The following is a 1,037,179-nucleotide window of genomic DNA, read 5'->3' as shown; positions in this document are numbered from 1 at the left end:
AGTAGCTGGGATTACAGGCCTCGTGCCACCACAGCTGGCTAATTTTTGTATTTTTAGTAGAGACAGGGTTTCACCATGTTGGCTAGGCTGGTCTTGAACTCCTGACCTCAGGTGATCCACCCGCCTCGGCATCCCAAACTGCTGGGATTACAAGTGTGAGCCACTGCGCCTGGCCAGATTCCAGACATATTTTAAAGATGGAGTTTTACTAATGGACTGAATGTGAAGTATGAGAGGAAAATAGAAGTTAAAGATGACTCCAGGATTTATGGCTAAAGCAACTGGAAAGGATGGTGCGGTCATGAGCTGAGATGGAGAAGATGATAAGCAGAGCAGACTGGGGGTAGGTGGAAATCTGGGTAGCAGTGTTGGACATGTTAACTTCGAGATGCCGTCAGACCTTTACGTGGGGATTCCGGTCTGGGGTTCCAGGCAAAGGAACGGGCTGAAGGATAAAGAGTCACCAACATAGGCACAGTCATTAAAGCCACGGGCCTGGAGGAAATCTCTTAGGGCCTGAGTGTAGACAGAGAAGAGAATCAAGCCCTGGGGCACTCCATCTCTTAGCGGCCAGGGAGAAAAGAAAGGATTGGCAATGTAGGCTGAGGACCACACTCCCATGACAAACAAGGTCAAGTTAGATGAGGACTGAGAAGTGGTTACTGGGTTAGCAATGTGCAGGGTGCTGGGGGCCTTGACAAAGGGCAGTCTCCTTGGTGTAAAGCAGGGAACAGTCTCCTTGGTGTAAAGCAGCTGAGAGTAAAGAGAGAGGCAAAGGTGTGAAATCGTCCTCTGGAGAATGGAGACGACTGGGCTAGGGACAAAAGTTTGTGTGCATGTGGTTACAAATTGAAAGATTTTTAGTAGAGTCGAGTTTCACTATCTTGGCCAGGGTGGTCTTGAACTCCTGACCTCGTGATCCACCCACCTCAGCCTCCCTCTCTTAATCTTTTATTTTATTATTATTATTTTTTAAATTTAATAGAGACAGGGTCTCACTATGTTGCCCCAGCTGGTCTCAAACTCCTGGACTCAAGCAATCCATTCTCCTTGGCCTCCTAAAGTGCTGGGATTACAGGTGTGAGACACCACACCTGGCCCCCTCCTAATCTTAAGGACTGCTATGAAGCTGGGGTGCCTATAGTCCCAGCTACTCAGGAGGCTGAAGCAGGAGGATTGCTTGAGCCCAGGAGTTCAGGGCCAGCCTGGGCAACATAGTGAGGCTCCAATTCTAAAAAAACCCCAAACACCAATAAACAAAAAGCGATATGACGAAGATAATCTTGCCGGGCACAGTGACTCACGCCTGTAATCCCAGTGCTTTGGGAGACCGAGGCCAGTGGATTGCTTGAAGCCAGGAGTTCAAGACCAGCCTGGGCAACATGGCAAAACCCCATCTCTACTAAAAATACAAAAAAAAAAAAAAAATGCAAAAAGAAAGAAAAGAAAAGAAAAGAGAAAGAAAGAAGGAAGCTGGGTGTGGTGGTGCATGCCTGTAGTCCCAGTTACTTCAGAGTCTGAGGCACAAGAATCACTGGAAAACAGGAGGCAGAGGTTGCAGTGAGCTGAGATCGCACCACTGCACTCCAGCCTGGGTAACAGAGTGAGATTCCATCTCAAAAATAAAGAAAAGAAAAAGATAATCTTTCCAGGCCAGGTGTGGTGGCTCATGCCTGTAATCTCAGCATTTTGGGAGGCCAAGGTGGGCAGATCACTTGAGGCCAGGAGATCAAGACCAACCTGGCCAACATGCGAAACCCCGTCTCTACCAAAAATGCCAAAAATTAGCTGGGTGTGGTGGCACATGCCTGTAATGGCAGCTACTCAGGAGGCTGAGGCAGGAGAAACACTTGAACGCAAGAGGTGGAGGCTACAGTGAGCTGAGATCAAGACACTGCACTCCCGCCTAGGTGACAGAGTGAGACTGTCTCAAAAAAAAAAAGAAAGAAAAAAATGGATTTAAAAAAAATTATTTGTTCTTACCTGTTTTAAAAAAAAAAATTATTAAAAATAAATAAATAAATAGCTGGGCGCGGTGGCTCATGCCTGTAATCCCAGCACTTTGGGAGGCTGAGGCGGGTGGATCACGAGGTTAGGAGATCGAGACCATCCTGGCTAACATGGTGAAACCCCATCTCTACTAAATATACAAAAAATTAGCAGGGCATGGTGGCAGGTGCCTGTAGTCCCAGCTACTCGGGAGGCTGAAGCAGGAGAATGGCGTGTACCCGGGAGGCGGAGCTTGCAGTGAGCCGAGATTGCGCCACTGCACTCCAGCCTGGGTGACAGAGCGAGACTCCATCTCATAAATAAATAAATAAATAAATAAATAAATAAATAAATACCCTGAGCAACATATTGACTTTTTTTTTTTTTTTTTTTTTGAGAGGGAGTCTCACTCTGTCGCCCAGGCTGTAAAGGCTGTAGTGCAGTTGCATGATCTTGGCTCACTGCAACATAAGCCACCCAGTTCAAGCGATCCTCCTGCCTCAGCTTCCCGAATAGCTGGGATTACAGGCATGCACGACCACACCCAGCTAATTTTTGTATAGTAGAGGCATTTTGCCACATTGGCCAGGCTGGTCTCAAACTCCTGACCTGAGATCCGCCTACCTCAGCCTCCCAAAGTGCTGGGATTACAGGCGTGAGCCACTGTGTCCATCCCTTACCTGTGTTTTGAATTTTACCATATGATATGTATTTTTGTTGTTGCTGTTGCCCAGGCTGGCCTAGAACTCCTGAGCTCAGACAATTTTCCCGCCTCAGGCCAGGAGTTGCTGGGACTACAGGCGTGCGTGCCACCACGCTAGGCCAAGCATGTATTACATTTTAACAACAACAACTTTTTTTTTTTTACATAATGAAATGTGGCTGCTGAGTGCTGACTTGTGCTGTGAGCATCATGTGAGGTGACCACGTGTGTGGACACCTTAACTGCTGAGTCCCCGGCTGCCGCCCCCGCCGTGCTGCCAGCTTGTGGGGCAGTGTTTGTGTGCGGCCCTATGCCCTCAGCCCTCCTCCTCAAGAGCTAGGAACGTTGCCTGCTGCCCCTGGTGTTCCCCAGCCCACAGTGCCCATGCAGCCAGCTCACCAGGGTTCAGCTGAGTAGCGAAGGACCCCTACCCAGGATGTGCAGGCACCACCGTGGTGGGGCTCTGGCGCCCCAAGGTGCCCGACCCAGGAACTGCAGGTGGGAGTCCTCATTTTGGGACACACGGACTCCCTCGCTGACATCTAAGACCCCATATCTGCGGGGCCTCAGGGTCTTTGCTGAGGCCTAGGAGAGGAAGGGTTTCCTTCTTGGAAACTGCCAACCCAAGCAGGGACCCCTTCCTCAAACCTCCTTCCGCTTAACTTCCCTTCCCTAAAGGCACTGTGGGGTCTCAGCCTATGGTGGAATCAGGAGCGTCCAGCATGACCTCAGGGGCCCTTCTCCTCTCAGTAATTTTGCTTTCTCACATGTTTTCCCACGATCCCAGCCAGACATGCCCGTTTCTCACTGACTCTTGACTGCAGGCTCAACTCTGCCCAAGGAACATAAATAAACTTCCAGAATCTTGGGATCTGTGCCACCTTCGAGCTGAGTGGCCTGAGTTCCAGAGGGCTGGGAGACAATACCTACCTCTCAAGACAGTACGAAGGCCAAATGAGATGCTGCAGAAATGCTTTGGAAACTAGGAAGGGCCAGAGAAAGGCTGGCTTCTATAGCTCATTTTCCCTGTTTGGGGCCCCTCCCCTCAGTCTGGGCACCTCATGCCCCCAGGTTGGAACCCCCTCGGAGGCTCCTACTTGGCCTAACATATCCCTTTGTCTGCAGTCTATTTTCTGACTCCCACTGGGGTGTAATTTCTCTGAGGACAGTGGGCATCTTGTCTTGTTCATTTCCCAATCCCCCAACCTGAGCACAACATGGCACAAAGGGACATTAACTGCTCCTTTCCTCTGCCCTCTCCTGCAGCTTCTGTTCCCTCCTCCCCGGGTGTCCTTGTCCTTACGTCCTGATATGTCACCACCCTCAGACTGGGTCTATATCATATGTCTTATATTCATGCTTCGCTCAGGGCCCAGCACAGAGAAAGCACTCAGTAAGTGCTGGTGGACGAGGGAAGTTAGTTAGCAAATGCCCTCCTTCAGGTGCTGCTTCTCTGAAGGACTTCCGTTGGGAGAGAGCCGTACAGTGGGTGGTGATGGTTATATCAAAGCCTTCCCCCTCAGCCACCACCGAGTGCCCAGATGTGCACCCAAAGTGCTCTGATCTCTAATTGTTTCCCCTGGAGCAGGGCAGGGCTGGGCAGCAATGAGCAGGAGGATGCAGTGACCGTGCGGCGCTGTGTGTGTGTGTGTGTGTGTGTGTGTGTGTGTGTGTGTGTGTGTACGCGCGCGCATGCCCACGAGTCTGCACCTCAGTACACACAGCGACGTCCACCAACAAAGACACCACAGCAGCCAGGGGTAGAAACAACTAGTGTATTGATTTGGGGAGGAGAGAAGGGGTGCAGATGGGAAATGGGGAGGCAAGGGCTCTTTAGCGTTTGCCAAAACCACTGCCACACCCCTCCACCCCCTCTTGCCTTCCTCCTCCACGGTGGGTGCCAGCAGGCTCTCCCCTTTCCAGTGACCTCCCTCTCCCTCCTCCCAGCACCCCACTTGGCTTCAACCTCCAGTGACTGCACAGAGCCCACCCAGGGTCTAAAGCTAGGGAAGGCAGCTCAAACTCACCTTTCTTCTCCCTTCTTCCACCTCCCACCTCATTCCCATCTCTTGTCTAAATAAAATACAGAAAAGCAAGCGCAGCTGGTACCTGGGAGAATGGACTCACCCCGGGGCTGGGGGCAGGGGTGGGGACTGGGGGCGGGGCAGGCAGAGGAACCTCAGCCAGGTGTAGTGGAATCACAGCAGGCCAAGCCCAGGGGCCCGGCTCAAGCTGTCCTCTCTCTCTCTCTCTCCCTCTCGGAGGCTGGCCTGGCAGTGAGCCTGCCGTCCAGAGGAGGCTGGCGGAGAAGCCTCTATGCCTGCCTCTCAGGCACCATGTCACAGGGTCCCCGGGGTGGGGGCAGCAGCCAGGGCAGAAAAGCAGAAGCTAGCCTCTATAAAAGCACCCCTTTCCCTTGGCTTCTAGAGGAAGCCCTCTTTGGTTTTAAGGCAGATGTGGAGTTTCCTGGAAGCAGGGAAAAGGAAGGGAGGAGAAATTAGGATTGAGATAGATGAGATAGATGCTTTTTTTTTTTTTTGCTTGTGTTTTTCCTTCAGTATAAAACCACTGTAGAAAATAACTTCTCTTAGAAAAAAAAATACAGAAGAAAAAAACCAAAGGGTTATTTTTCTTTGGCTTCAAGCCCCCTCCCATGACGTGCAGGGCAGGGGGTGGGCATGAGGTGAGGAGGACGCAGGAAGCCTCCACCCCCACCCCTGCCTGGCAGGTCCCAGATTACATGATGCTGCAGTTCTGGGGGCTCTAAGAGAGAAAACAGAGGAGAGAGGTGTGAGCAGCAGGGCCTGGACCCAGACCCTCCCTCCCCTGGCCCCTAGAAGGGAGGTAGCATCTCCCCCATCCCTCACACTCCAGCCCTGCCCCTGCCCTCCAGTCTGGGGCTCAGACAAGAGGGGCAGGATGCAGAGGTGGGCTGTCTAGGACTCAGGCTGTGGGGAGGAGGCTCCCACTCCCCCGGGCTGCGGAAGAGAAGGCAGGCTCTCCCCCCTGCAAGGCCACCTCGTCCTACCCCTCGATGACCAGGGACCCGCCTGCAGGATTTGGAGACAAAGCAGAGACAACTCACCTGGGTTCGGGGGCTGGAGTTGCCCAGGAGGTAGGAGCGGGTGACCAGATTGTCCCCGAAGCTGCCACCCCCACTGCCCCCCACACTGCGGTAGCTGCGAGTGACCGTGACACTGGAGGCAGAAGAGCCAGAGGAGATGGGTCCGCCCACCTGGGCTCCTGAGCCGCTGGCAGATGCCTTGTCGGCAGGCTGCCCGCAGGTCCCGCACAGCACGGTGCGCGAGCGCAGGTTGTACTCAGCGGGGTCCCCCGAGCTGCTGCAGTGGGAGCCCTGGGAAGGGAGACAAGGCTCAGGCGGGACGGCGAGTCTGGGACTGACCACTCAGGCCCAACCAGGCTCCAGGCTCCTGCAGGCTCCCAGCCGCCAGGCAGGAAGGTGTGGTTCTGTGCCCAAGGAGCCAGCGGGCAATGGGGGTTTGGGAGGCTAGGGGCCCGGAGGAGGAGAGGGAAGACATAAAAGGGGAGAAGGCTCAGGAAGACTTGGGGACAGAGAACCAGAGCAGTGACTCTGACTCTGTTCTAGCTACTCTGAGCTTAAGAGGAAAAGAAGAGAGAACGGGAGCAAGCTTGTAGGGCAGCAGGCATGCACTATTAATTGGAGTGGAGGGGCGGTCAGGAATGAGAGAGAACATTCTTGCAGGAAAAATGAGGGAAATGAGAGGATATGCATGCAACAAGAATGGGGGAGAGAGGCAGGGCGGGCATGCCCCACGTCTGTCCTCCCCTCCCTTTCCCAGAAGACAAATCCAGACCCTTGTCCACTGCTCCCACAGGAATATTCCATGGCATCAGAAAGTTCCCACTCCCTTCCTTACCAGAGTAGGGCACCCAGACACCTGGGTTCCCTGTTCAAGGTATAGGGAGGAGAGAGAAGAAAGGCCAGGCCAGCGAGTAAAGTTCCAAAACATTCTTTAATGAAAAGATTTTTGGCACGGGGAGGCTGGGGAGAGGCTGCCCCCAGGCCTGGCTGGGTGGCCCCAGTGCAGGCTCGGCCTCAGCGGCGGCTACCACTCACGTGGTGGTGATGGAGCAGGTCATCTCCATCCTCATCCTCGTCGTCCTCAACCACAGTCACTGAGCGCACCAGCTTGCGCATGGCCACTTCCTGGTGGGGACATGGAACCAGGTCCAAGGGTCAGGGCCAGGGAAGGGTTGTACAGCATGTCTACCCCAGTGACCACCTGCAACTTTTCTTGTGGCCTGCCCTTTGTCCGGCCTGCTGCTTACTCTGTCCTCTGTGGTGATGGAGCTAAGGAACTCATTTCCACCCCAGAGGGACACTGTCAAGCTCTCCGGGTAGGAGTATGGCTCTGCCTTTAACAATCCTCACTGTCTAACTTCCACCCCTTGTGCTGTTGAGGAAGCATCTTTTGGTTTGCCTACTGGGTGGAGAAGTCTGGAGCCTGCAACAGAGAGCTCTAGAAAGGGGCCCTGAATTGGCAAACTTGGGTTGGGGGCAGCTGGCTCCGATGTTGGCCATCAGGGGGAGCCTCGTCCAGCAAGCAGCCAGGCCCAGGCCTACTTACTTCCCCAGTGGAGTTGATGAGAGCCGTACGCAGGCTGTTCCCGCAGCCCCAGGTGTTCTGTGCCTTCCACACCAGGTCGGTAGGGGGGCTGTGGGTGGCCCCAGCTCCTGCAGCCCAGATCTGGAGAGGAGAAAAGGACACTTACCCCAGCGCTCCCATCGCCACCCAAGGCCTCCCCAGAGTCCCAAGCGCCCTGCCACTCACCGTCACCACCTGCCCAGCCTTCAGGGTGAACTTTGGTGGGAACCGGTAAGTCAGCAAGGGATCATCTCCATTCTGGCGCTTGATCTGCCAATTGCCCATGGACTGGTCCTGCCGGGAAGATAGGGAAGAGGAAGGTCGGGGAGGCTCACCCAGGCTCTTGGGTGTATCTTGCTCAAAGGCCCAGCCCTCTGCCTGCCTGCAATTGAGGCCTCTCCTTCCATCTACACACACCCCTGTCACTGCCCTTCCCCCGGGGATAATAGCCATGATCTGTGGACACATACGCAGCACCAGGCACACGGATACCTTATCTTTCATCTTCCTGACAACTCAAAGACTTAGGGATCAGTATTCATCCCCATTTTACAGATGAGGAAACTGATGCTCTGAGAGGTTAAATAACCTGCTCAAGGTCTCACAGCCAAAGAGTCCAGGAGCCAGGCCTGGAACCAGAGTGTGGAGGAGATATACAGGCTCACCCTGGTCCACCCTCTGAGGGCAAGGATGTTCCTCTCTCCACATGCCATCCTTCTGTCTTGCCACTCTCTCCCTGATGCAGCTGTATCCCCTTAGACCCTGAGCAGGAGCCTACCTCATTGGACTTGTTGCGCAGCCGGACAAACTTGCCCTCCTCATCCACCTCCTCCACGGCCACGCGCCCGCTAGTGCGTGCGTGCTGTGAGAAGCTGCTGCGGCTCTCAGTGGACTCCAGTTTGCGCTTTTTGGTGACGCTGCCCCCACCCTGTGTCTGGGATGAGTGAGAGGAAGCACGGCCACGGCTGCGCTGCGAGGTAGGGCTGGGGGACAGGCGTAGCCTGGGGAGAGGGAGACCAAGTGGGGGTCTAGTCAAGGCCAGTTGCCGGCCAGAGGACACTGCCAGCACCTCCCCGACGTCTCCCCAGCCCACCTCTCCTCCTCGCCCTCCAAGAGCTTGCGGTAGGCGTGGATCTCCATGTCCAGGGCCAGCTTGATGTCCAGAAGCTCCTGGTACTCGTCCAGCTGCTGCTGCATCCTTGCCCGCATCTCGGCCATCTCCCGCTCCTTTTCCGCCAGCAGCCGCCGGCTGGTGTCCCGCTCACGGGCCAGTGAGTCCTCCAGGTCTCGAAGCTTCGCCTCCTTGGCTGCCAGCTGAAGGGGGGTGGGAGGGTTTGGTGAGCTCCCAAGGGCCCTAAGTATGGGGAAGGAGGGACGTGGGTCGGTGTAGGAGACACCTGGCTACTCTCTCCAGGATCTGCAATCAGAGCTTCCCCAGAGCCCTCATCAGAGCCAGCTCTGAACATCACAAGCTCTAAACATAGTCTTGGCTGGCAACTGGGAAGTCCTTCCCCTTGTCTAACTGAAACCTCTCGTTCTGAGGCTAGACTTTTTCTCCTGTCACAAATAGCACAGCCAACTAGAAAAATACTGATGCTTTTAACACCTCACATTGCAGAGTCCTGTGGCAACTCTGAGTTAGGGAGATTAAGAACAGCCTCCATTTTCGAATGGGAAAACCAAAGCCCTGAGAAGTGAAGGTGAGGTAAGAGTGTACAGAAACAGCACACAGGCCATCTGACTCCACATCCTGCGACCCTTCTCTGTGGTTGTGGGGACACTTTTCATCCCTCTCCTCCTCAGGAACCTCCCACCCCCACCCCCACCCCCAACCCTGGGCTTCCAGCCTGCATCCGGCCCAGACTCTAGGCCCCTGGAGAGAGGGGTGAGGTGGGGTATCACCTGCTTCTGGAGCTGGCTGAGCTGGGCAGAGAGGCTGTCGATGCGGATGCGCGACTGCTGCAGCTCCTCGTGGGCAGCCCCCACCAGGTTGCTGTTCCTCTCAGCAGACTGCCTGGCATTGTCCAGCTGGAGGGGAGGACAAAGGGTTAGGACTGTGGTGACTGGGAGGGGTGGAGGCACAGGCCTGAGTTGGGCATCACTGCTACAGCCCCAGGTCCTGGGCCACCCTGAGCTCCCTGCCACCATCTGCCTGATCCCCAGAAGGCATAGCCCAGCGTGGGTAAGGGTAGGGCTGCCAAGGGCAGAGGCAGTGAGGGAACCAATCGAGAGCAAGCACCTTGGCAGAATAAGTCTTCTCCAGCTCCTTCTTATACTGCTCCACCTGGTCCTCATGCTGGGCCCGCAGTTCCTGCAGCGCATCCGCCAGCCGGCTCTCAAACTCACGCTGCTTCCCATTGTCAATCTCCACCAGTCGGGTCTCATGACGGCGCTTGGTCTCACGCAGCTCCTGGAAGGGTTGGAGGAAGGACACAGAAACCAAAATCAGAATTAGTTCCTGGGAGGCCAAGACCCAGGGGCGGGGCTCCCTGCCCAGCCCTACTCCATGAGCCACTACCAGCCCCACTTTAACCTGGGAGCTGAGTGCTGGCCACCCCCAACTCCCTGTCCACTAGGGCAAGGGACTCAGGAAGGCGAGCTCTGCACACAGCTGGTCCCCCCTAGCCCAGCCCAAGTCTGTCATCACCCAGCCCCAGCCCTCTGGCTTGCAAAGCACAGTCCCCACCTCACTGTAGATGTTCTTCTGGAAGTCCAGTTCCTCCTTCATGGTCTGCAGCCTGTTCTCAGCATCCACCCGCCGCAGCATCTCATCCTGAAGTTGCTTCTTGGCCTCACCTAGGGCTGCCTCAAGCTGTGAGGAAGCAGGCAGAGATGAGGAAAAGGGGTCACAGAACACAAGAACTGGAAGGAAGCTGAGAGGTGGGCTGCTGCCTGTGCACCCCTTCACACATGTGGAAACAGGTCCAGGGAAGGAGGGCCTTGGATGCCTGCAGGGGTCAGGACATCTACTCACTCACTCTTGGTAGGTACTGTGCTAAGAGAGAAAATATATATCTAATACAAAAAAGTAGCCAGGCATGATGGTGGCACACGCCTGTAGTCCCAGCTACTCAGGAGGCTGAGGCACAAGAATCGCTTGAATCCAGGAGGTGGAGGTTGCAGTGAGCCGAGATCGCACTACTGCACTCCAGCCTGGGTGACACAGCTAGACTCTGTCTCAAAAAGAAAAGATATATGCCCCCCAGCCACAGGACTCCCTTCTCTGGCACAACATAGCAACTGCTATAAAGGAGGTATGTGCAAAGTACTGAGGGGACATGAGAGAAGGAACCAAAGTATGCCTGGGGTACTTTTGGGGGGCTCTGGGAAGGCCTCCAAGAGGCTAAGACCCAAGGGACAGGCTAGCGGGGCCTACAGAGAGCTACTGTCATGATTTCAAGGGCAGAAACAAGCATGTACAGGCACAGAGGTATGAAGGCATGTGTGTTCTGGGGTCTTTGGAAAGATCAGTACTGCTGAAGCCTGAAGTACGGGGTGGGAAGGGATGGGAGAGGTGGCTGGGTCAGTAGGCAGGGGCTGGCTCATGAAGAGATGCCCTTATCTGCCATGAAAAGAACCTGAGGATGTTTGAGCAGGGGAGCACCACGCTTAGATTTTCTTTTTTTTATTTTTATTTTTTTTTTGAGATGGAGTCTCGCTCTGTCACCTAGGCTGGAGAGCAGTGGCGCGATCTCAGCTCACTGCAAGCTCTGCCTCCCAGGTTCATGCCATTCTCCTGCCTCAGTCTCCCGAGTAGCTGGGACTACAGACATGGGCCACCACACCCAGCTAATTTTTGTATCTTTAGTAGAGACAGGGTTTCACCATGTTGGCCAGGATAGTCTCGATCTCCTGACCTCGTGATCTGCCCACCTTGGCCTCCCAAAATGCTGGGATTACAGGCGTGAGCCACCACACCCAGCCGTATGCTTAGATTTTCATTTAAGAAAGCACAGGCTGGGCTAAGTGTGGTGGCTCATGCCTATAATCCCAGCACATTGGGAGGCTGAGGCAGGAAGATCTCTTGCAGCCAGGAGTTCAAGACCAGCCTCAACAACATAGAGAGAACACGTCTTGCCAGGCGTGGTGGCTCACGCCTGTAATCCCAGCACTTTGGGAGGCTGAGGCGGGCAGAACACCTAAGGTCAGGAGTTCAAGACCAGCCTGACCAACATGGTGAAACCCTGTCTCTACTAAAAATCCAAAAAGTAGCTGGGCATGGTGGTGGGCACCTGTAATCCCAGCTACTCGGGAGGCTGAGGCAGGAGAATTGCTTGAACCTGGGAGACAGAGGTTGCAGTGAGCTGAGATCGTGCCATTGCACTCCAGCCTGGGTGACAGAGTAAGACTCCATCTCAAAAAAAAAAAAAAAAAAAAGAGAGAGAGAGAGAGGAGAACATGGCTCTATTTATAAAGAAAAACAGGGCAAGGAAGCACAGGCTGATCAGTGCATCCAGGAAGGGCTGGGGGAAGGGTACAACTGGGAGGCTGGAGACCAGACCCAGGAGGAAGGTGGCCCAGCCTTGGTTCGGTGGTCAACCTGCTGGCTTCTCCAGGTCTTTCCCTGGTATACTATGATGGTAGGGCCTGGGAAGGGAAAGAACCCAGGATGGAAGCTTGGCCACTGACTCTAATCCTGGCCCCACTATGAACAGATGAGACTGTGAAATTAGGAATAAACTGCTTCTTTGATTCTTAGCTTTTATTTATTATTTATTTTTATTTTTATTTATTTATGTTTTTTTGAGATGGAGTCTCGCTCTGTTGCCTAGGCTGGAGTGCTGTGACCCGATCTTGGCTCACTGCAACCTCCACCTCCCGGGTTCAAGCGATTCTCCTGCCTCAGCCTCCCAAGTAGCTGGGATTACAGGTGGCTGCCACCATGCCTAGCTAATTTTTGTATTTGTAGTAGAGATGGGGTTTCACCATGTTGGCCAGGCTAGTCTCGAACTCCTAACCTCAGGTGATCTGCCCACCTCTGCCTCCCAAAGTGCTAGGATTACAGGCATGAGCCACCGTGCCTGGCTATTTTTTATTTTTTTTGAGATAGAGTTTTGCTCTTGTTGCCCAGGCTGGAGTGCAATGGTGCAATCTCAGTTCACCACAACCTCTGATCCTGGGTTCAAATGATTTTCCTGCCTCAGCCTCACAAGTAGTTGTTGGGACTACAGGTGTGTGCCACCACGCCTGGCTAATTTTGTATTTTTAGTAGAGACGGAGTTTAACCATGTTGGTCAGACTGGTCTCAAACTCCTGACCTCAAATGATCCACCCGCCTTGGCCTCCCAAAGTGCTGGGATTATAGGCGTGAGCCACTGCACCCAGCCCAATTCCTAGCTTTTAACATGATAAATTGGAGAAGAGTGTTTTGAAAGTAAAGGCCACTCTATATACACAAAGCATTATTAACACATGTCCCATATGTAATTAGCCATCCGCTTCTGATGGCCTCAATAAATGATCAACTCCAGTCCTCCTTTTCCCCAGAGAAATCACAAGGGCCTATAGGAGGCCCTTGTATACCGGAGGGCCAAACTGGGAGGGATCTAGGGTCAGGTACAGTTCATTGCAAAGTTAAGTAGAAATGGCTTGTGGATTATTTTATTTTATGTATTTATTTATGTAGAGACAGGGTTTCCCTCTGTCACCCAGGCTGAAGTGCAGTGGTGCAATCACAGCTCACTGTATCCTCGACCTCTCAGGTTCAAGCCATCCTCCTGCCTCAGCCTCCCAAGTAGCTGGGACTATAGGTGCACACCACCATGCCCAGCTAATTTCTTTAAATTTTTATTTTCTAGAGATGGGGTCTGTGTTGCCCAGGCTGGTCTCAAACTCCTGGACTCAAGCAATCCTGCCTCCTTGGCCTCCCAAAATGCTGGGATTACAGGCATGAGCCACCACACATGGCCTGGATTATTTTTATTATTATTATTATTATTTTTTTGAGACGGAGTCTCACTCTGTTGCCCAGGCTGGAGTGCAGTGGCATGATCTCAGCTCACTGCAAGCTCTGCCTCGCAGGCTCACGCCATTCTCCTGCCTCAGCCTCCCGAGTAGTTGGGACTACAGGCGCCCGCCACCATGCCAGGCTAATTTTTTGTATTTTTAGTAGAGACGGGGTTTCACCATGTTAGTCAGGATGATCTCGATCTCCTGACCTCGTGATCGGCCCACCTCGGCCTCCTAAAGTGCTGGGATTACAGGCGTGAACCACCATGCCCGGCCTCCTGGATTATTTTAAATTCACTGTGGTAGATCCCATTGGCAGCCAAATTAGGATAAGATGTGACCTCAGTGGGTAAAATGACTCTAGGACAGGTGAATGGCTCTGAAATCAGGTGACAGGTCAGACCAGGCACCACATGGGGGAGGGCCTAGGTAGAAGAGTGAGTGTACATGTGTTAGGTGGGGCCATGGGTGGGCCCTGCAGGGTGGCCTCACCTTGGCCACCTGGCCCCGCAGATCATGCAGCTCGCCCTCCAGCGTGCGCTTCTCACTGAGAGCAGTGCTCAGTGCGGCCTCCTTGGAGTTCAGCAGAGCCTCCAGGTCCTTCAGCCGAGCCTGAGCAGCTATCAGGTCACCCTCCTTCTTGGTATTGCTAAAGAAGAGAGGGGAGAGTAGATTTAAGAGAAGGAGTCTGTGTGCCTAGACAGTGCCAGGCTCCCAGGAGGTCAGCCATGGGGGCTGGCGCTGCTATGCCTGCAATTACCAGGAGAGGGCATCCTTGCATTAGGTTGGTTTGCATCTGCTTGCCTCTGGGGCTGGGCTCCCACCTCCCCAAGGTCCTTGAAAACCCCCTTCCTGCTTCTCCACCCTTCCCATGACTCAGGGCTCAGGAACGTGCCTGGGGCCAAGGGCAGAGCTCTACCCCGTGATATGAATGCTTTTCCCTCTCTCTCCTCCCATTCTTTCCCAAAGAGACAGGGGTACCTTTGTCTCCTGCCCCTTCCCACACAGGGCCTTACTTAGCCTTCTCCCTGGACTCTACTCACTTCCCTTTGGCCAAGCTTCCCTCCCTCTGAGGAGCCTGACAACTAAGCTCATGGCCCACATGTCCCTAGCACTTCTCGATCTGAGCCCCAAAGGTACTGGTCACCTCTCCTAGTCCCTTTTACACATGTGGGACTGTGGGGAAGGAAAGTCTGGTTAGAGCTCAGAGGGACCTCAGACAAGGATGACCAGGCACAATATTGACCCTTTCCTTTCTCAGGACCCAGTCTGGGTGCCCTGATCTGCACTGAACAGAGGGGTCCCTGCCTCCCTCCCTCCTGCCTCATCCGTGCCCTGGGAGAAGGCTGAGCCCTACCCATCTACCATAGCCTCAGCATCTGGTTCCAGATGTGGATCCCAGGCCTCCAGGTCCATCTGGGCCCCAGCTTTAAGCCTCCCTGCTCCTCAAAGTGGGTAAAGCTTTAGCTATAACCAGTCGAACAGCGCTGCCTCTGCCACCTCCCTCACCTTTTCTGGGCCCCTGATTATTTTTGCTAGTGGACTGGAGAAATAGAAAGGTCCTATTTTCTTAAAAACCTCCAGAGAACCCAAGAACTTTCTAGATGTTACAATTGCTTCACAAATATAGGGTGAGAGAAAGCAGCAGACCCAGGGAGCGGAGGGAAAGATCCAGAGGACCTGGTTCCAGCTGCCATCTGTAACTCATCAGTGCTTAAGCATGAGCCCACCACAGCAGATGGAAAAAAGGAAAACCAAGCGTGGGCAGAAGGAAAAATCTATCCTGGAAAGGAGAAAAGCAGCCCTGCCAACATTTTTCTTCTACCACAAAAGTCCTAAACTCCAAGAGGCCCAGCAATTCACTGTGAAGAGGGATAGGGAAGGCTAGATTTGCAGAAGCTCTGGAGGACGAGACCCAGGCAGTGTTCTGCTTAGGAGAGTCCAAAAAAGGAGTCACCCCCACCTCCCCCCACCAGGCAGGGAGGAGGATAGAGTGACACTCAGAGGGGCAGGGGAAGGACATGAGAAGCCAGAGGAAGCTCCCCCAGCCTGCACACTTGCTCAGTCCAGGCCTCTGGCCACACCTCAGAACAAGTTGTTTAATGTAAGTGTCTGTCTCCTGCAAAAAAGAGCCCCTTCCAGAACCGGAGAATGTATTCCCTCCTCTGTCTCAGTCAGAAAAGCTAAAAATAAAGTCAAAACCCAGCTCAGGTTTTGGCTGCCATCCGGCCTAGCCCCTGGCTGGGAGCACAGCCCCAACTTTCCATGACTTCAGAACTTTTCCGAAGCTGAAGCAGCTGCAGGGGGAGGAGGGAAAATGAAGAAAAACCGCTGGTAAAGTGAAGCAACTGGGGCAACTTAGATTCCGAGCTCCTTGGGCTGACCCCCAGGCTGGCTGGGGCTTCCCAGAAGAGGCCTCTCTACCCTGAAGGCTAATGGCTGCTGCTGGCTGTACTAGGAGGCTCTCAGAATTTAGAGAACTAGAAGGAGCTTAGAGTTGATTCAGCTCAACCCTCTCCCTTTTATAGATGAGGAAACTGAGGTGCAAAGGAGGAAGGTGAATGGCCCAGTGTCAATTACCGAAAGCCAGCAGCAGCATTCCAGTCAATTCTAGCTGCTGATCTAGGGTTCCTCCTCCTCCACCTCACTGCTTTCCTAAGCCACAAGTTCCAGAGAGAATGGAGAAGCCAGGAGGAGGAAGAGGGCAGACACTATGGCACAAAGCGTTTCCCTGACCAGCCAGCCTGAGCTGAAAGAAGCTGGAAGGCAATGGGATGATTTCAGAAGGTGTCTCAAGGGCACCTTTTCCCTAGTCCTGTCTCCCCAGCCTCCTTAGGTGCCAGGAGGAATTCCTGGAGTTCCCCCTGGTAACAGCCTTTCCTTGCCAGTGCCTGGCAGACACTGACTGAGGAAAACATAGATGCATGATCCCTGTGCTCTGCGAGCTTATGGGCTGATGAGCACAGAAGTTTTTTCTTCAGTCTAACCTCTTCACCTTCTGCTGCTTGCAAAAGCGGTGGTGGCAGTGATAATAATAATATAATAGCAAACACTTATATAGAGCTTATTAGGTACCAAGCACTGCTCTAAATATTATGTTAACTCACGTCATCTTCACAGCTACCCTATGCGATAGGTGCTATTCCTATGCAATTGAGGAAATAGGCACAGAAAGCTATATCTAGGGTCCCGCAGCAAGTAGATAGGGGAGCTGGAAATCCATGCTGTACCACTTTGGCACAAGCCACAGTATATGGTCTCCAAGGAAAGTAAGGGGGCTGGCTGAGTGTGGTGGCTCACACCTGTAATCCCAGCACTTTGGGAGGCCAAGGCAGGTGGATCACTTGAGGCCAGGAGTTCGAGACCAGCCTGCCAACATGGTGAAACTCTGACTCTATCAAAAATACAAAAATTAGTCGGGCAAGGTGGTGCACGTCCATAGTCCCAGCAACTTGGGAGGCTGAGACACGAGAATTGCTTGAGCCTGGGAGGCGGAGATTGTAGTGAGTTGAGATTGTACCACTGTACTCCAGCCTGGGTGACAGAGTGAGACTCTATCTCAAAAAAAAAAAAAAAAAATTTAGCTGGGTACGGTGGTGTGCACCTGTAGTCCCAGCTACTGAGGAGGCTGAGGTAGGAGGATCACTTGAACTTGGGAGGCGGAGGTTGCAGTGAGCCGAGATTGTGCCACTGCACTACAGCATGGGTGACAGAGCGAGACTCCATCTCAAAAAAAAAAAAAAAAAAAAAAAAAAACAGTAAGGGGGTTATTTGTCTTTCCCTGGTGGAGGTTTTGACTAGCACTGCAAAGAGAGGAGATTAAAGGACTAAGACACACCCTGCAGATGAGAAAAACCACGAGCAGAGAGGGAAGTGAGGAAGAACCTTTGTGGTTTTCTTAGGCACGGGGAGCTCCCATCTGCGGGGAAGAAGCCACTATCACCCATGGGCTCATGACTCAGACCTTGGGAGCTCTGTGGCCAGGGAGCCACACGCACACCCCAAGAGATGACTAGGGGTACAGTAGAGCCCAGTGTCTCTCCTCCCTCCTCCCTGCCCCCGCCCCCAAGTGCCATTTCCTTCCTAGGAGGGGTCCTCAGACCTAGCAGGGACCAAAGTAGACCCTAGCCAGGCATTCGGTCCCAGGGTGGTGGTGCAGCCCACTCCACTGGGGGTTGGCATCAGGAAAGCTGAGCACACGCTGAGTGCCGTCCCCGTGCTGGGTTGGCAGGGAGGACAGGGTGGGGCAGGCCAGAGGAGCTGGGAAGGGTGGGAACCTGGGCCCCTCAGGTGACTCATGCTCAGGCACACAATACCCGGGCAGGGGTCGGGAAATCCTCTAGTGCTCACAGGGGAGACCCTGGCTTCGCCCGTGTCCTGCCCCAGGCCGGGTGCTGTGCCAGCAGAGTGCCAGTCCTTTCCCTTGCATCCTCCAGGTTCCCCAAGCACAGGAGTGGCTGCATCCCAGTGGCCTCTTGAGGCGAGAAGGGCTGGGCATCCTGTTTCTAACTCTTCCCATCACTGGCAAATCTGATCTCAGAAAGAGGGAAGAGAGGGGGTGGGGAGGGGAACAGAGAGGAAAAGAATAAGGTAGAAATGAGAGTTGGCACTTGCAAATGTGACCCAAGGCAGGGGTCTGAAGAGCTGTGCCTGGTGGGACAAGGAAGTCCGGCTCCCCAGCTGCAGCAGGCCCGGGCCCTTGGGGCTGTTTGGGGAAGAAAGGCACCAGCACAGCAAAGGGGCTAGGTGGGCACCGGGCCAGGCGCTGACCCACCCTCTGAGTCACCCTGCTCAGCCCAACTCTGATGCCAGATATGGAAGCCAGGGCCGGCCACAGGCCTGTTTGGGCCCGGTTGCTGGGGGCAACAGGCTAGGCCCGGAGGGAGAGGCCTCCGTTTCCTCTCCCAATCTGGGGGAGAAGCAAGAGGGACAGACACTGTAGCTAAAAATAACAAGTGGGAGGGGAAGACAAAGGGGAGGTGGAGGAGCTGGCCCAGCCCTGCAGGGACTCCTTAGACCCACTCCTCAGCAGCCCTGCTCACCAGCCCTCAGAGTTCCCCATTGCCAGGCAGCACACAGGAAGGGAGCAGAAGAGCAGAGGGTCTCCCAGCCCCTGGGCATTTCCTGTCTCCCAGGAACATCGCCCCCTGTGGCCGGGTGGGTACAGGGAGTCCGCCTGGTGGCAAATGCTCTCCTGTATCCTCCTGGGCATCTAATTTGTTTAATTTTAATTTAAAATTTTTAATTGTTTAATTTTAAAATTTTTCATTTATTATTATTACTATTATTATTATTTTGAGGTGGAGTCTCATTCTGTCGCCCAGGTGATCTCACTGCAACCTTCACCTCCCAGGTTCAAGTGATTCTCCTGCTTCTCAGCCTCCCGAGTAGCTGGATTACAGGCCTGCACCACCATGCCTAGCTAATTTTTCTATTTTTAGTAGAGACGGAGTTTTGCCATGTTGGCCAGGCTGGTCTCGGACTCCTGACCTCAGGTGATCCACCCGCCTCCACCTCCCAAAATGCTGGGATTACAGTCATGAGCCACCGCGCCCAGCCCCTATTATTATTATTTTTGAGACAGAGTCTCACTGTGTTGCCCAGGCTAGAGTAGAGTGGCGCGATCTCGGCTCCCTGCAACCTCCACCTCCCAGGTTCAAGCAATTCTTGTGCCTCAGCCTCCAGAGTAGCTGGGATTACAGGCGCCTGCCACCACACCCAGCTAATTTTTGGCATTTTTAGTAGAGATAGGGTTTCGCCATGTTGGCCAGGCTGGTCTTGAACTCCTGACCTCACGTGATCCTCCTGCATCAGCCTCCCAAAGTCCTGGGATTACAGGCGTGAGCCACCACACCCAGCCCCTCCTGGACACCTAGACCTCTGCCCAGGCTGACTTCCCGCCATGTGACAGGGCGTCTTCTGCTGCCACCCCAAGCCACTCCTACCACCCCTCCTTTTGTTCCAGCAACTCCTCCTACTGCAATATATCCTCCTTCTCTCTGTCCCTCCCTCCCATTCACCCAAAACCTCCCTACCCCTCAGCCTACTTGAGCCTGTCTCAGCTCTGCCCTGCTGATTTCAGCCAGTGTTCTACCTGTTGGGTCGTGGGGCTTTTTCTGTGTGTCCCACAAATACCCGGAGACTAGACGGTTCACAGGCTCAAGGCTTCTAGAGGAACCTTCTCTTGAACCAACTCCTATACTTTTACAGGGGGAAACTAAAGCCTGGAGACGGGTAGGCTCAGGCACTAAAAACCTGCCCCCAGGTCACCTGAGGACACTCACAGCAGATTGGTGCAAAACATAGAAAATGGCACGATACACACAGACACTGCAGAGAATAACACAGAGAGACCCAGTAAGACAGTCTGGGAAGCGTGTCTGCCTCTGTCTCGCTTGCTGGGAGATACCCCAGTCAGAGAGTGATACGGAGGCCTAGTGAAAGTGCCACTCCCACCCACCCTCAAATATACACATACTCACACCTTTGTGTGCGGCCAATCATGAGGTTTGATAGCCCCTACCTCCCCCCCAACCCGGCAAAGTAACCACTGCTTGGTTTCTTGGCTAGTCTGTGGGTCTGCCACAACTCGGGTAAGGGCAGGATGTGGAGAATTCCCCTCCCTGGCATTTGAGGTGCTATCCCTCTCTGGAAAGGAGACCTTAAAGAGAGGAACTGAGGCTGGGCGCAGTGGCTCACGCCTGTAATCCCAGCACTTTGGGAGGCCAAGGTGGGTGGATCACGAGGTCAGGAGTTTGAGACCATCCTGGCCAGCATGGTGAAACCCCATTTCTACTAAAAATACAAAAATTAGCCAGGCATGGTGGCGGGCACCTATAGTCCCAGCTACTTGGGAGGCTGAGGCAGGAGAATCACTTGAACCCAGGAGGCGGAGTTTGCAGTGAGCCAAGATCGCGCCACTGCATTCTAGCCTGGGCAACAGAGCGAGACTCCATCTCAAAAAAAAAGAGAGAGAGAGAGAGGAACTGAGGGGGGCAGCTGTTCCAGGGACTTAGAAGCCCCTTGAGCCTTCCCCAAACCCCAACCTGTGAAGTTCTGAATATCATACACCTCAAAAGCCCACAGGTGCCCCAGGATGAAACACCCCGACTCCCTCACGCGGGCATGTGCACCCACAGCAGGCATGGCTCTGCTTCCACACGCTTCCCTTGGGCGTGACACCTGCCAAACAGCCAAATATGCCTAGGGTCTGAGGCCTCTCAGATCCCCTACCAGAGCCACTAGGCTCCCAGCTGTCCTTCCCTAAGACAAAGCCAGGTTTTAATTCCAGGCAGAGGGAGGGGCTGAAGTGGGGAGAACTGGTGCTGAGAGAGGGATAGGAAGCCTGTTGACATGTTCAGACGCAACTCCAGTAGAAGTGCTGGGCCTGGCAGGGGGCCAGGCCTGAGTCACAGCTGCTGGGCGTATCAACGTGGCATTGTACAGAGGCAGGAGAAGCCTGAGGCCGGAGGCCAGGGCACTGGGGTCCTGGACAATGGGCGGCTGGCTTCCTCACCAGCCGCCCCCTGCAAGGTCTCCTGCCAAGTGCCACTTTCCTTCTTCCTGGCCTCTCTCTCTAGAAATCATTCCGGTGTTGTCACAAAAATGCAGGGGTGGGGCTTGGGGATAGAGCAAAAGAAGTAGTGCCTGGAGGAGGGAGGGATGGCCTAAGAAGATAGTAGAATGTCCTGAAGGGGGCGGGAGGGAGGCCAGTGACCAAAACGAGGGACATTTAGGGGATTCCCTTCACAAGAAGCCAATTCAGCAGCCCCTTAACTCTCTATCTGGTGGCACATAGTTATTAACCCTGAGGACACTGGGAGAGAGTGGGAGCCACACCCCAAGGTCAGGAGAAGAAGTGAGGGAGGACCTAGGCAGTCTGGTCTCACTGCATTCCAGCTCTAGCCTCAGAAGACACAGCTCTCTCCTAGCCAGCAGAAGGTGGCAGTGTTAGAGCTTTGGGAAGAAAGGGGAGCCTTGGTGACCCCAAATAGCCTCCTTCTCAACTGCCCAGAACCTAGACCCCTTGAAATGAAGTCTAGCTCCCCTGAGCCAGACCTAAAGGAACTCATGTGTCCTATCTCCCTTCCATTTGTCCCCGTCAAATTCAGACCACTGTCCTTCTTGCTGCAACTTGAATGTAGTTCTCAAGAAAAGGCCACCCCTCAGCCTCTGCTTTTCTGACTGGACAAGCTTAGGGTCTCCTGTCCACTCTCCACTCTGCCCTCTACCATGACTCAGCGCCCCTGCCGGGCCTGGGATCTCAGCCAGAATTATTCCTGGCTTCAGCAGGCAGGATTCCGGCTTCCTCTCTCACAACTTGGGGGAGGCAGGGGTGAAGGGAGGACTCCCCTTCCCAAACTCTTTCCCCTTCCTTAAGGGATTGGTAGGGGCCAAGACCTCCTCCCAGCCCAGCCGCAGGTTGGGGGAGCCAGTATGGGTGCTGGAAGGGTAGAAGGTGGGCAGCCCAAGGTCACCGTGCCCCTCCCCCCGGTTCCAGGCACTGTTCTCTAATCCTGGCCAGCTCTAAGGTAACAGTTCTGCCTCTCCTAGGCCTTCGCCCTAGCCCCCAACCCGGGTCAATGGGAGCCATTCCTGTGCCGCATCTCCCGTTCCTACTCTATGACACAGCCCTTTCCACCGTCCAGAAGGGAGAGGCATCGAAAACGAGTTGCCCTTTCCTAGTAGCAATGAAAACAAAACATTTGCCAAGAGGGTAATGTCACAATTTAACCATTTCTAACAAACTTTCACGGGGAAATAGAGAAATGTGGTAGTATGTTTAATTCCACAGCTTGTGGGAAACATTTCTATTGAGAACAACATTAGCTATTAACTATATTCACATTATTTATATTTGATTTTACTATTAATAACTTGGTATTTTAGAAGACTGTTTTCTCACTTTGTGGGTCACTGTACTACTTTGGAACCTAAAAGGTCTCTGGAGACTTTCCGCTCCAATCCCTTTCTTTTACAGCTAAGGAAAGCCAGAAAGGGGAGGCGATTTGCTCAAGGTCACACAGCAATTTAGTGAAAGGGCCACACACAGAACTAAGGGCACCGAGGGCTAGGGTGTCCACTATATCACACTGCCTGTCATTTTGTTGGTGGACTACCTTGCCCCTTATTTATTTATTTATTATTAGTATTATTTTTTTGAGACGGAATCTTGCTCTGTCGCCCTGGCTGGAGTGCAGTGGCGTGATCTCGGCTCACTGCAACATCTGCCTCCTGGGTTCAAGCGATTTCTGGTTAATTTTTGTATTTTTAGTAGAGACAGGGTTTCACCATGTTGGCCAGGCTGGTCTCTTAACTCCTGACCTGAAGTGATCTGTTCCCCTCGGCTTCTCAAAGTGCTGGGATTACAGGCGTGAGCCACTGCGCCCGGCTTGCCTTGCCCCTTATTGAGGGATAAGAGACCCTGCAATCTTCCAGAGATCTCCTATAATATTAGAGTTCGGCCTATCAGTACACTGGGACCCCAAGGAGGTGAGAATGGAATGAACCCTGCCCTTGTGTCTGGGTCTCTGAAGACTTGGTCTTGGCTGCTGCAGCTGCTAGGGGTGGCGAGGGGCTGGGGAGGAGGGAAGCAAGGGGGAGGGGAGCAGAAAGCACAGTTGGTAGGTGAAGGGATCTACCAGTTGTCCATCCAGCTGTCCTGGGCTTCAGCGCAGACACTAAGCTACCGAATCACTGGGGGGTGGACCTGGAAGTGGGGGCAATGGGCACATCCATGGAAGAGTAAGTCTCAGACTCCTGGAGGCCAGGGGAAGTGCCAAGCAAGGGCACCAATAGTGGGAAGGCAATAGGGGGTCCTAGTGAGGAATTATTCTCTCTTTTGTTTCTCTTGGGCTTTTTAAGTACTTCTCACCCCCCAGGTTTAGCTGCACCCTTCTTCTTTCCCTTTGAATCAGAACGTGGATTTGGGCTAGGCTCAGTGGCTCTCAGCACTTTGGGAGGTCAAGGTGGGTGGACTGCTTAAGCCCCAGAGTTCAAGACCAGCCTGAGTAACATGGTGAAACCTGGTCTCTACTAAAAATAGAAAAATTAGCCGAGCATGTGGCACGTGCCTATAGTCCCAGCTTCTTGGGAGGCTGAGGTGGGAGGATCACTTGAGCCTGGGAGGTGGAGATTGCAGTAAGCCAAGATCATGCCACTGCACTCCAGCCTGGGCCAGGGAGCGAGACTGTCAAAAAAAAAAAAAAAAAAAAAAAAAGAATGGATTTGGTGGTGGAGGGTTGGAGAGGTAACACCAGGAGATACCCTCAGATAAAGCCCAGGGCCCATGCATCCTCAAAGGTCTCCAACCCCATTAACCTAATGGGTCTGCCAAAAGGCACAGCTTCCTTTCAATCCGGGTGGACAATTCCCATGACAAGTCTCAAGATAGTCTCAAGACAAGAATCACCAGCCTCCCAGAGCTCTGACCGTCTCACGATTGAGGGGCTGGCAGGGGTCCTGGGTCCAGGTATAGGCTGGAGCAAAGGCTATCGATCATATGCTAACAGGCCCTGCAGGACAGCAGAGTTTTGTTTTGTTTTTTTCTTTTTCAGAGACAGGGTCTTTCTCTCTCCCAGGCTAGAGTGCAGTAGTGCAGTCATAGCTCACAATAGCCTCAAACTCCTGGCTTCAGGTGATCCTCCCGCCTCAGCTTCCCAAGCAGCTGGACTACAGGTGTTGACCGGCTAATTTTTTTGTACAGAAGGGGGTCTTGCTATGTTGCCCAGACTGGTCTCAAACTCCTGGCCTCAAGTGATCCTCCTGCCTTAGCCTCCCAAAGCACTGGGATTACAGGCATGAGCCACGAAGTATGGCCATAGAGCACTAAGGTGTCACTGGCCCCAGAGCAGAGTTTCCAGGCTGCAGAAGTGAGCCTCAGCTACCTGACTTCACCTTACCTCACCCTCTAGATCCTCCCTCCAACCTGTCCCCCAAGCTAGAGAAGTGAGGCTTAATGGTAAGAGCACACCCAGCTGGAAGTCATAAGGCCTGTGATCAAGTGCTGACCCCTTTATTGTGTGACATGGGACAAGCATCTGTGCCTCTGTGGCCTTTGCTGTTCTTGTCTTGATCAGAGCCTACATGAACTGGAGCCTGCATCTCCCTGCCTGTCCACACTGGGGCTGCAACAGTGGGCAATCCAGGAAGTTGTCAAGCACCAGGGCCTTTTTGGAGTGGAAGTAGCGCTTCTGCTTTGTGGGCCTCGGATCTCCCCACTTCTGACTCAGCCTTCCTCCATCAGTTTCACATGGGAAGGCACAGACCCTGGCACTATCCTGCAGCCCAATCCATAACTCTGAACTCAACTCTGGATTCTAATTACTTGTGCATGTTACCTGTCCAGAGAGAGCTATGTGTCCAGACACCACCAGAGGGTCTCAGGAAGGAGCCAGGCAAGGGACTCCAGGATGCAATGGGGAGGGGGGCAGAAGAGGTAGACATTCAGACCACCACTCCTCCCTTTAAGACAACTGCTGTCTCCACCCTGTCTCCTGCTGTCTTCTGTAAAGCCACCAGGGTGGGAGGGAGGGGGGCAGCATCTGAGTCATCCACCCAGCTGCCTTGCCTGGGGTGGGGCCCAGCTGCAAGCCTGGACTCCAGACAGGCTTCCCTGGTGCTTACAACCTTCCCATTCTGCCTGCACTTGGGTATCCAAATCCCTTGGGCTACAGACTAGAAAGAGACAGAGAAGGGGCAGGGGGTACCAGGTGCGGTAGCTCATGCCTATACATCCCAGCACTTTGGGAGGCCAAGGCCAAGGCAGGTGGATTACTTGAGCCTAGGAGTTCGAGACCAGCTTGGGCAACACGGTGAAACCCCATCTCTACAAAATATATAAAAATTAGTGGCCGGGTACGGTGGCTCACACCTGTAATCCCAGCACTTTGGGAGGCCAAGGTGGACGGATCACGAGGTCAAGAGATCAAGACCATCCTGGCCAACATGGTGAAACCCCAACTCTACTAAAAATACAAAAATTAACTGGGCGTGATGGCATGTGCCTGTAGTCCCAGCTACTCGGGAGGCTGAGGCAGGAGAATCGCTTGAACCTGGGAGGTGGAGGTTGCAATGAGCCGAGATCGCACCACTGCACTCCAGCCTGGCAACAGAACAAGACTCCGTCTCAAAAAAAAAAAAAGAAAAAAAAAATTAGCTGGGCATGGTGGCACACACTTGTAATCCCAGCTACTCAGGAGGCTGAGGTGGGAGAATCACCAGAGCCTGTGAGGCTGACGTTGCAGTGAGCTGTGATCATGCCACTGCACCCCAGCCTGGGCAACAGAACAAGACCCTGTCTCAAAAAAAGAAGAGAGAGAGAGTATTGGCGAAAGGGGTTTCTTCTTGGAGCCTATAATCCAGCCCAACAGAAGGTCCCCCAAACTCCTGAGTGTGGTTGAGGTACCCAGGCTGGGTCAAAAATTGCTACAGGGTCTTAAAAACAACTTTCCATCCCAACTCCAAATCTGGCCCTGAACTCTGAGCTCTAATTAAACATTAAACCAGACAACACCTTCTCTCTAGGCTTTGGTGGGAGGGGTTGGGAAAATGCCTTTTTTCCTCTCCCAAATTCTTTACTCTACCCACTTCTCTACCTCACTCTGAGCACAGCAGACCCAGCAGGGAGTAACCAATCCTGGCTCCTCCTACTGTGGGCATAGAAGAGGACAGACACCCCAGTCTGAGTCCCCTTTGTCTTCACCCCACTTTCTATCAGCTTGGGATCCAGGTGTGCAAATCCACCTCTCTTTTCCGGAAGCCCAGCCTTTCCAGCCAGGATCAGTGGGGGAGAACAGAGGGAGGTGGCTAAATATAACAAGTACACACACCACCTCCGCCCTGCCCCACATGCGCACATACCCGCCTGGTGTCCCAGGCCTGGACAGCTGCACTAGGAGGCAGAGGAGACAAACTGGCGTGGCTGGGTGAGCAAGAGAATATCGAATCCACTCAATCTGTTTCTCGATCAAAGTTTTGACCAGAAAACTGCTAAAACTGCTAAAAATGTCCTTCACAGGGCTTTGGTAGATGAGTGGACTAGTTTAGAATGCAACGAATTCTCTGGGTCTCCCCTTCCTTGCTTCCTATCTGTCTTGCTAACTAAATTGTTCATATCACTAGTAGAAAAAAGACAGGCCTGGCGTCAGGCCTGGTGGCTTATGCCTGTAATCCCAGTGCTTCCGGAGGCCGAGGCAGGAGGATTGCTTGAGGCCAAAACTTCGGAACCAGCTGAGCAACATAGCAAGTTTCCATCTTTACAAACAAAAAGCAAAAAAAAAAAAAAAAAAAAAAAAATTAGCCAAGCGTGGTGGTGCCTGCCCTTAGTCTCAGCTATTCCGGAAGGTGAGACGGTAGGATCGCTTGAGCCCAGGAGGAGTTCCAGGCTGCAGCAAGTTATGATTGTACCATTGCACTCTAGCCTGAGCAACAGGGCAAGGCCCTGTCTCTGAAAAATATAATAAAAATAAAGAAAAGGACAGGTGTGGTCTCTTTCAGCAGAATGAACCCAGGAGTTCAAGACTGTGGGCAACATGGCAAAACCCCATCTCTACAAAATAATACAAAAACATTAGCTGTGGGTGGTGGTGCCTGCCTGTGGTCCCAGCTACTCAGGAGGCTGAGGCGGGAGGATGGCTTGAGCCAGAGAGGTAGAGGCTGCAGTGAGCCATGACCTTGCCACTGCACTCCAGCCTGGGTAACAGAGTGAAACCCTATCTCAAGAAAAAAAGAAGCCAGGCGCAGTGGCTCCCGTCTCTAATCCCAACACTTTGGGAGGCTGAGGCAGGCAGATCACTTGAGGTCAGGAGTTCGAGATCACCCTGGCCAACATGGTGAAACCCCGTCTCTACTAAAAATATAAAAAGTAGCCGGGCGTGGTGGCAGGCACCTATAGTCCCAGCTACTTGGGAGGCTGAGGCAGGAGCATGGCTTGAACCTGGGAGGCAGAGGTTGCAGTGACCTGAGGTCACACTACTGTACTCCAGCCTGGGCAACAAAGCAAGACTCCGTCTCAAAAAAACAAAATAAAGGTTGATGGCCGGGCATGGTAGCTCACACCTGTAATCCCAGCACTTTGGGAGGCCGAGGCAGGTGGATCATTTGAAGTCAGGAGTTTGAGACCAGCCTAGCCAACATGGTGAAACCCCATCTCTACTAAAAATTAAAAAAAAAAAAAAAAAAAAAAATAGCCATGTGTGGTGGCACACACTTATAATCCCAGCTACTCAGGAGGCTGAGGCAGGAGAATCTTTTGAGCCTGGGAGGCAGAGGTTGTGGTGAGCCAAGATCGCACCACTTCACTCCAGTCTGGGTGACAGAGTAAGACCCTGTCTCAAAAAAAAACCGTTAAGCCTGTCTTCCTACACACAACTTCCATTGACTCTTCAGAAAGAAGGGTGATGGGCCCAGCGTGGTGGCTCATGCCTGTAATCCTAGCACTTTGGGAGGCTGAGGCGGGTGGATCACCTGAGGTTGGGAGTTCAAGACTAGCCTGACGAACATGGAGAAACCCCATCTCTACTAGAAATACAAAATTAGCCCGGCATGGTGGCACATGCCTGTAATCTCAGCTATTCGGGAGGCTGAGGCAGGAGAATCACTTGAACCTGGGAGGCGGAGGTTGCAGTGAGCCGAGATTGTGCCATTGCACTCCAGCCTGGGCAACAAAACCACACCTAGCAAAGGGTTCTAGGAAGAGCAGAAGTTTGGAGTAGATGATAAAAGAGAGAGAAGAAGTCAAAGCCAACAGCCCTTTACGGATCTCCAAGCACCCTTAGTGCTCTTGGCCTGGGTCTGCATAGAGAAAGGGAAGGCAGGAAGAAGGGAAACAAATTTTGATGGGGCTGGAAGAGAGGGCCTATACTTCCAAGCTCCCAAAGGCTTTTTTAGAAAAGAAGAAGGTGCAGTTGAGTAGGGTGGGGTAGGGTGGGGCAGGGGTGGGTAAAGTGGGAGTGGCCTGAATCTTCCAACGGCTGGATTTCAAAAATGTCACTGTATTCCAGCACTTCAATAAGACAAAGATCAAAACGTCAGCAGCTAAGAGGATGGGCCCGAGCAAAGACTGCCTGGCCCCGCTGGGAAAATGAAAGTGGCTCACCCCAAGGAGGGAAGGACAGTGCCCCCAACCCTCGAAGACACTAGGCAGAGGGCCAAGGGAGGAGTGCGGCCAGACCTGGGCATAACACAACTTCCTGAGCTGGGAGCCTCTGCCCTCTGCCTCCCTCCCTCCCTTGCATTCCTGGGCCAAGCAGGCCAAGGGCTGTGGGAGCTGCGGGGGAGCCGATCTCTCATCTCCCGGAGCTCTTTTGGTGGGCCTGTCAGAGCCCAAGGAAGGTCCCAGACACGCAGAGTGGCAGAGTGAGGGAGAACTTCCCAACCCTTAGAACCCAGGACAAGGTCATGCTGAGGGGGGGCCACCGCCAAGCCCTTGGGAGGGAAAAGGGGGATTGCCCTGCCTTCCTGACCTCGCTCCAACACGCTGGACAGATGCCAACTTGAGAGTTATGTCTTAGTGGGCATCATGTGTTCAGAGCCAGCTTGGGCAAAGCTAGCACAGTGCCAAGCCCGCTAACAAAGTTCTAACAGGACCCTTTCTGCCACTCCGATGTGTCCTGGGTGCCCAGAGTTCTTCGAGCTGGCAGGGCTAGTTCTGTTTTGCTCAAGCCCCTCCCCCCGGCTCCAAATAGTTGGCAAATCCCAATCTGACCGAATTCAGGCCGGCCCCAGCCCCAACTTGTCCCTGATACCCCCACCATTCCTTATATCCTCCCCGACCCTCTCCCAGAGACCACCACTTCCCTCTCTGTCCTGTCTTGACAATTCCCCTTGACACTGCCAGTCACCCGCTGGGGGCAGTTCCGGGGAGGGAGGAGACTATGGCAAAGTTATCGGCCTCCAGGCCCTCTCACTCCCTTCCTGCGGCCGGCCAGGGGCGCCGGCCCGCCGCCCTCTCCACTCCCCGCCAGGCACGCAGCCACCTGGGCGAACTCACCGCGCTTTCAGCTCCTTAAACTCCTCACGCACTTTGCTCAGCTCCAGCTGCAGGCGGGCGCGCTCCTTGGCTACTGAGTCAAGGGTCTTGCGGGCATCCCCGAGCTCGGCCTCGTAGGCGGCCTTGATGCCGGACACCTCGCGGCTGACCACCTCTTCAGACTCGGTGATGCGAAGGCGCAGCCCTGCGTTCTCCGTTTCCAGCGAGCGCACACGGTCGATGTAGACCGCCAAGCGATCATTGAGCTCCTGCAGGTCCTCCTTCTCCTGCAGCCGGGTGATGCGGGTGGGCGACAGCGGAGTGGAGCTGGCCTGCGCCCCGCTGCGGGTGGCGCGCCGCTGGGACGGGGTCTCCATGGCCGGCAGGTTGGCAGCGCTGCCCGCGGGGCAGGGGTCCCGGAAAGGGCGCGGGGCTCGGGTCGAAGGACAGAGACTGCTCGGAGTCGGAGTGCGCCGGCCGGCTGGCTCTCGGCTTGCTCCTGGCAGGCGTGGGGATCTGGGCCGGGCGCTGTCGGACCTCGGGATCTGGGTTGGCTGGTGTAGGTGCGGCGCTCCCGCGAACACTGAGTCACCGACGCCGGGGCAAAGGCTCTAATAGGTCCTCCTCTGAAGGGAGGAGGGGCCACTACTCTTAAAGGGGCAGTCCCAGATCCATTGGGGGTGGGGGCGGGAGTGGTGAGGAGGGGGAAGGACCGTTGGGGTGTGGCGGAGTCGGGCCCCACCCTCTCCAGCGCACCCCTAACTGCGTGAGGCTCAAGCTTCCCCTCTCTTGGCTCCTGCCTGCTCAGCACTGTCGGCTCCAAGCTTGCCCCCATTGCCTCAGACCTTCTGGGCTAGAGGGCAGAGCCAAGGAGGGAGAGTGGGTGGGCAAAAGGGTCGGGGAGAAAGAGAGGGAAGTGGGCGCAAAGCAAGGGAGAGGGTCAGGTAGGCAGGGCTGGGAGCCAGGAAAGTGGGGGGAGGGCTGAGGCTGGTGCCCATCAGTGTGACTCACCCTTCTTCCACCACTGGCTCCCCCTGTCCTCCCAGTAGTAATAGTGAGTCACCCCAACCCCCCTCCACACGTGGGCAGCCCATTCAGAGCTGCATCTCAGTGTGCCAGGAGTGGGGTGGAGAAGGAATGCCTGGGTTCCCTGGGGGGAGCAAAGTTCTGGAACCTGAGTTCCTTTATGCCCCCAGTTTGGGGCCAGGGATCAAGGAGTTTGGGGGGTCCCTTTTTTTCTTTCTTTTGCCCCAATCTATCTCTCTTCAAAGCCAAGCATTCGTTTTTAGACCCAAGCAACAAGCCACAGTCCCCTAAAGAAGTCCCCTAAAGAAAGCCAAGAATAGGAGCCAGGCACTGCCCCTTCCATCTCCTGTCCCCTTCCTTTGGACCCAAGCACTGCCTGGGTTCCTTCCCCCTTCAGTCCCTTTCTACTGCTTACCGCACCCAGTCAACTTATTTTTTTCCCCCAGAACTGTACTTATTTTAATGGATAATTTAAAACAGATACCAGAGCTGTGCATGCATTCATTACGTTGCCAAGACACTAGGTCCCAGATTTCTGTGGTTCCCAGAGGGGCCTGAAAGGGGAAGCAGGGCTGGGGGCTGGACAGCCAATATTGGGTCTCTATCCTGGTTTCAGCCAGAAAGAAGGTAGTGGGGGGCAAGAAGGTAGTGGGGGACAGGAACAGCAAAGACCCCACAGCCTTGCTGGCTGCAAAGGCCAGCACCATACTCATCTCTACTTTCCTCTCTGGCCAGGTCCATTCTGCAGCTGGCTCTGGGGAGGGGCCAGGCTCTCTCACAAAACGAGATCACTCAGGTCCCCAGGGTTCGCTACCTCAGGCTCTGGAGCCTCCATCCTCAGGCCTCACCAAGGACCCTTTTGATAAGCCTTCCACTCCCCTCCCCTCATCCTGGCCCCTATCCTGGTCCCACCATCCACCTCATCCTCTGTTTGTTTGTTTTTTTTGTTTGTTTGTTTGTTTTTTTGAGATTAAGTCTTGCTCTCTCACCCAGGCTGGAGTGCAGTGGCATGATCTCAGCTCATTGCAATCTCCACCTCCCGGGTTCAAGAGATTCTCCTGCCTCAGCCTCCTGAGTAGCTGGGATTATAGGCACCTGCCACCAAGCCCAGCTAATTTTTTTTTTATTTTTATTTTTAGTAGAGATGGGGTTTCACCATGTTGGCCAAACTGGTCTCAAACTCCCGACCTCAGGTAATCTGCCTGCCTCAGCTTCCCAAAGTTCTGGGATTACAGATGTGAGCCACCATGCCCGTCCCACCTTATCCTCTCTAAGAGGTGACAGCATTGAGGCCTGGGTCCCATCTGCCTGCATGCCCTGCCCAACTGCCTCCCACAGCTTATCCTCCGATGAGCAACCAGGGAAATCAAATTATGTTGCTACCTTGTACAGCTCCAAGATATCAGGGCTTCCCTCAAACACAAGGAAAGCAGGGCTGGACAGGCCCTCAGTTCTGGGTTCTGAAGCCTGGCCTCGGGGTGGATGAGGGACTGGAGTGGGATTAAGGCAGGAACTTTGGTTATTAGGGGAGGGGAACAAGGAAAGTTCTCATCTCAGTGAGGGTGCCTGGGCAGCATGGTGAGCACTAGGGATGCACCCGGATGAGGGGGCCCAGAATATGGCTTCTCTCCCCCAGGGCGTGGCACCCACCCTCAGCTTCCCAGACAATAAAAAGTCTTGTTCTTCTCCACACCAGAAGCAGAGGCAGGAGGGGTAAGCCAGTGAAACGTGAGGGAAGGGTTCATGCTGTTCCCACTGCCTCAGCCCCTCCCTGGCACTCAGTGCCCCCTTTTCCCCTACCCAGCTGCTTGGCCTGGCTTCCTTTCCAGGCTGGGAAAGCTAAACCACACTTAACCCTTCCTGTCCTAGACCTCCCCGCTCTTTTTTTGAGAATCTTGGTCTGTCGCCCAGGCTGGAGTGCGGTGGCAGGATCATAGCTCACTGCAACCTTGAATTCCTGGGTTCAAGTGATTCTTTTATCTCAGCCTCCTGAGTAGCTGAGACTATAGGCTATCATGATAGAGACGGAGCCTTGCTATGTTGCCCAATTTGGTCTAAAACTCCTGGCCCCAAATGATCCTCACTTCAGCCTTCCAAAGCGCTGGGATTATAGGTGTGAGCCACTGTGTCTGGCCAGACCTCCCCATCTTGTGGAAAAGGTGCAGGAGAAAGAAGGAGGGCTTTCACCCCAAATTTCACTCCAAGCTCTTTCTAAAGGTTCCCTGCGACCACCATCAAAATGGCCTCAATCCTAAATCTGAACTTCAAAGTGAAACTTTATCCTGAATATTCAATCCTAACTCTGGACTCCAGATGTCATAAGTCTGCTCTCCCTTTGCCAGGGCAAAAATCACCAACCCAGAAGCAGCAGCCAGGTCCAGAGGAGCTGAGCCTGCTGGAGGTGAGAGGTGATGGGAGTGGTGGCTAGAGGGTGACCACATTCTAATCCTACCTCTTAACTGCTGAGTGATGCTAGATCTGCTACTGAATTCTCTGGACCTCAGTTTTCTTACCTGTAGTATGGGTAGAGTGGCTATCAAAGACGGGGACTGAGCTCCTGGGTGTGCAAGAGTTCTGCACACTATGCCACAGGGTGATAGCAATACTATGCTTGCTCCCAAGGGAGCCTCCCACCAGTGGGAAAGACAGAGGGAGAAGCAAAACCAACAAGCACAAATGATTAAAGAGCAGTAGAGGACTCTGAATTGGATGAATTCCAAAGGGATCCCAGAAGTCTGGGAGCTGGAGCATGCATGAGTGAAATCAGCATGCAGTGGTTGGGTCCAACGGACGGTTTGAGAATTTTTTTTTTTTTTTTTTGAGACAGAGTTTTGCTCTTGTCACCCAGGCTGAAGTGCAACAGTACAATCTCAGCTCACTGCAACCTCTGCCTCCCAGGTTCAAGCGCTTCTCCTGCCTTAGCCTCCTGAGTAGCTGGGATTACAGGCGTGTGCCACCACGCCCGGCTAATTTTTGTATTTTGAGTAGAGATGAGGTTTCACCATGTTGGCCAGGCTGGTCTCGAACTCCTGACCTCAAGTGCCCCCTCACCTTAGCCTCCCAAAGTGTGAGATTACAGGCATGAGCCACTGCACCAGGCCTAGGCACTTTATCTTGAAGACCAATGACCTTGATTGGGTGGGGGGGCTCCTCTGTGTTCTTATAGCATCCTAGTGTTTCCTCTGTGACCCCCATTCCTGAAAGTGCTGTGAGGGACAGAAAGGACCAAGTCTTGGTCATCTGTCTCCCTAACACCTGGCACACAGCAGGCACTCGGTGTTTCTAATTTTTTTTGAGTTGGAGTCTCGCTCTGTTGCCCAGGCTGGAGTGCAGTGGCACAATCTCGGCTCACTGCAACCTCTGCCTTCCATGTTCAAGCGATTTGCCTGCCTCAGCCTCAAGGGTTGCTGGGATTATAGGCACCCACCACCACACCCGGCTAATTTTTATATTTTTAGTAGACACAGGGTTTCCCCATGTTGGCCAGGCTGGTCTCGAACTCCTGACCTCAGATGATCTGCCTGCCTTGGCCTCTCAAAGTGCTGGGATTACAGGCATGAGCCACCGCACCCAGCCTCTTTATTTTTTTAAGAGATGGGGGTCTCACTATGTTGCCAAGTTGGTCTTGAACTCCTGGAGTCAAGTGATCCTCCCACCTCAGCCTCCCAAAGTGCTGGGATCACGGGTGCCAGCCACCATGCCCAGCCCTCTCAGGGTTTCTTGGATAAACAAATGCATCTGGCCCTGCCACTTTTCAGGTCAGTGACTCTGGACAAGTTTTTCCAGCGTTAGTTTCATCATCTGTAAAATGGGGATGTGCAATAACTAAATAAGGTTACATACATTTGAAGGAGGGCTTCTTGGAGAAGGAAGATTTAGGGGCTTTACAGAACTGCCTTATACACAGAGAATTCATTCATTCAACAAATATTTATTGAACATCTACTATATACCAGGAACTATTCTAGACACCAGGGATGCAGAAGTGAATAAAACAGACAAAAATCCCTACCCTTATGGAGCTGACATTCTAGTGGAGGGAGACAGTCAATAAACCAAAGACAAAGTTATAGTTTGTTAGAACACGGTAGGAGCTATGGAAATAAAAATATAAAGCAGAGGCTGAGCATGGTGGCTCACACCCATAATCCCAATACTTGGGGAGTCCGAGACAGGCAGATTGCAGATTGCTTGAGCCCAGGAGTTCAAGACCAACCTGGCCAACATAGTGAAACCCCATCTCTTAAAAAAAAAATTAGCTGGGGGTGGTGGCACATGCCTCTAGTCCCAGCTACCCAGGAGGCTAAGATGGGAGGATCACCTGAGCTTGGGAGGTCAAGGCTGCAGTGAGCTGTGATTGCACTACTGCACTCCAGCCTGAGCAAGAGAGAAACCCTGTCTCAAAAAAAAAATTACATATATATGTGTGTGTGTATATATATATATATATGCACACACACACACACACACATACATACATGCATACATTTAGCAGAATAATGCTCACACAGTGAATAACTTACATTTTAACAATCTTTATAGTTGTTGCATGTTTTCATACATTCTCAACTGGGTCCATACAACAACCTCATGGGTTGGAAATTATTTCCCTGCTTTGCAGATGAGGCTGACTTTCCTAAAACTAGGCCGTAAGTAACAGGCCCAGTGCAGAACTGGGACCAGGCAGTCTGGTCCAAATCCTGGACATGCTTCTCTGTCTTCTGCCACTCTGGCTGGAGGAAGTCTGTGCAGAGGTGCTGAAGTGGGAAAAAGCTGAGTGTGCTCTGACCTGCCAAGGGGCATGGGGAGCCACTAGAGGTAAGGCTGGAAAGAGGGGGAAGAGAGACGGGAAGGGAGAAGTGGGAGGTGGAGGCAGGGGCCTGGTGCTGGGATGGGGCCTGAGGGAGAGGCTTCCAGCTGCTTGATAGGCCTTGAGGTCAAGGAGAGAAGGAAAGCATCAAGACCAGTGAAGAAAGAGTCAGGAGCACTGGCCTTGGCAAGAAATAAGCCAAACTAGGGTCCGGTGGGTTCAGCCCAGTGATGAAGCCAGGAGGGATTCCAGAGGCATGCTAAGAACCATTCGTGTAGGGAATATTTATGGACTACCTTTATTATTAGGCACTAGGTACTTGCATTATTTTGTTGGACCAATACAATAGCTCTACAAGGTAGATACTATTAATAGCCCTATTTTACAGATGAGGAAACTGAAGCCCAGAAAGGTTAAATTATTCATTTAAGGTCAGGTTTCTCAACCTTGGCACTACTGAATTTTGGGCCAGATAATTCTCTGTTGTCAGAGAAGGTTCTTTGTACTCTGAGATGGTTTGTAACATCCCTAGCCTCTCCCGACTTTAGGCCAGTAGCACTTCCATTCCCAGTTATGACAATCAAAAATATCTTCAGGCATTGCCTAACATCCCCTGGGGGATAAAATTACCCCTTATTGAGAATCACTTGTCTAAGGTCATATGGTTAGTAACAGAACTGGATTTTTTTTTTTTTGAGATGGAGTTTCGCCCGTTGCCTGGGCTGGAGTGCAATGGCACGATCTCAGCTCACTGCAACCTGCACCTCCTGAATTCAAGCGATTCTCCTGCCTCAGCCTCCCGAGTAGCTGGGACTACAACCATGCGCCACTAAAAAATTAGCCCAGCTAATTTTTTTGTATTTTTAGTAGAGACGGGATTTCACCATGTAACTCCTGACCTCAGGTGATCTGGTCACCTCAGCCTCCGAAAGTGCTGGGATTACAGGCATGAGCCACCACGCCCAGCCAGAACTGAAATTTTAATACGAGTTTGCCTGAATTGGAAAGCCAAGATCTTACCATCAGGTGGCTAGAACCCTGGACAGGTAGGAGTCAGAGACAGGCGACTCTTTGGAGGAGGGTCTGAGGAGGTGGAGGTGATGTACAGATTCTGGGACATGGTTTGGGAATCTCTTTATAGTGAGTTCTTGAGGGAGGGTCTTATTCATCCTTTGACTACAGGGTATTAAACAATGATTGAAGTGCTGAGTCACTCATGTGCAGGTGATAGTTATAACCTTGACAGTGGAAGACCGTGCCTACTCTTTAAGGGGCTGCCATGTGCCAGCAACCAGGCTAGGGGCTATATGGAGGTGATCCCATTTAATCTTCACCTCAATCTTATGAGGTAGGTATTATTATCTGCATTTTATGTGTCAAGAACCCAAATTCCGGCTGGGAGCAGTGGCTCACACCTGTAATCTCAGCATTTTGGGAGGCTGAGGTGGGTGGATTACTTGAGGTCAGGAGTTCAAGACCAGCCTGGCCAACATGGTAAAACTCCATCTCTACCAAAAATACAAAAAATCAGCTGGGCGTGGTGGCATGCACCTGTAATCCCAGCTACTCAGGGAGCTGAGGCAGGAGATCATGTCACTGCACTCCAGCCTGGGTGACAGAGTGAGACTCCATCTCAAAAAAAAAGAAAAAAAAGAAAAAAAAAACAACAACCCAAACTCCACGAGGTTGTAATTGACCTGAGGTAGCACAGCTGAGTAGATTTCTTCTCAGGCTCAGCAAGGGGGAATGAGGCAGGCTCATAGGTGGTGCCGGGTGAGAAGCGGGCCCTTAGATGGAGCAAGTGAATGACAGCTATTTGTAAAGTCAGAGATCCCCCTCACTCAAATGAAATCTCACCCAAAAAGCACAATCTACTAAATGACAGAGGCAGAGCTTCTCTACTTAGGGAGCTTGAGGCCCCTGCCTGGTTGATCCCCCCAGCCCACTTCCAGGAGGCCCCTGGGCTCTGAGGAATAAGCCCCTTTCTTTATAAGTGGAATTCTGAGGCCAGAGGAGGAAAGATTTGCCCAAAGTCACACAGCCAGGCAGGGTCAAAACCTCCAAGACAGCACTGCAGCTCAGTGCCACGCTGCCATGGGAGACAGGGCAGCCACACTGGACAGATGTCAAAGAGCAGGTCCACTTAGGGACTGGCATGGGTTCCTACAAAGTCGGGAAGTGGCTGCTGGGCTCACTGAGCCAGCGGGGCTGGAGGGGCGACTGGATAAGTAGTAACCAAGCCCTCCCACCTGCCCCAGTCCCCCCGGTGACAAGCTTTTCACAATCAAGGTTACTACCTTAGCCTTCTCAAATTTCTTTGAGGTGCACAGGCAAGCACCATTATCTGCATATTACAGCTGAGGAGACAGAGGCTTAGGCAGGCTAACTGATTGTCTCCAGGCCACACAGCTGACAAGTGACAGAAGCAGGCCCAAACCCCAGGTTTCTGCCTCCAGGTTAAATATACTCTTTCCCTCTTCGACCCAGATCCCAAGGAACCCAATCCAACAGCAAAATCCTACAGTCTCCCCAGGAGCTCCATTCCCGGCATTCCAAACCACCTCCCCCACCCAACCAGGCCCAAATCGCCACCTCACTTGTGAGTCTCAGGCTCCCTGAACTGTCACAATACACACCAGACTATTGCCAGTCAAATAGAAATCGGGCAGCAGGCAGAAGGAAATTCAGCAGAAATTCAGCAGTGACATCTCCTTCCTTTCTCTTGTCCATCCCCGAGCTTTGGCCCCTCACCACCTGGGGGAAGGTGTTAAGGGGGGAACGCTGCCGGGGGCGGTGGGGGGGTGGGGACAGAGGCGTGGGGGGGTGGGGACAGAGGCGTGGGTGGGGCCATGTGGGCCGGCGGCGTCCCAGGCAAATCAGTAGGGGCGGGTAGTCGGACTGGATTCAGGCGGGGCTGTTCTCCCCACTCCACACCCCGCAGGCGGGCAGCGAGGGCCTGACGGCTGGTGCTGACGCAGGCGACTGCGTGTGGGCGGCCGCGTGTGAGTCTGTGTGTCTCTGTGTGTGTGTGGTTGCTGGGGCCTCCCCGGCCTCCTAAATGGGGGTTTCCTTTCCCTGTTGCCAAGGAAACAAACAGAAGCGCCACAACTCCAGGACTGGAGCTGGAGGAGAGGGCCCCCTCGCCCCATAGCTCACGCCCCTACACATTTCCAGGAAGTGAGGCAGAAAAGGATTCCCTTTCTCCCTCACCCTCAACCCAGTGTGGGCCAAATGTTTGTGGAGCCTGAAACTAGGGTGGGCAATTGCCCTGGGTTTGCCGGGGACTGAGGAGTCTCCTAGGATAAGGGAATTTTTTTTTTTTTTTGAGACGGAGTCTCGCTGTGTCTCCCAGGCTGGAGTGTAGTGGCGCGATCTCGGCTCACTGCAAGCCCCGCCTCCCGGGTTCACGCCATTCTCCGGCCTCAGCCTCCCTAGTACCTGGGACTACAGGAGCCAGCCACCACGCCCCGCTATTTTTTTGTTTTTTGTTTTCTGTTTTTTTTTAAGTAGAGACGGGGTTTCACCGTGTTAGCCAGGATGGTCTCGGTCTCCTGGCCTCGTGATCCGCCTGCCTCGGCCTCCCAAAGTGCTGGGATTACAGGCGTGAGCCACCGTGCCTGGCCAGATAAGGGACTTTTAATGCTAAAATAGGGACAGTTGTTCATCCTACCTAAAGTGCACACAATTTTGTGGGGAGGCCCTCTTTAAGAAATACAAAATGATCTTTTTGCAAATGTTATGGACATGGGATCATGTGGAAAGTTTGGCAGGGCTCCTCTTCGGGTCTTGAAAGGGCCCGTGCAACTGAGAGGCCCTGAAACTTCACTTTCCTTTGCTCCCTGGTGAATCCACTCCAGTCCACAGCCCCTGCAGCCCTCACACTCCTCAAGGTCCCCGTTGAAAGCTCTCCTCTGGCCCTCAGGCCAGGAGGTCAACTAGGAAAGTGAACTCCCAGCCAGGAGGGTGGTGGTGAATCTGCAGGAGATTTCCTGGCCGCTGGGGTGGAGCAAGGGGCACTCTCAGGAGGAGTGGGGAGGGGGGCTGCCAAGTAGAGTAGGGATGGCTGGGGTCTCCGCCCTGTGGGATGGGGAAGGGACTGCACTTGGGCCAGCGTTTCATCATTCATTGCCTAGAAGTAGAACTTCAGAGCTGGGAGGAGTCTTAAGGCATCGTGCAGCCCAACCACCTCCCTTCTAGATCCACATTAGTCCAACTCCCCAGATTCCCCTGTCTGCTATCCCTAAGCCAGCCCACAGGCCCGCCCCAGAGGAGCACCCCATTGGCCCTCTTTGCCGGGTGAGCTCCAAGCTTGCACAGCATGCCAAGAGCCCACCTCACTTTGGCCTTGACCTCTGAGGGGCTCTCCGTCAGTGACAGGTAATGAGAAAACCACTGGGGGAGGAGGATGAGAGGGGTCTGGCTGGGAAGGACAGGAAGACAGGCTAAAACTGGCATGCTCTCAGGCCCTGGCCCGCTCAGGCTACCCAGGGAGGAGCTAAGGGGGCATCTGTTTCCTCTTGGCCATGGTCCCCTCAGTCCTACCCCAGAGGAGGTGAAAATGGTGCTGGCTTCCTGATGCAGAGCTTCCTGGCCTGGGAGTGCAGTATGGGGTCCAGCAAAACATTCCCATATGCCCTCTCTTCTCTCCCCTTGGAGCTTGGTGGAGCTAAGGTTTAGAGGTGGAAGGTGTGTTTCCTGTTGGAGGAAAGGAAAGAGATGTTGGGGCTAACTGAGCACCGACGACGCACTAGCCGTTGCCAGGCTGGGGTCCCAGTGAGATGTAGCGGGGGAGAAGCAGAGGACCTGTGTGGCTTAGGGGGTGGGACCTCACTCAGGCCCCTTGGTGAATGGATCCAGGAGTGGAGGATGGACGAGAGAGACCTGGGCACAGAGGATGAGTGGGGATGAAGGAGAGTAAAAGGGAGACAGGGAAGAGGTTGGGGAGGAAATCAACCATGAGGGAGGGGGTGAGGACCACATTTAGAATCCAGTCCAGGGGGCTCTGGAATAGGGAACTGAACAGAGGGGAGACTCATAAATTGAGGAGGGGGCAACTACCTCGGCTGACGCCAGTGCTCCAGCCCCAGATCCTGTTGGGGCAAATATTTACCAGACGACAACAGTTGCTAAGCAAGGAGGAAGGAGGAGGGAGGCCAGTAGCTGCAGGCCCTTCCAGGCTCCTCCCCAACAAAAGCCAGCCTACACAGGCCTGAGCCACCGCTCCCCACCCGAGCTGGGAGGCTGAGCTATACCCCTCCATACACGCACCTCTTGGGATCACCCCGACCCCTGCCGCCCAACACGCCCAAGCTGGCAATATGCCAGAGAGCTGGGCTAAGGGAAAATCCCTGGGCTGCCAGGCCTTCCCTCTACTCTGGGACATCTCTTGGGGCTCAGACCTTGCAAAATGTCCCCTTCCCAATCCCTCCTTCAGTGGGGGCTGTGAAGGGGGGAGCCAAGGAGTGTGGATATGATGAGGGAGGGTGTGCTGAAGAATGGAGCCAGGATGTCCCAGGAACTGAGGCCGGGTTCGGGGAAGGAAAGGAGTGACTCCACTAGAGGCTTCGAAAGGGCAGGGGAGCAGGGCTGGTGGAGCCAGAGAAGGGGGTCCAGAGGGCCACTCCCTACTCTGGTCCTTGGGCAGGGGAGGGCGTTGAGGGATAAAGAGCAGGGAGGGTGGGGTATGTTCAAATGGAGCCAGATGTGGCCCTGTGATGTGGGCTGTTGTTGGCACAGGCACAGCAGGGGCAGGACATGCCACTGCCGATGGAAAGGATTAGTCAGAAACTGGGAGGGGGCAGCCCCCGGAGAGGGGACACAGGAGAGCTAGTCCAGGACCCCTTCCTTCTCCCCGCCCGAATGAGGGCTTGCAAGGAGGGGTTGGCTAGGGGTATGCGCTGCCCTCCCATCTCCTCCTCAAGGGGGCCACCATCTGCCCACCATCCTTAAGGTTCCCACCCATTTTCCTGGCTGAGCCTCAGCTACTGTATGCAAAATGGGGATCCTGGCACCCTCCCCACAGCTGTTAGAGGAGTCCCAGACAGAGGAAGTGCGAGGGCCCAGCACACAAGAGGGGCATACTGGGGGCCCTCTTCCTTGGCGGCCTCATTAGGATGAGGACCCTCCTCTGCAAGACTTCTCCCTGGGGGTCGATCGCTGGCTTCTCACCCTCAGCCACAGGCCCTCTGGAAACTGGGATGCAGAGATGGGCGGGAAGGACTGGTAGGCAGGACACAAAGAGGAAGCTGTGGGGGCAGGAAGGAGGTTCCTAGAGCCCAGGACTTCCTGGTGCCTATGGAGGTTCTCCAGGGTTGGAGGGTTGGCCAGAGCAGCTGCAGGGACAAAGTCCCCAGCTCAGCTGCAGCCCCCATGGGTCCACCTTGAGGCAAGGATAGATGAGGGCTTGGCTGTGAAATGAAACCAGGGGAGAGACGGAAGCTGCACCACGGGATGGACTTCTCAGTGCCTCTGCAACAGCACAAGTCCCCAGGGAGAAGTGGGAAGGGATCCCAGGAAATAAGGCAGACCCGAAGGGTGGGCCGGGACGCAGCAGTTACGGGAAGACCTATAGACACAGCATATGGGACCCTTGGAGAGCTGGGCCCAAGCTGGCAACCAAAAGACTGTTGTTTTCCAAACTCCCATCGGAAAGTTTGAAAAATACACATGGAAACGTGACTCACTGCCCCCTCCCCATGGCCCCCCTTTCCTGATTTCTGTGATTTTTCTCCCAAGAGTTAATTCAAGTCACATTCCCACAGAAACCAAAGCTTAATGAAGGAGCGCAAAGAGCCGGCTGCAGGAGGCCAGAGGCGCCCAGGAGGGGCTGGAAATGGAGATGAGCACTGGGTGGGCCAGGGCAGACTGGGCTGCGGCGTTCTGCCCACTGTGGAACGCCTCGGGTGGGGGAAAATTCAGCTCTCTCGAGGGTGGAGATGGAAGGGTTCATTCACACCACCTAAACCAAACCATCTTGAAGACCCAGTTTTAGGACAAGAATGAGCCCTTGGGTGCTCACAGCTCCTAACCAGAGGTGACAGAACCAGGACTGAAACCTGGGTGCCCTTGCCCTGCCTGGGTGTCTGCGGTATGTCAACTGTACCTTGCTGCCCTCTGTACCCCAGGCCCAGAGAACTTGCTTTCTGGCCTCTTACTCAGAATCCATTCCTGGGGCCACAACTGAGCCTAGAAGTCCAGGATGGGGGAAGTGAGGAACACCCCTGAATTCACTCACCTCCACTCCACTGTCCCGCCCCCGTGTATCACGGAGCAGGTGCACAGGCACATTCCTCCCTTTGGGCTGGGGAGCATCAAGGCCGGCCTGCCCCAACAGGGTATTTCTGAGCCAGGAATTCCCAGCCTGTCCCAGAGAGACTAGGGAAGGCGAGGGCCTGGCACTGGGCCAAGGGTGAGTGGCCTTCCACTCTTGAGAATTCTTAGAAGACGACCCCAAGTATTCCCAGACCAGGAGTGATTCCTAAGCATCCATAACTCATCATCACTCCTTGGATATCTCAGATGGAGTTCATGTCTCCCAACACACAGCTTCACTCTGCTCCTCCTTCCTCAGCCTCTCCTCCTTCATCTCCCTTGGCCAATGAGCCCCCAAGTCCTTGTGGTTCCTACCTCCAGAATTGTTATCTGTTCTATGTTCTACCTCCAGCTCTCTGGTCTGCTCACCACCAACCCCCACCTGGATAACTGCAGCGGCCTCACAACCAGTCTCTCTGCCTCCACCCTTGCCTCTGCTCCCATCCTTTCTCCTCTATAAACCATAGTGATTCCCTCGCTCCCTCCCTCCCTCCCTCCCTCCCTCCCTCCCTTCCTTCCTTCCGTCCTTCCTTCCTGGGTAACTGCAGCAGCCTCCCAACCAGTCTCTCTGCCTCCACCCTTGCCTCTGCTCCCATTGTTTCTCCTTCCCACAGTGATTCCCTCCCTCCCTTCCTTCCTTCCCTCTCTCCTTTTGAGACAGGATCTTGCTTTGTCATCCAGCAGGCTGGAGTGCATTGGTGCAATCATAGCTCACTGCAATCCAAAATTCATGGGCTCAAGTGATCCTCCTGCCTCAGCCTCCTGAGTAGCTGGGACCAGGTTCATGCAACCACAACCAACTAATTATTTTTATTTTTATTTGTAGAGCTGGGGTCTCACTTTGTTGCCCAGGCTATTCTCGAACTGCGGGGCTCAAAGAGATCCTTCCACCTTGACCTCCTAAAAGTGTTGGGATTATAGGCGTGAGGTGCCACGCCCAGCCCACAGCGATCTTTTCAAAATGAAAGCCTCATTTTGTTTCCAGAAGACTTTAAACTAACAGTGGCTCCACATTGTATTTAGGATAAGTCCAAATTCCTTGACCTGACTTGTAATGCCCTCCGAGACCTAGGCTCTGCTTGCATCTCTAGCCTTATCTAAATTCCAGCAATCTCAACCTCTCTCATTGCTTTCTGACTAATTTTTCCAGACATGGCATTTACTTTACCCTCTGATCAACTCCTACTCATCATCCAGGCTCAGCTAAAAGTGCCACTAAGTCTGGATTAAATGTCCCCACTCGCCACCAGTATCCCTTGTCACACTGTCTGTGACATTGTCTGTGTATGTGTGTCTTCCCCCATTAGAGGGACTCCTCAAGGGTAGAGACTGGGTGGATCTGGTGCTCTGCCAGCACCTGGCACAGTGCCTGGTGCACAAAAGGTTCTCAATACATGTTTGAGTAGAGTATCCTCATCATAGCCCCCTCACCAACCAGCAACCTCGATGTGCTCTACTCCTTCCTCTACTCTTCCCACACACCTTACTCCTCAGCACCTCATTCTAAACTCCCCTTCCTCCTGCAGGCCCCACCTTCACTGCCTCCCTTCATCTGAGCTCCCTGTGTGCACTGCAACCAGGCCTCCCTCCAACCTAGCCTGGGGCACGGTCACAATAACAATAGTAAGGAGAGCTACTGTTTAGAGAGCACTCACCATGTGTCAGGACCTGTTCTAGGCTCTTTCCATTCCTTGGCTCATTTCATAACCAGCAGGAGCTAAAAAAGGGGGTTGGCCCTATGACCTAACTTGTCTGATGGTTCAGGACAGGTCCCTCCAGGAGATTATTAACTCCATAGTCACCATGTGTAAAGGAGATGGGTGTGCACTAGACCTCGATAAAAGTTTTTCAAGGGAAGGAACAATATAATTGCCTACCTATAAAGCAGGTCCTATCACTAGTAAAACATTATGTCTGGGCAGCCCTGGGAGGTGAGCATGGCAAGGTCATTATTCTCATTTTATAGAGGAGAACTCCCTCTAAGTGAGTGGAGAGGAACCTGCTTCCAGCCACACTGGTGGTAATGAGCTCTCTTCCAAAGTGCAGCACCTCCAGGGCTATGCAGAGGGGTCCTGAGTGGTATGTGACAGGGAGGTGCTATGCCAGGCTGGATGGAGCCCTCCAGACCATTCATCTAGTGATCTCAACCCTCACTGGGCATCAACATTGCTTGGAGGAAGGGGGCTTTCAAAACTGCAAATGCCCAAAGTCTTGGATATTTTGATTAGTAATTGATCTGGGGTGACACATGGGCATTTTTCTTTTTTTTTTTTTTTTTTTTGTCACCCAGGCTGGAGTGCAGTGGCACCATCTCGGCTCACTGCAGCCTCTGCCTCCTGAGCTCAAGCAATTCTTTTGCCTCAGCCTCCTGAGTAGCTGAGATTACAGGTGCACACCAGCACGCCCAGCTAATTTTTGTATTTTTAGTAGACTCTGTAGGGTTTTCGCCATGTTGGCCAGGCTGGTCTTGAACTCCCAAGCTCAGATGATCCACCACCTCGGCCTCCTAAAGTGCTAGGATTACGGTGTGAGCCACTATGCCTGGCCTAAATTATTTTTTAGAGATGGTGTCTTACTCTATTGTCCCTCACTGCAGCCTTAAAACTCCTGGGCTCAAGCAATCCTCCTGCCCCAGCCTCATGTGTAGCTAGGACAGAACTTTTATTATCAGTTCCATTTTACAGGTGAGAAAACAAAGCACAAAGGGTCCAATGTTGCACAATTAATAAACGGTGGAGCTGGGATTCAAACCCTAGAGACCTAGCTTCAAAGGCCACATTCTCAACCTTGACTCCATAGCTGTCAACCCCAAAGTTGCAAAGCAGCCAGTGGTGGAGCTAGGCCCAGAATGCAAGTCTCCTCTGGGCAGAAAAGTCAGAGAGCCAGTGAAGGTGAATAAACCAAGGCCAGAAAAGCCACAATCCAGGCCTAGAAGGCTAGTAGCTCCTAGGAGCTAAGGAACTAAGGCCTAATTGCTAAGGAGAGGGCTCCAGGGCCCTCTCCTTCAAAGGGAAGGAAGGGGCTGACAGTGGGGCAGCCTTTGCCTGCCTGCCTCCCTCCCTGCCAACGGGGAGCCCTGACCAACCCCAGCTGAGTTGTCACCTCCCTGTGCTAATTGATGCAGCTTCCTAATTGCCCATCATGAGGAGGCAATTAAGCCCGATTAGAAAGCCAGAGCTAATTAGTGCTCAGCTTCCCACAGCCTCTGGGCACCCCAGGGGTCTACAGGAACCTGCTGCCCACCCCCAGGGAGAACTGTTGCTTGTATCAAGCATACTGGAAGTTTATGTTCCTCCCTTTCTCTCCCAAGGATGGGGGTGGGAGGGGTGAGCATCATGGCTTACCCCTTACCTTTGCACTGCAGGGTAGCTCTATCTCAGTCCCACTAGACATGACTTGCCTTCCCTGACAACTGACAACATTCATGTCACCCCACAGTTCACAAGTACTCTCCCACCACCCCCTCCATCCTCTCCACAAGCCTGCAGGTAGGGTATCCTGAGTTACCACTGGGGCTCAGAAAAGGTAAGTGATTTGTCTGGGATCACACAGCCCATTTTGACCACAGATCTTGTACCCCTAACATACATATGTGAGAAGTCTTTCCCATGATCTCACCTCAGTTATTCCTGATGTAACATGGTAGACAGTCGGGCCATGAGTTGCGTACCTTCTTTTCACATGGCATTTTATGCTAGGTTATCCAATTTCATCTGTCTCACTCCATCTGTTCATCTACCTGACTCCCATCCTAAGAACTCAATGCCAAATTCAAGAAGTCCTTTCTGGGATTACAGAACCTGAAGTCTGTGGACAGGGAATCTAGTTCACTCTTCCATTAACTTGCTCTGTGACCTCAGAAAAATTGCTCCCCTTCTATGAGCCTCAGCTTTCACACCTTCAAAACAAGAGAACCAGACTGGAAGATTTCTAAGGTCTTTCCAACCTCCATCCCTTCTACTACAAGGGAATAGATGATGAGGGCCTGAACTATGCTCTTGCATGCTATCAAGGCCCAGGGTGAGATGGGCATACCCCTTTTGTACTGAAATTGTGTGGGCCCCAAAGCTGAACAAGAATGAAACTATCCTGACAGGGACTAAAAGGCTGGGAACTCCCAGGCTATAGCAGAAGCTGGAGGATAGGGGTGATGGTGGTGGGTGGTGTAGACATGATGATCACACACACACACACACGCACGCACACACGCACACGCACCCCTGCCCCTAGGACCAGGGCAGAGAGAAAACGGTGGGGGAGCTACCATCCAGTTGGATGGACTGGAACTGGGGCCTACTCTCTTGGGCTTGGAGGAGAGTGAGAGGTAGGCTGGCTGCCCAGGTTCTGGCCCACATTAGGCCATGCAGTTGGCCAGCTTTCCTCCGTATCAGTGTTGGGCTCGCATAGGGCAGGGCAGGCAGGGAGGCTAGGGGCCTTGGGGTCCATCTCCTCTGGGGTCTGAACCATCCTCTAACTCTCATGCTCCTGCTCTTCCTTTTCTGCTTTCTGGGCCTTCCCAAGCATGGTAAAGAGTCAGGCTAGCCTGGGTTCCAATCCTGGCTCTGCCACTCATGTCCTGCCCATGGCACCGTGGGCCAGGCTGAGAGTTTCCTCTTTGATAAAACAGGGATAACGGTAATTCCATAGGACTGTTGTGAGCAATAAGTGATATAAGTGATATGTGCATGTACGGCGTGGAGCAAAGCGCCTGCCCCTTATTGGGGCTCAGTTCTGCCATCCCTCAGTTTCCCTGCCAGTAGCTGGCAGAGCAGAGATCCAAGGCCTGGGCTGGGGGAATGCATGCTCAGCAGTGAGAAGGAGCCACAAGGCATCCGGTCCCCAGCACCAGGTCACTCTGCAGCCTTCCCTTTCCTGTGGTGAATCACTGCTTGCGGGCCCTGGGGACCCAGGAGTCCCCAGCTTGCCACAAACACTACCGTTGTCATGGAAACCGGGCCTCCCCTTCCTCTCTCACTGATTGATTTCACCGCAGCTTCTCCCACATTGTGTCTGGTTCCTAGATCTCAGCTTTTGACTCACTGACTGACTTCACCGCCTCTCATTTCATGTCCTCAAGAGAATAGCAGCCTCATCAGGACCCCCAACCTCTCAGGTTGGCCCCTTTCCCAGGTGACCACCACTTCCTTCCCTGCCGTGTTAGGCTGGACATCCCCTAGGAAAACATCTTTCTGGGAGGGGTGAGCGAGAGTCTGCCCCCGAGCCCCAGGGCTTGGAACTTCACCCAGGCCTCAGGACCCCATCTCTCCTGCCCCAGCTGAGAACCCTCAGCGCCTGGGCATGAGATGAGCAAGCGCAAGGGAGGTGGCCAAGGGGAGAGACCGACAGGCCCTGGCGCCACCTGCTGGCCCAGCGGAGACCAGCCCCACCTTCTCCTTCCCTGTGGGTGCATCCAGGCTAGTCCTGAGTGGCAGGAGGCCCTGACTGTGTCCTTCCAGAGGAGACATTCCACATCATTCATTCATTCACAGATATTTACTCAGTACCATCTGGGTGCCAAAGACAGCTTTCATCTTCATGGATAAAGTAATTAATGTGTGATGAGTGCCTCCAAACGCTGGGGAGCAGAAAACCCGGCACCTAACCCGGTCTGCGGTTGTGTGGCAGGCCTGCCTGAGGAAGGGATGATTAAGCTGAGTCCTGGATAATAATCACCAACATTTATTAAGCACTTTCTGTGTACTAGACAGTATGTCAGTACTTTACATGCCTCTTCCCACTAATTGCACAACAATCCCATGAGGTAATTGCTACTATTAGCTTCACTTTATAGATGGGAAAACAGGTTCAGAGATGTGCGGTAATTTGCATAGGGCTCACAGGTAATACACAGTGCACTGCCACCCACCTACAGGATCCTGCTTGAATAGCCAGTCAGAAAGGGAGAAGCAAGTGTGTTCCAGGCAGAGGAAACGGAAGGGGGAGCCCCTGGCTGTGTAGACAGAGGAGGAGAGATGGGCAAAGAAGGCCAAAAAGGAACACCCAGAAGGTGGAGAAAAGCCAGGGAGAAAATCAAGACTTCAGAGGGAAAGGAGGCATGTGTTGGGTCAGAGGTCAAAAGCAAAGCAACATAAAAGCTGAGACTAGACTCAGCATCACTCTCAGGGAGCCCTGGGCAGTGTGGGAAGGTGGGGCACAGAAACACAGGAGGCCAGAGTAGATCACGCCTCTGCTCAGGTCTGAGTGTCAGAGCTGGAGCCAATCCATACCCCTGAGTAGTCTGTGAAGGCTGCCTGGGAGAGACATGTACAGTTACCCGCCTGGAAGGGCATGCAAGTGCCTCTAGGATATGGGCAATAAGCAGGACCAGGCAGCCTGAGTGTAACTCTCCAGGTTCTGGGACTGAACACAAGAATTAATTAGAAGTGTGGGGAGGTAATAGAGTGGGGAGCAGCCTGACCTCTAACCCCCAGACTCCTGGGGGAGCTGGAAGAGGGCCTAGTACAAGGATGTTGGCGTTAGAAGTGTCTTGGACACCGGGCGCAGTGGCTCACGCCTGTAATCCCAGCACTTTGAGAGGCCGAGGCGGGTGGATCACCTGAGGTCAGGAGTTCGAGACCAGCCTGCCCAACCTGGTGAAACCCCGTCTCTACTAAAAATACAAAAAAGAAAAAAAAAAAAAGCATTAGCTGGGTGTGGTGGCAGGTGCCTGTAATCCTAGCTACTCAGGAGGCTAAGGCAGGAGAATCACTTGAGAAGAGGAAACTGAGATGGGGAGTGACTCATTCAGTATCACATGGTCATTTTATTCCTTTCATTCATTCAATCAATCATTTACTCAATAAATTTTTATTGAATGCCTCCTATATGCTAGGTTTTGGAGAGACACATCCCTTATTCATGGAGAGCGATCAGTCCGAGTAACATGAACACACAAACTGGCTTTGAAAGCACTGGGAGTTGGCCGGGTGCAGTGGCTAACGCCTGTAATCCCATCACTTTGGGAGGCTGAGGAGGACAGATCACCTGAGGTCAGGAGTTCAAGACCAGCCTGGCCAACATGGTGCAACCACATCTCTAATAAAAATACAAAAATTAGCCGGTAGCCGGGCATGGTGGCGTGCGCCTGTAGTCCCAGCTACTTGGGAGGCTGAGGCAGGAGAATCACTTGAACCAGCAAGGCGGAAGTTGCAGTGAGTGCACGCCACTGTACTCCAGCCTGGGCGACAGAGCAAGACTCCGTTCTCAAAAAAAAAAAAAAAAATTAGCTGGTTGTGGTGACAAACGCCTGTAATCTCAGCTACTTGGGAGGCTGAGGCAGGAGAATCACTTGAACCCAGGAGGCGGAGGTTGCAGTGAGCCGAGATCATGCCACTGCACTCCAGCCTGGGTGACAGCACAAGACCCCATCAAAAAAAAAGAAAGCACTAGGAGCTAAGTGCTAACAAATGGGTAAATACTGAGTGCCACAGCAGACTTGGGGGTATATGTAAGACCATCAGCATGGTCAGGAAGGCCTCTCAGAAGACACAACTCCTCCTTGGCCAGGTGCGGTGGCTCACGCCTGTAATCCCAGCACTTTGGGAGGCCAAGGTGGGCAGATCACGAGGTCAGGAGTTTGAGATAGCACAGGCCAAAGCCCTGGCCAATATGGTAAAACCCTGTCTCTACTAAAAATACAAAAATTAGCCAGGCATGGTGGCACGCCTCTGTAGTCCCAGCTACTCGGGAGGCTGAGGCAGAAGAATCACTTGAACCCGGGAGGCAGAGGTTGCAGTGAGCCAAGACTGCACCACTGCACTCCAGCCTGGGTGACACAGCAAGACTGTCTCAAAAAAAGAGAAGACATGACTCCTCCACTTCAGCTCAGGTCTGAAGGATGAGTGGGAGATAGCCAAAATGAGAGAGAGGGTTCGAGGCAGAGGGAACAGTGTGTGCAAAGCCCTAGAGGATAGACAGGGCCTGGCCAGGAGCATGTGACCCATGTATACTTCTCGTGATAGACTCATTTTACTAGCGGTGACTGAGAGGAGGTGTATGCATGCTTAGGGATCCCTTCTGAGCCATCCACCAAGTCATGTCAGTGAGTTAGCAACACTATGGAGTTCCTGCTGTGTACGGCCCCAGACCAGGTGCTGGAGAGTGGAGGAACCCAGTGACAGGATATACTAAACCTCATGCAGACAGTAGCCCCTTGGAGATCAGATGAGGGCAGGCTGCGAGGGCCCAGGTGTAGGAGTGGGGATGGAAGGGGAGAGGAGAGATGGAGCTGGATGTGGGAGTGAAAGGTATGCCAGAAAAGCAGAGGGAGAAGTGGAATATTTGGCAATATATGGGTGAGAGGGTGTTCAAGAGGGAAGGATGGATGAGCATACACAATTTCCGAACAGCAAACATTTATTAAGCACCTACTTTGTGCTGGGTGCTGAGAATACAGGAGTAGACTAGATCCAATCCCTGTTCTCAAAGAGCTTCCCGTGTACTGGGGAAACAGAAGTGTAAACATACAGTTACAATAGAGCATGATGAATTGTAAGGGATATCCAGAAGTGACCAGGGGAGATTTCTAGGAAAAAGTGACATGTAGTTGGACGCAGTGGCTCACACCAGTAATCCCAGCACTTTGGGAGGCCAAGGCGGGCAGATCACTTGAGTTCAGGAGTTTGAGATCAGCCTGGGCAATATGGTGAAACCCTGTCTCTAAAAAAATTACAAAAATTAGCTGAGCATGGTGGCGCACGCCTGTAATCCCAGCTACTTGGGAGGCTGAGGTGAGAGGATGGCTTGAGCCAGGAGGCAGAGGGTGCAGTAAGCCAAGATCGTGCCACTGCACTCTAGCCTGGGTGACAGAGCCAGAACCTATCTAAAAAAAAAAAAAAAAAAAAAAAAAATTGACATATAAATTGAGTCCTGCAAGATGAACAAACATTAGCCAGGTGAAGGGTCAGGGAATAGCAGATGATGATAGCACAGGCCAAAGCCCTGAAAGAAAGTCCATGTGGGCTGGGAGTGGTGGCTCACACCTGTAATCCCAGCACTTTGGGGGGGCCAAGGTGGGCAGATCACCTGAAGTCAGGAGTTCGAACCAGCCTGGCCAACATGGTGAAACACTGTCTCTACAAAAAATACAAAAAATTAGCTGAGCGTGGTGGCAGGCATCTGTAATCCTAGCTACTTGGGAGGCTGAGGCAGGAGAATTGCTTGAACCCAGGAGGCGGAAGTTGCAGTGAGCCGAGATCGCACCACTGCACTCCAGCATAAACACAGCAAGACTCCTCTGTCTCAAAAAAAAAAAAAAAAGAAAAAAAGAAAAGAAAAGAAAGAAAGGAGAAAGTCCATGTGGCTGGAGTAAGGGAAGGAGGAGCAGGATGGGCTGGAGAGGTGGGCAGGAGCTGGCCAGGACAAGAGGGACATCATCACCACACTAAGGAGTGTGAATCTGATGGCAACGGGGAACTAAGATGGTGCTTTTATCAGGGGCATTTCATGATCACATTTTTTTTTTTTTTTTGAGATGGAGTCTCGCTCTGTTGTCTAGAGCCGGAGTGCAGTGGTGCAATCACAGCTTACTGCAACCTCCACCTCTCAACTTCAAGCAATTCTCCTGCCTCAGCCTCCCAAGTAGCTGGGATTACAGGTACCCACCACCACGCCCAGCTAATTTTTGTATTTTTTGTAGAGACGGGGTTTTGCCATATTGCCCAGGCTGGTCTCAAACTCCCGACCTCAAGTGATCCACCTGCCTCGGCCTCCCAAAGTGCTTGGATTACAGACAGGAGCCACTGTGCCCAGCCTTTTTGTAAATTTTTGAATAGTGATGGGATCTCGCTCTGTCACCCAATCTGGAGTGCAGTGGCACGATCACAGCTCACTGTAACCTTGAACTCAAGTGCTCCTCCTATCTCAGCCTCCTAAGTAGCTAAGACTACAAGAGCAACTCACCACACCTGGCTAATTAAAAAAAATTTTTTTTGGCTGGGCACTGTGGCTCACGCCTGTAATCCCAGCACTTTGGGAGGCCAAGGTGAGTGGATTACCTGAGGTCAGGAGTTTGAGACCAGTCTGACCAAGATGGCGAAACCCCATCTCTACTAAAAATACAAAAATTTGCCCGGTGTGGTGATGCATACCTGTAATCCCAGCTACTAGGGAGGCCGAGGCAGGAGAATGGCTTGAACCCAGGAGGCGGAGGTTGCAGTGAGCCAAAATCATGCCACTGCACTCCAGCCTGGGCAACAAGAGCAAAACTCCATCTCAAAAAAAAAAAATTTTTTTTTGTAGAGATGGGGTCTCACTATGTTGTCCTGGCCAGATAGCATGACCATCCTTTCTAAATTAGCCACCTCAAACCTTTCTGCCCCCATATCCTGGCTTATCTTTCTTTGCAGTGATGATCACTACCAGAAAGTACATTATCTACTTGACTACTGTCTGCCTTCCTCCCCAGTAGAGTATCAGCTCCGTGCAAGTAGGGACCTTGTCTATCTTGTTCTCTGATGTATTCAGGGCCTAGAATAGTTCCTGACACAGCATGTATTTGATAGATATTTATTGGATGAAAGGTTTGTTTGTTTGTTTGTTTGTTTTTGAGACGGAGTTTTGCTGTTATTGCCCAGGCTGGAGTGCAGTGGCGCGATCTTGGCTTACCGCAACCTCTGTCTCCCAGGTTCAAGAGATTCTCCTGCCTCAGCCTCCTGAGTAGCTGGGATTACAGGTATGCGCCACCATGCCCGGCTAATTTTGTATTTTTAGTAGAGACCGGGTTTCTCCATGTTGGTCAGGCTGGTCTCGAACTCCCCACCTCAGGTGATCTGCCCGCCTCGGCCTCCCAAAGTGCTGGGATTACAGGGGTGAGCCACCGCACCTGGCCATAGATGAAATGTTTTAAATCCTTACAAGGTAGATATTATTATTTCCCTTCAGACCCAGGTCAGTTGGACTCAAATGCCTGTTTCCTCAGCCTGTCCTCTGAACAGTGTCTCCCAGAAACTCAGAAGGGCGCTGGACATGAAGCCAGGTTTAGGCGACTGGAGGGGTCTCCGGGTGACCGGGGGAGCTGCTCAGACCCACGGGGATTCCCAGGTCTCAGCTACCTGGGTGTTCGTCCCGAGTCAGGAAACGACTGGTAGCATCATTATCCCCCATGTGTTGGATGCCAGAAGCCAGGGGCAAGCGGAAGCTGGAGATGACACCTGAGGAAGCAAGCCGAGCATGGAGCCCTGGCTGAGCAGCGAAGTCATACCTGGGCCCTAGTGAGGGCGCTGAGGCTGGAGCCGCTTCTAGGAATTGGCCTGCGGCGCCACCTGGTGGCCAATGTTTAAAGATGTGTTTCTTTGAACCTGTCCCCTGCTCCCCAAGATCCATGCAAGCCGGCCACCTGCTCAACCAGCAAGTCTCCCTGGGCACCTCCAGCACCAACTTCCAGACATGCCTCCAATTCTCGCCTTTCAAATGAACCTCACCCACCCTTCAGATCTACTTCATCCAGGAACCACTCCCTCCACCCTCTGTGGGCTCCAAGCACTCACTGAGTATCACTGTCTACCTCTGGGGTCCCAGGCTCTGGGGTCAGACTGCTCTGGTTTTGAACACTAAAGTCTCTACTTACCAGCTCTGTGACCTAGGAAAGTTACTTAGCCTCTCTGAACCTCAGGTCCCTTCATGTGAAGCAGAGACACCAAGTCCATCTTCACAGAATTGTGAAGACAATTACATCAAGTCTGAAAAGACCAGAACAGAGCCTGGCACCAAACATGCACTCAGGAAACGTCAAGTCCCTTCCCACCCCTCTCTCTGCCTTTTGCTTCCCTTTCCTGAAAAAGGAAGCATGACAGATCAGAAAGCAGAAGGGAGTCACAGGACTCGGGTTCTCTGGGCCTCAGTCTCCTCTGTAAAATGAGTGCATTAGGTAACTGATGAACTATTCATTCACTCATTCCCCTACTCATTCATTCATTCAACTTCTAGTCCAGCTCTGACATTCTAATTCTATACTGTATGCTGTCAATTCATCTGTGCCAGACTGCATCTTGCATTGCAGAATCTCGTTAGTACCTTGCACAGTGCCTGGCACAGAGAGGGCAATTAGAAAATCCTCAACAACCTAGGAAGGACATGTTTACTGCCTCCCCCTCCCTGCCCCAAGACAGCATCCAGCCCCTGGCTGGCACCAGGTGCCCCTCCCCCTCCCTCACCGCAGCTCGAAACCAGAGCTGGCGCCACTGGGTGTGGAATCTGGGGACCAACTGTCACAGCTCCAGTATCACCCGCCTCCTGGACGCCTGGGTCCAGCCCTAAGTCCCAGAGGGGCCTCATCAACCAGCTGTCCTAAGGGGCCCAGACTCCACCCCAGCCCCTCTGAGCTACTCTCCCTGGGGAAATCAGACAATGCAGGGGACCTGGCAGAGGAAGTGCCAGTGTAGTCCCAGGGGAGAAGCAGAGACGTTTGTCCATCTCCAAACCTAGGCTGAGCCTGCAAAGCCCTTGGAGATCAGATCCACAACAACAGAAGGACTCACAGTGACCTCTCTCCCCCAACCTCTGTAGCCCTCCGAGTCCCAAAGACCTTTCTTTCTTTCTTTCTTTCTTTTTTTTTTTTAGACGGAGTTTGGCTCTTGCTGCCCAGGCTGGAGTGCAATGGAGGCCAAGGCGGGCAGATCATGAAGTCAGGAGTTCGAGACCAGCCTGACCAACATGGTAAAACCCCGTCTCTACTAAAAATACAAAAATTAGCTGGGCGTGGGGGTGCGCGCCTGTAATCCCAGGTACTCAGGAGGCTGAGGCAGGAGAATCGCTTGAACCCAGGAGTCAGAGGTTGCAGTGAGCCAAGATCACACCACTGCATTCCAGCCTGAGCAACAGAGCAAGACTTCATCTCAAAAATAAATAAATAAATAAATAAATAAATAAACAAGGGTTGGGTATGGTGGTACATGCCTGCAATCCCAGCACTTTGAGAGGCTGAGGTAGGCGGATCACTTGAGCTCAGGAGTTTGACACCAGCCTGGCCAACATGGCAAAACCCCATCTCTACAAAAAATACAAAAATTAGCCAGGCAGGGTGCGCATGCCTGTAGACCAAACAACTCAGGAAGCTGAGGTGGGAGGCTCACTTGAGCCTGGGAGTTCGAAGTTTCAGTGAGTCAAGATCATGCCGCAGTATTATAGCCTGGACGACAGAGCAAGACCCTGGCTCAAAATAAACAAACAAACAAATAAATTAATCAATAAAATAAAATAGGCTGGGTGCGGTGGCTCACGCCTATAATATCAGCACTTTGGGAGACTGAGGCAGGTGGATCATGAGGTCAGGAGATTGAGACCATCCTGGCTAACACGGTGAAACCCCATCTCTACTAAAAATAACAAAAACAAGTAGCCAGTTGTGGTGGCACATGCCTGTAATCCCAGCTACTTGGGAGGCTGAGGCAGGAGAATTGCTTGAATCCAGGAGGCAGAGGCTCCAGTGAGCTGAGATTGTGCTACTGCACTCCAGCCTGGGCAACAGAGCGAGACTCCGTCTCAAAAAATATATAAAATAAAATAAAAATAAATTAGATGAGGTCTCACTTTGTTGCCCAAGCTGGTCTCAAACTCCTGGGCTCAAGCAATCCTTCCACCTTGGCCCCAAGGTGCTGGGATTATAGGCAGGAGCCACCGTGCTCTACCCCAAAGACCATTTTGTCCTTACATTTAATCCTGCTTACCCATGTTCTCTGGGTCATGCAGGCCAGTTTCTGTGTCTTACCGAGGGTGGGGATCAAGTCTCACATTTCTTTTGTGTGGCCTACAGAATTTTATTCCATATTCTCATTGATTAAAATTAATTAATGCTAGTGAGGTTTGGACTGCTGGTATAAGGTTAAAAAAAAGAAAACAAAAAAATTAAATTAAATTAATTAATGTGTTGAGTGCATTCTATCAAAGGAGAGAAAACTGTCTGGACTCTTAGCAGAAAGGACGGTGGTTAGATAGCAACACAGACTTCCCACAAGAAAGGGTTATTAAGGAAAAAAAGGCTGGGGCCGGGCTGGTGGCTCACACCTGTAATCCCAGCACTTTGGGAGGCCGAGGCGGGCGGATCACGAGGTCAAGAGATACAGACCATCCTGGCCAACATGTTGAAACCCTGTCTCTACTAAAAATACAAAAATTAGCTGGGTGTGGTGGTGCGCGCCTGTAGTCCCAGCTACTCAGGAGGCTGAGGCAGGAGAATCACTTGAACCCAGGAGGCGGAGGTTGCAGTGAGCTGAGATGGTGCCACTGCGCCCCAGCCTGGTGACCGAGCGAGACACCATCTCAAAAAAAAAAAAGAAAGAAAGAAAAAAAAGGAAAGAAAGGCTGGGCATGGTGGCTCATTCCTATAATCGCAGCACTTTGGGAGGCTGAAGTGGGAGGATCACCTGAGGCCAGGAGTTCAAGACCAGACTGGGCAACATAGCGAGATCTCATCTCTACAAAAAATTTAAAAATTGGCTGGGTATGGCAGCATGTGCCTGTGGTTCAGCTATTGGAGAGGCTGAGGTGGGAGGATCACTTTATCCTGGGAGATCAAGGCTTCAGTGAGCCATGATCAAGCCACTGCATTCCAGTCTGGGTGACAGAGCAAGACCTTGTCTCAAAAAAAGAAAAGAAAAGAAAAGAAAATGGGAGCCGGGCGCGATGGCTCACGACTGTAATTCCAGCACTTTGGGAGGCTGAGGTGGGTGGATCACAAGGTCAGGAGCTCAAGATCAGCCTGGGCAACATGATGAAACCCTGTCTCTACTAAAAATACAAAAATTAGCCGGGCGTGGTGGCAGGCATCTGTAATCCCAGCTACTCAGGAGGCTGAGGCAGAGAACTGCTTGAACCTGGGAGGCGGAGGTTGCAGTGAGCCGAGATGGCGCCACTGCACTCCAGCCTGGGTGACAGAGCAAGACTCTGTCCCCCCACAAAAAAAAAAAAAGGAAAGAAAAGAAAATGGGAAAATCTCATTATACATGGGAGAGAAGGCTCAGCTAACTAGGACAGATAGAGAAGGCATCCTGAGAGAAGTATGAAGATGGGGGAGATGACCTCTTTAAGGGCCAGTCTGCTTGGTAAGGCAGCCTTGGTGGCAGCCTCCTGTGTCTCCCTCCCTCAGGGTTCTGAGAATAGGGCTAAGGAGGGGCAAGTGTTAGGTGTGCACCCCCATCCCTTGGTACTGAGTGTTCAGACAGTGATAACAGGTGCCCAGAAGTGCTCAGAGGAAAGAAGGGATATAATTCCTGGCCGGGCGCGGTGGCTCACGCCTGTAATCCCAGTACTTTGGGAGGCCAAGGTGGGGGCGGATCACCTGAGGTCAGGAGTTTGAGACCAGCCTGGTCAAGATGGTGAAACCCCGTCTCTACTAAAAGTACAAGAATTAGCCAGGAGTGGTGGTGCATGCTGTAATGCCAGCTACTCAGGAGGCTGAGGCAGGAGAATAGCTTGAACCCAGGAGGCGGAGGTTGCAGTGGGCCAAGATCGTGCCACTGCACTCCAGCCTGGCAACAGAGCGAGACTCTGTCTCAAAAGGAAAAAAAAGGAAGAAGAAGGGATACAACTCCAGACACAGACAAGCACACAGTCTGGATCATCCACCCCACTCCTCCCCCAACCTCCACAAGAATCCTGGACTCTCCACTGTGTCACCTTTCCTGCCCTGCAGCCTGGCTTGTGTGTGTGTATGTACTAAACAACTCAACAGGGTCCTTTGTTCCCCAGGCATGAGGCCAGAAGCCTGGCTTGTGTAAGAAAGACAAAAGAGAGAGAGAGAGAGAGAGAGAGAGAGAGAGTCAGAGGTCACCTGCATTCCAGGGCTTAACAGGAATTATTTTTAGAATTATTTGCTGTTTGTTTAGAATGACCTTATTTCAGCGAGTCTAGACCTAGAAGTGACTTCAAGTGACCTATGATGGGTCAGAATAAATCTCCTCCAGTGCCTGGCACATCCCAGGAGCTCAATAGGAAGTGGCTGGCTGAATGAATGAACGAATGAATGAAAATTCATGAAGACCACAATCTGGCTAAAGTCAACCACAAGGGGAGAACAACCAGGGCCAGGAAACTAAAACTGATTGAACACCTAAGATAGCCAGGCACTGTGTTAGGACCTTGGCTTATTTTATTTTATTTTTTGAGACGGAGTCTCCCTCTGTTGCCCAGGCTGGAGTGCAATGGCACAATCTTGGCTGCAACCTCTGCTTCCTGGTTCAAGCAACTCTCATGCCTCAGCCTCCCAAGTAGCTGCGATTACAGGTGTGCACCACCATGCCCAGCTAATTTTTGTATTTTTAGTAGAGACAGGGTTTTGCCATGTTGCCCAGGCTGGTCTGGAACTCGTGGCCTCAAGTGATTCACCCACCTTGGCCTCCCAAAGTGCTGGGATTACAGGAACGAGCCACCATGCCCTGCCAGACCTTGGCTTATTATTTCCATTTGAGAGATAAGGAAACTGAGGCTTAGCAATAAATGACTCCCCAAAGTGGCAGAATAAGCAGCATGTTTATCTTTGGAGACCTGCTCTTTCCTCCTGACACCATGAAGTTTTAAAAATGCAGTTACACTCAACATACCCCTATTGAGCCTCTGCTCTGGGCAGGGCTGCATGCTAGGTTCTGGGCAGCTAGGGTTGGGGACCATGATGAAGATGAGAGACATAGTGCTGTCCTCCAAAGTCCTGAAAGGGAGAAGTATGCCACCTCTACACCTTTCTGGTCATAAGGCAGAGAGTGGGGAGTATTGTTTAAGTAAGACCTTCTGCTCTCATTGCCATAATTCTGGATCAGGCAAGCAGGGAAAAGGAGAGCCTGTATACAGAAATCTACCTTCTCAGTTGAGGGAGGGGGTCTCCTGAACAAAGGAGGCCACCAGCCTCCGGGAGAGAGCGAAGGATTCGTAAAAAACACTCTGAGAATCCAGCTCCTCAAGGTGCCCACCCTGGGCCTCCTCTGCACCTGGGCACTCTCCTACATGATCTGCAGCACACACTCTCACATGTACACCATGCCACACACCTAACTGCATTCGCACACATATCCTTTGCCCTCCAGGTGCCAGGCTCACATCTGCTGTGAAGGAAATTTGTCTGGAGTCCCAGTGGGACCCTGAGGGTGGACATTAACTTACCCAGAGGGCTGATTCATTCTTGTTGGTGGGTCAGGGACGAAGTGGGTCCAGTAGGGACCCTGCCTCGCCCACCCCACCTTTCAGCCAGCCCCTTCCCCATTCAGCAGCTGGACCCTCCCCACTGACACATACTTGTTTCTGCCCTTTGTTTTCCTCCCTGGCCAAATCCCCAAGGCTTCTTTGGTCATTAACCTCCTGCCTTAATTAGCTTAGTGAGGAGGAAAGCAGAGGCAGCGCAAGTTCAGGGTGGGAGTCTGGGGGGAATCTCATTTCAGTGGGGACAGGAAGGCTCAGCCAGCTGGTGGCCCCACAAAAATGCCTAGCACACAATAAGACCTATGCAACTGTTTGCTATTTCTATTTATGTGAAAGATAGTCACCTGGTCCACAAAGCAAAAACTTTCTCCCAAAGAGACCCCATGGTCCCCAGTACCACAGTCTCTGCAATCCAGGTTCCTGGGGCAGACGGAGGGGACAAGAGGCAGAAATAGCCCACTCTCCAGGGCCCTGTCTCTCTAATTCTTCCTCTTTCACTCTTGCTTGGTGGCAGTAGCATCAAATCCCACAATAAGGTTTACTGTTGATCTTATGTTAAATCCCCAGTCCAGGGGGCAAACTTCCCCAACTCCAGGACCCTCCCGGGTTCCTCAGTCAAGGTTCTCCTTCCCTGGATCTTCTGCCTAGCAAAGGAAAAAAATCCCTGCAGTGTGCCAACTGCCCCCACCACCCCCCGACCTTCTGAGATCCTCAGCTCAGGTTCCAGCACTCCCATTAGTGTGCAAATTCACTCTTTCCAAGAAACAGTTTAGGGAACTGGACTAAACAGCTCAGCCCTCAAGGCCCCACATTGCTAAGTCTGTGAAGTCAATTCATCTGTTTCCTTGCCTCTCAGCAGGACTTTATCTTACAAACTAGTTCAGATTTTTGTTTTTCAAGTCACTCCAGAAAAGGACACCTTACCACTGTGGCTCACCCACCCACTATTATAAAACTCTTTATGGAAGTTCTTCTTCAAGTCTGACCTCGAGCCCTCAAGCTGCAGTGCCATCCCTTCTTCCCTTGGGAAAGATCCAGACATAAAAAGGGTGATATAAAATAAATGCAGAAAATATGGGGTAAAGGGAGAAGAAAAAATTGCATTACACTCCACCTTCCTGAAACTCTAAAAGTGCCTAACTCTCCAAGCCTTAAAAACTTATTTTCATTCTCACCGAATTTCCGGAGTCAAACGGGACTGAATGGGTTTTTTTGTTTGTTTGTTTTGTTTTTGTTTTTTTGTGGGGGGGACGGAGTCTCACTCTGCGATCTAGACTCACTGCAACTTCCGCCTCCCGGGTTCAAGCAATTCTCCTGTCTCAGCCTCCTGAGTAGCTGGGACTACAGGCGTCTGCCACCATGCTCGGCTAATTTTTGTATTTTTAGTAGAGACGAGGTTTCACCTTGTTGGTCAGGCTGGTCTCGAACTCCTGACCTCAGGTGATCCACCCGCCTCTGCCTCCCGAAGTGCTGGGATTACAGGCGTGAGCCACCGCGCCCGGCCCTGAATAGGTTTTCAATGGGAGAGAGGTGGAGGAAACAGAGTGGAAATTACGATGAGTGCTAAAGGACAGATCACCCCAAGCTGTATTCACAGCCCAGGCCTGAAGGAAGCCTGGGTTCCCAGTCCATCCTGGTCTCTCCTCCCTCCTGTCATATCCAAAGCTCAAGGCCCTCACCCCAAACGGTTAAGTCACCCCAGGCCTTTAAGACTTTTCCTGCCTGCCCACTCTCCGTCCGACCCCCAGTTCTGTCCCTGCACTCCTTCAACCTCTGCACTTCATCACTCCACCGCCCTCCCGACCCCCTCCACCGAGCAGAAGGACGTGAACTAACTCACCTCCCAGTCGGTGCCTCTGAGATCTCCGAGACTGGGGGGGCGGGGGGCGGGCGAGGGGAGATGGCTTGCTGTTTAGGGATGAGGGGACCCCATCCTTTGCCAGGGGGTTCCAGCCCCAGCCTGGCACCCTTTCCTGGCCCCCACAACACGCAGAGCCCAGCTCTCCCCCCATCGCTGCTGCGGGCTTTGTCTTCTCTGCCGAGAACCTCTCCCCGCGGCCGGGCTCCGGGATCGACTCTGGGAGAGCGGGAGGGGGAAGCGGAGAGTGAGCGCGGCAGGGAGCGGGGAGAGGGGAGCGAGAGAGAAAGCCGCAGTGAGCGAGCGGGGACGGCTCCCGGCTCCCCGCCCCCGGCCCCGGCCCCCCCTCCTCATTTCCATAAAAAAGCGGGCCCCCAGGACCGGCCGGCGCGGGGCAGGAGCGGGTCCTGGGAGGGGGCGCGCGGCGTTAGCCAGCTTCATACCCGCTCTGTTTCCGCATACTACCCCTTCTCCCCGCACCCTCCCCTTAAAAAATTAGGGACCTCGACTTCCATCCCACTCCTAGCTTGCCCCGGAGCTGCGAGGAAAGACCGAAGGCCACATCCCTATCCTCCTCGGGTCAAGGAATTTGTCCCCGCGCCCCCAAGGGCGGGAAACTACAACTCCCGGCATGCCCCGGGCGCCCCCGGCGCGCCCCCCTCCCGTCAGTTTCATGCTGCTCCATCCAGTTCATTTAAAACAAAAGAGTTTGAGCGCTGGAAGGGGCTGGGCTCTATTGGGGGCCACTGAGCGCCGCTCCCGGACTGGGGCTCGGTGCGGGAGCCTAACGGGGGCGCCTGGACAGCGGGGGCTAGAGACTCCCAGGTCCGAGGCGGGAGGGGTGGGGGCAGAGATCCTGCAGCCCCCCGCCCCCCGTCACCCCCGGAGAGGAGAGGAGATCTGCTTTCTTGGTTTTGCTTCTCTTTCCCCCCACCCCCACCCCGGGGGCTGGGGCGAGGGGAGTCGGGTTACAGGGTGTTTGGGGAGGGGGGCTTAGGGGGAGGGTCTATCTTTCTATCTCGCTTTCTTCCCCCCTCCCCAGTTCTTTGTTCCCCCCTCCCCACACACCCCCTCCTCTCCTCTCCCCTCCCCTCCTCTCTCCTCTTTTCCCTTCCACCACCTCTCTCTCTCTCTCTCCCTCTCTCTCTCCCCCAGCTTTTGTTTCGCCATGCCTAGTCTAGTGGTATCTGGAATAATGGAAAGAAATGGGGGCTTTGGAGAACTAGGATGTTTCGGGGGAAGCGCTAAGGACCGAGGGCTGCTGGAAGACGAGCGCGCCCTTCAGCTGGCTCTCGATCAACTCTGCCTCCTGGGTTTGGGGGAGCCCCCCGCCCCCACGGCGGGCGAGGACGGGGGAGGTGGGGGGGGCGGCGCCCCCGCGCAGCCGGCCGCCCCCCCGCAGCCGGCCCCGCCGCCGCCGCCCGCGGCGCCCCCGGCCGCCCCGACGGCGGCCCCCGCAGCGCAGACGCCCCAGCCCCCCACCGCCCCCAAAGGGGCGAGCGACGCCAAGCTCTGCGCTCTCTACAAAGAGGCCGAGCTGCGCCTGAAGGGCAGCAGCAACACCACGGAGTGTGTTCCCGTGCCCACCTCCGAGCACGTGGCCGAGATCGTGGGCAGGCAAGGTAAGCGGGGCGCCGGGACCACTGAGAGGGACTGTAGTGGGGGCACCCTCGTCCCTAGCGCGGAAAGTTCATTTCTTCCCTTCTTGCCCGCCTCCGGCTCTGTCCCTTCCCCACAAAGGGGGACCCGCCCCCTACCCTGATTTCAAAGTGCCACAAAGTTCCCCGTTACCCCTAGTCGGGACGGTTCTCCAGATCCTTCCTCCCCCAGGACTCTGCCTTTAGACAAAGAAATATCCTCGCACTGGAAGAGGGAAAGGGGAGGGGATCGGTCTCCCAATCCAGGGAGGCTGTCCTGAGGGGGTGTCCACTCCTAACCAGAAAAACTGACGGAATGTGCAAAGAGTTACTCAGAAGCCTGTACTCTGGTATCTGCTCCTAGGCTGGGGAGGGGGCATCCCTGGGGCCCCCAGCCGCCTGGAGTTACAGACTTTGGGGGAGACCTGGCCCTCGAAGCCAGACTGAGTATCTGTCTCTTTGTTGGGCTGAGTGTAGGAATGGAAGGGGGTGTGGCCCAGGGGAGGGTCCCAGCCTGGGGAAGAGGCGGTGAGGGGGGCTGCTGAGAGGAGGGGGTCCTGTGGTCACCCACACCCCAAAGTTGGATTGTCTCTGGGGTTTTGGAAGGGGTGTCTCCAAGGAAGTGCTACGTCCTGGCTTGGACCTCTCCTCTTCCCTCTCTGGCTTTTGTTCTGGGCTGGCCACGGCCTTGGGCCAGAGGCCTAGAGAGGGGTCTCTGGTAGTGAAAGAGTAGGACAGGGTAGGAGGGGGAATGCTGGGGGGTAAGAAACCTTCACCTGGAAATTTGGTGGAGGGCGTGTGTCTGGGTGTGTTGGGAGGGGGTGCAGAATTAATCCAGCGTAGTATGTCTGGTACCACACCCTCTGCTGCTCCAGCATCCCTGGGTGGGTGAGTGGGGGTGTTGGTGAAGGTCCAAATTGAGCAGACGGGATCTTGGGGACCCTTCCCTCTCCTGGCTTCTCAAAGGAGAGTGTGGGGGGCAGGATTTGGAAATTGCAAAGAGGCTGGGCTGGGGAGGTGTGGGGTGGGGGAGGAGCTGTCCCACAGTGGGGAACAATAGAGGAGCTGCATTCCGGCTGGGAGTGCGGGAGGAGGCCAGCTTCTGGCAGAGGAAAAGGGGAGGCGGGCCAGGGGGGCCCCTACTCCACATCCCACCTTATCCACTGGGAGTGCTGGGGGTTAGGGGGATTTCACGGAGAGATCCAGAATGGAGGAGGGGAAGATGCCACTCCCCTGCACAGCCCTCATCCCCCTGGGGCACTCCATCTCTTGAGATTTCTGATTTAGAAAGTTGGATTTCCTCTTGTCAGAAACTGGGGATCCAAAGCCCTGGAATTGGGTGGGGACGGACATTGCTATCTTTTCTTGGGTGTGGGGGTGGTCTTGGGAGGCCCCGGAATTTAATGGAGTCATTCTTTCCTCTTCTGCCTCCGCATCAGATGGGCTTGTCCCTCATAAAAGTAAGGGGATTTTTATTCACAAAAGATAAGCCTGCCCCTCAGTCAAGTATATGGAAGTCCTCCCTCTTGTCTAACCTCCCTCCTCCTGCTGCAGTGTTAGTGCTCCTCTGTTTGACCTCTAGGAAGGTGAAGCCCAGTGGGTCTTCCCTTCAAGAGATGCTTCTTTGGGGTTGCAGAACCCAGGAAGAGACCCACCACCAGCTTTGCACCTCCAGGCCTCTAGCGTTTCTTCTTACTCGATGCCTTGGCCTGTCCTCCTCACCCCAACCCCAACCGCTAAAGATACCTAGCTCTCATTTAAGTTTTTGGACCCAAAACTTACGGCCAGAACCCAGGTGCCCATCAAACGATATGTGAGTAGAAATGGTAGGAGAGGGGAGTTCACTGTTTTGTGACCCTCCATACCTCGAAAATAGAACAATCATTTACTGACATTAAAGCAGCAAGGATGTGGGCTGGACAACAGGTAGGACTTCATAACTGCTAAGAGGTCTGAAGACAAGAGGAAACAAGCAAATTTTCCTTCTTAAGGTCTTTTAAAAGTGAGGGGAGGGTGTAGGGTGTGGTGGCTTACACCTGTAATCCCAGCATTTTGGGAGGCCGAGGCGGGTGGATCACCTGAGGTCAGGAGTTCAAGACCAGCCTGGCCAACGTGGTGAAACCCCATCTCTACTAAAAAATACAAAAAATTAGCTGGGCGTGGTGGCAGGTGCCTGTGATCCCAGCTACTCGGGAGGCTGAGGCAGGAGAATCGCTTGAACCCAGGAGGCAGAGGTTGCAGTGAGCCGAGATTATGCCACTGCACTCCAGCCTGGGTGACAGAGCAAGACTCCATCTCAAAAAAAAACAAACAAAAAAAGTGAGGGAGGGTCCCCCAACCTACTCTCTTCCCCTCACCCCCCAATCTGCCAGCGTTGAAGAAGCAGCCATCTGGAGTGGAGGAAGGAGGAAAAAATGAGCTCACCTCAGGTCTCAGGTTGGAGGGTTGGGGCAGAGGCAGAAAAGTAGGACCACTTGGTTTCGGTTGGAGAGAGAAGGGGAATAGTGAGTTGTGCTCAGAGAAGGGTGTGAGTGGGTCTATATGTGATTGGGGGTGAAAGTCATGGGTGCGGGTGTGTATAGGAATGTGCTGTTTGTGTGCTGGGGAGGATGGGGATGGACAGTGGGATGTATGAAAGGCCGAAACACAGGGACTTGATGTGTGTGTGAAAGAGGTGTATAAAAGTGTACATTAGATTGGCCCCATAAGTATTATTTAGATAAAGGCACACCTCTTAGGTACATGTGTGTGAACTCACACACGTGACGTGTGCTTCCCAAAAGGGTATGAGTCTTGGAAGCTCTGTGTGAAGCTAGGAGCAGGGAAGAGGAAGGTGGGTAAGGAGGAGAGGGACTTGTCCAGACCCCCAGGTCGGCAGCTTTTAGAAACAGAATAGCCCTTACTTTTCTCTCTAGCCTTCTCCCTCTTTGTCTCTCTTTGTCTCATTTTTCTTCTTTCTCTTCCTGCCTTTCCCTAACCTCCCAGCTTTAACTCACTTCTACTTCAAAGCAGGAGTGTGGGTCCAAAATACCTCTCCCTCACCGTACTCAGCCCCAGCCCAGCTCAGCTGTCTTGCCCCCAGGGGACAGGGGGACAAGAGTGACACGGGGTTGGGCACTGTTCCCTCACACAGAAGTTTAACTCCATACTCCTCCTTTCCTCCTTGAACTTATGATTGTCAGACCTTTCCCAGTCCCCTACACTCTACTCGTTGCTGCAAACTCGCTATGAATTTGAGGCCCACTGAGAGAAACTACTGAGTGGAAGGCATGTGGGGCGGTCATAGAGCAGATAGACTTCAGTGGTCCCTGGGTAGTTTGGAGGACACTTTTAATGATCAAGGGTCAGATGAGTAGATTATGAGGTTACTGAGCACATTGGGGTTCTGTGGAAAGATCAGGGTCAGTGACAGATGTGGGGGGTGATTAAGTGATTTGGAAGTTTGTGAGTAGCCAGGAATCAGTAGAGAAATTGAAGGAAGAGCAAATGTTGGGAGAAAGGAGTGTAGTTTGTGAATGGATTTGAGTTACCAGCTTGTATGGGAGGGTCAGTGATTATTTGGGGGTTTTGAGGAGTGAATGAATTTGGAGGGCCCTGAATGGAACTCAGGGAAAGTTAGTACATTTTGAAATCTGTGGCTGAGAGAGACATTAGGCACATCTGAGATCTGATAAATGGTTTCTTCAAGTCAGGGTGGACTGTGTGTGCAGCAGTGGGCATTTCAAAGGGTAGACTGAAGTGTTCCTGGGAGGCTAGGTATTTGGGTAAGGATCAGGAATTTATTGGTCCCAGCACAAACCTTGCTGTGTGCGTTTCTTTGTCTCTCTCCTTCCCCGCCCTATCCCAGGCTGCAAGATTAAGGCCTTGAGGGCCAAGACCAACACCTACATCAAGACACCGGTGAGGGGCGAGGAACCAGTGTTCATGGTGACAGGGCGACGGGAGGACGTGGCCACAGCCCGGCGGGAAATCATCTCAGCAGCGGAGCACTTCTCCATGATCCGTGCCTCCCGCAACAAGTCAGGCGCCGCCTTTGGTGTGGCTCCTGCTCTGCCCGGCCAGGTGACCATCCGTGTGCGGGTGCCCTACCGCGTGGTGGGGCTGGTGGTGGGCCCCAAAGGGGCAACCATCAAGCGCATCCAGCAGCAAACCAACACATACATTATCACACCAAGCCGTGACCGCGACCCCGTGTTCGAGATCACGGGTGCCCCAGGCAACGTGGAGCGTGCGCGCGAGGAGATCGAGACGCACATCGCGGTGCGCACTGGCAAGATCCTCGAGTACAACAATGAAAACGACTTCCTGGCGGGGAGCCCCGACGCAGCAATCGATAGCCGCTACTCCGACGCCTGGCGGGTGCACCAGCCCGGCTGCAAGCCCCTCTCCACCTTCCGGCAGAACAGCCTGGGCTGCATCGGCGAGTGCGGAGTGGACTCTGGCTTTGAGGCCCCACGCCTGGGTGAGCAGGGCGGGGACTTTGGCTACGGCGGGTACCTCTTTCCGGGCTATGGCGTGGGCAAGCAGGATGTGTACTACGGCGTGGCCGAGACTAGCCCCCCGCTGTGGGCGGGCCAGGAGAACGCCACGCCCACCTCCGTGCTCTTCTCCTCTGCCTCCTCCTCCTCCTCCTCTTCCGCCAAGGCCCGCGCTGGGCCCCCGGGCGCACACCGCTCCCCTGCCACTTCCGCGGGACCCGAGCTGGCCGGACTCCCGAGGCGCCCCCCGGGAGAGCCGCTCCAGGGCTTCTCTAAACTTGGTGGGGGCGGCCTGCGGAGCCCCGGCGGCGGGCGGGATTGCATGGTCTGCTTTGAGAGCGAAGTGACTGCCGCCCTTGTGCCCTGCGGACACAACCTGTTCTGCATGGAGTGTGCAGTACGCATCTGCGAGAGGACGGACCCAGAGTGTCCCGTCTGCCACATCACAGCCACGCAAGCCATCCGAATATTCTCCTAAGCCCCGTGCCCCATGCCTCCGGGGCCCACTCCACTGGGCCCACCCTGGACCTGTTTTCCACTAAAGCCTTTTGGAAAGCGGTGATTTGAGGGGCAAGGTGCTTAGAGATACTCGCTCGCTGGGGAAGGGGGGAGGGAGGCAGTGGTGGCTGGAGGGTGCGCCACTTTCAGAGCCTCTGGTCACCCTGTCCTGGAAAGATTGGGAGGGGGCCAGACTGAAAATTTTACTAGAGTTACAACTCTGATACCTCAACACACCCTTAAATCTGGAAGCAGCTAAGAGAAACTTTTGTTTTGCCAGAGGTGGCCACTAAGGCATTCTGACGCCCTCTGCCCACCTCCCCCGCTGTGTGTCACTCCACCCCTTCTTCCGAGGAGGGGGTGGGTAAAAGGGAGAGGGAGAATTACCACCTGTATCTAGAGGTGCTCTTTGCAATCCCTAAGCCCTCTGGTCCTGACCTCCGACCTCCTAACATGACCCTTTACCTCCCACCCCACCCCCATATCCTGTTTGGGAAACTGTCACCAGTTTCCAGCAGTGTAAGGGAGTTGGAGTCCTATCAGAAGTTGCATAGATCTTCTAGGGGTTGGGGAGAGAAGCATGTCAATCGTTTCTGTGGCTGAAAGGCTCAGAAGCCATCTGTCCCCACAAAGCTGGGCTAGAGGAATCTGGAGAGGAGTCCTCCTCTCTGCCCCTGTCCCCTGCAGTGTTTCCCTTCACTCTCTCCGCCTATCTTCCCTTCCTTTGGGATCTTCCCTTTCCTCAACTCTTTCCTTTCCCTCCAGCTCTTTGCTTTGCTTTCTTTTGGTGGCTGTCACTCCCAGCTCTGTCTTGTTCCTTGTCTTTGTCTTTCTTCCCTTCCCCCTGCCCCTGCCCCTACCAGCCCAGCTTTGGGGACACCATCCTTCTGGGGAGAAGTAGGGGGAGGAATATTTGGATGGTCCCTCCATTCCTCTTCAGGCATCTGGAGGCCCTCTCCCCCACTCCTCCAAAGAAACATCTCAAATTATTGATGGAATGTATCCCCATTCTCAGTGAAAATGTGAGGAGGGGACTAATACTGGGGTAAAGGGTCAAACCCCCACCTTCATCACTATGGGCATTATATTTAGGGAGTAGTTCTTGGGCTGGATTTTCTGGTTGTGGAAGTGGGGGCGCCAGAGTAGTGTGTCTGCTATTTAAAGGAGCAGGAAAGGGCGTGAGGCAGGAGGAGAGACTGGTGGAGGGAAGAGCTGCTCCTCCCATGCAGTGCCCGACTCCCTGCACCCCTCTCAACCTGACCTGAACCTTTATTGAATCCTTATTAGCTTGAATCCTTATTAGCTTGAATCCTCCATGCAAATCATGGAGTCTGTGTCCCACCTGATGTGGTTGAGGAGAAGCCAGGTCTTCAAAGAGGGGTCAGCCTGGGGCAAAGCAGGACTGGGGGGAGGTGGGCAGCAGGGCCTATTCTGAGAATCACATATTGTTACAGGCCTTGCACCCCCTTTGCTGCTTCCCTCCTGCTCATTTGGGGCTGCCACCAGCTCTCCACCCTCCTGGTTCCGCTGGCCGGGCCAAGAGAGGATGGAGGGATGGGAGTCCCAGGAGATCCTTGTAAATAGTGGGGTGGGACTGTTCTGAGTGATCACCCGAGCACTTAAAGCTCCAGAGTCCCATTCTTCCTGGATGGAGCAGGTGGAGGTGCAGAGGGGATTTCCTCCTCTCCTTCCTCCTGTCGAGAATTAACACCTCTCCACAGCCTTCCCCTCCAGAACACCAGCCAGGGAGGGGTGGGGAAGGAGGTCACAGCCAAGAAAACTGCCCTGTGACGACTTCCCTCCTTCCCGCCTATGTGAGCCATCCTGAGATGTCTGTACAATAGAAACCAAACCAAATGGGCACCCTCGGTTGCCGGGGGGCAGGTGGGGAGGGGGGTGGGAAGAAGGGATGTCTGTCTGTCGTCCCCCTCCCCCTCTCCACTCTTTACCCACAAAGGCAGAAGACTGTTACACTAGGGGGCTCAGCAAATTCAATCCCACCCTTACCAATTGAGCCAAACCTAGAAACAAACACAAAACACGAATAGTGAGAGACAAAATAGAGGAGAGAAAGAGAGCATGAGAGGGAGCGAGACAGGCGACCAACACAGAGGAGAGAAAACAAAAATAGCAAAAAAAAAAAAAAAAAGCAGTTCTTTATAATTTAATATTCTATTTTAATAAAGGCGTTTATTACCATATAAATGTAGCAAAGAACCTGGGCTAATATGAAAAAAAAAGACTTTTTATTAGGTAATTTATTATATGAAAAGGATATTTTATTTTATGATAAAGTGATCCTTAAAAAAATAAAAAAACTTTAGAAGGTTTAGAATATATGTAGGGAGAGAAGAAGAAAAAAATACATTTGTATTCAGAGTTAAATCTTAAAAAAAAAAAGTGTTTTTAATATATGTTTGGGTTTACGTTGCTTTTTTCCCCCACTTTTTTTTTGGGGAGGAATGTCATTTGCTTTTCTTGGGGGAGCATCCCGGGGGTGAATGGTGGAGAGAGGAGCTGGGGGAACCCGGTCCCTCCTGGGACCCTTCCAGTAGATTGGATTTCACTCCATGGACTCCTCCTCCCCTCTCCCCCTCCCCCTCAGGGGAGCCGGCAGAGCCAAACAAAGAAAGGGATTAACAAGAAAGGAAGAAGCTGTAGGACTAAGGACTGAGGATCCTGGGGTGTCCCCCACCACTTTCCCCTGCCCTGTCGCAGGGGCAAGTGAGGAGGGGGAATCCAGAATTAAGGCCTAGCAGGCCTATAGGAACCCTCAGAGATGTGTGAGATTTAAGAGATCTAGATTTTTTTTTAACCAAAAACAAGAGAGAAAGAGAAGAAAAAGAGAAACCGAGGGGTTTAAAAGAAAAGAATACTACAAAATAATAATTATTAATAATAATAATTCAAATTTATTTCATATAATCCTAGAGAGAGAAAGAAACAATTACTAGTTACTTAGTAGACAATATTAAGATAGCTTAAAGTTTAGTAGCATTGAGGGCCCCTGGGTCCAGTAGAATGTATAAAAGTTGTAAGGAAAAGATAAATAGAGGAGGGAAGTGGCTGAGTCCACCCTGAGTTGCCCAATCTTCAGATACCAGGGTTGGATCAGGTTGCTAGTTTAAGATTGGGAGCTTCCAGTCTGCTGGGGTTGATTCTGAGAATCCTTGGATTTTTAAATTGTAGGACAAAGAAATGAGGGGTTCATTTCCCAGGGTCTTGGAAAGGATGCACACTGATCATCTCAATAAGACAGGGGCTGGGTTGGGGGCAGCAGAGGAGGCCAAGCACATTCACCTGCACCCCTAGTACCTGGGCAGCCCATACTCCAATGTGGTATGTCCCCTCCTGGGGCTCCCAGCTCAAACCCTCCCATGCCTGCTTCCCCCAGGCCTAACTGAGGAAGTCCTTCTTGAAGTGTGACCTCGGTCCACTTCTCTACAGATTGATTTAAGAGCCTGGGAAGTCATTCCACAAACAGACACACATGCACACACGCTTCTCACCTTCAGAGCTTCAAGAGCACTGAGGCGATCAGTCCCCTACCCCTGTTCCCATCCAGCTTTCCACTTAGCTTTGACCTCCATGGCAGCAGTAGCAGTAACAATCTCAGTAATTGTTCTTTAAAGCTGACTCGTTCTTCACCTACTTGCAAAGTGCTTTCTTGTCTCATAAAAGTTAGATTCCAAGAAGGACTTCCCACGGAGTGGAGTGGAAACACTGTCCTTGAAGGCCTGGGAGAAAGGCATCCCCATGGGCACAGAGGCTGGGGAAAGGCACAGGGACTTTGGGTGACCCTAACCCTGACCCTCTGCTCCAGTTCACCTCCATCTATATGTGTTCAGGTAGGGGTCATCTACTGTACCCTGGCCTGGGAACACATTGCCCTCCCCACACAAAACTGGAGGGCTTGGCTTCTGCGTGTGAGAAATCAACATTTTTAAAGCACTTGCCTTCTACCAACCCCAGCTTGCAATCACTGGGCCTTCCCCTCCTATCCAAGGGGTTGGAGGGGCCCCTTGGCTCTCCTTTTGGCAGGAGGAGCCTGCTTCATTACACCAATGACTCTGCCATCCCCCTCCCTGGCCCTAGACCCCAAACACATCTCCCTCTACCCAATTTACTCTTCTCGCCCCACCTAGGGACAGATTCCCCCTGCTCTTTTTGTCCTAGAAACCCCGCTAGTTTGGGATGGTAGCGTCTGGGGTGGGGAGGGCTTCCCCTTCCCCACTCGAGGGTGCGGGTGGGGAAGGGGGGGTGGGTGGAGACAGCCCTGGGGCAGGGAGGATGGTCTCTCCACTGTAGAAAGTAGAGTAGGATTGTGGTCAGACTTAATTTGAGGCATCTAGTGAAGACACGTACAAATCCACCAAGGAAAAAGATTTCAAAAGCAAAATAAAAGCGGGAAATAAAACAGACCCAAGAATAATCAAGTCAAAGTGATGTTGCACAAAATGCAGAGAAACCAAGAAGGGGGAGGGTTAATGTATTAAATGTGCTATTAAGAACTTAATTTTATTAAAAGTACTATTACTTAAGGCTCTGTCTTCGTTCTCTGCATGTAAGTCTGTGCCATCTTGGGGTGAGTGGGAGGATCTGGGTGGGGATTGCAGCTTGGGGTTTCCTCTAGTGTAGCTTTGGGCTCCCTACACACCTGTGAGTAGTGGATGTCTCTGGAGTTCCTTGCCACCCTTAAGCTCCCCCTTTCAGCTCTCCATAGCTCTGCTTGAGTCTCCAAGCTCTAATCCCCTGCCTTTTCTCTCCATTTACTCCCTTCTCTTCTTTGGAGGTGCAGTCAGGCCTTGTTCCACCCTGACCTGAAGAACAGGGGAAGGTGACTGGGCGCAGTGGCTCATGCCTGTAATCCCAGAACTCTGGGAGGCCGAGGTGGATGGACCGCTTAAGGCCAGGAGTTCAGGACCAGCCTGGGCAACATAGCGAGACCCTGTCTCTACCAAAAATACAGAAAATTAGCCAGGCATGGTAACACATGCCTATAGTCCCAGCTACTCGGGAGGCTGAGGCAGGAAAATCACTTGAACCCAGGAGGCGGAAGTTGCAGTGAGCTGAGATCACGCCACTGCACTCCAGCCTGGGCAACAGAGTGAGACTCCATCTCAAAAAAAAAAAAGAACAGGGGAAGGTGAGGCAGGGTGACAGAGATGCTACCTGGACAGCCATCTCCTATGCTCCATGGAAAGGGGGCAGAGAGCTAAGAGACAGGGACCCTCCCCATTTACCCCACCAGATTCAATCCATCCTTCTTCTTTGGGATCAGGAAGAAGACTGGAAGGGCTCAAGTTTGTAATCCTAGCACTTTAGGAGGCTGAGGCAGGCGGATCACCTGAGATCAGGAGTTTGAGAGCAGCCTGGCCAACATGGCAAAACCCCGTCTCTACTAAAAATACAAAAATTAGCCAAGTGTGGTGGCGGGCACCTGTAATCCCAGCTGAGGCTGAGGCAGGGAGAATTGCTTGAACCCGAGAGGTGGAGGTTTCAGTGAGCCGAGATCACACCACTGTACCCCAGCCTGGGCAACAGAGTGAGACTCCATCTCAAAAAAAAAAAAGACTGGATGGAGGACTTGGACCTTGCACCTCTCAGGCTTAAAAACCCCTTCCCCAGTACACACCTACAGGACTGGCCCCCACTCCCTCTTCTCCCCTTGTATCTCCCGCTGCCTCCTCCCCTTGCCCCTGGCATTGGAGTGACCTCAGTTGTTGGCACCAGGGCCCTCAGCACCAGATGGTGCCCGCCGATGGTTTCCTTTGTCTCGCCTTCCAGATATACCCCCTCCCCTCCATGCTCTCCTCCCTCCCCCACCTGCCCTGGGGGTTGGCAGAGGGAAGGGCAGGCACCTCCTATCCCCTTGGCACTGTCCCCAGACCACAGAACTCCAGAGGCAGCTGGCCCTGAGGGGCAGTAGGTATGGTGGGGAGGACAGAGGAAGGGGATTAGGGACTCAGAGGAGGGGCCAAAGTTGAAGGGGAGGCACAGACAAGGAGAAGAGGGAGGAACAGACGGGAGGCAGTGGAATGACCAGGCATTGATATAAAACAGCTTTATTTGAGGGTCCTAGTCTGTGAGGGGTGGACAGATAAAAGAGGTATTTGTGATAGGGCATGAAGACCTTAAGACCCTGAGGGTGCTGTGAACAGGGAACAGTCTGATATCTGGAACCAAAGGGCAAGGAAAGGTCCTGGGGCTGAAGTGGGGACAAGGGGCACCAAAAAGCCAGTGGGGGCAGGTGGTGCTGGCCAAGGTCAGAGGCTGATGCAACAGGCCCTCTTCTCCCCAGGGCCAGGCTCCTGTCCAGCCTGGGCACTGCCCAGAGTGATGGCATTGGTCCGGATGCTGTTCTGTCTCTGCTTGGACACCTTCGCAAAGATTTCTGGGAGGGCAGAGGGCAGTGATCAGGCCAGAAGATTTAGAGCCCATGCTCCCTTCTCCCCAACCCCCCCATACATACTGCATGCCCCTTCTGAGCATGGGGGGTGGCCACACTTGCAGGAGGTTTTGCAGGAAGGAAATGAAGTGTGGACATAGGGGTCCCTTCTACTTACTTGGGTGGAGAAGGAACCAAGAGTCAGCCCCATGGGGAGTGTGGCCTGTTCCCTCCCTGAGCTCCAGACTGAGTGGGAGGCACTGGGGAGGGACTGAGGGGGACAGGCAGTGGTGCCAGGACCCACAGAGGAGCTGAGAAATTAGCTGGGGTGAGGGCTGAGTGTCTGCATTCCTACTGCTGCCTGTAGAAGCCACGGGGATGGAATAGGGGTGCAGAATAAAGGTAGGCTCTAACCTTTCAGGACAGTCTCAAAGGCTAGCTCAACATTGGTAGAGTCCAGGGCTGAGGTCTCCAGGAAGAGCAGTCCATTGTTTTCTGCCAGGAAGGGAAACACACCATTAATTGTGGGAGTCAAAGGCAATAATAATAATAATATTAATGTTTGCTATATACATTTGCCATGTGCTAAACTCTTGGCATGTAGCAGATCATTTAATCCTTAAAACAACTTACAAGGTAGGTTCATTTAGAAAACTGAATCCAGAAACACAAAGAAAACAAATAAGGGGCTGGGTGCGGTGGCTCACGCCTGTAATCCCAGCACTTTGGGAGGCTGAGGTGGGTGGATCACGAGGTCAGGAGTTCAAGACCGGCTTGGCCAACATGGTGAAACCCCGTCTCCACTAAAAATACAAAAATTAGCCAGGCATGGTGGCGGGCACCTGTAATCCCAGCTACTCGGGAGGCTGAGGCAGAGAATTGCTTGAACCCAGGAGGTGGAGGTTGCAGTGAGCCAAGATCGTGCCACTGCACCCCAGCCTGGGTGACGGAGCGAGACTCCTCTCAAAAAAAGAAAAAGAAAAAGAATAAGGAAATTGCTCCATGTCCCACATTTAGTAACTGGCCAAGAGCAGATGGGAGACTGGGCCATGGGACTCCAGAACACCCTTAACCACCATATTGTGCTGCCTCTAAACTCAGAAAACTCCTGGGAAGCCTATCCTCTCCATAGGATCTTTGAGCATTACAGGGTGGGGCTGCCTTAAAATTAACTACGGGCCGGGCACAGTGGCTCACACCTATAATCCCAGAACTTTGGGAGGCCGAGGCAGCTGGATCACCTGAGGTCAGGGGTTCGAGACCAGCCTGGTCAACACGATGAAACCCCATCTCTACTAAAAATACAAAAATTAGCCAGGCATGGTGGCGCACACCTGTAGTCTTAGCTACTCAGGAGGCTGAGGCATGAGAATTGCTTGAACCCAAGAGGTGGAAGTTGCAGCGAGCCGAGATCGCACCACTGCACTCTAGCCTAGGCAACAGATTGAGACCCGGTCTCAAAAAAAAAAAAAAAAAAAAAATCAATAAAGACAATCTCAGGGCAAGTGGTGGGACATCATGGGAGACACAGGGTCCCAAAGGGGAAGTGCTGGGAAATCCTGAGGAAGAGGGGATGGGGTAGAGGACTGTATGGAGGAAGGCCAGGCTAGGGGCTCTATGGGTGGGGGCAGGGGCTGGGAGACTGCAAGGGAAAGGTGGGCTAAGCTTGGAGGAGTCAGCCTGGGTAGTGGCAGGCTCTCACCAGCGAACATTCGGGCCTCCTCAGTGGGCACTTCCCGGGCCTGGCTGAGGTCACTTTTGTTACCCACGAGCATGACGACGATCGTGGCTTCAGCATGGTCATAGAGCTCCTTCAGCCATCGCTCCACCACAGCATAGGTCTGGTGCTTGGTTAGGTCAAACACCAGGAGGGCCCCCACTGCACCACGATAGTACCTGGGTGGGAATGAGAAGGATGGACAGAGATACGATCAGAGGCATTGGACCCAGCATCAGAGCAGAGCCGTCAAGCTGGAACACCCGGGATCAGAGTACTAGAGATCAGGAAATACAGAAACTTGCGGCCAGGGGCCCAGAACCCAACAGAGCAGCCCAAGGCTCCTCTGCCTTCCAGGGACACTAGTCTTGGAGCCTGTAAAGTTTCACCTCCCTCGGCCAGGCGCGGTGGCTCACGCCTGTAATCCCAGCACTTTGGGAGGCCAAGGCGGGTGGATCACCTGAGGTGAGGAGTTCAAGACTAGCCTAACCAATATGGAGAAACCCCATCTCTACTAAAAATACAAAAATTAGCCGGGCATGATGGCGCATGCTTGTAATCCCAGCTACTCGGAAGGCTGAGGCAGGAGAATTGCTTGAACTCGGGAAGCGGAAGTTGCAGTGATCTGAGATCGCTCCATTGCACTCCAGCCTCGGCAACAAGAGTGAAAATTTGTCTCAACTAACTAACTAAATAAATAAAGTTTCACCTCCCTGCTCTAAAATCTCTATTGGCTTCCTCACAGCCAGCCCCTCTACTTTCTCAGGTTCTCGTCCTGATTTTAGCCCCTACTCTCCACCAGTGCACATCTGGGCTTTAGCCAACTCTGCCACCTTCAAGATCTTCCTCACATGGCTCCTTAACAGTGGCCTGTTCTCTCCCGTGGCCTTCTTTCTAGGATTAGCTGAATGCCTACCTCTTGCAGCAGTCCCTGGCCTGACCATTCAAGGCATCACTGAAAGCATCCAGTCTCCCTCTTGGAGTTGGATGGGATGTCTTCAGACTAGTGATGTCTAACTCCCAATTCATTGATGAGTCAACTGAGGCTCATAAGAGATCAGGTAACGAGGAGCATGTGTAACCAAAGCCCCTGACTCTTGCTTCCTGCCCCCTGGCAAGTGCTATCCACCCCATATACACACAAACAGACCCCATTTCACATGCTTAGGCCTCACACTGACTGGAAGACACTTTCTTTTTCTTTTTTTTTTTTTTTTGAGACAGAGTCTTGCTCTGTCGCTAGGCTGGAGTGCAGTGGCATGATCTTGGCTCACTGCAACCTCCACCTCCCAGGTTCGAGTGATTCTCCTGTCTCAGCCTCCCGAGTAGTTGGGATTACAGGCACCCACCACCATGCCTGGCTAATTTTTGTATTTTTAGTAGAGACGGGGGTTTCACTGTTGGCCAGGCTGGTCTCGAACTCCTGACCTTGTGATCTGCCCGCCTCGGCCTCCCAAAGTGCTGGGATTACAGGTGTGAGCTACCGCGCCCAGCTGACACTTTTTTCTTGAGACACAGTATCGCTTTGTCACCCAGGCTGGAGTGCAGTGGGGCGATTTCGGCTCACTGCAACTTCCGCCTCCCGGGTTCAAGCCATCCTCCCACCTTAGCTTCTCAAGTATCTGGGACTACAGGTACGCACCACCAAGCCCGGCCAATTTTTTATATTTTTGGTAGAGACAGGATTTTGCCATGTTGCCCAGGCTGGTCTCGAATTCATGAGCTCAAGCGATCCACCCACCTTGGCCTCCCAAAGTGCTGGGATTACAGGTGTGAGCCAACACACCCGGCCTAAGAGACACTTCGGATGTGGTGTCAGGAGGCCTAACCTCCTGTGTGTCCTCTGAGTCTTCATAAAATGCAGATGCTGGGTTCAGCTTTTGGTCCTCTGTGGTTAGATGAAAGTTGCCAAGTGCAGAGCATTGTGCGGAAGTGAGGGGGCGCTCTCGATCCGTGCAGCTCGCCCCCATCCTAGCTCCACCCTGATTTCACCTTGTTTGTATTTATACAGAAATTAACTAATTATAGCACTTTACTCCTGTGGTACTTTAAGGGTTACATAAAATGCCAAATGTAAAGTAACTTGTCCCTTCCTGGGCACATAGCAAAGGCTTAGTAAGTGGCAATGATTCCTGCTTTTAGTAGTACTAGTCAGTGTTACTATATCCTGGCTTGTGCTGTTTCTGTTTACAGTACCTTTTATCTTCTGTGATCTCCATCCCCACCCCCCAGAGCCCACTGCTGAGCCCCCTTGCCTCCTCCTCCCCCACTTCTCCTCCAGAAGTGTTCCTCGACTTCCCCAGAACTCCCACCACCCAGCAGCCCCCCAGGCCCGGGCTCACGCCGAGGTGATGGCTCGGTACCGCTCCAGGCCAGCTGTGTCCCAGATCTGAGCCTTGACAGCAGCGGTGCCCAACATCACAGTGCGGGTGGAGAACTCAACCCCGATGGTGGTGCGGCTGTCGTGGCTGAACTCATTGCGCGTGAATCGGGAGAGTAGATTGGTCTTCCCCACACCTGATTCGCCGATCAGCACCACTGAAGGAGTGGAGAGATAAGGGCTGAGCATGGGGTAGAGCAGCTCCAACCCCACCTGAGCTTGGAGGGTCTGCCCAGCAGAAAAAGGGAACTGAGCTCAGAAAAAAGATTAGGGAACGGAGTCTCCTGTGAGACTGGAGTCTGCAACTCTGCATAATGCATCTGTCCTGGTGGGCAGGAAAGCCAAGAGTTTAAAACAAACAAAGGGGCTTGACGGGTTATAGCCTGGTCTGTTGATACATGGTTGCAGAGTCAGCCTGCATCTCTGGTGAGGGAGTGACATCTGTGGGCTCTTTATGAGTGTCATGCGGAGACATTACTGTTGTGTGTGAATATGGACAGGGATGGTGGGAGGTCAGGGGGTGCACAGTTCTGGACTAGGACTTGGAGTATGAGAACATTGCACTTGTCTCTATATATATGAGCTGGGAGGACAAGTGGGAGGTTTGGTGTGTGTGTGTTTGCATAAGGAACAGAGGTGTGAATCAAAGTGTGGGTAAGGAGAAAGTTTGGCAGTTGACACATCTGTGGGTGAGAGGAAGGCATGTGTGCTCATGTGTGTGTAAGAAGTTAGGTTCCAGTTGTCCCTAAGGAGGGACAGTCCCGCATGGTTAAGAGCATGGGCCTGGGTGTTAGACCAGCTATGTGTCCTTCGGCAAGTTATTTAACCAATCTGAGCTGTTCTTTTCATATGAAAAATGGGGAAGACATTAGTATCTACCTTAAGGGTTATTGTAGGAAGTAAGTGAGACATTGCCCAGGATATAGTAAGTGTAAAAATCATGACTGGTATGATTGTTGTTAGCAGGCCAGAGTTTTTGCCTTTGGGTTTTCAGAGACAAGGATCCACCTGAGGGGCCATGAAGACCCTTTAGACTGGTGGGCAGCATCCAGGGCCCAGTCTTACCCATGTGGATGAGCTGGGGGCTGGGGTAGAGTGTAGGGGGCTGATGTGAGTAGAGCCCACAAATTGCACTGGCACTGAACTAAGCACACAGAATTAGAGGAGGCCACCCAGAGTGGTTCTGGAAAGGCAGGCTGGCACCCAAGGACTGGGAGCCACATATTGTGGGCTCTGGTCCCTGCTCAGCTTCTAACTAACTGTGTGAACTTGAACAAGTGACTCACCTTTTCTCAGTCTCAGTTGCCTTGCTTATACAACTTATAAAGGCCTCCTCCAACTTTAAAAGTTCCTTGGCTGGGTGTGGAGGTTCACGCCTGTAATCCCAGAACTTTGGGAGGCCAAGGCGGGAGTATCTCTTGAGCCCACAAGTTTGAGACCACCCTGGGTAACACGGTGAAACCCCATCTCTACAAAAAATGCAAAAATTAGCCAGGCATGGTAGCATGTGTCTGTAGTCTCAGCTACTTGGGAGGCTGAGGTGGGAGGATTGCTTGAGCCCTGGGGGTGCTGCAGTGAGCCGAGTTTGTGTTACTGCACTCCAGCCTGGGTGACAGAGTGAAACTCCGACTCAAAAAAAAAAAAAGAAAAAGAAAAAAAAATTAGCCAAGTGTGGTGGCACATGCATGTAGTCCCAGCTACTCAAGAGGCTGAGGTGGAAGGATTGTTTGAGCCCCGTAGGTTGTGGCTGCAATGAACTGTGATGGCATCACTGCACTCCAGCCTGGGTGACAGTGAAATTGTGTCTCAAAAAATAAAAATAAAAAATATATATTTAAACATTCCTTATTTGCATAGGACAGTATGGAAAAGCTGGAAATAATATGGATATGTGTGGGTAAGAGGATGTGTGTGTATGCGTGTGTGTGTGTGTATATGTGTGTGTGTGTTCCTGCCTCTCCCCTACTGGGCACATCTCCCTCATCCCTCTCAGTGGGTGGGCTCTCAGCCCTAGCGTCATACCACAAAGGTGCTTAGGGCAAGGGAATTGAAGTCAGACTTTGTGGCCTTTTGTAAACTACTTTGCCTCTAAGCCTCAGTTGTAAAGTGGAGATACTAATGGTTCATGTTTACAGTGTACTGAATGCTTACTATGTGCCAGGCAGTGTCGTTAAAAGCTTTACACATATTACCTCATTTAATCCTCATAAGAATGCCATGAATCCCATTACTATTTTACCTGTTTTTACAGACAAGGCGCTTTGGAGGTCAAATGACTTGCCCAAGATAACAGGGCTAGTGTTGTAAACACAGAGATGTGCTGGCCAGATCAGCCTTCAAGGAAGGACTTGCCCCAAGCTGCAGGGAGTGCAGGCTGCAGACAGGCTCCAGCTGTCAGCTCCTTCAGCGTCTGCCTCTGGTGCAGACAGCGGCCTCACTGGAAGTCATGCCTTTTCTGGGCAGCCTACACCCAGTGCTCAAGCAAGGTGAGGCAATCACAGAGCTCCCCGCCCTTGACCCAGGTTTGTCCAGCCTGTGTTGCTGTTTGACTTCTCCCTCTGCCCAATTATGTTTCCTCTCCCTTCCTTTCACAGGTGCTGATTTGTAAAAAAACATTGAGCTGGGCGCGGTGGCTCACGCCTGTAATACCAGCACTTTGGGAGGCCTAGGAGGGCGGATCACAAGGTCAAGAGATCGAGACCATCCTAGCCAACATGATGAAACCCTGTCTCTACTAAAAATACAAAAATTAGCTGGGTGTGGTGGTGCACACCTGTAGTCCCAGCTACTCAGGAGGCTGAGGCAGGAGAATCGCTTGAACCCAGGAGGCGGAGGTTGTAGGAAGGCGGAGATTGCAGTGAGCCAAGATCGCTCCACTGCACTCCAGCCTGGGCAACAGAGCGAGACTCCGTCTCAAAAAACAAACAAACATTGAACACCCCAACTTCTTCTCAGCGTCTGCTTCTAGGGACCCCAACCCAACCCTCAATACTTTTTTTTTTTTTTTTTTTTTTTTAGACAGAGTCTTGCTCTGTTGCCCAGGCTGGAGTGCAGTGGCACAGTCTCGGCTTACTGCAACCTCTGCTTCCTGGGTTCAAGTGATTCTCCTGTCTCAGCCTCCCGAGTAGCTGGGATTACAGGCACGTGCCACCACACCCAGATAATTTTTGAATTTTTAGTAGAGACAGGGTTTCCCCATGTTGGCCAGGCTGGTCTGGAACTCCAGACCTTAAGTGATCCCGCCGCCTCGGCCTCCCAAAGTGCTAGGATTACAGGCGTGAGCCACTGCACCCGGCTGACCAACCCGCAATACTTGTAAGTGGCAGGGCTGAGATCTGAACCCAGTCTGGCTCCTGACCACAATGTTACACTGCCCCTCAAAATAAAATATGACTTTCGGGGATTGTTATGGTATTAATGAGGTAGTGGCAGGTACATAGTAAGTGCTCAATAAATGGTAGTTCCTCATATTATTGCCCCAGACTATTGCTAACCCTTTCCTTCCTGGAAAAGATGCCAGTAGTACAGGTTCCCCAGCTCAAGGGCGGGTTCTGGAGTGAGAGTCCCAGCTCAAGGGAGGGGCCGGGCTGAGGTTGGGAGAGGCATTGGGGTAGGGTGGCTGGAGAGTCCACCCTGCCCTAAAGGAAGTATGAAGGTGGGGTTGGAAAACAGCAAAGGCACCAAACACAGGGGCTAGAAAGATACATGCATGCTTCCAGGGACAGCAAAGTTGAGCCCAGTGCCTGGTATGCAGGTCCAGTGAGTCAGCCAAGGGCCAGGCAGACGAGGCTACAACCCTAGGAGTCCTCTGGATTCTATCAGACTCTGCAGCAAATTCATGATATTTTCTGTCTTCCCTATGTATTTATTGCCCCACCCTATAATGGGATGTGTCTCTCCTTTCTCTCGTTCCCTGTACACCTGCCCAGAAAAGATGACTTTCTTCCTCTTGTTTGCTGGTTTCCCTTTCTTCTCAAGAGAGAAGTCCTGGCCGGGTGTGGTGGCTCATGCCTGTAATCCCAGCACTTTGGGAGGCCGAGGTAGGCGGATCATGAGGTCAGTTCCAGACCATCCTGGCCAATATGGTGAAACCCCGTCTCTATTAAAAATACAAAAATAAGCCGGGCGTGGTGGCAGGTGCTTGTAGTCCCAGCTACTTGGGAGGCCGAGGCAGAAGAATCGCTTGAACCCAGGAGGTGGAGGTTGCAGTGAGCTGAGATTGTACCACTGCACTCCAGCCTGGGCGACAGAGCAAGACTCCGTCTCAGAAAAAAAAATAAAAGAGGGAAGTCCTTTCTGAAGTCTGACCTCCATCTCTTGTGCTGCACTGGCTGACACCAGGGATTTGGGTTTCTATTAGGAACGGGGCAGAGGAGCCTAACTCAGCACTCTTAAGGAGGAATCAACATCATTATTTACCACAGTAGAGCATACTCAGAAGCTCCCTGACTTTTGCCCCTGCAACCAGACCCTCCCCCACTCCCTGCAGCTTTCTTTCTGAAGGAATGAGGAGCCCCAGGAGGTCTTGGTAAGAGATAAAAAAACAGGAGGGGGCCCTCTCTGGCTCTATTCAATCTCTTTCTGGGTCTCTCAGGCTTCCTCTTGCTTCAGGGAACCCAACTCACCCTTGAAGACAAAGTTATAATCTTCCTCAGTTCCATTCCCCATCTTGGCTCCGCATGGAGGGTGCAGGTGTCTTCGGGGACAGAGGCGACAAATCTGTGTGTTGGCTCAATGCCCTCAACCCTCAGCTCTCAAAAGATCTGGTCCTGCCCCTCCTCTCATTGGGGGTAAGGGGACTTCTGCAGCCAGAGGGATTGGGGGCCAACTCAAGGTTAGGCAGGGCCTAGGGAGGATCAGCTCTGGCAGGTGGGGGTGCTGTAAGGAAGCAGAGAGGACGGAAGCTGAGAACAGGAAGAGCGGGGTGGCTGGAGACCTGGGGCCCAGGTGGGTGGAGAGATGATGACGTCAGACAGGTTCGACAGGTTGGGTGTCTGCTCTCAGCCTGGGCTCCCGCAAGCGGGAGAAGCAGCTCCAGCGGGGGGGAAGCGAAAAAGGGACAGGACCTTCAGAGACAGCCCACTGAGGGCTGAGTGTGCATTGCTGGGCTTCTGGAATCTGTGGTGAGGGCCGGTCCCCCAACTAATGAGCAAGAAATAGCCCCTCAGAAACCCACTTGAGGCCAGGCGCGGTGGCTCACGCCTGTAATCCCAGCACTTTGGGAGGCTGAGGTGGGCGGATCACCTGAGGTCGGGAGTTTGAGACCAGCCTGACCAACATGGAGAAACCCCGTTTCTACTAAAAAAATACAAAATTAGCTGGGCGTGGTGGCACATGGCTGTAAACCCAGCTACTTGGGAGGCTGAGACAGGAGAATCGCTTGAACCCAGGAGGCGGAGGTTGTGGTGAGTCGAGATCGCGCCCTTGCACTCCAGCCTGGGTAACAAGAGCGAAACTCCGTCTAAAAAAAAAAAAAAAAAAAATTAGCTGGGCATGGTGGTGGGCGCCTGCAATCCCAGCTACTTGGGCGGCCAAGGTAGGAGAATTGCTTGAAGCCGGGAGGCAGAGGTTCCAGTGGGCTGAGATCGTGCCACTGCACTCCAGTCTGGGCAACAGAGACTGCTTCTCAAAAAAAAAAAAAAAAGGCCGGGTGCGGTGGCTCATACCTGTAATTCCAGCACTTTGGGAGGCCGAGGCGGGCGGATCACAAGGTCAGGAGATCGAGACCATCCTGAAGGAATGAGGAGCCCCAGGAGGTCTTGGTAAGAGATAAAAAAACAGGAGGGGGCCCTCTCTGGCTCTATGGTAGAAACGGTGAAACTGTGTCTCTACTAAAAATACAAAAAATTAGCCAGGCGTAGTGGCAGGTGCCTGTAGTCCCAGCTACTCGGGAGACTGAGGCAGGAGAATGGCGTGAACCCAGGAGGCAGAGCTTGCAGTGAGCCGAGATCGCGCCACTGCACTCCAGCCTGGGCGACAGAGCAAGACTCCGTCTCAAAAAAAAAAAGAGGCCTGGTGCGGTGGCTCCCACCTGTAATCCCAGCACTTTAGGAGGCCGAGGCCAGCGGATCACGAGGTCAGGAGTTCAAGACCAGCCTTACCAACATGGTGAAACCCTGTCTCTACTAAAAATATACAAAAATTAGCTAGGCATGGTGTCACGCGCCTGTAATCCCAGCTACTCAGGAGGCTGAGGCAGGAGAATTGCTTGAACTCGGGAGGCGGAGATTGCAGTGAGCCAAGATTGTGCCATTGCACTCCAGCCCGGGTGACAGAGCAAGAGATTCTATCTCAAAAAAAAAAAAAAAGGAAGAAACCCACTTGGCCTGCTTTTCCTTCAGAGCTGGTAGGGGGGTACACTGGGGGAACCAGAGTAAGGGATATTAGACCAGGGGCTGATAGAACACCAGTCACCCTGCTGCAATGCAGAGCTGTGGGAGTATCATGGCCACAGTAACTTCTGCCCTTCCTTGACAGCCCAGGGCCTGGGATGGGCAGTGTTTCTCATCTTGGGTGGAGCTGGGACTCGAAACCTACCCACTTCTCTGGGATGGGTTCCTTTATATGGCACTGGGGAAGGGGGCTGGTAGCTCCCTATACAGACCTGCTTTAAGGATATTGGGTAGGCAGAGACCTGGGGCAGAAACAGACAGCTGGGGTGAGTGGTCTGAGTGTAGGAGCAGGGTCTGGAGATGAAGGCCTTTGGGAGGTCTGGGTTACTTCTACTCCCTGTACAGGACCTGAGGCCTCACAGCAAAGGCCTCTTGTCTACAAAGGGCTTCAAGATCTGGGGAGGGTCTGTGTAAGCACATAAACACCTGGAAGAAGAAGAAAGGGATAGCTTGTTCTAGGCTGTTAGGGGCACCCTCCCAACCCCAAGAATAGAAAAGGCACTCACTGGCCAGTCGAAGTGGTTCATATCTGTAATCCCAGCACTTTGGGAGGCAGGAGGATGGCTTGAGCCCAGAAGTTGGAGAACAGCCTGAGCAACATATTGAGACCTCATCTCTACCAAAAACAACAAAAACAACAAAAAAAACCCCTAAAAAACACAAAAAACAAAAACCCAAAAATTAGCCAGGCATGATGGTGTGTGCCTATAATCCAGGCAACTCGGGAGGCTGAGGTGGAATCACTTGAGCCTGCAGTGAGCTGAGATTGTGTCACTGCATTACAGCCTGGGCAACAGAGGGAGACCCTCTCAAAAAAATAAAAGGCACGCACGCCCCCAAACCTGAAATGATAGACACTAACCTCTCAGGGCCTTTATATTCTCTGTGCAACACAACCCCCACCAGACCCTTGCACCTCTGAGCTCACTCCCAGTTTTGCCTATGAGGTGGGTAAGACTCTGTTCTGAGCAGCAGGGTCTAGGTGAGGTCATGCCATTGGTGAGGACAAGGACTATTTGGCGTAACTGCCAAGAACCATTGTTCGCAGAAGGTCATGGTGAAGGGGTGGGTAGAAGTCCATCCTTGCAGAACATGAGGAATCCTAGAAGCGATGCCTGCTTCTTCCTATCTTCTCTGATTCCTCCCATCCAAGAAAGTAGCCAAGACACATGACAGGAGTTGAAGTTTATTCTTGGAAAAAACAAAGTCCCATCCTCCCCCCATTGTCTAAGAAGGTTCTTCTAGGAGGCCCCGCCCCTCCAAATGGTCATTTCTCTTTTCTGACCCCAGCTTCCACCAATGCCGTTAAGATGCCGCCACTTGGGTGAGGGGCTCCTCCAGGTACTGCACCAAAGCCTGGGCCTGCAGAGGGAGAACAGAGATCAGTCCCGCACACAGCCTGGCATTAGGGACCCCAAATCCAGGTCTGCTCCCAGTGCCATAGGAAGCAACCAGCCCCCAACCCCCACCTGCTCTTGGGAGCTGGCCCACACCAGAAATGGACTGAGTAGACATGAGAACTCTAGAAACAGGGTCCTGGTGGGAGTGAACACAGTGTAGAAGCACGAAGGCTGGGCCCAGGGCTATGGAGGGATGGGCACATACACACCTTGGCCTTGAGCATTCCAAAGCCCACGGTCTCCTTGGCATACATACACAGCAGAAGGTTGGCCACTCGGGTGATGGCTACACGGCCCTCCTGGTGGGGGTGATATGATGGGATGTGATGTTCTGCTTGGCACCCTTAGCACCCTCCTTCCCCAAAGGCTTCTCTGGCCCCAGAGAGACTATATCTTCCTCCCATGCCCTGGGCACAGCAGGAAGTTCAGCGGAAAAGCTTTTGGCCACAGCCCTGAACATGGGGTTCTGAGCCCAGGTTCCAGCCTCAGCACAGCCACCTACTAACCATGTTACTCTGGGAAACTTAGTCTCTCAGAAATTCAGTTTTTCTTTCTGTAATCCCTACCTCATCCCAGTTGGTGAGGGTGCTAATACCATGAAATTTCATATCTGCCAACAGTTGTCCAAATGAGTGATGTTATTACTGTGAGCTCACCCCACAGACACTGAGAGGGGCATGGGAGTGGTAACCCAACTGGTATTTCTCCTCTTTTCCCATGGTAATGTTTTTCAAATTGCAGATTTGACCCCACAGTTAGGAGATAAATTAAGAAGGTTGATCAGCATTAAAAACCAAAAAAGAAAAAATGAAGTATATTACATGTAGTAGGAAAAGTATTGTTTCATGACTTTTGTTTTAGTGGGTCTATGTGTGTGTTGAGCTCTGACTTAAAATGTCTTTCTTAAAAAATTTTTTCCTATTTATTTATTTATTAAAATTTTTTTTGTAGAGATGGGGTCTTATTAGGTCACCAAGGCTGGTCTTGAACTCCTGGCCTCAGATAATCCTCCAGCCTCAGCCTCCCAAAGTGTTGGGATTACAGGAGTGAGGCACTGTGCTCAGCCTTAAAATGTATTTCTTTTTTTTTTTTTTTTTTTGAGATGGAGTCTTGCTCTGTTGCCCAGGCTGGAGTGCAGTGGCGTGATCTCGGCTCACTGCAACCACTGCCTCCTGGGTTCAAGTGATTCTCCTGCCTCAGCCTCCTGAGTGGCTGGGATTACAGGCACGCACCACCATGCCCAGCTAATTTTTGTATTTTTAGTAGAGATGGGGTTTCACCATGTTGGCCAGGCTGGTCTTGAACACCTGACTTTGTGATCCGCCCGCCTCGGCCTCCCAAAGTGCTGGGATTACAGGCATGAGCCACCATGCCCAGCCCCTTAAAATGTATTTCTTATGGCTGGGTTGTGGTCAAAACGTTTGAAAGCTATTGCCCTATAGCACCAGCTCTAGGCATCCAGTAGGAGTCATATGTTGAACTAAAAATGGCATTGGTTGTGCAGGGGGTAGGGGAGAGTAGGCAGTTGAGTTACAATGAAGATCCTTCCTGGAGAGTTCACCTTCTGGCCAATTTGAAAAAAACAAAAGTAAGTTCAGCAAACTTTTACTAGGTATTTATTGTATGCCAGGAACCAAGCACTGCACTCCCTGCCTCTCTGACCTCATCTCCTACTACCCTCCTCCATCTCACGTAACTCCAGCCATACCAACCAACCCTGTTGATCCTTGAGCAGGCATAATTCTGCCTCAGGGCCTTGGTACTTGCTGTTCTGTCCAAAATATTCTTCCCTCAGATAACCACATGGCTTGTCCCCCACCTTTCTTCAGATCATTGATCAAATGTCACCTTTTCAGTGAGACTGTCCCTGACACATACACCCAACAAACTCATACTCTTTCACTTCCCTGCTTTCTCTCCATTGCATTTTCAATACCTAATATATACTATATATTTTACTTATTTTAAAAAATGTGGCCAGGCACAGTGACTCACGCCTGTAATCCCAGCACTTTGGGAGGCCAACGTGGGTAGATCGCTTGAGCCAGGAGTTTGAGACCAGCCTGGGCAACATGGCAAAACCCAGTCTCTGGAAAAATGCAAAAATTAGCGAGGTGTGGTGGTGCATGTCTGTAGTCCCGGCTACTCAGGAGGCTGGGGCAGGAGGATCACCTGAGCCCAGGGAGGTCGAGGCTGCAGTGAGCCGTGATTGTATCACTGTGTAAGATTTATTAGGGCTGGGGGTTTTGTCTTTCTGTTTGCTATTTTTTCCCTAGTCCTGAGAATACTGCAAGGACCTAAATACTTGTCGACCGAACAGATACTAAGAAGTTCACAATCTAATGGTGACTTCCCCTTTCTGGACTTCATTTTCCTTTCTTTGAAAGCTTAAGGGGTTGGACTAGGGTCTGGAGACTGCCATGGTTCTGTGAGTCGGTGAAACTGGGATGACAACACTTTGTGTTTGCACGTCATTCTACTGTTTATACCCATTATTTCATCTGACCTTCACAACAACCCATGAGGGGAGCGGGGAGAGGGAAATTATTGTCTTCTCCTTAAACATGAGGTAAGGAAGCTGAGAGAGGTTAAGCGACTTACCCAAGGTTCCACAACTGATAAGTGGATGGCTGAGACCAGAACCCAAGTCAGACCTCTCAGGTCCAGGGATCCTTCCTCACCACCACTTGATGAATAGGGTCCTGCCTATTACAAATGCTGCTGCAGACCAACTCTTAGTAATCTTCCGGAGATCCTGTCCCTGCCCCTCCAACCATCCAGGATGGGGTCCAGGTCGCCCCCTTGGGATCCCCTTTGGGGGACAGGGGAAGTCTGGCTCCCCTCTCCATACCATGCAGTCCATGAGGATGAATTTGAGATTGTCTTCATTAAACGCTTGGTTCCCGTTCCGGTCGTAGGCGGCCCAGATGTTACTGGCTATGGCAGCGGTGACCCGGGCGTCAGTGTCCCCGTAACCAGAGTAGGCCAGCAGTGATCCCTCGTTATTCAGCAGCCTGGTGAGGGGCGGGGAGGGATAGCGATGTGCTCAGAGCGGGGAGTAAAACGTCTGGGTTTCCATCCCAAGTCCCACCAAGGGCACATCCAGCAAGGCTCTGGCCTGAGCGTGTCCCGGAACATGCCCTAAGCACCCAGCACACCGGCTTCCCTTTTCGACAGGGGACCTCCCGGCCGGTATCCCCAGCCGCTGCCCCCTCTGCCGCTTCCTCCCTTCCTGGTGATCCTTCCCCACCCCTCCCTCAGGGAGCCGCGCGCCGCCCCACTGCAGCGCTCGCCGCTCGGGTCCGTGGTCTGCACTCACAGGGTGCTCTGGACGCCTCCAGTGTTGGCTTGGCTTAGCACCTGGGTCAAAGCCTTGGGGCGCAGCATGCCTACGGTTCCTAACCCTGGGCTTTTGCACCCAGATCTCCGAGGTGCCTCCCGCGGGCCGCTGCCCGCTGCTTCCCGTAGTCCCGTTGGCCTGCTCCGGGACGCCCTGGGAGTTGTAGTTTCTTCGCCTGGCTATTGTGGTTCCGACTCAACCCCGCCCCACCGCGGGGGGCTCTGGGAATCGTAGTTCTTTGTGGCCTCGCGAGGCACCCTGGGAATTATAGTTCGCCTTTCCAAGCCGACCACGCGGTTGTTGGGGGGCGGAAAAGAACGGGAGTGAAAGGACAGCAGCAGCGCTGGAAGGACATTTAACCCCTTCGGGGAGAAAGGAATCAACGTGTCCGCTTGGCAGTCCACGATTCAATAATTATACTACATCCTCATATTTGTCAGGCACGCCTTTGGTTACTTTCAAAACAGTTTTCTCCGTTATGCACAATTCTGTGCGATGAGGCGAGAGGTACTATTATTATTATCTTGAGGAAACCAAGGCTCTGAAAGGCCACGCAGCCAAAACCCAGCTCCCTGGAACCGTTCTTAATAGACCATTCAGGCCGCGACCCTCGGGGCTATAGGGTCAGTCCCAGAGCTGAGAACCTAGGTGGACGTGCTTGGTGGGAAAACCCAACCTCCAAGTCGGGAAAGTCCCCTGGCCTGGAAGGGACTTGGGCTTCCAAGAAAGACCAAGTTATCACAGGGAACGGAGATAAAGCGGCGACACAGAAAGTCCTTTGTCCCGGAGCCGAGTTAGCCGCGGAGGGGGCGGGGAGGCTTTGGGCTGGAGGGGACCGCGGCACGGCTCGGGCGGGCAGCGTTGGGTCGCGGTCTCCCGGGGCAGTCCGCCCTCGCCCCCGCAATGAAGGGCACGCCCCTTCCCCCTCCCAGAGGCCCCCCAGGGGCCCCCGCCTGGCGAGACCCTGGCCGGGCTCCGGACCTGGGGCTTGGCCCTGGGCGGACCCCGCTGCAGTGGCCCCCCCGGTCCGCCCGGGGCGCTGTGGCTGCGGCTGGTCCGGAGGGGGCGGTGAAGCCTCGGGGAGGGGAGGGGAGGAGAGAGGAGGGGAGGGGAGGGGAGGGGAGAGGTGGAGAGAGGGGAGTGTTGGAGGCGCAGAAGCCGAGCCGGGCCGGCCGGGCGGGCGGGGAGGAGGAGGAGCCGGGCGGGCTGGCGGGCGGCCGGGTGGCGGCGGCGGCATGGCGGAGCCGAGCGGGGCCGAGACGAGGCCCCCCATTCGGGTCACCGTCAAGACCCCCAAGGACAAGGAGGAAATTGTGATCTGCGATCGAGCCTCGGTCAAGGAGGTAGTACAGCAGGCGGGGGGCGGGGGGAGCGCGGAGGAGGGGTCTGCGAAGAGATGGGGGGCCTCTCTGACGGTCCGGCGTCCCGGAGGGCCCCGGAGAGGAGGGCGGGGGCCGGCTGGGACTCCGAGGAGCTGAAGGCAAGGAGAGGCGGGTAGGGGGCGCCCTGCGAGGGGAGATCTGGGGGAGCGTGGCGCGTGTTGAGGGGCGGGTTTTGCCTTGTGGCCTGGGGGCGTGGTGGAGAGTGAGGAGGGGACACCTTGCACCGGGAAGGGGGAAGGACCCTGGGTTTGAGGGGAGTGTGCCGGAGTGGGGGCCCGGGCTAGGTGCTAACTGAGAGAACGGGCCGGGGGCAGGCGGAGAGCGCCGGCGCCTACTCTGTGCCTCAGAGAACGCCCAGTGTTCTCTGAGCGACGGGGCTGTCGGGGGAGGATTTCCCTGTGCCCAGATCCTTCCCACTCTTTCAAATCGACGTGGTTACATTTGGTTCTCAGCTCTTCTGAGATTTACACGGTGTGCAGTAGGTGCTCAATAAAATCTTGTTGAATGACGGACTGTTGCCTGTGTTCGCCACCCCCTGTGGCCGCTCCATAATTTCACATAGGCGGGGCTTAAGATAGGCCATCTGGTTGGAAGAGAGGGATCTGGAAGCAGCCTCTGCTTAACAAGTGCACTGTTTTTACTTAAAGTGTGTGTTGTGTTTTGTTTTGTGTTGTGTTTTGGAGGGGCTGGTAGAATTTGGGAAGTCTAACTCCATCCTTGCTCCCTCCCTAACCACATAGAATTACTAAATTTCAGAATTTAAATACTGTATGTTCCCTACAAAGCTGAATTTGAAAACGGCTCTCATTGAGAGGCAGTGTGTTTAGTTAAGAGCCTGGACTTTGGTGTCAAGACCTGAGTTCTGGTCTGCCTGGGGCAAGTTACCTTACCTCGCTGATCCTCAGTTTTCTCATCTTTAAAATGGAGATACGGCTGGGCGTGGTGGCTCACACCTGTAATCCCAGCACTTTGGGAGTCTGAGTCTGGTGGATCACCTGAGGTCACGAGTTCAAGACCAGCCTGGCCAACATGGTGAAACCCCGTCTCTACTAAAAATACAATTAGCCAGGCATGGTGGTGTGTGCCTGTAGTCCCAGACACTCGGGAGGCTGAAGCAGGAGAATCACTTGAACCCGGAAGATGGAGGTTACAGTGAGCCAAGATCGCACCTCTGCACTCCAGCCTGGGCTACAGAGCGAGACTCCATCTCAAGATAAAAATAATAATAAAATGAAAATAACAATATACTATATCTTTAACTGGTGAATAGGTAGTGCTCAATAACTGGCATCTATTTGTTGTAGTTGTTAAGAGAATACTGGGAATAGAGAGGAGAGAAAATTGGGTCTCAGAAGGCTGAAGGTCCAAAGCTGTTGAAGGAGTTGGGATGGGAGGCTGCTCTGCCTTACAGAGAACTAGGTGGAGGGACTGAAGCTGGGAGGCAGATAGCAGCAGGGGCTTTCTAGGGTGGGAGACTCTGGGATGGAGCTGAGAGAAGAGCCTCTCACTGGTTCATCTCCTTTGTTAAGAAAGGAGATGCTTATTGCAGCTGGAGGAATGGCGTCGAGACTACAGAAAGGACTTCCCATGACTAGAGATGAGAGCAAGAGAGTGCAGAAGGTGTTGAAAAAGAGTCAGGGTCCCTGGTAGGGGGAGTCCAGGCAGCCTCCACAGTGACCTCTGCCTCTTGATCACAGTTCAAAGAGGAAATCTCCCGGAGGTTTAAGGCTCAGCAGGATCAGCTGGTCCTGATCTTCGCAGGCAAGATCCTCAAGGATGGGGACACACTGAACCAGCACGGAATCAAGGACGGGCTCACTGTCCATCTGGTCATCAAGACCCCTCAGAAGTAAGTTCAGGAGCAGAGCAGATCCAGCTTCTGATTGGGCCTCCCCATCTGATACTTTCTCACTCATTGCTTAACTGTACCCAGAGGGCCTAAGCTGAGGCCCAGGCAGGTAGCTCCTGGATGAATATGATCTCATCTCTAGGGGAAGGGAACCTGATTTACCATTCCCAGAATGCCCTGAAGACAGATAATACTAGCTCCTTTCTCCCTCTGCTGGTTTACTGACTGCCCTCCCGCCATCACCCCACTCCAGCCTCAGGACTGCTCAGGAGGGGTCTTGGGTTAAAATAGTTGTCCCATAGCAAGCACAGAGATTGTCACGGTACCTTCCCTCTTCTAGTGCTCACTCCAACAGGATTCTCCTTTCTCTGTCCTCAGGGCTCAAGATCCAGCTGCTGCCACTGCTTCTTCCCCCTCCACACCTGACCCTGCCTCAGCACCCTCCACCACGCCTGCTTCACCCGCCACCCCTGCCCAGCCCTCCACCTCTGGCAGTGCCTCTTCAGATGCTGGCAGTGGAAGCCGGAGGAGCAGTGGTGGGGGGCCCTCTCCGGGGGCTGGGGAGGGATCCCCCAGTGCTACTGCGTCCATACTCTGTAAGCCCTCAGAGAGGAGAGCACAATCTTGTTTGGGGTTGGGGAGTTGGGGAAAGCCAAGAGGAGGGAGAAACAGGAGTTCCTGCTCCTGGTCTGATGGGGATAGGGGACCCCATGACAGAGTTCCAGACATTGATACTTGAGTCAAGCTGGGGAAGAAACTAGTCTGAGGAGTTCTCAGAGGTGGGGACCATGGCTAAGGGTTAGGAGTGAGGGGAGAAATGGGGTTGGGGATGTGGGGAACCCTAGGTAAAGGGAATGGAAGACCCTGTGAGTCTGGGGAAAAGTTGGATCCAGCAGTAGCCACATGGGCCACTCATTCAACAGACCATTGCTGGTTGCCTTCTCTCTGCTCAGTTCTATGTTTGGCACAGCCTCAGTCTAGTAGGCTCACATTTTTTTGCCAGCAGTGGATCAGGGCCGGGCTGTGGGAATGACAGGAAGAGGGACATGTGAGAAGCATTTGGGGCGTGTCCTGGAGATCTGAATTCAGTGGCTCTGGCTAAGTGAGGACACTGTTCTTGTGGCAGACTGTGACCCTGCCCCCTTCCCACAGCTGGCTTTGGGGGCATCCTGGGGCTGGGCAGCCTAGGCCTGGGCTCTGCCAACTTCATGGAGCTGCAGCAGCAGATGCAGCGGCAGCTGATGTCCAATCCTGAGATGCTGTCACAGATCATGGAGAACCCCCTGGTCCAGGATATGATGTCTAACCCTGATCTGATGCGTCACATGATTATGGCCAACCCCCAGATGCAGCAGTTGATGGAGCGGAACCCTGAGATCAGCCACATGCTCAATAACCCTGAACTCATGAGGCAGGTGAGTATGAGAGGGCTGGAGAGCTGGAGGACACTGGTGCCCAGCCGTGCCCTGCCCAGCCTTTCCTACTTTGTCCTACATTGATTTGTTCATTCGTGTATTCAGCAGTTTTGAACACTGGAGGTACAGGGATGAAAAGACAGGCCTAGCTTTTCAGGAATTCCAGGTGTCAAAGGGAAGTAGGACAAGTAAACCGGCAATTAGAATACAATGTGGCCATTGCTATCAGAAGGATAATCATGGGATCCTCTAGGAGCATAGAGAAGAGCTCCTGACCCTACCCTAAGGCTTAGAGGAGGCCTTAAGAAATGTCACCGAGCTGAGACCCAAAGGAGGAAGACGAACCAGGGGGAAAGAAAGAAGAACATTCAGGGCTGAGGGACAGCAAATATAAAGGCCTGGGAGTGAAAGATAGTAGGTTGTTTGGGGAGCACTGTGGCTGGGCAGGGCCCAGTTGGGAATGGAGAACCAGGGGAGACTGTTGTGATGTTGCTCTTTGGGAGTTCCAGCTCATGGTCCGCTCCACCAGAGGACCAAGGTAGATGATCTTCCCAGCAGGGCTGTGGACACCAGTGCTGGACTCACCAGAAGATAATTTATGTAAGGTCAAGGACTTGTGAGTGTTTTGTTCACTGTCTAGAACAGTGCCTGGTGCGTGGTAGTCATGCAGTAAATATTTATTGAATGAATGAATTACGGAACAAGAGATCAGAGTTCTGGGAAGCTGGGCATATCAGTTATAAAGGAGTCTTAGAAAAGGCAAGTGTGGAGCACATTTGGGAAGGAGAGGGAAGGTATTCCAAGTTGAATGGGAACAAGTAGTTATACTTATTTTTCTGTGATGAACTCCCCCGGGGTTGACATAGCCACCCCTTATTGAGATTGTGCCATTGGCTCCATAGAAGAAAGCCCCCATCTTCAGTGTTTCTCAAGGTTCAGGCAGAGCAAAGACTTGGGGGTGGGAATTACAGGGTGTCAGTAGCTTTATTCCAGCTTGAACGCTTTCCTTCCCCAACTTGCAGTCATTTACCAGGAATCACAGTATGGTCTTGGACAGACCAACCAACCTGGCTTTGAACACTGTCTTCACCACTCAGTGACTGTGTGTCCCAGGGCAGCAAGTCAATTAACATCTCTGAGCCTATTTGCTCATCTGCAAAATAGGGACAGAAATAAACACCTGAGATGGTTATTGTGGAGATTACATGACTTGAATTCCGTAAGCTACTTGGCCCTGTGCCCATATACAGTAGGTTCTCAGTAGATGTTAATTTTCTCTTCTGCCTCCTCCCCTTTCTTTCTGTGTCTCTTCTGACTCAGTTTCCTTGTGCACCCTGACACTTCTTTGGACACTCTGAGCCTAAGGGAGGGAAGCTGCTGCCCTCACTTCAGCTGGGATCATTGTCCTCCACTAGAAAAAGCCAACCAAAATACCCACAGGGAGGCGGGCTTGGAGCCAAGATTACAGTAGAGGAAGGAAGTCCAGTTTACTCTACTCCCTGTCACTGTGGGGCAGTTCCTGGGCCCTGGTCCTGATCCTGATACAGACCCCCCTTCCTCAAGGCCCACCCTTTTCCTAGGTTGGTGCTCCCCTGGTTCCGGGGCCCATTTTGTCTCTCTCCCTTGATCAGACAATGGAGCTTGCTCGGAATCCAGCCATGATGCAAGAGATGATGCGGAACCAGGACCGGGCCCTGAGCAACCTTGAGAGCATCCCTGGAGGGTATAATGCCCTCCGCCGCATGTACACGGACATCCAGGAGCCCATGTTCAGTGCTGCCCGGGAACAGGTGGGATCAAGGGCCAGGGTAGTGGGTTGGGCTGTCTGGGCTCGAGATTCCCTACCCCCACCCCAGGCAAACCTGGGCCTGCTCTTCTTTCTTTCCCCAGTCCCCTGAGGGGTGGGCCTTGGCTTGAAGGCAGTTCTCAACAGTACATATCCGGGGATGGTCCATTTTGGCATGGACAAATATAAGCAGAGGTCCTTGTGGAAGTGGTTGAGGCATAGCATCCAAGGAACTTGACATCCTGACAAACTTCTTGTACCAGGGGCTCAAAGGTCACGTGGCAGGCCTGAGGTCAGACGCCAGCCCTGATACAGCATGTCTCAAGTATGGTCCATGGATCACCTGCATCAGAATCACCTGGGGACCTTGTTGATAATGAGAATCCTGGTCCCCACCTTTGAGCTACTTATTGAATCCATTTCTGGGGTTGGGCCCCAGGATTATACACTTTTAAAAATGCTTTATGAATCCTATTCAAGTACACACAAAAAAATAGATAAAAATGTAACATTCTTTTTTTTTGTTTTTAATCAATGTTGCCCTAACATGTTGCCATATATAATTTCAGTGCCCTTTTGGTTCTTTCTTTCTTTCTTTTTTTTTTTTTTTTTTGAGATGGAGTCTCGCTCTATCGCCCAGGCTGGAATGCAGTGGCGCAATCTCGGCTCACTGTAACCTCCGCCTCCCGGGTTCAAGCAATTCTCCTGCCTTCTCCCTGGTGGCTAAGACTACAGGTACATGCCACCACGCCCGGCTAACTTTTTATATTTTTAGTAGAGATGGGGTTTCACCATGTTAGCCAGGATGATCTTGATCTCCTGACCTCATGATCCGCCCACCTTGGCCTCCAAAAGTGCTGAGATTACAGGAGTGAGCCACCGCGCCTGGCCATGGTTCTTTTTAAAAATTTAATTTTACATTAAACACATTCTATGTTTGTATGTTTGAAAATGCAAAAGTTGGCCAGGCGCAGTGGCTGACACCTGTAATCCCAGCACTTTGGGAGGCTGAGGTGGGCGGATCACGAGGTCAGGAGATCGAGACCATCCTGGCTAAAATGGTGAAACCCCATCTCTACTAAAAATACAAAAAATTAGCCGGGCATGATGGCACATGCCTGTAGTCCCAGCTATTTGGGAGGCTGAGGCAGGAGAATCGCTTGAACCCGGGAGGCAGAGGTTGCAGTGAGCCAAGATCGTGCCACTGCACTCTAGCCTGGGCGACAGAGTGAGACTCCATCTCAAAAAAAAAAAAAAAAAAATTCACAAGTTACACAAAGTAAACAAAAGGGTATTCCAAAAAAGTATGGAAAAGTATACAGGCTAAAAAAAGGTTTACAGAAGGGATCCCTCTGTTTCCATCTCCCAGCCAGCTCTTTTCTACCTCAGTGGTAACTAATGTTGTTAGTATCTTGTTTATTTTCCTAGACATATTTAATATTTGCAAATAAGACATAGGTAGAGTTGTAGCCTTTACAAACCCCTCCCCTCTCCTATTCTTTTTCTTTCCAGAGGTAACTAGTATGCTGAAGTTGAAGTTGGGGTTTATCATTCTGATTCTTTTATTACCTATGTATATGTCTATAAACGTCTATATATTATCATATTTTTAAATATGAGGTGGTACCATGCTGGTCTTATTATTTTAACTTGCTTTTGTTTTGAGACAGAGTCTCACTGTTTCGCCCAGGCTGGAGTGCAATGGCGCGATCTCAGCTCACTGCAACCTCCACCTCCTGGGTTCAAGCGAGTCTCCTGCCTCAGCTTTCTGAGTAGCCGGGACTGCAGGCTTGCACCACCACGCCTGGCTAAGTTTTGTATTTTTTAGCAGACACAGGGTTTCACCATATTGGCCAGGCTGGTCTCGAACTCCTGACCTTGTCATCTGCCTGCCTCGGCCTCCCAAAGTGCTGGGATTACAGGTGTGAGCCACTGCACTTGGCTGCTTTTTTTTTTTTTAATACAACCTTTAAAAATGTTTTGTGTTTTTGGTTTGTTTTGTTTTTTTGAGACGAAGTTTCACTCGTTGCCCAGGCTGGAGTGCAATGGCGTGATCTCAGCTCACTGCAACCTCCGCCTCCCGGGTTCAAGTGATTCTCCTGCCTCAGCCTCCCGAGTAGCTGGGACCACAGGCGCCCGCCACCATGCCCAGCTATTTTTTTTTTTTTTTTGTATTATTAGTAGAGACGGGGTTTCACCATGTTGGCCAGGCTGGTCTCGAACTCCTGACCTCAGGTGATCCACCCACCTCGGCCTCCCAAAGTGCTGGGATTATAGGCGTGAGCCACCGTGCCCGGCCTAAAACTGACAAACTTTTAAAATATTTGTTTCATTTAAAAATGACAATTTATTACAAGTTGGTGGAGCGTAGTGGCGCATGCCTATAATCTCAGCATTTTGGGAGGCTGAGGCAGGTGGATCACCTGAGGTCAGGAGTTTGAGACCAGCCTGGCCAACATGGCGAAACCCCATCTCTACTAAAAATACAAAACTTAGCCAGGTGTGGTGGTGGGTGCCTGTCATCCCAGCTTCTCAGGAGGCTGAGGCAAGAGAATTGCTTGAACCCTGGAGGTGGAGGTTGCAGTGAGCCGAGATTGTGCCTTTGCACTCCAACCTGGGCAGCAAAACGAGACTCCATCTCAAAAAAAAAAAATTATTACAAGTTAACATAAATAACATTATTTTGAAAAATAACTTTATTTTCCAAAACAAACAAAACTGTAGAGGAAAGTATGGACTTGTTTTACATTTTTGTAGTTCTCTTTGATGTCTAGCTTACTACAAGACAGCTGGTTCTCAGATCTGCATTCAGTTTGCAATGTCACATGTCATGTAGACTTTGGAAAACTCCACTGTATCCTCATGAGAGAATAAGAGTGAAAAAGACAAATTCATGTCTTAGAATTATGAAAACAGTTTTAATGCTTGCAGGGGTCCCAGGACCACACTTTGAGAACTGTTGTATTAGAGGAGTATTATAAGCATTAGAATAAATGTGTCAGGCACATAGTAGGTGCTCAATAAATGATGGTTGTTATCACTGTGGGTAGTTCAGGAAAAGAGATTTCGTCCTTAGAGTGTACCAGGAAGAATAAAGCGAGCCCAGAACAAGGTGGGGTGAGGTGCTAGGCAAGTATCAGAACAAGAAATCTGAAACAGGCACAGAGGCTGAAACCATGGTGCATGAACCCTGGCCTGTGAGCTCTGTTATCTGAACAGGATCTGGTGAGGTGAAGGAAACAGCTCAGAGTAGGAGAATCCTTGGTTAGCCCCGGTCCCCATGACCCACTTTCAATGAACAGGAAAAGCAGCTCAATATGAAACCCTACGGTGGGGAGGGGCTGAGGTAGGACCACCTGGGAACTCAGGAAAGAGAGCTGCTGAGCTCTTAGACCACAAGAAAGGCTGAGTAGGGAAAACTGAGTCTGGGACTCCCTCAGCCAGAGCTCTGTGCTAGGTGCTGGAGGGGAGGAGGTTCCGGTGTTGCCTTTGGGAAGCACACCATCCCATGGGGTATGGACCTGAGATATCCTGGGGAGCACAGTGAGGAGCATGGTAGGGCAAGGGGGACCAGAAGTAAACTGAGGCCTGTCCATCTGAAGTAGCCAGTGTGTAGAGGTAGGGTTTGGAGCAGGAGGGGAAAACCTAGAGAGGGCATATTCTGCTGGAGGTGTGTTCTGCTAGGGGCCGCCACTGTGGTGTGCCTGGATGGACAGAGAATGCCAGGTAGGGGACCTGGGGAGTGAGGGAAAGGTTCTGGGGAGTTAGGATTAGTCCAAGGAGGCTGGGGAAAGGGAAGATCGGGGTTCAAGTAGAGAGCCAGGTTTGACAGCCCACTCCCATTAAGCCAGTAGTTAGTTATTGAGCACCTACTAGTGTCGGGGCTGGGGGTGCACAGGCAAATCTGACATTGCCTCTGCCCCTTGAGGTACAGGAACACAAATATTTGGCTACACAATGGGAAAACTGTGTGTAAAGTGCGGTGGGTTACATAGGAGATGATTAGAGACCAAATATTGAAAGCCACCGGGGGGATGGGAAGTTTCCAATTATCTGAGAGGTTCAGTTATCCAGTCACTAGCATCAGCTAGCTCCCACCCTATGGAGCAAGGAAGGAGCTATCCATTGTGGGGCAAAGAACTGAACTGAGGACCTCTAAGGTCTTAGATCTCTCTCCCTTTTCTGGGGAAGGGGAGGCTATTAAGTGAGAGGAGAGAATGGGCCTAGCCCTTGTCCCTGATTTGTTTCAGTCCTTAACCCAAAACCTTTCCCTCCTCCCAGTTTGGCAACAATCCCTTCTCTTCCCTGGCCGGGAACTCCGACAGCTCATCCTCCCAGCCTCTGCGGACTGAGAATCGAGAGCCCCTCCCTAACCCCTGGAGCCCCTCGCCCCCCACCTCCCAGGCCCCCGGGTCCGGTGGGGAGGGCACCGGAGGATCGGGGACCAGCCAGGTGCACCCGACAGTCTCGAACCCCTTTGGGATCAATGCGGCTAGCCTGGGGTCAGGTATGTCCTAGGATGGAAGGAGCTTAGTGGGGTCACCAGGGCAGCCCCTCTGTCCCAGGACTGAATGGGGTTCATACTGCTCCAGGATTTTGAAGACAGAGGTGAGACTATCGAGGCCACAGAGGGGGCTCTGCCGTCTGGGATAGTGGCCGGGTGAGGGCTGGTTCTGGCCATGTCCTGATATCCCTAGGAGTGACCTAAGTAATAGCTCATGAGTAAACCAGGCCCCACTTCCTAAGCTCCATGAGCACCTCTGGTATTATCCAGTGTAAAAGGTTCAGACTGCTGTGGGGAGAGGGGGCTGGAGAGGAATCAAGGCAGACCTGGGGAGAGGCAGATGTGAGGCTGGGGGAAAGGGATGTGCAGGGCTTGCCATGTACAGAAGAACAGGTTATGCACTGCACAACCCTAGAGGATGCTCCATTTATCTGGACTATGACTGTACACATGGCCTGGGGGATGTCTTCAGCAGATGCTCTAATTTCTCTGCACTCTGGGGGATATCTTGATTGGGAAAGTTCCTTCCCTCTGTGTGTTTTAGTTTCCTTATTTGTAAAGTAAGGACTGGAACTTGATCCATGATTTTAAAATTGTGCTCCTGCATCCTGGAAAGGTCTTCATCTCCAGGATGAGGAAGGACCCAATGGGAGAGGCTGCAGCCCTCCTGCCCCAGCTCCAGCCAGACCATTAACACACTTGGTTTCTGAGTGAGATTTAGCATGAGGAAAGGGTCTCTGCTGCTAAGACAAGTTTGATCTAGATGATATTTAATCATTTCTTTCCAAATTGGACATAATTTGAGCTTATGGCAGGAACAGTCCAGAGAGGCATAAATCAGACCCAGTTCCTAGCTGGCTTGTCCTTATCAAGTAAATGGAAAAGGGGCCAGGCCAAAGCAGGGCAAGATGACCTTGGACTTGGGAGAGACTTGGACTCATGCCACAATCCTAGGGTGCCCACTGGACCATTGCTTTTCTGAGTTTTGTAGTCATTCGGTGTCTGAAGTAAGGTAGATTGAAGTGAGGCCTTCGGTTTCCATCTGGACCCTTTCTCTCCTGTTTTCTTTTTTTCCGCCTTGTCCTAGGGATGTTCAATAGCCCAGAAATGCAAGCCCTCCTCCAGCAGATCTCTGAGAACCCCCAGCTGATGCAGAATGTGATCTCAGCACCCTACATGCGCAGCATGATGCAGACGCTTGCCCAGAACCCCGACTTTGCTGCTCAGGTATGAAACCAGCATGAGGAGAGTATTGTTGGGGAGAGAGTTCCTCTTGGTTGGGGGCAGTTTCTTGTGGTCAAAACACTGTGGAGCCAGACTGCCTGGGTTTGCATCCCAAGCTCTGCTGCTTCCCAGCTGTGTGAGTTAAGCAAGTTATTTAGCCTCCCAGTTTCTTTATCTGTAAGATGATAATAACAATAGTTCCTACCTCCTATAGTTGTGAGGATTAAATGAGTTAATACACGTTAAGTGCTTAGAACATGGCGTGTGACAGAGTAAGTTCTGTATACCTGGAAATGTTAGCTGTCCTCATCATCATCAGACCCAGGGCTGAGCAGGCTGACTCCTCATACTCTTCATTACCCAGAGCATAGTTCCATTTCCTCTCACTGTCCCACTTAGGCCTTCAGGATACTTTGAGATCCCCGGAGAAGCTGGCCAGATTTCCTGCAGTGGTAGGGGGTGCCCAGGGAGTCTGAGGCTGTGGGGGAATTCTTAGGGTGAAAAGGCCCAGGTCTCCCCCTGCTACCTTCACCCTGGCAGATGATGGTGAATGTGCCGCTCTTCGCGGGGAACCCCCAACTGCAGGAGCAGCTCCGCCTGCAGCTCCCAGTCTTCCTGCAGCAGGTGAGTGAGGAGCCTAGATGGGTGGAGGTTGAGGGCAAGGGGTAGTCCCTGAAGCCCAATGGGTGGAAATGAAGTTGGGGCAGAGCTTGACTCTGGACTCCTAGTTGAGGTTGTCTCCTCTTTCCTGCCACCTCTTGATGCCTTTCTCTGCTTATTTCCCACCAGATGCAGAACCCAGAGTCACTCTCCATCCTTACCAATCCCCGAGCCATGCAGGCATTGCTGCAGATCCAGCAGGGACTACAGACCTTGCAGACCGAGGCCCCTGGGCTGGTACCCAGGTGAGGGTAGGGGGGCAGGAGGGCAGCAAGGTTCTAGCAACTTCTCCCCTTCAACTCTTCTCTCTGCCACTCTCTCAGCATCCTTTGTGTCTCTGAGGGTCTGTTTTCCTGTTTCTTCCAACTGCTTTTCCTTCTGGATCTCACATTCTCATCCCTTTCTTGGATGCCATCTCCTACCTCTTGGTCTCTCTTGCCTACAGCCTTGGCTCCTTTGGGATATCCCGGACCCCAGCACCCTCAGCAGGCAGCAACGCAGGGTCTACGCCCGAGGCCCCCACTTCCTCACCAGCCACGCCAGCCACATCTTCTCCAACAGGGGCTTCCAGCGCCCAGCAGCAACTCATGCAGCAGATGATCCAGCTTTTGGCTGGAAGTGGAAACTCACAGGTACATGAGGCAGTGGGGGCAGGTGCTGGGAGCACCACTTTGATCCTGGGAGGTTTCAAGGGAAGCAATAGAATAGAGGCAGTAGGGCAAGCTTGGGAGTCAGGTCCTGTTCTGCCACTTGCTAGCCTTGGGCAGGTTACTGATGCTCCCTGAGTTCAGTTTGTGCAGATGTGAAATAGAGATGAGAAGAGTAATGGTACTTACCCGTGCACTACATACTGTTCTAAATGCTTTAGATTTTGGAGCTCATTTACGACTCATTTACCACATTCCTCACAATAGCCTCATGAGAAAGCTATTATTATTATTTCTGTGTTAAAGATGGGGAAAACTGAGGCCCGGAAAGGTTAAGTGGCTTACTCACTTACATAGCTAGTAGATAATGAAGCCAAGACTCAAACCCAGGCATTCCACCTCCAGAATTTACACTATACCATTTCTGCTTATATCAAAGGATCCTTTTGATAATTAAAGCAGCCCCCATCTCTGAGACTCTGGGGAGGGGGATTCTGCGAGGTAACCAAAGCCCTGGGAAAGTCAAGGCCAGGGGCTGGCAGGAGGGGCAGGGATGACCTACCTCGAGTGAGCCTCTTAACCTTTCTCTGACCTCTGTGACTCATCTGGAAAAGCCATTCAACCAAAATGTATGTTTACCCAGCTTTGTGCAAGGCACGAGAGAGCTAAACTAGGTGGTGTCCAGTCCAGGTGCAACCCAAGTTAAATTCTGTGGACTGGCTGGGCGCGGTGGCTCACGCCTGTAATCCCAGCACTTTGGGAGGCTGAGGCGGGCGGATCACGAGGTCAGAAGATCGAGACCATCCTGGCTAACACGGTGAAACCCCATCTCTACTAAAAAATACAAAAAAAAAAAATTAGCCAGGCGTGGTGGCAGGTGCCTGCAGTCCCAGCTACTCAGGAGGCTGACGCAGGAGAATGGGGTGAACTCGGGAGGTGGAGCTTGCAGTGAGCCAAGATGGCGCCACTGCACTCCAGCCTGGGTGACAGAGCGAGACTCCATCTCAAAAAAAAAAAAAAAAAAAAAATGTGTGGACTGTGATAAGAAGCAACAAGGAGCACTGGAAAGGGCTTTCTTTTTTTTTTTTTGAGACAGAGTTTTGCTCTTGTTGCCCAGGCTGGAGTGCAATGGCGCAACCTCTGCCTCCCAGGTTCAAGCCATTCTCCTGCCTCAACCTCCCGAGTAGCTGGGATTACAGGCACGCGCCACCACACCCGGCTAATTTTTTTGTATTGTTAGTAGAGATGGGGTTTCACCATGTTGTCCAGGCTGGTCTCGAACTCCTGACCTTAGGTGATCTGCCTGCCTCGGGCTCCCAAAGTGCTGGGATTATAGGCGTGAGCCACCACACCCGTCCAGAAAGGGCTTTTATACTGCAAGTCAGGGGGCCTTAGTGACTGACTTTCTCTGTGACCCCAGGCAAGTCCTGTCTTTTCTCTGGATCGAACATTGTTCCTTTCAACACCAGGTGGACGGTGCTTGCTGGACTCTTTCTAGCTATAAGAGTCTTTTTTTTTTTTTTTTTTTTTTTTGAGACGGAGTCTCGCTCTGTCGCCCAGGCTGGAGTGCAGTGGCCGGATCTCAGCTCACTGCAAGCTCCGCCTCCTGGGTTTAGGCCATTCTCCTGCCTCAGCCTCCCGAGTAGCTGGGACTAAAGGCGCCCACCACCACGCCCGGCTAATTTTTTGTATTTTTAGTAGAGACGGGGTTTCACCATGTTAGCCAGGATGGTCTCGATCGCCTGACCTCGTGATCCACCTGCCTCGGTCTCCCAAAGTGCTGGGATTACTGGCGTCAGCCACCGCACCCGGCCACTATAAGAGTCTTTTGTTCATAATCAAGGCTTGTGCTTTCCAAATACCCCTTGGGCAAACATTTACAGGAGATAATTAGAGGAATGACAAGAATGAAAAGCCAAGCTAGCCAGGCGGTGGCTCACTTCTGTAATCCCAGCAATTTGGGAGGCCGAGGCAGGCAGATCACCTGAGGTCAGGAGTTCAAGACCAGCCTGACCAACGTGGAGAAACCCCGTCTCTACTAAAAATACAAAATTAGCTGGGTGTCGTGGCGCATGCCTATCATCCCAGCTACTCGAGAGGTTGAGGCAGGAGAGTCACTTGAACCTGGGAGGCAGAGGTTGTAGTGAGCTGAGATCGTGCCATTTTACTCCAGCCTGGGCAACAAGAGTGAAACTCCATCTCAAAAAAAAAAAAAAAAAAAAAAGCCAGGCCAGGAGTGTGGCTCATGCCTGTAATCCCAGTGCTTTGGGAGGCCAAGGCAGGGGACTGCTTGAGGCCAGGAGTTCGAGACCAGCCTGGGCAACGCGGGGAGACCCAGTCTGTAAAAATTTTTTTCTTTTAAAAAAAGTCTTAGTGCAAGCTGGGCATGGTGGCTCATGCCTGTAATCCCAACATTTTGGGAGGCCAAGGCGGGTGTATCACTTGAGGCCAGGAGTTCAAAACCCACCTGGCCAACATGGTGAAACCACGTCTCTACTAAAAATACAAAAATTAGCCGGGCTTGGTGGCATGCACCTGTAATCCCAGCTATTCAGGAGGCTGAGGCAAGAGAATCGCTTCAACCCGGGAGGCAGATCATGCCACTGCATCCAGCCTGGGTGACAGAGCGAGACTCCGTCTCAAAAAAAAAAAAAAAAGAAGAAGACCTAGTGCAGTGGCTCATGCCTGTAATCCCAGCAGTTAGAGAGGCCAAGGCAGGAGGATCACTTGAGACCAGCCTGGGCAACATAGCAAGACCCTTTCTCTGCTAAAAAAATTTTTTTCTTTATTTTTTATTTTATTTTTATTTTTTTGAGATGGAGTCTCACTCTGTCCCCCATGCTGGAGTGTTATGGCACAGTCTCGGCTCACTGCAACCTCCGCCTCCCGGGTTCAAGCGATTCTCCTGCCTCAGCCTCCTGAGTAGCTGAGACTACAGGCTCCTGTCACCATGCCCAACTAAGTTTTGTATCTTTAGTCTCGGGGTATCGCCATGTTGGCCAGTCTGGTCTCGAACTCCTGACCTCAAGTGATCCACCTGCCTCAGCCTCCCAAAGTGCTGGGATTACAGGCATGAGCCACCACGCACTTTTGTTTTTTTAAGATGTACTCTGTCTTCCAGGCTGGAGTGCAGTGGCGCAATTTCAGCTCACTGCACCTCCGCCTCCCGGATTCAAGTGATTCTTCTGCCTCAGCCTCCCAAGTAGTTGGGACTACAGGCATGCGCCACCACACCTGGGTAATTTTTTGTGTTTTTAGTAGACATGGGGTTTCGCCATGTTGGCCAGCCTGGTCTTGAACTCCTGACCTCAGGCAAACTGCCCATCTTGGCCTCCCAAAGTGCTGGGATTATAGGCATGAGCCACTATGCCCAGCCAAAAAAAAATTTTTTTTTAATTGGCTGGGCAAGGTGGTACACACCTGTAGCCCCAGCTACTCAGGAGGCTCAGAGAGAAGGATCACCTGAGCCCAGGAGATAGAGGCTGCAGTGAGCTATGATTCTGCCACTATATTCCAGCCTGGGTGCAAGACCCTGTCTCAAAAAAAAAGGAAATACTTCTCTTTTATAAATAACTGTTGATCAGTGAAACAAAATTAAATAGCTTCTTAACTGGGACCCTTCTCTAGCCTTTCATATGGCTGTACGTGTGATGACTATTAGGAGGGGCCTTGGAGGTCATGCTTAGTATGCATCTTATTTGACCATAGAACATTTGGCTTTTGGAGTGCCTGTTAACATCTCCAGTGTTTATGGAAAGTAATGAGGAATATATGCTGATCTAGGCCTATCAGTTATCTTGAAAATCTAAAAAAGATATCCGCCTGCCATATTATTACACAGTTTTGTTTGTTTGTTTTTTTGTTTTTGTTTTTTGAGACAGAGTCTCGCTCTGTTGCCCAGGCTGGAGTGCAGTGGCGCGATCTCGCCTCACTGCAAGCTCCGCCTCCCGGATTCACGCCATTCTCCTGCCTCAGCCTCCTGAGTAGCTGGGACTACAGGGCGCCCACCACCACACCCAGCGAATTTTTTGTATTTTTAGTAGAGATGGGGTTTCGCCGTGTTAGCCAGGATGGTCTCGATCTTCTGACCTCGTGATCCGCCCGCCTCAGCCTCCTAAAGTGCTGGGATTACAGGCGTGAGCCACCGTACCCGGCCATTACACAGTTATTTAGGACTTGGGACCTAGGCTCCTGGGCCCCCATTTGCAGCTCATCTTCCCTGCCCTCCTGATTGACTCTGAGGATATTAGAGAAGACCTGCTGGTCTTAGAAACCCTTAATTCAAATAGGGCCCCCAAGATTGGTCCTGTGCCCACTTCACAAGGCCTGTCCCCTCCAGGTGCAGACGCCAGAAGTGAGATTTCAGCAGCAGCTGGAGCAGCTCAACTCCATGGGCTTCATCAATCGTGAGGCTAACCTGCAGGCCCTGATTGCCACAGGAGGGGACATCAACGCAGCTATCGAGAGACTGCTGGGCTCCCAGCTCTCCTAATCCCTCGGCCCATGCCTCCTGCCTCTCCCCTCCCTCGATGTCAGCATTCGGTTCTTCTGTCAATCCTTACCCTCTGCAGCTTGTCCTCCCTTCCGTCTTCTCCCTCATCCTTTCCAAACAGCAGGGTGACTTTAGAGGCATGGGCTCCAACCCCTTAGCTCTGTCTGAGAATTATGGTTTTACTGCTACGTCTCTAACAGACTCTTCTCTCCTGGTCTCCTTGAGCAGTGCTACTTAAACAGTTTTCACAGTTTCATTGATTGACTCTACCTCCTTGCCCCACACCACTTTTGCAATCTTTAAACTTTCAGTGGCTGTGCAGAGTCGAGGGAGGAACCAGCTCTCTGGTTTACTGGAACATAGTCTTCCATCTATACCACTAGGGTTTTGTCTTATGTTTACTTTTGGTAACTCTCTTCCTTCTTTTTCTCCCTACCCCCCAACCCCTAGCCCAACCAATGCTAGAATTTCTTGCTCTGAAGGAGGAGCAGGTGAAACAGGTGGTAATTTTCCTTCTCGGCCCCTATTCTGGTTCATTCAGCACTTTTTGGTGGGAACTGTTGGAAATTCCAGGGTAAGGAGGAAGATGCCTGTTCTCCCTGTCTGAAGAGGGAGATGAGACAGCTCTCTGGACAGGAATTAACAAACGCTGGAGCAGCCCAGAGGAAATTCGTGTGAAAGAGGAGGGAATGAGATTATTCGGAGGAAGGGAATGGGGGAGACAGCCTGAGTAAAAGGCTTGGAAGTTGGAATTAACAGTGGGGAGCAGAAGCACTCATAGCTCTTTTAGGCAGAAGAATCCAGGCCCGAGCTGGCAGAAGAGACTTAGAGATGCTAATGGAATTTAAACTGAAAAAAGGAGCCCAATGAAGCTAAGCGCCACGCCCCACAAGGGGTCATATTGGCTTTAGTTCCTCAAGCATATGTGCTTATATGCACACACACACACATTTCCATGGACCCAGGTCTTGCTTGTGTCCCCAGGCACCAGTAGTTTGAGCCCCCCTCAAAAGACATGAAGGGGGTTGGGGTCTGTGTGAGTAGTGGGGAGGTGCATGTGTATCCACATGTGTGCATACACTCTTAAGTTGGGTGGGAAGTGGATTCCTTGTTGGTTTCTGGTTCAGAGTGCTCTCCCACCACCAGAGACAAGTGGGTAAAAAGGTCAGTCCATTGCAGGAATATATATCCGGGAGAGCTAGGTCCCTTGGGGCTCTGGATGCTGGGTAACCCAGAGGTAATGTGGGTACCCTTTCTGAAGCTGTCAGGGCTGTGACTAGCACCCTTATCACCCCTCACTGCCTTGTGGGAATAGTAGAGGGTTTTTTTCCTCCAGAGCCCCTGGCCTTTCAGTTCTTAACTATTTCCCTCCAGGCCAGAAAGTTTTCTTTGAGGAAGGAGAGGAGAGGGTGGCAATGATGCCTTTGATCTGGAATTGGACATTTCTCTGTCAGAGCACAGAGGAGGCTCATATCACCTCTTCCCTCTCCTACTTGGCCCAGCTGCTTGGAGGACCGACCCCATGGCTGAGAATATGACGGCAAGAGGAACAGAGTTTGCTCCAAGTGGGAAAGGGTCCCAAGCAGTCCAGAGAAGATGTCTGTGTGGCTTTCCCTCCCTGCCTCCCCCAGCTCCCACACTGGCCTTTGTAAATAAATGGCGTGGTCTTTGTTGTGAGAGTGTGTTGGCGTTTGTTTTTTTGAGGAAGAAGCTGGCTGAAAACAACTTCTTGGTTTTCCAGGGCAAGAGTTGTGATCTAGAGGAATTTGAAGTTTGGTTCAGTTACTACAGATGTTAAGAAATATTAAAAGTGGCTGAGATCATGCCATTGCACTACAGCCTGGGCAACAAGAGCGAAACTGCATCTCAAAAAAACAAGAAATATTAAAAGGTTTTAGCCTGGCAACATAGGGAGACCTTGTCTCTACGAAAAATTTAAAAATTAGCCAGGCATGGTGGTGTGGGCCTGTAGTCCCAGCTACATGGGAGGCTGAGGCAGGAGGACCACTTGAGCCCAAGAAGTCAAGGCTCCAGTGAGCTGTGATTGCGCCGCTGCACTCCAGCCTGGGAGACAAAGTGAAACCCTGTCTCAAAAGAAAAAAAAATTATATATATATATATATATATATATATATATATATATATATATATAGAAGGTTAAGGGATAACTGATGATGGAAGTATCAGTAATATATGACTTGGGAATGGGGAGGACTGCATTCTTCCATTCCCCATCAGACCATTGGGTATCTGAGATCTCTTCCCCTACTTCCCCATAGGTCAGGTGTGGTAGAGGAAACTGAATTGTAAGATTATTGCCTCCATCCTCTGATCTTTTGGCAAGATTGCCCTCCCCTTACCTTAGGTTAAAAAGTAAAACAAGGCTGGGCACAGTGGCTCACGCCTATAATCCCAGCACTTTGGGAGGCTGAGGTGGGTGGATCACGAGGTCAGGAGTTCAAGACCAGCCTGGCCAAGATGGTGAAACCCTGTCTCTACTAAAAATACAAAAATTAGCCAGGCACGGTGGCAGGTGCCTGTAATCCCAGCTACTCAGGAGGCTGAGGCAGGAGAATCGCTGGTACCAGGGAGGCAGAGGTTGCAGTGAGCCTAGATTGTGCCACGCACTCTAGCCTGGGGGCGACAGAGCAAGACTCCGTCTCAAAAAAAAAAAAAAAAAAGTAAAACAAAAACTCTTGCAGTCAGGTTTTATGCCAGTGAAGTTTGGTAGTTATTAATCTTGAGCTCAGACTAAACCTGGCATTACCACTAATCATGTAAGTTTGAGGAAGTCTTTTCACACCTATGGGGTTTTATCTTTTGTACATTGAAGTTATGGACTACGGTTCTGTGGAACATGAATAAGCCAAGAGTGGGAGGTTCCACTTTGATAATGGTATACTAGATGCCTGAGACCGATACTCTCACTAGAAATTTTAAAATCTGGGAAAAATACATAAAAAATGGAAAAAGCATCAAAGAGTGAGTAAGACTGACTGGAACCCAGAGGGGAAAGAAACTCTAAAGACTGGCTGCCTTTGACCTGGAGGCCAGTTAGGAAAAGGTTGCTGAGAGGCTGAGCTGTGGTTTTTTTTGTTTTGTTTTTGTTTTTTTTTTTTTGGTTTTTTTTTTCAAGATGGAGTTTCACTCTTGTCACCCAGGCTAGAGTGCAGTGATGCAATCTCGGCTCACTGCAACCTCCCCATTCCAGGTTCAAGTGATTCTTCTGCCTCAGCCTCCTGAGTAGCTGGGATTGCAGGTGCCCGCCATGACACCCAGGTAATTTTTTGTGTTTTTAGTAGAGATGGGGTTTCACCATGTTGGCCAGGCTGGTCTCGAACTTCTGACCTCAGGTGATCTGACAGCCTCGGCCTCCCAAAGTGCTGGGATCACAGGCGTGAGCCGTCGCGCCCAGCCCATGCCCAGCTAATTTTTATATTTTTTTGTAGAGATGGGATTTCACCATGTTGCCCAGACTGGTCTCAAACTCCTGGGGTCAAGCAAGGAAGGAAGGAGCAAGCAAACGGGATGTTCAGAGAGATAAAGTGGGGCAGGGATTGAATACATCTAGCAAAAAAACAAAACAAAACAAAACAAAAAAAACCTGGAATCATCAGGCTCACACATGCCATTCACAAAAATAAAATGTGCTTTATTTCTAAGCGGAAGGATTACACTCTGCTCTTCTGGCTTCTGCCCAGAGCTTTCCTTGGAGCCCCGTGGAGATCTGGACCATCACCCATTAGTGAAGCTCACAGCTGAGTCAGTCTCACCCGGGCTCCTCCTTGCTCCAGAGTCGGATGCCTTGTTTTCCTCCACTGACTTCTGCTTCCTGTGGCAGCAGCTACATAAGTATTGGCAAAAACATGGACAGACAACTTGGTTTCATTGGTGGATAAGCTCAAGCCACTTTCCAAGATGCTCAGGTGCTCCTTGTGCCTCACTTGGCGGATTCTTGAGTACGGGCATTGCCTCTGTCCTGTCCTAGGTGATTGCAAAGAGGTAGGGGGCCCCTCTCTCTGGTCCTCCTCCTCTTCCTCATCCTCCTTGTCCTCCTTGTCTTCCTCTTTCACCTCATTTTTCCTCATCTGGAGAATGCAAACCTTGTTCTGCTTCCGCCTCTTCGTCTGAACAAGGCTGGGATCTTCTTCCTTGGGGGAATCCAAGAGCAAGGAATGAAGCATGCTCTCCACCGACCCATCCTGTTACATATGGGACTTCGCCTCTGTCGTTGGCGGAGAGGCGAAGTGCCGCAGAGAAGCATGGAGATCACAGAGCAAACCTAAACCAAGCGCCCATCTCTCTGTGAGAACTGAGCAGACAGCAGAGGTTAAAAAACACTGTCCTGGCCCGGAAGACACGTTCACTTAAAATACTAAAGACAAGCTACAAAGCAGTATCTGCAAAGGATACACAGGCATATCCTGAATGCATTAAACGTTCATTCTTTTTTTTTTTTTTTTTCTGAGACGGAGTTTCACTCTTGTTGCCCAGGCTGGAGTGCGGTGGTGTGATCTCTGCTTACTGCAACCTCCACCTCCTGGGTTCAAGTGATTCTCCTGCCTCGCCCTCCCAAGTAGCTGGGATTACAGGCGTGAGCCATCGCGCCCGGCCAAATGCTCATTCTTTTCAAAGGGTTGTAATGCAAATATTTAGGTTAAATAAAGACTCATTTTGGCCGGGCGCGGTGGCTCACGCCTGTAATCCCAGCACTTTGGGAGGCCAAGGCAAGGAGATCACGAGGTCAGGAGTTCAAGACCAGCCTGCCCAATATGGTGAAACCCCCATCTCTACTAAAAATACAAAAACTAGCCAGGCGTGGTGGCACGTGCCTGTAATCCCAGCTATTCAGTAGACTGAGGCAGGAGAGTCGCTGGGCGGCAGAGCAAGACTCCAGCTCAAAAAAAAAACTCATTTTGGAAGGCAAATAATCACCCATTAATTTATCTGCTCTAGAAATCCTGCTTGTTCATATTTGAACAATCCTGCTTGTTCATATTTGATGGATACGTTTATTATCTTCATTGTGGTGATGATTTCATGAGTATATATATATATGTCAAAACTTATCAAATTGTACACTTTAAATATGTACAGTTTATTGTGTGTCAGAGCTCAAAAGCAAAAAACAGCTAGCATTTAAACCCTCCCTCAAACAGACAATTAAGAAGTTCCTCCATCCTGGCTAACACTGCGAAACCCCGTCTCTACTAAAAATACAAAACAAAAAAATTAGCCAGGCCTGGTGGCATGCGCTGGTAGTCCCAGCTACTTGGGAGGCTGAGGCAGGAGAATTGCTTGAACCCGGGAGGCGGAGGTTGCAGTGAGCTGAGATCGTGCCACTGCACACCAACCTGGGTGACAGAGCGAGACTCCATCTCAAAAAAAAAAAAAAAAAAAGAAGAAGTTCCTATACCAAGTGCGTTTAAGAGCATATGAGTATTGAAAGGATATTAGGAAGGACTAATAAGAATCGAGTGGCTAACTGGGAGGTGGTTCTTTTGTGTGTGAACTCTTGAGCCAAACTGAGCTCAAACTCTAGCATCTTTGCTTTCTACTTATGCGGTCTTGGGAGAGTTATTCAACCTGCCTGTGCCTGAGTTTGTTCATCTGAAAAATGGGGAAAATAGTAGCACCTGCCTTATAGGATTGTTATGATAGTTAAATGAGATGTAAATTCTTACAAAATACCATGTGGTAAGTACTCAATAAATGTTAGCTATGATTACTATTATTGTTGATATTACTATTATTATTGGTGGTGGAATTTTTTTTTCTGAAAGTGGTAATTCTGTTTTGTTTTGAGGCAGGATCTCCCTCTGTCACCCAGGTTGGAGTGCAGTGGGGCATTCACAGCTCACTGAAGCCTCAACCTCCCAGGCCCAAGCAATCCATCCAACTCAGCCTCCAAAAGTGCTGGGATTACAGGCGTGAGCCACCGAGTCCAGCCTCAAAGCAAATTTGAGCCATGTTTTAGTAAAGATACGAATCAAAAGCATGTAGAGAATGCACGGGAGGTTGCCACAGTATTTCTTAGTGAGCTAAAGTGCTCAAATGATGGTAGAACAGGGGTGCAAGACCTGAGGGGTGGGAGGGATGCAGGGTGGGGCACTTACACTGGTCAGCTCCTGACTCCCTTGGTAGCCCAAGTCATCAATGAAGCTGTTGATGGATGTCAAGGATACAGCAAATTTGTTAAAGGAGGGATTTTCTTCCCCTGAAGCCCCCCAAGCTTCTTTGATCTCCTAAGGGAGAGGTGGAGAGTCCAATTAAGAGTGGAACAGCCCATAGCTGGGTGTGGTGGTGTGCGCCTGTAATCTTAGCTACTCAGGAGGAGTTAGAATCAATCAAACCCAGGAGGTGGAAGTTGCAGTGAACCAAGATCACGCCACTGCACTCCAGCCTGGGTGACAGCATGAGACTCTGTCTCAAAAAAAAAAAAAAAAAAAAAGAATGGAGCAGCCCATATCCTGAGAGTGACACTGTAAAATAAATAAACACCAAGCAGAACTTCAGGAATCACCCTGCCCTTGCTCCTGGCTGTGTCCCATACCCTGCCGGCTTTGAGAGTCGATAAAGGCCCATTCTCTTTCTTTTTTTTTTTTTCTTTTTTTGAGACGGAGTCTTGCTCTCGCCCAGGCTAGAGTGCAGTGGCACTATCTCGGCTCTCTGCAAGCTCCGCCTCCCAGGTTCATGCCATTCTCCTGCCTCAGCCTCCTGAGTTGCTGGGACTATAGGCACCCGCCACCACGCCCGGCTAATTTTTTGTATTTTTAGTAGAGACGGGGTTTCACCGTGTTAGCCAGGATGGTCTCAATCTCGTGACCTCGTGATCTGCCCGCCTCGGCCTCCCAAAGTGCTGGGATTACAGGCGTGAGCCACCGCGCCCGGCCTGGACCCATTCTCTTTCTTCTTCATTATCATAGAGCTCTATGATCACTAATGCCATGAGACTGGCATGTCCCCCTCCCTCCCTCACCACACATTCACAATTCTTTACTCCCGGAGTCCTCACGGAAGTGGTTGTCATAGCAACAGGAGGGTAGGGTCCTGGGCCCATGGGTTCAAGGAGGGCTCCTCTGAAGGATGTGAGAGGCCACATGTGCACATGCATGCACACACACATGCATGCACACACACAGATGCACACGCACACGCACTTGCACACACATACACACACACACACACACACTCCTTTGTCACTCTTCAGCAAGAGGAGGCTGGGCCTGCTCAACCCCTCCCCCAGCTCCCACCTGGGCTAATAGAAAGGGAGAAGAGGAGACGGTGGTCAAATTCTGAAAATGGGATGAAACCTCAAAAGACATCAAGACAGCAGGTATAGATTCCAGAATCCACCTTGGAATTTGCATGTGTTGGGGAGAAATTTGGCAAGAAGCAGAAAATAGTCCTCCATCCACTTTCAACTTGGGGTGGCCAGGTCTGTCCAAGATTTTCAAGTGATCCCAGGACTTAGAAAGGACCCTTCAGAGTCTGTTTCAGGAGCTTGAGCTCTTTCTGAGCCTTCTCCGCTCCTCTTTCTACTCATCCTCTCAGTAGCCAAAGTTCTTCTATCTACCATGCATTTCTCCTTTTTCTCCATGCTCTCTCTAGGGGAGAAGCTCATTTGGTTTAGTCTAAACTTTATTGGTCAAATACAATGCTGTAATATGCGATTCTTGGTTGGATTCTAGTTTTCTTTTGAAAGTCATAAAGAAGCTAGGCATGGTGGCTCATGCCTGTCATCTCAGCACTTTGGGAGGCTTAGGTGGGCAGATCACCTGAGGTCAGGAGTTCCAGACCAGCCTGGTCAACATGGTGAAACCCCTGTCTCTACAAAAAAATACAAACATTGGCCGGGGGTGGTGGTAGGCACCTGTAATCCCAGCTACTCAGGAGGCTGAGGCAGAAGAATCCCTTGAACCCGGGAGGTGGAGGTTGCAGTGAGCCGAGATGGCGCCATTGCACTGCAGCCTGGGCAACAAGAGCAAAACTCTGTCTAAAAAAAAAAAGGCCATGTGCGGTGGCTCATGCCTGTAATCCCCCCCACTTTGGGAGGCCGAGGCTGGCGGATCATGAGGTCAGGAGATCGAGACCATCCTGGCTAACACAGTGAAATCCCGTCTCTACTAAAAATACAAAAAAATTAGCCGGGTGTGGTGGCGGGCACCTGTAGTCCCAGCTGCTCGGGAGGCTGAGGTAGGAGAATGGCGTGAACCCGGGAGGCAGAGGTTGCAGTGAGGCGAGATCGTGCCACTGCACTCCAGCCTGGGGGACAGAGAGTGAGACTCTGTCTCAAAAAAAAAAAAGAAGTATATATGAATGTGTATACAACCAGCCCTCTGTATTTGTGAGTTCCACATCCATAGATTAAACTAACTGCAGATTGGAGGTTATTATTATTATTTTTGAGATGAAGTCCTGCTCCATTGTCCAGGCTGGAGTACAGTGGCAAGATCTTGGCTTGCTGCAACCTCTGCCTCCCAGGTTCAAGCCATTCTCTTGCCTCAGCCTCCCAAGTAGCTGGGATTATAGGTTCACACCACCATGCCCGGCTACTTTTTTTGTATTTTTAGTTGAGATGGGATTTTGCCATATTGGCCAGGCTGGTCATGAACTCCTGACCTCAGGTGATCTGCCCACCTTGGCCTCCCAAAGTGATGGGATTACAGGCATGAGCCACCTCACCTGGCCGGAAAATTGTTTTTTTAATTAAAAAAAAAAATAGAGAGAGTCTCACTATGTTGCCCAGGCTGGTCTTAAACTCCTTGTCTCAAACAATCCTCCTGCCTCTGCCTCCCAAACAGCTGGGATTATAGGCATGAGCCACTGCACCTGGCCCAGAGATTATGTAAAGTGTACGGTAGGCCCAGCACAGTGGCTCATGCCTGTAATCCCAGCACTTGGGGAGGCCAAGGTGGGCGAATCACTTGAGGTCAGGAGTTTGAGACCAGCCTGGCCAACATGATGAAACCCTGTCTCTACTAAAAATACAAAAATTAGCTGGGCATGGTGGCGCACGCCTGTAATCCCAGCTACTTGGGAGGCTGAGGCAGGAGAATCGCCTGAACTTGAGAGGCAGAGGTTGTGGTGAGCCCCAGATTACACCACTGCACACCAGCCTGGGCATCAGAGTGAGACTGCATCTCAAAAAAATAAATAAATAAGTTGGGCGTGGTGGCTCACGCCTGTAATCCCAGCACTTTGGGAGGCTGAGATTGGCAGATCACAAGGTCAGGAGATCAAGACCATCCTGGCTAACACGGTGAAACCCTGTCTTTACTAAAAAAAATACAAAAAAAATCAGCTGGGTGTGGTGGCGGGCGCCTTTAGTCCCAGCTACGCGGGAGGCTGAGGCAGGAGAATGGCGTGAACCCGGGAGGCGGAGCTTGCAGTGAGCCGAGATCGCGCCACTGCACTCCAGCCTGGGCGACAGAGTGAGACTCCGTCTCAGATAAATAAATAAATAAATAAATAAATAAATAAATAAATAAATAGTATATGGTAGGGGCCAGGTGCAATGCTTCATGCCTGTAATCCCAGCACTCTGGAAGGCCAAGGCAGGAGAATCGCTTGAAGAGTTTGAGACTGACCTGGGACAACATAGTGAGATTCTGCTCTACTTTATTTATTTATTTATTTATTTATTTATTTTTGAGACGGAGTTTTGCTTTTGTTGCCCAGGTTGGAGTACAATGGCGTGATCTCGGCTCACTGCAACCTCTGCCTCCTGGGTTCAAGCGATTCTCCTGCCTCAGCTTCAAGTAGCTGTAATCCCAGCTACTGTATCCCAGTAGCTGGGAATACAGGTGTGCCCGGCTAATTTCGTATTTTTAGTAGAGACAGGGATTCTCCATGTTGGTCAGGCTGGTCTCAAACTCCCAACCTCAGGTGATCCGCCTGCCTCGGCCTCCCAAAGTGCTGGGATTACAGGCATGAGCCACCATGCCCGGCTGCTCTACTTTATTAAACAAAATTATAAAAAAAATTAACAAAAAGAATAAAGTATATGGGAGGATATGCATAGGCTATATGCAAATATTCTGTCATTTTATATAAAGATAATGAGCATCTACAGATTTTGGTATTTGCAATGGTCCTGCAACGAATCCCCTAAGGTTGCCAAGGGACGACTGTACATATACAGTTATGCATCACTTAACCACGGGATACATTCTGAGAAATATGGTGTTAGGTGATGTCGTTGTGTGAACATCATAGAGTGTACTTACAAACCTAGATGGCATGGCCTATTATACACCTTGGCAGTAGTATGGTACAGCCTATTGTTCCTAGGGCACAAACCTATACAGCACATTACTGTACTGAATACTGTAGGCAATTGTAACATATGATATTTGTGTATCTAAACATAGAAAAGGTACAGTGAAAATACAGTATCATAATCTATGTGACCACCATTATATATACAGTCCATTGTTGACCAAAACATCATTATGTGGCACAAGACAGTGTATACATATATTAATTTACATATAGAGTGACAGCAAATGGGCAAAATGTTAGTGACTGATAAATCCAGATGAAAGGTATACAGGTGTTAATTCAACCATTTTTTCAAGTTTCTGTAGGTTTGAAGTGTTTCAAAATAAATAATTGTGCGTGGGGCACTGTTCTTGGCTCTGGAATCTGGTGTCCTTTTCCAGCCAAGCCTGACCATTGCAGGGTCAGCAGCAGTGATTTTCTTCTCCCTGCGTGGCTCAGTTATGCTCAGTGACTACTTATGGGGAAGCCATTCCACAAACACGAGGTGTGTCCCTGCCCTGTAGGTACTCACAGTCCAGGGAGGGGAAAGAGCTGGGACAAGTTGTCTGACTACAGCGTGGTGGATGCAGTGGCAGAGCAGGACCACAGCGCAGAGGCTCGCCGACACTGCCAGCGTCCCCTAGTGTCTGGCAGGAGACTGAGTGCACACAGCTCATTGTGGAAAAGAAAAGAGACTCCTTGGTAGCTGGTTGGTAACACACATAGACTCCTGGTCCGGGAGGTAGGATGTGCATGCATGCCTTTTCTCCCAAAGTTGTCTTCCAGAGCCAGCCTGGAGCAGATACCCGGAAGTCCCTTTTCACAAAGGACCCTTGCCTTGTTCTTATCTACTTTGCCGCTTTTTTTTTTTTTTTTTTTAAGATAGAGTCTCCCTCTGTCGCCCAGGCTGGAGTGCAGTGGTGCCATCTCGACTCACTGCAACCTCCACCTCCTGGGTTCAAGTGATTCTCCTGCCTCAGCCTCCCAAGTAGCTGTGATTACAGGTGCCCGCCACCATGCCCAGCTAATTTTTGTATTTTTATTAAAGACGGAGTTTCACCATGTTAGCCAGGCTGGTCTCGAACTCCTGACCTCAGGGGATCCACCCACCTCAGCCTCTCAATGTGCTGAGATTACAGGTGTGAGCCACCGTGCCCGGCTACTTTCCCGCTTTTAGTTGGAGCCCTACTTCTTCCTGCTGCTGCCTCTTGGGTGAGGTCGAGGAGACCCCTGTTTCTGGCCTCCTCACTGACGTCGCCATTCCATCTTCAGAGTATGATATCTACAACCAAACCAACAAGTCATGCTGTCGCTCTCATCCTGAGAGACTGCCTCTCAGGATGATATGCCCTTATGCTAAAATGGCTCCTCATTACTGGCTGTGAGGCTGAGAGGGAACAAGAGGGTGAAGGGGCTGAGAGGACACGGACATCCTTCATGTGTGTAGGAGGAAGGGGTATACCGTGTGCTTTGCATACCTAGAAGCATCTACCTCAGGAAGGTATCTTCCCTGGGTTCAGACATTCAATGGGGTCAGTCAAGATTTGGAGGTTTTTTGGGGACTCACTGGGAGCTGTCCCACATCCTGTGCCTCAGACCCGAGCTTTCCCAATGATGGAGGAAGAATTGTTTCAGAGAAAAAGCAGAGAAAATGCTTTCTGAGTAGCAAAATGCTGGGCTTTTGCATTTCAAAAGCCAAAGTCCAGACATGTGTCAGAGTACACTAGAGCTGTGCTGTTCCATATACTAGTCACATGTAGCTATTCAAACTTAAACTGAAATGAGTTAAAAAATGAGGCGGGGCATAGTGGCTCATGCCTGCAATCCCAACACTTTGGGAGGCCGAGGTAGGTGGATCGCTTGAGGTCAGGAGTTGGAGACCAGTCTGGCCAACATGGCCAAACCCCGTATCCACCAAAAATACAAAAATTAGCCAGCTGTGGTGACAGGTTTAGCCATGTTGGCAGGGCTGGTTTTGAACTCCTGACCTCAGGTAATCTGCCTGCCTCAGCCTCCCAAAGTGCTGGGATCACAGGCATGAGCCCACCGCACCCGGCCCATGTGTTTTGTTTCCAGACAGGTTGTTGCTTTGTCACCAGGCTGGAGAGTAGTGGTGCAATCATAGCTCCCTGCAGCCTCGAACTCCTGGGCTCAAGCGATGCTTCCACCTCAGCCTTCTGAGTAAGCTGGGGTTACAGGAACATGGCACCATACCTGGCTGCTTAAAAATTTTTTTTGTAGAGACAGGTATCGCTTTGTTGCCAAGGTTGGTCTCGAACTCCTGGCTTTAAGCAGTCCTTCCTTCCAAGGTGCTGGGATTGCAGGTGTGAACCACCTTGCCTGACTGTTTTTGTTTTTGTTTTTTTGAGGAGTGCTTGACACCTCATTTGTCTTTTCATTATGGTTAGGACTATAGGTCATCCTCCTTGAGGGCAGGCACCATATCCTATTTTGTATCTCTCTTTTTTTTGAGATGGAGTCTCACTCTGTCACCCAGGCTGGAGTGAAGTGGCACGATCTCGGCTCACTGCAACCTCCACCTCCCAGGTTCAAGCGATTCTCCTGCCTCAGCCTCCCTAGTAGCTGGGATTACAAGGGTGTGCCACCATGCCCGGCTAATTTTTGTATTTTTCGTAGAGACCGGGTTTCACCATGTTGGTCAGGCTGGTCTCTAACTCCTGACCTCATGATCCACCCACCTCGGCTTTCCAAAGTGCTGGGATTACAGGCATGAGCCACCGTGCCTGGCCCTATTTTGTATCTCTTATAGTCACTATCACAGTGCTTGACACATAACAGGTGCTCAAAAAATGAATGCTAAATGTACTAATGAAAGAACAAGTGACTCGGATGGGATAGAGGCAGGAAAAGGGTCAGTGTATAAGTGGGCAACCCAAAGATGAAGACATTTCTCTTCTGGACCTAGAAGTGGCTACATAGTAAGGTGTCCAAAGAGTGTGTGCTAAAGATACATTGCTTTCAGGTGCAGCAGAGTCTGAGAAACAAGAACACCCACACTGTCCATCTTTCCGGTCCTGAAGAAATGGCTCTAGAAAGCAATATTTGAGCAAACAAGGTGGGCCATGCCTATAATCCCAACACTTTGGGAGGCAGAGACGAGTGGATCACTTGAGCCCAGGAGTTAGAGACCAGCCTGAGCAACATGGCGAAACTCCGTCCCTAAAGTAAAAAAAAAAAAAATTACCCAGGCATGGTAGGGCACACCTGTGGTCCCAGCTAATCGGGAGGCTGAAGTAAGAGGATCAGCTGGCCCAGGAGGTTAAGGATGCAGTGAGCCATGTTTGTGCCACTGCACTCAGCCTGGGCAAAGGGTGAGACTCTGCCTAAAAAGAAAAAAAAAGGAAAGAAAGAAAAAGGAAGGAAGGAAGGAATAAAAATTTCTCCAATTGGCTGGGTGTGGTGGCTCACATCTGTAATCCCAGCACTTTGGGAGGCTGAGACGGGCGGACCACAAGGTCAGGAGATCAAGACCATCCTGCCAACATGGTGAAACCCCGTCTCTACTGAAAATACAAATAAATTAACTGGGCATGCTGGCATGTGCCTGTAGTCCCAGCTACTTGGGAGGCTGAGGCAGGAGAATTGCTTGAACCTGGGAGGCGGAGGTTGCAGTGAGCTGAGATAGCACCACTGCACTCCAGCCTGGGCAACACAGTGAGACTCTGTCTCAAAAAAAAAAATTTCTCCAATCAGCAGACGTTTCTTGAGCACTTTCTTTGCCCTTGAAAAAGTGTACACTACAGAAATAGGACCTAATCATTAAGGTACATTTTTCTTTTTCTTTTTTAAGACGGAGTCTTGCTCTGGCACCAGGCTGGAGTGCAGTGGTACGATCTCGGTTCACTGCAACCCCTGCCTCCTGGGTTCAAGCGATTCTCCAACCTCAGCCTCCTGAGTAGCTGGGATTACAGGCATGCGCCACCATACCCAGCTAATTTTTGTATTTTTAGTAGAGACGGGGTTTCACCATGTTGGCCAGGATGGTCTCGATCTCCTCACCTCGTGATCCACCCGCCTCGGCCTCCCAAAGTGCTGGGATTACAGGCATGAGCCACTGTGCCTGGCCTAAGGTACATTTTTCAAGCCAGAAACAATTAAAGGAAAACAAATAAACTGTTGTGTGTAAAAGAGCTCAAAGCCAAGGAGGGCTTCCCAGAGAGGACAAGACCAGAACAGGGTCCTGAAGGATTGGCTGGATTTGGATAAGAAAGAGAGGCAGTAGGACATTTCAGGGAAGCCACACACCAAGGCCTGAAGTCAGAGCAGATTGGAGGTTGTATGTAGAGAAGTCATTATTAATTCCTGGACTACTTCCTGTGTGCTCAGGCAAGACACTAAGCAACGGGAAATGGACAACCTTTTCTCAAGAAGCTGCAATCTTGGAGGTGGAGAATGGAAGGACAGATACTAAGGCAGATACAGGCAATGTGTATTATTCTACAAGAATGTAACCCCCAGAAAGTAGAAACCATATCTGTCCTATTTATCACTGTATCTCCAGAACCTACAGCAGCACCAGGAACAAAGTAGGTGCTCAGTAAACGCATATTGAATGCAGGAATGCTACAAGGGAGGTATAGAATAACAGCAATACTGATAATTACCATTTACTGAGCACATACATGTGCCAGGCACTGTACTAAGAGTTTTACATACATCATCTTATTTGATACTCTAACCTTTTGTGAGTGCTATAATTATCTTGTTTTACAGATGTGGGAACCAAGGTGTTATATAAGTAATGCTTGTTCAAGGTTACCTAACCAGTAAGTGACAGAACTGGGATTGAATTCATGACTGCCTAACTTCACAGTTCATCCTCTGAACCTAAGATCTACTGTTCAAAATGCTGTTTTGGGAAGTTTGGCAGCTGATTAAAAAGTGCAGGGAGGCCGGGCGTGGTGGCTCAAGCCTGTAATTCCAGCACTTTGGGAGGCCAAGGTGGGCAGATCACTTGAGGACAGGAGTTTGAGACCAGTCTGGCCAACATGGTGAAACACCGTCTCTACTAAAAGGACAAAAAATTAGCCGGGCAGGTGGCACACTCCTGTAATCCCAGCTACTGGGGAGGCTGAGGCAGGAGAATCGCTTGAACCTGGGAGGCGGAGGTTGCAGTGAGCTGAGATCGCGCCACTGCATTCCACCCTGGGGTACAGAGCAAGACCCTGTCTCAAAAATAAAATAAAATAAAATAAAATAAATAAAAATAAAAAGTGCAGGAAAGACCTAAGATAGAAAGACTACTAGAGTAAAACCCACATCCAGAAACCAGCAAGAACTGAAGCAGTTATAGTAGGAATGGAGAAAAAAAGATCTACTTTTTTGGCACTTCAAAGGGCTTCTAAATAAAGCTCAGGGCTCGGTGACCTGCTGGATGTAGGGAATGTCTATGTGTCTTGTCTGAGAATAGAAAAAATACTGGTTGGAATAGCTTTTCTCTAATTCTCTGTTCGACAGTACTAGTTGACATTTTAGATAGATGATCCAAATTTCTAGGTTTGCTAGTTTCCCAAAGCACCTAATGAGGTGCGGGTCACATACAGTAGTGAAAAATCAGCTTGAAAAGCCCCCCAAAGAGGGCCGAATAAGAAGCCTGGAGAACGCACAAACCTCTTAGGAGCGCTCACAGCCTCTCAGGCAGGCGGGCACTACAAAGGGAAAGGTGGGGCTTCTCCAAGAACTACAACTCCCACAAGGCATTGGGCGGAACACCACGGTTTCCGGCCAGTGCTTATTTCCGGTCTTTCGGATGCTGACGCTCTCTTCCTGTCTTTGTGGCTCCGGAAAGGCGTTTGGGATGCCAACGGTAAGTCCGGAGGCTTAGGGCGTCCGAACGGGAGAGGCGAGAGCCTCGTGTCCGCGCATCACCCCGTGGCTGGGGGTTAGCTAGGGGAGGGCGGGAAGGGCAGAGGACGCGGTGGCTGGAGGACGTGTAACCTTGCAAGAGGCGGGAGGCGGGGGGCAGAGGTGATTGACCCCCGCCCCCCCGCCCGTGGGACCAAGAAAGGGATGTGACAGGCGAGGACGAATGGGATCTCAGGGGCTGGACTGGAGAGTGGGGTACAGGGATGTGAGGAGGACCCCGCGAGTCCGCGGTGGGATCCCAATAGAGCTGTGGCCAAGGAGGAGGGGAGCAGCGGGAAGGCTGTGGGCACTCCTGTGTGAGGGAAAGCTACAGGCTCCTGCAGGTCCGAGATCGGCCGAAATCAGGCACCCCAAGGAAGCCCTGCTCTGGCCACATGGTGTCCCCTCAGAAGACTCCACCAGCCGGTGGGCATCCCGGGGCTTCTGACAGGAAGAGGGCAGTAGATATATTGGTGCTTGTACCGGTTTTTCGAGGGCTGCAGGGTGAAGATGGTAGGAGAGTCTGGAGAACGGGTCTGCTCTGGTGGCTTATGGACTACTCTGTGGAAGGGGCTGCTGTTCTGGTAGCATCGAAGGAGCTTTCTACGGGAGCGCTGTCAAGAGGATTTTGGTGAATTTGACGTACTTGGTTTGATAACTCACTTTGCTTTTTTCTCTAAAGATGAGGCTGCTGTCATTTGTGGTGTTGGCTCTATTTGCTGTCACTCAAGCAGAGGAAGGAGCCAGGCTTTTGGCTTCCAAATCACTGCTGAACAGATACGCCGTGGAGGGACGAGACCTGACCTTGCAGTACAACATCTACAATGTTGGCTCAAGGTAACTCGAGGCCCTAGAGTTACAGATTAAGCCTATTTCTGGATTCTTAGTTTTCAGATGGGAATAGGGAGCATATTGGTGGGTAGTGGTTTCTCTTTGGGACACTTCCAGCATCAGATATATTGAGTGAATGAATACACTTCGGGATCTACTTTTGGAAAGGAGGACATTCTTACCTAAGCTACAAGAAACCATCTTTCACGTTTCGGGTTGGAAGAATTTTAGAGTAGGGAAGTGGCAAGAATTGTGGAAAAACTAGGAGGGAAAGATAAAGACACAGAAAATACACAATCCCTTGTTACCTCAGGGGTTTAAAGTGTCATCTTCCAGCCTGGCATGGTAGCTCACGCCTGTAATCTCAGCACTTTGGGAGGCTGAGGCGGGCGGATTGCTGGAGGTCAGGAGATCGAGACCAGCCTGGCCAACATGGCAAAACCCTGTCACTACTAAAAATACAAAAATTAGCCAGGCGTGGTGGCGGACGCCTGTAGTCCCAGCTACTCGGGAGGCTGAGGCAAAAGAATCGCTTGAACCCGGGAGGCGGAAGTTGCAGTGAGCCGGAGATTGCGCCACTGCACTCCAGCCTGAGCCACAAGACCGAGTCTCCATCTCAAAAAAAAAAAAGTGTAATTTTCCTTCTTTCATTAGCCTAGAGCATTTTTGTTGCCTTTCTTTCATTTTATTCCCTTATAACTTTCTCCTCTGTATTCACTGTGTTCCTCTTCTCCCTCCCTCCACACACATAGGCATGTACATGAAGAAAAATTGAGGCAAGGATGAACTTGGACCTATTGCCTCCTGGATACTTGATTATTTTGGTGCTTCTGAGCAATAGAATCCAGTCCTTGACCTGGATTCTTCAGTGCAACAGAACCAAGTTGCTATATTACTCATATCTTTTGCAATTCTGATTTTTTTGGAGAAGCAGGCAGGTTTGATTGTTTATTGCTTTAATTTAATTTTTTTATTATTATTTTTTAGATGGAGTATCACTCTGTCACCCAGGCAGGAGTGCAGTGGTGCAGTCTCTGCTCACTGCAACCTCTGCTTCCCAGCTGCAAGTGATCCTCCTGCCTCAGCCTCCCGAGTAGCTGGGATTACAGGCGCATACCACCATGCCTGGCTAATTTTTGTATTTTTAGAGACAGGATTTTTTGTATTTTAGAGACGGAGTTTCACCATGTTGGCCAGGCTGGTCTTGAACTCCTGACCTCAAGAGATCAGCCAGCCTCAGCCTCCCAAAGTGCTAGGATTATAGGTGTGAACCACTGCGCCCGGACTATTGCTTTAATTTTTTTGTTTGTTTGAGACAGAGTCTCGCTCTGTCCCAGGCTGGAGTATAGTGGTGCGATCTTGGCTCACTGCAACCTCCGCCTCCCAGGGTTCAAGCAGTTCTCCTGCCTCAGCCTCCCGAGTAGCTGGGATTACAGGCGCTCACCACCGCGCCCAGCTAATTTTTGTATTTTTAGTAGAGACAGGGTTTCACCATGTTGGCCAGGCTGGTCTCGAACTCCTGACCTCAGGTGATCTGCCCACCTCGGCCTCCCAAAAGTGCTGGGATTACAGGCGTGAGCCACGGCGCCCGGCCTGCTTTAATTTTATATCCATTACTTACTAACCCTTTTTGTTTCATCCATTTTCTAGTGCTGCATTAGACGTGGAACTATCTGATGATTCCTTCCCTCCAGAAGACTTTGGCATTGTGTCTGGAATGCTCAATGTCAAATGGGACCGGATTGCCCCGTATCCTCTTGGCACTTGGTGATGAAGGGTCGGGGGGCAGGGAGAGCCTTGCCTGCAAAGCAGCAGGGGTACTTCAAATAGGCTGGATATGTGTGGCTGTCCTCCTGTCATCTCTCTGGATAAGATGGAGCAAGAGAGGTTGGTGTAAATTGTGTGAGCATGATTTAGAGTAGACATGAAGAAGGAGGATACTGAAGTTCAGATTATAAGACCCTGAAACAAGCTGGGCACGGTGGCTCATGCCTGTAATCCCAGCATTTTTGGGAGGCCGAGGTGGGTGGATCATAAGGTCAAGAGATTGAGACCATCCTGGCCAACATGGTGAAACCCTGTCTCTATTAAAAATACAAAAATTAGCTGGGCATGATGGCGCGCACCTATAGTCTAGCTACTTGGGAGGCTGAGGCAGGAGAATCACTTGAACCCAGGAGGCGGAGGTTGCAGTGAGCCGAGATCCTGCCACTGCACTGTAGCCTAGGCAACAGAGTGAGACTCTGTGTCAAAAAAAAAAAAAAAAAAAAAAAAAAAAACCTGAAACATACTATACTGGGAGGATATAGACACTTAATAAAGATGTTTGTGGCTGGACAAAGGTATTTAAGGTGCTTTTAAAAGAAATTCAGGCCAGGCACAGTGGCTCATGCCTGTAATCCCAGCACTTTGGGAGGCCAAGGTGGGTGGATCACGAGGTCAGGAGTTCGAGACCAGCCTGGCCAAGATAGTGAAACCCCGTCTCTACTAAAAATACAAAAATTAGCCAGGCGCAGTGGCGGGAGCCTGTAATCCCAGCTACTCGGGAGGCTGAGGTAGGAGAATCGCTTGAACCCGGGAGGTGCAGGTTGCAGTGAGCTGAGATCGCGCCACTGCACTCTAGCCTGGGCGACAGCAAGACTCTGTCTCAAAAATAAAAAAAAGAAATTCACTGGGATGCTAGCATGAAGGATCTGGGTGACCTTTTAAAGTCTCTTATTCAGTGAGTCTCTTATTCTAATCTACCAATTATCTCCTGAGTATTGAATTAGATGGTATTTTTCTTCCTGTGAATTAAAGTATATTTAAGCCAGGTGCGGTGGCACATGCCTATAGTCCCAGCTACTTGGGAGATGGAGGTGAGAGGATTGCTAGGGCTTGGGAGTTCAAGCCTGCAGTGAGCTATGATAGTGCTGCTGTACTCCAGCCTTGGTGACAAAGTGAGACCTAGTCTCTTAAATAATAATTAATTGTATTTTATTAATCTGTTCTCAAGTTGCTATGAAGAATAAGCTGAGACTGGGTAATTTTTAAAAAAAGAGGTTTAATTTGTTCACGGTTCTGCAGGCTGTACAGCAAGCATGGCTGGGGATGCCTCAGGGAACTTATAATGGTAGAAGGCAAAGGGAAAATAGGCACGTCTTACATGTCTGGAGCAGGAGGAAGAGAGTAAGAGGGGAGGTGCTACACACTTTTAAACCAGATCTTGTGAGAACTCATATCATTAGAATGGCAAGGGAGAAATCTGCCCCCATGATCCAATTCCCTCCCACCAGGCCCCTCCTCCAACATTGGGGATTACAATTCCACATGAGATTTGGGCAGGGACACAGATCCAAATCATATCAATAATAATTATGTATACGTTTAGGTTTATTGGTGAGGGTAAATGTGGTCTTTGTATTTGTTTTTGTTTTGTCTTTTTTTTTTGTATTTTCAATAATTTCCTTCAATTATAGTTAACAAAAGATTTTCTATGAGCTTGGCCAGGCGCGGTGGCTTACGCCTGTAATCCCAGCACTTTGGGAGGCCGAGGCGGGTGGATCACGAGGTCAGGAGATCGAGACCATCCTGGCTAACACACAGTGAAACCCTGTCTCTACTAAAAATACAAAAAAATTAGCCAGGCGTGGTGGCGGGCGCCTGTAGTTCCAGCTACTCTGGAGGCTGAGGCAGGAGAATGGTGTGAACCCAGGAGGCGGAGCTTGCAGTGAGCTGAGATCATGCCACTGCACTTCAGCCTGGGCGACGGAGCGAGACTGTCAAAAAAAAACAAAAAAAAAAGATTTTCTGTGAGCTTAAGTGACTATAATTTCTTTTAATCATCCAAGAAGAAGCACTGATTGAATGACTGTAATTTTTTTTTTGAGATGGAGTTTCGCTCTTGTCGCTCTTGTCTTGAGTGCAATGGTGCAATCTCGGCTCACTGCAACCTCTGGCTCCCGAGTTCAAGCGATTCTCCAGCCTCAGCCTCCAGAGTAGCTGGGATTACAGGCACTCGCCACCATGCCTAGCTAATTTTTGTATTTTTAGTAGAGACGGGGTTTCGCCATGTTGGCCAGGCTGGTCTCGAACTTCTGACCTCAGGTGATCCAACCACTTCGGCCTCCCAAAGTGCTGGGATTACAGGCATGAGCTCCCATGCCTGGCCAAGTGACTATAATTTTTTTATCCATAACATATATTGCTTTGGAAGTTTACTTCAAAAACCATGACACTGAGTATAACATGGGACCCTTAAAATTTAGCTGGAAAAAAATACCATACACTTTAGATTTAAAAAAGATGCCTAGGCCCCATATGGTGGCTCATGCCTGTAATCCCAGGACTTTGGGAGGCCAAGGTGGGAGGATCACTTGAACCCAAGATTTTGAGACCAGCCTGGGCAACAAAGTGAGACCCCATCTCTCTCTCTTTTTTTTTTAATATTTAAAAAAATCAGTAAATTTTAAAAAGAAGCCTATATATATATATATATATATATTTTTTTTTTTTTTTTTTTTTTTTTTTTTTTGAGGCGGAGTCTCACTCTGTTACCCAGGCTGGAGTACAGTGGCACAATCTCGGCTCACTCAACCTCCGCCTCCCGGGTTCAAGCAGTTCTCCTGCCTCAGCCTCCCGAGTAGCTGGGACTGCAGGCGCATGCTGCCATGCCCAGCTAATTTTTTCGTATTTTATTAGAGACGGGGTTTCACCGTGTTGCCCAGGCTGTTCTCGAACTCCTGAACTCAGCCAATCCACCCGCCTCGGCCTCCCAAAGTGCTAGGATTACAGGCGTGAGCCACCATGCCCGGCAAAGAAGCCTATATTTTTTCATTCCTGCAGAATATTGCCGGCATGAGATCAGCATGTATTGGCAAATGTTTTGTAAGTGGTGCATTTAGTCCACAGGTTGAAAGGCTGCTACAACTTTAGCTTCATCTCTTTCCGTTCCTTAACTCTTGAGCCAGTGCTAGCAATGTCTCCCACACTGTGGTCCTGCGCCCTCTCAAGGCTGGTTATTTCAACTTCACCTCGGCAACAATTACTTACCTGGCCCAGGAGGATGGGCCCGTTGTGGTGAGTTGCCCAAACCCTTAGCTGGATGGAATTTGGATCTGCCTTCCCTTAAAATCTCTTGTGGTGGGGGTAAGAGGGGGATGAAGAGAGGTTGATTAATAGATACCAAAATACAGTTAGGACTGGGCGCAGTGGCTCACACCTGTAATCTAGCATTTTTGGAGGCCGAGGTGGGCAGATCACCTAAGGTCAGGAGTTCAAGACCAGCCTGGCCAACATGCAGAAGCCCCATCTCTACTACAAATACAAAAATTAGCTGGGCGTGGTGGCAGGCGCCTGTAATCCCAGCTACTTGGGAGGCTGGAGCAAGAGAATCACTTGAACCCAGGAGGCAGAGGTTGCAGTGAGCCGAGATCACACTACTGCACTTCAGCCTGGGCGACAGAGTGAGACTCCGTCTCAAAAAATATATATATATAGTTAGAAAGAATAAGACCTAGTGTTCGATAGTTTAGTAGGGTGACTATAGTTAACAGTAATCTAATGTATATTTCAAAATAGCCAGATGAGAAGCATTTGAACATTTCCATCATAAAGAAAAGATAAATGCGGCCAGACGTGGTGGCTCACGCCTGTAATCCCAGTACTTTGGGAGGCCAAGGCAGGTGGATTGCTTGAGCCCAGGAGTTGGAGACCAGCCTGGGCAACATGGTGAGACCCCCATTTCAAATAATTAGCCAGGCATGGTGCACGTGCCTGTGATCCCAGGTACTCAGGAGGCTGAGGTGGGAGGATTGCTTGAGCCCCAGAGGTTGAGGCTGCAGTGAGCCATTTTATTGCCACTGCATTCCAGCCTGGGCAACAGAGTGAGACCCTGTCTCAAAAAAAAGATAAATGTTTAAGGTGATGGATATCCATCTAAAAAGTATAGATTGTAAAAACAAAAACCTCTTACAGAAAATTTACACAGTAGCTACTAAATTCTGAGGGAGATAACATTAACCAGACACTTGGTATTGTCCTAAGGAAGTATGTTTCAAATTAAAGTTCTGGACTAGAGTGATTGAAATGGATGGGAGAGGTGTACCATGGCCTTCCCCTTCTCTTCATTCCTTCTGCCTTCCTTTTCATCTGGAGTGTGTCATTTGCTGCCTACTGATGTCCTTGTCTTTCTGATCTGTCTTCTCTGCCACTGTCAGATTCTTCCCAGTCTCCACTGTTACTCTCTCCTTCCCTTGCTTAGATTGCTCCTGCTTACGGCATCAGGGCTGAGCTTTTCTGCCTCTCACTGCACCCCCCTCCAGTAGTCTAGCTATTTTCTGCCTCCAGCCTTCTCTCCCACTCTGCCCATACAGACCCTACATCCTAATTAGGCCAAGCTACTTCCCATACCTTCTCCCCCAACTCAGTCCTTATTCTTTCCTTTGTGCCTTTGTTCTGTTTGAAGTACCCTTTTCCCTCCACTCCATTATATCTGAAGCCTTCTCAAGACCCAGCTTTGAGCTATGTCTCCTTGTTTTCTGCCTTCAGTTCATATTGCTCTTTGCTATTCATTCTTTTCTTTTTTCTTTTCTTTTTTTCTTTTTTTTCTTTTTGAGACAGAGTCTCACTCTGTCACCCAGGCTGCAGTGCAGTAGCGCAATCTTGGCTCACTGCAACCTCCACTTCCCGGGTTCAAGCGATTCTCTGCCTCAGCCTCCCGAGTAACTAGGACAACAGGTGTGTGCTACCGTGCCCGGCTACTTTTTTATATTTTTAGTAGAAATGGGGTTTCACCATATTGGCCAAGCTGGTCTCAAACTCCTGACCTGTGATCCGCCCGCCTCGGCCTCCCAAAGTACTGGGATTACAGGCGTGAGCCACCGTGCCCGGCCACTATTCATTCTTTCATAAACATATATTGACTGCATCTAAACTTCTGTAGCACTTATAGTCTATGGCACTTGAACATTTAATCACTGTCTTCAGTAGTTTGTTTCTTATTTATAGATCTTCCCTCTCCCCACCCCCACCTCCCAATTTAATTATAAACTCCCTGAGGCCAGTAACTGTCTTAGATTTCTTTTTCCCATATATGATAGAAACTCAGTAGTAAACAGTCTTTTGATTGATGTAAAGGTCAATAGACATTTATGAAGCCCCTGCAATGTGCCAGACTCTGGGGAATACCAAGAGGATTAATATACTGTCCAAGTCCTCAAAAAGCTTAAGTCATAAATGTATAAAGCCAAATAAATGTATAAATTTATGAAGCCAAAATGTGTGATCCTCCATACCAGTAGGGCTGTAGGCTAATTAGTACACAGTAGGGAAGGGACTTAACACAGTCAACCATAGAATGAAAAGAACTAACATTCATTGCACCTTCTGCATTTTCGTTTTTCATAAACTACATGGAACCATATTCTTCTAAACCTAGCGGTGTTTTCACATCCGGTATCATTTCTGCTTTCAGAACCAACCTCAGGACTCTTTGGTTCTACCTGGTAGTTGATGGGTTAATAGACATAAAATCAAAGGCTTTGCTGCCACTTTGGAATAAAGTTGTTTGCAGTGTGCTCCAAACTCTTGGCTTCCTCTCCAAGACAAAGGAATGTGGACCAGACTCAACCCCTCCTCTAATAATGTACATTTGGGTAGGGCTTTATACTTCATTATATATTTTTGCTATTTCATTTGAGCCTCACATTAACCCTGTGAAGTAGTGGATTTTTGCTGGAGGATTAAGTAAATGATTACCAAGGGTAAGTCATTCCACGCACACCTTGCCCTGTAGAGGGACCAGTGGTGGTGAGCAACTTCACTCTTTGCAGAGTCTGAGGCTCAGACAGAAGAATTTGGCTTTAATTTCAGTTGCATGCCTGGCCTACCTTGTTTAATATATGTTCTCCATGGGGTATTTCTCAGGTCTTCTGGCTCCTAGGTACTCCTCTTTATAACACACTAAGAGAGAATCATCCAACTCTCTCTAGCCAAAAGCTTTCCCTCATCTTCTTGAAGTTCTTCTGAGCCTTTGGGAACTAAGACTCTAATGCATAGAGTTGGGTTGGTTGGGACTGCCCTTTCTCAGAGTAGATGAGGTGGAACTTCATGAGGTGGACTTCCCTTAATGTCGTTCTTTTCTTCTTTTCAGATTGGCTCTACCAGTGCACCTGGACAGGGAGGAATCCTGGCTCAGCGGGAGTTTGACAGGCGATTCTCCCCTCATTTTGTAAGCTTTCTAGTGTTCTCTCTCATCAGTTCCTTGGTATGAGAATGCCCTTTTGGTTCTGGACCCTCTTGGCTTCCACAGATTTGTTTTGTTGGTTGGTTCTTGCCCTGTGTGTTTTTTGGTGTCTGATATAGATACTCATCAAATAGATTGATTTAGCCATGTCCAGAGATTTTTGGCAATGAGATCACAATTGCCAAAACCATAAAACTGACTTAAGTAGAGTCCCATCTTTGAGTAGATACCCATCTTAAACTCCTGGGTCTATTTTGAGGTTTAAAAAAAAAAAATCTGATTAGATTCAGAGGGTCATAGATCATTGGGTAGGTTAAGTGGGAACTTTACTGTGGTCTAGTCTAGGAAAGAATTTTTTGAAGATGAGCCTGAAGTACTGAATGCTGGAATTCATTCAGTGAATAAGTATGATGTTCCAGATTATGTGCTCATTCTGTGCTCTGCTTTGGGGACACAGTGATGAATAAGACACAGTCCCTTCCATTAAAGATCTTACAGGCTGGCGAGGCACCATGGCTCATGCCTGTAATGCCAGTGCTTTGGGAGGCAGAGGCGAGAGGACCACTTGCGGCCAAGAGTTTGAGGCTGCAGTGAGCCATGATCACACCACTGCACTCTAGCCTGGGTGACACAGCAAAACCCTGCCTCTGAAAATAACAAGATCTTACGAGCTCATAGAGGACTCAAAATAGTAAATGGGGAGGCTGAGGCAGGGGAATTGCTTGAGCCCGGGATGCGGAGGTTGCAGTGAGCCAAGATCGAGCCACTGCACTCTAGCTGCCTGGACAACAAGAGCGAAACGCTGTCAAAAAAAAAAAAGGTAAATGGGGAAAATGCTGTGATAGAGGTTATATGCCAGGTGCTGGAGGAGCCTGCAGCAGGAACATCTAATGAGAGGGGACTTTCTGGAGGAGGTAAGGAAGGGCAGGCACTTGAGGAGAGAGAGCAGCCGAGATTGAGAAAAGCATGGTGTGATTCAGGAATGGCAAGTAGTTTATCAAGGCTGAAGGGCAGAATGTGAGGTGGAGGAATGGAAAAGAGGGGGCCTGAAGTGTAAACAAGGGTTAGATCATAGGTGGCTTGACTGTCAGGGGCAAGACCAGGGCATCTCCATTCTCAAAAATTGTCTGGAACAGAAGCTTCTCTTCCAGTCTGGTTTGGGTCGGGTGAGTCCTTTGGTTTCACAGCTTGAAAGATTGGTCTTTAGAGAGCCATTCTATATCAGGATTGGTCAGAGAGGAACCTTCTTGCCTAAAGTTCTGCTTAAAATTTGTGCTGAGTTAGGCCTGGTGGTGTGTACCTATAATCTCTGCTGGAGGATCGCTTGAGCCCAGGAGTTTGAGGCTGCAGTGGCTATGATTGTGCCACTGCACTCCAACCTGAGCAACAGAGTGAGACTCTATCTCTAAAAAAATAAAATAAAAATTAAGAAAATTTAGGCTGGGTGTTGTGGCTCACACCTGTAATTCCAGCACTTTGGGAGGTCAAGGCAGGAGAATCACTTGAGCCCAGGAATTGGAGACCGGCTTGGGCAACATAGTGATATTTTGCCTCTACAAAAAATAAAAAAAAAATTAGCCAGGTGTGGTGGTACGCCCCTGTGATCCTAGCTACTCAGGAGGCTGAAGTGGGAGGATTACTTAAGCCCAGGAGATCAAGGCTGCGGTGAGCCGTGACCATGCCACTCCACTCCAGCCTGGGCAACAGAGCAAGACCTTGTATCGGCCGGGCGCGGTGGCTCATGCCTGTAATCCCAGCACTTTGGGAGGCCGAGGTGGGCAGATCATAAGGTCAGGAGTTCAAGACCAGCCTGACCAACATGGTGAAACCCAGTCTCTACTAAAGATACAAAAATTAGCCAGGTGTGGTGGCATGCGCCTGTAATCCCAGCTACTGGGGAGGCTGAGGCAGGAAAATCATTTGAACCCTGGAGGCGGAGGTTGCAGTGAGCTGAGAATGTGCCACTGCATACCAGCCTAGGTGACAGGGCGAGACTCCGTCTCAAAAAAAAAAACTAAGACTTTGTATCAAAAATAAATAAATTTGGGCTAGACTGCTCCCTTTCTCATTGGACTCATATTTTCCCTGGCTTCTCCTGTGCCCTAATCCAGACTTCTAAGCAAGGTCTTTGTTTTCCTTTACAGCTGGACTGGGCAGCCTTTGGGGTCATGACCCTTCCCTCCATCGGCATCCCCCTGCTATTGTGGTACTCCAGCAAGAGGAAATATGACACTCCCAAAACGAAGAAGAACTGATTGGGGCTTCCACAGCCCTCCTCTCCCAAGAAATCCAGGCTCCTCTCCCAAGAAATCCAGGTGCTTTCCAGACTCCAAAGGGTATCTTAAATGCAATCTCTTCTCTCTTAGCCCTTGGCCACTTTCTCCTGGATCCTGCCCTGCTCTCAGCCATAGTGAAGGACCAGCCCTAGGAGTCTGCGAGAGCCTCCTTGGTTCCATCGTGAAGCCATAAACAGGAATGCCTTTGGCAATAGCCTTGAGCCTAGAGGGCCCTCTGATGCCCCACTGAGGTGCTGTTGGTTTATTGCTGGCAACGTGAATTCTCTCAGGGGTCTAGGAGGGGCATTTTGGAGACTGCCTGACACCACCCCTATCCCCTGCCTCCCCCTCTCAGAAGAGGGTGGAAGATGAAATGAAAGCTATGGGACTCTTGGAGGATACCCAGTGTCTATTCTGGGTTAGAGAAGTGCTTACTAAGGGGTTTTCTAATAAAAACAAATGCCACATTGACTTGTCTGTTTTCTTAGCCCCCGGGTGAACACAGGTGATTATTGGAACTCAGTCTTTGCCCAGACCCCTGGGCAAGCGAGCTGGGTTCTGGCCTTGCTGCAGGGGTTGTGGGCGGGTCCTGTTCCCATGGAGATATCTGCCCTTTTGAATCTTTTGCTTCCATCCCTTATTTTCCTCTGATTGTTGTTCTCATCAGTCACCACCTATTGCCGTACACCTTCCTTGCCAGGCAGCTCCTCTTCACAGCTGGAGAATGTAGGATGGGGAAAGATGGTCTGCAGAGGAACAGCTATTGTCATCCCCTTAGATCTCATCTGATTTATTGACTCAGTATTTGTTTTTTTTGTGGGTTTTTTTTTTTTTTTTGAGATGGAATCTCGCTCTGTCACCTAGTGGTGAACACCGGTGCCTGGCACCTGAGTGTTCTTGAAAAGCTATCTCTCATGCCTGACTTCTAGCCCTTTCTCGTTAAGAACTAGCTTTTTGGCCAGGTGCGGTGGCTCATGCCTGTAATCCCAGCACTTTGGGAGGCCGAGGTGGGCGGATCACAAGGTCAGGAGATCGAGACCATCCTGGCCAACGTGGTGAAACCCTGTCTTTACTAAAAGTACAAAAAATTAGCTGGGCGCAGTGGCATGGGCCTGTAGTCCCAGCAGATTGTGCCACTGCACTCCAGCCTGGTGACAGAGGGAGACTCTGTTTCAAAAGAAAAAAAAAAAAGAACTAACTTTACTTTTTTTTTTTTTTTTTTTTTTTGAGATGGAGTCTTGCTCTGTCACCCATGCTGGAGTGCAGTGGCATGATCTCGGCTCACTGCAAGCTCCACCTCCCGGGTTCACGCCATTCTCCTGCCTCAGCCTTCCGAGTAGCTGGGACTACAGGCGCCCGCCACCATGCCCGGCTAATTTCTTTTTTGTATTTTTGGTAGAGACGGGGTTTCACCGTGTTAGCCAGGATGGTCTCGATCTCCTGACCTTGTGATCCGCCTGCCTCGGCCTCCCAAAGTGCTGGGATTACAGGCATGAGCCACCGCACCCGGCCAAAACTAGATTTTCTTGAGCTTTAATTTTATTTTCTTTTTTTGAGATGGAGTCTCGCTCTGTTGCCCAGCCTACAATGCAGTGTTGTGATCTTGGCTCACTGCAACCTCCACCTCCTGGGTTCAAGTGATTCTCCTGCCTCGGCCTCCCGAGTAGCTGGGATTACAGGCACCTGCCACCATGCCTGGCTAATTTTTGTATTTTAGTAGAGACGGGGTTTTACTATGTAGGTCAAGCTGGTCTCGAACTCCTGATCTCAAATGATCTGCCCACCTCAGCCTCCCAAAGTGCCAGGATTACAGGTGTGAGCCAGCCACCGCGCCTGGCCCTTTTTTTTTTTTTTTTTTTTTTTTTTTTTTTGAGATGGAGTCTTGCTCTGTTGCCCAGGATGGAGTGCAGTGGTGTAATCCCAGCTCACTGCAACCTCTGCCTCCCGAGTTCAAGCAGTTCTCCTGCCTCAGCTTCTCAAGTAGCTGGGATTAGAGGTGCACACCACCACACCCGGCTGATTTTTGTGTTTTTAGTAGAGACAGGGTTTCACCATGTTGGTCAGGCTGGTCTCGAACTCCTGACCTCAAGTGATCTGTCTGCCTCAGCCTCCTAAAGTGCTGGGATTACAGGTGTGAGCCACCACACCTGGCCTGAATTTACTTGTAATGCTTCTGTTCTTTGAGCTCTGGCAGGGAAGAAGTACCTGGATCCCTTGAGTTGGGCTCTAAGCGTGACCTGTGGAAAGGCAGTGACTTTTGCTGCTGCAGCAGTGGGGAGAAGCCACTCTGAGCTGACTCTGTCCAACTCAGGAATGCCGTGGTCTGAGAACAGCCTCCCAGGCAAGAGGGAAGCCCAACAAACACCGGCTTTGTTTCTGCTACCGAGTTTCCCAGTTTAGATTCTGCTCCCCCGGCTCCCCTGCCCAACTGGTTTAACCTTTCTTTAGCCCAGCAATCAGAGCCTCCAGGCCCAGGAGGATGAAAAGAACATGGAGACGAGAGGCTCCAAATGGAGTAGCCCTCTGCCAGCTCACATCCCTCTTTCAGGGGCTGCAGCTTGGACATCCCAAGACTGGCCAGGTTACAGGCAAGGAGGATATATTTGCTTTTGTTCATTGTGTTCCTGGTGGAAACCTGGGACTTGCTCAGGAGAATGGGGAGGATAGGCCAATGAGTCAGAGGCTTGGGTTTGAGAACAGGTGTGGGGAAGGGAAAGGGAACTAGTCTGATATGCATCATTTTGCACTCCAGGACTATGGAGTGTTAGCCTCTGAAGGAGGAAATGGTATTTTCCATCTGTGTAGTCTCCAAGGAAAATGTAATGAGTTAACCTATGGGCGGGGGGAGTGGGGGGTGGTGGCGGGGTTCTGGCTTAGAGAATAGGGTAAACTTCATAACTCTGGAACATAATACAGGTGCTTCTTGACTTCCAATAGGGTTATGTCCGATAGGTTTATATGATATGCGTATCAGGATGTAACCCTGTTGTAAATTGAAAATGTTTTAAGTTGAAAATGCATTTAATACACTTAACATATCAAACATCATAACTTTGCCCAGCCTACCTTAAACATGCTCAGAACACTTACATTAGCCTACAGTTGGGCAAAATCACCTAACACAAAGCCTATTTTATTATTTTTATTTATTTTTTGAGATGGAGTCTCACTCTGTCACCCAGGCTGGAGTGCAGTGGTGCAATCTCAGCTCACTGCAACCTTCACTTCCCGGGTTCAAGCAATTCTCATGCCTCAGCCTCCCTAGTAGCTGGGATTACAGGTGCCCGCCACCATGCCTGGCTAATTTTTGTATTTTATTATTATTTTTTTTTTCTGAGACAGAATCTCACTCTTTCCCCCAGGCTGGAGTGCAGTGGCCCAATCTCAACTCACTGCAACCTCCGCTTCCCAGGTTCAAACAATTCTGCTTCAGCCTCCCGAGTAGCTGGGACTACAGGCATGCGCCACCACGCCCGGCTAATTTTTGTATTTTTTAGTAGTGACAGGGTTTCACCATGTTGGCCAGGCTGGTCTCAAACTCCTGATCTCATGATCTGCCCGCCTCGGTCTCCCAAAGTGCTGGGATTACAGGCATGAGCCACCGTACCTGGCCTAATTTTTATATTCTTAGTAGAGATGAGGGTTCACCATGTTGGCCAGGCTGGTCTCAAACTCCTGAGCTCAAGTGATCCACCCACCTCAGCCTCCCAAAGTGCTGGGATTACAGGCATGAGCCACTGTGCCTGGCCCAGAAAGCCTATTTTATAATAAAGTGTTGAATATCTCATGTAATTTATTGACTACTGTACTGAAAGTGAAAAACAGAATGGTTTTATGGTACTCGGAAGAGGATTTCTACTGAATGTGTATGGCTCTCACACTCTTGTGAAGTCGAAAATCTTAAGTCAAACCATCATAAGTCGGGACCATCTGTATAAGATTCCTTCCTTAATCTGAACTCTGAGAGGTGCTCCTTTCCCAAAAGCTGGGGGCGTCTTTATTGTACCTTTCCCTTACAAAACTCAGCACTTTGTGTCCTGGCCCTTGTCATGAAGAAGGCAACTAGGAGGGAAACCCAGGCCTGACACAGATGACAAGAGAAGCATTGTGAAGACAGTTGGTGTCACAGGCACCTTGAAACAAGGCCAAAGCTAGATACCTCATCTCCTAAGAGATCAGCTTTCTTGGAGTCAGAATGGAATGTGAACCTCCCTTAAGTAGTGGTGTTGGAGAATATAAGAGCCTCTAAAATCTATAGACAGAAAGTCTTAGCTGGAATAGTTGGCTTTAGGATTGAGCCCTCTTAACTTCTTGAGGTAATTTAATAGGAGGCTGAGTGGCAGACAACACTCCTCCGCTCTAACTGAAAACCACCCTAGGGAGGTGTGAACCTTGATCTCAGGATTGTGTGCAGATCTGTGAGGGAGGAGGAAAGTAAGCACTGATCCCACATCCTTCCTGGAGGCTGGGTACCCAAACTGAGGCTCCTCCCTAAAAGGCAATACAGACAGTAGGTCAGCCACCAGCATGTTCCAGGTGTCCCCACTCCTGGAGACTAGCCCTCCAGCCCTCCCTCATTGTGCAGACTTTCAGCTGGCATCGGCTCACCCACACACCCCACCCTGGTACCAGGAGGAGCCAGGTGCCTTGATTTCCACCCCCTTCCTGTACTCGGCTTTGGCACTCGAAGAAAGTGAGTGGGAAACGGGTATAAGAATTTCTACAGGCCGGGTGTGGTGGCACACGCCTGTAATCTCAGCACTTTGGGAGGCTGAGGTGGGCGGATCACCTGAGGTCAGGAGTTCAAGACCAGCCTGGCCAAAATGGCAAAATCTCGTCTCTACTATAAATACAAAAAGTAGCCAGGTGTGGCGGACGCCTATAATCTCAGCTACTCGGGAGGCTGAGGCAGGAGGACTGCTTGAGCCCAGGAGTTCAAGTCTTCAGTGAGCCATGATCATGCCACAGCACTCCAGCCTGGGTGACAGAGTGAGACCCTATCTCAACGGAAAAGAAAAATTATATATATATAATATATATCTGCCCACCTTGGGCAGATTATATATATTTATATATAATATATATAATATATATTATTTATTTATATATAATATATATATAATATATATTATTTATTTATATATAATATATATTATATAAAAATATAAATATAAAAATATATTTTTATATAATATATATTTTATATATATAAATATACATATTTATATATTATATATATATTATATATAAAATAGCTCTCCCTCTTGGAGCCTGTTTCCTCCTCTGCACAATCATGAAATTGTTTAATTGGAGGATTTTTGAGGACCCCTCACCAGTACGATAGGGCTGGTATTACCCCTTTGTTGTTATGCAGTGAGGAACATGAGGAACAACCACTGTCACTTTCTCATCTTGTGGGTGAGGTCCAGCCAGGTGGGGAAGGGCACACACAGTTCTACATCCAGCAGCAGCTGCTGTCTTCCACTCACTGACAGAGAGAATTTTTGAGCAAGGATAGACCATAGATTACCTAATTTGATCCTCTCATTTAATAGATCAGGAAAGATAAGGGGTGAAGCGGCTTGTCCAAGGTTGCCCAGCCAGTGGCAGCTAGCATATTTATTTATTATGGACCCAGCATTTATGTTCCACTGTTTGCACATGTTTCATTTAACATCTGCATTTTACAGATGAGGGGATGAGGCTAAATAGGTGGCACAAGGTCCTGCAACTAGTGACTTGGCAGAGGCAGCCAAGATCTTCCAGCTCTAATATGCCCTTTCTACTAGCCCACAGGAGGCGAGGAGTGCTCCCCTTTACCTCAGGAAGTCCGATGTCCGCCCCAGCTGTCTTCTGCCCCAGGGAAAGCAGTGAAGGTGAGTCAGCCCCCGCCCCACCCCAGAAGCTGTTATCTGGGAAGAGAGTTGGGGAGCTGGTCAAATATCCTGCCGCCTGGTATCCACAACAAGCCGTGAGCCCCGGATATGCTGAGTTGCTTGGTCACCCCTGTTCCTGGTGCTGACGCTAGGGCCCTTCTCAGTGCAGCTGCCCTTGTAACTGCTCCACCCTGTACTTTCATCACAAAAAAATACAATCTTTCCTCCTCCATTGCTGTAACCTGCCTCTTAAAGGGACCGACAATCAGGTTTTTTTGTTTGTTTTTTTGGTTTTTTTGAGATGGAGTCTTGCTCTGTTGCCCAGGCTGGATTGCAGTGGTGTGATTTTGGCTGGCTGTAACCTCTGCATGCCGGGTTCAAGTGATTCTCCTGCCTCAGCCTCCCCAGTAGCTAGGATTACAGGTGCGCACCACCACGCCTGGCTAATTTTTGTATTTTTAGTAGAGACGGGGTTTCACCACGTTGGCCAGGCTGGTCTCTAACTCCTGACCTCAAGTGATCCGCCCGCCTCGGCCTCCCAAAGTGCTGGGATTATAGGCATGAGCCACCATGCCCGGCTGACAATCAGTTTTGTAGCTGAATTTGAGAGGGCAAAGGACACCACTGACCTGAGGACCCTGCTGTGAAGTAGGTTTCCAGCTGCAGCTGTTTCTTTCCCAGAGATGTCCGCTTTCTCCCCTCCTCAGTTTCTCCCTGACCCTGTTGGAGGAAGGGTAAACGTTCCCTGGGGTGTCAGGTTCCCACATACTCTCTCCTCAGGGTGACCCCAGCATGGCTTCTTGTACCTGTTTCTACACAAGTCTGAATTTTGTAGCCACCCTGTGTTCAAGGAATGCTGAAGACAGAGGGACCCAGGAGTCCCTGGGATCAGTAATGGCACTGAAAGAGTTAAGGTCCTGGGCACAGCACTGTTTAGGGTGTTTGAAGTAGGGCGGGGAAAGGAAGGGCTACAGTGGATGAAGAGGCAGCTGATCTGGACTGGAATGAGTCCCCCCTTTCTCTTATGCAAACTTCTGGACCATGAACAGCTCCCTTAAAAGGACCAAGAGAGAGGGGACCCCCACCAAAGTGCTGGACTGGGTTCTTAAAGGGGCCACCTGAAGCAGGACTTTTTCCCACACTGAAGTCACCAACTGACAGCAGAAACAGGTCCCCCATCTTTGGGATATCTCCCAGTTCTGGTGAGTTTCCCTCTTCCCTTTCCTGGGTCCTTACCCTCAGACCCTCTCTTGCCACACCCATCTGGCATAGCACCCAGAACACATGCCCAGGAAACTGGCAGGAGGTAGAAGAAGACTGGTTGGTCTTGACCCTTTTCTTCTCTATCCGCCATAAATAAAGGGCTAGTCTGGGTCCCAAGCCCCTGATAGAATAAGCATATAGCTACAGGTCCAGCAGAAAGGAAGAGGGCAGGGTCCCTAAGTTCACTTTACTAACCAATTAAAAAAAAAAAAAAGGTGGTCACACTTGGAAGCCCAGAGCAGCAAAATTCCTGACTGACTTACGAACCTAGTACATCAAGGACATGGGGATGATTTAGGGAGAGTGTCTGAGATGCCTGTGGCTGACTTAGTAGAGGGGTGTGTGGTTAGATTAGGGGGCTGGGGATGCCTTGAAATTCAGGAACTAAGTACAGATGATAATGCCTCTCAGGAGACAACCCGGAAGCTGATAGGACACATGGCTTTTGCCCATACTGGCCTCTGCCCCACTAAGGGATGGTAGCCAGGTCCCACCATTGTATTTGTGCATAGACCCTTGTGGGTCCTCTTTTCTGTGCCTGACACTTACAAAGTGCTAAAATAATCTTTGCTGAATGAATGGATCCTCTATATCTTTTACTTTCCTTTCATTTTTGGAATTGTGGCACCACTCTCTGGCAGTGGACAGGAAGATCAGAGAAAGAGAATGAGTTCCAGGACACCAGCGTTCAGCCAAGTCAGGCGGATGGGTGAAGCAGGAGGGTGTCAGAGACTTGGGTGCTCCTGTCTTGGAACGGGGTATCTAGGGAGCAGGTGGGAAGGAATTGTAGCTCCTGGCTTCTTTATCTGAGGCGAAGAGAAGCTCTGCTTTAGCCGTCTTTGCAGGGCACTGCTGGATTAATGGTTCACTTTCTACAGGAGAAGAAATGTTAGGTTAAATTTTGAACCATCGAAGAGTTTTTGTGACCCTGTGTCCCACCCCCAGGGCCAGGAGATTTGGAGGAGAGCCAGTACAACATGTCATTTGGCCTCTCCCTTCCACCTCAGTCTTTATTATCCTGTTCTCTTGGGTCTTCTCCAATATTGGCCACCTCGGTAGATTTAGGATCCCAGAGCCAGACTCAGAAAGCTTCTCAGTCTGCGAAAGGGCCGGCCAGCATTGCCTCCAGGCCACAACGCCTGGCTGTTTGGTTACTGTCAGCAGTTCCTCCCCTATGTTCAGTGTTTGCTGGCAGCAAACATAACCAGAGACCTGCCTGCGCCCCATCACCTCATTCAGAGGTCTAAGCTAACAGAGGGAGCAGAAAGGATACATTGAACTTCTTTGGGACCCCTATCTCATTTCTTTTGGAAGCTGCTGCTTTTCTTTGGCTGGGGTCGGGGAGGTAGGAATGAGGTGGGTAAAAATAATGTTGCCGGATTTCTTTCAAAGCTAGCCACTTGGCCTGGTGTGGTGGCCTGTAATCCCAGCACTTTGGGAGGCTGAAGTGGGGTGGATCACCTGAGGTCAGGAGTTCAAGACCAGCCTGGGCAACAAAGCGAGACCTTGTTTCTACAAAAATTACAAATATTATCCCAGTGTGGTGTTGTGTGCCTGTAGTCCTAGCTCCTTGGGAGTCTGAGGTGGGAGGATTGCTTGAGCTTGGGAGGTCAAGGCTGCAGTGAGCAGAGGTCGTGCTACTGTACTCCAGCCTGGGCGACCGAGTGAGACCCTGTCTAAAAAAAAAAAAAACCAAACATATGGCCGGGCACGGTGGCTCATGCCTGTAATCCCAGCACTTTGGGAGGCCGAGGCAGATGGATCACCTGAAGCCAGGAGTTCGAGACCAGCCTGGCCAACATGGTGAAACCCCATCTCTACTAAAAAATATAAAAATTAGCCAGAAGTGGTGGCAGGCACCTGTAATCCCAGCTACTCGGGAAGCTGAGGCAGGAGAATCGCTTGAACCCGGGAGGTGGAGGTTGCAGTGAGCCAAGATTGCATCATTGCACTCTAGCCTGGGTGACAAGAACAAAACTCCATCTCAAAAAAAAAAAAATATATATATATACATACACACATATATATACACACACACATATATATATATACACACACACACATATATATATACACACACATACACACACACATACACACACACACACACAGACACACACACACATATATATTAGGATCCCAGACTCAGGATATATCTATATATCAGGCTTTGTGGGCTCTCTGTTGCAACTACCAACTTTGCTGTCATAATGCAAAAACAGCCATAGACAATATGTAAATGACTGAGCATGGCTGCGTTCCAAAAATACTTTATTTACAAGCACTGAAATTTGAATTTCATATAATATTGTGTCTCAAAGTATTCTTTTATTTTTTTTCAACTATTAAAAAAAGATAGCAGGACAGATTTGTCCCAGAGGCTATAGTTTGCTAACCCTTGCTTTAAATTTCCAGAGGCCATTCTATCCCTTTCTTCTCCTTGAAGAGGACAACTTTGTCAGGGCTCATCAGGGTCTCAAAGGACAGAAAAGCACTCATTTCTTCTTGCTCTTCTTGCTCTGGTTGCATACACTTTTCCATCAGAAGTGGTGTGTAACTGTTGCCATCATAGTTATGTTAGTGTCAGCCCATGGGTTATTTATTGTCTTTCTCTAAGAGAAAACAGTAGGTGACCATCATATGATGCCTATTTCTGCTTCTATCTTGGGCCTCCTGCCTCCTTCTTTCTTTTTCTTTCTTTCTTTTTTTTTTTTTTTTTTTTTTGAGATGGAGTCTCGCTCTGTCGCCAGGCTGGAGTGCAGTGGTGTGATCTCAGCTCACTGCAACCTCCACCTCCTGGGTTCAAGTGATTTTCCCACCTCAGCCTCCCTAGCAGCTGGGACTACAGGTGCACACCACCATGCCCAGCTAATTTTTTTTGTTTGTTTTTTGAGACAGAGTCTCACTCTGTTGCCCAGGCTGGAGTGCAGTGGTGCAATCTCGGCTCACTGCAACCCCCGCCTCCCAGGTTCAAGCGATTCTCCTGCCTTAGCCTCCTGAGTAGCTGGGATTACAGGCATGCACCACCACACCTGGCTAATTTTTTTTTGTATTTTTAGTAGAGACAGGGTTTCTCCATGTTGGTCAGGCTGGTCTCGAACTCCTGACCTCAGATGATCCACCCGCCTTGGCCTCCCAAAATGCTGGGATTACAGGTGTGAGCCACCATGCCAGGCCAATTTTTGTATTTTTAGTACACATGTGGTTTCACCATGTTGGCCAGGATGGTCTTGATTTCTTGACCTCATGATCTTCCCGCCTCGCCTCCCAAAGTGCTGGGATTACAGGCGTGAGCCACCACACCAGGCCAAGCATTATTCTTTCTAGCTCTCTGTTTCAATATACCCTGCCGTCTCTATGCCTCTAAATAATAATAACAACAATAATAATAGTATTTATTGAGCACCTAATATGTACCAAAAACAGATGGAAGGGGGACTAGGTGCATTGCATACATTATCATCAAGTCTCTCAACATCCTTACAAAATAAGTACAGGCCCAGTGGCTTACGCCTGTAATCCTGGCACTTTGGGAGGCCGAGGCAGGCAAATCAGTTGAGCCCAGGAGTTTGAGACCAGACTGGGCAACATGGTGAAACCCTGTCTCTACTAAAAAATACCAAAAAAAAAATCAGCCAGGCATGGTGGTGCGCACTTATAGTCGCAGCTACTTGGGAGGCTGAGGTGGAAGGGTCACCTGAGCCTGAGAAATCAAGGCTGCAGTTAGCCATCATCGTGCCACTGCACTCAGCGTGGGTGACAGAGAGAGAGCCTATCTCAAAAAACAAAACAAACAGGCCGGGCATGGTGGCTCATGCCTGTAATCCCAGCACTTTAGGAGGCCGAGGCAGGTGGATCACCTGAGGTCAGGAGTTCGAGACCAGCCTGACCAACATGGAGAAACCCGTCTCTACAGAAAATACAAAAATTAGCCCGGCATGGTGGTGGGTGCCTGTAGTCCCAGCTACTCAGGAGGCTGAGGCAGGAGAATCGCTTGAACCCGGGAGGCAGAGGTTGCAGTAAACCGAGATCGCACCACTGCACTCCAGCCTGGGTGACAGAGCGAGACTCCATCTCAAAACAAACAAACAAACAAACAAACAAAACCCCCAAAACAAAGTAGGTCTTATCATTCCTTTTTTTTTTTTGAGACAGAGTTTTGCTCTTATTGCCGAGGCTGGAATGCAATGGCACAATCTCGGCTCACACAACCTCTGCCTCCCAGGTTCAAGTGATTCTCCTGCCTCAGCCTCCCGAGTAGCTGGGATTACAGGCATGTGCCACCACGCTGGCTAATTTTGTATTTTTAGTAGAGATGGGGTTTCACCATGTTGGTCAGGCTGGTCTCGAACTCCTGACCTCAGATGATCCACCCGCCTCGGCCTCTCAAAGAGCTGGGATTACAGGCATGAGCCACCTCACCCGGCTTCTCATTCCCATTTTACGTGAATCTGAAGCTCAAAAAAGCTGGCTGGGCAGGCTGGGTGCCCAGGCTGGGCATGGTGGTGCACACCTGTAATCCCAGCTACTCGGGAGGCTGAGGCAGGAGAATAGCTTGAACCCAGGAGGTGGAGGTTGCAGTGAGCCGAGATCACGCCATTGCACTCCAGCCTGGGCAACAGAGTGAGACTCCATCTCTAAAAAAAAATTTTTTTTTTTAGAGATGGAGTCTCACTGTGTTGCCCAGGCTGGTCTTGAATGCCTGGCCTCAAGTGATCCTCCTGCCTTAGTCTCCCTAAGTGTTGGGATTACAGATATGAGCCCCTGAGCCCAGACCAGCCAGCTTTTTTTTTTTTCTTTTTTTTTTAGCCAGAGTTTCACTCTTGTTGCCCAGGCTGGAATGTGCAACGGCACAATCTCGGCTCACCGCAACCTCCGCCTCCCGGGTTCAAGTGATTCTCCTGTCTCAGCCTCCCTAGTAGCTGAGATTACAGGTGTGCGCCACCACACCTGGCTAATTTTTGTATTTTTAGTAGAGATGGGGTTTCACCATATTGGCCAGGCTGGTCTCAAACTCCTGACCTTGTGATCCACCTGCCTCAGCCTCCCAAAGTGTTGGGATTACAGGCGTGAGCCACTGCACTGGGCCCAAAAATTTTTTTTTTACTTAGAGCATGGTGGTGCATACCTGTAGTCCCAGCTACTGGATGCTAAAGCAGGAGGATCTCCTGACCCAGGAGTTTGAGGCTGCAGTGAGCTCTGATCAAAGCTGCACTCCAGCCTTAGCAACAGAGCCAGACCCTGTGTCAAAAACAAAAAAAAAAGTTAAGTTCCCAAGGTTATGTGGCTTATGAAAGTGGCATAGCTAGGCCGGGTGCGTTGGCTCATGCCTGTAATCCCAGCACTTTGGGAGGCTGAGGCGGGCAGATCACCTGAGCTCAGGAGTTCGAGACTAGCCCTGCCAACATGTCTAAACCTGTCTCTAGTAAAAATACAAAAATTAGCCGGGCATGGTGGCAGGCACTTGTAATCCCAGCTACTTGGGAGGCTGAGGCAGAAGAATCGCTTGAACCCAGGAGGTGGACGTTACAGTGAGCCAGGATTGTGCCACTGCATTCCAGCCTGGGCGACAGAGCGAGACTCCATCTCAAAAAAAAAAAATAAAATAAAGAAAGAGAAAGAAAAAAAGAAAGTGGCAGAGCTAGCAAATTTGACAGACTTAAAAGCTGTAACACCCTAAAGAAATTATGGTCTCAGAGTTTTGAATAACAGATGTCTCTCTCTATTAAAATATTATATATTCCCATTCCAGCTCCCAGTAGAATGTCTAAGAAATCTTTGATGACCAGTGCAATCTGTGGAGGTTATACACTTGGAGGAAGGGACAGCACACGCTGATGGTTTGCAGTGGTGGGAAGACCATCTGATCCAGAGGCAGGAAGATAAGTAAAATGACTTCTTAGAGCCCCTTCCTGCTTTCCCAGCTCCCCTCCCCCATCTCAAGCATCTGATCCCAGACCTATTTCAGAATCTCCTATCTCTTTGCTCAGTGGAAGCAGTGATATGACATGATGTGATCTCATTTGAGGGCTAAATAAAGCCATTGTGTGAGACCCAGCCCTGGCCTCTCCCCTGCACCATTTCCTGAGCTCAAGAGGCTAAGGGAAAATGGGAGGGGGGCTAGGAGAGTTAATCTAATGGAAAAAGAAGCAACACGATGATGGGACCCCCAGTTTGAATTTCAGACAGTGGAGGAGGGAATATTGCTAGGAGGGAGTTGAGGAAGCCTTGTTAAACCTCATCTCTTTGAGGGACAGAATAAAAAGTATTGGCATCATAGCATAGGCAGGGTTAGTGGGTGGGGATGAGGATGTGAGGGAGAAACTGCCAGACAGATTCCATTTTCACAGAGGGCAGAGACCATGAATGAAATGACAGAGATGCTGGAAAAAGGGTAGATCTTTGAGAAGAGGTCAGACTCCAGTTGGTCTGAGCTGGAGGAAGAAGGGTGAACAGTTACACAAAGATCTTAAGATCTGAGGTACCTGTCAGTGGGGCCAGGGTGAGTTTCACAAAGATCTTAAGATCTGAGGTACCTGTCAATGGGGCCAGGGTGACAGGACACCATCTCTAGCAGGAACATCCACACAGACAGAAGAAAAGCAAAGGTCTCCAGTTCACTGCACTTCCTTCATCTTGCCAAATTCAACCCTGCAGGCTGGGCGCAGTGGCTCACATCTGTAATCCCAGCACTTCGGGAAGCTGAGGCAGGAGGATCGCCTGGGCCCAGGAGTTTGAGACCAGGCTAGGCAACATAGTGAGACCCCATCGCTATAAAAAATTTAAGACCAGGTGCAGTGGCTCACACCTGTAATCCCAGCACTTTGGGAGGCCGAGGTGGGCGGATCACCTGAAGTCAGGAGTTTGAGACCAGCCTGGCCAACATGGTGAAACCCCATCTCTACTAAAAATACAAAAATTAGCTGGGTGTGGTGGTGCATGCCTGTAATCCCAGCTACTCGGGAGGCTGAGGCAGGAGAATCTCTTGAACCCAGGAGGAGGAGGTTGCAGTGAGCTGAGATTGCGCTACTGCACTCCAGCCTGGCAACAAAAGCAAAACTCCATCTAAAACAAAACAAAACAAAACAAAAATTTAAAAGTTAGCTGGATGTGGTGGCATGCACCTGTAGTCCTAGCTACTCAGGAGGCTAATGTGGGAGGATTGCTTGAGCCTGGGAGGCGGAGGCTGCAGTGAGGCTTGAGGGTGACAGAGGGAGAGAGATCCTCTCTCCAAAAAAAAAAAAAAGAAGAAGAAGAATTCAACCGGGTGGGCACAGCTGAGACAAGGCTAGGAGGTAGAGGTTGAATACAGGGTGTAAAGTTCAAACCAACTTTCTTCTTCTGGGAGGTCCCTGAATTCCAGAGCTCACAGTATCTACGCAGTGTCCCTGCCTCCCCGTCACGGCCTCTCAGTTTCTGTCCTATTTCCAGCCCCCGTTCCCCTTTTCCTAGTATATTTCCAGTTCCTACTCTTCTCTCCACCCCAGCTTTTCACAGTATTTTTGTCAACCTCCCTCTGCCTCCAAATCTCAGCTTTGGAGGCCACTGGTTGGGAGGGACCCTGCCATGGCCCTTAGGCTCTGACCTGCTTCCTGTAGATCTGCTCATCCTGTTTGTACCCAACATACCTGATGGCACAGGGCCCATTTGTAGGCAGGGAGGGAGAGGATCTCTCCTGGTGGCTGGCTAAGGGGTTCCCTGTCCATTGCTCCCAGACGCGATGAGCACAGATGGGCACAGGGCCATGGCCACTCTCCTAGGCTTCTCCTTTTCTCTCCTTAGACACCCACCCAATGGGGGAATAGCATTGCCGTCTGTAGAGGCCTGAGCACCTGCCTCCCTCCCTTCCCTGTGGTAAACAGGCACACAGCCACCCCAGGCACAGCACTTTCTTTCTTTTTTTTTTTGAGACGGAGTCTTGCTCTATTGCCCAGGCTGGAGTGTAATGGCGCGATCTCGGCTCACTGCAACCTCTGCCTCCTGGGTTCAAGCGATTCTCCTGCCTCAGCCTCCCAAGTAGCGGGGACTACAGGCACGTGCCACCATGCCTAGCTAATTTTTGCATTTTTAGTAGAGACAGGGTTTCACCATATTGGCCAGGCTGGTCTCGGACTCCTGACCTCGTGATCTGCCCGCCTTGGCCTCCCAAAGTGCTGGGATTACGGGCGTGAGCGACTGCGCCCAGCCTGTGGCGCAGCACTTTCTTCTCAGCTGCTCTGGGTGGGGTGAGGGCAGTGAACAGATTGCAGTGACGGAGGAAAGTAGATTGAAGGGACAATAACTGATAACCTGGACTTCCCTGGGGTGGTTAAGACAACCTGGAGAAGGTCTGACAGCCCCACAGAAAGCCTTGAAAGAGGGAAGGTTTTGGGTCCCGGCTTCCTGATCCTTCTGGGCACTCCTGATGTCTAAGTAGCTAGAAGTGGTCCCAGGAGAAAGGGAGCCTGGGAGACTCATTAGAGCAGAAGGTCGAGAGAGACATGGCCTAAGAGTGAAGTGTACAGAGGTATGCAGTAAATGCTATTTCCCTTCCTGCCCTTCCTGCCCCTGGTACTCTGGGACTTGGCACTTCTTTCTGGAGTGGGGCTTATCATTTTCAACTTTAAGAGCACCTGAGGGTTCTTAATTCTGAGACACACTGAGGCAAGCCATGATGCCAACCGGGAGTGTTGGGCACTGAGAACAACGCCCATTTGGGAGAGAGTGGAGGAAATGTGTGCTCTGTGGCTGATGCTTGGAGCCCTTCTCTTTGCACCATGGAGAGAGGTCAGACTGGCTTTCACTCTGCATATGACCAGACTCTTAGAAGAAGAAATCATGCCGGGCATGGTGGCTCACACCTGTAATCCCAGCACTTTGGGAGGCAGAGGTGGGCAGATCACCTGAGGTCAGGAGTTTGATACCAGCCTGATCAACATGGAGAAACCCCATCTCTACTAAAAAAAAATACAAAATTAGCTGGGCCTGGAGGCGCATGCCTGTAATCCCAGCTACTCAGGAGGCTGAGGCAGGAGAATCACTTGAACCCAGGAGGCAGAGATTGCGGTGAGGTGAGATCACGCCATAGCACTCCAGCCTGGGCAACAAGAGTGAAGCTCCATCAGAAGAAGGAGAAGAAGAGGAAGGGGGAGGAGAGGGAGAGGGAGAAAGAGAAATCACAACACTTTATCACTCATGAACCTTTTCTCCCTGCTACTTTTTTCTACCTTTTTTTTTTTTTTTTTTTTGAGATGGAATCTTGCTGTTGTCATGCAGGCTGGAGTGCAATGGCACAATCTTGGCTCACTGTGACCTCCGCCTCCCAGGTTCAAGTAATTCTCCTGCCTCAGCCTCCCAAGTAGTTGGGATTATAGGCGCCCGCTACCACGCCCGGCTAATTTTTTTTCTTTTTTTTTTGAGACAAAGTCTCGCTCTGTCGCCCAGGCTGGAGTCCGACCTCAGCTCACTGCAAGCTCCGCCTCCTGGGTTCATGCCATTCTCCTGCCTCAGTCTCCCGAGTAGCTGGGACTACAGGCACCCGCCACCACACCCAGCTAATTTTTTTGTATTTTTAATAGAGACGGGGTTTCACCGTGTTAGCCAGGATGATCTTGAACGCCTGACCTCGTGATCCGCCCACCTCAGCCTCCCAAAGTGTTGGGATTACAGGAGTGAGCCACCGTACCCGGCCTCCCCCTGCTACTTTATCTGCCTAAAATCCTCTCCCTCTACCCTGGCCAAATCCTAACCACTTTACCCTTCCAGGCACATCTCAAAGGCCATCTGCTTATTTCTGTTTCCTCCTCCCCTTTAAAAACAAAAACAGGCCCAGCGCAGTGGCTCACGCCTGTAATCCCAGCACTTTGGGAGGCCAAGGCGGGCAGATCATGAGGTCAAGAGATCGAGACCATCCTGGCTAACACGGTGAAACCCCCTCTCTACTAAAAATACAAAAAATTAGCTGGGCATGGTGGCAGGCACCTGTAGGCCTAGCTACTCGGGAGGCTGAGGCAAGAGAATGGCAGAATGGCATGAACCCGGGAGGTGGAGCTTGCAGTGAGCTGAGATTGCGCCACTGCACTATGGCCTGGGCGACAGAGCGAGACTCTGTCTCAAAAAAAAAACAAAAAAACAACGAAACAAAAAAAACAAGGCCGAGCACGGTGGCTCACGCTTGTAATCCCAGCACTTTGGGAGGCTGAGGCGGACGGATCACCTGAGGTTGGGTGTTTGAGACCAGCCTGGCTAACATGGTGAAACCCCATTTCTTCTAAAAATACAAATTATCCAGGCATGGTGGGGTGTGCCTGTAATCCCAGCTACTCGGGAGGCTGAGGCAGGAGAATCGCTTGAACCCAGGAGGCAGAGGTTGCAGTGAGCTGAGATCGCACCATTGCACTCCAGCTTGGGCAACAGGAGCGAAACTCTGTCTCAAAAAACAAAACAAAACAAAACAAAAGCAAACAGTGTCTTACTCTGTCACCCAGGCTGGAGTGCAGTGGCATGATCATAGCTCACTGCAGCCTTGAACTCCTGGGCTCAAGTGATCCTCCCACCTCAGCCTCCCAAGTAGCTGGGACTATAAGCACGTGCCACCACACCCGGCTAACATTTTGTTTTTTTGTGGAGACAGTGTCTCGCTATGTTGCCCGGGCTGGTCTAGAACAGCTGGGCTCAAGCAATCCACCCACCTCAGCCTCCCAAAGTGCTGGCTGAGCCACCGCACCTGGCCTTTTTTGAGTCTCCCAACTGGTCACGTGCCCTCACTCCTTTAACAGCCTAAAGCCTTTTGTTGAAACTTCTCTTGTGGCATTTGGCATATGTGAGCCAGTTATGGAGTCATCTGTGATTTGTTCTTTTGCTTGTTCACACACACACACACACACTCACCCACTCACTAGACTCTGATTCCTTGAGGATAGGAACAATATCTATTTCTCTTTGCTTGGCTTTCTGCTATATAAGTCCTCAGTAAATGGAATAAGAAGGAGACAATGAGGATCTCTTTATGTACTAGAAAGGACACTGAACTGGGATCCAGAAAACCTAAGTTCTAGCCTTGAGTCTGCAGCTAATTCACAATGTGACCCTGAGGTCACAATGTGTCACAATGTGACCCTGAGGTCACAATGTGTCACAATGTGACACATTATCCAGTTATGTGTCTCAGTAAAGTGAGTGGTGGCTAGGCACTCCTAAGTCCAGCTGACTGTGACACACTTCTAGTCCCAAGGTTTCAGAGTTCTAGAACCCTGCTCACTCTTATTTCCTGCTGACGCAGACTGGTCTGTGTGTGTCTCCCACGAACAGAGCCGTCCCAGACGTGTTCTGAGCAGGTGGAGACAAGGTGCCCGTGAGGCCACACTGGCCTCTGCCTTTCTGCAGTTGAATCCAGAGAACAACTGGAGGAAGAAGAGATGGGGAAATAAAGGAGGGGAATGGCTCGCATGCTGTACCCCTCCAAAGGTCAGGGGCTTTCCGGGCCCACGGCCGAAAACAAAGACGTCTTCAGAAGACATAGTTGGGGGCCTGGCAGGGAGCTCGAGGGCCCACTGAATACGTAAGCCCCCAGGGGACCTCCTGTACCTCCTTCCTTCCAGGCCTAGACCTTGGAGAAAATGGGAAAGTGGGAAGGAACTAGATAACTCTCTAGTCATCTCCCTCAAGAGACAACCATCCGAAGAACAACAAGAATCAAGGAGACCTGGGCCCTCAGTCCTTTCCCTGGAGAACCAGAGCTCAATCCCATTTGTGGGCCTTTGGGGGAGGATGGATGCTGCCTTCCAAAATATGCCTCTCCACAGTGGCTCTTACCTCCTTCTCTCAGGGAAGACTGAGGGTGGGAGTGGGAGGGAGGTGTGGAGTCAGGGGGAGTATCAGGACACTGGATCTTCTTGCTTCTGCCTCCCACGGTGGGTTTCATAGAACCACATAATGGTGTAATAGAACCACAAAGGAACTCAGAGAGCATATGGCACAATCTCCTCATTTTACAGATAAGGAAACTGAGGCCCAAAGAACTTTCAGAGATTTCTTGAGAGAGGTGGTCTCACGGTTGGGACATTTGGCCTGCCCCATTGCCAGGCCTTTGCCGGGCTTTTGGTTGCAGGCTGAGGACAACCCAGGATGTCTTGGATTAACTCATGGTCCCGCATTGCCACATGAGATCAGTTGTTCTTGCTCAGACTTCTGCATAGGCTTGGTGGACTGGAGCAGAGAGATCATCTCTTCCCCCTCCCTTGGAAAACCCCTGACCACTTCCCCAAAGTCAGAGGAAGTCAGAAAGAGAAGGTCCGGGGGTCAGCATGAAGAGTTCAGTGTGAGTGAACATTGTAGGGGCTGCTGGCCATGGAAGGGCACTGTCTCTCTGCTTTGACAATGGTCCCCTTGAACAAGTTCCTTTAGCTCTGGTGAGTGAACCAACCTTCCCTAGCTCCCGGGCAGGGCTGGCTGGTTTCAGTGAGGGGAGAGGACCCTGGGCCTTGTCCCTGAACTGGCTTGGGTGGGAACTCAGATGAGAAGCAATGCCTGCAGGGCTCATGGCACCTTCCTAAGGGTAGCTGGCTGAAAGCAGAGATGCCCAAATGCCTGGGCCCCCCTTATGTGGCACCAACTGTATCTCAGGGTCTTTCAAGTGTCACCCACCTTTCACAGTCAGGCATTAATTCTGCCCCTTGGTTAGAGAGGGAAGGGAGTCCTGAGTGCACTATTTGGCTGAGCAGGGGCAAAGGTTGGCATCAGCAACCAGGCAAGGAGGGAGAATTCAGCTTGCTCTTGCTGTTCGCCTTCCCCTGAACCCTGGCTTTCTTCTGGAGGCAGTACTGCCCTTTGACCAGCAGGGGCCACTCTTGCCCACAGCCAACTCTGCAGCCCTGGCAAAGCAGAGCCCCAAAGTAGGACCAGTTTGGGTCTGGGCTGTGCTTATGCCAACAGGAAGGGCTGGGCTGGGGGCAAGCAACAGGGCTGGGCTGAGGCGAGGCAGTGTTCCTCCCTGGTGCCCGTCACTGGCCACTGGATACAGACGGTAGTGGTGGCGATGTGTGTTTCAGGAGGAGACTGCAAGCATCGGGATGCCCAGGCCCCAAGGAGGCCCTCTTCCTGCAGATCCGAGAAGGACTGGACACCTTTCTGGGACTGCAGCACCAGGGTGGCTACGCCTCCCGGCTGGTACGGACAGACAGATCCCCATGAAGGCCCCTGCCTTGCTCCTCCTCTCCTGCCCCTCGCCTGTCTAGCCACCATTCTATCCTACGTCTCCTCTGTTCTGCCAGCTGCTGGGTCTCTCTGTGCCCGGGCATTGCTCTGGCTCCATCTGAGCGAATGGGAATCTATCGTCTATGCACCTCTGTCTGCTCCCCTGGGTCTGTGTGCTCTGTCCCTGACTCCGGGTACCCTGCCTCTGTCTCTTTCTCCAAGACTCTGTTTCTTCCTTTCTGTGTCGGTGCCTCTGTGTTGATGAGGGTGTATGTGTTCCTCTCTCAGTAAAAGGGCCCTGTTCCCCTAGTAATTATAACCACTTCTTTCTGTGGACCCCACATTTCCCCAATTTGGAGCTGAACTTATTTATTTATTTATTTACTTATGTATTTTGAGACAGGGTCTCCCTCTGTTGCCCAGGCTGGAGTGCAGTGGCGCGATCTTGGCTCACTGCAACCTCTGCCTCCTGGGATCAAGTTATTTTCCTGCCTCAGCCTCCCAAGCAGCTTGGATTACAGGCGCCTGCCACCACACTATTGGGGAACCTGCCCCGATAGTCATGTGGGTTCTTTTCTATTTTCCCTAAGCGTTGGCCAGTTTGATAAATAAAGGGACAGAGTACAAAAGAGAGAAATTTTAAAGCTGGGCATCCGGGGGAGACATCACATGTCGGTAGGTTCCGTGATGCCCCACAAGCCGCAAAACCGGTAAGGTTTTATTAGGGACTTTCAAAAGGGGACGGAGTGTACGAATAGGGTGTGGGTCACAAAGATCACGTACTTCACAAGGTAATAGAATATCACAAGGCAAATGGAGGCAGGGCGAGATCACAGGACCAGAGGACCAGGGCGAAATTAAAATTGCTAATGAAGTTTCGGGCACCATTGTTATTGGTAACATCTTATCAGGAGACAGGGTTTTGAGAGCAACCGGTCTGACCAAAATTTATTAGGCGGGAATTTTCTCTTCCTAATAAGCCTGGGAGCACTATGGGAGACTAGGGTTTATTTCATCCCTACAGTCTGGACCATAGAAGACGGCCACACCCAAGGGGGCCATTTATAGACCCACCCTCAGGGGTGCATTCTCTTTCTCAGGGATGTTCCTTGCTGAGAAAAAGAATTCAGCGATATTTCTCCCATTTGCTTTTGAAAGAAGAGAAATATGGCTCTGTTCCACCCGGCTCACCGGTGGTCAGAGTTTAAGGTTATCTCTCTTATTCCCTGAACAATTGCTGTTATCCTGTTCTTTTTTCAAGGTGCCCACATTTCATATTGTTCAAACACACATGCTGTACAATTTGTGCAGTTAACGCAATTATCACAGAGTCCTGAGGCGACATACATCCTCCTCAGCTGACAGGATTAAGAAAGTAAAGTAAAGACAGGCATAGGAAATCACAAGGGTATTGATTGGGGAAGTGGTAAGTGTCCATGAAATCTTCACAATTTTATGTTCCAAGATTGCAGTAAAGACAGGTATAGGAAATTATAAAAGTATTAATTTGGGGAACTAATAAATGTCCATGAAGTCTTCACAATCCACGTTCTGCCATGGCTTCAGCCGGTCCCTCCGTTTGGGGTCCCTGACTTCCCGCAACACCACACCCTGCAAAGTTTTGTATTTTTAGTAGAGATGGGTTTTCACCATGTTGGCCAGGCTGGTCTCAAGCTCCTGGCCTCAAGTGATCCACTCACCTTGGCCTCTCAAAGTGCAGGGATTACAGGTGTGAGCCACCATGCCCAGCCTGGAGCCGAACTTATTATCTGTGGAATGAAACTAAGATCTGGTACCCTGAACAATAATAATTCTCTAACAAAACAATCATAGGATGATCGATGGAGAAAGGATATAGAGATTGCCCAGCCTTCTGGCTTAAGTAAACACAACTGGGGGGATCTTCAACCAGGGTTTAAGGACCATTAAGGATACAGAAGGGCTTTGGAGACCCCACTGGGCCTGCTAGCCAGCAGACCCTGAGTACACTGAGATGTCTCAAGTCTGCTGGCTAAAGGTTGCCTCCCCTTCAGCTCATCATCTAGCTGGCCAGGGGTTCCAACCCTGGCCTCATTGTTTGGGCGCCTGTGGTTTGGGGGAGAGGCTGAAGGGAGCAGTATATAGCCTATCAGGGAAGCAGCAAAAAACAAAACAAAACAAAACAAAGCAAAACAAAAACTCCATGTCATCCCATCACCTGCTTTTTTTATTTTTATTTTTTGAGATGGAGTCTTGGTTTGTTGCCTAGGCTGGAGTGCAGTGGCACGATCTCGGCTCACTGCAAACTCCGCCTCCCGGATACAAACAATTCTCCTGCCTCAGCCTCCTGAGTAGCTGGCATTACAGGGGCCTGCCACCACGCCTGGCTAATTTTTCTATTTTTAGTAGACACAGAGTTTCACCGTGTTGACCATGCTGGTCTCAAACTCCTGACCTCAAGTGATCCCATCAACCGCTTTTCTCCATCAGCATCTTTGCATGTCTCCCCTGATCCCCATTTCAATGTACTACAGTAGAAAGAACAGGATTTCGGAGTCGAACTGACTGCTAGATCCTTCATTTATTTACCCGCTGAGCAATTTATTTTATCTTTCTGAAAATCAGAATAATAAATTGTCTTTTAAAATTGTGATTATTAAATGAACAAAAGGTGTCAAAGTATTCAGCACAGAGGCTGGCACATAAGATGAGCTCAATAGGCCGGGCGCGGTGGCACACGCCTGTAATCCCAGCACTTTGGGAGGCTGAGGCGGGCGGATCACGAGGTCAGGAGATCGAGACCATCCCGGCTAAAAACGGTGAAACCCCGTCTCTACTAAAAATACAAAAAATTAGCCGGGCGTAGTGGCGGGCGCCTGTAGTCCCAGCTACTTGGGAGGCTGAGGCAGGAGAATGGCGTGAACCCGGGAGGCGGAGCTTGCAGTGAGCCGAGATCCCGCCACTGCACTCCAGCCTGGGCGACAGAGCGAGACTATCTCAAAACAAAACAAAGATTAATGTAGGATGAATTGACCTATTTCCAATATTGAGTTTATCTATCCATGAAAAATAATGTAACTATTTATTTACTTAGGCTGTCTAAAAAAAAGTCTTCAAAAAAATATTTCTCTACCCTTACTTAGTGAAAAAAATCTATATATATATATGTATATATATATTTTTTGAGACGGAGTCTCACTCTGTTGCCCAGGCTGGAGTGCATTGGTGTGATCTTGGCTCACTGCAACCTCCGCCTCCCAGGTTCAAGCGATTCTCCTGCCTCAGCCTCCCAAGTAGCTGGGACTACAGGCGTGTGCCACCAACCCGGGCTAATTTTTTGTGTTTTTATTAGAGACGGGGTTTCACCGTGTTAGCCAGGATGGTCTCAATCTCCTGACCTTGTGATCCACCTGCCTCGGCCTCCCAAAGTGCTGGGATTACAGGTGTGAGCCACCGCGCCAGGCCTGCCTGTTTTTTTCATTACCTGGCTGGCCTCTATAGGTTGAGTTTGCCATCTCTGAAAACCATTCAGGGTAAATCTCTCTTCTTAGATACTTTTATATACTAAGAAAGCCTGGGCTTGAACTGCAACAGAGTAATGACTGCAAAACAGCGGAGTAACTTCCCAACTATTTAAAGTGCAATATCCCAATATGGGTTTTGGAAAGGGGTGGGAGGCCTGGATTTGAAGAGAGGCCAAGCTGTGGGGAAGTAAAGAGCATGAGGGGAGGACAGATGAAGCCTGCCCTTGGTGTGAGGACTCTTGACATGATTCCAGGATCAGGATTCCTGTCATCCATCTGCTGGCCCTTTGGACCACTCGGCCACTGGCATGCTTTCCAAGTCTGTACCCGTGAGTGGCATCAACTGTCTCTTGGACCGTTCGGATACAGATGGTGAGCAAAAGTAGGGAGCAAAGCAGAGGTGGCCCCTTCCCCTATACATCTTGTTGCCACTCCTCATAGCTAGCTGTTCAGGGTCCAGATGTCCTGTATTATGTTTAGCCACATACCCTTGGAACTCCTAGAATGGCTTTATTATTTTTTTTTCTTTTCTTTTTTTTTTTTTTTTTTGAGACCGAGTCTCACTGTGTTGCCCAGGCTGGAGTGCAGTGGCGCAATCTCACCTCACTGCAACCTCTGCCTCCTGGGTTTAAGTGATTCTAGTACCTCAGCATCCTGAGTAGCTGGGACTACAGAAGCGCGCCACCACACCCGGCTAATTTTTGTATTTTTAGTAGAGAAAGGGTTTCACCATGTTGGCCAGGCTGGTCTCAAACTCCTGAGCTCAAGTGATTCGCCTGCCTTGGCCTCCCAAAGTGCTGGGATTACAGGCGTGAGCCACCATGCCTGGCCTCAGAATGGCTTTATTCAAATAAGCAATCTGAATTCTGGACTTTGGAATTCTGAAACTCCTACCAATGAAAGCGGACATAGGACATAGTGAGGTTCTCCAGCCTCCCCTGTCACCAGAGATGCAAGACAGTTACCTGCAATATACCTTGTCCTCAAGATGGAGTATTGGGAGCTCTGGGTGAAACCTCTGAAACATCAGTCTCCCAGCCACTGTCTCCACATAACCCGGTGCTCTGTTCCCATGGCTCCTAAATTCTTCAGCTCTGCCCTGCTTAGACCCCGCCCTCTCTCCCTGCTGCCCACTGCCCGCCCTCAGGAATAGCGTCACATGCACCTGCAGCTTGGGAACCTGATCTAGGTGAAGCGGGTGGGGGAGGAAGCCCTGGGCGCCTTTGTCTGGCTTTAGCTAGACACTTCTCATCTCCTTTTGTGTTGGCAGGGAATGTATCCCAGTCCTCTGCCATTGACCTCAGGAAACGGTGAGTGTGGGGGACTCAGAATCCTTCAAAAGCCTCTATAGGGGAACAGCAATAGGGTCTAGGCTATGGTTTTGTAGCCCCAGTGGGTTCCCTGCTTCCTGAATCATTCCTCCCCTTAACATTTCTGATCTAAGACCTCCAAATATCCTTCCCTGAGCTGCATAGAATTCACCCTCTCTTCTTTGGTTTGGGTGGGCTCACCAGGTTCCCGGTAGCTGCATGAGATGGGGGGAGAAATTAGGAGAAAAGGAGTATCCAGGGCACAGGGTGTCCATTGAATAATAGAGCATGGGAGTTGCTTGCTGTTGTCAGTGGTATAGGGTAAAAGGGCAGATAGACTGTTGAACAGTCTTAGTGAGGGACAATGACCAAGGACCATGGATCAGCTTAGGATGGCTCAGATAATAGACCAATGGGGATTGGCCCTAAGGAGAGCTGGGCAAGGGCTGTGGAGCTCCCAGCAGAGGGCAGGGCCTGAAGGCAGAGTTCAGGTCTGGAGGTGGAGGCTGGGAGATTTGAATAACTATGTAAATAAGCATGCAAAATCAGCACCTGCTTATTTGGCTCCTATGGCTGAAGCCTGATTAGAGTGGGTCAGCCCTCTAAGACAGTGTGGATGTGTAAGCAAGTAATGGTCCCTTTAAGATATCAGGCTCTGCTTTGTGGTCCTGAAAATCTCTAGCTGACACATCCTCCTGGCTCTGGGTTTGGGATTAGCTCATGGGATGGGGCTGATGAAATCCCAGGAAATTCAGTCCTTATTGGCTTTAGGCCCAGAGGCCTTCTCCAAACAGCAGAGAGGGTCGTACACAGGGCTCTTGTTCTGAGAGGAGAAAATGCCCCCCGGGAGAGCCTCCGCCCCATACCACTTCCGTTGGGGAGCAGCATGAGGAGGCTGGGCCTCCCATCCTGAGCCTGGATTAGGTAGGAAGGAGGAGTCTGTATTTATCTGGGTGGAGCCTGGAGTTTTCTTCCTAAATAGAGGGGCCTGGGAAACTGAAATGCCCACATCCAGGAAGTCCTAGGAGGTCAGGATGGGGGCTTATCTTTCTCTCCCAATCCTTCCTCTTTCTTCCTTCCCATTCTGGCTCTGCTGGTCATGGCACCTTCATCCACCATCTCTCAGGAAGTTATCTTTTTCTTCATTTCCAGCATTACCTCCATCTCCTCATGTCTTCTTTTTCTCTATGCAGCTGCAGCCAGCTGGAAGGACATTCAGGTACCCGGGTAGGCTCCTCCCTGCGACAGACCTTCAGCTTCCTCTCGGGCATGACCGGAAAGGCCAAGGTAGGAGTCAGCTGGGGAAGCAGGAGGCTTGGGACCCACTGCCCTCTCCAGTTCCCTTTCTCCCATCCCACCATCGCCACCTCCCACCACTCCCCCTATTAGAAACTCAGAGCAATGGTTCCATTTTTTATTTTTTTATTTTTTTAAGAGAGGGGGTTTCTGTCTCCCAGGCTGGAGTACAATGGCACAATCATAGCTCACTGCAGCCTCTAACTCTTGGGCCCAGGAAATCCTCTTGCCTTTACCTCCCAAAGTGCAGGGATTACAGGTGTGAGCCACTGTGCCCAGCCAAATGCTTCAAATTTTAAGGAAACACATGCTATCTCTTCCAGCCTGTGTCTCTGTGTCCCAGTAAATCACCTTTTCTCTGCTTTCCCCTACGCATCCAGCTTAGCAGTCAGCTGTGGACAGATGGAAGGGGAAAAGGGCCAGGAACCTCAGAAGCTGAGGAATGGCCTAGCCCTCCCTCTCTTTAGGCCTCACATAGCTGACAGGTGGGCAGCGGAAACCTCAACCATTGGACATAATAATGATAATAATTACAGCACTACTTTTTACTTCTTCATAGAGTATCAGGGTTTGCAAAGTGCTTTTACACTCATAATTTTATGGGTGGGTACAGCAGCTGAAGGAGTTGAAATTAGACCACAGGCAGAGTAGAAGCTGGGAAAGTATATGATTATGGAAGCACATGCATACCCGTACATGTGCGGCCATGTGCTGTTCTGATCCCAGGAAGTGAAGGCACATTGTTCTCATCCTTATTACCAACCGTTGGGCTCTGGTGAAACCGGGAGCTCTGCCTGCTCCTTGAATTTGTTTCCACTTTCTTCATTTACTGTCAGAGTGAGCCGCCCCCCTTTTCCTCCCCTGGCCTCCCCAAGTATGCATGTGCTTTCCAACTCGGGGCGGCTTCTGAGTATTGAAAGAAACCCCAGGGAAATCATCATCATATTCACCTTGAAGAGCCATGAGATTCTCACCAGTAAGGTTGCCTGGGCTCCTCCCAGCCCCACCCGCAGTGCCAGGGTTCTCCCCTCTTCCAGCCTTTTTTTAGCCAAGATTCCCTTTTCTCTGGGTGGGCTGGGAAGGTCAAGATGAAAGCAGGTCATGTTGTTAGCACCTCTCACCACAGGCCATGGGTCGGGAGTTGAGGCTAATGGAGGCATGAGACTGGGTGAGTCTCAGAAGAGGAGCAGCTGGAGAATCTGAAAGCTGATGGGAGGGGAGGGCAGGTGGGACAGAGAGGTTTCTCTCCCATGGGGGAATGGAGATCTCGAAGGAACAAAGCAAAAGCAGAAACCTTGGGGTCTGAGTCTCACCTTCCTACAGGCTGTCTCACTGCAGGGTAGGGGAGTCTGCTAGTGGAATCACTCCCTTTTCTTGCCATGGGAATGGTAGGGGAAGTCAGTACTGCCCAGGGGCCATCCAGATCCCGGTTGGTCTGTTTGTCCACCCTTGACCTAACAGTCTGATGGAGGGTTGAGCAACCTGGTGAAGGGGAATGAGGGCAGAGACTCTGGAGCCCAGATGGGAAAGAGGGAAGCGCCAGAGTGAGTCAGGACATTGCCTCGCTCAGCCTTTCCTCCCCACGTCTGTCATCCTGTCTTCCTCTGTTTCCCTCTCCACCATCTCCTGCTACATCTTCCTTCCACCTTCATGAATGTGTGGGCCTGCTTCACTTAATCTCTTTCTCCATAAGCAGTAAACATCAGGGGGTGGGGCTGGAGAGAAGCTCAGTCAAGCAGTGAGAGAAGGAAGTAGCTTAGTCCCTCCTACTTGAGTAGCATTGCACACTTGATGAAACACTTTCAACTCATTTAATTCTTATAACAATTCTGGCAAAGATAAGTATTTCAATCTCAATTCTACAGACAAATACTTAAAGGTTAGTTACTTTGCCCAAGATCTCACAGCTCATAAGAGGTGGCGCCGTATTAGAAACTCAGGGCTTTGGCTGTGTATTGCCACTGTTTCTCTCAATAGCCGTAACACAACAGTTCATTCCCTCTCATCCTTCCCTTCTTCCAGCTTCTGGCTGGATGGCCACTTAAGGCAATTTGGCCTTAATCACCTCCTCCCAGAATATACAAGGTCCAGACCAATAGAAGAAAGAAGAAAAACAAACCACCTTGGGACAGTGTAGAGCTTGGGCTTGGGTATCCTCGGGAGACCCATCTCTTCTCCAACTGGCCGAGACTTTGGCAACCAGGTTCTTCCCTGGGACCTCCTCCCTACCCCTGAAATGGGAGGGACACATTTCGTCAAGTTAAATGGGCTAAAGAAGGTGATGGCTATTTTTAGATCCTGGTAGAAATGTTTGTTTCTGTGTATCTAAAAAATTATTTCTGAAAATCTGGAAGATATCACTGGATAGGAGTAGAGGGGGCGCTGGAATGAAGAAGGGTCTTGGAAAAGGGGGGCAGGTGACACCAAGGAGAAGGGAAAAGTGTTCATTGTTCAAGAGGATATAGAAAACGGAAACTGAGTCAAGCTGCAGGCCAAGCTCACTAAACACAGGTGTTTTTAAAGGCAGAACACTTTTCTTTTCCCTGTCCCTAGTCCCTTTCCTTGTTATTCATCTCCTAAGGGGAAGAAGAGGGCATAGGGTGAGGGGTAGGGTAACAGCAGGTGGGATGGAAAGTAGACTGAAGGTTGGGGTGGGAGACAGAAAAGAGTTGGAGGGTCGGGTCCTCTTCTTTCATAGAGACCTTCTTAGTTGAGTTGAGGGACCATGAGGTCGCTTGAAAAACCCCAGGGTTCAAATTCTATGTTTCCTGGGTACCCAGGCTGGAGTGTGGCCCTTTAAGATTCTATCCATAGCTTGCAGCACCCTCCTGCCCCAGGCCTGGGAGAGAAGCTGAGGTCCCACCCCAGATCTTGTCTCTGGGCCTCCAGTGGGTGGAACCTTGAGGCCAAGATTCTAGCCTCTGGCTGTCTGTTTTTAAATTTAGTACATTCCTGAGTCTTGGCTGCCCACCTCAGGGGAGGTGAGTCTGGAGTTCTGGGGCCAGGAGCCTCAGGCCTCTTGGTTTGGGGGAGTTCCTACACCCTCCCCGTAGGTATACTTGGCAGGTGCAAGCCAGGAAGAACAAGCTGTGGCCCTGGGGAAGTCCTTCCTGCTTTCTAATGTCCATCCAGCCTGAACTGGGCACGGTTTATTTCCTCTTCCTTTTTCCTGGTCTTTGCTATTTAAGGATTCTAAACAGGGGAATGGGTGAAGAAGGAGGTGAAGGAGTTGCTAGGAAGGAGGGGAAGCCGGAGGGGCAGTGTGGGGGTAGTGCTGGGGGTGAGGAGCCCAACCAGCTCAGCCAGTGGTGAGGTAGTGGAGCCCAAAAATAGTGGCAGAGGCTAAAATTGGCACCTACAAGAGTGCTGAGTTGGGCTTGAAACCTGCAGCCTGGCCCCACTGCTGAGCCAGGGCAGAGAACTGCTGGATCTGGGTTGGGTCTCCCCTCCCTCCCTTCTTCTCCCACGCCCTTTGGGGCCAGAATCAGGCAGGACCCTGCTAACCGAAGGCTCTGTCCCAGGCCTCTCTGTGCTTCTGGTTTCTCCAGAGAAATGGGAGACCCTGAGAGGCAGAAATGAACTTCACTGTAAGTGATCATAGTTAGACTGGAGGAGGAATTTTCCCAATAGCAGGAAACTCACCCAAAGGCTGGCTCAGGCTGGGGAAAAGGGTCCAGAGAGATGAATGCCCCACCTTACCCTGCTTCTTGGGGAGAGGCTGGTTGGGCCCTAACTTTCTTTGACTAGGGCAGGCTGGTTTCTGGTCTTTCAGTTCCGGCTTAACTTGCAACAGAGAGAACTGCAGTTAGACACATGGAAGGCCTTCGGTAAAAGTGGAGAATCCCAACCTAGTCCCCCAAAGTAGCTGGCAGAGGCGGAGCTAGGAGGAGGGCAGAGTGGGGTCAGGAAGGCCCCAGAAGGGTGGGGCATGTGGGAGAATTCTCTCCTCTCTGTTCTTCGACCTCTGGGAGTGAATCCTACCCTTCCCGTGTACTGAAGATCCAGCGTTTAGTTCTCCTTTGATTTCCTCTCCCTCTGGCCACCCCTGCCCCCAATCGTAAAAGGGGTCAGTCTGCTCAGGCCTGCTTTGATGGGACCCCGAAGGCCAGGAAGGAACTGGTCCTGGGTTTTCTAAGAGCTGGGGGCGGATGGAATTCTCCTGCCTGCGGGTCTTTAAAGACTGAGGTAACGCAGTAGGGGAGGGAAAAAGGGAGGGCGAGGGGAGAAGGGAAGAAGGGGAGGGCAGAGGGGAAAGGGCCAACCTGGGTCCGGCGAGGGCTGCGGGGCTGGGTTTTAGGAAAAGAAGAGCTAAGAGGCGGGTCTCTGGGGCTAGAGGGCGCCCCCAGGCGCTGGAGGGGAAATAGGCAGAGGGGCCTCTCAAACCTGTCCTAGGACCCTCGTACCTCTCCGAGCTGCCCCCACACAAACCCTGGCGTCCCGTCCTGCGCGCGGGCACCCCGCCCTCCCTCCGCTCCGCCTACCCCCTTCCTGAGCTTGGGCGGGGGAGGAGACTCGGGTTTGAGGAACTGGTGCTGGGTGCCGGGCGAGGGGAGTCAGACTTCCTGTCCCCGAGACCAACGCGTGCGGGCCGAACCCCTCCCCCCGCCTTCCCCCAACAATACAGGACGCCGGGGTCCGCGCCGCGTCCTCCCTGGTCCCCCCGTCCGATTATGTCTCGGATCGAATCCCTCACGCGGGCGCGGATCGACCGGAGCAGAGAGCTGGCGAGCAAGGTGGGCTCGGAAACCCCTCTCCTTTCGCCGCGGTCCTCGGGTGCTCCCCGAACCCCGGCACCCGCGGTGCATCTCCTGTCTCCCCGCCTGCTTTCTGGGCGCCAAAATCGGGCGGAGCGGTGGATCGGCGAGCGGCGGGACGGGGTGGGTGGGGACTGCGAGCGAGTGGGTAGGGGTGGGGGGAGCGGCAGACGCGACGGTGCTGGGATCCCGGGAGGGAGCGGAGCGGACCTGGGCTTGGTCGCCTCCAAGCCGGCGGGACCGAGTGCTTTAGGCCGCTTGAAAGAAAGTTGCTCCGGTAAGGGACGGAGCGGGAAGAGGGAGGTGTGTGTCTCGCGGGTGGGGGCGGTGGAAGCTCCGGCACCTCCTCTCACCCCGGGCCCCACCGGCTTGGGCTTGGCGTGGCGACCCCCCATCACTCCCCAATCGCTGGCTTGGTCGTTCCCCCTTTGTCCCCGCCATCCGGCGGAGGGGACGGGAGGGGGTGGTTTCCCGGCTTCCTCCCACCACCACCACCACCCCTCCAAGACAAAAGTCAGCTCCTCCTCTCCTCGCAAATGGACTTTCCAGCTGTGATTCAGTTCTCCCCTCTGGGTGGGCGGGTGGCTGGGGTCGGGACGGCCGAGGGACGGCTTACTTCCCCCAAACCATCACCTCTAGGTGAAGGGAGCAGAGGTCTTTGTGTAGCTGGGCTCCTTTCCTCCATCCTGAGCCCTTCTGCCTGGAACATAGGGCCTCCATCCCTATCTGCCCCGCCAGCCTCCTAGCTCTTCCTTCTCCCAACCTGAAACCCTTAGGCTGACACACCTGGCACTATGCATTGTGTTCCCTGCCCTTCCTCCTCCTCCCCCAGCGCTCTCATTCTCTTATCTGCTCGTCTTGGGGTCCCTTCACCTAGCATTTCATGAGTCTGGGTGTATAATTATCCACACGCCTCCCCCATCATGACCTCTTGGCCACTCCTCTCCAAGTACCCTTTATCCCTGCCTTTGTACCCAGCCCCATTCCCAAGTGCCCTGACCTTTCCACACCCAGACCCCAGGAAATGATGAAGCTGACTTGCAGGTGAATAAGTCAGAGCTGAAAGGAAGGTGGTGCCTGCAGACAGCACCTCCCAGCTCCTTTGGGGCCCCCGCACTGTACCCATTATCAGAAAGGACAGGTCCCAGCCCAGAGTTGGTTTAATCTCTGGCTTCTCTCCAACCTGAGTGCCCTACTACCCTGGTGCCAGCCTATGCTGATCACCAACTTCAGCCAAGGGAGCAGTACCCCTTAGGAGTCCTTAAGGGTGATGGAAAGCCCTCCCCTCCACCTCCCTGGTAGTTCCTAGCCAGGCTACCTGTCTTGATGCTAAACTGGGAGAGACAGAGGTTCCATCCTGGGTTGGGGGTGGAGGGCCAGGGAAAGCAGCTTTAAAAGGACTTTCCTTAGGGGGTTGGGATTAGATTTTGCTATCTGGAAAGCAACTGGGGATTCGAGTAGGGCCTAAGACAAACAGAGGGCCGGGGTGAGGTGGCTGAAGTGTGGTGGAACAGTGGGGTGGCAGACAGGCTCTTCACAGCCTGCGCCAGCCCAGGCCCCAGCTCCAAAAGTCTGTTTATTTTTTCAACCGTTTGAGCTGAGACCCTGGAGTAGAGCCAAGGGGGGCGGGGGAGGTTTTTTGAAACCGCAGAAATTTGGTTCCACCCTAAAAAGGAAAGCCATGGGGGAGCTGGTTGGGGGAAGACCTGGCTAGGGGGTATAGAGAGCGGTTCTGTGGGGGCAGGTAGCTACTGGGATCCCTTTTCCATTATTGTGGGGAGCTGGGACGTCAGACATCTGGGTGTTCATGCTCTGTTTTTGTTTTTGTTTTTGGTGGTGGGGGGACTGGCTCTTCTTTCTACTATGGGGGCTGGCTGTGTGGGGCAGGTAATTTGGGAATCTGGCTGGCAGCAGGGAGTCGGGGGCTGAGTGGGTGGATCTGAGAGGGCAAAGAGGCCACCGGAGAAGGGTGGTTGTCAGTTTGGGCCGGTCGGAAGGGGAGGGCCACCTCCGGAAAACTGTGGTTACAGAAGGGGGAGTTGGTTCTTAGCCAACAAACCCTGGATCCCCTCTCCCCCTCCCCCCAGCACACCAGCTGTCTCCTTTCTTTTTATACTGTGGTGGGAAGTAGAGGGGCACCCGCTGGAAAAGACATTATTTGAAGAAGATGGTGTCCCCTGCTACCTCCTTGGGGGGATGGGTCACAGCTAAGCCCTGACACCTCAGCCCCTCCCCATTCCTTGCCTCATTCCCTGGGAGCTCCTCCTAGGAGGAGGAATGTAAGTTTAACCTGCCCCTTTCTCTGTCCCATCCTCACAGGATCTCTCTGTGTAGCCCCCTCCATGCTTCCTTTTTCTTTTCACTCCATTTCTGTTCTCCCAGGCTGTCTTCAGTCCTCCACCTCCTCTGTTCTCTCTGCTCTACTTCCTACCTCCACAAGCCCCAAACCTCACAGGTCCCCTTTCTCTCTTTAGTCCCCTGTTCTTCCCTTTCTCCTTTCCCAAACCCCAACCATCATATCCCTTAGAACAAAGGGTCCTTTTCTGCCAAGCAGGGACCAGAGGTCCAGGGATGGCTGTGGAGGCTGGGGGTCCCCTTGGAATCTCTGTGGTGGGCAGGTGGAGTGGGGAGTGTGCAGAGCGACTATTTCTTTGTTCTGAGGAATGGAGAGGTGGCTGGCTTTGTGTGCAGGACTAGGAGTGCAGTGGAGAGGAGAGCTGGGGGAGCCCAGGAGGGAGCTGAGAGGGCTGACGGTGTTGGAGGAGAGTGGAAGAATGGGGGGTCCTCCTGGTGGCTGAGGCTTCTGGGGACATAGACAAAAATTCTAGGGGTCGTGGAGGTTAGGGAGAGAGTTGAGGGGGAGGGGAGAAGTGAGGATAGGGGAAGGGAGTCTAAAGCTTAGGGAAGTCACTGAGTGACTTGCAGGAGGTTAGATGGGGCCTAGAGAAGGACCTACTGAGGCCGACCAGAGGAGTTACAGTGGGGTCTGATCTTAGCCACTCTGGCTGTGGAATTTGACCTTGGAATCAAGGAGGGGACAGATGTGAATGTGTGCATCCCCTGTGTGCATGTTACTGGTGTGCTGGTGTGTCAGTGTGTCTGTCTGCCTGCCTGCCCTCCTATTCTGTACCCAGATGCTCTGGGCTACTGTTTTGAACAGTGGTCAGCAAAGTAGGGGGTTCGTGCTCTCTGGCCACGAGGAAGTAGCTTCATCCTTAGCTTCAGTTTCTGGTTGGAAATATCATCTAGGAGCTGAGTGAGCGGATTGGTTAGGATTTCTGAAGCTGGTAAGAGAAAAGGCTGAGAGGAGCTGGCTGGACCCTTCCGGGTTTGTTTATGTCTCTTTGGGAGAGGGTGGGGGTGGGGTTGCAGGCAGCAGCTGCCCCCCTCCCAACCCAGCCGGCCTGCCTTGTGCCAGGAGGGCAGGGAGTCCTGGCACAGCTATTGTTCACTTGCACAAATGCCTGTCTGTTTGCATCGCTTACCCCCCCTCTCTTTCTGCTTGTCTCTCTCTCCTGGCCTGACAGGTGTGGCCGCGTAGGGGGCAGGCTGGGTTCCAGGATGCTTGGGTCTCAGGGTCCCTAACCTGATTTATTCCTTGTGGCCCTTAGCAATCCTCTTCCGTTTCACCCGTACCCACTCCCATTGCCAGTGTCTCATCTTCATTCACTAAGCAAGCATTTATTAAGTGCCTTTGTGTGTGCAGTGATGTCTTTCTGTGTTGTTTCTGGCTTTGGCATTAGTGTTTCCACTTGGCTGCCTTCCCCTCTGCCTCCTGTCTTCATCTTGTCCCTGGAAGCTCATAAAGGAGCAGGGCCCGGCTGAGACCACCCCAAGCCCTCTTCTCAGTCCCACCCCCAGCAATCCCTCACCTCTTCATTTCCCAGCCCTATAGCTCCTCCTCCAGGACTCAGTGCCCTTCATAGCCAACGGCGCCTCTGCTGTACAGGGGCTGAGCCACAGGTGACTCGAATCCTGGTGGAATGCTCCACAGGCTCTCCGGTCACTATTACAGAGGGTGTGGACAGAGGTGTCACCATCTTGGGGAAGGGGCTGCTGCCAGGTACAGCTGGAGGAGAGGTGATTCTGAGTACTCTGTGACTCTCCCAGAAGTCTTGATTTGGACATACCTGAGAGAGAAGCAAAGGCAGCTGAGAGAGCTGGGCACAGTGGCTCGCACCTGTAATCCTAGCATTTTGGAAGACCAAGGCAGCTGGATCGCATGAGCTCAGGAATTTGAGACAAGCCTGGGCAACATAGTGAGACCTCATCTCTACAAAAACATTAAGTTTTTAAAATCTATTATTAAAAAAAAAAAAGTCAGATGAGAGCTTAGGGCTTGCTTGGAGAAGCTCTACCTCGCCTGGGTGGATCTGCCTGGCCTTGCTGCCTGCTGGGAGCCCAGGAAGCCAAAGTCCTAGCCTTGGCATTGCCTTCCCCTCCATGTACGTCACTGTTTCCTCATCCCTTATTCTGGGAGACAAAGTGGAGAGAAGAGGGGAGACTGTGTTTGCCTTTGAGCTTTTCAGTAGAGATCCACAATGCCCTCTGCCATTGCTCCCATCTTTCTTTCTTTTTTCTTTTCTTTTTTTTTTTTTGAGACAGAGTCTCGCTCTGTCACCCAGGCTGGAGTGCAGTGGCATGATCTTGGCTCACTGCAACCTCCACCTCCTGCGTTCAAGCAATTCTCCTGCCTCAGCCTCCTGAGTAGTTGGGATTACAGGTGCCCACCACCATACCCGGCCAATTTTTGTATTTTTAGTAGAGATGGGGTTTTGCCATGTTGGCCAGGCTGGTCTCAAACTCCTGATCTCAAGTGATCTGCCCGCCTCGGCCTCTCAAAGTGTTAGGATTATAGGCATGAGCCACTGCGCTCGGCCTGGCCCTGTCTTTCTTTCCCAAAAGTGACTGAGATCTGGGATGACAGTGGAAGGAAGTTTGGGGTTGGTCTTCTGACTTCCAGAGGAAACCCTCAGGGTCTAAACTCAAAGGAAATAGGAGAGAATGGCTTAGAGCCCTTCAGGAGGAGGGAGAAAAGAGAAACAAGAAGAGACAGAAGGTTCTAAAGCTCTGATAAGGAAGGAAGAGGGTTTCCAGAATAGGGGCCAGGGTGCTACTGAGACCCCATGTCTTGGTGTCCATACATCCTTCCTTGCTTCTTTGCTTCCTTCCTTTTCTTTCATTTTGAGACATGTATTGGGTGCCTATTGTATACCAGGTATTGTGCTAAGGGCTTTCATATTCTTTATTTATCCTTGATGTAGCAGTAGTGTGGATGAAGGTGTGTAGCAAGAAGAACTTCCCATGGGATTTGTGAGAAAGAGACAGAATGACTCTAGGTCTGAGCGTGGTGGCTCACACCTATAATTCTAGCACTTTGGGGAGGCTGGGGCAGGAGGATCACTTGATCCTAGGAGTTCGAGACCAGCCTGGGCAACATAGCAAGACGCTGTCTCTACAAAAAAAATTTAAAAATTAGGTGAGCATCATGATGCATGCCTGTGGTCCCAGCTATTTGGAGGGCTGAGGTGGAAGGATCACTTGAGCCCGGGAGGTCAAGGCTGCGGTGAGCCATGATCATGCCAATGTACTCCAGTCCAGGCAACAGAGTGAGACCCTGTCTCAAAAAAAAAAAGAAAAAAAAAAGTATCTAGATGCTGGAGAGCAAAGGACTGAACCAAGCAGGAAGGGCCTCTGAGCACTGGGGTGGGTGTTATGGATTGTGGAGTAATGGGCCCTTTTTCTTGGTGCATAGGTTGGGTCTTGGAGGTAAAGGGCTGTCCTACTTGGGCGTGGGTAAATGGGAGACCAATGTGATTATCTTAAGAATACCTGGAAAAGAGTAGGACAAAGAACCAAACAAGCCCACTCACTCCACCTCTGGAGCAGGCACCCCTGGTAAGCAGGCCCTATGTCCTTCCATCCTCAGAAGCCTGAGCCCTGGGGCGGGCACAGGCAACCTCCGGGACAATAGCACTAGGCAGTGCCAGGGTCGCTTGCTGCTGGGCAGTGCCCATGCTGGGATGTGCTGCTGCTGTGGCTGCTGCCCGCTGCTGGCCCACCTAGAGCAGGGGTCACTTCGAGAGAGGGTGAGTGTTGGGAGGTGGAGGAGGCAGGGCCCAGAGTACCAGGGCTGTCTGTGGAGCATTGATGCCAGAGAGAGGAAGGGCCACTAGAGACCCTGTTCTCTGGCTGCCCCAGTCTTCTCCCTCCCTTTGCCACTCCATCTGAGCTGGTCAGACAGATGAGTGTTTGTGGATGCCACAGGGGGAGGGTGGAGGGCAAAGGACAGAGGTCAGGTGTGGAAGAGAGTACTCGTAGCAGCACTGGGGCAGAGCTGCAGCACTGCCCATTCTGGAGTGACCCTGGTCCAGCCATGTTGTTTTTTTTAATACTATTTTCAGCTTGCTTGCTTTTACTTATGTGTGTATATATATATATGTATATATTTTTTTTTTTTATAGAGATGGGTCTCGCTGTGTTGCTCAGGTTGTTCTCAAACTCCTGGCCTCAAGCGATCCTCCCACCTCAGCCCCGCAAAGTGCTGGGATTACAGGTGTGAGCCACCTCACCGGCCTCTTGCTTTTAATTCAAATGTAATACATGCTCAAACTTTTGGTTTGAGTTATATAGAAGGCTGGGAGGGCAGGAGAGGAGGAGAAAAGGGAGAGTATATGGCAGTGGGAAGAGATTTTTGGACTTGGTGTTTGAGGTCCTGTGAGGTTATTATTCAAAGGTGAATTTGAACTTCTTTTTTTTTTTTTGAGACATAGTCTCACTCTGTGGCCCAGGCTGGAGTGCAGTGGCCCAATCTCAACCCACCACAACCTCCAACCTCCCCGGTTCAAGCAATTCTCCTGCCTCAGCCTCCCAAGTAGCTGGGATTACAGGTGCCTGCCACTACGCCCAGCTAATTTTTTGTATTTTTAGTAGAGATGGGGTTTCACCATGTTGGTCAGGCTGGTCTCGAACTCCTGACCTCAGGTAATCCACCCGCCTCGACCTCCCAAAGTGCTGGGATTGCAGGTGTGAGCCACTGCACCCAGCCTGAATTTGAACTTCTAAAGAGGTATAATTTGGTGCAAGATAGGTGGAGGTTAGACCAAAGGGAGCATTTTCTAGTGGTCCGGGTAGGTAGGTGCCAGAATAGAAAAAAGGAGGCCAGAACATTTTAGAGGTTTGAGTTAGAGGCTAGAGGCAGCTCAGCTTCCTGAATAAGCCTAGGTAGAGGAGCAGTTGGCCTGCGTGAGGAGGAGGGGAGGAGAGGCTGTGGGCGGGAGAGGAGAACAGTGGCGGAGAAGCAAGGCTGAGAAAGGGAAGGCAGAGCGGGAGGAGCCTAGGAGGGAGACCCTGAGAAGAGAAGGGAGGACATAGAGAGAGCAGGAGACAGGAGGAGGATGCGAAAAATGGATGATTGGGGATGGGGAGGATGCATGAGGGGAGAAGGGATTGACCCCAAGACCTCTGGGCTCTGGACATCATCAGGCAAACCTGGAGCTTGGGAAGAGAGGCAGGAAAGAGAAGGATCTTGGGCCCAGGCACTGCAGCCCCATGCCCTCTGTCCCTGCACTGTTGACTCAGCCCCTCCACACTTCCCCTTTCTTTCTACCATTTTCTGCCCCAAGCACCAGGCCCGTGCATCTCTTCCCCTCCTCCACCTCTCAGCTGCTGGCGTGGCCTCGTGGCCTCGGCTGAGTCAGTACTGGTCTCCTAGAGTCCGGGCTGAGTGCTTCCCGCTGAACTGTAATCCTCTGTCCCCAGTCCAGGTCCTCTGACTTGGGGCTTCTACCCTCAGCCATCTGGATCCTGATTTTTGATTTCTGAGAGCCTGGGAAACCTTGGAGGGAGTGGTCTTCTCAGCTTCTAGTCCTGCTCCAAGAGCGGAGGGAAAATCCAGAGATCAGAGTCACAACTAAGGAAGGTCCTAGAATAGTGGGAAGAGTGATATCCCCCTCTTCTCACCTTCTCAGGCTTTTTGGGAATCACAGGGGCTTGAAGAGGGACAGATTGGAGGTCAGGGAGAATGACTTGACTTGCAGAGGCAGGGGCACTGGGGGAAATGGGAGACAGCAGAGATGGAAAATGCGGCTCAGAGGCTCCGAGGAAGGTGTGCGCCATCTGCGGAGATCAACACTGAAGGATGGAGGGTAGATGTCAGAAAGGACTTCCTAGGATGGGAGAGACCAGTTGGGTAAGGAGCAATAGAGGAAACTCTCCTAGGTTTTAACTCTGGAAAGTAGTATGAGAGGGATAAAAGTTAGACTGCAGGAGAGATTTTCCGCTGGAAGCAACCAAGATGGCTGGCTGAGCTTCCTTACTTAAAGATCCCAGAGTGGAAGAGTGACCCAAAGGCAGCTAGCTGCCTTTGCCTCAAGGTTAGTAGGGGACATGCTGCCTCCCAGACAGGCCCTGTGTGCCGTGGCTGAGGGTTGGTGAAAAGAGTTAGAGGTCTGGGATCCTGACCCCTGGGTTGGGGGTGGCAGGGGAGGCATTCTGCCCCCTTCAGCCAATCTAATAAGGGGATCTCCTGCCCCCCCCACTGTGACTGCCACAGAGACAGCAGATCCAACACTGGTTGTCATGGTTATAAGAGGAGCTAACTCCCATAGATTGGAAAGCGCTGGTGAGCTGGCACCCTCCGCTTCGCCTGCTCTCCCCTCCTCTCTGCGCATCTTCCCCCTAGCACAGAGAAGAGAGTACAGCAGCTCGGGGGTGAGCAGAGCTAGGGCTGGGAAGGTGGAGTGAGGACGCAGAGACCTAGAGCCAGGGAGATGAGTGGCAACAGGAGGCAGCCCAGCCGTAGGGGCCAGGTAGGTCAGGGACCCAGAACCCATCCGGGCTGGCTGCCCCAGAGCCTGGCCTGGTCACTCCCGGACAGCTGCCTCTGACACCCAGTTGCAGGCTCTGCTTTAGGAACTGGTGTCTTTCCAGCATCCTCAGGCTGGCATTTTTTCCTTGCCTCTGCCCCCAGCCTGTCTCTCTGGACTCCAGGCACCCTGGCATTTTCCAGCCTCACTTCCTCTCCCTCTCATCCCTTCCACAGACCCGGGAAAAGGAGAAGATGAAGGAAGCCAAGGATGCCCGCTATACCAATGGGCACCTCTTCACCACCATTTCAGTTTCAGGCATGACCATGTGCTATGCCTGTAACAAGAGCATCACAGCCAAGGAAGCCCTCATCTGCCCAAGTAAGTTGTTTGGACCCTGAGAGTCACCCAGACTCGGTGCCCACTGACCCTGATCTTTTCATCTGTTTTTTCTGCCTGGATCCATGAGGGTCACTCTTCTCTCTGATCCCCAGCTGGGCCCAAATGCCAGGGCCAGTTGCTTGATCCCTTGCTCCCTGTCCTCACTCTGAGGGGTGGTGGCTGTTGGAATATGGCATAAGCCGGACTATCTGGGAATGTGGGGGAGGGGAGGCTGTGCTGGCTCCTCTTGCAGCTGTCATCCACCAGGCACCCCCCTTGCTCCCCGAACAGCTGCTAAGGGTTAGGGGAACTGATTGGAGAAGGAGCAGGAATGTTGTATGTGTGGAGGGGGTGGGGTGGGGGGTGACAGAGGAACTGGGTGGAAAGCTGCCAGCCTTGCAGCTGGCTCTGCCTGTCTTCCTGCGCAGAGCTGGGCATTCAGGACTTCACAGTCCCCTTGCCCCTTTCTTTCTATTGACTATGGGTGGAGCCTGAAATCTCTGCTGTTTCAAGCAGAAGATGTGATTAGGACCCTTCATCTCAAATTTCTAGTGAGAAAGAGGGAATGTAGCAGGGATGTGTGTGTTGAGGGGCAGGGGTTAGAATTCCTGCCCTTCATCCACATCTGAGTGTAGTCCTGTCTTTAGGGAGTATAAGCCAGGAATTCTTTCCTTCCCCAGTACACAGAGGGCTCCTGCTGCCCCCTCTCCCTCAATTCCTCCTGAAGTTATGGCAGAGATGCCTCTGATTAGAGCAGGATTGAAGGTATTGTGACCTGCTACTGAATAGCGGACAAAAGCTCTAGCCTGTAAATCCCTATGAAACTTGGGGAAGGAACCCCCAGAAAGGACCAGTGATGGGCAACCCGCTCGGGTCCCCTTCTACGCTGTGGGAGCTTTGTCATTTTGCTCTTCACAATAAAGCTTGCTACCGCTCAAAAAAAAAAAAAAAAAGAAAGAAAAGAAAACCAGTGAAGCCTCCCTACTTTCCTCACTGTTCAATTTAGAGTTGTGAGGATGAGGAGGGAACCCCAATCTAGATCCCTATAGAGACCTGACAAAATTCCCAATCCGGAAGCTTGTTGCCAGGGGAACAGGGGAGGCGGGCAGCACTATTTTGAGAGCAGGTGGAAAGCGGAGGTTCAATCCAGAGACACTGAGTGTTGGGGGTAGGAGAAGGGAGCTCCAGGGGGGTGGGGGCAGCTGCAACCCCCACTTCTGTCTGCCCCCTCTGCTCCACCCTGTTTGCCTTGTATTTGTGGAAGTGAGCGTGGTGCTGGGTATTGTCTGAAAGAGTTAGCAGAGTTTCCGGTGTTGTTGGATGGGGGAGGGGAAGCTGGAGAGGGCCGGGAGCTGAGGGCATGTCTGGGAAGGGCACGGCCAGGGTCCCAGTGCCTAGGCTCAGCGAATCCTCCTTTCTTCTTCTCTCCTACCCCATGGCAAGGTGGGGTGGAGGATGGCGGAGAAGCAGATGGAGTGTGGGAGCTGTGGATTTGCCTGAGTTGGGGGAACAGGACTCCCTGGGCCTGGAAGGGAGAAGGCCAGGCTTGGTGGGGAGTTGCCTGTCCCTTCTTTACCACTGGAGCCATCAATCAGCCTTGGAGCTGCTGAGGCCCAGCCAGAGTCCAGGGCATGTGGTGCGAGGGAAGGAGCACGGCCTTTGGATTCAGGCCCACCGGAGTGTAAACACCACCTCTCCCACTAGCCGTGTGACCTCTGATGGACGATTTAGCCACTCCAGGACAGGTTCCTCATACATGAAATGAGGATAACTGAACCTCCCTCTACGGGTGGTTAGGATTAAGTAAATGTGGAACATTTACTATTATAAAAGCTCAGGGAATGTAAATTTCCCCTCTGCCCCTAGCCCCCATTCTGGCTGCCTCTGTGCCATCTTCTGTTCTGTGGGAGTCCTCTCTTCCATCTGCCATTCGCAACCACCTTCGTGCTTCTTGAGCTCATCTCTGGCAGCCAGTGACCCCTGCTCCCCTCTGGTCCGCCCTTCAGGCCACCTTGGGGTCAGGATTGCCCATCCCACTTGATTGTTTAATTTCATTCAGCACCTATACCCCCCTCACTTCATTTCCTGCTTGAAGGAAGAGGGAGGTGGGAGGAGAGGGACTGGGGTGTGGTAATGGCCCAGAAGTCGGGGAAGGGGGGAGAGTCCCCGAGGACTGTGTGGCCAGGAGGAGATGGGTGTCTGCATGTGGGTGTGTCCCCTCCTGTACCACCCGGCCCTCCCTTCACCCTCTCTACCCCACCCTCCCAGCCTGCAATGTGACTATCCACAACCGCTGTAAAGACACCCTCGCCAACTGTACCAAGGTCAAGCAGAAGGTGAGACGGCAGGGAGGGCAGAGGGCTGGGGGAGAGGGTAGTGAGTGTGCGGTACCCTCATGCCTTTTCCATTCATTCCCTACCCTGTGTTTCTCACCACCCACCTCCTCACCAAGGGGCAGCCCAGACCCTCAACCCCAGGCCTCGGGCCCCAAGTAGGCCAGGCCTGTTGCTGCAGACATGTCCCCACAGCACTGGGCTCAATCACCCTGATCCCCTTAACCATAGTGCCAGCTTTCTCCTAAGGGGGCCGGCCACCTAGCTCCTGTCCCATGCCTCTGGGGGTGATCCTTGGGTGACAGCCATTCTTGGTATCTCTCTCCTGCTCTCTGTCTCACAGCAACAGAAAGCGGCCCTGCTGAAGAACAACACCGCCTTGCAGTCCGTTTCTCTTCGAAGTAAGAGTGAGTAGTTGGGGAGTGGAGGAGGTCCCCTAAGACCCTGGACCCCAGGCTGCTCAACCCATGGGCTCTGCTGCCCCACTAAGGTTGTTCCCAGGCATAGCACCTTCCTCTTCTTGATTGGAAGCAGATAGTGGGGGCCTAAGGGAGGGTTCGGACTCTTGGACTTAGAGGCAGAAGGGGAGAGAGAGTCCGAATGGGGATGAGGGCTGGGGATGGGTGGTCGCCTGAGCCTGGCCGCAGCCTGCATTTTTATCAGTTATTTACACTGCATTTCGGGAGTGTTGGTAGCAGCTGTCAAGTGTCAATTCAGACAGCTTTGGTGTAACAGAAAGAGCATGGCCCTTAGGTATAAAGAGCAGAGCCTCAGTCCCTGCCTAGCCATTACCCAAGTCACCCTGGACAAGTCTTTTTGTCTTTCTGAGCTCCTGTTTGTTTATAGGCTTATGTCAGGGAGGAGATAAGTAAGAAAAAGCTCTTTGTGAACATTAGAGTATGGCACAAATGTAAGGTGGCATTCTCATTACCATCTTTCTTGACTAGAGGGGCTGAGGTGGAGTGAGAGGATGCCTCATTCCTCATTGAGGAGCCTAGGAGGCCTCAATCCTGGGAAGCACCAGAGTCTGATGTTTGCCTGCTGGGCATCTCTCCCCCACAGCAACCATCCGGGAGCGGCCAAGCTCGGCCATCTACCCCTCCGACAGCTTCCGGCAGTCCCTCCTGGGCTCCCGCCGTGGCCGCTCCTCCTTGTCTTTAGCCAAGAGTGTTTCTACCACCAACATTGCTGGGTGAGCCTCTGTTTGGGGAAAGGGGCAGCCAGAGAGTGTGGCAGTGGAGGCCAAGGGGGTGCTGAGAGGTCCCTTTCCATCCCTGAGTTCAGAACTGTAGACAGACAAATAAGGAGAACTTAGGGGGACCGCCTCTTGGATCCTGGCTTTGGTTCCCTACCTGGGAAGGGATCTTTTGCCCGACTGGGGGTGATGCAGACAGCCTCCACTTTCTTCAGACATTTCAATGATGAGTCTCCCCTGGGGCTGCGCCGGATCCTCTCACAGTCCACAGACTCCCTCAACATGCGGAACCGAACCCTATCCGTGGAATCCCTCATTGACGAAGGTGAGCAGGCCTGGGCCCAGGGGAGCCCTGAGGAACATGAAGAGGGGCTGGGGGATGAGAGGCTGGTGGGAGTAGCCTGGAAGGACAAGGAGGGAAGGGATCTAGAGAAGGGCCAGGGACCCAGGGAAGGGAACTCAAGACCTCTGAGTTGCTTGCCCTGCTAATGTCCAGCAGAGGTAATCTACAGTGAGCTGATGAGTGACTTTGAGATGGATGAGAAGGACTTTGCAGCTGACTCTTGGAGTCTTGCTGTGGACAGCAGCTTCCTGCAGCAGCATAAAAAGGAGGTGATGAAGCAGCAAGATGTCATCTATGGTAAGCCAAGACCACCCTAGTCTTCCTCTTCCTTCACCAGGTCCTGTTTATCTACTTCCTTCTTTATTTTTCTTTTTCTTTTTTTTTTTTTTTTTGAGATGGAGTCTCACTCTCTCAACCAGGCTGAAGTGCAGTGGCATGATCTCGGCTCACTGCAGCCTCCACCTCCCAGGTTCAAGCGATTCTCATTACAGGCGCCTGCCACCATGCTGGCTAAGTTTTGCATTTTTAGTAGAGACGGGGTTTCACCATGTTAGCCAGGCTGGTTTCAAACTCCTGACCTCAGGTGATCTGCCCGCCTCAGCCTCCCAAAGTGCTGGGATTACAGGCGTGAGCCACCGTACCCGGCTGTGTCCTTCTTTCTACCAGCCCCTACCTCTCAAAACCCTTTCCCTCTTGGCCTACAAGACCCTGCCTGGTATCCCACAGGTTGCCCACTAGGTCCCTACCTCTTGATGCTGTTGGTCTCCAACACCCTCTCTTTATCCCTTCTTTATCTCTGTCTTCAGTCTTTACTCTGTGCTTGTTCCACGCTTAACACCGTGCTGGAGACTGTGGGAAGCCTCGACATGTAGAAGACATATGGTTCTTACCCTAAAATAGCTCACAGCTTGAGATGATAAGGTGTAAAGATAAAAAATGGAACTGGGCGTGGTGGCTCATGCCTATAATCTCAGCGATTTGGGAGGCCGAGGTGGGAGGATCACTTGACGCCAGGATTTTGAGACCAACCTAGGCAACAAAGCAAGACCTCTGTCTCTAAAAAAAAAATATATATATATATATATGTATATATATATATATATATATATATATATATTTTTTTTTTTTTTTTTTTTTTTTGAAGCAGAGTCTTGCTCTGTCGCCCATGCTGGAGTGCACTGGCGCTATCTCGGCTCACTGCAACCTCCGCCTCCCAGGTTCAAGCAATTCTCCTGCCTCAGCCTCCCAAGTAGCTGGGATTACAGGCGCCTACAACTACACCCGGCTAATTTTTGCATTTTTAGTAGAGACAGGGTTTCATCATGTTGGCCAAGCTGGTCTCGAACACCTGACCTCAGGTGATGCACCCGCCTCGGCCTCCCAAAGTGCTGGGATTATAGGCGTGAGCCACCGTGCCCAGCCGTCTTTAAAAAATATTTTAAAAAACTAGTCAGGTGTGGTGGCATGTGCCTATAGTCCCAGCTACTTGGGAGGCTGAGACAGGAGGATCGCTTGAGCCCAGAAGTTCGAGGCTGCAGTGAGTTATCATTGTGCCACTACACTCCAGCCTGGGCACCAGAGTAAGACCTCATTTCTGGAAAAAAAAAAATAATAATAAAATTTTTGAAAGATAAAAATGAGGGCCGGGTGTGGTGGCTCATGCCTGTAATCCCAGCACTTTGGGAGGCCGAGGTGGGGAGATCACGAGGTCAGGATTTCGAGACCAGCCTGACCAATATGAAGAAACCCCATCTCTACTAAAAATACAAAAATTAGCCGGGCCTGGTGGTGCGTGCCTGTAATCCCAGCTACTCAGGAGGCTGAGGCAGGACAACTGCTCGAACCTAGGAGGTGGAGGTTGCAGTGAGCTGAGATCGCGCCATTGCACTCCAGCCTGGGCAATACAGTGAGACTCTGTCTCAAAAAAAAAAAAAAAAAAAGATAAAAATGATTAGAAAAGTATCTAAGATCATAATAATGCAGAATATTAACCTGGAATGGACCTTGAAAACCTCACGTGAACTGTGAGGTCCTTATCCTAGGGCCCCACGAGTTTTAGCCAAGCCAGGGTAGAGGCCAAATGTCCCAATGTCCCCCACAGAGCTAATCCAGACAGAGCTGCACCATGTGAGGACACTGAAGATCATGACCCGCCTCTTCCGCACGGGGATGCTGGAAGAGCTACACTTGGAGCCAGGAGTGGTCCAGGGCCTGTTCCCCTGCGTGGACGAGCTCAGTGACATCCATACACGCTTCCTCAGCCAGCTATTAGAACGCCGACGCCAGGCCCTGTGCCCTGGCAGCACCCGGAACTTTGTCATCCATCGCTTGGGTGATCTGCTCATCAGCCAGGTGGGAAAAGGCAGGACCCCTGGGTGACATTCATGGAAGGAGGTGTGACTGGGTTGGGCATTTCTTGGGTCCAAATTCTAGGGGTTGGAGGGGAGCCAGGGAGAGCTGGAGAAACAGGAAGCCAGCCTGTTTGGCAGGAGGCCAGAGGTGTGTCCAGTGGGTAAAGTGTGGCTTTGGGGGAATGCTGACCTAACCTTACTCGACCAACTTCTAGTTCTCAGGTCCTAGTGCGGAGCAGATGTGTAAGACCTACTCGGAGTTCTGCAGCCGCCACAGCAAGGCCTTAAAGCTCTATAAGGAGCTGTACGCCCGAGACAAACGCTTCCAGCAATTCATCCGGGTGAGCGGACCTCTCCAGATCCCATGCTCATGGCCCAAACCCACCCTCCCCAACTCATGGGGGTAGTGCCTGTGAGCTGCACCCACATGGAGGTCAGGCATTCGCCACCCGTGCAGACCATCCATACACAGATCCTGTCAGCAGTAACCCCTCAGAATGCTAGAGCACGTTGTGGTAGTTTCCCAAGTACTTTTTGCTCCTTCAGTTGGTCCTCACAACAAACCTGTGGCGTTGTTATCCCCATTTTCCAGATATGTCACCTAGGCAAGCATGAGGTAAATGGCCACGCCAGGGCCAGCACCAGAGCTCAGGCCCCAGGCCTTTCTGTTGCCCTCCCCTCTGGCCCTGAGCCCTGCCTCCTCCCTTGTAGAAAGTGACCCGCCCCGCCGTGCTCAAGCGGCACGGGGTACAGGAGTGCATCCTGCTGGTGACTCAGCGCATCACCAAGTACCCGTTACTCATCAGCCGCATCCTGCAGCATTCCCACGGTGAGTAGGCAGGCCCAGGAGAGGGCCACTGGGAGACGGCCACCTGGGGTGAGGAAAGGCTCGGTATGACCACAGGAAGGGTGGGGTCGGGTGTGAAACCCTGGGCAGCCTCTAAAGGTGGAATCAAGACACGATGGGAACTGGGGTGTGAGTGAAACTGGTTGAGCCGTTCCCCATGCCAACCCCCGGTGCCAGGGATCGAGGAGGAGCGCCAGGACCTGACCACAGCACTGGGGCTAGTGAAGGAGCTGCTGTCCAATGTGGACGAGGGTATTTATCAGCTGGAGAAAGGGGCCCGTCTGCAGGAGATCTACAACCGCATGGACCCTCGGGCCCAAACCCCAGTGCCTGGCAAGGGCCCCTTTGGCCGAGAGGAACTTCTGAGGCGCAAACTCATCCACGATGGCTGCCTGCTCTGGAAGACAGCGACGGGGCGCTTCAAAGGTCAGACCTGCTCGGCAGACTAGGCAGGAATTCAAAGTCAGATGGAGAGTGGGAGATGCCTGCAGGTCTTAGAATCAACCTCTCTTGGCCGGGTGCAGTGGCTCAACGCCTGTAATCCCAGCACTTAGGGAGGCCGAGGCGGGCGGATCACGAGGTCAGGAGATTGAGACCATCCTGGCTAACACAGTGAAACCCTGTCTCTACTGAAAATACAAAAAATTCGCCGGGCGTGGTGGTGGGCGCCTATAGTCCCAGCTACTCAGGAGGCTGAGGCAGGAGAATGGCGTGAACCCAGGAGGCGGAGCTTGCAGTGAGCCCAGATTGCACCACTGCACTCTAGCCTGGGTGACACAGCAAGACTCCATCTCAAAAAAAAAAAAAAAAAAGAATCAACCTCCCTTTATGCAGCCCATACAACAGTGAGACTCAGTGGGAGAGAAAAATAGGATCTCTGTGGCAGAAAAGCCTGAATTCTGCAGTTAACTTTATGGACCATACAGGGCCTTCCCTATCAGTATTTTATAATTTCTTTGGTCCTTGCATGCCTAGAGAGCTACTAGTTTTACTGAGGAAGACAAAGAAGCTCTCAGACTGGAGGACAGGATCAGTTGATTCCCCCAGCTGGAATCCCAGCTACCAGGGATGGGAGTAAGCAAGAGCTTTGGGGAGCGCAGCCAGAGGAGGCCCAGAGGAGGGGACTGAGCCGGTGAAGGACAGGCAGGGAGGAGAAGAGACAGCAGGGCAGAGGGAGCAGATCAGGGGCCAGGGCACACTTTCCCAGGCTCTCTTTCCAGAATTTGTCTGCACTGGCAAAGTCTTTCTCACCTAAATCAAAGCAAGAGAATAGCAGGCCTTGGCTTTGGGGATGAGATGTGAGGGACAATAGGAAACTGTGATACCTGAGGCCAAAGCCTGCCTGAGCCTCTGTACCTGTGTCATGAAATCCCTGCTCCCTGGGTTTGGATATTGTCAGTCTTCACCAGCCTCTTTCCTTTATCCCTTTCTCTCCTTCCCATCTCTCCCACGCAGCAGCTAAGAATATAAACCATGGGGGATTAAAAATAGCAAGGCTGGAGAGTGTTATTTCTGAAGCATTTAGCAAAAGCCCTCCCCTTCTGTGTGCCCACAGTTTAGTAAAATCCCCAAGGGCAAAGGAGGAGTGTATGTTTTCTCTCTCTTTTTTTTTTTTTTTAGAAACAGGGTCTCGCTTTGCTGCTCAGGCTGGGGTGCAGTGGTGCAGTCATAGCTCACTGTAACTCAAACTCCTGGGCTCAAGTGATCCTTCTGCCTTAGACTCCTGAGTAACTGGGACTACAGACCTGCACCACCACACCCAGCACATTTTTAAATTTTTTGTAGAGATAAGATCTTGCTATGTTGCCTAGGCTAGTCTTGCTCAGACTCCTGGCCTCAAGTGATTCTCCTGCCTCAGCCTCCCAAAGTGCTGGGATTGTAAATGTGAGCCACTATGCCTCGCCCTCTGTTTTCTTGATTGTGACATCCAAGTTTTATGGAATTGATCTTTGTTTCCTCCCTCAGTCTTGGAGTGCTGACCCCATAGGATCTGAGAGCTTGGAGTGTGAAGCAGAGAAAGAAATTGAAGCAGGGGCCTGCTGGGGTTGAAGGAGATGGGTGGGTGAGGGATGGTCTTTCAGTCCTCTGCGAGAGGAAGGAAACTTTCTCCCTCCCTACCAAGCTCAAAATTAGAAGTGGGAATATGCCAGGACAGGGAGAATTTAGGTCAGATAGCCGTAAAGGTCTTCCTTAGTTAGATATTAGAAATGGAATTTAAAGGCTAAAAAATGTGGTCCAGGCTGGGCACGGTGGCTCATCCCTATAATCTCAGCACTTTGGGAGGCTGAATCAGGCAGGCAGATCGCCTGAGGTCCGGAATTCGAGACCAGCCTGGCCAAGATGGTGAAACCCCATCTCTACTAAAAATACAAAAATTAGCCAGGCATGGCAGCATTCACCTGTAGCCACAGCTACTTGGGAGGCTGAGGCATGAGAATCGCTTGAACTCAGGAGGCAGAGGTCACAGTGAGCAGAGATCACACCACTGCCCTCCAGCCAGGGCGACAGAGCGATACTTGGTCCCAAAAAATAAAAAATAGGCCAGGCGCAGTGGCTGATGCCTGTAATCCCAGCACTTCGGCAGGCCAAGGCAGGCAGATTACTTGAGGTCAGGAGTTAGAGACCAGCCTGGCCAACGTGGTGAAACCCCGTCTCTACAAAAATGCAAAAAATTAGCCAGGTGTTGTGGCGTGCTCCTTAATCCCAGCTGCTCAGGAGGCTGAGGCAGGAGAATCGCTTTTTCCTGGGAGACAGAAGTTGCAGTGAGCCAAGATGGCACCACTGCACTCCAGCCTAGGCGACAGAGTGAGACTCCGTCTCAAAAAAATAATAATAGAATCAAATTAAATTAAAAATAAATAAAAAATAAAAGTATGGTCCCTCTTGCTCTGGGGAACCTTATGAATCTCACAAAAATCTTGGACCCTGTCACCCAAAAAAATACACGAGTTATGTTAATATGTAAAACTATTTACACACCTTCAGAAGGTTTACAGAGCCACTGAAGCCTGACATCCCAGGGGGTCTGTAGGCCCTAGGTTAAGAAACCTGAATCAGTCAGGTAGAAAGGGTTTTCTGTAGACACTGAGTGATCCCTGTGGTTCCTGCTAGCCCACAACGCTGTTTTGTCTGATAGCACATGAATCTTTCTGCACCCTGCCCGCCCCCCACCCCCCACCCACACTGTTTTTAAGCTGTAAGAATGTGTGACCAGGCGCGGTGGCTCATATCTGTAATCCCAGCACTTTGGGAGGCCGAAACTGGTGGATAAACCTGAGGTCAGGAGTTTGAGACCAGCCTGACCAACATGGTGAAACCCCGTCTCTACTAAAAATACAAAATTAGCCGGGCATGGTGGCACACGCCTGTAGTAGTCCCAGCTCCTTGGGAGGCTGAGGTAGGAGAATCGCTTGAACCCGGGAGGCGGAGGTTGCAGTGAGCCAAGATTGCACCATTGCACTCCAGCCTGAACAACAAGATGAAAACTCTGTATCAAAAAAAAAAAAAAAAAATAGAATGGGTGAGGTGTGAGAGGTCTGAAAAAGTGCAAGCAGCCAGAGGGAAGAGAGGCCAGGAAGAGGGAAACTGGGAGCTCTAACCTGATGGGATAAGCCTGGTCCTTGGGAAAGAGGGAAGCAGCTGCTCAGACCGTCTAGTGCTGACTGTTCTCCCACCTTCATCCCCTTCCAGATGTGCTAGTGCTGCTGATGACAGATGTACTGGTGTTTCTCCAGGAAAAGGACCAGAAGTACATCTTTCCTACCCTGGTGAGACATTCATTCTTCACCTTTCTCAGCACAGACAAGTGTTTTAGTCTCTTCTTGCTTTCCTGCCCAAGCCCACGAGAGCTCTGGAGTCCCCCAGAGTCAAACAGCTATAATTGTTACTATTACCGTAATAATAAAAAATAAGAGCAGCTCACAGGTACTGTTACTGTGCACAGGCACTTTTACACCTGTGGGAAAAGATTATTTTCGTCCTCATTTTATAGATGATGAAAGTAAAGCTTCAAGTCAGTTAAATAATTTGTCAAGGGTTGCACACATTTCTAAGTCCCTTCTGGCTGGCACCAGTGCCTGGCTCTTAACTGGTATTGTAAGATGACTCTTCAGTCCTTTCAGTCCTCGTCCAGAAGGATTGAAGGCCTAAATATGCCAAGGGACAGGATTCCCAGGCTTAATCCTTCCTTTCCCCTGACTGGCAGGACAAGCCTTCAGTGGTATCGCTGCAGAATCTAATCGTACGAGACATTGCCAACCAGGAGAAAGGGATGTTTCTGATCAGCGCAGCCCCACCTGAGATGTACGAGGTGCACACAGCATCCCGGGATGACCGGAGCACCTGGATCCGGGTCATTCAGCAGAGCGTGCGCACGTGAGTGTCTGCCTGCCGCCTGCATGTGCTTATGACCTCAGGGTACCTGCAGCATTAGATCCCAACCATAGAACTCCCTGGGAACAGAATCCAGCATTCAGAGGTGGGGGAAGAGGTTGAGGGAGAGACAAAATGGCCCAAGACTGGAAAGGTCACCTATGTTCTTATGTCCTGTAAAGCCACATTTTATACATTGCCAACCTCAACTCCCTTTCAAATTCAGCATGAGCTGACAAGCAAGGGAATACTTTGAGCTGTCACATGGTGGCATACCTGCCAGCCAACAGTACAATTTCAGCTGCATTCACATGTTCATCTGTAGGCAGAGGGCTGTTATTTGGATTGTATTGTATTTTACATTTATTTTTCTAAAAATGAATGAAAAAGAGGATAATGAAAGCATCGATACTAGAGAGGAACAAGTCTCATAAACAGACTCAACACAATAGAAGCAAGAAGGAAATCAGTGTGTCAAAGCAGCAAATCTTTAGCTTCTATTGGACACACATTAGATTTGAGGCAGTCAACTATGTGTCTAATTGTGATGGGAAAAAACATCAAATAAAGCACAGGTAAGATGTTTAAAATGGATTCTGGAAGATTATGCCTAAAGAATGAAGTGTAAGTGTAATTCTAATTCAGATTTTTACAGGTTTTCTTTCTTTTTTTTTTTTAATTTTTTTTGAGACAGAGTCTCGCTCTCAGCTCACTGCAACCTCCACCTCCTGGATTCAAGCGATTCTCCTGCCTCAGCCTCCCAAATAGCTGGGACTACAGGTGCCCACCACGACCCCAGGCAAATTTTTTTTTTTTTTTTTTTTTTTTGGAGACAGAGTCTCTGTTGCCGGGCTGCCTCAGCCTCCTGAGTAGCTGGGACTACAGGCTCACGCCACCATGCCCAGCTAATTTTTGTATTTTTAGTAGAGACGGGGTTTTACCATGTTGGCCAGGATGGTCTTGATATCTTGACCTCGTAATCGACCCGCCTCAGCCTCCCAAAGTCCTGGGATTACAGGCATGAGCCACTGCACCCAGCCAAATTTTTGTATTTTTAGTGGAGACGGGGTTTTGCCATGTTGACCAAGCTGGTCTCGAACTCCTGATCTCAGATTTATCCGCCCACCTCAGCCTCCAAAAGAGCTGAGATTACAGGCATTAGCCACCATGCCCAGCCAAGATTTTTATAATTTTTCTTTAGCTTTCAGGGAATCAGTTCTCAACTTTATAATTTGTAAACCTTTTTTTTTTTTTAACTTCTGCACCATGGAATTTTGAAAAGGTTTTTAGAAATGCATATAAAAGTATGAAATTGCAGGCCAGGCACAGTGGCTCACGCCTGTAATCCCGGCACTTTGAGAGGCTGAGGCGGGTAGATCACTTGAGGTCAGGAGTTCAAGACCAGCCCGGCCAATATGGTGAAACCTCGTCTCTACTAAAAATACAAAAATTAGCCGGGCGTGGTGGCATAAGCTTGTAATCCCAGTTACGCGGGAAGCTGAGGCAGGAGAATCGCTTGAACCCGGGGGTGGAGGTTGCAGTGAGTCAGGATTGTGCCACTGCACTCCAGCCTAGGTGACAGAGTGAGACTCCATCTCCAAAAAAAAATTATGAAATTGCCTATTCCAAGAAAGCAGTTCAAAATAACCTGTCCTGTTGACAGATCTGTAGTGGCTTCTTTATTAATAGTATTAATATTTATAATTGTGGCCAGGCGCTGTGGCTCACACCTGGAATCCCAGCACTTTGGGAGGCTGAGACAGGCGGACCACTGGAGTTCGAGACCAGCCTGGCCAACATGGCGAAACCCTGTCTCTACTAAAAATATAAAACTTAGCCAGGCATGGTGGTGCGTGCCTGTAGTCCCAGCTGCTTGGGAGACTGAGGCAGGAGAATCACCTGAACCTGGGAGGCAGAGGTTGCAGTGAGCCAAGATCCTGTCACTGGACTCCAGCCTGGGCGAAAGTGCAAGACTCTCTCTCAAAAAAAAAATTATAATTGTGGAAATTAATAATATTAATTGTAATTGATTTGTTGAGCTTCTGTTATGTTCAAAGCACTTTAACATTTCATTTAATCCTAATGAAAAACCTATGAGGAAGATATTACCTTCATTTTTCAAATGAGGAAATAGAGAGGTTACCACCTGGTAAACAGTGGAGCCAGGATTTGCATCCTGTTTGCTTGATGCCAAAGCCTGTACTTGACCCTCTGCACTGTGCTGCCTTTCCAAGCGACCTTTGGAGAGATATATCTCAGTAAACGCAGATAATCAGTGCTAAGAAATGGGAGAAGGTCGGCCGGGCGCGGTGGCTCATGCCTGTAATCCCAGCACTTTGGGAGGCGGAGGATCACCTGAGGTCAGGAGTTTGAGACCAGCCTGGCCAACGTGACGAAACCCCATGTCTACTAAAAATACAAAAATTAGCCAGGCATGGTGGTGCGTGCCTGTAATCCTAGCTACTCAGGAGGCTGAGACAAGTGAATCACTTGAACCCAGGAGGAGGTTGTAGTGAGCTGAGATAGCGCCCTTGCACTCCAGCCTGGGTGACAGAGTAAGACTCCGTCTCAAAAAAAAAAGAAAGAAAAGGGAGAAGGTCAGGACTAAATTAAAGCTAGGGTGTGAGGCTGAGGAGTCTTATCAGAAGATGGAAGCATAAGGCATGTTTGGGAAGGAGGGAAGGCTGATTCTGGTCTATAACCTAGCTTCTGTCTCTCAATGGCATGCGACCTGTTACCCCTCCAGATGCCCATCCAGGGAGGACTTCCCCCTGATTGAGACAGAGGATGAGGCTTACCTGCGGCGAATTAAGAGTAAGTCCACCCACAAGGAGCTCCTTAGTAATTTATAATACATTCACACAATGGAATATTATGCAACTGTTAAAAAGATGAGATGGCTCTATGAGGGCTGGTGTAGATCCACAACTGAAACATATTAAGTGAAAAAAGCAAGGTTTAAAACAATGTAAAGTGTATACTACCATGTGTGTAAAAATAATATGGAAGACCAAGGTTGGGTGAGTAACTTACTTTTTCACTGTAAGGCCTTATATTAGTTAGGGTATGATTTAACTGCTATACTAAAAGACCACAAAAATCTTCTTCCTTAAAAAAGGAAGTAGATTGGCCGGGCGCGGTGGCTCACGCCTGTAATCCCAGCACTTTGGGAGGCCGAGGTGGGCGGATCACGAGGTCAGGAGATTGAGACCATCCTGGCTAACACGGTGAAACCCCGTCTCTACTAAAAAATACAAAAAAAAAATTAGTCGGGGGTGGTGGCGGGTGCCTGTAGTCCCAGCTACTCAGGAGAGTGAGGTAGGAGAATGGCATGAACCTGGGAGGCGGAGCTTGCAGTGAGCTGAGATCACGCCACTGCACTCCAGCCTGGGCAACAGAGGGAGACTCCATCTCAAAAAAAAAAAAAAAAAAAGAAGTAGATTGGCTGGATGCAGTGGCTCACGCCTTTAATCCCAGAAGGATTTGGGAGACAGGAGGATCTCTTGAGGTCAGGAGTTCGAGACCAGTCTGGGCAACAAAACATACATAGCAAGACCCTGTCTCTACAAAAAATTAAAAAAAAAAAAATAGCTAGGCATGATGGTACACACCTGTAGTCCTGGCTACTCGGGAGGCTGAGGTGGGCGGATTGTTTGAGCCCAGGAGTTCAAGGCTGTAATACACTATAATTGCACCACTGCACTCCAGTCTGGGTAACAACAACAACAAAAAAAACCCCAACAAGGTAGAATATTATTGCTGTCAACATAACAGTTCAAAGTGGGAAGTGCAGAGTAGTGGTGCAGCTCTGCCATCTTTAACATGAAGTTTTCATCTCTATGTCATGTCTGAAGTGGCTACTCCAGCTCCCACTGTCACACCTGTATCACACCTAGCAAGGAGGAGTAAAGGAATAGAGTTTATACCCTTTTTTCTTTTTCTTTCTTTCTTTTTTTTTTTTTTTTTTTTGAGACAGGGTCTTGCTCTGTCGCCCAGGGTGGAGTGCAGTGGCGTGGCGTGATCTCGACTCACTGCAACCTCCATCTCCCACGTTCAAGTGATTCTCCTGCCTCAGCCTCCCAAGGAGCTGGGATTACAGGCATCCACCACCACTCCTGGCTAATTTTTGTATTTTTAGTAGAGATAGGGTTTCACCATGTTGGCCAGGCTGGTCTCGAACTCCTGGCCTCAAGTGATCCACCTGCCATGCCCAGCCTATACCCATTTCTTTTAAGAGCAGATCTGGAAGATGCTCATATCCATTGGCCAGAATGTAGTCATGTAGCAATATAGTCACGTGCAAGTCAGGCTGGAAAACATAGTTGTTAACTGGGCAGCCATGTGTGCCCAGATGAAACTTCTATGCATTTTCTCATTAAAGGAAGATGGAAAGAATGAACACTGTTGGACAACCTGCAACCCCTTCCACAAATCTTTTTTTTTTTTTTTTGAGACAGAGTCTTGCTGTGTCGCCCAGGCTGGAGTGCAGTGGTGTGATCTCGGCCTCACTGCAACCTCTGCCTCCTGGGTTCAAGCGATTCTTGTGCCTCAGCCTCCTGAGTAGCTGGGACTACAGGCGCGTGCCACCACACCTGGCTAATTTTTGTATTTTAAGTAGAGACAGGGTTTTGCCATGTTAGCCAGGCTGGTCTTGAACTCCTGGCCTCAAGCGATCCACCTGCCTTGGCCTCCCAAAGTGCTGGGATTACAGGTGTGAGCCACTACACCTGACCAACAGAAAGCTTTTTCTTTTTTATAAATGCCAAAATAACAAAATTAAGTCTGCCACACTGCCCCACCCTACCCCTCTCCCCTAGGGCTGTCCTCTACTGGCGCTCTTGCATACCCCTACGTCCTCTCATGTCCTCACTTGTTCCTTATCTGCAGTGGAGTTGCAGCAGAAGGACCGGGCACTGGTGGAGCTGCTGCGAGAGAAGGTCGGGCTGTTTGCTGAGATGACCCATTTCCAGGCCGAAGAGGATGGTGGCAGTGGGATGGCCCTGCCCACCCTGCCCAGGGGCCTTTTCCGCTCTGAGTCCCTTGAGTCCCCTCGTGGCGAGCGGCTGCTGCAGGATGCCATCCGTGAGGGTGAGGGAGCTCCCAGGGAAGAGTCCAGGCTCAAGCACTCACCGTCACAGAATGTGGACATGTGACTAGACATGGACAAACACAGACAAGTGGGATGCCAACCCTATAAACCATAAACGGCCCTGAGTGCCTCTTCTGGGCCAGTTCCTGGGAAAGGCAGGGGAGGAGGTGTGGTCCTTGCTGCTGCTCCATATCGTCCATGCTGCATGGACTCTGCTGCCTCGTAGGCATTTACTGCCCTTTACCTCATCAGTGGTTGTGTGAGTGAAACCCCACTGCCAGTGCAGGGGGCATTCCCCCAGATGCCCAAGTGTCCCACATGTGGGGGTGAATGGCATTCCCCTCAGGGTCCTGTGTCATTCCTGTTCTCACCTCTTCCTCTTTCCCCACAGTGGAGGGTCTGAAAGACCTGCTGGTGGGGCCAGGAGTGGAACTGCTCTTGACACCCCGAGAGCCAGCCCTGCCCTTGGAACCAGACAGCGGTGGTAACACGAGTCCTGGGGTCACTGCCAGTGAGTACCAGGGCAGGGGACCAAGGTAGTAGGTGGGAGGGGCCAAAGTTAGTAGAGTGGTACCAGGGATCAAGTGGTATCAGGGCCCCAGGGAAGTGAGCTCAGCCATCCTTTTCTCCTTCTCAACAGATGGTGAGGCCAGAACCTTCAATGGCTCCATTGAACTCTGCAGAGCTGACTCAGACTCTAGCCAGAGGGTAGGTCCTCAAGAGGTTCTGGGACTTGGCAAGAGGGTGGGAGAGGGACAGCCAGCCTCTGGATCCTCAACACAAAGCTGTCAGGGGCAGGCACCCAGGATTTGTGTGCCTGCTGACTCCCCATTCTTGCCCATTTCTGCAGGATCGAAATGGAAATCAGCTGAGATCACCGCAAGAGGTGAGATGGGAATTGATGGTATAGGAGACTGAAGGGAGGATGTTCTTAGTCTGAGTAGTTAGAGCCCAGTTTGGAGTGGGGTGGGGAAAGCGTCTACATTCAAGTATGTCTCCGGATCCTACTGTCCCCACACCCACCCTTGTTCAACTTTTGGGCAGTTCTCCCATCCTAAAGCTGGGGCCCTGTTCCCACCCTGTCTGTCCTCAGGAGGCGTTACAGCGATTGGTCAATCTCTATGGACTTCTACATGGCCTACAGGTCAGTAGGACAAGGGCTTGAATGGGGAAGGGGAGGAGCCAGGCTAGAGATGCCTGTTTAGGTGGGGCATGGTCATCCCAACAGGCCTTTCTAAATACCCTCCCAATCCAAGCTCTCCAGGAGCGATGATCTGGGCCTTGGAGGGTGAAGGCGAGGGGTAGAAGAGCACAGGGGTTCTGATAAACCCTTCTGCCTGCATTCTACTCCCAGGCAGCTGTGGCCCAGCAGGACACTCTGATGGAAGCCCGGTTCCCTGAGGGCCCTGAGCGGCGGGAGAAGCTGTGCCGAGCCAACTCTCGGGATGGGGAGGCTGGCAGGGCTGGGGCTGCCCCTGTGGCCCCTGAAAAGCAGGCCACGGAACTGGCATTACTGCAGCGGCAACATGCGCTGCTGCAGGAGGAGCTACGGCGCTGCCGGCGGCTAGGTGAAGAACGGGCAACCGAAGCTGGCAGCCTGGAGGCCCGGCTCCGGGAGAGTGAGCAGGCCCGGGCACTGCTGGAGCGTGAGGCCGAAGAGGCTCGAAGGCAGCTGGCCGCCCTGGGCCAGACCGAGCCACTCCCAGCTGAGGCCCCCTGGGCCCGCAGACCTGTGGATCCTCGGCGGCGCAGCCTCCCCGCAGGCGATGCCCTGTACTTGAGTTTCAACCCCCCACAGGTAAGGTGGCCTGCAGTGGTGAATGGACCTGGGGTGGACATAAGGGTCCATGGAGCCCGAAAGAAATTGGGCCATTGGGGATTTGAGCCCAAATGCAATCAGTCAACTGACTTGAAGGATATTGAGATACTGGTTGGAGAACTGAAAAGAAATGTAGATGGGTGCAGGGGTGGAGGAAATTAACTCGGGTCGTGGTGCTGAAAGAGGCCAGTTGGTGGTGGATCTCCTGAAGGGGACTCATGGGTGAGCCCCAGGGGGGAGAGCTGCTGCCTTCAGCCAAGCAGAACCTCCAATCTTCACACTACTCAGTCCCTGACCTGCTGTTCTTCCTGCCCACTGTCCACAGCCCAGCCGAGGCACTGACCGCCTGGATCTACCTGTCACTACTCGCTCTGTCCATCGAAACTTTGAGGACCGAGAGAGGCAGGAACTGGGGAGCCCCGAAGAGCGGCTGCAAGACAGCAGTGACCCTGACACTGGCAGCGAGGAGGAAGGTAGCAGCCGTCTGTCTCCGCCCCACAGTCCACGAGGTGAGACCCTGGCGGAGACATGGACCAGAGGTAGAGTGCAGCCTGGGTACAGGCCATTGGGCTGTGGCTTCCAAATGGGCCCTAACTGACCTGTGAGGCTTGTAGTAACTCTAGGGAGGGACTTCCTGTTTTGTCTGATGATGAATGGGTGGTGGAAGTCTAGGAAGCAGGAGGGGCCTCTCTCCTCCAACTGGTTGGTGATTCCCAACCTTTAGAAGTAAAAACAGATTCTTTTTTAAAAAGGCATGGCGGCTCAGGCCTGTAATCCTAACACTTTGGGAGGCCAAGGCAGGAGGATCGCTTGAGCTCAGAATTTTGAGGCCAGCCTGGGCAACATAGTGAGACCCACCTTCTCTACAAAAAAAAATTCATTTATTTATTTTTTTATTTTATTTAATTAATTTATTTCATTATTATTTTTTGAGATGGAGTCTTGCACTGTTGCCTGGGCTGGAGTGCAGTGGCGTGATCTTGGCTCACTGCAACCTCTGCCTTCCAGGTTCAAGCGATTCTCCTGCCTCAGCCTCCCAAGTAGCTAGGATTACAGGCGCCCACCGCCACGCCCAGCTAATTTTTGTATTTTTAGTAGAAATGGGGTTTCACTATGTTGGCCAGGTTGGTCTTGAACGGCTGACCTCGCGATCCACCTGTCTTGGCCTCCCAGAGTGTCGGGATTACAGGCATGAGCCACCACGCCTGGCTAAATTTTTTTTTTTTTTGAGATGGAATTCTCACTCTGTCGCCAGGCTGGAGTACAGTAGTGAGATCTCCGCTTACTGCAACCTCCGCCTCCCAGGTCCAAGTGATTCTCCTGCCTCAGACTCCCGAGTAGCTGGGACTACAGGCACATGCCTCCACGCCCAGCTAATTTTTGTATTTTTAGAAGAGATAGGGTTTCACCATGTTGCCCAGTCTGGTCTCAATCTCTTGACCTCATGATCCGCCTGCCTTGGCCTCCCAAAGTGCTGGGATTACAGATGTGAGCCACTGCACCCGGTCTATTTTATTTTATTTTATTTTATTTTATTTTATTTATTTATTTATTTAAGATGGAGTCTCACTCTGTCACCCAGGCTGGAGTGCAGTGGCACAATCTCAGCTCACTGCAACCTCCACCTCCTGAGTTCAAGTGATTCTCCTGCCTCAGCCTCTCGAGTAGCTGGGATTTACAGGCATGCACTACCACACCTGGCTAATTTTTTTTGTATTTTTTAGTAGAGATGGGGTTTCACCATGTTGGCCAGGCTGGTCTCGAACTCCTGGCCTCAGGTGATTCACCCACATTGGCCTCCCAAAGTGCTGGGATTACAGGTGTGAGCCACCGTGCCTGGTCCCCCAAAATTTTTTTAATTAGCCAGGTGTGGTGGAGTGAGCCTGTAGTCCTAGCTACGGAGAGTGAGAGTGAGGTGAGAGGATCACTTGAGCCCAGCAGGTTGAGTTGACAGTACTCCGTGATTGCTCCAGCCTGGGCGACAGAAAGAGACCCGGAGACCCAGACAGAGGATCTCACTCTAAAATTTTTTATGTTAGAGAGAGGGTCTTGTGCTGTTGCCGAGGCTGGACTCAAACTCCTGGGCTTAAGTGATCCTCCCAAGTAGCTGGGGCTACAGGTACATACCACTGTGCCTGGGAAGGTATAGTTTTTTGTTTTGTTTTGTTTTGTTTTTTTTGAGACAGTTTTGCTCTGTCACCCAGGCTGGAGTGTAGTGGCACAATCTCAGCTCACTGCAACTTCCACCTCCCAAGTTCAAGCAATTCTTGTTCCTCAGCCTCCCGAGTAGCTGGGATTACAGGCGCATGCCACCACATATAGCTAATTTTTGGCATTTTTAGTAGAGATGGGGTTTCACCATGTTGGCCAGGCTGGTCTCCAACTCCTGGCCTTAAGTGATTCTCCCACCTTAGCCTCCCAAAGTGTTAGGATTATAAGCACGAGCCATGGGGCCAGTTTTTAAAGTAAAAAAAGTTTCAAAGAACTTCAAGTTTTTACAGTTGGTTCATGAAATAAAAAATTACCAAAAGCTTTAACCTTAAAGTATTTTGTATTTTCCTAATCAAATTGTATCTTTGGATACTGTAAAAGTGTATCCGGTACCTAGGTATGGATACCTTGCTTACTTTGTTGCCAAAGGTTTTCCTCTCACCCAAGAATTTACAGAACCCTGTCATCCCTTCACAGCCCCAGAGCCCCCTGAGCCTGCAGATGGGGAGGCATTAGTCTAGGGGTACAGTTCCTCATGGGAGTCTCTGCTAACTCACTGGCTTTGTCCTGTCCCCCTTCAGACTTTACCAGAATGCAGGACATCCCGGAGGAGACGGAGAGCCGCGACGGGGAGGCTGTAGCCTCCGAGAGCTAAGGGGGCCCCTCCCCCCTGCCCCGTGCCCCACTGAAGAACATTACTGAGGGGGCTAACCTTGGGGACTCCAATTTGCCAATGATGAGGGAACATTTGAAAGAACTGCAAATTGTCCTTGCCAGCTCTTGGGATCCTTGGATACCTGGGGCCATTTAAGAAGCTAGGGGAATTAGGCCACAACACCCCCTGGGACATCCGAAAGCTACACCACAGATGCCAGTGGTTCATGCCTTCTTCCCGCAACTTTAGGAAAATTTATTTATTTATTGTTTATTAGTTATGGGGGGAGAGGGGAGATTTAAAGGACCAGGGACATGGGAACCAAGCCATAGGGATCAGAGGGCCTTGTCCTTGAACACTACTGGGGTATATTCAGGCTCATCCACGCAGCTGCTGGGTTCTTGCCCTAACGGCCCTCCCCTGCAACATCCGTCTTGGAGGAGAGGCTGCAGCCACAGCACCCTACTGCCCTTTAAATAAAGGAGGGCTGTGGGCAGGGCCATGTCCCTTTCTCCTCTCCCCTCAACCTCTTACTGCTGTTCTCCCTTTCTCCGTCCTTCATGGAAGCCCTGGGAGATAACCTGGCTTCCTGGAGTTGATGGAATAAAGGTTGGGGTGGCCATAATGGTTTGTTGGGGGTGAGGGAAAAAACCCACAGGGACCAGAATGTTTTGTTGTTCTTTTGTTTTCTTTTTTGTACCAAAGTCAACTGCACGTGTTTTATATTTTTAAGAGATCGTAGGCAATTAGAGATCGAAGCCTCCTATCTCCACATCTCTGAAGAAGTTGAGGGGTGGGGGAGAGAATGACTTCTGCCTTCATCTGCAGTAACGGGGGGACCTATACTGACCTCTTCCCCAGCCATTTAGAAACAAGTTCTAGGGTGGGTTGGAAAATCTCCAAGAGCCCTGACCTCATCTTCCACCTCAGCAACCATGACCTGAAACCTCAGCGTGAATTTGGGGGATTTTTCAGTGGAACCCTTGCCCCCAAATGTCGACCAGCCCCCAAATGTCGAAGAATTTTCTTCTTGCCAATTTTGTTGTTTAAAAAAAAAATTCAGGGAAAATTAAAAACCTGGAACTCCATAAGGTACTGTCTTCCATAATGTCTGCCAATTCTGAGGAGGATGGTAGTAGAGAGCCGGGCAGTGACCTAAGTTCCTCTGAAAGGGGCCTTTTCCTCTCACCGCAAGGACAGCCTCTGCCTCACTGAAGAGAGGGGGCACTAACAAAAGTAACCACTGCAAATCTTTTTTTTGTTTTTTTAATTCACAAATACAAGGATAAAAACAAAGGGGCACACAGGTTCCAATGTTGGGAATTCCGGTATCAGGAAAAGTGTGTTCATCGTATTTGTATGCCATGCTCAGCAATCACCTCCACCTATTGCCCCCATCCCCAGTGTCATTCATTGTCAGATCCATCCCCCACTAGGCCCTTGTTGATCTCCATGATGTCGGGCCCTGGGGTTACCCGTCACAGGAGCTGCTCATTTACTGTCCCTCTTTGAGAGGCAGTGAGAGATGAGCTGGTTTCAGTTCTTGGTTTTAGTTGGTTTTACTTCCTGTTCCCAGTTGGTACTTACTTTGGGGCTGTGGGGGAGGGGAGGAGGTGAGAGTCTAGGGTTGTATAAATGCTGGTATGAATTCACATCCCTGTTGGAGCCTGTGGGGTCAGATCAGGAGAAGGGGGCTCAGGCCCTCAGCTAGAAAGAGGAATTGAAGTCACATGGGGAGCAGGCTGGGGGAGCAGCCAGCACCCTCCCCTTCTGTAACTCTCATCCACCAGCATCAAGCCTTTACAAGGTGCTTTCTCAGCCATTACGGGGATCCTGAGAATGGGGAATTGTTCTCATTTTATGGGCCGGGAAACCTAGGTGCACGAAGCTTGCCAGGCCAGGAGGGGGCCGGCCTTCTTAGTTCCAGTCCACCACTTTTCTCTCTTGGCTACTCTGCCTAAAAATACCAGGGCTGGCTGGGTGCAGTGGCTCACGCCTATAATCCCAGCACTTTGGGAAGCTGAGTTGGGTGGATCACTTGAGGCCAGGAGTTCGAGACCAGCCTGGCCAACATGGTGAAACCCCATCTCTACTAAAAATACAAAAATTAGCCGGGCGTGATGGCGGGCACCTGTATTCCCAGCTACCTGGGAGGCTGAGGTGGGAGAATTGCTTGAACCCGGGAGGCAGAGGTTGCAGTGAGCCGAGATTGTGCCACTGCACTCCAGCACTCCAGCCTGGGTGACAGAGCAAGACCCTGCCTGGAGAAAAGAAAAAAAAAAAAACACCAGGGCTTCACATTTCACACACAGGGACACAGGGCTCAGCAGCTGTCTTCCAGGTCAGCTGGAAGTATCTCCGACCCAGAGCTGTGAGGGTGGCACCTTTAGGTGGGGAAGGAAGGTAGGTGGGGGTAGGGTGAGGATATTAGACAGCATGCAGAGACCACCAAGAAAGGGGAATGCAGGCTCTCCCAGAATGCCCCACAGATCCAATGAGAGATGCTGGTCAGCAGAGAACATGGAAACCTGGAGACACAGCCCAGAGTGGGTGTGAAGTCCCCCGCTGCTTTCTTTGAAGCAGTGCTGTCCCTTCTGCCACCCCGTACCAACCCCCTCCACACACACACACACACACACACACACACACACACACACACACCTTCAGCCCCAGAACATGGGGCACAAGCATTTGTCTGATGTGTCTACTCCTGAGAGCTAGGCCTCTTCCTCACATCTTTCACCGTTGTGTCCCCTGTCCCCTCCCTAACCCACTTTTGGGAACCCACAGTCTTAACCTCTGTCCCTCCTGCTGAAGTTTCAAAGCCATTTGGCTTGGTGTTCCAGGGAGCCAGGGCCCAGGTTCTCACCAAAACATTGCCTTCCCTCCGTTCCAAGGGGAGCTCCAGGCCGCCTGCTCTGCCCAGCCCTCCCTTCTCCATCCTCCACTGCACCCTCCTCGTTCCACTCCCCCACAAGAGTAGGTCTTTGTGCATGCAGTTCATCTCTAACTTGGACCTGTGTACACTTTGTCAATATTTACCTCTGGGGCCCATAAAGCAGAGATGCCCCCAGAGGAGCCAATATCCGGAGCCCAGCAAAGCCATCAGAGGGAGCTGCTGGGGTGGGAAGATGGGTGCTTAGGTGGTGAGGGATTTTCCATTGCCTGCATGGGCTAGGAATAGACGTGGAGTTTTGGAACTAGTTTAAACATCATCAAAAAGAGGAAATTAAACAAGAGGCTAATTAAGTTCCTTTCACATTGCTTAATCTGTTGTGAATTGGGTGCCTCTTTGGAGCCTCCTCTGCCCAGCAATTAAAGGAACTGGGACAGGGGGCACCTGGAGGCACTGTGGCCTCCCCCTTCACAGGGCGCTCTGCACTTAATAAGGCGGCACTGCTCCCAGCTGCTGCCCCAGGAGCCTGAGCAGCCTGCGTCCTCATAGGTTACAAGTCATGCCAGAGAGCTTGGGGCGGGGGGCGGTGGGGGGGCAGTGGAAGTGGGAGCTCTACCTCATCTTCCCTCTGCCTCCCTCCTTTCTAGGGGCTGCCTCCTAGAAAATCCTTCTGATGGCTAACCTTTATCATTGATGCATCTCAATACAGGAACCAAAGAGGAACCCCTGTCCTGGAGAACACACCTTCAAGAGGGGCTTAGGGGCCAACCTCTGAGTTCTTTATGTGAGACTTTCATTATACCCCACTTCAGAGCATATACAACCATTCCAGCTGAGACATGGTTCCCCATCCCCATCTCCCAGCTGCACGCTTATTTCCTCCCATCTCTCTGTCTCCATTTTACACAGGGTGTAAGAATAATAGCTCGACCGGGTGCGGTGGCTCACGCCTGTAACTCCAGCACTTTGGGAGGCCGAGGTGGGCAGATCACTAGAGGTCAGGAGTTTGAGACCAGCCTGGCCAATATGGTGAAACTCTGTCTCTATTAAAAATTACAAAAAATTGGCCAGGCATGGTAGCGGGAGCCTGTAGTCCCAGCTACTCGGGAGGCTGAGGCAGGAGAATCGCTTGAACCCGGGAAGCGGAGGTTGCAGTGAGCTGAGATCACACCACTGCACTCCAGCCTGGGCGACAGAACGAGACTCTGTCTCAAACAAACAAACAAACAAACAAGAATAATAGCTAACAGTATATTTCACTGTTAAATCTTTAGTAGCCCATTTTACAGTTGAGAACAGTGAGGTACAAAGAGGTAAAGTAATTTGCTGGAGGTAAAGCTGTGAATCCAGGTGCTCTGACACTCAAATTGATACTCTGGGCTTTGCATTTGGGGCAGGGAGGACTAGCACCACTTTCTGAGGTCTCTGCTTTTCTGGCTCTACCTGCAGCCTGTTCTCCCAGCCCCCTCCCCTCTTTAATCGCTCACCTCCCTTCACCCCACCCATGTCTTTGACTTGTCATTATCTTCACTTCTTTCAAATCCTGATTTAAAGGGAGACACACAGGCACTCCCGTCAGCACCAGGGTTTTACACCCAGGGCCTGGCAGGTGCTGGAAATTCCAGCAATACCCCACACCTGGCATCCCTTCAAGGGAACTACAGCTTTTGCAGCTGAGGCCTCTGCAGGCAGCAAGTTTCAGTGGTCACCACTGAGATGGTAAGGTGAGGACAGGGGAAGCTGGCATTTTTGGCCTTGATACCGGAGAAAGACAAGGGATACCCTGTTTTGAGGTGGGGGGTGGGTACAGAGAGAGATGGGCACTGACCTCTGATTCATTAGCCTAGAACCCTTAGGGAAGTTTTCCTAGGTATTCTTGCAGAAAGCAGAAATGGAGCAACGAATCCTTTTGTTCCATACTGAACTGGAGGTGGAACTGGGATAAAAGGTCAAGACAATTTGTGGATAATCCAGAGGTTTATTCTCAGATCCTCTTCTTTCCCATCTCCAAATAAAGACTTAAGCTTTGTCACATCCAGCTCTGATCTGAGCCCCCGCCTCCCCCATTCACCACACCCAGAGTTGGGGATCAAAGATCAGACTTTTCCCTGAGGGCACTGCAGCCTGGCAGAGAGGGCAGCTTCTCCCCAGGACTCAAGGATCCTACACTTGGTGGATCTCAGAAAGAGGAGTGTGTTCAGCTTGCGCCCTTCACCCGGGTGTCCCTCTGTCCAGGTTGGTGAGCAGGGTAGAAGGGCGGCTCTCCCGGGGGTTGCTTGCGACCCACCGCCTGCCTACCTGCTTTAGGGCCACCTGTTGCACCCAGCCTCCGCCCTGGGGCCACAGCCTCAACCGCAGATCCCTGAAGGTGCCTGCCAGAGCCTGCCGGGGCTCCCGCCTCAGGAGACAGTACAGCACAGGGTTGAGGCAGCTATTGCTGTGTGCCAAGCAAGTAGTGACAGGGAAGACATACGTCTGGATAGTATAGAAAGTACTGTTCCAGGGCACCAGGTCAAACTTCACCAGGACACCCCAGAGAGTGACCACATGGTTGGGAAACCAGCAGAGGAAGAAGGAAGCCACCAGGATGCGGACAGAGCGGGCCACGACCCTGCTGTCCTGCCGCCGCCGTTGCCGCCGCTGCAGGAAGGCCAGCAGCAGCAGGTAGCTGGTGGTGATGACGCCCAAGGGCACCATGAAAGCCAGCACCACCCTCTGCAGCTGGTAGGCCCCCAGCCAGTACCTGCTGGGGAAACGCAGCAGGCAAAGGCGCACACCACACACCTCACCCTCCACCCCGAAGACAGCTGTGGGCACCGTCACCAGGGCAGCCGCCGCCCACACTGCCAGGGTGGCTATTCGGGCCCAGAAGAGTGAGAGGTGGGTGCCTGGCCCCGCAGCCATGGCCACCACCCAGTAGCGAGCAACGCTCAGCGCTGTGATGAGGAAGATGCTGGCATAGACGTTGAGGACAGTGGCCGTCAGAACCATCTTGCAGAGGGCACCTCCGAAGGGCCAGTGAAAGTCCAGTGCCGACTCGGCTGCCCAAAAGGGGAGAGTGAGTGCCAGTCCCAGGTCCGCCAGAGCCAGGTTGAAGACGAAGGTGTCTGAAGGTGGGCCAGGGGCTCTCCGGGCACAGTTACTCAGTACCCACAGCACCGCCAAATTTCCCAGCAAGCCAATGGCCCCCACAAGCCCATAGGCCAGGGCAACCATGAGCCTCAGGGCTAGGAATTTGACAGGCATCGGAGCATCATCAGCACTCAGCACACTGCCTCCGGAGGCATTGGCCCAGAAGAATGTGGGTGGAGAGGCAGAAGTATTGAGTGTGGGCATCGCAGGGCATCAGAGATTGGTGGTGCTGAGAAGAGAGGTCTGCAAGTGTCTGCCAGACTGGCAGAGGCCACTGAAGGCTCTAGGAAGGAGGCTGTAGAATTAAGTGCTTCTCTGGGGCCTCTGGTGAGCCCTGGCCCACGCCCACACCTCAGAGGGAGGGGTGTGGAAAGGACAACCCACCACCTTCCTGTTGGTCAAGATTGGTGGTAGGTGGGGCAGGGCGAGGCACAGCCTGAATGCCAGGGTATATGTGCATGCGCCCGCCTGTAAGAGGGGCTCTAAATGGCAGAGAGGGAGGGGAGAAGGGAGAGTTACCCCGCTATGGAGGGCAGCCCCAAGCCTCCACCCCAGGGAGAGAGCTGGAGGTTCCCTGTCCCAGAGATGACAGGAACCAAACTAGAGCTGCCTCTGTTCCTAACAGTGCAGAGGCCTCCCTCCTCTGCAGAAAGTGTTCCCTTGGGGCCCAAAGCAAGGGGCCTGGGAGGTGGCATAGAGGCAGGGAATCAGCATGGGTGTCCAAGAGAGGAAAGAGCGGAGGCTGCGGAGTCCCAGACCTGCTGCTCACTAGCCGTGTGACTGGGAGAGTTACTTTACTCCCCTAAGCCTGTTTTCTTGCTTAAAATTTTCAGGTAAGTCTGCTTCACAGGAGTGGCATGATGCAATGAGAGAACACATGTGAAATAGCAATTTGTATGAATATTATTTCAAAGGAGAAGTTTGGGGTGTTTGTGGCAGAAGGGTACTGAGAGGCTATTACCATGCCCAGGGAACAGTGCCAACTAAAACAGGTTGGAATTCATCTCAGCAGCAGTGACCTTGAGGCTAAGAGCAGGGAGGGAAAAGAGAGAGGAAGTCACAGCTTCCTGTTTCCTCCCCACTGGGAACACTGGGCCTATGAGGGCCTGTGTGGACCTGGGCATGCCCTCAGTTCTGTTCCTGCTCCTGATAATTAAACATTCCTGCTAACCTCTATCGCCGCCTTTCCCCCCTTTCCTGCTCTAGTCTGTGGACAGAGCTCAGCGGTCCCCCTACTCTCTCCTGCAAACCCCATGTCAGAGCTAAGGATCCTGAGATACGCCCTCACCACACCTCATCCTGTCTCCCCATGATCTCAATCATAACTGGAAAAAAAAAATGCTTCATTGGGCCCTCCCCTTTCATTGCCTACATCTCTACCTACTGCAGAAGGAGCTGAGGTGGGGACAAAGAGAAGGCAGGAGGTGGATAGGTAAAAGAGTAAGGCTTTCTCAAGGATTCCAATATATTCAGCCCCTTCTTGCCCTCTGCCAGCTAATTAAGATAACGTTCGATGTTCAGTTCCTTTGGAGTGCTGAGGGAAGAGAGGGGCCCTTTGCGACAATAAATCAGCAGTGGGCTTGTGAACACATAGGAGAAACCCAGAGGTGAGAGTGATACAGGCTGGGTGCCAACATGTTGGGGCTTTCGAACCAGGGATGAGTATAAAGGGGGTGGCAGAAGGGGAGTGCCCAGCCCAAGGTCAGGTGAGCCCCACAGGCTACCTTCTGGCCTCATGGCTGCTCCTGTGTGACTGTGTCATCACTGTCTCTCGGGGCCATGTCTACTCCTCTGCCCACCCAGAATCACCCTGCTAATCTGGCAATTAAGATAACTGCTTGGCCAGACGAGGTGGCTCATGCCTGTAATCCCAGCACTTTGGGAGGCCGAGGTGAGCGAATCACCTGAGGTCGGGAGTTCAAGACCAGCCTGACCAACATGGGGAAAGCCCGTCTCTACTAAAAATACAAAATTAGTGGCGCGTGGTGGCGAGTGCCTGTAATCACAGCTACTCGGGAGGCTGAGGCAGGAGAATCACTTGAACCCGGGAGGCAGAGATTTTGGTGAGCTGAGATCACACCACTGCACTCCAGCCTGGGCGACAGAGCGAGACTCCATCTCAAAAAAAAAAAAAAATTTTTTTTCTTTTTTTCTTTTTTTTTTGGTTGAGAAGAGGTCTCACTCTGTCACCCAGGCTGGAGTGCAGTGGCACAATCTTGGCTCAGTGCCTCGACCTCCCCAGGCTCAGGTGATCCTCCTACCTCAGCCACAGGAATGTGCTACCACACAGGCTAATTTTTGTATTTTTAGGAGAGATGGGGTATCCCTATGTTGCCCAGGATTGTCTTGAACTCCTGGGCTCAAGCAACCCTCTCACCTCACCCTCCCAAAGTGCTGGGATTACAGCCATAAGCCACCACGCCTAGCATCAAAAATATTCTTGAAATGACCTCAGGTGATCCTCCTGCCTTGGCCTCCCAAAGTGCTGGGATTACAGGCATGTCAGGAGATCGAGACCATCCTGGCTAACATGGTGAAACCCCATCTCTAAAAAAAAAAAATACAAAAATTAGCCGGGTGTGGTGGCAGGTGCCTGTAGTCCCAGCTACTCGGGAGGCTGAGGCAGGAGAATGGTATGAACCCGGGAGGTGGAGCTTGCAGTGAGCCGAGATCGTGCCACTGCACTCCAGCCTGGGCGACAGAGTGAGACTCCGTCTCAAAAAAAAAAAAAAAAAAAAATCAGCTGGTCATGGTGACACTTTGGGAGGCTGAGGCGAATGGATTGCTTGAGCCCAGTAATTCAAGACCAGTCTGGGCAACATGGCAAAACCCCATCTCTACAAAAGATAACAAAAAATTAGCCAGGCATGGTGGTTCATGCCTGTGGTTCCAGCTACTTGGTTCCAGCTACTCTACTAAAAATACAAAACAACAACAACAAAAAATTAGCTGGGCGTGGTGGCGGGCACCTGTGATGTGGGAGGATCACCTGAGACTGGGAGGTCAAAGCTGGAGTGAGCTGTGATCATGCCACCGCACTCCAGCCTGGGTGACAGAGTGAGACCCCCGTCTCAAAAAAAAAAAAAAACCCACAAAAAACAAAAAAACACTGGGTAACCTCATGGCAATCCAAGCACATGGCACAAAGTATAGCCAGGCCTCATAGGGGCTAGAAATGGGGCTATACACTCTAATTCTTTTTGAATAGCTGCTCCATTATTCTTTTTGAATAGCTGCTCCATTATTCTTTTTGATAGATTTCCCCTTGTAAGAAAGTGGAAAAATATTTCTAAAACTATTTTTAGAGGTGACATCAGAATCCCTCACAGGAAATCTCCTTGTTTGGAAAAATTATTCAATAAATGCTTGAGGTAGTACCCCTGGGGTGATGTGGTGAATACTGGAGACACTGAGAAAGCCCACCCTCCATCTTTTCTTTTTTTCCCATCACAACTCCTACTGCTGTGGGAAAGAATATTAGGCCAAAAGAGCATGACCCGGTTTGGCATTTTCCAAGGTTGGGCTGATCTAAATGAGTTTGAGGGAGATACTCTGGAGACAGGTATGGGAATGTAGCACCACCATCTGGAGAAAAGGGGACTGAATCTTAGCTAGAAAGTGCCACTGAAACACAGGGGGAGTAGCAAGGAGAGGAGACTGACAGAGAGGTTATGGGACCTAGCTCTATGGATTTTATGTGCTCTCCATGGTGTCACTGCTTTAGAGTTGGTAGTAAATGACCTAATAATACCTAAATGACCACTAGGAAAGAATAATTGATTCATATGTCAATTTTTTGACCATGCACCCAACAGAAAGGAAAAATGACCTCAGCCTAACGTATCTCACTTTAGAGAGAGTTTTTCAATTAACAGTAGAACAAAGTGCTATTGAATTGAGTTTAGAAAATCAGATTCCGTTGTATCAATAGAGAAATGTTTTATTATTTTATGTTTCTTTGCTCTGTCACCCAGGCTGGAGTGCAGTGGTGTGATCATGTCTCACTGTAGCCTCAACCTTCTCGATTCAAGTGATTCTGCCACCTCTGCCTCCTGAGTAGCTGAGACTACAGAAGTGCCACCACACTGGCTAATTTTTATTTTTTGTGGAGATGGGGTCTCACTCTGTTGCCCTGGCCTCAAGTGATCCACCAGCCTCGGAATCCCAAAGTGCTGGGATTATAGGCATGAGTCACCTCACTTGGCCATCAAAAGAGAAATGTTATTGGTGAAATTAAGACTTTTATGAGAATTATAAGGCTGGGCACGGGGCTCACACCTGGAATCCCAACACTTTGGGAGGCCGAAGCAGGAGGATCACTTGAGGTCAGAAATTCACGACCACCCTGGTCAACATGGTGAAACTCCATCTCTATTAACAATACAGAAATTAGCCAGGCATGGTGGCAGACACCTGTAATCCCAGCTACTCAGGAAGCTGAGGCAGGAGAATCACTTGAACCTGGGAGGTGAAGGTTGCAGAGAGCTGAGATAGCACCATTGCACTCGAGCCTGGGCAACAAGAGTGAAACTCCATCTCAAAAAAAAAAAAAAGAATTATAAATAAGTGAACTAAACATTTAACTTAAGAAAATAAGGGGGGCCGGGCGCAGTGGCTCATGCCTGTATTCCCAGCACTTTGGGAGGCTGAGGCAGGCGGATCATGAAGTCAGGAGATCGAGACCATCCTGGCTAACACAGTGAAACCCTGTCTCTACTAAAAATACAAAAAATTAGCCGGGCGTGGTGGCAGGCACCTGTATGTAGTCCCAGCTACTTGGGAGGCTGAGGCAGGAGAATGGCGTGAACCCAGGAGGCGGAGCTTGCAGTGTGCCGAGATCGCGCCACTGCACTCCAGCCTGGGCAACAGAGTGAGACTCAAAAAAAAAAAAAAAAAAAAAAAAAAGTAAGGGAGGAAAACAATATAAATTTTCCCAAAAGGAAGGCTGGGTGTGGTGGCTCACGCCTGTAATCCCAGCACTTTGGGAGGCCAAGGCCGACAAATCATCTGAAGTCAGGAGTTGGAGACCAGCCTGGTCAACATGGTGAAACCCCATCTCTACTAAAAATACAAATAATTAGTTGGGTGTGGTGGCACGCACCTGTAATCCCAGCTACTCAGGTGGCTGAGGCAGGAGAATCACTTGAACCCGGGAGGTGGAGGTTGCAGTGAGACAAGATCACGCCACTGCACTCCAGCCTGGGCAACAAGAGTGAAACTTCATCTCAAAAAAAAAAAATTAATATGGAATTGATGAATAAAACTAAAAGCTAGGTTCTTTAACAAGGCAAAAAAAAAAAAAAAGATACGACACAGGAAAGACTAAGGAAAGTAAAAAGAAAAAAGATTTTTAAAAAATTGAAAATATCAAGGGTCGGGGATGATGTGGAGTAATAGGAACCCTGGTACATTGCTGGTGGGCATGTAAAATAGTGTAGCCAGTTGGTTTGGCAGTTCCACAAAAGTTAAACAAGATGTCCATATGACCTAGCAATTCTGCTTCTACATGTAAACCCTAAAGAATTAAAAACAGATACTTAAATACTTGTGAATGTTCACAGCAGCACTACTTACAATACCCAAGAGGTGGAAACAACTCAAATGTTAATCAATGGATGAATGGATAAATTGTGGTCTATACATCCAATGGAAAAGAAATTCAGTGATAAAAAAGAATGAAGTTTATTCAGTGATAAAAAAATGAAGTTCTGACATATGCTACAACATGAATAAACTTTGAAAACACTGTAAGTGAAAGAAGCCAGATACAAAAGGTCACACATTGTATAATTCCATTTATATAAAATGTGTAAAATAGGTAAATCCAGAGAAACAGTAGATTAGTGGTAGCCCATGTCTTGCGGGGCAAGAGAAATGTGAAGTGACTGTTAACAGGTGAGGGGTTTCTTTTTGGGGTGATGAAAATAATCTGGAATTAGATAATGATGATTGTGGCACAATCTTGTGGACACACTAAAAAACACTGAATTGTGCACTTAAATTTACTCTTTAAAAAGGGTAAATTTATGGCATAGGAGTTACATCACAAATTTTTTAAAATGACAAATATAATAAATAATGTAATTTCAATCAGAATCCCAACAGCATTGTGTTTTGGGGAGAAGAGGAAAAGGGGCACTTTGGGGAGGCCGAGGTGGTAGGATCGGTTGAGCCCAGGAGTTTGAGACCAGCCTAGGCAAAATAGTAAGACACCCCCCACCCCCGCACCCCCTACCACCCCGGTCTCTTAAAAAAAAAAAAAAAAAGCCAGGTGTGGTGGCCCGTGCTTGTAGTCCCAGCTACTTCAGAGGCTGAGGTGGGAGGATCAGGAGACTCATTGAAGCTCCAAGACATCCTAAAGGTTAGAAACCTTTAGCCTCGGCAGGGCGCGGTGGCTCACGCCTGTAATCCTACCACTTCGGGAGGCCGAGGCGGGTGGATCACCTGAGGTCAGGAGTTTGAGACCAGGCTGGCCAACATGGCTAAACTGTGTCTCTACTAAAAATACAAAACAACAACAACAAAAAATTAGCTGGGCGTGGTGGCGGGCACCTGTGATCCCAGCTACTTGGGAGGCTAAGGCAGGAGAATCGTTTGAACCCGGGAGGCGGAGAGTGGTTAGCCGAGATCGCGTCATTGCACTTCAGCCTGGGTGACGGAGCGAAACTGTCTCAAAAAAAAAAAAAAAAAAAAAAAAGAAACCTTTAGCCTACAGAATCAACTCAAACTCCTCAGCATAGCATTCAAGGCCTTTCATCTTCTGGCCTCCCACTCCAGCCAGCTCAACCGTTAAGTACACAGATGCCAGAACAGGGTGCTCCATAACCTATGCTTGATCGCCTCTCCAGTACTCAACCGGCTTTTTAGCGTCCCATTCTTAAACGCTCCAGCAAGATGAGCAGCTTATCTTCTTCGACCTTTGCTTAATATACAACTCTATCATACATATTTGCCTGCGTACCTGCCTTGCCACATTGAGAGTACCAGAATGGCAGGGCCTGCGGCTTATTCATCTTTTTATTTTTATATTCCCTGCTTGGTGCACAGAAATGAAGCAAACAAACAGAGAAATTCTCCAAATGATCTTTGCAACGAATCCTTTTCCTTTTCCTAAGTAACAGAAACGTGAAACGGGCAAAAGCCGCGGGAAGGCTGTCTCCCCAGACAGAAACTAGGACTCAACACAAACGTAGCGGAATTTGAGGAGAAACCTGTTTAATCTCCTGACTCATGCATATTGTCTTCTAGTCTAACAACATGCCCACGATAAAGATGGATTCAGCTAGCCCCGATTCCGCATTTATAGTAGGCACAGCAGCCATCTTTCTTAAGGTTAAGGCGCAACCCGGAAGATCACACCCTACCTGCCTCAGAAACGCCAGATGCCTTTAAATCATCGAGAGTCCAATCGGAATCGACATTTTCACCGGAACCGCTCGGCCCCACGACCGGAAGAGGCTGTGCGTAAGAACGTTGGGGGCGGAAGTGACGAGAGGTGGTAGTCGGATAGTTGGCGGGTGGTTGAGTAGAAGCGGTCGCCATGTCCGCGGGGAGCGCGACACATCCTGGAGCTGGCGGGTACGGCTTCAGGGGCGAGGGCATCGGAGCGAGCACTGGGGCGCAGGAGAGGCGGAGGGACCCTGAGAAGCTGCGTATAGGGTGGAAGGGTCCTTAAGTGGGAAGTAAAGGGCTGGACGTTTGGGGAGAAGGATCTTGAGCAGGCCTGGGGCCCTTAAAGGGCCGGCGGGGATCCGAGGGAGGAGGCAAACGGGGACTTTTGGAAGGGCGAGCCAAGGGGAAGGCGTAAACTAGAGCGTGTAGGATAGAGTGGAGTCTTTCGATATAGGTGACAGTAGAAACGAAAGATTTTGGGGAAGGGTTGAAAGTGGGGGTTTGTTAAATAAGCAATAATTGTTTAAGGAGAGGGGAGTTTTAGATTTGGAAGGTGATTCGGAGGTGTAAATGGAATATAATAGAGGGAAAATGGGGTGCTAAGGCGTAGTAAGGAAAGAATAACATACACGAAAGCTTTGGGGCCTAATGTTTTCCTTTTTCTCCATGTAGGCGCCGCAGCAAATGGGACCAACCAGCTCCAGCCCCACTTCTCTTCCTCCCGCCAGCGGCCCCAGGTGGGGAGGTCACCAGCAGTGGGGGAAGTCCTGGGGGCACCACAGCTGCTCCTTCAGGAGCCTTGGATGCTGCTGCTGCTGTGGCTGCCAAGATTAATGCCATGCTCATGGCAAAAGGGAAGCTGAAACCAACTCAGAATGCTTCTGAGAAGGTATTTGAAGTTGAAGGGTCTCCACTAATTGCGAATTTAATAGTTGTTTTGCCGGGCGCGGTGGCTTACGCCTGTAATCCCAGCACTTTGGGAGGCCGAGGCGGGTGGATCACAAGGTCAGGAGTTTGAGACCAGCCTGACCAACATGGTGAAACCCCGTCTCTACTGAAAATACAAAAATTAGTCGGGCATGGTGGCACGCGCCTGTAATCAGCTACTCAGGAGGCTGAGGCAGAACTGCTTGAACCCGGGAGGCGGAGGTTGCAGTGAGCCGAGATTGTGCCAGTGCACTCTAGCCTGGGCGACCCAATGAGACTCCGTCTCAAAAAAAAAAAAAAAAAGTTGTTTGTAATCCTGTAATCGCATAATAATTTGTGTTAGTAAAGGATAAATGGATATAGTAGTTGAGAGATCATTTAGTTTTGGAATGTTCCAGAACACATTTTGTTACAAATACATATTTACGAGGCGTTTTTGATTGGGCTGATTACATTTATGGACCAAATACCTTGTCTTGTCCTTGTTCACTTAGTTCAGCTTAAGCTGTATTTCCATAGTCATTTAAAGCAACATAACATGTTTTTAATATATGTGCTTTTTCCCTGAAGTCAGAGGAGTTCAGGTAAATCAAGTGAGCCCCATAGTGTCATCTCTAATTAGAACCTGTAGGGTTTTATTTATTTATTTATTTATTTTGATAGAGTCTCACTCTGTCACCAGCCTGAAGTGCAGTAGTGGGGTGATCTCGGCTCACTACAACCTCTGTCTCCTGGGTTCAAGTGATTCTGATTCTGCTGCCTCAGCCTCCCGAGTAGCTGGGATTACAGGTGCATGCCACCATGCCCGGCTAATTTTTTTTTGTGTTTTTAGTAGACAGGGTTTCACCATGTTGACCAAGCTCATCTCTGCCTCCCAAAGTGCTGGGATTACAAGTATGAGCCACCAGGCGCAGCCTATTGTTTGCAAAGATTGTGTGAGTCAGTCATCCATTTATAAGGTTTATGAGGAAAAATTAAAAGCATCTTGACAAAGATGTAGTGCTCCTTGTATATTAAGATTTTTAATACTGATGTTAATCGTTTAAGCTCTTTTTTTTTCTTAAAATAATAATCTTTAGGTAGTTGACCTCAGCAGGATACATAAACACTGGATTTAGAATCATAAAACCTAAAAACCCAGAATCCACAGTTTGAAACCCAGAATCCACAGTTACTGGTTACATGGCTTTGGCATAATGAAACTCAGCTTTCTCGTTGGTAATATATACCTGCATTGTGTAGTGCAGTAGTCACTAGCTTCATGTGGCAATTTAAATTAAAATTAAGGGGCTGGGTGTGGTGACTCACACCTGTAGTCCCAGCTCCTCTGTAATTCTTCTTGGATTCTTGGAAGGCTGAGGTGGAAAGATCACCTGAGCCTAGGAGCTTGAGGTTGCATTGAGCTGTCATTTTGCCATTGCACTCCAGCCTGAGCAGCAGAGTGACACCTTGTCTAAATAATACAAATAATTAAATACTCTCAGGCTCCATATCTGTGAGAAATAAATTCCTGTTGTTTAAGCAAAAAGCAAAGCAAAACCAAAATACAATTTAAAATTTAGACCTTTAGTCACATTAGCCACCTGCCAAGTGCTCAAGAGACACATGTGGCTAATGGCTACCATATTCGACTGATAGACTAGAACCCTTGTCACCAAAAGTTCTCTTGGACAACATTGATAAGTACTATTAAAGGCGGCCATAAGGATTCATTGAGATGATAATGTAAATGAATACTATAAGGGGTTAAATAAAGGTAAGGTGATATTGCTGAGTTTGTATTTAGTTTTGCCTCCACATTTAAAAAATGTATTTAATGCACAAAGTAAACAACAGTATGTTACCTTCTTGAGCAGATTTTCTAGACATAGGTTGGGGAGATAGGCCCCTGTAGTCCCAGCTACTCAGGAGGTTAAAGCGGGTGGGTGGATCACTTGAGGCCAGGAGTTCAAGAACAGCCTGGGCAACATGGTGAAACCCTGTCTCTACAGAAAATACAAAAACAATTAGCTAGGTGTGGTGCATGCCTGTGGTTCCAGGGTCTGGCTTGATTGCCCAGGCAGTGACTGTGCAGTGGCACAGTCTCTTCCTCCCAGGCTCAGCCTCCCAAGTAGCTGCGACTACAGACGCATGCCACCATGCCCGGCTAATTTTTTTTATTTTTTGAAGAGATGGGTTTGCCATGTTGCCCACCCTGCTTCAGCCTCCCAAAGTGCTGGGATTACAGGCATGAGCCTGTTTGGTTCCTTCGTTCATTCTTTCTTTCTTTCTTTCTGTCTTTCTGTCTTTTTTTTTTTTTTTTTTGGTGATAGAGTCTTGCTTTGTTGCCCAGGCTGGAGTTCAGTGGCACAATCACTGCTTTCTGCTGCCTCAGCCTGCTGAGTAGCTGAGACTACAGTCTCATGCCACCGTGCCCAGCTAATGTTTTGTATTTTTTTAGAGATGTGGTTTTGCCATGTTACCCAGGCTGGTCTGAAACTCTTGGGCTCAAGCGATCCACCCTCCTCAGCCTCCTAAAGTGCTAGGATTACAGATGTGAGCCACCGGTCCCAGCCTTTTTTTGTAATTTATATATTTATTTTTGAGACAGAGTTTTGCTCTTGTTGCCCAGGCTGGAGTGCGATGGCGTGATCTCGGCTCATTGCAACCTCTGCCTCCCGGCTTCAAGCAATTCTGCCTGAGCCTCCGGAGTAGCTGGGATTACAGGCACGAACCACCACACCTGGCTAATTTTGTATGTTTACTAGAGACGGGGTTTCACCATGTTGACCAGGCTGATCACAAACTCCATGTAGTTTAAATTGAAAGAAACCGGATCAGGTTTTACCATCTTACTGTTTTTTCATTCTTCTTTGTTCTGCTGTAATAGAGTGAGGAATTATTAGTTAGATACAATTTAAGGGTTTTTGAGAGCTTTACAAGGATGGAGTTAGTTGGATTTTATGTTAGGATTATAGGAGTGGCACAAAGACAACTTCCTATTGTATGCATGAGGTATATGTATTGTAGGCATTGCTCCTCTACCTTCTATTGTGTTTTACTCCATGTACAGCCAACTAACTGAGCTATAGAGTATCATAACTTGGCCCTTTAATTTTCTTTTTGAAGGTTGTAGCTTCTAGTCCCTAGAGCTTCTGTAATTAGGTGGTCATAAAAATGCACATAGGGCCAAGGTCACAGAGAAATCTTGATTGTGGCCTTCAAGCAGATTGACTTTATTATTGACTTTATTTAATGTCATTTTAGTGAGATTTTTGTTTGCTTGTTAATTCGTTTATGAAGAATGACCAACTGTGTTTACAGGCAGATGAAGGGAAGGGTAGGGAGGTGTGGGACTTGGGAAAGGATAGTTGTACATTGGATGACTAAAAGGCTTTATCTCAGCTGGGCACAGTGGCTCACGCCTGTAATCCCAGCACTTTGGGAGGCCGAGGTAGGTGGATCACCTGAGGTCAGGAGTTCGAGACCAGCCTGGCCAACACGGTGAAACCCCGTCTCTACTAAAAATCCGAAAATTAGCTGGGCATGGTGCTGCACACCTGTAATCCCAGCTACTCAGGAGGCTGAGGCAGGAGAATTGCTTGAACCCAGGAGGCGGAAGTTGCAGTGAGCTGAGATCACGCCACTGCACTCCATCCTGGGCGACAGACTCCATCTCAAAAAAATGAAAAAATAAATAAGTAAATAAATAAAATAAAAAAATAGACTTTATCTCATCATAAAAACTTTTTAATCTAATTTCTCTTTTTTCTAGCTTCAGGCTCCTGGCAAAGGCCTAACTAGCAATAAAAGCAAGGATGACCTGGTGGTAGCTGAAGTAGAAATTAATGATGTGCCTCTCACATGTAGGAACTTGCTGACTCGAGGACAGACTCAAGACGAGGTGAGGAGGCATTGAGACTCTTTGGGGAGGGCGGTGAGTGGATTCAGATAAAGAAGACCTCTAAATAGACAGGCGTCAGATATTTATTAGTGGGTTTGGGTCATAGTCTCTAAAGTCAGGATTGGGTTTAATTTAACTTCAGAGGAAGATAATGGAATGGATATAAATGAATTCTCTGGGTTGGTTTGAGTAAGAAACCATGGAATCAAAATTTCAGATACAGGAGAGAATTCTTTCCTTCTTTACTTGGTTGAATGAATGAATGGGAAGAAAATCTGTCTGCCATTGAAATCAACCAATTGCCACATTTTTTTAATTGAACATTTCCTTTTTTAGATCAGCCGACTTAGTGGGGCTGCAGTATCAACTCGAGGGAGGTTCATGACAACTGAGGAAAAAGCCAAAGTGGGACCAGGGTGCGTATTCTCTTATCTTGTTTATGGAAGGGTTGGGTGTATGACTCACGTTAGCCTCATGTTTTTTATCCTTAGGTAATACGTGTACACAATATTTGATTCAAGGTTTGAGGGGTATGTGTGTGCACACTATAGCAGAATTCTGGATATCAAACAGATACAAGATGTTGGGACCTGTTTTTGGACTTTTATTTCACATTTAATGTTTTTATTGGAGGAAACAAATTATAGGAAAGTGTAAAAGAAGATACTAACCACTAACATTTAATGTATATACTCTTTTTTCTTCTTTCTGTTCCATATGATCTGCAGAAATAATGTATATACTTTTTTTTTTTTTTTTTGAGATGGAGTCTTGCTCTGTCGCCCAGGCTATAGTGCAGTGGCGTGATCTCGGCTCACTTCAAACTCTGCCTCCTGGGTTCATGCCATTCTCCTACCTCAGCCTCCCGAGTAGCTGGGACTACAGGCACCTGCCACCACGCCTGGCTAATTTTTTGTATTTTTAGTAGAGACAGAGCTTCACCGTGTTAGCCAGGATGGTCTTGATCTCCTGACCTTGTGATCCACCCCCCTCGGCCTCCCAAAGTGCTGGGATTACAGGCGTGAGCCACCACGCCCGGCATTGTATATACTTCTTAACTTTTTTCTGTGGAAATAGTTCCCCTCACAAATGGGCTCTTTTTTTTTTTTTTTTTTTTTGTCTTTATGATGGTTATAGTTTGTGATTATTCAGGTAAAGACTTAATCTGTTTCATTTTATTCCTTCCATCATTCCGTGTTTGAGTTTCTCTTCACTGTCAGTTGATAGGTACTTAGGGAATGCAACATTTTTAACATTAGCTTAAACTACACAAAATAAGGTGGCAAAATTTAATTCCTACCCCAAGCCAAGAATTTATTTATTTATTTATTTATTAGAGAAGGAGTTTTTGCTCTTGTTGCCCAGGCTGGAGTGCAATGGCGCCATCTCGGCTCACTGCAACCTCTGCCTCCTGGGTTCAAGCAATTCTCTGGCCTCACCCTCCCGAGTAGCTGGGATTACAAGCATGCGCCACCACACCCGGCTAAATTTTGTATTTTTAGTAGAGATGGGGTTTCACGATGTTGGACAGGCTGGTCTCAAAAGTCCTGACCTCGGGTGGTTCCCCTGCCTCGGCCTCCCAAAGTGCTGGGATTACAGGCATGAGCCACCGTGCCCAGCCCCAAGAATGTATTTAAACTTTCTATATGTGTTGATTGCTGTTTTGAACTTTGTCTTTAAAAAGTTATTTTTACCTGCTACTTTTTATTAACTATATATGGTTATTGATCACTTTATTATAATTTAAGTCCTCTTCACATTTAGAATCTAAATTATCAGTTGATGTAGACCTTAAGAGGTTTCTCTATATGCATGATCAATCTTTCCCCATTAATTTTGTGTGTGTGTGTGTGTGTGTGTGTGTGTGTGTGTGTGTGTGGTTTTTTTTTTTTTTTTTTTTTTTTTTTTGGAGACAGAGTCTTGTTCTGTTGCCCCGGCTGGTGTGCAATGGCATGATCTTGGGTCATTGCAACCTCCACCTCCTGGGTTCAAGTGATTCTTGTGCCTCAGCCTCCTGAGTAGCTGGGACTACAGGCGTGCCACCATGCCCGGCTAATTTTTGTAATTTCAGTAGAGATGGGGTTTTGCCATGTTGGCCAGGCTGGTCTCAAACTCTTGGCCTCATGTCATCCACCCACCTCAGCCTCCCAAAGTGCTGGGATTACAGACATGAGCCACAGCACCCAGCTTGCCCCATTGATTTGGATAGACGAGACCACATTTGTTTATAACCTATTAGACAACCAGCAAAAAGGAATTCTGTTCTTAAATATTGGGTTATCTCAATAGACTGGAAAATAATGGTAGTGAATCCATAAGAACAGATTTGATCTGAACTCTGTGGGCCAGTTGACTTTTAAAATCAAGAAGTTTATTTGTTCCCCAGCTGTTAAAGCATGTTCTGAGACATTAGCTAGCAAAAACCCTTCTAATGTATATAGTCCCTTTTGGTTATTTGGAAACTTGAAACATTACAAATTAGATCTGGTGACCCATTTGACTCCTTTTTTGGTTTTGACCACATTGAGATCATCCTTTTTTGTTTCTCTTTATAGGGATCGTCCATTATATCTTCATGTTCAGGGCCAGACACGGGAATTAGTGGACAGTAAGTAATGTTTTTGGCTCACGTAGCACTTTTTGTGAAGAGCAAAGTACAGGGCTCTGTATAGCAAGTTGGCAAAGTGTCCCTGATGGCTGTTCTAACCCTTGTTCATGAACTATACACGAATTTGTATGGGAGTTTAGAGGGATGGAGAGCCACATATTTGGGTAACGTATAAAGCAGATTTACGGTGAATAATTGAACACTGGCCTGCCTGGGCACTAGTCAGTTCATTCCATTCAGTTTTACTGTCTGTGTTTTTCTAAGGAGCTGTAAACCGGATCAAAGAAATTATCACCAATGGAGTGGTAAAAGCTGCCACAGGAACAAGTCCAACTTTTAATGGTGCAACAGTAACTGTCTATCACCAGCCAGCACCCATCGCTCAGTTGTCTCCAGCTGTTAGCCAGAAGCCTCCCTTCCAGTCAGGGGTATGTTTTGGGGAGGGATCGTTAATAGCATTATCATTTCTATAAAAATGATATGTGCTGGCCAGGCACAGTGGCTCATTCCTGTAATCCCAGCACTTTGGGAGGCCAAGGTGGGTGGATCATTTGAGGTCAGGAATTTGGACCAGCCTGACCAACGTGGTGAAACCCCGTCACGAACATTACCCGGGCATGGTGGCAGGCACCTGTAACCCCAGCTACTTGGGAGGCTGAGGCAGGAGAATTGCTTGAAGCCGGGAGGTGGAGGTTGCAGGGAGCTGAGACCATGCCACTGCACTCCAGCCTGGGCCACAGAGCAAGACTCCATCTCAAAAAAAAAAAAAAAAAAAAAAGTGCCAAGTAATACATACAAAGAAAAAAAAATCGTGAAATTCCAAATTCCAATCCCGAAAGTTACCTGCCATAGGTATTCTGTTTGTGTGTTATCCAGCTCTCCACGGTATAATGAACACCTGATCACACATTTCTTCATATTGATATATTCTAGAAAGGAGATTGATAGAGCAGAAGGTATACATGTTGTACATTTTGAAGTTAGTGGTTTTAATTTGTATTTGTAAACTTGATGACAACTGGAGGACTAAGAAGGCTGAGTCTGATGAAGTAAGACTTTGCTGATACATTCCTCCTAGAAAAAAGGGTTGGAGAGAGCAGCCTTCACTGAAGAGTATCACAGGGCTGACTGTACTACCCAACACTCTACCCCAGTTTTACAGGAGACTGTCTTTGCTATAATTTCTTATTGACTTATTTCAAAGATTGAGGATTTAATTATATATTCTGTTTAATCTGAAGTATTCTGTTCTTCCTACAGATGCATTATGTTCAAGATAAATTATTTGTGGGTCTAGAACATGCTGTACCCACTTTTAATGTCAAGGAGAAGGTGGAAGGTCCAGGCTGCTCCTATTTGCAGCACATTCAGATTGAAACAGGTGCCAAAGTCTTCCTGCGGGGCAAAGGTTCAGGCTGCATTGAGCCAGCATCTGGCCGAGAAGCTTTTGAACCTATGTATATTTACATCAGGTATGGATGGATAGGGCAGGGGACATGTGAATTCTTGTCAACTTGTTGGTACAGTCAGGAGTGATTCAGAAGGAGCAAGAGAAAACTGGGTGTAATTAATAGTAATGAGGGATTTAGATAAATGCTAGGAGTAATTACTTTATAATTAGTTAAAGAAATTGTAGAATTGGGGCACGGTGGCTCATGCCTGTAATCCCAACACTTCTGGAGGCCAAGGCGTAGGACCACTTGAGCCCAGGAGTTTGAGGCCAGCCTGGGCAACATAGCAAAACCCCATCTCTCCAAAAAAATTTTAAAAATTAGGCGGGCACGGTGGCTCACACCTGTAATCCCAGCACTTTGGGAGGCCGAGGCGGGTGGATCACGAGGTCAGGAGATCGAGACCATCCTGGCTAACAAGGTGAAACCCCGTCTCTACTAAAAATAAAACAAAAAAAATTAGCCGGGTGTGGTGGCAGGCGCCTGTAGTCCCAGCTACTCAGGAGGCTGAGGCAGGAGAATGGCGTGAACCCGGGAGGTGGAGCTTGCAGTGAGCTGAGATTGCGCCACTGCACTCCAGCCTGGGTGACAGAGCGAGACTCCATCTCAAAAAAAAAAAAAAATTAGCCAGGTGTTATGGTGTACACCTTAATCCCAGCTGCTCAGTAGGCTGAGGCAGGAGGATGGCTTGAGCCCAGGAGATTAAGGCTGCAGGTAGCTGTGTTTGCACCACTGCACTCCAGACTGGGTGACTGAGTGAGACCCTGTCTTAAAAAAAAAACCAGGTGCGGTGGCTCACACCTGTAATCCCAGCACTTTGGGAGGCCGAGGCAGGCGGATCACTTGAGGTCAGGAGTTCGAGACTACCCTGGCCAACATGGTGAAACCCTGACTCTCCTAAAAGTATAAAAATTAGCCAGGTGTGGTGGCAGGCACCTATAATCCCAGCTATTCAGCAGGCTGAGGTAGGAGAATTGCTTGAACCCTGGAGGCGGAGGTTGCAGTGAGCTGAGACTGCTCCATTGCACTCCAGCCTGGGCAACAGAGCAAGACTCCATCTCAAAAAAAAAAAAAAAAAGAGAAATTATTGAATTAGGAGACGGAATTATCTCTTTAGTATTCAAGTCCTTTGGTTTTGTACAAGTCTGTACAAAAGTGAATCTTGGCCTGTAATCCCAGCACTTTCAGGGCCGAGGCGGATGAATCAGGTCAGGAGATTGAGACCATCCTGGCTAATACAGTGAAATCCCGTTTCTACTAAAAATAAAACAAAAAAATTAGCCAGGCATGGTGGCAGGCGCCTGTAGTGCCAGCAACTCGGGGGCTGAGGCAGGAGAATGACGTGAACCCAGGAGGTGGAGCTTGCAGTGAGCTGAGATCGCGCCACTGCACTCCAGCCTGGGCAACAGAGCAAGATTCTGTCGCCTCCTGCCTCAGCGTCCCAAGTAGCTGGGACTATAGGCACCCGCCAACATGCCCGGCTAATTTTTTGTATTTTTAGTAGAGATGGGGTTTCACCGTGTTAGCCAGGATGGTCTCGATCTCCTGACCTCGTGATCCGCCTGTCTCGGTCTCCCAAAGTGCTGGGATTACAGGCGTGAACCACCACGCCCGGCCAAAAAAAAGCAAATCTTAAAGTGAGCTGTGATAAGTCTGAAATAATTTTCATTTAAACCTATGTCAATATTAATACGTTTTATAGTAATTTTATGAACTTTAAACATTTTTATATCGAGAAGTACCATTACTCAGAGAAAGACTAATAAAATATTTGTGGTAATGATAGTGGTTATATCTTAAAAGACTTATGTTTTGTGTTTCTGTTTTGTGATTTTCAGAGGCCTAGATTTGAGCTACAGTGAATGTATTAATGTAGATATGTAAAATAGCATGGAAAATGAAAGCAGAATTCTGCATCTTTTATTTATTTTTCTCTCCTTTGAATTCCTGGTTATTTCTTTGCAGTCACCCCAAACCAGAAGGCCTGGCTGCTGCCAAGAAGCTTTGTGAGAATCTTTTGCAAACAGTGAGTTGTATTTGTCTGATACTCATTCAGAAGAGCAATTGCCATTTTGGAGTATGTCTTAGCTGTTTCTTTCACCTGTTTAGTTTCCTAGTACTGCTATAACAAGTTATGGCAGTTGGGTGGCTTAAAATAACACAAATTTATTCTATCACAGTCCAGGAAGCAGAGTCTGAAATCAAGGTGCTGGCAGAATTGGTTCCTTCTGGAGTCTTTGAGAGAGAAATCATCCCATGCCTTTCCTCTCTCCTAGCACCTGGTCATTGTGTTGGTTTTCTTTGGCTTGTATTAGCATAACTCCAGTCTGAAGTAAGGGTAGAACTATAATAATTTAAAACCAGTTAGACATGTTTGGGGGATGATTGCTCATTTGATTATGCATTCTTTTTATTCTATAAACAACCAAAAGTTAAACCTTAGGACTGTCTTTTTTTTTTTTTTCTGTCGCCCAGGCTGGAGTGCAGTGGCGGGATCTCGGCTCACTGCAAGCTCCGCCTCCCGGGTTCACGCCATTCTCCTGCCTCAGCCTCCCAAGTAGCTGGGACTACAGGCGCCCGCCACTACGCCCGGCTACTTTTTTGTATTTTTAGTAGAGACGGGGTTTCACCGTTTTAGCCGGGATGGTCTCGATCTCCTGACCTCGTGATCCGCCTGCCTCGGCCTCCCAAAGTGCTGGGATTACAGGCGTGAGCCACCGCGCCCGGCCAGGACTGTCTTTATAGCACTTAGAGGAAATCAGGTTTTGCACTGAATATGTTCAACCTTGTGTTCTCTGGTGCCTTATTGGGTAGCTCATGGTTGGTTTTTTTGTTTGTTTTTTTACTTTTGTACATAGCACCTGATTTACCAACCCTTGTACCGGATAATTTTCTTGACTATTTCCCATCTTTGTTGGTACTTGAGGTTATGGACTTAATAATATATAGGAAGGAAGTATGAGGAAAATACGAAACCCTTACTAAATGTGAGCTCCTTGAGGAAAAGTCACCCAGTAAATGTGAATGAATTGAGGTCTCACCAGTTATACTAACAACTTGGAAATTTCCTAGTTACTTAATTTCTGTGGCTTTCTAAATGATTCTGTACCCCAGAATTGAGTATGGTTTAGGGGATTCAGGATTATTCTCCTAATTCCCAAAATTGGCTTAATAATTTATAGATTTGCCTTATTAAAATGTTGAGGTGGGTTGGACACGGTGGCTCATGCCTGTAATCCCAGCCCTTTGGGAGGCCAAGGCGGGCAGATAATGAGGTCAGGAGTTCGAGACCAGCCTGGCCAACATCGTGAAACCCCCGTCTCTACTAAAAATACAAAAACTAGCTGGGTGCGGTGGCACGCGCCTGTAGTCCCAGCTACTTGGGAGGCTGAAGCAGGAGAATCGCTTAAACCGTGAAGGTGGAGGTTGCAGTGAGCTGAGACCATGCCATTGCATTGTACCCTGGGTGACAGAGTGAGACTGTCTCAAAAAAAAAAAAAAAAAAAAGATTTGCAGTGATACAAGATCGCGCCACTGCACTCCAGCCTGGGTGACAGAGCAAGACTGTCTCAAAAAAAAAAAAAAATGTGGGTTAAACAAGTTTAAATTTGATTGGAACATTGGTAGATATATTTTAATTCCTAATGGCTTTGGTCCTAGAATTATGTAATCAGACCCTTGTAAATGCACAGCTTCGGCTGTCCCATGTTAATTTGTTTCCCCCTCTCTTTCAGGTTCATGCTGAATACTCTAGATTTGTGAATCAGATTAATACTGCTGTACCTTTACCAGGTGTGTACATCTTGAAGTGTTTAAAAAATATTTTGCTAGTGATAGTTATGTGTAACTATGATACTTGAGGCTAGACTGTGCCAGGGCACTATTAATGTTCCCTTTAATTTAGGGTAATTTGGAAAGCCATTCATGCCTCAGTATTTTTCTTCCCTAGATATTAAGTTTAATATTCAGCTAAATTGTCTCATTCTGCTGCAGCTGATTAAACACTTTTTTTCTTCCCCCTCAGGCTATACACAACCCTCTGCTATAAGTAGTGTCCCTCCTCAACCACCATATTATCCATCCAATGGCTATCAGTCTGGTTACCCTGTTGTTCCCCCTCCTCAGCAGCCAGTTCAACCTCCCTACGGAGTACCAAGCATAGTGCCACCAGCTGTTTCATTAGCACCTGGAGTCTTGCCGGCATTACCTACTGGAGTCCCACCTGTGCCAACACAATACCCGATAACACAAGTGCAGCCTCCAGCTAGCACTGGACAGGTAGGATGTCAGGATATGCAACAACATATTACTGAATTTAGGAAAAACTGGGGAAAGAGGGGAAGTAGTGGTATTCCAGAAATAAATCATGTGATGTGGAATGTCTTTTTCCTGCTGTCTTCTGTGTTCCTACCACCAACCTACCTGAATATTTTGGATTAGTGTGTATGTGTGTATGTCATCCTGAAGTTTATATTTTCACAAGTCTTGCACACCAAATAGCTGTTTAAAGTGGGGATGGTGGGCACACTTGCTATAAAGGGTCAGATGGCAAATATTTTAGGCTTTAAGGGCCATACATTCTCTGTCACAACTATCACACTCGGTGGTTGTAGTGCAGAAGCAGCCCGTGGATAATACCTCAATGAATAAGCATAGCTGTTGTACTCCAGTAGAACTTTATTTACAAAACAGGTGGCAGGCCACAGTCATAGTTTGCCATACCCTTGGCCATTGTTTGCCTAACCTTACCTTTGCAGTGTTAACAAAGTCCTCAAGGAGAATGGGGCTACCTTCACCACACCTCTCAGTAATTGGAACTGAGTTAGCATTTCAAATCTTAGAAGGAAACATAATCTCAGCATCTGGGGAGGCCGAGGCAGGATTGCTTTAGCACAGTTTGAGACCAGCCTAGGCAACATAGTGAGACTCCATCTCTACAAAAAAAATTAACTGGACATGGTGGCACATACCTGTATTTCAGCTACTTAAGAGGCTGAGATGGAAGGGTCCCTTGAGCCTAGGAGGTCATGGATGCAGTGAACCAAGATGGTGCCAGTGCACTCCAGCCTCAGTGACAGAGTGAGACTGTCTCAAAAAAAATTTTAAAAAGCAACATTATGTAAGAGATATATAAACTTTTCAAATGTAAGGATTATAAATGCTGGTATGTTTCTTTTATAACTTAAGAAATGTATACTTAAAAAAATTTTTTTTTTGAGACAGAGTCTCGCTCTGTTGCCCAGGCTGGAGTGCAGTGGCGCATCTCAGCTCACTGCAAGCTCCGCCTCCCAGGTTCACGCCATTCTCCTGCCTCAGCCTCCCAAGTAGCTGGGACTACAGGCACCCACCACCACGCCTGGCTAATTTTTTTGTATTTTTAGTAGAGACGGGGTTTCACTGTTAGCCAGGATGATCTCGATCTCCTGACCTCATGATCCAACTGCCTCTGCCTCCCCAAGTCCTGGGATTACAGGTGTGAGCCACCGCACCTGGCCACAATTTCTTAAATCATGAAAGTAGAATTTTAGGAAAAGAGTAGATGTCTGGATAATAATCTGGATGGATTATATATACTGGTCTTGGAGGCAGGGGAGAGACTTAATGAGAGCATGGTAATGGATTTATGGTGGGTCCTTCTCTGTGGGCCTCTCATAGTGTACCCATGCCATAGCAAATGGCAGCCTCGAACCATTGCCCAGTCCCCTTACCTGTGGGCTGTGAGCACTGAAGGGGGTTGCACAGTGTGTAACAAAAAAGCTATGAACTAAATTTTATTTGTGGTCTCTAGTCAAATTTATTTTATTTTATTTATTTATTTTATTTTTGTTTATTATTATTTTTTGAGACAGAATCTCATTCTGTCACCCAGGCTAGAGTGCAGTGGCACCATCTTGGCTCACTGCAAGCTCCGCCTCCCAGGTTCACGCGATTCTCCTGCCTCAGCCTCCCGAGTAGCTGGGACTACAAGCGCCTGCCACCATGCCTGGCTAATTGTTTTGTATTTTTAGTGGAGATGGGGTTTCACCTTGTTAGCCAGGATGGTCTTGATCTCCTAACCTCGTGATCCGCCCACCTCAGACTCCCAAAGTACTGGGATTACAGGCGTGAGCCACCGCGCCCGGCCTAATGTTTGTATTTTTAATAGAGATGGGGTTTCACCATTTTGGCCAGGCTGGTCACAAACTCCTGACCTCAGGTGATCCGCAGCCTCGGACTTCCAAAATGCTAGGATTATGGTGCAAGGATTACAGGCATAAGCCACCGTGCCCAGCCAAAATTATTTTAATTTTTATATTTAGACAGCTCTGTAGGTCTCTACTTTTGAAGGTCAGTCCTTTGTAATTGGGAAGCAATACAGCAGAGTGGTTAAAAGCAGGGAGTTAAGGCAGCCGCAGTGGCTCATGTAGCTGTAATCCCAGCACTTTGGGAGGTTGGGGCGGGTGGATCACTTGAGGTCAGGAGTTCAAGACCAGCCTGGTCAACATGGTGAAACCCTGTCTCTGCTAAAAATACAAAAATTAGCTGGGCGCGGTGGCAGGCATCTGTAATCCCAGCTACTTGGGAGGCTGAGGCAGGAGAATTGCTTGAACCCAGGAGTCAGAGGTTGCAGTGAGCCGAGATTGCATCACTGCACTCCAGCCTGGGTGACAAGCAAAACTCAAAAAAAAAAAAAAAAAAAAACTGGGAGTTAGAATTAGATTGACAGGGTTGATCTTGCTTTCCCATTTTTGAGCTGTGTGATATTGGGATGTAACTTGCCCTGTCTAGGGTTTGGTTTTCCTTAGATGTAAAATGGGCACAGTGATAAAAATCTCAGAGGTTTGCAAGGATTAAGTAAGATGATCCAATCTGTCAGTAAACGTTAGCTGTGTTATTAATACAGTCAGCCACCTTACAACGTTTTAGTCAGTGATAGACTGCACATATGATGCTTGTCCTGTAAAATTATAGTAGCATATTTTTACTGTACCTTTTCTACATTTAGATACACAAATACTTACCATTGTGTTACAGCATTCAGTACAGTAACATGCTATACAGGATTGTAGCCTAGAAGAATAGGCCATATCGTATAGCCTAGGTGTGTAGTAGGCTATTTTCATCTAAGTTTGTATAAGTACACATTTGTTAAATGACAAAATTGCCTTGCAGTGCATTTCTCAAAACATATTCCCACTCAGCGTAGTGGCTCACACCTGTAATCCCAGCACTTTGGGAAGCTGAGACAGATGGATCACAAGTACAAAAAAAAATTAGTTGTGCATGGTGGCACGTGCCTGTAGTCCCTCGGCAGGCTGAGGCAAGAGAATCGCTTGAACCTGGTAGGCAGAGGTTGTAGTGAGCCGAGTTGGCACCATTGCACTCCAGCCTGGGAGACAGAGCAAGACTGAGACTCTGTCTCAAAAACAAGACAAAACAAAACACGTATTACCATTGCTAAGCAATGCATGGCTGTATAGAGTTTTCTCTTCAGACCTGCCTATTCCTCTGTAATATATACTGTCTTCTGATACCCCTTATTCCTTTTTGGAACAACATCTTCAAACATTAGACTTAATCTTGACATAGTAGCTTAGTGATAACTAAGGGAGTGGAAGATGAAATTGCTTCTTCCACAAGCATTAGCAGCATTTATAAATAACAGAAAGCTTATTACAGAAAGCTAATCACATCGACTGTCAGTGGTTGGAGTTCTGTTTGTTAATGGTCATGTTTACTCCTAGTAGCCCAAATGCATAACAGAGTTTTCTTAAAAGTTCAAAGCACTGTATATAGGTTGTCAATTTCATGTTTCCCTAGGATGAAGGTGAGAAGGCTTAGGTGATAATGTTACCAAATTATACATGAAGGAAACTAAGGACCTGAAGATGCAAAATTCATATGATACTTATTGATCCTTAAAGTATATTGTAATCATTGTTTACTTATTCCTTGGGCATTCTCACACTTTTTTTCTTCCTTGGTTTGTTTTGGTCCCAGAGTCCGATGGGTGGTCCTTTTATTCCTGCTGCTCCTGTCAAAACTGCCTTGCCTGCTGGCCCCCAGCCCCAGCCCCAGCCCCAGCCCCCACTCCCAAGTCAGCCCCAGGCACAGAAGAGACGATTCACAGAGGAGCTACCAGATGAACGGGAATCTGGACTGCTTGGATACCAGGTTAAATAAAATACCCTGTTTTCCTATCTTCACCTTATTCTTCTACTATATTCTCCCTTTAAAAAAGATAAATTCACATCATTCTCCCAGTACTAGGATTTCTGCTTTCTGGAATTCATTTTGGTTAGGTTTTTTATCCTATTCAACAGACTCTTGAAAGCCTCTGAGAGTTCTTACTTTCTTATACATCTCACTCAAAGCTCTTGATCTACCAGTATGTGGTTTGTATTTAAAACCTTGGCTTTCAGTGGTGCTCTCTCTTTTACCCTCCACCTAAAAAAGAGAGTGATATCTCCCTCCAGTCTCCCCACCCCTCAAGACTGCTAGAAAAGGAGTGATTCTGTACATGTAATTGTAAAGTTAGCCACTAAAGTTAAAAAGATTCTTAATTTGTAGTTTTGGTGCAATTTTATCAGAAGTACCTTTCCATTTTGCCAGAATCCTTGAATCATTCTTTAAACCAAAGCATTTTTTTATAGTTTCTAGCTAGGTTTATAGAAACTAGTGGAGCTATGGGCAGTCAGTTAAAAACAGGCCATAGATAGCATAATGAATTATAACACCCCTGTCCAAGTCCTATAGAGAAAAAAAAAAATCCCTACTTTTGACTACAGTTACACAGCAGATCCCAAAGAGCTTTGTAGTAGTTTAACGTACTACAACTTATCAGAAAGATGAGGCACTTGACAGTTACATTAAGGAGCTAAAGTCAATACGGCAGTTGTAGATTTGCTAATGCCACTGTATTTTTCTGCTCATAGCATGGACCCATTCATATGACTAATTTAGGTACAGGCTTCTCCAGTCAGAATGAGATTGAAGGTGCAGGATCGAAGCCAGCAAGTTCCTCAGGCAAAGAGAGAGAGAGGGACAGGTAAGTTGGAATAATTATGCAAATGTATTCAGATGTTATTTGTTTGCACCATTAGTGAGAGTAATGATCATTGCTATGAGCTTAAGTATTCTGAAACTGAAATGAAATCTTTGAATCAAATATGCTTCTGTTTGTTGTAATTGATGCAATGAAGTAAAATATGATAGGCCTTTTACAGATTTAGAAGCAGTTATATTCGGTTTTGAATAATTTATTACTTGTTCAGACATCTTTCTTGACTTCCATTGTCTGCATCTTGGCCATTTTCCTAAGGGTAGACAGTAACAGAAATGTTACATAATTCAGCTATTTTTGCTACTTTAGAGTCATTAGAATATCATGGATGGAAGTACATGAATGTGGGAGTTCAGCCTGCCACACAGTGCTTGAATTTTCCTTTCTTATATTAGTATATTAACCTTCATAAGAAAGGAGCTGATATCTTTCTATAACAGTTCATTCGATTTTTGTCATGGCAATTGCTGTGTAGACAGGCCTTATACTTTTATAAAGGGGCTGGGGGAAGGTGGAAGGGGTTGAAATTAATGGTTAAAATGAATTTGAAGGATTGTCTGCAGACATAATTGCACTTCTAATCCACTGGATAAGTTAAGAAAATTTAAATTGTCTGAAAGAAAGTTTCATTTTGTTTTTCAATAGGCAGTTGATGCCTCCACCAGCCTTTCCAGTGACTGGAATAAAAACAGAGTCCGATGAAAGGAATGGGTCTGGGACCTTAACAGGGAGCCATGGTGAGTGTGATATAGCTGGGGGAACAGGGGAGTGGCTAAGACTGGTCTAAAGCTATTAGTTTTCTCAGCCGGGCGCAGTGGCTCACGCCTGTAATCCCAGCACTTTGGGAGGCCGAGGTGGGCAGATCACCTAAGGTCAGGAGTTCAAGACCAGCTTGGCCAACATAGTGAAATCCCATCTCTACTAAAAATACAAAAACTAGCGGGCATGGTGGTGGGCGCCTGTAATTCCAGCTACTCAGGGGGTTGAGGCAGGAGAATCGCTTCAACCTGGGAGGCAGAGGTTGCAGTGAGCCAAGATCAGACCACTGCCCTCCAGCCTGGGCAATAGAGCAAGACTCCATCTCATAAATAAATAAATACATAAATAAAGCTATTAATTTTCTAACCTGATGTTCATTCAGGTGTTTAATCCAACCTCTATAATCTGTTGGCCAGTGAAAATACTTTTGGGCTGGGCACGGTGGCTCACGCCTGTAATCCCAGCACTTTGGGAGGCCAAGGTGGGCGGATAACCTGAGGTCAGGAGTTTGAGACCAGCGTGGCTAACATGGTGAAACCCCGTCTCTACTAAAAATAGAAAAATTAAGCTGGGCATGGTGGTGCATGCCTGTAATTCCAGCGGCTTGGAAGGCTGAGGCAGGAGAATCACTTGAACTTGGGAGGTGGAGGTTGCAGTGAGCCAAGATCACACCACTGCATTCCAGCCTGGGCACTAGAGTGAGACTCTGTCTCAAAAAAAAAGAAAGAGAAAGAGAAAATAGTTTCTAAAAAATTGTATACAGACAACCTTTTATTTCCAACAAACGTGTGCCGAGAGAGAGAGAGAGAAAATAGTTTTAAAAAAATTGTATACAGACAACCTTTTGTTTCCAACCAACGTGTATCTAGAAAAGAGTTAGTCGACTTATTTTATACATAGCATCAGTGAATAGTAATGAGTGGTAGGTCATTTCAAAATCCTGTTGCCTATATTATGTGAATACCAGGAGGTCATCTGATACGGACTTAATAAAGGTTGATTTTGCTTTATATTGGGAGCTGAGCCACACCTCCCCTTATAACTCTATTGGTCAGTAATGGTCAGTTTGTGGCTGTTAGGAAAATGTTGCCTTTTAGCATTCCAGAACTCTAAATCCTGTAGAGGTACATGGGATATTTTATTCTTTGCCTGTACTCATAAAAATGAACAGAAGAAAATACGTTTTTTTCTTTTCTTAACTTCTTTTCTTTTAACTCTTTAAAAGGTGAAATATCAGCCCTCAAGAGACTCACTTGCTAACTTTCCTTTTTTTCTTTTTTTTTCTTTTTTTGTGTTTCTTTTTTCTTTCTCTGTTTTCTTACATGGTTCTGGTGGATTCACATTTGCTGATGCTGGTGCTGTTTTTCGTGTGATCTTCAACGTTTTTGGGTGACCATTGACCCTGTGACCTCAAAATGGTGTCCAACTAACCACTTAAAATTAACATCTTTTTTTTAATTAACGAATTTATGGTATTTTTTTTTTTCCCTTGGCGGGGATGGGGTTGGGGTTGTTTTTTCTCTATTCTAGATTATCCAGCCAAGAAGATGAAAACTACAGAGAAGGGATTTGGCTTGGTGGCTTATGCTGCAGATTCATCTGATGAAGAGGAGGAACATGGAGGTCATAAAAATGCAAGTAGTTTTCCACAGGGCTGGAGTTTGGGATACCAATATCCTTCATCACAACCACGAGCTAAACAACAGATGCCATTCTGGATGGCTCCCTAGGAAACAGTGGAACAGAGTTTTGACCCTCAGTGACTCTTCTTAGCAATAATGCATGCATTTGATTTAACAAGACTCTGGGGCCTGTGCTGGGAACCATCTGGACCTTTGCAGAAGTTAGAGATTCAGTGCCCCCCTTTCTTAAAGGGGTTCCTTAACAACCACAAAAATCCTTATTTCTGCAGTGGCATAGAATCTGTTAAAATTTAATTAGAATCACAAATTTATCTCAGAAGCTTTTTAACAGTTGGTGAAATGTGCTTGTCCAACAAAGCATCCTAACAGGGTCGTTCCCATACACATTTGACCTGGTCAGCCTTTTCCAGGTGAATAGCCCCAGTTCTGACATAAAGAAAGTTTTATTTGTATTTTACTACTGTTTGGTCAATTTTGATATATAACTGGTTACAAACAGAGCCTTACTATTTATTAGTGGGGAAATGATTTTAAGACCGTCCTTTTCAGTATTTAATTCTGACAGATCTGCATCCCTGTTTTGTTTTGGATTATTTCTGTTTTGGAAAATGCTGTCTCATTTAAAACTGTTGGATATAGCTGGATCCTGGATAGGAAAATGAAATTATTTTTTCATTGTGTTTTTTAATTGGGGTGATCCAAAGCTGGCACCTTCAGGCACATTGGTCTCATAGCCATTACTGTTTTTATTGCCCTTCTAAGATCCTGTCTTCAGCTGGGTCAGAGAAAACTTCTTGACTAAAACTGGTCAGAACTCATCACAGAAATGAAATACAGTGGTCTCTCTCTCCCAGAACTGGTTGCAGCTAAAACAGAGAGATCTGACTGCTGGCTATAGGATTTTGGACTTAATGACTGAAATTGCAAATTGTCCTTTTTCTTGGCATTACAGATTTTGCCAAAATAACTTTTTGTATCAAATATTGATGTGTGAAAGTGAAGGAGCTAGTCTGCTGAACCAGGAATAGTTTGAGATATTGAACTGTCATTTTTGCACATTTGAATACTTTGCAGGCTGGCTTTGTATAAACTTATCCTCTGGTTTCCTATATGTTGTAAATATTTAGACCATAATTTCATTATAAATAAATCTATAAATATTCTGCTTGTGGTTTCTCTGTTTTCTTCCACAACCCATCCATACACTGAAATTCATAAACTTTTTTACTCATAGCACAATGCAACTATAACATTACCAGAAAAATACATATACAGACCCCAAGGTTTGCATATAGTTCCCAGAGTTATGTAACTGCAAAATGTACCCTTAAAGTTCAAATGAAAAGGTTAAGGATTATTATGCTGGATATTTTCCATTTTCATATTTTAGCCCTCCTTTATTTAACAGCGTATTAAAAGGACTTCATGAATGAAGCGGGTTTTAAAGGAAATATGTTATTCTTGGAAAGACATTTTATTTTTTTTTGAGATGGAGTCTCGCTCTGTCACCCAGGCTGGAGTGGAATGGTGCAATCCTGGCTCACCGCAACCTCCTGGGTTCAAGTGGTTCTCCAGCCTCAGCCTCCTGAGTAGCTGGGATTATAGGCACCTACCACCATGCCCAACTAATTTTTATATTTTTAGTAGAGACAGGGAGTCACCATTTTGGCCAGGCTGGTCTTGAACTCCTGATCCTCAAGTGATCAGCCCACTTCAGCCTCCCAAAGTCCTGGGATTACAGGCGTGAGCCAGCACTCCTGGCCAGAAAGACTTAAATTTTGAGACGGAGTTTTGCTCTGTTGCCAGGCTGGAGTGCAGTGGCACCCTCTCAGCCAGCTAACTGCAACCTCCACCTCCCAGGTTCAAGTGATTCTCCTGCCTCAGCCTCCCGAGTAGCTGGGACTTATAGGCGCATGCCACCACACCCAGCTAATTCTTTTGTATTTTTAGTAGAGACGGTTTTACATGTTGGCCAGGATGGTCTCTTATTTCTTGACCTCATGACTCACCTGCCTCGGCCTCCCAGAGTGCTGGGATTACAGGTGTGAGCCACCGCGCCCGCCCGGCCCAGAAAGACATTTAAAAAGAACAGTGGTAGGCAGAGCTGCATGAGAACAATTTTCGTGTCAGTTTCTTCTAGCACCTGTGCTACGTAAATAGAGGGGAATATGGTTATAGTGGCTGCGCTTCAGTTCTGTATTTAACTCAAGGCCTCTGTTAACTCAGAGCTCTCTTTCCTGCCAGAGTGTGGTACATTTATTTAAAACAAGTTTTTGTGTGTCTTATACGTGTTTAAAATACATACAGAACTCTGATTAGGGAGTGTTGTGAACATCTGGTTTCTGAGAATGAATTTAGGTTTCAATAGCAAAAGTCATTGTGGCCGCTCCTTTAGGAAAGTCATTTTTCTCCTATGAGTAGTCATCCCCGGTAGACTTGACTGAAATCCTGTGTTTTAGGAGGATTTGGGGGGTGCCCCTGTCCTCCCTTCCTCTCATTACATTGGGTCAAATTAGTTTTGGGTTTTTTTTTTTCCCACAAGCAGCAAACAACCCTCGGTAAGTTGTTAATTTAAGTGTCCCTGCATGTCTCTTATCACGTACTCCCTTCCCTTTTGTGTAAATAATTTACTTTCTACTCGTGATTAAATACCCTTGTCTGTGAGTGCATACACCCTAGGTTGGGTAGGTGACCAGAGGACCTTCAGCGGTGGGTCCCGGAACTGGGTTTTAGGGACCTGGGAGGGGCGGGAAGAGGGCGGGGCAGGCTGTGGGCGTCACTGAGTGGCCCCGCCCCTCCTTCCGCGACTCGGGCGCCGGTGGCGCCATCTTACTCGGTTGCGGGAGGGGTCACAGGTCAGTGCCGGAGCCTCCGCGAGTGAAGGAAGACGAAGTGCGTGACCCGACCGGCTGTGGTGTTCCAGTCCCCACTGACCAGTAGGAGCAGCAGGGCGTCGGCTTGTGAGGTAGAGGGGTGGGGAGTCTGGCGGCGGAGCAGCAGCTGGGGGTGGGGAGGGGGTTCGGAGGAGAATGGGGAGGGGGCGGAACCTCTGGGTACCGCAGACGTGAGAGAACCCCTGCGGCCTAAGGGGCCGCATCCCTTTCTTCCCAAAACTTTCTCCTTGTCCCTACTGTGCCGAGACGTAAATTTATTTGTATCTTTTTATTTTTCTCTTTGGAAAAAGTAAAACCTGTGATGTGTCATGTGACTGAACTGTCTAGGAGGGAGGGTGAAGATGGGGGGGTTTCTTAGGGCCACCCGAAAGGGTGCAGTGGTGAGCAAGAGGGACAGGCCAGAGTAAGAGGGACAGGCCAGAATATGTATGGAAAGGTAAGGCACTGGCTTGAGGGCTGTCGCCGTGGTGTCTCCATCCTGGATTAAGCATTTCCTCCTCCTTTTCTAGGTGGCTTTTCCTCGGGGCAACCGAGGAAGGCCCCAAGAGGACAATGGATTCTGGAACTCGCCCAGTTGGTAGCTGCTGTAGCAGCCCCGCTGGGCTCTCACGGGAGTACAAACTAGTGATGCTGGGTGCTGGTGGTGTAGGGAAGAGTGGTAGGTAACATTTTCCATTTGACAGGAAGCATGGATGAAAAGTACTTAAATGACCAGATGGGATACTTGCTATCTTGCAATGTTAATACTTAAAATTCTCTCTGTGGGTCACCTTTGTGAGGATTTGACTTTTATTTCTTCTTTTGAAGCCATGACCATGCAGTTCATCAGCCACCGATTCCCAGAAGATCATGATCCCACCATTGGTAAGCCAGATCATCACTTATGTTTCCAAATATACCCCATAAAAATATCTTAATGAATATCAGTAGTTTCTAACTATTTATATTTTGAGGCTTTTTTGGAGTCTAATTCAGATTTATTTAGAAACAAGGGTATCAGCAGTTGGTAAGCAACTGAATATTTCTTTTTTTTTCAGACTTTATGTCATAAGCCATCTTTAGTCTTTGTCTCTTACTGAACATTAATGGGACAACTCTCTTTGTTGTATTTTTTTATGGTTGTATACAGGCCACTTAACGAAGCCTTTTCTTGCTGTCACTTCTCTAAGGGTATGACTTGAGACTCGCTCTGTAACTGTGAGTCAGCTGGTTTGAACTTCCACAAAAGGAAGCAGAGAAACAAGTAGAGCCAGGCTGCTGAACTCTTACAACCCAGACATGCCAAGCCTGGACATCTTGCACTTGGAGCTCTTGGTTTACTTCCTTATACCTTAAGTTCATTACGTAGTAATGTCTTCTCCCATGTCTGTCTGTTGTTTTTTTTTTTTTTTTGAGATGGAGTCTCGCACTGTCTCCCAGGCTGGAGGGCAATGGTGCGATCTCCGGTCACTGTAACCTCCGCCTCCCGGGTTCAAGCAATTCTCCTGCCTCAGCCTCCTGAGTAGCTGGGATTACAGGCATCTGCCACCACACCCGGCTAATTTTTGTATTTTTAGTAGAGATGGGATTTCACTATGTTGGCCAGGCTGGTCTCAAACTCCTGACCTCAAGTAATCCATCCACCTCAGCCTCGAAAAGTACTGGGATTACAGGCGTGAGCCACTGTGCCTAGCCCTCCGATGTCTTTTATGGTCCTTAACTCTTGTTGCAGAACGCTAATAGAGTAAAAAAGTCATTTTGTTTGCTTTGACTTTTTTATTTTTTAATTGCTAATCTCTACAAAGACTAAGAACATTACTGTCATTCCTAAACCATAAGGAAGCAGGTTTGATTCTAAGGGTTTATATCCTAATATGAAAGAAAAATGGATGTGGGAATGGGAGAGGGCACAGAAAGTCAGCTGTACTGTTATTTTCTTTTTTTGTTTTTTTTTTTGGAGACGGTGTCTCACCCTGTTGCCCGGGCTGGAGTGCGGTGGCACAATCTCGGCTCACTACAAGCTCCACCTCCCAGGTTCATGCCATTCTCCTGCCTCAGCCTCCCGAGTATCTGGGACTACAGGCGCCCGCCACCAAGCCCGGCTAATTTTTTTTTGTATTTTTAGTAGAGATGGGATTTCACCGTGTTAGCCAGGATGGTCTCAATCTCCTGACCTCGTGATCTGCCCACCTCGGACTCCCAAAGTGCTGGGATTACAGGCGTGACCACTGCGCCGGGCCTTATTATTTTCAGTATGTGACACTCTTTGCCATGATCCTAGTTCTCTAGGAAGGATTTCCATTGGGTCAGGCCTCTGCTGCTCTGTTTCCCGCAAAGCCAATAATGTTTTGTGGTGGCCCAGCTTTGATATGGTCATTTCATAGAGCACATGATTCCAGGGATGGGAAAAATAGAAAAAGTCTTGACTTTTTCATGTACTATATCAAATTTAGAACACTGTTCAGAGATTCAGGCCAGGCGCGGTGGCTCATGCCTGTAATCCCAGCACTTTGAGAGGTCGAGGCGGGTGGAGCACCTGAGGTCAGGAGTTCGAGACCAGCCTGGCCAACATGGTGAAACCCCATCTCTACTAAAAATACCAAAACTAGCCGGGCGTGGTGCTGGGTGCCTGTAATCCCAGCTACTGCGGGGGCTGAGGCAGGAGAATTGCTTGAACCTGGGAGGCGGAGGTTGCAGTGAGCCGAGATAGTGCCATCACACTCCAGCCTGGGGGATAAGAGCAAGCTTTTGTCTCAAAAAAAAAAAAAAAAATTGTTCAGAGATTCAAATTATGGCGGGAGTTCTAGGAATAAAATGAATTTAGGGCTTACGCATATGTACTTGAGAACTCCAAAAGCATCTTTTCCTTTCTTTTTTTTTGAGACAGAGTCTGACTCTGTCATCCAGGCTGGAGTGCAGTGGCGCCGTCTTGGCTCACTGCAAGCTCCGCCTCCCGGGTTCACGCCATTCTCCTGCCTCAGCCTCCTGAGTAGCTGGGACTACAGGGGCCCATCACCACGCCCGGCTAATTTTTTGTACCTTTAGTAGAGACAGGGTTTCACTGTGTTAGCCAGGATGGTCTCGATCTCCTGACCTCGTGATCTGTCTGCCTTGGCCTCCCAAAGTGCTGGGATTACAGGCGTGAGCCACCGTGCCCGGCCGCGTCTTTCCCTTTCTTTAAAGTAAAACTCAAATACTCGTCTCCTGTAAGAGTTATCTGTATTTTTTTTTTTGTTTTTTTTTTTTAGATGGAGTCTCACTGTCGCCCAGGCTAGAGTGCAGTGGCATGATCTCGGCTCACTGCAGGCTCCGCCCCCCCGGGGTTCATGCCATTCTCCTGCCTCAGGCTCCAGCGTAGCTGGGACTACAGGCACCCGCCACCTCGCCTGGCTAATTTTTTGTATTTTTAGTAGAGACGGGGTTTCACCGTGTTAGCCAGGATGGTCTCGATCTCCTGACCTTGTGATCCGTCCGCCTCGGCCTCCCAAAGTGCTGGGATTACAGGCGTGAGCCACCGCATCCGGCCAAGTTATCTGTTTTAATCAATTTTCCTCCAGTTAACTACTCTCCTGGCAATATTATCTGATTCAACAGCAAATACTTATGTCTTCTGAGTTTCTATTATGTGCCAAGCACTGCTTACCCTCAGGGTACAGTGGTGATCAAAAAGATGAGGTTTCTGTTCTTGAGTTTCTAATTTAGTGCATTTGATTTCAAGCTCTGGCTGTAAACTCAGAAAAACTTTACATTGTAACTGGTAGAGATATAAAAGCATACAAGGCCGGGTGCGGAGGCTTACGCCTGTAATCCTGAGCCTGCAATCCTGTAATCGAAGCACTTTAGGAGGCCAAGGCACCTGAGGTCAGGAGTTCAAGACCAGCCTGGCCAACATGGTAAAACCCCATCTCTACTGAAAATACAAAAATTAGCTGGGCGTGTTACTGCTGCATGCCTGTAATCCCAGCTACTCAGGAAGCTGAGGTGGGAGAATTCCTTGAACCCAGAAGGCAGAGGTTGCAGTGAGCCGAGATTGCACCACTGCACTCCGCCCTGAGCGACAGAGTGAGACTTTGCCTCAAAAAAAAAAAAAAAAAGCATATGAATGTGTGCATATGTATATATAAATTATATACACAAGCGCATGTGTATGTGTAGCTAAAATATTATGAAACTTTACCTCACTACATCTGGTGCACTCTGATATTTTCTTTTCTTTTCTTTTTTTTTGAGACAGGGTCTCACTCTGTTGCCCATGCTGGAGTGCAGTGTTGTGATCTTGGCTCACTGCAGCCTGGACCTCCTGGGTTCAGGTGATCCTCCCGCCTCACCCTACCAAATACCTGGGACTGCAGGCGTAGGCCACTAAGCCCAGCTAATATTTTTGGATTTTTAGTAGAGATGAGGTCTCGCTCTATTGCCCAGGCTGGTCTCAAACTCCTGAGCGCAAGTGATCCTCCCACCTGGACCTCCCAAAGCACTGAGATTACAGGCGTGAGAGCCACTGTACCTCACCCACTCTGGTATTTTCTTTCTTTTTTTTTCTTTTTTTCTTTTTTTTTTTTTTTTTTTTTTGAGACGGAGAATTTCACTCCTGTTGCCCAGGCTAGAGTCCAGTGGCACAATCTTGGCTCACTGCAACCTCCACCTCCCAGTTCAAGCGATTCTCCTGCCTCAGCCTCCCAAGTAGCTGGGATTACAGGCGCCTGTGACCACATCCAGATAATTTTTGTATTTTTAGTAGAGATGGGGTTTCACCACATTAGCCAGGCTGGTCTTGAACTCCTGACCTCAGGTGATCCACCCGCCTCAGCCTCCCAAAGTGCTGGGATTACAGGCATGAACCACTGTGCCTGGCCTGGTATTTTCTATTTTTATTTAGGTTTCTGCTTGTTTATTTTAATGCTGGTCCCGGCCCATTAAGTAGATTTCACAACTCACTAATCCTAATGAATAATTGAGAAGCATTGATTTAATGAGCTCTTCATCTTTGAGGAAGAGACAGAAGCAGGAATTCAAGAAAAAATGTTAAAAGGAAATACATTGAGATGTAAGCAGCAGTTGTTAAGTGAATGAAATATTGCGTGGCTTTTTTTTTCTTTTTAGTTTTCTATATTTTCCAAGGTTACTATAGTAATATGCATAAAGAAATTTGCTTTCAGAAAAGAGAAATTACGAAACTGTGGATTATTTAGAAAATAGTCAGTTAGACCGGGTGCAGTGGCTCACGCCTGTAATCCCAACACTTTGGGAGGCTGAGGCAGGTGGATCATTTGAGGTCAGGCGTTCAAGACCAGCCTGGCCAACATGGTGAAACCCTGTCTATACTAAAAATACAAAAATTAGCCGGGCAATAGTGGCATGTGCCTGTAATCCCAGCTACTCAGGAGGCTGAGGCAGGAGAATCCCTTGAGCCTGGGAGGCAGAAGTTGTGGTGAGCCGAGATCATGCCACTGCACTCCAGTCTGGGTGATAGAGTGAGAGCCTGTCTCAAAAAAAAAAAAAATAGTGAATTATATATTTTTTTCCTTTTTTGTAGTATTGAGGAGGAAGTATAACACATGGTTAATAATGCTTTTCAGTTCAGCAATCTTGGATTTTAATCCTCATTCTGTCACTAATTAACTAATTTAGAGAAGACATTAATATTTTCAAGTTGAATTTTCTTTAGCTGTAAAATGGAGGTAATAATGCCTACTTCATTGGATTATTGTGATTATTGAAGAATTAATATATATAAGTTACTTAGTATAATGTCTGGTAGATAATAACAATTTAATAAATGGTAAAGTTACTTTTCAGGCCTAATTTTTTTTTTCCCCTAAGAGATGGGGTCTCGGCTGAGTGCAGTGGCCCACACCTGTAATACCAGCACTTTGGGAGGCCAAGGCAGGAGGATTGTTTCAACCCAGGAGTTCGAGACTAGCCTGGACAACATTGCAAAATCCTATGTCTACCAAAAATACAAAAAAATTAGCCAGACATGGTGGTAGCACGCCTGTAGTTCCAGCTACTTGGGAGGCCAAGGTGGGAGAATCACTGGAGCCTGGGAAGTCAAGGCTACAGTGAACCGAAATTGCACCACTGCACTCCAGCCTGGGTGACAGTGAGACCCTGTCTCAAGAAAAAAAAAAAAAGATGAGCTGTTGCTGTGTTGCCCAGGCTGGTCTTGAACTCCTGGGCTCAAACAATACTCCTGTCTCAGTCTCCCAAGTAGCTGGGATTATAGGCAGTCACCACTGTGCCCAGATAGCCTAATTTTTTTAAGAAAGACATCTTCTCAGAATCCTTTTTTAGCTTAGAATTGTAGGTGAAATCTTCAGCTGTGAATAAACTACATCATCACCTATGTGGAAAAAAAAACTTCAGTTGAAGACTCAGTTTATGTATCTCAGTGGATTTAGCATGCTTCCTGAGAAAATGTGGGCATTTAATGAATTTGGATACAATGTACTACTCTGTAAGATGAGTTTTAAATAGGCATTTCTTCCGGCATTTATGACTTTATAGTACACCTTTCTTCCCTCCTGTAGAAGATGCTTATAAGATCAGGATCCGTATTGATGATGAGCCTGCCAATCTGGACATTTTGGATACAGCTGGACAGGTATTAAATCCCAGAATGTTATGAGTAAAGGCTTTTTTACTCTAGCAAAGGGGAGGGGAAGGCCTACACAGAGAAGATCAATAGTTTATCTCTCTTAATTTTTCATGCACTCTGACTCAGGATAGCAGGTAATCGACATGCGTTTTCTTTAATCTGAAAGAAATAGCTAATTGTGTGTGTAGTTGGGCTAGATTGCGTCAATACATAATGACCCTTGTTTCCCTCTAGGCAGAGTTTACAGCCATGCGGGACCAGTATATGAGGGCAGGAGAAGGGTTTATCATCTGTTACTCTATCACGGATCGTCGAAGTTTCCATGAAGTTCGTGAGTTTAAACAGCTTATTTATCGAGTCCGACGTACTGACGATACACCTGTGGTTCTTGTGGGAAACAAGTCAGACCTCAAACAGCTAAGACAGGTGAGGATAGAGAAGAAAATACTGTCTATAATCTTATACAATTAGTCATTTTTGTTTCTTGGCTTACAGATTCTTGGCTTGGCTTACAGATTTTTTTGCCTTAAAATAGAAAATCAGGCTGGGTGAGGTGGCTCACACCAGTACTTTGCGGGGCCAAGGTGGGCAGGTTGCTTAAGGTCAGGAGTTTGAGACCAGCCTGAGCAACATGGCGAAACCCCATCTCTACAAAAAATACAAAAAAACATAGCTGGGCATAGTGGTGCATGCACATGTGGTCCCAGCTAGTTGGGAGGCTGAGGTGGGAGGATCCCTTGACCTGGGGAGGTGGAGGTTGCAGTGAGGTTGGGGCTACAGCTTACTGCAGCCTCTACCTCCCCAGCTCAAGCAATCATCCCAGTTCAGCTTTGAGGGTAGCTGGGACCACAGGCGTGTGCCACCACTCCCAGCTAATTGTTTTTACTTTTTGTGGAGACAGGATCTCACTATGTTGCCCAGGCTGATCTTGAACACCTGGACTCAAGTGATCCTCCTGCCTTGGCCTCCCAAAGTGTTGGGATTACAAGTGTGAGCCACAGCGCCTGGCTGGAAGTAGTTTGATAGTAGTCAAATTCATAATGCTTCTCTGTTAATCTCCATTGGAAAAAATTTATAGGGATTTATATATAACATGTTCATTGCAAGACTATTTATGGTAGAAGAAAATGAGAAACAATCTAGCTGTCCAAAAGTAGAAATTATGGCATATCCATAATTAGATGTATCAATTATGGGCTCCTAATAGTTTTCAATATTTTAGTGTAAGCATATATCTCTTTCCCTCCCTTTGTGTTTCTTTCTTTTTTTTTTTTTTTTTTTTTTGAGACAGAGTCTCACTCTGTTGCCTTGGCTGGAGTGCAGTGGCACAATCTCGGCTCACTGCAACCTCCTCCTCCTGGGTTCAAGTGAGTCTCCTGCCTTAGCCTCCTGAGTAGCTGGGATTACAGGCGCATGCCACCACGCCCGGCTAATTTTTTTTTGAGACGGAGTCTTGTCTGTCGCCCAGGCTGGCGTGCAGTGGCACGATCTCTGCTCACTGCAAGCTCTGCCTCCCAGGTTCATGCCATTCTTCTGCCTCAGCCTCCCGAGTAGCTGGGACTACAGGTGTCCGCCACCATGCCTGGCTAATTTTTTGTATTTTTAGTGAGATGGGGTTTCACCGTGTTAGCCAGGATGGTCTCGATCTCCTGACCTCGTGATCAGCCTGCCTCGGCCTCCCAAAGTGCTGGGATTACAGGCATGAGCCACCGCGCCCGGCCTAATTTTTGTATTTTTAAGTAGAGACGGGGTTTCACCATGTTGGTCAGGCTGGTCTCAAACTCCTGACCTCATGATCTTCCCACCTCGGCCTCCCAAAGTGCTGGGATTACAGGCGTGAGCCACCGCGCCCAGCTTTCTTTTTTTTTAATTTTTATTTTAATTTTGTTGTTTTGAGACAGAGTCTCACTCTGTTGCCCAGGCTGGAGTGCAGTGGCGCAATCTAGGCTCACTGCAACCTCTCTGACTCCTGAGTTCAAGCGATTCTCCTGCCTCAGCCTCCTGAGTAGCTAGGATTACATGTGCCTGCCACCACATCCAGCTAATTTTTGTATTTTAGTAGAGACGGGGTTTCACCATGTTGGCCGGGCTGGTCTTGAAGTCCTGACATCAGGTGATCCACCTACCTTGGCCTCCCAAAGTGCTGGGATTATAGATGTGAGCCACCACACCCAGCGTTTTTTTGTTTTGTGTTGTTTTTTAGACAGAGTTTCACTCTTATCACCCAGGCTGGAGTGCAGTGGCATGATGTTGGCTCACTGCAACCTCTGCCTCCTGGGTTCAAGCAATTCTCCTGCCTCAGCCTCCCAAGTAGCTGGGATTACAGGCGCCTGCCACCATGCCCAGCTAATTTTTCTTTTCTTTTTTTTTTTTTTGATATAAAAGCATTTTTAAACTTTATTATTAATACTCAGGACATTAGGAATTTCCAGATTTTTTTCAGTAGCATTTGTAGAACCACTTTTGGTAACAAATACAGTAGTTAGGAATATGCATCCAGTTCAGAATGCATAATAATGTTTCTCCTGAATCCTTTCCGGCTAAAAACAGGGCTGGCACTGTGATGAGATATAGAACGAGAATCTACAAAAAACACTGTAACATGTTTGTTTTTTCCCAGAGGCTACATCCTCTTTTGCTGGAATACTTTATAAATACATATTAAAAAGTAAGGCAACAACTCCAAACAGTCCAAGCTGTTTGCTCAACTCTTTTCCCAATTAGATTTGCAATCCCGGTGATCAGTTTCATGGTTGTATTGTTTAGTGTTTCTTTCTTATTTTAGTAGAGATGGGGTTTCACCGTGTTGGCCATGCTGGTCTTGAACTCCTGACCTCAGGTGATCTGCCTGCCTGCTTCAGCCTCCCAAAGTGCTGGGATTACAGGCATGAGCCACCGCACCCAACTTTTTTTTTTCTTGAGACAGGGTCTTGCTCTGTCACTGAGGCTGGAGTGCAGTGGCGCAAACATGGCTTACCGCAGCCTTGACCTCCTGGGCTCAAGTGATCCTCTTACCTTAGCCTCCTGAGTAGCTGGGACCACAGGTGTATACCACCACATCCAACTAATTTTTTTTTCTTTTTTTGAGACAGAGTCTGGCTCTGTCACCCAGGCTGGAGTGTGACACCTGGAGTGCAGTGCCGCGATCTTGGCTCACTGTAACCTCCGCCTCCCAGGTTTAAGCGATTCTCCTGCCTCAGCCTCACGAGTAACTGGGATTACAGGTGCCCAACACCATGCCCAGCTAGTTTTTTTTAAGTGGAGACAGGGTTTTGCCATGTTGACCAGGTTGGTCTCGAACCCCAGACCTCAAGTGATCCACCTGCCTCAGCCTCCCAAAGTGTTGGGATTACAGGCGTGAGCCACCGCTCCTGGCCCCAGCTAAATTTTTAAAAATTTTGTAAAAGTAGGGTCTCACCATATTGCCCAGCTTGGTCTCAAGTTCCTGGGCTCAAGCAATCCTCCTACCTTAGCCTCCCAAAGTTCTGGAATTACAGGTGTGAGCCACCAAGCCCAGCCTATTTATCTTTCTTAAAATAAAAAGTATGGGGAAAATTAAGATTGTGTATTTGATATCTAAAACTATTCCCTGTTCCAAAAAGTATCTTAAAAATAGACTAGAGACCGGGCACAGTGGCCGACGCCTGTAATCCCAGTACTTTGGGAGGCCGAGGTGGGCAGATCACCTGAGGTCAGGAGTTTACAACCAGCCTGACCAACATGGAGAAACCCCGTCTCTACTAAAAATACAAAATTAGCCAGGTGTGGTGGCGCATGCCTGTAATCTCAGCTACTCAGGAGGCTGAGGCAGGAGAATCACTTGAACCCGGGAGGCCGAGGTTGTGAGCCACAATCATGCCATTGCACTCCAATCTGGGCAACAAGAACGCAACTCTGTCTCAAAAAAAAAAGTAGACTAGAAATAGAATCATATCATTTGAAGGCAGAATAAGAAACCTTAGAAGTAATCTAGCCTAAAATTACAAAAATTAGTGCTGTATGCTTGAACACCTCCAGAATTGAGAAGCTTTCTTTGTGTTAAGGTGGTGGTGCATTCAGGTTTTTGGACAATTTAATTGTTTTTCACTGTTATCTTTTCTCACATTTTGCCCTTAAAGGTCACCAAGGAAGAAGGATTGGCCTTGGCCCGAGAATTCAGCTGTCCCTTTTTTGAGACATCTGCTGCATACCGCTACTATATTGATGATGTTTTCCATGCCCTTGTACGGGAGATACGTAGGAAAGAAAAGGAGGCAGTACTGGCCATGGAGAAAAAATCTAAGCCCAAAAACAGTGTATGGAAGAGGCTAAAATCACCATTCCGGAAGAAGAAAGATTCAGTAACTTGAAGAGAAGATGTGAAGTGTTTATCTGTGAACTGCAGTGCTGTATCAAAGCAGTCCAGTAACCTGCAGTACTGAGTATGGTGCTTGCTCTTTCACTTAACTGATAAGAGGGACATGCCTACTAGGAGTTTTTAATGATGTGGTATTTAAAGTATTGTCTCTTAGTTAAGTATGATTTATTAACCCAGTGGAGCACTGTCTGCTTTTAAATTGTCACATTAGAATTTGTTCTACCAATGTTTTGGGTTCTGTTGCGCTATTAATTAATGTAAATTTGTTTATACCCAGGAGAATATGTATACCATGTGTGTTTGACTAAGTTCACAAGGGAAGTTTTTGGCTCTGCACTCCACATTATCCTTTAATTTCAATTTCCTGGGACTATCCCAGAGAAAGACCTCAGTCTCTTCTATTCACACTATGCTTCCTAGAGACAGAACAAAAATCATGTAGGGAAATTGGGGCTAATGAGATCAGTGCCAAATTTCAGCAGATACCTGTGAGGCTGACACCTGTTGCAGACTATGGAGTGGTGAGATTTGGGAAAGTTGGGCTATATGTTTGCAGGGACTTAAAAAGGTAGGTTCAGAACAGTATTCTCAGTACAAGCTTCGCTTTTCTAAGAAGTACACATTTGGCCCAAATTCACCGGGATAAGTGAGAACAGCCAGAAGCATAAAATGTGATGAAGGTTTCTCCTGGGAACCTTATTTTACTCTTCATTTCAGGGTTTTCTTTTTTTTTTTACCTTCAAAGGTAGACATTTTGGGAATCATAACTGTATTACTAAACGTGTTTAATCAAAATTCATAGTTGGATCAGCCATTGCCTTGTACAGGTTTATTTTTTCCCCACAGACGCACACACCAACACATTTATATTCATTGCTTCCTCCCACTTTGTGCTCTGTAAAAGAGCTACAGCTGGCAAGATGTTTTTTCGGCCCTTCATCACTGATTGCATTTTCCATACAGAAGAGACATCAGGGGTGTGGGTAAAATTGTGTGTGTGCCTCCTTGACGTGGACAATCACTAGACTCAGTGCTCTGAGAAAATCTGCTATTTCTGTTGAATGGGTCAGTCTTAAAGCTTTAAAATTCACATAGGTGGAGTTTCCCATCTGAAGATTTCTTTACAAGGACTTTGCTAAGTTCATCTCAGGGTTATCTGAGCCTTGACCAAGTTTATCCTAAGGGAATACCACTTTGCTCCCTGTGCATAGTTTAGGAACTGTAGTCCTAGGAGGAAACAGCTTTAAATATTGGTAGTGAGTTGTCTAAGATCAGGACTGTTTTGATATCTGACCTTGTTATATGCGGAGAGTAAATGCAAAAATGCTAAGAGTAATGCATCATGTATTGAATATTAAGTGTCACTGAAGCAATGTTTGTGTTGACTAGAAACGTAAGATGACTTGTGTAGCACCTCTTTATAAGCACACAGCTCATCTTAATATTTTCCATTTTTATTAGAGGAAGTAGGACAGAGTTGTGTTTTTCTTTATAAACAAATGATAAACTAGCTTTTTTAAAAAGTGACTGTTAGAACTTTTTTAGCTCTGAGTAGTGGTCCCTTTTTAAACTCCTGGAAACATTTTTGTTACCAAATAAATCATGTTTTATGGTACTCAGCCATCCAAAAGTGAAAGACCTAGCATTTGATTCTGTGCAGGACACAAATCTCACAGGAACTATAGCACTTTGGAAAAGCATCAAAGTAGAAAAGAAATACAGTGCAATTCTATTATGAGAATGTTTTACATTTAAACTGGTTTAGCACCTTTTAAGTTTAAAGCCCATAGCTTCTTATTACTAGTGACCTAGGGAATTGTTATTAACATTAAGAGATATATATATATATATATATATATATTTTTTTTTTTTTTTTTTTTTTTTTTTAAATAGAGATGAGGTTTCACTATGTTGCCCAGGCTGATCTCGAACTCCTAGGCTCAAGCAATCCTCCCAATATGCTGGGATTACAGGCATGAGCCACCACCTGGCCCAAGCAAGAAATTGACACTATATAGTTATTTAAGGTAGTCAGGCAGTAGAAACATTGCCAGAAGGATAGAAAGGAATTTGGATTATATATAAGGAAAATAACAAATCGGTGTTTTTAAGACTATCACTGTCATATATTAGATCCTTGTATTAGTCCATCCATTAATATTAGTTCTATTCGTGGTGCTAGGTAGCTTGACAGGTATGATATGCATAAGTCATAGCTCTATTCTTAGTGTCATAAAGTGTAGCTAATTTATAAGCTCTAAGTAATCAGCTTTATCTAATTTGAGGGCATTAAAATTACTGCCTAGAACTTTGAGAAGAGAAAAATTCAGGGATAAGTTGAAAGGCACTGGAACTGTTCATGTCCATACCAGACCGGTAAATTATAAGATCCAGATGTTAGTGTCTAGAATTAGCTGTTTAGAATTCAGAGGGGACATATGTTTTAACTTTGTCATATATTAGCAAGAATTGGTCTACTGTGATGTTTGGGGAGGAGGAGGGGGGGATAATTTTTTTAATGCACTTGTATGTGAAGACAGTTTGTATGACATAATACAAAACTTTTAAACAACTTGGGCTTTCCTTTGCTTCCCTATCAGTGGGTAGAGTTTTTGGAATCATTGCAAAAGAGTTGTTTTCAGAAAAACATAACCATGAGATGTGATATTCTGGAAAATATGAATTCAAAAAATTTGAGTGCCCACCATGAACAAGACACCCATGTCAAGTGCTAGGGAGCATGCCATGGAATCCCCCTTCATTTGAAGAGATTACCTCTTGGGAGGAGACAGGAAAAACACATATGGAAAATGACAGCACATTTGCTACCTGATCAAGGGTTACTTAAAGTTGTTATAAGTAAATACACTAAATGAAAAGTGAAAGAATGATTTTTTTTTTTTTTTTTTTTTTGAGACAGAATCTCGCTCTGTCGCCCAGGCTGGAGTACAGTGGCGCGATTTCGGCTCACGGCAAGCTCCGCCTCCTGGGTTCACGCCATTCTCCTGCCTCAACCTCCCAAGTAGCTGGGACTACAGGCGCCCGCCACCACACCTGGCTAATTTTTTGTATTTTTTAGTAGAGATGGGGTTTCACCATGTTAGCCAGGATGGTGTTGATCTCCTGACCTTGTGATCCACCCGCCTCAGCCTCCCAAAGTGCTGGGATTACAGGTGTGAGCCACCGCACCCAGCCAAGAATGATAACTTTTTACCTGAAGGTCATTTAATCTCCATTACTGTAAATGGCCACCAGTGTTGGTAGAGAGGACCTAATTTGAACGTTAAACAAATGGATTTTTTTGTTTTGAGACAGAGTCTTACTCTTATCACTCAGGCTGGAGTGCAGTGGTGTGATCTGGGCTCACTGCAGCCCCTGCCCCCCAGGTTCAAGTGATTCTCCCATCTCAGCCTCCTGAGTAGCTGGGATTACAGGTGCGCACTACCACGACCAGGTAATTTTTGTATTTTTATTAGAGATGGTTTTGCCATGTTGGCCAGGTTGGTCTCAAACTCCTGACCTCAAGTGATCCACCCTCCTCGGCCTCCCAAAGTGCTGGGATTATAGGTGTGAGTCACTGTATCTCGCCTGTCTTTGGTTTAAAAAAGACAGTCTCCGTCTGCTAGGCTGGAGTGCGGTGGTGTGATCATGGCTCACTGTAACCTTGAACTCCTGGGTTTAAGTGAAAGATCCTCCTGCGTCAGCCTCTTCAGTAGCTGGGACTACGGGCACATGCCACCATGCCGTGCCAAATTTTTACATATTTTGTAGAGGCGGGTCTCAAACTCCTGGCCTCAAGCAATCCTCCTGCCTCAGCCTTCCAAAGTGCTGGGATTACAGGCTTGAGCCACCTCACCTGGCCCAAGAGTGGATTTTTATGTCCTCATTATTATTTAAGTTTTTTTTTTTTTTTGAAACAGTCTCACTCTGTCGCCCAGGCTGGAGTGCAGGGACACCATCTCAGCTCAGTGCAGCCTCTGCCTCCCGGGTTCAAGTGATCTTTGTGCCTCAGCCTCCCAAGTAGCTGGGATTACAAGCATGTGCTACCACGCCTGGCTAATTTTTTGTATATTTAGTACAGACAGGGTTTCACCATGTTGGCCAGGCTGGTCTCAAACTCCTGGCCTCAAGTGATCTGCCCGCCTTGGCCTCCAAAGTGCTGGGATTGCAGGTGTGAGCACTGCACCCTGCCTATTTAACATTTTTGAATGGTCAGTAACTGTCAGTGTCCACTAGAAACAGGTACTGGAGGAGTGGCATTCCATTTTTCTTTCCGTCTCTTTTTTTTTTTTTTCTTCACTTGATTTAAAAAATCATTCCCCTGGTCGGGCACAGTGGCTCATGCCTGTAATCCCAGTACTTTGAGAGGCCAAGACAGGTGGATCACGAGGTCAGGAGTTCAAGACCAGCCTGGCCAAGATGGTGAAACCCTGTCTCTACTAAAGATACAAAAATTAGCTGGGCGTGGTGGTGGGCGCCTGTAATCCCAGCTACTCGGGAGGCTGAGGCAGAGAATTGGAATTGCTTGAACCCGGGAGGCAGAGGTTGTGGTGAGCTGAGATTGCGCCATTGCACTCCAGCCTGGGCAACAGAGCAAGACTCTATCTCAAAAAAAAAAAAAAATTGTTCCCCTCTTTGATTAAATTACTCATACTTAATGGCATTCCATTTTCTAATGTAACCTCTGTTAGAATAAGTAATGGAATTTCAGGTGAAGTATTTATAAGCCTCTTCCATGTATTAAGCACTGTTTTAAAGAGCTGTGAAGGATTCAGAGGAATATAGAATACGGGCTGGCATAGTGGCTCATGACTGTAATCCTAGCACTTTGGGAGGTGGAGGTAGGCAGTTTGCCTGAGCTTAGGAATTCGAGACCAGGCTGAGAAACATGGTGAGACCCCATCTCTACTGAAATACAAAACAAAAAAAAAATTAGCTGGGTGTGGTGGCCCACACCTGTAATCCCAGCTACTCTGGAGGCTGAGGCACAAGAATCACTTGAACCCAGGGGGCGGAGGTTACAGTGAGCCAGGATCGTGTCACTGCACTCCAGCCTGGGCAACAGTGAGACTCTGTATTTAAAAAAAAAAAAGTGTATATATATATTTTTTTTGTACATGTATATTGTATATATATATACACCAAAAATATATATATGTTATTCCTGCTCTGGAGCTTAGATAAAATTTATATATGTAGCCAGGTGCGGTGGCTCACGCCTGTAATCCCAGCACTTTGGGAGGCTGAGGTAGGTGGATCACGAGGTCAGGAGATCGAGACCATCCTGGCTAACATGGTGAAACCCATCTCTACTAAAAATACAAAAAAAATAGCCAGGCGCGGTGGCGGGCGCCTGTAGTCCCAGCTACTCGGGAGGCTGAGGCAGGAGAATGGTGTGAACCTGGGAGGCAGAGCTTGCTGTGAGCTGAGATCATGCCACTGCACTCCAGCCTGGGCAACAGAGCAAGACTCCGTCTCAAAAAAATAAATAAAATTTGTATATATAAAACAGCTAGAGGTCAGTCTTAAAGTAATAAGTCATATGCTTCAAACTGGAAATGTTATAGGAATTCAAAAAGGAAGGAATTAGTAAATGTAGTAGACTCCTAATAAGTCATTGGTAGTGTTATGCCTTTTCCAAACTCGTACAGAAATTTGAAATCTTGCCAGGCACGGTGGCTCATGCCTGTAATCCCATCACTTTGGGAGGCTGAGGCAGATGGATCACTTATGGTCAGGAGTTCAAGACCAGCCTGGCCAACATGGCGAAACCCTGTCTCTACTAAAAATACAAAATTAGCTGGGTGTGGTGGCATGCGCCTGTAATCCCAGTTACTTGGGAGGCTGAGGCAGGAGAATTGCTTGAACCCGGGAGGCAGAGGTTGCGGTGAGCCAAGATCGTGCCACTGCCCTCCAGCCTGGGCGACAGCAAGACTCCATCTCAAAAAAAAAAAAAAATTTTTTTTCAATCAACTTTTGTTTTTTAAGTTCAGTCTCCATAGAGATTGTCAAAAATTGCCAATGCCAGGGTATTGGGAAAAGTTTTCAATTAGCAATAATCATGCCTCATTGGCTATAATCCTGTCACTGTACAAAGCTGTCCAATCAACTTTTAAACATATGCCAGGCACAGGGCTCACGCCTGTAATCCCAGCAATTTGGAAGGCTGAGGTGGACAGATCACAAGGTCAGGGATTCAAGATCAGCCTGACCAACATGGTGAAACCCCATCTCTACTAAAAATACAACAAAAATTAGCCAGGCATGGTGGTACGCGCCTGTAATCCCAGTTACTCGGGAGGCTGAGGCAGGAGAATCACTTGAACCCGGGAGGTGGAGGTTGCAGCGAGCCAAGATTGCGCCACAGCACTCCAGCTTGTACGACAGAGCGAGACTCCATCTCAAAAACAAACAAACAAACAAAAAACCATGAGTTGGCCTTGAGACAAAACTACTGAAATGTTTTAGCTTTATCTAATAATGTTTGCTTAAAAAAAAACTCATGATGAGCAGCTTTTGGTTCAGTGCATACATTCCACAGCACACGTGATCATATCATGAAGTCACTCAGTTTTTTGAACAAAAGCTGCTGCAGTGGGGACATGTGTCATTTCCTGCCCTTCCTGGAGCTAGTTATTGCCAGAGTTTATTGCAGTTTTCTCTGAGCCAGAAGAAAAACTTTAGCTCCAAAACATCTCCCACAAAATGCTTTCCCTAGTTTCCTGGCAGAGGAGTGTGCAGGTGAGGGGGCAGAGGCAGAGAAATGTATGGCTTTTATGAGGATGGGTCCAAGTGCTCAATACACTGCAATCCAACATAAAATCTCTGCTGCCCAGGAAGGCATGTACATCAATCTAGTCAGCCAGAGAATTAAATTGTGCATTCCCACCCAAAACATTCTGGACACTCTTATTTTCATGTCCTTAGACTCCCGAAGAGAAATACATGGGTCTAGTTGCAACTAACACACACCTACCACCATCATCAAAAAACACAAAACCAAAACCGATCATTATACCAAACTTCTTTTGAAACTCCAACTCAGAATAAGTAGGAAGAAGAGACAGCCTTTTCAGGTTTGCTTTAAGTCTGCTTCCCAGACAATATTTTGTTCCCTGCCTGCCTGCCTTTCTTGGGTATCCGCTGCATGCCAAGCAATGTGTTGGCATTGGGAATTCAACAGTGAATTTAAAAAAAAGCTCACAGTTCTTAGAGTCTCAGTTCTTTTCAGTGGGCACCTCTAATTCTAACGTGCAAAATCTGACACAGATTTGGATTGAATGGTGGGAGAATGAGAAGGAGTAAGGGACACATAGCAATTTCAACTGCTTGGTAAACAATAACTAAATGTTAACTTGGAAAAAAGCCTGAGAAGAAGCTGATTTGATGTGAGTGAATGTAAATCATGAAAATATCCAGTTTCATCCGGGTGTGGTGGCTCATGCCTGTAAACTCAGCACTTTGGAATGCTGAAGTGGTACGGTCACTTGAAGCCAGAAGTTCAAGACTAGCATAGGCAACATAGCAAGACCCCCATCTCTACAAAAATTTAAAAACTAGCTGGGTGTGCTGGTGTGTGCCTGTAGTCCCAGCTACTTGAGAGGCTGAGGTGGAAGGATTGCTTGAGCCCAGAAGGTGGATGCTGCAATGAGCTATGATTGTGCCGCTGTACACCTGCCTGGGTGACAGTGTGAGACCCTGTCTCAATAGATAGATAGATGATTGATTGATAAATAGATAGATAGATAGATAGACAGACAGACAGATAGCTACATAGGCTGGGCGTGGTGGCTCACGCCTGTAATCCCAGCACTTTGGGAGGCCGAGGCAAGAGGATTGCTTGAGCACAGGAGTTCCAACCAGCCTGTCTCCACAGAAAATTTTTTTAAGTTAGCCAGGTGTGGTAGCACGTGTGTCGTGGTGGTGCATGCCTGTGATGCCAGCTACTCAGCTACTTGGGAGGGTGAGGTGTGAGGATTAACCAAGCCCAGGAGGCTAAGGCTGCAGTGAACCATGTCACTGCACTCCGGACTGGGCAACAGAGCAAGACCCTGTCTCAAAATGTAAATAAGAAGAAAGAAAATGAGTTTTTCTCCTTATGGCCCTGTCAGAGGCTTTCAATTAGATTGAGATTTAATGTACTGTCTGGGCATGGTGGCTCATGCCTGTAATCCCAACACTTTGGGAGGCTGAGGTGGGCGGATCACCTGAGGTCAGGAGTTCGAGACTAGCCTGGCCAACACGGTGAAACCCCGCCTCTACTAAAAATACAAAAATTAGCTGGGTGTGGTGGCACATGCCTGTAATCCCAGCTACTCGGGAGGCTGAGACAGGAGAATTGCTTGAACCTGGGAGGCAGCGGTTGCAGTGAGCTGAGATCAGGCCATTGCAATCCGGCCTGGGTGGCAGAGCAGGACTCTGTCTCAAAAAAAAAAAGTAGTATTTGAGGTGAACTAACCAGCTCCCCAGGCTTAGACACAAGACTTGCTCATGAATTCCCATACTTTTATTCAAAATTTTCTGTTAGCGCATCTAATCCTGGGCCTGTTGAGCCTTAGGACTTCCTTTAGGACTTTGTTTCCTGAAGGCCAAACAGAGTTTTGAGCATTTCTTAGAGGTGTCCAGAAGGTGGTATTGACCCTAGTATAGACAGTGTTAGGCAATTGGGATGTTCACCAGTTTGCCGTCTCGTAAAAGTTATACTAGTTAAGAATCGATATTTTCTCAGCTTTCTGAAAAATGATGCCCTATGTGTAAACTTACATTGCTCTTGAAGTATTCAAAGAAAAGCCCAGGCTGTTTGCCTTTTCAGACCACAAGGTATGGGGGATGGATGAGAGCAGTACTGGAGGCCCTTACTAGGTGGGCACTAGTCTTTTTTTTTTTTTTTTTTTGAGACGGAGTCTCACTCTGTCGCCCAGGCTGGAATGCAATGCTGTGATCTTGGCTCACTGCAACCTCTGCCTCCCGGGTTCAAGCGATTCTCCTGCCTCAGCCTCCTGAGTAGTTGGGATTACAGGGTGTGCCACCACGCCCGGCTAATTTTTGTATTTTTAGTAGAGACGGGGTTCACCATGTTGGTCAGGCTGGTCTCAAACTCCTGACCTCGTGATCCACCTGCCTCGGCCTTCCAAAGTGCTGGGATTACAGGCATGAGCCACCGTGCCCAGCTGATAGTGGGCAACTCTTTTCTGGGAGTTTGTTATAAGGAGATCACATGAAAAAGCACCTTGGAGTGAGAGGTCTATAGAAAACAAGGTACAGTGGCTGGGCGCGGTGGCTCACGCTTGTAATCCCAGCACTTTGGGAGGCCGAGGTGGGTGGATCACGAGGTCAGGAGTTCGAGACCAGCCTGACCCTGGTGAAACCCCTTCTCTACCAAAAATACAAAATTAGCTGGGCGTGGTGGTGCAATGCCTGTATTCCCAGCTACTCGGGAGGCTGAGGCAGAAGAATTGCTTAAACCTGGGAGTGAGCTGAGATCACGCCATTGCACACCCGCCTGGGCAGCAAGAGCAAAACTCCATCTCAAAAACAAAAACGAAAACAAAAAAACAAACAAACAAAAATACAAGGCACAGTAGCTCCCGGTTATCCACAAGGGATACATTCATAGATCCCCAGAGGATGCCTGAAATCATGGATAGTATCGAACCCTATGTATACTTTTTCCTATACACATGTATCTATAATAACGTTAAATTTATAAATTAGATTCAGTAAGAGATTATCAACAGTCTAATAAAATAGAACAATTATAAAAATACACTGTAATAAAAGTTACATGACTGTGGTCTCTCTCAAAATAGAGTATTTTATTGTGTTGTACTGTGGGTAAGTGAAACTGCAGAAAACAAAACCCAGGATTAGGGTAGGGTGGACTACTGCAGTGCTCTTGGTTGGCTGCCCGCCCAGCATCTATTCCTCCTTCCAGAAAAACTGACATTTCATTCAAGAATTCACCTTTTTCCCGTGCCCAGCTCCAGGACAGTCCTAAGTGATCTAAAGAAAATTCCATCCTCCTTGTCAATGTTTGGTTCAGAAATGACCATGTTACATTTTGGATCAGGAAAAACAGACGAGAGGATTGCTAGAGGCTTTTCAGAATTTATTCTGGGAATAAGGCTCTCTTATTTTTCTGGGAAAGGTCCTGAGCCATCTCCTCTTTCCACCTGGCGGTGAATGAGGAAGCAAGAAACCTTGGGAGTGGTTCATCAGATGAAAGCCACAGGATGAAGCTGACATTGAATGTCAGGGGGGACCCACGGAAAGAATCTGAGTCCTTGACAGTATTAGTGACCTTTTGCAGAAGTCAACTTGGAAGGCTACCCCACCTTTGGACTTCCAGTTAGGTTAGCTGATGCATTTTCTTAATGTTTAAGCCAACTTGAAATGGGTTTCCTGTTAATTGTAGCCAAAAGTATGCTGAGTGCCAAGATAATCTTACCATCATTGTGATATGATGATGTTGTTATTTTTAAGACAGTCATCTAGAAAAAAGTAATATACAAAATGATATACATACCATGATTGCAATCATAAGTTAAAACAAATTGGAAGATGTGCCAAAATTAGCAATGCTTGCCTCTGAGTGGATTTCCCCCTATTTCTATGACTTGAACTTTATTTTACATATTTTCTACATTGATTCTGAGTGATGTATCAAGAAAAATATGCACAAGAGATAAGCTCAGAAGACAAAATGGGCCCAGGCACGGTGGCTCATGCCTGTAATCCCAGTATTTTGGGAAGCTGAGGCAGGAGGATAGCTTGAGACCAGGAGTTCGAGACCATGGTCAATAGAGCAACACCCTGTCTCTATTTATAAAAATAAGTAAATAAATATAAAAAATAAAAAAATAAAGAGACAAAGTAATTATTAAGATTTTGGAATCTTGACTATTTTTTTCTTTTCTCTATTTTCCAATTTTTTCTTTTTTCTTGAGACAAGGTCTTACTCTGTCACCCAGGCTGGAGTGCAGTGGCACTATGATGGCTTACAGAAGGCTTGAACTCTTGGGCTCAAGGGATGTCCCACCTCAGCCTCCCAGGTAGCCAGGACTTCAGGTACACGCCACCATGCCTAGCTAAGTTTTTGACTTTTGTAGAGACAAGGTCTCCCTGTTGCCCAGGCTGGTCTTGAACTCCTGGGCTCAAGCAATCCTCCTGCCCCAGCCTCCCAAGGTGCTGGGATGACAGCTGTGAGCTACTGCATCTGGTTCCAGTTTTCTTTTTTTTTTTTTTAAATGGAGTCTCGCTCTGTTGCCCAGGCTGGAGTGCGGTGGCACAATCTCAGCTCACTGCAACCTCCACCTCCCGGGTTCAAGTGATTCTCCTGTCTCAGCCTCCCAAGTAGCTGGAACTACAGGTGCATGCCACCATGCCTGGCTAATTTTTTTGTATTTTTAGTAGAGACAGTGTTTCACCATGTTAGCCATGATAGTCTCGATCTCCTGACCTTGTGATCCGCCTGCCTCGGACTCCCGAAGTGCTGGGATTACAGGCGTGAGCCACTGCGCCCTGCTCCAGTTTTCTTATAATGTGCTTATATTAGTTTATAATTTGAAAATATTTTGTAGTTCCTTCACTGAAACTTTTAAAGAGCAGGAATTGATTCTCCTTCCATTCTCTCTTCCTCTCACAGGGAGGATAAATTACACAGAACAGAAAATATGAAAAGTGAATCACTCCAGACTTTAAGGCATGTAGAGAAATCCACAAAGAGCAGTTGCAAGGGTCATATTACCCCCAGTATATTACCCTAGAGTGTTGCATTTTCCTGTGTTTCTTTTCTTTCTTTCTTTCTTTTTTTTTTTTGAGATGGAGTTTTGATCTTGTTGCCCAGGCTGGAGTGCAATGGCGCAATCTCGGCTCACCGCAACCTTTGCCTCCCAGGTACAAGCGATTCTCCTGCCTCAGCCTCCCAAGTAGCTGGGATTACAGGCATGTGCCACCACGCCCAGCTAATTTTGTATTTCTAGTAGAGACAGGGTTTCTCCGTGTTGGTCAGGCTGGTCTCCAACTCCCAACCTCAGGTGATCCGCCCGCCTTGGCCTCCCAAAGTCCTGGGATTACAGGAATGAGCCGCCGCACCCGGCCTGTGTTTCTTTTCTTTTAGAGCATTTCCTAATTTGTAATCATATATTTATTAGTGTAATTATTTGATTAATATTGTCCTCTGCTACACTCTACAAGAACAGCACTCTTGTTCACCAATGTATTGTATCTGTAGTGCCTGGCACATAGTAGACACTCAAATAAATATTTGTTGACTAATAAATGAATGAGAGGCCATTATCCTAAGCACAGGAACAGAAAACCAAGTACTGCATGTTCTTACTAGTAAGAGGGAGCTAAACATTGAGTACTTATGGACACAGAAACGGCAACAATAGAGACTGGGGACTACCAGAAGGGGGAGGGTTTAAAAACTATCGGCCTACACTTTGGGAGGCCAAGGTGGGTGGATCACCTGAGGTCAGGAGTTCAAGACCAGAGAAACCCCGTCTCTACTAAAAATACAAAAATTAGCCGGGCGTAGTGGTGCGGGCCTGTAATCCCAGCTACTTGGGAGGCTGAGGCAGGGAGAATTGCTTGAACCTGGAGGCGGAGGTTGCGGTGAGCCGAGATCGTGCCATTGCGCTCCAGCCTGGGAAACAATTGTGAAACTCCATCTCAAAAAAAAAAAAAAAAAAAATTAGCGGGGTGTGGTGATGCATGCCTGCAATCCCAGCTACTCAGGAGGCTGAGGCACAAGAATCACTTGAACCCAGGAGGCGGAGGTTGCTGTGAGCCAAGATCATGCCACTGCACTCCAGCCTGGGCAACAGAGCAAGACTCTGTCTCCCGGAAAAAAAAAAAAGACCAGCCTTCCCAAGATAGTGAGGGCCACATCTCTACAAAACAAAATTTAAAAATTAGCCAGGTGGCCGGGCACAGTGGCTCAAGCCTGTAATCTCAGCACTTTGGGAGGCCGAGGCAGGTGTGTCACCTGAGGTCAGGAGTTCAAGACCATCCTGGCCAATATGGTGAGACCCTCATCTCTACTAAAAATACAAAAATTAGCCGGGCAAGGTGGTGCGTGCCTGTAATCCCAGCTACTCAGGAGGTTGAGGCACAAGAATTGCTTGAACCTGGGAGGCAGAGTTTATAGTGAGCCGAGATCGTGCCACTGCACTCCAGCCTGGGCAATAGAGTGAGACTCTGTCTCAAGAAAAAAAAAAAAAAAAATTAGCCAGGTATGGTGGTGTGCACCAGTCTCAGTTATGTGGGAGGCTGAGGTAGGAGGATCAATTTAACTCAGGAGGTCGAGACTGTAGTGAGCCATGATTGCGCCACTCTATTCCAGCCTGGGCAATAGAGTGACTGTTTTAAAACAAACAAACGAACAACTGGGTACTATGCTAAGTATCTAGGTGACAGGATCATTAGGATCCCAAATCCCAGCATCACTCAATAAAGCCAGATAACAAAAACCTGCACATGTGTCCCCCCTGAATCTAAAATGAAAGTTGAAAAAAAAAATTATGGCTGGGTGTGGTGGCTCACACCTATAATCCCAACACTTTGGGAGGCTGAGGCGGGTGGATCACGAAGTCAGGAGTTTGAGACCAGCCTGACCAACATGTTGAAATCCTGTCTCTACTAAAAATATAAAAATTAGCCGGGCATGGTGGCGCCCTCCTGTAGTCCCAGCTACTCAGGAGGCTGATGCAGGAGAATCGCTTGAACCTGGAAGGTGGAGTTTGTAGTGAGCCGAGATCACGCCACTGCACTCCAGCCTGGGCAACAGAGCAAGACTCTGTCTCAAAAAAAAAAAAAAAGAAAGAAAGAAAGAAAGAAAATTATTCAAGCCAAACATCAAACATTAACTTTTGCCATTTAATGTTTCACTCAGAAATTAAACTTTCATAACCCAGTGCAAGCTGCATAAAGAAAAAGATAATTTGACTGGGCGCAGTGGCTCACGCCTATAATCCCAGCACTTTGGGAGGCCGAGGTGGGTGGATCACAAGGTCAGGAGATCAAGACCATCTTGGCTAACACAGTGAAACTCCGTCTCTACTAAAAATACAAAACATTAGCCGGGCGTAGTGGCGGGCGCCTGTAGTCCCAGCTACTCAGGAGGCTGAGGCAGGAGAATGGGGTGAACCCGGGAGGCAGAGCTTGCAGTGAGCCAAGATTGCGCCACTGTACTCCAGCCTCGGCGACAAAGCCAGACTCCATCTCAAAAAAAAAAAAAAAAGAAAAGAAAAAGGTAATTTATTAAGCCTTGGAACTGAGAAGGCTCAGATCTGTCTGAAGACACGGCTTCATCTGAGGTCAAAGATGTCATGGAGTCTGATTTCTCTCTCCCCCTGTTTTAGCTGTACTTCTGTGCAGGCTCCATTCTCAGGCTCTCTCCTCTCTGGGGCACAGTGACTACAGAAGCCTCAGCCCCACATCCTCCCATGTTCAGGTCTAGGGAGATCCTTCATAGCTCCTGACAGGCCTTGAGGCCGGGTGCGGTGGCTCACGCCTGTAATCCCAGCACTTTGGGAGGCTAAGGCAGAAGGATAACTTGAGGCCGGGAGTTTCAGGCCAGCCTGGCCAATATGGTGAGACCCCCATCTCTACTAAAAATACAAATATTAGCCAAACTTGGTGGCACGCACCTGTAGTCCCAGCTGCTTGAGGTCGCTGGAACCCAGGAGGCGGATGTTACAGTGAGCCGAGATTGAGCCACTGCACTCCAGCCTGGGCAACAGAGCGAGACTGTCTAAAAAAAAAAAAAAAAAAAAAAAAAAGTAAATGAATGAATGAGGGAACAGAATTGGCCTGTCTCAGGATTGCTTTTTGGGATAAATATTTCCAATTAAAGGGGCAGATTGATTCTCAGCACTACGAACCATCATCTCTCCCTCTGGTAGTGATGGTCTCAGAAATTACATTTCAAGAGGAAAACAGAAAGACCAGAAGTCCTAACTACAGCAAGCAGCAAACCAACTCACTTGTCAAATGAGAGTATCTAGGATGGGAGCCTGGAATCTGCATTTTTAAACAAGTGCCTCAGATGATTCTGAATCAAGTGGTCTGGGGACCACAGTTTGGAAAACACACCCTAGAACATCCTTTTGGAGTCTGAGTGTTAACCTCACTGAGAGTCCTCCAGCTTTCCAGAGAATCAGGCTGACATCACTGTGCCTATGTAATGTGAATCAGTCTTTATTTTGCACTTGTGTGGTGCATTAACAAATTCAACATACAAGATAGCATTACATATTGTAGATTAGCATTACAGCATTATGCAATTTCACACAATTCATGTTAGCTTTTTCAGTTTTCTTTTTTTTTCAAAATTTGACACATTTATTTTATTTTTGAGTTTCATTTTTACAAGAGAAGACACAAGGTAAAGAAAGACAACCACTTTGGAGAGGGATCATGGTGAGGGCAATGTCACTGTCATGGCCATAGTACAAGCCTTCCAAGAAAAGGGACCTGCGTTATTCCCTCTCCTGAGCAAGCTGCCCCTGTCCCACAAACCAGTTCTATCTGTTTTCACATCTAGAGCACTGTCCATAAACATGTCCATCTTGGCTGTGCTCCAGTGAGATGAACTGAAAGAAGGAATAACTCATAAAGGGACCTTTGTTATTAAGAAAAATTCTTGTCTTCCCAAAGGAATCAAGATCTCTTCAGAGAAGGAGCAACTGTTGGAAAATCAGAAGTGACCATTCCCTAACCTATTCCTGACCACGAATGCCTTGTGCAAAAGCTAAGATGTGACTCTCTTGTCTTTCTTTCAACTGACTCTTAGGAGAAGGCATTCCTCCTCCACTCTTATCAGTTAGCTCTGGAAAGAACAAATGTGAAAGCCAAAGTCAGCTAAGAAACTTTGAGACGGCAAAGTCAAGGGCACGATGGATCAGGCCTGAGGTAGGAGGGAGGAGCCCTGCACTGTCCGCCTCTTTGCCTTTTTCTGGCAAAGACACTGAGGCAGTTCCTAGGCTACAGAACAACTGGTTCCTCCCCTGTCACCTCAGCACCCACTGCTCAGTAGACCCAAAGATGCAAGGAATAAAGCTACAAGGAAATGGGGAAGAGAGAGGAGAGTGGGGTGAGGCTGTTTTCCCAGACGTTTGTCAGGAGGAGCTACAGAGGCACACACAGCAGGGCAAAGACCAGACTATCTCCACCTGTTGTTTTGCATTGTTTCTGGGAAGGAAACAAAAGCGGGTTTGCTCAGCGATTTCTGATCTTTAGACATTAAGGCGATGAAGAGGAACCATTTAAATTTTTTCCTAATGGGGCTTCAGAATGCTCCTGTCAGATTTACATTAAACTATCTCAAAATGCATTTTTAGAAAACAAAAATTATTTTCTTCTACTTATGATACAGTATTTACATTTCATGGGGTATAGGACAGAGACTAGTGGTATGACCCCAACTGATGGTGAAGTTGTGAGTCAGATTATGGGGGGTGGGGGTTGGCAGGGACAAGAACAGAGAGTAGGCTTTGTGACTGCTCAGAATTGCTCTGCATTGTCAAGAACATGGGCTGAAATCAAACAAAAGGTTTAGGGGGAGCAGAATGGTTTTAAATCCACAAAAGCTGAGGGAACACTGAAAGCAAGATCACCCCCCCGTCCATAGAGACTCAGCTTTCCGACTCCCTTCGCCAAAGCAAGGTTAAAAGTGATGTTCTTCTATGGAAGTGAACACTTCAGTCTCAACTAACCTTTCACGCCCTGGATCAAGCTGTTAAGCAACAGCTTGACTGAGTTCCTCCTCAGGTGGGCAAAAATATCTACTGCCTATCCAAGTTTACCTAGTTTATTTTAATTAATTAATTAATTAATTTTTGAGACAGGATCTCACTCTGTTACCCAGCCCAGAGTGCAGTGGCATGATCATGGCTCACTGCAGCCTCTACCTCTGGGCTCAAATGATCCTCCCACCTCAGCCTCCTGAATAGCTGGGACCACAGGCGTGCAGCACCACACCTAGTTAATTTTTTGTATTTTTGATAGAGATGGAGTTTCGTCATGTAGCCCAGGCTGGTCTTGAACTCCTGGGCTCAAGCGATCTTTCCACCTCGGCCTCCCAAAATACTGGGATTACAGGCGTGAGCCACTGCGCCCGGCCCCAAGTTTACCTATTATCCATGGAGTCTGTGCCATCTGCAAAGTCTCAACGTTGGAGACACAGCTGCTGTAGGAGTAAAGAGACTTGAATTCTAATCCCAGAAAGATGCTGAATCTCTCTCAACCTCTATTGCCCATTGGTAGAAGAAGAATTGCATCCTGTAGTTCCTCCATCCCTCCACCATGTGGTAAGACATAAATTCCAAGAATTATGCAGCTCGTTTTGAGGAAAAGAATGCTCTGAAAGAATCCAACTTATCTTCATTCACTCAGTCACACTGTTATTTTTTTAAGAGCTAAATTTTTATTGAAAAATTTAAGGAGAACTTCTGAGGGCCCCTGTTTTATGAAGCAAAGCTAACCTCATTACAACATCTAAGCTATTTGAGAAGACTCTAAAGCATCTCCATGGTCGGCATTTCCAGAAAAACAAAGGCCAGTGTAATTCTTCAAACCTCTGATGACTTCCAACCCATCAACCAAGAAATGGCTGTCACTACAGTAGATAGCTGCAAAGGGGAATGGCTGTCGTCACTTGTCTCCTCTCCTTGTCCTTATACCTGAAAACAGCTTTTGGGATCAGCTGGATGTGTTCATTGGTACTATCCTATAGCTGAATTTGAAGTTTCCAAAGCTCCTTTTAGAGAAGTCATCAAGTTTGATAAAATCCAAGTTCTGATGTCTTGGATGCATAAGTCTGATGTATTCTCTGTGCTTCAGTTAGGTCTGTCAGTTAATTATAGACTGCCTTTTACTACTTCATAGCAGAAGAGCTGATAGCAAAAATACCCCATTTCTCAATTCCTCTTTCTCCTGCAAACCTTGCCTCATCCACCCCACCTTTGTTTCTTGGCTTACTGCAGACCTCTAGACCTTGAGGTCAAAGAGCAGAGATATAAGAGGCAATAAAAAGAAAAGATGGGAATGATGAAAACATGAGGTTTTATAAGAGCAAAATTTTCTTCTGCAGAGGTGGGGAGTGGGAGAAATTCTCCAGAGAAGCCCAATAAAAAGAAGCCAATTTCAGGTAATCAGCAAATACAATTCAGCACAAAACACAATTTCCATGGATTAAAATCTGCAACTTGATATTGGCAGTTAGGCTAATTTCTTCAGTTTGTATTAGACATGCAAGTATATGGTTACATTGTTATATATAGATTTATAGGGGTCTTTCCCTCTCTTTTGTCCCCCATTAAAAAAAAAAAACAAAACAAAACCAGAGGCCGGGCACGGTGGCTCGCACCTGTAATCCCAGCACTTTGGGAGGCCGAGGCGGGTGGATCACCTGAGGTCTGGAATTCGAGACCAGCCTGGCCAACATGGTGAAACCCATCTCTACTGAAAATACAAAAAATTAGCCGGGCATGCTCGTGGGTGCCTGTAATCCCAGCTACTTGGGAGGCTGAGGGAGGAGAATCACTTGAACCTGGAGGGCAGAGGTTGCAGTGAGTTGAGATCTCACCATTGCACTCCAGCCCGGGCAACAAGAGCGAAACTCCACCTCAAAAAAAATAAAGTAAAATAAAAGATTCTAGCGCCTTGCAAAGCAGAAAAAAAAACATCATTGCTAAGAACTGATCTGCAGCTGTGGTCATATAGGGTGTTCTTTGTGGAATTTGTTTTGTAAGAAATTTTCTTCTACAACTAAAATGAGGTTTGGAGTCCACTTCTCTGTCATCTTTTTCCCCTCCACATCCCTCCCCAGCTTGGCCCCCGGGGATTAGAGGAGAGAAGAACAGGATTAGTACTCGCTCAGACTGTGCCACTTGGCCACAGGCTTGCGGGGGCTCTCGCAGACCTCTCTCCAGTGTTCAGCACCACTGGCTGTGACACTGTGTGCCCCCAGGATCAGCCTCCCCACCACCTCATTCTTGGTGGTGCGATCGAAGTCGATAACGAGGAACTCGATGCTGATATCAGGCAGGAGGTCAGTGGGGATGTCGTAGATGAAAGATTCATTGAAGATGGGGTTCAAAGTGCACTTCTTCACATGGGTTTTCTTCTTGGCAATGCGCTTTCTGCCGTAGTAGACGTTCACCTTGACATAAGGATCTGGGGCCCCCAAAGAGATAAGAAAAAGGGAGACAGACCTATGACACAGTCCTCTCCTATGTAATGGTAATTTCATGTTGGGAAAGGGGGGGCTCTGTTGTTCGTATCTTTGATGGCCATCCCATGTGTTCTTTAGTGATTGCACAATAAACACACACTGACTATATGTGAGTCTGCCTGCCTGGATGAGGGGCCAAGGAAACCAAGCAGGAATAGAACAGAACAACTTTCTCAGGTTAGGTCTGAAGAAATCCCATGATACCAAGAAGTATATTAAAGGGCACAGAGACAAATGCCTGCAGCCTTTTTGAGAAGTCTCTCTTAGCACCTGGCATGAATATTATTTAGGATACCTTGCCAAATGTAAAGACCCCATTTGTTCAACTGAAGAATCTTCCTAGCCAGGGAAATCTATTGGACGTAGATACTCATCAGGAAGAGAATGTCTACAGAAAGAGGAGCAGATTAAAAGTGAAAGAGGCAAGGATCTTGAAGTGTGGAGGTCTATCTGGGCCACAGGCAAGGAGTCGGGGATGGTTCAGACAGTAAGAAATAGGTTGAAGTAAATAGCTGCTACCTGAGAGACCGGTGATATCCATCTTCGGCAAGTGTCTGGCTTTGAGGACCACCACTGTCATTCTCTGTGCCACAGGCTGATATGACAGAGACACCTGGAGCTCCCCTCTGCTGATGCACTTCTGTGAGGAAAAAATGGCAGGTGAGAATCCTGGCAGAGGGTGCAGGGCAGAGCACAAAAAGTGTGCAGAGCAGTGGGAAGAGTCTGGGGGAGGACAAGTGCAGGGATGATAAGTTTTTTGGAAAGATGCTCATCCCCTGGAAAGGTGTTATGATTTTATTTAACAAGGAGGGAGAAAGGAAACATTATAACCATAATTCTGATATTAAATAATTTGCATGGAGAGCCCACATAGCCTTGGATTTATGAGCATGACCTCTGGAGCCAGATTAGCCTGGATTCAAATCCTGACTATTTCTCTTTTTTTTTGAGACAGGTTCTCACTCTGTTGCCCAGATTGGAATTCAGTGACGTGATCTTGGCTCACTGCAGCCTCCATCTCCTGGACTCTAGCAATCCTCCCACCTCAGCCTCCTGAGTAGCTAGGACTACAGGTGTGTGCCACCACATCTGGCTAATTTTTCTTTTTTCTATACACAGAGTCTCACTGTGTAGCCCAGGCTGGTCTTGAATTCCTGGTCTCAAGTGATCCTCCCGCCTCAGCCTCCCAAAATGCTGGGATTACAGGCATAAGCCACCATGCCCAGTTGCTATTTCTTATCTGTGACCTTGGACAAGTTACTCAACATCTCTGTACTTCAGTTTCCTCACCTATAAAATGTGGGTGAAAGGTTGTACCTACCACATAGCATTATCAGAAGGATTAAATAAGTTAAAATTTGTAAACTGCAATGGTGCCCAGCACATAGTGCGCACTATAGAAGTGCATCCTCTCATTTGGTTCTTATCCTTTAAAAAGTTCTGAAGACTGTACAGTGGGAGGTAGGAGAACTGGGTTTGAATCTTAACCTTGCCACTTACTCACCACATGTCCTTGGGCAAGTCCCTGAACCTGTCCCTGCATTTCACAGGGTGAATATCCACACCTGCTCTGCCCACCCCAATGTGCACTCCAGTGTATCTTCTCCAGCCAAGTCAGCTTCCTCCCCAGCACCCTGATCTTTGTTTCTCCATCTTTAAATGTGATGCTAGGCTCCATTTTGAGCTTGAAAAAACCTCTAGTCCTCCAATAACTTTTTTTTTGAGACAGAGGCTCGCTCTTGTCGCCCAGGCTGGAGTGCAGTGGCGTGATCTCGGCTCACTGCAACCTCTGCCTCCCAGGTTCAAGTGATTCTCCTGTCTCAGCCTCCAGAGTAGCTGGGATTACAGGTGCCCGCCACCATGCCCGGCTAATTTTTGTATTCTTAGTAAAGACAGGATTTCACCATGTTGGCCAGGCTGGTCTCGAACTCCTGACCTCAAGTGATCTGTCTACCTCGGCCTCCCAAAGTGCTGGGATTACAAGCGTGAGCCACCGTGCCTGGCCCCTCCAAGAACATTTTAAAGAACATTTTCATAGGCACTGCATGCCAGGTTTTGAGGATCCAGAGCTGATGGGACTCAGTTGTTGCTCCCAAGGAGCTTACCACTTAGTAGAAGAGTCAGAGAAGTAAATAAACCTGTGCGGGACTTGTCAGAGAAATGAGAAGCCTGTCTAAGTGCTCTGGGCACCTAGAGCTGGGAGATTCAGGGGAGGCTTTTTTAATTAATTAATTAATTAATTTATTTATTTATTTTTTAATTTTATTTTTTGAGACAGAGTCTCTCGCTCTGTCACCCAGGCTGGAGTGTAGTGGCGAGACCTCGGCTCACTGCAACCTCCGCCTCCCAGGTTCATGCCATTCTCCTGCCTCATCCTCCTGAGTAGCTGGGACTACAGGCGCCCGCCACCACGCCCGGCTAATTTTTTTTGTATTTTTAGTAGAGACGGGGCTTCACCATGTTAGCCAGGATGGTCTTGATCTCCTGACCTCATGATCCGCCCGTCTCGGCCTCCCAAAGTGCTGGGATTACAGGCGTGAGCCACCGCGCCCGGCCATGGAGATTCAGGGAAGGCTTTACCAGCTGATGCCTGGACTGAGTTGATGGGGGTACAAAACCATGAAGCAATGGGCAGAGGGATGATCATATCAGGCAGATTGACAGAAATGGCTGGTACAAAGGAGTTGGGCCTGAAAAGGTAAGCTGTGTTCAGAGAATGGTTGAGAGGTGAATATGCCTGAAGTGGGGGTGGCTGATAGGAGGGGTAGGTCAGGAACCTGGAAAGGTGGGCAAGGCTAGAGTAAAGGGCTGTTGGGACACTACCAAAGAGCAGAGTCAGCAGCACCCATACAAGAGGAGGTTGGTGAGTATAGGAGTGGCAAAGCTGTCATTTTTTTGAGTCAGGGTCTCACTCTGTTGCCCAGGCTGAAGGACAGTGGTGAGATCTCGGCTTTCTGCAACCTCCACCTCCTGGGCTCAGGAGATCCTCCCACCTCAGCATCCCAGGTAGCTGGGACTACAGGTGTGCACCAACATGCCAGGCTACATTTTGTATTTTTTGTAAAGACAGGGTCTCACTATGTTGCCCAGGCTGATCTCAAATTCCTGGGGTCAAGCAATCCGCCCACCTTGGCCTCCCAAACTGCTGGGATTGCAGGTGTAAGCCACCATGCCTGGCCAGTTGTCATCATTTTATTAAAATTATTATTATTTCAGAGAAAGGTGGAAAATGAGCTAAAGTCGAGGAAGACCAACATCAGAAAGCTCAGTTAAGAGGCCGCTATAGCCGGGAGCAGTGGCTCATGCCTGTAATCCTAGCACTTTGGGAGGCCGAGGCAGGCGGATCACGAGTTCAGGAGATCGAGACCATCCTGGCTAACACGGTGAAACCTGGTATCTACTAAAAAAATACAAAAAAATTAGCCGGGCGTGGTGACTGGCGCCTGTAGTCCCAGCAACTGGGGAGGCTGCGGCAGGAGAATGGCGTGAACCCGGGAGGCGGAGCTTGCAGTGAGCCGAGATTGCGCCACTGCACTCCGGCCTGGGCAACAGAGCGAGACTCTGTCTCAAAAAAAAAAAAAAAAAATTAGCTGGGCGCAGTGGCGTGTGCCTATAGAGCCAGCTACTTGGGAGGACTGATTGAGCCCCGGAGATCGAAGCTGCAGTGAGCTGTGTTTGAGCCACTGCACTTCAGCCTTGGTGACAGAGTGAGACCCTGTCAAAAAGAAGCTGCTGTGGCTGGGCGCAGTGGCTCACGACTCTATTCCCAGCACTTTGAGAGGTCAAGGCAGGTGGATCACCTGAGGTCAGGAGTTCGAGACCAGCCTGGCCAACATGGTGAAACCTCATCTCTACTAGAAATAGAAAAATTAGGCCGGGCGCAGTGGCTCACACCTGTAATCCCAGCAATTTGGGAGGCTGAGGTGGGCGGATCACGAGGTCAGGAGATTGAGACCATCCTGGCTAACAAGGTGAAACCCTGTCTCTACTAAAAATACAAAAAAATTAGCCAAGCATGGTGGCGGGTGCCTGTAGTCCCAGCTACTTAGGAGGCTGAGGCAGGAGAATGGCGTGAACCCGGGAGGCAGAGCTTGCAGTGAGCCGAGATTGTAGTCACTGCACTCCAGCTTGGGCAACAGAGCAAGACTCCGTCTCAGGAAAAAAAAAAAAAAAAAGAAATAGAAAAATTAGCCGGGTGTGGTGGCGGGCGCCTGTAACCCCAGCTACTCAGGAGGCTGAGGCAGGAGAATCGCTTGAACCAAGGAGGTGGAGGTTGAGGTGAACCTTGATCACGCCACTGCACTCCAGCCTGGGCGACAGAGTGAGACTCCATCTCAAAAAAGCAGACTTCGTTGTTCTGTAGCAACGTGCTACAGAAGAAATGATTGGGACTGGAACTAGGGCTGTGGCAGAGGAGATGGACATGGAGGTAAAATATGTCTCAGGAAGAATTGTCAGGGGTTTTTAGGCTTGGGCAGTTAATTGGCTGTGAAGCGTAGGGAAGAGGGAGGAAAGGGTGGACTATTTCTTGTGTTTTTAGCTTTAGAAAGTGGGGATGAGGCTGGGATAAAGAAAACAAAAGGAGGTGAGTTTTGGCCGGGTGCAGTGGCTCACGCCTGTAATCACAGCACTTTGGGAGGCCGAGGCGGACGGATCACGAGGTCAGGAGATCGGGACCATCCTGGCTAACACGGTGAAACCCCATCTCTACTAAAAATACAAAAAAATTAGCCGGGCGTGGTGGCGGGCGCCTGTGGTCCCAGCTACTGGGGAGGCTGAGGCAGGAGAATGGCGTGAACCTGGGAGGCGGAGCTTGCATTGAGCCGAGATCGCGCCACTGCACTCCAGCCTGGGAGACGGAGCGAGACTCCGTCTCAAAAGAAAAAAAAAAAAAAAAAAAAAAAGGGAGGTGAGTTTTGAGGAATGTAGAACATAATAAGTTAAATTTGGGACAAAATCATACCCCCACAATCACCCTTATTCCTTGTATTCTTCAAAGCCCCAAAGAAATGTCATCTACTCCAGGAATTCTTAAATTGAGCAAAAATAGACTATGCTCATCACCAACCTTATATACACCACACACCCACAAAAATGACTTGTTAGGCACTTATTAAGTGCCAGGCACTCTCTGCTAGAAGCTAGGGCTGAAAAGATGGATACTGAGGAATCCTACCCTTAAGAAGCTCCCAGGCTAGTTCACTATCTACTCAGGTATGTCTGGTGCAGGAAAGAACAGCGGCAGCAAATATGCCAATTAACTCATCAATAAAAAACAAGAAATAAGCCTAATAGTTTGTGCTTTGATTGTAGGCCTTAAGTCATCTCCAGGAATGAAACTGTGATATTTCACATGATTTTAAAAATTTATTGAGTCTATGTTTCGTCCTAGGAGCATATGGAAATGTCTCTCACAGGGCATAAAAAATAACTAACTAGGCTGGGTATGGTGGCTCACGCCTGTAATGCTAACACTTTGGAGGCCGAGGAGGGCGGATCACTTGAGGTCAGGAGTTCAAAACCAGCCTGGCCAACACGGTAAAACCCCGTCTACTAAAAATACAAAAAATTAGTGGGGCATGATGGTGCACACCTGTAATCCCAGCTACTCAGGAGGCTGAGGCAGGAGAATCGCTTGAACCCAGGAGGTGGAGTTTGCAGTGAGCTGAAATTGTGCCACTGCACTCCAGCCTGGGCGACAGAGTGAGACTGTCTCAGAAAAAAAAAAAATCTAACCAAGGTTTAAACCCACTCCTTAGCTTTTGAAATTGAAATACAAAAGGGGATCAACTTTAAAAATATTTTCATGTTTTTTCTCTGCTAGAGAGAAGCCCCACATTTTGTCCTTACCCATAACATATGTATTGTCAGCTTTTTTTTTTTTTTTTTTGAGATGAAGTCTCGCTCTGTCACACAGGCTGGAGTGCAGTGGTGCGATGGCTTACTGCAACCTCCACCTCCTGGGTTCAAGCAATTCTCCTGCCTCAGCCTCCCGAGTAGCTGGGACTACAGGCACATGTCACCATGCCCGGGTAATTTTTGTATTTTTAGTAAAGACGGGGTTTCGCTACATTGGCCAGGCTAGTCTCAAACTCCTGACCTCATGATCTGCCTGCCTCAGCCTCCCAAAGTGCGGGGATTACAGGCGTGAGTCACCATGCCCGGCCTATTGTCAGCTCTTAATCGTATCCATGGAAAGTATCCTCAGCCAGTTTTATTTTATTTTTATTATTTTTATTTTTATTTTTTTGAGACGGAGTCTTGCTCTGTCACCCAGGCTGGAGTGCAGTGGCGCGATCTCGGCTCACTGCAACCTCTGCCTCCCGGGTTCAGGCCATTCTCCTGGCTCAGCCTCCTGAGTAGCTGGGACTACAGGCGCCTGCCACCATGCCCGGCTAATTTTTTGTATTTTTAGTAGAGACGGGGTTTCACCGTGTTAGCCAGGATGGTCTCTATCTCCTGACCTCGTGATCCGCCTGCCTCGGCCTCCCAAAGTGCTGGGATTACAGGCGTCAGCCACCGCGCCCGGCCTTATTTTTATTTTTGAGATAGGGTCTCACTCTCTTGCCCAGGCTGGAGTGCAGTGGTGTGCATTCACTGCAGCCTTGACATCCAGGGCTCAAGTGATCCTCCCAACTCAGCATCCTGAGTAGATGGGACTACAGGCATGTGCTACCAGGCTCAGCTAATTTTTGTATTCTTGGTAAAGATGGGGTTTTGCTATGTTGCCCAGGCTGGTCTCAAACTCCTGGGCTCAAGTGATCTATCCGTCTCAGCCTCCCAAAGTGCTGGGAATACAGGTGTGAGCCACCATGCTTGGTCCCTCAGCCAATGTGTTTTTGTTTGTTTTGTTTGTTTTTCCCCTCGAGACAGGGTCTTGCTCTGTCACCCAGGTTGGAGTGCAGTGGCACGATCTCAGCTCACGGTAACCCCCACCTCCTGGGTTCAAGCGATTCTGGTGTCTCAGCCTCCTGAGTAGCTGGGATTACCGGCGTGAATCACCATGTCTGGGGTTTCCGCCACGTTGGCCAGGCTGGTCTTGATCTCCTGAGTGGAAGCCATCCGCCCACCTCAGCCTCCTTAAGTGCTGGAATTATAGGCGTGAGCCACCATGCCTGGCCCTCAGCCAGTTTTGAATTACAGTCTGGTTGCTCTTGCCAACCAGTATACTTCTGGGCTTTTTCCTTTTGCCAGAAATCAGAATGTAATCAGTGAATATAAACTCATTTTTACTATTAGCCACATCAAATGAAAAGTAATCCCATATGGAAAAGAAAATTGAATGGATTCCAAAACATTCAGAACTGAGCTATCCAATACAGTAGCCACTAGCTACACGTGCCTATTTACATTTTAATTTAAATTAAATAAAATTAAAATTATAGTTCCTCAGTTACACTAGCCACATTTCAAGTGCTCAATAGCGACATGTAGCTAGTAGCTACCACACTGCATGGTGCAAATATAGAACATTTCTATCATCATTAGACGGCACTGATCTAGAAAGGACTTTTGCATTGTTTTGGCTACTGCTCCCGTCTGTTTCCATGAATAATAATAAAATGTTAGCTAGGTTTGATATATCCATTTCTGGGGCCATCCTTCAATACTGAGTATCTAAATACTAAATATGCAGTCTTTAAATATGATTCTAACTTTATATACAGAGGAAGGATAGGTGGGGGAAAAGCAACGTTTCATTATTTCTTTTTTTTGAGACGGAGTCTTGCTCTGTCGCCAGGCTGGAGTGCAGTGGCGTGATCTTGGCTCACTGCAACCTCTGTCTCCCGGGTTCAAGCAATTCTCCTGCCTCAGCCTCCTGAGTAGCTGGGACTACAGGCACGTGCCACCACGCCCAGCTAATTTTTGTATTTTTAGTAGAAACGGGGTTTCACCATGTTGGCCAGGATGGTCTCAATCTTTTGACCTTGTGATCCGCCTGCCTCGGCCTCCCAAAGGGCTGGGATTACAGGCCTGAGACACCGCGCCTAGCCGACATCTGATTTTAAAAGCACAGTTTTATTTGCAAGAATAACACGAATGACAAGATTATAGCTTAGGTTTCCCGATTACTTATTTAAAATTCTGTATCCTAAATCATCCATTCTAGGAAAATCTTCCTAATCAAAATCCCCATGCCTCTTTCCTAGTTTTTTGGGAAAGTTGACAACTTCTGGTTACCCTTTTCATTTTTTTCTCCCTTAAAATCACTCCTCAGGCAACTGTCCTCCATCTGATCCCTCCTTCACCTTGTGCCATCTCACACGGGCAGCATGCCCATCCCCACTCAGCGCCGCTTTGTGATGCCCAAGTCTGTAGCCACAACACCACCTGAATGCCACTCCATTCTGCATTGAAGGCAATTTAATGTCATTCCCTCAAGCTCCCTCCCTTTCTCTTTCTACCCAATTCCCATTCCAAGTAGCTATGTCAATGGCTCTTTCTTTTGAAAGAGCCATTGAAGGCTGTGAGCAAGCTCTGTTTCCCAGCCCCTTGGCCTAGTGAGGCAAAGGCCCTGTTGGGGGGCAGGCAAGCAGAAGGACAAGGGGGAGAAAGGATTTTCTCATGCCTGACAGAGCTGCGGGGCTCGGCTCTCTGAGGGCAATCTCCTTGCTCCTTCAGTGGAACAGAGGAACAGGAACAGTGGTCCTAAAGAATACACTCAGAAGAAATAATACTTAGGCAAGGGATAGTCTGTTTTCCTATAATTAGCAGAACCTCTTTCAGAGTGATTTTCTAGCCAAGGAGCCCTTGTATTAGGTGGACCATCATAAGCTCAATAAACCCTTCTTGAGGCCAGATGTCCTGAGGGCCACCTCTAGCCTAAATCACAACCATGGGAAAACAAAACCTTAACATTCAATCCCATCCCCCTTTTCCTCCCTGCAATACACATACATGATCTGTTGCCCAGTCTGGAGTGCAGTTTGTGGTAATAGCTCACTGCAACCTCAAACTCCTGGGCTTCCCGCCTTGGCCTTCCAAAGTGCTAGTATTACAGGGGTGAGCCACTGTGCCTGGCCATATTTTCTTTTATTTTTTTATTTTTTATTTTTTATTTTTTATTTTGAGACAGGGTCTCCTTCTGTCATCCAGGCTAGAGTGCAGTAGCTTTTTCCTGGTCTATGTAATCCAGACCAGGAAAAAGCCCTTTACAGCCAGTGTGGCATGGTCCAGGGCAGCTCTAGCTGACGTTCACCAAGGAGAGATCCTACTTTGCTATGGTAGGGAGGATTTGGGATAGACATTTGCAGCCTGCACTTCTAGGGAACCTAGTGGATGAGTGACTAGGGAGATGACAGCCATGGCTCAGATGGAACATAGTCCTGCCTACGGGCACTGGTTGGGAAAATGGGTTTAGGAAGCCTGGGAGGCTGGAAGGCTCTAGGGTGGGGCTGCACAGGCTCTGGGTAACCTATCTCGGGCCTTCTCCAGGGCATGTGTTGCTCAGGATCCTAGCCCTGGCTTATCCCTCCTCAAGGGAGTTAATAAAGTGGAAAGAAATGTGGCTCTTGCCAAGAGCCCCTGGCAGCTTAGCAAATGCCATTGTCTGTGCTGTGTCCAGTGCCCTTGATTTGAGGCTGTTTTGTTCCCAGCCCAAATCAGTCCCTTTCATTGCCAGTCTCTTCCCAGCTGCAGCTTGGCACAGAGCCATGTTCTACTCCCAGCCTTGGGCTGCAAGTGTATAGCTGTCTGGAGGAGTCCAGCTGGTTGGTGACTTTACCAAGGTTGGAGTCACAGGGAAGGGTGTATTGGAAAGGCTCCTCCTTCAAGGAGAGGTAGACAAGGGAAGGAGTAGAGGATGGGAGCTGCTGTGAAGGGAATACGGAAACAGCAGAATGGGTCGGCAGAGCCCTGAGGAAAAAAGATGGGACAGGGGAGGGGAGAGAAGGGGATGAAACAGGCCACTGCTTCCATTTCTATTCACACCTTCTGATTCCAGTCTCAGAGGATGCGAAAACCCCTTCAGGGCTGGACTCTGGGATGTCTCATTGTATCCTGGCATTGAGAACCACAAGATGTTGTGGCAGTGTCTTGTTTATGCTCTGACGTTCACCAAGTTTTCCTATAATTAGCAGAACCTCTTTCAGAGTGATTTTCTAGCCAAGGAGCCCTTGTATTAGGTGGATGAACATAACCTCAATAAACCCTTCTTGGGGCCAGATGTCCTGAGGGCCACCTCTACCCTAAATCACAATCACAAATGTGTCTAATATTCTTCAAGATTCTTGGACTTCCCTGGCCCCTGTGACATGGATCTGAGTGTGCCAGGTGGCAGTAGCAGTTCCTTCAGGCAATGAAAGGCAGGACCGGGCTGGCTGCAGGGGGACAGGTGCCTACTACAGAGCAGAGAAGGCAAGAATACACACACACAAAGTGTGCTCCCTGCTGTCCCCCACCCAGACTTGGCACAGTACCCTTCTTCAGCAGGCAAACCTTGTTCCTGGGTACTCACTGCACACTCTGCACCTGCTAACTTAGGAGCCTCTTCTATCCAGTCCTGAGCCTCCTGTCTACCCACTGAGTCCAGTGAGGACTTGCAGGTAAAAAAGGTATCAAGAAATAAGTATGATCTGCCCACAGGCAGAGCTCTTTCTGGGAGATGTGCAGTTGTTTCTAGTGGCCTCGAAATTCTTTCCTAACCTCCTTCACCAATTCCTCCCTTGTCTTCCTTCACTGTGTCAAAACAAAATATAAATATTTACAAACCACATGCATCACCCAGGTATCAAACTTGACTAATAATAGGAATAACAATAATAGTAACGGTCACAATTTATTGAAGGCTCACTGTGTCCTAGTAGCTATATAAAATCATCATCCTACTCTATTCCCATAAGAAACTGAGACTTAGCGAAAGTGAAGCAGCTTGCCCAAGGTCATTTAGCTGGTGGAATTTGGATTTAAACTCAGGTCTGACTTCAAAGTCCTTGCTATTTTAACCACTTATGTTATACCCTGAAAAAGACATGAAACTCTAAGTTTAAAATTTCAACAACTTCTTTCATAGCACCTACCATACTCACTATACAGTAATTACAAAAAATATTTGTCTTTCTCCTTCAATAAAGTGAAACCTCTTCAAGGGCAATCATATGCCAGGCATATTATCTCATTTGATTCTCTGTAAGGAAGACAATATTATCAGCTCCATTTTACAAATGACAAAATAGAGGCTTAGAGGGGTCGAGTAACTCACCCGTGTCACACGGCTGGCAAGTGGTAAGCTGGAGAGTAAAGTCGTGCAGTCCAATTCTGGAGCCCAAGTGTTTAACTGCAGCATTTCACTGCCTCCCCAGTTGTGGAAGAAATAAATGAACTAATGGGGTTGGGTGGGGCTACACTTACTGTGCTCCTGAAATTACAACTCAAGAGCCAATGTCGGTCCAGTGGGAAGAGGGAGAGAGAAGGCAGGATGGAGGGCCCTCGTCCCTCTTCTAATACAAAGAGGGAGGACAGGAGAAATGGAGAGAGGGGAAGTGTCTATGGCAAAGGTTTGGGCCTAGAAGGGTGAAGCAATTCATTGAATTGCATTGTAAAATGGTCATAAGAAGACATGTGCATGACGGCTGGGTGCAGTGGCTCATGCCTGTAATCCCAGTACTTTTGGAGTCCGAGGCAGGTGGATCACCTGAGGATAGAAGTTCAAGACTAGCCAGGCTAACATGGTGAATCCCCGTTTCTACTAAAAATACAAAAAATTAGCCAGGCGTGGTGATGGGTGCTTGCAATCCCAGCTACTCGGGAGGCTGAGGCAGGAGAATAGCTTGAACCTGGGCGGTGGGGGTTGCAATGAGCTGAGATTGCGCCATTGCACTCCAGCCTGGGCGACAAGAGTGAAACTCTGTCTCAAAAAAAAAAAAAAAAAAAAAAAAGACATGTACATGGTATCATTTACACCCCTAGGTTAGGGTTGGGAAAGGGAAGCTGAGGGAAAAATTACTGAATTATTGTCATAGCTTCTCAGCTGTGAAAAATAAATTCACTGGAGGAAGATCACATCATTTTGGAGAGGAAATTAGCTCCCATATCCCTGATATAATGAAGGATCTACAAATGGTAGGCCAGCCTGTTCCAAGTAAGCTGGACAGCATCAGGATGCCAACCACTAAGTGAAATGGTGAAAGCTATTGAACCTTCTCTCACCAGGAAGTTGCTTCTTAGAGGAGACCTCATCTGCCAGGCCCTCTGTCTTACTCTGACCACTGCTTATCCTTGACATCCAAGAGCTTCCTCTCTACAGCCCTTCTTTGCCACCCAACCCACTCCCCTCCCACTTCCATTTATCCCCTGAGATATTTTCTCCCCCAACCTACCATTGCTCCCCAACACACACTTCCTACTCACCTGGATATTCCTTTTGATGATGTCCCTGGTCAGTTGTACCTTGCCTGTGCTGGGGTCCACCCCTGCCAGTGGCACCATGACCTCGCCAATGACATCATCCCGAGAGAAGCGGTCAAAGCTGAGGACAAGGAAGTGCAGCACCAGGTCCTGCAGCTGGCTGTAGGGGATGCCATAGAAGGTGAAGGTCTCGTCAAACACAGGGTCCAGGGTCTTCCGCAGCACTCTGGTCTTCACCCGATGCCGTTTGTCAGGAAGGATGGTCATTTTGATGTAGGGGTCAGATCCCTGGGTCTGGTCATCCATCACTGGCAGCCCATGGGCCTCCTGGATTGTCACCACCAGGGCTTTTTTCGGGAAGTTATAGTCCACTGAGAAGGTGAGGGATCCTAGCATGACATCCTCCTCTGGAGATGATGGAGAGGTGGTTTTGCTCTCCCCAGGGGTCAGGCTTGTAATAGGGCTCCTTAGTTCTTCCCCATAGTCCATTTTGATGGGTAATTGGTCTATACAAGATCCAGAGCTAGGCCCCCTGGGATCTTTGTCTCGGCTTAGCAGGCCAGCCTCTGCTGCGTCCACCAACAGGTTCCTACGTCCACCTTCCCTCCCAGGACCATCTTTGTCTCTCCGCACTTTGATGATTTTCTTCTTGTTGCTGAGGGTCTCTGGGTATATGCTGATGCCTTTGAGCATGTGAATAAACTTGTATGGTGGGTTCTTCTGCTTCTTCTCTGCCTGCTGGTGGCAGCATGACCAGACAAAGACGGTCACCGAGACACACACCACCAGCACAGAGGCCCCGATGAGGCCGGCCACCACCGGTGACACATCTGAAGGCGGAGATCAGAGATGTGTCAGGGCGGGTGGACTTCACCTCCTGTCTAGATCTCCCCTGCTCATTGCCACTGCTGGAGCCAAGCTAATCTTCAATCTAGCCTCTAAAGCAAAATGTGCTCATCTGGGCTTCAGAATTTTTCCCTTCTATTAGAGGCACCCTCTCCCAACCTCTCCAACCACTCCACGGCTTTTCCTCCCAGCCTTCTATAGAAAGCCTTCTCTGAAGCACCCCACTTGACTCTATGTTCTTTCCTAGACCTTCTCTCAGCACTTATAGACTTGGTTTGCTCATACTGATTTGTGCTTCACATAAAGCTGCTCTGTACGTGTTCTAAGATCACCTTTTTACATGAGCACCTGTTCACTTCAACTGTTACACAAGATGTTTGGTTTCAGGATATTCCATAGCATCCAGAACAGGGCCTGCACTGACTGACTCGCTGTCAGGCTAGGGTGGAAGGGTGTGGAGATGAGTTTAGATGGTCTTGGTAGGGTGTTCAGGGTAGTAAAAATGGATGGGTGCCAAAAGGAAGAATTCTGGGTTTATGTACTTTTAAAATATGTTCCAAAATTTTAGCTCCCAGGTATATAAAATACAAGGCTGGGTGCAGTGGCTCACACCTGTAATCCCGGCACTTTGGGAGGCTGAGGCAGGTGGATCATTTGAGGTCAGGAGTTCAAGACCAGACTGACCAACATGGTGAAACCCCGTCTCTACTAAAAATATAAAAAATTAGCTGGGCGTGGTGGCATGTGCCTATAATCCCAGCTACTTGGGAGGCTGATGCAGGAGAATCGCTTGAACCTGGGAGGCAGAGGTTGCAGTGAGCTGAGATCGTGCCACTGCATTCCAGCCTGGGTGATGGAGCAAGACTTCGTCTCAAAAAAAAAAAGGTATTCCTCCAGGATGAATATATCCATTGTAGGCAAAAAAATAGGTGTGTGTATGTATGTATATATATATATGTGTGTGTGTGTGTGTGTGTGTGTATGTGTATATATGTATATGTGTGTGTATATATGTATATATGTGTGTGTGTATATATATGTATTTATGTATACATATATTATTCTAAATAGGAAGAAATAGAGACTTTCTCTTTTCATTATTATTACCTTAATAAATCCTTCACTGGAAGAAATAGGGGTTTTCTTCCCTATTAGTGGAAAATGTCAGATCTCTGCTCAAATGTCACCTTCTTAGGCCTTTCCTGACTCACCTATTTAAAAGTGCAATCTTCTCCATCCTCACCACCCACTCTTCCTAGCCTTGCTTAATTTTTTTCAACATGCCGTCATTCTCGCTCTCTGATACACACACCCCTACACATGTAAGAAAAAAATATATAAAATACATACACAAATATGTAAGAATAAACACCCACACGCATATTATTTTACAATTTATTATTTATCTTCACTAGAATATAAGTCTCATGAGGACAAAAATTTATGTCTGTTTTGTTCACGGCTGTACCCTCAGCACTTAAAACACATAGCAGGCACTATGTGTTGGATGAACAAATAACTAAACAGAAATAGGCCGGGTGTGGCGGCTCACGCCTGTTATCCCAGCACTTTGGGAGGCTGAGGCAGGCAGATTACCTGAGGTCAGGAGTTCAAAACCAGCCTGGCCAACATGGCGAAACCCTGTCTCTGCTAAAATAAAATACAAAAATTAGCCAGGTGTGGTGACACACACCTGTAATCCCAGCTACTCAGGAGGCTGAGGCAGGAGAATCACTTGAAGCCGGGAGGTGGAGGTTATAGTGAGCTGAGATCGTGCCACTGCACTCCAGCCTGGGCAAAAGACCGAGACCCCATCTCAAAAAAAAAAAAAAGAAAAAAAAAAGAGAAAGAGAAATAGATTTTTTTTTTGTTTCCCTTACCCTAGTCTTATCTTTTCCCACAAAAATTGGACCCTCAAGTTTCTTCGCTCCCTCAAGTTCATTGAGGCTAAATTGGGTTTAGGCTTTAAAGGTCCAGATTAGGCCTATAGTTTTTTCCACTTTACTTTTTAGGGGACCACTTGGAAGGGAGGGAGAACTAAGGAAATAAATGTAGCCTGGGCAACATGGCAAAACCCCATCTCTACACAAAAAAATTACAAAAATTAGCAGGGCATGGTGGCACATGCCTGTAGTCCCAGCTATTTGGGAGGCCAAGGTAAGAGGATCACTTGAGCCCAGGAGGTGGAGGTTGCAGTGAGTTAAAATCGTGCCACTGCACTCCAGCCTGGGCAACAGAGCGAGGAAAAAAAAGAAAAGGAAATAGACATAATTCCAGCATTTCCCCGATTCTTTCTGGAATATTCTTTTTTTTTTTTTTTGAGACAGAGTTTTGCTCTTGTTGCCCAGGCTAAAGTACAATGGCACGATCACGGCTCACCGCAACCTCCGCCTCCAGAGTTCAAGCAATTCTCCTGCCTCAGCCTCCCGAGTAGCTGGGATTACAGGCATGCGCCACCATGTCCGGCTAATTTTTGTATTTTTAGTAGAGACAGGGTTTCTCCACGTTGGTCAGGCTGGTCTCGAACTCCTAACCGCAAGTGATCCAATTGCCTCGGCCTCCCAAAGTGCTGGGATTACAGGCATGAGCCACCGCGCCCGGCCTAAAGCATTCTTGTATCAGGCATCTGTGCAGCTCACTGCTTCACTTATCGTGAGCCCCGAACCTCACTGGATGAGGGAAATATTTCCTGTCTGCCCCAAGTAAGATAATGTCCCCATCACCCTTCCTTAATTTTCTTCATGGAGCTTATTATCCTGACATATATTTATTATCTTTCTTTGATCACTAGACAAGCTTAATAAAACAGCAACTTTGTCTGTTTTGTTCACTGCTATAGTTCCACGTCCTAGAACTATGCGGCATGTAGTAAGCGTTCAGTGAACAAAAGAGTCAGTGAATTCAAAACAGCCTCCACAGATTAGAAAGAGAGGATTGAGGCCTGGTGCGGTGGCTCATGCCTGTAATCCCAGCACTTTGGGAGGCTGAGGTAGGCAGATCACCTGAGGTCAGGAGTTCGAGACCAGCCTGGCCAACATGGTGAAACCCTGTCTCTACTAAAAATTCAAAACTTAGCCTGGCATGGTGGCAGGTGCCTGTAATCCCAGCTACCTGGGAGGCTGAGGCAGGAGAATAGCTTGAACCTCGGAGGCGGAGGCTGCAGTGAGCTGAGATTGTGCTACTGCACTCCATTCTGGGTGACAGAGTGAGACTCCATCTCAAAAAAAAAAAAAAAAAAAAGGATTGAGTCAAGATGATTACATATATCAGGGATAAATGTAAATTTCTATTTGGACTCAAAAACCTATTTATAGTCAATAACCTCACTTGATGAGTCAAAAATGACTTAGGAATTTAGGCAACCACAATCTTGGACTATAATTAGTATAATGCCTACTGTTTTCCCTTCTATTAGAGGTATCCTCTCCTATCCTCTCCAACCAATCCATGGCTTTTTCTTCCCTCCAAACCTAGATGAAGGGTTTATCTTCTCTAGAAAGCCTATGAGCATCATGAGCACAATACTATGAGCATAATGTCCAGATTACATGAGAGGCAGGTATAATTTCATCTGCACTGGTCATAATATACATGTAATATTGTGTATAGCAGTGACAATAATAAAATTGCTATTTTTTGTGTAAATTTATATGTCCCTGCCAGGCATTGTGGTAGAGCTTACTTTTTTTATTTCTTTTGAGACAGCGTCTCATTTTATTGCCTAGGCTGGAGTGCAGTGGCACAAGCTTGGCCCACTGCAACCTCCACCACCTGGGCTCAAGTGATCCTCCTGCCTCAGCCTCCTGAGTAGCTGGGACTACAGGCACATGCCATCACACCTGGCTAATTTTCGTATTTTTTGCAGAGATGGAATTTCACCATGTCACTCAGGCTGGAGTGCAGTGGCATGCATGATCGCAGCTTACTGAAGCTTTGACCTCCCCAGTTCAAATGATCTTCTTGCCTCAGCCTCCTGAGGAACTAGGACTACAGGCATGTGCCATCATGCCTGGTTAATTTTTTTTTTTTTTGAGATGGAGTCTTGCTTTGCCCAGACTTGAGTGCAATGGCGCGATCTCGGCTCACTGCAACCTCTGCCTCCCTGGTTCAAGTGATTCTCCTGCCTCAGCTTCCTGAGTAGCTGGGATTACCAGCACATGCCACTACACCTGGCCAGTTTTTGTATTTTTAGTAGAGACGGGGTTTCACCATATTGGCCACGCTGGTCTCGAACTCCTGACCTCAAGTGATCTGCCAGCCTTGGCCCCCCAAAGTGCTAGGATTACAGGCATGAGCCACCATGCCCAGCTAATTTTTAAATTTTTTTTAGAGATGAGTCTTCACTATATTGCCCAGGTGGTCTTGAACTCCTGGGCTCAAGCAATTCTGCTTTAGTCTCCACCAAATTGCTGGGATTACAGGTGCAAGCCACCATGCCTAACCAAGGAAGAGTTACATTTTATTTAAAATATATATTTATTGTTATTATTTTTTTAGAGACGTGGTCTCACTCTGTGGCCCAGGCTGGAGTGCAGTGGTGCAATCACAGCTCACTGCAGCCTTGAACTCCTGGGCTCAAGCAATCTTACTACCCTAGACTCCTGAATAGCTGGGACTACAGGACCATGCCACTATGCCTGGCTAATTAAAAAAAATTTTTTTTAGAGACAAGGTGCTATGTTGCCCAGTCTGGTTTTGAATTCCTGGCCTCAAGATCCTCTTGCCTCAGTCTCTTGAGTCGCTGGAATTATAAGCACGACCCACTGTACCCGGGTACATTTTAAAATAATATAGATAAGGAGCAAAACATTATTAACAAAATAAATCAAGGTGACCATGTCTATATCCATACCGAATAATAATAGTGTTTAGTCTCAAAGTATTAAATGAAATAGCTTTTAGGGAAAGTTTTCACAAAATGGAGACAGCCTTGGTAGTAAGCTACTTGAAGGCAGGCAGGAACAATATCCTATGGATCTTTGAATCCCTCAAGAGTCTCTTGCTTCTAATAGGAGTTCAGTAAATATTTGGTTGAACAACTAATTGGATTCAGTTGCCATTAAGAATGGGCACAGCCTAAGGAAGTGGCTCTCCATTCATCAATCAGGTGCTTTCCTGCAAATTGTTTGCTACTCATTAGTGAAACTGAACACTGTCTCTATGAGAAGAGGAACACAGCAAACTACCAAGACAGGCATATTTTTTGGAATGATCATAAAGAGAGATCTGAAGGCTTAGATTAGGAGACACCTGGGCAATTCTTTTGGCTCTATCATAGATTTATTCCCTGCAGCAGTGCGGTGGAGGAGCGGGGGGCAACCCACTGCTGCTTACATATTTACAATGCATCAACTTTTATTGTTAGAAAATGGAGATAGGGTAGAAAAGAGAGAAGATGAAGAATTCTCATATTCCAGGAGGATAGAGAAGGAAAAGAAGAGAAACAGATGAACGCATCTTTGAATTATCTAGTTGTTCCCCCTGGCCTTGTTTCCTATTTTTGCTGTTCTTTCTTCATTTTAGTATTTGTTAACTCTTGCCTCTCTCCCTGAAACCAAGACAATGAGCTAGAATCATCAAAGATATTAAAACCTAGAGCTCTCTGTCTTGCTTTAGTCCAAAGCTTGGTGGGAAATGGAAGTTGAAACTAATGGCTGAAGTGAGTGTTTTAAAGTAGCTATAAATTGCAGTGACCTGTGCTTCTCGCTCCTTTTGTCCTTCATGGTCATGGATAATTGAGTGTTGGCTTGGTGTATCACCCAAGTGCTGTGGCATTTGAAATGAAGTACTCTATGAGATGTGAAAAAGTTGGAAGTGGTAGTTCTCTATGTAGGAGATCCTCTGTAATGGTTTAAAGACCTGCAAGACACATCTGGGCTATTGGCCAGCTCCTTCAGCTTCTGACCAGAACTGCTTTTATTGACACCCCCTTTCCTAAACATAGCTTTTCGCAGTCAAGTAGACAAATATAATACAATGGAATGAGAATAAATTTTGGCTTCAGCCAGACATTGGTTTAAATCCTAGCATTGGCCAGGTGCAGTGGCTCACACCTGTAATCCCAGGACTTTGGGAGGCCAAGGTAGGCAGATCACCTGAGGTCGGGAGTTCAAGACCAGCCTGACCAACATGGAGAAACCCCATCTCTACTAAAAATACAAAATTAGCTGGGTGTGGTGGCACTTGTCTGTAATCCCAGCTACTTGGGAGGCTGAGGCAGGATAATCGCTTGAACCCAGGAGGCAGAGGTTGTGGTGGGCCAAGATCACGCCATTGCACTCCAACCTGGGCAACAAGATCGAAACTCCGTCTCAAAAACAAAAACAAAAACAAACTAGTGCTACCTTTAGTCATTTGTTTGGCTTTAGCCAAGTTATTTTATTTCTGAGCTTTGGTTTCCTTGTCTGGCAAGTATATATAATAATACATACACTCGAGGGTATTTGTTAGGATTAAATAAAATGTAGTATGTAACAGGCTGATATAATTTATTTTCCCTTTCCCAATAATAGTCCCTCTAAGAGAAATCACTATATTATGTTCCACACCATCTCCTTTTTTCAAGGATTCTGGAACTGCAGTTAGAGAAAGGAATCTGTTGGAAGGGAATAAGAAGAAAAAGAACAGGAAGAAATCATGGATTGCTCATGTGATCATGAAAGGGACTTTTGTTTTGGAAACTTAGAACTCAAAGAATAAAGATGCGGAAGGTGAAGTGGAAGAAAAAATACCATCAAGATTTAGCCTTGTGGAATAAGTGAGAACAAGTAGTTAATGAGTGTGAAGATCAGTTATCTGAACACATCTGATTTGATTTCTTCTTCCTTATTCTGAGGGGATAGAGCACACTGGATTCTGCTCATTTCACTGTACCTCTTATTCAGGAATGAGAAAAGCCATTTCCTAGCTGGATTGTGTCTCCACCCTAAAAACTGGAGTCCCGATGCTCAAACCTACTGGATTGTCTGAGGGATAGAATCCCTGAAGGAATAAGAAGGTTCTTTGGCAGCAACTCTCACTGGCTTCCCCCATCTAAACTGAATCAAGGAGAAGCAGGGCAATTATATTTTATTTATTTGATCAGGAAAGCATAACACAGGAAGTTTGCTCCTTTAGCATATACTGCAGGAGTCCCCAAAGAGGAAAAAACTTCCTTCTCAAGCTTGTCTTTGCCACCTTCTTCCCTATTTTCCACTCCACTTTCTGCTCCAGAGAGTGTAAAACTAATCTTGGAGCCCACAGGGCTGGGTCGGGGACCAGCCGCTCTGAAATGACGTAATGCTTTCTGCGGTACACAAAGCGGCCTCCCCCGGGCTGGGCCTCTTTCGCCCCTCCCCCTCCGGCCTGGATCGCGCCCCCGCCAGCATCAACGCTGGTCAGTCCCCCTTTTTGAAAAGGCGGCCCAGGGAAACAGGGAACAAAGGCCCCGGAAGGAGAGCGTCGGCGCTGCCAGGAGGCCCAGAAATAGACATCACGTCATCCCCCAGCCCAGCAGCGCCAAGCGCCATTTGGTAGCATCGGAGGGACCCCACCATTACGATGCGGAATGGAGCTTGCAGGGCTCACGTTTCCTCCTAGCCCCAGCATCCAGCTGACCGGCTTAAGGAGTGGCTTCCTTTTTGCTCCCCACCCCGCACCCCTCTTTCCCCAGAGGCCGCCGCCTCCCCTGGCTGCCAGCCACACGGCCCACAGTCTCCAAGCTGCCATCTTGATGCCCCATCCCCCTTGTCACTTCCCTCCCCCGCAGCCCTTAGGAATGGGAGGGGGAGGAAGGGGCACCGCCCTGTGTGCCCCAAGGGGGAGGGCTTGGCCTACCCCACCTCTCCTCCCCCAGAAGGAGGGGTTCACATCCTCCGCACGCTTGCTGTTTCTCACCTCCAGCAGTGCTGACAGTGCACCATACAAGGTTTTAGCATCCTGGACTTCCCCACCCTCGGTGTGGCTCAGGCCCTGCCAGTCCCTGCAGCCCATAGCTCAAGTTCATGCACTGTCAACTGCCCACTACCCACTACCCACCACCACAGGCCCGATTTTAGTGGGGCTGGCATTTTGAAGGCTCTGGTCTGGGCTGCATTCTCTGCCCTGCCGCTGGGCCCCCTTGGCCTTGCAACCATTCTGACCACCTCAAGCTTAGTTTTCCCGAGTCTACTTACCAAAGCTAGGTCGGATATTGGTGATCTCAGCCATGTCGTAATCAGAGGCTGTTGCTATAACGTTTTTGCAATGGTGAGACAGCTCTGGGAACCCTCGGTCAGTACCGAGGCAGCAGCTGTAGAGCTCTAGGTCAGGGAAGGGGGAAGGTATCCAGCGGACGCCTCCTGCGACGGTCCGGCCCCTAGTTGTCAGCTGCGCTCAGCTCTTAAGATGCTCCGGGGATGCGCTGAGCTAAGGATGCAGGTGCAGTCAGACTGGTCCTGATGAGAGGTAGGCTCCGCCTTCTTCCGAATGGTCCTCGGAAGAAGACTCCGCCTCTTCCGAATGGTCCTCGGAAGAAGACTCCGCCTCTTCCGAAAGATTACGGAAGTCAGCCCTCGCCCCCTTCAGGAAGCTCTCCCGGAGGGGACTCCTCCCACCGCCGAGTTTTCCCGAGAATGAGGCCGCGCCCACTGACGCGCTGTGGTTCCAAAACGAGAAAGTACTGAAGGGTAAGAAGCATAGGTAGATTATTATATGAAATCCTCTGATTTCAGTTTTCTGGGCTTTAATACAGCAGCAAAATGTTCTCGGTCCTGAGTTCCAGAATTTTGGGAAAATAAAATTCTGTACTGCCTGGATTTCAGTATCGACTGCCATCATTATGCATTTCTGAGACCGCTAAAGGTTATTACAGAACTTTTTTTTTTGGCTTATATTTCACAGTGGATGGAAACTGTCTTAAACCTCAGAAACTCTGATGAAAGACCAAACCTGGGGATGGTTGCACAACTCTGAACATTTACTAATTTTAAAAAAACAGCCGGGCACGGTGGCTCATGCCTGTAATCCCAAACCTTTGGGAGGCCAAGGCGGGCAGATCACTTGAGGTCAGGAGTTCGAGACCAGCCTGGCCAGCATGGTGAAACCCCCATCTCTACTAAAAATACAAAGATTAGCCGGGCGTGGTGGCACACGCTACTTGGGAGGCTGAGACACGAGGATCGCTTGAGCCCAGGAGGTGGAGGTTGCAGTGAACCGAGATCGCGCCACTGCACTCCAGCCTGGGCAACAGAACAAGACTCCGTCTGAAAAAAAAAAAAAAAAAAAAATTTGGTTGTACACGTAAAACAGATGGATATTGTGGTATGCAAAGCTGTTTAAAAAAAAAAAAAAAAACAACTAATGAAAAGTGCCAAAGTTAATCAGTGTTGAATTTTTTTCATGAACCTCAAGTGCTTAGGGTTTCGTATGAGAGAGGCCAAACCGAAAGATCTGTGTATTCTGTAGGTCAAAGAACAACACACATGAAACTCCGAGCTTCTGGAGTCTTCCTTGGTATTTGGGAGAGTTGGTGTGATTCAGGTTAGTCAGACTACTGCCATGTTTGCATAAATTTCAACCTTCATTTTGGCTGTGGATAATTTCATCCGTTGGATTCTGTTTACAGATAGGATTAGTTCAAATGTATAAATTTGTGTTGGTGGTTTACCTGTAAAATGAGGGGGTTGAAAGTATTTTTCCACCTTTTGACATTCTGTTTTTTATTATTTTTTTAATCTCCGTGGATTCCAGACATTGTTTTTCTAGAAAAGTGGAAATAACATCATTTTAGAAGTCATTCATTCATTCGCTCATTCAAAAAGCACGTATTGAATTATTGAACATCTGTTACACCCCAGGCAGCCTCCTGGACACTGGGTCAATGCATTATTAGCTAGAGTTAGGAGACTTAATACCTGATTCTCCTTGATAGCTGTCTGTGTACCGTTGTGAAATCACCTACTCAGATGAGCCAGAACTTTGTCCTGTGCAAACTGGAATATGATATAATAATCTTACAGTCTATTGTGGAGACCAAGTCACCTAAGAAAATGTGAGAGCATTTTGTAAAATGCAGAATATTGTACATATATGAATAATTACTATAGCCTGAGTCCAAGAGTGCCTTAGTTTTAATCAGGAGCCTGCACTATTTGTAATTTAGAGACTTCTTTTTCTGGCATTTTATGACTTCTTCAGTCCCTTGGTCCTGTGTTCCAGGTGACTCGTAGTGAGAAAAATTAGTTGTTAATCTTTTTTTTTTTTTGATACAGAGTCTCACTGTCGCTCAGGTTGGAGTGCAGTGGCACGATGCCGGCTCACTGCCACCTCCGTCTCCCGGGTTCAAGCGATTCTCCTGCCTCAGCCTCCGGAGTAGCTGGGATTACAGGCGTGCGCCACCACGCCCAGCTAATTTTGTATATTTAGTAGAGACGGGGTTTCACCATGTTAGCCAGGGTGATCTCGAACTCCCGACCTCAGGTAATCCGCCCGCCTCCGTCTCCCAAGGTGCCGGGATTACAGGCGTGAGCCACCGCGCCTGGCCCCCAAATTAGCTGTTAATCTAAACCACTGAATCTTAACCTCAGTTTTGAGTAGGATAACTCCATGGGCAGAGAAAGCTAAGTAGTGCCTTTAAATTTTTTTGCCAATAACTGACGCACTAACGTTGTGGCTTCACTCTGCCCTAAAATGGGATGGCGCATAGTGTTAGGCGCATGCTCCTTGATGCACTGCGGCGCGGCGCTCCGAGGCTCGGGGACGCGCACGCAATTCGCTGTTGTTGGCTGACTTCCGGTGGTGCCAAAGCCGTTTCCGTGGAATCAGGCCGGCTGGTGAGGGTACAGGTTTGTGTGTGGTGGGGTGGGAAGAGGCAGGTGGGAGCTGGGACACCTGGACGAACGATGTCCAGGTTGAGAAGGTCGGGTCTGAGGGTGGGCGCTGGGTGCGTGGCGGAAGTTAAGGGCGTGAAGTCCAGTGTCTAGTTGGGAATGGGGACTGGAGCCAGCCCTGGGCACCGAGGTGGAAGCGCGGTTAGGACCCCTTTTGAAAATGTTTTCCTAGGAGAGGGCCGTGCCGGGGCTGCCTCCACATTGGCATTCATTCACCCTGCTGGTCCGACTTGGGTTCCCAAAAAAGTGGATTCTGTCGAGCTACTGCTGTGTTTGAGGTGCCTGGAGCTGAAGTAGCTGTCTTTCTTTCCTTCTTTTTCTTTCTTTCTTTTTCTTTTTTTCCCCTTTTTTTGATCTCAGTAATTATCTGTGAAATAAAAGAGCTGCCCTGGCTACTCCCATTCTATTTCTTATAAGGTCACCACCATCTCTCACAGGAATCAACGAAATCTTCATGTTTTATTGAGCTTTAGTTACTGAGTTTTAATTACATCAGTTGATTGAGGGGATGGAGAATCTCCCCTAATGTCTTGGAGAAACAGAAGGGAGGTTTAAAACTAACTGTAGGTCGGGCGCGGTGGCTCACGCCTCTAATCCTAGCACTTTGGGAGGCTGGGGCGGGAGGATCGCTTGAGGCCAGGAGTTTGAGACCAGCCTGGGTAACAAATCGAGACCCCGTCTCTACAAAAAAAAAAAAAGAAAAAAAGTCGTTGAGGGTGGTGGCAAGTGCCTTGTAGTCCTAGCTACTCGGGAGGCCGAGGCCAGAGGGTCACTGGAGCCCAGGAGTCTGAGGCTGCAGTGAACTAGGATCTTGCCACTGCACTCCGGTCTGGGCAACAGAGCGAGACCTTGTCTCTGGAAAGAAAGAGAGAGAGAGAGAAAGAAAGAAAAGAAGAAAGAGAAATCTAACCTTAGACGCTTAGAGTTACAAATAACTTTTATTTTTCAGTTCTCTAGTTCAGGCTTTCATCTAGTACTCTGATAAGTGGACATTCAGGCTTCGCTTGAACATTGCCAGTGATCTAACACAAGGCGGCTTATTCTATTATTGGATCTATTTATGACAGTAAAGTTTTCCTGGGTAATAAGATGCCTTTTTTTTTTTTTTTTTTTTTTTTTTTTGACAGAGTCTCCCTCTGTTGCCCAGGGTGGAGTGCAGTGGCATGATCTTGGCCCACTGCAACCTCCACCTCCCGGGTTCAAGCGATTCTCCTGCCTCAGCCTCCCAAGAAGCTGGGACTACAGGTGCCCACCACCATGCCCGGCTAATTTTTGTATTTTTTAGTAGAGACAGCGTTTCACCATATTGACCAGGCTGGTCTCGAACTCCTGACCTTGTTATCCGCCCGCCTTGGCCTCCCAGAGTGTTGGGATTACAGGCGTGAGCCACTGCACCAAGCCACTATCAGTTTTTATATAATGCTTAACATTTGGCCCAAATGCTGCACAGAATAAGTTGTTTAACCTCTGTTTCATTTATTATTCAGGGAGCATTCATTGAGTATCTACAATATTCAGTGACACATTGAGTATCAATACTCAGTGATACATTGAGTATCTACAATACCCAAATACTGAACTGGTGCAGTGGCTTGGATGGGACCGTAATCCCAATGACTTGGGAGGCTGAGGTGGGAGCATTGCTTGAGCCCAGGAGGTCGAGGCTGCAGCGAACTATGTTCGTGCCACTGCAGTGCAGCCTGGGTGACAGAGCAAGACCTTGTTTCAAAAAAAAAAACCCAGATACTGCTGGATATTAGGGATATGAGTTGAAATAATCCCATTTCTCGAAAAGCTGATAGTTTTGGAGGAAGGAGATGAGAAAGAGAAAGATGAGAGACCATTACAAAACTGATAAGTACCGTAAAAGAGGTTTACAAACAGATACTAAAAGAACATAGAGGATACCCTCTGGTTTAGGTCAGTAATGCCCTTAAAATGTGATAACTAGAATTGAAGCAAAAAGCCAAGAAGTAACATAGCGCAGAGGATAGTAGGACTCTTATCTTCCTTGTTTCGACACAAAGTTTGTTGTTAATGTAGCCTAACCTTTTTTTTTTTTTTTGAGATGGAGTTTCGCTCTTGTTGCCCAGGCTGGAGTGCAATGGGGAGTGATCTCGGCTCACTGCAACCTCTGTCTCCGGGTTCAAGTGATTGTCCTGCCTCAGCCTCTGGAGTAGCTGGGATCACAGGCGTGTGCCACCACGCCCGGCTAATTTTGTATTTTTAGTAGAGACAGGGTTTCTCCATGTTGATCAGGCTGGTCTCGAACTCCTGACCTCAGGTAATCTGCCCACCTTGGCCTCCCAAAGTGTTGGGATTACGGACGTGAGCCATCTCGTGCCCAGCCAACATAGCCTAACCTTTTAAACAATCACACTTTGCTTTTGATTTGTTTCTATTAATGGAAATACCTGTTTATGAAAACAGCAATAGCAAACATGTATTGATCATTTACCATCTAATGAAGTAGATGCTATTATATTCCATTTTATAGCTGAAGACACTGAGATTCAGGTTGAGTAACTTCCACAAGGTCATAAAGCTGGAGAGAAGGTGACTTGGGAAACATCCAGACAGTCTGATTCCACAGTTTACTCTCAGCATCATGCTAGTCTACCACCCTGATGGTAATAATAACAATGTTTGCTGGACGCGGTGGCTCACGCCTGTAATCCCAGCACTTTGGGAGGCCGAGGCGGGTGGATCTCAAGGTCAGGAGTTCGAGACCATCCTGGCTAACACGGTGAAACCCCATCTCTACTAAAAATACAAAAAAAATTAGCCAGGCGTAGGTGGTGCACGCCTGTAGTCCCAGCTATTCAGGAGGCTGAGGCAGGAGAATGGCGTAAAACGCGAGAGGCGGAGGTTGCAGTGAACCGAGATTGCGCCACTGTACTCCAGCCTGGGAGACAGAGTGAGACTCTGTCTCAAAAACAAAAACAAAAACAAAAAAACACAAAAATAAACCCACAGTGTTTATTAATCACTTACTCTTTAATTGTAACAATTCTATGAAGTAAGAGCAATTATTTTTTACTGTTGAGGGTACTGAAGACTTGCGAGGTTAAATCACTTGGCCTAGGTAACAGTAGTCCATCAGTAGTAATCAGTAGAGTTGAGATTTGAACTCAGTCACTTAACCACTGTCTCTCAACTTCCACCTAAAGGGAAATTGTGCATTTGGTGTGAAGTATTGTGTTCATGATCGAACATGAATAAATGAAAAGATAATTGAGTAAATGTTATTACTTTTAATTAATATGAAGGCAGTAAGAACTTTTTATTCTTTCAGAATGGAACAAAAGTGGGACTTTTAAAATGTTGCCCTGTAAGAAGAGAAGAACTACAGTGACAGAGTCCCTACAGCATAAAGGCAATCAAGAGGAAAACAACGTAGACCTAGAATCAGCCGTTAAACCAGAATCTGACCAGGTTAAGGACTTGAGTTCGGTGTCACTATCCTGGGATCCAAGTCATGGCAGAGTAGCTGGCTTCGAAGTACAGTCTTTGCAGGATGCAGGAAATCAGCTTGGTATGGAGGATACATCTCTGAGCTCTGGAATGCTCACCCAGAACACAAATGTACCAATTCTAGAAGGTGTTGATGTGGCCATCTCTCAGGGAATCACCCTACCTTCCTTGGAGTCTTTTCACCCCCTTAATATACACATTGGTAAAGGAAAACTCCACGCTACTGGCTCAAAGAGAGGGAAAAAAATGACACTCAGGCCTGGGCCAGTTACCCAAGAAGACAGATGTGATCATCTTACCCTAAAGGAGCCTTTTTCAGGAGAGCCTAGTGAAGAAGTCAAGGAAGAAGGAGGTAAGGTATACAAGGTCTCTAGGTTACATTCTTGTCAATACCACTTTGCCATTGCTATTTCTGGATACCTTTACAGAGTAGTATTTCTGAAAGGGGATATTGATTTGGTACGGAATTGGAACTGCTGTGTTGCTAAGGGTCAACAGTGAACTTTTTTTTTTTCTTGAGACGGAGTCTTGCCATGTCACCAGACTAGAGTGCAATGGTGGGATCTTGACTCACTGCAGCCTCCACCTCCTGGGTTCAAGCGATTCTCCTGCCTCAGTCTCTCAAGTATCTAGGATTACAGGCATGCGCCACCACGCCAGGCTAATTTTGTATTTTTACCAGAGACGGGGTTTCACCATGTTGGTCAAGCTGGTCTCGAACTCCTGACCTCAGGTGATACGTTTGCCTTGGCCTCCCAAAGTGCTGGGATTACAGGTGTGAGCCACCGTGCCTGGCCAGCAGTGAACTTTATGAATGGATATAGACTTTCTTTTCCCCTCCCATTCGCTATATCCACTTCTGTACCCCTTTCTTCTTTCTTTTTTGAGACGGAGTCTCGCTCTGTCACCCAGGCCAGGGTGCAGTGGCGTGGTCTCGGCTCACTGCAAGCTCCGCCTCCCAGGTTCACGCCATTCTCCTGCCTCAGCCTCCCGAGTAGCTGGGACTACAGGCACCCACCACCATGCCCGGCCAATTTTTTTTGTATTTTTAGTAGAGGCGGGGTTTCACTGTGTTAGCCAGGATGGTCTCAGTCTCCTGACCTCGTGATCCGCCCGCCTTGGCCTCCCAAAGTGCTGGATTACAAGCGTGAGCCACTGCACCCAGCCATTGTATCCCTTTCATTCCATTCTCTCATCCTTTATTTGGTGTGTCTGGAGATGTGTATGGTCTTTTGTGATTGGGCAGCAGCTTAAAGGGGGAGACTACTGCCTGGGACACTGGGAAAGGCTCTACTGAGATGAATGACCCTTCCAATTTGAAAGATGAATTGCGGTTTAACAGAAAGTGGTATGGGCACATAGGCCAAGAACAGTGCACAGAGATAGACTGGCAGAAAAGGATGGTGACATGGTTGCTTGGAACAGGTGGTGGGAGATGACTTCTTTTTTTTTTTTTTTTTTTTTTGTGACAGTCTCGCTCTGTTGCCCAGGCTGGAGTGCAGTGGTGTGATCTTGGCTCACTGCAACCTCCACCTCCCATGTTCAAGTGATTCCCCTGCTTCAGCCTCGCGAGTAGCTGGGATTACAGGTGCCTGCCACCACGTCCAGCTAATTTTTTTATTTTTATTAGAGAGGAGGTTTCCCCATGTTGGCCAGGCTGGTCTCAAACTCCTGACCTCAGGTGATCCACGTACCTTGGCCTCCCAAAGTGCTGGGATTACAGGCGTGAGCCACCACGCCCTGCCAAGATGACTTTAGAGTAGTAGATTGTACTAAGGTTGTGAAAGGTTTTGTTTTTCATACCAAGGCATTTGAGCTTTTCCTGTAGGTAGGTGATAGTCATTTAAACGTCTAAGTAGAACACATTTATGCTTTAGAAAAGATACCAACTTCTCTTATTCATTTTTTTTTTGATACGGAGTCTCGCTTTGTCGCCCAGGCTGGAGTACAGTGGCGTGATCTCAGCTCACTGCAACCTCCACCTCCCCTGTTCAAGTGATTCTCCTGCCTCAGCCTCCTGAGTAGCTGGTATTACAGGCGCCCGCCACCGTGCTCAGCTAATTTTTGTATTTTTAGTGGAGATGGGGTTTCACCAGGTTAGCCAGCTTGGTCCTGAACTCCTGACCTCAGGTAACCCACCTGCCTCAGCCTCCCAAAGTGCTGGGATTACAGGCGTGAGCCACTGCGCCCGGCCTAGATTGTGAAGGTTTTTGTTTTTCATACTAAGGCATTTGAGCTTTTCCTGTAGGTAGGTGATAGTCATTTTTTTTTTTTGAGACGTAGTCTGGCTCTGTCGCCCAGGCTGGAGTGCAGTGGCGCAGTCTTGGCTCACTGCAAGCTCTGCCTCCTGGGTTCATGCCATTCTCCTGCCTCAGCCTCCCGAGTAGCTGGGACTACAGGTGTCTGCCACCATGCCCAGCTAATTTTTTGTATTTTTAGTAGAGACGGGGTTTTACCGTGTTAGCCAGGATAGTGTCAATTTCATGACCTCGTGATCCACCTGCCTCGTCCTCCCAAAGTGCTGGGATTACAGGCGTGTGCCACCGCGCCCGGCCCTTTTTTTTTTTTTTTTTTTGAGGTGGAGTCTCGCTCTGTTGCCAGGCTGGAGTGCAGTGGCACGATCTCATCTCACTGCAACCTCCGCCTCCCAGGTTCAAGCAATTCTGCCTCAGCCTCCCAAGTAGCTAGGACTACAGGCACACGCTGCCACGCTCAGCTAATTTTTTTTTTTTTTGTATTTTAGTTGAGACAGGGTTTCACCATGCTGGCCACGCTGGTCTCGAACTCCTGACCTCGTGATCCACCGACCTCGGCCTCCCAAAGTGCTAGGATTACAGGCGTGAACCACTGCACCCGGCCTATTCATTCATTTTGACTGTTAAGATGTTTTCTTTTTTGCCGCATTTTAAGTCCACTTGTTCTTATTTTGTCCTACTGGTACATTCTCAGTATGTGGTTTTTTATTGTGTCTTGTGTGTGTTTATATTGAAGAATTTCATGTTTCTGACTCTGCTGTATTTGAAAACTGATGGAGTGCCCAAGATGAGGGAGTTTAGCAATAATCTTGATGGTATACTGTGTTGGTCACGCCCTCTCTGGCATGAGCTGCCTGAAGCACATTGTCAAAGATGAAAGCTCTTTTGGGGAAAAGTGCTCTCCTGTGGAATCATCCCTTGTCATAGCATGTGGCTCTAAATTTTCAGCCTCATTCACAGTAGCTTGCATTGTTGTATTGCTTTTGGGACACCTGTGTTTTATCTGGAAATGTAGACAGGAATAGCGGTTTTTTTTGTATGTGTATTATATATTGTTTCACTGCTAATCTTCTACACAATTTTTTAGAATAAAAAAGGGTAAATAGCTTGTGCCATTTTGCTAATTACATAGATTTGACTTTTGATCACATAAATAAAAAATAAAACAAGGCAGGACATTGTCCTGCACATAGTTGATGTGGACAAATACTTTTTATTACTTTGAAATTCTTATTTTGATAGTTTTCCACTTAATGAGGCAAGTGCTTAAGCCTCAGTCTTTTTGAGTTCTCATTATTTAGACATAAGGAAAGGAGAAATGAAGGTTTTTCTTTATTCTCCCCATGCCTTTCCTTTTTTTCTCTTTTATTCTTTTTTTTTTTTTTTAAGAGCAGAATATACTAGATCAGGACAAATTAAGGTGATACTGGAATTTAGGTGTTTTTACTGGAAAAAAGGCATTTCCTTTGAGATAGTTTAAAGAAAATAGTAAGGAGATAAGAATCAGTTCAACTACTAATTCAGGAAGCCGGGAGAGATGTACATTCAAAGCATAGGACAGAATCAAGTTTTCTTTCTTTTTTTTTTTTTTTTTTTTTTGAGACGGAGTCTCGTTCTGTTGCCCAGGCTGGAGGGCAGTGGTGCGATCTTGACTCACTGCAACCTCCGCCTCATGGGTTCAAGCAATTCTCCTGCCGTAGCCTCCCGAGTAGCTGGGATTACAGGCACCCACCACCACACCCGGCTAATTTTTGTATTTTTAGTAGAGACGGGGTTTCACCATGTTGGTCAGGCTGGTTTTGAACTACCTTTTTTTTTTTTTTTTTTTTGAGACAGAGTCTTTCTCTGTCAGCCAGGTTGGAGTGCAGTGGCACAATCTCGGCTCATTGCAAGCTTCACCTCCTGGGTTCACGCCATTCTCCTGCCTCAGCCTCCCGAGTAGCTGGGACTACAGGCGCCCGCCACCACGCTTGGCTAATTTTTTGTATTTTTAGTAGAGGCAGGGTTTCACCATGTTAGTCAGGATGGTCTCGATCTCCTAACGTCGTGATCTGCCTGCCTCGGCCTCCCAAGTGCTGGGATTACAGGTGTGAGCCACCGTGCCCAGCCCTGCTGGTTTTGAATTTCTGACCTCAAATGACCACCCGCCTCAGCCTCCCAAAGTGCTGGGATTACAGGCGTGAGCCACAGTGCCCAGCCCCTTTTTTTTTTTTTTTTTTTTTTTTTTTTGAGATGGAGTCTCTGTTGTTTAGGCTGGAGGGCAGTGGCATGATTTTGGCTCACTGCAACCTCTGCTTCCCGGGTTCAAGCGATTCTCCTGCCTCAGCCTCCCAAGTAGCTGGGATTACAGGTGTGCATCACCAGGCCTAGCTAATTTTTTGTATCTTAGTAGAGATGGGATCTCATCAGGTTGGCCAGCCTGGTCTCGAACTCCTGACTTCAGGTGATCCGCCTGCCTCGGCCTCCCAAAGTGCTGGGATTACAGGCGTGAGCCACCGCGCCCGACCTACAATTCCGTAGTTTTAGTAAACCATTGCAGTAACCTACAAAACACATTTTGATGTTTAACTTTTATCTCTCAGATTTTTTTTTGTCTGAAAATGACAAAGAAATCCTTTGTTCTGAGTTTTGGTTTAAAACATAATCTCTATCTGTGTGACATTTAAAAGAAGCAGAAGACATAGTTCTAACCTCAGGAAGTTTAGAATCTTAATTGGGAAAACAACCATAAATATATACTTTTTGGAATTGGAGCTTGAAGGATTCACAGGATTTGATAGATTGTGAGGGAAGAAGTGGAAGTAGAATAACATATTCTGCAAACATGTAGAAATGCTGTGTTTGTGTGGGAAAGTACTAAGGCTTCAGGTAGAAAGAGTAGATCCAGATTATGGAGAGCCTTGAAGCTTTCCCCTTAAGACCTTAAGATTTAGAATAGGATGCTGGCAGTAAGGGTAGAGAAGAATGGGTACACCATAGACACATTACAAAGAAATGATTAACACTGCTCAGAGACTGACATGTAAGATATCTGGGGTAGGGGATGGTGATGCATGCCTTCATAGGGAAGGTATTTGAGAGTTTGAATATGAGTTCAGATTTGGGTATGAGTTATGCAGGTGAACCCCAAAATTGGGGCTCAGCCCAGGGGGGTTCTTGGCTTTGTGCAAGATTCATTTGCAAGCCAATAGAGAAAAAGGAAAGCAAGTTTATTAGAGCAGCAGAGTACAGGAAATGGCTGCCCCATAGACACAGCAATAGCAGCAGCCCTTGTGAATAGATAGCTATTCCTTGATTATATACTAAATAAGGGCAGGTTATTCATCAATTTTCTAGAAAAGGGGCAGGGAGTTCCCAGAACCAAGAGATCCTCCCATTTTAAACCATATAAGGTAACTTCTAGGGGTTGCCATGGCATTTGTAAACTGTCATGGCAGTGGTGGGACTTTTCTTCTTTGTATGTATGTATGTATATATTTATTTATTGTTTATTTATTTTGAGACAGAGTCTCACTCTGTTCCCCAGGCTGGAGTGTAGTGGCACGATCTTGGCTCACCGCAACCCCCGCCTCCTGGGTTCAAGGGATTCTCCTACCCCAGCCTTTCGAGTACCTGGGACTACAGGCATGCACCACCACACTCAGCTAATTTTTTTTGTTTTTTGTTGTTTTGAGATGGAGTCTCGCTCTGTTGCCCAGGCTGGAGTGCAGTGGCGCCATCTCAGTTCACTGCAACCACCACCTCCTGGGTTCAAGCGATTCTCCTGCCCCAGCTTCCTGAGTAGCTGGGGTTATAGGTACCCGCTACCATGCCTGGCTAATTTTTGTATTTTTAGTAGAGACGGGGTTTCACCATGTTGGTCAGGCTGGTCTCAAACTCCTGACCTCATGATCTGCCCTCCTCAGCCTCTTAAAGTGCTGGAATTACAGGCTTGAGTCACTGCACCTGGCTTTTTTTGTATTTTTAATTGAGATGCGTTTTTGCCATGTTGGCCAGGCTGGTCTTGAACTCCTGACCTCAGGTGATCATCTGCCCGCCTCAGCCTCCCAAAGTGCTGGGATTACAGGCATGAGCCACCATGCCCAGCCTGTTTTTATTTTTTAAAACCAATCCATTTAATTGTGTCTTTCAAGGTAAACAATTTATGGAGCCTGGATCCCAAGCCTGAGAGTGCTAGAGCTATGGGTCCAAAACTTGTGGTATTCTGAGTTCAGAAGGGTTCGAACTCACGGTGTTCAACTCACGGAGTCAGAGAACATGCGGAATTTGTGTATTCCATTTAGCAATTTTGTAAATTACCAGAAACAGACTGAAAGAGTCTTTCAAGATGGGGAAAATTCAACTCCTGTGTTTTTTTTGTTTTTTTGTTTTTGAGACAGAGTTTCACTCTTGTTTCCCAGGCCGTAGTGCAATGGCACAACCTCAATGGCCCCTGCTCGGTTGAAGCGATTCTTCTGCCTCAGCCTCCTGAGTAGCTGGGACTACAGCCGTGTGCCACCATGCCAAGCTAATTTTTGTATTTTTAGTAGAGATGGGGTTTCACCATGTTGGCCAGGCTGTCTCGAACTCCTGACCTCAAGTCATCCACCCACCTCGGCCTCCCAAAGTACTGGGATTACAGGCGTGAGCTACCGTGCCTGGCCCAGGACAGCTTTTTAACAAGCAGTTAAAGTGGAAAAGAACCCCCCAGTAGCACGCTGGTTTAGTTTATAAGATTTTAGTTTACAAATTAAAAAATCTATATGTTTTACATTTTCTCTTTATATCACTTTTTTCCTTTATCTTTCTCTTTGTCGTCTTTTGTATCCTTTTTTGCTCTCTTCTTTTTCCTATCTTTTTTTTTTTTTTTGGTGACAGAGTCTTGCTCTGTCACCCAGGCTGGAGTGCAGTGGCGCGATCTCGGCTCCCTGCAAGCTCCGCCTCCCGGGTTCACGCCATTCTCCTGCCTCAGCCTCCCGAGTAGCTAGGAATACAGGTGCCCGCCACCACACCCGGCTAATTTTTTTGTATTTTTAGTAGAGACGGGGTTTCACTGTGTTAGACAGGCTGGTCTCGATCTCCTGACCTTGTGATCCGCCCGCCTCGGCCTCCCAAAGTGCTGAGATTACAGGCGTGAGCCACCGCGCCTGGCCGGTTTCTTTTTCCTGTCTTTCTTCTCTGCATCCCAGTTGGCAATCTTGTTGATGAGGTTGTGTAGGGTGATCACAGAATGGATCAGCGAGGCCAAGTACACTGCTACCATTTGGTTATTGGTCTTCAGGTAAAAGGCCTTGACAAACTCCTATAGGCTAATGACTGGCAGCAGCTTGAAGACCTGCAGCTGATAGATGAATTGGTGGTTGGTGGACAGTTTGCCTGTGGCAACTTTTTCCAGGTAGCTTCTGGTACCCAGAAGCTTGGAGTTCAGTCCCTTCAAATCCAGGACCTGGTTTGTGATACACTGGGAAAGAGTGCCCACTGTAGTGTCTTTGATGTCTTGTAACAAGTGTTTAACTCCAATTTCCTTAGCTTCCTCTGCTGCAGTTTCACTGGTCACATGCTCAAATGTTTTCAAGGCTGAAGTTCCATCTTCATAGACTTCTACTGAAATATATGCTTCTGTAGGCAGCCCTAAGTCCTTTGGCTTCATGTCACTAGTGACCAATACTGAGTTACGGCAGTATCTTTTCATGATTTCATTGAAGGCAGTGTCATTCTTGTGTAGTTTAGGGCCTATGTGGTACCACTCAACTATTCTTTCCCTGGCATTCACCCTCTTAAACATTCTGTATGTGTTTTTCAAATAATCGTGGGCTAAAAAACAATTATCTTTGTCATCTTCATTAAAAGGGACTGTAAAACTGCTGGATACATCAAGTACTTTCATTTGCCATGACCGCAAAAGCACATGAAGAATGCATTTCTGGTTTCCAACCTTGCTGATTCTGTTGAAATGATCCACCACATTGAGCAGTACCTGGGGGTGGACTACCACCTTCTGCACCACCAGGTCCAGCCTCATGATACACTCTGGCCACCAGGCCTGGCTCCCTGTGACCCACTGGAGTTTCTTTTAGCATGCAAATTCATTATAATTAGTGTATAATAAGCAGTGAGAGCAACCGAATGTCACTTTTGTTGCCATCTTGGTTGTAACTGGTTTTGGCTGCTTTCTTTGCTGCATCCTGTTTTGATCAGGGTTTTGTTCTTGTTTTGTTCAGCAGGCTCTCTGGCCAGTGCTTGGAAAACAAATCCTGCTTCTCTCCTACCTCACTCCCCCCACAGAGATTATATACTCCCCTTCAATCTTACAGGGTTTTAGAAGGGTGGAAGTCCATCTTCTGTGACTGCTTCCTGTTGATTTTATGGGCATTGGCCCTGCCTAGCACTGGAGGAGTAAAAATCTCTTGATGCCTCATCTAAGGGGTCAGAACAAGGATGTGTTGGAAGCCACTTGCTAGCATTATCTTCACATGGAAATTGTTGCAATCTAGAAGACACACACTACAAGGAGGCTAAAAGAGGCAGGGCCAAAGATTCATAGTTACAAGATAGCTGCTAGAGGTCCTAAAAAGAGTAGAAACCAGGTGAGACTTGGGAGGGTTTTTTTTGTTGTTGTTATTTTTTGGGTTTTTTGAGACAGGATCTCGCTCTGTCACCCAGGCTGGAGTGCAGTGGTGTGATCATGGCCCACTGCAGCTTTAACCTCCCAGGCTCAAGTGATCCTCCTGCCTTAGCCTCCTGAGTAGCTGGGACCACATGTGTTTGCCAGCAACACCCAGCTGATTTTTAAATGTTTTTATAGAGACACAGTCTCACTATGTTGCCCGGGCTGGTCTTGACTCCTGAGCTCAAGTGATCCTCCCACTTTAGCCTCCCAAAGTACTGGTATTACAGGCGTGAGCCACTCTGCCTGGCCAGGAGGGTGTTTTTTATGGTCAACCAGATATAGTTGGGGTCAGTTCCCTGGTTATATATATGTAACCAGGTGGCTTGCTCTTAGAACTTTTGAATGTTAACCTCAGCCTGTCCAGAGTTGTTAATATATGTGCAGTCGGTCTTATTGATAACAGTGCAGACTCTACCTTTTTCAGTCAGTAAACAATCCAAGACTAGTCTGTTGTCAGGGCTACAATTGCCAAAGAGTCCAGAGATTCCTGAATTTTTCTTAATGTCTGACTAGTGTTGGTGGCCAGAGATTCTAGGGCCTGAGTTATGTTTCTTAGCATTGACTTGTGGTATGCAAAGCCCCTGCCAAGGGGCCACCACCCCTATTGCTGCCCCAATTCCTGTAAAAATTAATCCTATTGCTCTTTTACTTCTTGTTTTTCTAGATTTTATGGGGTTATGAATGGATACCCCCTGAAGGGATAATGGTGGCCAAAATACATTCACTGGTGTTTCAAGTTTTTGATAAGCAAAATGGAAAGCTATTCCTAGAAGAATAAATGGTTCCCTACAGGGTTGGGAGTGGGTATGGGGTAGGATTTCTTCCCCTAAAGGTGAGCCCAGATGGGTCACAAATTGAATCCTTGCAAGTTATGCCGTCCATTTTTTATTGCCAAACTGGGTCTATAGAGATACCTTTTCCAGGTTCCAATGGGGGTGATTGAGTAGCCCTCGTTTTCCACCAGAGGGTGGTACCTCCATCTTCCCAAATTAAGCAGTCGTTTCTCCCTTGCATGTATTGGTCCTGGAGGAGGCACCATGTATAGTCTCCTTGTTTACCAGTGGGATCCCGTTTGCCCTCCCATGGCCTTGGGAATTTGGCTACTAGGGTTGGGTCAGAGCATCGTGGGGAATTTCTGTCTCTGTGTCATTGTCACAACAATTTGTGCAAAAGATAGTATCATTAGTACACTGGAGCTGTAGATACCCAACATCCTAGGTCCAGGTAATAGTAGGGGGTAGGAGGGTGGTTGGAGAGGAGTCAGGTCAATCTGTTAAGTGTGGGAGAGAGCTGTTTTATAAGTAGGGGCCTAGGTACCAAAGGAACACTATGGCCAATTAGGAGGTTTGGGGAGATGGCTGTGAGGTTTGCAGGGTGCACCAGAAGGTGATGCTCTCTATCCTGAGGGTGCTGATGACAGATTCTGCAATCATGCAGGCTATTTCCTGATGCTATAATTCTAGAAATGTTTACTATGGAGTTTTGTTCCCATTCCACAGCGAGTTAGATTGATTAGGAGCAGGGAGCAAGAAGAACAGGGACAACTGAGTATCACACTGGGCTTTAGGGTGGTCCCTATACTCAATAAGGACAAGTAAGGTGTTTCTCAGGAGGAGGTGGTTGCTACTTATCTGTCTTGTGAAATAGCAACTTTAAGTCTTCCAGAGGTTTGCAGGTGTAGGTCATGGTGTCCTCCTCTTGTGCCTGTAGGGATTCACCAAAAACAGGTTTGTTTAATCCGGGACAGGTGTACCTAGCTAGTGATTCCCCGAAGTTTAACAGCAGTGGGAGTGCTTAACAATACCTAATGGGGAGTGGGTGCCCTTCCATATTGGTTATATTATAATTGATCTTCAAGGAATCCTTCTTTCCAAGTTTTTTTTTTTTGAGATGAAGTCTTGCTCTGTTGCCTAGGCTGGAGTGCAGTGGTGCTATCTTGGCTCACTGCAACCTCCGCCTCCCGGGTTCAAGTGATTCCCCTGCCTCAGCCTTCTGAGTAGCTGGGACTACAGGCATGTGCCACTATGCCCAGCTAAATTTTTTGTATTTTACTAGACACAGGGTTTCACCATGTTGGCCAGGATGGTCTTGATTCCCTGACCTCGTGATCCACCCACCTCGGCCTCCCAAAGTGCTGGGATTATGGGTATGAGCCACTGGCCCGGCCCTTTCCAAGTTTTTTTTTTTTTTTTTTTTTTTTGAGATGGAGTCTCGCTCTGTCGCCCAGGCTGGAGTGCAGTGGCACGATCTCGGCTCACTGCAACCTCCACCTCCCGGGTTCACACCATTCTCCTGCCTCAGCCTCCTGAGTAGCTGGGACTACAGGTGCCTGCCACCATGCCCGGCTAATTTTTTGTATTTTTAGTAGAGACGAGGTTTCACCATGTTAGCCAGTAAGGTCTCCATCTCCTGATCTCGTAATCCACTCGCCTTGGCCTCCCAAAGTGCTGGGATTACAGGCGTGAGCCACCACCCCTGCCCCAAGTTTTTAATAGGACTAGGTGTCCTGGTTAAACAGGGAACAATCTTTTCCTTTGTGGGAAAGGGCAATACTTTATTTTCATATTCTTAGAGTGCCTTTTGAACCTGGTCTCTTAAGTTCCAAAGGGGAGCGGGGGGAAGGTATAGTGAGGCTTGTCCAACCCCTTGTTTCTTGTCATGGCCTGAATTAGTTTTTCAAGTTTCTTTTTTTTTTTGAGACGGAGTCTTGCTCTGTCACTCAGGCTGTAGTGCAGTGGCACGATCTCAGCTCACTGCAACAGCCGCCTTCCAGGTTCAAGTGATTCTCCTGCCTCAGGCTCCCAGGTAGTTGAGATTACAGGCGTTCGCCACCACGCCCAGCTACTTTTTGTATTTTTAGTAGAGATGGGGTTTCACCATGTTGGACAGGTTAGTCTCCAACTCCTAACCTCAGGTGATCTGTCTGCCTTGGCTTCCCAAAGTGCTGGGATTACAGGTGTGAGCCACTGCATCCAGCTGCCAGAGGCAATATTGCTGGCCAAGCTTTTATTTTGTTCCATACCAATGCTGAGGTGGTGTGCTACCTGCCCCAGGTCCCTCATGTCCCTTGGTGGGACGCTGATGGCCAAGGGACTTAGATTCAAGTGACTTATAGCCAATTAAACATTGTAGGCCAGATGGAAGTGGAGGTAGGCAGGCACTCATTATTATCTCTTAAAACCCCTTTTAAGCAATATAAGAGCCAAAACCAGAAGCCAAAAAATAAGGTTATAAAACTGACTTATCTATAAATTCTGTGCATTGAGCTATTGTAATCTTGGCTTGCAGCAATTAGGTTTACAAAACACAAACATTTTGTTCAGCTATTTAGGTATCTGTGTGCCTGTCCTTGATTTGGAAGGTCTGAATTAATTATATCCCTCAAAACCCAGCCCCTATAATCTCTCATGCCCACCTCTTCAGTAGTCCTTGGGCCTGGAGGAATTGAATAGTTTTAAATTCTGTAGATAAAACAACACATAAAGAATTAGCAATGTTTCAAACAAAAAAGTCATAAGCCCTGCCCTAGTTTTGAGAATGACAGGAAAGGAATCTTACAGGTACCTAAACATTTAAATTATTTAGTATCAAGGCATAGAATAAGTTATATTAATTCATATAGAGGCAAAATTATTAAATGAATACAAGCTTGTCCCTGTGTCTCATTAAAGCAGTTTACTTTTTTTTTGAGACTGAGTTTCACTCTTGTTGCCCAGGCCGGAGTGCCATGGCATGATCTTGGCTCACCGCAACCTCCGCCTCCCGGGTTCAAGCGATTCCCCTGCCTCAGCCTCCCGAGTAGCTGGGATTACAGGCATGTACTACCACGCCCAGCTAATTTTTGTGTATTTTTGATAGGGACGGGGTTTCTCCATGTTGGTCAGGCTGATCTTGAACTCCCGACCTCAGGTGATCCACCCACCTCAGCCTCCCAGAGTGCTGGGATTACAGGCGTGATCAACTGCGCCCGTCCTAAAGCAGTTTACTTTGCCCCTTTTGCCCAGGTCTAAAGACAAGGCTTTGGTTAACTTGAGTTTGGTGTTAGATCCTGGCAAGAGTTGGTGCCTTCTCTAGATGAGCTGTCTGTACCCAGGAGTCAAAGCCCTGTAACTCAAAAGCACATTGATTAGTTAATAGCACCCGATAAGGAACTTTTTAAAGGGCTGGCAGTGGTAATGCTGGAGTCCACAACCTGTCAGGAGGCTGTAAAAATATATCACAACCTTGCAGTGATTAGTTTTTATAGCTTTGATAAAGCCCAGCAACAAGCCAGACAATCAAGCTAGGATTCGATTCTGGGGGCATTTGTAAAAGATGTTAAAAAGCCCAAAATACTGTATTGACACAGAACCACAGGTTACTGTAAGTAATAGTTACTTATTTACCCAAAGTGGTAATCTCTCTGCAGTGTAATTGTCTCTCCTTATGGGAAGCCCACTTAACTAATCTTGAAGTTAAATTTGATGAAGAGAAAAATAATACTTGAATTTAATCGGACAAAGTATGTTCAAGGTTTTGAATATAGCAGGTGAACATGAAAAGTTTTCTGGTTACTCTGAAAATTTAGACATGTCAAGAAAAACCAAGAGTATAGAATCAAGTTATACTGGAGGAAAACATTGCTTTTATAGACCTCTAAGCTAAAATATTTCAGCATCTGACTGTAAAAACAGAACTGGAAGAGAAAAAGTTACAGCAACTGATGAAAAGGTTGAAGGAGAGACTAATGTCTCAGGCTTTCTCAAGGGGAGAAAAAGCTGAAAGCAGTGAGATAGAACAATTGAACTTATGAGATATGAATCTGAGAAATTTTCAAAAGAAACAAGTTATAGAATTGAAAAGCAAATTTTCTTGTAATTTCATTAAGAGCAAATCAATACCTTGAAACCCTTACTTTAACATAGGAGACCATTCTTTAGAAAGATTCCACTTTTAATTATAGCTAACTTAATCACATAAACAATTCTTTTTATAAATTCTCCTTTATAAATCTTATGACCTGCACAGACCATGTATGATATGGTTGAATGAACTTTCTGACTTGTCCAATACTACCTTTTTTTTTTTTTTTTTGAGACAGAGTCTCATTCTGTTGCCCAGACTGGTGTGCAGTGGTGTAATCTTGGCTCACTGCAACCTCCGCCTCCCGGGTTCAAGCAATTCTCCTGCCTCAGCCTCAAAAGTAGCTGGAATTAACAGGCGTGTGCCACCACACCCAGCTAATTTTTGTATTTTTTAGTAGAGACAAGGTTTCACCATCTTGGCCAGGCTGGTCTCAAACTCCTAACCTCAAGTGATCCACCCACCTTGGCCTCCCAAAGTGCTGGGATTACAGGCATAAGCCACTGTGCCTGGCCTATACTACTTTTCCTAAATAACTAGTCATTCTACTACTCTAGAACAATACCATATAAGATCCTTTTTTTTTTCCCACTGAGATCTGCAGGATTCTTTCTTATGTAGAATTATTCTCTTTTATTTATAACCTTTCTTACCAAAAATACCTCTGAACATCCATAACTTTCTTTACCTATCTCTCCCCTACTTACTGGTTCCTTTCTACCTGGTTATATAAATAACCTTTTCAAGTCCATAATTTGAATCAACCTTTAGATAACTTTTGAATTAGACACAATTATTCTTTTTCTCAATAAAAACACATCTTCTTTGGTAAGTTTTATATAAACCTAAGAAGGAAGAAATCCTGAACTATCAGATATTAGCATTTTATAGATGAGAACCATTCCACAGTTTTTAAAATTTTTTATTTTATTGTAAAATGTTTCCCTATATAATATTCCTTTCTTAATTGGAAATGACCCAGGCATCCAATAAGCATCCAAAACGATTTTAAGATTTTAAATTATACAAAAAGTTCACTTATAAGCATTTATCTCATTATATTTACCTAATTTATTATTATTATTTATAATTTTTTTTCTTTTTTTTTTTTTGAGACAGAGTCTCACTCTGTCACCCAGGTTGGAGTGCAATGGCATAATCTTAGCTTACTGTAACCTCTGCCTCCCGGATTCAAGAGCTTCTTGGGCCTCAGCCTCCCAAGTAGCTGGGATGCATGCACCACCACGCCTGGCTAATTTTTGTATTTTTAGTAGCCATGGGGTTTTGCCATGTTGGCCAGGCTGGTCTCAAACTCCTGACCTCAAGTGATCCACCTGCCTTGGCCACCCAAAGTGCTGGGATTACAGGTGAGAGCCCCTGTGCCTAGCTGGAACTATATTAGACAAAATTGGTCATTATTCAAAGTTATTTCCTGGTTAACCATTTTTAAACTCTGAACATTAGGTGAACCCCTAAGTAAGAATCTTAAACACATGGGCATTTTGCCAGTAACTGAGAAGATTCAGCTATTTTCATTGAGCCAACAATCTTAAATTCGTCTTATTTATACAATTCTGAAGACATTTCTATTTCCATCAATTATTTAATTTAATTAATTAATTTTTTGAGACAAGGTTTCTGTTGCCCAGGCTGGAGTGCAGTGGCATGATCACAGCTCACTGCAGCTTCCGCCTCTTGGGGTCAAGTGATCTTCCACCTCAGCCTCCTGAGTAGCTGGGACTATAAGTGTGTGCTGTCACACCTGGCTAATTTTTTTTGTTTTGTTTTAGAGATGGAGTCTCACTATGTTGCCCAGGCTGGTCCTGAACTCCTGGGCTCAAGCAGTCCTCCCACCTTAGCCTCCCAAAAGGTTGGGAGGTGTGAGCGACAGCACCCAGTCTTTATTAATAATTTGAAAACAAGTTTTATTTACCAAAGGATTCATGTGAACTTGAAAAGCCTTTGGACTTTATTAAAGATAGCTGGATTTAAATATTTCTGACAATTTTGAAACCTGTTCACATGGCTAAACTTTTTTTTTCTAATAGGTAATCCAAGGAAACTGTAGACTAGAATTTGGGTAAGGTAGTTTTCATAACAGTTTTAATTTTAAAACCCTCTTTTATCCTTTTTTCCCCCTTCAGCTTCAGAGGAGGAGGAGATGATTTAAAAGGGCAGGAAAGAAAAAGAGGGAAAGGAGGGAGAGTAGGGGGATGAGGGGTACCTTTCCCTTTGTTTCTCTGGTGGGGGAGAGAGAGAGAGAGAGATACAGCAAGCCAGAACACTCATTGATGGATGAAGGGTCACCTTACCATGACAACTTCAATATCAGATATCTTGGACCCAAGACCTTGGGACTGTCCCAGGGACCCACAATCCTAGAGAGACATGAACCAGTAGAAGTATAATAAAAGAAGACTGAAAAGGCAGAAAGGGAAAGGAAGCTAGGAAAAACAGGCTCCCGTAGCAGCAAATGTGAATTGGGGAAGAGAGGGGTTGTTGTTCAGGGCGTGTCCTTGGAGTCCCTGAGACAGTGGAGAACTCACCCATCAGTGGAGACACCAAAAAAAGTGTTCAGGCGGCTGCTTTTCTGCCATTGCAGGGAGTCGTCATTAGGTCAGGGGTTCAGGGCCTCCAGAAAAATGGGCTTGAACAAGGCAGCTCATTTGGGACCCTCATTTTGAGCAGAAAGAAAGACAGGAAGAGACCTGTTGCAGAAAAGAAAATTTATGATTTTAGGAGGGACTAGAAGAAGTTGCTGAAGTGGATGGAATGACAGAGTAAGGAAAAAAATGAAACGGCACCAAATGCTGAAAAACCTGGAGTATCTAGACATTGGCCAGTGAGGGTCCCCATACCAAATGCTGAAAACCTGGGGGTGGCCAACAGTGAGGCCCAAAGGCATGAGACCTAACACAGTTGGGGCCATAGAATAATGTGACTCTGACATCCCAGAGTCAGCACAAAGGAATACCTCTCAAAATAACAAAAGCCTGCCTTACATGGAATAGAAACAACTGCCCAAATTGCCAAAACAGGGACTACAAACATGACAACTGGATAAACATAAGTGTGCATTTAGGCACTAAGAGCAGAAAAGTAAAATGACTGGTCATTAGAAGCTAAAGAGAAAAGGTCTGAGAGAGAAGGTGACAAAGTAAATTACAAAGGACGTGGATGTCCAGGTGTGCTTCTGTCTGGGGCACCCAGATGATGGGGGACAACGAACTGACTAACAACCCAGAGACACTATTCCCCATTTCCTGATTGATTTGAAAAGGTAAAGGGAGAGGAGAGTGAAAGAGAAAGTAAATCAGTTAAAGAACACCACATCGGCCAGGCGTGGTGGCTCACGCCTATAATCCCAGCAGTCTGGGAGGCCGAGGCGGGGGGATCACGAGGTCAGGAGTTCAAGACCAACCTGGCCAATGTGGTGAAACCCTGTCTCTACTAAAAATACAAAAATTAGCTGGGTGTGGTGGCAGGCACCTGTCATCCCAGCTACTCGGGAGGCTGAAAGCAGGAGAATCGCTTGAACCCGGGAGGCGAGGTTGCAGTGAGCCGAGATTGTGCCACTGCACTCCACCCTGGGTGACAGAGCAAGATGTCGTCTCAAAAAAAAAAAAAAAAAACGAAAACAAAACACACATTGAGGGGGAACAAAGGGGACACTCATCTTTTCGTGGAGGCCAAATGGTGCCAGTCAGTCTTTGGGTTCAAGCAATTCTCATGCCTCAGCCTCCCAAGTACCTGGGACTACAGGCGTGCACCACCATGGCTGGCTAATTTTTTGTATTTTTAGTAGAGCCGGGGTTTTGCTCTGTTGCCCAGGCTAGTATCGAACTCCTGAGCTCAGGCAATCCACCTGCCTTGGCCTCCCAAAGTGCTAGGATTACAGGCGTGAGCCACGGTGCTCAACCCAATCAGTCTTAATTTAGGGTCTGGCTAAAGGTCTCCCTCAGTTCCTTTTGGCTTATTATTGGTCTCTTCATGGTCACCAAGGAATGACGCAGGTGAACCCCAAATTGGGGCTCAGCCCAGGAGCATTCTTGGCTTCGCACTGGAAGGAATCATGAATGGGCCAACAGTGAATTGAAAGTAAGTTTATTAGAGCAACAGAGGAAGGGAAATGGCTGCTCTGTAAGAGAAGCAGCCGCAGCAGCAGACCTGCGGATTGCTGGCTAGCTGTATGTATACAAAGACAACATGGAAAAAAAATGAAACGGTGCCAAATGCCAAAATACCCAGAGTATCCAGGCATCAGCCCATGAGGGTCCCCATACCAAATGACGAAAATCCCAGAGCACCTAGGGGGTGGCCAACAGTGACCCTCAAAAGCATGAGACCTGTATAGCCATATATATATGGGTATACTTTGATTATATGCTAAAATAAGGGGCAGATTTTTTTTTTTTTTTAATTGATCATTCTTGGGTGTTTCTCGCAGAGGGGGATTTGGCAGGGTCATAGGACAATAGTGGAGGGAAGGTCAGCAGATAAACAAGTGAACAAAGGTCTCTGGTTTTCCTAGGCAGAGGACCCTGCGGCCTTCCGCAGTGTTTGTGTCCCTGGGTCCTTGAGATTAGGGAGTGGTGATGACTTAACGAGCATGCTGCCTTCAAGCATCTGTTTAACAAAGCACATCTTGCACCGCCCTTAATCCATTTAACCCTGAGTGGACACAGCACATGTTTCAGAGAGCACAGGGTTGGGGGTAAGGTCACAGATCAACAGGATAAGAATTTTTCTTAGTACAGAACAAAATGAAAAGTCTCCCATGTCTACCTATTTCTACACAGACACGGCAACCATCCAATTTCTCAATCTTTTCCCCACCTTTCCCCCCTTTGTATTACACAAAACCGCCATTGTCATCATGGCCCGTTCTCAATGAGCTGTTGGGTACACCTCCCAGACGGGGTGGTGGCCGGGCAGAGGGGCTCCTCACTTCCCAGTAGGGGCGGCTGGGCAGAGGCGCCCCTCACCTCCCGGACGGGGCGGCTGGCTGGGCAGAGGGGCTCCTCACTTCCCAGTAGGGGCAGCTGGGCAGAGGCGAAGGGGCGGATTTTTAATGGATTTTCTGGAAAAGGGGCGAGGACTTCCCGGAACTGAGAGTCCCTCCCCTTTTAAACCATATAAGGTAACATCTGGGGGTTGCCATGGCATTTGTAAACTGTCATGGTGCTGGTAGGAGGTTCTTTTAGCATGCAGATAAAAGGAGGGCAACAGGAGGTGGCTTTCATCACCATCTTGCTTTTAGCTGGTTTTGGCCAGTTTCTTTGATCAGCTCCTGTTTTGTTCAGCGGGGTCTTTCGAACAGTGCTTGGAAAACAAGTCCTGCTGATCTCCTACCTCAAATGGAATGTGAGGTGACAATAGGGCCAGCAAGCAAAAATAGAAATCTGAGATTGAAGTTTAGTAAGAGGCAAGGACTAGAAATGTTCAGTGTTAGTCATGGTTCTTCTCCATGGAAACAGACATGGAGGGGGAAGAGCAGTGGATTGAAGACAACCTTGCCTTGAGGAAGAAGATAACAGAGAAGGAACAACTGGAGAAGTAATAGTAAAAGTGAAAAGAGGAAGGAGAGCTTTAAGAACAAGGTACTTTAAAATGTAAATTTAAAATTTAGTAGCAAAGGAGGGATAAGGATAATACCTGAGAAAAAGGTTACATTTGAAGATTGATGATCTTGGAGAGTAGATTCAGGAGTTTGTTGGGGAAAGGACATTATATGAAGCAGTTAAAGAGGAAGGAATGGGGCTGGGAACAGTGGCTCACACCTGTAATCCCAACACTTTGGAAGGCCAAGGTGTGAGGATCTTGTGGCCAGGAGTTCAAGAACAGCCTGGGCAAGATAGCTAGGTTCCATCTCTACAGAAAATTTTAAAAATTAGCCAAGTGTGGTAGTGCATCCCTGTAGTCCTAGCTACTCAGGAGTAGCTAGGGGGATAGCTTGAGCCCAGGAGTTCAAGGTTGCAGTGAGCTCTGATCGCACCACTGCATTGCAACCTGGGTGACAGAGCAAGACCTTGTCTGTAAAAAAAAGAAAAAGGAGGAGGAATGAAACCCCAGAGATTTTTCTTTCTTTCCTCTCCCCCATCCCCCTCCTCCCCTCCTCCCTTCCTCCCCTCCTCCTCTCCTCCCCTCTCCTCCCCACTCTCCTCTTCCCTCTTATCCCCTTCCCTCACCTCCCCTCCCCTTCCTTCCCTTTTTTTTTTTTTTTTTTTTTTTTTTTGGAGACAGAGTCTCGCTTTGTTGACCAGGCTGGAGTGCAGTGGTGTGATCTCGGCTCACTGCAAGCTCCACCTCCCGGGTTCACGCCATTCTTCTGCCTCAGCCTCCCGAGTAGCTGGGACTACAGGCACCTGCCATCATGCCTGGCTAATTTTTTGTATTTTTAGTAGAGATGGGGTTTCCCCGTAGCCAGGATGGTCTTGATCTCCTGACCTTGTGATCTGCCCGCCTCGGCCTCCCAAAATGCTGGGATCACAGGTGTGAGCCACCATGCCTGGCCTTCCTTCCTTTTTTTGCAGTGGGAGAATGGGTGAGAAATAGCTAGAGAAGGCAGCGAGATTATTGCATATTTTTTCAAGATAAGTTGTCAGAAGGAACTGGAGGAAATTATAAGATTAAAATGCTAGAGAAGGAATGGATAAATAACTATGGGTTCATAGTCACTCAGTTATTGATAAGTGTAATTAAGAGATTTTAAAAATCAGTTCACAGATATCCGGATTTAAATAAACATTTATTGTTTAGTATTATCTGTGATATCACTCCCCTTCATTAATCTGGAGAACTGAAAATTGATTATACTACTTTGCACTTTAATTAGTTGTATATACAAGTAATAGCAATAAAAGTACACTATGAGTGTCTCTCCAGAATTTTTCTTCAAGTAACTTTTTTTTTTTTTTTTTTTGCCAATCAGATAATGTAACACAAAACAGAGAGGAAGAAAGAAAGATTGACAATTCACATATATCTACTTTGGAAAATATTGAAAACTTTAAAGGAGAAAATAAAAATCACCCGTAGCCCTGCTGTTTAGTATGTGTTTTTGTTGTTTTACTTTCTTTTAAGTAACATTTTAGTTTTCTGATTATGAAAGCAGCAGCATCATATACACTGTAGAAAAAATGAAAATACATAGAAAGATAGTTGGATTATTTTCAAGTATTGACATTTTGTTACAATTGATACCTTTTTGTTGTTGTTATTGTTTGTTTGTTTGTTTGTTTTTGAGACAGAGTCTCGCTCTGTCACCCAGGCTGGAGTGCAGTGGCATGATCTTGGCTCACCACAACCTCCACTTCCTAGGTTCAAGCAATTCTCCTGCCTCAGCCTCCCGAGTAGCTGGGATTACAGGCGCCTGCCACCACACCTGGCTAATTTTTGTATTTTCAGTAGAGGTGGGGTTTCCCCATGTTGGTCAGGCTGGTCTTGAACTCCTGACCTTGTGATCCACCTGCCTCGGCCTCCCAAAGTGCTGGGATTACGGTGTGAGCCACTGCGCTAGGCGCACCTTGCCGGGCAATACATTGTTAAATCATGTTTCTTTTTTCTTTTTTTTTCTTTCTTTTTTTTTTTTTTTTTTTTTTTGAGACGGAGTCTTGCTTTGTTGCCCAGGTTGGAGTGGAGTGTAGTGGCGTGATCTTAGCTCACTGCAACCTCCACCTCCCGGGCTCAGGTGATTCTCTTGCCTCAGCCTCCCGAGTAGCTGGGATTACAGGCATGTGCCACTGCGCCTGGCTAAGTTTTGTATTTTTAGTAGAGATAGGGTTTCGCCATGTTGGCCAGGCTGGTCTTGAACTCCTGATCTCAAGTGATCCACCCACCTCGGCCTTCCAAAGTGTTGGGATTACAGGCTGGAGTGCAGTGGTGTGATTTCGGCTCACTGCAAGCTCCGCCTCCTGGGTTTGCATTGTCCAGCCTAAATCATGTTTCTTGACTGCAGGTATTAGTGTTTAAACCTTTTCTTTATTTATTTTTTTTAAAGAGATGAGGTCTCACCCTGTCATCCAGGCTATAGTCCAGTGGTACGATCATAGCTCACTGCAGCTTCTAACTCCTGGGCTGAACTGATCCTACCAAGTAACTGGCACTATAGGCAGGAGCCACATCATCCAGCTAAAAAAAGCTGCGACTACAGACCTGCACCACCACACCCAGCTTTTTTTTTTTTTGACTTTTTGCAGACACAAGGTCTCTATAAGTTGCCCAGCATAGAAATGTTTTTTGTTTGTTTGTTTGTTTAACAGGTGAGGTCTCATAATTCACTGCAACCTACAATTCCTGGCCTTAAATGATCCTGCTGCTTCAGCCTTCTAAAGTGCTGGGCTTACAGGTATGAGCCACTGGGCTCAACTAGAAATAACTTTTTATTTATTTATTTATTTATTTATTTATTTATTTATTTATTTATTTTTAACGAGACAGAGTCTTACTCTGTAGCCCACGCTAGAGTGCAGTAGCACAATAATGGCTCACTACAACCTCTAACTCTTGGCTTCAAGTAATCTTTCTGCCTTGGCCTCCCAAAACGCTGGAATTACAGGCATGAAGCCACACATAACTTTTTTTTAGACAGGGTCCCACCGTGTTACCTAGGCTGGAGTACAGCAGTGCAATTACGGCTCACTGCTGCCTTGACCTCCTAGGCTCAAGTGATTCTCCCACCTTAGCCTCCCAAGTAGCTGGGACTACAGGTGTGCACCACCATGCCTGGCTAATTTTTGTATTTTTTGTCGAGATAGCGTTTCACCACATTAACCAGGCTGGTATCAAACTCCTGAGCTCAAGTGACCTGTCCACCTCAGCCTCCCAAAGTGCTGGGATTACAGCCATGAGCCACCATGCCCAGCCCACAAATTACTTTTTAAACAAGCATACCAGAACTTTTAAATCTAAGCAAGTATTGCCCTTCAAAACACAGAGATTCACTTTGGTAGGCAGAGCCTCTTCCACTGACATTTTTACTACTTAAAAAATATTTGGGGTCAGGCATGGTGGTTCACACCTATCCCTGTACATTGGGAGGCTGAGGTGAGAGGATTGCTTAAGGCCAGGAGTTCAAGACCAGACTTGGCAACATAGTGAGACCCCATCTCTACAAAAATAAAATAAAATTAGCTGGGCATGGTGGCAGGAACCTGTAGTCTCAGCTACTTGGGATGCTGAGGTGGAAGGATCACTTGAGCCCAGGAGGTTGAGGCCGCAGTGAGCTGAGATCGTACCACTGCACTTCAGCCTAGGGGACAGAGCGAGACCCTGTCTCAGCAACAACAAAAAAATTGGAACTACTTGGCCAAGTGCGGTGGCTCGTGCCTGTAATCCCAGCACTTTGGGAGGCAGAGGTGGGCGGATCACCTGAGGTCAGGAGTTCGAGACCAGCCTGACCAACATGGAGAAACCCCATCTCTACTAAAAATACAAAATTAGCTGGGCGTGGTGGTGCATGCCTATAATCCCAGCCACTCGGGAGGCTGAGCCAGGAGAATCTCTTGAACCCGGGAGGCGGAGGTTGCGGTGAGCTGAGATCGTGCCATTGCACTCCAGCTTAGGCAACAAGAATGGAACTCCGTCTCAAGAAAAAAAAAAAATTGGAACTGCTTTTTAAAACTGTCCCTGCAGGGCTGGGTGCGTGGCTCATGCCTGTAATTCCAGCACTTTGGGAGGCCTAGAGGGACAGATTACCTGAGGTCAGGAGTTAGAGACCAGCCTGGCCAACATGGTAAAACCCCATCTCTACTAAAAATAAAAAATTAGCTGGGCGTGGTGACACACGCCTGTAATCCCAGCTACTCGGAAGGCTGAGGCAGGAGAATTGCTTGAGCCTAGGATACGGAGGTTGCAGTGAGCTGAGATCATGCCACCGTACTCCAGCCTGGCCCACAGAGCGAGACTCTGTCTGGAAAAAAAAAAAACAAAAAAACTGTCCCTGCAAGCACATTATCAGCTGCACCACAAAATCATTTTTCATACTCTAGAGGAAATGTTCCTTTTTTCTACAACCTTTTTTTCCCCTCTGACTCCACAATGCTTTTCAATTTATTTCCCCTTCCTAGAGCCCTTTAGGACCCCACCTTCCTTTATAGATATGCTGGATGCTAAAAGACCTCAGAAAGAGAAGCTGAGCAGAATAAGAGAAATAGAGAAAGCAAACCTTATTCAGAGCATATCTGTAACTTATGTACTGCCAGCCTGAGAACTGTATGTTGATAACATCAAAATTATTATTTTTTAATTTATATTGTTTATTTTTTGGAGACAGTGCCTCGCTCTGTCGCCCAGGCTGGAATGCAGTGGTGCAACCTTGGCTCACTGCAACCTTGGCTCACTGCAACCTCTGCCTCCCCGGTTCAGGTGATTCTCGTGCCTGTTGAATAGCTGGGATTACAGGCACCTGCCACCACGGCTGGCTAATTTTTTGTATTTTAGTAGAGACGAGGTTTTACCATGTTACCCAGCATGGTCTCAAACTCCTGAGCTCAGGCAGTCCGCCCACCTTGGCCTCCCAAAGTGCTAGGACTACAGGTGTGAACCACCATGCCTGGCTGATCATAACATCAAAATTAGCTGAGAACAGTACAAATCAACTAATTATAAGCTAAAATCATGCTACTCACTTTTAGGAGGCAAAGAAAGGAGAAGCATAAGTGGAAATTAGGGTATGTAAGTCAAATTCAGAAGAACAAGTAAAATTCTATTAGAATAAACACCATTAAAGCAGAAGATTTAGCTGGATGGTGTGATGGAAGTAAGCTATAACAATGCTACTGCACTCCAGGCTAGGCGACAGAGTGAGACCCAAGTATAAAGACTGGCCATGTGTTTTGAAAGAAAATGTTCAACTAAGTAATACACAAACTAGGGAAAAAATTCAGAAATATAAAAAGTACACAGTGAAAATTTAGGCATCCTTTCACTTTGTACTCTTGCTCCCCAAGTCCTCTTCCCAGGTAACTGTTAAACAATTTTTTGTGTATAGTCCAGGGATTTTCTGTATATATGCAAGCTATTTCCTTGATAGCCTGATTTCTGATGTTTACCATTTTTTTTTTTTTTTTTTTTTGAGACAGAGTCTCTCTCTGTCGCCCAGGCTGGAGTTCAGTGGCGCGATCTCGGCACACTGCAACCTCCGCCTCCTGGGTTCAAGCAGTTCTCCTACCTCAGCATCCTAAGTAGCTGAGATTACAGGTGCCCGCCACCATGCCTGGCTAATTTTTTGTATTTTTAGTAGAGACGGGGTTTTGCCGTGTTGGCCAAGCTGGTCTCAAACTCCTGACCTCAAGTGATCCACCCATCTCAGCCTCCCAAAGTGCTGAGATTACAGGCGTGAGCCACTGTGCCCAGCATTCTTTTTTGGTTTGTTTGTTTGTTTTGTTTGAGATGGAGTTTCGCTCTGTTGCCCTGGCTGGAGTGAAGTGGCACTACTATCTTGGCTCACTGCAACCTCTGCCTGCCAGGTTCAAGCGATTCTCCTGCCTCAGCCTCCCAAGTAACTGGGATTACAGGTGCCTGCCACCATGCCTGGCTTATTTTTGTATTCTTTTTTTACAGCCGAGGTTTCATCATGTTGGCCAGGCTGGTCTCCAACTCCTGACCTCAAGTGATCTGCCTGCCTCAGCCTTCCATAGTGCTGAGATTACAGATGTGAGCCACTGCGCCCAGCCTACTTTTAATACTACATGAATATTTCTTTGCGTGTGTGTGTGTGTGTGTGTGACAGTGTCTTGCTCTGACACCCAGGCTGGAGTGCAATGGCATGATCACAGCTCACTGCAGCCTTGAACTCCAGGGTCCAAGTGATTCTCCCACCACACCCTCCTAAGTAGCTGGGACCACAGGTGTGTACCAACACACCCAGCTAATTTTAGAGCTCTATATTTTTGTAGAGACAAGGTATCTCCAAATGTTGCTCAGGCTGGTCCCGAACTCCTGGATCCTGGCTAAAGCGATCTTCCTGCCCTGGCCTCCCAAAGTAATGGGATTACAGGTGTGAGCCACCTGGCCTAGCCTAATTTTTTATTTTTATTTTTAGTAGAGACAAAGCCTCGATATGTTGCTCAGACTGGTCTCAAACTCCTGGGTTCAAGTGATCCTCCTGCCTCAGCCTCCCAAAGTGCTGGGATGATAGTCATGAGCCACCTCATGACTATAAGCACCTGGCTTTTTTTTTTGTGTGTGTGTGTGTGTGACGGGGTCTTGCTGCGTTGTCCAGTCTGGAGTGCAGTGGTGGAATCGTATCTCCCTGTAACCTCAAAATCCTGGCCTCAAGCCATCCTCCCAGCTCAGCCCCCCCAAGTAACTAGGACTACAAGCATGCACCATCACCCCTTTTTTCTCTGTCTTTTTAATGCTAGCCTCACCTACTCCCCTCACAAAGGGAGTGTTTATGAAGTGTTGAGGTGAGAAAGTTGTCTAATGAACTGTAGAACCATATATTTACAATTTTATGGTGACAGTTACTCTTCTGCTCTGCCAAATTGATTTACAAAGTCAGGGCATTTTATGATTATATTTATAGTTGATGAAATATGGTGTTAATGGTCATCTATATAAAATGTCATCAGGAATTTCCTTTACAAGTCTGATTTTTCATAGGAAAAAATGCAAAACTGAAAGCATATTAGAAATAAAAAGACCTCAGCAATTACCTAGTTTAACTCCCTGAGTTTACAGATGAGTAAATTGGATCTGAGCTTTGATTTAAGAGAGGAAAATTCCTATATAGTATATGCTTAATTCATGAAGTTGTCTACCTAAAAACACTATAATAAGATGCTAAATTCTACAACAGAGTATGACTGAGAATGGTCAAAGTGTGGAGCAATATTTGTGATTCTTCCAGGGAAACCTCAAATGAATTCTGAAGGGGAGATACCTTCCCTGCCATCAGGCAGCCAATCTGCAAAACCAGTAAGCCAGCCCAGGAAATCAACCCAGCCAGATGTTTGTGCCTCTCCTCAAGAAAAGCCACTCAGGACTCTGTTTCACCAACCTGAGGAAGAGATAGAAGATGGTGGACTCTTCATTCCAATGGGTAGGCTTTCTTTTTCTTTTTAATTAAATGAAACCTCTTTATTGAAGTATAATATGTAGAAAACTGCACATGTCCTAAGATATCCTGAATTCACTATATTTTTACAAATTTAATACACCCTTGTAAGCAGGACCCAGATCAAGATAGAGAATGTTATCAATACCCAGAAGTCCATCTTGTCTTCCCTTTCAATTACCCTCTACCCATAGGTTAACCACTATCCTGATGTCTAGCATCATATATTGGTTCAATTTTTTTTTTTTTTTTTTTGAGACGGAGTTTTGTTCTTGTCGCCCAGGCTGAAGTACAGGGGCGTGATCTCGGCTCACGGCAACCGCTGCCTCCTGGGTTCAAGTGATTCTTCTGCCTCAGCCTCCGGAGTAGCTGGGATTACAGGTGCCTGCCACCACACCCGGCTTAATTTTTGTATTTTTAGTAGAGACAGGGTTTTGCTATGTTGGCCAGGCTGGTCTCGAACTCCTGACTTCAGATGATCCACCCACCTTGGCTTCACAAAGTGCTGGGATTACAGGTGTGAGCCACTGCGCCTAGCCAGTTGTTCTGTCTTTTTGTCTTTTATTTGAATGGAATCGTGTGTACATTTTATAACTGCCTTTTTTTTTTTAAAGACAGGGTCTCACTCTGTCACTCAGACTGGAGTGTAGTGGTGCCATCACGGCTTACTGTGGCCTTGACCTCCTGGGTTAAAGTGATCTTTTTGTCTCAGCCCTAAGTAGCTGGGACTATAAGCGCGTGCCGTCACAGCCAGCTAATTTTTTTTCTTTTTTTTTGAGACACAGTCTTGCTTTGTTGCCCAGGCTGCTGGAATGCAATGGCTTGATCTCAGGTCACTGCAACCTCCGCCTCCCAGGTTCAAGCGATTCTCCCGCCTCAGCATCCCTAGTAGCTGGGATTACAGGCACCTGCCATCATGCCCAGCTAATTTTTGTATTTTTTGTAGAGACGGGGTTTCACCGTGTTGGCCAGGCTGGTCTTGAACTCCTGACCTCAGGTGATCTGCCTGCCTTGGCTTTCCAAAGTGCTGGGATTACAGGCATGAGCCACCGCACCCGGCCCAGCCAGCTAATTAAAAAATTTTTTTTGTAGAGACGGAGCCCCACTATATTGCCCAGGCTGGTCTCAAACTGCTGTGCTCAATTGATCCTCTTGCCTCAGCCTCCCAAAGTGTTGGGATGACAGGTGTGAGCCACCGTGCCTGGCATTGTGACTGCGTTTATTCTCTCAATTTTTTTTTTTTTTGTTTTGAGACAGAGTCTTGCTCTGTCACCCAGACTGGAGTGCAGTAGCGCAATCTCGGCTCACTGCAGTGTCTGCCTTCCGGGTTCCAGCGATTCTCCTGCCTCAGCCTCCTGGGTAGCTGGGATTACTGGCACGGCCACCATGCAGGGCTAGTTTTTTTATTTTTAGTAGAGACGGGCTTTCACCATGTTGGCCAGGCTGGTCTCGATCTCCTGACCTCAGGTGATCTGCCCGCCTCGGCCTCCCAAGGTGCTAGGATTACAGGCGTGAGCCACCGTGCCCGGCCTCAACATTGTTTTATGAAATTCATCCATATTCTTGGATGTACTTGTAGATTGTTCATTTTTATTGCTGTATATCATTCTGTTGTTTGAATAGTTTATGTATGTTTTCTTTTCTTTAATTTTTTTTTTAGAGATAGGTACTGCTCTGTCACCCAGGCTGGAAGTTCAGTGCCATGATCATAGCTCACTGCAATTTGAACTCCTAGGTTCAAGTGATCTTCCCACTTCAGCCTCCCCAGCAACTCGGACTCTAGGTGCACGCCACAATGCCTGGCTAATTTTCATTTTTATTTTATTATTATTATTTTTTTAGAGACGGTTTTCACTATGTTGCCCAGGCTGGTTTTGTATTTCTGGGCTCGAGCAGTCCCTCCTTGATCTCTCAAAGTGCTGGGATTACAGGCATGAGCCTCCTCACCTGGTTTGCTTTACGTTTTCTTTATCCATTCAACTCTTTGTTTTTTCTTTTTGCTTCCTTGTGCCCATTGTTACCCATTCAATTCTTCTTCTTCTTTTTTTTTTTTTTTTTTGCGACAGAGTCTTTGTTTTGAACCAGAGTCTCACTCTGTCGCCCAGGCTGGAGTGCAATGGTGTGATCTTGGCTCACTGCAACCTCCGCCTCCCAGGTTCAGGTGATTCTCCTGCCTCAGCCTCCTGAGTAGCTGGGATTACAGGTGCGCTCCACCACTCCTCTGCTAATTTTTGTATTTTTAGTAGAGATGGGGTTTCATCATGTTGGTCTGGCTGGTCTCGAAGTCCTGACCTCATGATCCGCCTGCCTCAGCCTCCCAAAGTGCTGGGATTACAGGCATGAGCCACCGTGCCTAGCCTTTTTTTTTTTTTTTTTTTTTTTTTTTTGATGTGGAGTTTTGCTCTCGTCACCCAGGCTGGAGTGCAATGGTGCAATCTCGGCTCACTGCAACCGCTTCCTCCTGGGTTCAAGCAATTCTCCTGCCTCAGCTTCCCAAGTAGCTGGGACTACAGGCACGTGCCACCATGGCCGGCTAATTTTTGTATTATTTTTTTTTTTTTAGTAGAGACAGGGTTTCACCATGTTGGTCAGGCTGGTCTTGAACTCCTGACCTCAAATGATCTGCCCGCCTTGGCTTCCCAAAGTGCTGGGTCACAGGTGCAAACCACTGCACCTGGCCCCATTCAATTCTTGATGAGCATTTGGATACTTTTCAGTTGTGGGCTACTGTGAGTGGTGCTGCTGTGAACATTCTATAGATTTTTTGCTGAACATGTGTACTTCTTTTTCGTTGGGTGGAAATGCTAGCTTATAAGTTTGGGCATCCTTAAAATTCTTTTGAAATACTAAATTTTTTATTGTGAAACATAACACAGACACATGACTAAAGACTTCTTTATTTGATTTAGCAAATGGTTTTTTTGTGTGTGTGTGTGAATCTTGCTCCGTCGCCCAGGCTTGAGTGCAGTGGTGTGATCTCGGCTCACTGCAACCTCCGTCTCCTGGGTTCAAGTGATTCTCCTGTCTCAGCCTCATGAGTAATTGGGATTACAGGGACACACCACCATGCCCGGCTAATTTGTATTTTCAGTAGAGACGAGGTTTCACCATGTTGGCCAGGCTGGTCTTGAACTCGTGACCTCAGGTGATCCACCTGCCTTGGGCTCCCAAGGGGCTGGAATTATAGGTGTGAGCCACTGCGTCCAGCCTCACTTTGGCAAATGCTTTTAAAATGGACACGTAATTTTTCTTATTGCATATTCTAGACCTTCATTGCTATGTAGGTTGTAAGTAGTAGTGGTAGTCGACATCTGTGTCTTATTTCTGGACAAAACAGGAAAATGTTCAGTATTCCTTCATTATATATGAGGATAGTTATAGGCTTTTCATAGAAATATTTTTTAGGTTAAGGAAATAATTTTCCTAAGTTTTCTGAGTTTTTTCATATATTGAATTTCATCAAATGCTTTTTCCTATCTCTATTAAGATCATGTTTTTTTCTCTTTCATTTTGTTAATGTGGTAAGTTTCATTAGGTTTATTGAGATATAAAATAAAATGTATCTGATGAGTTTTGAAAAATATGTACAGTTGGGCCAGGTACGGTGGCTCACACCTGTAATCCCAGAGCTTTGGGAGGCTGAGGCGAGTGGATCACCTGAGGTCAGGAGTTCAAGACCATCGTGAGCAACATGGAGAAACCCCATCTCTACTAAAAATACAAAATTAGCCGGGCGTGGTGGCACATGCCTGTAATCCCAGCACTTTGGGAGGCTGAGGCAGGTGGATCACCTGAGGTCGGGAGTTCAATACCAGCCTGACCAACATGGAGAAACCCTATCTCTACTAAAAATACAAAATTAGCCGGGCATGGTGGCACATGCCTGTAATCCCAGCTACTCGGGAGGCTGAGGCAGGAGAATCACTTGAACCCAGGAGGCGGAGGTTGCGCTGAGCCGAGATTGCACCATTGCACTCCAGCCTGGGCAACAAAGAGCGAAAACTCCGTCTCAAAAAAACAAAAGAAAGAAAAATATATACAGTTGTGTTAACTGCTACCACAACCAACGTGGAACATTTCTGTCACCCCAAAAGTTGCCTAATTCCCCTTTGCTATCCCCCTTTCTCAAACATTGGCAAGCACTGATTTCTATTTCCATAGTTTTGCATCTTCTATGCAAATGTTCTATACTTGTTATACCGTCATATAATATGTGTCCTTTTACATCTGGTTTCTTTCACAGCATAATGCTTTTGAGATTTATCCACTTTACTGTTGGCTTTCTGGGCTAAGTTCCTGGAGCAGCTATTTTGGAATTCTGATGATGTTCTTGGTTTATTTGCAGAAGAACAAGACAATGAAGAAAGTGAGAAAAGGAGAAAAAAGAAAAAGGGTACCAAGAGGAAACGAGATGGAAGGGGTCAAGAAGGGACCTTGGCATATGACCTGAAACTGGATGACATGCTTGACCGTACCTTGGAGGATGGTGCCAAGCAGCACAATCTAACAGCAGTCAATGTCCGAAACATCCTTCATGTGAGTAAGACTGGGGCAGTTATGTAAATGGAAGGGAACTTTTTCATGGAAAGCATATAAAAATGTTCAGCAAATTCTTGACTCTTGATACGTGAATTACCGATTTTGTGGGTTACCCGTGACAGAACATTTTACATTTTTACATATTTAAGATAGCTTTCTCCTTGCACTCAGTACAAGTTTGAAATATGAACACATGTTAAAGAAGAATTTAATTGGAAAGATAAACTGTTCCTGTTTCCTTCCACTGATTTTCATATTTACTGTATTGTTTAGTAGATTCAATGTTGATAATGTTCATAGTGGGTTTACTCTTGTGGGTCGATATGTCTAAAAAGATGCCTGGTTAATAGTTTATTGCACTTTGTACATATGTAAATACTTTTCTTGATATGTAGCAACACAGCTATTTGCAGAGCCTTTGCTCTTGTTACTCTTTCTCTTAAGCATATAGTTACTTACCTCAGGATCTCCTTTTATGTGAGCCATTCCTGTTCCTAGTAGCAGCTAATGAGATTGGTTCATTTGCTGCTACATTGTTTGAAACTGTGTGGTTCTGGCCAAAACTTACTTCTGCCTTCTTTGCTTTCAGTTGCCTTGCTTTACCCCAGTCTGATGCTATTCGAGTATATGGTTCTCATTTGTCCTGTACATAGGTCTGACAGTTACATGGAGAGATGAGTATTGTCTAGGTGACAAACCCTTGTTGCATAAAGTGAAATTTCATCTTTCTCCAGGAAGTAATCACAAATGAACACGTGGTAGCTATGATGAAAGCAGCCATCAGTGAGACGGAAGATATGCCAATGTTTGTGAGTAGTTGATTATCACTCTTTTAATGTCTTGGAACAGAGTTATCTCTAAACTGGCTAAGGGTAGGAGGTCACTTAGGAGTTTGTAAACAGTTTGGCAGCTGGGGTTAAAGTTAGCATTTCAAAACATAAGAATTACTTGGTAATTTTTACTTATTTTATTTGTTATTTTATTATTATTATTATTTTATTATTATTATTTTTTTTTGAGACGGAGTCTTACTCTGTCACCCAGGCTGGAGCGCAGTGGCGCGATCTTGGCTCATTGCAAGCTCCGCCTCCCGGGTTCAGGCCATTGTCCTGCCTCAGCCTCCTGAGTAGCTGGGACTACAGGGGCCTGCAACCACGCCCGGCTAATTTTTTGTATTTTTAATAGAGACGGGGTTTCACCACGTTAGCCAGGACGGTCTCGATCTCCTGACCTTGTGATCCGCCCGCCTCGGCCTCCCAAAGTGCTGGGATTACAGGCGTGAGCCACCGCGCCCGGCCTTGTTATTTTATTATTATTATTTTTTTAGAGACAGGGTCTTGCTCTGTCACCAAGGCTGGACTCAAACTCCTAAGCTGGACTCAGCGATCCTCCCAGTTCAGCCTCTTGAGTAGCTGGGACTACAGGAACATGCGACTATGCCCAGCTAATTTAAAACAATTTTTTTGTAGGGAGGGTGTCTCACTCTGTTGCTCAGGCTGGTCTCAAACTCCTTGCCTCAAGCCATCCTCCCACCTTGGCCCCTAAAGTGCTAGGATTATAGGCATGAGCCACCTCACTGAGCTGTGATTTTTATTGAGGATTTCCTTTCTGTTTTTTTCTCCTTAGGAGCCTAAAATGACACGCTCTAAACTGAAGGAAGTAGTGGAAAAAGGAGTGGTAAGTATTCTGTTTTTTTGTTGTTGGTTTTTTTTTAGCTTGGTGAATAGGATCTAATTCACCCATAGGGAAAAATATAGGAAAGATTGTGGTCTGAATTTGCCTCTTTAAAGAAATATTTATAAAAGACAGTAGAATTGTTTCTACATGATCATAAGCTATGATAATCATAGTTTATTTTAGTAGATATGAAGCATTGCTTTTTGGAATTGCTAGATAGATAACCATTTGGAATAGTTGAAATCAATAGGTGAGACCAGTTTTTCTATTTATGTTACAACACATGTTGCAAAGTGTTTAGTATTTTTCATAGTGTGTTCCAGGGGCCAGTTGCATAAAAATCACTTTGGTGTGGGATCCCTCAGGCATGCTTATTAAAAATGCATACTTTTGGCTGGGTGTAGTGGCTCATGCCTGTAATCCCAGCACTTTGGGAGGCCGAGGCAGATGGATCACTTGAAGTCAGGAGTTCGAGACCAGCCTGGCCAACATAGTGAAACTCTGTCTCTACTAAAAATACAAAAATTAGCTGGGTGTGGTGGTGTGCGCCTATAATCCCAGCTGCTTGGGAGGCTGAGGCACAAGAATCACTTGAACCCGGGGGCGGAGGTTGCAGTGAGTGGAGATTGCACCACTGCACTACAGCCTGGGCAACGGAGTGAAACTGTCTCAAAAAAACAAAAACAAACAAAAAAATCTCCATACTTTTGAGCCCACCCCAGACCTGAGAATCAGGACCCATGGGCAGGGCCTTGGAATATGCATTGGCAAAAACACAACAGTTAATTCTTTTGAATACTAAAGTGTTGAGAACCACTTGAAGACATCTGAAGTATTCTGTGCAGCAAGCTCTTTGGTGCTTGGAGCTGTGCTATATCCTTCTTAATAAGCACTTGACTAGTTTGTGCTTACAAGGCAGGTAATAGTCATGAGGGAGTTCATTATATTTCTGATAGTAAGGAAGATTTGCCTTACAGACCGAAAATATGTATCATAGGTTTTATCTGTCCTGGTTTTATTCCTTGGAGACTGATAGAAGAAACAGGTCTAGGCTGGGCTTGGTGGCTCATGCCTGTAATCCCAGCACTTTGGGAGGTGGAGGTAGGAAGATTGCTTGAAGCCAGGAGTTCAAGACCAGCCTGGGCAACGTAATGAGACCGAGACCTTGTCTAGAAAAAAAAGCAAGAAAAGGAATTGGTGTATTCTTCCACATTACTTTTCCTACAGTTGAAGAAAACTAGTATGTTATTTCATAACATTCTTTTCTTGGCTATACATCCCCCAATTTCTCCCCCCCTTTTTATTTTGGGAGTCTTGCTTCATCGTCCAGGCTGGAGTGCAGTGGCACAATTCTGGCTCACTGCAACCTCTGCCTCCCAAGCTCAAGTGATTCTCCTGCCTCAGCCTCCTGAGTAGCTGGGATTACAGGTGCGTGCCACCATGCCCGGCTAATTTTTTTGTATTTTTTAAAATTTTTATTAGAGATGGGGTTGCACCATGTTTGGCCAGCCTGGTTTCAAACTCCTGACCTCAAATCATCTGCCCGCCTTGGCCTCCCAAAGTACTGGGATTACAGGCATGAGCCACTGTGCCTGGCCTTTTTGTTTTGAGATGGAGTCTCACTCTGTCACCTAGGCTGGAGTGCAGTGGTGCGATCTCAGCTCACTGCAACCTCTGGCTCCCAGGTTCAAGCGATTCTCATGCCTCAGCCTGCTGAGTAGCTGGGATTATAGGCATGCACCACCACACGCATCTAATTTTTGTAGTTTTAGTAGAGATGGGGTTTCACCATGTTGGCCAGGCTGGTTTCCAATTGACCCATGTGATCGCCCGCCTTGTCCTCCCAATGTGCTAGGATTACAGGCGTGAGCCACTGTGCCCGTCCCATATCCTTTTAAAAGTATGCCAAAAGAAGACTCTACTGAACCAGATATGGTTTGACTAGTAGTTAGATTATCTCCACAGTGTTCCAGATTACATATTTCTCCTAATGTAGCCTAAGGTCAAATTGACCTTTGTTTTTGGCAATCACATCACTTTTTTTGGTCTGGTTGACTAACTCTTGTTGCATAAATTGAAATTTCATCTTTCTCTAGGATGTGTTCACAAATGAATAGGTGGTAGCTATGATGAAAGCAGCCATCAGTGAGGAAGTTCTATGAAGTCTACTTGACATATAGAATATAATTAACATGGCTGGGCACGGTGGCTCATGCCTGTAATCCCAGCACTTTGGGAGGCCGAGGCAGCTGGATCACCTGAGGTCAGGAGTTTGAGACCAGCCTGGCCAACATGGCGAAACCCCGTCTCTACTAAAAATACAACAGTTAGCTGGGCGTGTGGTGGGCGCCTGTAATCCCAGCTACAGAGACGAGAGGATCGCTTGAACTCAGGAGGGAGAGGTTGCAGTGAGCGGAGACCATGCCACTGCACTCCAGCCTGGGTGATAGAGCAAGACTCTGTCTTAAAAAAAAAAAAGAATATAATTAACATTAATTCTTTATTTGATTTGGGGAAAAAAAATCCAAGGAGATCAAATTAGGCTCTGAATTATGTTTATTGGCCATGAATATAGATGTGGAGAAGTTGGGCCATCCAAGACGGTATAGTTTACGTAGGAGAGCAAGTATTAAAATGTAGGTCTCTTGCTTCTTAATTCTTTCTTTTTTTTTTTTTTTTTTTCAGTGACTTGCTCTGTTGCTCAGGCTAGAGTACAGTGGCCTAATCATAGCTCACTGCAGCCTTGAACTCCTTCCTGTGCTCAAGGGATCTTCCTGCCTTAGCCTCGCAGACAGCTAGGCCTATAGGCATGTGCCACCATGTCCAGCTAATTGGTTTTTTTGAAACATTCTTTTGTAGAAATAGGGTCTTAATGTGTTGCCCAGGCTGAACTCAAACTCCTGGGCTCAAGTGATCCTTCTGCCTTGATCTCCCAACATGGGGGGATTACAGGCATGAGCCGCTATACTTGGCCTTCTTAATTCTTACTAGACTGACTCCAACACACTTCTGAATGCTGGCTTGCCTTTCTAATGGATTTGGCAGTAGGTAGGAAAGGGAAATGGGCCTGAATCACATCATTCCCTTTACCCTATATTGGTCCCACCTACACAGCACTAGATAAATGGTCAGAACATAGCAGGGCTGATTTGATTTGAGAAGCTAAGACTCCTTTTAGAGACAGAACCTAATGGCCAGTTGGCTTTTGTTCATAAGGTGCTTTTGGTTGGGTTACAATTAAATGGTCAAGAAATTATACATCCTCAATGGCATTTTATCAGCAGTATATAAGAACTTTAAAAAAGTTCTTTAGGCTAGATGTGGTGGCTCACACCTATAATCCCAGTGCTTTGAGAGGCTAAGGTGGGAGGATTGTTTGAGCCCAGGATTTTGAGACCAGCCTGGGAAACCTAATGAGACTCCATCTCTACAAAAAATTTAAAAAATTAGTGAGGCCTGGTGAGGAGGCATGCCTGTAGTCCTAGCTAATTAGTAGGCTGAGGCAGGAGGATCGCTTGAGCTCAGGAATTTGAGGCTGCAGTGAGCTCTGATTGTGCTGCTGCTCTAGCCTAGGCAACAGGGCAAGATCCTGTCTCAAAACAAAAACAAAAACAAGAAAAACTTTCCCCCTAGCTCTTATAAAAATTTTCAAACATTCAAAAAGTTGAAAGATTGTTACAATGAATCTAAATTCCAAGAGTAATATTTTGCCATATTTGCTTTATATCTCTCTGTGTTGTTTTTTCCTGTACTATTGGAAAAATAAGTGTGGACAACATGAAACTTTGCCCTAAATGCCCTGGTAAAAGCTTTTTTTTTTTTTTTTTTTTTTAAGAAAAAAAAAAGCCCATAGGCAGAGCAGGGCTACCCCATAGGCAGAATAGTCCATAAAAGCTTTTCATGGCTGGCTTTTTGGAGTTGTACTTATGGTGGATTCATGTAACTGATTACAAAAATATATTGCTGTTAAAAGACTACTGTAACCAAAATATCTTAGGTTTGTGTAGTTTAATAGTTTATAAATAGTTGTCACATCTGTTGTTCCATGTAAACCGCAGCTGTGATATGAACAAGGTAGACATTGTTTTCTTCATTTATAGAAAGAAGTGAGGCTTACCAGGTGTAAGGCAGAAATGCTAATGACAGTAATAGATTCTTTCCTGGTTTCTTCTTTCTAACTCTGACAAATAATTGAGAGTATACCCTCAGGGATAATCAACACCTCTAGATCACTGCAGTTACTTGTTAAGTATATGGCTGTTAGTGATGGTACAGAGGAAGTAAACATGAAAAACAATTATTTCAGTTAAGATAACTTAATTATTTATATTCTTTGTTGGTAGGTAATTCCAACATGGAATATTTCACCAATTAAGAAGGCCAATGAAATTAAGGTAAACTTGGAAGAAATAATTGTTATTCTTTTCCAGAAAGACTTCATCGGTTTTGAAACTTAAGTACTTCCTCTTTAACTTTTCTTGATCAATCTTTGTTTTAATTCCAGCTTTGTTTTTTTCCATTCTATTACTCTTAGGTTTGTATCTCATGGAATTCACTTTAACCTCTGCCTCGTGTTATTTGCTTTAGCTGTACATTATGCTCTTAGGATTTTTTTTTTTTCTGCCCTGCTTCTTCCCCTTATTTTCCAAATACGTATGATTTGTGTTTCCCATTACTTCATTTCTTTCTAATTGTACTAATGTAGCCTCCTCAGTTTGTGGATATCCACCTTGAAGAAGATGATTCCTCAGATGAAGAATACCAGCCGGATGATGAAGAAGAAGATGAAACTGCTGAAGAGGTCAGTGAATGTTAGTTGGTAATATTTGTCTTAATAGAGCAGGGTATACTTTGCTTCCTTAGTAATGTCACTTGTAGAGAGGATTGAGACATGGTTCTTTTTTCAGCTCATTTCTGTGCTTTAAGCTGTTTTTCTGCCCTTTATACTCCCTTAATTTTAGAATTTGTTGTATTATGAAATACAGCATAGAAACGTGCATAGAATAAAAATGTATAGCTTTGGTTATTATAATGCAAATCCTCATGAAACTCATAGCAAAGTCAAGAAATATATCATTACTAGGACAACCCCTGTATACCCTCCCCAGTCACAATCACCTCCCTCCCCCTAAAAATAACCACTACCCTGCCTTTTAGTAATTATTTCTTTGCTTTTCTTTATAGTTGTATCACCTCAATATGTATCTCTACACACTGTAGTTCAATTGTTACTGTTTTGAACTTTATATAAATGGACCCATGTTTATATGTTTTGTTCCTAGCTTTTTAAAATTCAACATTAAGCTTTTGAGATTCATTTATACTATTGGTTTTAGCTATACTTCGTTCCCTTTCATTGCTGTGTTAATATGTTCTTTGACTTGTTTCTTAATGTGTTCTTTGAATTGTTTTGTAAAAGGATTTTAGACCAAGGCCTTACACTTTGTAATGCAGATTAGGATAGTGATCTGATCCCTGTCCCCACCTTTAGGATTTTTTTTTTGAGTCTCCTCTGTTGCCCATGGAGTGCAGTGTGCGATGTTGGCTCACTGCCATCTCCATCTCCCGGGTTCAGGCAAGTCTCCTGCCTCAGCCTCCTGAGTAGCTGGAATTAACAGGCGTGCGCTACCATGCCTGGCTAATTTTTGTATTTTTAGTAGAGATGGGGTTTCGCCATGTTGGCCAGGCTGGTCTCGGACTTCTGACCTCAAGTGATCCACCCGCCTCGGCCTTCCAAAGTGCTGGGATTACAGGCATAAGACACTGACTGCACCTGGCCTTTAAGTTTCTATTTAAATTTTATTTTCTGTTACTGTAACTAGTTGAGTGATGGATTTTATTTATTTATTTATTTATTTTTGAGACAGAGTCTCGCTCTGCCACCCAGGCTGGAGTGCAGTGGCGTGATCTCGGCTCACTGCAACCTCCATCTCCTGGATTCAAGTGATACTCCTGCCTCAGCCTCCCGAGTAGCTGGGATTACAGGTGCACGCCACCGCGCCTGGCTTATTTTTGTATTTTTAGCAGAGACGGGTGTTCACCATGTTGGCCAGGCTGAGTGATTGATATTTTATGATTCCTTCTCTTGAGATACTTCAGACTTTGTGGAATGAGGTAGGGGCATAAATATTAAGGCGAACTGGATTTATTTTGTAGAGCTTATTGGAAAGTGATGTTGAAAGCACTGCTTCATCTCCACGTGGGGCAAAGAAATCCAGATTGAGGCAGTCTTCTGAGATGACTGAAACAGATGAGGAGAGTGGCATATTATCAGAGGTAAATCGGCATCATACAAAAGAGATGTTAGACATAACTGTCTAAGTAGATTTTTTAACTGTATAAGTAGATTATTTATCCATGGTGATTCTGGGCTGTCACCCTTTTTCAAAGTTTCTTAAGTTAGTAAACAGTTCAGAGAAGGCTAGAACTCAGTGATAGCCAAAGAACTTTTCTGAGTTCTCATTAAGGGGCCAAAAATGTGCAACTAGCAGAGTTTCTTTTCTCCTACCCTTCTCTTCTTTCATATCTGTGCTTTTTAATATTGTCCTAAAGCCATTGTTATTAATTTCCCACATTTTGGTAAACTAAGTAGCATTCTGTTGACTTCTCTAGAAATAGGATGAAAACTAATTAGATCAATACACTTGGTGTCTTTGTTTTTATGTAACTCTAACTAGAGAAGAGAAAGGACAATGGTGTATGGAAAGTCTGCCTCTTTTTCCCTCTCTTTTTTTCCTTTTTTTGCTTTCTCTTTCTTTCTTACCTCCTTCCTTTTTTGATGCAGTCACCTCTTTTAATCAGGCTGAGAAAGTCACCACACCAGCCATCAGGCACATCAGTGCTGAGGTAGTGCCCATGGGGCCCCCGCCCCCTCCAAAGCCGAAACAGACCAGAGATAGTACTTTCATGGAGAAGTTACATGCGGTAGATGAGGAGCTGGCTTCCAGTCCAGTCTGCATGGATTCTTTCCAGGTAAATATTAAAACTGTACTTAACTGAGAAAGTCAAGTGGAGTAATGTAGTTGTTGCTCAGGCTGGGAAGGGAGAGGAAAAGATAACTACAATTTTATATAAGTAAGAGTTAGTCTTTGATACTTTGTATTTGGCTAGTGCTATTTTCTGCTCAAAGTGACAATGGCAGTTTGGGGTTTTTTTTGTTTGTTTGTTTGTTTTTGAGACAGGGTATCACCCTGTCACCCAGGCTTGAGTGCAGTGGTGTGATCTTGGCCCACTGCAACCTCCGCCTCCCAGACTCAAGTGATCTTCCCACCTCAGCCTCCCGAATAGGTGGGACAGGTATATGCCACCACACCTGGCTAATATTTTAGTTTTTTGTAGAGATGAGGTCTCCCTATATTTTTGCTCAGGCTGGTATTGAACTCCTGGGCTCAAGTGATCCTCCCACCTTAGCCTCTCAAAGTGGTAGGACTACTGGTGTGAACCACCGTGCCTGGCTGAGAATGGCAGTTTCTAAGGAAGAAATGAACTATGTAGCAGAGAGCATTTTAAAATGTAGAACATAGGAAAAAGCTTCACCCAAATTCCCCCAAATTAACCTTTTACCACAATTGCTTGATGGTTCTCTTCCTCTTTCTCTGTATATACACATAGTGTTTTCTAAATCATTTTAGAGTGTGATGCAGGCATGATGCCATTTTACCTCTGCATGCTTTTGTGTATATTTTCTAAAAATGAGTTTATTATCTTGTATTAACACAGTATAATAGTGTTAATCAAAATCAGGATACAGGCTGTGCGCTGTGGCTCATGCCTGTAATCCTAGCACTTTGAGAGGCCAAGGTTGGTGGATCACTTGAGGTCAGGAGTTCGAGACCAGCCTGGCCAACATGGTGAAACCCCCATCTCGACTGAAAATACAAAAATTTGCCAGGTGTCGTGGCGCATGCCTGTAATCCCAGCTACTTGGGAAGCTGAGGCAGGAGAATCGCTTGAACCCGGGAGGCAGAGGTTGCAGTGAGCTGAGATTGCGCCACTGCACTCCAGCCTGGGCAATGGAGAGAGACTCTGTCCCAAAAAAAAAAAAAAATCAGGATACAGTAATATTACATAATATATTAAAGTGCTTATTCTGGTTTTATCTGTTGTCCCAACAATGCCCTTTATGTTGGAGGAAAAAAATTTTTTTTTCCCTATTCAGCATTCAACCCTGGATTAAATATCTATTTAATTATCTTGTTCTTTAGTCTCCTTTAATCTGGAACAGTTTCTCAGTCTTTGTCTTTTATAACCTTGACAGTTTTGAGGAGTATGCACCATTTATTTTGTAGAATGTTCTTCAATTTTTATTTTTCTAATATTTCCTCTTAGATTCAGGTTTTGCACTTTTGTTACAAATACTGGAAGAGTGATGTGTGTTTCTCATTGCATCATATCAGAAGGCACGTGATCCCTGTAATGTTAACTTTCATCACTTGGTTAAGGTGGTGTGTGCTTGGTTTTCCCATTGTAAAGTTATTATTTTCCATTTTTAATTAGTATATATCATGTGGGGATATACTTCAAAGCCGAATTCCTTTCTTTCTGTTTTTTTTTCCTAGATGGAGTCTCACTCTCTTGCCCAGGCTGGAGTGCAGTGGCGCGACCTCAGCTCACTGCACCTCTGCTTCCTGGGTTCAAGTGATTCTCCTGCGTTAGCCTCCTGAGTAGCTGGGATTACAGGTGCCCACCACCACGCCTGGCTAATTTTTGTATTTTTTAGTAGAAATGGAGTTTCACTGTGTTAGCCAGGATGATCTTGATCTCCTGACCCGCCTCAGCCTCCCAAAGTGCTGAGATGACATGCGTCAGCCACCGCGCCCAGCCTTCTTTTTTTTTTTTTTTTTTTTTTTTTGAGACAGAGTCTTGCCTGTCTCCCAGGCTGGAGTGCAGTGGTGCCATCTTGGGTCACTGCAACCTCCACTTCGGGGTTCAAGCGATTCTCCTGCCTCAGCCTCCTGAGTAGCTGGGATTACAGGTGACTGACACCACACCCAGCTAATTTTTTGTATTTTTAGTAGAGATGGGGTTTCACCACATTGGCCAGGCTGGTCTCGAACTCCTGACCTCAAGTGATCTGCCCACCTTAGCCTCCCAGAGTGCTGGGATTACAGACGTGAGCCAATGCACCCAGCCCAATCAATCAAATTATTTTTCTCACACTAATATTAGCATCCATTGATTATTCTTTCTTTTTTTTTTTTTTTTTTTTTTTTTTGAGACGGAGTCTTGCTCTGTCCTCTAGGCTGGAGTGCAGTGGTGCGATCTCGGCTCACTGCAAGCTCCGCCTCCCAGGTTCACATCATTCTACTGCCTCAGCCTCCCGAGTAGCTGGGACTACAGGCGCCCGCACCATGCGCGGCTAATTTTTTGTATTTTTAGTAGAGATGGGGGTTTCACCGTGTTAGCCAGGATGGTCTTGATCTCCTGACCTCATGATCCACTTGCCTCGGCCTCCCAAAATGCTGGGATTACGGGCGTGAACCACCACGCTTGGCCTGATTTTCTTTCTTGAAACAGTCTTTACTATGGTCGTTGTCAAATGATGACTTTGTAATTCTAACATTTAGTGAGTAATTTTTTATTTTTTGGATATGGAGTCACAGTCTGTCACGCAGGCTGGAGTTCGGTGGTGTGATCTCAGCTGACTGCAACATCTGATCTGCCTCCCGGGTTCAAGCAGTTCTCGTGCCTCAGCCTCCTGAGTAGCTGGGACCAGAGGCACACACCACTACGCCAGCTAATTTTTTGTATTTTTTAGTAGAGACAGGGTTTTATTGTTGGCCAGGCTGGTTTTGAACTGGCCTTAGGTGATCCACCCTTGTCAACCTCCTAAGTGCTGGGATTATAGGCATGAGCCACTGCGCCTGGCCTTAGCCAGTAAATTTTTTTTTTTTTTTTTTGAGACGGAGTCTCACTCTGTCGCCCAGGCTGGAGTGTGATGGCGTGATCTCGGCTCACTGCAAGCTCTGCCTCCCAGGTTCATGTCATTCTACTGCCTCAGCCTCCCGAGTAGCTGGGACTACAGGCGTGCACACCATGCCCGGCTAATTTTTTGTATTTTTTGGTAGAGACGGGGTTTCACTGTGTTAGCCAGGATGGTCTCGATCTCCTGACCTCATGATCCGCCTGCCTTGGCCTCCCAAAGTGCTAGGATTACAGGCGTGAGCCACCATGCCTGGCCTTAGCCAGTAAATTTTAATGTTCCAAGTTTCCCCTATCATTCTTGCAGGTCAATGAAAAATGTCTGTCCTAAAATTTTAAAGTATGATATAATAATTTAAAAAGAAATCCTAAAATTAAAAAATATAATTAAGGCTGGGTGTGGTGGCTCACACCTGTAATCCCAGCACTTTGAGAGGCCCAGGCGGGTGGATCACCCGAGGTCAGGTTTGAGACCAGCCTGGTCAACATGGTGAAACCCCGTCTCCACTAAAAATACAAAAATTAGCTGGGCATTGTGGCAAGTGCCTGTAATCCCAGCTACTCGGGAGGCTGCGGCACGAAAATCGCTTTAACCCAGGAAGCGGAGGTTGCAGTGAGCCGAGATGGCGCCAGTGCACTCCAGCCTGGGTGACAGAGCAAGACTACATTTCAAAAATATATATATATATATAATTATATATATATATAATTTATAATTATATATGTATATAATTTATAATTATATATGTATATAATTTATAATTATATATGTATATAATTTATAATTATATATATGTATATAATTTATAATTATATATAAGTATATAATTTATAATTATATATAAGTATATAATTTATAATTATATATAAGTATATAATTTATAATTATATATAAGTATATAATTTATAATTATATATAAGTATATAATTTATAAGTATATATAAGTATATAATTTATAAGTATATATAAGTATATAATTTATAAGTATATATAAGTATATAATTTATAAGTATATATAAGTATATAATTTATAAGTATATATAAGTATATAATTTATAAGTATATATAAGTATATAATTTATAAGTATATATAAGTATATAATTTATAAGTATATATAAGTATATAATTTATAAGTATATAATTTATAATTATATATAAGTATATAATTAAAAATAGAATATTGAATGGAATAGCTCTGAGTCATTTAATCACCATGCTTTGGAGTATGTAGTAGTAGGAGCAGTAATAGTTTTTTATGTAATCATTTATTTACCAAACACATACTGAATGGTTGAAGTTGAGAAACAACAGTGTAGAAGACAGAAAAAATTGTTCTTCATGGAACTTAGTCTGTTGAGGAGAGATAGACTATAAACATATAAACAAGTAAATTCGGATGTGGTTAAGTGCTATGAACTAAATTAAAATGAGGAAATATGAAACTTCCTGTCAGAGAACTTTAGATAGGCTGATCAAAAAAGACCTCCTTGGCTGTAATTCCATCACTTTGGGAGTCCTAGGCTAGAAGATTGCTTGAGGCTAGGAGTTTGAGACCAGCCTAGGCAATATAGTGAGACTCCATCTCTCCAAAAACTCAGAAAAATTATATAGGTGTGGTGGCGCATGCCTGTATTCTTAGCTGCTTGGTGGCTGAAGCAGGAGGATTGATTAAGCCTGGGAGCTTGAGACTACAGTGAGCCATGACTGCACCCCTATACTCCAGCATGGGTAATAGTATGAGAACTTTTTTAAAAAAAATTTTAAAAAACAGGGTCCGGTTTGGTGGCTTATGTCCATAATCCCAACACTTTAGGAGGCCAAGGAGAGTGGATCACTTGAGCCCAGGAGGTCAAGACAAGCCTGGGTAACCTAGTGAGACCTTGTCCCTACCAAAAAAAACACAAAACTTAGCTGGGCATCCTGTTACACACCTGTAGCCTCAGCTACTTGGGAGGCTGAGCCTAGGAGATCGAGGCTGCAGTGAGCTGTGATCATGCTACAGCACTCTAGCCTGGGCCACAGAGCAAGACTGTCAAAAAAACAAAAAACAAAAAGAAAAAAGGCCTCTTTGAGGAGATGGCATTTAAACTGAGATCCGAATGAGAGGAAGCCAGGCATGTAAAAGATCTGGGGAGAAAAAGTGCTCCATATGGAAGAAACAGCACATTCTAAGTCGCTAAGATAGAAACAACCTTGGCATGGTTAAGGAACAGAAACTACATGAAGGGTGGGATCGTGAAAAAGAGGTAGAAATGAGGTCAGAGAGCAAGGCAAGAGCTAGATCATGAAGGTCTTAGGAAACCATGATAAGGGGTGTAGATTTTATTTTAAACATTAGAACAGATGCCCAGTGTGGTGGCTCATGCCTGTAATCCCAGCACTTTGGGAGGCCGAGGCGGGTGGATCACCTGAGGTCAGGAGTTCTAGACCAGCCTGGCCAACATGGTAAAACCCCATCTCTAACAAAAAATACAAAAAATGTCCTGGGTGTGGTGGCGCACACCTGTAATCCCAGTTACTTAGGAGGCTGAGGCAGGAGAATCGCTTGAATGTGGGGAGTGGAGGTTGCAGTGAGCTGAGATCATGCCCCTGCACTCCAGTCTAGGAAAGAGTGAGACTCCATCTCAAAAAAAAAAAAAAATAAATAAATAAGAAAAGATTTTTGTGATATTTTTGGATTAATGTTAAAAATTCCTTTTGGTTAACGTGTGGGAAATGGACTAGAGTAAAGCAAGAGGGTAAACAGAAACCCATTAGCAGGTTGATGCAGTGTAGTCTAGGGAGAGCTTCCCAAATTGATCTACAGATTCAATGCAGTCCCTATCCAAATCCCAGCTACCATTTTTGTGGAAATTAACAGTCTAATCCTAAAATTCATGTGGAATTGCACAGGCCCAGAATAGCCAAAACAGTCTTTAAAAAGTACAAAGATGGAGGTCTCACACTTTCTGATTTTCTTTTTTTTTTTTTTTTTTTTTTGAGACGGAGTCTGGCTCTGTCACCCAGACTGGAGTGCAGTAGTGCGATCTCGGCTCACTGCAAGCTCTGCCTCCCGGGTTCATGCCATTGTCCTGCCTCAGCCTCCTGAGTAGCTGGGACTACAGGCGCCTGCCACCATGCCCAGCTAATTTTTTGTATTTTTTATAGAGACGGGGTTTCACTGTTAGCCAGGAAGTTCTTGATCTTCTGACCTCGTGATCCGCCCACCTTGTCCTCCCAAAGTCTGGGATTACAGGTGTGAGCCACTGCACCCAGCCTCATTTTTTTAAAATAAATATTTTAAATAAGAGTCTTGCTCTGTTGCCCAGGCTGGAGTGCAGTGGTATGATCTCAGCTTGCTGCAGCCTCAACCTCCTCCTGTGTTCAAGTGATCCTCCCACGTTGGCTCTTGCATAGCTGGAACTACAGGCATATGCCACCACTCCCATCTAACTTTTTATTTTTTGTAGAGATGGGGGTCTTGCTGTGTTGCCCAGCTGGTCTTGAACTCCTAGACTCAAGCGATCTTGTCACCACAGCCTATCAAGGTGCTGGGTTTACAGATGTACAAATGTGAGCCTCTGTGCCTGGCCCTGTTTTTTTTTTTTTTTTGAGATGTCTCTCTTGCTTAGGTTGGAGTACAATGGTGCAATCATGGCTCACTACAGCCTTGATCTCCTAGTCTCAAGAGATCCTTCTCTTTCAGCCTCCTAAGTAGCTGGGACTACAATTGGTGCCACCACACGCAACTAATTTGTTTGTTTGTGGCAGAGATGAGGTCTCACTGTGTTACCCAGGCTGGTCTCAAACTCCTAGCTTCAAGCAGTTCTTCCTGGGCCTCCCACAGTGTTGGGATTGCAGGTGTGAGCCAATGCATTCAGCCAGCGGTATTATACTTAATTGCCCCACAGTGGAAACAATCTGAATTCCATCAACAGATAATTGGATAAACAAAAGTGGTATATCTATACAATGGGATATTATTGGGTGAAAAAAGGAATTCGGGGCCAGGCATGGTGACTGGAGTGCAGTGGTACGTGTCTCACTGTCACCTTGAACTCCTAAACCCAAGCAATTCTCCTGACTCAGCCTCTTGAGTAGCTGGTACCACAGGCACATACCACCATGCCTTTAATCCCAGCAGTTAGGAAGGCCAAGGCAGGAGGATTACTTGAGCCCAGTCCAGGAGTTTGAAACTTGCCTGGGCAACATAGGGAGTCCCCCCACCCCCATCTCTACAAAAAATGAAAAAAATTAGCTGAGTATGGATCCAGTGGCTCACACGTGTAATCCCAACACTTTGGGAGGCTGAGCAGGTAGGTCACCTGAGGTCAGGAATTCAAGACAAGCCTGGCCAACCCCATTTCTACTAAAAATACAAAAATTTGCCAGGTGTGGTGGCACACGCCTGTAGTCCCAACTATTTGGGAGGCTGAGGCAGGAGAATCACCCGAACCCGGGAGATGGAGGTTGCAGTGATCCGAGATCGTACCACTGCACTCCAGAATGGGTGACAGAGCAAGACTCCATCTAAAAAAAAAAAAAAAAATTAGCCGAGCATGGTAGAGCATGCCGATAGTCCCAGCTACTTGGGAGGCTGAGGCAGGAGAATTGCTTGAGCCCAGGAGTTCGAAGCTGCAGTCAGCTCTGATTGTGCCAGTGCTGTAGCCTGGGTGAGAGATTGAGACTCTATCTCTTAAAAAAAAAAAAAAAAACACCAGGCATGGTGGCTCACAGCTGTAATCCGAACACTTTGGGAGGCTGAGGTGGGCAGATACCTGAGGTCAGGACTTCGAGACCAGCGTGCCCAACATGGTGAAGCTCCGTTTCTAGTAAAAATACAAAAATTAGTCAGATGTCGTGGCTGGTGCCTGTAATCCCAGCTCCCTGGGAGGCTGAGGCAGGAGAATCACTTGAACCCAAGAGGCAGAGGTTGCAGTGAGCCGAGATGGCACCACTGCATTCTAGCCTGGGCAACAAAGCAAGACTATGTCTCAAAAAAAAAAAAAAAGTATTGATAGATATTACAACAGGGTGGGATTTAAATGCATTATGCTAACTGAAAGCGGCCAGAGACAGGCCACACATTTTATGATTCCATCTAAGTGAAATGTCCAGCAGAAACAAATCCATAGAGACAGAAAATAGATTAATGCTTAACAGGGGCTGGGAGGAGGGGGAAAGGGAAGCGACTACTAATGGGTATGGGATTTCTTTTTGGGTTAATGGAATGTTCTGAAATTAGATAATGGTGATGGTTGTATAACTCTGTGAATATATGAAAATCCTTTCAATTATACACTTTAAAAGGGTAAATTTTATGGTATGTGAATTGTATATCAATAAAGCTGTTATAAATTTTCCTAAAATGTTGGTTTCAAACTGATGTCATTTATTTTATTTCTTTTTTATGTCGTGTTTCTTAAAGTTTCTCAAACAATAATAAATCCAAATTGTTTAGAGGAAGGATCCTGTTACTTAAGCTAAGATGAGAAGAAAAGGAGTGATGATGAGGTTTGGAAACATCACTCACTCAGTGACTTTTCTTTCTCCATTGTCCAGCCCATGGATGACAGTCTCATTGCATTTCGAACGCGTTCTAAGATGCCCCTGAAAGATGTTCCCCTGGGCCAATTAGAGGCAGAGCTCCAAGCTCCAGACATCACTCCAGATATGTATGACCCCAATACGGCAGATGATGAGGACTGGAAGATGTGGCTGGGGGGACTTATGAATGATGATGTGGGGAATGAAGGTAAGTTTTGGTTTGTGATTTATTATGTATACTGTCCATTATCTGTTGTAAAATTTTTAGTATTTGGAAGGGTATAGAATGGAATGGTTTGGGTTAATTGATTTAATTTGTATTTAACTGATAATTTATCTTAAATCAGTAGTTAATTTTTCTTTTTTTTTTTTTCCTGAGACAGGGTCTCACTCTGTCACCCAGGCTGAGTGCAGTGTTGCAGTCACGGTTCATTGCAGCCTTGACCTCCTGGGCTCAAGCAATCCTACCCCTTATCCCACTGAGTAGCTGGGACTACAGGCACATGCCACTGTGCCCGACTAATTTTTTATTTTTTGTAGAAACGAGATGTCACTATGTTGCCCAGGCTGTTCCCAAACTCCTGGCCTCAAACAATCCTCCTACCTTGGCCTCCTGAATGCTAGAATTATAGGCATGAGCCACCGTGCCTGGGCCAATTCTTAACATTTCTTTTTCTGGGTAAGGAATCTTTTGAATCCTAAGATTGTTGAATGCTAAGATTTGAATCCCTTGAAACATACATGCACATGTAGTTTTGTTGTTGTCTTTTGTTTTTGAGACACTGTCCCAAAACAGGGTGTTGCCCAGGGTGGATCACAGTGGGGTGATCATAGCTCACTGTAGCCTTAAACTCCTGGGCTCAAGAGATCGTCCTCAGGTCTCAGCCTCCCAAGTAGCTGAGATTATAGGCACGCACCACCTTGCCTGGCTAATTTTTTAAAAATTTCTGTAGAGAAATGTTGCTCAGGCTGGTCTTAAACTCCTGCCTCAAGTGATCCTCCCACCTTGGCCTCCCAGAGAGCTAGGATTACAGGCATGAGCCACTGTGCCTGGCCCACTCAAAATTTTATGTATGATTTCATTAGGGTTCAGTGATTTACCAAAAGAACACTGTGTTAGTTAAGGGTCTTCATGATGCAAGTGAAAGAATCCTAACTCTATCTTGCTGGGGTGAAATGAAACCAGACTTTGGGAAGTGTAGTAAATCAGCAGTGGAACTGAGGCACTGTTAGGATCCCCCTTTCCTCTCTATTTTACTTCCTTTTGTCACTCAGCTCCATTCTCACATTTATTTTTCTACAAGGTTAGAGCTCTGTTCATAAACACTCCGTGATTACTTTTTGCTTTGTCTACACTTCAGGACTCTCCCCTGCAAGCTCCAGTTATAAAATCCAGGGGAACAAGTCAGATCGACTTGGTTTGATCTCATGCCCAGTCTCTTGGTACTACATGGGATTGATAGGGAGACTGTTCAGCATGGAGTCTGGTGATTGATAGCACCTCATAGAACAGTGTGGTTGAAGTATGTGGTGACCCTAAAGAAGTAATGGTATTATCAGAAATGGGGAAGAAATATTGATCAGATAAAAGTTTGGATGGAAACAGACTAAGTAGGCTGGGCGTGGTGGCTCACACCTATTATCCCAGCTCTTTGGGAGGCCGAGGCGGGCGGATCACAAGGTCAAGAGATTGAGACCATCCTGGCCAACAGGGTGAAACCCTGTCTCTACTAAAAATAAAAAAATTTGCTGGGCGTGGTGGTGCACGCCTGTAGTCCCAGCTACTCAGGAGGCTGAGGCAGGAGAATCACTTGAACCTGGCAGGCGAAGGTTGTAGCGAGCCGAGATTGCGCCACTGCGCTCCAGCCTGGCAACAGAGCGAGACTCCATCTCAAAAAAAAAAAAAAAAGAAAAAGAAATAGACTGAGTAAATGGCTGGGTAGGTAATGCTAGGAGTAAGTCAGGATAAGTGAATGAAAGAAAATAACAGGTCCTTGAATGTACCTTATGATACTATTAATAGTTATATAGTATATCATTTGGCAAATGTTTGAGTACTTTCTTTATACAAGGCATTGTGCTAGAATCTGTGAGGGATAAAGGAGCATAATCATTTGGTCATGGAATAAAAGCTTTATGAATGACAGGGTGCCTGGCCCATTGTTAGGTTCACAATACATTGTACTTTTTTGTGTGTGTGTGAGACAGGGTCTCACTCTGTCACCCAGGCTGGAGTGCAGTGGTGAGATCTTAGCTCACTGCAGCCTTGACCTCCTTGGCGCAAGCAATTCTCCCACCTCAGCCTTCTAAATAGCTGGGAATACAGGTTTGTGCCATCATGCCCGGCCAATTTTTGTATTTTTTGTAGAGTTGGGGTTTTGCCATGTTGCCCAGGCTGGTCTCGAACTCCTGCGCTCAAGCGATCCTCCTGCCTCTGCTTTCCAAAGTGCTGAGATTACAGGAGTGAGCCATCGCGCTCAGCCAGTATATTGTAAATGAATGAAGTTGTTGAATAAACTCAGATATGCCATCAAAGTGGCATAAATGCTGTTGTAAGATTTTAGAAGAGGACAGGGTAACTTTTGTTTAGGATGATCAGAGACAGCTACATGAAAGAGCTGGTAATTGAAATGGACCTTGGAAAGATTTTTGAAAACAGTGACAGGGAAGAGAGAAGGCATCTGAGTAGAAGTGACATGATATACTCTATATGCTGGATTCTGTAGGATATATTCTTTCCAGAGTTTTCTCTTTTTTCACTGTAAAACTGTAAGAGTAATATATGCTTGGTATAAAGAAATCAAATATTACAGAAATAAAACAATTAAAGCCTTCCCCCCCCCCAAGGAAAATGTACATATCTACATACATGAAATTTTTCATATGATTTTTTTGGGGTTTATGTATCTCTTAGAGTTTATTTATTGGCACTTCATTTTCCTACCAGTCATTTCCAAAGCCTTTGACACCAAGGTTCAAGTTTGGTTCCCCAGAGGGACTACTGATAATACTTTGGTATGCATCTGTGAGAGTTTTCAATGTGTAGTTACTTTTTAGTTTTCCACATTAATGTGGGGATAAAAATAATTAAATTTTAGTCCTAAATTTAAATTTAAGACTTTTCTCAAACATTTAGAAAAGATAGTCCAGGCGTGGTGGCTCATGCCTGTAATCCCAGTACTATGGGAAGCCAAGGCATGAGGATTGCTTGAGGCCAGGAAGTCAAGACCAGCCTGGGAAACACAGTGAGACCTCATTTCTATTTTTTTTTTCTTCGACAGAGTCTCGCTCTGTCGCCCAGACTGGAGTGCAGTGGTGTGATCTCGGCTCACTGCAACCTCTGCCTACTGGGTTCAAGCGATTCTCCTGTCTCAGCCTCCCCAGTAGTTGGGATTACATGCGCCTGCCACCTTGCCTGGCTAATCTTTGTATTTTTAGTAGAGACAGGGTTTCACCATATTGGTCAGACTGGTCTCAAACTCCTGACCTCAGGTGATCCACCCTCCTTGGCCTCCCAAAATGCTGGGATTACAGGCATGAGCCACCGCACCTGGCATTTCTATTTTTAAAATAAAATAAAATTTTAAAAAAGAGAGAGAAAATAACAAGAAGCAAATTGTTTTAAATCTTATCATATTTCTTTTTTTTACCCACCCTCTGTAGTAGAGGGGCTAACAAGCCACAAAATGAAAAAAATTGTGTAAGGAGAAAAAGATGGAGTTTGAAGCTGAGTCATTAACATGCAAAGTATAGAATCAGTTCCTTCATAATTAGCAACTGATATATTATCCCATTAGTCATTCTGATAGGAGTCTAAGCTTCTGAGTTTTCCATTACTCACCCCTTTGACAATCTGATGAAAACTATGCAGCCTTCCCCCAGAAAAAAATGTACATATCCAAATACATGAAATTTTTATATGATTTTTGGGAGATACATATCTTTTAAAGTTTATTGACACTTCCTGTTTCTACCAGGTTCAGAAATCTCCACAAAAAGGAATAGACAGGACAGAGAGTTCTTTTTTTTTTTTTTTTTTTTTTTGAGCAGCAGCAAGATTTATTGTGAAGAGTTAAAGAACAAAGTTTCCACAACGTGGTAGGGGACCCGAGTGGGTTGCCCAAGGACAGATAGTTCTAACCACTTTGTAGGCAGTGAAATCTCAGAGAAATTCATTGTCTTGCTCAAAGTTACAGAATCAATTTGTTATACTCCTAGGAGTAGAACCCAGTTTAATATTCTAGGAACATGTCTCAATCAGACAGGTTTCACGGTAAGTTAAACCTTTTTTTTTTTTTTTTTTTTTCTGAGACAGAGTCTGGCTCTGTTGCCCAAGCTAGAGTGCAGTGGCACAATCCCTGCTCACTGCAACCTCCACCCGGGTTCAAGCGACTCTTCTGCCTCAGCCTCCAGAGTAGCTGGGACTACAGGTACGCGCTACCATGCCCAGCTAATTTTTGTGTTTTTAGTAGAGATGGGGTTTCACCATATTGGCCAGGCTTGTCTCGAACTCCTGACCTTCTGTTCCACTCGCCTCAGCCTCCCAAAGTGCTGGGATTACAGGCTTGAGCCACCGCACCTGGCCTAAACCATTTTTTTTTGAGAGAGTTTCACTCTTGTCCCCCAGGCTGGAGTGCAGTGGCGCGATCTCGGCTCACCGCAACCTCCGCCTCTCAGGTTCAAGCGATTCTCCTGTCTCAGCCTCCCAAGTAGCTGGGTTTACAGGCATGTGCCACCATGCCTGGCTAATTTTGTATTTTTAGTAGAGTCAGGGTTTCACCATGTTGGTCAGGCTGTTCTTAAACTCCTGATCTCAAGTGGTCCACCCACCTTGGCCTCCCAAAGTGCTGGGATTACAGGTGTGAGCCACCACGCCCGGCCTAAACCATTTTTTAAAAGTATATGACTTTTCATAATGAGCTGTGTTTTTTGTTTTGTTTTGTTTTGTTTTGTTTTTGAGATGGAGTTTTGCTCTTGTTGCCCAGGCTGGAGTGCAATGGCACGATCTCAGCTCACCGCAACCTCTGCCTCCCAGGTTCAAGCGATTTTCCTGCCTCAGCCTCCCAAGTAACTGGATTACAGGCATGTGCCACCACGCCTGGCTAATTTTGTATTTTTAGTAGAGATGGGGTTTCTCCATGTTGGTCACGCTGGTCTCGAACTTCCAACCTCAGGTGATCCGCCCTCCTCGGCCTCCCAAAGTTCTGGGACTACAGGCATGAGCCACTGCTCCTAGCCTTCATAATAAGCTGTGCTTTTTATCTTTGGCACAGGCTAATACAAAATAATTACAGTAAGAAAGTCAGGTTCTCCTAGCGTTATTGGTAGCAGCAGCTTTGGTGCTCATTTTCATCACTTTGGTTCAAAGGCCTAAGATGGTAGCTATTGGGAAGGAAAGGCCAGGCAGAACTGACTTTCAGGATTTTGTTTCTCATAATTTGGTTCCGAGAACTTGAATCAGAATTGAAGAGTGTATGGATATGTAGGGTGATGTTTATTAAAGATACAGATTTCAGGGCTTCACCCCTTACCTACTGAATCAGAATCTAATGAGTATGGTCTAGGGATCTAATTCTGATATATCTAAAGGATTGGAAACTACTGGTCTGGGAAAGGTAAGAGTGCATGATAAAGGTTGATTGGGGAATTGGACTAATGGTTAGGGGGAGGGTGAAAATCCTCTTTTCTTAAAATAAAACTTCAGTTTGTTTTGTTTTGTTTTGAGACAGGGTCTCACTCTTGTCACCCAGGCTGGAGTACAATGGTGTGATCTTGGCTCACTGCCACCTCCACCTCTCAGGTTCAAGCACTTCTTCTGCCTCCACCTCCCTAGTAGCTAGGATTACAGGCACATGCCACCATACCCAGCTAATTTTGTATTTTTAGTAGAGACGGGGTTTCACCATATTGGTCAGGCTGGTCTTGAACTCCTAACCTCAGGTGATCCGCCCGCCTTGGCCTCCTAAAGTGCTGGGATTACAGGCGTGAGCCACCACGCCCAGCAACTTCAGTATTTTTGTATGTGCCTATTCGGACAGATTTTTAAAAGAGCACACAAAGCCAATGATTAGGATGGGTGTGGCCTCCAGATCTACCAGTTGAGTTAAAAGACAATACAGGAGGGGTATATCAGCTGGGTAAATACTGACATTGTTAATAAGTCAAAAAAGTGATTAAGCTCAGAGGACATATTCCACAATCAGGGTACTAAAAGCTAAGCAGAACTCAGAAGAATCCCCCTAAATGATTTTTCAGCATCTTTGTTAAATGAGTGCTCTGAGAATAATATTCGCTGACCCATTTGTGTGGTGTGGGCAGAACTATCTATTGCAGTTCTTGCATCCAAACAGATGGAGTCCAAACCTGTGCACACTACTCATTATTATGGGCTCTTCCAGAACTTTCGTTATTCAGCAATGTTTGTTAAGAACTTTTTGATCAGGCGCAGTGTCTCTCACACTTCTAATCCCTGCGCTTTGGGAGGCTGAGGCAGGCAGATCATGAGGTCGGGAGATCGAGACCATCCTGGCTAACACAGTGAAACCCCGTCTCTACTAAAAAAAAAAAAAAAAAAAAAAAATTAGCCTGACGTGGTGGCGGGTGCCTGTAGTCCCAGCTACTTGGGAGGCTGAGGCAGGAGAATGGCGTGAACCCGGGAGGCAGAGCTTGCAGCGAGCCGAGATCGCCCCTCTGTGCTCCAGCCTGGGCGACAGAGTGAGACTCCATCTCAAAAAAAAAAAAAAAAAAAGAACTTGCTGTGAAGAGACTTATATAGAAAGTACTATAGAGATTATGAATTATGAAGACAGTATTCTATTCCTAAAGAAATAAAGAATCTGTACTGATAAGTTAAACCCACAAATAGATGAAAAAGATTTGATAATTAGTTATGTGTAAAGAATGCAAATTAATATATTATAAGCTGAGTATAAATGTTGAGTAAAGAATTATCAAGTTAGATTAGGGTTTAATCAGCACAGATTTTTCAGTGATTGTGAATTTTAAATGTGTGTCTGTATAAGTATATATATATTTATATATATTTATATTTATATAAAAAATATATATTTGTTTTTGAGACAGGGTCTCACTCTGTCACCCTCGCTGGAGTGCAGTGGCGTGATCATGACTCACTGCAGCCTCAAACTCCTGGGCTCAAGCAGTCCTTCCAGCTCAGCCTTCTGAGTAGCTGGGACTATAGGCACACACCACGACACTTGGCTAATTTTTAAAAAGTCATTTGTAGAGATTGGTTCCCACTGTGTTGCCCAGGATATATATATGTGTTTTTTTTTTTTTTTCTTGTTAGATGGAGTCTCACTCTCGCCCAGGCTGGAGTGCAGTGGCATGATCCCAGCTCACTGCAACCTCTGTCTCCTGGGTTCAAGTGATTCTCCTGCCTCAGCCTCCCAAGTAGCTGGAATTACAGGCACGCACCATTACTCTTGGCTAATTTTTGTATTTTTGGTAGAGACGGGAGGGGGGGGGTCTCACCATGTTGGCCAGGCTGGTCTCGAACCCCTGACCTCAAGTGATCTTCCCACCTCGGCCTCCCAAAGTTCTGGGATTACAGGCGTGAGCCACCATGCTTGGCCCCAGGCTGTATATGTCTGTTTATAACAAAAGATGTTTATTTATGGCCAGGCACGGTATCCAGTCTGGGCAACAAGAGCGAAACTCCCTCTCGAAAAAAAAAAAAGATGCTCATTTATTATGAAAAGTTAAAACATTATGGAAGAGGCGCCAGACTCTGTGGCTCACGCCTGTAATCCCAGCACTTTTTAGGGGCCGAGGCAGGTGGATCACCTGAGGTCAGGAGTTTGAGACCAGCCTGACCAACATGGTGAAACGCCGTCTCTACTAAAAATATAAAAATTAGCTGGGCATGGTGGTGCACATCTGTAGTCCCAGCTACTCGGGATGCTGAGGCAGGAGAATCGCTTGAACCCAGCAGGTGGAGGTTGCAGTGAGCTGAGATCGAGCCACTGCACTCCAGCCTGGGCGACAGAGCGAGACTCCACCTTAAAAAAAGAAAGAAAAAAAAAATATTGTGGGAGGGTACACAGAGAAATCTTTGTTAATAGTTTTATGTGTTTCTTTCTAGATACTCTGTGGGTGTTCAGTCAAGCATGTATTTATCTCAAACAAGAATTTTTTTCCACAAAAAGAATCATACTATACATATTGGTCTTCATCTGCAACTTGCTTCTTTCACTTAGCAGTATAACATATATTTTTCCATTATAATACATAGAGATCACCTCTTCTATTTAATGGATACATGATAGTAAGAAATTTAGGTATTCTCTTTTTGGTCTTTTTTTTTTTAAATCAGTTCCTCAGTCACACTAGCTGCATTTCTCAAGTCACATGTGGCTAATGGCTACTGTATGATACAATACAATACATGTATAGATCATTTCCATCATCACAGAAAGTTCTGTTAGACAACACTGATCTAAAATTATCTGGAGAAAAATATTACCTTAATATATAATAATTCCATAATTTAATGACTCCTTCATAATTTTTACTTAGTAATTGAAAAGACAGTTTAGCATTAACATTAAAGAAAATTAGGCTGGGCCCTGTGGTTCACTCCTGTAATCCTAGCACTTTCGGAGGCCAATGCAGGCGGATCACCTGAGGTCAGGAGTTCGAGACCAGCTTGGCCAACATGGTGAAACCTTGTCTCTACTAAAAATAGAAAAATTAGCCGGGCGTGGTGGTGGGCATCTGTAATCTCAGTTACTTGGTAGGCTGAGGCAGGAGAATTGCTTGAAGCTGGGAGGCAGAGTTTGCAGTGAGCCAAGATCATGCCACTGCACTCCAACCTGGGTGACAAAGTGAGACTCCATGTCAAAAAAAAAAAAGAAAAAAGAAAATTAAAAGGGAGAAGAACATCCATATTTCTATTATTCTAACCTAACAAATGTTTATTATTTTTGTATATTTTTAGTTATTTATGATTCTTATTGTAAGGATATAATTTTTCATGCTTATGATTATTATGTATATATTGTACTTTTGTCATACATGTATTGAACTTTTATAGAATGGTTACATATTCACATTTTATATGTGTACGTGTTGAGTATCCCCTTCATCCAAAATGCTCAGGACCGGAAGTATTTTGGATTTCAGATTTTTTCAGATATTAGAATATATGTATTATTATACTTAACAGATAAGCATACTAAATTTGAAAATTTGAAATCTGGGCAGGGTGCAATGGCTCACACTGTAATCTCAGCACTTTGGGAGGCCGAGGCATTCAGATCGCTTGAGCCCAGGAGTTCAAGACCAGTCTGGGCAACATACCAAAACCCTGTCTCTACTAAAAATACAAAAATTAGTTGGGCATGGTGGCATGTGCCTAATCCCAGCTACTTGGGAGGCTGAGGTGTGACAATCGCCTGATCCTGGGCAGTCAAGGCTGCAGTGAGCCATGATCGTGCCACTGCACTTCAGCCTGGGTGACAGAGTGAGACCCTGTCTCAAAAAAAAGGAAAAAGAAAATTTGAAATCTGAAATGCTCCAATGGCTATTCCCTTTGAGAGTCATGTTTGCACTCACAGAGTTTCAGATTTTGGAGTTTTGGATTTGGAATGCTCAACCTGTACTATTTTATACTAAGAAATTATAATTATATAGTCATTCTCTAATTGTTGGGAATTTGGGCCACTCCTTTTTTCACTGTCAGCTTCACTGTACAAGTAGCTTTTACAGAAAGTATTATTTTCATGGAATATACTACACAAAATTAGCTGGGTGTGGTGGCGTATGCCTGTGGTCCCAGCTACTCAGGAGGCTAAGGTGGGAGGATCACTTGAGCCCGGGAGGTGGAGGTTGCAGTGAGCTGAGGCTGTACCACTGCACTCCAGCCTGGGCGACAGAGTGAGACCCTGTCTCAAAAAAATAAAGAATAAATGTGCTTTATTGGAACAGATTCTTAGAAGTTTGAGAACAGAGTTAATGAGCATCTGAAACACTTTTTTTTCCTAGATGAAGCAGATGATGATGATGATCCAGAATATAATTTCCTGGAAGACCTCGATGAACCAGACACAGAGGATTTCCGGACTGACCGGGCAGTGAGAATCACCAGTGAGTCTGTGTTTATTCTAAGTCCTGCTCTTGACTGCTTTGCAGCTGTCTTTGTTTACTTTGTAGATTTTTAGGGGTGAAGTTTGCAGCTCATCCATGTTAAGACATTTAGGTTTCCTTTACCCATTTATTGATCTGATTCTTTAAATTTAGGTACATATTCAGAAAGCCCATCAGTTATTCATTTGTATATCCCACAGTCGTGTATTCAGTCCTTACTGTTTGGCAGGGATTGTGCAAGATGAATAAGACATGGCATCTGTGCTGTAGGAGTTCAGCCTAGTAGGGTGATAGAAACAGAAAAAGTTACAATACAAAGTGATAAATGCTGTAACAGGTTTTACATAAGGTATAATAATGACCTAAAAGAGAGTGTCATCTCCTAGTGTATGATATGGACTAGGATAGGAGAACTTAGGAAAGAATTTGCAGAATGAAATGGCTTTTTATCTTAGTTTTGAAGGAGGAATAAGAAATTTGGTGAATAGGGACAGAGAGGAATATTGCAAATAGAAGAGCATCTGCAAACCACAGAATTGTAAAACATCAAAAAAGTATGTTTGGAAAATACTAAGTACTTTGGTGGTGGTGTATGAGTGAAAAGACAGAGAAGTGGTAGATAAGATTAGGTAGTGTTTACATCATGGAGGATTTTTAAGCTCTCAAAATGAGGTTTAAGGGCGGGCATGGTGGCTCACGCCTGTAATCCCAGCACTTTGGGAGGTGGAGGCAGGCAGATCACCTGAGGTTAGGAGTTCAAGACCAGCCTGGCCAACATGGCGAAACCCTGTCTCTACTAAAAATACAAAAATTAGCCAGGCGTGGTAGTAGGCACCTGTAATCCCAGCTACTCCGGAGGCTGAGGCAGAAAAATTGCTTGAACTCAGGCGGGAGAGGTTGCAGTGAGCCGAGATCACGCCAATGCACTCCAGCCTGGGCGACAGAGCAAGGCTCCGCCTGAAAAAAAAAAGAGGTTTAAGCAGTAAATCAGTAGGAACTGATTTGGATTTTAGAAAGATCACTTTGATTTAATACCAGTTTAATGTATTAATTTGTTAGGTAAAGTGAACAAGACTGGAGGTATGGAAAACAATTATGATAACTTAGCTTGAGTTATTTCTATAAAAAATTATATCATTGAGCTAGGAGTGGTGGCTTACACCTGTAATCCCAGCACTTTGGGAGGCTGGGGCAGGAAGATTGCTTGAGCTTAGGAGTTCGAGACCGGCATAGGCAACATAGAGAAACTTTGTCTGTACTAAAAATTTAAGAAATTAGCCTAATGTATTGGCACGTACCTGTAGTCCTAGCTACTCAGGAGGCTGAGGCAGGAGGATTGCTTCAGCCCAGGAGGTCAAGGATTCAGCAAACTATGATAGTGCCACTGCACTCCAGCCTTGGTGGCAGAGGGAGATCCTGACTCAAAAAAAAATTATATCATTGGCTAGTGTGTCAAGCATAGAAAACATACATTTCATCCTGAAGAAATTCTACCTATGGGGAGAAAGAAAAATAAAAAATATATTTCATAAGCCATTGATTTTTATTGCATGTATGCATGACCCTGTACTGGAATAATATACACGACATGGAGAAGGTAAGATGCTGGCTCTTGACCAGGTTATGCAGAGAGCTTTATAAACATCCAAGATATACCTAATTAATGCAGTTCTTTGTGTAAAGAGAATTATGTAAATACAATCCTTTAGAACTTACATTTTATTTTATTGCTTTATTGTGCCTTTCACCTTGCTTTTAAGATTAGAATACCATTTCCTTTGTGAAGATCTTTCATTTATTTTGATATACTATGACAGGGATAGTGGAAGCATTGAAAGGAAAGCACCAGGAATTAGAGAAAATGTAGAATGAAAAGGTTTGAGGATTTAGGCTTTGAGAAAACTGAAAGGAGAATCTAGGAAGGTACAAGAAAAACCTAGAAAATCTAGTGTCGTAGAAACCAAAGGAAGAGTCTTTTGGCTGGGGCACAGTGGCTCATGGCTATAATCCCGGCACTTGGGAGGCTGAGGCAGAGGCAGAAGGATCGCATGAGCCCAGGAGTTCAAGACCAGCCTGGGCAAGATAGTGAGACATTGTCTCTACAAAAACATTTTAAAAATAAAATGAAAATTAGTTGTCGTGGTGCATGCCCGTAGTCCCAGCTACTTGGGAAGCTGAGGTGGGAGGATCACTTGAGCCCAGGAGGTGGAGGCTGTAGCGAGCAGAGATCCCAACACTGTACTCCAGCCTGGGTCAGAGCAAGACCCTGTTTCAAAAAAAGAGTCTTTCAAGAAGGACAGAATGGTCAACAGTAAAGAAACAAGTAAAGAAACATCTGCTTAAAGCACAAAAGCAGATCTTAAGTTCAGCTATCATCCTGGAATATATTTGCCTTCCCTTTTTGATTGTTACTTTCTTCAGTTTACGTATAATTTCTCAGGGAGATCCTCCTTCGTTAGGATTGATCTTCTTGCTTTGCATTCCCGTACCACTCTTTTTGTCCTTTTATATACTGATCACCTCATAATTGCTTATTTAATATCTGTCTTCTCCCCTAGACTGTGAACTTCTCAAGAGCTTTGTTTTGTTTATTGCTGTAAAGCTGGTGGCAATATTTGCCAGTCGAATAGAGATGGGTAAATGAAGGGCAGTCTTTCTAGTCATACAGTTCTGTAATGATAGTGAAAGCTGGAGTAGAATTTTTAATTTTTTTTTCTGCCTCTTGTCCTCTTGTGTCTCATTGTCATATTTGATTATAATCTCTTTAAAAGGACTTATCCTTATATGGATAACTAAAATAAAAAAATTAAAAAGCATAGAATCACAGAGTTTGAAAAGCTCCATGTGGTCACATGTTTTTTGCCCGCTTGAGAATTTGTTTACACCTCCTCTGAGGTGGCCTTTTTAGTCCTGTTTGTATACCTTCAGTGACAGGGAGCTCAACAATTCTGCAGATAGTGTATTGTAAACTTGAACACCTCCTCAATTAATACTTTCCTTATTGAACCCAAATCTGAATGCAAATTCAGATACTTTCCTTATTGAACCCAAATTTGAATGCAAAGCAGGAAGATCAATCCTTTTATATTCCTCCTATTTGTCTTTATGTTATGTTATGTTATGTGATGTTATGTTATGTTATGTTATGTTATGTTATGTTATGTTATGTTATGTTATTTTTGAGATGGAGTTTCGCTGTTGTCGCCCAGGCTGGAGTGCAATGGTGCAATCTCAGCTCACTGCAAACTCTGCCTCCTGGGTTCAAGCGATTCTCCTGCCTCAGCCTCCAGAATAGCTGGGATTACAGGTGCCCGCCACCACGCCCAGCTAATTTTTGTATTTTTAGTAGAGACGGGGTTTCACCAGGTTGGCCAGGCTGGTCTTGAACTCTTGACCTCAGGTGATCCACCTGCCTCGGCTTCCCAAAGTGTTGGGATTACAGTCATGAGCCGCACTGTGCCCGGCCTCCTATTTGTCTTTTGTTGTTAAGAAAAAAAAAAGCAATTTATTCCCAAGTGTACATATTAAAAGATGTTTCTTAAGTTTTTTTTTTTTTTTCCCTATGCAAAACATAGGAAAGTTTCAAGTTTCTTCTGCCAGGTTTCTTCTTCTCCAAAGCCTTGGTGTCCAGACCTCTCACCATGCACATTACTCTTCTCTGGATTCTAGCATTTATTTTCTTTAAACTTTTCCCCTGTTACATCTTATTATGAAATTTAAAAATATATATAGAAAAATTGAAAAATTATACAGCTAACATTCATATACTCACCACCTACTTTTTTTTGAGACGAAGTCTCACTCTTGTTCCCCAGGCTAGAGTGCAATGGTGTGATCTCGGCTCACTGCAGCCTCCGCCTCCCAGGTTCAAGCGGTTCTCCTGCCTCAGCCTCCTGAGTAGCTGGGATTACAGGCGCCTGCCACCATGCCCGGCTACTTTTTGTATTTTTAGTAGAGAAGAGGTTTCACCATGTTGGCCAGGCTCATCTCGAACTCCTGACCTCAGGTGATCTGCCCGCCTCAGCCTCCCAAAGTGCTGGGATTACAAGCGCGAGCCACTGCGCCCAGCCTCACCACCTACTTTCTATAGTTTGTTGGTTTTTTTTTGAGAAGGAGTCTCGCTCTGTCTCCAGGCTGGAGTGCCGTGGCGCCATCTCAGCTCACTGCAACCTCCGACTCCCTGGTTCAAGTGAATCTCCTGCCTCAGCCTCCCGAGTAGCTGGGATTATAGTCACGCGCCACCATGCCCAGCTAATTTTTGTATTTTTAGTAGAGACAGGGTTTCACCATGTTGGCCAGGATGGTCTCGATCTCCTGACCTTGTGATCCGCCCACCTCGGCCTCCCAAAGTGCTGGGATTACAGGCGTGAGCCACTGTGCCCGGCCAAACTTTCAGTAGTGTTAATATAAACTGTGCGCCTTTCATATGTGCGGGTTTCACAGCTGCAGATTCAACCAACCTTGAAAATATTCTGAGAAAAAAAAATGCAACAGCAAAAAATAATACTAACTGGGCGTAGTGGCTAACATCTGTAATCCCAGCACTTTGGGAGGCTGAGGCAGGAGGATCGCTTGAGCACAGGAGTTTGAGATCGGCTGGGCGACATACTGAGATTCCATCTCTACAAAAAACTTTAAAATTATCTGGGTGCAGCCGGGCATGGTGGCTCACGCCTGTAATCCCAGCACTTTGGGAGGCCAGGGTGGGCAGATCACGAGGTCAGGAGTTCGAGACCAGCCTGGCCAATATGGTGAAACCCCATCTCTACTATAAATACAAAAATTAGCCGGGTGTGGTGGCTCACGCCTGTAGTCCCAGCTACTAAGGAGGCTGAGGCAGGAGAATCGCTTGAACCTGGGAGGCGGAGGCTGCAGTGAGCCGAGATCGCGCCACTGCACTCTAGCCAGGGCAACAGAGTGAGACGCTGTCTCAAAAAAAAAAAATTATCTGGGTGCATTGGTGTGTGCTTGTAGTCCCAGCTACTCTGGAGACAGAGTCAGGAGGATCCCTTGAGCCCAGAAGTTCAAGGTTGCAGTGAGCTGTGATCATACCACTACCACTGCACTCCAGCCTGGGTGACAGAGTGAGAGCTTGTCTCAAATAAATAAATAAAAAATAATAAGGTATAACAAGCATTTACATTGTATTAGGTGATAAGTAATCTAGAGATAAGGTATACAGGAGGATGTGTGTAGATTATATGCAAATACTACATCATTTTTATATAAGGGACTTGAGCATCCTCAGATTTTGGTATCCATGGATACGAAATGGTTCCAGGAGATTGGCTCCTGGAACCAACCTCCACAGATACTGAGGGATGACTTTATTTGCCTTATCATGCAGCTGTCCATCTCCCTGTCCGTCTGTGGATGCATCTTAGTTTTCAAATGCATTTCAGAGTAAATTATACTTCACTTTTTTTTCTTTTTTTTTTTAAATTCAGACAAGGTCTATGTTGCATGGGTTGGTCTTGAACTCTTGCGGTCAAGCGATCTTCCCACCTCAGCCTCCTGACCAGCTGAGATTACAAGTGTGCACAATGGCACCTGGCTATATGTCACTTTTTTTTTGTATTTTTAGTAGAGACGGGGTTTCACCATCTTGGCCAGGCTGGTCTCGAATTCCTGACCTCGTGATCCTCCCACCTCTGCCTCCCAAAGTGGTGGGTTTACAGGCATGAGCCTATACTTCACTTTTAACCACTTCAGCACGCATATAATGAACTAGAGCTCCATATTTGTTTATGATTTCTTTTTATAGGTAATTTTACACACAGTGTATCACACACATCTCAAGTGTACCATTTAATGAATTTTGACATGTGTGTACCTATGTGACACAAATCCCTGTCAGGATATAGAATCCTCACCCCAGGAAGTTTCCTCATGCCCCTTCCAAGTCAATCCCCACACCATCCCTTCAGAGGCAACCACTGTTCTGATTTTTTTTTTTTTTTTTTTCCGAGACGGAGTCTCGCTCTGTCACCCAGGCTGGAGTGCAGTGGTGCGGCTCACTGCAAGCTCCGCCTACCAGGTTCACGCCATTCTCCTGCCTCAGACTCCCGAGTAGCTGGGACTACAGGTGCCTGCTACCATGCCCGGCTAATTTTTTGTATTTTTAGTAGAGACGGGGTTTCACCGTGTTAGCCAGGGCGATCTCGATCTCCTGACCTTGTGATCCACCTGCCCTGGACTCCCAAAGTGCTGGGATTACAGGCGTGAGCCACTGCGCCCGGCTTTTTTTTTCTTAATCACAGGTTATGTTTGCCAGTTTTAGAACCTCACATAAATGGAATCATATAGGATGTGCTTTGTGTGTAAGGCTTCTTTCACTCAGCATAATATTTTTGAGATTCATTTGTGTTGCATGGGTCGTTAGTTTGTTCCCTTATATTGTTGAGTAGAATTTCGTTGTGTATATATACTACAGATTATCTATTTTTGTGTTGATCACCTGGGCTATTTTTAATTTTGGGTAACGAATAAAGCTGCGCTGAACTTTTTTGTGCAAGTCTTTGTGGAAATGCTTCATTTCTCTCTCTCTTTCATTTGTTCCCACCTATGAGTTAGAAAAGCCGTATTTCATTTATCTTGGGTCAGCTGTATAGGAGACAAATCACTGGGTCACAGGGTATGTTTAGTTTTATAAGAAATTGCCAGACCATTTTCCAAAGTGGCTTTCCATTTTACATTCTTATCAGAGTTCTGGTTGCTCTACATCCTCAGTAACATTTGGATTTTAATTTTTTTTGTTGGCTGGGCATGGTGGCGCACACCTGTAATCCCAGCACTTTGGGATACTGAGGCAGGCAGATCACTTGAGGTCAGGAGTTCAAGACCAGCCTGGGCAACATGGTGAAACACCGTCGCTACTAAAACTACAAAAAATTAGCCAGGCGTGGTGGCGCATGCCTGTAGTCCCAGCTACTTATGAGGCTGAGGCATGAGAATTGCTTGAAGCCGGAAGGTGGAGGTTGCAGTGAGCTGAGACCGCGCCACCGCGCTCCAGCCTGGGCAACAGAGTGAGACTCAGTCTCAAAAAAATAAAATAAAAAATAATTAAATTACTTAAATGATTTTGTTTTTGTTTTTGTTTTGTGTTTGAGACAGAGTCTCACTCTGTCTCTCAGGCTGGAGTGCAGTGGTACTATCTCTGGTCAGCGTAGCCTCTGCCTCCCGGGTTTAAGAGATTCTTGTGCCTCAGCCTCCCAAGTAGCTGGGATTACAGGCATGTGCTACCATGACTGGCTAATTTATTTATTTATTTATTTTTGAGATGGAGTCCTCGCCCTGTTGCCCAGGCTGGAGTGCATTGGTGCTGTATTGGCTCAGTGCAACCTCCACCTCCTGGGTTCAAGTGATTCTCCTGCTTCAGCCTCCCGAGTAGCTGGGATTCCAGGTGCATGCCACCATGCCTGGCTAATTTTTGTATTTTTAGTAGAGACGGGGTTTCACCATGTTGGTCAGACTGGTCTCGAACTCCTGACCGCAGATGATCTGCCTGCCTCGGCCTCCTAAAGTGCTGGAATTACAGGCGTAAGCCACTGCCCGTGGCCTGGATCTTAATTTTTTTAATGTCCTCTTAAGAAGGGCCTTTATAGAATTGTTCACAGTCCTCCAGACATAGTGTTAGACTCTGCTCTAGTTCAGTGATATGTTTGCCTTGTTGGTTATGAGCCCCGTTTTGGAGCAACTGTGTCTTATTGAACTTGATATCAACCAAAACTTTTTTTTTTCCTCAGATTCTTGTAACAACCAAAACTTTCAGGTCTTGTTCACATTATTTTTAAGCCACGTCACCTTTTCATGCAGTTAATAAACTGATCTTTAAAACTCTTGCTGGGCGCGGTAGCTCACGCCTGTAATCCCAGCATTTTGGGAGGCTGAGGCGGGTGGATCACGAGGTCAGGAGATCGAGACCATGGTGAAACCCCGTCTCTACTAAAAAATACAAAAAATTAGCCAGGCACGGTGGCAGGCGCCTGTAGTCCCAGCTACTCAGGAGGCTGAGGCAGGAGAATGGCGTGAACCTGGGAGATGGAGCTTGCAGTGAGCTGAGATCGCGCCACTGCACTCCAGCCTGGGCGACAGAGCAAGACTCCGTCTCAAAAAAAAAAACGAAAAAACTCTTAACTGTAGGACTGGGCACCGTGGCTCACACCTGTAATCCCAACACTTAGGGAGGCCAAGGTGGGAGGATCGCTGGAGCCCAGGAGTTTGAGACCAGCCTGGGCAACATAGCAACATGCTGCCTCTATTAAAAAAAAAAATTCTTAAACATAGAACTTTAAATTTATCCGTATATGTTGCATCCAGTTGATTTGAGAAAATATAATTTTGAATTTTCCGTCTGTTGGATTGGCAGTCCCTTTCAGCTTTACATCATCTACAGATGTGTTAGGTATGTTCTCTGGGTCTTCTAAGTCACCGATGGAGTTCTTGAATAGTTCAGATCCAAAGACAGCGTCCTGTGAAACCCTGCTGGAAACTTGTCTTTCTCTCTCTCTTTTTTTTTTAAGACAATATCTTGCTCTGTCGCCCAGGCTGGAATGCAGTGGCATGATCTTGGCACACTGCAGCCTCTGCCTCCTGGACTCAAGAGATTTCTCTCACCTCAGCCTCTTGAGTAGCTGGGACTGCAGGTGTGCGTCACCAAGCCCAGCTAAATTTTTTTGTAGAGATATGGTTTCAACATTTTGCCCAGGCTAGGAGACTCATCTCTTGATTCCATTCAGTACTGTGTGGATTTGGATAGGTCATCTAATTATAAAATCATCTAGCTCACATTTTCTCCTGTCTTCTTCCTTTTAGAATTTAAGCTTCATGAGAATAGAACTCTCTCTCTCTATCTCTCTTTCATTCTCTCATATATCCCAAGCATCTAAAACATGGATTGAAGCATAGTGCTCAATAAATGTGTTTTGTTGTTGTTGTTGTTGTTGTTGTTTTTTGAGACAGAGTCTCGCTCTGTTGCCCAGGCTGGAGTGCAGTGGCGCAGTCTTGGCTCACTGCAAGCCCTGCCTCCCGGGTTCACGCCATTCTCCTGCCTCAGCCTCCCGAGTAGCTGGGACTACAGGCGCCCACCACCACGGCTGGCTAATTTTTTATATTTTTAATAGAGACGGGGTTTCACCATGTTAGCTAGGATGGTCTCAATCTCCTGACTTTGTGATCCATCTGTCTTGGCCTCCCAAAGTGCTGAGATTACAGGCATGAGCCACCGCTCCCGGCCTCAATAAATGTTTTTGAATAAATGAATGAAGGATAGCCAGTCATGGTGGCTCACACCTGTAATCCCACCATTTTGGGAGGCCGAGTTGGGCTGATCACTTGAGCTCAGGAGTTCGAGACCAGCCTGGTGAACCCTCATCTCTACAAAATATACAAAAATTAGCCAGGCATGGTGGCATGCGTCTGTGGTCCCAGCTACTTGGGGAGCTGAGGTGGGAGGAGCGATTGGACCAGGGAGGGGATGCGGAGGTTGCAGTGAGCTGAGATCGTGCCACTGCGCTCCAGCCTGAGTGACATAGTGAGACCCATCTCAAAAAAAGAAGGATAGATATGAAGAATTTGTCATGCCTTGTTGAAAACATTATACATTGTCTTCATGGAATTCCTCCTTATTGTAAAATCTAATTTATACCAACAATATACTGTCTGGCTTTCTTGCAGAAAAGGAAGTAAATGAGCTGATGGAAGAGCTGTTTGAAACTGTGAGTAATGATCCTCGAGTGAGAACACGGGATTTTAAGTCAGTTCTCCAGCAAGATGTGTCATTTGGTCTCTGTGATGCTCCCTCTAGGAGAGGGGGTCTGACTGAACCAATTCTCCTTTTAGTCTACCTGGGAAAGAATATAATGACAAGGGAATTTTGCTAACTACTAGACTCTTGATTATATACATGTATGTTGTTCTTATTAACATTTTCCTTGAAACTTCTTTTTGTTTGAGGGGGTTCTTGCTCCATCACCCAAGCCAGAGTGCAGTGGTGAAATTACAGCTCACAGCAGCCTTGACCTTCTAGGCTCAAGCAGTCCTTCGTCTAAGCCTCCTGAGTAGCTGGGACATACCAACACACCCAGCTAATTATTTTATTTGTAGAGACAGGGTCTTACCACATTGCTCAGGTTGTTCTGGAACTTCTGGGCTCAAGCAATTTTCCTGCCTTGGGCCTCCCAGTGCTGGAATTATAGGTGTGAGCCAGCATGCCTGGCCCCTGGAAAACTTTTGATGACTTCCCCTACTGTCATTTGGTGTGTCCTTAAAGATTGTCAACTAGTTTTAAACTACTTTGTGTACAAATAATTACCTTTTTCATAAATTTGTTTCAAAAGATTTTTCATTTTAAGAGATTGATCATTTTGAGGCTGGGTGCAGTGGCTCACGCTTGTAATCCCAGCACTTTGGGAGGCCACGGCAGGTGGATCATCTGAGGTCAGGAGTTTGAGACCAGCCTGGCCAACATGATGAAACCCTGTCTCTATTAAAAATACAAAAATTAGGCATGGTGGCGGGCACCTGTAGTCACGGTTACTGCAGAGGCTGAGGCAGGAAAATTGCTTGAACCTGGGAGGCGGAGGTTGCAGTAAGCCCAGATTGTGCCACTGCACTCCAGCCTGGGCAATAGAGCAAGACTGCAAGACTCTGTCTCAAAAAAAAAAAAAAAAAAAAAAAAAAAAAAAAAAAAAGGAGAGAGAGATTGATAATTTTGAGTTATCCACGCTCTGTCCTTACTGTTACAAGTTGACTGGTTGAATGACTTCTTTCTTGGCATAATAGCCATCCCAAGTGTGGGTTTGTGGGAATCCTGAAGTGAGAAAGTTCTGACATTGGCTCTTTCTGGGTGCCAGCATTATTATAGTCTTGTAATCTATAGTTTTCACTCTTCCTTCCCAATACTGGAGCAACATTCAGAGGCCCATTCCCCAGGAAAACCCTCCCTTTCCTTTGCCCACAGTTCCAAGATGAGATGGGATTCTCCAACATGGAAGATGATGGCCCAGAAGAGGAGGAGTGTGTAGCTGAGCCTCGTCCTAACTTTAACACCCCTCAAGCTCTACGGTAGGCTAGTTGAAGACCTTGAGATTTGGAATAGAGGAAAAGTTTATTTCTGAAAAGGTTTTCAGAAGTTGCAATTGATAATTTTTCATCCCAAACCAGCTTCTGTTACTGATGTAAGGATGCAGAGCCCTGTCAGGAGTTAGGTGTCAAGTGAAGTCTCCTTGTTATGGGGCAGTGCAGCTGTAGGCCAAGCTATATCCGTTTGGGAAGGGAGAAAAAACAGTAGCTGGCATCCATATCCACTTCTCCGGGTGAGTGGTGCTGGAGAGGTATGTAGGACTCAATGTGGCCAGCCACACAAACTACCCCATATTGTAATATCCTGTCTGTCCCTTTTGTTCTTTTTATGTGCCATTAATATCTGCTAAATGTGACTGAAAATTTGTTAGTCACCTAGGCATTAGTGGAGCAAACCCTGAAGCACCTGCAGTAAGGAGTCTGAAACATACGTGCTGACCTTTTTGCCTAAAGTTGGCACTTGTGTTACAGCATCCAGAAAGTAGAGGCTTTAATTTTTTCCTCATTTTGTGGTGGATTTGCATCTGCACTTTATTGTATTGTTATCCATTGCGAGTAGCAGCATGTAGTCATTAGATGGATGGCTAGATGTCAGGATGCAGTTTGTGCCATAAGTGGAACAAAGCAAAGAGAATAGTCCCTGTAATTCGTCCTGGGTTTGAACCTAACAGCATTACTAAGCAGAGAGCTTGGGATCCATCTGAAAGCTAGACCTTTAGAGATTTTTCAATTTAGTGAAAAAAGATAAGATATGCCAACCAATGTCTAAAAACTAGAAATACCAGTAATTCTCCATTACAACAAATATCACAATACAACTACATCAAAAACCTCAAGATTGCTAAGTCAGTATTTGACCCATTATTTTAAGTTACAGCTCATACAACAAAATTCTGTTATAGCAGAATGGAACCATTCATCCTGGGAACATATAATGGGATTTGATCTATAAACGTGTTTTGGTTCTGCTGATTGACTCTTTGTAACTTCTTAAAATTTGGGAAGTGTAGGCTGGGCGCAGTGGCTCATGCCTGTAATCCCTGCACTTTGGGAGGCGGAGGCAGGGGGATCACCTCAGGTTAGGAGTCGAGACCAGCCTGGCCAACATGGTGAAACCCCATCTCTACTAAAAATACAAAAATTAGCCAGGCATGGTGGCGGGTGTGTGTAATCCCAGCTACTCAGGAGGCTGAGGCAGGATACTCACTTGAACCCGGAAAGCGGAGGTTGCAGTGAGCTGAGATGACAGCCTGCTTGACAGAGAGAGACTCTGTCTCAAAAAAATAAAATAAAATAAAATAAATAAAATTTGTAAAGTATAGAAATAATTTAAAACTCTTGTTAGAATTCAGTTACCTTCTGGTATTCAGTAGAATACAGTCATATATCATCTCATGGTGATACATTCTGTGAAATGTTATCATTAAACGATTTCATCATTGTGTAGAAAGCACTTGGATAAACCTAGATGGTTTAGCCTACTGCATACCTAGGCTATACGGTATAACATATTGCTCCCAGGCCACAAACCTGTATAGCATGTTATTCTGCTGAATATTGTAGGCAGTTGTAACACAATGGTAAGTACATATGTATGTAAACATAGAAAAGGTACAGTAATCTTATGGAGCCATCTCTGAATATGTGGTTCATTATTGACTGAAACATTATGTGGCACATGACTGTACTTGGGCAGCTGCTGCTTCTCTTTCAGTTGCAAATGCAAACCTGTTATAATCTTTGACTAAATAAAGCATCCTGGATTCTGTAAGTCCATAGATAGTAAAAACTTCTTAAAACACAATAAAGAAGAGAGAGGAAAAAAAAGAACAAAACAAAAACCCTGGGAAAGTGAGTTATCTGTGCTTCCCTTGTCAGTTATCCAAGTAATACTTATTAAAACTAGGTGCAAGGCCACGTGTGGTGACTCACACCTGTAATCTCAGCACTTTGGGAGGCTAAGGCAGGCAGATCACTTTAGGTCAGGAGTTCAGACCAGCCTGGTCAACATGGTGAAACCCCATCTCTACTAAAAATACAAAAATTAGCTGGGTGTGGTGGCACACGCCTGTAATCCCAGCTACTTGGGAGGCTGAGGCAGGAGAAACACTTGAACCCTGGAGGCGGAGGTTGCACTGAGCTGAGATTGTGCCACTGTACTCCAGCCTGGGCAACAGAGTGAAACTGTCTCTCAAAAAATAATAATAGGCCGGGTGCGGTGGCTCACGCCAGTAATCCCAGCATTTTGGGAGGCCAAGGCAGGCGGATCACAAGGTCAGGAGTTTGAGACCAGCCTGACCAACATGGTGAAACCCCGTCTCTACTAAAAATAAAAAAATTAGCCAGGCATGGTAGCACTCGCCTGTAATCCCAGCTACTCAGGAGGCTGAGGCAGGAGAATCGCTTGAACCCAGGACGCAGAAGTTGCAATGAGCCAAGATCATGCCACTGCACTCCATCCTGAGAGAGAGAAAAAGACTCCATCTCAAAAAATAATAATAATAATAATAATAATAATTATAGATCAGGCGTGGTGGCTGGCACCTGTAATCCCAGCACTTTGGGATGCCGAAGCAGGCATATCACCTGAGGTCAGGAGTTCGAGACCAGCTTGGCCAACATGGCGAAACCTTGTCTCTACTAAAAATGCAAAAAAAATTAGTCGGACGTGTTGGCAGGTGCCTGTAATCCCCGCTACTTGGGAGGCTGAGGAAGGAGAATTGCTTGAACCTGGGAGGCAGAGGTTGCAGTGAGCCGAGACCACTCCATTGCACTCCAGCCTGGGCAATAGGAACGAAACTCCATCTCAAAAAAAAATAATAGTAATAATAATAATAATAATAAAAAATACAACTACGTGCAGGCTATGTTTTCATTACCTACTTTTTTATGCTTCTGGTCTTCTGTTCCTTCAGTGGTAGTAGTGCAGGTGATCAGGTTTTCAGTTCTCAGAAGATTGCATAAGACAGTCCCACAGGCTTTAGGTTTTTACCCTGTGCTGCCCAAACCCACAGTAAATACTATAAAAGAAAGAATGATTTTTATCCCCAATAGATAAATGATAACTTTTAAAAATTAACTATTGAAAACACTTATTTATCTATTGCTGTAATATTGGAGATTACTTGAAATATGATAACCTGCTTGTTGTAACTACATCAGCAGGTCTTATCCTGATTGCATAGGGTATCAGCACGTGCTTAATCACTTAAGTATCTTTTTCTCCTTTTACTTCAGAACTGTCATGCTGGGTTTTTCAGTTTTTGCTTCAGCCCTGGAAACAGTCTCTCAGGAGGGTAGGGGTGGGAAGTTAGGGTTAGGAACCTTAGAAGAGGAATTTATTTTATTTATTTATTTATTTTATTTTATTTTTTTGAAATGGAGTCTTGCTCTATCGCCCAGGCTGGAGTGCAGTGGCGCGATCTCGGCTCACTGCAACCTCTGCCTCCCGGGTTCAAGTGATTCTCCTGCCTCAGCCTCCCAAGTAGCTGGGATTACAGGCACGCATCACCACGGCCAGCTAATTTTCGTATTTTTTCATAGAGACAGGGTTTCGCCATGTTAGCCAGGCTAGTCTCGAACCACTGACCTAAAGTGATCCACCTGCCTTGGCCTCCCAAATTGCTGGCATTACTGGCTTGAGCCACCACGCCCGACTGTTTCTTGACCTTTTAATAATTGTCATTCTGACTGGCAAGGCTTGCTTTCTTAACAAGTCAAAAATCTTCTAGCATGAAGCAGGAAAAGGATATACTAAAATAACTAAAGTAATGATAGTTTACCTGAACAGAACTGAGTGGTTGGTTCAAATATTACCCTACTGCTCTCCATGAAGGTATTTTATTTTAGCCCTTTAAATTCCTCTTCCTGGCTGGGTGCAGTGGCTCACGCCTGTAATCCCAGCAATTTGGGAGGCCAAGGCAGGTGGATCACTTTAGGTCAGTGGTTCGAGACTAGCCTGGCTAACGTGGCGAAACCCTGTCTCTACAAAAAAATACAAAAATTAGCTGGCCGTGGTGATGCGTGCCTGTAATACCAGCTACTCTGGAGGCTGAGGCAGGAGAATCACTTGAACCCAGGAGACAGAGGTTGCAGTGAGCCGAGATCATGCCACTGCAGTCCAGCCTGGGCGACAGAGCAAGACTCCATTTCAATAAATAAATAAATAAATAAATAAATTCCTCTTCTAAGGTTCCCAACCCTAACTTCCCACCCCTACCCTCCTGGGAGACTTTTTCCAGGGCTGAAGCAAAAATTCAAAAACCCAGCATGTCAGTTCTGAAGTAAAAGGAGAATAAGATAGCTAAGTGATTAAGCATGTGCTGATACCCTATGCAGTCAGGGTAAGATCTGTTGGCCAGGCCTGGTGGCTTACGCCTGATTCCAGCACTTTGGGAGGCCGAGGCAGGTGGATCATGAGGTCAAGAGATCGAGACCATCCTGGCCAACATGATGAAACCCCGTCTCTACTAAAAATACAAAAATTAGCTGGGTGTGATGGCGTGTGTCTGTAGTCCCAGCTACTCAGGAGGCTGAGGCAGGAGAATCACTTGAACCTGGGAGGCGGAGGTTGCAGTGAGCCGAGATCATGCCACTGCATTCCAGCTTGGCGTCAGAGCGAGACTCCGTCTCAAAAGAAAAAAAAATCTGTTTATGTAGCTACAACAAGCAGGTTATCTTTCTTTCTTTTTTCTTTTTTTTTTTTTTTTTTTTTGAGACAGAGTCTTGCTCTGTCGCCCAGGCTGGAGTGCAGTGGCGGGATCTCGGCTCACTGCAAGCTCCACCTTCTGGGTTCACGCCATTCTCCTGCCTCAGCCTCCTGAGTAGCTGGGACTACAGGCCCCCACGACTGCGCCCAGCTAATTTTTTGTATTTTCAGTAGAGACGGGGTTTCACCATGGTCTTGATCTCCTGACCTCGTGATCCGCCCACCTCTGCCTCCCAAAGTGCTGGGATTACAGGCGTGAGCCACCGCGTCCGGCCAACAAGCAGGTTATCATATTTCAAGGAATCCCCGATATTACAGCAGTAGATAAATAAGAAAATGTAGTATCCCACCAGGGAATACTATACAGCCATAAAAAGGTATGATATCATGTCCGTTTCAGGGACATGGATGGAGGTGAAGCCATCAGCAAGCTAACGTAAGAACAGAAAAACAACACTGCATGTTCTCACTTATAAGTAGGAGCTGAACAATGAGAACACATGGGCACAGGGTGGGGAACAACACACACTGGGGCCTGTTGGGGGAGCGGGGGAAGGGAGAGGATCAGGATAAACTGCTAATGCAGCTGCACTTAATACCAAGGTGATGGGTTGATAGGTGCAGCAAACCACCAAGGTGCACGTTTACCTGTGTAACAAACCTCCATGTCCTGCACATGTATTCTGAAACTTAAAATTAAAATTTTGAGGGCTAGGCATGGTGGCTTACGCCTGTAATCCCAGCACTTTGGGAAGCCGAGATGGGTGGATCATGAGGTCAGGAGATGGAGACCGTCCTGGCTAACACAGTGAAATCCCATCTCTACTAAAAATACAAAAAATTAGCTGGGCGTGGTGGCACGTGCCTATAGTCCCAGCTACTTGGGAGGGTGAGGCAGGAGAATTGCTTGAACCCTGGAGGCGGAGGTTGCAGTGAGCTGAGATCGTGCCACTGCACTCCAGCCTGGGCGACAGAGCGAGACTGTGTCTCAAAAAATATTTAAATTTTGAAAAAAAAATGCAAGGCAGTGCAGCCTGAGTGGATAGGGAAATGGGACAAGCTGAACCTGGGATGGGAGTAACAAGTAAATGAGAGAAGAAATGAGAATGATGAGTTCCCACCAGCTCCTTGGCTGCTTTCTTATCCAGATATTTCTCTGTTCCTAGCATTTTAATTTTTTCTTTATTTGTATATTATTTAGAAGAGGAATTTTAGAGGAATGGGATAGAGTGTAATATAGAATCATCATATTTGATGCATGCTAACTACTTTGGCAAAAGATTTGTAAAAGGCTGAGAGTTTGACTGTTGGCTAAAGTGAGATGGGGGATTAGTAGGGAATGAAAATTGTTCAGGCTCTTTGCTCATCATTGGAACGAATTGGATGTGTTGTGGACCTACGGAAACACTCAAATTCAGTCATCTCCCTGTTGGGAATAGGTTTGAGGAACCACTGGCCAACCTGTTAAATGAACAACATCGGACAGTGAAGGAGCTATTTGAACAGCTGAAGATGAAGAAATCTTCAGCCAAACAGCTGCAGGAAGTAGAGAAGGTTAAACCCCAGAGTGAGAAAGTTCATCAGACTCTGATTCTGGACCCAGCACAGAGGAAGAGACTCCAGCAGCAGATGCAGCAGGTAGGACTTTTCTTGGTCATGTTAACATTGGATTTTTTTTTTTGAGACAGAGTCTGGCTCTGTCTCCCAGCCTGGAGTGCAGTGGCCCGATATCGGCTCACTTCAACCTCTGCTTTCTGGGCTCAAGCATTTCTCCTGCCTCAGCCTCCCAAGTAGCTGGGATTACAGGCATCCACCACCACACCCAGCTAATTTTTGTATTTTTAGTAGAGACAGGGTTTCACCATATTGGCCAGGCTGGTCTCGAACTCCTGACCTTGTGATCCGCCCGCCTCGGCCTCCTAAAGTGCTGGGATTACAGGCGTGAGCCACTGCGCCCTGCTGTTAATACTGGATTATACCAAGGCCTAACTCTGAGGCCAGAAATTAACAGCTTTGTAAAAGTCAGAGATAGTTACCTTACCACCTCCTAAAACCATAGTATCTTCACATCATTAGGAGCTCGAGAAGTCATCATGTTCATGCCTTATGGCTCAAGGAAGAGAGCACACAAGGACACTAATGGTATTCAGAAATATAGATTTCAAAGAGTCCTTAGTAATCTATTCTGAAATTTAACAACCTTCACTGTGAGAAGTAGGTTTGTTTTTCCTTTTTCTAACCTCAGTCCCTCTGGATTGAGGTTAAGCTTCCTCTGGTTCTGTCATTTTGTTCAAGGGAACATGTCTGAGAGATTTATGCCAAGATCCTATGTTATTTTCATACTCCTTTCAGAAAGCAAAATATATGTGATAAAGTTGCAAACATCTTGGTTATTGTCTCTCTGGGGGCTGGGTTACGGTGGCTCACACCTGTAATCCCAGCACTTTGGGAGGCTGAGGTGGGAGGATTGCTTGAGCCAGGGAGTTCGAGAGCAACCTGAGCAACATAGTGAGACCCTGTCTCTGCAAAAAATAAAAATAAATTAGCCAGGCATGGTGCCATGCATCTGTGGTCCCAGCTACTCAGGAGGCTGAGGTGGGAGGATTGCTTGAGCACAGGAAGTTGAGAGGGCGTGGAGCCATGATTGCATCACTGCACATCAGCCTGAGTGACAGAGAGAGATCCTTTCTCCAAGAAGAAAAAAAAAAAAGATCTCTCTGGATTCCTGAAATGACAATGTGGTAACATGTCACTTCATCATTTTCTTTCCATCCCCAGCACGTTCAGCTCTTGACCCAAATCCACCTTCTTGCCACCTGCAACCCCAACCTCAATCCGGAGGCCACTACCACCAGGATATTTCTTGTAAGTTTCCAAATATCCATAACTCTAAAGACTAGAGTATGAAATTAGCTTGGCAGGTTATTTCTCAGTTATTCACTGATCATAATCTATATTTATTCTTCTCTCGGGTATTTTTGATTGTTTTGCCTGCTTTCTGTTAAGGCTTCCTGTGTTTGCTGAGAGAACGTAAGCCACTGATTCCCATGAAAGGACAAGGAGTGTATTCAATTTTCTTAATACTGTCTTTCTGATATTTTTATTGAATCCTCCTCATCTTTAGATCCAACCTAACTTCTTAGGTTTTTGGTACCACTGTTCGTTTTATAGATGTTGAGACTGGGCACGGTGGCTATGCCTGTAATCCCAGCACTTTGAGAAGCCAAAGCAGGCAGATTATATGACCCCAGTAGTTCCAGACTAGCTGGGGCAACATGCCGAAAGCCCGTCTCTACAAAATACAAAAATTAACCAGATGTGGTGGTGCGTACCTGTAGTCTCAGCTACTTGGGAGGCAGAGGTGGAAGGATAGCTTGAGCCTAGGAGGTGAGGGTTACAGTGAGCTGAGATCGCGCCACTGCACTCAAGCCTGGGCAGCAGAGTGAGACCCAGTCTCAAAATAAATAAATAAATAAAATAAAAGTAATAGTCCTAATTCTTGGCTGGGTGCGGTGACTTGTGCCTGTAATCTCAGCACTTTGGTAGGCTGAGGTGGCTGGATCACTTGAGGTCAGGAGTTCGAGAACAGCTTGACCAACATGGTGAAATCCAGTCTCTACTTAAAATACAAAAAATAGCCGGGCGTGGTAGCGGGCGCCTGTAATTAATCCCAGCTACTCGGGAGGTAGATGGAGAAGAATCGCTTGAGCCCAGGAAGTGGAGACTTCAGTGAGTCAAGATCGCACCACTACGCTCCAGCCTGGGCGACAGAGCGAAACTCCGTCTCGAAAAAAAAAAAAAAAATGAGTCCTCATTCTTCATAATCTTACTTCTAGTTCAGGAGCTAGACCATATATTCCTTAGTGTTTCTCACTAAGTCTAAAAGTAAAACAAGAATACAATCCCTGAATATCTGGGAACTCAGGCATAATCTTAACAGAGTAGTTTATTGTGAAAGACTTTATGATGATTTTTACCTGTTTTTATCCTGTAGTAGGAAGGTCAGCTTCTCATTTAGATTCTGAAGGCTACTGGTATTAATTGTCTGGAATTGTCTTAAATCTTTCTTGTGTCCTGTTTTCCCAGAAAGAGCTGGGAACCTTTGCTCAAAGCTCCATCGCCCTTCACCATCAGTACAACCCCAAGTTTCAGACCCTGTTCCAACCCTGTAACTTGATGGGAGCTATGCAGCTGATTGAAGACTTCAGCACACATGTCAGCATTGACTGCAGCCCTCATAAAACTGTCAAGAAGACTGGTAGGAGACAGATGTGTCAGCTTTAAGTTTTTACTTGCGGTGAGAGGTGGTGGGAATCTTATCCCATAGATAACTAAGGATACTTGCCTAGGAATGGAGGACACAGGACATTTGTAATTTCTTCCTTCTCTCTTTTATCCTCCCTTTGTACTCATTATCCAAGTTCTAGAATTACATGATAATCTCTGGGCCTGGGTAAAGTGTGGAGGCAGTGGACAGTATAGGAATATGGGAGGTAGAGATCTGAGGCTCAGTGCTAAGAATTGGACTACAGCAATATGAGGGGTAAGTATTAGGAGTCAGATCGAGATAAACTGGGGCCTGGTAAAGATGAAAGTCAGGTGGTAAAGTTTGGTCATGTTTAGCTTTTTACTGTCTTCATTAAGATCAACTAAGGCCAGGCGCGGTGGCTCACGCCTGTAATCCCAGTACTTTGGGAGGCCGAGGCACGGGGAACACAATGTCAGGAGATGGAGACCATCCTGGCGAACACAGTGAAACCCCGTCTCTACTAAAAATACAGAAATTAGCCAGGCATGGGGGCACGCGCCTGTAGTCCCAGCTACTCGGGAGGCTGAGGCAGGAGAATCGCTTGAACCCAGGAGGCAGAGTTTGCAGTGAGCCAAGATAGCATCATTGCACTCCAGCCTGGGCGACAGAGCGAGACTCAGTCTCAAAAAAAAAAAAAAAAAAATCAACTAACTTTATTTACCATACTGACTGCAGCATAAGTGATATCTCCATTCTGAATGAAATATTGACTTGCAAGTTAGGCATAAGTTAGAGATTATACATTTGCCATGTTCAGTATTTTAAAGAAATTTGCAAGTTTAGATTCTACCTTGCATTAGTTTAGTATTTTTTAGAAAATACTTGCTATTTACTTAAGCCAAATATTTGCTTCTGATTTGTTTCTTGATTTAGCAAATTAGTTGTGGTTTGTTCTGGATTTGGGTTTGTCTTTGGATTCTATTTTAAATCCCTGAGTCTTATCGTTAAGTTGAAAATAGTTGTATTTAAGTGTATTATATCATAGACACGGATCCCAAACTGCTTTAACAGCTATATTAAATGATATGAAATGGTAATGAAAACTTGATTTAACACCAAATTATAATAATATCTTACACATCTGTTGACCTGTTGCTTTCTTCTGGGGATATAAAAATAACACTTATGGAAGGAGAAATATGGATATAGTAGTTTTGTCTCTAGAAATGCAGAGGTGCCTGAAAGTGAGAGGCTGAGAGAGGGAGAGAGAAATGAATGAGACTGAATTGTCTCCTTCCTTTTATGGTTCTTTTGTTCCCAGCCTCAGGAGGAATCTGGGAGAACTTAAGTAAGAATCAAATAAAAGTAAAATTTGGAATACCAGATTTGTGAGGGAGATTAAAGAAGTTGGAATCTTATTCTGGAAGAAAGAAAGCATTGTTGAAGGTCTCTTATCCTTCAAGTATTTAAGGGGGGAAGGAGGTAAAACATTTTTGAGCATACGCTATTGTTAGCACCTTATTTTACTAGGTGCTTTTTAAGTGTTTGTTTTACTTAGTGAATAAAGTGTTCCACATAAGAAAGAATGAGTCAACTTTTATTGCCATTGAATGGGACTCCCTTTAGATATAATGTTAGCTTAAGAAAGACTGGAAACTTTTGGGGGGATGGTGGGCAGATGGGAGGGAATCAAGTTAGGTAAGGATAGCTCCTACCTAAATGCAAAAATGCATTCACAGGCTTTTATGAAGCCCTCTTTTGTCCTAGAAGTTGATTTATCCGAGATTTATTTTCTTATAGCGAATGAATTTCCCTGTTTGCCAAAGCAAGTGGCTTGGATTCTGGCCACAAGCAAGGTTTTCATGTATCCAGAGTTACTTCCAGTGTGTTCCCTGAAGGCAAAGAATCCCCAGGATAAGATCGTCTTCACCAAGGCTGAGGACAAGTAAGTGTTTACTCTGGGGGATCAAAACAGCAGAACATCCCAAGGAGAAGATGTAGTTCCTTTGAGGAGTTTAGGGGAAGTAAGACTTGTATAATAAGACACGGACACAAAAGACAAAAGGAAAAGCAATATAGATGAGCAGAGCCCTCTAGGACGTGCTTGTTCTAGCAGTGCCAAATACTGCTTTTTGGGAGATGTCACACACATTTTTAAAGCATTTTAGACCGGACATGGTGGCTCACACCTGTAATCCCAGCACTTTGAAAGGCCAAGGCAGGAGGTTCGCTTTTATTTTATTTTATGTTATTTATTTATTTATTTAGAGGCAGAATCTTACTGTGTCACCCAGGCAGTCACAGCTCACTGCAGCCTTGAACTCCTGACATCAAGCGATCCTTGCACCTCAGCCTCCACGGAGCAGCTGAGACCACAGGCGTGTGCCACCATACATGGCTAAATTTTTTTTTTTTTTTTTGTAGAGATGAGGGTCTCTCTGTGTTATCCAGGCATCTCTCAAACTCCTGGACTCAAGGCATCCTCCCACCTTGGCCTCCCAAAGTGCTGGGATTACAGGCATGAGCCACCACACCCACCAGATTATGAACATTTTTATGGCCCTTTGTGTGTATTGCCACACTGTTATCAGCACATATGTGTATATGTAACCACGATCATATATGTTGTTAGAGGGTAGTATTGGTGCCGGTTTAAGTTGTCTGACAGGGTACCTATTCATTTTGTATTAGTTTTATTAGAATTATTCTCCTTCCTTTCTATTCTCTTTGAACTTCCTTTGTATTGTTAGTATACAGCTCGTCATGATACAGCTCATCATGATCTCACGTTTATTAATGATTTATGCCTAGTTTCTTATGTTCCCACATAATTGTGAAGTATTTGATTTTTTTTTTTTAAACAGAGTTTCACTTTTGTCACCCAGGCTGGAGTGCAATGGTGCGATCTCGGCTCACTGCAACCTTCGCCCCCGGTTTCAAGTGATTCTCCTGACCAAGTAGCTGGCATTACAGGCACCTACCACTACACCTGGCTATTTTTTGTATTTTTAGTAGAGACGAGGTTTCACCATGTTGGCCAGGCTGGTCTCGAACTCCTGACTCAGGTGATCTGCCTGCTTCGGCATCCCAAAATGCTGGGATTACAGGCGTGAGCCATTGCGCCTGGCCTTATTCTTATTCATAATACTTAATCAGTACTCACTAAGTATCTGAAATTTTCTGTTGAGTAGTCACCAACTTGTACAAGAATTAGATTTACAAAAAGTAGATTGACCAGGCATGGTGGGCTTACAACTGTAATACCAGCACTTTGAGAGGCTGAGGCAGGAGGATCGCTTGAGGCCAGGAGTTTAAGATTAGCCCAGGCAACATAGTGAGAACTGGTCTCTACAAATAATGGAAGAAAAAAATTAGCCCGGCATGGTGGTGAACGTCTGTGGTCACAGATACTTGGGAGGATGAAGTACGGGAATCGCTTGAGCCCAGGCATTCAAGGCTGCAGTGCGCTGTAATCATGCCACCCGCTCTCCAACCCGGGCAACAGAGCAAGACCCTGTCTGAAAAAAAATGAAAAGGTAGATTGGGCCACACACCATGGCTCATGCCTGTAATCCCAGCACTTTGGGAGGCTGAGACTGGAGAATTGCTTCAGCCTAGGAAGTAGAGGTTGCAGTGAGCTGCGATGGTGCCACTGCACTCCAGCCTGGGTGACAGCGTGAGACCTTGTCTCAAGAAAAAAATGAAAGAGTAGATTGTAAAATGTGTTAGTCTGGGGAGACCCTTTAGAAGGAAGGACTGTGAAGTGAGATTTAGTGTTATTCTCCTTTCTCAGTTTGTTAGCTTTAGGACTGAAGCATTTTGAAGGAACTGAGTTTCCTAATCCTCTAATCAGCAAGTACCTTCTAACCTGCAAAACTGCCCACCAACTGACAGTGAGAATCAAGAACCTCAACATGAACAGAGCTCCTGACAACATCATTAAAGTGAGTGTTTCCTGCATGCGCCATCCGGGCACCTCACCAATATGTACCCATTCTTTTATCTTGTTATTCTCAAAGAAAAGAGGAACCTTCTTTTATCTAAAGCTAATTTCTCCCACTTTACACTAGATTAATTCCCCTATTGCCTTTTGGGCAATATTCCGCTGGCAGTATTCCACTTATTTGCTTTTTGTTGTTGTTGTTGTTAGACAGACTCTTGCTCTGTCACTCAGGCTTGAGTAGAGTGGCGCAATCTTGGCTCACTGCAGTCTTTACCTCCCAGGTTCAAGCGATTCTCCTGCCTCGGTGTCTCCTGCCTCAGCGTCCCAAGTAGCTTGGATTACAGGCATGCACCACCACACCTGGCTAATTTTTGTATTTTCAGTAGAGATGAGGTTTCACCATGTTGGCCAGGCTGGTCTTGAACCTCTGACCTCAAGTGATCCACCCGCCTTGGCCTCCCAAGGTGCTGGGATTACAGGCATGAGCCACCGCACCTGGTTTCTTCTTTTTTATTTAGATATTTATGTTGTGTTTTTAGAGACGGGTTCTTGCTCTATCATCCTGTTTGGAGTGCATTGGCTCAGTCATAGGTCACTGTAGCCTCAAACTCCTGGGTTCAAGTGATCCTTCCACTTTAGCCTTCCAAGTATCCTGGACTACAGGCGTGTTCCACCAAGGCTAGCTCATTATTTTATTTTGTGTGGAGATGCTGTGTCACTTTGTTGCCCAGACTGGTCTTGAAGTTTTGACATGTGTCAGTCCGCCTGCCTCAGCTTGGCCTCCCAAAGTGTTGGGATTACAGGCGTGAGCCACTATGCCCAGCCTTTTGTTTTGTTTTGTTTTTGTTTTTTTCTTGAGAAAGGGTCTTACTCTGCTACCCAGGCTGGAGTACAGTGGTACAGTCATAGCTCACTGTAAGCTCCAGCTACTGGGCTCAAGCATTCCTCCCACCTCAGCCTCCCAAGGAGCTGGGGATTATATGCATGAGCCACCATGCTTGCCTATTAATTTTTTTTTTTTTTTTTTTTTTTTTTTTTTTTTTTAAGAAATGGAGTGTCCCTATATTGCCCAGGCTGGTCTCGAATTTTTGGCCTTAGGCATTCTCCTGTCTCAGCCTCTAATTGCTACTTCCTGGTATATTGGATTTAGGCCTTATTTATTAACCATTAACCATAAGCCAAGGAAGCTGAGGATTTACCTGTCTCCTCACTCCCTTACTCCCACCACAAACATGCACATTTTCTGCTCTCCAATCTCCTCGCTAGTAATTATGTCACAATTTTGGTTAGGTTGTATTCAGGGTTTACACTATAAGATTTTAAGGACTGTATAAATACTCTTCACAGCTATGTTATTGTGATACCTTGCCTTTCCTGCTGAACATTTTGTTTTTCTTGGAGTAAATAATCGCATTTTTAGGGGGATGGGGCTGGACTTGATTTTATTATGTAATTATTCCCAGGTCAACAGTAAAGGTTACTTAAATTTTCTTAATCTCCTTTCAGCGTGTCTGGCCTTCTAGATATTCCGTCACTTTCATCTTGAAGGAATTGCTCCTTGAGCCCTCTGACACTATTCCACTCTAAGCGTGTTGCTCTCTGGGCTTGCTGCACTGATGTTTTGGGCTTTTTCCTCCCCATCATCCTGGGAATTCTTTTTGCCTCTTACTGTGTTGGATCTTCTTATTTCCTGAATTCTACATCTGTGTTTTTGTTTTACTTCCTTCCTTTAGTGAAACACATTCTAGTAGCATTTTTTATTTTAATTTTTTTCTAAATTTTTAAAAATTGAGGCCGTACACGGTGGCTCAGGCCTGTAATCCCAGGTCTTTGGGAGGCTGAGGCAGGCAGATGACCTGAGGCCAGGAGTTCAAGACCAGCCTGGGCAATATGGTGAAACCCCGTCTCTACTAAAAATACAAAAATTGACCAGGTATGGTGCCACTCACCTGTAATCCCAGCCACTCGGGAGGCTGAGGCACAAAACTCACTTGAACTAGGGAGACAGAGGTTCAGTAAGCGTGGATCACTCCCCTGCACTCCAGCCTGGGCGACAGAGGAGTCTCTGTCTCAAAGATCAAGAAGCAGAGAAACAAACAAAAAGTACAAAGATGTGCACAGAAAATGACACACAACTCAAACGTGAAGGAAAAAGATTTTTCTGCAGCAGAATACGGTTTATCAAGTGCCTTAGCACCACGGATGAAACTAGACAAATTCTAAGCCATATTATCATGAATTTTCAAAACATTGGAGCCAAAGGAAAAATCTTACATGCTATCAGAGGTTGGGAGAAACAGGTGTTACATGAATATTCAAGAGTTAAATGGGGCCGTGGCTCACGCCTATAATCCCAGCACTTTGGGAGGCCAAGGTGGGAGAATTACTTGAGCCCAGGAGTTCAAGACCAGCCTGGGCAAAAAAGTGAGACCTGTCTCAATTTTTTTTTTTTTTTTTGAGATGGAGTCTTGCTGTGTCATCCAGGCTGGAGTGCAGTGGTGTGATCTCGGCTCACTGCAAGCTCCGCCTCCCAGGTTCATGCCATTCTCCTGCCTGAGCCTCCTGAGTAGCTGGGACTACAGGCACCAGCCACCACGCCTGGCTAATTTTTTGTATTTTTTAGTAGAGACGGGGTTTCACCATGTTAGCCAGGATGGTCTCAATCTCCTGACCTCGTGATCTGCCCACCTCAACCTCCCAAAGTGCTGGGATTACAAGGTGAGCCACTGCGCCTGGCCTATTCTTTTTTTTTTTTTTTGAGACGGAGTCTCACTGTGTCACCCAGGCTGGAGTGCAGTGGCACTGTCTCTGATCTCAGCTCACCTCAACCTCCACCTCCCAGGTTCAAGCAATTCTCCTGCCTCAGCCCGCTGAGTAGCTGGGATTACAGGTGCGTGCCACCATGCCTGGCTAATTTTTGTATTTTTGTAGGAATAGGGGTTTTGCCATGTTGGCCAGTCTGGTCTTGAACTCCTGACCTTAGGTAATCTGCCCACCTCCGAAAGTGCTGGGATTATAGGCATGAACCACCACGCCCAACCTTCATTTACTCTTAAAATTGAACTTTCTCAGGCTCTTTTTTTCCCCCCTTCTCTTCTAATGCCTTTCACACCACCATTTGCTTAAAAGGAAGCTTTCATGTGTCCAAGGTATAGATTACGATGTTGTCTTTGCAGCTGTTGATCAAGAACAAATCTTACATAAGATTGCTCTGAGCATCTGCTTCCTTTTCTCTCTGTGACCTAAACTCTCCCCTTCCTGGCAACCAGAATGGAGATCATCAGTTAGAAAATATTGAATAATTGTGAAATATTTAAATAGAGATTAGTTTAATTTGAAATGTACAAGTATTCAGCATATGCTATTTATATATGTGCGTTCATGGATGTTTGTGTATGTGGTCTTGTGTGTGTGTGTGTGTGTGTGTGTGTGTTTCTCTTGATCCACCACCACCCCATTCACCAGCCTGACAGGGGACAGTGTTTCCAGAAGGAATGTAATTCATGCGCATTTTTTTCATGTTAAGTTTTATAAGAAGACCAAACAGCTGCCAGTCCTAGGAAAATGCTGTGAAGAGATCCAGCCACATCAGTGGAAGCCACCTATAGAGAGAGAAGAACACCGGCTCCCATTCTGGTTAAAGGTACAGCCCTCTTCCTCGAAGTCTGTAGGAGGCAGAAGGTCACTGAAAGTTCTGAGAGAATATCAAGGGCTTCCTTAATCGTCTAATGCTTTAGTTGTAGAACTAGGACTTTAGAAATCTTCCTGATTCACCTTTCTTCCCTTACTTTTCTGCCCTTCTCTGGGTGATTCTACAGCATTTTCAAAATAATAGGTAAAATAATAATTTGCTAAAGGAAATTCACAGAAGTTTCTAAAGTGTATAATTAGAATGTGGTCTTTGTAGATTTGATATGCAGAGAGACCCTTCTTGGAAAGATGCCTTGAGACTGTCTAAGGTCTCTAAAACCTAGAAAGCCCTATTGTTTTTCCCAAATTCTTTTTTTGTTGTTGTTTTGTTTTGTTTTTGAGACAGAGTCTTGCTCTGTCCACCCAGGCTAAGGTGCGATCTCGGCTTCTCGCAACCTCTGCCTCCCAGGTTCAAGTGATTCTCCTGCCTCCGCCTCCTGAGTAGCTGGGATTACAGGCACATGCCACCACACCCAACTAATTTTTGTATTTTTAGTAGAGACGGGGTTTCACCGTGTTGGTCAGGCTCATCCTGAACTCCTGACCTCAAGTGATCTGCCCACTTCAGCCTCCCAAAGTGCTGGGATTACAGGCGTGAGCCACTGTGCCAAGCCTCTTTTTCCCAAATTCTGACATATGCTGGATCAGAGTGTTCTTGTTTCCAATAGGCCAGTCTGCCATCCATCCAGGAAGAACTGCGGCACATGGCTGATGGTGCTAGAGAGGTAGGAAATATGACTGGAACCACTGAGATCAACTCAGATCGAAGCCTAGAAAAAGACAATTTGGAGTTGGGGAGTGAATCTCGGTACCCACTGCTATTGCCTAAGGGTGTAGTCCTGAAACTGAAGCCAGTTGCCACCCGTTTCCCCAGGAAGGCTTGGAGACAGAAGCGTTCATCAGTCCTGAAGCCCCTCCTTATCCAACCCAGCCCCTCTCTCCAGCCCAGCTTCAACCCTGGGAAAACACCAGCCCGATCAACTCATTCAGAAGCCCCTCCGAGCAAAATGGTGCTCCGGATTCCTCACCCAATACAGCCAGCCACTGTTTTACAGACAGTTCCAGGTGTCCCTCCACTGGGGGTCAGTGGAGGTGAGAGTTTTGAGTCTCCTGCAGCACTGCCTGCTGTGCCCCCTGAGGCCAGGACAAGCTTCCCTCTGTCTGAGTCCCAGACTTTGCTCTCTTCTGCCCCTGTGCCCAAGGTAATGCTGCCCTCCCTTGCCCCTTCTAAGTTTCGAAAGCCATATGTGAGACGGAGACCCTCAAAGAGAAGAGGAGTCAAGGCCTCTCCCTGTATGAAACCTGCCCCTGTTATCCACCACCCTGCATCTGTTATCTTCACTGTTCCTGCTACCACTGTGAAGATTGTGAGCCTTGGCGGTGGCTGTAACATGATCCAGCCTGTCAATGCGGCTGTGGCCCAGAGTCCCCAGACTATTCCCATCACTACCCTCTTGGTTAACCCTACTTCCTTCCCCTGTCCATTGAACCAGTCCCTTGTGGCCTCCTCTGTCTCACCCTTAATTGTTTCTGGCAATTCTGTGAATCTTCCTATACCATCCACCCCTGAAGATAAGGCCCACGTGAATGTGGACATTGCTTGTGCTGTGGCTGATGGGGAAAATGCCTTTCAGGGCCTAGAACCCAAATTAGAGCCCCAGGAACTATCTCCTCTCTCTGCTACTGTTTTCCCGAAAGTGGAACATAGCCCAGGGCCTCCACTAGCAGATGCAGAGTGCCAAGAAGGATTGTCAGAGAATAGTGCCTGTCGCTGGACCGTTGTGAAAACAGAGGAGGGGAGGCAAGCTCTGGAGCCGCTCCCTCAGGGCATCCAGGAGTCTCTAAACAACCCTACCCCTGGGGATTTAGAGGAAATTGTCAAGATGGAACCTGAAGAAGCTAGAGAGGAAATCAGTGGATCCCCTGAGCGTGATATTTGTGATGACATCAAAGTGGAACATGCTGTGGAATTGGACACTGGTGCCCCAAGCGAGGAGTTGAGCAGTGCTGGAGAAGTAACGAAACAGACAGTCTTACAGAAGGAAGAGGAGAGGAGTCAGCCAACTAAAACCCCTTCATCTTCTCAAGAGCCCCCTGATGAAGGAACCTCAGGGACAGATGTGAACAAAGGATCATCAAAGAATGCTTTGTCCTCAATGGATCCTGAAGTGAGGCTTAGTAGCCCCCCAGGGAAGCCAGAAGATTCATCCAGTGTTGATGGTCAGTCAGTGGGGACTCCAGTTGGGCCAGAAACTGGAGGAGAGAAGAATGGGCCAGAAGAAGAGGAAGAAGAGGACTTTGATGACCTCACCCAAGATGAGGAAGATGAAATGTCATCAGCTTCTGAGGAATCTGTGCTTTCTGTCCCAGAACTCCAGGTGAGAGCTGGAGAATATTCTCAAGTATTTCGTGGACTCAGTAATATGTATCACTTATTGATATGCCACCTGCTTGCTTGCTGCACTATGGATAGTCCTAAAATCATTTGTATTTGATTTGTGAATGCATTATGGGACATGATTGTGGAGTTGAGGTGAAATGAGATGGAAAGGATGAAATTTTACTTATTATATTAAACTCGTTTACACATTAAATTGAATCACCTGACCATACTTTAAATGCCTTAAAAAATAGTAATAGGCTGGGCTTGGTGGCTCACTCCTGTAGTCCCAGCACTTTGGGAGGCTGAGGTGGGTGGATCACAAGGCCAGGAGTTTCAGACTGGCCTGGCCGACGTGGTAAAACCCCATCTATATTAAAAATAACAAAAATTAGCCAGGCATGGTGGCGGACACCTGTAATCCCTGCTGCTTGGGAGGCAGAGGCAGGAGAATTGCTTGAGCCCGAGAGACAGAGGTTGCAGTGAGCCGAGATCACGTCATTGCTCTCCAGCCTGGGCAACAGAGCAAGGCTCTGTCTCAAAAAAAAAAAAAAAAAAAAAAAAAAAAAAATAGTAAATAACTGGGCACGGTGGCTCACGCCTATAAATCCCAGCACTTTGGGAGGCCAAGGCGGGCAGATCACCTGAGGTCGGGAGTTCAAAACCAGCCTGACCAACATGAAGAAACTCCATCCCTACTAAAAATACAAAATTAGCTGGGCGTAGTGGCACATGCCTGTAATCCCAGCTACTCAGGAAGTTGAGGCAGGAGAATTGCTTGAACCGGGGAGGCAGAGGTTGCGGTGAGCCACGATTGCACCATCTCACTCCAGCCTGAAAACTATCTTCAGGTTACAGAAGTTTGTAAAAGGGAACTTCTTCCCCTCTCCTGCTGTCAGGCCGAATGTCAGCTATCACTGGGATTTCTTTTTTTTGTCTTGTTTTGTGTGTGGTTTTTTCTGTGTTTTTTTTTTGTTTGTTTTTGTTTTTGTTTTGAGATGGAGTCTTACTCTGTCTCCCGGATTGGAGTGCAGTGGCATAATTTCAGCTCACTGCAACCTCCACCTCCCGGGTTCAAGCAATTCTCATGCCTCAACCTCCCAAGTAGCTGGGATTACAGGCATGTACCACCATGCCTGACTAATTTCTGTATTTTTAGTAGAGACGTGGTTTCATCATGTTGGCGAGGCTGGTCCTGAACTCCTGGCCTCAAGTGATCCACCCACCTCGGCCTCCCAAAGTGTCAGGATTACAGGCGTGAGCCACTGTACCTGGCCCATTGCTGGGATTTCATAACTCAAGGAATTCCCCTCAGGACAGCTGTAGTGGGCTCCCCATTGTTTAACTTCAGATTATCCTGATATAGCTTTGTGTTGTTTGCAATTCATGAGCCACTAAGAGCCATTATAAGTACTCTTTGGAGGGTTTTACAGGAAACAATGGAGAAACTGACTTGGCTGGCATCTGAAAGGCGCATGAGTCAGGAGGGTGAGTCTGAAGAAGAGAATTCTCAGGAGGAGAACTCTGAGCCAGAAGAAGAGGAGGAAGAAGAAGCAGAAGGAATGGAAAGCCTGCAGAAAGAGGATGAAATGACGGATGAAGCAGTTGGAGACTCTGCTGAGAAGCCTCCTACTTTTGCTTCACCTGAGACTGCTCCAGAAGTGGAGACCAGCAGAACTCCACCAGGTGAGCTAGGCAAACCTATACTGAAGGACCATTCTCACTTAACCTCATTGTCTAGAGGACAGTGTGCAGGGTGGGTAGCTTATAAACCAGGTGGAGGATTTCCAGAGGAAACCCTCTGGATCTCTTCTGCAACACCCCTCCCCCAAAACATGTTTAATGTGGTATCTTTGTGGAGAACAGATACTCAGAAATTTTTAATTCAATTCTCATCCGTTGCTAGATTTATATTAGCTTCGTTCACTTTCTTTCTTTTTTTTATTTTTTTATTTTTTTTTTGAGACGGAGTCTTGCTCTGTCGCCCAGGCTGGAGTGCAGTGGTGCGATCTTGGCTCACTGCAACCTCTGCCTCCCAGGTTCAAGCGATTCTCCTGCCTCACCCTCCTGAGTAGCTGGGATTACAGGCATCTGCCCCCACACCCAGCTAATTTTTGTATTTTTAGTAGAGATGGGGTTTTACCATGTTGGTCAGGCTGGTATCGAACTCCTAACCTTATGATCCACCCGCCTCGGCCTCCCAGAGTGCTGGGATTACAGGCGTGAGCCACTGTGCCTGGCAGTTCACTTTGTTAAACTGATTGTTACCTTATCTGTCATGTGTGGGGCTAAGACCCATGTTTATTTCAGAAAACACTGCTTGTTCCTCATCAAGACATAGTCTCTCAAAAGCACTACAGAAGCCACACTTGCTCTTTAGACTTCCTTTCTCAATATGAAGTAGCTGATTATCTTGTTGTCATCCCAATTAAGGCAGTTACACTGCAGACTCTGCGTAGAACTGACTTGACGGACTTAGTTCTCATACCATTTTCCCAAAAACCTTTTCCTTGAATTGCTCCATAATATTGAATAGGATTTGGCTGGGGTGGTGCATGTGGTGGAATGGGAAGAACACAGGTTGCAGGGACAGGGAAACAATCCTTTTCATGTGTGCTACAAGGAGAGAGCATCAAAGCTGCTGGAAAAGGCCGGAACAATCATCGAGCTCGCAACAAGCGGGGAAGTCGGGCTCGGGCCAGCAAGGACACCTCCAAGCTGCTGTTGCTGTATGATGAGGACATTCTCGAGCGAGATCCACTCAGGGAGCAGAAGGACTTGGCCTTTGCCCAAGCTTATCTGACCAGGGTAGGCAAATGCTGCTTCCTGTTATTGCCAGTCTCTATGAATGTGGCTGCTTCTTCAAGGGAGATGTTTTTCAACATAAAGTCTGTTTTTCAGGCTATGCAACAGGCTTCATATTCCTCTATCTTGGCTTTTCTGGCAAAAGATCTCTGTGACAGAACCACAAGGAGACATAGAATTCAATCATAAGTATGTTTATTGTTAGTACCCTGCCATCATCCTTCTGTTGACCAGAGATTGGCAGAAAGATGATACCACCATCATCAGTGGGAGGTTGTGACTTTACTGGGTGCGCTGATAAGGACCTTTATAGAACCTTTGGCTTGAGAAGAAAGATAGTGGGTACACTGGCCAGCAAGTGGATTTCAGGAAAATACATTGCTCTTAAGACATGAACCAGCTGGGCGTGGTGGCTGACACCTATAATCCCAGCACTTTGGGAGGCCGAGGTGGGTGGATCACCTGAGGTCAGGAGTTAGAGACCAGCCTGACCAACATGGTGAAACCCTGTCTCTACTAAAATACAAAAATTAGCCGGGTGTGGTGGTGGGCGCCTGTAATCCTAGCTACGGGGGAGGCTGAGGCACAAGAATCACTTGAACCTGGGAGACGGAGTTTGCAGTGAGCCGAGATCGCACCACTGCACTCCAGCCTTGGTGACAGGGCGACACTCTGTCTCAAAAAAAAAAAAAAAATGAACCAGGCTGGGCGCTGTGGCCCTTGCATATAATGCCAGCACTTTGGGAGGCTGGGGTAGGAGGATCCTTGAGTCCAGGAGTTCAAGACAAGACAAGCCTGGGCAACACAGGAGACCTCCATCTCTACAAAAATAAAAAAAAAATAGTGAGCTAAGCATGGTGGTGCATGCCTGTGGTCCTAGGTACTTTGGGAGTCTGAGGTGGGAGGATCACTTGGGCCCAGGTGGTTGAGACTGCAGTGAGCCATGATTGCATCAGTGCACTCCATCCTGGGCAACAGAATGAGACCCTGTCTCAAAAAAAAAAAAAAAAAAAAAAACCACACATAAGCTAACCACTTCTTGGTAGTGTCCTGGAGAACTGTGTCCTTCTCTTGGTAACCACCTGATTCCTTTATCCCCCTGGAAAGCAGAATACTGGCAATGATAGTCATAGCTTTTTCTTATCTCCTAATGTTTTACTGACATTCCTAACTTATGTATTATTTACTCTCAAATTACGCCCATGCTGAAATACATGTACAAACACATGTTACCTATTTCATTATGGGGCTGTAATCAGTAAGGAAAGGTTAGGGCTGTGACCTAGAGAAAAGCATTGCTTGGTTTTGTGGGTAGAACTGTGGAACGTGGAAGATGATTTTTCACTTGCTCACTCCCAGAAAAAGATCTTTACCTTGCCTATTGCTCTGTGTCTTCCATTAACAGTCAGATGTTAAGATCTGTTGGAGGCACAGCCTCTGATGGATAATTCTTGGAGCTCTCTAACCATAACCCTGCCTTCTCCCTTGTACCCTTATTGCTTGTTGTGGCCCAAATAAAGGGTGTTGATGATTGAAAGTCTTCCCGTGTAGGTGCGAGAAGCCCTACAACATATCCCTGGCAAGTATGAAGACTTCCTTCAAGTCATCTATGAATTTGAGTCAAGTACCCAGAGACGGACGGCTGTAGATCTCTACAAAAGCCTGCAAATTCTGCTCCAAGACTGGCCTCAGCTGTTGAAAGACTTTGCTGCTTTCCTGTTACCTGAGCAAGCTCTGGCCTGTGGATTAGTAAGTGAATGGGGAAAAAAAGTACACTGGGACTCCTGGGTCAGAGTGAGACTGGGATTGAATGGGGTTGAATAAGACTCTTTCAGTCTCCCAGCTCCTTCCAGACACACAGCCATCCCCTAGCCCAGAGTGATAAAAGCCTCTGTCTTTTCAGGGTATTATCTTTCCAATCCCATTCTCCCATTTTCTTTACATGATAAATGAGAGGGTTTTACCTATAGTTGCCAAAGGACACCTTAGGTGAGTCATATGCTCTCTGCTTCTCACTGGTATCAAGCCAGACATTCATTTAACAAATATTTGTTAGGTGCCTCCTAACTGTCAGGAATTCCTAGCAATTCCTGACCTCAATTGCTAGGAATATAGTAATTACAAAAGACTAAAATTCCTGCCCTCGTGGAGCTTACGTTATCATGAGGAAATTCAGATGATACTCCAGAAAACATATATATATATATATCATATATATATATATATAATATATAAAATATAAATTATAAAAATAAATATAAACAGCAAAATATATAGTATACAATGTTTTATAGTGATCATGTTTTACAGAAAAATAAAGCAGGAAAGGAAACTAGAGGGGTGGTTTTATACACAGCGGTCTGGGAAGGCCACTGTGGTATGGTAACGTGAAATGTTGCAGAATAGGAGGCTAAACATGAGGGATATCCCAGTAGTCCTGGACTTATCGTCATAAAAATAGGAACAAAGGGAGGAACGGGATTATTCTAAGAGTTTTATTGGGGTTAAATGACAGTGGGGTAGTTCTGCATATAATGTGTGATGCCCATTTTCTCTTCTGGTATTATGAGGTTCCAATCAGTGTATACGTGAACAAAAAAAAAAATTTTTTTTTTTTTGAGATGGAGTTTCACTCTTGTTGCCCAGGCTGGAGTGCAGTGGCGTGATCTCGGCTCACTGCAACCTCCGCCTCCTGGGTTCAAGCGATTTTCCTGCCTCAGCCTCCCGAGTAGCCGGGATTACAGGCATGCGCCACCACCACGCCTGGCTAATTTTGTATTTTTAGTAAAGACGGGGTTTCTCCATGTTGGTCAGGCTGGTCTCGAACTCCAGACCTCAGGTGATCTGCCCACCTCGACCTCCCAAATTGCTGGGATTACAGGTGTGAGCCACCACACTTGGCCAAAAAATTTTTTTAAAGAGATAATGTCAGCCAGGTATGGTGGCTCACACCTGTTATCCCAGCACTTTGGGAGGCCAGCCTGGACAACATAGCAAGACCCCATCTTTACATAAAATAAAAAAATTAACTAACTGGGTGTGGTGGTGCACACCTTTGGTCCCAGCTATTTGGGTGGCTGAGGTGGGAGGACCACTTGAGCCTGAGAGGTTGAGGCTTCACTCAGCCATGATTGCTCCACTACACTCCAGTTTGGGTGACAAGAGCAAGACCTTGTCTCAAAAACAAAAAAGAGAGAGACAATGGCCAGACACAGTGGCTGGCATCTGTAATCCCAGCACTTTGGGAGGCTAAGGTGGGAGGATCCCTTGTAGCCAGGAGTTTTGTTGTTGTTGTTTTATTGTTGTTGTTTTTTGAGGCAAAGTCTGACTCTGTCACCCAGGCTGGAGTGCAGTGGTGTGATCTCTGCTTACTGCAACCTCTGCCTCCCAGGTTCAAGTGATTCTCCTGCCTCAGCCTTCCGGGTAGCAGGGATTACAGGCATGCATGACCGCACCTATCTAATTTATGTATTTTTAGTAGAGATGGGGTTTCACCATGTTGGTCAGGCTGGTCTCGAACTCTTGACCTCAGGTGATTTGCCTACCTCGGCTTCCCGAAGTGCTGGGATTACAGGCATCAGCCACCACAGCTGGCCTGTAGACAGGAGTTTGAGATGAGCCTGGACAACACAGGCCCCTGGGATCCTCCTGCCTCAGCCTCCCAAGTAGCTCAAGCTACAGGTGTACACCACGGCCCCTGCCTAATTTTTAAATTTTTTTGTAGAGACATAGTCTCAGTATGTTGCTGTTCTTGAACTCCTGGCCTTAAGCGATCCTCCTGCCTTGGCCTCCCAACATGGGATTACAGCTATGAGCCACCTTGTGCAGCCTGAAAGTTCTTTGTAATATAAACTCTAAAGTATCATATGAATTTTGGTGGCTGATTTCACAATCCTTAAAACAGCAAACAACTTGAAATATATACATCTCTTGAAGCTGTTGCTCACATCTTAATTGCTTTGGGTGGCTACCCACCAGTGGCCCAAGGTGGATGGAGGTTAGGGTTTTAAATTAGATCTCAATAGTTGTAAACTAGAATTTTAAACCAGGGTTCTGTCATCTCTTGTGTCCTAGTCCACTAGTTCTTATCCTTAGAACCCTCAAGTCCTGCTCTAGCTGTATCATGACTCCTCTTTTGCCCACTTTCCACTCTGGTAGTTTGAGGAGCAGCAGGCTTTTGAGAAGAGCCGCAAGTTCCTTCGGCAGCTGGAGATTTGCTTTGCAGAGAACCCCTCACACCACCAGAAGATTATCAAGGTCCTCCAAGGCTGTGCAGACTGCCTTCCCCAGGAGATCACCGAGGTATTCTTTCCTGTCCTGCTTTCTTCCTGTTGTCTTCCGGGCCTTAGGCCTTTCCCTTGTCTCTTTCCCCAACCTACTCCATACCTTTTTGCCTCTGGAGGCTCATGGGCTTCCTGGAGGAGATGAAAAAGGCAAGGACTTTTCAGGCTCACCCAAAGCATAAAGCACTGGGATAGGGAGGGATTGCTACCTGAAACCGGAGCCTGTCTGATCTTCACAGGCTCAGGAATGCCATGGATGTGCTGGAAGGGATGTTCAGCGAAGGAGGTTCTGGGACCTGGGAGGGGCCTTACCTCCTTGCTCTGCTTGGAATAGTGCCCTAGCTGGAGATCAGTAGGGTGGAGTGGAGAGTGGAATCATTAGGAATCAAATCCAGTATTAGTACCCTTCCCCTATAGGCAGCTAAGGAGGAAGAGAAAGTTTTAGTATTCTTTGTTACCAGGCAGAGTCTCTGTGTGTTTCCCAGTTGACTGGGAAAGCAGAACATGGAAGTATGTGGGATTGATTGGGAAGGGCAGCCTAGAGAGGCTCTGGAGACTTCCTCTTTCCCTCTGTGACTCTCCTCAGCTCAAGACACAGATGTGGCAGCTCCTCAAGGGCCACGACCACCTGCAGGATGAGTTTTCTATCTTCTTTGACCACTTGCGCCCAGCAGCTAGCCGGATGGGTGACTTTGAAGAGATCAATTGGACTGAGGAAAAGGAGTATGAGGTATAGGACCTAAGGCTGCTGTAGCCTTATGAAGGGGGAAGGCCACACGTGGGAGGGATATTGGCCTGGTGTCTGTGCTCAGCAGCACCAACTCCTTCTCAGTTTGATGGCTTTGAAGAAGTGGCCCTGCCTGATGTGGAAGAAGAGGAGGAGCCTCCCAAGATACCCACAGCCTCAAAGAACAAGAGGAAAAAAGAGATCGGGGTCCAAAATCATGATAAGGTATTTTCTTTGTTTATTTGTTTGTTTTTGAGACAGAATCTCGCTCTGTCACCCAAACTAGAGTGCAGTGGCGTAATCTTGGCTCACTGCAACCTCCACCTCCCAGATTCAAGCGATTCTCCCACCTCAGCCTCTCAAGTAGCTGGAATTACAGACAGGCGCCAGCCACCACGCCCAGCAAATTTTTGTATTTTTAGTAGAGATGGATTTTCACTATGTTGGCCAGGCTGGTCTCGAACTCCTTACCTCAAGTGATCCACCCGCCTCGGCCTCCCAAAGTGCTGGGATTACAAGTGTGAGCCACTACGCCTGGCCTAAAATCATGATAAGGTATGCCAAGTTATTGAAAATTATCTATGTTTCATGAATCAAGCCTTGCGTTTTCTCACTGAACATTTCTGTGGCTTACTATGGCCCAAGGTTTCTAGTTCAAAGGCTCTAGGATCTGAGACGATCACGGAGAACAAACCAAAGGTCAGGCTGATACAGACATGCAGAGCCTTTGGGAAAACTGCAGTTGTTGCAGGGGCCCCAGGATTCCCTAGTTAGAAGGATTTGTTTCTTCCCCTTTTCTGTCTAGCTCAGAGTTATTACCCTTAATTCAACTTTTTTCATTTTTGCTCATGTGAGAAAATAGAGCCAATTGAGGATGAGCTTGTTATTAAAAAAATAAAATAGAACCAAGATTCCCCATATTAATAATAATGATAGCAGCTAATACTTAGTTGTATTACAAAGTGTCAGGCATTCTGGGAAGTATTTTAATGGATTATTGACACATTTAATTCTCACAGTAATCCTATGGAGAGATTGCTCTTGTTTGCATTTTACAGAAGACATAACTGAAGTGCAGAGAGGCTGTTGTCAGGGTCTCATATTTAGTAAGTGGTGGTGCTAGGATATGAACTCCTCAGGTAAGCCATCTGTGGAGTCTACTGGTTGTCACTGCTCTTCAAGCAGTATTTTTTTTTTTTTTTTTTAATTCGTGTTTCCTGACCAAGCGTTTTTTCTCTTTTCTGGGGAGAAACTGCTTCTTAGTAGCTGTATGACCTTGGGAAACGTATTTAACCTCTCTTTGTTTCAGTTTCTTCATCATAAATTGGGATGATAATGGTACTTACTTACGTCTTGGGTTTATTAAACAGTGTCACTGAGTAGGCTTTCCATGGGTACAAAGTTCTCTCTGAAGGGGATTGGAAGAGATGGGAGAGCTGAAGTCACAGAGAGACAGAAACAAAGACATTATATCTCATGATGGAGCTCTCCAGTGATTTTGCCTCAGATTATGTCTGACTTAAATATTTCTTGAAACATCTGGGGCAATTGGGATATGTCAGTCTTTAGGTCATTTAGGGATTGTTTCAGGGATTCATAATAGGCCTTAATCTAGTTTGGGCTATTGATTTCCCCAGGCGATGTGAGGAGTTGATACATAAAAGAGGATGGGGTCCGGGCGTGGTGGCTCATGCCTGTAATCCCAGCATTTTGGGAGGTCGAGGTGGGTGGATCACTTGAGGACAGGAGTTCAAGACCAGCCAGAGTAACATTGCGAATTCCTATCTCTACTAAAAATACAAAAATTAGCCATAGGCTAGGTGCTGTGGCTTACACCTCTAATGCCAGCACTTTGCAAGGCCAAGGCGGGCGGATTACTTCAGGTCAGGAGTTCGAAACCAGCCTGGTCAACATGGCGAAATCCCATCTCACTGAAAATACAAAAAAAATTAGGCTTAGTGGCATGCGCCTGTAATCCCAGCTACTTGGGAGGCTGAGACATGGGAATCGCTTGATCCCGGGGAGTGGAAGTTGCGCTAAGCTGAGATCACGCCACTGCACTCCAGCCTGGGAGAAAGAGCGAGACTCCATCTCAAAAAAAAAAAAAAAAAAAAATTAGCTAGGCGTGGTGGTGCGCAGTCCCAGCTACTTGGGAGGCTGAGGTGGGAAAATCACTTGAGCCCAGGAGGCAGAGGTTGCAGTGAGCCATGAATGTGACACTGCACTCTAGCCTGGGTGACAGAGCCAGACCTTATCTCAAAAAAAAAAAAAAAAAAAAAGCATGGGGAGAGGGTGGGCTGTGTTGTGTTCATATGGCTCACAACTTTAGCTTCCTCTCTTGGTACCAAAAATACGGCCAGGCACAGTGGCTCATGCCTGTAATCCTAGCACTTTGGGACGCTGAGGGAGGGCAGATCAAGAGGTCAGGAGTTCGAGACCAGCCTGACCAACATGGTGAAACCCTGTCTCTACTAAAAATACAAAAATTAGCTGGGTGTGGTGGCGCATACCTGTAATCCCAGTTACTCAGGAGCCTGAGGCAGGAGAATCCCTTGAACCTGGGAGGCAGAGGTTGCGGTGAGCTGACATCGTGCCACTGCAACCCAGCCTGGGCCACAGAGCGAGACTCTGTCTCAAAAAAAAAAAAAAAAAAAAAAACAACTTGGCAGCTAATCAAGCCCAAGTATCTCCTAGGAGACTGAATGGCCAGATGGGGCCAAGGACTGTGCCTGCTCCTGCCATGAAGGAGGTCCAGATTCCAAGCTGAAGAAGAGCAAAAGGCGGAGCTGTAGCCACTGTAGCAGCAAGGTGAGGAAAGTATCAAGGGTCCCGAGGGTATCAGAGCTGCTGGGGGATTGTTTGCTACCAAGAATTGTACCTTACTGAATTCCTAAAAAGGCACATATATAAATAACATTCAGTATACACATATGTGTACATATGCAAAATAAATGGAATCTGCTAGAAATACGTGATAGATTTTGTTTTTTAAAGAGAATTCTGTGAGTAAAGCTTTTGGAATTGGAAAAACAAAATACCAGTTAAAATATTTCCCTCAGATATTAGAAAATGAAATAAACCTCTGTCGTGAAAATAGTCTCTACAAGTAATCCTGGTTCTCTAGAATGGAGTTGGTTGGCAGGAAAAACACAGTTCTTGGTGAGAGAAGGAGTTGTGGAATCCAATACTCTATTCGGGGCCATTTAAAATCCTTGGAGCAGGGAGGCAGAGGTTGCAGTGAGCCATGATGATACCACTGAGCTCCAGCCTGGGTGACAGAGTGAGACCGTGTTTAAAAAAAAAAAAAATCAAATCCTTGGAGGAATAGCTGGGCAACAGGGCACTCAGGAGGCTCAGGTGGGAGGATCACTTGAGCCCAGGAGTCTGAGGCTATAGTGTACCACCATGGTCATGCCTGTGTAAACAGCCACTGCACTCCAGCCTGGGCAAGATAATCTGTGTCATCTGAGACCCTGTCTCTGTCTATCTTTTCTTTTTGTTTGTCATTTGAGACAGAGTCTCACTATGTTACCCAGGCTGATCTTGAACCCTTAGGCTCAAGTGATGCTCACACCTTAGCCTCCCAAGTAACTAGGTTTATAGGCATGTACCACTGCACCCAGTTGAAACTCTGTCAACAAAATTGTTGGAGCAGACATGCATGTGGGTTGACTTGATGAGCATCAGGCAGGGCTTCTTCCTTTGGTGGGCCCCAACCAAAGACATAGGCAGTCAGAACACCTTTGACCCGGAAGACCATCCCTGCAGGTCTGTGACAGCAAATCCTACAAGAGCAAGGAGCCCCATGAGTTGGTGGGCAGCAGCCCCCACCGAGAGGCTAGTCCTATGCCTGGTGCTAAGGAAGCTGGGCAGGGCAAGGATATGATGGAAGAGGAAGCCCCAGAGGAGCGGGAGAGCACTGAGGCCACCCAGAGCAGGACTGTCAGGACCACCAGAAAGGGAGAGATGCCTGTTTCAGGTGAGTGATTTGCCAACGCAGCCCTTCTGTTCCTCAGTCTCGTTATCCTGTACTCCAGACAGGAACCTCCATGAGCCTGGATAAATAGCCTTTTCAGGGATGGATATACCACCTCTTTCACTGATGGACCCATAGGAAGCCCTTCTGCTGTTCAGGCTTTTTCTATCATATGGCCTCACTCCTCTTGCAGAATTAAGAATGCCACAAATTTCATGCAATTCAACATTGTCTTGTGTTTTATTCCAAAAACCCTTCCCCCTGTCTCCAAATCTAGTGTAATCTACATCCTAAAGACTGGGCCGTTCTCAGCTTTGGCAGTAGGACTTTATATCTTTGCATAAGTGACATTATGCCCCCCACCTCCACCCAACTCTTTTATTATTTATATTTTCTTGTAGAGATGGAGTCTCACCATATTGCCCAGGCTAGTCTCAAACCCCTGGCAGTCCCACCACTTTGGCTTCCCAAAGTGCGGACATTATAGGTGTGAGCCACCATGCCCAGCCCTCTTTTTTATTAGAATTTTTGCACAGTACCTGGCCACAGGTAATTTCTCGTGCTTAGGTGCATCTTGAACCTGACAGTACCCTGAGATCCTTATTTTCCTCCTAAGCAGGATTGGCAGTGGGGAGCACTTTGCCATCCCCTCGAGAAGTGACTGTTACAGAACGGCTCCTCCTGGATGGCCCACCACCTCATTCACCAGAGACTCCTCAATTTCCCCCCACAACTGGAGCTGTACTGTACACTGTTAAGAGAAACCAGGTTGGGCCTGAGGTTCGCTCCTGCCCCAAGGCATCCCCCAGACTTCAGAAAGAGAGGGAGGGCCAAAAGGCAGTGAGTGAGTCAGAGGCTTTGATGCTGGTCTGGGATGCATCAGAAACTGAGAAATTGCCTGGTACCGTGGAACCCCCTGCTTCCTTCCTGAGTCCTGTTTCCTCAAAGACCAGAGATGCAGGGAGAAGACATGTGTCCGGGAAACCAGACACTCAAGAGAGATGGCTGCCCTCAAGCAGAGCTCGGGTGAAGACAAGAGACAGGACGTGCCCTGTCCATGAATCTCCATCAGGAATTGACACCTCAGAGACTTCTCCCAAAGCCCCTAGAGGGGGTTTGGCTAAAGACAGTGGAACACAGGCCAAGGGTCCAGAGGGGGAGCAGCAGCCAAAGGCCGCAGAAGCTACGGTGTGTGCCAACAACAGCAAGGTCAGCTCCACTGGGGAAAAGGTTGTCCTGTGGACAAGGTAGGTAAGGGTGGATGACGTGTGTTTGGAAAAGAGCATAGACCACATCCATGTGGCTCCCTAGGGTTAATCATGATACCTGGGTTACAGGGAAGCTGACCGTGTGATCCTCACCATGTGCCAGGAGCAAGGGGCACAGCCACAGACCTTCAACATCATCTCCCAGCAGCTGGGAAATAAGACCCCTGCTGAGGTAGGTGCGGGTTGGGGTGAAGACCTGGCAAAAAGAGGTCAAGGTGGCCAACTAACAGACAGAAAGGCCAAAGAAGGAGTTTTGATATCCAAGATAATAAGTGGTTTTTGTAAAGGTTTGATCTAAGGAAAGGCTTGACTCATCAGGGTGGTAGTGGTTCTAGAAGAGAAAGGACACTAGATTTTGAGGATTTTTAAATTTTTATTTATTTATGTATTTTAGACGCAGTTTCACTTGTCGCCTAGGCTGGAGTGCAGTGGCACAATCTCAGCTCACTACAACCTCCACCTCCCAGGTTCAAGTGATTGTCCTGCCTCAGCCTCTCCCAAAGTAGCTGGGATTACAGGCACCCACCACCATGCCAGGCTAATTTATTTATTTTTAGTAGACACGGGGTTTCACCATGTTGGCAAGGCTAGTCTTGAACTCCTGACCTCAGGTTATCCACCTGCCTCAGCCTCCCAAAGTGCTGGGAATAGGTGAGATACTGCGCCCGGCCAGGATTTTAAAGTGGAAGCCCCAGTTTCCATTCCAGTTTTGTTTTTAGGAGTTGTGTGACTTTGGGCAAAACATTTAGCCTCTTGAGTTTCCTTATCTATAATGACATAGCTCTCCCAACCTTGCTGTGAGGAATAAACAAGAGATTTTTCAAATCAGTATATTGTGCTTCATAAATGTTAACATTGTTACAAAGCATCAGTGAGGCTGGGCGCAGTGGTTCATTCCTGTAATCCCAACACTTTGGGAGGCCGAGGTGGGTGGATCACCTGAGGTCAGGAATTTGAGACCAGCCTGGCCAACATGGTGAAACCCCATCTCTACTAAAAATATAAAAACTAGTCAGGTGTGGTGGTGGGCACCTGTAATCCCAGCTACTCTGAAGGCTGAGGCAGGAGAATTGCTTGAACCCAGGAGACGGAGGTTGCAGTAAGCTGACACAGTGCCACTGCACTCCAGTCTCAGCAACAGAGAGAGACTCCGTCTCAAAAACAAAAAAAAAAGACCAGTGAATACAGCCCTCCTCCTTTCTTAGGTTTCCCACCGTTTTCGAGAACTCATGCAGCTCTTCCACACTGCCTGTGAAGCCAGCTCTGAGGATGAGGATGATGCAACCAGTACCAGCAATGCAGACCAGCTGTCTGACCATGGGGACCTTCTGTCTGAAGAGGAGCTGGATGAATGAGACTCTGGGAATCATCTACACAGGACCAAACCCAACAGGCGCCCTGGCACCGGGGAGGGGGTAGTTGTACTCTGCTTGTACAGTCCTTGAGCCCAGTTTACAGATCTGGAGAGCAGGAGGCCAGGACAAGGACAAAGGCTGGAGGATGGAGTAGGACCCAGGGGCTCTGCCATCCTAGGCATCATTCAAGGTCTTTTATGAAGACTTTACAGATGTCCTCTGTAAATAGCATCGAGAGTGGAGTTCAGCTCCTTTCTCTACTTTTTTTTGGTCTGATGGCACATATTTATTGTTCTGTGGTCTAATCACAGTGTTTCTAAATGTAAAAAGTGCATATGTTGGTGTAGCTAGTCCCGCGACATTGAGCTCCTCTGCATGAAGACACTGGGCTCCTGCATCCAGCTGTTTTTATTGCAAACTAGCTCCTTTCTCCCACACTGGGAACTTTAGTCCACGAGGCTGTCACCACCCTGGTAGCACTGGGCCAGGCTTTGTAGCTCCTGCAGCAGCTCTGCTACGTCATCGTGCTCCACTCCAGCATCCATGAAGCTGGCCCAGCGCCGCAAGTCGAGTTTGGTGAGGTCTCTGGCCAAGGCTTCCAGGGTCTGGTGCAGGGACGAAGAGGAACACAGTGCCCCAAACACTGGGATGCTCTCCACTGCTGTGGAGGGAGAGGAAACAGAGACCTGTAGATGGATGATTATTCTGCCCTGGGACTCGCCAAACTGATAAGGAAGTCCAACCTTAGTAGACTTGATTGTAAACTCAACAAATTTGGTGTATTGTCCCCTTAGTACACCAGTACTCCAGAGGAAGAATGCTTTTCTTGGGAGCCATAGGGTGAATAAAGGAATGTTTAACTGTGGACTTTTTCAGCACTTTTAATCCAGGAATGGAGATAGTAAAACCTCTCCCATACTTGAAATCTCAGTTTTCTTCACCTCCTACATACCTGCTCCCTTGGGGGAACCATCCAGAACCATACCCGGTGGACTGCAGCTTGAGAAGAGGTGGGGGTAAGGAGGAGCCACCCTGCAGGGAGTCAGCAGCAGATGGGAAGAACTGTGGGGGCAGAGAACAGCCATTAAGTGCGTAAGAAGTCAAGGGAGGGTTGCGGTTGGCAAGAAGGGCAGGAGCAACCGTTACACTGACCTCATGACTCCAGGCTGCTGCTGTTGTAAATACTGAGCCAAGATTTCTTCCCCAGTGGTACATGCATGAAGGGCAGAGGGTGGAGGTGTCCCTGGGGTGAGCTGGCTGCCATAACAAAGCCAAAACCACCATTAGTCTGTGGCAGCATGAATAACAAACTAAGAATTCTTTTTCTTTTTGAGACAGAGTTTTGCTCTTGTTGCCCAGACTGGAGTGCAATGGTGTGATCTCGGCTCACTGCAACCTCCACCTCCCAGGTTCAAACAATTCTTCTGCCTCATCCTCCCAAGTAGCTGGGATTGCAGGCATGTGCCACCATGCCTGGCTAATTTTATGTTTTTAGTAGAGATGGGGTTCACCATGTTGGTCAGGCTGGTCTCGAATTCCTGGCCTCAGGTGATCTGCCCACCTCAGCCTCCCAAAGTGCTGGGATTACAGGCGTCAGCCACCATGCCTAGCCCAAGAAACTTAAGAATTTTTATGTTATCAGGCCATCAGCTGGATCAAGATATTCAAAGCCCTTCTTTTTATCCTTTTTAAGGGGTGGGGAGGGAACAACATCATTAGAATGCCCGAGAAATTAGGGGGAAAAGGACATGAAACAAAAATCTGACAAGGACTCCTAAGGACCAACAGCTCTCACCTTGTGTGGCATGCTCTGTCTATACCCTCAGCACCACTGACTGGGCAAAGCAACGTGTTCCAGAAGGCTCCCCACATGCAGACAGTGGGGTCCATGGGGTGGCTCCTCCAAACTGCATCAGGGAATCAGGAAGGGACTGGCCTGGAGCCAAGGGGAAAGGGATGATTGCTCCTGCTGTCACCACTTAAAGAGAAGGAAGAGAACACGTTATAGGACATTTTCTCAGCACTGACCCAACCCCTCACAAAGCTTCATACCTTTTTCCCACAGAAGCTCAGCATGTCAGCCAGATGAACCATGGAAACTGGAGAGGAACACAGGCGATAAGGAACAGTGACTGTGTCCAGGGCTGTAGCCAGGATGGCACTGCAGTGGAAGGGCAGAATGGCCTGTAAGAAGACACCAAGAGGGGCACTTGGCCTCGGGCCTGGAAAAGAATGTGTGGAGGCAGAATGTTAACACCAGAGAGACCCAGGGGATGAATCAGGGGTATGTTTGACCCCAGGCTGGACAAGCATAGGACAGTGTGATCTGAGAGGCCACATCACAGCTGAGTTCAAGCTCGGGCCTCAGGAACAGAGCCAGTACAGACAGCGACTGACTGGGAGCATGAGGAGGCCCTGTAGCCTGCCGCAGTCAGAACAAGAGCACCGAGACTTACATCATAATGCAGGTAAGGGAAGTTGACAGGTGGCTCAGGTCGCAGGCCCAGGCTCCCACCCAAGGACAAGGGGCAGACGAGAGCTGTGAGCAGTCAGGTGCACGAGACCAAAAGCTGTGTTTAATAGACGATAGATGTTTCTCTGGGCCTCCTCGTAAAGAAAAAAACCAGTTTGCATTAAGCCACTCTCCCAATGGGATTCGAATGTTTACTCCTCCAAGTTCCACTCACCCCACGATGGTAGGGACCAGGTAGCAGGCCCCAAGTTATTATTCCCCGCCCTGAATATTCATCTTGTAGCAGCTCTGCCGCCTTCGCGCCTACCCCAGAGAAGCCATCGTGCAGGTCACACAGGATCTGGAAGCCCTGGGCGGGGGTGAGTGACGAAAGATAGTTAGCAGGATGAGAAGAGCTTCCACCCTGGAGTGCACATTGCCACGCCACTACCTGCAAGTAGTCACATTCCTCCACGTAGAAATGCAGCCTGTCCTCCAGCTCTTCCTGGTACTTGGGTTCCTTTAGGACACTTTCCCCTTGGCCAAAAGCCTCCAGCCGACCTGCTTCCCTGCCACAAGTAAACACGATCCAAGACTTACATCTCTTCCCTCAACTCCTCAGCCTCTTGTCCTGGGGAAGGGCAGGGAAGATGGCCTCAAGAGCCTCATCCTGCATTGGTGGGGACCCATGTTTCTTGCCTCAAAGCCTCTGGGGTCCCCATACCCATCGTGGTTGTACTTCTGAATCATACAGATGCTCCGGGGATGGAGATGGACTCTGAGGAAGTCTGACCAGACCCTGATGCTGGCCTCTGTAGGGATAAGTGGTTTTGGAGTTGTAGCGGTGGGGAGTGGTGAGGAACCTGAAGACAAGCAGAGGAAATGTACCTTTCTCCATGTTTCTGCTCTACCCAAGCCCCCATCCATCAGTATCTGGAGAAGTCTCACCTTTGCCATTGGGAATGGATTTGACCCTCCAGACACCATCACTACTCAGCACTCCCTGGGAGGGGTCAGAAAAATCGACATTTAGTTCCAGGCAGTTTAGAGGCAAAGGTTGCTTCATCCTCCTTGAGTTGGCTGGCCACACCGCATAGCCTCCTTTCTGTTCACCGAGTCGCAGTCCTTAGGAAAAGGAGTGCTTTTTCCCAAAATATCATTCTAAGACATTTAAAATGATTAAAATCCCCGTTTACCTGCCCCTATGGAGACCCTCAGGTTGTGGCACCGGGTTAAAAAGTTCAGGACAGAGGCCCTCACCTCTGCACTCAGAAAGTCTTGGAGATAAGGGTTCTTGGGATAGAGTTCCTCTTTGTGTGTGGTGAGCTTCCCCTGCCTGAAAGAGTTTGGAGATTGATCAAAGAAACTGCACTCTGATCAGAGTTATCCAGCGTTCTGCGTACATACACGATCCCCACCCTTATCCATACATCAGTTACACACCATGCTATTGCAGCATCCAACTGTTTGTCCCTGTAGAGTCCACCTTCCTCTTTTAGGGAGCTCAAACTACCTGTACAGAAATAACAGAGACAATGTTAGGTCAAAGCCTGGGCACCCTTCCCCTCTAGCTAACCTTCCTCTGATCACCTGACAACCTGCTGTCACCATCTCTCCAGCACTTGGCTCTTCCAAGCTTTCTGGGATATACACTAGTTGGGGGAAAAACCTTGGCTTAGGAGAATCTAGATTCCATCTTTCGGTTCCCAGCTTAGTCATTAGCTGTGGGACGCGGGGGGAACCACATCCAGGGGTCTGACAGGAGTGCTGCAGTTCAAGTCCTCACTGTCTCCAGGGCCTAGCAGCCTATTCCCGAAATGGCTCTTGAGCAACTGTCGTGGGCCCCTCGAGTGTTGGCATGTTGTGCTCAGCTCCTCATCTCCGGTCCTGGAGCTCGGTAAAGTGGGAGGGTCTTGAAGATAACGGCAGCGCAAGGACTAGGCACGCGGAAGGGAAATAAGGGGCATCGGCTAACTCTGCCACCACCTCACCCTTCAGATCCATGAGGATGAGTCGCGGCGTGTAGGTCTCCTGGCCGTGCAGCGTCCGGCCCGTACGATACAGGACGTCGGGGCACAGCTCTCCCGGGGGCTCCTTGGAATCGGTCGCTCGGCCCAGCGCAGCATCCTGGGGAAGCAGAGAGGACGAGGCAGGCCGGCTGAACGTCGGGACTGTAGATCCCGAAGGGCTCCTCGGGGGCAGCTGCCGGCTGACCTCACCTGCTGGTTCCACCAGTGCGCGCCCACGAAACCGGCAAAATGTCCCAACTGCAGTGTGAGCACCTCCCGGGCCCCGCCCGCCATACTGCGCTGCTCCACGGGGCCGCCGCGCCTCAGCCGCGCCGCTCGCTGCTCCTAGCCGATTGGCTTGGCAGGCGCGTGGGCGGGTGTTATACTGGCGACTTATTGGTCCGCAAACACATCCTTTCCCATTGGAGAAATGATGCGCCGATCCTTTCCTACCTCTTCCTAGACGTGGCCCAGTCCGGCTTCTCTGTGGTTGCCGCGAGAGGCGGGGCTCCACGGGCCACGCCGTTGCTCCTGCTCCACGCTGGAGCGGGGTGGGCGCTGTCTCCGCCGCTGACTTGGGGCCGCCAGGGCGCGGGCCGCGGAAGGCTCTGCCTCGTACTTCCCTTGAGGTCTTATCTCTTCTTACAGATCTCTCCGCTGGCTGATAGCTCCCCGGGCAAAAATGAAACCTTGCCAGAATAGCGGAAGCTCCGCTAAAGCCTCCCATGCCCCCTCATCTCTTCAGAAGTCACACGGATCACGACTCTTCAGAAGTCCACAGATCCCCGTGGACTGACCTAGCTATCATATCTGTATCATTTACATGTATTAATCTATCTCTGTGTATGTAACACTTTATGTAAATAGAGTATTGGCGTCTGTCTTTTGCTCAATATGGTTTATGCAATTTATGTTTTTGCATATATATTTTTCATCTCTGTGGAATAGTCCATTGTATGAATACACCACCACTGATCTATTCTAAAGAATGAATATATTCTGCTGATAATAGCTTTTGGGATTGTTTCCATTGTTTCCAATTTTGGCCTATTAGGTGCTATGATTAACATCCTTGTGTATATTTAGAAAGATAAAGCAAATATTGGCCGGGCGCTAAGCCTCATGCCTGCATTCCCAGGTTTTGGGAGGCTGAGGCAGGAGGATCGCTTGAATCCAGAAATTCCAAACTGGGCAACCTAGTGAGACACCAGCCCCCAACTCCCTATAAAATAATATTTCAAAAAGTTAGCCAGGCGACTCACATCTGTCGTCCCAACTGGAGGCTGAGATGGGAGGATTGCTTGGGCCCAAGAATTCGAGGCTACAGTGACCCATGATCGCACCACTGCACTCCTGTCTGGGCGACAGAGTGAGACCCTGTCTCAAAAAAATACAGATAAAACAAAAAATAAAAAAAAAAAAGTGGCCAGGCGCGGTGGCTCAAGCCTGTAATCCCAGCAGTCTGGGAGACCGAGGTCGGCGGACCACTGAGGTCAAGAGTTGTAGACCAACTTGGCCAACATAGTGAAACCCGTCTCTACTAAAAATACAAAAATTAGCTGGGCATGGTGTTGGGCGCTTGTAATCCCAGCTACTCCGGAGGCTGAGGTAGGAGAATCACTTGAACCCCGGAGGTGGAGATTGCAGTGAGCTGAGATAGCACCACTGCACTCCAAACTGGGCGACAGATCAAGACTCCGTCTGAAAATAAAAAATAAAATCTTAGCCTCTCTTGTCTATTCTGAGCTCCTTGTAATTCCATATTTATTTAGTCTTATTTATTTATTTTGAGACAGGGTCTCACTCTCTTGCCCAGGCTGGTGTGCAGTGGTGCAATCTCGGCTGACCGCAGCCTCAACCTCTTGGGCTGAAGCGATCCTCCCACCTCAGCCTCCTGCATAGCTGCAATTACAGGCATGGACCACCACCACCTGGCTAATTTTTTTTATTTTTTGTACATATGGGGTTTCACCGTCTTGCCCAGGCTGGTCTCAAACTCCTGAGCTCCTGAGCTCAAGTGATCTGCCCACCTCGGCCTCCAAAAGTGTTGGGATTACAGGTGTGAGGCACTGTGCGCAGCTACCATTTCACTTCTAAGTATGATGTGGGCTGAAAAGTTTCTGTAGGTACTCTGACAGCTTAAGGAAATTCTGTATTCCTGTTTTGCTAAGAATTTTGGTCATGAATAGATTTGAATGTTTTTTACAGCTTTCTCCGCACTAAGATAATTACATTATTTTATCATTCCTTTGTTGCACTAATGAATACATCTGATTTTCATGTAATACTATCTTGCATTCCTAAAATTATCCCAAACTCATTTATGTTGATTATCCTTTTAAAATACTGGATCTGGGTTTGGCGTAGTAGCTCATGCCTGTAATCCCAGCACTTTGGGAGGCTGACGTGGGTGGATCACCTGAGGTCAGGAGTTCGAGACCAGCCTGGCCAACATGACAAAACCCCCTCTCTACTAAGAATACAAAAATTAGCCGGAGTCTCGTCCTGTCGCCCAGGCTGGAGTGCAACGGCACGATCTCAGCTCACTGCAACCTCCACTTCCCGGGTTCAAGCGATTCTCCTGCCTCAGACTCCTGAGTAGCTGGGATTACAGGTATGCGCCACCACACCCGGCTAATTTTTGTATTCTTAGTAAGGGTTTCACTATGTTGGCCAGGCTGGTCTCAAATTCCTGACCTCGTGATCTGCCAGCCTCAGCCTCCCAAAGTGCTGGGATTACAGGTGTGAGCCACCGCACCTGGCCAATTTTAATATTTTAAAATATTTAATTTTTAATTTAATTTTTTATTTTTTTTTGAGATAGGATCTCACTTTGTTACTCAAGCTGGAGTGCAGTGGTACAAACAGCTCACTGCAACTTCAACCTCTTGGGCTCAAGCCATCCTCCCACCTCAGCTCCCGCAAGTAGCTGGGACTACAGGCATGTGCCATCACGAATCCAGCTAATTTTTTTTTTTTTTTTTTTTTTTTTGAGACTGAGTCTCATTCTGTCACCCAGGCTGGAGTGCAGTGGCGTGATCTCAGCTCACTGTAACCTCTGCCTCCTGGGTTCAAGCAATTTCCCTGCCTCAGCCTCCCGAGTAGCTGGGATTACAGGCGCCTGCCACCACGCCCAACTAATTTTTGTATTTTTTTAGCAGAGACAGGAGTTTGCCATGTTGGTCAGGCTGGTCTTGAACTCCTGACCTCAGGTGATCTGCCCGCTTTGGCCTCCCAAAGTGCTGAGATTACAGACGTGAGCCACTGCGCCTGGTCAATTTTTGCATTTTTGGTAGAGATGAGGTTTCACCATGGTGCCCAGGCTGGTCTTGAAGTCCTGGGCTCAAGCAATCCTCCCGCCTCGGCATCCCAAAGTGCTGGAATTACAGGCCTGAGTCACTGTGCCCTGCCAGCCAGTATTTTCAACGTACAAAATTTTTAAGTTTTGTGTTTAGTAATTTCACAATCATTTAATTTGAATTACTTTCTCATTTCCATTCTGATCTTTCTCCCTGACCAATGGGCACATCAGAAAAGTATGTTTTAATTTCCAGACACATGAGGAGTTTCTATTTCTCTTTTTGTTACTGGTTTCTAGTTTAAATTGCATTAGAATCAGAGTACACGGCTGTATGATTTAAATTCTTTGAAATATATTGAGCTGGTTTATGGTCCATTGTCAGTCAATTTTGAACAGGTTCTTTATGTGCTTCAAAAGAAAGTACATTCAGAAGTTTTGGGATTTGATAGGTGGAAGGTGAGGCCAGAAAGGCAGGTCCACTCCGTATAACTTCTATTGAAAAAGATCTGTGAGGCCGGGCTCGGTGGCTCACACCTGTAATCCCAGCACTTTGGAAGGCCGAAGTGAGCGGATCACCTGAGGTCAGGAGTTTGAGAACAGCCTGGCCAGTATGGTGACACCCCGTCTCTGCTATAAATACAAAACAGCCGGACGTGGTGGTGTGCACCTGTAAGCCCAGCTACTAGGGAGGCTGAGTCAGGAGGATAGCTTGAACCAAGGTTGCAGAGGTTACAGTGAGCCGAGATCATGCCACTGTACTCCCGCCTGGGCAACAGAGCAAGACCCTTTAAAAAAAATATATATGTGAATAAGTGGACCCATGCAGTCCAAAAACGTTATTGTTTAAGGGTCAACAATAATGACCTGATGTATTTTCTACTTTTTAGAACAACAGATGCTTATTAAATTAATAATATGTTTATTAAAGCATTATTTCATAATCTGCCTTTCTAGAAGTTTGATGATGTCCAAGTTCAGCTTTAGGCAACTTAATTTGCTCTCTTTTCTCTCTGCCTTCCTGGGTTAAAGAAAAGGATAACTGTAGTTAGGCTATTAAAAATAAAGTATGTGAATGTAAAAGAGCTTCTACCAAAAAAAAGTTGTTTGGGGATTCAATTTTTAAAAATACTTCCATTAGGACAAGTGTTAATCATGCTACTCAATCTTTTATATCCTTACTTTTTTTTTTTGAGACAGAGTCTCACACTGTCACCGGGCTGGACTGCAGTGGCGCGATCTCGGCTCACTGCAGCCTCCGCCTCCCAGGTTCAAGCAATTCTCCTGCCTCAGCCTCCCAAGTAGCTGGGATTACAGGTGCCCGCCACTATGCCCGGTTGATGTTTTTGTATTTAGTAGAGACGGGGTTTCACTGTATTACTCAGGCTGGTCTCAAACTCCTGACTTCAGGTGATCCACCCGCCTCGGCCTCCCAAAGTGCTGGGATTATAGGCGTGCACCACCACACCCGGCCCTCTTTTGAATTTTTACTTGCAATTTTAGATTTGTCTCTTGAAGGGTAGCATTGCGTTTGGGTGCATTAGGTCTTCCCAGAAACAGACGATGGGGTTATAGCCTGGCCAAAGTCATTCAAGCCTATACGCCCAGCAATTTGGGAGGCTGAGACAGGTGGATCACTTGAGTCCAGAAGCTTGAGACCAGCCTGGGCAATATAGTGAGATCCCATCTTTATTAAAAAAAAAAATCAAAATTAGCCACGTGTGGTGGTGTGTGCCTGTAGTCCTAACCACTCGTGGAGCTGAGGTAGGAGGATTGAGTCCAGAAGGTCGAGGCTGTAGTGTGGCCTTACACTCCAGCCTGGGTAACAGAGAGTGAGACCCTGTCTCAAAATAATATTAATAAAAACATAAACTTTAGGTCAGTTTCCCTTTTTTATTTCCTTTTTGTTTTTTGAGACAGGGTCTTACTCTGCAGCTGAGGATGAGCAGTGGCATGATCACGGCTCACTGAAACCTCAACCTCTGGGGTTCAAGTGATCCTCCTGCCTCAGCCTCCCAAGTAGCTGGAACTACAGGCGCATGCCACCATACCTGGCTAATTTTTGTATTTGTTGTAGAGCCTAGGCTTCTCCATGTTGCCCAGGCTGGTCTCAAACTCCTAGGCTCAAGTGATCTGCCCACCTCAGCCTCCCAGCATGCTGAGATTACAGGCATGGACCACCGTGCTTGGTCAGTTTTCCAGTTTTGCAAAAAACCTTCTGAAATTTTGATAATGATTGCATTGAATCTATAGGTCAATATGGGAATAACTGCCATCTTATTACTGAGTACTCCAATCAATGAACATGGAGAATCTTTCCATTTAGTAAGATCTTTTAAATTATCATCAGGAATATGGTTTCTAGGCTGGGCGCGGTGGCTCACACCTGTAATCCCAGCACTTTGGGAGGCCGAGGTGGGTGGATCACAAGGTCAGGAGATCGAGACCATCCTGGCTAACACGGTGAAACCCTGTCTCTACTAAAATTTCAAAAAATTAGCCGGGCACGGTGGCGGGTGCCTGTAGTCCCAACTACTCGGGAGGCTGCGGCAGGAGAATGGTGTGAACCCAGGAGGCGGAGCTTGCAGTGAGCCGAGATCGCACCACTGCACTCCAGCCTGGGTGACAGACCAAGACTCCGTCTCAAAAAAAAAAAGAAAAAGGAATATGGTTTCTAGTGTACATTTAGCAGTTATTTTGTTCAAGTTATTTATTAGAGATTCGGTCTCTCTCACTCTGAGGTTTTGCCATATTGCCTAGCCTGGGAAACCAAGCTACATTCTGTCTCTACTGAACACTAAAAAATTAGCCAGGTGTGGTAGCACACACCTGTGGTCCCAAGTTACTAGGGAGGCTCAGGCAAAAGGACTGATTGAACCCAGGAGTTGGGGCTGCAGTGAGCTGTGATCATGCCACTGCACTCCAGCCTGGGAGACAGGGCAAGACTGTCTCTTAAAAATATATAAATATAAATTAAAAATATATATATAACATATATATAAAATATATACAAATACATATAACATATATAATACATATACATAATATATAGGACCCAATATTATGAGTAATATACTATATATTGTCATATACAATATATAATATACAACCTATTAGTATACTACTTTGATAGTTATATATTACTGTCAAAGTAAACATATTTTTAATATGTATCTAACATATTAATAGTAATACTAATATAAACATAACATATATATACGTATAACAGACATAATATATACATATGATATGCATATCGTGTGTGTATATACATATATACACACACACACACACACACACACACACATATATATATTTTTTTTTGAGACAGAGTCTCTATCAGTCACCCAGGCTGGAGTGCAATGGCATGATCTCGGCTCACTGCAACCTCTACCTCCTGGGTTCAAGCAATTCTCCTGCCTCACCCTCCCGAGTAGATGGGATTAGAGGCATGTGCCACCACCCCCGGCTACTTTTTGTATTTTTAGTAGAGACGGGGTTTCACCATGTTGGCCAGGCTGGTCTTAAACTCCTGACCTCAAGTGATCTGCCCGCCTCGGCCTCCCAAAGTGCTGGGATTACATGCATGAGCCACCACGCCCGGCCATATATATATTTGTGTAGAATTGTATCATCTCTAGGATTTGGTAACAGAAATTCCTTTTAGAAAAGCACTGGGAGAAAGGGAAGATACCTGATTTTCCATTATTGTTATTCCTCATACCTATGTGGGATTCGTTCCAGGATCCCACTTCCTCCAGGTAGCAACATCCTTAGATGCTGAAGTCGGTCATGTAAAACAGTACAGTATACATTTATTATTTATTTATTTATTTATTTATTTATTTATTTTGAGACGGAGTCTTGCTCTGCTGCCCAGGCTGGAGTGCAGTGGTGCAATTTTGGCTCACTGCAACATCCGCCTCCCAAGTTGAAGCAATTCTCCTGCCTCAGCCTCCCAAGTAGCTTGGATTACAGGCGCATGCCACCGTGCCCGGCTAATTTTTGTATTTTTAGTAGAGACAGGTTTTCACCATGTTGCCCAGGCTGGTTGCAAACTCCTGAACTCAAGCAGTCTGCCCGCCTTGGGCTTCCAAAGTGCTGGGATTACAGGCATGAGCCACTGTGCCCAGCCAGCTGTGAATTTTGACATGCTGAATTCCATAAAGCCTCAACAGAACCACTGGAAATTTCTGTAGAATTGATCTCTTCTGACCTGCAACAAGAGGAATATCAGAGAAATGCAATTTGGCCAATCTAAAGACTCCTTCCATATTATTAATCTAACACAACACTTTAGAAAGATATTTTATTTTTTAGGAAAAGAGCCATAATTATCTTAAATGTGAAAAACCACATCCAATAAACTGATATAAAGTTTTAGGAACAAGGGAATATCTTATTGTCACGCATTCACAGTGAAACCCATTTTAATGCAGGTCCAGAGCCAACTGCAGTCCTGTCCAATCCCATAGGTACAAGGGCCTGGCTCCTCTTCCTGTGTACTGCCCGACTTCCTCATCTTACTGGGTCCAGCATAAAGCAGATGTCCACTGTCTTCCTCACATGCTGTGATCTTGGCTTAGAGGTAGGCACAGTGCCGCTCCAGCAGCGAGGGGTTCGCGTTACTTAGGAACAGCAGCTCTTTTTTCCCTTCTTCTGTAGGAGCTAAAATGGAGACAAACACAGGTAAGTGGCAGTTTCCTCCTGCTGCACTGTGTTCCCCAGAATATCGTGTAGTCAGAGGCTACCATATCCAAATTACGTTCTGAGGTAATTATCATCTCCCAAGAGATCTTACTTCTAGACCCTCACCCCAACAAGCTACTCTTCTTTTGTATGCATTACTTCCTTTTCTGTGTCTACTCCTCCAAACCAGCATGGAGCTCTCTCTCCACTCCAAGAGTGTCTTCTGGACTTCAGGATTTTGTGACATCTCCCAACTCTTAGAAATCTGTCTATTGTGCATCCCAACTTAACATGCTACAGTTAGTCTTACACTCTTCACTGTACTCCTTTAATAAGCTATTCTAAATAGTATTTTTTTTTTTTTGCTTTTTTCAATAGAGATGGGGTCTCACTATATTGCCTAGCCTGGTCTCAAACTCCCGACATCAAGTGGTCTTCCCACCTTGCCCTCCCAAAGTGTAGATTACAGGTGTGAGCCACTGCACCAGGCCTCCGATTACTATTAACTCTATTATCTAGTGATAGAGCAGCCTTAGCTTTTCTTCTATATCCCCTCTTCATACTCAAATGTGAGGTCAAGGGCAAGTAAATGAACAGTTGGAATGCTTTCAGTCAGAGTAGATGAAATATAGTGCTGAAAGTTAATTTCTGTACATATACTAGGACAGGTGTGGCAAAGATTTACTTAGGTGCTGGAGTAGCCCTTGCACAGTATGAATTTTTCTGTGGGTGTCCCAGCATGAGTCTCTCCAGTGAAGTCTATTGAATAAATAAATTCAATAAGGAGAATGTGGCAGGAACCCAATTACCTGGAAATTCTGCCCAGTGGATGGAGTTGCCTTTGTTCCCTTCTTTATCATGGAAAATTTAGGGATAAAATCTCTTTTGTAAATTAAACCTTAACTGCCTCCCACCCGCTTTTCTGTACCATTTATCAGCCAGAAAGAAGTCAAGATAAAGGATGAAGTACAAATTAGAGGCTGTTGTTAAGGGAAGAAGAGATCAAGGCTCTGACTGAGTGGGATTCTACTGTGATCACAAAGCCCTGATAGGAAAAAACTAAATGATGGACCTTTCTCATGTTGAAGCCAATTGTTTTCCAAATAATACTGAATACAACTTTCAAATTCCTTTGGGTTATAGTTGGAAACCAGGATGGGAATAAAGGGATCCAGGGCATCAAATCCTTCCTGGGGAAGAAAAAGGATCAGGAAACATGTTAGTTAAGGAACAAAGCACCAGACAGACAGACTCTACTTAAGCACTTTGAAGGTAAGGTATTTGTTTTTCTTCTATGTAACTCTACTTCTCATTCTCTGGCAACATTGCCTGATACAGGACTCCACATATGGACTCCACATATGGTGGCTGGCTACTCGTGCTCTACGTGGCCACAAATGCTATATATTAAAAAGAGGTGGCTGGGCACAGTGACTCACACCTGTAATCCCAGCACCTTGGGAGGCTGAGATGGGCATATTGCTTGAGCCCAGGAGTTCCAGACGAGCCTGGGCCATGTGGTAAAACCCTGTCTCGACAGAAAATACAAAAATTAGCCAGGAGTGGTGCTGCGTGCCTCTAGCCCCAGGTACTCGGGAGGCTGAGGATTGCTTGAGACCAGGAGGTTGAGATTGCAGTGAGCTGCGATTGCTCCACTACACATACTGTCACAGTATGGGTGACAGAGTAAGACCATGTCTACACACACAAAAAAAAAGGCAATGCTTGAGGAGGCGGATGCTACTTGTGTGAATACACACACATACACACGCACACACACATATTGTGTGTATGTATTTTGGACAGTTTTGGCTTTTGAAACAAAGTTAATGTTTCATATTTTCAAAGGAATATGGTGGCTCATGCTGGTAATCCCAGCACTTTGGGTGGCCAAGGAGGGCAGATCGCCTGAGGTCAGGAGTTCGAGATCAGCCTGGCCAACATGGTGAAAATACTAAAAATACAAAATTACTGTCTCTACTAAAAATACAAAAATTAGCCGGGCACGGTGGCTCATGCCTGTAATCCCAGCACTTTGGGAGGCTGAGGCGGGCAGATCACAAGGTCAGGAGTTCAAGACCTGCCTGGCCAATATGGTGAAACCCCATCTCTACTAAATTACAAAAATTAGCTGGGCGTGGTGGCATGCACCTGTCGTCCCAGCTACTCGGGAGACTGAGGCAGAAGAATTGCTTAAACTCGGGAGGTGGATGTTGCAGTGAGCCGAGATTAAGCCACTGCACTCCAGCCTGGTGACAGAGCAAGACTCCATCTCAAAAAAAAAAAAAAAAAAAAAATTAGCCAGGCGTGGTGATGCGTGCCTGTAATCCCAGCTACTTGGGAGGCTGAGGCAGGAGAATCACTTGAACCTGGGAGGTGGAGGTTGCAGTGAGCTGAGATTGCACCACTGCACTCCAGCGTGGGTGACAGAGCAAGACTTCATCTCAAATAAAATAAAATAAAAAATAAAAATAATGGGAAAAAATACGCTAGATGGAAAACAAATGGAAACAAATGAAGTAATCAAACTGTATTTCTTTTTTTTTTTTCATTTTCTTGAGACTGAGTTTTGCTCCTGTTGCCCAGGCTAGAGTGCAATGGCACGATCTCGGCTCACTGCAACCTCTGCCTCCTGGGTTCAAGCGATTCTCCTGTCTCAGCCTCACGAGTAGCTGGCATTACATGCCTGCACCACCATGCCCAGCTAATTTTTTGTATTTTTAGTAGAGACAGGATTTCATCATGTTGGCCAGGCTGGTCTTGAACTCCTGACCTCAGGTGATCCGCCCGCCCTGGCCTCCCAAAGTGCAGGGATTATAGGCGTGAGCCACTGCGCCCGGCCCAAGGAACTTATTTTTTTCTTTCTTTTTCACTGTCTCCCAGGCTGGAGTGCATTGGCACATCTTAGCTCACTGCAACCTCTGCCTCCCAGGGTCAAGCGATTCTCCCACCTCAGCCTTCGGAGTATCTGGGACTATAGGCGCCCCACCACGCCCGGCTAATTTTTTTTTCTTTTTTTTTTTTTTTCATTTTTTGGTAGAGACGGGGTTTCACCATGTTGGCCAGGCCGGTCTAGATCTCCTGACCTCGTGATCTGCCCGCCTCGGCCTCCCAAAGTGCTGGGATTATAGGCATGAGCCACCACGCCCAGCCTGAGAGCTATCAAATCTGAAACTACTTTTCATATATTCTAGTATTGAGCTAATAAGTAAATATACTATGGCTACTGGCAGCAGATTTCTCATTATTTTAGATTAGAGTTACAGATATGGAAAGGGTATAATGACTGCTGTGATGGTAGCATGGAATTGGCTACTAGTAGGAACTCATAGTTTTTTAATATGATTAGAGAAACAAACGCAGATGTGTGTGGATGTGTATAAACATGTATATGCATATGGTTCACACATATACATACATACATGTATGTATGTACATCTATTTATGAACTTTGCTGTGAGGGCCTAGGAGAAAGGACACCTCAGTAGCAGTGAGTATACCTAGGACTCAGGCCTTGGTTGCTAAATACCAGTCTCCTCTAAAATAAGCCAATGCTCTTTGGAGAAATGGAGATTCCAGGGCTGGGCATGGGAAGTATAAGAGGGGTCTGGAACATATTCTCATGACAGAAAATAAAGAAGTGGTCAAAGAATGATAGGAGCTGGATATGGTGGCTCACGCCAGTAATCCCAGCACTTTAGGAGGCCGAGGTGGGAGGATTGCCTGAGGCTAGCAGTTCAAGACCACCCTAGGCAACAACATAGTTAAGACCATGCCTCTAAAAAAAAAAAGGAAAGAAAAGAAAAAGACAACATTCAGTGCTGGGTGTGGTGGCATGTGCTCAAGGCTACAGTGAGCTATGATGGTGCTACTGCACTACAGCCTGGGTGACAGAGTGAGACCCTATCTCCAAAAAAATAATGATGGGGACATTTTAAAAGGATATAGAAGTTAGCTTGAAGGAGCTTTTTTTCCTGTTGAGATAGGGCCGCACTCTATTGCCCAGGCTGGAGTACACTGGCAAAATCAGGGCCCACTACAGCCTTGACCTCCCGGGCTCAAGCGATCCTCCCACCTCAGTCTCCAGAGTAGCTGTGACTACAGGTGAATGCCACCATGCCCAGCTAGTTTTAAAATTTTTTTTTGTAGAGATGGGGTCTCACTTTGTTGCCCAGGCTGGTCTCAAACTCCTGAGCTCAAGGGATCCTTCTGCCTTGGCCTCCCAAAGTGCTGTGATTACAGCTGTGAGCTACCAAGCCTGGCCATGAAGGAATTGTTTTTTTGTTTTTTGTTTTTCTTGAGACGGAGTCTTGCTTTGTGGCTCAGGCTGGAGTGTAATGGCACAATCTTGGTTCACTGCAACCTCCGCCTCCTGGGTTCAACCGATTCTTCTGCCTCAGCCTCCAGAGTAACTGGGACTATAGGCACGCACCACCACACCTGGCTAATTTTTACATTTTTAGTAGAGACAGGATTTCACCATATTGGCCAGGCTGGTCTTGAACTCCTGACCTCGTGATCCACCCGCCTTGGCCTCCCAAAGTGCTGGGATTACAGACGTGAGCCATCACACCCGGCCAATGAAGGAATTTTTAATGGCCAAATCTAAGATGATTTGAGCACCAAAATAAAAAGTGACAGTAATGATTTAGATTCTATTAAATAAAAATCCACAAGACCATACCAGCTGCGGAGGCTCCATGCCAGGTATAACTAAAGTAATGGATACTAAAACCAGTAGGTGGAAGTTTGAGAAGTAACAGGATCTTTACCTAGTCTCAAAGTATATCTCTACAACATACATATTAATTCCAAAGCAAAATAATAACTTTACTGAAGAGAAACCAGATGGACAACACCTCAGCTAACAGTTCCAAAATCATTACCAGTAATGGGAGAAATGTGCCTCCTGATAGGATGCACTCACTCAGACATGTCATCACTTCTAACATCACTTCTATTCAGGAGGAAACCTCAGACAACCCCAAAAAGTGACCTACAAAATAGCTGGCATGCACATGCCAAAAACATAAAGATTTCAAATGACAAAGACTGACAGACTGTCACAGATTAAAGGAGACCAAAGAGACATGACAACTTTTTCTTTTTTTTGAGACGGAGTCTCGCTCTGTCACCCACGCTGTAGTGCAGTGGCGCAATCTCGGCTCACTGCAACCTCCACCTCCCGGGTTCAAGCGATTCTCCTACCTCGGCCTCCTGAGTAGCTGGGATTACAGCCACGCGCCACGACGCCTGGCTAATTTTTTGTATTTTTAGTAGAGACGGGGTTTCACCATGTTAGCCAGGATGGTCTCGATCTCCTGACCTCATGATCCGCCTGCCTCGGCCTCCCAAAGTGCTGGGATTACAGGCATGAGCCACCGCACCCAGCCAGAGACATGACAACTTAATGTAACACATTATCTGGGATTTATTTTTCTATAAAAGATACTGGGATAACTGGCTACATCAGAATAAATCCCACCAATTAGGTAAAAGTATGATATCAATGTCAATTTTCTGACTTTGATAATTATGCTCAGGGTATATTAGAGTATCTTTGTTCTTAGGAATGAGACATTATTTGGAGACAAAGAAGCATCAAGGCCAGGCGCCGTGGCTCACGCCTATAATCCTAGCACTTTGGGAGGCTGAGGTAGGCGGATCACTTGAGGTCAGGAGCTTGAAACCAGCCTGGCCAACATGGTGAAACCTCGTCTCTACTAAAAATACAAAAAATTAGCTGGGCGTGGTAGTGGACGCCTGTAATCCCAGCTACTTAGGAGGCCGAGACAGGAGAATCACTTGAACCCGGAAGGCGGAGGTTGCAGTGAGCCGAAATTGCGCCATTGCACTCAAGCCTGGTTGACAGAGCAAGACTCCGTCTCAAAAAAAAAAAAAAGAAAAGAAACTCTGGAGAAAGACGGAGACGGATAAAGCAATGATGATCAAGTTAATATTTTAGGAATCCAGGGGAAGGGCATACAGGAATATGATTTTTCTCTAAGTCTGAAATTATGTCAAAATACATAGATTAATAAAAATATTTTTCTTTAAACAGGATAACAATCTAAGTAGAAACAAATTTTCCTTTGACTTGACCTTTCCCAGCAACTCCTGGGGCAGATAGGCTTTCCGGGGCTTAAAGAGAGACCCAGTCTGGCTCAAAGCCGACACAATGGCGCCTCCATGCTGAAAGAAAAGAGAAAAGGCTGAACTGGAAAAAGTTAAAAAGGATGGAAAACTGCATTAATCATCTGTAGATTTTTTTTTTCTTTCTTGGGCATACAGTGTTACAAAAGTGTGGTCTAGCACAGTTAAATGGCAACTAAATTGGTTATTCCAGATTTGGCTCTGACAATAAACTGCTACCTGATTTTAAATTTACCATGACATATTTGTGGGTCTCAAACTCTTTTCCAAAGACGGTAAGGAGATACAAAAACACTTTAAATGTCTGCAAGCAAAATAAAATTAGGCCAATATTTAAATAAAATGGTTTTGAATAAACTTACTTTGGAAAGATTATAAACCACATATATATAGATTTTAATTCAGACTTTATTTCTAACTTGGTACAGATACAGGAATTAAATAAGACATAATAACTTACTGTCCATAAAATTAGAGACTGTAAAGTATTAGCAATGAAATAGTAGAACATGTTTAAAATGATAATACATTTCTTTCTGAAATGTGTGAGGTATCATATGCACTTACCCAATCATTTTTCATCATTTTCCTCAAGTTGTGAACAAGTGCTAATTCCTCGGGGGCAATCTGCATATCGGACAGAAAGAGAGAAGAGATCATCACGTGCCTTTCCTAGATGTTCTCCCGAAACAATTGACAACAATTTTTTTTTTTTTTTGACAGAGTCTCGCTCTGTCGCCCAGGCTGGAGTGCAGTGGCGCGATTTGGGCTCACTGCAACCTCCACCTCCTGGGTTCAAGCGATTCTCCTGCCTCAGCCTCCTGAGTAGCTGGGACTATAGGCGCGCGCCACCAGAGCCTAATTTTTTTGTATTTTTAGTAGAGACAGGGTTTCCCCGTGTTAGCCAGGACGGTCTCAAACTCCTGACCTTGTGATCCACCCACCTCGGCCTACCAAAGTGCTGGGATTACAAGCATGAGCCACTGCACCTGGTGACAACAATTTTTTTAAAACCCTCAACTAAGACATAATTGTATACCTGAAGGTACTCCCTCTAGGATAAGCCACGTAGCCTCTGGCCCTAGAACTGCCATGCTTCTGGAGATTAACAGTCACTGAGAAAAACACCCACTGCCCCAAACCAGCCCCATTTTGATGCTTCTGATCTCCTCTGCTTAGACCATCTAGACTCATTTTGAAAAAAGAATCAAAAGACAGATAAAAATTAAGAAAGAAAACATAGCTTCTGCTGTCATTCTCTTTCCACAACATACTCCCTTAGTTTTCAATGAATAGTGGAACTCTTGGCATTACCTCCTCCTCTGATTCCATTTTACTGTTTATCTTTTCTTTTTTTTTATTTTTTTGAGACAGAGTCTCATTCTGTTGCCCAGCCTGGAATGCAGTGGCACGATCTCCACTCATTGCGGGCTCTGCCTCTTGGGCTCAAGCCATCCTCCCATCTTAGCCTTCCAAGTAGCTGGAGCTACATACAGGTGCAAACCACCATGCCCAGCTAGTTTTTTATATTTTTTGTAGGGACAGGGTTTCACTGTGCTGCCCAGGCTGACCTCAAACTCCAAACTCCTGGACTCAAGCAAATCACCTCTTGGCCTCCTAAAAGTGCTGGGATTTATCAGCCATCACACCAGGCCTTGCTGTTTATCTTCACATATATATACGAATATGTATGTGTGCATATGCATATACGAATATGTATGTGTGCATATATACGTATATATACATATATACATATATGAATATTATATATACATATATACATATATGAATATTATATATACATATATGAACATATAGGTATATTCGTATATTATGAAAACATATGAATATATGTATATATAAATATATATGAATATATGTGTGTATATATACATATATGAATATATATGTGTGTATATATACATATATATGAATATATATATATGGCGATCTCGGCTCACTGCAACCTCCGCCTCCTGGGTTCAAGCGATTCTCCTGCCTCAGCCTCCCGAGTAACTGGGATTACAGTCATGCACCACCATGCCCGGCTAATTTTGTATTTTTAGTAGAGATGGGTTTCTCCATGTTGGTCAGGCTGGTCTCGAACTCCAAGCTCAGGTGATCCGCCCGCCTCAGCCTCCCCAAGTGCTGGGATTACAGGCATGAGCCACTGTGCCCAGCCATATATATATTTTTTAAGAGACAGGATTTCACTCTGTCACCCAGGTTGGTGTGCAGTGTTGCAATCATGCCACACTACAACCTTGAACTCCAGGGCTCAAGTGATCCTCTGGCCTCAGCCTTCCAGTAGCAGTGACTACAGGTGTGTGCCACCATGCCAGCTACCGGCTAATTTCTTATTTTTTTAGAGGCAGGGGCCTTGCTATAGTGCCCATCCTAGTCTTGAACTCCTGGCCTCAAGCGATCCTCCCACCTCAGCCTCGTGAGCCAATGGGATTACAGGCGTGAGCCACTGCACCCAGCTCTTTACTGTTTATCTTCAAATATTCCTAGGGCAAGAAAACATATTGCATGGTCTACAAGGCTAAGACCCAGCCTCCATACTGATGGAATCAGAAATCAGAGAAACAAGATAGAGACACCCAGTTTTCCTACCGGGCTTTTATCTTCTCTTTTCAGAGTGGTTCTTCCCCAAAGAGCATTGATTCCATCCACGGCCACTAGGAGGTGAAACATACCCAAAGAACTTTGCCTCTTTAGCTCTTTCAGCACAATTCCAACTGCATCTGTGGCGTTCCTCACCCGTGTTATGCCCTATTGGGAGAGACAGTGGATTGTAGTGCTACCAGAGGCCTTCTCTTGTTATCGCATGTTACACATTCAGTGTTTTTTCTTATACCTGTTCAACCACTTCTCCCAGAGGACTCCCTTTCTCAGTGCTTTCTCTCTTATTCCAGACATACTTCTCTTGAACTTTTATCTAAAAGCAAGCAAAGAAAATAAAAACCAAAAAAAAGGCTACTTGGCCTAAGGGTGAAACCATCCCTTGAAAAGGTTGGAGGCTAAGGTTAACAGGAGTTCATTTTAATCTATTGTTCAGGTTCTGTAAGAGACCTCAATGTAGAAGTGAATGCTTTCTTTTCTTTCTTTTTTTTTTTTTTTGAGACAGCTTCTTTCTCTGTAACCCAGGCTGAAGTGCAGTGGCATGATCTCAGCTCGCTGCAACATCCACCTCCCAGGTTTAAGGGATTCTCTTGCCTCAGCCTCCCAAGTAGCTGGGATTTCAGGCGTGTGTCACCACGCCTGGCTAATTTTTGTATTTTTAGTAGAGATGGGGTTTCGCCATGTTGGCCAGGCTGGTCTAGAATTCCTGACCTCAGGTGATCTGCCCACCTCGGCCTCCCAAAATGCTGGAATTACATGTCTGAGCCACACGCCTGACCTCTTTTATCTTTTTTTTGAGACCATATCTCGCTCTGTTACCCAGGCTGGAGTACAATGGCGCTATCTCGGCTCACTGAAACCTCTGATTCCCAGGTTCAAGAGATTCCCCTGCCTCAGCCTCCTGAATAGATGGGCCTACAGGCGTGCACCACCACACCCGGCTAATATTTGTATTTTTAGTAGAGATGGGATTTCACCATGTTGGCCAGGCTCATCTTGAACTCCTGACCTCAGGTGATCTGCCTGCCTTGGCCTCCCAAAGTGCTGACATTACAGGTGTGAGCCCCTGTGCCTGACCAAAGTGAATGCTTTCTAATCCATTTCTGCTTGGAGCCTTGAATAAACATACATAAGGGATTCTGATGAAAATGTCCAGAATGAGACTCTGGCATCTGCATTTTTAACAAGCTCTTAGGTGACTCTGCTTTATATCCAGAGTTGAAGGCCCCTGGTCTAGACAGGGTATCTAAGAATCACCAGGGTAAAGAAGAATTTTTCCAATACATTTCTGGTTCCCTAAAAAGATATTGTCTGGAGAAAATCATGTAGTTGGAAATGTGCTTGCGAGGGATTGGAGGCTGTACCTTGAAAAGTCAATGAATCAACTGGATTTCACTTTGCTACCCACAAAATGGGAACAACTTACTGTTGCCTATTTATTTCACATGGATAAATGAGTTTCAAGTTATGAGTCCACTGTGAGCAAAACGTATGAAAGAAATTAAAAATGATACAGTTATTCCAACTCCAGTATCAGTTCTCCATAGTCTATTGGTACTCAGGGCACAAAGAATCCATGTAAGGACTACCTAGCACTCAACTTCTGGGAGTCTAGTCACCTGGTTCAGGAAGCGCTCATTTGTAGTTTTGAAATTCTTCAGCCAGGTTGAAGCCTCTAAAGGTTGATCAAAGCGCTGTTTGTTGTAGCTGGACTGCAGAAGATCCCGACAATTTTTCACCCAAAGATGAGCTTTAAAAAAAAGAGGCAGAAGAAAACAAGCCAGGCAGAAACTGTATTCAACTCGAAATATTCTATGCCTCTTTTAAGTTATGGGAAATGACTTTAGTTTCTCATATATATATTTCTTTTCTTTTTTTTTTTTTTTTTTGAGACAGGGTCTTGCTCTGTCACCCAGGCTAGAAGGCAGGATGTGATCACAGTTCACTGTAACCTTGAACTCCTAGGCTCAGGCAATCATCCTGCCTCAGCCTCTCAAAGTGCTGTTGAACCACTATGCCTGGCCTTGTCAGGTCCATCTTAGACTAAACATTATCATTAGAATCAATATATAAAACATACCAAGTGTATTAAATATCACTTCTGCTTTCTGGCAGGTTTGAAAGGTAAGTCAGAAAATGTGGATGTTACATAAGCAGGGTTGTTTAAAAAAGAAAGAAAATGTGGATGCACACAACACTGAACAAAAAAGAGACAAATGCAAGTTTTGACAATCCATACTGACGACTCTAGAATGCTGATAAATAGTAAAAGGCTCTATGGGTACTCAGGACTGTTAACAGATGGCAAAAACAAAACAAAACAAAACAAAACAAAACTCCATGGCGACCTCTAAGGCAGAAGTTTATGTCCATGGGTATTAAATATCAAAAGAAGGACTGCTTAGCATCAAAAGGCTTCAGGAAGCTTTTAGCCGAATTTCCTTTTGTCACATTGACTTCACCTTATAATCTGCTTGGCAGTAATATCACGAAGAAATCATGATGGATGAGCTCAGTCTGCTCTACATCTGGAGTAAAGGCTTTTCTTCTTCTTCTTTTTTTTTTTTTTTTTTGAGACAGGGTCTTGCTTTGTTGCCCACGCTAGAGTGTAGTGGTGCGATCACAGCTCACTGCAGCCTCCTCCTGGGCTCTAAGCAATATTCCAGCCTCAGCCTCCCAAAGTGCTGGGATTATAGGTTTGAGCCATCGTGACTGGCAAAGGCTTTTCCTTTAGCTATCAGATCCCTGTTAGGAAAGTAAAGCTGAGGCCGGGTGCAATGGCTCATGCCTGTAATCCCAGCACTTTGGGAGGCCAAGGCAGGTGGATCACCTGAAGTCAGGAGTTCGAGACCAGCCTGGCCAACATGGTGAAACCCTGTCTCTACTAAAAATACAAAAAAAATTAGCCGGGCATGGTGGCGGGCGCCTGTAGTCCCAGCTACTCAGGAGGCTGAGGCAGAAGAATGGTGTGAACCCGGGAGGCGGAGCTTGCAGTGAGCTGAGATCGTGCCACTGCACTCCAGCCTGGGCGACAGAGCAAGACTCCGTCTCAAAAAAAAAAAAAAAAAAAAATTAGCTGGGCGTGGTGGTGTGGTGGGCGCCTGTAATCCCAGCTACTTGGGAGGCTGAGGCAGGAGAATCTCTTGAGCCTGGGAGGCGGAGGTTGCGGTGACCTGAGATTGCGCCTCTGCACTCCAGACTGGCCGACAAGAGCGAAACTCCATCTCAAAAAAAAAAAAAAAAAGAAAAGAAAAGAAAAGAAAATTAAAGCTGCAAGGCTACCACAGTAACAGGATAACTAAACCTAACAGACAGAAGAAACAACAGGAAGTTCTTACCATCTGGAATATGTAGTATCAGCCAGTCCTGTTTTGCACAGAAATGAATAACATGGCAAAGACTTAGGGTTTTTCCTGTTCCCTTCTCTCCATCTAAAGTATATGTTGTTAAAGAAAACATGACTGGAAGGATCACTTGTATGTGAACAGTAGTTATGCTTTGTTTTGTTTTTTTGAGATGGGGTTGGAGTGCAGTGGCTTGATATCAGCTCACAGCAACCTCCGCTTCCCGGGTTCAAGCGATTCTCCTGCCTCAGCTTCCCAAGTAGCTGGGATTACAGGTGCACGCTACCACACCCGGCTAATATATTGCATTTTTAGTAAATGCGGGGTTTCGCCATGTTGGCCAGGCAGGTCTTGAACTCCTGACTTCAGGCGATACGCCTGCCTCGGCTTCCCAAACTCCTGGGATTATAGGTGTGAGCTACCATGCCCGGCCTCAACAGTACTTTTTTTCATTTCTTCTGTTGCCTTATTTGAGGGGAGAAAGCATTGGTTCATGAGGGTCCACGCAGGCAGGAAAGGATACACAGAAGATATCGTATAGCTGGATAAGCAAAACTGGTGTTTTTCAGGTAATGCAGAAGTTCTAGGGCTGGTTTCCTTACCATCAGGCAAGCTTCACTGAATGTCTTCACCTGATAAAGTAGGAAAGAAGGAAAGAGTGGGTGGGTGTGGAAGGAGTGGGTGGGGGGTGGTATATATACTCTGCCTAAAGTGGCAACCAAGACCATCAGATTGCATGCCTCTAATTTACTCAGTTAGGAGAAGCTGGGTTGGTACTGAGTTTGAAAATCTATCCATATAACTTAGCTAAAAACTGAAATACATTATTCCGCACTAAGTAACATGATAGTCAGCTTTTGATTATTCCTATTACTGAAGCATATATTCTATCTCAGCTGAAATCTATAAATAATTGATATATCTCATAACAAAATTATGTATACCACTTAGGGCCACTGTAAATATGGAAAGCATATAGAAAAATGCTTAAAATTTCTGACACAAGTTAATAATTCAATAAACATTAACTCTTTAAATTTTTTTTCTTTTTTTTTTTTTGAGACGGAGTTTCACTCTTGTTGCCCAGGCTGGAGTGCAATGGCACGATCTCGGCTCACCACAACCTCTGCCTCCCAGTTCAAGTGATTCTCCTGCCTCAGCCTCCCGAGTAGCTGGGATTACAGGCACCCACCACCATGCCCGGCTATTTTGTATTTTTAGTACAGAAGGAGTTTCTCCATGTTGGTCAGGCTGGTCTCAAACTCCCGACCTCAGGTGACACCCCCGTCTTGGCCTCCCAAAGTGCAGGGATTACAGGCGTGAGCCACTGCACCTGGCCTAAAATTTATTTTTAGTTGATTTTTTTTTTTTTTCTTTTTTTGAGACAGAGTCTCACTCTGTCACCCAGGCTAGAGTGCAGTGGTGTGATCTCGGCTCACTGCAACCTCCGCCTCCGGGGTTCAAGCAATTCTTCTGCCTCAGTCTCCTCAGTAGCTGGGATTACAGGTGCCACCACCATGCCAGGCTGATTTTTGTAATTTTAGTAGAGACAGGCTTTCACCATGTTGGTCAGGCTGGTCTCGAACTCCTGACCTCATGATCCACCCGTCTCAGCCTCCCAAGGTGCTGGGATTATAGGCGTGAGCCACCGCACCTGGCCTAAAATTTATTTTTATTACTTTAACCATTTAGACTTTTTTCTCTAGAACTAAATACATGGCGGCTCAGGAGCAGGTGTGACCAGCTGCCTCACAACTCTAAGGCCATCCATACCTCATACCTCCAGCATACTAACCTTTCAGAGTTTAATTCCCCTTTTGCTACCAGAATACTTTGGTGGGAAATTTGGGAAGTACTAATGTGTGTGAAACTGATTTGCAAAGAAAATATTAAAATATGTCTACTAATAAGAATATCTAACAAATACTGTTTGTAAGTATAACTAAAATAGTGTTAATTTTTTTTTTTTTTTTTTGAGACAGAGTCTCGCTCTGTCGCACAGGCTGGAGTGCAGTGACACGATCTCAGCTCACTGCAACCTCCGCCTCCCGGGTTCAAGCGATTCTCCTGCTTCAGCCTCACAAGTAGCTGTGACTACAGGCGTGTGCCACCACGCCCAGCTAATTTTTGTATTTTTAGTAGAGATGGAGTTTCACCATGTTGGCCAGGCTCATCTTGAACTCCTGGCCTTAAGTAATCTGCCCACCTCAGCTTCCCAAAGTGCTGGAATTACAGGCGTGAGCCATTGTACCCAGCCAGTGTTGATATTTTTAAAAGAAATCCTAACAAAACAATTGAATTGGTGTAGGATTTGACAGGCAATTCCAAACTTAATGGAAGGCTCAATGTTCAAAAAAACATGATAAAGGTATTAAAACAAATGTTGGCTGGGCGTGGTGGCTCATCCCTGTAATCCCAGCACTTTGGGAGGCCAAGACAGGTGGATCACCTGAGGTTAGGAGTTGGAGACCAGCCTGGCCAATATGGCAAATCCCCATGTCTACTAAAAATATAAAAATTAGCCAGGCGTGGTGGCGAGCACCTGTAATCCCAGCTCTTTGGGAGGCTGAGGCAGGAGAATCACTTGAACCCAGGAGGCGTAGGTTGCAGTGAGCTGAGATCGCATCACTGCATTCCAGCCTGGGCGACAAAAGTGAAACTCCATTTCAAAAAAAAGTCACATCAGGGCTGGGAGCTGTGGCTCACACCTGTAATCCCAGCACTTTGAGATGCCAATACAGGAGGATCGCTTGAGCCCAGGAGGTCAGAGATGTAGAGTGTGCTGTGGGCTGTGGTCACGCCACTGTACTCCAGCCTGGTTGTCAGAGTGAGACCCTGTCTCTATAATTAAAATAATAGTAATAAAATAAAGTCAGCTACCCTGGGCACACTGTCCGTGAGTTAGGTCTGCTCCAAAAGGAGCAGTATTTAAAAAAAAAAAAGTCATATTAGGCAGTATGACAATGCTAATATCCACAAACAATGGTGAGGAAGTAGGCCTTCATGTAAATGAAAATTATGAAAAGAACCTGTAAGTTCTTACAGAGCATTGTTGGTTAAGCCAGTCTGAAAACAACTTCAAATAGTTAATTAAAGATAGAACCTCACAGCTCTGAAGCTGAATAAACATTGTACTGTGTATGTCTTGGAACAGTTTAAAGTGCCACTGCAGATGATTTCTTCAACAAAATTTTTTTTAATTAAAATTGTTTTTTGGAGACAGGGTCTCACTCTGTTGTCTGAGTTGGAGTGCCGTGGCACTATCGTAGCTCACTGCAGCCTGAACTCCTGGGCTCAAGCCATCCTCCTGCCTCAGCCTCCGAAGCAGCTACCACACATGACTAAATGTTTTTCTTTTTTTTTGAGTGAGCAGCAGCAAGATTTATTGAGAAGAGCAAAAGAACAAAGCTTCCACAGTGTGGAAGGGGACCCGAGAGGGTTGCCCATGTTTTTCTTTTCTAAATAAAGATACAGTCTCATTATATTGCCCAGCTGGTCTTGAACTCCTGCGCTCAAACAATCCTCCCACCTTCACCTCCCAAAGTGCTGAGACTACAGGCATAAACTACCTTGCCTGGCCTGTTATACCTTATTTTATTTTATGCTTGAGATAAGGTCTTGCTCTGTTGCCCAGGCTGGGGTACAGTGGTGCAATCATGGCTCACTGAAGCCCTCACCTCCTGAGCTCAAGCGATCCTCCAACCTCAGCCACCTGAGTAGCTGTGACTACAGGTGTGCATCATGCCCAGCTAATTTTTAATTTTTAATTTTTGTAGAGACAGGTCTCCCTATGTTGCCTAGACTGGTCTCGAACTCCTGGGCCCAAGTGATCCTTCCACCTTGGCCTCCCAAAGTGCAGCTGGGATTACAGGCGTGAGCCATAGCGCCCGGCCTGTTATGCCCTTATTATTCATCTAATTTCCCGAAATAAACCACACTAAAGAAATGAGATCCTCTGGCTCGCATGCTAAAACTCACCTGCACAGGCAAGTTTGATAACATTTTCACAAAATCCACAAGAGAATAAAAACCAATGCATCTAATCAAAATATTGCTTCTATTTAGCTCAGGAGTGTACTATGATTTTGCTTTTGTGCAGCATATTAACTATTTTCATGATATTTTGCCAAGGCAAATTTTAAGTTCATTTAAAACAGTTATTTGATGCTGAAATTACTGGAATCTTCTTGGGCTATACAAGGAGGAAAACATCAATATTGTTTAAACATGAGCTTAAAGTAATTGTACTAGTCACAAAAGGTAATCAACACATGAATTTCTGTTTTTCAGATTAAATTTCATCTTTTTAAATTTTCTTCTCATTTAGCCCCACCCCTTTGCTAGCAGCAGCTTGTATTCTGGGCTCCCTCCAATTCCATTCCCTGTCTTGAGCACCTGCATCACAAAGCGAGGAGGAAGGCCATGGGGAAATACAGTCTCCAAATCCTGGGGGGAGATGTTGTAGTGCTGACCCTCGTGCTGATCCCCATGCTTGGCCTAGGAAATAAGAGTGCAAACAGGTATAATGGTGACAAAGTGACCAAGACTTTCTTTTTTGTCTTATCTATGTGTGTGTATATATGTATGTCTATGTGTATATATATATATATATACATACATACATATATATATACACATACATACATATATATATACACATACATATATATATATTATTTTTAAAATGGAGTTTTACTTTTGTCACCCAGGCAGGAGTGCAATGGTGCGATCTTAGCTCACTGCAACCTCCGCCTCCTGGGTACAAGCAATTCTCCTACCTCAGCCTCCCAGTAGCTGGCATTACAATCTGCCACCGCACCCGGCTAATTTTTGTATTTCTAGTAGAGACGGGGTTTCACCATGTTGGCCAGGCTGGTCTTAAACTCCTGACCTCAGGTGATCTGCCTGCCTCAGCCTCCCAAAATGCTGCGATTACAGGGTGAGCCATCTTGCCCAGCCTTGTCTTCTTTTTTTTTTGAGACAGAGTCTCGCTCTGTCACCCAGGCTGGAGTGCAATGGTGTAATCTCGGCTCACTGCAACCCCCGCCTCCCAGGTTCAAGAGATTCTCCTGCCTCAGCCTCCCGAGCATCTGGGACTACAGGCACGCGCCACCACGCCCAGCTAATTTTTGTATTTTTAGTAGAGATGGGATTTCACCATGTTGACCAGGATGGTCTTGATCTCTTGACCTCGTGATCCGCTCACCTCGACCTCCCAAAGTGCTGGGATTACAGGCGTGAGCCACAGCGCCTAGCCCAGCCTTGTCTTTTTATCTGTGACCAAGACTTTGAAAATTGGATAAGGCCTGCTATTCACTCATGTCTTTATGTGTTTTTTTTGGTTTGTTTGTTTTGTTTTTTTTTTGAGATGGAGTTTCACTCTTGTTGCCCAGGCCGAAGTGTAATGGCGCGATCTTGGCTCACCACAACCTCCGCCTCCCGGGTTCAACCAATTCTCCTGCCTCACCCTCCCAAGTAGCTAGGATCACAGGCATGTGCCACCATGCCTGGCTAATTTTGTATTTTTAGTAGAGACAGGGTTTCTCCATGTTTAGTAGAGACAGGCTGGTCTTGAACTCCCGACCTCAAGTGATCCACCTGCCTCAGCTTCCCAAAGTGCTGGGATTACAGGCGTGAGCCACTGCACCCGGCCTTTATGTCTTTTTTTTTTTTTTTTTTTTTTTTTTTTGAGACAAGATCTTGCTCGGTTTACCAGGCTGGAATGCAGTGGTACAATCACGGCTCACTGAGGCCTCCAATTCCCAGGCTCAAGAGATCCTCCCGCCTCAGCCTCACAAGTAGCTGGGACCACAGGTGTGCACCACTACACCTGGCTCATTTTTTTACTTTTTTGGTAGAGATGAGGTCTTGCTATGTTGCCCAGGTTGGTCTTGAACTCCTGAGCTCAAGTGATCCTCCCACTTTGGCCTCTCAGTGTTGGGATTACAGGCGTGAGCCACTGCACCTGGACCACTCATCTCTTAAAGCTGGAAAAGATATCTCCCATTGTTTTGAGAAAGCCTGTTGCCCAGACTGGAGTGCAGTGGCCTGATCTCAGCTGACTATAGCCTTGACCTCCTGGGCTCAAGTGATCCTTGTACCTAAACCTCTCGAGTAGCTGGGACTACAGGCGCATGCCACTATGCACTGCTAATTGAAAAACTTTTGGCCGAGTGCAGTGGCTCATGCCTGTCATCCCAGCACTATGGGAGGCCAAGGTGGGTGGATTATGAGGTCAGGAGTTCAAGACCAGCCTGGCCAAGAGGGTGAAAGCCTGTCTCTACAAAAAATACAAAAAATTAGCCAGGCACGGTGGCAGGCGCCTGTAATCCCAGCTATTCGGGAGGCTGAGGCAGAGAACTGCTTGAACCCGGGAGGTGGAGGATGCAGGGAGCCAAGATCACGCCACTGCACTCCAGCCTGGGTGACAGAGCAAGGCTCCGTCTAAAAAAAAGAAAAAGAAAAAGAAAATTTTTTTGGCTGGGCACAGTGGCTCATGCCTGTAATCCCAGCACTTTAGGAGGCCAAGGTGAGCGGATTGCCTGAGGTCAGGAATTCAAGACCAGCCTGGCCAACATGGTAAAACCCCATCTGTACTAAAAATACAAAACTTAGCCAGGCATGGTGGTGGATGCCTGTAATCACAGCTACTTGGGAGGCTGAGACAGGAAAATCATTTAAACCCAGGAGGTGGAGGTTGCAGTGAGACGAGACTGCGCCATTGCACTCCAGCCTGGGCAAGAAGAGTGAAACTCTGTCTCAAAAAAAAAAAAAAAAAAATTGTTTTAGAGTTAGGGTCTTGCTATGTTGCCTAGGCTAGTCTAGAACTCCTAAGCTCAAGTGATCCTCCCACCTAGGCCTCCCAAAGTCCTGGGATTACAGGCATAAGCTACTGTGCCCAGCCTCATTTATCTTAGCCAAGAATGCTGGTTGCTGCCCTCAAACCCAGTATGTATATAAAAGTGGTGGCCCAAATAATGAAGCCAATTGCTCATCAAAGTAAACCGTAGATGTAGGGGTAGCAAAGACAATTCTTGCCATCTGGATTCTTCTGTGCTGTGTATAGAGATGCTCCAGTCATGTGACAAGATCATCTGCATGCTGCTGTTTCCATAGAAACCCCAGAGGAATTGGCAGATAAAAGGACTGCAATTACAAAGAAAGCTGAAAAGACACTTCAGTGGCTTGATTCATTTATTCTACTTCATTTTGTGTTTGTGAAAAGAGGTGAATGGTATATATATATATCTTCATCTATATCTATATCTATCTATCTATCTATCTATCTATCTATCTATCTATCTATCTTTCTTTCTTTTTTTTTTTTTGAGACAGAGTCTTGCACTGTCGCCCAGGCTGGAGTGCAGTAGCACGATCTCAGCTCACTGCAAGCTCCACCTCCAGGTTCATACCATTCTCCTGCCTCAGTCTCCCGAGTAGCTAGGACTACAGGCGCCCGCCACCATGCTCAACTAATTTTTTTTTGTATTTTTAGTAGAGATGGGGTCTCACTGTGTTAGCCAGGATGGTCTCAGTCTCCTGACCTCATGATCCGCCTGCCTTGGCTTCCCAAAATGCTGGGATTACAGGCGTGAGCCACCTCACTCAGCCATATATATATACTTTTTAAGACAGAGTCTTGCTCTCTTGCCCAGCCTGGAGTGCAGTGGCGCGATCTTGGCTCACTGCAACTTCTGCCTCCTGGGTTCAAGCAATTCTCCTGCCTCAGCCTCCTGAGTAGCTGGGATTACAGGTGCCCGCCACCACACCCAGCTAATTTTAGTATTTTTAGTAGAGACAGGCTTTCGCCATGTTGGCTAGGCTGGTCTAGAACTCCTGACCTCAAGTGATCCTCCTGCCTCGGCCTCCCAAAATGCTAGGATGACAGTCGTGAGCCACCCCGCATGGCCGAAGCCTAGAGATATATTTAAAACACACCCTGCTGAGATCATGTTTTGGGTAATGGGTGTTTACTTTTTCTTTCCACACAGACTATATTAAGATGGGAAGACTCAGAGGGTAGGGGCAGGGAAAGAAAGCTATTGGTTCCTAACATTACAGCACACACCACAAATTAATTTCATTTATGAGAGGCAGCAACAAAAAGAAATCAATATCCAGTCTAATGGGGAACTGGACTAGAAAATGCAACACTAGATACTGCTGGAATCCTGGCTTCTGCAGACAAAATTCACTTTAAATGCTGCTCTTCTCACAACAAACCAAGTTAGTTCCCTCTCCAGACCCTAGGAAATCCACTTACAAAACTGCAAAATAGCACCAGATTGGTTATTAGAAAAATTGGGTTCTGAACCTGCCCTGGTAGAAAATTGTGGGCAAGTAGTTTAATTTCTTTAGTACTCTCCATACCAGAGTTTGTTAAGTTATGGCTGGGCACCTGTTTTGTAAATAGAGTTTTACTGGAACATGTTCACACCCATTTGTTTATGGCAGAGTTGAGTACTTGTGACAGATCATCTCAGTCCATCGGCCTGAAATATTCACTACATGGTCCTTTAAGAAAAAGCCTGTCACCCAACACATAATATAAGCAATAATAATTGGTAAACTTGCCCAGTAAGAAATTAAACTTAGTAAGTATTGAGTATTCGACAACTCTATGCTCAGCAAAATCCGTGGAACTAGGTGAATTCACTAGTAGAGATTACATGGGAACTGATACAGACCGAGCTGGCCAGTGTATGTTACCACAGTATCAGACAGGGACAGGGAGAATCTGGGTTCCAGAGTGCTATCTCAGGTGCACTATCTGAGTAAATGCAAATCTACTAAGCTTCTTTCAGTTTCAGTTTTCCTATGCAAAATGAGGACAGGAACACAAATCATAAGCCCTGAGAAACCCCATATACATATTAGTAACTCACCGGGTCATTCTCATTGGTGCGGGAAATAGCTCTCGGACTCTCAACTGGAACCTGGTTATCTAGGTGAGCAGCAATGCTTTGGCGAGCCTGGGTCCCCATGTGTAAAAAACGCCCAGGGTCCAACTATAAGAGAAACCATTTCAGTGTTACGGGGTTATCAAACTTTTTTTTTTTTTTTTTGAGATGGAGTTTCTCTCTTGTTGCCCAAGCTGGAGTGCAATGGCGTGATCTCAGGCTCACTACAACCTCCGCCTTCCAGGTTCAAGTGATTCTCCTGCCTCAGCTTCCTGAGTAACTGGGATTACAGGCGTGCGCCACCACACCCGGCTGATTTTTTATATTTTTAGTAGAAACAAGATTTCACCATATGGGCCAGGCTGGTCTTGAACTCCTGAACTCAGGTGATCTGCCCGCCTCTGCCTCCCAAAATGCTGGGATTACAGGCTTGAGCCACCACACCTGGCTAATCAAACTTTTTATGCTTGCCAAAACACTGAGAAGGTGAGCCATGTCTGCAATAGGGATGTCACTAACATACATTTTTCTTTTTTTTTTTGAGATGGAGTCTCACTCTGTCGCCCAGGCTGGAGTGCAGTGGCGCGATCTCGGCTCACTGCAAGCTCCGCCTCCTGGGTTTACGCCATTCTCCTGCCTCAGCCTCCCGAGTAGCTGGGACTACAGGCACCCGCCACCACGCCTGGCTAATTTTTTGTATTTTTAGTAGAGGTGTATTTTTAGTAGGGGTTTCACTGTGTTAGCCAGGATGGTCTCGATCTCATGACCTCATGATCCGCCCGCCTCTGCCTCCCAAAGTGCTGGGATTACAGGCGTGAGCCACCGCGCCCGGCAACATTTTTCTTCTATGTAAAAAGGATCCCTGTTATTATTTAAAATTCACTAAGTCCAATGACATTATTCATATTCTGTATCTGTTCCAGTCTGTGTATTGCCTTATCAGGGGTCTGTCCTATACGGAAACAAACAATTCTGTCAGAGATTATTCAGGAGCATACATAGCATAGCCATTAGCAAACTTGAAGCAGGAAAGCTCTTTTAATGCGCTTGCACAGCGATGAATGGTTGTCAAAACTGTGTAATTCTCATTCTCTGTCAGTCACCTCAGTTATCAGGGGATCAGTGCAATGCTCCTCACTATGTGACAGCTATAATTACATGCCCTGTAACAATTTTCCTGCTAATTGTGCCCTGGAATAAAGGATCTTTCATTAGAGACATGTAATAAGGGAGTATGTCAAATACACAGCTAAGTGAAAGCAAACTGCTCTATAGGTAACTCAGTGAACTGTACACCGAAACCTCTGAACCAACAGGGAGGGGAAGGGGGCGGATTTCGGTAGACAAATCTAACAAAATGGTAAGTGAAAAACCCCAAAACTGAGCTTAAGGATAACAAACCTTATGTAGAAAGTGAAAAGATGTGTTATGAGGAAAAGATTAGGGAATGCAGCCAGGAGAAGCAAGAGAACAGAAATATAATGGATAGTGTAATAAGGGAGTTGCTTAATAAATAGGTTATCATATGAAAGCTACCAGTATTTTATAGTCTCACCAAGCAGCTTCTCTCTCTCTCTCTCTCTCTTTTTTTTAAGACAGGGTCTTGCTCTGTCACCCAGGCTGGAGTGCAGTGGCACGATCACGGCACACTGTAGTCTCAAACTCCCAGGCCCAAGCCATGCTCCCATCTCAGGCTCCCAAGTAGCTGGGACTACAGGTGCATGCCACTATGCCCAGCTAATTTTTTTAATTTTTTGTAGACAGGGTCTTGCTATGTTGCCCAGGCTGCTCTCCAACTTGCTGCACTCACGCGATCCTCCTGCCTCAGCCTCCCAAAGTGCTGGGATGATAGGTGTGAGCCACTGTACCTGGCTCACCAAGCAGCTTTTTGTGGGTTTTTTTTTTTTTTTTGAGATGGAGTCTTGCTCTGTTGCCCAGGCTGGGGTGCAGTGGCACAATCTTGGCTCTCTGCAACCTCCGCCTCCTGGGTTCAAGTGATTCTCCTGACACAGCCTCCTGAGCAGCTGGGATTATAGGAGTGTGCCACCATGCCCAGCTAATTTTTCTATTTTTAGTAGAGACAGGATTTTGCCATGTTGGCCAGGCTGGTCTCAAACTCCTGACCTCAGGTGGTCCTCCCACCCCAGGCTCCCAAAGTGCTGGGATTACAGGCGTGAGCCACCGTGCCCAGCCTACCAAGCAGCTTTTTGAGTGCAGAAAATATATGTTATCTCTGTACCATCCCTCCTCACACTTACACCCATTTTATGACATGATCCTAAATTATGTGTCTAACATTCCCACTACACAGGTTGAGAGACAGTATTGTACCCATCACTTTTGTTTTTCTTTTTTTTTGAGACGGAGTCTCACTCTTGTCGCCCAGGCTGGGATGCAATGGCATGATCTCAGCTCACTACAACCTCTGCCCCCAGGTTCAAGTGGTTCTCCTGCCTCAGTAGCTGGGATTACAGGCGCCCGCCATCACGCCTGACTAATTTTTGTATTTTTAGTGGAGACTGGGTTTCACCATGTTGGTCATGCTGGTCTGGAACTCCTGACCTCAGGTGATCTGCCCGCCTTAGCCTCCCAAAGTGCTGGGATTATGGGTGTGAGCCACTATGCCCAGCCAACACATAACATTTTAACTTGTATCTTTATCTCTAAATCTTTGATTTTTTCATCGTTCATAGTCCTTAACCTTCCCGAAAATAGGTTTAACCTTCGACTAATCTAAAAGCTTGGATGGAGCCAGGTGTGGTGGTCCACTCCTGTAGTCCCAGCTAGTTGGGAACTAAAGTGGAAGGACTGCTTGAGGGCAGGAGTTCCACATCAGCCAGGGAAGCACAGTGAGACCCCGACAATAAAAAAATTTTAAAAAGCTTAGAAGGTTCCAGAACGATGTCAAAATAAGTCTCAAATTCCTTAGCATAACAATCTAGACCACTGTGATGACTTCAGCCTACCTTTGTAATTTCATTTATAACCATATGACCATGCTGAAACATGTCACTTTTATGCCTCTATACTTCTGCTCATTCTACTTCAACTTCCCTCTCTCCCCATTTAAATCTTTCCCATTCATCAAGCCTCAACTCGAATGTCACATCCTCAGTGAAAATTTGCCAGACACCTCCAGTCAAAAGTAATTCTCTTTCCTTTCTGCTAATAGCACTCTTTGTATTGCACAGCAATTTTATTACACTGCCTTGAGTTGTACTCATGCCTACTGTTAACTGAGTATCTATTAGATGTTAGGCAATACAGTATTGTACATGTACTAGTTTTAAACCTAGAAATCCTAGAAGATAGGCAGAATATTATCAACCCTGTGTTATGATGGGGAAGATAAGGTTCAGGGAAGCTGAGTAATTTTGATTAAGGTCACAGAGTTTTAGGTGGTGAACTAGAATTGACATCCAAGTTTGTCTCTATTTTAAAAAAACTGTATCATGTTATCTTACACATGCTTGTCTCCTAGGCTACACGCTCGGAAGAAAAGGGGTCAGATTTTATTCATTTTCATATCTCCCTCTCTGAGTACTTAACACACTACAGGTATTTAGTTTGCCCTGGAATAAAGAATCTGAAACTGAAAACATGCAATGAGAGAGTACGTAAAGCATCCACGAAGGAAAGTAAATGCTCTATAGGAAACTTAGTGAAGTATACACAGAAACTTCTGAACCATTACTTGTAGATTTTAATATAAAGTAACTGTCAAGTACTAGAGTTGCTCCAGCTTTGTCTGAGAATGTATGACTGTAAATTACAGCTGAAGCAGCAATGCTTGGGAAATATCCAAATATCCAAATCGTTCTCTACACTTCTCAGCCTCCCTTGCAGAAACAGGAGGGGTCATGTGATTCCTTTGGCTAAAGACCTATGAATGAAAATAACTTGTGTCATTGTGTCCTTTCTAATCAGAGCCAATTAAGTGTGAGGTATAAATTATCTCTCCCTCCCCACCTTAAAAGCTATATGTTGCGATGTATCCCAAGAAGGTAAACTTTTGTCCCTCCATCCAGACTTCAGTCTTGCTTGCAAAGCCTTTTTGAAAGACAGGAACAGCAAAAACAAAGCAAAACACATACACACAACACAAACAATATCCTTTGTGTTAGGCCACTGAGAATACAAGGCTTGTTACTTCAGGGTAGCAATCTGAATAACACACCCTAGTACTACTTAAACGCTACTCAATTTTATCTACCGGAGAGAAAGCACCATGCCTCTTTAGCTGGAGAGAAAGCAGAGTGGAAAACAAACTATTCAAGGGTCACAAGGTGGTCCTATTTCTACAGTAATGTGATGACATTTTTGTTACACTTTTTTTTTTGACATAGGGTAGGGTCTTGCTATATTGCCCCGGACAGTCTCAAATTCCTGGGCCCACATGATCCTCCTGCCTCAGCCTCCCAAGTAGCTGAAACTACAGGTACTTTTTGAAGCAAATTAAAAGCTAGCAAAATGGAATCTTTTTTTTTTTTTTTTTTTTTTTGAGACGGAGTTTCACTCTTGTTGCCCAGGCTGGAGTGCAATGGTGTGATCTTGGCTCACTGCAACCTCTGTCTCCCAGGTTCAAGCGATTCTGCTGCCTCAGCCTCCCGAGTAGCTGGGATTACAGGCATGCGCCACCGCGCCTGGCTAATTTTGTATTTTTAGTAGTGACGGAGTTTCTCCATGTTGGTCTGGCTGGTCTCGAACTCCCGACCTCAGGTGATCTGCCTGCCTTGGCCTCCCAAAGTGCTGGGATTACAGGTGTAAGCCACCATGCCTGGCCTACAGCAAAATGGAATCTTTAGTTCTTAAAGTTTTATATATGTTATCACTCAAGTAGACTGTTGTTTCCAGAGAAAACAACCATCTGTACAATTGCCTCTGTACAGTTCCAGAATGAACATCCTGCAGTTTCTGAAAGAGCATTTGTGAGCCAATCTAGAAGATCACCGTGATGGTTAATATTAAGCGTCAACTTGATTGGATTAAAGGCTGTAAAGTATTGTTCCTGGGTGTGTCTGTGAGGGTGTTGCCAAAGGAGATTAACATTTGAGTCAGTGGACTGGGAGACGCAGACCCACCCTCAGTGTGGGTGGACACCATCTAATCACCTGCCAGGGCAGCTAGAATAAAGCAGGCAGAAGAAGGTAGGATGAGCCGACTTGCTGGGTCTTCCAGCCTTCATCTTTCTCCTGAGCTAGATGCTTCCCGCCCTCGAACACTGGACTCCAAGTTCTTCAGCTTTTGGACCCTTGGACTTACAACAGTGATTTGCCAGGGGCTCTCAGGCCTTTAGCCACAGACTGAAGACTGCACTGTCAGCTTCCCTACTTTTGAAGTTTTGGGACTTGGACTGGCTTACTTGCTCCTCAGCTTGCTCACGGCCTACTGTGGGACTTCGCCAGATGGTGTGACTCAATACTCCTTAACAAACTCTCCTTCATATATACTTCTATCCTATTAGTGCTGTCCCTGTAGAGAACCCTGACTAATACAGTCACCCTGAACCAAACTAGTAAAAAAAAAAAAACAAAACTTTCTCTCACCAACAGCACTCTACAGTCTAGCCTCAGGTCTTTGTTGTCTGTTATTAAGAAAGAGGAAATTTTTTTTTTTCTTTTGAGATGGAGTCTCGCTCTATTGCCCAGGCTAGAGTGCAGTGGCGTGATCTTGGCTCACTGCAACCTCTACCTCTTGGGTTCAAGCGATTCTCTTACCTCAGCCTCCCAAGTAGCTGGGATTACAGGCGTGTGCCACCACACGCAGCTAATTTTTGTATTTTTAGTAGAGACGGGGTTTCACTATGTTGGCCAGGCTGGTCTCAAACTGCTGACCTCAGGTGATCTGCCTGCCTCGGCCTCCCAAAGTGCTGGGATTACAGGCATGAGCTACTGTGCCCGGCCGAGAGAGGAAATTTATTTTAGCCTTGTAATATGATCAGTTGAGTCCAGAATCCATCCCTCTGCTGATCCTTGCTTTCGTTTCATTTTATAATAATGGGTTATTTTATGTATTAATATATAGGCCTGAGGGAAGGGGGCACATGCAGGGGGAGCCATATAGGAGGAAGGGCTCCTTTTCTAGGAAATCTAATCTGTAATTAAATAATCAGCTGAAAATGACCAAGTCTTTCTGGCTCAGTTCTGAGCCTTTCAGGATCTCCTGCTGACTCGACTAATCCCGCTCAGGTGCTCCTCTTTGGTGCTGTAAGAGCACCATACTGAAATAGTCATTTTTTCATGATTCTACTGGACTGTAAGCTTCTGGAGAACATGGACCATAAAATGCAATAGAGCACAGTGGTTAGGCCACAGGCTTTGAAGTCAGACAGACCTGGCATCTCGTGTGGGCTTTGCAACCTCACAGGCTATTTCCTCAGGTAAGTTACCTAGCCAGTCTCATCTTTAGTTTCTCCATCTGTGAAACAAGGATATTATCTCGTTCATGGGTTGATCATGAGGATTAAAAAAATAAATCACTTAGTGTAGTACCTGGCACATAATAATACCCAACAAATAATAACTATTATTAGTGAAATGAGGCATCTTAGAATTCTGAGTACCTGCCATATAGAAGGTACTGAAGGCCGGGCACAGTGGCTCACGCCTGTAATCCCAGCACTTTGGGAGGCCTAGGTGGGCAGATCACGAAGTCAGGAGTTCGAGACCAGCCTAGCTAATATGATGAAACACCGTTTCTACTAAAAATACAAAAATTAGCCGGGCATGGTGGCAAGCGCCTGTAGTCCCAGCTATTCGGGAGGCTGAGGCAGAAGAATAGCTTGAACCCAGGAGGCAGAGGTTGCAGTGAGCCGAGATTGCGCCACTGCACACTCCAGCCTGGGCAACAGAGCGAGACTCTGTCTCAAAAAAAAAAAAAAAAAAGTACTGAAAAACTATTTGGTAAATATGTGAAAAAATGAAGTAAACCAGCAGAATGGTCTTTTTCATGTACAATTTTATTTTTTATTCTATTTTAGATGCTAAAGCTGTAAATTGGCAACTTGTTTTTCTTTTAAATACTTCATTAAGGGATGATAACCATTCTCTAGTTGGCTAGAGAAATAAAGTTAATAAAGATAATTACAGTCAAACTTACTTATGTTTTCTGGAAAAATATTAATTCTCCTATTCCATGGTAAATTCTCAAGCACAATTATTCTACTGAAACCTGTTACATATGAAGTTTTCCAGAGCATTTCACTCTAGATACAATGAATCCATCTGAAAACAAGAATCTGGGAACCTAAAGGCAGTATGCACAGAGTGTTCAGGTCAGTCAGGACTCACCTTATGGATCCTAGAGATAAGCCTTGTTATTCCTTTCAGCATCATCCTTGCACTGTTACAAAAAAAAAAAAAGTGAAAAGGTAAACCACAAATGGGAAAAGATGTGTGCAACATGGAAAACTGACAATAGATTAATAGGGATTAATAATCTATATTAATATCTAGAATATATAAAGAATGCCTACAGCTTCATTAAAAAAATGAGCAAAAGGCATGAACAGGCATTTCACAGAAAACGAAACACAAAAGGCTAGTGAACCCATGAAAAGATTTTTGAACCTCATTACAAATCAGGGAAATGCTAATTAAAATGATGAAAACCAGATACCATTCACAATCATCATACTGGGAAAATAAAAAAGTCAGGCGGGACACAGTGGCTCACATGTACAATCCCCACACTTTGGGAGGAACACTTCTCGGGGCTGAGGTGGGTGGATTGCTTGAGCCCAGGAGTTCAAGACTGGCCTCAGCAACAAAGTGAGACCCTGTCTTTACAAAAAATATAAAAATTAGCAGGGCATGGTAGTGCATGCCTGTAGTCCCAGCTCCTCGGAAGGCCGAGGCAGGAGGATCACTTGAGCTTGGGAGGAGGTGGAGGTCACAGTGAGCTGAGATGCACTACATTCCAGCATGGATGACAGAGTGAGACCACCTCAAAAAAAAAAAAGAAAATAGGCCAGGTGTAATGGCTCATACCTGTAATCCCAGCACTTTGGGAGGTCAAGGTGGGCAGATCACTTGAGGTCAGGAATTCGAGACCAGCCTGGCCAACATGGTAAAACTTCATCTCTACCAAAAAATATTTTAAAAAATTAGTCGGAGGCCACGCGCAGTGGCTCACGCCTGTAATCCCAGCACTTTGGGAGGCCGAGGCGGGCAGATCACGAGGTCAGATCGAGACGGTCCTGGCTAACACGGTGAAAACCCGTCTCTACTAAAAATGCAAAAAAATAGCTAGGTGTGGTGGTGGGCGCCTGTAGTCCCAGCTACTTGGGAGGCTGAGGCAGGAGAATGGCATGAAACTGGGAGGCGGAGCTTACAGTGAGCTGAGATCATGCCACTGCACTCCAGCCTGGGCGACAGAGCAAGACTGTGTCTCAAAAAAAAAAAAAAAAAAAAATTAGTCAGGAGTGGTGATATGCACCTGTAGTCCCAGCTACTCTGGAGGCTAAGGCAGGAGGATTGCTTGCATCCAGAGGTTGCAGTGAGCTGATATCACACCACTGTACGCTAGCCCAGGTGACAGAGTGAGACTCTGTCTCAAAAAAAAAAAAAAAAAAACAAAAACAGAAAAAGAAAATTAAAAAGTCAGACAATAGCAAATGTTAAATAGGCTGCGAAACATTACATTGTATTCAACTTTCATACATGTCAATGAAAGTATAAATACACTATCTTTGCAAAGTTGAAAATGCACAAAACAAAGTTGAAAATACACTATCTTTGCAAAGTTGAAAATGTACAAACAAAAAGTTGAAAGTGTGGTGGCTCAAGCCTGTAATCCCAGTACTTTGGGAGGCCAAGGCAGGTGGATCACCTGAGGTCAGGAGTTCAAGAGCAGCCTGGCCAACATGGTGAAACCCAATCTCTACTAAAAATACAAAAAATTAGCTGGGCGTGGTGGTACACACCGGTAATCCCAGCTACTCGGGAGGCAGAGGCAGGAGGATTCCTTGAACCTGGGAGGCAGAGGTTGCAGTGAGCCGAGATCGTGCCATTGCATTCCAGACTGGGCAACAAGAGTGAAACTCTGTCTCAAAACAAAAACCAAAACCAAAACTTCTACATGTACACTGGGAAATATATATAAGGAGGTTCATACTAGCAGAGTATGAATTATAAAAAAACTGTAGAAAAAACTAATGTCCCTTAGTAGAACAGTAGATAGAGACAGTCATAAAATGGAATATTAGAAAGCAATTAAATGAAAAAATTACCATTGCATGCATCAACATGGATCTCAAAAATGAATACTGAGTGAACGCTATTACATCTGGCATGACATAACATATAAAATTCAAAACCAAAAAGCTTCATTAATTATTTGGGGGATATAAATAGGAAAACTGAAACAAAAAAGCAAGAGAATGATAAAAACAACATTTAGAATAATGGTTACTCCTGGGGAGAAGAAAAGGGAAGAAGATTGGGGCAGGGCACACAAGGAAACTGATAATAAACTAACACTGGATAATGGATACATGAGAATTTATTATTTTCATATCATGTGTATTATATTCATTTTTTTGTATACAGGAAATATCTAATTTAAAAGCCCGAATCTTTTGGAGCTAAGAGGTTTAAAATACTTAAATGTAACTCTCAATATCCAGTAGTTATGGAATAACTGAATTAAATGTCTATGTAATTAATTAGTTCATTTTGGCTATAAATTTTTTTTTTTTTTTTGAGACGGAGTCTTGCTCTGTCACCCAGGCTGGAGTGCAGTGGCGCGATCTTGGCTCACTGCAAGCTCCGCCTCCCGGGTTCACGCCATTCTCCTGCCTCAGCCTCCCGAGTAGCTGGGACTACAGGCGCCCACCACCACGCCCCGCTAATTTTTTGTATTTTTAGTAATGACGGGGTTTCACCATGTTAGCCAGGATGGTCTCGATCTCCTGACCTTGTGATCCTCCCGCCTCAGCCTCCCAAAGTGCTGGGATTACAGGCGTGAGCCACCGCGCCTGGCCTATTATAAATTTTTTTTGTTTGTTTTGTTTTGGTTTTTTTGAGATGGAGTTTCGCTCTTGTTGCCCAGGCTGGAGTGCAATGGCATGATCCCGGCTCACTGCAACCTCCACCTCCCGGGTTAAAGCGATTCTCCTCTCAGCCTCCTGAGTAACTGAAGTTAGAGATGCCAGCTACCACGCCCAGCTAATTTTTGTATTTTTAGTAGAGACAGGGTTTCACCATGTTGGCCAGGCTGGTCTCGAACTCCTGACCTCAGGTGATCCACCTGCCTAGGCCTCTCAAAGCGCTGGGATTACAGGTGTGAATTACCACACCCGGCCCCCTTGGCTATCATTTTCACCTTTCTTTATTTTATTTTATTTATTTATTTATTTATTTATTTTGCGATGAAGTCTTGCTCTGTCACCCAAGCTGGAGTTCACTGGAACCTTGCCTCCCCGGGCTCAAGCGATTCTCCTGCCTCAGCTGCCTAAATAGCTGGGACTACAGGCATACACCACCATGTCCAGCTAATTTTTGTACTTGTAGTAGAAACGGGGTTTCACCATGTTGGCCAGGCTGGTCTTGAACTCCTGACCTCAGGTGATCCTCCCACCTCAGCCTCCCAAAGGGATTACAGGCGTGAGCCACCGCACCCAGACACACCTTTCACAACCCAAATCTTTAAAGCAACAATAATAACAACCATAGAGTTGCAACCAATTAACCCAACAGTTACTGAGCACCTACTGTGTGTCAGGCTCTGTGAATGGAATGGTGAACAAACTATTATAGTCCCTGATCTTATAGTCAAGGAATTTATAGTACAGTCAAGAGAATCACATAGGCTGGGCATGGTGACTCATGCCTGTAATATCGGCCCTTTGGGAGGCGGGGATGAGAAGACTGCTTGAGCCCAGGAGTTTGAGACCAGCTTGGGTACATAGTAAGACCGCCAATTCCACAAACAAAAGAAAAAAATTAATTAGTTTGCCAGGGTGGTGCAGGACTGTAGTCGTAGCTACTTAGGAGGCTGAGGCAAAAGGCTCACTTGAGGCCAGGTGTTAAAGAGCTATGATCATGCCACTGTACTCCAGCCTGCATGATACACTCAGATCTGGTCTAAATAAATAGATAAATAAATGAAAAGAGGCCAGGTGCAGTGGTTCATACCTGTGATCCTAGTATTTTGGGAGGCCGAGATGGATGGACTGCCTGAGCTCAGGAGTTCAAGACCAGCCTGGACAATATGGTGAAACCCTATCTCTACTAAAATATAAAAAATAAGCCTGGCATGGTGGTGCATGTCTGTTTTCCCAGCTACTCAGGAGGCTGAGGCGGGAGAATCGCTTGAACCCAGGAGGCAGAGGTTGCAGTGAGCTGAGATTGCGCCATTGCATGCCAGCCTGGGTGACAGAGCAAGACTCCATCTCAAAAAATAAATAAATAAATAAATAATATTTAAAAATAAATAAAAAGAGAGAGAGAATAACATAAATTCCTTTCATTTTATTTCCTTTCTGTTTTTTTTTTCTTTCTTTTTTTTTTTGAGACAGGGTCTCGCTCCATTGCCCAGGATGGGGTGCAATGGCAAGATCACAGCACACTGTAGCCTCAAACTCTTGGGTTCAAGTGATCCGCCTGCCTCAGCCTTTCAAGTAGCTGGGAATATAGGTGCCATTGCCTGGCATATTAAAAAAAAAATTTTTTTTTTTTTGGGTAGACATAACCCTTGCTATGGTGCCCAGGATGGTCTTGAACTCCTGGGCTCAAGTGATCCTCCTGCCTCAGCCTCCCAAAGTGCTGGGATTACAGGTGTGAGCCACCATGCTCTGCTTCAACTTTATCACATTTGTTATTTTTCTTGAGACAGGGTCTTGCTCTGTCATCCAAGCTGGAATACAGTGGCACAATCACAGCTCACTGCAGCCTCGAACTCCCCTGCTTAAGTGATCTTCCCACCTCAGCCTCCCAAGTAGCTGGAATTACAGGCACGTGCCACTGTGCCTGGCTTTTTTATTTTGTAGAGACAGAGTCTCATTATGTTGCCAGCGATGGTCTTGAACTCCTGGACTCAAGTGATCCTCCCACCTCAGCCTCTCGAAGTGCTGGGATTACAGGTATGAGCCATCGCACTTGGCCTTAAATATACTGGATTCGTTTGTTTATTTCTGAGATGGAATATTGCTCTGTCGCCCAGGCTGGAGTGCAGTGGCATGATCTCGGCTCACTGCAACATCCACTTCCCGAGTTCAAACAGTTCTCCTGCCTCAGCCTCCCAAGTACCTGGGACTACAGGCGCCCGCCACCACGCCAGCTTATTTTTGTATTTTTAGTAGATACAGGGTTTCGCCATGTTGGCTAGGCTGTTCTCAAAATTTTGACCTTAAGTGATCCTCCCGCCTCAGCCCCCCAAAGTATTGGGATTACAAGCATAAGCCACCTGCCCAGCCATACTATTTAATGAAGACGCCAAAGCACTCCTAAACTCAGTCATTCAAGAAGCATATGACATGCTTCCACACGCCCACACTACACAGAGTCTATAGTGGTGAATAAGACTGGGATGGTCTCTACTGGCCTGCCTGCCTTTTCACTTGTGGGATTTCAGGGCTCCTTTTCTAGAGTGCAATGTCACTCCAATAGTATTTGACCTGCCCCACTGTGCTCCCCAGATCTTCTCAATGCTCCCCGGCACAACCACTACTGGAAGAGCTGTGGACTAGGAAGCAGGCTGGGTACTGGAGAGGAAGGAGTGTGTGACATGGTCCAGATGCACTTCTTTCCATAGGCGTGCCTGTGGACACTGGAGCTATTATTTTGCCTATGTTATAGACACTATGAGAAATGACGGTCAGAACGTGTAATCAGCTTCCGTTCTAGGACACTATCATCTTGAACCCAAATTAAAATAAATGATCTACCAGCATCCAGACTTAAACATTTTCTCCACTGAAGCCTTGCTTAAAATTCTTCAGTATTTCCTCACTACTTGATTATTTTGTGAGATCGGGTCTCAGTCTGTTGCCCAGGCTGGAGTGCAGTGGCACAATCTAGGCTCACTGCAGCCCCTAACTCCTAGGATCAAGTAATCCTCCTTTCTCAGCCTCCTAAGTAACTGGGACTACAGGCATGTGCAACCACCTGGTGGCTAATTTTTTATTTTTACAGAGATGGGGTCTGGCTATGTTGCCTGGGCTGATCTCTAACTCCTGGCCTCAAGTAATCTTCCTGCCCTAGCCTCGCAAAGTGCTGAGATTGCAGGCGCGAGCCACTATGCCTGGCCCTCACTAGTTTTCAAGTTAAAAAAGTCTAGGTCAGGCGCAGTGGCTCACACCTGTAATCCCAGCACTCTGGGATGCCAACGTGGGTGGATCACGAGGTCAGAAGATCGAGACCATCCTGGCTAACACGGTGAAACCCCATCTCTACTAAAAATACAAAAAATTAGCTGGGTGTGGTGGCGGGCGCCTGTAGTCCCAGATACTCAGGAGGCTGAGGCAGGAGAATTGCTTGAGCCCGGGAGGCAGAGGTTGCCGTGAGCCAAGTTCATGCCACTGCACTCCAGTCTGGGCGACAGAGCAAGACCCTGTCTTAAGAAAAAACTTGTCAAGCTGATTTGGTTTGGCTGTGTCCTCACCCAAATCTCATCTTGAATTTCAGCTCCCATAATTCCCATGTGTTGTAGGAGGGACCCCATGGTAGATAATTGAATCATGGGGGCGGTTTCCCCATACCGTTCATGTGACAGTGAATACATCTCACAAGATCTAATAATTTAATAAGGTGTTTCCCCTTTCACTTGGCTCTCATGCTCTCTTGCCTGCCACCATGTAAGATATGACTTGCTCCTTGTTGCCTTCTGCCATGATTGTAAGACCTCCGTAGCCACGTGGAATTGTGAGTCCATTAAACCTCTTTTTCTTAATAAATTACGCAGTCTTGGGTGTGTCTTTATCAGCAGCGTGAAAATGGACTAATATACAGGCTAATCTCAAAATTCATTTGGAAATGCAACAGACCTAGAATAGCCCAAGTATTCTTGAAAAGGAACAAATTTGGAGGCCTCATATGTCCTGATTCCAACACTTACTACAAAACTACAGTAATCAAGATAGTGTGGTATTGGCATACATTTACATCACGGTCAACTGATTTTTCTTTTTCTTTTTCTTTTTTTCTTGAAACGGAGTCTCACTCTGTCACCCAGGCTGGAATGCAGTGGCACCATCTCAGCTCACTGCAACCTCTGCCTCCCAGGTTCAAGCAATTCTCTGCCTCAGCCTCCTGAGTAGCTGGGATTACAGGTGCCCACCACCACGCCTGGCTAATTTTTTGTATTTTTAGTAAAGACGGAGTTTCGCCATCTTGGCCAGGCTGGTCTTCACCTCCTGACCTCATGATCCACCAGCCTCAGCCTCCCAAAATGCTGGGATTACAGGCGTGAGCCATCGTGCCCGGCCTGGTCAACTGATTTTCAACATGGATGCCAAGACAATTCAATGAGGAAAGAATAGTGTCTTCAACAAATGCTGTTGGGACAACCTGAAATTCACCCACAAAAGAATGAAAATGGACCCCTACCTCATATCATACTCAAAATAGATCATAGACGTACTCATAAGAGCTCCAAGAATAAAACTTGCAGGGGCAAGTTTTCTAATTTTCTTTGAGCCAGAGTCTCGCTCTGTCCCCCAAGCTGGAGTGCACTGGTGTGATCTCAGCTCATTGGCTCACGGCAACCTCTGCCTCCCGGGTTCACGCCACTCTCCTGCCTCAGCCTCCCGAGTAGCTGGGACTACAGGCACCCGCCACCATGCCCAGCTAATTTTTTTGTATTTTTTTTAGTAGAGACGGGGTTTCCCTGTGTTAGCCAGGATGATCTCGATCTCCTGACCTCATGATCCACCTGCCTCGGCCTCCCAAAGTGCTGGGATTACAGGTGTGAGCCACGGGGCCTGGCCCAAGTTTTCTAATTTTCTTTTTTTTTTTTTTTTTTTATAGGCAGAATCAATTTTTTTAATTTTTAATTTTTTTTTTTTTACAGGCATGATCAACCAGGTACAGAATCAGTTTTTTGGCTGTAGATGATTTAAGAGTTAGGGTCAACTTGTCTTTGGTGAGATGTGCTCCTCTATCTTCTTCTGGAATTAAGCAGTTCTTTGGGTTGATGAGTAGGAAAGCAGTTTTGCTGTCAGCTACTTCCCTCCATGAGTTCTGAGACTTCCTGTTTAAAAGCACTACGAAACCTGCTGACCCCACTTATTTCCCGATTTAATTATTCTTTTTGAAAGTTGGCTCTAACCTTAAGGGTTGTGAAAACACAAGGATCCAGTGTGGTTGAAGCTTTAGAACTAAGAAAACCATTCCTTTTTCTATCAAACAGCCTGGCAGGGGAACAGTTTTGCCCCTTGCCCTGAGCCCTGTCATTTGTTTTGATCATTTTCTTTTTTTTTTTTTTTTAATTTATTTTTTTATTGATAATTCTTGGGTGTTTCTCACAGAGGGGGATTTGGCAGGGTCATGGGACAATAGTGGAGGGAAGGTCAGCAGATAAACAAGTGAACAAAGGTCTCTGGTTTTCCTAGGCAGAGGACCCTGCGGCCTTCCGCAGTGTTTGTGTCCCTGATTACTTGAGATTAGGGATTGGTGATGACTCTTAACGAGCATGCTGCCTTCAAGCATCTGTTTAACAAAGCACATCTTGCACCGCCCTTAATCCATTTAACCCTGAGTGGACACAGCACATGTTTCAGAGAGCACAGGGTTGAGGGTAAGGTCACAGATCAACAGGATCCCAAGGCAGAGGAATTTTTCTTAGTGCAGAACAAAATGAAAAGTCTCCCATGTCTACTTCTTTCTACACAGACACGGCAACCATCCGATTTCTCAATCTTTTCCCCACCTTTCCCGCCTTTCTATTCCACAAAGCCGCCATTGTCATCCTGGCCCGTTCTCAATGAGCTGTTGGGCACACCTCCCAGACGGGGTGGTGGCCGGGCAGAGGGGCTACTCACTTCCCAGTAGGGGCGGCCGGGCAGAGGCGCCCCTCACCTCCCGGACGGGGCGGCTGGCCAGGCAGGGGGGCTGACCCCCCCCCACCTCCCTCCCGGAGGGGGCGGCTGGCCGGGCGGGGGGCTGACCCCCCCACCTCCCTCCCGGACGGGGCGGCTGGCCGGGCAGAGGGGCTCCTCACTTCCCAGTAGGGGCGGCCGGGCAGAGGCGCCCCTCACCTCCCGGACGGGACGGGGCGGCTGGCCGGGCGGAGGGCTGACCCCCCCACCTCCCTCCCGGACAGGGCGGCTGGCCGGGCAGAGGGGCTCCTCACTTCCCAGTAGGGGCGGCCGGGCAGAGGCACCCCTCACCTCCCAGACGGCGCGGCTGGCTGGGCGGAGGGCTGACCCCCCCACCTCCCTCCCGGACGGGGCGGCTGGCCGGGTTGGGGGGCTGACCCCCCCATCTCCCTCCCGGACGGGGTGGCTGGCCGGGCTGAGGGGCTCCTCACTTCCCAGTAGGGGCGGCCGGGCCGAGGCGCCCCTCACCTCCCGGACGGGGCGGCTGGCCGGGCGGGGGGCTGACCCCCCACCTCCCTCCCGGATGGGGCGGCTGGCCGGGCGGGGGGCTGACCGCCCCCCCCACCTCCCTCAAGTTTTCTAATTTTCTACAGAGAAAGTAAATCTTCATTATCATGTGTTATGCAATGGTTTCTTAACTATAACATCAAAAGCACAAGCAAAAAAACTAAAAATGGAGAATTGAATTTTATCCAAATCAGACACTTGTACTTCAAGGGATACCATCAAGTAAGTGAAAGACAGCCCACAGAATGGGAGAAAATATTTGCAAATCACATAGAACTTAACTTATATCCATAATATATAAAGAACTCTTACAACTTAACAATAAAGTCAACTCAAGGCTGGGTGCAGTGGCTCATGCCTGTAATCCCAGCACTTTGGGAGGCCAAGGCGGGCAGATCATGAAGTCAAGAGATTGAGACCATCCTGGCCAACATGGTGAAACCCTGTCTCTACCAAAAATACCAAAATTAACTGGGCGTGGTGGTGCACGCCTATAGTCCCAGCTAGAGGGGAGGCTGAGGCAGGAGAATCACTTGAACCCAGGAGGTGGAGGCTGCAGTGAGCCAAGATCATGCCACTGCACTCCAGCCTGGCGACAGAGCGAGACTCCATCTCAAAAAAAAGAAAGGCAACTCAATTTAAAAATAGGCAAAAGGGTCAGGTGCAGTGGCTCACACCTGTAATTCTCACACTTCGGGAGGCTGAGACGGGAGGACTGCTTAATTCCAGGAGTTTGAGACCAGCCTGGGCAACATAATGAGACCTTGTCCTCTACCAAAAATTTAAAAAATTAGCCAGGTGTGGTGGTGTGAGCCTGTGGTCCTAGCTACTTGGGAGGCTAAAGTGGGAGGATCACCTGGGCCTGGGAGCTTGAGGCTGCAGTGAGCTATGATCACACCACTGCACTCCAGCCCAGGTAACAGAGTAAGACCCTGCCTCAAATTAAAAAAATGAAAAGGAAAAATATTTGAGTAGGCATTTCTCCAGAGTAGTTATACAAATGGCCCATAAGCACCTGAAAAGATGTTTAACATTACTAGTCATTAAGCGTTGGGAAAAAGGCTCATGGGGTGCCTGCATAAACTGGCCATAAAAATATGGGACAATAAGTTGTGGAAAGCCACAAGAGGACTCTGAGGAGGAAAGTCTTCTGATCACCATTATGTTCCCATGCTCTGAGCACAACCTGCTCTCTTATCTATAAACACTGTGCTCAAGAAGAAAGACGCTCCTCTGAAGCATTGGAATGTGGCTAGATATGCAGGCTCCTAGTTAAGCCCACTCCCACCAGCTAACTAAAGATATGCTGCTTGAGCACAAAGGAGATTCACTTAAACCGCCTCTGCTACACATTACGTGTATGACGTACTGCCTCCCTTTCACAGTTTTGCCCTGAACATCTGCTTCTTAGATCTAAGTGATTATACTCAATAAATAGTGTAGAGACCAGAACTCTGGGCCTTTTGCAGCCTCCATTTTGCAACTGGCCCCCTGGCTCCCACCTTTATGAACTCTTAACCTGTCTCTTCTCATTCCTTTGTCGCCACCGGACTTCAGGTACCCTACGGATGGTGTTGAGGCTGGTCCCCTACATTCTGGTGCCCAACATGAGGCCCGAAAGAATCCAGTGAAGGCATGCTCAAGCGTGTGAAATGGAGGACCGACAGACAAAGGACTCCCAAAGACGAAAAAGTTTTAAGCTCCGCAGGTGAGCGGGGCACTTGGAGAAAGCTAGGGACACAAATGGGACAAACTGAAAGTAAGTACGCCATGTATTTGAGCTTGCTATGGCAGCTCTTGAAGCGTAGTGGTGTAAAAGTTGATACAAAAAATCTTATGGATTTGTTTTATGCTGTGGAACAATTTTGCCCTTGGTTCCCGGAACAGAGAACTTTGGAATTGAAAGATTGGGAAAGAATTGGAAAGGACCTTAAAAGAGCACAAAGAAAGGGAAAGGAAATTCCTTTGCCTGTTTGGTCAGTTTGGTCATTGGTGTGTACAGCACTGGAGGCTTTTCAGATAGATGATGAGGCTGAGTCAGAGGAGAGAGAGGAGTTTAATGATCAGGACTCTGAACCACCCCTACCAAGTACTAATAAAAAGGGAGAGTCCAGAGTGTTGCAGGAAGTCAGGGACCCCAAACAGAGGGACCGGCTGAAGCCATGGCAGAAGAACATAAATTGTGAAGATTTCATGGACATTTGTTAGTTCCCTAAATTAATACTTTTATAATTTCTTACACCTGTCTTTACTGTAATCTCTGAACATAAATTGTGAAGATTTCATGGACATTTATCACCTCCCCAATCAATACTCTTATAATTTCCTATGCCTGTCTTTACTTTAATCTCTTAATCCCGTCATCTTCGTAAGCTGGGGATGTATATCGCCTGAGGACCCTGTGATGATTGCATTACCTGTACAAATTGTTTGTAAAGCATTTGTGTTTGAATAATGTGAAATCTGGGCACCTTGAAAAGAACAGGATAACAACGATTTTCGGGGAACAAGGGAGATAACCATAAAGTCTGACTGCCTGTGGGGCCAGGCAGAACAGAGTCATATTTCTCTTCTTTCAGAAAGCGAATAGGAGAAATATCGCTGAATTCTTTTCTCAGCAAGGAATAACCCTGGGAAAACGAATGCATTCCCAGGGAGACATCTGTAAAATCGCTGCTCTGGGAGTGTCTGTCTTATGCAGTTGGAGATAAGGGATGAAATATGCCCTGGTCTCCTGCAGCACCCTCAGGCTTGCTAGGATTAGGAAATTCCAGCCTGGCGAATTCTAGTCAGATCGGTTGTCTGCTCTCGAACCCTGTTTCCTGTTAAGATGTTTATCAATATCAACGTCCAATGTGCCCAGCGGGACATGGACCTTCATCAGTAATTCTAGTTTCGCCCTGGCCTTGTGATCTCGCTCTGCCTCTCTGCCTTTGTGATATTTTACTGCCTCTGAAGCATGTGACCTCTGTGACCCACTCCCTATTCGTACACCCCTCCCCTTTTGAAATCCATAATAAAAACTTGCTGGTTTTGCGGCTCAGGGGCATCATGGAACCTGCTGAAATGTGATGTCACCCCCGGAGACCCAGCTGTAGAATTTCTCTTTTGCACTCTTTCTCTTTATTTCTCAGACTGGCACACTTACGGAAAATAGAACCTATGTTGAAATATTGGGGGCTGGTTCCCCCGATACCGGAGGTGATTTCTACCAATCCCCCCGGTCTCCCTAAACCTACACAGAAAATTGTTCAGCCCGCAGCTTCTTCAGAGAAATGTCCGGAATGGCCACCTCCTCCTCAGCTGAGTGAGTGCAGGGGGAGGGAGCCTGAAACTCAGCTTGCCGCACCCATTACTGCCCAACCTGCAGTTCACTATGGTGAAGAAGCAATTCAGGCTCACCCTGCAGCATCCTGTCTGGGTCGAACAGTGGCCGCTCCCTCAGAAAAACTTGGGGGCGTTCCATGAAATAGTTAAAAAACTACTAGAAAAAGGATATATTTCACCCACTTTCTCTCCTTGGAATTCCCCAGTATATGTAATTTTAAAAAAAGTATGGTAGATGGTGCATGCTGACCGACTTGCAAGAGGTCAACGCTGTAATGCAACCAATGGGAGCTTTACAACCAGGGCTCCCATCCCCCACCATGCTCCCTAAAGACTGGCTGCTTGTTATTATAGATTTAAAAGACTGCTTCTTTACAATTCCTTTGGCAGAGACAGATTTTGAAAAATTTGCCTTTACTATCCCTGCCATTAATAACAAAGAACCTGCAGCCAGATATCATTGGAAGGTTTTACCCCAAGGTATGTTAAACAGTTCCACAGTTTGTCAAACTTTTGTAGGCAAAGCTATCCAGCTAGTTAGAGATCAATTTCCAGATTGTTACATCATTCATTATATGGATGACATACTATGTGCAACAAAAAATAGAGACCAACTTATTCAATGTTATTCATCTTTGCAAAAGGCAATTACAAATGCTGGATTGCTTATAACACCTGACAAAATTCAAACAACTCTTCCTTTTCAATATTTGGGGATACAAGTACAAGATAGAGCCATTAAGCCTCAAAAGGTTCAAATCAGAAAAGATTCTTTAAAAACCTTAAATGATTTTCAAAAATTGTTAGGAGACATTAATTGGATTCAGCCCACCTTAGGAATTTCTACTTATGCTATGTCTAATATTTTCTAAATATTGAGGGGAGATTGCAACTTACACCATAAAAGAGAATTAACACCCAAGGCCATGAATGAGTTAAGAGTAATTGAAAAAAAAAAATTCAGCAAGCCCAGGTTAGTAGGATTGACTCAGTCTTGCCTTTTCAATTCATTGTGTTCCCTACTTCACACTCCTCAATGAGGGTTATTGTTCAAAATAATGATTTGGTTGAATGGTCTTTTTTGCCATATAATACCATGAAAACACTTACAGTCTATGTAGATCAGATCACAATTTTAATTGGACAGGCTCATATGCAAATTGTTAAACTTTATGGCACTGAGCCCAATAAGATTATAGTTCCAATAAATAAAAGTCACATTAAGCAGGCATTTATTAACTCAGTTACATGGCAAGTTAATTTAGCAGAATTTATTGAATGTATTGATAATCATCATCCTAAAAATAAAATTTTCCAGTTCTTAAAATTAACTACATAGGTTCTTCCGAAAATTACTCGTGATGCCCCTTTGGAAGGAGCCATGATTGTTTTTACTGATGGCTCCAGTACTGGGAAAGCGGCATATGTGGGACCTTGTGGTAAAGTTATCCACACTAACTCTTCCTCAGTCCAAAGAGCTAAATTACAGGCAATGATTGCAGTATTAGAAGATTTTAATCAGCCAGTTAATACTGTTTCAGATTCAGCTTATGTTGTATAAGCTACTCAGCATATTGAAACTGCCTTAATTAAATATATTATTGATAAACAGCTTTATCAATTGTTCAACTCTTTACAAACAGCTGTGTGTGCTCGGGATTTTCCTTTCTATATAACTCATATCCGAGCACATACCAATCTTCCAGGACCCTTGACTGAGGCTAATGAGCAAGCTGACTTGTTGGTTTCCCCCATACTTACTGATGCCCAGACTTTCCACTCATTAACACACCTTAATGTAACAGGACTTACAAACAACTATCAAATTATGTGGAAACAGGCCAAGGACATTGTACAACATCGTCCTCAGTGCCAGGTACTGCAACTACCGTATCAAGGAACTGGTGTTAACCCTCGAGGGTTGGCACCTAACATGATCTGGCAAATGGACGTCACCCACATTCCTGCATTTGGCAAACTTTCTTATGTCCATGTGACCATAGATACATATTCTCATTTATATGGTCTACTTGCCAAACCAGCCAGACTACAACACATATAAAAAGACACTTGCTTTCCTGTTTTACTGTCATGGGAATTCCACAAAAATTAAAAACAGACAACAGACCAGGCTACTGTAGTAGATCTTTCCAAACATTTTTAAAACAACAGAGCATTGAACACAGTACGGTTATCCCCTATAATTCTCAAAGGCAAGCGATTGTTGAGCGAGCCAACTGAACCTTAAAAATGCAATTACATAAAAAGAAAATAGGGGGAGATAGGGAATATTCCACCCCTCATATGCAGTTACAATTGGCTCTTGTTACCTTAAATTTTTTGAACATCTTCCGCAATCAGGTTACTATAGCAGCTGAAGAGCATTTAACAGGACAGAAGGTAAATGTTCATGAAGGAAAACCTGTGTGGTGGAAGGACTTTAAAACAAAGACCTGGGAAAAAGAGAGATATAACATGGGGAAGAGGGTTTGTTTGTATTTCCCCAGAAGAAAACCAGCTTCCAGTTTGGGTACCTACAAGACATCTTAAATTCTACCATGAGCAAATTTCCAAAGAAGAGAAAAGGATTTTGGAACCAAGATCTCCACTCCCAGCACGCCTGATGGCTCGAATGAACATTTCAGCCAACCAGATGAAGACCAACAAAACCCATCAAGCGAGCCCACCAACTTGGGGACAGATCAAGAGGCTGACCCACCTTGCAGAAGAAAACCTGAAAACACAACAAAAACCACTAACCTCGAGTAACCTGATGGTAGCTATGATTGCGGTAATTACCATGGTGGTAAGTCTCCCTGTGGCTACAGCAGACCAAAATTATACCTATTGGGCATACGTCCCATTTCCACCTTTAATTAGGCCTGTCACATGGTTGGAACCCCCGGTTGAGGCTTATGTTAATAATAGTGTTTGGATGCCTGAGCCTACAGATACTCAAGGGCCCTCTCACCCAGAGGAGGAAGGAATGTTAATAAATATGTCCATGGGTTATCAGTTCCCCTCCTCTTTGCATAGGGCCAGCTGTCGGTTGCCTAAAAGGCTACGGACAACATTGGCTAGTTAAAATTTCAGGTCATAATCAAAGACCAGTATCCTATCATTTATTTTCTGGATGGAGCCCGGATCATCCACAGAGTTCAGTTCAACTGTAACAGTTTAAGCCCAGAAAAGAGAGGTGTCAACAACCTCAACAACAGTCAAATGATTTAGAAATATTGATTTGAAAGGATTGTATCTCTTTTTTTTTCTTTCTTTTTTTTTGAGAGGGAGTTTTGCTCTTGTTGCACAGGCTGGAGTGCAATGGCGCAATCTCAGCTCACTGCAACCTCCGCCCCCCAAGTTCAAGGGATTCTCCTGCCTCAGCCTCCCAAGTAGCTGCGATTACAGGCATGTGCCACCACACCCTGCTAATTTTGTATTTTTAGTAGAGAGGGGGTTTCTCCATGTTGGCCAGACTGGTCTCGAACTCCCGACCTCAGGTGATCTGCCGGCCTCGGCCTCCCAAAGTGCTGGGATTACAGGCGTGAGCCACCACTCCCGGCCAGGATTGCATCTCTGATCACGCTGTGGTACTTCAAAATAATTCCTATGGAATTGTCACTGATTGGTCCCCTAAGGGGACCTTTGCAGTTAATTGTACCAATCAGAATGATAGATACAAGACAGGACTAAAACAGGAACTATACTGTCAAAGAGATGACACTATTTACACTGAAAAACATGCCCAGTTTCCCATAATTTCAACCAATTTTGGTATAGCCGGCCCACATCCAAAAATGATTAATCCAATAATAGGCCCTGAACATCCCAAATTATGGAAGGTAATGATGGCCCAATCTCATATTCAGGTTTGAGAAGAAAAATATTACCTTGAGGGAAAAGGTGAGAGACTTCAATTTGTGTATCAGTTTTCTTCCAACCGAATGGCGCCCATTCAGAGCTGTGTCAAGCCTCCTTTTATGTTGATGGTCGGAAATATTGATATTCGACCTAATTCTCAAACTATTACTTGTCAAAACTGTCACCTTTTCACCTGTATTGATTCCACGTTTGATGTGAAAACATCTGTGTTGCTGGTGAGGGCTAGAGGAGTTTAGATACCGGTTTCCCTCAATAGACCTTGGAAAGCCTCTTCTTCCATTCATATCCTCACAGAAATGTTAAAGGGAGTGTTTACCAGAACAAAAAGATTTATTTTTACCCTTATAGCAGTCATTATGGGCCTTATTGCAGTCACAGCTACTGTTGTGGCTGCTGGAATTGCTTTACACTCCTCTGTTCAAACTGCAGAATATGTAAATAATTGGCAAAAGAATTCCTCAAAATTGTGGAATTATCAGACCCGGATAGACCAACAATTGGCAAATCAAATAAATGATCTTAGACAGACTGTTATTTGGATGAGAGATCGTATAATAAGCTTAGAGCATCGATTGCAAATGCAATGTGATTGGAATACTTCTGATTTCTGCATAACTCCCCATTCATACAATGCTACTGAACATCACTGGGAAAAAGTTAGACATCATCTGGAAGAAAGGGATGGAAATTTTACACTGAATATAGCCAAATTAAAGGAACAGGTTTTTAAAGCATCTCAGGCTCATTTAACTCTCCTGCCTGGGACTGACATTCTCACTGGAGCTGCTGATGGACTTTCAAACATAAATCCTCTTAAGTGGATTAAGACCGTTAGAGAATCAACTATCGCAAATTTTGCTTTAATGTGTACCTGTTTATGCTGTTTGCTTTTAGTCTGCAGATGCGGAAGATGCCTCTGGAGAGAGACCAGACACCAGGAACAAGTCTTAATAGCAATGGCAGTTTTAAAAAAGAAAAAAGGGGGGCATGTTGGGAAAAAGGCTTACAGGGTGCCTGCATAAACTGGCCATAAAAACATGGGACAGTAAGTTGTGGAAAGCCACAAGAGGACTCTGAGGAGGAAAGCCTTCTTATCGCCATTATGTTCCCATGCTCTGAGCACAACCTGCTCTCTTATCTATAAACACTGTGCTCAAGAAGAAAGACGCTCCTCTGAAGCACTGGAATGTGGCTAGATATGCAGGCTCCTAGTTAAGCCCACTCCCACCAGCTAACTAAAGATACGTTGTTTAAGCACAAAGGAGATTCACTTAAACCGCCACTGCTACAGATTATGTGTATGACGTACTGCTTCCCTTTGACTGTTTCGCCCTGAACATCTGCTTCTTAGATCTAAGTGACTGTACTCAATAAACAGTGTGGAGATCAGAACTCTGGGCCTTTTGCAGCCTCCATTTTGCAACTGGCCCCCTGGCTCCCACCTTTATGAACACTTAACCTGTCTCTTCTCATTCCTTTGTCGCCACCGGACTTCGGATACCCTACGGGTGGTGCTGAGACTGGTCCCCCAAAATTAAGAAAATGCAAATAAAAACCACAATGAGATACACTTCACACCCACTAGAATGATGAAATTCAAAAGAACTGATAATAACATGTGTTGGATAGAATCTGGAAAAACTAGGATTCTTATATGTTGCTGTTAGGATTTTTTAAGCGGTGAGGCCACTTTGGAAAAGTTTGGCAGTTCCTCAAAAGGTAAAACATGGAGTTACCATATGAACCTGCAATTCCACTCTCAGGTATAAAAGAGAAATAAAAACAAGTGTATGCAAAAGTTGTACACAAATGTTCGTAGCAGTATTATGCATAAGAGCCAAAAAGTGGAAATACCTCACATGTCCATCAATTGATGAATAAACATAACGTGGTATAGCCATATAATGGAATATTATTTGGCAATACGAAACAAAGTTCTGATGCATTACACAACTGGATGAACCTTCAAAACAAAGTAAAAGAAGACAGTTGCATATAGTATGATTTCAATTACATGAAATGTCCATAATTTGCTTATTAATTACATAAACTGATTTAGTGGTTGCGAGAGGCAATGGGAGGGAGGAATGGAAAGCAACTTACTGATAAGATTCTTTTGGGGGTGATAAAAAATGTTCTAAAGTTCGATAGTGGAGGCTGGGCATGGTGGCTCACGCCTGTAATCCCAGCACTTTGGGAGGCTGAGGCAGGTGGATCATGAGGTCAGGAGATCGAGACCAGCCTGGCTAACACGGTGAAACCCCGTCTCTACTAAAAATACAAAAAATTAGCTGGACGTGGTGGCGGGTGCCTGTAGTCCCAGCTACTCAGGAGGCTGAGGTAGGAGAATGGCGCGAACCCGGGAGGCGGAGCTTGCAGTGAGCCGAGATCGCGCCACTGCACTCCAGCCTGGGTGACAGAGCGAGACTCCGTCTCAAAAAAAAAATAAAATAAATTAGCTGGATGTGGTGGCATGTGCCTGTAGTCCTAGTTGCTCAGATGGCTGAGGTGGGAGGATCCCTTGAGCCAAGGAGCTTGAGGTTGCAGTGAGCCAGGACTGCACTACTGCCTTCCAGCCTTGGCGACATAGATCCTATCTCAAAGCAAACAAACAAAAAAAAGTGTAAATTTACAGAAGAGTTGCAAAGGTAGTACAAAGTGCTTTCTTACAATTTTCATTAGAGTTTCCTTAATGTTACATACATATGACCATGGTACAATTTTCAAAATTAAGAAATTAAAGCTGGTACAATACTATTTAAAAATTGCAGACTTTATTTGCATTTCCTCAGCTTTTCTGCTAATGTCTTCTTTCTTTTTTTGAGACAGGGTCTCGCTCTGTCACCTAGGCTGCAGTGTGATGGCGTGATCTCGGCTAACTTTGCAACCTCTTCCTCAATCCTCCTGCTTCAGCCTCCCAAGTAGCTCAGACTACAAGCGTGTGCCACACCTGTCTAATTTTTGTGTCTTTTTGTAGAGATGGGGTTTCACCGTGTTGCCTAAGCTGGTCTCGAACTCCTAGGCTCAAGCAATGCGCCCTCCTCCGCCTCCCAAAGTGCTGAGATTACAGGTGTGAGCCACTGCGCCCAGCCTAATGTCTTCTTTCTGTTACAGGATCCAGTAGAAGATTCCACATCTGGAGATCTTTTCCTTTCTTTATATCTATCACCGACATTACCTACTCTTTAAAAATTTTGTAAAAGGCATAAATTTGAAAAATATATCCTCATTAATCTAAATCAAGTCATTGATACAACTATTTAACAAGACGCCCGGCCTGCTTTGTTTTATTAACGACTTGGAGGGACAGAACACTACCCATTACACCCACAAACGTTATCGACATCAACAGAACTGTAAATGACAACACGGCAATACTCTGCACCTTCCCTATGCCTAGGAGCTAATTCCACTTTACATATATTATTATTTCGTGTGTGTGTGTGTGTGTGTGACGGAGTCTCGCTTTGTCGCCAGGCTGGAGTGCAGTGGCGCGATCTCGGCTCACTGCAACTTCCGCCGCCCGGGTTCAAGCAATTCTCCTGCCTCAGCCTCCCGAGTAGCTGGGGCTACAGGCGCCCGCCACCACGGCCGGCTAATATTTGTATTTTTAGTAGAGACGGGGTTTCACCATGTTGGCCAGGATTGTCTCGATCTCTTCACCTTGTCATCCACCTGCCTCGGCCTCCCAAAGTGCTGGGATTACAGGCGTGAGCCACCGCGCCCAGCCCTATCTTATTATTTCACACACCAACCCTGGAGGCATGTTTGGAGTTGCCTAATTTTTATGTACACTTTTTGATAAGGAACTAACAAAAATAACTTGCTGAAGACAAGGGAAACTGAGTCCAGAACTGAATGAGAAGCACATGGTTTCTTCATCCTCCATCACCAGGCTGTCTAACGAGGCTGAAGTACCATCCATGAGTAAGTGCGTCAAGGGCAAACAAACATCATCGCATATGGACAGTGGTGTGAAATTCGAGAAATCCGAGGAGGGTTAACAACAACAAAAAGCACACCACCACGCCGAACTTCCTCGGGTCCCAGGTTGGCAACTCAACGCCCGGGAGGAATCCCCCCCGGAGGCGCGCCGGTCTACCGGCCTCACTCCCTACCTCCTGGAGGTCCGGAGTCCCGCTCCTTTCCCTCAGCGGTACAATACCCGTGTCGGTCCATTCCCTCACCGTGAGTCGAGGACTAGTTCTCCAGACTAGGCGACCGACACACGCTGCCTGGGGCCGGCTCCAAAGCGCCCGTCCTGAGACTGCAAAAAAGGGTCGGGTCATCCGGCAGGAAACGACTCAACGCGCAGCCGCCGCGGCCTCCAACCACCGGCCGGCAGAGGGGCGCTAGGCCGCCCTCGATCCCCTCGCCGCGGTCCCATGGAGGAGGAGGCGAGCCGCAGCGCCGCGGCGACGAACCCAGGGAGGTAGGTTGTCATGGGACTCGGCCGGCCACCCTGGCAATTCCAGTCAAACGGCAAGCCAGACTCGCTTTGCCGGTCCCTTCCTCTCCTGCCCCTGCAGCCGCCAGGAATGGAACAGTCCCGCGGTGGGGACTGTGGGAGGCGCACGCGCGAGGAGTGTAGGGTGGGGGTGCTGGCGGCGGCTGCTTTGGCGGCGGTTGGTGGCCGTGCGGGCGGGGAGGGAGGGGGAGGAGAGAAGAGGAGGTGGAGAAGGCTTGGGCTCGCGCCGCTGAAGGTACGCGTGAGGGCCTGCGCTGGAGCCGGCTTGACAGGGTCTGAGGGGGAGTGGAGAACTGGGCGAGGAGGTTCCCGTGGGTGAGCGCGTACGGGATGGCTGGCTCGCAGGACGGCCGAAGGTGGTGGTTGGTGGGAGCAGCCAGCGACGAGCCCGTAGACACTCGTACGCGTGCGGGCTGACGTGCGCGCTACATGGCCGGAGTCGGGCGAAGCGGGGGACCGTGGGGAAGAACGCGAGGAGGGAGGAGTGGGAGGTTGGGGGTGTCGCTAGGCGCCCTTAGCTCCCTCCCTCTGGAGGAGCTGCCGCGGCCACTCTGCTGCCGCCGCTGCCGCCGCCATTTTGGGTTCGCTTTGCGAGGGGAAACGATCCCAGTGTCGGTTGCGGGATCCGCCTCCTCTCAGTTTGCCCCTTTAGCCCTCCACCTTTCCCTTCTCCTCTCTCGCATTTCCGCCAGTCGGCTTACCCGCTGGCCGCCTCCTGACAAGCGGGAGGGATCCGCGGTGGACCCAGGGAAGCGGAGGAGCCTGGCGGCCACCCCCTCTTCCTCACTTCCCTGTACTCTCATCGCTCTCGGCCTCCGACACGGTGAGTAGAACGATTTGGGCCGGCATTCGGGCCTAAGCACTCTCTCAGCGATTGAATCCTGGGCTTTCTGGGAGCCACTGTCATCTCCCGGACCTGGACCTCTGGGAGAGCAGTGGTGAAGATGGGGGAGGGGAGAGCAGGGAGGGGGATCCTGAGCCTACCGGGAAGTCCCTCCAGGCGGGGTGAAGGGGTGTCCCTGACAGGCAGACTCCCGGAGGGGGCTGGGAAGTAAGCGAGTGGAGGCGGAGTCGGCTGTGCCCCTGACAGGTTAGTTTGTGTTTGTAGGCATGATCGGAGCCTCCCCCATAGTCCAGTTTGTGTGTGTTTAATTAAGGGATAAGAGTGGTCGAGGACACGATCTTGAGAGGGGATTTTACCTGTGTGACAAGGTCTGTGGTGTCCCTGCCGCGTTGAACGGTATGTGGGAACGACAGGATGATCTCAGTGTTGTACGTTTAATAAATGTCACTGGTTAGTTTGTACATGGAAAGAGATGTTTTTGGTCTAGCAGACAGATGGTCTGTTGGTGTGTAGCGGCTGTGTTGGTGTGTGTATGTGAGGATGGCAAGTGTTTCCGTAAGAGTTTGCCTTTATTTGTGTAAGTGTAATGGAGTTCCCCTTATAAGTTAGCTTATTTCTTGAATAAATGTTGGGAGGTTCCTTGCAGGTTGATATGTGTGTGTATTTTAGGGATTGGGAGCCCCTAGTTACTTGTTGGGAAAGAGCGGCAATGGTAGTGTTCTGTACAGCATGTGTCTGTGAGGTCAGGGAGGGGAGAAACTTGGCATAGCCAGTTGTGGTCTTAAGAATAGTTTGTGCCTTTGGTTAGAGTGAGTTGTGTAAATGTGAAGGGCCAAAATATCTTTAACAGAATCATTGCTACAAAGCTGTAAAGAATGGGTGGCCTTATTTGTTGTCGCGGGTTTATAGTAATAGTTTACAATACAATAAGAAAGCTCTTTCAGTTTCTTTGTGATACTGAATCTCTGTGAAAATGGTAGGATGCTTTCTTCCATTTTACAAAATAGGAAATTTAGGCATAAGGAGAGAACTTCTCCAAGGCCGCATGTTAAATTGGTGACAAAGTTGGAACTGTAACTCCCATATTTTCACTACTACTGCAGCAGTATATTCAGCATACCATGGTGCCTCAGGAAGTCTTTGTCGGCAAATCTGAGTATGCTGGAAAGATAGGAGCACATAAGACTGGTTGGCTTGTATTTGGGGGAGACCGATTGTGTCAGATATGTATGTGGAACGTAGCTGTCCTTGCCGAGTCTGACCTGTATGAAATGCATATCCATGGCTATATTATTTTGGATTTATGGAGGAAGCAGAGCATTTCTGACACTTAAGGTTGTATGCGTGAGGGAGAAGGCTTTCACAGCTTAACTTGTACCAGAGCAGCTGCATGGGTGCTGACAGCTTAACTTGAAATCTGTGGGAGGAAGGATCCTTTTTCACTCATTCAACAAATATAACCATTCAATGAATGGTCCATGCCTTGAGGTGAGGATCATCAAGGTGTCTCTGTAAATAGCCTGGATGCAATCTGAGGGGAGTTGTTTTGACGGTGGTAGGTATTAAGTTGAGGGAGGCAGTGTGGAATTAAAACCAGAGAACTGTTTTTGGGTACTGGTAATTGTTAATATATGTGCCTGTGGATGTTGGAACTTCTTGGCTGGGCTGAAGGAATCCTTTGAAAGACTGATTTCGGCAGGGCGCGGTGGCTCACACCTGTAATCCCAGCACTTTGGGAGGCCGAGGTGGGCGGATCACGAGGTCAGGAGATCGAATCACGAGGTCAGGAGATCGAGACTATCCTGGCTAACAGGATGAAACCCCGTCTCTACTAAAAATACAAAAAATTAGCCGGGCGTGGTGGCGGGCGCCTGTAGTCCCAGCTACTCGGGGAGGCTGAGGCAGGAGAATGGCGTGAACCCGGGAGGCAGAGCTTGCAGTGAGCTGAGATTGCGCCACTGCACTCCAGCCTGGGCCACAGAGGAGACTCCATCTCCAAAAAAAAAAAAAAAAAAAAAAAAAAGACTGATTTCATGTAGTAAGGATCCCGTCTATGAACTCTATGAATATGAGGTAAGAATGCATGAACTAAGCCAACTTAGCTGTATTCTTCTGGAAAATGGGATGTTTCTTGATAGGCTAGATTAGTGGTTCTTAAAAGTTTTTTGGGGTCACTTATCCTTCAGAGAATCGGATGAAAGACACTGGGCCCTCAAGTTAGAAGATGAGCATAAGCGCAATCACATGATTTATATATATGATTTTAGGAACTTAAACTGTAATGAAATAGAGCCAATTTATATTTAGATCTCATTTGAAAACCTTTCATTTTCATTGTTCGGGTGTGTGGATGTTAGTATGAGTTTAAGGTGAAGGAGTCTATGTTAGTATTTGAACATGTTGACAGGATCCATATTTTTAATTTATTCTTTTTATCGTCTGCAAACATTTCTGCAGTATTAGTAAATGACTCTGTATTTGGTAAAAAGGGAAGCTAATGTCGCACAAGTATCTATGGCTTTGTTCTTTGTCAGTATCTTTTTGTTCTCAAACTCTGAGAAGCGTCTTTTTTTCAGTTTTGGATTGGGCCTGAGGTGATTTGAAGCTCCTGTCTTGGAGTTTAACTTAGTTATAACAAACACTGAGTTAATCCTATGCAGGAGACACAAAGATAATTAATATATGGTCTCTGTGCTTGAAGAGACGCTAATTTTCTGTGGTTGAAGAGATGCTGTGAATTGTGTGATAGTGGCAGCTCTCAAAAGGACAAGGAAGAGGGAAACATATTCCTAGAAGCTGAAATTTTATTACCCAATTGCAAAGACTTTTTGTCACTACTTATTCTTAGGAATAACCATAAAGTGTTTATTTTATTCTGTATGGAACTTTGTACTTTAAAAAAATATGTTTTGTATCATCTGGTGTTTTTGTATAAAGGAACTGTTGGTTTGAAAAGAAGGTAAACATCATTTATATTCCTTACCTTGTTTTGGGATGTATCTCTACAGTGAGTTTATGTAAAAAGGTCTTAATGTCATTTTTGGGTATACATACATGTAGAAAGCCCTCCTGATATAAAATCCAGTAGCTATTTGACAGACTACCCATTAATTTATTACTGGAACTTAAAAATAATTACTGTACTTTTAAAAGAACAAGAAATTGGTCAGGTGGGGTGGCTCACGCCTGTAATCCTAGCACTTTGGGAGGACGAGGCGGATGGATTGTCAGAGCTCAGAAGATCGAGACCAGCCTGGGCAACACGGTGAAACCCCGTCTCTACTAAAATACAAAAAATTAGCTGCATGTGTTGGAGTGCACCTGTAGTCCCAGCTACTCGGGAAGCTGAGGCACGAGAATTGCTTGAACCAAGAATTGCTTGAACTGGGAGGGGGAAGTTGCAGTGAGCTGAAATCATGCCACTGCACTCTAGCCTCGGCATCAGAGCAACACTCTGTCTCACAAAAAAAAAAAAAAAAGCAAGAAATGTAAAAAGGTGTTTTAATAGGACAGATTATAGGATTCAGTGAGATAATGGAGAAGTTTTAGGAAAAATTGTCTGATAGTCCTTTCTTTCTATTGACATGGCCCCTGTATAAGAATGCTATGTAAATTTGTGAAAAGTTTAATATTTTCTCTAATTTTTAACGGGTAGTAGGTTCATGGTGTTATTTTTCTCAAAACGTACATGTGATATGTGTGTGTAGTGTGCATATATGTGCATGTATGTGTATACAATTTCTTTATTTTTTTAATTGAGATTAGGTCTCGCTATGGTTTTTTGTTTTTGTTTTTGTTTTTGAGAGAGAGTTTCGCTCTCCTCGCCCAGGCTGGAGTACAATGGCACAATCTTGCCTCACTGCAACCTCTGCCTCCCAGGTTCAAGTGATTCTCTTTCCTCAGCTTCCCAAATAGCTGGGATTACAGGCGCGTGCCAACACGCCCTGCTGATTTTTGTATTTTTAGTTGAGACAGGGTTTCCCCACGTTGGCCAGGCTGGTCACGAACTCCTAACCTCAAGTTCTCCAGCCGTCTCGGCCTTCCAAAGTGCTGGGATTATAGGAGTGAGCCACTGCACCTGGCCCAGGTCTTGCTATGTAGATCAATCTGGTCTTGAACTCCTGGCCTCAAGCCATCCTCCTGTCTTGGCCTCCCAGTTTGCTGGGATTACAGATGTGAGCCAGCATGCCCAGCTCTTTTTACCTGCTTACCAAATCCAAGATTTTCTCCAAAATGAACTGGAATAGCCTTCTTACTGTGTTAATTTTGCCTTGGTGGGGAAGCCTAAGTCTTGGAACTAAATTGGGGTGGTTATGACAGTTCTCTTTTTAAAGCTGATCAGTATTTCAGTATTTCACTTGTTGTTGTTTTTTTTGTTTTGTTTTGTTTTTTTTGAGATGGAGTCTTGCTCTGTAGCCCAGTTTGGAATGCAGTGGCAGGATTTTGACTCACTGTAGCCTCTGCCACCCGGATTCAAGTGATTCTCCTGCCTCAATGTCCTGAGCAGCTGGGTTTACAGGCACGCACCACTACACCTGGCTAATTTTTGTATTGTTAGTAGAGACAGGGTTTCACCATGTTAGCCAGTAGCCAAGCTGTTCTCATACTCCTGACCTCAAGTGATCCACCTGCCTCAGCCTCCCAAAGTGCTGGGATTACAGGTGTGAGCCACCACGCCTAGCCAAACCCATCTCTTTCATTAAACCACCTCATTTTGGTTCAGAAACAAGACTGCCATGTATGTATTTAATGCTTATTATGTGCCAAGCACTATTCCAGGTACTAAGATACAGTGATGGACAAAACAAGATCCCTTCTCCTCTATCTCAGGACTTATTAATTTGGGCATTTTCATTTTCCAATATAGGATCTTTTAGTACTGGTATAGGATTCCTGAAGGAATTCCTGAAATATAATTATTTTTCTGCTAGAGCAAATCAATTTTGTTTTTTGTTTTTTTTTTGAGATGGAGTTTCGCTCTTGTCGCCCAGGCTGGAGTGCAATGGCGCAATCTCGGCTCACTGCAACCTCCGACTCCCGGGTTCAAGCGATTCTCCTGCCTCAGCCTCCCAAGTAGCTGGGATTACAGGCATTAGCCACCACGCTAGGCTAATTTTTGTATTTTTAGTAGAGACAGGGTTTCACCAGGTTGGCCAGGCTGGTCTCGAACTCCTGACCTCAGGTGATCCTCCAGGCTCAGCCTCCCAAAGTGCTAGGATTACAGGCAGGAGCCACCACGCCCAGAAGAGCAAAATTCTTCTGTTGACAAAAATTTCTTTCCTCTGAGGAAGAGACACTGTGTGCCTGTGTTTTATCCAGGAATTCCATTGGATAGTTTGTCCTTTGGGATGTCAGTGGATTAAATCCTCCATTAAGAATCAAAGTACTTGGCTGGGTGCAGTGGCTCATGCCTGTAATCCCTGCACTTTGGGAGGCTGAGGCAGGTGGATCACCTGAGGTCAGGAGTTGGAGACCAACCTGGCCAACATGATGAAACCCCATCTCTACTAAAAATACAAAAAATTATCCAGGTGTTGTGGCAGGTGCCTGTAATCCCAGCTACTCTCGAAAAAACAGAAACAAAAACTCTGACATGTAGAGTATGTAGATGTAGAGAAAAAAGTAAAATGATTGTTGAAAAAAATGTCTATTTTTTATCTTCTAAATAGCTTTGTGTGTCAGAGATCAGAACGCTCATTTTACATGATATCAAGAACCAGAATGCTAGATAGCTAGAATGGTTGTTAACTTCCTAGATAACCATTGTAGAGGAACACATAAGGTAAAACAAATGAATAAAAATTAAAAAAAAATGAGATAGCCAAAGATTTGAAGCTCTTTACCCATTAACATGATAATCATTTCGACTTTGAATATTTGTAGAACAAGAGTCAGAACTCAGAACAAAGATCTCTGAGGAAATAAAAAAAAATCAAGCTGCCTCCTAATTTCTCATTTAGTCTGTCATTGGGCATTGTCAAACTGTCAAACTATATTTAGAGATTCTGGTTTTCATCTGGAGACTTAGTGAGTTGTGTAATATCTTGAATACACATATAAGATCTTGCCAGGTGGGGTGGCTCATGTCTGTAATCCCAGCACTTTGGGAGGATGAGGTGGGAGGATCGCTGGAGCCCAGGAGTTCAAGACCAGCCTGGGCAACATAGCAAGTCCCTGGCTCTATTTAAAAAAAAAAAAAAAAAAAAATCCTCAATGTAGAACTTTAAATTTATCCTTACGTGTTACATCCAGTTGATTTGAGAAAATATGATTCTGAATTTTCCATCAATTGGATTGGCAGTCCCTTTCAGCTTTACAGCTTTACATCATCTACAGATTTGTTAAGTATGTTCTCTTGGTCTTCTAATTCACTGATGGAGTTTTTGAATAGGTCGGGTCCAAAGATAGAGTCCTATGAAACACTGTTGGAAACTTGTCTCTGTCTGTCTCTTTTTTTTTTGGAGACAGTGTCTTGCTCTGTCGTTCAGGCTGGAATGCAGTGGGACGGTCTCAGCTCACTACAGCCTCTGCTTCTTGGACTCAAAGAGATTCTCTCACCTCAGCCTCTCAAGTATATGGGACTATATGCATGTGCGACCAAGCCCAGATAAATTTTTTTTTAGAGATATGTTGACATTTTGCCCAGGTTGGGAGACTTGTCTCTTGATTCCATTCAGTATTGTGTGGGTTTGGATAGGCCATCTAATTATAAAATCATTGGGCTGGTCATGGTGGCTCATGCCTGTAATCCCAGCACTTTGGGAGGCTGAGGTGGGCGGATCACCTGAGGTCAGGAGTTTGAGACCAGCCTGACCAATATGGAGAAACCCCATCTCTACTAAAAACACAAAATTAGCTGGGCGTGGTGGTGCATGCCTGTAATCCCAGCTACTTGGGAGGCTGAGGCAGGAGAATAGCTTGAACCTGGGAGGCGGAGGTTGCAGTGAGCCAAAATCGTGTCATCGCACTCCAGCCTGGGCAACAAGAGCGAAACTCCGTCTCAAAAAAAAAAAAAAATCATCTAGCTCACATTTTCTCCTTGTCTTCTTCCTATTAGAATTTAAGTTCAATGAGATTAGAACTCTCTCTCTCTCTCATTCTCTCATATATCCCAAGCATCTAAAACAGGGATTGAAACATAGTAAGTACTCAATAAATGTTTTTGAATAAATGAATGAAGGATAGCTGGGCGTGGTGGCTCATGCCTGTAACCCCAGCACTTTGGGAAGCCAAGGTGGGTGGATCACTGGAGCTCAGGAGTTCAAGACCAGCTTGGGCAACATGGGGAAAACCCATCTCTACAAAATATGGAAGAATTAGCCGGGCATGACAGCACACTCCTGTTGCCCCAGCTACTTGGAGGGCTGAAGTGGGAGGATCGCTTGAGCCTGGGAAGCAGAGATTGCAGTGAGCCGAGATCAAGCCACTGCCCTCCAGCCCGGGTGACAGAGTGAGACCCTGTCTCAGGAATAAGGATAGATATGAAGAATTCGTCAGATGCCTTGTTGAAAACATCATACATTGTCTACATGGAATTCCTCCATATTGTAAAATGAATCTAATTTATACCAACAACGTTTGGCTTTTTTGCAGAAAAGGAAGCAAATGAGCTGATGGAAGATCTGTTTGAAACTGTGAGTAATGATCCTCAAGTGAGAACATGGGATTGTAAGTTGGTTCTCCAACAAAATGTGTCCTTTGATCTCTGTGATGCTCCTTCTAGAAGAGGGACTGAACCAATTCTCCTTTTAGTCTACCTGGGAAAGAATATAATGACAAAAGAAATTTGCTAACTGCTAGACTCTTGATTATCCACATGTAGGTTATTCTTACTAAAATTTTCCTTGAAGCTTTTTTTTTTTTTTTTTGAGGCAAAGTCTTGCTCTGTCACCCAGGCTCTGGAGAATACAGTGGTGAAATCTCAGCTCACAGCAGCCTCGACCTCCAGGGCTCAAAACAATTCTCTCATCTAAGCCTCCTGAGTAGCTGGGACTACAGGCACACACCTACAGGCCCGGCTAATTATTTTATTTTTTTGTAGAGACAGGGTCTTGCCATGTTCTGGAACTCATAGGCTCAAGTAATCTTCCTGCCTCAACCTCCCAAAGTGCTGGAATTACAGGTGTGAGCCAGCACATCTTGCCCCTTGAAAACTTTTGATGGCTTCCCCTACTGTCATTTGGTGTGTCCTTAAAGATTGCCAACTAGTTTTAAAGTATTTTGCACACAAATAATTACCTTTTCCATAAATTTGTCTAAAAAGATATTTCTGTTTAAGAAATTGATCATTTTGAGTTATCCTAGCTCTGTGCTTACTGATACAAGTTGACTGGTTGAGCAACTTCTTTCCTGGCATAATAGTCATTCCATATGTGGGTTTGTAGGAGTCCTGAAGTGAGAAAGGTTCTGATGTAGGCTCTTTCTGGGTGCCAGCATTATTAAAGTATTGTTTATAGTTTTCACTTTTCCTTCCCAACACTGGAGCAACATTCAAAAGCCCATTCCCCAGGAAAACCCTCCCTTTCCTTTGCCCACAGTTCCAAGATGAGATGGGATTCTCCAACATGGAAGATGATGGCCCAGAAGAGGAGGAGCGTGTGGCTGAGCCTCAAGCTAACTTTAACACCCCTCAAGCTCTACGGTAGGCTAGTTGAAGACCTTGAGATTTGGAATAGAGGAAGAGTTTATTTCTGAAAAGGTTTTCAGAAGTTGCAGTTAACAATTTTTCATCCCCAGCCAGCTTCTGTTACTGATGTAAGGATGCAGAGTCCTGTCAGGAGTTAGGTGTCAAGTGAAGTCTCCTTGTTATGGGGCAGTGCAGCTGTAGGCCAAGCTGTATCTGTTTGGGAAGGGAGAAAAAACAGTAGCTGGCATCCATATCCACTTCTCCGGGTGAGTGGTGCTGGAGAGGTATGTAGGACTCAATGTGGCCAGCCACACAAACTACCCTATATTGTAATATCCAGTCTGTCCCTTTTGTTCTTTTTATGTGCCATTAATATCTGCTAAATGTGACTGAAAATTTGTTAGTCACCTAGGCATTAGTGGAGCAAACCCTGAAGCACCTGCAGTAAGGAGTCTGAAACATACGTGCTGACCTTTTTGCCTAAAGTTGGCACTTGTGTTACAGCATCCAGAAAGTAGAGGCTTTAATTTTTTCCTCATTTTGTGGTGGATTTGCATCTGCACTTTATTCTGTTGTAGCAGCATATAATCATTAGGTCGATGGCGAGAGGTCAGGATGCAGTTTGTGCCATAAGTGGAACAAAGCAAAGAGAATAGTCCCTGTAATTAGTCCTGTGTTTGAACTTAACAGCACTACTAAGCAGAGAGCTTGGGTTCCATCTGAAAGCTAGACCTTTAGGGATTTTCCAATTTAGTGAAAAAAGATAAGATAGGCCAACCAATGTCTTAAAAACTAGAACTACTAGTCATTCTCCATTACAACAAATATCACAATACAACTACATCAAAAATCTCAAGATTGCTAAGTCAGTATTTGACCCATTATTTTAATTTATAGTTCATAGAACAAAATTCTGGTATAGCAGAATGGAACCATTCATCCTGGGAACGTATAATAGGATCTGATTAATAAATATTTTGGTTTTGCTGATCAACTCTTTATAACTTCTTAAAATTTGGAAAATATAGAACTAATTTAAAATTCCTGTTAGAATCCAGTTACCTTCTGGTATTCAATGGAATATAGTCATATATCATCTCATGGTCATACCCTCTGTGAAATCTATCATTAAACGATTCATCATTGTGTAAACATCGTAGAATGTACTTACATAAACCTAAATGGTTTAGCCTACTGCATACCTATTGCTCCCAGGCTACAAAACCTGTACAGTGTGTTACTGTACTGTACTGAATACTGTAGGCAGTTGTAACACAATGGTAAGTACATATGTATGTAAACATAGAAAAGGTACAGTAATCTTATGGAGCCACCTCTGACTATGTGGTTCGTTATTGACTGAAACATTCTGTGGCGCATGACTGTACTTGGGCAGCTTCTGCTTCTCTTTCGATTGCAAATACAAACCTGTTTTTGTTTTAATCTTTGACTAAATAAAAATCCCTCTGTAAGTCCATAGAGAGTAAGCACATCTTAAAACACAATAAGGAAGAGAGAGGAGAAAAAGACAGTCAAAACAAAAACTCTGGGGCTTCCCTTATCAATTACCTAAATAATCCTTGTTAAAACTAAGTGCAGGCTATGTTTCCATTTTCTACTTTTTTATGCTTCTTCTCTTCTGTTCCTTCAGTGGTGGTAGCGCGGATGTTCAAATTTTCAGTTCTCAGTAAAGATTGTATAGACAGTCCCACGGTCTTCAGGTTTTTACTCTGTGCTACCCAAACCTACAGTAAATACTATAAAAGAAAACTTATTCAAACGTAATCTTTATCTGCAAAAACTATTGAAAAACGTTACCATTTAACTATTGCTGTAATATAGGGGGTTCCTTGAAATATGATAACCTGCTTGTTATAGCTACTTCAGCAGATCTTATCCTGTTGCATAGGGTATCAGCATATGCTTAATCATTTAGGTATATTATTCTCCCTTTATTTCTTTCTATGTAAACATAGAAAAGGTATAGTAATCATACATAGAACTGACATGCTAGGTATTGGAATTTTTGCTTCAGCCCTGCAAACAATCTTTCAGGAGGGTATGGATGGGAAGTTAGGGTTAGGAACCTTGGAAGAGGAATTTAAAGGGCTAAAAGAAGATAGCCTTCATGGATAATATTTTAACTAACTTCTCCGTTCTGTTCATTTGAACTACCATGTACTTCAGTTATTTTGGTATATCCTTTTCCTGCTTCATGCTAGAAAGTCTTTGACTTGTTAAGAAAGCAGGGCAGTGCAGCCTGAGTAGATAGGATAATGGGACAAGCTGGACCTGGGATGGGAGTAACATCCCAGGGAGTAACAAGTAATGAGAGAAGAAATGAGAATGATGAGTTCCCACCAGCTCCTTGGCTGCTTTCTTACCCATATATTTCTCTGTCCCTAGTTTTTTGTTTAATTTTTTCTTCATTTGTATATTATTTGGAAGAGGAATTGTAGAGGAATGGGATGGGGTGTAATACAGAATCATTTGATGCATGCTAACTACTTTGGGAAAAGATTTGTGTAAGGCTGGGAGTTTGACTGTTGGCTAAAGTGAAAAGGGGGGATTAGTAGGGAATGAAAATTGTTCAGGCTCTTTGCTCATCATTGCAAAGAATTGGATGTGTTGTGGACCTAGGAAAACACTCAAATTCAGTCATCCCCGTTTGGGATAGGTTTGAGGAACTACTGGCCAACCTACTAAATGAACAACATCAGATAGCGAAGGAACTATTTGAACAGCTGAAGATGAAGAAACCTTCAGCCAAACAGCAGAAGGAGGTAGAGAAGGTTAAACCCCAGTGTAAGGAAGTTCATCAGACCCTGATTCTGGACCCAGCACAAAGGAAGAGACTCCAGCAGCAGATGCAGCAGGTAACACTTTCCTTGGTCATATTAATATTGAATTATACCAAGGCCTAACTCTGAGGCTTTGGTATAATCTAAAATTAGCAGCTTTGTAAATGTCAGAGATAGTTACCTTACTACGTATTAAAACCGTAGTATCTTCACATCAGTTAGGAGCTTGAGAAGTCATCATGTTCATGTCCTGTGGCTCAGGGAAGACAGCACATAAGGACCCTAATGGTATTCGGAATTACAGATTTCAAAGAGTCCTCAGTAATCTATTCTGAAATTTAACCTTCACTGTGACAAGTAGTTTTTTTTCCCTTTTCCCTTTTCTTTTTTCTTTTTTTTTTGAGACGTAGTCTCGCTCTGTCACCCAGGCTGGAGTGCAGTGGCTCAATCTCAGCTCACTGCAAGCTCTGCCTCCCGGGTTCACGCCATTCTCCTGCCTCAGCCTCCCGAGTAGCTGTGACTACAGGGACTCGCCACCACACCCAGCTAATTTTTTGTATTTTTAGTAGAGACAGGGTTCACTGTGTTAGCCAGGATGGTCTCGATCTCCTAACCTCGTGATCCACCCGCCTCGGCCTCCCAGAGTGCTGGGATTACACGCGTGAGTCACTGCGCCCGGCCTTTTCCTTTTCTAATCTCAGTTCCTCCTCTGTTTAGAGGTTAAACTTCCTCTGGTTCTGTCATTTTGTTCAAGGGAACATGTCTGAGAAATTTATGCCAAGATCCTACGTTGTTCTCACACTCTTTGCAGAAAGCAAAATTTGTGTCATAAAGTTGCAAACATCTTAGTTAATGACTCTCTGGTGGCTGGGTGCAGTGGCTCACACATGTAATCCCAGCACTTTGGGAGGCTGAGGTGGGAGGATTGCTTGAGCAGGGGAGTTCAAAAGCAGCCTGGACAACATAGTGAGACTCTGTCTCTACAAAAAATAAAAATAAGGCTGGGCACAGTGGCTCACACCTGTAATCCCAGCACTTTGGGAGGCCAAGGCGGGTGAATCATGAGGTCAGGAGTTTGAGGCAAGCCTGGCCAACATGGTGAAACCCCGTCTCTACGAAAACAAAAAATTAGCTGGGTGTGGCGGCGGGCACCTGTAATCCCAGCTACTCGGGAGGTTGAGGCAAGAGAATCACTTGAACCTGGGAGGCAGAGGTTACAGTGAGCCGAGATCACGCCATTGCACTCCAGCCCAAAAGTCAGTGCGAGACTCTGTCTAAAAATAATAATAATAATAATAATAAAATAAATTAGCCAGGCATTGTGGTCACAGCTACTTGGGAGGCTGAGGTGGGAAGATTGCTTGAGCACAGGTGGTTGAGAGGGCATTGAGTCATGGTTGCACCACTGCACTCCAAGCTGTGTGACAGAGCAAGACCCTGTCTCCAGGGGGAAAAAAAAATATCTCTGGGCTCCTGAAATGGCAGTGTCATAACATATCACTGCATTATTTTCTTTCTCTCCCCAGCATGTTCAGCTCTTGACACAAATCCACCTTCTTGCCACCTGCAACCCCAATCTCAATCCGGAGGCCAGTAGCACCAGGATATGTCTTGTAAGTTTCCAAATTGCCGTAATTCTATAGACTAGAATATAAAATTAGCTTGGCAGGTTATTTCTCACAGTTATTCTCTCAGGTATTTTTGATTGCTGTGGCTTCCTATGTTTGCTGAGTGAACATAAGCCACTGATTCACATGAAAGGACAAAGAGTGTATTCAATTTTTTCTTTTCTTTTTTGAGACAGGGTCTTGCTCTTTCACCCAGGATGGAGTGCGGTGGAACAATTTCAGTTCACTGCAACCCCTGCCTCCCGGGTTCAAGTGATTCTCCTGCCTCAGCCTCCCAAGTAGCTGGGACTACAGGCGGGCACCACCACGGGTAATTTTTTTTGTATTTTTAGTAGAGACAGGGTTTTGCCATGTTGGCCAGGCTGGTCTCGAATTCCTGACTTCAAGTGATCTGCCCACCTCTACCTCCCAAAGTACTGGGATTACAGCCATGAGCCACTGCGCCTGGCCTGTCCTTCTGATATTTTTATTGGGTCCTCCTCCTCATCTTTAGATTCACCCTGACTTCTTAGGTTTTTGGTACCGCTATTCATTTCATAGATGTTGAGGCTGGGCATAGTGGCTCACACCTGTAATTCCAGCACTTTGGGAGGCTGAGGTGATAGGATCACTTGAGCCCAGTGGTCAAGAACAGCCTGGGCAACATAGTAAGACCCGGTCTGTGTTTTTTTTGTTTTGTTTTGTTTTAATTTAAATAATGAAGTAAATATACATGTAGATGTTGAATTCATTATCCATTCATGAAGCTCAATATTAGTGTTTTATGTGTAGAGCTAGTTTTGCTCATGACGTTTTGAGGTATTTTGAGCTTTTTTTTTTTTTTTTTTTTTTTTTGAGACGGAGTCTCGCTCTGTCGCCCAGGCTGGAGTGCAGTGGCGGGATCTCGGCTCACTGCAAGCTCCGCCTCCCGGGTTCACGCCATTCTCTTGCCTCAGCCTCCCAAGTAGCTGGGACTACAGGCACCCGCCACTATGCCCGGCTAATTTTTTGTATTTTTAGTAGAGACGGGGTTTCACCGTTTTAGCCGGGATGGTCTCGATCTCCTGACCTCGTGATCCGCCCACCTCGGCCTCCCAAAGTGCTGGGATTACAGGCGTGAGCCACCGCGCCCGGCCTATTTTGAGATTTTAAATTTGAAATTTGGCCAGGTATGGTGGCTCATGCCTGTAGTCCCAGCACTTTGGTAGGTCAAGGTGGGAGGATTGCTTGAGCCCAGGAGTTTGAGACCAGCCTGGGCAACATAGTAAGACCCCATCCCTACCAAAAAAATAAAAAATAAAAAAATTAGCTGGGGATGGTGCCGAGTGCCTGTAGTCCCAGCAACTTGGGAGACTGAGGTAGGAGGATCACTTGAGCCTGGGACGTTGAGACTGTAGGGAGCCGTGCTTATATATCACTCCAGCCTGGGTGACAGAGTGAGAACCTGTCTCACAAAAACAAAACCATACTTTACCTCATAAAAATTGCCTCAAACTTTTGGACAGGTAATGATAATACTCTCAGCTTCTTCAGTAAGTCTTCTTTGGATTTTGAAGAGTACATTTGCTAGTATTCTAAAACTTCCTTGGTGATCAACAGGATGTCTTCATCTCTTACTGTATTCAGAGGAGGATGAGGAGTACTTGGTTGTAGGCATTATTCTGAGACCAAAAGACAAAACAATTTTAAAAGTAATGGTCCTGGTCGGGTGAGGTGACTCATCCCTGTAATCCCAGCACTATGAGAGGCCGAGGCAGGCGGATTGTGAGCCCAGGAGTTCGAGATCAGCCTGGCCAAGATGGGAAAACGCTGTCTCTGCAAAAAATACAAAAATCAGCTAGGTTTGGAGGTGTATGCCTATAGTCCCAGCTTCTCAGGAGGCAGTGGGAGGATGGCTTGAGCCTGGGAGGGGGAGTTTGCAGTGAGCTGAGATCATGCCACTGCAGTCCAGCCTGAGCGGCAGAGTGAGACCATGTCTCAAAATAAATTAATTAATTAAATTAAAGTAATAGTCCCCATTCTTGAGACTCTTAATTCTAGCTCGGGAGCTAGACCATGTATTCCTTAGTGAGAAACAGTTTAAAAATAAAACAAGAATATAATCCCTGAATATCTGAGAACTCAGGCATAATCTTAACAGTAGTTTATTGTGAAAGACTTTATGATTATTTTTACCTGTTTTTATCCTGTAGTAGGAAGGTCAGCTTCTCATTTAGATTCTGAAGGCTATTGGTATTAATTGTCTGGAATTGTCTTAGATCTTCCTTGTGTCGTGTTTTCCCAGAAAGAGCTGGGAACCTTTGCTCAAAGCTCCATCGCCCTTCACCATCAGTACAACCCCAAGTTTCAGACCCTGTTCCAACCCTGTAACTTGATGGGAGCTATGCAGCTGATTGAAGACTTCAGCACACATGTCAGCATTGACTGCAGCCCTCATAAAACTGTCAAGAAGACTGGTAGGAGACAGATGTGTCAGCTTTAAGTTTTTACTTGCGGTGAGAGGTGGTGGGAATCTTATCCCATAGATAACTTCCTAGGATACTTGCCTAGGAATGGAGGACACAGGACATTTGTAATTTCTTCCTTCTCTCTTTTATCCTCCCTTTGTACTCATTATCCAAGTTCTAGAATTACATGATAATCTCCGGGCCTGGGTAAGGCATGGAGGCAGTGGACAGTATAGGAATATGGGAGGTAGAGATCTGAGGCTCAGTGCTAAGAATTGGACTACAGCAATATGAGGGGTAAGTATTAGGAATCAGATCAAGATAAACTGGGGCCTGGTAAAGATGAAAGTCAGGTGGTAAAGTTCGGTCATGTTTAGCTTTTTATTCTCTTCATTAAGATCAACTAACTTTATTTACCATAATGATTGTAGCATAGGTGATATCTCCATTCTGAATGAAATGTTGACTTGCAAGTTAGGCGTAAATTAGAGATTGTACATTTGCCGTGTTCAGTATTTTAAAGAAATTTGCCGGTTTAGATTCTACCTTGCATTGGTTTAGTATTTTTTGAGAAAATATTTGCTATTTACTTAAGCCAAATATTTACTTCTGATTTGTTTGCTGACTTAGCAAATTAGTTGTGGTTTGTTCTGGATTTGGGTTTGTCTTTGGATTCTATTTTAAATCCCTAAGTCTTATCATTACATTGAATGTAGTTGAATTTAAGTGTACTATATCATAGACACAGATCCCAAACTACTTTAATAGCTATATTATATGAAATGGTAATGAAAACGTGATTTAATACCAAATTATAGTATTATCTTACACATCTAGTGTCCTGTGTTTTTCTTCTGGAGATATAAAAATGACACTTATGGAAGGAGAAATATGGATATAGTAGTTTTGTCTCTAGAAATGCAGAGGTGCCTAAAATTGAGAGGCTGAGAGAGGGAGACAGAAATGAATGAGACTGAATTGTCTCATTCCTTTTATGGTTCTTTTGTTCCCAACCTCAGGAGGAATCTGGGAGAACTTAATGAAAGTTAAGAAAGAATGAAATAAAAGTAAAATTTGGAATACCAGGTTTGTGAGGGAGATTAAAGAAGTTGGAATCTTTTTTCTTTTTTTTTTTTTTAAGATGGAGTCTCGCTCTGTCACCTAGGCTGGAGTGCAGTGGGGTGATCTCGGCTCACTGCAACCTCCGCCTCCCAGGTTCAAACAATTCTCCTGCCTCAGCCTCCCAAGTAGCTGGAATTACAGGTGCGTGCCACCATGCCTGGCTAATTTTTACATTTTTGGTAGAGATGGGGTTTCACTATGTTGGCCAGGCTGGTCTTGAACTCCTGACCTCAGGTGATCCACCTGCCTCGGCCTCCCAAAGTGCTGGGATTACAGGCGTGAGCCAGCACGCCTGGCCTGGAATCTTATCCTGGAAGAAAAAAGCATTGTTGAAGGTCTGTTATCCTTCAGAGATTTAAAGGGGAAAGGAGGTAAAACATTTTTGAGCATACACTATGTGACAGGTATTACTAGGTACTTTTTAAGTGTTTGTTTTACTTTGTGAATAAAGTGTTACACGTAAGAAAGAGTAAGAGAGGCCGGGCGCCGTGGCTTACGCCTGTAATCCAACACTTTAGGAGGCCGAGGCTGTCGGATGACAAGGTCAGGAGATCAAGACCATCCTGTCTACAGTGAAACCCCGTCTCTACTAAAAATACAAAAAATCAGCCAGGCGTGGTGGCAGGCGCCTGTAGTCCCAGCTACTCAGGAGGCTGAGGCAGGAGAATGGCCTGAACCCGGGAGGCGGAGCTTGCAGTGAGCCAAGATTGCGCCACGCACTCCAGTCTGGGCGACAGAGCCAGACTCCGTCTAAAAAAAAAAAAAAAAAAAGTCAACTTTTATTGCCAGTGAATGGGACTCCCTTTAGACCTAATGTTAGTTGAGGAAAGACTGTGGAAACTCTTTGGGGAGTGGTAGGCAGATGGGAGGGAATCAAGTTAGATAAGGACAGCTCTACCTAAATGCAAAAATGCATTCACAGGCTTTTTGAAGCCCTCTTTTTTCCTAGAAGTTGATTTATCAGAGATTTATTTTCTTATAGCCAATGAATTTCCCTGTTTGCCAAAGCAAGTGGCTTGGATCCTGGCCACAAGCAAGGTTTTCATGTATCCAGAGTTACTTCCAGTGTGTTCCCTGAAGGCAAAGAATCCCCAGGATAAGATCCTCTTCACCAAGGCTGAGGACAAGTAAGTGTTTACTCTGGGGGATCAAATATCCCAAGGAGAAGATGTAGTTCCTTTGAGGAGTTTAGGGGAAGTAAGACTTGTATAATAAGACATGGACACAAAAGGAAAAGCAGTATAGATGAGCAGAGTCCTCTAGAACGTGCTTGTTCTAGCAGTGCCAAATACTGCTTTTTGGGGGGATGTTACACACATTTTTAAAATGTTTTAGACTGGACATGGCGGCTCCCACCTGTAATCCCAGCACTTTGAAAGGCCAAGGCAGGAGGTTGGCTTTTCTAATGTTATTATTTATTTAGAGACAGGATCTTACTCTGTCACCCAGGCTGGAGTACAGTGTTGCAATCACAGCTCACTGCAGCCTTGAACTCCTGGGATCAAGTGATCCTCCTGCCTCAGCCTCCATGGAGTAGCTGGGACCACAAGCGTGTGCCACCATACATGGCTGATTTTTTTTGTACAGGTGAGGGTATCTCTGTGTTGCCCAGGCTGCTCTTGAATTCCTGACCTCAAATGATCCTCCCACTCCTGGCCTCCCAAAGTGCTGGGACTATAGGCATAAGCCACCACACCCAGCTAGATTATGAACATTTTTATGGCCCTTTGTGTGTATTGCCACACTGTTAACAGCAAATATGTATATATGTAACCATGATTATATATGTTATGTTAGAGGGTAGTATTGGTGCCAGTTTAATTTGTCTGACGGGGTACCTATTATTCATTTTATATTTGTTTTATTAGAATCATTCTCCTTCCCATGTATTCTCTTTGAACTTCCTTTGTGTTGTTAATATACAGCTCATCATGATCTGACATTTATTGATGATTTATGACTAGTTTCTCTTGCTCCTACTTAATTGTGAACTATTTGATTCTTATTCATAGTACTTAATCACTACTCACTAAATACCTGAAATTTTCTACTGAGTAGTCACCAACTTGTAGTAGTCACTACAAGAATTAGTTGTAGAAAAAGTAGATTGGCCAGCCATGGTGGCTCACACCTGTAATGACGACACTTTGGGAGGCCGAGGCAGGAGGATCACTTGAGGCCAGAAGTTCAAGATCAGCCTAGGCAACAAAGTGAGAACTGGTCTCTACAAATAATGAAATAAAACATTAGTTAGGCATGGTAGCAAACGTTTATAGCCACAGATACTCAGGAGGCTGAAGTGCGGGAATCGATTGAACCCAGGCATTCAAGACTGCAGTGCACTGTAATCATGCCACTGCTCTCCAGCCTGGACAACAGAGCAAAACCCTGTCTGAAAAAAATGAAAAAGTAGATTGGGCCACACGCCATGGGCTCATGCCTGTAATCTCAGCACTTTGGGAGGCTGAGACTGGAGAATCGCTTCAGCTTAGGAAGTAGCAGCTGCAGTGGGCTGCGATCACGCCACTGCACTCCAGCCCAGGTGACAGAGTGAGACCTTGTTTTAAGAACAAGTAAGAAAAAGTAGATTGTAAAATGTGTTAGTCTGGGGAGGCCCTTTAGAAGGAAGGACTGTGAAGTGAGATTTAGTGTTATTGCTCCTTTCTCAGTTTGTTAGCTTTAGGACTGAAGCATTTTGAAGGGACTGAGTTTCTTAACCCTCTAATCAGCAAGTACCTTCTAACCTGCAAGACTGCCCGCCAACTGACAGTGAGAATCAAGAACCTCAACATGAACAGAGCTCCTGACAACATCATTAAAGTGAGTGTTTCCTGCATGCACTATCCAGGCACCTCACCAACACATATCTGTTCTTTTCTCTTGTTATTCTCAAAGAAAAGAAGAACCTTCTTTTATCTAAAGCTAATTTCTCCTACTTATATACTAGATTAATTCCCCTGTTGCCTTTTCAGGGACATTGATTCATTCATTACGTTCCTCTGGAGTATCTTCATCCTCTTAAAAGATTCCACAAATCCATGTTTCCCTGTAATAATTCTCTTTCTTGAACTTTCTAGAAATGATATGCAGTATTCCACTTACATGCTTTGGGTTTTTGTTTTGTTTTGTTTTTTTGGTCAGACATAATCTTGCACTGTCACCCAGGCTGGAGTGCAGGAGTATAGTGGCATGATCTTGGCTCACTGCAGCTTCCGCCTCCCGGGTTCAAGTGATTCTCCTGCCTCAGCCTCCCAAATAGCTGAGATTACAGGCGTGCCCACCACGCTCAGCTAATTTTTTGTATTTTTAGTAGATACGGGTTTCACCATGTTGGCCAGGCTGGTCTTGAACTTCTGACCTCAAGTGATCCACCAGTTTTGGCTTCCCAGAGGCTAGGATTGCAGGCATAAGCCACCGTGCCCAGCCTATATACTTTTTCTCAATTTTGTGTTTGTATGTATGCATGTATGTGTGTGTGTGTGTGTGTGTGTGTTTGTGTGTGTCTGTGTCTGTATGTATGTATGTATGTATGTATGTATGTATTGAGATGGAGTTTCGCTCTTGTCGCCCAGGCCCAGCCTATATACTTTTTCTCAACTCTTTTTACTTATTGATTGATTGATTGAGATGGAGTCTCGCTCTTGACCCCCAGGCTGGAGTGCAATGGTGCGATCTTGGCTGACTGCAACCTCTGCCTCCTGGGTTCAAGTGATTCTCCTGCCTCAGCCTCCCTTGTAGCTGGGATTACAGGCCCCTGCCACCATGCCCAGCTGATTTTTGTATTTAGTAGAGTCGGGGTTTCACCATGTTGGCCAGGCTGGTCTCGAACTCCTGACCTCAGGTGATCCATCTGCCTCGGCCTCCCTAAGTGCTGGGATTACAAATGTGAGCCATTGCCCCCAGCCTTCTTTTTTATTTAGATATTTATTTATGTTTTTTTTTTTTTTTAGAGACAGGTTCTCACTCTGTCATCCTGGCTGGAGTGCATGGGCACAATCATAGGTCACTGCAACCTCAAATTCCTGGGTGATCCTTCCACTTCAGCCTTCCAAGTAGCTTGGACTACAGGTGCATGCCACCAAGGCTAGCCGATTATTTTATTTTGTGTGAAGACAGGGTGTCATTTTGTTTCCCAGGCTGGTCTTGAAGTCCTGACCTCAAGCAGTCCTCTTGCCTCAGCTCGGCCTCCCAGAGTGTTGGGATTACAGGCGTGAGCCATGATGCCCAGCCTTTGGTTTCATTGTGTTTTTGTATTTTTCTTGAGACAAGGTCTTACTCTCCTGCCTAGGCTGGAGTACAGTGGTATAGTCATAGCTCACTGCAGCCTTGAACTCCTAGGCTCAAGCATTCTTCCAACGTCAGCCTCCCAAGGAGCTGGGATTATATGCATTAGCCACTGTGCTTGGCCATTAAATTTATTTATTTATTTATTTTATTTTATTTTTTTGAGACAGAATCTGTCTCTGTCACCCAGGCTGGAGTGCAGTGGCACAATTTTAGCTCACTGCAACCTCCACCTACCGGGTTCAAGCAATTTTCATGCCTTAGCCTCCTAAGTAGCTGGGACTACAGGCATGCGCCACCACACCTGGCTAATTTTTATATTTTTAGTAGAAACATAATTTCACCATGTTGGTCAGTCTGATCTTGAACTCCTGATCTCAGGTGATCTGCCCACCTCGGCCTCCCAAAGTGCTGGAATTATAGGCGTGAGCCTCTGTGCCTGGCAAAAAACTTTTTTTTTTTAGGGATGGGGTGTCCCTATATTGCCCAGGCTGGTCTTCAATTTTTGGCCTTAGGCAATTCTCCTGTCTCAGCCTCTAATTGGTACTGCCTGGTGTATTGGATTTAGGCCTTACTTATTAACCATAAACCACGGAAGCCGAAGATTTACCTCTCTCCTCACTCCCTTACTCCCACCACAAACATGCACATTTTCTGCTCTCCAAACTCCTCACTAGTAGTTATGGTAGAATTTTGGTTAGATTGTATTCAGGGTTTACATTGTAAGATTTTAAGGACTGTTGGCTGGGCGCGGTGGCTCACGCCTGTAATCCCAGCACTTTGGGAGGCCAAGGCAGGTGGATAACGAGGTCAGGAAATCGAGACCATCCTGGCTAACATGGTGAAACCCCAGCTCTACTAAAAATACAAAAAACTGGCTGGGCGTGGTGGCGGGCGCCTGTAGTCCCAGCTACTCGGGAGGCTGAGGCAGGAGAATGGTGTGAACCCGGGAGGTGGAGCTTGCAGTGAGCCGAGATCGCGCCACTGCACTCCAGTCTTGCCAGAGCAAGACTCCGTCTCAAAAAAAAAAAATAGATTTTAAGGACTGTATAAATGCTCTTCACAGCTCAGCTATGTTACTGTGTTACCTTGCCTTTCCTGCTGAACATTTTGTTTCCCAGATCATCTTCTTTCAGTGTGTTCAGGTATTCTAGATATTCTGTCACTTTCATCTTGAAGAAATTGCTCCCTGAGCCCTCTGACATTATTCCACTTTAAGCGTGTTGCTCTCCATGTTGCTGCACTGATGTCTTCTTGGGCTTTTTCTTCACCATCATCCCAGGAATTCCTTTTGCCTCATACTGTGTTAGATCCTCTTATTTCCTGAATTCCACATCTTTGCTTTTGCATTACTTTTTTTTTTTTTTTTTTTTTTTTTGAGACACAGAGTCTTGCTCTGTCCCCCAGGCTGGATCTCGGCTCACTGCAACCTGCAACCTTGGTCTTGGTCTTGAACTCCTGACCTCAGGGGATCCACCCACCTCAGCCTCCCAGAGTGCGGGGATTACAGGCGTGAGACACCACGCCTGGCCTTGTTTTTTGTTTTGTTTTGCTTTTTTTTGAGACCGAGTCTCGCTTTGTTGCCCAGGCTGGAGTCCAAAGGCGCGATGATCTTGGCTCACTGCAACGTCCGCCTCCCGGGTTCAAGCAATTCTCCTGCCTCAGCCTCCCGAGTAGCTGGGATTATAGGCACATGCCACTACGCCTGGCTAATTTTTTGTATTTTTAGTAGAGACAGGGTTTCACCATGTTAGCCAGGATGGTTTTGATCTCCTGACCTCTTGATCCACCCGTTTCGGTCTCCCAAAGTGCTGGGATTACAGGCGTGAGTATTACTTCTTTACTTTAGTGGAACACATTCTAGTAGCTTTTTTTTAAAAAAAATTTTTTTCTGAATTTTAAAAAATTGAGGTGGGGGGGTCTCAGTTTTTTGCCCAGGCTGGTCTCAGACTCCTGGGTTCAAGTGATCCTCCTGCTTCAGCATCCCAAAGTGCTGAGATTATAGGCATGAGCCACCCTGCATGGCCCCATTCCAGTAGCATCCTGAGGGAGAGTGCTTGGGAAGGGAATTTTCACATTTAAACCATCTCCGGGGCCGGGCGCAGTGGCTCACGCCTGTAATCCCAGCACTTTGGGAGGCTGAGGCGGGTGGATCACGAGGTCGGGAAATCGAGACCATCCTGGCTAATGTGGTGAAACCCCGTCTCTACTAAAAGTACAAAAAAATTAGCCGGGTGTGGTGGCGGGCGTCTGTAGTCCCAGGTACTCTGGAGGCTGAGGCAGGAGAATGGCGTGAACCTGGGAGGTGGAGCTTGCAGTGAGCCGAGATCTCGCCACTACACTCCAGCCTGGGTGACAGAGCGAGACTCCGTATTAAAAAAAAAAAAAAAAAAATCTCCATTCATGGTCTTTTGATTGTATCGATGTCAGTTTCCTCGTTTTTGTTTTTGTTTTATTTTTTTTCTTTTTTTGAGACAGAGTCTCACTGTTGCTCACTGCAGCCTCTGCCTCCTGGGTTCAAGCGATTCTCCTGCCTCAGCCTCCTGAGTAGCTGGGATTAGCCACCACACCCAGCTAATTTTTGTATTTTTAGTAGAGATGGGGTTTTGCCATGTTGGCCAGGTGATCTCGAACCCCTGACCTCAAGTGATCTGCCCACCTTGGCCTCCCATAGTGCTGGGATTACAGGCATGAGCCACCACATCCTCCATGTCTGGCCAGTTTCCTGGTAGTAATATTGTACTGTGTACCTTGTTTATATGTATAGCTCTTGTTTCTATGTAACATAAAAACATTATATTGGGAGAAACTGGTTGAAGGGTACATGGGACCTCTTGGTACTATTTTTTGCAATTTCCTATGAATATAATTATTTCAAAATAAAAGGAAAAAATAATACTCTCCTCTGTCACTGTATCTAGAATTCTAGATAGGAAATAATTTTTTTAAGAAGCTTTTAAGGGCCTCACTTCATTTTCTTCTAACTCCTAGTGTGGTGTTAAGAAATTTCATGCCATTTAACTTTTTTTTTTTTTTTCCGAGACAGGGTCCCACCCTGTTGCCCAGTTTGGAGCGTGGCTAAATCATGGCTCACTGGTGTCTCCAACCCGGTGTGCACCACTATGCCCAGCTAATTTTTTTTTTTTTTTTTTTTAAGACATGGTCTCGTTATGTTGGCCAGGCTGGTCTCAAACTCCTGGCCTCAAGTGCTCGTCCTGTCTTGGCCTCCCAAAGTAATGGGATTATAGGCATGAGCCATGGCCCCATTTAACTCTTGAGTCTTTGTGTAACACCTGTTTTTCTCAACCTCTGACAGCATGCAGGATTTTTCCTTTGGCTTCAATATTTTGAAAATGCATGATAATATGCCTTAGTATTTGTCTATTTTTATCCATGGTTTTTTAAAAAGTACTTTCTTTTTGTTTTTGTTTGTTTGTTTGTTTTGAGACAGAGTCTCGCTCCATTGCCCAGGCTGGAGTGCAATGGCGTGATCTTGGCTCACTGGAACCTCTGCCTCCCAGGTTCAAGCAATTGTCCTGTTTCAGCGTCCCGAGGAGCTGGGACTACAGGCGCTCACCACCACACCCTGCTAATTTTTGTATTTTTAGTAGAGACGGGGTTTCACCTTGTTGGTCAGGCTGGTCTCAAACTCCTGACCTCGTGACCCACCCACCTCAGCCTCCCAGAGTGCTGGGATTACAGGTGTGGGCCACCATGCCTGGCGTATCCATGGTTTTAAGGCACACGTGATAAACCTTATTCTTCTGCAGAAATAATTTTTTTTTTTTTTTTTGAGATGGAGTCTCACTCTGTTGCCAGGCTGGAGTGCAGTGGCGTGATGTCGGCCCACTGCACTCTCCACCTCCTGGGTTCAAGTGATTCTCGTGCCTCAGCCTCCCGAGTAGCTGAGATTACAGGCACGCGCCACCACACTTAGCTAATTTTTGTATTTTTAGTAGAGATGGGGTTTCACCATGTTGGCCAGGATGGTCTTGATCTCCTGACCTTGTGATCTGCCTGCCTCGGCCTCCCAAAGTGCTGGGATTACAGGCATAAGCCACCACGCCTGGCCAGAAGTAATTTGTGTTTAAGTTTTAGTTTTGTGTCATTTTTCGTGCACACCTTTGTACTTTTGTTGGGGGATGGGGCGGGGTGTCGGGGTTGGAGTCTTGCTCTGTTGCCCAGGCTGGAGTGCAGTGGTGCAGTCTTGGCTCACTGCAACCTCTTAATTCCTCAGTTCAAGTGATTCTCCTGCCTCAGCCTGCCAAGTAGCTAGGATCACAGGCGTGCACCACCACACCCAGCTAATTTTTTTTTGTACTTTATTAGAGACAGGGTTTCGCCATGTTGGCCAGGCTGGTCATGAACTCCTGACCTCCAGTGATCCATCCTCCTCGTTCTCCCAAAGTGCTGGCATTACAGGCATGAGCCACCATGCCCAGCCCTTTGTACATTTTTTAATGTAGGATGCCATTTGTCCACTTGACTCTCCCACTAGTCTGTAAGCTCCATGAGAGCAGGAATTGCTTCCCTTATGTGTGTGCTTAGCTTTTAGCACAGTGCCTAGGATATAGAAAACATCTTATGTTCATCATGTTGGATGAACAGATGCTTATTGTCATGGTTTAAGTTCAGTTCTTATCTTCTTTTTTTTTTTTTGAGATGGAGTCTCACCCTGTTACCAACGCTGGAGTGCAGTGGCATGATCTTGGCTCACTGCAATCTCCACCCTACCACCCCCACTGCCAGGTTCAAGCGATTCTTTTGCCCCAGCCTCCCAAGTAACTGGGATTACAGGCACCCACCACCACACCCAGCTAATTTTTGTATTTTTAGTAGAGATGGAGTTTCACCATGTTGGCCAGGCTGGTCTCAAACTCTCAATCTCAAGTGATCTGCCCGCCTCAGCCTCACAAAGTGCTGGGTTTACAGATGTGAGCCACCAAGGCCAGCCTATTTACTCTTAAAACTGAACTGCCTCGGTCTTTTTTTTTTTCCTTCCCTTCTGATGCCCTTCACACCATCATTTGCTTAAAGTCTTTGATGTGTCCATTTTATAGATTACGATGCTGTCTTTGCAGCTGTTGAGCAGGAACAAATCTTACATAAGATTGCTCTTAGCATCTGCTTCCTTTTCTCTCTGTGACCTAAACTCTCCCCTTCCTGGCAACCAGAATGGAGATCATCAGTTAGAAAATATTGAATAGGGCTGGGCGCGGTGGCTGACGCCTGTAATCCTAGCACTTTGGGAGGCCGAGGCGGGTGGATCACGAGGTCAGGAGATCGAGACCATCCTGGCTAACACAGTGAAACCCTGTCTCTACTAAAAATACAAAAAAATCAGCCGGGTGTGGTGGCGGGCACCTGTAGTCCCAGCTACTCCGGAGGCTGAGGCAGGAGAATGGCGTGAACCTGGGAGGTGGAGCTTGCAGTGAGCGGAGATCGCGCCATTGCACTCCATCCTGGGCGACAGAGCAAGACTCCGTCTCAAAAAGAAAATACTGAATAACTATAAAATCTTTAAATAGAGATTAGTTTAATTTGAAATGTACAAGTATTCAGCATATGCTATTCGTATATGTGTGTTCATGGATGTTTGTGTATGTGGTCTTGTGTGTGTGTGTGTGTGTGTGTGTGTGTGTGTGTTTCTCTTGATCCACCACCACCCCATTCACCAGCCTGACAGAAGACAGTGTTTCCAGAAGGAATGTAATTCATGCGCATTTTTTTCATGTTAAGTTTTATAAGAAGACCAAACAGCTGCCAGTCCTAGGAAAATGCTGTGAAGAGATCCAGCCACATCAGTGGAAGCCACCTATAGAGAGAGAAGAACACCGGCTCCCATTCTGGTTAAAGGTACAGCCCTCTTCCTCGAAGTCTGTAGGAGGCAGAAGGTCACTGAAAGTTCTGAGAGAATATCAAGGACTTCCTTAATCGTCTAATGCTTTAGTTGTAGAACTAGGACTTCAGGAATCTTCCTGATTCACCTTTCTTCCCTTACTTTTCTGCCCTTCTCCGGGTGATTCTACAACATTTTCAAAATAATGGGTAAAATGGTAATTTGCTAAAGGAAATTCAGAGAAGAGTTTCTAAAGTGTATAATTGGACTGTGGTCTTTGTAGAAATTTCATATGCAGAGTCCCTTGGAAAGATGCCTTGAGCTTGTCTCAGGTCCCTAAACTTAGAAAGTCCTATTCTTTTTCCCAAATTCTGACATGTGCTGGATCAGAGTGTTCTCATTTCCAATAGGCCAGTCTGCCATCCATCCAGGAAGAACTGCGGCACATGGCTGATGGTGCTAGAGAGGTAGGAAATATGACTGGAACCACTGAGATCAACTCAGATCAAGGCCTAGAAAAAGACAACTCAGAGTTGGGGAGTGAAACTCGGTACCCACTGCTATTGCCTAAGGGTGTAGTCCTGAAACTGAAGCCAGTTGCCGACCGTTTCCCCAAGAAGGCTTGGAGACAGAAGCGTTCATCAGTCCTGAAACCCCTCCTTATCCAACCCAGCCCCTCTCTCCAGCCCAGCTTCAACCCTGGGAAAACACCAGCCCAATCAACTCATTCAGAAGCCCCTCCGAGCAAAATGGTGCTCCGGATTCCTCACCCAATACAGCCAGCCACTGTTTTACAGACAGTTCCAGGTGTCCCTCCACTGGGGGTCAGTGGAGGTGAGAGTTTTGAGTCTCCTGCAGCACTGCCTGCTATGCCCCCTGAGGCCAGGACAAGCTTCCCTCTGTCTGAGTCCCAGACTTTGCTCTCTTCTGCCCCTGTGCCCAAGGTAATGATGCCCTCCCCTGCCTCTTCCATGTTTCGAAAGCCATATGTGAGACGGAGACCCTCAAAAAGAAGGGGAGCCAGGGCCTTTCGCTGTATCAAACCTGCCCCTGTTATCCACCCTGCATCTGTTATCTTCACTGTTCCTGCTACCACTGTGAAGATTGTGAGCCTTGGCGGTGGCTGTAACATGATCCAGCCTGTCAATGCGGCTGTGGCCCAGAGTCCCCAGACTATTCCCATCGCCACCCTCTTGGTTAACCCTACTTCCTTCCCCTGTCCATTGAACCAGCCCCTTGTGGCCTCCTCTGTCTCACCCTTAATTGTTTCTGGCAATTCTGTGAATCTTCCTATACCATCCACCCCTGAAGATAAGGCCCACATGAATGTGGACATTGCTTGTGCTGTGGCTGATGGGGAAAATGCCTTTCAGGGCCTAGAACCCAAATTAGAGCCCCAGGAACTATCTCCTCTCTCTGCTACTGTTTTCCCCAAAGTGGAACATAGCCCAGGGCCTCCACCAGTCGATAAACAGTGCCAAGAAGGATTGTCAGAGAACAGTGCCTATCGCTGGACCGTTGTGAAAACAGAGGAGGGAAGGCAAGCTCTGGAGCCGCTCCCTCAGGGCATCCAGGAGTCTCTAAACAACTCTTCCCCTGGGGATTTAGAGGAAGTTGTCAAGATGGAACCTGAAGATGCTACAGAGGAAATCAGTGGATTTCTTTGAGCTAGGAGAATAAGAGTCTGGAGACTGGGAGCCTTCACTTCGGCCTCCGATTGGTGGCGCATAGGGTGTAACCAATAGGAAACCCCTAAAGGGTACTTAAACCCCAGATTTTGCAACTGGGGCTCTTGAGCAGCTTGCTTTAGCCTGCTCCCACTCTGTGGAATATACTTTTGCTTCAATAAATCTGTGCTTTTATTGCTTCATTGTTTCATTGATTTGTGCAATTTGTTCAGTTCTTCATTCAACATTCCAAGAACCTGGACAAATTGTAGTCAAGACCCTCCGACAGTAACATATTTTGGCAAGCCAGCCTGGAGGTAAGTCCAAATTGCGGTGCAGGGGAAGGGGGCGGTTATTTTTCTTTTCTTCTTTCCTTTTTCTTTCCCTGTCAAGCCTTCATTTTTCGGCATGGGCTGGAGCTATATCTCTGTGCAGGGCTCCACTCCATACAGGGGAACCTTTTCCTCTCTCTCTTTCCCTTTTCCAACTTGAGACTCAGCAGATAGCATGTGAACATGGAGGCAACTGCAGGTCTCTGGCCAGGGCCACTCTCCAGTGAGACTGAAGGGTATCCACGTGGAAGCACCTGATCACCATCACCCAGTTTGGGTGACAGACCTGAGTTCTCTTTTTTTGAGTCTTTCAGCTGCTGTTTTCTAACAGCTCTTTGGTAATTGAGGGCAACTGGACAGGGCCACTCTCCAGTGTTACCTGAAGGCCAAGGAATGAATCGGGATAGCTTCCCTGCCCGGAAGGGAGAAAGACTCTTTTATCTTTCCTGGTTATAGTCTCTGAGTTCTACACGTGACACCATTGGCAGTGGTAGCTCATTCAGGGCGAATTCACACTCAGGCCTCTTAAACCCTCCTTTCTTAGGCCAAATTCTCTTACAGAGTTAGCCAGTGAGGGCAAAAGATAGTATCTCCTAGATATTTTGACCCTTCTACTGGATCCATTTGGCTGGCTGATGACCTTTGGGACCCACAAGCTTTAGAATACATTCTACATCTTGGACCTCCACTGAGGGGACCTTGTTTCCTTTGTCTTCACCATATTATTTCAATAGAATGGCCTGCCCTTACACAGGACCCATTGCCATGGTGGTGGATTTTTAAACATTCCCTCTCTTGCCCAGGGCCAGAATGGAATAGCCAGCCCTATTTTATCTTTCATGCCTAAAATCAACCTTTTTCCCTGAAATTACCCATAATCCACATGACAAAAGAAACCTACCAGCCTCCTGTTCCTCTTATTAGGGTTCACAGCTATCACTCTAGTGGAACAGGAAGTGTGGGAAACCATGGCCTTACCAAATTATAAGGATGCTAGAGGCCAGGTGCTGTGGCCCACACCTGTAATCCCAGCACTTTGGGAGGCTGAGGCAGATAGATCACCTGAGGTCAGGAGTTCGAGACCTGCCTGGCCAACATGGTGAAACCCCGTCTCTACTAAAAATACAAAATGAGCCTGGCATGGTGATGCACACCTGCAACCCTAGCTATTTGGGAGGCTGAAATAGGAGAATTACTTGAACCCAGGAGGTGGAGGTTTCAGTGAGCCAAGATCATGTCCATTGCTCTCCAGCCTGGGCAACAAGAGTGAAACTCCATCTCCAAAAAAAAAAAAAAAAAAAAAAGATGCTAGAAGTCAAGGCCTTCATCTAGGAATAAAAGGAGTTAATAGTGGGTCACCAGTGGTGGAGAGAACCTTGCCAAAGTAGTGCTGGCACCCATCAAAGGTCACATGTCACACTAAGATGGGACCCTAAAGGGGGACACCCTTAGGGACCCCAAACAAGCAGCCAGGAACAATGGGCAGTCAATGGAATTCTTAATTATTAACACCATCTGCAATTAGACCTATTTTGCAAAATGCAGGGTAAATTGCCAGAAATCCCATATGTGCAGGTCTTCATGGGTGTATATCAAAACCCAACCATGTGCAAAACTCCAGGACCTGTCCCATAATCAAAGGTCCTAAGGCAGAACCAGATATTGTAGATGATCCTATTTTGACAAGGGTCACCTGTCTCGGGAAATGGCAACCTCTCCCGTATAGCCTGTTGCCAAGTGTTCCTGAGGCTCAAACCCAAGAGCAAAAACCAGGAACCCTGCCAAGTTCCCCTCACAGTGGAACACCTTATTCAACTCCCTTTCAGCCCTACCACTCCTGAGGGAAGTAGCAGGAGCCAAGGGGCCAGTTAGAGTGCAGGCCTGCTTCTCCATAACACAATGTAAAGAAAAGCTTGGAAGCTATTCTGAGAACCCCAGGAAATTTGCAGATGGGTTCCAAACTTTGACTTTAGCCTTTGGTTTCTCATGGAGGGATGTTCAATTAATTCTAGCAACGTGTTGTACCCCCTGGGAACGAATCTTTGAGGCCGCCTGCCAGGAAGTCCACGATTTATTTGCCTGAAGCCTTTAGGGCAATCACCAGGGCCCAGCCCCAGCCCCTACTACTGATCCTAATTGACACCCCTGCGGGAATGAACAACTGGGCCAAATTTCTTGAGGCTCTCCTTGGAGGAATGAAAAAGACAATATCTTAAGGTAGCAAATTATGATCAGGGAGGTTATACAAGGCAAGGAGGAAAATCCAGCCATGTTTTATGGTAGGCTGGGGAAAGGAAATATGCCAATCTGGACACTTCCTCTCCAGAAGGCAAAATATTAATGCAAGGAGGAAAATCCAGCCATCTTTTATGGTAGGCTGGGGAAAGGAAATATACCAATCTGGACGCTTCCTCTCCAGAGGCAAAATATTAATGGCACAGCATTTCATTAGCCAATCCGCTCCAGCCATTAGGCTCCAAAAGCTATAGATGATGCCACAGACTAATCAAAATCAACTTCTTGATACTGCCTTATGGTGTATAACAATCATGACCTGGAGGAAGGAAAAGGAATAAAGAAGAAGCAAGCCAAAATTACGATAGCCATCATTGGAGATGCCCTGAATGCCCAAAGAGTGCCCAAGGGAATCCCAATGGGCCATAAGGATAATGCCAGCAAAGGCTCTTGCTTCAAATGCAAGAAAAATGGGAATTGGGCAAAGGACTGTAGTAAGCCCCCACTGGGACCCTGTTGGCAGTACAAAGGCACCAGTCACAACCCCTGGTGCTGGAGAATTAACTGCCCCCTGTTACACAGAGGAGGTCAGTCAAAACTCTTAACAGTGCAAAAGGAGAAATTGATGAAAACTGATGGGGCCCAGGGCCTTCCTCACCACCCCTGCCCAGGAACATCATTCATTACTATTGAGGAGCCCTGGGTAACTCTGGACATGTTGGGCACCCAAATTTGGTTTCTTTTTGATACAGGGACAAATTACTTTGCCCTTACTACTTACGTAGGAAAAGCTTCCTCCCCATCCACAAGCGTTATGGGAATGGAAGGAGAGCCACAAAAAAGATTCTTTATTCCTCTTTTGACTTGCCAATTTGAGAAACAAATCTTCCAACAAGAATTTCTAGTAGTAACAAGCTGCCCAGTCCCCTTGTTGGGAGGGGATATTATAGTTAAAATAGGGACACTGCTACGATTTAGGCACCACCCAGCAAAATTGCTAATAGTAATGCAGACAATGTCCCAGACCACATTAATAAATAGGTCAACGCACTAGCATGGTATACTGGGAAACTGGGTAGGGCTAAAACAGAAATACACTTGGACAGTGCCCCTCCCTCAGGGCTTTCAGGATAACCATGTTTGTTTGTTTTTTGCACAAGCCTTGGGGATCTAAGGGATCTAAAATTGGAAAATGGAGTGTACTCTAGTATGTACATGACCTTCTTGTGTGTAGCCCAACCCAGGGGGTGACTAAAATACTATAAGAACCTTAAATTTCTCTGCAGATGGGATATAAAGTGTCCAAAAGGAAGGCTCAGATTGCCCACCAACGGGTTCAATATTTAAGGTGTATCTTAACACCCAGAGCCCAGCAAATATCCCCAGAATGAGTGCAAGCCGTATGTGGTTTGGAGCTCCTCCCACACCAAGCAACAGCTTCGTCGTTTTCTGGGGATGGCTGGGTTTTGCAGAAGATGGGTACCAAATTTTGGGCTCATAGCAAAACCCCTTTATGAAAGCAACAAGGGAGCCAGAAAATGAGCCAATTGAATGGACTTTGGAAATGAGAGAAGGCTTTATCAAGTTAAAACAGGCTCTCAGCCAGCCTCCCGCTCTTAGCATCCTAGACCTCACTAAGCCCTTGTATGTAGCAGAAGGGAAAGGCATAGCCATGGGAGTGCCAACTGCCTACTTCTCAAAGAAATTGGACACGGTGGCCAAGCTGCTTGCCGTCGATGGCAGACACTGCTATTTTAGTGGAAGAAGCCGCTAAAATCACCCTGGGTCAGCCACTGGAAGTATTAACCCCACATCAAGTCAATCCTAGAAATAAAAGGACACAACTGTATGATGGGGGAAAGGTTAACCAAATACCAGGCTATGCTCCTGGAAAATCTAGATGTGACCCTTAAAACCTGTAACACTGTGAATCCAGCTTGATTGCTGCCCACAGGCCCAATAATTAATCATTCCTGCGAGCAAGTTATTGCACATACATATGTTAGCCAGCCTGATTTAAAAGGTTGACCTCTCCCAGATTCAGAGGATGACTGGTTCACAGACCTCAGCAGCTTTATATCAAACGGGAACACTGGGCCAGATATACAACAGTAAATTACAATACAATTATTGAGGTCCAACCCCTGCCCCCAGGTATGTCAGCACAAAAAGCTGAGATCATTGCTCTTACTCGAGTTCTGACATTAGGAAAAGGGAAAAAGCTTAACATCTATACAGATTCCAAACATGCATTTCTCGTGTTTCATGCTCATGCTGCAATTTGAAAAGAAAGAGAAAGAGGACTACTAACTAGTAAATCTTCCACCATAAAGCATGGGTCTGAAATTCTTCAACTGTTGGAAGCAATACACTTGCCAAAAGCATAGCCATAATTCATTGTAGGGGGCATCAAAAGAACCTAACCCCTGTAACACAAGGGCACAGAAAGGCTGATAAGCCAAAGCCGCACTGCTCAGGGTGTAATCCCGACAAATTCTAGCACTGCTTCCTTTCTATGATTCCCCAATAGAACCTGAATATCCCTGTGATGTATTCAGGGATATTCGAAGTAAAGGAGGAAGATGGACACAAACAAGGATCCTGGTGGTATATAGTATCAAAAGTGTATCTCCCTCAAACAGCCCAATGGAGAATTATAAAAATCCTGCATGACTCTTTCCATATGTGAGGAGATGCCACTCTTGCCATGATAAACAGGCTCTTCATTGGGCCTGACTTAACTTCCGTGGTTAAGCAGGTCTGTCAAACCTGTTCACTGTGAGCATTCAACAACCCCAGGAACAAAATGCCTCCTCTAATAGAACCAGTCCGGAGAAGGGGCACTTCCCCAGGGGAAGACTGGCAATTGGATTTTACCCATATGCCAGCTTGTAGGGGATACAAGTTTTTGCTAGTACTAATAGACACATTTACTGGCTTACCCTAGCAGAACAAAGAAGGCTAATGAAGTTATAAAAGTTCTCCTAAGATAAATAATCCCCAGTTTGGGTTACCCCAAAGCCTCCAAGGTGAGAGCAGTATGTCTTTCGTCTCCCAAATAACTAAAAGGGTTGCTAAGGCTCTCAGAATCTAATACTATTTACATTCAGCATGGAGACCTCAATCCTCTGGGAAAGTAGAAAGGGCTAATCAACCTCTAAAATCGGCATTAGCTAAGCTATGTCAGGAAACTTCAGAAACTTGGGTCAGCTTGCTGCCCATAGTCCTTTTAAGGATCCATAATTCCCCTAGAGCAAAAATTAATATGAGCCCATTTAAAATGTTATACAGAAGTCTTTTTTTTTTTTTTTGAGACAGAGTCTCACTCTGTTGTCCAGACTGGAGTGCAGTGGCACAGTCTTGGCTTACTGCAACCTCCACCTCCCAGGTTCAAGTAATTCTCCTGCCTCAGCCTCCCAAGTAGCTGGCATTACAGGTGTGAGCCACCACACCCCGCTAATTTTTGTATTTTTAGTATAGATGGGGTTTCACTATGTTGGCCAGGCTGGTCTTGAACTCATGACCTCAAGTGATCCACCCACCTTGGCCTCCCAAAGTGCTGGGATTATAAGAATGAGCCACTGCACCTGGCTGGGAAGGCCATTTTTAATGGATGATCTAATTACTGATCCAGAAATAGCCAGTTTAGTAAAATACGTAATTAACCGGAGACAATTTCAGCAGGCATTTCAAAAGTTTGGAACTCAAAGGTTCTCTGCATTGGGAACTAACCAGCAACCCAAGATCAGGCCAGGAGAGAAAAGTATTTGTTAAAACACAGAAAGAGGGGTCACCTGCTCAACAACTCCAACCCAAATGGAAGGGACTTTTTCAGTGGTGTTGGCCACGCCTTCTGTAGTCAAAGTACCAGGATTAGAAGTTGGATACGTCTTTCTAGGGTCAAGCCTGCAATACCTGAAGCCCCAGACCTGTAACTTGAAGCTTCCGTCAGCCACTATACCTGTGAACCTGTGGAAGACCTGAAGTACCTGTTTTAAAGACAGTCAAAAGATAAGTGAATGCCTACCAACTCTCCTTGGTGTCTATGCTGCATAGTTACTGTAGGTTTGATAATAGTAGCAGTTTTTATATTTTTATAATTTATTGCCTTCTTCCAAATGGATGGAATCATTTCCTTTGTAATAATTAAGCAAAATGTTTTACTTCATTTTTGTAACATTATTCCTGAGAGGATAGGTATACACCCCCTGAAGTTCCCATTCAAAAGAACAAAATAACAGATAAGTATTTTTAGTCCCATAATGGTTAGCCCTGGCCTGTGTATACTGGGACCAGGCATACTGGGAATCAGCTTAATTTTACAGCAGGGTTTTATTTTACTTCTCTGGCAATTAATGGATTCTGGGTATTTATTAAGACTTTAAAATTTAACCCAAAGACTGTTAAATACCACCAGTCCAGCTCTGGCAAAGGACTGTTGGCTTTGTTCATCTCCAACATCACCAAAACACACTGCCATCGCAACCCAGGCTTATCTTGGGCCCTTGAAAAAATGTCCTACCACCTCAACTACAAGGGAGGGACTCCCTTCAAATTAATGGATCTGCATGACTTCTATGACTTCAAAATTACATAAACAACAAAAGTTACAATGTCAGGATGAGCAGTAAACCTTCTCCAGTCCTACCAAAGTAACATTTCTGGGGTTGCATCTCCTCAAAAACCTATTTGGGGCCCAAGAACGCACAAAGAACTAAAATCCCAGGTGCCACTTTGTATTAAAAAATTCTAGTCAAACCCTGGGAACCTTGAGTCATCAGAGTAACTACACCCTAGGGATTAACCTCTCACATGATATGTAAGCTATGCAGTTACCTAGGCTGCATCATTTAGAAAACCTGTATGGTTTGCATGAAACTATTCCTAATTAAGGGCACTTTAAAGGACACACAGTCTAAGTACTGTCAAGGTAGGACCACTAGCTGTGTTCACATTTTCACTTGGGAAGACTGTAGTAATCCTAAGACAGCTAGTTGCCTTTTGGTTCTCCAGTATGAAAATACCTCTGGGTGGTTGCTGGTGGACACTAAGCATAACTACCTTCACCAGGAAAACTTAACTGCTAGGACAACTGAGGATACTTCCCAAGGTCCTTTCCAGCCTTTAACTGGAGCCACCTTAGCAGGGACCTTAACCACTGGGGAAAGAAAAACAAAAAGCTAACCCATATGTTCACCATAGAGAATGATTTTTATCTTGAAAAACACGGAGTCTTTTTCCTGTGTGGAACTAGTTCCTAGTTATGTTTACCAATCAAATGGACTGAAACCTCTACACTTCTTTATTTAGCCCCTGAAATCTGTATAGCTCTCAATAACCAGTCTCTCATACCTTTAACTGCACCCGCCAGGCACAAATGAACCATCAAACTCATACTCCTTTTGGTAGGACTAGGAATAACCGCAGAAGTAGGAACAGGAGTTAGCAGGCTTGCAACATTCCTATCCTATTACCAACGTTTGTCCAAGGATCTTTCAGAGAGCTTGGAAGACATTGCCCAAAGTATTGTCACCTTACAAAATCAGATAGACTCCTTGGCAACGGTCGTTTTACAAAATAATAGGAGACTGGATTTCCTAGCTGCTGAAAAAGGTGGCATATGTCTTTTCCTAAAAGAAGAATGCTGGGGTTTTTTGTTGTTGTTGTTTTGTTTTGTTTTGAGATGGAGTCTCACTCTGTCATCCAGGCTGGAGTGCAGTGGCGCGATCTCGGCTCACTGCAAGCTCCTCCTCCCGGATTTATGCCATTCTCCCGCCTCAGCCTCCCAAGTAGCTGGGACTACAGACGCCTGGCACCACGCCCGGCTAATTTTTTTTTTTTTTTTTTTTTTTTCAGTAGAGACAGGGTTTCACCGTGTTAGCCAGGATGGTCTCCAGCTCCTGACCTCTTGATCCGCCCGCCTCAGCCTCCCAAAGTGCTGGGATTACAGGCGTGAGCCACCGCGCCCCACCGAAGAATGCTGTTTTTATGTCAACCAATCAGGATTAGCAAGAGATGCCGCCTGAAAATTAGCTGATGGGGCCTCTAAAATATAACAACAGCTGTCCGAGTCATGGGGCTTCTGGTCAAGGGCACTAAGTTGGGCTTCATGTCTACTTCCCTTAGCTGGCACATTATTAACAATTATGCTCGCATTGACCATGTTGGACCATGTTTGTTAAATCTTTTAACCAAATGTATTTTTTCTCACCTAGAGGCCATTAAGCTTCAAATGATCATGCAGCAGGGCTTCTATCCAGGGAATGATGCCAGCCCCGGCCAACAAGAAGTCATCCTGTCTCCACTAGACAGAGCAGGGTGAGAGTTCCATGGTCCCCAAGTAGATAGGGACAGTGCCCCAAACAGCATGAAGCAGTTACAGAAGAAAGACTGTCAGTCCCTCTACCTCCTGTAAATATTTGATATTAAGTCTCTCAAGGGGGAATGAGGCAGGAGAATAGGATCTGGAGACAGGGAGCCTTCACTTTAGCCTCTGATTGGTCGCAGGCGAAATCTTCATTTGCATAGGGTGTAATTTCACTTCAGCCTCCAATTGGTCATGGGCTACGTCTTCATTTACAAAGGGTGTAACCAATAGGAAACCTCTAAAGGGTACTCAAACCCAAGAAGATTTTGCAACTGGGGTGCTTGAGCCTCTTGCCCAAGCCTGCTTCTGCTCTGTGGAATGTACTTTCACTTCAATAAATCTGTGCTTTCGTTGCTTCATTCATTTGTTGCTTTGCTTGTGCATTTTGTTCCATTCTCTGTTCAATACGCCAAGAACCTGGACAACTTGTAGTCAAGACCGTCCACTGGTAACACCCTGAGCACGGTATTTGTGATGACATCAAGGAAGAACACACTGTGGAATTAGACACTGGCTCCCCAAGTGAGGAGTTGAGCAGTGCTAGAGAGGTAAAGAAACAGACAATCTTACAGAAGGAAGAAGAGAGGATTCAGCCAACTAAAACCCCTTCATCTTCTCAAGAACCCCCAATGAAGGAAACTTGGGGGGAGATGAGGGCAAAGGATCACCAAATAATGCTTCATCCTCCATGAATCCTGAAGTGAGGCTTAGTAGCCCCCAGGGAAGCCCAAAGACTCATCCAGTGTTGATGGTCAGTCAGTGGGGACCCCAGTTGGACCAGAAACTGGAGGAGAGAAAGATAGGCCAGAAAAAGAGGAAGAAGATGACTTTGATGACCTCACCCAAAATGAGGAAGATGAAATGTCATCAGCTTCTGAGGAATCTGTGCTTTCTGTCCCAGAACTCCAGGTGAGAGCTAGAGAATACTCTCAAGTATTTTGTGGACTCAGTAATATGTTTAACTTATTGATATGCCACCTGCTTGCTTGCTGCACTATGGATAGTCCTAAAATCATTTGTATTTGATTTGTGAATGCATTATGGGACATGATTGTGGAGTTGAGGTGAAATGAGATGGAAAGGATGAAATTTTACTTATTATATTAAACTCGTTTACACATTAAATTGAATCACCTGACCATACTTTAAATGCCTTAAAAAATAGTATATAGGGCCAGGTGCGGTGGCTCATGCCTGTAATCTCAGGCATGGGAGGCCGAGGCAGGCAGATCACCTGAGGTTGGGAGTTCGAGACCAGCCTGACCAACAAGGAGAAATCCTGTCTCTACCAAAAATACAAAATTAGCCGAGCATAGTGGTGCATGCCTGTAATCCCAGCTACTCGGGAGGCTGAGGCAGGAGAATTGCTTGAACCTGGGAGGTGGAGGTTGCAGTGAGCCAAGATCACGCCATTGCACTCCAGCCTGGGCAACAAGAGCAAAACTCCATCTCAAAAAAAAAAAAAAAATAGTAAATAGTCCAGGCTTGGTCGCTCACACCTGTAGTTCCAGCACTTTAGAAGGCCGAGGTGGGCGGATCACAAAACGAGGTCAGGAGTTTGAGACCAGCCTGGCCAACATGGTGAAACCCTGACTCTACTAAAAATACAAAAATTAGCCCGGCGTGGTAGCATGCTCCTATAATTTCAGCCATTCAGGGGGCTGAGGCATGAAAATCCCTCGAACCCAGGAGGTGGAGTTTGCAGTGAGCCAAGATTGTGCCGCTGCACTCCAGCTTGGGTGATGGAGTGAGACGCTGTTGCAAGACAAAAAAAAAAAAAAAAAAAAAAAAAAAAAGGAAGAGGCACATAAATATGGGCTAAGGCAAAGGAAAACTAATTTCAGGGTAAAGAAGAAGTTTTCAAAAGGCATCTTTTCCACTTTCCTGCTGTCAGGCCCAATGTCAGCTATCACTGGGATTTCATAACTCAGGGAATTCCGCTCTGACAGCTGTAGTGGGTTCCCCATTGTTTAACTTCAGATTATCCTGATACAGCTCTGTGCTGTTCTGCAATTCATGAGCCACTAGGAGCCGTAAGTACTCTTTGGAGGGTTTTACAGGAAACAATGGAGAAACTGACTTGGCTGGCATCTGAAAAGGCGCATGAGTCAGGAGGGTGAGTCTGAAGAAGAGAATTCTCAGGAGGAGAACTCTGAGCCGGAAGAAGAGGAAGAAGAAGAAGCAGAAGGAATGGAAAGCCTGGAGAAAGAGGATGAAATGACGGATGAAGCAGTTGGAGACTCTGCTGAGAAGCCTCCTTCTACTTTTGCCTCACCTGAGACTGCTCCAGAAGTGGAGACCAGCAGAACTCCACCAGGTGAGCTAGGCAAACCTATACTGAAGGACCATTCTCACTTAACCTCATTGTCTAGAGAACAGTGTGCAGGGTGGGTAGCTTATAAACCAGGTGGAGGATTTCCAGAGGAAAACTTCTGGATTTCTTCTGCAACCCCACTCCCCCAAAACACATTTAATGTGGTATCTTTGTGGAGAACAGATACGCAGATATTTTGAAATGGAGTTTTTGCTCTTTTTTTTTTTTTTTTTTTTTTGAGATGGAGTCTCGCTCTGTCGCCCAGGCTGGAGTGCAGTGGTGCGATCTCGGCTCACTGCAAGCTCCGCCTCCTGGGTTCACGTCATTCTCCTGCCTCAGCCTCTCCGAGTAGCTGGGACTACAGGCGCCCGCCACCACGCCCAGCTAATTTTTTTGTATTTTTAGTAAAGACGGGGTTTCACCGTGGTCTCAATCTCCTGACCTCATGATCCGCCCGCCTCGGCCTCCCAAAGTGCTGGGATTACAAGCGTGAGCCACCGCGCCTGGCCAGAGTTTTTGCTCTTGTTGCCCAGACTAGTGTGCAGTGTCATCGCAATCTCACCTCAATGCAACCTCCACCTCCAGGGTTCAAGCAATTCTCCTGCGTCAGCCTCCTGAGAAGCTGGGATTACAGGCACACGCCACCACGCCCGGCTAAATTTTTTTTTGTATTTTTAGTAGAGACGAGGTTTCATCATGTTGGCTAGGCTGGTCTCGAACTCCTGACGTCAGGTGATCCAACCATCTCGGCCTCCCAAAGTGCTGGGATTACAGGTGTGAACCACAGCTGCTGGCCTACTCAAAAAATTTTTAAATTGATTCTCATCCATTGCTAGATTTGTATTAGCTTCGTTCACTTTTATTTATTTATTTATTTATTTAATTTATTTATTTTTTGAGACAGAGTCTTGCTCTGTCACCCAGGCTGGAGTGCAATGGCACGATCTCGGCTCACTGCAACCTCCATCTCCCGGACTTAAGCAATTCTCCTGCCTCAGCCTCCCGAGTAGCTGGGATTACAGGAGCCCGCCACCACGCTCAGTTAATTTTTGTTTTGTTTTGTTTTGAGACGGAGTTTCACTCTCGTTGCCCAGGCTGGAGTGCAGTGGCACAATCTTGGCTCTCTGCAACCTCCACCTCCCAGCTTCAATAGATTCTCCTGCCTCAGCCTCCTGAGTAGCTGGGATTACAGGTGAGAGCTACCACGCCCGGCTAATTTTTGTATTTCTTTAGTAGAGACGGGGTTTCACCTTGTTGGCCAGGCTGGTCTCAAACTACTGACCTCAGATAATCTGTCCCCCTCGGCCTCCCAAAGTGCTGGGATTACAGGCATGAGCCACTGCACCCAGCCTCATTCACTTTCTTGTACTGGTTCTTAGCTCACCTGTCATGTGTGGGGCTAAGACCTATGTTTATTTCAGAAAACACTGCTTGTTCCTCATCAAGACATAGTATCTCAAAAGTGCTACAGAAGCCACACTTGCTCTTTAGACTTCCTTTCTCAATATGAAGTAGCTGATTATCTTGTTGTCATCCCAATTAAGGCAGTTACACTGCAGACTCTGCGTAGAGCTGACTTGACGGACTTAGTTTTCATACCATTTTCCCAATAACTTTTTCCTTGAATTGCTCCATAATATTGAATAGGATTTGGCTGGGGTGGTGCATGTGGTGGAATGGGAAGAGCACGGGTTGCAGGGACAGAGAAACAATCCTTTTCATGTGTGCTACAAGGAGAGAGCATCAAAGCTGCTGGAAAAGGCCGAAACAATCATAGAGCTTGCAACAAGTGGGGAAGTTGGGGTCTGGCCAGCAAGGACACCTCCAAGCTGCTGTTGCTGTATGATGAGGACATTCTTGAGCAAGACCCCCTCAGGGAGCAGAAGGACTTGGCTTTTGCCCAAGTTTATCTGACCAGGATAGGCAAATGTTGCTTCCTGTTACTGCCAGTTTCTATGAATGTGGCTGCTTCTCCTTCAAGGGACATGTTTTAAAAAATAAAGTCTGTTTTTCAGGCTACACAAACAGCCTTTGTACGCCTCTGCTTTAATTTTTCTGGCAAAAGATCTCTGTGAGAGAACCACAGGAGAATTAGAGTTCAATCATAAGTATGTTTATTGTTAGTACCCACCACTGAGAGGAGTTGGCTAGCTTGCCTCAGGTAAACAGCAAGGGAAGGGTCCCCTGAGAGCCTCCAACCCATAGGTTAAGTGCCTCATCTTCACATAACATAAAAAGCAGTCTGGGAAAAAAAAATCAAACTGCAGGCACTAATAAGGGAACTAGCACAGGGGGTTGTATCTGGAGACATGCCCGCAACTGCACAGACAGGAGAAACTCCAGCCCACCTACAAAAACTTGCACTAACCTCTCGCTCACTCAGATAAGCGAACAAGGCCAGACATAGAAATGACTTTCCTTTGTATAATCAGTGGGCTCCCAGGAAAATGTTTCTCCTTTTGTGGGCACGAACACAGTGGGCTTTGATGGGTTCTGATGGGCACTTTCCTTTCAATTTTGGACTGTAAGCCTGACGTCTATGAATCATCTCTTCAGGTCCTGATTGGTCCCAGGCCAAGGTCCCGGGCCAAGCTTTCACTTCAGCTCCTGAAAGGTCCTGGGCCAAGCTGAGTAGCTCCTATAAATCTTCACTTCAGCTCCTGACTGGTCCTGGGCTAAGCTAAATCATGCTTTCTCTAAGACAGCCAACAGACTAAGCACATTATTTCCCCTTCGTAGTCCATAAAAACCCCAGACACCAGCCTCATAGTGGGCAACACATTCGAGCCCCCCTCTCCACTGCAGAGAGCTTTCTTCTTCAACTTATTAAACTTTTGCTCCAACCTCACCCGTGTTACCATGCTCCTTTATGTTCTTGAACATGAGATGAATAACTCCAAGTATTATCTCAGACAACGAGAGACTGCTACATCTTGGTGCACTGGCGAGACTACAACATATTCTGGTGCATTGGCTGGGAAGATAGGGATTAATCAGAAGGGTGAATAGGAGTGGACCTTTAACTCTTTACTTTCTGAGGCTTCTTGTCCTCAGTTTTGTCTCTCAAAAGCAAACAGAACACTGGCTTCCTGTCAGCCATTTTAAAACAGTTAGCATGCCTGCCAGCCTTAAGATTTAGCAGACAGGCTTGCTGGAGAGGACTTTGGCAATCCCCATTTGCCCTTGGGTGTTGGGAATTTTGGCTCTGTTCCAATTCAGTTTCCTTTCACAGAGGGCCTAGCCATCATGTGGGATTGGAAGGAGGTCCTAGGGCAACTAAAGGTTCCTGGCTGAGGCTACAGCTCGGTTTACCTGAAGGCCCTTGACCTAAATCTGGTCCCTGACAGCCTGTCAGGGCATCAGCACAAGGTCTTCCAGTCTTTTTCTATTGCATTATTTTCCTCCTTTCTTTTCATGGCTATCATGTCTCCTATCCCTTCTTTGTTTTTGTTTTTGTTTTGAGACAGAGTTTCACTCTTTCACCCAGGCTGGAGTGAAGTGGCACAATCACGGCTCACTGCAACCTCCACCTACTGGGTTCAAGCGATTCTCCTGCCTCAGCCTCCTGAGTAGCTGGGATTACAGGTATGCACCACCAGGCCTGGTTAATTTTTTTTTCTTTTGACACAGAGTTTTGCTCTTGTCGCCCAGGCTGGAGTGCAATGGCGTAATCTCGGCTCACCACAACCTCCACCTCCTGGATTCAGGTGATTCTCCTGCCTCAGCCTCCAAAGTAGCTGGGATTTCAGGCATGCTCCACCATGCCTGGCTAATTTTGTATTTTTAGTAGAGACAGGGTTTCTCCAAGTTGGTCAGGCTGGTCTCAAACTCCCAACCTCGGGTGATCAGCCAACCTCAGTCCCCCAAAGTGCTGGGATTATAGGCATGAGCCACCATGCCCGGTCAATTTTTGTATTTTGAGTAGAGACAGGGTTTCACCACGTTGGTCAGGCTGGTCTAGAACTCCTGACTTCAGGTGATCCACCCACCTCAGCCTCCCAAAGTGCTAGGATTACAGATGTGAGCCACTGTGCCCAGCCATCCTATCCCTTCTTTGTATGCAATGTTGCGGGTGTTTCTACAGCCTAGGACTACAATCTTGCTGGATAGAGTCAGTCAGTGCCTTAGGAATTAGGACTGTAATTCAATGAATTGTCTCTGTGGTTTCCTTGAAATAGGGGTATTCCAAGACCTGGATCTGAACACCTATTTATCTCCCAATGATAGCACTCAGTGGGACTGGATGGGGGTTATTTCTCCCCAAGAAACTATCCCCCACTTCATTAGGTTGTTTCTTCACCCATGTGAGAAGCCAGCACTGTCCAGGAGAACTAGACTGCCTTTCTATAAAACAAGTTAATTTTCTTCTGCTGGGAGGCATACTGTGGGGACAGCCAGGCAAACCCCAAACCTCTCTTTCTAACTGTTGTCGGAAAGAATTTGGAGTCAGTTTTTACCTAGCATTTCTAATCCTACAGTGCCACGTAGTGGAATGGGATTTTTCTTTGTGGGGAGCCTTGTTAACTCTTTGTCCGAAACTTACAGTTCCTCAATTATTTTCCCTCTTATGTCCCATTATCAGTGATCAGGCCCCATGCCCTATTTGTAGACAAGAAAACTACACTTCCAGCACCCAGGAGGAAGCCATCCTGGCAAGACAGAATTAGCCTCAATATTGTCCCCCCAAAGGAAGGACAGCATTCAATCCTTACATTATTTTGAGGCACCTGTTCTGCATCCAACAACACTGGGATGGGATTTAAACAAAAAGGGATTTTATGTTTGGAAGTCAACCTGTCCCATTCTCTGGGATTCTGATGTTTCTCTGGGGCCATAGCAAGGGAAGCCAGAGGCAGTATTGGGACACATTCTCCATTATGGAGACTCTGAGGTACCTTGGGAGCCTTTTGGGCTGAGTTGGTCTAGGAAACCAACAGGGTGGAAAGCTAGGGCCTTCTGCAGGTGAGCATGAATAGTTATGCTGACTAGCTCCTCTGGGTGTGTGGATGAAGGTCATGCTTGCATTCATGGGTAGCATCTATGACGATAGCCGAGACCTAGAGGATGTGGAGGAAGGAGGAGAAGGAGGACCCCATGCCTCTCTTTCCCTCGACCCTTGGTCACACCAAAAGCAGGAAAGGGAGTGAGGGGTGCCTTATATCCCTTCTCTTTCTAGATGGGTAACAAACTGTTGCAGGAAGTCAGGGACCCCAACAGAGGGACTGTCTGGAGTGGTGGCAGAGGAACATAAATTGTGAAGATTTCATGGGCATTTATCACTTCCCTAATAAAACTTTCATAATTTCTTATGCCTGTCTTTATTTTAATCTCTTAATCCTGTTATCTTCGTAAGCTGAGGATGTACGTCACCTCAGGACCACTGTGATGATTGCGTTAACTGTACAAATTGATTTTAAAACGTGTGTTTGAACAATATGAAATCAGTGCACCTTGAAAAAGAACAGAATAACAGCGATTTTAGGGAACAAGGGAAGACAACCATAAGGTCTGACTGCCTGCAGGGTCGGGCAGAATAGAGCCATATTTTTCTTCTTGCAGAGAGCCTATAAACGGAAGTGCAAGTAGGGAAGATATTGCTAAATTCTTTTCCCAGCAAGGAATGTTAATAATTAATATCCTGGGGAAGGAATGCATTCCTGGGGGGAGGTCTATAAACGGCTGCTTTGGGAGTGTCTGTCTTACGCGGTTGAGATAATGACTGAAATACACCCTGGTCTCCTGCAGTACCTTCAGGCTTATTAGGATGGGGAAAAAACCACTCCCTGATAAATTTGAGGTCAGACTGGTCCTCTGCTTTCGAACCCTTTTTTCTGTAGTTAAAGATGTTTATCAAGACAATACGTGCACAGCTGAACATAGACCCTTATCAGGAGTTTTTGATTTTGCCCTTTGCCTTGTGATCTTTATTGGCCTCAGAAGCATGTGATCTTTGTTCTCCTTTTTCCTTTTTGCCCTTTGAAGCATGTGATCTTTGTGATCTACTCCCTGTTTGTACACCCCCTCCCCTTTTGAAGTCCTTAATAAAAACCTGCTGGTTTTTGCGCTCAGGTGGACATCGCTGTCCTACAGAAATGTTATGTCACCCCCAGAGGCCCAGCTGTAAAATTCCTCTGTTTGTACTCTTTCTCTTTATTTCTCAGCTGGCTGACACTTATGGAAAATAGAAAGAACCTACGTTGAAATATTGGCGGTGGGTTCCCCCGATAACAAACCATCTGAAGTCTGCACTCTCCTCAAGTGCATTCTGAAACACTGGAACTCCTTTGATTGTGAGACTCTGAAGAAAAAACAGCTTATATTCTATTGCACAAGGGCAAGGCCCTCTTACAGACAGGAGGTCTAACCTCCTCAGGGAAGCATTAATTTCAATACTATCCAACAACTAGATCTTATTTTTCCCAGTGAGACAACCCCCATCTTTGTAAGTGTTGTAAAATTAACCCTTCCCTCTTGGCAGTCATATCAGGCAAGTCTACAGAATATAATTCCCCAAAGTCAGAGAGGCAAACCCTTGAGGAACCCTCTAATGCAACTTCTCAGTGCCCTAACTGCCTCCTGTATCCAGGGCCCCCAATAGCCATATCATCAGCCCCTCCAGCTATGCTACCCAAAAAGCTGCCAACTTCGCTGTTGCCTTTGCAGGAAATGCTGAATGGACATGGTGCTACTAGGTTTCAAGTTCCCTTCTCATTGCAGGACCTTAGACAAATAAAGGGATAGCTAGGCAAGTTCTCTGATGACCTTCATAGATATATAGAGGCTTTCTAAAATCTAATCCAAGTGTTTGATCTTACATGGGGAGATGCTATGCTACTTTTATGCCAAACCCTAACTGTTGCAGAGAAACAAGAAGCCCTACAGACAGCAGGGATATTCAGAGATGAACAGCATGTCTCCTATAACCAGTCAAAAGAAAAACCCAGTCAAAAGGGGAAACATGGTAAAAAAGAGACAGAATCCCCTTTCCCAACAGGAAGAGAAACTATGCCCCTTAAAAACCCTAATTGGGGCTGGGCGTGGTGGCTCACACCTGTAATTTCAGCACTTTGGGAGGCCGAGGCGGGTGGATCGCCTGAAGTTGAGAGTTTGAGACCAGCCTGACCAACATGGAGAGACCCCGTCTCTACTAAAAATACAAAATTAGCTGGGCATGGTGGCGCATGCCTGTAATCCCAGCTACTCGGGAGGCTGAGGCAGGAGAATCACTTGAACCCAGAAGATGGAGGTTGCGGTGAGCCGAGATTGGGCCATTGCACTCCAGCCTGGGTAACAAGAGCAAAACTCCGAAAAAGAAAAAAACCTCTAATTGGAGTCCTGGTGATCCCATAGACAAGTGGAAAAGAAAACACTTTCTGATGTGCATATTAAAAGGCTTGCAAAGAATCAGAACCAAAACTCTTAATTACTGTAAACTGTCCTTGTTGAATCAGAAACCAAATGAAAATCTCTCAGCCTTTTTGGAAAGGCTGAAAAAAGCTTTAGTGAAACACACCTCCCTGTCTCTCAATTCAATAAAGAACAGGTTCATTACTCAGGCAGCACCTGATAGCAGACGCAAGTTGCTGAAACAGGCCCTGTCCAAAGATCATTCTAGTTTTTGTCACCCTCAAGTTGAAACTTTGTAGTATGTAAAGACACTCTCCTCTGTGCCCCAACCAAGGAGGTCTCAGGAAGGTACTAAGGCTCTCTTCAATTTCATAGCTGAAAGGGAATATAGGGTCTCAAAATCTAAAGCTCAGCTTTGTCAAACTTCAGTAAAGTATCTGGGTCTGGTCTTATCAGAAGGGAACAGAGCACCAGGTAAGGAAAGGATTAAGCCCATTTCCTTTAACAGTTAAGGGTATTCTTAGGCATTACTGGATTTTGCAGACTGTGAGTGCCTGGGTATGGTGAAATAGCTTGCCCTTTATACCACCTCACAAAAGAAACTCAAGCAGCTAAAACTCACTCCCTAACTTGGGAACCTAAAACTCAAAAGCCTTTAACCAGTTAAAGCAAGCTTTATTTAATACACCATCCATCCCTCAGTCTTCCCATAGGGAGGGCATTTAGTTTCTATGTATCACAAAGGAAGGGAATGGCCCTGGGAGTTTTTTTGTTTTTGTTTTTTTGTGTGTGTGTCTTTTTTTTTTTTTTTTTTTTTTTTTTGAGACATAGTCTCGCTCTGTCGTCCAGGCTGGAGTGCAGTGGCACGATCTCGGCTCAATGCAAGCTCCACCTCCTGGGTTCACGCCATTCTCCTGCCTCAGCCTCCCGAGTAGCCAGGACAACAGGCACCCGCCACCATGCCCAGCTAATTTTTTGTATTTTTAGTAGAGACGGGGTTTCACTGTGTTAGCCAGGATGGTCTCGATCTCCTGACCTTGTGATCCACCCGCTTTGGCCTTCCAAAGTGCTGGGATTACAGGAGTGAGCCACCATGCCTGGCTGGCCCTGGGAGTTTTAACTAAGGCTAAAGGTCCAACTCAACAGCCAGTAGGTTACCTAAGCAAGGAACTTCGCCTCGTGGCTAAAGGATGGCCAGCCTGCCTCCAAGCAGTTGCAGCAGTGGCTTTGCTGGTGGCAGAAACCACTGGGTTAAACATGGGGAATAACTTAACTGTTTGCACCCCACACAGTATAGCAGGACTGCTGTCCTCTAAGGGAAGTCTCTGGCTAACAGAAAAATCGCCTCATCAAAAATCAAGCTTTGCTGCTAGAGGAATCTGCAGTCCAGTTGAAAACCTGCCCTTGCCTAAACCCAGCCACTTTCTCCCAGAGGAAATTGGGGAACCTGAACATGATTGTGAACAGGTAGTGGTACAAACCAGTAAAAGAAATGATAAGGATCACTGTTTATATTCTCTGTAAAGTTTTGATTAATGAAAAACAATTTTCATGAAGAGCACTTGGCTTAATTGAAACTGAGTATCCAACCTATAGGTATATTCAAGAGGCCTTTATGTTTTTCCCTCCATAAATCTTGTTTTTCTGGAAAAGGCTTTTTTTCTCTGGCAACTGAATTACTTTTTCCCACTCTGTCTTGCCATTCTTGGTGCATGGATGAAAGGCCCTAGGATGACTTCTGGTGGCCTGGGACTCCTTGGGAAAACAGACAAGATGCCAGAAATCCCATTTAGGAAAAAAATCTGTTTTCCACATGGAATCCCTGGAATCCCTTTTAAAATCTGTTTTTGTCTTCCAACTGTGCATGTTTATTAGGCTCCAAAAACTACATGCTTTTCTGGCCCTATTCCTAAATAGCTCCATCCTGAGCTGCTGGATCTTCTTCTATCTATATAGTCCTATATGGGTTATGTGTGTGATGTCTGTTAAAAAAGACCTCTAATTAATTGACTTGAAGGGTAAGTGCTTGGATTAAATATTTTTTAAAGGGATAATGAAGGTTGTGGTACCTTTCAGTTCATGTGACTTTAATTTTTGAAAAATAAAAACAGCCTTAAAAATTATTGGTAAAGTGTAGATGTCTTCAAGATGTAAATATATGGTCTAAATTATGCAGGTCAGATACTAGGTTTGCTGAATGTTTTAAGGTTGTAAACTTCTTCTTTGGCCTTTAAACTTGCCTGCTTCACAATTGGTAAGACCTGGGGACATATGGAAGTAACCATTCCCCTAACTATGCTGGAAGGAGTCAGACTTTATCTGCACCTAGCACATAATTAAAACAACTTTACCAGGTTTTACATTGAAGTTGAAAATTGCTAAGAGTTACTGTTATAACATGTAATTTAGACTACTGAAAATAGATTTACATGCAAGGTGTGCAAGAACAGTAAAGTATCTTTTTAGTCAAAGATTATAAGAAGGCATGGAAATGCACATTTTGCCTAGGGATACAGGATTGTCTTAAATTAGATAAAATAAAACAAAAAGTTTAAGCAAATGTGGAAAGACTGTAAAAATTAATCTTCCAAAAGGAAACTGTGAACATATTGACTAAATTCAAAAGGGTTTTTCTGAAAATGGAGCACTGAAATAAAAGCACATGGCCAGGCATGGTGGCTCACGCCTGTAATCCCAGCACTTTGGGAGGTCAAGGAGGGTGGATCACCTGAGGTTGGGAGTTCAAGAGCAGCCTGACCAACATGGAGAAACCCCATCTCTACTAAAAATACAAAAAATTAGCTGGGCGTCATTGCACATGCCTGTAATCCCAGCTACTTGGGAGGCTGAGGCAGGAGAATCGCTTTAACCCTGGAGGCAGAGGTTGTGGTCAGCCTAGATCACGCCATTGCACTCCAGCCTGGGCAGCAAGAGTGAAACTCCATCTCAAAAAAAAAAAAAAAAGAAAAAAAGAAAAGCACAACAAGGTTTTCTTAAGATGCTACTCCTCTTTAGCAAGATTTGTAAACGGTTATGAAAGGTTCATAAAAATCTCACCTCATGGTCAAACTGATTAAGATTGAATAGAATTGGGCAACCCTTGGCCGGGTGCAGTGGCTCATGCCTGTAATCCCAGCACTTTGGAAGGCCAAGGCGGGTGGATCACGAGGTCAGGAGATCGAGACCATCCTGGTTAACACAGTGAGACCCCATCTCTACTAAAAATACAAAAAATTAGCCGGGCGTGGTGGCAGGCGCCTGTAATCCCAGCTACTCGGGAGGCTGAGGCTGGAGAATGGCGTGAACCCAGGAGGCGCAGCTTGCAGTGAGCCGAGATTGCGCCACTGCACTCCAGCCTGGGCGACACAGCGAGACTCCATCTCAAAAAAAAAAAGGATTGGGCAACCCTTCTGGGTTCCCTTCCACCATATGGAAGCTTTACTTTCGCTTTCACTTTACTTTCACTTTTGCTTTAATAAATCTTGCCACCGCACACTCTTTGGGTCTGCATGTTTCTCTAATGGAGCTGTAACACTCACCACTGAGGTCCATGGCTTCTTTCCTTGAAGCCTGTGAAACCACGAACCCTTCAATCAAGAAAAGACCTTTGATCAGGAGAAGACTTCTCGTCTCATTTCTGGGGACACATTCAGGATTTCTCCAAAGCAGTGAGTAACATTGAACCCCTCTTGCTTGCTATTCTGTTCTATCTTCTCATTAGAAATTGGAAGAAAACACCAGGCACCTGTCAGCCATTTAAATGTGACAAGCGGCCGGGTGCAGTGGCTCACACCTGTAACTGCAGCACTTTGGGAGGCCAAGGCGGGTGGATCACGAGGTCAGGAGATTGAGATCATCCTGGCTAACACAGTGAAACCCCACCTCTACTAAAAATACAAAAAATATTAGCCAGGCATGGTGGTGGGCACCTGTAGTCCCAGGTACTCGGGAAGCTGAGGCAGGAGATTGGCGGGAACCCAGGAGGCAGAGCTTGCAGTGAGCTGAGATTGCACCACTGCACTCCAGCCTGGGCAACAGAGCAAGACTCCATCTCAAAAAAAAAAAAAAAAGTGACAAGCGCAGCCGCCAGGCTTAAGACACAGGTGTGAGGCTCTCTGGGAAAGGGCTCTCTAACAACCCCCGGCCCTCTGGGCTGGGAGTGTTGGTTTGCCTGGAACCAGGTCCACCTTTCTCTACCTTTCCTGGGAAAAGCTGAGGGCTGGCTAGAGGCGGAAAACTGTCGTCCTGAACTCCCAGCACTGACCCAGTTGAGATCATGGCACAGCGAGAAGCCTCTACACTGCAGCTGCCCATGCGTGCATTTCATGTCTTTTCTGACCCATGCCTCCTGGGTCCTAACGTCCTCAGAGAAGACTTTCTTGAGGTCCTATCCTCTAGGATCTTTCCTAGATCAAGTCTAAGAATCTTTTGGCTAGGAGCCTAAGTCAAGTGGGGAGGTAATCCAAAGACCTTTGCCCATGGTGTCCCCAGGCTTATTCTTATGCAAATGGGTATCAGTATACTTACACGGGACCTGTCCCTCATAACCTGTACCCTAGGTACTATCTGGAACATCAAAAGGCATGTCAGTGGCTGATAGAAGGCCTAAGACATTTTTCCTTTTGTTGCCCTAAACTTACTCCAGATTGTAGAGACTCCTTTAATTACCACCTTTCCTGTCTGGAATCAGCGATTAGAACTGTAGAACTTCTCCACTTGAAGTGGTCATACTTATGGGCCAAAAACAATATAATAGACAATAGGTCCCCTGATTCAAGTCCAAAGGTCAATGAATATTCTTAGGAGGGCAAATAGGGGACAGAAGATTCAGGTATGAAAAGCACAGTTCCAACTTTGGTCCTCCAATTTGCCGCTGCCTTCCCTAAAACTGTTGTGCTATAGTGCCATTTTCAAGGAATTTATCTTGCTGGGACAGCTCCAAGCCCAGAAATATGCTAACTGGTGCCTGGTCTCTAAACTCAAAATACACCCCAAACCTAAGACCCACTTGCAGATGCAAAGGCAATTGTGGGCATGCTGTTAAGGAGCCACTAAAATCCAGCAGCCCAGGACCTCTTTCTTTGTGGCTAAAAAAGGACAGGAAACAAATTCAGGCAAAACTGCTATGTCGGTAAGCACAATTAAATTCATTAAGCAGGGTTCCATGGGTGATTGAGCACCCTGGAAAGTAAAGGACACTAGAACCATAGGGGATGTGTGGGGAAAAGCAAGAGAGATCAGATTGTTACTGTGTCTGTGTAGAAAGAAGTAGACATGGGAGACTCCATTTTGTTATGTGCTAAGAAAAATTCTTCTGCCTTGAGATTCTGTTAATCTATGACCTTACCCCCAACCCCGTGCTCTCTGAAACGTGTGCTGTGTCAACTCAGGGTTGAATGGATTAAGGGCGGTGCAGGATGTGCTTTGTTAAACAGATGCTTGAAGGCAGCATGCTCCTTAAGAGTCATCACCACTCCCTAATCTCAAGTACCCAGGGACACAAAAACTGCGGAAGGCCGCAGGGACCTCTGCCTAGGAAAGCCAGGTATTGTCCAAGGTTTCTCCCCATGTGATAGTCTGAAATATGGCCTCGTGGGAAGGGAAAGACCTGACTGTCCCCCAGCCCGACACCCGTAAAGGGTCTGTGCTGAGGAGGATTAGTATAAGAGGAAGGAATGCCTCTTGCAGTTGAGACAAGAGGAAGGCATCTGTCTCCTGCCTGTCCCTGGGCAATGGAATGTCTCGGTATAAAACCCGATTGTATGCTCCATCTACTGAGATAGGGAAAAACCGCCTTAGGGCTGGAGGTGGGACCTGCGGGCAGCAATACTGCTTTGTAAAGCACTGAGATGTTTATGTGTATGCATATCCAAAAGCACAGCACTTAATCCTTTACATTGTCTATGATGCCAAGACCTTTGTTCACGTGTTTGTCTGCTGACCCTCTCCCCACAATTGTCTTGTGACCCTGACACATCCCCCTCTTTGAGAAACACCCACAGATGATCAATAAATACTAAGGGAACTCAGAGGCTGGCGGGATCCTCCATATGCTGAACGCTGGTTCCCCGGGTCCCCTTATTTCTTTCTCTATACTTTGTCTCTGTGTCTTTTTCTTTTCCAAATCTCTCGTCCCACCTTACGAGAAACACCCACAGGTGTGTAGGGGCAACCCACCCCTACATCTGGTGCCCAACGTGGAGGCTTTTCTCTAGGGTGAAGGTACGCTCGAGCGTGGTCATTGAGGACAAGTCGACGAGAGATCCCGAGTACATCTACAGTCAGCCTTACGGTAAGCTTGTGCGCTCGGAAGAAGCTAGGGTGATAATGGGGCAAACTAAAAGTAAAATTAAAAGTAAATATGCCTCTTATCTCAGCTTTATTAAAATTCTTTTAAAAAGAGGGGGAGTTAAAGTATCTACAAAAAATCTAATCAAGCTATTTCAAATAATAGAACAATTTTGCCCATGGTTTCCAGAACAAGGAACTTTAGATCTAAAAGATTGGAAAAGAATTGGTAAGGAACTAAAACAAGCAGGTAGGAAGGGTAATATCATTCCACTTACAGTATGGAATGATTGGGCCATTATTAAAGCAGCTTTAGAACCATTTCAAACAGAAAAAGATAGCGTTTCAGTTTCTGATGCCCTTGGAAGCTGTATAATAGATTGTAATGAAAACACAAGGAAAAAATCCCAGAAAGAAACGGAAGGTTTACATTGCGAATATGTAGCAGAGCCGGTAATGGCTCAGTCAACGCAAAATGTTGACTATAATCAATTACAGGAGGTGATATATCCTGAAACGTTAAAATTAGAAGGAAAAGGTCCAGAATTAGTGGGGCCATCAGAGTCTAAACCATGAGGCACAAGTCATCTTCCAGCAGGTCAGGTGCCCGTAACATTACAACCTCAAAAGCAGGTTAAAGAAAATAAGACCCAACCGCCAGTAGCCTATCAATACTGGCCTCCGGCTGAACTTCAGTATCGGCCACCCCCAGAAAGTCAGTATGGATATCCAGGAATGCCCCCAGCACCACAGGGCAGGGCGCCATACCCTCAGCCGCCCACTAGGAGACTTAATCCTACGGCACCACCTAGTAGACAGGGTAGTGAATTACATGAAATTATTGATAAATCAAGAAAGGAAGGAGATACTGAGGCATGGCAATTCCCAGTAACGTTAGAACCGATGCCACCTGGAGAAGGAGCCCAAGAGGGAGAGCCTCCCACAGTTGAGGCCAGATACAAGTCTTTTTCGATAAAAATGCTAAAAGATATGAAAGAGGGAGTAAAACAGTATGGACCCAACTCCCCTTATATGAGGACATTATTAGATTCCATTGCTCATGGACATAGACTCATTCCTTATGATTGGGAGATTCTGGCAAAATCGTCTCTCTCACCCTCTCAATTTTTACAATTTAAGACTTGGTGGATTGATGGGGTACAAGAACAGGTCCGAAGAAATAGGGCTGCCAATCCTCCAGTTAACATAGATGCAGATCAACTATTAGGAATAGGTCAAAATTGGAGTACTATTAGTCAACAAGCATTAATGCAAAATGAGGCCATTGAGCAAGTTAGAGCTATCTGCCTTAGAGCCTGGGAAAAAATCCAAGACCCAGGAAGTACCTGCCCCTCATTTAATACAGTAAGACAAGGTTCAAAAGAGCCCTATCCTGATTTTGTGGCAAGGCTCCAAGATGTTGCTCAAAAGTCAATTGCCGATGAAAAAGCCCGTAAGGTCATAGTGGAGTTGATGGCATATGAAAACGCCAATCCTGAGTGTCAATCAGCCATTAAGCCATTAAAAGGAAAGGTTCCTGCAGGATCAGATGTAATCTCAGAATATGTAAAAGCCTGTGATGGAATCGGAGGAGCTATGCATAAAGCTATGCTTATGGCTCAAGCAATAACAGGAGTTGTTTTAGGAGGACAAGTTAGAACATTTGGAGGAAAATGTTATAATTGTGGTCAAATTGGTCACTTAAAAAAGAATTGTCCAGTCTTAAATAAACAGAATATAACTATTCAAGCAACTACAACAGGTAGAGAGCCACCTGACTTATGTCCAAGATGTAAAAAAGGAAAACATTGGGCTAGTCAATGTCGTTCTAAATTTGATAAAAATGGGCAACCATTGTCGGGAAATGAGCAAAGGGGCCAGCCTCAGGCCCCACAACAAACTGGGGCATTCCCAATTCAGCCATTTGTTCCTCAGGGTTTTCAGGAACAACAACCCCCACTGTCCCAAGTGTTTCAGGGAATAAGCCAGTTACCACAATACAACAATTGTCCCCCGCCACAAGCGGCAGTGCAGCAGTAGATTTATATACTATACAAGCAGTCTCTCTGCTTCCAGGGGAGCCCCCACAAAAAATCCCTACAGGGGTATATGGCCCACTGCCTGAGGGGACTGTAGGACTAATCTTGGGAAGATCAAGTCTAAATCTAAAAGGAGTTCAAATTCATACTAGTGTGGTTGATTCAGACTATAAAGGCGAAATTCAGTTGGTTATTAGCTCTTCAATTCCTTGGAGTGCCAGTCCAGGAGACAGGATTGCTCAATTATTACTCCTGCCATATATTAAGGGTGGAAATAGTGAAATAAAAAGAATAGGAGGGCTTGGAAGCACTGATCCAACAGGAAAGGCTGCATATTGGGCAAGTCAGGTCTCAGAGAACAGACCTGTGTGTAAGGCCATTATTCAAGGAAAACAGTTTGAAGGGTTGGTAGACACTGGAGCAGATGTCTCTATCATTGCTTTAAATCAGTGGCCAAAAAATTGGCCTAAACAAAAGGCTGTTACAGGACTTGTCGGCATAGGCACAGCCTCAGAAGTGTATCAAAGTACTGAGATTTTACATTGCTTAGGGCCAGATAATCAAGAAAGTACTGTTCAGCCAATGATTACTTCAATTCCTCTTAATCTGTGGGGTCGAGATTTATTACAACAATGGGGTGCGGAAATCACCATGCCTGCCCCATTATATAGCCCCACGAGTCAAAAAATCATGACCAAGATGGGATATATACCAGGAAAGGGACTAGGGAAAAATGAAGATGGCATTAAAGTTCCAGTTGAGGCTAAAATAAATCAAGAAAGAGAAGGAATAGGTTATCCTTTTTAGGGGCGGCCACTGTAGAGCCTCCTAAACCCATACCACTAACTTGGAAAACAGAAAAACCGGTGTGGGTAAATCAGTGGCCGCTACCAAAACAAAAACTGGAGGCTTTACATTTATTAGCAAATGAACAGTTAGAAAAGGGTCACATTGAGCCTTCGTTCTCACCTTGGAATTCTCCTGTGTTTGTAATTCAGAAGAAATCAGGCAAATGGCGTATGTTAACTGACTTAAGGGCTGTAAACGCCGTAATTCAACCCATGGGGCCTCTCCAACCTGGGTTGCCCTCTCCAGCCATGATCCCAAAAGATTGGCCTTTAATTATAATTGATCTAAAGGATTGCTTTTTTACCATCCCTCTGGCAGAGCAGGATTGCGAAAAATTTGCCTTTACTATACCAGCCATAAATAATAAAGAACCAGCCACCAGGTTTCAGTGGAAAGTGTTACCTCAGGGAATGCTTAATAGTCCAACTATTTGTCAGACTTTTGTAGGTCGAGCTCTTCAACCAGTTAGAGAAAAGTTTTCAGACTGTTATATTATTCATTATATTGATGATATTTTATGTGCTGCAGAAACGAGAGATAAATTAATTGACTGTTATACATTTCTGCAAGCAGAGGTTGCCAATGCTGGACTGGCAATAGCATCTGATAAGATCCAAACCTCTACTCCTTTTCATTATTTAGGGATGCAGATAGAAAATAGAAAAATTAAGCAACAAAAAATAGAAATAAGAAAAGACACATTAAAAACACTAAATGATTTTCAAAAATTACTAGGAGATATTAATTGGATTCGGCCAACTCTAGGCATTCCTACTTATGCCATGTCAAATTTGTTCTCTATCTTAAGAGGAGACTCAGACTTAAATAGTAAAAGAATATTAACCCCAGAGGCAACAAAAGAAATTAAATTAGTGGAAGAAAAAATTCAGTCAGCGCAAATAAATAGAATAGATCCCTTAGCCCCACTCCAACTTTTGATTTTTGCCACTGCACATTCTCCAACAGGTATCATTATTCAAAATACTGATCTTGTGGAGTGGTCATTCCTTCCTCACAGTACAGTTAAGACTTTTACACTGTACTTGGATCAAATAGCTACATTAATTGGTCAGACAAGATTACGAATAATAAAATTATGTGGAAATGACCCAGACAAAATAGTTGTCCCTTTAACCAAGGAACAAGTTAGACAAGCCTTTATCAATTCTGGTGCATGGCAGATTGGTCTTGCTAATTTTGTGGGAATTATTGATAATCATTACCCAAAAACAAAGATCTTCCAGTTCTTAAAACTGACTACTTGGATTCTACCTAAAATTACCAGACGTGAACCTTTAGAAAATGCTCTAACAGTATTTACTGATGGTTCCAGCAATGGAAAAGCAGCTTACACAGGACCGAAAGAACGAGTAATCAAAACTCCATATCAATCGGCTCAAAGAGCAGAGTTGGTTGCAGTCATTACAGTGTTACAAGATTTTGACCAACCTATCAATATTATATCAGATTCTGCATATGTAGTACAGGCTACAAGGGATGTTGAGACAGCTCTAATTAAATATAGCATGGATGATCAGTTAAACCAGCTATTCAATTTATTACAACAAACTGTAAGAAAAAGAAATTTCCCATTTTATATTACTCATATTCGAGCACACACTAATTTACCAGGGCCTTTGACTAAAGCAAATGAACAAGCTGACTTACTGGTATCATCTGCACTCATAAAAGCACAAGAACTTCATGCTTTGACTCATGTAAATGCAGCAGGATTAAAAAACAAATTTGATGTCACATGGAAACAGGCAAAAGATATTGTACAACATTGCACCCAGTGTCAAATCTTACACCTGCCCACTCAAGAGGCAGGAGTTAATCCCAGAGGTCTGTGTCCTAATGCATTATGGCAAATGGATGTCACGCATGTACCTTCATTTGGAAGATTATCATATGTTCACGTAACAGTTGATACTTATTCACATTTCATATGGGCAACTTGCCAAACAGGAGAAAGTACTTCCCATGTTAAAAAACATTTATTGTCTTGTTTTGCTGTAATGGGAGTTCCAGAAAAAATCAAAACTGACAATGGACCAGGATATTGTAGTAAAGCTTTCCAAAAATTCTTAAGTCAGTGGAAAATTTCACATACAACAGGAATTCCTTATAATTCCCAAGGACAGGCCATAGTTGAAAGAACTAATAGAACACTCAAAACTCAATTAGTTAAACAAAAAGAAGGGGGAGACAGTAAGGAGTGTACCACTCCTCAGATGCAACTTAATCTAGCACTCTATACTTTAAATTTTTTAAACATTTATAGAAATCAGACTACTACTTCTGCAGAACAACATCTTACTGGTAAAAAGAACAGCCCACATGAAGGAAAACTAATTTGGTGGAAAGATAATAAAAATAAGACATGGGAAATAGGGAAGGTGATAACGTGGGGGAGAGGTTTTGCTTGTGTTTCACCAGGAGAAAATCAGCTTCCTGTTTGGATACCCACTAGACATTTGAAGTTCTACAATGAACCCATTGGAGATGCAAAGAAAAGGGCCTCCACGGAGATGGTAACACCAGTCACATGGATGGATAATCCTATAGAAATATATGTTAATGATAGTGTATGGGTACCTGGCCCCATAGATGATCGCTGCCCTGCCAAACCTGAGGAAGAAGGGATGATGATAAATATTTCCATTGGGTATCGTTATCCTCCTATTTGCCTAGGGAGAGCACCAGGATGTTTAATGCCTGCAGTCCAAAATTGGTTGGTAGAAGTACCTACTGTCAGTCCCATCAGTAGATTCACTTATCACATGGTAAGCGGGATGTCACTCAGGCCACGGGTAAATTATTTACAAGACTTTTCTTATCAAAGATCATTAAAATTTAGACCTAAAGGGAAACCTTGCCCCAAGGAAATTCCCAAAGAATCAAAAAATACAGAAGTTTTAGTTTGGGAAGAATGTGTGGCCAATAGTGCGGTGATATTACAAAACAATGAATTTGGAACTATTATAGATTGGGCACCTCGAGGTCAATTCTACCACAATTGCTCAGGACAAACTCAGTCGTGTCCAAGTGCACAAGTGAGTCCAGCTGTTGATAGCGACTTAACAGAAAGTTTAGACAAACATAAGCATAAAAAATTGCAGTCTTTCTACCCTTGGGAATGGGGAGAAAAAGGAATCTCTACCCCAAGACCAAAAATAGTAAGTCCTGTTTCTGGTCCTGAACATCCAGAATTATGGAGGCTTACTGTGGCCTCACACCACATTAGAATTTGGTCTGGAAATCAAACTTTAGAAACAAGAGATTGTAAGCCATTTTATACTATCGACCTAAATTCCAGTCTAACAGTTCCTTTACAAAGTTGCGTAAAGCCCCCTTATATGCTAGTTGTAGGAAATATAGTTATTAAACCAGACTCCCAGACTATAACCTGTGAAAATTGTAGATTGCTTACTTGCATTGATTCAACTTTTAATTGGCAACACCGTATTCTGCTGGTGAGAGCAAGAGAGGGCGTGTGGATCCCTGTGTCCATGGACCGACCATGGGAGGCCTCACCATCCGTCCATATTTTGACTGAAGTATTAAAAGGTGTTTTAAATAGATCCAAAAGATTCATTTTTACTTTAATTGCAGTGATTATGGGATTAATTGCAGTCACAGCTACGGCTGCTGTAGCAGGAGTTGCATTGCACTCTTCTGTTCAGTCAGTAAACTTTGTTAATGATTGGCAAAAGAATTCTACAAGATTGTGGAATTCACAATCTAGTATTGATCAAAAATTGGCAAATCAAATTAATGATCTTAGACAAACTGTCATTTGGATGGGAGACAGACTCATGAGCTTAGAACATCGTTTCCAGTTACAATGTGACTGGAATACGTCAGATTTTTGTATTACACCCCAAATTTATAATGAGTCTGAGCATCACTGGGACATGGTTAGACGCCATCTACAGGGAAGAGAAGATAATCTCACTTTAGACATTTCCAAATTAAAAGAACAAATTTTCGAAGCATCAAAAGCCCATTTAAATTTGGTGCCAGGAACTGAGGCAATTGCAGGAGTTGCTGATGGCCTCGCAAATCTTAACCCTGTCACTTGGGTTAAGACCATTGGAAGTACTACGATTATAAATCTCATATTAATCCTTGTGTGCCTGTTTTGTCTGTTGTTAGTCTGCAGGTGTACCCAACAGCTCCGAAGAGACAGCGACCATCGAGAACGGGCCATGATGACGATGGCGGTTTTGTCGAAAAGAAAAGGGGGAAATGTGGGGAAAAGCAAGAGAGATCAGATTGTTACTGTGTCTGTGTAGAAAGAAGTAGACATGGGAGACTCCATTTTGTTATGTGTTAAGAAAAATTCTTCTGCCTTGAGATTCTGTTAATCTATGACCTTACCCCCAACCCCGTGCTCTCTGAAACGTGTGCTGTGTCAACTCAGGGTTGAATGGATTAAGGGCGGTGCAGGATGTGCTTTGTTAAACAGATGCTTGAAGGCAGCATGCTCCTTAAGAGTCATCACCACTCCCTAATCTCAAGTACCCAGGGACACAAAAACTGCGGAAGGCCGCAGGGACCTCTGCCTAGGAAAGCCAGGTATTGTCCAAGGTTTCTCCCCATGTGATAGTCTGAAATATGGCCTCGTGGGAAGGGAAAGACCTGACCGTCCCCCAGCCCGACACCCGTAAAGGGTCTGTGCTGAGGAGGATTAGTATAAGAGGAAGGAATGCCTCTTGCAGTTGAGACAAGAGGAAGGCATCTGTCTCCTGCCTGTCCCTGGGCAATGGAATGTCTCGGTATAAAACCCGATTGTATGCTCCATCTACTGAGATAGGGAAAAACCGCCTTAGGGCTGGAGGTGGGACCTGCGGGCAGCAATACTGCTTTGTAAAGCACTGAGATGTTTATGTGTATGCATATCCAAAAGCACAGCACTTAATCCTTTACATTGTCTATGATGCCAAGACCTTTGTTCACGTGTTTGTCTGCTGACCCTCTCCCCACAATTGTCTTGTGACCCTGACACATCCCCCTCTTTGAGAAACACCCACAGATGATCAATAAATACTAAGGGAACTCAGAGGCTGGCGGGATCCTCCATATGCTGAACGCTGGTTCCCCGGGTCCCCTTATTTCTTTCTCTATACTTTGTCTCTGTGTCTTTTTCTTTTCCAAATCTCTCGTCCCACCTTACGAGAAACACCCACAGGTGTGTAGGGGCAACCCACCCCTACAGGGATGCCCTAGGGCTAGTGCTCACTAGGGGATGACTAGAGGTGCGGGCACTCCTATGTTCTCCTTTCAGATGGGAGACATTCCTTCAAAAGTGAAGCCACTCCTGAGGTGTATTCTGGATAATTGGGACCAATTTGACCCTCAAATGCTGAAGAAGTGACTTATATTTTTATGCAGCACCACCTGGCCACAGTATCCTCTTTCCAGAGGAGAGACATGGCCACCCGAGGGAAGTGTAAACTATAATACCATCCTACAGCTAGATCTCTTTTGTAAACGAGAGGGCAAATGGAGTGAAGTGCCATATCTACAGGTTTTTTTTCTCACTAAGGGATAACCCACAATTATGTAAAAAATGTAATTTACATCCTACCAGGGGTCCTCAAAGCCTATCCCCATACCCAGGTCTCCCCATGGCTCCCCATCCCACTAGTAAGGACTCTCCTTTGGCCTTATCAGCCCAAAAGGAACCAGACAAAAAGATAGTCAAGGAACCAAAAGGCACCAATGGACCTTGATTGTGCCCCCTCCAAGCCGTGGGAGGAGGAGACTTTGGCTCAGCACAAGTACATGTCCCCTTTTCCCTCTCAGGCTTAAAACAGATCAAACTGGACCTAGGAAAATTCTCAGATAACCTGATGGATATGTAGACGTCTTACAGGGATTAGGACAATCTTTTGATTTAGCATGGAGAGATATTCTGTTGTTTTTAGGTCAAACATTAACTCCTAACAAAAAAGAGGCCACCTTAGCTGCGGCCCAGGAGTTTGGGGATCTCTGGTACCTAAGCCAGGTAAATGATAAAACGACATCAGAAGAAAGGGAACAATTCACCACAGGCCAATAGGCAGTTCCCAGTGTGGATCCCCACTGGGACCTCGATTCGGAGCATGGAGACTGGAGTCACAGGCGTTTACTGACTTGTATACTAGAGGGATTAAGAAAGACCAGAAAAAAGCCAATGAATTACTCAATTATGTCCACCATAACACAGGGAAAGGAAGAAAACCCTACGGCATTTTTAGAGAGGCTAAGGGAGGCATTAAGAAAACATACCTCTTTGTCACCTGACTCTATTGAAGGCCAGCTAATTTTAAAGGATAAGTTTATCACTCAGTCAGCTGCAGACATTAGAAAAAAACTTCAAAAGTCTGCCCTGGGCTCCGAGCAAAATTTGGAAACTCTATTAAATTTGGCAAATTTGTTGTTTTATAATAGGGATCAGGAGGAGCAGGCTGAACGAGACAGACGAGACAAGAAAAAGGCTGCCACCTTAGTCATGGCTCTCAGGCAGACGAGCTTCAGTGGCTCTGAAAGAAAGAAAGGCTGGGCAGGCAACCCACCTAACCGGGCTTGTTATCAGTGTGGCTTACAGGGTCACTTCAAAAAGGACTGCCCAAACAACAATAAGCCACCCCCTTGTCCATGTCCCTTGTGCCAGGGAGATCCCTGGAAGGCACACTGCCCCTTAGGGTGAAGGTCCTCTGGGCCAGAGGCCACTAACCAGATGGTCCAACAAGACTGAGGGTGCCCAGGGCAGGCACCAGCCCAATGCCATCACCATCACAGAGCCCCAGGTAAGCTTAACCAGTGAGGACCAGGAAACTAACTTCCTCCTGGACAATGGCGTGGCCCTGTCAGTTTTACTCTTCTGTCCCAGACAACTATCCTCCAGGTCTTTCACCATCAAAGGGGTCTTAGGACACTCAGTCACTAGGTATTTCTCCCACCCCCTAAATTGTGACTGGGGAACCTTATTATTCTCACATGCCTTTCTTATTATGCCTGAGAGCCCTACTCCTTTACTAGGGAGAGACATATTAGCTAAAGCAGGGGCCATTATATACTTGAATATAGGAGAAGGAATACCTGTTTGCTGCCCTACTCAAGGAGGGAGTTAATCCTGAAGTCTGGGCAGAGGAAGAGCAAGAGCAGTATGGACAAGCAAAAAATGCTTGTCCAGTTCAAGTTAAATTAAAGGATCCTACTTTCTTTCCTTATCAAAGCAGTACCCCCTCTGACCAGAAGCCCAACAAGGGTTACAAAAGATTGTCAAAGACCTACAAGCACAGAGATTAGTAAAGCCATGCAACAGTCCAGGCAACAGTCCTATTCTAGGCATACAAAAACCCAACAGACAGTGGAGGTTAGTGAAAGACCTCTGAATTATCATTGAGGCAGTTGTTCCCCTGTATCCAGTGCCAGGACCAGCTTGGTCAGGGAGACCCTAACCCAGCAGCACTAGAGGAATTAAAGACACACATACAGAATATAGAGGTGTGAAGTGGGAAATCAGGGGTCTCACAGCCTTCAGAGCTGAGAGCCCTGAACAGAGATTTACCCACGTATTTATTAACAGCAAGCCAGTCATCAGCATTGTTTCTACAGATATTAAATTAACTAAAAGTATCCCTTATGGGAAATGAAGGGATGTGCCAAATTAAAGGAATAGGTTGGGCTAGTTAACTGCAGCAGGAGCATGTCCTTAAGGCACAGATCACTCATGCTATTGTTTGTGGCTTAAGAATGCCTTTAAGTGGTTTTCTGCCCTGGGTGGGCCAGGTATTCCTTGCCCTCATTCCGGTAAACCCACAACCTTCCAGCATGGGCTTTATTGCCATCATGAACATGTCACAGTGCTGCAGATATTTTGTTTATGGCCAGTTTTGGGGCCAGTTTATGACCAGATTTGGAGGGGCTTGTTCCCAACAATCCAGTTGTACCTAATCCTTATACTCTACTCTCCCAGATACCAGAGGAAGCAGAATGGTTTACAGTCCTAGATCTTATGGACGCTTTCTTCTGCATCCCTCTGCATCCTAACTCGCAATTTTTATTTGCCTTTAAAGATCTGTCAAACCCAGCATCTCAGCATACCTCGACTATCCTGCCATTCATTTTCAGGGCTAGGATACTAGGAGGTCTAGGAACTGGCATTGGAGGCATTACCACCTCCACCCAATTCTCTTACTGTTGGGGAAAAGCTGAGTGTTGGGAAAAAAGCTGAGTGTTGGGGAAAAAGCTGAGGCAGGGCTTGCATGTCTGATATAATGTAAAAGAGTCTTAGAACAGGTCCAGGGTCCAGGGTCCAGGGTCTAAAACCCCTTGTGGCCTTTGGAACACCAAGCTCTGTGCCAAAGGGTGAAAGGCTGCCCTGCTGCACCACACTCTAAGCCAAGGGCATAAAACCCCTCATGGCTTGAATGGAATCCAGGGCTCAGGGCATAAAACCCCTTGTGGCCTCTGGAATGTGTCTAGATTTGCTGGCTCCTTGTTTCTAGCCCTCCCAGGCTCATAGATCGATTGTGTCTTAAACTAGAAGAACATGTTCCCCATTATCTCAAGTAGCAGAACATGTTCCATATGCTTCAAAGAAAATGCTAAACTGTCACAGCTGTAGATCACACACTTGATACACTGCTTTCTTTGAACCCCCACATCCTCACCACCTGCTTCTTTGTTTGATCACCAATAAATAGTGCAGGCTTCAAGAGCTCAGGGCCTTCACAGCCTCCATACTAGCATTGACCCCCTGGTCCCACTTCTTGCACTCTTAACTTATCTCATTCCTTTGACTCCGCCGGACTTCGTAGCCCCCACAGCCTGGTGTTGGGTCTGATCACCCCAACATATTACAAATTATCACAAGAGTTAAATGATGACATGGAACGAGTTGCAGATTCACTGGTCACCTTACAAAGCTAGCTTAACTCTTTAGCAGCAGTAGCCCTCCAGAATTGGAAAGCCTTAAATTTATTAACAGCTGAAAGAAGTGGAACCTGTCTTTTTCTAGGAGAAGAGTGTTACTATTTTGTTAATCAATACAGAATTGTCACCAAAAAAGGTTAAGGAGCTTCGAGACCAGATACAGTGCCAGGCACAAGAGCTCCAAGACACAGGACTTTGGAGTATTGTCAACCAATGGATGCCCTGGTTTCTCCCCTTCTTGGGACCCTTGGTGGCTATTGTGATGTTGCTTATCTCTGGACCCTGCATTTTTAACCTCCTTGTAAAATTTGTCTCTTCCAGAATAGAATCCATGAAACTGCAAATGATTCTACAGATGGAGCCCCAAATGACCACCACTAGCACCTGCTATCGAGGACCCCTAGACTGACCCACCAATCTGTTCTTGCACCATGACACTGAAGACTCCCCTCCTGAGGAAGGCTCAACTGCAGAGCCCCTTCTACACCCCAGCTCAGCAGGAAGTAGCTAGAATGATTGTTGCCCAACTTCCCAACGGCACTTGGGCTTTCCTTTTGAGAGGAGGGACTGAGGGACTAAGTGGCTAAGTTGGCTGGACTTCCTGGGTCAATAGGGACTTCCCTAAGGGAACTTTCCCCTAAGCCAAAATGAGTTATAGCTGCAAACTAAGGGATTGAACCTTCAACCAATCATATAGGGAGTTTAAGCTCTAGCTGCAGCCTGATGTTTTTAACCAATCATGCCCACCTACCCACAAGTGGATAGAAAATAAGCTAATTCTATAGGACAGAAAAAGAAAAAGGGGAGGGGTCATAAGGGGATATAAGTATAAGACACCCAAGCCAAAAATGGCAGCCCTTTCAGGTCCCCTTCCACCATGTGGAAACTTTACTTTCACTTTAATAAATCTTGCCACTGCCAAAAAAAAAAAAAAAAAAAAAGATTAAATAGAATTGTCTATAGGATTTCATTAAAATTGGGGTTAACATTAATAGCAGACTTATGCAAGGGTAAAATTTGGCTTTCTCTCTTGAACAGGATTTTTATGTAATAGTAAAGGCTAATCAAAGCATTTTGCTTTTTCAAATTTTTGAGTCATCCTTTTGGCAAAACAAATGACTTATGGTAATCTAAAATTCTATTTCATAATATCAAGAGTTTTAAACCTGTAAGGGCCAGTCATGGTGGCTCACGCCTATAATCCCAGCACTTTGGGAGGCCGAGGCAGGTGGATCACCTGAGGTCGTGAGTTGGAGACCAGCCTGACCAACATGGGGAAACCCTGTCTCTACTAAAAATACAAAATTAGCTGGGCGTGGTGGCGCATGCCTGTAATCCCAGCTACTCAAGAGGCTGAGGCAGGAGAATAGATTGAGCCTGGAAGGCAGAGGGTGCAGTGAGCCGAGATTGTGCCACAGCACTTCAGCCTGGGCAACAAGAGCAAAACTCTGTCTCAAAAACAAACAAAAACAAAAACCTGTAACATATTCAACAGGCTTCCCAAAATCAAATTTCAGTTGCAAGATTCTCTTTCCTGACCCCTGGCTTTTGAATGCTACAGCTACAGAGGGCCCCTAGAGCATCCGAAGAGAGGTAAACAGGATTAAAAAAAGAGAGAGAGATAATTAAGGCTGGGTGTGGTGGCTCACATCTGTAATCCAAGGACTTTGGGAGGCCGAGGCAGGTGGATCACTTGAGGTCAGGAGTTCAAGACCAGTTTGGCCAACATGGTGAAACCCCATCTCTACTAAAAATACGAAATTAGCCGAGTGTGTTGGCACATGCCTGTAATCCCATTTACTCAGGAGGCTGAGGCAGAAGAATCACTTGAACCCAGTGGAGGTTGCAATGAGCCAAGATTGTGCCACTGCACGCCAGGCTGGGCAACAGAGTGAGACTCTGTCTCAGAAAAAAAAAAAAAAAGAGATAATTAGCTCAGCATGGTGGTGGGTGCCTGTAATCCCAGCTACTTGGGAGGCTGCGGCAGGAGAATTGCTTGAACCCAGGAGGCAAAGGTTGCGGTGAGCCGAGATCAGCTCCATCTCAAAATAAAAAATAAAAAAATAGGCCACGCGCGGTGGCTCATGCCTGTAATCCCAGCATTTTGAAAGGCCAAGGCGGGTGGATAACCTGAGGTCAGAAGTTTGAGACCAGCCTGGCCAACATGGCGGAACCCCATCTCTACTAAAAATTCAAAAATTAGCCAGGTATGGTGGCATGTGCCTGTAATCCCAGCTACTAGCAGGGCTGAGGCAGGAGGATCGCTTGAACCAAGGAGGCGGAGGTTGCAGTGAGCTGAGATAGGCTCCATCTCAAAATAAAAAATAAAAAAATAGGCCAGGCGTGGTGGCTCACGCCTGTAATCCCAGCATTTTGGGAGGCCAAGGTGGGTAGATTACCTGAGGTCAGGAGTTCGAGATCAGCCTGGCCAACATGGTGAAACCCCGTCTCTACTAAAAATACAAAAATTAGCCGGGCATGGTAGCATGTGCCTGTAATCCCAACTATTAGGGGGGCTGAGGCAGAAGAATCGCTTGAACCCTAGAGGCAGAGGTTGCAGTGAGCCAAGATCGTGCCACTGCACCCCAGCCTGGGCAACAAGAGTGAGATTCCATGTCAAAAAAATAAATAAAAAATAACAAAATAAAAATAAAGAGATAATGTCAGCCGGGTATTTTGGCTCACACCTGAAATCCCAGCATTTTGGGAGGCCAAGGCCGATGGATGGCTTGAGCTCAGGGTTTCAAGGCCAGCCTGGACAACATAGCAAAACCCCGCCTCTACAAAAAATAAAAAGATTAGCTGAGTGTGGTGGTGCACACCTGTGGTCCCAGCTACTTGGGAGGCTGAGGTGGGAAGACTGCTTGAGCCTGGGAGATTGAGGCTTCACTGAGCCATGATTCCTCCACTAACACTCCAGCCTGGGTGACAAGGGCAAGAACTTGTCCCCCCCCCCCCAAAAAAAAAGAGAGAGACAGTGTCTCGGCCATGCACGTGGCTCACACCTGTAATCCCAGCACTCCAGGAGGCTGAGGTGGGAGAATCCCTTGTAGCCAGGAGTTTGAGACCAGCCTGGGCAACACAGGCCCCAGGGATCCTCCTGACTCAGCCTCCCAAATAGCTGGGGCTACAGGTGCACACCACAACATCTGCCTAATTTTTAAGTTTTTTTGTAGAGATGGAGTCTCGCTATGTTGCCCACGCTGGTCTTGAACTCCTGGCTTTTTTTTTTTTTTTTTTGAGATGGAGTCTTGCTCTGTCACCCAGGCTAGAGTGCAGTGGTGTGATCTCAGCTCACTGCAACCTCCACCTCTCGGGTTCAAGTGATTCTCCTGCCCCAGCCTTCTGAGTAGCTGGGATTACAGGCACCTGCCACCGCGCCCAGCTAATTTTTTTGTATTTTTTAGTAGAGACGGGGTTTCACCATCTTGGCCAGGCTGGTCTCGAACCACTGACCTCATGATCCACCCACCTTGGCCTCTCAAAGTGCTGGGATTACAGGCATGAGCCACCGCACCCGGCTAAACTCCTGGCTTTAAACGATCCTCCTGCTTTGGCCTCCCAAATGGTGGGATTACAGGCATGAGCCACCTTGCAAGGCCTGAAAATTCTTCGTAATGTAAGCTCTAAAGTATTACATGAGTTTGAGTGTCTCATTTCACATCCATAATACAGCAAACAACATGAAATATATACATCTCTTGAAGCTGTTGCTCACATCTTAATTGCTTTGGGTGGCTACCCACCAGTGGCCCAAGGTGGATGGAGGTTAGGGTTTTAAATTAGATCTCAATAGTTGTAAACTAGAATTTTAAACCAGGGTTCTGTCATCTCTTGTGTCCTAGTCCACTAGTTCTTATCCTTAGAACCCTCAAGTCCTGCTCTAGCTGTATCATGACTCCTCTTTTGCCCACTTTCCACTCTGGTAGTTTGAGGAGCAGCAGGCTTTTGAGAAGAGCCGCAAGTTCCTTCGGCAGCTGGAGATTTGCTTTGCAGAGAACCCCTCACACCACCAGAAGATTATCAAGGTCCTCCAAGGCTGTGCAGACTGCCTTCCCCAGGAGATCACCGAGGTATTCTTTCCTGTCCTGCTTTCTTCCTGTTGTCTTCCGGGCCTTAGGCCTTTCCCTTGTCTCTTTCCCCAACCTACTCCATACCTTTTTGCCTCTGGAGGCTCATGGGCTTCCTGGAGGAGATGAAAAAGGCAAGGACTTTTCAGGCTCACCCAAAGCATAAAGCACTGGGATAGGGAGGGATTGCTACCTGAAACCGGAGCCTGTCTGATCTTCACAGGCTCAGGAATGCCATGGATGTGCTGGAAGGGATGTTCAGCGAAGGAGGTTCTGGGACCTGGGAGGGGCCTTACCTCCTTGCTCTGCTTGGAATAGTGCCCTAGCTGGAGATCAGTAGGGTGGAGTGGAGAGTGGAATCATTAGGAATCAAATCCAGTATTAATACCCTTCCCCTGGCCGGATGTGGTGGCTCACACCTGTAATCTGAACACTTTGGGAGGCAGATCACCTGAGGTTGGGAGTTGGAGACCAGCCTGAACAACATGGAGAAACCCTGTCTCTATTAAAAATACAAAATTAGCTGGGCATGGTGGTGCATGCCTGTAATCCCAGCTACTCGGGAGGCTGAGGCAGGAGAATCGCTTGAACCTGGGAGGCAGAGGTTGCGGTGAGTGGAGATCGCACCGTTGCACTCCAGCCTGTGCAACATGAGCGAAACTCCAGCTAAAAAAATAAATATATAAATAAATACATAAATAAATAAAACAAAATAAAATCTTTGGAGCAGTAGCTAGGCAAAGGGGCACTCAGGAGGCTCACACCAGAAGATCACTACTTGAGCCCAGGAGTCTGAGGCTATAGTGTACCACTATGGTCATACCTGTGTAAACAGGCACTGCACTCCAACCTGGGCAAGATAATTTGTGTTATCTGTGAGACCTTGTCTCTTTTTTTTTTTTTTTTTGAGGTGGAGTCTCACTTTCGTCCAGCCTGGAGTGTAGTGGCACAATCTCAGCTCACTGTAACCTCTGCCTCCTGGGTTCAAGCAATTCTCATGCCTCAGCTTCCCAAGTAGCTGAGACTACAGGCCCCCGCCACAACATTCCGCTAATTTTTGTATTTTTAGTAGAGATGGGGTTTCACCATGTTCACTAGGCTAATCTGGAACTCCTGACCTCAAGTGATCCCTGCCCTCGGCCTCCAAAGTACTGGGATTACAGGTGTAAGCCACCACACCTGGCCTCTTTTTGTTTGTTTCTTTTTGAGACAGGGTCTCGCTATGTTGCCCAGGCTGATCTTGAACCCTTGGGCTCAAGTGATCCTCACACCTCAGCCTCCCAAGTAGCTGGGTTTACAGGCATGTACCATTGCACCCAACTGAAACCCTTTCTCTTAAAAAAACAAAATTGTTGGAGCAGATATGCATGTGGGTTGACTTGGTGAGCATCAGGCAGGGCTTCTTCCTTTGGTGGGCCCCAAAGGCATAGGCGGTCAGGACACCTTTGACCCAGAAGATCATCCCTGTGGGTCTGTGACAGCAAATCCTACAAGAGCAAGGAGCCCCATGAAGCCACCCAGAACAGGACTGTCAGGACCACCAGAAAGAGAGATGCCTATTTCAGGTGAGTGATCTGCCAACCCAGCCCTTCTGTTTTTCAGTCTCGTTCTTCTATACCCCAGACAGGAACCTCCATGAGCCTGGATAAATAACACCCTTTTCAGGGATGGACATACCACCTCTTTCACTGATGGACCCATAAGAAGCCCTTCTCCTGTTCAGGCTTTTTCTATCCTATGGCCTCACTCCTCTTGCAGAATTAAGAGTGTGTGGCCGGGCGCAGTGGCTCACGCCTGTAATCCCAACACTTTGGGAGGCCGAGGTGGGTGGATCACCTGAGGTCAGGAATTCAAGACCAGCCTGGCCAACATGGTGAAACCCCATCTCTATTAAAAATACAAAAAAAAAAAAAAATAGCTGGGCCCGGTGGTGGGCACCTATAATCCCACCTACTTGGGAGGCTGAGGCAGGAGAATCCCTTGAACCCCGGAGGCGGAGGTTGCCATGACCTGAGATCACGCTACTGTACTCCAGCCTGGGCAACAAGACCAAAAATCTCTCAAAAAAAAAAAAAAAAGTGCTACAAATTTCACATGATTCAACATTGTCTTGTGTTTTATTCCTAAAACCCTTCCCCCATCTCTAAATCTAGTGTAATCTACATCCTAAAGACTGGGCCGTTCTCAGCTTTGGCAGTAGGACTTTATATCTTTGCATAAGTGACATTATGCCCACCATCTCCACCCAACTCCTTTATTATTTATATTTTCTTGCAGAGATGGGGTCTCACCATATTGCCCAGGCTAGTCTCAAACTCCTGGCAGTCCCACCACTTTGGCTTCCCAAAGTGCGGACGTTATAGGTGTGAGCCACCATGCCCAGCACTCTTTTTTATTAGAATTTTTGCACAGTACCTGGCCACAGGTAATTTCTCGTGCTTAGGTGCATCTTGATCCTCACAGTACCCTGGGATCCTTATTTTCCTCCTAAGCAGGATTGGCAGTGGGGGGCACTTTGCCATCCCCTCGAGAAGTGACTCTTACAGAACGGCTCCTCCTGGATGGCCCACCACCTCATTCACCAGAGACTCCTCAATTTCCCCCCACAACTGGAGCTGTACTGTACACTGTTAAGAGAAACCAGGTTGGGCCTGAGGTTCGCTCCTGCCCCAAGGCATCCCCCAGACTTCAGAAAGAGAGGGAGGGCCAAAAGGCAGTGAGTGAGTCAGAGGCTTTGATGCTGGTCTGGGATGCATCAGAAACTGAGAAATTGCCTGGTACCGTGGAACCCCCTGCTTCCTTCCTGAGTCCTGTTTCCTCAAAGACCAGAGATGCAGGGAGAAGACATGTGTCCGGGAAACCAGACACTCAAGAGAGATGGCTGCCCTCAAGCAGAGCTAGGGTGAAGACAAGAGACAGGACGTGCCCTGTCCATGAATCTCCATCAGGAATTGACACCTCAGAGACTTCTCCCAAAGCCCCTAGAGGGGGTTTGGCTAAAGACAGTGGAACACAGGGCAAGGGTCCAGAGGGGGAACAGCAGCCAAAGGCCACAGAAGCTACGGTGTGTGCCAATAACAGCAAGGTCAGCTCCACTGGGGAAAAGGTTGTCCTGTGGACAAGGTAGGTAAGGGTGGATGATGTGTGTTTGGAAAAGAGCATAGACCACATCCATGTGGCTCCCTAGGGTTAATCATGATACCTGGGTTACAGGGAAGCTGACCGTGTGATCCTCACCATGTGCCAGGAGCAAGGGGCACAGCCACAGACCTTCAGCATCATCTCCCAGCAGCTGGGAAATAAGACCCCTGCTGAGGTAGGTGCGGGTTGGGGTGAAGACCTGGCAAAAAGAGGTCAAGGTGGCCAACTAAGAGACAGAAAGGCCAAAGAAGGAGTTTTCATATCCAAGATAAGTGGTTTTTGTAAAGGTTTGATCTAAGGAAAGGCTTGACTCATCAGGGTGGTAGTGGTTCTAGGAGAAGAGAAAGGACACTGCATTTTTAGGTGGAAGCCCGTTTCCATTCTAGCTTTTTTTTTTTTTTTGAGCCAGAGTCTTGCTCTGTCGCCCAGGCTGGAGTGCAGTGGCATGATCGTGGCTCACTGCAACCTCCACGTCCCAGGTTCAAGCAATTCTCCTGCCTCAGCCTCTCGAGTGGCTGGGATTACAGGTGCCCACCACCCAGCCAATTTTTCTATTTTTAGTAGAGATAGGGCTTCACCATGTTGGCCAGGCTGGTCTCGAACTCCTGACCTCAAGTGATCTACCTGCCTCGGCCTCCCAAAGTGCTGGGATTACAGGTGTGAGCCACTGTGCCCGGCCATTCTAGTTTTGTTTTTAGGAGTCGTGTGACTTTGGGCAAAACATTTAGCCTCTTGAGTTTCCTTATCTATAGTGACATAGCTCTCTCAACCTTGCTGTGTGGAATAAACAAAAGATTTTGCAAATCAATATATAGTGCTTCATAAATGTTAACATGTTACTAAGGATCAGTGAATACAGCCCTCCTCCTTTCTTAGGTTTCCCACCATTTTCGAGAACTCATGCAGCTCTTCCACACTGCCTGTGAAGCCAGCTCTGAGGATGAGGATGATGCAACCAGTACCAGCAATGCAGACCAGCTGTCTGACCATGGGGACCTTCTGTCTGAAGAGGAGCTGGATGAATGAGACTCTGGGAATCATCTACACAGGACCAAACCCAACAGGCGCCCTGGCACCGGGGAGGCGGGTAGTTGTACTCTGCTTGTACAGTCCTTGAGCCCAGTTTACAGATCTGGAGAGCAGGAGGCCAGGACAAGGACAAAGGCTGGAGGATGGAGTAGGACCCAGGGGCTCTGCCATCCTAGGCATCATTCAAGGTCTTTTATGAAGACTTTACAGATGTCCTCTGTAAGTAGCATCGAGAGTGGAGTTCAGCTCCTTTCTCTACTTTTTTTTGGTCTGATGGCACATATTTATTGTTCTGTGGTCTAATCACAGTGTTTCTAAATGTAAAAAGTGCATATGTTGGTGTAGCTAGTCCCGCGACATTGAGCTCCTCTGCATGAAGACACTGGGCTCCTGCATCCAGCTGTTTTTATTGCAAACTAGCTCCTTTCTCCCACACTGGGAACTTTAGTCCACGAGGCTGTCACCACCCTGGTAGCACTGGGCCAGGCTTTGTAGCTCCTGCAGCAGCTCTGCTACGTCATCGTGCTCCACTCCAGCATCCATGAAGCTGGCCCAGCGCCGCAAGTCGAGTTTGGTGAGGTCTCTGGCCAAGGCTTCCAGGGTCTGGTGCAGGGACGAAGAGGAACACAGTGCCCCAAACACTGGGATGCTCTCCACTGCTGTGGAGGGAGAGGAAACAGAGACCTGTAGATGGATGATTATTCTGCCCTGGGACTCTGCCAAACTGATAAGGAAGTCCAACCTTAGTAGACTTGATTGTAAACTCAACAAATTTGGTGTATTGTCCCCTTAGTACACCAGTACTCCAGAGGAAGAATGCTTTTCTTGGGAGCCATAGGGTGAATAAAGGAATGTTTAACTGTGGACTTTTTCAGCACTTTTAATCCAGGAATGGAGATAGTAAAAACTCTCCCATACTTGAAATCTCAGTTTTCTTCACCTCCTACATACCTGCTCCCTTGGGGGAACCATCCAGAACCATACCCGGTGGACTGCAGCTTGAGAAGAGGTGGGGGTAAGGAGGAGCCACCCTGCAGGGAGTCAGCAGCAGATGGGAAGAACTGTGGGGGCAGAGAACAGCCATTAAGTGCGTAAGAAGTCAAGGGAGGGTTGCGGTTGGCAAGAAGGGCAGGAGCAACCGTTACACTGACCTCATGACTCCAGGCTGCTGCTGTTGTAAATACTGAGCCAAGATTTCTTCCCCAGTGGTACATGCATGAAGGGCAGAGGGTGGAGGTGTCCCTGGGGTGAGCTGGCTGCCAGAACAAAGCCAAAACCACCATTAGTCTGTGGCTGCATGAATAAGAAACAGAATTCTTATGTTCTCAGGCCATCAGCTGGATCAAGATATTCAAAGCCCTTTTTTTTTTCCTTTTTAAGGGGTGGGGAGGGAACAGTATCATTAGAATGCCCCAGAGAAATTAGGGGAAGATGGATATGAGACAAAAATCTGACAAGGACTCCTAAGGACCAACAGCTCTCACCTTGTGTGGCATGCTCTGTCTATACCCCTCAGCACCACTGACTGGGCAAAGCAACGTGTTCCAGAAGGCTCCCCACATGCAGACAGTGGGGTCCATGGGGTGGCTCCTCCAAACTGCATCAGGGAATCAGGAAGGGACTGGCCTGGAGCCAAGGGGAAAGGGATGATTGCTCCTGCTGTCACCACCTAAAGAGATGGAAGAGAACACGTTATAGGACATTTTCTCAGCACTGACCCAACCCCTTACAAAGCTTCATACCTTTTTCCCACAGAAGCTCAGCATGTCAGCCAGATGAACCATGGAAACTGGAGAGGAACACAGGCGATAAGGAACAGTGACTGTGTCCAGGGCTGTAGCCAGGATGGCACTGCAGTGGAAGGGCAGAGTGGCCTGTAAGAAGACACCAAGATGGGCACTTGGCCTCAGGCCTGGAAAAGAATGTGTGGAGGCAGAATATTAACACCAGAGAGACCCAGGGGACGAATCAGGGGTATGTTTGACCCCAGGCTGGACAAGCATAGGACAGTGTGATCTGAGAGGCCACATCACAGCTGAGTTCAAGCTCGGGCCTCAAGAACAGAGCCAGTAACAGACAGCGGCTGACTGGGAGCATGAGGAGGCCCTGTAGCCTGCCGCAGTCAGAACAAGAGCACCGAGACTTACATCATAATGCAGGTAAGGGAAGCTGACAGGTGGCTCGGGTCGCAGGCCCAGGCTCCCACCCAAGGACAAGGGGCAGACAAGAGAGCTGTGAGCAGTCAGGTGCACGAGACCAAAAGCTGTGTTTAATAGACGATAGATGTTTCTCTGGGCCTCCTGGTGAAGAAAGAGTAGTTTGTATTAAGCAGCTCTCCCACTGGGATTCTGATTTCTCCCTCCCCACTGTGTGACTGTTTACTTCTCTAAGTTCCACTCACCCCACGATGGTAGGGACCAGGTAGCAGGCCCCAGGTTATTATTCCCCGCCCTGAATATTCATCTTGTAGCAGCTCTGCCGCCTTCGCGCCTACCCCAGAGAAGCCATCGTGCAGGTCACACAGGATCTGGAAGCCCTGGACGGGGGTGAGTGACAAAAGATAGTTAGCAGGATGAGAAGAGCTTCCACCCTGGAGTGCACATTGCCACGCCACTACCTGCAAGTAGTCACATTCCTCCACGTAGAAATGCAGCCTGTCCTCCAGCTCTTCCTGGTACTTGGGTTCCTTTAGGACACTTTCCCCTTGGCCAAAAGCCTCCAGCCGACCTGCTTCCCTGCCACAAGTAAACATGATCCAAGACTTACATCTCTTCCCTCAACTCCTCAGCCTCTTGTCCTGGGGAAGGGCAGGGAAGATGGCCTCAAGAGCCTCATCCTGCATTGGTGGGGACCCATGTTTCTTGCCTCAAAGCCTCTGGGGTCCCCATACCCATCGTGGTTGTACTTCTGAATCATACAGATGCTCCGGGGATGGAGATGGACTCTGAGGAAGTCTGACCAGACCCTGATGCTGGCCTCTGTAGGGATAAGTGGTTTTGGAGTTGTAGCGGTGGGGAGTGGTGAGGAACCTGAAGACAAGCAGAGGAAATGTACCTTTCTCCATGTTTCTGCTCTACCCAAGCCCCCATCCATCAGTATCTGGAGAAGTCTCACCTTTGCCATTGGGAATGGATTTGACCCTCCAGACACCATCACTACTCAGCACTCCCTGGGAGGGGTCAGAAAAATCGACATTTAGTTCCAGGCAGTTTAGAGGCAAAGGTTGCTTCGTCCTCCTTGAGTTGGCTGGCCACACCGCATAGCCTCCTTTCTGTTCACCGAGTCGCAGTCCTTAGGAAAAGGAGTGCTTTTTCCCAAAATATCATTCTAAGACACTTAAAATGATTAAAATCCCCGTTTACCTGCCCCTATGGAGACCCTCGGGTTGTGGCACCGGGTTAAAAAGTTCAGGACAGAGGCCCTCACCTCTGCACTCAGAAAGTCTTGGAGATAAGGGTTCTTGGGATAGAGTTCCTCTTTGTGTGTGGTGAGCTTCCCCTGCCTGAAAGAGTTTGGAGATTGATCAAAGAAACTGCACTCTGATCAGAGTTATCCAGCGTTCTGCGTACATACACGATCCCCACCCTTATCCATACATCAGTTACACACCATGCTATTGCAGCATCCAACTGTTTGTCCCTGTAGAGTCCACCTTCCTCTTTTAGGGAGCTCAAACTACCTGTACAGAAATAACAGAGACAATGTTAGGTCAAAGCCTGGGCACCCTTCCCCTCTAGCTAACCTTCCTCTGATCACCTGACAACCTGCTGTCACCATCTCTCCAGCACTTGGCTCTTCCAAGCTTTCTGGGATATACACTAGTTGGGGGAAAAACCTTGGCTTAGGAGAATCTAGATTCCATCTTTCGGTTCCCAGCTTAGTCATTAGCTGTGGGACGCGGGGGGAACCACATCCAGGGGTCTGACAGGAGTGCTGCAGTTCAAGTCCTCACTGTCTCCAGGGCCTAGCAGCCTATTCCCGAAATGGCTCTTGAGCAACTGTCGTGGGCCCCTCGAGTGTTGGCATGTTGTGCTCAGCTCCTCATCTCCGGTCCTGGAGCTCGGTAAGGTGGGAGGGTCTTGAAGATAACGGCAGCGCAAGGACTAGGCACGCGGAAGGGAAATAAGGGGCATCGGCTAACTCTGCCACCACCTCACCCTTCAGATCCATGAGGATGAGTCGCGGCGTGTAGGTCTCCTGGCCGTGCAGCGTCCGGCCCGTACGATACAGGACGTCGGGGCACAGCTCTCCCGGGGGCTCCTTGGAATCGGTCGCTCGGCCCAGCGCAGCATCCTGGGGAAGCAGAGAGGACGAGGCAGGCCGGCTGAACGTCGGGACTGTAGATCCCGAAGGGCTCCTCGGGGGCAGCTGCCGGCTGACCTCACCTGCTGGTTCCACCAGTGCGCGCCCACGAAACCGGCAAAATGTCCCAACTGCAGTGTGAGCACCTCCCGGGCCCCGCCCGCCATACTGCGCTGCTCCACGGGGCCGCCGCGCCTCAGCCGCGCCGCTCGCTGCTCCTAGCCGATTGGCTTGGCAGGCGCGTGGGCGGGTGTTATTCTCGGCTACTTATTGGCCCGCAAACACATCCTTTCCCATTGGAGAAACGATGCGCCGATCCCTTCCTACCTCTTCCTAGACGTGGCCCAGTCCGGCTTCTCTGTGGTTGCCTGTGAGGGGCGGGGCTCCACGGGCCACGCCGTTGCTCCTGCTCCACGTTGGAGCGGGGTGGGCGCCGTCTCCGCCGCTGACTTGGGGCCGCCAGGGCGCGGGCCGTGGAAGGCTCTGCTTCCTACTTGTCTTGAGGTCTTATCCCTTCTCACAGATCTCTCCGCTGGCTGATAGCTCCCCGGGCAAAAAGAAAACCTTGCCAGAAAAGCGGAAGCTCCCCTAAAGCCTCCCATGCCCCTTCATCTCTTCAGAAGTCACGTGGACCACGACTAATAACCTGTGGACTGGCTTAGCTATCATATCTCTATCATTTACACGTATTTATCTATCTCTGTGTATCTAACACCTTATGTAAAGAGAGTATGTATCTGTTGGCGTCTTTTGCTCAATATGGTTTATGTAATTCATATTTTTGCAAATATCTATAATTCATTTTCATCACTGCGGAATAGTCCATTGTATGAATACGCCACCACTGATCTATTCTAAAGAAAGAATAGGCTGGGCGCGGTGGTTCACGCCTGTAATCCCAGCACTTTGGGAGGCTGAGGCGGGCAGATCACGAGGTCAAGAGATCGAGACCATCCTGGCTAACACGGTGAAACCCCATCTCTACTAAAAATACAAAAAAAAATTAGCTGGGCGTGGTGGCGGGCGCCTGTAGTCCCAGCTACTCGGGAGGCTGAGGCAGGCGAATGGCGTGAACCCGGGAGGCGGAGCTTGCAGTGAGCCGAGATCACGCCAATGCACTCCATCCTGGGCGACAGAGCGAGACTCTGTCTCAAAAAAAAAAAAAAAAAAAATATATATATATATATATATATATATACTGCTGATAATAGCTTTTGGGATTGTTTCCAATTTTTGGGCTATTAGGTGCTATGATTAACATTCTTGTGTGTATTTAGAAACAAGGCAAGGGCCGGGTGCGGTAGTTTACGCCTGTAATCCCAACACTTTGGGAGGCCGAGGCAGGAGGATCAACTGAGGTCAGGAGGTTGAGACCAGCCTGGCTAACATGATGAAACCCCGGTCTCTACTAAAAATACAAAACATGTAGCCGGGCGTGGTGGCGGGCCCTTGTACTCCCAGCTGCTCAGGAGGCTGAGTCAGGGAATCATTTGAACCTGGGAGGTGGAAGTTGCAGTGAGCCGATATCACGCCACTGCACTCCAGCCTGGGAAACAAGAGCAAAACTCCTCTCTAAAAAATAAAAAATAAAAAAATAAAAATAAAAATAAAAAAGGCCGGGCGCCGCGGTTCAAGCCTGTAATCCCAGCACTTTGGGAGGCCGAGGCGGGTGGATCACGAGGTCAGGAGATCGAGACCATCCTGGCTAACACGGTGAAACCCCGTCTCTACTAAAAATACTAACAATTAGCCGGGCGTGGTGACGGGCGCGACCTGTAGTCCCAGCTACTTGGGAGGCGGAGGCAGGACAATGGCGTGAACCCGGGAGGCGGAGCTTGCGGTGAGCCGAGATCGCGCCACTGCACTCCACCTTGGGCAACAGAGCCAGACTCCATCTCAAAAAAAAAAAAAAAAAAAAAGAGATAAGGCAAATATTGGTTGGGCGCAGAGGCTCACGCCTGTATTCCCACGTTTTGGTGAGGCTGAGGCAGGAAGATCGCTTGAGTCCAGAAATTCGAGAATGTGAGGGTAGACTGGACAATGTAGTGAGACTCCCCCTCCCCCTATCCTCTCTATAAAAGAATTTTTCAAAAAATTAGCTAGGCAGCCCACATCTGTAGTCCTAACCAGAGGCTAGGGTGAGAGGATCGCTTCAGCGCAGGAATTAGAGGCTGCGGTGAACCATGATTGGAGCACTGCACTGCAGCCAGAGACAGAGGGAGACCCTGTCTCAAAATTTTAAAAAGTGACAAAATGTTAATTGAATCTAGGTGAAGATTATAGGTGTTCTTTTGCAGTACTCTCTGAGCATTCTTGTAGGTTTGAAATTTTTTCAAGAAATAAAGGTTAGATGCTCTTATCTCTTCTGAGCTCTTTGTATTTTCACATGTATTATATTTAGTTTTGTTTATTTATTTTGAGACTGTCTCACTCTCTTTGCCCTGGCTGGAGTGCAGTGGTGCAATCTCCCGGCTCACTGAAGCTTCAACCTCTTGGGCTGAAGCGATCCTCCCACCTCAGCCTCCCAAGTAGCTGCAATTACAGGCATAGGCCACTGCACCCGGCTAATTTTTGTATTTTTTGTACAGAAGGGGTTTCACCATCTTGCCCAGGCTGGTCTCCTGAGCTCAAGCGATCTGCCCACTTCGGCCTCCCAAAATATTGGGATTACAGGCGTGAGCCAATATGCCCGGCTACTATTTCACTTTTCTAAGTATGATGTGGGCTGAAAAGTTTCTATAGATACTCTGACAGTTTAAGGAAGTTCTCTGTCCTGATTTGCTAAGAGTTTTGATCATGAATAGATTTGAATGTTTTTTACAGCTTTCTCCAAACCAAGATAATTACATTATTTTATCCTTCCTTTGTTGTGCTAATGAATAAATTACATCGTTAGATTATCATGTAATACTATCTTGCATTCCTCAAATAAACCTAAACTCGGCTAGGCGCGGTGGCTCAGACCTGTAATACTAGCACTTTGGGAGGCCGAGGCAGGCGGATCACAAGGTCAGGAGTTCGAGACCATCCTGGCCAACATAGTGAAAACCCTGTCTCTACTAAAAATACAAAAATTATCTGGGCGTGGTGGCACGTGCCTGTAATCCCAGCTACTTGAGAGGCTGAGGCAGGAGAATCTCTTGAACCAGGGAGTCGGAGGTTGCAGTGAGCCAAGATCGCGCCATAGCACTCCAGCCTGGTGACAGAGAAAGACTCCAACTCAAACAAACAAACAAAAAACCTAAATTCATTTATGTTGATTATCCTTTTAAAATATTGGATCTGGCTGGGTGTGGTGGCTCACACCTGTAATCCCAGCACTTTGGGAGGCCAAGGCGGGCGGATCACGAGGTCAGAAGTTCGAGACCAGCCTGGCAAACATGGTGAAACCCCATCTCTACTAAAAACACAAAATTAGCAGGACGAGGTGGCGCGTGCCTGTAATCTCAACTACTCAGGAGTCTGAGGCAGGATAATTGCTTGAACCCGACAGGCAAAGGTTGCAGTGAGCCAAGATGGGGCCACTGCACTCCAGCCTGTGCGACAGATGGAGACTCTGTCTCAAAAAATAAATAAATATAAAATATTGGATCTGGGCCGGCTGCAGTGGCTCATGCCTGTAATCCCAGCACTTTGGAAGGCTGAGGCAGGTGGATCACTTGAGCCCAGGAGGTCAAAACAAGCCTGGGTAACATAGTGAGATCTTGTTGCTACAAAAAAAAAGGCTGGGTACGATGGCTCACACCTGTAATCCCAGCACTTTGGGAGGCTGAGGCAGGCGATCACCTGAGGTCAGGATTTGAGAACAACCTGGCCAACATGGTGAAACCCCATCTCTATTAAAAATACAAAAATTAGCTGGCAGTGGTGGCACGCGCCTGTGGTCCCAGCTCCTCGGGAGGCTGGGGCAGAAGAATCTCTTGAACCTGGGAGGCGGAGGTTGCAGTGAGCCAAGATCATGTCATTGCGCTCCAGCCTGGGAGACAGAGTGAGACTCCGTCTGAAAAGAAAAAGAAAGAAGAAGAAGAAAAAATAGAAAAAAAAAAGTTGTATCTTGGCCAGGCACAGTGGTTCTCACCTGTAATCCCCAGCATTTTGGGAGGCTGAGGCAGGCGGATCACTTAAGGCCAGGAGTTCGAGACCAGCCTGGCCAACATGGCGAGACCCCGTCTTTACTAAAAATACAAAAAAAAAAAAAAAAAAAAAAAAAAAAAAAAGGCTGGGCATGGTGGCCAGTGCCTGTAGTCCCAGCTACTCGGGAGGCTGAGGCAGGAGAATTGCTTAAACCCAGGAGGTGGAGGTTGCACTGAACTGAGATTATGCTACTGCAGTGCAACCTGGGTGATAGAGCAAGACTCTGTCAAAAAAAAGAAAAAAAAAGTTGGATCTACTTACTGATATTTTGTTTTGCATCCATATGTGTGAATGGGATTGGCTAATTTTCCTTTTCTTTAATGTTCTTGTCAGCATTTGATATTAGCATAACAGTGGCCTCAAAAACAAGTTGGGAAGTATTTTCCCTTTTCTATTTTCCACAAGAATTTATATGAGATTGGCATCATTTCTTTAAATGTTTGCTGGAGTTTACAGGCCAAGTTATATAGACCTAGAGTTGGTTATTTCTTTGTTTTTGTTTTTAAGACATTATCTGATTGTCAGCCAGGCTGGAGGGAGTGCAATGGCTGGATCAGAGCTCACTGCAGTTTGAACCCCTTAATTCAATCGATCCTCACACTTCAGCCTCCGGAGTAGCTGTGACTACATGATTTTAAACCTTTTTTGTAGAGAGGAGGTCTATGTTGCTCAAGCTGGTCACGAACTCCAGGACTCAAGCCATCCTCCCACTCTGAAAGTTCTGGGATGACAGGAGTGAACCATGCCCTGCCTGCAGTGTTTGCAGAAAAGTTTTCACCTATGAATTATTCAAGTTCTGTATTAGTATAGGAGTATTTAAAGTTTATTTTTTTGTGTCAATATTGGTAAGCCATATTTTTTTGGAAATTTGTCCATTTCATCTACAAATTCAGAGCTATTACTACCAAGTTGTTTATGGTGAACTCATTTAAACTGTTTCATGTCTGCAGGATCTGTGGTGATGTGCTTTTTTATTTTCAATATTGTTTTTGTTTTGTTTTGTTTTGTTTTGTTTTGTTTTGTGATGGAGTCTTGCTCTATTGCTTAGGCTGGAGTGCAGTGGCACAATCTCAGCTCACTGCAACCTCCACATCCCAGGTTCAAGTGACTCTCTTGCCTCAGCCTCCCGAGTAGCTGGGATTACAGGTGCCCACCACCATGCCTGGCTAATTTTTGTATATTCAGTAGAGATGGGGTTTCGCCATTTTGGCCCTGCTGGTTTTGAACTCCTGACCTCAGGTGATCCGCCTGCCTCAGCCTCCCAAAGTGCTGGGATTACAGGCGTGAGCCACCGCACCCAGCCCAATATTGTCTGTTTTAAAGGCAAAAAATTATCTGTTTTGTGTCAATAGTAAATCAGTTTTTATCAATTTTAATATTTTTAAATATTTAATTTTATCATTTTTTGAGATAGGATCTCACTTTGTCACTCAAGCCGGAGTGCAGTGGCACAAACATGGCTCAGTGCAACTTCGACCTCTTGGGCTCAAGCCATCCTCCCACCTCAGCCCCCCAAGTAGCTGGGACTACAGGCGTGCACCATCACACCCAGCTAATTTTGCATTTTTTGTAGAGATGAGGTTTCACCATGTTGCCCAGACGGGCTTTGAAGTCCTGGGCTCAAGCAATCCTCCTGCCTCGGCCTCCCAAAGTGCTGGGATTACAGGCCTGAGCCACCGTGCCCTGCCAGCCAGTATTTTCAACGTACAAAATTTTTGTTTAAGTTTTGTGTTTAGTAATTTCACAATCATTTAATTTGAATTACTTTCTCATTTCCATTCTGATCTTTTTTCCTGACCAATGGGCACATCAGAAAAGTATGTTTTAATTTCCAGACACGTGAGGAGTTTCTACTTCTCTTTTTGTTACTGGTTTCTAGTTTAAATTGCGTTAGAATCAGAGTACACGGCTGTATGATTTAAATTCTTTGAAATATATTGAGCTGGTTTATGGTCCATTGTCAGTCAGTTTTGAACAGGTTCTTTATGTGCTTGAAAAGAAAGTACATTCAGAAGTTTTGGGATTTGATAGGTGGAAGGTGAGGCCAGAAAGGCAGGTCCACTCCGTATAACTTCTATTGAAAAAGATCTGTGAATAAGTGGACCCATGCAGTCCAAAAACGTTGTTGCTCAGGGGTCAAATATAATGACCTGATGTATTTTCTACTTTGTAGAACAAGTGCTTATTAAATTAATAATATGTTTATTAAAGCATTATTTCATAATCTTCCATCTTTCTAGAGGCTTGGTGATATCCAAGTTCAGCTTTAGGCAACTAAAGTTGCTCTCTTTTCTCTCTGTCTTCCTGGGTTAAAAAGGATGACTGTATTTAGACTGTCAAAAATAAAATATATTATGTGAATGTAAAAGAACTTCTACCAAAAAAAAAGTTGTTGTTTTGAGATTTAATTTTTTTTTTCTTTTGGAGACAGAGTCTCGCTCTGTCACCCAGACTGGAGTACAGTGGCGTGATCTCAGCTCACTGCAACCTCTGCCTCCCAGGTTCAAGCGATTCTCCTGCCTCAGCCTCCCTAGTAGCTGGGATTACAGGTGCCTGCCACCGTGCCCAGCTAGTTTTTGTATTTTTAGTAGAGATGTGGTTTCACCATGTTGTCCAGGCTGGTCTTGAACTCCTGACCTCTGGTGATCCACCTGCCTTGGCCTCCCAAAGTGCTGGGATTACAGACGTGAGCCACTGTGCCAGGTCTGGGACTTCATCTTTAAAAATAATTCCATTAGGAGAAGTGTGTTAATCGTGCTATTCAATCTTTATGTTCTTACCAATTCTTTTATCTCTTTTACCAATTACTGAAGTATATTAATTCTGTAACCATGATATTCTATTTCTTTTTGTAATTTTTGTTTTCTTTTATTTTCTTTTGTTTTTTGAGACAGAGTCTCATTGATGCCCAGGATGGAGTGAAGTGGTGTGATCTCAGCTCACTGCAACCTCCACCTCTCAGGTTCAAGTGATTCTCCTGCCTCAGCCCCCTGAGTAGCTGGGATTACATGCATGGGGCCACTCAAGTAGCTGGGATTACAGGTGCACGCCACCACGCCCAGCTAATTTTTGTATTTTTAGTAGAGATGGGGTTTCACCATGTTGGCCAGGCTGGTCTCAAAGTCCTGACCTCAAGTGATCTGCCCAACTCAGCCTCCCAAAGTGCTGGGATTACAGGCATGAGCCCCTGTGCCTGACCAAAGTGAATGCTTTCTAATCCATTTCTGCTTGGAGCCTTGAAAAAACATACATAAGGGATTCTGATGAAAATGTCCAGAATGAGACTCTGGCATCTGCATTTTTAACAAGCTCTTAGGTGACTCTGCTTTATATCCAGAGTTGAAGGCCCCTGGTCTAGACAGGGTATCCAAGAATCACCAGGGTAAAGAAGAATTTTTCCAATACATTTCTGGTTCCCTAAAAAGATATTGTCTGGAGAAAATCATGTAGTTGGAAATGTGCTTGCGAGGGATTGGAGGCTGTACCTTGAAAAGTCAATGAATCAACTGGATTTCACTTTGCTACCCACAAAATGGGAACAACTTACTGTTGCCTATTTATTTCACATGGATAAATGAGTTTCAAGTTATGAGTCCACTGTGAGCAAAACGTATGAAAGAAATTAAAAATGATACAGTTATTCCAACTCCAGTATCAGTTCTCCATAGTCTGTTGGTACCCAGGGCACAAGGAGGACAGAATCCATATAAAGACTACCTAGCACTCAAATTCTGGGAGTCTTGTCACCTGGCTCAGGAAGCACTCATTTGTTGTTTGTTGTTGTTGCTGCTGTTGTTGTTGTTTTGAGATGGAGTTTCGCTCTTGTCGCCCAGGCTGGAGTGCAATGGCAAGATCTCCGCTCACCGCAACCTCTGCCTCCTGGGTTCAAGCGATTCTCCTGCCTCAGCCTCCCAAGTAGCTGGGATTACAGGCATGTGCCACCACACTTGGCTAATTTTGTATTTTTAGTAGAGACAGGGTTTCTCCATGTTGGTCGCTGGTTTCGAACTTCCGACCTCAAGTGATTCACCCTCCTCGGTCTCCTAAAGTGCTGTGATTACAGGTGTGAGCCACAAAGCCCGGCCAGGAAGTGCTCATTTGTAGTTTTGAAATTCTTCAGCTAGGTTGAAACCTCTAAAGGTTGATCAAAGCGCTGTTTGTTGTAGTTGGACTGCAGAACATCCCGGCAATTTTTCACCCAAAGATGAGCTTAAAAAAAGGCAGAAGAGGCCGGGCGCGGCGGCTCATACCTGTAATCCCAGCACTTTGGGAGGCTGAGGTGGGCGGATCACGAGGTCAGGAGATCGAGACCATCCTGGCTAACACAGTGAAACCCCGTCTCTACTAAATATACAAAAAATTAGCTGGGCATAGTGGCAGGCGCCTGTAGTCCCAGCTACTTGGGAGGCTGAGGCTGGAGAATGGTGTGAACCCGGGAGGCGGAGCTTGCAGTGAACCGAGATTGCGCCACTGCACTCCAGCCTGGGTGACAGAGTGAGACTCCGTCTCAAAAAATAATAATAATAAAATAAATAAATAAAAGGCAGAAGAAAACCAGGCAGAAACTGTATTGAACTGGAAATATTCCAGCCTCTTTAAGTTATGGGAAATGACTTTAGTTTCCAATATATATTTCTTTTCTTTTTTTTATTTTTTGAGACAGTGTCTTGCTCTGTTGCCCAGGCTAGAAGGCAGTGGTGAGATCACAGCTAACTGTAACCTTGAACTTCTAGGCTCAGGCGATCCTCCTGCCTCAGCCTCTCAAATTGCTGGTGAACCACTGTGCCTGGCCTTGTCAGGTCCATCTTAGACTAAACATTATCTTTAGAATCAATATATAAATCAGGCCAGGTACAGTGGCTTACACCTGTAATCCTAGCACTTTGGGAGCTCAAGTCGGGCGGATCACTTGAGGTCAGGAGTTCAAAATCAGCCTGGCCAACATGGTGAAACCCCGTCTCTACTAAAAATACAAAAAAAAATAGCCGGGCGTGGTGGCAGGTGCCTGTAATCCCAGCTACTCAGGAGGCTAAGGCAGGAGAATCACTTGAACCTGGGAGGCGGAGGTTGCAATGAGCCGAGATTACACCACTGCACTGCAGCCTGGGCAACAGAGTGAGACTCCATTTCAAAAGAAAAAAAAAGGAATAAATATACAAGCAAGGCTGGGTGCGGTGGCTCAAGCCTATAATCCCAGCACTTTGGGAGGCCGAGGTGGGCGATCACCTGAGGTCAGGAGCTTGAGACCAGCCAGACCAACATGGTGAAACTCCATCTCTATTTAAAAAAAAAAAAAAAAAAAAAAAGGCCTAGCACAGTGGCTCACACCTGTAATCCCAGCACTTTGGGAGGCCAAGGCGGTCGCATCACGAGATCAGGAGATCGAGACCATACTGGCTAACGCAGTGAAACCCCGTCTCTACTAAAAATACAAAAAATTAGCCGGGCGTGGTGGCAGGTGACTTTAGTCCCAGCTACTTGGGAGGCTGAGGCAGGAGAATGGCATGAACCTGGGAGGCGGAGCTTGCCAACATGGCAAAACCCTGTCTATACTAAAAATACAGAAATTAGCCAGATGTGGTGGTGCATGCCTGTAATCCCAGCTACTGGGGAGGCTAAGGCAGGAGAATCGCTTGAACCCGGGGGATGCAGGTTGCAGTGAGCCGAGATCGTGCCACTGCACTCCAGTCTGGGCGACAGAGCAAGACTCCATCTCAAAAAAAAAGAAAGAAAAAATATGGATGCACACAATATTTAACAAAAAAGGGACATATGCTGTGGGGAAAAGCAAGAGAGATCAGATTGTTACTGTGTCTGTATAGAAAGAAGTAGACATAGGAGACTCCATTTTGTTCTGTACTAAGAAAAATTCTTCTGCCTTGAGATTCTGTTAATCTATGACCTTACCCCCAACCCTGTGCTCTCTGAAACATGTGCTGAGTCAACTCAGGGTTAAATGAATTAAGGGCTGTGCAAGATGTGCTTTGTTAAACAGATGCTTGAAGGCAGCATGCTCGTTAAGAGTCATCACCACTCCCTAATCTCAAGTACCCAGAGACACAAAACACTGCGGAAGCCCGCAGGGACCTCTGCCTAGGAAAGCCAGGTATTGTCCAAGGTTTCTCCCCATGTGATAGTCTGAAATATGGCCTCGTGGGAAGGGAAAGACCTGACCGTTCCCCAGCCCGACACCCGTAAAGGGTCTGTGCTGAGAAGGATTAGTATAAGAGGAAGGCATGCCTCTTGCAGTTGAGACAAGAGGAAGGCATCTGTCTCCTCCCCGTCCCTGGGCAATGGAATGTCTCGGTATAAAACCCGATTGTACATTCCATCTACTGAGATAGGGAAAAACCGCCTTAGGGCTGGAGGTGGGACATGCGGGCAGCAATACTGCTTTGTAAAGCATTGAGATGTTTATGTGTATGCATATCTAAAAGCACAGCACTTAATCCTTTACCTTGTCTATGATGCAAAGACCTTTGTTCACGTGTTTGTCTGTTGACCCTCTCCCCACTATTGTCTTGTGACCCTGACACATCCCCCTCTCGGAGAAACACCCACGAATGATCAATAAATACTAAGGGAACTCAGAGGCTGGCGGGATCCTCCATATGCTGAACGCTGGTTCCCCTGGTCCCCTTATTTCTTTCTCCATACTTTGTCTCTGTGTCTTTTTCTTTTCCAAGTCTCTCATTCCACCTTACGAGAAACACCCACAGGTGTGGAGGGGCAACCCACCCCTTCATATGCAAAGTGTAATATCCCTTAAGTTTTGACAACCTATACTGATGACTCTAGAATGCTGATAAATAGTAAAAGGCTCTGTGGGTACTCAGAATTGTTAACCGATGGCAAAAAATAAAAAACAAAAAAAACCCCGTGGTGACCTCTAAGGCAGGAGTTTATGCTCATGGGTATTAAATATCAAAAGAAGGACTGCTTAGCATCAAAAGGCTTCAGGAAGCTTTTAGCCCAATTTCCTTTCATCACATTGACTTCACCTTGTAACCTGCTTGGCAGTAATATCACGAAGAAATCATGATGGATGAGCTCAGACTGCTCTACATCTGGAGTAAAGGCTTTTCTTTTTTTTTTTTCTTTTCTGAGACAGCGTCTTGTTTTGTCGCCCAGGCTAGAGTGCAGTGGTGCGATCACGGCTCACTGCAGCCTCCTCCTGGGCTTAAGCTCAGGCAATCCGCCTGCCTCGGCTTTCCAAAGTGCTGGGATTACAGGCATGAGCCATCGTGACTGGCAAAGGCTTTTCCTTTAGCTATCAGATCCCCGTTAGAAAATTAAAGCTACAAGACTACCACGGTAACAAGATAACTGAACCTAACAGAGAGAAGACAAGACAGGAAGTTCTTACCATCTGGAATACGTAGTATCAGCCAGTCCTGTTTTGCACAGAAATGAATAACATGGCAAAGACCGAGTGTTTTTCCGGTTCCCTTCTCTCCATCTAAAATATATGTTGTTAAAGAAAACGTGACTACAAGGTGACTAGAAAGGTCACTTGTACTGTCAACAGTACTTATGTTTTTTTTGTTGTTCTTGCTGTTTGAGACTGGGTCTCGCTCTGTTCTCCAGGCTGGAAAGCAGTGACGTGATCTTGGCTCACTGCAACCTCTACCTTCTGGGTTCAAGGGATGCTCCTGCCTCAGCCTCCCAAGTAGCTGTGATTACAGGTGTGTACCACCACGCCTGGCTAATTTTTGTATTTTTAGTAGAGACAGAGTTTCACTATGTTGACCAGGCTCATCTTGAACTCTTGGCCAAAAGTGGTTTGCCTGCCTTGGCCTCCCAAAGTGCTGGGATTACAAGTGAGCTACTGCACCTGGCCAGTGTTTATATTTTTTAAAGAAATCCTGGCCGGGTGCGGTGGCTCACACCTGTAATTCTAGCACTTTGTGAGGCCGAGGCAGGTGGATCACCTGAAGTCAGAAGTTCGAGAACAGCCTGACCAACATGGAGAAACCCTGTCTCTACTAAAAATACAAATTAGCTGGCCGTGGTGGCACATGCCTGTAATCCCAGCTACTTTGGAGGCTGAGGCGGGAGAATTGCTTGAACCAGGGAGGCAGAGGTTGTGGTGAGCTGAGATGCGTCATTGCACTCCAGCCTGTGCAACAAGGGTGAAATTCCATCTAAAAAAAAAAGAAATTCTGGCCGGGTGTAGTGGCACACGCCTGTAATCCCAGTGCTTTGGGAGGCTGAGATGGGCAGATCATCTGAGGTCAGGAGTTTGAGACCAGCCTGGGCAACATGGTGAAACCCTGTTTCTACTAAAAATACAAAAAATTAGCTGGGCGTGGTGGCGCGTGCCTGTAATCCCAGATACTGGGGAGACTGAGGCAGGAGAATCGCTCGAACCCAGGAGGCAGAGGCTGCAGTGAGCCGAGATCGCGCCACGGCACTCCAGCCTGGGCAGCAGACTGAAACTCCATCTCAAAAAAAAAAAAGACAAAAAGTAGTGGCTGGGTGCTGTGGCTCACGCCTGTAATCCCAGCACTTTGGGAGACCAAGGCGGGTGGATCACCTGGGGTCAGGAGTTCGAGACCAGCCTGACCAACATGGTGAAACCCCCTCCCTACTAAAAATACAAAAATTAGCCAGGCGTGGTGGCGCATATCTGTAATCCCAGCTACTCAGGCGGCTGAGACGGGAGAATCGCTTGAACCCGGGAGGCGGAGGTTGCAGTGAGCCGAAATCACACCACTGCACTCCAGCCTGGGCAACAGAGTGAGACTTCTTCTAAAAAAAAAAAAAGTTTGCAATTACCTGTCAAATCCTACATCAATCCAATTGTTTTGTTAGGATTTAGTTTCCCTCTTGTTGCCCAGGCTGGAGTGTAATGGCGTGATCTCAGCTCACTGCAACTCGGCCTCCCAGGTTCAAGTGATTCTCCTGCCTCAGCCTCCCGAGTAGCTGGGACTACAGGCGCCCGCCACTATGCCCTACTAATTTTTTGTGTTTTTAATAGAGACGGGGTTTTACCATGTTGACCAGGCTGGTCTCCAACTCCTGACCTCAGGTGATCCGCCTGCGTTGGCCTCCCAAAATCCTGCAATTACAGGCGTCAGCCACCATGCACAACCTTGTCTTCTCATCTGTGACCAAGACTTTGAAAAGTGGATAAGGTCTGGTATTCACTCATGTCTTTGTCTTTTGTATTTTTGAGGCAGGGTCTTGCTCAGTTGCCCAGGCTGGAGTGCGGTAGTGCAATCACCGCTCACTGAGGCCTTGGCTTCCCAGGCTCATAAGATCCTCCAACCTCAGCCTCACAAGTAGCTGGGACCACAGGTGTGCACCACCACACCTGTCTAATTTTTTGACTTTTTTTGGATAGAGATGAGGTTTTGCTATGTTGCCCAGGTTGGTCTTGAACTCCTGAGCTCAAGGGATCCTCCCACTTTGGCCTCTCAAAGTGTTGGGATTGCAGGCATGAGCCACCACAACTGGACCATTCATCTCTTAAAGCTGGAAAAGATATCTCCCATTGTTTTGAGACAGCCTGCTGTCCAGGCTGGAGTGCAGTGGCCCAATCTCAGCTGACTGTAGCCTTGACTTCCTGGGCTCAAGTGATCCTTACAGCTAAACCTCTTGAGTAGCTTGGACTACAGGCACATACCACTGTGCACTGCTAATTAAAAATTTTTTTGTGTGGAGTTGGGGACTCTCTATGTTGCCCAGGCTAGTCTTGAACTCTTGGGCTCAAGTGATCCTCCCACCTCGGGATCCCAAAGTGCTGGGATTACAGGCATAAGCTACTGTGCCCAGCCTCATTTTTTATCTTAGCCAAGAATGCTGGTTGCTGTCCCCAAACCCAGTATGTATATAAAGGTGGCCTAAATGATGATGCCAATTGTTCATCAAAGTAAACCGTAGATGTAGGGGTAGCAGAGACAATTCTTGCCATCTGGATTATTCTGTGCTGTGTATAGAGATGCTCCAGTCATGTGACAAGATCATCTGCATGCTGCTGTTTCCATAGAAACCCCAGAGGAATTGGCAGATAAAAGGACTGCAATTACAGAGAAAGCTGAAAGACACTTCAGTGGCTTGATTCGTTTATTCTACTTCATTTTGTGTTTGTGAAAATAGGTGAAAGCTAGAGATATATTTAAAACACACCCTGCTGAGATCATGTTTTGGGTAATGGGTGATTATTTTTTTCTTTCCACACAGACTATATTAAGATGGGAAGACTCAGAGGGTAGGGGCAGGGAAAGAAAGCTATTGGTTCCTCACATTACAGCACAGACCACAAATTAATTTCATTTACGAGAGGCAGCAACAAAAAGAAATTAATATCCAGTCTAATAGGGAACTGGACTAGAAAATGCAACACTAGATACTGCTGGAATCCTGGCTTCTGCAGACAAAATTCACTTTAAATGCTGCTCTTCTCATAACAAATCAAGTTAGTTCCCTCTCCAGACCCTAGGAAATCCACTTACAAAACTGCAAAATAGCACCAGATTGGTTATTAGAAAAATTGGATTCTGGGCCAAGTGTGGTGGTCCATGCCTGTAATCCCAGTACTTTGGGAGGCCAAGATCGGGAGATCGAGACCATCCTGGCCAACATGGTGAAACTGTGTCTCTATTAAAAATATAAAATATAAAAATTAGCTGGATGTGGTGGTGTGTGCCTGTAATCCCAGCTACTTGGGAGGCTGAAGCACGAGAATTGCTTGAACCCAGGAGGTGGAGGTTGCAGTGAGCAGAGATCACAGCACTGCACTCCAGCCTAACAACAGAGTAAGACTCCATCTCAAAAAAAAAAAAAAAGAAAAAGAAATTGAGGCCGGGCGCGGTGGCTCACGCCTGTAATCCCAGCACTTTGGGAGGCCGAGGCACGCAGATCACGAGGTCAGGAGATCGAGACAATCCTGGCTAGCGCAGTGAAACTCCGTCTCCACTAAAAATACAAAAAAATTAACCAGGCATGGTGGTGGGCACCTGTAGTCCCAGTTGCTCGGGAGGCTGAGGTGGGAGAATGGAGTGAACCCGGCAGGCAGAGCTTGCAGTGAGCCGAGATTGCGCCACTGCACTCCAGCCTGGGTGACAGACCGAGACTCCATCTCAAAAAAAAAAAAAAAAAAACAACAAACCTGAAGCAGGAAAGCGTTTTTTTTTTTTTTTTAGACAGAATCTCGCTCTGTCGCCCAGGCTGTAATGTAGTGGCATGATCTTGGCTCACTGCACCCTCTGCCTCCTGGGTTCAAGCAATTCTCATGCCTCAGCCTCCCAAGTAGCTGGTATTACAGGCATGCACCACCACATCTGGCTAATTTTTTATATTTTTAGTAGGGACGGGGTTTCGCCATGTTGGCCAGGCTGGTCACGAACTCCTGATGTCAAGTCATCTGCCCACCCTGACCTCCCAAAGTGCTTGGATTACAGGCATGAGCCACCCACGCCTAGCCTTTAATTAGCATCTTTATCTCTAAATCTTTGATGTTTCATCTTTCATAGTCTTTCAGCTTACCAAATAATAGGTTTAACATTCAGCTAATCAAAAAACTTGGGAGCCAGGTGTGGTGGTCCACTCCTGTAGTCCCAGCTACTTGGGAGCAAAAGTGGAAGGAGTGCTTGAGGTCAGGAGTTTGAGATCAGGATGGGCAATGCAGTGAGACCCCATTAAAAAAAAAAGAGAGAGAGAAACACGGCTTAGGTGGTTCCAGAATGATGTCAAAATAAGTCTCAAATTCCTCAGCATGACAAGGCCACTGTGATGACTTCAATTCAAGTTTCTAGTTTCATTTATAGCCATAGGACCATGCTAAAACATGTCATTTTACTGCTTCGATACTTCTGCTCATTCTACTTCAACTTCCCTCTCTCTCCATTTATTTACTTATTTATTTACTTAATTTTCTTTTTGAGAGTCTCACTCTGTCACCCAGGCTGGAGTACAGTGGCATGATCTCTGCTCACTGCAACCTCCCTCTCCCAGGTTCTAGTGATTTTCGTGCCTCAACCTCCAAGTAGCTGGGATTACAGGCGCCTGCCACCACGCCTGGCTAATTTTTGTATTTTTAGTAGAGACGGGGTTTCATCATGTTGGCCAGGCTGGTGTCGAACTCTTAGCTTCATGTGATCCACCCGCCTCGGTCTCCCAAAGTACTGAGATTACAGGTGTGAGCCACCGCACCTGGCCCTCTGTCCCCATTTAAATCTTACCCATTCATCAAGTCTCAACTCAAATGTCACATCCTCAGTGAAAATTTGCCAGACACCTCCAGTCAAAAGTAATTCTCTTTCCTTACTGCTAATAGCACTCTTTACATTGCATGGCATTTTTTTTTTTTTAGACGGAGTCTCGCTCTGTTGCCCAGGCTGGAGTGCAGTGGCATGATCTCGGCTCACTGCAAGCTCCGCCTCCCGGGTTCATGCCATTCTCCTGCCTCAGCCTCCCGAGTAGCTGGGACTACAGGCGCCTGCCACCACACCCGGCTAGTTTTTTTGTATTTTTAGTAGAGACAGGGTTTCACTGTGTTAGCCAGGATGGTCTCGATCTCCTGACCTCGTGATCTGACCACCTCAGCCTCCCAAAGTGCTGGGATTATGGGCGTGAGCCACCGCACCCGGCCCGAATGGCAATTTTATTACACTGCCTTGTGTTGTACTCATGCCTACTGTTAACTGAGTATCTATTAGATGTTAGGCAATACAGTATTGTACATGCACTAGTTTTAAACCTAGAAATCCTAGCAGATAGGCAGAATATTATCAACCCTGTGTTATGATGGGGAAGACAAGGTTCAGGGAAGTTGAGTAATTTTGATTAAGGTCACAGAGTTAGTAGATGGTGAACCAGAATTCACATCCAAGTTTGTCTCACTTTAAAATATCTATTTTTTAGAATTGTATCATGTTACGTTACACATGTTTGTCTTCTTGGCTACATGCTTGGAAGAGAAGGAATCAGATTTCATTCATTTTCGTATCTCCTTCTCTGAGTACTTAACACACTATAAGTACTTAGTCTTTTGCCCTCGAATAAAGAATCTGCCATTGAAGACATGCAGTGAAGGAGTATGTAAAGCATCCACTAAGAACAGTAGGCCAGGTGCGGTGGCTCACGCCTGTAATCCCAGCACTTTGGGATGCCAAGGTGGGCAGATCACCTAAGGTCAGGAGTTTGAGACCAGCTTGGCCTAAATGGTGAAACTCTGTCTCTACTAAAAATACAAAAAAATTAGCCAGGTGTGGTGTTGCACGCCTATAATCCCAGCTATTGGGGAGCCTGAGGCAGAAGAATTGCTTGAACCTGGGAGGTGGAGGTTGCAGTGAGCCAAGATCGTGCCATTGCACTCCAGCCTGGGAGACAGAGCAAGACTCCATCTCAAAAAAAAAAGAAAGTAAACTGCTCTGTAGGAAATTTAGGTATACACAGAAACCTCTGAACCATTTAATATAAAGTAACTGTAAGCTGGGCACAGTGGCTCGCTCCCAGCACTTTGGGAGCCCAAGGCGGGTGGATCACTTGAGGTCAGGAGTTCGAGACCAGCCTGGACAACTTGGGGAAACGCTGTCTCTACTAAAAGTACAAAAATTAGCCGGGGCATGGTGGCAGGCGCCTGTAATCCCAGCTACTCAGGTGTCTGAGGCACAAGAATCACTTGAACCCGGGAGCCACAGGTTGGAGTGAGCCGAGATTGTGCCACCGCACTCCAGCCTGGGAAACAGAGTGAAGCCCCATCTCAAAAAAAAAAAAGTAACTGTCAAGTACTAGAGTTACTCCAGCTTTGTCTGAGAATGTATAACTGTAAATTACAGCAGAAGCAGCAATGCTTGGGAAATATCCAAATATCCAAATCATTCTCTACACTTCTCACCCTCCCTTGCAGAAACAGGAGGAGTCATGTGATTCCTTTGGCTAAACACCTATGAATGGAAATAACTTGTGTTATTGTGTCCTTTCTAATCAGAGCCAATTAAGTGTGAGGTATAAATTATCTCTCCCTCCCCACCTTAAAAGCTACATGTTGCGATGTATCCCAAGAAGGTAAACTTTTGTCCCTCCATCCAGACTTCAATCTTGCTTGCAAAGCCGTTTTGAAAGACAGGAACAGCAAAAACAAAGCAAAACACATGCACACAACACAAACAATATCCTTTGTGTTAGGCCACTGAGAATACAAGGCTTGTTACTTCAGCATAGCAATCTGAATAACACACACTAGTACTACTTAAACGCTACTCAATTTTATCTACCGGAGAGAAAGCACCATGCCTCTTTACAAAGCAGAGTGGAAAACAAACTATTCAAGGGCCACAAGGTGGTGCTATTTCTACAGTAATGTGATGAAATTTTTGTTATACTTTTTTTTTGACATAGGGTGGGGTCTTGCTATATTGCCCCGGACAGTCTCAAATTCCTGGGCCCGCATGATCCTCCTGCCTCAGCCTCCCAAGTAGCTGAAACTACAGGTACTTTTTGAAGCAAATTAGAAGCTAGCAAAATGGAATCTTTTTTTTTTTTTGAGACGGAGTTTCGCTCTTGTTGCCCAGGCTGGAGTGCAATGGTGTGATCTTGGCTCACTGCAACCTCTGCCTCCCGGGTTCAAGCGATTCTCCTGCCTCAGCCTCCCGAGTAGCTGGGATTACAGGCATGCGCCACCACGCCTGGCTAATTTTGTATTTTTAGTAGTGACGGGGTTTCTCCATGTTGGTCAGGCTGGTCTTGAACTCCCAACCTCAGGTGATCGCCTGCCTCGGCCTCCCAAAGTGCTGGGATTACAGGTGTAAGCCACCACACCTGGCCTACAGCAAAATGAAATCTTTAGTTCTTAAAGTTTTATATATGATATCACTTAAGTAGACTGTTGTTTCCAAAGAAAACAACCATCTGTACTATTGCCTCTGTACAGTTCCAGAATGAACATCCTGCAGTTTCTGAAACAGCATTTGTGGGCCAATCTAGAAGATCACCGTGATGGTTAATATTAAGTGTCGACTTGGCCTAGGAATTTCGCATATCTCCTTCGCAGTGCAGCTCCTTCAATCTCACCATGGCCTCTGCCAGAATGCAGATCCTGGGAGTCGTCCTGACACTGCTGGGCTGGGTGAATGGCCTGGTCTCCTGCGTCCTGCCCATGTGGAAAGTGACCACTTTCATCGGCAACAGCATCGTGGTGGCCAGGTGGTGTGGGAGGGCCTGTGGATGTCCTGAGTGGTGCAGAGCACTAGCCAGATGCAGTGCAAGGTGTACGACTCACTGCTGGCGCTGCCACAGGACCTGCAGGCTGCACGTGCCGTCTGTGTCATCACCCTCCTTGTGGCCCTGTTCGGCTTGCTGGTCTACCTTGCTGGGGCCAAGTGTACCACCTGTGTGGAGGAGAAGGATTCCAAGGCCCGCCTGGTGCTCACCTCTGGGATTGTCTTTGTCACCTCAGGGGTCCTGACACTAATCCCCGTTTGCTGGACGGCGCATGCCATCATCTGGGACTTCTATAACCCCCTGGTGGCTGAGGCCCAAAAGTGGGAGCTGGGGGCCTCCCTCTACTTGGGCTGGGCGGCCTCAGGCCTTTTGTTGCTGGGTGGCAGGCTGCTGTGCTGCACTTGCCCCTCCGGGGGGTCACGGGGCCCCAGCCATTACATGGCCCGCTACTGGACATCTGCCCCTGCCATCTCTCGGGGGACCTCTGAGTACCCTACCAAGAATTACGTCTGACATGGAAGTGAATGGGGGCTCCGCTGGCACTAGAGCCATCCAGAAGTGGCAGTGCCCAACAGCTTTGGGATGGGTTCATATCTTTTGTTTCTGCCTCCTTCTATTTTTCTTTTGACTGAGGGTATTTAAAATTCATTTAAAAACTGAACCAAGAAGATGACTCAGACTCCCACTTAGGTTCTGCTGTTTCTCACCCTTGGATGATGGAGCCAAAGAGGGGATGCTTTGAGATTCTGGATCTTGACATGCCCATTTTAGAAGCCAGTCAAGCTGTGGAACTAATGTGGAGGCTGCTTGCTGTGCTGGCCTTTGCAACAAGACAGACTGTCCCCAAGAGTTCCTGCTGCTGCTGGGGGCTGGGTTTCCCTAGATGTCGCTGGACAGCTGCCCCCCATCGTACTCAGGCCTCTGGAGCTCCTCTCTTCACCCATGGAAAAGCAAGTGATCTGTTAACAAAGGACTGCCTACCTCCGGAACTTCTGACCTCTGGCTCCTCCGTCCTGGATGTCCACCTTGCAGGGTCAGGTCCCAGCTATGTAGACCCCCGCCCCCACCTCCAACACTGCACCCTTCTGTCCTGCCCGCCCCGCCTCACCCCCTTTACACTCACATTTTTACCAAATAAAGCATGTTTTGTTAGTGAAAAAAAAAAAAATTAAGTGTCAACTTGATTGGATTAAAGGCTGTAAAGTATTGTTCCTGGGTGTGTCTGTGAGGGTGTTGCCAAAGGAGATTAACATTTGAGTCAGTGGACTGGGAGACGCAGACCCACCCTCAGTGTGGGTGGACACCATCTAATCACCTGCCAGGGCAGCTAGAATAAAGCAGGCAGAAGAAGGTAGGATGAGCCGACTTGCTGGGTCTTCCAGCCTTCATCTTTCTCCTGAGCTAGATGCTTCCCGCCCTCGAACACTGGACTCCAAGTTCTTCAGCTTTTGGACCCTTGGACTTACAACAGTGATTTGCCAGGGGCTCTCAGGCCTTTAGCCACAGACTGAAGGCTGCACTGTCAGCTTCCCTACTTTTGAAGTTTTGGGACTTGGACTGGCTTACTTGCTCCTCAGCTTGCTCACGGCCTACTGTGGGACTTCGCCAGATGGTGTGACTCAATACTCCTTAACAAACTCTCCTTCATATATACTTCTATCCTATTAGTGCTATCCCTGTAGAGAACCCTGACTAATACAGTCACCCTGAACCAAACTAATAAAAAAAAAAACACCAAAACTTTCTCTTACCAACAGCAGTCTGGCCTCAGGTCTTTCTCATCTGTTATTAAGAAAGAGTAAATTTTTTTTTTTTTGAGATGGAGTCTCGCTCTATTGCCCAGGCTAGAGTGCAGTGGCATGATCTCGGCTCACTGCAACCTCCACCTCTTGGGTTCAAGCGATTCTCTTACCTCAGCCTCCCGAGTAGCTGGGATTACAGGTGTGTGCCACCACACGCAGCTAATTTTTGTATTTTTAGTAGAGACGGGGTTTCACTATGTTGGCCAGGCTGGTCTCAAACTCCCGACCTCAGGTGATCTGTCCGCCTTGGCCTCCCAAAGTGCTGGGATTACAGGCATGAGCTACCGTGCCCGGCCGAGAGGAAATTTATTTTAGCCTTGTAATATGATCAGTTGAGTCCAGAATCCATCCCTCTGCTGATCCTTGCTTTCGTTTCATTTTATAATAATGGGTTATTTTATGTATTAATATATAGGCCTGAGGGAAGGGGGCACATGCAGGGAGAGCCATATAGGAGGAAGGGCTCCTTTTCTAGGAAATCTAATCTGTAATTAAATAATCAGCTGAAAATGACCAAGTCTTTCTGGCTCAGTTCTGAGCCTTTCAGGATCTCCTGCTGACTCGACTAATCCCGCTCAGGTGCTCCTCTTTGGTGCTGTAAGAGCACCATACTGAAATAGTCATTTTTTCATGATTCTACTGGACTGTAAGCTTCTGGAGAACATGGACCATAAAATGCAATAGAGCACAGTGTTTAGGCCACAGGCTTTGAAGTCAGACAGACCTGGCATCTCGTGCGGGCTTTGCAACCTCACAGGCTATTTCCTCAGGTAAGTTACCTAGCCAGTCTCATCTTTAGTTTCTCCATCTGTGAAACAAGGATATTATCTCGTTCATGAGTTGATCATGAGGATTAAAAAAATAAAGCACTTAGTGTAGTACCTGGCACATAATAATACCCAACAAATAATAACTATTATTAGTGAAATGAGGCATCTTAGAATTCTGAGTACCTGCCATATAGAAGGTACTGAAAAACTATTTGGTAAATAAATGAAAAAATGAAGTAAACCAGCAGAATGGTCTTTTTCACGTACAATTTTGTTTTTTAATCATTTTAGATGCTAAAATTGTAAATTGGCAACTTTTTTTTTTTTTTTTTTTGAGACACAGTCTCACTCTGTTGCCAGGCTGGAGTGCAGTGGCTCAGTCACGGCTCACTGCAACCTCCGCCTCCCAGGCTAAAGCGATTCTCCTGCCACAGCCTCCCGAGTAGCTGAGATTACAGGCGCCTGGCACCACGCCTGGCTAATGTTTGTATTTTTTTTAGTAGAGACGGGGTTTCACCATTTTGGCCAGGCTGGTCTCGAACTCCTGGCCTCAAGTGATCCACCCACCTCGGCCTCCCAAAGTGCTGGGATTACAGGTGTGAGCCACCGCGCCCACCTGGCAACTAGTTGTTATTTTCGATACTTCATTAAAGGAGAATTATCATTAATTCAACTAGAGAAATAAAGTTAATAAAAATTACAGTCAATCTTAGTTATGTGTTATGGAAAAATATTAATTATCCTATCCCATGGTAAATTCTCAAGCACAGTTATTCCTTTTTTTTTTTTTTTTTTTCTGAGACGGAGTCTCGCTCTGTCGCCCAGGCTGGAGTGCAGTGGCGCGATCTCGGCTCACTGCAAGCTCCGCCTCCCGGGTTCACGCCATTCTCCTGCCTCAGCCTCCCAAGTAGCTGGGACTATAGGCGCCCGCCACCACGCCCGGCTAATTTTTTTGTATTTTCAGTAGAGACGGGGTTTCACCGTGTTAGCCAGGATGGTCTCGATCTCCTGACCTCGTGATCCACCCGCCTCGGCCTCCCAAAGTGCTGGGATTACAGGCGTGAGCCACCACGCCCGGCCTTTTTTTTTTTTTTTTTTTTTTGAGACGTAGTCTCACTTTGTTGTCCAGGCTTCAGTGCAGCAGCACAATTTCGGCTCACCGCAACCTCCACCTCCCGGGTTGAACGGATTCTCCTGCTTCAGCCTCTGGAGTAGTTGGGATTACCAGCGCGTGCCACCACGCCCGGCTAATTTTGTATTTTTAGTAGAGACGGGGTTTCCCCATGTTGGCTATGCTGGTCTCGAACTCCTACCTCAGGTGATCCTCCCGCCTCACCCTCTCAAAGTGCTGGGATTACAAGCGTGAGCCACGGCGCCCGGCCAAACACAGTTATTCTACTGAAACTTGTTATAGACAAAGTTCTCCAGAGCATTTGACTCTAGATACCATGAATCCATCTAAAAAGAAGAAATCTACTTAAAGACAGTATTCAAGGCTGGGTATAGTGGCTCATGCTTGTAATCCCAGCACTTTGGGGGACTGAGGCAGGTGGATAACTTGAGGCCAGGAGTTTGAGACCAGCCTGCCCAATATGGCAAAACCCCATCTCTCCTAAAAATACAAAGATTTGACAGGTATGATAGTGTTCATCTGTAATCCCAGCTACTTGGGAGGCTGAGGCATGAGAATTGCTTGAACCTGGAAGGCAGAGGTTGCAGCAAGCCGAGATTGCGCCACTGCGCTCCAGCCAGGGTGACAGAGCAAGACTGAGTTAAAAAAATAATAATAAAAGGCAGTATGCACAAAGTGTTCAGATCAGCCGTCAGTCCAGACTCACCTTATGGATCCTAGAGATAAGCCTTGTTATTCCTTTCAGCATTGTCCTTGTACTCTTAAAAAAAAAAAGTGAAAGGTAAAGCACAAATGGGAAAAAATATTTGCAACATGGGAAACTGACAATGGATTATTATGGGTTAATAATATGGAGTAATATCTAGAACATATAAAGCATGCCTACAGCCTAATAAAGAACAATGAGCAAAAGACACAAACAAGCATTTCACAGAAAAGAAACACAAATGGCTAGCAAACCCATGAAAATATTTTTCAACCTCATTACAAATCAGGGTAATGCTAATTAAAACCATGAAAATGAGATACCATTTGAAGCCACCTTATTACAAAAATAAAAAAATCAGGGCCAGGCATGGTGGCTCACGCCTGTAATCCCAGCACTTAGGGAGGCCGAGGCGGGTGGATCACCTGAGGTCAGGATTTCGAGACCAGCCTGGCCAACATGGTGAAACCCTGTCTCTAACAAAAAAAAAAAAAAAAAAGACAGAGAGAGAGAGAAAGAAAAAAACTTCTACATGTACACTGAGAAATAGAAATAAAGATGCTCATATTAGCAGAGTACAAATTATAAAAAGACTGTAAAAAAAACAAATGTCCGTATGTCCATTGACAGAACATTGGATAGATACAGTCATAGAATGGAATACTGGAAAGCAATACAAAGAACAAATTACCATTACATTCATCAATATGGATCTCAAAAATGCATACTGAGTGAACACTACATCTAGCATAGTATGACATGTAAAATAAAAAACCAAAAAACTTCATTGATTATTTGGGGGATATATATATAGGAAAACTGAAACAAAAAGGCAAGAGAATGATAAGAACAACAAATAGAATAATGGTTACTCTTAGGGAGAAAGGAAAAAGATGGGGGCAGGCACACAAGGAAACTGATAATAAGCTATTAACTAACACTGGATAATGGATACATGAGTATTTGTTTTATTATTTTTATAACATGTGTATTATATTAATTATTTTGCATGCTGAAAATACTTAAAAAGCCTGAATCTTTTGGAGCTAAAAGAGATTTAAAAATACTTAAATGTAACTCTCAATATCCAGTAGTTATAGAATAACTTAAGTTAAATGTCTATGTAATTGATTAGTTCATTTTGGCTATCATTTTCACTTTTCTTTTTTTTTTTTTTTTTTGAGACGGAGTCTCGCTCTGTCACCCAGGCTGGAGTGCAGTGGCGCGATCTCAGCTCACTGCAACCTCCGCCTCCCGGGTTCAAGCAATTCTCCTGCCTCAGCCTCCCAAGCAGCTGGAACTATAGGTGCCCGCCACCACGCCTGGCTAATTTTTTGTATTTTTAGTAGAGACGGGGTTTCACCGTGTTAGCAAGGATGGTATCGATCTCCTGACCTCGTGATCCGCCCGCCTTGGCCTCCCAAAGTGCTGGGATTACAGGCGTGAGCTACCACGCCCGTCCCTCATTTTCACTTTTCTTGCAACCAAAATCTTTAAAGCAACAACAGAGTTGCACCCATTTAACCGAATAGTTAGTGAGCACCTACTATGTACCAGGCCCTGTGAATACAATGGTGAACAAACTGTTATAGTCCCTGACCTTATAATCAAGGAACTTAAAGTACAGTCAAGAGAATCACATAGGCTGGATATGGTGGCTCATGCCTGTAATATCAGCACTTTTGGAGGCTGAGGTGGGAAGACTGCTTGAGCCCAGGAGTTTGAGACCAGCTTAGATGACACAGTGAGACCACCTCCACAAACAAACAAACAAACAAACAAACAAAACAAAAAAAAAAACCTGGCACTGTGGCACATGCCTGTAGTCCTAGCCACATAGGAGGCTGAGGCGAAAGGATCACTTGAGCCCAGGTGTTCAAGGCTGCAGGGAGCTATGATCGCACCACTGCACTCCAGCCTGGGTGATACAGTGAGATATTGTCTAAAAAAAGAGAGAGAGAGGTACAGACTCATATAAATTCCTTTAAATTTTATTTCCTCTTTCTTTCTTTTTTTTTTTTTTTTTTTTTTTTGAGACAAGCTCTCACTCTGTTGCCCAGGCTGGAGTGCAATGGCAAGATCACAGCTCACTGCAGCCTTGAACTTTTGGCCTCATGTGATCCTCCTGCCTCAGCCTTCCAAGCAGCTGGGACCATACATGCCCATTGCCTGGTTAATTAAAAAAAGAAATTATTTTATTGGTAGAGATAAGCCTTCCTATGGTGCCCAGGCTGGTCTTGAACTCCTGGGCTCAAGCGATCTTCCTGTCTCAGCCTCCCAAATGCCAGGATTACAAGTGTGAGCCACCATGCTCTGCCTCAAGTTTGTTATTTTTTATTTTTCTTGAGACAGGGTCTTGCTCTGCCACCTAGGCTGGAGTACAGTGGCACAATCACAGCTCATTGCAGCCTCAACCTCCCGTATTCAAGCGATCCTCCCACTTCAGCCTCCCAAGTAGTTGGGATTACAGGTGCAAGCCACAGTACCTGGCTTTTATATTTTGTAGAGACAGGGTCTCGCTATGTTGCCAGAGCTGGTCTTTCCTGGGCTCAAGTGATCCTCCCGCCTTGGCCTCCCAAAGTATTGGGATTACAAGCGTGAGCCACCTGCACAGCCATACTACTTAATGAAGACGCCAAAGCACTCCTAAACTCAGTCATTCAAGAAGCATATGACATGCTTCCACACGCCCACACTACACAGAGTCTATAGTGGTGAATAAGACTGGGGTGGTCTCTACTGGCCTGCCTGCCTTTTTACTTGTGGGATTTCAGGGCTCCTTTTCTAGAGTGCAATGTCACTCCAATAGTATTTGACCTGCCCCACTGTGCTCCCCAGATCTTCTCAATGCTCCCCGGCACAACCACTACTGGAAGAGCTGTGGACTAGGAAGCAGGCTGGGTACTGGAGAGGAAGGAGTGTGTGACATGGTCCAGATGCCCTTCTTTCCATAGGCGTGCCTGTGGACACTGGAGCTATTATTTTGCCTATGTTATAGACACTATGAGAAATGACGGTCAGAACGTGTAATCAGCTTCTGTTCCAGGACACTATCATCTTGAACCCAAATTAAAATAAATGATCTACCAGCATCCAGACTTAAACATTTTCTCCACTGAAGCCTTGCTTAAAATTCTTCAGTATTTCCTCACTACTTTATTATTTTGTGAGATCGGGTCTCAGTCTGTTGCCCAGGCTGGAGTGCAGTGGCGATCATAGCTCACTGCAGCCTCTAACTCCTAGGCTCAAGCAATCCTCCTGCCTCAGCCTCCTGAGCAGCTGGGACTACAGGCACGTGCAACCACCTCGTGGCTATATTTTATTTTTATAGAGATGGGGTCTGGCTATGTTGCCTAGGCTGGTCTCTAACTCCTGGCCTCAAGTGATCTTCCTGCCTTGGCTTCCCAAAGTGCTGGGATTGCAGGTGTGAGCCACTATGCCTGGCCCTCACTAGTTTTCAAGTAAAAAAAAAAAAAAAAAAGATATACCTTCTATATGGGAATAACAAGATACTTTAAGAAGAAGGGGAAGGACCAGGTGCAGTGGCACACATCTATAATTCTAGCACTTTGGGAAGCCCAGGCCGGAAAAAATCATTTGAGGCCAGGAGTTGGAGATCAGCCTCGGCAACGTGGCCACACTGCAACTCTACAATTTTTTTTTTTTTTTAATTTGCCAGGCATGGTGGTCTGTGCCTGTAGTCTCAGCTACTTGGGAGGCTGAGAAGGGAGGATCACTTGAGCCCAGGAGTTCAAGGCTGCAGTGACCAGCGCACTCCAGCCTGGGCAACAGAGTGAGATCCTGCCTCCACAAAAACAAAAAACAAAACAAAAACAAAGTTGCAGGTAGGTGGGTAAGGAGAGAAAGAAATCTCAAAAGTCTCACCCTAAAGCAGACAACCTAGACTAAATCACATTTCAAAATATTTTAAAATACCTATAAGCCGGCCGGGCGCGGTGGCTCATGCCTGTAATACCAGCACTTTGGGAGGCCGAGGCAGGTGGATCACGGGGTCAGGAGTTCAAGATCAGCCTGGCCAAGATGGTGAAACCCCGTCTCTACTAAAAATACAAAAAATTAGCTGGGTGTTGTTGTGGGCACCTTGTAATCCCAGCTACTAGGGAGGCTGAGGCAGAGAATTGCTTGAACCCGGGAGGCAGAGGCTGCAGTGAGCCGAGATCGTGCCACTGCACTCCAGCCTGGCGACAGAATGAGACTCTGTCTCAAAAAACAAACAAACAAAAAATCTATAAGCAGAGAAATCCTATCAACAAGCCAAATCAACACAAAAGAGAGGAATGTTTGCTTATTCTATTTTCCAGGGTATATACAAATCAGGACTCTGCAAGATAAGGCTGAATGCCACTAATACTATGAAAAATTGCGTACTGATTTCTGTTTTCAGTCTTTTCATGTCATTTGAACACTTCTCTGCAGAACACAAGTTAAACATTTTGCTTGTAACTGGACGGTAGGTAAGGGACAGGTTTCCTATGAGAAATGACTGATGGTTGGCCGGGCGTGGTGGCTCACGCCTGTAATCCCAGCACTTTGGGAGGCCGAGGCGGGCGATCATGAGATCAGGAGATCGAGACCACCTTGGCTAACATGGTGAAACTCTGTCTCTACTAAAAATACAAAAAATGATTGAACTCAGGAGGTGGAGGTTGCGGTGAGCCGAGATCATGCCATTGCACTCCAGCCTGGGCAACAAGAGCGAAATTCCGACTCAAAAAAAAAAAAAAAGCCAGACATGGTGGTGCACACCTGTAGTCCCAGCTACTCGGAAGGCTGAGGCAGGAGAATCGCTTGCACCGGGGATGCGGAGGTTGTAGTGAGCCAAGATCGCGCCACTGCACTCCAGCCTGGGTGACAGAGCAAGACTACATCTCAAAAAAAAAAAAATTATGGTAAAAATTAAAGATGAATGATAATTATCTCCAGCCTAATAGGAAGCCAAAACAAACAAAATTCTCAAAAATGTCATTAATATACTTCTCCATGCCGGGCGCAGTGGCTCACGCCTGTAATCCCAGTACTTTGGGAGGCTGAGGCAGGAAGATCACTTGAGGTCAGGAGTACTGGTCAACATGGCGAAACCCCATCTCTACTAAAAATACAAAAATTAGATGGGCGAGGTGGGACATGCCTATAATCCCAGCTACTTGGGAGATTGAGGCATGAGAACTGCTTGAACCCTCCCAGGTTCAAGAGGAGGTTGAAGTGGGCTGAGATCACACCACCGCACTCCAGCCTGGTCGACAGAGTGAGACTCTGTCTCAAAATAATAATAATAATAAAATATAAAGTAAAATAAAATACTTCTCCAATATTTTTCAACTGCCATCATTCTGAGCTTTTCCCCATTATCTGCCTCAAGTATTCCAAGACAAAAGAGTTCTGCTTCCAACCACAGTCTTTATTTAAAATGTAGATAATGGCTGGATGAGGTGACTCACACCTATAATGCCCACACTTTGGGAGGCCGAGGTATAAGGATCACTTGAGCCCAGGAGTTCAAGACCAGCCTGGCAAGATAGCAAGACTGCGTCTCTTAAAAACAATTAAAAAACAAAATAAAATGTAGATAAACAAATCCCAAATAGTTGCCTTAGTCTTTTGAAGCTTTTCCAAATGCATGTAAAAAGACATTTTTTTGTATTTGTAATAATCTGTAAGAAACCACAGATTCTTACACACTATTGTGTGTAAAACTCTGCCGCTACTCTGATGAAACTGTTTAGGTAGTGTTAGAGTATTAGAGTTCTCTCTCCCTTTTTTTTTTTTTTTTTTTTTGAGACAGAGTCTCACTCTGTTACCCAAGTGGAGTGCAGTGGCACAATCTTGGCTCACTGCAACCTCTGCCTCCTGGGCTCAAGCAATTCTCCTGCCTCAGCCTCCCGAGTACAGATGCATGCCACCACACTTGGCTAATTTTTTGGTGTTTAGTAGAGATGGGGTTTCACCATGTTGCCCAGGGTGGTTTTGAACTCCTCAGCTCAGGCAATCCGCCCACCTCGGCCTCCCAAAGTGCTGGGATTACAGGCGTGAGCCACCGCACCTGGCCAAATTATCTTTCTTTAAACAAACAACAAAAAGAGTATTCTTGCCTAGACAGGCCAAATGTAACTTCAGAAGGAAGTCAGAAACAGCCTGTGCCAAATTTAGAAAGGTATCCCAAAGACTATGTGCTAAAACTTCAGTGCAGTGGCGTGATCACGGCTCACTGCAACCTCGAACTCTCAGGCCGAAATGATCCTTTCACCTCAGCCTCCCAAGTAACTGGGACCACAGGTGCACACCACCACGCCTGGCTAATTTATTTTTATTATTTTTGTAGAGACAGGGCAGGGTCTTACTATGTTGCCCAGTCTGGTCTCAAACTCCTGGGCACAAGGGATCGTCCTGCCTCCATCTCCCAACATGCTGGGATTACGGGTGTGAGCCACCACACTCGGCCCTTTTTTTTTTTTTTCTTAGAGTCAGGGTCTCATTATGTTACCAAGGCTGGTTTCAAACCGCTGGCCATGCAACCTCTCCCTTCAGCCTCACGAGTAGTTGGGATTACATGTGCGAGCCACTATACCCAGAGAGAATAACAGATTCTTTTTTTTTTTTTTTTCTTTTTGAGATGGACTCTTGCTCTGTTGCCCAGGCTGGAGGGCAGTGGCCCGATCTCGGCTCACTGCAACCTCTGCCTCCCGGGTTCAAGAAATTCTCTTGCCTCAGCCTCCCAAGTAGCTGGGATTACAGACACACCACCACGCCTGGCTAATTTTTGTATTTTTAGTAGAGACGAGGTTTCACCATTTTGGCCAGTCTGGTCTCAAACTCCTCAACCTCAAGTGATCTGCCTGCCTCGGCCTCCCAAAGTGCTGGGATTACAGGCGAGAACCACAGATGCTTAAGATTATGTCGACCTAGTCTAAGGATTGAACTCGTTCAGAACTAAATCAGTGCTACATTGATCTTAATATTAATCACTGAATATTTTTCTGAAATAGGCTCTATAATAAGCAAATTAAAGGCATTATCTTACAACAGTCCCATCAGGTACACGTTATTATGCTCAGCTGAAAATAAGTATGGATAGATTAACTCCAAGGGTATATATCCTAAAATCAGGCAGTTTTAGAATTGAAATCTATGTTTGACTCTCAAGCCTTTCCCATTAGCCACTATATATGCTACACTGTCAATCAGCAAATGCCTAATGATTTCCAGTGATGGGGAACTCAATAGGAAGTCATTATGGTTTTTACACAGCTTTTAATAAAAGTTCTTCAGTAGTTCGAGGCAACATGTCTCCTTGTAGCTTCCATTCACTGTCCTAGTCTTCCTCTTGGGTTTTTTGTTTGTTTGTTTGTTTGTTTGTTTGTTTGCTTGTTTTGAGATGGAGTTTCACTCTTGTTGCCCAGGCCAGAGTGCAATGGCTTGATCTCGGCTCACCACAACCTCTGCCTCCCGGGTTCAAGCGATTCTCCCGCCTCGGCCTCCCGAGTAGCTAGGATTGCCTGCATGCGCCACCATGTCCATGTCCAGCTAATTTTGTATTTTCAGTAGAGACGGGGTTTCTCCATGTTGGTCAGGCTGGTCTTGAACTCCCAACCTCAGGTGATCCGCCTGCCCCAGCCTCCCAAAGTGCTGGGATGACAAGCGTGAGCCACCACACCTGGCCTCCTCTTGGGTTTTACAAGCCATCTTCCACATGACAGCTTTTCAATTATTAAAGGTAGTTATGGGCCGGGTGCAGTGGCTCACACCTGTAATCCCAGCACTTTGGGAGGCCGAGGTGGGCAGATCACCTGAGGTCAGGAGTTTGAGACCAGCCTGGCCAATATGGCGAAACCTCGTCTCTACTGAAAAAAAAAAAAACAAAAAAAAAACCACACAGGGCCGGGCGCGGTGGCTCACGCCTGTAATCCCAGCACTTTGGGAGGCCGAGGCGGGCGGATCACAAGGTCAGGAGATCGAGACCATCTTGGCTAACACGGTGAAACCCCATCTCTACTAAAAATACAAAAAATTAGCCGGGCGCGGTGGCGGGCGCCTGTAGTCCCAGCTACTCGGGAGGCTGAGGCAGGAGAATGGCGTGAACCTGGGAGGCGGAGCTTGCAGTGAGCCGAGATTGTGCCACTGCAGTCTGGCCTGGGCTAAAGAGTGGGACTCCGTCTCAAAAAAAAAAAAAAAAAAAAAGATTAGCCGGGCGTGGTGGCGCATGCCTGTAGTTCCAGCTACTTGGGAGGCTGAGGCACAAGAATCACGTGAACCTGGGAGGCGGAGGTTGCAGTGAGCCAAGACTGCACGCCAGTGTGGGTGACAGAGTGAGACTCTATCTCAAAAAAAAAAAAAAAAAAAAAAAAAAAAGAAAGGTAGTTATGGTCCTCTGCTCCCCACCCCTCCCCCATAAATGCTTTCAGTTTCCTAAAGCAATTATCATGCAGTACAAGTCCCTTCTCTATATTACCCCAATACACTTCAGGTATGATCTACTGTTTCCCTAATTTAGGATATTATATTTCCAAGAGCGACTTTTGTAACTCCATCACACCAGTGCTTCATACGGAGAACACAGTTCACTAAAATCACCAGTCCTTTTTTTAAAAAAATATTGCTACTATCAAAATCCCAGCAATCTTTTTGGTCAAAATTGTCAAGCTAGCTAGGTGCGGTGGCTCATGCCTATAATCCCAGCTCTTTGGGAGGCCAAGGCGGGTGGATCAATTGAGCTAGGAGTTCGATACCAGCCTGGGCAACAGGGTGAAACTCCGTCTCTACGAAAAATACAAAATTAGCTGGGTGTAGTGGCTCGTGCTTGTAGCCCCAGCTAGTTGGGGAGCTGAGGTGGGAGGATCGCTTGAGCCTGAGAAGTCGAAAGTGCAGTGGACTCTAGCGTCGCGCCACTCCACTCCAACCTGGGTGACACAGTGAGACCCTGTCTTAAGAAAAAACTTTTGAAGCTGATCTCAAAATTCATATGGAAATGCCATAGACCTAGAATAGCCCAAGCATTCTTGAAAAATAACAAATTTAAAGGACTCATACATCTTGATTCCAAAACTTACGATAAAGCTACAGTAATCAAGATAGTCTGGTACTGGCATACGCTTACATCATGGTCAACTGATTTTCAACATGGATGCCAAGACACTTCAATGAAGAAAGAATAGTCTCTTCAACAAATAGTGCTGGGACAACCTGATACTCATGCAAAAGAATGAAAATGGACCCCTACCTTACATTATACACAAACATGAATGCAAAATAGCTCATAGACCTAAATGTAAGAGCTACAGGTATAAAACTTGGAGGGGGCGGCCGGGCGTGGTGGCTCACGCCTGTAATCCCAGCACTTTGGGAGGCCGAGGCGGGTGGATCACGAGGTCAGGAGATCGAGACCATCCTGGCTAACATGGTAAAACCCCATCTCTACTAAAAATACAAAAAATTAGCCGGGCGTGGTGGCAGGCGCCTGTAGTCCCAGCTACTCCGGAGGCTGAGGCAGGAGAATGGCGTGAACCTGGGAGGTGGAGCTTGCAGTGAGCTGAGATTGCGCCACTGCACTACAGCCTGGGTGACAGAGCGAGACTCCATCTCAAAAAACAAACAAACAAACAAAAAAAAGACAAAAAAAAAAACTTGCAGGGGTGAGTTTTCTAACTTTTTTTTTTTTTTTTTTTTTTTTTTTGAGACGGAGTTTTGCTCTTGTTGCCCAGGCTGGAGTGCAATGGCACGATCTCGGCTCACTGCAACCTCCGCCTCCCGGGTTCAAGCCATTCTCCTGCCTCAGTCTCCCGAGTAGCTGGGATTACAAGCGCCTGCCACCACGCCCGGCTAATTTTTTGTATTTTTAGTAGAGATGGGGTTTTACCATGTTAGCCAGGATGGTCTCGATCTCCTGACCTCAGGTGATCCACCCAGTTTGGCCTCCCAAAGTGCTGGGATTACAGGCGTGTGCCACTGCGCTCAGCCTCTAATTTTCTATAGCAGAAAATACAGGAGTAAATCTTCATTATCGTGTGTTATGCAATGGTTTCTTAGATATAACATCAAAAGCACAAGCAAAAGAACTAAAAATAGGCTGGGCACAGTGGCTCACACCTGTAATCCCAGCACTTTGGGAGGCTGAGGTGGGCGGATCACAAGGTCAAGATATCGAGACCATCATGGCCAACATGGTGAAACCCCATCTCTACTAAAAATACAAAACTTAGATGGGCGTGGTGGTGCGCACCTGTAGTCCCAGCTACTCAGGAGGCTGAGGCAGGAGAATCACTTGAACCCGGGAGGCGGAAGTTGCAGTGAGCTGAGATCGCGTCACTGCAGTCCAGCCTGGTGACAGAGACTCCGTCTCAAAAAACAAAAACAAAAACAAAACAGAACAAAACAAAAAAACTATAAATAGATAACGAATTGTATCCAAATCAGACACTTGTACTTCAAAGGATACCATCAAGTAAGTGGAAGACAACCCACAGGATGGGAGAAAATATTTGCAAATCACATAGAACTTAACTTATCTCCATAATATATAAAGAACATTTACAACTTAATAAAAAGGCAACTCAATTTAAAAATGGGGGGCCTGGCGGGGTGGCTCACACCTGTAATCCCAGCACTTTGGGAGGCCGAAGCAGGCGGATCACCTGAGGTCAGGAGTTTGAGACCAGCCTGGCCAACATGGAGAAACCCCTTCTCTACTAAAAATACAAAATTAGCTGGGCGTGGTGACGTGTGCCTGTAGTCCCAGCCACTTGGCAGGCTGAGGCAGGAGAATCGCTTGAGCCCAGGAGGTGGAGGTTGCAGTGAGCCGAGATCACGCCATTGCACTGCAGCCTGGGCAACAGAGCGAACTCTGTCTCAAAAATAAATAAATAAATAAATAAATAAATAAATAAATAAATAAAAATAAAATAAGACAAAAATAAACAATAAAATAAATAAATAAAATAGGCAAAAGAGCCAGGTGCAGTGGCTCACACCTGCAATCCCAGCACTTTGTGAGGCTGAGGCAGAAGGATTGCTTATGCCCAGGAGTTTGAGACCAGCCTGGGTAACATAATGAGACCTGCTCTCTACAAAAAATTTAAAAAATTAGCCAGGTGCGGTGGCGTGCCACTGTGGACCCAGCTATTTGGGGGGCTGAGCGGGGAGGATCACCTGGGTCTGGGAGGCTGAGGCTGCAGTGAGCCGTGATTGCACCACTGCACTCCAGCCGGGGGCAACAGAGTGAGACCCTGACTCAAATTAAGAAAAAAAAAGGCAAAAGATTTGAGCAGGCATTTCTCCAAAGTATAAAAGTTATACAAATGGCCAATAAGCACATGAAAAATGCTCAACATTATTAGTCATCTAGAAAATGCAAATAAAAACCACAATGAGATACCACTTCACACCCACTAGGATGGCTCAAATCAAAAGAACTGACAATGATATGTGTTGGACAGGATCTGGAAAAACTGGGATTCTCTCTCTCTCTTTTTTTTTTTGAGGGTCAAAGAACTCATTTATTTTTACTCATAGAAAGTACAAGTATTAGCCTGGCATGGTGGCTCACACCTGTAATCCCAGCACTTTAGGAAGCTGAGGCGAGTGAATCACCCGAGGTCAGGAATTTGAGAGCAGCCTGGTCAACATGGCAAAACTCCGTCTCTACTAAAAATACAAAAATTAGCTGGGCATGGCGGCGCATGCCTGTAATCCCAGCTAATCGGGAGGTTGAGGCAGGAGAATCGCTTGAACCCGGGAGGTGGAGGTTGCAGTGAGCCGAAATAGTGCCACTGCACTCCAACCTGGCAACAGGAGACTCCGTCTCAAAAAAAAAAAAAAAAAAGAAAAAGTTCTAAAATTAGATAGTGGAGGCTGTGCACGGTGGCTCAGGCCTGTAATCCCAGCACTTTCGGAGACCAGGAGTTCGAGACCAGCCTGGGCAACATAGGAAAACCTTATCTCTACTACTAATAAAAAAAATTAGCTGAACATAGTTGCCTGTGCCTGTAGTTCTGGCTGCTCAGGAGGCTGAGGCAGGAGGATCCCTTGAGTCAAGAAGCTAGAGGTTGCAGTGAGCTAGGATTGCACCACTGCACTCCAGCCTGGGTAACAGAGTGAGGTCCTATTTGAAAGCAAGCAAACAAACAAACCAATGTAAACTTACAGATGAGTTGCAAACGTAGTACGAAGAGCTTTCGTACACTCTTCATTCAGCTTTCCTTAATGTTATATATATGTCTATATATATATATACAACTATAGGACAGTTATCAAAATTAAGAAATTAAAGTTGGAACAATACTATTTACTAAACTACAGATTTTATTTGGATTTCCTCAGCTTTTCTGCTATGTCTTTTTCTTTTTTTGAGACAAGGTCTTGCTCTGTCACCTAGGCTGCAGTGTGATGACGTGATCTTGGCTCATTGTAATCTCCACCTCAATCCTTGGACTTCAGCCTCTCAAGTAGCTTGGACTACAGGCATATGCCACTACACTTGGCTAATTTTTGTGTTTTTTGTTGAGATGGGGTTTCACCATGTTGTCCAGGCTGGTCTTCAACTCCTGGGCTCAAGCGATATGCCTGCCTCTGCCTCCTAAAAGTGCTGGGATTACAGGCGTGAGCCACTGCACCCAGCCTAATGTCTTCTTTTTGTTATAAGATCCAACAGAAGATTCCACATCTGAAGATCTTTTTGTTTTTTAAAATCTGTCACCAACATATTACCCACCCTTTAAAAATTTTGCAAAAGGTATAAATTTGAAAAATATATCCACATCGATCTCATTCAAGTCATTGATACAACTATTTAACAGGATACGATTGCCTAGCATAGCCTGGGTACAGTTTGTAATTTTTTTTTTTTTTTTTTTGTGAGATGGAGTTTTGCTTTTGTCACCCAGGCTGGAGTGCAATAGCGTGATCTCGGCTCACTGTAACCTCTGTCTCCTGGTTTCAAGCAAGTCTCCTGCCTCAGCATCCCTAGTAGCTGGGATTACAGGCACCTGCCACCACGCCCAGCTAATTTTTGTATTTTTAGTAGAGTCAGGGTTTCACCATGTTGGCCAGGCTGGTCTCAAACTCCTGACCTTAGGTGATCAGCCAGTTTCACCATCCCAAAGTGCTGGGATTACAGGCGTGAGCCACTGCGCCTGGTCAGTTCGTATTTTTTTTTTCCGTAGGGACAGGGTTTCGCCATGTGGTCCAGGCTAGTTTCAAACTCCTGAGCTCAAGCGATCTGTCTACCTTGGCCTCTCAACTGCTGGCATTACAGGCGTGTGCCACCATTCCCAGCTAATTTTTCTATCTTTTTTGTAGAGAAAGGATCTCATTATGTTGCCCAGGTTGCTCTCAAACTCTTGGGCTCAAGCGATCCACCTGCCTTGGCCTCTCAAAGTGCTGGGATTATAGATGTGAGCCACTGTCTGGCCCACTTGGGTATAGTTTAAAAATTCTGATACCCAGAGTGTGCCTCAGATCAATTAAATCAGCCTCTGATAGTGACCCAGGCATCAATATTTTTAAAGCTCCCCAGCTTATTCCAATGTGCAGCCAAGAGTGATAACCACTGCCTGTATGTCCATGGTTAAGGGAACTTCAACCCATTTTGCTAACATGTAGCCTTTGGGTATGGTTATTCAACCAATTAAACATTCAGTATACATTTCTCCAAAAAGCCACTGTGCGAGATTATCAAATGCCTAACTTTAATGAGGACATACCAATAATGGAATTTGATCTACCATTCTAAGAATTCTTTTTTTTGACTGGCGCAGTGGCTCACACCTGTCATCTGAGCACTTTGGGAGGCCAGGGCGGGTGGATCGCCTGAGGTCGGGAGTTCGAGACCAGCCTGACCAACATGGAGAAACCCCATCTCTACTAAAAATACAAAATTAGCCAGACGTGGTGGCGCATGCCTGCAAACCCAGTTACTTGGGAGGCTGAGGTGGGAGAATCGCTTGAACCCAGGAGGCGGAGGTTGCAGCAAACCGAGATCATGCCATTGCACTCCAGCCTGGGCAACAAGAGCGAAACTCCATCTCAAAAAAAAGAAAAAAAAATTCTCCATCTCCCGGGTTCAAGCAATTCTCTGCCTCAGCCTCCCGAGTAGCTTGGGATTACAGGTGCCCGAAACCATGGCTGGTTAAGTTTTGTATTTTTAGTAGAGACGGGGTTTCACCATCTTGGCCAGGATGGTCTTGAACTCCTGACTTCGTGATCCACCAGCCTGTCCTCTCAAAGTGCTGGGATTACAGGCGTGAGCCACCGCACCCGGCCATTCCAGGAATTCTAACAAGAAGGATATATTTGTCTGTCATGACTTTCTTTTGTACTAAACCCAGACTGATTCCTCATGATCAGTAATTCTTTCTCTAAATTAGTAGTTCTCTACCAGGGGGATTTTGTCCCCTCCCCCAACATTTGACAATGAATGTTTGGAGGCATTTTGGTTGTCACAGCTGAGGGAGGGAAGGGAGGATGCTATTGGCATCGAGTGAGTAGAGGCCAGGTATGTTGCTAAAGTCTACAATGCACAGGGAGTCCCCCACAACAAAGAATGATCCATCCCCAAATGTCAACAGTGTTGAGGTTGAGATTGTCCTAAATCCCAAGTCCCATAGGAAAAGTTTGGCTCACAAAGACTAATTTCTTTTTTTTTTTTTTTTTGAGACAAGAGTCTCACTCTGTCGCCCAGGCTGCAGTGCAGTGGCGCAATCTTGGCTCACTGCAACCTCCGCCTCCTGGGTTCAAATGATTCTCCTGCCTCAGCCTCCCAAGAAGCTGGGATTATAGGTGTCTGCCACCACATCCGACTAATTTTTGTATTTTTAGTAGAGATGAGGTTTCACCATGTTGGCCAGGCTGACCTCCTGACCTCAAGTGATCTGCCCTCCTCGGCCTCCCAAAGTGCTGGGATTACAGGCGTAAGCCACCATGCCAAGCCACAAAGAGTAATTTCATTGTTTTCATAATTTCAGAGAGAAAAAGCAGAATTCCTTATGCTGTATTTTCTCATCTTAATAATATCTATCTCCCCAGGTTTGGATTCCTAGAGCAATGTTAGAGCTATAAAAGTAAAAGAGTTCTGAAATTTACTGATTATCACAAACTTCAACAGTGCTAACTTCTCCAAGCTCTAAGGTTTTTGTTTGAGATAGGGTCTCCTGCAGTCTCCAAGGCTTGAGTGCAGTGGTATCATCGCTCACTGCAGTCTTGAACTCCTGGGCTCAAGTGATCCTCTCCCTTCAGCCTCCTGAGGAGCTTGGACTACAGCAGGGGTGTCCAATCTTGGCTTTCCTGGGCCACGTCGAAAGAATTGTCTTGAGCCACACATAAAACACACCAACACTAACAACAGCTGATGAGCTAAAATAGCAACAACAACAATGAAATCACAGAAAAAAAAGGCTCTTAATGTTTTAAGAAAGTTTATCAATTTGTGTTGGGCCCTATTCAAAGCCGTCCTGGGTTGTATGCAGCCCATGGGCCACAGGTTCGACAAGCTTGGACTATAGGCATGTACCACCATGACTGGCTAATTTTTACTTTTTTATAGAGATGGGGCTATGTTGCCAGGCTGGTCTTCAGCTCCTGGCCTGAAGCAATTCTCCCACTTTGGCCTCCCATAAAGTGCTGGGATTATACATGTGAGCATTGTGTCCGGCCAACCTCAGTCTTGTAGCTATAGGTGTTTTTGCTAGAAATAATGCATGTGGTTTACAATTCTGATAACAGTGCAAGTGATGATACAATATACACTTTTTAAAGCTCCCCAGCTTTTAAAGCTGCATTAGCTCTTCTGCAATGAAGAAAGCAAGAAGGAAGGAAATACAGTAGTCCACCCTTATCCTCGGGAGATCCCACTGCAGGATTCCCAGGGGATGCCTGAAACCATACAGAGTACTGATCACTAAATAAATAAACACACACACAAACACACACACACAGTTTTTTCCTATAGGTATATACCTATAATCAAGTTTAATTTATAAATCTGGCACAGTAACAAATGAACAGCAATAACCAATAAGAAAACGGAACAATATACCATACAAAAGTTATGTGAACATGGTCTCGCTCATTCTCAAAATATCTCATAGTACCGTGCTCACCCTTCTTGTGTTGAAGTGAGATGATAAAACGCTTATAAGATAAGATAAAGTGAATGACTTAGGAATTCTGATGTAGCTAATATCAACCTTCTGACTATACCTAAGAAGGGGGATCATCTTAGGGTGATCCTGAATCACTGAGTCATGCTGATGTCCACAGATGGATGTCAAAAGCCGATGATGTCAATGACTGACCAATGGGAGCACGTACAGCGTGGTTATGTTGATTCATATCCAGGACAGGGTGGTGCAAAATTTCATCACGTTACTCAGAACAGTGGACAATTTAAAACTTAAACTACTATGGAAGGGACTATGACTGCTTCTTAGGGTAGCAGATATTCTAGATACTCTTCAGCAAAATGGACTCCACACTGTATCTGATAGGTTTCAAAAGACTTCAAAAAAGGCATGTTAGTGTACACACATGACTGGGATTAACATTCTAGAATTTTAGGACTCAATGGTACACCACTGAGGTATTGAAATGAATTCAACTGTAAATTTAGATTATGGTTCTGAGGTGGAGATGCATAAAAATGAAAACTTAAAACAAATACCAACACAATTGGGTATTTCTGGGTACTAACGTTCCAGGTAATTATCTTTCTCGACTTTCATTTCTAATGTTAATAGTTAGCAATATCAATAATATTGTTTATAAAAGAAATACTGTCCAAACTTTATTAAGGTGCTCATGTTAACACTTAAGGTTTCAGATTTTCAAACTTGGGATGTTCAAACAGTAGGTATAATACAAATATTCCAAAATCCAACAAAATCTCAAATCCACAACATTTCTGTTCCCAAACATTTTCGTAAAAAAAACCTAAAAAAACAAAAAAACCAAAAAAAACAACTGGCCGGGTGCAGTGGATCATGCTTGTAATCTCAGCACTTTGGGAGATTGAGGAGGGTAGATCACAAGGCCAGGAGTTTGAGAACAGCCTGGCCAACATAGTGAAATCCTGTCTGTACTAAAAATACAAAAAATTAGTCAGGCGTGGTGGCGGGCACCTGTAATCCCAGCTACTCGGGAGGCTGCGGCAGTAGAATTGCTTGAACCCGGGAGGGGGAGGTTGCAGTGAGCTGAGATTGCGCCATTGCACTCCAGCCTGGGTGACAGTGCGAGAATCTGTCTCAAAAAAAAAAAAAAAAAAAAAGACCGGGCGCAGTGGCTCACGCCTGTAATCCCAGCACTTTGGGAGGCCGAGATGGGCGGATCATGAGGTCAGGAGATCGAGACCACCCTGGCTAACATGGTGAAACCCTGTCTCCACTAAAAATACAAAAAATTAGCTGGGCGTGGTGGCGGGCGCCTGTAGTCCCAGCTACTCAGGAGGCTGAGGCAGGAGAATGGCTTCAACCCGGGAGGTGGAACTTGCAGTGAGCTGAGATCGCGCTACTGCACTCCAGCCTGGGTGACAGTGCAAGACTCTGTTTCAAAATATAAATAAATAAATAAATAAAAATAAAAAACCCTTGGGAGGCCGAGGCAGGTGGAACATTTGAGGTCAGGAGTTCAAGACCAGCCTGACCAACATGCTGAAACCCCGGCTCTACTAAAATACAAAACTTAGCTGGGTATGGTGGTGGGTGCCTGGAATCTCAGCTACTCAGGAGGCTGAGGCAGGAGGAGAATCACTTGAACCCGGGAGATGCAGGTTGCAGTGAGCCAAGACTGCACCACTGCATTCTAGCCTGGGCAACACAGTGAGACTCCTTCTCAAAAAAAAAAAAGAAAAAGAAAAAGAAAAAGAAAAAGAAAAAAAGGCCGGGGGCAGTAGCTCAAATCTCAAATTCAAAACATTTTTGTTCCCAAACATTTTCGTAAACAAAACAAAACAAAACAAAAAAACTGGCTGGGTGCAGTGGATCATGCCTGTAATCCCAGCACTTTGGGAGACTGAGGCGGGTGGATCACAAGGTCAGGAGTTTGAGACCAGCCTGGCCAACATAGTGAAATCCTGTCTCTACTAAAAACACAAAAAATTAGTCAGGTGTGGTGGCGAGCATCTGTAATCCCAGCTACTCAGGAGGCTGAAGCAGGAGAATCACTTGAATCCGGGAGGCGGAAGTTGCAGTGAGCTGAGATCACACCACTGCACTCCAGCCTGGGCAACAGAGTGAGACCGCATCTCAAAAAACAAACAAAAAAAACTCAACCTGTACCCAAACAAAAATCTCAAATTTCTTCCGTCTTAAATAAAAATTTTTTTTGGCTGGGCGCGGTGGCTCATGCCTGTAATCTCAGCACTCTGGGAAGCTGAAGTGGGTGGATCACAAGGTCAGGAGTTCAAGACCAGCCTGGCCAAGATGGTAAAACCCCATCTCTACTAAAACTACGAAAATTAGCTGGGCACAGTGGCGGGCACCTGTAATCCCAGCTACTTGGGAGGATGAGGCAGGAGAACCGCTTGAACCCAAGAGGCGGAGGTTGCAGTGAGCCCAGATCGTGACACTGCACTCCAGCCTGGGCAATAGAGTGAGACTCCGTCTCAAAAAAAATAAAATAAAATAAAATAAAATAAAATAAAATAAATAATTTTTTTTTTTGTTCAGACAGGGTTTCGCTCTTGTTGCCCAGGCAGGAGTGTAATGGTGCAATCTCCGCTCACTGCAACCTCTACCTGCTGGGTTCAAGTGATGCTCCTGCCTCAGCCTCCCAAAGTAGGTGGGATTACACGCGCCCACCACCATGCCCAGCTGATTTTTTTGTATTTTTAGTTGAGACGGGGTTTCATCATGTTGGCCAGGCTGGTCTCGAACTTCTGGCATCAGGTGATCCACCTGCCTTGGCCTCCCAAAGTGTGGGGTTACAGGCATGAGCCACCACGCCCAGCCAATATTTTTAATGGCTCTTGGCGAGGCACAGTGGCTCATGCCTAAATCCCAGGAACTTGGGAGGCCAAGACGGGTGGATCACCTAAGGCCAGGAGTTCAAGACCAGCCTGGCCAACATGGCGAAACGCTGTCTCTATTAAAAATACAAAAATTAGGCCGGGCGCGGTGGCTCACGCCTGTAATCCCAGCACTTTGGGAGGCCGAGGCGGGCGGATCACGAGGTCAGGAGATCGAGACCACGGTGAAACCCCGTCTCTACTAAAAATACAAAAAAATTAGCCGGGCGCAGTGGCGGGCGCCTGTAGTCCCAGCTACTCGGGAGGCTGAGGCAGGAGAATGGCGTGAACCCGTTAGGCGGAGCTTGCAGTGAGCGGAGATCGCGCCACAGCACTCCCGCCTGGGCGACAGAACGAGACTCCGTCTCAAAAAAAAAAAAAAAAAAAAATTACAAAAATTAGCCAAATTAGACAGGCGTGGTGACACACACCTGTAGTCCTAGCTACTCAGGAGGCTGAGGCGGGAGAATCACTTGAACCCGGGAGGCAGAGGTTGCAGTGAGTTGAGATTGCTCCACTGCTCTGCAACCTGGGTGACAGAGCAAGACTCTGTGGGGAAAAAAAAAAAACCAACTCTTATGATTACATAGCATTTACCATAACTCGTCAAATGTAAAGTCAACCCTGACCATACTTCAGTAAATTTTATCTTAGAAAAAACAAGTTCCTGCCCAACAGTAGTCCCGGCTACCGAGGAGGCTGAGGCAGCGGTAGGATCCCTTGAGCATGGGAGCTAGTCTGCAGCCTAGGCAACATAGTAAGAGCAGGTTAATATTTTAACCTGGCCGGGTGTGGTGGCTCACACCTGTAATCCCAGCACTTTGGGAGGCCGAGACGGGCGGATCACCTGAGGTCGGGAGTTCAAGAGCAGCCTGACAAACATGGAGAAACCCCATCTCTACTAAAAATACAAAATTAGCCAGGCGTGGTGGCACATGCTTGTAATCCTAGCTGCTTGGGAAGCTGAGGCAGGAGAATTGCTTGAACCCGGGAGGCGGAGGTTGCAGTAAGCCGAGATCACGCCATTGCACTCCAGCCTGGGTAACAAGAGTGAAACTCTGTCTCAAGAATAAAAAAAAAAAAATTAACTTTATTTTGTTTTACATTTTAGAGACAGAGTTTCACTCTCTTGCCCAGGCTGGAGTGCAGTGGTGTGTGATCATGGCTCACGGTAGCCTCAAACTCCTGGACATGCCACCATGGCCTGGCTAATTTTTCTTATTTTTTGTAGAGATGGGGGTCTTGCTATGTTAACCAGGCTGGTCTTGAACTCCTGGCCTCAAGTAATCCTCCTGCCTCAGTCGCCCAAAGTGTTGGGATTTATAGGCATGAGCCACTGCGCCCAGCCTGAAACCTCATTTTAAAAGTTTTTATCAGACCAGGACCCCAAGATGGAGTCGGCTGTACCAGTGAAGGAGAAGAAACTCCTGGATGTCAAACTAGCAGAACTGCCAAACTAAATATTAACGTGTGATCTCACACAAGAAGGCACTGTTGGAGCGTTCAGAGAGGTTACTACAGGTATTATGACAAGCACTCCAATTTGAAGAAAGGGAGCTTCGACGGTGGTGCTGTGGTGCTGGCAGCTTACATGCTTTTCCATTATTGTCTTTCTGAAAAGGAACACAAGCATGGGCAGCTACAGAAGTAAAACTGAAGAGGGCCATTGCAGAGAGCTCACTCCTGGATAATCTCCCTAGTTTAATGTCAGCTGATTAGCAACCTTAATTCCCTCTGCATCCTGAATTTTCCCTGGTCATGTAACATATCATATTTACAGGTTTTAGGGATTAAGAAGTGGATATCCTTGGGGAAACCATTATTCTATCTTCATTGGTTCAAATAATTCAGGGTTTGTTCATTCAGTGAGGTCATTTTATTGAGCACTTAATATATTTTAGTCTCTAGTTGGCTCTGGGGCATACATGAAAAAACAGAATCGTATCTCATTTGCTTGTATGTAGCTGATAATTCATTGATCAGTGTAGTTAATGAAACTTATTTTAACACAGAGACCATATGTAAGTAACTCTCCCTATACACTGGTGTGGTGAAATTCCAGTAAAGGCATTTTTTTTTCTTTGAAGCACAGCAATTATGCTGCTGATGAGAAATTTTACTTTGAAGAAAATGTGGTATAGTGAAAAAAGTAAGGTTTTTAAAAGACAGGCAAACTAGAGTCTAAAGATTGTTACTGGACTTCTCTGGGCCTCAGGCTTCTCTTTTGTAAAATGAGGGTAAGATTATCTACCTCAAAGTGTTGTTTATTATAAGGATTAAACAGGAATACGTGTTCCCCTGGCACAGTAGTCCACAAATGCTAATTGTCTTTCTCTTCTGGTATTTTAAGTATCTAACATTCATTTCAATATTTCTTTTCTTTTTCTTTTTTTTTTTTTTTTGAGAAGGAGTTTCACTCTCGTCTCCCAGGCTGGAATGCAAAGGCGTGATCTCGACTCACTGCAACCTCTCCCTCCTGGGTTCAAGCGACTCTCCTGCCTCAGCCTACCAAGTAGGTGGAACTACAGGCGCTCCACCATGCCCACCTGATTTTTTTTGGATTTTTTTTTTCTTTTTAAGACAAAGTCTCGCACTGTTGCCCAGGCTGGAGTGCAGTGGTGCAATCTCCACTCACTGAAATCTCTGCCTCCCGGGTTCAAGCAATTCTCCTGCCTCAGCCTCCCGAGTAGCTGGGATTACAGGCGCCCACCACCACGCCCGGCTAATTTTTTGTATTATTAGTAGAGACGGGGTTTCACTATGTTGGCCAGGCTGGTCTTGAACTTGTGACCTCGTGATCCATGCGCCTTGGCCTCCCAAAGTGCTGGGATTACAGGCGTGAGCTACCACACCCAGCCTCATTTCAATATTTCTGTGACTTGCTTTGCGCTAGCCTGTGATGCTTTATGTAAATTAAGTAGTAGACATAGTCCCTGTTCTCAGATAAAACAAGTTATTGGTAGCATAATACACTTGCACGCATGAAGCAACTAACAAAAGATCGGTAAACAAGTGGGCTCCATGAAAGTGTGGGACTTGGTTAGGAAAATATACAATGAGGTAATTAAGGCTGCTTTCCTCTTTACCTTAAAGAAACGAAACAAGTAAACAACACTTAATCCACGTATCCTAAAGGGGAAATTTGGGACTGTCTACTTGAATTTTGGAGGTTGCAAGGGCTTTTTATTTTTATTTTTTTCCCTCAGATGGAGTTTCGCTCTTGTTGCCCAGGCTGGAGTGCAATGGCACCATCTCGGCTCACTGCAATCTCCGCCTCCCAGGTTCAAGCGATTCTCCTGCCTCAGTCTCCTGAGTAGCTGGGATTACAGGCGTCCACCACCACGCCTGGCTAATTTTTGTATTTTTAGTAGAGACGGGATTTTGCCATGTTGGCCAGGCTGGTCTCGAACTCCTGACCTCAGGTCATCCGCCCACCTTGGCCTCCCAAAGCGCTGGGATTACAAGCGTTAGCCACCGCGCCCGGCCTTGCATGGGCTTTTGAACAGTCATTTCTGAATTACTTCCTGGATCCCCAGGAGTCCACAAATGTGAAGGAAAGGGAAACCCAAGTAGATCCTTCCGGTAATTTATTCTGCTTTACCCTTTAGGTAAAGGTAAAAACTACTAGATCAAGTAAACTTTGGAATTATTTGTGGACTTTAATCGTCCGTATTTCTGCTGCATTCAATTATCAAATATCAGTCAAGTGTTTTGAGAAACAAATATTCAGTAGCCACAGAAACCTAACAGGCCTATGTTTGCTTTGTTTTATTAACTCCTTGGAGGGACAGAACACTACCAATTACACCCACAAACGTTATCGACATCAACAGAACTGTAAATGACAACACGGCAATATTCTGCACTTTCCCTATGCCTAGGAGCTAATTCCACTTTACATATATTATCTTATTATTTCACACATTAACCCTGGAGGCATGTTTGGAGTTGCCTAATTTTTATGTACACTTTTTGATAAGGAACTAACAAAAATAACTTGCTGAAGGAAGAAAAGGGAGACTAAGTCCAGAACTGAATGAAAAGCACATGGTTTCTTCATCCTCCATCACCAGGCTGTCTAACGAGGCTGAAGAAGTACCATCCATGAGTAAGTGCGTCAAGGGCAAACAAACATCATCGCATATGGACAGTGGTGTGAAATTCGAGAAATCCGAGGAGGGTTAACAACAACAAAAAGCACACCACCACGCCGATCTTCCTCGGGTCCCAGGTTGGCAACTCAACGCCCGGGAGGAATCCCCCCGGAGGCGCGCCGGTCCTACTGGCCTCACTCCCTACCTCCTGGAGGTCCGGAGTCCCGCTCCTTTCCCTCAGCGGTACAATACCCGTGTCGGTCCATTCCCTCACCGTGAGTCGAGGACTAGTTCTCCTGACTAGGCGACCGGCACACACCGCCTGCGACCAGCTCCACAGCAGCGGTCCTGCTACTGCGAAGTAGGCTCAGGTCAACCGGCAGGAAACGACTCAACGCGCAGCCGCCGCGGCCTCCAACCACCGGTGGGCAGAGGGGCGCTAGGCAGTCCTCGATCCGCTCGCCGCGATCCGGCGGAGGAGGAGGAGCAGAGGGAGGCGAGCCGCAGCGCTGCGGCGAGGAGCCCAGGGAGGTAGGTTGTCGTGGGGCTCGGTCCGCCATTCTGGCAATTCCAGTCAAACGGCAAGCCCCGACCCGCTCGGCCCGTCCCTTCCTCTCCTGCCCCTGCAGCCGACAGGAATGGAACAGTCCCGCGGGGGGGATTGTGGGAGGCGCACGCGCGAGGGGTGGAGGGTGGTAGGGGGGGCTGGCGGCGGCGGCGGCGGCCGTGGCGGCGGTTGGTGGCCGTGGGGGCGGGGAAGGGGGGGGAGGAGAGAAGAGGAGGTGGAGGAGGAGGAGGAGGAGGCTTGGGCTTGCGCCGTTGAAGGTACGCGTGAGGGCCTGCGCCGGCGCCGGCTTGACAGGGCCTGAGGGGTAGTGAGGGACTGGACGAGGGGGTTCCTGTGGGTGAGCGCGTACGGGCTGGCTGGCGCGCGGGGCGGCCGAAGGTGGTGGTTGGTGGGAGCAGCCAGCGACGAGCCCGTAGACACTCGTACGCGTGCGGGCGGGCGTGCGCGCTACGCGGACGGAGTCGGGCGGAGCGGGGGACGGTGGGAAAGAACGCAAGGAGGAAGGAGTGGAAGGTTGAGGGGGGCGCTAGGCGCCCTTCGCTCCCTCCCTCTGGAGGAGCTGCCGCCGCCACCGCCGCCACTCTGCTGCTGCCGCCGCCGCCGCCGCCGCTCCCGCCGCCATTTTGGGTTCGCTTTGCGGAGGGGAGACGATCCCAGTCTCGGTTGCGGGACCCGCCTCCCCTCAGTTTGCCCCCTTTAGCCTTCCACCTTTCCCTTCTCCTCTCTCGCATTTCCGCCAGTCAGCTTACCCGCTGGCCGCCTCCTGACAAGCGGGAGGGATCCGCCGTGGACCCAGGGAAGCGGAGGAGCCTGGCGGCCACCCCCTCTTCCCCACTTCCCTGCACTCTCATCGCTCTCGGCCTCGGCCTCGGCCTCCGACACGGTGAGTAGAACGATTTGGGCCGGCATTCGGGCCTAAGCACTCTCTCAGCGATTGAATCCTGGGCTTTCTGGGAGCCACTGTCATCTCCCGGACCTGGATCTCTGAGAGAGCAGTGGTGAAGATGGGGGAGGGGAGAGCAGGGAGGGGGATCCTGAGCCTACCGGGAAGTCCCTCCAGGCGGGGTGAAGGGGTGTCCCTGACAGGCAGACTCCCGGAGGGGGCTGGGAAGTAAGCGAGTGGAGGCGGAGTCGGCTGTGCCCCTGACAGGTTAGTTTGTGTTTGTAGGCATGATCGGAGCCTCCCCCATAGTCCAGTTTGTGTGTGTTTAATTAAGGGATAAGAGTGGTCGAGGACACGATCTTGAGAGGGGATTTTACCTGTGTGACAAGGTCTGTGGTGTCCCTGCCGCGTTGAACGGTATGTGGGAACGACAGGATGATCTCAGTGTTGTAAGTTTAATAAATGTCACTGGTTAGTTTGTACATGGAAAGAGATGTTTTTGGTCTAGCAGACAGATGGTCTGTTGGTGTGTAGCGGCTGTGTTGGTGTGTGTATGTGAGGATGGCAAGTGTTTCCGTAAGAGTTTGCCTTTATTTGTGTAAGTGTAATGGAGTTCCCCTTATAAGTTAGCTTATTTCTTGAATAAATGTTGGGAGGTTCCTTGCAGGTTGATATGTGTGTGTATTTTAGGGATTGGGAGCCCCTAGTTACTTGTTGGGAAAGAGCGGCAATGGTAGTGTTCTGTACAGCATGTGTCTGTGAGGTCAGGGAGGGGAGAAACTTGGCATAGCCAGTTGTGGTCTTAAGAATAGTTTGTGCCTTTGGTTAGAGTGAGTTGTGTAAATGTGAAGGGCCAAAATATCTTTAACAGAATCATTACTACAAAGTTGTAAAGAATGGGTGGCCTTATTTGTTGTCGCGGGTTTATAGTAATAGTTTACAATACAATAAGAAAGCTCTTTCAGTTTTTTTGTGATACTGAATCTCTGTGAAAATGGTAGGATGCTTTCTTCCATTTTACAAAATAGGAAATTTAGGCATAAGGAGAGAACTTCTCCAAGGCCGCATGTTAAATTGGTGACAAAGTTGGAACTGTAACTCCCATATTTTCACTACTACTGCAGCAGTATATTCAGCATACCATGGTGCCTCAGGAAGTCTTTGTCGGCAAATCTGAGTATGCTGGAAAGATAGGAGCACATAAGACTGGTTGGCTTGTATTTGGGGGAGACCGATTGTGTCAGATATGTATGTGGAACGTAGCTGTCCTTGCCGAGTCTGACCTGTATGAAATGCATATCCATGACTATATTATTTTGGATTTATGGAGGAAGCAGAGCATTTCTGACACTTGAGGTTGTATGTGTGAGGGAGAGAAGGCTTTCACAGCTTAACTTGTACCAGAGCAGCTGCATGGGTGCTGACAGCTTAACTTGAAATCTGTGGGAGGAAGGATCCTTTTTCATTCATTCAACAAATATTTGTTGACTGCCTGTTCAATAAATGGTCCATGCCTTGGCGTGAGGATAATCAAGGTGTCTCTGTAAATAGCCTGGGTACAACGTGAGGGGAGTTGTTTTGACAGTGGTGGGTATTAAGTTGAGGGAGGCGGTGTGGAATTAAAACCAGAGAACTGTTTTTGGGTTCTGGTAATTGTTAATACATGTGCCTGTGGATGTTGGAACTTCTTGGCTGGGCTGAAGGAATCCTTTGAAAGACTCATTTCATATAGTAAGAATCCCCTCTATGAATATGAAGAAAGAATGCATAAACTAAGCCACTTAACCGTATTCTTCTGAAAAATGGGATGTTTCTTGATAGGCTAGATGAGTGGTTCTTAAAATTTTTTGGGGTCACTTATCCTTTTGAGAATCTGATGAAAGACACTGGGCCCTCAAGTTAGAAGATGAGCATAAGCACAATCACATGATTTATATATATGATTTTAGGAACTTAAAATGTAATAAAATAGAGCCAATTTATATTTAGGTCTCATTTGAAAACCTTTCATTTTCATTGTTCGGGTGTGTGGATGTTAGTATGAGTTTAAGATGAAAGAGTCTATGGTATTTGAACATGTTGACAGGAGAACTTTAGGGTCCATGTTTTTTATTCTTTTTATCATCTGCAAACTTATTTCTGCAGTATTAGTAAAGGACTCTGAATTTGGTGATAAGGGAATATAATATAGCACAAGTATCTATGGCTTTGTTCTTTGTCAGTATCTTTTTGTTCCTAAACTCTGAGAAGTGGGTTTGTCTTTTTTCAGTTTTGGATTGGGCCTGAGGTGATTTGAAGCTCCTGTCTTGGAGTTTAGCTTAGTTATAACAAACACTGAGTTAATCCTATGCAGGAGACACAAAAATCAATAATATATGGTCTCTGTGCTTGAAGAGATGCTAATTCAGTTGAGTCTGAATTGTTTGATGGTGGCAGCTCTCAAAAGGACAAGGAAGAGGGAAACATTCCTAGAAGTTGAAATTTTGTTACCCAATTGCAAAGAGATTTTTGCCACTACTTACTCTTTGAATAAGCATAAAGTGTTTATACTCTGTATGCAGCTTTGTACTTTAAAAAAATATGTTTTGTATCATCTTGTGCTTTTTTTTTTTTTTTTTGAGACTGAGTTTCACTCTTGTTAACAGGCTGGAGTGCAGTGGCGCTATCTCAATTCACTGCAACCTCTGCCTCCTGGGTTCAAGTGACTCTCCTGCCTCAGCCTCCCGAGTAGCTGGGATTACAGGCATGTGCCACCATGCCCTGCTAATTTTGTATTTTTAGTAGAGACAGCGTTTCTCCATGTTGGTCAGGCTGGTCTGGAACTCCTGACAGATGATCCACCCGCCTCGGCCTCCCAAAGTGCTGAGATTACAGGGGTGAGCCACCGCGCCCGGCCTCATCTGGTGTTTTTGTATAAAGGAACTATTGGTTTGAGAAGAAGGCAAACATTTATATTTCTTACCTTCTTTTGGGATATATTTCTACAGTGCGTTTATGTAAAAAGGTTTTGATGTCGCTGGGCATGGTGGCTCTCACTTGTAATCACTTTGGGATGCTGAAGAGGGTGGCTCACCAGAGGTCAGGAGTTTGAGACCAGCCTGGCCAACGTGGCAAAACCCCGTCTCTACTAAAAGTACAAAAATTAGCCAGGCATGGTGTGTGTGCCGGTAGTCCCAGCCAGTTGGGATGCTGAGGCAGGAGGATCTCTTGAATCCCTGAAGTGGAGGTTGCAGTGAGCCGAGATCCACCACTGTACGCCAGCCTGGACGACAGAGTGACTCTCTCAAAAAAAAAAAAAAAAGAAAAGAAAAAGGGGCCTAGGGCCTGGCATAGTGGGTTATCCCTATGATCCCAGTGCTTTGGGAGGCTGAGCCAGGAGGATCACTTGTGCCCAGGAGTTTGATACCAGCCTGGCCAACATAGGAAGACCCCATTTCTACAGAAAGTTAAAAAATTAGAATGAACACCTGCAGTCCTAGCTACTCTGGAGGCTGAGACAGGGGAATTACTTGACCCAGGAGTTGGAAGCTGCTGTGAGCTATGGTGGTGCTACTGCACTCCAGCCTGGGCAATAGCGTGAAACACTGTCTCTTTAAAAAAAGGAAAAGGATTTTCATGTTCTACTCTTGAGTTATATTGTGAAATAGAATACAGCACATCACTTTTTAAATTTTTTTTTTTGAGAGAGAGTTTCGCTCTTGTTGTCCAGCCTAGAGTGCAACAGCGCGATCTCAGCTCGCTGCAACCTCTGCCTCCTGGGTTCAAGGGATTCTCCTGCCTCAGCCTCCCCAATAGCTGGGATTACAGGTGTGTGCCACCACGCCCGGCTATTTTTTATGTATTTTTAGTAAAGACAGGGTTTTGCCATGTTGGTCAGGCTGGTCTCAAACTCCTGACCTCTGGTGATCCACCCGCCTCGGCCTCCCAAAGTGTTGGGATTACAGGTGTGAGCCACCGCACCTGCACATCACTTCTTAATAACTTGCTAGGTACTGTGTCTTTATAGTATTAGCAATTCCACTTGAGTCTTTATTCTGAGTCTTCCTCCATGCTTTATTAATATTGAATTGGCCACCTTCATTTCTGCCCAAGACAATGTGGAAGCACACAGTGGAGAAGTCTTACTATGTGTAAGATTGTGGTGGTGGTGGTCTCCATTTAAAATAACTTTGTATTGCTATTTGAATAATGTGTATTGATCTGAGTCTTTTAAAGGTAGTATACAACCTCACTATAATCTGCTGTGAGATCTGCTTAGGCCAGCCTTTTCAGCAGCATGTAGTATTTTAAACCTGGGTGCCGCAAGAGGTGGAAATGCAACTAGTTCATTTTTGTTTTGTTTTGAGGTATGCTGCTAGTTTCTGTTATCATTTTCCTTAAAATTAATTTTAGTGTTTTTTCATTTATATTTTTTCATATGAAGAGGCTAGATTTTCTTATTGCTTGTCATCATAGTTAATAATAGTCTTATATTTCACGTTTTAGAAATCGCTTTTTTAGTGACTGCCTCATCAGGCCTGTAATTGGCAGAATGTGATATTTATCAAAATTAACTTTAAAATAATGATTTCTAGGCCGGGCGTGGTGGCTCACACCTGTAATCCCAGCACTTTGGGAGGCCGAGGTGGGCGGATCACAAGGTCAGGAGAACGAGACCATCCTGGCTAACATGGTGAAACCCTGTCTCTACCAAAAATACAAAAAAAAAACCCAAAAAACAAAATTAGCCGGGCATGGTGATGGGCACCTGTAGTCCCAGCTTCTCAGGAGGCTGAGGCAGGAGAATGGTGTGAACCTGGGAGGTGGAGCTTGCAGTGAGCCAAGACTGCGCCACTGCACTCCAGCCTGGGTGACAGAGCGAGACTCTGTCTCAAAAAAAAAATAAATAAATAAAATAATGACTTCTAGTGATGACAGAAATTTAACCAATAATCTTACTGCTATTTCAGAGTTGTATTTTTTCATTGAACAGCTAAGTTTTCATGTTTGGAAATCTATGAAATTTTTATTGTAGTATTATATTTGCTTTTCATAGTCTTTAGTCATTTGCCCTCAGACATACACAAGTTGATGACAAGGTTGTATACTTTTTTCCATCTAATTAAAAAAATTTTTTTGAGACAGGGTCTTACTATGTCACCCAGGCTAGGGTGCCGTGGTACGAGCATAACTTACTGCATGCTCTACCTCTTGGGCTCAAGCAGTCCTTCCATTGTCCCAAGTAACTGGGATTACAGGCACATGCCACCACGCCTGGCTAATTTTTAATTTTTTTGTAGCGATGGAGTCTCACCGTGTTGCCCCCACTGGTCTCGAACTTCAGCAGTCCTCCCTCTTCAGACTCCCAAATTGCTGGAATTATAGGCATGAGCTACCACACCTGGGCAATTTTGTTCATTTAAAAATATTTTTGGCCAGGTGCAGTGGCTCACACCTGTCATCCCAGCACTTTGGGAGGCCGAGGTGGGCAGATCACGAGGTCAGGAGTTCGAGACCATCCTGGCTAACGTGGTGAAACCCCGTCTCTACTAAAAATATAAAAAATTAGGCGCAGGTGGCATGTGCCTGTAGTCCCAGCTACTCGGGAGGCTAAGGCAGAAGAATCAGTTGAACCTGGGAGGTGGAGGTTGCAGTGAGCTGAGATCACGCCACTGCACTCCAGCCTGGGTGACAGAGTGAAACTCTGTCTCAAAAAATATATATATATACACATACACACACACACACACACACACACACACACACACACACGTATATATATGTATATTTATATTTATAATTTTTTACAGCTGGGGTCTGGCTGTGTTGCCCAGACTGAACTTGAATTCCCAGGCTCAGTTGATCCTCCCACTTTAGCCACTCAAGTGTTTGGGACCACAGGTATGTGCCACCACATGTATGTGCCACCACATCTGGTTAATTTTTAAATTTTATGTACAGGTAGAGTCTTACTGTGTTGCCCAGGATGGTCTTGAACTCTTGGACTCATGTGGTCCTCCCACCTTGGCCTCCCAAAGTGCTGAGAAATGTGAGCCACAATGCCCAGTCAGCTTTTTATTTCTTTAATGTGGCAAATTGCAAACATATATAGAAATAAAGAGAATAGTATAATGAGCCTTCATGTACTCAACATCCAGCTTCAGCAGTTATCAACACAGTTAACACACTGTTTCCACATCTACCAGCCCCTGTCCCTCCTTCCCCTCTTGCTTATTTTAAAGCAGATCTTCCAGTTATTGTATAATTTCATCCATAAATACTTAAGTATTTAAAAATTCTTTTCACTGTTAAGTGAGGAATTACTCCTTCATAGTTAGGTTTATATAACTTTTAAGTATCTGATCATAGTTGGAACTAAACTACTTACACCATCTACTTCTAATCCATATTACTTATCAGTAGGGAATTCCCTGTGCCAGCTAAGAAGAAATGAGGTAAATAGTTCACATCATTGCTTTTCGATGTTTGCATTGAACATTTAGAACAGTTCCTATGCTATTCAGAATAGCTTATCAGCTTTTTTCAAATGCACAAGAGAGAAACAAAGGGTTTCTTACAGTTTTTTAGTCATAGCGACAAGATGCTAAAAAATGTCTAGTTTTTAGTCCCTAGATTTTCATTTTTTTGTTTTCCATTTTTTTTTTTTTTTTTTTTTTGAGACAGAGTCTCACTCTGTTGCCCAGGCTGGAGTGCAGTGGCGCAATCTCGGCTCACTGCAACCTCTGCCTCCTGGGTTCAAGTGATTCTCCTGCCTCAGCCTCCTGAGTAGCTTGGACTACAGGTGCGAGCCACCATGCCCAGTGAATTTTCGTGTTTTTAGTAGAGACCGGGTTTCACCATGTTGGCCAGGCTGATCTTGAACTCTTGACCTCAAGTGATCAGCCCGCATCGGCCTCCCAAACTGTTGGCATTACAGGTGTGAGCCACTGCACTGGCCTGTGTGTTTAATTTTAAGAGGAAGAAAGTCAAATAACTGTAGGTCAGACTTTAATTCTTTTTTTTTTTTTTTTTGAGACGGTTTCTCACTCTGTCCCCAAAGCTGAAGTGTAGTGGCACGATCTCGGCTCACTGCACCTCTTCCTCCTGAGTTCAAGCGATTCTCCTGTTTGAGCCTCCTGAGTAGCTGGGACTACTGGTGTATGCCACCATGCCCGGCAAATTTTTGTATTTTTAGTAGAGATGGGGTTTCACCATGTTGGCCAGGCTGATCTCTAACTTCTGACCTTCAGGTGATCTGCCCGCTTCAGCCTCCCAAAGTGCTGCGATTACAGGTGTGAGCCACCACACCCAGCTGAGTTTAATTTACTTTAACAAGCCATTCATTTGTTTGTTTTGTATTCATTCATTCCTCACTCCACTGACTAACATTTTTCCAGTGCTTCCACCATACCCATTTCTGTGCTTAGGTGTGGGGAAAAGACATACAGTGTTTTTTTTTGTTTTTGTTTTTGTTTTTTAAATCTCAGATGTAATCCTAGCTCTGTGGGAGGCCAAGGCAGGAGGATTGCTTGAGCCCAGGAGTTTAAGACCAGCCTGGGGGCAACATAAGGAGACCTGGTTACTAAAAAAATAAAAAATTCAGGCTGGGCATGGTGGCTCACGCCTGTAATCCCAGCACTTTGGGAGGACGAGGCGGGTGGATCACCTGAGATTGGGAGTTTGAGACCAGCCTGACCAACATGGAGAAATCCCATCTCTACTAAAAATACAAAATTAGCCCTGTGTGGGGGCACACGCCTTTAATCCCAGCTACTCGGGAGGCTGAGGCAGGAGAATCGCTTGAACCCGAGAGGCAGAGGTTGCAGTGAGCCGAGATTGTGCCATTGCACTCCAGCCTGGGCAAGAAGAGTGAAACTCCGTCTCCAAAACAAAAAGTAAATACATAAATTAAAAAAAAAAAATTCGCCAAGTGTGGTGGCATCCACCTGTGGTCCCAGCTACTTGGGAGGCTGAGGTGAGAGAATCACTTGAGCCTGGGAGATTGAGGCTGCAGTAAACTGTAATCGCACCACTCTACTCCAGCCTGTGTGACAGAGTGAGACCCTGTCTCTAAAGGAAAAAAAAAAAAACTCGGGCCGGGCGCAGTGGCTTACACTTTGAGTGGCTGAGGTGGGCAGATCACGAGGTCAGGAGTTCGAGACCAGCCTGGCCAACATGGTGAAACCCCATCTCCACTAAAAATACAAAAATTAGCCAGGCGTAGTGGCACACGCCTGTAGTCCCAGCTACTCGGGAGGCTGTGGCAGTAGAATTGCTTGAACCTGGGTGGTAGAGGTTGCGGTGAGCCGAGATCTTGCCACTGCACTCCTGCCTGGGTGACAGTGAGATTTCATCTCAAAAAAAAAAAAAAATTCTAATAGGAGGAGCATGTTAACAAACATATTACAGTAATATTATGTAATACATTTGCCTATGTTAACAAACATACTACGATACATACTATGTAATGTTTTTGTCCAAGGTGGGGAAGTTATTCAATCTGTGGTGAGAAAGGAAAGGTTAGGGTGGCTTCCTACAAGTGGGAAGAGCCAGGCTTTAAAGGATAAGTGTGAGACATTCAGACTTAAGAGAGGGCGTTCTAGGTAGAGGGAGATCATCTGCAAACGTATGAACGTATGACACAGCAGGATGAGTGCACTGTAATTTGGATCGGTAAATTTTCAACCCATTCTCTTATGATTTCCTGTGTCTTCAGTGCTATATAAGGTTGGCCTTTGTAATTAGATATCTTCTATCAAATAAAGATGGAAATATGTTCAAAATACTTTTCTTAGACAAAAAACTATTGTTATAAAAGTAATTTCTAGCAAAGATTAATGTCAATAAAATATTTGGTTATATTTTAGTTACTCAGAAAATTTTTACTAGAATGTAACCCACTCAGCATTCTAGTTAATCAGGCCTTGATTATAATAAGTATCTAGCCAGATCTAAAAATGTATAATTAGTTGTCTTAATAATGAATGAATCTCTCAGCATCTGCATTGGTATATTTCCCCTCAATTTGTTGAAAATCCCAAATAGTCATTAAGATCATAGACTCTGAAATCAGATTGATTAGGCTCAGATCTGAGTTTTGCTAACTTATTGACTGTAATTTTGAGCAAAATACTTACAATCTTTGGTTTCCTTGACTGTAAAATATGGTGATATAGTAATGATAATATTTATAGCATAGAGTTGGCGGATTCTACGAGATGATATGTATAATGTGTTTAGCATAATGTGTGCCATGCAGCAAGCAAATAATGTGTATTTGTTATTATTTTAGTTATTTATTTTCTTCATTTCCAAAAAAGAATATAGCAAAGCAGATTACTTCCCTCATAGGTAAGAATATGTAAAATACACTTTTGAAGTGTATATAAGCAATGTCCTTATTTGTATACATATTTTTTCCATTTTCAATTTTTAGCATACTATTTATCTTTTCTCACATGTGAATTCCAATTTCGTATTTTCCCTCTTCATTTTAGCCTAGGTTTTCGTGTTTGGCTTTTTCTTTTTGAGTCAGGGTCTCGCTCTGTTGTCCATGCTGGAGTGCAGTGGTGCGATCTCGGCTCACTGCAAGCTCTGCCTCCCGGGTTCACGCCGTTCTCCTGTTTCAGTCTCCTGAGTAGCTGGGACTACCAGTGCATGACACCACCCTGTTGTAGTTTCTATCAAAACTTCTTTTTGTTTTTTTTGAGACAGAGTCTCACTCTTGTCGGCTAGGCTGGAGTGCAGTGGCGCGATCTCGGCTCACTGCAAACTCCGTCTCCTGGGCTCAAGCAATTCTCCTGCCTCAGCCTCCCGAGTAGCTGGAATTACAGGCATGCGCCACCACGCTCGGCTAATTTTTGTATTTTTAGTAGAGACGGGGTTTCACCATGTTGGCCAGGCTGGTCTTGAACTCCTACCTCAGGTAATCCTCCTGCTTTGGCCTCCCAAAGTGCTGGGATTACAGGCGTGAGCCACTGTGCCCGGCCTTCATATATTTATTTAGTGCTTACTATGTGCCAGGCACTATTCTAGGTACTGGGATACAGTGATGGACAAAACAAGATCCCTGCTTTGCTGTCTTAGGACTTAATAATTTGGGCATTTTCTTTTTTCGATATAGATCTTTTAGTACTGATATAACATACTGTTAGCCAGTATATTACGTGTTGTTCAAGCAAGATTCTTTTTCTTTTTTGACACGGAGTCTCAACCTTTCGCCCAGGCTGGAGTGCAATGGCATGATCTCGGCTCACTGCAATCTCTGCCTCCCAGGTTCAAGTGATTCTCCTGCTTCAGCCTCCCAAGTCACTGGGATTACAGGCGCCCGCCACCACGCCCGGCTAATTTTTTTTTTTTTTTATCTTTAGTAGAGACGGGGTTTCACCATGTTGGCCAGGCTGGTCTTAAATTCTTGACCTTGTGATCCACCTGTCTTAGCCTCCCAAAGTGCTGGGATTACAGGTGTGAGCCAACACTCCTGGCCTGCAAGATTCTTTTTTTTTTTTTTTTTTGAGACGGAGTCTCGCTCTGTCGCCCAGGCTGGAGTGCAGTGGCGGGATCTCGGCTCACTGCAAGCTCCGCCTCCCGGGTTCACGCCATTCTCCTGCCTCAGCCTCCCAAGTAGCTGGGACTACAGGCGCCCGCCACTACGCCCGGCTAATTTTTTGTATTTTTAGTAGAGACGGGGTTTCACCGTTTTAGCCGGGATGGTCTCGATCTCCTGACCTCGTGATCCGCCCGCCTCGGCCTCCCAAAGTGCTGGGATTACAGGCGTGAGCCACTGCGCCCGGCCGTAGATTCTTAAGATAGACTCAAGATTCCTGAAGAAATTCCTGGTATATGATTATTTTTCTGCTAAAGTGAATCAATTATGTGACAAAAATTTTTCCCCCCCGAGGAAAAGATACTGTGTGCCTATGTTTCATCCAGGCATTCCATTGGATAGTTAGTCCTTTGAGATATCAGTGGATTAAATCATCTGTTAAGAATCAAATAAAATGCTGCAGGAAGAAAGTGAAAAACAAAACAAAAAAAGAGTCAAATAAATAAAGGCTGGGCATGGTGGCTCTCCCCTGTAATCCCAGGACTTTGGGAGGCTGAGGTGGGGGGATTGCTTGAGCCCAGGAGTTCCAGACCGCCTGGGCAACATAGTGAGACCATGTCTCTAAAAAAATTTTAAAAATTAGCCAGGCATTGTGGCACATACCTGTAGTCCCAGCTACTTGGGAGGCTGAGCAGTAGATTTCTTGAGCCCAGGAGGTCGAGGCTGCAGTCAGCCATGATTGCACCACTGCACTCTAGCCTGGGCAACAAGATGAGATCCCATCTGGATCTTTATGTCAAGTACTGTATTAAGCCCAGAGTATACAACAGTGAATAAAACAGATAAAAGTTGTTGCTTTCATAGTGCTTCCTTTTGAGTAAGATAGACAATATTAAATAAATGGGAAATATGTCCTAGCATTTTGATGATAGATGTGGTAAAGGAAGTATAAACAAGGTAAGGGATGTTGGGTAGTTAGGGAAGTCCTCTGAGGCACTAATATTTCAGGAGATACCTGAATTATATGAAGGACCCAGTGCAACTATCTGGGGCATGAGCATAAGCCCTGAGACAGGAGTACCTGTTGGTGTGTTCAAGGAATAGAAAAGGGCTAAAACAGTAAAGGGGGGAATAGTGATAGGAGATAGAAGAGGTAGCCAGGGACCAGATAACATAGGGACTTAAAGACTTGATAGGTATCTAGTTTTGTATTTCAAGTTTGATTGGAAGCAGGGAAATGACTTGATCTGATATATGCACTTTGAAAGATGAATAATGCAACCAGGTTGACCAGTTCAGAGGCTATCGTGGACTGGGCGTAGTGGTTCACACCTCTAATCCCAGCACTTTGGGAGGCCGAGATGGGTGGATCACGAGGTCAGGAGTTTGAGACCAGCCTGACCAACATGGTGAAACCCCATCTCTACTAAAAAGCAAAAATTAGCTGGGCGTGGTGGTGCACACCTGTAATCGCAGCTACTCAGGAGGCTGAGGCAGGAGAATTGCTTGAACTCGGGAGGTGGAGATTGCAGTGAACTGAGATTACGCCACGGCACTCCAGCTTGGGCAACAGAGCGAGACTCTGTCTCAAAAAAAAAAAGAGGCTATCGTGATAGTTGAGGCAACAGCTGATTGTGGTGTTGAGTGTACTGGTGGGTGGATTTGAGGTATATTTTGGAGGTAGTGGAGATAATAACTTGCTGATGGTTTGGATGTGGGATCAGGGTAAAAGAGGAGTCAAGGATGACTTCAGTGATGGCCTGAGCAGTTGGATGCTTTTTTCTTTGATGAGGAACACTGTGGGAAAAGCAAATTATAAGGAGTACAGAAATGAGGGATTTGGTTTGGATATACAGTCATCCCTCGGTATCTGTGAGAGATTGGTTCCCCCGAGGATACCAAAATCTGTGGATGTGCCAGTCCCTTATATAAAATGGTATACTACTTGGATATAACCTATGTGTATCATCTTGTATACTTAAATTTTTTTTTTTTTTTTTTTTGAGACTGAGTCTTGCTCTGTCACCCAAGCTGGAGTGCAATGGCACGATCTCGGCTCACTGCAACCTCCGCTTCCTGGGTTCAAGTGATTCTCGTGCCTCAGCCTCCCAAGTAGCAGGGATTACCGTGCCTGGCTAATTTTTGTATTTTTAGTAGAGGTGGGGTTTCACTATGTTGCCCAGGCTGGTCTTGAACTCCTGACCTCAGGTGATCCACCCGCCTTGGACTCCCAAAGTGCTGGGATTACAGGCGTGAGCCACTGTGTCTGGCCAAAAAGTTTTTTTTTGAGACAGGGTCTCTCTGTTATCCAGGCTAGAGTGCAGTGGCATGGCCATAGCTCACTGCAACCTCAAACTCCTCAGGTAAAGCTATTTTCCTACCTCAGCTTCCTGCGTAGGTGGGATTACAGGCTCACGACACAATATTCGGGTAATTTTTTTGGTTTTTGTAGAGAGAGAGTCATGCTTTATTGCCCAGGTTCGTCTCGACCTCCCTGTTTGTATACTCTAAATCATCTCTGGATTAATTATAATACCTAATACAATGTAAATGCTATGTAAATATACTGTGTTGCTTAGAGAATAATGACATAAAAAGTATATATATTCAGTGCAGACACAATTATCCTTTTCTTCCACCCCTGCCCCTGGAATATTTTTGATCCGTGGTTGGTTGAATCCTCGTATGTGAAACCCATGGATACAAAGGGCTGACTGTACAGGGTTTGAGATTTCTACTAAGTGTTTAAAGTTGAAATATTGAATAGGCAGTTGGGTGTACAAGTCTTGAGGTCAGGGCAAATATAAACTTGGGAGCTGAGCAGCATAGTGATGCTATTTAGAGCCAAAGAACTTGATGAAATTACCCAGAGAGTGAGTGTAGATAGAGAAAAGATGAAGTTCTTAGACTGAGTTGCTGGATAAATATTTTTGATACTGGGAGAAATTTATCTAGAATACCAGAACTAAAAGAGAATCTTTTGATAATTTGAGGACTAACACCTTCCTGGCTAAGAAACTCTAACAAGTACTAACTAGTCAAGATGTAGAGACAAATGTAAAATGGTTGGTGAATGAATGTCTATTTTTTATCTCTCTTTTGTTTGATACGGAGTCTGGCTCTGTTGCCTAGGCTGGAGTACAATGGTGCCATCTAGGTTCACTGCAACCCCCACCTCCCAGGTTCAAGCAGTTCTCCTGCCTCAGCCTCCCGAGTAGCTGGGAGTACAGGCATGTGCCAAACACGCCCGGCTAATTTTTGTATTTTTAGTAGAGACAGGGTTTTACCGTGTTGGTCAGGCTGGTATTGAACTCCTGACCTCATGTGATCCACCCACTTTGGCCTGCCAAAGTGCTGGGATTACAGGCGTGAGCCACTGCATCCAGCTCATCATCTAGGTTTTAAGCTCCACATGCGTTAGTTACTCGTCCTCAGGTTCTCCCTCCCCTTGCCCCCCAACCCACTGACTGGCCCCAGTATGTTGTTCCCCTCCCTGTGTTCATGTGTTCTCATTGTTCAACTCCCACTTATGGGTGAGAACATGCGGTGTTTGGTTTTCTGTTCCTGTGTTAGTTTGCTGAGGATGATGGCTTCCAGCTTCATCCATGTCCCTGCAAAGGACATGATCTCATTCCTTTGTTTTTTCTTTTTTGAGACGGAGTCTCGCTCTGTCGCCCAGGCTGGAGTGCAGTAGTGCGATCTCGGCTTACTGCAAGATCCACCTTCCGGGTTCACGCCATTCTCCTGCTTTAGCCTTCTGGTGGGTAGCTGGGACTACAGGCGCCTGCCACCATGCTTGGCTAATTTTTTTGTATTTTTAGTAGAGGCGGGGTTTCACCCTGTTAGCCAGGATGGTCTCAATCTCCTGACTTCATGAGCCACTGTGCCTGGCCTTTTTTTTTTTGAGACTGAGTTTCACTCTTGTTGCCCTGGCTGGAGTGCAACATCATGATCTCAGCTCACCACAACCTCTGCCTCTCGGGTTCAAGCGATTCTCCTGCCTCAGCTTCCCGAGTAGCCAGGGTTACGGTCATGTGCTACCACACCTGGCTAATTTTGTATTTTTAGTAGAGATAAGGTTTCTACATGTTGGCCAGGCTGGTCTCAAACTCCTGACCTCAGGTGATCTGCCTGCCTCAGCCTCCCAAAGTGCACCTCACCGAGCCGATCTCATTCCTTTTTATGGCTACATAGTATTCTGTGGTGTATATGTGCCATATTTTCTTTATCCAGTCTATCATTGATGGGTATGTGGGTTGGTTCCATGTCTTCGCTATTGTAAATAGTGCTGCAGTAAACAGAAACACATGTGCATGTGTCTTCAGAGGATTTTAACTTTTTTTTTTTTTAAATGGTAGTTGTGGTGAGTAGTCATGGCCCTCATTAAGAATATGATGAAACATAATCCCAGCACTTTGGGAGGCCAAGGCGGGCAGATCACGAGGTCAAGAGATCTAAACCATCCTGGCCAACATGGTAAAACCCTGTCTCTACTAAAAATACAAAAATTAGCTGGGCATGGTAGCACATGCCTGTAGTCCCAGTTACTCGGGAGGCTGAGGCAGGAGAATTGCTTGAACTTGGGAGGCAGAGGTTGCAGTGAGCCAAGATCACGTCACTACACTCCACCCTGGTGACAGAGCGAGTCTCCATCTCAAAAAAAAAAAAAAAAAAAAAAAAAAGAATGTGATGAAACCTTTGTAGTCTTTCCCAGAAAGTGTATATATGCACATAAAATGTGAATGTAAGGGGTTCACTGGCACTTTGGATTGTAGGCCAATATTCTTTGTTATATAAGTGTCTTAATTATGAAAATCATGGAATGACAGTTGCGTTGTTTACCTGTTCTTTACCAGAGTGCTTTTTTTTTTGAGACGGAGTCTTGCTCTGTCACCAGGGTGGAGTGTAGTGGCGTGATCTCAGCTCACTGCAACCTCTGCCCCCCGAGTTCAAGTGATTCTCCTGCCTCAGCCTCCCGAGTAGCTGGGACTACAGGCATGTGCCAGCATGCCCAGCTAATTTTTGTATTTTCAGTAGAGACTGGTTTCACCGTGTTGGCCAGGATGGTTTAGATCTCCTGACCTCGTGATCTGCCCGCCTCGGCCTCCCAAAGTGCTGGGATTATAGGCATGAGCCACCGCGCCCAACCCAGAGTGCTCTTAAAAGTGGAAATAAACTCATGTAAGGAATGCTAGTGGTTAGATGACGATATAAGCAAATCTTTACTCACTGTCACCTGTTCACCTCCCTTTCCCCTTTACCATTATGGTAATGCAATAATTTCTTTTTTTTTTTTTGAGTCAGAGTCTCGCTTTGTTGCCCAGGCTAGAGTGCAGTGGCACGATATCGGCTCATTGCAAGCTCCGCCTCCTGAGTTCAAGCGATTCTCCTGCCTCAGCCTACCACGTAGCTGGGACCACAGGTGCATGCCACCACACCTGGCTAATTTTTGTTTTTTTTTTTTTTTTTGGTGATGGAATCTCGTGTTATTGCCCAAGCTGGCGTGCAGTGGCACCATCTCAGCTCACTGCAGCCTCCATCTCCCAGGCTCAAGCGATTCTCCTGCCTCAGCTCCTGTGTAGTTGGGATTACAGGCACACGCCACCACGCCTGGCTAGTTTTTTTGTATTTTAAGTAGAGATGGGGTTTCACCACATTGGCCAGGCTGGTCTCGAACTCCTGACATCTAGTGATCTGCCTGCCTTGGCCTCCCAAAATGCTGGGATTACAGTCTTGAGCCACTGCATCCAGCCTAATTTTTATGTTTTTAATGGAGATGGGGTTTCACTACGTTGGCCAGGCTGGTCTCAAACTCTTGACCTTAAGTGATTCACCTGCCTCAGCCTCCCAAAGTGCTGGGGTTACAGGCATGAGCCACTGCACCTGGCCTCAAATCTTTTTAAAATAAGTTTTTAATGGATTTTTGTTTTATTGTAAAACTAATGCAAATTCTGTAATAGGAATATATATGTGTATATATAATTTTTTTCCTTTTTTTTTTTCCTTCCAAACCTTTCTCCTTTAAATGACTAGCACTATCAATTTGGTGTGTAATCATTCATAATTTTTTCTCTATATAGGATTTTTGTCCTACTCTTTCCAAATATGAGATCTTGCTTGCTTTTAACTAAGAAATAGCAGACATATATTTTGTGTGTGTGTGTATAAAAAATATTTTTGGTCAGTATGAAGGAAATCTTCATATAATAAATCTTTTTATTGGTACTTTTATTTTTCTATAGGAGTCTCAAAAGTAGGATTACTTTTGGAGTCAAAGAGTATGTAAAATGTAAAAGTTTGTAATGGATAGTATAAATATTACTTTCTAAAATGATGGTGGCCACTAGTGCCCATTTACCATACATTATCAGTATTACTTGCTATTTTGAATTTCAACCAAATTGATAAGTAAAACATAGCTTTTTTTTTTTTTTTTTTTTTTTTTTTTTTTTGGTGAGATGGAGTTTTGCTCTTCTTGCCCAGGCTGGAGTGCAATGGCGCGATCTCGGCTCACCGCAACCTCTGCCTCCCGGGTTCAAGCGATTCTCCTGCCTCAGCCTCCCGAGTAGCTGGGATTACAGGCATGTACCACCATGCCCGGCTAATTTTGTATTTTTAGTAGAGACGGGGTTTCTCCATGTTGGTTAGGCTGGTCTCGAACTCCCGACCTCAGGTGATCCGCCCGCCTCAGCCTCCCAAAGTGCTAGAATTACAGGCGTGGGCCACTGCGCCCGGCCAATAGTTTGTTTTTATTCACACCTCCCTGACTATACTAATGAGGTGGTATATCTTTTTATATTTGTTATTTTTATCTCTCTTGTAATTGCCTATGCATATTTTTTGTATATCTTATTTAAGATAATTTTATATTAAGATATATTAATCCTTTTTCATGTTTATATTTTCTCCCAATCTTATTTGTCTTTTTATTTTATTTACAATGTCTTAGTCTACAGATATATACTGCTTTAACATAATCATACTTGTCACTATTTTTCTTTATGGTTTTTAGTTTCCTGATTTGCCTAAGAAGGGTTTCTCGGCCGGGCACGGTGGCTTACGCCTGTAATCCCAGCACTTTGGGAGGCTGAGGCGGGCAGATCACGAGGGCAGGAGATCGAGACCATCCTGGCTAACACGGTGAAACCCCATCTCTACTAAAAATACAAAAAAATTGGCTGGTCGTGGTTGCAGGCACCTATAGTTCCAGCTACTCGGGAGGCTGAGGCAGGAGAATGGCATGAACCCGGGAGGCAGAGCTTGCAGTGAGCCGAGATCTTGCCACTGTACTCCAGCCTGGGTGATAGAGTGAGACTATATCTCAAAAAAAAAAAAAAGGGGGTTTCTCCACCATAGGTTATAGAAATAGTCATGAACATTCAGATACTTTTACTTTTGTATGTAGTGTTTACATCCACGAGTAGGGCTAGTCATAGTGGCTCACACCTGTAATCCCAGCACTTTGGGAGGCCGAGGTGGGAGGATTGCTTGAGGCCAGGAGTTTGAGACAAGCCTGGGCAACATAGTGAGACACCCCTTGCTTGAGCCCAGTAGCTTGAGGGTACAGTAAGCCATGTTCAAACAACTGCACTCCAGTCTGGGTGACATCGAAAGACCCTGTCTCAAAAAAATAAAAATAAAAAATAAATCCATGAGGAAATTGCTTTTTTGTTTTGTTGTGTTTTTTTTGAGATAGGTCTTGTTCTTTCGCCTAGGCTGGAGTGCAGTGACACCATCATGACTTACTGCAGCCTCAGCCTCAACCTCCCGGGCTCAATTGATTCTTCTACCTCAGCCCCTGCCAAGTAGCTGGGACTACAGGTGCATATCACCAGGCTCAGCTAATTTTTAAATTTTTTGTAGAGATGGGGTCTCACTATGTTGCCCAGGCTTGTCTTGAACTCCTGGCCTCAGGTCACCCTCCCACCTCAGCCTCCCAGAGTGCTGGGATTATAGATGTGAGCCACCATGCCAGCCTTATTTTTGTTTATGATGCAAAGAATGGGTGGAACTTTGTTTTCTGCCAACGGATATCCAGTTATGTCAACATATAGCCACATATATCAAATAAATCATCTCCTTGTCATACTGAAATCTTTTTTTTTTTTTTTTTTTTTTGAGACAGAGTCTCACTCTGTGATGCAGGCTGGAGTGCAGTGGTGTGATCTTGGCTCACTGCAACCTCTGCCTCCTGGGTTCAAGCAATTTTCCTGCTGCACCCTCTAAGTAGCTGGGACGACAGGCACCTGCCACCATGCCTGGCTGATTTTTGTATTTTTAGTAGAGATAGAGTTTCACCATGTTGGCCAGGCTGGTGTCGAACTCCTGACCTCAAATGATCTGCCTGCCTTGGCCTCCCAGAGTGCTGTGATTACAGGCATGAGCCACCACGCCCGGCTGACTGAAATCTATTAATTGAAAAGGGTTTTCATTTTCACAGGACTGCCACTAATCCATATTTTGTTTTTATGCAAAATAGGAAAGGATTTCCTTCTACAAGATACTTAATTTTGATCTTCCAGGATTTTTAGGTGGCTTTACTGAGATATAATTCATATATAGTAATTTAAAGTGTACAATTTTTCCCCAGCAGCCACACAGTGCCGTTAAAATATTTAAAAAAAAAGTAATAACAAGGTGTAAGATTTAATGGTTTTGGCCAGGCATGGTGGCTCACGCCTGTAATCCCAGCACTTTGGGAGGCCTAGGCAGGTGGATCACCTGAGGTCAGGCAGCCTGACCAACATGATGAAACCCTGTCTGTACTAAAAATACAAAAAATTAGCTGGGCATGGTGGCGGGCACATGTAATCCCAGCTACTCAGGAGGCTGAGGCAGGAGAATCACTTGAACCTGGGAGGTGGAGGTTGCAGTGAGCCAAGATTGCACCACTGCACTCCAGCCTGGGTGACAGAATGAGACTCCTTCTCAAAAAAAAAAAAAAAATTAATTAATTAATTACAGCATGAATTTTGCCTTCTTAGAAGTGGCTCTTTTGTTTAAAATATAAGCATGTTCAGTGGCCTTCAGTTGACAGGCTGTAATCATCGCCAAAATGTAATTATTTATTTATTTATTTGAGACAGAGTCTTGCTCTGTTGCCCAGGCTGGAGTGCAGTGGCGCAACCTGGGCTCACTGCAAGCTCCACCTCTCAGGTTCACGCCATTCTCCTGCCTCAGCCTTCCAAGTAGCTGGGACTACAGGCGCCCACCACCACGCCTGGCTAATTTTTTGTATTTTTGATAGAGATGGGGTTTCACTGTGTTAGCCAGGATGGTCTCGATCTCCTGACCTCGTGATCCGCCCGCCTCAGACTCCCAAAGTGCTGGGATTACAGGCGTAAGCCACCGTGCGTGGCCCAAAATGTAATAATTTATTAATGGGAAAATCTTTCTGATACAACTTGAACTTTCTTCCTGTTGTCATTTTAGAATTCCCTAAAGATTGAGATCAGTGTTCCTATATATTTCTCGGAAACACAATCCTACATTCCTATCCCCCTCCCCCTCTTTTTTAACAAAACAGAATTGCAGTTATATTTTTGATCTACGTTAACTTTGCTATTCAGGTAAGCTAAGTAAGGTTTGATTGGATAATCTGTATGGCAGTCTGAGTATAATTTTTCCATCAAGATTTTTAGCCTTGGGACTGCTTTCTGGGGCTTACTTTTCCCCTTGTGACTTGGTAATTGGAAATTTATGTCTATTTCACTTTCCTGTTCTAAGTTTCTAGAAGGACTTGTTGGTATAATACAGTATTTTCTTGGTCATGAGATGCATACTTTCCTCCCAGTTTAATATTTCTAAAATTAGGAAATAACATAATTGATGTTTACATTTAATCTAGTAGTGCTCCCTCACCCCTAAAAATATGGTTATTGATTCATGAAGCTTCTTAAAATCAGCAGCTTCTTGAAATTGAAGAAATATATAGAGTACATAAATATGAAACTAACTAGATTTATTGGATATCAGTACTTTGAGAGTTAGAAATGGTTACTGATTGTCATCTTTTCAGTGAAGGGTTCTATAGTTGAGTAAAAAATTTGTCTAACTTTGTAAGTATAGTTTATATTGTAGAAATTGCTTCCAATTTTGTTGGTAACTTCATGAAGCTATTCTAATTTTTTTGTGATTTTAGTGACTTATATAATATTAGTGACTTAGTAGTTTCATGTAAAATATCTTCAAACTAATTAGGGCATGGGTTACTCTTTTACCTTTGGAAAGCACATTACATGGTGTATATAGTGCTTATTTTTTAAATTATAGAAACTGAAAAATTTATATAATATTTAAAGAAAAATATCAATTTTTAATATTTTAAGTTTCATTTTGCCTATTCTCTTTTATCTATATACACGTTTTAAAATGTAGAATTAATGTTTGTTTACTCATTCAATAGATATTTTTTGAATGCCCTTTATGTTCTAGGTGCTTTGCTAAGGATGTAGCAGTGAATACAGCAAACAGGATTTTTATTCTCATGTAATGCATGGTCTAGTGGAAGATATGGATATTAAATAACTTAATTGGTATAATGCATATTAAGAGACTTATAGTATGGATATGCACTTAGCAGGGTGATCTGCCAGACTCAAGCCATCCTCCCGCCTCAGCCTCCCAAGTCTAGGGGAATAGGAAATGTCTCCCCGAGGGAATGACTTTTAAACTAAGATGGAAAGGAAGAGAAGTAGTCATATGGAAAGATGCTGGAAGAGAGTTCCAGGCAGAGAGAACTAACTGTATGTTCTAAAGGAGGGAAAACAGTTATTTGGGAACTGAAAAGTGCTTCAAACACATGTATCACAGATGTATGAGTGTTTGCTTTTTTGTTGTTTCCTGTTGTTGTTGTTGTTAAGACAGGGTCTCGTGTTGTCACTCAGGCTGGAGTGCAGTGGTGTGATCTTAGCTCGCTGCAGCCTTGACTTCCCAGGCTCAAGCGATCCTCCCACCTCAGCCTCCCAAGTAGCTGGGACTATGGGCATGAGCCACCATATCCAGCTAATTTTTGCATTTTTTGTAGAGATGGGGTTTTGCTGTGTTGCCAGGCTGATCTCAAACTCTTAGACTCAAGCAGTCTGCCTGCCTTGGCCTCCCAAAGTGCTGGGATTACAGGTTTGAGTAACTGCACCCAGCTGAGTGCTTGCTTTTTTTTGGTGGTGGTTATTTGCTCTTGCTCTGCTCACAACAGTGTGGGGAATGGTGAGGCCAGAGATATGTAGGGGCAGTTAACAACAACAAAAAGTAAACAGTGATACTGTGAAGTGCTGTTCTAAGTACTTTTCATATATTAGTTTATTGAACCCTTACAACAATTTCTATTCACATTTGAGAGAACTGAGGCCGTGAGTACTTTGCACAAAATTAATATAGCAGGACTAGCTTCTGAGACTGTGTTTTGGCTTCAGAGACTATATTCTTAACCACCAAACCATGCTGCAGATTGTAAGTTGCAAGTTATGAGTGTGATTAGGGACTTTTATATATGAAGGGCAGTGAGAAAACATTCAAAGATTTTAAGCAGGGAAATTACATTATCAGAATTTTTTTTTTTTTTGAGACAAGGTCTTGCTCTGTCACCCAGGCTGGAGTCAGTGGTGCAATCATAGCTCACTGTAGCCTTGACCTCCTGGGCTCAAGGAATCCTCCCACCTCAGCTTCCTGAGTAGCTGGTACTACAGGTGGGTGTGCCACAACACCTAGCTGATTTTTTATTTTATTTTTTATTTTTAGTGGAGATGAGGTCTTGCTGTGTTGCCCAGGCTGGTCTCAAAATCCTGGGCTCAAGCGATCGTCCTGCCTTGGCCTCAAGCGATCTTCCTGCCTTGGCCTCAATGTGCTGGGATTACAGGCATGAGCCACTGGGCCTTTGAGAAAAACAATCTCTAGTGGCTCACGCCTGCATTCCCAGCACTTTGGGAGGCCGAGGCTGGAAGATCGTTTGAGCCCAGGAGTTCGAGACCAGCCTGGGCAACATAGCAAGATGCTGTCTCTACAAAAATAAAAAATTGGCTGGGCATGGTTGGTGTGTGCCTGTAGTCCCAGCTACTCAGGAGGCTAAGGCTGCTTGGGCCCAGGAGGTTGGGACTGCAGTGAACTATGATCGTGCCACTGCTCTCCAGCCTGGGTGACAGAGCAAGATTTTTTCTCAAAGAACAAGAACAAAATATATATATATATATAAAATAAAACACCTTTCTGGATGTAGCTTGGGCTGGAGGAGAGCAAGGTAGATGTACAAAGAAGTTAGAGGGCTGTTGCTATATTCTGGGTGAGAATTGTTGGTTTTTTTGGACAAGTCAGTGGGAGAATTGGAGAGGAACTCTATGTAATCACAGATTATTTATGTGACATTCAGAAGTTTTGGTGTTAGGTTGAAGGTTGACAATAAGGGAGTGAGAATAGTCAGGATGAGTGCCACTGCACTCCAGCCTGGGTGACAGAGTGAGACTCCATCTCAAAAAATAAAAAATAAAAATTAAAAAATTAAAAAGATACCAAAAGATTTTAGAGAAGCAAAAGACTGACTGAACCTAAAGAATTCCAACATCTGGGAGTCTGGTAGGCCAAATCAGATCTGCAGATAAGACTCAGGAGTGGCTTCCAGAGAGGTGGCAGGAATGTGTACTATCATAGTAACCTGTAGTAGTTTGACTAGTAGTAGCTCTGACTTGAGCAATTGGTGGTACTGAAATGGGAAAGATTGGAGGAGGATTAAACTTTGTAAAGATATTGAACCAGGTTTCAGATATACTGTCTGGAGCTTAAAAGTCTTAAGTAGTATAATAAATTACACAGGGAAAGAATCTAGAGTAGGAGCCAGGTGCAGTGGCACATGCCTATGGTCCCTATTACTTGGGAAGCTGAGGTGGGAGGATCCCTTGAGCACAGGAGTTGGAGGCTGCAGTAAGCTATTATTATGCCACTGTACCCCAGGCCAGATGATAGAGCCGTCTTTATTAAAAAAAAAAAAAAAAAAAAAAGGCTGGGTACAGTGGTTCACACCTGTAATCCCAGCACTTTGGAAGGCCGAGGCGGGCAGATCACGAGGTCAGGAGTTCAATATAGTGAAACCTTGTCTCTACTGAAAATATAAAAAATTAGCCGGATGTGGTGGTGCGTTCCTGTAGTCCCGGCTACTCGGGAGGCTGAGGCAGGAGACTCGCTTGAACCCAGAAGGCAGAGGTTGCAGTGAGCCGAGATTGCGCCATTGCATTCCAGCCTGGGTGACAGAGTGAGACTCCATCTCAAAAACAAACAAACAAACAAACAAACAAAAAAACGCCAGGTGCCATAGCTCATGCCTGTAATCCCAGCACTTTGGGAGGCTGAGGTGGACAGATCACTTGAGGTCAGACGTTCAAGACCAACCTGGCCAAAATGGTGAAACCCCATCTCCAAAATGCAAAATATAAGTACTAAAGATACAAAAATTAGCCTGGCCTGGTGATGCGCACCTGTAGTCCCAGCCACTTTGGAGGCTGAGACAGGAGACTCACTTGAACCCAGGATGCAGAGGTTGCAGTGAGCCAAGATGGTGCCACAGCACTCCAGCCTGGGTGACAGAGTGAGACTCCATCTCCAAAAATAAAAATAAAAAATAAATAAAAATTAAAAAATTTAAAAAATGCCAAAATATTTTAGAGAAAGAAAAGACTGACTGAACCTAAGGAATTCCAACATCTGGAAGTCTGGTAGGCCAAATCAGATCAGCAGATAAGACTCAGGAGTGGCTTCCAGAGAGGTGGCAGGAATGTGTACTATCACAGTAACCTGTAGTAGTTTGTGTCTTGTGTTCATTTTCTTAGTACTGCCTTTTTGAAGGACAGAAGTTTATAGTTTTGGTGAAGTTCAGTTTACCAGCTTTTTTTAAAAAAAAAAAATCATGCTGTCATATCTAAGAAATTTTGCCTAACCCAAAGTCACAAAGATTTCCTTCTACATTTTCTTTTAGGAATTTTATAGTTCGTTTTCGAATTTAGATTTGTGATCCACTTGAGTTAATTTTTGTGTATGATGTGAGGTAAGGGTCTGAGTTCTTTTCTTGCAGATGGATATCCTGTAGTAGATTTGGAGTGAGAAGATTACATTCAATCCAAGTTCTTCTATTTACTAATTTTACAGTCTTAGAGTTAATCACGTTTCGAAGCCTGTTTGCCCATCTATAAAATGTGATTAGTTAAATCTAATAAGATTATTGTCAGAATGAAACAAATGAGACAATAAGTGAAACCACTTTGGCATAGTGTATGGCGCCTAGTAGGACTAAGATAGATAAATGTTAGTGGAGTTTGAAAAACACTCCCAGGATACCCAAATACTCTTCTTGTTTGTTTCTTTAAATTCGTTTCAGTGAGTGAATAATGCCCAAGCTTTTGGTTTTCAGATATAATCATTGTAATATTTAATCCCTTGAAATTACCTCTTAATCTTAAAGTCTATCAGCTTTAAACTCTAGGCAGCAAATGCACTGCAGGCATGTTTTAGGGAGTTTTGACTTCTTTGGGTTTGTTTGATAACATTTGATAAATAATTGCCTTTCTGTGTTGAATTTCTTTCTTTTTTCCCTTTTTTTTTTTTTGAGACAGAGTCTTGCTCTGTCGCCAGGCTGGAGTGCAGTGGTGTGACCTCGGCTCTCTGCAAGCCTCGCCTCCAGGGTTCACACCATTCTCCTGTCTCAGCCTCCCAAGTAGCTGGGACTACAGGCACTCGCCACCACGCCCGGCTAATTTTTTTTTGTATTTTTGGTAGAGACGAGGTTTCACCATGTTAGCCAGGATGGTCTCGATCTCCTGACCTTGTGATCTGCCCATTTCAGCCTCCCAAAGTGCTGGGATTACAGGCATGAGCCACTGCGCCTGGCCTCTTTCTTTTTTCTTTTAACTTTTTTTAGAGACTGGTTCTCACTCTGTCACCCAGGCTGGAGTGCAGTGGCATGATCATAGCTCACTGCAGCCTTGAACTTCTGGGCTTGAGCAGTCATCCTGGATTAGCCTCCCTCATTATGTAGAAGTATTAAAAGCATGGGTTCTACTTTTGACAGACATAGCGTATTCATATATGGGAGCTGTTGAGTAGTGAGAAATGACTGCATATGTTTTGAAGGTAAAGCTGACAGATTTTGCTGACAGACTGCGTGTGTAGGATTTGAGATAAAGGAAGGAGTCAAGGATGATAACAAGTTATTAGGCCAAAAATTTGTCATCTCAATTCAGTAGCAGATGATCTTTTCAAGGCCTGAGTCAGATCATGTCATTTCTTAAAACCATTTTGATGGCTTCCTGTCTCAAAGTAAAAGCTAAAGTCTTTATAAGTCTGCAAGGCCCTCTGTATAAGTCCTGCATGCCCTCTCAGTCTGCGTACTCATTCAGTTCCAGGAAGCCGGGTTGGGCAAAGGTCTCCATTCTATTTCTGAAACACAACAAAAATACTTCCACCTCAAGACCTTCGCACTTACTTTTTGGCTTGACTAGAACCTCCATTTCCTGGGTATGTGATTACTTAGCTAGTTTGATATATCCTAAGAAATATGATGGTTATCTGTGGAAATTTTAAAGAGTCTGAAGCCCAGCACAAATTTAAATGAATAATGTGCTATAAATTTTTTTCTTTTTTTTTTTTTTCTTGAGATGGAGTTTTGCTCTTGTTGCCCAGGCTGGCGTGCAATGGCACGATCTCGGCTCACTGCAATCTCTGCCTCCCAGGTTCAAGAGATTCTCCTGCCTCAGCGTCCTGAGTAGCTGGGATTACAGGCATGCGCCACCACGCCTGGCTAATTTTGTATTTTTATTAGAGACAGTGTTTTTCCATGTTGGTCAGGCTGGTCTCAAACTCCCAACCCAACCTCGGGTGATCTGCCTGCCTCAACCTCCCAAGTGCTGGGATTACAGGTGTGAGCCACCATGCCTGGCCTAATGTGCTATACATTTTTAAATAAAATCTTGTGTCGCTAATTTATACTTTTTTTTTTTTTTTTTAAGAGATGGGGTCTTGCCCTGTTGCCAAGGCTGAAATGCAGTGATATTTTCTTAGCTTACTGAGGCCTCAAGTTCCTGAGTTCAAGCAGTCCTATTGCCTTGGCCTCCCAAAGTGTTGGGATTACAGGCGTGAACCACCACACCCAGCCTATAACTGGTTTTTAATGTTAAGAAATAATGTTGTAATGTTTAGAAATAAAAAGTCTCTAGCCATGTTTAATAAAGATCACAAAGGAAAACAAAAATTCCTTGTAGATGAGCAGGCATGGTGGCTTGCCCCCTGTTAGCTGCGCGGGAGGCTGAGGTGAGAGAATCATTTGAGCTCCAGAGTTTGAGGCTGCAGTGAGCTAAGAAGATGCCACTGCATTCCAGCCTTGGCAACAGAGCAAAACCCAGTCTTAAAAAAAAAAAAAATCCTCAGATAAGACAAGTTAGATTTTACTTTTTTTTTTTTTTTTTAAATGGAGTTTTACTATTGTTGCCCAGGCTGGAGTGCAATGGCACGATCTTGGCTCACCACAACCTCTGCCTTCTGGGTTCAAGCGATTCTCCTGCCTCAGCCTCCCGAGTAGTTGGGATTACAGGCGTGTGCCACCATGTCCCGCTAATTTTTGTATTTTTAGTAGAGAAAAGAGTTTCACTGTGTTGGCTAGGCTGGTCTTGCTCCTGACCTCAGGTGATCCACCCGCCTTGGCCTGCCAAAGTGCTGAGGTTATGGGCATGAGCCACCGCACCTGGCCAGATTTTACTTGTTTTAAGCTAACAATCTACCTGCATTGTTTAATCTATAACATGGCAATTTTAAATAGGTTTACTTATCTAAAAAGAAAAAGAATTGTTCTTCATTGTTCTTCCAGGCTAAAAATCTTATAAAATTCCGTTAACTTTTTCATTTGTATGTTGTTACACTGCCTCCCTCTGTATATAGCATATACATATATTTTCAGCTCTCTCTTTGACTTTCCACTTAAATGTTTCACAGGTACCTAAAATTTAATGTACTTATTACTGAACCCTTTGATCTTCCCTTTCTGTCTCATCCTGGCATACTTCTAGAATATTGGCCCCACAAAGCAAGGGTTTTTGTCTATATTTTGTACTATTGTATCTCCAGTTCTTGATATATAACTTGGTAAATATTTGTTGAATGAGTCTCCAAATGGTACCACCATACCATTTACCATTTGGTCAAGTCTTCAGTTTTTTCCACCCTCATCCTCTCACATTATATTGACAAATATCTAACATGTCTCTTAAATCCACCCGTTTTTCTCTATTTCCATTGTTACCATCCTAATCTAGTATGCTGATATGACTGGTATTCCAGAACCAACTTTTGCTGTCTTTGGAATAATCTTCCTTCCTCAGCAAACAGATGTTTCTCAAAATGTAGGCTTGTATCTTGTTATTGTCCTTCTCAGAGCCCTTTAATACCTTCTTTGTGAATTCCAAATTTTTTTTTTTTTTCTTTTTTGAGATTGGATCTCGGCCTGTTTCCAGCGTGGAGTGCAATGGCACCACCATGGCTCACTATAGCCTTGACCTTCTGGGCTCAAGCAGCTGGGAACTCTCAGAAAATAAATAAATAAATAAAAATAATAATAAAAAAATTTAAAGGAAAGAAAGCACTTAAAGTTCATGAGACCAAGGACCATGTTTGTGTTACTCATGACGGTATCTACAGTGTGTGTCACAATTCTCAAAACATATTTTGAGGCTCTCAGAAAACATTTGTTGAATGAATGAAGGAATAGATTAAGAATGATGAATCCATAAAGGAAATGATGAAATGGTTGGAGAGGTGTTGGGAGAACCAGTAGAATGTATCATAGAAACCAAAGAGTTTCAAACGTAGCAAATATGCCAAATGTAGCAGAGAGAAATAATAAGATCGAGACTAAAGATGATCTTTTCTTTTTTTTTTTTTTTTGAGACGGAGTCTCGCTCTGTCATCCAGGCTGAATGGAGTGCAGCGGTGCGATCTGGGCTCACTGCAACCTTTGCCTGCCAGGTTCAAGTGATTCTTCTGCCTCAGCCTCCCGAGTAGCTAGGACTACAGGTGCACACCACCACGCCTGGCCAATTTTTTTTTTTTTTAAGTGGAGACGGGGTTTCACCATATTGGCCATGCTGGTCTCAAACTCCTGACCTCATGATCCACCCGCCTCGGCCTCCCAAAGTGCTGTGATTACAGGTGTGAGCCACCACGCCCAGCCTAAAGATGATCTTTGGGAGGCAGCAAAGCATAGTGGTTAAGAGGAGCGAAACAGACCTGTTTCTGCCTTTTATTGGCCATTAGCCTGTCTTTTCATGTCTAAAAAGGGAATAATAATAGTAACTACCGCATGCTGATTGTGAGCCTTAAATGAGATAATATATGTAAAACATTTGGCATAGAGCTTTGTACATGCTAAGAACTCAGTAAGTATTTTATTACTTTTACTGATGCTAAATTCACTGTGAGGACTCATTTGTAGTACTTTAAAAAATTTGGTTGATTTTATATTGTTTTGCTGAATAGTGTTCCATCAAAGCATGGCTATTCCCTTTCTACCCCTGAAAATAGATGGGGTATTTACATATAAAATGATTTCCAAACATAGTTGTCTTCCAGAGTAGTTCTGTATCTCAGACCAGACCTTCGCCACCAACACACACACACACTCTCTCTCTCTCTCTCTCCCCCCATATATATATACACACACACACATATATATGCACACATATATACACATACATACATATACATACATACATATATATATACATATATATACACATATATATGTGTGCATATATATATATATAATTTTTTTTTTTTTTTTGAGACAGAGTCTCACTCTGTTGCCCAGGCTGGAGTGCAGTGGCACAATCTCGGCTCACTGCAACCTGTGCCTCCTGGGTTCAAGTGATTCTTCTGCCTCAGCCTCCTGAGTAGCTGGGATGACAGGCACCTGCCACCACACCTGGCTAATTTTTGTATTTTTAGTAGAGATGGAGTTTCACCATGTTGGCCAGGCTGGTCTTGAACTCCTGACCTCAGGTGATCCACTCGCCTCAGCCTCCCAAAGTGCTGGGATTTATAGGCATGAGCAACCACGCCCAGCCCAGACCACTATATTAATAACAGTGTATTAGTTAATTTTTATCAGATCCACTGTTTGTTACTTGGATGTGGGATTAGAATGGCAGGTGTTGGGGTGGATAGAGGTCTTCATTTTGTAGAGAATATGTATTTGTAAATTTGTAGGTAGTTTTTAACATATTGTTAGATTATCATACTTTGTTTTTATACAATGTATATGTCCTATTAATATAATTAGTAATTTCCTTTTTAAAAAACATATGGTTAGTAATTTTCTAAAGAGTTTACTTAATGCTGTAATGATTTGTGCAAAAGTATTTAATGCTGTAGGTACAGTGTTACTTTCCTTTGAATTTGGACCAGACTGTCCCACATTGTTCCAGAGATTTGAAAACATAAATCCCAAAATTGCATGTGAGATGAATATTGAGTTTGCCTGTTTGAGTGAAGAGATTCTAGCAATCTTAGGTCTGTGTTTTTCCTTGGAAATGTATTTTAAGTTGAATATATTGTAGTAGAAACCAAAATAAGTTGTGTTACAACATGGCATCCTTGCCCCTGGATGGAAAACCTAGATTGTTTAGATATTTTTCCAAAAGCTGAAAGAATGATATTCTCAATGAACATTGCTTTGAAAGTTCAAAAAACAGCATTCTGGCAGCTGCTGTAGGGACTGTTTTTCAAGCAGTTTACATTCAGCAGATAAAAAGCACTCTGTTGTGAAATATCTTCAGAATTTGGGTTTATCTTGACTAGAAACTCTTAAATTTGGTATGTGGGGTTTGCCAATCATGATTTTCCAGTTTTACTACCTAAATGGATTCTCAAAATATGCCTGTAAGCATACTGTTCGTTTTTCTCCTTGATCATGTTAGGGAAATGTAGTATTTCTCTCTTCTCATATACATTTTTAGGGGGGGAAATAAATGTTTTCAAATCTCTTTTCAGTTTATTGGTACTCTGCTATTTATGTAATAATATGTGTCACTTGGATTAAGTTTTATAATTTTTTTTCATTTTTAAAATGAGAATCATGTTTCTGTCAGACCTTTCTCTGTAATGTTTTGAAAGGGAATTAAGTGCAGATAAAAAATGAATTCTTTGCTTGAACCCGGGAGGCGGAGGTTGCAGTGAGCCGAGATCACGCCACTGCACTCCAGCCTGGGTGACAGGGAGACTCTGTTTCAAAAAAAAAAAGAATTCTTTGGAAAAATGCTGAAATTCTTCATTTATACATATAAATTTTGCAGTTATACATATTAAGACATGGAATTCTTTCATTACAAAAATTGTAATGGGAAAATTTAAAATGTATGCATTTGTGAGTAATGAATATAAAAGCAATTCTTTTTTTTTTTTTCCAAATTGTAAAATGTTGTGGGTTTTTTGTTACATCTGTTTTTTGAGATGGGGGTCTCTCTTTATTGCCCAGACTGGAGTGCAGTGGCACGATTCTAGCTCACTCCAGTGTTGAACACTTGGGCTCAAGTGATCTTCTCATCTCAGCCTCCAGAGTAACTAGGCCTACAGGTGTGTCCCACCACACCCAGCTAATTTTTTAATATTGATTGATTGATTGAGACAGAGTGTCACTCTGTTGGCCAGGCTGGAGTGCCTCTGGAGTAGCTAGGACTACAAGTGTGTCCCACCATACCCAGCTTATTGTTTGATTGCCCGGGCTAGAGTACAGTGCTGTGATCATGGCTCACTGCAGCCTCGACCTCCTAGACTCAGGTGATCCTCCCACCTCAGCCTCCTGGGTAGCTGGGACGATAGGCACGTGCCACCATGCCCAGCTAATTTTTTTGATTTTTTTTTTTCCTTCCCGAGACAGAGTCTTGGTCTGTCACCCAGGCTGGAGTGCAGTGGCACAGTCTTGGCTCACTGCAACCTCCACCTCCTGTGTTCAAACAGTTCTCCTGCCTCAACCTCCTGAGTAGCTGAGATTACAGGAGCGTGCCACCATGCCCAGCTAATTTTTGTATTTTTTTTTTTTTTTAGTAGAGACGGGGTTTCACCATGTTGGCCAGGCTGGTCTCAAACTCCTGACCTCAAGTGATCTGCCTGCCTTGGCCTCCCAAAGTGCTGGGATTACAGGCGTGAGCCACTGAGCCCGGCCTAGAAAGGGGACAATTTGAAGCTCGTAAAATATAACCCACATAAGTCAGGGAATTAATTCTACAAATATTTATTGAACACCTACTATATGCCAGCTAGTGTTCTACGTGCTGGGATATAGCAGTGAACCAAACTGATAAGTCTATTTCCTGGTAGAGTTCAAATTTCAATGGAAAGATGTACACAACAAATATATAGTACACCAGGTGGTAAGAAGAGTATGAGAATAAAATAGGATACTGAATGTGAGTAGAGGGTGGTGGGGGGATAGGTGTTTTTTTTAGGAAATGCTTCTTCTGTAAAATTACGTTTAGACAAAGATACGAAGGAAGTGAAAGAGCAAGATATGCAATTATCTGGGGAAAGGGTGTTCTGTCAAGCGGAATGGTAAGTGCAAAGGTCCCAAGGTAAAGAGTATTTTTGTTGTGTTTGAGAAACAGAAGGGAAACTTCTTTTTTTTTTATTTTTTTTATTTTTTTTTGAGACAGAGTCTTGCTCTGTTACCTAGGCTGGAGTGCAGTGGCGCAATCTCGGCTCACTGCAATCTCCACCAGAAGGGAAACTTTTGTACCTCCTTCTTGGAACTAAGTGAGGAGACTGGTAGGCGATGGAAGAGAGGTAGAGAGGACTTTAGGACAAATTAAATTGGATCTTTAGACCATTTAAAAAATTTTGGCTTCTGCTTTGAGGGAGATAGGAAGCCTACGAAAGGGTTTTGAGCAGAGGAGTGACATGATCTGAATCAGGCTTTGAAAGGATCACCCTGCAACTGAATTGAGAAGACTGGAAGAGATATGAGGGTTGAAGCAAGGAACCAGTTAGAAGCATGTTGCATTTTGCAAGCTATGCATCTGACAAAGGTCTAATGTCAGCATCTGTAAGGAACTTAAGCAAATCTATGAGAAAAAAAATGATTAAAAAGTGGGTAAAGGACATGAACAGACACTTCTCAAAAGAAGACATACATGCAGCCAACAATCATGAGGAAAAGCTCAACATCACTGATCATTCAAGAAATGCAAATCAAAACCACAGTGAGACCATCTCACATCATTCAGAATGGCTATTAAAAAGTCAAAAAAAAAAAAAAAAAGATGCTGGCAAGGTTGCAGAGAGAAAGGAGTGCTTATACACTATTGGTGGGAGTGTAAATTAGTTAAGCCATTGTGGAAGACTGTGGTCATCCCTCAAAGACCTAAAAACAGAAATAACATTTGACTCAGCAGTCCCGTTACTGGGTATATACCCAAAGGAATATAAATCATAAAGACAGATGCATGCGTATCTTCATTGCAGCACTATTCACAATAGCAAAGACATGGGATTAACCTAAATGCCCACCAATGGTAGACTGGATAAAGAAAATGTAGTACATATACATCATGAAATGCTATGGAGCCACAAAAAAAAAATGAGATCATGTACTTGGCAGGATCATGGATGGAGTGGAGGCCATTATCTTTGGCAAACTAGTGCAGGAACAGAAAATCAAATACTGTATGTTCTCACATATAAATGGGAGCTAAATGATGACAACACATGGACACATAGAGGGGAACAACACACACTGGGGCTTATTGGAGGGTGGAGGGTGGGAAGAGGGAGAGAATCAGGAAAAATAACTAATGGGTACTAGGCTTAATACCTGGGTGATGAAATAAACCCCCATGACACAAGTTTACCCACGTAACAAACCTGCACATGTACCCCTGAACTTAGAATAAAAGTTAAATATATTAAAAAATCAATAAATCAATGGACTTTGAGTTAAGCAGATCACCCTCCATAATGTTGGGGAGGAACTTCATCTACTCAACTGAAGGCATTAACAGAACAAAAGATTGACCTCTCCTCAGTAAGAGGCAAGTCTGCCAGCAGAATGAAAACATTGGGTCTTCCTGGGTCTTCAGCCTGCCACTGACCCACCCTGCAGATTTTGGGACTGGCCAGCTTCCATAATCATGTGAGCAATTCCTTTAAATAAACCTCTTTCTTTAAAAAAAAAAAAAGCTATTGCAATAATCCATTCACATATTTATCATCACTTGGATCTAATAGCTGTCAGAGTAATGACAACTGGTTAGATTCTGCATACATTTTGAAGGTAAAGCTGACAAACTTAGCTGACCAAATGGACATGAGGGGTTTGAGAGAAAAAGCAATTAAGGATGGGTAGAGATTTTTGGCCTAAATATTTCTCTTTGGAATTACCATATTTTGAAATGAAACCTGTAGGAAGAATAGATTTGGGGCAGTGGGCAAAGATGAATTGATTTTAAACATGTTAAGTGCCTATCTATTACACAATCCAGTCAGTATGTCAAGTAAGCATTTAGATATGTGAATCTGAAGTTCCAGAAAGAGGTCTCAGCTAGTCTCTATCTGAAGATAGAAATTTGTGAATCATCAATGTTAGATGAAATTTAAAGCCGTAAGACTGGATCTGGTCATTTGGGAACTGAGTGTAGATAGAAAAAGGAAGAGGTCCGGGTACCCTGCGTCACTCCAGTATTTAAAGGTCATGGAGGAAGGAAAGAACCTGCAAAGGAGACAGAGGGTAGTAGCCAGTGAGGAAGAACAATCAAGAGAGGAGTCCCAGAGCTGGGCACGGTGACTCATGCCTGTCATCCCAGCTACTCGGGAGTCTGAGGTCGGAGGATTGCTTGAGGCCAGGACTTGAAGACTAGCCTGGGCAACCTAGTGAGACCCTGTCTCTAAAACAGTGAAAAAAAATTGGACATGGTGGCACATGCCTGTATTTCTAGCTACTTGGAATAGCTACTTGGGGTCTGAGGCAGGAGAATCACTTGAGCCCAGGATTTTGAGGCTGCAGTGAGCTATGATTGTGCCACTGCACTCTGGCCAGGGTGACAGAGAGAGACCTTGACTCAAAAAAAAAAAAAAAAAAAAAAAGGTATCCCGTAAGTCAAGTGAGGTAGCGAGGGAGCTGTTTAGCTGTGCCAAATTCTGTTGATAGGTCAGGTAAGATGAGAGGACTGAGAATTGATCATTCTTCTTAGCAATGTGGAGGTTGTTGGTGACCTTGACTAGCAGTTTCTATGGAGGGGTGGCAGTGAAAGTATAATCAGTATGTTCAAGAGAAAAAGCAAGGATTGGAGGTCAGGGAGAATAGACAATATAGAGAATTCTAACAATTTTGTTGTGAAGAGGAACAGAGAAATGGGAAGATGGTGGAGGATGTGGAGTCAAGAGGAATTTTTTTTTTTCTTTTTTTTTGAGACGGAGTCTCGCTCTGTCACCTAGGCTGGAGTGCAGTGGCACCATCTTGGCTCACTGCAACCTCTGCCTCCCGGGTTCAAGCAATTCTCCTGCCTCAGCCTCCTGAGTAGCTGGGATTACAGGCATGCGCCACCACACCTGGCTAATTTCTTATATTTTTGGTAGAGATGGGGTTTCACCACGTTGGCCAAGCTGGTCTTGAGTATCTGACCTCAAGTGAGGTCTGCCCGCCTTGGCCTCCCAACTGCTGGGATTACAGGCGTGAGCCATCTTGCTCGGCTAAGAGGAATTTTCTTCCATGAGAGATATTATAGTATGTTTTTGTTTTCAGGCTTATTGGCATTATTCAGAGGAAATATGAGAAATGGATGATGTGAGAGAGAAAGGAGATAGTTGCCTAAATGAAGAGGTTGAAAGGAGAGATCGTTTATATATTGTGATAGGAAGGCAGTCAGACTATAGGAACAGACACAGGTAGGAAGGTAGGTAGATATATGGTGGGCACTTGTGGCACTTTTCTGTTTGTTACTGCTTCCTATCTGACTACTGCTGTGATCAGATAGGAAGCAAAATTAGGGACAATGAAGAAAGGGGAGATGGGATGAAATAGTTTTTTAGGAGAGTGGTAGAGGGAATAGATTAGGGAAGTGTATTGGCAGCACCAAGGGCTTACTCGGAGTTAGTGGTCAGGAATATAAAATGAGATCATTGAGTGTTATTGTTTTTCTTAGACTAGCTGTGATGGTACAGAGACAGAAGATGTATAAAATATGATTTGGAAGTATGTTAGTGCTGAAATTAGGATATTTTAGTAAATTTACAGAAAACCACCTATGTGAAATATAAACATATTAAGAAAAAACTTGTGTATAGTTTTCTCATTGTAACACAAGATAAAGTTATGTAAAACAGGAAAAAAGACATTTGCTACATGCCAATCATTGTATTAGAAGTTACAGGAACCTTAAAATTCACTCATTCATTTATTCAGCTATTTATTGGGTACTAAAATTTGTGCTATTCATTGTTTCAGCTGCTGGGGTTACAGTGGTGAGCAAGCCAGAAGAGGTTCCTATCCTCATGAAGCTTATATTTTAATTATACAGTTGGCCTTCCCTATCTGTGATTCCGCACCTGTGGATTCAACCAACTGCGGATGAAAAATATTAGAAAAAATTAAAAATAACAATACAATAATAAAAAATTATACAAAATTTTAAAGTACAGTTTAATAACTATTTATATATCATTTACATTATGTTAGGTATTATAAGTAATCCAGAGATGATTTCAAGTATACAGGAGCATGTGTATAGGCTGTATGCAAATACCATACCATTTTATATAAGTGACTTGAGCATCGTCAGATTTTGGTATCTGAGGGGGTGGGATGGGAGGTGGGAGGACTTAATCTGTTGAGGGGTATAGCTGACAAATACAGAACAAGAAAAAAGTTAATTGCCCTAATTGTGATCTTATATGGATCATAAATATTCAGGGATGGATCAGGTCAGTGCAAGCTTAAATATAGGTCTGAGAACATAGGTCTAGAATCCATTACCCAAATGTTGGTGCCGTAAGTTTTTTTCTTTTTAAAAAAATTCCCTGCAAGTGTTACACGTTTTTCTTTTTTCTTATTTTTCTTCTTCTTCTTTTTTTTTTTTTGGCTTTTAGAAATGTAGATTGGGTGAACTGGCACAGTGGTGTTTGGGAGTAGTAGCATCCTTTACTAACTTAATCAAGCCCATTAATACTTCTGCATTGTAATTTATCATTATTCATGGAAATTAGGGTAATTAAGACTAAAATGGGTCCGTGTCAAGTTTTATCACTAGGTTTTGAAAAAACTTGGATTTCAGAGTTTTTTGGACTTCAGGATTGTGAGCCCATCATGGAGAAGATAGGACTTTGTACTTTTTATTTTTTGTTTTAGAGTTTATTTTTTTAATTTACTTTTTGAGATAGGGTCTCGCTCTGTTGCCCGGGCTGGAGTCCAGTGGCATGAACATGGCTCACTGCAGCCTCGATTTCCTAGGCTCCAGCCATCTTCTTGCCTCATCCTCCCGAGTAGCTGGGACTATAGGTGTGCACCACCATGCTGGGCTAATTTTTTATTTTTTGTAGAGAGAGGGTCTTGCTGTGTTTGCTAGACTGGTCTCAAACTCTTAAGCTCAAGTGATCTTCCTGCCTTAGCCTTCCAAAGTGCCAGTAATACAGGCGTGAGCCACCGTGCCCAGGCAGGATTTGAACTTTTAAAATTATTATTTATTTTTAAAAAAACATTTGGGTTATTTTAATTACTTTTTATACACAGCATTTTATTATTTATTTTTTCTCCCTTCCCTAATTATGTATTTGTTTTTTTGAGACAGGGTCTTGTTCTGTTGCCCAAGCTAGAGTGTAGTGGTACAATCACGGCTCAGTGTAACCTCAACTTCCTGGGCTCAAACCATCTTCCCACCTCGGCCTCTTGAGTGGCTGGGATTATAGGCACATGACACCACACACCTGGCTAATTTTTTATTTTTTATTTTTGTAGAGATGAGGTCTCACTGTGTTGTCCATACTGGCTTTGAACTCCTGGGCTAAAGCGATCCTCCCACTTTAGTCTCCCAAAGTGCTGGGATTGTAGGTGCGAGCTACTGTGCACAGCTAACTTTGTACTTTTTTTTTTTTTTTTTTTGAGACGGAGTCTTGCTTTGTTGCCCAGGCTGGAGTGCAGTGGCACAATCTCGGCTCACTGCAAGCTCTGCCTCCCAGATTCACGCCATTCTCCTGCCTCAGCCTTCCGAGTAGCTAGGACTACAGGCACCCGCCACCACGCCTGGCTAATTTTTGTATTTTTTTTTAAAAGATGGGGTTTCACCGAGTTAGCTAGGATGGTCTCGATCTCCTGACCTCCTGATCCGCCCCGTCAGCCTCCCAAAGTGCTGGGATTATAGGCATGAGCCACCATGCTCAGCCTACTTTGTATGTTTAAAGGGAGAGTGTGTATGTTTATATGACACATAAGCAGAAATGAACATGATTTGTTAGGGACAGTAAAGAAAACTGAATTGACTAAATGATAGTGGGTGTGTGTTGGGAAGTAAAGATAAGTTTGAATAGTTAGAGGAGAGTGAGGTTATTAAAAGCCTTGAATGCCATTGTGAAATGTTAATACATGAAATGGTAGACAAGAATCATCAGAGTGAAATGATTGGAAGATTAGTTTTCCAGCTGTTTATATGATTGAATGGAGCAATAACAAGCTAAGGAGTTACCCAATCGGCCAAAATTTGTTGAGTACTTATAAACACTGCTGCTGCTCCTACTACTACTAAATTATTGGCACCTTTTTTTTTCTTGCTCTGTCACCTGGCCTGGAGTGCAATAGCATGATCTTGGCTCACTGCAACCTCCGCCTGCCAGGTTCAAGTGATTCTCATGCCTCAGCCTCCTGAGTAGTTGGAATTACAGGCACCTGCCACCACACTCAGCTGATTTTTGTACTTTTAGTAGAGACGGGTTTCGACATGTTGACCAGGCTAGACTCGAACTGGTGACCTCAAGTGATGCACCTGCCTTGGCCCCCGCAAGGTGCTGAGAGTACAGGCATGAGACACCATACCCGGCCAGTACCTTTTATTGAGCCCTCGCTATGTGCCAGTCATTGGGCGAGGTATTTTACTTACATTCCTTGTAGAAGTCATAAGACAACTATTTTTTCCCTTGAGACAGGGTCTTGCCCTGTTGCCCAGGTTGGAGTGCAGTGGCTTGATCACAGCTCACTGCAGCCTCGACCTTCAAGGTTCAAGTGATCTCCCACCTCAGTCTCCTGAGAGCTGGGACTACAGGTGTGTGCCATCACACCCTGCTAATTTTTGTACTTTTTTAGAGACAGGATTTTGCCATGTTGCCCAGTCTGGTCTCAAACTCCTGGGCTCAAAGAGTCCACCCACCTCAGTCCCTGAAAGTGCTGGGATTATAGGTGTGAGCCACCATGCCTGGCCAGGAATCTTACTCTCTTGTTGTAATGAAAAGTCTCAGGGCACATCGTTTAAAATATTCTACTTCATAAATGGAACTTTCTAAGGGATAAGATGTTCTCCGTTTTCCAGATACTAGTTCTAGATCTTGACTCAGACATATGTTTGACATGAAGACTAGTCTGTCAGTCTTCAAGAATACTGACTTGTTTTGTTTTGGTTTTATTAATATATTCACTAGTCTCTGGCTGGGCACGGTGGCTCACACCTGTAATCCCAGCACTTTGGGAGGCTAAGGCAGGCGGATCACCTGAGGTCAGGCGTTCAAGACCAGCCTGGCCAACATGGTGAAACCCTGTCTCTACTAAAAATACAAAAATTAGCCGGGTGAGTATGGTGGCTTGTGCCTGTAATGCCAGCTACTCGGGAAGCTGAGGCAGGAGAATCTCTTGAACCCAGGAGACGCAGGTTGCAGTGAGCTGAGATCGCGCCACTGCACTCCAGCCTGGGCGACAGAGCGAGACTCCATCTCAAAAAAAAAAAAAAAAAATTCACTAATCTCCCTAATGATTATATGGTAATCTGGTTTCCTGAGGATCTTTATATTTAAAATGGGAGTGCTTTGTGGAGATTCTGAGATTAGGTGTATCACCTATTGTAAAATAATAAATTAGCACGCTAGTTTTAAAACATTTTGTGTATTTGGGGAATTGACACATGCCTACTATTTGCTATTAGGAAAACTTGTAAAAATAAATTGCTGATTTTTAAGGTTCTTATAACAACAGTGATTATTTGTATAAATATTTGCTTAATGTTTGCCCTTCTCACTAGAGTATAAACCTTAAAATTTAGGAACTGGGTTCATTTTGTTGAATACTGTATTTTCAGAGTGTAGCATGATGCCTGGCATATGATAGATGTTTGGAAATATTTTTTGAATGGACAAGTGAATGATTCAGAGTTGAATTGTATCCTAACAACAAAGATAATATCTGCATAAGTTCCTGCATCAGAGAGTCCTAACCTCAAAAAGCCTGATAATCTCTTCTAAAAGTTTGGAATACTGAAACCAGCCTAAGAGATAATTTAAAAAGAATTTTTATAGGTACATAGCGTGTTTAAATATTTATGGGGTGAACGTGATATGTTGATGCAGGCATACAATGTGTAATAATCACATAGTCAATGGAGTATCAAAAAAAGATGATTTTTTACCTTCAATAAAACTGTAGGAAATAAAAGTGTACTTCAGCAGAAGAGTGGGGAATATATTCTTTTAAAACTGATGAGTGCGAAAATATATGAAAGTTATTTTGATTTTAGGCAATGTTTGCTTGACTGTAAGTTTCAGAAGCTTCTTGGTGATTCTTAAATTTGCATTTGCACCATACCACTATGGCTTGTTTATGATATCTGTAGAATGATAAACTTATTCTGAATTTTAAATGTATTTATAACTAAATGGATTTACATCTATTTTGAATTAACATTTCGATCTAACTGTGATTTTTTTTTGGGTAGTTGTTGACCTCCTTGTCTTCCCCTATACCCATTACTTATGTTAATCAGTAGTTGCCTCTTTTCTGATAAATTTTTGTTATGATCTGTTCTGCAGAGAAAGATGCTGGTTTCGAGTTTTGGAGATCCTTGTTTTTTATGGAACACAGTTCTGTAAAATTTTCATAAGATTCCTTGGCAATAACATACGCTTGTGATGGACCCTAGAAATACTGCTATGTTAGGATTGGGTTCTGATTCCGAAGGTTTTTCAAGAAAGAGTCCTTCTGCCATCAGTACTGGCACATTGGTCAGTAAGAGAGAAGTAGAGCTAGAAAAAAACACAAAGGAGGAAGAGGACCTTCGCAAACGGAATCGAGAAAGAAACATCGAAGCTGGGAAAGATGATGGTTTGACTGATGCACAGCAACAGTTTTCAGTGAAAGAAACAAACTTTTCAGAGGGAAATTTAAAATTGAAAATTGGCCTCCAGGCTAAGAGAACTAAAAAACCTCCAAAGAACTTGGAGAACTATGTATGTCGACCTGCCATAAAAACAACTATTAAGCACCCAAGGAAAGCACTTAAAAGTGGAAAGATGACGGATGAAAAGAATGAACACTGTCCTTCAAAACGAGTAAGTAGAATTCCTAACAATATGTGGTTATTGACAATATTTTCATTTCCCTATTAATTTTTATCCTATATATGTATTTCCGGGAGTTTGATTTTAATCTATGTTATTTCCAGATAGTTTGTTTTTGTGAGCCTTAAAATAAGCCCCAAGGCTTGTCAAAGATGTAAGTTAATAGCATAACCATGTATGTATTTGTACTTGTAAAATTATTTTAAAATTTTATTTATTTATTTTTTTGAGATTAAGTTTTGCTCTTGTTGCCCAGGCTGGAGTGCAATGGTGTGATCTCGGCTCATGGCAACCTCTGCCTTCTGGGTTCAAGCAGTTCTCCTGCCTCAGCCTCCCGAGTACCTGGGATTACAGGCACCCACCACCACACCGAGCTAATTTTGTGTTTTTAGTAGAGACGGGGTTTCACCATGTTGGCCAGGCTGGTCTCAAACTCCTGACCTCAGGTGATCCGTCCACCTTAGCCTCCCAGAGTGCTGGGATTACAGGCATGAGCCACCACGCCTGGCCTATTTATGCAGTTTTTAAAGGCAAAACTCCAAAGTGCTGGGATTACAGGTGTAAGCCACTGTGTCTGACCGAAAAAAGAGAAATCTTTATTGAGATATGATTCATATACCATACAGTTTGCCCATTTAAATTCAGTGATTTTTAGGGTATTTCATTATTAGCTTTAAAAATTTATGTGAAATCATTTCTTTCTTTCTTTTTTTTTTTTTTTTTTTTTTTTTGAGATGGAGTCTTACTCTGTCGCCCAGACTGGAGTGCAGTGGTGCGATCTCGGCTCACCGCAACCTCCGCCTCCTGGGTTCAAGCGATTCTCCTATTCTCCTGCCTCAGCCCCCTGAGTAGCTGGGATTACAGGCGCCCACCACCGCACCCAGCTAATTTTTGTATTTTTAGTAGAGATGAGGTTTCACCATGTTGGCCAGGCTGGTCTCGAACTCCTGACTTCAGGTGATCCAGCCACCTCAGCCTCCCAAAGTACTGGGATTACAGGTGTGAGCCACTGTACCCAGCCAAAATAATTTACTTCTAAACCTTTTTCATTATCCCAAATTAAAACTCCATAACCATTAAATAATGTCTTCCATTTCTTCTGTCTGCAGCGACTGGTAATATCGAATGTACTTGCCGGGCGTGGTAGCTCACGCCTGTAATCCCAGCACTTTGGCATGCTGAGGCAGGTGGATCACCTGAGGACAGGAGTTTGAGAGCAGCGTGGCCAACATGATGAAACCCCGTCTCTACTAAAAATACAAAAAATTAGCCAACCATGATGGCAGGTGCCTGTAATCCCAGCCCTTGGGAGGCTGAGGCAGGAGAATCGCTTGAATCCAGGAGGCAGAGGTTGCAGTGAGCTCAGGTTGCGCCACTGCACTCCAGCCTGGGCAATGAAAGCGAAATTCCATCTCACCCCCCAAAAAATTCTAATGTACTTTTAGCAACTATAAATTTGCCTATCCTAGCTAACTCATATAGGTGTAATCATACAATATTTGTTATTTTGTGTCTGGCTTATTTCATTTACCAGAATGTCCTCAAGGTGCAACCATGTTGTAGCATGTGCCAAAACTTCATTCCTTTTCATGGCTGAATAATCCATTGTGTGGATATACCACTTTATTTTTATTTATTTATTTATTTATTTTTTGAGTTGGAGTTTCACTCTTGTTGCCCAGGCTGGAGTGCAATGGCGCGATCTCGGCTCACTGCAACCTCCGCCTCCAGGGTTCAAGCAATTCTCCTGCCTCAGCCTCTTGAGTAGCTGGGATTACAGGCGTGTGCCACCATTCCCGGCTAATTTTTGTATTTTTTAGTAGAGATGGGGTTTCTCCATGTTGGTCAGGCTGGTCTCAAACTCCTGTCCTCAGGTGATCCGCCCACCTCTGCTTCCCAAAGTGCTGGGATGACAGGCGTGAGCCACCACACCCAGCCACCATTTTATTTTTTATCCATTCATCTCTTGATGGAATCTTGGTTCACATCCACTATTTGGCTATTGTGAGTAATGCTACAGTGAATGTTGCCATACAGTTATCTATTCAAGTTCCTGCTTTGAATTTTTGGGTATTTACTTGGGAATAGAATTGCTGGGTCATACGGTAATTATTTATTTAGCGCTTTCAGGAACTGTACACTTTTACAGTGGCTATACTGTTTCATATCCCATCAGCAATGCATGAGTTTTTGATTTCTCTGAGTCTTCATGAGGTTTTCTTAATTTTTCTTCCCTCCCTCCCTCCCTCCATTCCTTCCTTCTTTTCTTTCTTCCTTCCTCTCCCCGTCTCCCCTCTACCTCTCCTGCTCCCTGTCTCTGCCTCTCCCCCTCTCTTCCCTCCCCTTCCTTTTGTTTTCTTCCTTCCCTTCTCTCTCTTTCCTTCCTCCCACCGCCCCCCCACCGCCCCCGTTCTCAAGCTGTAGCACATTGTGGTTTTTGATTTGCATTTTCTTAACAACTAATGATGTTGAACAATTTTTCATGTGCTTATTGGCCATTTGTGTATCTTCTTTGAAGAAATGTTTGTTCAAATTATTTGACTACTTTTGAATTGTGTTTTGTTGTTGAATTGTCCAGGTTCTTTATATAATCTGTATATAGGATTTTAAAAATATTTTCTCTCATTCTGTGGATAGTCTTTTAATTTCCTTTTGTGTCCTCTGATGCAAAAAAAAGTTTTCAATTTTGATGAAAACCAGGTCCAGTTTATTTTTTCCTTTATTACCTGTATTATTAGTGTCATAGCCTAGAAATCACTGCCAAATCCAATGTTGTGAAAGTCTTCCCCCTATGTTTTCCTGAGGGTTTTATCGTTTTAGCTCTTATGTTTAGATCTGTGATCCGTTTTGTATTTAAGTTTTGTATATGGTTTAAAGTAAGGGTCCAGCTTCATTCCTTTACATGATATTCAGTTTTCTCAGCATCGTTTCTTGAAGAGAGTATCTTTTCTTCATTGAATGGTTTTGGCAACTTTGTTAAAGAAATTATTGGGCCGGGCGTGGTGGCTCACGCCTGTAATCCCAGCACTTTGGGAGGCCGAGGCGGGCGGATCACGAGGTCAGGAGATCGAGACCATCCCGGCTAAAACGGTGAAACCCTGTCTCTACTAAAAATACAAAAAATTAGCCGGGCGTAGTGGCGGGCACCTGTAGTCCCAGCTACTTGGGAGGCTGAGGCAGGAGAATGGCGTGAACCCGGGAGGCGGAGCTTGCAGTGAGCCGAGATCCCGCCACTGCACTCCAGCCTGGGCGACAGAGCGAGACTCCGTCTCAAAAAAAAAAAAAAAAAAAAAAAAAGAAATTATTGGCCATATATGTGAGAGTTTATTTTAGGACTCTTCCTTTCCATTCCATTGGTCCATATGTCTGTCTTTCTGCAAGTACCACACTGTTTTCATTACTGTAGCTTTGTAGTAAGTTGTTTGTTTGTTTGTTTGTTTGTTTGTTTTAGATGGAGTCTTACTCTGTCGCCTAGGCTGGAGTACAGTGGCATGATCTCGGCTTGAGACCGCAGCCTCTGCCTCCTGGGTTCAAGTGATTCTCCTGCCTCCTGCCTCAGCCTCCCTCCCAAGTAGCTGAGATTACAGGTGCCTGCTACCACGCCCGGCTAGTTTTTGTACTTTTAGTAGAGACAGGGTTTCACCATGTTGGCCAGGCTGGTCTCAAACTCCTGAGCTCAAATGATCTGCCTGCCTCGGCCTCCCATAATGCTGGGATTACAGGTGTGAGCCACCGTGCCCTTCCTGTTTGTTTTTAAAGAGAGAGGGTCTTGCTCCGTCATCCAGGCTACGCTACTCACTGCAGCCTCAAACTCCTGGGCTCAAGTGATCCTCCTGCCTTGGTCTCCCAAAGTGATGGGATTATAAGCATGAGCCATCATGGCTGGCCTGTAGTAAGTTGAAGTCAGAAAGTGTGAGTCCTCCAACTTTGTTATTTTTCAAAATTGTTTTGGCTATTTGGGGTTCCTTGAGATTCCATATGGATTTTAGGATGGGGTTTTCTGTTTCTTTAAACAATAATGTTGGGATTTTGATAGAAATTACATTGAATCTACAGATCACTTTAGGTAGTGTTGTCATCTTAATATGAAGTCTTGAAATCCAGGAATGTGGGATGTCTTTTGTTTATTTAAGATTTCCTTAATTTCTTTCAGCAATATTTTATAAAATTTGTGGTGTTCAAGCCTTTCACCTCCTTAAATTTATTCCTGTGTATTTTATTTTTTGATGCTATTGCAACCAGAATTGTTTTAAATTTACTTTTCAGATTGCTCATTGTAAATATATAGAAATACAACTAGTTTTTTTAATTATTAATTTTAATTTTTTTTTAGAGACAGGGTCTTGCTGCCCATGCTGGAGGGGCAGTGGCATTGCTCATTGTAGCCCCAAACTCCTGGACTCAAGCAATCTTCCTGCCTTAGCCTCCTTTTGTTTATTTTAATAAAAAAAAATTATTTTTGTAGAGATGGGGTCTTGCTGTTTTGCCCAAGCTGGTCTTGAACTTCTGACCTCAATGATTCTCCTTCCTTGGCCTCCCAAAGTGATGGGATTACAGGTGTAAGCCACTGTGTTGGCCACAACTGATTTTGGCATGTAGGTTTTGTATCCTGCAACTTTGCTGAATTCATTTATTAGCTTGAACAATTTGTTGATGTTTTAGGGTTTTCTACATATAAAACTGTGTCGTCTGCCAACAGAGATAATTCAGTATTTTAATATATGCCTCAGGTATTTCTTACATTCCAGCAGATTTGGGAAACACTAGGTTTACTTACTGTGAAATGAGAGTAGGTTATTTTCTGTTCAGTGAGTTAGCTACTGAAAATAGTGTTCTTTTGTCTACTGAAATATTATATATAATTTTTTTCATATTTTTAAAATTATAAACTCCCAATGGCCATTACTGAATAGGTTACATACAGTGTTTTGAATGTGGTCAAGCAACCTCTTTAGTGGTCCTTACCGGTAGAAGAACTTAAACAACTAGTATACTGAAAGTAGTAGTTGCTGGTACTATAGCAGGAAGACAAAAGAAGAGGAAAACAGAACGATAGAAGGCAGTGTAAGAAACAAGAGGAAAGGATGATGATAAAGTGCCATCAGGCTACCTCAAAGGATAAAGTTTTCTGTCCATAATCCATGCTAGTATAGTATGTAGGCTAATCTCCGAGTTATATTGATATATATGTATATATAGATTGGTGCAAAAGTAATTGCAGTTTTGGGCCATGCATTTTTTTTTTTTTTTTTTTTTTTAAGGCAGAGTCTCCTTTTGTTGCCTAGGCTGGAGTGGAGTGCAGTGGCTTGATCTCGGCTCACTGCAGCCTCCGCCTCCTGGGTTAAGGCAATTCTCTTGCCTCAGCCTCCTGAGTAGCTGGGATTACAGGTGCTTGCCACCATACCTGGCTAATTTTTGTATTTTTAGTAGAGATGAGGTTTCACCATGTTGGCCAGGATGGTCTCGAATTCCTGACCTCAGGTGATTCGCCTGCCTCAGTCTTCCAAAGTGCTGGGATTATAGGAGTGAGTCCCTGTGTCCGGCCATTGACCATGAATTTTAAATCATCATAACTAGGCTCAAACACATCTTTATTAATCAAAATAGGAACCATTACAATAAAAGTTTGTGCCAAAAAGAAATCAGTTTGTTTAATCCTGTAGCATAAAAATCTGTGCTTCTGGATTCAACAAACTCTTGGGAAGGATTTTACGCATCCTGCTGGTTGTGGAAGCTGTTTCCCTGCAAAAAATTGTTGAGATGCTTGAAGAAGTGGTAGCTGGTTGACGAGAGGTCGGTTGAATATGTCAGGTGAGGCAAAACTTAGTAGTCCAATTCGTCCAACTTTTGAAGCATTGATTGTGTGACATGTAGTCAGGCGTTGTCCTGGAGAAGAATTGGGCTCTTTTTGTTGATCAGTGCTGGCGGCAGGCATTGCAGTTTTTGGTACATCTCATCAATTTGCTGAGCATACGTCTCAGGTGTAATGGTTTCGCTGGCATTTGGAAAGGTATAGTGGATCAGACTGGCAGCAGACCACCAAACGGTGACCATGACCTTTTTTGGTGCAAGTTTGGCTTTGAAAAGTGCTTTGGAGCTTCTTCTGGGTCCAACCACTGATCTGGTTGTTGCCGGTTGTGATATAAAATCCACTTTTTGTCACACATCACAGTCTGAGAAATTTTTCCTTGTTGGTGTGTAAAATGCCGAATGACTGTAGAATGGTTGAAGTTGCCGAGTTCCTCGGCAACTTCTCGTGTAGTTAAAAGAGGATCAGTTTCGATGATTGCTCTCAGTTGTTGTGAGCTTCTGACAGCCAGCCACTGTGCTTCTTATCTTCAAGGCTCTTACCTCCTTTGCAAAACTTCCTGAACCACCGCTGTACTGTACATTCATTAGCAGTTCCTGGGCCAAATGCGTTGTTGATGTTGCAAATCGTCTCCACTGCTTTATGACCCATTTTAAACCCAAATAAGAAGATCGCTTGAATTTGCTTTTAGTCTAACATTTCCATAGTCTAAAATAAATATAAATATAAATATAAAATAAACAGCAAGTAATCATTAGCAAAAAAACATAAAGTGAGAAATGCGCATTAAAATGATATATAACATAACCACATTTAAGAACGTATTCCAATATCAAGTGGCAAATTTCAACAGTGCAAAAACTGTAGTTACTTTTACACCAGTATTACCTGTTTTATTTATAGTTTATAACAATTATATAGTTTTAAAAAATAAATGTGTGTATATGTATGTATATCCGTATATATAAACTGTGGTAGGCTGCATATAACCTGAACTTTTTCCATTTTAACCATTTGTAAGTGTATAATTTTGTGGCATTAGGTAGATGCACTTTTTGTGCGACCATGCCCACCCACCAGCTCTGGATCTTTTTTTGACATTTTCCAGCTGACACTCTATTAACTCTTCATTCTCCCTCCTGCAGCCCCTAGCGAAACCACTATTCTACTTTCTGTCTTTGAATTTGACTACTGTAATTACCACATATAAGTAGAATCATACAATATTTGTCCTTAGGTAACTGCCTTATTTCCCTTAGCATAATGTCCTCAAGGTTGTCCATCTTGGAGTATGTCAGAGTTGCTTTCGTTTTTAAGGCTGAATAATATTCCAGTGTATGTATATACCAAATTTTGTTCATTCTATGGATATGTCAGATTCAGAAGCTGTTTGTGAATTTTTAGGTTAATGTGATTGTCAACTATTAATTTCTAGATTTGTTCAGCTATTACTTTTCTGGGTAGTATTTTACTAGATAAGTTAATCTAGTCCATCTATGGATGGCCACTGGTATTGCTTCCAGCTTTTAACAGTTGTGACTAATGCTGAACATGTGTGTAGAAATATCTGAGTCCCTGCTTTCACATCTTTTGGGTATGTATATATGTGGAAGTGGAATTTTTGGTCGTATTGCAATTTTTTTGGTAAGAGATTGGGTGTCGCTGTGTCACCCAGGCTGGACATTGTAATTCTTTTTTTTTTTTTTTTTTGATACAGGATCTCACTCCTGTTGCCCTGGCTGGAGTGCAGTGGCATAATCACAGCTCACTGCAGCCTTGACCTCCTGGGCTCAGATGATTCTGCCATCTCAGCCTCTTGAGTAGACCGGCTACAGGCATGCACAACCACTCCTGGCTCATTTTTTGTATTTTTAGTAGACATGGGGGTTTCACCATGTTGCCCAGGCTGATCTTGAACTCCTGGACAGGCTGGACAGTCTGTCTGTCTCAGCCTCCCAAAGTGCTAGGATTTACATGTGAGCCACTGTGCCTGGCTGGGGCATTATAATTCTATGTTTAATTTTTTGAAAGAATTACCATACTGTTTTCCACAGGGGCTGTACAATTTTACATTCCCACCAGGAACTCACAAGTATTCTGGTTCTTCCACATCCTCGGTAACAGTTATTCTGTATTTTTAAAAAATTATAGCCATCCTAATGTGTAGGAGTTACTCATTATATTTATAATTTATTATTATATATCTATAGTTTTGTTTGTTTGAGACAGCATCTTGCTATTGCCTAGGTTGGAGTGCAGTGATGTGATTAGGCTCACTGTAGCCTTGACCTTGACCTCCTGGGCTCAAGCAATCCTACCGCCTCAGCCTCCCAAGAAGCCGCGGCTACAGGTGTGTGCCACCACACTTCTAATATTTTTATATTTTGTAGAAATGTTGCTCCTTATGTTGCCCAGGCTGGTCTTGAAATCCTGGGCTCAAGTGATCCTCCCATCTCAGCCCCCCAAAGTGCTGGGATTACAAGGTGTCAGCCACCGTGCCAGTGAGCCACTGTGCCCAGCTTGATATGTGTTTTTTTGTTTTTTAAACATAAGACTAATCGCAGCACTTTGGGAGGCCGAGGCGGGTGGATCACTTGAGGTCAGGAATTTGAGACCAGCCTGAACAATATGGTGAAACCCCATCTCTACTAAAAATACAAAAATTAGCTGGGTGTGGTGGTGAGCACCTATACCCCCAGCTACTCAGGAGGCTGAAGCAAGAGAAGCTCTTGAACCCAGGAGGTGGAGGTTGCAGTGAGCCGAGATCACACTACTGCACCCCTGCCTGAGTCACAGAGTGAGACTCCATCTCAAAAAAAAAAAAAAAAAAAAAGTCTAAGATCCTTTGCCTTTCTTTTTTTTTAAAAGACAGAGTCTCACTCTGTCACCCAGGCTTGCATGCAGTGGCGTGATCTCGGCTTACTGCAACCTCTGCTGCCCAGGTTCAAGCCATTCTCCTGCCTCAGCCTCCCGAGTAGCTGGGATTACAGGTGCATGCCACCACGCCCTGTGCTGCGCCTGGCGGATCTTTTGCCTTTCTACTTTATCTTCAGTGCTCCAAAAGAAGCAGCCCTGGAACTCCTATTGAGATTGTGATAAAGGATTGTGATAAAGGATAGTATTTTCTCCTTTACTGACCATAGGGAAATAAGAGAATAAGAAACAATCTTGGCTGGGCACAGTGGCTCACACCTGTAATCCCAGCACTTTGGGAGACCCAGGCGGGTGGATCACCTGAGGTCGGGAGTTCGAGACCAGCCTGACCAACATGGAGAAACCCTGTCTCTACTAAAAATACAAAAAATTAGCCGGGCGTGGTGGTGCATGCCTGTAATCCCAGCTACTTGGGAGGCTGAGACAGGAGAATCGCTTGAACCCAGGAGGAAGAGGTTGTGGTGAGCCGAGATCCCGGCATTGCACTCCAGCCTGGGCAACAAGAGCAAAACTCCATCTCAAAAAGAAAAGAAAGAAACAATCTTGCCGGGCGTGGTGGCTCACCCCTGTAATCCCAGCAGTTTAGGAGGCCAAGGTGGGTGGATCACAAGGTCAAGAGATCGAGACTATGCTGGCCAACATGGTGAAACTCTGTCTCTACTAAAAATACAGAAATTAGCTGGGTGTGGTGGCTCACGCCTGTAGTCCCAGTGACTCAGGAGGCTGAGGCAGGAGAATCACTTCAGCCCGGGAGGCGGAGGTTGCAGTGAGCCGAGATTGCGCCACTGCACTCCACCCTGTCTCAAAAACAAACAAACAAGAAACAGTCTTGGTTTGTTCATGAAAGAATCTTGATTTGTTTGTGTCCTACTCTTAATTGTAATACCTTGTTAAGGAATAATTGACAGTGGATTGAAGTTTGGAAAGTCTCCAGAGAGGGAATAAAACCTCAGAATCTCCTGAATCTAGAAAAACATTGTTAAGTATATCAAACTGCAGTGATCCCTGTGGGAATTTTGTAGTTTCAGTGTAGTGAAGATGGCTAATGAATTAGACTCAAAAATAGAATGCCACATTTAGATTACTGTTCTAATGTTTCTTTGCATAAACTTTGGTTCCAGTGAGTTCTTAACTGTGGTGGTGTTTTGCAAACAAAGGGAAACCTGAAGACATTTTCAGTATATTCGTCTTCTTTATTTCCTTTAAGAAAAGGTTATTCTGCTTGATGATTTATGTATCACATATCATGGATGGTTAATGCATAGTATGTTATGTCATATTTCATACTTTTATTACTTGGAAATTTTTATTTTAAAATGTCAGACTCATATTTGAGGTTCAAAAGTTGAGAATTTTTAGGTTAATAACATGATTTTCAACTGTCAATTTCTAGATTTGTTCAGGTGTCATTTTTCTGGGTAATATTTTGCTATATAAAAGTTAATTATCTAATCAGTTTACTTTCAGTGAAAATTTTTGTTCTGTATATGTTTACTGTGGCTTCCATCAGCCTATTTTAGTTAAAAAACAAGACTTAATTTTAGCTGGGTAGTCTGGGTGACAGAGCGAGATCCTGTCTCCAAAAAAAAAAATGTGTTTTCAGGTTCATCTTCGCTTGGAGAATCATATCACATTAAGAATAAATTGTTGGGAATCAAAGTTGGTACAAAGAAACTTCCAGAAGAGTAACTCCAACATTGCTATCTTTGGTATCTTCCAGAAACATATTTGCACTTACAAACCAGTATGCATCCCCTACATACATGTTCTTTCCCCATTTTAAAATGTAAATAGTAGCACACTGTACCTACTGCTCTGTATCTTTTTTCTATTAAATAGTATATACTAAAGATTTTTCCATAACAAGACTATGAGAACTTCTTTAGCCCTTGGAAATGTGGCTTATATAATTTTTTTTTTTTTTTTTTTTTTTTTTGAGGCAGCCTTGCTCTGTCGTCCAGGCTTGAGTGCAGTGGTGCGATCTCGGCTCACTACAACCTCCGCCTCCCGGGTTCAAGCTTTTGTCTTGCCTCAGCCTCTTGAGTAGCTGGGATTACAGGTGTGCACCACCACGCCTGGGTAATTTTTGTATTTTTAGTAGAGACAGGGTTTCTCCAAATTGGTCAGGCTGGTCTCGAACTCCTGACCTTGTGATCCGTCCGCCTCAGCCTCTCAAAGTGCTGGGATTATAGGCACGAGCCGCTGCGCCCAGCATATAATTTTCTTTTTCCAGTTTGTTATTTGTCTTTAGACTTTGGTTATGTTATTTTGCCATGCAGAAATATTTAGCTTTTTACCTGATGTAATTTATAAATCTTTTTAAGGCTTCTGGATTTTTGACGTGTCATTAGAAAGACCTTCTTCCTTCGAAGTTTATAAAAGATTTCCTTATGTTGTTTTGCAGATCTTTGTAGTGTTTTGTTTTTTAACATATAAATCCTTGATCCATTTGGAGTTTGTTATGGTTTATGAGTTATGGTTCCAAATTTATCTCTTTCCAAATGGCTACATGGTTGTCCCAACACTTATTATTATTATTATTATCATTTGAGATGGAGTCTCGCTCTGTCGCCCAGGCTGGAGTGCAGTGGTGCAGTCTCGGCTCACTGCAACCTCTGCCTCCTGGGTTCAAGCAGTTCTTCTGCCTCAGCCTCCTGAGTAGCTGGGATTAGAGACACACACCATCATGCCCAGCTAATTTTTGTATTTTTAGTAGAGACAGGCTTTCCTCACGTTGGTCAGGCTGGTCTCGAACTCCTAACCTCAGGTGATCGGCCTGCTTTGGCCTCCCAAAGTGCTGGGGATTATAGGCGTGAGCCACCAAGCCCGGCCTCAACACTATTTTTAAGAAGTCCATCTTTACTTCTCTGATTTGAGAGGCTGCTTTGTCATACACTGAATTTCTTTATGTACTTGGTTCTAGTCTGATTTTCCTTTTAGTATCAATGATGTTTCTGTTTATTTACATTTTTTGTTTGTTTATTTTTAAGAGTCTGAGTCTTGTCTTTTTTAACCAGGCTGTGGTGCGGTGGTGTGATCATAGCTCACTGTAACCTTGAACTCCTGGGGATCATCCTGGGGATCAAGCTATCTTCCTGTCCCAGCCTGGCAAATCATTAGGATTACAGGTGTGAGCCATGGCACCCGGCCACCATGATACAGTTTTAAGTATTTTGTTTTATAGGTAGGACTAATCCATCCTCCTAACTTGTATTTTAGTGTGCTCCCTGTACTTTTGCCTATTAATTTATAAACAATGTAATTTCAGTGAAAATAATTTTTTTTTTCTAGAATGTGGCTGATTATAAAGTTTGTATATTGTTCATCTTTATCTGTGGTTGAATTTGGAGCCTAATTTGATGATGACTACTTTGAGAGGCTTTGACTTTAGTTTTCCAGGAGTTAGGGTACGTTACTGACACCTTTCCTGGGGTCTCTATTTTGCCCCTAGCGCATGACTTGATGCACTTACCCACTGTATTATTGTGCCTATTTAGGTCAGCCCTTTTTATTCTTTTCTTTTGGTCCTGTTGGAGCTTCTTCTTACTCCTATGAGGCAGCAGTGTAAGAAACGTATTTTATGCTGGTTTGAGTTATTTTGTTGTAATAGAAGACTCTTCACAGTATTTAGCGTAGCATATTGCTCTAAGTAGAAAGCCCCTGATTGTTTTATAAGAAATAATGTTCATTATTTTATTTTTACTTTTGAGACTAGAGTCTCACTGTGTCATACAGGCTGGAGTGCAGTGGTGCAATCTTGGCTCACTGCAATCTCCGCCTTCTGGGGTTCAAGTGATTCTTGTGCCTCAGCCTCCTGAGTAGCTGGGATTACAGGTGAATGCCATCATGTCTGGCTAATTTTTGTATTTTTAGTAGAGATGGGGTTTTGCCATGTTGGCTAGGCATGTCTCGAACTCCTGGCCTCAAGTTATCTGCCTGCCTTGACCTCCAAAGTGCTAGGATTACAGGCATGAGCCACCATGCTTGGACTCATTATTAATTTTATAGCAGGTTTTCCTGTTTTCTTTTTTCCTCCCAAGTGGAAAGAAAAACTTTCTTGTAATTTTTCTCTAAAAATTTATGTTTGGCTTTGATGCAGTTACATGTGGTGTCTGCCATTTCATAAGCTGTCAGAATGGTACATTCATTTTTCTACAGCAGTATTTTAGAAAGTGAAAGTAGAGATGGAAGTCACAATATTTACTTGTATTTATCACACAGTAACTTAAAAGGAGATGGAGCAATGGTACATTTCTTTCCAGCATTTAAAGAAAATTCCGTTTTTGGAGTTACATAATACGTGATTGTAGTTCATTTAGTATGCTTAGCCAAAAAAAAAAAAAAAGTCAAGTATACAAGCTTGCAATAAAAAGTTCTACTATATTAGGAAGTCAGAGTTGAGGAGGTACACAAAGGCATCTTGGCAAAAATGCACAAATGGTGGATACATAACATTTTTTAAGAGACACGGTCTTCTTCTAAAGAGGCAGTCTGTTGCCCAAGGCTGTGCAGTGGCATGATCATGGTTCACAGCAGTCTTGGCTCCCATGGGCTTAGGTGATCCTCCCATCTCAGCTTCCGGAATCACTAGGACCACAGGTGTGTGCCACCGCACTTGGCTAATTTTATTTTATTTTTTATAGAGACAGTGTCTTGTTGTGTTGCCCAGGCTGTTCTCGAACTCCTGTGCTGAATCGATCCTCCTGCCTTGTCCTCCCAACATACTGGGATTACAGGCGTGAGCCACTGCATTTGGTCATATCATTATACCATGTCTCATGATTATGATGAGCAGATTACGTATTAGTCAAATAGCATTGAAATTTGGTGCTTTGTTGACTAACATTTTTGTCATTGGATAGTTTATTTGATGTTACTTTAGTCTAGATGAGTGGATTTCATGAGCACAATGAATTACAAGTAAAATTTATAGCCATAATTATAATTTCCAGTCCAAAAATGGTTTTCTGTTTAGAAAAGAAAATTCTATGCCATCTTAATAGATTTAAGAAGCAGTTCGTTGAAGAAATAATTTTGAATTTCAGTGAAGCGTTTTTTTTTTTTTTTGAGACGGAGTTTCGCTCTTGTTGGCCAGGCTGGAGTGCCATGGCGCGATCTCGGCACACCGCAACCTCCACCTCCTGGGTTCAAGCGATTCTCCTGCCTCAGCCTCCCGAGTAGCTGGCATTGCAGGCACGCACCACCATGTCTGGCTAATTTTGTATTTTTAATAGACAGGGTTTCTCCATGTTGGTCAGGCTCATTTCGAACTCCTGACCTCAGGTGGCCTGCCCGCCTTGGCCTCCCAAAGTGCTGGGATTACAGGCGTGAGCCACTGCGCCTGGCCTAAGTGATTTTTTTGGAGAATTATTATTACTTTTTAAACAAAATTTGATAAAGTTAAATATTTTTCTTTTTTGTAGAAACAGTCTGGCTATGTTGGCCAGGCTGGTCTTGAACTCCTGGGGTCAAACGATCCTCCTACCTCAGCCTCTCAAAGTGCTAGGATTACAGGTGTGAGCCACCATACCCGGCTGAGAATTATTAAAACCCACATGAATCCAAGTATTAGACTTAAAGCCTGTCCTGGAATTTAAAATTTTATAATGCTATATAACTGGTAGATTAATGTTTCTTTTTCTTTTTTTTATTTGAGATGGAGTCTCGGTCCATTGCCCAGGCAGTTCAGTGGCATAATCTTGGCCACACTGCAGTCTCCACCTCCCAGGTTCAAGCAGTTTTCCCACCTCAGCCTCCCAGGTAGCTGGTACTACAGGCACACGCCACCATGCCTGGCTAATTTTTGTATTTTTAGTAGAGACGGGGTTTTGCTATGTTGGCCAGGCTAATCTTGAACTCCTGACCTCAGGTGATCCACCCACTTCGGCCTCCCAAAGTGCTAGGATTACAGGCGTGAGCCACCGTGCCCAGCCTAATGTTGTTTCTTAAATAAGAAAAATGGATAATAATAGTGCCTTAGTTCTTGCTCGGTAGAGATTATTTGCCTGGCAGTTTTTAAAGTGCTGCAAACAAGTTCCAATTATTTTGAAATAGAGTTGTTGGAAAAAAATTGGTATGACATTACCTAGGTTTTGGATTTTTTTCCTTTGTATTTGTTAGATAATAATAGTGTATTAACATATACACCAAGGAATACTATGCAGCCATAAAAAAGAATGAGTTCATGTCATTTGTAGGGACATAGATGAAGCTGGAAACCATCATTCTGAGCAAACTATTGCAAGGGCAGAAAACCAAACACTGCATGTTCTCACTCATAGGTGGGAATTGAACAATGAAAACACTTGGCCACAGGGTGGGAAACATCACACATCGGGGCCTGTCGTGGGGTGGGGGCAGGGGGGAGGGATAGCATTAGGAGATATACCTAATGTAAATGACGAGTTAATGGGTGCAGCACACCAACATGGCACAGGTATACATATGTAACAAACCTGCACGTTGTACACATGTACCCTAGAACTTAAAGTATAATAAAAAATAATGATAATAATAGTGTGTTAGGTTTTCTAGATAATAATAGTTCCTTTAAATTATACCCTATTTTAAGTTAGCCCAGTTTTCTATAAAATGTATATATTTTAAATTGAGATATAATTCAAATACTGTAAAATTTATCCTTTTAAAATGTACAGTTCAGTGTTTTTAGTATATTCAGTATGTTAAGTGTATACAGAGTTACGAAACCATTATTAATAATTTTAAACATTGTCATCTTAATAAACATTTTCATCTTAAATTTGTATCTTTCGTGTGCCTTTTATACTTAAAATAACTGATCAAAAGGACTAATATTTTGATTTATACTTTCACAAAGGAGGTTACAGTTTTATATCACTTAACTTTGCCCATAGTCTCTAGTGCAGAGTCACAACATTCTTTGATTTGTTTTTCCACGTGCTGTAAAAAAAAATTGTGCTATGACATGATAACTGCCATGATAGAAATACATACGGAGTGTATATGTGAATCGCAGAATCATTGGAGAAGGTGGTGAGCAAGAGAATATGCAAAGAAGGGCTCATGCTTAAAATTAGGTGTTGACAACTTTGTCAGAATTTGCTGGAAAGAGAAAGGCTTTTGGGACAAAGTAAATAATAAAGGGAAAATGCACACTTAGGATGTCTCACAGGGTTTTCTCAGTTGTGCTGTAAAACAAGAATTTGACAGTTCTTTACTGTAGGTAAATAGTAAGAAAATATAAATAATGAGGCCGGGCGCAGTGGAAAAAAACAAAAAGAATTGCATGACCATACTTATTTTTTCTTAGGATTTTTCTTTGGTTTTTTGTTTGTTTGTTTGTTTTTAAGTTTGTGGTCCTACTTTGTAGTAGGATTCCTCTTAGAGGAAAAATTAAAAGATAAAACCACTTTTTTGGACTATTTTTCTGTTTCAGAAATTTGGGTTTGCTTTGGTAAGTAGGGGCCCTGTCATTTATAGCTGTAATGGTAAATCTTTTTTTTTTTTTTTTTGAGATGGAGTTTCAGTCTTGGTTGCCCAGGCTGGAGACAATGGTGTTATCTCAGCTCACTGCAACCTCTGCCTCCTGGGTTCAAGAGATTATCCTGCCTCAGCCTCCCGAGTAGCTGGGATTACAGTTGTGTGCCACCATGCCTGGCTAATTTTTGTATTTTTAGTAGAGATGCGGTTTCACCATGTTGGTCAGGCTGGTCTTGAACTCCTGACCTCAGGTGATCCGACTGCCTTGGCCTCCCAAAGTGCTGGGATTACAGGCCTGAGCCACCGCGCCCAGCCAGTAAATACTAACAAAGTCAGATAAGTACCTGACTTTTATTTTACAAATATGTGCATAATTAATAGTGAACTACCCTGGTCTTCATGAGAGAGTGAAAGTCAAGCTATATAATATTGGGGCAGATTCGTAGAGCTTCTTTATCTTACAGAACTGCAACAGCAGGTGGCATTAGAGATCAGGTTTAAGGGTGAGTTGCAACGTATTTTTAATAGTTGCCACTATTAGGAAGGGAAGTAACACATATTGGGGATTCAGGGTACAACTGGCAAAGCTCAGCTTGACCCTTGGGTGTTGCTGATCTGTTAGAAGATTCTCCGTATGTGTATATATTTTTTTAAACTAACCACTAAAAAATATAGCAATTAAGAATTACCTTCCAAGAAGAAAGGGAAAATAATGTTTTATGTCTAATACCTACCTTTCCATATCCCAAACTAAACAGTTGAAAAATAAGAGGGTGTCATCCAGGGCCTACTTAATAACGTTTACCTTTTCTTTACAAATGAATGTCATTTTGCACCAGCAGATGCCTTATGTCAAGAGTTATGGGCTGGACATGGTGGCTCCCACCTGTAATCCTAGCACTTAGGGAGGCCAGGGTGGGTGGGTGGCTTGAGCTCAGGAGTTCAAGACCAGTCTGGCAACATGGTGAAACCCCCCTGTACAAAAAATACAAATGTTAGCCAGGCATGGTGGCTTACACCTGTTGTCCCAGCTACTCAGGATGCTGAGGCAGGAGGATCACTTGAGCACAGGAGGTCGAGGCTGCAGTAAGTTGTGTTCATGCCACTGTACTGCAGCCTAGGTGATAGAGAGATGAAGTGGAATATATGATTGGATAAGGACTTACAGGGAAGAGGGTGGTAGTTTACATATTAACTGTGGCTTCCCTGGAACTGCTTAATGTAAATACGGATCTTTCTATAATCTGGATTATGCATACTAATGCTTTAGTTTCTCTAAAATCAATGACCTAAATTGAGAGAATACTGATTATTAAAAGAAGATAATGTCAACAAAGATGTCAGAAATGTTATTAAGGTGAAATTGTAACCAGAACTCACTTTTGAAACAAAACAGGTACTGAACTAGTGTTTATTTTTTAACAGCCAAGTCCTAATTTACTATGTATATTTTACTTTTATTTTTGGAAAACATATCAAAGTATACAAGCTTGCAATAAAAAGTTCTACTATATTAGGAAGTCAGAGTTTAGGAGGTACACAAAGGCATTTTGACAAAAATGCACAGATGGTAGATACACTAGAATATTTTAGCTGTATTGAGTGAAGCTACATTGAATTACTAACATCTGAGGATATATATGAAGGCACAAAAATGATCCTAACATCTTTCTGTAGGATTTGATAGTAACTCTCACAGTAAAAACAGTGAAACAAAATGGCACCTGCTTCTCAGCCTCACTTTTTCATTTCTTAGCAAAATTACTGAGTGTGATTATTGTGTAGTTCCTTGCCTAGTCTTTGATTTTACGGGCTGGGGGCTCCAAAAGATTGCTGAGGAGATCAAAAGCAGATGCTGAAAATTATAAGCCAAGGCAGGGGAGCTTGGTAACCTTTCTTTCTAAGCTGTTTGTTGATTATAACGGTTAGGGCAATTATGAAGGTTAGGAATTATGAAATATGGAAATTCTCCTAAGCATACTTGGTAACTCTTAAAAATTCTATTTGTCTCAACCTCGATAACTAAAATTACCTAAGATAAATGAGAAAAATTAGAAAAGCAAATTTAATCACTAAATTTCTAAATAAAAAGCAAAAAGGATAAAAAAGTTTCACTGTGCAAGGAGAAAGGAAGGAGGATGAGGGAATGGAAAGACTCAGCTTAGACATCCCCCAATTCTGTGAAACGTTCCCTGAACCTTTCTAGGAGGTTACTCTATCCTCTGTGTTTCCATTGCATATATTTCTGTTTTTAACATATAGCACATTGTATAATAATTATTAATTGATTTCTCTATTTCTTTGGCTCCTTCAGTGTCAGGGTGATCTTTTAAGTTTGTGCTTTTTATGAGCAACACAGAAAATGCTTTAAAAACAGTTCAGTAAGACTGAAGAAAAGATCTGTAAGCATAAAACAAATACCATCATCATTACCAAAAATTCAGTGCTTAAAATATAGCTTGAGAATGTGAGTATTTATTTCCTTATTCCTAAGATTTTGCTTTTGAATACACTATCTGCCGGGCGCGGTGGCTCATGCCTGTAATCCCAGCACTTTGGGAGGCCAAGGCGGGCGAATCACAAGATCAAGAGATCGAGACTATCCTGGCCAACATGGTGAAACCCCATTTCTACTAAAAATACAAAAAATTAGCTGGGTGTGGTGGTGCGTGCCTATAATCTCAGCTACTCGGGAGGCTGAGGCAGAAGAGTTGCTTGAACCCGGGAGGCGGAGGTTGCAGTGAGCCAAGATCGCGCCATTGCACTCCAACCCGGATGACAGTGTGAGACTCTGTCTCAAAAAAAAAAAAAAAAAGAAAAGAAAAGAAAAGAAAACTGTCATAACTGTATTACTCAAATATTTCCTCTTCTCTCATTTGCTAAAAATATATAGTAAAACTTTCATGCCTATTTAAAACAATCTCTAGGCCGAGTGCAGTGGCTCATGCCTGTAATCCCAGCATTTTGGGAGGTTGAGGCAGGCGGATCATGAGGTCAATAGATCGAGACCATCCTGGCCAACATGGTGAAACCCCGTTTCTACTAAAAATACAAAAGTTAGCTGGGCATGGTGGCGTGTGCCTGTAGTCTCAGCTACTTGGGAGGCTGAGGCAGGAGAATCGCTTGAACCCGGGAGGTGGAGGTTGCAGTGAGCCGAGATTGCGCCACTGCGCTTCAGCCTGGTGACAGAGCGAGACTCTGTCTCAAAAAAATGAATGAATAAAACAATCTGTAGATTGCTATTTTTAAGAAATTGCGGATGCCAAGGTGGGCAGATCACCCGCGGTCAGGAGTTCAAGACCAGCCTAGTCAACATGGCAAAACCTGGTCTCTACTAAAAATATAAAAATTAGCCAGGAATGGTGACACCCACCTGTAGTCCCAGCTACTTGGAGGGATGGAGTACGATAATCACTTGAAACCGGGAGGTGGAGATTGCAGTGAGCTGAGATTGTGCTACTGCACTCCAGCCTAGGTGATAGAGTGAGACAATATGTAATAAATAATTAGGAACATCTGAAAGTAATCTTAGTTTAAGAAAACATTTTGAAGTTGGGCATGGTGGCTTAGGCTTGTAATCCCAGTTACTCAGAAGACTTGAGGCAGGAGGATTGCTTGAGGCCAGGAGTTTAAATCCATCCTTGGCAACGTAACAAGACCCCATTTCTGATTTTAAAAATAAGGAAGAAAGACAAAACATTTTTAGATGTCAAACACCTTTTGAAAGAGTTTAACACATCTTAATGACTTACCCCAAATAGGTGGTACCATATGAACCCAAGTCAAACAATTTTATTATTAATACTATGGGGTATTGTGTTTTTCCAATTGCCTTTTGTTTTGTTTTTATTTTTTAAACCAATTCTTTGTGTTTAGGCTCCTTAGCTCTTTTTTTTTAAATATAGTTTCTTTTTATTTAGAGACAGAGTCTCATTCTGTCGCCCAGGCTGGAGTGCAGTGGTGCAATATCAGCTCATTGCAACCTCTGCCTCCCAGGTTCAAGCGATTCTCATGCCTCAGTCTCCTGAGTAGCTGAGATTACAGGCATGTGCCACCATGTTCGGCTAATTTTGTATTTTTAGTAGAGACAGGGTTTCGCCATGTTGACCAGTTTGGTATCAAACTCCTGGCCTCAAGTGATCTGCACGCCTAGGCCTCCCAAAATTCTGGGATTACAGGTGTGAGACACCACGCCCAGTCTAGGCTCCTCAGCTCTTACCAGAGAATTTGGGACTTGTTAATAGGAGAAGATAGGCACATTCTGTCATCTTACTTGTGCCCTATGGGCTGCGTGCCATCTCAGAGTGCTTTTTTTTTTCCTTATGCCTATTTATGAAGAGGTCCAGAATGCATGTCTACATTATTTGACTGCTGCGTTTTCACTTCCATGTTCTTGTTGACAAATGCTATTCAAGCAAGAAGACCCGATTGTATGTAGGTATCTCTGAGTCTTGCTATGATGGATTCTGTAGTCTTACCTTCATCTTGATTGTTTACTTTAAAAGCTGCTTAAGCTAGAGGTATTTTTATGGTAGAGAAGAGAACAGTTGGCACAGAGCCCAGCTTCTCCATGGCAGCAGCAATTATGCAAATTATCCTGGATCTTTACATTTCAGTAAAACCTTTCTTCCCCCTTTACATACACAAAATAGACAGCTAAGGGGCTGTGATCTGTCCTAAAGCCTTGGAGATAAAACAGGATGTCACTCTTTTCTCAAAATGACTTCTATTACGGAAGCATGAGCTCCCTTAAATGGAAGGGCAAAGCAAATCCCTGCCATTGGGCTCTGCAGCCTCTGCTATAAATGTGCCAGGAAGATTAAAACTACCGTAATTAGTTTAATCAGGTTCATCCTCAATTCTTGCTTTCATTATGTAGTAGGAACTTCCCTAATCAGTACTGCATTTGGCTGATTGAAGAGTTCACTTTCATAGCTAGGATATCTGCTGGAGTCTGTATTGTGGTTTGTTTTAATGGTGTATATATGGTGAATGTGAATGTTTCTCATTTCATTGTTGATCTTGCTAATGGAAAAAAAAAATCATTATTGAACCAAATTGTTAGAAGGTATATCTTCTTTAGTCCCAGAGAATTAAGCCTAAATATCATTACTTTCACTCACTAATTCGTATACTGCTTTTTATGGTTGTCTGCTCATATCTTTGATTTCATTTTAATGATTGTAAATCACTCCAGAGATCCTCACATACGGCTGCTCAATAATTACACATTACTAATTAATTCTGAGCTACAGCTGTATGGAAATGAATGAAAGCTTTTTGAGAGACATCAGAATTAAAGGTCCTATATGATAAGATGACAAAACCTGGAACTTTTATGAAAATTCATTAATAGGAAGACAAGATGAAACTTAATGATGAAAGAAAAGTTTCCTCTCTGACCTCACTTTGTGAGTCAAAATCACTGAGTACATAGTTCAAAATTGTACCTCTTTCGTAACTAGTTAGATGGGGATAGGGAGAAATCCTGTGAGAAAGACTATAGATGAAGTCAGATTTGCAGTGGTTTTTCATGTTGGGAATAAAAGAGGTGTTAAAAAGACCCTGAAGACTTTGTCCTCTGCCACTGGGACAAATTGACACCTTATGTCTATTCCTTAAATTATATAGCAAGAAGAACTTCTTGGGTGGTGGAAGTTTACATCACATGATGATTTCTATATTAGTATTGCCATTATTTTATCATAATTTATTTAAGAAATTATGCTAGTAACATGTTTTGGCTTACTCTTGATCCTATGAGGGCCATATAATGAGGATAGAATTTGGGGCTTCAGTGTGGAATATAAAATTCAAGTTCAGCATCTAATGGTTTTGTAATTTAAGAAAAGCCCATTGTGGTCTGCTTTTGAAAAGAAAATATTTGGTGACTTTCTATTAAAATGCATTCTTGACCTATATGTTTAATTTTCTTTAATATTTCTTTTTGGCTTTTTTTTTTTTTTTTTACTCCTGTTCTCAGATGTTTTGGTTCTCTTTTGATTATATGCCACAAACTGAAGCGTACTTTTCTTGAAAGTGTTTTCTGGGCCAGGCGCAGTGGCTGATGCCAAGGAGTTCAAGACCAGCCTGGGCAACATAGAGAGACCCTGTCTCTACAAAACATTTTTAAAAACTAGCCGGCTGGTCAGGCACAGTGGCTTATGCCTGTAATCCCAGCACTTTGGGAGGCTGAGGCAGGCAGATTACCTGAGTTCGGGAGTTCAAGACCAGCCTGACCAACATGGAGAAACCCCATCTCGACTAAAACTACAAAATTAGCCAGGCGTGGTGGCACACACCTGTAATCCCAGCTACTTGGAAGGCTGAGGGAGGAGAATCGCTTGAACCCGGGAGGCAGAGGTTGCGGTGAGCCGAGATAATGCCATTGCACTCCAGCCTGGGCAACAAAAGCGAAACTCTGTCTCAAAATACAAAAAACAAAACAAAACAAAAAAATGAACAAACAAAAACCAAAAAAACTAGCCATGCATGGTGGTGTGTGCCTGTAGTCCCGTCTTCTCAGGAGGCTGAGGTAACATTAAGTACATTTACATTGTTTTGCAGCCCTCACCATCCGTTCTTCTCTACAGTTTTTTTTTAATCTTCTGCAACTGAAATTGTGTATCTATTGAACAGTGACTCCCCTGTTACCCCTCCTAGAAGCCCCTGGCAACCACTATTCTGTTTTCTGTCTTTATGAATTTGACTGTTCTGGTTACCTCATATGTAAGTGGAATCATGCAATATTTGTCTGCTGGTGACTGGCTTGTTTCACTTAGCATAGTATCTTTAAAGTTTATCCATGTTTTAGCATTCGTTAGAATTTTCTTTTGGCCGGGCGTGGTGGCTCACGCCTGTAACCCCAGCACTTTGGGAGGCCGAGGCGGGTGGATCTCAAGGTCAGGAGATCGAGACCATCCTGGCTAACACGGTGAAACCCTGTCTCTACTAAAAATACAAAAAAAAATTAGCCATGCCTGGTGGCAGGCGCCTGTAGTCCCAGCTACTCAGGAGGCTGAGGCAGGAGAATGGCATGAACCCGGGAGGCGGAACTTGCAGTGAGCCGAGATCGTGCCACGGCACTTCCAGCCTGAGCGACAGAGTGAGACTCCGTCTCAAAAAAAAAAAAAAAGAATTTTCTTCTTTTATGGCTGAATAATATTCCATTGTGTGTACATTTGACCCTTTAACAATGCTGAAGTTATGGGCACCAACTCCACACACAGTTGAAAATCCAAGTATAACTTTTGACTCCCCCAGAACGTAACTGCTAATAGTCTACTGTTGACCAGAAGCCTTAACGATAACATAGCCTGTTAACACATATTTAATGTTATATGTATTATGTACTATATTCTTAAAGTAAGAGAATAGAAAATGAAATATTTACACTGTTCGTTAAGTTGAAGTTGATAAGGTTGTCATCCTTATCGTCTTCATTTTGAATAGGCCAAGGAGGAAGAGTAGGGGTTGGTCTTGCTGTCTAAGGGGTAGCAGAGGTGGAAGAAAATCTCCATATGCTATGAAGCCTGCACAGTTCAAACTTTTGTTGTTCAAGAATCAGTTGTATATACCATATTTCATTTATTCATCCATTGATGAACTGTGAAGCAGCCTGCTTTTGGCTGTTGTGACTAACTAATGCTTCCATGAACATGGATTTACAAATACCTGTTCCAGTTCCTGCTTTCACTTCTTCTGGGTGTCTGCAAGTTTAAGAATCAAAATTTTAAACAAATCAAATTGGCACTAGATAAGTTACTTGTAAGGTTTGTATGGAAAAATAAGCAAGAGTAGCCACAACTTTTCTGAAAAGAACAGTAACTAGAAATCAGGCTTATTAGATAATAAAACAGAAATTAAAAGGGTTAGAATATTGTGGTTGTGGTGGACTGGCAGACGGAAAATCACTGACGCCGAATAGAAAATCTAATAATTGGCTGGGTGGGGTGGCTTACACCTGTAATCTCAGCACTTTGGGAGGTTGTGACGGGAGAATTGCCCGAGCCCGGGAGTTTGAGACCAGCCTGGGCAACATAGTGAGACCCCCACCTCTCTACAAAAATTAAAAAAAAAAAATAGCCAAGCGTGATTGCACATGCTTGTGATCCCAGCTACTCAGGAGGCTGAGGTGGAAGGATTGCTTGAGCCCAGGAGGTCAAGGCTACAATGAGCCACGTTCTTGCCACTGAACTCCAGCCTATGTGACAGAGCAAGACTCCACCTCAAAAAGAAAAAGGAAGAAGAAAAGAAAAACTAGTAGTAGACTCGTGTATACGTGAGGATTTAGTACATGGGAAGTGTAGCATTTCAAATCAGAGGATGAAAGATGGAATTATTCAGTCAATTCCATTAGAACCGGTAGTTCTGTAGTAGATTTTATATTACCATACACGCATATACATGCATACATATATATTAAACTTCATGAGTGCATGTCTTTTTTCTTTTTATGGCTACATTTACTTTGAGAAGACAAAGATGTCATTTTCCACATTCAAAAGAAACTACAGTCGCGTGCTGCGTAATCATGTTTGGATCAATGACAGATCACATTTTGGTGGTCCCATAAGAGTATAATGGAGCTGAAAAATTCCTGTCACCTAATGATGTCTTGATGATCCTGACCCTGTGTAGACTTAAGCTAATGTTTGTTTGTGTTTTAGTTTTTAACAAAAAAGTTGAAAAGGTAAAAACAAATTTAAAAATTTTTAAATAAATAATTGTAAAGATACAAAGAAAAGATTTTGTACAGCTGTATGTTATATTTGCATTTTAAGCTGTTACTACAAAAGAGTCAGAAAGTAAAAAAATGTAAAAGGTAATAAAGTAAAAAAGGAAGCTAAGGTTAATTTGTTTTGTTTTATTTATTTATTTTTTTTTAATTGAGACAGTCTTGCTCTTGTTGCCCAGGCTGGAGTGCAATAGCACGATCTCGGCTCACTGCAGCCTCCGCCTCCTGGGTTCAAGTAATTCTCCTGCCTCAGCCTCCCGAGTAGCTGAGATTACAGGCTCCTGCCACCATGACCAGCTAATTTTTGTATTTTTAGTAGAAACACAGTTTTGCCATGTTGTCCAGGCTGGTCTCAAACTCCTGACCTCAAGTGATCCGCTGGCCTCAGCCTCCCAAAGTACTGGGATTACAGGCGTTGAGCTGCTGTGCCCAGCCAGATGAATTTATTATTGACGAAGGGAAATTTTTAAAAATTTAATGTAGCTTAAGTGTTCAGTGTTTATAAAGTCAACAGTAGTGTACAGTAATGTCCTAGCCCTTCACAGTCACTGAGCATTCACTGACTTTCCCAGAGTGTCGTACAGTCTTGCAAGCTCCATTCATGATAAGTACCCTATACAGGTGTACTTATATTTTCTATAAGTAGATTTTTATCTTTTATACCATATTTTTACTGTACCTTTTCTATGTTTATATACAAAAATCCTATTTTTTTTGCAGTGGCCTATAGTGTTCAGTACAGTACCACGCTGTACAGGTTAGTAGCCTAGGAGCAATAGGTTATTCTATACAGCTTAGGTGTGTGGCAGGCTATATCATCTAGATTTGTGTAATTACACACTATGATCATACAATGACAAAAATCACATTTCTTAGAGACATTTCTTAGAATTTATCCCCATTGTTAGGTAACACACACCGTACTTTGATTCTACTTCATCATCTAGCTGTCACCCCACTTCACTGTTTCCCTTGCTATTCTTTACTTACTTTTTAGATTTCTCTTTCCATTCTCTTTCAAACCCATTTCAACCAGGTTTTTGCTCCTTAATAAAGGAACTGCTGTTGCATGATTACCAGTGACTCCAATCCAACAAACAAATGTATGTTCTCATTTCTACTTGACTTGTCAGCAGCATTTGTCGCTCCTGGAAATATGTGCTTCATTTGGGTTCCAAGATACCACACATTCATTCTCTCTCTCTCTCTCTCTCTCTTTTTCCTTATTCTTTTCTGGCTTCTCAATCTTCATGATCTTTAATGTTACAATACCTTGGTGTTATCAGTCCTTAGTTTACTGTTCGGTTTACATTCACCCTCACTCGGTTATGTCCAGTCTCAAGCTTTTAAATGTCAATATGCTGTTGACTTCTAAATTTGAATCTTTCTTCTTAGGCTTCTCTACTTTGATGTTTAGTAAGTATTTCAATTTTAACATGTCTCAAACTAAACTCCTGATCATCATTTTCAGTCTTCCTCTAAGTGAGTTAATAATTTCCTCACTTCTGTCGTTACTAAAATGTTAGCTGATCATCGCAGCATAACCTAATTGCCTAATTAATTTTGCAAGCCCTCTCCTAGTATTCACTTGCTGTTTATCCCCTAACACTTGCCACCTTCTAACAAATAATAATCTTTAAAAGTTTTTTGTGTTTTTTCTTTACTGTCCTCTCTGCAATTGTCTGTCTTTTCCTTGACATATCCACAACAGTAAGTACCCATAAATATTGTTGAATGAATGGTCAAGTCATATACCTCTTCATAAAATCTTCGAATGGCTTCCTCTTTCTTGGACTGAAAAATGTCCATTTTCCTACCACCTGCAACATTACTCTTCTCTTGCTTACTCTAGTACTGCAAACATGGATTCTTTATTGTTCTTTAAACAGACAAGCTCCTGGCTCAGGGCCTTTGCTTTCTTGGTTCCTGTTTTTTCCCACATACCTACATGGATCCATCTTTGTCTTTCACCTCCTTTTCATTTCTGCACAATTGAGTTTTCAATCAGAACTTTCCGACAGCCCGTTTTAACATTGTAAATTCTTTCCATCCCTGGCCTTTTCAATTCCTCCATGCTCTGATTTTCTCCATAGTGCATTTTATCATCTGATATACCAAATATTTTACTTATTTTCTCTACTTTGCTCATGCATTACAATGACATCTCCATGGAGGAAGATGTTTTTGGATTTTTTTTTAACTGCTGTTATCCTCAGTGCTCAATAGTAGGTACTTAGTAAATACTTGCTGAAAAAATGAAAAAAAAATTTTTTTTTGAGATGGAGTCTTGCTCTATCCCCCAGGCTGGAGTGCAGTGGCACGATCTCAGCTCACTGCAACCTCTGCCTCCCTGGTTCAAGCTATTCTTCCGCCTCAGCCTGCCAAGTAGCTGGGATTACAGGCACACACTGCCACACCCAGCTAATTTTTTTTTTTGTATTTTTAGTAGAGATGGGGTTTCACCATGTTGGCTAGGCTGGTCTTGAACTCCCAACCTCAGGTGATCCTCCTGCCTCAGCCTCCCAAAGTGTTGGGATTACAGGCGTGAACCGCCATGCCCCCCCTGAAAAATGAATTATTGATGAAGCAAGAATTTAATATTATAAAATGAAATCAAGTGTTCTTGAATACTATCAGTTATAGTTAGAAAGTATTCTGTAACAGCAAGAAGAATTTATTAATAAAAGAAACAGCAGAATCTATGAAATACTTAGAAATATATTTAACAGCACATGTTTAGGATTTATATAGATATAAATACCCAGAAACACGAAAAAGCTTGACTAAATACATTTACTTTGTTATTGTAGAGCTAAAGTTAATGTTGAGATATGTTTTTCTACATTAAGATACAAAGTTAAAGCCATGTGAGGTTTTTTAAAAACTTCAATCATATCTCAAGTTTGTGAGGAAGTATACGTATGGAAAAACAGTCCGATGAAAAGGTTATTAAAGTAGTGGTGATATTTGCACAATTCTGTAACTATAGTTAAAAAAAACCCACTGAATTGTGCACTTTAAAAGGGTGAATTTGGTTGGGTGCAGTGGCACATGCTTGTAATTCCAACACTTTGGGAGGCTGAGGTAGCCAGATCACTTGAGCTCAGGAGTTCGAGACCAGCCTGGGCAACAAAGTGAGTGTCTTATCTCTAGAAAAAATTAGCCAGGCATGGTGTTGCATTCCTGTGATCCCAGCTACTTGAGAGGCTGAGGTGGGATGTTGGCTAGAGCTTGGGGGGGCAAAAGTTGTGGCAAGCTGAGATTGACACTGCACTCTAGCCTGGGCAACAGAACCGGGCCTTGTCTCAAACAAAAACAAGGTGAATTTTATGGCATGTGAGTTAAATCTCAGTAATGTTGTAAATAAAATAGAGAATTTCTATAGGAATACAAGAAAAAAAAAAAACCTACTTGTTTTCAAATATTCAAACGTTATTATGAAGTTATAATATCCATATATTAGTGGCACAATAATAATCATAAATATGAATGAAACAAAACCTTAGGAATTTAGAGTAAGATCCAAATACGAATAAGAATATGTAATAAGTATGTTATTACATTACATTAATTATAAATAATCAATGGGCATGAAATGAGTAATGTTCTTAGAACAATGAGCAATGTTCTTAGAACAATGAGCAAACCTTTTGGAATAAAGGCTGCTTCCCTACCCCCAGATTATATTTTTAGAATTTAACATGGCAAATAAAGGAAAAACGAAAAGAAACCGAAAAATAATTAATTGAAAGTGTAGTGAAGATTGTCGTCTAGAAGGACATGATTTTTCCAAGTATAAGAAAACAAGACTGGGCGTGGTGGCTCACGCCTGTAATCCCAGCACTTTGGGAGGCCGAGGCTGGCGGCTGAGGTTGGGAGTTCGAGACCAGCCTGACCAATGTGGAGAAACCCTGTCTCTACCAAAAATACAGAATTAGCCAGGCATTCTGTGCATGTGCAGTGGCACATGCCTGTAATCCCAGCGACTCGGGAGGCTGAGGCAGGAGAATCACTTCAACCTGGGAGGCAGAGGTTGCGGTGAGCCAAGATTGCACCATTGCACTCTTAGCCTGGGCAACAAGAGTGAAACTCCATCAAAAAAAAAAAAAAAAAAAAGTAAACAAAACTATATTCCACCTTAGGCTGGAATATATTTTTTCATGAATGAAAAAAAGAGAGCTGGGTACGGTGACTCACGCCTGTAATCCCAGCACATTGAGAGGCTGAGGTGAGTGGATCGCTTGAGGTCCAGAGTTCGAGACCAGCCTGGCCAACATGGTGAGACTCCATCTCTACTAAAAATATAAAAATCAGCCAGACGTGGTGGTGGGTCCCTGTAAACCAGCTAGCTACTTGGGAGGCTGAGGCACAAGAATTGCTTGAACCCAGGAGACGGAGGTTGCAGTGAGCCGAGGTTGAGCCACTGCACTCCAGCCTGGGTGATAGAGCTAAACTCAGTCTCAAAAAAATGAGAGAGAGAAAAAACCCCAAAACAAACCTATAAAGTTAAAGAGACTATTTTATTTAATGCAGTGATTAAGCACTTTAGTTATGAAATCAGACTATGTTTAAATTATTTCTTAATCATTTACTGGTTAAGTGACCTTGAGCAAGTTAGCCAATGTCTAAACCACTCTTTAATCTTTTAAATGAGGATAGTTATAGTAATTTCACTATATGGTGGTTGTAAGGAATATGTGAGGTAATTAGTACAGTTTTTCATAAGTATTTGAATACATAAAAGATTTTGGCCAGGCACAGTGGCTCATACCTGTAGTCCTAGCACTTTGGGAGGCTGAGGCAGGAGATTGCTTGAGGCCAGGCGTTCAAGACCAGCCTGGGCCTTTCACTTTTTAATAAAAATTTTTAAAACCTTTTGTTTAAGATTTTAACTTCAAGAAGAATAGTAGGTGAAAGAGAGCTGGTAAATTGGGAAAAATGTGCAACATGTGAGAAAGAAGTATTATATTAAGGGCCCATCTAAATTAGAAATGACCTCCACAATTTAGAAAAATATGGACCAGGATCTTGAACAGCTTTTCACTGCAGGAGAAATACAGATGGCCAGCAAAATCATGTGAAAAGACGTTTAGAATAATAGATAAGTCAAATATAAACAAATGCAATAGGAAGTCTTTTTTTTTTTTTTTTTTTTTTTTTTTTTTTTTTTTTTTTTTTTTTGGAATCAGGGTCTCACCCTGTCTCCCAGGTTAGAGTGCAGTGGTGTGATCATGGCTCATGGCTCACTGCAGCCTTGACCTCCTGGCTCAAGCCATTCTCCACTTCAGCCTCCCATGTACCTGAAACTACAGGCATGCACCACTGTGCCCAGCTAATTTTGGAGATTTATTTTTTGTAGAGAAGGGGGTCTCCCTGTGTTGCACAGGGTAGTCTCAAACTCTTAGGTTCAAGTAATCCTCCTGCCTCAGCTTCCCAAAGTGTTGGGATTACAGGTGTGAGCCACGAGGCCTGGCCAGAAAAAGAGAGAGAGAGAGTGTGTGTGTATGTGTGTGTGTGTGTGTGTGTGTGTGTGTGACGTAGTCTGGCTGTGTAGCCCATACTGGAGTGCCGTGGTGCGATCTTTGCTCACTGCAATCTCCGTCTCCTGGGTTCAAGCAATTCTGCCTCAGCCTACCTCAGAAGCTGGGATTACAGGTATGTGCTGCCACTTCCAGCTGGATTTTTTTTTTTTGTATTTTTAGTAGAGATGGGGTTTCACCATGTTGGCCAAGCTGGTCTGGAACTCCTGACCTCAAATTATCCACCCACCTTGGCCTTCCAAAGTGCAAGGATTACAGGCATGAGCCACCACGCCCAACCCTGGATGTCTTTATATAAGGTTGTGACATCTTACATACTGACAATTGGAAATAAAAAGTCTTTTTTGGCCGGGCATGGTGGCTCACACCTGTAATCCCAGCACTTTGGGAGGCCGAGGTGGGCAGATCACAAGGTCAGGAGATCGAGACCATCCTGGCTAACACGGTGAAACCCCATATCTACTAAAAATACAAAAAATCAGCCGGGCATGGTGGCGGGCGTAGTCCCAGCTACTTGGGAGGCTGAGGCAGGAGAGTGGTGTGAACCTGGGAGGCGGAGTTTGCAGTGAGCCGAGATGGCACCACTGCACTCCACCCTGGGCAACAGAGCGAGACTCCGTCTCAAAAAAAAAAAAAGTCTTACATGTCATTGTCTAGTGTGTAACTAATGCATATGCCCTTCAGCTTTGTACTTTCACCTTTAAAAATTTACCTGAAGGAAGTAATTGAACAAGTATGGAAAGAAAAATGCAATTGGATGTTTACCATATTGTTATTTATTTATTTATTTATTTATTTATTTATTTATTTATTTTGAGACAGTGTCTCCCCATTTATTTATTTATTTTTTTTGAGACAGTGTCTCCCTCTGTTGCCCAGGCTGGAGTGCAGTGGTGCAATGTCAGCTCACCGCAAGCTCCGCCTCCCAGGTTCACACCATTCTCCTGCCTCAGCCTCCCGAGTAGCTGGGACTACAGGCACCCGCCACCATGCCCGTCTAATTTTTTGTATTTTTCGTAAAGACGGGGTTTCACTGTGGTCTTGATCTCCTGACCTCGTGATCCACCTGCCTTGGCCTCACAAAGTGCTGGGATTACAGGTGTGAGCCACCGTGCCCAGCCCTTTTTTTTTTTTTTGAGACAGAGCCTCGGTCTGTCTCCCAGGCTGGAGTACAGTGACACAATCTCGGCTCACTGCAACCTCTGCCTCCCGAGTTCTAGTGATTGTCCTGCCTCAGCCTCCTGAGTAGCTAGGATTACAGGTGCGCACCACCACACCCAGCTAATTTTTTTGTATTTTTAGTAGAGATGGTGTTTTCACCATATTGATCAGGCTGGTCTCAAACTCCTGACCTGATGTTCTGCCCTCCTCGGCCTCCCAAAGTGCTAGGATTACAGGTGTGAGCCACCGCGCCCACATATTATTTATAGTAACAAAAAGCCAGAAACTATTTAATTACAGTCAGTAGGTGGTTGATTTTATGAATTATGAACTATTGTGAAACTGTTGAATTTAACATCTAACTCTTATTTACACATAAAGGTGTCATATCATTTAAAGCAAATGGGCTACAAAACAGCAAGCATTGTTGGCTCCATTTGTATAAAAGAATGTACACTTGTTTATTTTGATGTATATGGTAAAATATCTGAAATGTAAAGTCTTTATTCATGAAAGGTATTATTTATACTTTGGTTCTTTTTTTTAAATGAGAGTATTTTATATGTGGACTAAAGCTATTTTTCTGTTGGAAAAAATTACATGCTTAATATCATGTTTTAATACAGCATCTTTTTCAGTGCCTAATTGATAATATGCTCTCTTAAAGTGATAACTCTTATCAGTCATTTTAAAGTGTTCTTACAAGTGTAAGAGGATAATATCATCAGTACCAAATACAGTTTTCAAAATCTTTTTTTTTTTTTTTTTTTTTTTTTTTTTGTGACAGAGTCTTGCTCTGTTGCCCAGGCTGGAGTACAGTGGTGTGATCTCGGCTCACTGCATCCTCCGCCTCCTGGGTTCAAGTGATTCTCCTGCCTCAGCCTCTTGAGTAGCTGGGACCACAGGCATGCGCCACCCTGCTAATTTTTTTTTTTTTTTTTTTTTTGTATTTTTAGTATAGGCGAGTTTCACCATGTTGGCCAGGATGGTCTCACTCTCCTGACCTCGTGATCTGCCCACCTCGGCCTCCCAAAGTGCCGGGATTACAGGCATGAGCCACCGTACCCGGCTTCAAAATCTTAATGTTGTCTCATTCATTTATTTTATATAGTATCAGGATTTGGAAGAAAAGATTTTTGAAACCAACATCAAATTATCTGTGTGCCTTATTTAGTCATAGACCATTTACTGTGGGATATGAACTCTGTTTTAAACTGCTTTTAATTTCTCTCAGATATTTATTTCAGGTAAAAGTGAAAAACCAGGCCAGGCACAATGGCTCATGCCTGTAATCCCAGCACTTTGGGAGGCTGAGGCGGGTGGATCACGAGGTCAGGAGTTCAAGACCAGCCTGGCCAAGATGGTGAAACCCCGTCTTTACTAAAAATTCAAAAATTAGCTGGGCCTGCTGGCGGGCTCCTGTAATCCCAGCTACTCAGGAGGCTGAGGCAGAGAATTGCTTGGACCCGGGAGGCGGAGGTTGCAGTGAGCCGAGATGGCGCCACTGCGCTCCTGCTTGGGCAACAGGGCAAGACTCCATTTCAAAAAAAAAAAAAAAGTGAAAAACCAGGCTTGAACACATTCATTAGCCAATTAAGGAAGCTGAATATGTTTCTACTTTACTTTTAGACAGAATTTAAAAAATAACTTCCTATTTAAGTATAACATACATATAGAAAAATACCCATCATAAATGTAACAGCTCAGCGAATTTTCATGAACTCAGCCATATGGGACAACCAACATTCAGATTAAGAAATGTGTTTGCCAGGTGCGGTGGCTCACCCCTGTAATCCCAGCACTTTGGGAAGCTGAGGGAAAATCACTTGAGCCCCGGAGTTCGAGATTAGCCTGGGCAACAAAGCAAGACCTCATCTCTACAAAAAAACCAAAAAACAAAAAACAACACAAAAAAATTAGCCAGACATGGTGGCTTGTGCCTGCAGTCCCAGACTTGGGAGGCTGAGGTGGGAGGATCACTTAAGCTTAGAAGTTCAAAGTTAGAATCAGGTCACTGCACTCCAGCCTGGGCCACAGAGTGAGACCCTGTCTTAAAAAAAATAAAAAAGTAGTATGACATTGCTAGCACCCAGTAAGAACCCCTTGGGCTTCTTTCTCATTACTGTCCTTACCATGAGTAATAATTTTTTTTATTTTTAATATCATAATAAATTTTTCCTCTTTGTGGTCTTTATATAAATGAAGTCAGAATAGGTACTCTGTTTTTCTGGCTCCATTAATTCAGTGTTGTTCGTGAGGCTTTTTGTATGTTTGTTTGCTTTTGAGGTGGAGTTTCATCCTTGTTGCCCTGGCTGGACTGCAATGGCATGATCTCAGCTCACTGCAACCTCCGCCTCCTGGGTTCAAGCGATTATCCTGCCTCAGCCTTCCGAGTAGCTGGGATTACAGGCATGTGCTACCACACCCGGCTAATTTTGTATTTTCATTTCAGACGGGGTTTCTCCCTGTTGGTCAGTCTGGTCTTGAACTCCTGACTTTGAGTGATCTGCCCGCATCAGCCTCCCAAAGTGCTGGGATTACAGGCGTGAGCCACTGTGCCCAGCCAGAGCTTTTTTTTTCTTTTTTTTTTTTTAAACTGTAATACATGGTATTGCGTGTAATCATAGTTCACATTTTTAAGGATAAGTTTTAAAATTGGAAGTGTCATTTTCAGGCATAAATATGTTTAAAAATATTTAAAACAAACTGCTTAATATTTGTTTTTAAAAGTATAAAAGTAATGAATGGGAATTGTTTTTTCATTTTTAATTTTTGTGGATACATAGTGTATTTATGGGATACATGAGATGTTTTGATACAGGCATGCAGTGTGTAATAATCACATCATAGAGAATGAGGTATTCATCCCCTCAAGCATTTATCCTTTGTGTTGCACACCATCTAGTTATACTCTTTTAGTTATTTCAAAATGTACAATTAAATGATTATTGACTATAGTCACACTGTTGTGCTGTCAACAGTAGGTCTTATTTATTCATTCTTTCTATTTTTTTTTTTTTATTTTTGGTACCCATTAACCTTCCCCACCTCCCCGGGATTCTTTAATATAATGTGAAGAAAGTGTGTGGGGTTTATTTAATTTTCAAGTTAACATAAGTCTGAGTATATGAGACTGTCAAAGCCAGTTTGCCCTTGGGCAAAATTATAAGGTCCAGTCCAAAAGAAGAGATAGTTCCCTTTATTCTGAGTCAATCAAGTACCACATGTATTGTGTTCATTTAAAGGTGCCACATGTAAAGAGGGATATTTACAAACTTAAAACACTTGCATCAGAAAATGACCAGAAAGAAGTGAAACTGTTGAGTCAGGAAGTTAAATATTTTGGTTGAGTTCAAATGTCTGACAGCCATTGGGAAGAAGAGGAATTAGACTTACTCTGTGATTTTTAGAAAGTGAGACTTGGACCAGTAACTGAAAGTTGCAAAAAAATATATTTCACTTTACTCTTAGGAAGAACTTTTTTTTTTTTTTCAATAGACACATTTCATTATGGGAAATTTAATACAAAAACATAGTGACTAGTTCAAAGTGAAGATACTAGAGTTAGATACCTGTCACTAGGATCATCTTTTATATTTCTTGTCTAATATTTGGAAACAGTCATTTCTGCAGGAGCCCTGATTCATTTTAATGGGAAATGGTTTTAGAGACCACGGTCTTGAGGTGTTCATTGCTAATGGGTTGTCGATGTTTGTAGGCATTTTAATGGATAGAGAGGTAGATAGACTTCATATATTTTTAATTCTATCTTAAAAGTATAGCCTTTTACTTCTTTGATTTTATAGTTGTACGTTTTTTGCTTCTAACATTTTGGTTCCTAGTGATATTCACATGGTTACCTATTTTATCTATGTATCTGTTAGTCATCTATCTGTCTAAATTCAAAATTACTATATGTATTACCAGTAATATGCTCACTGAGGGCAATTTACCACTTTCTTTTGCTGGGCAAGATGGCTTGTGCCTGTTAGCCCAACTACTCAGAAGGCTGAGCGGGGGGAGGATGGCTTAAGCCCAGGCATTCAAGGCTGCAGTGAGCTATGACTATGCCATTGCACTCCAGCCTGGGTGACAGAGCAAGACCCCATCTCTTAAAAAAAAATAAAAATAAAAATAAAAAATAGAGAGGTAGAGGTTCTTTGGTATTTGGTTTTGGGTTTTTTTTTTTTTTTGAGACGGAATCTCGCTCTTTCGCCCAGGCTGGAGTACAGTGGTGCTATCTTGGCTCACTGCAACCTCCCCGTCCCAGGTTCAAGTGATTCTCCTGCTTCAGCCTGCTGAGTAGCTGGGACTACAGGCATGCGCCACCATGCCCAGCTAATTTTTTGTATTTTTACCAGAGATGGGGTTTCACCATGTTCGACTGCTCTCAAACTCCTGACCTCAGGTGATCCACCCGTCTTGGCCTCACAAAGTGCTGGGATTACAGGCATGAGCCACTGCACCGGGTGGTTGGTTGGTTTTTGTTTTTGTTTTTGTTTTTGTTTTTTTTTTTTTTTGAGACAGAGCATCACTCTGTCACCTAGGCTAAAGTGCAGTGGTACGATCTTGGCTCACTGCAACCTCCCCCTCCCAGGTTCAAGCAATTCTCATACCTTAGCCTCCCAAGTAGCTGGGATTACAGGCGCCCGCCACCACGTCCGGCTGATATTTGTAGTTTTAGTAGAGATGGGGTTTCACCATGTTGGCCAGGCTGGTCTCAAACTCCTGACCTCAGGTGATCTGCCCACCTCGGCCTCCAAAAGTGGTGGGATTACAGGCATGAGCCACTGCGCCTGGCTGGCTTGCTTGTTTGTTTGTTTTTTGGGTAATGTTTTGAGATTTAGGATGTAGATTCTCAATATTGTGTTTTATAGTAATTCAAAATAATTACTTTTCATATACTTATATAACTAATTTTCTATATATTGAATAGATGAATTTCTTTTTTGTTTGTTTTTGAGACAGAGTCTTGCTCTTTCGCCCAGGCTAGAGTGCAGTGGCGCAATCTCGGCTCACTGCAACCTCTGCCTCCCAGGTTCAAGCGATTCTCCTGCCTCAGCCTCCCGGTAGCTGAGATAACAGGCACGTGCCACCAGCCCCAGCTAATTTTTGTATTTTTAGTAGAGATGGGGTTTCACCATGTTGGCCAAGCTGGTCTCGAACTCCTGACCTCAGGCGATCTGCCCACCTCAGCCTCCCAAAGTGCTGGGATTACAGGCGTGAGCCACCATGCCCGGCCTATTGCTTTTAATATTTGGAGATCTGGGATGCTTTCCTTTATTATATATAACTTTGTTTCATAACTATGTAAAACACTTCCAAACTGAAAACCATAAAGTTAGATGCATAGGGGTCTAGTTTCTAACCCTGTTTACTTTCCCATAAGTCACTATTTTCGCTAATCTTTGGTTCATTCCATTTTAAAATATAATCGGTAGGCATATATATATTCATATTCTTCATCCCCATTTTCTTATACAGAAGGTATATTATATGTATAAGGCATAGCATAGCATAGCATATTATAACCATTGTTCTCAACCTTGCTTTTTTTCATTTAATAATATATCCTGGAAATCACTCCATAGCACTATATTGATATCTCTTCCTACTCCTCCTACTTTTGTTTTTGTTGACAATTTCTCAATATTCCATTGTACAGATGTACCTTACTTTATTCAGCCAGTTTTCTGTAGATAATTGTTTGGATTTTTTTAGGGTTTTTTTTTTTTATATTAAAATAGTGGTGCATTTTGGACCCTTGTGCAGACATTATATTTTTAAGAGTGTATCTTGGGTAGACCCTCAAAGTAGGATTTCTGGGTCAAAGGATGTAGTTAAATGCATATGGAATTTTTCTAGTTTATAACTAGATTGTAGCGTTTTCCATGCAGTACATTTTCATACGTGCTTGAATTTGGTTTTATGTTTTCTGTCCTGTTTCATTGGTTTGTTTGTCTTTTCATTTGTCACTTCTGTACTGTTTCAATGATTGGGGCTTTGAAAAATGATATTTGGTATGGTTATTCCCTGGCTTTTCTACATTTTAGGTTTTTCTAGCTATTCTTGCATATCTATTTTCCCCATTGAACATCACAATCAATTTTTCTAAATGCCAAAGAAATCTGTTGGTATTTTTATTGAGATTGCATTAAATTTATAAATTTGCTTAGGGAAAATTGTCGTCTTTATGTCTTCCTATCCACAAACACAGTATAACTTTACATTTGTTCAGTTCTGAGTATTTTATATTTAGGAAGAACTCTTTAGTGGTTATCCAAAAGTAAAACAGACTATTGTGTGAAGTAGTGAATTCATTTCTAGAGTATATAGTGAGGATTCATGAATTAGCATTTTACGGTAAATGACTTAAATGTTACTTCCCATTCTAAGATTTTATATAAAAACACATTCTGATGAAAATATGAATTTTTAAATTGTCTTTCCTATTCCACATTAAGAGAGAGCTCTACTGCTCACTCAAGACCATAATTGAGAATGAGTTATAAAAGAGTAGAAGTAGGTTAGGGATTGTCTTCTATAGGTTTAGAATCATTTAAGTCAATGAAGGAGGTAGGCAGTAAACTATTATTTTAGATGACGACCATAGGATACTGTAACTAAAAATAATTTTCTTTTCAAAAATGGTAACTTCATATGCTTCATTTATATTTACCCAGTCAAAAGTAAGATGAAAGTAGACTATTGATTTGCCATTTAAAAAATGTCAAAAATATCAGGGATATTTCTAAAGACCCTCTAATGTATAGTTTTATCGTGTTGAAAGTCAACAAAGATAATATACCATGATAGCCTCTCGTATAGCAGCAGATGAGCTAACATACTGTGACATAAGTATAATATTAGGTTTTTTAAAAACCACTGTTGCCTATTGTTTATCTGATATGTGATCCATTAGTTTGTTGGATTGTTAAGCTAAGCTAAAGTGGTGTAAGGTTTACTCCCTCTTTAACTTTTTTCTTGTTCAAATTTTAGGACCCTTCAAAGTTGTACAAGAAAGCAGATGATGTTGCAGCCATTGAATGCCAGTCTGAAGAAGTCATCCGTCTTCATTCACAGGGAGAAAACAATCCTTTGTCTAAGAAGCTGTCTCCAGTACACTCAGAAATGGCAGATTATATTAATGCAACGCCATCTACTCTTCTTGGTAGCCGGGATCCTGATTTAAAGGACAGAGCATTACTTAATGGAGGAACTAGTGTAACAGAAAAGTTGGCACAGCTGATTGCTACCTGTCCTCCTTCCAAGTCTTCCAAGACAAAACCGAAGAAGTTAGGAACTGGCACTACAGCAGGATTGGTTAGCAAGGATTTGATCAGGAAAGCAGGTGTTGGCTCTGTAGCTGGAATAATACATAAGGACTTAATAAAAAAGCCAACCATCAGCACAGCAGTTGGATTGGTAACTAAAGATCCTGGGAAAAAGCCAGTGTTTAATGCAGCAGTAGGATTGGTCAATAAGGACTCTGTGAAAAAACTGGGAACTGGCACTACAGCGGTATTCATTAATAAAAACTTAGGCAAAAAGCCAGGAACTATCACTACAGTAGGACTGCTAAGCAAAGATTCAGGAAAGAAGCTAGGAATTGGTATTGTTCCAGGTTTAGTGCATAAAGAGTCTGGCAAGAAGTTAGGACTTGGCACTGTGGTTGGACTGGTTAATAAAGATTTGGGAAAGAAATTGGGTTCTACTGTTGGCCTAGTGGCCAAGGACTGTGCAAAGAAGATTGTAGCAAGTTCAGCAATGGGATTGGTTAATAAGGACATTGGAAAGAAACTAATGAGTTGTCCTTTGGCAGGTCTGATCAGTAAAGATGCCATAAACCTTAAAGCCGAAGCACTGCTCCCCACTCAGGAACCGCTTAAGGCTTCTTGTAGTACAAACATCAATAATCAGGAAAGTCAGGAACTTTCTGAATCCCTGAAAGATAGTGCCACCAGCAAAACTTTTGAAAAGAATGTTGTACGGCAGAATAAAGAAAGCATATTGGAAAAGTTCTCAGTACGAAAAGAAATCATTAATTTGGAGAAAGAAATGTTTAATGAAGGAACATGCATTCAGCAAGACAGTTTCTCATCCAGTGAAAAGGGATCTTATGAAACCTCAAAGCATGAAAAGCAGCCTCCTGTATATTGCACTTCTCCGGACTTTAAAATGGGAGGTGCTTCTGATGTATCTACCGCTAAATCCCCATTCAGTGCAGTAGGAGAAAGCAATCTCCCTTCCCCATCACCTACTGTATCTGTTAATCCTTTAACCAGAAGTCCCCCTGAAACTTCTTCACAGTTGGCTCCTAATCCATTACTTTTAAGTTCTACTACAGAACTAATCGAAGAAATTTCTGAATCTGTTGGAAAGAACCAGTTTACTTCTGAAAGTACCCACTTGAACGTTGGTCATAGGTCAGTTGGTCATAGTATAAGTATTGAATGTAAAGGGATTGATAAAGAGGTAAATGATTCAAAAACTACCCATATAGATATTCCAAGAATAAGCTCTTCCCTTGGAAAAAAGCCAAGTTTGACTTCTGAATCCAGCATTCATACTATTACTCCTTCAGTTGTTAACTTCACTAGTTTATTTAGTAATAAGCCTTTTTTAAAACTGGGTGCAGTATCTGCATCAGACAAACACTGCCAAGTTGCTGAAAGCCTAAGTACTAGTTTGCAGTCCAAACCATTAAAAAAAAGAAAAGGAAGAAAACCTCGGTGGACTAAAGTGGTGGCAAGAAGCACATGCCGGTCTCCAAAAGGGCTAGAATTAGAAAGATCAGAGCTTTTTAAAAACGTTTCATGTAGCTCACTATCAAATAGTAATTCTGAGCCAGCCAAGTTTATGAAAAACATTGGACCCCCTTCATTTGTAGATCATGACTTCCTTAAACGCCGATTGCCAAAGTTGAGCAAATCCACAGCTCCATCTCTTGCTCTCTTAGCTGATAGTGAAAAACCATCTCATAAGTCTTTTGCTACTCACAAACTATCCTCCAGTATGTGTGTCTCTAGTGACCTTTTGTCTGATATTTATAAGCCCAAAAGAGGAAGGCCTAAATCTAAGGAGATGCCTCAACTGGAAGGGCCACCTAAAAGGACTTTAAAAATCCCTGCTTCTAAAGTGTTTTCTTTACAGTCTAAGGAAGAACAAGAACCCCCAATTTTACAGCCAGAAATTGAAATCCCTTCCTTCAAACAAGGTCTGTCTGTGTCTCCTTTTCCAAAAAAGAGAGGCAGGCCTAAGAGGCAAATGAGGTCACCAGTCAAGATGAAGCCACCTGTACTGTCAGTGGCTCCATTTGTTGCCACTGAAAGTCCAAGCAAGCTAGAATCTGAAAGTGACAACCATAGAAGTAGCAGTGATTTCTTTGAGAGCGAGGATCAACTTCAGGATCCAGATGACCTAGATGACAGTCATAGGCCAAGTGTCTGTAGTATGAGTGACCTTGAGATGGAACCAGATAAAAAAATTACCAAGAGAAACAATGGACAATTAATGAAAACAATTATCCGCAAAATAAATAAAATGAAGACTTTAAAGAGAAAGAAACTGTTGAATCAGATTCTTTCAAGTTCTGTAGAATCAAGTAATAAAGGGAAAGTGCAATCCAAACTCCATAATACGGTATCAAGTCTTGCTGCCACATTTGGCTCTAAATTGGGCCAACAGATAAATGTCAGCAAGAAAGGAACCATTTATATAGGAAAGAGAAGAGGTCGCAAACCAAAAACTGTCTTAAATGGTATTCTTTCTGGTAGTCCTACTAGCCTTGCTGTTCTTGAGCAAACAGCTCAACAGGCAGCTGGGTCAGCATTAGGACAGATTCTTCCCCCATTACTGCCTTCATCTGCTAGTAGTTCTGAGATTCTTCCATCACCTATTTGCTCTCAGTCTTCTGGGACTAGTGGAGGTCAGAGCCCTGTAAGTAGTGATGCAGGTTTTGTTGAACCCAGTTCAGTGCCATATTTGCATTTACACTCCAGACAGGGCAGTATGATTCAGACTCTTGCAATGAAGAAGGCCTCAAAGGGGAGGAGGCGGTTATCTCCTCCTACTTTGTTGCCAAATTCTCCTTCGCACTTGAGTGAACTCACATCTCTAAAAGAAGCTACTCCTTCCCCAATCAGTGAGTCTCATAGTGATGAGACCATTCCCAGTGATAGTGGAATTGGAACAGATAATAACAGCACATCAGACAGGGCAGAGAAATTTTGTGGGCAAAAAAAGAGGAGGCATTCTTTTGAGCATGTTTCTCTGATTCCCCCTGAAACCTCTACAGTGCTAAGCAGTCTTAAAGAAAAACATAAACACAAATGTAAGCGCAGGAATCATGATTACCTCAGCTATGACAAGATGAAAAGGCAGAAACGAAAACGGAAAAAGAAATATCCCCAGCTTCGAAATAGACAGGATCCAGACTTTATTGCAGAGCTGGAGGAACTAATAAGTCGCCTAAGTGAAATTCGGATCACTCATCGAAGTCATCATTTTATCCCCCGAGATCTTCTGCCAACTATCTTTCGAATCAACTTTAATAGTTTCTATACACATCCTTCTTTCCCCTTAGACCCTTTGCACTACATTCGAAAACCTGACTTAAAAAAGAAAAGAGGGAGACCCCCTAAGATGAGGGAGGCAATGGCTGAAATGCCTTTTATGCACAGCCTTAGTTTTCCTCTTTCTAGTACTGGATTCTATCCATCTTATGGTATGCCTTACTCTCCTTCACCCCTTACAGCTGCTCCCATAGGATTAGGTTACTATGGAAGGTATCCTCCCACTCTTTATCCACCTCCTCCATCTCCTTCTTTCACCACGCCACTTCCACCTCCTTCCTATATGCATGCTGGTCATTTACTTCTCAATCCTGCCAAATACCATAAGAAAAAGCATAAGCTACTTCGACAGGAGGCCTTTCTTACAACCAGCAGGACTCCCCTCCTTTCCATGAGTACCTACCCCAGTGTTCCTCCTGAGATGGCCTATGGTTGGATGGTTGAGCACAAACACAGGCACCGTCACAAACACAGAGAACACCGTTCTTCTGAACAACCCCAGGTTTCTATGGACACTGGCTCTTCCCGATCTGTCCTGGAATCTTTGAAGCGCTATAGATTTGGAAAGGATGCTGTTGGAGAGCGATATAAGCATAAGGAAAAGCACCGTTGTCACATGTCCTGCCCTCATCTCTCTCCTTCAAAAAGCTTAATAAACAGAGAGGAACAGTGGGTCCACCGAGAGCCTTCAGAATCTAGTCCATTGGCCTTGGGATTGCAGACACCTTTACAGATTGACTGTTCAGAAAGTTCTCCAAGCTTATCCCTTGGAGGATTCACTCCCAACTCTGAGCCAGCCAGCAGTGATGAACATACAAACCTTTTCACAAGTGCAATAGGCAGCTGCAGAGTTTCAAACCCTAACTCCAGTGGCCGGAAGAAATTAACTGACAGCCCTGGACTCTTTTCTGCACAGGACACTTCACTAAATCGGCTTCACAGAAAGGAGTCACTGCCTTCTAACGAAAGGGCAGTACAGACTTTGGCAGGTAAGAGGGTTATTTTGTTACCTGTTATTTGTTAAAGAAATAGGTTATTTTCCACAGGTGCCTGATAAATGTAGATGAACTTTTAATATATATATCTTTTTTTGTTTTTTAATAAGTGTATTTTGAAATCTCAGTATTCCTTTTCCTTAAGATTTAAGAAGTAGGGAATGTCTATATTATTTTTTTGTTTTGAGAAGAGCTATTGTCAAAAAGAAAAAAAGAAAGAAATATACATAACTTTTGGAAACCAGGAAAAATCATTCATCTTTTTTATGTAGACAGGTTATTACACAATTTTTATAAAGACAAATGGCTCATAGGTCTGTTAGTAGTATGCAGGATCTCCCACCACCCCCTGCCCCCACCACCCCAAGAGGTAAAAGGTAATGCTGGAAGGATTTTTAATGTATATTAATCCAGTAGTTATAAATGCATCTTTGTTACAGGAAGAATATGTTATTAATACTGTATGTCTCATAATAAAAATTCAAACATTGGACATTTTCAGCATTGTAAAATTTAACTGAATATTCATTCAGACAGACTTCATTTTGCAGCATACCTTTTGATGTTTTCATAAAAGCTGCTTCAATTAGATAGAAAAAAAAGAAATCTGGAAAATGCATTTGTACATCTAGAAAGAATTGTACATCTTTTTCTCTCTTAATTATACACCTTTTAAGAATTGAGAAGATAGAAAACAAAGAGTAAGCATTTGCCACTCGAATAAAAGATTAGAAGTTCTTTGTGAGAGATCTTAAGCCTAAGAGTTTGTAAAATAACTCTAGGAAGTCCATAAACCCTCTGATGTTGTAAGTAAAATTACGGGTATATATGTTTGTGCATCTTTTTTAGTGATAATCTAGAAAAATTTCATCAGATTTTCCAAGTAAATTCTCTAAACCTCAGTATATTCTCTAAACCTCCTATATAATGGGATTTGTAGGGGTATTATGAAAAGTAATCACATAGTAAGCATGCAAATATTAGTTATTATTATTATTCCCCTAAAAGATTAAAAACTTGTGCATTAGGCCAGGCGCAGTGGCTCACACCTGTAATCCCAGTGCTTTGGGAGGCCGAGGTGGGCGGATCATGAGGTCAAGAGATCGAGACCATCCTGGTTAACACGATGAAACCCCATCTCTACTTAAAATACAAAAAAAATTAGCCAGGCATGGTGGCAGGCGCTTATAGTCCCAGCTACTCGGGAGGCTGAGGCAGGAGAATGGCGTGAACTCTGGAGGTGGAGCTTGCAGTGAGCCGAGATAGCACCACTGCACTTCAGCCTGGGCAACAGAGCGAGACTCCATCTTAAAAAAAAAACAAAAAACAAAAAAAGACTTGTGTATTAGGGAAAAGATAAACCCCTCGAATACAAAGAGTTTTTGTTCCTGATTTTCATTATTCATGAACTTTTGAAAAATTAAAACTTAGTGGAGAATCTGAGTGTTCCTTAGCTTTTAACAGTGTTTATTTATTTATTCATTTTTTTATTTTGAGACGGAGTCTTGCTCTGTTGCCCAGGCTGGAGTGCAATGGTGCAATCTCGGCTCACTGCAACCTCCGCCTCCCGGGTTCAAGCGATTCTCCTGCCTCACCCTCCCGAGTAGCTGGGACTACAGGTGCATGCCACCACACCCGGCTAGTTTTTTATATTTCTAGTAGAGACAGGGTTTCACCGTGTTAGCCAGGATGGTCTCGAACTCCTGACCTCGTGATCCGCCCACCTCGGCCTCCCAAAGTGCTGGGATTACAGGCTTGAGCCACTGCACCCGGCCAGCTTTTAACAACGTAAAGAGAGAAAAAGTCTTATGCTTAGGTCCATTCAACAAATAGTTTATTTAATCAGTAATAGTTACTGAATATCAGGTATTTACCAGGCATTCTACTTTGTGGGCCCTTGTTATATAATAGAGAATGAGGCACACAGGTTCATTGAGTCATGGAGATTATAGTAGAGGAGGTAGATAATAAACAAAAAATCACATTACGTGTTGTTAAAATTGTGATAAGGACTGTAAAAGGGAGAGAGTACAGCATGAAATGGGGAGCCTAACCCAGAGAAGTCTTTCCTGAGAAGGTGATCCTAAACTGAGACCTGGCAGATGTGCAACATTTAACTGGATAAACAGACTCATTCATTATTCATTCATTTACTGGTTCATATGTTGAATTCCTGAAACATACAGGACTATTCTAGTCACTGGCATATACAATAGTAAATGCCTGATATCTGACCTCATAATTTTCAGCTTAGTGAAGGAAGACAAACCATAGAGTGATAAGCAAATAAATAATGGCTTAATTGAGAAAAATGCTATAAAGTTAATACCATGGAGTGTTATGATACAGATTAAAGGGCTGGCAGAAGGGGATCTAATTAGATAGTTACTAGTTATGGCTGAGGATAAAAAGTTGAGACTTAAAGGATGAGAAGCCACAGTGAAGTCCAGGCGCGGTGGCTCACGCCTGTAATCTCAGAACTTTGGGAGGCTGAGGTGGCCAGATCACTTGAGGTCAGGAGTTTGAGGCCAGCTGGCCAACACGGTGAAACCCCATCTCTACTAAAAATACAAAAATCAGCCGGGCATGGTGGCACGTGCCTGTAGTCCCAGCTACTTGGGAGGCTGAGGCAGGAGAATCGCTTGAACCCAGGAGGCGGAGATTGCAGTGAGCCCAGATCACGCCAGTGCAACAGAGTGAGACTGTATCTCAAAAAATAAAAATAAAAAAAAAGCCACAGTGAAGAACATGTTTTAAGATTCTCAGTTGGGAAGGAGTTTAGATATTGGATAAACTGAAAAAAGCTTCATCGTGGTGAAAGAGGAAATACAGAGAGAGTAGTGAGAAATGTGGCAAAAGAAGAGACCAAACAATGTGTTAAGAATTTTGGATTTTATATTAAGAACAAAAGACAAAGGAGTATTGATTTTAGGTTTGCATTTTTAAATGATGATTTTGCCTTCTGCATGAACACTGGATGGAGAGGATAAAAATAATTTGAAGGAAACTGGTTAATAGGCAATTGCAGTAGTCTAGATAACATGATGGTGCTTAGATTAGGTTAGTGGCAGGCTTATGTCTGAACATATGGGAGATTGGAGATAACATGCACTAAGAGAGAGAAGACTATAGGAGGAGCAGATTTAGAGGAGAACACAGTTTTTTTTTTTCTTTTGTTTTTGAGACAGGCTCTCACTCTGTTGCCCAGGCTGGAGTGCAGTGGCACGATCTTGGCTCACTGCAACCTGTTTCCTGGGCTCAAGCCATTTTCCAGCCTCAGCCTCCTGAGTAGCTGGGACTACAGGTGCAAGCCACCAATGCCAGGCTAATTTCTTTGTATTTTTGTAGAGATGGGGTTTCGCCATGCCGCCCAGGCTGATCTTGAACTCCTGGGCTCAAAGGGACCCTCCTACCTTGCCCTCCCAAAGTGCTGGGATTATAGGCCTGAGTCACCACTCTGAGCCACTTTTTAATACATACAGTTTGAAGTGTCTGAACGTTGAAGCGGAGGATTTGAGAAGGTCGTTGGGTATCTAGTTCTCAGGCTTAGTAGAGAAGCTTGACCTGGAGATAAGAGCATTTCCTCTGAGTATTTGAAAAATTGTGTTAGGCAATATCATTCACTAAAAAGGGCTTCTGGGTGAAATAAAAGTTAGGAACAGACTCTCAAAAACCTGTGCAACTTTATAAGCAGAGCATCAAGAAAAGTAATAATTTTCAAAAACAGCAGTTAAAAAGACATACTAGACCAGGCACAATGGCTCATGCCTGTAATCCCAGCACTTTGGGAGACCAAGGCAGGCAGATCACCTGAGGTCAGGAGTTCGAAACCAGCCTGGCCAACATGGCGAAACCTGTCTCTACTAAAATAAAAAAATTAGCCAGCAGTGCTGGTATGTGCCTGTAGTCTCAGCTACTCGGGAGGCTGAGGCAGGAGAATCCCTTGAACCTGGAAGGTAGAGGTTGCAGTGAGCCGAAATTGTGCCACTGCACTCCAGCCTGGATGACAGTGTGAGAGTCTGTCTCAAAAAAAATATATGTATATATATTGTTAAGACTAAATGTCTTAATAAATAAAGAGGCTGGGAATGGTGGCTAATGCCTGTAATCTCAACACTTTGAGAGGTGAGGTTGAAGTATCACTTGAGCCTAGGAGTTGAAGACCAGCCTGGGCAACATAGGAGCCTCCCATCTCTACAGAAAAATGTTTTTTAAATTAGCTGGGCATGATGGCATACGCCTGTAGTCCTGGCTACTCAGGAGGCTGTGGCAAGTTGATCACTTGAGCCCGGGAGTTCAAGGCTGCTACTGTAAGCTGTGATCGTGCCACTTCACTCCAGCCTGGGCTGGCAGAGTGATACTCTGTCTCAAAAAAAAAAAAAAAAAATAGAAATACTACAATAAATATAGGCATTAACCTTCCAGGAAAAGATGAAGGTCGCTTGTAGGGATATAAAGAAGGGTTGAAGCTGCTCAACTGTAGGCACAGAAGGATGTCATTGGTAGATAAATGTAGCAATGCCAGACATAGCTGGTTCTAGTGTATTGTACCTGTTTGTTTCTTTTGTACAAACATTGAGAGAAGCCACACAATAAAAACACTTGCAGAAAAGTCTGTTGCCAGTAGGAGCCAAGAGGAAGAATGTGGATGAATGTACATTTTGAACAGAACTACATTGCTTATGGCTTTCTTCATTTAGTTTGTGTTGGTGTACTCCTTCGTTCAGCTGCTAGTTTTGTCCTGCAAAATATTTATGTGCTTTAAAAGTCATGTATTAACCAATACAACTTCCATATTCTGGTATCATTCTTGTATTTATCAATGATACAAGAGCTATTTAACTATATAGAAACACATACAATAACAAAACATACTGTATACCTTTGTGAATTTTTATATGTATAATCATGAGAGTAATGATATTTTCCTTGGGAGAGAATAGGGAGTGAAAAACAAACAGCCTTGGGTAGCTCTGAGGAACTGCAGTATTTAAAGTAGTGCTTAAAAAACTGTCAGCTTTTGGCCCACATGTGATTCTTTGTGATGATCTCTACACTTTTTAAAAAATTGCTCATATTAAAAAATGTAGCAATTTTACATAAAAATGTGGAATTCTGCTTCTCAGAAAAATCAGAACATCTGGCAACAATTAGTCCACATTTCGTGGATAATAGGGATGGCTGGGGCTCAGTATTGGCAGGCCCTTTTTCATTGCTGCTTGTATTCTTTTGTTCGCCACAGTCCTCACTGTTTTCTGTTGTGTGTTGTATCTGGCCCTCTTCAGCTATTTAAAGAGGGAACTTTTGGATTTGAGATCCCTAATTTCAGAGTCATGAGAAGGAGATTATAAAGGATGAGTAAATTGAGGTGAAGGTGATATGAGATGACAGGTTAGGATGTTGAATGTATCATCTACATGGACATTGAAATTACCCAAGAGGACAGTTACAGAAGTTGGGGTGAAAATGGTGGATGTGAACCTGGTTTCAGGGTCCTTGGGGAATGAGAAAGATAGCAGGGAAGTTTATGCAAAAGTACCTGTGTTAAGTACGAATTTGTCTTTTTAAAAATTTCCTTCTTTATTTATTTGAGATGGAGTCTCTCTCTGTCATCCAGGCTAGAGTTCAGTGGCGTAATCTAGGCTCACTGCAAAACCCGCCTCCTGGGTTCAAGCTGTTCTCCTGCCTCAGCCTCCGAGTAGCTGGGATTGCAGAAGTGCACCACCACATTTGGCTAATTTTTGAATTTTTTGTAGAGTCGGGGTTTCACTGTATTGGCCAGGCTAGTTTCAAACTCCTGACCGCAAGAGAACCACCTGTCTCAGCCTTCCAGAGTACTGGGATTACAGGTGTGAGCCACTGCACTTGGCTTTTTTTCTTCTTTATAAAATAACATACAGAAACCACAAAGACCTCTCTGAAGTCACTGCTCTGACACTAGTTCTCTATCACCAATTGGATGTTGTACAATTTAGTTCAATTCTGAATACAAATTACCTGAAGCTAGTGAAGACCTCAAGTTAAGAGCAGAGTTCATCATGAGACTGCAGATGCCAGTCACAAATTTTGGTGTTCCTGAGACATCCATACTTCTGCCTGGCCTGCTAAAAATTTGCAACTTCGTGCAACCCCCTCAATTTTGGTAACTTGTTAAAAGGACTCACAGAACTTGTGAAAGCACTATAGTATGATTACAGTTTTGTTACAAAGGATGCAGATCAAGAACAACTAGTTGAAGAGATACATAGAGCAGTGTTTGGTGCAAGAAGGGTCCACAGACCTCCATGCCTTTCCCCTTGTGGAATCCGGGCACATTGCCCTCCCAGCACATCACTATATTCACCAACCTGGAAGCTCCAGTGAACCTCAGTGTCCAGAGTTTTTATTGGGGCTCTGTTAGGTAGGCCGGATTGATTAGATCATTGGCCATGTTTTTTAATTCAATTTTCAGTTCTCCACTCCCTTGAGGTTGGGGTGACCCAAAGTTTCAGATTTTTAATTATGTGATTTGGTCTTTCTGGTCACCGGCCCCCATCTTGAAGTTACCTCAGGCTTTCATCTCACTGTCGTAACAGAGACATTCCTGTCACTTGGGTAATTACAAGGGTTTTTGAAACTCTGTGCCAGGAACCAGGGACAAAGACCAGCTATATTCTTTACTTGATCATAAGTCTAAATTCTTTTGTTAATTGTTCTCTATCTTGGAATCTCTCCATCTTCTTCACAATTACTGTTGATAAGTACATGGAGATGTGACTTGATTTTCTAATAGAAACTTAATATACTTTTTTCAGGTAGATGTGAGAATAGGTTTAGTTGTCTTAACAAAAACCAGTCGAGGAAAAGTTTTTAGTTAAGCAGAATACTAAATAAAAATATTAATTCAGGCTCAGATATCTTTTGTTTTGATCCCTTTGAAAGTCAGAACTGGTTTTGTTTAGGAGTATTTTATGTATTTGATTTTTATTCTTAACTATTCCCTTATGATGGTAGCTGTTCTTTCAGCAAACAGTTATTTTGTGCCTATTGTGTGCCAGGAGAAGGAACATGCTGTAATTCCAGCACTTTGGGAGGCCGAGGTGGGTGGGCCACTTGAGGTTAGGAGTTCGAGATCAGCCTGGCCAACATGGTAAAACCCTGCCTCTACTAAAAATACAAAAATTAGCCAGGCATGGTGGCACATGCCTGTAGTCCCAGCTACTCGGGAGGCTGAGGCACAAGAATCACTTGAACCCAGGAGGTGGAGATTGTAGTGAGCCGAGATTGCACCATTGCACTCCGGCCTGGGCAACAGAGCGAGACTCTGTCTCAGAAAAAAAAAAAAAAAGGTAATTTCTGCTTTAAAGTTGATTTATAGTTTAGACATGTATATGAATAGTTATTGACAGTTTTTTTTTTTGTTTTTTTTTGTTTTTTGTTTTTTGAGACAGACTCACTCTGTTGGCCAGGCTGGAGTGCAGTGGCACAATCTTGGCTTACTGCAACCTCCGCCTCCCAGGCTCAAGCAATTCTCCTGCCTCAGCCTCCTGAGTAGCTGGGATTACAGGTGTGTGCCACCATGCCCAGCTAATTTTTGTGTTTTTAGTAGAGACGGAGTTTCACCATGTTGACCAGGCTGGTCTCGAACTCCTGACCTATGGTGATCCACCCGCCTCGGCTTCCCAAAGTGCTGGGATTACAGGTGTGAGCCACCGCGCACAGCCTGACGGTTCTTAATATTGAGATACTTACAAGGCATTTTGGGGAGCAGAGAAGTGAGGGACTGACTTTAAAGGTCTTGGGAAGGAGGAGGGAGTTTTGAATTTAGCAGCGAAGAATAATGTGTGACACGTGTTTCTTACACTAGATATCAGCTTTGCAAGGGCATGGGGATGTGTTACTGTGCTTAGTTAAGTGTTAATGGTTTGATATGGGACCCAAGAGATGGGACTGGAAAGATAGGCAGATCATAAAGTCCTCGTTTATATGAGACTCCCAAGAGTATAGAGTTTACTTTATAAGGTATGAGAAGTTAAGGGTTTTAAGATGGGGAATAATTTGTTGAGATTACATTGACAGCAGTGTGATAGATGGATTAGTGAAAAGAGATCAGGTAGATCAGTTTGGAAACTGCTCCCACAAAATATTATGAGGCTCTTATTATGAGGCTCTGAGCCAAGGTAGAGATGATGTGATTAAGTGAAATGAGATATGCAAAAGGATAAGGTTGGAAATAGGTAATAAATTTGGATTTCAAGCCTGTTTTGTAGGACAGATGGATCTGTAGCTCAAAGGAGAGGTAAAACCTGAAGATAATTATAGATACTTTATTATTAAGGCTATGAGAAGGAATGACAATATTTATGGTGAATTCAGTGGGTTTCTTAAGTGAGTTTATTATAGTCAAGAGTGTCAAGTGGGTGGACGTGGTGGCTCACGCCTGTAATCCCAGAACTTTGGGAGGCTGAGGCGGGCAGATCACCTGAGGTCGGGAGTTCAAGGCCAGCCTTACCAACATGACGAAACCCCATCTCTACTAAAAATACAAATAATAGCCGGACGTGGTGGCACATGCCTATAATCCCAGCTATTCAGGAGGCTGAGGCAGGAGAATTGCTTGAACCTGGGAAGTGGAGGTTGTGGTGAGCTGAGATCACGCCATTGCACTCCAGCCTGGGCAAGGAGAGAAACTCCGTCTCAAAAAAAAAAAATTAATTAATTAAAAAAAAGAGTGTCAAGTGTTATGGGAGATTGGTTAGGTAAGTACTGAAAGTGGATGATTGGCTTTGGCGGTTAGTTTGTCTTGTGTCTGAGAGCCATTTGTATAGTGGCAAATGTTAGATTTCTGGAGGCTGAGGAATGGAAGTTAGGAAATGCAGACAATTAAAATTCTTACACCTTTACATTTTGCTATTTTTTCCTCAGTGTTTTCTTTTGTAGCACTTCTGACTGGTTTATTATTTGCTTTTTCCTTACAATGACATTGTTATTCTATAGCATTCTGTTGAAGATGTAATTACATTTTCTCAATCTGTGATGTCAGGTTGCTTTTTGAAGTATAAAGGTTTAAGAAATACATAATTACATATGATTTTTAAGTGATCTTCTCGGTCTTCAGTTGATTTTTTCCATATATAAATTTAAGGTAGATTCATTTTACATTTGGTATCATGTTAAAATGCTCCCAAAACTACCTACTGTATAATAGGTATTGCAATATTGTTGATCACCTTCAGGATATTATTATCCTGAAATGTCTCCCAGTGGTCCAAGCTGGGACAGTTTGAGCAACAAAATAAATATGAGAGGATTGGATTATAACCTAAAAAATAAAGTCAATATCTATAAATCCATGTTGATTTAAATAAATGATTGACTAAATAAATACTTGGCAGAAAAGAAGCAAATCTTCCTTACAGAAAAATTCCAAATAATATATGTAGAACACACTTTCAGGAGGTGGAACTTAATTTACCTCTTCTTGAATATGGACTGGACTGCTGACTTTTAAAGAACAGAGTATGAAGAGGGAAAAGCAGTAACTTTACAGTGAAGAGGCCTGGCAGACAGCACCTTAACCAAGTTCAAGGTTAACTTCACCAATGATAAGGCATGGTGATATCATGTACTCTCTGATAGAATGTGTTAAATCTAAGCAGAAAAAAAAAATAATAATAATAATAAAGGGCATTCTACAAATACTTGACCAGTACTAAAAAGTATCAAGGACCTGAAAAAACAAGGAAAGTCTGAGAAGCTTTTACAGAACAGAGAAGACTAAGGAGACATGACAACTAAATACAATGTGATATCCCAGATTGACAGTGAAAAAAGGACATGAGTGGAAAAAAATTGGCTAAATCTAAACAAAGTCTGGAATTTTGTTAATAGTATTATTCCAATATTAATTTCTTGGTTGTGACAAATGTACTGTAGTTATGTAAGATGTTAACATTGGGGGATGTTGGGTAAAGGACATACGAGTATTCTCTGTACTATCTTTGTAACTTTTATGTAAATCTGAATTTATTCCAGAATAATGAGTTTTTTTAATACAGCAGAATACAAATTGTTAAGTAAAACATATCTCAAACTGATAATTGATGAAATAAGAAATAAAGGTTATTTACTATTTGTATTGAGTGGATTCCTCATAAGTGTTGGTTGGGGGTAAAACAGGCATATTTGATAAATCATGTTGATATAAATTTCAGGAAAAATAAATGAAACCAGATTAGGGACACTGGAATGTGTAGCTTGGACCAAGGCATTTAACCCTTCTCTCCTTGTTTCAAAAATGGGGAATCAAACTGACTTATCACTTTGAGCATTTTTAAAGTAAACAAGTATATTCACTGTAAAATTAAATCTTATGAAGACTTAAAAGGAATAACAGCTATAATCACTTTTATAAATTATGTGCATATGGTAGTTAGCTTATTTTTCTAACATATACTGTTCTGTACTGTACAGACTAACAGCTATAAAATCAGCTTGATGCAAGTGAAATTACAGTAAAATTACACACTTAAGTAAGGCCAGGTTTCCTGGTTTCTCCCAATCCTGATAGTGATTCTATTTAATTTATGTATGTATGTTAGGTAGACATGAAATAGGTCTCATGGGCAAGAGTTTCTGACTTGGATGAGCAAGAGTTTCTGACCTGGAATGTCAGTTATTTCATCCCTGTTTTTCAGCATATGTGACTCATGGCTGGCTACACATGACAGAACTTACAAACCTGGATTCTAAAATTGGCAGAGCAGTAGAATGGAGTATTTTCATTTAGCATTTATAGCTTACAAGTCATAGAACAAGCAGACAATGGAACATTATTATAAATGATTTACTACATGTAAATTATATACATTATTTGGTGCATTCAGTGATGATGAATATTTTGTCCTCCAAGAATAAGTGAGGCTTAAACCTTTTTTTTTTGGAAAAAGTATATTCACTGTACAAGCATATAGATTGAAGCAAAGAATACTGAGTTTTCTCTTTAACTGAAGAGTATAAGCTTTGATCAGAATATACTGATCTCAAACAATTTCTCTAGTGCTGTTTATAAGACACACCTATGCAACAGTTAGAAGGAATAAGTTCAGATGTTCAGTAGCAGGGTGGGGTGACTATAGGTGACAGCACAATATTGTGTTTTTCAAAAATAGCTAGAAGAGAGGACTTGAAATGTTCCTGACACAGAAATCATAACTACGCAAGGTGATGGATACCCAAAATACTCTGACCTGATTCTTATACATTCTATACATGTAACAAAATATCACATGTACCCAATAAATATGTACAACTATTATGTATCAATTTTAAAAAGATTTAAAACATGATAGAAAAAAGATATGCCTATAAAGGAAGTGTGAACCTACAGAGATGAAAGAAAATTGTTTGTGGTGTGGTTAGTGCAGTTAGGGGAATTTCCAGAAGAATTCCATTTCAGTGAATGATGTCATTTGGGCATTATGAAAAATAGCCTAGTTAGAGAAAAAAACAGAGTTTTTGTTTTGTTTTGTTTTGTTTTGTTTTTTTGAGACGGGGTCTCACTCTGTCGCCCAGGCTGGAGTACAGTGGTGCTATCTTGGCTTACTGCAAGCTCTGCCTCCCGGGTTCATGCCATTCTCCTGCCTCAGCCTCCCAAGTAGCTGGGACTACAGGTGCCCGCCACCACGCCTGGCTAATTTTTTGTATTTTTAGTAGAGACGGGGTTTCACCGTGTTAGCCAAGATGGTCTCAATCTCCTGACCTCGTGATCTGCCTGCCTCGGCCTTCCAAAGTGCTGGGATTACAGACATGAGCCACAGCGCCCGGCCAAAACAGACTTTATAGCTTAAAAATCGCCAGAACAGGCTCTGAGTCATACTCTCTTGTAGTGCATTTAGTTGGTGCATCAGATAAAATGTATTGCTTTCTGTATTTCCCACAATTGAAAACAGCTGTTTTTATTGTGGACCCAGCTTTTACCTTAGCATTCAGCTCATTCACAAGAAGGTTCCAAGGTGGCTATCAACTGTGAACCATACCAAAGGATTCAGAACTTGAATCTGGGAACAAAAAAAATCTTGACCAGAAGTTCTCAAATAGTTTGATATTTTATGTTCATATTCCTTTACTATGGTAGCCATTTTTATTACAACCAATTTTGGTTCAGTCGTTGTTTAACACACATTCCCAAATAGCTTTGACTTATAAATAATGAAAGAAGAGAAATCTTTTTTAAAACTAAACTTTTGTAACAATTTAATTTTGGTGGGAAGGAACAATTTCAGTGTTAGAAACTTTTAAAGTAAATTATTTTAAAATCGATAATATCTTAGAACTGACTACTGCATAGCATTCTTCCAAATTAGCATACTTAATTTATTTTTCTGTAATTCACCCAAAGATATTTCTAGCATTGCAAACATCAAACATTCCACTCATATAAATGATTTCTTAGTTACTTGTGTCTTTAGTGTTGATCTCCAGAGTGTGACTAAAATTCATACTATATTAAGTTATAAAAGCTTTAATAGTGAACTTAGGCTAAAGAAACATATGTTTTGTCCAACCAACTATTGATTTAATTCACTGTTTTTTTTTTTTTTTTTTTTTTTGCTAATTTGTATTTGGCACCAGGGAAATTCCTTGTTTTTCTAGGCTAGGATGCTCAGGGCTTCAATGAGTAGTTAGTTGAATCTTTATTCTCATGATTTCTTTGGGATGCCTCCACCACTGCAGACACTATTATCAGTGAGAATTTTATCTATTCTGCTATCTTTGCCTGTTTTACTGTCTTCACACCCAGGCATCTGTAAAAGTAGCATTACTTTTATATCTTTGGTTTGTTTTAGTTCCTCCAGTGGAAATGTCAATCAAGATTTTTTGTGGCAAATCAATTTGAAAACAGGTTCTTGGTTTCTGCTCATTTTCTGTTTATTATAAAGATTTTCATAATCTTATTTCTTTATGATCCAGTTATGTTCTTTTTTTACTTTTTCAACTTTGACAGTTTGTATCCCTGATTTCATCTTACAGTTTTGCTGTAAAAGCACTACCTTTCCCCTCTTGTTTAAATTGGCAAAAATGTTTCTGTAAATCCTGTCTTTATCTTCAAAAGTTCATCAAATACTGGCCAAATAAAATCCAGAGAGTCTATAATTAAAATCACTTCCAAGGTTCCTTCACATTTGCAAGTTTGGTTTTAATTCTTAATTTTCTCTGTATTATTCCAATTTATGGTATTCTCTTTTTCTGTCTTCCTCTTTACTAGTAGTCTGCCTTGTTTACATGAGGGCCTTTATTTCCAACGGAAGAAAAACTATTTCCCTTAATAATCTACTTATATTTATTCTGAAATCCAATTTTATTTAGGTACTTTTTTTTTTTGCAGCTTGCCTATAATTTCTACTTCCTGCATTTATGTGTGTAGAATTTCCAAACATATTCTGAAGTTGTCATCATCTGAGTGATGAGACACAGCGGTGGTCTACGTAGTAATATTGTGAACTAAGGAATTCCTATTTGTAGTCTTTATTCACTTCTGAAATACTTATTCTGCTTTATAGTATTTTGAAATGAAAAATGATGGGAACTCTTTGATATCTACAATTGTGTTCTTTGTGTGTATGCTTTGAGGAAGTGTCAGATTTTCTTGAACTAGAATTCATATAAACCTCTTGTCCTTTGTGGAATGGGGAGCCTCCACACATCCTTCCAGGCAGATCTAAAATGGCTACTCTTGAGACATGAGCAAACATTTGTCACATGATGGAGACAGCAAGGAAAAGGGCTAAGTAGGGGAAGCAGAAAACTACTTTCTCCCTTGGGAAAAAACTGAGCAGAAAGCCAGACGTCTTCTGGTTCTGACTCATCTCTTGGGCATACTCTGCAAAAGCTATGGCGAAGAGTCAGTGAATTAGAAGATTCACTCAGAGTAACTTTTTCCTACCCTGCAAGTACCTACCAGCCCTGGAGGTGCCTATATGAGTAGTACTTCTTAATTGGATTCACTCTATGTTTAAGGTAAATGCTTGATGTTAATAGGTTAGTTCTAGCTCCCTACTGGGTATAACTCACTGCTCTTCTTTCTATCATTATTATTATTATTATTAAGGCAAGGGTCTCACTGTCGCCCAGGATGGAGTGCAGTGGTGCGATCACAGCTTGCTGAAGCCTCTACCTCCTGGGCTCAAGCGATCTTCCCACTTCAGCCTCCCAAGTAACTGGGACTACAGGGTATGCACCACTATGCCCAGCTAATTTTTATTTTTTTTTGTAGAGACTGAGTTTCGCCATATTGTCCAGGCTAGTCTTGAACGCCTGAACTCAAGCAACCTGGCTACCTCGGCCTAGCAAAGTGCTGGGATTACAGGCATGAGCCCCCACACCTGCCTATGTAAAAATTCCATAATAAACCTAAGGACTCAATTAATATATAGTAGTCACTAATATTTATAAAACATTTTGAATTTTATAAAATTGTTTTTGGATTACATTATCTCGTTTTGGGACTCACAACAATGCTGTAACTTAGCTTTATTAAACCAAAGCCCAGGCACATTTACTTCTATAGATTCTCTCTAGTTTAATTTGTAGCAGAGCCAGGAGTCAAACCCAAGGATGCTTTACTCCATAGTCCATGTACTGAACACGATATCGCACTCGACTCTGCTCTGCATTATGTTTTAGGTTTGGACACATACATATATATTGGTCTCTGTTGAATTGGACATACTAGTTCTCTGGGCATTATCTGGTTCTTTCTGGAAGCCCAACTGCAAATTGGCGTTTATAAAACAGTGTATTTCTGGCAATGTTACAGATGTTTGCAGATTTCATATGATTCCTACTGTTAGGCTAATTTTAACATACTTTGAACATCTTTTAACTGGTTGCTATTTCTTTTACATAAGTGATAGCATCACTTTCCAGTCTTAAACTTGGTTGCTTTATATCGTTAATGTTTTTTCAGTTATCCTCATCTTCTTACTGCCTCTGTGAGCACTGCTTTTAAGTGAAATAAGATGCTAGAGCTGATGATTACCAAGCGATAGAGATCTGTATCTCAAGGATACAACTTGATTCTTTTTAAATATGGAATATTGTTAAGAATAGCTCTGCTCTGTATGAACAGGGAATTCAAACTTTTAAAAATGAAAAATGAGAACCTTCCTGAATGAAATTTTACTCAAATCTCCTATTAAATCCTAAGAATAGGCTGCTGGCTTCCATTACTTTCAGGAAATGAAAAATGGCTTAGAAGCTAAGTGAGCTAAGTAAGCCATCTCTCTCTCAATTGTTTCAGTTTCTCAGGAATTGCTGCCAATAATGCTGCCAATAATGATCTCCATGGATCTGACCCCCATTCCATCTCCCACTGCCTCTGAAGCTCCAGATGTCACCAAAAGAAGGAGCTTTGAAGAAAGTGCCTGTACCCTCTTTTTACCCTGAGGTGGGTGAGGCCAGGCAGGGTGATTCTCAGGATATCCTGATTATCAAAGGTACAGTTGAAGCCTTCATCAAGACTTTCTTGAAGATGACCAAGAAATTCAGGAAACACTACCAAATAGCCTAAGAACTGAAGATGGAGCTCAAGAATGGATGGCACAAGTGCCACCTAAAATGTAGTGCATGATGATATACACGATGATTAGTAAGCTCCTTGAGGGCAGAGACCATTACACCATTTGTAGTCTTCCCCCTACCTTCACAATATCTAGCATAGTACCAAACATATAAACTATACTCACTTAATAAATGTTAGTTTATTACTGAGAGAAAAGACTATATAAAAAGTGCTCTTAGGGCTGGGCGCAGTGGCTCATGCCTATAATCCCAGCACTTTGGGAGGCTGAGGCGGGCGGATCACTTGAGGTAAGGAGTTTGACACCAGCCTGGCCAACATGATGGAACCCCGTCTCTACTAAAAATACAAAAAATTAGCTGGGCATGGTGGCCCATGCCTGTAATCCCAGCTACTCAGGAGGCTGAGGCAAGAGAAACACTTGAACCCGGGAGGCAGAGGTTTCAGTGAGCCAAGATTGCACCACTGCTCTCCAGCCTGGGAGACAGAGTCCGTCTCCCAAAAAAAAAAAAAAAAAACCCTCAAACCCCTCTTTTCTTAGTACTTAATCCATGATCAGGAATGGTGATACAGTTGACTATTATCTCAGGCTTCTTGGCCACTATTGTCTTCTGTCTTGACTATGTGTTGGGTAGGAAATATGTATCTGTCTGTATATTAAGTTTTCAGTATTAATACTTAAAGTTATGTCTTCTCTGATGCCTGGGCTTTTTATTTCTTAGATGTTTCATTGCGACATTCAGTTATTTAATGGAAATATCTCATCTGAACCACACTCGAGGAGGATTTATTATACTGTCAGATATAAAAATCCATCTTGTATCTGTTGTTAAGATTCAACAATAAACAATCTTGCTGCTTGAATAGGTCTACATCAGTCATCATTGTGTTTCAGAAGTAGGATGTACTATCACATCAATTTTCTAAAAAAAAATTTAACGTGTTACTCTTGAATGACAGCATATAGTCTTACATCTCACCTGAGCAGTGCTTCCCATAGCCTGCTAAAAGACTATTTACAGCAATGTGATTTAAGATACTACTTAATTGAAACAAGGCTCATGGTCTATTTCTCTTAGAGAAAAGGAAACAGCAACTTAGCTCCATTCAGTTCTTCTGACCCTAAGTTTTCTTAGAGAATTAATCACATCTTCTTTTAGGAGTGAACTTTCATTTAGAGGCAGATCTTGAAAATCTTCAACTTTTTGATTTATTGTACCTTTTGCGGCTCCAGTTACATGTAAGTTTTTTTATTTGTAATTTTTTCCCATCAATAAGCATTTCAGATTACTAGTTTTTTGACAAACATGAGGTAGACATTCATTACCAACTCTTAATAGCTGGCATTTTAGATTATAAAGAATCCAATATAAGAATCAAGTATATTTTATTCAGGAAAATAATCTTACATCAACAACATACTTTTCTTTTGAGCGGGAGATGTAATATGCTCTATAGATTTGCGGTTTTGCTAAAAGCATGAAAGTTTTTGAAAGGAAATTGAGTTTCTTTGTCTTCATAAGCTTTTATGTATATAGCCAAGGATCCTTAAGTGTACAGCTTTAAAAGAAACTTACTGTATTTCATGGATAAATTAATTACCAGTTTTTCTAGAATTTGCAAAAGGAAGAAAAACATAGAATCTGAAAATAATTTCTGTGAATTGGATAGGATGTGTGGGTTTAAGGTTTGAGGCTTTACTTTCTTTTTTTTGAGATGGAGTCTTGCTCTGTTGCCCAGGCTGCAGTGCAATGGCGCAATCTCGGCTCACTGCAACCTCTGCCTCCCAGGTTCAAGCGATTCTCCTGCCTCAGCCTCTCGAGTAGCTGGGATTACAGGCATGTGCCACCATGCCTGGCTAATTTTTGTATTCTTAGTAGAGGCAGGGTTTCACCATGTTGGCCAGGCTGGTCTCAAACTCTTGACCTTGTGATCCACCCGCCTCGGCCTCCCAAAGTACTGGGATTACAGGCGTGAGCCACTGCGCTGGGCCCTCACATCAACTTTTTAATAAATTACATTGTAAATTTTGTCAGTTTATATGATGAATTTTAATCAATAATCCAGAACAGATTTGGTTAAAATATTGTTAGTAATTTGTATCAATATTTTAAATAATGTTTTAGGCTAGTAACACATGAAAACTAAATCATATCTTGTTTATTCTTCCATTAAAATTAGTTTTTCCTCTGGTAATGTAACAGGAGAACTTATGTATATAAGATCTGTGAAATTCTGACAACAACATATAGTGTGATTTGTCCTCTGCTTATTTTCCTCCTAATATCAGGTTACAAGTCATGTTATTACAGGGGATGACAGTGGCAGCAACTAAACTGTAACAAGTTCTAACAAAAGATGGTTTCACATTATTTTTAAAGTTGAATTTTCCTATGATTTCTATCTTTTTCTCTTTCTCCAGGCTCCCAGCCAACCTCTGATAAACCCTCCCAGCGGCCATCAGAGAGCACAAATTGTAGCCCTACCCGGAAAAGGTCTTCATCTGAGAGTACTTCTTCAACAGGCTAGTGCTATTTGTTTTACCAGATTTTCAAGATAGTTTCCCATTTGTTATTTGTGAATAAGGAGTTACAATATTGTAGAAAAAATAATGGGGACTGTATCATATATGGTATTTTATTTTTCCATTCAAAGGAGTTGAAACAATAGACTTGGTATTTGAGAATCAGTAATGTACATTGAAACAATATAGTAGTCTTCCCCTTTACAAAGCTGAATTAAAGTAAAAGTGTGTGTTGGGAATAATAGGGGAATGTGGATTGTAGCTGTTTAATAAAGATTTAGATACATATAAAATTGCTTAAGGCCAGGCGCTGTGGCTTACGCCTATAATCCCAGCACTTTGGGAGGCTGAGGTGGGTGGATCACCTGAGATCAGGAGTTCGAGACCACCCTGTTCAACATGGTGAAACCCCATCTGTACTAAAAATACAAAAACTAGCCAGGCATGGTGGCGTGCACCTGTAATCCCAGCTACTTGGGAGGCTGAGGCAGGAGAATCTCTTGAACCTGGGAGGCGGAGGTTGCAGTGAGCGGAGATCACTCCACTGCTTTCCAGCCTGGGTGACAGAGTGAGACTCTGTCTGAAAAAAAAAAAAATTGTTTAGTAAACTAGTAATTTCCAAAGTAGCATTCAGAAATCTCTAGGGATATGCAAAATAATTAAGAGTTCATGAGGAGAACCTCTATTAATAGTTATTTTTAAACTTCTTAATTGCTAATGTTTATATATTTACAACCTGTTAATACATACAACATATTTGTATAATTTATACAGAAATTTAGGGTATGCTTCCAATTTTCTTTTTATGGATAGTTTGTGTGTTTACCAAAAAAAAAAAAAAAAAGAGAGAGGATGATTTATACCTGTTTTCTGCCTTTTCCTGATGGTTGAAGAGTAAGAAATAATTTTTTTAATGTATTAATTTTACTGAGAGAGATGGAGAGTGATAGATTAATTCCAGATAGTGAGGAATATATTAAAGAGAATTTAGAGTGTTCAGGAAAATAAATAAAAAAGCCAGTGTGGTCAGACTAAAGACGGTTGGTTGGTTGGTTGGTTGGTTGGTTGGTTGGTTGGTTTTGAGATGAGTCCCACTCTGTTGCCCAGGCTGGAGTACAGTGGTGCAATCTCGGCTCACTGCAACCACTGACTCCTGGGTTCAAGTGATTCTCTTGCCTCAGCCTCCTGAGTAGCTGGAATTACAGGTGCCCACCATGATACCCGGCTAATATTTTTGTATTTTTAGTAGAGACTAAAATTCGCCATGTTGGCCAGGCTGGTCTCGAACTCCTGACCTCAGATGATCTGCCGGCCTCAGCCTCCAAAAGTGCTGGGATTACAGGCATGAGCCACCGCACCCAGCCAAAGATGGTTTTTTAATATGAGGCTGGAAACGTAGTAGAGAATTAGTGATGTAGAGCCTTAAACACAGTTGGAAGTTGTGGAAACGTAAACAAGGAAGTGACATTATCTCCTGCCTTTCTATCTCTAGGTCTTTGAAGAAGTAGAAGGCCTTTCAAATTGTATCAATATGGTATTTGTTGAATTTAGTTGATGATTATCTTTAGAAGCTCTTTGTTAGTCCAGTTGTCTGCTTGGCAGCAAGTGATAGTTGTATCTCTCTTGGTGCTTTGTTTTTATACTACCATGGAGAGACTTTTGTACTCTAACAAGAAGTGACTTAATTTCTCTGATGTTTACCTAGACCAGGGTAAGGAAACTCAGCCTATGGGCCAAATGCAGTCCAAGGCCTGTTTTTGTGTAGCCCTCAAGCTAAGAATTATTTTTAGGTTTTTAAAGGCTTGGGGAGAAAAGATGAAGTATAATATGAGGTAAGCATTATATATGTCCTCAAAAGCCTAAAATATTTACTCTCTGGCCTTTTACAGAAAAAGTTCACCAACCCCTGAACAAATGAATGAGATTTTGATAAGGGACATATCAATGTTGAAAATCACCAAAATATTTTACTTTTGTAAACAAAAGAAAGAATATCTAAATTCATAATGTTTCTTTTGCAATGAGACTATTCTGTTCATTGAATTAGATTTCTGTTGAGGGTTGCTGTGAGTAGTGAGCACTGGGAATACAAATACGAGTAAGATTGAGTTACTGCCCTCAATAATTCAGACATATTCACTGAAAAGCAATGTATTAAATTCTGTAACAGAGCAGTGTACAAAATGCTATGACACAGAGAAATTCAAGCACTAACCACTTGAAATGACTGAAGAAGATATCACTGAATAAGTCACGCACACTACTGTATATTGAATTTACTTAAGTAGGCAAGTGGGACAACATAAAGGGTAATAATGTAGCACAGTAACAACAGCACTTTCGAAGAAAGGCACAAAACCATGAAATAGCATAGTGTTTTTGAAGAATAACCCATTGTTGGATATGACTAATGTACATAAGTGGTGGTGATGGTGGTTGGAAAAGGAGGTTGTAAAAGCAATAATGGGGACTATATCATATATGGTATGTTTTTTTCATTCAGAGGAGTTGGAACTTCATTGTACATGCAATTGGGAGCTACTGAACAATTTCTAACAAGGAAGATAAATTATTTGATATGCTCTATCAGTAAGAATAGGATAGGTCTTGGAGTGTTAAAAAATGATCCCCAAATCTCAGAGGCTTAAAACAACAAAGGCTTATTTTTTGTTCATGCTGTGTGACCATCAAGAGTCCACTCCATGTTGCCTTCCCTCTAGGACCCCGGCTAACAGAGAACCTGTACCTTGAATGTTGCTTGTCTTCTGGCGGAGGGGAAAGGGCCATAGTAAAGCACTAAGTGGCTATTAAAATTTCTGCATTAAATGTTACTTCTCAGTTTCAGTGCCAAAGCAAGTCATGTGGTTAAGTCTTGTGTCAATGGGACTAGAAAGTATAATCCTTTTGGCGGTGGGGGGTGGATAGCAAATATTTGTAAGTAATATTATAGTCTATCATATGTGTATGTTAAAAAATGCTATAACATTACAATATGAAGAATGGAGTGTGACAAATGCATGCAGACAGAGTAGATAAGGGCTTCAGATTTGGATATATTAAATTTGGACTGTCTTTGGCCTATTTAGGTAGAGATATTGAATAGACCGTTAGAAGCAGTGGTTTATACTTTTAGAGACATCTGTGGTAGAGATCTACCAGTATATATATGAACTTGAATTTGGCAGTGAAAGAGATCATCCAGGGAGAATGTGTTAAGTGAGGTGATGGGGACGGAGACCTAAGAAACTCGAGCATTTTGGAGGGAAGTGGAAGAAAAGATGTTTAGTGAAGGACACTTAAATAAGAAACATCAAACTGTATATGTCACAGAAGCCTAAACAAGACTTCAGAATGGAATAGATTAGTCAACATTAGATGTCACAAAGAGATCAAGAAGAGTTCGATCAGAAAGTGTCAAATGATTGAGAAAATAAGAAAAAATAGTCTGAGAATGTGAAAGTTTGGAGCTTGAAAGAGGGAAAGGAGACTTAAAATTCAGGTGGCATTGAAATAAATTAGAGCTCTTTATTTCCAGCAATGTGGTAGATTAGGTGTGCAGAGCAAGCAAACACCTTGTTATCTAAAACCTGAAAATACATGGACAACATTTCTTACAGTATGACTGAACTTTGAAGTAACTAAATAGGAAACCAGAAACTTCAGAAAGTTCAATTCAACAGAGATAAAGAGCATTAGAGCTGCTTGACATCTGCTTGATCCCTGGTGGCTGGGAGTCTGGTAATTGGAACACATCCAGCTGGAAGAGACAAAAGACAGAGCCTAGGACTCTAGTAGAACAAAAAACCACATATGCATAAAGTTGGAACCCCCAAAAGGTGACACTTAACAATGTACGGGAAAATAGAAATAAACCTATCATAGAAAAGGACAGTTTCTTGTTTTAGTTTTGGCTTTGGAAGGAGGAAGAAAAAGGAGTTCCTGACCACAAGCTCTTACTAATTCTCTGCCTCTCCTACAGATTTATATTGTTTGTCAGACCCAGAAAAAAGTTAAAATAAAATTTGTCATAGGTTTGTAATGTTCCCAGTTGCATTGCAGAGCCAAATGCAAATACTCTAGAGAATTGCCATTAAATATAAACCTGAGCTTTCAAAATCACTGTATTCACAATTTTGGTTGACCTAGCTTTCTCATATATTGTAGCAACACAGGGAATGACAGCCTTTATTTTGCAATTTAAAGGCAAAGAAATAAACCAGAATCATGTCCTAACCTTCTAGGTATAGTCAAAGGAATACCATACCTCTAGAAACCATCTGTTTAGTAAACTGAGGTATGTAAACAACTGTAGAAACAAAAAGCAATTTGTATTTTGGATAAGATGCCTCAAGGCCCATCCTTGAACTAAATTCCTGTTTTTGAGATAAATCCAAAGGGATAATATACTAACAGTATATGATTTTACTGAAATCTGTAGTCTTTATTATGCATATCAGGAACCCATAGTAACAAAATTATTATTGATGAGTACAATCTAAGCCTTTTCTGGAGGTTTTTAATATCTTATTAGGTCTTTAGGATGTAATATGAGGATAACTATTTTCATTTCTGAAATGAGTATTTGCAAATACTCTGTTAAAGTTTACATCTCTCTTAGAGGTCTTTTTTTAAATATTTGTAGCTTTTAAGATATTTATGTCTCTTTGCTCATTTCTCAGGTATTTGACATAACTGAAGATTTTTATAATTAGGACACAAATCCATGGTAATTTTCACATTCTAGAGAACATAAATCCCTTCAATAGTGTTTCACAGAATCATTTCGTCTTTTTATAGCTGGTTTACAAATATTGTTACATTGATGAGAGAGGTAGTTCTTTTATAATTTTATTACTGAGCAACTATTATATTCAGGCTACCAAATTCAACTACTATTTTAAGCCAAAAGACTATAAGAGACATTCCATAATACCAAGGAACTTATGTTAAGATCAATTTATCTTGAGAGCAACAATAAAATATGCTAGTGATTTTACATAAATTTATTTATTTATTTATTTATTATTTTTGACAGAGTCTCGCTCTTGTCACCCAGGCTGGAGTGCAGTGTCACGATCTCAGCTCACTGCAACCTCCACCTCCCAGGTTCATGCGATTCTCCTGCCTCAGCCTCTCTTGTAGCTGGGATTATAGGCATGTGCCACCACGCCTGGCTAATTTTTGTATTTTTACTAGAGATGGGGTTTCACCATGTTGGCCAGGCTGGTCTCGAACTCCTGACCTCAAGTAATCAGCCCACCTCGGCCTCCGAAAGTGCTGGGATTACAGGCCTGAGCCACCACTCCTGACCTGTATAGTATTATTCTACACATAACCGAATGCTGAAATGATGGAAAGTTAATCAGAAAATGCTTCCATAATCTTTGTATTGAGGTTTAAAAGACATCATACATATGCCATGACTGAAGAGGTAAGTGGGAGAAGAGGAGAAGGCATTTTGATGTAATGGGAAAACTATGTACTTTTGACTTAGATCTAGTTGATTCACATTTAGCAATATCATGTAACCTTGTGGAAGTTACATAAACCATTCAACCCATGGCTTTCTTATCTGTAACATGAGGCTACTACTTCTATTTATCTTGCAGACTAGTGGGAATTAGAGTAAGTGGATAAGAAATTCTTATCACTGAATTAGTTTTTGAGTAAATGGTAACTTCTCTTATTTTTTGAGATGGAGTCTTGCTCCGTCGCTCAGGCTGGAGTGCAGTGGTGCGATCTCGGCTCACTGCAAGCTCCGCCTCCCAGGTTCATGCCATTCTCCTGCCTCAGCTTCCCGAGTAGCTGGGACTACGGGCGCCTGCCACCACGCCCCGCTAATTTCTTTTTGTATTTTTAGTAGAGACGGGGTTTCACCGTGTTAGCCAGGATGGTCTGGATCTCCTGACCTCGTGATCTGCCCGCCTCAGCCTCCCAAAGTGCTGGGATTACAGGCGTGAGCCACTGTGCCCGGCCTTTTTGTTTTTTCTTTTTTTTTGACACGCAGTCTCCCTCTGTTGCCCAGGCTAGAGTGCAATGGTGCAATCTCGGCTTACTGAAGCCTCTGCCTCCCGGGTTCAAGTGATTCTGCTACCTCAGCCTCCCGAGTAGCTGGGACTGCAGATGTGCACCACCACACCAGCTAATTTTTATATTTTTAGTAGAGATGGGGTTTCACTATGTTGGCCAGGCTGGTTTTGAACTCCTGACCTCAGGTGATCCACCTGCCTTGGCTTCCCAAAGTGCTGAGATTAGAGGCGTGAGCCACTGCACCCAGCCATAAATGGTAACTTCTGTTGTTACTGTTGCTACCGTTGGCCCTCCTGCCATTATTATGACGGTATGGAATGAGAATTAGGTCATATACAAGGGAGACGGAGTATAGTGGTAAAGCATAAAAAAAGATTGCAAAGGCGTTTAGCCACATTTTTTTCTTTTTTATGGGATGGAGTCTTGCTCTGTCACCCAGACTGGAGTGCAGTTGCATGATCATGGCTCACTGCAGCCTTTGCCTCCCGGGTTCAAGTGATTCTCCTGACTCAACCTCCACAGTAGCTGGGACTATAGGTGTGTGCTACCACGCCTGGCTAAGTTTTGTATTTTTAGTAGGGACAGGGTTTTGCCATGTTAGCCAGGCTGATCTTGAACTCCTAACCACAGATGATCTGCCTGCCTCGGCCCCCCAAAGTGCTGGGATTTCAGGCCTGAGCCACTGTGCCTGGCCTGTTTAGCCACATGTGATGAGTAGTCTTAAATCTTTGCTGGCTACTAGGCCCTCCTTGCATAGAGTGAAACTCCAAAAAAATGGCCTAAGAAAAACTAGGGAGTTGTATATGAAAAATTCCTAAGGTTTACATGTGGCATGAGACATTTGAACTCTGACTACCAACTGTAGAGTCCTTGGGGACAATTATGAAGGCCCCCATAAAGATTACATCTTGGTCAGACGTGGTGGCTCACACCTGTTATCCCAGCACATTGGGAGACCAAGGCGGGTAGATCACTTGAGGCCAGGAGTTCGAGGGCAGCCTGGCCAACATGGCAAAACCCCATTTCTACTAAAAACACATATAAATTAGCCAGACATGGTCACGCACACCTGTAGTCCCAGCTACTTGGGAGGCTGAGGCAGGAGAATTGCTTGAACCCAGGAGGCAGAGGTTGTAAACCCAAGATTACACCACTGCACTCCAGCCTGGGCAACAGAGCAAGACCCTGTCTCAAAAAGGAAAAAAAAAAAAAAAAGGTTACACCTTAGCAGGGCTAAAGTATCTCTGGAATGAAGATTACACTAGACCCTAGTAATGATTTAAAACAGGATTCAAGGAATCAAACTGTCAAACTGTTCTACAAATAACTGATTTTTAAAACAAAGTTCAACATTTAAAAACATTTTAATTGTGAAAAAACAAAAATTTTTTTTAATTGTGGCAAAATACAGACAATATAAAATTTACCGGCAGGACGCAGTCGGTCACGCCTGTAATCCCAGCACTTTGGGCGGCCGAGGTGGGCAGATCACCTGAGGTCCGGAGTTGGAGACCAGCCTGGCCAACATGGCAAAACCCCGTCTCTACTAAAAATACAAAAACTAGCCAGGTATGATGGCGGGCGCCTGTAATCCCAGCTACTCGGGAGGCTGAGGCACGAGAATCGCTTGAACCCAGGAGGTGGAGGTTGCAGTGAGCCAAGATCATGCCACTGCATTCTAGCCTGGGTGACAGAGTGAGACTGTCTCAAAAAAAAAAAAAAAATTACCATCTTAACCATTTCTAAAGCCGTGTGCAATGGCTCACGTCTGTAATCCCAGCACTTTGGGAGGCTGAGGCAGGCGGATCACCTGAGGTCAGGAGTTCAAGACTAGTCTGGCCAACATGGTGAGACCCCATCTCTACTAAAAATATAAAAATTAGCCGGCCATGGTGACACATGCCTGTAGTCCCAGCTACTCAGGAGGCTGAGGCAAGAGAATCGTATGAACTTGGAGGCGGAGGCTGCCGTGAGCTGAGATCACACCAGTGCACTCCAGCCTAGGAGATGGAGCTAGACTCCCCATTTCTTTTCTTTTCTTTTTTTTTTTCAGAGTCTCGCTCCTGTCGCCCAGGCTGGATTCCAAGTACAAGCGATTCTCCTGCCTCAGCCTCCAAGTAACTGGGATTACAGGTGTCCACCACCACGCCAGCCAATTTTTGTATTTTTAGTAGAGATGGGGTTTTGCCATGCTGGCCAGGCTGGTCTTGAACTCCTGACCTCAGGTGATCCGCTGGCCTTGGCCTCCCAAAGTGCTGTGATTACGGGCGTGAGCCACCGCGCCTGCCTAGACTCCCCATTTCTAAGTGTACAGTTAATTCACTAGTGTTAAGTACATTTACATTATTGTGCAACCAATCTCCGTAACTTTTTTCATCTTGCAAAACTGAAACTCTGTATCCATTAAATAAGAACTTCATATTCCCCTGTCCCTTCAGTCCCTGGCAATCACCCACTAAAGTGGAACCATACGGTGTTTGTTTTTTTGTGACTGGCTTACTTAACTTAGAGCATAAGTTCCTCAGGGTTTATTTTTTATTTATTTTTATTTCTTTTTTTTTTTTTTTTTGAGGTGGAGTTTTGCTCTTGGTGCCCAGGCTGCAGTGCAATGGAGAGATCTCAGCTCACTGCAACCTCTACCTCCTGGGTTCATGTGATTCTCCCGCCTTAGCCTCCCGAGTAGCTGGGATTACAGGCATGTGCCACCATGCCAAGCTAATTTTGTATTTTTAGTAGAGATAGGGTTTCTTCATGCTGGTCAGGCTGGTCTCAGACTCCTGACCTCAGGTGATTCGACCGCCTTAGCCTCCCAAAGTGCTGGGATTACAGGTGTGAGCCACTGCACCCAGACAGGGTTTATCCATTTTTTAGCATGTGTCAGAATTGCCTTCCCTTTTAAGGCTGAATAATATTCCTTTGTATGTTTTACCACATTTTGTTTATTGTTATTTGTTTATAAATGGTTACTTGGGTTGCTACCAACCTTGGCCATTTGTGAATAATACTGCTATGAGCAATGGTGAACAGATACCTCTTCCAGACCCTGCTTTCAGTTCTTTCTGGTATATACCCAGAAGTGGAATTCCTCGATTATATGGTAATTCCATTTTTAATTTTTTGATGGATTGTCCTACTGTTTTCCACAATGGTGTGCCATTTTACATTCCCATCAACAGTGTACAAATGTTCCAGTTTTTTCAACTTCAACATTTTTTAAAGGAAGACAACAAAATCCAAACACTTAATAGTTATCCAAAATGAAGTACAGAGTGGAATAAAAGATTGACCAAAAAAATGAATGAAACTTTAGTGACCTGTGGTACAATATCAAGAGGGCTAATATACATGGGATAGAGTCTCATAAAGAACAAATTGGGAATAGCAGTTGAAGAAATAATGTTTAATATTTCTTTCACACTTTCATTAAAACTATATCCCACAGATCGATGAAACTCTACGAATCCCACGTAGGATAAACACACTGACAGCATACATAGACATATTAAAGGACATTATTACCAAATTTCTGGAAAACGATTGTAAAGAGAAAATCTTAAAATTAACCAGCAGAAAGAAAATTAAAAACACATACATACAAACACATACAGAGGAACACAGTAACAACTATCAGCAGACATATTGTCAGAAATTTTACAAGCCAAAACACAATGGAATGATGTCTTTAAATGTGGAAAGGAAAAATAACATCTGTCAACTTAAAATTTTTTAACCAGCAAAAATATCTTTCAAAAATGGAGGCAAGATAAACATTATCAGAAAAAGAAAAGTTTAAAGAATTTGTTGCCAGTAGACCTACAGTAGCAGAAACACTAAAGGACGTTCTTCAGATAGAAAGAAAACATAGTAGGTAGAAACATGGATCTACCAAAGGAGTAAAGAGTGCCAGAAATTGTCAACCAATGGGAAAATATAAAACACATTTTTCTCGGCTGGGCGCAGTGGCTCACGCCTGTAATCCCAGCACTTTGGGAAGCTGAGACGGGCAGATCATGAGGTCAGGAGATCGAGATCATCCTGGCTAACATGGTGAAACCCCATCTCTACCAAAAATACAAAAAAGTAGCCAGGCATGGTGGCGGGCGCCTGTAGTCCCAGCTACTCAGGAGGCTGAGGTAGGAGAATGGCGTGAACCTGGGAGGCAGAGCTGGCAGTGAGCCGAGATCGTGCCACTGCACTGCAGCCTGGGTGATAGAGCGAGACTCTGTCTCAAAAAAAAAAAAAAACAACCACATTTTTCTCATATTCTTTTGAAGTGCGTGTGGAATTATACCAAGATACCATCCTATTCTGGGTAATCAAATGTCTTGATACGTTTTAAAAGATTAAACTCATGCAGAATATATTTTCAGACCACAACAGAATTAAATTAGAATTCAGTAACACAAGTTATGAAATTCTCTAAATATGTGGAAATTAAATAACACACTTCTAAATAATTCATAAGTAAAAGATGAATCCCCAAAAATGAAATCAGAAAATACTTTGAAATGAATAAAAATGAAAGACACATAGGGCCGGGCGTGGTGGCTCACGCCTGTAATCCCAGCACTTTGGGAGGCCAAGGCGAGTGGATCATGAGGTCAAGAGATCGAGACCATCCTGGCCAACATGGTGAAACCCTATCTCTGCTAAAAATACAAAAAAATTAGCTGGGCGTGGTGGCACATGCCTGTAGTCCCGGCTGCTTGGGAGGCTGAGGCAGGAGAATCACTTGACCTCGGGAGGTGGAGGTTGCAGTGAGACGAGATCGTGCTACTGCACTCCAGCCTGGCAACAAAGCGAGACTCCGTTTAAAAAAAAAAACACACACACACATAGAAATTTGTGGGATAATCTAAGAATATTTATAGCTGAGATTATTAAACACCAAAGATCTATCTAAGTCAGTTCTCACCTTTAGGAAGCTGAAAAAAGAAGAGCAAGTAAAACCTGCATTAGAAAGAAGATAGTGGGCTGGGCGCAGTTGCTCACGCCTGTAATCCCAGCACTTTGGGAGGCCGAGGCGGGCAGATGACCAGGTCAGGAGTTTGAGACCAGCCTGACCAACATGGTGAAACCCAGTCTCTACTAAAAAAATACAAAAATTAGCTGGGCGTGGTCACGCGCACCTGTAATCCCAGCTACTTAGGAGTCTGAGGCAGGAGAATTGCTTGAACTGGGAGGCAGAGGTTGCAGTGAGCTGAGATCGCACCATTGCACTCCAGCCTGGGTGACGGAGCAAGTCTCCGTCTCAAAAAAGAAGAAAGTGAAAGTTGGGTGGTGTGGCACCCCTGTGCCTGAAGTCTTAGCTACCTGCGTGACTGAGGCAGGGAAAAGACTACTTAAGCCAAGGAGGTTGAGGCTAGTCTGAGCACCTTGGCAAGACCCATCTCAATACAACAACAACAACAACAACAACAAAACGAAAAGAAAAATAAAAATTAACCCAGAATAGCCAAAGCTATTTCTAAGCTGAAAGGGAGAAATAACTTTACCTGACTTCAGTTATGCTACAGAGCTATGATAACCAAAACAGCATGGTACTAGCATAAAAATAGACACATAGACCAGTGGAACAGGAGAGAGAACCCAGAAACAAATCCACACACCTACAGTGAACTTATTTTTGACAAAGGTCCCAAGAGCATAAAGTCTCTTCAATAAATAGTGCTGGGAATACTGGATATTCATATGCAAAAGAAAAACTTGACCCCTGTCTCTCAGCACATACAAAAACTGAAATCAAAATGGATGAAAGGCTTAAATCTAAGATCTCAAAAGTATGAAACTACTATAAGAGAACATTGGGAAAACTCTCCCGGATATTGATCTGAACAAAAATTTATGAGCAATACCCCACAGGCACAGGCAGCCAAACAAATATGGATAAATGTGATCAAATCAAGTAAAAAAGCTTCTGCACAGCAAAGTATACAATCAATAAAGTGAAGAGACAACCCACAGAATGGGAGAAAATATTTGCAAACTACACATCTGACAAAGTGTTCATAACCAGAATATGTAAATTCAAACCACTCTATAGGTAAAAGTCTAATAATCTGTTTAAAAAATGGACAAAAGACTGAAGAGATATTTCTCAAAAGAAGATGCTACAAATGGCAACAGGCATAGGTATTCAACATCATTGATTATCAGAGGAATGCAAATCAAAACTACAATGAGATATCATCTCACCCCAGGTAAAATGGTTTATACCCAAAAGACAGGCAGTAACAAGGCTGAGTGTGGTGGTTCACTCCTGTAATCCTGTCACTTTGGGAGCCTGAGGCATGCGGATTGCCTGAGCTCAGGAGTTCGAGACCAGCCTTGAGCAACACATGAAACCCCGTCTCTACCAAAAATATAAAAATTAGCCAGTCTCATAACCCAGTCTCAAATCAATTAATAAATTAATATTTTTTAAGAAAAACAATACATGAGAAAAATCACCTAATTGTCTAAGTAGATTAAGGGAACATATTTGACAAAATTTGACATCCATTCATGGTTTTTAAAAAAAAGCTCTTAGAAAATAAGACTAGAATAGTATTTGCTCAACCCATTACAGGGTGTTTGCAGAAAAACCTACAGCTAACCTAACACTTAATGTTGAAAGACTGAAAGCTTCCTCCCTAAGATTGGGGAAAAGGTATAGATGTCCACTACTTCTATTCAGCATTATAGGGAAGTCTTAATGTCTTATTCAGAAATAATACAATTTGCAGAAAATTCCCAAGGAATTTGTTAAAAAGTTGCTGGAACTTAATAAATGAGTTTAACAGTACAATTTCTGTGTGTTTAAGCTCAACATATAGAAATAATTGTATTTCTACATACAGTGAACAATTAGAAACTGAAATGTAGCGCCGGGCGCGGTGGCTCACGCCTGTAATCCCAGCACTTTGAGAGGCCGAAGCGGGCGGATCACGAGGTCAGGATCACGATGAAACCCCGTCTCTACTAAAAATACAAAAAAAATTAGCCGGGCGCGGTGGCGGGCGCCTGAAGTCCCAGCTGCTGGGGAGGCTGAGGCAGGAGAATGGTGTGAACCCAGGAGGCGGAGCTTGCAGTGAGCCGAGATCGCGCCACTGCAGTCCAGCCTAGGCGACAGAGCGAGACTCCGTCTCAAAAAAAAAAAAAGAAAAAAAAAAAAAAGAAACTGAAATGTAGCCAGGCATGGTGGCTCACACCTGTAATACCAGCACTTTGGGAGACAGAAGTGTGTGGATCGCTTGAGCCCAGAAGTTCCAGACCAGTCTAGGCAACATGGTGAAACCCCATCTCTGCAAAAATTACAAAAATTAGCCGGGCGTGGTGCCGCACACCTGTAGTCTCAGCTACTCGGGAGGCTGAGACATGAGAATTGCTTGAACCCGGGAGGTGGAGGTTGCAGTGAACCAAGATCATGCCACTGCACTCCAGCTTGGATGAGAGCAAGACCTTGTCTCAAAAAAAAAAAAAAAAAATTTAATTAATTAATTGAAATATAAATAATACTATTTACAGTTGTATTAAAAGCCATTAAAGTCTTAACGATAAATTTAGAAAAACATGTACGGGATCTGTATAATAAAAAGTACAGTGGCCGGGTGCGGTGGCTCACGCCTGTAATCCCAGCAGTTTGGGAGGCCGAGGCAGATGGATCATTTGAGGTCAGGAGTTCGAGACCAGCCTGGCCAACATGGTGAAACCCCGTCTCTACTAAAAATACCAAAAAAAAAAAAAAAAAAAGTACAGTGTAGGCCCAGTGGTTCATGCCTGTAGTCCTAGCAACATGGGGGAATGAGGCAGGAAGATCATTTGGGGCCAGGAGATTCAGACCAGTGTGGGTAACAGTGAGACCTTGTCCCTTAGGGAAAAAATAAAAAATAAAAAATGTACACACACACAAACACACACACACACAATCTATGTACTCACTAAAATTAAAATTAAATCACAAAAAATTAAAAAAATACAAAGTCTTTTTGAGAAAAATTGAAGAATAAGTGGGAGAGATATGTCAGAGGCATTTTTGAAAGACTCATTATTGTTGAGATGTCACCTTTCTCCAGATCACTCTGTAGAGTCAGTGGACTCAATACAGTTGCAACAGGATTTTAATATAAACTGGCAGACTGATTCTAAAATTTACATAGAGGCCAGCCGTGGTGGCTCACACATAATCGCAGCACTTTCGGAGGCCACTGCAGGAAGATCACTTGAGCCCAGAAGTTAAAGACCAGCCTGGGCGACAGACACTTCGTGGCTTATTTTTTTTTAATTATTAAAAATGAAATTTAGACCAGGTGTAGTGGCTCACCCCTGTAATCTCAGCACTTTGGAATGCTGAGGTGGGCAGATCACCTGAGGTCAGGAGTTCGAGACCAGCCTGGCCAACATGGCAAAACCCCATCTCTACTAAAAATACAAAACATTAGCTGGGCATGGTGGTGGGTGCATGTAATCCCAGCTACTCGGGAGGCTGAGGCAGGAGAATTGCTTGAACCTGGGAGGTGGAGGTTGCAGTGAGCAGTGATCACGCTATTGCACTCCAGCCTGGGCAACAAGAGTGAAACTCCGCTAACTTTCAATTGATTTTTGACAAATGTGACTATTTCAATGGGACAAGGATAGTCTTTTCAACAAATGGTGCTGTAACTACTGGATATCCTTATGGAATAAAAAGATCACTGACCCTGTTTCATACCACATGAAAAATTTAAATCAAAAAAGATCATATACCCCTATGAAATTTCGGAAATAATAAAACTTTTAGAAGAATAGGAAAAAATCTTTAAGACCTTGGGGGATGGTCAAAGATTTCTTAAATAGTATAAAAAGCAAGGACCATTTAAAAAAATTTGACTTGGCCGGGCGCGGTGGCTCACGCCTGTAATCCCAGCACTTTGGGAGGCCGAGGCGGGCGGATCACGAGGTCAAGAGATCGAGACCATCCCGGCTAAAACGGTGAAACCCCGTCTCTACTAAAAATACAAAAAAATTAGCCGGGCGTAGTGGCAGGCACCTGTAATCTCAGCTCCTCAGGAGGCTGAGGCACAGGAATCCCGTGAACCCCGGGAGGTGGAGGTTGCAGTGAGCCAAGATTGCACCACTGTACTCCGGCCTGGGTGATAAAGCGAGACTTCATCTCAGAAAACAAACAAACAGAAAACATTATTTAAGAAAATGAAAATGTAAGCCAAAAAATAAAAGAACCCAATAAAAATAATCGGCAAAAGATCTGAATAGAATTTTCTCAAAAGAATGCATATGAATTGCCAATAAGCTCATGAAAATATGCTCAACATCAGGGAAATGCAAATTAAATTTATAAATGAGAACACACCCATTAGAATGATTAAAATGTAAAAGACTGCATAATACCAAGTCTTGGTGAGGATGTATAGGATCTTTAACTCAGTCATTGATGATGGGACTATAAAATAGAACAATCACTTTGTAAAAATTTCTTAAACATACAATTAGTTGATTTAGTAATTCTAGGCAGGTTGCAGTGGCTCACACCTGTAATCCCAGGACTTTGGGAGGCCAAGGCAGGTGGATCATTTGAGGTCAGGAATTCGAGACCAGCCTGGCCAACATGGTGAAATTCTATCTCTACTAAAAACAAAAATTAGCCAGGCATGGTGGCAGGTGCCTGTAGTCCCAGCTACTCGGGAGGCTGAGGCAGGAGAATCACTTGAACCCGGGAGGCAGAGGTTGCAGTGAGCCAAGATCACGCCACTGCCCTCCAGCCTGAGTGACAGAGCGAGACTCCGTCGCAAAAAAAAAAAAAAAAAAAAAAGATTTAGTAATTCCAGTCTTAGGTATTCACCCAAGAGAAATGAAAATATGTTTAAACAAAATGTCATGTGCACACATGTTCATAGGATATTTTTTCTTTATGACTAAAAACTGGAAACAACGCAGATTTCCAGGTGAATATGTAAAGAAATTGTGGTATATTCATATAATTCAGTTGTAAAAAGAAATATGTGAATAGTAAAAAGGAACAGTAAAAAGAAATGTGGCAATGTGAATGATTCTCAGATTTATGCTGTGTGAATGAAGCCGTACAATAAAATACATATTCTTTCTTTTCATGTATATGAACTTCTAGAAAAGCAAACTTAATATATAACAGGAAGCAGATCAGTTGTTTCTTCTCTGAGGCTGTGGATGACAGGCAATTTATTTTCTTGGAAAGGACACACAGTAACTTTTTAGGGTGACAGAAATGTTCTATATATTGGTTATGATGATGGCTACATGGTAAATTTTTCAAAACTCAAAAATGTATATATAAAAAACATGCATTGAATTTTATGTGGTACTTTACCACAGTGAAGTTAATTTTGAAAATAAGTTACATCTAAAATATAGTGTGCAGCATCATGTCCTAGACTACCAAGAAACATAAATTGGCAGGCCAGAATTTGTGAAGATAGGAACAATTCAAAAATGAAGTGTGAGGTATTAATAGCTCTAGGTGAATGGCCCAGGAAGGAGGCTTCAAAAGTGTGTACCCATTTTAGGATTCTCTTTTAAACTGATATTCATGGATTAAATGCATTGGTAGCTCTGAGTAGTTGATGAAGGGATAGAGGAGATAAAAATAATTCCAAGATTTTGATCCCAGGATTCATTCTTCAACTACGTGTTAATGAATTATGTCCTGGTCATTGGAGATAAAAAGTGATTTTGGTGAATATAGTCACCGCGTTAATGGACCAAACATTGTTTGAGAATTACATACATTAAACCACTAATTTGAAGTGTGATTAGTGTTAGGAAAGGAGAAAGTATTAGGATAATTCTTAATAGGGGACCTAAATTAAGAATGAAGAGGGTGCTTCCTGGTCAGGTAAATAACCTTTCAGGAAATTATGTCCTCACTGTAAACTAAAGAATGAATAGTCATTAAGCAGATGAATTTGTGGAGAAAGATTGTTCCAGGTAGAGAGAAAGGCAGACTCAAAGGCCTTGAATCAAGAAAAAACATGATGAGTTTAAGGAACTGAAGTTTATTATTACTAGAATTAGGGTCTAAGATAATATGAGATTGATGCTAGAAGAAAAGGTAATAATAATTTTGAAGTTGTTTTATGTGGTAAGAGCCTTTTTAAGAGTTGTAAGCAGAAGCTGAAACCTGATAAAATTTGTGAGGTTTTTTTTTTTTGATTTTTTTTTTTTTTTTTTTTGAGATGGAGTCTTGCTCTTGTCGCCCAGGCTGGAGGGCAGTGGCGTGATCTCGGCTCACTGCAACCTCTGCCTCCCAGGTTCAAGCAATTCTCCTGCCTCAGCCTCACAAGTAGCTGGGATTAAAGGCGCCTGCGACCACACCCGGCTAATTTTTGTATTTTTAGTAGAGACGGGGCTTCACCATGTTGGCCAGGCTGGTTTCAAACTCCTGACCTGATCCGCCCACCTCAGCCTCCCAAAGTGCTGGGATTACAGGCGTAAGCCACCTTGCCGGGCCTTTGTGTTTTTTTTTTAAAGATCACTCAGGCTGCTGTCTAAAGAATGAGTTGGAGGATGGTGAAAGTAGAAGCAGGAAGAACAATGTTTCAGTTGTCCATTGCTGCATAACAAAGCACCTTGAACTTACTGTCATGAAACAGTAATAATCAGTTATCATCTCACAGTTTCTCAGGATTCCCTTCCTTTGGTTGTAACTACATGGTGGTGAGGTAAAGTCATCTCAAAATATTCCTTGTTTGGTCAGGCAGGCGGCTCATACCTATAATCCCAACACTTTGGGAAGCTGAGGTGGTCAGATCATTTGAGCTCAGGAGTTTGAGACCAGCCTAGGCAACATGGCAAAACTCCATCTCTACAAAAAATACAAAAAAGTAGCTGGGCATGTTGGTGCATGCCTGTAGTCCCAGCTACTCAGGAGGCTGAGGTGGGAGGGTCGCTTGAGCCTGGGAGGTGGCGGTTGCGGTGAGCTGAGATTGTGCCACTGCACTCCAACCTGGTTAACATAGTGAGACCCTGTCTCCAAAAAAAAAAAAAAAAAGGCCAGGCGCAGTGGCTCACACCTGTAATTCCAGCACTTTGGGAGGCCGAGGCGGGCAGATCATGAGGTCAGGAGATCAAGACCATCCTGGCTAACATGGTGAAACCCCGTCTCTACTAAAAAATACAAAAATAAATTAGCCAGGTGTGATGCTGGGCGTCTGTAGTCCCAGCTGCTCAGGAGGCTGAGGCAGGAGAATGCTGTGAACCCAGGAGGTGGAGCTTGCAGTGAGCCAAGTTCATGCCACTGCACTCCAGCCTGGGTGACAGAGCAAGACTCCGTCTCAAAAAAAAAAAAAAAAAAAAAAAAAAGGATTCTTTATTCAAATATCTGGTGGTTGATACTGGTTGTTGGCTGTGACCTCAGCAGGATCTGTTGGCCAGTATGCCAACTCATTGCTTGGGCTTCCTTGCAGCTTGGAAGCTTGAATCCAAGGGCTTGTGGCGGGGCCGGGGTGGGAGTGGGGGGTGGAGATAGAGAGAGAGACAGACCTTTTCTAACCTAACATTGGAAATCATCACATTCTTCTATTGAATTTCTTTGCTAAGGCAAGTCTTCAGTGGCAGCAGAGAGGGACTAGACTACAACTTGATAGGGAAACTTCAAGAGATTAATGTACGTATTTTAATAGCCCCACAAGGAATTACACTATTGCTTCAGGGCAGGGAGATAACATTATCTTAGTCTTGATGGCTGTAGTAGAAGAAAGGAAAGTGGACAGGTTCAAGAGTTTAAACTAACAGAAGACAGAATTTTATGATTTGTGGGGAGGGTGAAGGAGCCAGAATAAATGATGTGGCCTGAGCTTAGATAACCAACGTCCTGCCACACGATGGATGGTCAGTATACATAATGTTAGCTTTATGGTATCATTCACTGATGTAGGGAATCTGGATGGAGGAGCTAGTTTGAAGGGAGCGAAAATGAAATGAGATGTGAATATGAGTTTGAGAAATCTGTGAAACATGCAAAAGTAGACAATTAGAAGAAAGGTCTATTCAGAAAATAGAAATTCAGTAGTCATCAGAATATAGATGATAGTTAAAAGAATTGCTAAAGAGAGAATAGAGAGTCAGACAGGAAAAAAGCTCAGGCTAGAAAGTTTTTAAAAACTATAGCATTTAAAGGTTGGAGAAAAGGAAGGGGTCATTTTTCGTTTTGGTAATTTTCAGATAAAACTGAAGATTGGTATGAATATTTAGAAGTCACTTACATACTGATGATAATTGAGACTATGAGAATAAACATGTTCCCAGTGGGAAAGTAAGTATAAAAGGTAAATAACAAGTACTCTGTATTGAGGACCTCCGCAGTTAAATTTAATGGAGTTGCAAGTAATTGAAAGTTAATCAAAGGATATTATAGAAATAGTGTAGGCAGGATTTTAAAGAATTATGAAATCAAATATAGCTGAGAGTTTGAAATTTTTTCCTTTTTTTAAATTTTATTATTTTTCTAGAGACAGGGTCTTGCTCTGTCATCCAGGCTGGAATGCAGTGGCGTGATCATAGCTCACTGCAGCCTCAAACTCCATGGCTCAAACAATCCACCCGCCTCAGCCTCCTGAGTAGATAGGACTACGGGTACAGGAAACCACACTGGGCTAATTTTTATTTTTTGTTGAGACAGGGTCTCAGTACGTTGCCCAGGCTAGTCTCGAACTCCTGGCATCAAGTGATCCTTCCACCTCGGCCTCCCAAAATGCTGAGAGTACCAGTGTGAGCCACCGTTCCTGGCCTGAAAATGTTTAAATATCAAATTGAGACAAGGGTCTATAGGCCAGAGTTGATGATAAAATAAAAAAAAAAGTCTTAAAAATTTAGACAAGGCTATTGGATATTATTTGAAGAAAGTTATTGGTAATTTGAGAAAAATTCCACAGTCTGATGATATTGGAATCTAGAATGCCTGAGGCTAATAAAGGAATATCTAGTATAGTTATCACATTTAAAAGTCATATAGATAAGAAATCCATTAATTAACTTTGGAGAAGTATGACCCATGAATAATAGTAGTAAACTAGGCAGCATGGGAAGTGACTTATTTTGAACTGATTTTTAAATTATTAGTATTTTTTGAGACAGGGTCTCGCTCTGTCGTCCTGATTAGAGTGCAGTGACTCACTGCAGCCTCGACCTCCCAGGCTCAAGCAGTCTTCCCAACTTAGCCTCATAAATAGCTGTGACCATAGGTTTCAGCCAGCATGCCTGGCTAATTTTTTTATATTGTTTGTAGAGACATCTTCTTGCTATGTTCCTTAGGTTGATCTCGAATTCCTTAGCTCAGGCATTCCTCCTGCCTTGGCCTCCCAGAATACTGGGATTACAGACATGAGCCACTGTGCCCACTCTTTATCCAACATTTAAGTCCCTTAGCTTAACTGGACCTTAATTTATTTTTTATTTATTTTTTATTTTTGACCTTCATTTTTGAAGAATTAAATTTTTTTCTTTCTAATCCTTACCTCAAAGTGAGAGTTGTTCTTTTTAAATTTACATATTATTAGAGAAATATAGGCCAACTTTGGTTTTATCTTGTTGTAATAACCTTTTTCAGGAAAGTAAACCATCAATTTACCTATGATGTGTAATCTTGCTATGGAAAATAGAGTAGTACTCCCTTTTATCTGTGTAAAAACTTATTTAAATAACTAGCCGTGTCCAATTTTGTCTATGTGTGATTTATTGTCTCTTTCAGTAAACGGAGTTCCCTCTCGAAGTCCAAGATTAGTTGCTTCTGGGGATGACTCTGTGGATAGTCTGCTGCAGCGGATGGTACAAAATGAGGACCAAGAGCCCATGGAGAAAAGTATTGATGCTGTGATTGCAACTGCCTCTGCACCACCTTCTTCCAGTCCAGGCCGTAGCCACAGCAAGGACCGAACCCTGGGAAAACCAGACAGCCTTTTAGTGCCTGCAGTCACAAGTGACTCTTGCAATAATAGCATCTCACTCCTATCTGAAAAGTTGACAAGCAGCTGTTCCCCCCATCATATCAAGAGAAGTGTAGTGGAAGCTATGCAACGCCAAGCTCGGAAAATGTGCAATTACGACAAAATCTTGGCCACAAAGAAAAACCTAGACCATGTCAATAAAATCTTAAAAGCCAAAAAACTTCAAAGGCAGGCCAGGACAGGGAATAACTTTGTGAAACGTAGGCCAGGTCGACCTCGGAAATGTCCCCTTCAGGCTGTCGTATCAATGCAAGCATTCCAGGCTGCTCAGTTTGTCAACCCAGAATTGAACAGAGACGAGGAAGGAGCAGCACTGCACCTCAGTCCTGACACAGTTACAGATGTAATTGAGGCTGTTGTTCAGAGTGTAAATCTGAACCCAGAACATAAAAAGGGGTTGAAGAGAAAAGGTTGGCTATTGGAAGAACAGACCAGAAAAAAGCAGAAGCCATTACCAGAGGAAGAAGAGCAAGAGAATAATAAAAGGTAATTCCTCATTTAACATATTATCTGAGTAGAGGAAACTAGCTTTGAAAAACTGTAATGTAACTCTATAGCTGAATTATTTCATCTTATAACCTTTCATTTTTTACTATATGAGACCATTTCTTTTCAAAAACTGTTCTTATGTATTGCTTTTACAAGTTATAATTAAGAATCAGAGAGGCTAGGTGCAGTGGCTCACACCTGTAATCCCAGCACTTTGGGAGGCCGAGGTGGATGGATCACTTGAGGTGAGGAGTTCAAGACCAGCCTGGCCAACATGGTAAACCCTTTCTCTACTAAAAATATAAAAATTAGCTAGATGTGGCAGCGCATTCCTGTAATCCCAGCTACTCAGGAGGCTGAGGAGGGAGAATTGCTTGAATCCAGGAGGCTGCAGTGAGCCAAGATTGCACCGCTGCACTCCAACCTGGGCGACAGAGCGAGACCCTGTCTCAAAAACAAACACAAAAGAAGCAAAGGGCAAGTAACCATCCACTCTGAACCCACTCACTTTACAGACAAAGGAAATCAAGGCCCAGAAAGATTATGTATTTTATCCAATATAGAGATGTATGAGCTCTGTGATCATTTTATGTGCATACCACATTTTGCTTATCCATTCATCCATTGATGGATACCTGGGGTGTTTCCATGCCGTAACGCCGCTATGACAGCGGGTATACAAATACCTCTTTCAGACCCTGCTTTAACCTTGGGCATATTCTCAGAAGTGGAATTGCTGGATCATGTGACATTTCTATTTTTAATTTTTTGAGGAACTGCCATACTGTTTTCCAGAAGGGCTGTACCATTTTGCATGCACAAAGATTTCAGTTACAATGCACAAGGATTTCAGTTTACATCCTCACCAACACTTGCTATTTTCAATTTTTTTTTTATAGCAGCCATCCAAATGAGTATGAGATGGGTATCTCATTGTAGTTTTAATTTGCTGTTCCCTAATGATTAGTGACAAACATATTTTCATACGCTTATTGGCCATTTATGTATCTTTAGAGAAGTGTCTACTCAATCGCTTTTTCAATTTTTTGATTGGGCTATTTGGTTTGTTGTTGAGTTTTAGCAGTTCTCAATATATTCTGGATATTATTCTCTTAACCGGCATATAAGCAAATCTTTTCTCCTATTCTGTGGATTGCATTTTTACTTTGTTTATGCTGTCTTTTGACGTACAAAATTTTCTGATATCTATGAAGTCCAATTGTCTGTTTTATCTATAAAGCTATGGTAATCAAAACCGTATGGTAGTAGCATAAAGAGAGACATATAGACCAGCGAAGTAGAATAGAGAGCCCAGAAATAAAACCTTGCATGCATGGTCAGATGATTTTTGACAAAGGTGCCAAAACCATTCAGCAGGGTAAAAGACAGTCTTTTTGACAAATCATGCTGGGAAAACTGGGTATCTGCATGCAAAAGAATGAAGTTGTAGTCTTACTTTAAACCATATACAAAATCTAACTCAAAATGGATCAAAGATGTAAATGTAAAATCTAAAACCAGAAACTCTTGGCCAGGCGTGGTGGCTCACGCCTGTAATTCTAGCAGTTTGGGAGGCCAAGGTGGGCGGATCACGAGGTCAGGAGTTCAAGACCAGCCTAACCAACATAGTGAAACCCCGTCTCTACTAAAAATAGAAAAATTAGCCAGGCGTGGTGGTGTGTGCCTGTAATCCCAGCTACTTGGGAGGCTGAGGCAGGAGAATTGCTTGAACCCAGGAGGCGGAGGTTGTGATGAGCCGAGATTGCGCCACTGCACTCCAGCCTGGGTGACAAAGCGAGACTCCTTCTCAAAAAAAAAAAAAAAAAAAAAAAGTCCACGCATGGTGGCTCACGCCTGTAATCCCAGCACTTTGGGAGGCTGAGGCAGCTGGATCACCTGAGGGTCAGGAGTTCGAGACCGGCCTGATCAACATGGAGAAACCCCGTCTCTACTAAAAATACAAAATTAGCTGGGCATGGTGGCACATGCCTGTAATCCCGGCTACTCAGGAGGCTGAGGCAGGAGAATCCCTTGAACACGGGAGGTGGAGAGGTTGCAGTGAGCCGAGATTGCACCATCACACTCCAGCCTGGGCAACAAGAGCGAAACTTTGTCTCAAAATAAATAAATAAATAAATAAAAATAAAACTGTAAACTCTTAGGAGAAAATATAGGGCAAAAGCTTCACAGCATTGAATTTGGCCGTGATTTCTTAGATGTAATAACAAAGCCACAGGCAATAAACCATTCTTATTTTTATTTATTTATTTTTTGAGATGGAGTTTCACTCTGTCACCCAGCCTGGAGTGCAATGGCACGATCTCCACTCACTGCACCCTCCACCTCGTGGTTTCAAGTGATTCTCCTGCTTCAGCCTCTTGAGCAGCTGTGATTACAGGTGCGCACCACCATGCCTGGCTAATTTTTGTATTTTTAGTAGAGACGAGGTTTCACCATGTTGGCCATGCTAGCCTCGAACTCCTGACCTCAGGTGATCCACCCGTCTCAGCCTCCCAAAGTGCTGGGATTACAGGCGTGAGCCACCACGCCTGGCCCATATTTAATATTTTTTAATGAACCAATTTAATGTTCATCATTTATAAATGGCTTTTCTTAATGTGGCATGTTCACTCTTACTCATATTCTCTATCATCTCTCCTGGTGAATCCTGTATAGAGAGGGTTTTTTTTTTTTTCCATCCACCTATATAAAAATAATTGCTTTTTTCTAGAGAATATATTTTTTAATTTCAGGAGCAATACACGCTGGTAATAAATAATTTAATTAAACTAGTAGTTTACTGATTTAAAAGTAAAAGTCTCTTTTCACATGCTCTCACTTGCTCTTATCCCATTCTTCTCTCCATGGATAACGCTATTAACAGTACATTGTGTATTCTTTAATGCTGAGAGCTTGTCATCAGAACATACAGAATTACCTTATACTGTGGTAGGAATATATCATAATTTATGTAATTACACTGTTGTGATTGACTAGATCTTGCTTTTTTATATTTAGCTCTTTATGTCACTTATGTAATACTGAATATTAGCTATGAGTTAGAGGTTTAATTTTCTTTCAGTACTATTGATTAGTTTAGCCATTCCCAACTTATTTGGAATGATACATTTATCATACACTAAGTTTTTGTTGTTGCTGTTGTTGTTATTGTTTTTGAGACCGAGTCACCCAGGCTGGAATGCAGTGGCGCAATCTTGGCTCACTGCAACCTCTGTCTCCTGGGTTCAAGTGATTCTCATGCCTCAGCCACCCAAGTAGCTGGGATTACAAGCATGCGCCACCATGCCCAGCTAATTTTTGTATTTTTAGTAGAGACGGGGTTTCCCCATGTTGGCCAGGCTGGTCTTGAACTCCTGACCTCAAGTGATCCGCCTGCCTTGGCCTCCCAAAGTACTGTGATTACAGGCATGACTCACCACACCCAGCACTAAATTCTTTTTTTCTTTTTTTTTGAGACGGAGTCTCGCTCTGTCGCCCAGGCTGGTATACAGTGGCACAATCTCGGCTCACTGCAACCTCTGCCTCCCAGGTTCAAGTGATTCTCCTCCTGAGTAGCTGGGATTACAGGCGCACACCACCACACCACCATGCCTGGCTAATTTTTTTGTATTTTTAGTAGAGACGGGTTTTTACCATATTGGTCAGGCTGGTCTCAAACTCCTGACCTGATGATCCTCCCGCCTCGGCCTCCCGAAGTGCTGGGATTACAGGTGTGAGCTACGGCGCCCCACCATCCTAAATTCTTATATACTGTTAGATCTTAGGGTCTTTTCAATTTTTTTTTTTTTTTTTTTTTTTTACTGTGTCCCAGGCTTAAGAAAAAAGTGATACATGATGTGGGATTAAAATCAAGAACATCATTGAACTTCACCTTCCCTCCAACCAGTTGCCCCAAACTCCCCTGCCCCCACCCTTTGTGTTCCCAATTCCTTCCTTAGTGAATGAAGAACTTAATTCCAAAAGCCCTGGCACAAACTCCAGGTTCTCTTTCCCTAGCTCCTCCCCTCCCCCTGTCCCCCATTCCTAGAAGGGCAGGCACCTCAGTTTGAATGCATGGGAGAGCCCAGGGTGGTGACGGAGACGGGGGAAAGGCTTCCCCCTCAGGGAAAGGGACCGAGGAGTACAGTGCAGTGAAGTGAGGGCTCCCATAGCCTGGGGTACCAAAATGGGGCCCTGGGGCCAGAGGAAAGGATACTGGTACCCCTGAGAAAGGAGACCCAGCAGCCTCAAAATCCTCTCGTTATGCATAGTCGCTGCTTGATTGCTTGCCTTTCTGGCACCGGTTACAGAACCACACTCGGACCACATCCTTCTCGAGCCCAAGCTGCTGGGCGATGTGGCTGATCTGCTGCAGTGTGGGTTTCGGGCACTGCAGGAACAAATTCTCCAGGTTGCCTCTCACTCGGTTCTCGATACTGGTTCGCTTTCTCTTTCGAGCCTGCAAGAGGGTTTCTGCTTTGCATGTCTCCTGAAGATTTTCATTGTTGTCAGCTTCCTCCACCCACTTCTGCAGCAAGGGCCGCAGCTTACACATGTTCTTGAAGCTAAGCTGCAGACCCTCAAAGCGGCAGATGGTCGTTTGGCTGAACACCTTCCCAAATAGAACCCCCAGGGTGAGCCCCACATCGGCCTGTGTATATCCCAGGGTGATCCTCTTCTGCTTCAGGAGCTTGGCAAATTGTTCGAGTTCTTTCTGCAGAGCTTTGATGTTCTGGGACTCCTGCGGGTTTTGCTCCAGCTTCTCCTTCTCCAGTTTCACGGCACCAGGGGGGACGGTGCAGGGCTCCAGGGAGGTGCCATCGGAGTTGCTCTCCACCCTGACTCCTGCTTCGCCCTCAGGCTGAGAGGTCTCCAAGCCGCCTTGGGGCACTAGCCGCACTCCAACCTGAGGCCCACAGTACGCCATCCCCCCACAGAACTCATACAGCGGGGGGCATGGGGGAATCCCCCACACCTCAGAGCCTGACCCAACTCCCGGCCCGATTCCTGGCCCTCCAGGAGGGCCTTGGAAGCTTAGCCAGGTCCGAGGATCAACCCAGCCCGGCTCCGGCCCCCCTGGCCCATCACCTCCACCGCCTGGAGGGGGCAAGAAGGCAGGCATCCGAAGCCAGGTGTCCCGCCATGGGGAAGGAAGGCGCCCCAAGCTGGGGGCCTGGTGAAATGTCAAATATTTTTATATTCCTTTCTATCAGTCTATTTTGGTATCTCTGTCATAGCAGTTTAATTATTGAAGCTTTAAAACACTGACAAGGAGGATGATTTCTGCCTTTACTGTAGTTTGAGACATCTTGACCATTTATGTTAGGAAGGGTCATCTTTAAAATGTGCTTCAAGAAAAGGCTTTCATCAGCCTGGGTAACATGGTGAAACCCCGTCTTTACCAAAAAATACAATAAATTAGCTGGGCGTGGTGGTGTTGCACGCCTGTGGTCCCAGCTACTTGGGAGGCTGAGGTGGGGGGATCGCTTGAGCCAGGGAAGCAGAGGTTGCAGTGAGCCTAGATTGTACCACTGCACTCCAACCTGGATGACAGAGTAAGACTTCGTCTCAACAACGACAAAAAAGGCTTTTGAATAGGTTAGCCTTTCTATTCCAGCAAATTCTAGTATCATGGTCAGCAAAATTAAACACATACTTTTTCACAAGATTGTATTCTGAGATTTGAAGAGATTATAAAGAGAAAGATAAAATTTCTGCCCTCAAGAGATTGTGTAGGGAAGGACATGACACACTGAGTTCCCAGAGATAGCAACAGTTTTTCAACTTGTTCTAATTGGAGCTTACACTAGTACTTGTTATATAATATGTATTCATTTATTTTTTCAATTAGTATTTGTTGGAAGATTATTATGTTTCATGTACTTAGAATTGATAGAGTGGTGAATAAATCTAGAAACTTTTCCTACCTTCATGGATTTTAACCATCCAAGTGCTATTATGAAGAGTTACTTAGAGTTATAAGAGTACTGTATATAATAGAAATAACTAACTTAGTTTCCCAGAAAAAGTAAGGACTATGCTAAAAATGTGAAGAATAGGCTTCATCTGTTATTTAAAGGAGTGAGGAGAGAGCATACACAAAAGTCTGAAAAAGCATGATAGTTTCAGGCAAGCGAAAGAAAGCTTTTGTGGTCAAAACATGGAGTAGAGTAGCATGGGATACAGATAGAGGTTGTAGGGATCAGATTGTGCCAAGAACCTTGTATGATATATTAAAGATTTTGGTCACTATTTGTTGATTAATATAAAACCAGAATGCACAGGAAGAATTTAATGGTTATGAGGTGGGCTTCTAGACTCGGAAAACCTAGGTTCAAATCCTGGTTTTAAAAAGAAAAAGGTATATTTTTAAAACACTTATAAATTTTTGCTGTAAAAAATAAAATCAGGCCAGGTGTGGTGGCTCACACCTGTAATCCCAGCAGTTTGTCAGGCTGAGGCAGGAGGATCACTTGAGGCCAGGAGTTCAAGACAGCCTGAGCAGTGTGGCTGGTTGTAGCTACCGTTTCTACAAAGAACTGTTTGTTTGTTTGTTTATTTTAGACAGGGTCTTGCTGCGTCCCCCAGGCTGGACTACAGTGGCACAATCTCAGTTCACTGCAACCTCCACCTCCCGGGCTCAAGCGTCTCCACCCCCATCCCTCCCCCACAGTGGCTGGGACTGCAGGCGGGGGCCACCAGGCCTGGCTAATTTTTGTGTTTTTTGTAGAGATGGGGTCTCACTATGTTACCCAGGCTGGTTTTGAACTCCTGCACTCAAGCGATCCTCTCAACTTGACCTCCCAAAGTGCTAAGATTACAGGTGTGAGCACCGCACCTGGTCCATCTCTACAAAACATTTAAAAATTAAATGAGCGTGGTGGCTCGTGTCTGTGGTTCTAGCTACTTGGGAGGCTGAGGTGGGAGGATCACTTGCACTCAGGAGGTTGAGGCTGCAATGAGCTGTGTTCCTTCACTGCACTCCAGCCTTGGTGACAGAGTGTGACCTTGCCTCTAAAAATACATATATATTATAGCAAGACTTTGTCTCTAAAAATATGTATCTTATAATGTATATTATATGTAAATATTATATATATATATATTTTTGTTGTTGTTGAGACGGCATCTTGCTCTGTTGCCCAGGCTGGAGTACAATGGCTTGGCTCACTGCAACCTCCACCTCTTGGGTTCTAGCGATTTTCCTGCCTCAGCCTCTGGAGTAGCTGGGATTACAGGTCCTGCCACCATGCCCGGCTAATTTTTGCATTTTTAGTAGAGACAGGGTTTCACCATATAGGCCAGGGTGGTCTCGAACTCCTGACCTCAAGTCTGCCCACCTTGGCCTCCCAAAGTGCTGGGATTACAGGCGTGAGCTACCACACCTGACCGAAAAAAATTGTTAAGAGCTTGCTGGCCACACCAATAGTCTCAGCTACTCTGGAGGCTGAGGCTGGAGGATTGGTTGAACCCAGGAGTTTGAGACCAGCTTGGGCAATGGCAAAACCCTATTTCTAAAAACAATTTTATGAAAATAAGAAATTAAAAGAACAAGTGAATGAGCCTGAAAATGATATTGGAAGAATGTAAAACATACACCTTAAGTTAATAAAATAAGGCAAATGTATAACAGTAAGAGTCACTTTTAAGACCAAAGTTCTTTGAAAACTAATAAAATAGACAAACTTCTGGTAAAGCCGATCAATAGGAATGAGAAAGGGAATAAATAGGGATTTAAAAGGAAATAAAGTGTATATAAGAGATTAAAAATTTACTACTGTGAGAACTTTAAGCCCATCAAATGGGAAAACTGTTGAAATGGACATGTTCCTAGAAAAATACAATTTTAACAAAACATACTCAAAAGAAATTACCTGAGCACTCCTATTGCCTAAATTGAATCTATTATTTAAAGTCTTGCCCCAAGAACAGCATCAGACCCAATTTTAACTTCTACCACACTTTCAAGAAAAATATTATTCCCATCTCATTAAAGAGAATATGGGCTGCAAACAGAAGAGGATACATCTAAAGAGAATACATAAACAGGCCAGATGAGGTGGCTCACACCTGTAGTCCCAGCATTTTGGGAGGCAGAGGCAGGAGTATTGCTGGAGCCCAGGGGTTGAAGACCACCCTGGGCAACATAGGGAAACTCCATCTCTACAAAAAACTTAAAAATCAGCCAAGTGTGGTGGCGCATGCCTGTAATCCCAGCTACTCGGGAGGCTGAGGCAGGAGAATTGCTTGAACCTGGCAGGCGGAGGTTGCAGTGAGCTGAGATCGCATCAGTGCGCTCCAGCCTGGGCGACAGAGTGAGACTCTGTCTCAAAAAAAAAAAAACTTAAAAATCAGCTGGACGTGCTGATGTGTGCCTGTAGTCCCAGCTACTAGGGAGGCTGAGGTGTTAAGGGATTGCTTGAGCTTGTCCAGGAGGTCGAGGCTACAGTGAGCCATAATCGTGCCACCACATTCCATCCTGGGTGACAAAGCGAGAACCTGTCTTAAAAAACAAATAAGAGACAAACAAGAGAATACATAACATAAGCTAAGTAAATTTTCTGTAGAGGTCGTACCCATATAAATATTCAGGAGGTGACCATACTTTCCCTGTTTGTAAACCCCTTTTCTTGCCAGAAGCTATAACCAATCTTCTGACTTTTAAGGTAACCACATATTTACCTTTTAAAATACTATTTATGTGTGCAGCTCTAAACAATACAGCTTATTCTTCCTGAATTTCATGTAAATCTAATTATACAGGTTGGGTGCCATATCATGCCTGTAATTTCAGCAATTTTGGAAGCCGAGGCGTGTGGATCGCTTGAACCCAGGAGTTTGAGAGTAGCCTAGGCAACATCGTCTCTACTAAGAATACAAAAAGTTAGCCAGTTGTGGTAGCACACGCCTGTAGTCCTAGCTACTCAGGAAGCCAAGTGGGAGAATCACTTGAGCCCAGGAGGTAGAGATTGCAGTGAGCCAAGATCACATCACTGCAATCCACCCAGGGTGACAGAGTGAGACCCTGTCTCAAAAAAGCAAAAACAAACAAACAAAATTAATTACAGAGGACATATACTATTGTGTCTCACCTTTTTTTGCTCAACATAGTCATGTTAAATTATGTATGTTAATGCATGTTGCTGTAGTTTTAATGTGTTGTTTCATTGTTTGTGTGTAATACAGTTCTTCGATTTTACTCTTGGATTATTTTCAACTTGAGGTTATTGCCCAAAAAAACTGCTTTTAATATTCCTCTAATGTCCACTGGTGGATATGGACACTAATTTCTCTAAAGCATTGTATATATATATATGCCGAGACCAGCTCGGTCGGGGAGACCCTAACCCAGTGGCGCTAGAGGAATTAAAGACACACACACAGAAATATAGAGGTGTGAAGTGGGAAATCGGGTCTCACAGCCTTCAGAGCTGAGAGCCCCGAACAGAGATTTACCCGCGTATTTATTAACAGCAAGCCAGTCATTAGCATTGTTTCTATAGATATTAGATTAACTAAAAGTATCCCTTATGGGAAACGGGATTAACTAAAAGTATCTCTTATGGGAAACAAAGGGATGGGCCGAAATAAAGGGATGGGTTTGGCCAGTTACCTGCAGCAGGAGCATGTCCTTAAGGCACAGATCGCTCATGCTATTGTTTGTGGTTTAAGAACGCCTTTAAGCGGTTTTCCAGCCTGGGTGGGCCAGGTGTTTCTTGCCCTTATTCTGGTAAACCCACAGCCTTCCAGCGTGGGTGTCATGGCCATCATGAACATGTCACAGTGCTGAAGAGATTTTGTTTATGGCCAGTTTTGGGGCCAGTTTATGGCCAGATTTTGGGGGGCCTGTTCCCAACATATATATATATATTTTTTTTTTTGAGACGGAATTTCATTGTTGTCGCCTAAGCTAGAGTGCAGTGGCACAATCTCGGCTTACTGCAACCTCCATCTCCTGGGTTCAAGCAATTCTCCTGCCCTCAGTCTCCCGAGTAGCTGGGATTAGAGGCGCCCACCACCACACCCGGCTAATTTTTTTGTACTTTTAGTAGAGACGGGGTTTCACCATGTTGGTCAGGCTGGTCTTGAACTCCTGACCTCAGGTGATCCACCTGCCTTGGCCTCCCAAAGTGCTGGGATTACAGGCGTGAGCCACTGCACCCAGACTTAAGGCATTATACTAATTTGTTCTCACATTGCTATAAATACCTGAGACTGGGTAATTTATAAAGAAAAGAGGTTTAATTCGTTCATGGTCCTGCAGGCTGTATAGTAAGCATGATGCTGGCATCTCCTAGGCTTCTGGGGAGGCTTCAGGAAACTTACAGTCATGGGGAGTATACTGGTTACAGGGCTAGAGCAGGAGCAAGAAGGAGAAGGACGAAGTGCCATACACTTTTTAAAGCACCAGATCTCAACAGAACTCACTCACTATGGCAACGACAGCATCGGGGGATGGTGCTAAACTGCTTAAGAGAAAACCACCCCCATGGTCCAGTCACCTCCCACCAGGTCTCACCACCAATATTGGTGATTACATTCCAGCGTGAGATGTGGGCAGGGCGCACATCCAAACTGTATCAGGGGCCGGGTGCAGTGGCTTGTGCCTGTAATCCCAGCAATTTGGGAGGCCGAGGTGGGTGGATCACCTGAGGTCAGGAGTTTAAGACCAGCCTGGCCAACATAGTGAACACCCATCTCTACTAAAAATAGAAAAATTAGCCGGGCGCAGTCGCTCTTGCCTGTAATCCCAGCATTTTGGGAGGCCGAGGTGGGCGGATCACCTGAGGTCAGGAATTTGAGACCAGCCTGGCCAACACGGCGAAACCCTGTCTCTACTAAAAAGTACAAAAATTAGCCAGGTGGTGGGCGCCTATAGTCCCAGCTACTCAGGAGCCTGAGGCAGGACAATCGCTTGGACCCGGGAGGCGGAGGTTGCAGTGAGCCGGGATCTGGCCACTGCACTCCAGCCTGGGCAACAAGAGCGGGACTCCATCTCAAAAAAAAAAAGAAAAATTAAAATTAGCCAGGTGTGGTGCTGCATGCCTGTAATCCCAGCTACTCATGAGGCTGAGGCAGCAGAATTGCTAGAACCTTGGAGGTGAAGGTTGCAGTGAGCTGAGATCAGACCACTTCACTCCAGCCTGGGTGACAGAGCGAGACTCTGTCTCAAAAAAAAAAAAAAAAAAAATTATATCAGAGTATATACCTGGAAAGGTAATTACTGAATAAAATAAAGGATTTGTCCCAAGACTTAATTTCAAGCTATGGAGTATTAAGGTGGTGTGGAATTGAATAGATAAAAGAAACAGACCTACACATATATGGAAGCTTGCTGGGTAACAGAGGCATATAAAGAACTGTTCAACAAATTGTGCCCAGTAAGTTGAAATCCCTGGGGATCAGAAGGAAATTGGATTCTGTCTTATCCTCTATACAAAAAATCAACTCCCAGTTGATTAAATACAGTTGACCCTTGAACAACACAGATTTGAGATTTGCGATACTTAAACTCACAGATGAACTGTGTAGCCTAGAAAAAAATTTTTTAGTTTTTAATTTTTATTTTTTGTGGATACATAGTAGGTGTAGCCTAGAAATAGTCAAAAAAATTAAAAAGTATGTCATGAACGGATAAAATATTTGTAGATGTTAATCCATTTTATTGTTTGCAGAAAGACATAAGATATACACAAATCTATTATAAAAAGTTAAAATTTCACTGGGAGTCTGATGTGGGCAGATCACCTGAGGTCAGAAGTTCGAGACTATCCTGGCCAACATGGTGAAACCCTATCTCTATTAAAAATATAAAAATTAATGGGCCAGGCGCGGTGTCTCACGCCTGTAATCCCAGCACTTTGGGAGGCCGAGGCGGTCGGATCACGAGGTCAGGAGATCGAGACCATCCTGGCTAACACGGTGAAACCCCGTCTCTACTAAAAAATACAAAAAGCTGGGTGCGGTGGCTCATGCCTGTAATCCTAGCACTTTGGGAGGCCAAGGCAGGTGGATTGCTTGAGCTCAGGAGTTCGAGACCAGCCTGGGCAACATGGTGAAACCCCATCTCTACTAAAATACAAAAAAAAAAATTAGCCGGGCATGATGGCACACTCCTGTAATCCCAGCTACTAGGGAGGCTGAGGCAGGAGAATCACTTGAACCTGGGAGGCAGAGGTTGCAGTGAGCCAAGATCGTGCCATTGCACTCCAGCCTGGGTGACAGAGTGAGACCCTGTCTTAAAAAATAAATAAATAAATAAATAAAATTAGCCGGGCATGGTGGCAGGCGCCTGTAGTCCCAGCTACTTGGGAGGCTGAGGCAGGAGAATGGCGTGAACCCAGGAGGCAGAGCTTGCAGTGAGCCGAGATCGCGCCACTGCACTGCAGCCTGGGTGACAGAGCGAGACTCCGTCTCAAAAAAAAAAAACACCACAAAAAAAATTAGGCCAGGCATGGGGGCTCCCACCTGTAATCCTGGTACTTTGGGAGGCTGAGGTGGGTGGATCACCTGAGGTCAGGAGTTCGAGCCAGCCTGGCCAACGTGGTGAAACCTCTTCTCTACTAAAAATAAAAAAATTAGCCCTGCTTGGCCGGGTGTGGTGGCTCACGCCTGTAATCCCAGCACTTTGGGAGGCCAAGGCAGGCAGATCATGAGGTCAGGAGTTCAAGACCAGCCTGACCAACATGGTGAAACCTGGTCTCTACTAAAAATACAAAAAATTAAGCATGGTGGCACATGCCTGTAATCCCAGCTACTTAGGAGTCTGAGGCAGGAGAATCGCTTGAACCCAGGAGGCAGAGATTGCAGTGAGCCAAGATCGCACCATTGCACTCCAGCCTGGGCAACAGAGCGAGACTCCACCTCAAAAAAAAAAAAAATAGCCCTGCATGATGGTGAGTGCCTGTAATCCCAGCTACCTGGAGGCTGAGGCAGGAAAATCACTTGAACCCAGGAGGCAGAAGCTGCAGTGATCCGAGATCGCGCCACTGCACTCCAGCCTGGGCGACAGAGGAAGACTCTGTCTCAAAAAAAAAAAAAAAAAACTAGGCCGGGCGTGGTGGCCCATGCCTGTAATCCCAGCACTTTTGGGAGACCAAGGTGGGTGGATCACTTGAGGTCAGGAGTTCGAGTTCGAGACCAGCCTGACCAACATGGTGACCCTGTCTCTACTAAAAATACAAAAATTAGCCGGGCATGGTTGTGCATGCCTTTAATCACAGCTACTGAGGAGGCTGAGGCAGGAGAATAACTTGAACCTGGGAGGCGGAGATTGCAGTGAGCTGATGTTGCTCCAATGCACTCCAGCCTGGCCACAGAGTAAGGCTCTGTCTCAAAAAAAAAACACAAAAACTAGCCAGGTGAGGTGGTGGGTGTCTATACTCCCAGCTACTTGTGAGGCTGAGGCAGAATCATTTGAACCCTGGGTAGCGAAGGTTGCAGTGAGCCAACATCATGCCATTGCACTCCAGCCTGGGCAAAAAAGCAAGACTCTGTCTCAAATAAAAAGTTAAAATTTATCAAAATTTACAAACACAAACTATACATGACGCCATTCTCAGTTATGAGAAATGTAAACAAAGACATACAGCATTAATCATAAAATTAACTGTAATAGGCCGAGCATGGTAGTTTATGCTTGTAATTCCAGGACTTTGGGAGGCCAAGGCAGGCGGATCACCTGAGGTTGGGAGTTGGAGACCAACCTGACCAACATGGAGAAACCCCGTCTCTACTAAAAATACAAAATTAGCCCGGCGTAGTGGCGCATGCCCGTAATCCCAGGTACTCGGGAGGCTGAGGCAGGAGAATCGCTTGAATCCAGGAGGCGGAGGTTGCAGTGAGCCGAGATCGCACCATCTCACTCCAGCGTGGACAACAAGAGCGAAACTCTGTCTCAAAAAAAAAAAAACTGTAATACATACTGTACTACTGTAATAATTTCATAGCCACCTCTTGTTGTTATTGCAATGAAGAAAGTGTTGCCAGAATCCACTTCAAAGCCATATGACACTAATCATCTCCAAGTGAGCAGTTTACTGGAATCTCTCCAGTAAATTACGTATCACAGTACAAAGTGATCTCTTGAAGTTCTTTATTTCTCATCGTTTTTACTACGATTCCATAAACCTTGAATGACCCTATGAGACCTATATGAAGTGCCATTAGTGATGTTAGAAGGGCTTCCAAGAACAAGAGAAAAGTCATGGCATTACAAGAAAACAAAAAGTTGAACTGCTTGATATGTACCATAGATTGGGGTCTGCAGCTGTGGTTGCCCACCATTTCAAGATAAATGGGCCGGGCACGGTGGCTCGCACCTATAATCCCAGCACTTTGGGAGGCCGAGGCAGGCGGATCATGGGGTCAGGAGTTCGAGACCAGCCTGGCCGACATGGTGAAACCCTGTCTCTACTAAAAATACAAAAAATTAGGAGTGGTGGCGGGCGCCTGTAATCCTAGCTACTCCGGAGGCTGAGGCAGGTTAATTGCTTGAACCTGGGAGGTGGAGGTTGCAGTGCGCCGAATCACGCCATTGCATTGCAGCCTGAGCGAGAGACTGAGACTCCGTCTCAAAAGAAGAAAGATAAATGAATCTAGCATAAGGACTTGAAAAAAGAAAAGGAATTTTGCAAAGCCATCACCGTAGCTGTGCCAGCAAGTGCGAAAACTTAGTACTTTTTCCAAGGTATCTTTTTATCTCATATTGAAAATGCAGGGGTTTTTTTGTTTTTGTTTTGTTTTGTTTTGTTTTTGAGACAGAGTCTTGCTCTGTCGCCAGGCTGGAGTGCGGTGGCACGATCTTGGCTCACTGCAACCTCTGCCTCCCGGGTTCCAGCAATTCCCCGACGTCAGCCTCCCGAGTAGCTGGGACTACCACCGCACCCGGCTAATTTTTTGCATTTTAGTAGAGACGGGGTTTCACCATGTTGGCCAGGATGGTCACAATCTCCTGAACTCGTGATCTGCCTGCCTCGGCCTCCCAACGTGCTGGGATTACAGGTGTGAGCCACCATGCCTGGCCGAAAATGCAGTTTTTATGTGGATGCAGGATTGCCTTAAAAAAGCATACATGTCCAGGCGTGGTGGCTCACGCCTGTAATCCCAACACTTTGGGAGGCCGAGGTGGGTAGATCACCTGAGGTCAGGAGATTGTGATCAGCCTGGCCAGCATGACGAAACACTGTCTCTACTAAAAATGCAAAAATTAGCTGGGCATGGTGGTAGGTACCTGTAATCCCAGCTACTCGGAAGGCTAAGGCAGGGAGAGTTGCTTGAGCCTGGGAGGCAGAGCTTACAGAGAGCCGAGATCGCACCACTGCACTCCAGCCTGGGCAACAAAGCGAGACTCCGTCTGAAAAAAAAAAAAAAGAAAGGCCAGCTCAATGGCTCACGCCTGTAATCCCAGCACTTTGGGAGGCCGAGGCAGGCGATCATTTGAAGTCAGTAGTTCAAGACCAGCCTGGTCAACATGGTGAAACCTGTCTCTATTAAAAACACAAAAAAATAGCCAGGCGTGGTAGCGGGTGCCTGTAGTCTCAGCTCTTCAGGAAGCTGAGGCAGGAGAAATCGCTTGAACCCAGGAGGTGGAGGCTGCAGTGAGCCGAGATCACGCCACTGCACTCCAGCCTCAGCGGCAGAGTAAAACTCAGTCTCAAAAAAAAAAAAACAGAAAGAAAAAGAAAAAATCAAGGTAAAAGGAGAAGCTTCTGCCAACCAAGAGGCAGTAGACAAGTTCCCAGATGCTATTAAGAAAATCATTAGCAGCCGGACGCAGTGGCTCATGCCTGTAATCCCAGGCATGCCTCCCACTTTGGGAGGCAGAGGCATGTAAATCATCTGAGGTCAGGAGTTCAAGAGCAGCCTGGCAAACATGGTGAAACCCCGCTTCTACTAAAAATACAAAAATTAGCAGACCCTGGTGGCCCGGAGGTTGCAGTGAGGCGAGATCATGCCATTGCACTCCAGCCTGGGCTACAAGAGCAAGATGCCATCTCAAAAAAAAAAAAAAAAAAAAAATTAGCTGGGCGTGGTGGTGTGACCCTGTAATCCCAGCTACTCGGGAGGCTGAGGCAGGAGAATCGCTTGAACCCAGGAGGTAGGGTTGCAGCGAGCCGAGATCGTGCCACTGCACTCCAGCCTGGTTGACGGAATGAGACTCTGACTCAAAAAAGAATAAAAGTGAAGTAAGCCAGACACAAGTGGACATATATTTTATGATTCCACTAGTATGAGGAACCTGGAATAGACAAATTCATACAGGCGGAAAGTAGAATATTGGTTATTAGGGGTTGGAGGGAGGATGGAATAGAGTTTTTCTTTAATAGGATCAGTTATTCTGTCTGGGAGGATGAAAAAGATGTGGAGATGGATGGATACTGGTGATGGTTGTACAACAATGTGAATGTACTTTGATGTCACTGAACTGTCCAGACCACTTAAAATGGTTTAAAAGGTAGATATTATGGTATATGCATTTTACCACAATTTTTCAAAAAAAAAATTAGTCATATGTGTATCTATTTCTACACTCTATTACGTTGTTCTACATTTATTTTGTGTAGCTAGTATCACATTGTCCTGATTACAATACATTTACAGTAAGTCTTGAAATTAGATAAATCCTCCAATTTTTTTTTAGTTTTTTTTTTTGAGATGGAGTCTTGCTCTGTCGCCCAAGATGGAGTGCAGTGGCGTGATCTCGGCTCACTGCAACCTCTGCCTCCCGGGTTCATGCCATTCTCCTGCCTCAGCCTCCCGAGTAGCTGGGACTACAGGCACCCACCACCATGCCCGGCTATTTTTTCTATTTTTAGAAGAGACGGGGTTTCACCGTGTTAGCCAGGATGGTCTCAATCTTCTGATCTCGTGATCCACCTGCCTCGGCCTCCCAAAGTGCTGGAATTACAGGCGTGAGCCACCATGCCTGGCCTTAGGTTTTGTCTTTCCATAGCAATTTGTGAATTATCTTGGCATTTTCTCAAAAAAAAAAAAAAAAAAAAAAACTGTTGGTACTTGAGATTGTGTTAGATCTATAGATCAGTTTGGGGGAAAGTTGCAATCACCAACTTTTTTTTTTTTTTTTTTTTTTTAAGACACAGAATCTTCCTCTGTTGCCCAGGCTGGAGTGCAATGGCTTACTGTCAGCCTTGACCTCCTAGGTTTAAGCAGTCTTCCCACTTTAGCCTCTTCAGTAGCTGGGACTACAAGTGTAAGCCATCACACCTGGCTAGTTTTTTAAAATTTTTTGCAAAGATGGGGTCTGACTATGTTGCCTCGGTTGGTCTCCAACCTCTGGGCTCAAGTGATCCTCCTGCCTCAGCCTCCCAAAGTGCTGGGATTACAGGTGAAAGCTGCCAAGCCTGGACAGAAATTGCCATCTTAATGACATTCAGTGTTTAATTCCATGGACATCCATGGACATGGTATGTTACTGCATTTATTTTAGGTTATCTTTGATTTTTTTTTTTTTTTTAATGGAGCCTTGCTCTGTCACCTAGGCTAAAGTGCAGTAGTGCGATCTTGGCTCACTGCAACCTCCACCTCCCGGGCTCAAGTGATTCTCCTGCCTCAGCCTCCCGAGTAGCTGAGGTTACAGGTGCCTGGCACCATGCCTGGCTAATTTTTATATTTTAGTAGAGATGGAGTTTCACCATGTTGGCCAGGCTGGTCTCAAACTCCTGACCTCAAGTGATCCACCTACTTCGGCCTCCCAAAGTGCTGGGATTACAGGCATGAGCCACCACACCTGGCCTTTTTTTTTTTAAATTCATTGTTTTGTTTATACTCTTATGTACTGCATGTATTTGTTAGATTTATATTTTGGTTTTCTTTTAAATTTGTACTTTATTATATTTATACATTTATAAAGAAATTATATTTCTGTATTATTTTGTTTGATTTATATCTAAGCATTTAATGCTTTTCTTGTTTTTTTGTTTTTGTTTTTTTTTTTTTTTGAGATGGAGTCTCATTCTGTTGCCCAGGCTGGAGTGTTTTTTTTTGAGATGGAGTCTCATTCTGTTGCCCAGCCAAGATGGAACCATTTTGGCTCAATTCAACCTCCACCTCCTGGGTTCAAGCGATTCTCCTGCCTCAGCTTCCTGAGAAGCTGGGACTACAGGTGTGTGCCACCACACCCAGCTAATTTTTGTATTTTGTATTTTAAGTAGAGACGGGGTTTCACCATGTTCACCAGGCTGGTCTCAAACTCCTGACCTTAGGTGGTCCGCCCGCCTCATCCTCCCACAGTGTTGGGATTATAGGAGTGAGTCACCCTGCCTGGCTACTATTCTACTGTTTAAGTAGCATTGTTTAATTTTGATTTCAGTTTTCTCATTGATAGAACATACAAATACAGTTGAATTTGACCTTGGATTCTGCAACATTGTTGTGTATTTCACTAATTGTAGTACTTTCTCTTTTGTAGAGTCTTTGGGTGTTTTTATATAGACAATCACACAATGTGTGAGTAGAGATAGTTTGTAATTCTTCCTTTTCAATATTGTTTTCTTTTTCTGGCCTTTTTGCACTGGCTAGGACCTCTGTTATGATACTGAACATATATGATGAAAGCATATGTTTGCCTTGTCCTTAATAATAGGGAAACTTTATGCAATTTAACCTGTACATATGAGGCAAATCAAATATCTGGGAAACTTCCTGCCTGGTCATTGCCAGTACATTTGCTTATGTTTATTTTATAGACAATTTCCAGAGTTTTTAGTTGTACTTAGTAAAATGAGAGGTAGATGTGCATCTGTTCGATTTTTGTGTGGAACAAGAATCACCTGTATTATTTTTTAAGTAAAATGCTTTGTTTAAAAATATGGAACACTTCACAAGTTTGCATATCATTCTTGCACCAGGGCCATGCTCATCTCTGTATTGTTCCAATTTTAGTATATGTGCTGCTGAATCAAGCACATCTTTTTTTTTTTTTAATGTTTTTGTTTTATTTTGATTTCTATTTTGATAAGCTTCCCCTTTGCCTCTCCTTTTAACACTGTTTGATGTCATTACATTGTCTTCTGGTTTGCACTGTTTTGGATATGAGATCTAAACTTTTTTATTATTATTATTTTTTTAAGAAATGGGTCTTGCTATGTTGCCCAGGCTGGTCTTGAACTCCTGGGCTCAAGCAATCCTCCTGCGTCAGCCACACAAAGTGCTGGGATTACAGGCATGAGCCACTGTGCTCGGCCCCTTTTTATAACGTGTGTTTTCTCTTTAGCTGCTGCTTTTTTGTTTAATTAATTAATTTATTTATTTATTTGCCCTCCCAGGCTGGAGTGCAGTGGTGCGATCTCAGCTCACTGCAAGCTCTCGGGTTCACACCATTCTCCTGCCTCAGCCTCCCGAGTAGCTGGGACTACAGGCACCCACCACCACGCCTGGCTAATTTCTTTTTTATTTTTAGTAGAGTCGGGGTTTCGCCGTGTTAGCCAGGATGGTCACAATCTCCTGACCTCGTGATCCACCCACCTCGGCCTCCCAAAGTGCTGGGATTACAGGCGTGAGCCACTGCGCCCAGCCTCTTTAGCTTCTTTTGTTTTCTTCATCAGTAGTTTTTAACAAGTTTATTACGATATACTGGACCTTGTTTTATTTATCCTGCCTATGGTTTGCTTACTTTCTTCTAACTCTGAGGTTATGCTTTTTATCATTTTGGGAAACTTTTTAGCCATAATTCTCAATTTTTTTCATTGTGAATTTTTTATTTTGTGAATGTTACATCATTGTATATCTGGTTTTTGTTGTTTTCCTTTACAAGTGTCCAATTGTTTTAGTAGTAAGTTTTCTCCTTTCCCGGGATTCTAAGATTCTGTTAGTATTATATTCTTTACATAATTTATTCTTTTCTTTAATCTCTATCAGTTTGTGTTGTTTCTATTGCTGTCTTCAAGTTCACTGATCTCCAGTGCCTTATTTGCTGTTAAGTACTCTCCAGTTTTTCATTTCAGATTTCGTATTTATCAATTCTCAATATTCCTTTTGTTGTTGTTGTTAAGTCTTCTCTTCCTCTCCTCATTATCTTTGTATTTTCTTCTAAATTCCTGATTTATGCTTGTAGAGTAGTATTTTAAAGTTATTTTCTTTTCTATCTTTGTGATTTCTATTTCTGTTGCTGTTTCTACTGAATGATTTTTTCCCCTGGGTCACATTTTCCTGCATTTTGGCATATGTAGGAATTTATTATTGGATGCAAGACATTGTGATGTCGCATTATTGTATGTCTGGTTTTTGTTGGTTTCCTTTACAAATATTCAATTTTATTTTGGTAGGCAGTTAAGTTACTTATGGATCAGTTTGGATTCTCATATTGTTTTTAAACTTAGCTAAGGCTAGTCTTTTTTTTTTTTTTGAGACGGAGTTTTGCTCTTGTCACCCAGGCTGGAGTGCAATGGCGCTATCTGGGCTCACCACAACCTCCGCCTCCCAGGTTCAAGCGATTCCCCTGCATCAGCCTCCCGAGTAGCTGGGACTACGGGCTTGCACCACCACACCCGCCTAATTTTGTATTTTTAGTAGAGACGGGGTTTCTCCATGTTGGTCAGGCTGGTCTTGAACTCCCGACCTCAGGTGATCCGCCTGTCTCAGCCTCCCAAAGTGCTGGGATTACAGGCGTGAGCCACTGCGCCCCACCAGTGAAGGCTAGTCTTCCTTTCAGGATAATTAAGCCCTCTAACAGTGGATAACATTACCCTCTGGGCTTGCTGTTTAATGTCCCCTATTGTTGAACAATGTCTTTCTACTTTGCCTAATGGAATGAGTATCTGCCATCATGTGTGAGTTGTGTGAATTGCTCAGGTTACAGTTTTCTGGTAGTTCCTTGTTCAGCCATATGGAATTTCACCCTTCACATGCACAACGTAGTGTTTAGCAGTATACTAAAAGAGACACCCATAGTTAGATTTCTAGAGTTATAATTCTCCATAGGTTTTTCCATTCTGATACTCATTTCCACAAATTCCAGCTATCTCAGTCCCTCTGTACTCTGATATATCCCTTTTCAGCTCATCAGTTTGGCCATTCTCTGCTTGGTTTCTACTTCTGCACCACAGTCATTCTTAGAAAGGCAAGGTGGAGGCTGGGCGTGATGGCTCACGCCTGTAATCCCAACCCTTTGGGAAGCTGAGGTGGGCAGATCACCTGAGATCAGGAGTTCAAGACCATCCTGGACAGCATGGTGAAACCCTGTCTGTACTAAAAATACAAAAAAAATAAGCTGGGTGTGGTGGCACATGCCTGGAATCCCAGCTACTCAGGAGGCTGAGGTAGGAGAATCTCTTGAACCCAGGAGGCGGAGGTTGCAGTGAGCCGAGATCACACCACTGCACTCCAGCCTGGGAGACAGAGCAAGTCTCCGTCTCAAAAAAGAAAAAAAAAAAAGAAAAGGAAAGAAAAGAAAAAGAAAGGAAGGAAGGAGGGAAGGTGGGTGGGAGGGAAGGAAGGAAAGGAAGAAAAGGAAGGAAAGGAAAGGCAAGGTGGGGCTGGGCACAGTGGCTCATGCCTGTAATCCCAGCACTTTGGGTGGGCGGATTACCTGATGTTAGGAGTTTGAGACCAGCCTGGCCAACATGGTGAAACTAAAAACCGTCTCTACTAAAAATACAAAAATTATCCAGATGTGGTTACAGGCGCCTGTAATCCCAGCTATTCAGGAGGCTGAGGCAGGAGAATCGCTTCAACCCAGGAAGCAGAAGTTGCAGTGAGATGAGATCATGCCACTGCACTCCAGCCTGGGCAACAGAGCGAGACTCCATCTCAATAAACAAAAAAAGATAAAAGAAAGGCAAGGTGGTTGTGTGACTCACCGCATTTTTTTCAGATTTCTCAGGGATAACAGTGCTGCATTAACTGTTGTCCAGTATCTGATAATAATTGTCTTTTAAAATTTTCTCATGCCGGGCACGGTGGCTCATGCCTATAATCCCAGCACTTGGGAGGCCAAGGCAGGTGGATTACTTGAGGTCAAGAGTTGAAGACCAGCCTAGCCAACATGGCAAAACCCGTCTCTACTAAAAATACAAAACTGGTGGCGTGCCCCTGTAATATCAGCTACTCGGGAGGCTGAGGCAGGAGAATTGCTTGAACCCAGAAAGCGGAGGTTGCCTTGAGCCAAGATTGTGCCCCTGCACTCCAGCCTGGGTGACAGAGAAAGATTCCGACTCAAAAAATAAAATAAAATAAAATTTTCTCTAAGTATCTAGTAGACTACCATATTTCTATTACTTCTTGTCAGGAGAAGTCTGGTACCAGTTATTTAAACATGGCCAGATAAGGAAGTCCCCATATCTCTTTTTTTAATTGCTATGGTTTTTTTTTTTTAAGTAGACAATTATTTGTAGGAAAACTTTTTTTTCATAATAAAATTATCTTTAAACTTCTCTTTCTAGCTTTAATGAAGCACCAGTTGAGATTCCCAGTCCTTCTGAAACCCCAGCTAAACCTTCTGAACCTGAAAGTACCTTGCAGCCTGTGCTTTCTCTCATCCCAAGGGAAAAGAAGCCCCCACGTCCCCCAAAGAAGAAGTATCAGAAAGCAGGGCTGTATTCTGACGTTTACAAAACTACAGAGTAAGTAGTAGTACCTATTAGCTAACATCCCTTTTTCTTCCACATTTGGAAAAATACTTTGACTATCAAAAAACAATATAGATTCTTTTGTGTTTCATAAGCGTGATGATTGTGTTTTTGCACTCATGTATGAGGTACGCCTCCCTCAAACTTTGTGTCAAGGTCAATACATTACCCTTTCTGATGTGGGGGGAAATCAGTACAAAAGTAATATGCACAAATACCAGTGTTCACTGTACTACTGTACTGTCTTATGTTGTATGAGACTAATTGTCTTTCTGATGGTTATCTTCTCTCTGCCTTTCTAGATTGAGATTCTAATGATGCTTTTCTTTTCTTTTTTTGTTTTTTTTTTTTTTTTTGAGACGGAGTCTCGCCCTGTCACCCAGGCTGGAGTGCAGTGGTGCGATCTTGGCTCACTGCAAACTCTGCCTCCGGGGTTCACGCCATTCTCCTACCTCAGCCTCCCGAGTAGCTGGGAGTACAGGGCCCGCCACCACGCCCAGCTAATTTTGTGTATTTTTAGTAGAGACGGGGTTTCACCATGTTAGCCAGGATGGTCTAGATCTCCTGACCTCGTGATCCACCTGCCTCGGCCTCCCAAAGTGCTGGGATTACAGGCGTGAACCACCGTGCCTGGCCCTAATGATGCTTTTCTTATTAACTTAAGCAATAAATGGCTCTGTGTAACTAAAATGATATTGGTGACTTCATTTTTTATATTGGTGACTTCATTTTTCACTGATTGGACGCTGTGTTCCATGAGCTTTGTCAGATGAATAAAATATTTGCCTTGCTTTTAAGAACTTTGTATTATCTTGGCAGAGTACAATTTAATAAGCACTCTAATTGAGAATTTTTAAAGCATCAAAGGGATAGCAAATTATCATCAATTAAGAAATATTTTCTGGTTGAGTTAGGATTTAGAGGTGTGGTAGTAGTTTACCAGATGGAGAAGGATATTCCAGTCAGAACAGCATGTAAAAAGGATACAAAGATTTTTCATATATCAAAACAACTTGAAAGTTTAGGGCTTCTGAAATGTAGTGGCCCTGTGGTAAATAAGCATTATATGATGAGGAACATATAACCATGGACTTTGAGATATTTAGTTAACTTTAAGATATTTGGTTTTGGATGGGAGTGGTGGCTCACACCTATAATCCCAACACTTTGGGAGGCCAGGGCGGGTGGATCACCTGAGGTTGGGAGTTTGAGACCAGCCTGACCAACATGGAGAAACCCCGTTTCTACTAAAAATACAAAATTAGCCGAGTGTGGTGGCACATGCCTGTAATCCCAGCTACTTGGGAGGCTGAGGCAGGAGAATCGCTTGAACCTGGGAGGCGGAGGTTGCAGTGAGCCGAGATCGAGCCATTGACTCCAGCCTGGGCAGCAAGAGCGAAACTCCATCTCAAAAAAAAAAGAAATTTTTTTAATGCTATTTTGCTATAGGAAATAAAAAATGAGTTTGGGGGATGGATGTGAAAGGTATAGGTTTGTTTAAGATAACTCCAGCAGCAGGGTGGAAAATAAATGGAATGAATTACTAGTGGCAAAAACTCTCACCTCACAGTTTCTGTCAAAAAGTCATGAATATCTGAATTTAGACAAAGAGAAGAATAAGATTGAAAGAGGAAACCTTAGATTTTAGAGGTACATCTCGTTTGGTGGTGTTAAAGTAATTGACATGTAAACCATACCACTTTATTTTGCATTTAAAAGATTTTTATTGATTTGTCACTGAGGTAGATATCACAAAATTTTTATACTCTGAACGTGCTTCTTAGGTCATGAAAACATTTTACTAATGAAGCTTAAGTTTAGCTAATTATAATAATAAATCATCTCAAATAACCAAGACTTTAAAAAGATAGGCACTTAACTATTTTTTTTAATTTAAGAGAAGTTGTGAAGTATGTAGTTCAAAGTTCATAATGGTACCTTCACAATGTCTTCAGGGACCTAGGCTCCTTTTTCTCCCTTCTATCTCAGCACTAATTATGCATTCCTAAGATTCCCTCATGTTCCAAGATAGTTACTAGAGTCCAGCCATTTGATGTTTGTTACAGACAGAAAAGAGGAGGAAAAGCATGCTCCTTCTTTGTTTTTTGTTTTCTGGTTTGTTTGTTTGTTGCGATGGAGTTTCACTCTTGTTGCCCAGGCTGGAGTGCAATGGCACGATCTCGGCTCACTGCAACCTCTGCCTTCTGGGTTCAAGCGATTCTCCTGCCTCAGCCTCCCAAGTAGCTGGGATTACAGGCACCCACCACCGTGCCCAGCTAATTGTTTGTAATTTTAGTAGAGATGGGCTTTCACCATGTTGGCCAGACTGGTCTTGAATTCCTGACCTCAGGTGATCCGCCCTCCTCTGCCTCCCAGAGTGCTAGGATTACAGGCGTGAGCCACCATGCCTGGCCCATGCTCCTTCTTTGTAAGAAAATTTCAAACCCGCATTTATATAAATTGGCTAGAATTTAAATTGCATAGCCACACTTTAGCCATAAGACAGGTTGCGGAAATAATGGTCATTACTCTAGGTGTTAATAGCTGTTAAGGAAAAAAAAAATCAACATTCTGTCAGTAGAAATGAGAAAGTAGAAATACACTTTGGGACACATCTAATTCAGTCATAATTTTGGAACAGAGTCTGCTAAATAGAGCAGAAATATAATTATCAACTTTTCTGCTAAATAAAATTCAAGTTTTATTTCTTGCTTAGGGAGAACCTCTCAGACTGTGTTTTTCCTCTGCTGTCACATCACAATAATCATCAACAAAGAAGTCTGTAAGAGCAAACTGCTGGTTTAAAAAAAACCATTTTTTTCAATAAAATTAAAAAAAAAAAAAACACACAGAAGACTTCTGTAACCAAAGGTATGAGGGTTTTCCCATACACCAAGCAATAGGCAGCAGCTGGGTGTCCTCAATTCAATTCTGTCACTGTTTTCCTGGATATAGGGTCAGATCCTATAGGTTGGGTGCTCAGTTCCCAAGACCGCCACCCTCCCTTTAGACCAGTCACAACTCTGGCTCTCTAGAACTTCTGACCAACCAGCTTCAAGTTGGGGTTTCCACAATCCCCCCTTTGGGTTTGATTAATTTGCTAGAATGGCTCACAAAACTCAAGGAAACATGTACTTCCATTTACTGGTTTGTTATAAAGGATATTACAGACGCTATAGATGAAGACATATACTGGGGAAGGAGCATAGAGCTTTCATTCCCTCCTTGGGCGCACTACCCTCCAGGAACCTCCACATGTTCAGCTATCCAGAAACTCTCTGAACCTTTCTTTTTGAGTTTTGTTTTTTGTGGTTTTGTTTGTTTTTTTGAGATGGGGTTTCGCTCTTGTCAACCAGGCTGGAGTGCAATGGTATGATCTTGGCTCACTGCAGGCTCTGCCTCCTAGGTTCAAGTGATTCTCCTGCCTCAGCCTCCAGAGTAGCTGGGATTACAGGCACCTGTCACCACACCCAGCTAAATTTTTTTTTTTTTTTTTGAGACGGAGTCGTGCTCTGTTGCCCAAGCTGGGGTGCAGTGGCAAGATCTTGGCTCACTGCAACCTCCACCTCCTGGGTTCAAGCAGTTCTCCTACCTCAGCCTCCTGAGTAGCTGGGACTACAGGCACACACCGCCATGCCCAGCCAATTTTTTGTATTTTAGTAGAGACGGGGTTTCACCATGTTGCCCAGTCTGGTTGCGAAATCCTGAGCTCAGGCAGTCCGCCCACCTCAGCCTCCCAAAGTGCTGGGATTACAGGAGTGAGCCACAGCGCCCGGCCTCTTTTTGAGTTTTTATGGAAGCTTCATAGGCGTCAATGACAGCCATGTAGAAATGTGATTGAACAAAATGTAGAGGATGTAAACCCAGCATGTCCTGTCTAGACTTCTTGGCCTCTCTGTGTCACATTCCTTTCTCTAGGGTATGGGGCAGGACCCTCTCTGGAGTGAGGGTTTTCTTGGCCCAGAATCAGATTAGAGTCCTGCCTTAGGTAGGTGAAAGGAAGACAGGAGAAGGTCAAAGAGAGATTCTATCTCCTGAGGCCCACTCCTGAGACTTAAAGTGCCCCAACATTATAACAGGGACTATGGGAGTTAAGAGCCAGGAACCATGGATGAAAACATATATATATATATATATATATATATATATATTTATTTATTTATTTATATTCATATTTATATTTATATATATCATAAGACCACACTTCTGTTTTTTACTTTTGTGCTTTTTCTTGATTAAAGATTTAAAAATGGAAGATTCTGATCTTTTGATGTAATTTGATTTCACATCAAATTATACAACCGTATCAGTGATTTGTAAGTGTCTCTGGTCATACAAAAGATTTGACCTGAAAATGGACTGAAATATCACTTTATGTATGTTAGAACTAGCTCTTCCTCTCCCAAAAATAAGTAGGAAGAAAATGGTTTATTCTTTAAGCATTTTTAAGAACATTGATCAGTTTAGTACATGTATGCATTCTTGAAAGATGTGAAGCCAGGATATTATTGTGGGCTGGCTATTTTGTTGTTAGCAGTTTCATTAATAAACTTATGTTTAGAGCAGTTTCAGTTTCACAGCAAAATTGAGTGGAAAGTACAGAGTTTTCATATACACCCTGTTCTTCATACACACAACCTGCCCACTGTTACACCACACCATTGTGATACATGTGTTATGATCCATGTACCTACATTGATATACCATTATTACCCAAAGTCCGTAGTTACTTTAGGGTTCACTCTTGGTGAAATACATTCTATGGGTTTTGACAAATGTATACTGACATGTATCTACTATTGTAATATCATACAATAGAATAAAAATAAAGGGGCCAGGTGCGATTGCTCACGCCTGTAATCCCAGCACTTTAGGCCGCTGGAGCTGGAGGATTGCTTGAGCCCAGGAGTTCAAGACCAACCTGGGCAACATAGCAAGACCTTGTCTCTACTAAAAATTTAAGAATTCAGGCCAGACGCAGTGGCTCAGGCCTGTAATCCTGTATATCATTCTTGGTGATATACATTCTATGGGTTTCGACAAATGTATACTGACATGTATCTACTGTTGTAATATCATACAACAGAATAAAAATAAAGGCCAGGTGCGATTGCTCACGCCTGTAATCCCAGCACTTTAGGCGGCTGGAGCTGGAGGATTGCTTGAGGCCACTTTGGAAGGCAAGGCAGGCAGACTACTTGAGGTCAGGAGTTCAAGACCAGTCAGGCCAACATGACACAACCCTGTCTCTGCTAAAAATACAAAAATTAGCTGGGCGCAGTGGCAGGCACCTGTAATCCCAGCTCCTTGGGAGGCTGAGGCAGAAGAATCCTTTGACCTCCGGAGGCAGAGGTTGCAGTGAGCCGAGATCGCACCATTGCACTCCAGCCTGGGTGACAGAGCAAAACTCTGTCTCAGAAATAAATAAGTAAATAAAATAAAAATCCAGCAGGTGTGGTGGCGCACAGCTGTAGTCCCAGCTGCTTGTGAGACTGAAGTGAGCAGATCACTTGAGTCCAGGGGTCCGAGGCTGCAGTGAGTTGTGTTCATGACATTACATTCCAGCCTAAGTGACAAAGCGTTTTTTTTGAAACCCTGTCTCAGAAAAAGAAAGAGAAAATAATACGAACTTTTTTTTTTTTGAGATGGAGTTCAAGCAATTCTCCTGCCTCAGCCTCCCGAGTAGCTGAGATTACAGGTGCCCACCACCACGCCTGGCTAATTTTTGTATTTTTAGCAGAGACGGGGTTTCACATATTGGCCAGGCTGGTCTCAAACTCCTGACCTCAAGTGATCTGCCCGCCCCAGCTTCCCAAAGTGCTGGGATTACAGGTCTGAGCCACCACGCCTGGCCAAGATCGACCATTTTTTAAGAACTCAGGCTTTTGTTGTCTTTTAGAATGCCCTTCATTTTGGATTTCTTTGATCCTATCTTCATGATTAAATTTAGGTTTAAAAAAATCTTGGCAGAGGCCTGGGAAAGATGGCTTATGCCTGTAATCTCAACATTTTGGGAGGCTGAGGCTGGAGGATCACTTGAGGCCTGGAGTTCAAGACCAGCCTGGGCAACATAGTGAGATCCAGTCTCTACAAAAATAAAAATAAATAAAACTTAATAAAATTTAAAAATCATGGCAGGAATATTGCATATGTGATACTTTATACTTCTTTTTGCATCCCACTTATTGTCCCAGCATTGATGGTGCCATTTTTGATTACTTAGTGAAGGTGGTATCCACCAAGTCTTTTCATTGCAAAGATACTACATTTTTTCCCATTGTAATTGGTACATAAACCATGGGTTGATATTTAAGGCTATGGCTTGTTCTCTATCAGTCTTTTTTAATCTAACATTTAATCATCCATTAATGTTTTTTCCCTAAGTTTAATAATTACATTGATGGTTGAAAAATGACAATTTTTGCTGGGTGTGGTTGCTCATCCCTGTAATCCGAGAACTGTAGGAGGCAGATCACCTGAGGTCAGGAGTTCAAGAACACCCTGGCCAACATGGTGAAACCCCATCTCTACCAAAAATGCAAAAATTAGCCAGGCCTGGTGACATGCAACCTGTAGTCCCAGCTATTTGGGAGGCTGAGGCAGGAGAATCGCTTGAACCCAGGAAGCAGAGGTTGTAGTGAGCTGAGATTGCGCCACTGAACTCCAGCCTGGGCGACAGAGCAAGACTCCGTCTCAAAAAAAAAGAAAGAAAAGAAAATTTTCTAATTCCATTATTTCTTGATTTTTAGCTGACATTTTCTGGTGAAGATGAGCTTCTCTTTTTTTTTCTCCGTAAACTCTCTGTTTGTTTTGTTTTGTTTTGTTTTTTTGAATACCTTATAGACTCATGAATTTTTTTTGTTTGGGTGGTTTTGTTTGTTTTTCTCCAGAGACAGGGTCTCCCTATGTTGCCCAGGCTTGACTCTAACTCCTGGGCTCAAGAAGTCCTTCTGCCTCAGCCTCCCAAAGTGCTAGGAGGCATAAGCTATCATGCTTGGCATAAAATTGACTATATTATAATCTATTAGCATTTTATAGGAAACTGCTCAAAATTCCCTGATTTTACCACAGGAGCCCCTTTAAACTGGCCCCTGTTTCCTTTATACATGTCTTCAGATTACTTATCTTTGAGCACTTCCCTGCTTTCTGCTGTTCGGAGTAGTGAGGATTTAGTTTTTTGTTTTGGTTTACTTTTCTGCTGTTGTTTATCAGACTTGTTCTTTCTTTGGCCTGTATCTGGAATCAACTATTTCCCTCAAGGAGCTTTGGTTTCTTTTAGTGAGGATTATTATTTAGAAGTCAAAATCTGAATTTTTCATGTGCTTTTTCTACTAGGGTATTTGTTACTGCTATGATGCCATGCTTCTAGCCCCTTTCAGTACCATGGAATGAAAAAAATGTGCGTACACACAAGTGTATAAATTTTATATTGCTGTTGAAGAAATTATCACAAATTTAGCAGCTTAAATATCATCCATTTATTATCTCACAGATTCCAGTTTAGTCTTGGCTTAGTTGGATCCTCTGTTCTGAGTTTCATAAGCCAGAATCAAGGTACCATCCGAGGCTGGGGCTGTATTCCAGACTCACATGGATGTAGGTAAAACTCATTTCTTTGCAGTTGTGTAACTCATGGTTGGTGGCTTGCTTCTTCAAGTCTTCAACAAAGACAGTCTGCTTCTTTAAGACTCTGGACTGAGAGCAATCCTAAGCCTTTATTGAGATATTAAGTGTACAGTAATCAGTTTTAAAACATTGTTATTATTCCAGAAAGAAACCCACATCACTAGGCAATCACTCCCTAATTTCCCCACCATTAGGCAACTGTCCATTTAGATATTTAATGTGTGGAATATATGTAATATAAATACAATTTTTTTTTTTTAACCAGTCCTGGATATTTAGTATCATACAATATGTGTTTTTTTGTGACTGAGTTTTTTCACTTAGCATATTGTTTTCAGGTTTCATGCATGTTGTAGTATATATAATTCCTGTCTTTTTTGCCAAATAATATTCCATTGTGCATATGTATACCACATTTTATTTATCCATTCATCAGTTAATGAACATTTGGGTTGTTTCTGCTTTTGGCTATCACAAGTAATGCTGCTATGAACATTTGTGTACATCCACGTTTTTATTTTTTATAGCTGTATGATATTAGATTATATAGATACTTCATAGTCTATCTAACCAGTCTAGTAAGGAAGGGTTGTTCTAATATTTGCTCCTATAGATAATGCCCAGTGAATAAATTTATCCACACATTGTTTGATATTTTGGAGGTATATCTTAAGGGTAAGTTCCTAGAAATTGAATTACTGGGTTAAATAGTAATTGTATATATAATATTGTAAATATTGCTAAATTCTGCTTCCATGGGAATTGTATCCTTTTGTAGTCCTAGAAATTTATGAGTCTGTCTTACTTTTCCACAGCCCGTCCTATGTTGTCAAACGATTATATGTTTATTAATCTAATAGGTGAGGAATTTCAATTTACTTTTTTTTTTGAGACGGAGTCTCGCTCTGTCTCCCAGGCTGGAGTGCAGTGGCGCAATCTTGGCTCACTGCAACCTCTGCCTCCCGGGTTCAAGCAATTCTCCTGCCCGAACCTCCCGAGTAGCTGGGACCACAGGTGTGCACCACCACGCCTGGCTAATTTTTGTATTCTTAGTAGAGATGGGGTTTCACCATGTTGGCCAGGCTGGTTCAATTCCCCTTTTTTTTGTAAGTAATACTGTCAAGCATCTTTTTATATCTTTGAAGGCCATTTAATTATCTTTTTCTTTTAACTGTCTTTTCATGTGTGTTTCCCCATTTTCTATCAGGGGAAATTCTATCCTCGATTTTTAAGAGTTCTTTATCTATTAGATTTGCCTTTGTCCGTGATATAAATTGTAGATATATTTTGTCAATTTGTTATTTGACTTTTGTGCTTATTGACCGTGACTATTGTTATGCCAGTAATAATATATTGTTACTGTTCAAACACTGTGTTGATTACTATAGCTTTTTTATTTATTTATTTTTTAGAAACAGGGTCTCACTCTAAGGCCCAGCCTGGAGTATAGTGGCACAAACAGCTCACTTCAGCCTCTTTCTCCCAGGCTCAAACCATCCTCCTTCCTCAGCCTCCCGAGTAGCTGGACTATAGGCATTCACCACCACACCCAGCTATTTTTTAAATTTTTTGTAAAGACAAGGCCTCATTATGTTGCCCAGGCTGTCTCGAACTCTTGGCCTCAAGCAATCCTCCCCTCTTGGCTTCCCAAAGTGCTAGGATTATAGGCGTGAGCCACTGCTCCTGGCCAAATACCGGAGTTTTGTAAGAAAGCCTGAAATCAGAAAGTGTGATTCCTTCAACTTTGTTCTTTTTCAAGATTGTTTTGGCTATTCCTGGATTCCTTGCCATTTCTCTGTGATTTTTTAGGATCAGCTTATCTATTTCTGCAAAAAATGCAACTGGAATCTTCACAGACTCTAGATCAATTTGGGAAGTTTTGTCATCTTTTTTTTTTTTTTTTTTTTTGAGACAGAGTCTCACTCTGTCGCCCAGGCTGGAGTGCAGTGGCACCATCTTAGCTCACTGCAACCTTCGCCCCCTGGGTTTAAGCAATTCTCTTCTGTCAGCCTCCCTAGTAGTTTGGATTACAGGCATGTGCTACCATGCCCATCTACTTTTTGTATTTTTAGTAGATCCAGGGTTTTGCCATGTTGGCCAGGCTGGTCTCGAACTCCGGACCTCAAGTGATCCATCCGCCTCGGCCTCCCAAACCGCTGGGATTACAGACGTGAGCTACAGCACCTGGCCAAGTTTTGCTGTCTTAACAGTATTTGGTCATCACCATATCTGTGAATATGGGATGTCTTTCCATTTATTTTGACTTTTTTTTTTTTTTTTTTGACACAGAGAATCGCTCTCTCACCCAGACTGGAGTGCAGTGGCCTGATCTTGGCTCACTGCAACCTCCACCTCCCAGGTTCAGGTGATTCTCCTGCCTCAGCCTCCCAAACAGATGGGGCTACAGGCCCACACCACCATGCCCGGCTAATTTTTTGTAGTTTTGTAGAGACAGGGTTTCATCATGTTGGTCAAGCTGATCTTGAACTCCTGACCTCAGGTGATTCACTCACCTAGGCCTCCCAAATTGCTAAGATTACAGGGATGAGTGACCATGCCCGACCTATTTTGATCTTTAACCAAAACTTTTAACAGTGTTTGTTGTTGTTGTTTTGTTTGTTTGTTTTAATGAGACTGAGTCTCACTCTGTCGCCTAGGCTTGAGGGCAGCGGCTTCATCTCGGCTCACTGCAACTTCCCCCTCTTGGGTTCAAGTGATTCTCGTGCCTCAGCCTCCTGATTAGCTAGGAATATGGGTGCATGCCAACACACCTGGCTAATTTTTATATTTTTGTAGAGACAGGGTTTCACCATGTTGGCCAGGCTGGTCTCGAACTCCTGACCTCAAGTGATCTGCCCCCCCCTCAGCCCCCTAAAGTGCTGGGATTACAGGCACGAGTCACTGCCCCTGGCCTCAAAACTTTTAACAGTGTTTTATAGTTTTTAGTGTACAGGTGCTATTCTTCTTTTGTTAATCTTGTTCCCAAGAATTTTTTTTTAATTTACTGCTATTGTAATTGTTGTAATTGGAATTGGATTTTTTATTTTTATTTTTTTATTTTTATTCTATTATTATTATTTTTTTTTAGATGGAGTCTCACTCTGTCACCAGGCTGGCGTGCAGTGGTGCGGTCTCAGCTTACTGCAACCTCTGTTTCCCAGGTTCAAGCGATTCTCCTGCCTCAGCCTCCCGAGTAGCTGGGACCACAGGCACGCACCACCACACTCAGCTGATTTTTGTGTTTTTAGTAGAGAAAGAGTTTCACCGTGTTGGCCAGGACGGTCTCGATCTCTTGACCTCGTGATCCGCCTGCCTCAGCCTCCCAAAGTGCTGGGATGACAGGCATGCCACCACGCCCAGCCCTCCAATTGGATATTTTAAATTAAATTTTTGGATTGTTTATTGCTATGTATAGAAATACAATTGATTTTTTTTTCCCACCAGTTTACCCTGACAGATGTGTTTCATGTATTGAGTTTGTCTCCTGTAACCTAGGTGTTAGTCCTAAGAGTCTTTTAGTGGATTCCGTCATGTGTGTCTTGACTTTGCTTAAGATCATTCACATCGTCACCACATCTAGCTAATTTTTTTATTTTTTGTAGAGACAATGAGGTCTTGCCATGTTGCCTGAGCTGGTCTTGAGCTCCTGGCCTCAAGTGATCCTCCTGCCTTGTCCTTCCAAAGTGTTGGGATTACAGGGGTTAGCCACTATATCTGGCCTTTATTTTTAAATTGCTTCTGGATTTTTTTCTTTTTTAAAGACAGAGTCTACCTCTCATCCAGACTAGAGTACAGTGGCATAATACCAGCTCACTACAGTCTCCACCTCCTAGACTCAAGCGTTCATCTTACCTCAGCCTCCTCCAGTAGCTGGGACTACAGGTACATGCCACCACACTGGACTAATTTTTTTATTTTTTCAGAGACAGGGTCTCTCTATGTTGCCCAGGCTGGTCTTGAACTCTTGAGTCAAGTCCCTCTTTGGCCTCCCAAAGTGCTAGGATTGTAGGTGTGAGCCACCGTGCCCAGGTTGCTTCCTTTTTTTTTTTTTTTTTGAGACGGAGTTTCGTTCTTGTTGCCCAGGCTGGAGTGCAATGGTGCGTTCTTGGCTCACTGCAACCTCTGCCTTCCAGGTTCAAGCGATTCTCCTGCCTCAGCCTCCCGAGTAGCTGGGATTACAGGCATGGCATCACCATACCTGGCTATTTTTTTTTTTTTTTAATGGTAGGAACGGCCTTTATTGGCTGCAGCAGGAAGTGAAAGAGGGGATACAGCTTCTGCAGAATAGATCGCCGCCCTCCAAAAAAAGCTTCTGTATTTCAAGTCATTAGAAAAGCTCTCCCACACACAAATTTTAAGCAAGTAAGAAATTTACTTTTGTTTTCTTCTGGTAATTGCTTGGATTCAATTTTTGCATCTAGTTCCCTAATATATTTGGAATTTTTTCAGGTATATTAGTCTGGGCTAATACTGAAGAAGTAAAAAGAAAGTTAATACTTCTTGCATACCTATTATGTGCCAGTTACTGTGCTAATGAGTTTATATATGTTATCTTATAAATTTATTCAAGAACCTTGTGAGAGAACAGGTATTATTAATATTATTGAAGAAGCTAAGGCTTAGAGAATTAGAGAAACTTAAGTAATTTGTCTAGAGTTTTACAGTTAGTCAATAGCATAGTTAACATTTGAGTTCTGGCAATAATTGGCTGCAGAGTTGTTTGTACTTTTCCCTACTTTACTTAGCTTCTACAGTACTGACATATCTTTTGTGGGTTTTTTTGGTTTTTTTTGAAACAGGAGTTTCACTCCATTGCCTAGGCTGGTCTGAAACTCCTGGGATCCTTCCACAATGATCCTTCAGCTGCAACCTCCAAAAGGCTGGGATTAGAGGCATTTGCACCACCACCAGCTCTTTTTTTTTTTTGAGATGGAGTTTCGCTCTTGTCACCCAGACTGGAGTGCAATGGCACGATCTTGGCTCACTGTAACCTCTGCCTCCCAGGTTCAAGCGATTCTCCTGTCTCAGCCTCCCAAGTAGCTGGGATTACAGGCGTGCGCTACCACACCTGGCTAATTTGTGTATTTTTTTTTTTTTAGTAGAGACGGGTTTCACCATGTTGGCCAGGCTGGTCTTGAACTCCTGACCTTAGGTGATCCACCCACCTCAGCTTCCCAAAGTGCTGGGATTACAGGCAACCATACCCGGCCTTCAATGTCTTTTTATGCTGAAAAAAAAAAAAAAAAAAAGTATAACTTGGCTGGGTGTGGTGGCTCATACTTGTAATCCCAGTACTTCGGGAGGCCAAGGTAGGAGGATTGCTTGAGGCCAGGAGTTTGAGACCAGCCTAGACATCATGGTGAGGACCCCATCTCTACAAAAAGTTTTTAAATAATTATCCAGGCATAGTGGCACACAGACCTGTAGTCCTAGTTACTCAGTAGACTGGGATGGTGGGATTGCTTGAGCCTTAGGAGTTCAAGGCTGCATTGAATTATGATTGCACCACTGTACAACCTGGGTGGCAGAACAAGGCCCTGTCTTTAAAAACAAAACAAAGCAGTAAAACATGGATAACTTGTCTGGACCATTTGATTAATTCCTTTTTTTTATTTAAAAGATTAGCTCTAGAATAACATGTCCATTTTTTACATTCTGTACTTTTTAGCATAAAGTTTATATAGTAATCTGAAATATAATTTTACCTTTTTATCTAAAAGTGCCGTATTCCTTGAGGATTTTAAGTTGTGCAGTAAAATGGTCTGGATTGGAGCAAGGTTAGGGAAAGGTGACATTATGAAAAAATGATGCCTCCCCCTTCTTCAAATTCATATCCCCAGGGCAAAAGTTGCCATATTGTTTATGAAAGAACATTAAGGGAGTCTGTTTTCCTGTTGTCTGTAGATGATGTTCAGAAGTATTTTAACCCTGATATGATGTTTGTTTGTTTGTTTGTTTGTTTGTTTGAGACGGAGTCTGGCAGTGGCACAATCACCATGCCCAGCTAGTATGATTTTTTTTTTTTAGACAGTCTTGCTCTGTCACCCAGGCTGGTGTGCAGTGGTGCAACCTTGGCTCACTGCAACCTCCACCTCCTGGGTTCAAGCAGTTTTCCTGCTTCAGCCTCTCAAGTAGCTGAGATAACAGGCGCCTGCCACCACGCCCAGCTAATTTTTTGTATCTTTAGTAGAGGCGGGGTTTCACCATGTTGGCCAGGCTGGTCTCAAACTCCTGACCTCAGGTGATCCACCTGCCTTGGCCTCCCAAAGTGCTGGGATTACAGGCATGAGCCACTGTTCCCGGAAGCCAGTATGCTCTTTTTTTTTCTTAGAGTCTCACTCTGTCACCCAGGCTGGTGTGCAATAGCACGATCTTGGCTTTCTGTAACCTCCACCTCCGGGGTTCAGGCAATTCTCCTACCTCAGCCTCCCAAGTAGGTGAGATTACAGGTGCCCACCACCACTCCCGGCTAATTTTTTGTATTTTTAGTAGAGACAAGATATCACCATGTTCGCCAGGTTGGTCTCCACCTCTTGACCTGACCTCTGGTGATCCACCCACCTTGGCCTTCCAGTGTGCTGGGATTACAGGCGTGAGCCACCGTGCCCTACCAATCTTTTTTTTTTTTTTTTTTGAGATGGAGTCTTGCTGTGTCACCCAGGCTGGAGTCCAGTGGCATGACTTTGGCTCGCTGCAATCTCCGCCTCCCAGGTTCAGGCAATTCTCCTGCCTCAGCCTCTTGAGTAGCTGGGATTACAGGTGCCCACGACCATGCCTGGCTAATTTTTTGTATTTTTAGTAGAGAAGGGATTTCACCATGTTGGCCAGGCTGGTTTTGAACTCCTGACCTCAAGTGATCCGCCTGCCTTGGCCTCCCAAAGTGCTAGGATTACAGGTGTGAGCCACCATGCCCGGCCACCGGCGATCTTTTTTAACACTTTTTTTTTTTGAGACAGAGAGTCTCACTCTGTCACCCTGGCTGGCGTGCAGTGGCACGATCTCAGCTCACTGCAACCTCCACCTCCCTGGTTCAAATGATTCTCGTGCCTCAGCCTCATGAGCAGCTAGGATTAGAGGCGTACACCACTACGCCCTACTAATTTTTGTATTTTTAGTAAAGATGGGGTTTCACCTTCTTGGCCAAGGCTGGTCTCAAACTCCTTGCCTCAAGTGATCTGCCTGACTCAGCCTCCCAAAGTGCTGGGATTACAGGCGTGAGCCACCACATCACTGGCATGATCTTAATTTATCTTTTGTCTGGGTCTGGACCGTCTCTCCCTGTAAATAGGTGATTATGCTGAAGTATGTAAATTTATGTTTATCTAAATTTAGTAAAATTAGCAAAATAAATCTGTTCCAGAAAGTAGACTGTACTTTGGTGGATAGATTGTTTTGAGAGAAATGTTAACATCTTTAGGAAGGTAATTTATGAAAACAGTATTTTCAGAAAAGTTTAACTGCCAGTGGAATATAGAATAGAATTGTCATTTGTGGTTATAGAATTTATCAGATCCTAGCTTCGTCAGTTACTAGTTATATGAATTTGGGCAAGTTATTGATTTGGGCAACCCTTGATCCTCAGTGTCCTCAGCTTTAAAATGGCAATGATAAATAGTACCTGTTACTCAGTTATCAATGTCAGAATGCTTTCCATACATGAAGTAGGCATTCAAAATATTATTTAATGTCTTACTCCACAATCACTATATTGTGACCTTGGACAAATTACTCCTCTAAGACTCTTCCTCTTTAGAAGTAATATGTCCTCTTTTTTTTTTTTTTGAGACAGTCTCGCTCTATCACCCAGGCTGGATTGCAGTGATGCGATCTCGGCTCACTACAACCTCTGCCTCCTAGATTCAAGCGATTCTCCTTCTCAGCCTCCCAGGTAGCTGGGACTACATGCCTGGCTAATTTTTTATAATTTTAGTAGAGACGGGGTTTCACCGTGTTAGCCAGGATGGTCTCAATCTCCTGACCTCGTGATTTGCCCGCCTCAGCCTCCCAAACTGTTGGGATTACAGGCGTGAGCCACCACGCCCAGCATATGTCCTCATTGGGGTCGTTATTCCCTACCCAGATTCCTTTGAAATCTTGTTACTTCCTGCAGAACTGTTGCATAATATTTAAGTCCCACCCTTATCTTGTGTAACCTATTTTTCTAGTTATTTGTCCAGTCATAGTCCTCAAATACTTGTTCCTTTAGCCACATCTGATCATTTTCCTTACTTCCTCCATCCTACACTTTTCTCCTGGGGTTTATCCTAGATGTCTGCTCTGTGTAGTATGAACTACCTTCCCTACTTCACCTTTCCTTGTCAAAATCCCATTTATCTTTTCAAATAAGTTTTCTTAATTCTTTCCTAATTACAATTACTTTTCTTTCTCCTTTTGTAGAACTTAGTATCTCCTCCTAGTAAGTAGTGTTATGAGTTTTATCACATTCTGTTTTTTTTGGGGGGTGGGGGTTGGGGTGGGACAGCCTCACTTTATCACCCAGACTGGAGTGCGGTGGTGCCATCTCAGCTCACTGCAACCTCTGTCTCCTGTGTTCAAGCAGTTCTCATGCCTCAGCCTCCCAAGTAGCTGAAATTACAGGTGCCACCACGCCTAGCTAATTTTTGTATTTTTAGTAGAGATAAGGTTTAGCCATGTTAGCCAGTCTGGTCTTGAACTCCCGACCTCAGGTAATCTGCCCGCCCCTACTTCCCAAAGTGCTTGGATTACATGCTTGGATTACATATGTGAGCCACTGCTCCCGGCCTCAAAGTTTTATCACATTCTGATAGATAATCTAGATATCTACATACATACTTGTTGTCCCACCAAATTGTAAACTTCTTATGGCCAGGGCCACCCTTTGTTCAACTTGGATGCCTTGTAGAACCCAGCAGCATTTTCTACATATAATTACTAAAATATCTATGACTTAAAATCTCCTTAAAGAGATTTAAATGCATCTGCCCTCTCATGTGGTAACAAATATGAGGAAATTATTTTGGTTCATCAATTTCATATCTACCCAAGATAGACATTTCAAAATGGATTAAGTGCCAAATTTTATCCTGAAAAGTTTGTAGGCTGGGCACAATGGCTCACACCGGTAATCCTAGCACTTTGGGAGGCCAGGGCAGGCAAGTCGCTTGAGCCCAGGAGTTGAAGACCAGCCTGGGCAACATGGTGAAACACCGTGTCTACAAAAATAAATAAATAAATAAAATGTCCCATCCCTTCGTGGTAGCATGCACCTGTAGTTCCAGCTACTCGGAGGGCAAGGAGGCTGAGGCGAGAGGTTCACTTGAGTCTGGGAGGTTGAGGCTGCAGCTGCAGTGAGCTGAGATCTCGCCACTGCACTCTACCCTGGGAGACAGAATGAGACCCTGTCTCAAAAAAGCAAAAAAATAAAAATTCCTATCACCTAGTGATGTCATAGCTTTCCTAGCATTTTGGCTTTTTTGTACATTTTTTTGTACAATGTACAGTAATTTCCTAGGCTTTCACATTCATTCACCACACACTCACTGACTCACCCAGAGCAACTTCCAGTCCTGCAAGGTCCATTCATGGTAAGTACTCTATACTATAAAGTGTACCACTTTTTATCTTTTACAACCGTATTTTTACTCTATCTTTCTTATGTTTAGAAATGTTTAGATACACAAATACTTACCATTGTGTTACAACTGCCTGCAATATTCAGTACAGTTACATGCTAAACAGGTTTGTAGCCTAGGACCTATAAGCTATACCATCTAGGTTTGTGTAAGTATATTCTATGATGTTCACACAGCATTTGTCAGAATGTATCACTATCAAATGACAAATGACTTTATATTTCTATCCAAAACAGTTTCTGTGAGCAACATTTATTACATCTATTAAGTTATGTTTGTGTTCTCCTTTGCTGTTTATAAAGTGCTTTTACATATATCTGCGTTTGAGTGAGCTGTGCTGTGTTTAAGTACATCTATGTTATAGTCCTAGATGTATATTAATAGACTCAGATCATAACAGTCTTTATAAATATATTGTTTTTACTGGAACATTGTTTTAAATCCAAGACAGTTTTTCTTTCCCTGTCAGTATGATTTTGATCCTATTTTTCCTCTGGTTATTTGGTACTAAATAATTTTATACTTGTTTAAATATTAATCATAATAAATTATGAGAGTAAATAAATTAAAAATCATTTAATATTTTCCTAAAGCACATGATGTTTATTACCTGTTTTATGAATTATTAAGATAACCTGGCCAGGTGCCGTGGCTCACGCCTGTAATCCCAAGACTTTGGGAGCTGAGGCAAGTGGATCACCTGAGGTCAGGAGTTCAAGACCAGCCTGGCCAATGTGATAAAACCCTGTCTCTACTAAAAATACAAAAAATAGCCAGGCATAGTGTAATCCCAGTAGTTGGCATCTGTAATCCCAGCTACTCGGGAGGCTGAGGCACAAGAATTACTTGAACCTGGGAGGCAGAGTTGCAGTGAACCAAGATCATGCCACTGCACTCCAGCCTGGGCAACAGAGTGAGACTCTGTCTCAAGAAAAAAATAAATAAATGAAGGTTGTCTTCATAATGATGGCAATCTTTCTTTCTTTTTTTTTTTTTTTCTGAGACAGAGTTTCGCTCTTGTTGTCTAGGCTGTAGTACAATGGCACAATCTCGGCTCACTGCAACCTCCGTCTCCCGGAGTCAAGCGATTCTCCAGCTGCAGCCTCTTGAGTAGCTGGGATTACCAGCGCGCTCCACCACACCCAGATAATTTTTGTATTTTTAGTAGAGACAGGGTTTTATCACATTGGCCAGGCTGGTCTTGAACTCCTGACCTCAGGTGATCCACCCGCCTTGGCCTCCCACAGTGCTAGGATTGCAGGCATGAGCCACCCTGTCCGGTCAGCAATCTTTCTTACACTGATTCAGGATATAATCCATGATCATGCATTGCCTTTTGTTACCATGCTTTTTTTTTTTTTTTTTCTTTTTTTGACAGAGTCTGGCTCTGTCACTCAGGCTGGAGTGCAGTGTGCTATCTGGGCTTACTGCAGCCTCTGCCCCACCCCGGGCTCAAGTGATCCTTTCACTTTAGCCTCTCGAGTAGCTGGGGCCAAAGGCATGCACTACCACACCCAGCTTTTTTTTTTTTTTTTTGAGATGGTGTCTAGCTGTGTCTCCCAGGCTGGAGTACAGTGGCACGATCTCGGCTCACTGCAACCTCTGCCTCCTGGGTTCAAGCAATTCTCCTGCCTCAGCCTCCCAAGTAGCTGGGATTACAGGCACCTACCACTATGCTCAGCTAATTTTTGTATTTTTAGTAGAGATGGGGTTTCACTGTGTTGGCCAGGCCTGTCTCGAACTCCTGACTTCATAACCCACCCGCCTCGGCCTTCCAAAGTGCTGGGATTACAAGCGTGAGCCACTGCGCCCGGCCAAAAGTCAGTATGTTATAATTTCGTTAAAGGAAATAAATATATCAGCTTTGTCTTATTCACTGGAACTTTAGGCCAGGCACAGTTGCTCACGCCTGTAATCCCAGCACTTTGGCTGAGGCGGATGCATCACCTGAGGTCAGGAGTTCAAGACCAGCCTGACCAACATGGTGAAACCCCATCTCTACTAAAAATACAAAAATTAGCCAGGCGTGGTGCCGCATGCCTGTAATCCCAGCTACTTGGGAAGCTAAGGCAGGAGAACCGCTTAAACCTGGGAGGTGGAGGTTGCAGTGAGCCAAGATCACACCATTGCACTCCGGCCTGGGTGACAAGAGCGAAACTCCATCTGAAAAAAACAAAAAAAAGAATTAATTGGAACTTTAAGCTAAAATATAGTCATAATATCTTAAATGAGACTCTTCTAAGGCCCTTTTTTCTCATTTTCCTTTTTTGTTTTCCTTCTTTTTTTCCCCCTTTTATATATTTATGAAATCTCTTGAGATCGCATTTTAAACTTTAGGAAACAAACCAATAATGTGAGTAGAAGACACAAGCCCAGAGAGACATGGTGGAATAAAAGCAAGAGAATAATATAGAATAATATAGTGAGTAGATGTTGAGCAAGAAACTGAGGTTTTGAAGCTTAAATCTCCTTCCCAACTACTAAAATCAAGGCAAGTCACTCAGTCTTATAGAGCATCTTTCCTCTTACCTACTTCACAGTATTGATATAAAGTAACCAAATATAAGGCAGTCATTATAATCCGATCTAAAATTTGTGTTCCTTCTCCAAAACTGTTGGAGAAAATAAAAGAGCATCTTTCTTTTCTTTCTTTTTTTTTAAAAGTAGAGACAGGGTCTCACTTGTTACCCAGGCCAGTCTCAAATTCCTGGGCTCAGGCAGTCCTTCCACCTCAGCTTCCAAAAGTATTGGGATTACAGGCGTGAACCCCCACGCCCAGCCAGGAGCCTCTTTCTTAAGGACAGTTTCAGAAGTAAAGATTTTTTTTTTTAATTTATCAATGTACTTGGTACCCTCTCCTCATAGGATGATCTGTTATCTGTATTTGACCACAGGAGGAAATTTCTTTGCCTCTTGACTGTTTCCCATTCTTTTTTTATCACAGCCCAAAGAGTCGATTGATCCAATTAAAGAAAGAGAAGCTGGAGTATACTCCAGGAGAGCATGAATATGGATTATTTCCAGCGCCCATTCATGTTGGTAAGTACCGAGTCCACACAATGTATTGCTGAGAAGAAACAGTATTTCCTGGGTTTGAGGGAAATGTCTTTTTAATCTTGTTATTATTTCTATTTCTCCAGTGGGATCAAGCTCTTTCTTTACCATTTTACTTAAACTTACTCTGAAGAATTTTATACACTGTTTGATAGTCAGGGGGTCACAGTGGCATAAATCTTGTTCATTGGAGCCTTAATAAATAACACTGGGCCAGGCATGGTGGCTCATGCCTATAATCCTAGCACTTTGGGAGGCTGAAGCAGGTGGATTGCTTGAGCCCAGGAGTTGATGGCCTGGGCAACTTGGTGACACCCTGTCTCTACAAAAAATATGAAAATTAGCTGGACGTGGTGGCACAGGTCTGTAGTCCCAGCCACTCTGGAGGCTGAGGTGAGAGGATCACCCAAGCCTAGGATTTTGAGGCTATGGTGTAGTCATGATCCTTCCACTGCACTCTAGCCTGAGTTGACAGAGAGAAATCCTGTCTCTAAAAAAAATTAAATAAATAACACTATGTCTGTACCTTTTGTTTCCATAGGTATGTCACCTAGGAAAAACCAAGTAGTAGCCATTCAGTGTCAAATATTTTCCACGTTCAAAAATAGATGATTTATACACACATATGATCAGAGTAAGAAGCCCCACTGCTTTTACTGAGTATTTATCTGCTTGAAAGTGGAGTGATATTTATTCTACTGTTCATTCTTGGCAAAAATGTCAAGACTTTGTTTAGCATTTGGATAGTAGTACCTTCCAGGACCCTATTATTGAGCTTATCAGATAAGTAAAAAGTACCAAGAAGTCATTCTAAGTTCCTCCCATTTTTTTCTGTCCCTTATCCAGTTCATCTCAAGTTCTGTTGTGTTTCTATCCCTGAAATATATCCTACTCCTCTCCAAATCTCATTGCTATCTCTCAAGTCTGTGACAGTAGTATCTTTTCTTCAGGCTGCTGCAATAGCCATCTAACAGATCTATTTCCAGTTGTGTTTCCATGTGGCCCAGCCTCCATTCAGTAAAAACAGAAATTATTTTTTAACTTAACCCAGATCATACTTAAAAGCTTTGCATGGCTTACCATCAGATTAAAATGCAAACTTCTTGACTTGAATGATCTGGTTCCTGATTACCCCATCTCTCTCCTTTTATTCATTCCCATCTCAACCTTATTCACTATATTGTGTCATACTGGCCTTCTTTCAGTTTTTAGAACATAGCAAGCTTTTTCCCACTGGAGGGTCATTATACTTGTTATTCCCATTGCCTGAAAAGCTCTTTTTCAGTCTTCCCATGGTTGGTTTCTGCTCATCTTTTAAGGATGATCTTAATGTTAGTATCAGCTTCAATACGATTTATTTTCTTTAAAATAATTTTCCTGATAGTCTCATCAAAAGAGGCTTCGTCTCTCTTTGTTCTAGATAACATCACTCTCTATATCTATAATTACAATATTTATTTGGCTCCTCCATTAGATTATAATCTCCGGCAGTACAGGATCATTGTCTTTCTTACTCTCCCTGGATTTCCCAGCACCTGGTACATAATAGAAGTTTATCAAATATTTGCCGTACAAATGAAAGAAAAGGAGAAGGCTGGGTGCGGTGGCTCACACCTGTAACCCCAGCAGTTTGGGAGACCTAGGCAGGTGGATCACGAGGTCACGAGATTGAGACTATCCTGACTAACAGTGAAACCCTGTCTCTACTAAAAATATAAAAAATTAGCTGGGCATGGTGGCAGGCACCTGTAGTCCCAGCTACTTGGGAGGCTGAGGCAGGAGAATGGCGTGAACCCAGGAGGCGGAGTGTGCAGTGAGCCGAGATTGCACCACTGCACTCCAGCCTGGACGACAGAGTGAGACTCAGTCTCAAAAAAAAAAAAAAGAAAAGAAATAAGGATAAAATATTGAATGTAAATGTCAGGTTTTCTTCATATATTCAGTTTGTTTAAACAAAATTGCTTTAAAGGGGTTCATTAAACACATAGTATGAAACCAGGAACACCTTAATTGTATACTTGATGTTGATCCTATGTCTTGTAGTGTTTTCTTCAACTATGATTCTCTTAACTCTCTTGACTGTGGAGCTCTTGTTTATATTCTGATTAACTAATCTCCTTTTCTCCCTGAGAGAGTTCAGTACCAGCAGAGTTTTTTAATCAGCAGACATAAACAAGTTCTTCAGTAAAGATTAGTTTGCTTGAATTATTCTGTATTGGGTGGCTGGAGACAGATTTAACTACAACATGAAGTTACAAGGTTTAATTCTCAGCTACATAAACTTTACGTGTGCTTACTTAATGAAGGTAAGAGTAAGTTCCTTATTCTCTAGGATTAGTGCCAAAGCTCTTTTGAAAGAGTCTTTTGTATTTACTAGTGAGATCATAGCAGCGGAAGCAGGCTCTCAGCAAATTTAAAATCTGCTAATGATAAATAGGCTTTGAAAATAAGAACAAGGCTGGACGCGGTGGCTCACACTTGTAATCCCAGCACTTTGGGAGGCTGAGGTGGGCGGATCCCTTGAATCCAGGAGTTCAAGATCACCCCATTGCACTCCGGCATGGGTGACAAGAGTGAGACTCCATCTCAAAAAAAAAAAAAGACGAGGAATTCTACTTTTGGTATTGAAAGAGTAGATTACATCAGGCTAACCCTCCCGGGAATAACAATTATCCACCTGTAATCCCAGCACTTTGGGAGGCCGAGGCAGGTGGATCACCTGAGGTCAGGAGTTCAAGACCAGCCTGGCCAACATGGTGAAACCCCATCTGCACTAAAAATACAAAAATTAGCTGGACATAATGGTGTGTGCCTGTAGTCCCAGCTCCTCAAGAGGCTGAGGCACGAGAATCACTTGAACCTGGGAGGCAGAGGTTGCAGAGAGCCGAGATCATGCTACTATACTCCAGCCTGGGCAACAGAGCAAGACTCTCAAAAAAATAAATAAATAAATAAGAAAAAAATGCATCAACTGGACAAATTTAAAACATAGTAATCCTAAGTCACTGGAGAGCAACCAAAAGCAGGCACAAACTGAAGAAAAATCAATAATTAGAAGAGGAGAAGCACACTGGTTGCATTTCCCGCTTGTATAGCTCTTTTTATCTGTGGCCAGGTCCCAGTTAGCAGTACAAGTAAGCACTTAGAAACCTTGAATCTTACTGATTATTTAAGGGCCATGTTTCAGGACAGCTACAGCAGCAGGAAAGTGAGGGATAAAATGCTAATAGGGGAAACTGCAAATTTTGCATATAAACTCAAGCCACTTATCTAGGTAACTGACCCCCTAAACTATGTATATGCAGCCAGAATCCAGTATAGTTAGTTGAGACTAAAGATACTAAGTAGGGATTTCAGCTGCTGCCTACCCCACGGAAGAGAGTGTTACAGATTTTGGTTAACCCACAGTAACTGGTTGCTCTAATGCAAAGAAAAACTTATTTTCTTTTATTTCTTTCTTATTTTTTTATTTTTATTTCTATTTTTTTGAGATGGAATCTCATTGTGTTGTTGAGGCTCAAGTGCAGTAGTGCAATCTTGGCTCACTGCAGCCTCTACCTCCTAGGCTCAAGTGATTCTCCCACTTCAGCCTCCCAAGTAGCTGGGACCACAGGCATGCACTACCACACTTGGCTAATTTTTTGTACTTTTGATAAAGATAGGGTTTCACCATGTTGCTCAGGCTAGTCTCAAACTCTTGAGTTCAAGCAGTTTGCCCACCTCAGCCTCCCAAAGTGCTGGGATTACAGGCATGAGCCACTGTGCCCGGCCGAAACCAGTTATTTTCATAGGATAATAACACAATTGAGAATCTCTGTAACGTATTACTTATAATGTCCATAATTCAATCCAAAATTACTGGACGTTAATAAACATGAAAATATAATTCATATTAAGAGAGAAGGCAGTCAACACTGACAATTTCCAAGGTCATCCAGATGCTGAAAATAGCAGACAAGGATTTTAAAGTCATTGTTATAACTGTGTTCAAGGATGTAAAGGAAAATATGCTTATAATGAACAAGCAGATAAATCTTAAAAATGGAAACATAAAAATTTTAAAATGAACAATAGCAAATGAAAGTCCCAGAACTAAAACATATATGTCTGATTTTAAAACACAAAATGTAGGTTTAATAACAGATTGAAGATGGCAGAAGTGTCAGTTGAACTTGAAAGTATATGAATATAAATTGTCAGCCAGGTGTGATGGTTCACACCTGTAATGCCAGCACTTTGGGAGGCTGAGGCAGGTGGATCACCTGAGGTCAGGAGTTCGAGACCAGCCTGGCCAACATGGCAAAACCCCATCTCTGCCAAAAATACAAAAATTAGCCAGGTGTGGTGGCATGCACTTGTATTCCCAGCTACTCAGGAGGCTGAGGCAGGACAATCGCTTGAACCCAGGAGGCAGAGGTTACAGTGAGCAGAGATTGCGCCACTGTACTCCAGCCTGGGCAACAGAGCAAGACTCCGTCTCAAAAAAAAAAAACACAGGCAGGTGTGGTGGCTCACGCCTATAATCCCAGCACTTTGGGAAGCCAAGGCGGGCAGATCATGAGGTCAGGAGATCGAAACCATCCTGGCTAACACGGTGAAACCACGTCTCTACTAAAAATACAAAAAAATAATTAGCCAGGCGTGGTGGCGGGCGCACGTAGTCCCAGCTACTCAGGAGGCTGAGGCAGGAGAATGGTGTGAACCCGGGAGGTGGAGCTTGCAGTGAGCCGAGATCACGCCACTGCACTCCAGCCTGGGTGACAGAGCGAGACTCCGTCTCAAAAAAAAGAAAGAAAAAAGGGGGGGGGGGGAGAATGATATTAACTACAGATATCTTTAATAAGATAAGGAAATTCCTTTTTAGTTCTGAGAGCTTTCTGCAGAAGTCTTTAGAATTAATTTTGTTCTATAGTTGTTTTTTCTTTTAAAGTCTTTGTCAAGTTTTGTATTAGGCATACACTAGCTTCATTAAATGAGTTGGAAAATTATTTTCCTCCTCTGTTTTCTGGAAGACTGGTATTACTTCTTTCTCAAACATATACCAGACTTCACTAGGGAAGCCATTTAGAACTGAAATTTTTTATGTGAATAATATGGTAAGGTACTCAATTTATTTAAAAGATCTAGACTATTCAGATGTTCATCTTGACTCAGTTTTGATACGTTGTATTTCTAAAGGAATTTGTCCATTTTATCTAAATTATTAAAGATACTGGCATAACATTATTTATAACATTCCCTTATTAGTCTCTTAATGAGTCTAGGACCTATAGTGAGATCAACTTTTTTTATTTTGGATACTGGTAAGCCACCACACCTGGCCTAATATCATTCTTAATGGTGAAATGTTGAATGTTTCCTCCTAAGATTGGGAAGAAGATAGAGTTGTCCACTCTGACTCAGCATTACATGGATGTTCTAGGCAGTGTATTAAGTCAAGAAGATGAGTAAGAGTCATCATAATGATCAGGAAGGAAGAAATGAAACTGTTTCTGTTTATAGATGACATGATTGTTTATATAAAAAAAAAATCCAAAGAGATCCACACCAAAAAAAAAAAAAAAAAGCTACTGGTAGTAGTAGCAGCAAGGTTACTGGAAAATCATCAGTATTAAAAAATCAATTGTATTCTTATAAAACTTAATATACTCTGAACATTTGATGTGGCAGTCATGCTCCTTGGTATTTTCTCAAATAATTTGAAAACATATCTATTGAAAAGAAAAACCTGCATATAGATGTGTGTTTTGTTTTTGTTTTTGTTTTCTTTTGAGATGGAGTCTCGCTCTGTTGCCCAGGCTGGAGTGCAGTGGCGTGATCTTGGCTCTCTGCATTCTCCTCCTCCTGGGTTCAAGCAATTCTTGCACCTCAGCCTCCTGAGTATCTGGGACTGCAGGCATGCGCCACCATGCCCAGCTAATTTTTGTATTTTTAGTAGAGACGGGGTTTCACCATGTTGCCCAGGCTGGTCTCAGACTCCTAACCTTAAGTGATCCACCCACCTCGTCCTTCCAAAGTGCTGGGATTACAGGCATGAGCCACCGCGCCTAGCCTCTTTTTTAAAGTCTTAAATAAACATATATTCAGATAATATAAATATATATCTCCAAGTAAAGGGTTTATTTGGGAATAATATACAATAATTAGGCTTGGCGTGGTGGCTCACACCTGTAATCCCAACACTTTGGGAGGCCGAGGCAGGCAGATCACCTGAGGTCAGAAGTTCGAGACCAGCCTGGCCAACATGGTCTCTACTAAAAATAGAAAAAAATTAGCCAGGAGTGATAGTGGATGCCTGTAATCCCAGTTACTCAGGAGGCTGAGACAGGAGGATCACTTGAACTCAGGAGGTGGAGGTTGCAATGAGCCAGGATCACACCATTGCACTCCAGCCTGCGTGACAGAGCAAGACTCTGTCTCAAAAAAAAAGAATTAGTCCAGGCATGGTGGCTCATGCCTGTAATCCCAGCACTTTGGGAGGCCGAGGAGAGAAGATCGCTTGAGGCCAGGAGTTTGAGACCAACTTAGGCAATGTAGTGAGAACCTCTCTCTATAAAGCAATAACAACATTTGCTGGGTGCGGTGGTACATGCCTACTCAGGAGGCTGAGGCAGGAGGATCACTTGAGCCCAGGAGATCGAGGCTGCAGTGAGTTATGATTGCACCAGCGCACTCCAGCCTGGGTGATGGATCAAGTCCCTGTTTTCTATGAAAAAAAAAAAAAAAAAGAATCGCAATTCAGGACACATAGACCAGGGTAGTCCCTAAGTGTGTCTGAAAAACAAAGAGAAAGGCTGGGGTTGTATTGAGCAAAAGAGGAAGGTTGGAAGAAGGTCAGCCAGGCCCAGTGGCTCAAGCCTATAATCCCAGCACTTTGGGAGGCTGAGGCTGAGGCTGTTGGATTGCTTGAGCTCAGGAATTCGAGACCAGCCTGGACAACATAATGAAAACCCATGTATACAAAAATTTAAAAAGAAAAGAAAAATTTAGCCAGGTATGGTGACATGCACCTGTGGTCCAGCTACTTAGGAGCCTGAGGCAGGAGGATCACCTGAGCCTGGGAGCTTGAGGCTGCAATGAGCTGAGATTGCACCAGTGCACTCCAGCCTGAAAGACAGAGTGAGATCCTGTCTCAAAAACAAAGAAAGAAAAGAAAAAGGTCACTGGTACAGTTGTCATTGGTGAGTGGCAGCAGTTACTATATAAGACATAGTCTTAATTATAGTTAGAGTGAATTTTCTGTTGAAATGCAAAATCAGTTCCTGGATCAGGGACCTTAGTGCCCTCCCCCATGGCCTCCTGACTCCATTTTAGTTGGATATGGTATGAATGATTCCGTTTTGTCTAATCAACTTTCACACCTCTCTCAAACTTACACCAGCAAACACCCACTGGGGAGTGTTTGCTTAAGCAAAAGTTCCTTAAGCTGATAAACAACTTTAGCAAAGTCTCAGGATACAAAATCAATGTACAAAAATCACTAGCATTCCTATACACCAATAACAGTTAAGCCAAGAGCCAAATCATGATTGAACTCTCATTCACAATTGCCACAAAAAGAATAAAATACCTAGGAATACAGCTAACTAGGGAAGCGAAGGATCTCTATAAGGAGAACTACAAACCACTGCTCAAAGAAATCAGCGAAGACACAAATGGAAAAATATTCCATGCTTATGGATTGGAAGAATAAATACCGTTAAAATGGCCATATTGCCCAAAGCAATTTATAGATTCAATGCTATTCCCATTAAACTACCATTGAAATTCTTCATAGAGCTAGAAAAAAACTATTTTAACATTCATATGGAACCAAAAAAGAACCTAAATAGCCAAGGCAATCCTACACACAAAAAAAGAACAAAGCTGAAGGCATCATGCTACCTGACTTCAAACTATACTACAGGGCTACAGTAATCAAAACAGCATGGTACTGATACAAGAGCAGACACATAGACCAGTGAAACAGAATAGAGAACCCAGAAATAAGACTGCACACCTACAACTGCGTGATCTTTAACAAACCTGACAAAAACAAGCAATTGGGTAAGGATTCCCTATTCAGTAAATGGTGCTGGGATAACTGGTTAGCCATATGCAGAAGGTTGAAACTGGACCCCTTCCTTACAGCATATACAAAAACAAAATATGGATTAAAAACTTCAATGTAGGCCAGGCGTGGTGGCTCACGCCTGTAATCCCAGCACTTTGGGAGGCTGAGGCACGTGGATCACTTGAGGCCAGCAGTTCGAGACCAGCCTGATCAACATGGCAAAATCCCATCTCTAACAAAAATGCAAAAATTAGCTGGGTGTGGTGGCACATGCCTATAATCCCAGCTACTTGAGAGGCTGAGGCATGAGAATCACTTGAACCCTGGAGGTGGAGGTTGCATTGAGCTGAGATCGCTGCACTCCAGCCTGGGCAACACAGCAAAACTCTGTCTCAAAAAAAAAAAAAGACTTAATTGTAAAACCCAAAACTATAAAAACCCTGAAAGACAATCTAGGCAGTACCATTCAGGACATAGGCACAGGCAAAGACTTCATGACGATGCCAAAAGCAATTGTAACAAAAGCAAAAATGGACAAATAGTATGAACTTCTGCGCAGCAAAATAAACTATGAACAGAGTAAACAACCTATAAAATGGGAGAAAAATTTTGCAAACTGCTTCTGACAAAGATCTAATATCCAGCATCTATAAGGAACTTAAATATACAAGAAAAAAAACCATTGAGAAGTGGGCAAGGCCTGGTGTGGTGGCTCACGCCTGTCATCCCAGCACTTTGGGAAACCAAGGCAGGCAGATCACTTGAGATCAGGAGTTTGAGACCAGCCTGGCCAACATGGTGAAACCCCGTCTCTACTAAAAAAAAAAAATAGAAAAAATTAGCTGGGCATGGTGGCACGTGCCTGTAATCCCAGCTATTCAGGAGGCTGAGACAGAATTGCTTGAACTCCGGGTGGCAGAGGTTGCAATGAGCTGAGAACATGCCACTCCACTCCAGCCTAGGCAAAAAAGTAAGACTCCGTCTCAAAACAACAATAATAATAAAATTTTTTTAAAGACTCTTGGCCAGGCGCAGTGGCTCACATCTGTAAACCCAGCACTTTGGGAGACCAAGGCAGGCAGATCACCTGAGGTCAGGAGTTTGAGACCATTGGCCAACATGGTGAAACCCTGTCTCTACTTAAAATACAAAAAAATTAGTTGGGCACGGTGGTGGGCTCCTGTAATCCCAGCTACTTGGGAGGCTGAGGCGGGAGAATCGCTTGAACTCAGGAGGCACAGGTTGCAGTGAGCTGAGATTACACCACTGCACTCCAGCCTGGGTGACAAGAGTGAGACTCCATCTCCAAAAAAAAAAAAAATGGGCAAGGGACATGAACAGACACTTCTCAAAAGACATATACGTGGCCAACAATCATATGTCTCTCCCTCCACTGCCATGGTGTCAGAGGAGGTCTAGCCGAGTCAGACTTTTACCAACACCTAGCAGTAACATAACTACCCCACCACAATGTCAGTGGAGACCCCTTGGGAAATTGGAATTCTAACCATTCCCTAGCAGTAATGGGGAGCTTCCCCATCCCCCAACACTCAGGTTTCAGTGGAGGCCTAGTAGGCAACTTGGTCTTTTACTTACAGCTGGCAGTAATGAGGCAGCTTTATCCCTTTTCTGCTGGAGCAGTTTCAGAAAAAGCCAGCTAAAATACAAATTTCATAAAATCTAGAACCTTATACTACTACAAAAGTGTTTAACTTTGAATTTAAAATCATATGTTATTTGCCAAGCATGGTGGCTCATGCCTTGAAATCCCAGCACTTTGGGAAGACAATTTATGTCCACACCAAGACATTAGAATTATCTGGCAGATTTTTAAAGCAGTCTTGATAAAAATGCCTTAGTGAGCAATTGTGAACATGCTTGAAACAAATCAAGAAATAGAAGAAGATAATTTTTCATATTTTATTTTATTTATTATTTTAATTTTTTGAGACAGGTTCTTGCTCTGTTGCCCAGTCTGGAGTGCAGTGGCACAATCTCTGCCCACCGTAGCCTCTACCTCCCAGGTTCAAGTGATTTCTCCTGCCTCAGCCTCCCGAGTAGCTGGAGTTACAGGCATGTGCCACCATACCTGGCTAATTTTTGTATTTTTAGTAAAGACGGGGTTTTACCACGTTGGCCAGACTGGTCTGGAACTCCTGACCTCAAGTGATCTGCCCGCCTCACCTCCCAAAGTGCTGGGTTTACAGGCGTGAGCCACTGCACCTGGCCAATAATTTTTTTAAATTAGAATTTTTATAACTGACTCAGTAATTGAAATAAAAAGTTCAGAGCTTTTATGAGAGAAATTGAACCAGAAAAAAAAATACATTCAGAGATAGACTTAACAGCAGAATGAATGGGACAGAGGAAATAATCTATGCACTAGAAGATAGAATAATACATATTACTCAGCGTATACAACAACATAGAAAATAGAATTAAAAACAGAAAGACTGAGGAGCTTGTGAGAATATGACAAAAAAAGCAAATTTGTGTTATCGGAGTCATGGAAGGAGGGAAAAAAAAGGGCATAGATGAAAAGCACCTTAGTAAATAACAACTGGAAACTTACCAAATTTGGCAGGAGACAGAAATCTCTGTATTCAAGAAGATTAGCAGACTCCGAACAGGATAAACTCAAACAAATATATGCCGAGACACATAATCACATTTCAGTACACTAACAAAACAATTTTAGGCTGGGCGAGATAGGTTGCTCCTGTAATACCAAATACCTTGGGAGGCTGATTGCTTGAGCTCAGAAGTTTGAGACCACCCTGAGCAACATGGTGAAACCCTGTCTCTACAAAAAATACAAAAAAAATTAGCCAGGCATGGTTGGCAAATGCTTGTCATCCCAACTACTCAGGAGAACGAATCTCAGAAAAAATAAAAAAAACAAAAAAAAACCACACCAATTTTAAAGCAATGACAGAGAAATTACCCTTACCTATAAGGATAAAACAATTCAAATGACAGTAGATTTCTCATCTGAATCTATGGAGGCCAAATGGAAGTGATACAGCATTTTTCACATCCTAAAAGCAAAGAATTGTCAACTCCGAATCTTCTAACCAATGAAAATATCTGTCAGGAATTAAGAAGAAATGAAGGCATTCTTAGATTAAGGAAAACTAAGAGAGTTTGTTGCCAGCAGATGTACCCTATGAGTAAAGCAAGTTCTGTGAACAGAAAGGAAACAATTTTAAAAAAAAGACACTTTGGAACATTAGGAAGGAAGAATACAGTAAGCAAAAACATGGATATATACAATAGGCTTTCCTTCTCTTGAGTTTTTTCTAAGTTACGTTTAATCATTGAAGCAAAAAGTTTTAACACTGCTGTATTGTTTTAGCAACTTTATTAAGATACAATTCACAGACCATCCAATTTACTCTTTTAAAATAGACTATAGTTTTTGATATATTACATTTTTTTTAACTTCCAGTAAAATATACATAACACAATTTGCATTTTGATCATTTTTAAGTGGACAATTCAGTGTCATTAGGTACATTCGCATTGTTGTATGACCATGACTGCTATCCATCCCCGGAACTTTTTCATTATCCCCTACTGTAACTCTGTACCCATTAAACTGTAACTCTCCATTCTCTGTTCCCCTCAGCCTCTGGTAATCACTGTCTATTTCTTTGAAAGTGGGGTTGTATAATACCTGTTCTTTTGTATCTGCCTTAATTCACTTAGCATAATGTCTTTAAGGTTCATCCATGTTGTAGTACCATCATGTGTTGCTTAACGATGAGGATACATTCTGAGAAATGCATTGTTAGGCAATCTTATAATTATGCAAACAGAATATACTAACCAGGCTGTATGGTATAGCCTCTTGCTCCTAAGCTACAAACCTGTATATCATGTTAGTATACTGAATACAGTAGTCAGTTGTGACACAGTGGTAAGTATTTACATATCTAAATGTAGAAAAGGTACAGTAAAAATACAATATAAAGGATAAAAAATGGCAGCCCACTATGGGACACTTACCTGAATGGAGCTTACAGGATTGTAAGTTCCTCTCTGTGGGTCAGTGATTGAGTGGAGAGTGAATGTGAAGGCCTAGGACATCACTGTTAAACTACTGTAGATTTTATAAACACTGCACACTTAGGCTACACTAAATTTTTATTTTTTGTTCCTCAATAGTTAAGTTAATCTTAGCTTTCTGTAGCTTTTTTACTTTATAAACTTAATTTTTTAACACTTTGACTCATAATAACTTAGCTTTAAACATGAACACATTGTACAGCTGTACAAGAAAATATTTTCTTTATGTCCTTATTTTATAAGCTTTATTTTTAACATTTTTTCTTCTTTTTAAACTTTTTTAGTTAAAAGCGAAAAGAGGGCCAGGCATGGCGGCTTACGCCTGTAATCCCAACACTTTGGGAGGCCAGGGCAGGCAGATCGCTTGAGCCCAGGAGTTTGAGACCAGCCTGGGCAACATGGCAAGACCCTGTCTACAAAAAATAAAAAATCAGCCAGGCATGGTGGCACATGCCTGTAGTGCCAGCAACTTGGCAGGTAGAAGTGAGAGGATCGCTTTAGTCTGGGAGGTTGAGGCAGCAGTGAGCCATGATCCTGCTATTGTACTCCAGGCTGGGTGACAGAGCGAGACACTGTCTTGAAAAAAAAAAAAGAGCTAAGACACAAACCCACATTAGCCTAGGCCCACTCAGGGGCAAGATCATCAATATCACTGTTTTCTCGCTGTATGTCTTGTTCTACTGAAAGGTCTTCAGGGGCAGTAACACTCATGGAGCTGTCATCTGATATGGTAATAATGTCTTCTGGAATATCTCCTGAAGGATCTGCCTAAGACTGTTTTTTGGTTTGGTTTGGGTTTTTGTTTGTTCGTTTGTTTGTTTGTTTGAGACAGAGTCTTGCTCTGTCGCCCAGGCTGGAGTGCAGTGGCACAATCTCAGCTCACTGCAAGCTCCATCTCCTGGGTTCACACCATTCTCCTGCCTCAGCCTCCCGAGTAGCTGGGACTACAGATGCCCGCCACCACGCCCAGCTAATTTTTTGTATTTTTAGTAGAGACAGGGTTTCACCATGTTAGCCAGGATGGTCTTGATCTCCTGACCTCATGATCTGCCCACCTCGGCCTCCCAAACTGCTGGGATTACAGGCGTGAGCCACCACGCCCAGCCTGGTTTGGTTTTTTGAGACAGAGTCTGTGTCGTTGCCTGCTGGAGTGTAATGGCACGATCTGGGCTCACTGCAACCTCCACCTCCCAGTTCAAACAATTCTCCTGCCTCAGCCTCCTGAGTAGCTGGGACTACAGGTGTGCGCCACCACACCCAGCTAATTTTTGTATTTTTAGCAGAGACAGGCTTTCACCATGTTGGCCAGGCTGTTCTCGAACTCCTGACCTCAAGTGATCCACCCACCTCGGCCTCCCAAAGTGCTGGGATTACAGGTGTGGGCCAGCACTCCTGGCAAGGCTGTTTTTTTGTTTTGTTTTGTTTTCCTTTTTTTTTGAGACCGTGTCTCACTCTGTTGCCTAGGCTGGAGTGCAGTACGTGATCTTGACACACTGCAACCTCCACCTCTACCTCTGCCTCCCAGGTTCAAGCGATTCTCCTATTTCAGCCTCCCAAGTAGCTGGGATTACAGGCGTGTGCCACCACACCCAGCTAATTTTTGTATTTTTAGTAGAGTTGGGGTTTCACCATGTTGGCCAGGCTGGTCTTGAACTCCTGACCTCAAGTGATCTGCCTGCCTCAGCCTCCCAAAGTGTTGTTGGGATTACAGGCATGAACCATTGCGCCCAGCCAAGGTTGGTTTTTTTGTTTGTTTGATTTTTGTTTTTTTTTGAGACGGAGTCTCGCACTATTGTCCAGGCTGGAGTGCAGTGGTGCAATCTTGGCTCACTGCAACCTCTGCCTCCCAGGTTCAAGCAATTCTCCTGCCTCAGCCTCCTGAGTAGCTGGGATTACAGGCGCCCACCACCACACCCGGCTAATTTTTTGTATTTTTAATACAGGGTTTCACTATGTTGGCCAGCCTTGTCTCTAATGCCTGACCTCGTGATCTACCTGCCTCGGCCTCCCAAAGTGCTGGGATTACAGGCATGAGCCACTGCACCCAGCCAAGGATGTCTTTTAATAAGCAGGAGTATACTCTAAAATAATGATGAAAAGTATAGTATATTAATTATAAAACCAGCAACAAAGACATTTTATCAAGTATTATGTATTATACCTAATTATGTCTGCTATGCTTGTATTCAACTGGTAGCGCTATAGGTTTATTTGCACCAGCATCACCACAAACACATGATTAACACTTTGCACTGCAAAGTTATGACAGCTAGGAGGAATTTTTCAGCTCCCTTATTACCTTCTGGGTCCACCATCATATATGCAGTCCATTGTTGACTAAAACATTGGCACATGACTATATGTATAAGAATTTCATTCTTTTGGCCAGGTGCGGTGGCTCATGCCTGTAATCCCAGCACTTTGGGAGGCTGAAGCAGGTGGACCACCTTAGGTCAGGAGTTCAAGACCAGCCTGACCAACATGGAGAAACCCTGTCTCTACTAAAAAAAAAAAAAAAATACAAATTAGCTGGGTGTGGTAGCACATGCCTGTAATCCCAGCTACTCAAGAAGCTGAGGCAGGAGAATCGCTTAAACCCAGGAGGCGGAGGTTACAGTGAGCCGAGATCGCACCATTGCACTCTAGCCTGGGCAGCAAGAGCGAAACCTCATCTCAAAAAAAAAAAGAATTTCATTCTTTTTAAGGCTGAATAATTTTATATAAGACAAAAACAAAAAAATCAAACAAAAATACTATTTCAATAGGTAGGAAAAAATGTTAAAAGATCATAAATTTGCCTGGAAAACTTCTCGAGTTATTTAAACACAAGAATTTCTCCTTTTTGTAATCAACCTTAGGTTATGTGTAATAATGAAGAGCAGGTGCCAGATGCTGTACCCTTAATAATTTTTAATAATAATAAAATATTTAATAAGCTTCATAATGACCTGTGTGTTTTTGGTTGTAGTTTTGCTGTATTTGTTGTTTTATGTAGACTATTATACTTAAAATATATCTTCGGCATATATCGTGTGGAGTATAGTGGGAAAGAAGAGCTAAAATTAAAAATTGGTGATGGAAAAATCCTTAAAGAATTAAATCTTTATTTTTTTAGTCAGTACATGTTAGTTCTTGTAGCTGTTTGACACCTTTGTATAAGCAAATATTAGAAAAGGTATTGAAATTAATAGTGTTTTTTGTTTCAGGAAAGTATCTAAGACAAAAGAGAATTGACTTCCAGCTTCCTTATGATATCCTTTGGCAGTGGAAACACAATCAGGTACAGAGAGCCTGTTTTACCAGGTTTCATTCTTAAGTGGTAAAGGGGGAGGGGTGGAAATGCAAGTGTTTTTCTCTCCCCTTGTTATGTTTTCATCTTAGGAGGTTTTCAGAAGTGTCCCTGTGAAGGTTAGGACTAAGAAAAATGAATTTGCATCCATCTTTAATGTGACCTATTTGCCTTTACTCTTACTGCAAAATAGCAGTAAGTTCCTGCTTTCCTAGGCAACCTTCTGTTGTTATTCTGGACTTTTATTTTGGTAGCAAAGATTTTGTTCTGTAAGAATTCTATTTGATGCAGGTCTCAGGAGAATTTAGATGTACTGCCAGCAGCACTAAGAAATTTCAGACTTTATTTTTGTTGGCTCCTTCTTATCAGTTTGAAATTTATTTTTCACATGCAAAAGAGATTCTTCTATCAAAGGAAGCAGGGAAATGTTTAACACTCTTGCACTTTTAAAAAATCTTTAAATATATTGGTAACTAAAAACAGGAAGATGCCGTGTTTTTTCTCTTGCTTCCCAAATTGAAAAGTTTCCCGTAGTGATTTTTGTATTAGCTTATAGCCCCCAGGTCTCATATTGAGAACAACCATTGGGAAATAGAAATAGTCATGCAATTGAGGTGAATAGATTTCTTGAGTTCTGCCAAAATGCCACCAAAGGTTTATTTTGGAAAGCCAAAATTGACATTCCCCTCTGCGTTGTCTTCTCCAATGGCCTCTCTTGAATTCTGAGAGTATTAATATGTTAGGTATTTGTCTCAGAGTTTTTAACAATGAAGGAGAGAATGCTTTGAACATACTGACTAGAAAATAATGGTGGGATTATTCCAATATATTAATAAACAGTCTAGCTTTGTGCAAGTTGCTGTTTGTTTTGTACAGTCCCTTATGGCAAAATGCTGGAAGACTGCCTCTCTTCTAATGCATTCTTTTTTTTTTTCTTTCTAATATCTTCTTGATTATAATGTGAGAGCTCCATTTTGCCTGCCTGCCCTCTCTCCTTTATTCACTAAATTAATTGCCTTAATTAAAATTTGAAATGTTTTCCTATAATTCTCAACCTGAAAAGCCAGGGTACTCATCTTTTTAATTTCATGTACCCACCCAGACATCTAAGTAAGTCCTATGCATGTTGTTTTCCTTTCTTTTGATAGAAGCAAATAGAATCTTAATTTGTCCAAATGAATAGCTTTGGTCTCCAGTGTGATTTTCATTTAAGTCTATCCAACAACATGCTGAAGAAACATGTAATTCCACTTGTATAAACTATTTAGTGCTTCTTCTGTTGAATCTTATTCTCTCACCTTTTATTTCAGAGTAAAAAGAGATCACACCAAGAGTTTCCCTCAAATGTATCCAACCCAAAATGTCTTGTAAATATTTCCAGATGAGCAGAGCACATAGAAAATTTCCTGTATTTTTAGTGATTGATGCTGCCGTCTGGCATTTGAAGTTAAATGCTATATCAAGATTTTTCTTCTTTTCTTCTAGCTATACAAAAAGCCAGATGTCCCACTATATAAGAAAATTCGTTCAAGTGAGTAACTTAGGAGCTATTTTTTCTGCCTCTATACGTTAATGTTCTTCTGAGCCTAGCACTTGAAAAATTATCCTGTATGTTCACAAACTATTCTTTGCTTTCTTTTCAAGATGTCTACGTTGATGTCAAACCCCTTTCTGGTTACGAAGCTACCACCTGTAACTGTAAGAAGCCAGATGATGACACCAGGAAGGGCTGTGTTGATGACTGCCTCAATAGGTACTGTCATGCTTTGATTTCTCTAAAGCATAGGCTTTAAGGTATACATACAACACTTCCTTTGGAGGGTACAGTTAAATAGGCTCTTTGATTTTTTTCAAGAAGTTGCACAAAGATATATAAACCATAATGGGTGGGCGGAATACAGAAACAGAAAATGAATGAGATTTAGAGTCTTGTGTGTGCCTTCGTTGGTTTAAATCCTTTTACTTTTTTTTTGTTTGTTTTTTTTGTTTTGTTTTGTTTTGTTTTTTTTTTGAGACGGAGTCTCCCTCTGTCGCCCAGGCTGGAGTGCAGTGGCGCGATCTCGGCTCACTGCAAGCTCCGCCTCCCGGGTTCACACCATTCTCCTGCCTCAGCCTCCCTGGTAGCCAGCACTGCAGGCACCCACCACCACACCCAGCTAATTTTTTTTGTATTTTTAGTAGAGATGGGATTTCACCGTATTAGCCAGGATGATCTCAATCTGACCTCGTGATCCACCAGCCTCGGCCTCCCAAAGTGCTGGGATTACAGGCGTGAGCCACCGCGCCCAGCCAATCCTTTTACTATTTATGAGACCTGAGAAAAGTTATTTAATGCATCTAATAAAAGTAATACCTTACCTTCTCTATGGAGGGTTTGTGGAGATTATATGAGACTGTTGATAAACAATGTTTGTGAAGTTTTGGCTTTCTTGTTTTGGGGTTTTTGTTTTGTTTTGTTTTGTTTTTTTTAGAGATAGGGTCTCACTGTGTTGCCCAGGCTGGATTCAAACTCCTGGGCTCAAGTAGTCCTCCTACCTCAACCTCCTGAGTAGCTGGAACTATAGGTATGTGATACTGTGCCCAGCTCATAAAACATTAAGCACAGTCCTAGGTACCTTCCTAGCTCTCAATATATGGTTGCCACAATGAGGAAGCAGAATAGGACAGTGGCAGTGAGAGTGAAGAGGAAGGGCATAATATATTTTAGAAGAAAAGTATGTTGATAAACCATCGGCATATAGGGGATATGCTCTTCATATGGGGATATATTCTCTCTCTGAAAATAAAGTGTGGAATCTAACTGAATTGGAGATAAGAATTATGAATTTGGCTGGCATGGTGGCTCATGCCTATAATCCAAGCACTTTGGGAGGCTGAGGCAGGCAGGTCACCTGAGGTCGGGAGTTCAAGACCAGCCTGACCAACATGGAGAAACCCCATCTCTACTAAAAATACAGAATTAGCCGGGCATGGTGGCTCATGCCTATAATCCCAGCTACGTGGGAGGCTGAGGCAGGAAAATTGCTTGAACCTGGGAGGCAGAGGTTGCAGTGAGCCAAGGTCCTGCCATTGCACTCCAGCCTGGGCAACAAGAGGGAAACTCCATCTCCCCCCCAAAAAAAAAGAATTATGAGTTATGACTTTGATTTGAGTCTGTAATTTTTTTTTTTTCTTTTTCTGAGATGGAGTCTAGCTCTGTTACCCAGGCTGGAGTGCAGTGGCGCGATCTTGGCTCACTGCAACCTCTGCCTCCCGGGTTCAAGAGATTCTCCTGCCTCAGCCTCCCAAGTAGCTGGGATTACAGGTGCCCCCCACCATGCCTGGCTAATTTTTGTATTTTTTTAATTTATTTTTTTGAGACAGAGTCGCGCTCTGTCGCCAGGCTGGAGTGCGGTGGCACGATCTCAGCTCACTGCAACCTCCACTTCCCAGGTTCAAGTGATTCTCCTACCTCAGCCTCCCGAGTAGCTGGGACTACAGGCATGAGCCACCACACCTGGCCAAGAGAGTATATAATTTTAAACGGCACTGAAATTTCAAAATAGAAATGTCTAATAGACAAAGGAGTGGATATAGAATTTGTTGTTTTAGTAACAATGCACATGTGCAGCAAAATAAAAAAGAATCAGTGAATTTTACATCAGTATTTCCTGTTCTGGATAGTTCTCATGGCCAAAAGTAGCTTCTTTGATCTCTAGTCAGCTGTCCATGTGGTCTGAAGGGAATCAATGTTTTAGTTCTTCCTGCTTCAGCATGCCAGTTGGGAAATTCTACCTTACCTGCATCACTGTAAATTCACACCTTATCATTTTATGTACATACAGGTTCACATAGTGTTTTGCATACTGATTTTCTTTACTCACAAATATTTTAAATGCACACTTTTATTAAACAGTGTGGTCCACAAGCTCAGTATTTTTATTTATTTATGACACAGGATATCACTCTGTTGCCCAGGCTGGAGTGCAGTGTCGCCATCACAGCTCACTACAACTTCTACCTTCCGGACTCAAGCAATCCTCCCATGTTAGCCTCCTGAGTAGCTGAGACTAAAGACGCGTGTCACCACGCCTGGCTAATTTATTTATTTTATTTATTTTTAAAGTAGAGACGGGATCTCGATACTTAGCCGAGGCCGGTCCTGAACCCTTAAATCTCACTATATGAAGGACAACCTAGATCTACGTTTAGTAGCTGGCTGGGGTGCGACTGTCTCATTTTTCTTTTTTTTTTTTGAGACGAAGTTTCATTCTCGTTGCCCAGGCTGGAGTGCAATGGCACAATCTCAGCTCACTGCAGCCTCCACCTCCCGGGTTCAAGCGATTCTCCTGCCTCATCCTTCATCCTTGCGAGTAGCTGGGATTTACAGGCACCTGCCACTGCACCCGGCTAATAATTTTTGTATTTTTAGTAGAGACAGGGTTTTGCCATGTTGACCACGCTGGTCTCGAACTCCTGACCTCAGGTGATCCTCTTGCCTCAGCCTCCCAAAGTGCTGGGATTACAGGTGTGAGCCACTGCATCCAGCCCAACTCTCGTTTTTCAAGGGCATTATCTGGCTAAAGATAATGACAAATTGTACTAAATCAAAGACCTCACATTGTAGTTTACAGCATCTAATTTCAGATTTTGGTAAATTTAGTTTGGTTTCCAGACACAACAAATAGAAACATGTTTTGGTTTTATATAATTTAAGGACTTATTCTGGTTGTCAAAACAAATGGGGAATATATTTCAATGCCTTGAACTCTAGAAACTACAAATTTTCAGTAACCTCTGAATGATTGTTCCCTGGAAGAAATCTTTTAAAATTTAAATCTCTCTTATCTGAGCACTCTTTTATTTATACTTCAGGGTTTTTTTAAATCCGGATGCAGTTTATAGTATGTGTTATTAGGTATTATGAAAATACTTGGTGCCAGCCAAGCACAGTGGCTCACGTCTGTAATCCCAACACTTTGGGAGGCTGAGGTAGGCAGATCACTTGAGGTCAGGAGTTTGAGACCAGCCTGGGCAACATGGCAAAACCCCACCTCTACAAAAAATACAAAAGTTAGCAGGCATAGTGGTGCATGCCTGCAGTCCCAGCTACTTGGGAGGCTGAGGTGGGAGGATCGCTTGAGCCTGGAGGTTGAGGCTACAGTAAGCTGTGATCACGCCACTGTACTCCAGGCTGGGTGACAGAGTGAGACCCTGTGTCAAAAAAAGAAAAGAAGAAAATATAGGTGTGGAATATTATGAACTAGAGGTTACATTTGAAGCCATGATTATAGATCAGCTCTCTAGAAAAAGGAATATGGTAGAGGAAAAAAGGATTTCTACCAGAAAAGACAGGAATTGGTATTGGCAAGGTGGGAAATCCAGTATCATAAAAAATGAGGAAAGCCAAAAAAGGAAGGCATTTCAAGAGGGGTATTCAATAATATTCATGTACCAAAGAAGTCAGCAAACGGAAGAGTAAAGGTGGTTGAATTTGATGTTAAGGCACTGTCTTCTTTACAGCTGAAGCTGATTATCTTAAATTGAAGAATAATCCAGTCGATACTTTCTCTGCTCCTATTTACATGATTTGACACTGTGTGCCGTGTGCCCTTTAGAATCGTGGTGGTATTTTTGTTTAGAGTAAGTCAGATTACTCTGAAAGTACTTTAAGGTATAAACTGTTATATATTTTCTTTACAAAACTTTTCACTTTTTTTTTTCCTTTTTTTGAGACAGTCTCGCTCTGTCACCCAGGCTGGAGTGCAGTGGCACCATCTCGGCTCACTGCAGCCTCTGCCTCCCAGGTTCAAGCGATTCTCCTACCTCCGCCTCCCAAGTAGCTGGGATTACAGTTGCCACCACGCCTGGCTAATTTTTGTATTTTTAATAGAGACGAGGTTTCGCCGTGTTGGCCAGGCTGATCTCGAACTCCTGACCTCACGTGATCCTCCCGCCTCTGCCCCCCAAAGTGCTGGGATTACAGGCATGAGCCACCGTGCCCGGCCTTTAAAATTATTATTATAAATATAACATGATATTTTGACGATTATTTTCTTGATCATTCCTTGTTTTAGTCATGCTTAAGGCCAGGCATGTTGGCTTACGCCTGTAATCCAGCATTTTGGAAGGCCAGGGTGGGCGGATCACTTGAGTCCAGGAGTTTGTGACCAGCCTGGGCAACATGGAAAAACCCCATCTTTACTAAAAATACAAAACATCAACTGGGCATGGTGGCGTGTGCCTATAGTCCCAGCTATTCTGGAGGCTGAGGTGAGAAAATCACCTGAGCCCAGGAGGTCGAGGCTGCAGTGAGCCAAGATCATGCCACTGCACTCCAGCCTGGGCAACCAGAATGAGACCCTGTATCCAAAAAACAAACCAAAAAATAATGCTTAACAGCCTAGATGAGATTTCAAACCATACACCAAAACTAAACAGCTCCCATTAAAACAGCCAGGTGCATTGGCTCACAAAATGCTGTAATCCCTAGCATTTTGGGAGGCCGATGAGGGAGGATCCCATGACCCCCAGGAATTTGAGACCAGCCTAAGCAACATAGCAGCAAGACCTCACCTCTACAAATAATTTTTTTTTTAAGTAGTCAGATGCGGTGGTGCGCGCCTGTGTTCCCAGCTACCCAGGAAGCTGAGGTGGGAGAATTGCTTGAGCCCAGGTGGTCAGAGCTGCAGCGAGCCATTATTGTGCCACTGTACTTCAACCTGGGTGACAGAGCGAGACCCTGTCTCCAAAAAAAAAGTAAAGAAAGCAGTGACAAGATGTGTGTGACTTCTTTTGTCTTCTATGTTCAGTTTTTTTTTGTTTTTTTTTTGTTTTTTTTTTAGACAGAGCCTCACTCTTTTGCCCAGGCTGGAGTACAGTGGTGCAATCTCAGCTCACGGCAACGTCCGCCGGACAAGTTCAAGCAATTCTCCTGTCTCAGCCTCCCGAGTAGCTGGGACTATAGGCACATACCACCACGCCCAGCTAATTTTTGTATTTTTAGTAGAGATGGGGTTTCGCCACCTTGGTCAGGCTGGTCTTGAACTCCTGACCTCACATGATCCTCCTGCCTCTGCCCCCTAAAGTGCTGGGATTACAGGCATGAGCCACTGCACCCATCTAGAATTTTTAACTTGTTAATTCCCTAACTACTATGGGTTCAGCTAGTCATATAGCCTGGAAATGTCATTTCAATTAATGTAATATAAAATTCCTGTAATACAACAGCAGCAAATATACCTAATGTCACTGAACTGTACTCTTAAAAATGGTTAAGGCTGGGTGTGGTAGTTCATGCCTGTAATCCCACCTACTCAGGAGGCCGAGGCAGGATGGATCCCTTGAGCCAAGGAGTTCGAGGCTACAGTAGGCTGTGATCAGGCCACTGCACCCCAGTCTGGGTGACAGAGGGAGACTTCCCCCTCTTTAATTAAAAAAAAAAAAGGCCAGGCACAATGGCTCACGCCTGTAATCCCAGAACTTTGAGAGGCTGAGGTGGGCGGATCACTTGAGGCCAGGAGTTCGAGACCAGCCTGGCCAACATGGCAAAACCTCGTCTCTACTACAAATACGAAAATTAGCTGGGCGTAGTGGTGCATGTCTGTAATCCCAGCTACTTGGGAAGCTGAGGCAGGAGAATCCCTTGAATCCAGGAGGCAGAGGTTGTAGTGAGCTGAAATTTAGCCACTGCACTCCAGCCTGGGTGACAGAGCGAGACTTTGCCTCAAAAAAATAAAAATAAATTAAAAAAAAAAAAAACTGGCTGGGCACAGTGGCTCATGCCAGTAATCCCAGCATTTTGGGAGGCTGAGGTGGGTGGATCATTTGGGGTCAGGAGTTCGAAACCAGCCTGGCCAACATGGTGAAACCCCATCTCTACTAAAAATACAAAAATTACCCGGGTGTTGTGGTATGCGCCTGTAATCCCAGATAAGGCAGTAGAATTGCTTGAACCCAGAGGACAGAGGTTGCAGTGAGCTGAGATCATGCCACTGCACTCCAGCCTGGGCAATGGAGTGAGACTCCGTCTCAAAAAAATAAATAAGAGTAAATTAGCGGCCGGGTGCAGTGGTTCACAAGCTTGTAATCCTAGCACTTTGGGAGGCCGAGGCAGGCGGATCACCTGAGGTTGGGAGTTTGAGACCAGCCTGGCCAACATGGTAAAACCCTGTCTCTACTGAAAATACAAAAAATAGCCGGGTGTGGTGACACACATCTGTAATCCCAGCTACTCGGGAGGCTGAGGCAGGAGAATCTCTTGAACCTGGGAAGCGGAGTTTGCAGTGAGCCGAGATTGTGCCAATATACTCCAGCCTGGGCAACAGAGCCAGATTCCATCTCAAAAAAAAAAAAAAAAAGTAAATTAGGTATTCTACCACAATTTTTTTTTAAATCAGTAAATGGGCATGAGTGCTTCAAAATAAGAGTACAGTGAAATCATCATCAAATTACTGATTCTTCTTTGGATCACAGTTATTTATTTATTTATTTTATTTATTTATTTTGAGACGGAGTCTCACTCTGTCGCCCAGGCTGGAGCGCAGTGGTGCGATCTCTGCTTACTGCGACCTCCACCTCACAGGTTCAAGGGACTCTCCTGCCTCAGCCTCCCAAGTAGCTGGGATTACAGGTGCACACCACCACACCCAGCTAATTTTTGTATTTTTAGTAGAGACAGGGTTTCACCATGTTGGCCAGGCTAGTCTTGAACTCCTGACCTCAGGTAATCCACCCACCTCAGCCTCCCAAAGTGCTGGGATTACAGGCATGAGCCACCTTGCCCAGCCTTATTCTTGGAATAGATAAATATGATAATGTTTACCCAGGATGCTGAGTGGACAGTTAGCTTAATCATTTACAAGAAGCATTCAGGATTTGCAGCCCGACTTGGAAATTCTGAATATTATTAATTTTTGACATTTATTATTTTAATCTTAGTGATTCGGGTACTTTTATTAAATAAAAATTGATTTCATGTATTCATTTTTAAATGTTTGTAAAATTTAAAAATGGATGCATCAAGGTATGTATCATGTAAGTTGATGTACAGTTATTCCTTTTTTTTCTAGAATGATCTTTGCTGAGTGTTCCCCCAACACTTGCCCATGTGGCGAGCAATGCTGTAACCAGAGGATACAGAGGCATGAATGGGTGCAATGTCTAGAACGATTTCGAGCTGAGGAAAAAGGTTGGGGAATCAGAACCAAAGAGCCCCTAAAAGCTGGGCAGTTCATCATTGAATACCTAGGGGAGGTCGTCAGTGAACAGGAGTTCAGGTACGGTGGTAAATGATGATACTCTAATAAAATGCCAAGGTATAAGATTAGAATGGAGAATGGAAGATGTGAAATTTACTTTCAGCTACTCTTTAATTGTCTTTCAATCATTTATCTTCTCTTTAGGAACAGGATGATTGAGCAGTATCATAATCACAGTGACCACTACTGCCTGAACCTGGATAGTGGGATGGTGATTGACAGTTACCGCATGGGAAATGAGGCCCGATTCATCAACCATAGCTGTGACCCAAATTGTGAAATGCAGAAATGGTAAGGAAGCAAAAGAAGGTGAAGACAAGAATCCAGCAGAATAAGCATTGAGTGCAGCAAGGGATTGATCTTTCCAGTGTCAGTCAGCTTACACAAAGCAGCTCAGGCTGTTCCCCATTACCCCAGATCCCACGGGCAGAGTAAGCTGCTTCGTTTTCACCCTAACTTCTCACTCCCAGACAGATATTTTTGTTTTTATTTGTGTTCTGTTTTTTTGTTTTGCTTTTTTGGTTTTTTTGTTTGGCATGCAAGTAGTTTCAGGATCTATGTCCTAGAAAAATATAATAATGATGATGATGATAGCCAGGGTGGTGGTACACACCTGTAGTCCCAGCTATTTGAGAGGTTGAGGTGAGAGGATCACTTGAGCCCAGGAGTTTCAGGCCAGTCTGGGCAACATAGCAAGAAAAAATCAAAAACAAAAAATAATGATAATAGGCCGGGTGTGTTGGCTCATGCCTGTAATCCCAGCACTTTGGGAGGCCAAGGTGGGCGGATCACGAGGTCAAGAGTTTGAGACCAGCCTGACCAACATGGTGAAACCCATCTCTACTAAACATACAAAAATTAGCCACTCATGGTAGCGTGCACCTATAATCCCAGCTACTTGGGAGGCTGAGGCAGGAGAATTACTTGAACCCGGGAGGCCGAGGTTGCAGTGAGCTGAGATCACACCAGTGTACTCCAATCTGGGTGACAGAGCAAGACTCCATCTCAAAAAAATAATAATAATACCTAATATTTATTGAGTTCTTACTATGTGCTAGGCACTGTGTTACATGGATCATCTCATATCAGTTCATTCAGCCACTCTACTGCATGCTTATTAAATACCTGGTGCATTTCTCACAAAGAGAAATAAAAAAAGTGAATCTGGAGGTCCCTTCCCCTCAAATAGATTAGCATCTAATTGAGAAGGAAAAAAGTCACACCTAAAAAATAATTTTAAAAAGATAATATGAGGATAGTATGAACAACTTTGGGGTTTTTTGTTAAGTTTTTAAAAATTAAAGTGTAATTCATATACAGAGAAATACATAGACTTTTTTTTTTTTTTGAGACGGAGTCTCGCTCTGTTGCCCAGGCTGGAGTGCAGTGGCGCGATCTCAGCTCACTGCAAGCTCTGCCTCCTGGGTTCATGCCACTCTCCTGCCTCAGCCTGCCCAGTAGCTGGGACTACAGGCACCTGCCACCACGCCCGGCTAATTTCTTTTTTGTATTTTTAGTAGAGACGGGGTTTCACTGTGTTAGCCAGGATGGTCTCGATCTCCTGACCTTGTGATCCGCCCGCCTCGGCCTCCCAAAGTGCTGGGATTACAGGCGTGAGCCACCGCGCCCGTCTAGAAATACATAGATCTTAAGTGTACATTTCCATTAATTTTTTCAAATGTATACACCCATATAACCAACACCCCTATGAAAATATGACATACTTTGTCATTTCAGAAAGTTACCTTTTAAGTCAATCTCCCAATCCCCCAAAGCAAGCACTGATCTGATTTCCATTGCCACAGATGAGTTTTACCTATTCCAGAACTTCATGTGAATGTATTCTTTTGTGTCTGGCGTCTTTTTTGTTAAAAACATGTTTTTGCAGTTCATCCATGTTGAATGCATTAGTGGTTTGTTACTTTTTAATGTGGAGTAATACTTCTTTGTGTGAATTTACCAGTTTGTTTATCAATTACTGTGAACAACTTTATATTTGAAAAGTTAGATGAAATGAACAAATCCTTTGAAAAACATTCCAGCCGGGCACAGTGGCTCACGCCTATAATCCCAGCACTTTGGGAGGCCGAGGTGGGTGGATCACAAGGTCAGGAGTTCAAGACCAGCCTGGCCAAGACGGTGAAACCCCATCTCTACCAAAAATACAAAAATTAGCCGGGCGTGGTGGTAGGCGCTTGTAATCCCAGCTGCTCAGGAGGCTGTGGCAGAGAATTGCTTGAACCCGCGAGGCGGAGGTTGCAGTGAGCCAAGATGGTGCCACTACACCCCAGCCTGGGCAACAGAGTGAGACTCAGTCTCAAAAAAAAAAAAGAAGAAAGAAAAAGAAAAACATACCTTTCCAAAACTGACATAAGACAAAATAGAAAATCTGCACATGTACCCCCAAAATTGAAAATGTAACTAAAATATCTAACAAAAGAACCTGGAGAACCAGATGTCTTCACTGATAATTCTTCCACATACTTAAAGAACAAATAGGCTGGGTGCAGTGGCTCACACCTGCAATCCCAGCACTTTGGGAGGTAGAGGTGGGAGGATTGCTTGAGCCCAGGAGTTCAAGACCAGCCTAGGCAAGATGGTGAGACCTGTCTCAACAAAAATTTAAAGATAAAATTTAAATATTAGCTGGGTGTGATGGTGCTACTTGGGAGACTGAGGTGGTAGGATCGCCTGAGCCCAGAAGTTCGAGGCTGTAGTTTCCTGTGATCATGCAACTGCACTCCAGCCTGGGTGACAGAGACCCTGTGTCTATTTAAAAAAATGAAGACGAAGAAGAAGAAATAATGGCAGTACCACTTATAAACTCTTTGCTTCTATAAAACTAGCATTACCTTCTTCTAAAATCTAACCAGGAAAAAATATAGGCCAGTGTGTTCCATGAACATAGACACAAAAATCCTAAATAAAATATCAACAAATAAAATTTAACAATAAATAAAAAGCTTAATACATCATGACTATGTGGGGTTTATTCCAGGAATAAAAGATTGTTTGGTTTAACATTCAAAAATCAGTGTAAACCAATGTAATTTTATCACAATAATGGACTAAAGACAAAAAATCATATATTGTCTCAATAGAAGCAGAAAAAGCATTAAACAGTATTCAACACTCATTGATAATTAAAACTCAGCAAACTAGGAATAAAAAGGAACTAACAAATCTGCCAAAGGAAATCCATTTTTAAAAAATCTTTAGCTACCATTATACATAAATAAGGATATCCACTGTCATATCTACATTTGAAGAGTCTAACCAATACAATAAGAAAAGGAAAAAAGTATAAAGATTAGAAATGAAAAAAAATTTAACTACCATTATTCGCAGATGACATTATTATACACATGGGAAATTTCTACAGACATAAGTGAATTTAGCAAGATTAATGGAAAGATGGTCAGTATATAAAAATTAATGTATTGAGTACATTTTAATATATTAGCAACAACCAAGTAGAAAGTGAAATTTAAAAACCATTACAAGGCCAGGTGCAGTGGCTTACGCCTATAATCCCAGCACTTTGGGAGGCCAAGGCGAGCGGATCATGAGGTCAGGAGTTTGAGACCAGTCTGACCAACATGGTGAAACCCTGTCTCTACTAAAAATATAAAAATTAGCCGGGCATGGTGGCATGCACCTGTAGTCCCAGCTACTTGGGAGGCTGAGGCAAGAGAATCACTTGAACCTGGGAGGCGGAGGTTGTAGTGAACTGAGATTGCACCAATGCACTCCAGCCTGTGTGACAGAGCAAGACTCCATCTCAAAAAAAAAAAAAAAAAAAAAACCAAACCCATTACAGGCTAGTTGCAATGGCTCACGCCTGTAATCTCAGCACTTTCAGAGGCCAAGATGCACAGATTGCCTGAGGTCAGGAGTTCGAGACCACCCTAGCCAACATGATGACTGAAACCCTGTCTCTACTTAAAATACAAAAATTAGCTGGTTGTGGTGGCACACGCCTATAGTCCCAGCTATTGGAGGCTGGGGCAGGAGAATTGCTTCAACTCCGGAGGCAGAGTTTGCAGTGAGCCGAGATCGTGCCACTGCACTCCAGCCTGTGTGACACACCAAGACTCCGTGTCAAAATAAATAAATAAATAAAAACCAATACAATTTACAATAGCTTCATAAAAGACTAGTCCCTAAGAATAAATCTTATGAAAGTTTGTAGGACCTCTATACTAGAAGCTGTCAGAAGTTGGGAAAAAATAAAGATGACCTAAATTAATGGAAAAATACACAATGTTCAAGGGTTGAGTGTTGGCAGTTTTTTTTAAGTGAAAGGAAGTTTATTAAGAAAGTAAAGGAATAAAAGAAAAGAAAGGCTATTCCATAAACAGAGCAGCCCCGAGGGCTGCTGGTTGCCCATCTTTATGGTTCTTTATAGATTATATGCTAAACACGGGTTGGATTATGCATGAGTTTTCTGGGAAAGTGGTGGACAATTCGCAGACCTAAGGGTTCCTCCACTTTTTAGACCATATAGAGTAACTTTCTGACGTTGCCATAGTGTTTGTTAACTGTCATGGCACTGATGGGAGTGTAGTAGTGAGGACGCCCAGATGTCACTCTCGTTGCCATCTTAGTTTTGATGGGTTTTGGCTAGCGTCTTTACTGCAGCCTGTTTTGTCAGCAAGGTCTTTATGACCTGTATTTTGTGCCAACCTCCTGTCTTATCCTGTAACTAAGAATGCCTAACCTATTGGGAATGCAACCCAGCAGATCTCAGCCTAATTTTACCCAACCTCTATACAAGATGGAGTCGCTCTGGTTTAAACGCTTCTGACATTTTCCCCCTCCCTTTTATAAGAGAACCCTTAATCCTTAGGGGTAAACAGGGATGAAGATCCATCTTTAGTAATTTCTTCAGGTTGAATAGCGGTGATGATATTCCTGCCTATTAGGGTCTCTTGTATCCAAGGTAGAGAAGAGATCAGTCAGAAAGTGTCAGTATGGTAAGGGCCATTCATAGTTCTGACAAAAGGTGATATCACGGGTCAGGAACCCTATACAGGGACTTTGTGGAAAAGGTATGAGGCCAGTTTTCCCAAGGGGCTTTTATTGGCTCTCTAAGCCAAGTTTGGTTCCTTAATAGAAAGCACTCCATTCCAATCAAAGCCTTGGTAAAATAACCAGTTTCTCCAATTGTATCATCTGGTTTCCAGATTTTGGAGAAATGAGGTAGAGGGAAACAAACATCCTTTAAATTTTGTTCACAGGAGTTTTACTCAATTGTTAAGAACTGTCAATATGCCAGGCATGGTGGCTCATGCCTGTAATCCCAGCACTTTGGGAGGCTGAGGCAGGTTGATCACCTGAGGTCAGGAGTTCGAGACTAGCCTGGCCAAAATGGTGAAACCCCATCTCTACTAAAAATACAAAAAAAAAAAAAAAAAAAAAATCAGCCGGGCATAGTGGCATACACCTGTAGTCCCAGCTACTCAGGAGGCTGAGGCAGGAGAATCGCTTGAACCCAGGAGGTGGAGGTTGCAGTGAGCTGAGATTGTGCCACTGCACTCCAGCCTGAGCGACAAGAGCAAAACTCCATCTCAAAAAAAAACAAAGCTGTCAGTAACTCAAAAGTTTCAGCCAATCAGTGTTGCAGTCTATTTCCTTTGGGTTGTGGGTCTCTTAAGTATCATCCCTTCGTGATCGCCAGAAAGATGCCAGAAAGGGGTTCTGATCCAGACTCCAAGGGAGGGTTCTTGGATCTCGCACAAGAAAGAACACAAGAAAGAATTCAAGGTGAGTCCATAGAATAAAGTGAAAGCAAGTTTATTAAGAAAGTAAAGGAATAAAAGAATGGCTACTCCATAGGCGCAGAGCAGCCTTTTTTTTTTTTTTTTTTTTTAAGACAGAGCTGGAGTACAGTGGTATGATCTTGGCTCACTGCAGCCTCCTCCTCCCAGGTTCAAGCCGTTCACCTGCCTCAGCCTCCTGAGTAGCTGAGACTACAGGCACACACCACCATGCCTGGTTAATTTTTTTGTATTTTTTGTAGAGACAGGGTTGTGCCATGTTGTCCAGGCTGGTCTTGAACTCCTGGGCTCAATAAGTCAGCCCGCTTCAGCCTTCCAAAGTGTTGGGATTGCAAGTGTGAGCCACCATGCCGGGCCTGACAAGCCAGTTTTTAAAATAGGTAAAAGAATGGGTACTTTAAAAAAGAATATCAAAGTGGTCAATAAATATACAACAGCGCTTAATATGTTAGATACAGTTATTAGGGGAAATATTAAACTAAATTGGAAAACCACTACATACCCTCCAAAATGTAAAAAATTAAAGACTGACAGTATTGGCAAAGGTAGAGCAGCATAAATGCTCTTAGATTTGCTGGTAGAAGTGTAAATTGGTATAACCACTTTCAAAAAATGGCACAACCTACCAAAGCTAAACATAACCGGTAAACCAGCAACTCTAATCCTAAGTATGTCCCCAGCGGAAATTAGTGTTTGTGCTAGACTTGTGCAAGAATGTCAACTAGAAGATATCTTTTTCTCCCCTTCTTTTGGAGACAAGGTCTCACTCTGTCACCAGGGTTGAAGTACAGTGGGACGATCTTGACTCACTGCAACCTCAGCTTCCCAAGTAGCTGGGACCACAGGTGCATGCCACCCTGCCCGGCTAATTTTTGTATTTTTTGATAGGGATGGAGTTTTGCCATGTTGCCCAGGCTGGTCTCAAACTCTTGGGCTCAAGCGATCCTCATTGCTCAGTCTCCCAAAGTGCTGGGATTACAGGTATGAGCCACAACACCCGGCCAGAAGATACCTTTTTTTGGTTTTTTGTTTTTGTTTTTTTGAGACAGAGTCTTGCTCTGTCGCCCAGGCTGGAATGCAGTGGCACCATTTTGGCTCACCACAACTTCCGCCTCCTGGGTTCAAGCGATTCTCGTGCCTCAGCCTCCTGAGTAGCTGTAACTAAAGGCATGCGTCCCTACACCCGGCTAATTTTTATATTTTTAGTAGAGACAGTGTTTCGCCATGTTGTCCAGGCTGGTCTCGAACTCCTGGCCTCAAGTGATCTGCCCACCTAGGCCTCCCAAAGTGCTGGGATTACAGGCATGAAGGTAGGTGACAGATCAAGACTCTGTCTCAAAAAAAAAGAAAAGTTACAGTATATATCAGCAAACTTGTTGGCTTTGCACCTATAAAACTATTCACAAAGATGGGAGCAGTGGCCTGTGGAGCAGTTTGCCAACTCCTGGTATACATTTAAAATGCTTTCTGCAGCCAGGCTCCGTGGGTCATGCCTGTAATCGCAGCACTTTGGGAGGCCGAGGCAAGCAGATCATCTGAGCTCAGGAGTTTGAGACCAGCCTGGGCAACATGGCTAAACCCTGTCTTTACTAAAAATACAAAAATTAGCTAGTCGTGGTGGCGAGGTGGGAGGATCACTTCAGCCCAGGAGGCAGAGGTTGCAGGGAGCTGAGATTGCGCCACTGTACTCCAGCCTATACAAGAGTGAGATACTGTTTAAAAATAAAAAATTAGCCAGGCGCGGTGGCTCACGCCTATAATCCCAGCATTTTGGGAGGCCAAGGCAGGCGGATCACGAGAGGTCAGGAGTTCGAGACCAGCCTGACCAACGTGGAGAAATCCCGTCTGTACTAAAAATACAAAATTAGCCAGGCGTGGTGGCATGTGCCTGTAATCCCAGCTACTTGGGAGGCTGAGGCAGGAGAATCGCTTGAACACAGGAGGCGGAGGTTGCAGTGAGCCAAGTTCCCGCCATTACACTCCAGCCTGGGCAACAAGAGCAAAACTCCATTTCAAAAAATAAATAAATAAATAAAAATTTTTAAATGCTTTCTGAATTCAGGATGGAAAAATACTAAAAATTAAAAATTTTAGGCAAGGTTACATGTAATAGGGCAGTATCTAAGCTAACCCTTAATGTGTTCCACATTGGTAAGGAGACAAGAAGAAAAAGGCTGAGTCAAACAGCCTGGGTTTTAATCCCCTGGGTTTGAATGCCACTTAATTGCTATATAACTAAACAAACTCTGAGGCGTATATACTTCATATATAAAATAGATATCATAATGCCTATCTTACAGGATTGGGGTTTTTTCTATAGGATTGTTTTGAGAATTGATGATATAACTTGTTATCAGTATGGCATGGTAGTTAAGATTTTGAAGCCACAATGTCAATTTGAAACTTGATTCCCTAAGTTATCAGCTGTGTAACTTTGGGCAAGTGGCTCCCTGTGTGCCTCAGTTGCCTTATTTGTAGTATGAGGGTTATAATAACTAATAATATTACATATTTTTATATAATTGTTAGGAGGATGAAATAATATAAAATGTTATAAAAAGCATTCAGTAAATGTTAGCTATAATGATAATGACTATATTCTTTTTTTTTTTTTAATATATTAAGATAAGGTCTCACTATGTTGCCCAGGCGAGTCACAAACTCCTGAACACCTAAAACAAAGTCAAGCACGGTGGCTCATGCCTGTAATCTCAGCACTTTGGGAGGCCAAGGCGGGCGGATCACGAGCTCAGGAGATTGAGACCGTACTGGCCAACATGATGAAACCCTGTCTCTACTAAAAATATGAAAAAGTAGCTGGGCGTGGTGGCACGTGCCTATATTCCAGCTACTCAGGAAGCTGAGGTAGGAGAATCTCTTGAACCCGGGAGTTGGAGGTTGCAGTGAGCCGAGATTCTGCCACTGCACTCCAGCCTGGGGACAGAGCAAGACTATGTCTCAAAAACAATAAACAAAAAAACACCTAAAATCCTAAATGATCATTACCTTACATATAATAGAACAAGAGAGGCACTCATGTGATAGAGATTGGTAGAACTGGAAGATTTGTATAGGTAAGCCATAAAAAGTAATTTTAACTCATTTAATAAGTGAACTAAGCCTTTTTTTTTTTTTTTTTTTTGAGACGGAGTCTCGCTCTGTTGCCTAGGCTGGAATGCAGTGGCATGATCTCAGCTCACTGCAACCTCTGCCTCAGGGGTTCAAGTCATTCTCCTGCCTCAGCCTCCCAAGTAGCTGGGATTGCAGACATGCGCCACCACACCTGTCTAGTTTTTGTTTGTTTGTTTTTTGAGATGGAGTCTCGTCCTGTTGCCCAGGCTAGGCTAGAGTGCAGTGGCAGGATCTTGGCTCACCGCAACCTCCGCCTCCCGGGTTCAAGCGATTCTCCTGCCTCAGCCTCCCGAGTAGCTGGGAGTATAGGCACATGCCACCATGCCTGGCTAATTTTTTTTTTTTTTTTTTTTTTTTTTTTTTTGTGAGATGGAGTCTCACTCTGTCACCCAGGCTGGAGTGCAGTGGTGCAATCTTGACTCACTGCAACCTCCGCCTCCCAGGTTCAAGCTATTCTCCTGCCTCAACCTCCTAAGTAGCTGGGATTACAGGTGCACACCACCATGCCCGGCTAATTTTTGTGTTTTTAGTAGAGATGGGGTTTCACCATATTGGTCAGGCTGGTCTCGAACTCCTGACTTCGTGATCTGCCTGCCTCAGCCTCCCAAAGTGCTGATATTACAGGTGTGAGCCACCATACCCGGCCTTAATTTTTGTATTTTTAGTAGAGACGGGGTTTCACTATGTTGGCCTGGCTGGTCTTGAACTCCTGACCTCATGATCTGCCCTCCTCGGCCTCCCAAAATGCTGGGATTACAGGTGTGAGCCACTGCATGTGGCCTCGCCTGGCTAATTTTTATATTTTTAGTAGAGACGGTTTTGCCCTGTTGGCCACGCTGGTCTCAAACTCCCGACCTCAGGTGATCCACCTGCCTCGGACTCCCAAAGTGCTGGGATTACAGGCGTGAGCTACGGCGCCTGGTCTGGTCTTGAACTCTTGGCCTCAGGTGATCCTCCCACCTCAACCTCCCAAAGTGCGGGGAATACAGGCAAGCCATATTTTAGGACTTTGAATACCAAGCAGGAAAAGTTGAAGCCTAATTGACAACATAGAACATGTTTTCAAGAAAAATTATTTAGGATTCTTACTCTGGCAGTATTATACAGGCTGCCAAGGATAGAAAAGAGATTAAAAGTGGAGGCCAGGCGTGGTGGCTCATACCTATAATTCTAGCACTTGGGAGGCCGAGGCGGGCAGATCACCTGAGGTCAGGAGTTCAAGACCAGCCTGGCCAACATGGTGAAACCCCATCTCTACTAAAAATACAAAAATTAGCCAGGCGTGGTGGCTTACACCTGTAGTCCCAGCTACTCAGGAGGCTGAGGCAGGAGAATCGCTTGAATCCGGGAAGCGGAGGTTGCGGTGAGCCAAGATCGCACCACTGCACTCCAGCCTAGGCAACAGAGGGAGACTCCGTCTCAAAAAAAAAAAAAAATTTCCAGCCTTTATAACTCTGTTTTCTCTCTTTACAGGTCTGTTAATGGAGTATACCGGATTGGACTCTATGCTCTTAAAGACATGCCAGCTGGGACTGAACTCACTTATGATTATAACTTTCATTCCTTCAATGTGGAAAAACAGGTAAGAATAATAAATCCTAGAGGGAGATTGAACTTTATCCCTTACAATGCTGTAATAACATGAGCTTTCTGTAAACATGATTGACTTGGAGCCATTAAGAAGTATGTGGGAGGCTGGACACAGTGGTTCACACCTTTAATCCCAGCACTTTGTGAGGCTGATGTGGGCAGATCACTTGAGCTCAGAATTTCAAGACCAGCCTGGCCAACATGACAAAACCCTGTCTATCAAAAATACAAAGATTAGCTGGATGTGGTGGCGCGCACCTGTAATCCCAGTTTATTGGAGGCTAAGGCAGGAGAATTGCTTCAACCTTGGAGGCGGAGGTTGCGTTACGTTGAGCCGAGATTGCACCACTGTGCTCCAGCCTGGGCGACAAAGCAAGACTGACTCTGTCTCAAAAAAAAAAAAAGTATATGGGAGGTCAGGCGCAATGGCTTATTCCTGTAATCCCAGCACTTTGTGAGGCTGAGGCAAGCGGATTACTTGTAGTCTGGGAGTTCAAGACCCGCCTGGGTAACATGGTGCAACCCTGTCTCTACCAAAAAAATGCAAAAACTAGCCAAGTGTGGTCGCATGTGCCTGTGGTCCCAGCTACTTGGGAGGCTGAGGTGGGAAGATTGCTTGAGCCCGGGAGGTGGAGGTTGCAGTGAGCCAGGACCACGCCAATGCACTGCAGCCTGTGGAACAGAGCAAGACCCTGTCTCAAACACAAAAAAAGAAAAAGTCTGGGCATGGTGGCTCGCGCCTGTAATCCCGGCACTTTGGGAGGCCAAGGCAGGCAGATCACAAGGTCGGGAGTTCGAGATTAGCCTGACCAATATAGTGAAACCCTCTCTCTACTAAAAATACAAAAATCAGCTGGGCATGGTGTTACATGCTTGTAGTCCCAGCTACTCAGGAGGCTGAGGCAGGAGAATCGCTTGAACCCAGGAGGTGGAGGTTGCAGAGATCGCGCCAATGCACTCCATCCTGGGCGACAGAGCGAGACTTCAGCTCAAAAAAAGAAAAAAGGGAGAAAAGAAGTACATGGGAGCCTGGGCACAGTAGTGCATACCTACCTACAGTCCCACATACTCAAGAGGCTGAGACAGGAGTATCACTTGAGCCCAGGAGTTCAAGGCCAACCTGGGCCACAGAACGGGACCCCTTCTCTAAAATGTTTAAAGTTTTTTGTTATTAAGACAGGATCTCGTTCTGTGGCCCACACTAGAATGCAGTGATGTGATCATGGCTCACTGCAGCCTTAATCTCCTGGGCTTAAGCAATCTTCCCACCATAACCTTCTGAGTAGCTGGGACCGCAGGCGTGTACCACTGTGCGTCGCTAATTTTTTTTTAAATTTTTTGTAGAGATGGGGTCTCCCTCTTTTGTCAGGGCTGGTCACAGACTCCTGGACTTAAGCGATCCTCCCACCTCAGCCTCCCACAGTGCTGGGACTACAGACCTGAGCCACCATGCCCAGCCAAATTTTTTAATTAAGTGCTTGCTTTGACAGCATATATACTAAAATTGGAATGATACAGAGAAGATTAGCATGGCCCCTGTGCAAGGATGACAAACAGATTACTGAAGCATTTCATGTTTTTTTTTTTTTTTATTAATTTTTTTTTGAGGTGGAGTCTCACTCTGTCTCCCAGGCTAGAGTGCAGTGGCGTGATCTCGGCTTGCTGCAAGCTCCGCCTCCCAGGTTCACGCCATTCTCCTGCCTCAGCCTACCGAGTAGCTGGGACTACAGGTGCCTGTCACCACACCCAGCTAATTTTTTGTATTTTTTTTAGTAGAGACTGGGTTTTACCATGTTAGCCAGGATGGTCTCGATCTGCTGACCTTGTGATCCGCCCGCCTTGGCCTCCCAAAGTGCTGGATTACAGGCATGAGCCACCATGCCTGGCCTTTTTAAAATTTTTTTTTAAAGAAGTATATAGGAGAGGACAGTTTTTTACTCTGTACTCCACCTTTCTGAGATACATAGTGCCCAATTACTTTGAAGAAAGAGATTGCCCTGTGATTTTTGGTCTCCACTCAGTTAACTTTTCTGGGGAAGAAGTTTTCCTAAAATTTAATCCATCATTTCTATTCCAGTGGAAACCCATTTCTATTTATACTCTCAATCAGTTGTTTTCCCCTATATGCAAATTTCTTGATTTATACTTAATGTGTGTCCAAATGCTCAGGAATCCTCTTTAAGCTAGTAAATGAGACTGCAAGCTAAAAAAAAATTATTCTCAGCTGGTCACAGTGGCTCACACCTGTAATCCCAGCACTTTGGGAGGCCAAGGTGGGAGAGTTGCTCGAGCCCTGGAGTTCGAGACCAGCCTGGTCAACATGGCGAAACCCTGTCTCTACACAAAATACAAAAATTAGCCTGGCATAGTGGCACGCACCTGTAATGTCAGCTACTGGGGAGGCTGAGATAGGAGGATCAGTTGAGCCCAGGAGGTTGAGACTGCAGTGAGCCATGATCATACTATTGTACTTCAGCCTGAGTGACAGGAAAGACCCTGCCTTAAAAAAATAAAAATAAAAAAATTATTCTCTCCCTTCAAAGCAACTTTGTAAGTGTGGCTTTGAGAAATGTCGAGGAATCATCGGAGGCAAGAGTCAGCGTGTGAATGGACTCACCAGCAGCAAAAACAGCCAGCCCATGGCCACACACAAAAAATCTGGACGGTCAAAAGAGAAGAGAAAGTCTAAGCACAAGCTGAAGAAAAGGGTGAATAATTATCTAATGACTTTCCCCAAAAGCTGTTCATGAGATGCTTTGAGGCAATTGCTGGAATAAGGGAATTACCAGAGGGTGGCATCTTAAGAGTGGTTTTAATATTCTTGGAGATTATTTCTGACTGATATTTTTTTAAATCTCTAATCTGATCCATCTCTTTTTCAGAGAGGCCATCTCTCTGAGGAACCCAGTGAAAATATCAACACCCCAACTAGATTGACCCCCCAATTACAGATGAAGCCAATGTCCAATCGTGAAAGGTAAAAAGGAAATATCCTTATCCATGTTCTTTGTAAGTTACATGATTGCTTATCTGTGTAAAAAATTATGAAACTTCTATATTGTTGATCCACTTTCTTTTGTCTTAAGCCAAAGGGTTCAGGGGATCTATGAACCTGGATGGAAGAAATACAATCTTTTTTTTTTTTTTTTTTTTTTTTTTAAGTCTTACCCTTTTGTGTGTGTGTGTGTGTGTGTGTGTGTGTGTGTGTGTGTGTAGAGCTGGGATCTTACTCTGTCACCCAGGCTGGAATACAGAGGCCTGGCTCAACTCCTGGGCTTAAGTGATCCCCCTGCATCATCCTCCCAAGTAGCTGGGGCTGCAGGCACATGCCACCACACCTGGCTAATTTTTTTTTTTTAAATTTTTTGTAGAGACAAGGTCTCACTATGTTGCCCAGGTTGGTCCTAAACTCCTGGGCTCAAGCTATCCTCCTGCCCCGATCTCCCAAGGCATTGGGATTACAGATACGAGCCAGCACACCAAACCATCTTATGTTCCCTAATTTCTAAATGAAATAACATTTCCACATATCCCTGTAGACCCATCTACTCAGGAGGCTGAGGCAGGAAAATTACTTGAGCCCAGGAATTCAAGACCATCTTCGGCAACATGGAAAGACCTTGGTTTTTTGTTGTTTTTTTTTTTTTTTTGAGACGGAGTCTCGCTGTGTCGCCCAGGCTGGAGTGCAGTAGTGCAGTGGTGCAATCTCGGCTCACTGCAAGCTCCGCCTCCTGGGTTCACACCATTCTCCTGCCTCAGCCTCCCGAGTAGCTGGGACTACAGGCACGTGCCACCACGCCTGGCTAATTTTTTATACTTTTTAGTAGAGACAGGGTTTCACCATGTTAGCCAGGATGGTCTCGATCTCCTGACCTTGTGATCCACCTGCCTCAGCCTCCCCAAGTGCTGGGATTACAGGCGTGAGCCTCCACACCTGGCCAATAATTTAAATTTTTTGAAGTAATTTAAAAATAATTGTTCAGAGAATGGTTCCATAGGCTTCATCAGACTGTCAAAGGAGTCCGCAGTAGAGAAAAAATTAAGAATACCTGCTTTGGCAGGGCGCAGTGGCTCACACCTGTAATCCTACCACTTTGGGAGGCCAAGGCAGGCGGATCACCTGAGGTCGGGAGTTTGAGGCCAGCCTGGCCAACATGGAGAAACCCTGTCTCTACTAAAAATACAAAATTAGCCAGGCATGGTGGTGCATGCCTGTCATCTCAGCTACTCAGGAGGCTGAGGCAGGAGAATTGCTTGAACCCAGGAGGTGGAGGTTGCAGTGAACCAAGATCACGCCATTGCACTCTAGCCTGGGCAGCAAGAGCAAAACTCCGTCTCAAAAAACAAAAAAAAACAAAAAGCAAAAAAAAAAAAAAACAGAATACCTGCTTTGTTGACATATTAACAGAGCAATAGAAAGGATCTTTAGTGGTAATTTCTGCTGTTCCCTGTATTCAGATAAGAATTGTCTCTTTCAGAAGCAAACAAGTGAGTATGTCCTATTTGTTGAAAGTTTATCTTTATTTATAACCATTGTGTAATTTTAGCCCCTTTCATTCTATTTCCCTTTGAGTTGTAGAAATTTTAAATTTCGGAAAAACCAGTCCAGTGGTTCTCTACTTTGGCTGCCTATTAGCATGGGGAACTTTGAAAAACTCCCAAGGCCCAGGCCACACCCTAGACCACTTAAATGAGAATTTGCAGAGGTAGAACCCAGGTATCAGTAGTTTTTAAAGTCTCCCAGGGGATTCCAATGTGCAGGAACTAGAAAATTAGTCTAATCTTCATTTAAGTGAGAAGTGAGACCCATACCTTGAGATTTATCCAAGATCACATCTATTTACATATGTCCTGTTGTGGAAATTGAATAATGGAATCATCAAAATTGTATAGGATCAGTCAAGATACACATAATTCATTTAAGTTTAGGGAACCAGGGCCAGGCACGGTGGCTCACGCCACCACTGTAATCCCAGCACTTTGGGAGGCCAAGGCGGGTGGATCACCTGATGTCAGGAGTTCAAGACCAGCCTGGCCAACATGGGGAAACCCCGTCTCTACTAAAAATACAAAAATTAGCTGGGCGTGGTGGCAGGCACCTATAACCCCAGCTATTCAGGAGGCTGAGAGAATCGCTTGAACCCGGGAAGCAGAGGTTGCAGTGAGCTGAGATCATGCCACTGTACTCCAGCCTAGGCAACAGAGGGAGACGTCGACTCAAAAAAAAAGTAGTAAGTTTAGGGAACCATATGGCAGCACTGCACCTAACATAGTTTGCCCAGTGCGTATCCATCTTACGTGTCTTTGCCTTCATTTGCCAGTCCAGTTCTCCTTGTTATAGCTGATCCTGAGACCCTACTTCATCTTGACAACTATATTTAGAATTTGTACAAATAAATCTCTGCCTTCTGGTCAGGCTGTTTCACTTGCCAGCATTTTTGCAGCCTTTAATTGTTGTTTGCCAGATGTATGTAAATATTATGTGTTTTATGTAATGTAAAAAAATTGAAGATACAAAATTGAGTAATGCTTTGCCCATATAATTCTCTTTACAACAGCTCAATTCACGTATATCGTCTAACAATGGCTTCCATAGAGTAGACATGTAATACATGCTTATTTAATTAATGAATAAAGGAAGATTTTTTTTCCTTCCTTGCAGGAACTTTGTGTTAAAGCATCATGTATTCTTGGTCCGAAACTGGGAGAAGATTCGTCAAAAACAGGAGGAAGTAAAGCACACCAGTGATAATATTCACTCAGCATCATTATATACCCGTTGGAATGGGATCTGCCGAGATGATGGGAATATCAAGTCTGGTAAGGCATTTGAAACATTTCTTTTTTTTGAGACAGAGTTTCACTCTTGTTGCCCAGACTGGAGTGCAATGGCATGATCTAGGCTCACTGCAACCTCTGCCTCCTGGGTTCAAGCAATTATCCTGCCTCAGCCTCCTGAGTAGCTGGGATTACAGGCGCCCGCCACCATGCCCGGCTAATTTTTGTATTTTTAGTAGAGAGGGGGTTTTGCCATGTTGGCCAGGCTGGTCTCGAACTCCTGACCTCCTGCCTTGGAATCAAGGTGATTCGCCTGCCTTGGCCTCCCAAAGTGTTGGGATTACAGGCGTAAGCCACCACACTCAGCCGAATTTCTATTAATTTATTTTAGTTGCTTTCCAGCAGATAATCTATTTAACAACTCCTTTTAGTATTGACCAAAAAAGTTATGATCCAAATATGTACACATCAGTCAGTAATAACCTATCCATCCCAGTTCTTCAGCTTTCCTCTCTTTAGGGAATAGAAAGAAACCTCCTACAGCCTTTCAAACATGACCTGTAGTCTGAAATAGTCATTAGGTATCAGATAGATAGTGGGCCCTCTTTGTTACTTCCTACCTTGAAAATAACTTGCAGACAGAGTAAATAGTGATACCAAATCCACTGGGGAAATTGGGGTGGGGGACGGGTAATTATCAGTGGGTGGACAGGTCATTATCAGTTTGAAGACCTTTTTATCTCACATTCAGATTCAGCTGGGGACGGGTCATTTCTCACATTCAGATTCAGTGGGGGACGGGTCATTATCAGTTTGAAGACCTTTTTTTCTCACATTCAGATTAGCACTGTACTCACAAACCATCAGATTTCCTTTCTGTAACCTTCAATAACAGCACTCCTGAGTTCAGATATTATCCAGAAGAGACTGAAAGCAGAGGAACTAGCATGTCCAAGCATCCTTTCTAACTGAAAACAGAGTGTTCAAAAGATCATGCTCTTTTTTTTAATCCTTTCCTTCTTCCCCTCAAAAGGTAGAAGCAATTCTATGTGATGTGTGAGGGATATGCTGAATGCTAACTAGATAGATTTAAAAATTTGCCCATAATCTTACATCCTGTCAATGATTTGATTGGCATAAATTCTTTGAAGTTATATCCTAACTAGTTTACTTCTTCTAATAATAACAGATATCATTTACAGAGTGCTTACATGTCAGGCACTGAGCAAAACACATTAAAAGCATTATCTCATTTAACCTGCATTATTTCCTTATGAGGGAAGTACTACCATTGTTCTCATTTTATGTTTGAGAAGCTGACCCATGGGTTAAATAACTTGCCCAAGATCACACAACTAATAAGCAGTGACACCAGAATTCAGATGCTGATAGATTCATTTTGAAGCCCAGACTTACAACTGCTATACTGTATTGCATTTGAGCACTAAGCTAAGGTCCCTCTTGCAGCATTTTGTCTCCAGTAAATTCCAGTGTTTCCTGATTTTTCATTACAGAAGATAGAAAGAACTCTGTGCCCACTAATCTACCTAATCACTTCAGGGGAAAATAGAGCAAATGGCAGGAATCCATTGGGAAAGAGAAAGACATGTAGAGCTCCTTGTTTCCTGTAACTTAATTTTCACTTTATTTTTCCAGATGTCTTCATGACCCAGTTCTCTGCCCTGCAGACAGCTCGATCTGTTCGAACAAGACGGTTGGCAGCTGCAGAGGAAAATATTGAAGTGGCTCGGGCAGCCCGCCTAGCCCAGATCTTCAAAGAAATTTGTGATGGTATCATCTCTTATAAAGGTGACTATAACCACCTTCAAATTCGTTCTTTTTTTCTTTTTCTTTTTCTTTTTTTTTTAAATAAATAGAGATAGGGTCTTGCTATATTGCCCAGGCTAGTCTCAGACTCCTGGGCTCAAGTGATCCTTCTGTCTAGGCCTCCCAAAGTGCTGGGATTACAGGTATGAGCTACTGCTCGTGGGCATTTCTTTTCTTTTTCATTTCTTTTTCTGTCTCCTGATTATCTTTGATATTATAGTGGCTTTTTGCAGTTTTCTTAACCTAAGGATATAAAGAGAAAAATGGGGACCAAACTGCCCTAAGATGTAAGATGTAAAGTTTTGAATTTTGAGGCACCTATTCCATTTACATTCCCAAAATAAATCACACTCTCTGCATTCTGTCTTTTTTTTTTTTTTTTTTTTTTTTGAGATGGAGGTCTCGCTATGTTGCCCAGGCTGGTCTTGAACTCCTGGCCTCAAGCGATCCTTCTGCCTCGACCTCCCAAAGTTCTGGGATTATAAGCATGAGCCACCATGTCTGTCTTGCATTCTCAAGTAGGCTCATCTCACCGAACATGAAACTGCAGTAAGTATGTCTACCATGTCACTGCATTCTGAGCATGAAACACGGGCTCTTTTACTCTGCTAGTGAAATTGCCAGAAATTAAGTATGGTAGCAAATGAGAAGTGGCCCCTCACCGTAAATTCCATTTTCATAATACAGAGTAACTGTTACAGGAAAAATCAATTACAGAAAATATTCACAGTACAGTACTAAATTATTCAATATCTGGAATTTAATTGGATCCATACCCAACAGAGTAATAGTAATTAATTTATTTATTTATTTATTTTATTTTACTTTTTTTTTTTTGAGACAAAGTCTCACTCTGTCACGCAGGCTGGAGTGCAGTGGCATGATCTCGGCTCACTGCAACCTCCACCTCCTGGGTTCCAGCGATTCTCCTGCCTCAGCCTTCTTGAGTAGCTGGGACTACAGGCGCACACCACCACACCTGCCTAAGTTTTGTATTTTTTAGTAGAGACAGTGTTTCACCATATTGGCCAGGCTGGTCTTGAACTCCTGACCTCGTGATCCACCTGCCTCGGCCTCCCAAAGTGATGGGATTACAGGCGTGAGCCAGCATGCCCGGCCTTTATTTTTATTGTTTTAGACAGGGTCTCAGTCTGTCGCCCAGGTTGGAGTTCAGTGGTGCAATCTTGGCTCACCACATCCTCCGCCTCAAGGGTTCAGATGATTCTCCCACCTCAGCCTCCTGAGTAGCTGGGACTCCAGGTGTGCGCCACTATGCCCAGCTAAATTTTGTATTTTTTGGTAGTGAGACGGGGTTTCAACATGTTAGCCAAGCCGTTTTCGAACTCCTGACCTCAAGTTCTCTGCCCACCTCAGCCTCCCAAAGTGCTGGGATTACAGGCGTGAGCCACTGTGCCCCGCCAAACTAATTTTTTTTTTTTTTTTGAGACAGAGTCTCATTCTGTTGCCCAGGCTGGAGTGCAGTGGCACAATCTTGGCTCACTGCAACCTCTGCCTCCCAGGTTCAAGCAATTCTCCTGCCTCAGCCTCCCAAGTAGCTGGGATTGCAGGCGTGTGCCACCACGGCCAGCTAATTTTGTGTGTGTGTGTGTTTTTAGTAGAGACAGGGTTTCACCATGTTGGCCAGGATGGTCTCAATCTCTTGACCTCGTGATCTGCCCACCTCAGCCTCCCAAAGTGCTGGGATTATAGGCGTGTGCCATCGCGCCCGGTCTTTTTTTTTTTCTTTTTCTTTTTCTTTTTTTTTTTAGGACGGAGTCCTGTTCTGTCGCCCAGGCTGGAGTGCAGTGGCACAATCTCTGTTCACTGCAACCTCCGCCTCCCGGCTTCAAGCAACTCTCCTGCCTCAGCCTGCCGAGTAGCTGGGACTACAGGTGCATGCCACCACGCCCGGCTAATTTTTTTATTTATAGCAGAGATGGAGTTTCCCCATGTTAGCCAGGATGGTCTTGATCTCCTGACCTCATGATCTGCCCGCCTTGACCTCTCAAAGTGCTGGGATTACAGGTGTGAGCCACCGCACCCATTCCCAGCCAAACAAATTACTATTAATTAAGGGCAGTTAATGAGAACTAGAAAGCACTTTTTGGATAAGATATTCTTTTTGCTATTATAAGATTTGTTGAGTAGTAATTTGCCCTAAGCAGATTACCCTCAATAAGTTCCCATCTCTCATTCTTCACAGGAAGTTCTTCTCATTACCCAACTAACATTGTGCTACCTTTCAAGCAGATGCAACTATATCTTTCATATCCTAGACAATCTTAGAATTGTCATTTGATCCCTGCCTTTATCTACATATCTGAAAAAGTGGCTTTTTCACAGGCCTTAAAAAGACTTGGATTTTTGGCCAGGCGCAGTGGCTCATGCCTGTAATCCCAGCACTTTGGGAGGCCGAGGCAGGTGAATCACCTGAGGGTCAGGAGTTCGAGACTATCCTGGCCAACATGGTGAAACCCTGTCTCTATTAAAAATACAAAAATTGGCCGGACACGGTGGCTCACGCCTGTAATCCCAGCACTTTGGGAGGCTGAGGCGGGCAGATCACGAGGTCAGATCGAGACCAGCCTGGCTAACATGGTGAAACCTCGTCTCTACTAAAAATACAAAAAATTAGCCGGGCATGGTGGCGGGTACCTGTAGTCCCAGCTACTCGGGAGGCTGAGGCAGGAGAATGGCATGAACCCGGGAGGTGGAGCTTGCAGTGAGCAAAGATCACGCCACTGCACTCCAGCCTGGGCAACAGAGCGAAACTCTTGTCTCAAAAAAAAAAAAAAAAAAAAAAGTAGCTTGGCGTGGTGGTACACGCCTGTAGTCCCAGCTGCTCGGGAGGCTGAGGCAGGAGAATCGCTTGAACTCAGGAGGTGGAGGTTGCAGTGAGCTGAGATCATGCCATTGCACACCAGCCTGGGCGACAAGAGTGAGACTCTGTCTCAAAAAAAAAAAAAAAAAAAAAAAAAGACTTGGATTTTTCTCTCACTTTTAATTTGAGGGATTCTATTCTTCCAGTTAGGAGATGCTTGCCTCCCTTGTATGGTGGAATCTTTCTACTAAACCTCACATTCTTTTGCAGATTCTTCCCGGCAAGCACTGGCAGCTCCACTTTTGAACCTTCCCCCAAAGAAAAAGTAGGTTCACATTTGTGGGAATCATCTGAGTTTTTAAAAAGTGCTAAGTGTGCCAGATTGACACCCTGGCTTTGTGTTCCAGGAATGCTGATTATTATGAGAAGATCTCTGATCCCCTAGATCTTATCACCATAGAGAAGCAGATCCTCACTGGTTACTATAAGACAGTGGAAGCTTTTGATGCTGACATGCTCAAAGTCTTTCGGAATGCTGAGGTATTTTTCACTGACTTCAAACAGATTTCACAAGTTTGTTCTGAAAAGAATTAGTCTAGAAGTTTAAGATTTTTACCCTCCTCTATCAGCCATATTTCTGGTTGGAAAAGCCAGTCATTTTTGAGTATCCTTGGGGTATGTGTTACAGTATACTAAATATTATAGAAGGCTATCTATGAAGACATTGATAGGACTAGAATGGAAGGTTAAATCATTCCCCCCCAAAAAAATAATTTTTGTAAAAAACTAATTTAGTATTAAACCTTTATGACTGCGTTATATAGATATTTTAATACATTTAACTAATATCTGTAGTTTCTTTCCTCAAGAAAATAAGTACATGTGAAATATACAGAAATATGCATAGGTAAATGTTTATATGTGTGTGTGTGTGTGTGTGTGTGTGTGTGTGTGTATATATATATATTTTTTTTTTTTTTTTAAATGAGACAGAATCTTGCTCTGTCACCCAGGCTGGAGCGCAATAGCGTGATCTCAGCTCACTGCAACCTCCACCTCCCGGGTTCAAGCGATTCTCCTGCCTCAGCCTCCTGAGTAGCTGGGATTATAGGCGCCTGCCACCATGCCTGGCTAATTTTGTATTTTTAGTAGAGACAGGGTTTCACCATGTTGGCCAGGCTGGTCTTGAACTCCTGACCTCAGGTGATCTGCCTGCCTTGGCCTCCCAGAGTGTTGGGATTACAGGCGTGAGCCACGGCTCCTGGCCAGTAATATATCTTGAGGATGGAATTGAGGAGTATCACAGTGATAGATTATGGAATAGCTGAAGCTCATTGGAGAGAAAGTGGCCTTGAACTGATTTAAAGGACAGGATGGACTATTGTATGGTGCATAGAAGAGAGGAAATTATTCAGTAATTTTGACATGCCTTGGAGAGGTGTTTGGAAGACAAAAGATCCTACTAGATAAAGGAATAATAGAAGTTGAAAGACAAAATGAGAAAGAAAAATAGACAAGCGGGAGAAGAGTTAGAGCAATCTTAAATTGTAACATTCTTCCTACTGAAACCCAGCTTCCACATAGATTCAACACCTGTAGATCTGTCACAGATATCCACAAGACAAAGGTGTATGTTGAACTTCTACAGTACATTATGCTTGTGATATCAATTCATATTTCATGATCTCTGTGTATTTGATCTGGGGACAAGAAGGCCCGTGACAGGAATTGAATGACAGATCAGTTGAGCAAATGGAAAAATAACATGCAGATTCTAACTTGAATTCATTTTAGTTCAGTTTAAGTTGTTACCAACTATCTGGCCATATATTTGATACTATTGAAAATCTGTTAACCAAAATGGGAGGGTAAAGAAAGTCATGCTACCTTGCTACCTCTTTAGGTAAATTGTTAAGCCACATTGAGAGAACCAAACATGATTTCTTTATTTGCTTTCTTCAGAAGTACTATGGGCGTAAATCCCCAGTTGGGAGAGATGTTTGTCGTCTACGAAAGGCCTATTACAATGCCCGGCATGAGGCATCAGCCCAGATTGATGAGATTGTGGGAGAGACAGCAAGTGAGGCAGACAGCAGTGAGACCTCAGTCTCTGAAAAGGAGAATGGGCATGAGAAGGACGACGATGTTATTCGCTGTATCTGTGGCCTCTACAAGGATGAAGGTCTCATGATCCAGTGTGACAAGTGCATGGTGAGGGTCAGGAAATGAAGCAGAAGCTTGGTCCTGATGAACACGGTGACCATATTCAAAGAAGAAGCCCATGCCTCTTTTGGATTGGCTTGAAAGACTGTTTATGAACTGTAACTTAGCCTTGGTTTCTGTTAGGTTTCTGTGTTTACTATATTGCCTTTCTCCTTTTATCTTTCTTTCACTTTATCCTTCCCTTCTTTTTCTTTCCTTCTCTCCTCTCTTCTTGTTTTTTTGTTTTGTTTTGTTTATAAGATAGGATCTTGCTCTGTCATCCACACTGGAGTGTGGTGGCACGATCTCAGCTCTCTGCAACCTCTGCCTCCCAGGCTCAAGCAATCCTCCCACCTCAGCCTCTCGAGTAGCTGGGATTATAGGCATGTGCCACGTGCCACCATGCCCGGCTAATTTTTTGTACTTTTTGTAGAGATGGGGTGTCACCATGTTGCCCAGGCTGGTCTTGAACTCCTGAGCTCAAGTGATCTGCCCACCTCGGCCTCCCAGAGCGTTGGGATTACAGGCATGAGCCACCACGCCTGGCTCTTTCCTTCTTTCTGCCCACTTTCCACTGTACACTTCTCACATAATCTGGATCAAGGAAAATGACAGTATTTCATATAGTGCTTTGCCTTTTGAATCATTAGTGATAATACACTCTATTAATTGAATCCTCTGATAGAGTGAAATATGTTAATACATGTAGGGCTCCTGATGAAGAAGTCAAAGCCTGGATTTGAGCCTTAGTGTCCCCACTAATATATGTGAATGCATAACTTTATGTGTAAAGTGGCTGTAAGTAACGCACAGGATTGTTGGGAGGCTAAAGTTAGACAGGAGTAAATAAAACATTTTGTAGCTGTATTCTGAAAGCAGAATAGCTGTAGCATTTACTTAAATTACTTAGTAATAGTTCAGTAGTCTATTTGTTTTCCTATTCTCTGTCCATCTCCCCATTTTATTTGCCCAGATCTATAGATTATGAGTCAATCGGTATACTTTTGCTTAGAACAGTCATTATTTTGTTTTCCTCCTATTTTACCATTTATCTCTAATTTATCATTCACCCAGTTATCCCTTAGTTCCTCTTTTACTTTACCCTGACCTATTGCTAATTTTTTATTCTGGGCTCCCAGGACACTCTCAATAAGTCATAGCCTCCATGTTCCCCAAACTGTATGTTTTTCTACAGGTATGGCAGCACTGTGATTGTATGGGAGTGAACTCAGATGTGGAGCACTACCTTTGTGAGCAGTGTGACCCAAGGCCTGTGGACAGGGTAAGCTGAACCTCTGATAAAACTCTGATCTATAAGTAGGAGAGGTAGCACATGGTATCTCACCTGTCCTGCTCCTGCTTTGCAGAATTTCCTTTAATAGGTTGTTCAGCCTCTCTGGGCCTTGGTTTCTTAAACTTTACATTAAGGGTCATAATTCTGTTCTTCCCTATTTCAGGAGTATGACCAAAGGGAAAATAAAATACTTAGAAATCTGTGGAAGGAATGGCACTATATAAAACTAAGGTTTTTGGCCGGGCACGGTCGCTCATGCCTGTAATCCTAGCACACTGGGAGGCTAAGGCGGATGGATTGCCTGAGCTCAGGAGTTCGAGACCAGCCTGGGCAACACGGTGAAACCCCATCTCTACTAAAATACAAAAAAAATTAGCCGGGCATGGAGGCGTGCACCTGAAGTCTCAGGTACTTGGGTGGCTGAGGCAAGAGAACTGCTAGAACCCGGGAGGCAGATGTTGCAGTAAGCCAAGATCATGCCAGTGCACTCCAGCCTGGGCGACAGAGCAAGACCCCATCTCTTAGAAAAAAAAAAAAAAAAAGGCCGGGTGCAGTGGATCATGAGGTCAGGAGTTTGAGACCAGCCTGGCCAAGATGGTGAAACCCTGTCTCTACTAAAAATTCAAAACTTAGCCAGGCACAGTGGCAGGTGCCTGTAATCCCAGCTACTCAGGAGTCTGAGGCAGGCAAATCACTTGAACCCAGGAGGCAGAGGTTGCAGTGAGCCAAGATCGCATCACTGCATTCTAGCCTGGGCAACAGAGCAAGACACTGTCTCAAAAAAAAAAAAAAAAAAAAAGCTGGGCATGGTGGCTCACACCTATAATCCCAGCACTTTGGGAGGCCGAGGCGGGCAGATCACAAGGTCAAGAGATAAAGACCATCCTCGGCCGGGCGCAGTGGCTCACGGCTGCAATCCCAGCATTTTGAGAGGCTAAGGCGGGTGGATCATGGGGTTAGGAGTTCAAGACCAGCCTGGCCAATATGGTGAAACCCCATCTCTACTAAAAACTGCAAAAAAAATTAGCCGGGTGCAGTGGCAGGCGCCTGTAATCCCATCTACTTGGGAGTCTGAGGCAGGGGAATCACTTGAACCTGGGCGGCAGAGGTTGCAATGAGCCAAGATCACGCCACTGCACTCTAGCCCGGGTGACGGAGTGAGACTCAGTCTCCAAAAAAAAAAAAAAAAAAAAAAAGACCATCCTGGCTAACATGGTGAAACCCCGTCTCTACTAAAAATACAAAAATTAGCTGGGCGTGGTGTTGCGTGCCTGTAGTCCCAGCTACTCGGGAGGCTAAGGCAGGAGAATTCACTTGAATCTGGAGGCGGAAGTTGCAGTGGGTCGAGATCGCACCACTGCACCCCAGCCTGCCAACAGAGCGAGACTCCATTTCAAAAAAAAACAAAACTGAGGTTTTTATAAACACTATCAGATGTCCATGAAAGGAATAGCTTACAAAATCCAGAACTTGGTACCCTTAACGTCATTTATGTTAGACAGTGGTTTAAGTGAAAAGAGCACTGGACTCAGAATCAGCAAAGGTTAGTGTTAGGCTCACTTCATAGGAGAGAGGGTAAGTGGCTTGCCTAAGTCATTAAGTGGGTTCTGTGCTTGGCTCTGCTATCTTTATATGTGTGATTTTGGGCAAGTCATTTTTAAAAAAAGAAGAGATTTAGGCAGTATTTCTTAACAATGTTGCTGTTGTCATGTTTAGGTGAATAGTTCTTGTTGTGAGGGATGCATTTCAGAATGTTTGGCTTCCTTGGACCCTGGGCATTAAATACCAGTAGCATACCCCAATCATTGTAATAATTAGTCTCCCTTCACACATTTTCATATGGCCCCTAGATTACGTAGAGCAACTACACAATTAGTGCTTCATAAAACATAGATTGAGATACTTAGCCTATCAGTTTTGTCCTCTACCTTCACTTTTCCAGGTTTAACAGCTCTAGTTGCTTTCATCTTTTTTGTATATCTGTGGTATATTGAAATGACTAAACAGTAAGTTTTGATTGAGAATTCTAGGTTGAGAAATAAGTAGGCTGAATGTAGTAATTCCAGCCCTTATACATTGGCTTTCTGCTCCTATCAGGAGGTTCCCATGATCCCTCGGCCCCACTATGCCCAACCTGGCTGTGTCTACTTCATCTGTTTGCTCCGAGATGACTTGCTGCTTCGTCAGGGTATGTATACAGGAGCTAATCCTACTTGTCAGAGGTGACCTTTCTGAATAGTAGGAAGTCTCTGCTGTCTCCATCATAGTCATTGTCTCCATACGGCCTCGAATAGCAATAGAATATAAGTTTTTATATCTGTAGTCCTTGTGCTTACATGCATCACCTCTCCACCAAATAATACTAATTTGAAATGATAGACATGTTACAAAGCTAATTTTAAGACTGGGAAAAACATATAGGAAGCTCAAGAAATGGAATGCCTCCCTTATATTATTGTCATAGTCTAGAATTGATTATCATCACTTAACACTGCTGCTTTTAGCTCTCTGTATTTATACTGTTTCAGATTATGAGTTCTATGTAGACCCTGAGTCAGATAAACAGATGCCTAACAGAATTCATACAAGAATTGTTTTATGTTTCTTCTGTGTTCTGGGTCTTCCTAGGTGACTGTGTGTATCTGATGAGGGATAGTCGGCGCACCCCTGATGGCCACCCGGTCCGTCAGTCCTATCGACTGTTATCTCACATTAACCGAGATAAACTTGACATCTTTCGCATTGAGAAGCTTTGGAAGAATGAAAAGTACGTGCTGAGGTCCTGTCCTTTTCTTCCAGCCGTGCTGTACCAGTGGAGCTGAATGTTCACTAGGATCTTGCTAATCAGCTAAACCTCTCCCTTCTCACTTTTCCATTGTTTTAGAGAGGAACGGTTTGCCTTTGGTCACCATTATTTCCGTCCCCACGAAACACACCACTCTCCATCCCGTCGGTTCTATCATAATGAACTATTTCGGGTGCCACTCTATGAGATCATTCCCTTGGAGGCTGTAGTGGGGACCTGCTGTGTGTTGGACCTTTATACGTATTGTAAAGGTAAGTGATCTGGGCTAGTTAAAAAATGACCTCGGCCAAGTGCAGTGGCTCACGCTGATAATCCCAGCGGTGTGGGAGGCCGAGGCAGGCAGATTGCTTAAGCCCAGGAGTGTGAGACCAGCCTGGCCAACGTGGCAAAACTCTGCCTCTGTAGCTGGGCATGGCAGTGTAGGCCTGTAGTCCCAACTACTGGGAGGATTGCTGAGCCTGGGAGGCAGAGGTTGCAGTGAGCCAAGATCGCACCACTGCACTCCAACCTGTGCAACAGAATGAAACCCTGCCTCAAAAAAAAAAAAAAGACTTCAATGACCTCATGTCTCCTGTTCATTGCCCACCCCATTCTTGTTGCCTGTATATGATTGCCTGTATATGATGAAAGATTCTCCAAGGCTAGCTATGAAACTTCAGAGAGCTCTACTATATTTTTTCCTTTCTTTTACCTAGGGCTTAGTACTCAATAAAAGTTTATTCTTTTTTATTAAATTTAGTTAATTTTGTTAATACTGTGTACTAATTTCAAATTCCAGCTCTACCACATTTTATCTATGTTCCTTTGTGGAATTTACTTAATCTAAGTATCAGTTTCCCATTGAAAATAAGGACTATCTATTTTAAAGAGTTCTTAAAAGATTATATAAAATAATCTACAAAAGCACTCAGCCTAGTTTATGGCTTAGAGTAAAAGCTCAATATATGTTATTTGTCACTATTAGCAGAGTTCAGTTGCCTAGACTGTTCTCTCAGAATCATAGCAAAATAGTCTAAAAGACTACGTATTCCATTCCAAAACTGACAGACTGCTTGCAGTTCTGTGTGATACTGATGAGTCCTCCTTGTCTCAGTTAAAAAGTGTTCATGTACAAATGTGCTTCCCTCAAATTTATGCCTCTGTTCTTTTCTTGTAACTCCTCGTAACCTGCTCAGTTTTTCCCTCAAAATACTCCCTCACACATCCCTGCAGCACTCAGTTTACATTTCTGGTTTATTTCCATCCATTCTGCTGTATATTTACTTTATCCTTTGTTGACACTAGTGTCTGAGAACTCTTTGTCCAGCAACTACCAAATGCTTAGTTGTCCTGCCTCTCTACATAGCTACCATGTAGGGTTTTAAGGGTCTAGCTGCTCTCCCATTGGTGTGTATGGGGTCTTTGGGCAGCTCAGGGGGAGAAATGGCTAAATAGGATTCCTTAACACTGGTTGGACCCATAGGGAGACCCAAAGGAGTAAAGGAGCAAGATGTGTACATCTGTGATTATCGGCTTGACAAGTCAGCACACCTGTTTTACAAGATCCACCGGAACCGCTATCCTGTCTGCACCAAACCCTATGCTTTTGATCACTTCCCCAAGAAGCTCACTCCCAAAAAAGATTTCTCGGTGAGTCTCCTTCCTTTCTTAACACTACATGTTAGGACAATCTGGTTCATGCATGAAATTCACTGAGCGAAAATCTTCACGTAGTTCTCTGCTTCTTCATCCAAATTCCATCCCAAACTATGGATATCTCTGTCTCTATTTGGGACATTTGAACAGCATAAGTACATTTCCTCACATAGACTGTATCTCAGAAAATTGTTGATATAGTGTTATACCTTTCCTCTTTTCTCTTTCGTCTGTTTAACCTTTGCTGGCGAGCCCCATTCTGTAGATTTTTGTTTTGTTTTGTCTTTCACACCCATAATTTTAAGAAGCAAGAACCCTGAAAAACTCCTTTTTTTCCTCTCTCTCATTGAGAACACACCCGTAAAAGAAGAACCTTCACAGAAAATAATTCAGTGCTTTTTCTTTTTATGCCTGCATTAAAAATGGAAGACACGATCATTATATAAAATTTGTGAGCCAGGCGCGGTGGCTCACGCCTGTAATCCCAGCACTTTGGGAGGCCAAGGTGGGCGGATCATGAGGTCAGGAGATCAAGACCATCCTGGCTAACACGGTGAAACCCCCTCTCTACTAAAAATACAACAAATTAGCCAGGTGTGGTGGCAGGTGCCTGTGGTCCCAGCTACTCGGGAGGCTGAGGCAGGAGAATAGCGTGAACCCAGGAGGCAGAGCTTGCAGTGAGCCAAGATCACGCCACTGCACTCCAGCCTGGGTGACAGAGCGAGACTCCGTCTCAAAAAAAAAAAAAAATTGTGAACATTGAAACCCCGTCTCTACTAAAAATACAAAAATTAGCCAGGTGTGGTGGCGCGCACCTGTAATCCTAGCTACTCAGGAGACTGAGGCAGGAGAATCGCTTGAACCTGGGAGGCAGAGATTGCAGTGAGCCAAGATCGCGCCATTGCACTCCAGCTTGGGTGACAGAGCGAGACTCCATCTCAAAACAAAACAACAACAACAACAAAACAAAATTTGTGGTGGTGGTGTTTATTGTATAAACATCATGGTGGCTCACGTGTGTAATCTCAGCACCTTGGGAGGCTGAGACAGGAGGATCACTTGAGCCCAGGAGTTTGAGGTTACAGTAAGCTGATTGTGCCACTGCACTCCAGCCTGAGTGACAGAGACCCTGTCTCAAAAAAAAAAAAAAAATTAAGTATAGAAGCATAAGAGGAAAAAAGTTATATATATACTCCACTATCCAGAAAATAACCATTATTAACATTTTCATTGTCAGGCTTTTTCCTGGTATTTTTTCTTTCAAATTGTTGAGAACCGTGTGCCAATTATACGTTTTGTCATTCATCATTCCATAAAGATTTTGATCATCCATTCATCTGTTTGCTCTAATAAAACCCTGGCTGAGCTCCTCATCTTTGAGTCTTCTTTTAGTGGGCCTGTCAAAAGTCATAGCTGTCACCCTGGAATCCTTAGCAATAATCTAACCAGGGCCAGGCGCGGTGGCTCACACCTGTAATCCCAGAACTTTGGGAGGCTGAGGCGGGTGGATCACAAAGTCAGGAGATTGAGACCAGCCTGGTCGACATGGTGAAACCCCATCTCTACTAAAAATACAAAAATTAGCCGGGCATGGTGGCATGCACCTGTAATCCCAGTTACTCAGGAGGCTGAGGCAGAAGAATCGCTTGAACCCAGAGGCAGAGATTGCAGTGAGCCAAGATCGCACCACTGTACTCCAGCCTGGCAACAGGACAAGACTCTCAAAAAATAAAAAGAAAGAAAAATAAGCTAACCAGAAAACAAAGCAATATGTTCCTATTTTCCCTATTTTTTTTTTTTAATTTTCCAGACCGTCTTTTGTATTCTCTGCCCACCACCAGGTCTTTCCTCGCATCTAGACTTATTTGGTTTTGCTTGCTCAATCAATAGCTTACTGACTAGCTTTGAAACCCCAGCCTTAACTACAGTCATGTGCAACATGTTTCAGTCAACATTGGACTGCATATACAACGGTGATCCCGTAAGATTATAATGGAGCTGAAGAATTCCTTCCTATCATCTAGTGATGTCATAGCTGTCGTAACATACTGCAATGTAATACCTTTTCTATGTTTAGATACACAATACTTACCATGGTATTACAACTGCCTACAGTATTCAGTACAGTATTGTGCTGTATATATAGGCTTGTAGCCTAGGAGCAATAGGCTATACTAAATAGCCTAGGTGTATAGTAGGCTATACTATCTAGGTTTGCGTAAGGATGCTTTATGATGTTTACATAACAATCAAATCACGTGATGACATATTTCTCAGAACATATCCCCGTATGACCCCAAGCGACATATGACTGTATTTAAAAGGTGAAATGGGATAGAGAAAATTGTGCACTTATCCCTCCCATTGTCATCCTGGGAGCACAAAATGCTGATAATCATTGTGGCCTGCATATTCATAGAAGTACTAAATTTCTCATCTTAAAACAAAGTCACCCAACTTGTCTACTGCCCTACTGTGTTCCTTATCCTGACTGGCCCCAGAGAAGAGCTAGCTCTCCCAGCTTCTACAATATGCTTACCTCTTCCTTTTCTTCTCTGCAGCCTCATTACGTCCCAGACAACTACAAGAGGAATGGAGGACGGTAAGTCCCATGGGGGGATATGAGGATCCTAAGGGATTGACTAAGAGCTTGAATGGATCAAGAAAACAAACAACTACCCACTCAGCTCCACTTCTAGGACTGGGTATTCTCTGCAGAGTAGCCCAGTGTAGTGCCAGCACTATGGAAGAACTAAATTTCAGTAGATGTGGTCCCATTATGGAGCCTTAATTGGAGCAACAGAGAGATGTGCAGGGAGTAGAGACAGAGATTTGGAACAGAACTCCAGACTCAGAAAAGTTTCTTTTAGATGTCTGTAAGCTTTCCCCATTACCTCAAGGTATATCAGCTCTTGGTACCTCTATCAAGGAACAGATGTAGCCAGTACAGTTTTCACTGAGCTATGAACTATGGGTTCATAGTTTTTATTTTTGCTTATTTTGTACGTGAGGATTATTCCTGAAGAAAGATGACAGAAGGCTTTTTCTTCAGTCTCCTCATCTGTTGAATGGGGGCATAACAACTGCTTTACCTACACCAATAGCTTACCATAAGGGAGAAAATATTAGACTATTGATATGAAAAAGGGAAGCACGAAAATTTAAAACTCCATTTAAATATTTATTATTGTAGTTGGATTATTGGCATCACAAGGTTGTGCCGTGCTTCTCTAGTCATGAAGCAGTCATTTAGAACCAGCTAAGCAATTTTATTAGCCCTTGTATATTTTATGGATTCCTATACCATTTGTGAATATTCCTAAGAGAAATAATAAAAGTTGAATTTTACAAATAAATTTCTGGTAAAGGTAGTGTTTTATTCAAATAATATAAAGTGAAAACGAGAGTCAAGTTTCTTACCTCAAGCTAAGGCTCTAACTGCTGGACTCCAGGATCTCAAGCCATCTTGAGGCCTCCTACCCTTCATCCCCTTTTCCTCCTCAAGTGTCTTACACTAAATTCAGATATCCTTCTGGCAGATCATCCTGGAAGTCTGAGCGCTCAAAGCCACCCCTAAAAGACTTGGGCCAGGAGGATGATGCTCTACCCTTGATTGAAGAGGTTCTAGCCAGTCAAGAGCAAGCAGCCAATGAGATACCCAGCCTGGAGGAGCCAGAACGGGAAGGGGCCACTGCTAACGTCAGTGAGGGTGAAAAAAAAACAGAGGAAAGTAGTCAAGAACCCCAGTCAACCTGTACCCCTGAGGAACGACGGCATAACCAACGGGAACGACTCAACCAGATCTTGCTCAATCTCCTTGAAAAAATCCCTGGAAAAAATGGTAAGAAGAATCAGGTTCATATCTAGGGTTTAAGATAAATGCGAAATGAGAGGGAATGGAAAAAAATTGTAATTACTGGTTCAGCATCCAAAGTATTCTAAGAAAATGGTATAGTTCTTTTATAGGCTTGCTTTTAGTTGTATCTTGGTAGTGAAACTGGAAGGTGAGATGATCTCCTCTAAAGAACCACCTTTTTCACGTAGGGTTGGAGGATGGGCTAAATTGCTTATAGGTCAGAAAAGGAATCATTGAGTTCGTGTGCTCTCCTTAGAGCTCAAATCTGGAATAAGGAGTAGGAGATTGGTATTTTGATGAGCCTCCTTGGTTCTGTTTTCAGCCATTGATGTGACCTACTTGCTGGAGGAAGGATCAGGCAGGAAACTGCGAAGGCGTACTTTGTTTATCCCAGAAAACAGCTTTCGAAAGTGACCCTCAAAGAATGAGAACCTCAAGCATCTGGGATCCAGTGGAGCTAATCAGTCCTGCCTCCTGCTCTCTGGGTATAGACAGGGGTGGGAAGGGTCCATCTGGGCAAGGGGAATGGGGCCATGTTGTTGACATTAGGTACTTAATAAGCCTTGGAGCTAGTGGAGAGGGAGAGGAAAGGGTTCTGTCCAAGACAGTTCAGGTTAATTAATTTTCTTCTCCATTGCTTCACCTTAAGGGTTAATAATGTAGAGAGGAGGGAGGACCACATTGATGACCAGAACCTACTGGTACTTTATAGCATTTGCCCCACCCCACAGCTTAGGTTTTTCTGTCATCCTCAGATCCCACAGGCATTGCGAAGAAGCTGCTTCCTATACCCAGGTATAACTCAAAATCCAAAGGGATAGGGCCAGGATCCCTATTCCTACCCCATCTATTCTCTGTTGGCTCCAAGAGCTACCCCAGAGACCTTAAACAGAAACAGTAGCTGAGGCTTCTTCCTAGATACCTGACTAGGGAAGTTTGTCTCTCCTTTCTTGCCCAACCAGGTCAAAGTAAAATGTGAGTTGACAGCTCAAAGCACTTGTAACTGCTGCCCCCTCCCTACCTCTACTCCCCAAAATGGAATCATGGGATAGGGAAGGCCCCCATGGGGTCAGAAGGGCACGGTAGTTCTTGCAATTATTTTTGTTTTACCCTTCATAACCTGTCAAACATATTTTTTTCTAATGAGAAAGCCAGGCCCCCGCCAGCACACATGCTGTTTTTAATGCGCTGTAGTTCTTGTGTGTCTGCTGTGCTGTGCAAATGGAGATTCAGTTCAAAATAAAATCATTTAAAAACCTACATAAAAAGAACTCTAAACCCACCCCTGCAACAAAAGTCACTACATAAACTGTTCAGCAGTATTCACCTATCAGAGTATTTGTTGTGAGTATAGATTATCAATTGAAAACACTACTCTTGTTTTCTTAATTGTACAGTTTTCAATGTCCCTTTCTTAAAGAGACAGTATATTTCTCTTCACCCCTAGCCCATCTTCCCTCACCCTCCTGAATGACATCAGGAGGTATATCCAGGGTGTCTCCTTCCTTCCTACTCTCTTGACCAGAAGTTAACAGACTATACTGTCTCTTTAAAAATAAAATTTAAAAAGCTTTGTTGTCTTTTCAGACATACATATGCATATATGTTTTAGATGTTCTTATAAGAGAAAAGATGGTTTTTAAATGTGCCAAGTTGTGTGTGTGTGTGTATATATATGTGTGTATGTGTGTGTATATATATATGTGTGTGTGTATATATATACACACACACACACACACCTGCTGTGTGATTGGTAAGCAATACAATAGTAAACATGTCCCCATTACTTTTTTCTAATATTGGACCAATGCTGTCCTAATTGTACATTTCCCCTTATGGTGACGATGCTCTGACTCGTTTAGGTAGACACATTGACCACCTTCCATTCCATTAAATATTTTTTCCTTTTTCCCCTTTCTGTGTCATTCTTGAGGAAAAAACAAAAGAGAGAGGGGATGCCAATGATCCCCTTGAGCAGAGAAAAAGCAAAATAAATATTTTATTAAAGAAAAAAGAGAATTAAGAAAATAGTTTGGAGTATTTTCTTACTGTAGAGAAGCACTGTACATTACTAAGAGACCTGGGTATAAGATACTCACATGTGGAGCTGGAAAAATCGCATGTCCAAGCCCGTTTGAGTGGTTTCTTTTGTTTTTCATTGCAGGGAGTGGGTGGGAGGGAGGTGGGACTAGGGGCACTTTGGGGGTCTCCTTTTAGTCAAAAGCGAGAAAATGACAAGAAAGAGATTAAAATTCAATGTTTCCTTTATAGTGTTAAACACTAAAATTTTAAAAAAGATGAAAAAGAAAAAAAAACTTTGTAAAATGCGAGAACAGAAGCAAAAGACACTACGCTCTGTCATTTTATCTTTCTTTTGTTGAAAGACTAAAAAAAAACTGAAATGTTTTTTAGACAATCAAATGTTAGGTAAGTGCAAAAACTTGTTTTTTCTTACTGGTGTAGAAATTAATGCCTTTTTTTATTTTTCAGTTATTTTATAATAACGAAATAAAAAGAACCCCCCAGCTGCCAGGCGGGTTTTGGTGTTTGAAATGCGGGGCAAAGCACTACATCACTGCAAATAGATACAGAGTTAGTCTGCATGTCTGTAGGCTGTGTGATTGCGGAAAATATAAATGCTGCTAATATATTTCCTTTTTACAAAAGCATATCTAAATAGATGATTGTTTTGATGTTAATCTTTGTAAATTATGTATTACCAATTTTAACATTGGATGTAATTGCATACAAAGCTTGCATCTCAATCCTTGAAAGTCTAGTATTAAATGGAAAAAACTTTTCCTAACTGTGGACTGATGAGCTTGCTATTTTTTCCTCCTTCTTATCCCCCATTTATCTTCCAAGACAACCTCATCCTGTTTCCAAGGGGATCTTTCTGAAACAACATCATAAACATGCTAGGCTGCACATGAGCACACTCACTGCCGTTGACTACTGGATAAAGTCATTTCTTCAGTACTAGGATCTTTCTAGTCTGGACTCAGCCTAATCAATCAGCACAGTAATAACACACACCAAATGTCCAGTTGCTTTTTTGTTTTTTGTGTTTGAGACAGAGTCTCCCTGTTACCCAAACTGGAGTGCAATGGCACAATCTCGGCTCACTGCAACCTCCACATCCCAGACTCAAATGATCCTTCTGCCTCAGCCTCCCAAATAGCTGGAACTACAGGCATGCACCACCATGCCTGGCCAATTCTTGCACTTTTTGTGCAGACGGAGTTTCACCGTGTTGCCTAACGTAGTCCAGCTGTTTTGTTGGGTTTTTTTTAATTTTTTTGTTTTTGAGACAAGGCATCACTGTGTTGCCCAGGCCAGAGTGCAGTGGCACATTATAGCTCACTGCAACCTCAACCTCCTGGGCTCAAGCAATCCTCCCAACTCAGCCTCCTGAGTTGCTAGGACTACAGGGGCGCACCACCACGCCTGGCTAATGTTTTTATTTTTTGTAGAGACAGGGATCTCCCTGTGTTGCCCAGGCTAGTCTCAAACTCCTGGGCTCAAGTGATCCACTCAACTCAGCCTCCCAAAGTTCTGGGACTACAGGCATGAGCCACCACGCCTGGCCCAGCTGTTTCTTTTCTTTTCTTTTTTTTTTTTTTCTTTTTTTTTTTTGAGATGGAGTCTCGCTCTCACCCAGGCAGGCGTGCAGTGGTGCAACCTCGTCTCACTGCAACCTCCGCCTCCCGGGTTCAAGGGATTCTCCTGCCTCAGCCTCCCAAGTAGCTGGGATTATAGGCGCCTGCCACCATGCCTGGCTAATTTTTTTTGTATTTTAGTAGATACAGGGGTTTCACCATGTTGGCCAGGCTGGTCTCAAACTCCTGACCACAAATGATCCGCCCACCTCCACCTCCCAGAGTGCTTCGATTACAGGCCTGAGCCACCGCACCCAGCCCCAGCTATTTCTTAAACATGCCATGCGGGCGGATCACCTAAAGTCAGGAGTTCGAGACCAGCTTGGCCAACATGGTGAAACCCTGTCTCTACTAAAAATACAAAAAATTAGCCGGGCGTGATGGTGGATGCCTGTAATCCCAGCTACTCCGGAGGCTGAGGCAGGAGAATCGCTTCAACCCGAGAGGCAGAGGTTGCAGTGAGCCGAGATTGCGCCACTGCACTCCAAACTGGGCAACAAGAGTGAAACTCTGTCTCAAAAAAACAAACAAAAAACCATGCCATGCTATTCTACATCTCCATCCTTTGCACACACATGCATCATCATCTCATTAATTCTCAGTAACAACCACTGAGGCCGGCAATATATAACTTTAGGCCACGTTTTTTTAGGCCACTATGTGTTAGACCATTTCTATCATAAACAGTTTCCATATATTTGTTTATTAATCCTCACAAAAGCCCTTTGTGGTAGGTACCAAATCCCAATTTTATAAATGAGGAAATTGAAGCAAAAGACAATTTAAGTAACTTGCCCAAGATCACATAGTTAATCTTCATAATAGTCCTCTGAAGTTATTCCCATTTTGTAAGAGTGAAAACTGAAGCTCAGGAAGGTTAAGTAACTTGCCAAAGGTCACCCAGTAACTAGTGTTGGAGCCAGAACTCCAAAGTCTGTGTACTCCTCCACAAATAGAAAAGTGTCATAAATAGACAAAAGTGACCCTACTAATTAAGGAAGATAAACCCATTCCTGCAGATAACTGAAAGGCCTACCAAAACTTTGTCCCAGACATGAGTTAAACATTTAGGCTGGGAAGCCGGGCACGGTGGCTCACGCCTGTAATCCCAGCACTTTGGGAGGCTGAGGCAGGTGGGTCACCTGAGGTCAAGAGTTCAAGACCAGCCTGGCCAACATGGAGAAACCCTGTCTTTACTGAAAAATACAAAAATTAGCCGGGCGTGGTGGCACATGCCCGAGGCCGAGGCAGGAGAATCGCTTGAACCTGGGAGGCGGAGGTTGCGGTGAGCCAAGATCCTGCCATTGCACTCCAGCCTGGGCAACAAAAGCGAAACTCCGTAAAAAACAACAACAAAAAAAAAACCAGGCTGGGAGTTCAGCTAGAATACAATTGCTCAGAAGTAGCAAGACAGCTTACTCCAACAGTTCAATCTCTATTCCTATAAGGACTTGAGGTTCAAGACTAGATCAGAGTGCCCTACTGTTACATAATGGTTTCTTCATGATTGCAAAAACAATATGTTACTGTTACATTTTTTTGAGATTATCTTTAATTTTTTTTTTTTTTTTTTTGAGACGGAGTTTTGCTTTTTATTGCCCAGGCTGGAGTGCAATAGCGCAATCTCGGCTCACGGCAACCTCTGCCTCCCAGGTTCAAGCAATTCTCCTGCCTCAGCCCCTCAAATAGCTAGGATTACAGGCATGTGCCACCACGCCCGGCTAATTTTGTATTTTTCGTAGAGATGGGGTTTCTCCATGTTGGTCAGGCTCGTCTCAAACTCCCGACCTCAGGTGATCCATCCACCTTGGCCTCCCAAAGTGCTGGGATTACAGGCATGAGGCACTGCAGCCAGCCGCGTTTTTTCTAATTTTTAAACTTTGGTATCTACTGCAATTGTTCTATTCTAGATCATATATATATATATATATATATATATATATATATATATATACACATACACTTTTTTTTTTTTTTTTTTTGAGAGAGGCCCTTTGTCTCACAGGCTGGAGTGGAGTGGAGTGCTACAGTGCAATCAAAACTTACTGCAGTCTTGAACTCCTAGGCTCAAGTGATCCTCCCACCTCAGCTTCCCAAAGTAGCTGGGACTACAGGTGCATGCCACCACTCCCAGCTTTTTTTTTTTTTTAATAGACTGTCTTGCTGTACTGCCCAGGCTGGTCCCAAACTCCTGACCGCAAGCAATCCTCCCACATCAGCCTCCCAAAGTGCTGGGATTACAGACATGAGCCACCATACCTGGCCTCTCTTTTACTTGGAACTTTTTGTTGTTGTCAAGTGCCTGGGTTACTTGGAATTATATCATCACAGAGTGATAGATACTAAGTAGAAAAAATGTTGATACTTCTTTTTTCTTTTTTTTTTTTTTTGAGACAGATTTTCACCCTGTCGCCCGGGCTGGAGTGCAGTGGCGCGATCTCAGCTCACTGCAAGCTCTGCCTCCTGGGTTCACGCCTTTCTCCTGCCTCAGCCTCCCGAGTAGCTGGAACTACAGGTGCCTGCCACCATGCCCCGCTAATTTTTTTGTATTTTTAGTAGAGACGGGGTTTCACTGTGTTAGCCAGGATGGTCTCTGTCTCCTGACCTCATGATCCACCCCCCTTGGCCTCCCAAAGTGCTGGGATTACAGGTGTGAGCCACCGGGCCTGGCCAGTAGAAAAAATGGTGACATTTCTTACAACTCTTTGTTGTTTTGAAACAGGTTCTCCCTTTGTCACACAGGCTGGAATGCAGTGGCACAATCTCAGCTCACTGCAGCTTCGACCTCCTGGGCTCAAAGGATCCTCCTGCCTCAGCCCTCCAACTAGCTGGGACCACAGGCATGCGTCACCACACCTGGCTAATTTTTTGTATTGTTTGTAGAGACGGGGTTTTGCCATGTTGCCAAGGCTGGTTTCGAACTCCTGAGCTCAAGTGATCTGCTTGCCTCAGCCTCCCAAAATGCTGGGATTACATGTCTGAGCCACTGTGCCCGGTGCAAATCTTTAATCCTTCCCTTCACCTCAGATATGAAGTACAATTTCAAGGGCTAAGTCTTCTCTCCTCCCCCATATTTATGCAGGCTCCTATCCTATTAGTCTAACTAAACAGAGAAAGTCATAGACTAGAGAAGCACTTGTGAGATTCAGGAAGCAATGAGGGACTACTTCTCTATTCTTCAGGGAGCATTAAGCACTAAACCTGGGCTAGGAAGAAACATCTGCCTTATGCCTCCCATAGGAGGTCCTTTTTCCCCTCCCCCATAGCCTATGTCCAGAAACCCACAGTGAAAGACACACATTCAACTCCCATACTTTATTGGGACAAAGGAGGAAGGATGCAAACCATCACCACAGGCCCACCCACCAAGGGTGTCCAGGCTTCAGCACCTAGTACAGCATGAGTGAGTACATTATCAATACAGGCAACTTGGGAGGGATGGAGTGGGGAAGATTCCACACAGGAAGGAGACTAGAGGTCCTTCTAGGCTTGGGGGCTGAGGCATGTATTGTACTGGCACAGTCCACTTATGGATGAAGAAGGAGGTCTAGATTTCCATTTTGCAGATAGATAGGAAGGAAGACATTCCCTTATATAGACGGGAAAAAGGAAAGGGATTACCTGGAGGGCAATTCCTTTTTTATATATTTGGAAGAAGAGCAGATTTCACCTTACAGGTGGGTATAGGAGGGAAGAAGGAAAGTTTATTTTAAATATTAGCAGAAACAGACGTGGGAAGAAACGTCATTTTGCAGAGGGAAAATGCTTCTGGGATGGTGTTCACTGGCCATTCCATTCCCAGGTGACAGGAAGGAGACACATACGCAGGAAAGGGTCCCAGGGCTACAGAACAAGGGAGGTATACCCCACAGGCACCAGACCCTCCATGCCATCCCGCCCACAGCGGAGCCAGTCCTCATCCACTGTGGTGATGACACGCAGCACTTCCCCACGCCGGAAGCTCAACTGGTCAGGTCTTGCAGCAGTGTGATCACAGAGAGCCCGCACTGCCCTGAGGGGAGCCAGAGGAAGATACTGGGATGAGGTGAGGTGGGGCTGCCCAGCCGTCCCCAGGCGTCACCTCTAGAGTGCCCTTGTTGGTTTGGCTCAGTGGACATTGACTGGGCTCTGGAAGGACTTGAGAACCATTCATCAACTTGGTGATTCTATCTGGGGCCCCAGCCTTCTCCTGAGTGGCAAACCCACTCCAGCTGCTTATTTGACACTATTTGCACTTCTCAATGGTGCTTCAAATTCAACACAGGCAAATGAAATGACTCACCCTCAAAACCAGTTCCTCCTCGTGTCGCCTATAGTGGTAAACAGCACCACTTTCTCCCCACACTTGCCCCTGGTAAAAACCTGGGCATCTCACTCCATACATCCAATCCATCACCAAAACCTGTTTGGTGTTTGGATCTCCTACTACTCCATCTACTTTTTTTTTTTTTTTTTTTTTTTCTTGAGACAGAGTCAGTCTCTGTTGTCCAGGCTGGAGTGCAGTGGTGTGATCTCAACAGCCTCCACCTCCCAGGTTCAAGCAATTCTCCTGCCTCAGCCTCCCGAGTAGCTGGGACTACAAGTGCCCACCACCACCACGCCTGGCTAATTTTTGTATTTTTAGTAGAGACGGGGTTTCACCATGTTGACCAGGCTGGTCTTGAATTCCTGACTTCAGGTGATCCACCACGCCCGGCCGCCAAATGCTTTTATAAAATGTTTAGGCCAGGCGTGGTGGCTCACGCCTGTAATCCCAGCACTTTGGGAGGCTGAGGTGGGTGGATCACAAGGTCAAGAGATCGAGACCATCCTGGCCAACATGGTGAAACCCCATCTCTATTAAAAATATAAAAAATTAGCTGGGCATGGTGGCAGGCGCCTGTAGTCCCAGCTACTCAGGAGGCTGAGGCAGGAGAATCACTTGAACCCAGGAGGCGGAGGTTGCAGTGAGCCGAGATCATGCCATTGCACTCCAGCCTGGGCGACAGAGCAAGACACTGTCTCAAAAAAAAAAAAAAAAAAGTTTAGTAGCCAGGTGTAGTGGCTCCCACCTGTAATCCCAGCACTTTGGGAGGCCAAGGTAGGCAGATTCCTTGAGGCCAGGAGTTCAAGACCAGCCTGGCCAACATGGCAAAACCCCATCTCCACTAAAATTACAAAAATTAGCCAGGCATGGTGGCAGGTGCCTGTAATCCCAGCTACTCTGGAGGCTGAGGCAGGAGAATCACTTGAGCCCAGGAGGCGTGGTTGCAGTGAGCCGAAATCATGCCACTACACTCCAGCCTGGGCGAGAGTGAGACTCTGTCTCAAAAAAAAAATTATGTTTAGTCTCTATAACCATAAAAAAGGTATTGCATCATATCCTTTTTATAGAAAGAATCCTGGCCGGGTGCAGTAGCTATGCCTGTAATCCCAATACTTTGGGAGGCTGAGGTGGGTGGATCACCTGAGGTCAGGAGTTCTAGACCAGCCTGGGCAACACGGTGAAACCCCGTTTCTACTAAAAATACAAAAATTGGCTGGGCACAGTGGCTCACGCCTATAATTCCAGCACTTTGGGAGGCCAAGGCGGGCGGATCACGAGGTCAGGAGATCAAGACCATCCCGGCGAACATGGTGAAACCCCGGTCTCTACTAAAAATACAAAAATTAGCTGGGCGTGGCGGCATGTGCCTGTAATCCCAGCTACTCAGAAGGCTTAGCAGGAGAATTGCTTGAACCTGGGAGGCGGAGATTGCAGTGAGCCGAGATCATGCCACTGTACTTCAGCTTGGCGACAGAGCTAGACTCCATCTCAAAAAAAAAAAAATTCCAAAACTTAAACGGGCATGGTGGTGGGCACCTGTAGTCCCAGCTACTCAGTAGGCTGAGACAGGAGAACCCAGGAAGGGGAGGTTGCAGTGAGCCGAGATTGTGCCCCTGCACTCCAGCCTGAGCGACAGAGCAAGACTCTTGTCTCTTAAAAAAAAAAAAAAATCCAAGGCTCAAATGAGTGACACATCGATAATAAATAGAAAAGCTGCAATGCACACTAAGCACGGTCTTATTTTAAAGCCCAGGGTTTTTTACACTACCTCCCATCCATGCTGTGATAGCATACATGGTTACACACTAGTGCATTCTCCCCAATCCTCCTTACCTATGGGTTTGCACCATCCTGGGTGCTGAGGCCTCAAGCTCCTGAGGAGAAGGCATCTCGGGAGGTGCCCCCCGCTTCACAAGAGCCAACACACTCACTGTCGGGGGCAGCCAGCTAGATGGTCTCCTAAAAGAAGGGACATAGGGTCACAGCTCAACCCACTTCCAGAAAACCCAAGAACCCTGGGGTTTGGAGGGAGGGAGAGGCTAAGGGGCCTAATTGTGGTTCAAAAGAGGTCAGGGGTTAGTCACTGCTGAGGGCAGAGTGTTCATTATTGGACACAGGCACTTTTAGGCTGATGAGGGAGATGACAACAAAAGTCCACAACACCACAAATCACAAGGAACCTATGGACCCAGCAGGGTCTAGACAGGCTCAGAATGAAATGGCCACTAGAGAGTATCTCAAGCCATTAAAGAGCCACCAGTTGTTGAAGCCTGGAGCAGGGGTTGGCATTTTGTTTGTTTGTTTGGAGAGGAGACAGGGTCTCGCTCTGTCGCCCAGGCTGGAATGCAGCAGTGTGATTACAGCTCACTGCAGCCTTGACCTCCTAGGCTCAAGCAGTCCTCCCACCTCAGCCTCCTAGAGTAGCTGGGACTACCACCACGTGTGTGCCACCATGCCCAGCTAATTTTTGTATTTTTCTGTAGAGACAGGGTTTCACCATGTTGCCCAGGCTGTTTTTCATTTTTCTAAACGACCAGATAGTAAATACAGTTGACCCTTAAACAAAGCAGGTTTGAAATGCACAAGTTCACCTATATGCAGGTTTTTTTCAACCGAACAAAAAATACTGTATTCTCAGGATGTAATACCACATATACTGAGGGCTGTCTTTTCCTATACATCAACTGTAGGATTTGAGTATGTCAGATTTTAGTGTATGTGAGGGTCCTAGAACCAATCCCCCACATGTACCTGGGGATAACTATATTTTAGGACCTAGGGCCAAGAGAGAAAATTGAGATCATTATGTAGGCACTTAACATAACCATTAAAATGTAACCATTTTTAGCTCATGGCTGTAGAAAAACAGACCGCCAATCTCTGCCCTAAAGGATCATCACTAGAGAGTTTCAAATGAAGCCGCTAGGAGATCTGAGAGAGTCAGAAGGTCATAGAAAGGACAAGGTACCCCATTACCTGGACTTTAGGGCTCCATTCTCATTTTCTGCGGGGCCCCCAGGCACTCCAAATAGTCTTCCCAACCAGAGGCCCCTGCCTGGTGCCATCTCATCTGTGGGCAGGGGTCTCTCCTGTGCACCTTCTTCAGCTGCAGTCCCATGACGCCCCGGTGCCCATCGGGAAAGAGGAAAGCCCTCAGTGCCCCCAGAGGCATAGACCCGGGAGGCCTGGGTCAACTGCTCCCACCAGCTCCCTGGTGTGGGAAGGTTTGGAGAGTCAGAGGGGTCTGAAGCAGCTTCCTTGGAAGTCCCCCGAAGGCTCTGGGCCAGCCGGCCCCCAAAGTGCAGCATGGCTTGCATAGTCTGCTGCAGAGCTGGAGGTGGGCCTGGAGGGGCAGGGGCCTGAGGTGGGCCCAGGGGCAGGTGGTGGTGGTGCTCAAAGAGCAGGTCCAGGTGGAAAGTGAGCACCGACAATGGCTGCAGCAGGAGCAGCAGCTCTGTGGACAGGGAGGGACAACCACCGCGGGCCAGGGAGAAAAATCCTGTTGGCAGGTACAGGAGGGAGAGCAGGCCTGGAAAAGAGCAGGCCAACATCAGCTCCTGCCCTGGACCTAGTCCCAGAAGACCCCCCAGAGCAGCCCACCAGTCAGCACACATCTTCCCAGGCCTCACTCTGCTGGGCACTGGGGCAGAGAGGAGGAAGGATGTGGTGGGCTATAGGACTGACATCCCCGCCTGCATGGAACCTAGCCCAAATAGGAAGACACACACAGCAAGTGGTGACAAGTAACAGAGACAGTGCAAAGGCTACAGAGGAGGAGGACAGGAGAGCCATAGAAGCACATACAAAATGAGGCGTGGGGGTTGGCCTAGTCCGAGGGTAGAGGTAGGGCCTCACTGGGGAAGGACTCAAAGGATGAATGATAGTTCAGAGGAAGCAGGAGGGGCAGAAGGTAGAGGAACAGCATAAGCAGGGCCCTGGAGCAGGAAGGGCCAGGCGGGAAGACTGTTGGCAAGACCCTCCAAGGCAGGGGAAGAGGGCAGAGGCCAGACAGCCAAGGCTTTGGGTCTTTCATCCTATGGGCGATGGGCCTCCTTAGAAAGTTTTAATTAGAAGAGTAATAAGATCGGAGATCTGGATTAATGGCATTCTGGCAGCAGTGGGAACCAGCAGGAGAGAACTCTTTCCTTCCCATCCTCCCAGCCCATCAGCCCCATCCTCTACCATCTGAACCTCTGACCTGCATCTTCCTGGAGACTGGAAAACCACAGCTCCAACTGCTTGGTGCTAGGGGAGAAAAGAGGGAATGGAAGTTCAGGGAGGTGGAGGACTCCAGTCCTCTCTGGGTGGAGGATGGGAGATGAGATTGGAAGAGGGGGGGCCTTCTCTGGGGATGTGAGGCACTACTACTGTGTCCCACCCATGACGCTCCTGCAGTCCCAGGTCGTGGGAAGGGCACTGGAAAGAAGGCAACTCACTTGAGGAGGCCCAGGATAAAGGCATGGAAGCGGCTACGGCTGCTGCTCAGCGGGGCTAGACGGCTGACCTGGCTATACAGGGTTCCAAGGGAGCGGGTGCTGGAGCCTGAGAACGTGGGGTGCAGTCAGCCAAGCCCGGCCCTGCCCTGCGCACTGCCGGGTCCCACGCCCTCCTGGCTCACCTGGCTTCACCGACGCCTCCACCACGCTCCAGGGGCTGCTCCTGCGCTGCCCGGTGATGAGGTCCTTCCGGAAAGGCTTCAGCCCGTCCGCCACCAGGGCGTGGAGGGCCGGGCAGAGGGTGGTCAGCACCAGGTGCCCCACATCCGGGCTCAGCCGGCTATCACCCAACTGGGCCTGGAGGTGGCGCGATGCCGATGGCTCCAGAGATCCCTCCAGACACCTCCCAGCCACCTCCCGCCAACCATTCCCGCACCCCCCGCGGAGCTCCATTACTCTCCTCATCCCAACAGCCTCCCCCCAGCCACCTTCACCTTCTGCACCAAGTTCCGGGCGGCCCCGAAATGCGAGATGATTTTATCAACGGAGACGCTGACGGCTATCAGAAGACCTGGGAGGAGTGGGAAAGGGAAGACGCTAGGAGGCCGCGCCCCTACCCAGGCTTGCCCGAGGGGCGTGGAGAGACTGCCTTCGGACAGCCTGAGAGCAGGGCCGGGGGCGAAGGGCAGTTTATTCGGAAGCGCGGGGTCGGGAGTCAGGGTGCCCTACCTTTCTTCTGCTCCTGCAGCTGACCAGTCCCACTCTGGGCTTCTGCCATCCACAGCCGCTGGGCTCCGGGGACACCGGCGAAGGACCACGAACTACGGACTGGCGTAAGGGAAGAAGGGCGCGGTAACACTTACCAAGTGTTATTCCGAGGACTCCGGGCTCCCGCACAAGTTGTCTCCGGCGGGTCTGCAGTGCTGTGTCCCCGAAGGGTCTTGGGGAGAGGAGGCGCAGGACCGCCTGAAGCACGGGGTAGCTCGACCCGAGCCCCGGAGTGAAATCTCGCACACTTCCCAGCACTCGCTGTCCCCCAGCCCCATCCCGGTTCCCTGTGCCCTCCCTCAGGGCACAGCCCCCACCTCCAGGATCCCGGAACTCCGGGAGCGGGATGGCCGCGCTCACCTCCCGCCTGCCCTGCTAGGGCCTGTAGGGCGGGAGAGGACGGGGCGCGGGGAGGGAGGTGTAGCCCAGCGCACCGCCCCGGGGCCCAGTCCTGCCTGCGGAGCCCCGGGGAGCACGTGGGCGGCATGGACCAATGGAAAGACAGACAGGGGAAAGGGAGGAGACGGAGGGAGGCGAGACCCGAGGATTGGGAGGCTGGAAGGCGCCGGAAAGGGGAAACCCGGGTCCCGCAGCAGCCTCTTGGCGGAGGGTGCCCTCTTCATCCCGCGTGGGACTGGACTCGCGGAGAGGGCGTGGCCAGAACCTCTAGTGCCAATGAGCTCCCGGGAGCTTCACCCTCCACCCCTCCCTAGCAAGGTCGGGGGGCAGGCCCGAGCTGCACAGGCCAAGGAATTCCACAGAGGGTGTGACCCAAAGCCCCTAACAACAGACTCGCTGGGACCCCCTAGACTTGGCATGGAGGCTGGGTAAGCCCGCGTCCACTATGCCCAGGTGGGTCTGGAGGGAGAGGGGGCCGGCCCACGGAGCAGGAAAGGCAACAACTTCCCCCTCCAGCACTAGGAACGGGGCCAGACTCCCCAAGGCCGACAAACTTGCTTGGAGTCGGCTTAAACTGAAGGGCGGGACTAAGCTGGGCAACCCCGGAAAAAAAGCGAAAACGGGGCCGGGCGAGAGTGGGCGGGGCGGCCCGCCTGAGGCGTGGCCCGCGGGGCTAGCCCGGGTCCGTCTTACGTAGCCTGGGCGGAGGCGATGGGCTCCTGGTCCAGCGAGGGGCCTTCGGCGGACGAGGTTGCGGTGGCAGCGGGGGGGCGGGTACCTGGCGGGGTGGGGGAGCCGCGGCGGGGAAGGTGCTACTTCTGGGAAAGAGCGGGGACAGCAGCAGTGCCAGCTCGGGGCTGGCCAGGCAGGGCAAGGCTCCCCGAGTCGGAGGCGAATAGGCTCCCACCGGGGACAGGCGGACGGGCAGCAGCTGCTCCTCTGGGGGGCTCGGCGCCCCCAGCAGCCGCAGCCCGGCGCCGGGCCACCCGGCCAGAGGAGCCAGGAGCAGAGACCCAGCTGCGCCTGCGCCCCCACCCTCCAACAGGGGGCGCCCGTCGGCCGAGAACCGGAAAACCAGGGGCCGAGGGAGCAGGAGGGGACCGGCTGCAGGCGGGATTGGCGGGGCCAGGCGCAGAGGGAAGGAGGGCAGCGGGATGGGCAGCCAGGCAAGAAGGGGCGGGAAGAAGAGGGAGCAAACAGTTAGTCCCATAACCCAATGACCCACCCAGTTTCCCTTTCCCGGAGCGCTCCCTGGTAGAAGGGGCGGGGAGGATGGGTGACACAGAATGGAGGGAAGACAGGGGGCCGGGTTGGAAGCCTAGGAGGCGTGAGCGGCCGAAGCCCAGCCCTCCTCCCGCTTCTTGCGACCTCTTACCCTCCAGGCCGGCCTGCGCGCCCGGCTCCTTCGCGGCTGGGGCCTCCTCGCCAGCCGCTGGGCTGACAGCCCGGCCCTCCTCGGACTGCCCCTCCGCTATGGGCTGCAGTCCAGGTCGGTTCTTCTTCCTTCGGGGAGGGACAGGCGGGGGTGGGGGCCGGGGCGGGACCAAAGCCCAGCCAACTGGGGGGTCTCGAGGCGGGACTGGCGGGGCTGGGGCCCGGCTTCGGGACCGGAGTTCCTTGAAGGTGGTGACTTCCCGAGGAGGTGCCGAGGAGCCGCCCGGCGACCCCGAGGGGGGGAGCTCGGTGTCGGGCGAGAAGACTATGAGCCAGTCACTGCGATCTTTCTTCGCCTGCGGGACAAGGGGCAGCCCTGGGCCCCGCTTGCGCTTCTGGGCCAGCTCGTGGAAGGACGTGATTGTCCGGTGGGGCACCGGCTCCTCGCTGACGTCACTTCTCCATCCTCCATCAATTTTCCCTGCATCTGTTTTCGAGCCAGAATCAGTTATTCTTGTGTTGGTTTTCCAACCAGAGTCGAATTTTTCAGGTTCACTTTTCCAGCTAGAGTTAACATTCCCGTTGTTTTTCCAACCAGTGTTATTGTTTTCAGTGGTTTTCCATTCAGCTTTAGTTTTCTCTGTGTCAATTTTCCAAATTGGGTTAATCTTCCAACTGGGCTCCGTTTTCCCAGCGTCGATTTTCCCATCATCCGCCTCTAAGAGCTCAGAGGTAGGGAGATCCTGCTCCGCCCTCTCGTCCTCTTCCTCCAAGCCTGGGGAAGGGACGTCCTGGCAGGTGGTCAGGGCGTTGCAGTTCGAGTCCAGGCCAGGATCGGGTGAAGAAGAAGCTCCGGAGCAGGAATCAGGAGAGCAGCAGAAGCTGTCCGGTGAGCAGGTGCCAGGGCCTGCTGAAGCCAGTGGGGAGCCCTGCTCCAGGGGGATGATACTGGGCTGAGGGTGGGCATCCTCATCACCAGGGAGGTCCCGCAAGTAGACTGAGACAGGGGACTCATCGGGGCTAAGATCTGAGCAGGAGCTGAGTGAGGAGGAGCAGCCTGGGTCTGAGGGAGAGGCAGCCCCCTCTTCCTCCTGTGACGGGTCCTGCCGGTTTTCTAGGCCCGGACCGTGCTCCTGGCAGCACCGGCAGGGCACAGCTGGGCTGTTGGAATTGGCGTCCACCAGGGTGCCACTGCAGGGGCCCCTGCTCTCCTTGCCCCCAGTGTCTCCTGGAGGAGGGGGTGTGCTCAAAGGCCCCTCCTGTAGCTCAGGACGGCGGGACAAGTGCAGGCCCAGGGAGACGTGCTGGAGGTGGATGTGGTTGAGGTTGCAGAGTAAAGCTCTCTGAGGGGACAGCATGATGCTAGCGGCGATGGGATGGCTTCTAGAGAACCAGAAGGGTAGGGTCTCTCACATCCACCTACCTGGCAACCACAGGTGCAGACCTAGAAGACAGAGGTGGTGAAGCCCGGCCAGTGAGGACAAGAGCTGCGGGGAAGGACACCGAGGTGACTTGACGGCAGCAGCAGGCCTGAAGGCTCTGGCTGCTTTGGAAGATATTTCAATGAGATGCAAATCGCAATCGACTGACCATTAGTTTCCACTGCAGTGTTTGCAGATGGAGTCGAATGTAACCCCCCGGGAATGGAGCCGGGAGGGTCAGAGAACGCGGCTGCGCTCTGGATCTCCGAAGGGGGGCGGGGGCCTGGAAGAGGTCCGGGCCCAGAATGGACCTCCAGGTCCCTGCTGCCGCAATCTGGCCCTGCCCTCCAGCCTACCCCTTACTCCCAGAGGAAGGGACCCAGGGAGACCCACCCAGATGCCCTGAAAGGAGGTGGAGGATGGGGGTGGGGCAATACGCAGAGTTTGTCTGGTGAATGCAGGAAAGGGGTGGGGGCTGGAGAGGAAAAGGATGGAGCAGCCGTCAGCTTGTCAACTCCGCATCTGCTGGCTGCCTCGGCCGGGCTCCAGCCTGCGCCCTCGCCCCTCGGAACAGCGGTATGTCCATTCTCTCCGCATTCGTCTCCATCGTTCAGCCACCACCGCACCCTTTCTCTATTCATTTCTCCTGCTCCCTTGTCCTGCCCCGCCCCTCGTGCCCAGGTCCATCGGTCTACACCCATGGGCCGAGCCCTCCTCACCAGGGTCCTCCTGGAACCGCTCCGGCCTTGGGCTTGTCCGCGGCTCCCACGGTCCCCGCCCGGCGGGGCACAGAGCGGGAGGGGAGGGGCACTAGCACAACCTACCCTGCGCTGCGCAGCTGCACCCCTTCGCGCATGGGCGTGGCGTAGCTCAGACCCGCCCCCAGCGTTTAGCGTCTTTTGTCACCCACCTAGAGGGTTTGATATATCCTAAGCTTTTGGCCCCTGGGTCCTGGTTCCGTGCAGCGAGTCCTCCCAGCACCCCACCCTGCACATTCTGGAAAGAGCCAGACTCTGGCTGGGCCGAGCAAGAACAGAACCACAAGAAGGTTACACGATTATTTATTGAGAGCCTCCTCTCCCCGCCCTTGCAATCTCTAGGTCACTTTCTCCGCTTGTAGATTTTGCGCGCAAGCCCCAGAAAGACGGCTGGGGGCAGGGGTGCTGCGTACTGTTCAATGAGAGCCATAATGTGGCTGTAACTGTCTTCCTCATATTGCAAGAACACTGCTGGCAGATCCAGCTCCTCATATAGCGCCTTCACCCGGGCCACTTTCTCAGCCTCCTTCTGCCCGTAATTTTCCTGGAAGAGGTTGAAAGACAGGAAAACGGGCTTGGCCTTCCCCAGAGCCTCCAGGACCCCTCCACTCCCCTCATTCACATATTCCAGAACATCTCCAAAGCCACCCACTCCTTTCCTCCCTCCAATTTTCAAGTGTCTCTACGTAGCTAAAATCCCAAGCTTCCCTTCCCTATCCCAAATATTGCCTCATACCAGGCATCCTCTACTCCAGGGTTTCTCCACCTTGGCACTATTGAAATTTGGGACCAGATAATCCTGTCTGGGGGAGCTGTTCTGTGTACTACATGTTTGGCAACATCTTTGGCTCCTGCCAACTAGATGTCTGTACCACATGCACACACACAGAGTTGTAATGACAATGGCAAAAAATGTCTGCTGACATTGCCAAATGTCCCCTCGGGAGGAAAACTGCCTCTAGTTGAGAACCACTGCTCTATCCCTTTCCACCAACTCAGGGACCCACCACCCTCTCTCAGGCACCTTCAGGATCTGGTACTGTTCTGGAGTGGCCCGTTGCAGACACTGAACCACCAGCCAGCTGCATTTGTTGTCCTGGATGTCAGTGCCAATTTTGCCGGTCACACTGGGGTCCCCAAAGAGGTCAAGGTAATCATCCTGGGCAGGGAGGGGGAGGGCAGCAAAAGAGGAAGGATGAGGTTCCTGGGCAGAGGAGGAGTGAAGCTGGTGCCTGTTCTCTGCTACTGCCTCCTGCCTTCTTACCTGAATCTGAAAGAACTCCCCCATCTCCAGCAGGATCTTCTTGGCATTGGCGTGCTCCTTCTCGCCATCAATTCCTGCCTGCAGGGAAAGGGGGGTTAATAAGCCAAACCCCAGGGGTGCCGGCATCTTCCTGGCTGCTTCCTCCCATGGGGTCTTGCCCTACTGCAGCCCCAAATCTTTCCTCTCTCTTCAGACATCTTGGCTTCCCTGACCTAGACAGTCCTGACTGATGGTCCAACCTCAATCCCACTTATTTTTGGCTAGGCCTTCCTGGGAGTCATAAAAGAGATGAATCCATTCTAGAGGTGCACAGCCTGTCTCTTCCCTCACAAATGTCAGTCCCCAAGTCATTCTGATCCACCTTCCTAATATTTTTGCCACCTCCAACTTCTTTCAAGATGAAAAGGAAATGTAGAGAAGCAAGGTCAGGGTAGACACTTAATCCCACTGACTGTCTTTAATCCACTCTTCTCCCTCTCAACCTGGATGATCTCCACACTCCTATCCATACTCAGATACAGGATATATTGTTCCCCTATTATGTGCTAAGCACTTTCATATCCCTTGCCTTGCTTAATCTTTACAGTCCTGTGAAGTAGGAATTTTATCCCCAGCTGAGGAAAGAGACTGAGCGAGACCGACTTGCTCAAGGTCACACAGTTTTTCACCAGGGGTAGCAGTGTTCACGTTTTCTGCTCTATGCCTTGCTGTCCAAAAGCCCCCATCAGCAGAGCAGAGAGGGGTGAGGAGGCTCACTCACCATGTACATGGCTGCAGCTATAGGAAGGTAGAAGGAGTAGAAAGCTGTCTTGTACTTGACAATAGATTTGTACCTGAGTAAGGGGAGAAGAGAAACTCCTCAGGAGGGCAATGCACATCCTGAGCCCTCCCTCGCTGTCCAGACATGGTTCGCGCTGTCCCTCACCTCCCCTCACCTCTTTTCAGTGAATCTGACAAGATCCACATTGCCCTGGGGGGCTGTGAGGAGGTCCAGGGTCTGCCCAATCTCAGTCTGATAGGAACTCTAAGCAAGACAAAGACGGTCCATGAGCCAGGCTTTCTCCAGATATGCGAAACCCTGGTATCCCAAGCCCAACATCCCATACCAGCTGACAACTGGGCAGAATCAGAAAGGCAACAGAAGGGGAGAAAGCCCCAAAACTTAAGGCCCATATTCATACACACAGTCCTTTATCACCCTTTCTTCCAATTACACAGGACAGAGAAGCCCTTTCTTGCCACTACCACAACCCCACTTCCCAACACCCTTCCTCGCTTTCTTTCCCTTCCAGGCACGCTGCAATCCTGTACCCTGAAACCAGCTAGATGAGCATGTCCTATAGAGGCCAAGGCTACCATGGGCACCCTCTGGGCATCGGGCCCTGTCTGCAATACACCTGCAGGAAGAGCTCGATCAGGTTCAGGTAATAGGGCTGCTCCCGGCAATAGAGCTTCAGCAGGCGGTAGATACATGCTTCCAGGAGGTTAGCATCATTGATGGCATCCAAACCCACGCCCGGCTGTCATGACAGACAGAAAAACAAGCAATCAATCTCTAGTCTCGGTTCATACTAAGAGCCATCACCCCAACACCTCAACCAGGCCATATATAACCACCTCCCTGTGGCCTGTCCCCATACCCACTGCTATTTTCCTGCCCACATTACCTTCTGATACCAGCAGATCTGTCCCCGGCGGGTAAGGGATGAATCCATGATGTCATCTGCCACCAGGAAGAAAGCTTGCAGCTAGAAAGAGTGGAATAAGACCTGCAGGGCTCCTCATTACTGTTCCTTCTATCAGCAACAGAGCTGCTACTTTATATCTGTATATAGTTTTGCTTTTTTTTGGTAGGGGACAGAGTCTCACTATTATCCAGTGCAGTGGTGCAGTCACAGCTCACTGTAGCCTCTAACTCCCAGGCTCAAGTGATCCTCCCACTTCAGCTTCCTGAGTTCCTGAGACCATAGGCACATACCCCATGCCTGGCTATTTTTTTTTTTTAATTTATTTTTTGTAGAGACAGGGTCCCACTATGTTGCTCAGGCTGGTTTTGAACCCCTGGGTTCAAATGATCCTCCTGCCTCAGCCTCCCAAATTACTGGGATTACAGGCATGAGGCATCACAGCCGGCCAGAGCTGCTGCCTTTGACAGTCCCTATGAGCTGGGAAAGTCAGGATGGGGAGACAGAAGACTTCTGTGCTATGGAGACTTGGAAAGTGACATAACATGTTTGGCTCAGACTCCCCGCCTATAAAATGGAACTAAAACACTCTTGTTTTAGGTTAAGAAACTAGAACAGATCTTTGACATCTCTAATGAGCCCTAGATTATTCCTGGTGTCAGGGAGATTAGGAAACACCTTCATATACCGTACTCTATTCTTGCCAAAAACCTCAATGAATGCTTAAAGTAAGATCTATTCATGAAACTGACTTCACATTACTTCCTAAATAAAAGAAGGCTATTCCCACATTGCCCCCAGCACTGTGTTTGAACACCCTGGTGACTAGGAACACAGCCTTACCTAAAGCAGCTCCTTAGCAGTGCAGGTCTAATAAGGTGGAACTGAAATCTGACTTTGACCTATGAGTCTCAGACATCTTTAAACATCTTTAAACATTAACTAAGGGCTTACTCTTCTGAGTGCCCATCTGAAGGTACCTGAACGTGTCGGGTTTCCCACTAGACCATGATCTCCTTGGAAGCAGGGACAGTAACTTCCCCCTCTTAGCATTTGCAGAGCCTAGCACAGCATTAGGCCTGGAGTGAGAGTTTCCTAAACACTTGTCTGACAAAGAAATTAATAAAACACTCTAACATTCCCTGTGATACTTCTTGCAGTCAGTCAAACTATGTTTTGGTTCCTTAAATAGCTTTTCTTTTTTTTTTTTTTTGAGATAGAGTCTCACTCTATCACCCAAGCTGGAGTGCAGTGGCGCCATGTGGGTTCACTGTAACCTCCGCCTCCCAAATTCAAGCGATTCTCCTGCCTCAGCCTCCCAAGTAGCTGGGACTACAGGCACCTGCCACCACCAACTGCTAGGCCAGCTAATTTTTGTATTTTCATTCAGTAGAGACTGGGTTTTGCCATGTTGGCCAGGCTGGTCTTGAACTCCTGACCTCAAGTGATCCGCCTGCCTCGGCCTCCCAAAGTGCTGGGATTACAGGCGTGAGCCATCGTGTCTGACCATTAAATAGCTTTTCAAGACATGGTTTGGGTTGCTTTTTTAAAGAGACAAGGGTCTTGTCATGTTGCCCAAGTTGGACTTGAACTCCTGGGCTCAAGTGATCCTCCTGTCTCAACTCTTGAGAATCTAGGGATATAGGCACACACCAGCGCACCCAGCTCAAGACATGGTTTTTATTTTCATAACTTATTTCCTTTTTTTGTTTTTCCACTTCTAGATACATACCCAGGTTTTTGTTTTTGAGATGGAGTTTCACTCTCATTGTCCAGGCTGGAGTGCAATGGCGCAATCTCGGCTCACTGCAACCTCCGCCTCCCGGGTTCACGCGATTCTCCTGCCTCAGCCTCCCAAGTAGCTGGGATTACAGGCACGTGCCATCACACCCGGCTAATTTTTGTGTTTTTAGTAGAGACAAGGTTTCACCATGTTGGTCAGGCTGGTCTCGAACTCCTGACCTCACGTGATCCATCCACCTTGGCCTCCCAAAGTGCTGGGATTTTAAGTGTGAGCCAATGCACCCGGCCCTATACCCAGGTTTTAATTTTTATTATTATTTTCTTTTGAGACAGGATCTCACTCTGTCACCCAGGCTTGAGCAGAAGACATGGTTTGTGTGTTTTTTTTTTTTTGAGATGGAGTTTCGCTCTTGTTGCCCAGGCTGGAGTGCAATAGCGCGATCTTGGCTCACTGCAACCTCCGCCTCCCGGGTTCAAGCGATTTTCCTGCCTCAGCCTCCTGAGTAGCTGGGATTATAGGCATGTGCCTCCACGCCTGGCTAATTTTTTTTTTGTTTTTTGTTTTTTGTTTTTTTTTGAGACAGAGTCTCGCTCTTGTTGCCCAGGCTGGAGTGCAGTGGCACAATCTCAGCTCACTGCAAGCTCCGCCTCCCAGGTTCACGCCATTCTCCTACCTCAGCCTCCCAAATAGCTGGGACTACAGGCGCCTGCCACCATGCCCGGCTAATATTTTTTTTGTATTCTTAGTAGAGACGGGGTTTCACCATGTTAGCCAGGATGGTCTCGATCTCCTGACTTCATGATCCGCCCGCCTCAGCCTCCCAAAGTGCTGGGATTACAGGCATGAGCCACTGCGCCCAGCCTAATTTTGTATTTTCAGTAGAGATGGGGTTTCCCCATGTTGGTCAGGCTGGTCTCGAACTCCTGACCTCAGGTGATCCACCTGCCTCAGCCTCCCAAAGTGCTGGGATTACAGGCATGAGCCACTACACTTGGCCTAGAAGACATGGTTTTTAAGACTTTATCCCATCCTAATCCTGTGTGCTGTAGTGGATCCACATTGCAAAGGAAGCATGCAACACCGCCTGCCAGAGCCCAGCATGGGCCGTGGGGAAAGGACCGTTGCAATCACTGCTGTTATAGGCAGGGTCCTCAGGGAAGGAGGCATCCATCTGCATCTTTACCTCTGACCTAAACTCAGAAGAGTAGTGTGGAGGTCCTGGGCTTTCCACATCAAAGGCACATGTTTAATTGACTCTGTGTTTATTTGGAGTAGCATGGTTTCCCTGAAGCCACCCATTCACTGCCTCTCCCAAGGGTGACTGCAAGGACAATCTTGTTTCAGCCACCACCACTCAACCATGATGGTCTCCAAGATAATTAATTCCATGGCCTCCCCAAATTTCCTCTGCCTCCTAGCACTGATTCTTAACCCCACCAGCACTTTCTATTTATTAGGGAAATTAAAAAAAAAAAAAAAACCCAGGCCAGGCACAGTGGCTCACACCTGTTATCCCAGTACTCTGGGAGGCCGAGGCAGGCAGATCACTTGAGCCCGGGAGTTCAAGACCAGCCTGGGCAACATAGTGACACTCCATCTCTACCAAAAAACTATTTAAAAAGCCGGGCGTGGTGGTAGGCACCTGTAGTCTCAGCTACTTGGGAGGCTGAGGTGGAAGGATCGCTTGAGCCCAGGAGGTCGAGGCTACAGTACACCATGATTGCACCACTACACTCAAGCCTGGGCAACAGAATGAGGCTTTGTCTCTAAAAAAAAATTTAGACCAGGCGTGGTGGCTCACGCCTGTAATCCCAACACTTTAGGAGGCCGAGATGGGCAGATCACTCGATGCCACAAGTTCAAGACCAGCCTCAGCAACATGGTGAAACCTAGTCTCTAAAAAAAAAAAGCCAAGTAGAGGCTCGCTCCTGTAGTCTCAGCTACTTGGGAGGCTGAGGCGGTGGAAGGGTGGCTTCCGCTCCAGAGGCAGAGATTGCAGTGAGCCAAGATCATGCCACTGCACTCCAGCCTGGGTAACAGAGTAAGACCCTGTATCAAAAAAAAAAAAAAATTAAAAATTTTTAAAAACTTACAGGTGAAACTAGGGTGCTGCTAGGGTTAAGAACTGATTCTAGGCCAGGTGCAGTGGCTCACACCTGTAACGCCTGTAATCCCAGCGCTTTAGGAGGGCGAGGCAGATGGATCACAAGGTCAGGAGTTCCAGACCAGCCTGACCAATATGGTGAAACCCCGTCTCTACTAAAAATACAAAAATTAGCCAGGGATGGTGGCATGTGCCTATAATCCCAGCTACTTAGGAGACTGAGGCAGGAGAATTGCTTGAACCTGGGAGGCAGAGGTTGCAGTGAGCCAAGATGGTGCCACTGCACTCCAGCCTGGGCAACAGAGAGAGACTCCATCTCAAAAAAAAAATGAACTGATTCTACCAGTTAACCACTGGCCCCTCAAGGTCTTGCTTCCCTTGGCCCCCATAGCTTTACTCCTCTGCTCTGCCCTCATCCTCCTTCCCTTCCTTCCTTGCCTGTCATCTCCATATTTTGAACCCCTCAGCCCCTCAGCATCCCTGTCATCCAGGGCCCTCTCCCTGGATGCCATGGGCCTATTACCTCCTTGGAAGCAAATCTCTATTCTCCAGACCCATCTCCCCGACAAGTTCCAGACTGGAATTTCCACCGCCCACAGGACAGGCAGATCCACCTGCTCCACCCATACCAAGAACGTACCCGGGCTGACTGTGCTCAGCACGTCTTCCCTTGAGCCAGCTGCTCCTCTCAGGCCAGGCACTCAGCATCATCGTCACTCACCAAGTTCTGAATGCTCTTCCCTTTTGGGCTCACTGCCACCCTCCTCGGGCATGGCACCCCTCCCAGAACCCAGTCCCCCTGCCACTAATGAAAGCTTTAGGCCATGCCAGCAAACTAGACACCTTCAAGACCAAGACGAACTGGTATAGAAGACAAGGGGATGTGGGGATTGGAGCAAACTAGAGAAAGCACACAGGAGAACACATGCCGTCTTGCAGAAGTTGCATCCACTCAGCTTCAGCCAATTGTTGCTATGCGGGAACATGGACCCAAATCTTACAATTTCCCAAGCCATGCTAGAAATCTAGGTTTTAGTGTGAAATCTCTTTGTTAAATTTAGGAGACTTAATTGTAAAACATTTTCAAAATACTGTCAGTGAGCTGCCAGTTTTCAATTTCTGCTTCTGAATAGCCTTTGGAAGACCTCTGTCACCTTTTTTTTTTTTTTTTTTTTTGAGATGGAGTTTCGCTGTTGTTGCCCAGGCTGGAGTGCAATGGTGCAATCTCAGCTCATCGCAACCTCTGCCTCCCAGGTTCAAGCGATTCTCCTGCCTCAGCCTCCCGAGTAGCTGGGATTACAGGCATGTGCCACCACATCCAGCTAACTTTGTATTTTGAGTAGAGATGGGGTTTCTCCATGTTGGTCAGGCTGGTCTCGAACTCCAGAACTCAGATGATCCTCCCCCTTGGCCTCCCAAAGTGCTGGGATTGCAGGTGTCAGCCACCATGCCCGGCCTCCTCTGTCACTTTTATAGCCATCCTCTGCTCAGAGGAAAGAGCTGACACCTCTCTGCCCAGTCTCGAGGCCCCAGTCCACACTGTCTACAACTATCTACAGCCATCTTCATACCTAATGCCAAAAGAGGCTCCCCACATTAGTTAACCCTTGGAGTGATTCACTCTAAATTTGGCCGTAGCACACTAGAGACAAAGAAACACAAACACAACCCAGAAATAAGTTTCAGGCCCATCCCTCCCCTTCCCACCCAAGTCACCACCATTGCAGGAAACTTCTTCTCCCTTGCCCTACCCCTCTCACCAGTTCCACACACCAGCCCACAGTCCAGGCCCGCTGGAGACTATCAGCATCCTGTTTCCTTGGCTCCACCAGCTCCCGGAATGCTACTACCACCGTCAAACCCCGGTTATACTTGCCTCCAATGGCATTGTACTCCAGGACCTGGAGGGCAAGGAAAGAGGTACAGGGTATCAGGGTCCATACAGCAGCTACTGTGAGTTTTCTCCTTGCTCTCTCCCATTTCCAACCACCACCTAACTTTATCCTCCCCAACCCCAACTCCTCTTCAAGGAGCCTCTGGAATTGCTACTGTCTTTACTCCTTCCCCAAATTTCTGGAGCAAAGCTAGAAGAGGTCCCAGTACCCAGGCACATTCTTTCTGCATGGTCTACCCTAGTAAATTTATTTTTTGTTTTTATTTATTTATTTATTTATTTATTTTTTTGAGATGAATTCTCTCTCTGTTACCCAGGCTGGAGTGCAGTGGCACGATCTTGGCTCACTGCAACCTCTGTCTCCGGGTTCATGAAATTCTCCTGGCTCAGCCTCTCGAGTAGCTGGGATTACAGGTGCCCACCACCATGCCCATCTAATTTTTGTATTTTTAGTAGAGACAGAGTTTCACCATGTTGGCTAGGCTGGTTTCGAACTACTGACCTCAAGTCATCCACCCGCCTTGGCCTCCCAATAAATTTAAAACCTCCATAGTGCAGATTAAATGCTGCTCCCAAACCCAGAACAGGGCTTGAACCCACGGAAAACTCAGTACATGCTATAGGGATGACTGGCTTGTTCAGGTCCCTCCCCAGTTTCCTTCCCCATCCCCACCTCTCCTAGACTTCCCCTTCACAACCCATCCCTACTTTTCCAGCCACCTCTGCCTACCAGGGTTCAACCCTCCTGCAAATGAAAAGCCTCCTTCATTATATTAAAACAAAGCCTCTCCAAAGTCAGCCAGAAGACAGCTTACAGGGGACCCACGCTGTGGGATCCATCTCCCACTCCTCCAGTAGTGTCTCCTCTTGCATCTCACTTTGCCTTCTGCTGCCTGGCTATCAATCAGACCTAACTAACAGGGAAGACTTCATCTCGCTATGTCACTCAGGCTGGAGTGCAGTGGCACAATCACGGCTCACTGCAACCTCCGCCTCCCAGGTTCAAGTGATTCTCCTGCCTCAGCCTCCTGAGTAGCTGGGACTACATGTGGGCGCCACCACGCCCAGCTAATTTTTGTATTTTTAGTAGAGACGGGGGTTTCACCATGTTGACCAGGCTGGTCTCGAACTCCTGACCTCATGATCCCCCCCACCTCAGCCTCCCAAAGTCCTGGGATTACAGGCGTGAGCCACCATGCCGGGCCAAGACTCTTTTAATCCCCATTCCAGTATAGGCAAAGCCCCCCTTTCCCTTCATTCCCCTGAGATATATGAGATAGACAGCATTTATAAAAAGAATTTTAATAGATACTCCAGAATCAACAGGAAAAAAATTGGCAAGTATCACAGCAATAGTTCATGTTCTAGAATAGGGGTTTCTAATGATACAATAACTTCACTCAGGCCCCAGGGAGATAGGACAATATCAGACTGCCTTCTTCCCCGGTCTCTGCCAACCTAACAGCTTCTGATTTCAGGACACAAAATCTAAGACTTGCCAGGTTCAAGGCCTCCACCCCCAAAGCAAAGCAGTTTGGATGACCCACCTTCCATCAGAGCCAAAAGTCCGGTTGATGGACTGAGTAAGTATACTTGCCCAGGCCCCAACCTCTCCAGAGCAGACTCGAGTCCCTCAGGTAAAAGCTTTCTCGGCCAGGCGCGGTGGCTCACACCTGTAATCCCAGCACTTTGGGAGGCCGAGGTGGGTGGATCACCTGAGGTCAGGAGTTCGAGACCAGCCTGGTCAACACAGTGAAACCCCGTCTCTATTAAAAATACAAAAGTTTGCTGGATGTGGTGGCACGCACCTGTAATCCCAGCTACTCAGAAGGCTGAGGCAGGAGAATCACTTGAACCCAGGAGGTGGAGGTTGCAGCAAGCCGAGATCACACCATCGCACTCCAGCCCAGGTGACAGAGCAAGGCTCTGTCTCAAAAAAAAAAAAAAAGCTTTCTCTCACATCTGTCAAAAGTCCCCCATAAGCCACAGGTGAATGCCACACAGGTACAGAGCAACTGAACCAAAGCCTTACTCCCCCAAGTCATGAATCCCTCACCTCCTTGAGCCGGGCAATAGCATCTCCTATCTCTGGGTGCCCCATCTCATCCTCAGTCAGCACCCTAACGATCTGGGAGAAGTGCTGAACGAAATCCTGCTTTTCTTGGGCATAAACATCTGAATTCTGGTCTCCGTTCATTCTGAGGGAGGAGCAAAGGGCTCTAAGTAGAAGAAAAACAAGTCAGAAACCTGATCAGCTGCTCCCCTCCCCAAGGCCCCTCACCCCAACCACACTCACCGAGGTTCCTCTGTCCACGCTTGGCACCAGCAGCGGGCACTGTGCCAGGCCAGGACTGGGTACCCGTGCACCAGGGAGGGCCGCCGTAGGGAACCCAGCCACCTCTCCCGGGGTGCCCAGTAGGGGGCTGGCAGCAGGAAGACCCCCACAGATCTCAACCAGCGGGACAGGGGCATCCTGGGAGTGGCATAGGGAGGGGGCACTAAGCACTCCCTGCAGGGGCAAGCACCAAAGGCAGAGGCATGGTGGCAGCTCCCCAGATAACTCCCACCCCAGCCTTAGCCCAGAGTGCCCCTCCCTCTTGTGGAATGTGCTTGGGGACAATTACAGGAAGGATACGCAGGGAACAAAAAAGTATGGCTGGGTGACTGAGACCCAACTAATCACCACTTACAATAAACAGGCTAGAACTCAGTGCCTTCAAGATGGCGTGCACAAGGCTGGGTAAGGAGGCGGTACAGAGTAAAGTACCCCAGGATTAGGGGCTGAAAGGACCCTTAAGTCATCCTATTTTACACAAGCCAAACTGAGGCTCTAGGAGGTAGGAAGATAGTAGAGGCAGAGCCAAATCTAGAACCCAGGTCTCCCCTGGGCAGTGGAGAGGGGTGCCCAGGGTCTGAGTTACGCCCCAAGGAGGAAAGAAGCATTGGAGCGAGAACCCATGGGTGCTGCATCCATATGGTCCGGGGTGCTTGAACCGCGCGTCCCAAGCCCCACAGGAATCGCTAGGACTGAGCAGATAGGCTCGGAGCAACTCTGGACGGGAGAGAAGGGCTCGCAGCAAAGGAGTAAACCGGGGTCCGGGCATATTGGGGATTCCAGGAAAGCACAAGGGCAGAGTTGGGAAGTCTCCACACCCCTAGAAGGCCAGCCAGTCTAGCCCACCGACCTTCAAAACGGACACAACAGGCTGGCCTTCCGATGCCTCACAGTATCGTTACAGAAGTAAGGCCCGGTCTCGGCCCCCTTCCTCCAAGGCCCAGCACACATCCTCTCTCACCTGTTCCCAGATACGGATTCCTGCTCGGTCCCGCTTGTTGGCGGGTACTCCTAAAAGCAGAATCCGCTCCGCGATCGGCTCTGTGGGTCGAGTAGTTCCCGCTCTCCCCACACTAAGGGCGGAAATATATAATTAGACTACAACTCCCAATGTGCCCGCGGGAGGGACAGATAACGCGATCCTGCGTGTCCTGGCTGGGCGAAGATGAGCCGCGCTGATTGGCTGCTGGCCGTCGTGTGAGCATGGCGCACTGTGGCACTGTGACGGACGACCAATGGAAGGGCTGAAGTCTAGAGGTCGCGGCTGGAGGCGTCAGTGCCGGAAGCGAGCCAGGCTGGGAACGTCCCCGCTGTGGCTTTGGCTGCCTGTCTTACTCAAGTTTTCATTATCTTCCTGGGCAGCTGATTGGCACGTTAGTAAAACGCAGCAGGACTAGCTTTCTCACTTATTAGTTCTCTAACTTTAGGCAAATCATTTAACGTCTCTGATCCTCAGTGAACTTGCTTGAAACTAGCTTTCCTCATCTGTTGAATGAGGGTGGTAATACCATGAGGTAATGTGTGCAAAGTGCTTTAAGGGCTTAAGAAAGATGAGTCTTGGGCCGGGCACGGTGGCTCACGCCTGTAATCCCAGCACTTTGGGAGGCCGAGGCGGGTGGATCATGAGGTCAGGAGTTCGAGACCAGCCTGACCAATGTGGTGAAACCCCGTCTCTACTAAAAATACAAAAAAAAAAAATTAGTCGGGCGTGGTGGCGCGCGCCTGTAATCCCAGCCACTCAGGAGGGCTGAGGCGGGAGAATCGCTTGAACTCGTAAGGCAGAGGTTGCAGTGAGCTGAGATCCAGCGAACCACTGCACTCTAGCTGGGGAGACAGAGCAAGACTCCGTCTCAAAAAAAAAAAAAAAAAAAGATGAGTCTCACACTTGTAATTCCAGCACTTTGGGCGGATCACCTGCGGTCAGGAATCTGAGACCAGCCTGGTCAACATGGCAAAACCCCTTCTCTACTAAAAATACAAAAATTACCCAGGTGTGCTGGTCCGCGCCTTAATTCCAGCTACGTGGGAGGCTGCAACCTCGCTTCCCGGGTTCAAGTGATTCTCCTGGATTACAGGTGCCTGCCAGCATGCCCAGCTAATTTTTGTGTTTTTAGTAGAGAGGGGGTTTCTCCAGATTGGCCAGCCTGGTCTCGAACTCCTGACCTCAAGTGATCCAGCCACCTCGACCTCTGAAAGTGCTGGGATTACAAGTACGAGCCACTTGGCCCAGGCAGTTATTTATTGATTATAAGCTAAACAAGGGTTGGATTATTCATGCCTCTGCTTTGTAGACCATATACAGTTAACTCCCTGATGTCGACACAGCATGTGGTAGGAGTATAGCGTTGAAGACCACCAGAGGTCACTCTTGTTGCCATCTTGGTTTTGGTAGGTTTTGGCCAGTTTCTTTACTGCAATCTGTTTTATCAGCAAGGTCTTTATGACCTGTATCTTGAGCCAATCTCCTATCTCATCCTGTGACTTAGAATGCCTAAACCAACTGGAAATGCAGTCCAGTAGGTCTCAGCCTTATTCTACCCAGTCCCTATTCAAGATGGAGTTGCTCTGGTTCACGCACCTCTGACAATTATGCTAAGTGAAATAAGCCAGACTCAAAAGGACAGATACTGTATGATTCCGTGTATATAAGGTACTGTCACCGGTGGAGGGTGTCCAGGTTCTTGGCATCTTGAACAAAGAATTGGACAAAACACGGCTGGGTGCAGTGGCTCACGCCTGTAATCCCAGAGCTTTGGGAGGCCAAGGTGGGCGGATCACGAGGTCAGGAGTTCAAGACCAGCCTGGCCAACATAGTGAAACCCCATCTCTACTAAAAAATCCAAAATTAGCCCAGCATGGTGGCGCACACCTGTAGTGCCAGCTACTCGAGAAGCTGAGGCAGGAGAATCGCTTGAACCCGGGAGGCAGAGGTTGTGGTGAACCGAGATCGCTCCGGGAGGAATGAAACAGGAGGAATGAACAACTCCAGATGCGCGGCCTTAACAGCTGTAACACTCACCGCGAAGGTCTGCAGCTTCACTCATGAGCCAGCAAGACCACGAACCCACCAGAAGGAAAAAACTCCGAACACATCTGAACATCAGAAGGAACAAACTCCGGACACACCACCTTTAAGAACTGTAACACTCACTGCGAGGGTCCGCGGCTTCATTCTTGAAGTCAGTGAGACCAAGAACCCACCAATTCCGGATACATAAATCTGCATGTGTGAGTGTGGATATTGTGTGAGTGTTAGAGTGGAGTACGTATTTGTGTGTGTGTGTGGAATGGTGGGGAGCTTTGTGTATGTTTACGTGTGTGTATGTGTCTGACCAGGGGGCACCTCGTCTGTTAAGCTGCCCTGACCTCCTTCTGCCCTCACTCACAATGCTCTGTCTCTCCTGGTGTCCCTCTGTGTGCTGAGCACAGTTCTGTCAGTGCCCCCCGACTTCCTTTATTAAACCTGACTGGCCTCGCTCCTGTCTCCATCCCCACACTGAGCAGAGACCTGGGCCCAGTGGCCTCACCTCCTCCAGTCTGGCATGCGTCGGGGCACGGCCCATATGGGGGTTCAGTCCATGCCTGTGGAATGAAAAGCCACCTGCGTTTGTGTCTGTGCATGTGTGAGTGTGGCTGTTGGAGCATGTGTGTTTGTGGCAGGAGGGAGGGCTCTCAACTGACAAAGCTGAGTGTTGTGTTTGGATGCTGGGCTTCTGTTTCTCACCCACAGGCCTCTTGCTCAGGGATGATCCTGTGACAAAGTGCAGACCATGCTTCATGTGGTCACTTGTGGACCAGGGTCAGCCAGACTGCTGAGGAAACTGGCCTGATTTCAGGTCAAAGTGTCTGTCCCTTAGCTGGACAGGACACGGGCTGCTTTGGAGAACTGCCCCCCACCTCCTGCTAATCCCTTGGGACTGGGATATCTGGGATTCCTATCCTCCCAACTGGTTCTGGAGTCAGTTCAATATTGCCAGACCACAGCTGGGCGTGGTGGCTCATGCCTGTAATTCCAGTACTTTGGGAAGTGAAGGCGGGTAGATCACTTGAGCCCAGGAGTTCTGCACCAGCCTGGACAACGTGGTGAAACTCCATCTCTACAGAAAATACCAAAAAAAAAAAAAAAAAAATTAGCTGGGCATTGTGGTGCGTGCCTGTAGTCCCGACTCCTTGGGACGTTGAGGTGGGAGGATCACCTGAGCCCAGGAGATTGAGACTGCAGTGAGCAGAGATCATGATACTGCATTCCAGCCTGGGCTACAGAGGAAGGCCCTGTATCAAAAACAAAGTAATGCCAGACCATCCTTAAAGTCCCATGTCTCTGCCAACACCACAAGCACAAGGCCTGAATCCCCAGTCCCTGAAGTCTGCCACATTCTCTGTGGGTACAAATTTTGTCTCTCTTTATTTGTTGTGTCTTCTATATACAGAAAGATGAGGCCCCATGCTCATTTCCCTCCGGAAGTCCTCTCTACTATCTCTCTCTTTCTTTTCCAACTCCAGAGTCAGAGACTTCTCCCTTTCCCACCCACTGAAACAGTCCCAAGGGGCAGGCATGGAGCTTAGTGGTTACAGCTCGGGCTCTGGAGCTCCACTATCTGGGCCTGAATCCCAGCTCCACTCCTGACAAGACTTTTTGCATCAGACAAGTGTATTCGGTAGGGTTTCTTCAGGAAATAAAGAATTCTCTTAAATGGGATAATTTGAAGGTGTTTCATAACAGGATTATACAAAGGAATGGGCAGGGTGTTGGTAAACCACAACGGATAGTGCATTACCCCAGATCTAATAACAGTGGGCTTTGTTACCCCTGTAAGGTCCAAGGGATAGGGAGAGAATGGTCCCTAGAATGGCAACTGGGGAGGTAAATGCTCAACCTCACCCTCTCCATCTCATCTCCTATGGGTGCCACTCTCCAAACCCTACAGACGCCACTGTGCAAAGCCGTCAGCCTCCTGGCCCCACAGCAGAGTGGAAAAGGAACACACCTTGCTACGGCCCAGTTCCCTCATCTGTAAAACAGCCTGTTGATCCTACCTTCTTTCTAGGTTGTCACAATGATAAAAGGAGATGGTGTCCATGAGGCATGAATGCTGTTCCAGCACACAGGAAGTGTGCTCGATGAACAGCTCCAACTGTCTGACTATGGATTTTAATGATTAACTGGCTTCTCAAATTTAGCCTGTCAAAACAGAAAGCTTGAATTTCCCCCTACTTCAAACCTATTTCTTCCGTAGTCTCAGTTAGTGGCGCTACCATCTACCCAACTGCTCAAGCCAGACTCCTCGACACTAGAAGCCGCCCTCTCCACGGCTGTTTTGCCGTTCCACTCTGCTGGCTCTTCTCCAAAATGCATCTCCAAGCCGTCCCCCTCTCTTCGTCTTCACTGCCAACATGCTAGTCCATCACCTACCACCTAGATTCTTCCTAAGCCCGCAGTAGTTCTGCCTGTACCTACCATCTGTTCTTTTTTTTTTTTTTTTTTTTTTTTTGAGACGCAGTTTTGCTCTTGTTGCCCAGGCTGGTGTGCAATGGCATGATCTCGGCTCACTGCAACCTCTGCCTCCCGGATTCAAGTGATTCTCCTGCCTCAGCCTCCCAAGTAGCTGGGATTACAGGCACGCACCACCACACCTGGCTAATTTTTTGTGTTTTTAGTAGAGACGAGGTTTTACCGTGTTAGCCAGGCTGGTCTCAAACTCCTGACCTCAGGTGATCCGCCTGCCTTGGCCTCCCAAAGTGCTGGGATTACAGACGTGAGCCACCGCTCCCGGCTACCATCTATTCTTTACCCAGCAGCGGGAGGGACCTAAACCATCAGTTGGATCATGTCCATCCCCTGGGTAAACCCACCACATTACAAGATCCTGCTCAGGTCCCCTATCTTCACTATGGGCCACGACCCTGCACTCCAGGCACTCAGCCTCATTGCAGCTCTTTGTCTCCTTGGCACCAAGCTTTTTCTTCCTCAGAGCCTTGGCATATATTATTTCTGCCCCCGCCCCGCCGCCATGGAAAACCCCTTTCTCCATTTGCCCCCACCGGTTCCTTCTCATCCTTCAAATTTCAGCTTCAAAATAATCACTTCAAAGAGGCCTTCCTCAACCATCTCATCTTGTCTAAAATATATCCTCTAGGTCAGGCATGGTGGCGTGCACCTGTAATCCCAGCTACTCAGGAAGCTGAGGCATGAGAATTGCTTGAACCCAGGAGGCAGAGGTGGCAGTGAGCTGAGATCGTGCCACTGCACTCCAGCCTAGGTGACAAGAGTGAAACTCCGCTTCCAAAAAAATAAATAAATAAAATAAAATACACCCTCTCTCTTCTCCCACTGGCTTCTGTGTTCCAGCACCCTGATCCACTACTTAGTAGCACTTGCAAGGTTTGTAGTTACATATTTATTTCTCTGATACTTGTTGATAGTCTGTCTCCCCACTATACTGTAAATCTCACAGAGGGCAAAGGCCCTGTCTGTTTTGCTCACTACTGTGTCCTTAGGGCCTGATACAGCGTAGGTGCTCGATAAAGATTGGACAGTGGGGAATGGGCAAATGGTAACTAATGAATGCTATGATGATGATGATGCTATCAAAGCCCTTCCAGAGAATCCCACCAGTTAGTATCAGCTGAACCCACAGCTAGTGTCACACCAAAAGTGGCATCAGGGCAGCACTCACAAAGGATGCCCCAAACCATCCCAAGATGGGGCTGGTTGGGATTCCAGTGAATGAAGCACTAAATGCCAGGGCAATCAGGCCAAAGCATACATTAGGGGAACTTACCTACAGAACAGCTACTGCACATCCTTGCTGTGGACAATGGGACAAAGGGTGTTCTACCCAGGTATGTTCTCAAGGAGGGGTTCGGGGTATGGTGTTTATAGGAGTGTTTAAGAAATTTGAAGCCAGTACTATGGCTCACACTTGTAATCCTGGCATTTTGGGAGACCAAGGCAGGAGGACCACTTGAGCATAGGTGTTCAAGACCAACCTGGGCAACAGAGTGACACCAGTCTCTACAAAAATAAAAAGTCAGCACCTGTGGAAAGAAAGGAAAAAAATATTTTTAATAAATAAAAATTTAAAAAGTAGCCAGGCATGGTGGTGCACACCTGTAGTACTGGCTACTTGGGAGGCTGAGGTGGGAGGATCGTTGGAGCCCAGGAAGTCAAGGCTACAGTGAGCCATGATCACACGAGTGCACTCCAGCCAGGGTGACAGAGTGAGACCCTTTAAAAAAAAAAGAAAGAAAACAAGGCTGGGCATGATGGCTCACACCTGTAATCCCACCAGTTTGAGAGGCCGAGGCTGGTGGATACTTGAGGCCAGGAGTTGGAGACCAGCCTGGACAACATGGTGAAACCCCATCTTTACTAAAAATACAAAAATTAGGCCAGGCACAGTGGCTCACACCTGTAATCCCAGCACTTTGGGAAGCTGTGGCGGGCAGATCACCTGAGGTCAGGAGTTCGAGACCAGCCTGACCAACATGGTGAAACCCCGTCTCTACTAAAAATACAAAAATTAGCCAGGCGTGGTGGTGCATGCCTGTAATCCCAGCTACTCAGGAGGCTGAGACAGGATAATCGCTTGAACCCAGGAGGCAGAAGTTGCAGTGAGCCAAGATCACGCCACTGCACTCCAACCTGGGCAACAGAGTCAGACTCAGTCTCAAAAAAAAAAAAAAAAAGAAAAGAAAAGAAAAAAGAAAAACAAAATTAGCTGGGTGTGGTGGTGCACGTCTGTAATCCCAGCTACTCGGTAGGCTGAGGCAGGAGGATCGCAGAGGTTGCAATGAACTGAGATTGCGCCACTGCACTCCAGCCTGGGCGACAGAGTGAGACTCTGTGAAAAAAAAAAGAAAAAAAAGAAAAAAGAAAAAGAAAAAAGGAAGGAAGGGAGGGAGGAAAGAAAATTTCCCTGGGGGTAGGAGTCTATAAGTTTAGCAAAATAGTCGATCTTTCAGTGTTTCCAGCAACAACCTAATCAAGTTTATCAGTGTCTGAGAATGTTCAAGGTACCATCTTGGGTTCAAACATGTAGGCGAAAACATGCAGCTGGCCAGGTTACAGAGTGGTGAAGGCACTCTGCATTTCTTGGTTGAGACAGAGAAAAAAAGTGGTCAGAACTGGGTAACCCTCCCCCCACCATATTATCACAGTGATCCCTTTTGTCTTTCTTCAGGCTCCAGCCCCACCCTACAGCCCCTGCTCCCTGGATTCACTAGAGCTAACTTCAGTAAAGTACAAAGAAAATGGGGCCATATGACTGGCCAAAAAAAAAATATCTATTCACGTGGATGACCAGATAGTATGAATGGATTGAAAATTTATCAGGAAAAAAGGATGAGAGGAAATGCCAGGAGATGAGGGCAGAGAGCAGGCCGTTCTGGGGGAGGGATTCTGTGGGGACAGGGTGGCCTACTGGGTGTGCCCCTTTTCTCTTCTCTGTCTCCCTTAGATAAGACCAGCAGTTTTGTCATCCTCTCCCTCTCATTCCATGGTCCCGCAGCCCCAGGCCCACACTGAAAGCATGTCGATCCAGGAGAACATATCATCCCTGCAGCTTCGGTCATGGGTCTCTAAGTCCCAAAGAGACTTAGCAAAGTCCATCCTGATTGGGGCTCCAGGAGGTAAGAAGGGGAGACAGAAGCCATGGAACATAGGAGGAAAATGAGGGTGAAAACTAGGAGCCAGGGTGGAGGGCATAAATGATCCACATCAGCCACTGGCTAGGTGGGTTTTGGAGAGGAACGTACGTTCTTCAGAGCCTCCCGTGTGTTAAATTATGGACCCTGGCCTGGGTCTTTTCCAGGCCCTATAGGCAGGCCAGAGCCACAGCATGTAAGCCACGGGGCACTCCCGTGGTTCCTGGACTCTGGCCCCTGGCATACAGGGCTTCCAATGGAACAGGAGACAGTGGTGACACTTTAACCAGTCTGCAGAACTGATCCCCAGCCCAGCTGGGCCTCATGCCTCTGACAACCCAACAGTGTGGAGCAGACCCACAGAGAGGGAGACCCAGAGAGGTGTGCAGTGGCATGGAAGGTGCGGCTGGAATCGGGGGCTCCTCTGAACTGGGATGGGTCAAGCTACAGGGACCTCTGTGTCTGTAGCAGCTTTGAGAAGCCTGGGGAGACTCAGAGGATGGGGTGGGGAAGCCAGCCAGTAGCCAGGGGTTGGAAGGGAGAAAACAGAGACCTTTGGAGCAGGAACTGGGTGATTCTGGGTCTGCATAGGGTGAGGCTGCTGGGGACTAGACATCAAGGGGTGGTGGGGTTGAGGGTCATCAGTAGCTGCAGGTCGGGGGGTCCTGGGTTGTGCGGGGTCAGTATAACTGAGTGGTCAAGAACTTGGGCTAGAGTTAGTCAGACCTAGATTTGAATCCTAGCTGATCCATACTTAGAAGCTGTATAATATTGGACCATTTATTTCCTGTTTCTCAGCCTCTGTTTCTTTATCCATAAAATTGGATAATTATAGAACATTTAACAGTACCTGCTTTATAGGATCCTTGTGACATAATAAAATAATATATGCATGATGCCCAGCTCATAAGAAGGGAAGGAACAGAGGGTATGCTGAGAGACGAAGGCATGGGGAGGAAGGGCAGGTGACATGCAGTCCCTGAGCCCCCTTCTACCACAGGGCCAGCGGGGTATCTGCGGCGGGCCAGTGTGGCCCAACTGACCCAGGAGCTGGGCACTGCCTTCTTCCAGCAGCAGCAGCTGCCAGCTGCTATGGCAGACACCTTCCTGGAACACCTCTGCCTACTGGACATTGACTCCGAGCCCGTGGCTGCTCGCAGTACCAGCATCATTGCCACCATCGGTAAGCACTCCCATCCCCCTGCAGCCACACAGGGCCTATTGGTATTTCTTGAGGTGCTTCTTCATCTTTTGTCTCCTTTGAGACTTCTCCATGTTTGACACAGTCATTCATTTAACAAAAATTTGTTGAGCATATAGTAGACAAGATTTTGGGCCCTGGGAGTAGATCAGTGAAAAAAACAGACAAAAATCCCTACCCTTGGGGAGCTGACAGTCTAGCTGAGTATGACAATAAATAGTAAGCACAATAAATTATTTAAAATAAGTAAATTATTTATTCCGTTAGAAAGTGAGGCCGGGCATGGTGGCTCATGCCTGTAATCGCAGCATGTTGGGAGGCCCAGGTGGGCAGATCACTTGAGGTCAGGAGTTCGAGACTAGCCTGACCAACATGGAGAAACCCCGTCTCTACTAAAAATACAAAATTAGCCGGGCATGGTGGTGCGTGCCTGCAATCCCAGCTACTCAGGAGGCTGAGGCAGGAGAATCGCTTGAACCCAGGAGGCGGAGACTGTGGTGAGCCGAGATCACACCATTGCATTCCAGCCTGGGCAACAGGAGAAAAACTCCATCTCACAAAAAAAAAAAAAAAAAAAAAAAAAAAAAAGTGGGCTGGGCTCAGTGGCTCATGCCTGTAATCCCAGCACTTTAGGAGGCCAAGGTTGGCAGATCGCTTGAGCCCAGGAGTTTGAGACCAGTCTGGGTAAATGGCAAAACCCATCTCTACAAAAAATACAAAACTTAGTTGAGTGTGGTGGTGCATGCCTGTAGTCCCAGCTACTCAGGAGGCTGAGGTGGGAGGATCACTTAAGCCCAGGAGGTCACGGCTGCAGTGAGTCATGATCGAGCCACTGTACTCCAGCCTAGGTGACAGACGAGACCCTAGAGAGAAAGAGAGAAAGAAAGAAAGAAGGAAAGAAAGAAAGAAAGAGAGAGAGAAAGAAGGAAGGAAGGAAGGAGGGAGGGAGGGAGGGAAGGAAGGAAGGAAAGAAAGCAAGCAGGCAAGAAAGAAAGAAAGAAAAGAAAGAAGGAAGGAAGGAAGGAAGGAAAGAAAGAAAGAAAGAGAAAGAAAGAAAGAAAGAAAGAAAGAAAGAAAGAAAGAAAGAAAGAAAGAAAGAAAGAAAGAAAGAAAGAAAGAAAGAAAGGAGTGAAAGTTGGCCGGGCATGGTGGCTCTTGCCTATAATCCCAGCACTTTGGGAGGCTGAGGCAGGTGGATCACCTGAGGTCAGGGGTCCGAGACCAGCCTGGCTAATGTGGTGAAACTCTGTTTCTACTAAAAATACAAAAAATTAGCCAGGCATGGTGGCATGTGCCTATAATCCCAGCTACTCGGGAGGCTGAGGCAGGGGAATCGCTTGAACCCGGGAGACAGAGATTGCAGTGAGCCAAGATCACGCCATTGCACTCCAGTTTGGGCAACAAGAGCGAAACTCTGTTTGTTTGTTTGTTTGTTTTTAAAAAAAGAAAAAAAAGCTGGGCGCGGTGGCTCACGCCTGTAATCCCAGCACTTTGGGAGGCCGAGGCGGGCGGATCACCTGAGGTCAGGAGTTCGAGACCAGCCTCAACATGGAGAAACCCCGTCTCTACTAAAAATACAAAAAATTATCCGGGCATGGTGGTGCATGCCTGTAATCCCAGCTACTCAGGAGGCTAAGGCAGGAGAATTGCTTGAACCTGGGAGGCGGAGGTTGCGGTGAGCCAAGATCGTGCCATTGCACCCCAGCCTGGGCAACAAGAGCGAAACTCCGTCTCAAAAAAAAAAAAGGCCAGGCGTGGTGTTTCATGCCTGTAATCCCAGCACTTTGGGAGGCCGAGGCAGACTGATCACGAGGTCAAGAGATCGATACCATCCTGGCCAACATGGTGAAACCCCGTCTCTAATAAAAATACAAAAATTAGCTGGGCGTGGTGGCACATGCCTGTAGTCCCAGCTACTCGGAAGGCTGAGGCAGGAGAATCACTTGAACTGGAAGGCAGGGAGCAGAGATCGCACCTCTGTCCTCCAGCCTGGTGACAGAGCGAGATTCCATCTAAAAAAAAAAGAAAAGAAAAGAAAGAAAAAGTGAAAGTTTTAAGTGCTATGGGGAAAGAAATCAAGTGTGATAAGGGCATCAGGAGTACGAGGGTGAAGACAGGTTGCAGCCCTAAATAGGGAGGTCAGTTATTATTGAGTAAATGAGACCAAAGGGAAGACTTGAAGGAGATGAGAGAATTAGCCATGCAGAGACCTGGGGGAAGAGAATTCCAGGAAGAAGGATCAGTCAGTGTCAAGGCCTAAGTCAAGAAGGTTAGAAGAGCTAGAAACCATCAAGGGGGAAGAGCGGCAGACATGAAGAGACTGTGTACGGACAGGAAGATCAGGTGCAGCTTTGTAGGCCATTTTTAGAATTTGAGTTGCGTTTTCCTCCGAGTGAAATGAGAAACTGCTGCAGGGTTTTGAGCAGGGGAATGACAAGCTCTTATTTATGTTTTAATAGAGCCTCCCCTCCCCTGCTGCTGCACTGAAAATAGATGGGGGGTGGGGGGAAGGGTGCCCCTGCAGTATTTCTGGCTCAGACCAGTTGGCGGCAGTGAGGTGGTGAGAAGTGGTCAGATTCTGAATGTATTTTGCAGGTAGAGCTGACAGGATTTGCTAATTGATCGGATATGGGGTATGGAGTGTGGGCGAGAAAGAAAGGAGTCAAAGGTGACAGGTGACTCTGAGGTTTTTGCCATAAGGAACTGGAACGATGCATTAGCCACTGAGCAGGAAAGACTGTGGTGGAAGGGGTTGGGGGGAGAGCAGAAGTTTGCTTGGGACATGTTGAGTCTGAGATGCTTATTAGCCATCCAAATGTGATAGAGGGGGCAGTCAGGTACACAACTCTGGGTTTGGGAGAAAGGTCTGGATTGGAGAGACATTTGGGAGTTGGCTACATATAGATGGTATCTCAAGCCATGAGACTAGTTGAGACCACCAAAGGAGTGTAGGTGAAATGACGGAGAAGAGAACAGGGTATCTAACGTTAAGGGGAGGAACAAGGAAAGGAGACTGGGAAAGAGCAGCTAGTGAGGTAGGAGTCAACCAAGAGAGGGTGCAGCCCTGGAGGTCAGGTGAAGACAGTGTGTCAAAGAAGGATGTATGTTCAGGCTGCTGATGGGCCAATAGAGGAGGACTGAGCATTGAGCATTACATGGAGCAAAAACACAGAGGTTCTTGGTGACCTTGACAAGAACAGATGCAGTGGAGAGATGGAGGCCAACGCCTGAGTGGGGTGGGTTCAAGGGAGAATGGGGGAGGGGAACTAGAGGTAGCAAGTACAGATAACTCTTGCGATGAGTTTTGCTGCAAGTGAGAGCAAATACTGGGACTGAGGGGAAACCAGGAGATTAAGAGAATTTTTTTTTAATGATGAAAGAAATAACAGTAGGTTTACCTGCGGATGGGGATGATCCAGTAAAAAAGGAAAACATGGCTGGGCACGGTGACTCACACCTGTAATCCCAGCATTTTGGGAGGGCGAGGTGGATGGATCACCTGAGGTCAAGAGTTCAAGACCAACCTGGCCAGCATGGTGAAACCCCTTCTCTACTAAAAATACAAAAAAATTAGCCAGGCGTGGTGGTGCACACCTGTAATCCCAGCTACTCAGGAGGCTGAAGCAGGATAATCACTTGAACTGGGGAGGCAGAGGTTGCAGTGAGCTGAGATGGTGCCACTGCACTCCAGCCTGGGCGACAAGAGTGAAACTCCCCCCGTCTCAAAAAAAAAGAAAGAAAAAGAAAAGGAAAACATGGGTGTCACAGAGGACCACAGAATGGCTTAATTTATGTCCTTGAGCAGGTGAGAAGGAGGAGACCTAGTGCACAAGTGGAAAGACAGATAGGGACCGAAGAATGAGCCAACCTGCTCTCGGCTAGCAGCTGCCCCATAGCAGTGCAGGCATGGGATAGAACTCAGCTCTCCTCAGTCCATGAGGCCTCCTAGCTCTAAAAGCCCGCACCCAAACGCCCTCACCTGGCTCCCAGCCCCTGCCCTACACCCCATACCCTGGGGTAGCCGGGCAAGCAGCACTTACATACCCATGCCCATACAGTGCCCATACATGCCCATACAGTGACCTCAGGCCTGGCGGAGGGCACTCCCCTCCGATTTCCACACTGCTGCCTCCCCAAGGGGATGGATGTTGGCTTGAGAGGGAAGGGGAGTCTGTGATCTGTGGGCAGGGGTTGCATCAGGGAATAAAGATCAGGTAACAGGACGCCTGTGGCGTGAGGCGTTCTGAGAATGGTAATGGGTTGGGTTTGGTTGCCTCTCATGTTCTGGGGGAACGTTGTCTGAACGTGAATCTCTGGTTCTAGGGCCAGCATCTCGCTCCGTGGAGCGCCTCAAGGAGATGATCAAGGCCGGGATGAACATTGCGCGACTCAACTTCTCCCACGGCTCCCACGAGGTGCGGGACGGGCCGCCGGGCAGTGGGTGGGGCAGGAGGATGCCTCGAGGTCCTGGCCACCTTCCCCTGAAACCCTCGCTCCGCTCCCTCCCCCAGTACCATGCTGAGTCCATCGCCAACGTCCGGGAGGCGGTGGAGAGCTTTGCAGGTTCCCCACTCAGCTACCGGCCCGTGGCCATCGCCCTGGACACCAAGGGACCGGAGATCCGCACTGGGATCCTGCAGGGGGTGAGCAGTGGGGCTGGGACTCGCTGGGCCAGGGCCGGAAAGGCGGCGCCTGTAGGGTTGGGCCCAGGCGTGGGCAGGGGCGGGTCCCGGACTCCGGGGCTCAGAACTCACATCTCCTCTGGCTCCCTCCTTAGGGTCCAGAGTCGGAAGTGGAGCTGGTGAAGGGCTCCCAGGTGCTGGTGACTGTGGACCCCGCGTTCCGGACGCGGGGGAACGCGAACACCGTGTGGGTGGACTACCCCAATATTGTCCGGGTCGTGCCGGTGGGGGGCCGCATCTACATTGACGACGGGCTCATCTCCCTAGTGGTCCAGAAAATCGGTGCGGACGCGCCTCCCGCCCTGACCACATCCGTGCGCTGGGCACATTCCCTTCTCCTTGGCTCCCCCATCAGCCCTCAGACCGATCACACCTTCCCCTGGCCACGCGTTTTTGCCAGCCCGTCCCAGGAGTCCCCAGCGTGTAGACTCTGCGCTCACCCTGGGTTTGGGCTGGACTATGGGTGGGTCGTTTCTTCCACGGACGTCCATCTGTGCCTCTTCCGGGCGAAGCCCAGAACAAGGGCGGAGAGATGAGGAGGACATGGTTCCTGACCTCTTGCGGGTCCAAGCCCCAGTGTCCTCTCTGCTGCAACTGTGCCCCGTCCTCACCCCTGACCGCAGCTGGCTCTTTCCATGTCCGCAGGCCCAGAGGGACTGGTGACCCAAGTGGAGAACGGCGGCGTCCTGGGCAGCCGGAAGGGCGTGAACTTGCCAGGGGCCCAGGTGGACTTGCCCGGGCTGTCCGAGCAGGACGTCCGAGACCTGCGCTTCGGGGTGGAGCATGGGGTGGACATCGTCTTTGCCTCCTTTGTGCGGAAAGCCAGCGACGTGGCTGCCGTCAGGGCTGCTCTGGGTCCGGAAGGACACGGCATCAAGATCATCAGCAAAATTGAGAACCACGAAGGCGTGAAGAGGTGAGGCTTGGGCTCTGTTCCCCTTCGGCCCTGTCGCTATTCCCCATCACCTTTCTTCTCCTGCCTGCCTCTGCCTTGATTCTCCCAACCTCTCAGGTTTGATGAAATCCTGGAGGTGAGCGACGGCATCATGGTGGCACGGGGGGACCTAGGCATCGAGATCCCAGCAGAGAAGGTTTTCCTGGCTCAGAAGATGATGATTGGGCGCTGCAACTTGGCGGGCAAGCCTGTTGTCTGTGCCACACAGGTCTGGAGTGAGGCCTTGAGGTTCGGCACTCTGTGGGTTTTAGGGACACCTGTGGGTGAATACCCACACTGTAGGGGTTTATTTTGTTTTGTTTTGTTTTTTGAGACGGAGTCTCACTCTGTCATCCAGGCTGGAGTGCAGTGGCGCAATCTCCGCTCACTGCAACCTCCGCCTCTTGGGTTCAAACAATTCTCCTGCCTCAGCCTCCCAAGTAGTGGGGATTACAGGTGACCGCCGCCATGCCAGGCTACTTTTTGTATTTTCAGTAGAGACGGGGTTTCACCATGTTGGCCAGACTGGTCTCGAACTCCTGACCTCAGGTGATCTACTCGCCTCGGCCTCCCAAAGTGCTGGGATTACAGGTGTGAGCCACTGCACCCAGCCCACACTGTAGGTTTATAGCACATTTGGATGAAAAGTGTTTGATCCTCAAACGACAAAGTTAAATATACTTTGACCCCTATTTTCAGGGGTTGTGACCAAACGACAAAGTTAAATATACTTTGACTCCTATTTTCAGGGGTTGTGACTGTGACCCTGGATTTTGGGACACTCTGAGAGTGTGGGTGTCAGAGAAGTAGCTTGGGCAGGGTCCCCAGTCACAGTGTGAGTCCTACAACTTTGACATCCACGCTGTCCCCCAGATGCTGGAGAGCATGATTACCAAGCCCCGGCCAACGAGGGCAGAGACAAGCGATGTCGCCAATGCTGTGCTGGATGGGGCTGACTGCATCATGCTGTCAGGGGAGACTGCCAAGGGCAACTTCCCTGTGGAAGCGGTGAAGATGCAGCATGCGGTAGGAGCTCAGAATGAAAAGCAAATGGGCCAGGGAACCAAATCCCTTCCATACCCCAGTGCCCCTTCCCAGACTAACATTCTGGCACCTGCAGATTGCCCGGGAGGCAGAGGCCGCAGTGTACCACCGGCAGCTGTTTGAGGAGCTACGTCGGGCAGCGCCACTAAGCCGTGATCCCACTGAGGTCACCGCCATTGGTGCTGTGGAGGCTGCCTTCAAGTGCTGTGCTGCTGCCATCATTGTGCTGACCACAACTGGCCGGTGAGGGGGATATTGGGAATGTCCAGATGGAGCTTTGGGTCAGGGGTGGGCTGGGACGGGCCCCAGGCTTGGGTTTAGTCTGGTCACCAGGGGTGAAGAGTGTCCACCTGAGACAAGAGGAGAGGCAGCAATGACAGCTGGAGGCCAGGAGAGACAGAATGCCAGTGAGCTTCTGGGGGCTGGAAGGGGACAGCGGCATCACTGGGCACATTGGCTTCAAGGCCATTTGGGCTTCTGGGGCTCAGAGGCAAGTCCATTCGGCCCACAGAGCCTACCAATACTGAGGTATTACAGAAGGGTCCAGTAGGTCTGAGTTTAAGTCTTTACTCAGAAATGTAGCTCTATTAGCCTGCTGTCTTTCCTCATGAACAGGACAAGGTAATGATTTGTTCTTCATGGGGTTGGCAGGATTAACAGGAGATATTAAGTACTAGATAGTACTTAATATCTATATAGTAAATTAAGCACATAATGGACTTTCTCAAAAGGGTTTTATACTCTTGGGTTTTTGTTTGTTTGTTTTGTTTTGTTTTTCTTTTGAGAACGGCAGCTCGCTCTGTTGCTCAGGCTGGAGTAAAATGGTGCAATCTCAGCTCACCACAACCTTCACCTCCCAAGTTCAAGTGATTCTCCTGCCTCAGCCTTCCGAGTAGCTGGGATTACAGGCGCATGCCACAACGCCCTGCATATTTTTTGTATTTTTAGTAGAGACAGGGTTTCATCATGTTAGCCAGGCTGGTCTCAAACTCCTGACCTCAGGTGATCCACCCTCCTTGGCCTCCCAAAGTGCTGGGATTATAGGCATGAGCCACTGTGCCTGGCCAGCTTTTATATTTCTTAAAGAGATTTCTCCTTATTATCTCATTTGATATATCTGTATTATCTCATATCTTTCTTGTGTGGTAGGGAGGGCAGGCATTCTTTCTTTTTTTTTTCTTAATGCAGAGATGGGGTCTCACTATGTTGCCTAGGCTGGTCTCCAGCTCCTGGGCTCAAACAATTCTCCCATCTCGGCCTCCCAAAGTGCTGGGATTACAGGCATGAGCCACCGCTCCCGGCCTGGGAGGCAGGCATTCTTACACTCATTTTACAGGTGAGAACACCAAGGCCCAGAGAAGTATGATGACTTACCCAGGGTCACACAGCTTGTTAGTGACACCTGGAACTGGAACAAAGATTCTCCTTTCCTCGTTCACCACTTTCTTGCTGTTCTGGGCTGACCTTCTCTGCCTCCTCCAGCTCAGCCCAGCTTCTGTCTCGGTACCGACCTCGGGCAGCAGTCATTGCTGTCACCCGCTCTGCCCAGGCTGCCCGCCAGGTCCACTTATGCCGAGGAGTCTTCCCCTTGCTTTACCGTGAACCTCCAGAAGCCATCTGGGCAGATGATGTAGATCGCCGGGTGCAATTTGGCATTGAAAGTGGTGAGCTACCTAGACCTTCCCTGCCACTCCTACCATTTGTATCAGGAGCCCCCCAACCCAGCTTCCCATACCCACTCAAAGGGCCTTGCCTCTCTCCTGTGGTCCCAGGTTTTCCCTGTGAGAGTCACTAAGACTGAGATATCAGTCTGGCATATCACAAATACCTCTTCCATCAGCATAGCCACACAGGCAGACGGCCGTGCTACTTAGCAACACACTCTGCCCTAGCCCACAGATACTCCTGCACCTTTTTTTTTTTTTGAGAGAGAGTCTTGCTCTGTCGCCAGGCTGGAGTGCAGGGGTACGATCTCGGCTCACTGCAATCTCTGCCTCCTGGGTTCAAGTGATTCTCCCACCTCAGCCTCCTGAGTAGCTGGGACTACAGGCATGCGCCACCACGCCTGGATAATTTTTGTATTTTTAGTAGAGACAGGGTTTCACCATGTTGGCCAGGATGGTCTCAATGTCTTGACCACGTGATCCGCCCGCCTCGGACTCCCAGAGTGCTGGGATTACAGGCGTCAGCCACCGTGCTGGCATCTCTTACACCTTTAATATACTGCAGTGGTCACATTCCCTGCATGCCACCCGTGGGACATACTTCACTGCCTCATTCCCTACAGGATGGCCTTGATGTGGTGAAAGGTGGTGGCTGGTTCTCGTTACAGGGCTGGCCTGGTCCCTCAATGACTAATTTTCTTTCTTTTCTTCTTTTATTATTATTATTATTATTATTATTATTATTATTATTATTATTATTATTATTTTGAGATGGAGTCTTGCTCTGTCCCCAGGCTGGAGTGCAGTGGTGTGATCTCGGCTCACTGCAACCTCTACCTCCTGAGTTCAAGCGATTCTCCTGCCTCAGCCTCCCTAGTAGCTGGGATTACAGGCATGCGCCACCACACCCAGCTAATTTTTGTATTTTCAGTAGAGACAAGGTTTCACCATGTTGGCCAGGCTGGTCTCAAACTCCTGACCTCAGGTGATCCTCCTGCCTTGGCTTCCCAAAGTGATGGGATTACAGGTGTGAGCCACCACACCTGTCCAATGATTTGTTTTCTTTCCCTCCCCCAGGAAAGCTCCGTGGCTTCCTCCGTGTTGGAGACCTGGTGATTGTGGTGACAGGCTGGCGACCTGGCTCCGGCTACACCAACATCATGCGGGTGCTAAGCATATCCTGAGACGCCCCTCCCTCCTCTGGCCCAGCCTACCCTTGTACCCCATCCCTTCCTCCCCAGTCTACGTTCTCCAGCCCACACCCCTCCAAAGCCCCACCTTTAAGTCCTCTCTTCTCTATTCCTGACCCTCCCTACCTGAGGCCTATCTGAGACTATAACTGTCATCTAGCCCCTTCGAGGTTGCCCCTTCCCCATCTCCATTTCACACAGGTCCTGAAAGTCTGTGTCCAATTATGCACTGGCCACCCAACAGCACCAATTGTACATTCCCTGCATCCAATCTGCTCAGCAGGCCCTAAGATGCCTTGAGTCTTTAATCCCAGTTTGGCTGGTTAATTCCATAACCCCAGGCATCCCATCCCTTGGGGTGGGGGAGAGGGGAGACAGGGCAATCTTGTCCACAGTCTCCCATTCTCATATGTAGCCCTCATGATAATCTGGGCATCTCGTGCCAGGGCAGGCTACCCCTTCATGGTGACTAACAGTTACATGAAAGTCCACGCTTTTGGGAAAACTGGGTGGGATGGATGCTGGGGAGAAGTGAGGGCTGGGCAGCTGATTTTGTCACTGTCTTCACAACCTCCGTGCTGGGCTTGTAGACCACTGTCCTGGCTGCTCTCATGCCTGCCTGATACCCTGCTTGGTCAAATCCCCGGCTGCTTCCTTCTGCACCCAGAAATTCCTTCCCACTCATGTTGTTCCCACACACAAACCAAGAGCCAAAAATGAGTGTGTCTATTTTATATTTAAACCCAGCTGTTTGGAAGCAATTATAAAACTTCTCCCACACACCAAGAACCCCAGAACTCCCCACCCAGAAGGAAAGGAGACTTAGGGTCCTGGTCCCACAGTCTTTAATGCTGTAGAGTAGGAGAGGGGACAGGCAGAGTGAGGGTGGTAAAGGACTACTCTTGTCCCTGAGAAGGCAGAGGTGCTGGCTGGCCTGCCCTTCCCCAGGCTTGGATACCTTGGGCCTTTCCCTTATTCCTGCACCAACAGCAAACTCAGAAGGAAAAAACAAAACAAAACTCTAAAGGTAAACGCGGTCCTTCTCCCTCTCTCATGTGGCTCCTCCTGCCCCTACCTGGGAGAAGGTTCAAGTATTGCGCTGATGGGTTTGGGCAAGGACCACAGAGGCTGGCATGGAGAGGCCCTGCCTCCTCCTACTCCTCCTGTCTCCTTACCTGAAAAGGAGGGGAGGGATGGATAAAGGAATGGGTAAACAAAATTAATTGGTAACACATAAAGTTAGTAAATGAATAAATACAATTAAATAAATGAATAAATAAACAAGCGAAGAAAAAAATATCACACAAGGATTCAGCCATTTGCCCCTCCACCGGGGGGGATCTAGGCTGGCATATTAATAAGGAGGTGCCAACTACCCCTTAACTTTTAGGGGGTCACGACTGGGGCAGAGGGTACAGGGAAGAGGAAGCTCGCAGTTTACAAAAAGATGGTCTACCACAGGACAGAGACTGCAGGGAACTTAGAAGTATGTTCCCACTCAGAGGGTAGACACAGAGTGTCCACAGGTGGCAGTGAGCGGGTAAAAGTGGATACCCACACTCAGGACCCAAGACATCTGCTGACAGCAATGGGGGCACAGGTGACTGGCAGTGCCTGGCTATGCTACAGGAACAGGAAGATAACCAGACCGGGCAGAACCTGCAGGATCATTGGCAGGGAAACAGAGACATCTAGTTACTTGGCAGTGATGGCAGTGGCAAGTACTTGTGCTTAGTAAAGGTGGGGTCATGGGCCTGGGCCTGCACCTGGCAGGACCATAGCCAAGGGAATATCCTTGTCAGAGGGTTTTGAGTCACTTCTACTTGGCAGTGGAGACATACAGCGCCTGGCATATTACCTTGAACATGGTAGCTGCTCAGTACACATGATGAACGGGTGAATGGATTATGATGGGACAAGCTACAGGATTCTTGAGCTGAGGACACAGAGACCGTCTTCATGGCAGTATGCGGAATGTCCGCACAGGGTCGACATTTCCATGGGGCAATGTTTCAGGTCCCCATGGCCTTCCCCAAGAGGCATCTGCCCTTGGGTACATACTACTGCACCCCAAGAACTAAGGCTGGATGTACTCAAAGGTTTTACATGTTGGCAGAAAGCTGGAGACCCCGGGGTGTGGCTGGCTCAGGCACTGGTGGCCTGGGGGGCTGGGCTGTCCTTGGAGGTTTGGCCAGGAGCCCTGAGGGAGGCAGCCGCTCACTTCCTGATCCCTTACGCCCAGGAGAGCCATCGCCTGTTGCCCGCTGAGGCAGAGAGGGTTGGGAGGCTGAGAGTGGGCGGCCCCGAGGTCCTAGCCGCCGTCCACCTCCTCCTGGAGGGGGACCCAGCAGGGAGACCTGGGAGCGCCCTGCCCGGGATAGGCTGGCGTGCAGGGTTCGGGCAGGTGGGGCGGGCAGGCGGGAGGTGGATGCCCATGGGCCAGCTCGGACGGGCACCAGCGGGGAAGCTGGAGAGCCTGCTGAGCGCCAAGCAGAGCGAGCAAGGAGGGTGGCTGGAGAGTCAGGGGAGAGGGGCAGAGGGCCCCGCTGATGAGTCAGGGCAATGGCCACATTGGAGGTCACAGCAGCTGCCTGAAGGGGCGCATGTACCAGTGGCTCCCACAGTACTGGCTTTCCACTAAGCTGAGCTCCTGTGCTCGGGGCCCGACCCCGAACACCCCGAGCCATGTCTCTGTCATGTTGCACCAAGTGCTGCTCCATGATGCCACCACTGCTGCCTGGACTTGGCTCGGAGCGCTTCCGCTGCAGTATGGAATTCTTCTTGCCTAGAAGTTGTACCGGGAGGGAGAAGTTAAGGATAGGGAAGGAATCCAAGATGGATGTTGGATATCAAAGAGTATGAGAGTATCAGGATGGGGTGGGGTTGAGGGTAGGGGATGGGAGTCAGTAGTATGGCAATGGGGCTATGGGGGTTGAGATGGGGGTTGGAGGAAGAGGGTATGTATCAGAGACAGCGAGGGTCAGGGGACTGGTACTCAGGGGAAGGAGGACTCAGGACATGGGGGCTTGGGATGCTATCTCTCCTGGGAAGGACATGCTGAGGGATAGGGACAGTGGGCCACAGTGTTGAAAGTCCTGTTAGGGAGCATTTGTTGGGACTGAATGGATTGGGATATGACCCTGGAGCCCTAAAGCCTGGGCTCCTTGCTTTGGAGGTGGGGTGAGAGCACAGTCTGGACCCAGAGCAGATGGGGTGGACAGGTCTCACCGATGCGGAGCAGCCGATCCATGGCCACAGTCTCAAAGGCCCGGCGCATCATGGGGAACTCCTCAAGCACAGCATTGAAATGGTCCACGCTGAGTGAGTAAAGGCGGCAGTAGGTGTCAGCCCGAACACTGGCTGTGCGCCGGCCCCTAGTTAGCAGGCAGATCTCTGCAGAAATTGGGAGGAAGCTTCAGAACCCCGTCCTTGTCCCCAGAACTCCTCTTGCTGAGCCTGCAGCAGTGGACCCAACTTTCTAAGGCTCCTCCCTAGACTTGGGAGAAACCATTGATTACCTATTACCTCCGTGCCCCAGGAACCCTAAACACCCCAAGCATTGTCTTTCTCCAGACCCCCACAATTACTGGGTTACTGCTCCCTGTCCTTCCTACTCTCTCCATATGAAGGCTGATGACCAGGCAGGTCTTGCTGGCCCTAAATTCCCAGTGATTCCACTCCACTTTAACTCCCACCCCTCCCCGACTGCTCAATCCCAAGAGGTAGACCTGGGCAACTCAGTGTACCCACCCCTCCCACCCCCTTGAATAAACACTGAGGGCAGCCCTGAAGGAGAAAAGCAGTATCAAAGAGCAAAGTGCAACATGATGGGAGTAGTGGGTGGTTTGGGGACTGAGAGATTATATAAGCCTCAGGTCACTTTGGGCAGTGGAAGGCTGAACTGCCCCTACTGCCACAGGCTGGGTCCCTGAAACACGCCACCAGGCAGCTCCAAAAAGCTTATGCTCCAGGACAGCTCTGCTTCACTCCTGCCTTTCCCTCATCTCATAGGATCCTTGGATTTCACTGTCTAAGGGTTCTAAAAGGCCCTCTGGCCCAGTAGTTTGCAACCTGGCTGTGCATTAGAATCTCCTGAGAAGCTTTAAAAACTACAGAGCTCAGGCCTGGCACGGTGATTCACGCCTGTAATCCCAGCACTTTGGGAGGCTGAGGCGGGCGGATCACGAGGTCAGGAGATCGAGACCATCCTGGCTAACACAGTGAAACCCCGTCTCTACTAAAAATACAAAAAATTAGCCAGGCGTGGTGGCGGGTGCCTGTGGTCCCAGCTACTCGGGAGTGTGAGGCAGGAGAATGGCGTGAACCCAGGAGGCAGAGCTTTCAGTGAGCCGAGATTGCGCCACTGCACTCCAGCCTGGGCAACAGAGCGAGACTCCACCTCAAAAAACAAACAAACAAACAAACAAACAAAAACTATAGAGCTCCAGACCCCAGCCCAGAGATTCTCACTGAGTAGGCCTGGGGAGGGGCTGGAGCTCTGTGATTCTGCAGCGTACTGAGGCAGGGACCCAGAGCCTGGGAGCAGTTGCCCTCTCCACTGTCTGCTCGTGACCCTGCCACCCTCCCTGAGGCCTGCTGACCCCCAAAGTAGGATCCATCGGTGAGGCGTGTGTCCCGGGCGCCGCGGGCCAGCACACTGAGCAGCCCATGCTGGATGAAGTACATCTTCCTCCCCACGGAGCCCTCACGCACCACGAGATCCCCCGGCTGGAAGACCTCAAAGCGCAGCTTGGTGAGAACTGCAGTGACGAAGCTGGGGTCGGCATGGGCAAACAGCGGCATGTGGGCCACCAGGCCCCGACAGGTGAAGTTAATGATCTCCTGGACAGGGGAGGGGCCTGTCAGGCAGGCTGTGCCCCTGACCTGAGATGATCCCACCGAGCTCATCCGCTTCCAGAAACCCCACCCCTGGGGTCATGTTCTGCCAAAGGATGGGGAGGCATCAGTGGGCCTGGGACCATCCCTAAGCTCCTGCCTTCAGATCTTTCCCATGAGCCCTTGCAGGACCATCCCCCAAAAACAGAGATCCCTATAGTCCCTCCTCATGTATCCTTCACCCTCAAAGGGCCTTCAAGAAAGACCCTAGCCCCTGAAAGCCCAAATACCTGGCCTCCCACGGGGCCCTCTGCAGGCCTCATTCCCTATAGGAGCACCTGCTGACCAATAGCCCCTACCACCAGACAGCACTCCAGGTCCCTGAAGAGCCCCCCTTCCAGGCCCAACCCAGCCCCACCTCGCGAAGCGGCTCGCTCAGCTCGCCCAGGATGCTTTCCTCATCGAACATCTTGCCCTGGTAGCGGTGCTCATAGTACTCGTGGATGCGCTGCCGCGTGTCTGCTGGCAGCTTGTGGAAGGACATGTACTGCTCCACCTGCTTGTACTGGAGGGCCAGCCCATTGCCAGGGGCAAGAGGACAGAGGGAGAGATTTGGGGCCGGCACAGTGGGGTGTGTGTGCGGAAGGTCAGAGACACAGGTCAAACTCAAAGGGGTGAAACGTGGAACCAGACATGGATACACAGGGCCACAGAGGAATACGGATAATGATGGATACCGGGAAGACACAGAGCACAGTCATAGGAAAACCCAGGCGTGGACAGCAGAGGGGCCAAGCACAGGCATAGGTTCAAACAAGGAAAAGGTACATGCAGGGGCAGGGAACAAATGGACACAGGGCAGGAAAGGAAACAGAGACGCAACAGGGGCACACATCAGAATGGGCCTCAAGTCAGGCTACCCAGTCTCCAACACCCCTCCATGCCACACCTCCCTCTCCTGTCCCTGCTGACCTTCTCCTGGTACTGACGCCGGGAAGAGTCCAGGGACTGGATGAGTGCCGTGGCATGGCCGATGAACATGGCGTAGCATGTGGCACCTACGATCATGCTGAGCATGGTGAGCCAGACGTCGGGCATGCCTACAGGTGCCTGCTGCCCATAGCCAATGCACAGCATGTGGCTCATGGCCTTGAACAGGGCATGGGAATACTGGCGGCCCCACGAGTGGTTCTGAGGGGCAGAGTATATTGCAGAGCTGGGCATGGGCCCCTCGGAGCCTCATTCTCTGCCTGCCCCTTTTCCTTCTTTGGTCTTTCTGTCTGCCCCTTCTACTGCAGGCCTTCCTCCTGGCAGGCACTTAAGTTTGGTTCTGGGGGGCCCTGAGGCAAAAGGGTCCTCTATTGCAACTTGGGGGCCTCAGCTTCCGGGTAGGTACCCTTCCTTTGCCTGCTCCCTCCAACACACGAGCACTTCTTCTGGGTCTCCTTCCCCTTTCCTCCCTCCTCCCCACCTCCTCGCTCCTATTTTCTGTTGTGATCATCTCCCACCTCCTGCTCCCTGTGGCCATCCCTGCTACTCAGGCAGAAGAGCCCTAAGAAGGCCCAGGAAAGGCAGAGCTGTGGGGACTTCTCACCACCATGTGGTTGATGGAGACCCAGCAGTCGGGAGGGAAGTCCTGCAGCATGGGCACCAGGAACTGCAGACAGCCATCCCAGTGACATAGCAGCAGCATCATCCCAATGAGGTTGAAGATGCGAACCACAGCACTGGCCAGGTCATAGGTCATGTGAAAGATCTGAGGAGTCCGAGGAGGAGCTGCTGTGGACAGGAACCCCTCCCTGCTTGTCCTCCTCCATTCCCAGCCTGGCAAATTCTCTTCTGAACTACTCCCTAGCCCCAGCCCCCATGAATTAAAAAATACAACTATTATTCATTTGTGTGGAGTTTTGTGGCACACATGTATAGCTAATGCAAAGCAGTTTCTTATTTCTCTCATCTTATAGATAGGAAAGCTGAGGTCAGTCATGTGCCCAGAACCACATAGTAAGTGTCACAGCAGAGAATCAAACAAATCTATTGCACAAGCTGCCCAGGTGTAGCCTAGAAAAGAGAGAGGGCATTTCACAGTGTAATGTCTCCAGGGCATATGTGTAAGAATTAATCCAGCAGCCCTCTCCTTTCCAGTCATAATAATATATAATGGGTGGGGGGAGGGGGGAGGGATAGCATTGGGAGATATACCTAATGCTAGGTGACGAGTTAGTGGGTGCAGCGCACCAGCATAGCACATGTATACATATGTAACTAACCTGCACAATGTGCACATGTACCCTAAAACTTAAAGTATAATAAAAATAATAATAATAATAATATATAATAGTGGCTTCACTGAGAACTTAGTATGTGCTAGACACCTTTCTAAGTGATTTGCATGTATTAATTCCTTTAATCCTAACAGTCTTATCACAGGTAAGTGTATTTAACACTCTCATTTTATAGAACAGAAAACCAAGTCTCCTATAGTAAACAATAAAACTGGGATCTGACCAAAGACAATGAGACTGCAGAGCCCACAGTCTGAACCACTAAACTCTGCTGCTCTGAAGCTGAAGCTCCAGCTTCTTCCACACCTCATCCTCCGCCCAGCATCCAGCTAACTCTAAAGTGTGTCCGGCAGCTGTGCTCCACCCTCCTGTGCCACCATCTTCACCCCAGGCCCCATCCCCCGAACCCTCATTCTGTTCCTGCTTCTCCCCCACCAGTTTTGGAGAGAGCTCACGCACGGAAGCCCCACCCATCTTCCCCACACTATAAGGTCACCAGGAGCCCCACCCATAGCATCTTCCTAGAGAAGTCCACCAGCCGCCCCGCCCCCTTCTCCCCCAACATCCCCCACCCACTGCCCCGCCCGCCATCTCCCCACCCCACCTCCTCCCACTGGTGTATGTAGCGGATGAGGCGGGAGAGGCGGAGCAGCCTCAGCAGGCTTAGGATCTTGGTGAAGCGAACGATGCGTAGGGCCCGTGCCGTTTTGTAGACCTCAGCGTCCAACCGTGGCTCCAGCTCCACCACTAGGAAGATGTAATCCACAGGGATAGAAGAGATGAGGTCAACCAGGAACCAGGTGCGCAGGTAGCGCGTGCGGATGGCCCGCGGTGCCAGCAGGATCTCAGCACCCTCCTCCACCACGATGCCCGTTCGGAAGTTGAGCACCAGATCCAGTAGGAAGAAAGTATCAGACAATACGTTGAAGACGATCCAAGGCGGGGAGTTCTCCTCCTTGAAGAAGGTGATGCCCACAGGCAGGACGATGAGGTTCCCCACCATCAGCAGCAGCATGATCAGGTCCCAGTAAAACCTAAGGTGGGAGTGAGATGAGGAGTAAGACCATGAGGATATTTCACCAGCCACTAGACTGACAGAAGATAGGCTGACATGGCCAAGAATGGGCAAAGATACACAATAACAGAATGACTGTTTACAGCTGTTGGGAGTATAAGTTGGGACCACCATTTGGGAAAATAGTTCAGCATTATCTAGTGAAGTTAAACATTTGCATTCCCTGCAACTCAGCAATCCCATTCCTACGTATAGACACATCCAAGGAAAATATGCGCTCCAGGAGATACACATAGGAATGTTTATAGCAGCATTAAATTTGAGAACAACACACATGTCCTTGTGTAGAAAAATGTAGACAGATAAGTAGATAAATACACTATTTATGGGCTGGCATACCATACAGCTGTGAAATTACCCAACTACAGCTACATTCAGCCCTATGGATGAATTTCACAAATGCAATGCTGAGCAAAAGAAGCAAGAAACAGCCTGGGCAACATAGTGAGACCTCATCTCAACAACAAATAAAAAAAATTAGCCAGGCCAGGTGGTGCACACCTAAAGTCCCAGCTACTCAGGAGGCTGAGGTGTACTCCAGCCTGACTGACAGAGCGAGACCCTGTCTCAAAAGAAAAGCTATGGCTCACGCCTGTAATCCCAGCGCTTTGGGAGGCCAAAGTGGGATCACTTGAGTCCAGGAGTTCAAGACCAGCCTGGGCAACATAGTAAGATCCTATCTCTACAAAAGTTAAAAATTAGGCCAGGCCTGGTGACTCATGCCTGTAATCCCAGCACTTTGGGAGGCTGAGACTGGCGGATCACCTGAGGTCAGGAGTTTGAGACCAATCTGGCCAACATGGCAAAACCTCGTCTCTACAAAAAATACAAAAATTAGCTGGGCATGGTGGCGAGAGCCTGTAACCCCAGCTACTCAGGAGGCTGAGGCAGGAGAATGGCATGAACCCGGAAGGCAGAGGTTGCAGTGAGCCGAGATCGCACCACTGCTCTCCAACCTGGGTGACAACAGTGAGACTCTGCCTCAAAGAAAAAAAGAAGAAGGCCAGGTGTGGTGGCTCACGCCTGTAATCCCAGCACTTTGGGAGGCCAAGATGGGCAGATCACAAGGTCAAGAGCTCGAGACCATCCTGGCCAACATGGTGAAACCCCGTCTGTACGAAAAATATAAAAATTAGCTGGGCATGGTGGTGCACACCTGTAGTCCCAGCTACTCGGGAGGCTGAGGCAGGAGAATCACTTGAACCCGGGAGGCGGAGGCTGCAGTGAACAGAGATCACGCCACTGTACTCCAGCCTGGGTGACAGAGCGAGACTCCATCTCAAAAAAAAAAAAAAAAAAATTAAAAATTAGCCAGGCGCTGGGTGCGGTGGCTCATATCTGTAATCCCAGCACTTTGAGAGGCCAAGGTGGGCGGATCGCCTGAGGCTGGGAGTTCGAGACCAGCCTGACCAACATGGAGAAACCTCATCTCTACTAAAAATACAAAATTAGCTGGGAGTGGTGGCACATGCCTGTGATCCCAGCTACTCAGGAGGCTGAGGCAGGAGAATCGCTTGAACCTGGGAGGTGGAGGTTGCCATGAGCCGAGATTGCGCCATTGCACTCCAGCCTGGGCAACAAGAGTGAAACTCTGTCTCAAAAAAAAAAAAAAAAAAAAAAAAAAAAAAAAATAGCTGGGCGTGGTGGCTCACGCCTGTAATCCCAGCACTTTGGGAGGCCAAGGTGGGCAGATCACAAGGTCAGGAGATTGAGACCATCCTGGCTAACACGGTGAAACCCCATCTCTACTAAAAAAATACAAAAAATTAGCTGGGCATGGTGGCGGGCGCCCGTAGTCCCAGCTACTCAGGAGGCTGAGGAAGGAGAATGGCGTGAACCCGGGAGGCGGAGCTTGCAGTGAGCCGAGATTGTGCCACTGCACTCCAGCCTGGGCGACAGAGCGAGACTCCGTCTCAAAAAAAAAAAAAAAAAATTAGCCAGGTGTGGTGGCGCGCACCTGTAATCCCAATCCCAGATATTCAGGAGGCCAAGGCAGGAGAATTGCTTGAACCTGGGAGTGAAGGTTGCCGTGAGCTGAAACCGCTCCACTGCCCTCTAGCCTGGGCGAGAGTGAGACTCTGTCTCAAAATAAATAAATAAATAAAATAAATAAATAAATAAAAATTTGCCGGTGTGGTGGCTCACACCTGTAATCCCAGCACTTTGGGAGGCTGAGGTGGGTGGATCACGAGGTCAAGTGTTCGAGACCAGCCTGGACAAAATGGTGAAACCCCACGTCTACTAAAAATACAAAAATTAGCCAGGCGTGGTGGCATGCGCTTGTAATCTCAGCTACTCAGGAGGCTGATGCAGAAGAATCGCTTGAACCCGGGAGGCGGAGGTTGCAGTGAGCCAAAATTGTGCCATTGCACTCCAGCCTGGGCGACACAGTGAGACTCCTTCTCAAAATAAATAAACAAATATAAAAATAAATAAATAAATAAATAAAATTACTCTTCCATCTACATACATATCCCTACTATATATCATTTACCTCACCATTGCTAAATATTTTTAAGGTTAAAAAAAAAAGCTAAAGTATCCTGTGCTAATCTCACAGCATTGCTGAAAACATTTACATGGAGACAATAGATGTGACAGTGTGGTACAGGCACTAGTTGGTATTATGACTCACTCACTCTTTATCCCCAGATTTCTGAAAAGGCTGCTGCTTCCCCCATCTCCAGTTATCTGCCCATTCTAGTCTAGGACCTCATGCCCTCCCCAGCCTTCTCCACCCCATTCCTCTTCTCCAACACAGTTGGACCCACGGATCCTGTTCCTCTGCTGAGGTTTGCTCATCCATGTCTCAGGGTGGGGTGGTCTATCCTGCCTTCCTCTGAATTGAGCTTTCCAGGGATGCCCTTCCCCCTCCACAGAACCTCAAACAGGGCTGCACACACAGAGAAGCTCCACAGGAGATCATGAAGCAGCAAGGCTTGAGTTCTGCATACCTTTCCTCCTCTGGCCTCCCTGTGTCCACTGGGACTCTGGCTGAGCACAGGCAGAGGCATGGGCAGGGGTGAGTGACATTGCTGTGGCAGACACCGTGGAAAGAAGAGGTCAAGAGGGAACTGTGTGAAGCCCTCATTCAGAGAATGGCACAGGAAAATCTCAGGGACTCAGTTACCTATGGTGGTTTTAATTCTAGGACACACCTAATCCCAGTGTCAACTCAGGAGCTAGCCCCTTCTGACTCGGACTGCAAAATCAATTTTCAGCCCTGAAAGAAACTTCCTCAAGTCCGGGCCTCTGGGAAGCCCCTTAGACTGTATGTTTTCAATAAACAAAAACCCTCGGCCATTCTTCTTTTCTCTCCTCGGCTGCTGAGGAGGAATCCTGTATTGTGAGACACTAAGAGAGGGGAGGGAAAGAGGGTTCGCCTAGCCATGAAAGCATCTTCACAGCCTGACTCACAGGTGGGTCACAAGCCTGGCGGGTGATGTAGTATAGAGAATGGAGAAGCACAATCAGAGGGATACCAGGCTTCTGGGGATCCGTCTGCGAGTGAACTGAGGGAAGAGAGTGAGATCCACAGGAGACTAGAAAAGGCGCACTGGCTGGGTGGGAACGAGGCAGCAAAGACAGGAGTGAAAGGAACAATGGGAGGAAGAGAGACATAGAGGGAGTGTGTATATATGTGGATTCAAGATAATGTCTGGGTCTACAACTGTATTTCGAGGCTCCAGATTCACACCTCTTCCTCTCTGCTTCTTTAGTTCCCCAGGTTAGGTGCTTTGCACACATCCCTGCCTCATCCAAGAGCTGTCCTTCATTTCCCCCAAGGACAGGGCTGCTGTCTTCCCCTAGCGACCTTGATGTAGAGGTACACCCTGACGGAGACTGTGAAATGGCCCCACCCCCACCCTCTGTTCCTTCTCTGGGAGTCACCTGGGTGGTGGTCCTGCCCCTGCTTTGCCGCCTCAGTCACTCTGAGTCTCGGCCCCGCCCCGCCGCCCCCGCCTTCAGCACTAGGGACAGCGACCAGAGCTGAGGTCTGGACCCCCCGCCCCCTTCAGCGTCCCTATTTTTCCTGGTAGTCTGTCATGCTGAACTAGGCAGGTGCTAAGGAGCGGGTGTGGGGATGGGAGATGGCGGAGCTCGGCTTCTCCCTCAGACTGGCCCCGATACTTAGAATATAATTTCCTAGATCTCCAGCAAGCAGGACTGGAGGAGGCAGGGGTCCCAAACTCTGGTAGTTCCTTTGGTCCGGATGGGGTCCCGGGTTCCTGAAAGAGGAAATCCAGGTCTCTGGAGATCCCCTGATGTCTGCTTGCCCCTTCTGGTGCCCCCAGCCTGTCCAGGCACGGAGGACCTCCGGCAGGGGATACCCGCCCAGGAATTCCCAGGCTAGACTGGTGCAAGTGACTCTCCCGCCCCACCAAGGGACCCCGGGCTGGAAATGAAGTGACCGTGGAGGGTGGGGCGGGCCGGGTCCCGGTGTCGCTGCCCGCGAGGGTGGGATTGATGTACCCTGCCCTCCCCGCCAAGCCCCCAATACCGGAAGTCGCTGTAGGGGTGGATGATCCAGGCCCCCGCTGACTTCACCCGCTCCTGCTCGATTTCCACTGCTTTGTGGCTGCCGAACACCCGAAGGGAGAACTTGTTGACCGTAGGCTGGAGCAGCGTCCCAAGGTGCCTCCTCTTAGGCTCAGGCCCAGATTTGGGGATCGGACCTGAGGCCGCGGTCGCAGGCGGGGGAGCAACGGGAGGCACCGCCTCCAGTCCAGGGGTCGCCCCTTCGCTGGCCCCCGCCGCCGGCCGCTGCTCTGCCTCCATGGCGCCCACCCCGCTTACACGCTCGGCCTCCTAGAGCCCTCTGTGGCCATCAGGTACCCGCAACCCCTCCAGAGCAGGAGTCGGCGCAGCCCCGCGGGCTCTAGCGGAGGCGTCGTAGGCTCGGAATCGCCGGCGCGCGGGGCGGAGGGGGTGTGTGCTAGACTGGCGGGCGGCGGGCGGGCTGCGCGGCGCCCCCTGGCGAGGGCCGCGCCAAGACCGGGCGGGGCTGGGACGCCGGGATCCTGGAGGAACTCCGAGAGGGGCGTGGCTTAGCAAAGAAGGCGGGGAGCGCAGCCTGAGCCAGGGAGAGGGCGTGGCCTAGCGTTGGCCTTTCATCCACTGAGAACCAGGGAGGAGGAGCCCCCTGCAGTGGCGGGAAAATCGGACGCGGGTTTGTAGCTTGAAGGACTTGGGAGGGAGAGGGATTGGGGACCAATGGAAGAAGTGGAAATGGCTTTTGGGATTCTTCTCCACTCTCGCCCAGGGACTTCTGTCCTGCTCCCGTCTTCTCTCAACACTGTCCTAGGCATATTCTTGTCTTTTGGTCTCCTCCGAACTGCTTCCCCTAGTATTTAATTTCCTAATTCATTCTGTCAGCCTTCACCAAGTGCAACTCTGCCTGTCATTGAGTGGATGCTGAGGAAACAAAAATGAATACAAAAGTCCTAGTCTTAGCATCTCCATGTAGTAATGGAAAACAACACAAAACAAAACAAAAACAAAGGCCTAGCCATAAAGCCACTGCTCATCTGTGCCCAACGACAGACAGGTAAATTGCAGTGCTATGCGAAGTGCTACAAATTCCTAAATATCTCAAATTCTCCCCTTCATCTCCAATTCTTATTACCACTGCCTCATTTCAAGCCCTCAGCATTTTTTCACTTAAATTACTTCGGAAACCTCTAAAAGAGTCTTCAACCTCTTCCAGGCCAATTCTTCTTCCATTCCCTGCCAGTTACCTTCCTAAAATCCAACTATGGCTGTGTCACTTGCTTGAAGCCCATCAAGCTTTCCCATCTTCTACAGGGGTACATTTAAGCTGCTTAGCATGGTGTACCAGGCCCAAAAAATTTGGACCTAGTTTCAACAGTCTCTCTTCTGACAGTCCCTCTCTTGAAAGCCACAGCCCCAATCATGCTGAAAGACTTTGTGCTGCCTTGTCTCTATGCTTTTGCAAATATTTTCTCTGCCTGGTATTCTCCTCCAATTCACTTTCGAACAGTTGGTTCAGATCTTGCTTTCTCTAGGAAACCTAGGAACACATTTCCAACTCTCCTTTCCTCAGGTAGGGTCTATTCTAGAGCTTTTTTACAGCAGCCAGGGCACCACTGTTTTGAGCAACTCATGTCACAGGGCTACCATTATTATTATTATTTTAGAGATGAGGTCACACTATGTTGCCCAGGCTGGTTTTGAACTCAGAGCTCAAGTGATCTTCCTGCCTTGGCTTCCCAAAGTGCTAGGATTACAGGCATGAGCATGGTCTCATTATTTATTTACAGATTTTCTCTCCTGTTAGATTGTGAAACTCTGAGAAACAGGAACCTTGCACCTGGCATAATTCTGGACACATAGTGGACATTCAGTAAATGCTTGTTGAATGAATTAATAATCTAGGAAAATGTTCCAGGAGGTGGAAGTGAAATCTTTACTTCTCTCTCCCCGACTCCTTCATTGATTGCTCTCCATGTTCTATTCCAGGGAACTTCTCTAAACTATGTCTGGTTATCTGATCTAACCTCCATCTGACCATCCTTCATCCAGCTCCTCTCTAATATTTCCTGACTTTATTTATTTACTCATTCTAGAGTCAGGGTCTTGCTCTGTTGCTCAAGCTGGAGTGCAGTGGTGTGATCATGACCCACTGCAGCCTCAAAGCAATCTTCCCACCTCAGTTTCCTGAGTAGCTGGGACTACAGGTGTGAGCCACCTTGCTCAGCTCCCTGACTTTAATATCGTTATTCTCAGATTATATTATTTCTCTTTCAATTGACCTTTCTGACCACTTCTCAATTCCTTCTGTAAAGTCTCTAACTCTTTCTCTTTCTCATTTTCTTTTTTTCTTTTCTTTTCTTTTTTTTTTTTTTTTTTTTTTGAGATAGAGTCTCACTCTGTCGCCCAAGCTGGAGTGCAGTGGCACGATCACGGGTCACTACAGCCTCAACCTCCCCAGGCTCAGGTGATCCTCCCACCTCAGCCTCCCGAGTAGCTGGGACTACAGGTGGGAGACACCATGAATGGCTAATTTTTATTTTTTATTTTATTTTATTTTAGACACAGTCTCACTCTGTCGCCCAGGCTGGAGTGCAATGGCACCATCTCGGCTCACTGCAACCTCCACCTTCTGGATTCAAGCGATTCTCGTGCCTCAGCCTTCCAAATAGCTGGGATTACAGGCACCTGCCATCACACCCGGCTAATTTTTGTATTTTTAGTAGAGACAGGGTTTCACCAGGTTGGCCAGGCTGGTCTCGAACTCCTGTGCTCAAGTGATCCACCTTCCTGGGCCTCCAAAACTGTTGGGATTACAGGCATGAGCCACCGCGCTTGGCCTAATTTTTGTATTTTTTTTTTTTTTTTTTTTTTTTTTTTTGAGACGGAGTCTCGCTGTCGCCCAGGCTGGAGTGCAGTGGCGCAATCTCGGCTCACTGCAGGCTCCGCCCCCTGGGGTTCACGCCATTCTCCTGCCTCAGCCTCCCGAGTAGCTGGGACTACAGGCGCCCGCCACCTCGCCCGGCTAATTTTTTGTATTTTTAGTAGAGACGGGGTTTCACCGTGTTAGCCAGGATGGTCTCGATCTCCTGACCTCGTGATCCGCCCGCCTTGGCCTCCCAAAGTGCTGGGATTACAGGCGTGAGCCACCGCGCCCGGCCTTGTATTTTTTTAAGAGTCTGGGTTTTGCCCTGTTGCCCAGGCTGTCTCAAACTCCTATGCTTAAGTGATCCACCCACGTTGGCCTCCCAAAGTGTTGGTATTACAGGCGTGAGCCACCTCGCCCAGCCTTCCTGTTCTTTTTTAAGATTTAGTAAACTGGCCAAGCGCCGTGGCTGATGCTTGTAATCCCAGCACTTTGGGAGGCCGATGGGGGAGGATTGCTTGAGCTCAGGGGTTCAAGACTAGCCTGGGTAACAAAGTGAGGCACTATCTCTACAAGAAAAAAAAAAATAGCTGGGCGTGGTGATGCGCGCTTTTTTTTTTTTTTTTTTTTTTTTTTGAGACAGAGTCTCGCTCTGTCACCCAGGCTGCAGTGCAATGGCCCGATCTCGGCTCACTGCAACCTCCGCCTCCCGGGTTCAAGCGATTCTCCTACCTCAGCCTCCTGAGTAGCTGGGATTACAGGCGCCCGCCACCATGCCCGGCTAATTTTTGTATTTTTAGTAGAGACGGGATTTCACCATGTTGATCAGGCTAATCTCGAACTCCTGACCTCGTGATCCGCCCGCCTCGGCTTCCCAAAGTGTTGGGATTATAGGCGAGAGCCACCGCGCCCGGCCCTAGTAAACTTGTATTTCTCACACATTATGTAAGCCACCTTAGGATACAGTTCTCAAGTAAGTCCCCCTTTTCGGCACCCGATTCTCCAACCCTCCATTGCTCAAACCTTTCCTCCATGGCTGTGTCCCCACCCCGAGTCGTGCATAACTTTTGTTGATGACAAAAGGTGGCAGACTTTTGTCCTGGGGATAGGTAGGTGAAGTGTTTTAAGAAATGGTTATTTTCAGGCTATGCAGAAGAATGAGACTTCACCATCAAGCCTCACTACAGTCAGGCTTGCAGAGCAGCGACACTGTATTGACAATGACAATCCTTTCTTTTAAACTCCAAACCTAACTAAGCCACACGTCTCCATGCAAAGGGTAAAAGATTGAAGACGGAGTGGGAAAGGACAGGAGGCGGGGCATAGCGGGCCTGGAAGGCTTCCAGCTTGTCCCTGTGGACCCTCCTCGCCCCTATGAACTTCCGCCCCCAGTACCTCCGAGGCTCTGACAGGCGGATGCCTGCCAACTACGTGAGCACGTGGTGGCGCGCGCGGTCCTGGGGGCGGAGCCCAGGGGGTAGCTGGGAAGCGACGCAGGACGTCGGTCCGTGCGTACGTGCTCGCTCACGGCGGCGGCGGCGGAGCGGAGAGGCCAGAGCCGGAGACCGAGCTGGGATCGGGCCCCGGGCGGGGGCGGTGCGAGCGGCGCCAAGCAGATCTTAGGGGCGGGGACGGAGCCGGGGCGGGCGGGACTGAAGCGGAGCCCGGGAACGGGGCGGGAGGTCCCAGGGTCCCGGGTTGGGGGGGTGGAGCAGCATTTCGTCGCCGCGGGGGTGCCGGGACTCCGGCCGCAGTGTCGCCGCCATCACGGACTTCCTGTGGGACAAGCGCACGGGCCTCGCCGCCAGAACGGTGAGCGCGCGGGTTGGCTGGCCGCGCGAAAAGATGGCGACCGCGGGGCGGGCGGGGTTAGGCTTGGGTTGGGGGCAAGGGACGGGGGCGAGATTTGGAGAGGAGGAGAGTTGAGACCTACGAAGCGACGGAGTAGGGAGATGAGGGGGAAGGAGGTCGGCCTGCGTTAGATGTACCAAGAAGACCTGTAGGAAGCTTGGGCGGAACCAGACTAGAAGGGATGATAGAGTAAGGATGGGAGTGGTTCCAGAGATGTGAAGGAGTGGAATATCAAAGTTGGACTCGGGTCCAATCAAAGCTGGAGGGGAGGAATACATCACCGTGTCACTTGGAACATGCAGGAAGAATTTGCCTGTAGGAGTTCTGGATTTTCTGAGTAAGAAAGGAAAAAGCAAAAGATTTCAAACTTGAGAAAGGTAGGCTAGTGATGTTTTGAGGGGACAGTGCTGTGAGGCCGTTTGATGGTAGTATGTGGTGAGATGGCATTTATGTGGCTATGCTGATTAGGATAACTATGCTGGGAAAATCTTGTGCTTGCAGCTTGGTATGCTACCGGCCCCAGTTACACCAAGAATGCATCAAATACCACCCTCCTCAATTTGGGGAGGTTGGGAAGAAGTGATACAGAATGGTGGTCAGACATCGGAATCATTAAACCTTTTGCATACGCGATTCTCATACACCCCCACCAAGACTTATGTCCCTGGGCCTGTTTCATTTTATTGTGCCTTCCTATTCTCATCTTCCTGGATTGTGACAGTGATTTTTCTCTTTTTTCCTTGAAGGAAAAAAAGGATTTGTGAACCATCCCATTCCAATTCCATTAACTGGAAGGTGGCCAGCTGTCAGCTAAGTAGGGCTGATATTAATTAAAAACCACTTACTGGCCAGGCGCGGTGGCTCACATCTGTAATCCCAGCACTTTGGGAGGCCAAGGCGGGCGGATCACCTGAGGTTGGGAGTTCGAGACCAGCCTGACCAACATGGAGAAACCCTGTCTCTACTAAAAATACAAAATTAGCTGGGCGTGGCGGCGCATGCCTGTAATCCCAGCTACTCGGGAGGCTGAGGCAGGAGAATCGCTTGAACCCTGCAGGCGGAGGTTATGGTGAGCCGAGATTGCGCCATTGCACTCCAGCCTGGGCAACAAGAGCAAAACTCCGTTTCAAAAAAAAAAAAAAAAACACAAGAAACAGTTGTTATCTACGTCTTAAGCACAAGAGTGGAGGGGCCAGATGGGATGCTGACTGTATTTTGTGGCCTACTACATTAAAACCTCTCAAGGGAGAGTTGGCCAAAGATGTGAGAGATGATTAAGTTAATTCAAGGGGCCCGACCCAGATCCCTGGAGCTGATAGTATTTGGCGTTTACCTGGTATATGTAGAAACCTGGGAGACTGGATTCCTACCCTCAGGACACTGATAGTCTACTTGAGGAGATGAGATGTACTCTTAATGAGTGTACAACATTTATCATAACTGTAAACCAAAGCTTTACTCTATTGACTTGTGAGGAACTCAGCATCACACAGATCTATATCTTAGATCCTGAACGGGGATACACTGTGGCAGTCTCCATCGGTCGTCATACACTTTGCTCTGTAGTGAACTGTGTCCTAGACCTGAAGGTCTTCATGGAGCTGTGTTTGAAGAAAATAAGGATAGAACACTTGAACTGGCTGGGTGCGGTGGCTCACGCCTGTAATCCCAGCACTTTGGGAGGCCGAGGCAGGAGGATCACGAGGTCAGGAGTTTGAGACCATCCTGGCCAACATGGTGAAACCCCGTCTCTACTAAAAATATAAAAATTAGCCAGGAGTGGTGGTGCGTGCCTGTAATCCCAGCTACACAGGAGGCTGAGGCAGGAGAGTTGCTTGAACCTGGGAAGTGGAGGTTGCAGTGAGCCGAGATTGTGCCACTGCACTCCAGCCTGGCCACACAGCGAGACTCTGTCTCAAGAATAAAATAAGAACACTTGAACTGAGGGGTGGGTAATGAGGGATGGGTTTGGGGGCTTTCTAGAGTTTCAGCCAGAGTTAGTAGGTGGCTGTACTCCAATAAGGAGGAATTGTAAGTACAGAGGAAGACTGAGGAAGTTGTGCCTGGTAAAAAGAGGCAGAAATAAGAGGGGAAAGCAGCTTAGCATCTTTGGAGCAGCCAGTCCTTGGAGGAGATTTCTGAAAACTCGAAACTTTCCTATTTCCGCTTTCCCTTGCCTTCCAGATGCCGCATCCTCGAAGGTACCACTCCTCAGAGCGAGGCAGCCGGGGGAGTTACCGTGAACACTATCGGAGCCGAAAGCATAAGCGACGAAGAAGTCGCTCCTGGTCAAGTAGTAGTGACCGGACACGACGGCGTCGGCGAGAGGACAGCTACCATGTCCGTTCTCGAAGGTGAGGCCTCAGGAAGAGATACTCAAACACAGGGTCACTCGCTCATTCCTTTGTTCAACAAATACTTATTGGTTATATGCTAAAACCATTGCCTTAAGTAGCTGGCTGAAGGTAATGTCGGGATAGATAACCAAAGAAGCCATTTGGGCTGCAGTGTTAAGTGTTAGAATACATAATGAGGAACTGAGGACGTACCCAGTGCGTTTGGTTGGAGTGGGGCAGGATGTTAATTCAGATAAAACATTGCAGAGAAAGCAACATCTGTATATGTCTGGAGGACAAGTAGAGTCAGGTGGGGGAAGTGTCTTTGGGCAGAGGGAAAGCATGTGCAAAGGACTGGGAGCTACAGGTAACTAATAAGCTAACAGATAAGACAAAGTTAGATCTTTGTGTTTTTAATTTTTTAAAAATTTTAAAATATCATTTATTTATTTTTGAGACAGAGTTTCACTCTGTTGCCCAGGCTGGAGTGCAGTGGCAAGATCTCAGCTCACTGCAAACTCTATGGCCCCAGGTTCAAGCGATTCTTGTGCCTCAGCCTCCCAAGTACCTGGGACTACAGGCATGCGCCATCATGCCTGGCTAATTTTTTTTTTTTTTTTTTGTATTTTTAGTAGAGACAGGATTTCACCATGTTGGCCTCAAACTCCTGACCTCAAGTGCTCCACCTGCCTTGGCCTCCCAAAGTGCTGGGATTACAGGCGTGAGCCACTGTGCCCGGCCCAGTTTTAATATTTTAGTGGTATGTTCAGTGGAAAGAATGGGTTAAGGATGGTTTAGAGCAAGGGGGGATTTCATTCAGGAAAGCTTGAGAAAAAAATGGCTCTTTGTTTCTTTGTATCACTGCAGCGGGAAAAAGGCCCCAATAGGGAGTGGTTCTGCAGATGCCTTTTCAGAGGTTTTGGTGACATGGCAGATGTGCTTGTTACCTCACTTCTCTGGTCCCTTGGTCCTCTCAGTGACTCAACAAGTGTCTGAGAACAGTTTTCTAGCATTACTCTTTGTCCTCACTAAGGCAGGACCTTGTCACAGGGTATGGTAGGGAATGTGATCTGAACAGATACACCTCATTGGTATTTGTTATCCAACAGCAGTTATGATGATCGTTCGTCCGACCGGAGGGTGTATGACCGGCGATACTGTGGCAGCTACAGACGCAACGATTATAGCCGGGATCGGGGAGATGCCTACTATGACACAGACTATCGGCATTCCTATGAATATCAGCGGGAGAACAGCAGTTACCGCAGCCAGCGCAGCAGCCGGAGGAAGCACAGACGGCGGAGGAGGCGCAGCCGGACATTTAGCCGCTCATCTTCGGTGAGTGCCAGCCCAGGCCCTTCCTCTCCCCACTCTTCTGCAGGCCCTCTAGGACTCTGGTAAGTGAGCAGTATCCTTGTTCTCAGCTGAACATTGGGGCATGAACACTGAGGTGGGCACTGAGTTTGCCTACTTTCTTGGAAGCTCTCCGACTCTTGAAGGGCCCTGGATCTGCTTTGGAGATGGATGGGCACGGAGCATTTGTGACCCCCAGTGCTCTCCCTGGCATGTTGGGCTTATTGTGTTGGGAGCAGCTTCTCCGCCCCAGCGGCCTCCACTCTTTAATGGGGACCTTGCTTGTGAACTGCCTTTTTCCCCCAAGCCCTGGGCTCTGTAGCCCCCTTGGCAGGCGGGCTTGGGTGGGGGCAAGGGGAGATCTGTGTCTGCCCGGAAGGGCATTGTGTAGAGCATGGGGTTGTGGGTGACATTGGCAACAACACCACTTCTCTGCTCTGCCCATGCCTCTCCCTGTTCCTGTTTTGGGTTTGGGGACTTGGGATTATGCGCCGCTCTCTCTTCTCACACCGATCCACCTTACTGCATCTGACGTGTTCCCTTCCACTGTCCCCCATCATCGTCTGTCCCCCCTGGCTGGGCGCCTGTGACCGGTGACCCCTCTACCACCCACCCCGCCTCCCTCCGGCCCCCGCTCCGACACCTGGCTTGCTCCGACCCCCCCTGCCCCCCGACAGCAGCACAGCAGCCGGAGAGCCAAGAGTGTAGAGGACGACGCTGAGGGCCACCTCATCTACCACGTCGGGGACTGGCTACAAGAGCGATGTACAAGCCAAATCGTAACAATCCTATAGCCTGTAATGGTCCCATAGCCATCCTAACGTCCCAAGCCAACCTGAGTCACAGCCTCTTGCCTTTTCTCAGTGGTGTTGTTTATCTGGGTGGTTTGAGTTGCTGTTGAGAATTGACCTCTGTTGTCCACTCCCAGCTCTCACGGCCCCTGGGTTAAAGGTGGTGGGAATCACGCAGGGGTTTTCTTCCCCTGTGACCATCTGTATCTGTTCCCCTTCCTTCATCTCCACCCCAGGTTGCTGTCCCCTTTTTTCTTCCAACTCAGCTCATTCCCCACCTTCTCTCCCTCCCTCTCCCCGACCCTGCTCTCTTTCATTTCAGATGAAATCGTTAGCACCTTAGGAGAGGGGACCTTCGGCCGAGTTGTACAATGTGTTGACCATCGCAGGTAACTGTCAGTCCCTCCCTACTATGTGGGGCTAAAGAGATGGTTGGGGTTATATGGGGCTTTTTTGCTAATTAACCTGAGGTAGAATTTCTTAGTCCCCCTACAGCCCTGTTCATTTTGAGACATTCTTGAGAACCCAGCAAAAGCCTCTCCTGCCAACTTACAGGGGTGGGGCTCGAGTTGCCCTGAAGATCATTAAGAATGTGGAGAAGTACAAGGAAGCAGCTCGACTTGAGATCAACGTGCTAGAGAAAATCAATGAGAAAGACCCTGACAACAAGAAGTAAGCAAGCAAGGAAGTATGTAGGGAGGCTGAGAGCCCCAACCCCTACACGGGAGAGACTTCTAGACCTGGTTTAGGCAGACAGGGGAGTCCTAGACCTTCTCATCCATTCATCTTTTGTTCATCATCTTAGAGTAGTAGAACATCAGGGTAGGAAAGGGGGGGGGCCCATGACATTCCTTAATCCACTCCCCTTGTTTTCAGGGAAGTTAGATTGCTCTGTCGTTTGACCCCAGCCTAGAATGGCTTCTGTAGAGATATACCCTGGACATAGCCCTAGGACTGAGCATCAACCTCATCGAACAATGAATTAAGCTTTTATAAGTAGAACTATGCTGATAAGGCCACAGACATTTATGCAGTAATATTTTGTTCACATACATTCACAGTCCAAAAATAGAATAAGGACTTTAAGCCAAGATATGAGGCCAGTAGGTATAAATAGGAGCCCAGTGGTAGCTAGTGGTGAATGAATATCAGGAGTTGGGCTGGGGTTGGGATTTAGGATGGACAGTTTGATGATTCAGGATCTATACTGTTTGGAGCTTGGCACTCCACAGCTCTTCAGCAAATAGTTTTTGAACTATTTAAAATGACGCAGGAAGATATTTTGAAACTTGGGCTGGGCATGGTGGCTCACGCCTGTAATCCCAGCACTTTGGAGGCCGAGGCGGGTGGATCACAATGTCAGGAGTTCGAGACCAGCCTGGCCAATATGGTGAAACCCCGTCTGTACTAAAAATAAAAAAATTAGCCGGGCATGGTGGTGGACAACTGTAGTCCCAGCTACTTGGAAGGCTGAGGCAGGAGAATCGCTTGAACAGGAGGCAGAGGTTGCAGTGAGCCAAGATCGCGCCACTGCACTCCAGCCTGGGTGACAGAGTGAGACGCCATCTCAAAAACAAAAAAGAAAAAAACCTGGCAGATAGTACCATTCTTCTTGGGTCTGGTAGAGGCTACTCCTTAGCTGAACTGAATTTTGGTGTTAGTACTAGCTGGCATGGTTTTACACAAGTATGTGGAATCAACAGCTATGAAGTACCTCCTTGTTGGATGGCTGATGGGCAGATGGGAGCTCATCAGACAACCCCCCTTCCCCCATCTCTCTTCTCAGCCTCTGTGTCCAGATGTTTGACTGGTTTGACTACCATGGCCACATGTGTATCTCCTTTGAGCTTCTGGGCCTTAGCACCTTCGATTTCCTCAAAGACAACAACTACCTGCCCTACCCCATCCACCAAGTGCGCCACATGGCCTTCCAGCTGTGCCAGGCTGTCAAGTGTGAGTGGGGTGGGCCGAAGTGGACTCTGGGGCAGTCCCTCCCTTCATTGGATCTCTCTGTCGGTTGTGCACTGGTGAAGCCCCTAAACAGTCAGCTGTCTGTTATCTGCAGTTCTTTGATTTACTGTCATCTTGAAACGTCTTCTGACTTAACTCCTTGACTGATGTCTTTATCGTCACTGATTGCTCTTACTCTACACCTAGCCTAGCAGCAGCTAGAAGAGAAAGCCTTTGGAATCAAAGCACTTAATTACCCTCCCCTTTTCCTTTCTCCCTTTCTTGGGAAAGCATCAGTCAGACAGCAAACATAAAGAGACAAAAATACACTCCTTAGGGTAAAGGCTTACATTTGTCTGGGATGAGATGTTCATTCACAGCAAAGGAGATGGGAACACAGAGTATGTAGTTCAGCTAAGGGGCAAGGTGGGGAATTCAAAGAAATATATCATTCCTCTGGAGTCATCAAAATAATACAGTTTCACAGAATTGAGTTAACATAATGCCAGCTAGACACATGTCAAAGTGTGTACACACTACAACTCAAAGCAAACTTTTTTTTTTTTACATCAGTTGAGCTACATATGTATCTTACATTAGAAAGAGCAGAGCTTCTTAGACCAGGCATTCCATTTAGACGTAGAGCAGAAAGCAGCCCTAGTGATTCTGGACCTGTCTCCTCACTGGCTTTGCCCTAGGTAACCAGGCCTGGGGTCAGCTGATACCAGTTAGCTCTGGCCACCTGCACCAAGCCTGACCTGGCCTTCTCCCCTACAGTCCTCCATGATAACAAGCTGACACATACAGACCTCAAGCCTGAAAATATTCTGTTTGTGAATTCAGACTATGAGCTCACCTACAACCTAGAGAAGGTAAGATGGATAGGGTCTGCCCTTGGTTACTGGGGGCAGGCAGCTGCACCACTTTGCCTTCTGCCGAGCCCTTTGTTTTCTCCCTTTTATTTCGTCCTCCCACATTTTCTCCCTGTCTGGCTCCAACTGGGTAAAACTAAATAGGTTGAAAGGGAGAAATCTCTTAAGAAGACTTAAATTGGGAGATAACTTGTACAGGGGACTTCAGATAACTTTCCAGTAGAGTGAAAGTTTTTAAGGTTCTTGGTTTGGACTTTATTTATTTATTTATTTATTTATTTATTTATTTATTTGAGACAGAGTCTCACTCTGTTGCCCAGACTGATGTGCAGTGGCATAATCTCGGCTCACTGCAACCTCTACCTCCCAGGTTTAAGTGATTCTCCTGCCTCAGCCTCTGGAGTAGCTGGGATTACAGGCACCCGCCACCACGCCTGGCTAGTTTTTGTGTTTTTAGTAGAGATGGGGTTTTGCCATGTTGGCCAGGCTGGTCTCGAACCCCTAACCTCAGGTGATCTGCCTGTCTCGGGCTCCCAGAATGCTGGGATTACGGGTGTGAGCCACAGTGCCTGGCCCGGACTTCTTTTTTGAGATGTGTATTTCTGTGAGGTAGGAAAGCTCGGCTCCTTTGACTAACTGGAGATAATGGAGATCTCAGACCTAAAGAAGCTCTCCCTCCTTTGACCCCTTTGCTACATGTTACATATTTTTAGAGAAACTCCTTTGCTACATGTTACATTTTTTCAGAAAAACCCATTTGCTACATGTTACATTTTTTCAGAAAAACCCATTTGCTACATGTTACATGTTTTCAGAATAACTATATATCTGGCACTTGAGTGTAGTCTTCAGATGCTTACAGATGTGCACGCTGTTCTATAATCATTTCTTAATCCTTTTGCTCCCCTACTTCTAAAAGTATTATGCTGGATGTGGTGGAAGCTGTAAAACAGGAATTTCCCAGGGCTTGTAAGGCCAGGCAGGAGATCACAGTACCTTTTTTAAGGCTCAGAAGCAATGTAGAGAATACTGGTGGAATCTCAGTCTGGGTGCAGAGGTTCATCCTCTTTCTCCTCTGCTCCTAGAAGCGAGATGAGCGCAGTGTGAAGAGCACAGCTGTGCGGGTGGTAGACTTTGGCAGTGCCACCTTTGACCATGAGCACCATAGCACCATTGTCTCCACTCGCCATTACCGAGCACCAGAAGTCATCCTTGGTAAGGGAGGGCAAGGCTGTCCAAGTGTGTGAGATGATGTGAGGGTGGGGCCACCTAAGCCTCATAACACCTTTTCCCTCCCATTCTCACCCAGAGTTGGGCTGGTCACAGCCTTGTGATGTGTGGAGTATAGGCTGCATCATCTTTGAATACTATGTGGGATTCACCCTCTTCCAGGTAAGTGATGGGATGTCTTACTTGACTGCCTGGCATTCTTCTACCTGGTTCCTTTGTTTTCTGCTGAGGACCTGCCTACTCAGTTCTCCACATTGCCTGCCTTCCTGGCAGCTGATCCTTAGCATGCCCTTTTCAGTCCCATGCTCAGTTCTGTTTTTGTTTCCCAGACCCATGACAACAGAGAGCATCTAGCCATGATGGAAAGGATCTTGGGTCCTATCCCTTCCCGGATGATCCGAAAGACAAGGTGAACCTTGAGGGGGCACTAGTTAACTCTTTTCCTTTTCTCTCCACAGAATTGGTCTATTTCACATCATTTTCTTTTTTCTTTGATACCTCCTCTCCCCCCAGTTACTTTCAGATGGGGAAATAAGGGAATTGTAACAAGGGTGACCTTCTGATTCCTCAACCTCCCCTTCCCCTCTAGAAAGCAGAAATATTTTTACCGGGGTCGCCTGGATTGGGATGAGAACACATCAGCTGGGCGCTATGTTCGTGAGAACTGCAAACCGCTGCGGGTGAGCTGGGCTCGGGATAAATAGTGCCCACCGTCCAGAAGTCACTTCCTTCTTAGGGTGGTTTGCCCCCTGGAATGCTCTTCACAAGCAGAGGGTTAGGAAAGGAGGGGAGGAAAGCTGAAAGAAGACATCTTTGGTCAACAGAGGAAACATAAGAGGGAGTGGTTTTGTGGAGGGAAGGAGGTTAGACAGCCTAACCTTGAGACAACCAGAGATCAAAGCAATGTCCTGGATTCTTTAGGTCAGACAGAAAAGAATAAACTACCTTTGAAGAGCTTACATTTTAATGAGGAACTAAAGAAGATTCATGAAGTTGACAAGGATATACAAGTAGAAAGAACTTTCAAAGATTATGGAGTAATTGTGCTAGTGGGAAGGTAGGTTGAGCTATAATATCAGAAACGTTGGTCCTGGTGTGGTCGTGGTTAGGTAGCCTTCAAATTGGTTGCAAGCAGAGCCTTGGTTCTCCAAGAATGAAAGGTAGGGTCTTGAAGAAGGCAGGGTTTGTAAGGCATCCTGCCTCACCTTTTTCCTGCCCTCCTCCACCAGCGGTATCTGACCTCAGAGGCAGAGGAACACCACCAGCTCTTCGATCTGATTGAAAGCATGCTAGAGTATGAACCAGCTAAGCGGCTGACCTTGGGTGAAGCCCTTCAGCATCCTTTCTTCGCCCGCCTTCGGGCTGAGCCGCCCAACAAGTTGTGGGACTCCAGTCGGGATATCAGTCGGTGACGATCAGGCCCTGGGCCCCCCTGCATCTTTTATAGCAGTGGGTGTCCAGTCCAGGACACTGGTGCTTTTTTATACAAGAGAACGAGCCAGAGTTCACTCCTTCCTCCTGGCTCTCTATATACCTGTGAATATGTGAAATAGTGTAAATATGAAAGAACTTGTACCTATCACTTCAACCCCTGCCTTGTACATAATACTATTCCATCCACACAGTTTCCACCCTCACCTGCCCCCTCATACGGAGTTGGATGGGGGCCGAGTGAGGTAACCAGGTGGCATCTACCCCATGTTTTATAAGGAATTTTGTACAGTCTTTGTGAAATAAAATAACGTGCTTCATTTGACCCCCATCCCTGGAGTTGGAGGTTTGGGAATGCTGGGGTGGAGGGATGAAACTATTGGCAAACTTTCTGAGTTTGGGTATGAAGGGAGTCCTCCTTACCCTCCAAAATGAAGCACAGCCAGGCTACCAGTTTATTTCCCCTGTCCACCTTATCATATGGGAGGGTAGTGATGGGTGGGGCAGCATTTCTTTCAGATTAAAACAGAGAAGTGTTATGAGGTGGCACTTCTCGGATGTGGAATTATGAGAGTTGGGAAAGATCTGACTCCTAGAGTCATTAGGCCGCGGCCCAGTATAGAGCCAGAAACTCAGGTTGAAAACGTGCTCAACCTGGCTCCTAGGGGGGATTGCCACGACCGGTCAGAAGGCTCCCGTCGTCCATCTCGGGAGACTAGGAAGGCCGGATTCCTACGCGAGGCCTGCTGGGAAGTGTAGTTCGTTAGTGGAAGGAAGTCACATGGAAGAGGGGCGGTAGTTGGTTGTGGGCACTGGGTTAGAGGTATCACGTGGGGGCACTTTCGTCTTAGCTTTTGGACAAGACGCAGGCGCAACCCACGGCTGCTGCGGGGATCCTTGTGGCCCTTCCGGTCGGTGGAACCAATCCGTGCACAGAGAAGCGGGGCGAACTGAGGCGAGTGAAGTGGACTCTGAGGGCTACCGCTACCGCCACTGCTGCGGCAGGGGCGTGGAGGGCAGAGGGCCGCGGAGGCCGCAGTTGCAAACATGGCTCAGAGCAGAGACGGCGGAAACCCGTTCGCCGAGCCCAGCGAGCTTGACAACCCCTTTCAGGTGACTTGCGCCAGTCGGCCTCTTTTGGGCGGTCAGGTTGATTCTTCCCGGTTCTGTAGGGTCGGGCTAACTTGTATCCCCATTTGTGACATTTGATCCTGGGAAGAGCCGCCACGTGGGGTGACAGTGACTCCAGACCAGTGAGCACTCTGGGGGGCGGGCCCTGCCCCTTAATGGGCTGGTGCTGGCAGTGTTGGATGATGGATTTGAGGTAAATGTTGTCCCAGTCCTGGGACAACGGCGTGGCCCCGAAGGTGCAGTACTTGGAGCCACAGGCAGTTTGGGAATGGTCCCTGGGAATTCCCCTAGGTGGCACTGGGTGCCAGCTGAGACCCGGGTCTCTGCCCTCAGGACCCAGCTGTGATCCAGCACCGACCCAGCCGGCAGTATGCCACGCTTGACGTCTACAACCCTTTTGAGACCCGGGAGGTGAGCTACTGGAGAGCATAGGAGTTCAAGGAAGGGAAGGGTTTGCCAGTGAGACAAGTTAGCTTGGGTACAGGGGACTTTTCTGCATGCACAGGAAGGAAGAGGCACTGTGATCTTAGTTCCCTGAGAGAGGCTAGTCAGCCATGGGATGCCTCATCCTTCTAGGGCCACCAGGGCCACCAACCCAAATGGTTTGAGCTCTAAAAGTCAGTCCTGGGAAGATCTGGAGGCTGGCAAGGCCTTAACCAATGTTCTGTATGGGAAGGCTTTCTTGAAGAAAATAAAGGTTGGGGCTGGTTGGAGTTTAGGTTAGGTGTGCAGTTTGAAAGCAAGGAATGAGGAGGACTACACCTGTTTGTCCCACTGGATTAGAAGATGGTGAGTTGTAAGAATTTAAGGGGTTTTCATGGTACTTAAAACTTAAAAAAAAAAGCCAAGCATGGTGTGCATGCCTGTAATCCCACTTGGGAGGCTGAGGTGGGAGGATTGCTTGAGCCCAGGAATTTGATGGAGACCATCCTGGGCAACAGCGAGACCCCCATCTCTTGAAACGTTTTAAAAATTGGCTAGGTGTAGTGGCACATGCCTGTAGTCCTTGCTACTTGGGAGGCTGGGATGGAAAGACTGCTTGGGCCCAGGAGTTTGAGGCTTCGATGAGTGATGATTGCACCACTGCACTCCAGCCTGGGTGGCAGAGAGACAACCCCACACTCCATCCCCAGAAGAAAAGAAAAAAAAAAAACACAGTTAAGTGGGGAGATATGGTAAATGAGTGATTTGAGTCCTCACTAAGGAATTGGATATGAGGGATGATAAGGCTGCTACAGGTCATCATAGAGTTCTCTGACAGAAATTCAACAGAAGAACTAGCTTCCTAACAAATGGGGGAAAGGCTGCTTCCTTACATCATGAGTTCTGGGTCTAAAGGTATTCAAGCAGACTCTAGATTCCTGTGTTATGAGGGACTAGATGATCACTAAGGTCTTTTCCTCAACAGCCACCACCAGCCTATGAGCCTCCAGCCCCTGCCCCATTGCCTCCACCCTCAGCTCCCTCCTTGCAGCCCTCGAGAAAGCTCAGCCCCACAGAACCTAAGAACTATGGCTCATACAGCACTCAGGTACAGGAGGTGTGCAGGTGAGGGCTGGGGAGAAGGGCCAGTCCTGGGGCCCAGGGCTCACATCTCCGTCTGCTCACACTGGGCAGGCCTCAGCTGCAGCAGCCACAGCTGAGCTGCTGAAGAAACAGGAGGAGCTCAACCGGAAGGCAGAGGAGTTGGACCGAAGGGAGCGAGAGCTGCAGCATGCTGCCCTGGGGGGCACAGCTAGTAAGTAATAGAGTGGGGAAGAGCATCTGAGAGTTTGGGAGGAGCAAAAACAGGTCTTAAGGGCCTGGGCTCGGCTGGGTGCGGTGGCTCACACCTATAATCCCAGCACTTTGGGAGGCTGAGGTGGGCGGATCACGAGGTCAAGAGATCGAGACCATCCTAGCCAACATGGTGAAACCCTGTATCTACTAAAAATACACACACACAAAAATTAGCTGGGCATGGTGGCGCGCACCTGTAGTCCCAGCTACTCGGGAGGCTGAGGCAGGAGAATCGCTTGAACCCGGGAGGTGGAGGTTGCAGTGAGCCGAGATAGCGCCACTGCACTCCAGCCTGGTGACAGAGTGAGACTCCATCTCAAAAAAAAAAAAAAACACAAACCTGGGCTCTGGAGTCAGACTGCTGAGTTTGAATTTTAGAGATACTGCTTACTAACCATGAGCTTTTAGGGAAGTTACTTAATCTTGAATGCCTCAGTTTCCCTATTTATAAAATGAAAACCACGTTTGCATCCGTTTGACAGGGTTGTTGTGAAGGTTAAACAAAATATATGTGAAGTACTTGGTACAGTGCTTAGATGTTTTAAATAATAATAAACAGTATTAATTTTTCCACTCTCACTTGTCTCCTTGGACCCCAAATTGGAGATAAAAGAGAGGATCCAGGGCTGGGTATGGTGCCTCACGCCTGTAATTCCAACACTTTGGGAGGCCGAGGCAGGCAGGTTGCTTGAGCTCAGGAGTTAGAGACCAACCTGGACAACATAGTGAGATCCTGCCTCCAAAACATTAATGAAAAAAATTAGCAGGGCATGATGGTACCTGTCTGTAGTCCTAGCTCCTCAAGAAGCTGAGGTGGACGGCCAGGCGCCGGGGCTCATGCCTGTAATCCCAGCACTCTGGGAGGCCAAGGCGGGTGGATCACCTGAGGTCAGGAGTTCAGGACCAGCCAACATGGTGAAACCCTGTCTCTACTAAAAATACAAAAATTAGCTGGGCGTGGTGGCATGTGCCCATAATCCCAGCTACTCAGGAGACTGAGGCAGGAGAATTACTTGAACCCGGGAGGCGGAGATTGCACTGAGCCAAGATCACACCACTGCACTCCAACCTGGGCAACAAGAGCGAAACTCTATCTCAGGAGAAAAAAAAAAAAAAAAAAAAGCTGAGGTGGGAGGGTTGCTTGAGCCCAGGAGGTTGAGGCTACAGTGAACCATGATCATACCACTACCTTCCAGCCTGAACAACAGAGACCCTATCTCAAAAAAAAAAAAAAAAAAAAAAGAGAGGATCCAGGGATGGAGAGAAGGGGGAGTGATTCCTTTGTTGGTCTCTGTTTTACTTCTGGGGTCCACCTGTTTTTTTGTGCCTTACAGCTCGACAGAACAATTGGCCCCCTCTACCTTCTTTTTGTCCAGTTCAGCCCTGCTTTTTCCAGGACATCTCCATGGAGATCCCCCAAGAATTTCAGAAGACTGTATCCACCATGTACTACCTCTGGATGTGTGAGTAGTGAGAAGCCTTTTGGAGGAAGTTACAGGTAGATCTCTTAACTGCCCTGGGGTCCGCTCACCAAGAACCAAACACTTCACCTCTATTTAGAACTCACCAGCCTGCTAGCAAATGTTCTTGCCCTCTCCCCACTTTTTATTGTCCATATGCAGGAATATATTTTGAATTCTTTAGATGTCTTTGGGCTGGGTGCAGTGGTATACGCCTGTAATCCCAGCACTTTGGGAAGCTGAGGTGGGTGGATAACCTGAGGTCAGAAGTTTGAGACTAGCCTGATCAACATGGAGAAACCCCATCTCTACTAAAAATACAAAATTACCTGGGCGTGGTGGCACATGCCTGTAATCCTAGCTACTCAGGAGGCTGAAGCAGGAGAATCACTTGAACCCGGGAAGTGGAGGTTGCAATGAGCCAAGATCATGCCATTGCACTCCAGCCTGGGCAACAAGAGCAAAACTCCATCTCAAAAAAAAAAAAAAAAAAAAAAAAAAAAAAAAAAAGGCCGGGCACGGTGGCTCACACCTGTAATCCCAGCACTTTGGGAGGCCCAGGTGGGCAGAACATGAGGTTAGGAGATCAAGACCATCCTGGCTAACACGGTGAAACCCCGTCTCTACTACAAATACAAAAAATTAGCCGGGCGTGGTGGCGGGTGCCTGTAGTCCCAGCTACTTAGGAGGCTGAGGTAGGAGAATGGGCGTGAACCCAGGAGGCAGAGCTTGCAGTGAGCCGAGATCCTGCCACTGCACTCCAGCCTGGGCGACAGAGCGAGATTCCATCTCAAAAAAAAAAAAAGAAAAAAAAAAATTAGCTGGGCGTGGTGGCGGGCGCCTGTAGTCCCAGCTACTCTGGAGGCTGAGGCAGGAGAATGGCGTGAACCGGGGAGGCGGAGCTTGCAGTAAGCTGAGATTGCGCCACTGCACTCCAGCCTGCGCGACAGAGCCAGACTCCGTCTCAAAAAAAAAAATGTCTTTGCAAGGGGATCACACATTATTGACATTTGCTTTCTCCATCTCCCCTGTTGAGGATTCCATGAAGGCAGCAGCTGCCTTCATTTCCTTACTCTGCCATGTTTGGTGAATATTATAGGATGAGCATAGATGGGAAGGAGCCTTCATTGCAGTCCAGAAGGGCTCCTCATCCTGTCCCTCTGCCCCTTAGGCAGCACGCTGGCTCTTCTCCTGAACTTCCTCGCCTGCCTGGCCAGCTTCTGTGTGGAAACCAACAATGGCGCAGGCTTTGGGCTTTCTATCCTCTGGGTCCTCCTTTTCACTCCCTGCTCCTTTGTCTGCTGGTACCGCCCCATGTATAAGGCTTTCCGGTAAGTGTGTTAGTGGTGGGAGAGTGATGGAGACCTGGGATGGGCCCCACGTCTGCCCATCCTTCAGCTCTAATTCTTCTCCCACCCTCCCCATTTTTTTCCTCTTTGTAGGAGTGACAGTTCATTCAATTTCTTCGTTTTCTTCTTCATTTTCTTCGTCCAGGATGTGCTCTTTGTCCTCCAGGCCATTGGTATCCCAGGTTGGGGATTCAGGTTTGTGAGGCTGTTATCCACCCTCACCTTTCCCTCTAGATCCAGCCAGCACTGGGTGCTGGGATAGGAGTTGTTCAGAAAAAGGAAATGTGGTTTTAATCCTTGGGAGGTACTAGTTTAATGAGATACAAGACATACTTCCAGGATAGAGCGCAGACAGCACTCTTGACACATATAGATTGAAGGGAAGAATGCTGCATTTGGCCAATCTAAGGTGGCTTCCTGGAGGAGGCATAGAACCATGGTTGAAAGGAGGAAGAAGAATCCCCAGATGAGTGCCTGGAAGAGCTTGGAGAGCTCAGGGCTAATGGTTCAGAAACTGGAATTAAACTATGAAGAGATTAGATACAGTTTGGGATTGTGGTGCTTGGAATGCTGCTCGATTGACAGGGAGCCACTGCTGATGGGAAGGGTAGGAACAGGGGATGCTGGTGACATAACCAGTGGAGAAGCTGAGGAGCCCCTCTTCACTGGTACATCCTTCCCTTTACAGTGGCTGGATCTCTGCTCTGGTGGTGCCGAAGGGCAACACAGCAGTATCCGTGCTCATGCTGCTGGTCGCCCTGCTCTTCACTGGCATTGCTGTGCTAGGAATTGTCATGCTGAAACGGGTGAGGGCTGTGTCGAAGGTGGGGCCGGGATGGTGAGATCATGGGTCCCCAGGGGCGTGGGTGGAACATTCAGGAGCAACTGGCACAGGTCAGGCTGCTGGGTTGTTCTCAGCTAATGGACCTCTGGGGTGTGTGTTTCTGTGTGTGAGTGTGTGTGCTGGGCAGCAGGCTGCTGAGTGGTAGTGATGCTGTTAGGCTGGGGTGGGGAACCAGTGGCTGGAATGGGCGGTAATGTCTTTGTCCTCTACTTGCAGATCCACTCCTTATACCGCCGCACAGGTGCCAGCTTTCAGAAGGCCCAGCAAGAATTTGCTGCTGGTGTCTTCTCCAACCCTGCGGTGCGAACCGCAGCTGCCAATGCAGCCGCTGGGGCTGCTGAAAATGCCTTCCGGGCCCCGTGACCCCTGACTGGGATGCCCTGGCCCTGCTACTTGAGGGAGCTGACTTAGCTCCCGTCCCTAAGGTCTCTGGGACTTGGAGAGACATCACTAACTGATGGCTCCTCCGTAGTGCTCCCAATCCTATGGCCATGACTGCTGAACCTGACAGGCGTGTGGGGAGTTCACTGTGACCTAGTCCCCCCATCAGGCCACACTGCTGCCACCTCTCACACGCCCCAACCCAGCTTCCCTCTGCTGTGCCACGGCTGTTGCTTCGGTTATTTAAATAAAAAGAAAGTGGAACTGGAACTGACATCCCCGTTTCCTGAATCTTCATTGGGAATTAGGCCTTATGAAAGAGAAAGGAGAGTGTGGAGTGAGGTGGGAAGGTCGGACCCGGCTTTAGTGTAAACTGGGAGATATGAGGGGCGGGGCGGTGGAGCCCGAGTGGCTGGCGCAGGAAGGAGGTGGGAAGTCCACGGAAACGCGAAACCCGGAGACGCCAGGGAGCCCTGCTCCCCACCCCTCTCCATTAATGACGGGGAAGAGCCACCGCCTCTGCCGGGAACGCCAAGGAATACGCGGGCCTGGAGCCTGAAAAGCTGGATGGGGCTCAAGTGGAGGCCCAAAGGATCACTAGCAGCCTAGCCAGGGTCCAGAGCGAGGCAGGGACTGGAGGAGCGCTTATCCGACTGCCTCGCCCTGCCGCGGGATCCCCCAACCCCGACAGGGTCTCAGTCCCGAACTACAACTCCCGGGGTGCACCGCGCCGGCCCTCGCCGCCATGCCCCTCCTTCCCGCACCATCCCCATTCCCATCCCCCTTCTCTAGTCCCCGACCTGCGGCAGCCGGAGCTCGGGGAGCGGAGCGTGGTGGGGAGGGGAGCGGGACAGGCGACACAGGAGACAGCGGCGCCGCGGCCTCTCCCCACCAGGCGGCCCCGGATCCTACTGGACGCCCTGAGGGCACACCGACCGCGCCTCTAGAGTCACCCCACGCCGACCCCTCCCCTCTTCTCTAGACTTATTTCCATCCTTCCCGCTTTTACCCTCCCCACCCCTCCCTGGGCTCCAGGCCGCCGCCCCCTCCTCACTCCTGGACCGGCCCTTCTCGGTGCCCCTCTTCCCTAGGGAGATGCGATGAGCCGGTGCCCCCGCGTCCTCATCGTCGCCCCGGGCACGGTGCCCGTCCAGTGCCCGTGGTGGGGAGGGAGCACTCCGCGGTCCCTCCGTGACGCCCCTCGCTTGGCCCCCCCCACAGCTGGCGTCCCTCGGCCATGCCCCAGGGGACCCAGCCAGGGGGTGGGCTCTAGAGCGAGTGGGGTGGAGAGGAGAAAGGACGGGGCCTTGGGCGCCTCTGAGATGCTCCCAAGTGCCAGGGAGGGCCGAGCGAGGCGCAGGCAACCGGGCAGCAGGCATGATGCCCTCGCCTAGTGACTCCAGCCGCTCGCTGACCAGCCGGCCCAGCACCAGGGGCCTTACCCACCTCCGCCTCCACCGACCCTGGCTGCAGGCCCTGCTTACGCTGGGGCTGGTCCAAGTGCTCCTGGGCATCCTGGTGGTCACCTTCAGCATGGTGGCCTCTTCCGTCACCACCACCGAGAGCATCAAGAGGTCCTGCCCGTCTTGGGCTGGGTTCTCGGTGAGTTGGGTGCACAGTTGTTGGGTGGGGGAGGCTCCTCGGGCCCCACCCTCCACACCAGCTGCAAGTCCACATGCTTGCCTCTCCTCCCTCTCCTGGTCCTCTGCCTCCTTACAGGGCTGGGTGCATCCTGTGGTGAGGGGCTCACTCAGGAGCCTCCCCTGCCAGGCTGAGCCTGTGCCCACTCTGTCCCCAGCTGGCGTTCTCCGGGGTGGTTGGCATTGTGTCCTGGAAGCGGCCATTCACTCTAGTGGTAGGTGCCAGGGTCCAGTGCCCACTGGGAGGCAGGTGCCCAGCACGCAAGGGGAAGCCCATTTATGTCCTCAAGAAGGGAACTGGCTCCCCAGTTGGTGCCAGCCGGGTGGGCACGAAGTGTCTGTGAAGGAGGGGGACTCTGTCCGTGGCAGAGGAGTACTCATGAGGGTCCCAGCCCTGAGTCTGCACCCTGTTTTCCCCAGATCTCCTTCTTCTCCTTGCTTTCGGTGCTCTGTGTCATGCTTAGCATGGCTGGCTCTGTTCTCTCCTGTAAGAATGCTCAACTGGCCCGAGACTTCCAACAGTGCTCTCTGGTGAGATTTGAGGAGGGAGAGCTGGAAAGAACTGGCTGGGGGAGGTGTGCAGGACACCTCAGTTTGTCCTGACTCAGGCTGCCTCACCCTCCCTGCTCCACTCAGGAAGGAAAGGTCTGTGTGTGCTGTCCCTCTGTTCCCCTCCTCCGGCCCTGTCCAGAGTCGGGGCAGGAACTGAAAGTTGCCCCTAACTCCACCTGTGATGAAGCCCGAGGGGCCCTCAAGGTGAGCTTGCACCCTGCAAACATCCTCCTGGTTCTCACTCTTGCCTCCCCTGCTGGGGTACTCACAGGCCCATAATGTGTGGAACTTAGCCGTCTCCTGACTCCTCTCCTCCTTTCCCTTCCCCAGAACCTGCTCTTCAGCGTCTGTGGGCTCACCATTTGTGCCGCTATAATCTGTACACTCTCTGCTATTGTCTGCTGCATCCAAATCTTCTCCCTGGACCTCGTGCATACGGTGAGAAGGGAGCAGGGGCCAGGGCACGCAGGTATGGTGGGGGCAGGGGTGTGTGTGCTGAGACTTGCCTGAGGGAACAATGGCTACAGATCTGGCTTTTGAGCACCAGGGGCTATGGGTTATCTATTATCCTCATCTATTGGAGGAATGGATGTTTAGTGGGGAGGATGAGAAGGGGAGATGGCAGGGAGTGAGTTAAGTATGTGATGCTGGTCTGGGACCAGGAGAGGGTGCTTTAGAGAATGGGACTGGATGGTGGGGTAGAGTCAAGAAGGTCCTATGCTGGGCACGGTGGCTCATTCCTGTAATCCCAGCACTTTGAGAGGCCCAGGCAGGCGGATCACCTGAGGCCAGGAGTTCAAGACCCACCTGGCCAACATGGCGAAACCCTGTCTCTATTAAAAATACAAAAATCGGGCCGGGCGCAGTGGCTCGTGCCTATAATCCCAGCACTTTGGGAGGCTGAGGAGGGCAGATCACCTGAGATCAGGAGATCGAGACTATCCTGGCTAACATGGTGAAACCCCATCTCTACTAAACATACAAAAAATTAGCCAGGCGTGGTGGCGGGCGCCTGTGGTCCCAGCTACTCGGGAGGCTGAGGCAGGAGAATGGCATGAACCTGGGAGGCAGAGCTTGCAGTGAGCTGAGATAGTGCCACTGCACTCCAGCCTGGGCGACAGAGCAAGACTCCATCTCAAAAAACAAACAAACGAAATACAAAAATTAGCCAAGTGTGGTGGCGGGTGCCTGTAATCCCAGCTACTTGGGAGTCTGAGGCAGGAAAATTGCTTGAACCGGGGAGACAGAGGCTGCAGTGAGCTGAGATGGTGCCACTGCATTCCAGCCTGGGCGACAAGAGCAAGACTCCGTCTCAAAAAAAAAAAAAAAAAAAAAAAAAATATATATATATATATATATATATATATATATACACACAAAATTACAAAAATTAGGCTGGGCTCCGTGGCTCATGCCTGTAATCCCAGCACTTTGGGAGGCCAAGGCAGGAGGATCACCAGATATCAGGAGTTTGACACCAGCCTGGCCAACATGGCGAAACCCTATCTCTACTAAAAATACAAAAATTATCCGGGTGTGGTGGCGGGTGCCTGTAATCCCAGCTACTCGGAAGACTGAGGCTGGAGAATCGCTTGAACCTGGGAGGCAGAGGTTGCAGTGAGCTGAGATGTAGCCATTGTACTCCAGCCTGGGCGACAAGAGTGAAACTTCGTCTCGAAATAATAATAATAATAATAATTAGCTGGGCATGGTTGCACACCCTTATAATTCCAGCTACTCAGGAGGATGAGGCATGGGAATTGCTTGATCTTGGGAGGTGGGGGTTGCAGTGAGCTGAGATCGCGCCACTGCACTCCAGCAACAGAGTCAGACTCTGTCTCAAAAAAAAAAAGAAGGTCCTAGATGGAGGTGAGGCTAAAGGGTGGACATTCCTGTGAAGACACAGAATGTGTGGAGCTTCTGGATGGAGGTGGGGCCATAAAGAGGAATTTGTGGGTGGGCAGGGCCAGAGCTAGAGGTACAGGGTGAGCGTGGGGTTAAGGAGAGCTGATTTTGGGTGAGGGAGGGGCCAGAACAAGAGCTTCTCTCAGGGGATAGGGCCAGAAAAAATAATGTAGATGAGAGAGGAGTTTGGGGGCCCAGGAGGAGCTGTATTCCCAGAATCCAGACTTGCTGACCTGCTCGCTTCCCCAGCAGCTGGCCCCTGAGCGGTCAGTCTCAGGCCCACTGGGACCTCTGGGCTGCACGTCCCCGCCCCCAGCCCCTCTCCTACACACCATGCTGGACCTGGAGGAATTTGTCCCGCCTGTGCCCCCACCGCCCTACTATCCCCCAGAGTATACCTGCAGCTCAGAAACAGATGCACAGAGGTAAGGCCTGGTGGGGTCTTGCTGGGGGAGCTAAGGAAGGGGACTGGGGCTGGGCCTGGATTGCTGGAGAGAGGGATCTTTGTGGAGGGGGAATTATTTCTCCTACATTGACCCTCTTCCTCATCTGCCAGCATCACGTACAATGGCTCCATGGACAGCCCAGTGCCCTTGTACCCTACCGATTGCCCCCCTTCTTATGAGGCAGTCATGGGACTACGAGGAGACAGCCAGGTGAGAGCACAGCACGGCTTGGGGCGGGCTGGGGAGCCGGGTTGTAGCCTGGAAAGCTGAACAGGCTGTAGCCTCTGGATAAAGATAGTAACAGTGGTCAAGGTCTTTACAGCACCAGCATGCCCACTGTTGCCTTTGATCTTCCCTAGAGCCTGGTGAGGTGAGTGGGTTGGAAGCTATCATTTCTGCCATACAGACGTGGAAGCTGAGGCTGCACAATTAAGTGACTTGTACAAAGGGACAAGGCTGGTCTGGAATCTAAGTCTCCAGAGCTCTGTCTAGCACATGGGGGTGTTCAGTGTGTAGGGCTGAACCCTTGACCCTGTGTCTTCTGCAGGCCACTCTCTTTGACCCTCAGCTTCACGATGGCTCGTGCATCTGTGAACGAGTGGCCTCCATTGTAGACGGTGAGCAGGGCGTAATGAGGGGTGGACAAGGGCGGGGCTGCCAGGGATAGCTGGGGTGGGTAGAGACAATAGAAGGGGAAAACAAGGCGGAGTTGGTGGTTTGGGGACATAGGAGGGCTGTGGCAACTTGGAACCCTGGACTTATTTTTCTCCTCTGAGATAAAGCTGGAGGCACAGTGGCCCCTAGAGGCTGGGCTTGGGAGAAGAGGAACTGCCTGGGCAGGGCTAGGCCAGGCCAGGCTGGTGCTACACAGCGCCCCCTGCCGCCCACAGTGTCCATGGACAGCGGGTCTCTGGTGCTGTCAGCCATTGGTGACCTCCCTGGGGGCTCTAGCCCGTCGGAGGACTCGTGCCTGCTGGAGCTGCAGGGCTCCGTGCGCTCCGTGGACTACGTTCTCTTTCGCTCCATCCAGCGCAGCCGTGCCGGCTACTGCCTCAGCCTGGACTGTGGCCTGCGGGGCCCCTTCGAGGAAAGCCCCCTGCCACGGCGCCCCCCACGGGCTGCCCGCTCCTATTCCTGCTCTGCCCCTGAAGCTCCACCCCCACTGGGTGCCCCCACAGCTGCCCGCAGCTGCCACCGGTTGGAGGGCTGGCCGCCCTGGGTGGGACCCTGCTTCCCCGAGCTGAGGCGGCGGGTCCCCCGGGGAGGGGGCCGCCCAGCCGCAGCCCCGCCCACCCGAGCCCCGACTCGTCGCTTCAGCGATAGCTCAGGTTCCCTCACCCCACCGGGGCACCGGCCTCCTCATCCGGCATCCCCACCACCGCTGCTGCTGCCACGGTCCCACAGCGACCCAGGCATCACGACCTCCAGTGACACTGGTGAGCCCCCTCCCCGACTGCCCAGGCTCAGGAGAGGGTAGGCACTGGGAGTTAGGTGGCCAGTGATGCCCACCAGGATTGGGGCACAGTTGAGGTCCCTGAGGAGGAAGAAAGGGTGAGTTCACTCCTCTGGTAGACACTTCTCAGGTACTCACCTCCTAGGGACAGAACATCCATAGCTTAGCAGCTAAAAAAGGAGAATTTTTTTTTTTTTTTGAGACGGAGTCTCTGGCTCTGTCGCCCAGGCTGGAGTGCAGTGGCATGATCTTGGCTCACTGCAACCCGTTTCCCGGGTTCAAGTGACTCTCTCCTGCTTCAGCCTGCCGAGTAGCTGGGACTACAGGTGTGCGCCACCATGACCGGCTAATATTTTTTTTTTTTTTTTTTTTTGAGACGGTGTCTCGCTCTGTCACCCAGGCTGGAGTGCAGCCGCGCGATCTGGGCTCACTGCAAGCTCCGCCTCCCGGGTTCACGCCATTCTCCTTCCTCAGCCTCCCGAGTAGTGAGTAGCTGGGACTACAGATGCCTGCCACCACGCCCGGCTATTTTTTTGTATTTTTAGTAGAGATGGGGTTTCACCGTGTTATCCAGGATGGTCTCAATCTCCTGACCTCGTGATCTGCCCGCCTCGGCCTCCCAAAGTGCTGGGATTACAGGCATGAGTCACCGTGCCCGGGCAATTTTTGTATTTTTTAGTAGAGACAGGGTTTCACCCTTTTGGCCAGGCTGGTCTTGAACTCCTGACCTCAAGTGATCCACCCGCCTCGGCCTCCCAAAAGGATTTATTTTTTGAAACCAGTTCCACAGCTCTCAGCTTGGTCCACTTATCTGTCCTCCCCAAGCTTCAGCTGTCACTTGTTAAACATGTATAATAATAGTACTTCAGGCCGGGCACGGTGGCTTGCACCTGTAATCCCAGCACTGTGGGAAGCTGAGGTGGGTGGATCACCTGAGGTCGGGAGTTCGAGACCAGCCTGGCTAACATGGTGAAACCCTATCTCTACTAAAAATACAAAAATTAGCCAGGTGTGGTGGAGCGCGCCTGTAATTCCAGCTACTAACAGAGAGGCTAAGGCAGGAGAATCGCTTGAACCTGGAAAGCAGGGGTTGCCGTGAGCCAAGATCATGCCACTGCACTCCAGCCTGGGTGACAGAGACACACTCCATCTCAAAAACACAAACAAACAAACAAAAAACATGTATAATAACAGTACTTCAGCCATAGGCATTGTACTCGAAGATGCTGAGAAAGGAGACAGTGGCCGGGCAAGGCTGTTCACACCTATAATCCCAGCACTTTGGGAGGCCAAGGCAGGTGGATCACCTGAGGTCAGGAGTTCAAGACCAGCCTAGCCAACATGGTGAAACCCCCATCTCTACTAAAAATTGAAAAATTAGCTGGGCCTGGTGGTGGACGCCTGTAATCCCAGCTACTAGGGAGGCTGAGGCAGGAGAATCGCTTGAACCTGGGAGGCGGAGGTTGCAGTGAGCTGAGATCGTACCACTGCACTCCGGCCTGGGCAACACAGTGAGACTCCATCTCAAAAAAATAAGAAAGGAGATAGTACTGGGGAACGCTCAGCACTGTGCGCCAGGTGCTGAACAACACCACTGCAGTCCTTGTTGTGGTGGATTGTACCATCTAGTTGCTGGCTAATATGGACAGAGATGCTGGCCCTTTGATTGGGGATGGAGCGTGGGAGCTGTGAAAGCTCCTCTGGGCTTGAGTTCCCACAGGAGGGTGGGCGTGTCCACAGAACACTTCCACTCACTCCCTGTCTCCCTTTCTCTCTTCTCCCCAGCTGACTTCAGGGACCTTTATACCAAAGTGCTTGAGGAAGAAGCTGCTTCTGTTTCCTCTGCAGATACAGGTCAGGCATGTGGTTTGCGCCCCAGGGATGGGGATTGGGCATGGCTGCCCAGCCCCCTCTCCACCCTACAATACCATTCTCTTATCTCTGTCTCTCTGCAGGGCTCTGCTCTGAAGCCTGCCTCTTCCGCCTAGCCCGCTGCCCTTCCCCCAAGTTGCTACGTGCCCGGTCAGCCGAGAAACGGCGCCCTGTGCCCACCTTCCAAAAAGTTCCCCTGCCCTCGGGCCCTGCACCTGCCCACTCCCTGGGGGACCTAAAGGGCAGCTGGCCAGGTCGGGGCCTGGTCACTCGTTTCCTCCAGATATCCAGGAAAGCCCCAGACCCCAGTGGGACTGGAGCTCATGGACATAAGCAGGTAGGAATTCGGGGAGCCAGGAAAGATGTTTGGGAAAGCGTGGAGCTTCAGATTGAGCCTTATTGATGATGCCCTTTCTTGTGTCCCTGTCCAGGTGCCCCGGAGCCTGTGGGGCCGGCCTGGCCGAGAGAGCCTCCACCTTCGCAGCTGCGGAGATCTGAGCTCTAGCTCTTCCCTGCGGCGTCTCCTGTCTGGCCGCAGGCTGGAGCGTGGTACCCGCCCCCACAGCCTCAGCCTCAACGGGGGCAGCCGGGAGACTGGGCTCTGACCTAGGCTTCTTGTCACACTGAACACATCCAGCCACAGGCACCAGCTGGTTGGGACCAGCAGCCCCCAGCATCCTCTTGCACTGGCTGGCACAAAAAGAAACCTGCTGTATACCCCCCAAAGTGTCCCTTTCCCTCCTACCTCTGGGGTCTCTTGCTGCTTGCCTCTGCTGCTCTGGACTGGGAGAGCTTCTGTCCTGTGCTGCATGGGTATTTAGACTGTGGGGGAGATGCCCCTTCTTATAGCACTGGAGGAGGAAAACAAATTCTTGTCCCCCTCAGAATGAGAGTGGCTCTTTCTGATTTGCAAGGGCACTATGGTCAGGGCAAAGGCATGGCCCAGGTGTTTAAGTACAGGGTGACGTGTGCCTATGCAATGGGGTGGTAAGGCAGGCACGAAGAGTCCAAAAAATCTAGGTGGCCTCTCAGCTCTGCCACCTCTAGCTGCATGACCTTGGGCAAGCTATGTAACCCCAATTGCCTGCTCCATTAAAGACTGTGAAGGTAGAATGTTTGTAAAGCTCTTAACAGTATGTAAGCCTTCAATAAATTTCAGTTTTCCCCTTGTTTTCTTGATCATTCTCTGTCACCAGTGAAATTTGTTCTAGTGTCTCTCATATTTAAGAAAACTCTTTCAGGACTGGGTATGGTGGCTCACACCTATAATCCTAGCACTTTGGGAGGCCGAAGCAAGAGGATCGCCTGAGCCTAGGAATTCAAGACCAGCCTGGGCAACATAGTGAGACCCTGTCTCTACAAAAAACAAAAAATTAGCCAGGCATGGTGGGACACGCCTGTAGTCCCAACTACTCAGGTGGCTAAGGTGAGAGGATCACTTGAGCTTGGGAAGTCCAGGCTGCAGTAAGCTGTGATTGAGCCACTGCACTACAGCCTGGGCAACAGAGCAAGACCATGTCTCAAAAAAAAAAAAAAAAGAAAAAAGAAACTTTCAAGACACTCTTTCCAACCACTAATTGTAACTCTGCTCCTCCTTTTCACAGCAATAGGTTTTCTTTTTCTTCCCTCCACTGTTAAACATCCATTCTCTCCTCACCCACCCCCATCAGACTCCTTCCCCTATCTTTCCACAGCCACTGCTCTGACCAAACTTTCCAGTGACCACAGTGGTGTCAGACCCAGTGACCATTTCTCTGCCTGCATCTCACTTGACCTCGAGGCAGCAATTAATACCCATAATCAGCATCTTCTTGAATTTGTCCCTTTGAAAAGGGAAATATTGGCTCTTCTACTTTGTCCTGCTGAACTGCTTAACATTGGAGGGCCCCAGGGCCCTCACCTAAGCCCTCTTTCCTACCTCCACTCTTTCTATAGGTGGCCCTACTACTAAAGTCCATGGCTTTAAATACCATCTTTCTATGTGTTAATCCATAACTCCAGCCTTGACCTCCCATGAGCGCCATCCAACTCAGCATGTCTGCTTGGATGTCTAATGGGCATTTCAGATTCAACATGGCCACAACTGAACTCTTGATTCCCACCCCAGCACCGGTTATTTTTCCACTGTTCCCATCTCAATGGCACCTCCATTACCCATTTGCACATTCCAAAAGCTCAGGAACCATGGTGACTTCTTTTCCCATATCCAACACAACCAATCCTATCCTGAATTCATCCACATCCCACCACCTCCCCAGCTACCTAGCTCCAGCCATCCTCTCTCCACAACCTCTGAATCAGTCTTTCACTTTTCCCAGCAATCCATTCTCCACTCAGCAAAATGATGATAAAGCACGTCACATCAAGGCTCTGCCTCAATTTAATGGCTTCCCATTGTATTTAGAATCATCTCCAAACTCCCAGAGACTATGGTCAGCTACAATCTGGCCCACCTTCTGTTCCAGCCAAATTTCCTCACAGCACAAGGACGTTTGCACCTGCTGTTTTCCAAGCATGAAACCCTTGGCCCCTATATCTGGTGCTATCACCTAATATCAGGTTTTAGCTCCATTCTCACCATTTCAGTGAGCACCCAATCCCCATCGCAGTCATTCTATCACATAGCCATGTTTTTTTTTGTTTGTTTGTTTCATTTTGTCTTTTTTTGAGACAGGGTCTTGCTTTGTTACCCAGGCTGGAGTGCAGTGGTGTGATTTGGGCTCACTGCAACCTTCCACCTCCTGGGTTCAAGCAATTCTCCTGCCTCAGCCTCCCGAGTAGCTGGGATTACAGGCGCCCGTCCCCATGCCCGCCCAGCTAAATTTTGTATTTTTAGAAGAGATAGGGTTTCACCATGTTGGCCAGGCGGGTCTCAAACTCCTGACCTCAAGTAATCCGCCTGCCTCGGTCTCCCAAAGTGCTGGGATTACAGGTGTGACTCACCGCGCCTGGCCACATACCCATGGTTTCAGCATGTATCACTATCTAAAATTATTATTTTTGTTTATATATCTGTGTCGTCCCATAGAATGTTAAGGTCCCAAGATCAGAAACTTGCTCATTGCAGTGGGTCTAACACTCAGTAGGTCCTCAACAAACATTCGTTAAGATACTAAAGTGGCAGGGTGGGGCCCTGTAAACAGCTTCAGGACCCTGTGCTTGTAGGGGCAACGTGGTGCCCTCCAAGGAAGACAGGGAGGTGGGAGGAGCACTGCCCAGAGATGGCGTCAGGCTGCAAGACTTCTTGAATAATTCAGCATCATAACAACCCAGCCTCAGGAAGGGATAGGGCACGGCCAGGACGAAACATTAGGAGGCGATGGACAATGGGATTCCCACGGGGCAGCTTCTGCGCACTGGACGTTCCCTAACCTGAGGCTCTCTAAAGAGGAAGGTTAGGAATCCTCTGAGCTTCGGTGGGCTGGACTCACTGTGGGAATTCAATCGCCCCCATCCACCAACAGTGTGCTGGCGGGAAAACGCCGACACGCATGCGTAGTTCTCGCGCCGGCTCCTCTCTCTCTCTCTCTCTCTCTCGCTCGCTCTCTCGCTCTCTCGCTCTCTCTCGCTCGCTCTCTCGCTCTCGCTCTCTCTCTCTCTCCGGCTCGCCAGCGACACTTGTTCGTTCAACTTGACCAATGAGACTTGAGGAAGGGCTCTGAGTCCCGCCTCTGCATGAGTGACCGTCTCTTTTCCAATCCAGGTCCCGCCCCGACTCCCCAGGGCTGCTTTTCTCGCGGCTGCGGGTGGTCGGGCTGCATCCTGCCTTCAGAGTCTTACTGCGCGGGGCCCCAGTCTCCAGTCCCGCCCAGGCGCCTTTGCAGGCTGCGGTGGGATTTCGTTTTGCCTCCGGTTGGGGCTGCTGTTTCTCTTCGCCGACGGTAGGCGTAATGAATATTTCGACCTTTGGATCTTAGCTGTCCCCTCCCTGCGTTCGCACTTAACCTTTTTCACCATTATTATTATTATTGTTATTATTATTATTTTTTGAGGGAGTCTCGCCCTGTCGCCCAGGCTGGAGTGTAATGGCGCCTTCTTGGCTCACTGCAACCTCCGCCTCCCGGGTTCAGGCGATTCTCCGACCTCAGCCTCCCAAGTACGTGGGATTACAGGCACCCGCCACCACGCACGGCTAATTTTTTGTATCTTTTAGTAGAGACGGGGTTTCACCATGTTGGTCAGGCTGGTCTCCAATTCCTGACCTCGTGATCCGCCCGCCTCGGCCTGCCAAACAGCTGTGATTATAGGCGTGAGCCACCGCGCCCGGCCAACCATCATTATTATTTTTAACGGTAAGGATGGTCAGATTTTACTAATGAAGAAGAGATTATAAAATCTTCAAGTCTTTATATCCACTTGCTTTTTGAGGGGTGGAGTGGGAAGAAGGTTATGTAATTCATACGTTCTTCAGACATGTGACAAACATTCACGGAGCCCGGCGACGAGCGTCGGGGTTGGGATTCGCACTGGAGCTGCAGATGGGTGCCAGGATGGACTGGTCCCTACCCTCCGCTTGAACCTAGGAGGCGGAGGTTGCAGTGAACCGAGATCGTGCCACTGCACTCCAGCCTGGGTGACAGAGATACTCCGTCTCAAAAAAAAAAACAAAACAAAAAACAAGCGGACTGGGCGCAGTGCCTCACCCTGTAATCCCAGCACTTTGCAAAGCCAAGGCGGGAGGATCCTTTGAGTTTAGGAGTTTGAGACCAACCTGCGCAACACAGTAAGACCCCGTCTCTACAAAAAATACAGAAATTAGCCAGGTGTGGTGGTGTGCGCCTATAGTCCCAGCTATTCTGGAGGCTGAGGTGGGAGGATTGCTTATTCTGGAGGCAGAGGTTGCACTGAGCCGAAATCAAGCTACTACACTCCATCCAGGGCAACATACGGAGACCCTGTCTCAAACAAACAAACAAAAAATTGCTCAGTACCTGGCCAAAAAAGAAGAGGCTCACTATGCAGAGGGGAAGTGGAAGGAGATGTTTGGACTTCTAAACTCAATAGAGCAGGAGAGGCAAATGTAGAATGTGCTCAGGAAATATCTGTGAGATGAATGAACTTGAGGGAAGTAAGGTACTAGATATTACCTGCCCTACCCAGAACAAATCCTGTGCAATGTTTCCTTGAAAAGTGAGAAGTCTGGAAGGGGTGGCTACTGACATAGTGAAGCAACTAGTTCAATTCTACAACTTGACAGCTACCCCTGTGCCAGGCTATCTACGAGGATACTTAGAATGCATAAGACATTCCTTCAAGGAACTCCAGGAACAGAGGCCTGACATGTTGCAATGTTTAGTGTCAAGCAGTGTACTAGAGACACATTATCACACTCAAACCTCACAACAATTCTGTGAGGTAGGAGTTATCACTCCCCTTTTATAGATGAAACAGAGGCTTAGAGTGATTGATTTATTGAAAGTCAAACAGCCAGTAAATGGTGTAGCCAGGATTCCAAACTTGCTGTCTCACTGAGACTGTACTTAATTACTGGAGGGACCGGGTGTGGTGGCTCATTGCTATAATCCCAACACCTTGGGAGGCTGAGGCTGGTGGATCACCTGAGGTCAGGGGTTCGAGACCAGCCTGGCCAACATGGTGAAACCCCATCTCTACTAAAAATACAAAAATTAGCTGGGCATGGTGGTGGGCTCCTGTAATCCCAGCTACTCAGGAGGCTGAGGCAGGGCAATTGCTTGAGCCGAGATCACACTGCACTCCAGCCTGGGCAACAGGGCAAGACTCTGTCTCAAAACCAAAAAAAAAAAAATTACTGGAGGAACCTAGAAGAAGAAATGATCAATTTTGCTTGGAGTGTATCTAGAAAGACTTCACTGAGATCATTTAAAGAACAAAAAGGATGGCTGGGGTCCAGCGCAGTGGCTCATGCCTGTAATCCCAGCACTTTCGGATACCAAGGCAGCAGATCACCTGAGGTCCAGAGTTTCAGACCAGCCTGGCCAACATAGTGAAACCCCATCTCTACTAAAAATAAAAAAATTAGCTGAGCATGTTGGAGGGCACCTGTAATCCCAGCTACTTGGGAGGCTGAGGCAGGAGAATCACTCGAACCCAGGAGGTGGAGGTTGCAGTGAGCCAAGATCACGCCACTGCACTCCAGCCTGGGCAACAGAGTGAGACTCTGTCTCAAAAAACAACAACAACAAAAAATACAAACAAGAGACAAGTAGTTCCCAGGTGCCTACCAAGTGGTCAGGCACTGCACTTACCTCACTGACTGCAGTAACCACCCTTTGAGGTTGTGGCATTGCCTCCATTTTCCAGGCAAGGAAATGGGCTGAGAGCTGGGATTAGTCAGGTCATGACTGTGTGTGCCACTCCCGCTAAATCTCATTTGATGTGGTTCATGAGGCCACACCATGGACAGCTTCCTCCTTGTGTCCACTGAGGATATGGCTTTGTACAACACTTTGGTTTTTGAACGACTTTACAAACCTCCCTGTCTTGTGAGGAAGGAAGAACAGTTATTACCATCTGCATCTGATGATGAAACAAGGGACGCTGCAGAGGAGCCGCACTGACCACTCCCTCCCTCCAGTCCTGTCATCCCACTGCCAGTGTCCCACCCTCTTGTGCCCTGCACTTCACTGGCTAATAACCCCCCTCACTTTTTCCTCTGTGAAGCCATCCTGGATAATTCCCCACCCACGAATGGTCCCTCCTCATCTCAGAGAGCTCTCCATGCACACCTGTTACCGTTTCTGTCTTTATCTGTAAATATCTGTGTGTCTGACTTCCATGCCTCACACACCTCTATAGGGCAAAGACTGTCTTAAACATCTTGGTAGTGTCAGTATTTTGCACAGTGAAGTTTTTTTTTTTAAATTATATCAGCTTTATTTGTACCTTTTTGACATTTCTATCAAAAAAGAAGTGTGCCTGCTGTGGTTCCCATCCTCTGGGATTTAGGAGCCTCTACCCCATTCTCCATGCAAATCTGTGTTCTAGGCTCTTCCTAAAGTTGTCACCCATACATGCCCTCCAGAGTTTTATAGGGCATATAATCTGTAACAGATGAGAGGAAGCCAATTGCCCTTTAGAAATATGGCTGTGATTGCCTCACTTCCTGTGTCATGTGACGCTCCTAGTCATCACATGACCCATCCACATCGGGAAGCCGGAATTACTTGCAGGGCTAACCTAGTGCCTATAGCTAAGGCAGGTACCTGCATCCTTGTTTTTGTTTAGTGGATCCTCTATCCTTCAGAGACTCTGGAACCCCTGTGGTCTTCTCTTCATCTAATGACCCTGAGGGGATGGAGTTTTCAAGTCCTTCCAGAGAGGTAAGAGAGAGAGCTCCCAATCAGCATTGTCACAGTGCTTCTGGAATCCTGGCACTGGAATTTAATGAATGACAGACTCTCTTTGAATCCAGGGCCATCATGGCTCTTTGAGCAAGGCACAGATGGAGGGAGGGGTCGAAGTTGAAATGGGTGGGAAGAGTGGTGGGGAGCATCCTGATTTGGGGTGGGCAGAGAGTTGTCATCAGAAGGGTTGCAGGGAGAGCTGCACCCAGGTTTCTGTGGGCCTTGTCCTAATGAATGTGGGAGACCGGGCCATGGGCACCCAAAGGCAGCTAAGCCCTGCCCAGGAGAGTAGTTGAGGGGTGGAGAGGGGCTTGCTTTTCAGTCATTCCTCATTCTGTCCTCAGGAATGTCCCAAGCCTTTGAGTAGGGTAAGCATCATGGCTGGCAGCCTCACAGGATTGCTTCTACTTCAGGCAGTGTCGTGGGCATCAGGTGAGTGAGTCAAGGCAGTGGGGAGGTAGCACAGAGCCTCCCTTCTGCCTCATAGTCCTTTGGTAGCCTTCCAGTAAGCTGGTGGTAGACTTTTAGTAGGTGCTCAATAAATCCTTTTGAGTGACTGAGACCAACTTTGGGGTGAGGATTTTGTTTTTTTTCTTTTGAAACAGAGTCTTACTCTGTTGCCTGGGCTGGAGTGCAGTGGTGCAATTTTGGCTCATTCCAACCTCTGCCTCCCAGATTCAAGCGATTCTCTTGCTTCAGCTTCCCAGGTAGCTGGGATTACAGGCGGCCACCACTACGCCCAGCTAATTTTTGTATTTTTAGTAGAGACGGGGTTTCACCATGCTGGCAAGGCAGGTCTCAAACTCCTCACCTCAGGTGATCCGCCCACCTCGGCCTCCTAAAGTGCTAGGATTACAGGTGTGAGCCCCTGCGCCCGGCCAAGGGGTGAGGAATTTTGAAACCGTGTTCAGTCTCTCCTAGCAGATGTGTCCATTCTCCATGTCTTCATCAGACCTCACTCTGCTTGTACTCCCTCCCTCCCAGGTGCCCGCCCCTGCATCCCTAAAAGCTTCGGCTACAGCTCGGTGGTGTGTGTCTGCAATGCCACATACTGTGACTCCTTTGACCCCCCGACCTTTCCTGCCCTTGGTACCTTCAGCCGCTATGAGAGTACACGCAGTGGGCGACGGATGGAGCTGAGTATGGGGCCCATCCAGGCTAATCACACGGGCACAGGTAACCATTACACCCCTCACCCCCTGGGCCAGGCTGGGTCCTCCTAGAGGTAAATGGTGTCAGTGATCACCATGGAGTTTCCCGCTGGGTACTGATACCCTTATTCCCTGTGGATGTCCTCAGGCCTGCTACTGACCCTGCAGCCAGAACAGAAGTTCCAGAAAGTGAAGGGATTTGGAGGGGCCATGACAGATGCTGCTGCTCTCAACATCCTTGCCCTGTCACCCCCTGCCCAAAATTTGCTACTTAAATCGTACTTCTCTGAAGAAGGTGAGGAGGAAGGGGACAAGATGACATAGAGCCATTGAAACTTTTCGTTTTTCTTTTCTTTTTTTAAAATTTTTTTGAGGCAGAATCTCACTCTGCCCATTCTGTCGGCGAGACAGGAGTGCAGTGGTGTGATCTCCCCTCACAGCAACCTCTGCCTCCCAGGCTATAGTGATTCTCCTGCCTCAGCCTCCTGAGTAGCTGGAATTATAGGCGTGCGCCACTACCACCTGGCTAATTTTTGTATTTTTAGTAGAGACAGGGTTTCATCATGTTGACCAGGCTAGTCTTAAACTCCTGACCTCAAATGATATACCTGCCTTGGCCTCCCGAAGTGCTGGAATTACAAGTGTGAGCCACCGAGCCCAGCAGACACTTTTCTTTTTTCTTTTTTTTTTTTTGAGACAGAGTCTCGCACTGTCACCCAGGCTGGAGTGCAGTGGCACAATCTCAGCTCACTGCAACCTCCACCTCCCGGGTTCAGGTGATTCTCCTGTCTCAGCCTCTCGAGTACCTGGGATTACAGGTGCCTGCCACCACGCCCGGCTAATTTTTTGTATTTTTAGTAGAGACAGGGTTTCACTATGTTGGCCAGGATGATTGCGAACTCCTGACCTCGTGATCTGCCCACATCGGCCTCCCAAAGTGCTGGGATTACATGCGTGAGCCACTGACACTTTTCTTTGCCCTTTCTTTGGACCCTGACTTCTGCCCATCCCTGACATTTGGTTCCTGTTTTAATGCCCTGTGAAATAAGATTTCACCGCCTATCATCTGCTAACTGCTACGGACTCAGGCTCAGAAAGGCCTGCGCTTCACCCAGGTGCCAGCCTCCACAGGTTCCAACCCAGGAGCCCAAGTTCCCTTTGGCCCTGACTCAGACACTATTAGGACTGGCAAGTGATAAGCAGAGTCCCATACTCTCCTATTGACTCGGACTACCATATCTTGATCATCCTTTTCTGTAGGAATCGGATATAACATCATCCGGGTACCCATGGCCAGCTGTGACTTCTCCATCCGCACCTACACCTATGCAGACACCCCTGATGATTTCCAGTTGCACAACTTCAGCCTCCCAGAGGAAGATACCAAGCTCAAGGTAGGCATTCTAGCTTTTTCAGGCCCTGAGGGCCCTGATGTCTGGGGGTTGAGAAACTGTAGGGTAGGTCTGCTTGTACAGACATTTTGTCCCCTGCTGTTTTGTCCTGGGGGTGGGAGGGTGGAGGCTAATGGCTGAACCGGATGCACTGGTTGGGCTAGTATGTGTTCCAACTCTGGGTGCTTCTCTCTTCACTACCTTTGTCTCTAGATACCCCTGATTCACCGAGCCCTGCAGTTGGCCCAGCGTCCCGTTTCACTCCTTGCCAGCCCCTGGACATCACCCACTTGGCTCAAGACCAATGGAGCGGTGAATGGGAAGGGGTCACTCAAGGGACAGCCCGGAGACATCTACCACCAGACCTGGGCCAGATACTTTGTGAAGTAAGGGATCAGCAAGGATGTGGGATCAGGACTGGCCTCCCATTTAGCCATGCTGATCTGTGTCCCAACCCTCAACCTAGTTCCACTTCCAGATCTGCCTGTCCTCAGCTCACCTTTCTACCTTCTGGGCCTTTCAGCCTTGGGCCTGTCAATCTTGCCCACTCCATCAGGCTTCCTGTTCTCTCGGTCTGGCCCACTTTCTTTTTATTTTTCTTCTTTTTTTTTTTTTTGAGAAGGAGTCTCTCTCTCTGTCACCCAGGCTGGAGTGCTGTGGCGCCATCTTCACTCACTGTAACCTCTGCCTCCTGAGTTCAAGCAATTCTCCTGCCTCAGCCTTCCAAGTAGCTGGGATTATAGGCGCCTGCCACCAGGCCCAGCTGATTTTTCTATTTTTAGTAGAGACGGGGTTTCGCCAGGCTGTTCTCGAACTCCTGAACTCAAGTGATCCACCTGCCTCGGCTTCCCAAAGTGCTGGGATTACAGGTGTGAGCCACCACACCCAGCTGGTCTGGTCCACTTTCTTGGCCGGATCATTCATGACCTTTCTCTTGCCAGGTTCCTGGATGCCTATGCTGAGCACAAGTTACAGTTCTGGGCAGTGACAGCTGAAAATGAGCCTTCTGCTGGGCTGTTGAGTGGATACCCCTTCCAGTGCCTGGGCTTCACCCCTGAACATCAGCGAGACTTCATTGCCCGTGACCTAGGTCCTACCCTCGCCAACAGTACTCACCACAATGTCCGCCTACTCATGCTGGATGACCAACGCTTGCTGCTGCCCCACTGGGCAAAGGTGGTAAGGCCTGGACCTCCATGGTGCTCCAGTGACCTTCAAATCCAGCATCCAAATGACTGGCTCCCAAACTTAGAGCGATTTCTCTACCCAACTATGGATTCCTAGAGCACCATTCCCCTGGACCTCCAGGGTGCCATGGATCCCACAGTTGTCGCTTGAAACCTTTCTAGGGGCTGGGCGAGGTGGCTCACTCATGCAAACCCAGCACTTTGGGAAGCCGAGGCGGGTGATCACCTGAGGTCAGGAGTTTAAGACCACCCTGGCCAACGTGTTGAAACCCTGTGTCTACTAAAATACAAAAAAAAAAAATTATCTGGGCATGATGGTGGGTGTCTGTAATCCCAGCTACTCAGGAGGCTGAGAAGGGAGAATCAGTTGAACCCGGGAGATGGTGGTTGCGGTGAGCCGAGATCGCGCCACTGCACTCCAGCCTGGGAGGCTGAGCGAGACTCCATCTCGAAACAAAACAAAACAAAACTATCTAGGCTGGGGGTGGTGGTTCATGTATGTATGTGTATATACATATATATGTGTTTATATGTATATATATATACACACACACACATACATACACACACATACACACACAAATTAGCTGGGTGTGGCACCCGTGTAGTCCCAGCTACTCAGGAGGCTAATGTGGGAGGATCAGTTGACCCTAGGAAGTCAAGGCTGCAGTGAGTCGTGATTGCGCCACTGTACTCCAGCCCGAGTGACAGAGTGACATCCTGTCTCAAAAACAAAAAAAAATCTCCCCAAACCTCTCTAGTTGCATTCTTCCCGTCACCCAACTCCAGGATTCCTACAACAGGAACTAGAAGTTCCAGAAGCCTGTGTGCAAGGTCCAGGATCAGTTGCTCTTCCTTTGCAGGTACTGACAGACCCAGAAGCAGCTAAATATGTTCATGGCATTGCTGTACATTGGTACCTGGACTTTCTGGCTCCAGCCAAAGCCACCCTAGGGGAGACACACCGCCTGTTCCCCAACACCATGCTCTTTGCCTCAGAGGCCTGTGTGGGCTCCAAGTTCTGGGAGCAGAGTGTGCGGCTAGGCTCCTGGGATCGAGGGATGCAGTACAGCCACAGCATCATCACGGTAAGCCACCCCAGTCTCCCTTCCTGCAAAGCAGACCTCAGACCTCTTACTAGTTTCACCAAAGACTGACAGAAGCCCTTCCTGTCCAGCTTTCCCCAGCTAGCCTGCCCTTTTGAGCAACTCTGGGGAACCATGATTCCCTATCTTCCCTTTCCTTCACAGGTCTGCACACCTCATTGCCCCTTTTGCAACTACTGAGGCACTTGCAGCTGCCTCAGACTTCTCAGCTCCCCTTGAGATGCCTGGATCTTCACACCCCCAACTCCTTAGCTACTAAGGAATGTGCCCCTCACAGGGCTGACCTACCCACAGCTGCCTCTCCCACATGTGACCCTTACCTACACTCTCTGGGGACCCCCAGTGTTGCGCCTTTGTCTCTTTGCCTTTGTCCTTACCCTAGAACCTCCTGTACCATGTGGTCGGCTGGACCGACTGGAACCTTGCCCTGAACCCCGAAGGAGGACCCAATTGGGTGCGTAACTTTGTCGACAGTCCCATCATTGTAGACATCACCAAGGACACGTTTTACAAACAGCCCATGTTCTACCACCTTGGCCACTTCAGGTGAGTGGAGGGCGGGCACCCCCATTCCATACCAGGCCTATCATCTCCTACATCGGATGGCTTACATCACTCTACACCACGAGGGAGCAGGAAGGTGTTCAGGGTGGAACCTCGGAAGAGGCACACCCATCCCCTTTTGCACCATGGAGGCAGGAAGTGACTAGGTAGCAACAGAAAACCCCAATGCCTGAGGCTGGACTGCGATGCAGAAAAGCAGGGTCAGTGCCCAGCAGCATGGCTCCAGGCCTAGAGAGCCAGGGCAGAGCCTCTGCAGGAGTTATGGGGTGGGTCCGTGGGTGGGTGACTTCTTAGATGAGGGTTTCATGGGAGGTACCCCGAGGGACTCTGACCATCTGTTCCCACATTCAGCAAGTTCATTCCTGAGGGCTCCCAGAGAGTGGGGCTGGTTGCCAGTCAGAAGAACGACCTGGACGCAGTGGCACTGATGCATCCCGATGGCTCTGCTGTTGTGGTCGTGCTAAACCGGTGAGGGCAATGGTGAGGTCTGGGAAGTGGGCTGAAGACAGCGTTGGGGGCCTTGGCAGGATCACACTCTCAGCTTCTCCTCCCTGCTCCCTAGCTCCTCTAAGGATGTGCCTCTTACCATCAAGGATCCTGCTGTGGGCTTCCTGGAGACAATCTCACCTGGCTACTCCATTCACACCTACCTGTGGCGTCGCCAGTGATGGAGCAGATACTCAAGGAGGCACTGGGCTCAGCCTGGGCATTAAAGGGACAGAGTCAGCTCACACGCTGTCTGTGACTAAAGAGGGCACAGCAGGGCCAGTGTGAGCTTACAGCGACGTAAGCCCAGGGGCAATGGTTTGGGTGACTCACTTTCCCCTCTAGGTGGTGCCAGGGGCTGGAGGCCCCTAGAAAAAGATCAGTAAGCCCCAGTGTCCCCCCAGCCCCCATGCTTATGTGAACATGCGCTGTGTGCTGCTTGCTTTGGAAACTGGGCCTGGGTCCAGGCCTAGGGTGAGCTCACTGTCCGTACAAACACAAGATCAGGGCTGAGGGTAAGGAAAAGAAGAGACTAGGAAAGCTGGGCCCAAAACTGGAGACTGTTTGTCTTTCCTGGAGATGCAGAACTGGGCCCGTGGAGCAGCAGTGTCAGCATCAGGGCGGAAGCCTTAAAGCAGCAGCGGGTGTGCCCAGGCACCCAGATGATTCCTATGGCACCAGCCAGGAAAAATGGCAGCTCTTAAAGGAGAAAATGTTTGAGCCCAGTCAGTGTGAGTGGCTTTATTCTGGGTGGCAGCACCCCGTGTCCGGCTGTACCAACAACGAGGAGGCACGGGGGCCTCTGGAATGCATGAGAGTAGAAAAACCAGTCTTGGGAGCGTGAGGACAAATCATTCCTCTTCATCCTCCTCAGCCATGCCCAGGGTCCGGGTGCCTGGGGCCCGAGCAGGCGTTGCCCGCTGGATGGAGACAATGCCGCTGAGCAAGGCGTAGCCCACCATGGCTGCCAGTCCTGCCAGCACAGATAGGATCTGGTTCCGGCGCCGGTATGGCTCCTCCTCAGTCTCTGGGCCTGCTGGTGTCTGGCGTTGCGGTGGTACCTCAGCTGAGGGTCAAGGAAGGAAGGTGTGTTAGGAGAACTAGTTCTTGGATCCCTGCCCACTCTCCCCAGGGCTGCCCCTCCCATCTGCCCCTTACCTCCATCCCAGGGGAAGTAGAGACTGAGAATGTGGGTACAATAGGCACAGAGGTTGTGCAGCCCACGCAGGTGGACCTGCAGCTTCCCACTGGGCAGCTTTGCCTGCAGCAGCAGGGCCAAGTAGCTGAAGACGAAGGCGTCCAAGGAGGCAGGGCTGGAGCAGAGAGAGAAGGGTGGGATGGAGGAGAACCACTGGGGTAGAAGGGGTAAAGATGGAGCTGGAGGAAGAGTCAGCCTTGGGAGGTGGGCTCTGGGCAGCAGGCGGCCACCAGGGAAGGACAGGACACACAGTTCTAGACCTGGTATGGGGAGAGATCCCCAGGTGGCGCCAGCCTGGCCCTGAATAGGGCTCTATCCCAGGGCTGCATAAAGGGCACACTCAGTGCCCCACAGCTCTTCAGGCCCTTCCTGTGCCTGGCTGCCCTCCCACCCTACCCTTTTGTACCTCTGAGAAGGCTCTGGCCCCACGCACAGCCCCACTGTCACCAGGGCCAGTATCTGTCTCAGGGACCTCCTATCCAGAGCCTGAGCCAGCCCCAGCCCCAGCCCCAGCTCCAGCTGCTCCATCTGAACCTGTATCTTCTTCCAAGCCACCCATTACCCTCTTGGAGTCAGACTCACGCATCTCCAAAGAAGAACTTTTGAGAGCCCAGGCGCTGAGAGAGCAGGGTCAGACACTCCCGAGCCTCTCGGTACAGCTGTAGGGGCGACACAGGTAGGCTTGCAGCTGCGGGAACAGTGCCACCTCCGCACCTAAGCACTCCCATTCCTGGCCAGCATCCTTGGGGCTCATCTCATACAATAGCCCCCGGTCTCAGAGCTACCTCCTTCTCCAGCTCTTCCTCGTCCTCAGGCCTGTGCTCCCCAGTCAGCAGCTGTAGCCGTTCCATGTACTGCCGCTGCATGCGGCCAGGCAGGAAGAAGTTGAGGGGAAAGGGCATAGCCTCTGCATACCACTTCCGGGTCACTTCTACGTAGTTCTTGGTGTCTATCCAAAAAGTATGTACCTGGATTGGGTGGGCAGGAAGAAACAGGCAGGTCTGAGCCAGTGCACCTGTCTGATTCAAGGTGGGCTTCTGACCTCCATGCTCTCCTGAGTCTCTGTGTGGGTCTGTGTGTTCCCGTCCCCTCCCCGGCTGGCCATGGATGCTGGGAGGTCTGGGCACACTCACCAGCACCGGGATCAACTTCTCCTCCAGGAGAGACATGAAGGCCAGGGTGTCTGCCCCTTGCTGAGCTGACAGATCATAATCAGCATTGTACTTCTGTGGAGGAAATATCCATGGCGTGGACGCTGGGGAGCTGCAAGGGCACTTCACCAGGGAGGAAGGAGTCCTGTCTGGTACCCCCCTCACTGGCCTCTGAGTGCAGTGGAGGTACAGCAAGGAACTTTTCCTGCCAAGGCCCCCTTGCCTGGGCCCAGCCAGTAGCCTGTTGCTGTTGGCAAAAAGCCTGGGCCTTGGAGCCCGCTGGCCGTCAAGGTCCTGGGCCCATTGAGAAGAAGGAAGAAAGGTTGGGCCGCAAACTAGGAGCAGCTCCCAGAATTTCCATGGAAAGCTGGAACAATGCCTGCTGACAGCAACTTTCTAACAGTAACTTTCCCGACCCAGACACCACAAAGCTAGCACAACGGAGCTCAGATGCAGGCTAGGACTCGGTCCATGCCTCAGGAACCAGGGAAAGCCATCCTCACACTCCCTGGATCCAGGGAACCCACGCCCAGGGCCCCCCAGCTTGTTCCCTCAGTGCCCAGCTCTTGGCTATTTCTTTCACTTCATTCCATCGCCCAGACACCATTACCACATACACATTCCATCCATACCCCCAGGTCTCAGCCTGCCCTACCTTCCCAGGCTCCAGTCCCTGTTCCTCAGCATCCCCCACCACATCCTGAGTAAGCTTTGTCCCCAGATAACCTCTTCAGCATGATCCTTAAATCTCCCTAAGCCTCAGTTTCTCCCCTGTGGAATGGGGGTAAGAATCTCTTTCTCTGAATGCCCCTGTGTTAGGAAATAATTTAGAATACTTCGGAAACAAAAAGCTCTGTTCACACCTAAGCAATCAGGGCAGTGGCCCTGGCCTTGCCAGGAACTTAGGCTTTTATCTGGATCCTCTTTCCAGGCCTCTCAATTAATTCCCCAGGTCCTTAACCTTTGGGAAATTAGAAATTAGGAAGAGTGTCCCACTTCTGACACTGTGTTCCCTCTTGGAACCTGACCGTCAATGCTAGAAGAACCCTTGGAAAACATGCTGGCCCAGCCCTCTAGTTTTACAAATAAGGGAGTGCACAGCCCTGAGAGGTTACATGGCCTGCCCAAGATCACGCAGTCAATGGCAGAGTAAAGAGCATAGCCTAGGCCTCCCCACTCCTCTAGTAATGCTCTTTCATCTTCTCCAACCTGGCTCTAAGCCTTGTCCATCCTGAGCCCCATATCTAGCCCAACCTAGTCCCTGAAAACAAGAAGTGGCCCTTAGAAATCTCTCTCCAGTCCCACTATCAGAGGCCAACTGCTGTCTTCCAGTCTCCTTCAGCCTGTGCTCCTCTCCCTCCCTGACTGACAGGCAGAAGGTACCGTGCCTCTGGATATCCCCACAGTGCCCTGAGCTGCATCTCTTGCCGACTGCTTTAATACATCACAGTGACATTGTGTGTGTCTCTGCCACCAGACTATTGCTCCTTGATGCTCTGGGTCACCTGCATCTAGCATGGCATATATCTAGTGCTCAATAAATGTGTATTGTACGGAATTGACTGAACTTCTCTCACTGGCAGCCCCCTCTATCCAAATCACCCACCTCTTTTTGAAGGTGGGTGATGATCTTGTGTGGTACTGAGGTGACCTCTCCATGACTGGTCCAAAGGGCAGGCAGGGTTCCTGATACTGAGAGAAAAGTATACCAACCAGGACCTTAGCTGCCTATCCATACGTAGTTGCAACACATTCCTGCCTATCTCCTGCTTCTCCTCTTGTACACACCCTTCCTCACCCCCAAGGGATACTGGGTACCTGAAGGGCTCTGCCAGGGGTTGCTGATCTTGTGCTATATGGTGCACAAGAAACTTTTAAGAAAAAAGAAACTTTCAAGACACACTTTCCAACCACGAATTCTATCTCTGCTCCTTTTCATAGCAATAGGTTTTCTTTTTCTTCCCTCCACACTTAAACATCCATTCTCTTATCACCCACCCCCATCAGACTCCTTCCCCTGTGTTTCTTCAGCCACTGCTCTGACCAAAATTTGAGTGACCAAAAGTGGTGTCAGACCCAGTGACCATTTCTCTGCCTGCATTTCACTTGACCTTGAAGCAGCAATTAATCTCCATAATCAGCATCTTCTTGAATTTTTCCCTTTGAGGACATTGCTCTTCTACTTTGTGCTCTGGTTATCCTTTACAAACTTTTACACCTCTCCTGAACTGGTTAACAGTAGAGGGCCCCAAGGGTCTCACGTAAGCCTTCTTTGTTTTTGTTTTTTTTCTTTTCTTTTATTTTTTATATATTTTTTTGAGACGGAGTCTTGCTCTGTTGCCCGGGCTGGAGTGCAGTTGCACGATCTCGGCTCACTGCAAGCTCTGCCTCCCAGGTTCATGCTATTCTCCTGCCTCAGCCTCCCGAGTAGCTGGGACTACAGGTGCCTGCCACCATGCCTGGCTAATTTTCTGTATTTTTAACAGAGACAGGGTATCACCATGTTAGCCAGGATGGTCTCGATCTCCTGACCTCGTGATCTGCCCACCTCAGCCTCCCAAAATGCTGGGATTACAGGCGTGAGCCACTGCTCCCAGCCGTCATTTTTATTTTATTTTATTTATTTTTTTGAGATGGAGTCTTGCTCTTTTGCCAGGCTGGAGTGCATGGTGCGATCTCGGCTCATTGCAACCCCCGCCTCCCAGGTTCAAGCGATTCTCCTGCCTCAGCCTCCTGAGTGGCTGGGACTACAGGTGCCTGTCACCATGCCTGGCTAATTTTCTGTATTTTTAGTTGAGACAGGTTTTCACCTTGTTAGCCAGGATGGTCTCGATCTGCTGACCTCGTGATCTGCCTGCGTCGGCCTCCCAAAGTGCTGGGATTACAGGCATGAGCCACTGCACCCGGCCATCAATTTTTTTTTTTTTTAAATGGAGTCTTGCTCTGTCACCCAGGTTGGAGTGTAACAGTGCAATCTTGGCTCATTGCAACCTCCGCCTCTTGGGTTCAAGCGATTCTCCTGCCTCAGCCTCCTGAGTAGCTGGGACTACAGGTGCATGCCACCACACCCGGCTAGTTTTTGTATTTTTAGTAGAGACGGGGTTTCACCATGTTGTCCAGGATGGTCTCAAACTCCTGACCTCAAATGATGTGCCTGCCTTGACCTTCCAAAGTGCTGGGATTAGAGGCGTGAACCACATTGCCCACCGTAAGCCCTCTTTTCTACTTCCACTCTTTCTGTAGGTGGCCCTACTACTAACGTCCATGGCTTTAAGTACCATCTTTCTATGTGTTAATGCATAAGTCCAGCCTTGACCTCTCTTGAGCGCCATCCAACTCAGCATATCTGGTTGGATGTCTAATGAGTATTTCAAATTCAACATGGCCACAACTGAACTAACTGAACTCTTTTTTTTTTTTAGGCAGAGTTTTGCTCTTGTTGCCCAGGCTGGAGTGCAATGGCGAGATCTTGGCTCACTGCAACCTCTGCCTCCAGGGTTCAAGCGATTCTCCTGCCTCAGCCTCCCGAGTAGATGGGATTATAGGCCCCGCTACCCGGCTAATGTTTTTGTATTTTTAGTAGAGACAGGGTGTTGCCATATTGACCAGGCTGGTCTGCAAATCCTGACCTCAGGTGATCCCCCTGCCTCGGCCTCCCAAAGTGCTGGAATTACAGGCGTGAGTCACTGCGCCCGGCCACACAACTGAGCTCTTCATTCCCACCCCAGCACCGGTTATTTTTCCACTGTTCCCATCTCAATGGCACCTCCATTACCCATTTGCACATTCCAAAAGCCCAGGAACCATGGTGACTTCTTTTCCCATATCCAACACAACCAATCCTATCTTGAATTCATCCACGTCCCACCACCTCCCCAGCTACCTAGTTCCAGCCACCCTCTCTCCACAACCTCTGAATCAATCTTTCACTTTTCCCAGCAATCCATTCTCCACTCAGCAAAATGATGATAAAGCACGTCACATCAAGGCTCTGCCTCAATTTAATGGCTTCCCATTGTATTTAGAATCATCTCCAAGCTCTCAGAGACTATGGTCAGCTACAATCTGGCCCACCTTCTGTTCCAGCCAAATTTCCTCACAGCACAAGGACGTTTGCACCTGCTATTTTCCAAGCACGAAACCCTCGGGCAGATATATCTGGTGCTGTCACCTAATTTCAGGTTTTAACTCCACTCTCACCATTTCAGTGAGGACCTAATCCCCATCGCAGTCATTCTATCACATAGCTTTATTTTATTTTATTTTATTTTTTTTTGAGATACAGTCTGGCTCTCTCACCCAGGCTGGAGTGCAGTGGTGTGATCTGGGCTCACTGCAAACTTCCATCTCCTGCGTTCAAGCGATTCTCCTGCCTCAGCTTCCCGAGTAGCTGGGATTACAGGTGTCTGCCATCACGCCTGACTAAGTTTTGTATTTTCAGTAGAGACGGGGTTTTGCCATGTTAGCCAGGCTGGTCTCGAACTCCTTGACCTCAAGTGATCCACCTGCCTCAGCCTCCCACAATGTTGGATTTACAGGCGTGAGCCACTGCTCCCGGCCACATAGCCATGTTTTAAGCATGTATCACTATCTAAAATTATTTTTTGTTTATACGTTTGTGTCGTCCTGTAGAATGTAAGGTCACAAGATCAGGGACTTGCTCATTGCACTGGGTCTAACACACAGTGCTTCCTCAACAAACACTCGTTAAGATACTAACGTGGCAGAGTGGGGCCTTGTAAACAGTTTCAGGACCCTGTGCTTGTAAGAGCAACGTGGTGCCCTCCCAAGGAAGACAGGGAGGATGCAGGAGCACTGCCCAGAGATGGCGTCAGGCTGCAAGACATCTTGAATAATTCACCATCGTAACAACCCAGCCTCAGGAAGAGATGGGGCAAGGCCAGAACGAAACATTAGGTAAGAGGCGGTGGACAATGGGATTCCCACAGGGCAGCTTTTGGGCACTGGACGTTCCCTAACCTGAGGCTCTCTGAAGAGGAAGGTTAGGAATCCTCTCAGCTTCGGTGGGCTGGACTCACTGTGGGAATTCAATCGCCCCCCCCCACCCACTAAGGGTGTGCTGGCGGGAAAGCGCTGAGACGCATGCGTAGTTCTCGCGTCTGGCACCCGCTCCCTTTCCAATACGCTTGCGCCCCGTCTGTGCTACGGATGGTCAGGGAGAGTTGTCCGTCTTCAAATGGACCAATGAGACTTGTGGAGGGGCTCTGAGTCCCGCCTCTGGATGAGTGACCGTCTCTTTTCCAAGTGAGGCCCCGCCCCGCCTCCCCAGGGCTGCTTTTCTCGCGGCACGGGTGGTGGGGCTGCTTCTTGACTTCCGCGCCTAGTGCGCAGGGCCCCATTCTCCAGTCCCGCCCACGCGCCTTTGGAGGCTGCGGTGGGATTTCCTTTTGCCTTCGGTTGGGGCTGCTGTTTCTCTTCGCCGACGGTAGGCATTATAAATATTTCGCCCTTTGAATTTTAGCTCTCCCCTCCCGGCGTTCGCACTTAGCCTTTTTCATCATTATCATTATTTTTAATGGTAAGGATGGTCAAATTTTACTAATGAAGCGATTATAAAATCTTCAAGTCTTTGTATCCACTTGCTTTTTGAGGGCTGGAGTGGGAAGAAAGGTATATAATTCATTCATTCTTCGGACATGTGACAAACGTTCACGGAGCGCGGCAACGAGCGCCGGTGTCGCGATGCGCACTGGGGCTGCACATGGGAGCCAGGATGGACTGGACTGGTCCCTGCCCTGCCCGCTGACGATTGGCAGGCCACTGCCTTTGATGAGCTGGGCGCTATAACTGCCATTAAGCCATTTGTACAATTAATCACAACAGTGATAAGAGCGACAAAGGAGCTATTCGGGTGGCTGAGGCGGGAGGATCTTTTGAGCCTAGGAGTTCGAGACCAGCCTGGGGAATAGAGCGAGATCCTGTCTCAAAAAAAGGGGGAGAAAAAGTGACAAAGAAGTTGTGAGGGCTATGAGTTTGCGTTAGAGGAGGTGTGTGAGGTGGGGAGGCGGCAGGGGGCGCGGTTGTTCTTAGAGAAAGTGACATCCGGGCTAATTTTGAAAGAATAAGTGTTAACTAGGCTAAGCGGTGGGAAAGAGTAGTGTGTGCTGAAGGAAGGGAAGAGGAACCTGGCAAGTTCATGGCAGGCTGTAATTGGATGCTGGTCTCCCTCCACACTTGACTCCTACAGTCTGATTTCTACACAGCACCCAAAGTGATCTCTTAAAAATACACATGTGATCTTGTCACTTCCCAGCACCAAACTCTACAGTGAATTTCCATCTTAGAACAAAATTCAGACTCCTTACCATGGCCACCAAGACCCTACACAATCTGGCCTCCCAATTTCCTTTTCCAAGGTCACCTTTTACCACTATCCATCTCACTCACACTGCTCCAGCACTCTCTATGCTTTTATTTTTCTTTCTTCCTCTTTCTTTCTTTCTTTCTTTCTTTTTCTTTTTCTTTCTTTCTTTCCTTCCTTCTCTCTCTCTCTCTTTCTTTTCTTTTCTCTTTCTTTTTTTTTTTTTTGAGATGCAGTCTTGCTCTGTCACCCAGGTGGTGTGATCTTGGCTCACTGCAACCCAGAGCAGTGGGGGTGATCTTGGCTCACTGCAGCCTCCGCCTTCCAGGTTCAAGCAATTCTGCCTCAGCCTCCTGAGTAGCAGGGATTAGCGCCATCAGTCCCAGCTAATTTTTGTATTTTTAGTAGAGATTTCATCATGTTGTCCAGGCTGGTCTCGAACTCCTGACTTCAAGTGATCTGCCCATCTCAGCCTCCTAAAGTGCTGAGATTACAGGCAGGAGCCACCACACCTGGCTCAGTATTTGTTTTATTTTTGTTGTGTTTATTTATTTAGAGACAAGGTCTTGCTCTGTTGCTCAGGCTGGAGTGCTGTGGCAGGAACACAGCTCACTGCAGCCTCCACTACCTCAATTCAGGCGATCCTCCCACCTCAGCTGAGACTACAGGTGTGCATCACCATGCCTGGTTAATTTTTTCGTTTTACCATGTTGGCCAGGTTTGTCTCGAACTCTTGGGCTCTGCTGTCCTCCTACCTTAGCCTCCCAAAGTGCTAGGATTGTAGGCGTGAGCCACTGTGCCCAGCTGGTGTTCAGTATTTGAATCCATATTTCCTGTAGCCGCAACCAAAGTTCCACTGTTAGGTCTCACTTTGACTTTAATAATTGTGTTCAGGCTGGGCACACTGGCTCAAGCCTGTAATCTCAGCAGTTTGGGAGGCCGAGGTGGGTGGATCACATGAGGTCAGGTGTTTGAGACCAGCCTGTCCAACATGGCGAAACCCTGTCTCTACTAAAAATACAAAACATTCTCCGATCGTAGTGGCGGGCGCCTGTAATCCCAGCTACTTGGGAGGCTGAAGGAGGAGAATTGCTTGAACCTGGGAGGCAGAGGTTGCAGTGAGCGGAGATCACGTCATTGCACTCCAGCCTGGGCTACAGAGCGAGACTCTGTCTCAATAAGTAAATAAATAAATAAATAAATAAATAAATAAATAAATAAATAATTGTGTTCGGAGTCAGCATCATTCTTCCTGAAGTTCACCACTCCTTTGCCAAGAACACTTCCTGAAACACTGACAAGCAGGACCTTGAATAATGGGGTATGGTTGGTAACAACTCACTCATTCAACAAACATTGAGCACCTATTTTGTGCTTGCCTCTAAATGAAGAGCTGGTTGTATTATTTATTTTTTTAGGTGACAGGGCTTTCCCTATGTTGCCCAGGTTCGTCTCAAACTCCTGGGCTCAAAAGATCCTCATCTTCTCAAGTGGTTGAATATACACGCTCCAGCGACCATGCCTGGCTGAATGAAGAGCTTTGAGATTTTGAAGAAACAGGAACCATGAAATTTGCTTTGCAACTGTTTGCAACCTTTAAGGAAGACTGAAAAGGCATTCCTGAAGCATGTGAGAAGCAGTCTGTGTGACCTGATGACTCAGAACTGCTTGGAATTTAGATTAGGACAGATATGAGCTTAGGCTTCACTCTGCCACATATTTAACTTCTCTAAGTCTTAGTTTTCTTTTCTTTTTTTTTTTTTTTGAGATGGAGTCTCGCTCTGTCACCCAGGCTGGAGTGCAGTGGCACGATCTTGGCTCACTGCAAGCTCCGCCTCCCGGGTTCACGCCATCCTCCTGCCTCAGCCACCCGAGTAGCGGGGACTACAGTCGCACACCGCCACGCCTGGCTAAATTTTTGTATTTTTAGTAGAGACGGGGTTTCACCGTGTTAGCCAGGATGGTCTCGATCTCCTAACCTTGTGATCCGCCCGCTTCGGCCTCCCAAAGTGTTGGGATTACAGGTGTGAGCCATCGCGTCTGGCCTCTAAGTCTTAATTTTCTTATCTGTAATGTAGAGTTGTCAGGCTAGTGCATGTAATAAGCACTCATGAAAGACTGACTATTATCTTGCGAAAAATTGGAAGAGATCATATGAGGTACAAGGACCTTCCATCTGCACTGGGCTGTACATTGAATGTTGTGGTTACTGTTGAAGCATTGGTAAATCACATGAATCCAATGGTAAAACCACACCCTAAGGTCAGACTCAGTGGCTCACGCCTGTAATTCCAGCACTTTGGGAAACCAAGGCAAGAGGATTGCTTGAGCTCAGGAGTTCGATACCAGTCTAGGCAACCTGTTTCTATAAAAAGTTAAAAAATTAGCTTGGTGTGGTGGTGTGCACTTCTGGTCCCAGCTACTCAGGAGGCTAAGGTGGGAGGATCCCTTGAGCCCAGGTGGTCGAGGCTGCAGTGAGCCAGGATCACACCATTGCATTCCAGCCTGGATGACAGTGTGAGGCCCTGTCTTAAAAAAGACAAAAACAAACCAAAAAAACCCACACCCTAGTGGGTAAGGGGCAGCAGAGGTCCCACCCAAGAGTGAAATCATTTTTGGTGTCAGTAATCAGGGAGAGTAATATACCCTCAGGCCAGAAACTAGAGGTGAGTGATGGCTCACGCCTATAATCCCAGCACCTTGGGAGGCTGAGGCAGGTGGATTGCTTGACCTCAGGAATTCGAGACCAGCCTGGGCAACATAGGAAGACCCCATCTCTAAAAATAAATTTCAAAAATTAGTTGGGCATGGTGGCATGTACCTGTAGTCCCAGCTACTATGGAGGCTGAGGTGGGAGGATCCAATTGAGCCTGAGAGGTCAAAGCTGCAGTGAATTGTGATTGTGCCAAGACCCTGTCTCTAAAATAAAATAAAATTACAATTAAAAACTAGAGCTGAAAGGACAGGTTCTAGGTTAACTGGTAGTAGTTGTTCATTCATCTGTATAAAAAGTACTTTTTTGAGCACCTACTCTGTGCTGTGCATGGAATGAACAAATGTCTTTATTTGACTTGAACACAGACCATAGAAGTAACTAACAGTGGAACTGGGAGTGGCACTCTCCATGGGACCTAAAGACCTAGGAGCCTGTGATATGATACCTGTCAGTGTGAAAGGGCTGGAGTTTGCTATCTGAGCCAGACCTACACTCCAAGACAGGTCTTGCTGGGATGGGATCAAAATTGCTGCTGGGTCAGCCGAACTATTTTTGTACTTCTGCTTTTCACTTATATTTATGTCTTCCCTAGGTATATAGCTGTCTTTTTTTGTTTGCTTGTTTTTCTGAGTCAGAGTCTTGCTCTGTCACTCAGGCTGGAGTGCAGTGGCGCGTCTCGGCTCACTGCAACATCCACCTCGGGTTCAAACGATTCTCCTGCCTCAGATTCCCGAGTAGCTAGGATTACAGGTGCCCACCACCATGCCCGGCTAATTTTTTGTATTTTTAATAGAGATGGGGTTTAGTAGAGACAGGGTTTCACTGTGTTATCCAGGATGGTCTCCATCTCCTGACCTCGTGATCTGCCCGCCTCAGCTTCCCAAAGTGCTGGGATTACAGGCATGAGCCACTGCGCCCGGCCACTGGAGACCCCTTTTCTACCAAAAAAAATAAAAATAAATAAATAAATATATATATATATTTGTAAAGACGGAGTCTCTCTATGTTGCCCAGGCTGGTCTTGAACTCCTGGCCTCAAGGGATCCTCTTGTCTCAGCTTCTTAAAATGATGGGGTTACAGGCATGAGCCACCGTACCAGGCCTTAGCAAACTCTTTTTCAAGTGCTATACAAAGGGGACAGAGGAACGTGATTGTGGCCACCTAGTATGCCCCTATTGGCCACTGCAGTGAGGCCTAGGTGTTTGAAGAGAGGCACCTAGGGTAGTGGCTCTCAGGCACACCCTAGGGGCATTTTGGAAATTTGTGGGGCATCTTTAATAGAGACAATGATTAGGAGGCACTTTGAGAATTTAGTGGATGGAGCCCAGGAAAGGTAGACATTCTGCAACATGTAGTACATTCATACACAAGGAAGAATTCACTCATTTCACCTGACTTACAAATATAAAATCAAATATAAATCAGTAGGACTTTATTATAAAATATTGCAGAAAAGTTTCACAAGAATTTTTTGTAGAAAAAGCCCAATCAGGGCCGGGCATGGTGGCTCATGCCTGTAATCTCAGGACTTTGGGAGGCCGAGGCGGGTGAATCACCTGAGGTCAGGAGTTTGGGACAAGCCTGGCCAACATGGTAAAACCCCGTCTTGACTAAAAATACAAAAATCAGCCAGGCATGGTGGTGTGCGTCTGTAATCCCAGGTACTCGGGAGGCTGAGGCAGGAGAATCGCTTGAACCCAGGAGGCGGGGTTTGCAGTGAGCCAAGATCAAGCCACTGTGCTCCAGCCTGGGTGAAAGAGCAAGACTCCGTCGAAAGAAAGAAAGGAAGGGAGGAAGGGAGGAAGGGAGGGAGGGAGGGAGGGAGGGAAAGAAAGAAAAAAGAGAAGAGAGGGGAGGGGAGGGAAGAGGAGAAAAGAAGGAAGGAAGGCAGGAAGGAAGGAATCCAGTCGAGATCGTTAAATTTGTTGTAATTTTGTCTTTGGCACAATAAACATTAGTCCTTATTAAAACTAACTTTACTTAGAAAATAAAATAGAAAATCCTCAAGGACAAATCACATTGTACAGGAAATATGAAATGTGAAATAATATCCACCTTGGAAATTTTTTTTTTTTGAAACAGAGTGTTACTCTGTCTCCCAGGCTGGAGTGCAGTGGCACAATCTTGGGTCTCTGCAACCTCTGACTCCTGGGTTCAAGTGATTCTCGTACCTCAGCTTCCCAAGTAGCTGGGATTACAGGCGTGCACCACCACACCCAGCTAATTTTTGTATTTTCATTTCAGATGGGATTTTGCCATGTTGGCCATGAACACCTGTCCTCAAGCTATCCACTGCCTCAGCCTCCCAAAGTGCTGGGATTATAGGCATGAGCTACCGTGCCCAGCCACCCTGGAAAAATTTTACAAAATGAAGTATAAAAAGAAGAAAAGAGGGGCGGGCATGGTGCCTTGTGCGTGTAATCCTAGAACTCTGCAAAGCCGAGGCAGGAGATCCTTTGGGTTTAGGAGTTTGAGACCAACCTGCACAACATAGCAAGACCCTATTTCTACAAAAAATACAGACACTAGGCTGGGCGTGGTGGCTCACGCCTGTAATCCCAGCACTTTGGGAAGCTGAGGCCAGCAGATCACGAGGTCAGGAGATGGAGACCATCCTGGCTAACATAGTGAAACCCTGTCTCTACTAAAAATACAAAAAATTAGCCGGGTGTGGTGGCAGGCGCCTGTAGTCCCAGCTACTCAGGAGGCTGAGGCAGGAGAATGGCGTGAATCCGGGAGGCGGAGCTTGCAGTGAGCCGAGATCGTGCCACTGCACTCCAGCCTGGGAGACAGAGCAAGACTCCGTCTCAAAAAAAAAAAAATTTTGCTCAGTACCTGGCCAAAAAAGAAGCAGCTCACTCCCTGTACACAGAGGGTAAGAGAAAGGAGATGGTTGAACTTCTAAACTCGCTAAAGCAGGAGAGGCAAATGTGGAATGTGCTCAGGAAATATCTGTGAGATGAATGAATTTGAGGGAAGTAAGGTACTAGATAATTACCTGCCCTACCCAGAACAAATCCTGTGCAACGTTTCCTTGAAGAGCAGGAAGTCAGGCCGGGTGCTGTGGCTCACGCCTGTAATCCCAGCCCTTTGGGAGGCCAAAGTGTGCGAATCACCTGAGGTCAGGAGATTGAGACCAGTCTGGCTAACATGGTGAAACCCCATCTCTACTAAAATACAAAAATTAGCCGGGCGTGGTGGTGCGTGCCTGTAGTCCCAACTACTTGGGAGGCTGAGGCAGGAGAATTGCTTGAACCTGGGAGGCAGAGGTTGCGGTGAGCTGAGATCGGCCACTGCACTCCAGACTGGGTGACAGAGTGAGACAACATCTCAAAAAAACAAAAAAAAAAGAGAAAAGCAGGAAGTCTGGAAGGGGTGGCTACTGACATAGTGAAGCAACTAGTTCAATTCTACAACTTGACAACTACCCCTGTGCCAGGCTGTCTACAAGGATATTTAGAATGTGTAAGACATTCCTTCAAGGAACTCCAGGAACAGAGGCCTGACATGTTGCAATGTTTAGTGTCAAGCAGTGTACTAGAGACACATTATCACACTCAAACCTCACAACAGTTCTATGAGGTAGGAGTTATCACTCCCCTTTTATAGATGAAATAGAGGCTTAGAGTGATTGATTTACTGAAGGTCAAACAGCCAGTAAATGGTGTAGCAAGGATTCCAACCTTGCCGTCTCACTAAAACTGTACAAAAAAAGATACAAACAACAGACAAATAGTTCCCAGGCGCCTCCCAAGTTGCCAGGCACTGCATTTACCTCACTGACCCCTTTGAGGTTGTGGCATTGCCTCCATTTTCTAGGTGAGGAAATAGGCTGAGAGCTGGGGTTAGTCTGGTCATGACTGTGTGTGCCACTCCCACCAAATCTCATTTGATGTGGTTCATGAGGCAAATGGCATGGACAACTTCCTTCACATGTCCACTAAGCATATGGCCTTTTACAACACTTTCTGGTTTCTGAACTACTTTAAAACCTCACTGTCCTGTGAGGAAGGAAGAACAGTTATTACAATCTGCATCTGGAAGCCAATTGCCCTTTAGAGATATGGCTGCAATTGCCTCACTGCCTGTGTCATGTGACTCTCCGAGGCCCTTAATGAGTAAATGAGGGGTGCTGCAGGGGAGCCAAGCTGACCACTCCCCTCCCTCCAGTCCTGCCACCCCACTGCCAGTGTCCCACCCTCCTTGCGCCCTACACTTCACTGGCTAATAACCCCCCTCACTTTTTCCTGTGTTGAAGGCATCCTGGATAATTCCCCACCCACGAATGGTCCCTCCTCATCTCAGAGAGCTCTCCATGCACACCTGTTACTGTTTCTGTTTTTACCTGTAAATATCTGTGTCTGACTTCCATGCTTCATGCACCTCTATAGGGCAAAGACTGTGTCTTAAACATCACGGTAGCCTCAGCATGTTGTGCAATGAAGGTTTTTTTGTTTTTGTTCTTTGTTTTTTTTTTGGTATTAGCTTTATTTGTATCATTTTGAAATTTTTATCAAAAAAGCAGCGTGCCTGCTGTGGTTCCCATCCTCTGGGATTTAGGAATCTTTACCCGATTCTCCATCCAAGTCTGTCTTTCGTATTCTAGGCTCTTCCTAAAGTTGTCATTCACATATACCCTCCAGAATTTTATAGGGTGTATAATCTGTAACAACTCGGAGGAAGCCAATTGCCCTTTAGAAATATGGCTGCAATTGCCTCACTTCCTGTGTCATGTGACTCTCCTAGTCATCACATGACCCATCCACATTGGGAAGCCAGAATTACTTGCAGGAGTAACCTAGTGCCTATAGCTATGGCAGGTACCTGCATCCTTGTTTTTGTTTAGTGGATCCTCTATCCTTCAGAGACTCTGGAACCCCTGTGCTCTTCTCCTCATCTAGTGACCCTGAGGTGATGGAGTTTTCAAGTCCTTCCAGAGAGGTAAGAGAGAGAGCTCCCAATCAGCATTGTCACAGTGCTTCTGGAATCCTGGCACTGGAATTTAATGAATGACAGACTCTCTTTGAATCCAGGGCCATCATGGCTCTTTGAGCAAGGCACAGATGGAGGGAGGGGTCGAAGTTGAAATGGGTGGGAAGAGTGGTGGGGAGCATCCTGATTTGGGGTGGGCAGAGAGTTGTCATCAGAAGGGTTGCAGGGAGAGCTGCACCCAGGTGTCTGTGGGCCTTGTCCTAATGAATGTGGGAGACCAGGCCATGGGCACCCAAAGGCAGCTAAGCCCTGCCCGGGAGAGTAGTTGAGGGGTGGAGAGGGACTTGCTTTTCAGTCATTCCTCATTCTGTCCTCAGGAATGTCCCAAGCCTTCGGGTAGGGTAAGCATCATGGCTGGCAGCCTCACAGGATTGCTTCTACTTCAGGCAGTGTCGTGGGCATCAGATGAGTGAGTCAAGGCAGTGGGGAGGTAGCACAGAGCCTCCCTTCTGCCTCATAGTCCTTTGGTAGCCTTCCAGTAAGCTGGTGGTAGACTTTTAGTAGGTGCTCAATAAATCCTTTTGAGTGACTGAGACCAACTTTGGGGTGAGGATTTTTGAAACCGTCTTCAGTCTCTCCAAACAGCTGTGTCCGTTCTCCACATCCTTGTCAGACCTCACCTCTGCTTGTGCTCCCTCCCTCCCAGGTGGTGCCCCTGCATCCCTAAAAGCTTCAGTACAGCTCGGTGGTCTGTGTCTGCAATGCCACATACTGTGACTCTTGACCCCCCGACCTTTCCTGCCCTAGGTGCCTTCAGCCGCTACAAGAGCAGAAGCAGTGGGCATTGGATGGAGCTGAGTACAGGACCATACAGGCTAATTGCACCGGCACAGGTAACCATTACACCCTTCACCCCCCGGGCCAGGCTGGGTCCTCCTAGAGGTAAACGGTGTCAGTGATCACCATGGAGTTTCTCCCCTGGGCACTGATAACCCTGTGGATGTCCTCAGGCCTGCTACTGATCCTGCAGCCAGAAGTTCCAGAAAGTGAAGGGATTTGGAGGGGCCGTGACAGATGCAGGTGCCCTCAACATCCTTGCCCTGTCACCCCCTGCCCAGAATTTGCTACTTAAATGGTACTTCTCTGAAGAAGATGAGGAGGAAGGGGACAGGATGACATAGAGCCACTGACACTTTTCTTTGCCAATTCTTTGGACCCTGACTTCTGCCCATCCCTGACATTTGGTTCCTGTCTTAATGCCAGTGAAATAAGATTTCGCCGCCTATCATCTGCTAACTGCTACGGACTCAGGCTCAGAAAGGCCTGCGCTTCACCCAGGTGCCAGCCTCCACAGGTTCCAACCCAGGAGCCCAAGTTCCTTTTGGCCCTGACTCAGACACTATTAGGACTGGCAAGTGATAAGCAGAGTCCCATACTCTCCTATTGACTCGGACTACCATATCTTGATCATCCTTTTCTGTAGGAATCGGATATAACATCATCTGGGTACCCATGGCCAGCTGTGACTTCTCCATCCGCACCTACACCTATGCAGACACCCCTGATGATTTCCAGTTGCACAACTTCAGCCTCCCAGAGGAAGATACCAAGCTCAAGGTAGGCATTCTAGCTTTTTCAGGCCCTGAGGGCCCTGATGTCTGGGGGTTGAGAAACTGTAGGGTAGGTCTGCTTGTACAGACATTTTGTCCCCTGCTGTTTTGTCCTGGGGGTGGGAGGGTGGGGGCTAATGGCTGAACCGGATGCACTGGTTGGGCTAGTATGTGTTCCAACTCTGGGTGCTTCTCTCTTCACTACCTTTGTCTCTAGATACCCCTGATTCACCGAGCCCTGCAGTTGGCCCAGCGTCCCGTTTCACTCCTTGCCAGCCCCTGGACATCACCCACTCGGCTCAAGACCAGGGGAGCGGGGAATGGGAAGGGGCCACTCAAGGGACAGCCCAGAGACATCTACCACCAGACCTGGGCCAGATACATTGTGAAGTAAGGGATCAGCAAGGATGTGGGATCAGGACTGGCCTCCCCTTTGGCCATGCTGATCTGTGTCCCAACCCTCAACCTGGTTCCACTTCCAGATCTGCCTGTCCTCAGCTCACCTTTCTACCTTCTGGGCCTTTCAAACTTGGATCTGTCAGTCTTGCCCACTCCATCAGGCTTCCTGTTCTCTCGGTCTGGCCCACTTTCTTGGCTGGATCATTCATGACCTTTCTCTTGCCAGGTTCCTGGATGCCTATGCTGAGCACAAGTTACAGTTCTGGGCAGTGACAGCTGAAAATGAGCCTTCTGCTGGGCTGTTGAGTGGATACCCCTTCCAGTGCCTGGGCTTCACCCCTGAACATCAGCGAGACTTCATTGCCCGTGACCTAGGTCCTACCCTTGCCAACGGTACTCACCACAATGTCCGCCTACTCATGCTGGATGACCAACGCTTGCTGCTGCCCCACTGGGCAAAGGTGGTAAGGCCTGGACCTCCATGGTGCTCCAGTGACCTTCAAATCCAGCATCCAAATGATTGGCTCCCAAACTTAGAGGGATTTTTCTACCCAACTATGGATCCTAGAGCACCATTCCCCGGGACCTCCAGGGTGCCATGGATCCCACAGTTGGGACTTGAAACCTCTCTAGGCTGGGGGTGGTAGCTCATGGCTATAATTCCAGCACTTTGGGAACCCAAGGTGGGTGGATCACTTGAACCTAAGGAGTTCAAGATGAGCCTGGGAAACATGGTGAAACCCTAACTCTACAAAAAAAAAAATAGAAAAGTTAGCCGGGTGTGGTGGTGGCACGCCTATAGTCCCAAGTATTCTGGAGGCTAAGGCGGGAGGTTTAGTTGAGCCTAGAATTTCAGGCTGCAGTGAGCTATGATTGTGCCACTGTACTCCAGCCTGTGTGACAGAGGGAGACCCTGTCTCAAAAACAAAAACAAAAAATCCCTCCCAAAACCTCTGTAGTTGCATTCTTCCCACCACCTAATTCAGGATTCCTACAAGAGGAACTAGAAGTTCCAGAAGCCTGTGGGCAGGGTCCAGGGTGACTTGTTCTTCCTTTGCAGGTACTGACAGACCCAGAAGCAGCTAAGTATGTTCATGGTATTGCTGTACATTGGTACCTGGACTTTCTGGCTCCAGCCAAAGCCACCCTAAGGGAGACACACCACCTGTTCCCCAACACCATGCTCTTTGCCTCAGAGGCCTGTGTGGGTTCCAAGTTCTGGGAGCAGAGTGTGCGGCTAGGCTCCTGGGATCGAGGGATGCAGTACAGCCACAGCATCATCACAGTAAGCCACCCCAGTCTCCCTTCCTGCAAAGGAGACCTCAGACCCATTAGTAGTCTCACCAAAGACTGATAGAAGCCCTTCCTGTCCAGCTTTCCCCAGGTAGCCTGCCCTTTTGGGCAACTCTGGGGAACCATGATTCCCTGTCTTGCCTTTCCTTCACAGGTCTGCACACCTCATTGCCCCTTTTGCAACTACTGAGGCACTTGCAGCTGCCTCAGACTTCTCAGCTCCCCTTGAGATGCCTGGATCTTCACACCCCCAACTCCTTAGCTACTAAGGAATGTGCCCCTCACAGGGCTGACCTACCCACAGCTGCCTCTCCCACACGTGACCCTTACCTACACTCTCTGGGGACCCCCAGTGTTGCGCCTTTGTCTCCTTGCCTTTGTCCTTACCCTAGAACCTCCTGTACCATGTGGTCGGCTGGACCGACTGGAACCCATCATTGTAGACATCACCAAGCACACGTTTTACAAACAGCCCATGTTCTACCACCTTGGCCACTTCAGGTGAGTGGAGGGCGGGCACCCCCATTCCATACCAGGCCTATCATCTCCTACATCGGATGGCTTACATCACTCTACACCACGAGGGAGCAGGAAGGTGTTCAGGGTGGAACCTCGGAAGAGGCACACCCATCCCCTTTTGCGCCATGGAGGCAGGAAGTGACTAGGTAGCAACAGAAAACCCCAATGCCTGAGGCTGGACTGCGATGCAGAAAAGCAGGGTCAGTGCCCAGCAGCATGGCTCCAGGCCTAGAGAGCCAGGGCAGAGCCTTTGCAGGAGTTATGGGGTGGGTCCGTGGGTGGGCGACTTCTTAGATGAGGGTTTCATGGGAGGTACCCCGAGGGACTCTGACCATCTGTTCCCACATTCAGCAAGTTCATTCCTGAGGGCTCCCAGAGAGTGGGGCTGGTTGCCAGTCAGAAGAACGACCCGGACGCAGTGGCACTGATGCATCCCGATGGCTCTGCTGTTGTGGTCGTGCTAAACCGGTGAGGGCAATGGTGAGGTCTGGGAAGTGGGCTGAAGACAGCGTTGGGGGCCTTGGCAGGATCACACTCTCAGCTTCTCCTCCCTGCTCCCTAGCTCCTCTAAGGATGTGCCTCTTACCATCAAGGATCCTGCTGTGGGCTTCCTGGAGACAATCTCACCTGGCTACTCCATTCACACCTACCTGTGGCGTCGCCAGTGATGGAGCAGATACTCAAGGAGGCACTGGGCTCAGCCTGGGCATTAAAGGGACAGAGTCAGCTCACACGCTGTCTGTGACTAAAGAGGGCACAGCAGGGCCAGTGTGAGCTTACAGCGACGTAAGCCCAGGGGCAATGGTTTGGGTGACTCACTTTCCCCTCTAGGTGGTGCCAGGGGCTGGAGGCCCCTAGAAAAAGATCAGTAAGCCCCAGTGTCCCCCCAGCCCCCATGCTTATGTGAACATGCGCTGTGTGCTGCTTGCTTTGGAAACTGGGCCTGGGTCCAGGCCTAGGGTGAGCTCACTGTCCGTACAAACACAAGATCAGGGCTGAGGGTAAGGAAAAGAAGAGACTAGGAAAGCTGGGCCCAAAACTGGAGACTGTTTGTCTTTCCTGGAGATGCAGAACTGGGCCCGTGGAGCAGCAGTGTCAGCATCAGGGCGGAAGCCTTAAAGCAGCAGCGGGTGTGCCCAGGCACCCAGATGATTCCTATGGCACCAGCCAGGAAAAATGGCAGCTCTTAAAGGAGAAAATGTTTGAGCCCAGTCAGTGTGAGTGGCTTTATTCTGGGTGGCAGCACCCCGTGTCCGGCTGTACCAACAACGAGGAGGCACGGGGGCCTCTGGAATGCATGAGAGTAGAAAAACCAGTCTTGGGAGCGTGAGGACAAATCATTCCTCTTCATCCTCCTCAGCCATGCCCAGGGTCCGGGTGCCTGGGGCCCGAGCAGGCGTTGCCCGCTGGATGGAGACAATGCCGCTGAGCAAGGCGTAGCCCACCATGGCTGCCAGTCCTGCCAGCACAGATAGGATCTGGTTCCGGCGCCGGTATGGCTCCTCCTCAGTCTCTGGGCCTGCTGGTGTCTGGCGTTGCGGTGGTACCTCAGCTGAGGGTCAAGGAAGGAAGGTGTGTTAGGAGAACTAGTTCTTGGATCCCTGCCCACTCTCCCCAGGGCTGCCCCTCCCATCTGCCCCTTACCTCCATCCCAGGGGAAGTAGAGACTGAGAATGTGGGTACAATAGGCACAGAGGTTGTGCAGCCCACGCAGGTGGACCTGCAGCTTCCCACTGGGCAGCTTTGCCTGCAGCAGCAGGGCCAAGTAGCTGAAGACGAAGGCGTCCAAGGAGGCAGGGCTGGAGCAGAGAGAGAAGGGTGGGATGGAGGAGAACCACTGGGGTAGAAGGGGTAAAGATGGAGCTGGAGGAAGAGTCAGCCTTGGGAGGTGGGCTCTGGGCAGCAGGCGGCCACCAGGGAAGGACAGGACACACAGTTCTAGACCTGGTATGGGGAGAGATCCCCAGGTGGCGCCAGCCTGGCCCTGAATAGGGCTCTATCCCAGGGCTGCATAAAGGGCACATTCAGTGCCCCACAGCTCTTCAGGCCCCTCCTGTGCCTGGCTGCCCTCCCACCCTACCCTTTTGTACCTCTGAGAAGGCTCTGGCCCCCACACAGTCACACTGTCACTAGGGCCAGTTTCTATCCCAGGGACCTCCTATCCAGAGCCTGAGCCAGCCCCAGCCCCAGCCCCAGCTCCAGCTGCTCCATCTGAACCTGTATCTTCTTCCAAGCCACCCATTACCCTCTTGGAGTCAGACTCACGCATCTCCAAAGAAGAACTTTTGAGAGCCCAGGCGCTGAGAGAGCAGGGTCAGACACTCCCGAGCCTCTCGGTACAGCTGTAGGGGCGACACAGGTAGGCTTGCAGCTGTGGGAACAGTGCCACCTCCCCACCTAAGCACTCCCATTCCTGGCCAGCATCCTTGGGGCTCATCTCATACAATAGCCCCCGGTCTCAGAGCTACCTCCTTCTCCAGCTCTTCCTCGTCCTCAGGCCTGTGCTCCCCAGTCAGCAGCTGTAGCCGTTCCATGTACTGCCGCTGCATGCGGCCAGGCAGGAAGAAGTTGAGGGGAAAGGGCATAGCCTCTGCATACCACTTCCGGGTCACTTCCACGTAGTTCTTGGTGTCTATCCAAAAAGTATGTACCTGGATTGGGTGGGCAGGAAGAAACAGGTAGGTCTGAGCCAGTGCACCTGTCTGATTCAAGGTGGGCTTCTGACCCCCATGCTTTCCTGAGCCTGTGTGTGGGTCTGTGTGTTCCCGAACCCTCCCCGGCTGGCCATGGATGCTGGGAGGTCTGGGCACACTCACCAGCACCGGGAGCAACTTCTCCTCCAGGAGAGACATGAAGGCCAGGGTGTCTGCCCCTTGCCGAGCTGACAGATCATAATCAGCATTGTACTTCTGTGGAGGAAATATCCATGGCGTGGACACTAGGGAGCTGCAAGGGCACTTCACCAGGGAGGAAGGAGTCCTGTCTGGTACCCCCCTCACTGGCCTCTGAGTGCAGTGGAGGTACAGCAAGGAACTTTTCCTGCCAAGGCCCCCTTGCCTGGGCCCAGCCAGTAGCCTGTTGCTGTTGGCGAAAAGCCTGGGCCTTGGAGCCTCCTGGCCGTGAAGGTCCAGCGCCCAATGCAGGGAAGGAAGGAAGGCTCCGCCGCAAACTAGGAGCAGCTCCCAGAATTTCCATGGAAAGCTGGAACAACGCCCGCTGACGGCAACTTTCTAACAGTAACTTCCCCGACCCAGACACCACAAAGCTAGCACAACGGAGCTCAGATGCAGGCTAGGACTCGGTCCATGCCTCAGGAACCAGAGAAAGCCATCCTCACACTCCCTGGATCCAGGGAACCCACGCCCAGGGCCCCCCAGCTTGTTCCCTCAGTGCCCAGCTCTTGGCTATTTCTTTCACTTCATTCCATCGCTCAGACACCATTACCACATACACATTCCACCCATACCCCCAGGTCTCAGCCTGCCCTACCTTCCCAGGCTCCAGTCCCTGTTCCTCAGCATCCCCCTCCACATCCTGAGTAAGCTTTGTCCCCAGATAACCTCTTCAGCATGATCCTTAAATCTCCCTAAGCCTCAGTTTCTCCCCTGTGGAATGGGGGTAAGAATCTCTTTCTCTGAATGCCCCTGTGTTAGGAAATAATTTAGAATACTTTGGAAACTGGAAAAGCTCTGTTCACACCTAAGCAATCAGGGCAGTGGCCTCGGCTCTGCCAGGAACTTTGGCTTTTATCTGGATCCTCTCTTTCCAGGCCTCTCAATTAATTCCCCAGGTCCTCAACCTTTGGGAAGTTAGAAATGAGGAAGAGTGTCCTACTTCTGACACTGTTCCCTCTTGGAACCTGACCGTCAATGCTAGAAGAACCCTTGGAAAACATGCTGGCCCAGCCCTCTAGTTTTACAAATAAGGGAGTGCACAGCCCTGAGAGGTTACATGGCCTGCCCGAGATCACATAGTCAATGGCAGAGTAAAGAGCATAGCCTAGGCCTCCCCACTCCTCTAGTAATGCTCTTTCATCTTCTCCAACCTGGCTCTAAGCCTTGTCCATCCTGAGCCCCATATCTAGCCCAACCTAGTCCCTGAAAACAGGAAGTGGCCCTTAGAAATCTCTCTCCAGTCCCACCATCAGAGGCCAACTGCTGTCTTCCACTCTCCTTCAGCCTGTGCTCCTCTCCCTCCCTGCCTCACAGTGCCCTAAGTTTCATCTCTTGCCGACTGCTTTAATACATCACAGTGACATTGTGTGTGTCTCTGCCACAAGACTGTTGCTCCTTGATGCTCTGGGTCACCTGCATCTAGCATGGCATATATCTGGTGCTCAATAAATGTGTATTGTATAGAATTGACTGAACTTCTCTCACTGGCAGCCCCCTCTATCCAAGTCACCTACCTCTTTTCGAAGGTGGGTGATGATCTTGTGTGGAACTGAGATGACCTCTCCATGACTGGTCCGAAGGGCAGGCAGAGTTCCTGATATTGAGAGGGAAGTATACCAACCAGACCCTTAGCTGCCTAGTCATACATAGTTGCAACACATTCCTGCCTATTTCTTGCTTCTCCCCTTGTACACACCCTTCCTTACCCCCAAGGGATACTGGGTACCTGAAGGGCTCTGCCAGGGGTTGCTGATCTTGTGTACCTTCAGTGGAGCACCAGTAAATCTGGCATAGGTCTGCAGGGAAGGAAGCAGAAGTCAGAGAGGCAGAGCCATGTCCCCCACAGTGGTATCAAGAAGAGAAATAACATTTATTGAATACCTTATGTGCCATTCCCTATACTTAGTATCTTAGTCTCGAAAAAAAAGGGGGAGTCACTACCATTTCTATTTTACAAATGGACAACACAGGGCTCAGAGAGATTCCGGACATGTCTGTGATTACAGGACAGCCAGGAAAATCCTTTCCTCTATCTCCTCTCTTGCCATCTACCTGGTGAACATCTATCCTCAGAAGCTTTTCCTAACCAGTATCCCTCTTCTTGGAAGCACTGATAATGCCCTTCTCTTTGGCAGTATCTGTGGTCTGTTCCTACTTTAACTTATATGTGAATATTTTATTATATTTATTTGCTTACCTATCTGCCTTTCTGTAAACTCGAAGGGAGGAACCAAATTTTATTCATCTTTGCCTGGCAATGTTTAATATTTGGAAGAAATCTAATAGATCCTCTTTAAAGCAAGGAGTCAATGAATAAATGAAGCAAAGGAAGTCTGATTGCTAAGCTCTTTATACAAAGCCTGGCTGTGAGTCGTTTGGTCTAACAAACAATAGCCTCAGTAAATGCTGTTAAGTGAGGAGGAAGAGGAGAAGGGGGCTGAGGAGAAGGCAGGAATTCCAAGCTAGAGTAGGTCCCTGAGACAGTCCAGCCTAGTAAACCTCCGAATGGAGAAAAAAAATGCCCAAAGAGAAAGGATCTCCGCAAGGTCACACAGCCAGTGAATGGATGAGCAAGGACTAGAACCCATCACCTGAACTCCCAACCAGGCGTCTTTTCATTGCTGCATTAAGCCTAGAAAACTACAGCATAGGGCACTGAGGCCATATCGGCCACGTACGCTCTTTGACTGCCTCAGTTTCCCCCACTGCGCCCGTGCTGAGTAGCCCTGGCAAGGTTTGGATGCTTGGCTAGTTCGGCCCCCTCCCCAGTCATCAGGGCACAGCAGAGGGCGCCGGCGCCACCCCTCACCAGCACGGCCAGGCTGTCCAGGTCCACTGACGGCAGCCCCCAGCCCCCTGACCAGCAGAACAGCTCCATGGGCGCCGCCATCTTGCCCACCCTCTGTCCCGGAAACACTTCCTTGTGTGCTTCTGCCCTCCCCTGCCTGGGCCCGCCCCCCGCCACCGCCCCTCCGATCGTTGCGGTCAGGGGGCCTGGGGAGATCCCCGGGGAGGCGAGGCTTCTTCTGGCCCGACTGGCAGCTGAACTGCGGGGGACTGGGCCGCGGGCCTCGGGGGAGGGCGGCCGCCGGCCCATCCAGAGGTGGCCCACGTAGCGGGACAGCGCTGTCGGCCCGGCGCGCCTCGGAGAGTCACGGCGCCTCGTCCAAGTGGAGCCCCGAACCCCTGAAGGCGCGGCAGGCTCTGGAGAGCGGGGTCTTGTGCGCCTGGGCCAGGTCTGGGGGCTCTTGCCAAACTGCACGTGGCCTGTACTGCTCCAGGGCCCCTTGGGGCTCGTCCCCGAGCGGGGACTGCGGGGGGGTCCCCCGAGCAGCATGTTTTCCACAGCGCGTTATGTTTGGAGCGGGCCCTGCGCCGCCTGTCGCCATGGAAACAAAACAGGGGCGGTGGCGGCGGCCGGAGCGGAGGCCGGGCTGGGGCTTGGGTGGGGGAGGGGAAGAGAGGCTCGCAGGCTGTCGCTTAGGTGACGGGAACTCAGGCGCCCCTCTGCTTCATCCGGGTCACGGCCCGTCCGCTAGTACCCACAGTGTTCCACAGTCTGGTCCTTGGCTCCTCGCCTGTACCCCTGGTCTTCTGCGCCTGTCCCTGGTGTCCCTTTCCTCTTTTTTGGTTTCTTCACTCTGACCTCACTGACCACTGCTTTAGATTCTCCCTTCAGTTCCCGTCAGACGCTTCCAGACTCCCAAGCTTTCCTACGAATGAGGGAAAATGGAGAAACAGGCACTTGTCAGGGGACCCCCCACCCTAATAAAGAGCACTTGCTCCGCCAGAACAGCAAAATTCATGCCATGTGGGCATCCCTGGGCACTATAGCAAGCTAGTTGCGGCCACTCCCTTGGCATCCTTTCCTGCCAGCTGTGGAATAATGCCCACTGTCTAGCACTGCCCCTGCCAGGGGTTCTTGCCTTCCACAATCGTGGCTTCCAGAAAACAGTGGCATTCGGTAGCGCTGTGTGCCGAGACCCCCAACAATGATGACTGCGGAGAGGGAGGCACCTGGGGGAGGATCATTAGGGAGAGGTAGAAAGCAGGGAGGCCTCCAGGATTCTTTCCCAGTGCCCCTGGTTCCCAGAGCTGATGATGCCTCCAGGGTGATTGGCAGCTCTTTGTTTCAGCCCCCCCTCACCCGCCTGCTGGCCCCCCCTCCAATTCTGTCCCTCCGCCCCCCGGCTCCTGCTCTCTCCGCCTAGCCTTTTCCCCTCCCAGCTGCCTGCCTGCCAGGGGTAGTGAGCCGGCTGAGAGGCATGGAGACGCAGGAACTTCGGGGGGCCCTGGCTCTTCTCCTCCTTTGCTTTTTCACATCTGCCAGTCAGGATCTGCAGGGTAAGCCTGTCTCCATCCTCTTAGACCGCTCTCTGCTTCTTCCCCATTTGCCCTCAGCCCAAGTAGCAGAGAACATGTGGGCAAGGGGAGAGGGGAAGAGTCCAGAAATTGAGCCAGAGGAAAACTTAAGACTGCCTAGAGTTGGTGAAATTATGGCCTGGTGGAGAGGAGTGGGCACCGGAGAGTAGTGGGGGAGCTGGAACAGGACAGGGTCAGGCATGAGGCCAGGGCAGAGGACTCAGGAACTGGATGCTCAGGCTGCCTGGCTGGGGTGGTTCCTGAGCATCTGTAGGCACCCTAGGGTCTGGGAGAGCAGCCTGAAGGTGGGCGTACTGTAGGTCCCTGGGCTTCGTCCCCCTGGGCTCCTGGCTGCCCAAGGACAGGGCGGGGGTGGGGACCAAGAAGCCTGGGCTCTCCCGGAGGTCTGGTGGTGGGATGGGCCGATGGATGTGGGAGAGGTAGCTGGAGCAGATGACACAGGCATAGATTCTTTACTGGCTGGAGGGAAAACCACAGATTGGCCAGGACACAGGAGGCAGAGGAGCTGGGTCCTACATTCCCGTGGGAGATAGCCCAGATGGTGGGAGGGTTAGAGTCCTCAGTGGGCAGCTGTTCTTATCCAGAGCGAGTGTGCTGCGCCCCTAGGATGGGAGGAGGGGAACTAGGGTGTGGAACGAGCCAAACCCAGGAGTGGAAAGAGAAGCTGCCTTCCATTTCTACGTTGTGGACACCAGGTGCCACTCCTGTGGGGGATCAGCACAGCATCTCCTTTGCGCCACCTGGTGGGGGCATCTCAAATTTGTGGGGTGCTGTTTCTGTGTTTCCAAGTGAGTCTCAAACCTGCAGGTTCCTGGAAGGTAGTAATAGGCAATAATGGGGAAAGGAAGGCACAGTGCCTCTGTCCTCTGAGAGCAACAAGGGTTGAGGTTTTTTTTTGTTTTCGTTTTGTCTTTTTGAGATGGAGTTTCACTCTTGTTGCCCAGGCTGGAGTGCAATGGCGCGATCTCGGCTCACTGCAACCTCCACCTCTCAGGTTCAAGCGAGTCTCCTGCCTCAGCCTCCTGAGTAGCTGGGATTACAGGTGCCCGCCACCACGCCCGGCTAGGTGGTTTTTTTTTCTTTTTTGTTGTTGTTTTTGTATTTTTAGTAGACACGGGGTTTCACCGTGTTGGCCAGGCTGGTCTCGAACTCCTGACCTTAGGCGATCCACCTGCCTCAACCTCCCAAGGTGTTGGGATTACAGGTGCGAGCCACCATGCCCAGCCAAGGGTTGAATTTTGAGGTGACTAACGCTGCCTGGTGGTGGGGGTAGGGGGTGATGTGGGCTCGGGGGAGGGCATACCTTAGCATTTGATCCCATTCTCTAACCTTGATAACCCCTGCCTGACCAGTAATTGACCTGCTGACTGTGGGCGAGTCTCGGCAGATGGTAGCTGTGGCAGAGAAGATCCGGACAGCCTTGCTCACTGCTGGGGACATCTACCTCTTATCCACCTTCCGCCTGCCCCCCAAGCAGGGTGGTGTCCTCTTTGGCCTCTATTCTCGCCAAGACAACACTCGATGGCTGGAGGCCTCTGTTGTAGGCAAGATCAACAAAGGTGACTGGTGGGCATCTCCTTTCTTGCAATGGTGACCTCCTTAAGCACTCTCCCTCATCCCTACTTCCCAAGTGCTTCCTCATTCTCCTTGGCCTCCACTAGGGACCAAGGTCCCATCAGGCTGTGCCCAGACATCAGGGGCACCTGGTATGGGGTGCTTATAAGGTGCTTTAGGAGCCCATGTACCAAACAATAGGGTGAGGCTTGAGTCCTGATATTTATAGGGATGGGAGGTTGTACTTGGGGATGCCTGGAAGGAGGGTGAGGCATGTCTCTGTGCCTCAGCGGTGATACAGAAAGGTCTTTCAGATCCCTGGAACAGGTCAGTGGCCACAAAACCAGCTGTCACCCTAGGAGAGGATACAGTCATCTGATACCAATGAAGACTAAGAAAGTATTTGTCTCTAAACCAATTATTTTTTTAAATGGAGTCTTGCTTTGTCACCTAGGCTGGAGTGCAGTGGTACAATCTCAGCTCACTGCAACCTCTGCCTCCTGGGTTCAAGCAATTCTCCTATCTCAGCCTCCTGAGTAGCTGGGACTACAGGTGCCCACCACCATGCCTGGCTAACTTTTGTATTTTTAGTAGAAACAGGGTTTCGCCATGTTGACCAGGCTGTTCTCGAACTTCTGACCTCAAGTGATCTGCCCACCTTGGCCTTCTAAAGTGCTGGGATTACAGGTGTGAGCCACCGTGCCTGGCCTCTAAAGCAATTTCAAAAACATTTATTGTGTACCTATTAAATACAAGGTGTTGAGAGCCACATAGTAGAATTAGGGATAGGGGCCCTAGAGATGTGGTATCTAGCAGAGTTGATCCAAGGCTCAGCTGGGAGGCAGGGGGTGGGGGATAGCGCCCATACTGATCTCCCCTCCTGGGCAGTACTGGTGCGATACCAGCGGGAGGATGGCAAAGTCCACGCCGTGAACCTACAGCAAGCGGGCCTGGCTGATGGGCGCACACACACAGTTCTCCTGCGACTCCGAGGTCCCTCCAGACCCAGCCCTGCCCTACATCTCTACGTGGACTGCAAACTGGGTGACCAACATGCAGGCCTTCCAGCACTGGCCCCCATTCCTCCAGCGGAGGTCGATGGGCTGGAGATTAGGACTGGACAGAAGGCGTATTTGAGGATGCAGGTGAGCCGGGAGGAGCCTCTGAGTTCTGTGGAAATAGAGTTTGCACCAGCTGGGGAAGGGGTTGGTAGACCTTCCCACCTTACTCTGCTGCTATCCCCCCAGGGCTTTGTGGAATCTATGAAAATTATTCTGGGTGGGTCCATGGCCCGGGTAGGAGCCCTGAGTGAGTGTCCATTCCAAGGGGACGAGTCCATCCACAGTGCAGGTAACACAGAGACTTGTTTGCTGACATTGGACCACGGATCCTGTGGCCTTTGGTGACTCCTGTCTTCTTGATCTCCCTCTCCCTTAAAACCCATTCCTTTGGCTCACCTGTTCCTAGGGTTTCTAACCCTGTTATTCCAAATCTTTCACCTGACTCCACAATCTCCAATACACCCATCCGAGAAAAAAAGTGATCTAAGAGAAGAATTGGTTAATTGCTTGGCCTTGGCTGACCAAGAGATACTGGTCTCGAGTATTTTTTTTTTTTTTGGTGATGGAGTCTTGTCCTGTTGCCCAGGCCGGAGTGCAGTGGTGCAATCTGGGTCACTGCAGTCTCCACTGAGTTCAAGTGATTCTCCTGCCTCAGCCTCCCAAGCAGCTGGGATTACAGGCGCCCTCCACCATGCCTAGCTAATTTTTGCATTTTTAGTAGAGATGGGATTTCACCACGTTGGCCAGGCTGGTCTCAAACACCTAATCTCAAGTGATGCACCCACCTCGGCCTCTCAAAGTGCTGGGATTACAGGCGTAAGCCACCGCGCCCGGCCTGGTCTCGAGTCTTTTATAGTTCTCACTGGCAGCTGTCACCAGCAATTTCTCTGAGTGTTGCCCATCTGCCTGGTCTCTCTGACAGGGATGTTCAGAAGCTCTCACCTAAATAAAAGACCCACCTTTCCCAGATATTTGAGGGAGAGCTCTTGAAGAAGGGAATGGGATGGCGGGTGTGGTGGCTCACACCTGTAATCCCAGCACTTTGGGAGGCTGAGGTGGGCTGATCCCTCAAGGTCCGGAGTTCAAGACCAGCCTGGCCAACACTGTGAAACCTCCTCTCTACTAAAAAATACAAAAAATTAGCTGGGCATGGTGGTGGGCACCTGTAGTCCCAGCTACTTGGGAGGCGGAGGCAGGAGAGTTGCTTGAACCCAGGAGGTGGAGGTTGTGGTGAGCAGAGATCACGCCACTGCATTCCAGCCTGGGAAACAGAGCAAGACTCCGACTCAAAAAAAAAAAAAATGGGGATATACTGGGGCCCTGGCCCTGCTTTGGGTCCATCCCTTCTGCCACTACCATGCCTAGGAACCAGGAGGATTTGGGTTCTAACTTCCTGTGAAGCAACTCCCTTAGAGGGCCTTTTGCCCCATAGAAGGAGCTGGCACTGCTTGTCTGCCAGCTCTGCCCTCCCAGCATCCAGCACCCCATCTTTATTCTGGGGCTCCAGCCCTGTCCCTGTCCTCACCTTCCTTCCTCCTTCTCACCAACCAGGCCTCTCTTCACTTCACCTCACCCCTCTGACTATGTTTTCTTCTCCTCTCCAGTGACCAATGCACTGCACTCCATTCTAGGTGAGTAGGCCACACTGAAGCGGAAGCGGGGAGCGGGGAGGAGGCCCCAGGCTCTGGCAGCTGCCTGAAACTAAGTCCTCTTCAGTCAGGAATGTAGTAGGTTTAAAGGCAGGGGTGGGCAGCCGTGGCAGGTACTGGCTTATTGCCCATGGAGGGCCCAGGACTGGTGCTCCAGTACTGAACCCCTCACACCCTGGGTCCCGACAGGGGAGCAGACCAAGGCGCTGGTCACCCAACTCACCCTCTTCAACCAGATCCTGGTGGAGCTGCGGGATGATATACGAGACCAGGTTTGGGTGGGCTGGCGAAGGGTGGCACTGATTCTGGGGTAGGGTGGCAGATGTCAAGTGCTGACTCCTCCCCATCCTTCTCCAGGTGAAGGAAATGTCCCTGATCCGAAACACCATTATGGAGTGTCAGGTGTGCGGTGAGTGGGAGAGCAGGGGAGGCTCCACATGACCGTGCCACGTTCCCCACCCAATGGCTTTGGCTTTCCCTTCTGGTGGCTTAAATAGTGACCACCGGGTAGCTCTGACTGTGTCCACCCCTCAGGCTTCCATGAGCAGCGTTCCCACTGCAGCCCCAATCCCTGCTTCCGAGGTGTGGACTGCATGGAAGTGTACGAGTACCCAGGCTACCGCTGTGGGCCCTGCCCCCCTGGCCTGCAGGGCAACGGCACCCACTGCAGTGACATCAATGAGGTGAGGGAGGTCAGAGCCCAGAAGGGTACAGAAAACTGGGGTGAGGATGTCAGGAGGCACCCAAGAGGGTGGGATAAATGCTGGTCCGGAGGAGAGGAATCTGGAGTTTAGGAGAGGTCAGAGGCAAGAGAAATGCAAGATGGGAGAGACAGAAGGCCTGGGGCAAAGACTGAAGGCCATACAGGGAAGGAGCTGGGGAAACTGCAGGGGAGGCTTGAGATGGTGACCAGTGGCATGGGGAGGGAGAGAGGGAACCCCGAGGGAAGTGGGGTGGGGACCAGGAGCACAAGGCAGTTGTGTGGGGAGAGCTGCACAAAGGGGAGACCTGGAGCAATGGTTCCTGGATCACAGGCAGGGACCTGAGTTTCCCAGAGGGCGGCCTGACCTCTGCCTTCTCATCTGGTCCCCAGTGTGCTCACGCTGACCCCTGTTTCCCGGGCTCCAGCTGCATCAACACCATGCCCGGCTTCCACTGTGAGGCCTGTCCTCGAGGGTACAAGGGCACACAGGTGTCTGGTGTGGGCATTGACTATGCCCGGGCCAGCAAACAGGTCAGACTGGGTAGTGTGTGTGGACAAGGGATCTTGGCCTTGTAGAGGCCAGGGGCTTCTGGGTTGGACATGGGACCCTTGTGATGAATGGGACATGGATGGCTTTGCATCGGCTTTGGGTCTGGGCTTAATGTTGATGTTCACAGATAAGGCCATACCAGTGTCCTCTGCTGTATCTGAGGAGACCCACCATAGGTCTGGTTCCACCCAAAGTCTGCCCCTTCAGGTCTGCAATGACATCGATGAATGCAACGATGGCAACAATGGTGGCTGTGACCCAAACTCCATCTGCACCAACACTGTGGTGAGCTGAATATCCTGAGTGTATTCTGGGGTGGTGGGAATGGTAAAACCCCAACCCCCGCCCCTTCTTACCTTCAAATTTCCTGCTGCCTTTCCTCCTCCCCAGGGCACTACACAGATTAGGTGTTCACATGGACTTGGTTTGGAATACTGGTTTGCCTCTTGCTAGCTCTTTAGCAGGTTATTTAACTTTTCTGAGCCTCAGCTTCCTCATCTGAAAACTGAGGCTGTTATCCACCCTGAAAGGTTGTCATGATAACCTAAAGGAGATACTGATATGCCTGGCATAACTGAGTGCCCAGCCCACACTCCGCAGGTGGAGCAGTGCTGGTCCTGGGTGCCTGGTGGGCTCACCCTCCTTCCTAAGATGCTGCCTCTCCACTCTTAGGGCTCTTTCAAGTGTGGTCCCTGCCGCCTGGGTTTCCTGGGCAACCAGAGCCAGGGCTGCCTCCCAGCCCGGACCTGCCACAGCCCAGCCCACAGCCCCTGCCACATCCATGCTCACTGTCTCTTTGAACGCAATGGTGCAGTGTCCTGCCAGGTGAGCTAGGCTTCAGGCGTGGAAGGAAAAGGGAGGGTCTGGGGAAAGGAGTAGGGCTATGTTTAGGGCCTGGGTTGGGGGTCTTCATAGGAGAGAGGTGGGCCTGGGCCCAGGAACTGTTTGGTGGGGAGAATAGGACCTGAAGCAGGGAAAATATAGGGAGGAGGGGAGCCAGACCAAACTGCTAGCTCCTACCCTTTGTGTTGCCCTAGTGTAACGTGGGCTGGGCTGGGAATGGGAACGTGTGTGGGACTGACACAGACATCGATGGCTACCCAGACCAAGCACTGCCCTGCATGGACAACAACAAACACTGCAAACAGGTGCAGGGAGCAGGCGGGCAAGGGGGCGTAGTGGGGAGCCCAAGCTGGGTCAGGCCAGAACTCATCCATCCTCTTCCCCTGAACTTTAGGACAACTGCCTTTTGACACCCAACTCTGGGCAGGAAGATGCTGATAATGATGGTGTGGGGGACCAGTGTGATGATGATGCTGATGGGGATGGGATCAAGAATGTTGAGGTGACTCCCAGACTGCCCTGCCCCTTGAAGCTCCTCTCCCCTCCTCCTGTCCTCTCTGTGCCTCACTTACCTCATCTGGCAGCTCTCTAGTAAGGGCCAAATACTCCAAATCAGGGAGGCAAAAACCTCGTGCCCAGGACAAGGAGGCTGGGTGGGTGGGACTGTACTGAGCAGTTTGTCCATCACAAGGGTGTGATCTTAGAAAAGGATACAGAGACAAGGTAGGTGCAAGATGACAAGTGATTTAGGGGAGACCTGACCCTTCCCCTCCCACCCCTCTGCCCAGGACAACTGCCGGCTGTTCCCCAACAAAGACCAGCAGAACTCAGATACAGATTCATTTGGTGATGCCTGTGACAATTGCCCCAACGTTCCCAACAATGACCAGAAGGACACAGATGGCAATGGGGAAGGAGATGCCTGTGACAACGACGTGGATGGGGATGGTGCAGGCCTGGGGCTGAAGGGGTGGCTGGGGGACCTGTGAGAATTTGGATCAGGTGGGGATGAAGCAGGGAAGCTAGGAAGTCTCTGTGAAATAGGGAGGCAGGCTTGTGGACGTTGGCCTGGGTGAGGAGAGATTACCTGCAGCAGATGTCAATAGGAATGTGAGGTAGGGCGTAGTGTTAGGCAGAGTGTGGACTAGAGGGTGAGACAAGAAACAGGCAGATTTCCTGGCCAGTTGTCCTCTGGGTGGGGAGACAAAGTTCGGGACTTTCACCAACCTAGAAGAGAGAATATGGCATGTTCTAGTAACAACCTTGTGCTACCCATGTCTTCTAGGCATCCCCAATGGATTGGACAATTGCCCTAAAGTCCCCAACCCACTACAGACAGACAGGGATGAGGACGGGGTGGGAGATGCTTGCGACAGCTGCCCTGAAATGAGCAATCCTACCCAGGTACAGGGAGATGGTAAGGACAGGGGAGGGATGAGGGTACTGATGGATGAAGCCCCAGCCCTTTGGATGGAAAGTGGTCAGATCACCCTCTTCAGAGTTATCAAGAGGAGATGGTGAGAACAGGTCCCTCTCTCTCAGACAGATGCAGACAGCGACCTGGTGGGGGATGTCTGTGATACTAATGAAGACAGGTAAGGTCTTGGTCAAGAGACGCAAGGTCTTTCTTTTTTTTGTCTTTCTGAGACGGAGTCTTGCTCTGTCACCTAGGCTGGAGTACAGTGGCACGATCTTGGCTCACTGCAACCTCCGTCTCCCAGGGTCAAGTGATTCTCATGCCTCAACCTCCCTGAGTGGCTAGGATTACAGGCATGTGCTACCAAGCCCAGCTAATTCTTGTATTTTCAGTAGAGACAGGGTTTCACCATGTTGGCCAGGCTGGTCTCGAACTCCTTACCTCAGGTGATCCGCCAGCCTCTGCCTCCCAAAGTGCTGTGATTACAGGTGTGAGCCACTGTGCCAGCGAAATGCAAGGTCTTATAGGGGATATTTTACTTTCCTCTAGTATATCCTTTTTTTTTTTTTTTTGAGACGGAGTCTTGCTCTGTCGCCCAGGCTGGAGTACAGTGGCATGATCTCGGCTCACTGCAAGCTCCACCTCCCGAGTTCACGCCATTCTTCTGCCTCAGCCTCCCAAGTAGCTGGGACTACAGGCGCCTGCCACCACGCCCGGCTAATTTTTTGTGTTTTTAGTAGAGACGGGGTTTCACTGTGTTAACCAGGATGGTCTCGATCTCCTGATCTCGTGATTTGCCTGCCTCAGCCTCCCAAAGTGCTGGGATTACAGGCGTGAGCCACCGTGCCCGGCCTCCTTTTTTTTTTTGAGATGGAGTCTTGCTCTGTCACTCAAGCTGGAGTGCAGTGATATCGGCTCACTGCGACCTCCACCTCCAGGGTTCAAGCGATTTTCCTGCCTCAGCCTCCCGAGTAGCTGGGATTACAGGCGCGTGCTACCAAGCTCAGCTAATTTTTGTGTTTTTAGTAGAGACAGGGTTTCATCGTGTTGGCCAGGCTGGTCTCGAACTCCTGACCTCAGGTGATCTGCCCGCCTTGGCCTCCCAAAGTACTGGGAATACAGGCATGAGCCACTGTGCCCAGGCCATAGTATATTCTAAATTCCTTCTATGATTTAGCCTTAATTCTCTATTGCTATTCAGCAGGAATTTATTCTTACAGTCATCCCTCCATTCCTACTGCCAGACCTTCACCTCACCTGGCTGACTGCCAGGGGTCTGATTGTATGGAGAGCAGGCTCCAGAGACTCCCAGGCAGAAGCGAAGGGAAGGACAAGGAGTACCTTTAAATCCTTTATTTGGTACCTGTTCTTCTGATTAGCGATGGGGATGGGCATCAGGACACCAAGGACAACTGCCCACAGCTGCCAAATAGCTCCCAGCTGGACTCTGATAACGATGGACTTGGAGATGAGTGTGATGGGGATGATGACAATGATGGCATCCCAGATTATGTGCCTCCTGGTCCCGATAACTGCCGCCTGGTACCCAATCCCAATCAGAAGGACTCAGATGGTAAGCCTGCGGACCCAGAGCACGTTAGACTGGTGTTGCCTTTGCCCAGGTGGAGGCAGCAAGCCCTGTTGGGAAGTGAGGAAGGGCAAGGTGGGGAAAGATGTCAGGAATGCAGGCCCAACAGATGGTATTGTTGCCTAATGGCAGTGGCCAGGGCCTTCCTGAGCACCCAGCCTCACTCTGCCCAGGCAATGGCGTTGGTGATGTGTGTGAGGATGACTTTGACAATGATGCTGTGGTCGACCCCCTGGATGTGTGTCCTGAAAGTGCAGAGGTAACGCTTACGGATTTTCGGGCCTATCAGACCGTCGTCCTGGATCCTGAGGGTGATGCTCAGATTGACCCAAACTGGGTTGTGCTCAACCAGGTAACTCGGGGCAGTGGGCTGGGCAGGTGCTATCAGACAGGGCTACTGGGACGGGGGGCCTGGGAGGGATAGCACACCTGCATCACAGCTTTTTCTTTACTATACAACCCCAGGGCATGGAAATCGTTCAGACCATGAACAGTGACCCTGGCTTGGCAGTTGGTATGTAAGGGATATGCAGTTCAATCACTTCCAAATGGAGGAATCCTATAGGGGCAGAGGGTAGGGGAGGAAACAGACAGGGAGAATGGGCAAAGTGGCGAGAGAGAAGGCAGTGGCACAAGCTGGCCACATACATAGCAGGCATCCCTTCCCAACTTTACCCCATGATGGGCCGCCAGTAGCTTTGCTGCCCCTGACCTTTATCCCACCCCCACCCCAGGATACACGGCCTTCAATGGTGTGGACTTTGAAGGCACCTTCCATGTGAACACAGTGACTGATGATGACTACGCAGGCTTTCTCTTCAGTTATCAAGACAGTGGCCGCTTCTACGTAGTCATGTGGAAGCAGACCGAGCAGACCTACTGGCAGGCTACACCCTTCCGGGCGGTTGCCCAGCCCGGGCTGCAGCTCAAGGTCCCCAGCTGCTCAGATTCCGCAACCCAGGGCCCTTTCCCAAAGCTCTCCTCTGCAGCCCCAGGGCCTCCCCCACTGCTTGACTGGGAACCCTCTTACCCAGACATCTGGCTTGGAGGCCGGCTCTCTGGGGCCCCAGGGCATTTTCATGACCGCCTTGAATCCCTTTCCCACCTGCACTTACCGACCTGTTGTCTCCCCTCACTCCAGTTCTGCAGTTGACCCACTGTCTTTGCCAATGTCTCCTAGGCAGTGACATCAGTGTCTGGCCCAGGTGAGCACCTCCGAAATGCCCTGTGGCATACTGGCCACACCCCTGATCAGGTACGACTGCTGTGGACAGACCCACGAAATGTGGGCTGGCGGGACAAGACCTCCTATCGCTGGCAGCTTCTGCACCGGCCTCAAGTTGGCTACATTCGGTAAGGAGAGGGGCTGAGCCCACCTGTGGGACTCAGGCCGGGCCTGTCCTTCCTCTTTAGCTGGGATTCACCAGTGACCTCTCCATGGGTGGGAACTGCAGCCACTTCTCTCCATCACCCTTCTCACCACGGACACAAGCACCTATGAGTGATGTTGGTGAAGTCACTCCTCCATGACCCATTTTCCCGTCTGTAAAATGAGGGCATTGGGTTAGATGCCCTTTACAGTTCTCCAGAAGCCTCCAAACCCAGGCCAATCTGTGAAGGGGCACATCACATCTGGTCCCTTAGTTGGTATGACCTGGAACCTGTCTTATCAACGTGGATAGGGATCATCTGACCTGGAAGGCATCATCATTTACAGAAGAGAAAATCAAGGCCCTGACTTCACAGGCCTCGGTTCAACACTTTGTCCACAACTTTGCATTTCTCTCCAACAAGTAGCCCTAGTTGGTGGAGATGAACAGGAAGGGAGGGGAAATGGGTCTGCTTAGAGGCTGGACTTTCCATGGCCAAGAGCCCAGAGTCCAGGAACCTGGGTTGGTTCCCCTTTAAGGTGCCTGGGGCTGTGGGGTGCCAGGACAGGGGATAAAAGGGGGTGGACTAGAGCCTGGGAAGCGGGTGACTTCACCCCCCAGCCCATTGTGCTTATTGTCATGGCAACCCAATCCTCGCTTGGAATGCGGCTGGTGCTTTGAGATGCAAAAGGAGCTGGACAAAGAGCTAGGGGCCCCAGGCCTGAGAAAAGCACCCCCCTTCCCTCTCCTTCCTGCCTCCCTTTCCCTCCCTCCCTTCTCTCTCAGGCCTGGTGAGCTCAAGGGGGGCTGGGGAAAAGCAAGGCCCCAGGCATGGTGGCACAGTGCCCACTGGCACCCTAGCACCAATGGATACTCCTATCCTGGAATCCTGGACAGGGTGAAGCTCTATGAGGGACCCCAGCTTGTGGCGGATTCTGGGGTGATCATTGACACATCCATGCGAGGGGGGCGTCTTGGTGTATTCTGCTTCTCCCAAGAAAACATAATTTGGTCCAATCTCCAGTATCGATGCAATGGTGAGGTGGCTGATTGAGATCAACCTAATCCTTCATGCCTTGTGGGAGAGCCACATCCTCTGACCTTACTTATTTCCCCTTCTTCAGACACAGTGCCTGAGGACTTTGAGCCATTCCGGAGGCAGCTGCTCCAGGGAAGGGTGTGAGGAGGAGGCCACCAGATTCAGAATTCAGAATTTTAGACCCTTTGGCCTTGGGGTCCATCCTGGAGACCCTGAGGTCTAAGCTACAGCCCCTCAGCCAACCACAGACCCTTCTCTGGCTCCCAAAAGGAGTTCAGTCCCAGAGGGGTGGTCACCCCACCCTTCAGGGGATGAGAAGTTTTCAAGGGGTATTACTCAGGCACTAACCCCAGGAAAGATGACAGCACATTGCCATAAAGTTTTGGTTGTTTTCTAAGCCAGTGCAACTGCTTATTTTAGGGATTTTCCGGGATAGGGTGGGGAAGTGGAAGGAATCGGCGAGTAGAAGAGAAAGCCTGGGAGGGTGGAAGTTAGGGATCTAGGGGAAGTTTGGCTGATTTGGGGATGCGGGTGGGGGAGGTGCTGGATGGAGTTAAGTGAAGGATAGGGTGCCTGAGGGAGGATGCCCGAAGTCCTCCCAGACCCACTTACTCACGGTGGCAGCGGCGACACTCCAGTCTATCAAAGATCCGCCGGGATGGAGAGCCAGGAGGGCGGGGGCTGCCCCGCTAGGGGTAGCGGGGAGGCCGGGGGGCCGGGGGGGCCGGAGGCCGGGACGAGTGCAATATTGGCGGGGGAAAAAACAACACTGCACCGCGTCCCGTCCCTCCCGCCCGCCCGGGGCCCGGGATCCCGCTCCCCACCGCCTGAAGCCGGCCCGACCCGGGAACCCGGGGCGCGCTGGGGAGTTGGGTTCACCTTGGAGGCCAGAGAGACTTGGCGCCCGGAAGGCAAAGGGAATGGCAAGGGGGAGGGGGGAGGGAGAACGGGAGTTTGCGGAGTCCCAGAAGGCCGCTTTCCGACGCCCGGGCGTTGCGCGCGCTTGCTCTTTAAGTACTCAGACTGCGCGGCGCGGAGCCGTCGCCATGGTGACGCGTGTCCCAGCAACCGAACTGAATGGCTGTTGCTTGGCAATGCCGGGAGTTGAGGTTTGGGGCCGCCCACCTAGCTACTCGTGTTTTCTCCGGCCTGCGAGTTGGGGGGCTCCCCGCCTCCCCGGCCCGCGCTCCCGGGCGCGCTGACGTCAGATGTCCCCACCCCGCCCAGCGCCTGCCCCAGGGTCTCGCCGCACACAAAGCTGCGCCTCGGGCGCCGCGCGGCGCGCGGGCGAGAGCTGTGGTCTCTCGCCTGCTGATCTGATGCGCTCCAATCCCGTGCCTCGCCGAAGTGTTTTTAAAGTGTTCTTTCCAACCTGTGTCTTTGGGGCTGAGAACTGTTTTCTGAATACAGGCGGAACTGCTTCCGTCGGCCTAGAGCGCAGCCTGCGACTGCGGGACCCAAGTTCCACGTGCTGCCGCGGCCTGGGATAGCTTCCTCCCCTCGTGCACTGCTGCCGCACACACCTCTTGGCTGTCGCGCATTACGCACCTCACGTGTGCTTTTGCCCCCCGCTACGTGCCTACCTGTCCCCAATACCACTCTGCTCCCCAAAGGATAGTTCTGTGTCCGTAAATCCCATTCTGTCACCCCACCTACTCTCTGCCCCCCCCTTTTTTGTTTTGAGACGGAGTCTTGCTCTGTCGCCCAGGCTGGAGTGCAATGGCGCGATCTCGGCTCACTGCAACCTCCGCCTCCCGGGTTCAAGCGATTCTCCTGCCTCAGCCTCCTGAGTAGCTGGGGTTACAGCGCCCGCCACCACGCTCGGCTAATTTTTGTAGTTTTTAGTAGAGACGAGGTTTCACCATCTTGGCCAGGCTGGTCTTGAACCCCTGACCTTGTGATCCACTCGCCTCGGCCTTCCAAAGTGTTGGGATTACGGGCGTGAGCCACCGTGCCACGCCCGATCTGCCTCTTAAGTACATAACGGCCCACACAGAACGTGTCCAACTCCCCCGCCCACGTTCCAACGTCCTCTCCCACATACCTCGGTGCCCCTTCCACATACCTCAGGACCCCACCCGCTTAGCTCCATTTCCTCCAGACGCCACCACCACGCGTCCCGGAGTGCCCCCTCCTAAAGCTCCCAGCCGTCCACCATGCTGTGCGTTCCTCCCTCCCTGGCCACGGCAGTGACCCTTCTCTCCCGGGCCCTGCTTCCCTCTCGCGGGCTCTCGCTGCCTCACTTAGGCAGCGCTGCCCTTACTCCTCTCCGCCCGGTCCGAGCGGCCCCTCAGCTTGCGCGGCCCAGCCCCGCAAGGCTCCCGGTGACCACTAGAGGGCGGGAGGAGCTCCTGGCCAGTGGTGGAGAGTGGCAAGGAAGGACCCTAGGGTTCATCGGAGCCCAGGTTTACTCCCTTAAGTGGAAATTTCTTCCCCCACTCCCTCCTTGGCTTTCTCCAAGGAGGGAACCCAGGCTGCTGGAAAGTCCGGCTGGGGCGGGGACTGTGGGTTTCAGGGTAGAACTGCGTGTGGAACGGGACAGGGAGCGGTTAGAAGGGTGGGGCTATTCCGGGAAGTGGTGGGGGGAGGGAGCCCAAAACTAGCACCTAGTCCACTCATTATCCAGCCCTCTTATTTCTCGGCCCCGCTCTGCTTCAGTGGACCCGGGGAGGGCGGGGAAGTGGAGTGGGAGACCTAGGGGTGGGCTTCCCGACCTTGCTGTACAGGACCTCGACCTAGCTGGCTTTGTTCCCCATCCCCACGTTAGTTGTTGCCCTGAGGCTAAAACTAGAGCCCAGGGGCCCCAAGTTCCAGACTGCCCCTCCCCCCTCCCCCGGAGCCAGGGAGTGGTTGGTGAAAGGGGGAGGCCAGCTGGAGAACAAACGGGTAGTCAGGGGGTTGAGCGATTAGAGCCCTTGTACCCTACCCAGGAATGGTTGGGGAGGAGGAGGAAGAGGTAGGAGGTAGGGGAGGGGGCGGGGTTTTGTCACCTGTCACCTGCTCCGGCTGTGCCTAGGGCGGGCGGGCGGGGAGTGGGGGGACCGGTATAAAGCGGTAGGCGCCTGTGCCCGCTCCACCTCTCAAGCAGCCAGCGCCTGCCTGAATCTGTTCTGCCCCCTCCCCACCCATTTCACCACCACCATGACACCGGGCACCCAGTCTCCTTTCTTCCTGCTGCTGCTCCTCACAGTGCTTACAGGTGAGGGGCACGAGGTGGGGAGTGGGCTGCCCTGCTTAGGTGGTCTTCGTGGTCTTTCTGTGGGTTTTGCTCCCTGGCAGATGGCACCATGAAGTTAAGGTAAGAATTGCAGACAGAGGCTGCCCTGTCTGTGCCAGAAGGAGGGAGAGGCTAAGGACAGGCTGAGAAGAGTTGCCCCCAACCCTGAGAGTGGGTACCAGGGGCAAGCAAATGTCCTGTAGAGAAGTCTAGGGGGAAGAGAGTAGGGAGAGGGAAGGCTTAAGAGGGGAAGAAATGCAGGGGCCATGAGCCAAGGCCTATGGGCAGAGAGAAGGAGGCTGCTGCAGGGAAGGAGGCGGCCAACCCAGGGGTTACTGAGGCTGCCCACTCCCCAGTCCTCCTGGTATTATTTCTCTGGTGGCCAGAGCTTATATTTTCTTCTTGCTCTTATTTTTCCTTCATAAAGACCCAACCCTATGACTTTAACTTCTTACAGCTACCACAGCCCCTAAACCCGCAACAGTTGTTACGGGTTCTGGTCATGCAAGCTCTACCCCAGGTGGAGAAAAGGAGACTTCGGCTACCCAGAGAAGTTCAGTGCCCAGCTCTACTGAGAAGAATGCTGTGAGTATGACCAGCAGCGTACTCTCCAGCCACAGCCCCGGTTCAGGCTCCTCCACCACTCAGGGACAGGATGTCACTCTGGCCCCGGCCACGGAACCAGCTTCAGGTTCAGCTGCCACCTGGGGACAGGATGTCACCTCGGTCCCAGTCACCAGGCCAGCCCTGGGCTCCACCACCCCGCCAGCCCACGATGTCACCTCAGCCCCGGACAACAAGCCAGCCCCGGGCTCCACCGCCCCCCCAGCCCACGGTGTCACCTCGGCCCCGGACACCAGGCCGGCCCCGGGCTCCACCGCCCCCCAAGCCCACGGTGTCACCTCGGCCCCGGACACCAGGCCGGCCCCGGGCTCCACCGCCCCCCCAGCCCACGGTGTCACCTCGGCCCCGGACACCAGGCCCGCCCCGGGCTCCACCGCCCCCCCAGCCCACGGTGTCACCTCGGCCCCGGACACCAGGTCCGCCCCGGGCTCCACCGCGCCCGCAGCCCACGGTGTCACCTCGGCCCCGGACACCAGGTCGGTCCCGGGCTCCACCGCCCCCCAAGCCCACGGTGTCACCTCGGCCCCGGACACCAGGCCGGCCCCGGGCTCCACCGCCCCCCCAGCCCACGGTGTCACCTCGGCCCCGGACACCAGGCCGGTTCCGGGCTCCACCGCCCCCCCAGCCCACGGTGTCACCTCGGCCCCGGACACCAGGCCGGCCCCGGGCTCCACCGCCCCCCCAGTCTACGGTGTCACCTCGGCCTCGGAGAGCAGGCCGGACCCGGGCTCCACCGCGCCCGCAGTCTACGATGTCACCTCGGCCCTCGGAGAGAAGGACGGACCCGGGCTCCACCGCGCCCGCAGCCCACGGTGTCACCTCGGCCCCGGACACCAGGCCGGCCCCGGGCTCCACCGCCCCCCAAGCCCACGGTGTCACCTCGGCCCCGGACACCAGGCCGGCCCCGGGCTCCACCGCCCCCCCAGCCCACGGTGTCACCTCGGCCCCGGACACCAGGCCCGCCCCGGGCTCCACCGCCCCCCCAGCCCACGGTGTCACCTCGGCCCCGGACACCAGGCCCGCCCCGGGCTCCACCGCGCCCGCAGCCCACGGTGTCACCTCGGCCCCGGACACCAGGCCGGCCCCGGGCTCCACCGCCCCCCAAGCCCACGGTGTCACCTCGGCCCCGGACACCAGGCCGGCCCCGGGCTCCACCGCCCCCCCAGCCCACGGTGTCACCTCGGCCCCGGACCCCTGCCGGCCCCGGGCTCCACCGCCCCCCCAGCCCAGTTTTCCAACCCCGGACACCAGGCCGGCCCCGGCTCCACCGCCCCCCCAGACACCAGGCCGGCCCCGGGCTCCACCGCCCCCCAAGCCCACGGTGTCACCTCGACCCCGGACACCAGGCCGGCCCCGGGCTCCACCGCCCCCCCAGCCCACGGTGTCACCTCGGCCCCGGACACCAGGCCCGCCCCGGGCTCCACCGCCCCCCCAGCCCACGGTGTCACCTCGGCCCCGGACACCAGGCCCGCCCCGGGCTCCACCGCGCCCGCAGCCCACGGTGTCACCTCGGCCCCGGACACCAGGCCGGCCCCGGGCTCCACCGCCCCCCAAGCCCACGGTGTCACCTCGGCCCCGGACACCAGGCCGGCCCCGGGCTCCACCGCCCCCCCAGCCCACGGTGTCACCTCGGCCCCGGACACCAGGCCGGCCCCAGGGCTCCACCGCCCCCCCAGCCCACGGTGTCACCTCGGCCCCGGACACCAGGCCGGCCCCGGGCTCCCCCCCCCCCCCAGCCCACGGTGTCACCTCGGCCCCGGAGAGTTCCGCCCCGGGCTCCACCGCGCCCGCAGCCCACGGTGTCACCTCGGCCCCAGAGAGCAGGCCGGCCCCGGGCTCCACCGCGCCCGCAGCCCACGGAGTCACCACGGCCCCGGAAAGCAGTTCTGGCCCGGGCTCCACCGCGCCCCCAGCCCACGGTGTCACCTCGGCCCCGGACACCAGGCCGGCCCCGGGCTCCACCGCGCCCGCAGCCCACGGTGTCACCTCGGCCCCGGAGAGCAGGCCGGCCCCGGGCTCCACCGCGCCCGCAGCCCACGGTGTCACCTCGGCCCCGGAGAGCAGGCCGGCCCCGGGCTCCACCGCCCCCCCAGCCCACGGTGTCACCTCGGCCCCGGACACCAGGCCGGCCCCGGGCTCCACCGCCCCCCCAACCCACGGTGTCACCTCGGCCCCGGACACCAGTCCCGCCCCGGGCTCCACCGCCCCCCCAGCCCACGGTGTCACCTCGGCCCCGGACACAAGGCCCGCCCCGGGCTACACCGCGCCCGCAGCCCACGGTGTCACCTCGGCCCCGGACACCAGGCCGGCCCCGGGCTCCACCGCCCCCCAAGCCCACGGTGTCACCTCGGCCCCGGACACCAGGCCGGCCCCGGGCTCCACCGCCCCCCCAGCCCACGGTGTCACCTCGGCCCCGGACACCAGGCCGGCCCCGGGCTCCACCGCCCCCCCAGCCCACGGTGTCACCTCGGCCCCGGACACCAGGCCGGCCCCGGGCTCCACCGCCCCCCCAGCCCACGGTGTCACCTCGGCCCCGGAGAGCAGGCCGGCCCCGGGCTCCACCGCGAGAGCAGCCCACGGTGTCACCTCGGCCCCGGAGAGCAGGCCGGCCCCGGGCTCCACCGCCCCCCCAGCCCACGGTGTCACCTCGGCCCCGGACACCAGGCCGGCCCCGGGCTCCACCGCCCCCCCAGCCCACGGTGTCACCTCGGCCCCGGACACCAGGCCGGCCCCGGGCTCCACCGCCCCCCCAGCCCACGGTGTCACCTCGGCCCCGGACACCAGGCCGGCCCCGGGCTCCACCGCCCCCCCAGCCCACGGTGTCACCTCGGCCCCGGACACCAGGCCGGCCCCGGGCTCCACCGCCCCCCCAGCCCACGGTGTCACCTCGGCCCCGGACACCAGGCCGTCCCCGGGCTCCACCGCGCCCGCAGCCCACGGTGTATATTTAAAACAGAGAGCAGGCCGGCCCCGGGCTCCACCGCGCCCGCAGCCCAGCTCACAGTGTCACCTCGGCCCCGGACACCAGGCCGGCCTCGGGCTCCACCGACACTCCAGCACACGGTGTCACCTCGGCCCCGGACAACAGACCGGCTCCGGGCTCCACCGCCCCCCCAGCCCACGGTGTCACCTCGGCACCGGACACCAGGCCGGCCCCCGGGCTCCACCGCCCCCCCAGCCCACGGTGTCACCTCGGCCCCGGACACCAGGCCGGCCCCGGGCTCCACCGCCCCCCCAGTCCACGGTGTCACCTCGGCCCCGGACACCAGGCCGGCACCGGGCTCCACCGCCCCCCCAGCCCACGGTGTCACCTCGGCCCCGGACACCAGGCCGGCCCCGGGCTCCACCGCCCCCCCAGCCCACGGTGTCACCTCGGCCCCGGACACCAGGCCGGCCCCGGGCTCCACCGCACCCCCAGCCCACGGTGTCACCTCGGCCCCGGACACCAGGCGGGCCCCGGGCTCCACCCCGGCCCCGGGCTCCACCGCCCCCCCAGCCCACGGTGTCACCTCGGCCCCGGACACCAGGCCGGCCCCGGGCTCCACCGCCCCCCCAGCCCATGGTGTCACCTCGGCCCCGGACAACAGGCCCGCCTTGGGCTCCACCGCCCCTCCAGTCCACAATGTCACCTCGGCCTCAGGCTCTGCATCAGGCTCAGCTTCTACTCTGGTGCACAACGGCACCTCTGCCAGGGCTACCACAACCCCAGCCAGCAAGAGCACTCCATTCTCAATTCCCAGCCACCACTCTGATACTCCTACCACCCTTGCCAGCCATAGCACCAAGACTGATGCCAGTAGCACTCACCATAGCACGGTACCTCCTCTCACCTCCTCCAATCACAGCACTTCTCCCCAGTTGTCTACTGGGGTCTCTTTCTTTTTCCTGTCTTTTCACATTTCAAACCTCCAGTTTAATTCCTCTCTGGAAGATCCCAGCACCGACTACTACCAAGAGCTGCAGAGAGACATTTCTGAAATGGTGAGTATCGGCCTTTCCTTCCCCATGCTCCCCTGAAGCAGCCATCAGAACTGTCCACACCCTTTGCATCAAGCCTGAGTCCTTTCCCTCTCACCCCAGTTTTTGCAGATTTATAAACAAGGGGGTTTTCTGGGCCTCTCCAATATTAAGTTCAGGTACAGTTCTGGGTGTGGACCCAGTGTGGTGGTTGGAGGGTGGGTGGTGGTCATGACCGTAGGGAGGGACTGGTGCACTTAAGGTTGGGGGAAGAGTGCTGAGCCAGAGCTGGGACCCGTGGCTGAAGTGCCCATTTCCCTGTGACCAGGCCAGGATCTGTGGTGGTACAATTGACTCTGGCCTTCCGAGAAGGTACCATCAATGTCCACGACGTGGAGACACAGTTCAATCAGTATAAAACGGAAGCAGCCTCTCGATATAACCTGACGATCTCAGACGTCAGCGGTGAGGCTACTTCCCTGGCTGCAGCCCAGCACCATGCCGGGGCCCCTCTCCTTCCAGTGTCTGGGTCCCCGCTCTTTCCTTAGTGCTGGCAGCGGGAGGGGCGCCTCCTCTGGGAGACTGCCCTGACCACTGCTTTTCCTTTTAGTGAGTGATGTGCCATTTCCTTTCTCTGCCCAGTCTGGGGCTGGGGTGCCAGGCTGGGGCATCGCGCTGCTGGTGCTGGTCTGTGTTCTGGTTGCGCTGGCCATTGTCTATCTCATTGCCTTGGTGAGTGCAGTCCCTGGCCCTGATCAGAGCCCCCCGGTAGAAGGCACTCCATGGCCTGCCATAACCTCCTATCTCCCCAGGCTGTCTGTCAGTGCCGCCGAAAGAACTACGGGCAGCTGGACATCTTTCCAGCCCGGGATACCTACCATCCTATGAGCGAGTACCCCACCTACCACACCCATGGGCGCTATGTGCCCCCTAGCAGTACCGATCGTAGCCCCTATGAGAAGGTGAGATTGGGCCCCACAGGCCAGGGGAAGCAGAGGGTTTGGCTGGGCAAGGATTCTGAAGGGGGTACTTGGAAAACCCAAAGAGCTTGGAAGAGGTGAGAAGTGGCGTGAAGTGAGCAGGGGAGGGCCTGGCAAGGATGAGGGGCAGAGGTCAGAGGAGTTTTGGGGGACAGGCCTGGGAGGAGACTATGGAAGAAAGGGGCCCTCAAGAGGGAGTGGCCCCACTGCCAGAATTCCTAAAAGATCATTGGCCGTCCACATTCATGCTGGCTGGCGCTGGCTGAACTGGTGCCACCGTGGCAGTTTTGTTTTGTTTTGCTTTTTTGCACCCAGAGGCAAAATGGGTGGAGCACTATGCCCAGGGGAGCCCTTCCCGAGGAGTCCCAGGGGTGAGCCTCTGTGCCCCTAATCATCTCCTAGGAATGGAGGGTAGACCGAGAAAGGCTGGCATAGGGGGAGGTTTCCCAGGTAGAAGAAGAAGTGTCAGCAGACCAGGTGAGCGTGGGTGCCAGTGGGGTTCTTGGGAGCTTCAAGGAAGCAAGGAACGCTCCCTCCTTCCTCTCCTGGTCTTTCTCTATGGGACCTAGTAAATAATTACTGCAGCCACCTGAGGCTGGAAAACCACTCCAGGTGGGGGAGGAGAGAGTTTAGTTTTCTTGCTCCTATTTTCCTCCTCCTGGAGACCTCCCTCTCTCGGCTTTACAAAGACACAGATACACCCCGCCCCCCAAAACACACACACACACACACACACACCTCCTTAGGCTGGAACAGCAGAGAATGGAGGGACAAGGGGGCTGATTAGAGCCAAGAAGAGGGAGTGAAGGAGAGCAGAGGGAGGAGGGCAGCCCTGTTTACAGTCACCTGGCTGGTGGGGTGGCAGGTGCTCTCTCTGAATTAACCCTTTGAGAGCTGGCCAGGACTCTGGACTGATTACCCCAGCCTGGGGTGGCATCCAGGGGCTCTAGGAGGTACCTTTTGCTCCTCACCCTGGATCTCTTTTCCTTCCACCCAGGTTTCTGCAGGTAATGGTGGCAGCAGCCTCTCTTACACAAACCCAGCAGTGGCAGCCACTTCTGCCAACTTGTAGGGGCACGTCGCCCGCTGAGCTGAGTGGCCAGCCAGTGCCATTCCACTCCACTCAGGTTCTTCAGGGCCAGAGCCCCTGCACCCTGTTTGGGCTGGTGAGCTGGGAGTTCAGGTGGGCTGCTCACAGCCTCCTTCAGAGGCCCCACCAATTTCTCGGACACTTCTCAGTGTGTGGAAGCTCATGTGGGCCCCTGAGGGCTCATGCCTGGGAAGTGTTGTGGTGGGGGCTCCCAGGAGGACTGGCCCAGAGAGCCCTGAGATAGCGGGGATCCTGAACTGGACTGAATAAAACGTGGTCTCCCACTGCGCCAACTTCTGATCTTTCATCTGTGACCCGTGGGCAGCAGGGCGGTCAGAATGTGTGTGAGGGGGCTGGGGGAGGAGACAGGGAGGCCAGGAGGCAGTAAGGAGCGAGTTTGTTTGAGAAGCAGGAGATGTGAGGAGGAGGTGACATTGGGGAGTAGGGGTGGCCTGAGGAGCCACCTCTGGCTAACCCTGGCAGCACAAGAGGAAGGAGGAAACGAAACCCAGGCGGGCTTTGGAGGGCTAGCGTGACTGGGCTCCGTGACTGAGCTCTGTGTGCCAGTGGCTCTCCCCTCTCCTCGCCTGGCCCACGCCCTCCTTGCCCCCTGGCATGGTGCCCCCCAGGTGGCTCTATTCTTAGCTGTCCGGGTGTGAAGTAAATCCTTGGGCAGTGATAACAGCCCAGAGTCAACAGGGTTGAGATAAGCAGAGGCTGGGTCAGATCCGGGCGCTGGCACCAGGCCCAGCCCCCTCCCTGACCCCGGCTGCCCCACCAGCCTGCTGCCCCTGGGGTGGGCTCCACAACACCCTGGGAATGGGGAAGTGGTTCTGGTTCCCTGACCCCTTTGGGCCCAGGCACGTTGCCTGTCCCTCGACCGCATTCCCCCAGGGCCTGTGCTGCAGGCCTGGAAGCCCTGATTGGGGCCTGCCACCAGCAGCCAGAGAGCTATGTTCCCTGGCAGCTGTGATGCGCTCAGGCCGGGCCAGGACACGTGTGGCAGGAGGCTTAGAGCACCTGGCCTGGGGCCTTCCTCTCTCAGGCACCAGATCCATTGGTTGCTCCTGCCTAGAACCACAGCCTAGCACCCTGCTCCCTCCCGCCTACCACACCCAGCACAGAAACTCACAGGAATGATTGCGCTCAGGGAAGGCAGAGATGTGCCTGGCATCACAGTTTATTGTTTATAAACCATGACAATAACAGCTGTTGCTCAGCACAGGCCTAGCAGAGCCCACTGCAGGGGGACGGCAGCGGGCACCAGAGGCCTTGCCTGGCCCAACCCAATGGGAACACCCAGACTCAGCTGGGTCCCCAAGGGAGACTTGGCACATTGGCATGGGTGTGGGACAGGTAAAGCATGCAAGAGGGAGAAGAGGGACATAAGGGGCATGCGGCTGCGGGGTGTTGGGACCCAAATAAATAAAGCAGGATGACAGGGTCCCCTTCCCCTCACCAGGAATGCCTGGACAGCGTCCAGCCCCAAAGCCTGCCTGTCCCAAGGCTGTAGTTCAGCATCAACAGGGCAGGGAGCTTGGCAGGGCAAGGGCAGAGCTGGAGATCATGCCCAGTGTTCCAGGTGCCCTCCCTCCCAATCAGCCTGGGGGGCACAGGACAGGGATGGAGAAGGGGCTCTCTCCATGGCTTGGGTAACATGCCAAAGGCAGGTCATAGGGCAGACTCAGTGGGGGTGGGGGCCTGGCTAACAAGCAATGGAGAGAACGGGGGCCATCCAGAGAGGTGGGCAGAAGAGAGCCCCTGGGTCAAGAGAAAACTGTGGGAAGACAGACACGGGAGAAGGAGCAGGGCCACATGGTAGGAGAGTTTGGGGGAGAAGCTGCCAGGGGGTAACAACCGGGTGCCAAGAGGTTTGGGGGCCAGGGCCCAGGAGGACCCCAGGTCTGCATGAGGGGCCTGGAAGGCTCAGTCCAGCTTGGCGAAGCCCCCAATGGTGACTTTCCTCTCAGGCTTAGTGCCCACTGGCTCCTGGAGCTGTACTGCGCCACCCCCGATGAAGCAAAAGGCAGGGCACACAGGCCCTGAGCAGTCCAGGGGGCACTCCAAGAGCCCACGGAAGGAAACAGCATCCAGGAAGGAAACCCGGCCCCGCTCATAGTCCAGGCAGATGCCCAGGCGGGGTGGCAGGGGCACTGTGCAGCCGGCTGTGGGGCCATCCCTCCCTGTCAGCCCTGCGTTTGAGCTTGCCCCCGACCCCAGCAGGATCTTGCCCATGCCAATGGTTAGGAAAGCGAAGGGTGGCGACGCCTCCACTGTGGCATCCTCGGCACCGCTGTCGTGCCCGCTGTCCGGGTCGTACCTGCAGAAGCGGGTGTTGGGGACGAGATTGTTGAGGGATGGAGTGACGGATGAGGTACCAGAGGGAGACGCTGGAAGGATGGAATGTTAAGGAGCAAGAGGTTGAAGGGATGGATTTTGGGTGTTGAGAAGAAAACGCTGAAGAGGCAGGGGTTAGAGTATAGGGTCAGGGGTTTGGGTTTGGTGGAAAGAGAGCACTGAGAGGAAAGCACATTGGCAAGAGAGGGGCAGGCGGACAGGAAAGACATGGCATTGGTATAGCCCGCGGAAAGGCATTGAGAAAAATGGTCTTGGGGAAATCATGCTGGGGAGATGGTTCTGAGGATTAGAGGACATTGGAAGAATCCGAGATTAGTGACTAAGAAGAGAAAGGATGTTGGGAAGGTGGGTGTCGGGAGAGAGATGAGGGTGGATTGGTGTCACAAATGAAGGGTGTTAGAGGTATGCGGGGTTGGGGACAATGGGGTTTAGGAGGGGTTTGTGTTGGGGAGAAAGCATTTTGAAGAAATAAGGTGTTGGGGGATAGAGTGCTGGGGAGAAGGCTTAGGATGCAAAGCATTAGTGGGAGGGTGTTAAATAGGGAGTTGGGGCCAGGCACAGTGGCTCACGCCTGTAATCCCAGCACTTTGGGAGGCCAAGGTGGGCGGATCACGAGGTCAGGAGATTGAGACCATCCTGGCTAACACGGTGAAAGCCCGTCTCTACTAAAAATACAAAAAATTAGCTGGGCATGGTGGCGGGTGCCTGTAGTCCCAGCTACTCGGGAGGCTGAGGCAGGAGAATGGTGTGAACCCGGGAGGTGGAGCTTGCAGTGAGCGGAGATCGCGCCGCTAGACTCCAGCCTGAGCGACAGAGCGAGACTCCATTTCAAAAAAAAAAAAAAACAGGGAGTTGGGGAGAGGAGGGTTATGGAGGTGGGATGTTTAAGGGAAGAATTTTTTTTTTTTTTTTTTTGAGAAGGAGTTTTGCTTTTGTCGCCCAGGCTGCAGTGCAATGACACAATCTTGGCTCACCGCAACCTCCACCTCCCGGGTTCAAGTGATTCTCCTGCCTCAGCCTCACGAGTAGCCGGGGTTACAGGCATGCGCTACCACGCCCAGCTATTTTTTTTGTATTTTTAGTAGAGATGGGGTCACTCCATGTTGGTCAAGCTGGTCTCGAACTCTCGACCTCCAGTGATTTGCCTGCCTCAGCCTCCCAAAGTGCTGGGATTACAGGCGTGAGCCACCGCATCCGGCTAAGGGAAGAATTTTAAGATACGGGTGAAGGAGGTCTTGGAGAGCAAAGGTTTTATGGAGAAGGTATGTTGGAAATGGAGTGTTAGGAAGAAAGGACACAGATGCTTGGAGAGATGGTGTGTTGATCCAGAGTGACAGATGGTTGGAAGGAAGCAGAGATGGCTCCCTCTTCTATCATCCCTTTCCCTGACCACACGACATGCTCTGAAAATCAGTCCTCAAAAGCCCTTTTGCTGAGCCCATGCGTCTCCTGGACACAGGCCTCCCAGCCTGGCTTCCAGGCTCCTACTACTTCCTCCTAATCCCCTCCCAGCCCCACCCTAGCAAGTCTGTGCTCCACTTGCCACCCCTTCTGTGCCCCTCACTCCCACCAGGACCCCCACACCCCATCCCTTCCAGAGGGGTCTGACCTGGGGCTGATCACATCGGGGGCACCCTGGAAACTTTCTTGAAGCTTGCTCTCCAGCCCGACGCCCACCTTGACCAAGTAGGAGGCTGGGTCTACGGCGCAGGCCCAGTAGCTGCGGCCCTGGGTCACAGCCACGTCGCCCAGGACCACATCCACACTCAGGTGGCAGCCGGTCAGCAGCCGGTCAGCAGCCAGCAGCAGGGGCAGCCCTGGAACACTCCGTACTGCTCGCTGGTCCTTGCTGATAGCCAGCCGCTCTCGGCTTGCGCCCCAGCGGCTATCGAGGAAGAAGTGCAGGACTGGAAGGAGGGAGAGGGTTGAGATGGAGCAAGAACTTCAGGGACAAACACTGGCACTGGGGGCTGTGAGACTGCAGAACAGGGAACGCGTTGCAAGGGGGTTCAGTCACCAGGAACAGGCAGGGGGTTCAGGAGAACAGGACATGGGAAACTGGAATGGGGGGCATGAGGAAAAAAGAAGGGGGCATTCCAAATGGGCGTGGGACCCCAGAGAGTTTTTGTGATGGCAGTGGGCACAGAAGTCAGTGCTCCGGACCTGGCTGACTCATGGGGCTCCCTCGAACCCCTTACTTGTGGCCAGCCCCATGGACAGTTCCCACTATTCTGTTCCACCTGGTGACATTCCCATCACCATCAATCTGTGCCTTCCAGCCCATACTCTGGGTTCACACCTGGCCCTTATACCCAGCCCCTATTTGGGTGGCAAGGCTTCCCTCTTATGCCCACCCCCTGGAGTCCGAACTATTTTCTAGTCACTTTAGTAACATTCTTGAGCCCTAACCATGAGCCGGACACTGTACTCAGACTCCCATTGATCGTCTCAAACCAGTTGAATTCTTGCAACTCTATGAGGTAAGCATTATCATTTTTTAAAAATATATATATGTTTTTGAGACGGAGTCTCACACTGTTCCCCAGGCTGGAGTGCAGTGGCGCAATCTTGGCTCACTGCAACCCCTGCCTCCCAGGTTCAAGCCATTCTCCTGCCTCAGCCTTCCAAGTAGCTGGGATTACAGGCGCCTGCAACCACACCCAGCTAATTATTTTCATTTTCATTTTTAGTAGAGACGGGGTTTCACTATGTTGGCCAGGCTGGTCTTGAACGCCTGACCTCGTGATCCATCCACCTCGGCCTCCCAAAGTGCTGGGATTACAGGCGTGAGCCACTGTGCCCAGCCAAAAATAATTTATTTTTTACGTATTTTATTTACTTATTTATTGAGACAGAGTTTCACTCTTGTTGCTCAGGCTGAAGTGCAATGGCGCGATCTCGGCTCACCGCAACCTCCGCCTCCTGGGTTCAAGCAATTCTCCTGCCTCAGCCTCCCAAGTAGCTGGGATTACAGGCATGCGCCACCACACCCAGCTAATGTTGTATTTTTAGTAGAGATGGGGTTTCTCCATGTTGGTCAGGCTGGTCTCAAACTCCCAACCTCAGGGGATCCACCCACCTTGGCCTCCCAAAGTGCTGGGATTACAGGTGTGAGCCACCTTGCCTGGCCTTTATTTATTTATTTATTTATTTATTTTTCCGAGACGTCGGAGTCTTGCTCTGTTGTCCAGGCTGGAGTCCAGTGGCGCGATCTCAGCTCACTGCAACCTCCGCCTCCCAGGTTCAAGCGATTCTCCTACCTCAGCCTCCCGAGTAGCTGGAATTGTAGGCACGCACCACCACGCCTGGCTAAGTTTTGTATTCCTAGTAGAGACGGGGTTTCACCATGTTGGCCAGGCTGGTCTCAAACTCTTGACCTTGTGATCCGCCCGCCTCGGCCTCCCAAAGTGCTGGGATTACAGGCATGAGCTACCTCGCCTGGCCTATTTATTTTTTTAGAGATCGGGTCTCGCTGTGTTGGCCAGGTTGGTCTTGAACTCCTGGCCTCAAGCAATCCTCCCTCCTTGGCCTCCCAAAGTGCTAGGATTACAGGCATGAGCCGCTGCACCTGGCCAGTATTATCGTTATCCCTACAGAAAAGGACTCTGAAGTTCAGAGAGGGTAAAAACTTGCCAGAAGCCACCCACACAGTTGGCAAGAGGCAGAGCTGGGATTTGAACCCAAGCAGTCTAGCTCCAGAGCTAGTGTGTGTGAGACCTACTATGTTATATGGCCTCTCTAGCGGCCACCGGAACCAACCGTCAGGGCCTAGGCCCTGGCATACCCCATGCCCTTTGCACGACCACCTGTGCCTGCCCACTCACCAGGTGCCGGGGGCGTGTGCAGGTGCACATCTTCACTGTATTCGCCGTAGCCGGCCTTGTTGCAGCCGCGGACACGCAGCACATACACAGAGCCCGTGTCGGGGTTCTCAAGCAGGGCACTGGTGCCCCTCACCTCCTCCCGCCGCTGCCAGCGGGTGGGGCCTGGCTGAGCAGGCACATCCGTGCGCCGGAACTCAACGGTATAGTGCCAGGCAGGTGGTGAATGGGGGGGCAGCCGCCAGCACAGGAAGATCTGATCATAGGCAAAGGTGCGCTGGGTGTCAATGACGGGGGCCTCAGGCACTGTTGGAAGAGACAGCGGGTGTCAGTCAGGGCCTGGCCACTGGCCTGGCATGGAGGGCAGGGGCAGGCAGGAAAAGGGAAAGCAGCGGGAGCCGGGGGGGTGAGTGTGGGTGAGAGGGAGCTGGGGAAGGGCTCATCTGGGAACTGGGCACAGGAGGGGTAGGGCAGGGCCCAAGAGAGAACGAGGCAGGAAAGCGCTGGGCTGGGGGTCAGGACACCTGTGTGCTAGTTCTGGGCTGCTGCTACCTCACTCTGGCCTGGAATAAGTCACTTCCCCTTTCTGGGCCTCAGTTTCCTCCCCTGTCAAATGAGGGTATCAGATCAGGTAAGTTCTGGGGGCCCTTGCAGCTCAGTTATTCTATGAATTAAGAGGAGCCCCAGGGAGGGGCAGGCAAAGGCCACTGGAGCCCACAGGCAAGAGGGCGCTGAGCAGGAAGGAAGGGGACCAGGCTCAGAAGAGAGATTTAGGAGGCAGCGAGGTGGAAAGTGGGGACAACAGAGGGACAGCAAAAGCTGAGGGCAGGGGTTGGAGGTCAAGGGAAAGGAAGTGCAAGGCCAGAGGGCAAGGGTCACAAGGACAAAAGGTCAGAAGGGCCAGGATTACGCAAGCGCCTGAAGAAGGCAGAAGGGAGACAGGGCATTGGTCCAGTGGGAGGACCACGAGGTCGGGGCAAGGCAGGAAAGAGAAGGAAGCAATGAGTGGTTGGCTGAGATGCGTGGGAGCAGCGGGGTGGGAAGGGGGCCCGGCGGCGGGCAGGGCCCCCGGGGCAGGGCCGCTGACTTGCCTGGGGTGCTCCGGAGCAGAGTCCGCGGTGGCCACAGCCTACAAACAAAGAGAGGGAGAAGCAGCGCTGAGCGCGGTAGGACGGTGTGGCAGGGTGGGCTGGGTGGGAGGAATGGCTGGCCAGGCCGGGCAGGAGGCCGGGGAGGTCCCCGGTAGGCACTGCCCCCCGGGCCCGCTGCTGGGGAGGAAGGGAAGAAGGCTCTGGTTGGGCATGGGGCCTGGCCATCTCCTTACCTCGCAGGAAGTTAAGCTCTGTCAGCAGCTTCATCTCACGTCCCACGTCGAGCTGGCAATGGCGGAAGGAGGAGCTGGCAGCTGGCCGGAATGTCTGGAGGGCTTCAGTGGCTCGGGCAATCCTGGGATGGGGGCAAGAAAGGGTCAGGCACTGCCATGTGGGCAGTCTCCCTTCCCCTCAATTCTGTCTTGCTTGCCCCTAGAGCCTTGGGAACTGCTTTGGGAGCTGGTATCAGTTTGGCCTCATGAGAATCCTTAGAATGCCAGTTCTCCACCTGGCAGTACTGTAGACATTGTCCTAGATGTTGGTCACATCCATGATGTCCCTGCCCCCCTAGGAGCCCATGCCCCTGAGTACCTGTTGTGCAGCTGCTTGGCGGCTTGCACAAAGCAAGGCTGGTCTGTTTCCTTAAGTACTTCCTGGGCATAGCCCACCAGACCTGAGCCATCCAGCAGGCTCCGGTGCTCCTGGATCTGGGCGCTGAGACGGGCCAGCCGCTCCTGCTGGCATTCTTCAATGGCCTGAAGCAGTGATGCCCGCTTCTCCTCCAGCACAGCCCCCAGCCCCCGCACCAGCTGCGACACCTCCTCCTTGGCCTGCTGACCACTCACCTGCCCAGGGAGCAACACCCAAAGGATGCGTGACTTACTATCTTCTTTTTGGAGGCAGCACTTGTGCTGGCCTCCTTGGATGCCACAGCATGGCTAAGGTCACAAGGGATCTGGGGAAATCCTACTCACCCATTCCTACAGGGCCTGGGCTCATGGCTGCAAAGGCACCTCTAGATGGACTCAACTCCTGGTCATTTGTGCCAACCTTCCCGGAACCCCACATCATAATCTCTGCCCCTTAGTGACTCATCCAAATGAACGAGGCCATGGCTACCCTAATGTCCACTTGGACTGCACTAATTAATGTCCACTGGCATCTATGCCATCCTTAGTTGTCCATCCCCATGTCAGCCAGCTCAAGCAACCTGGCAGAAGGTATCAGTCATCACCTCACTCTAGCACTGGGAATGCGTGACATCCTCGGTAGGCACCTGAGCCTGAGAGCATCTGAGCTACGCGTGGGGTTTTTTGAGCTATGCATGGGGTTTTTCGAGCACTCTCCTGAGCTATAGCCACCCTGCCCCCTCCTGCAGCCCAGGTACAGCCTGGCCTGGGGCACTGGTGTTCCTGCAAACCTGGTTTAACCAGAACCTGGACACCTCACGGGCTTCCTGAGCTAGCAACAAGGTGATTGGGTCATGATCACCCACACCCCCTTCCTGCCCCTACTCCCAGGCAGGGCCCAGGGCCTACCTCTGTGCCCTCCCTCACCTCGGTGTGCCTCACGGCCTCCTCCAGCTCACAGATCTGGGTCTGTACCGTGTCCTGGTTTCCCAGGATGTATGTCAGGCTCTTTGTCAGCTTGTCCTGAGGGGGAAGAAAGAGGTGGGCATCAAGCCCAGCTCTGCAGAAGCCAGCAGTTGGGAGGAGGTGCAAGAGGGTAAGAGTGTGAGTTAGCACTAGGGTTGGATAAGGGGGGTCCTTACCTTGAGGGCCTGGTAGGCACTGAGCACTGGTGTGATCTTGTGCCCGCTGTGGGTGCGCCGCACCCGGCAGAGTTGACATACCAGGCGTTGGCATGTCTTGCAGTAGTGGGTCACCTCTTCCTTGTGGTCTGGGCACATAAGGCCCTAGGGACACAAAGAACAATGTGATGGTCAGACAATGGTGTGGGTAAGGGTGCTATGCTACCACTACAGCAGTTTGGTGCCCTCCTCCACTGGCAAGATGGGAGTGGAGACATCCGCTGGTGGTGCTCCACAGTGCCACCTGGTGGTACATACTGGCATCAAAGAGCCTTTCCTGCAGTCTCCGGGCGGTGCCCATTTCACCAGCATTGCACCTCCCTTCATCTCTCTCATTGGGATATATGGTAATAACAGTAATAATGATGCCAATTAATCTTTGCCTGGTAGTTAATAATTAACCTTGTCCATCTTGTTTACTGCTGTATCTCCAACACCTAGAATAGCACCATGCACATAGGTGCTCAATAAATATTTGTTCAGTGAGTGAATGCACACAGACCTTTTCAGTGTGCAGGTAACACTTTTTAGTGAACAAACATTATCTCACACCATCCTCTCAGCAACCCTTTAGGTATGGACATTGCAGGGCAGATACTACCATCCCCCTACAGGGATGTAAATGAGATGGAGGCCCAAAGTTGTTGAATGATTTGTCCAGTGACTTTGTGACAGATTACAGAGATAGGTGCTTAGCATTGGAAAACCCTTCCCACTTCCTTTTGGAAACCCACAATGCCAGGCACCCCCACCCACCTGCAGCAGCATGTCCCTCCCTCCCCAGGCCTTGGAAGGGCTGGCTCACCTTGGGTCGGAAGGAGAGGGTAGGCAGGGTGGGCTCATGCTGGGCCTTCTGGGTGCCCCAGGGGTGGAAGAGCTTGAAGCACTCATTGCAGAAGGTGGCGCGGCACTCTGTGCAGCCCTTGGTGGCCTCTAGTGGTGGGGGCTTGCACAACTGGCACAGGATGGCACCTCCCACACTCACACTCTGGCGGTACCGCTCCACCACACGCTCCAGGGTCAGGTTCCGGAAAAGCCCTGCCAGACCCCGCTCCCCAAGCTCCACATCACCTTGGCAGGCTGGGCACGGGAACATGATCACTTGGGGGTGCAAAGCACCTCGCTTCCTCCCAGGGTATGTCCCAAAGCCTGTGGGTGAACCAGGGAGGTAGAGGACATGAGAGTTACAGCTGGCTGGGTGTGGGGAAGCCTGTTTAATTAAATTAGATTTTCATTGTGCCAGAGCTCAGCTCTCATTAGAGCCTGCGTAAGCAGTATCTCCACCCCCCAGAAAGACAGACAGATGCCTCTGACCAGTGATGGACTTCTTCCATCTTCCTGATGAATAGCTCAGCGTTCCCATCCCCACCCTACAGGCCCCAGTCCCACCTGACTTAAGCAGCCGGTCCAGGCGGTCTGGCTTGGGGAGAGTTCTGCGGGAGAGGCGGGGGCTGCGGGTGGAAGGGGTGGAGGCAGGAGAGGTGGGCTCGGAGCTGGGGTCCCCACCATGTCCTATGTAGCCCTGCTGGCCCAAGACCTCTCGGGCACAGGCCTGGCACACGTTGTGGGTACAGGGCAGCACCAGTGGCTGCTTGTACATCTCTTGACACACTGGGCACAGCAGTTCCTTCTCCATGTTCTTCATGCTGGTCTGTGGAGGGACCAGGAGGCTAGGTCAGCGCTTGGACACTTAGGCATACCTCAGCAGCCCCTTGGCTGCCCTTGGATACCCTAGGGGTCTGAGGAAGGAGCAAGACAAGCTACCTGCAGCTTTTCCAGAGCACCTGCCTTGGGCTGGTTCACAGACCTTCCCAGACCTCTGTCCCTTGCTTCTCTTTCCCCGCTGCAGAGCTAAAGGCCCAGAGGAGGGACGGTTGGAGCTTGTGCCTGCTCCAGCCTCAAGCCCAATCCCCATTTCTCCAGCTGCAGTAGCCCCAGCTGGCAGCCCCCTCACCTGCCTCCATCCCCCATCTCTGGGCAGCTTGCCCCTGGCATTTTTCTCAAGGACACCGCCCATTCTGCAGCTCCATGCAGACCCCCACTCCCTTCTCTAGCAGCACCCCCATGCCGTGATTCCTCCCGATAGCCAGGCGAGGTTGGCACTCCATCCTGCTCGCTCCATACGTCCTCCTGCCGCAGCTCCGGCCTGCGGCCACTCCAGCCTCCATTCCCCATCCTTCACTTCCCCATCGGTCTTACCAACCCATTCCCCTTCGCCCCCATCAGGCCCTCCCGCCCTCTCCCGCAGCGCAACCCGGTCAGCGGCACCCCCTTCTCCGAACTAGCGGGGGAATCAAGAGCCCCGCCTACTCGCCCCCTCCCCACCGGAAGTCCCCTCCCCCTCTTGGTGGCGAGAGTGGGGGTCCTCAGGCTATGCCCCACCCCCACACCTCACCTTGGTCCCTCTCTTCGCAGCCATCCCGGTCAGGGGCGCAGCTGACACAAAGGAGGGAGGAACAAGGAGGGGGGGAGGAAGTGGTGGGGGGGAACACGGTTGGCACCGCCCCTGGGAGAGCCAGGCACGGGTTGCCATGACAACCGCAGGCTCGGAAGCAGCCCTGAGTGGGGGTGCGTGGGGTGGGGTCTTGGGGAGGGGTCCAAATTGGGAACTGCACTGTGGGGCGGCTCCTACATCATCCCCCACCTGTCCTCAGTTTTCTTGGAAAATATCCAAGCTCACACGTCCCTCTTCTCATAACAGGGCCTTTCCCCTGAAGCCCCAGCCCCGGTGCACTGCTGGAGGCCACCCCAGCCCACCCGCTGCGTCTGGGCTGCTCCTAGCTCCTCCTCACGCTCCAGCACACCGACGCCTTCACGGCACTCACCTCCGGGCTGCTCCCGGGATTACCCTCTCATACCTGCATCCCGACCCTCCCAGCCGTTTCTGCCATCGCTAGCCCCCTGTCTACATCCCAGCATCTTCCTGGATCCCCACCTGTTCCAGGTCCCAGCTTGCCCCAGAACCCTATACGCCCCCTCCCCTTCCCTCGACCCCACCTTAACTCACACTGATGCGGACCAGTGCGTCCATGATGGAAGTGAAGGTCTGCATATCCTCACCCTCTGCCATGGCCCTACCGTGCCCGCCCGCCCCTGGGTGCCCGATCCCGGCTGCGGCTGCGAACCCCGGGCTTAATGCAGGAGCCCAGTGGGGGTGTGAGGAGGGCTGGGGGTTGAGGTGTCACTGCGCATGCTCCCGGGACCAGCCTCGAACAGCGCCCGTCGGGGTAGGGGGTGGGAAATAGTTCTCCCCACGTGGTTCTCGAAAGCCGGTCGGGGGGTTGGGGAATATGGAAAGGTATTTGACGGGGGAGCCATTTCTTACATTCTCATTTTTCATTGGCTCCTAATTTTACTCATATAAAGCGGGGGATTAGTTTCGGAGGAAAATGAGTTCCTGGTTGGGAGCACTAAATTTTAGGTTGGGAGATGTTGAGGCATGGGGCAGGGAGGTTTGAGGAACGTGCACTAGAGATGAAAGAAATGGCAAAGAAGACAGAGATGGGATAGATGCCACAGGCATGGGCCCAATGACTTAAAGAGATAAGTGCACCTTGTACAGAGTGGCAGCAGACGCACCAGGTACGAGGAAAGCCTGAGGACCAGGGCGGTGGCCGAGGATGCCCCCTCGACGCATTATTTCCTCCCTGTCGCAAGAGGGCGCTGCGTCCAGGCACTGAGAGGAAGAAAGAGGAGAACGCGAGGAGTAGCAAGTCCGCGGTAAGCGCTGACGCATGCGCATAGCTAACCGCACCCGGTTCAGCTCGCCTTTCTTGGCCAGAGGCGCCGGTTGGACTCACGGGCGGGGCATGATGGGTAACAGGACCGGTGGGGTCCCCAGGAAGTCCTAGAGGGGGTCGGGGTTTGGGTGGACAAGCTTTCCTCGTCCTCTCCCGACAGAGCTGACGTGTCCTGGGTTCCACCGGGAGCGGGCATTTCCACCGGACGGGAGGGTTCGGGGTGTCCGGGGCTGGGGAATACGTAGGGGTTGCCGCGCGGTGTGGGGAGTTGGGGCGTGTGGCTGCAGTCCCGGGAGTTCTTGGAGGGGGTCGGCCCACCGAGCTTCCGGACCGGCTGATCTGCCCGTAGCTTGCCGGAGGGAGGGCGGAGCCTGACTCTCCGTCCCTTCTCCCATCCCCTCCAGTGGTGGGTACGGGCACCTCGCTGGCGCTCTCCTCCCTCCTGTCCCTGCTGCTCTTTGCTGGGATGCAGATGTACAGCCGTCAGCTGGCCTCCACCGAGTGGCTCACCATCCAGGGCGGCCTGCTTGGTTCGGGTCTCTTCGTGTTCTCGCTCACTGTATCCTCCCTGCAGTTGGAGGGGGCGGGCCACGTAGGCATGTGCCCTTCCCCTTCCCCACACAGCTCTGTCCCCGTTGCACACCCTACTCCTTAACTCCCTCAACCAGGCCTTCAATAATCTGGAGAATCTTGTCTTTGGCAAAGGATTCCAAGCAAAGATCTTCCCTGAGAGTAAGTGAATATTGGAGCTTGAGTATTTGAACTTTCTCCTCTTTAACCTCCTGAAACATGATATTGAATTTCCAGATGCTTAGGTGAAAGGTTGTTAAGGAGAAATATATTTACTGAAGCTGTCTGAAGACAGATGACGCTTTTCGATTCTGCACCTTGTATAGCTCCTGGAGTTGGAGCTGGAAGAGAAGGCCTTTGAAAGCAAGAAACTTTGGTACCTTCTGGCCAGCTCCCAGGGAAGGTTTGAGGGGAACAGGCAAATTTGGGCTGATGTTTTGCATCTATTCGCTGGGAGGCGGTCCTTGTTCCCACCAGAAGAAGCAGCAGGACCAAGTTCACTATGGAGTTCTGATGTGAAGTTAACTCAATATTAGAGAATTCTACTTATTTGAGGGAATTGTGAAGAGCCTAAATACTAGAGGCACCAAATATCTATGGCAGCAGGAATCCTGACCAAATCAGAATAACTGTTAGATTATTTCCTGTTTGGAATAATTCTTGTTCAATTGCTCATGTAATCAAGAATTGATGATTCAGTTATTTATGGAGAATTAAGTTTATAAAGCAAATTAAGTGTCAAGGCCAGATTACTTAAGGAATGCCACGTGCTCAGAAATTCACAGCAGATGCAATCTCATGTAAAACCCTCATGTGGTAAAACAAAGATCTATCATGGTTGCCCTTAATCTTTTCTCTTTTTTTTTTTTTTTTTTTTTTGAGACAAGGCTTTACTCTGTCGCCTAGGCTGGAGTGCAGGGATGTGATCACTGAAGCCTTGACCTGGTCTCAAGCAATCTTCCCTCCTCAGTCTTACCAGTAGCTGGGACTACCAGTGAGTGCCACCACACCCAGCTACTGTTTTAAGTTTTTGTAGAGATGGGGTTTCACCACATTGCCCAGGCTGGTCTCGAACTCCTGGGCTCAAGTGATCCTCCTATTTCAGCCTCCCAGAGTGCTGGAATTACAGGTGTGAGCCACTGTGCCTGGCTGCCCTCATTTCTTTGCCCCCCTCTAGGACTTGCTTTCTCCGCATAGCCCTTTTGCAGGCTTCAGAGTTCTTTCCATCCAGTAGCCCCGGGACTTCTCTCTGTTAGGTTTTGTTTCCATATGTATTACCTTCACTTGCTTCTTTTTTTTTTTTTTTTTGAGATGGAGTCTCGCTCTGTCACCCATGCTGGAGTACAGTGGTGTGAACCCAGCTCACTGGAGCCTCTGCCTCCCAGGTTCAAGCGATTCTCCTGCCTCAGCCTCCCGAGTAGCTGGGATTACATGCGTGCGCCACCATAACTGGCTAATTTTTGTATTTTTGGTAGAGATAGGATTTCACCATGTTGGTTAGGCTGGTCTTGAACTCCTGACCTTAAGTGATCCACCCGTCTTGGCCTCCCAGAGTGCTGGGATTACAGGGGTGAGCCACTGTGCCTGGCTTTTCAGTTGCTTCTGAAAGAAACCATTGGCTGGGTGGGATGGCACACGCCTGTAATCCTAGCACTTTGGGAGGTGTAGGCTGGCAGATAGCTTGGGCCCAGGAATTCAAGACCAGCTTGGGCAACATAGAGAGACCCTGTCTCTCCAAAAAAATACAAAAATTAGCCGGGCATGGTGGTACGCACCTATAGTCCCAGGTACTCGGGAAGCTGAGGTGGGATGATCGCTTGAGCCCAGGAGATCAAGGCTGCAGTGAGCTGAAACTGCACCACTGCACTCCAGCCTGGGCGACAGAGTGAGATTCTGCCTCAAAAATAAAAAAAAATAATAAAAAAAGAAAAGATGCCATTGTGGTGGGGCAAAGTTCTTGGCCCACTTTGCCTTCTCTGCCCTCTCCACCTGGGCAGGTGGGGCCCTGTTTGTCTTTGCTTTTGTCCTCTCACCTTCTCTCCCATCATATTCCAGGTAACCTAAAATCCTTTCCTGCCCCCATGAAGAAGTAGATCCAAGCACTCTGCCCTCCAACCTGTGTCCAGGGAGCAAGGCCTTCAACTTCCACCACTGGTCACCCAGCTTAATGAATTGACTCTCATTGTCTGGCTTCTTTTGGAAAGGGTTTAACTGGGTTCCCCAAATGGGAACACACCTTGCCCTTCAGACTCTGTTGTCCATCACCTTTCCTTTTTCCTTTTATGGGAGGAAAGCCAGGGTAGGGAAGTTATGTGAGATATGGGGCAGAGCTGGTAAAAAAAAGCATACATCTACATCCATGTTCTTTTTTTTTTTTTTTTTTTTTGGAGACGGGGTCTCACTCTGTTGCCCAGGCTGGAGTGCAGTGGTGCGATCACAGTTCACTGCAACTTTGAACTTCCTGGCTCAAGGGTTCCTCCAACTTCAGCCTCCTGAATAGCTGGGACTACAGGCATGTGTACCACTGTACTACCTGGCTAAATTTTTTTTAATTCAATTTTTTTTTTTTTTAAGAGATGGGTCTCACTTTGTTGTTCAGGCTGGTCTCAAACTCCTGGGCTCAAGTGATCTGCCCACCTCAGCCTCCCGAAGTGCTGGGATTCCAGGTGCAAGCCACCACACTCAACCTCCTACCTCCATGTTCTGGGTATCATTAAGGTAATCAGAATCCTCCTGCTGTAGTCACGCTTACCCTTCTAAGCAGGTTCCCCAGGATTCAGAGAGCCCCGGATTTCTCCTGGACTCCATGTGCAGATGCCTAGTATTTCCATTCTGACCGTTGCCCTCCTTGTTCTTCTTGCCTCCCTAGTTCTCCTGTGCCTCCTGTTGGCTCTCTTTGCATCTGGCCTCATCCACCGAGTCTGTGTCACCACCTGGTATGTTCTTGACAGCTGGGTAAGGGGTGTAGCATTCCGTTTTTTGGCATTGGATCTTACTGTGATGGTGCCAGAGTTTTTCCTTCCACACCTACCTCTCTCTCTGTTCTCCCTCCCCGTTTTCCTAAACTTGAACTTGGATTCTTTCCTTGATGCTAGTGTCTTCCCTAGGAGGCACCAGGCTGGCAGATGCCCACTGGTGCCATGACCTTTCTGTCTTCACCATATAGCTTCATCTTCTCCATGGTTGGTCTGTACTACATCAACAAGATCTCCTCCACCCTGTACCAGGCAGCAGCTCCAGTCCTCACACCAGCCAAGGTCACAGGCAAGAGCAAGAAGAGAAACTGACCCTGAATGTTCAATAAAGTTGATTCTTTGTAGCTCTGTGAGTTGTGATATGTTGTGGGTGTCATCTACCAGTATCCAGCTTAGATGTACAGAATGTTAAGACATTTGGGCACCTTCTGTTTTCAGACCTTGGGAATAGTGAGGCTTTCCTTCCTCCCACATTAATTTTTACCAGTTATCTGTTGAATACTGTCAGTGCCACTGGAGTGGCATATACTTGTGTGAGTCTCATCATGGAAGAAAAGTACATGAATGTTCTGCAGTCGTGTTCTTTGGGGAAAGGGGTAAAGGCTGCAATGCAGGAAGTCCTGTCCGTCAGTACCAGAAGGGATCTTGGAGCAAAAGAGTAAAGGAAGGAAAGGTCCCGTATACCTACACTGTTTCACGGGGTTCCACGTGGTATCTTTGCCACTCCAGCTCCCTGCCTTAAGCAAATCAGCCCCCTGCTGCAAGTGCATAGGTGGGACTTCTCTCCTGATGCTGTCCCTGGGACCTATCTGTTCTACTTCAGCATGAACATATGGCTGTGTTTAGAAAGACTCCCCAGGTGATCAACTGCTCCTAGCCTGTTTGTTCTGGTGCTTTCATTTTTTCCCCATCTTGTAGCCAAGACAATGGGAACTTCCTAAATTGTAGCGAAGTATATAAAACAATAGGAGCAAGGACACCAACCTCTGAGCCCACCTTGATGGAAATGCAGGTGGCTACTTGCACCCTGCCCTGTCTGTGCTCTGTCATGAGGAACAACTCTATGCAGAGTGCCCGTCCTAGGTGCCGTCCCTCGTGCTGAATGGCGTGTGTTTTAGGGTATACACCTCATCTTGGTCAGCTTTGTTTTTTCCAGAGCCTGATAATGGACAATAAAGACTGGTGGGTTGGGCCAGCCATGGTGGCTCAAGCCAGTAATCCCAGCACTTTGGGAGGCTGAGGTGGGTGGATCACTTGAGGTCAGGAGTTTGAGACTAGCCTGGCCAACATGGGGAACCCCATCTCTATGAAAAATGCAAAAATTAGCCAGGTGTGGTGGTGTGTGCCTGTAGTCCCAGCTACTTGGGAGGCTGAGGCACGATAATCGCTTGAACCCAGGAGGTGGAGGTTGCAGTGGGTGGAGATTGCGCCACTGCACTCCAACCTGAACGACAGTGAAACTCTGTCTCAAAAAAAAAAAAGGTGGGTTAGTTGAATGAAATAACCTGCCCTGACAAACAAAATCCTGTCCATAGGTGCCTGAGTTAGGGAATAAGACTCAGTGAAGATGAAGAAGTGAGTAGAGGAGTTTTGGTCAGGGATTAGAGGCCACCCCACTCCACTCCCATCTTTGGCTAGAACACTTGCCCTTCCGTAACCTGCCCAAGGAGGATGTGCTAGGCAGTTTATCCAAAACGCCTGCAGGGGGCGCTATGGACTCACGTCTGCCTCCTGGAAGCCAGCGGCACCCTCCTAGGCAAGCTATCCCTGAGGGCCGGGAGTGGCGTTAGTTGCTGCTGGGTCCGTCAGTGTGGAAGCCAGCCTTCTTAGAAGACTCGGAAGACTGGTCCATTTGGAAGGACTGAATCCTGAATTAAGCCTCTTCTCCCCCTAGGCTGGGAGTGGAGGCGGAAAGTTCAGTGGAGACCAGAGAGAGCCTCCCTGAGAAGATCTGGCTCTGACTCACCCGTACTGATGGTTGGGGAGGGCGGTGGGTTGTGATATATGAGACCCTCTGGGAGAGGACGAGGTTGTCCAAGTTGGTCTCTGGGCCTAAAGGGAGGCTGGATTGGCTCTAAGTCTCACTGTCAAACCTCGACTTTGTCCTAACCCGTGGGAGCACTGGGCAGAGGGTCAGGTCCCAGTCCAGGTGAGCACAGACACAGCCTAGGGCGGGGAGGGGGGAAGGGAGTGGCGGGGGACGGGATGGGGGGAGACTGGGGATCCGGCCACCAGAGGGCATCATGCCTTCCACAACGAGAGCTGGCTTTGGTGGGGACCAGCAGCGAGCATCATCTCTATGGCTAGGGGAGGGTGGGGAGGAGCCGGAGAGCAGGTGCCAGGGCAGTGCCAAGGGATCTGAGCACCTACTGCCACCCACTGCGTAGGCACCATGGGCAGCATGTGGCCCAGGAATAATGACGCCTTCCTCAGGGAATGAGTACATTTACAAGGCAGGTTGGCGCCAACGTCGCAGCTCTGCACCCTGCCTGGTTGCAGGCTGCCTGCACCTGACCTGCCAATTAACCCTGGCAGGGGTATCACAGCCACCTAATCACCATCATTAAGTAAGGGGGCGTGAGGACTCCATGGCTGCCAGAGCCCTGAGGGTGAGAAGGGCAAAGGTGCTAACCTCTTGGCCCCTGGACTTCTGGGGCTCAGTTCCACCCCGGAGGAGGCGGTAGGCCTGAGGGAGAGAGAGGCGGTAGGCCTGAGGGAAAGAGAGGCGTCCCCGCCCCTGGGGGACAGAGGGAAGCCAGATGTTTCCTCCTGCTCCCTCACACGTGGCCCTAACACCCGCCGGCGCCCGCAGCCAGCTCCGGAAACAGGAGTAAATAATGCAGGGGATGGGGCTGCGGGGAGTGCGGGAGGGCGCTCGCTCTGCGGGTTCCTGGGGGCAGAAGGGATGCCTCCAGAGAAAAGGGAGAGCAGTAGGAATGTGAGACCAAGGGCAAGGAGGCTGACTCCCTGAGGACTGGCACTTAGGCCGTGCTGGCGGGTCAGGGCGGGAGGGTGGGGGCGCCCAGGGCAGGCAGGGAGGGGGAGTCTGCGCCAGGCCTTGGCTCCAGCCCTTTCCGGCCCTTATTGTCCTTGGTGAGAACAGGACGCTGTCCCGTTCCCACTGCCGGGCTCCCCCAGCTCTGCTCCCCAGGGGCTGGGGAAGGATGTTGGGAAACAAGAGAGAGCCAGAGACCCGTAGAGACAGAGATGCTGAGAGACACAGAGACAGATACAAAGGGGAAGGTTCAGTCAAAAGCGGGCATTGAAGCTTATTATGAGCCCAGTGGGGCCTGAGCGCTGTGGGAACTGCGAAAGAATGGGAAGCCTGGAGGCCCTGCCCTCAGGGACCTCCGGGCTGGCCTGCCCTGTGCGCACTCCTCCTTGACTTAGGCTTACTAGGATCTGCCTCCCAAGCAAACAATGGTGGGACTCTCACATAGGCACAGTTGGGGCACTTAATAGCTCTGCTTTAGGTACCTTTCTTTGCTTTTCTCCCAGCAGCCTGGAAGTTTCTCAGGGGGCAGTGCCGAGATCGGGATCAGGTTCCCAAAGCCACTCCCGCACCTCCCACCCCCAGGGCTGAAAGCCAGCTGGCCACATAGAGGTTGCTCTGTAAATGCTATTTGGTTGAGTTCCTGCAGAGGCAGAGAGAGAAGCCCCCCAGCTGGCCTTATGGTTAGGCATCCCATCACCTCGGGTGAAGGGTCAGGTGGAGGAGGCCTGACCACTGGCAGGAGGCAGAGTTCAGAGCTTTGGGCAGGGTTTGAAGAGCCAGCTGTTCCCACCCCAGCCTCTGCAGGGGGCCAGGGGCAGGGTGGGAAACGACCCACAGATCTCAGCAACTGCTCCCTTGGAGACACGACTTCTGAAAGATGGAGAGAAGTCTAGGTCCCTACTGTCTGTGGAGGTTTCAGATACACTTGGAAATGAGAAAAACAGGCACGTTTACGTTTGATAAATTAACACATTTTTTTTTTGGAAGAGCGTTTTTCCCAGGCTGGTCTCAAACTCCTGGCCCCAAGTAATCTTCCTGTCTAGGCCTCCCAAAGTGCTGGGATTATAGGCGGGAGCCACTGCACCCAGCCAGATTAACACTTTTTCACACAAAATTACAATACAATTATGCTATCCACAAGATTTATTTTTGTTTTTATTTTTTTTGAGACGGAGTTTTGCTTTTGTTGCCCAGGCTGGAGTGCAATGGCACTATCTCGGCTCACCGCAACCTTCATCTGCCTCCTGGGTTCAAGTGATTCTCCTGCCTAAGTCTCCCAAGTAGCTGGGATTATAGGCATGCGCCACCACGCCTGGCTAATTTTGTTGCATTTTTAGTAGAGATGGAGTTTCACCATGTTGGCCAGGCTGGTCTCGAACTCCTGACCTCAGGTGATCAGCCCATCTCGGCCTCCCAAAGTGCTGGGATTACAGGTGTGAGCCACTGCACCTGGCTATCCACAAGATCATTACAGAATTTATAGAAAATTTTCCTTTACAGGGTACTGCAGGTCCTATTTTATAAAGTCTTGTGACAGGAACTTAAACAAATTTACAAGAAAAAAACAAACAACCCTATTAAAAAATGGGCAAAGGGGCTGGGCTTGGTGTCTCACGCCTGCAATCCCAGCACTTGGGGAGGCTGAGGCAGGCGGATCACGAGGTCAGGAGTTCGAGACCAGCCTGACCAACATGGTGAAACCCTATCTCTACTGAAAATACAAAAATTAGCCAGGCGTGGTGGTGCGTGCCTGTAATCCCAGCTACTCAGGAGGCCGAGGCAGGAGAATCGCTTGAACTCGGGAGGTGGAGGTTGCAGTGAGTCGAGATTGAGCCACCGCACTCCAGCCTGGATGACAGAGCCAGACTCTGTCTCAAAAAAAAAAAAAAAAGCCTCCAAAAGTGGGCAAAAGACATGAACAGACACTTCTCAAAAGAAGACATACATGTGACCAAAAAACATATGAAAAAAAGCTTAACATCACTGATCATTAGAAAAATGCAAATCAAAACCACAATGACACCATCTCTTGCCACTCAGAATGGCTATTAAAAAGTCAAAAAACGTCCGGGCATAGTGGGTCACGCCTGTAATCCCAGCACTTTGGGAGGCCAAGGCGGGTGGATGTCTTGAGGTCAGGAGTTCCAGATTAGCTTGACCAACATGGTGAAACCCTGTCTCTACTAAAAATAAAAAATTAGCCAGGCATGGTGGTGTGCGCCTGTAATCCCAGCTACTCGGGAGGCTGAGGCAGGAGAATCGCTTGAACTCAGGAGGCAGAGGTTGCAGTGAGCTGAGGTCGTGCCACTGCACTCCAGCCTGGGTGACAGAGCGAGACTCTGTCTAAAAAAAAAAAAAAAAAAAAAAAAAAAAAGTCAAAAAACAACAGATGCAGGCAAGGTTGCGGAGAAAAAGGAACGTTTTTACTCTGTTGGTGGGAGTGAAAATTGGTTCAACCATTGTGGAAGACAGTGTGGTTATTCTTCAAAGACCCAGAGGCAGAAATACTATTTGACTCAGCAATCCCATTACTGGGTATATATACCCAAACGAATAGAAGTCATTCTGTTATAAAGATACATGCACGTGTATATTCATTGCAGCACTATTCACAATAACAATGACATGGAATCAACCTACATGCCCATCAATGATAGACTGGATAAAGAAAATATACACCATGGAGGTACATATACACCATGGAATACTATGTTTATATACGCCATGGAATACTATATACACCATGGTACATATACACCATGGAATACTATGCAGCCATAAAAAGGAATGAGATCATGTCCTTTGCAGGGACATGGATGGAGTTGGAAGTCATTATCCTCAGCAAACTAACACAGGGACAGAAAACCAAACACCACATGCTCTCACTTATAAGTGGGAGCTGAACGATGAGAACACACGGACACATGGTGGGAACCACACCACTGGGGTCTTTCAGAGGGATAGGGGTAGGGGAGGGAGAGCATCAGGAAGAATAGCTGATGGATACTGGGCTTAGTACCTGGGTGATGGGATGATCTGTGTAGCAAACCACCACGGCACACATTTACTTATGTAACAAACCTGCACATCCTGCACATGTACCCCAAACTTAAAATAAAAGTTGAAAAAAAAGAAATGTCTTCTGATAATAGGCATACCAGATTCATTGTACTATTCTTTCTACTTGTGTGTGTGTGTGTGTGTGTGTGTGTGTGTATAGCTATTCTCCTGCCTCAGCTTCCCAAAGTGCTGGGATTACAGGCATGAGCCACCGAACTTGGCCCTCCTTTTGTATATATTTGAAAATTCCATAATAAAAGTTAAATCAATTTTATGGTAAGTCCTTACATTCTGTTCTATCAGAGTAACAGCGTGACTGTAACCACACTTGGAGATAACATCAGAAGTCTGAATTTGAGGCCTTATGTGTCAATAAGGCCTGAGCCAAATGGCCCTCATGGTCTGTGAGGAGCCCTTCTCTGAGAACTCCTCTTTTTTTTTCTTGAGACGGAGTCTCCCTCTGTCGCCCAGGCTGGAGTGCAGTGGTGCAATCTCGGCTCGCCACAACCTCCACCTCCCGAGTTCAAGCAATTCTCCTGCCTCAACCTCCTGAGTAGCTGGAATTACAGGCGTGCACCACCACACCCGGCTAATTTTTGTATTTTTAGTAGAGATGGGGTTTTACCATGTTGGCCAGGCTGATCTCGAACTCCTGACCTCAGGTGATCCATGTGCCTTGGCCTCCCAAAGTGCTAGGATTACAGGCGTAAGCCACCGCGCCCAGCTGAGAACTCTTATATCAGGTAAGTTGGGAGAGAAGAGCTGGCAAAGGTTACCCTATCCATTTTAGGAAGAGGCTGCACTGTCAGAAGGAGCTGGAGGGCAGGATTCCTGTCCATAGAGGCCCAGATCCTACAGAAATAAACCCTTCCACATTCCCCTTTTCTGGGTTAAGAGTTACTATGGGGGCCAGGTGTGGTGGCTTATACCTGTAATCCCAGTACTCTGGGCGGCCTAGGCGGGCGGATCACCTGAGGTCAGGAGTTTGAGACAAGCCTGGCTAACATGGTGAAACCCCATCTCTACCTAAAATACAAAAATTAGCTGGGTGTGGTGATACATGCCTGTAATCCCAGCTATTCGGGAGATTGAGGGAGGCGAATAGCTTGAACCCAGAAAGTGGAGGTTGCAGCAAGCGGAGATTGTGCCACTGCACTCCAGCCTGGGCTACAGAGGAAGACTCTGTCTGGAAAAAAAAAAAAAAAAAAGAGTTACCATGGGGCCTCAGGATTTTTCAAGGAAATTGCTGAAACCGAGGTATGTGTATGTCTGTGTGTGAGGGTACTAGGAGTGACGCCCCAGGGAGACCCCTCCTTTCTGTTTTCAGCCTCCGGCCCCAGGGGGAAAGAGCCCACTTCTTGAAATCAGACAGACTTAATTTCTAGTTTTGGCCCTGACACTTACCAGGTGAGGGTCCTTGGGCAAGGTGAGTGATCCCTCTGCACATTAAGTTCCTTAACTGTAAAATGGGGATAATAATACCTACCTCAGTGTGTGGTAACGTGGATTTTAATTAAATAACAGTGCAGAAGAGCCTAGCATTGCACTTGACATACTAGGCATTTGACAAACATTATTTCTTCCCTTTGTGATGACAACAACTACCTTTAATTGAACATTTACCACTTGCCAGTCACTGTACTCATGCTTTATAGATATCCTCAATTTTAACCCTTCCACCAACCTCATAAGAGCAATATTCTTACTTCATGTGATGGTTAATTTTATGTGTCAAGTTGGCTGTCACAGTGCAGTGACAGAATGTGGTCATTCTTTTGGATATTTCAGTGACAGTGTTTTGGGATGAGATTAGTATTTAAGGCTGAGTGAGGTGGCTCATGCCTATAATCCCAGCACTTTGGGAGGTGTGGGCGGGTGGATCACCAGAATTCGGGAGTTTGAGACCAGCCTGGCCAACATGGTGAAACCCTGTCTCTACTAAAAATACAAAAATTAGCCAGGCATGGGCCGGGCGTGGTGGCTCATGCCCGTAATCCCAGCACTTTGAGAGGCCGAGGCGGGAGTATCACGAGGTCAGGAGATCGAGACCATCCTGGCTAACATGGTGAAACCCCGTCTCTACTAAAAATACAAAAAATTAGCTGGGCATGGTGGTACGTGCCTGTAGTTCCAGCTACTCGGGAGGCTGAGGCAGGAGAATGGCATGAACCTGGGAGGCGGAGCTTGCAATGAGCCAAGACCGCACCACTGCACTCCAGCCTGGGTGACAGAGCAAGACTCCGTCTCAAAAAAAAAAAAAAAAAAATTAGCCAGGCATGGTGTCGCAGGCCTGTAATCCTAGCCACTTGGGAGGCTGAGGCAGGAGAATCACTTGAACTGGGGAGGCGGAGGTTGCAGCGAGCTGAGATTGTGTCACTGCACTCCAGCCTGGGCATCAGAGCAAGACTCTGTCTCAAAAAAAAAAAAAAGAGAGAGAGAGAGTGAAAGATTAGTATTTAAATATTTAAATTGGTAGGGTTTAGGTAAAGCAGATTGCCCTCCATCCATGATGTGATTGGGTCTCATCCAGTCAGTTGAAGGTTCAAACAGAACAAACGACTGACCTTCCCTGAGCAAGAGGGAGTTTAGAAGCACGTAGCATTGAGACTTGAACTGAACCTTGACTCTTCTCTGGGTCTTCAGTCTGCCCACAACCCTGCAGATCTTGGATTTACCAGCCTCCATAATGGTGTGAAACAATTCCTTTTTTTTTTTTGGCAGAGATGGGGTCTCACTCTCACTTAGGTTTGAATGCAGTGGCACTGTTATAGGTCATGCAGCCTCACACTTCTGAGCTCAAGTGATCTTCTCATCTCAGCCTCCCGACTAGCTGAGACTACAGGCAAGCACCACCAGGCCCAGCTAATTTTTTATTTTTTATTTTTTTGTAGAGACGGAGTCTTGCTATGTTACCCAGGCTGGTCTCAAACTCCTGGGCTCAAGTGATCCTCCCACCTCGGCCTCCCAAAGTGCTGAGATTACAGGAGTGAGCCACTGTGCCTCTCCCTCTCTTTCTCTTGCCATATACATACACATGGAAAGAGAGAGAGTTCCTGAGGGGCAGCACCAGGATCACACACACACACACACACACACACACACACACCCTATTGGTTCTGATCATCTGGAGAACCCTTGACTAATACACCCTGTTTCAGTAAAATGAAATGGGGTTAAATGAAAGAAAGGCTAATCTGCTCAAGATTATACACAACCGATAAATGAAGGCGGAATTGGAGTTCACATTCAGATCCATCTGTGCCCACCATGTTGCTTAACCAGCATGACTACAGTGCATGGTTACAACACACCATCTGGCTCCTGCCACCTCTCTGATGTCGCCTCCTTGCTCTCTTCCCCACACTCACTCCATCCTGCCCCCAGACCCTGCATGTCCCCTGTGCCAGGCACGTTTCCACCTCGCGGCCTTTGCACTTGCTGTTCCTGTGCCTGAAACGCTTTCTCAGCAGATATCTACACTTCTCTCTTCTGTATGTCATTCAGGTCTCTGTGCAAATGTCTCCTTCTCAGACAGGCCTTTCTGATCGTGCTATATGACACAGTACAGCCTGTCACCTTCTAGCCCCTTACCTTGCTATACTTTTCTTCATAGTACTTTTCACTACTTGGTGAATATATGTTATTTTTATTTTTAGTAGAGATGAGGTCTATGTTGCCCAGGCTGACCTTGAACTCCGGCCTCAAGTGATCCTCCTGCCTTGGGCTCCCAAAGTGCTGGGATTACAGGTATGAGCCACTGGGCAGGTTTAGTTGGTATATTAAATGTTTATTTTTGTCTTGTCTGTCTCCCATCACTAGAGTATAAGGTTCATTGAAGGCAGAGAATTTGTCTATTTTGTCCACTAGAATGCTGTTTGGCATAGAGTAGGTGTTCAACAAATGTTTATTAAAAGAAGAACCAAGGGCCAGGTGCCGTGGCTCACGTCTGTAATCCCAGCACTTTGGGAGGCTGAGGCGGGCAGATCAGCTGAGGTTGGGAGATCAAGACCAGACTGACCAACACGGAGAAACCCCATCTCTACTAAAAATACAAAATTAGCTGGGTGTGTTGGCACTTGCCTATAATCCCAGCTACTCGGGGGGCTGAGGCAGGAGAATCACTTGAACCTGGGAGGTGGAGTTTGTGGTGAGCCGAGATCGCGCCATTGTACTACAGCCTGGGCAACAAGAGCAAAACTCTGTCTCAAAAAAAAAAAAAAAAGAAGAAGAACCAAGAACCCCATTGGCAACACACCACTCTTGTACTTTGAGCCCTTTGTTGAAACTCAACTTCTACCCTGCATCAACTCCAAATTGCTGAATCCTCAGAATGATCCAGATGTTTTTCTCAGCTGCTCAGACCTGTTCCTGAGTCTGTCCACCTTCAGGCTATCATATTTTCCCATCTTCGTCTCTTGTAGCTTACCTTCTCTAGGAAACCCTGACTCACCCAGCCCCTTCTCCACTACTCCCCTTTTAAAAGTTTGTCTGTGTTTTTGTTAATTGCATGTGCTTTTGTCCTGTTGCCCTATGGAACTGTGGGTGCCCTGAGGGCAGGGATGAAGTCAACACAACCTGACTACCTGAAACCTTCCCCAAGGACCTAGTAATTACCTTGACACCTGTGGACATCCAGAAATCCCTACTGCCTGACAGGCATACAAGGGGGGCTGCCCACCCCTCTAAGGGGTGGGGCCACTACTCAGGGACCAACTTGGTTCACACCGTTCTCCTGCCTCAGCCTCCCAAGTAGATGGGACTACAGGTGCCTGCCACCACGCCCCGCTAATTTTTTGTATTTTTAGTAGAGACGGGGTTTCACCATGTTAGCCAGGATGGTATCAATCTCCTGACCTCGTGATCCACCTGCCTCGGCCTCCCAAAGTGCTGGGATTACAGGTGTGAGCCACCGCACCTGGCGGTTTTATTTGTTCTTATTGGATAGATGGTCCCCAACTTATGATGGTTCAATAAATGATTTTTTGATTTTACAATGGTGTGAAAGCGATACTCATTTGATAGAAACCCCAACTTGTGTACCCATACGGCCATTCTGTTCTCACTTTCAGCATAGTATTCAATAAATTTTATGAGATATTCAACAATTTATTATAAAATAGGCTTTGTGTTAGATGATTTTGCCCAACTGTAGGCTAATGTAAGTGGGTTTTGTTTTGTTTTGTTTTTTTGAGATGGAGTCTCACTCTGTCGCCCAGGCTGGAGTGCAGTGGCACGATCTCGGCTCACTGTGAGCTCCGCCTCCCAGGTTCACGCCGTTCTCCTGCCTCAGCCTCCCAAGTTGCTGGGACTACAGGCGCCCACCACCACGCCCAGCTAATTTTTTGTATTTTTAGTAGAGACAGGGTTTCACCATGTTAACCAGGATGGTCTCGATCTCCTGACCTCGTGATCTGCCCGCCTTGGCCTCCCAAAGTGCTGGGATTACAGGCATGAGCCACCATGCCTGGCCAGGGTAATGTAAGTGTTTTGAGCATGTTTGAGGTTGGCTAGTCCAAGCTATATGTTTGGTGGTTTAGGTGCACTAAACTCACTTCGACTTACAATATTTCCAACTTACGATGGACTTATGGGGGTGTAGCCCCATCAGAAGTCAGTCGAGAAGCATTTGTATAATAAAGTGTCAACAGTTGGAAGATTAGCATCACTCAGTGAGTCAATATTAATATCTTCAAATATTACAAAATTATGCAAGAGTAAAGGATCTATGCAAAGTGCAAGAGAAACCAATGAATCATAATGTAACAGAGTATGAAAAGTCCACTGATACAGTTTTATTTATTTATTTATTTATTTATACTTGTTTAAAATTGTGGCCAGGTGCGGTGGCTCATGCCTGTAATCCCAGCACTTTGGGAGGCCGAGACAGGCAGATCATTTGAGGTCAGGAGTTCAAAACCAGCCTGGCCAATATGGTGAAACCCCATCTCTACTAAAAATACAAAAATTAGCCAGACATGGTGGTGGGCACCTGTAATCCCAGCTACTTGGGAGGCTGAGGTAGGAGAATTGCTTGAGCCTAGGAGGCGGAATTTGTAGTGAGCCGAGATGGTGCCACTGCACTCCAGCCTGGGCGACAGAGCGAGACTGTCAAAAAAAAAAATTGTTTTATTTTTAATTTTTGTGGGTACATAGTGGGTGTATATATTTATGAGGTACGTGAGATATTTTGGTGTAGGCATGCAAGGCGTAATAATCACATCATGGAAAATTAGGTATCCATTCCCTCAAACATTTGTCCTTTGTGTTACAAACAATCCAATTATCTTCTTTTAGTTATTTTAAAAAGTACAATTAAATTATTATTAACTATAATCCCCCTGTTGTGCTATTAACTACAAGGTCTTACTCATTCTAGCTATTTTTTGTACCCATTAACCATCCCTACATCCCCCTACTATCCTTCCCAGCCTCTGATAACCATCCTTCTATTCTCCATCTCCATGAGTTCAATTGTTTTTATTTTTATTTTTGTTTTTTTACTTATTTTTATTTTATTTTATTTTATTTTTATTATTATTTTTTGAGATGGAGTCTCGCTGTGTTGCCCTGGCTGGAGTGCAGTGGTGCAATCTTGGCTCACTGCAACCTCCGCCTCCCAGGTTCAAGCGATTCTCCTGCTTCAGCCTCCCAAGTAGCTGGGACTACAGGTGCGTGCCACCATGCCCGGCTAATTTTTTGTATTTTTAGTAGAGATGGGGTTTCACCATGTTAGCCAGGATGGTCTCGATCTCTTGACCTCGTGATCTTCCCACCTCGGCCTCCCAAAGTGCTGGGATTACAGGCGTGAGCCATCGTGCCCGGCCTGTTTTTAATTTTTTATGTATTTTTTGAGACAGAGTTTTGCTCTTGTCGCCCAGGCTGGAATGGCGTGATCTTGGGTCACTGCAACCTCCGGCTCCTGGGTTCAAGTGATTCTCCTGCCTCAGCCTCCTGAGTAGCTGGGATTACAGGTGCCAGCCACCATGCCCAGCTAATGTTTACATTTTTAGTAGAGATGGGGTTTCACCACGTTGGCCAGGCTGGTCTTGAACTCCTGACCTCAGGTGATCCACCCACCTCAGCCTCCCAAAGTGCTGGGATTACGGGCATGAGACACCACCCCTGGTCTGTTTTGATTTTTAGGACCCATAAATAAGTGAGAACATGTGATGTTTGTCTTTCTGTTCCTGGCTTATTTCACTTAACATAATGACCTCCAGTTCCATCCATATTGTTGCAAATGACAGAATTTAATTCCTTTTTTATGGCTGAATAGTACTCCATTGTGTATATGTGCCACATTTTCCTTATCCATTCATCTGCTGATGGACACTTAACGTGCTTCCAAATCTTGACTATTGTGAACAGTGCTGCAACAAACATGGGAGTGCAGATATCTCTTTGATATACTGATTTCCTTTCTCTTTTGGTATACACCCAGCAGTGGGATTGCTGAATCACATGGTAGCTCTATATTTAGTTTTTTTGAGGCATCTGTAAACTCTGCTTGCACTAATTTACATTCCCACCAACAGTGTAGGAGGGTTCCCTTTTCTCCACATCCTTGCCAGCATTTATTATTACTTGTCTTTTGGATATAAGCCATTTTAACTGGGGCAAGATGATATCCCATTGTAGTTTTGATGTGCAGTTCTCTGATGATCAATGACGTTGAGCACCTTTCCATATGTCTGTTTGCCATTTGTATGTTTTCTTTTGAGAAATGTCTACTCAAATCTTATGCCCATTTTAAAATCAGATTATTAGATTTTTTTCCTAAAGAGTTGTTTAAGCTCCTTATATATTCTGGTTATTAATCCCTTATCAGATTGCAAATATTTTCTTCCATTCTGTGGGTTGTCTCTTCACTTTGTTGTTATTTCCTTTGTTATGCTTTTTAACTTGATGTGATCTCATTTGTCCATTTTTGCTTTAGTTGCCTGTTCTTATGGTATATTACTCAAGAAATTTTTGCCCAGACCAATGTCCTGGAGTTTCCTCAATGTTTTCTTGTAGCAGTTTCATAGTTTGAGGTCTTAGATTTAAGACTTTAATCCATTTTGATTAGATTTTTGTATATGGCGAGAGACAGGGGTCAAGTTTCATCCATTTTTTTTTCCTGTGCAATCTGCCTCCCTTGTTTCATTCTTCTGCATATGAATATCTAGTTATCCCAGCACCATTTATTAAAGAGAATGTTTTTTTCCCCAGTGTATGTTCTTGGCACCTTTGTCAAAAATGAGTTTACCATAGGTGTATAAATTTGTTTCTGGGTTCTCTATTCTGCCATTGGTCTATGTGTTCGTTTTTATGCCAGTTCCATGCTGTTTTGCATACTATAGCTCTGTAGTGTAATTTGAAGTCAGGTAATGTGATTCCTCCAGTTTTGTTCTTTTTGCTCAAGATAGCTTTGGCTATCCTGGATCTTTTGTGATTCCATACAACTTTTAGGATTGTTTTGTCTATTTTCGTGAAGAATGTCATTGGTAGTTTGATAGGGATTTCTTTGAATCTGTAGATTGCTTTGGGTAGTATAGACATTTTAACAATATTGATACTTCCAATCCAGGAACATGGAATATCTTTCTATATTTTTGTGTCTTCTTCGATTTCTTTCATCAGTGTTTTATTCTTTTTCTTTCTTATTTATTTATTTATTTATTTATTTTTGAGATGGAGTCTCACACTGTTGCCCAGGCTGGAGTACAGTGGCGTGATCTCCTCTCACTGCAACCTCTGCCTCCTAGGTTCAAGTGATTCTCCTGCCTCAGCCTCCTGAGTAGCTGGGACTACAGGTGCACACCACCACCCCCGGCTCATTTTTGCATTTTTATTAGAGACAGGATCTCAGCATATTTGCCCGGCTGGTCTTGAACTCCTGGCCTCAGGTGATCCACCTGCCTCGGCCTCCCAAAGTGCTGGGATTATAGGCATGAGCCACCGTGCCCAGCCTTTCTTTCTTATTTATTTTTGTAGAGATGGGATCTCACTATGTTGCCCAGGCTAGTCTCAAACTCCTAAGCTCAAGCAATCCTCCCACTTTGGCCTCCCAGAGTGCTGGCATTACAGGCATGAGTTACAGCTCCCGGCCTCATCAGTGTTTTGTAGTTTTCATTGTAGAGATCTTTCACTTCTTTGGCTAAGTTAATTCTGAGGTATTTAACTTTATTCATGGCTATTGTAAATGGGATTACTTTCTTGATTTCTCTTTCAGATTGTTAACGATTGACATAGAGAAATGCTACTGATTTTTGTATGTTGACTTTGTATCCTGCAACTTTACTGAATTTGTTTATCAGTTCTAATGTTTTTTTCGTGAAGTCTAGGTTTTTCCAAATATAAGATCATATCACCTGCAAACAAGGATAATTTGACTTCTTCCTTTCCAGTTTGGATGCTCTTTATTTCTTTTTTCTTTTTTTTTTTTTTGAGACAGAGTTTCGCTCTTGTTACCCAGGCTGGAGTGCAACGGCGTGATCTCAGCTCACTGCAACCTCTGCCTCCTGGGTTCAAGCGATTCTCCTGCCTCAGCTTCCCAAGTGGCTGGGATTACAGGCATGTGCCACCACGCCCAGCTAGTTTTTTATTTTTAGTAGAGACGGGGTTTCTCCATGTTTGGTCAGGCTGGTCTCGAACTCCTGACCTCAGGTGATCCGCCAGCCTCGGCCTCCCAAAGTGCTGGGATTACAGGCATGAGCCACCACGCCCAGTCCTCTTTATTTTTTTCTCTTGTCTGATTGCTCTAGCTAAAACTTTCAGTACTATACTAAATAACAACGGTCAAAGTGGGCATCCTTGTCATGTTCTAGATCTAAGAGGAAAGGCTTTCAGTTTCTCTGCAGTCAGTATTTTACTAGCTATGGGTCTGTCATATATGGCATTTAATATGTTGACGTATGTTCCTTCTATATTCATTTTTTGAGGGTTTTTATCATGAAGTGATGTTGAACTTTATCAAACATTTTCTTAGCATCAATCGAAATGATTATATGGTTTTTGTCCTTCATTCTGTTGATATGATGCATCACATTGATTGATTTGCATAAGTTGAACCATCCTTGCATCCCCGGGATAAATCCCACCTGGTCATGATGAATGATCTTTTTAATGAATTATTGAATTTTGTTTGCTAGTATTTTGCTAAGAATTTTTGCGTCAATATTTATGAGAGATATTGGTCTGTAGTTTTCTTTTCTTCATGTGTCTTTGTCTGGTTTTGGTATCAGTAACACCAGCCTTGTATAATGAATTTGGAAGTATTCCCTCCTCCTCTATATTTTGGAACAGTTTGAGTAGGACTGGTATTAGTTATTCTTTAAAATTTTTTTTCTTTTTTGAGACAGAGTCTTAGGCCGGGCATGGTGGCTCACGCCTATAATCTCAGCACTTTGGAAGGAATCCCAGCCTGGGCAACAGAGTGAGACTGTCTTGGTTTTTTTGTTTTTTGTCTTTTATTTGGAGATGGAGTTTCGCTCTTGTTGCCCCCAGGCTGGAGTGCAATGGCCCAATCTCTGCTCACTTGCAACCTCTGCCTCCTGGGTTCAAGCAATTCTCCCGCCTCAGCCTCCCGAGTAGCTGGGATTACAGGTATGCACCACCATGCCTGGCTAATTTTGTATTTTTAGTAGAGACAGGGTTTCTCCATGTTGGTCAGGCTGGTCTCAAACTCCCAACCTCGGGTGATCTGCCCACCTCGGCCTCCCAAAGTGCTGGGATTACAGGCGTGAGCCACCGTGCCAGGCCTAATTTTTGTGTTTTTAGTAGAGATGGGGTTTCAGCATGTTGGCCAGGCTGGTCTCGAACTCCTGACCTCACGTGATCCACCTGCCTTGGCCTCCCAAAGTGCTGAGATTACAGGCGTGACCCATCATGCCTGGCCTCTTTCTTTCTTTCTTTTTTTTTTTTTTGTTTGAGACAGACTCTTGCTCTGTCGCTTAGGCTGGAGAGAAGTGGCATGATCTCTACTCACTGCAACCTCTGCCTCTCGGGTTCAAGCTATTCTCCTGCCTCAGCCTCCGGAGTAGCTGGGATTACAGGCATGCACCACCACGCCTGGCTAATTTTTGTAATTTTAGTAGAGACAGGGTTTCGCCATGTTGGCCAGGCTGCTCTGGAACTCCTGACCTCAAGTGATCCACCACCTTGGCTTGCCAGAGTGTTGGGATTACAGGCGTGAGCCCCTGCGCCTGGATTTTTTTTTTTTTTTTTTTTTTTTTAATAAAGACAGGGTCTCTCTATGTTGTCTAGGTTGGTCTCCAACTCCTGGGCTCTAGCAATCCTCCCACATTGGTCTCCTAAAGTGCTGCGATTACAGGCATGAGCCACCATGCCCAGCCTACTGGGAGACTGTATTACAGCTCTGATCTCGTGACTTGTTATTGCTCTATTTGGGTTTTGGATGTCTTCATGGTTCAATCCTGGTAGGTTAGATGTATCTAGGAATTTATCCATTTCTTCTGGATTTTGCAATTTATTGGCATATAGTTGCTCATAGTAGCCACTAGTGAGCCCTTGAATTTCTGCGGTATTAGATGCACTGTCTCCTTTTTAATCTCTGATTTTATTTATTTGGGTCTTTTCTTTTTCTTTTCTTAGTCTGGCTAAACGTTTGCCAATTTTGTTTATCTTTTTAAAAAAACAACTTTTTGTTCGTTGATCTTTTTTATTTCATTTATTTATTTATTTTTTGAGATGGAGTCTCACTCTGTTGCCCAGGTTGGAGCGCAGTGGCGCGATCTTGGCTCACTGCAAGCTCCACCTCCCAGGTTCAAGTGATTTTCCTGACTCAACCTCCCGAGTAGCTGGGATTACAGGCACCCGCCACCATGCCCGGCTATTTTTTTGTATTTTTTGTAGAGATGGGGCTTCGTCATCTTGGCCAGGCTGGTCTTGAACTCCTGACCTCATGTGATCTGCCCGCCTGGACCTCCCAAAGTGCTGGGATTACAGGTGTGAGCCACTGCGCCTGGCCTGATCTTTTTTATTTTATATTTTTATTTTTATTATTTCTTTTTGAGATGGAGTCTCACTCTGTTGCCCAGGATGGGGTGCAGTGGCACGATCTTGGATCACTGCAAACCCTGCCTCCCAGGTTCAAGTGATTCTCTTGCCTCAGCCTCTGGAGTAGCTGGGATTACAGGTGCATGCCACTACTACCAGCTATTTTTTGTATTTTTAGTAGAGATGGGGTTTTCTTCATTTCAAATTCATTTATTCATTTCTTTCTTTCTTTCTTTCCTTTTTTTTGGGGGGGTGGGGGAGAGAGGGGACAGAGTCTTACTCTGTTGCCTGGGCTGGAGTGAAGTTGTGTGATCTCAGCTCACTGCAATCTCCGCCTCCCGGGTTCAAGCAATTCTCCTGCCTCAGCCTGAGTAGCTGGGACTGCAGGTGCATGCTGCCACAGCCAGCTACTTTTTTGTATTTTAGTAGAGACAGGGCTTCACTGTGTTGCCCAGGCTGGTCCCAAACTCCTGAGCTCAGGCAATCTGCCCCGCTTGGCCTCCCAAAGTGCTAGGATTACAGGCGTGAGCCAATGCGCCCGGCCCAAATTCATTTATTTCTGATCTGAACCTTATTATTTATTTTCTTCTCCTAATTTTGGGTTCAGTTTGCTCTGCCTCTTCAAGTTCTTTAACATGCATCATTAGGTTATTTGGTTGTTTTTCTTCTTCCTCTTTTTTTTTTTTTTTGAGAGGAGGGTCTTGCTCTGTTGCCCAGGCTGGAGTGCAGTGTCGAGAATCATGGCCAACAGCAGCCTAGACCACCCAGGCTCAAGTGATCCTCCCACCTCAGCCTCCCAAGTAGCTGGGACTATAGGCACACACCACCCCGTCTGGCTAATTTTTGTATTTTTGTAGAGGCAAAGTTTTGCCATGTTGCCAAGGCTGTTTTTCCTCTTTTTTGATGTAGGCACTTATAGCTATAAATTTCCCTCTTAGTACTGCTTTCACTGTATTCCATAGGTGTGTTAGTACGTTGTGTTTCTATTATCATTTGTTTCAAGAAATTTTTCAATTTCCTTCTTAATTTCTTCATTGACCCACTGGTCATTCAGGAGCATATTGTTTAATTTCCATGTATTTGAATAGTTTCCAAAATTCCTTTTGTTATTGATTTCTAGTTTTATTCCACTGTGGTCAGAGATGTTTGATATTATTTCAATTTTTTTGAATTGAATGTTTTAAGACTTGTTTTGGGAGTAACATATGGTCTATCCTTGAGAATGATCCCTATGCTGAGGAGAAGAATGTGTGTTCTGTAGCCATTGGATGAAATGTTCTATAAGTATCTGTTAGGTCAATTTGTTCTGTAGTGCAGATTAAATCCGATGTTTCTTTGTTGATTTTCTATCTGGGAGTTCTGTCCAATGCTGAAAGTTGGGTGTTGAAGCCTCCAGCTGTTTATTCTTTTTTTTTCCCCCAAGCCTAACTGTATCCAGTTTTATTAAAGATACTTTGCATAAACAATCATGGTATTTCAGGCAGGACATGGGCAGACAATCATTAACAGTATACAACAACTTTCAAACTCCCTTCTTCAATGGACTACCAGAAATCAGAAAGCCACTATAAAACCCAATGAAGTCTTCATCTGATGATCTGAACAGGGAAAGTTTAGAGTGAGAGTTGACATTTCACATTTAGCATGTTGTTTAACAACTTTTCACAAGTCAACCCTGACTTTCAGGAAGTGAAATTAAAATGGCAGAATTTATCTGAAGATCTACAATCTAGAAACAGAACCACTACTTTTTTTTTTTTTTTTTTTTTTTTTTTTTTTTTTTTGAGAGGCAGTCTCGCTCTGTCGTGCCCAGGCTGGAGTACGGTCGTGTGATCTCGGCTCACTGCAACCTTCGCCTCCCAGGTTCAAGTGATTCTCTTGCCTCAGCCTCCCAAGTAGCTGGGATTACAGGCATCCGCCACCACACACGGCTAATTTTTTGTATTTTTAGTAGAGAAGGGGGTTTCACCATATTAGCCAGGCTGGTCTCAAACTCTCGACCTCAGGTGATCCGCCTGCCTCGGCCTCCCACAGTGCTGGGATTACAGGCGTGAGCCACCACACCCCGCACCATTGCTCTTTTGACAGGTGCCATCTCAGTGACATCACTGGAAAGTCCAGATTGCCTGACACACTAGTAACCAATGATTGGAGGTCAGGTTCCAATAGATGTCTGGGCTTAAGGGAGTTAAGTCTATGCTGAAAGATGGAAAGGGAGAAGAGGACATAAAAACAAATTTGCTTTTCCCTTTCACAAGGCTTTTGTGCCAAGGTGGCCATGTGTGTCAAAGTCAGGGAATCCCTCCTCCTGGGAGCCAAGAGGAAGTCTCTCGGAACTAGAAGGAAAAGACGATTTCCCCATATCAATCCAGCTTCAGAGACATTCTATTAGTGACATTTGCTCCTTCTCCTAAAAGCAACAATGAAGTGTTCTGTGTGCTAACAACATAGCTTAAAAAAAAAAAAAAAATCTGGGCCGGGCGCGGTGGCTCACGCCTGTAATCCCAGCACTCTGGGAGGCCGAGGTGGGCGGATCATGAGGTCAGGAGATTGAGACCATCCTGGCTAACACGGTGAAACCTCGTCTCTACTAAAAATACAAAAAATTAGCTGGGCGTGCTGGCAGGCGCCTGTAGTCCCAGTTACTCGGGAGGCTGAGGCAGGAGAATGGCGTGAACTTGGGAGGCGGAGCTCGCAGTGAGCCGAGATCACGCCACTGCACTCCAGCCTAGGAGACAGAGCGAGACTCCGTCTCAAAAAATAAAAATAAAAAATAAAAAATAAATTTAAAAAATCTGCATTTTTATAAAACTTGATACAAAATAGTATTTCAAACTGTACACTCACCAGAAGTACACAGTTATCAAAAATGCACACACTTCCTCTGGCATCTCCAGCACCTTCAGCTTTCTGTTCCTGGTCTGTTTTGGCATCTCCATTTTCTGCAGGGTTATTCCCCTCCTTTCCAGCATCAGCTTTTCCCTTCTTCTCTTTGAGTACCTTCTCTCCCTTCTTTGCAGGGGCCTTTTTAGGCTTGGGCTCTGGCTTTGGAGAAGAAGGTTTAGCAGACAACCTCGCGGATCTCCTTTGTGGTTCGTCCTTCACCTTGGCTTTATCTCCTTTAGGATCCCCTTCAGCCTTTCCCTTGGGCATGGTGGTGGCAACAGCGACGGGATGTAGGCGCTGGGCACGCGGGTCGGTCTGGGGGTCATTCTTGTATCTTCTTCTTCTTCTATTCTTTAGCTCTAATAATATTTGCTTTATATATATGGATGCTCCACTGTTGGCTGCATATATATTTATAATGATCATAACCTCTTGCTGAATTGACCCCTTTATCATTACATAATGAGCTTCTTTGTCTCTTCTTACAGTTTTATCTTGAAATTTATTTTGTCTAATATAAGTATAGCTACTCCTGCTCTGTTTTGGTTTCCATTGGCATGGAATATCTTTTCCCTTTATTTTCAGTCCTATATGTATCTTTACAGGTGAAGCGTCCAACAGAAATACTTTTATTTTATTTTTTTGAGACAGAGTCTTGCTCTGTCACCCAGGCTGGAATGCAATGGTGCAACCTTGGCTGACTGCAACCTCCACCTCCTGGGTTCAAGCAATTCTCCTGCCTCAGTCTCCCAAGTGGCTAGGATTACAGGTGCATGCCACTGTGCCCGGCTAATTTTTGTATTTTTAGTAGAGACAGGGTTTCACCATGTTGGCCAGGCTGGTCTCGAACTCCTGAACTCAAGTGATCTGCCCGCCTCGACCAACCAAAGTGCTGGGGTTACAGGCATGAGCCACCTCGCCCAGCCCACACATACTTTTAAGGGGTCTTTAATCACTTGACCCTGGCCAGCTTTTCCAACCTCATCCTTGCCACTGCCCCCATGAAACATTCTTTGTCTCAGACACAGCCACAAAAGATTGCCCACCATGAACTTTCAGGCCTCTCATTCAAGCTGTTCCCTTGGCCTTACATGCCCCCTCCCCTCACCTAAACAACTCTTACTCATCTTTCCAGTATCAACTCAGGCTTCTGGGCCTCTATGAAGCCTTCCCTCCAGATAGTCCCTTCCTTCTCTGTGTTCTGTTTAACTTTGCATATCCTTTTATCTTCAGTACAGAGGCTCTTAGATTTGGAATTTGTCTTCCAAATTGTTTGACTGGGCTCAAGCAATCCTCCTGCCTCAGGCGCTGGAGTAGCTAGCACTATAGGCATGCTCTACCATGCCAGCTAAAATTTACATATATATAATATATGTATCTATTTAATAGATACATAAATATGTATCTATTTAATAGATACATATTTAAATATGTATCTATTTAATAGATACATATTTAAATATGTATATATTTTATAGATACATATTTAAATAAAATATATATTAAAAAAATTTTTTTTGAGACAGAGTCTTGCTCTATCGCCCAGACTGGAGTGCAGTAGCATGATCTTGGCTCACTGCAACCTCTGCCTCCTGGGTTCAAGCAATTCTCCTGCCTCAGCCTCCTCAGTAGCTGGGATTACAGGCGTGCACCACCACACCCAGCTAAATTTTGCATTTTTAGTAGAGATGGGGTTTCACCATGTTGGCCAAGCTGGTCTCGAACTCCTGACCTGGTGATCTGCCCACCTCAGCCCCCCAAAGTGCTGGGATTATAGGTGTAAGCCACCATGCCCGTCCATTTTTAATATTTTTTTTTATAGAGACAAGGTCTCACTATGTTGCCCAGTCTGGTCTCAAACTCCTGGCCTGACACGATTCTCTTGCCTTGTCCTCCCAAGATGCTGGGATTACAGGTATGAGCCACCATGCCCAGCAAAAGCCCCAATTAAAAAAAAAATTATTATTATTTTTTTAACCATGACACAGCCTCAGGAGGTCCTGATGACATGTTCCCCAAAAGCCCCAATTTTTAACTCCCAAGCTGCTCTGCCTCTCATATCCTATTGTAATCACATGTACTTCATCCTGAGGTGGTAGTGGAAGGGTAATGATCTGCAGAAAGACTGAAGAGAAAGGAGTTGGACTGTAAGAATATTCTGTCTCTTGTCCAGTGCTATCCAAGGCCAAACACCCTGTGTCTGGCAGACTGGGGTCTCTGGAGTAGTTGTATTTCCTGGGACCAGGAAAGCTAGCTCAGTTTTTCTGGAGACCATCTAATGCCAAACTGTCCTTCTCTCTCTCGCTCACTCATCATACATTTATAGAAACCCGGCTACATTTCCCACACTGTGCTTGATCTTGGGAATACAATGGTCCTGGGGGCAGGACAGGCAGAGAAAGAAAACCCCTACAGCTCAACATGGTTATTGCCATGAAAGTCAATAAAAGAAAGTCAGTGAGAGCAGGAGGAGGGAGATGGGGGCCAACCCTGCAGGACAGAATCAAGGCGCAGGAAGGCTGCCTGGGAGACATGATACTTGAGCTGAGCATTAGAGAAACATGCACCACATTTGCTTGCAGCATATTTAGAGTTTCACTTTTTACATTAAAATTGTTTTGGGCGGGGCCCGGTGGCTCACACCTGTAATCCTAGCACTTTGGGAGGCCAAGGTGGGCCATCACAAGGTCAGGAGATCGAGACCATCCTGGCCAACATGGTGAAACCCTGTCTCTATTAAAAATACAAAAATCAGCTGGGCATGGTGGCGTGTGCCTGTAATCTCAGCTACTCAGGAGGCTGAGGCAGGAGAATCGCTTGAACCAGGGAGTCGGAGGTTGCAGTGAGCTGAGATCATGCCACTGCACTCCAGCCTGGCGACAGAGTGAGACTCCGTCTCAAAAAAAGAAAAAGAAAAAGAAAAAATTGTTTTTATTGCTCTGGGTCTTTGTTTTGGTATAAGATGTGAGGTTCAAATCTACCTTAATTTTTTTTCAAATGGTAAGCTAGTTGCAAATGCTTTTCAAACAATCCATCTTTCCTCACTCACTCAAGATGGTGCCTCTATCATATGCTACATTGGTATATATGCCTGATCTATTTTCTCTTTTTATTATGTTCCATCAATCTAGGGAAGGAGGCGCTAGACTGCAGTGGTAAAGTATGCAGGCTCTGGAGGAAGATCGGCTGGGTTGTGCCTCAGTGTCCTCATTTGTGAAACGGAGATAGTAGTACTTATTTCTTTTTTCTTTTTCTTTCCTTTTTTCTTTTTCTTTTTTTTTTTTTTTGAGATGGAATCTCACTCTGTTGCCCAGGCTGGAGTCCAGTGGCATGATCTCGGCTCACTGCAACCTCCACCTCCCGGGTTCAAGCAATTCTCCTGCCTCAGCCTCCCGAGTAGCTGGGATTATAGGCATCTGCCACCACCCCTGGCTAATTTTGTATTTTCAGTGGAGACCTGGTTTTACCATGTTGGCCAGGCTGGTCTCCAACTCCTGACCTCAAGTGATCCACACACCTCGGCCTCCCAAAGTGCTGGCATTACAGGCGTGAGCCACCGCGCCCGGCCAGTAGTACTTATTTCGCATGGTTGCTGTGAAGATTGACTGAGATAATGCACATAAAGCACTCATCACAGTGCCTGACACATAGGAATCATAGTGACATAGAGCTGACACATAGTGAATGTCAGCTGTTGTGATGAACCCTAACTGCCCATTCCTGTAGCAGCAACACAGTAGAATGAAAGTGCTAAGAATATAGTTTTGGGTCCAATGAAACAGCTTTGCTGTTTACTATCTGCACAACCTTGAGCTAGTTACTTACCTTTTGCCCTCTCTGTGTCATGGTTTCCTCATTCATACATGGGAATAGAAAAGTACCTACTTCATTCGGCTGGGTGCGGTGGCTCACGCCTGTAATCCCAGCACTTTGGGAGGCCGAGGCGGGCGAATTGCCTGAGGTCAGGAGTTTGAGACCAGCCTGGCCAGAGTGGTGAAACCCCATCTCTATTAAAAATACAAAAATTAGCTGAGCATGGTGGCAGGTGCCTATAATCCCAGCTACTCGGGAAACTGAGGCAGGAGAATCGCTTGAACCCGGGAGGCAGAGGTTGCAGCGAGCTGAGATTGTACCACTGCACTCCAGCCTGGGCGACAGAGCAAGGCTCTGTCTCAAAAAAAAAAACAAAACCCAAAAAACAGAAATACTTTATAATTTATTATCTATCCTTATATGTGGTGGTGTAAGCCCCTAAAATGTTCTGGGGAGTTTCAGGGCCAAGTCTACTGTGTATGAATAAAATGGACTTTCTGGATCTGCATCTGCAATGCTCGTGTCCAGCCCCTGTAAGTATACCAATATTTGAAAGTCATTGTGACCAGTGAGTCCTTGATTGAGAAACCAGAAAGATTTGGTGTGGAAATGGAAATGTGGCTAGGGCTTTGAAGGTCGTATAGCAGGTTTAAAAACATTTTTTTTTTTTTGAGACAGAGTCTCGCTCTGTCACCCAGGCTGGAGTGCAGTGGCACAGTCTCGGCTCACTGCAACCTCCGCCTCCCGGGTTCATGCCATTCTCCTGCCTCAGCCTCCCAAGTAGCTGGGACTACAGGCACCCGCCACCACGCCCGGCTAATTTTTTTTTTTTTTTTGTATTTTTAGTGGAGACGGGGTTTCACCGTGTTAGCCAGGATGATCTCGATCTCCTGACCTCGTGATCCACCCGTCTCCACCTCCCAAAGTGCTGGGATTACAGGCGTGAGCCACCGCACCCAGCCTAAAAAATGTTTTTCGCTAGGAGCGGTGGCTCACGCCTGTAATCCCAGCACTTTGGGAGGCCGAGGGGGCGAATCACCTGAGGTCTGGAGTTTGAGACCAGCCCGGCCAACAAGGTGAAACCCCAACTCTACTAAAAATACAAAAATTAGCCAGGCATGGTGGCAGGTGCCTGTAATCCCAGCTACTCGGGAGGCTGAGGCAGGAGAATTGCTTGAACCCGGGAGGCGGAGGTTGCAGTGAGCCAAGACCGTGTCATTTCACCCCAACCTCGGCGACAAGAGCAAAACTCCGGCTCAAAAAAAAAAAAAAAAAAAGTTTGGGCTGAGCGCGGTGGCTCACGCCTGTAATCCCAGCACTTTGGGAGTCCGAGGTGGGAGGATCACAAGCTCAGGAGTTCGAGACCAGCCTGACCAACATGGTGAAACCCTGTCTTTAATAAAAATACAAAGATTTGCTGGGTGTGGTGGTGCGTGCCTGTAGTCCCAGCTACTTGGGATGTTGAGGCAGGCTAATCGCTTGAACATGGGAGGCAGAGGTTGCAGTGAGCTGAGATCATGCCACTGTACTCTAGCCTGGGCCACAGAACGAGACTCTGTCTCAAAAAAAAAAAGAAAAGTTTTTATTTGTTTTAATTTTTACTTTAACAAAGGAATTTGTATAGTTTTAAAAGCCAACTAGTTCAACAAATATTTTTCGGGGTGGCGGGGCATTTTCAAGTGAAAACCGGGAAACCTGCTCAACAAATTCTGAAAGCTGTAACTTCGGTGGGCGCCGTGGCTTACGACTGCAATAGCAGCACTTTGTGGGGGCTGAGATGAATTGCTTGAGCCCAGGATTTTGAGACCAGCCTGGGCAACATAGGGAGACCCCGTCTACACACACACACACACACACACACACACACACACACACACACACACTAGATGGGCGTGGTGGTGGTGGCCCACTTCTGTAGTCCCTGCTACTCCAGAGTCTGAGGTGGGAGGATAGCTTGAGTCCAGGAGGTCGAGGCTGCAGTAAGCCATGTTTGCACCGCTGCTCTCCACCCTGGGCAACAGAGCAAGACCTTGTCTGAAAAAAAGAAAAAGAATAGAAAAAAAAAGAGCTGTAACTCTACAAGGCTTTTAATGAAAAATAACCATCCCCTGCTCCTCTTCTTTAACCCTTACATATACAACCTACATATACAACTACGCTCCAGTTTCTAGGCTGCTTCTTCTGGTACTTATCTGTACATTTCTTCAAGCAACACTCCCACCTAGGCCTCCCAAAGTTCTGGGATCACAGCTCCACTGTCCCCAGCTCCAATTTTTAGTTAAATCAATACTTAGTGTTTACATCGTTACGGCTGTGAAAATTTTCTTCACAGCTGAGCCATTTGTGTTTGTGCTAAGACTGTGAATCTGTAAAAACTGCTTTTGTTAATTAACATCCAGGACATACGGCTGAGAAACTTCATTTTCTAAAATCATAGTCACAAACTTTGCTATTTGAAATCAGTCAGTGCGAATGGAACATCCTACTCTTGCCAGAAGTTCTGAGCCACGTGGATTACTTTGGCCTCCCAAAGTGTTGGGATTACAGGCACGAGCCACTGTGCCCAGCCTAGATAGTGGGTTTTTGGACACTATATTCTATATTTATCTTGACTTTGTAATTTCCAAGTGGTCCCTCAGCTTGGACTTCTTGATCCCTTCACTTAAAGTTATGCTTACCTCGAACCGATCAAAACACTGTTTCATTTAAATTTTAGCTAGCCTATAGTATCAGCCACTTGGGAGGCTGAGGCAGGAGGATCACTTGAGCCCAGAAGTTTGAGCTTCGCCTGGGCAACATACCGAGACTTCAACTCTAAATAAATAAGTAAATAAATTTTAAAATATAAATTTTAAAGTCAAGCCTTTCCCATATCCTGTTGTATTAGTTCATTTTCACATTACTGATAAAGACATACCCGAAACTGCAAACAAAAAGAGGTTTAATTGGACTTACAGTTCCACATTGCTGGGGAGGCCTCAGAATCATGGCGGGAGACAAAGGCACTTCTTACATGGCGGTGGCAAGAGAAAAATGAGGAAGAAGCAAAAGCAGAAACCCCTGATGAACTCATCAGATCTTGTGAGACTTATTCACTATCATGAAAATAGCACGGGAAAGTCTGGCCCCCGTGATTCAATTACCTCCCCTTAGGTCCCTCGCACGTGGGAATTCTGGGAGATACACATCAACTTGAAATTTGGGTGGGGACACAGCCAAACCATATCATCTGAATGACCATATTTCTTCCTTTTTAATGAGTTGCCCCACAGTTCTTCTAGTGTGTGATCTCTCTGTTGTGGCAAGTTAATAAACCTAACTGTCAAACTACAGATGTGGTCTTTATAAGACAGGCTTATCAATTGTCTTTCCTTTCTTATATAACTCTTTGTTTCCTCTGAAGTTGATAATTGCCTAACCTTTTCTCTTACTTTGTTCTCTCTCTCTCTTTCTCTCTATACATAATAAATTCATCCCCAAAACTGTTCTAAAGAATTATACTCTTTCTTTCAATGCCTTCACCACTTCAGGTAATTCTTCTGGTCTTTCTTTTCTTTTCTTTTTTTTTGAAACCCAGACTCCTGGAGCCCTTCTTCCTCTGGCTCCAAGTTATATTGGTTGTTGTCCTTGTAAAAATATGACTACCTCTGTTCTAACAATAATCTCAAGCCTTCATGGTTAGTTGTCAATGCAACTGCTTCACTGACTCCTGCTTTCCCCCTCCACCTGAAAGGGGTCGAGTCTCTTGACATCTCTGTATCTCCAAAGTCTATCATGGTAATCAAGAAATGTTCTGGCCGGGCGCTGTGGCTCATGCCTGTAATCCTAGCACTTTGGAAGGCTGAGGTGGGCCAGTCACTTGAGGTCAGGAGTTTGAGACCAGCCTGGCCAACATAGTGAAATCCCCGTTCTCTGCTAAAAATAAAAAAATTAGCCCGGCGTGGTGGCGCGCGCCTGTAATCCCAGCTGCTCGGGAGACAGAGGTTGCAGTGAGCTGAGATCGAGCCACTGTACTCCAGCATGGGCAACAGAGCGAGACTTTGTCTCAAAAAAAAAAAAAAAAAAAAAAAAAAAAAAAAGGAGTTCTGTCCCGCCTAGGCACTATAGAGAGACCCTGTCAAGAATGGAAAGAAAGAAATCTTCGAATGAATGAACTAGTGAATGAAGGAATGGATTTCAGCGCTGGAGAATTGAGTTTAAGGGGAATGGTATTATATTCCCATCTTGTTGCAACATTTAAGGATGTCCTCAAGCCCCACGCCAGCCTGGAGCGTAGCCCAAGGTGGGAAAGCAGCGCCGAGGCCTCTCCAGACCCGGCCTGCTCCCCGTTTGCGGAGCACAGCCCACTGTACCCCCGCCTAGATTGAGGCGCTGGCCAGGAGTACACCAGGCGCCGCCATGTGAACTACAACTCCCAGAAGGCCGCGCGGAAGCGGAACGTGAACCAGGGAGGACTTCCGGACGCCAACATCCGGGCCGCGCGGGGAAGGGGAGACGTGGGGTAGAGGTAAGTGTAGGTTGAAGGCTGAATGGGGAGGGCGAGAGATGGGGAGTGGGTCTCAAATATAGAGGGGGTAGCAAGGTGGAAGGGGCCCTTCCACCTTTTGTGGGCACTCAAGTTCGGACCTCTGGGATCGGCGATTCCCCTCTGGCCAGGGCTGGTTTTAATGCTCTCCGTGGGCGGGCTTCGGTTGAGTTTGGTCCGCTTTTCCTTTCTGCTCCTCAGGGGAGCATTGCTTCCTTCTCTCGCAGTGACCATGACGAAATTAGCGCAGTGGCTTTGGGGACTAGCGATCCTGGGCTCCACCTGGGTGGCCCTGACCACGGGAGCCTTGGGCCTGGAGCTGCCCTTGTCCTGCCAGGAAGTCCTGTGGCCACTGCCCGCCTACTTGCTGGTGTCCGCCGGCTGCTATGCCCTGGGCACTGTGGGCTATCGTGTGGCCACTTTTCATGACTGCGAGGACGCCGCACGCGAGCTGCAGAGCCAGATACAGGAGGCCCGAGCCGACTTAGCCCGCAGGGGGCTGCGCTTCTGACAGCCTAACCCCATTCCTGTGCGGACAGCCCTTCCTCCCATTTCCCATTAAAGAGCCAGTTTATTTTCTAACTTCGTTTAGTTTGAGTATGGAAAACGGGTATTGGGGATTCTATGTACTAACGGTCGAGAAGTGAATGTGAAAGAACCACCTTCTTGAGGCCATCTCAGCCTTTATCTTTGCATCTTGCTGGTGTTCCCATTTTTGCTCCCAAGGAGGCAAAGACCCCTTCTCAATATTTCTCAGGATGGAAATGACATTTCACTTTCCTGGTCCTTTCAACCCTGTAGGAAGTACTTCTTTTTTTTTTTTTTTGAGACGGAGCCTTGCTCTGTCGTCCAGGCTGGAGTGCAGTGGCGTGATCTCGGCTCACTGCAAGCTCCGCCTCCCGGGTTCACGCCATTCTCCTGCCTCAGCCTCCTGAGTAGCTGGGACTACAGGCGCCTGCCACCACGCCTGGCTAATTTTTTGTATTTTTAGTAGAGTCGGGGTTTCACCGTGTTGGCCAGGATGGTCTGATCTCCTGACCTCGTAATCCGCCCGCCTCGGCCTCCCAAAGTGCTGGGATTACAGGTGTGAGTCACCGCGCCCGGCGTACTACTTCTTTTTTTTTTTTTTTTTGAGACAGGGTCTCACTCTGTTGCCCAGGCTGGAGTGCAGTGGTGCAATCATGGCTCACTGCAGCCTCACCCTCCCAGGCTCAAACAGTTCTCCCACCTCAGCCTCCAGAGTAGCTGGGACTACAGGCATATGCCACCACGCCACCAGGCTAATGTTTAATTTTTTGTAGTGACAGGGTCTCGCTGTGTTGCTCAGGCTGTTCTCAAACTCCTGGGCTCAAGTGATCCTCCTGCCTGGGCCTCCCAAAGTGCTGTGATTACAGACATAAGCCACCTTACCCGGCCAGAAGTACTTTCTTGAAGCCTAAGTTCCATTCTTCATAACATCCAAGTTTTGTTATTTTTAAGGCCTTCCTGGGTCTTTCCAACCTTTTGGTTCTTTGAGATACCTTTTCTGAGCCTACCCTACCAACCTGAGAATAACTGTGGATCTATCCTTCACCAAACCAGGCAGGTTTAGAATTATGAGTAGAGAATGAACCATCGTGGGCAGGGGTGGGGAACACTTTATTTTAAGGCATATTCATATCAGCATATAAGGCATATTCATATCACAATGGCACGATCTCAGCTCACTGCAACCTCCACCTCCTGGGTTCAAGCAATTCTCCTGCCTCAGCCTCCCAAGTATCTGGGATTACAGGCATGTGCCATCATGCCTGGCTAATTTTGTATTTTTAGTAGAGATGGGGTTTCACCATGTTAGTCAGGTTGGTCTTGAACTCCTGACCTCAGGCGATCCGCCCACCTTGGCCTCCCAAAGTGCTGGGATTACAGGCGTGAGCCACCGCGCCCGGCCTTTTAAGGCATATTCTAAAGATTGCACCCCAACCTCCAAAATTAAAAAAAAAAATCTCTAAAAAATAAAAAGTGATTTCATCTCCTAGGCCCCAATCAATCATCTAAGTAAAGCTTTTTCTTTGGTCCTTTTATCCTCAAAGTCATCTCTTGTTCCCACAACCCACTGCACCTGGGAAGCTGGACAGCAGGCCCAGCTGAAACAAGGAGGTCTCTTTGGTTCAGGTTGGCACTAAGGTGCCCAGTGGTCAGATGAGCAGCCTCAGGTTTGCAGGAGCCAGTAGTTCCTGTCTTGCTCCTGGGGGTACTTCCAGAAAAGCCAGAAGCGGATAAAGCTGGTGACGATTCCTGGAAAGTTGGACACCTGAAATCACAAGAACTGCTATGAGGAGAGGAGCCAGTTTTCCATCTTGCACCCCTGTCACCCCATCCCAGTTGTGCTTACCATGATATAGGGATCTCTGAGTCGAAACCCATAGAGGCACCAGGAGGCAGAGGTGAGAAGGGTAGCAATGGTGAGTGGGTAGGAGAGACATTGGGTTGATTTAGTTTGAATCACCTTAGCCTGTGGGAAAGAATGGAAGACTCTCTTGGCCCAAGCACATCGTAAAGCTTCACTTGCCTAAGAATTTCCTCAAGAAAAAGGTCAGACACCCTCCCTGATCTGTCACCCAACCTTTCCTGCCTCCCACTCGCCCACTTCTACTGCCTTGTCTTCTTCCAGGGTTTGGATCTCCCCTTCCTCGGGACTGTAAGCCATAGTATTTGGCTATGAGAGCCTGACTCTTATCTCTCCTACCTCCTTGGACACCCCCACTCACCAAGTCAGCCAGTGGTGAGAGGTACATGCTGATGGTGAAGACACTGCAGAAGAGGCCCAACTGCTGAAGCCGGGCCTCAGGGTTGGGTACCAGGAGCCAAAAGTAGCCATAACCCAGGAGAAGGACCCCTAGCAGGGTTGCAGTCTGTAGGAGCACAACACGCTGCAGGGGAGAGAGTACCCTTACTTCCAGATGTGCACTCTGACTTCCCTGCTAGAGTTAATTCATCCTGCCTTCTCCAGTGCTCCAATGGGGAAGCCAAGCTGTCTAGGCCTCCAGCACTGCACTGTCACAGCTTCTTTCCCACCACCAACTTGATAGGAAAGTCTTATCCACCCACAACACTGGAGACTTCTGGGGGAGATAAATATGTGTTTTTTTCTGTGTGCTTGGCACACACAGTAGGAGCTTCATAAATGCTTGTGTGATTTAGCAGGGACGCAGAGCTAATCATCTCATTCTCACCCACAGGCCCTGGCTCTGAAAGAAATATCAGAGACAAAAGCCCTTTCCCCTTAGCTTGTTGGCTGAAGCCCAGGGCAGGCAGCATAGGCATCTCAGGCTAGGCAGAGCTACCAGCCTTGCCTAAATGGGGGCAATGTGTTCATCTCAGAAGGCTGGCTTCATAGAGGAAGGGGACCTGCAAGGCTGGAGAGGCCTTCCTGGAAAAGGTGGCAGTGCCAGCTGTTACAGTCTTCTAGGAAATAGTGTTTGCCCTGCCAGCAAGGCAGGGCGTGCAGCAGATAGGTGGGTCCAAGGGAGGGCCTCTACCTTCCGAGGGCAGTAATGCAGATATGCCAAGATATACAGGGTCTGAAGCGCAGCACCCACTGTGTTGACGACGATGAGGATCCCGTCTCCCTTCAAAGCCCCATAACTCAGCCAGCCCAGGTTGCTGCAGGGTGGAGGGGATGGACATGGCTCAAAGGGTTCAGTGTGAGAGGAGGACCCAAAGGGTCTTTCACTCTTTTTTTTTTTTTGAGACGTAGTCTCGCTCTGTCGCCCAGGCTGGAGTGCGGTGGCACGATCTCGGCTCACTGCAAGCTCCGCCTCCTGGGTTCACGCCATTCTCCTGCCTCAGCCTCCCGAGTAGCTGGGACTACAGGCGCCCGGCACCACGCCCGGCTAATTTTTTGTATTTTTAGTAGAGACGGGGTTTCACCGTGTTAGCCAGGATGGTCTGGATCTCCTGACCTCGTGATCCGCCCGTCTCGGCCTCCCAAAGTGCAGGGATTACAGGCGTGAGCCACCGCGCCCGGCCAAACCTCTTTCACTCTTGCTCCTCCTGCCCCGCCCCCACCTCCCTCTGGTAGCCTTTCCCACTACCGCAGCCGTCGGCCCCTCACTTGACTTCCGTGGTGAGAAAGGGCAGGAACTGGACGTTGTCCACACTCCGGGTCATTCGCATGTGCCTGAGGTCCGAGCTGTAATGGGGCCCCGAAGGGAGGGGTGGGGGTGGGAAGGGAGAAGCAGAGTGCTAGAGGGGGATGCCCAATGCCTGTCATCCTTTCCGGACCACCGCAGACCCCGCCCCCTCTCCCCCCCGCCAGCTATCCTGCCTTCTCCTTCAGGCCTAGTGACCAGCCTCGCCCTTGTACCCCGGTCCCCTCGACCCGATCCCACTTTGATCCCGGTTCCGGACGAGCCAGGTGCTGTGGCCACGTCTCTGTCCCCTCTCTCTCCTTTCCTGACTGCCTAGTCCTCCCCAACCCAGCCCGGCCGCACTCTCACAGGCCGGCGGAGAACATGCCAAGGGTGAAGACCACGCATGCTCCGTAAATGAGCGAGTCCAGAAAGCCGCCCGCCTCCATTACGACTAGAGTCGGATCCCGCGCCCAGCGCCCGCCGCGAGCCTGCGGTTGCCGGGACCTACTGCAGCCCAGACCTGCGGCTCTGGAGCCCCGCCCCGCGCACTCGGCTCCGCCCCCGCACGCTCGGGCCGTCCCTCCGGAAACTGCGCCGAAGCCCCACCCTCCCTCCGACGCCGAACCGGAACTCGCGCCCCTCTCCTCCGAGCGCCTTCCCAGTACCCTGGTCCAGACCTCTTCCATGTCCCGGTCAGTCCCCTTCCTAGGGCTCCGCGGGTGTGTCCCCGATACCTGCCGCTGCTCACACTCTGCCTACCCCTTGGATCATCTAGACGCCCCCAGTCTCAACGCTCGTGTTCCCACAGGCCTGTGCGCCTTCGGCGGTGGACCTCCAAACAAAAGCTTGCTAGTTTAACAAGACTTCAGCACGCTTTCCATCCAGAGCTCCACATCAGAACCTCAGTTGCCCAGGGTTTGGGAAGTTTTTTTCTGGAGTGTGCTGCCGAAGCTTTTTCTCAAAATAACACATTACCAGGAATCACCAAGCCTTCCTCTTTTGCCCTCCCTCTCGGGTCAACTTTACATGACGTGGCCAATCCACTGACGCCTCTATCACTGACCCCCGGTCCAACCCACTTGTTACTGGGAACTTTCCCTCCCAGCCTCCCACACGTCTCTGCTAGTGTGGCTGTGGGGCGGGGCCGCATGCCTCAGCTGGCGTTCCCAGCTTCCCTGACTCACCGAAACAGCGTGAGTACCTGAATGGTAGTATGCCAAAGCCCTGCGGTGACGGAGTGGGAGTGGGGTAGAGGTCGGATAGGAAGAACTTCCAGAGTGGAGTGCAGCTCAGAACCCGAGAGACAGCTGTCAGGAGCACTCCGGTCCTGGACAGCCCTCAGAGGAGGAAACATCCCACCCTTTTGGCCTCGTGAGGGGCACACATTCTTTGGAGAGAAAGAAATTCAAACCCAGTTGCTACTGTTGTAGCACAGAGAGCCTCGCACTTAGCAGGGACTCAATGGTCATATGTTTTAATATGGAGTGGCAGAAAAGCATGTCCGAAAAAACACATTGCTTTATTTTGAGACAAAGAACATTGTATAAAAAAACTCCAGTTGTAGAAATCAGGACAGACACACAGCAACTTATATACAGATACTATACACGTGGGCCCTGCCCTTTAGGCTACACTCTAGGCAGAATGTACACATGGGCACTGCCCTTACAGCTACACTCTAAGAACAGGTTGGCACAGCCCCCCTGCTGGCACAGCTCTGGGGAGTGCTGCCCCAGGATGGGAGAGAATGCAGTACCTGGCTACAAACTTCTCTGTGGCAGCTCCACAGATGAGGTCTTGCTGGGAGATGCTGGGTCAGCCCAAGCATGCTGCCTCTCCTGTACCTGGCTTCCAAGCAAGAAACTGTTTCTTGCTTTTCCTTCAGTCAGTTCATCTGGGCATCCTGGCTCTCTCCTGGAGGGGGCATCTTTGACAAGCTTTGCCCATCCACGTGGCCCCTTCCAGCTCAGCTCCCACTGTGCCTTAAGGGACCATGCCTGCACAGCTTGTTTCTTTGGCTTAAAGGCAGGAATGGTGGGAAAGGACTGTCTCCACTTCTTTCTCCATCCCTCCGAGGTGAAGGTGGGGATGGCACTGTCGGGCTGGTTGGCCTCCTTCCGGTTGAAAACCTTAATACTGACCCGTTTTGAGGCTGCTAGGTGATAGCTTATGCCTGTGGTGGGAGTGGTTCCCAGGGCTGGGGGCTCTGAAAGTGGCCCCAAGACAGGTTTGGAGTGCCTGTCCCTCTCTTCAGCCTGTCCCTCTTTAAGGCCAGGTGTGGCATACACCTTCACGGGGTTTGCAGCAGCAGAAGTGGAAGGAGCAGCACAGTCCAGGCAAGTGGGAAGAGGCGTGGGGCAGCACTGTGACCGATGCTATGTAGAACCCGCACCTCTGGGTCATCTGCAAGGTGAGAGGGCAAAGGCCACCAGTGTGAGTGGCTCCACTATTTGTACTGGCTCTCAGCCCAACAGGATTCCCTCAGCCTCAGCCTGGTAAAGGAGCCACCTCCTGTACCCAACCTCTTCAAGCAGACCCCTTCCTGTGCCCCAGGCCCAGTTTGCTCCAGCTACCCACCTGCTGCAAGTCTCTTCTCCTGTGGATTGTCATGGGCCTGAGGACTGTGAGCTGAAAGACAAGAGTGGTAGTAGATCAGGTACTGTATCAAAGAGGCAGAGGGCTGTAAGTATGAGTGGGCTGGGCTGCAAGACTTCTATACCATCCTAGATCACTAGACCGCACCCAGCATAGAGATGGAGGAAGGAGGCCCACAGGGCTCTGACACTCACTGATTTTGCCACTGACAGTCACCTTCAACCTCAAGCAGCGGTCTTCATGCTGGTGGATGGGTTTGGCTGCAAGATAAGCCCACAGGGGTTAAATAAGAAACCTTTGCTGGAAGAAAATGTAAGTCCAAATGCCCCTCGCCCTGCTTTCTCAGCTCCCTACTCAATTTCATTCTTCTCTTCCCTCTAACCTTGATTCCTACCCTCCTTAGTTTTTGCTAACTTCCTGCCCAATGTTCAGCCCAGCCTCTCATTCTTTGGAAATAACCCTCAGCATAGACACTGCCCCTCCCCACATTTCATCCTTCATTCCTCCGAGTCTGAATATGTTCCTCTTGCCTGGGCCACTTAATACTACTCCTAGGCCAGGCGCGGTGGCTCACACATGTAATCCCAGCACTTTGAGAGGCCGAGGTGGGCGGATCACGAGGTCAGGAGTTCGAGACCAGCCTGGCCAATATGGTGAAACCCCGTCTCTACTAAAAATACAAAAATTAGCCGGGCATGGTGGCACATGCCTGTAGTCCCAGCTACTCGGGAGGCTGAGGCAGAAGAATCAATTGAACCCGGGAGGTGGAGGTTGCAGCAAGTCGAGATCGTGCCACTGCACTCCAGTCTGGGCGACAGAGCGAGACTCTGTCTCAGAAAAAAAACAAAAAAACAAAAACTACTCCTGCCTAGCCCCCACCGACAGAGTCCTAGATCCATCTTATACAAAGCTGATCTCATAACTTTCTTTTTGAAACGGAGTCTCCCTCTGTCACCCAGGCTGGAGTACAATGGTGTGATCTCGGCTCACTGTAACCTCACACCTCCTGGGTTCAAGCGATCCTCCTGCCTCAGCCTATTGAGTAGCTGGGACTACAGAAGTGCGCCACCACACTCGGCTAATTTTTGTATTTTTTTAGTAGAGTTGGGGTTTCACCATGTTGGCCAGGCTGGTCTTGAACTCCTGACCCTAGGTGATCCACCCACCTCGGCCTCCCAAAGTGCTGGATGATCTCATAACTTTTAAAATCCATCAGGCCATGCGCGGTGGTTCATGCCTATAATCCCAGCACTTTGGGAGGCTGAGGCGGGCAGATCACTTGAGGTCAGGAGTTCGAGACCAGTCTGACCAACATGGTGAAACCCCATCTCTACTAAAAATACAAAATTAGCTGGGCGTGGTGGCAGGTGCCTGTAATCCCAGCTATTTGGGAGGTTGAGGCAGGAGAATTGCTTGAATCCGAGAGGTAGAGGTTGCAGTGAGCAGAGATCACACCACTGCACTCCAGCCTGGGCGACAAGAGTGAAACTCCATCTCAAGAGTAATAATAATAATAAAATAAAATAAAATAAAACCCATCAGTGGCGAGAGCCCTCAGGATAAAGTCCAAACTCCTTATCACCTTTTAGTTCCCCCATGGTCTGTTCTGTCCACCTCTCCAGGCTCACATCTCCTCACTTCCTGTGTCCCTCCAACTCCAGCCAGGCTGAGCCACAGGAAGTTCCCTGAAGATGTCATGCTCCCTTTGTACGTGTGCCTTCATGCCTGGCCAGCTCCTCTGCTTGTCCTGAGCTCTGGGACCATCTTCCCCACTGAGCCTTCTCTGAGCCCCATAGCCTGGCAGGTGCCCAGGTCATTTTCCCAAGGCCCCTGTGTTCATGTCTACTGTAGCACACTGTTCTAAGGGTCTCTTAACCTATGTGTGTTTCTTCCCAGCTTCCTTGAGGACAGGGGCTCTGTAGTGTTTTATTTATCTTTGTGCTCATAGCGCTAAACAGAGTGCCCAGCACATAGTAGAAGCTCACTCACATTGGGATGTAGATGAATGAAAATAGAATTCAAGATCGGAAGGGGCCCTCTGCTGCTGGACTCTACACCAAGCATGTACCCAAGCATGTATGTAATGGCAAAAAAGAAACACAGACACTGTCCCCTCACAGGCACTCACAGATGTAGTAGTAGCTGTGTCCTTCTTTGAACTCCTTGCCCAGGGTGAAAGGTGTGAAGCGCTGGAACTTCTCAGACAGCTTCTCCGGGCCATGCTTGGCACTGGGCCGGTTGCACTGCCAGCGGACTTGGTCCTTGGACTGGGGCTGGCACAGCTGGTACTCCTCATGCTCCACCAGGTACAGTATGTACTGCTCCATGGCAGCGTCTGCCACAGAGTGATCTTCATAGTGCGGACAGATGATGTCCACGTAGTCATTCAGCTGCACATGTATGGTGTAGTCCTCATTCCGGAACCTGGGGACACACACAGGGGGAAGAAGCAGGTGGTCATTCAGAAGCCAGGCCAGATCCTTGGGCCTCTGAATGTTTACATGACCTCTCACATTTCACACTGGACCCCAAGAGATTTTTCCGAAGTTTCAACTCCCAATATGTACTGATCTTGATGTCTTACATTTCTCTCTGCCATCTCTAAACATTCCCCTGCACCATCACTGTCTCCTGTTGGTCCTTCAAATAGCATTCACTCAGTATCTTTCGGGTACCAAAGCATTTTCCATAACCCCCCTGATACTTACCTGATATTTAGATGGGCTTCTACCTATTTCTGTAGCTCACTTATCATTCTCTTCTACCCATAAATATTTCCCCAAATCTGTTCTACCAGTTGCTCCTTTTAAATGCTGTTAGGCCTCAATCTGAGACCCCCACAGGTCCATTCTGTAATCAGAATCCAGGAAACCCTTTCTCTTTACCATGCTAGCCTGGAGCCTCCAACACATCTGTGTCTTCACTTTCCTTACTCCTCTCACATTTCCCCGGACCCACTGAGTAGATCTCACATTTCCCAGCTTCACTTTTCCTCAAAAGTGAAGCTAGTATACCCGGGCCCACAGATAATGCCCCAGTCCTTTAAGTTAAATCACTCTCATCAATTCATTCAGCCCCCTCAAATCTTCCCGTTCTAGCTACTCAAAGTTATACACTGGTCTCCTTTTCCCCTTCTCAGAGCACCCCAAAACAACCCTGTCCTTTTATCTCTAAAAGCCACACTTCCACCTCCCCCTAGATGAAATGCTGGAGCTCTGAGCTTGAGCTTGAGACAGCCTCTCCCCTCTCCCCTCTCTCCCCTCTCTCCTCCTCTCCCCCTCTCCCCTCCTCTCCCCTCCTCCCAAGGTGGAGCCAGCACCCCTCCCCTAGTTCATTCCCCCTGGCCCCACCGGCTCCAGCCTGACTGCCCACCAGCCCCTCCCCACCAGCTCCAGACACCTGGCTCCAGCCTGGGTGGGGTCCCAGTAGGGGGAAAAGTGCTTCCCCCGACCCCGCAAGCTGGTCAGTTTCTCTAATTCCCCCAGGCACTGCCAGCTAGAGACCCAGCAGAATTAGCGCTAAGTTGCTTCGAACTGAAAGCCCTGGCCACGGCTGGGAGGGCGAGGAAGGAGTCAGGCAGAGAGGACTCGGAGGTGGGCACCCACTGCCCAATCAGCATGACCCCTGAGAGGCCAGGCTTTGCAGCAGCGTGCCAGCGCCCAAACTGGGCTTACCAGGCCCCTCCCCCACCCTGGGGAAAAGAGAGGAGCAGAGAGAGGCTTTTAAAATTCCTCTCTGGAGAGATAAACATAGAAGCCATTTCAGAACAGGTATTTCAGCTCTGGGCCTGGCGTCTTTCCCTCATTCCCGTGACGGGCACTGACTCATTCCTCATCCACCTCTGCTACCCGCCCCAGCACTCATGAGAACTTGTGAAAACTTACCTTGTCAAATGTGCACAGCCCCCAGGACCCCAGGAGGGCACAGCGCCCACTCACCCCCAACAGTGTCCTCCAAACAAAGGGAGCTGGCAGGTCAGAATGAGGGGCCTGCCCTCCAGCATGAGGGAGGCTGGCGCCCTTCTCAGCATGCTGCCCCCGCCTGAGGCCTGGAGATCCCAGGGCTGCTGCCCACTGGCCTGAGTCACCCATGCCAGCCTCACCTACCCCGTTCATTGTAGCCTCATATTTGCCCCCACGCTGGGCCCAGCTTGGCTGCCTACGGACTCTACTCTGGACTGGCGTCTCTTTAGTCCTGGGTATGATAGGGTGTGCGTGTGTGTGTGTGTGTGTGTGTGTGTGTGTGTGTGGCCAGAGGGTCACCCATCAGCCCCCTCTCCTGGGGGTACAGTCTGCTGTACTTAGCCTTCATTTGACTCTTGCTCCCCATCTGGGAAAGGGGGGCAGCGGCGTCAGGGAAGGCGGGGAGGTGGGTAAGGAAGAGGCTCCTTCCTGAAAGAGAGGAAACCTGGGAGCTTGGGAACGGAAAAGGCCAGGGTCCCCCCCTCCCTACTCATGGCTTCCTGTCCCCTCCTCCTCCTCCAGTCAACACCTGGCATGGGCATAAACAGGGACTTTGCTCTCTCCCATACTAGGGCGAGATGCATCAGGTCAAGGAGGCAAAGCACAGGGAGCGGGTGGCGGAGGGCTGGCTGAGCCTCCCCAGCGTCCATGGGCAGGAGGGCATTGCCCTCTGGGGTTGGCAGCTGGCTGTTCTCTCCCCCACCCTAACAAGCCACAGACAACAGACTGCCTCACCAGACGATGACACGGGGTCAGAGGAAGCTGGCACAACATATTTCTCAAGGGGAGTGGGGGGCAAGCTTGCTAGGGCCGAGAGTGGCTAAGCCGGTGAGATGGCTTTCGTGATACCAAGCTGCCCACTTCTCTCCCTGCTCCTCCCTACCACCCTCTCCTGTATTCCCTCAAATATTGTTCCCATAACTTCAGAAAACTCAAGGGCAAGAACAAAGGGGCCGACAGAGTCTTCCTCCCAGTACCATTTGCCTCACAGCCCTAAACCTGCCCAGGAGAAATTAACTCCTTCCTGCCCAGAACCTTCTGTAACCCCTTTAACCTCTTCTGTTCATTCTGAAGCTTTCCCATGATCTCCCTCTCCCAGCTCTTCGCTTTTACTACTTGAGAGCCCCATAAACAGGTGATTCCCTCAGCCTACCCATGCACAGCATGTGCCTCACTCATGCCACCCCAAAAGACCCCTAGTGAGGGACTTTCCAGGTTTGCTTTAAATACAGGGTGAATGCATAATGAATGCCTACAGCCCAGCTCTCTCCTGAGAGGTCCTTCCAGGGTTACCTTGAGCATTCTGTGCACTCTTGATGTCACACCAGGTATCTGTCAGTGTGGTCAGATACCCAAAGGACACACAAGGAGAGGCGTGGAGGCTTTCACAGTGGGGGGGTGGGGGGCCTGGAACAAGGGCCCTGGCTGCCAGGGGCGAAGTCTATGCTGAAGGCAGGAACTGCCCAGCATGAGTCCCTCACTTTAGAGTAATAGGGGTGCCAGAGAGAAGGAAGGGAAGGGCAGATATAAGCCCATGCAAGTAGACACAAGCATGCCCCGGGGTGGGGTGCTCCCAGATATGACGGAGAAGTGAGGGGAGGAAAATCTACAGCCGCCCTCCTACCTCGGTCATCTACTCTAGGCTCAGCTCAGGGTTTGGCCGGGACAGTTATCCCGGTGGGGTAGTGCCAGCCGGGAGCCCAGGCTGCCAGCGGGAGTCTCGAGGCTTACTTGGGATTTGAACTGTTCCAGAAGACGGTGTGGCGATCAGCAGCGGCCAGACTGCAGCACAGACCCAAGAGAGGGGCCCAGAGGAACTCCATAGCGCGGGGCCTGGCCAGGCCGAGCGGGGACGCGGGTCTCCTATGGGTCTGGGTTCCCACTGGCTTTCTCCGCGGCGCAGTCAGCGCTGGGCTCACAGATCTGGCCCCTTCGCCTAGCGACTCCGCCTTTTGGGCCGGCGCCGCCCGACACCCCGCCCCGCCCTCGCCCCGCCCGGCGCGCGGCTGCCTGGGGGCTTGGGGGCTGGGGAGGTGGAGGAGGGGCGGGGTGGGGAGGCGAGGAGGCTGGGGGTGCAGGAAAGAGCGAAGCGCGCTCCTCTGCCCCCGCAGATCTGCTCAGAGATGTGTGTTCGCTCACTTGTGGGTCTGCGTGGAGCTTTGTGAGCCTGTCCCGGTGGTGGGCTTGCGTCCCTGGGCGCAGTCGCGTGCGGGAGAAGGGAAGAACTCGCAAGTGCGAGTCTGCGAACGCGGGGGTGCGGGACACGGCTTTGCTGCTCCGCGCGCGGACCTTGCAGGGTGCGAGGTTGTTGACATGCCCCGCACCTTTCTGAGCCTCGCATGCCCAGGCTCGGGCGCCCGCGTTCCCACACTCTCCTCCTCCCCCATCCCCTTCCCGGACTCTGCGCTTGACTGCCCCTCCCCACACACACGCGGCTGTTTGTTTTTGTTGGGTTTGTCAATGTTGTCTTTGTTCTGGAGATTGTGTCATCGCCTAGATGCCGGGAATAAAGTGCAACGCTTTGTGTGATCGAGTGTGTAACGTGTGCGGCCGGGGCTAAGGACGCCTCTGTCCATCACATCAGTGCCTGCCCGCAGGAGCGACACGCGGGACCCTGGGCTCGAGAGGGGGCCGTTCTTATTTTAGATAAGTCAAAGAGCGCTAATAACCTGAGTATATGTAACAACACACGCGTACACCGTGCGAACAGGCTCTTGAATATGGACTGTGAGAATCTGGGCATGAAGGGTGACAAACTGTAACCACACATGAAATACGTGTGATGGCGCGCTAGCATGAAAGCATTTGTGAGTAGTATCACAGCCGCGTGTGTGGAAGCGTGTGAAACTCTTTGACAGACGTATGCTAATGTTTGTGAACAGCGTGTGAAGAGGAGGGGAGACGCGTACCGGCGTGCAGCGGGGGTGGGGTGGAACGGAGGGGCGTTTGTGCGCAGTCCTCAGGCTGCACAGCTGGAGCTGGCCCAGTCTGAGCTGGGGCTCCCAGTCAGTCGGGCCCCAGTACCCGGCTCAGGCCCCCTCCCCCGCGCTGTGTAAACAAACCCACTGGAATTTGCCTCTCGGGGCTCTTCTCCCCGCCTGGATCTGCTGCCGTCTGGAGAGGGCTTGGCGGGCGGGTGTCAGCTCCTGGGGTGGAGAGGGCGGGCAGGTGTTTGATTAGGCTCACGAGTGAGCCTGGAGTGGGAGAGCCGAATGCTGTGTGTCTGCGTGCGTTTGGTGGTTTACGTGTGTGGTTGTGTGGCTGTGTGCGCGCCAGGTTGGTGTTGTGAGTGTGTGTGCGCATCCTCAGCCGGCCCTTCCCTGCGGCTGCGCATCGCGGGAAGCCACGGACCCGGGGCCCCTGGCCAGCTCCGGCCCAGCTTCTCCAGTTCCCAGGCCGTTTCATCCTCCTATTTTACGGCCAGGCCTGGCTACAGCCCCTGTAATTACGCGGGGCCCGGACGCCGCAGCAAGTCTGGCGCTGACCCCGCCGGGGAGGAGCCTGGAGCTGGGGAGGGCCCAGCCGGCTCCCCACTGCACCACCACGTGCGCTGAGGCCGCTGGAGGCCGTATTCGCTGCGTTTACAATAAACATAGAGTACCAACGGCCTCTAACCCCGTGGCCGGGTCAGGGCCGGGTTTTGCGCACGGCCAGCGCCACCCCCCTCTCCCTCGGGCACCTGCCCCAGGCGACGTGCCCAGCCAAGCGTTTGTCCGAGGTGCGGCCCGCTCCTCTCGCCCAGGACGAAGTCCACCCGCCGACTGCTCCCAGGGCGGCACCTCACGCGCCTTTTGCTCACCTAGGAGGACACCTGGGTGTCGACCTCCCACGTGGCCCCGGCGAGAGTACTGCCTCCCAGTTCGGGCATTCCATAGAGTCAAAGCTCCAGGAGGACATGGGTTTTTGTTTTGTTCATTATCTTACTGCCAGCACCTGGCACAGCATCTAGCACATACAGTAGATGGTCAGTAAATATCTGTGGAGTGAGTGAAATCACTCACTGTTCAGTGAAGGAACTTAACTTCTGCTGGACATAACTGTTCTGAAAAGGAGCCAGCAGGGGGGTTGAAGAGGGGAGGGATGCTGGTAGCTCTTTAGAGCAGGTGGCCCGGGTTGCCTCCTGGAGGAGACAGCTTTGGGCCGGATTCCCTGGTTTCTCTGACCACTGGGACTGGGCGGGGACGTGTGAAGTCCCACGCTGCAGCTGCTTGGGCCAGGCAGGTTCGGGCTCGCTGGGCCCAGTCTGGCGGGGCCACGTCAGCTCTTGCCTGCGTCTAGGTCTGGAGCAAGCTGGGTGCAGAAGCGTGCATGGAAATTCTGCGCACCGACAGGACCCGGAGCCCTCTTTCCCTGCTTTGGTGCTGTCCCCAGTATTCTCATCTCACTTAGGGCATTGATCCCATCACTCTCTATCCACTCCCCTATCCATATGGGGGTCGATCATCCACCCTACTGGAGCAGCCCTAGACACTGAGTGTTGTGATGAGCTGGGTGTTGCGATGGGCACCGAGAGTGTAAGGATGGGTTTAAGATAAAATCACTACCTTGGGGAGCCCCCAGGCCGGTAGGGGATATTGACAAGCCACCAGGACAGCAAACTTGCTAAGTGCTCAAGCCCAGACTGCGGCCCTACCACTCACAGTCACACTACCCTGACCCTTCCTGGAGCCCCTGCAATGCCTGCTGTGCTGAGAGGAGAGTTGCAGGGCACTGTGCCATTCAGACAGAGATAATAGTAGGGACTTCTGTTCCTGGAGACTCGATCTGCTGACCAACTCTGGGGCCCCCTCCCAGTCCCTTCCTCATGCCAGCCCCCAGCCTGCCCGGGTGGGTCTGCTCTCCATTCTTGCTTCGTGCTGCCTCTCGCCGCAAAATTGTGTGCTTGTGTTGGCTCCCAGCACGTCACCCGCAGGCAAACATCTGCGCTTAGTGACGAGAGCTGCCTGAGGTGTCTGTCTGTCTGCCTGTCTGCATGTCTAGGAAATTCCTCCATGAGTCCTTTCTGGAAATTCCTGGGAGGGCAGGAATTTCCTCAGAGGAAATTCCTCTGAGGTCTTGGGGTAGGCCCTGGCTGCCTGGAGGCAGCATTTCCAGTTGGGAACAGGTGCAGGTACTGGATTGCGACTCCTTTGCTGGGTGCCCTGCAGTTTGGGGAGGGGAAGGCCAGAGCTGCAGGGCCCTGGGGCAAGTGAAACCTGGCTCAGCCCCAGGGGTCATCTCTGGGCAATGGGGTGAGGCAGCAGGGGGAGGAGCAGAACCTGGGCTGAGAGCAATCTCTGTCGTACTCCCTCAAGGTCATTTTGAAACATAAAGTATACCCTTCCCCACTTTATTAGTAATGTGCACACATTTTTCAGAAGTTGGAAAATAGGCCGGGCACGGTGGCTCACGCCTGTAATTCCAGCACTTTGGGAGGCTGAGGCGGGTGAATCACTTGAGGTCAGGAGTTTGAGACCAGCCTGGCCAACATGGTGAAACCCCATCTCTCCTAAAAATACAAAAATTAGCTGGGTGTAGTCGTGGGTGCCTGTAATCCCAGCTACTTGGGAGGCTGAGGCAGGAGAATCACTTGAATCTGGGAGGTGGAAGTTGCAGTGAGCTGAGATCGCACCACTGTACTCTAGCGTGGGTAACAGAGTGACACTCCATCTCAAAAAAAAAAAAAGTTGGAAAATAGAGAACAGGAGGATAAGGGGAGGGGAGGACCACCGGCTGCTGTTAACATTGGCCTCCCTGCCCTGCCAGCTTTTTGCTGGGGAAGAGATTTTGCTTGCTTTTAGACAATGTGATAAACATGACTCATTTCAATTGTGTGCTTCTTTTTTTCCCTTTACAACAGAAGACATTTTCCATGTTATAAACCCTTTGTAAACAATGTTTTAAAGGGAGTGTAATGCTTCATTACGTGAGTATTTCAGAGTTTGCCATTGCAATGAAAGCAGGACAGAAATAAACATATCCATGCACATTCAGACATCCCTCAGTTGCTGAGCAGTTGGGTGGATTGGCTCTTAGAATTTAGGACTATTGGCCGGGCATGGTGGCTCACACCTCTAATCCCAGCCCTTTGGGAGGCTGAGGCGGACAGATCACGAGGTCAGGAGTTTGAGACCAGCTTGACCAACATGGTGAAACTCCGTCTCTACTAAAAATACAAAAATTATCCAGGCATGGTGGCACACACCTGTAATCCCAGCTACCCAGGAGGCTGAGGCAGGAGAATCACTTGAACCCGGGAGGCAGAGGTTGCAGTGACCCGAGATCGTGCCACTGCACTGCACTCCAGCCTGGGCGACAGAACAAGACTCTCAAAAAAAAAAAAAAAAAAAAAGAAAAAGAAAAAGAACTTAGGACTATTGGGAGGCTGACCTGGGAGGATCGTGTAAGACCAGGAGTTAGAAATTAGCCTGGGTGACATTTTGAGAACCCGTCTGTACACAAAATAATAATAATAATAATAATAAGTTAGCTGGGGTACATAGTGCATGCTACTCTGGAGGCTGAGGCAGGAGGATCACTTGAGTCCAGGAGTTGAGGTTACAGTGAGCTGTGACTATGCCTCTACACTGCAGCCTGGGTGACAGAGCTAGACAGTCTCTAAAAAAGAACTTAGAAATAACCTTGCAATTGCCAGGTGCAGTGGCTCACGCCTGTAATCCCAGAACTTTGGGAGGCTGAGGCGGGTGGATCACCTGAGGTCAGGAGTTCGAGATCAGCCTGGACAACAAGGTGAAACCCCGTCTCTACAAAAAATACAAAATTAGCCGGGCAGGGTGGCACATGCTTGTAATCTCAGCTACTCAGGAGGCTGAGGCATGAGAATCGCTTGAACCTGGGAAGCAGAGGATATGGTGAGCCGAGATAGTGCCATTGCACTCCAGCCTGGGCAACAAGAGCAAATCTCCGTCTCACGAAAAAAAAAAAAAAAAAGAACCCTGCAATTGACTTAACAACAAACACTTATGGAGCACCTACTATGGACCGGCTTACATTTGGGCTTACAGATGTGTGAAAAAGCTTTTGATATTGCCAAACCAAAGCCAGATCTTTTGATACTAGTCCAGTTATCTTCTTGAGAATCGAGGTGACTATAACTAAAAGATCTGTTTCTACTTAATTATCTATGGGCTACAGAGTAATTTCAAAATCCTTCAGCGTGGCATTTAAGGCCTTTGGCAACATGGCCCCCACACCACCTCTGTCTCATCTCCTGCCACTCCCCTGGACATATTCTATAAAATTTCCTCCCCACATCCCACTCAGAAGGGGGCCAGACTCTGTGAGGGAAGGTGGAATTCTCCCCAGAAGTCCACTGCAGGGAAGAGGAAATTGGATAGGATGGGAGAGTGGGAGGGAGATGAGAGAGGCAGAAGCTCAGAAGGATGGGACTCAGGTTCCTGCACAGAAAGCAGCAGAAGGTGGTTTATTTTTATTTATTTATTCATTTTTTTGAGAAGGAGTCTCACTCTGTCGCCCAGGCTGAGTGCAGTGGTGCAATCTAGGCTCACTGCAACCTCTGCCTCCTGGGTTCAAGTGATTATTTTGTCCCAGCCTCCTGAGTAGCTGGGATTACAGGCGCACGCCACCATGCCCAGCTAATTTTTGTATTTTTAGTAGAGACAGGGTTTTGCCATGTTGGCCAGCTGGTCTTGAACTCCCAACCTCAGGTGATCAACCCGCCTCGGCCTCCCAAAGTGCTGGGATTACAGGCATGAGCCATTGTGCCCGGCCAGAAGATGCTTTATATTGGGGCCTTTTCCACCAGAAATTTACTAATCATTTAAGCCAAACACTACACTGGGAGGCACTAGGGACTCTGAAATACATCCTTGTCCTAAAGAATGTATAATTCTGGGGCTGGACGCGGTGCCTCATGCCTGTAATCCCAGCACTTTGGGAGGCCGAGGTGGATCACGAGGTCAGGAGTTCAAGACCAGCCTGGCCAACATGGTGAAACCCCCATCTCTACTAAAAATACAAAAATTAGCCGGGCATGGCGGTGCGCACCTGTTGTCCCAGCTACTCAGGAGGCTGAGGCAGAGAATTGCTTGAACCTGGGAGGCAGAGGTTGCAGTGAGCCAAGATCGTGCCACTGCACTCCAGCCTGGGTGACAGAGCGAGACTCCATCTCAAAAACAAAAAAAAAAGAAGGTATAATTCTGGCAAATGTATAATTAGAATACATGATAAGAAGTATAATAGAGGTATAAGTAGTATAACAAGCTGTAGACTCACAGAGGAAGGAATGTTTATCTGGGGTGGGGAGTGCTTCATAGAAGAGAGTCTATTTGAAATGGGCTTTGGAGAATAAGTAGGCATTCCCATTCAGGGAGGAGGGAACAAAGAACGCAGGTAGAGAGGTGAGAGCTTGTTCAGTGAATACTCTGGCTCAGCTCTCTGTCCTCTGCTCCCCTGACTGTTGCTACTGGAGGAGATGGGGGGAGCAGAGGAGTGGCAGAGGAGGTGGGGAGCAGAGGACAGAGATAGGTGAGAGCTGAGCCATGAGCATGAGTCTGGGAGAAGTCCGGGGTGGCTTGGTGGGCAGGAGTGCTCCTTATCGATAGGAAACGCACGGGAGGAACAGGCCTAGGAAGGACGAATGGAGAGTTCAGTTTGGGACATTATATAAATTTCTGGCTGCAAATAACAGAATACCAGCTACTCGAAGTTTAAGTAAAGGGCTTACTTTCCCCCCATAACAAGCAGTCTGGAAGTGAGACAGGAACTCAACAGTGTCACCGAAGTTCCAGTGCTTCCCCACGCCCTGCTGTCCTCAGGACCATGGTCACAAGATGGCTGCTTCAGCCAGAGAGCTCCATTCAAGCTACAGGAGCCCCAAGAAGAAGGAGTGGGAGCAAAGCGGTCCTATCCTCCCATGGTGCTCTCCCTCTCTCTTTTTTTTTTTTGAGTCGGAGTCTTGCCCTGTTGCCGAGGCTGGAGTGCAGTGGCGTGATCTCGGCTCACTGCAACCTCCAACTCCTGGGTTCAAGCAATTCTCCCGCCTCAGCCTCCTGAGTAGCTGGGATTACAGGCGCACGCTACCAAGCCCAGGTAATTTTTTTGTGTTTTTAATAGAGACTGGGTTTCACTGTGTTGGTCAGGCTGGTCTCGAACTCCTGATCTCGTGATCCGCCCACCTTGGCCTCCCAAAGTACTGGGATTACAGGCGTGAGCCACGGCGCCCGGAACCCCTCTCCCTTTTTAAAGCCTAGTCAAATGCAGCTGTGAGAAGGGAGAAAAGAGTAGAGCAGGGAGTTCAATCTGTAACTGACTGTGAACAATTGAGATAACTCACTACCTTCTGACCAGCCCAAGGCTCTCTTTTTATCTGGGACCAGCCCAAGGCTCTCTTTTTATCTGGGAAGAAAATCTTTTCTAGCAACTTCCCAGACAAGGAACAGAACCAGTTCGTGTGTCCACATGTCCGTTGCTACACCCATATCTACAAAGGAGAAGGGAGTGCTCTGACTGGGGCTGGGGCAGGGACCTATCCACCCCTGAATCTGTTCTGCTTCCCAAAGACACTGGAGTTCTATCAGCCTAGAAGCAGGGATTACATGGCTTTTGGGTAAGCAGTGAATAGTATCTGCTGCAGACATGTTGCATTTGAGAAACCAGTGGAACTTCTAGAATGAGGAGTCCCAGGGGCGGTTGGAGGTGAGGGTCTGGAGCTCAGGAAGGTGAGAAGCTCAGAACAATTGTTGCTTGTGAACTCTGAGGCTCATGGGAAGGGTTTCTCCTAGACTGCAATGCTTCAGGCAGGGGAGAAGAGCAAAGAGACATAGGGCCAGGAATCCCTTCCTTGTGATTTTGGCTGGGGAGAAATCTGTCCTTTCCAGCTCCTCAACTTTGGCATCCAGGGTGGGAAAGCTGGGTGAGGGACTGGCAGGAGGACATTCACTCTTGGTACAGCCGATAAACCTCTTTTCCACCCCTGGCTAAAATTTTTCACTATAACACAGTATATAAGACCAGGAGTTAGATACTTTTATTTCAGAAGCATTACTTTTATATAATTTTTTTCTCTTTTTCTTTTTTTTGAGACAGAGTCTCACTCTGTCGCCCAGGCTTGAGTGCAGTGGCGTGATCTCGGCTCACTGCAAGCTCTGCCTCCCATGTACACACCATTCTCCTGCCTCAGCCTCCTGAGTAGCTGGGACTACAGGTGCCCACCACCATGCCCAGTTAATTTTTTTTTGTATTTTTAGTAGAGTTGGGGTTTCACCATGTTAGCCAGGATGGTCTCGATCTCCTGACCTTGTGATCCACCCCCCCTCGGCCACCCAAAGTGCTGATATTACAGGTGTGAGCCACCACTCCCGGCCTCTCTTTTTCTTTCTTTTTTTTTTTTTTTCTGAGACAAGGTCTTTCTCTGTCACTCAGGCTGGAGTGCAGTAGCCAGATCTTGGCTCATTGCAGCCTCAACCTCCTGGGCTCAAGCAATCCTCCCATCTCAGCCTCCAGAATAGCAGGGATTACAGGCGTGCACCACCACACCCTGCTAATTTTTGGATTTTTAGTAGAGATGTGGTCTTACCATGTTGGCCAGGCTGGTCTCAAACTGCTGTCTTAAGTGATCTGCCCACCTTGGCCTCCTAAAGTGCTGGGATTACAGGCATGAACCACTGTGCTCTGCCTTTTTTTTTCTAATTCCAGAAGGAATACATGATTAGTGCAGAAAACGTAGAGAAACACAAATGCAGAGAGAAAAAAATCACCCATAGAAGTTAAGGCTCAGGAACATGCACATTTCTTTATTCTTTTCCCATGGCTCTGTAAGTTTTATGGTCAATATCTTTGAGAAGTTATAGTTTAATGCCTATGTTACAACCAACTTGGAATCCCTTACATTTGTGTAACATTTTATTACAGTCCAGTGTTTTCAGTTGTACATTTTATCACATACTATTTCCTTTTTATAGACTCCTACACATTGCGAGGTGGGCAAAGGCAGGAATTATGTCCCCACTGACCAGGTGAAAAAACTAAGGCTCCGAAAGGTGATGGTATTCAGAACTCAGATGGGGAGCCAGGCGCAGTGGCTCATGCCTGCAATCCCGGCACGTTGGGAGGCTGACGTGGGCAAACTTGAGTTCAGGAATTCGAGACCAGCCTGGGTAATGTGGTGAAACCCCATCTCTCTCTCTCTCTCTCTTTTTTTTTTTTTTCTTGGAGACTGAGTCTCACTCTCACTCTCAGTGTGCATTTCCCCTCGCATGGTTCCCGCACAGGCCAACAGGGGCAAGCCCAGGAAGTAGAGGCTACAGTGAACCGAGATGGCATCACTGTGCTCCAGCCTGGGCAACAGAGCGAGACCCTCTCTCAAAACTCAAAAAAAAAAAAAAAAAAAAAAAGGCCAGGTGAGGTGGTTCACTCCTGTAATCCTAGCACTTTAGGAGGCCGGGTGGGCAGATCACCTGAGGTCAGGAGTTTCAGACCAACCTGGCCAACATAGTGAAACCCCAGCTCTACTAAAAATACAAAAATTAGTTGGGCGTGGTGGCGCGTGTCTGTGGTCCCAGCTACTACTCAGGAGGCTGAGTCAGGAGAATATGGCTTGAACCCGGGAGGTGGAGGTTGCAGTGAGCCAAGATTGCACCACTGCACTCCAACCTGGGCGACAGAGCAAGACTCAGTCTCAAAAAAAAAAAAGAACTCAGGTGGGGTACATTTGATGGGGCTTGGATCTACACCATGCTATTCCTTCTACGCCCCACTTGCCTGGCTCTCCTGGGGATAAAGGAGATATGGCACCAAGTGCTATATCTGTATCTGCTGGGAGCAAATGGGGGGAGTCAGTAGAGAAGGTAAAGGAAAGAGCTAGAGAGGGGGCTGGGTGTGGGACAGTCTCAGAGGGAACCTGAGGCGGTTTGTGGGACAGGCTCTGAGATGCAGTCCCCCAGGGCTTAAGCTCACCCTGGCCCGTCCCTGCAGGCAGGTGGGAGATGGCCAGATAATGGACAGCTCATTTGTTTGTATAACAGGTGCTCTGCCTAAGTGCCGCAAGCCACATCCAATAAAGGCAGCTGGTGAACAGGGAGACAGTGCAGAGAGGGGTGGGGTCGGGGGCCCAGCTGTGGAAACTTGGGAAAGTTACCTAACCTCTCTGAGCCTCACCTTTTCTTCATCATAAAATGGGGTCAAGACTACTTTCTCTATGCAATTATTATTATTATTATTATTATTATTATTATTATTATTATTAATTTATTTACTTTGAGATGGAGTTTTACTCTTATTGCCCAGGCTGGAGTGCAATGGCGCGATCTCAGCTCACCGCAACCTCCGCCTCCCGGGTTCAAGTGATTCTCCTGCCTCAGCCTCCGGAGTAGCTGGGATTACAGATGCCTGCCACCACGCCCCATTAATTTTTTTTTTTTTTTTTTTTGAGACAGAGTCTGACTGTCACCCAGGCTGGAGTGCAGTGGTGTGATCTCGGCTCACTGTAAGCTCTGCCTCCAGGGTTCATGCCATTCTCTTGCCTCTGCCTCCCAAGCAGCTGGGACTACAGGTGCCCGCCACAATGCCCAGCTAATTTTTTTTTTTTTTTTGTATTTTTAGTAGAGATGGGGTTTCACTGTGTTAGCCAGGATGGTCTCGATCTCCTGACCTCGTGACCCGCCCGACTCAGCCTCCCAAAGTGCTGGGATTACAGGCGTGAGCCATTGCGCCTGGCCTCCATGCAATTATTGCAGGGATCGAATGAAATAATAGATGTGCGGGCCTGGCACTTAGCCTGGGGAGTGGGTTGTGCATAAGCACGGGGTGAATTTCCCCTCGCATGGTTCCCGCACAGGCAGAAGGGGGCAAACGTGCTGATAGTGAGGGTAAGGATACAGGGAAGTGGGGAGGAGTCCCAGGATCACGAATGGGATGGGTATGTGGTAAATGCCCTAGGATGAGGTGGCCAAGAGTGCTGAGGTTCTGTGAGGGCAGAGTGATGAGTGGGGGAAGTGACTTTTGAGGGTTCTCGGGTGAGGTTGGTGGGCAAGGGCATTCCATGCCCAAAGGAATCCTATGGGCCACACTGCCCTGCCCCTGCATGGGCGAGGGGAAGGTGACAGGGAAGATCTGTCCCCCAGAGCTCCTTCTTCCCTCCTTCCTGGTCCTTTTTCCTCCCCTGGCTCCACTGTAGTCTCCCCCACCCTCCCCTGCTCTCCTTCTTCCTCTTGGCTCTGGCATCATCAAGTCCTCCAACCTTGGCCGGGCACTGTTTGGTCTGAGTTTCGTCTTAAACAGGAGTAGGACTTGATTAAGTAATGGTGGGGGGAGGGTACAAAAAGCACTGAAGAGACAGAGTTTGGGCAGGGGGAATAGGGAGGAGGCCAGGAACCACCCAGAGAGGTAGGGCAGGAGAAAACAGATAGCTGGAATGCCAGGTGGAAAGCAGTAAATTCCTTGGGGGTGGCACACCGCACTGTGGCACTCAAAAAAGAGCTCCTCTCCTGGCACAAATCCCCATGTCTGGGGAGGTGTTGGGCGTCCTAGGGGAGGTCCTTTGGAGACTGGGCTTATCAGGAAATTGGTTTTAAATGGGCTGAGGGCATACCAGATTGGGCTGGAGAAGGGCTCTTGGGCAAACCCAGGTTGGCTTCAGAAGCAAGCTGAGGGGGTTGTATTTAATTGGGAAGTTGCCCTGGGAATAGTCACAGCATCAGCTCATGTTTATAGAACATGTTCCTTATTCCAGGCTCATTTGAAGCACTTTGTGTACATTAATGCACTTAATCTTCACAGTCACCATAAGAGGTAGGTAGAATTATTATCTTTATTTTATTTTATTTTATTTTATTTTTTTGAGATAGGATCTCACTTTGTCGCCCAGGCTGGAGTGCAGTGGCACCATCATAGCTCACTACAGCCTCGACCTCCTGGTTCAAGTGAGCCTTTCCCTCAGCCTCTTGAGTAGCTTTGACTGCAGGTGCACGCCACCACCACCCACCTAATTTTCGTATTTTTAGTAGAGACGGGTTTTCCTCATGTTGGCCAGGCTGGTCTCGAACTCCTGACCTTAAGTGATCCACCTGTCTCAGCCTCCCAGTGTACTGGGATTACAGGTGTGAGCCACCATACCCGGCCTATAGAGCTGTTCTCTTTCTTCTGGGATGACTGAGGTGATGAGATGGCAGTCGAAGACTATATTTTGCCTCCCTGACAAATACACTTGGCCTCCCTGCAGGCATTGCATTTGCAAGCCAGTTCTTCATCCTCACACATGACAATTCCAGGGCCTTAAATCCCAATCCCATGTTCTCTCTCCACTTCTCTATCTCAAAGCACTATTCCCAGGCTCTAATTTACAACTTCTCAATCCATTTTTCACCATGTTGGCCAGGGTGGTCTCGAACCCCTGACCTTAAGTGATCTGCCCACCTCGGCCTCCCAAAGTGCTGGGATTACAGGTGTGAGCACTTTAAATTTAACTTGCTGAAATAGAGCTCCTTGTCATTTCTTCAAAACACAGGTCTGCTCCTGATTTCCTTGGCTTGTTTATGGTTTGAGTGGGATCACCCCATCTCCCAGGTGCCGTAGCGGGCAATATCCTGAGACTGGCCAGTCCCAGCACAGCAGCCCCAGGCCACAGGGATTGGTTTGGGAAAGGGAATGTAGTCTAAGACAGGATAAACGGGAATCTCCAAAAAAATTGAGGGGAATGGAAGCTGGGCAAGCAAACAGGCAGATTTAACTAGAAGAGCCTGGTAGCTTGAGGTTGCAGAAAGGAGGGAAGGATGTTTTTAAGGGATGGGGAAACCCAGGCCCAGTTGTTGATAAAGAGGAAAGAATTCATGAGAGTCTATGCCCAGATTAACTGCCACTTCCCCAGGCCTCACCTAGGTGAAAAGCTTAGTACTCAGGAGGCTGAGGCGGGAGGGTCCACTAGAGACCAGGGGTCTGAGTGCACTCCAGCCTGGGCAACAGAGTGAGGGCCCTGTCTTTATTTATTTATTTTTTTTTTTGAGACAGAGTCTTGCTCTTGTTGCTCAGGCTGGAGTGCCGTGGCGGGATCTCGGCTCACTGCAACCTCTACTTCCCGGGTTCAAGTGATTCTCCTACCTCAGCCTCCCAAGTAGGTGGGTTTACAGGCGTCTGCCACCACGCCCATATAATTTTTGTATTCTTAGTAGAGATGGGGTTTCACCTTGCTGGCCATGCTGGTCTCGAACACCTGATTTCAAGTGATCCACCCGCCTCAGCCTCCCAAAATGCTGGGATTACAGATGTGAGCCACTGCACCTGGCCTCAAGAGCCTGTCTTTAAAAAGAAAAAAAAAAAAAGTTTGGGCTTTGGAGAGAGATTGCAAAGATTTGAATCCCAGCTCCATCACTTATTTGGATATGACCCTGGGCCAATCACATCTGTGCCTGTTTCCTAATTTATGAAATAAGGATGATAATAATAGTGCCCACCCTTTGGATCATGATGAGGATGAAATGAGATAATGTATGTAAAGTACTTAGAACGGCTGGCCTGTTTGGCATATAGAAAAACCTCAGGATTAATATTAATATTGTTATTATTTTTTTCTTTTTTGAAATGGAGTCTTGCTCTGTCACCCAGGCTGGAGTGCAATACTGCAATCTTGGCTCACTGCAACCTCCACCTCCTGGGTTCAAGTGTTTCTCCTGCCTCAGTCTCCTGAGTAGCTGGGATTACAGGCATGCACCACCACGCCTGGCTAATTTTTGTATTTTTAGTAGAGACGGGGTTTCACCATGTTGGTCAGGTTGGTCTTGAATTCCTGACCTTGTGATCCACCCATCTCGGCCTCCCAAAGTGCTGAAATTACAGGTGTGAGCCACCATGCCCAGCCAGGATTAGTATTATGACAGCAATTATTAGGATTTTTATTGTAGAAGGCTCACAGTGACAGTAACAAGTTTTAAGCCAACTGGCTCCTGCTTCTGCTTGCTGACATAGGACCTCCAGCCCCTTGCAAAGTCCCTCTGAAATATCACTGATGGTCCCCCTAGGGCATTTCACATGGGCTCAGAAACATGTTTGGGCTGGCTGAGTGCTGCAGCTGTTCTGGAGGGCTCAGTGTTTTCCTGCTGGTGGGGGTTGGGGCACTGGAAATCTCTCCTCTCCCTTGTCACCTCTGTTGGGGGTTCCCAAGAAAGGCGGCTTGTGCTTTCATGTGTTACAGATTGGCATGTCTGTTCTTCGATTTTTTTTTTCTTTTTAAGACGGACTCTCACTGTCACCCAGGCTGGAGTGCAGTGGTGAAATCTTGGCTTGCTGCATAGTCTGCCTCCCGGGTTCAAGTGATTCTCTTGCCTCAGCCTCCTGAGTATATGGGATTACAGGCGCATGCTACCATGCCTGGCTAATTTTTGTGTTTTTTTTGTTGTTGTTTTTGTTTGTTTGCTTGTTTTTTGTTGTTGTTGTTTGTTTTTTGTGATGGAATCTTGCTCTGTTGCCAGGATGGAGTGCAGTGGCGTGATCTCGGCTCACTGCAACCTCCGCCTCCTGGGTTCAAGCAATTCTCCTGCCTCAGCCTCCTGAGTAGCTAGGACGACAGGCGCACACCACCACACCCAGCAAATTTTTTGTGCTTTTAGTAGAGACGGGATTTCACCATGTTAGCCAGGATGGTCTTGATCTCCTGACCTCGTGATCTGCCTGCCTCAGCCTCCCAAAGTGTTGGGATTACAGGTGTGAGCCACTGCACACGGCCAATTTTTTGTATTTTAGTAGTGCCAGGGTTTCACCATCTTGGCCAGGATGGTCTCGAACTCCTGACCTCAAGTGATCCACCCACCTTGGCCTCCCAAAGTGCTGGAATTACAGGCATGAGCCACTTCACCTGGCCCAATTTTTTTTTAATCATCTGATTTTTAGATTCATCTTTAATTTTCATTCACAGTCACCTCTATCCACAGGGCCCTGACAGGCTTCCCTGGGGCTGGACTGAGGATGGATCTGCACACTTGCTGCCATGCTATGCTGCAGCGGGATTTCTTTTTTTTTTCTTTTTTCTTTTTTTTTTGAGACAGAGTCTCCCTCTGTTGCCCAGGCTTGAGTGCAGTGGTGCCATCTCAGCTCACTGCAAGCTCCGCCTCCAAGATTCAGGCCATTCTCCTGCCTCAGCCGCCCGAGTAGCTGGGATTACAGGCGCCCCCCACCACGCCCGGCTAATTTTTTGTATTTTTAGTAGAGACGGGGTTTCACCATGTTAGCCAGGATGGTCTCGATCCCCTGACCTCGTGATCCACCCGCCTTGGCCTCCCAAAGTGCTGGGATTACAGGCATGAGCCACCCCGCCCGGCCTGCAGCGGGATTTCTAGTCCTCTGAGGATGAGGGCTTTGCCACAGAGCCATTTGGGAGCTTCCTCAGCCCCTCCCGCAGGCAGCCACGCTCCTGTGAGGTGTTCCTCCTGGCTGTGGCAATTTCCGACTCCAGTGTGCACACAGCCATCACACTCCCCATAGATGGCCTGCCATGGCCCCTCCTGGGACAGCAGCCCAGGCGAGTCCTTCTGCAGAAAGCTTGGGCCAAGCAAAGGACCACCTGCCTAGGGTGAGGGCAGTCAAGGATAAGGGGGCGGGAGCTGAGGACACAGCCGTCAATTTACCACACTAGGTGGGGCTGGGCCCCTTGCACAGGTTAGGGGCGAGTCCTGTCTCCAACTCTGGGCTGTACTTAGTCACTAAATGTGCAGAGCCAGGCCCCCCAGGCCCCACGGCCCTCATCAAATCCATTCATCTGGCTCCTCCCCACACCCTTCCACAGGTCAAGAACACACCCAAGATCTTCCTTCCCTCTGCCTCATCACCATTTTTCTCCTGACAAACCTTTAAAAAAAGAAAAGAAAAAAAAAGGCCAGGCGCGGTGGCTCATGCCTGTAATCCCAGCACTTTGGGAGGCTGAGGTGGGCGGGTCACCTGAACTCAGGAGTTTGAGACTAGCCTGGCCAAAATGGTGAAACCCCGTCTCTACTAAAAATACAGAAAATTAGCTGGGTGTGGTGGCGGGCGCCTGTAATCCCAGTTACTGGGAAGCTGAGGCACAAGAATTGCTCGAACCCCAGAGGCAGAGGTTGCAGTGAGCTGTGATTGCACCACTGCACTCCAGCCTGGGTGACAGAGAGGAAAAAAAAAAAAGAAGAGAAAAATACAACAAACAAACATCAACAGCGGAAGTTAACTGGAGACCCCCGTTTGTGAACCAGTGAAAGGGACAATGGATGAGGAGGCTGGTGTGGTATCCTGAGGGCATCCTGTGGATAAGGCACCAGGCCAGGGGCTGGGGCCCTGAGGTTTCACTCCTCCCAGGTCTAGAGGGGTCCATCCTACCCCTGCTGCCAGAAGAGGGGCCTTTCCTCTGCCCCACAGCACCTGGGTCTAGGAACTGTCTGATTCACCGCCAGGAAACCCTCTCCTTGAGATGTTTCTTCATAGGTCATCCCAGAGCCTGCTAAATGCTTTTGCCCTAGGCTGGCTGTGTGGCTGGTGGTCTGTGGAATGAGGAAAGTGTCTCCTCTCCACTGGCTACTGGGAGAGCATATAAAATAAACATGATTTAAAAAGCCAGTGCCCACAGAAGACACAGACGAAATATTAAAAAATAAAAAAATAAGAAAAATAAAATAAAAATAAACAACCCCCCAGAAACCCCAGGTTCCCAAGCTGGGTGGGATGTGGAGTAAGCCAGTTTGCGGTGACATTTATATAAGGGGCTTGGTTCCTCCCTCAGGCAAGTCAAGCAAGTTGTAAAATTTGAGGGCACATTTTAAAATTGTTTAAAATCCTCCAAATGTGTTTCCTGTCTGGCACGGTGGATGGCGCGTTGGTAATACATGTGCATGTGTGGCCTGGAGGACGTGTTAACGACCAGGTTTAGAGGCAGAGATGCAGAAGAGCCTGCAAGAACCAGGAGCGAGAAAAGGGGTCTGTTGTTGTCATGGTGTGTGTTCCCCGTGTTGGAATGTGTGTAAGGGGCCTCTGGTCCTGTGAGGGTGGTTTAGTCTGGGAAATTAGCATCTTTTTTAAAGCTACTCTATTATAAATCATTAGTTAAAGGCCTTCAGGGCTAATAATACAGGTATGTGGTTTTTACTTCTGAAGCAAGCAGGTGTGATAATATTTGACAACACATCATAATTAGAATAGAGCGACATGCAGTTTGGTAAATTAGATGGTGACGATTAGACCCCCGCACATCGTGGCCTCTACCTTTGCCTAAGCTTTTCCCTCTGCCTGGGACGCCTTTACCAGCTGTCAAATCCTACTCATCCTTCCCAGCCTGGCTCCGTACCATCTCCCCACAGAGCGAATTAATCACTCTCTCTTCTGGGCCCCTGTGACATTTTGTCTTTTACAATGTTTACTTTGTTCTTTCTCTTCTGAAATTTAGCCGAATATGTGTCCCTTCCCCATCACAAGTCCTTTGAGGACCAGAACTGTGTCTTGGCTGTTGTCTTCCCTGCAGTTCTGTGCCCAGTGTGGGATCTTGGTTAATGTTTATTGAATTAAACTTCTTCTTCTTTTTTTAAGGGAATTACTTTGCAGAAAATTTAAAAACCCATATTGACATGGACCCAACTTGGTAAAAGCCATTACACTTAAGGTTTTTTTTTTTTGAGACAGAGTCTTGCTCTGTCACCCAGGCTGGAGTGCAGTGGCACGATCTCGGCTCACTGCAATCTCTGCCTCCTGCGTTCAAGCAATTCTCCTGCCTCAGCCTCCTGAGTAGCTGGGACAACAGGTGCGCACCACCACACCTGGCTAATTTTTTATTTTTAGTAGAGATGGGGTTTCACAATGTTGGCCAGGCTGGTCTCGAACTACTGACCTCAGGTGATCCACCCGCCTCGGCCTCCCAAAGTGCTGTGATTACAGGCGTGAGCCACCGTGCCTGGCCTACACTTAAATATTTTAAAATATTTCATGCTCTGAACTTTGCATCATTTGGAGTATAGATGTAGGCTGGTGCAGTGGCTCCAGCCTGTAATCTCAGCACTTTGAGAGAATCTTTTGAACCCAGAGGTTTAAAACCAGCCTGGGCAACATAGTGATACCACCATCTCTACAGAAAATTTAAAAAATAGCCGGGTGTGGTGGTGCGGGCCTGTAGTCCCAGCTGCTTGGGAGGCTGAGGTAGGGGGATCACTTGAGCCCTGGAGGTTGAGGCTGCAGTGAGCCAAGGTCATGCCACGGCACTCCAGCCTCAGTTACAGAGCGAGACCCTGTCTAAAAACAGACAGACAAACAAACAATCACCAAAATAGAGTACAGAATTAATTGTGTTGAATTTAGAACTGATGGAATTCAAAATATAATTTGAAGAAAATATGGGTTTATTTTGTTGTTATGATACATAATGTCTATCTTGCAAGAAAATCTTTTGTTTGGCGATAGCATTTATAAGGGGTAAGAAAACCTGTGGCAAATTTGTCTTTACTATGAAATTTGCTGGCACTTGATTGATGAGGATGGTGCCACTCCAGCCACTGGGCATTATTCTCTGCAGTGGCTTCTGGGCTGGGTATCATGGAACACAAGACTGAGCATGGAAGGAACACGATTCGTATGAATAATTCAAAGGCACCCAAAATGCTGCTTCGTTAAGTGGGAATGTTAAAGGGGGTGGCAATCTGTAAGTTTAGCTGTTGTGTTCAGCTTTTGAAAATGAGAAAGAAAGAAGAAAAAAAGAAAAGAAAAGAGAGAGGCCGGGTGCGGTGGCTCATGCCTGTAATCCCAGCACTTTGGGAGGCCGAGGCAGGTTGATCACCTAAGGTCAGGAGTTCGAGACCAGCCTGACCAACATGGTGAAACCCTGTCTCTACTAAAAATACAAAATTAGTTGGGTGTGGTTGTAGGTGCCTGTAATCCCAGCTACTTGGGAGGCTGAGTCAAGAGAATTGCTTGAACCTGGGAGGTAGAGGTTGCAGTGAGCCAAGGTTGCACCATTGCATTCCAGCCTGGGTGACAGAGCAAGACTCCATCAGAAAAAAAGAAGAAAGAGAGAAGGGAGGAAGGGAGGGAGGGAGGAAGGAAGGGAGGGAGGGAGGAAGGAAGGGAGGGAGGGAGGGAGGGAGGAAGGAAGGCAAGAAGGAAGGAAGGGGAGAGAAAGAAAGAGACCTTGTAGAACCTTAGTGTTAAATAGTGAGCCTGTATTGGAACAACACTGAGGCAGGTGCCTGCTGAGCTCTAACATGAAGGTGGGCATTCATGCCCTTTTGCTTTGCTTCCCTGTTGCCCCCAGGATGTGGTACATGGGAAGAAACAGGTGCTTAGGGACCAGGCAGACCTAGGGTTTAAATAGTAACCAGCAATGGTCTTGAGTCTCAGTTCCCTCGTCTGTAAAGTGAAAAGAATAATAAATACCTCACAGGGATTTGTGACACTTGTAAACTGCCCGGTACAGCACCTGGCAGATGTAAGTGCACAGGCATGTTAGCTCTCCCACTCAGCCTGGCAGACTCCCCTCCAACCTCTCCCCGCAGCCCATCTACGCCACCCTTTCTTTAGATTTAGGCTGGCTTCGCAAATGAAAATATGGGATACCCAGTTAAATTTGAATTGCCGATAAACAACGAATAGTTTTTTAGTATTAAGTATGTCCAATACAATATTTGGGAGATGTGCTAAGAAAAAATTCATTGTTTACCTGAAATTCAAATTCAACTGGGAGTTCTGTAGTTTATCTGGCAACACTATGCTAAGTTCCACGTCCTCCAGGAAGGACAGCTTGGTGATGGCTCCACCCTCTGAACTCCTGTAGCCTTTCGTGACTTTGACACTTTGCTGACACCCAGGAAGCAACACATTTTTACTTATTAGTAATAACAACTACGACTACTTGTCCAGCATCTACAATATACCAGACACGTGGGAGCTTTATACAACCTGTCACATTAACCCTCCAAGGCTGGAAGGAGCATCACCTTGGGAGCACTGGAGGGTCAGTGCCGCCCAGCTGGCACACAGTGGCATTGCGCTTCAGGCTCAAGCCTTCAGGACTGGACTCCAAAACCCACACTGCAGCTCCTGATGGGCAGTGAGTGAGACTCACCCAAAGGCCTCTGCCAGTGCCTGGCACACAGTGGCATCTGCTTGGGTTTATGGCTGTAGAGAGTGATGTTCCAAAGCAGCAACACCAGCATCAGAATTGATTTGGGGAATCTCGGGATTGTGATCTGTCCTAAACCGCATTATGGCAAATACATGGGTTTTCAGACAAGAATAGGAATGTTTCTAAACTTCCAGAAATTTCTAGAGGGCTCACTGTTTGCTTTTGTGTGTGGATAACTCCAGCATTGCTGCCTGAAGTATTGTGACACCAGCCCCTGAGCAAAGTTCTCCTTGATATGGCTTGTGACATGGTGTGATGTGTGATGTGGCATGCACGTGATGTTTGACACAGGGCAGGGGCTGGTTGGGACTGAAGACATCCATATTCCTGTAAGATTTTTTGGTTCAAGTTTGGGAATCAGCTGCGTGCA

At 47.0% G+C, this 1,037,179-nt stretch overlaps 32 protein-coding genes, 9 long non-coding RNA genes, 8 other non-coding genes and 15 pseudogenes across 356 annotated transcripts, besides 159 other annotated features; 33 read left to right on the top strand and 31 right to left on the bottom strand.

Annotated features, from left to right (window-relative positions):
- LMNA (lamin A/C) lies at positions 4,454-61,962 on the bottom strand. 28 transcript variants are annotated; one of them, NM_001406983.1, is made up of 14 exons: positions 61,872-61,962; positions 61,351-61,587; positions 29,261-29,822; positions 13,762-13,918; positions 10,007-10,132; positions 9,560-9,730; positions 9,223-9,348; positions 8,414-8,634; positions 8,099-8,321; positions 7,507-7,614; positions 7,303-7,422; positions 6,792-6,881; positions 5,778-6,047; positions 4,454-5,455 (listed from the first exon to the last, which is right to left on the bottom strand). In NM_001406983.1, exons 3-14 carry the CDS (start codon positions 29,614-29,616, stop codon positions 5,429-5,431), a joined length of 1,995 nt encoding a protein of 664 aa, NP_001393912.1. In that variant the 5' UTR covers positions 29,617-29,822; positions 61,351-61,587; positions 61,872-61,962; the 3' UTR covers positions 4,454-5,428. The 28 variants fall into 28 exon arrangements, with proteins under 28 accessions (NP_001393912.1, NP_001393920.1, NP_001393928.1 ...); NM_001406991.1 differs by lacking the exons at positions 61,351-61,587; positions 61,872-61,962 and adding an exon at positions 37,712-37,819; NM_001406999.1 differs by lacking the exons at positions 61,351-61,587; positions 61,872-61,962 and adding an exon at positions 17,620-17,799 and having other exon boundaries at positions 8,414-8,674; positions 29,261-29,824.
- Positions 13,434-14,633: an enhancer, noted in NCBI's record as "MED14-independent group 3 enhancer chr1:156099693-156100892 (GRCh37/hg19 assembly coordinates)". NCBI's record gives its function as "activates an origin of replication core promoter dependent on BRD2, BRD4, P300/CBP and CDK7 cofactors, and independent of MED14, by STARR-seq in HCT116 cells {active_cell/tissue: HCT116}" and the evidence as "EXISTENCE:reporter gene assay evidence [ECO:0000049][PMID:35650434]".
- Positions 16,989-17,974: an enhancer, noted in NCBI's record as "H3K27ac-H3K4me1 hESC enhancer chr1:156096352-156097337 (GRCh37/hg19 assembly coordinates)". NCBI's record gives its function as "activates a minimal SCP1, AML or CMV promoter by ChIP-STARR-seq in naive H9 embryonic stem cells {active_cell/tissue: H9 hESC(naive)}" and the evidence as "EXISTENCE:reporter gene assay evidence [ECO:0000049][PMID:30033119]".
- Positions 18,050-18,099: an enhancer, noted in NCBI's record as "active region_1846". NCBI's record gives its function as "activates an Ori minimal core promoter by ATAC-STARR-seq in GM12878 lymphoblastoid cells {active_cell/tissue: GM12878}" and the evidence as "EXISTENCE:reporter gene assay evidence [ECO:0000049][PMID:35858748]".
- Positions 18,120-18,329: an enhancer, noted in NCBI's record as "active region_1845". NCBI's record gives its function as "activates an Ori minimal core promoter by ATAC-STARR-seq in GM12878 lymphoblastoid cells {active_cell/tissue: GM12878}" and the evidence as "EXISTENCE:reporter gene assay evidence [ECO:0000049][PMID:35858748]".
- Positions 19,103-19,397: an enhancer, noted in NCBI's record as "tiled region #4592; K562 Activating DNase matched - State 5:Enh". NCBI's record gives its function as "activates a minimal TATA promoter and a strong SV40 promoter by Sharpr-MPRA in K562 cells {active_cell/tissue: K562}" and the evidence as "EXISTENCE:reporter gene assay evidence [ECO:0000049][PMID:27701403]".
- Positions 19,103-19,407: a biological region, named in NCBI's record as "Sharpr-MPRA regulatory region 4592".
- Positions 19,338-19,407: an enhancer, noted in NCBI's record as "active region_1844". NCBI's record gives its function as "activates an Ori minimal core promoter by ATAC-STARR-seq in GM12878 lymphoblastoid cells {active_cell/tissue: GM12878}" and the evidence as "EXISTENCE:reporter gene assay evidence [ECO:0000049][PMID:35858748]".
- Positions 19,428-19,547: an enhancer, noted in NCBI's record as "active region_1843". NCBI's record gives its function as "activates an Ori minimal core promoter by ATAC-STARR-seq in GM12878 lymphoblastoid cells {active_cell/tissue: GM12878}" and the evidence as "EXISTENCE:reporter gene assay evidence [ECO:0000049][PMID:35858748]".
- Positions 19,949-20,936: an enhancer, noted in NCBI's record as "H3K27ac-H3K4me1 hESC enhancer chr1:156093390-156094377 (GRCh37/hg19 assembly coordinates)". NCBI's record gives its function as "activates a minimal SCP1, AML or CMV promoter by ChIP-STARR-seq in naive and primed H9 embryonic stem cells {active_cell/tissue: H9 hESC(naive and primed)}" and the evidence as "EXISTENCE:reporter gene assay evidence [ECO:0000049][PMID:30033119]".
- Positions 20,551-20,720: an enhancer, noted in NCBI's record as "active region_1842". NCBI's record gives its function as "activates an Ori minimal core promoter by ATAC-STARR-seq in GM12878 lymphoblastoid cells {active_cell/tissue: GM12878}" and the evidence as "EXISTENCE:reporter gene assay evidence [ECO:0000049][PMID:35858748]".
- Positions 20,741-20,790: an enhancer, noted in NCBI's record as "active region_1841". NCBI's record gives its function as "activates an Ori minimal core promoter by ATAC-STARR-seq in GM12878 lymphoblastoid cells {active_cell/tissue: GM12878}" and the evidence as "EXISTENCE:reporter gene assay evidence [ECO:0000049][PMID:35858748]".
- Positions 22,911-23,897: an enhancer, noted in NCBI's record as "H3K27ac-H3K4me1 hESC enhancer chr1:156090429-156091415 (GRCh37/hg19 assembly coordinates)". NCBI's record gives its function as "activates a minimal SCP1, AML or CMV promoter by ChIP-STARR-seq in primed H9 embryonic stem cells {active_cell/tissue: H9 hESC(primed)}" and the evidence as "EXISTENCE:reporter gene assay evidence [ECO:0000049][PMID:30033119]".
- Positions 26,552-27,051: an enhancer, noted in NCBI's record as "H3K4me1 hESC enhancer chr1:156087275-156087774 (GRCh37/hg19 assembly coordinates)". NCBI's record gives its function as "activates a minimal SCP1, AML or CMV promoter by ChIP-STARR-seq in naive and primed H9 embryonic stem cells {active_cell/tissue: H9 hESC(naive and primed)}" and the evidence as "EXISTENCE:reporter gene assay evidence [ECO:0000049][PMID:30033119]".
- Positions 29,512-29,601: a silencer, noted in NCBI's record as "silent region_1421". NCBI's record gives its function as "represses an Ori minimal core promoter by ATAC-STARR-seq in GM12878 lymphoblastoid cells {active_cell/tissue: GM12878}" and the evidence as "EXISTENCE:reporter gene assay evidence [ECO:0000049][PMID:35858748]".
- Positions 29,912-30,061: a silencer, noted in NCBI's record as "silent region_1420". NCBI's record gives its function as "represses an Ori minimal core promoter by ATAC-STARR-seq in GM12878 lymphoblastoid cells {active_cell/tissue: GM12878}" and the evidence as "EXISTENCE:reporter gene assay evidence [ECO:0000049][PMID:35858748]".
- Positions 36,548-37,289: an enhancer, noted in NCBI's record as "H3K27ac-H3K4me1 hESC enhancer chr1:156077037-156077778 (GRCh37/hg19 assembly coordinates)". NCBI's record gives its function as "activates a minimal SCP1, AML or CMV promoter by ChIP-STARR-seq in naive H9 embryonic stem cells {active_cell/tissue: H9 hESC(naive)}" and the evidence as "EXISTENCE:reporter gene assay evidence [ECO:0000049][PMID:30033119]".
- Positions 37,290-38,033: an enhancer, noted in NCBI's record as "H3K27ac-H3K4me1 hESC enhancer chr1:156076293-156077036 (GRCh37/hg19 assembly coordinates)". NCBI's record gives its function as "activates a minimal SCP1, AML or CMV promoter by ChIP-STARR-seq in naive H9 embryonic stem cells {active_cell/tissue: H9 hESC(naive)}" and the evidence as "EXISTENCE:reporter gene assay evidence [ECO:0000049][PMID:30033119]".
- Positions 37,290-42,023: a biological region, named in NCBI's record as "VISTA enhancer hs2129".
- Positions 37,477-42,023: an enhancer, noted in NCBI's record as "VISTA enhancer hs2129". NCBI's record gives its function as "enhancer in: heart[14/17]" and the evidence as "EXISTENCE:transgenic organism evidence [ECO:0001131][PMID:17130149]".
- Positions 38,033-38,252: an enhancer, noted in NCBI's record as "active region_1840". NCBI's record gives its function as "activates an Ori minimal core promoter by ATAC-STARR-seq in GM12878 lymphoblastoid cells {active_cell/tissue: GM12878}" and the evidence as "EXISTENCE:reporter gene assay evidence [ECO:0000049][PMID:35858748]".
- Positions 38,778-39,521: an enhancer, noted in NCBI's record as "H3K27ac-H3K4me1 hESC enhancer chr1:156074805-156075548 (GRCh37/hg19 assembly coordinates)". NCBI's record gives its function as "activates a minimal SCP1, AML or CMV promoter by ChIP-STARR-seq in primed H9 embryonic stem cells {active_cell/tissue: H9 hESC(primed)}" and the evidence as "EXISTENCE:reporter gene assay evidence [ECO:0000049][PMID:30033119]".
- Positions 40,266-41,009: an enhancer, noted in NCBI's record as "H3K27ac-H3K4me1 hESC enhancer chr1:156073317-156074060 (GRCh37/hg19 assembly coordinates)". NCBI's record gives its function as "activates a minimal SCP1, AML or CMV promoter by ChIP-STARR-seq in naive H9 embryonic stem cells {active_cell/tissue: H9 hESC(naive)}" and the evidence as "EXISTENCE:reporter gene assay evidence [ECO:0000049][PMID:30033119]".
- Positions 46,192-47,065: an enhancer, noted in NCBI's record as "H3K27ac-H3K4me1 hESC enhancer chr1:156067261-156068134 (GRCh37/hg19 assembly coordinates)". NCBI's record gives its function as "activates a minimal SCP1, AML or CMV promoter by ChIP-STARR-seq in naive H9 embryonic stem cells {active_cell/tissue: H9 hESC(naive)}" and the evidence as "EXISTENCE:reporter gene assay evidence [ECO:0000049][PMID:30033119]".
- Positions 46,350-46,509: an enhancer, noted in NCBI's record as "active region_1839". NCBI's record gives its function as "activates an Ori minimal core promoter by ATAC-STARR-seq in GM12878 lymphoblastoid cells {active_cell/tissue: GM12878}" and the evidence as "EXISTENCE:reporter gene assay evidence [ECO:0000049][PMID:35858748]".
- Positions 47,380-47,629: an enhancer, noted in NCBI's record as "active region_1838". NCBI's record gives its function as "activates an Ori minimal core promoter by ATAC-STARR-seq in GM12878 lymphoblastoid cells {active_cell/tissue: GM12878}" and the evidence as "EXISTENCE:reporter gene assay evidence [ECO:0000049][PMID:35858748]".
- Positions 53,523-53,817: an enhancer, noted in NCBI's record as "tiled region #15377; K562 Activating DNase unmatched - State 12:CtcfO". NCBI's record gives its function as "activates a minimal TATA promoter and a strong SV40 promoter by Sharpr-MPRA in K562 cells {active_cell/tissue: K562}" and the evidence as "EXISTENCE:reporter gene assay evidence [ECO:0000049][PMID:27701403]".
- Positions 53,708-53,767: an enhancer, noted in NCBI's record as "active region_1837". NCBI's record gives its function as "activates an Ori minimal core promoter by ATAC-STARR-seq in GM12878 lymphoblastoid cells {active_cell/tissue: GM12878}" and the evidence as "EXISTENCE:reporter gene assay evidence [ECO:0000049][PMID:35858748]".
- Positions 57,301-58,135: an enhancer, noted in NCBI's record as "H3K27ac hESC enhancer chr1:156056191-156057025 (GRCh37/hg19 assembly coordinates)". NCBI's record gives its function as "activates a minimal SCP1, AML or CMV promoter by ChIP-STARR-seq in primed H9 embryonic stem cells {active_cell/tissue: H9 hESC(primed)}" and the evidence as "EXISTENCE:reporter gene assay evidence [ECO:0000049][PMID:30033119]".
- Positions 61,456-62,269: an enhancer, noted in NCBI's record as "H3K27ac hESC enhancer chr1:156052057-156052870 (GRCh37/hg19 assembly coordinates)". NCBI's record gives its function as "activates a minimal SCP1, AML or CMV promoter by ChIP-STARR-seq in naive H9 embryonic stem cells {active_cell/tissue: H9 hESC(naive)}" and the evidence as "EXISTENCE:reporter gene assay evidence [ECO:0000049][PMID:30033119]".
- Positions 62,052-62,261: a silencer, noted in NCBI's record as "silent region_1419". NCBI's record gives its function as "represses an Ori minimal core promoter by ATAC-STARR-seq in GM12878 lymphoblastoid cells {active_cell/tissue: GM12878}" and the evidence as "EXISTENCE:reporter gene assay evidence [ECO:0000049][PMID:35858748]".
- MEX3A (mex-3 RNA binding family member A) lies at positions 62,070-72,522 on the top strand. The gene is made up of 2 exons (NM_001093725.2): positions 62,070-62,990; positions 66,853-72,522. The coding sequence occupies exons 1-2, from the start codon at positions 62,537-62,539 to the stop codon at positions 67,959-67,961; spliced, it is 1,563 nt and encodes a 520-aa protein (NP_001087194.1). The 5' UTR covers positions 62,070-62,536; the 3' UTR covers positions 67,962-72,522.
- Positions 62,270-63,082: an enhancer, noted in NCBI's record as "H3K27ac hESC enhancer chr1:156051244-156052056 (GRCh37/hg19 assembly coordinates)". NCBI's record gives its function as "activates a minimal SCP1, AML or CMV promoter by ChIP-STARR-seq in naive H9 embryonic stem cells {active_cell/tissue: H9 hESC(naive)}" and the evidence as "EXISTENCE:reporter gene assay evidence [ECO:0000049][PMID:30033119]".
- Positions 66,530-67,436: an enhancer, noted in NCBI's record as "H3K27ac-H3K4me1 hESC enhancer chr1:156046890-156047796 (GRCh37/hg19 assembly coordinates)". NCBI's record gives its function as "activates a minimal SCP1, AML or CMV promoter by ChIP-STARR-seq in naive H9 embryonic stem cells {active_cell/tissue: H9 hESC(naive)}" and the evidence as "EXISTENCE:reporter gene assay evidence [ECO:0000049][PMID:30033119]".
- Positions 66,530-68,344: a biological region, named in NCBI's record as "H3K27ac-H3K4me1 hESC enhancers GRCh37_chr1:156045982-156046889 and GRCh37_chr1:156046890-156047796".
- Positions 67,183-67,477: a silencer, noted in NCBI's record as "tiled region #8324; HepG2 Repressive non-DNase unmatched - State 15:Elon, and K562 Repressive non-DNase unmatched - State 7:EnhWF". NCBI's record gives its function as "represses a minimal TATA promoter and a strong SV40 promoter by Sharpr-MPRA in HepG2 and K562 cells {active_cell/tissue: HepG2 | K562}" and the evidence as "EXISTENCE:reporter gene assay evidence [ECO:0000049][PMID:27701403]".
- Positions 67,437-68,344: an enhancer, noted in NCBI's record as "H3K27ac-H3K4me1 hESC enhancer chr1:156045982-156046889 (GRCh37/hg19 assembly coordinates)". NCBI's record gives its function as "activates a minimal SCP1, AML or CMV promoter by ChIP-STARR-seq in naive H9 embryonic stem cells {active_cell/tissue: H9 hESC(naive)}" and the evidence as "EXISTENCE:reporter gene assay evidence [ECO:0000049][PMID:30033119]".
- Positions 67,622-67,801: a silencer, noted in NCBI's record as "silent region_1418". NCBI's record gives its function as "represses an Ori minimal core promoter by ATAC-STARR-seq in GM12878 lymphoblastoid cells {active_cell/tissue: GM12878}" and the evidence as "EXISTENCE:reporter gene assay evidence [ECO:0000049][PMID:35858748]".
- Positions 72,523-74,030: 1,508 nt separating the features above from the next.
- Positions 74,031-83,375, bottom strand: RAB25 (RAB25, member RAS oncogene family). 2 transcript variants are annotated; one of them, NM_020387.4, is made up of 5 exons: positions 83,092-83,375; positions 78,429-78,624; positions 76,072-76,265; positions 74,784-74,864; positions 74,031-74,375 (listed from the first exon to the last, which is right to left on the bottom strand). In NM_020387.4, exons 1-5 carry the CDS (start codon positions 83,132-83,134, stop codon positions 74,248-74,250), a joined length of 642 nt encoding a protein of 213 aa, NP_065120.2. In that variant the 5' UTR covers positions 83,135-83,375; the 3' UTR covers positions 74,031-74,247. The 2 variants fall into 2 exon arrangements, 1 of the variants encoding a protein (NP_065120.2); NR_133653.2 differs by lacking the exon at positions 78,429-78,624.
- Positions 86,029-89,753, bottom strand: LAMTOR2 (late endosomal/lysosomal adaptor, MAPK and MTOR activator 2). Of its 2 annotated transcripts, NM_014017.4 has the most exons (4): positions 89,578-89,753; positions 89,110-89,272; positions 86,468-86,557; positions 86,029-86,220 (listed from the first exon to the last, which is right to left on the bottom strand). In NM_014017.4, exons 1-4 carry the CDS (start codon positions 89,643-89,645, stop codon positions 86,164-86,166), a joined length of 378 nt encoding a protein of 125 aa, NP_054736.1. In that variant the 5' UTR covers positions 89,646-89,753; the 3' UTR covers positions 86,029-86,163. The 2 variants fall into 2 exon arrangements, with proteins under 2 accessions (NP_054736.1, NP_001138736.1); NM_001145264.2 differs by lacking the exon at positions 86,468-86,557.
- Positions 89,125-89,184: an enhancer, noted in NCBI's record as "active region_1836". NCBI's record gives its function as "activates an Ori minimal core promoter by ATAC-STARR-seq in GM12878 lymphoblastoid cells {active_cell/tissue: GM12878}" and the evidence as "EXISTENCE:reporter gene assay evidence [ECO:0000049][PMID:35858748]".
- Positions 89,685-90,004: an enhancer, noted in NCBI's record as "active region_1835". NCBI's record gives its function as "activates an Ori minimal core promoter by ATAC-STARR-seq in GM12878 lymphoblastoid cells {active_cell/tissue: GM12878}" and the evidence as "EXISTENCE:reporter gene assay evidence [ECO:0000049][PMID:35858748]".
- Positions 90,345-90,734: a silencer, noted in NCBI's record as "silent region_1417". NCBI's record gives its function as "represses an Ori minimal core promoter by ATAC-STARR-seq in GM12878 lymphoblastoid cells {active_cell/tissue: GM12878}" and the evidence as "EXISTENCE:reporter gene assay evidence [ECO:0000049][PMID:35858748]".
- Positions 90,737-113,288, top strand: UBQLN4 (ubiquilin 4). 6 transcript variants are annotated; one of them, XM_024448469.2, is made up of 11 exons: positions 90,737-90,941; positions 92,678-92,829; positions 93,208-93,425; positions 93,982-94,244; positions 95,876-96,034; positions 100,312-100,537; positions 101,622-101,761; positions 102,299-102,382; positions 102,548-102,663; positions 102,864-103,050; positions 111,259-113,288. In XM_024448469.2, the coding sequence occupies exons 1-11, from the start codon at positions 90,834-90,836 to the stop codon at positions 111,301-111,303; spliced, it is 1,698 nt and encodes a 565-aa protein (XP_024304237.1). In that variant the 5' UTR covers positions 90,737-90,833; the 3' UTR covers positions 111,304-113,288. The 6 variants fall into 6 exon arrangements, 5 of the variants coding, with proteins under 5 accessions (XP_024304237.1, XP_047281622.1, NP_001291271.1 ...); XM_047425666.1 differs by lacking the exon at positions 111,259-113,288 and adding an exon at positions 107,405-109,236 and having other exon boundaries at positions 92,742-92,829; NM_001304342.2 differs by lacking the exon at positions 111,259-113,288 and adding an exon at positions 107,405-109,236 and having other exon boundaries at positions 93,208-93,365.
- Positions 90,795-90,854: a silencer, noted in NCBI's record as "silent region_1416". NCBI's record gives its function as "represses an Ori minimal core promoter by ATAC-STARR-seq in GM12878 lymphoblastoid cells {active_cell/tissue: GM12878}" and the evidence as "EXISTENCE:reporter gene assay evidence [ECO:0000049][PMID:35858748]".
- Positions 90,945-90,994: a silencer, noted in NCBI's record as "silent region_1415". NCBI's record gives its function as "represses an Ori minimal core promoter by ATAC-STARR-seq in GM12878 lymphoblastoid cells {active_cell/tissue: GM12878}" and the evidence as "EXISTENCE:reporter gene assay evidence [ECO:0000049][PMID:35858748]".
- Positions 91,070-91,791: an enhancer, noted in NCBI's record as "H3K27ac hESC enhancer chr1:156022535-156023256 (GRCh37/hg19 assembly coordinates)". NCBI's record gives its function as "activates a minimal SCP1, AML or CMV promoter by ChIP-STARR-seq in naive H9 embryonic stem cells {active_cell/tissue: H9 hESC(naive)}" and the evidence as "EXISTENCE:reporter gene assay evidence [ECO:0000049][PMID:30033119]".
- LOC105371729 (uncharacterized) lies at positions 111,189-123,682 on the bottom strand. Of its 2 annotated transcripts, XR_001738249.3 has the most exons (3): positions 123,452-123,682; positions 113,674-113,802; positions 111,189-111,708 (listed from the first exon to the last, which is right to left on the bottom strand). It is a non-coding gene; the product is annotated as an uncharacterized LOC105371729 (long non-coding RNA). The 2 variants fall into 2 exon arrangements; XR_007066652.1 differs by lacking the exon at positions 113,674-113,802 and having other exon boundaries at positions 123,452-123,538.
- Positions 118,347-118,396: a silencer, noted in NCBI's record as "silent region_1414". NCBI's record gives its function as "represses an Ori minimal core promoter by ATAC-STARR-seq in GM12878 lymphoblastoid cells {active_cell/tissue: GM12878}" and the evidence as "EXISTENCE:reporter gene assay evidence [ECO:0000049][PMID:35858748]".
- On the top strand, positions 123,584-135,487 carry SSR2 (signal sequence receptor subunit 2). Its single transcript, NM_003145.4, has 6 exons — positions 123,584-123,647; positions 124,368-124,522; positions 126,167-126,265; positions 129,466-129,574; positions 132,648-132,725; positions 134,885-135,487. Exons 2-6 carry the CDS (start codon positions 124,368-124,370, stop codon positions 134,993-134,995), a joined length of 552 nt encoding a protein of 183 aa, NP_003136.1. The 5' UTR covers positions 123,584-123,647; the 3' UTR covers positions 134,996-135,487.
- Positions 135,488-142,747: 7,260 nt separating this feature from the next.
- Positions 142,748-153,161, bottom strand: ARHGEF2-AS1 (ARHGEF2 antisense RNA 1). The gene is made up of 2 exons (XR_001738248.2): positions 153,025-153,161; positions 142,748-143,027 (listed from the first exon to the last, which is right to left on the bottom strand). It is a non-coding gene; the product is annotated as an ARHGEF2 antisense RNA 1 (long non-coding RNA).
- Positions 154,246-154,315: an enhancer, noted in NCBI's record as "active region_1834". NCBI's record gives its function as "activates an Ori minimal core promoter by ATAC-STARR-seq in GM12878 lymphoblastoid cells {active_cell/tissue: GM12878}" and the evidence as "EXISTENCE:reporter gene assay evidence [ECO:0000049][PMID:35858748]".
- Positions 155,186-155,265: an enhancer, noted in NCBI's record as "active region_1833". NCBI's record gives its function as "activates an Ori minimal core promoter by ATAC-STARR-seq in GM12878 lymphoblastoid cells {active_cell/tissue: GM12878}" and the evidence as "EXISTENCE:reporter gene assay evidence [ECO:0000049][PMID:35858748]".
- Positions 160,608-161,107: an enhancer, noted in NCBI's record as "H3K27ac hESC enhancer chr1:155953219-155953718 (GRCh37/hg19 assembly coordinates)". NCBI's record gives its function as "activates a minimal SCP1, AML or CMV promoter by ChIP-STARR-seq in naive H9 embryonic stem cells {active_cell/tissue: H9 hESC(naive)}" and the evidence as "EXISTENCE:reporter gene assay evidence [ECO:0000049][PMID:30033119]".
- Positions 160,687-160,736: a silencer, noted in NCBI's record as "silent region_1413". NCBI's record gives its function as "represses an Ori minimal core promoter by ATAC-STARR-seq in GM12878 lymphoblastoid cells {active_cell/tissue: GM12878}" and the evidence as "EXISTENCE:reporter gene assay evidence [ECO:0000049][PMID:35858748]".
- Positions 161,547-165,896, bottom strand: ARHGEF2-AS2 (ARHGEF2 antisense RNA 2). Of its 3 annotated transcripts, NR_183460.1 has the most exons (3): positions 165,841-165,896; positions 165,080-165,215; positions 161,547-163,668 (listed from the first exon to the last, which is right to left on the bottom strand). It is a non-coding gene; the product is annotated as an ARHGEF2 antisense RNA 2 (long non-coding RNA). The 3 variants fall into 3 exon arrangements; NR_183459.1 differs by lacking the exon at positions 165,080-165,215; NR_183461.1 differs by lacking the exon at positions 165,841-165,896 and having other exon boundaries at positions 165,080-165,272.
- Positions 162,570-162,629: an enhancer, noted in NCBI's record as "active region_1832". NCBI's record gives its function as "activates an Ori minimal core promoter by ATAC-STARR-seq in GM12878 lymphoblastoid cells {active_cell/tissue: GM12878}" and the evidence as "EXISTENCE:reporter gene assay evidence [ECO:0000049][PMID:35858748]".
- Positions 164,231-164,852: an enhancer, noted in NCBI's record as "H3K27ac-H3K4me1 hESC enhancer chr1:155949474-155950095 (GRCh37/hg19 assembly coordinates)". NCBI's record gives its function as "activates a minimal SCP1, AML or CMV promoter by ChIP-STARR-seq in naive H9 embryonic stem cells {active_cell/tissue: H9 hESC(naive)}" and the evidence as "EXISTENCE:reporter gene assay evidence [ECO:0000049][PMID:30033119]".
- Positions 164,794-164,843: an enhancer, noted in NCBI's record as "active region_1831". NCBI's record gives its function as "activates an Ori minimal core promoter by ATAC-STARR-seq in GM12878 lymphoblastoid cells {active_cell/tissue: GM12878}" and the evidence as "EXISTENCE:reporter gene assay evidence [ECO:0000049][PMID:35858748]".
- ARHGEF2 (Rho/Rac guanine nucleotide exchange factor 2) lies at positions 164,918-197,681 on the top strand. Of its 6 annotated transcripts, none has more exons than NM_001350112.2 (22): positions 164,918-165,024; positions 175,235-175,379; positions 177,648-177,715; positions 178,056-178,119; positions 178,775-178,904; positions 179,123-179,232; positions 179,407-179,547; positions 181,352-181,602; positions 181,817-181,942; positions 182,313-182,430; positions 182,626-182,874; positions 186,139-186,215; positions 186,653-186,822; positions 189,566-189,633; positions 191,707-191,907; positions 192,300-192,419; positions 192,549-192,616; positions 192,759-192,794; positions 193,002-193,052; positions 193,263-193,706; positions 194,053-194,266; positions 196,520-197,681. In NM_001350112.2, exons 1-22 carry the CDS (start codon positions 165,013-165,015, stop codon positions 196,591-196,593), a joined length of 2,937 nt encoding a protein of 978 aa, NP_001337041.1. In that variant the 5' UTR covers positions 164,918-165,012; the 3' UTR covers positions 196,594-197,681. The 6 variants fall into 6 exon arrangements, with proteins under 6 accessions (NP_001337041.1, NP_001337039.1, NP_001155856.1 ...); NM_001350110.2 differs by lacking the exon at positions 164,918-165,024 and adding an exon at positions 165,379-165,622 and having other exon boundaries at positions 179,404-179,547; NM_001162384.2 differs by lacking the exon at positions 164,918-165,024 and adding an exon at positions 165,988-166,170 and having other exon boundaries at positions 194,053-194,236.
- Positions 165,314-165,383: an enhancer, noted in NCBI's record as "active region_1830". NCBI's record gives its function as "activates an Ori minimal core promoter by ATAC-STARR-seq in GM12878 lymphoblastoid cells {active_cell/tissue: GM12878}" and the evidence as "EXISTENCE:reporter gene assay evidence [ECO:0000049][PMID:35858748]".
- Positions 165,724-165,773: a silencer, noted in NCBI's record as "silent region_1412". NCBI's record gives its function as "represses an Ori minimal core promoter by ATAC-STARR-seq in GM12878 lymphoblastoid cells {active_cell/tissue: GM12878}" and the evidence as "EXISTENCE:reporter gene assay evidence [ECO:0000049][PMID:35858748]".
- Positions 165,834-165,993: a silencer, noted in NCBI's record as "silent region_1411". NCBI's record gives its function as "represses an Ori minimal core promoter by ATAC-STARR-seq in GM12878 lymphoblastoid cells {active_cell/tissue: GM12878}" and the evidence as "EXISTENCE:reporter gene assay evidence [ECO:0000049][PMID:35858748]".
- Positions 167,514-167,593: an enhancer, noted in NCBI's record as "active region_1829". NCBI's record gives its function as "activates an Ori minimal core promoter by ATAC-STARR-seq in GM12878 lymphoblastoid cells {active_cell/tissue: GM12878}" and the evidence as "EXISTENCE:reporter gene assay evidence [ECO:0000049][PMID:35858748]".
- Positions 167,710-168,211: an enhancer, noted in NCBI's record as "H3K4me1 hESC enhancer chr1:155946115-155946616 (GRCh37/hg19 assembly coordinates)". NCBI's record gives its function as "activates a minimal SCP1, AML or CMV promoter by ChIP-STARR-seq in naive H9 embryonic stem cells {active_cell/tissue: H9 hESC(naive)}" and the evidence as "EXISTENCE:reporter gene assay evidence [ECO:0000049][PMID:30033119]".
- Positions 168,354-168,613: an enhancer, noted in NCBI's record as "active region_1828". NCBI's record gives its function as "activates an Ori minimal core promoter by ATAC-STARR-seq in GM12878 lymphoblastoid cells {active_cell/tissue: GM12878}" and the evidence as "EXISTENCE:reporter gene assay evidence [ECO:0000049][PMID:35858748]".
- Positions 173,700-173,749: an enhancer, noted in NCBI's record as "active region_1827". NCBI's record gives its function as "activates an Ori minimal core promoter by ATAC-STARR-seq in GM12878 lymphoblastoid cells {active_cell/tissue: GM12878}" and the evidence as "EXISTENCE:reporter gene assay evidence [ECO:0000049][PMID:35858748]".
- Positions 173,760-173,939: an enhancer, noted in NCBI's record as "active region_1826". NCBI's record gives its function as "activates an Ori minimal core promoter by ATAC-STARR-seq in GM12878 lymphoblastoid cells {active_cell/tissue: GM12878}" and the evidence as "EXISTENCE:reporter gene assay evidence [ECO:0000049][PMID:35858748]".
- Positions 173,990-174,089: an enhancer, noted in NCBI's record as "active region_1825". NCBI's record gives its function as "activates an Ori minimal core promoter by ATAC-STARR-seq in GM12878 lymphoblastoid cells {active_cell/tissue: GM12878}" and the evidence as "EXISTENCE:reporter gene assay evidence [ECO:0000049][PMID:35858748]".
- Positions 176,207-176,438: a silencer, noted in NCBI's record as "fragment chr1:155937888-155938119 (GRCh37/hg19 assembly coordinates)". NCBI's record gives its function as "represses an EF-1alpha promoter that drives an FKBP-Casp9 reporter gene in an ReSE screen in K562 erythroleukemia cells {active_cell/tissue: K562}" and the evidence as "EXISTENCE:reporter gene assay evidence [ECO:0000049][PMID:32094911]".
- Positions 181,814-183,013: an enhancer, noted in NCBI's record as "CDK7 strongly-dependent group 2 enhancer chr1:155931313-155932512 (GRCh37/hg19 assembly coordinates)". NCBI's record gives its function as "activates an origin of replication core promoter dependent on BRD2, BRD4, P300/CBP, MED14 and CDK7 cofactors, with strong dependence on CDK7, by STARR-seq in HCT116 cells {active_cell/tissue: HCT116}" and the evidence as "EXISTENCE:reporter gene assay evidence [ECO:0000049][PMID:35650434]".
- Positions 182,263-182,557: a silencer, noted in NCBI's record as "tiled region #6631; HepG2 Repressive non-DNase unmatched - State 12:CtcfO, and K562 Repressive non-DNase unmatched - State 14:Gen5'". NCBI's record gives its function as "represses a minimal TATA promoter and a strong SV40 promoter by Sharpr-MPRA in HepG2 and K562 cells {active_cell/tissue: HepG2 | K562}" and the evidence as "EXISTENCE:reporter gene assay evidence [ECO:0000049][PMID:27701403]".
- Positions 185,488-185,627: a silencer, noted in NCBI's record as "silent region_1410". NCBI's record gives its function as "represses an Ori minimal core promoter by ATAC-STARR-seq in GM12878 lymphoblastoid cells {active_cell/tissue: GM12878}" and the evidence as "EXISTENCE:reporter gene assay evidence [ECO:0000049][PMID:35858748]".
- MIR6738 (microRNA 6738) lies at positions 193,199-193,262 on the top strand. The gene has a single exon (NR_106796.1). It is a non-coding gene; the product is annotated as a microRNA 6738 (primary transcript).
- Positions 197,682-201,447: 3,766 nt separating the features above from the next.
- Positions 201,448-202,897, bottom strand: RXFP4 (relaxin family peptide/INSL5 receptor 4). Its single transcript, NM_181885.3, has one exon. The coding sequence runs from the start codon at positions 202,823-202,825 to the stop codon at positions 201,701-201,703; it is 1,125 nt and encodes a 374-aa protein (NP_871001.1). The 5' UTR covers positions 202,826-202,897; the 3' UTR covers positions 201,448-201,700.
- Positions 202,344-202,843: an enhancer, noted in NCBI's record as "H3K4me1 hESC enhancer chr1:155911483-155911982 (GRCh37/hg19 assembly coordinates)". NCBI's record gives its function as "activates a minimal SCP1, AML or CMV promoter by ChIP-STARR-seq in primed H9 embryonic stem cells {active_cell/tissue: H9 hESC(primed)}" and the evidence as "EXISTENCE:reporter gene assay evidence [ECO:0000049][PMID:30033119]".
- Positions 203,163-203,457: a silencer, noted in NCBI's record as "tiled region #2022; HepG2 Repressive DNase matched - State 1:Tss". NCBI's record gives its function as "represses a minimal TATA promoter and a strong SV40 promoter by Sharpr-MPRA in HepG2 cells {active_cell/tissue: HepG2}" and the evidence as "EXISTENCE:reporter gene assay evidence [ECO:0000049][PMID:27701403]".
- LOC107985207 (uncharacterized) lies at positions 208,280-210,067 on the bottom strand. The gene is made up of 2 exons (XR_001738244.2): positions 209,986-210,067; positions 208,280-209,287 (listed from the first exon to the last, which is right to left on the bottom strand). It is a non-coding gene; the product is annotated as an uncharacterized LOC107985207 (long non-coding RNA).
- Positions 209,417-210,616: an enhancer, noted in NCBI's record as "MED14-independent group 3 enhancer chr1:155903710-155904909 (GRCh37/hg19 assembly coordinates)". NCBI's record gives its function as "activates an origin of replication core promoter dependent on BRD2, BRD4, P300/CBP and CDK7 cofactors, and independent of MED14, by STARR-seq in HCT116 cells {active_cell/tissue: HCT116}" and the evidence as "EXISTENCE:reporter gene assay evidence [ECO:0000049][PMID:35650434]".
- Positions 209,886-210,045: an enhancer, noted in NCBI's record as "active region_1824". NCBI's record gives its function as "activates an Ori minimal core promoter by ATAC-STARR-seq in GM12878 lymphoblastoid cells {active_cell/tissue: GM12878}" and the evidence as "EXISTENCE:reporter gene assay evidence [ECO:0000049][PMID:35858748]".
- Positions 209,995-210,561: an enhancer, noted in NCBI's record as "NANOG-H3K27ac-H3K4me1 hESC enhancer chr1:155903765-155904331 (GRCh37/hg19 assembly coordinates)". NCBI's record gives its function as "activates a minimal SCP1, AML or CMV promoter by ChIP-STARR-seq in primed H9 embryonic stem cells {active_cell/tissue: H9 hESC(primed)}" and the evidence as "EXISTENCE:reporter gene assay evidence [ECO:0000049][PMID:30033119]".
- On the top strand, positions 210,122-231,490 carry KHDC4 (KH domain containing 4, pre-mRNA splicing factor). The gene is made up of 14 exons (NM_014949.4): positions 210,122-210,199; positions 210,686-210,902; positions 214,695-214,823; positions 215,160-215,239; positions 217,379-217,431; positions 217,696-217,859; positions 218,692-218,903; positions 220,848-220,908; positions 222,617-222,674; positions 222,907-223,160; positions 226,863-227,036; positions 227,798-227,910; positions 228,571-228,662; positions 230,215-231,490. The coding sequence occupies exons 1-14, from the start codon at positions 210,162-210,164 to the stop codon at positions 230,412-230,414; spliced, it is 1,845 nt and encodes a 614-aa protein (NP_055764.2). The 5' UTR covers positions 210,122-210,161; the 3' UTR covers positions 230,415-231,490.
- Positions 210,146-210,455: an enhancer, noted in NCBI's record as "active region_1823". NCBI's record gives its function as "activates an Ori minimal core promoter by ATAC-STARR-seq in GM12878 lymphoblastoid cells {active_cell/tissue: GM12878}" and the evidence as "EXISTENCE:reporter gene assay evidence [ECO:0000049][PMID:35858748]".
- SCARNA4 (small Cajal body-specific RNA 4) lies at positions 218,449-218,577 on the top strand. The gene has a single exon (NR_003005.1).
- On the top strand, positions 224,493-224,626 carry SNORA80E (small nucleolar RNA, H/ACA box 80E). The gene has a single exon (NR_002974.1). It is a non-coding gene; the product is annotated as a small nucleolar RNA, H/ACA box 80E (small nucleolar RNA).
- RIT1 (Ras like without CAAX 1) lies at positions 233,186-246,727 on the top strand. Of its 3 annotated transcripts, none has more exons than NM_006912.6 (6): positions 233,186-233,292; positions 233,731-233,879; positions 234,029-234,085; positions 239,731-239,804; positions 240,033-240,224; positions 243,917-246,727. In NM_006912.6, exons 2-6 carry the CDS (start codon positions 233,774-233,776, stop codon positions 244,145-244,147), a joined length of 660 nt encoding a protein of 219 aa, NP_008843.1. In that variant the 5' UTR covers positions 233,186-233,292; positions 233,731-233,773; the 3' UTR covers positions 244,148-246,727. The 3 variants fall into 3 exon arrangements, with proteins under 3 accessions (NP_008843.1, NP_001243749.1, NP_001243750.1); NM_001256821.2 differs by lacking the exon at positions 233,186-233,292 and adding an exon at positions 233,617-233,657; NM_001256820.2 differs by lacking the exon at positions 233,731-233,879.
- LOC124904686 (uncharacterized) lies at positions 250,149-250,254 on the bottom strand (annotated as a pseudogene).
- A 9,081-nt stretch (positions 250,255-259,335) lies between these two features.
- SYT11 (synaptotagmin 11) lies at positions 259,336-284,968 on the bottom strand. 3 transcript variants are annotated; one of them, XM_017000759.3, is made up of 4 exons: positions 284,740-284,968; positions 275,744-276,570; positions 263,912-264,035; positions 259,336-263,346 (listed from the first exon to the last, which is right to left on the bottom strand). In XM_017000759.3, exons 1-4 carry the CDS (start codon positions 284,771-284,773, stop codon positions 263,027-263,029), a joined length of 1,305 nt encoding a protein of 434 aa, XP_016856248.1. In that variant the 5' UTR covers positions 284,774-284,968; the 3' UTR covers positions 259,336-263,026. The 3 variants fall into 3 exon arrangements, with proteins under 3 accessions (XP_016856248.1, NP_689493.3, XP_005245071.1); NM_152280.5 differs by having other exon boundaries at positions 259,336-263,337; XM_005245014.4 differs by having other exon boundaries at positions 259,336-263,337; positions 263,915-264,035.
- Positions 284,728-284,827: an enhancer, noted in NCBI's record as "active region_1822". NCBI's record gives its function as "activates an Ori minimal core promoter by ATAC-STARR-seq in GM12878 lymphoblastoid cells {active_cell/tissue: GM12878}" and the evidence as "EXISTENCE:reporter gene assay evidence [ECO:0000049][PMID:35858748]".
- Positions 285,018-285,127: an enhancer, noted in NCBI's record as "active region_1821". NCBI's record gives its function as "activates an Ori minimal core promoter by ATAC-STARR-seq in GM12878 lymphoblastoid cells {active_cell/tissue: GM12878}" and the evidence as "EXISTENCE:reporter gene assay evidence [ECO:0000049][PMID:35858748]".
- On the top strand, positions 285,104-399,423 carry GON4L (gon-4 like). Of its 21 annotated transcripts, XM_047423264.1 has the most exons (34): positions 287,321-287,388; positions 290,729-291,259; positions 317,507-317,698; positions 322,059-322,249; positions 322,987-323,061; positions 323,879-323,929; positions 328,273-328,323; positions 328,635-328,730; positions 330,086-330,205; positions 330,731-330,901; positions 339,394-339,586; positions 349,384-349,485; positions 359,161-359,201; positions 360,446-360,549; positions 366,715-366,913; positions 368,054-368,140; positions 369,362-369,533; positions 371,325-371,469; positions 373,318-373,468; positions 376,994-377,110; positions 377,826-379,535; positions 380,971-381,223; positions 382,161-382,345; positions 383,894-384,091; positions 386,501-386,644; positions 387,212-387,355; positions 387,458-387,577; positions 390,047-390,160; positions 391,121-391,331; positions 391,948-392,575; positions 392,666-392,768; positions 393,802-394,967; positions 396,017-396,419; positions 399,061-399,423. In XM_047423264.1, exons 2-32 carry the CDS (start codon positions 290,755-290,757, stop codon positions 393,949-393,951), a joined length of 6,723 nt encoding a protein of 2,240 aa, XP_047279220.1. In that variant the 5' UTR covers positions 287,321-287,388; positions 290,729-290,754; the 3' UTR covers positions 393,952-394,967; positions 396,017-396,419; positions 399,061-399,423. The 21 variants fall into 21 exon arrangements, with proteins under 21 accessions (XP_006711457.1, XP_047279255.1, NP_001269785.1 ...); XM_006711394.5 differs by lacking the exon at positions 287,321-287,388 and adding an exon at positions 285,104-285,231 and having other exon boundaries at positions 396,017-399,423; XM_006711393.4 differs by having other exon boundaries at positions 287,321-287,376; positions 393,802-398,677.
- Positions 286,368-286,955: an enhancer, noted in NCBI's record as "H3K4me1 hESC enhancer chr1:155827371-155827958 (GRCh37/hg19 assembly coordinates)". NCBI's record gives its function as "activates a minimal SCP1, AML or CMV promoter by ChIP-STARR-seq in primed H9 embryonic stem cells {active_cell/tissue: H9 hESC(primed)}" and the evidence as "EXISTENCE:reporter gene assay evidence [ECO:0000049][PMID:30033119]".
- Positions 287,242-287,441: an enhancer, noted in NCBI's record as "active region_1820". NCBI's record gives its function as "activates an Ori minimal core promoter by ATAC-STARR-seq in GM12878 lymphoblastoid cells {active_cell/tissue: GM12878}" and the evidence as "EXISTENCE:reporter gene assay evidence [ECO:0000049][PMID:35858748]".
- Positions 297,262-299,203, bottom strand: PSMD7P3 (PSMD7 pseudogene 3; annotated as a pseudogene).
- Positions 309,903-310,197: a silencer, noted in NCBI's record as "tiled region #7686; HepG2 Repressive non-DNase unmatched - State 6:EnhF". NCBI's record gives its function as "represses a minimal TATA promoter and a strong SV40 promoter by Sharpr-MPRA in HepG2 cells {active_cell/tissue: HepG2}" and the evidence as "EXISTENCE:reporter gene assay evidence [ECO:0000049][PMID:27701403]".
- On the top strand, positions 360,703-360,851 carry SCARNA26B (small Cajal body-specific RNA 26B). The gene has a single exon (NR_132767.1).
- MSTO2P (misato family member 2, pseudogene) lies at positions 393,847-398,767 on the bottom strand (annotated as a pseudogene). The gene is made up of 13 exons (NR_024117.2): positions 398,623-398,767; positions 398,395-398,530; positions 397,847-397,916; positions 397,600-397,739; positions 397,352-397,406; positions 397,128-397,266; positions 396,855-396,972; positions 396,639-396,773; positions 396,004-396,135; positions 395,747-395,929; positions 395,104-395,208; positions 394,904-395,013; positions 393,847-394,609 (listed from the first exon to the last, which is right to left on the bottom strand). The product of NR_024117.2 is annotated as a misato family member 2, pseudogene (transcript).
- Positions 399,026-399,225: an enhancer, noted in NCBI's record as "active region_1819". NCBI's record gives its function as "activates an Ori minimal core promoter by ATAC-STARR-seq in GM12878 lymphoblastoid cells {active_cell/tissue: GM12878}" and the evidence as "EXISTENCE:reporter gene assay evidence [ECO:0000049][PMID:35858748]".
- Positions 399,424-405,524: 6,101 nt separating the features above from the next.
- DAP3 (death associated protein 3) lies at positions 405,525-456,587 on the bottom strand. 18 transcript variants are annotated; one of them, XM_047430081.1, is made up of 14 exons: positions 456,343-456,587; positions 455,292-455,440; positions 434,711-434,762; positions 427,407-427,529; positions 422,917-423,018; positions 419,045-419,153; positions 418,516-418,608; positions 416,797-416,927; positions 415,413-415,493; positions 415,169-415,327; positions 413,120-413,179; positions 412,502-412,591; positions 407,472-407,589; positions 405,525-406,378 (listed from the first exon to the last, which is right to left on the bottom strand). In XM_047430081.1, exons 3-14 carry the CDS (start codon positions 434,753-434,755, stop codon positions 406,293-406,295), a joined length of 1,197 nt encoding a protein of 398 aa, XP_047286037.1. In that variant the 5' UTR covers positions 434,756-434,762; positions 455,292-455,440; positions 456,343-456,587; the 3' UTR covers positions 405,525-406,292. The 18 variants fall into 18 exon arrangements, with proteins under 18 accessions (XP_047286037.1, XP_047286043.1, XP_047286049.1 ...); XM_047430087.1 differs by lacking the exon at positions 415,413-415,493 and adding an exon at positions 435,410-435,502 and having other exon boundaries at positions 455,361-455,440; XM_047430093.1 differs by lacking the exon at positions 427,407-427,529 and adding an exon at positions 435,410-435,502 and having other exon boundaries at positions 455,361-455,440.
- On the top strand, positions 444,118-452,565 carry LOC124904431 (uncharacterized). The gene is made up of 2 exons (XR_007066649.1): positions 444,118-444,186; positions 445,522-452,565. It is a non-coding gene; the product is annotated as an uncharacterized LOC124904431 (long non-coding RNA).
- Positions 455,296-455,345: an enhancer, noted in NCBI's record as "active region_1818". NCBI's record gives its function as "activates an Ori minimal core promoter by ATAC-STARR-seq in GM12878 lymphoblastoid cells {active_cell/tissue: GM12878}" and the evidence as "EXISTENCE:reporter gene assay evidence [ECO:0000049][PMID:35858748]".
- LOC124904430 (translation initiation factor IF-2-like) lies at positions 455,447-456,324 on the bottom strand (annotated as a pseudogene).
- Positions 455,539-485,093, top strand: YY1AP1 (YY1 associated protein 1). 12 transcript variants are annotated; one of them, NM_018253.4, is made up of 12 exons: positions 455,761-455,876; positions 456,334-456,464; positions 464,079-464,119; positions 464,527-464,607; positions 465,023-465,126; positions 467,789-467,987; positions 469,439-469,525; positions 471,804-471,975; positions 474,071-474,215; positions 475,758-475,908; positions 483,112-483,228; positions 483,622-485,081. In NM_018253.4, the coding sequence occupies exons 5-12, from the start codon at positions 465,035-465,037 to the stop codon at positions 484,876-484,878; spliced, it is 2,220 nt and encodes a 739-aa protein (NP_060723.2). In that variant the 5' UTR covers positions 455,761-455,876; positions 456,334-456,464; positions 464,079-464,119; positions 464,527-464,607; positions 465,023-465,034; the 3' UTR covers positions 484,879-485,081. The 12 variants fall into 12 exon arrangements, with proteins under 12 accessions (NP_620832.1, NP_620829.1, NP_001185835.1 ...); NM_139121.3 differs by lacking the exons at positions 455,761-455,876; positions 456,334-456,464; positions 464,527-464,607 and adding exons at positions 455,539-455,605; positions 465,222-465,377; NM_139118.3 differs by lacking the exons at positions 455,761-455,876; positions 464,527-464,607 and adding an exon at positions 455,539-455,605 and having other exon boundaries at positions 475,818-475,908.
- Positions 455,721-456,355: an enhancer, noted in NCBI's record as "H3K27ac hESC enhancer chr1:155657971-155658605 (GRCh37/hg19 assembly coordinates)". NCBI's record gives its function as "activates a minimal SCP1, AML or CMV promoter by ChIP-STARR-seq in primed H9 embryonic stem cells {active_cell/tissue: H9 hESC(primed)}" and the evidence as "EXISTENCE:reporter gene assay evidence [ECO:0000049][PMID:30033119]".
- Positions 455,836-455,885: a silencer, noted in NCBI's record as "silent region_1409". NCBI's record gives its function as "represses an Ori minimal core promoter by ATAC-STARR-seq in GM12878 lymphoblastoid cells {active_cell/tissue: GM12878}" and the evidence as "EXISTENCE:reporter gene assay evidence [ECO:0000049][PMID:35858748]".
- Positions 465,280-465,427, top strand: SCARNA26A (small Cajal body-specific RNA 26A). The gene has a single exon (NR_132762.1).
- On the top strand, positions 494,267-495,034 carry LOC100419799 (gon-4 like pseudogene; annotated as a pseudogene).
- On the top strand, positions 497,856-528,965 carry LOC100419798 (gon-4 like pseudogene; annotated as a pseudogene).
- Positions 507,095-507,854: an enhancer, noted in NCBI's record as "H3K27ac-H3K4me1 hESC enhancer chr1:155606472-155607231 (GRCh37/hg19 assembly coordinates)". NCBI's record gives its function as "activates a minimal SCP1, AML or CMV promoter by ChIP-STARR-seq in primed H9 embryonic stem cells {active_cell/tissue: H9 hESC(primed)}" and the evidence as "EXISTENCE:reporter gene assay evidence [ECO:0000049][PMID:30033119]".
- Positions 507,855-508,615: an enhancer, noted in NCBI's record as "NANOG-H3K27ac-H3K4me1 hESC enhancer chr1:155605711-155606471 (GRCh37/hg19 assembly coordinates)". NCBI's record gives its function as "activates a minimal SCP1, AML or CMV promoter by ChIP-STARR-seq in naive H9 embryonic stem cells {active_cell/tissue: H9 hESC(naive)}" and the evidence as "EXISTENCE:reporter gene assay evidence [ECO:0000049][PMID:30033119]".
- Positions 508,616-509,375: an enhancer, noted in NCBI's record as "NANOG-H3K27ac hESC enhancer chr1:155604951-155605710 (GRCh37/hg19 assembly coordinates)". NCBI's record gives its function as "activates a minimal SCP1, AML or CMV promoter by ChIP-STARR-seq in primed H9 embryonic stem cells {active_cell/tissue: H9 hESC(primed)}" and the evidence as "EXISTENCE:reporter gene assay evidence [ECO:0000049][PMID:30033119]".
- On the bottom strand, positions 529,568-581,289 carry MSTO1 (misato mitochondrial distribution and morphology regulator 1). 33 transcript variants are annotated; one of them, XM_047424007.1, is made up of 18 exons: positions 581,206-581,289; positions 557,832-557,885; positions 555,948-556,031; positions 545,620-545,712; positions 534,203-534,662; positions 533,975-534,110; positions 533,427-533,496; positions 533,244-533,319; positions 532,932-532,986; positions 532,708-532,846; positions 532,435-532,552; positions 532,219-532,353; positions 531,965-532,117; positions 531,560-531,691; positions 531,302-531,486; positions 530,969-531,073; positions 530,769-530,878; positions 529,568-530,476 (listed from the first exon to the last, which is right to left on the bottom strand). In XM_047424007.1, the coding sequence occupies exons 5-18, from the start codon at positions 534,284-534,286 to the stop codon at positions 530,262-530,264; spliced, it is 1,713 nt and encodes a 570-aa protein (XP_047279963.1). In that variant the 5' UTR covers positions 534,287-534,662; positions 545,620-545,712; positions 555,948-556,031; positions 557,832-557,885; positions 581,206-581,289; the 3' UTR covers positions 529,568-530,261. The 33 variants fall into 33 exon arrangements, 27 of the variants coding, with proteins under 27 accessions (XP_047279963.1, XP_047279964.1, XP_047279967.1 ...); XM_047424008.1 differs by lacking the exon at positions 555,948-556,031; NR_046293.1 differs by lacking the exons at positions 545,620-545,712; positions 555,948-556,031; positions 557,832-557,885; positions 581,206-581,289 and having other exon boundaries at positions 530,802-530,878; positions 533,180-533,319; positions 534,203-534,365.
- Positions 531,901-534,926, top strand: LOC105371452 (uncharacterized). Its single transcript, XR_922171.2, has 2 exons — positions 531,901-531,976; positions 534,643-534,926. It is a non-coding gene; the product is annotated as an uncharacterized LOC105371452 (long non-coding RNA).
- Positions 533,581-534,455: an enhancer, noted in NCBI's record as "H3K27ac hESC enhancer chr1:155579871-155580745 (GRCh37/hg19 assembly coordinates)". NCBI's record gives its function as "activates a minimal SCP1, AML or CMV promoter by ChIP-STARR-seq in primed H9 embryonic stem cells {active_cell/tissue: H9 hESC(primed)}" and the evidence as "EXISTENCE:reporter gene assay evidence [ECO:0000049][PMID:30033119]".
- Positions 534,456-535,330: an enhancer, noted in NCBI's record as "H3K27ac hESC enhancer chr1:155578996-155579870 (GRCh37/hg19 assembly coordinates)". NCBI's record gives its function as "activates a minimal SCP1, AML or CMV promoter by ChIP-STARR-seq in primed H9 embryonic stem cells {active_cell/tissue: H9 hESC(primed)}" and the evidence as "EXISTENCE:reporter gene assay evidence [ECO:0000049][PMID:30033119]".
- On the bottom strand, positions 542,338-545,722 carry DAP3P1 (death associated protein 3 pseudogene 1; annotated as a pseudogene).
- Positions 543,723-544,376: an enhancer, noted in NCBI's record as "NANOG-H3K27ac-H3K4me1 hESC enhancer chr1:155569950-155570603 (GRCh37/hg19 assembly coordinates)". NCBI's record gives its function as "activates a minimal SCP1, AML or CMV promoter by ChIP-STARR-seq in primed H9 embryonic stem cells {active_cell/tissue: H9 hESC(primed)}" and the evidence as "EXISTENCE:reporter gene assay evidence [ECO:0000049][PMID:30033119]".
- Positions 544,377-545,029: an enhancer, noted in NCBI's record as "NANOG-H3K27ac hESC enhancer chr1:155569297-155569949 (GRCh37/hg19 assembly coordinates)". NCBI's record gives its function as "activates a minimal SCP1, AML or CMV promoter by ChIP-STARR-seq in naive and primed H9 embryonic stem cells {active_cell/tissue: H9 hESC(naive and primed)}" and the evidence as "EXISTENCE:reporter gene assay evidence [ECO:0000049][PMID:30033119]".
- Positions 545,263-545,557: a silencer, noted in NCBI's record as "tiled region #723; K562 Repressive DNase unmatched - State 5:Enh". NCBI's record gives its function as "represses a minimal TATA promoter and a strong SV40 promoter by Sharpr-MPRA in K562 cells {active_cell/tissue: K562}" and the evidence as "EXISTENCE:reporter gene assay evidence [ECO:0000049][PMID:27701403]".
- Positions 553,106-553,685: an enhancer, noted in NCBI's record as "H3K4me1 hESC enhancer chr1:155560641-155561220 (GRCh37/hg19 assembly coordinates)". NCBI's record gives its function as "activates a minimal SCP1, AML or CMV promoter by ChIP-STARR-seq in naive H9 embryonic stem cells {active_cell/tissue: H9 hESC(naive)}" and the evidence as "EXISTENCE:reporter gene assay evidence [ECO:0000049][PMID:30033119]".
- Positions 553,217-554,131, top strand: LOC284620 (claudin 6 pseudogene; annotated as a pseudogene).
- Positions 557,424-557,587: a silencer, noted in NCBI's record as "fragment chr1:155556739-155556902 (GRCh37/hg19 assembly coordinates)". NCBI's record gives its function as "represses an EF-1alpha promoter that drives an FKBP-Casp9 reporter gene in an ReSE screen in HepG2 liver carcinoma cells and phorbol 12-myristate 13-acetate-treated (for megakaryocytic differentiation) K562 erythroleukemia cells {active_cell/tissue: HepG2 | K562(+PMA)}" and the evidence as "EXISTENCE:reporter gene assay evidence [ECO:0000049][PMID:32094911]".
- Positions 567,391-567,528: a silencer, noted in NCBI's record as "fragment chr1:155546798-155546935 (GRCh37/hg19 assembly coordinates)". NCBI's record gives its function as "represses an EF-1alpha promoter that drives an FKBP-Casp9 reporter gene in an ReSE screen in K562 erythroleukemia cells {active_cell/tissue: K562}" and the evidence as "EXISTENCE:reporter gene assay evidence [ECO:0000049][PMID:32094911]".
- LOC101929703 (uncharacterized) lies at positions 572,753-573,973 on the bottom strand (annotated as a pseudogene).
- Positions 580,223-580,517: a silencer, noted in NCBI's record as "tiled region #7926; K562 Repressive non-DNase unmatched - State 1:Tss". NCBI's record gives its function as "represses a minimal TATA promoter and a strong SV40 promoter by Sharpr-MPRA in K562 cells {active_cell/tissue: K562}" and the evidence as "EXISTENCE:reporter gene assay evidence [ECO:0000049][PMID:27701403]".
- ASH1L-AS1 (ASH1L antisense RNA 1) lies at positions 580,591-582,493 on the bottom strand. Of its 2 annotated transcripts, none has more exons than NR_147963.1 (2): positions 582,249-582,493; positions 580,591-581,554 (listed from the first exon to the last, which is right to left on the bottom strand). It is a non-coding gene; the product is annotated as an ASH1L antisense RNA 1 (long non-coding RNA). The 2 variants fall into 2 exon arrangements; NR_147964.1 differs by having other exon boundaries at positions 580,591-581,285.
- Positions 581,146-581,713: an enhancer, noted in NCBI's record as "H3K27ac hESC enhancer chr1:155532613-155533180 (GRCh37/hg19 assembly coordinates)". NCBI's record gives its function as "activates a minimal SCP1, AML or CMV promoter by ChIP-STARR-seq in primed H9 embryonic stem cells {active_cell/tissue: H9 hESC(primed)}" and the evidence as "EXISTENCE:reporter gene assay evidence [ECO:0000049][PMID:30033119]".
- Positions 581,146-581,741: a biological region, named in NCBI's record as "H3K27ac hESC enhancer GRCh37_chr1:155532613-155533180".
- ASH1L (ASH1 like histone lysine methyltransferase) lies at positions 581,333-809,267 on the top strand. Of its 16 annotated transcripts, none has more exons than XM_006711451.4 (29): positions 581,694-581,756; positions 582,240-582,382; positions 622,917-623,435; positions 662,086-666,649; positions 684,637-684,738; positions 705,467-706,208; positions 728,612-728,791; positions 748,982-749,076; positions 764,419-764,492; positions 765,987-766,032; positions 766,146-766,254; positions 773,552-773,758; positions 773,885-774,031; positions 784,126-784,234; positions 786,786-786,950; positions 787,125-787,219; positions 789,905-790,062; positions 791,677-791,829; positions 794,939-794,993; positions 795,076-795,208; positions 796,631-796,879; positions 798,066-798,152; positions 800,262-800,352; positions 800,793-800,931; positions 801,049-801,221; positions 802,433-802,599; positions 805,167-805,207; positions 806,145-806,446; positions 806,784-809,267. In XM_006711451.4, exons 3-29 carry the CDS (start codon positions 623,016-623,018, stop codon positions 806,873-806,875), a joined length of 8,895 nt encoding a protein of 2,964 aa, XP_006711514.1. In that variant the 5' UTR covers positions 581,694-581,756; positions 582,240-582,382; positions 622,917-623,015; the 3' UTR covers positions 806,876-809,267. The 16 variants fall into 16 exon arrangements, with proteins under 16 accessions (XP_016857274.1, XP_047281204.1, XP_006711513.1 ...); XM_047425230.1 differs by having other exon boundaries at positions 581,732-581,836; XM_017001785.2 differs by lacking the exons at positions 581,694-581,756; positions 582,240-582,382 and adding an exon at positions 581,333-581,462.
- Positions 581,602-581,741: a silencer, noted in NCBI's record as "silent region_1408". NCBI's record gives its function as "represses an Ori minimal core promoter by ATAC-STARR-seq in GM12878 lymphoblastoid cells {active_cell/tissue: GM12878}" and the evidence as "EXISTENCE:reporter gene assay evidence [ECO:0000049][PMID:35858748]".
- Positions 581,792-581,941: a silencer, noted in NCBI's record as "silent region_1407". NCBI's record gives its function as "represses an Ori minimal core promoter by ATAC-STARR-seq in GM12878 lymphoblastoid cells {active_cell/tissue: GM12878}" and the evidence as "EXISTENCE:reporter gene assay evidence [ECO:0000049][PMID:35858748]".
- Positions 583,663-583,957: a silencer, noted in NCBI's record as "tiled region #11909; HepG2 Repressive non-DNase unmatched - State 2:TssF". NCBI's record gives its function as "represses a minimal TATA promoter and a strong SV40 promoter by Sharpr-MPRA in HepG2 cells {active_cell/tissue: HepG2}" and the evidence as "EXISTENCE:reporter gene assay evidence [ECO:0000049][PMID:27701403]".
- Positions 597,976-598,075: an enhancer, noted in NCBI's record as "active region_1817". NCBI's record gives its function as "activates an Ori minimal core promoter by ATAC-STARR-seq in GM12878 lymphoblastoid cells {active_cell/tissue: GM12878}" and the evidence as "EXISTENCE:reporter gene assay evidence [ECO:0000049][PMID:35858748]".
- Positions 598,356-598,856: an enhancer, noted in NCBI's record as "H3K27ac hESC enhancer chr1:155515470-155515970 (GRCh37/hg19 assembly coordinates)". NCBI's record gives its function as "activates a minimal SCP1, AML or CMV promoter by ChIP-STARR-seq in naive H9 embryonic stem cells {active_cell/tissue: H9 hESC(naive)}" and the evidence as "EXISTENCE:reporter gene assay evidence [ECO:0000049][PMID:30033119]".
- Positions 603,665-603,714: a silencer, noted in NCBI's record as "silent region_1406". NCBI's record gives its function as "represses an Ori minimal core promoter by ATAC-STARR-seq in GM12878 lymphoblastoid cells {active_cell/tissue: GM12878}" and the evidence as "EXISTENCE:reporter gene assay evidence [ECO:0000049][PMID:35858748]".
- Positions 613,856-614,357: an enhancer, noted in NCBI's record as "H3K4me1 hESC enhancer chr1:155499969-155500470 (GRCh37/hg19 assembly coordinates)". NCBI's record gives its function as "activates a minimal SCP1, AML or CMV promoter by ChIP-STARR-seq in primed H9 embryonic stem cells {active_cell/tissue: H9 hESC(primed)}" and the evidence as "EXISTENCE:reporter gene assay evidence [ECO:0000049][PMID:30033119]".
- Positions 629,044-629,543: an enhancer, noted in NCBI's record as "H3K4me1 hESC enhancer chr1:155484783-155485282 (GRCh37/hg19 assembly coordinates)". NCBI's record gives its function as "activates a minimal SCP1, AML or CMV promoter by ChIP-STARR-seq in naive H9 embryonic stem cells {active_cell/tissue: H9 hESC(naive)}" and the evidence as "EXISTENCE:reporter gene assay evidence [ECO:0000049][PMID:30033119]".
- Positions 644,020-644,521: an enhancer, noted in NCBI's record as "NANOG hESC enhancer chr1:155469805-155470306 (GRCh37/hg19 assembly coordinates)". NCBI's record gives its function as "activates a minimal SCP1, AML or CMV promoter by ChIP-STARR-seq in naive H9 embryonic stem cells {active_cell/tissue: H9 hESC(naive)}" and the evidence as "EXISTENCE:reporter gene assay evidence [ECO:0000049][PMID:30033119]".
- Positions 644,170-644,339: an enhancer, noted in NCBI's record as "active region_1816". NCBI's record gives its function as "activates an Ori minimal core promoter by ATAC-STARR-seq in GM12878 lymphoblastoid cells {active_cell/tissue: GM12878}" and the evidence as "EXISTENCE:reporter gene assay evidence [ECO:0000049][PMID:35858748]".
- POU5F1P4 (POU class 5 homeobox 1 pseudogene 4) lies at positions 710,273-711,355 on the bottom strand (annotated as a pseudogene). The gene has a single exon (NR_034180.1). The product of NR_034180.1 is annotated as a POU class 5 homeobox 1 pseudogene 4 (transcript).
- Positions 725,035-725,138, bottom strand: RNU6-1297P (RNA, U6 small nuclear 1297, pseudogene; annotated as a pseudogene).
- Positions 727,719-728,222: an enhancer, noted in NCBI's record as "H3K27ac-H3K4me1 hESC enhancer chr1:155386104-155386607 (GRCh37/hg19 assembly coordinates)". NCBI's record gives its function as "activates a minimal SCP1, AML or CMV promoter by ChIP-STARR-seq in primed H9 embryonic stem cells {active_cell/tissue: H9 hESC(primed)}" and the evidence as "EXISTENCE:reporter gene assay evidence [ECO:0000049][PMID:30033119]".
- On the top strand, positions 728,873-728,977 carry LOC124904842 (small nucleolar RNA U13). Its single transcript, XR_007067437.1, has one exon. It is a non-coding gene; the product is annotated as a small nucleolar RNA U13 (small nucleolar RNA).
- Positions 749,830-750,030: a silencer, noted in NCBI's record as "peak419 fragment used in MPRA reporter construct". NCBI's record gives its function as "represses an SCP1 promoter by STARR-seq MPRAs in K562 erythroleukemia cells {active_cell/tissue: K562}" and the evidence as "EXISTENCE:reporter gene assay evidence [ECO:0000049][PMID:32103011]".
- On the top strand, positions 785,717-785,822 carry RNU6-106P (RNA, U6 small nuclear 106, pseudogene; annotated as a pseudogene).
- Positions 798,090-798,185, top strand: MIR555 (microRNA 555). Its single transcript, NR_030282.1, has one exon. It is a non-coding gene; the product is annotated as a microRNA 555 (primary transcript).
- Positions 809,268-813,416: 4,149 nt separating the features above from the next.
- Positions 813,417-823,641, bottom strand: RUSC1 (RUN and SH3 domain containing 1). Of its 16 annotated transcripts, none has more exons than XM_006711254.3 (11): positions 823,544-823,641; positions 821,405-822,847; positions 820,723-821,133; positions 819,592-819,690; positions 819,357-819,433; positions 819,045-819,219; positions 818,863-818,968; positions 818,625-818,671; positions 817,403-817,955; positions 816,260-816,385; positions 813,417-814,132 (listed from the first exon to the last, which is right to left on the bottom strand). In XM_006711254.3, exons 2-11 carry the CDS (start codon positions 822,759-822,761, stop codon positions 813,964-813,966), a joined length of 3,120 nt encoding a protein of 1,039 aa, XP_006711317.1. In that variant the 5' UTR covers positions 822,762-822,847; positions 823,544-823,641; the 3' UTR covers positions 813,417-813,963.
- Positions 817,826-818,383: an enhancer, noted in NCBI's record as "H3K4me1 hESC enhancer chr1:155295943-155296500 (GRCh37/hg19 assembly coordinates)". NCBI's record gives its function as "activates a minimal SCP1, AML or CMV promoter by ChIP-STARR-seq in primed H9 embryonic stem cells {active_cell/tissue: H9 hESC(primed)}" and the evidence as "EXISTENCE:reporter gene assay evidence [ECO:0000049][PMID:30033119]".
- Positions 819,570-819,779: an enhancer, noted in NCBI's record as "active region_1815". NCBI's record gives its function as "activates an Ori minimal core promoter by ATAC-STARR-seq in GM12878 lymphoblastoid cells {active_cell/tissue: GM12878}" and the evidence as "EXISTENCE:reporter gene assay evidence [ECO:0000049][PMID:35858748]".
- Positions 819,790-819,839: a silencer, noted in NCBI's record as "silent region_1405". NCBI's record gives its function as "represses an Ori minimal core promoter by ATAC-STARR-seq in GM12878 lymphoblastoid cells {active_cell/tissue: GM12878}" and the evidence as "EXISTENCE:reporter gene assay evidence [ECO:0000049][PMID:35858748]".
- Positions 819,860-820,229: a silencer, noted in NCBI's record as "silent region_1404". NCBI's record gives its function as "represses an Ori minimal core promoter by ATAC-STARR-seq in GM12878 lymphoblastoid cells {active_cell/tissue: GM12878}" and the evidence as "EXISTENCE:reporter gene assay evidence [ECO:0000049][PMID:35858748]".
- RUSC1-AS1 (RUSC1 antisense RNA 1) lies at positions 820,359-827,681 on the top strand. Of its 3 annotated transcripts, NR_145424.1 has the most exons (6): positions 820,359-820,457; positions 822,098-822,292; positions 822,840-822,910; positions 824,603-824,732; positions 826,139-826,270; positions 826,530-827,681. It is a non-coding gene; the product is annotated as an RUSC1 antisense RNA 1 (long non-coding RNA). The 3 variants fall into 3 exon arrangements; NR_145425.1 differs by lacking the exons at positions 820,359-820,457; positions 822,098-822,292; positions 822,840-822,910 and adding an exon at positions 820,690-820,779; NR_145426.1 differs by lacking the exons at positions 822,098-822,292; positions 824,603-824,732; positions 826,139-826,270; positions 826,530-827,681 and having other exon boundaries at positions 822,840-824,376.
- Positions 820,570-820,769: a silencer, noted in NCBI's record as "silent region_1403". NCBI's record gives its function as "represses an Ori minimal core promoter by ATAC-STARR-seq in GM12878 lymphoblastoid cells {active_cell/tissue: GM12878}" and the evidence as "EXISTENCE:reporter gene assay evidence [ECO:0000049][PMID:35858748]".
- Positions 820,810-821,039: a silencer, noted in NCBI's record as "silent region_1402". NCBI's record gives its function as "represses an Ori minimal core promoter by ATAC-STARR-seq in GM12878 lymphoblastoid cells {active_cell/tissue: GM12878}" and the evidence as "EXISTENCE:reporter gene assay evidence [ECO:0000049][PMID:35858748]".
- Positions 821,330-821,569: a silencer, noted in NCBI's record as "silent region_1401". NCBI's record gives its function as "represses an Ori minimal core promoter by ATAC-STARR-seq in GM12878 lymphoblastoid cells {active_cell/tissue: GM12878}" and the evidence as "EXISTENCE:reporter gene assay evidence [ECO:0000049][PMID:35858748]".
- Positions 821,951-822,934: an enhancer, noted in NCBI's record as "H3K4me1 hESC enhancer chr1:155291392-155292375 (GRCh37/hg19 assembly coordinates)". NCBI's record gives its function as "activates a minimal SCP1, AML or CMV promoter by ChIP-STARR-seq in naive H9 embryonic stem cells {active_cell/tissue: H9 hESC(naive)}" and the evidence as "EXISTENCE:reporter gene assay evidence [ECO:0000049][PMID:30033119]".
- Positions 823,550-823,699: a silencer, noted in NCBI's record as "silent region_1400". NCBI's record gives its function as "represses an Ori minimal core promoter by ATAC-STARR-seq in GM12878 lymphoblastoid cells {active_cell/tissue: GM12878}" and the evidence as "EXISTENCE:reporter gene assay evidence [ECO:0000049][PMID:35858748]".
- On the bottom strand, positions 823,870-835,669 carry FDPS (farnesyl diphosphate synthase). 7 transcript variants are annotated; one of them, NM_001135821.2, is made up of 11 exons: positions 835,459-835,669; positions 834,570-834,746; positions 834,330-834,492; positions 832,140-832,280; positions 826,514-826,594; positions 826,244-826,366; positions 825,782-825,870; positions 825,607-825,679; positions 824,847-824,924; positions 824,607-824,741; positions 823,870-824,126 (listed from the first exon to the last, which is right to left on the bottom strand). In NM_001135821.2, the coding sequence occupies exons 2-11, from the start codon at positions 834,743-834,745 to the stop codon at positions 823,926-823,928; spliced, it is 1,260 nt and encodes a 419-aa protein (NP_001129293.1). In that variant the 5' UTR covers position 834,746; positions 835,459-835,669; the 3' UTR covers positions 823,870-823,925. The 7 variants fall into 7 exon arrangements, with proteins under 7 accessions (NP_001129293.1, NP_001995.1, NP_001365354.1 ...); NM_002004.4 differs by having other exon boundaries at positions 835,570-835,669; NM_001378425.1 differs by lacking the exon at positions 834,570-834,746.
- Positions 835,310-835,479: an enhancer, noted in NCBI's record as "active region_1814". NCBI's record gives its function as "activates an Ori minimal core promoter by ATAC-STARR-seq in GM12878 lymphoblastoid cells {active_cell/tissue: GM12878}" and the evidence as "EXISTENCE:reporter gene assay evidence [ECO:0000049][PMID:35858748]".
- Positions 835,810-835,939: an enhancer, noted in NCBI's record as "active region_1813". NCBI's record gives its function as "activates an Ori minimal core promoter by ATAC-STARR-seq in GM12878 lymphoblastoid cells {active_cell/tissue: GM12878}" and the evidence as "EXISTENCE:reporter gene assay evidence [ECO:0000049][PMID:35858748]".
- PKLR (pyruvate kinase L/R) lies at positions 835,881-855,242 on the top strand. Of its 7 annotated transcripts, none has more exons than XM_047422591.1 (12): positions 835,881-835,981; positions 843,119-843,239; positions 844,255-844,437; positions 848,779-848,870; positions 848,967-849,098; positions 849,233-849,419; positions 849,783-850,053; positions 850,150-850,300; positions 850,945-851,097; positions 851,192-851,358; positions 852,598-852,779; positions 853,857-855,242. In XM_047422591.1, exons 2-12 carry the CDS (start codon positions 843,140-843,142, stop codon positions 853,961-853,963), a joined length of 1,725 nt encoding a protein of 574 aa, XP_047278547.1. In that variant the 5' UTR covers positions 835,881-835,981; positions 843,119-843,139; the 3' UTR covers positions 853,964-855,242. The 7 variants fall into 7 exon arrangements, with proteins under 7 accessions (XP_047278547.1, XP_047278548.1, NP_000289.1 ...); XM_047422592.1 differs by having other exon boundaries at positions 835,911-836,122; NM_000298.6 differs by lacking the exon at positions 835,881-835,981 and having other exon boundaries at positions 843,097-843,239.
- Positions 836,842-836,911: an enhancer, noted in NCBI's record as "active region_1812". NCBI's record gives its function as "activates an Ori minimal core promoter by ATAC-STARR-seq in GM12878 lymphoblastoid cells {active_cell/tissue: GM12878}" and the evidence as "EXISTENCE:reporter gene assay evidence [ECO:0000049][PMID:35858748]".
- Positions 838,036-838,535: an enhancer, noted in NCBI's record as "H3K27ac hESC enhancer chr1:155275791-155276290 (GRCh37/hg19 assembly coordinates)". NCBI's record gives its function as "activates a minimal SCP1, AML or CMV promoter by ChIP-STARR-seq in primed H9 embryonic stem cells {active_cell/tissue: H9 hESC(primed)}" and the evidence as "EXISTENCE:reporter gene assay evidence [ECO:0000049][PMID:30033119]".
- Positions 849,896-850,428: an enhancer, noted in NCBI's record as "H3K27ac-H3K4me1 hESC enhancer chr1:155263898-155264430 (GRCh37/hg19 assembly coordinates)". NCBI's record gives its function as "activates a minimal SCP1, AML or CMV promoter by ChIP-STARR-seq in naive H9 embryonic stem cells {active_cell/tissue: H9 hESC(naive)}" and the evidence as "EXISTENCE:reporter gene assay evidence [ECO:0000049][PMID:30033119]".
- Positions 854,687-867,072, bottom strand: HCN3 (hyperpolarization activated cyclic nucleotide gated potassium channel 3). 15 transcript variants are annotated; one of them, XR_007062431.1, is made up of 10 exons: positions 866,667-867,072; positions 861,695-862,124; positions 860,400-860,561; positions 859,778-859,996; positions 859,224-859,370; positions 858,571-858,811; positions 857,198-857,362; positions 855,828-856,754; positions 855,528-855,628; positions 854,687-855,144 (listed from the first exon to the last, which is right to left on the bottom strand). XR_007062431.1 is itself a non-coding variant. In NM_020897.3 (8 exons), the coding sequence occupies exons 1-8, from the start codon at positions 866,942-866,944 to the stop codon at positions 856,072-856,074; spliced, it is 2,325 nt and encodes a 774-aa protein (NP_065948.1). In that variant the 5' UTR covers positions 866,945-867,072; the 3' UTR covers positions 854,687-856,071. The 15 variants fall into 15 exon arrangements, 6 of the variants coding, with proteins under 6 accessions (NP_065948.1, XP_011508118.1, XP_011508119.1 ...); XR_007062432.1 differs by lacking the exon at positions 866,667-867,072 and adding an exon at positions 865,120-866,445; XR_921904.3 differs by having other exon boundaries at positions 855,528-856,754.
- Positions 859,383-859,883: an enhancer, noted in NCBI's record as "H3K4me1 hESC enhancer chr1:155254443-155254943 (GRCh37/hg19 assembly coordinates)". NCBI's record gives its function as "activates a minimal SCP1, AML or CMV promoter by ChIP-STARR-seq in naive H9 embryonic stem cells {active_cell/tissue: H9 hESC(naive)}" and the evidence as "EXISTENCE:reporter gene assay evidence [ECO:0000049][PMID:30033119]".
- Positions 869,938-870,438: an enhancer, noted in NCBI's record as "H3K27ac hESC enhancer chr1:155243888-155244388 (GRCh37/hg19 assembly coordinates)". NCBI's record gives its function as "activates a minimal SCP1, AML or CMV promoter by ChIP-STARR-seq in primed H9 embryonic stem cells {active_cell/tissue: H9 hESC(primed)}" and the evidence as "EXISTENCE:reporter gene assay evidence [ECO:0000049][PMID:30033119]".
- CLK2 (CDC like kinase 2) lies at positions 871,031-881,667 on the top strand. Of its 9 annotated transcripts, none has more exons than NM_001363704.2 (13): positions 871,031-871,334; positions 873,558-873,727; positions 874,822-875,047; positions 875,743-875,827; positions 876,176-876,242; positions 876,409-876,525; positions 877,640-877,806; positions 878,581-878,675; positions 879,761-879,890; positions 879,985-880,067; positions 880,235-880,314; positions 880,495-880,585; positions 881,135-881,667. In NM_001363704.2, the coding sequence occupies exons 2-13, from the start codon at positions 873,558-873,560 to the stop codon at positions 881,315-881,317; spliced, it is 1,494 nt and encodes a 497-aa protein (NP_001350633.1). In that variant the 5' UTR covers positions 871,031-871,334; the 3' UTR covers positions 881,318-881,667. The 9 variants fall into 9 exon arrangements, with proteins under 9 accessions (NP_001350633.1, XP_011507445.1, NP_003984.2 ...); XM_011509143.2 differs by having other exon boundaries at positions 875,740-875,827; NM_003993.4 differs by having other exon boundaries at positions 874,819-875,047.
- Positions 881,668-882,174: 507 nt separating this feature from the next.
- SCAMP3 (secretory carrier membrane protein 3) lies at positions 882,175-888,554 on the top strand. 15 transcript variants are annotated; one of them, NM_001438473.1, is made up of 9 exons: positions 882,175-882,449; positions 882,801-882,878; positions 883,876-883,998; positions 884,085-884,205; positions 885,643-885,709; positions 886,878-887,037; positions 887,149-887,250; positions 887,744-887,861; positions 888,116-888,554. In NM_001438473.1, the coding sequence occupies exons 4-9, from the start codon at positions 884,182-884,184 to the stop codon at positions 888,260-888,262; spliced, it is 618 nt and encodes a 205-aa protein (NP_001425402.1). In that variant the 5' UTR covers positions 882,175-882,449; positions 882,801-882,878; positions 883,876-883,998; positions 884,085-884,181; the 3' UTR covers positions 888,263-888,554. The 15 variants fall into 15 exon arrangements, with proteins under 15 accessions (NP_001425402.1, NP_001425393.1, NP_001425401.1 ...); NM_001438464.1 differs by having other exon boundaries at positions 885,623-885,709; NM_001438472.1 differs by having other exon boundaries at positions 885,581-885,709; positions 887,201-887,250.
- A 497-nt stretch (positions 888,555-889,051) lies between these two features.
- ENTREP3 (endosomal transmembrane epsin interactor 3) lies at positions 889,052-897,330 on the top strand. 5 transcript variants are annotated; one of them, NM_006589.3, is made up of 12 exons: positions 889,052-889,882; positions 890,079-890,135; positions 890,341-890,451; positions 890,557-890,676; positions 890,803-890,910; positions 892,630-892,802; positions 892,934-893,033; positions 893,371-893,440; positions 893,714-894,259; positions 896,062-896,130; positions 896,232-896,485; positions 896,580-897,330. In NM_006589.3, exons 1-12 carry the CDS (start codon positions 889,658-889,660, stop codon positions 896,751-896,753), a joined length of 2,007 nt encoding a protein of 668 aa, NP_006580.2. In that variant the 5' UTR covers positions 889,052-889,657; the 3' UTR covers positions 896,754-897,330. The 5 variants fall into 5 exon arrangements, with proteins under 5 accessions (NP_006580.2, XP_005244902.1, NP_001254537.1 ...); XM_005244845.3 differs by having other exon boundaries at positions 892,627-892,802; NM_001267608.2 differs by lacking the exon at positions 890,079-890,135 and having other exon boundaries at positions 892,627-892,802.
- Positions 894,018-894,620: an enhancer, noted in NCBI's record as "H3K27ac-H3K4me1 hESC enhancer chr1:155219706-155220308 (GRCh37/hg19 assembly coordinates)". NCBI's record gives its function as "activates a minimal SCP1, AML or CMV promoter by ChIP-STARR-seq in naive and primed H9 embryonic stem cells {active_cell/tissue: H9 hESC(naive and primed)}" and the evidence as "EXISTENCE:reporter gene assay evidence [ECO:0000049][PMID:30033119]".
- Positions 899,778-900,741: an enhancer, noted in NCBI's record as "OCT4-NANOG-H3K27ac-H3K4me1 hESC enhancer chr1:155213585-155214548 (GRCh37/hg19 assembly coordinates)". NCBI's record gives its function as "activates a minimal SCP1, AML or CMV promoter by ChIP-STARR-seq in primed H9 embryonic stem cells {active_cell/tissue: H9 hESC(primed)}" and the evidence as "EXISTENCE:reporter gene assay evidence [ECO:0000049][PMID:30033119]".
- Positions 899,908-910,083, top strand: GBA1 (glucosylceramidase beta 1). 5 transcript variants are annotated; one of them, NM_001005742.3, is made up of 12 exons: positions 899,908-900,029; positions 903,374-903,449; positions 903,818-903,905; positions 904,458-904,649; positions 904,773-904,919; positions 905,885-906,018; positions 906,229-906,401; positions 906,957-907,194; positions 908,066-908,290; positions 908,691-908,854; positions 909,224-909,340; positions 909,435-910,083. In NM_001005742.3, the coding sequence occupies exons 2-12, from the start codon at positions 903,423-903,425 to the stop codon at positions 909,538-909,540; spliced, it is 1,611 nt and encodes a 536-aa protein (NP_001005742.1). In that variant the 5' UTR covers positions 899,908-900,029; positions 903,374-903,422; the 3' UTR covers positions 909,541-910,083. The 5 variants fall into 5 exon arrangements, with proteins under 5 accessions (NP_001005742.1, NP_001005741.1, NP_001165282.1 ...); NM_001005741.3 differs by having other exon boundaries at positions 903,355-903,449; NM_000157.4 differs by lacking the exon at positions 899,908-900,029 and having other exon boundaries at positions 903,286-903,449.
- Positions 904,443-904,460: a non allelic homologous recombination region, noted in NCBI's record as "sub-region a, recombines with sub-region a' within the GBAP1 recombination region". NCBI's record gives the evidence for it as "EXISTENCE:nucleotide sequencing assay evidence [ECO:0000219][PMID:11112377]".
- Positions 904,443-910,896: a biological region, named in NCBI's record as "GBA recombination region". NCBI's record gives its function as "recombination_partner: LOC106627982".
- Positions 904,705-904,730: a non allelic homologous recombination region, noted in NCBI's record as "sub-region b, recombines with sub-region b' within the GBAP1 recombination region". NCBI's record gives the evidence for it as "EXISTENCE:nucleotide sequencing assay evidence [ECO:0000219][PMID:12587096]".
- Positions 905,680-905,780: a non allelic homologous recombination region, noted in NCBI's record as "sub-region c, recombines with sub-region c' within the GBAP1 recombination region". NCBI's record gives the evidence for it as "EXISTENCE:nucleotide sequencing assay evidence [ECO:0000219][PMID:12587096]".
- Positions 906,594-906,928: a non allelic homologous recombination region, noted in NCBI's record as "sub-region d, recombines with sub-region d' within the GBAP1 recombination region". NCBI's record gives the evidence for it as "EXISTENCE:nucleotide sequencing assay evidence [ECO:0000219][PMID:11042032]".
- Positions 908,391-910,896: a non allelic homologous recombination region, noted in NCBI's record as "sub-region e, recombines with sub-region e' within the GBAP1 recombination region". NCBI's record gives the evidence for it as "EXISTENCE:nucleotide sequencing assay evidence [ECO:0000219][PMID:12587096]".
- MTX1LP (metaxin 1 like, pseudogene) lies at positions 910,084-913,559 on the bottom strand (annotated as a pseudogene).
- On the top strand, positions 917,001-930,710 carry GBA1LP (glucosylceramidase beta 1 like, pseudogene; annotated as a pseudogene). The gene is given in 13 exon segments (NR_002188.3): positions 917,001-917,153; positions 925,593-925,687; positions 926,056-926,147; positions 926,486-926,571; positions 926,942-927,016; positions 927,162-927,295; positions 927,506-927,678; positions 927,914-928,151; positions 928,748-928,773; positions 928,884-928,972; positions 929,373-929,481; positions 929,851-929,967; positions 930,062-930,710. The product of NR_002188.3 is annotated as a glucosylceramidase beta 1 like, pseudogene (transcript).
- Positions 917,022-917,599: an enhancer, noted in NCBI's record as "H3K27ac hESC enhancer chr1:155196727-155197304 (GRCh37/hg19 assembly coordinates)". NCBI's record gives its function as "activates a minimal SCP1, AML or CMV promoter by ChIP-STARR-seq in primed H9 embryonic stem cells {active_cell/tissue: H9 hESC(primed)}" and the evidence as "EXISTENCE:reporter gene assay evidence [ECO:0000049][PMID:30033119]".
- Positions 917,067-917,116: a silencer, noted in NCBI's record as "silent region_1399". NCBI's record gives its function as "represses an Ori minimal core promoter by ATAC-STARR-seq in GM12878 lymphoblastoid cells {active_cell/tissue: GM12878}" and the evidence as "EXISTENCE:reporter gene assay evidence [ECO:0000049][PMID:35858748]".
- Positions 926,370-926,387: a non allelic homologous recombination region, noted in NCBI's record as "sub-region a', recombines with sub-region a within the GBA recombination region". NCBI's record gives the evidence for it as "EXISTENCE:nucleotide sequencing assay evidence [ECO:0000219][PMID:11112377]".
- Positions 926,370-931,523: a biological region, named in NCBI's record as "GBAP1 recombination region". NCBI's record gives its function as "recombination_partner: LOC106627981".
- Positions 926,627-926,652: a non allelic homologous recombination region, noted in NCBI's record as "sub-region b', recombines with sub-region b within the GBA recombination region". NCBI's record gives the evidence for it as "EXISTENCE:nucleotide sequencing assay evidence [ECO:0000219][PMID:12587096]".
- Positions 926,957-927,057: a non allelic homologous recombination region, noted in NCBI's record as "sub-region c', recombines with sub-region c within the GBA recombination region". NCBI's record gives the evidence for it as "EXISTENCE:nucleotide sequencing assay evidence [ECO:0000219][PMID:12587096]".
- Positions 927,870-927,885: a non allelic homologous recombination region, noted in NCBI's record as "sub-region d', recombines with sub-region d within the GBA recombination region". NCBI's record gives the evidence for it as "EXISTENCE:nucleotide sequencing assay evidence [ECO:0000219][PMID:11042032]".
- Positions 929,072-931,523: a non allelic homologous recombination region, noted in NCBI's record as "sub-region e', recombines with sub-region e within the GBA recombination region". NCBI's record gives the evidence for it as "EXISTENCE:nucleotide sequencing assay evidence [ECO:0000219][PMID:12587096]".
- On the bottom strand, positions 930,696-935,840 carry MTX1 (metaxin 1). Of its 2 annotated transcripts, NM_002455.5 has the most exons (8): positions 935,203-935,840; positions 934,120-934,189; positions 933,908-933,987; positions 932,316-932,408; positions 931,968-932,150; positions 931,765-931,841; positions 931,144-931,298; positions 930,712-931,051 (listed from the first exon to the last, which is right to left on the bottom strand). In NM_002455.5, exons 1-8 carry the CDS (start codon positions 935,728-935,730, stop codon positions 930,837-930,839), a joined length of 1,401 nt encoding a protein of 466 aa, NP_002446.3. In that variant the 5' UTR covers positions 935,731-935,840; the 3' UTR covers positions 930,712-930,836. The 2 variants fall into 2 exon arrangements, with proteins under 2 accessions (NP_942584.2, NP_002446.3); NM_198883.3 differs by lacking the exon at positions 932,316-932,408 and having other exon boundaries at positions 930,696-931,051; positions 935,203-935,836.
- Positions 935,291-935,490: a silencer, noted in NCBI's record as "silent region_1398". NCBI's record gives its function as "represses an Ori minimal core promoter by ATAC-STARR-seq in GM12878 lymphoblastoid cells {active_cell/tissue: GM12878}" and the evidence as "EXISTENCE:reporter gene assay evidence [ECO:0000049][PMID:35858748]".
- On the top strand, positions 935,357-948,947 carry THBS3 (thrombospondin 3). Of its 34 annotated transcripts, NM_001407557.1 has the most exons (24): positions 935,357-935,629; positions 937,721-937,818; positions 938,129-938,335; positions 939,219-939,475; positions 939,578-939,680; positions 940,996-941,022; positions 941,230-941,312; positions 941,398-941,449; positions 941,575-941,723; positions 942,134-942,274; positions 942,501-942,578; positions 942,966-943,118; positions 943,331-943,441; positions 943,531-943,638; positions 943,925-944,084; positions 944,422-944,540; positions 944,679-944,731; positions 945,933-946,126; positions 946,315-946,493; positions 946,607-946,655; positions 946,876-947,072; positions 947,322-947,494; positions 948,409-948,548; positions 948,636-948,947. In NM_001407557.1, the coding sequence occupies exons 3-24, from the start codon at positions 938,164-938,166 to the stop codon at positions 948,692-948,694; spliced, it is 2,757 nt and encodes a 918-aa protein (NP_001394486.1). In that variant the 5' UTR covers positions 935,357-935,629; positions 937,721-937,818; positions 938,129-938,163; the 3' UTR covers positions 948,695-948,947. The 34 variants fall into 34 exon arrangements, 30 of the variants coding, with proteins under 30 accessions (NP_001394486.1, NP_001394485.1, XP_011508233.1 ...); NM_001407556.1 differs by lacking the exon at positions 937,721-937,818; XM_011509931.2 differs by lacking the exon at positions 937,721-937,818 and having other exon boundaries at positions 944,422-944,553; positions 944,683-944,731.
- Positions 936,854-937,637: an enhancer, noted in NCBI's record as "H3K4me1 hESC enhancer chr1:155176689-155177472 (GRCh37/hg19 assembly coordinates)". NCBI's record gives its function as "activates a minimal SCP1, AML or CMV promoter by ChIP-STARR-seq in primed H9 embryonic stem cells {active_cell/tissue: H9 hESC(primed)}" and the evidence as "EXISTENCE:reporter gene assay evidence [ECO:0000049][PMID:30033119]".
- Positions 939,046-949,538, bottom strand: THBS3-AS1 (THBS3 antisense RNA 1). 5 transcript variants are annotated; one of them, NR_183237.1, is made up of 7 exons: positions 949,163-949,538; positions 947,518-947,684; positions 945,917-946,132; positions 944,224-944,363; positions 943,709-943,835; positions 941,264-941,412; positions 939,046-939,500 (listed from the first exon to the last, which is right to left on the bottom strand). It is a non-coding gene; the product is annotated as a THBS3 antisense RNA 1 (long non-coding RNA). The 5 variants fall into 5 exon arrangements; NR_183236.1 differs by having other exon boundaries at positions 949,167-949,538; NR_183238.1 differs by lacking the exon at positions 941,264-941,412 and having other exon boundaries at positions 945,917-946,191.
- Positions 946,698-947,533: an enhancer, noted in NCBI's record as "H3K27ac-H3K4me1 hESC enhancer chr1:155166793-155167628 (GRCh37/hg19 assembly coordinates)". NCBI's record gives its function as "activates a minimal SCP1, AML or CMV promoter by ChIP-STARR-seq in primed H9 embryonic stem cells {active_cell/tissue: H9 hESC(primed)}" and the evidence as "EXISTENCE:reporter gene assay evidence [ECO:0000049][PMID:30033119]".
- Positions 947,534-948,369: an enhancer, noted in NCBI's record as "H3K27ac-H3K4me1 hESC enhancer chr1:155165957-155166792 (GRCh37/hg19 assembly coordinates)". NCBI's record gives its function as "activates a minimal SCP1, AML or CMV promoter by ChIP-STARR-seq in primed H9 embryonic stem cells {active_cell/tissue: H9 hESC(primed)}" and the evidence as "EXISTENCE:reporter gene assay evidence [ECO:0000049][PMID:30033119]".
- Positions 949,263-949,358, bottom strand: MIR92B (microRNA 92b). The gene has a single exon (NR_030281.1). It is a non-coding gene; the product is annotated as a microRNA 92b (primary transcript).
- Positions 949,526-949,855: a silencer, noted in NCBI's record as "silent region_1397". NCBI's record gives its function as "represses an Ori minimal core promoter by ATAC-STARR-seq in GM12878 lymphoblastoid cells {active_cell/tissue: GM12878}" and the evidence as "EXISTENCE:reporter gene assay evidence [ECO:0000049][PMID:35858748]".
- MUC1 (mucin 1, cell surface associated) lies at positions 951,620-958,711 on the top strand. Of its 21 annotated transcripts, NM_001371720.2 has the most exon segments (12): positions 951,626-951,749; positions 952,225-952,987; positions 953,229-953,554; positions 953,884-954,046; positions 954,048-954,155; positions 954,333-955,295; positions 955,601-956,372; positions 956,472-956,527; positions 956,677-956,813; positions 956,959-957,080; positions 957,161-957,310; positions 958,326-958,711. In NM_001371720.2, coding segments are annotated over 12 exon segments (3,693 nt in total). In that variant the 5' UTR covers positions 951,626-951,691; the 3' UTR covers positions 958,401-958,711.
- Positions 959,235-959,742: an enhancer, noted in NCBI's record as "H3K4me1 hESC enhancer chr1:155157269-155157776 (GRCh37/hg19 assembly coordinates)". NCBI's record gives its function as "activates a minimal SCP1, AML or CMV promoter by ChIP-STARR-seq in naive H9 embryonic stem cells {active_cell/tissue: H9 hESC(naive)}" and the evidence as "EXISTENCE:reporter gene assay evidence [ECO:0000049][PMID:30033119]".
- Positions 959,564-970,686, bottom strand: TRIM46 (tripartite motif containing 46). 13 transcript variants are annotated; one of them, NR_176037.1, is made up of 12 exons: positions 970,506-970,686; positions 969,894-969,934; positions 968,888-969,149; positions 968,304-968,647; positions 967,460-967,603; positions 967,245-967,340; positions 966,280-966,533; positions 965,922-966,043; positions 965,689-965,726; positions 964,601-964,903; positions 962,386-962,683; positions 959,565-960,738 (listed from the first exon to the last, which is right to left on the bottom strand). NR_176037.1 is itself a non-coding variant. In NM_001406247.1 (11 exons), exons 2-11 carry the CDS (start codon positions 969,915-969,917, stop codon positions 960,345-960,347), a joined length of 2,241 nt encoding a protein of 746 aa, NP_001393176.1. In that variant the 5' UTR covers positions 969,918-969,934; positions 970,506-970,686; the 3' UTR covers positions 959,565-960,344. The 13 variants fall into 13 exon arrangements, 9 of the variants coding, with proteins under 9 accessions (NP_001243530.1, NP_001393176.1, NP_001393174.1 ...); NR_104150.3 differs by lacking the exon at positions 969,894-969,934 and adding an exon at positions 963,856-964,100; NR_046329.2 differs by lacking the exon at positions 970,506-970,686 and adding an exon at positions 969,263-969,349 and having other exon boundaries at positions 969,567-969,941.
- Positions 970,148-970,442: a silencer, noted in NCBI's record as "tiled region #7923; HepG2 Repressive non-DNase unmatched - State 23:Low, and K562 Repressive non-DNase unmatched - State 8:EnhW". NCBI's record gives its function as "represses a minimal TATA promoter and a strong SV40 promoter by Sharpr-MPRA in HepG2 and K562 cells {active_cell/tissue: HepG2 | K562}" and the evidence as "EXISTENCE:reporter gene assay evidence [ECO:0000049][PMID:27701403]".
- Positions 970,451-970,959: an enhancer, noted in NCBI's record as "H3K27ac-H3K4me1 hESC enhancer chr1:155146052-155146560 (GRCh37/hg19 assembly coordinates)". NCBI's record gives its function as "activates a minimal SCP1, AML or CMV promoter by ChIP-STARR-seq in primed H9 embryonic stem cells {active_cell/tissue: H9 hESC(primed)}" and the evidence as "EXISTENCE:reporter gene assay evidence [ECO:0000049][PMID:30033119]".
- Positions 970,612-970,701: a silencer, noted in NCBI's record as "silent region_1396". NCBI's record gives its function as "represses an Ori minimal core promoter by ATAC-STARR-seq in GM12878 lymphoblastoid cells {active_cell/tissue: GM12878}" and the evidence as "EXISTENCE:reporter gene assay evidence [ECO:0000049][PMID:35858748]".
- Positions 970,960-971,468: an enhancer, noted in NCBI's record as "H3K27ac-H3K4me1 hESC enhancer chr1:155145543-155146051 (GRCh37/hg19 assembly coordinates)". NCBI's record gives its function as "activates a minimal SCP1, AML or CMV promoter by ChIP-STARR-seq in naive H9 embryonic stem cells {active_cell/tissue: H9 hESC(naive)}" and the evidence as "EXISTENCE:reporter gene assay evidence [ECO:0000049][PMID:30033119]".
- Positions 971,032-971,081: an enhancer, noted in NCBI's record as "active region_1811". NCBI's record gives its function as "activates an Ori minimal core promoter by ATAC-STARR-seq in GM12878 lymphoblastoid cells {active_cell/tissue: GM12878}" and the evidence as "EXISTENCE:reporter gene assay evidence [ECO:0000049][PMID:35858748]".
- On the top strand, positions 971,231-975,127 carry KRTCAP2 (keratinocyte associated protein 2). Its single transcript, NM_173852.4, has 5 exons — positions 971,231-971,314; positions 971,643-971,797; positions 971,907-971,970; positions 974,678-974,744; positions 974,975-975,127. Exons 1-5 carry the CDS (start codon positions 971,311-971,313, stop codon positions 975,093-975,095), a joined length of 411 nt encoding a protein of 136 aa, NP_776251.2. The 5' UTR covers positions 971,231-971,310; the 3' UTR covers positions 975,096-975,127.
- Positions 971,282-971,381: an enhancer, noted in NCBI's record as "active region_1810". NCBI's record gives its function as "activates an Ori minimal core promoter by ATAC-STARR-seq in GM12878 lymphoblastoid cells {active_cell/tissue: GM12878}" and the evidence as "EXISTENCE:reporter gene assay evidence [ECO:0000049][PMID:35858748]".
- Positions 971,572-971,851: an enhancer, noted in NCBI's record as "active region_1809". NCBI's record gives its function as "activates an Ori minimal core promoter by ATAC-STARR-seq in GM12878 lymphoblastoid cells {active_cell/tissue: GM12878}" and the evidence as "EXISTENCE:reporter gene assay evidence [ECO:0000049][PMID:35858748]".
- Positions 976,920-976,979: a silencer, noted in NCBI's record as "silent region_1395". NCBI's record gives its function as "represses an Ori minimal core promoter by ATAC-STARR-seq in GM12878 lymphoblastoid cells {active_cell/tissue: GM12878}" and the evidence as "EXISTENCE:reporter gene assay evidence [ECO:0000049][PMID:35858748]".
- On the bottom strand, positions 994,257-996,065 carry HMGN2P18 (high mobility group nucleosomal binding domain 2 pseudogene 18; annotated as a pseudogene).
- Positions 1,003,705-1,003,764: an enhancer, noted in NCBI's record as "active region_1808". NCBI's record gives its function as "activates an Ori minimal core promoter by ATAC-STARR-seq in GM12878 lymphoblastoid cells {active_cell/tissue: GM12878}" and the evidence as "EXISTENCE:reporter gene assay evidence [ECO:0000049][PMID:35858748]".
- Positions 1,003,935-1,004,064: an enhancer, noted in NCBI's record as "active region_1807". NCBI's record gives its function as "activates an Ori minimal core promoter by ATAC-STARR-seq in GM12878 lymphoblastoid cells {active_cell/tissue: GM12878}" and the evidence as "EXISTENCE:reporter gene assay evidence [ECO:0000049][PMID:35858748]".
- Positions 1,004,004-1,004,644, top strand: DPM3 (dolichyl-phosphate mannosyltransferase subunit 3, regulatory). Of its 3 annotated transcripts, none has more exons than NM_153741.2 (2): positions 1,004,004-1,004,044; positions 1,004,290-1,004,644. In NM_153741.2, exon 2 carries the CDS (start codon positions 1,004,295-1,004,297, stop codon positions 1,004,571-1,004,573), a length of 279 nt encoding a protein of 92 aa, NP_714963.1. In that variant the 5' UTR covers positions 1,004,004-1,004,044; positions 1,004,290-1,004,294; the 3' UTR covers positions 1,004,574-1,004,644. The 3 variants fall into 3 exon arrangements, with proteins under 3 accessions (NP_714963.1, XP_016856987.1, NP_061846.2); XM_017001498.2 differs by having other exon boundaries at positions 1,004,264-1,004,644; NM_018973.4 differs by lacking the exon at positions 1,004,004-1,004,044 and having other exon boundaries at positions 1,004,128-1,004,644.
- SLC50A1 (solute carrier family 50 member 1) lies at positions 1,005,682-1,009,160 on the bottom strand. 17 transcript variants are annotated; one of them, XM_047425443.1, is made up of 6 exons: positions 1,008,855-1,009,160; positions 1,008,139-1,008,236; positions 1,007,584-1,007,707; positions 1,006,813-1,006,974; positions 1,006,437-1,006,556; positions 1,005,682-1,006,355 (listed from the first exon to the last, which is right to left on the bottom strand). In XM_047425443.1, exons 1-6 carry the CDS (start codon positions 1,008,861-1,008,863, stop codon positions 1,006,254-1,006,256), a joined length of 615 nt encoding a protein of 204 aa, XP_047281399.1. In that variant the 5' UTR covers positions 1,008,864-1,009,160; the 3' UTR covers positions 1,005,682-1,006,253. The 17 variants fall into 17 exon arrangements, with proteins under 17 accessions (XP_047281399.1, XP_047281398.1, XP_005245399.1 ...); XM_047425442.1 differs by having other exon boundaries at positions 1,008,937-1,009,160; XM_005245342.4 differs by having other exon boundaries at positions 1,008,159-1,008,236; positions 1,008,937-1,009,160.
- Positions 1,008,643-1,008,882: a silencer, noted in NCBI's record as "silent region_1394". NCBI's record gives its function as "represses an Ori minimal core promoter by ATAC-STARR-seq in GM12878 lymphoblastoid cells {active_cell/tissue: GM12878}" and the evidence as "EXISTENCE:reporter gene assay evidence [ECO:0000049][PMID:35858748]".
- Positions 1,009,153-1,009,242: an enhancer, noted in NCBI's record as "active region_1806". NCBI's record gives its function as "activates an Ori minimal core promoter by ATAC-STARR-seq in GM12878 lymphoblastoid cells {active_cell/tissue: GM12878}" and the evidence as "EXISTENCE:reporter gene assay evidence [ECO:0000049][PMID:35858748]".
- On the bottom strand, positions 1,009,636-1,016,659 carry EFNA1 (ephrin A1). Of its 2 annotated transcripts, NM_004428.3 has the most exons (5): positions 1,016,466-1,016,659; positions 1,012,901-1,013,196; positions 1,010,967-1,011,032; positions 1,010,755-1,010,805; positions 1,009,636-1,010,580 (listed from the first exon to the last, which is right to left on the bottom strand). In NM_004428.3, exons 1-5 carry the CDS (start codon positions 1,016,555-1,016,557, stop codon positions 1,010,468-1,010,470), a joined length of 618 nt encoding a protein of 205 aa, NP_004419.2. In that variant the 5' UTR covers positions 1,016,558-1,016,659; the 3' UTR covers positions 1,009,636-1,010,467. The 2 variants fall into 2 exon arrangements, with proteins under 2 accessions (NP_004419.2, NP_872626.1); NM_182685.2 differs by lacking the exon at positions 1,010,967-1,011,032.
- Positions 1,016,709-1,016,768: a silencer, noted in NCBI's record as "silent region_1393". NCBI's record gives its function as "represses an Ori minimal core promoter by ATAC-STARR-seq in GM12878 lymphoblastoid cells {active_cell/tissue: GM12878}" and the evidence as "EXISTENCE:reporter gene assay evidence [ECO:0000049][PMID:35858748]".
- Positions 1,017,965-1,018,804: an enhancer, noted in NCBI's record as "H3K27ac-H3K4me1 hESC enhancer chr1:155098207-155099046 (GRCh37/hg19 assembly coordinates)". NCBI's record gives its function as "activates a minimal SCP1, AML or CMV promoter by ChIP-STARR-seq in naive H9 embryonic stem cells {active_cell/tissue: H9 hESC(naive)}" and the evidence as "EXISTENCE:reporter gene assay evidence [ECO:0000049][PMID:30033119]".
- Positions 1,018,805-1,019,644: an enhancer, noted in NCBI's record as "H3K27ac-H3K4me1 hESC enhancer chr1:155097367-155098206 (GRCh37/hg19 assembly coordinates)". NCBI's record gives its function as "activates a minimal SCP1, AML or CMV promoter by ChIP-STARR-seq in naive H9 embryonic stem cells {active_cell/tissue: H9 hESC(naive)}" and the evidence as "EXISTENCE:reporter gene assay evidence [ECO:0000049][PMID:30033119]".
- Positions 1,018,805-1,019,842: a biological region, named in NCBI's record as "Sharpr-MPRA regulatory region 6409".
- Positions 1,019,548-1,019,842: a silencer, noted in NCBI's record as "tiled region #6409; K562 Repressive non-DNase unmatched - State 7:EnhWF". NCBI's record gives its function as "represses a minimal TATA promoter and a strong SV40 promoter by Sharpr-MPRA in K562 cells {active_cell/tissue: K562}" and the evidence as "EXISTENCE:reporter gene assay evidence [ECO:0000049][PMID:27701403]".

This window comes from Homo sapiens, chromosome 1 (genome assembly GCF_000001405.40).
Source record: "Homo sapiens chromosome 1, GRCh38.p14 Primary Assembly".
Classification (NCBI taxonomy): Eukaryota; Metazoa; Chordata; class Mammalia; order Primates; family Hominidae; genus Homo; species Homo sapiens.
This window is presented reverse-complemented; position numbering and strand designations above follow the sequence as displayed.

Excerpts from the sequence above, each read along its gene's own strand:
- LMNA (NM_001406985.1), bottom strand. The coding sequence starts at position 29,616 with ATGGAGACCCCGTCCCAGCGGCGCGCCACCCGCAGCGGGGCGCAGGCC. Across the intron at positions 9,731-10,006 it reads AGAAGAACATCTACAGTGAG|GAGCTGCGTGAGACCAAGCG; the intron begins GTGGGGACTGTG and ends CAACCCTTCCAG. Across the intron at positions 4,766-5,432 it reads CCCCAGAACTGCAGCATCAT|ACAAGAGATGGGAATGAGGT; the intron begins GTAATCTGGGAC and ends TATTTTATTTAG.
- MEX3A (NM_001093725.2), top strand. The coding sequence starts at position 62,537 with ATGCCTAGTCTAGTGGTATCTGGAATAATGGAAAGAAATGGGGGCTTT. Across the intron at positions 62,991-66,852 it reads CGAGATCGTGGGCAGGCAAG|GCTGCAAGATTAAGGCCTTG; the intron begins GTAAGCGGGGCG and ends GCCCTATCCCAG.
- RAB25 (NM_020387.4), bottom strand. The coding sequence starts at position 83,134 with ATGGGGAATGGAACTGAGGAAGATTATAACTTTGTCTTCAAGG. Across the intron at positions 74,865-76,071 it reads GGAGGCCCGAATGTTCGCTG|AAAACAATGGACTGCTCTTC; the intron begins GTGAGAGCCTGC and ends CCTTCCTGGCAG. Across the intron at positions 74,376-74,783 it reads CTTTGAGACTGTCCTGAAAG|AAATCTTTGCGAAGGTGTCC; the intron begins GTTAGAGCCTAC and ends CTGCCCTCCCAG.
- LAMTOR2 (NM_014017.4), bottom strand. The coding sequence starts at position 89,645 with ATGCTGCGCCCCAAGGCTTTGACCCAGGTGCTAAGCCAAGCCAACACT. Across the intron at positions 89,273-89,577 it reads GGAGGCGTCCAGAGCACCCT|GCTGCTGAATAACGAGGGAT; the intron begins GTGAGTGCAGAC and ends GCCCCTCACCAG. Across the intron at positions 86,558-89,109 it reads TCATCCTCATGGACTGCATG|GAGGGCCGTGTAGCCATCAC; the intron begins GTATGGAGAGGG and ends CACCCCCACCAG.
- UBQLN4 (NM_020131.5), top strand. The coding sequence starts at position 90,834 with ATGGCGGAGCCGAGCGGGGCCGAGACGAGGCCCCCCATTCGGGTCACC. Across the intron at positions 92,830-93,207 it reads GTCATCAAGACCCCTCAGAA|GGCTCAAGATCCAGCTGCTG; the intron begins GTAAGTTCAGGA and ends CTCTGTCCTCAG. Across the intron at positions 93,426-93,981 it reads TGCTACTGCGTCCATACTCT|CTGGCTTTGGGGGCATCCTG; the intron begins GTAAGCCCTCAG and ends CCCTTCCCACAG.
- SSR2 (NM_003145.4), top strand. The coding sequence starts at position 124,368 with ATGAGGCTGCTGTCATTTGTGGTGTTGGCTCTATTTGCTGTCACTCAA. Across the intron at positions 129,575-132,647 it reads AGGAGGATGGGCCCGTTGTG|ATTGGCTCTACCAGTGCACC; the intron begins GTGAGTTGCCCA and ends TCTTCTTTTCAG. Across the intron at positions 132,726-134,884 it reads GGCGATTCTCCCCTCATTTT|CTGGACTGGGCAGCCTTTGG; the intron begins GTAAGCTTTCTA and ends TTTCCTTTACAG.
- ARHGEF2 (NM_001162383.2), top strand. The coding sequence starts at position 166,108 with ATGTCTCGGATCGAATCCCTCACGCGGGCGCGGATCGACCGGAGCAGA. Across the intron at positions 178,120-178,774 it reads CGTTTCTCTTCGAAGTAAGA|CAACCATCCGGGAGCGGCCA; the intron begins GTGAGTAGTTGG and ends TCTCCCCCACAG. Across the intron at positions 186,823-189,565 it reads ATTCAGCAGAGCGTGCGCAC|ATGCCCATCCAGGGAGGACT; the intron begins GTGAGTGTCTGC and ends TTACCCCTCCAG.
- RXFP4 (NM_181885.3), bottom strand. The coding sequence starts at position 202,825 with ATGCCCACACTCAATACTTCTGCCTCTCCACCCACATTCTTCTGGGCC.
- KHDC4 (NM_014949.4), top strand. The coding sequence starts at position 210,162 with ATGTCCGCGGGGAGCGCGACACATCCTGGAGCTGGCGG. Across the intron at positions 215,240-217,378 it reads AAAGCCAAAGTGGGACCAGG|GGATCGTCCATTATATCTTC; the intron begins GTGCGTATTCTC and ends TTCTCTTTATAG. Across the intron at positions 218,904-220,847 it reads CCTATGTATATTTACATCAG|TCACCCCAAACCAGAAGGCC; the intron begins GTATGGATGGAT and ends ATTTCTTTGCAG.
- RIT1 (NM_001256821.2), top strand. Across the intron at positions 233,880-234,028 it reads TGGTGGTGTAGGGAAGAGTG|CCATGACCATGCAGTTCATC; the intron begins GTAGGTAACATT and ends CTTCTTTTGAAG. Across the intron at positions 234,086-239,730 it reads AGATCATGATCCCACCATTG|AAGATGCTTATAAGATCAGG; the intron begins GTAAGCCAGATC and ends TCCCTCCTGTAG.
- SYT11 (XM_017000759.3), bottom strand. The coding sequence starts at position 284,773 with ATGGCTGAGATCACCAATATCCGACCTAGCTTTG. Across the intron at positions 264,036-275,743 it reads TCATCAAAAGGAATATCCAG|AAGTGCATCAGCAGAGGGGA; the intron begins GTGAGTAGGAAG and ends TTTTCCTCACAG. Across the intron at positions 263,347-263,911 it reads TATCACCGGTCTCTCAGGTA|GGGCCCCAGATCCTTATGTC; the intron begins GCAGCTATTTAC and ends TTATCTCTTTGG.
- GON4L (NM_001282856.2), top strand. The coding sequence starts at position 290,755 with ATGTTGCCCTGTAAGAAGAGAAGAACTACAGTGACAGAGTCCCTACAG. Across the intron at positions 369,534-371,324 it reads TAAAACTGTCAAGAAGACTG|CGAATGAATTTCCCTGTTTG; the intron begins GTAGGAGACAGA and ends ATTTTCTTATAG. Across the intron at positions 387,356-387,457 it reads CTGAGGAAAAGGAGTATGAG|TTTGATGGCTTTGAAGAAGT; the intron begins GTATAGGACCTA and ends ACTCCTTCTCAG.
- DAP3 (XM_047430081.1), bottom strand. The coding sequence starts at position 434,755 with ATGATGCTGAAAGGAATAACAAGGCTTATCTCTAGGATCCATAAG. Across the intron at positions 423,019-427,406 it reads GCACCAATGAGAATGACCCG|GCCAAGCATGGGGATCAGCA; the intron begins GTGAGTTACTAA and ends CTTATTTCCTAG. Across the intron at positions 419,154-422,916 it reads CTCCTCGCTTTGTGATGCAG|GTGAAGACATTCAGTGAAGC; the intron begins GTGCTCAAGACA and ends CTACTTTATCAG.
- YY1AP1 (NM_001198903.1), top strand. The coding sequence starts at position 456,071 with ATGGCCGGAGTCGGGCGAAGCGGGGGACCGTGGGGAAGAACGCGAGGA. Across the intron at positions 456,465-464,078 it reads CGCTCTCGGCCTCCGACACG|AAAAGGAAGCAAATGAGCTG; the intron begins GTGAGTAGAACG and ends GCTTTTTTGCAG. Across the intron at positions 471,976-474,070 it reads TAAAACTGTCAAGAAGACTG|CCAATGAATTTCCCTGTTTG; the intron begins GTAGGAGACAGA and ends ATTTTCTTATAG.
- MSTO1 (XM_047424007.1), bottom strand. The coding sequence starts at position 534,286 with ATGGCGGGCGGGGCCCGGGAGGTGCTCACACTGCAGTTGGGACATTTT. Across the intron at positions 532,118-532,218 it reads CTGGTCCCTACCATCGTGGG|GAGGCCCAGAGAAACATCTA; the intron begins GTGAGTGGAACT and ends TTTCTTCACCAG. Across the intron at positions 531,074-531,301 it reads GACAGAGCATGCCACACAAG|CCAGCTCACCCCAGGGACAC; the intron begins GTGAGAGCTGTT and ends TTGTTCTGGCAG.
- ASH1L (NM_001366177.2), top strand. The coding sequence starts at position 623,016 with ATGGACCCTAGAAATACTGCTATGTTAGGATTGGGTTCTGATTCCGAA. Across the intron at positions 791,830-794,938 it reads TGGTATCATCTCTTATAAAG|ATTCTTCCCGGCAAGCACTG; the intron begins GTGACTATAACC and ends ATTCTTTTGCAG. Across the intron at positions 801,222-802,432 it reads CCTTTATACGTATTGTAAAG|GGAGACCCAAAGGAGTAAAG; the intron begins GTAAGTGATCTG and ends TTGGACCCATAG.
- RUSC1 (XM_006711254.3), bottom strand. The coding sequence starts at position 822,761 with ATGCTGTCCCCTCAGAGAGCTTTACTCTGCAACCTCAACCACATCCAC. Across the intron at positions 819,434-819,591 it reads GCTGCAGGAGCAGAAGAAAG|GTCTTCTGATAGCCGTCAGC; the intron begins GTAGGGCACCCT and ends CACTCCTCCCAG. Across the intron at positions 819,220-819,356 it reads CCCGGAACTTGGTGCAGAAG|GCCCAGTTGGGTGATAGCCG; the intron begins GTGAAGGTGGCT and ends CGCCACCTCCAG.
- FDPS (NM_001135821.2), bottom strand. The coding sequence starts at position 834,745 with ATGCCCCTGTCCCGCTGGTTGAGATCTGTGGGGGTCTTCCTGCTGCCA. Across the intron at positions 834,493-834,569 it reads GCGTGGACAGAGGAACCTCG|AGCCCTTTGCTCCTCCCTCA; the intron begins GTGAGTGTGGTT and ends TCTTCTACTTAG. Across the intron at positions 825,871-826,243 it reads TGATCGAGCTCTTCCTGCAG|AGTTCCTATCAGACTGAGAT; the intron begins GTGTATTGCAGA and ends TGTCTTGCTTAG.
- PKLR (XM_047422591.1), top strand. The coding sequence starts at position 843,140 with ATGTCGATCCAGGAGAACATATCATCCCTGCAGCTTCGGTCATGGGTC. Across the intron at positions 843,240-844,254 it reads CCTGATTGGGGCTCCAGGAG|GGCCAGCGGGGTATCTGCGG; the intron begins GTAAGAAGGGGA and ends CTTCTACCACAG. Across the intron at positions 849,099-849,232 it reads GCACTGGGATCCTGCAGGGG|GGTCCAGAGTCGGAAGTGGA; the intron begins GTGAGCAGTGGG and ends CTCCCTCCTTAG.
- HCN3 (NM_020897.3), bottom strand. The coding sequence starts at position 866,944 with ATGGAGGCAGAGCAGCGGCCGGCGGCGGGGGCCAGCGAAGGGGCGACC. Across the intron at positions 860,562-861,694 it reads ACATACACCAGTGGGAGGAG|ATCTTTCACATGACCTATGA; the intron begins GTGGGGTGGGGA and ends CGGACTCCTCAG. Across the intron at positions 856,755-857,197 it reads GGATCGGCTGCTCCGCATCG|GCAAGAAGAATTCCATACTG; the intron begins GTGAGACCTGTC and ends TACAACTTCTAG.
- CLK2 (NM_001294338.2), top strand. The coding sequence starts at position 873,558 with ATGCCGCATCCTCGAAGGTACCACTCCTCAGAGCGAGGCAGCCGGGGG. Across the intron at positions 876,243-876,408 it reads CAATGTGTTGACCATCGCAG|GGGTGGGGCTCGAGTTGCCC; the intron begins GTAACTGTCAGT and ends GCCAACTTACAG. Across the intron at positions 878,676-879,760 it reads TCACCTACAACCTAGAGAAG|AAGCGAGATGAGCGCAGTGT; the intron begins GTAAGATGGATA and ends CTCTGCTCCTAG.
- SCAMP3 (NM_005698.4), top strand. The coding sequence starts at position 882,384 with ATGGCTCAGAGCAGAGACGGCGGAAACCCGTTCGCCGAGCCCAGCGAG. Across the intron at positions 885,710-886,877 it reads CATGTACTACCTCTGGATGT|GCAGCACGCTGGCTCTTCTC; the intron begins GTGAGTAGTGAG and ends TCTGCCCCTTAG. Across the intron at positions 887,862-888,115 it reads GAATTGTCATGCTGAAACGG|ATCCACTCCTTATACCGCCG; the intron begins GTGAGGGCTGTG and ends CTCTACTTGCAG.
- ENTREP3 (XM_005244845.3), top strand. The coding sequence starts at position 889,658 with ATGATGCCCTCGCCTAGTGACTCCAGCCGCTCGCTGACCAGCCGGCCC. Across the intron at positions 890,677-890,802 it reads AAGCCCGAGGGGCCCTCAAG|AACCTGCTCTTCAGCGTCTG; the intron begins GTGAGCTTGCAC and ends TCCCTTCCCCAG. Across the intron at positions 892,803-892,933 it reads TCAGAAACAGATGCACAGAG|CATCACGTACAATGGCTCCA; the intron begins GTAAGGCCTGGT and ends CTCATCTGCCAG.
- GBA1 (NM_001005742.3), top strand. The coding sequence starts at position 903,423 with ATGGAGTTTTCAAGTCCTTCCAGAGAG. Across the intron at positions 903,906-904,457 it reads GGCAGTGTCGTGGGCATCAG|GTGCCCGCCCCTGCATCCCT; the intron begins GTGAGTGAGTCA and ends CCTCCCTCCCAG. Across the intron at positions 906,019-906,228 it reads AGGAAGATACCAAGCTCAAG|ATACCCCTGATTCACCGAGC; the intron begins GTAGGCATTCTA and ends CTTTGTCTCTAG.
- MTX1 (NM_002455.5), bottom strand. The coding sequence starts at position 935,730 with ATGCTGCTCGGGGGACCCCCCCGCAGTCCCCGCTCGGGGACGAGCCCC. Across the intron at positions 933,988-934,119 it reads CCCCTGGCAGAGCCCTTCAG|GAACTCTGCCTGCCCTTCGG; the intron begins GTACCCAGTATC and ends TCTCAATATCAG. Across the intron at positions 932,409-933,907 it reads TCACCCACCTTCGAAAAGAG|AAGTACAATGCTGATTATGA; the intron begins GTAGGTGACTTG and ends TTTCCTCCACAG.
- THBS3 (XM_011509926.3), top strand. The coding sequence starts at position 937,315 with ATGGTGGGAGGGTTAGAGTCCTCAGTGGGCAGCTGTTCTTATCCAGAG. Across the intron at positions 941,023-941,229 it reads TGCACTGCACTCCATTCTAG|GGGAGCAGACCAAGGCGCTG; the intron begins GTGAGTAGGCCA and ends GGGTCCCGACAG. Across the intron at positions 946,494-946,606 it reads ACTGGGTTGTGCTCAACCAG|GGCATGGAAATCGTTCAGAC; the intron begins GTAACTCGGGGC and ends ATACAACCCCAG.
- MUC1 (NM_001204286.1), top strand. The coding sequence starts at position 951,692 with ATGACACCGGGCACCCAGTCTCCTTTCTTCCTGCTGCTGCTCCTCACA. Across the intron at positions 956,373-956,471 it reads AGAGAGACATTTCTGAAATG|TTTTTGCAGATTTATAAACA; the intron begins GTGAGTATCGGC and ends CTCTCACCCCAG. Across the intron at positions 956,814-956,958 it reads GACGATCTCAGACGTCAGCG|TGAGTGATGTGCCATTTCCT; the intron begins GTGAGGCTACTT and ends TTTTCCTTTTAG.
- TRIM46 (NM_001406245.1), bottom strand. The coding sequence starts at position 970,568 with ATGGCAGAGGGTGAGGATATGCAGACCTTCACTTCCATCATGGACGCA. Across the intron at positions 967,604-968,303 it reads CCCTCTCCTTCCGACCCAAG|GGCCTTATGTGCCCAGACCA; the intron begins GTGAGCCAGCCC and ends TTGTGTCCCTAG. Across the intron at positions 966,044-966,279 it reads GCCAAGCAGCTGCACAACAG|GATTGCCCGAGCCACTGAAG; the intron begins GTACTCAGGGGC and ends CCCCCATCCCAG.
- KRTCAP2 (NM_173852.4), top strand. Across the intron at positions 971,798-971,906 it reads TCTTCGTGTTCTCGCTCACT|GCCTTCAATAATCTGGAGAA; the intron begins GTATCCTCCCTG and ends TCCCTCAACCAG. Across the intron at positions 971,971-974,677 it reads AGCAAAGATCTTCCCTGAGA|TTCTCCTGTGCCTCCTGTTG; the intron begins GTAAGTGAATAT and ends TTGCCTCCCTAG.
- DPM3 (NM_018973.4), top strand. The coding sequence starts at position 1,004,205 with ATGCTCTCCGTGGGCGGGCTTCGGTTGAGTTTGGTCCGCTTTTCCTTT.
- SLC50A1 (NM_018845.4), bottom strand. The coding sequence starts at position 1,008,623 with ATGGAGGCGGGCGGCTTTCTGGACTCGCTCATTTACGGAGCATGCGTG. Across the intron at positions 1,007,708-1,008,158 it reads TTTCTCACCACGGAAGTCAA|CAACCTGGGCTGGCTGAGTT; the intron begins GTGAGGGGCCGA and ends TCCACCCTGCAG. Across the intron at positions 1,006,356-1,006,436 it reads TCAGAGATCCCTATATCATG|GTGTCCAACTTTCCAGGAAT; the intron begins GTAAGCACAACT and ends TTGTGATTTCAG.
- EFNA1 (NM_004428.3), bottom strand. The coding sequence starts at position 1,016,557 with ATGGAGTTCCTCTGGGCCCCTCTCTTGGGTCTGTGCTGCAGTCTGGCC. Across the intron at positions 1,011,033-1,012,900 it reads ACACAGCTACTACTACATCT|CCAAACCCATCCACCAGCAT; the intron begins GTGAGTGCCTGT and ends CTTATCTTGCAG. Across the intron at positions 1,010,806-1,010,966 it reads GACTGTCAGTGGCAAAATCA|CTCACAGTCCTCAGGCCCAT; the intron begins GTGAGTGTCAGA and ends CTTGTCTTTCAG.